Below are 1111154 nucleotides of genomic sequence, written 5' to 3' on the forward strand. Positions count from 1 at the left end.
GTTTTGATATGGCAGAAAACGAAACGAAATCACTTCGTTAATTTGACGATCTTAACGTTAATAAACGAAACGAAATGACTTCGTTTCGTTTATTAACGTTGATTATCGTAACGAAATGATATCGTTTCGTTGGTTAAGCATGCCTGTTGTATTTATTGTATATATTTTATTGCCGGATTTTAAATGTGTCGACCCATCTAAAATCCGCTTTTTTTTTTTTTGAAATTATTTTCTATGGAAATATGAAGCAGAAAAAAAAAATTTGTTTTCAATTGCTTAGATACTAATTATTACTGAGTAGATTGGAATATTAATTTTTAGATTATTTCCAAGAGATATCGTAGATGGACTACTAATTCCTTATTTATTGCTTCTATTACTAGTTTCTAAATTATTTTTATAGTTCCTACCATTTTTATCCTACTATTATTTAGTAACTTATGCAAATTATTTTCCTATCGAGATTTTTCTATATATATAAGTTATTGAATAATTTTTATTATTTATCTACCTAGGGTTAGAGAAAAAAAAATTTTGCTATTAATATTTTCTAATCTATTGGGGCTAAAGTAGAATACTTTCCTAATATGTAAAAATATGACCTTATGAGACCTAGGTAATAAATCATCGTATTTATTTAATTTTTATTCAAGGAAAAAAGAAATTTTTTTTTTTTACTTGACCTTATTTTTTTTTTTTTGATAATTAGGTAAACCTGTAATAAATTGTATATATAATAGAGGGGGTTGCTGATGGAATAGCGGGCTAGTTTTATTAATGGATAAGTGGAAGGTACAGTGGGTGCAAAAAAAGATTTTCGTTTCTTTAGATTTTTAATAATTTCCCTATTTTCCAGCAATATTTTTGATCTTATTTGTCATGTGATTTCTGCGGCGGCCACCAAGACAGAATCGTCATGACTTTTATGAAGAATTTATTTTTATTTTTATACCGGTATTTGTCACTTTCACAACCTTTTTGGGTTTGTGCAATTGTTTGATCTTAGAGAATTTGGGTACTTACTTTTATTATTTTAAATTTGCCTACTCGAGTAAATATTCAATTATGTTTCACCAATTTGTCCCTCAGAACAACTGTGTTTTTCTTAAAAATTTCAAGTCCTAGATTGGCGGCATTTGTACAACGTGTGTACAGCCTGATAAGTAATTGTCCTAAGTAAATTTTATCATCTACAATCAGGTTGCTTGTATTTCTTACGCTACCATTTTAGGAGTGACATGTCTTATTGCTGCAAATTTATATAGCGCTTCACTTATATTTTTATAGGTTCTCTTTGTGAATTTTCTTCATTCTTTTCTTTTTTGTTTTTATGGGCTGGTTTTTTAAAATTTTCTTGTTCTTAGTTTATGCCTATTTCCACTGTCCTAGAATTTTATATTGCTTCATGACTATTTTTGTCAGGAGCCATCAAAGGAATTATGCGAATTTTTGATTTGCTGTTCGCTTTAGGCAGGGTTGCCTTTACTGTCGATTGTGACATTTTGAGACTAACTATTTGAGATTTATTTGAATTGTTTATCGCTCTTCCTCAGCTTTGGGTTTGGTTTAGGTAATGGGTTGCAATAACTGGTGTTTCTTAGATACGAGTTGTGGCGGGTTTTACCGGCCTAAATTTGTGCTTCATATAGTTTTTGAGCATCATAGCTATTGTGATGATCAATAGCATGAATACACAACCTATAACTGCTAACCAAACATCTGGGATGTTCGGAGTATTTTCTGTATTTACCTTAGTTGGTGGCTCATACTTGATTATCTTCTATTTGTTGTTTCAGAGCTTTCTTTCCCTACCTCGTAGCCAGCTATGGCTACCATAATGCCTTGGGCTATTTTTGTCCACCAAGACATCTTGAAAGTTTTCTAATTTTAATAAGAAGTTAGATATTTTGATTAATGACTTTTTATTTTGTGGATATTGTCGATTAAAAATATTTAAAAAAAAAAAAATTTTAATATTCCAAAAAAAATTTTCTTAGTGTAGTTTATAATATATTCGGAAATATTCTTATCTATTTGTATTAAACGAACTTTTAATATATTTTTTTTTTTCAGATGCTACTTAACATTTGGCATCGTTGGGAACACTCTCCTCATCATACGCATTATTTCTTCCACCCTGGTAGTGGGGTTTATAATGTCCTCAATTGTGGGTTCCCTTTCCATACCTATTATCTTCCACAATTTCTATAAACCCTCTAATTCTTTGGGTAGGTCCCTAGTGTGTCGGGTATTTTCGTCCCACCAATAGAGAGGAAGATCTGAGGAGTTTCTTTGCATTTTAGTAGTTATGGTGATTTTAATTTTTAAACCTTATTAAAATGTTCAATGGGCTTTCTTTAGAGGATAGGTGAGCTGTCTGAAGTTGATTGACTATTTTACAGAAGTGTCCTAAACATTCCAATTTATTTGAATTTTTTTTTTTTTCTTATACAAGTTTAATTTGAGATTTTTAGCATTTTAGCCTTTTTTTCGAATAAAAAATTTTTGATTTTCCTCCTACTTCTTTTTTCCATAAAAATTTTACTTCAAATTTTAACAAATTAGATTTTTATATTATCTATTTTTTTTTTCAAGTTCAAAAGAAATTGTTCGTACATACTTTTGTTTTAGTTTAAATTTTACATTTTTTTTTCTACAAGTCCTATTTAAAAAAAAAAAAATCATAAGCAAAATTTCTCGTTTTTGCTAATGGTTTAGCGTCCGTAAAGGTCGCCCAATTTGTTTCTAAAATTTTTATATACTTATATTAATTGCCTCTAGCGTTATGCCTCCGATCTCGTTTTGTTGTTAACTTGTGCCAATTGAAATGTGTCCTCTGATCCCGTTTTGTTACCACCAAATATTTTTCAACTTAGTTTGCCAAATCCTTGCCGAAAAACGGCTTTCCTTGATAATATCTTAATTGATGCCATATAGTAGTACCTTTTGTTTAAATCCAAGAGTTTAATTGTACTGCAACGGTGCCAAGATTATATCTTTGGGTGCTGCCATAATGACATTAAAGGCTGCTTTGTTTAAATATCCTTTTTCTCCTTTTTCCTTTCTTTAAATAAAAACTTTTTACTTGTTTTACAGAATCCTGGGCAGTCAGATCCTTTTTAGCGGTTGTGCCAATTTTTGATCTGAACTGGCAGGATCTTCCTCCAGCAAGATCTAGCTAATGTTGCGTAATAGCAAATTTTTCAGCTAATCAAAGATCAGGCTGGCAGGATCGCCATGAAATGTTTGATTTGGAATAAAAGATGTGAAAGGTTTGGTAGTCAAACATTAATTCCTTTTATTAAATAAATTCTTTCTCTTTTATAGTTATTTACTTAACCTATACATTCATAATTATCTAAATACTAATAAACTAAAAATATGTACATCGGTAATGGGATATGCATACATGTAGGTTTGTATACATGCTTTGTATACATGTAGATTTGTATGCATGCTTGCATTCATGTAGATTTGTATGTCTGCTTGCAACGTCAGCAGATCAATGCGAGTAATTTGGTTAATGCTATGCATACATGTAGATTTGTATGCATGCTTGCAAAGTCAGCAGATCAATGTGAGTATTTGGTTAATTCCCATTATTGGTTGTATGTAAATAATAAGCAGAATTTATTAGCTGTGAACGGACAAGGGTTTCATATTCGGCATTCCATTGATGTTAGCTAACCGCTGGGCTAGTTCAATAATTTATGTTGTATAATATTGTAATATGATTATTACTAAAATGTATTTGGCATAGAAGTTCATGATGCGTAATGCCGCAAGTGTATTACATAGGTGGGTATGACGCATAATGCTAAAATATCTCGGAAGAGAGAATACTTAAATCTCACGATGGGCATACTAACTGGACCCAGCCTTCTGGCGTCACATGCTTATAAGTTAGGCCTCATTGGTATCAGCAGATGTGGGAAGTGCAAGCTGGAGGAAGAAACGGTTGAGCACCTTCTGTGTTCGTGTCCTGCGCTCACCAGGTCAATGCTCCAAGTATAAGGAGCGAGAGAGAGGCCGAATCTCGAGGCAGCAATTAAGTTAGGTCCTAGAAAACTTCTAGTATTTGCCTAGAGGGCGCTGTTATTCTATAATATATGTCCTGGCAGCGGATTTGGGTTTGCTCGTGAAACAAATTCTGGTTACACTGTATACACATTCAGCCTATGTGAGGTCTTTATTGACCGGTCAGCTCTACCTAATCTATTCAATACAACGAGCAACAGCGCTGACTACAAAAATAGCGCTATCACTGCAATTTCTTTTTGTGTGTGATTTAAAATATTAAAATAAGTGAATTTTTTTTTAGTGGGATGATAAGTGCACTGAAAAACTTAGAATGATAGGGACTGTCCAAAACAAACATCAATATCATTCATCTTTTATTGGCGCTTAACCGCCTAGGCGATTTTGGCCATTCCGTAACAAGTACTCCAGCTATCCCTGTTTAGCGATAACTGACGCCAATTTGTTAACAAGTTAGGTAGGTAGGTAGGTGAAATGGCTGCGACCCTGGTTGCCCAAGTAGCTATTTAAAGCCGCTTTGATGCCATGTAACTCATCCTAAAACCTACGTAATGTTACGGTCAATGTATTACAACCAGCCAGAGTTGTTCATAAAATTAAGAATATTCGGGGTTGCTATCACAGATAAACCTCTGAGGTCTTCTAGAAACGGGATTCCAAAGAATCTCAGTCGGGCTCTAGCTAGAGCCGGGCATTTACACATAAAGTGCTCTACTGTCTCCCTGGCATTTGGATCTTTGCAGCTTCTGCAGTAGTCGTTATACGGAATGCCCATCTTTTCCGCATGTGTACCTACTGCCCAATGACCGATGCAGACTGCCATCAGTTTGCGTGTGTTGGCCCTGGATTTGTTCAGAAGACTTCTCGTCCTCCTTCCATCATAGTTTGGCCAAATGGATTTTGATATTGCACAGGTGGTGATGTTATCCCACTTTGTGCTTTCTTCAAGTAGAAGCGTTGGATTTTCCCCTTGGCTACTGCTAAGGGTATGCCTACTTCGACACTGGTTATTTCCTCGTTCATCTCCGATGAGCCCCTGCGTGCCAGCTCGTCGGCCTTTTCGTTACCCTCTATCCCCCTATGACCCGGGACCATAGATGTTAAGTAATGATTAGATAATGCTAATGATTGCTAATTAACCTTGATTTGCGAAATTCTCTAATTCATTAAATAATTAGAATTAGTTCATCTAATTCCCATTAGATAATTGAAATTTTTATTCCAATGGTAAACCTAATTGCAACTAGTTGCCATTAGCAAAAAACAATCAGAAATCTAATTGACTTCTGCAAATGCAATTAGATATTAGATATTTTTTTCAAAGAATTATTGAAGGGAACGGATAATGATGTAAATAAATATAAATAATTGATTCTAATTCGAACTAATTGAATATCTAATTTCATTAGCAGAAGTCAATTAGATTTCTAATTGTAAAGGTAACCCAATTTTTTTTGCTAATGGCAACTAATTGCAATTAGATTTACCATTAGAATACAAATTTCAATTATCTAATGGGAATTAGTTTAACTATTTCTAATTGTTTAATGAATTAGAGAATATAAACCAATTGCATCAATTGCTAATTCTAATTGGAATTTAACATGTATGCCCGGGACCCAGATAACGCATAGCTCTAGATTGGTGGATAACTGGGGTATGAGTCGCTTACAAGCCCACACTAATTATGAGTTAATGTGTGGCAAGGAAAGCGCTTTTATCGCTGCTTGGCTATCCGACAGGATGCAAACTTTACCAGTTACATTCAAACCCTCCAGTGATTTGCGGGCTTGCCAAATCGCGAGGATTTCTGCTTGAAACACGCTGCAGTGCGATGGGAGTCTGAATGATGCAGATAAACCTAGGGACTCAAAGTAGACTCCGGCCCCCACTCCCGATTCCATCTTGGTTTCTCTTCCACTCGTTCCTGCTTGGAATGGCGATATTACAACCGTACTCAAACTTCATTTTGTGAGGGTAGTAATCTGTCTCGGTACTACATGTACCATCCGGAAGTTTCTTTAGGATACTACTATGCCCTTGCTGAGTATCCTTCCAACACCCAGACTCCCTGAGTCTCAGTGCGGTTTGTGACGATGTACAAAGTATATGCAAGTCGATCGGAAGCAGGTGCAAAATGGGGTCTAAAGCAGCTGTGGGACAAGTGCGTCTGGCCCCTATGGCTAACAAGAGTTATTCTCAATTTGATTTCTAAGCTGACATTGTTTTTGCTGCTAAAGCTGGTTCCCAAATAGACGAAATCCTTCACAGTCTCGAATTTACATCTGTTAACAGTGAGCGAATGCGCCGATTTTGGATTAAGCAAGTACTTCGTCTTGTCTCTATTTGCCACAAGACCCACTTTTTGTCGTTCTTTATCTAATGCCGAGAAGGCAGAACTGACAGCGCATTTGTTCAGGCCAATAGTATTGATATCATCAAATTCAAATATTCCGTGGGCTTTTCACGCAGTAACAACATTTCTGTGGACCCCTTGAAAGCAGAATTCAAACGAAACTTTAGGAGAATGTAAGCTGGGATAGTCTGATAAAGCGAGACATTTTGGGAACAACTGATTTTTGTGACCTTGGACCAGTGATTACCTAACAATTCAATTCGTTCCCAGCTAGCGGCTGAGCATGGCACACGATAACGGTACTTACTCTGCACCAAATATTTTGCTTATTAAAACTTAAATAACATCTGGCTGTCATGTGATGTTTATCAGTAGTTCCTTTATTTATTGAAGTGAAAAGCAAACAAAACAATTGCTAACAAAATGTTAATTAATTGTGTCTTGTGAATAAAAAATAAGCAATCGTTTCTTCAAGTTAAAAGAGAATCGTATGAAAACAACTTCAAAATTAAAGCTAAACCTATTTAAAGCAAATGCTAAGTTTTTATACTCAGCGTGCTTTGCACACAGAGTATATTAATTTCGATTGGATAACGGGTGGTTGTACAGGTATAAAGGAATTGAGGTGGATATAGGCTTCCATATATCAAAATCATCAGTATCGAAAAAATTATTGAGCCATGTCCGTCCGTCCGTTCGTCTGTCCTTTAATACGATAACTTGATTAAATGTTGGGATATCTTCACTAAAATTGGAAAACACAAAAAACCTGATTATTTAGTAAATAATAGACCTAGAATGTTGAAATTTTAGGTGTGGCGTGGCACCGCCCACTTGTGATAAAATCAATTTTGCAAATATTATTAATCATAAATCAAAACTCGTTAAACGTAACAAAATTCGGCAGAGAGGTTGCCTTTACTATAAGGAATGCCTTGAAGAAAAATTAACGAAATCGGTTAAGGACCACGCCCACTTTTATATATAGATTTTTAAAAGGGTCGTGGACGAATAAAATAAGCTATAGAGCTGGATTTCGATTCGATTCTTAATCGATTTAATCGATCTTTTTTAGAAATGTAGAATTGATTTTTTTTAATCGTTCGATTCTTTAGGCATCGAAATTTTCATCACTATCTAGTTTACGGATGCTTGAGTAAATACATATTCTGTAGTTTTTGTTTTTATAAATTTAGCTTTATTGTTTTGGTGGCTTCCAGAGAGAGGAGAAAGATGAAGAAATTTTTGCGCACTTCTGGTAAGCAATATATTTGTGGTATGATCATGATCATATGCGTAATACTTGACCAGGAGAAATACGTACGCTTGGTATACAAAATTCTTCAAGTGATGTCCAAACTAAAACTTATACGGACTATGAATCTACAAAATAAATTATTTGATTAATAATTAATAATATTTATATGAATATGTTGTCATATCTATAAAGGATATATGCAAAAAAAGGCTTAAATATATATATTTTTTGTTTTTAAAGTCAATACTTTATTTGCAATATTCACCCTTATCGCGAAGTTCACGCGGAAAAGTGTTCGGGTGAACTTTTTCCGCCTATCGTCAATTTCGGGCGAACAAAAGTTCACTTCGAAACAGCTGATGCTCTATTGTGAATTAGCAGCGAACAAATAATTTACTTGCAATTGTGTAAATTTTGCAGGCATGCTTAACGAAATGTTATCGTTTCGTTCGTTAAGCATGCCTGAAATTTTGTAACCAAGCATATATTTCCTTAAAATACAACAAAATTAATATAGATAAGAAATGTATAAAATAATGTTTAGTATTGCACTTAGGATGGTATCGATTGAGCGCGAGGAGAATATAAATGTGAAAGCGATTCGGAGGCAATTAAGAGACAGTTCTAACCTTTTGGAGCTAAGTGATTCACTGTAAGCTAATAATTACTATTTTCAGCACTTTTGAATAACAAGTTATTTTTTTTTTAATTAGCTTTGGCCAATATTACAGGCTAAACAAGCCGGCATTCTAATATTTGCTAGATTCTTACCAACTCCTTGCCACCATTGAAGCAAAAATTTGGAGTTCCACCAATTGTAAAGTTGAGTACATGTCTTCGTTTTTTCGCATAGGGAAAAGGCGTTGGAAAGGACGGTGAAGTGGGCCTTAGCCAATCTTGTTTCAGTGAGGTGCTCAACATTTTGGAATCGTTGCTTTGTCCACAATGGATAACTTGGCCGACTGATACGTTGTCATAAAAAATAGAATTTACATACTTAGCAATACAGGAATTTCACTTTTTCCCACTCAGCTTCCGATTGTGCATTATTTATTGATTTATTTCTAATAATAAAAGTAAATATAATTATAAGAGTACCAAATTTCAAAACAAAAAATTGTTTACATTTTTCTTCGTTCGCCTGGAAAATGTAAGTGAACAAATTTGGGTTTCCGCGCTGTTCATTTCGCCCGAACAAAGAGTTGCCGATAAGGTGAAATCTTTTTCGAACACGAAAAATGGTTTCGCCACCCTCTGCGATAGGGTGAACAAAAACTGTGAATGTTTTCGGGTGAAAATAAAACTCGCGATTTGGGTGATTGTTTTTATGACATAGACAGCAACAAACACGAAAACAGGAGTGTAAATTTTTATGAAATTTCGTCAATTAAATTCCTTATTCCTTTTTGTTTTCAATGTTATGAAAATACTTCCATAAAGTTTTTAACTGAACGCCAACCATGACACAAATTGCCACTCCGATGAAAGGATCAAGTGAAGACCTATGTGGTATTCCTTCATGCTTTCAATTTTGTCGGCAGGCTACGAAACGAGAGAGAAACGTAAGAAAGTACACTGTTACAAAGAATAAGCAAAATTTAAATAAACTTTGTTCGGTTCGATTTAATCGATTAAAACGATTTTTTTTTAGAATCAAATCGAAAAAATCGATTCTTAAAAAATCGAATCGAAGCCAGCTCTAATAAGCTATATCTTTGCAAAAAAGAGCTTTATATCAATGGTATTTCATTTCCCAAGTTGATTTATAATAATAAATAGGAAAAACTTCAAATTTAAAAAATAGGCGTGGACCGCCTCTTTAATGACTAAGCAATTTTCTATGTTTCGGGAGCCATAACTCGAAGAAAAATTAACGGATCGTAATAGAATTGGGTACACAAATTTTCCCTATAGCAGAAAATATTTCTAGTAAAAATGGACGGGATCGGTTAAAGACCACGGCAACTTAGATATTGTAACGAATTTACTGCAATTCCGCTTATTTGAAATCTTCTACTAAGGTTCGAATCACTAAACTGTTGAATAAATAACACCACTATTCAGTAATGCAAAATGGTCTTTATGAAAGTACTTCACAATAAATAACACTACTATTGCTCGACAGATAGCGCCTCTACTATCGCTGCCTTTTATACTCTTTGATTTCCTCGTTGCATCTTCTAGGCGCTTCTGTTCTAGAATCTACTAGTTGGTTATCTGTTATAATTATAACTACAGATGTACGTGTATAGCGCTCATATGCGCGTGTGTTTGTGAGCGACACTTCCCCAATTATAATTGCATATCTCAGATAAGATATCTGCATGTGTTTGTGCGTTGCTTCTCCGCTGAGTGTACGTACATATGTGTAGACATAATTATTGAATTATTGATGTGCATTCACGTCACTGCTTAGCATCGGCTTGGAGATGACAGTACCCCTTAGTGTTGCTAATATTCTTAGTTACTTACTTAATTGGCGCTTAACTGTCTAAACGGTTATGGCCGTCCAACAAGGCGCGCCAGTCGCTCCTTCGCTCCGCCAACCGGCACCAATTGGTCACACCAAGGGAGTTTAAATCGTTTTCCACCTGGTCCTTCCAACGGAGTGGGGGCCGCCCTCTACCTCTGCTTCCATAGGCGGGTTCCGATAGAAACACTTTCTTGGCCGGAGCATCATCTTTCATTCGCATAACATGGCCTAGCCAGCGCAGCCGCTGCGTTTTAATTCGCTGGACTATGTTGATGTCTGCGTATAGCTCGTACAGCTCATCATTAAATCTTCTTCGGTACTCGCCATCGCCAACGCGTAGAGGTGCATAAATCTTTCGAAGAACTTTTCTCTCGAACACTCCCAAAGCCGCTTCATCTGCTGTTGTCATGGTCCATGCTTCTGCCCCATATAGCAGGACGGGTACGATAAGTGACTTGTAGAGTACGATTTTTGTTCGCCGAGAGAGGACTTTACTTTTCAATTGCCTACCTAGTCCAAAGTAGCATTTATTGGCAAGATTGATTCTTCGCTGGATTTCAGTGCTGATGTTGTTGCTAGTGTTGATGCTGGTTCCCAAATAAACGAAGTCTTTTACTATTTCGAAATTATGGCTGCCAACAGTAGCGTGGTTGCCAAGGCGCATATGCGCTGACTCTTTGCTCGATGACAGCAGGTACTTCGTTTTGTCCTCATTCACCATCAAACCCATCTTTACCGCTTCTTTTTCCAGCTTGGAGTAAGCAGAACTAACAGCGCGGGTGTTTAGGCCGATGATATCAATGTCATCAGCATATGCCAGTAATTGCACGCTTTTATAGTATATTGTTCCAGTGCGGTTAAGTTCTGCAGCTAGTATAATTTTCTCCAGCATCAAATTAAAGAAATCGCGCGATAGGGGGTCACCCTGTCTGAAACCTCGATTAGTTTCGAACGGCTCGGAGAGGTCCTTCCCAATTCTGACTGAGCTGATGGTGTTGCTCAACGTCATTTTGCACAGCCGTATAAGTTTTGCGGGGAAACCAAATTCAGACATAGCGGCATATAGGCAGCTCCTTTTCGTGCTGTCGAAGGCGGCTTTAAAGTCGACGAAGAGGTGATGTGTGTCGATTCTCTTTTCACGGGTTTTTTCCAAGATTTGGCGCATTGTGAAAATCTGGTCGATGGTAGATTTACCAGGTCTGAAGCCGCACTGATAAGGTCCAATCAGCCGGTTCACGGTGGGCTTCAATCTTTCGCACAATACACTTGAAAGGACCTTATATGCGATATTAAGAAGGCTGATTCCACGATAGTTGGTGCATTTTGCAGTATCCCCCTTCTTGTGGACTGGCAAAGAACACTTAGATTCCAACCGTCGGGCATGCTTTCGCCCGCTCATATTTTGCTAAGAAGCTGCTGCATGCGCCTTACCAACTCCTCGCCGCCGAACTTGAATAGCCCCGCAGGCAATCCAGCAGCGCCCACGGCCTTGTTGTTTTTCAATCTGGTTATTGCTATTCTAACTTCGTCATAATCGGGCGGGGGGACATATATTCCATCATCATCGATTGCGGGATCGGGTTCTTCATCTCTGCGCGGTGAATTGCTGCCTCCATTTAGGAGAGCAGAGAAGTGTTCCCTCGATAATCTAAGCACTCTCTGGACATCAGTTACAAGGTCGCCGTTTTCCTTCCTACAGGAGTTTGCCCCGGTCTTAAAACCTTCCGTCTGTAGCCGTATTTTTTGGTAGAATTTTCGGGCGTTATTCCTGGTGGCTAGCAGCTCAAGCTCCTCGCACTCACGCCTTTCTGCTTCTGCTTTTTTCTTCCTGAAAAGGCTAATATTCGTTACAATATAAAACAAGGTTAAAAGGGTTGTAGACTAGAATAATAAGATAAAACTTAGCAAAAAATTGTTTTGAATCAATGATATTTCACTTATCAAGTTTTATTGTAAGAGGAAATGTGGAGAAATTTTTTTTAAACGGGCGGTGCCACGTGTTATGTAGAAAAGTAATTTATCTGAAATGAAATGTACATTGAAGCTCACGCTGAATATGTAATGTTCGGTTACATCCGAACTTAGACAGCTTTACTTGTTTTTAGTTAATTTGCTTACTGTATTGTAAACTTAAATACACAGTCTTAACGAGTAGAAGAACTAATTTCAATAAGTTTGTGTGTATATTTTCCAAGTGAATTCTTTTGTGCGAATAAAATTTGGAGTAATAATTTTTCGTATAAAAGCACTGTTAGTGCAAGTCTTTTACAGTTATATATTCAACTTCGAAAAATTTTGTCTCTAAATAAAAATGAGAGCTCTTACGTTTTTACTAGCTGCCCTAGTAGCTTTGGTGTTGATGGTGAACGGGGTTTCATCTAACAGTGATCCCCAAACTGACCTTTCAAAGGATCCTTCTCAACTTGGTAAGGACCATAATCAACTACGAGATGGTCGTGATGCTGTTATTGTAGCTGACAGTGAATTTGGCGCTGCAAATTTTAGAGGTTGTTTTTCATTTAAATTTGGTTCACGTAAAAAAGGTGGTAAAGGTGTAAAGGTGGCGCAGGTAGTAACGGTGGTGCAGATTGTAAAGGTGGAGTATGTAAATTTGATGGTGGACGATCTTCGCAACCATCATCTTCGCAACCAGCAAAAAAAAAAAAACAAAAACCCAAGAAATGGCGGTGGAGTGAGAATACGTATTTTGAATAATGTCGCATAGAGCCAAAAGATATTGGGAAATTCAATCATCTTCATAAGTACTTCGTACAAACGAAAGTATGAAATTATGAAATAATAAAATATGTAATGAGGTGTAGAATAATGAATGTTCTTATAATAAAATAATTGGTGCGCGTACTTTTGTACGCGCCTGAGAATTTATATTTCTTTTTCTCATTAAAAAATTTATTTGAATTGTATATAATAAATTAACCACAACAAAATATAGTCAATAGAATTTAGTTCAAATTTGAAAAATTAAATAAATAAATATTTATTTTCTTACATCTGCATAAATTCGGGAATTAATAGAATGTTATTATTTTTAAATTAAATCCACCGCCTAGCATTCTCCGGTAATGACTGAATTGGAACTTCAGCTGTCAGTGGCTTATGAAAAAAGAAACGTTTAAGTGGCAAATGATGAGCTTCAAATAAAGTTATTTTGCAGATTTGAAAGAAAGCATTTTGTTCATTACTAAACAAAATTAAGGACCATTTCCGCAAACGCTTTCGAGGGAAGGCTGTACCCCTATTTTAAAATTATGCGCCACACTCAGATTCCTTGCTGATGGCAGCTATCGAAAATGCTATGGAAATGATTTTGGTGTTGGACCGGTTTTAGATATTAATGAGGAGCATATTTGTACGAATTGGATTAAAACCCAAACAGCAAAAATTGTATTTTAGGATTCTCAGGAGTAGTGATTAGCATCAATGGGACTCACGTTCGCATAATTTGGCTGCATCTGAACTGCGGCCAGCCTTGTCCAACTTCGGAATGTCGCTCCATAAAGTCAAAAAGTTATTCAATGTAATCGTTCGTTTAAACGTTGTTTTTTCTATAAATGTGTACAAAATTGTTGATTATTGTTTGATTAAAAAAGGTTTAACTACCGGCTTACCATTTTTTGTGCTTTTTTTTTTTTTTGTAACGTTTTATGAGCCCGTGCACCATCTAACTCTTATCAAAGGTGGTATCAAAAGACGCGTTTCGATCTCCGTTTTTAGGATTCAAAAGCGGAAATTAAAAATTTGATTTCTGTCTCAAAATATTTACAAAAACCCACAAAATGGCCCGAGAGGTTCCGAAATATGAGGCCCGATCCACAGTTTTTTTTTGCACAGAAGATCATTTTATGTTGGCGGCCTTTGGCTGCGATTTGTTAAAATAACCCTGGGTGGGTCCAACGCCTTTCTGCATTAGTGTGTACAAAAAATCTTGCAAAATACAACCACATGAAAATTTGAACCGAAATGATATGACAGAAATTAAATTTTTAATTTTTGTTTTCGGTTTCTTAAATCGGAGGTCGAAACGTGTCTTTTGATACCAACTTTGAAAATTTTTGTTAAAAATTAGGTGGTGAACCGTCTTGTAAAACGTTATCTTTTTTCAAAACAACTGCATAATTGTATGAGACAACTGCTAGTAATCAGTTGTAAGATTTTGACGTCTTTGACAACTACACCAACACAAAGTTGTAAACGGTAATGCCACTAAAAGTTGTAAGACTAGACAACTTCAACCGACATTTTTTTTTTTATAGGTTGAGCTGTAATCTGTAATACTAAATTGCGAAATTTCAACCCAACCAGAGTTGAGTTGTAAACGGTAATAGGGGCATATATATTGCGCTGGCAACCTGAAGGGTTGCGCTACACAGTCCCTTGAATCTGATATTTTAGTCGCCTCTTACGACAGGCATACCTACCGCAGGTATATTCTGGCCCCTAACCCGCTGGGGTATTCGCCGCCAATCGCTCATGTTGTTGTTGTATTAACGATAAACACACTCCCCGAGTGCTTTGGGGAGTGTTATCGATGTTGATGGTCCTTTGCCGGTAACAAAGCACCAGTAAGGTACTATCCCGACCATCTCGGGAACGATTTATATGACCACATTAAACCTTCTAGGCCATCCCGCCCTCCCCACTCCTTAGTTCCATGAGGAACTTGGAGTCGCCAGAGCCTCGGCTGCTAATGAAACAGGATTCGCCACGGATAGGTGAGGTTGACAATAGGATTGAAGAAGCTATATATTGCACTGGCAACCCCTTTAGAGGGTTGCGGTTCAAAACCCATTGAATCAATTTTGTATTTTAGTCGCCTCTTACTACAGGCATACCTACCGCGAGTATATCCTAAGCTCCCTAACCCGTTGGGGGTGCCAATCGTTCATCGCCATAGTCCATGTAATTTTCCCGACTTTTTTAATCCTTTCGAGGGAATTGATATGAAACTTTACAATCAATGCAATTAAATTATAATTTACATTAATTTATTATTAATAAAATAAATACTTCAATTTATTTACGACGAGAATACATACATATGTTAACGTATGCATGCATGTGAAGGAGTAAAAATGTGTATGTGAGCACGAAACAATTATTACTGACGAGTTTAAAGCCAAGCTCTAATTTGAGGCGTCTTTCCATTTATGTTTTTGTGTTTTATGAACTAGTTCGTCCTTAATCTTTAAGTTTTTGCTGATAAGCTTTTCAAAGAGCAAAATATACATTAAAGTAAAATAAATATATTATTAAACTACTGCACTATAAAACTAAGCGGTTATATTGTATGAGAATTAAGTATTTCTTTTTACGAGATAGAGAGATACATATGTATAATTATTCATCCCATATACAATTGATTTACGAATTCTTTCGAATATGTGCGTGTTCAACAAGTTGAAAAAAGCGCCGCTAAATATCTAATTGCTTATAATTATGAGACTAATTATGCTCTTTTTCTACAATGATTTAAATTTAATTAAATAAGCAGAGTACAGACAGTACAATATGCCAGCCATAGACGACAACTAAAGATTTACAGTTTTAAATCGCTATATCGTCGATGTTTTTGCAAACATTGGATTCATAAATTTAGCTAAATTATGTACTGACGGCATACATATTTTACGCATCAAACTCTAAAAAATTGTCTAAAATTATTTGTAATGCTATCAGTGAAAAGAAAACCCTTCGAATCGGGAAAACGGCAGTTATATAAACTAATGACGTTTGATTTCTGGATAAAATGTTACCCTCATATTGCACTCTTTCTAACTTTTGATCTATGTAGGTTACCTGGCGCTTTGCCGAAAGGCTGAGTTGTTAGTAAACCTTTTTTTATTAAGGCCCGGTTTTTCAGTAGTTGGTTAAGCTAAGCTTAAACAATGTTTACTTAAACTCTAGTCAAATTGAAACTGCAGTTCAACTACTGAGCAGTTTATCAGTCAGAGCTTAAGGTCCCCTTTGGGGTATGCTTTTTTGTGCGGCAACATTGGTTTTTTATTATCTAGATAATTTGTAGATACGGCAACAGCTGGATTTTATTTACGCAACAAACATGGAAAAAATATTCTCCAGCGAAATATATAGTTCCGAAAATATCTAACGTCATTATTTAATTATTCTTAAACCAGATAGCTCTCAAGTTAATATCCAACTTCACTCTCCAGTCACTATCCAACCTTTGAGAAATTTTGTAAAATTATATGTTTTCGAGTTGATCTCCAACGTCATTAATATTTTCCAATTATTATCCTAATTTAGAGAGATTTTGAGAAATGTACAGTTCTCAAATGTATATTCAACACATTTCTCCAGTTGACATCCTACATTGCATACGCAGCTGAGGTGTAGTTGAAAAAAATCTCCAAGGTGGTACCACCAAAACCAATAGATGTTTATTGTGAGAAATAAACACCTGGTTGATAGCAGCAATGAAGCATAATTAATCAGAAATAAATTATATAAGCTCCGCCTACCACATCGAAGATACTGGGTTCACGCCACGGGCAAAGCCGTTCGGAGTCGGCATAAAACAAGTAGGTTCCGCCAATTTGTGGGAAAAATTAAAATGAGCACGACGCAAATTGGAAGAGAAGCTCGGCCTAAAATCTCTGCGATGGATTTCGCGCCTCATATCTATTTATTTCATTTTATTTTTGTGAAAATACTGTAGTATGGAATCTTACATTTGGGTCCAGTTAGAGAACCTCAAGTTGTTAAATAAATTTTTTCAACTTAAGTAATAACACTGTAGCTGAGTACGCTATGATTCTCGAGTTGAGCCACTGTTTCGAAACAACTCTTGAGATTTTAGAGGTATACCTAGTTATCAACATGAGCTCTAATGGTCCTGAAGTCCAAATACTAGTTGGGTATATTCGATGCCGTTTCGAACGAACGCAAATAACTGATAGGTTAACTAGAGTTTAACGCTGCCAGATGGGCCGCTTAAGCTCAGCTCAGCTTAAACTTCAGTTAAAGTGAACTGAACAACTGCAGAATATGTTTAAGCGTAGTTTAACTGACAAACTGAGTTGAACTTGTACTGAAAAACCGGGCCTAAGTGGGAAATATTTTGTGAAAGGAATATAAAAACTTACGTTAGAGCTGAGAAAAACCAACATGGCGATATTATTTTCAGCAAAGAAGTTGTAATAAGGTGCACAATAAAATATGGCAGCCGCCCCTTCGGAGGCTTTCGACCTTGCATTTTTTTTTAATATTAAACAACTCTAGGTATTAATAAATTTTTCAGGCACCAATGTGCTAGTTTATAATAAGTATTTAAAATTTGTGTATACATTCTCACTTTTAAATTGAAATATCGCCATTAAGGCGGTTTTTCAGCTGGGTGATGGAATTTTTGCAAAAGCATCAACGATATTCTTGGGTGGCTTTTATACTGCAACTCGCAGGCTCGACAAGAATGATACACCGAAATAAAGTTCAAGTAATTGCATTAATTTATGTTTTGTGAGAAAAGCTGCTGCAATCAAATTCGGACATATCGCACACTAAATAAAAACAGTCACAACTCAAAATTTTTCAAAATCGCTTTTTTCCCATAAATCAGTTGGAAGAACACATCTCTAACGATTGCAAAAAATTCTTGCCAATCACATTCCTAAACTGGAAAAATATCGATATGCATATTTTTATGTTACATGCGTCGTTTGAACAGAGTATTTTTTTGCTCTTAAACAGTCTATTTTCGAAAAAAGTGAAAAAAATTTTGGTTTCATTCAGAGGTGCAATTTTTTAATAGAAAAAGTAAAATAACACTGGATCACAAATTCCAACTTTTTTTCTGCACCAGAGAAGCCATTATGAAATTCCTATTCGTAAATGTTTCAAAAAAGTTACCATAGAATTAAAAATAACCTTGAATTTCGGAATCAGGGGGCGATTTTACATAGGAATTTCATAATGGCGTCTCTGGTTCATTTTGGCTGTAAACCAGTGTAATTCTTACAATTTTAGTGTTAAGTGACCTCAGCGTCAAAAATGTAGAGTGCTTTTATTGGACTGAAGTTGAAAGAAAACGCCGTTGTAATGAAATTGGAACCTGTGTGCTTCTTTATAATCAAAATTTGGTACAAAAGGTAAACAATTCTGGAGATTTAGATTTCTGTAATTTATTCTGTAATCCGTAATTATATTTAGTCTGATTAATTGTCAAATTTATAGACTAATAAATAAATAAATATTCTATTCCGACAACTGCTGTGAGCAACAAAAAAATAAATATGTACTTTCAATGTATGCTTGTGCGATATCTAAGTATAATCTCCGTATCATTACACATAAATATCTTAATCATGACCGCACTCAAAGCGAAGGGGACAATGTGCATAGCGTAGTTGAAAACCAAATTAGAACACTTAAGTAGTAATCCCATATACTTACCATAACAGTACACAAGCCTCATAGCAACTGCGAAAAAGACAGGCCCGCCATACAAGGTTCGGGAGATAACCCATAACGTCTTTTACGATTTAAAGTCACCCCAAGAAAGGTGGGGCCAAAATTTTCCCACCAATGAAGACAATCAAAAAATTTTATGGTGTGACATTAAAGTCTTGCATGTTAATCAAGAAAACATGGACTCGTTTTTTTATAAAACATCATATTGTAACGAATTTAGTGCAATTCCGCTTATTTGCAACCTTCTACTCGTTGGTATCGCTAAACTGTTGAATAAATAACTCCAATATTCAATAATGCAAAATGGTCATTATTAGAGTACTTCACAATAACACTTATACTGCGCAACTGATAGCGTGCTCAAAACAAACTGATTGCTCATGCCTCAGATTTTATACTGCTCATGCTTTTATACTCTTCGGTTTCCTCGTTCGCATACTTCTAGGCGTTTCTTCTTCTAGAATTTACTACTTAGTTACCAGCTATGATCTACAGATGCACGTTTGTTTATAGCTTCTCGCATAGCAATATGACGTGTATATGCGAGTAATACTTCCACCTATGATTGCATAATTTTGTGAGTATCTCAGATATATGTATGTGTTTGTGCGTATCTCTCCGCATATGTGTAGACATAATGATTGGTTTGTTTATGTAGATACAAGTTTCTGCTTAGGGCTTAGAGATGATAGTATCCCTTAGTGTTGCTAATATTCGTCACAATATAAAGATACCAATTACCAAAATGTGTGTAACAAAAATCAGCTCTGCGCTTTTTCCAGCTATGGGTTGTGTCGAGTAAGTATTTTAGATAAAATTATGTAAAGCACAGTAGAATTGCAAAATTTTTATTTTTCAATTTTTTTTTTTTTGTAACAATTGTTTTAATTTTTTCTTTTATAATGACTTATTCCATGTTATGTTCACCCTTTTCGGAAAGGCTAAAACTACCCATCATAAAGCAGCGTGACATACAGGAATTAATTAAAAAGCATCATATACCAATCATTATAAGGCTTATTATAAACACCTAATAAGTGATTAGTTTAATGCCACTGTTTAAATTAAAATTAATTTTAATTTAATTAATATATTAAAAATTTAATATCGTAAACCGTAGGTCTAGTACTATTAAATTTTTCTGTTTTTATTTTCTATTTAGCTGGAAAAAGGAGACTTTGAGGGAAAAACATTTTTTCACTTAAAGTTACATTTGACATAATACACACCAGTACACGAAAAAATTTCAACTAAAGAGTCACAAGTCTAAATTACCTTTTATTGTATAAATAAGGGCACAGAACTAAAATATCTTAAGCTAAATCATTTTCTAAGATTGTTATTAAATCGCAAAAATGTTTCTAAAACAGTTTTTTGCCTCTCCTGAACATTTCAGATTTTTTGAGTTGTGACTGTTTTTGATTTAGTGTGCGATATGTTAAATAATCATACTTTGTACGTTGATACTACTTATTTTTTTGTATGGTTTACACGAGGCAACGTCCTTACAACTTATTCACTAGATTCAATAATAGCAAACGCTTTATGCATCATCGACACGTCCCAATGGCCTTAATACAATACGTGGATCAGGTTCCAACATACGATCTGATTCTTCAGCGCTACTTAAACTATAATAAAAGACACACATTACTAATAAACTTATCATCATAAGGACTGTTCCGAAATGAAGTTTATTTTCCTTATAATTCTACGAGCTTGCGCATTAAAAAAATGACCATTAAAGAAAAGAAGTAAAAATTAATATATTAATTTTCGCAGTTCTGTTTTGTTTTTACATCCCACTCAGCATTTAAGATGATTGACTTTTCCATTTCCCTACATATAAATAAAATTTGATTACTCTTCCTGACTAAATAATGAGTTATCATACAATTGAACAAAAGAAATAATCAAATATGAATACTTTTGATGATCAAAAACTGAAAATCATTTTTCGATCACTTTTCTGAATCATTTTTGAAGTCCTTTGATAAATAAATTTTAATATTTCATAAAAAACAACAAAAAGAATAATCAAATATGTTTACCTTTCATGATCAAAAACTGAATATAGTTTTTCAATCACATTTTGGAATCATATTTGAATCAAATGTGTTTACTTTAGGTGATCAAATATGTATAATCATTTTAATTCAGCTTTCTGAATTTTTTCTAACTATATTTGTTGAGAGAATAATGAATTTTATACTTCTTAAAATTTTACTTTTCATTGAAAATATTATTTTTTCACATACACACATTTTTCACTCATGAAGTTCAGAAAAATATATATATAAAAATTGTATTATTAAGATATTCTTCAAGACAATATAATGCAAATGCTGCTCGTGACCGAAGATATCCCCAGCCATTTCTTCACCTTCGGCTTCCCAGAAAATACATAATAGTTGGACAATACAAAAGTTGTGAGGTATTTGATTATTATGTCTTCAACATATGTATTGACGATCATAGCTGATGTTGAAGTTGTCGAGGTGTATATCGGTCAAGTTTGTTTGCGAGTGACCTGTGGTTCAAATAGCTCACTCTGCATGCTTTCTTGATAATATGAAATGAATAAGATTAACATGTAATATCTTATTTTGAACGAGATATGAAGAATAAATGCATGATAATCGTATTCGAAAATCAATCAAAAATCTCAACCAAAACGATTGAAATATGTTCATGAATATCATCAGAAAATGACTGAAAAGCATTCAAATATTACTCTGAAAAAATTAAAGCTCAATTTTACAATGATATCAAATATGAATAAAAAGCGTTTCGAAATATGAATCATAAATGATTATTATTTATGGTACATTTTTCTCCCGACGATACATTAATTTTCGAACAGAAAATGCTTTTAAATTTGAACGTATTTAATCAAAATTTTCAAAAAATGCTGGCTGGGAAGTTTTTAACTTTTGTGTATATATTCATTGAAATTGGGTCATAGCTGACACAATAGAAAAGTATCAGACGTTACTTGAAACTCTCGTTTTTATTTCTCGGATAAAGTGTATTATGTGACAAAAAATTTCGTCGTAAAGCCTATAGTACAAAATGTTTTCTTTTTACCAAACTATCATATCGATGGGTGAGCGCACACTTGTGATAAGTGACAAATTTCAAGGTTTTCAGGACAGCATATTTTGTGTTTTATAGGCGATTGATATTTAGGCTAGCAGATATTTCCACGGGCTTCTGAGCCGTCATTATTGACTACTCGCTTAAAAAAAATTCACACTAGGTAGGCATGATGCTGAAGCTTCAGAAAGTGCAGTTAACTAAGTTTTGGTCAAATAGGCACTTAGACCAAGTGTGCGGTCACCCATCGATATTTACGCTTGTGACACTGAAAAGTATACATTCGTCTGTTTATGGCACATGTGGAAATGGATGACATTTTTTATGTATATTTAATTATTCAGATTTAATAATCCACATAATTCACCGAACCTTCGTAGATTTTTGGTGTCCTTAAAACAACTCGAGAAATAAAATTAATTAAATACGGATTCCTTCTTGTTGGAACAGTCCTTAGACGTTTTTTGTTTTTAATACACTCTTACCAATCTTTAGTATCGGGCATTAAATTTCTACTCTCTTCTTCATCGCAGCGGTGTGCCAATTCTGATACCGGTGCATATTGGGTGTGTGATACGAGGGGATCTGTTGAGGGATTCAATGCCATTATGCCTTCCCCACCACATCCATCACGATTTTTGCATTGCAGTTGCCTAGCAAATGATTTCTCCTTATTAAATAGTGGGCAGAGACGTCGCCTATGAGCAATGGCTACGTATAGTCCTGAAACTGCGAGGAATTAAATTTATTTAATAATGTGAATGTGTATAACAATAAAAACATATATGGTATTTGGAGCTTTAAAAAGACAAAAATAAGAACAAAGGATATACAAAGTTAACACAACTATATACAAGTCGTTTTTAAGGAATAAAAAAGTCTTTCGTTTTGCCGTAATAGCCTCATAATAATCTTTAAATGCAAATTACAACTTTCTTCGACTCAATCTAGTTGTGCTCGGGATTGGTAAATGCAAGAGACTTTCGGTATGATACCGATCAGATAGATAGATAATTAATTGAGGATTTCACTGTGACCATTGGTCCATTGTGCCCTTAACTCCTTCACAGCACCACATCCAAACCGACATCTCTGATGAACCCTATCAGTTCACCTGGCTTGAGGGATTTAATATGAGAATGCTCTGGCATGGTGAGCCCATAAATTTAGCCCTGTGTCTTGAGTTTGCGTCACACTCCAGGAGGATATGATCCGCCATCTCCGCTGATCGATCACAAAATCGGCATCTGTTGTTCGATATCATGCCCAGCTTCTGGATGTGGTTGTTCAGCCTACAGTGCCCTGTAAGAATAGCTGTTAGGATTCTTGAGTTATCTTTCGAGAGGCCTATTAATGCCCTATATCGAGTTGTGCTGTAACCCCCTAACAGTAACTTAGATTGTCTTAGGCCTGGCATATTGCGCCAATGTTCTTCCCTCTTTTCCCTCTCGTCTACTAATAGATGTCCCCTAATTTCCTTCGGGACTAATGGCAGGAACGGCTGGGAACCAATGGGTCGTGCCGTTGCTGCCTCTCTGGCCAGGCTGTCCGACTGCTCATTACCCTCAACTCCCCTTCGTCGTGTCCTCCTAGTTGATTTAGCTTTTCAACTCACCAGATTTAGCTTTTCAACGCAAAGGACCAGTGCTGATTTTATTTCAAACGCCGAGATCGCCTTGAGGGCTGCCTGACTGTCACTGGGTGTGGCGATTGCTTCATTTCTACAACAACAACAACAACATTGTTTCATTGGAGTATTCGCACTGAGGGTTCAGGTCAGCGCACTGGCGTATGGCGAATACTTCCGCTTGAAAAATGCTCGGGTATGCTCCCACGGCAGTCGGTTCTATGTACCGGAGCGACTCGGGATTTTTCCCGACCAAGGACTGTTATTTCAATGTGACCCCATTTAATTTGTTACACAAATTGTCATCCTCCCAGCAGCTCCTTGCAGCAGGACTACTCCATATTCTCTTACTCCGGGAAGGCATCGAATCCAATCCGGGTCCGTCTCCTGACCCCGGTCCTGAGAAATGGTTTTGCTGCATCTGCCGGAAAAAAATCTTTTTAGGACGTTCATACTCTGTTCAGTGTGTCTCGTGTAAGGGATGGTTGCATCGGACAGGTTGTTCTGGGCTTGATCCCAAAACCCGACGTCCACGTAACTTTTATAAATCTTTTGTGGCTCCTTGCTGTTCACGCCCAAGGGCGTCCCGTAGTCTAGGCCTAAGCGCTCCCCCCCCCCCCCCCCCCCCACTACCTTACAGCAGCCCCGCTGCTCTGCAAGCCACAACAAGTACCCGCTGCTGCTCGCGCTCCACGGCGCCAACAACTCAAACAGCTGCTACCACTCATAACTACTACCTTCGTAGTAGAGTCGGTAGCAATGCTGAGCATCAGCCCCTGCCCCCGTCTTCTTCCCCCTCTTTTCCGGCAGCAATCGTGTAGGTCAGGGAAACAGACTCTTAGTCCCTACCTCCGTTAGCACCGTTTGCCAGCACAGAATATATATGTTTGCGACATCCGCCCAATGCAGCTCCTCCCTTGGGTGGTGCCACTTTCCTAGATGTTCTGGTCTCCGCGACGGCAACCCCCGACGGGTTTCATCGCGCCATGTTGCCAGGTCACAAACCCAAATCATCCGGGTACCCCAATGCTTGCCCAAGGGCGCCCAGTCCCAAGGCCACAACAGCAATTGCGTCCTGGCCTTCCACAACCTAGGCGTAGTCACCCGTCACTTACCCCTAGAGTGGCGGCGTCACCCCTCATGCACTTCGGAATTCTGCAGTTCAACTGTAATGGACTAACTGGGAAGATTATGGAGATAGTCGATTTCATGAAGCGGCACAACATCCGCATTGCTGCGATTCAAGATACTGCATTGCAGACCTGCTCTGGGTATAATGTCCACAGTAAAGACCGCGAGAGCGGTAATGGAGGCGGCCTCGCGTTTATCATACACCACTCTGTGCAATATTATATATTTGATCCTGGCATCGGCCGCAGGGACAATGTCTTAGAACGTCAAGGCCTATCTGTCCGGTCAGACGATGCAAACCTTGAAATCATCAACATCTACATCCCTCCTGCCACCTGTTGCCCCAGTGGATACCGCCCTAATATCAGAGCCTTACTCACTGGCAACAATCGCATCATCTTAGGCGATTTCAATGCCCATCACGATCTATGGCACTCAAACTTGCGGGCGGACAGTAGGGGTGAGATGTTGGCGGATCAAATAGAAGAAACGACGTTCTGCACAATAAACGGAGACGCCCCCACACGTATGGTAGGAAGCTGTCACAGTTCGCCAGATATCTCAATCGTGAGCGCAGAACTCGTAAACTGCGTCAACTGGCAGCCGAAGGTAACATTGGCATCCGACCACCTGCCTATACTTATTTCGCTCGAGCGTACCGCCGACTTCATCGTCACCGAAAAACGCACCTTCATAAACTTCAAAAAAGGAAAGTTTGAAGAATATAAGTCTTTTACAGACAACCTCTTTGCTGCCCTCCCTATCCCGACTGATGCCCGCCAAGGAGAGCGTGCCTTCCGTAAGGTCATTGAATCCACCTCGGCACGTTTCATTCCCGCCGGGAGAATTCCCGAAATCTGGCCCACTTCCCGGAGGAGGCCGCAAACTTAGCGAGAGAACGTGACCTTATAAGGCAGCATGATCCAGGTGACCCCCAAATAAGGGATATAAACCAACGCATCAGATTACTTGTGGACGAACACAAACGGGCGAAATGGGAGGAGCACCTAAGAGGTTGTAACCTCTCTACCGGTGTGGGTAAACTTTGGTCCACCGTAAAGTCCCTATCGAATCCGACTAAGCACAAAGACAAAGTTTCCATCGCCTTTGGCGACAAAGTGCTGTCGGATGCGAAAAAATGCGCGAGCGCTTTCTGCCGACAATATACATATAAGCATTCTTTTATGGATATATTATGGTTATTCAATTCATCTATATTTGTTCAATAAGTTTTATAATTAAATAATCACGATATATTTATTAATAATTATATTCGTTCAATAATCAATTCAAAAGCAATATAAAAATTTTCACATCAAAAAATAACATGAAATATAAAAACTTGAAACTCGATTTGTAAAGAAAAATTAAAGTTTTAATAATAACAAGTATTTCATAACAACGTGTAGTAAATCCCTACACTACTCCCCTCTTCCAAATTGTTCCATATTTAACAAATTAAATGTAACTCTTTTTGTTTTATCCAAACAACTATATTTACTCGCATTCAAATATGCAGGTTTAATTCTGTCTATAGAAATATTCATGAATTTTATTATTATTATTTATTAAGTAATATATACAAATATAAAACTTAAATATATATAGAGTACTAGCAGCTATGGCCATCGACTCGACTTGAAATAGTAGTAAAAATTATATATCTAAATAAAGTTATAATATTATTGGATAAGTATATAGTAAATTAGTATGTGCATAAGAATGTATATTAATGTTAGAATATATCAAAGCTGTTTCATATGAATTTTAAAAGTTTACATTCTGATACGAAATCGAAAATTTTGATTACATTAGCGTGTGATGCGTTTTTTAGAAAAGTATAAGGGTTTGAAGAACCAAAGTGTTTTTGCCGTTGTCTCTCTAAAATTGGACACCCGGTAAGAAAGTGTTCTACTGAGGCGATGCAGGAGCAAAATGGACAGGAAGCTGCGTCTGTGCCGGATAATAAATGTTGATGAGTGATTAGTGTATGCCCTAGCCTTAAGCGGGTGAAAACGGTTGATTGATGGCGTGTTATGCTACTGGAGTACACTGTCTTTTTACATGTAGGATTGATGTTGGTGTATTTGTGACTGAAATTATGCCACTGGATGTCTTTTTTCAGTAGTACTTGTTTGTTGATATGTTTAGTTAAATCCTTTTTATCGAGCGAATGGAACTGAAATGTTGGCGCTGCTTCGAAATAACGAGCAGTATTATCGGCATATTCATTGCCGGTTATACCAACATGGCCAGGTACCCAAAGGAGAGAAATTTTGTTTTTATACTTAATACAAAGTCTCGAATTTCGAAAATAGTTGTGGAAAGATTGTAGATATTAATTACAGCTAGTAGACATGAAATGCTGTCGGTGCAAATGACAAATTTCCCTTTACTCATAACTGCGTGTTCCATAGATTTGAGGACTGCAAATGATTCAGCATTGAATACCGAGGAGTATGAAGGAAGGATTCCTTCGCTGATAATTTTTCCGTCTTCTGTAGCGACCGCAAAGGAAGTGTTATTTTTCTTTGAACCATCAGTAAATATAGGCGAGAAATTGTGGGATTTGTATTTATTTATGGCTTCGAAGAACCTTTGTTGATATACGACTTTATTTGTGCTTGCCTTTTTTAAACAGTGAAGTGATACATCAATGGATGTTTTATTTAGTAGCCACACAGGTTGCTTATTTATTTTATGGCATTTATTTGGAGGATAAATACCGAGATCTTTCGCGTAGGTCACACATCGTCGTAGAGTGGAGCCAGGTTTGAAACAACGTTTGTGTCTTGATACTGCAACTAAGGTTTGGTGTATATTTTTATTGGGAGAATTAAATAATTTTGGAATAAGCTGCATTGTAGATTCATATACTCTTTCTTTTATTGATGGAAGGCCACTTTCAGCTAGGACACACTTAGTTGGTGTTGTTGGAAAGGCGTTTATACTTCGGCGTACTGCAGTATGATATGGCGCTTCTATTTGCTTGATGTTGGTATTGGCACACCATCCAAAGATAGGTAGGGCGTAATCAATTTTAGAGAGCATTAAGGCTCTTGTAACATTTATCAATGTATTAGTGTGAATAAATGACTTTTTACATGAAAGGTATTTGATTATGTTTAATCTCGACAAAAGGTTTTTTCTGAGAGAATTACATTGATGGTTAAAACTAAAACGCTTATCAAAATATACTCCTAGAATTTTTAAAAAATTTACGTTTTCAATTGTATTATTATCAAAAATGAGTTGAGGATAAGTACAATTATTCTTTTTACAAATATGTAGTAATTTACATTTAGATATCGAAATTGATGCGCCGGATTTGATCCCCCATTTTTTAAATTCATTAAGAACTTCGCAAAAATTATTATTTACAAGTTGGGGTTTTTTTATATTTGTGTAGATTATAACATCATCGGCGTACATAGTTAATTTAATATTTTTAATATTCATACATATATCATTTAATTTATCAAAAGCTATTATGAACAAAACGACCGATAGGGGCGAGCCCTGTGGAATGCCATTATGCATATTATGAAAATCAGATAAATTGTTATTTATACGAATACGAAAGCGTCGATGTGTCATGAAAGCCTTAACAAAAGAAAAGGCTTTTTGACCAATCTTCCATGCAGCAAGTTGGCTTAATACTGCATGTACGCCCACGCGATCAAAAGCTTTCTCAAAGTCTGTCGCCAAAATGGTGACGTGATTTTTGGTACTTAGAGAATCCGACACAAAGTGTTGGATTTTTACTAGTGAATCCATTGTACTATGTTTTGTTTTGAAAGCTGTTTGCGTGTGGCTGATCGAGTTGTTTTTCTCGATAAACCACATCAAGCGCTTGGCAATTATTTTTTCTATGATTTTGCTTATACAGGACAGGAGGGATATGGGTCTGTAGGAGGTGGTAAGGTGGGGGGGCTTGTTAGGTTTAGGGATTGGAATGACGGTGGCTGTACGCCAGACGTGAGGAAATAACCGTTCATCATAGACTTTATTATAAAAATTTAGTAATTTTATCTTTGCTATCTCTGGTAAATTCAGAAGCATTGCATAAGAGATGCGGTCTGAACCGGGAGATTTTCCTTTGGCATGTTTCAGGGCTGATTCTAATTCACATAATTCAATTTTGTTTTCAACATACCGTGCTGACGGAGAAAGGCTAAATGGAGAATACGTTTCAGAGAGCCAACGTGTTTTTTCACGGTTGAATGCCTCTGAAAAGTTGTTGTCATCTGAGTAATCAGACCAAAGCTTCGCGAAAGTCTCAGCCATGTCTAAAGAGTTCGTTAAAAGAGACTGATTGTGCTGAATGCAACTTATAGTTTTGTTTGGAGTACCTGAAAGTGATTTTATATCAGCCCAGATTTTCTTTGGGGTCGAAAGTGGAGAGATCTTTGAAGTGAAACTCTCAAAACTTTTTTCTTTGCTTCTTTTACCGATCTCTTGAACATGGCATTCGACTTCTTGTAATTTATTAAATTCTCAACCGACATACATAGTTTGTAGGCTTTCCAAAATTGATTTTTTTCCTCCCGAAGATTTTGTAAGGTCTTAGACCACCAAATAGGGAGAGTCTTGGAAAAACTAGCCTTAGTTTGAGGAATGGATTTGTTGGCTGCAGAACGGATAGTCTTTGTGATAACTGCTATTTCTTTATTTACGTTTTGGAATGGCTCTAAGAAATTATTTGTAATTGTATTAGTGATTTCTGATTGATATAAATCCCAATTGGCATGGTCGGTTTTGAATTTGGGGATATGTTTGACCTTTTCAAAATTAGTATTAGTACGAATAGAAATAGATATATGGAAGTGATCGCTACCTCTAAGTATCGATGAAATTTTCCAGTTGGTTCTGGGATAAAGTTGTGGGGAAATTAGAGAAAGATCAACATGTGTAAAAGATGAGTGCGTAGAAAAATGAGTAGGTGATCGATCATTTAAAAGCATAAGTTGTTGTTGGAGTATAAAACTTTCTATAATTTGCCCTCTCGTATTTGATTTGGGTGATCCCCAGAAAGGGCTCCATGCGTTGAAGTCACCAGCCCACAGGATTGGGGAAGTAAATTTGGAAAACAAATTATTTAATTCCGCTATAGAAAATACTTGCTTTGGGGGTATATATGTGTTAGCTATAATGAAGCTTGAATTTAGATTAATTTTTAGCGCCAACGTAGATAATGTGGATGTGACGTTGACTAACTCATGTGGAATTGCTGATTTAATTAATATACCTACACCTTGCTTACTAGGCTGGATGTTGTATAGATTGGAAAAATACCCAATGTACTGTTTAGGATAATATATTGTATTTTGGTTTATATTTTGTGACAAGTGGGTTTCTTGAATACATATTATATCTGGATCTTCTTCTTTAATTAATAATGATAGTTCGTTATAGTTATTAAAATAACCGTTGATATTCCATTGAATAATTTTTAAAAACATTAAAATATAAGAGAAAAAACAGATAAAATATATACATATTCATGTACATAAATGGCATGGATACACAAACACACCCAGATACAATTCAACCATGCTTACACATATGTAAACATGGCTAAACTGCATCTAGGTGTACCTGTGCGTCCAAAAAAATTTAAGAGAGAGTATTTGTTTACATGTCTATCATAGCGTCGTCTTTAATTGACATGTCTTGCGTTGCTACAACTTTCGTAAGAGACGGAAGTGGATCAAAGAGAGAATGTTGGGAGGCTGTTGGAGAGCAATTTGATGTGTTAGGTGAGTTAGATGAGGAAGTGACTGCAGTTTGATTTTGTTGTTTTGAAGCGGATATGGGGTGCTGGGAGGAAGCTAAATGCGTAACAAGAGAAGTTTGTTGGAATGATTGAGTGGATGAGGGGAAATTGTTTTGTGTTTTGTTGTAAGTGGACGGTTGGCTGGCAACTGGCTGAGCATCGTCAGTTGCAAATGAATAGGATGAACTCATTTCAGTTTTTGTTTTGTTTGTTTCTTTTGAATTTTTGTCGGTGTTTATGTTATTAATTGTTGGTTTGGACACATTGCCTGTACTTGTTGTTGTTGTACTTGTTGTTTTTGTTGAAAGTTTTGCTTGTACGCTTGAAAGTGATTTGGATAAAGTGTCAGCATAGGTGGCACTATTGGAAGGTGGGAGTATGGTTTCTCTATAAATTTTCAAAGCTTCCCGCATTGAACATTTTTTTGTTGTTTTAATTTTTAAAATCTCTTTTGCTTGGATAAATTTGGTACATTCTCTGGACGAAGATGGGTGTTCGGCTTTGCAGTTAGCACATTGTGTACGGGTACATTTTTCAGGGGAATGGGGGGGAAGTGAACAAATACCGCAGGCGGGTGAGCGCTTACAATGTTTAGCGGTGTGACCAAGTAATTGGCAAGATTTGCAACGCATGGGTGTTGGGATATATTCTCTTACCATGAATTTAGACCAAGCAATGTCGATCTTATTAGGCACTTTGTAAAGATTAAACGTTAGCAATACCACACCTGAGGCTACTAACTTTCCATCGATATTTTTTTTAAATTTGTAGGCTGATACCACTCCTTGAGAGCTAAGCTCTTTAACAATTTCCTCATCCGGAACATTATTTAAGAAAGGTGCGTACACTGTACCTTTCACTTGATTAAGAGTTTCATGGAAAGAGGCCGATATATTACAAATATTTGGCAATTGTTTGGTATTTATGAATTTAAGAGCAACGGTTTTACTTTTAACTAAGAGCAGTAACTTTCCATCGCGGAGAGTGGAAATTGAATGCACTTCGTTACTTATGAGTTGTATTTCTCGATGAATAGCGAAAGGCGAAAAAGACGAGAGAAGTTTTGATGAATCAGCGGATTCAACAATAACAAACTTCGGATCTTCAACCTTAACTTCTGCTAGAAAGGGGAAAGGGACTACTGGCGATGCAGTACCGTTTTTATGTTTTTTTCTTTGTGGGTCCAGAGTCCAATAATTGAAAGCGATTTGCTTTCAAAGTCTTTTGGCCGTTGGCCATAGTAATTAATTTTTTTTTTTTATTCACTTATGAGAATAATATAGATTTACACACGCGGAAATTAAAAAGAAGATATATATACAAAATAGCACAAAAGTCAGCTAGTCTTTAAAGAACCGCAATAGAGTAAAAATAACCAATTAACTCCGGAGGCGAAAGAGAGAACGTCTGTTCAGCGCGAGAGATAGTCGGTGACTGATTCATGAATATATTATTATTTGAACACTTTGGTGTTTTCTCTATTACCTCAAATGGTCCTTCATATGGCTCCTGTAAACCGGTTCTCTTTCTATCAACTCTAACTAATACAAACTTGCAATCATTTAAATCTTTTGGAACATAAACTAGTGAATTTTTATGATGAGATATGTTTGATGCACAATTCTTTAAATTTTGTTTTAATTTTAACAAAACATGAGATGAGTCAAAGTTATTTTCAGATCGAACTACCATTTGCGAAGGAAGTCTTAGATTTTCCCCATATACCATCTCTGCAGCTGTAGATTGAATGTCTTCTTTATAGGATGATCGCAAACCTAACAACACTATAGGTAACTCCTCATACCATTCAGCTGCACTTCCACTTGCCATAATTGAAGCTTTAAGTTGCCTATGAAAGCGTTCAACTATTCCATTAGTTTGCGGATGATAAGCAGTGGTTATGATTTTATGACTTCCTAATAGTTTTGAGAGCTCTGTAAAAACTTGCGATGTAAATTGCGCTCCCTGATCAGTTGTAATTGTCAACGGAACTCCAAATCGTGATATATACTCACGAAAGAAAGTTTCTGCCACATTTTTCGCGGAAATATTTTGAAGAGGATATGCTTCCGGCCAACGAGAATTCCTATCTATTAAAGTTAATATAAATCTAAAATCATGTGATGGAGGAAGAGGTCCAACGATATCTAAATGTACCTGTTCAAAACGCCCTTTTGGAATTGGTATTTTCGAAACTTGCGATTTTGTATGTCTATAAATTTTACTTTTTTGACAATTAATGCACTCTTTCGTCTACTGGTTTACATCTTTATTCATTCCTGGCCAAAAATATCTATTAGTGATTAACCGGCGTGTTGCTTTAATACCAACGTGGGCTATACCATGTAATTTCTCAAACACTAATTTTCTTAACACTTGAGGTATATATGGCCTTGTTAAATTAAGCGATGTCTCACACCAAATGTGAATATTTAAAAATGGAACTGATATTAGTTCTAATTTATGTCTACAATTTAGATTTTCTACTAATGATTTTATTTCACCATCTTTTCCTTGTTCAATAAATAACTCTTTTAAATTTACATCAATGGTTTCTAACGTTAAAACTTCGGGTATCCTTGACAACGCATCCGCAACACAGTTTAATTCCCCTTTTATGTATTTAATGTCACTAGTAAATTGGGATAAGAACTCCAAATGTCTTGTCTGTCTGGGACTTCGATCTACCTTTGAATTCAATGCAAATTTAAGTGGCTTGTGATCCGTATAAACCGTAAAAGATCTACCTTCCAACCAATGTTTAAAGTGTTTAATAGTTAAATAAATAGCGAGTAACTCTCTATCAAAAGTACTATATTTACATTCATACGGACTAAGTTTCTTAGAGAAGAAGGCTAACGGTTCTTTAGTATTGTTGATTTCCTGTTGAAGAACTCCTCCAATAGCCCTATTTGATGCGTCTACAGCAACAGAGGGAATTGCTTCACTGTTGAAATGTGTTAACAATGTTTTCTTAGCAAAACTCTCTTTTACTTTCTCAAATGCCTGCAATGTTTCATCAGACCAATCAAGTACCTTATATTTGCTCTTCGATGCCTTTGATATCATGCTGTGTATTGGGCCTAGCATTTCAGCAAGCTTTGGTATATACCTATGGTAAAAATTAACCATTCCCACAAACTTTTGCATTTGTTTGATTGACATTGGCCGTCCAAAATCAAGAATTGATTGAATTTTCTCCGCTGATGGTTGAATACCTTCAGACGATATGTTGTAACCTAGAAAATTAATTTTACCTACTCCAAAAACGCACTTAGATGGCTTGATATTCAATCCGTACTTATCTAAACGTTGAAATAGTATATTAAGATGTTGTAAATGTTCTGATTCATCTTTACTAGCTATCAGTATGTCGTCCAAATAAACAAATATAAAATCTAAATCGTGTAACACTTCATTTATAAACCTTTGGAATGTTTACGCTGAATTTTGTAATCCAAAAGGCATTCTGACGAATTCGACATTCCAAAAGGTGTGGTTATGGCAGTCTTATGAATGTCTTCTTCCGCAACAGGTATCTGATGGTAAGCCCTAACCAAATCTATCTTTGAAAATATTGTTTTATTTTTGAATTCAATATGTAAATCATGTATGTGTGGCAAAGGGTATCGATCAGGTACAGTGATTAAATTAATCCTACGATAATCTCCGCAAGGACGCCAGTCATTTGCGTCTTTTTTAGGTACTAAAGGTAATGGCGATGTTCCATGTGATTTAGATGGACGACATATTCCAGGTACAGTGATTAAATTAATCCTACGATAATCTCCGCAAGGACGCCAGTCATTTGCGTCTTTTTTAGGTACTAAAGGTAATGGCGATGTTCCATGTGATTTAGATGGACGACATATTCCTGATTTTAATAAAAAATCGAATTCAGTCTGCTATTTTAAATTTAACAGGATCTAAACGTCTTGGCCTACAAAAAGGTAATATTCCATTCGTTATAATATGATGAACTGTCGAATGATTAACCTTTTTATTATAATCTGGCTCAGAAGTTAAAGAAGGAAATTTTTTAAAAGTTTTGTATATTGATTTTCAACTGAAAATAATTTAGGCAATGAAATATTGCAAAACCCGGATATAGCATCTACAGCTAAACTAGTTAAGAGGATCTATTAATTTCTTATTCTTTATATCTATTAAAAGTCCATATTTTTCTAAAAAATCTGCACCTATGATCGGTTTTGAAATATCTGCAATAAGAAATACAAATGGAAGTTCTCGACGGAGTCGCAAATTAAGTTTTAATAATTTTTTCCATAAGTCGAAATCATGCTGCCATTAGCAGCCGTTAAAATAATATCTGAAGATTTTTTGTAAATTTTGAATTTAGATGAAGGAAGAGCTGAAATCTCGACACCACTATCTATTAAGAATTTTAGCTTGCTTTCTTTATATAATACAAACAAGCGACGTGTTGAAAAATTCAAAATGCTGTTGTTAGTCGCTGCAACAACAGCGCTGTCTAGTTTGTTTGACTAGGACCATTTTTCTGGAAAGCACACGGTTCTTCACACTTACGAGCTTTACTGCCGAAACGGTAATGATACTTACATAACCAGTTTTGAGACTTTGATCTACCTCACGACTGAGAATTCCTGTGAAAACTAAAATTCCGCCTTTTTGGACGTGACTGTCTGTCATTAATTTGTGTTTTAATCTCGTTAATATCTAATTGTAAATGATTAAAACTTTCACATATTTTTGTTGTGGCCTTCGCTAAATTCTCTACAATTTTTCCCAATTCATCAATATTAATCGAAGATGTAACAACTCTATTTCTAACTGCACAAATTTCATTACCACTGGTTATCTCCCAAATTTTATCTGCCAGTTGCAAAAGATCATTAATATTATTTAAATTAGCACTAGTCAATGCAACATAAAGATTTTTTGGAAGTTTACGTAACCAAAGATTTTTAAGGAAATTTTAATCGATAGTATTACCTGCTAGTTGGTTAAGGGTCCTATAATATTCAGAAGGTTTCCGATCACCTATCTCAGTATCTGATAAAATTTTATCCAATCTTCTCTGTTCGCTTAAGGAGTGCCTATCAATAAGAGTTTTCTTTAAATTGTCATATTTTCCACTTTCAGGTGGATTTTGAATAACATCTAATACATTTGCAATAATGTCTTGTGGCAAGGCAGTTATTACATACTTGTATTTAGTCAAATATCTAGTTATACCTTTTGTAGCAAATTGCGTCTCAGCATGTACGAACCATCCTTCTGGACAGTTCGACCAAAATTGCGGTAATTTTACCAAAGTGGCACAAATTTCATTCCTATCGTAAGGATTGCGTATATTTTCTGACGAGAACTCACATGGATCCTCTATATCTATAAGAGACCTGTTTTGTCTATCTCCCGCGCCCGTTTCACGCGGAGAATGAAACATTTTGAAAAAGGTTCACAAAAAAATAAAAAATTAACAATCCTATAGACTTCTATAAATATATTATAAAATTAAAATCAAATTATATAATAATCATATATGTATAAATATTTAATAGTTGATGTGGATATGTTGTAACGTTACAGCTGAATGACTGCACAGAAAGTGCACACGAAACGCAGTGACTGAAATCACTACCACACTTTAGCAACGCTCTGATCCACGTATTAGCGTATGCGCTTCCTTTTGCTTTTCTTCTGCCTTTAAATTGTGTTTTCAAATATTATGAACTGTTTGATATTTTGCAATTGTTGCTATGTCAAGTCATAGCTCTTCAAACGATGACGAAAGTAGAATGGCAGACATTGTAATATAAATACATATTTATCGAATGTAAAGGTAACTCATAAGCGCTGTCGTTTGCTGTTGCAGTGATGAATTACTCTATAGATAACTGCGCTGTTGGTGACTAATTGAGAGCAAAAATGTATAGAACTTTCTAAGTGATTCAAGATGCAGTGAGTATAATTGAGGATATGTATGTGCGTATGTATTGGGCAATTTGACTGCTTCCTCAGATGTACTTTGGGTTTGTGTTATACTCCTACAGCAAATAAGTCGTAACTTGACTGTATGACGTGCTCTAGTTGACGATTTCCGCTTTGTACCGTTGCTAGCATTCGTCCTCAAAGGTTCACATGAATAAGAAAAACAAAAACACAAAAGATACTTACACTACTGTAAGATTTAACTTATGGTATGCAAATTAGTTGGGAAGAACTATATCTTTTGGTGTTGCTGGAGCAATTTGTTAATATCAAGCAGCTGAAGAGAGTGAAGATGCATTGGCGCAGTCGGTAAAATGTTTGTTGTGCTGCTCGAATACTTTGGTTTCTGCCAAAACTTTACGATTTCATGTGATGGTCTGAAGATAGAGTAACACCGAGAAGCCTTCTAGAAATATTGATTGTATGGATTGCTGGCCGTTTGTTGTATATACCTAATATTCCGTTTTGAGTAAAATTTCAGCTTAAATGCGCAAGGATTACGTTTAGAAATATTGATTGTATGAATTGCTGGCCGTTTGTTGTATATATCTAATATTCCGCTTTGAGTAAAATTTCAACTTAAATGCGCAAGGATTACGCTCTTCGGCTCCTGGCGGAGTCGCCAAATTTTATGGAAATATTATGGATATTCAATTTATCTATATTTGTTCAATAAGTTTTATAATTAAATAATCACGATATATTTATTAATAATTATATTCGTTTAATAATCAATTCAAAAGCAATATAAAAATTTTCACATCAAAAAATAACATGAAATAAAAAAACTTGAAACTCGATTTTTAAAGAAAAATTAAAGTTTTAACAATAACAAGTATTTCATAACAACGTGTAGTAAATCCCTACACATTCTACGGTCGACAAAGATAGACGGAGGGCCAATAGACACGCACATAAACACAAATTCAGCGCGTCACCAATCACCATCACCGCTAAAGAGGTTGAGGACGCCATTAGTCGCGCTAAACCATCCAAAGCAGTGGACCCAGACGGCATAGCCATGCCGATGCTTAAAAGCCTAGGGAAAGAGGGTTTGAAATATTTAGCGCATGTCTTCAACCTGTCTCTTTCCACCTTTGTCATACCCGAGAAAATGGCCAAGGTGGTCCCGCTACTAAAGCCTGGGAAACCAGCTAACATAGGAGAGTCGTATCATCCGATATATATTTTGCTCCCTTATTTCCAGGCAAATTTGCAGCTAGCCTCTCATCATCATGGCTTCAGAAAACTCCATAGCACTACCACCGCGCTAAATGCCATCAGCACCCAGATAAGTTGCGGTTTAAATCAATACCCCCACCATAGAACAGTACTCGTAGCGCTAGACCTATCAAAAGCTTTTGATACAGTCAACCATGGCTCGTTACTGCAAGACCTGGAAGGGTCTACCCTTCCCCCATGTCTTAAAAGGTGGACCGCAAATTATCTGGGTGGTCGGCAGGCATCGGTGCAATTTAGAAACGAAACATCAAAACCAAGGTGAATTAAACAAGGGGTGCCACAGGGTGGTGTCCTATCCCCACTTTTGTTTAATTTCTACATATCTAAGCTACCTTCACCACCGGAAGGAGTCACAATCGTTTCCTACGCCGATGACTGCACAATAATGGCCACAGGCCCAGGCCCAAAGATCGATGAGCTATGCAATAAAATAAACGGCTACCTCCCTGATCTCTCCAGTTTTTTCGCCTCGTGAAACCTGGGCATTATCACCGACTAAATCTTCCGCGACCTTATTTACAACATGGACGTCCCAAATGTCGACCATTTTGAACATCCACGTCGATGGCACTACGCTACCGACAGTCCTACACCCCAAAATCTTGGGTGCGACGTTTGATCAGGATCTACATTTTGGTGAGCACGCAGCCGCAAATGTTCCGAGAATTCAGAGCCGTAACAAAATCCTCAAATCCCTCGCTGGCAGTACCTGGGGAAAAGATAAAGAAACGCTCATGACTACATACAAAGCAATTAGCCAGCCGATTACGTACTACGCGTCACCCATATGGTCGCCAAGCCTAAAAATTACCCACTGGAAGAAGATACAGGCCTGCCAAAATACTGCTCTCAGAATTGCCACGGGCTGTCTTCTTATGTCCCCAGAACACCATCTGCATAATCAGGCGAGAATACTCCCCATCAGGGAGAGAAATGAGAGTCTGACCAAACAGTTCCTGTTGAATACCCAGAAACCTGAGCATCCCAACAGACATCTGATTGATGAACCAGCACCGCCTAGGGGCTTAAGGAGTTATCTCCTTAAGCATTTTGAGGAAATACGGTACCTGAAAACCCAGCCGTATGAAGCGAAAAAACACAAGCAGGTCCTTGGTGAACTCCATAAACAGGCGTCGGACCTTTATGCCGGGAATTGCCCGGTGAATCCAGTACTCAAAGAAAAGTATCCAAAACTCGCGGAAGAAGAATGCATTCTCCCCAGGGAAACGCGTGTCACTCTTGCTCAACTTCGTTCTGGATACTGTAACAGGTTAAACTCTTACCTATCCAGAATCAACCCCGACATACAAAATGTATGCCCCGCTTGCAATGTGTCCCCACATGACACCAACCATCTCTTTAATTGTAATGTGGAACCAACGCCTCTAACACCCCTTTCCTTATGGTCCACCCCTGTTGAAATAGCAAGTTTCCTTGATCTCCCGTTAGAGGATATTGATAACAATTTGTGATCGGTCGCGGCTGTTAGGTGGGGCGAAGCATTGGTACAACAACAACCCACGGGTATTGACATCTTGGCTCTGGGCCCAACGATTCCAGTACCATACTATTTTATGTATCTGCTGAATGCCTTCAATTCTGCTTTCCTTCCGTGTACCCTTGTCTCCCAACTCTACTTTATACCTTTCCCAAAAACTATTGCCTAAGGATATTATCCCGCGGGAGTTGAGAGATTGGGATCCTCTCTCAATTCCTCCGCGAGTTTGTTATCATAGGTTTTACTATCATGGTATACATCCATCTTAGTACATGTTGGCTACAGCCCCATGATTTGCCTGCTAGACGTTTGTATACCACGATGGATTTCGTGGCCCTAGTTTTCATGGAGTCGCAGTGTTGTTTTCAGAGGAGCTCGGTGTCAAAGATTACCCCCATGTATTTCATAGCGGTTCCATATTCTAGTGCTTCGCCATCTATTGTTATTGCTCTTAGGGCTGGTAGGACCCTTCTTCTGGTGAAGAGGATTATGGTCGTTTTAGATGAGTTGATGTTAAGCCCCACACTGGCGCACCATCCCCTTGTAATGTTCAATGCACCCTCGATATCAAGAAAAAAGCAAAGCACTGTTTCCTCTGCTTCGAACGATCAAGCATCGATACGAATGTGAAGGCAAACATAAACCTCACAGTGGTGGATATAATTAACCAATGATGAGGGAGAGATTTCCTGTGCTTCCTTAATTCGTTCGCGGATAGCGTTACTAAAAGGCAGGCCAATAGATGGTTCAAGAGAAATCATCGATAGGTTGTTCAAAAAATGTTATCAGAATCTTGAAAGATGGTTATGTAAAGTATTACTGTTGTTTCACTGGCATAAGGATGACGTTAATGTTGATGTTTTAAAATTAAGAAGTGAAGAGAAGTTACCGTTAACAAAAATAAATAAATGTAAGGCGCGATAACCTCCGAAGAGATCTAAGGCCGAGCTTCTCTTCCAATTTGCGTCGTGCTCCTCTTGATTTTCCCTACAAATTGGCCGGAGGGGACCTACATGTTTTATGCCGACTCCGAACGGCATCTGCAAGGCAGATGAGTTTTCACTGAGAGCTTTTCATGGCAGAAATACACCCGGAGCGCTTGCCAAACACTGCCGAGGGGCGACCCCGCTTAGAAAAATTTTCTTCTAATTGAAAAACCTTATTTCTAAAATTTTGATGTTGCTTTGCCCGGGAGTTGAACCCAGGGCATACGGTGTGATAGGCGGAGCACGCTACCATCACACCACGGTGGCCGCCAACTAAATATATAGATTTCGATATTATGTTGGTTGTAAATGGCCAGCCAAGTTCTTTATTGTAAAAGAATTATGTTTAACTTACCAAGTGCTAGAAGTCCTGTTGTCATCAAAAGTACACCAGTGGCAATCAATAAAATTGGCATGCGATAACAAGTACCCACAGGCGCTTCGGTGACTCCATCATCAGTTTGGTCTGTATCAAAAAACTCACTTCGAACGCTTGCAACAGCTCCAACTAGAAATGCAACTCCAAATGGAAAAGAGACGAACCCAAACACAAGTAAAATCCACTGGAATTTAAAACCAATATATTGAATAGCAATTTAATTTGTTTATTTGATGCTACCTACCTCAAATCGTTGAGATTTAGCACATCTATATATTATAGAACGATTTCCATTAATTCCTCCTGGTCGTGGCTCATAGGACACTGACACGGTTGTCGGTTGATAAACTGGTTCTGGCCCCATTCGCTCTGGAAGAATGCGTTTTTTTATGATCAAACATTTTCGAAGGCAACACAAATCCTTTACATTCATACCTTCTTTTCGATTAGATTACTTTCACAGCCTCCAAATTCGGAAATGATAACTTTATCTAAAATGAGGTTCCTACTTTTACTCAAAAAGCCAGATTGGATAAAAACATCCTTTTTGGAGTCCGGAAGGAAAACAGTGCTGCCGAGTTAAGTAAAATCGAATGGACGTCCAAATAATAGATTTTCTCAGAGTTGCACTTTTTAGTATCATTTGATGTTCATATAAAGCCGGAGTCATAGGTGCCGTATAGCTGCAATCATTGGTGCCGTTTGTCGTATCGCTGTAGTCGTATCCCCGACCTTAGCGGCACCAATAATCGATTGCACTGATTCCCATAAGGTTGGTCGAATCAGCTGTTATAAGGTTACCGATACGGTTACCGATAAAGCACCAATGTCTCCAGCTTAAAGAGCAAACTCGGCGTCGGATAGAACTTTAAGGGCTAATTAAGGGTAAGTTAAGTGCTAATTAATGTTGGCATAACCATAAAATCATAACCAGATAATACAGCTGTTCGAACCTACCTTAAGCTTGAAACACAATGCCCTGACGCCGCGAAATAGACGCGACGAACATCGCCTTGTCAAAAATAGAATCCCCATAATTACATGAAGGTGAACACAATGAACGCCAAGAGCGGAATTTACGCGACGTCATTTTGCGACGATAGATTTAATTCTATCGTCGCCGCCGGGCGATGACGACAATTTATGCCAAAGGTGACCATATTAATTTTTTGCTTCAACGCTCACGTTAAATTTAAACTAAAAATACATTTATCTCGTTCTTTAAAAAGCACCAACATACATTTCCAAACTCTGGATTAGAATAAATTAATTTGCATGATTATAATAAAGTTTTTCAGTGAGTTCTTTGTGTGAAGTCATTAGTTCCTTCTTCTCTCTTCCTTTGTCTTTCATATGGTCACCCTTAGTATAGTCAAATCAGCTGTTTGTGTAAAATTATTTTGTGAAAATTTTGTATGCAAATTGAAAATTGAGAAAAATTCGCGATTAAAATGGATATAAGTGAATATATCATAGAACAAGTTAAGGAAAACGATTGTTTATATAATCTTGGTTCTTCAGATTATAAAAATTTAAATAAAAAGCGGTCGATATTTGAAAATATTGGCATAGCATTGAACTTGGATGGTAAGTATTTATATGTTTGGATGTGGGTTCTTCTCATATGTTTAAGTATCCTTTTTAGGAGAAACATGTCGTAAAAAGTGGAAAAGTCTGTGAGACACTTATAAAAGGCGTAAGCGCTGTGCGCTATCTCCTTCCGGGAGCACCGCAGGAAGTGCTACAAAAATTTGGAAATACATGAATGCAATGCAGTTTTTAGACGACTAAAGATGCGTTAGAATTACCACAATATTTGGTACAGTGATACTCATATGTAATATAGTGTGATCGGGACTGGGATGTATATAATAGAAAATAGAATAAATTAGATTATCAATCATATATTTTTTTCTTTTTAGAACTGTTGGAAATTGTGATCCTGGCATGATTAACGAACATACTGATGTATATCAAAAGTCAACAGATTGCTCAAACTCTTCAAATCGTGAACCACTTATATACGAATCGAAAAATAAGCGAAAATTCGACAGATTTTTCCAATTCTCCAAATGCAATTATGGATGCTACTTTCGAACCGTATATAGTATACGAACCACAATTAGTTGACGAGAATTCCAAACCTTCAAATGATAAAGCAGCTAGAAGCTATGTCGCTCAGAATAAGAACCGGAAGTCAAAAAAGCAAGCAGATGCCGAAGTTACTTCAGTTTTCAAGGATGTGCTAAAAGAATGCGCAAAAACAATTCAAGACTTAGCTTGTGCCCCTGAGCAAGAAAAAATACGGGATTCAACATCGCTTTTGTTTGAAAGCTTGGCGAAAACAATTTCCAGTGCCAACTTATCACAGAATAATGTGCGCAATATTGAAAGGAAAGTTGTTGCTTTAGTTTATGAAGAACTAGGAAAGACAAGTGTTCAATAATTTTACGTCTTTAGCTGATAGGTAAACAGTCGTAAGTCCAAAAAATATATTTTGAGAAATGAGAAAAACAAGTACCTCAATGACAATGACAATGGCAATACATCGTAGAGTTCGAAGTGTAGGCAACCAACAATATCTGAGCTAAGATCTTTTGCCAGAAGGTCAAGAAGCCATAATAAAATTGAAAAATGGTACTAATTCCATTTGGACTAAAAGTGGAGTTGCGACTGCTTACCTCTCATTACAGACATATCGTTAGCTTAATGCACAAAGGACCTAACCAACATATTTGAAATTTGTACGAGTAGCGAATCACATTTTATTTTCGCGTTCACAAAACACAGTATGGCATTTCAAAAGTGGCTATGGTTCTAACCCTATAAACTTTTTATTAATACACATACACTTTTGCTGACGCAGTTAACCCATAGTAATTTTATTATTCGTAGTTCAGGTTTTATTTCGTTTCATAAAGCAATTACGTAACTTATCAAAAAATACTACAAAACTTCTAGTTTGTACATGGGTCCTTTTATGATAAAAATGTATTTTGTGTTTGTATGTATAGCCGATCTAGAACTTTGGAGCGTTTTATCAGGGAAATCCTGAAACGTTTGTTACTTTCGCTATTGCTTTGCTAGTTTGGAAGTATGCCATAATTTTTCTGAGGGATAACAGCTCCTGTACAAAAATTATGAATAGTTGCATAGATTAAAATATAACTTTGGAAATTAATTGGACATATTTTGCTAAACTTGCATGGAGTGAATTTACTGCGCTAAAGTAAGATGGCTGAGTTATGTAAGCAGCTACAATAGACCTTTGTGAGAAAAAAATTCATTTTTGCCATAAAAGTAGATGCAAATCAAAACTGGACGTATTAATTGACAGTTTTATGTTACTTCGAGTAATGAAATTTTACTACTTGATGGTAAATGTGTGTGTGTGTATTGTAAAGACATACAGCAGCGAACAGAAAAATAGCAGTGGCTATCAAATTAAATTCGCCAATTAAATTCTTTTTTTTTTCGATATTTGAAGAAAAAGCTTCAATGAATTTTGTTGCTAAACTATGCAAACCACATTCGCAAAAAAGTTTACGAAAAATTCGAAAATTCGAGAGAATTTTACAAAAATTTCAAAGCTTTTATTAGAGTTCTCTGAATCTCTTTGAGTATGCAGCCTTCTAGTCCTATCAATTTTAGTCTAACAAAATTATAGGTCTCTCAGAATTCGGATTGATTTTCGAAACTTGTTTCCCGACACGCATTTGGATATAAAAAAGTAATTGTTTCACGTTTTGTATAGAGGAAAATCTAAAACACCCTTCGAGAGACCTATAACTTTGTTAGACTAAAATTGATTGCAAAACAAGGAGGCATATTTAAAGAAATTCAGAGAACTCTAATAAAAGCTTTGAAATTTTTGTAAAATTCTCTCGAATTTTCGAATTTTTCGTAAACTTTTTTGCGAATGGTTTGCATAGTTTTAGCAACAAAATTCATTGAAGCTTTTTCTTCAAATATCGAAAAAAGGGATTTAGTTGGCGAATTTAATTTGATTGCCACTGCTATTTTTCTGCTCGCTGCTGTTAATATAGAATACTTATTTAAATTAACTTATTACATACTAAAAATATTACATTTGGAATGATACTTTTATATACTTTTTATAGAGATTTTTAAAAACATTTAAATTACCATATTTCATACTAAATATTACATTTTGAATGATTGAATGATAAAATGAATTATACTGCATAGTAAATTTTCAATATATATTTGGAAATTTTTATAGAGATTTTTAAAAACATTTAAATTACCATATTTCATACTAAATATTACATTTTGAATGATTGAATGATAAAATGAATTATACTGCATACTATATTTCCAATATATATTTGGAAATTTTTATAGAGATTTTTAAAAACATTTAAATTAACATATTTCATACTAAATATTACATTTTCAATGATTGAATGATAAAATGAATTATACTGCATACTAAATTTTCCCAAAATTTTCAAAACCATTTGGAAAGTTTCATTAAGAATTTTAAAAACATATCGAATTTTCAAGCATATTTTTCGATTTTTCATAGACATAGTTTTCGTTATATAATTCATAAAATTTCTTTTTAATCAATGGATATAAAATACAAAAATATGTGTTAAAATTTGCAAACTATTCTTGCTGTTATTACTAGCAGATGTATCTAGTCGATGTCTTTGCCAAATCACCTATCGACCAATTGCAATTCCGCCTCTCTCGGGGAACTGAAACTTAACAGGGGAGCAGTGAAACTTATTACAGACCACTTTTTTCTTTTGAGGTTTTTGCTATGATAATAAAGTAATCCTTTTTCTAAATACCTAATAGCATTTAGTTCATGTGAATTTCAATATGCCTGCGGTTTCCCCTAAGCTCGCTTATTTTAACAAAAGGAGCTTATATTCAATTTTGAAATAAAAACTTAATTTAACCGTTATTTTAAACAATTAGTACTCAAATATCAAATTAATGTTTTTTTGGATCGAGTTAGATGTCTGGAGCTCTGGGTTATCAAATCTCACTTTTGCGAATTGGACGGTTTTGCAAAACATCGACGATCTATGAATGCGATAAGAATGAGTAATCTCAGTACAAATAAAAGATAATTATTTAACATTATCTCTACAAAATTTTAAGGCTAATATAGCAACGTAAATAAATACTTATAATAAATTAGAATGTGTGTGTTTCTTTCTAAATTGAGGAAAACCGTTTATTGGCTGGGTACATAACAAGGCTAAATATTATTTCGGAAAAAGCACCAAATGACACCTTATGTGGAAAAATATAGTCTTGAATATTCACTCGATTAGTTAATAAAGGATTTTCCGTACAAATTTCCAATTATAAGAATTTTATTAGCCATTCAGGCCCTCTTGAGAAGTAGGTTGCACCCTCCGAAAACGCTTATATTATTATTTTTTAGCTCCCGTTGGCACTGAAGTCCAATAATTGGTACATATCGACAGGTGGCAACAAATAGGAGATTTGTATAGGGACTAAATGAGAGTGGAACTCTAAAACATATCAGTAAAAAGACGAAAACAAGTTTTGTAAAAAGAGAGACAGCTCATTCAAACTTAATACAAAAGCTGTAGGATAAGAGGACATTTTACTGCATTTAAATTTTTCCAACCCTAGTTTACCGTATATTTTAAAGCTTCACTTTTAATATTATAAGATTTGGTAAAATAAAAAAAGTAGCTACATATGTCCGCATTGGTATTTTAAGGTACGTTTGCGGATTTCACACAGATCGCATTGGCCTTTCTAGTAAGTATTCCGCTAGTTCCTCTCTCAAACTAAATGGTTCATTTGTTGATCGATTGGAATGAGCAATTCCAATAGATGTCATTCTTGTTGAAAGTTGTCCACAATCGAAATTCCCATTTTCATCACTGCTGGCTCTGTTCGGATCGAAGTCTCCACTACTACTGTCAAGCATTAAATAATTGCTAAAACAATTTTGTCCATATTTTATGGAGCAGCGTGAATCGTTGTATGAAGAACTCTCCATCTATTTGCTAATATACCAAAGGTGTTTTCAATGTGCACTCGTACGGAGGATAAACTTTTGTTATAATTTCGTTTGGCGGGTGACAAATTTCGACCAGGGTAAGGGCGCATGAGATTAGGCTTCAGAGGAAATGCGCTGTCACCGACGAAAAAATATGGAAATATTTGGTCCGTACCTATATGAAATATGGCATCAATTAACTGAAACCTTATTTGTTATAAACATTTTACCTGGAAGGTTATCTGGGGGAGGAATTTCCAGGTCGTTTCTTAGAATCATGTTACCAAATACGCTTCGTGCCAAAATTCCCCCATCGCTTTGGCTTCCCAACGCACCAACGTCTACAAATGAAAACGTATAGCTATCATCGCATATTGCCATCAGAACTACACTGAATGTCTTTTTGTAATTAAAAAAGAGTGAACCACTACGTTTGGGGCAAACTACTTTCACATGTTTGCCGTCCACCGCGCCGAGACAATGTGGCATTCCAGTTTTTGCATAGGACCTGTCCAAAATATAAATAATATATGAGTATATATAGTTACTAAATACCATACTTCATCTGAAGCAAACCTATCTGCAATGTTTTTCAATTCGGTTTGATTTGGTTGGGCAAGGTAAATTTCGCGTAGTCCATGCCAAATTGCATCGCATGTCTCGTATATTATTTTCCTAACTGTAGAAACACCCAATTTATATGACCAAGCTAAATACTGTGGATTACAGCCTTGTGCCAAGAACCTGTTGAAACTCCATTTTTACACAGATATGTAGTTTATAAAATTACTTACATCAAAGTGATACCCAAACGGATTTCTTCACTTATTGGTTATCTTATGGAAAAACGTTGAAGTCGCTCTCGTAACAAATTCAGTAGCGCATTAAACTTTGCAACATTCATACGTGTTGCCTTGAAGAAATGTTCTTCATCTGAGAGTTTCAACTGTGCGAAGGAAGTTTCGTGGAAGCTCAGAGCCTTCCTTGTACGATTAACTGGCCGCACCCACCATCGCCGCTTCAACTGCTAGCACACGTCGCGATATATATTCACCATTACAAAAATGATGTTTATAATTTTAAAAATTTTCAACAAACGCCCTCTGTTTCTCATTTTTTGTATATACTGCTAATGCTGACTTTAAATTGAATTCATTTCCCACAAGAAATGGTCACTAATATAAGAAATTATTTTCCATTGAAGAAATGACAGAAAATGTCAGAAAATATCGCCGCCGCTGTCTATTGTGTTTAACTGGACGAAATATCTGAGCGTAAATTTGAAAAATGTCATCGCCCGACGCGGCGTATATCGTCGTCGCTCGGCATTGTGTTTACAGCTTTATGGAAATCAATGTTATCGATTAATGGTGCCATACCATAACGCTAACGCCATAACCATATCATAGCCAACCAATTTGTATTTGGTTTCTCGCCATATCCATAACCTAAAAATATTTGAGTTGGTCAATTTAATAACTTTGTGTGGATTTTATTCATTGTTTTGGATACGTTATAACTAAGAGACTTATTTTTTGTGGAATGTGTTTGTAATTTTTTGCGTTTTCTTCATTTTTATGAAATTTTCACGATTTTTAGATTAAGGCAACATTAATCGATCACATTGGAGATGGTTATGGATATGGGTATGGTTATGACTATGGCGTTAGGGTTAAGGAAGTTTAATTTGGCTTTTATAACCATAAAACCATAACCAGATAAAAAAAGCTGATCAAACCTACCTTATGGAAATCAATGTAATCGATTATTGGTGACATACCATAACGCTAATGCCATAACGATACCATAGCCAACCAAGTGGTTTTTGATTTCTCGCCATATCCATAACCTAAAAATATTTGAGTTGGTGAATTTAATAACTTTTTGCAGTTTTATTGATTGTTTTGTTATTTTCACAATTAAAAACTGCATGTTAACGAATGAATAGGAGGAAAAATATGTTAGCAAGTATTTTTCTTGTGGTTCGCGAAATTTTGTACGTGAATGGGCAAGGCGAAGTAAGCTTCAATTGGTGAGTTTGAAATTCCTCAATAATCACAAACGTAACATCTTGCGCAGTTCTGTAGTGGAATTCACTAACTTAACCCTCCGATTAGCGGTGAATAAATTCAGCACATCTTAGCGTTGTCGTCTGGCCAGACGAAATTTTACACTTCGAACTTTATCGCACACTGTGATAAGTTTGAATTTTTATTGATACATTTTTGAAATGAATTCGATCTATGAGGTTTTATAGGCTTAAAAATATGTTCGTCTAGCCAGAAGACAACGCTAAAAAGTGACATAATCAAATTTGGTACAAAAAAAAAAGATAAAGCAAAATCCACATATATTTGAATTTTTACTAAAATTTTGAAGAAACTCGGCGCACACTGTGACGGGCCAGAAATAAGGTTGAATTTTTATTGATAAATTTTGAAATGAATACGAACAATGAGGTCTTATAGGCTATGTTCGTCTATCCAGACGACAACGCTAAAATGTGACACAATCAACTTTGGTACAAAAAACAGATAAAATAAAAAGATATCGATTTCGGAATTATTATAAAAACCGCCTCTAAACTAAAAAAGTCACTTGCCGTCTTTCAGTGAGTTTTACAGCTCCGGGTCACGCTCATTTCTCACGGGAATGATCTGGATCATTGAGAGACTTGAGAAGCAGATGTCGTGAAATTTTCGCACACGTGAAATGTGATAGGCAGATGTCGCCGCTGTTTTTCATTTAACTCATAAGGCGAAAGGCTAAGCAGCGAAATCTATTTTTGAAAAAGTAGGTATATTAAAGGCCGCGTTGCCAACCTAAAAAGAAGTAATTAACAAATTATCTGACTCACAAATTGAACCAGACTTATATCTGGATTTATCTGGCTCAAATCGTTGTTGTTGCATTTACATGCAAAATTATTTATCTGGCTCAGGATTTTGCCACCGGATGATAGCTACTAAAGCTTTTCATGATCAGGTGGGTAGCAGAAAGCTATTCACGAAAATAAAACCTTTCTTGTCTGGCCAGAAATATTAATTTCGTGATTTTTAACGCAGCCAATTTACTTGCCTTTTATTAAACAACAGATCGTCGATAAATAAATATGGATACAAAATAGTTATAGTATACTGAATAACGAAATGGTTATAGTTATCGATTCGCAAATAAAGCGATGGCAAATGTGTGAATTCCACTACTGCCGATGTTACAGTCATGCAAAAGATTGCTTTAAATTCGTCTACAACAAAAACTTCTTCTGAAGCGGCCCTTACCAGAGATAAACAGCTTCGACTAAGTTTGATACCTGTAGAAGCCTAATTCAACTGCTGTACTACAACAATCAACCCTGTCTTAGGTCTAGCGATGTGCATATTAATTTTATCGAATACTTCCAGCACTACCAAGATTATTAGGTAATAACAGCAGTTGCCGGCAAAGACAAAAATTTCACAATCTGTGGTATCTGACCAAATTTGTTGTGTAACTGCCAACTTAGTGTTTGCTATATATTCACAATAATCGACGTTATCAGTTCCCACGTGTTGTTATCGCGAAGAAATGGCGATTTTTGGTGCAACGGCAACACTGGTACGAAGTTGCTGCCGCCAGCAACGACCGCTCGCCATCTTGGCAAAAAAATCGAATTTTCTACAAACCGGAATCAAAGACGGCCAGCTCCAATTCCAATTTCAGTCTCAAATAGGATTTCGTGGTGTTCGTTTCTTCAGTAATAAAAGCAGTAAAGGCAAAATGGGTCTCCCCCGTGTATTTTTTGACATGACTGCTGATGGACAGCCTCTCGGCCGCATCGTTATGGAGGTAAGTAAAAAGTTAATAGCGAACTGTAGACGAAAAATCGGTTAGGAGTATTAATTTTTTAGAATTTTGATTGGTATTTTACATAGTTTGTATGTTGCTATCGTGATTAATGTGGAAGTGCTATGATGAATGTTTTTATAGCTTGATGTGCGGATTTCTACAATTTGAGGTTAAGTGAAATGCGTAATGTAAGAAAGTGGCAATCAAATAAATGAAAATTGATAAAATATGCAATAAAATGATAGTAGGTAGATATGTGTGCGTCTGCGGCACAGTCATTTTCTCTATATGGTGCGCGTATGCTTGCAAATGGGTTAGCGATGTGTAGAATGCACGTCCCCTGGTTTGGTTTTGCGAATTTGAAATGTGTTGGTGCGCCCGCCTTCATATGCGTTGGACGATGGCGGCAAGTTCTTTGGATTATTACCCTATCCATAACTTGGCTGTTGTTTTCTATCTCAATATCTAGCATTGGTATCAGTTTTTTATATGTGCCCACACCCCTAGTTTTTGTAATTTCATCTTAATTCGCCTAGTACATTACTTGTTATCGAACTGCTGGCACGGCACGTGCTTATATCTTTTCGTGGCAAGCAAGTTTTGTTTCACAAATTGGCATTGGATTTTAACATTTACGCAAATACATATATGTATTATATCAGACAGGTAACAGAGGTATGAAAATCCAGCCGGTGATTTAGGCTCGCTACCATTGTTGCCATGGTAATTTTTTTTCACTTTGAAAAAGGGCCAATACCAGTACCAGTAAAATCCATGTAGCACATACATATTAACAGCGATATACTGCAAATACTCGTCCAAAAATAGCGGGAGAGGTGTCAAAAGACGCGTTTTGGCAAAAGTCTGGAACAGGGGTCGACTGCTAATAAACGTCTAAAAATTTGCATGTGGTTGTAATGTTGTGCACCATTGGACATCATATTTGAAACTGGTTGTGTTAGTAAGAATAAAATTTTCAATTTCCGTTTTCGGATTCGCAATATTTTTGGACGTGTATTAAGAGTGTCATGCTGTCGTATAGAATTGCCAAGAATAAAATCATTATTCTGGCAGTGGTTTATATAAATGATAAGAAAGCAATGAGATAGGATGTATGTCCTAGGGCTGTAAACTTCATCCGGATAAGCCGGATATTTGAATAACCGGATAGCTACGCAAAAAATCCGGATATCCGGATTCATAAATGGGAAATCCGGATATCCGCTGTTCGGCTATCCGGATACGTAAACGGAAAATCCGTATGTCCGAATACTGGGATATAAAAGTCACGCCAGTAAATATGCTGATCGGAATCACATGCCATTCCAACAGCATATTCAATAGAAATAAATGATATAATAATGAATTGTACTTAGTAGTTTAAGTTTTAGGCCTAAACAGCCGTAATAATAAATAAATTAAATTAAAAAAAAAAAAGTTGAATATCTGCATATCAGAATTGAGCGAAGCAAATATCGAAAAATTATTCACAAAATATGTTTGTAGCTTATTAAATTAACGTCAAAAATTAAAAAGTTACAATTTTACAACCAAGTGAAAATAAGATCAGTGCCATTTGTTTATATTGTGGAAAAACGCTGTTAATTGATTTAAATGTCCTACGAATTTATTGTTATTAATGTTAAATAAACATATATGGTACATCAATTTGTTGCTTTAACTGGATCTTCATAAATCCGAATATCCGGATAGTTTCACAAACGAATATTAACCGGATATCCATGCCGTCCGGATTTTTTCTGTCTCAACGGATATCCGGATATTCGAAAAGGCGGATAGTCTGAGCCCTAGTTTGTACACATGTTTGCTAACACTCGAAAAATAATATGCAAATATGCCATAAAAATACTATTTTTTTTGCTTGGGTCTAACAAAAAATTTAAACAAAATATATTGCTAATATTTAACCAGTAAAACATTCATACGCATGGGCGTTTGTTAGCAAAATATCTGTGTTGAAACGCGCAAATAAATATTAGCCTCTGCATTCCTACTCTGCTTGTTCAAATGCATTGTAGATAAGTACACAATGCAAAAGAGAATAATAATGTGTGTGAAGTGAGCGCGAAAAACTATTTCACTAGCTGACTCCCACTCATGGCGGAACGATACAAGGTGGCAGCATGGGACAGCTGATCATACCCTTTTTTTATTTGATTTGATACATCAACTTTCGGCGCAGTACGATTTTGACATTTGCCCATCGAATTTACAAAAACAAAATACATGGAATTTTTATTTATGTTTGTAGGTATGTCACAATGCTGCCACCTTGTATCGTTCCGTCATGCTCCCACTGTTTTAGACTTATAAGCAGAGCCCTATCAGAGATCAATAGTTTCTCAATGGTTTGGATAATGATTTCTCGGATTCAAAATATGCTTTTCAACTTCTATTAAGAAACCACTTTATCTGTAATAATATCAATTCTCTTTGCTAATGTATTCCATAGCTTAATTTCGTTTCTGTAATATAGCCATACGTGCCTGTACGAAAAATTTTGTTACTAGACTAAATAAATAAATCTCTTCGTACACATTGTTTCCTGTACACAAAAAAATCCAAATAAAATAGTACGGGTTAATTGATAAATTTCAAAACTAACACACTTGACTATAACATATGGCATACTTGGTTAATTTTGTGCGAAGGTCGGGCAAAATATAATATAAATCAGTTTATAATGTGTCCCTTACGGGTTAATTTTGACTTGAAAAAAACGCTTCGGTTTTGCCCGCTGCACTTTCAGTTAAGATTTGTTAACAGAGATTACAACAGCCACATGAAAATTGCCATCTTCAACTGCAAATATCACTGGACAGGGATAACATTTTCCTATTTCATCTTTGGATTATTGTTGTCGACGCGACGTTTGAACCAATATAGTTTTGGCCAATACACAGCCTAGACGGTTTAATGTGGTTGTTGTTGTTGGTGTTGTTGTTGGTGTTGTTGTTGGTGTTGTTGTTGGTGTTGTTGTTGGTGTTGTTGTTGGTGTTGTTGTTGGTGTTGTTGTTGGTGTTGTTGTTGGTGTTGTTGTTGGTGTTGTTGTTGGTGTTGTTGTTGGTGTTGTTGTTGGTGTTGTTGTTGGTGTTGTTGTTGGTGTTGTTGTTGGTGTTGTTGTTGGTGTTGTTGTTGGTGTTGTTGTTGGTGTTGTTGTTGGTGTTGTTGTTGGTGTTGTTGTTGGTGTTGTTGTTGGTGTTGTTGTTAGTGTTGTTGTTGGTGTTGTTGTTGGTGTTGTTGTTGGTGTTGTTGTTGGTGTTGTTGTTGGTGTTGTTGTTGTTGGTGTTGTTGTTGTTGTTGTTGTTGTTGTTGTTGTTGTTGTTGTTGTTGTTGGTGTTGGTGTTGGTGTTGTTGTTGGTGTTGTTGTTGGTGTTGTTGTTGGTGTTGTTGTTGGTGTTGGTGTTGGTGTTGGTGTTGGTGTTGGTGTTGGTGTTGTTAGTGTTGGTGTTGGTGTTGTTGTTGTTGTTGTTGTTGTTGTTGTTGTTGTTGTTGTTGTTGTTGTTGTTGTTGTTGTTGTTGGTGTTGGTGTTGGTGTTGTTGTTGGTGTTGTTGTTGGGGTTGTTGTTGGGGTTGTTGTTGGTGTTGGTGTTGGTGTTGTTGTTGTTGTTGTTGTTGTTGTTGTTGTTGTTGTTGTTGTTGTTGTTGTTGTTGTTGTTGTTGGTGTTGGTGTTGGTGTTGGTTGTTGATGTTGGTGTTGTTGTAGCGGTAAGTACACTCCCCGAAGGCCTTGGGGAGTGTTAATAGAAGTTTATGGTCCTTTCCAGGATGCAGATCCGACACGTTCCGGTAACAAGCACCATTAAAGTACTAGCTCAACCATTTCGGGAACGATTTAGCTCAACTTCGATCTGGGTATTTTATAGAGCACATGACAGCACGCACAGCTGTCATTGGAGGTTCACATTTCGTTAAGCCAAAAATTGTCAAAGAAAGGTTAAACTCTTACTCTTGAATGGGGTGAAGCACTGGAACCTTTAAACATGACGTGAAACCTTCAAGGTCATACCGGTCTTCCCACCCCTTAGATCCATGAAGATCTTGAGGTCGACAGAGCCTCTGCTTTTAAAGAAACAGGATTCGCCACAGGTAGGTGAGGTTGACAATTGGGTTGGATAAGCTATATGTATATTGACTGGCAACCCCTTGAATGTGGTCATATTAAATCGTTCTCGAGATGGTCGGGCTTGTTCTTTATTGATGCTTATTACCAGAACCTTCTTAAGTTAAGCTCACAACCGCTAATACACGTCCCAAAATATCGTTTTCAACCCATATCGTTTAGCTTAATTCACAAAGGCCTAACCAACAGATTTTTCAAAACTACGATTTTCGCAGATTTTGGTATGATATGTTAAAATAGACCACCAGGAAAAATTTTGAAAGTGTTAGAACCCATAACAAGGGAGTTACATGTGAAAAAGCAAATTTCGAATGTAGTGAATGTGAAAAAAAATGTTTTTGCTTCTGAAAAGTTATTATTTTTTATTAGGGCTTTTGTGACAACGACATGCACACCATTCTCAGTTTCCTGTAAGACCTGTCCGACAGCACCCGTGGGCTACACATAATCTATCCGAGAGACAGTAACAGTTTAGGCATACAACAAAAGGGATCAGTTTAACCCATATAAAAAGATCAAAACTGGCTATAATCACATTCTCCTTTCTGACTCATACTGGGTCGATTGCATTTTTTGCAGGGTGCTCACCTGTCACTGTCTCTATAGGGGTATGTAGAGCATAACCAAAATGTAATTAGTGTAGGTTTCACCATATATTTCTTTATTGCCTATTTTCGTTGATAAACAGAAATAAGCCAGACGAAAAGTCATAAAAAGTACCATCTTTGGTTCAAATGAATTATAATGGCAACCGTTGTCGCGAATGGATTGGGCGAAGCACTGCTACAACAACAACAAAAACAATGGACTCGAATTTGTATATTTAGTATTGTTGTATTCATATACTCTTTGTGAATGTGTTTAGTTTTAATGTGAGGTTGGTTGTTAAATTTTGTAAGGGGGAAGATGAGTGCTGATACTACTAAGTAATTTTCCATTGCCCAACATGCCTCTAGTTTGAGTTAGAAAAGTTTTGGTAGGAGCGAATTGCATCACCAAACCTTGCTTATTTCATAGGGTATGTAAATAAGAATGTATATATAAAATGCACGTGTCATATTAACAAGCATGCGACCTTGAGTGAACCAGTTGTAGAAGGCATAGTATTGCAAAGCAATGGTCGAAAGCATAAAAGAGATAGCAATATGTATGTGTATCTACTAAAGATTTTTCAAGTAGTATTCTGGCCCAGAGTTCATTTTATTTGAATATTGATTTCTTTCAGTGTAGAATCAACTTTTTTTGTAACAATGGCTTAGTCTATTGACTTGTTTTTTTTAGTCAAATTGAAGTGTTTTTATACTCAGCGTGCCTTGCACATAGAGTATATTAAATTTGATTGGATAACGGTTGGTTGTACAGGTATAAAGGAATCGAGATAGATATAGACTTCCATATATCAAAATCATCAGAATCGAAAAAAAATTGAGTCATGTCCGTCCGTCCGTCCGTTTGCACGATAACTTGAGTAAATATTGACATGTCTTCTCCAAATTTGGTACACTAAACTATCTGGACCCAGAATAGATTGGTATTGAAAATGGCCGAAATAAGATGATAACCACGCCCACTTTTTATATATATAAAATTTTGGAAAACAAAATAGCTGATAATTTAGTACCTAAATAATACACCTAGAATGTCGAAATTTGACGTGTGGACTGATATTGAGACTAGATAAAAATTTGAAAATTTTTTTAAAATGGGCGTGGCACCGCCCACTTGTGATAAAATCAATTTTACAAATATTATTAATCATAAATCAAAAACCGTTAAACCTTTCGCAACAAAATTCGGCAGAGAGGTTGCCTTTACTATAAGGAATTTCTTCAAAAATTAACGAAATCGGTTAAGACCACGCCCACTTTTATTAAAAGATTTTTAAAAGGGTCGTAGACGAAAATAATAAGCTATATCTTAGCGAAAAAGAGCTTTGTGTCACCAGAATTTTAATTTCTAAATTGAATTATAACATTAAATTGGAAAACTCTAAAATTTTTGAAAATGGGCGTGGCACCGCCCTTTTATGACTAAGAAATTTTCTATATTTCGGGAGCCATAACTCGAAGAAAAATTAACATATCGTAATAAAATTGGGTACACAGATTTTCCCTAAAGCAGAAAATATTTCTAGAAAAAATGGACGAGATCGGTTAAAGACCACGGCAACTTAGATATAAAACAAGTTTAAAAAGTTCGTAGACTAGAATAATAAGCTATAATTTAGCAAAAAATAGTTTTGAATCAATGATATTTCACTTATCAAGTTTTATTGTAAGAGGAAATGGGGAGAAATTTTTCTTTTAAACGGGTGGTGCCACGTGTTGTGTAGAAAAGCAATTTATCTGAAATGAAATGTACAATTGAAGCTCACGCTGAGTATATAAAGCTCGGTTACACCCGAACTTATACATCTTTAATTGTTTTATTTGAATATTGATTTCTTTCAGTGCAAAATCGACTTTTCTATTGACTTGATTTTAAATACATATAAAAATTTCCTAAATAAAAATAAAATGAGTTTTTTTTAGTCAAATTGAAGTGTTTTTTTTATTGATATCAATGACCGCGCCCAACAACAACAACCGCGCCCATTTTTGATAATGTGCTCCTACAATGGCACATACATACATATGTACATATACACAGAAATATATTGTTAATGCATAAAAATAAGCTGCTGTCAATGAACAACTGTGAATACTAAAATAGCACCTAATTTTACTAGGATATTTTTTTAATTGTATTCGTTCATTTCGAAATGGAACTTTTTAAGGTAAAATGGGTAACAATTTATAACCGGGTCAAAGTCATTCAAAAGATAACTGAAAAGTCGAGAATTTACCCCGGGGCCCTCAAAGATCGGTGTTTTAGCGCAGACCACCTTTCTGCGTAGAGAAACTTCGACCACGCTTATATAAAATTCCCTTGCGTGGTCCACCGATGGTTCGGGATCAAAATTAAAGTTGTGCGAAACTCCTTTCCACATACTTTTTATACCTTTCATGAAAATGAAATGGTATATATTTGTGCAAAAATATGTACATTCGACAAGCATATTCTTTATTTTAAGCCGAAAAGTATATCATAAGCAACGAAAGAGCTCTTGGTATATTTGATGCAGCCATCCAGAAATTGCGCAAGGATTTTTTAAGAAGGCTTAAATAGATTTTGGCATATGACGAAGGACGAATTTCACTCGACTTGGCCGCCAGAAAATTGCTTTGTTGAATGGAAGCAGGCAATTCCGGCGGATTTGTGTTATCCCCACGTCTTATTATGCTCCTCTGTTGATGTTGCTGGGGCACCAATTCATTACTCATTTCCGTGCATTGTTTATATTTTATTTCTTAATTCCAAACAAATTCGCAACAATAATTAAACTTTTCAGCATTTTAAATAAAATAAGAAATGCGCAACGTAATTTAAATTGACAAAACAGCTGACTTCGAAAATTCGAATTTCCTATTCCCCAATTATTTTCTCTTAGGGAATAAAAAAATCCGCGAGAACAAAATTCCGAGGGAATATTTAGAATTGGGCTGATTACGAATGAGATAAGATTATTGTTTAGCCCCATTCATGGAAGGTATGAAGTCTTCGGCACAGCCGAATGAATGCGTTTTGTTCCGTTGGAAAGAGCGTTAAATTTCGTATAAGAATCACTGAAAAAGTGAACAACGGTATTTTCGCACAATAGGGTCGTTTCATGATTCCAGGTCACATATACATATATACTATGTGTGTATATAAAGCTGCGCATTCGTTTCTTGATTTAAGTTCTTTTCATTTTTGCAAAAATTACACAAAATAGGCATAAAAAACGGCTATCAATTATATTAGTGATTCAATTTTAAACCCCAAATGCATTTGGTTCTATTAAAAGCTCAAATATTTGCTGATTTAAATAATAGTCCCATTACCTTTGACGCTATTTTGTCCAAAACGATCGTCGTTCTTCCGTTTTTAGCACTATTAGCGTTCAATGTAATCTTATGCGTTCCAGTAAATGCCGCGGACAATGAAATTTTTCATATAGATGCGTTTAACACGAGTTTATTCATTACAACCAAGATGTTGCGTTTTTAAATATGAAGGAACTTCAAACTTGGCAATTGAAATATATTTCGCTTTGCCCATTCAACTACAAAATTTTGCGAAGCACTGTTACATATAAACATTCTCCCTTTACAACAAAAATACTTGCTAACATATTTTGTGTCGTATTCATTTGTTATATTGCAGTTTTTATACTCAACGTGCTTTGCACTTAGAGTAAATTAACTTTGATTGGATAACGGTTGGTTATAGAGGTTAAAGGAATCGAAATAGATATAGCCATATATCAAAATCATCAGTATCGAAAAAAAATTTGATTGAGCTATGTCCGTCCGTTCGTCCGTCCGTTAACACGATAACTTGAGTAAATATTGAGATATCTTCCCTAGAATGTTAAAATTTGACATTTGGACTGAAATTGAGACTCTTGATAAAAATTTGATAAAACTTTTTAACATGGGCGTGGCACCGCCCACTTATGATAAAATAAATTTTACAAATATTAATCATAAATCAAAAACCGTTAGACCTTTCGTAACAAAATTCGGCAGAGAGGTTGCCTTTACAATAAGGAAAAATTACCGAAATCGGTTAAGGACCACGCCCACTTTTATATAAGATTTTTAAAAGGGTCGTGGACGAATAATATAAGCTATATCTTTGCAAAAAAGAGCTTTATATCAATGGTATTTCATTTCCCAAGTGGATTTATAACAATAAATAGGAAAAACTTTAAATTTAAAAAATGGGCGTGGCACCGCCCCTTTTATGACTAAGCAATTTTCTATGTTTCGGGAGCCATAACTCGAAGAAAACTTAACATATCGAATTAAAATTGGGTACACAGATTTTCCCTATAGCAGGAAATATTTCTAGAAAAAATTAACGAGATCGGTTAAATACCACGCCCACTTTTATATAAAAGATTTTTAAAAGGTTCGTAGGAGAAAATAGTAAGCTATATCTTAACGAAAAAGAGCTTTGTATCAATAGAATTTTACTTTCTAAATTGAATTATAACATTAAATTGGAAAACACTACAATTTTTAAAATGGACGTGGCACCGCCCTTTTATGACTAAGAAATTTTCTGTTTCGGGAGCCATAACTCGAAGAAAAATTAACATCGTAATAAAATTGGGTACACAGATTTTCCCTGTAGCAGAAAATATTTCTAGAAAAAATGGACGAGATCGGTTAAAGGCCACGGCAACTTAGATATAAAACAAGTTTAAAAAGGTCGTAGACTAGAATAATAAGCTATAATTTTGCAAAAAATAGTTTTGAATCAATGATATTTCACTTATCAAGTTTTATTGTAAGAAGAAATGCGTAGACATTAGACTGGCCGTAATTTTTTTTTTTGGAAAACTTAATTTTTTCATCTTAAAATATGAGGTTATGTGTAAAAAGAAACAGTATAATTTTTCAGCTCGATCCGATCATCCCTTAACGTGCCTTGTGAAGGCCAAAAAACGTAGAACTTCAAGAAAATTACCATTTTTACGATTTTTAGTTTCATTTTTCACTTTTTTGCAGTTTGTTCAAATTGTTTTTAAAACGTCAAAAGAACAAGTTAAAGAAGTGTAACCAAACATTTGTTTTAATTCACTGTTCTTTTTTTATTAGTATATAGTACTATTTCCAAAAGGAATAAAAGTTGATTACTTATTTAATGAGAGACGATTTGGTGCAAGATGGATAACTTTGCCTGTAGTGCTGAACAACTTGCAATAAACACTGTTTATCTTCTTCATTATAAGTCAGTGATCGATTGAAGTCGGTGATCAATTTCAATGCTCTCTCAGCAGCGTCATTGACTCCAGTTAAATGTTGACAAATTCCTTTTCCTGCATTATAATCTCCTCTCTCTTGCCATGTGCAAGGATCCGATTGTAAAAAACTTGTTTCTATTCCTAAACGTGTGAAGAATGTTTAAGTTCTTGGTGAAACAAAATTACTTATGTCCTTGCTGCCATAGAGAAGTATATCAGGCATTGTTGCGGTAATTCGTTTTGGAACAGCATTATCATCTTGGTTTTCTTCATTAATTGCTTTTACCATTTTTTGCTGAATATGCAAGGGAAATTTTTCATCAAAAAATTAAAGGCCAGCAGCTTCTTCCGACAAGTACCATAAATGATTTTTTATTTTTTGTAATAAAGCATTGGAAACTTTTTTATCAAAATAGGCAATCGAATCTTGAATCAGCCTTAGGTCATTATGTGGAGCAGCTATTGGATCTACACAACGAAACCAATACGGAACGTAGATGCAGACCAGAAAAATACAAATGCTTTGTAGACTCTTTGTCTCTGAAGTTGTAAATTTGAATTGGTTGCGAAACAGAAAAATTTTGTAACAATACAGACACTTCGACATAAACCTTGCGTGCGATGTTGCGCCAGGTGACCGAACTTGTGAAAAACTTGGTACGTCTTCCCCAACAAAGAGTAGAGATAGTTGTAACAGCTCCTTATAATCAACACGAATGTGGTGTTTATTTAACGTAGATAAGCATAAATTCTTAAAAGTATCTATTTCTGCTATTGTTAAGACTCGCCGAACTTCTACGTCCGATATTCCACTTTTGAAGGATTTAGGGTTAATATTTTTCCAGTAGCTAGAAAATCGATTGAAAAGTGGAACATCCGGGGCTTATGATTTACCAAAATTCAATTGAAAAACTGCTTTTACTAACAGCTCGCTGATATGATGACGACATGGGAAGAAAAGTAGAGTGCGGCCTATTCTTTTTTCAAGCAGGAAAGCAGATCCATTATTAAGTCCAGTATAAGCAGCCGTTGTATCAAATGATACAATTTCCACTAATTCTTCGAGTTTCCATGCGCACAAAAAATTATAAATTTCTGCAGATATAGTATCTCCCTTTGAATTTTCCATTTTAGGTATATCTAGCAGTTTCTCCATGTTTTGCCCGTTACAACGAGAGACAATCGATCATTTTTTTCCGGTGCCACTGATTTCTGGAAGAAGCTTACCATCCCAGTGAAGGACAAAACTTTCAGGAATCTAACGCAGGATAAAAAATTAAAAATACTTATTAACGTATTCAGAAATACAAATTTATTACATTGAATTCATCAATAATCTCTTCTGCTTGTCTGCGACGAAAATTCTTTCTCATCGAATGTACTGTGGTTCGATTGAGGACTAAATCTTCCATTTTTATCGGCAATTTTTCACCATTAACTTCTTGCAGTTTGTTTACGAAGGCGGAAACCATTGCACTCACCAAATGGCATCTCTTGTAGAGAGCCTACATTTCCGCGATTTGGTTTTGTTAGTTCTAACCTAATGTCAGTATTTTCACTATCAATTATATCAGTAGGCACATTTTCTTCACCAGGTACACAGTCCATATCACTGTCTTCGGGGAAAGTGCTTCCAAAAGCGTTAGTATTTTCAGCAGATAGATATATGAAAGTGACTTAAAATTAAAAAAAAAAAAACTGCAAACTTAAACTAAAATGTACTTTCCTTGGATTTTATGCTTTTCAACACGCTTTCTTTCTTCTTCCATTCGTTGTTCTTTGCGTTTTTGTTTTCTAGCCAATACAGTATCAGCACCACACATACTACCTGGACGACCTTTATTCCTTTGAAGCAAAAGAAAATTTTTATCTTCCTGTAATTTTATTATATCCAGGGCATTCGGGGTGATAAGTCGAATATGTAGTTCTCAATTTTATCTAAAAAGTCTGCTTCATTTTTGCGATACTTTGCATATGGAAATTTGCAATTTTTTTTGTAAATTTCTCCATTTCTGGTAAAGTATTTTTAATTTTTTAATACAATTGCCTTCTTTCATGTTTGCTTTTTTCCAAAATTTAATCGTGGCACCAATCGTGAATTTCATACTGAATTGCAAACTCATATTTTCCTTGCGCATTTTGTAAAATAATAATTGGAACACCTGTTTCCCTGATGGCAACTTGGCCCCAGAAATAACACTCTCACATTTCCCCACTAAAAATATATCTTGCTCAGAACGTAGTCTTTTCTTTGAAATGCCCGCTGACGATTTATAACTCATTTTTTTTACCGATTGGTTAATTTTTAGCTTCAAAGCAATGCAATGCCACCGACTATATTGCAAATATGGACAATAAGAACACGACTTTGTCAGCTGTTTTCCTAATTGCGATGTGTAATTGTCTTAAAGCTCAATAAAGTAAACACGATTATCTATATATATTATACCTACTTTGAGCTCCACAAGGCATGTTTTAGCACCATCGCATCGGGCTGAAAAATTGCACCATTTCTTTTTACTTCTAACCTCATGTTTTAAGAAGAAAAAATTTCAGGATTTTCAATATTTATTTTTCTCCATACGAGTTGCGGCCAGTCTAGTAGACATTATAGAAAAGTAATTTATCTGAAATGAAATGTGCAATTGAAGCTCACGCTGAGTATATAATGTTCGGTTACACCTGAACTTGACACCTTTACTTGTTAACTGTGAAAAATATTAGAACAGTTACCAAGAAGTGGGAAAAATAATTTCACTTGCAAAGCGTGAAAGCACCCAAAAGCAAATGTCAAATTCTTCTTTCTATGCTTTGCTTGCAACAAAAGTTGCAAGTTGGCTACTTTTTCATGTCAGATGGCGCCAGTGTCGCTCAATCTACCGTTCTCCATAAAAGTACGTGCAATATTATACATTATGAGTAGATTCATAAGATTGTGATAAACGCATCTATATGAAAAACTGCTTATGTGACGGGGCTTTTACGTTATCTGGGCATTCTCTATCACAATTAGCTGCTATGAAAGCGAAAACGAAGTATCGGAAGCTAAGAAAGAAAACAAATTTGACGATTGCTTTCGTGCAGTTGGCGGATAACGTAGTCAGAGGATAAACGAAATCGTAAGCCTTAGCGTACCATTAGCAGACTATATCGCCAACTCAGGTATCGTTTGTTAAGCGGCTTGTTCGCCAAACAGAATGAGGCTGTAAATCTTAAAAATAAAAAGAACATTACGCTGTCACCTGAAACTGGTTCGAAGTAACAATGTACATTATGTTAGGAAAAACTGGAATCCACAAAACTTGCCTTAGTTACGGCCAATTAAGTGATATCGGGCTCAGATGAAAGCAAAAATTTTGATAATAGGGAAACCAACAAAAATCTTTACAGAAGTAAATTAATTTGGCGACCAGTGCCGATAAAAGTGGATAAAGCAGTTCCACAAAACTTGATGTCGGGTCTCTCCAAAAAAGTTTGGTAATACGGGCAACAACGCGCTTCCCAAGGCAGTCGGTTCTATGTACCGGAGCGGCTCGGAATTTTTCTCGACCAAGGACTGTCATTTCAGTGTAACCCCATTTAAATTGTTGTGTCCTCCCACAAATTGTCATCCTCACAGCAGCTCCTTGCAGCGGGACTGCTCCATATTCTCTTGCTACGGGAAGGTATCGAACCCAATCCGGGTCCGTCTCCTGACCCCGGTCCTGAGAAATGGTTTTGCTGCATTTGCCGGAAAAGAATCTTTTTAGGACGGTCATACTCTTGCCAGTGTGTCTCTGCAAGGGATGGTTGCATCGGACAGGTTGTTCAGGGCTAGACCCTAAAACCAGACGTCCCCGTAATTTCTATAAATCTTTTGTGGCTCCCTGCTGTTCACGCCCAAGGTCGTCCCGTAGTCCGCGCCTTAGCGATTGTGGATGAACACAAGCGGGCGAAATGGGAGGAGTACCTAAGCGGTTTAAGCTCTCTGCCGGTGTAGGTAAACTTTGGTCCACCGTAAAGTCCCTATCGAATCCGTCTAGGCACAATGACAAAGTTTCCATCGCCTTTGGCGATAAAGTGCTGTCGGATGCGAAAAAATGCGCGAGTGCTTTCTGCCGACAATATATAATTAATTCTACGGTCGACAAAGATAGACGGAGGGCCAACAGACACGCACATAAACATAAATTCAGCGCGTCACCAATTACCATCACCGCCAAAGAGGTTGAGGATGCCATCGGCCATTCGTTTACGCAGTGCGGTTATACCATCCAAAGCAGTGGGCCCAGACGGCATAGCCATGCCGATGCTTAAAAGCCTAGGGAAAGAGGGTTTCAAATACTTAGCACATGTCTTCAACCTGTCTGTTTCCACTTTTGTCGTACCCGAAAAATGGAAAATGGCCAAGGTGGTCCCGCTAATAAAGCCTGGTAAACCAGCTAACATAGGAGAGTCGTATCGTCCGATATCTCTCCTATCGCCAGTAGCAAAGACGCTTGAAGCCATTTTGCTCCCTTATTTCCAAGCAAATTTGCAGCTAGCCTCTCATCAGCATGGCTTCAGAAAACTCCATAGCACTACCACCGCGCTAAATGCCATTGGCACCCAAATAAATTGCGGTTTAAATCAAAACCCGCACCATAGAACAGTACTCGTTGCGCTAGACCTATCAAAAGCTTTTGATACGGTCAACCATGGCACGTTACTGCAAGACCTGGAAGGGTCTTCCCCTTCCCCATGTCTTAAAAGGTGGACCGTAAATTATCTGGGTGGTCGGCAGGCATCGGTGCAATTTAGAAACGAAGAAGAATTAAACAAGGGGTGCCACAGGGTAGTGTCCTATCCCCACTTTTGTTTAATTTCTACATATCTAAGCTACCTTCGCCACCAGAAGGAGTTACTATCGTTTCCTACGCCGATGACTGCACAATAATGGCCACAGGCCCAGGCCCACAGATGTTGTTGTTGGTGTTGTTGTTGTTGTTGTAGCGATAAGGTTGCTCCCCGAAGGCTTTGGGGAGTGTTATCGATGTGATGGTCCCTTGCCGGATACAGATCCGGTGCGCTCCGGTAACAGCACCATTAAGGTGCTAGCCCGACCATCTCGGGAACGATTAATGTGGCCACATTAAACCTTCAGGCCATCCCCTCCCTCCCCACCCCCAAGTTCCATGAGGAGCTTGGGGTCGTCAGAGCCTCGTTTGTTAGTGAAACGGGATTCGCCGCGGATAGGTGAGGTTTACAATTAGGTTTGGAGAAGCTATATATTGCGCTGGCAACCTGAAGGGTTGCGCTACACACCCCTTGAATCTGGTATTTTAGTCGCCTTTTACGACAGGCATACCTACCGCGGGTATATTCTTACCCCCTTACCCGCTGGGAGCCAGGCCCACAGATCGATGAGCTTTGCAACAGAATAAACGGCTACCTCCCTGATCTCTCCAGTTTTTTCGCCTCACGAAACCTGGCATTATCACGTGGCAAATCCTCCGCGACCTTATTTACAACATGGACGTCCCAAATGTCGACCATTTTGAACATCCACGTCGATGGCACTACGCTACCGACTGTCCTACACCCCAAAATCTTGGGTGTGACGTTTGATCAGGATCTACATTTTGGTGAGCATGAAGCCGAAATAGTACCGAAAATCCAGAGCAGTAATAAAATCCTCAAATCCCTTGCTGGCAATACTTGGGGAAAAGACATAGAAACGCTCATTACCACATACAAAGCAATTGGCCAGCCGATTGCATGCTACGCGTCCCCTATATGGTCGCCAAGCCTATAAACTACTCACTGGAAGAAGCTGCAGGCCTGCCAAAATACTGCTCTCAGAACCGCCACGGGCTGTCTTCTTATGTCCCCGGAACACCATCTACATAATGAGGCGAGAATACTCCCCATCAGGGAGAGAAATGAGATGCTAACCAAACAGTTTCTGTTGAATACATCTGATTGATGAGCCAACACCGCCTAGTGGCTTAAGGAGTCATCTCCGTAAGCATTATGAGGAAATACGGCACCTGAGAACTCAGCCGTATGAAGCAAGAAAACACAAGCAGGTCCTCAGTGAACTCCACAAACAGGCGTACGATATTTATGCCAGGAATTTCCTGGTGAATCCAGTACTCAAAGAACAGTACCCAAAACTTGCGGAAGAGGAACGCATACTCTCAGGGAAACGCGAGTCAGTCTAGCTCAACTTCGTTCTGGATACTGTAACAGGCTAAACTCTTACCTAACCAGAATCACCCCCGACATACAAAATGTATGCCCCGCTTGAAATGTGTCCCAACATGACACCAACCATCTCTTCAATTGTAATGTGGAACCAACGCCTCTAACACCCCTTTAATTAATGTCCACCTCTTTTGAAACTGCAAGTTTCCTTGGACTCCCGTTAGAGGATATTGATGACAATTTGTGATCGGTCGCAGCTATTAGGTGGGGCGAAGCACTGCTACAACAACAACGGGCAGCAACGAATAAAATGATAAAATATCTTTATCTGGCATTGATATAAATATGTATTTCCATGCTAATAAAAAAAGTACAAACTGTTAGCCATATAGTATGTAGTATGTAATACTCCTATATTGCTAATAGAAAATGCTCGTAATGAGTTTTGAATTCAAAATCAAAACAAGACAGCCAACAAAATGTTTGTGACTGTATTGAATATTATTGAATACAAAAACAAAAACATTTAAACAGCAATATATCTGTACTCCGATGTTTGTGAGTGCACCTAGCCTGTAGCAGCAATATAGGAGTTCATATTACATATTGTGACGAATATTACAATCACTAGTAATAAACTCCCAACACAAAAAAACATTGAAGCCAGCCACACTGTGTACATAAACACATTAATCAACATGTACACACATACATAAAAGCAGCAGAGAGATACAAACGCATGTCATCATCAGCCGAGGTAGTACTCACATATACACGCGCATATGGCTATGCGAGAGGCTATACACTTGTATCTGTAGTTTATAGCTGGTAACCAAAGAGAAAATTCTAGTATTAGAAACGTCTAGACATTTGGGCACAGAGTATAAAAGCAGCGAAAGCTGAGTAATCTCTATTCATTTATTGATTTAAGCACGCTCTTAGTTGCGAAGTATAAGTGTTATTGTGAAGTACTTTCAAAGTAGTGTAATAAAGACCATTTTGCATTATTGAATATTGGAGTTATTTATTCAACAATTTAGAAATACGAACTTTAGTAGAAGGTGTAAAATAGTGGAGTTTTCCTAAATTTGTTACAATATGTATGTGTAGAGCTTTTTATACAGTCCTTATTTAAGATAATTTGGTAATGTCTGCAATTTGTGGGTAAACCAACATCAGTGATAATTTTTTTCACACGATAGGTCTTAAATTTAAATGTATGCCCCTTTGCAACTAATGTTTTCTAAAACAAAACAAAAGCTTTATACAAGGTACTTTATATGAGTAATTGAAGAGAAACAAATATTGTCCTTAGTCATGCTATTTTTTAAATGAGATATATATTTTCAACAATTTGATCATGGAATGATTGTAGTGGTGTAAAAAAGCTCCCCGGATCAATAAAAACGTTTGAATGTGTTTAACTTTGTAAAACTGTAACTTTTGAATTTCATCCATTCATACATAGATCGTAAATGAAATGCATATTAGGGTGCTCCTTATTTTGTTCTTTGCCTATCTACTGCAATTAATTAAATGAGGATAGAACCATTGTATATGTACATTAATCTGGGTCGATTTATTAACCGATATCGCGCCATTGATTTTTCAATAGGATTTGGGCTGAGGAAACAATTCCACTACGCATACCAAAAAAAAAATTTTTTGGAGCCTTCATATTTTCATTTTTTTTACTTTTTTTAACTTTTGTTTTTAAAGTTTTTTCATGACGTACTAAACAAATTTTTATTTGTTTGTAAAATTTTCATGTATACCCTGTCAGTTTTTTGGAAAAAAAAAAAAATATAATAGCGGACATTTTTGGGTCGGACAGGGTAGATATACATATGAAAATTTTTTAGTAGTTCATGAAAAAAACCTTAAAAATCAAAGTCGAAAAAAAAGTAAAAAAAAAGAAATTTCGCCAAAAAAAAGAAATTTCCTGAGCCCAAATCCTATCGAAAAATCGATGGCGCGATATCGGTTAACGTTCGTCCATACAAATCGACCCTAATGCACATACATACATATATTAATTTATTATTCATTTGGATTCGGTCACAGTAAAGGGTATTTATATACTACACCAGCGAATGGAAAATAAGTACATATTTTTCAAAAATCGCTTTTTATTTCCGATTTATTAAGAACTTTTAAAAATTTTGCTGAACCCAAACTACGCAAACCAGTCCAGATTCAAAAATTGGAAAACTCGAGAAAATATTCCAACGTTTTTTGGACCTCTGTATTGGCTTGAGTATGGAGTTTTGTAGTCCAATCAACTTTAGTCTAGCAGTGAATTATTTTTCCGCATAGCAGTCGTAAAAATTTGTATAAAACTTCTAATCACGCGCCTTAGAAAGCTAACGCGCGCCTGTGCGTGGCGTAAAGAAACAGCCGACCCGCAACCCTGAGAATCAGAATCATCTAAGAGGTTACCACACTTGACATCACTATCAAAAAACGAGCGTGCATTCGATGCATATGTTAAGCTCAAGCCCTTCTATTCCTCACAAGTATATTATAATGCATAAAATCTGAATATCAAGTCTGGTCGTACGTCAAATAATAGTCAGTATATAGTCCTCTGCTTGTCTTGCGCGATAAATTTTCTCTTTAATCACTGATATGAAACATCTAAGCAACGAAGAATTACGTAAGAAATCCACCATATTGAGCAACTACTACAGCCAAGATCTTGACGGAAATTTGGGAAGTGAAATGCTCTTTTTCAAGGCATACTGCACCGAAAAAAAAAATTTCAAATTATTCGCCGGTGTAACTGTTGAAAATACTAAGACAAGATAATTTGAATATCTCTTACCCTAATGTTGACTTTGCGTTGTGAATGTTTTGGTGTTTTCTTTTCTACACGAAAATGTCGCCTTCACGTCAACCCTTCAAAAAGTTGTGTTCTGTTGTATCAGCTTAGCCTCATTTCTCAACAACCTACCACTAAAAATGGCCAAAAATGCAACATTATTTGCCCTCGCTGCCATTGACGGTGCAGAAAACAGCCCCGTCAATTAGCTGATGAATCACACGAAGCTGAAGTGAATGCTATAAGTCACACGAAGCTGAAGCGAATGCTATGTATATTATATACGTATGTGTCGCATCATGTCTCACTCAAAAGCAATTTGCGATCACAGTTGACAGCGAACAACCACACGAACTGCATTTTTTTAAAATGGTTAAAATTTTTGTTCTTTTCAAGTCATGCAGGGTGGCACTAAACATTTTAAGTGGCTACAATTTCACAGGGCGAAGTGAGATACTTAAAAATGTTTGCCCCTGAAAGTGGCGACATTTTCGTGTAGAAAACAAATCACCATTTCTTTCAATTCCTATTGCAGATTGTAGAGATCGTTTTGTTTTAAAACGAATGATCTCAGATCTTCATTGGGCGAAGACAATCTGAATGCTCTTGCGTTGTTGACGATAGAATCAGAATTGTTTTTATACCCAGCTGTACTTGTACACAGAGTATTATAACTTTGATTGGATAACGGTTGGTTGTACAGGTATAAAAGAATCGAGATAGATATAGACTTCCATATATCAAAATCATCAGTATCGAAAAAAAATTAGTTGAGCCATGTCCGTCCGTCCGTCAACAAAATAACTTGAGTAAATATTGAGATATCTTCACGAAATTTGGTACACGAGCTTATATGGACCCAGAATAGATTGGTATTGAAAATTAGCGATATCGGATGATAACCACGCCCCATTTTTATATATATAACATTTTGGAAAACAAAAAACCTGATAATTTAGTACCTATACAATACACCTAGAATGTCGAAATTTGACGTGTGGACTGATATTGAGACTCTTGATACAAATTTGAAAAAAAAAAAATTTTAAATGGCCGTCGCACCGTCCACTTGTGATAAAATCAATTTTACAAATATTATTAATCATAAATCAAAAATCGTTAAACCTATCGTAACAAAATTCGACAGAGAGGTTGCATTTACTATAAGGAATGCTTTGAAGAAAAATTAACGAAACCGGTTAATGACCTCGCCCACTTTTATATAAAAGATTTTTAAAAGGGTCGTGGACGAATAAAATAAGCTATATCTTTGCAAAAAACAGCTTTATATCAATGGTATTTCATTACCCAAGGGGATTTATAACAATAAATAGGAAAAACTTCTAATTTTAAAAAATGGGTGTGGCACCGCCCTTTTATAACTAAGCAATTTTCTATGTTTCGGGAGCCATAACTCGAAGAAAAATTAACGGATCGTAATAAAACTGGGTACACAAATTTTCCCTATAGCGGGAAATATTTCTAGAAAAAATGGACGAGATCGGTTAAAGACCAGGCCCACTTTTATATAAAAGATTTTTAAAAGGGTCGTAGGCACAAATAATAAGTTAAATCTTAGCGAAAAATAGTTTTGCACCAATCGTATTTTGTGCCATTATAACAAGAAATGGGAAAAATTCAAATCTTGAAAAAAATGGGCGTGGCACTGCCCCTTTCTTACAGTGCATTACCCAACGTGTCTGGAGCCATAACTCGACGAAAGATTTGGTGTTTAACAGGAAATATTTTCAGTAAAAATGGCTAAATCGGTTAAATCGCCTTCTTTTATATAAAAGATTTTGTAAAAGTGCGTAGATGCAGGTAATAAGCTATTTCTAGTAAAAGTTAGAAAATTTCGTTAATAACCCTGCCTTTTTTTTTTGTAATAACGCTTTTTAGTACAAACAGTAGGGAAATCCCCATATCTGAAGGAAAACTGCATTACCCGCTCAAGGTCATTGGTGTTAGCCTCTGTATCCTTTTTATTTCTTTTAAACGAAAATTATTTCAGAATAGAACCATATGTATATGTATTATTGCGCAGCCTTGTAACAATATTAAGCACACAAAACAAACAACAACAGCATTTCAAGTATATAGCTGGGTATGTAATGTTCGGTTTCACCCGAACTTAGACTTCCTTACTTGTTTATTTTATATTTATCATAACAATCGCTTAGGTACGTACATCTGTTCACTATATATTTCTTATCTTTTACAGCCGATTATTTGGATATTACGAATGGGATAAGATTATTGTTCAGTCCCATTCATGAAAGGTATGAAGTCTTCGGTACAACCGAAAACATTCCCGTACTTGTTACCTATCGATTGTGATGATGTCATTTGCGAATTCGCAGCTGAAAAATCTAGACGCAAAGAAATGTAAATGAGGAATGTTTGGAAAAAAGTTACGGTTAAATTAATAACAAACTACACAATGCAATGTGCACAAAGCAATGAAAATCGCAATCGTAAAGGCGGCAAGTTATGTATTGCCTAAGGGCGGCGTTTATTCAAATCCGCCACTGCCTGCAAATGTTCAAATAAACTCCCATTCTGACATTTAAGCACTAAATAATGTCACATTCAAGCAAATTCCAAGCATTTCGAAAATGAATAGAAAGAAAACCTTAATTCTTACGTTCATTTAAGTATTGGTCGGTTAAATATTGTGCTTTACTACCCAGTAAAAATTTTTCTTTTATTTCTATTATCTTATTAATATTCCCAGCAGGAAATGAAGTTAAACTACAACTAAGCTAACGTGCGCTATTATTTGTCTGTTTCTTAATATTTTACAAATAAGTTTTCAAAATATTGTAACGAATTTCGGAAAATACCGCTTATTTGAAACCCTCTGCTAACGTTCGAATCGCTAAACTGTTGAATAAATCACTCCAATATTCTGTATTGCAAGATGGTCTATATTAGACTAACTTGGGAGTAGTACAATTATACTTCACAATTATACTTCGCAACTAAAAGCGTGTTTAAATCAAACTGATCCCTCATTCCTCAGCTTGCGCTGCTTTTATACTCTCTGTTGCCTCGTCAGCATATTTCTCTAAATGTTTAGACGTTTCTCCTTCTAAAATCTCCTGATTGATGTGTTCTGTATATACGAGTGGCTGCTTCATGTTTTTTATTGTTGCGTGATTATTTATTTAGTATCAGCTTAGTGATGCTAATATTCGTCACAATATATATATTTGGAGGCCATTTTGCCTTCCAAACCGATTTATACTTCGTGGAGTAAATTTTTTTTGTTTTATAAATTATCAACGTCTACTCTACGCTAAATTATTAAATATTCAAAGACTCATCCCACAATGTCAGCTGTGGAAATTTTAGACGACCTAAAGTTACCATGTAGTATGCATACCGTAAGGAGACGGTTTCGAAAGCATATATGCTAGAAGTCCATGTAAGGTCCCTCTTTAAAAAAGAAAATCATGTGGTACGTAGACTAGATTTTGCCAAAAAACACCTGGATTCGCCTATTTCGAAGTTGAGGAACATTTTGTGAATGGATGAGTCAAAGGTTGTTTTGTACGGATGTAAACGCTCGACAGTTTTTTAGACGTCCACCAAATATAAAATATCAGCCCAGATACACTGCAAAGACGTTGAAACATGGAGGATCCATTATTATGGTATGGGGATGTTTTTCATATAATGTAGTGGGCCAATATTTTGGATAAAAACCATCGTGGACCAAAATGAGTATGTTAAAATAATGAAGGCTGTTACGTTCCCTTTCGCTGAAGAAAAATTGAAGGCCTTAAAAAAGCTATGTATGCATTTTATTTTTTTTTTATGCAAAACCAAAAAGCAACCACGAACTTCAAGCTGTAGTGCTCCGCGCATTGCATCACAGGAAAAATTTCAACGTCTCGTAGACTCTGAGCAACCGATATTCGGCACATCTTACGTGGACTTACATTTTGTTAGTGTTTATTTACATTTAGTTCGGAAATTGTATGTTTCGCAATAAAACGAATGCAACTATTATTTTGGTTTTCTAGTAATTTCAAAAAATGTTATAATAATAATAACAAACTGTTTAATACTCTGCAAAGCCCGCCCGATCGGCGCGAGGGGCGCATCCGCATGACGCACGGATTTGTTTTTGTTTTTGCCGAGTTGTTGATAAGCGGAGGTTTGTTAAGCGTCGAGATCTAAAACTGCTCTGCTACAGAATAAAAATCATCAGCTGAGTACTATACATTTGTTATGCGAATGAAAGATGATGCTCCGGCCAAGAAAGTGTTTTTATCGGAACCCGCCTATGGAAGCAGAGGTAGAGGGCGGCCCCCACTCCGTTGGAAGGACCAGGTGGAAAACGATTTAAACTCCCTTGGTGTGACCAATTGGCGCCGGTTGGCGGAGCGAAGGAGCGACTGGCGCGCCTTGTTGGACGGCCATAACCGTTTAGACGGTTAAGCGCCAATTAAGTAAGTAATTAAGAGTACTATACATAACAGTTAGAAATTACATAACAGTTAGAAATTACATAACAGTTAGAAATTATACATATACATACTACATTGTTAAATAAGTAACATTTTTAGTTTATTTAATTTTTTTGTTGTTGTTACGAGTTAAGATAGGATAAGACAGTTTTCTTTATGGTAAAAAGTGAATCCGTTATATCAAATGAATTAGAATGAGTGTTACAATCATGACACAAACACCGAAAAGGTTCATTCAATTCGAAATTAGTTCTACACTGCCTCAAGAGAAAAGGTTTGTAATGTCTTGACACTCGTGATGGGACGTTAAAGTTTACTTCGTTCAAAAGAATTGGGCTAGAAATCCATCCATTCAGGAGCTTAGCCATAAATATAACGCCTAGCTTTTCTCTACGACTTGCAAGAGTTGGAAGATTGATAAGCTTCAGCCGACTAGTATAAGGTGGAAGATTATACGCAGTGTCCCACTGAAAATTCCTTAAAGAGAAAAGTAGAAATCGCTTTTGTATTGATTCAAGTCTATCTACATGAACTTGATATAGTGGATTCCAGACTATTGATCCGTATTTTAGTATCGGTCTAACTAAAGTGATGAAAACAGCTTCAGTTACATAAGGGTCACTAAATTCTTTGGACCACCGTTTCACAAATGATAGAACACCTCTCGCCTTATTGACAGTAGCATTATGAAGGTTGAAACTAAGTTTAGCATCTATCGTGACTCCCAAGTCCACAATATACATAGTTTACTGATAGAAGACAAAAATTATTAATTACTGCTGCTGGCAAAGACCTTCGAGATAGGCACATGAATTTGCATTTATTGGGGTTCAGCGGCATTGAATGTACATTGCACCAAGTAACTAGGCAGTTTAAATCCGTTTGAATCAAGGGACGTTCTTCGATAGACGCATAAGACCTAAAAAGTTTTACATCATCAGCATAATTAATTTGTAGTGGTACAGATATCATTATTAATAAATACACTGAAAGAAAAAGACTTGTAAAATTAACCGAAATACGGGCCAATTCAACCGAAATTTCTGTAAATTTTTATCCATCGCAACGAGATGTTGAATCAACTGCACACAAATCGTTGATTCGTAATTAACAGTTTTAGTAGTCAAATTAACAAAAAAAGTTGTTGCGACAAAAAAAAAATGTAAAGCGCGATAACCTTCGAAGAGATCTAAGGCCGAGCTTCTCTTCCAATTTGCGTCGTGCTGCTTTTTAATTTTCCCTACGGGACCTACTTGTTTTATGCCGACTCCGAACGGCATCTGCGAGGCAGATGAGTTTTCACTGACAGCTTTTCATGGCAGAAATACACTCGGAGTGCTTGCCAAACACTGCCAAGGGGCGACTCCGTTTAGAAAAATTGTCTTCTAATTGAAAAACCTTATTTCTAAAATTTTGATGTTGCTTTGCCCGGGATGCGAACCCAGGGCTTTCGGTGTGGTAGGCGGAGCACGCTACCATCTCACCACGGTGGCACTTTCTAACCGAACTTCAATTGGGCGCACATCAAATATGCTGGCACACATTAAATATTATACACTTTATTATTTTGTTTTTAAACACACTCACCAAATTTTATATTTTATATTTTATAATTTATTTAATTTATAGTTTTGAACTTCGCTTTGCAAATAGAAATGAAAATAGTAGTCACAAAACTGATTCTCAATTCTTTCAGTTGCAGCTCAGCTCATTCTCAATTTCTTCTCTCGCATGTAGTTGCCACACTTGATTGTTTCGAACAAAGCTTGTAGTATAAATGTTTGACGTAACATTTTAAAAAGAGAACTTGTAAGTTATAGAAAAGTAAAGAATCAAATCGCAGGAAGGTAGATCACCACTGGAGTAACTTTACATGTAATTCGGCAAGTTTAATTTTCGTAACACTTTAAGTTGAAACGATTCCAAAACGACTCAAACTTTTATGTTGTCGGAAACATCAACATTAAAAAGGATGTTTTTTATTATCTTATTAGATACGTTCGCGTGAGTGAAAATTCGTAAGAACTTGAACAAAATGTTACTAACTTTGGAAAAATACTGTTCGTTCAAACAAAACTTTTGCAACAAGAGGGCGCAATTTTGCATTTCGCTTGGAGAAGTTGCAAAATTGTACCCGATAAATAAGTGTCCCGGTATCATAATTTTTTGTGCAGTAAATTCAAAATAGGGTTTTTCGTTTTGTATTGATAACTGAAAAACTAGTTTTTTTGTTGTTTTCCCATTTTGTGTGTTTTTTCGATTTAATGGTTTTCTTATTTTGTTGTTTTTTTTTAACAAGTGGTACTATCGTCATAAGTACAAAGTAGAGAGCGCAGTGAGCGTAAAATTCTCTTTGAAATTTGCTCATGTATTGACTGTTGATCGCCGTTGAAATGACCTGTAAGATCAGTTGTGTTAACAGAAAAATCAGTTACATTAGGAATCTGTCAATTTTACAAAGTTTTGTTAACTTAAGAGCGACAATTTCTCTTCTGTTGAATTCATTTTTCATCATTACCCCGGGCCCGGGCTTTGGAGGGGCCTGGGAATCTCAAAATGCTATCCAAGATTTTTGCTTACAGAAAATAAAAAAAAACACACCTTTAATCACCTTTCGTAGATTGCAATCGGTTTAAATTTCAACAAATTTTATAAATGTGAACGTGGATATTAATGTGTATATTAATAATTTATGAAGAATATGTATATTTCTATGTAAACATATTTACTCATATGTTGATCTGTATGAATGTGTAGATAAATTAGAGTTCGTAACTATGTATATATTCATTGAATATAATATACATGTATACATATATATGCTTAAATATACATGTATGCATATATGCTTAAACATATAGTACTAAATTAAATGAGATATTTGCTGTGATGGAGATGAGCCAAAAAATAGAATTTAATACGCGAATCACTGATACAAGTGAATCGAAAATTGATCTATTATTTTCAAACTCGGATGAAATTCTCTGTAATAATTTGCAGGAATACAAAATATCTGATCATGAAACTATAAAATTTAATATTAAAACGTCCAAAGTATACAAGATGAGACTGACCAAGAAAATCATAGCATGGGACAAATATAATAGTGATATTTTAATAAGCATCCTTAGATCATTCAACTTTACTATAAACTTATCAATTGATGTAAAAGTCGAATTAATTAATAATATAATGATTCAGGCTATAGAAAGTTTAACCTACGAGAAAGAAGTGCATATCAAGTTAATGAATAAATGGTATGACAGAGAATTGGCACAAATGAATAAATATAAATACAATATGTACACGCGTGCGTTACAAACTGGAGAGTGGGATGAATATAAAAATATAAATAGGTCTTACAAAAAATTTGTCAAATTAAAAAAAATAAAGTATATGGAGAATAAAATCATTTTGAGTGAATATAATGCTAAAGAAATGTGGAAATATCTCAAACAAACGGTCAACCAAACTAAAGATAACGAAGGGATAAAAAAGGTGATACTGGATGGCCTACTGGTTGAAAACCAAACCGATCTGGCGAATGGTCTAAATAGATTTTTTGTAAACAGTGTGATTGAAATTAATAATAACATCGAAACCTGTCAAGCAGCACTAGAGGATACACAAGTCCATTCAAAATTAAAGTTTGCTGAAATTACCACCGATGATGTTATTAATATCCTAACAGACTTTAAATATAAAATAGGTGGAAGAAAACTGCTATCCGAAGGTGTACTAAAAGATTGTATATCGTATACCGGATATTTCTATGCTCAAATAATCAATAACAGCTTAGAAGATGGTGTGGTGGGAAGCGTCAACAATAATACCTGTGGAAAAAGTTAAAAAGACAATGCAACCTTAAGAACTTAGACCCATAAATACCCTGCCAAGTGATGCTAAAATTCTCGAAGTCGTTGTTAAGAATCAGTTGGTGAATCATCTTGAAGTAAATAATATACTAGTCTACCAACAGTCAGGATTTAGGAAAAAACACTCCTCTGAGACAGCGCTGAACTTGGTGATATCTGATTGGAAAGAAGAGCTAAACAACAAAAAAGTAGTGGTTTCAGTTTTCCTTGACCTCAAAAGAGCTTTTGAAACGGTGGATGGAGAGATATTAATAAAAACAAGTAAGGAAGGTTAAGTTCGGGTGTAACCGAACATTACATACTCAGTTGAGAGCTATGGTGACAACATAAGGGAAAATAACCATGTAGGAAAATGAACCGAGGGAAACCCTGGAATGTGTTTGTATGACATGTGTATCAAATGAAAGGCATTAAAGAGTATTTTATGAGGGAGTGGGCCATAGTTCTATAGGTGGACGCCATTTAGGGATATAGCCATAAAGGTGGATCAGGTTTGACTCTAGAATGCGTTTGTACGATATGGGTATCAAATGAAAGGTATTAATGAGTATTTTAAAAGGGCGTGGACCTAAGTTCTATAGATGGACGCCTTTTCGAGATATCGCCGTAAAGATGGACCAGGGGTGACTCTAGAATGCGTTTGTACGATATGGGTATCAAATGAAAGGTGTTAATGAGCATTTTAAAAGGGAGTGGGCCTTCGTTTTATAGGTGTTCGCCTTTTCGAGATATCGCCATAAAGGTTGACCAGGGGTGACTAGAATTTGTTTGTATGATATGGGTATCAAATGAAAGGTGTTAATGATTATTTTAAAAGGGCGTGGGGCTTAGTTCTATAGGTGGACCCCTTTTCGAGATATCGCCATAAAGGTGGACCAGGGGTGACTCTAGAACTCGTTTGTGCAATATGGGTATCAAACGAAAGGAGTTAATGAGTATTTTAAGAGGGAGTGGGACTTAATTCTATAGGTGGACGCATTTTCGAGGTATCGCAATAAAGGTGGACCAGGGGTGACTCTAGACTTTGTTTGTAAGATATGGGTATCAAATGAAAGGTGTTAATGAGTATTTTTAAAAGGGAGTGGGCCTTCGTTTTATAGGTGTTCGCCTTTTCGAGATATCACCATAAAGGTGGACCAGGGGTGACTTTAGAATTTGTTTGTATGATATGGGTATCAAATGAAAGGTGTTAATGATTATTTTAAAAGGGCGTGGGGCTTAGTTCTATAGGTGGACCCCTTTTCGAGATATCGCCATAAAGGTGGACCAGGGGTGACTCTAGAATTCGTTTGTGCAATATGGGTATCAAACGAAAGGAGTTAATGAGTATTTTAAGAGGGAGTGGGCCTTAGTTCTATAGGTGGACGCCTTTTCGAGATATCGCCATAAAGATGTACCAGGTGTGACTCTAGAATGCGTTTGTACGATATGGGTATCAAATGAAAGGTGTTAATGAGTATTTTAAAAGGGAGTAATCCTTAGTTCCATAGGTGGACGCCGTTTCGAGATATCGCCATAAAGGTGGGACAGGGGTGACTCTAGAATTCGTTTGTGCAATATGGGTATCAAACGAAAGGAGTTAATGAGTATTTTAAGAGGGAGTGGGCCTTTCTGGACCAGGGGTGACTCTAGACTTTGTTTGTACGATATGGATATCAAATGAAAGGTGTTAATGAGTATTTTTAAAAGGGAGTGGGCCTTCGTTCTATAGGTGTTCGCCTTTTCGAAATATCGCCATAAAGGTGGACCAGGGGTGACTCTAGAATGAGTTTGTACGATATGGGTATCAAATTAAAGGTATTAATGAGAGTTTTAAAAGGGAGTGGTGGTAGCTGTATATGTGAAGGCGTTTTCCAGATATCGACCAAAATGTGGACCAGGGTGACCCAGAACATCATCTGTTGGATACCGCTAATTTATTTATATATGTAATACCTGCCAAGATTTTAAGGGTTTTTTATTTCGCCCTGCAAAACTTTTTCATTTTCTTCTACTTAATATGGTAGGTGTCACAACCATTTTATAAAGTTTTTTCTAAAGTTATATTTCGCGTCAATAAAGCAATCCAATTACCTTACCATATTTCATCCCTTTTTTCGTATTTGGTATAGATTTATGGCATTTTTTTCATTTTTCGTAATTTTCGATATCGAAAAAGTGGGCGTGGTCATAGTCGGATTTCGTTCATTTTTCATGCCAAGATAAAGTGAGTTCAGATAAGTACGTGAACTGAGTTTAGTAAAGATATATCGATTTTTGCTCAAGTTATCGTGTTAACGGCCATGCGGAAGGACAGACGGACGACTGTGTATAAAAACTGGGCGTGACATCAACCGATTTCGCCCATTTTCACAGAAAACAGTTAACGCCATAAAATCTATGCCCCTACCAAATTTCAAAAGGATTGGTTAATTTTTGTTCGACTTATGGCGTTAAAAGTGTCCTAGACAAATTAAATGAAAAAGGGCGGAGCCACGCCCATTTTGAAATTTTCTTTTATTTTTGTATTTTGTTGCACCATATAATTACTGGAGTTGAATCTTGACATAATTTACTTATATACTGTAAAGATATTAAATTTTTTGTTAAAATTTTACTTTAAAAAAAATTTTTTTTTAAAGTGGGCGTGGTCCTTCTCCGATTTTGCTAATTTTTATTAAGCGTACATATAGTAATAAGACTAACGTTCCTGCCAAATTTCATCATGATATCTTCAACGACTGCCAAATTACAGCTTGCAAAAGTTTTAAATTACCTTCTTTTAAAAGTGGGCGGTGCCACGCCCATTGTCCAAGATTTTACTAATTTTCTATTTTGCGTCATAAGTTCAACTCATCTACCAAGTTTCGTCGCTTTATCGGTCTTTTGTAATGAATTATCGCACTTTTTCGGTTTTTCGAAATTTTCGATATCGAAAAAGTGGGCATGGTTATAGTCCGATATCGTTCATTTTAAATAGCGATCTGAGATGAGTGTTCAGGAACCTACATACCAAATTTCATCAAGATACCTCAAAATTTACTCAAGTTATCGTGTTAACGGACGGACGGACGGACGGACGGACATGGCTCAATCAAATTTTTTTTCGATCCTGATTATTTTGATATATGGAAGTCTATATCTATCTCGATTCCTTTATATATGTACAACCAACCGTTATCCAATCAAACTTAATATACTCTGTGAGCTCTGCTCAACTGAGTATAAAAATGCAGCGGATTGGCATAACTGATATTGAACTTAAATGGTTCCGCAACTATTTGAAGCAGAGAAAGCAGAAAACAGTTATAAATGCTGTGACGTCGGATGAATTAGAGGTACCCATAGGGTTACCTCAAGGCTCAGTATTGGCCCCTATATTATTTCTTATATACATAAATGACATAGTCAATGCTATCGAAGGTTGTGGAATTAGACTTTTTGCGGATGATGCATTAATTATGATAAGTGAAAATAATATTAATACTGCACTCGCCAAAATGCAACATGAACTAAATAACTTGTATAAATGGTTGTGTGGTAATAGACTGAAACTAAACATAAATAAAACTAAATATATGATAATAACAAGGAGGAATATCAATGAGGAGGATATAGCCGAGCTAAAAATAAATGATGAAATCATACAAAGAGTTAACAGTATAAAAAACTTAGGAATAATAATTGATAATAAACTCAAATTTGAAGATCATATAAATTATACAATTAAAAAAGTTGCTAATAAAATAGGAGTGATGCAGAGAACAACTAAATTCATTCAGAAAAAGTACAAAATAATCTTATATAAATCAGTTATAGAACCGCACTTCGTGTACTGCCCGTCCATTCTATTCATAATATCGGATAAAGAAGTAGACAAGCTTCAAAATAGATGCATGAGATTTATTCTTCAGAAACCTAGAGATACACGAACGGCTGACATGTTGAAGACTTTAGATTGGTTAAGTGTGAAACAAAAGATTTTTTTCCACTTCATGAAATTCATATTTAATATCAAACATGGAAATGTACCTGAGTATTTAAATAAAAATATAGCATTAGTTGAGCAAACTCACAACATAAATACGAGGAGCAAACATAATTTCAAATTGCCGTTTTTATACTCAGTTGAGCAGAGCTCACAGAGTATATTAACTTTGATTGGATAACGGTTGGTTGTACAGGTATAAAGGACTTCCATATATCAAAATCATCAGTATCGAAAAAAAATTTGATTGAGCCATGTCCGTCCGTCCGTCCGTCTGTCCGTCTGTCCGTTAACACGATAACTTGAGTAAATTTTGAGGTATCTTGATGAAATTTGGTATGTAGATTCCTGGGCACTCATCTCAGATCGCTATTTAAAATGAACGATAACCGAAAAAATGCGATAATTCATTGCCAAAGGCGGTTAAAGCGATGAAACTTGGTAGATGGGTTGACGTTGTGACGCAGAATAGAAAATTAGTAAGATTTTGGACAATGGGCGTGGCACCGCCCACTTTTACAAGAAGGTAATTTAAAAGTTTTGCAAGCTGTAATTTGGCAGTCGTTGAAGATATCATGATGAAATTTGGCAGGAACGTTACTACCATTACTATATATGTGATAAATAAAAATTAGCAAAATTGGACGAAGAACACGCCCACTTTTTAAAAAAAAAAAATTTTAAATTCAAGTTTTAACAAAAAATTTAATATCTTTACTGTATATAAGTAAATTAAGTCAAAATTCAACTCCAGTAATGATATGATGCAACAAAATACAAAAATAAAAGAAAATTTCAAAATGGGCGTGGCTCCGCCCATTTTCATTTAGTTTGTCTAGAATACTTTTAATGCCATAAGTCGAACAAAAATTTACCAATCCTTCTCAAATTTGGTAGGGGCATAGATACTATGACGGTAACTGTTCTCTGTGAAAATGGGCGAAATCGGGGGAAGCCACGCCCAGTTTTTATACACAATTCACCGTCTGTCCTTCCGCTCGGCCGTTAACACAATAACTTGAGCAAAAACCGATATATCTTTACTAAACTTAGCCCACGTACTTATCTGAACTCACTTTATCTTGGTATAAAAAATGGCCGAAATCCGACCATAACCACGCCCACTTTATCGATATCGAAAATTACGAAAAATGAAAAAAATGCCATAATTCTATACCAAATACGAAAAAAGGGATGAAACATGGTAACTGGATTGGTTTATTGACGCAAAATATAACTTTGGAAACAACTTTGTAAAATGGGTGTGACACCTACCATATTAAGTAGAAGGAAATGAAAAAGTTCTACAAGCCGAAATCAACAGCCCTTGGAATCTTGGCAGGAATACTGTTAGTGGTATTGCATATATAAATAAATTAGCAGTACCCGACATGATTTTCTGGATCACCTGGTCCACATTTTGGTCGATATCGCGAGAACGCCTTCACATATACATCTAAGGGCCACTCGCTTTTAAAACCCTCATTAATACCTTTAATTTGATATCCATATCGTACAAACACATTCTAGAGTCACCCCTGGCCCACCCTAATGACGATATGTCGAAAAGGCGTCCACCTATAGACCTAATGCCCACTCCCTCTTAAAATGATCAGTAACACCTTTCGTTTGATACCCATATCGTACAAACATTCTAGAGTCACCCCTGGCCCACCCTAATGGCGATATCTCGAAAAGGCGTCCACCTATAGACCTAATGTCCACTCCCTCTTAAAATGCTCAGTAACACCTTTCGTTTGATACCCATATCGTACAAACATTCTAGAGTCACCCCTGGCCCACCCTAATGGCGATATCTCGAAAAGGCGTCCACCTATAGACCTAATGCCCACTCCCTCTTAAAATGCTCAGTAACACCTTTCGTTTGATACCCATATCGTACAAACATTCTATAGTCACCCCTGATCGACCCTAATGGCGATATCTCGAAAAGGCGTCCACCTATAGACCTAATGCCCACTCCCTCTTAAAATGCTCAGTAACACCTTTCGTTTGATACCCATATCGTACAAACATTCTAGAGTCACCCTTGGTCCACCTTTATGGCGATATCTCGAAAAGGCGTCCACCTATAGAACTAAGGATTACTCCCTTTTAAAATACTCATTACCACCTTTCATTTGATACCCATATCGACAAACACATTCTAGAGTCACCCTGGCCCACCCTAATGGCGATATCTCGAAAAGGCGTCCACCTATAGACCTAATGCCCACTACCTCTTAAAATGCTCAGTAACACCTTTCGTTTGATACCCATATCGTACAAACATTCTGGAGTCACCCTTGGTCCACCTTTATGGCGATATCTCGAAAAGGCGTCCACCTATATAACTAAGGATTACTCTCTTTTAAAATACTCATTACCACCTTTCATTTGATACCCATATCATACAAACACATTCGAGAGTCACCCCTGGCCCACCCTAATGGCGACGTTTCGAAAAGGCGTCCACCTATAGACCTAATGCCCACTCCCTCTTAAAATGCTCAGTAACACCTTACGTTTGATACCCATATCGTACAAACATTCTAGAGTCACCCCTGGCCCACCCTAATGGCGATATCTCGAAAAGGCGTCCACCTATAGACCTAATGCCCACTCCCTCTTAAAATGCTCAGTAACACCTTTCGTTTCATACCCATATCGTACAAACACATTCTAGAGTCACCCCTGGCCCACCCTAATGACGATATCTCGAAAAGGCGTCCACCTATAGACCCCATGCCCACTCCCTCTTAAAATGCTCAGTAACACCTTTCGTTTGATACCCATATCGTACAAACATTCTAGAGTCACCCCTGGCCCACCCTAATGGCGATATCTCAAAAAGGCGTCCACCTATAGACCTAATGCCCACTCCCTCTTAAAATGCTCAGTAACACCTTTCATTTGATTCCCATATCGTACAAACACATTCTAGAGACACTCCTGGTCCACCTTTATGGCGATATCTCGAAACGGCGTCCACCTATGGAACTAAGGATCACTCCTTTTCAAAATACTCATTAACAGCTTTCATTTGATACCCATATCGTACAAGCATATTCTAGAGTCACTCCTGGTCCACCTTTATAGCGATTTCTCGAAAAGGCGTTCACCTATAGAACTAAAGCCCATTCCCTTTTAAAATACTCATTACCACCTTTCATTTGATACCCATATCGTACAAACACATTCTAGAGTCACCCCCTGGTCCACCTTAATAGCGATATCTCGAAAAGGCGTCCACCGATAGACCTAAGGCCCACTCCCTCTTAAAATGCTCAGTAACACCTTTCATTTAATACCCATATCGTACAAACAAATTCTAGAGTCAGCCCTGGTCCACCTTTATGGCGATATCCCTAAATGGCGTCCAACCATAGAACTATGGCCTACTCTCTCTTAAAATACTCTTTAATACCTTCCATTTGATACACATGTCATACAACCACATTCCAAGGTTACCCTAGGTTCATTTTCCTACATGGTGATTTTCCTTATTTTGTCTCCATAGCTCTCAACTGAGTATGTAATGTTCGGTTACACCCGAACTTAGCCTTCCTTACTTGTTTAGAACTGAAATTGATCAACAGAACATTTTCTACAAGGGTCTGAAAAGTTACAATGATCTGCCTATGGATATAAAAAGTTGCAACCAAATAACAGTATTTAAAACAAAATTATATGAATATTGTAAAACATTAGCTATAAGATAAAAAACTGTAATATTTTCAAATTTACGAATTAGGCTTCTGGCCGTAATAAATAAATAATCTAATCTAATATACAAATGCATATAAATATGTAAAAAATGGTAATTTTGATTTTGAGAATTTGTTCATTTTAGTATGGGGGCCCGGGTTTTTGTTTGCCCTCGGGCCCGGATTTTCTCTCGGCGGCCCTGGTAGGATGGTAATGGTAGATTTGCTTTTACAGAATCCGTGTTAGGAATCTGCAATCAACGGAGAAATGGAAAATGTTAGCTGATTGGTAACAATGGCTACGTTTTTGTGAAGCGGAATGAGAAAAAATTCCTTCCAAGCAGCAGGAAAAACAACATGTTGAAGGGACATGTCGAATAAATAAGTTAGGGGCTGATAAATGTGTTCAGCGCATTTAAAAAAAAAAAACATGACGGAATTAGGTCAGGACTGTATTTGTAAGATTCCTTCAAAGACGATAAATATTTAAAAACCTCCTCTGGAGATATTGCTGGAATATTTATTGCGTTAAGTGAGTTAAATTGAAACGGGTATTCATTAGACAAAGAAATTAATTCAGCGGAATAGATAGAAATGAAAAATGAAAAATTGTGCAAAGAAGTTAGCAATATCTTGAACGTCGCTATCAAATATACATCTTCCTTAGAACCAGGTACTTTTTCGGCACCGGGTACTCTTGCGATGGAAAAAATTTTTCAGAATGGGGTAGTTTTTTTTGGTATTTGTTACTTTGGCTAAACTGGTACATGGGTTAAACCGGGTACTTTTTTCAACCGGATACTTTTTGGTTCCGGCACTTTTGTTAAACCGAGTACTTTTTAAGAGCCGGGTAGGTACTTTTGCTAAACAGGAACTTTTGTTAAGCCGGGTACTTTCTTCAAGGCACGTACTTTTGTTGAACAGGGTACTTTTTTAGAAGCGGGTACTTTTGTTAAACCTGATACTTTTTTCAAACCAGGTACTATTTCAGAACCTGGTAGTTTTTAGAACCGGGTACTTTTGCTAATGCTTTTTATTTTTGTTAAACCGGTTACATTTTAGTACCGGGTGCTTTTCATAAACCGGGTACTTTCAGATCCGTGTATTTTGCTAAACCGGGCACCTTTGTTTAACCGTTAATTATTCGGTACTTAGCACTGTTTTCGAACCGTATACTTTTCCATAACCAGGTACTTTTGCTTAACCTTGTAACACGTTTTTTTTTATATTAACACTAAGGGGTATTACCATCTCTAAGCCGATGCTAATCAGTGACTGTACGCAAATCAATAATTCAAACATTATGTCTACACATATGTACGTACACGCAGCGGAGAAGAGATGTACAAACACATGCAGATATCTTATCTGAGATGCTCCCAAAAGTATGCAATTGTAATTGTGGAAGTGTCGCTCACAAACACACGCGCATATGAAGCTATACACGTGCATCTGTTATAATTATATGGCAGTAACTAAGTAAATTCTGGAAGCGCCTAGAAGATGCAACGACGACATCACAGAGTATAAAAGCAGCAACGGTAGAGGCGCAAGAATCAGTCTTGAATTAAGTACGCTATCTGTCGGGCAATAGTAGTGTTATTGTACTTTAATAATAAAGGCCATTTTGCATTATTGAAAAGTGGAGTTATTTATTCAACAGTTTAGTGATTCGAACTTAGCAGAAGGTTGTAAATAAGAGGATTAGCAGTAAATTCGTTACAATTGGTGTCAGAAGAGGAATTGTTGAATAAATTCCAGAGGACAACAAGGACATGGCAAAGTTCAGTGAATTGAAGATCCAGCAACTGAAGAAGGAGTTGGAGAGCCGTTAATTAAGTCTTCCATTGTGTCGTGTGAATAAATATAAATAAGGAAACGTTTTTACTTCAAGTTCTCAGAAATTTGTACGAAAATAACTTAAAAATTTATGTTACAGCTATAAAAAACAAATGTTTTTTTTTTTTTTTGTAATCATTAGGCCCATTGTCTTGTCAGAGAACATATACTCAATGAGAAGGCGTTTTATGGCGGCCACCAAACTCATGGTGAAAGATTTCTCAGAATTCGAAGGACTTATTGAGAACTCTCTTATTTTTCAACTAAATTTTCCCTGTGTTTCTGCATGTTCTGTTAGCAAAAGTTGGTTAATTTCAAAGCAAATTCTTTGCAAAAATTCAAACAATTTATGATTTCAGATGATTATTGTATATTAATAATAATAAAAATTTTAATGAAATTAAAAATTTAAGTTTTGCATTCAGAGACTCAAAAACTCATGGTTTTTAGATTTTTTTTTATCATAGTCATTTATGGTTAACTGCCCTGTGATAATCCGCGAAACTTAGTTTTCTAAATTGGAAGAAAAACACGGTCTTGTGTGTTGACTGGTGTCAAACCAAATGATTGCTTTATTAAAGAAGCTTTCTTAGTATTTATACAAAACTGTTCTAATTAGTTCTTTTGAGCTACATACATTACATATTTACATTAATACATACTAAGTGTGGGAACTGCAGCCTAAACACAAATCGAAAAATTGCTGGGAACTGCAACCTACGAAAAAACGGAATAGGTTATGGGAAATGCATTTAAGCATAAACAAATCGTGGAAATATATTGTGTGCAAGCAAAGGTTTGTGGTGAGCATTTAGTCGGCTTTAAATGAAATATAATAAGCTTCAAGTTACGAGACAGTAGAAGGTCGTAGGACGAGTCGGAATATCTGTATGTACAAATAAATGAATATGTATGCAAGAGTCAATGAATCTCAGGCCATACCAAAATGAGCCAAAATATGTTTGCGCAAATGAATGAATGCATGCTACACCATCCGCCTTTGAAAGAATAGTCATACATAATTTGTGCACCAATTATGCATGGCTATTCAAGTGACACAATTAACTTTTGAATCCGCATATGCTTACGTTGTTATTTTGTTTATTCATTTGGCGCGTGCCAGTATTTTGTAACTTGATTTCAAAGAAGTTTTTTTATTTGTTGAAGTACTCTTTATGTTCTTTTTGATTTTTTTTTTTTTTTTTTTTTTGTGTACACATGTTGTGAGTAATTAATGGAAATTATGAGTAGAGTGGAATGTTTTATTTATTCAAGTGTGTGCTATTGCAATTTGGTTATCTTTTTAAATTATTTTGTTTATTAAAATTTAAAGTATTTTAAGCCTATTTTTATGAATTATTATTTTCTTATTTTCGTTTATATTTTGTACTTTATAGGGAAATAAAGTGTATTTATTTTTACTATCTATATTTTCTACTCTATAGGGAATTAAAGTAAAATTATTTTTCCTATCAATGTTTTCTACTCCATAGGGCCCTATATATCTACTATCTAACTTAACTAGGTATAAAGGATCCTATTGTCTAAAATTATGACCTCTCTAAAAGGCGAGGTCTTCCTAGACGAAACAAGTCAAACTAATATTTATATTTATCTCTTTAATGTAATATTTCTAACAACCAATAAAGATAAATGATTTGGATTTCCTTACTTTTAACTATTTATATTGAACGAAGCTTTTTCTTTGTTATGTCATTTTTGGTTCTATTAAACTTAGAACATATAAAATAAGGCGATAGTTACAGTCATCCACGGGTAGAAATTGATACTGTTCTAAAAAATGAGGTTTTCTTACAAAAAAAAATGTATTAAGAGATTGGGTAGCTACAGTTGTTGCAAGAGCAAGGTAATTGTATAGTAAAAGTAGTTAAACCAATGGGTAAAAAAGGTACAGCGGATGCAAAAACTTTTATCTTATCTTTTCTTATAGCTTTTTTCATATTTTCCAGCAATATTTTTATCTGATCTTGTGTATCATGCGATTTCTGGGTGGCCAAATAGAATCGTCATGATACTTATGAGGACATACTTTAATTTTACCGGGATTTGTCACATTCATAACCTCCAGGGTTAATGCAGTTATTATATCTTTTAGAACTTGGGTACCTATTTCTTAAATTTGCCTACTGCAGTATAATTATTTTTAAACAATTTGTCCCCTAAGGACAACTGTATCTTTACAAGTCGTAAATTGTCGGCATTTGTACAGCCTGATAGGGAATTGTCCTAAGTCAATCTTATCCTAACAATTAGGTTGCTTATATCTTTTATGCTACCATTTTTCTATCCTTTGGGGAATTGAAAACGAGCGCGACATGTCTTGCATATTTAGTTAGCGCTTTATTCATATTATATATATATTATTTGTGACTTTTTATTGTCTTCATTCTGGTTGGTAATATTGTTATTGGCTGGTTTTCTGTTCTTTTAGAATTTTGCATACTTCCACCAGCACAAGATTTTTAATCAAACATTATTTATGTAAAATTATTGTTTTATCAGGGCTGTGGTATAAATGTTCTACCTTGACAGCCTTCGTAGTTGTTATTTCGATAACTTCCATGGAAACTACTGTGGTATCTAATGTGAATTTTGCTATTGCTTCCTGACTTTCTTTGATTTGTTCAAAGGTATCGGGAGCATTCAAAGAAATAGTGCAAATTCTTGATTTGCCATTGAACTTAGTCAGCGCTGCTGAAGCTGTCCCAATAAATTCTATTGTTGATTGAGGCATTTTGAGGGTTACTGTGTAAAGGTTTATTTTCAAATGTTTACTGCTCTTCCTCAGAATCAGATTGGGTTTTAAATAATAGGGTACTAAAATGGATATTTGTATCTTGTTGAATTGAAAAATTTTTAAATACAGTCTTGAATGTTTTTTAGCTGTCTATACTTATGCTTCATGTAGTTTTTGCGCATCACAGCTACTGTAATGATCAATAGCATGAATGCGCAAATCAGAACTGCCAACCAAACATCTGGAATGTTTGGAATATTTTTCGCATCTACCTCAACTGGTGGCCCGTATTTGACTATTCTATTCTCTGATGTTTCAGTGTTCTCTTTTCCTATCTCATATCCGGCTATTGCTTTCCTTTAGTAACATTTCTTTGTTTTTATTCCATGTTCTATTGTTGAATCTAAGCATTCCATTTTACTTGAAAAAAGATTTGTTAATTTATTTTTTCTTTATTTAATTAACATTATAAAAATTATTATTTAAACAAATTTATTTCTAAAATTTTTAGTTTTAGCAAAATTTTTGTTTTACGTTAATATTTAAATATAATTTATGTTTTTTCTTACTCAATTTACAAAATGTTTAAAGATTAATTTCTATGCGATTTTCAACGATGGCGTTAAACTCCTTTCTTATTAAATTTTTTCATACCAAGGGTTTTTTCTATTCTTTTCATTATTATACCCTCTTTTTTTCTGTTATTTATAATTTTTCAAAAGAAAAAAATTTTTTAATTTATCCTAAACATTTTATGTTCAAATTTTAATGGTAATAATAAAAAAATTGTCCTGAGCGGGGAAAAAAATGTTATCCTAAGCTACTGGTTGAGTAACCGTGAGGTTGCCAAATTGTTGCAGATTATATTTACTAACTTAATTACATAGGCCGACAAGAAATTTGACCATAAACCAGATCATACTTTTCTAAAGGTTTTCGATGCGCTGAATTCAAATCTGGACGCAGAATTGCTCTATCACGTCAGGATTTTGTGTGCAAAAAACACCGTTTTTGCCTATTTTTGAGGTTATATATAAACGACAGATTTTTTTTTTTTTGTAAAGCACACATAGCACCTTAAAGAAGAAGTCTTTCTCTTACGAATGGCGTTGAGTTTGCTCAAATATCTTTTTTTTCGCTAAGATAGAGCAATTTAAAGTTTATAAATTTTCTAATTTTCCTATAGCTGAAAAACCACTGAACTAACGTAGGTATGATGCAGTAGAACACATACCTCTTACGATAAGTCTTACGATAATTGCTCCATTTTAGCGAAAAAAAGATATTATAGCGAACTCAACGCCATTCGTAAGAGAAAGACTTCTTCTTTAAGGTGCTATGTGTGCTTTACAAAAAAAAAAAAAATCTTTCGTTTATATATAACCTCAAAAATAGGCAAAAACGGTGTTTTTTGCACACAAAATCCTGACGTGATAGAGCAATTCTGCGTCCAGATTTGAATCCAGCGCATCGAAAACCTTTAGGAAAGTATGGTCTGGTTTATGGTAAAAAAATCGGTCTCATTTTGTCGGCCTGTGTTATTAATTAAATTGCTGCCAATCATGTCCTTGGATGGCTTTTAGTGGTATTTTTGTTGCTGCCAGTCAAGATTTATTCCACTTCGCTTATGCTTGCTGCCAGTCAATCGTTATGGGCCCAAACTTCTTGTATTCGTTTCGCCAATTGTAGCATGTGGACTAAGTGTGCTTTCAGAATAGTTGGTGAAAATAATACGTTCATTGGGTTATGATAAAATATTTGTTAATGTTATAATGAGCTAGTTGTAGATTGCTCCGTCGGATTTCTTCTAGCGTTAAAAACTGCGTAAGATGTCTTCACTTGCCGATGTGTAGTAGTACGTCCAAGCCTGTACCTTGCAAACATTCATCAGTTTGACTCGATTTAGTTTTATTATCACCAAGGAGATTTGTAAGCCTCTTTGAATTTGGCCAATTGATTTGTTAGTAATCCTGCTTAGTATTTTTCAACAGTCTGCTAATTTTAAAGTGCAGCAGTCTGCTTTATTATGTCACTGGCAGGATCTAAGCAGTCTGCTAATTTGAATTGCAGCAGTCTGGCAGGACCGCCATATCCACTGAGACCAGGTTGGAAGCCAAGTCGATCCAGCTTGTGGATAAGCAAGGAGTGGGAAACTTTATCAAATGCTTTACTGAAATCAGTGTAAATAACATCGGTGTGAGGATTTTTGTCTAAATCCATTAGAATAATGAGTTGTGAATTCAAGTAGGTTGGTAATGGTAGATTTGCCTTTACAGAATCCGTGTTGCGGTTCTGCAATCAAAGTAGAAATGGAAAATGTTAGCTGATTGGTAACGATAGCTTCAAACAACTTTGGGATGGCCGACAACTTTGCTATTCCTCGATAATTTTCTACACACGACCTACTACAAATTTTGTGAAGGGGTATAAGAAAATATTTCTTCCAAGCAGAAGGAAAAACTCCACATTTAGGGACAGATTGAATAAATCAGTTAGAGGCTGATTAATGTGTTCAGCGCATTTTTTAAGAAAACAAGTGGGAATTAAATCAGGACCGTACTTGTAAGATTCTTTCAAAGACGTTAAATATGAAAAAATATTGCTGGAATATTAATTGTGTTAATTGAGTTAAGTTGAAATGGATATTCATTTGAAAAAGAGTTAAATTCAGCGGAATAGTTGGACTTGAAAAATTGTGCAAAGAAGTTAGCAATATCTTTATCGTCGCTAGACAAATCATCCGGGTATTTTAAAGCAGAGGGAACCCCTTTAACCCTACGTTTAGAGTTCACGAAATCATAGAAGGCCTTCGGATTGCAAGTTATTTTCCTGTCATCTTGCAGATGTACGTATTATAGCACTTTTTGTTTAATTCAAAATATATATGACGCAAAATAGAGTACTGCAAGTAATCGGAGTGAGAGCCCCCAATCTTTTGAATAATTTGAAGAAGCGCGATTTTCCGTTTTTTAAAGACCTCAGCTCTTTAGTGAACCATATTTGGACTAGTTCGGTAGTCACACGTTTTCGCTTGGGTACGTGTTTTTCCAAAATACCGTAAATGGTGGTATAAAAGTTAGAAACATTTTTGTTAATATCTACACCGCCGCACAGTGGTCTGGATTTGGCTTTCAGTGGACTTAGGGAAATAAAAAAATATTAGTTAATAACACAAAAACTTTGATGGGGATCGATTTTAAGTCTCATTACATGACGTTTTTATATATGAGTATTTTTTCATAAAGTCTTAAACAAAAAAGTTATAGCAAATAAAAAAATTTTATGTATGGGAAAAATCACATTTTTACCGTTAACTCATTTTCCTCACATTTCCTCAAAACTTGATTTATTTATTTATATAGTTAGAGTTATATACTATGCAATGTACTCGGTTTCATGGTTCGAAAAGGTTCGCGTTGTTTTTTATTTTGGTATTACGAATCACTTTTTAATTTTGGGTAAAATTTAAAAACAAAAACTTTTTTTTTTTTTGTTTTTTTTTTTTTTAATAGTATTGCGAATCACTTTTTAATTCTGAGTAATATTTAAAAACAAAAATATTTGATAATTCATATTATACATTTAACTTTTTAATATTGAATTTACATTTAACAATCCAAAAAACATTTAACAAATCAAAAATTTAGCTATTCCAGCTTGTTCGTAAATTTTTTTTGTTTATATGATGCTTACTATTCCAGCTTGTTCGTTAGTACCAAAAGAGTAATTAAAAGCAAAAATTATTCGATCGGTCAATAGTCCATGAAATCTCCAAATATACATATAGGTATATGACCAAAAAAAAAAAAAACAATTTATTATTTTACGTAAATGTTGCGTTTCATATTAGCATGTATATTCGTACCCAATTAAAACTGAGAAACTAAAATATTTAGTTTTCTGTATCATAGCCGAAGTTTTGCGGTAGGAGTAGTAGAGATTTCACTTCTTCGGATATTTCCTCATGCTTACTAGGTAATTTCGATCTCCTCGATGAAATAAAAGGGGTCAGAAGAATCTAACAAATTATTTAAAATGTCCTCATTTGTGGCTTTGCGGCAAATTTTTCTTGCATGATCTCGACGATATGCTCTAAAATCTTTATTTCTGGAATTCAATAGGAATGGAACCAAAATATTGAAGCTCCGAATACTAAAATTGTATGCACACTAGAAGGCATGTAATACCATTCATATAGTTCGACGTAAACTCGAATGGTTTCTCTGGCGTACATGTTGAACTTTTGTACATCTATTGGACACCCACATGAAAGTGTCCCTAATATTGTAGAGACTCTTTGAATGAGATTTTCACTAACACCAGTTATAGAGGCGGTAGTTTTAATGTCAGCGAAAAATCGTCTAGCGGTATTTCCATCATTCGTTGTACCGTGTCCTTGCTTTAACTCGCGTATCAATAAACCAGTCTGATTTTTGAAAGAATTCTGAACTGCTCTCCGCTTTTCTTCCAATTTAGATTTATTATCTCCTTTCGATATCCACGATTTAAATTCTAATCGGTAAGATATATGAAGAATACACTCCATAAACCGAATTCTCGCTTGCAGAGTTGACATCCCATATTTGTAAATGTCAGTATCAACGTCTATGTTAAAAATTAAAGTGAGGTCATTCTTCTCTTTTGGGGTAGCCCTACATATGTCACAACGTTGAGTGGATGTATCACTCAAAATTGATGAAGCTTTTCCATCAATCATGGTTAGTACTAATGAGTGACTCACTTTACTTTTATGCATTTTGTTTCCGTTAAATTGTCGATTTCGAATTGAATCGCACTCATTTCTTGAGTGATAGTATATTTGTTTTCTTGCACAAATTTGAAAAAAATGGGATGACATAAATATGTCGAATTCGGAAATTTATTTTCCCAAACAACCTTCTCCTCAGAAGCTAATTTAATTGGTACCAAACTTCCCATTAATATGCAAGAATCGTTTTCAATGTCATCACAAGTGCTAATTTTTTGCATGCAATTGGCCTGACTGGAAGCACCATCAAAGCCCCATTTACTTGTTAATGTTAAATTTTGGTATACATTACTCTCCAACTTTATCGTTTTCAATAGCCTTATTACTGTTAGATCCAAAAGTGACTGCAACCGAACTTCAGCACCACCATCTGTTAATGTTATATCGTTTTTAGGCACAACATTCCTGCTTTTCTCCTTGGATTTTATAATATGAAGGAAGTATGTCCTCAGCCTTTTCATGCATATGTTTTCATAAAATTTTGTATTGCCATTTAGACAACTTCAGTGATAAAGCTAAGCCCAAAGCTTCATCCTATGAAAATGAGACTTGTTTTTTGTTTTGGAAAAGTAAATTTTTTACTTTATCTACATCTTAAGTATTCAGTTATTTCTAAGATACTCTTATTTCCTGATGCTTGTAACTGCGAAGCATTTGCATATGATATTTCATCATTTGAATAACTATTGGAGAGCACCTCAATGCGTCTCTTCTTTTGTTTGTTACCTAATTCTTTGAAAGGTTTTCGAGGAGCTATATTGGTGGAGGTTCCTATAGATTTTTTGTAGTCAAAAGCTTAGTAGATGTGCTGGGTAAACTGGATTCATCGGTAGCTTTGTTTATATAATCTGCCCAAGCGACTTACTTCTGTAACCATTAACTGTTTGTATCTTTAAACACTTGATCTTTGGATCCTGATTTTTTCCACCTTCTATGCACATTGAAGCAGTAATTTGAGCGAAAGGCTTTTAAACCGTTCAAATTTTTACCATTAAGATGTATCAAAATTTTGGATTTAATAAAATTGTATAAAAATATATAGTCTTTAATATTGCCACATTCTTTCAATTTTTCAAATAAATCAGAATTTGTCACTAAATCAAAATCCATTTCGAAAACAGCGAGTCGTAGATAGTAAGTTAAGAAGGTAGCTAATGACTAATGATTGATTTGATTCTCTGAATTTGAACAACAATCTATTACTTGATATGTTAAAAATATCGTTTATATAATAAATATATGTCGCAGGATTAGGATCCTTTATTGAAATTTAAGTTAGTTTGACGCGCACTGCTTACTTTTGCTTCCATTTCCAAAAACTTAATGCCCAAAAACTTCAATAATTTTCTCCACTTTTGTTTCATGGCCTACTATCAACTCTTTGTAACCTTTTTTATAGCAAGTAAATCTAAGCGTCACTTTGATTCCATTGCCAACTATTAACTCTGTATAACCTCTAAGATTCGTCGAGTTTTCGCGAATTTTGCACACATTTTTAAAATAAAATAGAAAGCTTCTGGGTTAGAACTTGAAACATATTTGTATTGAGAAATAAGAAAAATTATTTTAGTGAAGCCAAAATTGCTGTAAATTGGAAAAAATACCTAGATGTACACATATGCTCGTTAGGGTATGTCGATATGAAACCCGGTTACTAAAAGTGTCATAAATTTTTTAAATTAGGTTTTACGAAAAAATGTTATAACAATAAATTACATTTAAAGTCCTAAGTCCCAACTTTTCAATTTCGGTCCGCTGTGCGCCGTAGGTGCACACTATTTCAGTGCTCTCAGCTGTTTATATGTATATATTCAATATATAGATATATGATATATTCAATATATATGTAGATATATAATATATGTATAAATATATATTAGAGATATATATTATAATTTGCATGCTATTTTATACATATAATTTATATACAGAAAATATTTACCAAAGAAAAAACCTTTAACAAAAATGCTAACAAAACAAGTAAGGAATGCTAAGTTCGGGTGTAACCGAACATTACATACTCAGCTGAGCGCTTTGGAGACAAAATAAGGGAAAATCGCCATGTAGGAAAATGAACATAGGGCAACCCTGGAATGTGTTTGTACGATATGGGTATCAAATTAAAGGTATTAATGAGGGGTTTAAAAGGGAGTGGCAGTGGGAGGTGTATATGTGATCGCGTTTTCGAGATATCGACCAAAATGTGGAAGAGGGTGACCCATAACATCATCTGTCGGGTACCGCTAATATATTTATATACATATGTAATACGACGAATAGTATTCTTGCCATGATTCCAATGGCTTTTGATTTCGCCCTTCAGAACTTTTTCATTTTCTTCTACTTAATATGGTATGTGTCACACCCATTTTACAAAGTTATGTTTTGCGTCAAAAAACCAATCCAATCACAATGTTTCATCCCTTTCTTCGTATTTGGTATAGAATTATGGCATTTTTTAATTCTTCGAAATTTTCGATATCGAAAAGTGGGCGCCCATTTTTAATACCAAGATAAAGTGAGTTCAGATAAGTACGTGAACTAAGTTTAGTAAAGATATATCGATTTTTGCTGAAGTTATCGTGTTAACGGCCGAGCGGAAGGACGGACGGTCGACTGTGTATAAAAACTGGGCGTGGTTTCAACCAATTTCGCCCATTTTCACAGAAAACAGTTATGGTCATAGAATCTATGAAATGAAAAATGAAAAAGGGCGGAGTTACGCCCATTTTGAAATTTGCTTTTATTTTTGTATTTTGTTGCAACATATCACTACTTGAGTTCAATCTTGACATAATTTACTTATATACTGTAAGGATGTTCAATTTTTTGTTAAAATTTGACTAAACAATTTTTTTTTTAAAAGTGTTCGTCATCCGATATCTTGAAAAACAAACGGATTTCCGTTATGCGAACAAAATTAATATACTCTGTGAGCTCTGTTCAGCTGAGTATAAATATACTACGTAATTATATCAACCGAAGTGCTAATTTTGATTAGTATTCAAGTACCTACATATGTACATACAAATATGCGTATGTAAATTGTAAGTAACCGTTTTCATTATCCTATTTGAACAACATTTTTTACACATCATCCTCTTGTAGCTACGCACAGATGTTGTACCCAAAACTGCAGAGAATTTTCGTGCTCTATCTACCGGTGAAAAGGGTTTCGGCTATAAAGGTTCAAGCTTTCATCGCGTTATACCCAATTTTATGTGTCAAGGCGGTGATTTTACACATCATAATGGAACGGGTGGCAAATCAATATTTGGCAATAAATTTGATGATGAAAATTTCACATTAAAACATACCGGACCCGGTATTCTATCGATGGCCAATGCGGGTCCAAATACGAATGGATCACAATTTTTTGTATGCACTGTAAAAACTACTTGGTTGGATAATCGCCATGTGGTATTTGGACAGGTAGTCGAGGGAATGGATGTTGTTAAGCATATTGAGGCACTTGGTAGTCAATCGGGTAAAACAGCAAAGAAAATTGTTATCGAAGATTCTGGACAACTGGAATGATATATTTTTGTAATTTCGATTTATGTTAAAAAAAAAAAAATTGATTATACATATTAGATATAGTATACATACCTGCGAGTAAAAAAATAGCAAAAATTATTCGCAAATTTTATAAGTTATCCATTTTCGTTAATTTAAAGGAAAGCTTTAAATGAATGTATGCGAAAAAACCGATGAAATCTGCAAATCATTTTTATCGATTTTTACACCCAAGTGTATGGGCCTAAATTAAAAAAAAAACTGATTCCAGATTTTATTTTTTCTATTAAAAGTTTCAAATTCGGCAACTGCAGTTATTGCGAGGATAAAAAGATTTTGCATATGTGACCTGGTCTATGAAAAGGTGGCTTATGACTCAAAAAAAAACAGCTGTTAACAGCTGTTTCTCGCAATTTCTTTTTTGAGTCATAAGCCACCTTTTCATAGACCGGGTCACATTTGTTAAGCATCAACACATTTCTTGTTCGGGGCATAGCTCGAGCTGTACCGTAATCTAGAAATAATAAATACATTGCTAAACTTAAATGCAAAACAAGATTACTATCCATGGCGATTTAATATTGATAAATATATTAACAATTAATAATGTAGAGATCAAAAAAGTAAAGAGACTAAAAATCTTAGGTATCACATTCTCGCATAATTACCGTTGGATAAGTCACTTTACTAATTTAAAAAGTATTAGCTGACAGAATAAACATTATTACGTACCTTGCTGGTAAAAAATGTCATGTACACATTAATGCTCTTATATACTTAACAAAAACGTTAGTGCTAAGCAAAATCGACTACGGGCTCTTCCTATTTTGGAACTCTCCTAAATCAGCCATCAATATTAAAAGCCAGCATACACTAAGCAGTACGAGCAAGCGTCTACGCATTTCGACAACTCCCATAAAAAACATCTTAGCTGAATCCGGCTTACCAACTTTCGAAGAAGGAATATACCAAGTCCATGCAAGACTCGTACCCAAACTCCTCATTCCAACCAACTCGATTGTCGATTGTGACATAAAAAATATTTACTGCGGGAAAGGACATCAAAGATTTCCTTTACCATGCATCATATACTTGAAATCGCCATAAATCTGGAGTTACCAAACCCAGTGGACAACTATCAAGCTCAAAACCCAACATGGCAAATCAAAAAAACATCTTGTGACCTTTCTCTATCTAAATTTAAAAGAAGTTGTACGACACCAGAAGTTTTCTACACTATCTGCCAAGAACGTAAAGAATACTACGAAGCACAAAACTGGACCTTGTGGTTCACAGACGGTTCAAAATTAGACCAACTACGGGCGAGTTTCGCAGTAGTAGACACAAATGGTGACCCCCTTAGGGTGCAAACCTTACTGGACTGCACGTCTGTTTTCACTGCAGAAGCAATCGCAATCAGCTGCGCAATATCTATGGCATTAGAAAACAACTATAAAACCCTTATATGCACCGACAGCAAGTCTTCCTTACAAGCTGTTTAAAATCCACTATCAGACTACGACGATAAGCAGAATTAGAGATGCACTCATCGACGAAGAGGCAACAATACGTCTACTTTGGATACCAGGCCACATCAATATACATGGAAAAGAAATGGCAGACAGAGCAGCAAAACTAGGTTCAAAAGCCTCAGTAACAAAAAACGACACATGCGAAAGAAAAGACATGCGAACCACAATTAAACGACACCTAAACGCCAAAATGAAACGAGAATGGCAAGACTACCCGCACCATCATTACACTGCCATAAACAGAGAATTTACAACTCCAAAATACCCGACCGTCATTTCGAAGTCGCGCATAACACTTTTTTCACGCCAACGCCTTGGCCATACTGTGGACACCCATGCACATTTCCTTACCGCTGAACCAGCGCCAGTCCATGTCATTAAAACATATTCATAGACTGCCCTGATTTAATAGATGTCAGAAATCAATACCTCAGAAAAAACTGGACTGAACTATGAAATCCAACCATTGAGAATATTACCTCTATCTATCCTGAAAGGGTTGCGCTACACAACCCCTTTAATCTGGTATTTTAGTCGCCTCTTACGACAGGCATACCTACCGCGGGCATATTCTGACCCCCTAACCCGCTGGGGGATATAAGAATATAGTTCACACACTTACATCAAATAGTTGCGCAGCAATTCTTCACTTATGTTTTGGGCTTCAATAGGTATGCAGATATAAACATTTGTTTATCACATCATGATACAAATTTATTTATTTATATCCCGAAGAATGTGAGATTTAAATGGTGGTGTGTGAGATGATAGTAAACGTGTATGTGTGAAGCGTGTATGTACATTAGACTGGGTCGAAAAAAAAAGTTGCTAATGTCCGCCCCTAAATTTAAAGATTATGTTGAGAGGGTTTCGGAAAAATTTTTTTTAATTTTTTTGATCCTTCGAAATACAGCCGAAAAGGTTTTTCCGTTGTAACTTGGTTATTTGAAGTCCGATTTTTAAAATTGATATGTAGTTTTTTTGGCCTTGTGAAGCTTCACATTTCCGTTTAATGTCCTTTTAAGCTATGTAGTCGTTTTCACATGATTAGGTCAGCTAACAAAGTTGTACCCCCCCTAAAGTATTCTTTTTTCCTTACCAAACGAAAGTACTTAAAAATTCAAGAAAATTTTGCTTTGAAACCATATTACTAAAATAATAAACAAAGAAGTTATGGCACTTTCAATATTTATTGCAACTGTTATTTTACCTGATTCTTATTATACTTAGACCTTAAACTCATGATCATGAGTTTCAGGTCTAAGTATAATAAGAATCAGGTAAAATAACAGTTGCAATAAATATTGAAAGTGCTATAACTTCTTTGTTTATTATTTTAGTAATATAGTTTCAAAGCAACATTTTCTTGAATTTTTTAAGCACTTCCGTTTGGTAAGGAAAAAAGGATACTTTAGGGGGTTACACCTTTGTTAGCTGACCTAATCATGTGAAAACGACTTCATAGCTTAAAAGGACAATAAACGGAAATGTGAAGCTTCTCAAGGCTAAAATAATGGGATATCAATTTTAAAAATCGGACGTCAAATAACCAAGTTACAACGGAAAAACCTCTTCGGCTGTATTTCGAAGGATCAAAAAAATAAAAAAAATTTTTTTTTTCAAAACCCTCTCAACATAATCTTTATATTTAGGGGCGGAAATTAGCAACTTATTTTTTTTGTATGGGGACAAACCCAGTCTAATGTACATGACTTAAATTTTTGAATGTTTTGTAATAAACTTTATAAGATGCGTGTGTTGTTGTTGGTGTTGTGTGATGGAAAAATAATGATCTTAATACTAGCAACCTACACGCTACGACAGGCATTGTATAAAAATCAAATTGTTTAATTTTTGTACATGTGTGTGTTTAAATGTACTACATATCGAACATATAAACTAACCCGTAAATAGCGTAAAATATTTGAACAAAAATATATGTACATACATAAAAAAAAATTAATTTTTATAAAATTATTAATGTGTTGTTGCAGCTACGTCCCGATGTTGTGCCCAAAACAGCTGAGAATTTCCGTGCCTTATGCACAGGCGAAAAAGGCTTCGGTTATAAAGGCTCCTGTTTCCATCGTGTCATTCCTAACTTCATGTGTCAAGGTGGTGATTTTACAAATCACAATGGCACTGGTGGTAAATCTATCTATGGCACTAAATTTGCTGATGAGAACTTCATCTTGAAACACACTGAACCCGGTATTTTGTCAATGGCTAACGCTGGACCCCACACCAACGGATCGCAATTTTTCATTTGTACTGTAAAGACAGCATGGTTGGACAATAAGCATGTGGTTTTCGGCAAGGTTGTCGAAGGCATGGATGTAGTTAAGGCTATTGAGGGTTTGGGCTCACAATCGGGCAAGACAAGCAAGAAGATTGTTGTTGCCGATTCTGGTGCGCTTTAAACAGCGTATATTATTATATACATACATACTTTAAAATACAAATAGTATATACTAAATAAATACAAAAAAGCTTAAAGTTTTTAGTAAAAGAAATAATTTTATAAACATTCGAACAGCATTGTCGCATTTAAATTTTTATATTCAGTATGTACTTCAAAGACTTTCTAGTAAAATATTTGAAGGCATGCATTCAATACAAAACATTTCACTAACAATGTTTTTTCTATTGTGAGCGAATAAAAATTCAATTTGGAACTCAATTAGAATAATCACAAAAATCTTGTTTTTATTATTTGCACTTTTTAACTTTATAAAAGCATTATTATATATTTGAATATGACGCCCAATGGGGACCCTATGTACGCGAAAAATGTGCACCTTTATATATGATGTCGAGAAAGCTGCTCAGTTTACAGACAGCTGATAAGCTCAAGTTTTTGCATTGCAAATGGTCGCCTTTTACCTATCTCTCTGCTATGTTGTTGCCCAAATTTAGGATCTCTATTATGCTAAACGGCTACGCCAAATTGCGCTCTGTTAGGATATGGCAATAACTCTCCCGAGTCAAAACGGCACTCTATTATTTCTGTAACCTGATGAGTCGTGGGTTGGGATGGGCAGAGCATCCTTGAGCTTGTCTTAAGAACATGAACTGACAAATAGTTTTGAAATAAATATTACTGATTTTGTGCTTGGCGTGGTGCCATTAAAAAACCAAATTATTACGGACTTTGTGCATGGCGTGGTACCATTTAAAAACCAAAAAATGAACATTGTTACGAGAAATACCGGAATTTAAATATTATTGAATAAGGGCGCTACTGTGAATAACGGAGGAACATTGTAATTTAAAAGCTGACGTGGTGCCATTTAAAACTCAAACTCGTTTTATATACATTTGGTTGGTTTATTAATTTTAAACCCCCAAATTGCTTCCAGTTACGAGAACGACTATTTAATTATAAGTTAAAAAGCGCGGTTAATAAAGATCAATATTTTATTAACTATTGTAACTGAAAAAATATGTTGATGATTTTTATTTCGCTATGGTATATGCGCGCACTTGTTCGCCAGTAAGTATTGCCAAAAGAATGGTGGAGAGAAAATGAATAACAACTACAGGTGTACAAAATAACATATGTAGGTAGGTAGGTTGAACTGGCCGGTCCATGAGGACCTCACATAGACTGATTGAGTCCGTAGTGTTACCAGAAGTTTGTTTTAACGACCAAACTGAAAAACCCTATCAAAAACCAGGACCTATGTTATAAAATAACTCCGTCCTCTTGGCAAATACTAGAAGCTTCCTAGGACTTAAGCCACTTGCTGCTTCTAGATCTGACAGCTGTATCACTCCTAATAGCTGGAGTCTTAGCCTGGCAAGTGCAGGGCACGAGCACAGAACGTGCTCGATCGTTTCCTCCTCCAACCCGCACTTCCTACACCTGCTATCATTGACCAAGCCTAATTTAAAGGCATGTGACGCCAGAAGGCAGTGTCCCGTCAGAATACCCGTCATGAGTCTACAGTCCTCTCTTTTTAATGATAGAAGCAACTGTGTTAGTCTAAGGTTGTAAGACCTACACATAATCTTCGACACTTTACAGCCCCGCGCTTGAACCCACGCCTTTTCTGCTTGGTCGATCATGTGTACCTCTCGCCTTCGCTTAATCTCGCCCAATCTAATTGGGACGTCTACGGAGCAAGCTTCAAGGGATGCGCCGTTTTTAGCTAATTCGTCCGCTTTTTCATTCCCATCTATTCCCATATGCCCTGGGACCCAATATAGATGTATGCTTCTCCCTGTCCCGATTCTCTCCAGGGACTGCTTACACTCTAACACGCATTCAGATGCTGTGGTATGCGAGATTATTGCCTTAATTGCTGCTTGACTGTCAATATAAAAGTTAACACGATTGCAGCTTAGGCTATTTTCTGCCAGGGTTTCTACTGCTTTGGCTACGGCTACTATTTCCGCTTGGAAAACGCTACAGTAATCCGGCCTGTAGGATCTGTTTATTTCCGGATCAGCACACTATACCGCAGACCCTACTCCTTCCAGTACTTTGGAACCATCTGTATACACATGTATCGCCCCGTCCGCCATTTGAGCACACTTGCGACACCGCCCACTCTATTGCGGCCTTAAGATCTCCCTCAAAGTGCAGGTAGGGAATCATGTAGTCTGTTCGTCTTGTGACTGAGGACGCTATACTACTATGGCCATATGGTCGGCGCTCAAGCTGCCCCGAAGCATCGAGCCTGGTTGCGGTCGTTAACGCTTTGTTCTTTGCTACCAGGTCTACAGGTGGAATGTGCAGAATGGCATACAGTGCAGCCGTCGGGGTTGTTTTCAGGGCTCCCGTAATGCAAAGCATCGATAGTCTGCATACCCCCTCTAATTTTTTAAGGTATGTTGTTTTTTGTGTGGCTTTCCACCAAACAGGAACTCCATAGTATAGAATAGGGCTTACAATCGCTGTAAAAACCCAATGAGAAGGAGAGGGCGATAGGCCCCACGTACACCCCAGCATTCTTTTACATGCATAGAGTGCCGTTGAGGCCTTCTTGACCCTCTCCTCCACGTTGAGCTTCCATGACAGCTTACTGTCTAGGATGATTCCTAGATATTTTGTGCAAGGTTTCTCCTGTAAGGTCACCGCTCCTAACTTAGGCCTGGTCCAATTTGGGACCTTGTACCTCTTTGTAAACAAGACCATATCCGTCTTCTCCGCATTCACTTTCAGCCCGACATTTGATGCCCAGGTATGAATATCCCGAAGCGCCCGATCCATCAAAGAACTAATCGTTGGAAGGCATTTTCCACTTATGACAATTGCAACGTCATCTGCGTAAGCCGTAAGTTTTACGGGTCCCTCATCGAATTGCCTGAGCAGTTGGTTGATGACCAGTGTCCACAGCAGAGGTGATAGCACCCCTCCCTGCGGCGTGCCCCTGTCCACTGATTTCGTGGCCTCGTACAATCCCCATTGTGATGTAATCTTTCTGCAATTTAACATGCAGCCGATCCATCTGATTAAGGCAGGATGTAATTTAATGTAATTAAGACCATCCATAATCGCCCATTTTGCAACATTATTGAAAGCCCCGGCAATGTCCAAGAAGACTCCTAGAGCATACTCCTTATATTCCAGGGATTTCTCTATGCTTATTACCACCCTATGCAATGCGGTGTCTACCGACTTGTCTTTGGTGTACGCATGCTGTGTTGTGGAGGGCAGCTTTTCATCCACGTTGGACTTTATGTACACATCTATCAGCCTCTCAAAGGTTTTGAGCAGAAATGATGTTAAGCTAATGGGTCTATAGTCTTTGGGATACACGTGACCGATCTTCCCCGCCTTTGGTAGAAAAGCTACACGAGCAGTTCTCCAAGAGTGCGGTACATGATTCAGTCTTATGCACCCATCGAATATTATTTTAAGCCATTCCACGACCGCCCTACTTGAGACTTGTAGCATGGCCGGGAATATACCATCTGGGCCCGGCGATTTAAACTTAGAAAACGTCTTCACTGCCCACTCGATCTTGGTATCGGTCACCAAGCCCGGCACCACTAGCTCCGTGATCGAAGTGTGAGTGATGTCTGCTGGTTCTTCTAAACCGTCTCCCGATGGGAAATGTATATCGAGAAGCACCTCAAGGGATTCCTCACTATCACGTGACCATTCCCCGTTCTCTTTCTTTATTAGTCCCTGTACTATGTTTCCCTTTGCTAGGATTTTTTCAACCGTGCTGTTTCACTGGAGCACTCTATGTCCGTACAGAAACTTTTCCATGAGTTTCTCTTCGCCCTGGTAATTTCACGCTTGTAGATCCCTGTACTCGTCCCGACACGCTTCGCTTTCCGCGGTCTTTGCGAGTTTAAACATTTCTTTTACCTGTCTTCTTAGAAGACTCAGCTCATTGCTCCACCATGGCGGCTTTGCTTTTCCTCTGAATCTTCTTAGAGGGCAAGCTTTGTTATACGCAGTCATAAGCGTCCTTGTTAGGAATTCATTCGACTCCTCCAGTTCCTCTACATTAGCAACCTCTTTGGGTTGTCCCAGTTTCGTTTCTACATGTTTCTCGAATTTAATCCAATTCGTTGCCCTAGGGTTTCTAAAGGTTCCTCCCTTCTCTACCCTCTTTAGTGGGATGCTGAAGCTTATATACGCATGGTCGGAGAAGGATGGTATATCGAGAACCATCCAATCATACCTTGATATATCACGCTCGGAGCTCAATGTAATATCCAGAACATTGCTGGATGTTGGACCAATGTATGTAGGAACATTTCCCCTGTTGGCTATCTGCAAATTGGTTTGCAGGATGTAACAAAATAGAGATTCGCCTCTCTCGTTCATATCTGCTCCTCCCCACGCATTGTGGTGCGCATTTGCATCTGCGCCTATGACCAACCGCCCTTTGCGCCCTTCCTCCTGTACTAGCCTTTTGCACTCCATCGGTGGAACCTCCGCAGCATGGGCCATGTAGCAGGACGCCAGGATAAATGCCTGCTTATTCTTTTGCTCAACGGCCACCGCTACGAGATCCTCGGTGGTGTAATTAGGCAGCATATATGAATGCAGCTGTTTCCTTACCATTACTACAGCTCGCACCCGTCCTTCCGTTTGTGCGTAGTAAACGCCAAACCCGCGCGCGCTAAGTCCAGAAACCTTTCCTCCCGATGAGAGCCACGGCTCCTGGATCAGCGCCACGTCAAACGAACCCTCCTCAAGGGTTAGGAGGAGTTCGCTCGACGCCACTTTACTGTGTTGGAGGTTTATCTGTAGGACTCGCAGCACCATTGGGCTGTTTGTCCCCCTCCAGCACCTTCGTCTTGACGTCGTCGTCCTCCTTAGCCCTTTTGGTTTAGAGTATTCGAGGCCCCCTTCAGCCCCTCGTGAATGTTGTGCCGTGTGTTCCTCTGTGCGAGTCACAGCACCATTTAGCGGTTGGTCCTCTTCTAGCACGTTCGTGGTGACGTCGGGGACCTCCACCTGTCTTTTTTCCCTTAGGCTTCTGAGGTCCTTTTCGACTTCGCCCATTTCCAGCGTGTTAGGATTTTTATCCTCGGGACTTCTTTTCCTGAGTCGCATGTAAATTTTGCCAGTGCCAAAGGACATTTTGCCAACCTGCGTGTACAAAATATCCTCCGCCTGCTTGTTTATTTGGAAGATGTAGAACTGACCATCCTCGGTAGGCCGAGATACAGTAAGTACCTTCCAATCCTGTGTCGGTATGTTCGGATTCTGATTCTGCAGAAGTCGCAGTGTATCCTCCGACTTCATCACGCATGGTATCCATACCTTAACTTTTGGTACCGTGGGGATTTGCGCTTTATCCACCACCTCAAACCGCGCGTTCGTGCCTTGCCTTTGGAGGTTTGGAACGACTTCCTCCAGCCACCGCAAGCTCGCGATGTTGTCGCACGCTATCATCTTCACACCATTATACCATCCCCCCGAATCAAAGGTTGGAAGGGGCTTACTTGGTTGTTCCCGCATCATCTTAAGCATTAAGCTAATAAGCTCCCTTTCCACAGATCTCCGCCTTTCAGTAGTCATTTGTCCGAACGGACTGCTACGATCAACCAGCGCCACAGTCAGTGACTGCTTTGCCACATCACTCATCTTCTCGGGAAAAGCAGGAGTCTTAGTGTTATCTCCCTTTGGAACCTCCGAGAACACCGGAGTCTTCGCGTTAACTCCCTTTAGCGCCTCCGAGAAAGCCGGAGTCTTAGCGTTATCTCCCTTTGGCTTATCTCCTACTTCCGTAGTTGGAACTTCCCTCTGACTGGCAGCTTTCGAGGTAGTTGCTACCTCGCTATTGGAACCCATCTGTCTTACAGCTTTGGGCCTACTTGTCTTGTCTATGCGACTGCCCTGCCTCGCGGCTCTAGGACTGGGTCCTTTCTGTCTCTTGAAAGCAGGCTTGTTGCCTTCTGCCGAACGTTGCCTCTTCATTCTGCCATTCGACGCTTCTTCCTCCTCGTACCGGTTGCAGAACCGAGGGTTTCTCGCAGCAAACCTTTTGAACTGCCTTCGACCTACTTCTACCGCTTCATGGGCCCATTCCAAGCGGTCGATCTCCACTTCTGTTGGGTCGACCACTGCTCCCAAGCGTTGTACAATTCTTAGTGCTGCACGGTACTGCGAGAGAGCTCTTTTACTTCCTCTGCTCCGTACCCTTCTCCAATCTTCTACTCCGTTTTCATTTGTGTGCTTCTCCAACACGGAGTTCATTGAATCAGCACTACTCTCGCTCCCCGAGTCCGACGCATCGCTTAATTCGTATTTGTCGTCCTTGGATTGCGACTCAGTCCTCCTCTTTACATCATCCTCCTTATTACATTCAGGTAATGAGTTGTTCATCTTGGTCGTACGACCACCTGCCCGACAAGGCGGGCTCAGCGGTCCAGTATTATATACGGGGAAAGAACCGTCCGCCACAGCAGCGCCCCTTACTGCGGTAAGGCCATAAATACTTCCCGAGATGGCCCGGTATCGGGAAGGCTCCGTTCGAATACAGCCGAATTTATCCCCTGGCTGCAAATCGTCCAATAGGCACGGTCCGCATAACACCCTGGATTAGGGGGTTGGCAGTTCTTGGTCACCGACATCCCGCCGCCCTCCTATGAGGCGAAACGGCGTAGATGTCAGTCCTAAACAGCTCCGCCTCATAGTCGGGCGCTATGGAGTTCGGCTAAGCCCTCACACCAACGACAAGGTGCCTACCCTAGTGAGGGAATAACATATGTAGTAAAAGCTAGTATGTATGAAGATGAAATAGTGCAGGGTGCCACAGTACTCCCCCGCTAGATGAAACTACCGGAATCGATGTGGTATGCTAACGTGTCTACCACTGCGAGTATGTTTCATCGAAGTATGTTTAGACTGCTCTGTATTTTGCGTGACAGTCGATTCCGTACAATCGGGATTTGCTATGAATGCTGGCTTTAGGCGGTCTCTGCTTATATTCGTATGGCGTCCTCGTACAAGTAGTTTGAAAAATTTCGGCGACCGCTTGACTACAGGATACGGCCCGTCGTAAGGACATGTTAATGATGGTCGTACAGTATCGTTGCGCACAAAGACGTGAGTTGATGTTTGTAGGGCGGGCGATACGAACATTTTTGCTGTGTGGGTTGAAGGTTCTGCATTGATAGTCTGAATTGCGATACCGTGTCTTCGTTGACATCGTTTAGCTTCCTAGTTTGGAAGAAATCGCCAGGAATGCGTAATGTGGTACCATAAACGAGTAAAGCGGGACATGCTTTGATATCAGGCTTGAAGGCGACGTGTAACCCCAGCAAAATCATAGGTAACTGTTGAACCCATTTTGAAGGCTCGTGGCATAAAATGGCGTCCTTTAAACTCCTATGCCACCTTTCGATGATACCGTTTGATTGCGGGTGGTACGGAGTCGTTCGGAGATGTGTTGCACCGATTGTGGACATTAGTTTTGCAAAAACTGCAGAGTCGAATTGCCTGCCTTGATCTGACGTTATGCGTTCTGGAACACCAAACCGTGCTATCCAATGGAATATGAGTGCTTTTGTGACGGATTCGGCGGTCATGTCAGGCATAGGCGCAGCCTCAGGCCATCGCGAGTATCGATCAATGATTGTTAAACAATATCGTTGCCCCTCACTAGGTGGGAAAGGGCCAACGATGTCGATGTTGATATGAGAAAATCGGTCTTTTGGAGGTTCATATCTCGAAGGCAATTATTTCGTATGGCGATGAACCTTCGCTCTTTGACATGCTTCACAACAGCGTACGAAATTTGCGGTGTCTTTCCTGATACTCGGCCAAACAAATCTTTGAGTCATTAGCTTAACCGTTGCGACACCTGGGTGTGACAAACCATGAACTTTTCGTAGCACGATCTCTCGAAACTCTTTTGGAACGTATGGGCGGACGGCTGATGTTGATGTGTCGCATACTAATTGAGCTGTGCTGTTGGGTATCGGAAAATTGTTTAGTACTAGTGAGCTGTTATGCATACCTGGTTCATTTAGAAGTGATTGCAACTGAGTGTCAGTTTGTTGCGCAGTTGCAACTTTTGTGTAGTCAATCATATGCTCGATCGATTGTATCCGCGAAAGTAGATCTGTTGTAACATTTCCTTTTCCGGCTACATGACGTATGTCGGTTGAAAATTGTCCAATAAAATCGAGTTGGAGTCGGCGGGGTGAAGCTTTTTCGGGTTTTTGACGGAATGCATAAATAAGTGGACGATGGTCGGTCATGATGTAGCATTTTCGGCCTTCAAGCATATAGCGAAAATGTGACACGCCTTGGTATACCGCAGCCAATTCGCGGTCGTACGTGCTGTAGTTGCATTGCGAAGCAGTGATTTTTTTTGAGTAAAATCCGAGCGGCTTCAGCTCACCATTGACAACTTGATGCAGTGCAGCTCCGACAGCGGTATCTGATGCGTCGACGTATAATGCTAACTCTGCATCCGATGCGGGGTGTGCCAGAAGCGTTGCGTTTGCCAATTCGTGTTTGCAGCGTTCAAAGGCGGCTTCGGCTTCGACATTCCATTGAATAGGTGTGCGGTCGTTTTTCTTATTGCCTATGATAAGACTATGTAGATGTGATTGATACGACATCGCATTTGGTAGGAACTTCCTGTAGAAATTTACCATTGCTAAAAAACTTTTTAATTCTTTGGCGACGGAAGGCTTCGGAAAACTGCGAATAACCGAAACTTTCTCGGGCAATGGGTGAATGCCTTGGGCGTCGACCAAGTGTCCCAGAAACTTAAGGTGATTTTTGCCAAACTCGCATTTCGAAGGATTTATAGCGAGGTTATGTTCGCGGAGACGTGTAAAAACTTCTTTCAAATCGTGCCGGTGTTGCTCGATGGACGTGGATGCAACGCAAATGTCGTCGATGTAGGGAAATGTAAAATGCAACCCACGCAAGACCTCATTGATAAGCCTTTGAAAGGTCTGCGCTGCATTGCATAGACCGAACGTCATGAAACTAAATTCGTACAAGCCGAATGGTATCGTAATCGCCGTCTTTGGATTATCATCCTCATGTATGGGCACCTGGTGAAAAGCACGTTAAAGGTCAATTTTGGAAAATATGGTCTTACCTCGCAAGTTTGTAGTAAAATCGGTTAGATATGGGAGCGGATATCGGTCGGGCAGCGTCTGCGCATTGAGAGCGCGATAGTCCCCGCATGGTCTCCATGTCCGGTCACCTTTTTTTACTAGGTGCAACGGGCTGGACCAGTTGCTACTAGACGGACGACAAATTCCTGCCTTCATCAAATATTCGAACTCCTTTTTCGCAGCCTTGAGCTTATCGGGAAGTAGACGCCTCAGTCGAGCAAATACCGGTTGACCAGTTGTGATTATTCGGTGCGTGATGGTGCTTTTCGTCGATGATCCTTGCGGTGCTAGTTTCGTAATGTCGGAGAACTCGGCTAATAAAGATGCAAATGGGTCAGTTGTATCGAACGTTTTGATTGCGATTTGTTCCGTAATTTTCGGCAACGTAAGTGGCGCACAAAGTTGGGTCATGTTATCTACAATTCTGTTTCGGCGTAAGTCTATTAACAAGTCGTAAAAACGAATAAAGTCTGCACCGATGATTGGAGTCGTTACGTCGGCTATAACAAACGACCATTCGAAATTGCGGCGGAGGCCGAGATCTAAATTAATTCTCTTTTCTCCGATTACCTTTATCGCCGTTCCATTTGCGGCATACAGCTTTGTTGTAGTAGGTCGTACATCGTAGGTTTTGGTTGCGATCGGCAGAACAGACACGTCTGCACCAGTATCCACGAGAAAAGATTTTTTTGAATTTCTGTCGTGGACCTGTAAGGGAAGAACTTTGCGCTCGGTGTCCGGGTCTTCGCCACGACTCGGCACGCGCGTTGGCAGTCATTTTGTGGATGAATTGGTGGTCGGTGCATGTGCTGCACGACTTTTGAGACGGCACAGGCTCCTGCATTTGCGAGCGCTTCGCCCATATTTTTTGTGATACCAACATTCATCAACCGATGCGCCTGATGCGGAATCTCTTGGAGATAAGTTACCAGTTCGAGGTCGTGCACGTGAGGTACTGCGACCGCGGTTCGTAGAACGTGAACGAGATGTTAGTTTTTCGAATTTTCTACCCAACTCCACTATGGCCGCACGTAACTCGTTAATTTCGTTGGGTTGGTCCGCACTGACTTTGTTGATATGGTTTGGAGAAATGGCGTCGACAATGGAATCAGCTATTTTTGTAAATTCAGCTGCAGTTCCAGATGAGGCAGCTACTACTGGCTGCGCGAACTGTGGTAAACGCTTCGTCCAGAGGCCTTTTAGGGCTGCCTCCCACAGAGTGCTACCAGCAACTCTCCTCATTCCGTAGTAGAGTTCTGACGGCTTTTTGTCTCCTAGCGGCAATTCTGAAGAGGCGATTTAATCGTCGCTGCTCACTATCGGCAAAATGTTCGATGATCTTCTGCTTTACGTAGTCAAACCTGTCGTTTTGTGGTAACGAGGCAATGACGTCGCTCAACTGTGCTATAACATTTGGATCATTCAAGCGCTGCTAGAATTGTTGCTGTTTTTTGTTTATCAGCAGTAATACCCGATGCTGTAAACCAAAAATCCATGGTAGTGAACCATGCTTCGATGTTGGTGTTACACATCGGTGGTACTGGGAGCCTTGCGTACACAACTGCTATATTGTTTGCTGATGGCGCAGCTTGTTGTGGTGGAGTACCCGTATTCGTTGATAAACCGCTGTCGTTGTTCATGTTGTCTACTTACCAGCGAAAACCGCGTGGTCGTGGTGTGACAATGAATTGGAATATGTAGACCCGTTTCAAGAGGTAGTGTGACTTAACGGGATGTTTTTGCCGTTACCCGAAAAATTGTCTGCGGGGACACCAGTTTTGGTTGGTTTATTAATTTTAAACCCCCAACTTGCTTCCAGTTACGAGAACGACTATTTAATTATAAGTAAAAAACCGCGGTTAATAAAGATCAATATTTTATTAACTATTGTAACTGAAAAAATATGTTGATGATTTTTATTTCGCTATGGTATATGCGCGCACTTGTTCGCCAGTAAGTATTGCAAAAAGAATGGTGTTGAGAAAATGAATAACAACTACAGGTGTACAAAATAACATATGTAGTAAAAGCTAGTAGGGGGACTCATGTAACCGTATAAATGCCTTATAAAGTGTGTAAACGTATAAATTTATCTAGTTTACGCACGAGCTGTCAAATTTTGTATGAAAAATCATTTACACAATTTGTATAAATTTACGCGCACATTTCATTGTGTAAACGCGGTAAACTCAAAGGAATGCAACCTTGCAGACATTACAGACGGCATTTTCATCAAAAATCTCCAACATCAGCAAGTAAAGGCGTTTTAGTTTTGATTTTTCACTTAATCTTGGTATTTTTTAATTTGTATAACAATCAAAAACATTTTTTTGGAAATAATACAGCTGAAAAACAATCAAGTTTATCAAGAGTATTACTAGGTGCGTTCATATCATTGTAAATTTTACCAAGTAGCGCAACTAACAGCTGATCGGTGAAAATTCGCACATTCACACGCACAGTTCTCGACTCAGTTTCAAAACAAAACTTTAGATTATTTAATTCAAATTTTAAAGTGAGATAATCCTTACAAATTTATGTATACAGAATTTATATGGCGTTTTTGTTGTTATTAAAACAATAGTTTTATTTATATTAAAGCTTTTATCATTTTTTTTTTTAACTTTGAAAAATCTCCGAACACCATTCCTTCATTATATGACATTCGACTGCCTAGTCCACTGCCTTCCACTCTATTCGCAACATAACCTCTACTTAAGCTGCCAAACTATATAGTAAACAATGGTTCATATAACCGCGTGTGTAAATGGATATAATTTTACACCTTATAAGTTTATATGCTATCATGAGTCCCCCTAGTATGTATGAAGATGAAATAGTGCAGGGTGCCACATACATAACGGGATAGTGAAAAAAACATGACAATAAGCCACATATTGAAACAATATACATTTATATAAAAGAAAATTCTCGAAATTTGGAAAAGGAAAAGAAACCTTGTAAAATAACCTAACCCGCCTGTACTTCCTTTTCTTCACTCAAGCCTGAACCCCCCTGTACTTCTATTTCTACAGCATAGCCAACAACCACTATGGTAAATAACCACACTCCACCAACGACTGATGGCAAACCAATGGTGTGTTTCGCCAACAAGATCATCACACGAGACAATCACTATAGTGCTGTATTAATTTCTAAAGCAGTTTGCGGCACCACCCGTATAAAAATAGCGAATTTGTATTTTGCAATTCAGTCCTCGCAGGTGAGCCAGTGGGAGTGGTTGTCTTTTTAAAGACAAAGCTGCCACTCCGGCTAGCCAGCTGAGTGGAAGGTGCGCTGTCATGGCGCGGGTCACCTTCCACCAGGGCTGGACGACGCGAGTGGTGTCTTCGGACTATCCTTCCCTCCGTCGCCCACCCTGGTGTTAAGCGGCCCGACGCCTCAATGACCAAATATCCTCTCCCCCGCAGCTCGGACTGAGCGGAAGGGGGCGCTGTCATGGCGCGAGTCACCCTTCACCTGGGCTGGCCGACCCGAGTGGTGTCTTCGGACTATCCTTCCCTCCGTAGCCCACCTCGGTGTTGAGCGGCCCGCTGCCTTAATGACCAAATAACGCCCTTCCCGTCAGCTCTGGTTTAGTAGGCTGGCCGCAGCGGAAGGACCACTCCCTCTAGTTAGCTGGGGAGAAGAGGGTGCGGCCGTGGCGCGAGTCACCCCTTGCTGCATCAAGACGACGCGAGTGGTGTCTTCGGACTACCCTTCCCTCCGTCGTCCTGGTCTGGTAAGGAATGACTCGCCGCCCGAACGACTGCACGACCCCCTCCTCAGCTCTGGTTTCGGCCGTGAGCCGATGCGTGCGCACAAGTAGCTACCGCTGTGCCGTTACGGTGCACTTCCCCTCCGCCCACGGGTCGACCCACGGTGTCTCGGCTGGCACAACCGCGGCCCCCTTACGCACATTCTACTAGTGTGCAATTAGGGAGGCGGGGGTGTCCAGCGGTGAAACCAGCGCTGACCTGAGTCCTCGCAGTCTCTTCCCCAGGTGACCGATCCTGCCGAAGACTACCGACCAATCCGATACCGTCAAACGACTGCCCGGAACGAGCCGCCGCTGCCCAGGTAAACCCTATCGCCAGCCTACTTCCCCTCTCACTTTGGCCCTGGTACGCGCTCCGTAGCCCACTGCCGCTACCGCTGCCGTCGCATCGTCGCCCCTCTGGTGCCGCCGCTGCTTCCATCCCGCCGCTGCTTCCATCCCGCCGGTGCTACACCGACCGTTGGCTGGTGCCGCCTCTGCTACGACGCCCGTTGGCCGCCCGCCATCCTACCGCCGCTGCTTCCGTACCGCGGTAACAATCCGTCCGTTACCCGACCACCGTTCAACCGTCCCGCCGATACCTCCTCTGCACCGACGATCGTTAGCCGCCGCTCCGCCCCCTAACCATCTTGCGACGGAAAGCTGCTGCCCGCCTAATACATCCAACCGTGTGTTCGTAAAACATAAATATTGTGTATTTATTCAGTAGGGGCTTGTGGGACCTTTACTCGACTCTGGATTGACTGAGCGTTACCCCAGCCTTAGACAAAACCCACCTCATAACCTTACTGATTTTATGCTTGGCGTGGTGCCATTTAAAACGTGATTTTTACGACAATTACATATATACATATATTTGAAAATGAAATGAAAACAACTTATAAACTTGTTCCTGGCATACTGCCCTTAAAATACAAAATTGAACAAAAACTTTCATGTGTAATTAACATTTTTACGAAAAATAACGGAATTAAATAAAATTGAATAACAAAGCTACTGTGAATAACTTGATCTGGCATTATCGGTTTAGTCGACGCCAATCACCCTCCACACATGTTGAGCAAATCCCAAAAAAAATTAACTTAATGATGAAGAAAATAAATATAACAGTAAATAATGATGACTATAATGATATTATCGCCAATAATTTATTGGCCTTAACAAACGCACCGTAAGTTTTGCCCTCCCTGGCCTGGGAAAGAACGAACGAGGAGAAGACTAAGCACTGGTAATAGATTTGTTCTATTTAGTAAGCGACGTTAACAGCGAAGACAATGTAAGCTTAAAATCACTGAGTGCTTTAGTGGAAAATGATGTCCCTTTGCTATTCTAACAGAGAATGAGGCAATGTTCGCTGCACTGAGACGTAAAAAATCATAGGAAGTTCCGTATTACAACTACGTGATGGAATGTCCCCTACTCTCATTATCTTACGGAATTTCGAGGTGGCCAATGTGGGCGGAACTCTGGAAAATAGGGACTCAGAGGTCTGGTTCGCGGATGAATTAAAAACTGATGACGAAAAAACGGAAGCTGGTATTTATGAGCCGAACTTCAAGAAATCAAGACCAATAGGATGCTATCTCACTATTTTTCCGACAAAAATCCATGGAATAGAAGTTTGCGGCGGAGAGGGCGTTTTTGAGCTACAGCTGTAGTAGCAGTGCTATTTTTAACGACACGTTTCACGTTCTTCGGCATAGCTTGAGCAGTTGTGGTAACGTCGCACGTTGGGTAAAGTGTTGACAATTTATCGATAATCACTTAGCCATAAAAAACTTTCACTGTACTATTGCATCACAATATCAGCTTGAGTATCAGCAACATTTCATCAATTAGGTAGCACTTCAGCAATACTGCTGCTATTATTTGGCGGCTGGAATACATCCAATGTCTAAAAAGAGGCTTATCCTCGAGGAGACAGCCAGGTAGCCTTACAGTTTCACACAAATACTTCTTCGCTAGTGGATGAATGCATTGGAATCCCTAATGATCTAGGAACCCAAACAAAGTTTTGTTAAGATGGGTTCGCGTGCAACAGGGACATGCAGGTAATGATCAGGCAGACTACTTAGCCAAGTCCAGTCTAACTAAACGCAACGATAGCCTTCGGCGATAAAACTATCTGATTTGAAGAATTACGCGAGCGCCTTTTGCCGACAACTTATAATGCATTCTTCTGTAGACAAAGCCAGACGGGTACATAAACAAATACGACATGCCACCCATCACCATCAATAGGCTCAGACGGAATAGACATGCCAATGCTAAAACACCTTGGCGCTGACGGAATAAACTACCTAACGCGCGTTTTCAACCTGACGCTGAAGCCTTCTGGAAAATAGCAAGGATAATTCCACTACTAAAGCCGATGTCACTCATTTCGCCAGTAGCGAAGATTTTCTCCCTCATCTCACGGCAAATCTGCGCCTAGCCACGCACCAACATGACTTCCGCAAAATGCAAAGCCCCATCACCGCGCTAAACGCCATAAACACTCAGATTAATTACTGACCAAATCAGGAAAAAAACCCATCATAGGACGATGCTCGTAGCACTTGACCTGTCAAAAGCTTTTGTCACAGTCAACCACGGAACGCTACTCCAACACATAGAAGCACCGCAAATTGTCTGAATGGACGGCAAGCGTCGGTTCAATTTAGGAACGAAATCTCAAAACCTAGGAAAATTAAACGGAGTACCACAGAGTTTTGTCCTATCCCCGCTTCTCTTTAATTTCTACAAATCAAAACTCCCCCACCAAAAACAGTTACAATCATTTGCTATGCCGACGACTGCACGATTATGACAACGGAACCTGGCACTTCAATTGATGAATTAGTTTCTAAAATAAATAGCTATCACCCCGATCTTTCTAGTTTCTTCACCTCGCGCAACCTGGCATTGATGGTGTCACACTACCGAATGTCAGTCGCCCAAAGATCTTGGGGTAACGTTCGATAATACTCTGACCTTCAAGGCGCATGCCACCGAAATTGTATCTAAAGTACAAAGCAGCAACAAAATCCTCCAGTCGCTTGCCGGCAGCACCTGGGGAAAAGATAAAGAAACGTTGCTATCCACGTACAAAGCAATTGATCGCCAGCTCTTGAGCTACGCGTCACCGGTTTTGGTCGCCTGGTCTTAAAACATATACTGGAAAAGGCAGCAGGCCTGTAAAAATGCTGCAATGAGAACTGCCACCGGATGTCTCCTTATGACCCCCGAACACCATCTGCATATGGAGGCCAAAGAGCTTAACATTAAAGAGCACAACGAAATGCTGAACAGGCTGTTTTTGCTAAATTGTCACAAACCAGGACAAACAACTGCTTGATCTAGCCCCGGCTCCCTCCACGGGGGTTAAGGGAACATCTCCATAAGCACTATGACGAGATATGGCACCTGCCAACACAACCGTATGATCCAGACATGCATAATCTGGCTCTAAGCAAATAATAGGTAAACGCTTTTGCCAGGACGCTCCCGGTTAACCCCGTTATTAATATGCAATATCCCACCCTTGCAGAAGAAGAACGCACACAACCGTATGATCCAGACATGCATAAGCTGGCTCTAAGCAAATAATAGGTAAACGCTTTTGCCAGGACGCTCCCGGTTAACCCCGTTATTAATATGCAATATCCCACCCTTGCAGAAGAAGAAAGCACACTACCAAGGGAGACACGAGTCACACTGGTCCAACTTCGTTCTGGATACTGTAACAGGTTAAACTCGTAAACTTGTTCAGAATCAACGCAGAAATACGTAATGTATGTCCTGCACTCGATGCGTCCCCACACGACTCCAACCATATTTTCAATTGTAATGTGGAACCTAAGCCTATGGTCCGCCCATGTTGAAACAGCCAGTCTCCTTGGACTCCCGTTAGATGACTTTGATGACAATCTGCGAGTGGTCGTGCCCGTTGTTAGGGCGAAGCACTGTTAACACAACAACAACAACTTAGCCAAGCAGGGTGTTATAGCAACATTCTATGATCCAGAGCTCTTTTGAAGAGTCGCAAAGGCTTAGACTAGGGAACTACAACTGGGAAAGAAAGCAAGATGATTCAAAATAATCTAAGTAGGGAGGACTTAAGAACTGAAACTCGTCTGCGATATCACCTAAGTTAGTTAAATCTATCCGATAAATAAATCTCTGTCCCTGAAGAAGTACTTAGATGCATTAAAAGCCTCCACATACAGTAATAGGTTGTAAGGTAAAGCACAATAGATCTTAGTAAAGGTCACAGTGCATTGTGCAAAAACAACCTAATCTCGAACAGCAGTATTCAACAGAACCATATAACGATGGATTTAGCGGTCTCAAGATGGGCAAAGAGCAAAGTGATTCAGATTCATATATTCCAAGAGCATATTTTCGGAGATTGTTTTTTTTTCCTCATAACAGCATGTTTTTTATTCGCTAGCCAACAAAAGAAGGTCTTATTTCAGAAGGATAGAGGCATCGCATGTCAGATTTATTAAAAAAATGTTTGTCTAAAAAAATGTCGATTGTTTCAAACTAATTTTTGTGAGTTTGATTTGGTTGTTGTGTGATCGATTTGTATATTAATCAGTAGTAAATCTTCAATATCACTCATATACCATCAAATAAATCTTTTTCATTCAATATTTTCGAATAGTACTGGGTAGAGCATATGATGAATTTCATATCAAAACCTATAAACCGACACATTTTGAACCCGACCCCCTCAGATTTTGATGAAATTTAGCATAGAGGTAAACTTTACCTATACAAGCATGACCTCATTTTTAGAAATTGTGGGCGTGGCAAGGTGTCAAAGTTGTGAAAAATGATGGTAATAGGTACTTTTGAGCTGTGATAGCTACAGAACGGCTCAACCGATTTCAAAAATCTTGGTACCATTGGAATGGTATTCAAATCGGATTTCGAAAACGTATACTGAAAAAAATTTTATGACACTGCAAAAAATGTTTAATTTTTTATTTTTTTAAATTTAATATATTATATATATATAGATTTCGAAAATATATACTGTATAATTTTATTACACAAGAAGAGTTGTTGTGAGTTAATTGCTTACAAATTACATAAATCTATATCCTGCAGGCTTTCCTCCATAGTTTGGGATCACTTACTAATTAAGTTAAGTTGCAAATTAGATCGTCTCTCCCAACAATATATGCGTATAAAAAGATTTAAGTTGCGTAAGCTAAGAGTTACGAAACCGCCCATGAGTTTTTCAAGTAAATTTATACCTGACCTTATCATTAACAAATCTGATATGAGTCTGGAAGAAAATGAAATTGAGCTTTTAAATAAAGGGTTGAACTTCGCTTTGCCGTATAAATACTCACCTATGGAGGATATGATCGTTGACTCGGAGTTAGCCCTCGGAAGAATAGAACATGATGAGGCCGAAAATGTACGATTTAGCCTAAAACAAGTTTTACTAGGAAAACCAGGCCCTAATAATTCTAAACAATCCAATAAGTTTCATAACGCTGTAAAATCTTTAAACCAAAAGAACATATTTATTACGAAATCCGACAAGGGAAACTGTGTTGTTGTGATGAATGAAGATGATTACAACAATGGTATGCGTGCTTTGATTGAGGAAGGTAAATATGTCAAAGTAAAAAATCCTCTTCCAAAAATGAAGAGAGAAGTTGTGGAGCATCGGAAAAAGCATGCCGAACTTTTCGGCCGTCAGTGGGACATGAAAATGCATAGATCGTATGTGCGGGTCCCCTGTTTATATGGACTATACAAGGCGCACAAACCGGGAAATACATTTCGACCAATAATTGCCGGTTATACTTCCCCTACATCTAATATAGCCAGATGGCTGAGCAATTATTTTAATAGTCTCAAAAGCTTTGATGAATTTTCCATAAAGGATTCTTTGGAATTAGTATCGAAAATAAAAGATGTACGCCTGAGCTCAAATGAATGCTTTGCGTCATTCGATATATCCTCGTATTTCTCCAGCGTTCCGAAGAAAGGAGCCTTGGATGTGCTACTTGCTTGGCTCGATAGGCAAAACATTAATCCCTCGGTCGCTGGTGCTTTATTTGAACTAACCGTTTTATGCGTGAACCAGTCATTTTTCCAGTTTAGAGGCGAATTCTTCGAGCAAACCGATGGCTTACCGATGGGATTAAATATAAGCCCCTTCTTATGCAACCTTTTTATGAACACTGTCGAAGAACAATTAATCCAGAGCTCACTTTTCCCACGGGTATATTTTCGATATGTAGATGATTGCGTGGTCGTTATTGAGAAGGAACAAATAGAAAACACGCTTAACTTGTTTAATTCAATAGATAATGCTATACAGTTTACATATGAAACTGAAGAGGATAATGTACTACCTTTCCTTGATCTCAAACTTATACACAATATCGACGGATTTATCGAATTCGATATTTATCGAAAACCCACATCCACTGAGCGTTTCATTCCAATTGAATCAAACCACCACTACTGCCACAAATTGGCAGCTTTTAATTCTATGGCTCATCGCCTTGTAAATGTACCGCTCAGCTGCAGCGCATTTAAAAGAGAAAAAGAGAAGATAATAAGTATAGCTGAAACGAATGGGTACTGCCCTAACATCATCATACAGCTAATTAAGAGGCACCAAATAAAAAAGGAAAGAAGAGAATGCACCTCGTTTTTCGATACAGTGGGCAAAAATGGTGGCAACGCTATTTGTAGTATCGCGTACGATCCACATTATTTCAACAATATTAAAAAAGTTTTCAATAAAGCACACCTTAAGGTTGTTCCAAAAACAAAGACAAAGCTGAAATCTTTACTTAAATCGACGAAGGACAAGTGTGACAGTTTAGATAAGCCGGGGGTTTATTCGGTCACATGCTCACAAATCAATAACGACGGAGATGTATGTGGCGCAAAATACATAGGCCAGTCGACTCGCACTGTACGTATCAGGATGAGCGAACATTTGAAGTACATTAAAAACATTGAACCGAAAAGTGGAATTGCGGAGCACGCTTTATTGAACGAGCACGTATTGAGTGAGGATGACTGTAAAGTAATTAAATCGGAATCTAATATCAATAGATTAAATATCTTAGAATCATTACATATTTATGTAAACAAAAATGTCGCGGTGAATCGGGATATTGGCCCACTGTACTCTACTCTTTTTTCAGCCATACAGTAAACTTATGATTTGCTTGCTATTGTTATTGTTCTTGTCATTGCACATTTTCTCATTACTTTTGTTATATGTAGCTACTGTATTTAGTAAATTATGTTTGCATATTTTTAATATTTATGGACTTATTCTGCGATATATGTATTAGACAATGTTTAGTTGAACACTACCAACTGAGGATGGCACCACGCGAGTGCCGAAACAATTTTGTATTGGAAAGTATTATTGTTTTTATAATACAATAAATAATATATTAAGTGACGAAAAGGAGTTTTACGTGTTTTTCGTTTTCGCCAAATAAAAAAGAAGTAGAATTTTCGCCTCGCTATGATTTTAGGACAAAAGGTTTCCTGGAAATCATCGACAATCTTCACAGTGAAAGTATATGGAAGTTTCAGAGAGATTTGCATTTCTCATCAACTTTTCACTAAGTGATGGAGGCCTCCACGAAGCTACATATAAATAACTTAGTTATTTTTTATTCTAGAGATTTTTAAGAATTTTTCATTGAAATGAAACAATTACAAAGTTACGTGAACTCCAGATACACTGGTGCACAAATAGTCATAAAATAAATAAATAAATGTAAGGCGCGATAACCTCCGAAGAGATCTAAGGCCGAGCTTCTCTTCCAATTTGCGTCGTGCTCCTATTGATTTTCCCTACAAATCGGCCGGACGGGACCTACATGTTTTATGCCGACTCCGAACGGCATCTGCAAGGCAGATGAGTTTTCACTGAGAGCTTTTCATGGCAGAAATACACCCGGAGCGCTTGCCAAACACTGCCGAGGGGCGACCCCGCTTAGAAAAATTTTCTTCTAATTGAAAAACCTTATTTCTAAAATTTTGATGTTGCTTTGCCCGAGGTGTGAACCCAGGGCATACGGTGTGGTAGGCGGAGCACGCTACCATCACACCACGGTGGCCACCGGAACAAAAAGTCATAGTCATTTGTATAAGATTGTAATGGAAGATCAATTAGCCGATGTATTTCCTAACACAGAAATAGCTCTTCGGATTTTTTTAACATTAATGATCACAAATTGTTCTGCCGAACGATCCTTCTCGCAATTAAAAATAATCAAAGCTGCTGAAAGAGCTACAACGCGACAAGAGCGACTCGAGATGTTAGGTATACTTTGCATTGAGTCAGATTTATTGAACAAAGTCTATATTGATGATATAATTAATGAATTTGCCGAAAACAAATGTAGAAAATGACTTATTTAAAATGTAGATAGTAATTTTATTGATTTTATTACATTGTGACAATACAATTTTTATGAAAGATATAAGTTTGTATTTTTAATCGAAAAAAGAAGGGAACGAACGTGAAAAAGAGCCCCAAAATTGATGGGTACCTAGGGCCCCGTTGAGGGTTAATTCGGCCCTGTAGATTGGAATTGATGTTGCTCTAAGATCCCCACCGAAGCGCAGCTACGGGATCCGATAGTTTCTTTAAGACCTTATGGTGGAAAAGCTTGATCAAAGGATGAATATTTTTCTTGCGACAAGACAATACCAACTCTTTCTATAAATCATACATATTATGTATATCTCGAATGTTAATTTCCTAAACGAACAATTTTGTAGGAGTTTTATAGTACTATGGACAAATTCAGGGCATGTGAGGTTTTATTTGACCATTCAGTTTAAAGTAGTTGAAGGTAGGTATTTCAAAATCCAAGTTTACTGTCTTTGCGAAAAAATGATCACTTTACGTAAATCTTTATATTTTTCGCAACATTTTAACCACGAGATTAGAACATGTGAAATTTAAAGAAAACAATTTGGATATAATATAATCGAATTTTTCTGGTGAGGGAAGTTACCCGTCGAAAAGCTGCTCACAAACGAAACTGCTGAGGATTCCTACGGACCTCATAAAATGTAGTTGAGCAGTGGGAGCACATTTATCACCCACTACATACCGCCGCTGCAGAAATTATACAGTTCGAGCGAGTCTGAAAAAAACACTGCTTGTGGAGCCACACTCTACTGGCGCAGCACTCGCGATATATGCGTGCGTAGTTATGTGGCGAAGAGGGAAGAGAGACGTAAATTTAAAATAAAGAACCGTAAGGTTTCTAGAGCGAGGAAAATGGTGGAATAATTCCTGGCGATGGAAAATATCAGCCACACTACTATAAAAAATACATGGCGCTATCTATATGCCACCAAGGAGATTTAAACTGAACATCTCCAATTTGCTTCGTGCTACTTTTTAATTTTTCCCATAATTTCCGGGAAGGTCCCTGTGAATCGAACTTTCGCTGAGAAGCTATTCATGGTAGAAATACACTTGGAGTGTATGCCAAACTACTGCCAAAAACGACTTCGTTTAATAAAAACCCTTTCTTAAGTTCCTGATGTTGCTGGGACTTGAATGCAGGTCCTTCGGTGTGGCATACGACTACGGTGGCCGCCGCCACACGATTATGAAGAAGTTAAAGGCAAAATATCGAAGCGACCGTAAACGACGAAGCACGCAAACAAAGTTGGTAAAGAGCTTGCATTAACTCTTAGTCCAATAATTGAAGGAGCATGCCTCCAGATTGGAATTTTAGTATGCTCTGCGAAATGCACAAGTTAATTAGTTCCGAAAACAATGCTTGTACCGCATTTAATACCGCATATAAGGTTCTATCTAACTCGTGTTGTTGTTGCTGTTGTTGTGGTAACAGTGCTTCGCCCCATCCAATAGGTGCGACCGATCGCAAATTATCATCAATATCCTCTAGAGTGACTTGCGTTTCACTGGGGATTGTGCGTTTCTCCTCTGCAAGTTTTGGTAATGTTTTTTGAGTACTGGATTCACCGGGCAATTCCTGGTATAAAGGTCCGACGCCTGTTTGTGGAGTTCACTTGAGGCTTGTGTTTTTTGGCTTCATACGACTGAGTTCTCAGGTGCCGTATTTACTCATAATGCTTACGGAGATGACTCCTTCAGGCGGTGTTGGCCCATCAATCAGATGCCTGTTGGGATGCCCAGGTTTCTGGGTATTCAACAGGAACTGTTTGGTTAGCATCTCATTTCTCTCCCTGGTGGGGAGTTGTTGTTGTTGTTGTAGCGATAAGGTTGCTCCCCGAAGGCTTTGGGGAGTGTTATCGATGTGATGGTCCTTTGCCCGATACAGATCCGGTACGCTCCGGTACCACAGCACCATTAAGGTGCTAGCCCGACCATCTCGGGAACGATTTATGTGGCCACATTAAACCTTCAGGCCATTCCCCCCTCCCCACCCCCAAGTTCCATGAGGAGCTTGGGGTCGCCAGAGCCTCGTCTGAATAGTTTTTAGGCTTGGCGACCATATAGGGGACGCGTAGCAAGCATGCAATTGGCTGACAAATTGCTTTGTAAGTGGTAATGAGCGTTTCTTTGTCTTTTCCCCAAGTACTGCCAGCAAGAGATTTGAGGATTTTATTACGGCTGCATGCTCACCAAAATGTAGATCCTGATCAAACGTCACACCCAAGAATTTGGGGTGTAGGTCAGTCGGTAGCGTAGTGCCATCGACGTGGATGTTCAAAATGGACGACATTTGGGACGTCCATGTTATAAATAAGGTCGCGAATGATTTAGTCGGTGATAATGCCAGGTTTCGCGAGGCAAAAAAACTGGAGAGATCAGGGAGGTAGCCGTATATTCTGTTGCAAAGCTGTGGGCCTGGGCCTGTGGCCATTATTGTGCAATCATCGGCGTAGGAAACGATAGTAACTCCTTCTGGTGGCGAAGGTAGCTTTGATATGTAGAAGTTAAACAAAATTGGGGATAGGACACCACCCTGTTGCACCCCTTGTTTAATTCTTCTTGGGTTTGATGATGCGTTTCTAAATTGCACCGATGCCTGCGGACCACTCAGATAATTTGCGGTCCACCTTTGAAGACTTAGGGGAAGGGTAGACCCTTCCAGGTTTTGCAGTAACGTGCCGTGGTTGACCGTATCAAAAGCTTTTGATAGGTCTTCCCAAGGCAGTCGGTTCTATGTACCGGAGCGACTCGTGATTTTTCCCGACCAAGGGCTGTCATTTCAGTGTACCCCTATCTAGCTGTTGTTGTTGTTGTTGTTGTAGCAATGCTCGCCCCACCTAATAGCCGCGACCGATCACAAATTGTCATCAATATCCTCTAACGGGAGTCCAAGGAAACTTGCCGTTTCAACAGGGGTGGACCATAAGGAAAGGGGTGTTAGAGGCGTTGGTTCCACATTACAATTAAAGAGATGGTTGGTGTCATGTGGGGACACATTGCAAGCAGGGCATACATTTTGTATGTCGGGGTTGATTCTGGATAGGTAAGAGTTTAACCTGTTACAGTATCCAGAACGAAGTTGAGCAAGAGTGACACGCGTTTCCCTGGGGAGTATGCGTTCCTCTTCTGCGAGTTCTGGATATTTTTCTTCAAGTGCTGGATTCACCGGGCAATTCCCGACATAAAGGTCCGACGCCTGTCTATGGAGTTCACCAAGGACCTGCTTGTGTTTTTCCGCTTCATACGGCTGGGTTCTCAGGTGCCGTATTTCCTCAAAATGCTTACGGAGATGACTCCTTAGGCCCCTAGGCGGTGCTGGTTCGTCAATCAGATGTCTGTTGGGATGCCCAGGTTTCTGGGTATTCAACAGAAACTGTTTGGTCAGCATCTCATTTCTCTCCCTGATGGGGAGTATTCTAGCTCCTATCTAGCTCATCGGGCGTAGTATTGAAGGCCTAACCCGACCAACTAATTTGTCCTTATTAGGTCTGCTTTAGACGTAGTACATCTTCCTCCGGCCCAATTTTCATGATACGACGAATCCTGGAGAAAACATATCTTGCTTTATAAATGGGACAACATATTACATTTACACAGGCCTCAAATTGGTACCTCCAAATGAGTAATTTGAAAGCGTTTATATTGTCCTCATTCGCATCTCGCTCAACCTTCCCTGCAAGACTCGACTGCGAGGACACCAATCCATAGAGAGAAAATGCACTGACTTTCATTTCGAAAATTCCGTTTGTATGAGAATGCGTCACATTTGGTGCAATGGCATGGTGATGTAAGCACAGTGCCATTCACAATTGCATATATTTTTTAGTGAACTGCAGCTATAAGCGGGAGTCATTGGTGCCGTATGTCGTATCGCTGTAGTCGTATCCCTAACGTAATCAGCTGTTTATCGTTACGATGGTAAACCAAAAACCAATTGGTTGGCTACGATACGGTTACGACCTTAGCGGCACCAATAATCGATTGCATTGATTCTCATAAGATTGGTCGAATCAGCTGTTATAAGGTTACCGATACGGTTACCGATAAAGCACCAATGTCTCCAGCTATAGTCTAAAGCTGCCGGGCAACGCACAAAATTTGCTTGATGGTTACCCAGCAACGTGTAGTTGTGTGCGTATCGGGCGATGTCGTGCTCACACGTATTTGTTGTCGGCTTCGCTTTGATGAAAATCAAAATTTTTAGATTTTTTCGCTTAACAGCTGGTCTATTTGATAGTGGCCGACGTGGTTGACAAGCATTAATCCGTTAGTTTTGTGAGAACGTGCAATGAGCAACTTCGCGGGAGTAAAAGATTTAACGTTGCGGTTTACTGAAACCTACGAATGCAAAGGTCGGATGGAAAAAAAATTGCCAAAAATCACGTAATTTTCTTAGTGGCTTAAGATTAGCATCTTATTATATTATTGAATAAGCTACAAAACTGCATACTCGAACAAATTCTTAGAAGAAAGTTGACAAATTTTTATGAAAATTCGCAAAATTTACAAGCAATAAAAAATCGTCATCCGATGACATGTTTACGTCTGCACGCTACGAATTTTCAATACAAATTACCACTGATGACATGATACGAAACTTTTATTCTCTCTCAATTCGTTTCCAGGAATGGGTCTTGAAGTTCATTCGATTGTAAACAAAAGTTCCCAAAAAAACAAAAACTTCATGAAATCCGGTCGGTTTCATTATTTTCAAAAAATCAGCAAGTAAGGTGATAAAAACTTATTAAAATTTATAAAAAAGGCAAAGTTTTGTAGAAATATTTTGTGGTAGATAAGTGAAAAAATATGAAATAATATATTTCGATTGCGTTGCTTTGCTTTGTTGCGCTGGCACCGCCATAAGATAACAATGAACGGCTAGCCCCTTTTTCACTTTGATGCGACCAAAATGGTTATGTACATACATATGTATATCCACATACAATAAAAAACGCAAAAAATTTATAAGAAATTACGAAATTAGATCACTTGATGAAGTATCTGCGTTGTCGTCCGCAAAAGGCTGTTAATTATACATGTTGCGTTAACCTATACGAATACCTACAATTTATCTCAGCTGTCAAAAGTGGAATGTTGCAACGCTCCACAAAAACCTGGCCTTTATGCATCCATTTACATCAATGCGAAGACTAAGAAGCTGACTTTTTCTCCAATCGAAAGCTGCTATCAAAACCCGTTTCGTGTGCAGCCCTTCGATGAAAGGTGTTGTCACTGATAAATTTTCCACGGGTGAAAAATAGTTATTTTTTCTTCGGATTTGTAATCCTGACAAAAATTCGAGTTTTTTGATATCCCATTTGACAATCTTGAGTAAGTTTTCAGTGAAAATTATAAATTAAACCTTTACCATGTAAAATACCCCAAAGTTATTCTGAAATGCCCAAATTTGATTTTGAGTATGATGGTATCTATGGCCAATATTATAAAAAATTCAATTTCAAAAACAAACTTTATATTATTTAACTCAATTTTTAAAGTGAGATAATCCTTACGAATTTATGTATATAGAATATATAAGGCCTTTTTGTTGTTATTAAAACAATATTTTTATTTATATTAAAGCTTTTAACATTTTTTTTTAATGACATTCGCCTGCCTAGTCCACTGCATTCCACTCTATTCACAACATAACCTTTATTTAAGCTGCCAAACTATATAGTAAACAATGGGTGTGGACTTCTTGTGAAACTGCTGAACATATTTTTTTGCTAGATTCACTCCATGGTTCAATTATGTACAGGTTGGCTCATCGCATCAGCTGATTTTATTTATGTCATTACATGGTCGAAGGGATTGTCAAGAGGAGATGGCAAACTCAAAATGAAACCAACACATTGGCAACATTTTACTTACACATACAAAAGGGCTACGTTTTATGTTTCCATTCCATACCATTCGCACCAACACCAATACACAGATTTTGACAATTTGAACAGACATATTTTGTTGCTTTACAGATGAGCCAACCTGTATATACATAGTTGAACCATGGATTCACTCAATATTTTATCCTGCTGCCTGCCAGTTATAGGGCTAATTAAACTTCCTTAACCCTAACGCCATAGTCGCAACCATACCCATATTCATAACCATCTCCAATGTGATCGATTAGTGGTGCCTTAACATAAAAATCGTGAAAATTGCATAAAAATAAAGAAAACGCAAAAAATTGCAAACATATTCCACAAAAAATAAGTCTCTTAGCCATAACGTATCCAAAACAATGAATAAAATCGACAAAAAGTTATTAAATTCACCAACTCAATTATTTTTACGTTATGGATATGGCGAGAAACCGAAAACCAATTGGTTGGCTATGGTATGGTTATCATTGTGAATAAAACTAAGTGTGATATCTTTTGCATAGACGTCAAAATTCCAAAGTGATTGGATCACCTGATTTGTAATTGACTATCGCTGTCTCATTCTGTATCTCTTTCTATCACCCGCTGAAGATAGCCGGCTCTATGCGCCGCCATATTTAACACTCTGCCAAAACGCTAAAAAGTAGTCATATTGAACATCCTGTCAGGCAGTTGACAGATAAGATATCACCCTTTGTTTCAATCACAATGATGGTTATGGGGTTAGCGTTATGGAATGGGACCGTTAATCGATTACTACGAATTCCATAAGGTAGGTTCGATCAGCTGTTTCATCTGGTTATGGTTATATGGTTATAAGTCACTATTAATTGGCCCTTATTTCGCATCTTAAAGGGCCAATTAAACTTCCTTAACCTTAACGCCATAGTCGTAACCATACCCATATCCAAAAGTATCTCAATTGTGGTCGATTAATGGTGTCATAACCTTAAACAACTGACATTTTCACAAAAATGAGGAAAACGCAAAAAATTACAAACATATTCCACAAAAAATAAGTCTCTTAGTCAGAACGTATCCAAAGCAATAAATAAAATATGGAAAAAGATAATAAATTCACGAACTCAAATATTTTTAGGGTATGGATATGGCGAAAAATCAAAAACCAATTGGTTGGCTATGATATGGTTATGGCTTTAGCGTTATGGTATGGCACCATTAATCGATTACATTGATTTCCATTAGGTCGGTTCGATCAGCTCTTTTATATGGTTATGGATAAGTCACCATTAATTGGCCCTTAAAATGTTGGTAATGACTACAATTTTTCTCCTTGATATTATATTGAAATGCAATTTAATATTATGTTCAAACCGAAAAATAAACTGAGGCAATTTCGATTTAAATTGAGTGGAGTTCATACATAGCTAACACAATAGTAATTTGATAGCTGGTTGGCTCATCTCTACAGCAACATCGTACGTTTTTCAGACTGTCAAAAGGCGAATTGAATCGAATGAAAACATAAAACTTTGAAATTTTTGTGTGTTGTAAAAAATGTGTTCTATGTTTTGGTTCCATTTTGAGTTTGCCATCTGATCAATTTCCCACTCATTCAAAGTATCTTGGCAAGATTTCTAGAATGTTTATAAAATAATTAAAATGAAATGTCAAATATTTACAAGAATAGAGTTGCTGTGCCTAAATAGAATACGCAACTCCGAAAGATAAATTTCCCATAACGAGTAATAAAACTATTTGTGTGTAAACAACGTGTAAAGAAACTCTTAGCAACCCATTAACGACTGGGATTGACCAAGCACATATCTCGTGCTGTCTACCAGAAAGCATGTGGGGAATTATGTAACACGCTAGGATCAATCCAGAAATTTTGAAAAAAGAAAAAACCTCCAAAAGTATCTGAGTGGCATCACTATCTCCTAAGCGATAGCCAATTCAAGCGATAAAATAATCGTAACTTCTCACACAACAAATACGATCGCTAATCATCGGTATTGTTTTTTTATTTTGTGCGGCACGGCGAAGTTCAATGATTATTGAAGGTTTATGTGAATTTAATATATTTTTATATACAATTAAAATATTGCAAATGATAAAAAGAAGAATTGAGACAAGTGGGCTAAAGTTTTGATGTCACAAAGTAATATAAACTGCTGCTCTAATCTGGCTAGCGTCATAATGGCGGCGGCGTCGCTATCTATGTTGAGCCCTTAAAATTCCTACCTGTGATATCATTTTTCTTCTATCAGAAACGCACATACTATTGATCCAACAAGGGATTGTGGATATTTCTTTATCTATTTACTTTCCGAAGAACTTTAAAATCCATCACCGGGAAATAAATTACTGCAATGAAGTGAGTCCTTTTGCACACATCTTTCTACATATGTATCTACTTTTAATTATATTTGTACCACATTAAATACATTTACTGCTAACAAATAGAGTGCAAGGCTAATTAATATACATACATACATAGATATGACCATGTGTAGATGGCAAATATCAAAGTACATTCTGTAGCATATTATGTATCTACTAGATATCTATCTACGTGTGCATATAGAGCAAAACCTATTGTTATTGTTAGGGTCAATGTAATGCGCAAAATTTATTTCTGGATTCGAAAGGAATATGCAAAGTGCTACATTTATAGAAAGGAATGGTTCTCTTTTGTCATTTTGTGAATAAATAATAATATATTTTGCTAGATAATTGTAACAAATATTTATCTTTACTATTCGTAGGTTGTATATATGTACAACTGCGGTCAAAACAATAGCAGCATGATTTACTATGTATAACATAAATGTGGGTAAAAGTCTAGTTGAGGGGTCGACTGTTAATACGCTACCAAAAATATCGAGAGAGGTGTCAAAAGACGCGTATTAGCCTCGACAACAATAATCCGAAGGCGGAAAATAAAAATTTTGTCTGTCCGGAGATATTTGCAGTTGAAGTTGTGATTTTCATATGGTTGTTGTAATGTTGTAGTACCCACAAAAAAAAAATTTTGAACATAAGTGTTTTGCGCGTTTTACTTTTGGTCTCGAAACCTGTGTTGGACCCACCCAGGGTAATTTTTTATGGTAATTTTTTACTTTAGCTCACAACTGCTAAAACTCTTCCAAAAATATCGGGAGAGCTGTCAAAAGACGCGTCGTGATCCCAGGACCACGAATCAGAAAGAGGAAATTAAAAATTAAATTTTTGTGAAAAGATATTTCCAAAAAACCGAAAATGGCCCCCGAGCGCTCCGTAAATGGGGGGAGGGGTCCATAGTATTTTTGCGCAGAACACCTTTCTGTATTGGCGGCTGTTTGAGCGACTGTCGTAGTCGCCAACAGCCAACCCTTCTATTTAATAGAAATTAGGCTTAAGGAAACCTAAACCTGAATTTACCTGAATTTTATATTGAATTTATTGATATATGTACCTTTTACGTATAAGTACGCATTCTGAATTATTTGCACGTACAAATACGTAATATCATATATTACGTACATATTTATTAAACTTAAGAATTTGAAATGTTTGTATTTTACGCTAACACGCGAGCGTATTTCACCTCTCTGGCAACCCCAACAATGGGTTGACAGATGTGACTATGTACGTACATACATACATTTATATTATTGTTGTTGACATTTCTTTTTATTTTTTACTTATTCGAAATTTTCTCCATTCGGTGTGACACAAAAATTTGTAAAGTCTCTTTTTAAAGAAAATACATTAAAAGAAATAGTTTCACTGCATAATATTATTTATTTGATTTGGTGAGGTGATCACGGAAAATAAGCAATTATTGAAGTGAAAATCAGTATAAGAATCCTCGTTGAACATTAATAACTTTTTTTATGGTGCATAACTCTTGATGAATCTGGACTAGTAAGCTATATGCGAAGTGAAGCCCTAAGTGTTAACAGCCTTATTTGCTAGCTTGAACCAACGTTATATGCAATATCTATACGGCCGCTATAATAGTAGAAATAAAGCATAAGTTAGCTTTTACACAATTTTTAGCCGAACCCGCTGCAGACCAACTGAACGCCATATTATCCAGCTCAGGAGCCACCGCCACCAACTTCAACCGCCTGCAACATCCAAGCGCCATATCACAACCACCATCATCGCCACCACAGCTACATCCCACAGCAGAAATAAAAGCAGGTAAATTTTGTACTTCCAGCTCCCTAAACAGTGGTCCTTCGACGCCACTAGGGAAACCAGCGCAGGAAAAACAAAAAATACCCATTTGCCAAAAAACCGTGAGTATTAAATGACATTTGAATACACCCTAAACACGGAAAAATATACATAAAAGAGAAAAATCAAGGCAATTTTCATTTTCGAGGATTAGAATTTCCCGCCAATAATCCTCATTTCCCGCCAAATTTTCTCAAGTTCCCACTAAAATTGCACATACCATTTCGTATATATATATATATATATATACATATAGCAATAACCCCATATTGCAAAACTCAGTACGGTATATGTGCAAAGCAAAATAAGAAAAACTCAGTAGTTAGCTACAGTGGGCACACTTGCTAAAAGCACCCCTTATATTTTAATGCGACAAATCTCTTAATAATTTAAAATTTCCTCATTTTAAATTAAAATATCTCTTGTCGTTAATTAAATATATTGCACAACCTCTGCTAACTTCTGATTTATCCCCATTGAATTAAAAAAAAAAAAAAAAACGCAAGCAAATTTTCTCGGTTTCCTCATTTGCGTATACAAGAAAGCGACATAAGCGGTGAAACAAAATCTCATACAGTGGTACAAGAGTGGTTCAGTGCGTACACTAGCGTTTGAAAAATATATCTCTCTTGTGTAAAGCTAAAAAATTTTCCCGAGTAATTTAGTATTTCACTCTGTATCCCCATTTATACAGTCCACAAAAATATCGATAGTGAAAATCTTAAAAAATAATTACCCATATTTACATATATATATATTTGTATTTTTCCCACGTATATTTAACCCTCACGCATATATACATATTAAATACAGTGCACCGCGGCACAGTGGTCAACTTTGTCTCGTCATACCCTCAAATTTCAAATTAATTAAAACCTCTTTACTTCGGAAATTTGTCCCCCTCTCCCTATTAGGTTTTACACATACTCAAACCCCTCAAATAAATTTAACTAAAAAACTTTTTTTGGTTTTGAAAAGTATTCTCTCTTGCTATTTAACGTGAATATTTAAACGTAACTCCCTCACATAGTTAAAAGCAAATACTCTCTCTTCAAAAAAAAAAAAAAAAGTTTTCTCTCTGAAGTTAAATTTTTTGTTAATTCTCAACTCTAAGCGACATAAAACAAAGCTTAAAAATGAGTGACGATGAAACCAAAAAAGGTGGCTCCAAAACTCAAGGAGTTAAAAAATTTAAAATCTCGTCTGCCCCCAAAAAATTTACATCCGAAACGGACAATTTTTTGGAATATTGTGCTCGGATTAGGTCGACGTCGCTCCAAGACAACACGGAGTCCTCACTCAAAATAAAAAACGCCAATATAGACAAATTTTGGAATAGAGTCCAAACAGTCTTCGATAAGATTGTCGAAACCCCAGATCAGGACCTGCCCGAAGATTTTCCAACATCTGCTAATAGCATATACAGGTCCTGTCTCATAGCATACGAAGACACAAAAGCCCAGATAGAAGACCAGCTTCACTTGCTTAAACAAGCAAATGCCCCCGCTCCCCCTACCGTCACACCAGCTCCATCTGACAACTCCGGTATTTCGCTAAAAATCCCTCCCTGCGATACCGAAATATTTTATGGTGGTTATGAAAAATGGCCCTCATTTCGTGACATGTTCACAGCCGTTTATATTAACCACCCGAAACTCTCCCAAGCGCAAAAATTGTATCACCTCAGATACAAAACCCAAGGAAAGGCAGCTCAAATAGTCAACCAATTTCCCTTGACTGACGACAACTTTGCCTTAGCGTGGGAAGCCCTAAAGGCCCGATACGAGAACAGACGAGTTCTCGTAGATAACCAAATACGGGCCCTGATGAACTTAAAAACTATCACTACCGAAAACAGTGAAGACATTCAAAGGTTGCAATCGTCGGTAAATAATTGCCTTCAAATTCTCGCCACGCAACAAGTCTCCACAGATAACTGGGACCCCATACTTATTTATCTGGTTACCTCTAAACTCCCAGAAAATACAGTCACGTTGTGGGAGCAATCTCTAACCTCAAGAAGAGAACTTCCCAACTGGTCCCAAATGGACCAGTTCCTCACAACGCGATACGAAGTGGTAGAAAGAGTTGATCAATGGCGCCCAAGTAAAAGTAAATTCACTCCTCCTCAAACTAGGCCGCCATTTAAACCCCAACAGTCGCATCCCTTTCAAAATAGATCGACCTCCCACACCCAATCTCATATGACAGAGCAGCGAACAATGTACAAGTGCGCTATGTGTAAAACCTCATCTCACCCCCTTATAAGTTGCTTCAAATTTAAGAAGCTGTCGACCTCTGATCGCAGAAGGTTTGTGAGAGAAAACAATATGTGTTTCAATTGCCTCTCTCAGTCACACATATTGAAAGACTGTTCCAGTACTCAAACTTGCAATCAATGTCAAGATCGGCACAACTCAGTTCTTCACGAAGACACATCTCAAGTGCCGAAAAGACAACCCTCACGATTGCAAAGGACAGCCTCACAAGCCACCACAACGAATTCCACAGTCTCACCCGGTAATACTCCCGATCAAGCCAATGCTCTGGATGAAAGCCCTTCATGCTCGCAGAAAAGCCAAGTGCAATCGTTTTATTCCGAAAACGATTGTGAAATAATTTTACCCACGGCTATCGTTCCCGTAGAGCATAAAGGAGAAATTTTTAAACTACGAGCTCTTGTGGATCAGGGATCTGAACGAACCTTTATCTCTACCAGAGCCCAAGATAGACTCAAACTCCCATTCAAACCCTCTAGATTTGAAATATCAGGGATGGGCGGCAAGGTAGTTCAGACCTCAAACAAATTGTGCTCTCTGACTTTGGTATCCCCCGATTTCAAAACCAGAATAAGTGCAGAGGCAATAGTATTACCCCGGCTAACAAAAATGCTCCCCTCGCTTAAGCTCACTAGCGAGCTTCAAGCAAAATGGGCACACCTCAACCTCGCAGACTCGAACTGTCACTCCCCCTCGCAAATAGATCTCGTCCTAGGCAGTGATGTAATACCGCAAATCATCCAAAATGGCGTTGAGAAACTTTCCCCCCATCTTCTAGCGCAGAAAACCATTTTTGGATGGATTCTGAGCGGTAGAGCTCCTGTGTTGGTAAACGCTTTCTGCATGCAAGTGTCAGAAGTGTCGAACGAAGATCTTCACTCGCTATTGCGTAAATTCTGGGAATTGGAGGAAGTTCCCACCAAACCCCAAATAATCCCAGAAGACGAGTTTTGCGAAAATTTCTATGCAGCCACAACCTCACGCGATGATAACGGTCGTTATATCGTAAGGCTGCCGTTTAAACCCAGCTTCCCAGAGTCAATCTCATTATCCCACTCTCGGTCTTCAGCTCTAAGCCAGTTTCTTGGAATGGAGAGAAGTCTGCAGAAGAAAGGGGATTTAAAGACTCAATATGATAGTGTTCTAGAAGAATACCTCACCCTCGATCATATGGAGGAAACCGGCTCCTATGAAAAATTTGACGGAGGAAAATGCCTCTCATTTTATCTTCCTCATCACGCAGTTGTCAAACCCGAGAAAAAGACATCAAAGGTGCGGGTCGTGTTTAACGCCTCAAAGAAGTCGGCATCTGGACATGCGCTCAACGACGTTCTGTATACCGGCCCTACCCTCCAGCCCGATCTGATGCTTCTGATTCTCAAGTGGCGTACCTACCAATTTGTTTTTAACGGAGACGTAGAAAAAATGTATCGTCAAATCATAATGCATGAAGACGACAGAGACTATCAGAGGATAGTCTTTCGCTCATCTCCGAGCGACCCCATAAAAGACTATCGTCTGAAAACAGTCACATTTGGTGTGAACTGTGCCCCCTACCTCGCCATACGTACTCTTCACCAACTGGCCAAAGATGTAAAGGAAACTTTCCCCAAAGCCGTCCCTGTTTTGACGAAAGAAACATATGTAGATGACATTCTCTCTGGCAGCCATGAAATTCTCTCTGCTGAAACATCTCTCTCCCAAGTCATCCAAGTGTTAGCGTCAGCAGGATTTCCATTACGGAAAATAACGGCCAATCACCCCAGTATAATAAAAAACATCAAAGAAGAGGACTTGCTAGATACCAATCTTTTGGAATTCGAGAAAGCAAGCAACACCAAAACTCTCGGCATACAGTGGAACGCTCTGACCGACACGTTTTCGTATACAGTGGACTCAATACCCCTCTCGTCCGCTAATACAAAACGACAAATTCTCTCCTCGGTCGCAAAACTTTTTGACCCCGCAGGGTGGCTTACGCCGATTATGATTCAGGCCAAGATTTTACTCCAAGAGCTATGGATAGACGGAACTGGCTGGGACGAACCAGTGAAGCCCCTCCGCTTCATTAAATGGACGCAGTTCGCAAAAAATTTACCCAACATCTCAGAGATAAAGCTACCTCGATGGGTTGACTATATGCCGAACCAGCATGTTGAACTGCATGGTTTCTGCGATGCGTTAGAAAAGGCATATTGCGCCACTATATATCTACGAACAATCCACGGTGCCACCACTTCGTCCCACCTTCTGGTCGCTAAAGGCAAGGTTGCCCCTCTTCGCACTACCAGTCTTCCAAGACTAGAACTATGTGCAGCTCTACTCCTTGCCCGACTAATCGCCGTCGTACAATCCCATCTCGAGCTCTCTCTTACAAATCTTTACATGTGGTCTGACTCGGAAATTGTGTTAGCATGGCTCGAAAAGCCTCCCCACGCTTGGAAAACTTTCGTATCCAATCGAACAGCTGAAATTATGGATCTCGTCGGAAGCGCCTCCTGGAAGCATGTAGGCAGTCGCGACAATCCAGCAGACATGGGCACTAGAGGATGCAAACCCATGGACTTGGCAAATTCTTCGCTGTGGTGGAATGGCCCTGCGTGGCTGACCCAGCCCCCCGAAGCTTGGCCAAACCCATCTACCCGCAGCATCAACCCGCCTGAAATGCGCCGAGTCGAAGCACTATACTCAGCTGAAGATGACCCCGATGTATTGGATCGATTTTCCTCATTTCCTCGCGCCCTCAGGGTCATGGCATATGCCTTCAGGTTCATTAATAATCTCAAGGACCGAATTCGAGGCATTAAACCCGCTTACACTCCCTCTCTGTATCATGAAGATCTCCGCAAAACGAAAAATAAACTTGTGACGTTAACGCAAACCCGATATTTTCCTCGCGAAAGAGCATGCTTGGAAAATGCAAAACCCATTGATAAAAGAAGCTCTCTACTAACCCTCAACCCATACCTCGATGAAAACGGGCTCCTCAGGGTTCATGGTAGACTAGCTCATTCGACGTTGACTTACAATGAAAAACATCCCGTTATTATCCCAGAAAAATCAAGATTCGCTGTCCTCTATATACAGTACCTCCATGAACTTCTTCTCCATGCCGAAATACGTCTCATGCAGCAATGCCTCAGACAGGATCTCTATATTCCACGACTTAAACCACTCATAAAGAGATGCATACATCAGTGCAAAACTTGTACCCTCCACAAGCAGCAAATGCGATCGCAAATCATGGCGGCTTTGCCCCCGGAACGATGCACATATGCTCCGCCTTTCACCACTACCGGTGTCGACTTTGCGGGGCCTTTTCAAATAAAAGCCTCCTTGCTAAGGTCTCACACCTTACTGAAAGGCTACGTGGCCGTTTTTGTCTGTTTCGTGACAAAAGCTGTCCACCTTGAGCTGTGCTCGGACCTAACAACAAATGCCTTTCTCGCAGCATTCGCTCGCTTCGTCGGACGTCGTGGATATCCTGCCACAGTGATGAGTGACAACGGCAAAACGTTTATTGGAGCTAAAAGAGCGACGGAAAAAGAGTTCGTTGACTTCATGAAAACTGCCTCTCAAGAAGTAATCGCAAAATACTCTCCCCAGGGCATTAATTGGAAATTCATTCCACCCGGAGCTCCCCACATGGGCGGCTTGTGGGAGTCTGCAGTGAAGAGTTTCAAACTGCACTTCAAGAGGACTGCAGGAACCCACAAGTTCACATTTGAAGAATTTACCACCCTCTTGGTAAGAATTGAAGCCGTATTAAACTCTCGTCCTATCTCACCTTTATCCCAAGATCCCACAGAGTTTACCGCGCTGACCCCCGGCCACTTTCTCCGAGGTAGCCCCCTCCTCGCTATCCCTGAAGTGGATCACGCGGATTTATCTCTTATAAACCGATGGGATAGGGTAAAAAGCTTACATCATCAATTCAGCAAAAGGTGGAAGGAAGACTACCTAAAGGATCTCCAGAAAAGGCAGAAGTGGAAAAATCCACAACCCCAACCCAAGGTCGGTGAGTGTGTCTGCATTCACGACGACTCACTTCCCCCGACTGAATGGCGCCTTGGACGTATTGAAAAAGTATATCCCGGACCTGACGGCCATATACGTGTTGTTGACGTTCGTACTCAAACCGGCACCCTCACACGACCACTTGTCAAGCTCTGTTTCCTCCCTCAGATTGAAAGCCCACCCTCTCGGGCAAACCCGGAGAATTCGTAGCTACTCTCAAACCACCTCTGACCACTCTTACCACATCACCGTCTCCAATATGTCGTATTTTGCAACATAATGCCAGCTGAAATCCCCTGTATCAGTATTTCTCTCCACTAAAATACTTTTACAACTGTAATTACAGATCGCTATGGATCGTGCAAATCAGTCGTCGTCACGAAGACCAGTGCGGTCGGAGATCGTTGCTCCCAACCGCGCCAATGAATCACGCAGCTCGACACTTATAACGGATTACCGACGGTGCCGCATATGCACCCGTCAGCACGCTCTTCGGAACTGCGTCATATTCAAAAAAATGAAACCACCCCAGAGATGGATGCTTGCACGAGCCCATGAGTTTTGCCTGAATTGCTTGGCATTATCTCACATCACCAGCGAGTGCAGCTCATACGACAGATGCCGGATCTGTGGAGCGCGACATCACTCCCTACTCCATCGGCGGGACGCTACCCCAAGCGCCCAGCGCGCCATCCAGGCACCCCGGCCTGGCAGATCCGCCGTACCGGCACCCCCTGCCGCCACCGGGCAACCCCGTTCTCGCCCGGGAAACCACATTCCCTCAGCAGCACCCAGCATCGCACGACGCACCATTCGATGCACCGCACAAGGGCTGCAAACCGCCAACGCTAGAGGAAGAGTGTCCCAAATCCTCGTTCGAGATGCATTGCGGACCCTTAAGGAGCTACAGGAGGCTCTAGCCGCTGAACGCGCCTAGGGCGGGGATGATGTTTGAGCGACTGTCGTAGTCGCCAACAGCCAACCCTTCTATTTAATAGAAATTAGGCTTAAGGAAACCTAAACCTGAATTTACCTGAATTTTATATTGAATTTATTGATATATGTACCTTTTACGTATAAGTACGCATTCTGAATTATTTGCACGTACAAATACGTAATATCATATATTACGCACATATTTATTAAACTTAAGAATTTGAAATGTTTGTATTTTACGCTAACACGCGAGCGTATTTCACCTCTCTAGCAACCCCAACAATGGGTTGACAGATGTGACTATGTACGTACATACATACATTTATATTATTGTTGTTGACATTTCTTTTTATTTTTTACTTATTCGAAATTTTCTCCATTCGGTGTGACACAAAAATTTGTAAAGTCTCTTTTTAAAGAAAATACATTAAAAGAAATAGTTTCACTGCATAATATTATTTATTTGATTTGGTGAGGTGATCACGGAAAATAAGCAATTATTGAAGTGAAAATCAGTATAAGAATCCTCGTTGAACATTAATAACTTTTTTTATGGTGCATAACTCTTGATGAATCTGGACTAGTAAGCTATATGCGAAGTGAAGCCCTAAGTGTTAACAGCCTTATTTGCTAGCTTGAACCAACGTTATATGCAATATCTATACGGCCGCTATAATAGTAGAAATAAAGCATAAGTTAGCTTTTACACAATTTTTAGCCGAACCCGCTGCAGACCAACTGAACGCCATATTATCCAGCTCAGGAGCCACCGCCACCAACTTCAACCGCCTGCAACATCCAAGCGCCATATCACAACCACCATCATCGCCACCACAGCTACATCCCACAGCAGAAATAAAAGCAGGTAAATTTTGTACTTCCAGCTCCCTAAACAGCGGCCTTCGGCCGCGCTTATTAAAAATTACCCTGGGTGGGTCCAACACCAGTTTGGCGACCAAAACTATTCGCGCAAAACACTTTTACCCACAGTTTTTCTTGTGGGTACAACAAAATTATCAAAATTACAACAACCACATGCAAATTTTCAATTTTATTTGCAAATATCTCCGAAAAGAAAGTTTTCAATTTCCGCTTTCGGATTCGTGATCCTGGGTCCAAAGCGCGTCTTTTGGCAGCTCCCAATATTTTTGGACGAGTTTTAGCAGTTGTGAGCTAAAGTAAAGAATTACCTTTTTTATAAGCACGGCCGAAGGCCGCCAATGCAGAAAGGTGTTCTGCGCAAAAATACTATGGATCCCACCCCCGGTTTCGGAGGAATCGGCGGGTCGGTTTTTCGTTAATATCTTTTTAACGAGTTAAAATTTTAATTTTCCCCCTTCGGATTATTAATACTGATGTCAAGAGGCGTCGTTTGACACCTCTCGATATTTTTGGACGCTTATTAGCAGTCGACCCCTCAACTAGACCATTACCAAATTTTGAACTTCTCCAAAAATTTGCCTTGCGACAAAGGTTTTTGTAATTCGCACTTTTCCTCACCTCAGTACAGTGTTTATTGCGTCCCAGTTCATTTTGGCTGCAATACAAAAACTTACTCAACAAACCTAAGCGGGCTTAACACACTAACGCTTCCCGATGAACAGCTATTAATTTGACCGATTGCTCTTGAAGCTAGACTATTAAGATAGTTGTTTATTAAAGTAGCATAAGCCCCGTTGAAGAAGTTACAACGCAGTTGTTGTGAGCACTCACAAAGTAGACGTATTTGATAATTATCAGAAAAATTTAAGTAGGTTTTCGCCTTGACATAGATACATATTTACATGTTCCTTATACCTATTATTGTTTTTATTTATATTAGTTTACGGTGTTTCAATCGTTACAGACTAGATAACAATTTTAACTTTAAATAACTTAATTAACTTATTGTTTTCTAAATGAGGTATAAAGGCTTTGTGGAGTAGCAAAAAATTAAAAACTTACGGACTATATACATACATATGTATATACATATGTATGTAGATAGACATCTATGTATATGGTAGGCATAATTCAATTTGAGAAGATATCAGTGAGTATTGTGTAAAAAGAGGTTTTTGTATGTAAAGGTGCTTTAGAGGCATAGATGGTGCGGGCACAATCCATATAAAATATATCTGTTACACAGGGGTCTATTAGGAGTATGAAAACGGGTCTCCTCGAGAGCAGAGTGAACGAAAGAATAGTTCTTTTACATTGAAGTAACTGTAGACCAGAGACGCCTTCAAGAGCTTCGCAATTCGTCGGAAATACAAACCTACATGTCATATGAGCGCACCGGGTTGGGGGCTTAGAATATACCGCGTAAGGTATGCCTCTGTTGTTGTTGTAGCGATAAGGTTACTCCCCGAAGGCTTTGGGGAGTGTTATCGATGTGATGGTCCTTTGCCGGATACAGATCCGATACGCTCCGGTAACACAGCATCATTAAGGTTCTAGCTCGACCATCTCGGGAACGATTTATATGGCCACATTAAACCTTCAGGCCATCCCTCTCTCCCCTCCCCCAAGTTTCATGAGTAGCTTGGGGTCGCCAGAGCCTCGTCTGTTAGTGAAATGGGATTCGCCGCGGATAGGTGTGGTTGACAATTGGATTTGGAGAAGCTATATATTGCGCTGGCAACCTGAAGGGTTACGCTACACAGCCCCATGAATCTGGTATTTTAGTCGCCTCTTACGACAGGCCTATCTACCGCGGGTATATTCTGACCCCATATCCCGCTGGGATAGGTATGCCTGTCGTAAGAGGTGACTAAAATACACAAATGATTCAAGGGGTTGTGTATCTCAAACCTTTTCACTGTCAGCGCAGTTTATAGCTTCAACTCAATTGTCAACCCCACCTATCGACGGCGAATCCTGCTTTTTTAGCGGCCGAGGCTCTGTCAACTTCAACTTCTCCATCGAACTAGGTGTTGGAGGGTGGAATTGCACAGAAGCTTCAATGCGGTTATTTTAAATCGCTACCAAGATGGTCGGGCTTATGCCTTAATGGTTCTTGTTACCGGAACGTACCGGGATCTATTTCCGACTAAGGGCCTTCAACATCGATAACACTCCCCAAAACTTTCGTAATGTGTCTTTATCGCTACAACAACAACAAGAACAACATCCATTCGTAAGTTCTATCATCAAATTTTTTTCACCATTCTCTGCTAGCGTTGGCCACCGCTGCTGTAGATCTATAAGTGTGCACCTCGCATTATATGATTGAATCGGTTTTTTGCATGTTCAAGCCTCAATATATGGCACTTATGACACGGTCTCCAACTAAAGCAAGTTACAATTTAAGGGTATAGGGATCCGTGATCGAATTAAATTTTTTAACCGCACTAGCACTGAAATGGTGACTCAGATTAAGGTAATACGTGAAATTGTGACTACGTGTACTTAGATGACTCATTATGTATTATTAGATTAGATTAGATTATTTATTTATTACGGCCAGAAGCCTAATTCGTAAATTTGAAAATATTACAGTGTTTTATCTTATAGCTAAGGTTTTACAATATTCATATAATTTTGTTTTAAATACTGTTATTTGGTTGCAACTTTTTATACCCATAGGCAGATCATTGTAACTTTTCAGACCCTTGTAGAAAATGTTCTGTTGATCAATTTCAGTTCTAAAAAACGGCAATTTGAACTTACGTTTGCTCCTCGTATTTATGTTGTGAGTTTGCTCAACTAATGCTATATTTTTATTTAAATACTCAGATACATTTCCATGTTTGATATTAAATATGAATTTCATGGAGTGGAAAAAAAATCTTTTGTTTCACACTTAACCAGTCTAAAGTCTTCAACATGTCAGCCGTTCGTGTATCTCTAGGTTTCTGAAGAATAAATCTCATGCATCTATTTTGAAGCTTTTGGAGCTTGTCTACTTCTTTATCCGATATTATGAATAGAATGGACGGGCAGTACACGAAGTGCGGTTCTATAACTGATTTATATTATTATTATTTATTTATTATTACGGCGTTTTAAGCCTAAAACTTAGATTATTACAAATTTTTAAATACATTTTAATAATAATAGGATTTCTAGCGTTTGGGGTGTCGGAATGCATGAGATTCCGATCAGCACGGGAACTGGTGGTCCCAACGGGCGAGTCTTGGAGTCATATCATTGGGAGGTTGGAAGGACGTGTTCTCAATCCTGCCCTACTCCAAGACGTATGATTACCCAGTTTTATTATTTATGCTGTCGGAATGCATTTGATACCGGTCAACCCAAAAGCTAGCAGCTCAGCAGAATAAGCCACTGTTGTTGTTGTAGCAATGCTCGCCCCACCTAATAGCCGCGACCGATCACAAATTGTCATCAATATCCTCTAACGGGAGTCCAAGGAAACTTGCCGTTTCAACAGGGGTGGACCATAAGGAAAGGGGTGTTAGAGGCGTTGGTTCCACATTACAATTGAAGAGATGGTTGGTGTCATGTGGGGACACGTTGCAAGCGAGGCATACATTTTGTATGTCGGGGTTGATTCTGGATAGGTAAGAGTTTAACCTGTTACAGTATCCAGAACGAAGTTGAGCAAGAGTGACACGCGTTTCCCTGGGGAGTATGCGTTCTTTTTCCGCAAGTTTTGGATAATTTTCGTTAAGCACTGGATTCACCGGGCAATTCCCGGCATAAAGGTTCGACGCCTGTTTATGGAGTTCACCAAGGACCTGCTTGTGTTTTTTCACTTCATACGGCTGGGTTCTCAGGTGCCGTATTTCCTCAAAATGCTTACGGAGATGACTCCTTAAGCCCCTAGGCGGTGCTGGTTCATCAATCAGATGTCTGTTGGGATGCCCAGGTTTCTGGGGAGTATTCTCGCCTCATTATGCAGATGGTGTTCTGGGGACATAAGAAGACAGCCCGTGGCGATTCTGAGAGCAGTATTTTGGCAGGCCTGTTGTTGTTGTTGTTGTAGCGATTAGGTTACTCCCCGAATTGGCAGGCCTGTAGTTTCTTCCAGTGGGTGATTTTTAGGCTTGGCGACCATATGGGTGACGCGTAGCACGTAATCGGCTGGCTAATTGCTTTGTATGTAGTCATGAGCGTTTCTTTATCTTTTCCCCAAGTACTGCCAGCGAGGGATTTGAGGATTTTGTTACGGCTCTGAATTCTCGGAACAATTGCGGCTGCGTGCTGACCAAAATTTAGACCCTGATCAAACGTCACACCCAAGATTTTGGGGTGTAGGACAGTCGGTAGCGTAGTGCCATCGACGTGGATGTTCAAAATGGTCGACATTTGGGGCGTCCATGTTGTAAATAAGGTCGCGGAAGATTTAGTCGGTGATAATGCCAGGTTTCGCGAGGCGAAAAAACTGGAGAGATCAGGGTGGTAGCCGTTTATTTTATTGCATAGCGCATCGATCTTTGGGCCTGGGCCTGTGGCCATTATTGTGCAGTCATCGGCGTAGGAAACGATTGTGACTCCTTCCGGTGGTGAAGGTAGCTTAGATATGTAGAAATTAAACAAAAGTGGGGATAGGACACCACCCTGTGGCACCCCTTGTTTAATTCTCCTTGGTTTTGATGCTTCGTTTCTAAATTGCACCGATGCCTGCCGACCACCCAGATAATTTGCGGTCCACCTTTTAAGACATGGGGGAAGGGTAGACCCTTCCAGGTCCTGCAGCAACGAGCCATGGATGAAGAATAAGCCACTCTTATCGGACGGTTGGAAAGGACGTATTTTCAATCCTCCCTGTACCAGCTTTTATGTAAACATAATTAATTATAATATATCATTGTTGTAGGAATATACGTGATTCACATGAATACTCCAACTGTTTGTCTGGGACGATATTTTCAGGAATTCTTTCCTAATTTTTTTGCGAGCAATATATGTATTTGACCTGATGCATAAGGTTCCTCTGTGTCTATTTGGATTGCCGTGTACGCTCAAGGATCAGTAACATGAAATACAGATACAAAATATGTTATCTTATTGGAAGGGTTTTGCAATATTCTACTAAACTTTTTTTGAAGGTGTTTAAGTTTTCACAATTTTTAACATGATTAGGTAGTTCATTAAAACATTTCAGGCCTTTGTAAAATATATTTTGCTTGTCCATTTCTGTTTTGAGAAGAGGTAATCTAAAATTATTATTTTCCCTGATTATGTAAGAATGGGTTTCATTCACATACACGAGTTTTTCACTTAGGTAGGCTGGTAATTTACCATGCTTGATATAAAATACAAATTTCATACTATGGTAAAATATCAACTGTTTCACGCTCAGCCAGTTTAGTGCATCAAGCATACTCTTTATGGAAGTGTCGTACCTCACTTTCAATATAAATCTCATAGCTTTGTTTTGCATAATTTGTAACCTGTCTACTTGTGTTTCATTGGCAATAAAGAATATTGTAGGGCAATATAAGAAGTGCGGTTCTATGATGGATCTATAAAATTTCAACTTATATTTCTTACTAATAAGTTTACACGATCTCTTCCAAAATCCAATTTTTTTGCCCATTTTGGCAACAATATAATCAATATGATCTGTAAACCTCAGTTTATTGTCAATCAGGATCCCTAAGTACTTAAATATTTTGACATCCTCAATGCTCGTATTCATTATTTTTAGATCAAAATTAAGTGATTCTCTATTGGTCGTCCTAGATAAAACCATGAACTTAGTTTTGTTAACGTTAAGCTTGAGTTTATTAGTGCAAAGCCATCTATACAATGAGTACACATCTTCTTGCATTTTGCTCCTTGCTATTGAAATGTCCGTTTCATTTACTTCAAGTAGCGCATCATCTGCAAACAACCTGACTTTACTATATTTCAGTGCTGATGATATGTCGTTTATGTAAATGTTGAACAGGATTAGTGCTAATACCGACCCTTGTGGTAAACCTATGTCCACTTGTGCCTCGGATGAGACTACTGACTCGATGGTTGTTCTTTGTTTCCGGTCTGATAAGAAGCTTCTGAACCACTGCAATTCATTTTCCCTAATACCAATTTTTTGTAGTTTATCGAGCATTATATTCCTATCAATTGTTTCGAACGCTCTTTTCAGGTCAATGAAAACTGCTACTATATGTTTTTTTAGGCTCAGCTCTTCCTTCCAGCTAGATATGACGTAATTTAACGCCGTCTCGCAAGAGTGCCTTTCTCGGAAACCGGATTGTTCCTTTATAAGGATTTTATTATTTTCTAAGTAATTAAGCAGTTAATTTTTTTTACAATTTCCAGAATTTTTTCTATGTTCGGCAATGTATTTATCGGCCTTAGTTCTTCTGCCATTATTGAATCTTTTACTTTCCTAATTGGTACTATTGTCGAAATTTTCCACATGTCTGGCACTATTCCAGTAGTCATGGATTTGTTTATAGCGGTTGCATAGAAGAAACCCATGTACGATACCGAATCTTTAATTACGCCTTCTGAAAGTATAACATCCTCAACCGTAATTTCTTCGAATTTTAAACATGACATAGTTGTAAATTGGAAGTCGTTCTGACTCTGAACAACTTCAATTTCCCTGTTTATATCAACAATGCTATCTATAAAGAAGGAGTTCAATGCTTCAGCAATATCGCGGGGTGTATCATATGTCACACCTTTTACGATCACCGTCAATATCTTTTCTTTTGGCCCCGTTAAGTTTACAGCATGCTGTAAGATGACCATCGTGGTCATCTTTATTCTTGCGTCGTAGTTGACGCAGGTTATCGCCCAAACGCTTTAACGCAACTTAAGTAAGGCACACAATACTAATTGCGTAGACTTCTCGCACATACACTGCTTCTAATACCAAAACAAGAAACTGATGAACTTTACTTTTTAAATATAGTCTTTTTAAAATTTATTTGTTGAATATAAAAATGTTCACAAACTTAGAAAATTTAATATATATGTATATATATATATATGTGAGCTGCTGGAAACTTTTGCTTCTTGACGAGTTGAATGCGCGAAATTAATTGGCGTCATTCGAAGTGACGTTTATGAAGGTAACCCTCATGGTGAGTGATTGGTGTGGTCAAAAAAATTGACGTGGTTAATATTTAATGATTGATGTTATGGTCACTCAACACTTATCATAAGGGTTGCCTTACATCATCCCCCTTTGGAAAAGAAGAATTGGCCAAATTCTTCTGTCCCAAACGTGATGTATTTTATCTTAATAAAAGTTTAAGACTGTTAAACTAAATTTAAATCTACATCTATGTTTAGATCTAAATTAAAAATGAAATTCTAAAGTCTAATTCTAAAGTAGGACTTAAATTTAATTTTTATAATTAAAAACAATTTTTTTGTGTTTTAATTCTACTGTATGAATTAAGTTCTTAATTTTTAATGATTGTTTAAATTTATTTGATTTCATTGTCTTTTTTTCAGGTTTGGAAGAAAAACATTTTATTTCTAATTTAACAATAGAGATTAACTTTAAATAATCTTGAATTTAAAAATTTAATTTAATTAATTTTTCTTATTCTATTTTTATGTACTATTTTTTTCTTTTTCGTTTCGTCATCAATTAACGTGACGTTTACGCCGTCAATACCTATTACGGTATACGGACCAATATAGATACTACTATGCTTGTCGCGGGGTTCTTTTTCAAGCAATACCTTGTCAAATACCTTGACAGATATTGGTTGTGAACTTTTGTTATATCCGGTTTGATTTTTTAATTTGTGTTCTGTAACTGTTTTATTCGCTATTTCGTGAGTTTTTTGAAAACGAAATTTAACTTCTTTCGAATAGTTTGCTATGTTATAAATCGGGTCTATTTTATCGGTTTGCAGTTCTTTTGGTAAGTTAGCTGCTTTGCCAAATACTAATTCATATGGTGAGAATTTATTATCGAATACTGTGTTTGTTGTTGTGTTATGAAGAAAAGTGAAATATTTCAAGTAGACATCCCAGTCGGAAAAATTGGGATTTAGAAAAGATCTTAAATATTCATTGAAAACTCTGTGATTTCGCTCTACTGTGCCAAGAGTTTCATGATGGTACGCTGTGGAAAATTTATGTTCTATTTTTAATAGTTTTGTTAACTCTGAAAAAATTTCATTTTTGTATTCGGTACCTAAATCAGTTTTAATCGTCTTCATAATGCCATATATTAGTATGAAATTTTCAAAGATAGCTGATGCGACCGTTTTTGCACTTTTGTCAGGTATCGCAATCGTTACTAAGTATTTGCTGAGATCGCATATAATGGTGACAGCGAACTTGTTACCATTATCGGATTGAGGTAGAGGTCCTATAGTGTCAATGACAACAATGTCGAATGGCTTACATGGTGTTTCGGTTAGGACTAAATTTTCTTTTGTTTTTGGCTTAACCTTATTCAAAAGACATTTTTCGCAGTTTTTAACAAATTTCGCTATATCGCGCGTCATGCCTTTCCAATAATATTTGGTTCTGAGTTTTGCATAAACTTTTTTGCTACCGAAATGTCCTCCTAAAATTGGGTCGGTATGGTAAGTTGTTATTAATTGTTGTTTTTTGTCTTCGTCTGTCACAGTTTCTACGGGTTCGGTTAGGACGATTTCTAAATGTTTTAAAATTTTATTCCCAGTGGTTTTCAGATCTGATATCGAAAAATATTTAAAAAGATTATCATTTTTTTGCAATTCAATTATATTAATATTGCGCTTGCCAGCTTCTTTTTGTAGCTTCAAAAGTAATTCATCTAAATGTATTATTTTGTTAGCACACGCAACCTTAATTAACTCAATCTTTTTGTGTTTTAAATGCGCATTTAATTCAAAATTCGTAATTTTACCACTTTTATCATAATTTATTTGTGATTTTACTCTGGGTATTTTCTTTGAAAATTTGTTTGAAAAATTATCATAAACTTGTAATTTTATGTTTTCTTTTACTTTTTCTTCTTTGAGTATTTCTTGTTGCATTAATTGTTCTTGTTTTGTCTGTGATCTTGTCTGTACTGCTAAAATTGATGTTCCTGAATTTTTTATTTCTTCTATTGTGATGCGAGAGAGTGCATCTGCTCCTACGTTCGTTTTACCTTTTATGTATTCAATAGTGAAGTTGTACTCTGCCAGTTCAAGTCTGATACGTGAAAGTTTTGAAGAGGGATCTTTCATATTGAACAAGTAAACTAATGGACGATGATCGGACTTGACTGTAAAGTGTGTGCCATATATGTATGGTCTGAACTGTTTTATTGCAAAAAATATAGCTAAAAGCTCTAACTCAATTATTGATTTCTTTTGTTCTGAATTATTAAATGATTTGGACGCGAAACAAATTGGTAAGTCAATGCCATCTTTATTTTGACTTAAAATGGCACCACAACCAATTTTTGAAGCGTCGACAGTAATTATAAATTCCTTTTTGAAGTCTGGGTATTGGAGAATTTGAGGAGAAATTAAGGATTTTCGAAGTTTTTCAAATGCTATATCACATGATTGATCCCATTTAAATTCCACTCTTTTCCTGCTAAGTTTATTTAAAGGTGCTGCTATGGAAGCAAAATTTGGTATAAACCTTCTGTAATAATTGGCGAATGCCACGAATCGTCTTACTGCATCTTTATCGGAAGGTTTCGGATATTTCTTTATTGCAATTATTTTGGAATCGTCTGGAAGTAGACCTTTTGACGAACATTTGTGTCCTAGGAAAGTGACTTCTGAACGCATGAAGTTGCATTTTTCGGGATTTAGACGCAAATTAAATTTTTTGCATGTTTGAAAGACTTGTTCTAAATTTTTAAGATGGTGAGCTTCGCTGCACCCAATGACTATAAGATCATCGACATATAAAAAGGCTTGGTTTGGAGAAATTCCTGAAAAGGCAATTGACATCATTCTTGAGAATGAATTCGGAGCTACGTTTAAGCCGAATGGTAAAACTTTCCATCGAAAAGCACCGCGATCAGTGCTGAATGAAGTGATGTCTCTAGAATCTTTATTTAATGGGATTTGGTGAAAACCTGAATACAGATCCAATGTAGAAAAATATTTGGCTCTGCCTAGATTATCAAGAATATCGTCTATTCGTGCATGTGGGAATTTGTCTGCTATCAATTTTTTGTTTACGGCTCTAAAGTCAACACACATCCTGTAGGATTTCTGTCCATTTGGGTTTTTCTTTGGCACAAGTATCAATGGACTATTATAGTTGGAATAGCTGTGTTCTATAAGATCGTTTTGCAATAAATTATCAACTTGTTTATTAATTTCCTCTCTCTGACAATATGGTAAACGGTAGTTTTTTATGTAAACAGGATTTGTATCTGTCAATCGTAATTTCTGTTCATAAAAGTTGTTAAGTGTCATACGATCGGTCTTTAGTGCAAAAATATCATCATATTTTAGACATAAATCGAGAAGTTTTGGTTTGGCATAGTTCGGCATTTGTTTTTCTAAAATTGATTTTAATTCCTCTGACCTTTTCGAATCTTTTGAAAGATCATTGATTTTATACACGTTATAGTTGGTGATTTCATCCGTAAGTATGTTACAATTTCTTACGTATTTTACCTCGTCGGTGACGTTTAATACCTTTATTATCGGATTGTTGGTGTCAACAATACACTTTGCGGTGAACACACCACTACAAATTTCCTGTGCGTCTATGAAAACTGGATGTTTAGATTTTTTCAGCTTAAATAAGCGATAAACTTCGCATCTAGGAGGAATTATCAATGTATTATCGGTTGTATTATGTAAAATTGAAATTTTATGAATATTTTTGCCAATGCCAATTGTTATGCTCTCGTTTGCATAGTCTATAATGCAATTGTATTTTTTCAAAAAGTCTTTGCCTAAAATACCATCTGACGGTATGTTGAATTTGTCATCTACTACATTTAAAGTATGTGGAATTGAAAAATTTGAATAAAAAAGTTCTGTTTTAATGGTACCCAATGTTGAAACTGTATCTGTCGTAACACCCGTTATATTTATAATATTGTTGTTATTTATAGAAACATTTTGTTTTAAACTTGAAAGTTTTATAATTGATATATCAGCCTGTGTATCTACTAAGAAAGTGCATGTTTTAAAAGAGTCAATACAATTCAGTTCGATAAAATCTGAGTAGTTCAGGTTTAAACAATAAATTGATTTATTTTGAAAAACGTTATTTAATTCAGATTCTGGTCCCCCAGTGTTCGCTCCTGAGGGCCGTTGGCGTTTAAAGTGCGTACACTAGCGTTATTTGTAGTATTTGAACGTCGATTGTTGTTGTTACTGTTGTTATTGCTGTTGTTTCTGTTTACGGGCCTGCTATTGTTATTTCGAAAATTACCATTATTTCGCGAGCCATAATTATTGTTGTTATTATGCCTATAATTGCTATTGTTGTTTCTGTTAAAATTGTTGTTGTACCTCGAAAAGTTGTTCCTATTATATTGATTTGACCTGAAGTTACCTCGAAAACTATTATTTTGCCTGTTATAACGTGATCTAAACGCTAGTACCTGCCTTTCACTTGTTTGGTTATTTTGTTCTACGATCATTTTCGCAACTACATCCTTAGAATCAGTAAACGTAGTTGACGCTAAAATTGATTTTACTAGGTCTGAGCGAGTGTTAAGCCGACAAACGTTGACGGTTTGTTCGACTGCCATTTCGTGCGCTTTTTCCTGAGTCATTCCTTCTATAACTAATGATCGTTCTAAAGCATCGGAAAGTTCCTCAACACGTTTAGCGAATTCAGTATGATTGTTATTAAAAACTTTTAACGATGCGATTTTTCCTGCAACAACTTTTGAGTTGTCAGGTTTTATTCTACCTTTTAATGCATCTTTTATTTGTTGAATTGTTGTTACTTCATTTGGAATTGCCTCACGCGCTTTCCCTTCTAACTTGGATTTTATAAACGAAATGAAAGTATTTGTCAAATTTTCTTCCATCAAATCTTCTATCAAAACTATTTTATCTATAAAGGATGCAAGTGAAAGCGGATCGCCGCTGTAGTTTTCTCTAATTATGGATGCACACATAGTAATAAAAGTTTTCTTTTGCTCTGAAGTCGCCATTGTTGGTTGTTCTTCGCTAATTGTGTCTAAATTATTATTGTGGAGTGAATTGGAAAATCCAGGGAAATCCTCAAGAAAAGATACGTGACTTTTTTTAATAATACTAGCTTTGTAAGCTGAAGTTGTCGATGCGTCAGATAATTCTTCCTCAGTGTCAAAATCCGAACTTGATTCGCTTTCTTGTATTAATTCAGAAAGATCTTTGGGTATTTTTATATTGCAGTTAATTCTAGAAAAACATTTAGTGAGTTGTTCTCTGCACTTTGACAAACTTTCGATTATTGAACTAGGCTTATCTCGATTTTCAAAATATGAATTTACTTGTATTATGATTTGGTTATAGCTTTTAATTAAAGCATCTTCATATTCTATTGATTTTTTCGCTGAGATAGATCGGTTATTTAAAACTCGTTTAGTAACTTTAGTGAAATTAGAGCGTAAATTTTTGAAATTGGAATCAAAATCTGACATTTGACAACTGACATCTGAAAACTTTATTACATTTATTGAAAATGTTTACCTCCGTGGCAGAAAAAAAAATGTTTCATAAAAAAATTCGGAAAAATGTTAAGATTAACGCTGTAGGCACTGTTTATACAAGAATGAATTTGAAACTATTCATTCGCTCAGTAATTGTGGTTTGTAATTTAAAAAAAATTTTTTTTTTGTTTAAAAATCAGAGAATATTCGAAATATTCAATATCGATGAGTTAATTGGTAAATCGTAAAGATTCGCATATTCGAAAGGCACTGTATTTAAGACTTATTTTGTAAATGCAAGTGAATGTTGAAATATTTTATCCGCACTGTATTCGTTTAATAATGCAAGGAGAAAAAAAAACTGTTGGGATATTTGAAAGACACTGTATATAATACACAGTTTGAAAAGAGTCGCAAATGTAAGATATGTTGAAATATTTGGAATACACTGTATTCGTGTGATGCTTCGAAGGAATTGTTAACTATTTGAATGGCACTGTATTTGTTGCAAAAAAAAATATGTAAATGTTTAGACATCTATGATGCTTAATTTCCGAAGAAATAATTGGAAAAAGAGAAAAGTAAGCTTCCACCGATAAAAATAAATTTTCACCATTACTCTGATTGACTGTAACCCGTATATGTTGATATTTAAAGTCAATGAGAATTTTCCAAAATTGATTAGGTTTGAATAACTATCGCAAAATTTTGGCGAAAAGATTTGATATTTTTGGTATTATACATATAAAATTGATGTATAATTTGCGTTTCAAAAAGGTTTTAAAAAATGTATAAATTTGAAAAAATATTTTTTCCGATTGTATTTATTACGAAGCAGTGTTCGCATTTAAAATAAAAAAATTCCAGTTCCATATTAATGTTCGAAAAAGAAAGAATATAGTAATATATGCGTGATAATATGCATGTGATGGCCGTATATTTGAAATTATATTTAATGTGCATTCGAATTTTTGGCGATATTTGAATGTTTATATGTTTATATTTCAATATAATTGTTTTATGTATGTAAGTAATTTGAAAAATTCAATTTCTTAATTTAATTAGTTTAACATGTTATTGTCTTTAAAGTAGAAAAAGTATGTTGCTACATGCGTAGTAAACAAATGTTTAAGAAAAGTATGTTTATAATCAAAAGTGTCAAATTGTGTTGCTACATGCGTAGTAAACAAATGTTTAAGAAAAGTATGTTTATAATCAAAAGTGTCAAATTGTGTTGCTACATGCGAAGGCTACATGTGTATTACGAAAAATTGTTGCTAAGTTTATAGTATACATGTATATATATTGAGAAAGCCAAACTACCTACGTATGTACAAAGTTAAAATTTTATATACGTATATTTTAAGGTACTGTACCGCCCTTTTTTCTGCTTTGCTTGCTGCCTTTGCTTGTATACTGCTGAAATTTGTTGTTGTTGTCTTCCTTTGCTGCCGTTACCCACTGATGCTTTTTCTGCTTCTCTGCCTCTCATTCTTGCTTCTGTCTTTTTGCTTCTTTTGCTTTCTCGAATTTTTGTGGATGAGTAAATGGCTTGGGGTTATATTTAACCGCTATTAACGGTGCTCTGTAAAGGCGTCACTGGTGGTTGTGTTTTTAATATCACCGTTATGGCATGGTACAGCCGATTAAAAATTAAATTTTTGTTCATATATACATATGTGTATGTATGTATGTTCCAGCCCATCACAACTTTCTAACACTTCTTTATATTTTCAAAAATGTATATATGTATATTTTCTTTTATATGTATTTTAAATGTAAATTTTTGGGTAAAAGTCCACTTTTCGTTGTAGTTTTGGTTTTTTTTTTTGAAATTTTATAATTTTTGTAGTGTTTGAAATTTTAAGATGATTTTTTTTTTGTAGTCTTTTTGTAATTTATAATGTTTTTGTAGTCTTTTTATGATTCTATGCTACTTCATGTAATTTTTGCAAAGTTTTTCTTTGTCTTTTATATTATTTTACGTATTTTTGCATTAGCACAACCACCACGCACTTTTTTCGTCCATAACCCCACGCACATATATATATATTTTTTTTAAAACCTTAAATTGATTTTGTACTGCAGGGAATTTTCTTCTTCCCCGGAGCCATCTTTTGCCGCAGGCATGGCCACGGTCGCCATGTAAGACGACCATCGTCACGGTCGCCATGTAAGATGACCATCGTGGTCATCTTTATTCTTGCGTCGTAGTTGACGCAGGTTATCGCCCAAACGCTTTAACGCAACTTAAGTAAGGCACACAATACTAATTGCGTAGACTTCTCGCACATACACTGCTTCTAATACCAAAACAAGAAACTGATGAACTTTACTTTTTAAATATAGTCTTTTTAAAATTTATTTGTTGAATATAAAAATGTTCACAAACTTAGAAAATTTAATATATATGTATATATATATATATGTGAGCTGCTGGAAACTTTTGCTTCTTGACGAGTTGAATGCGCGAAATTAATTGGCGTCATTCGAAGTGACGTTTATGAAGGTAACCCTCATGGTGAGTGATTGGTGTGGTCAAAAAAATTGACGTGGTTAATATTTAATGATTGATGTTATGGTCACTCAACACTTATCATAAGGGTTGCCTTACAATGCTTAAGATACTTCCACATTAGCCTGCTATCTGAACAATTGATATCAATATTATTCTCCATGTATTTAATCTTTTTAAATTTGATTAGTTTTTTGTAGTACTTCGCGACCATGTTATATTCGGTATAGTCACCCGTTGCTCTAGCTTGTGAGTGCAACCGGTATTTTAGTTTATTCGATTCTGTCAATTCTTGGTCATACCATTTATTTCTTAACTTTACCGTACTGTTTTTTTCAAACGTTAGTACTCCCATACAATCTAGTAAACAAGTATTTATATAGTTGACCATGTCGTTGACATTCATGCTTCTTATTAAACTGTGATCGCAATTCCTCAGTAGAGTCGTCAAGTTATCGGCCGAATAATTCTCCCAGGATGTTGATGAAATGACTCTTCGTAACGGGTTTGAATTACTTACTTTTATAGCAAATGAAATAGTTTCGTGATCGGATATTCTGTGGTCTTCAAGATTTACACAAGACAGTATATCAGCGTTTGCATATAATAAATCTATTTTTGTTTGAGAAGCTTTCGCGACTCTTGTATTGAAATTTATTTTTTGTTTCATAGCGCTACGTGCACAAATTTCATTCAGTTTGTAGCTACTCGAAGAGTTAATATTTAAGTTTATATTGAAATCTCCAACTAGAAGGGAATTCGTACCTGATTCTAATACTTCTGATAAAATACTCTCTACGTGATTTAAAAATTCACTGTCACTAGAACTTGGGGAATGGTACAACACACCTATTTGCCACTTAATGTCCACTTGCTTTAATTTTACTATAGCACACCATACATTTCTATCAATTGATCGATTAAACTTGACTTTGTACTTCATTTCCTTTTTCAGTAATAAAACGACCCCTCCCGTATGTCTACTATGAGAGTCGCAGCGAATTAATGTATACGGTGCAATATTAATATTATATAAGATCATTTTGTACTTTTTTAATGAATTTAGTTGTTCTCTGCATCACTCCTATTTTATTAGCAACTTTTTTAATTGTATAATTTATATGATCTTCAAATTTGAGTTTATTATCAATTATTATTCCTAAGTATTTTATACTGTTAACTCTTTGTATGATTTCATCATTTATTTTTAGCTCGGCTATATCCTCCTCATTGATATTCCTCCTTGTTATTATCATATATTTAGTTTTATTTATGTTTAGTTTCAGTCTATTACCACACAACCATTTATACAAGTTATTTAGCTCATGTTGAATTTTGGCAAGTGCAGTATTAATATTATTTTCACTTATCATAATTAATGCATCATCCGCAAAAAGTCTAATTTCACATCCTTCGATAGCATTGACTATGTCATTTATGTATATAAGAAATAATATAGGTGCCAATACTGAGCCTTGAGGTAACCCTATGGGTACCTCTAATTCATCCGACGTCACAGCATTTATAACTGTTTCTGCTTTCCCTGCTTCAAATAGTTGCGGAACCATTTAAGTTCAATATCAGTTATGCCAATCCGTTGCATTTTTTTTATTAATATCTCTCTATCCACCGTTTCAAAAGCTCTTTTGAGGTCAAGGAAAACTGAAACCACTACTTTTTTGTTGTTTAGCTCTTCTTTCCAATCAGATATCACCAAGTTCAGCGCTGTCTCACAGGAATGTTTTTTCCTAAATCCTGACTGTTGGTAGACTAGTATATTATTTACTTCAAGATGATTCACCAACTGATTCTTAACAACGACTTCGAGAATTTTAGCATCACTTGGAACAGTATTTATGGGTCTAAGTTCTTCAGGTTGCATTGTCTTTTTAACTTTTTCCACAGTTATTATTGTTGACGTTTTCGACATTTCAGGTACCACACCATCTTCTAAGCTGTTATTGATTATTTGAGCATAGAAATATCCGGTATACGATATACAATCTTTTAGTACACCTTCGGATAGCAGTTTTCTTCCACCTATTTTATATTTAAAGTCTGTTAGGATATTAATTACATCATCGGTGGTAATTTCAGCAAACTTTAATTTTGAATGGACTTGTGTATCCTCTAGTGCTAATTTACAGGTTTCGATGTTATTATTAATTTCAATCACACTGTTTATAAAAAATCTATTTAGAACATTCGCCAGATCGCTTTCGTTTTCAACCAGTATGCCATCCAGTATCACCTTTTTTATCCCTTCGTTATCTTTAGTTTGGTTAACCGTTTGTTTGAGGAATTTCCACATTTCTTTAGCATTATATTCATTCAAAATGATTTTATTCTCCATATACTTTATTTTTTTTAATTTGACTACTTTTTTGTATGACCTATTTATATTTTTATATTCATCCCACTCTCCAGTTTGCAACGCACGCGTGTACATATTGTATTTATATTTATTCATTTGTGCCAATTCTCTGTCATACCATTTATTCATTAACTTGATATGCAACACAATATGTAACTCTGAAATGGTGGATCGCATTTATAACATATGTATGTGAACTAGCGACAAATAGAACACGTTAGATCAATAACTTCTTAAAATTTTTAAAAATAGTTGAATAGTTACATACAAGGCTATTGTCTGAAAGAATTTTTTTTTCAGTCACTGATCGTAAAATGAAAAAAGTACGAATTTTCGATACGTGATCATATAAAGCAATACGAGCAACCTAACCAAGCCTAAAGACTACTCACTGGAGGAAGCTACAGGTCTGCCAAAATACTGCCCTCAGAACCGCCACGGCTTGTCTTCTTGTGCCCCCAGAACATAATCTACACAATGAGGCGAGAATACTCCCCATTAGGGAGAGAAATCAAAATGCTAACCAAACAGTTTCTGTTGAATACCCAGAAACCTGGGCATCCCAACATACATCTGATTGATGAGCCTGCACCGCCCCGAGGCTTAAGGAGTCATCTCCGTAAGCATTATAAGGAAATACTGTATCTGAGAACACAGCCGTATGAAGCTAAAAACTCCTCAGTGAACTCCACAAACAGGCGTCGGAGCCAACGCCTCTAACACCCCTCTCGTTATGGTCCACCCCTGCTGAAACTGCAAGTTTCCTTGGACTCCCGTTAGAGGACATTGACCTATTGAATGGAGCGAAGCACTGCTACAACGAATTATGAATGAAACAAGTTAAACAAACCACGTGAGTTTATTGAAACAAAGTTTATTTTCAAGATTATTGTTCCACTTTTGCACCTCAGTTTATATGGCGAAAGTTGTTATTGTTTAAATCGAATTTAAATTGATCAACTCTCGATAGACACTTCGAGGGTTTTCGCCGGATATAGATCCGTTACACCTTATTTCGTTGAGGAACTTGAGGACGCCAGAGCCTCGCCTGCAAAATATGTTTATGATACATTCATATATGTAACAGGGTTCTCCTCGCGTAGGTAAGGTTGACAATTGGGTTGCGGAAGCGTAAAGCTATAAAGCTTTGCATTGCGCTTAGAACCCCCCTAAAATGTTGTACTTGGAACTGAAATCTGACAACATATTAACTTATTAATTGATACTTAAATAAAATTATGTATGATAGTTCCATAAGCAAACATGAATAAATAAACAAAAAATAATTCTTGTTTTAAAATAATTAATATAAAATATGCTTATAGTTTCAGATGCCTCCTGCTCGCTGTTTTTTATTGTCTCTATACAAAATGTCTGGTTTTCAATATATATGCACAATCACCAGGTGGTAAGTAAATTAAAATATCAAGTATAGTGTTAAAGATATATCCTGTAATAGTTAAAACAAGTAAAGGTATGTAAGTTCGGGTGTAACTGAACATTATATTCTCAGCGTGAGCTTCAATTGCACATTTCATTTCAGATAAATTACTTTTCTACATAACACGTGGCACCGCCCGTTTAAAAAAAATGTCTCCCCATTTCCTCTTACAATAAAACTTGATAAGTGAAATATCATTGATTCAAAACAAATTTTTGTTAAGTTATAGCTTATTATTCTAGTCTACGACCCTTTTAAACTGTTTAATATCTAAGCTGTGGTCTTTAACCGATCCCGTCCATTTTTACCAGAAATATTTTCTACTATAGGGAAAATTTGTGTACCCAATTTTATTACAATCCGTTAATTTTTCTTCGAGTTATGGCTCCCGGCGGTGCCACGCCCATTTTCTAAAATTTGAAGTTTTTCCTATTTATTGTTATAAATCCACTTAGGAAATGAAATACCATTGATATAAAGCTATGCAAAGATATAGCTTATTATTTTCGTCTGCGACCCTTTTAAAAATCTTGTATATAAAAGTGGACGTGGTCCTTAACCGATTTCGTTAATTTTTCTTCAAAGAATTCCTAGTAGTACCCTCACTAGGGTAGGCACCATGCCATTGGTGTGAGGGCTTAGCCGATCTCCATAGCGCCCGACTATGAGGCGGAGCTGTTTAGGACTGGCATCTACGCCGTTTCGCGTCATCGGAGGGCGGCGGGATGTCGGTGACCAAGAACTGCCAACCCCCTAATCCAGGGTGTTATGCGGACCGTGCCTATTGGACGATTTGCAGCCAGGGGATAAATTCGGCTGTATTCGAACGGAGCCTTCCCGATACCGGGCCACCTCGGGAAGTATTGATGGCCTTACCATCGTAAGGGGCGCTGCCGTGGCTAACGGTTATTTCCCCGTATATATTACTGGATCGCTGAGCCCGCCTTGTCGGGCATGTGGTCGTACGACCAAGATGAACGACTCATTACCAAATCGCAATAAGGAGGATGATAATAGGAGGACTGAGTCGTAAGCCAGGGACGACGAATACGCATTAAGCGATGCGTCGGACTCGGTGAGCGAGAGCAGTGCTGATTAAATGAACTCCGTGTTGGAAAAGCACACAAATTAAAACTGAGTAGAAGAGTGGAGAAGGGTACGGAGCAGAAGAAGTAAAAGAGCTCTCTCGCAGTACCGTGCAGCACTAAGAATTTTCCAACGCCTGGGAGCAGTGGTCGACCCAACAGAAGTGGAGATCGAGCGCTTGGAATGGGCCCATGAGACGGTAGAGGTAGGTCGAAGGCAGTTCAAAAGGTTTGCTGCTAGAAACCCTCGGTTCTGCAACTGGTACGAGGAGGAAGAAGCGTCGAATGGCAGAATGAAGAGACAACGTTCGGCGGAAGGCGACAAGCCTGCTTTCAAGAGGCAGAAAGCACCCAGTCCCAGAGCCGCGAGGCAGGGTAGTCGCATAGACAAGACAAGTAGGCCCAAAGCTGTAAGACAGATGGCCCCAATAGCGAGGTAGCAACTACCTCGAAATCTGCGAATCAAAGGGAAGTTCCAACTATGGAAGTAGGAGATAAGCCAAAGGGAGATAACGGTAAGACTCCGGCTTTCTCGTAGGTGCTAAAGGGAGTTAAAACTAAAGGGAGTTAACACTAAGACTCTGACTTTTCCCGAGAAGATGAGTGATGTGGAAAAGCAGTCACTGGCTGTGGCGCTGGTTGATCGTAGCAGTCCTTTCGGACAGATGACTACTGAAAGGTGGAGATCTGTAGAAAGGGAACTTATTAGCTTAATGCTTAAGATGATGTGGGAACAACCAAGTAAGCCCCTTCCAAACTTTGATTCGGGGGGATGGTATAATGGTGTGAAGGTGATAGCGTGCGACAACATCGCGAGCTTGCGGTGGCTGGAGGAAGTGGTTTCAAACCTCCAAAGGCAAGGCACGAACGCGCGGTTTGAGGTGGTGGATAAAGCGCAAATCCCCACGGTACCAAAAGTTAAGGTATGGATACTATGCGTGATGTAGTCGGAGGATACACTGCGACTTCTGCAGAATCAGAATCCGAACATACCGACACAGGATTGGAAGGTACTTACTGTATCTCGGCCTACGGAGGAAGGTCAGTTCTACATCTTCAAAATATACAAGCAGGCGGAGGATATATTGTACACGCAGCTTGGAAAAATGTCCTTTTGTACAGGCAAAATTTATATGCGACTCAGGAAAAGAAGTCCCGAGGATAAAAATCCTAACACGCTGGAAGTGGGCGAAGTCGAAAAGGAACTCAAAAGCCTAAGGGAAAAAAGACAGGCGGAGGTAGCCGACGTCACCACGAAGGTGTTAGAAGCGGACCAACAGCCAGATAGTGCTGCGAGTCGCACAGAGGAACCCCGGCGCAACAGTTACAAGAGGCTGAAGGGGGCTTCGAACACTCTAAACCAAAAGGGCAAGGGGAGGGCGACGACGTCACGACGAAGGTGCTGGAGGGGGACAAACAGCCCAATGGTGCTGCGAGTCCTACAGATAAACCTCCAACACAGTACAGTGGCGTCGAGCGAACTCCTAACCCTTGAGGAGGGTTCGTTTGACGTGGCGCTGATCCAGGAGCCGTGGCTTTCATCGGGAGGAAAGGTTTCTGGACTTAGTGCGCGCGGATTTGGCGTTTACTATGCGCAAACGGAAGGACGGGTGCGAACTGTAGTAATGGTAAGGAAACAGCTGCATTCATATATGCTGGCTAATTACACTACTGAGGACCTCGTAGTGGTGGCCGTTGAGCAAAGGAATAAGCAGGCACTTCTCCTGGCATCCTGCTACATGGCCCATGCTGCGGAGGTTCCACCGATGGAGTGCAAGAGGCTAGTACAGGACGAAGGGCGCAAAGGGCGGTTGGTCATAGGCGCGGATGCAAATGCGCACCACAATGTGGGGGGAGGATCAGATACGAACGAGAGAGGCGAATCTCTATTTTTAGGGAAATGTCCCTACATACATTGGTCCAACATCCAGCAATGTTTTGGATATTACACTGAGCTCCGAACGTGATATATCAAGGTATGATTGGATGGTTCTCGATAGACCATCCTTCTCCGACCATGCGTATATCAGCTTCAGCATCCCCCTAAAGAGAGTAGAGAAGGGAGGAACCTTTAGAAAACCTAGGTCAACAAACTGGACTAAATTCCAGAAACAGGTAGAAACGAAACTGGGACAACCCAAAGAGGTTGCCGATGTGGAAGAACTGGAGGAGTCTAATGAATTCCTAACTAGGACGCTTATGACTGCGTATAACAAAGCTTGCCCTCTAAGAAGATTCAGAGGAAAAGAAAAGCCGCCATGGTGGAGCAATGAGCTGAGTCTTCTAAGAAGACAGGTAAAAGAAATGTTTAAGCTAGCAAAGACCGCGGAAAGCGATGCGTGTCGGGACGAGTACAGGGATCTACTGAGCGTAGAATTTCCAGGGCGAAGAGAATCTCATGGAAAAGTTTCTGTACGTACATAGAGTGCTCCAGCGAAACAGCACGGTTGAGAAAAGTCCTAGCAAAGGGATATATAGTCCAGGGACTAATAAAGAAAGAGAACGGGGAATGGTCGCGTAATAGTGAGGAACCCCTTGAGGTGCTTCTCGATACACATTTCCCATCTGGAGATGGTTTAGAAGAGCCAGCAGACAGCACTCGCACTTAGATCACGGAGCGGGTAGTGCCGGGCTTGGTGACCGATACCAAGATCGAGTGTGCAGTGAAGACGTTTTCTAAGTTTAAATTGCCGGGTCCAGATGGTATATTCCCGGCCATGCTACAAGTCTCAAGTAGGGCGGTCGTGGAATGGCTTAAAATAATATTCGATGGGTGCATAAGACTGACTCATGTACCGCACTCTTGGAGAACTGCTCGTGTAGCTTTCTTACCAAAGGCGGGAAAGATCGGTCACGTGTATGCCAAAGATTATAGACCCATTAGCTTAACATCATTTCTGCTCAAAACCTTTGAGAGGCTGATAGATGTGTACATAAAGTTCAACATGCGTACACCAAAGCCAAGTGGGTAGACACCGCATTGCATTGGGTGGTAATAGCGTAGAGAAAGCCCTGGAATAGAAGGAATATGCTCTAGGAATCTTCTTAGACATTGCTAGGGCTTTCAATAATGTCTCTAAATGGGCTATTATGGATGGTCTTAATTACATTAAAGTACATCCAGCCTTAACCAGATGGATCGGCTGCAAGTTAAATTGCAGGAAGATTACATCACAATGGGGATTGTACGAGGCCACGAAATCAGTGGACAGGGGAACGCCACAGGGAGGGAAGCTTTAACCTCTGCTGTGGACGCTGGTCATCAACTAACTGCTCAGGAGATTTGATGAGGGACCCGTAAAACTTACGGCTTACGCGGATGACGTTGCAATTGTCATAAGTGGAAAGTGCCCTTCAACGATTAGCTCTTTGATGGATCGGGCGCTTCGGGATATTCATACCTGCGCATCAAATGTCGGGTTGAAAGTCAACGCGGATAAAACGGATATGGTCTTGTTTACAAAGAGGTACAAGGTCCCAAATTGGATCAAGCCTAAGTTAGGAGGGGTGACCCTACAGGAGAAACCTTGCACACGGTATCTAGGAATCATCCTAGACAGTAAGCTGTCATGGAAGCTCAACGTTGAGGCTTCAACGGCACTTTATGCATGTAAAAGAATGCTGGGGTGTACGTGGGGCTTATCGCCCTCTCTTTCTCATTGGGTTTTTACAGCGATTGTAAGCCCTATCCTATACTATGGAGTTATTGTTTGGTGGAAAGCCACACAAAAAGCAACCTACCCTAAAAAAATTAGAGGGGTATGCAGATTATCAATGCTTAGCATTACGGAAGCCCTGAAAACAACCCCGACAGCTGCACTGTATGCAATTCTGCACATTCCACCTGTAGACCTGGTAGCAAAGAACATAGCGTTAACAACTACAACCAGGCTCGGTGCCTCGGGGCAGCTTGAGCGCCGACCATACAGCCATAGTAGTATAGCGGCATCAATCACAAGACGAACAGACTACCTGATTCCCTATCTGCGCTTCGAGGGCGATCTTAAGGCCGCAATAGAGTGGGCGGTTGTCGCAAGTGTGCTCAAATGGCGGACGGGGCGATACATGTGTACACAGATGGTTCCAAAGTACTGGAAGGAGTAGGGTCTGCGGTATACTGTGCTGATCCGGAAATAAACAGATCCTACAGGCCGGATTACTGTAGCGTTTTTCAAGCGGAAATAGTAGCCGTAGCCAAAGCAGTAGAAACCCTGGCAGAAAATAGCCTAAGCTGCAATCGTGTTAACTTTTATATTGACAGTCAAGCAGCAATTAAGGCAATAATCTCGCATACCACAGCATCTGAATGCGTGTTAGAGTGTAAGCAGTCCCTGGAGAGAATCGGGACAGGGAGAAGCATACATCTATATTGGGTCCCAGGGCACATGGGAATAGATGGGAATGAAAAAGCGGATGAATTAGCTAAAAAGGGCGCATCCCTTGAAGTTTGCTCCGTATACGTCCCAATTAGACTGGGCGAAATTAAGCGAAGGCGAGAGGTGCACATGATCGACCAAATAGGAAAGGCGTGGGTTCAAGCGCGGGGCTGTAATGTGTCGAAGATTTTGTGCAGGTCTTACAACCTTAAACTAACAAATTTGCTTCTATCATTAAAAAGAGAGGACTGTAGACTCATGACGGGTATTCTGACTGGATACTGCCTTCTGGCGTCACATGCCTTTAAATTAGGCTTGGTCAGTGATAGCAGATGTAGGAAGTGCGGGCTGGAGGAGGAAACGATCGATCACGTTCTGTGCTCTTGCCCTGCGCTTGCTAGGCTAAGACTCCAGCTATTAGGAGTGATACAGCTGTCAGATCTAGAAGCAGCAAGCGGCTTAAATCCTAGGAAGCTTCTAGTATTTGCCAAGAGGACGGAGTTGTTTTATAACATAGGTCCTGGTTTTTGATAGTGGTTTTCAGTTTGGTCGTTAAAACAAACTTCTGGTAACTCTACGGACTTATTCAGTCTATGTGAGGTCCTCATGGACCGGCCAGTTCAACCTAACCTATTCCTTATAGTAAAGGCAACCTCTCTGCCGAATTTTGTTACGATAAGTTTAACGATTTTTGATTTATGATTAATAATATTTGTAAAATTGATTTTATCACAAGTAGGCGGTGCCACGCCCATTTTAAAATGTTTTTCAAATCTTCATCAAAAGTCTCAATATCAGTCCACACGTCAAATTTCAACATACTAGGTGTATTATTTACTAAATAATCATATTTTTTGTGTTTTCCAAAATGTTATATATATAAAAAGTGGGCTTGGTTATCATCCGATTTCGGTCATTTTCAATACCAATCTGTTCTCGGTCCAGATAAGCTCGTGTACCAAATTCGGTGAAGATATCTCAATATTTACTCAAATTGTCGTGCTAACGGACGGACGGACGGACATGGCTCAATCAAATTTTTTTTCGATACTGGTGATTTTGATATATGTCTATATCTATCTCGATTCCTTTATACCTGTACAACCAACCGTTATCCAATCATAGTTAATATACTCTGTGTGCAAAGCACGCTTAGTAGTCATGTAAAAAGTCATGAAAAAAACCTTAAAAATCAAAGTTGAAAAAAGTAAAAAAAATGAAGTTTCGCAGGCTCGAAAATTATTTTTTTGGATGTGCGTAGTGAAACTTTTTTTCCTGAGCCCAAATCCTAACGAAAAATCGATGGCGCGATATCGGTTAACTTTCGTCCATACAAATCGACCCACCCTAATGGACGCATTCAGTCTATGAGAGGTGGTCAATAACGACGGCCAGTTCAACCTTACCTAAGGACATATTTAAAAGAAAATCCATTCTCCCTGTTAGCCTTATTTTACAGGTAGGTATGGGAATGGAGGAGAAGAAAGACTTCAATTGTAGGAATTCTCAATGCATGATTCAATCACAAAAGTTTTGCTCGGCTGAAAAATTTTTTGATAATTGCAGCTATTTTGCTCCCAAATCGAATTGACATCCGTGAACTGTGTTGTTACTTTGCGAGAAATATTAATAGTAGTACTAGGAAGCATCAGTTTACAAATACCCGATAAGTACTGAACTGCATAATTACTTAGACCAATTTTTTAAATTTTATGATGAATTTATTAACTATGCCATGATCTATTAGTGTGGCTGAACATGCGTAATTTTATGAAAAAAGTTAGACATTAAGAAATCGTGCACTTTCGTAAACCTCGACTAGTAAATCGAATCACGTAAAAATGTAATTAGTAAATAACGGAGATGCCATAACGAAATGTACCCATTGAGCGTGTTAACTTATTCATTCCGTATGTACGAAATATTCGTCTGCATTTAAGAATTTGTGAGTCGTTTTATATTTGGAATATTCGGACCTCGTGTGGTAGTATCAAACGAACGTGTTGCGAATATTCCCTATTAAAGGTTTATCCAATTAAGTAAGTAAGTAACGGTTTATCCGGAACACTTCCAAAAATACTTACACGGAAAAGAGCTTTCCGAAATTTCAGAATAAAAAGGTGAATACTCCCTGTATTGCAGGACCACACAAAAGTTTAACTCTTCTGTCAAAGTCAAGGCCGAAATATAAATTTCTAAGACAATAAACCATTTATTTTAATTTTATTTTTTGTCAGTTCATTGCGGCGGCTGGGTAGAGTATCACCCCATGTCAGCTGCCAGTTCGAAATCGTCCTATCTCAAAATATTTTTCAAAAATTCCCGTTTTAGGATTTGTCACAAAAACGCCCTATATCTTTGGTTGAAGAACGCCGTATCTCATAATGCTTTCCACTAACTCCCTTTTATGTCAAAATGCATTGAACTTATGCTCAGATAGGGAGTCTTTGAAACAAAATTTGAGATAGTGTATTTTTGAATAAAATTCTGGACGTACGGCATTCTTTAAACAATTCCTGCACGAATTTCACGAAATATTTATTAGAAAATGAATTATTTCCCCCAAAACCTCTTGGCGTTTACAAATTTATTATCGATACTAACATACTACTATTAAAAGTACTTTTTTACTACAATTTTCGCTGAAGGGGATTGAATTTTTCCTTACTTCGTAAAAGCAACCCGATCAGATTTTTAAATTTAGGAGTGTAAAAGCCAAAGCGAATTCAGTACCAGGTGTTGTTATCCCATCAGCTGAATGCTTCTTCTTGATAATTTTTCATACAAAGCCTTGTACAACAAAATGTCAGTTAATCGCAATCTATGAAAATTTTCTTTTGACTTGACATTCATCTGCACGGCGAATTGATTGAATTCGCTTTGCTACCACCTGGTATATATTCGCCTTGGTAAAAGTTCTGTCATCATTTGAGAATAAACCTCTGGTAATTGAATCAATCATTCTCAATCAAGGCGAATTCATACCTGATACTGAATTCCCCTTGTTCTCAATGCTTCAAATATTCCCAAAAAAGTCAAATCACTGCAAATTTCCTGTAAATATGACAGAAAAAACCAAACAAAAGAAAAAATAACAAAACAAAAATTACATAAAAAAATATTTGCAGTTTAGTTAATTTTTGTTTGTTTTGTTTTGCGAACGTCAAGCTGTGAAGTTGTGTTTTGATTTCTACTGTGCCTTATTTTGTCTTAAATCAATAAATTTGTTTGTTTAAATAATTATTGTGCTAAAAATAAGTGTAAACACGTTGTGTACTGCATTCAGCAATTTAAAGTTCTGCTTTTCTTTACTAAAATAAATTGTATCTTAAAAATAATTGATAAAGTGTGTATACCCATACATACATTCATATTTGCCGAGTCACTTTGCATATTTGTTGTTGAATTTGATTGGCATTTATTTATTTTCAGTTTTCAATTGTTATTTGCTCGTGCACATTTACATCTTTTTTTTTTTTCACTGCCACAGCTGTTTGCATTGGGTGTTGTTAAGCGTCAGTTAATAGCGATCTTAAACTGCTCATACAGTGATCTTCAAACTGCTCAAACAGTGATTTTCTTACTGTGATCTCCAAACTATTTTCACTGCCTCCGTCTGTTTAATCAATTTTACTTTAACTTATAATGTCTTGCAATTTTGTTAACTGCCAATTGAAAGGTGATACCGAGCGTTTCGGGTCGTGCTGGCTTTGTGATGAACTTGCTCATATGAAATGCGCTAGTTTGACAGCAAGGGTGTGTGATGCGATCAACGATAACAAGGGTGTGCGTTGGTCGTGCTTGAAATGCAGATCCACGGAAGTGGATCTTTTTAAGCTTTTCAAACATACCCGAAACGCATTCTCCGAAATCGGTAAGGAACTTTCTACATTAGGGGATAAATTCAAGTATTATGAAAACTTGTTTAAAACTTTCAAATGTATTACCGATTCAGCTTCTAATGCTAACAGCAACAGTCGTGACAGCAAACGAAAACGAACTGATGTCTCGGCTGGCGTACTGACCTTAGACCCCGTTCAAAACATCCAGAACCCAATCGTTCCTACACCCAGCACGATAGAATTAATAAACTTAGCATCTCCAAGTCCTCTTACAGTAGAGCCTTCAACATCAAAGGCACCTCCAACAAAACTAGCAGCTAGAAAAAATATTGAACCTGCAAACCGTTCTCAGGCGACTGAGCCTGGAACTAGGAAGTTGGTTGTAGTCCCTCCTAAAAAATCAATATTCGTGTCAAGATTCGAGAGGGATACTACCGAGGAGGATCTGAAATCGTATATCTTCTCAAAAAGGAAAACCCATGACGTAACAATTCGGAAATTTAATTTTAGTTATGAAAGAAACGTATCTTCCTTTAGATTAGATGTACCTATTGACCATTTTGACACTATCTTGAGTAACGATTTTTGGCCCTCTGGGGCACTTGTGCGGGAATTTGAATATAGGCGGAATAAGAGTGTTCCAAACTTAGCAAAGATCCCTGTTAATAACACTGAGTCAAAAAACTGAACGAAAAATCTGCTTTAGATATACTTTACCAAAATGTTAGAGGCTTAAAGACCAAGTTAACAGAACTGTTTTTAAAATCATTTAACTCAAGCTACGATATAATTGCTTTAACCGAAACCTGGCTGAAACCTCACGTTTTTAACTCAGAGATCCTCTGTAATGACTACCAAATATATCGAAATGACCGCCTGAACAGGGTTGGAGGTGGAGTTCTGCTTGCTGAACACTCTTCAATACCATCTGAAGAGATTTGCGTAACCGCCACCGATACAACTGAGTTCTTGTGCATACGCACACAACTAGCAAATATCCACATTTATTTGGCCATCTGTTATATCCCGCCATCTTCTGAACTGTCCGTTTATATGCATCACATTTCCTTGCTAAGAACTGTTAATTCGATGCTAAAGCCTTCCGATTCCATTATTGTCTTGGGTGACTTCAATATGCCACACATATCATGGTGCATCTCTGACTTTAATATCGTACCAGTTTCGTCAAAGTCTTCCAACAATGAATTTCTAGACGGAATGTCGGAGCTGTGCCTTCAACAAATCAACATCCAATCGAATAAATTCGGAAGAGTGTTAGATTTAGCCTTTGTGGATGATGAATCTAAATATTCCATTAGTCGACGCGAACCCATTATTGAACCTGAAGATGCTTACCACCCTTCCCTCAAAATAGTTTACGAAGTTGTAAATTATGCTTGTAATAGCGGAAATAAACGATACAACTCCAGTTATCGCTTCGACTTTGCGAAGGCCAATTTTAAAAACTTAAATCGTGATCTATCTCGAATAGTGTGGCCAATATTTAATGCCGATGTGGACCAAAGCGTTTCTCACTTTTACAATACCATTTGCTGTCTTTTTGAAAAATACGTACCTAAGCGGATTTGTGTACATTCCGATACAAGCCAAGTATGGTTCACTACAGAGCTGAAAATTTTAAAGAATAAAAAGTCTCGATCTTTCAAGTTGTTCAAAAAGACGGGGTTACATAACCATTACTTACAGTACTCGATTCTACGCTGCAAGTATTTTCAATTGAACAAAAAGTGTTACAAAGCTTATCTTTGTAAAATGAAAAGAAATATAACTTGCAACCCGAAGGCATTTTACGGATTCTTAAACTCTAAACGCAGGGTGAAAGGGTTTCCATCATCCCTGAAATTCCAAGATAATATTTCCAGTGATGATCAAGAGATCGCCGACTTCTTTGCGGAATTTTTCAAATCAAATTACTCTATTGAGACCAACGTTTCACCTAATGAATACCCATACCATATTAATTCATGTTATTCAATCAGAGCTCCATTTATATCTTCAGAAGATGTATTATCTTATTTAAAAACTTTAAAAGTATCATATTCATACGGCCCCGACAGGATCCCGACACACTTTCTTAAAAAATGTGCTGGAAACATCTATCAGCCGCTAACAGATTTATTTAATTTATCTTTAATTTATGGCGTTTTCCCAACAATATGGAAGGAATCTTTTCTTATTCCGCTTCATAAAAATGGAAGCAGGTCTTCAATAGAAAACTACCGGGCATAGCAAAGTTATCCGCTATCCCAAAGTTATTTGAAGCTATTGTTACCCACCACCTAACATTCTCTATTTCCCCCATAATTGCAAGCTCGCAGCATGGGTTCTGTAAGGGCAAATCACCTATCACCAATTTACTAGAATTTACCACCCACGTTTCTAATGGATTTAGAAAAGGCCTTCACACTGATGTAATTTACACCGATTTCAGTAAAGCTTTCGACAAAGTATCACACCCATTACTTATTCATAAGCTCAGTCAACTCGGGTTTCAACCCCGTCTTATATGTTGGATTTCTTCGTATCTTGGTTATCGTACGCAAAAAGTAATCTTTAAAAATACACTTTCTGGGGTCATCAATGTTTCTTGTGGTGTTCCTCAGGGCAGCCATCTTGGTCCGATTCTGTTCTTGTTGGTCATAAACGATATATCTGGTACAATTAAATACTCAAAAATCTTGATGTACGCAGACGATGTAAAACTTTTCAAATCATGTGCCTCGGTTGAGGAACATTCCTTGCTTCAAATGGATTTAAATCACTTGGTTACCTGGTGCAGTGTAAATTATATGCCGCTCAATCTCAAAAAATGTAAATTCATGTGTTTTTCTCGGAGAGTTTCGCCACCAGCTTCATATACAATTAACAACTATAGTCTAGAAACTGTAAATAATTTTATTGACATGGGAGTCATGATGGATTCCAAACTTAGTTTCAATCTTCATATTAATGCTACAGTGAATAAAGGCAAAGGTGTTTTTGCATTTGTTAAACGGTGGTCAAAAGAATTTAACGACCCTTACATAACTAAAGCACTTTTTACAACATTAGTTAGGCCAATATTAGAATACGGCTCGATAATTTGGAATCCGCGTTATCAAGTCCATGCAGACAGTCTCGAATCAATACAAAAACAATTTTTACTATTTGCCTTAAGAAATTTCCAATGGGACTCTTTAACTAATCTTCCACCTTATACTAATCGATTAAAGCTTATCAATCTTCCAACTCTTGCTAGTCGAAGAGAAATGCTTGGTGTAATATTTATGACAAAACTTTTAAATAGATCAATTTCGAGCCCATTCCTTCTGAATGAAGTGAACTTTTGCGTTCCCTCTCGGACATCGAGACACTTCAAACCTCTTCTGCTGAAAAAATGTAGAACGAATTTCTAACAAAATGAACCTTTTCGGCGTTTATGCCAAGATTATAACTATCACTCAAACACATTTGATAGCTCGGACTCCCTTTTTTCTATAAAAAAGATTGTTCTCACCTCTCTAAATTAATGTATAATACGTTTGCTTCTGTTCTCTTTAAGTATTACGCTTGGCTGATGAAATTTCTTCTGTAGCTGAGCAGTCTCAGATCGTGACGCTTGACAAACCGCTGCCCATCAAAGACTCGGCAAAACAAAAAAAATATAAAAAAATAAAAAAGTTATTATATATATATATAAATCGATCGCGTGAACAGGATTAGCCTGGTTTCATTGGGCCACTTGAGGGCAGCGCGCTGCCACAACGTCCATTAAATAAAAAAAAAAAAAAAACCGTCTTACGGTATTCACACTACATGGTAACTTTAGGTCGTCTAAAATTTCGACAGCTGACATTAAGGAATGAGTCTTCGAATATTTAATAATTTGGCGTATGGTAGTCGTTGACAATTAATGTATTTTTTCCGGTTTATTTTAATAATTAATCTCGTTTCGTATCATGTAGGCCTAACAATCAACAGTTTAATCCAATTCTTTCTTTCTTTTTAATAATAGTTTTCATAATTTTGCATTTTTCGTGAGTAGAGTGCACACCCATTGTAAAGGTTTACAAGTATGATATTTAGCAGCACGCACACACACAGCCACGGTCACCTGATCAAAATGCTTCTTCTTGTTCGGTTTTTTGTGGATGCTATTTGGCACTGTTGTACTTCTTAGGTCCAAAAAAAAGTGTAGTAGCTGCTAACGAAAACTGCGTAAAAACTTTATTGTAAAATTACAAAGAAATGCCCTTATTCGAATTCTTTTACTCATCCCGGTGTGATATAAAAAATGTATAAACCCTCAAATTAAAACGAATTTGGTTCTAAAGTTGAATACCGTGTTTTTAATAAACTCGCAAGTTCATGCAACTTAGATTTGTTTGGTATAAGTTTAAAATAGTGTATATATATAGTTTTCTCGTCGATAACTGATTTGCTCTTGTGAAGAAGCATACCCCTTTTTTACCTCAAAATATTTCGTGCGAAATAGTAGTTATCCCGATACAGCCACCGCCACCATATTCGGCCGGTGCCACCATCTACAACCGCATCATCGCCAACATCAACGCAGCAGCCGCAGCCACAACAGCCCCCCCCCCCCCCCCCCCCCCCTAAACTGAAACTGTTATTCCTTTTATAATATAATTCCTAGCAAAACTATTAATTTTGGACTTTAAATATATTTGGATCAAGATAAAAATTATTTTCGGATTTTTATTTTTTGAGTCCGGTAGAACTAGTTAAACTCGGACTTTAAAAAAAAAGTCCGGAAGTAAAAGTTAAATCCGGACTTTTATTTTTTAAGGCCAAAATAAAAGTCCCGCTTGATAACAAAGAAACGGCTTTTTTTGGCCTTAAAAAATAAGTCTGGATGTACCTTTTATTTCCAGACTATTATTTTTAAAAGTCCGAGTTTAACTAGTTCTATCTAACTCAAAAAATAAAATTACAGATTTTACTTTTCTATGTGGACTTTTATGGAAAAAGTTCGAAAAATAAAAAGGATGCATGATTCGACATGATATTACTATAGGGATACCTGGGAACTCAAACATTTTCACCTAGGACAAATTTTTACCAGGACTTTTTCGACTCCGAAAAAACAATAATAATTCATAATAATTCATATCATTTCATATCTCTTTCCAAATTTTTGGACAGGTTATTCCAGTCAACCTCGGTTTCAAACTGTTTTTAGCGGAGAACTTTTCAACGGGTAGAAGAACTTAGCACCCGTGTTTGTATTCTTAATGCTGGAATAACTACGCGTCCTCAGATACCCCAATCGAAGGCTTTTGTATAATTTTCTGTAGGAGCCATATAGGTGCATTTTACATTTTCATACTAAATTCGTTCAAAAAAATTTACCATCACAGCAACCCATATCTGATATTCCGGTCCTTTTTTTGTTTCCCTGCGTCGCTTTCGACGAAGCAACCCCGGTAATTTTGACACTTCGTTCAGTGTCAAACTCATGTTCCACGCAGGTTCCACTGGGTTCCACGCTAGTTTGACACTGACCGAAGTGTCAAACAGCAGTGTGTTGAAAGAGAAAGGAATTGTTTCCTTCTCAAACATATCATACTTGTAAACCTGTACAATGTGAACACCTTGCATTATGGATAAGTACACGTGTGTTGGCTTCTTTCTGACAGGCACTCGCTTAAGTTAGCATAACGGAAAAATCTGGGTTGCCATTGTTGTTTCGGTTGAAAACGGTCAATTAGGGTTCTGTGCAGGGACGTAAAAGATTGAAACGGGGTTTATGTAGTCACATAATTTTTTTTTAATTTATTTAATTTTTTTCATGGCGAAAATTGTTCAGTTCAGAGTTATTGATTTTCATTGAAAATTTAATTTATTAAATGAGGTTACTCCTCTAAGTGTAAAAAGAATAGAAAACGTAGAGTTGTTCAAATTATTGTGAAAATTTTTTTAAACACTACAACAAAGTATATCGGTAAAATATTTTCTATGATTTCTGAATTTCTGTACCCAAGTTCATTATATTTGTGTAATACAATAATATGGTAACAGCATTTTTAAATGAAAAAACAACAATGTTACACGTGTGGAACTTTATATTTTGTTAAGTTTTTCTTGACTTTTTTGACTCTAATTTACATAAATTTTGCTATGTCCGTATGTTTCCGCATTGTTGGAGGCTAAAAGTCTTCTATATGGTGGAAATATATGCAGCTATTTCATCTGTAAATACTACAAAGTTTTACTAACTATCAAATGCAACTCAGCTTAAAGTACTCGTACGTACCAAAAATGCAACTCTAGACCTGAGATTTGCATCAGGTGAGCGAGGCTGTTTGTAATTTTGACGTTTATCGCTTAGTTGACACACTTGGTATTGTACACTATGACACCTTGTCCCACTAAAGGTTATAGTAAAATTTCTTTGTCTATTCCGGCAAATACGTATATAATAAATAAATAGTTCAAAATTAATTATTATTACAAAAAATGTATTACAATGTTACACGTGTGGAACTTTATATTTTGTTAAGTTTTTCTTGACTTTTTTGACTCTAATTTACATAAATTTTGCTATGTCCGTATGTTTCCGCATTGTTGGAGGCTAAAAGTCTTCTATATGGTGGAAATATATGCAACTATTTCAACTGTAAATACTACAAAGTTTTACTAACTATCAAATGCAACTCAGCTTAAAGTACTCGTACGTACCAAAAATGCAACTCTAGACCTGAGATTTGCATCAGGTGAGCGAGGCTGTTTGTAATTTTGACGTTTATCGCTTAGTTGACACACTTGGTATTGTACACTATGACACCTTGTCCCACTAAAGGTTATAGTAAAATTTCTTTGTCTATTCCGGCAAATACGTATATAATAAATAAATAGTTCAAAATTAATTATTATTACAAAAAATGTATTATTTGTATTAGAAATAAAATTTTGTGACACTATTTGTTCTGCGCTACTATTTCACTGCTCGCCTGAAATGTCACAACGTTGCTGTTTAACGGTTTATATTTTGCCCATAGTTAAAGCATACACAAGGGATAACTAAAAAAATGGATATCAGTATCATATAATTTCCGATATTATTGGAGCTATACATTTCCCAAGTGCGCACTACTATTTTAGTGATCGCAACTGCACATACAATGTTTTTGTAAAAGGGCAACGCATGAATGCTCGTAAGACGTGTAAATCTTGCATACTTATTGGACAAGCGCTGGTGGAAAGACCCATTTTTGGTTCAAATGGCCAAATTATTAACCTTGGATTATATAACTAATACAAAAAATAAGAACAATATAAAACTATTTAAAATTATAAAATGATATTTTATAAATTTAAAATTTTTATAGAAACTAGTCCACGAATTGTTATAGGCATAGGCGAAAGTGCGAACATCACCTGTCGTATGAATTTAAAAATGTTTGATGGCGAAAATAGTTCTTCGTTATATTTTACGACTGACGATCCAGAGCATAAAACTTCACGTTCAAATGTTGTGGTAACTATAAAAAATATTGATATTAGAGAAAAATTACATGTTTCTGAATTTCACTTCTTCATCAGCTAGCTTTTCGGGAGCTGACTGAGTATTGCCGTTTGTAAACTTTGTAATTTTTTTCCTAATATCAATGACAAAAACAATTGTATAAAGCAATATGAGCATGTCTCGATACACAGGCCGACAACCTTTAACCAATATTCATACCCAGAAACCGGACTATATATTTTCGAAGTATTGTGATGCGACGAATCGAAATCTGGCCTCAGAATTGCTCTATCAGCTCTGGTTTTCGAGATATCCCGACCTAAAAGTGCAAAAACACCGTTTTTGCCCATATTTGAGGTTATGTAGCCTTGGAGATATTTCCTTTCACCAAAATTAAAGGATGGCATCTTTAAGTACAGGTCTTGTTCCTTCAAATGGCGTTGATATAATATATCATTTTTTTTCGCTGAGATATCGCATTTTGAAAGTTTCATGTTTTTTTAGCAGATACGTGGGGGTTTGTGGATTAGGAGTTAAGTTGGTTAGCCCACTTGTGGTGTGAGATATCTAGATAAATAAGACTTATTTTAAGAAAAATATGCGAGTAAACGCTGTCCCCAGAGTTAAGTGGGCTAGCCTGCTTGCGGTATGATAGGGGTAGTTTCTAGGGGTCAGGGCAGTGTTTGACTCGGTACCCGAGGGTTAGATAGTGTAGGGGTGTGGTGAGTTAGCACACTTATGGTGTAAGACAAAATTTTTAAAAAAATAAGACTCAATTCAAGAAAATTAGTAACCGACTATATCATGTCTATGTTATCTCAATCGATTTTCAGGTGTAGGAAAATTTAGAAACATGAAAATTTCAAAATGCGATATCTCAGCGAAAAAAAAAATAATATTCGGGCAAACTCAACGCCATTTGAAACGAAAAGACCAGTATTTAAAGGTGTCATCCTTTAATTTTGGTGAAAGAAAACATCTGCAAGGCTACATAACCTCAAATATGGGCAAAAACGGTGTTTTTTGCACTTTTAGGTCAGGATATCTCGAAAACCAGCTGATAGAGCAATTTTGAGGCCAGATTTCGATTCATCGCATCACAATACTTCGAAAATATATAGTTCGGTTTCTGGGTCTGAGATGCTGTCGGCCTGTGTAATTAAATACATACAAAAGATATGAATTCGATGGTTTTTGATTATGATAAAATTTACTTCATTGTTGCTGTTTTTTTTTTCCATAGATCATAAACGCAACAACAATAGTTTATACACTACAAAATGCAAGCGAACAAGATACAAGTTATACTTGCAAAAGTGGACAATATGCGATTGCAAATACAGATGTTATTGTTGGTAAGCTTATCAAATAGTTAATAATGAAATTCTATTCAAGTGCAGTTCTATAAGTACATAAATATACTAGTATGTATATATAAAGGCATCGAGTCCAGGTAATCCTGATCCCTAAGGACAGGACTCCCGAAATCCCGGGATTACATTTATTAAAATGCCGAGATCTCGAGATTTCTTCGGGATCTCTTATTGCAAATTGAAATCTCTGTAATTGGCATATTTTTTCAAGTTTCAATTTGAAACCATAGAAAATCCGCTCTATCTGAACAAGTACAGCCTTCTTAAGACGTTACGAAATCCAATGATCCGATATCAAAGGAAGCAAACATTTTTCTATCCGATGGATCTTGTGGTGTACATTTAGAAATATGGTATAATTACAAATTCCCCTACTCGTGCGTTTATAACTGTAGCAAGGTTATTTCTAGGCTTTCAGATGTTGTTTAGATGAACTCATAGTTTAAGGCAGTGGCGGATTTACGGGGGGGCGGATGTCGGGTTCAAACCCCCCGTGGAGATGTTGATAGAAGGTACCAAAGATAAAACGATGGTGTTACCGATAAAAATTAAATAAATTAACATATGCACTTTTATTAAGAATAGCAGCACTGACCGATTTTGGCTACTAACCAATTTTCATGTCATTGATATTAGAGAAAAATAGCAAAGTTTACAAACGGCGATGGTTACTAGGACATGCTTCTAAATTTCACTTCTTCATCAGCTAGCTTCACGGGAGTTAAGTATTGAACTCGAATCTCCAACATTCATACCAATAGCTGTATTTCGTTGCTATTACTATTTCGATGCTATTACTATTACAATTAAAACACTAGCTCGCTTACCGAATTGCATGGAAAGCAACAATAAAAAGCAATCAAGTTGAGTTGGCTAAGCGGTTTCAACTGAAACCGCTTAGGTAATTGTCGACCTGATTGATAGTGTTGTATAGTGTTGCATATTCAAAAATAGGGCACTATTGTGAACGAGCGAATGAAATGAACATACGAATGTGCAGATAAACAAAAATAACAAAATAACAGCGTGGCGGCAGGGTGACATACATGTAGGACTTACCTTCTCAAGCCCTATTTCCTTTTATTCACACAACACTGTTTATAAAAGTAACACATTTATTTATAAGAATATTTAATAGTAACATTTAGGTTTTAAAGGTTAAATTATATTAAGTTTAAGTAACGAATCGATTTTAGTATGCGAACGCGAGTTTAACGGCTGACGACAGATTAACGACTCACTTCTATTCAATTCTATTATATTCTCTACTCCTCATTCGTATGACGCTTGCTCCGCCGTGGTGTTGCCACACTGTCAGGATTAATTCCCACATTCGGCCGTCCTGATGGGTTATTGGACCCCAATGACGAACCCCAAGGCTTCACAAACTCGCATACGGTGGTTGTTTTATTTGGTCCCTCGCCATTCCCTAGTTTTTTCACCTCATATCGCCCGTGATTTAACTTAGCGGTTATCTCATACGGTCCTAAATACTTGGCTTTTAACTTCGTATTGGTTCCAAATTGTGTTTTCTTTATGGCAACCAATTCTCCCACTGTATATTATTTTCCTTTCTTTCGTTTCTTGTTAAAATTTTTCTTATTTTCGTTCTGAATTTTATTTATATTTTCCTGCGCTTGTTCTCTTATCATTTCCCTCTCTAAATTTAATTCTTCAATGTTTAACTCATCATATAATTCCCTTAAATCTGGATAATCTGTTCTACGCATCTCTAATCCTGTGAGAACTTTAAACGGAGATGCTTTCGTACTTCTCGGAGCTGTACTGTTTATAATCTGTTGAACTTTGTCGACGTGGCTGTACCAGTGAGCTGGGTCGCTGTGACATAGTTTTGAAATCATGGGTATGACTATCTTGTGAACCCGCTCCACCTGCCCGTTACCGCGAGGTACCCCCGTCGCTATTTGCAAATGTTGTATATTCTCACGCTCACAGTACTCTCTAAACAAGTTCGATGTAAACGCACTTCCCCTATCCGACACGATTCGCTTCGGGTTTCCGAAAGTCGCCGCCTGTTTTTGTAGCCGCTGAACTACTTCCTCTGCCCCAGTGGACTTTGTTGGATATAACCAAACAAATTTGGAAAATCCGTCCACTACTACGAAAATGTGGTTATATTTCTTCCGCGTCTCAGTCAGTGGACCTACGTGGTCTACATGATACGTACCTAGAGGATCGCAAGCTTTGTTGATTGTCGTCAACATCCCTTCCCTTTTCCCTGACTTAGCATCCGTTATGATGCACTCAACGCATCCGTTCACCACCCTACTGACCTTACCGCTCACGTTTGGTATATAATAGTATTTTTCGACCAACTCTTGTGTTTTTTTGGCTGCAAAGTGGCCTTGCTTGTGTGCCAGCCGTATGATCTCATTTTCCATTGACGAAGGTACCACTAACAGCTCTTTGACTACATCTTTGTACAATACGTCGTTTTTCAAAAAATAATTTTCATATTCGTCTTTTTCTAAAACTTTCTTAACAGCCCTAATCCAGTCATCTTCCGCCTGTGCGTCTCGTAATCTATATTTTAGTGAATCTTCGATTATTAGACAATATACACGGCTGAGAGCATCAACATGTCTCATGCGAGTCCCTGCTCTGTGTTCAACTGTATAGTCATACTCCTGCAAGTACATGGCCCATCTCATTATTCTGTCCGTCACGTCTCGTTTGCTCATGGTGAGAGCGAAAGCATTGCAGTCCGTTACAATTTTAAATTTTACGTCTCGGAGATAAATTCTCCATTTCTTCACGGCTGCTATGACCGCCAAAACTTCGAGTTCGTATGAACTGTATCTCTCCTCCGTTGATGTTGTTTTCCTACTCATGTATTCCACTGGGTGTAATAGCCGATCTTCTCCATCCCTTTGCAATAGCACTGCTCCATATCCATACTTCGAGGCATCTGCATGGACCTCAGTATCCGCCGTCGGATTATACAGCCTTAAAGCGGGTGCGTTCGTCAGAGCCTTTTTCAACTCCTGGATAGCTATCAGATGTTCATCAGTCAAAACAAACTTCGCATCATTTCTAAGTAAATCTGTCAATGGCTTAGCTACCGTTGCGTAATTACTCACAAACCGCCTGAAAAATGACGTAAGCCCCAAGAACCGTTGAATTTCCTTTTTGCTTGACGGTATCGGAAAGTTTTCAACTGCTCTGGTTTTTTCACTAGACGGTAAAATTTTCCCCATTTCAACGATGTAACCCAGGAAATTTATTTGTCGCTTCAGAAATTGGCATTTTGCCCATTGTATATTTAACCCATATTGGCTTGCGCGCTCTAGAACCAACTTGAGTTTTTTTATACCCTCGTATTCGTCTTTAGACGGAATAACAATATCGTCCATGTATATAATTACCGTACCGTCCCTCAATAAATCATGAAAAATTGCTTGTACGTACCGACAAAATACCGCAGGTGAATTGGATATACCAAAAGGTACGAAACAAAATTCATACTGGCCTGTTTGTGTCACGAATGAAGTATATTTTCTGGAAGCTGACTCTATAGGAACGTGAAAGAATCCATCTTTGAGATCCAAAGTTGTAAAAACTAACGCATCGTACAACTTGTCAAGCACTTCATCGACAACTGTCATAGGAAAATTATCTCGTATTATTTTTTCGTTTATTTTCCTATAATCTACACATAATCTTTTTGATCCGTTCTTCTTAGTAGTGAGTACTATCGGAGAGGCGTATTCGGACGAACTCTTTTGTATAATACCTTCTTCCGACCAGATAGTAATTTGCTCATCTACCCATTTTTGGTCTGCAAAAGTCATTCTACGTGGACGCTGATAAACTGGTATTTCATCTGTTAGTATCAGTTTCATTTCCACTGGTGAACTTCTCGATTTCCTAGGCATATAATTGCTTATCAATGCCTCGATTTCTTTTACGTAATTTTCCCCAATGTTCGACAGATCGACATTCTCCTGCTCGACGCCTTCTGTCGCATCCTGTGCCAAACATAACGTTTCAAACTCCTTAAGCCAAATCTCATTGAAGTTAGTGTTATCCCCACCATCTTCAATCACACGCTGATCGTCCACAGAAGTGATGTTGCTACCAACTACCACAGCAGATGGCACGACTGATACCTCCGTATCATCTATCGCTCTTGGCCTCACCACCTCTTCCTGACGCTTACATTCCACCGCAACCGCAGCTACGGCACCTATCAATGACTTAAAATGGATTTGGTCTTCCTTTATTATTAACTCAAATTTCTTTAAAACGTCGCAACCAATAATCGCCGCATATGGTACGTCTCTTTCCCTAACCACATGGAACCGTACTTGTAGAACTGCCTCGTCTACCTTTATTTCCGAATAAAAGCAACCCAGTGTCGTGAGTTGGCCTTTCCCTACCCCGCTTAGATGTAGTTTCTCCCGGTCTAGCTCCACATCACCTAGCATTAGGAGTGTGTCATACCTCATTATGCTATATTTGCTACCGGTATCGACCAAAGCAGAAAACGTAATATTATTCATTGTAATATCAAGAAAATAAAAATCGTTAGCTTTCTTTGCTACATTATCAGCTCTACCCTCTTTTATCATGCTCATAGGCTCGCTTTTCACATCTTTAGCCTTTTCTTTGCACTCGTACGAATAGTGTCCAATTTGTTTACATTTGAAGCATTTTACATTGCTTTCTTTTCCACAGCCCTTTGCTATGTGACCCTCTTTGTTGCATTTAAAACAAATTTTTTTAGAACTGTTCTGTTTGTCTTTATTATCACTAAAACTCGCTGGTGATTGAGGTGCACTCGCCTTATTTACCGAATAGTGAGGCTCTTTCACCCTTTCATACACGCGCAATTGTTCTTTTAATTCTTTTAAATTTTTTGCTTGGTACAACATTATTTTATTAGCCCTGGTATCTGGAATTCCCTCTACAAAGTACGAAATAATACTTTGATCATCCAGCGATATGGGTTTGGCCATTTCTATTAAAACGTATAAGTACTCATTCAAACTTTCTTTTGTTTGTTTACGTCTATTTCTTAAAGCGTGATGAATTTCTGCAGCGCATATCCTTTCACCGAATTCGTCAACTAGAGCATTTTTAAGAGAAATCCAATTTCTTACCCCTACTAACCCACGCGCAAATATTTTAGCAGCACCAGTCAAAAGTTGTTTCGCATAAACAAACTTTTGCAACTGATTCCAGCCCACTGTATCAGCCACGTCTTCAAACTCAACAATCCAATGTTTCACGTCAATGGAATTGTCACCGCTAAACGCAGATATGCTCTCTTTGATATCACGAAGTGTGAAAGCAACCCTATCTGTTCTATTTATTTGCAACGCCCCTGCACCTGCATTTGCTACTGTTGTAAACGAATGTTCACTACCATCATCACTCTGATCATTTACTTCATTCGAATTGAAATGTGCTAATAACCTATCTTGCAAATCTCTCTTTAACCCGTTTGCATTCAAATTGAGCTCTCTCAATTTCGCTCTTAAGTCGTCAACCGTCAACGCTCTTATTTCACTTGCTTCCATTTTCGCAATATTTTCAAACCCAATACAAATCAAATCAAAGAGTAAAATGAAAATGCAAAATTAGATACATACATTAGCGCATACAAATATTATTCTTACGACTAGCTGCTTCTATTGTCTTCTGCTGTGCTATCGGCTTCGCCCTTCGTTGTTGCTCCTGATGTTCTTGTTGTTGTTGCTGCTACTGATGTCTTCGGTTCTGGCTTGGTGTGATATTTACTTTGTTTTTATATCTTGTGTTTGTTGATACTTTTCTTCAACCTTTAGTTTGAATTATTTTACTTTTTGTGTTACCACTATTGTCTTTACTTTTTGAGTTTGCTTTATTCTCTAATTTTTATTTTTTGTGGCTGCCGATTTGATTTTCGTTTTCACTTTGTCTTGTTTTCTATGTTTACTTTATTCTCTCATTTTTCACTTTTGTCGTTACTGCCGATTCTATTTTCGGATTGCCGTTAGGACGCTGGCTTGGCTTTGCATTGGCTTCGCGGAATTCAAAAATTTACCGGACACTGGTATTTATGTATGTACATATGTTGTATGTACTTATCCATATAATTATGTACACATGGCTTCCTCGCTTTCTTATGGAGATAACTGTACACTTTCCAACAATTTTTCCCCCGGTTTTCTTCCGAGAAGACTACAAATTTTTTGCATACGTGCTTACAAATTTTTGAAAACGTTTTCTACACTTCTATGAGGTACTGTACCTCTTACAACCCTTTTCCCACACTGAATTTTCTTCGAGAATATTTCACATTTACATACATAAGTGCGTTAGCTTGCACTTCGTCCAAATTCACTTCACCTAAAATTTTCTTATAAATGCATTTCATGCATTTTGTCCACGACGCTGCACAATACAATAAATGTATGCGCAATCGCCCGTTCTAAACTTTTTATTTTCCAATTCACTTACGCGGATTTTCGCATCGCGACCGTTCTTAGCATCTTTTTTTTCACCGCGTACTTATCAAAAATTTGGCTATTTTTTCGTAGTACAATCGCGGTTGAGCCCCCAATTTTGTAGGACTTACCTTCTCAAGCCCTATTTCCTTTTATTCACACAACACTGTTTATAAAAGTAACACATTTATTTATAAGAATATTTAATAGTAACATTTAGGTTTTAAAGGTTAAATTATATTAAGTTTAAGTAACGAATCGATTTTAGTATGCGAACGCGAGTTTAACGGCTGACGACAGATTAACGACTCACTTCTATTCAATTCTATTATATTCTATACTCCTCATTCGTATGACGCTTGCTCCGCCGTGGTGTTGCCACACTGTCAGGATTAATTCCCACATACATACAAACAAACACACGAATTTCATGTATTTTGTTTTTGTAATTCTCTGGTTGAGTGTCAAAAACATACTGCGCTAGAAATAGAAATGTCAAAGCAGCTAAAAAAAGTAACCATCTGTATGGTTTTGCCATTATGAAACTGTTTATATGGCTGTATATTCATGCCTTAAGCACATACATCATTAAGAAACTAACTTTTCTCATAACTATTTCTCAACAATCGCCTAGGTTTTTTTGAAAAACTCTTCTAGCACTTCGTTTGCAGAAAGCGGTGTATTAATATGGCTATTCAATGAAGCCAGTCCATTCTAGCGTTCTTGACTGATTGTACTTCGCAAGTATGATTTTAACCTTTTGAGGGTAGAAAATGTGCGTTCTGGTGTTGCTCTCGAAACTGGTAGAACGGCTAATATGCGCAATATTTTATTTACATGTTCGAAAGCATTTGGACTCACCATCTGAAAAAATAAGATAAATAAGAAATGTATCATACAAATTTTGTGGGTAATCATCAAAATTGTACCCACCTCATATGCATGAAATACGCTATTAAAATTCTGACCATCGACTCACCTTCTCCACATTTTGACTTCCACTGCAAACTTAGTTTTGGCACAATTCAGAACACTTTCATTTTTCAGCATTGTACTCATTTTTGGGAAACAAACACCGAAATTTTCGAAAATTGATTGGTGTTTCATGATATGTTTCTGATATGTCTGGATATGAGTTATAAATGCATCAAGGAATGGAATATAGAATGCAATTCTATAATAATCTTCGACGCTCTCAGTATCAACGTTGCATCTATTTAATTGATGTTTACTGATGAGTGGTTTCTTAATATCTATGTCGTATTTTGTGCATATTTTTTTTTACATTTTTGAAAATTTCATGAAAATGTATTTCTGAGTTTTGTCGCATTTCTTGAAATTCCCGCATAGCATCTTGCACATTTCAGGGCCTCGGACAAATCTTGAATTTCTGATTGCAATTGCTTACTCAAAGCCAAAACAATGGAATGCACAGACTACATTATATAGTAAGACGTTTGGAATTGCAAGGTAGAAATAGCAGCCTGAAACTGAGAAGCTTGTGCTGAAGTTTTGTCGTTTTCCCTTCCGCTATCTCCTCAAAGGTTTCGAAGATTGCTGGCGGAAGTTCAATGTAAGTGGATACCGCTTCATGACATTGAGCCCAACTTGTTGGGCAGACGCTTTGCATTTTTTTCTTCGACTTGCTTTTTGTATAAATGAAATTTTTTTCTGGAGAACGTTTTGCCTTTTTGGCTATCGGTAAAAATCATGTAATGATCCGATTTTCCCCAATGCATTCTTGATGCCAGCTACATAACAAACTGCGTTTACCGCTAAATTAAATAAAATTATGTGCTGCACAGTGCACATAATTGGCAAGAGGAAAATCTAATTGTATGTTTTCTTGAGCACTATGAAATTCTCCACTCATCGCTGGAGATCCATCATAACCTTGGGCATAAAAATTAGGGCAATGTAAACCTACTTCCAAAAGATACTTTTTAATAGTTTTTGCAAGATCTGAAGTAAAAACCTTCCCGGAGGTACAATCCTAGATCCGCCACTGGTTTAAGGATATTGTAACGAATTCAGGGAAATTCCGCTTATTTGAAACCTTCTGCTAACGTTCGAATCGCTAAACTGTTTAAATCAAAACTGATTACTGATTACTAAGCTTGCGCTGCTTTTATACTCTCCGTTGCTTCGTTCGCATATTTCTCCTAAGGTCTAGACGTTTCACCTGCTAGAACTTCTGTATCTCGTGCTTGGTTACCATCTATATACATGTATATTTGTAGTTCATGTTTATCTTGTAGCCATATCGGGGTGTATGTGTGAGAAACTACTTCGGCTGATGATTACATGTGTTTGTGAGATATCTCTTCCTTGTCTTGTATGCATGTGTGTGTGGCAACGTGCTTTATTGTTGATGTGCCTTTATTTACTAACAACATAGTGATGCTAAAATTCGCCACAATATTTTTTAGAATAAAAAAGTATTTTGTTTTCGCTGAACTTTTGTACGTAGTAAAGTGTACAACGCAATTTTTTTTTTATTTTTCTGGGAAACGAAACTAATTTTTTATTTGTTTATAAAATTCAGAAAAGATTTTAATTGTAAAACAGATTACTGGAATTAGTGTATTTTGTTAAACTATTCATATTTGTACACGTTAGATGATTACTTTTGAGAAAAATATAGAATCAAAGGTAACAGTCTCGTTATGATAAAAGTACCGGGATCCCGGAGTTGTCATTTTCGAATCCCGCAATGCCGGGATTGCAAAAGATCTTCGGGATTCGATGCCTTAGTATGTATGATATTTGTTTCTTTCTGACAACTATTGCGTTAATAAACTCTATATCAATTATTTTGTTTTTCTCCTGAATGTAGGTACAAAACCCACAAAAGTGACAGATTTCACTTGTGAAGCATATGACTTTATTTATATGACATGTTCCTTTACTATACCCGCGAATACCGTACCAACAACTTATAATTTAAAATATGTAACACAAAATGCGGTAAGTGAATAAGCAAACAATAAATGTAGGTATACATTGCACCGTTACAGATTTTTTTCTTCCTAGTAGCTTTAAAGGTGTCTTTTGGCTGTAGAAAATCTAATGTTAAAATATTTCCCATATGAATCATTGTAAAAACTTGAAAAGTCAAATGCGAACATATTTATTATTAACTTTATGAGAGCATATCGAGCTCTAACAGCAATTTAAGTGTTACTAAAAAAACTTTACAGGAGAAGCCTGTTAAAGTGCAACGAATTAGTTCCAAGAGCTCGGAATCCCCCAGCGGGTTAGAGGCTTAGAATATACCCGCGGCAGGTATGCTCGTCGTAAAGGGCGACTAAAATACCAAATTGATTCTAGTGGTTGTGTAGCGCAATCCTTTCAAGGGTTTGCCAACGAAATTTATAGTTTCTCCAACCCAATTGTCAACCACACCCGTGGCGAATCTGTTTCTTTAACAGTAGGGGCTCTGGCGACCCCAAGTGGGGGCGGTATGGCCTAGAAGGAAATGGTCGGGCTGGTGCTTGTTACCGGTACGTACCGGATCTGCAGTCGGCAAAGCACCACCAACATCGATAACACTCATCAAAGCCTGCGGGAGTGTCCTTATCTCTACAACAACAACAAGAGCTCTGAACTTGATATATCAAGGTGTGAATGGTGAATGCTTGATGGGCCATTCTTCTCATACCATGCGTACATCAGCTTCAGTATAGCCCTAAAGAGGATAGAGAAGGGAGGAACCCTTAGAAACCGTAGGTCAACGTACTGGACCAAATTCGAGGAACATTTCGAAACAAAACCGGGACAACCCAAAGAGGTTGCCATTATAGAAGAACTGGATGAATCCAATAACTTTCTAGCAAAGACGCTTATGATTGCGTACAACAGAGCTTGTCTCCTAAGAAGATTCAGAAGAAAATCAAAGCCGCCGTGGCGGAGCAATGAGCTGAATCTTCTTAGAGAGCAGGTATAAAAATTTTTAATCTGGCAGGGGTAGCGGATAATGAAGCGTGCAGGGATAAGTATAGAGATCTGTTGGAGCTCTGCTAGCGCGAGCGCGAAACCCATAAGGCGAGGAGAGATACATGGAAACATTTCTGTACGGACATCGAGTGCCCCACCGACAGCGTTAAGGAAAGTCTTAGCTAGTAAGAGTAAAGTGCAGGGACTAATAAAGCAAGAAAACGAGGAATGGTCTCGTAGTAGTGAAGAATTCCTTGAAGCGCTCCTCTCACATACGTTTCCCATCAGGAGATGATGCAGAAAAGCCAGCAGACAACACTTACACCGATGCCGAGCTTGGTGACTGATGCCATGATCAAATAGGCGGTGAAGACTTTTTCTAAGCTTAAATCGCCGGACTCAGATATTCCTTGCTTCGCTATAAATCTCGATTAGAGTGATGTTGTTGTTGTTGTAGCGATAAGGTTGCTCCCCGAAGGTTTGGGGAGTGTTATCGATGTGATGGTCCTTTGCCGGCTCCAGATCCGGTACGCTCCGGTACCATAGCACCATTAAGGTGCTAGCCCGACCATCTCGGGAACTATTTATGTGGCCAGATTAAACCTTCAGGTCATTTCCTCCAAAACACAACATGCGTACAGCAAAGGAAATACGGTACACCGCACTACAAAGGGTGGTTATAAACATGGAAAAACCCTTGGAATATAAGGAATACTCCTAAGGAGTCTTCTTAGACATTGCCGGGGCTTTCAACAATATCTCTATATAGGCGAACATTGAGGGTCTTTAGTACATTGAAGTACATCTAGCCCTAAACGTATGCATCGGCTGCATGCTTATTTGGAGTAAGATTGCCTCGCAGTGGAAGCTGTATGAGGCCAGAAATCACCTCTGCTTTGGACTGCTCAGGCGGTTCGATGACGGACTCGTACATATATAGATTACGTTGCAGTTGTCATAAGTGGTAAGTACCTTCCAACAATTACCTCTTGGTGGATCGGGCGCTTTGGGATATATACATACACCCGGGCATCTAATATCGGGTTGAAAATACGGACATGTTCTTATCCATAGGAGGTAAGGCCACGAATTGCCTAAATGAGCCTTATAACGAACATAAACGTCTTTTTTGCCCTAACCGAAATAATTGTGCGTTGGACAATGTAAAATATTTATGCAAACGACAAACCAAAATTTCATGCAGAAGAAATATTGGTTATACCATTTTCAAATAGAAAAATAATTTACGTCAACTTCAATTTAAATTGAGTGGTGTTCATACAACTCAATTTAGCTTACACAATAGTAATTTGATAGCCGGTTGGCTCATCTCTATAGCAACAACATACCTTTGTTCAGAATGTCAAAATGTGCGTGTTGGAATTAGGCGAATGGAATGGAATGAAAACACAAAACTTTGAATTTTTTGTGTGTTGTAAGAAAATGTGTTCAATGTTTTGGTTTCATTTTGAGTTTGCCATCCTCTTTTGACAATCCCCACTCCAGTGAAATGAAAAAAATAGTATCAGCTGATGAGATAAGCCAACCATATAGTTGAGCCATACGCAACTGACGTTTAAATCTACTCAATAAACATACTTTACAAGGTTGTATTTGCAGTTTGAAACAATTTATTACGCAATTTTTTCCATTGGCAATTTGTTATTACAATTTATTGTATGATAAATTGCCTAAATGGTATAAATTGCCAATTTTGTGTGTGTTTGTACCTAGTATTAGCTTTTTATACTCAGTTGAGCAGAGCTCACAGAGTATATTAACTTTGATTGGATAACGGTTGGTTGTACAGGTATAAAGGAATCGAGATAGATATAGACTTCCATATATCAAAATCAGCAGTATCGAAAAAAAATTTGATTAAGCCATGTCCGTCCATCCGTCTGTCCGTTAACACGATAACTTGAGTAAATTTTGAGATATCTTGACGAAATTTGGTATGTAGATTCCTGGGCGCTCATCTCAGATCGCTATTTAAAATGAACGATATCGGACTATAACCACGCCCACTTTTTCGATATCGAAAATTTCGAAAAATCGAAAAATTGCGATAATTCATTACCAAAGAGGGATAAAGCGATAAAACTTGGTAGGTGCGTTGAACTTATGACGCAGAATAGAAAATAAGTAAAATTTTGGGCAATGGGCGTGGCACCGCCCACTTTTAAAAGAAGGTAATTTAGAAGTTTTGCAAGCTGTAATTTGGCAGTCGTTGAAGATATCATGATGAAATTTGGCAGGAACGTTACTCCTATTACTATATGTATGCCTAAAAAAATTAGCAAAATCGGAGTACGACCACGCCCACTTTTAAAAAAAATTTTTTTTTTAAGTGAAATTTTTACAAAAAATTTAATATCTTTACAGTATATAAGTAAATTATGTCAACATTCAACTCCAGTAATGATATGGTGCAACAAAATACAAAAATAAACGAAAATTTCAAAATGGGCGTGGCTCCGCCCTTTGTCATTTGATTTGTCTAGGATACATTTAATGCCATAAGTCGAACAAAAATTTACCAATCCTTGTGGAATTTGGTAGGGCGAAATCGGTTGAAGGCACGCCCAGTTTTAATACACAGTCGACCGTCTGTCCTTCCGCTCGGCCATTAACACGATAACTTGAGCAAAAATCGATATATCTTTACTAAACTCGTTCACATAATTATCTGAACTCACTTTCTATTGGTATAAAAAATGGCAGAAATCTGACTATGACCACGCCCACTTTTTCGATATCGAAAATTACGAAAAATGAAAAAAGTGCCATAATTCTATACCAAATACGAAAAAAGGGTTGAAACATGGTAACTGGATTGGTTTATTGACGCAAAATATAACTTTAGAAAAAAACTTTGTAAAATAGGTGTGACACCTACCATATTAAGTAAAAGAAAATGAAAAAGTTCTGCAGGGCGAAATCAAAAGCCCTTGGAATCATGGCAGGAATACTGTTCGTGGTATTACATATATAAATAAATTAGCTGTACCCGACAGATGATGTTCTGGGTCACCCTGATCCACATTTTGGTCGATATCTCGAAAACGCCTTCACATATACAACTACCACCACTCCCTTTTAAAATTCTTATTAATACCTTTAATTTGACACCCATATTGTACAAACACATTATATAGTCACCCCTGGTCCACCTTTATGGCGATATATCGAAAAGGCGTCCACCTATAGAACTAAGGCCCCCTCCCTTTAAAAATACTCATTATCACCTTTCGTTTGATACCCATAATGTACAAACGCATTCTAGAGTCACCCCTGGTCCACCTTTATAACGATATCCCGAAAAGGCGTCCACCTATAGAACTAAGGCCCACTCCCTTTTAAAATACTCCTTAACACCTTTCATTTGATACCCATATCGTACAAATAAATTCCAGAGTCACCCCTGGTCCACCTTTATGGCGATATCTCGGAAAGCCGCCCACCTGTAGAACTAAGCCCCACTCCCTTTTAAAATACTCATTAACACCTTTCATTTGATACCCATATCGTACAAACAAATTCTAGAGTCACCCATGGTCCACCTTTATGGCGATATCTCGAAAAGCCGTCCACCTATAGAACTATGGCCCACTCCATCTTAAAATACTCTTTCATACCTGCCATTTGATACGCATGTCATACAAATACATTCCAGGGTTACCCGAGGTTCATTTTCCTACATGCTGATTTTCCCTTATTTTGTCTCCATAGCTCTCAACTGAGTATGTAATGTTCGGTTACACCCGAACTTAGCCTTCCTTACTTGTTATGTAGTAAATTCAATTCCGGTTGCTCTCATACGTACGTGGGGACTATCACCCTTTCTCTCATTCGATATTTACAGCGATTGTAAAGCCCATCCTTTGCTATGGAGTCCTTGTTTGGTGGACGGCCAGACAAAAATGTGCCTTCTTCAAAAAATTAGAGAGGATATGCATAACGGAAGCCCTGGAAACAACCCCGACGGCTGCACTGTATAACATTCTGCATACGGTCATATTAGTAAAGCGTCATCAAAAACAGGGCGAACATACTCCTTATGGAACTTGGGAGGTCGGGTAGGGAGGGATGGCCTGAAGGCTTAGTGTGGCCATATAAATCGTTCCCGAGATGGTCGGGCTAGTACCTTAATGGTGCTGTGTTACCGGAGGAACCTTATCGCTACAACAACAACAACTGCCTGATTCTGATTTTACATTAACAGCCAAGCAGCAATTAAGGCTATAATGTCTCGTAGCAGTATACATTGGGGCGGGTCGATTTAAAAATCGCTCATTGCTCTGTGAAAATCGTATTCTAGGGATCAAAATAAGAAACTTTGCCGAAGGAACCATACATCTAAAACGAATTTTGATGTCCCCCCCCCCCCCCCCCCCCTTTTTTTTTTGGGTAGGGGCAATTTCAATTCTACCTGCTGTGTCTTGTGGTGGCTTAAAAAAAACAACACAAGCAATTTTACGATCTGCAATTGTGTCACAGTGACCTTCATTTTTTTAAAACGGTTGAATAAAAAACCCACACCACTATGTTTACGACATGCAAATGCATCACAGTGACGCCTTGGTTTAAAAGGGGGTTGTAAAAACGCTAATTTCTAATAATTTTTTTAATTTCTTTTCTATTACTAAGTTAAATTCATTTTTTCATTTACATATGTTCTGACTAAATAAATTTCTAAAGAGAAAAATAAACTCCAAAAAGAAAAAAACATAGGCATTTCAAAGTGGGATTTTTCAAAATTTGCCCCTACGACCCAAAGTGGGGGGGGGGGGGGGGGGTGCGGATGATCATGTGCAGGTCTGACCACCTTGGACAAACAAACGTACTCTTTTCTTAAAAACGAGAAGATTGTAGGCTCATGACTGGTATTCTGACTGAACACTGCCTTATGGCGTCATAGGGCGTTAAATTAGGGCTTGACAGTGATAGCAGATGTAGAAAGTGCGGTTTGGAAAAGGAAACGATCGCGCACGTTTTGTGCAGACTAAGTCTCCAGCTACATATTAGGAGTGGCACAGCTATCAAATTCTAAAAAGCTGGAGTTATTTTATAACTAGGTCCTGGGTTGTGATATGGTTTTTCGTTGTTTAGCAAACTTCTGTTGGCCAAGAGGCATAATTCCAAGGAAAAAGGTTGACATTATGCTACTATAGAAGAGGTGAGATAATTCCCTCTTTTTTTTCTTGGAATTTTGCCCCTTGGAAACATGGCGCGGCACCTTGAAAACCTTCCTATGTAAAATTTTATTTTTTTGTTGCTTTCATTGGCTGTTCGGGCTCGATATTTAGACAAATTTTCTTACATTGAAACGAAACAGCTAAGCCTGTCTGAAAGACAAATTAAATGAACTGCTTTCTACTTCTCGAGTTTTTATGAATCGCCCCTGAATGGTAGATTAGTGTAGTTTTATAAATTGTTGCCTAATACTAAGGTTGCTATTTATATTTTGAGGGTTGGCAACACTAATTCAGAAAATTTTGATATTCGAGCACAACTTGTGTTGTTTACAGTAACTTAAAAATTGTATCTCAGCGAAAAAATGGAATTAACTCGGGAAAATTTTCGTGCGATGATTTTTTACGACTTTCGACGTGGATTATCAAGACAGGAGTGCTTTGAACAACTTACTTCCACTTTTGGTGATGAAGCCCCATCCTTTGCTACTGTAAAATGCTGGTATAACGAATTCCATCGTGGCCGCCGTTCGCTCAGGGACGAAAGTCGTGAAGGTTGTCCAAAATCAGTTGTTGTGCAAAAAAAACATTGACGCTGTGCGCGAACTTATATTGCAAGATCGTCATACGACTTATCGTGAGATTGGGTCATCCCTGGGCATTAGTATGACGAGCATCAATAAGATATTTCATGAACATTTAGCTGTGAAAAAAATTTGTTCGCGTTGGATCCCGCATAATTTGACAAAAGCTCAATCCTCAATACCTCAATCGGAGTGGAAAAAGTGCTACGAAAATTAGTTTGAACGCATGCAAAAGTGTATTGATTATCATGGAGAATACTTCGAAAAACAATAAAGCTATTTTCGATAATAAATTACTGTCTTCATTATTAGGCTCAAAATATAAATACCAACCAACCCTCGTATACCAAGCCTTTAAACACTTCTATTTAGAAAGCACTTTGTTAAACTTCTGTAGCATTTAGTTTATTAATAATGTATTTGAATGAAAGTAATTTTATTACTTATAGGCAACACTAAAAAAATTTGATATAAGTATCTTTGCATAACAAATAAATATTCATAGAAATATTTAAAAAGTCGCAAAAATTCACCACGAATTAATTATGTGTACTTAAAAGCAGTAAATAACAAGATGTTACTATTAAAAACAGCTTGAAGTTGGCTGCTACACGCATGCAAGTAGAAAAAATGCTACTTTGATGCGTTCGAACGCGTTCTCGGATTTAACTTCGAATTTTTATACGTTTGCGTGCGTGCCTATGGAGTCCATTCCATAAGAATATATTGTAATGAATTTAGGGAAATTCCGCTTTTTCCACCTTCTGCTAACGTTCGAATCGCTAAACTGTTGAATAAATAGCTCCAATATTCAATAATGACAAATGGTCTTTATTAGACTACTTTAAGAGTACTTCAGAATAACTCTTACTTCACAACCAATTGCGTGTCTTCGCTTACCTAGAAGCACCCGAATGCATCTCGTAACTTTAGTTTAGCTTAATTATAAAAAAAATTACCATCACTGTTTTGTTATAGCTGAATTTTCCTATTTTATTTTGGGTTTCCTTGTAATTTGCTTATATATACTAACATCTTCTAAAATATATTTACCACAACTACTACTACACCTGGTATCGCACACACTATATACACTTACTCGCAAAAGTATTTTGCATCCGATTTTTTGCAATTTTCAGCAAGTTTTCCTTAAGTTAAATTATTTTCGCAATTTTTTTATGAAAAAATATGTTAATATATAATAGAGGAAATATAGGTTAAAGTTCAAAGTTTTACCGCTAAAGAGACTTCCCGATTTTTGGCCATTTTTTTCCTAGTGGACCTTCGTTTTTTCCCATATAAAAAACAAATCCGTTCTAAAGTTTATATGGAAATAAGTACGAAGGTCCCCTAAGAAAAAAATTGCAAAATATCAGGAAGTCACTTTAGGGGATTAAGATTAGCACATTATTGTACTAAAATTGAATGACCTACAAAACTGCATACTCAGAAAAATTCTGAAAATTCTTGGAGAAAAGTTCAAAACTTTGATGAAAATTTGCCGAATTTTCCTGAATTTTCAGTAAAACTTTGAAAATAATTTAACTTAAGGAAAACTTGCTGAAATTTGCAAAAAATCGGATGCCAAATACTTTTGTGAGTAAGTGTATATTAAAATGACTGCACTTGCATATTTTGCTAAACATATACTAATGTGGCACAAAAAAAAAATATATTATATATAAACAAAATCCACAAAAATATAAGAGAAGAACGGCTGATAACCGTAAGATATATTCACAGAACTATATACTTAATTGTACGAAATTGGTAAAAGAAGGCGACAGAGCTACTTGCAATTTCACGCTTGATGATGGCAGCTACAAACCCAATTTCGAATTCTACAGTTTTCGCTTAACAAGCAATAATTCGCTGGGTTCACTAAGTCAAAATTTGAGCATAAATCACAAAGTAATTGGTAAGTTATCAAATTAATTAGTTGAACGATCATTCGTATTTATTCTATACATCTCATGTTTATTTATAGTAAAACCAGCGATCAGCGAATTTCGAGTTATCGACATTTCTGCTCATAGTTGTGCGCTTACGTGGCAAATGGAACGATACTCTTCGTACAAATTGCATCGCATGCAAATGGAAGTACATTTGCGATCGCCACATTATGAAAATACGAAAACTCATTACTGCATAAAATGCAATAATCATGCAATATTTAATTTGCAAATTCATGATTTGCCTTATGCCTATTATGAATATAATGTGTCTTTGCGAATTAAGATGAAAATGTCTGCAGCTACATGGAGTGATTCGTACACCATTGTTTTTCAAACACTGCCTTCCGCGCCTCAATTTCCACCGGCCGTGGATACTAGCAGTTTTTACTTGAATGCTACACATCTTCGCTTATTTTGGTATCCAATGCCAGAATATCATCGCAATGGTTCAAATTTTCATTATATTGTAAAACACTACATAAAGGATGATGTTGTTATGTATGTTTTACATAACTAAATTTTTTTATTTTTTTATTGGAAATGTATTTTGTTTTTTTTATTTCCAATATCTTTAGTGATCAACCTTCGCGCCACACACAAATACCAACTGTAGCTTACCCCTGGGAGGGCAGCCACAGTTACGAATTTCAACTCTGGAGTAGCAATGAAAAAGGCGTATCACCAATAAGTAGTCGTATTCGCGTACCAGAGCTTATGCAAAACTCCGAAAATAGAACACCCTCCAGCATTCGTAGTGTTTATCATGCACTGAAACGTTCTTATACTCTATTGTGGAGTCCGCCAGAAGATTATACGAATCTTGAAGGTTATACGATTTTTTGGTGCAAGCCGAAAAGCGTTGTTTCTAATGAGTGTCTGGTAAGTTTTTTCAATATTCCTTATTTATATTCATTTAAATGAATTTTACAAAAATCAGAAGTGGAATATTTTTTTTCGATTCTTAATTCTAAAGCGAAAATGGATATAAAAAAAAAATGTTTGGGGCGATTTACCTCCGAGGATATTCAGGCATAGCTTGTTTTATGGCGACTCCGAAAGCAGCTTTTAGTGGCAAAAATTTACTCGGAGTCTTGGCCAAATCATTTGCGAGGGGCGACCCAGATTAGACTTTTTTTATAATTCAAACAACTTTTCTAAATTTTTGATAATATTTTGACCGGGAGTTGTTCGCATGTCCTTCGGTGTGGTAGGCGTAGCACGCTACCACCACACCAAGGATCCGCAAATGGGTGAATAACTCTTAAAAAAAGAGATCCGAAAATTTTTGGCCGAGCTACTCTGCGACAAATTTGCAAAACGGGGTCTACATGCTATATGCCGACTCTGAAAGGGTTTACCTCTATTTAAATGTAAGTACTAAGTAGGGCTTGCAAATAAGATCGCATGGAACGGCTTCAAACTCGCGTTACCACCGTTCCCAAGATTTCGTATGGGTATAGTAGGCTCAACCGTGGTGTGATGGTAGCGTGCTCCGCCTACCACACCGTATGCCCTTGGTTCGCACCCCGGGCAAAGCAACATCAAAATTTTAGAAATAAGGTTTTTAAATTAGAGGAAATTTTTTCTAAGCGGGGTCGCCCCTCGGCAGTGTTTGGGGAAACGCTCCGGGTGTATTTCTGCCATGAAAAGCTCTCAGTGAAAACTCATCTGCCTTGCAGATGCCGTTCGGAGTCAGCATAAAACATGTAGGTCCCGTCCGGCCAAATTGTAGGGAAAATCAAAAGGAGCACGACACAAATTGGAAGAGAAGCTCGGCCTTAGATCTCTTCGGAGGTTATCTCGCCTTACATTTATTTTCTTTTATAGTAGGCTCAAAGACACTAGAAAGCTTTGGCTTTTAGGGTATGGATTGGTTTGTTTTGTACAGCTTCTTGTCAGAAATACTTGTCAAACAACCCCTGAGAGGCGACTCCGTTTTAAAAAACTTTTGTAACCGGTGCCAAGATATTGCAAATAAAGCTTTTATAACTGAATATCCTTAATATATTTTATGTACATTTCGGATACCATATTTATGTTAAATTAGGCAAGATGAAAGAAATAGAAAAAGGAAGTTAGCGAAGCTCGCGAAATTATAATTACCTCATCTTTTACAGAATATAATGGATCTTATACATTTGAATAAAGACGCCCGTAATTTTACAATTCAACAAAGTCAACCGCTAGTTTTAGCTGTGGCCGCCAACTATGCAGACTACTACACAGGCATGCATTGGGCAAAGTGCACTGCCGATGCTTCAAACGATTTAGAAAAATTAGAACCGAATATTATAGGGCAAAATTCATATTCCGTATTATTACGTTGGAGGTCAGAACGAGTTTGTACATCACTAATCAAGGGCTATACGATCATCTATTGCAAAACAAAATCGATAACGAAATTAAAGTGCTTGGATAAGAATGTGACTATCTATATTGATAAAAGCGAAGACAAATATGAGATTCTTGATTTAGAACCAAACACACCATATAAAATGCAAATGTATATGTATTCTGATGTAAAATCTGGGCCAATAAGCGAAGCATTGACATTACAAACGAATGAAGCAGGTATGTAAGCAATTAACGTGTGCTTGTTGTACAGTTTTTTTTGGAACATTACTTTAAGAAATTTTTTCGTTCAGCCTCGACGCCACCACAAAATCTAACTGCTGACCACATAACAAGCCAATCGGTATCGCTTACATGGCTATCGCCATATAAAACAAATGGCAAAGTACGCAGCTATATTATAAGGTAAGTTAAAAGCGCAAGCATAATAGACCATGTGTGTTGTATTTAGGGCTGTGAACTGCATCCGGATTTTTCAACTATCCGGATAAACCGGATATTCGAACAACCGGACAGCTTGGCAAAAAATCCGGCTATCCAGATATCCGGATTCACAAATGGGAAATCCGGATATCCGCTGTTCGACTATCCGGATACGTAAACGCAAAATCCGGATATCCGTGTGTCCGGATACTGGAATATAAAAGTTGAATATCTGCATATCAGAATTAAACGAAGCAAACATCGAAAAATTATTCACAAAATATGTTTGTAGATTATTAAATTAACGCCAAAAATTAAAAAGCTACAATTTTACAAACAAGTGCAAATAAGAACTGTGCCATTTGTTTATATTGTGAAAAAACGCTGTTAATTGATTTAAATGCCCCACGAATTTATTGTTATTAATGTTAAATAAACATATATGGTACATCAATTTTTTGCTTTCACTGGTTATTAACCGGATCTTCATAAATCCGGATAGTTTGAAAAACGAATATTAACCGGATATCCATGCCGTCCGGATTTTATCCGTGTGAACAGATATCCCTATGGATATCCGGATATTCGAATATGCGGATAGTCCCAGCCCTAGTTGTATTAGCAATAATTATATTTGAAAATAAAATAAAATGGCTTTATTTTGCAGTTATAACAGTGAAAGGCATGTGGTTCCCTGTAATAAAACAAATAACACGCATGACTATGGAAATGTCAAGAAAAATGAACGCTTGGGTGCTGAACGTTTGCGATACACATTATCAAATTTGAGTAGTTTTACAAATTATACGATTTGTGTTAAGGCATTTACTGTAGCCGAATCAATACCAAGCAATTGTGTACACACACAGACACTAATTGGGGGTATGTTGTTATTTGATAAATTAAGTTTAATTGATTAATCTGTAAAATAAATAAAAATTTTGCAGTTCCTTCAAGTCCAACACAAGCTAGATTCGAAGATGCAAATGATATAGTAATTCACTGGCTACAGCCTGAAGTGCCTTCGGGGCGCGTTGATTACTATGAAGTTGTAGTAGAAACAAAATTGAAGGATAATATAGAAGAACGTCATATATCGCGCATAACAAATAATGGTATGACATGCACGATTAGAAAGCCAAGCTGCGATAACAATAATTACAAATATACAATTGGAATACGTGCCGTTAATGTGGCATATGCCAAAGAAATTGATCAAAATCTAATACGTGTTTATAACAGTAGTCATTCACATGAAAACTACGTTACAGCGGCCACGCATGAGTTGGGTTGTATTGAAGCAGATTCCAAGGCATATGGTGCCGTCGGAAATCACATTAAAAATGATTTCATAGAATATCGCTCTTTTCAAGTTATAGTTTTTAATTACGTATGTGGTGCCATAATGAAAAGCGATGGAAAAGTATGGATCACGATGTTTGTAGTAATGTTGGGAACTACCATAATTGTTATTGGCGTCTTGTTAATCTTTAAAAGGTTACATGAAATGGCATCGATTAATTGTAAAATACCTGAACCATTAAATGATTTAGTTAATGGCATAAATGGAAAAGAATTTATGGAACATGATGATGAGTATTTGAAAGATACTAAAATAAAACAACAATACAAATCAAGCGAAAATGGACGTTTGCTACCATGCATTTCTAATGTTGAAAATTATGCGCAAGATCGTACGTGGGCTGATACAAAAAATAGTTATTACGCAACTACGGATGATACAACAAACGATTATTGTATACAAGATCCTATGACAATGCCAAACGGACCAGAAAAAAACGGTTATATGGCAATGAAAGCAACAAATAATGATTTAAATGATAAAGAAATGCAAAAAAATTCAGTTAAACGTATGTTAAGCTACACAAAAATGGAAAATGGTTATGTGCGACCAAATGAGCTGCAATCAAATGAGCGAGAAAAACCATTTACAATCAATTGGCCATTGCAGGCAGCGGATGGCTACATTAATCCAAATAATAGACATACATTTAATTGGCAAGAAGAAATGAATTACATACAAAATGACCAAGCAAATGTAAATAGCACAGTTTATATGCCTAGCGTGACTTAAAATGTAATATTTTATGCATGTAAAATACACCAGAGATGCCTTAATGCAAGTGAATTGCAGGGGAGAAAGTTAGCATTGTTTATACATATATGTATGTGCATGCAAAAGCATATAACATGCTAACAATTTACAAACAAAGGTGCTGCAAATGCACAATGTCATTGCTTTGAAGTTATGTCTGTTTGTTTTTAATAATTATTATTTACATGGTCTACATTAGGGCTGTGAACTTCATCCGGATTTTTCAACTATTCGAATAACCGGATAGCTGAGCAAAAGATCCGGCTATCCGGATTCATAAATGGGTAATCCGGATATCCGAACAGCGGATATCCGGATACGTAAACGGAAAATCCGGATATCCGTATGTCCGGATACTGGAATATAAAAGTTGAATATCTGCATATCAGAATTGAACGACGCAAACATCAAAAAATTATTCACAAAATATGTTTGTAGATTATTAAATTAACGTCAAAAATTAAAAAGCTACAATTTTACAAACAAGTGAAAATAAGAACAGTGCCATTTGTTTATATTGTGAAAAAATGCTGTTAATTGATTTAAATGCCCCACGAATATATTGTTATTAATGTTAAATAAACATATAGTGTACATCAATTTGTTGGTTTCACTGGATATCCAAAAATACGGCTATTAATTCGATCTTCATAAATCCGGATATCCGGATAGTTTCACAAACGAATATTAACCGGATATCCATGCCGAATTTTATCCGTGTCAACGGATATCCGTATGAATATACGGATATTCGAATATGCGGATAGTCACAGCCCTAGTTTACATAGAAGGCAGCGCACTCGAAATTATTCTAAAAGCTCTTGATAAATCTTTTTACGAGTTTTGTTTAGTTTTGCGCGCATTTTGCACCCTTTGACTATTTTTTGTGTTGTTTTTGTTATGATTTTAATATTCATGGTTTTTATACAACGCCAATTTAAATTTTGGTACTATTTTATCAACCGCTATTGTATATATATTTCCATAAATTACTATTTAGTTAATTTGTATTAAATGCACCAAAAAAGGGACACACACATGTGACAAGTTACTACCAACATCACTTGTATTAGTAAATATTTATTATATAGCTTTAAATAACGTAAATTGAGATTTAAAACCACCCGCATAAAGTGTAGCTGAAGTAAAGTCAAGCTTTAATATGTATTATTTACATACATATTTTTGGCTGCTCTTGAAGTTTGTACCTCGCTTAAGGCAGCATTAAAAAAAAACTATAGTCACTATGTAAATATAAATTTCAGCTACAAAATAATTAATCAATCACAGAGTCTGTAAAGTGCCTTAATTATACGCAAAGCATTAATTTATAATAAAATATATGTACATATCGCTCATTCAATAGTGGCATAACTGAAAAAACACAATTTTCCAGGAGATTCAAAGATTTCAACTGCCATATGTTGCGCATATAAAGGCATATTTTCATTTTTATAGCACGTGGTAAACTTTTAACTGATCACAAAGATTTTTTTATACAACATAGATCATGATATTGGGTGCGTTTATATGTTATTAACTCGAAAGTCGTGTTTTTTGAGTTATGACACTATTGAAGTAAATGAGCGATATGTTTTAAGCTTTTTACTATGTACTTTTATATCAATTAAATGTACATAAATAAGAATAATATGTATGAAACTGTTAAATTTTAGCCCATATACAGATTTTTTTTGACTGAGTTTATTTTAAAATTTTACAAAATTGTATGAATTTAACTGCTCATTACAAGCTAAAGATAACTTGCAGGTCTAAAAGCGGCCTCACAGTTATTGTCTAGGTTTCGACTATAATTCAGCATGAAAAACTAGAAGCATATAGTAAACATATCTCCACCAAATTTGTGTTCGATGCATGCATTATTACCGTAGTTACAGTTTCCGAATTGTGGTGAAAAACAGGGACTACAAAGTGACGTGTCCATTTTTCAAAGCTTTGTATACCGTTGTTGTATTAACGAAAAAGACACTACCCGAAGGTTTTGGGGAGTGTTATCAATGTTGATTATGGTCCTATGCCGTATGTAGATCCAGTACGTTCCAGTAACAAGCATAAGCAAGGTACTGGCCCGCCCATCTCAGGAACGATTTCTCTCTTGATTTGAATCGATGCTGTTTGCGACCAATGTTAGCTCATATAAAAAATCTTCGAGTATGCTGCATAACATACTTTGTTCTACATGTCATCATTAATCAAACTCAACTTTTTTTATATGTACATTAGGGTGGAGTGATGTTGTATGAAACAAATTTTTTTTCGTTTTTTTTTTTTAATGGAATAGCGATACAAAGTTGTCGTTCAATAAGTGAATTCAGTATTCAAAAGATTGTTTACTTGTCTTGATGTTTTGAGGTGCCCCAACCCAATTGAAAATTAGAAAAAAAATTTTTTTTTTACAAGCTTTGATTTATTTTTTAACGAAAGTATTTTTATGACTTTCCAGTCTATTATAGGTGTGATAGGTTAAATAAAAGCCTGATGAGTTGTTTTAATGTTTTTTATTAAGAAAAATTACAAAAATTATTTTATAAAGGAATGAAAAAACTCAGAAATAAGTAGATTATTTAGTATTAAATTGTTTTTTTGTTTCAAAATTAGGCAATTGCTGTCGTGATAATAGTCTTGCCCTTATAAAACCATCTCGTTTATTTTCTCCACAAACTGCACTTGAAGCTTCTGTCACCAATTTGATAACGCGCTCTACGGCTTGGGTATGGCATGGAAAATCTTTGATATTCTGGCACGTAGTCAAACCACTTTTGACAATCTCTTTCAAGGTTTCGTCAGATAAATTAGAAGTCAGAGGTGGCTCAGTTATCTTACAGTCTTGCCACGTAATTAAGTCGGTATAACCTTTGGCATCGAAATATAAAGCAGGCACTTTAAATGCACGAAGGTCTTGAGTATTATCTGCTCTTGCTTTCAAAATTCGCTGATAAGCCAGCTTACGTATAATTTCTCTGTGGTCTGCAAGCATAGCAATAAGAATACTTTCTGGATGACCGAAATATCCATTTCCTTGGAACACCTTATCAATGATTTTCTTTAAATGCTCGTTCAAATATCGAGTTAGGCTTATTGTTTGCCACAGGTGCTTAGCTCCGTTTGTACATGAGGGATTACATTTTATTGTGAACCACATTGAACCATAAACTCTCATTACGAACGTAGCTAATATCACTAAATTTTCTTCGGGGTCTGTTTTAGTAGCATATTATCTTAAAATTCTATTTGCTGTTGTAAGCCATCTAGAATGGTTAAGAGGTCCAGGTGTAATATTAGCTAAATCGGGAGAAAAAATGCCAGTGCTGATAGCTGTCATCACATCGTAAAGATATTTTTGGGCGGTACTCAACTCATTTTTAGTGACCAGGTAATGAGGAGGGAATGGTGGTAAATTGGACAATTGGAATTGATTCACATTTTTGTAATTCAGTTCCAATAGGACCTGAAAAGCATTTAGGCCCTGTAGTTTTTCCATCCAAATTCAATAAAAGATGTCGCAATGGTAACTCATTCGAATGTAACTGGCAGACAAACCATTGTAATGGTTTATTAAGTTCTTTTTCCATTAACCGAACAACACCTCCTTTGAAACCTGTATTCACGACTGTACCATCGCAACCAACAACAACTAATTCATCCAATTTCACCGATTTTTTTCTCAAATAATTTATTATGGTACTTTCAATACCTTTAGCAGTTCCCAACTCACACGTAACATGCCCGAAATAATCACTTCCTGGTTCTGATAAAATCACATAATGGTCTTCTGTAGTTCTTTTTCTATAAAATTTGCCTTTCTTCTGAATGCTTACCAAAGTTTTATCTTTTCTTTCTATAATAGAAGCTGTTCTGTCAGATACTCCAGTACGATCACAGGCGAGAGCTAATTATGGTAAATTTAATCTCTTTTTCTTTGATGGCGGAGCAGCTATTTGTTTTGGCGATTGATGATGGCTAGAAGCTACGCTATTATTGCTTGAACTGGTACTTTCGATTGTGAAGTCATCAGGCAAAGAACGAGAACAAGACGTCTGGTTAGGATCCATTATCTCTTTGTTACGTAGTAATTTTTTTTCTTGTCTTTTTATTTTTTTCATATTTTTTACTGTCGCAACCAAATCTACCTCGCCTATCATAATTTTTCTCGTAGTTCTTTGATCAATTAAGAAAGATACTTCTTCCTTGGGAACACGGCTGTCTTTTGAGCAAGTACATTTTGAGTTAATAAGTTTGCATTTGCAACTGCAAATATCAAATAACCTTTGGGACTCAGTAACAAATTCAGTTATCTTTTCTTGATATTTCTTGTTCGTTTGACGGCCCTGATAAGGTTTTAGTAAGCGTCTATATTTGTCATGGTAAGATCGAATAAGTTGTAGTACTCTCTTAAAGCTGACAGTGGGAAGCGATGCTTTTCGCCAGCTATCTAAAATTTCCGTAGCCAATCTTTCGGATATATCATGAACTGTCGAATCTTTTGTTCTTTTGTCAGGTTTTAATTCGTATCTAATAAATAAGTAATACTTCATAACATCATTATAAGTTGGTAATAGAGACACTGGTAACTTCTCTGGCAAACCAAACACAGGACAACATGTTGTTTGTCGTGTTTTGACTTGCGACATTTTACTGTAACAAAGAGAAATAATAGGTGTAACTCACATCGAAAATATTTAATTACGATCTGAATTGTATTTATCTGTAAACAGCAATTTGAAATTATTACTTACATGAGTGTTATTTCCTTAACGGCAGTGTTTAAAATCAATGTTCCTCACAAGTAGAATAACAATAACACGCGCGACGCGCCCACTTAATGGCGTTCGAGCAACAATTGACAACTGCAGAGAAATCACCTCCCCTCCCTCACCTATCCGCGCACTCTTCAAGGTCAAATTGTCGCCAACGGGAAGACACAGGATATGATTTAGCGTTAATTTGTCAATATTATACTTTAGTGTTTTTCGATAAGAAATTTTGAAATTCTCTAAGTTTATAATGTTGGGGGCACCTCTAAATGTATCATGTGCCAAATAAAATTTTGCATGTATATTTGTGAGCAATAACGGCAACTTTTTACAGGTATTCCAAAACGAAAATACCAAAAAAAGAAATTTCACTCCACCCTAATGTACATAGATATTTTTACTTACCAATATTTGATTTCCTTAAAAATAAATTTCAAAAGCATATCAAACACTAACTGCAAAATGAACTGGAATGAAAGATTTGAAATGGGTAATTGCAGCCTATAGTATAACGTATTGTTATGACAATTAGTCGAAAACTAAGTTATTTAGGTTGAGTATCTTCATGCGCCAAACTATTAATTTCAAAACTTTTTTTAGTTATACACTATGAAAGTCTCACAATTTTATTACATTCCAAAAACTTGTAAATTTCACGAATGACAACTATCAGTTAGTTTAATTAAATGTCAACTTACTTCCTTAAGCGTCATCTGTTGGTAAGTAGGTAAACGGTTAGATGTCGTTTTCAAATTGAACATATGCCTCTAGTGTTCAACGGTAGCAAATTACTATGGTGAGATATCTTTTTGCTATGGTGAGAAATCTTTCTAATAGTAATCTGTGAAAAATTGCAATTATTAATTTCATTTTTGCCAAAAATATGCATTTAAATATATTTTGCTAGAATTTGCCACGGTGCCTTGATATTGCATTTCAATTTTATCAGCGTGTGTGAAATTAAGAAAATTAAGTTGAATCATGTGCAAGATTTTTTTACGAAGATTTTTAACTTTAATGTTCTCCTTTAAAGCTTTAATAGAATATGAGTAAGTAGAGTATTATTTCGTCTAACTACCCCAACCCTAAATAGCAACCCTACTCAAAAATATCCCTATTTCAATGCGGAGTGAAATACCTTTCGTTTGATACCCATATCGGCATAACTCATGCAATTTTTGTTTGTAATTTCGAATAGCTGGCAACCCTATATGGCAACCATGCTCACAAATGTTCCTATTGTAATTTTTTTTAATTTCGAATAGGTAGAAACTCTACTCAAAAATGTCCCTATTGTAATGCGGAGTGAAATACCTTTCGTTTGATACCCATATCGGCATGTCTCATGAAATTTTTTTTAATTTCGAATAGGTGGCAACCCTACTCAAAAATGTCCCTATTGTAATGCGGAATGAAATACCTTTCGTTTGATACCCATATCGGCATATCTTATGCAACTTTTTTAAATTTCGAATAGGTGGTAACCCTAAATGGCAGCCCTACTAAAAAATGTCCCTATTGTAATGCGGAGTGAAATACCTTTCGTTTGATACCCATATCGGCATATCTCATGCAATTTTTTTAATTTCGAATAGGTGGCAACCCTAAAAGGCAACCCTACTGAAAAATGTCCCTATTGTAATGCGGAGTGAAATACCTTTCGTCTGATACCCATGTCGGCATATATCATGCAATTTTTAAATTTCGAATAGGTGGCAACCTTGTGAAACATTCTGAGTGGCAACACCTAGGTAGAAAGTCTTAGAAGGTGATACTTTATCTCTGTGCCAAATTTCATTTAAATCGGATGAGCCGTTCCCGAGATCGTTCGGCTATACAAATATACAAGAATTGCTCGTTTAAAGTAATGAGATATTCAGGCCTGTTCTGAATTCCGACTCGGAATGAAAAGTAAAACGACATTGATTTCGACTTGGTTTCTATTTGGTGTTCTCAATTCCGATTGTAAAAAATCGTTTCGAAGTCGATTTCGAATCGTTTTCATTCCGATTCGGTAACCAGTTTAATCAGCTGTTTTTGTTTATGTGTTTTGGTTTAAGTATCATAAAATTTTATTTTAATTAAAAAATGCCTGCAGATATGGTTTTTGATGCGCAGACGCAAGAATACGTGCTATTGTGCGTGCGAATCGTAAAAATGCGCTGGATCGGAATTCAGAACAGGTCGACTTCATTTCGATCAGCATCGATTTGTTTGCCTAATAGATTTCTTGATAGAAGTTTTTAAAGAAAGATTTATTATGCCAATTTAATTCAAATTTAAACAAAAAATACACACAACTCTTCCAAATAAAATGAAGAATTTAAAAAAAATTATTTGAAAGACAAATATCGCAACATTTGTGTATAATCTGCCAATTAATTTTCATTCCGACTGCTCAGAGGCAATACTTTTCAAACCGATAATTTTTGGTCGGAATCGAAATTGAGAACACCAATCCATTTCGATTCCGAAAAAATTGATCGGAATCGGAATCCAGAACAGGCCTGATTATTAAATTCTTTCTATCCATTTATCACTAATTTAGACCGATGCAAAGCTTAAGCGACTGCTCGCACTTGCAACATCGATTTTTCGGAAACAATGATGAATCGTTTGGATTCCTACTCGAATGCGATTTATGTTGACTTTAAGTGCTCCTCACGAACAAAAAAGAATATAATAAATTTAGAAGATTTTTAGATAGTTTAATTGTTCTAAAAAATTATTTGCCGCAAAATTGAACCTGCCTAATAAAAGAATGTTGGGGAGCAAATTTTTCAAAAGTTTTTAGAGCAATAAAGTGTTGCACAAAATCATTTCACCATTATAACGAATTTGATAAAAAAGCGCAATTATCTCAGCCATTGAGGACAAGAAGAAATGCACGCAAGGCTTCCGAATTGTTCAATAGCTCAAAGAACACAAAATACAAATCGTTGTAGCAGTGCTTCGCCCCATCCAATAGGTGCGATCACTCACAAATTGTCATCAATATCCTCTAACGGCAGTGCGCAGTTTCCAACAGGGTTGAACCTAAGGATATGGGTGTTAGAGGCGTAGGTTCCACATTGCAATTGGTTGGTGTCATCTAAGGACACGTTACAAGCGGAATTGATTCTGGATAAGTAAGGGTTTCGCGGCTCCCTGCTTTCACTAATGCGAGTTTCTGGTACTTGACTTTGAGAACGAGGTTCACCGACATAATAATTTGACCACTCTTTGTGTATATTGTGCTTTTTATGCCTTTTTTCGAATGGCAGAATTCGTCTATGCCGGAATTCTTCGTAGTGTTTAAGGACTTGACACCTTAAGTTCCTGGGAGGCGGGCCTGGGTTTCAGAGTATTCAGCAGAGACTGTTTATTCAGCATTTTATTTCTCCACTTTATGGGGAATATTCTTACCTCACTGTGTAGATGATGTTCAGGTTACATAACAAGACATCCCGAGGCAGTTCTGAGCCCCCGGTGTTTTGACAGCCTGCAGTTTTCTTCGGTGGGTTTCTTTTAGGCACGTCGATCATAAGGGGGAGGCGTAATAAAAAAGCAGCTGATCAATTGCTTTAAAAGTAGCTATGAGCGTTTCCGCCAAGTGCTGCTAGCGCGGCACTTAAAGATTTTGTTACGGTTTGTCCAATTTTACAGATATTTGCGCCGTCCACGTTGTAAGTAGGTTCCCGAGGATTTGTTCGTGACAGTGCCAAATTATTATTATTTTACAGCAAAGCCATCAATGAAGGAGGATATGGGCACTATCGTGCAGTCATCGGCGTTGTTGTTGTTGTTGTAGCGATAAGGTTACTTCCCGAAGGCTTTGGGGGGGAGTATTATCGATGTGATGGTCCTTTGCCGGATACTGATCCGGTACGCTCCGGTAACACGGCACCATTAAGGTGCTAGCCCGACTATCTCGGGAACGATTTATATGGCCACATTAAACCTTCAGGCCATCCCTCCTTCCCCACCCCGAGTACCATGAGGAGCTTGGGGTCGCCAGAGCCTCGTCTGTTAGTGAAACAGGATTCGCCACGGATAGGTGAGGTTGACAATTGGGTTTGGAGAAGCTATATATTACGCTGGCAACCTGAAAGGGTTGCGCTACACAGTCCTTTGAATCTGGTATTTTAGTCGCCTCCTACAACAGGCATACCTACCGCGGGTATATTCTGACCCCCTAACCCGCTGGGGGACAGTCATCGGCGTAGGACACATTGGTAACTACTTCTGGTGGAAAGGGTCCTTCGATATGTAAAAATTGGGGCTAATTATATTTTTTTTTAAATTAACCCCAATTTTTACATATCGAAGCAGCCTTTCCACCAGAAGGAGTTACCCAGGCAAACGCGAGTCACTCTAGCTCAACTTCGTTCTGGATACTGTAACAGGCTAAACTCTTACTGAACCCCGACATACAAAATGTATGCCCCGTTTGCAATGTGTCCTCACATGACACCAACCATCTCTTTAATTGTAATGTGGAGCGAACGCCTCTAACACGACTTTCATTATGGTCCACCCCTGTTGAAACAGCAAGTTTCCTTGGACTCCCGTTAGAGAATATTGATGACAACTTGTGATCGGTCGCACCAACAACAACAACAACATATGTAAAAATTTAACGCAAGTGGGAATAGGGCACCACCCCGTGGAACACTTTCTTTAATTCTTCTGGGTTTTGATGTTATATTCCAGATAAACCGATTTGCAGTCCAAATTTTGAGACTCGGAGGAAGGGTACACCCTTCTAAGTCTTGCAGTAACGTGCTGTGATTGACTGTGCCAAAGGCTTTCGATGAGTCTAGTTCTATGGTGAGGTTCTTGATTCAGTTCCCAATTTTTGTGTGTTCACAGCGTTTAGCGTGGTGGTGGTGCTATGTTAATTTCGAAAACTATGCTGATGATTGGCAAGTCGCAAGATTGCGGTGAAATTTCAGAGTAACCACATTTAATTTTTTACGTTCCTCCAAAAGTAGTTCGTTTTATTAAGTCTGCACTGTTCATCTGTGTGCGGTATATCAGCGGGAATTTTTTTACTTCGAAATAATTTATTTACAAAAAACTCTTTTTTTAATTTTTTTATAAGCCCTACTACATCGATTGAAACTTGTAAAGGAGCATCTTGCAGGCGCCTCTGCTTCTCTAACTAGTAAATTTGGAGGCTTTAATTTATGAATCTAGATCTTTCATGCTGTGTCGAACTAATTTTATTATACTATCTCAAAAAACTTGAAGAGCGCTCTATCTCAGAGCAGAGTGTTCGAAAATCGGGGTTTTCAATAAAATTCTCCTTAAATTTTTTTTTTCCTAATATGATATATGTGACCCGGTCTATGAAAAGGTGGCTTATGACTCAAAAAAGAAATTGCGAGAAACAGCTGTTAACAGTTGTGTTTTTTTTAGTCCTAAGCCACCTTTTCATAGGCCGTGTCACATATGATGAGTAAAGAAGTTTTGCGACAAAAATTAATTTAAACCGAGAGAGGTTGATTTGAGTCTTTGGTCGATTTGGTATGTAGAAAGGAGATAACCGCACAAAGTCACTTTTTAACGCGACTGTTGGGCACAACTAACTAGTATTAATTAAAACAAATTAATTTAACAAATATAATTTAATTTAAAATAATTAAGAGGCATTTTTGCAATATAGTTCAGATTTTAAAAAACGTTATAAGTTGATTTTTTTAAATGAAATTTAAAGCTGCATACATATTTTTATATATTCAATTTAAAAATATATAATATAGGGTGGTAGCTGCCCTGATGAAGATAGCTCACTTCGACAACACGAAGATCCGTTGTGATACCACATACACCAAAAATAACGGTGACTTGGATCTAGCTACTTAGAGAATCGGTGGGTAGCAACGATAAAGCTCCGAATGATACCGATCTCAACTGAAGTACTATCGCCTAGTTCTGGCAAAAGCTGGGCAATCAAGCATAAAGTGATTTGGTGATTCCACCTCAGCATCCTCCATACAGCTGCAGCAGGATGGAGTTTCCAGTATATTGAGACGTACCCCATGGATACCTATGATAGGTGATTGGGTGAACCCAATTATTTCAGCACACCGCCTGCCATCAACTTTCGGCCAGAAAGATCTTGCTACCCTGCAAGAGGTGGTGTCCGCCCAACGTTTGCTGAGCTGACTCGAGGCGCAGCTATGGAGGAGCAATCCACAGCGGAATCCCGAAGTCCCTACAGCCATCTTCATCCGGTTCAATTGTACCGAGGCGGGCTAAGAGATCCGCTTTGACAGTTACCCGGGATATCGCTATGGCCCGGGACCCAGATAATCTTAATTGTAAAATAAGTCGATGCAATCGCAAGCGAGGTCAGGCACTCCCAGACCACCCTCGATCGCACTGTAGTTGAGGTCAAGGCCTTAATAGCCGCTTGGCTATCAGAGTAGATGTTAAATTCCCTAAACGTAGTAGCACTGGATAGCATTTCATCCACCGCATCCTTAATCGCAGAAACTTCCGCTTGGAATACACTGTAGTGATCAGCCAACTTAAACTTGCGGCTTACATTTAGCTCTTGACAAAAGACCCCTCCACCAACCTTTCCGTCCAACTTCGACCCATCCGTGAACAAGTTAACCCGTCCCATGCCCCAGATAATTCCTCTTCCCCACTCCTCTCTCGGTGGAATGATTGGGATGCAGGTCGTATAGGGAGCAGTTATCGGCATACAATAGTCCGTTCTGTCAGGGATAAAGTCGAAACTGGTAAGAAGGCTAGAGTGTACGAAGTCAGAAAGCCCACGGCCGCCTTCCCCGCAATATCTACTGGATATATGTTCAGCATGACGTTCAGTCATACAAACTTGTATTAAATTTCTTACCACATTTTTATTCATTATGAATTGCACTACTCAACCTTTATTTAATCCCGACAAAGCCGTTTAAACGGTTTTGGGCTAACCTGCGCCAGTTGGTCACATCAAGGAAATTTAAATCGTTTTCCGTCTAGTCCTTCCGCAGGCGGGTTCCGAATGGAATGCCTTGTGGGCCGGAGCAACATCTTTCAATCGCATAATATGGCATAGCCAGCGTAGTCGTTGTGTTTTAATTCGCAGGACGACTATGTTGATGTCTACGATAAGCTCGTAAATAAATAAATAAATATAAGGCGCGATAACCTCCGAAGAGATTTTAGGCCGAGCTTTTCTTCCATTTTGCGTCGTGCTCCTTTTAATTTTTCGTCCAAGTTGGCGGGACAGGACCTACTTGTTTTATGCCGACTCCGAACGGCATCTGCAAGGCAGATGAGTTTTCACTGAGAGGGGGTGCGATAAGTGAGGGCTACTCTAAGATCCACTTTTCGCTGAACAGCTGTTGGAAGCTTACAATGCTTCTTCTTACAAAATGCCCACAGCTCGTAGTCGTACAGTAACGTGGATAGGGTGATGCCCATCAACAGTTTCCTTTTGCTATCTGTTTGTCCTCCGATGTGTGCCATTAGCCTGCTTAGCCACGATACCTGCTTAGATGCCTTATCAGTCCCCAATATGTTATTCGTGAGTCTAACCTTTTACTCCTAAATAGTAAACTATCTTCTTTGATGTTATATTTCGTTTCAAAGCTAATTTCTAGTGCTTTTTTATTTTTTCTGCTGCCAATTGGAAGTCCACGCGAGCCACTACTTTGTGCGTATCATGAGTATATTGAGCTTTATGCGTGCTTCTCCTGTGTTTTGGGCTATAATGACTGCAGTAATGTCGTCTGCGTATCCAACTAAGAATGAATGAGCAGAATTTCATTATTGAAAACTACATCGTAACTGGCGCTCCACAGGTGAGGACTAGGAATTGATCCCTGTGCTGCTCCGCATGTGATTTTCCTGGGGCGCAGGACCTCTGAAGATTGATATATAAGGATACGATCACTGAGTTAGCTTTTGTTGACGCACTGTAGCAAGCATGGTATTTGGAATCGCTGCCCATCTCGCTCTGTTGAAAGCATTTTACGTCTGATTGCAACGTCTAGGACAACTCGCTTAGATTTAGCATTACCACGTTGTGCTATTTCGACGCTTGTAAGGACGTTTCGAATTGCGCCTTAAGTGCATTTTCCGGGCCTGACGCCATGCTGTCTGAGTTATAGTGCTCCTGCTTGTTCTACAGCGTCTACGAGGTTTTAGGAGCCTTTAAACAGTTTTTTGCCTGTGTCGAGCATGCATAACGGCCGGTACGCTGATGGCGGTTTCGTATTCCCTTTGCCTTTTTACCACTCAACACAAGCTGCTGATTTTTCATGTTTCGAGGAACCTATACGTCCCTTAGACATGCATTATACATATCCAGCATAAGCTCTGGGCGCATTTTTGCGATTTCTTAAATTCAGGGCAGAGGCCTTATTATTTGTCAAGCTTCTTACTGCGGCCGCCGTGGTTTGATGGTAGCGGCGTGCTCCGCCCACCACACCCAAGATCCTGGGTTCACGCCCCGGAAAAAGCAACATCAAAAACTTTAGAAACAAGTTTTTTCAAGTAGAAGAAAATTTTGCTAAGCGTGGTCGCCCCTCGGCAGTGGTTGGCAAGCACTCCGGGCGTATTTCTGCCATGAAAAGCTCTCAGTGAAAACTCATCTGTCTTGCAGATGCCGTTCGGTGTCGGCATTAAACAAGTAGGTCCCATCCGTCAATTTGTAGAAAAAAAATAGGAGCACGACGCAAATTAGAAGAAAAGCTCGGCCTTAGATCTCTTCGGAGGTTATCGCGGCTTACATTCTTACTGCAAGTTGCAACTCGGCTGAGGTAAATGCGGAAGTTCTCCAAGTGTGCTTATGTGGAAATCACTTTCCTTATTTTGTGCGTGGGAAAAAGTGCTTTTACTATTTTATTCATTTTATCTACCCTGGCTTCGGCATCCTGGCCCAAATTCTTTTTAGTACTATTTTGTAACCCATGCCTCAGGGGTGCCAGTTGATTTATTTTTGAAGCTCCTCCCATTTCCTTTTCTTGCTGTTATTAATAGCAGCCTTCAGGTGTTTTTTCTCTTTCCCGTTGGTCTTCTGCTGGAATCATTGAGTATACTTCAAGCTTGGCTGTCCTGATTTTCCCAGAGCAAGATCGTTTTTACTATGCTATTTTAATAAATTGGAAGATCTATCACATCATATTCAAGGATTTAAAGAAATGCACATACAACAGCAACGACAGTCCTATTTTGAAACGTGAGCCAAGATAGTTTGATCTTCCACTCAGCCCGAGATTTGCTCTATGCTAAACTTTGTGATGTCATATTGAGATTACAAAGGCTTTTACTTCTAAATGTTTGTGTAAATTATACTTATTTTTTTATTTTAACTTTTATTAAGATTTTTGACTAGCTTCTTGCTATATTTTAATAAGAAAAATTAAACTCAGTTTAAGCAGCAACCATATTTCATTCAAAATACGCCAATTATATAGTCATAGGTTTTTTGATACAAATAAAAAAAAATTTACCAACGCAGATAAAAACTATGTATCGTTAGCTTAATTCACAAAGGCCCTAACCATGGTGGAATAACAAAGTGAAGTAAGCCTATCTGAAAAATTTTCACCAATGATGTCCCCGAAAAAGTGTTGCTTTTTGTATTTCTCAGGAGTCAAATATGCCACTTTAAGTACTTTTTCCAGCTAAACTATTAGGTGAATATCGATAGACCTATCATTTGGGTATCTTTGGCTTCCATAAGTAAGACCGTGCTAAACTAATACGTCCATATTTGTTTATGCTTCCATTATATCGCACACTAAATCAAAAACCGTCACAAATCAAAAAAAATCTTAAATGTTCAGTAGAGGTAAAGAACTGTTTTTACAAACATTTTTGCGATTTAATATTCAAATTGAGTTCCCAGTAAAGGTAATCATCTTAGAATATAATGATTTAGCTTAAGATATTTTAGTTCAGTGCAGTTATTTATACAATAAAAGGTAATTTAGACTTGTGACTCTTTAGTTGAAATTTTTTCGTACTGGTGTGTATTGTGTCAAATTGTGACTCTTTAAATATTCTTCAGATGATATAAATAAATGTAAGGCGCGATAACCTCCGAAGAGATCTAAGGCCGAGCTTCTCTTCCAATTTGCGTCGTGCTCCTCTTGATTTTTCCCTACAAATTGGCCGGACGGGACCTACATGTTTTATGCCGACTCCGAACGGCATCTGCAAGGCAGATGAGTTTTCACTGAGAGCTTTTCATGGCAGAAATACAATCGGAGCGCTTGCCAGACACTGCCGAGGGGCGACCCCGCTTAGAAAAATTTTCTTCTAATTGAAAAATCTTATTTCTAAAATTTTGATGTTGCTTTGCCCGGGAGTTGAACCCAGGGCATACGGTGTGATAGGCGGAGCACGCTACCATCACACCACGGTGGCCGCATTCTTCAGATGAGCCATGATACAAAAAAGAAGGTAGTTCCACTCAACATTTTTTGACGTATTTGGGGATTTTTGAAGTATCATAACGTTTGTTGTTTTGCCAGAAGCGTTGCGATACCGTTACTGTTTAAGGCGAAATTGTGGTTTTTCGTGATGGAAATTTCGTTTAGGATGAAAACGCAATGGTCATCTGAGACAATAATAATGTGCTTTAGCACGATTTATATGTATATATATCGATTGAGAATAAAGTAAAACATGCAATTTTATTGAAGAATAGTGGATAATGACTCATACATTGGTTAATGACTCATATATTTATGGCAGCTTGACCCGTAGACAGAAAAAAAAATACACGAAAAATCCTGGTGTTCTAGCATGGCCCTATTATCATGTGCCTACAGTAAATATTTCTGCAAGCATGTTGATAAAAAATGTACCTCCAAAGTCGGCACATCTATGTATGTATGTCAATGCTAAAAGGGCACAGAATGTGTATAGGCGGGGCTGCCCCAAGGTGACCCCTGGTACAACTGGCAAAAACAGTCTCATAACTAGTGGCTAACCTGCAGAGCTACAGGGTAATGTTCTCCCTAAAAATGGTTTGACAATTCTCTCCTAAAGCGAAACGCTTGAATTATACAATAAATAAAAAAATAAAAAATGTGGACTTTTAGCGAATTTATCAAGAAATTGCGGTGTCGGTTTATAAAGACCTCCTTTGAGCAAGCAATTGAAAAACGTGTATGTTTTGTCAAAATGTTCTGAACAAACGTCCGGACACTTAAGAAGGCTATATTCGCTTGCTTTGCGTACTTCGATCCATGTTTCTTCCACCAAAACAATTTTCAGGAGCTCGAAAAACTTATTAAAAACCTTCGTTTCTAGGCTGATATTTTGTATTGAAATGTTTCCAAGACTCATTTTTTTTCTTTTTTATTTAAAATAACTATGAAAGTAATTTAGTCGTCTTCGTTAAAATGAAATCCATCAAAATTAGAAAAATTCGTAACATTTTTCAATCAGGTAGCTTGTTTTTGTGATATTGTCATTGTCCCCGCAAACCCACTTGACGTTGTCACACTAAATGTCACAATAAATGGAACTACCTCCTTTTTGTGTATCATGAGATGAGGTATTTGTATTTGTTTCGGAAGGACAAAACTCAAAATCGCCATATATAATTGAGCTGCTGTCAGACATAGGACTATTCGAGCATCTGTATCTGGATTAAATATTTTCACAGCGCTTTAATAATGTTCAATATTTGGGCTATTAAATATTTCCTCACGATTTTCTGTTGAATATTCTTCCATATTTCTGCATCTCTCTGAATTTGACATTTTTATAGTATTGGAATAATGTTCAATATTTGGGCATGACATTTTCGAAAGCAATTTAAAACTAAACAATAAATGTTTGCATGAAATTAAATAAAAAATGCCAATCGTCAAAATAATACATTCAAAATACTGACCTTTTCTATTAAAAAACGCACTTCTGAATGAAACCAAAATTTTTTTTCACTTTTTTTCAAAAAAATCAAATCAAATCAAAATAATACTCTCTACATCTGAATAAAAACTTTCACAATTTTTCAACAGTAGCGTCACAAGTCAAAATAATACTGTTTAAGAGCAAAAAAATACTTTGTTCAAGCGACGCATGTAACATAAAAATAGGCATATCGGTATTTTTCCAGTTAAGGAGTAATGTGATTGGCAAGCATTTTTTGCAGTCTGATTTATGGGAAAAAGCGATTTTGAAAAATTTTGAGTTGTGCCTGTTTTTGATTTAGTGTGCGATATATGTTTAATTTGTTCCGAAAAAAATTGAAACAGGTCTTTTTTGTTAAAACAAACTATTTGCATTCACGTCATATTCATACCTTATTTATGAAAATACTTCGCTAAAACAATGGTATTCGAAATATAAAAAAATTGTAACTCACCGTTGCTGTTTTGCCCTAAAAATGATACCATTAAGATGAGAAGAATGTTACAGTTAGGTTAGTTTAGGTTAGGTTTGGTGGTAACTACCCTGACAGGGGAAGCTCACTTGGTCAACATGAAAATCCGTTGTGACACCACATACAATAAAATAAAATAACGGCGATGTAGATATAGCTACTTAGAGAATCGTTTGGTAGCCACGACAAAGCTCCGAATGATATCGATCTCCTCGCGAGATCCAGGTGGTCAGCGGAATCCCGAGATCCCTACAGCCATCTTCATACAGTTCAGTTGTACCGATGCGGGCTAACAGAGTTACAGTTATTGCTTGTAATTTGAATATATGAATCCGGCTCGCCTCGGATTAGCATATTCTGGTTCTAGGCCGACTGCCGCTGGGCTAGTCTATCCCGACATATTTCGGTAAACAATAACTTGGTAACATAAGTAATACATCATGAATTCAACTATCAAACATTTTTGGGGGATCTTCTGATTAAGTTTGTTATTATATATTAGAAGGGATATGTTTTACTTCCGACTCTTAACGAAAAATCAACAGAGAAGATGAACACTTCAGTGAATTTTTAGGGATGGAAACACATTTAAGAGTAAAACGATCACTTCCAAGTCTCACTGTAAAACTTTTCATCGAAACCGAAGTCTATTAAGCTCCGCAAAAAGCAGAAAAGTTCAACTAAACAACTGACGTACATACGTACATTATATGAATAACAAATCTTTCTTTAATGTCCGGATTTTCAACGAAAGTTTCAACTGCAGTTTAAGTTGAAGTCAGTTTACTTTTGCCGCATCCATTGAATTTTACTGCTCATCACAGTTTAAGTGGCCAAATTGAATTTTTTATTTTTATTCGATCCTAAAAGTAATGTAAACTCGCACCGGTCCTTTGTATTCCCTTTTGCATTGGCGCTGATATGCTGAAAAAAGCAGTTTCTCTAATGGCTTTCGTAGCAAGGTATTTATTTTTCTACTCCTATAAGCGGGTAAACATTTTACCCTCTGACCGTCGAAAATACATCCCTACCGTTTTAGATAGCGTACATCTTCTGTCTTTTTTTATTTACTTCACCTGGTGATTCCACCATGGCCCTTTTGGTAGTTGACCAAATAATAAAATATTTTTATTTTTTTTAACTTTATTAATATTGATTTGATGTTTTTAATATTTATAAACTAATTAGTATTTTCTTTTTTTTTGAAGTATTTAAAAATTTTCATTTTCAAAATACAACTCAATTAAAAAGATATTTAAAAATTAAAGTATAATATACATATATAATGATAAATTAATTTTATTTTAAAAATTTTATTATTTATTTATTTTGACTTTTAGTATTTCTCAACTAATTAGAATTTTCTTTTTTTGAAGTCATTCAAAAATTTTAATTTTTAAAATACAACTCAATTAAAAAATTATTTAAAAATTAAAGTATAAAGAACAAAGTATAATATTTTTATTATTTATATAAATATATATATATAGTTAACACTATAGCCCTAACCAACAGATTTTTCAAAACTGTTTTTTTGAGATTTTGGTATGATAGATTTTAAAGTGTTAGAAACAATAACAATGGAGTTATTTCACGTTTAAAAAGCCATATCAGCTCGAAGTGAATGTACAAAAACAATTCTTTTTCGATATTTTTTGTTAGAGCATTTGTGAGTTAAGCCAACGGTTTCTTAATTCTATGTTCAAAAAAAACTTCTGTACTAAATTTTTTTTTTAAATACTTTATCGAAATTGTGTTATTTACGTAATGCTTTCATGTTTTTAAGTTGCATTTTTACTCGAGTAACTGACATGCGTGTAAGTTAAATTATTTAAATTAAGAAAAAACAATTATTTATGTAAGTTTGTAAATATGTACCTTTGTAATGTATAAGAAATAATAAATGCATTAAAAACTAAAATAATAAAAATAAAGAAAAATTGTTTTACCAAAGTACGTGATGTTTTTTCAAAATAAATAAAGATGAGAAAAATTCGGAGTACAAACATTTCTAAAATAAGAATAATTGAACAACAATTCATTATTGTGCTACACACGACTGGGTATTGAACCTAACCAAATTTTATGAAAAAAGTTCCAAATAAGAATCAACCGAAGATATTGGGGCCTGTTCTGGATTTCGATTCCAACCAATTTATTCGGAATTGAAATAGATTGGTGTTCTGAATATCGATTCCTACCAGACTAGGTCGATTTGAAAAGTTTTGCCTCTGAGCAGTCGGAAGCGAAAGTAGCACTGGATCACAAAGTCCAACTTTTTTTCTGCACCAGAGACACCATTATGAAATTCCTATATAAAATCACCCCCTGATTCCGAAAATCAAAGTTAATTTTAATTCTATGGTAACGTTTTTGAGATATTTACAAATAACCGTTTCTTCAAAAAAAAAAAAAAAAAAATTGGGTACACTTAATCATATATATCTCAAGAACGAATTGAGCAATTCCAAAACGGTTTGAAGTTTTTAAAACTTGCCTTAAATTAGATAAATAAATAAGTGACACAATAGTATATAATTTTTTTAGGCTGGATTTTTCTTTCAATTCAGAACAAATTTTTTGTTAACATTTTTCTCGTTCTTGTTTGTTCGGAATTGGACGATGAATTCAGATTTAGGGCTATATATATATTCTCATGTAAATTTAAAAATTTTCATACAAATTTTTTGTTTATCGGGCAGATAGGTTTTAAAGTTAAGTGAGAAAAGGGTCTTAAATATGTTTTTTTATTTACCCATTTCCGCATAGTTTTTGATTAAATCGTTCCAATTTGGACGCATTTTTTTAAGTTTTTTTTTTAATAACGGTAATTCGTAAATATCTCAAACACGTAACCATAGAACTAGAAATAACCTAGATTTTCGGAATCAGGGGGTGATTTTACATAGGAATTTCATAATGGCGTCTCTGGTGCATTTTGGCTGTAAACCAGTGTAATTAAGCACAGATAATTACATTATTTTTCCGACAAATAAGTTTTATTAAATTATTAGTTTTATTTGGAAGATTTATAACAACTTTTTGCTGGACTATTTGTTTGTTTAGCATAACAAATCTTAATTTGAAAATTCCTATCAAAAATTTTCCAAGCTAAACAAAGCGATTCTGGTCGAAAGGAAGCCGAGGTGTTCTCAATTTCGATCGATCGATTTTTGCGATTTTTATGCACAATTGCACGTCATCTTGCCTCTGCATTTCCGAAAACCATGGTTCTGGCATTTTATTCAAATTTTTGCACAATTTTAATTTAACTAAAACCAAAATAAATAAAAAAAGCTGTTTCGCTTGAGGACCTGAAGTCTATTCGTAGTGAAGTCTATTCGTAGTGAAGACTATTCGTAAATTTAATTTTAATTATCCTAGAGACATTTCGTCATTTAGGATTGATGTATCAGCGCAACATTTTGAAACAATTTTGAATAATTCATTTTGGCCACCCGGAGCCTTTGTGCGTGAATTCGAGGATAGACGCAATGTTAATATTCGTAATCTTGCTACCGTTCCTCATAACAATAATGCTGCAAAAAACTAAATATTAAATCTGTCCTTAATATATTTTATCACAATGTAAGAGGCCTAAACTCGAAACTTACTGAACTATACTTGAGATAATTTAACTGTAATTACAATATCATCGCTTTTATTGAAACTTGGTTAAAGCCTCATATTTTTAATTCGGAGATTCTTTGCAATGATTACCAAATATATAGAAATTACCGCTTGAACAGAGTTGGAGGTGGAGTTTTGCTCGCGGTACATTCTTCTATACCTTCCGCTGAGGAACTTAAGTGCATTAGAACCCAGCTGGGAATAGGTTTTACCTATATTGCCATTTGCTATATCCCAACATCTTCAGATCCCTCGGTGTATATGAACCATATTTCGTTACTGAAAGATATCAGTTCAATGTTGAAGCCTATTGACTCGATAATTGTCTTGGGTGACTTTAATCTTCCGCACGTATCATGGACCACATCCGGCCATGGTATTGTACCGGTTTCTTCAAATTGTCCAGCATCGACTTTTTAGCTGAAATAACTGAACTTTGCCTAAGACAGATAGATAAATATAGTTCGAAACATGTTCGGGAGGTTACTTGATCTGGTATTTGTTGATGATACATCAAAATCCATTCTTAGGAGGGGTGAACGTCTTACTGTACCTGAGGACCCTTACCATCCTTCGCTGGAAATAGTTTACGAATTGGAAGAAAGTTCTCGGAGTTGCACTACCACAGAAAACGACTCTAGTTTTAGATTCGAATTCGCGAAGGCTAATTTTAATAAACTCAACCAAATTTTATCTACAATAGTTTGGTCCAAATACGGTGCAGCTATTGACAAAAACGTTTCTGACTTCAATGCCATCATTCACGCTATTCTGGAAAGACATGTACCTAAGCGTAAACGTGTTTCCACTGAACTAGTCCAAATATGGTACACCAAAGAAATGACATTTTTAAAAAACAAAAAATCGCGTTCCTTCAAGCTGTACAAGAAGACGGGTTCACACTCCGACTACTTGAAGTACTCTATATTGCGTCATAAATATTTTTAATTAAATAAAAAGTGTTACAAAACCTATCTCTGTGCGATGAAAAAGAAAATAACTTGCAATCCGAAAGCTTTCTATGATTTCGTGAACTCTAAACGTAGGGTTAAAGGCTTTCCTTCTGGTATAAAATACCGTGATGATTTCTCTAGCGACGATCAAGATATTGCTAACTTTTTGCACAATTCTTCAAATCTAACTATTCCGCTGAATTTATTTTTTTGTCTAGCGAATACCCCGTATCAACTTAACGCACTCAACGCAATTAATATTCCATCAATATCTCCAGAAGAGGTTCTTACGTATTTAACTTCTTTGAAGGAATCTTATAAATACGGTCCTGACCTAATTCCCACATGTTTTCTCAAAAAATGCGCAGAACACATTTATCAGCCCCTAAATGATTTATTCAACATGTCCCTAAAACATGGAGTTTTCCTTCTGCTTGGAAGGAATCCTTTCTAATACCCCTCCACAAAAACGGCAGTAGGTCATGTGTAGAAAATTATCGAGGAATTACAAAATTGTCTGCCATCCCAAAGGTATTTGAAGCCAATGTTACCAATCAGCTAACATTTTCCATTTCTGCATTGATTGCAGACTCTTAACATGGATTCTGTAAAGGCAAATCTACCATTACCAAGCTACTTGAATTCACAACTCATATTTCTAATGTATTTGGAGAAAAACTTCACACCGATGTTATTTACACTGATTTCAGTAAAGCATTTGACAAAGTTTCCCATTCATTGCTTATCCACAAGCTGGATCGACTTGGCTTCCAACCTGGTCTCACTCAGTGGCTATCTTCGTATCTCTGCGGTAGAACGCAACAAGTAATTTTTAAAAATACTCTTTCAGATTTGATTAATGTTCCCTCTGGCGTCCCACAGGGCAGTCATCTCGGTCCGATTGTGTTCTTCAAATTTATTAATGATATCTGTACCATAATAAAATATTCCAAAATTTTAATGTATGCTGATGATTTGAAACTTTTTAGGCCCTATGCGTCTATTGAAAAACGTCCCTTGCTTCAGGCGGATTTAAACTGCTAAGTTGCTTGGTGCAACGCGAATTCAATGCCGCTGAACATCAATAAATGTAAGTTCATGTGCCTCTCTCGGAGATCTTTGCCAGCAGCCTCTTACGTAATTAATAATTTTTGTCTTGTATCAGTAAATTATTTTGTTGACTTGGGACCTCAATATTGTGACTACTGCCAATAAGGCTAGAGGTGTTCTATCATTCGTGAAGAGATGGTCTAAAGAATTTAGTGACCCTTATGTAACCAAAGCCATTTTTACCACATTAGTTAGACCGATTCTAGAATACGGATCAGTAGTCTGTAATCCGCGATATCAAGTTCATGCAGATAGGCTTGAGTCAATACAGAAGCAATTTTTACTTTTTTCTTTAAGGAATTTTCATTGGGACTCTGCATATAATCTTCCACCTTATACTAGTCGGTTAAAGTTTATCAATCTTCCAACTCTCGCTAGTCGTAGAGAAATGCTAGGCGTATTATTTATGGCTAAACTACTGAATGGACTAATTTATAGCCCATTTCTTTTGAACGAAGTAAACTTCAATGTCCCATCACGAGCGTCAAGACATTACAAACCTCTTCTTTTGGGGCAGTGCAGAACTAATTTCGAATTAAATGAACCTTTCCGGTGTTTGTGTCATGATTTTAACTCTCATTCGAATTCATTTGATATAACGGATTCACTTTTTACTATAAGGAAAACTGTCCTATCCTATCTTAACTCGTAACAAAATAAAAAAAATAAAAAAAAAAAAATAAAAATCTTTATATGTTAAAGGCGTTAACTTGTTTAACAATTTACTATATATATAATTTTCAAATGTTATGTATATAATACTCAGCTGATGATCTTTATTCTGTAGCTGAACAGTTTTAGATCTCGACTCTTAACAAACCTCCGCCTATCAACAACTCGGCAAAACAAAAACAAATCCGTGCGTCATGCGGATGCGCCCCTCGTGTCGGTTGGGCGGACTTTGGAGGGTATTAATCCGTTGGGTTTATATATATTATTATCGACTCGAAACGAAAACGATTCGAAATCGACTTCGAATCAATTTGTTTCAATCCGAATTGAGAACACCAAAAAGAAATCGACTCGGAATCAGCCACGTTTTACTTTTCAAAACGAGTTGGAATTCAGAACAGGCCTGATTATGTCAAAAAGTAGATCTTCGAAAAAATTAAAAGCGATAAATTACACATTGGGGTTTTATCACCAATGCTGTGGACGCTCGTCATGGAAAGTGGGATGATTACAAAACTTATACTGACGAATCGTTTTGCTGCCCACCCTATCCCGAATGATGCCCGTCATGGGGAGCGTGCTTTCCGCAAGGTCATTGAAACCGCTTCGGCTCGCTTTATTTCCGCAGGAAGAATCGCGGAAATCCGACCACATTTTCCAGCGGAGGCCGCAACTCTACCGAGAGACTGTGACCTTATAAGAAAACACGACCCCGGCAACCCCCAAATAAGTGATATAAACCAACGCAACAAATTGCTAGTGGATGAACACAAGCGGGCGAAATGGTAGGAGCACTTAAAGAATTGTAACCTCTCTGCCGGTGTAGGTAAGCTATGTTCCACCGTAAAGTCCCTATCGAACCCGACTAAGCACACTAACAAATTTTCTATCGCCTTTGGCTAAAAAGTGCTGTCGGATGTGCTTTCTGCCGACAATATGTAATGCATTCTATGGTTGACAAAGCCAGACGGCGGGCCAACAGATGCGCACACAAGCATAAACACAGTGAGTAAACAATTACCATTACCGTCAAAGAGATTGAAGATGCCATCATTCATGCTAAACCATCTAAAGCAGTTGGCCCTGATGGCATAGCCATGCCGATGCTAAAAAACTAGGCAAAGAGGGATTTAATTATGTAGCGCATGTCTTCACCCTGTACCTATTCACCTTCGTCATCCCCGAAAAATGGAAAATTGCCAGGGTGGTTCCGCTATTAAAGCCTGGGAAACCAACTAACATAGCAGATTGTTATATTTATATTTATATTTATTAATTTAATCAACAAACAAGGTGTTTATAGACTGTTAATATAAAAAACTTCAAGTTTACATAGCTTATATAAAAAGTATAGTTAACTTTATAACAAGTAACTGATTATCAGGTTCTTAAATGTAAATTTACTACCACTATCGTCCTATATCTCTCCTATCGCCAGTAGCCAAGACACTTGAAGCCATTCTGCTTGTCTATTTCACTGCAAATTTGTGTCTTGCCAATCATCAGCATGGATTTCGAAAACTCCATAGCACTATCACCGCGCTAAACGCCATTAACAAGCAAATACTTTGCTGATTAAATAAAAAACCCACCATAGGACAGTACTCGTTACGCCATTCTACTGCAAGACCTGGAAGGGTCCCCCCATCTTCCAACTCTCGAAAGGTTGACCGCAAATTATGTCTGGTCGGTAAGCATCGGTGCAAGTCAGGAACTTAACATCTAAACCCAGAAGAATTAAGCAAGGGGTACCACAGGGTGGTGTCCTATCCCCACTTCTGTATAACTTCTACATATCGAAGCTACTTTCACCACCAGAAGGACTCACTATCGTTTCCTACGCCGATAACTGCACAATAATGGCCACTGGCCTGCGCCCACACATAGATGAGCTTTGTAATAAAATAAACAGCTATCTCCCTGATCTCTCCACTTTTTTCGCCCCGCGAAGCCTGACATTGTCAACGACTAAATGATCGGCGACCTTATTTACAACATAGACGCGCCAAATGTCGACCATATTGAACGTCCACGTCGATGGGATTACGCTACCGACTGTCTTACACCCAAAAATCTTGGGTGTGACGTTCGATCAGGATCTACATTTTGGAGAGCATGCAACCGCAATTGTTCCCAAAATCCAGAGCCGTAATAAAATCCTCAAATCTATTGCCGACAGCACTTGGGGTAAAGACAAAGAAATGCTCATTACCACTTACAAAGCAATTGGGCCGACCGATTGCATGCTACCCGTCCCCAATATGGTCGCGAAGCCTAAAGGTTAATTACTCGAAGAAAATACAGGCCTACCAAAATACTGCACTCAGAACCGCTATGGGCTGTCTTCAGGTCCTCAGTGATATCCATAAACAGGCGTCGGACCTCTATGTCAGGATTTGCCCGGCGAATCCAGTTCTTAAAGAAAAATACCCAGCACTCTAAGAAGCGGAACGCATTCTCCCTAGGGAAACGCGCGTCACTCTAGCTCAACTTCGATCTAGGTACTGTAACAGCTTAAACTCTTACCTATCCAGAATCAACCCCGATATACAAAATGTATGTCCTGCTTGCAATGTGTCCCCACACGACACCAACCATCTCTTCAATTGTAATGTGGAGCCAACGCCTCTAACACCCCTCTCACTATGGTTCACCCCTGTTGAAACTGCAAGTTTCCTTGGACTCCCGTTAGAGGATATTGATGACAATTTGTGATCGGTCAAACCTATTGGATCGGGCGAAGCACTGCTACAACAACAACAACGCTGGTCATCAACCAATTGCTTACGCGGTTCTACAGAGGAACAGTCAAACTTACGGCGTATGCATATGACGTTTCAGTCATCTAAAGCGGCAGATGTCTGGCAAAAATTAGCTCTCTGATGAATCACGCGCTTTGGGATGACAAGCAATTGGAGTCGGCTTAACCGTTAACATGGAACAAAGCCTAAGTTTGTAACTCTACAAGAAAAGTATAGCCAACATATTTAGGAATTATACTAGATAATAAGTTATCGTGGAAACTATGTGGAAGAGAGAGCGAAGAAAGCCTCCGTGGCACTGTGTATATGCAAATGGATGCTGGGATGCATGTGGCGCCTACCGCCAAAACTCTCATGACAATTGTCAAGCCCATACTTTTCTACAGGGTCCTAGTTTGGTGGATAGCTACATAAAAAAGTACGTTTACCAAAAAACTTGAGGCGTTGTGCATATTATTGATTATCAGCATAACGGCGGCCCTCACAACTACACCGACAGCAGCATTGCGTGCCATTATGTACATCCCACAGTATAGCGCCATTAAATATAGGGCGAAAAAATTACATGGTCCCGCGCCTCAGCTTCGAAAGAGATCTTGGGGTCATAATAGAGCTGGATTGGTGGGTGCAAGAGTGCGGAAATGGCAGAACATATTGAACACGTGCATACCGATGGTTATAAATTAACGGAAGGGGTCGGGTTTGTTTGATGGTAAATGAGGACAAAACGAAGTACCTGCTGTCATCGAGCAAAGAGTCAGTGCAGATGCGCCTTGGCGACCACGCTACTGTTGGCAGCCATAATTTCGAAATAGTAAAAGCCTTCATTCATTTGGGAACCAGCACTAAACTTAAAAAATAACATTAGCTCTGAAATTTTGCAAAGAATCCCTCTTGCCAATAAATACTACTTTGGACTACTGAGGCAATTGAAAAGTCCTCTCTCGGCAAACGCTTTACAAGTCACTTATCGTAATCGTCCTGCTATATGGTCCAGAAGCTATATGGTGACAACATTAGAAGGAGATTTAATGACGAGCTGTACGAGCTTTATGCAGACAATATAGTTCAGCGAATTAAAATGTAGCGGCGGGCCCCACTCCGCGGGAAGGACGATTTAAAATCCCTTCGTGTGACCAATTGGCGCCAGTTGGCAGAGCGAAGAAGCAACTGGCGCACCTTGTTGGATGCGATAACCTTTAAACAGTTAAGCGCCAATTAAGTAAGTAAGGTCGGGTATGCTGTTTAAATAGATCCTACAGACTGCCAGATCACTGCAATGTCTTTCAGGCGGAAATTGTAGCAGTGAAGAAAGCAGTACAAATTCTGGAGAAGTGTGCTTAGGCTGCAGTCGCGTTAGTATATAAATTAGTAGTCAGGCAGCGTTCAAGGCAAAAAACTCACAACAGCACTTCCTCAGGAAGTCGATTCGAACGGAAATGCCATTCAAAAGCTGTCATATCACATACATTTCGGATCGAGTTACATAATAAGGCCTCTGGAATGCAAAGAAGCATTGGAGAGACTACGCTCAGGCCGGACCATACATCTTTACTGGGCTCCCGGTCATAAAGGGATATAAGGTAACGAAAAGGCCGATGAGTTGGCAAAAGAGGGTGCAGTACTCGCTAAATCTTTAGACGTCCCAATCCGTTTATTAGAAATCAATAGAAGGCAGGAGTTGCATATAATCCATCAAACAAGAAAGGCGTGGACAGAAGCGACGGTCTGCAAAATGTTTAAGATCATGTGCAAATCCTACGACTTTAGACTCTCGCTCATATCTCTAAAGAGACTAGACTTAAAGTTTAGGATGTACATACTTAGTGGACACTGCCTTTTTGCGTTACATGCTTATTAGTAAGGCTTTGTCAGTTACAGCAGATGTGGGAAGTGCGAACTGGCGGAAGAAATGGTTGAGCACGTTCTGTTTTCGTATCCTGCACTCGCAAGGTCAGGGCTCTAGCTACTAGGGACGGCAGAGTTGTCAAGTATCGGGGCAGCAATTAAGCTAGCTCCTAGAACACTTTTAATATTAGCCAAGAAAAATCCTGGTGCCTAATTTAAGTTTTTTCGTTTGGTCGACAAACAAATTTTGGTAACACTATGGACACGTCCAGTCTATGTGAGGTCTTTATTGACCGGGAAGTTTAACTAACCTAACATGCAATTGACCCTAGGGAGCTTTCTCTGTTTTTGTGATGGTTTCAATTCAGTAAGACACGGTTAGGGCCTCGGGTTCGGGTGTAACCGAACATTACATACTCATCTGAGAGCTTTGGAGATAAAATAAGGGAAAATCACCATGTAGGAAAATTAACCTAGGGTAACCCTGGAATGTGTTTGTATGACATGGGTATCAAATGGAAGGTATTAAAGAGTATTTTAAAAGGGAATGGGCCATGGTTCTATAGGTGGACGCCTTTTCGAGATATCGCCATAAAGGTGGACCAGCGGTGACTCTAGAATGCGTTTGACCGATATGGGTATCAAATGAAAGGTGTTAATGAATATTTTAAAAGGGATTGGTGGTAGTTGTATATGTGAAGGCGTTTTCGAGATATTGACCAAAATGTGGACCAGGGTGACCCAGAACATCATCTGTTGGGTACCGCTAATTTATTTATATATGTAATACCACGAAAGTATTCCTGCCTTGATTCCAAGGGCTTTTGATTTCGCCCTGCAGAACTTTTTCATTTTCTTCTACTTAATACCATTTTACAAAGTTTTTCTAAAGTTATATTTTGCGTCAAAAAACCAATCCAATCACCATGTTTCATCCCTTTTTTCGTTTTTGGTATAGAATTGTGGAATTTTTTACGGTTTTTCGAAATTTTCGATATCAAAAAAGTGGGCGTGGTTATAGTCCGATTTCATTCATTTTAAATAGCGATCTGAGATGAATGCCCAGGAACCTACATACCAAATTTCATTAAGATACCTCAAAATTGACTGAAGTAATCGTGTTTACGGGCAGACGGATGGACATGGCTAAATGAATTTCTTTTTTCGCCCAGATCATTTTGATATATTGCAGTCTATATCTATCTTGATTAGTTTATGCCGTTACGGGGTACCGTTATGCGAACAAAATTAATACACTCGTCGAGCTCTGCTGAGCTGAGTATAAAAAGTTAATAAAGCCAATTGCCTTATGAACTTATGTCCGTTGGGCTTGTCACCCACCATCCTTTATACATGCCACATACTTACATACATATGTACATTAAGAGTCCAGTAATATAATTTTCAACATAATTTATTTATTTTTTTCAACGTTATTTTCATTTTTAATAATTTTTTACAATTACATTTCAGGGCAATTCAGGGGTTTGTGTTTGTGATTCTTTATATACTTTGCATATCTTATATAATAGAGAGTTTTTTTGTTTGCAATAGACAAGTGAGTGAGTGTGAGTGGGAGGTGCATTAGAAAAAATATTTTTTAATATGCATACATATATATATTTTTTTTGTAACTTTTAATTTTCCTAAATATACACAAATTTATTTTATGATTAATTTTTAATTTAGTCTAAAGCATATGCTATTTATTGCAATTTATTTCAAATACATGTTTTTACGTTTTTTTATATATAATTACCTTGTCTTTGTATTTCTATCATTTTTTTTTTAATTTTTGTAATTTTTGTGTGTGCTTTTTTCTTTATTTTTAAGAACAATCTTTGTGAACACTGTGCTTACCTGCTATTTGTATTGTATATATGGATTTATGAAATCTTGTATATATTCGTATGGATTATATGCAACCGAAACTAATTTAGCTATATTTTAATACTTGGGTAATTCCATGTTAAAGTGACATCAACAATTTTTGAGATCAAAAAATTTTATTCAATGCTTTTCTGCCAACGTAAAATATTTTTTATTTAGAGTTTTCAAAATTTGTTTGACTATACAGTTTTGCAGCCCAATCAATTTTAGTCTAACAAAGTTAAAGTTATAGTCGCATTGATTTTTGACAACTTTTTTACGAAATGTGTTTCACATTTTCTTCCATACAAATTGCGCATAATAAAATTTTTTTTATGAAATAAATCTTGAGCACCCTTCGGAAAAAAATTGTCAAAAATCAATGCGACTTCGAGAGATTTATAACTTGCACTTTGATAGACTAAAATTGATTGGGCTACAAAACTGCATATTTAATTTTTCGCTGCTGTATGTTCAGCTCGCATCTCTAAGTCAGAAGTAATGAGCTCATCATCAAGATTTAGACGTAAGAAACACTTTAAACAGCACGAGATGGGCAGACATGCTGGCCGCCTTAGAACAACGCTTCCAAATACCATTCTAACTACCGCACACCATCAAAAGCTAGCATCAGTGATCGCATCCTTATAAATCAAACCAGAGGGTTCGCGCACCATGAAAGCACAGGAATCGATTCTTGGTCGCAACCGCTGTAACGCCAGTTACGATGACAACTTTAATCTTGAAACGCTTCATTGTTGCTTACGCAGATGATATTGCTGCAGTCATGACAGCAATCTAGGTATGATACGCACAAAGGAGTGGCTAGGCTCGCGTGGGCTCCAGTTGGCAGCAGAGTTGATACCCCTAACAAAAAAACGCTAGACGTAAGCTTTGAAACCTTCTCCGGAAATATGTATAACATCAAAGAAGGTAGTCAAATTCAACAAAGGACTGAGAAGGTATCTAAATAGGTAGGTATCGTTACTAAGCAGGCAGATGGCAATGATCGGAGGACCAAAATCTGCGGAGGAAGCTGCTGATGGACATCACCCCATCCACGTTAATGTACGGTTACGAACTGTTGTACAACAAAGCTTATCGCGCTGTATCAGGACCACCCGTACAGTTTATTAACGGAACAATCCTCACGGACTTATTAGCGCTGGAAAGAAGAAGGTAAAAATAAGCAGAGGGATAAAAATGCTGGCGATGGAGCAAGAACGGATAAATGTTACAGCGAAAATTCTGAGCGGCCCAGAAGTGTGGCAACAAATCAGTAACTGCGTAAAAACCACACTCAAAGCTAAAAAGTGGGACTTGGACGAAGGAGCAGTATAGGGCTCTTAAAAAACGACAAATATGGAACGCCCTGAAACGCACGCTGAAGTTATGCGAAAGTGGTCCCGTGGTGGGCGAAGGTTCCTAAATGGGTGGTTTTTAGCCCACGGACACACGGATGCTGTGTACATTAGGCATTTTTCATCCCAGGCCGCCAAAAAAAGCTTTCTTTATAAAACAGTTGTTAAATAATTCCCAAAACTGCGAAATTTATGATGTGTAAACATATATGTTCACGGTATGGGGGAATCCCGAATGTAGGCGTAAGTTGTAAGGGTAAGCGTAGTCTTTGTAAGAGGTATGCTACATGGGGGATACAAGCGGAATGTAGATGCGGGTGCAATGTGCAATATTGGTATATATACTGTATGGACCACTAAAGATTGTAAAACTGTAGGCGTAGTTGGTGAGATTGGTGTGCTGTAATAAAGAATGAGAGCGTGAGTATAGTCACTACACTGTAGCGTAATGTGGGAGCAGAGTACGTGGTAGAGTTGATATGAGCGAAATTACACAGCAGCTCGAGGTAAATATCTCATCTACAAATTTCTAAACAAATACACATTTTTGTGCAATCTAGTTCTCGAACCGATGTATACACTGCAGTTTTGTTGGAAATAAAGAGACCGAGCAAACATGGGCAAATAAAGAAAACAAAGAAAAAAAGTGAAAAAATGAAATAACATAAAACACAATGAACAAAAATAAAATAACATGAAATAGAATAAAATGAACAGAATAAGGTTAAAAAAAAAATTTAGTAAAATAATGAAATAGAATAAAATTTAATTAAATCAAGTAAATGAAATGAAATTGAATTAAACTACATCGATTTGAAATCGATGAGTTATCCGTTTTTCACCAAAAAGTTTGAAATTTGTCATCGAGAAATTATCGATATGTTATCTATATTGTATCGATTTGTTAGCGGATTTTACCAATTTCTTAACGGAGTGATCGATTTTTTAGCAAAAATTATCGATTTACTATAAAAAGTATATCAAGTTGTTTGAGCATACTTAAATACCAATTTGTTACTGGCGTTTAAGGAAAAATTTACGATTTCACTATCAAAAATGAATCGATTTCTCATGAAAATGTTACCAGTTTGTTATCGATTTGTTAAAGACGACTCATCGGCTTGTTATGATACAGATACCTAAAAAAAATTTAATATAAAATCGATGACAAATGTGTAATCCTTCTATGACAAGCGATAAGAAACCAATAAGAAGCCGATGACTGGGCAATAACAAGCCGATTACAAACCGAGAGGTCGACGATAATTATTCGTTATCTATAATAAGCCGATTATAAAACCATATGGGTTGTTACCAATTAGAAGCCGACGAAGCTCTTGTCAAAAAGCCCAGAACTGTATGTTTCTGTCCCGCCAATTTGTAGGAAAAATTAAAAGGAGCACAACGCAAATTGGAAGAGGCTCGGCATAAAATCTCTTCGGAGGTTATTGCGTCTTAAATTTATTTATTTTTCATATGTTTCTGGTACATTTACCTGAAGTTGTAGGTTAGCTTCAACCCACGGGCGAGTTCTTAACTAATTACCTGAAAACAGTTAGGTTCCAGGCGTACATAGCGAATTTCTTGAGTACTTGATACTCACGTCTTTTTTATTAATACATAACTTTATTACCATTTTAAAACGATCACTTGATCTTTTCTTTAAAAACCCATATAATACTTCAAAAGAAAAAAATCTCGCTAGTTCATAAAATTAGGTACAGGAGTTTGGAATGAATTGTTTTATAATTTTATTTCGCTGGCAAAAATGAAAAAACTATTAGCGCGAAATTCATAAAAAGGGTAAAATATTCGCTTTCTCAAGGAATGCTTCAGCATTTTTTTTTTAATTTTTAGTCCTACTTAAATTAACAATTATGGGGTGTGCAAATTGTGAATGATTTATTAAACATTTTATTTATATTTATTTAGTCAACCCTAAAAACTAATTAATTATACGAATTTTTTCAACTTACACTTAGATTTGAACAAAAATAAATATTGCTTTATAAATTTCACTTTGGTTTTACTCTCATATATATATATTTTTTCATTTACCACACTTATTTAATTTGCATATTTTAATATTTCAATTATTTTTAACTAATCTTAATGCTTAAACTAATACAACGCTTGCTTAATTTTAATATTTTGCTAATATAACCTTATAGTTAGTTTACACTCCGCTCTATTTATAAATTATATTCTTAACTAAGATTATTTTACTTATTTTAGCACCTCTTAAAGATTTACTTTAGCTGCTGCTAATCACCAATCTAAATATTTTATCTCAGTTTCTTGCGTTATAATCATAGTTTCAATGTATTCGTTTTTGTAGTTTGTATAGGATGCATTTAGGTTTTATTTAATTTAATAAATTCAGCATATGTATAAGTGTGTTTGTGTGTGTATGTGTATGTAGAACAGTGGTGCGGAAAATTGCCTTATGTTTTGCCCACCACTGTTGTATAAGCATAAATGGTGTTTAAGGTGTCTTTTCAGTTGTTTTTATTTTTGTAATTATTTGGAGCTTTTCGGCCGATAAAATAAAGACAAAACACAAGGTTTCTCTTTTCCTCCTACGCGTTTCGATGAAATTTTTTCATCTTCATCAGGGAGACTATATTTATAATAAAATATGATATAAAGCAAAACAAACATTAACACATTACTTAGTATTACACAATTTACATCACTCTGTTGTTAACATAATACATTCAATCTATAACATTGAAACTTTTAACATCTAACACATAAATAAACAAAACTTTACATTTAATTTACTGCCACCATTCATGTTTCCTGCTTCAGCCATTGGCTGATAATGCCGTCATATAAGCGCAGTTTATACTGTTGACGTCTTCTTTGAAATTCATTGCAGTATTGATTTTTTGTTGTATTCGCAGAGCTTCCAGCGTCATTCGTGTTCGTTCTTTCCCCTCAACGTCTAATATTTTCGCGTTTTCGAAGTTCGCTGTGTGTCCTTTGTTGGTCAAATGTTCGCATAGTGCTGTTGTTGTTTTTCTATTTTTGGCGTCTAGTCTATGTTCGTTTATTCGCACACTTAGCGATCGCTTCGTCGTTCCAATGTATATTTGATTGCAAGTTTCTCCTGCGCTCCCATTACATTTTATTTCGTATACCACATTATGTTGTTGTTCTTTGTCGATTTTGTCTTTTGTTTGTGTAAAGATTGTGTTCAAAGTTCGATTTGGTTTATGCGCAAATTTTATATTGTTGTTGCGTGTGATTCTATACAATGTTTTGTTGTCCGTTAATACTGGTATGTAATTGACGCCTGCATATATTTGCTTTTCTTTTGCATTCTTTTGTTCAGTGATGCTTTGCGCGCAGTTGGTTTGACTAATTGTTGTTGCTATCCATGCGTTTATTAATGTATTAGGGTAGCCATTCTTATATAAAATATTTTTAATTTTTTTAAAATTTGTGGTCATGAACTCCTGTTCACTTAAATTGTAGATTTTCTTTATAAAGCTTATGGCCGTGTTCTTTTTTTTTTATCCATGGGTGATTTGAATGGTAGTTTATTATTCTAGATGATGATACGGCTTTAGCATACCACTTAGTTTTTAGGGTTTGGTTCGATTTTATAACTTCGATATCTAGGAAGGGCAACTTGTTGTTTTACTCTTTCTCTACTGTAAATTTTATTTTGGTATGTTGGTTACTTAGTGTTTTAAGTATTTCTTCTACGTCCTTAGTTTTAATTATAGCGAATATATCATCTACATATTTGTTTATGTATTTGATATATATGTCCTTTAATTTAGGCTCAGCAATGCTGTCGTCAATTATTTTGTCTAAGACTATATCAGCTACAGTGGGCGATAGAGCATTCCCCATGGGCATGCCATACACCTGTTGGTAGAACGTACCATCATAGGTGAAATAGTTGTTATCCCTCAAGCAGAATTCGAGACAGGCTTGAAATTGTTTCTTCGATAATGTTGTGTGCATTTCTAGGTCACCCCACTGTTTTATGATCGTATTTATCGCTAGATGAATTGGTATATTAGTAAAGAGGGATACCACGTCGAAAGATACTAGGATTTCATCTTCGGCAATTGTGATATCATTTAAGTTGCGCTTCAGTTGAAAATAGTTTTTTATATTGAGACTATCCGAGATAATATGTTTCAGTGTTTTCCCTATGTATTTTGATAATTTGAAACATGGCACACTTACTGATGATGATATAGGTAGAACACGGCCATAAGCTTTATAAAGAAAATCTACAATTTAAGTGAACAGGAGTTCATGACCACAAATTTAAAAAAAAAATTAAAAATATTTTATATAAGAATGGCTACCCTAATACATTAATAGACGCATGGATAGCAACAACAATTAGTCAAACCAACTGCGCGAAAAGCATCACTGAACAAAAGAATGCAAAAGAAAAGCAAATATATGCAGGCGTCAATTACATACCAGGATTAACGGACAACAAATCAAATATACATTGGAACGACGAAGCGATCGCTAAGTGTACGAATAAACGAACATAGACTATACGCCAAAAATAGAAAAACAACAACAGCACTATGCGAACATTTGACCAACAAAGGACACACAGCGGACTTCGAAAACGCGAAAATATTAGACGTTGAGGGGAAAGAACGATCAGGAATGACGCTGGAAGCTCTACGAATACAACAAAAAATCAATACTGCAATGAATTTCAAAGAAGACGTCAACAATATGAACTGCGCTTATATGACGGCATTATGAGCCAATAGATGAAGCAGGAAACATGAATGGTGGCAGTAAATTAAATGTAAAGTTTTGTTTATTTATGTGTTAGATGTTAAAAGTTTCAATGTTATAGATTGAATGTAAGTATTATGTTAACAACAGAGTGATGTAAATTCTGTAATACTAAGTAATGTGTTAATGTTTGTTTTGTTTTATTCATATTTTATTATAAATATACAGTCTCCCTGATGAAGATGAAAAAATTTCATCGAAACGCGTAGGAGGAAAAGAGAAACCTTGTGTTTTGTCTTTATTTTATCGGCCGAATAGCTCCAAATAATTACAATTGTAACAAAAAATTGGCCCAAAATAAATATATATGTTTTTATTTTTGTCTACGTCTTCGTAGTATTTTATACCCGTTTCATATTCTGCAAGGATCGTGTTTTGAAACTGTTATCACAGATCTTTTTTCTAGTACATACATATATAGTTACACACACATTTACACATTATTTTGTTTTTGCATTTTAGCTTTCCTACAAAAAAATTGCATAATATTCATTTAATTTTTAATGCTGCCAGTCACTTTAAATTATTTTAATAAATATTTTAGATTTATATTTATTTGTAGGTGAGCTTAGCTTAAATGTTTCGATTTAAAGTTTTGTGCAGATATTTACCGTTCTCTTTTGAAATGTATTATGAGTAATTCTGTAACTGACGGGCTTAAGGGCCAATTAAACTTCCTTTCGTAACCATACCCATATCCATAACCATCTCCAATGTGATCGATTAATGGTGCCTTATCCTAAAAATCGTGAAAATTGCATAAAAATGAAGAAGGCGCAAAAAATTACAAACATATTCCACAAAAAATAAGTCTCTTAGTCATAACGTATCCAAAACAATGAATAAAATCTACAAAAGTTATTAAATTCACTAACTCAAATATTTTTAGGTTATGGATATGGCGAGAAACCAAAAACCAATTGGTTGGCTATGGTATGGTTATGGCGTTAGCGTTATGGTATGGCACAATTAATCGATTACATTGATTTCCATAAGGTAGGTTCGACCAGCTGTTTTATCTGGTTATGGTCATAAGACACCATTAATTTGCCCTTTATGTGTAAATCTGTAGCTGGCGGGCTTAAGGGCGAATTAATGGTGACTTATAACCATAAAACCATAACCAGATAAATAAGCTGATCGAACCTACCTTATGGAAAGGAATGTAATCGATTAATGGTGCCATACCATAACGCTAACGCCATAGCCAAACAATTGGTCTTTGGTTTCTCGCCATATCCATAACCTAAAAATATTTGAGTTGGTGAATTTAATAACTTTTTTTAGATTTTCTTCATTGTTTTGAATACGTTATGACTAAGATACTTATTTTTTGTGGAATATCTTTGTAATTTTTTGCGTTTTCATCATTTTTATGAAATTTTCACGATTTTTAGGTTAAGGCACCATTAATCGATCACATTGAGATGGTTATGGATATGGGTATGGTTACGACTATGGCGTTAGGGTTAAGGAAGTTTAATTTGGCTTTTATAGTGTGTACATCTAAAGAAGTGCATCCTAAAATTATTTACCGTGACTGTACAGCACTGCTCAAATTATTTGTGGTAGGTTAATGCTTGTTTATCGATGGTGGTCGATTTATATAAAGTCGAGTTTTCACTTTCACGCTGAAGCAGTGGTTGCAAAACTAGGTGGTTTTGGTTGGCACAGACGCAAACTCAGGTTATCTCCGTTGATATTGAGGCAGGTAGGTTGGTAAATAGCTAATGAAAAGATGTTTTGATGCCATAAAGCTTGTCTGAATCTACCGAGTGCTGAAACGGATATGTACTGCAACTAGCCGAAGTTCTTTATACTATCAAGAATATTTGAAATCGATCTACACAGATTTCCAAAAATAAGCTCCCCAAAGATATGTTCTAGCTAGAGTCGGAACTAGCCTAACTGTACCGGGACACAGAGAGTTCTCAACAATCTTTTGGTAGTTACGTTTTTACAACTGCAGTGATCATTATGCAAAGTACCCTCTGGCCAAGTAGCTCCTGAAATTGCACCGCTCGTAATACTCTCCAACTTTGCTGAGATTTGCCTACTTCGACGATGGTTATTCCCTCATTCCCTTTCGCTGAGTCCCTATATGCCAGCTCTTCAGAAATCTCAATTCTTTCGATTAACCTATGACCCGGAATCTCGATAATAGATATTTCTACAGTTGCGGATAATGCAGCTAAAAGTTGCTGCAGCTAGCGTTTTTAATGCTGCTTGGTTGTTACAAAAGAAAGATACCGTGTCAGTTATGTTCCGGACCTCGAGTGATTTTTGCAGGCTTGTCAAATCGCGAAGACTTCTGCTTGAGACACACTATGGTATGATGGCAGCTTGAATGACGTAGAAGTCTCTGGACAAGGCGAATAGATTTCAAACCCCACGCCTGAATATATTTTAGAGCTATTGTTGTATGCCCTCAAAACGTATTTTGCGAGGTTAACTATCTAATTCAGAATAAAAAGGTCCCGCCGCACAGTGTAACTTTTTTCACTTTTAGGATGCCAAAAGTCCAAAAACAATGTTCTCCAATTTCAAAAATGTTTTGACATGCAACAGATTAATAACCAACTGTTAAGAAAATGTATACACAGAAAAGTAAAAAACCCACGATCACCACGATAAGCATTCTGAAACTTGGATAATTGAAACAAGTGTAAAAATCATTTCACAGTCCAAAATTTTTGAGCAATTTTGTGGCAACGTGGTGGATTTTTCGATAACTGTGTTAACTTCGAACTATTTTATTTAACATACTTGGGTAGTTTGTAGCAGCATTGGTAAGTTTCAGCCACATAGGCATTTAAAAATTTTTTTTTTTTGTTTTAGGCAGCCACTAAAAGTTTGGTAGGCTTACAAAATTTTTCGTTTTCAATAGAATAATACTTGCCTGATTCCGCCCAATTCCGTTGAATGAATACATACACATGAAAGGGAGTTTCATATAGTTTCAGATAAAAACAAAACATTGCAAAATTTTGCGTTTTTCTTTGTAATCGCCAACATAAAGTCTCTATGCCCTCGCTCACGTACCGTCACTGCGACCTAACAATGGAATGTCCTCAATTCAAGCCTACAATACTAGATCCCAAAAAAAGACAGTTATACCTGAAATGGTGAAAACCCAGAAAAAGGAAACTTGTGCACTGAATATCCTTCATTGTTTGTCATATGAGTTTCCCCATAGTTAACGAGGTGTGCACTTATCCCATCAACTTATCTTATGTATGCACGCCTAACTGAGGGTCGTCTATTATGGGTGATACTTCTAAGCAATTGAGTCCTTCGGGAATATACATATGTATGTATTCATTTCATAAACGTCTACCTAGAGCTCGCTCGGAGTTTGAGATCTTAGTTAGATCTTTAAACAAAGAAATGGATAAGTATATTTTTGTTAAGCATTAGCAGGTATTATTTTCCCGTAAAAACCCAGTGTATATGATAAGTGATATAATAAAACTCTTGGGCTAAGACTATATAAATAGAGAATAAAGCTAAAAATTAATCATACCAAAGACGGACTGCATTGAAGTAAAACCAACTGCACTGTACCAAATTTTCCTATATCATCAATTAGTTATGGCTATTTCACGAAATGGACTCTTAAAAAGTTTGGATAAAAAGCAAAGATGGAGAAACGTTAGCTGTTACAAACAACAATTTTCGGAAGAAAACAAATCGGACACTAGTATGTTTTTCATTTCACTAGTACTCTTTCAAATGTATACAATGGTTGACAAACGAAAGGTTATAGTTTGGAGTAATCCTGCTCCATCTTCCACGAGATACTGCCGCCCCATAAAATTTGTTTTTACAAAAGAAACACGAGATGTCATTTCAAAGGAGGTGCAATCTGTCAAAGACCAAATTTCCAGTCTTCGTCCTACAACAACTCAAAAAGATAACCTAAACTTACTGGCGAAATCAACGTTTGTGTTGTGCATGATTGATGGCAAAGTTTGCATCGCTCTGTCGGCATATACATCATCGCAAATGTGCTACATATGTGGGGTTTTCCAAAAGATATGAACAATATGCGAGCCCTGTCAGAGCGAAATGTTGACAAAAGCATGCTTGCTTTTGGAATTTCCCCTTTACATTCTTGGATACGATGCATAGAATGTATGCTACACATCGCTTATCGAATAGAAATGAAGACCTGGTGTGTGCGGTGCGAAGAAAATAAGGAAAATATGAAAAGGAGAAAAAACATATCCAAAACAGATTCAGGAAAGAAGTTGGTCTTTTGATTGATATGCCAAAGCAAAAAACCGCCAACACAAATGATGGCGACACTGCGAGAAGATTCTTTGGAGATCCTGAAATAAAATCAGATATAACCGGCATAAACATCAATCTTTTGAAAAGGTTTCATACAATACTTTCATGCATAGGATGTGGGTTTCAAATAAATTCTGAAGCTTTTGACCACTATGTGACAGGGACAAGGGTACTATATTTATCGGAATATGCTTGATACAATATACCAGTGAGCGTACATAAAATTATGTTTCATGGAAAGAGTATAACAGTGTCTGCTATTCTTCCTATTAGTCAACTTTCTGAAGAGACTCAAGAGTCCAGAAACAAAGATGCACGAAACTATCGTGAACTTTTCACCACAAAAAAGTCAAGAATTTGTAGTAACTTGGATTTGCTGCACAGATTGCTGATATCGTCAGACCTGTTCATAAACAGTTTGCGGATAACTCTTAGGTCAAAGCGGCGAGCATTATTGAGTGAAGTTATTTGCTTATTATCTGAACCAGAGCATGTCGACGATATTGACTCCGACTAACTTTATGCCAGTTAAAATATCACCTTTCATTTATAAGTATGTATTTCGATTCGGGTTTTACAAATATATATACCTACATATGTTGTGTTTGACTTTGAATATTAATCATTGTTATTAAGCACCCAGATTTGCTGAGTCTTAGTGCGGTTTGTGCCGACATACATAGAATGTACCACGGGAGTAAATATTTATCTAAGTGCTGATAACATTTTTCTTTTTCCACCTCTAATATAAAATCAACTGATCAAATAAGCTAAACATATAATTGAGCCACGCAGTGGTCCCACAGTTTTGATAACTTATAGTCTAGTATAAGCAATCAGCTGGTTTCCGGCCGTCGCCAGTTCCTGGTTCCACGATGCTTTTGTACCTTATGATTTAAATTTTTTTGTTTTTGTTTCTATTTCTTTACATTAATTCTAATTCTACTTGATTTTTTTTTTTTTAAATCAGTCTCAATACAACAAGCTATTTTCAATAAATCTCTGCCAAGCTGTCAAATCTTTTTAGCGTGCCAAATAGTTCTGTTGTTGTTGCTCTCTTATGTCGCTTATTTTAATTTTTTTATATATTATTTATGAATTTATGAATTAAATGTGCATATCTCCACAGCGATAGAATTTACTACATTTCAATTCCTAAAAAATATTTCAAAAGTAATTAAATTTTTTTGAGGCTCGAGTACAAGATATTTTTTTTTTGTAATTTGTGCAAATATAATTTCTGCCCCAATAACAGAGCTCCTGATAATCGACTATACGAATAAACAAAGAGACGACCAGCAAAAGTCGCTTGGTAAAAATAATCGATTAACACTAATGAACTAGTTGTTTGCATACGATTAGTGACAGGTTCGACTACTCGAATAATTTTTGTTGTTGTAATTTTTATGAGTTTTGTGATTCGTAAGAAATTTCAGACCCAGGTACGTTTCCAGAAACTCATTTTGCAGCAAACAATTACAATTTTTTTTAATCAAAATGACAAAAGAAATTATTTTAATGAAAGTTTAAAACTTAATTTTTTGCTGACAAAAAAATGAAATTATGCAAACATCAGTATTCGAATAATGACGGCTAGTGGATTAAATTGAGACAGATGGTCGATTTTGAATCAATACAAAAGTTGCTACTCGACTAGTTGAATAGTCACGCCACGGGCCTAGCAACATCAAAATCTTAGAAACAAGTTTTTACAATTAGAAGAAATATTTTTCTAAGCGGGGTCGCCCCTCGGCAGTGTATTTCGAGTGTATTTCTGCTATGAAAAGTTTTCAGTGAAAACTCATCAGTGTTACAGATGCCGTTCGGAGTCGGCATAAAACAAGTAGGTCTCATTCCGCCAATTTGTAGGAAAAATTAAAAGGAGCACGACGTAAATTGGAAAAAAAGATCGGCCAAAAATCTTTTCCGAGGTTATCGTGCCTTACATTTATTTATTTATTTTAATAGAACCCTCATAATGTCGTCAATCTGGGAAAAGGCTCTCGTCTGTTTATTTGCGATGATCCGTCATCAGAGATTCTGATAGCTGGTTGTCATCTCGTTTAAAATTTGGCAAGTGTTTTCCTGTATAATTCAACCAAACTTTGGGTTTATTCTCGGAACTATTTTTCATCTAGTTTTAGGTCAACATCAATCATTGCGGTATAATTTCGGTTTAGTTTCCAGATTTTTTCAGAATCTTATTGGAATCGTTTCATGAATGTTTCGTGATCAAATCAGGGGATGTTGCGGGACTCTTTCGAAAATTTTCCACAGATTTCCGGATTACCTCGTAGATTGATTCGGGGTCGAATCGGGATTCAGGATCTTTTCCAATTTATTTGCGAAATCAGTTTAAGATTATTTTCAGAGATCACTTTCAAATTATTTTTAGATTATTTTAAACTAATTGCGGAACTATTTATGGACCACTTCGGGACTCTTTCGCTAAACTTAAGAGTAAAAGTAAAAACCTTACACTTAAGCTAAAATTGTATATTTTCATGGAAACACAAAAAAAGTGAATGAAATAAACTTTTATTTTTATTTTTGCAAGTTCATTATTATTCTATAACTCATTATATATGTATGTATGTATAATAATACTTCAAAGTTTCCTTCGTACTAAGTACTTATGATGAAGTTTGAAGCTCCCAAAATCTTTTGGCACTATGCGACATTATGAATTATGGGTCTGCTGACTGCGTCGACTTACTGAGAAGCTTTTTTGGCTTTCTACGATGTTTCTTTGTCGTTGAGTCGAACTTTGGTTTTGTACACCTTTTGAAGTGTCTTGACACCCCGGATAACTTTTACCACCAGGTGAGGAATCTTCACCACCCTTACCACCTGCACCACCTTTTTTACCACCTGCACCACCTTTTTTACCACGACCACCTTTTTTACCAGTATCCAGTAAAGGCATTTCTTCATCATCACTTCTAAAACGTAAAGCTCCAAATTTACGGTCAGCCTTAATAGCAGCAGCAGGACCATCTTGTAGTTGATTATGTTCCTTACCACGTTGAGAAGGATCATTTGCAAGGTTAGTTTGGCGATCACTGTCAGATGAAACCTCGTTCACAATCAACACTAAAGCTACCACGGCAGCTAGTAAAGTAGTAAAAGCTCTCATTTCCGTTTAGAGACAAATTAGTCAAACTTATAAGACGTTAAATATACAACTGGTGAAGGCCTGTCACCTAACGTCCCTTTTATACGAAAAAATATGACTCCAAATTTCATGCGCACAAAAGAATTTACTTGGAAAATATATAAACGTATTGAAATATGTTTGTCTATTCATTAAGACTTGATGGCCACGTTTTATTTAAGTTTTAATAAACAAAATATTTGGTGCAGACTAAATACTATTAGAGTGTGCCATAGGTCTATGCTCAGCCGCTAGCTAAGGGCGAATAGAATTTTTAGGTAATCAATGGTCAAAGGTCACAAAAATCAATTTTTCTGAAAATTTCTCGTTTTATCAGACTATCCCACTTTCCATTCTCCTAAAGTCTGGTCTGAACTCTGCTTTCAAGGGGTCGACAGAAATGTTGTTACTGCGTGAAAAGCCCACGGAATTTTCTAGTTTGATGATAATGATATTATTGGCCTCAACAAACGCGCTGTGAGTTCTGCCTTCTCGGCATTAGAATCAAAAAAGAGGGTCTTGCGGTAAATAGAGACAAGACGAAGTACTTGCTTAATCCAAGATCACCGCATTCGCGCCTTGCCAGCCACTTTTGACGGAATGTAAATTCGAGACTGTGAAGGATTTCGTTTATTTAGGAATCAGCACTAACAGCAATAACAATGTCAGCTTAAAAGTGAAACGAAGAATTACTCTTGCCAACAAGTGCTACTTTGGACTGAGTGGGCAATTGAAAAGTAAAGTGCTCTCTCGACGAACAAAAATCACGCTTTACAAGTCGCTCATCATACATACCTGTCCTGCTAAACAATGGATGGTGTTGAGGGAAGATGAGATGGCTATTGAAATATTCGAGAGAAAAGTTCTCCGGGAGATGGCCTTGTCCGTGATGCCGAAGGCGTGTATCAAAGGAGCTGTATGAGTATGACGATAGTGCAGCCAATTAAAACCCAAAGGCTTCGCTGCCTAGGCCATCTTATGCGAATTGACGAGGACGCTCCGGCGAATAAAGTATTTGAGTCGACACCGGAGTTTGGAAGCAGAGGAAGGGGTATCCCTCAACTGAGTTGGGAGAAGTAGGTGGAGGAAGACTTGACCTCCCTTGTTTCTCCCAATTGATGCCACTTATCGCAAAACAGGGAAAGCTGACGTAACTTGTTACGAAACGGCCTAAATTGCTCAGAGGGCTGAACGCCAATTTAAGATAGTGATGGTATATGGGATGTGGACGGATTTCAAAGACTGCAAGGTGTGTTAGTAATGCTATCAAGTTTGGTCATATATACAATTTGGATAGAATAAATGGGGTTTCCTAGGTCGAATTTTGTTTAAATTTCAAATGTGTTCAAAGCTTTTGTGCAAATTTTAATTTATCCGCGAGAAAATTTTCCATTTTCGGTCACTCACTGTATAAGTACATTGAACTTTGCGCAGTAACGATAAATCTCGTGAAAGCAGCGTTCAGACAAAACTTTTCGAGAATGTGTTGACCTACAATTTTGCATTGCACTACGGACGTTGATAAAGCGAAATATTTGCGAAAAAGTGTTTGTTGGCCGTTGATTACCTAAAATTTTACTGGAGTCCATAGCAACCAGGTGTCACACGCTAATCCAGAAAAGTAAATATTATTATTAGGGGGACTCATGTAACCGTATAAATGCCTTATAAAGTGTGTAAACGTATAAATTTATCTAGTGCGTAAACGAACTGTCAAATTTTGTATGAAAAATCATTTACACAATTTGTATAAATTTACGCGCACATTTCATTGTGTAAACGCGGTAAACTCAAAGGAATGCAACCTTGCAGACATTACAGCAGGCATTTTCATCAGAAATCTCCAACATTAGCAAGTCATTTACAAGTATATCTTAGTAAAGACGTTTTGGTTTTGATTTTTCACTTAATCGTGGCATTTTTTAATTTGTATAACAATTAAAAAAATGTTGTTCGGCAATAATACAGCCGATAAACAATCAAGTTTATCAAGAGTATTACTAGGTGCGTTCATATAACAGCGTGTGTAAATGGATATAATTTTACACCTTATAAGTTTATATGCTTTCATGAGTCCCCCTATTATTATTAAATATAGCGATCATGTGGTTTTAATTAGTAGTTCCTTTATTTATTGAACTGAAAAGCAAACAAAAGAATTGCTAACGAGAAGTTAATTAAGTTCTCCATTGTGTCGTGTGAATAAATATAAATAAGGAAATGTTTTTTCTTCAAGTTTTCAGATATTTGTATGAAAACAACTGAAAAACTTAGGTTAAAGCTATAAAAAACAAATCTGTTTTTTTTTTTGTTTTTTAATCATTAATTAATTAATCATTAATCTTGCACTTGAACCTCAAATGGAAGAAACGAATGCCTAATTTTCTGTGCGATATTCCAAATAGGACGCATTTCCTCATACAAATCTAATTTCCGAAATGACTCATTTGATCGAATTTGGCCTGCAAATGCTATCCACATATCCGATCCGCACACGCTTTTGACTCTTTCCTCGTGTTCTAATGAAACATGAACCAGATACGGATAGAGATTTAACATGCAAATTTAACAACAATGTGACCCATTTGGTTCTTTGCATGTTTAAGCTGCAGTCATTGGTGCCGTTTGTCGTATCGCTGTAGTCGTATCCCTAACGTAATCAGCTGTTTATCGTTACGACGGTAAACCAAAAGCCAATTGCATTGTTTACTATATAGTTTGGCAGCTTAAGTAGAGGTTATGTTGCGAATAGAGTGGAAGGCCGTGCACTGGGCAGTCGAATGTCATATAATGAAGGAATGGTGTTCGGAGCTTTTTCAAAGTTAAAAAAAAAATTATAAAAGCTTTAATATAAATAAAACTATTGTTTTAATAACAACAAAAACGCCATATATATTCTGTATACATAAATTTATAAGGATTATCTCACTTTAAAATTAGAATTTTTTTGAAACTGAGTCGAGAACTGTGCGTGTGAATGTGCGAATTTTCACCGATCAGCTGTTAGTTGCGCTACTTGGTAAAATTTACAATGGTCAATTGGTTGGCTACGATACGGTTACGACCTTAGCGGCACCAATAATCGATTGCATTGATTCTCATAAGGTTGGTCGAATCAGCTGTTATAAGGTTACCGATACGGTTACCGATAAAGCACCAACGTCTCCAGCTTAAATCTCTATCCCATGCCCATTTGCCCTACAAGAAACGCTGATAGTTTTACTAATACACTCACACTTGTAATTGACAATGCTGATCCTGCGATGACGTAAACATTGATACTTAAATTTATGTATGTTCCTTTGATCGCTCACGCATGTCCGCATGTTCCCAACAACAGCCTATAATCATGAAAAAGGACTCAAACTGGGAAAGCTTCGGACACCTGGTACAGAACAAAAGAACATACAGCAGATACCATTATGCATGTGAGACAGATACATAATTCTCAACGGAATTTTATGTATGCGAGAACAGTTTATCCGATTTAATCATGTTGTCACTACTGACTGTCATATGACAATCAAATGATTATCACGGTTGTTTTGTTATTTTTTTAATTCCGCCATTTCAACCGACTAAAACCATATAAAAAATAAGTTTAAAAAATGAAAAAGAGAGCATTTCAAAGCTCCATGCTAAAAGAAAAAAAATCGGAAATAATATTAGAAAATACCAAAAGCTGTCGGAATGTATGGGGCTCACTCAAACAATTGATACGCGAAAAATAATAGTGGTTAGTGGTGATTTATTTTTAAATGTGTTTCCGCTTGAGGAAAGCGCTATTCTGTTGTTTTGTTATTTTCTGAATTTAAATTGAACATTCTGAAGTCGAATTCTTATAAAACTATTTATTTTAAACAAATAAGAAACGCGTATGCCTTTATCACGTACAAAATTAAAAACGTAATGAAATAAAGTAAATAAAAAGCAAAAAGCATTGTTTCATTTTTGGCGGAATATAACAATTGTCATTTATGATAGTATAACAATCAAACCTGATATCTACAGTAAACTATCATTTATGGCACTTTTTGATAGTTAGAGTGTCAGCACTGATCGAGGAAAAGGAATGAGAGTGAGCAGTACGGCTATATACTTAATCAGTAGGCGATGTTGGTGTATAAGAAGGAGACGAAAACTCACACGTACACAGTTGTTTACATCACATTTGCGCAAGTCCCCTTTAAGCTGGAGTCATTGGTGCCGTATGTCGTATCGCTGTATCCGTATCCCTAACGTAATCAGCTGTTTATCGTTACGACGGTAAACCAAAACCCAATTGGTTGGCTACGATACGGTTACGACCTTAGCGGCACCAATAATCGATTGCATTGATTCTCATAAGATTGGTCGAATCAGCTGTTATAAGGTTACCGATACGGTTACCGATAAAGCACCAATGTCTCCAGCTTAAGTTTGTGATAGAAAGTTTGTATGAGGCGCTGATCGTTAGGTTGACATGATAGTCATATGATAGTCAGTACTCTTGTAGGGTGGTTCACATTGTTGTAGCATTTGCATGTTAAATTCATGGTTCAATTATGTACAGGTTGGCTCATCTCATCAGCTGATTTTATTTATGTCATTGCATGGTCGAAGGGATTGTCAAAAGGAGATGGCAAACTCAAAATGAAACCAACACATTGGCAACATTTTACTTACACATACAAAAACTGCTAAGTTTTATGTTTCCATTCCATACCATTCGCACCACCACCAATACACAGATTTTGACAATTTGAACAGACATATTTTGTTGCTTTACAGATGAGCCAAACTGTATATAGTTGAACCATGGTTAAATCTCTATCCGTATCTCGTTCATGTTTCATTGCAACACGAGGTTTATTACTTTAAGAAACCCAACAAGAACATAATGGTTAAACGGCGTATCATAATCTTAGTGTTGTGATAGTGTTGCCAATTTAGCTTTTTTCAAGCTAGATTTAGCTTTTATTTTCTCCGTTTAGCTTGAAAAATTACAATTTCACCTCTTTTTAGCTTTTTTCAAAGTTTTACAAAAATCTAGGTAAACAGCTTGTCATGCCCATTGTGAATTTATACAAGTGGCGAATGTTTGATAAAAGCCTTCACAATAGTAAACAGCCTCGATCACCTCTTCAACTGCTGTTCGATTACTTAAATCATTTGTTCAATAGTGTTTTACATTTTTGTAGACGTTTGGTATATTGTATTATGTACATATTTTCAAATGTTTGCATAACTGGCTGCTCAAATTTAATGTATTAACTACATTTTAGAAATTAATATTAATATGTAGTCTGATTTTCTGTATACACATTTAAAAGAAAAGCTTATTTGAAACACAAATGAGCAATTCATGGCACTTCAGTTTAATAATCGCGAGCAAAAAACTAACCTTTCTTCCATTCTCTAGCCATTCGCGACAGGCGTTCTCTCTGTCAGTAATTATTTGACCGGTAGGTATGGCAATGGAGGAATAGAAAGATGTTTCACTTGTATGAATTCACAATGGTCATGCCTCTACAAAAAAGCACATAGCAGCTGTTGCTCCATTTTGAAGTGGAAATCAGCCGATAATACCTTTTAAAGGTGCTGGCAGAGAGGATAGATAGAATAAGAAACGTCATTTCAATTTTTATTGTAATACTAGGTTCAAACACACACCAAATTGGCAATTTATACTATTTGGGCAATTTATTACGCAATTTGTCATATAATAAATTGTAATAATAAATTGCCAATTTAAAAAAAATTGCGTAATAAATTGTTTCAAACTGCAAATGCAACATTGTAAAGTGTGTTTATTGAGTATATTTTAACGTCAGTTACGCATGGCTGAACTATGTGGTTGGCTCCTCTCATCAGCTGATTTTATGTCTTTCATTTCACTGGAGTAGGGATTGTCAAAAGAAGATGGCAAACTCAAAATGAAACCAAAACATTGAACACATTTTCTTACAACACACAAAAATTTAAAAGTTTTATGTTTTCATTCCATTTCATTCGCCTAATAATGTGCGTGTTCATTTTGACAGTCTAAACAAAGGTATGTTCTTGCTGTAGAGATGAGCCAACCAGCTATCAAATTACTATTGTGTAAGCTAAATCGAGTTGTATGAACAGCACTCAATTCAAATCGAAATTTCCTCAATTTATTTTTCTGTTTGAACATAGTATAATGTACCTAATTGGCGGGTATTAGAAAATTGCCTTCTACACATTTTTAAGAAGGTTATATTAATATATATTTTGATTGTTGGAAAGAGGATAAATTGCTTAATTAATGCGATCCTTTAAAACAATCAAAAATAACTCATGCAAATGTGTAGAAGCAATTAAAATTACCCCTTAAATGGGACATTACAAATAAATTTCGCAAAAAGTTTGAAATGACGTCTCTTATTCTATCTATCCTCTCTGGTGCTGGTACTACTATCGCCACGAAGCGAGCAGAACTAGCTAATGCGCTTTACGTAGTTTCACTCGCAGCTGTTCGTTCTGTCGATCATTTATCAATAATTCAAAGGAACTCGTTCCACGATAGTGCAATAGCAACAGAAATAAAATTGGTTCGATCAAAGTGCAGTGCTTTAATTAGAAATGTGCGGTGTCCATTTTAAAAAAAGCGGCTAATATCCGACATAGATACCAATCCATTTAGCTTAATTATAGATGAGTCAATAGACATAATCGTTAATAAATAGCTCGGAATAGTAATAAGATATTGTGACGAATACTAGCAACACTAAGGGGTACTATCATCTCTAAGCCGATACTAAGCAGTGACTCGTATGCACACCAACAAATCAATCATTATGTCTGCCCATATGTCCTTACGAGCAGCGGAGAAGAGACGCACAAAGACATGCATATATCTTATCTAAGATGCTCACAAAAGAAGGAAATAATTTGTGCAAGTATCACTCATATATACACGCGCATATGAGAAGCTATAAACGTAGTTATAGCTGATAATTTTATAGCTGATAACTAACTAGTAAATTCTAGAATAGAAAAGCCTACAAATATGCAACGAGGAAACCAGACAGTATAAAAGGCAGCAGCAGTAGAGGCACGACAATCAGTTTGATTTAGGACGCTATCTGGCGAGCAATAGAAGTGTTGTTTTGAAAGTAGTGTAATAAAGGCCATTTTGCATTATTGGATAGTGGAGTTATTTATTCAACAGTATAGTGATTCGAACGTTAGTAGAAGGTTGCAAATAAGAGGAATTGCAGTAAATTTGTTACAATATTATAGTTGCAATAGTAAATCAATTGTTAACACATTTCATATGTATTTAATTAGCGAGCTTTGCTCATACTGCTTTATACAATGGTTTTTGTAATTGATATTAGAAAAAAATTGTAAGTTTACAAACGGCGATGGTTACTAGGACATGTTTCTGAATTTCACTTCTTCATCAACTAGCTTTTCGGGAGCTGAGCGTTGAACTCGAATCTCCAACATTCATATCAGTGCGAGCCTTTACCTGCTAAGCCATATGAATGTCCCGTTGTTCGCTGTACAATTGGTCTCTAAGAGTTGCCTTTTTGTTTATATTCCTTTGGTCATAAAAAATTATTGTTAGGCCTTGAGCTCGATTCGAACCCGCGATCTTAAAATCATTTTAGTTCCGTGTGTCTGCCATTCGATTCAATTGGCTGTTTCATCTGCTTTGAACCTACTTCCGAATGAAATTGAATTTTTGATTGCAAAAACATCTAACTGGTTTTCTAAGTCCGCAAGTAGACAAAGGAGCTATGCAATGCTATATGCTGCCACTCGGTGATTGTCCATCGAAGTAGCCGTAAAAAGAGTGACGAATCAATGGCAACAGTTTAAAACTCACTTTGATATTGCTGCTGTCGCGGATGCGTGCTATAAAGTAAAGCCTTTGTCAAATATATTCGCGAACGATAATTTGGCTTATTTACTTTTCCTAAGCCCCATATTAAAAGAAGTACAAATCGTTCATAAGGCTATGAGAGCAACTCGGCAGATCCCCTTAAAATGTTTAGTGATCTGAAGTATCTGCTTTCAACCCTCTGTTCACTTGTAACATTTCATTCAGACACTTCTGATCCGGTGTCTTCTCCTTTAACGCGGTTATTGGTTCCTATGCCAAATTTTCATTACTTCTATGAGCACTTTTTAAAAACCAAAGTTAATGATACATATTCGCAAAAATTATACGAGAAAACTGCCGTAGATTCATTATAAAACTAATAGAGCAACTGCGGCAACGTATGCATAGAAACCTTAAAAGATATAAATTTTTTTCTATATTGAAAAGGCACTGAGTGCTGTCAAACCACTTTTTTCGATAGCTTCACACAAGAAAAATGTAGATATTCAAATTGATTGAATTGAATAATCGCTAACTAACTGATATACGAATACTAACACATATGCACCAGTAGGGTACTTAATTATTAATGGATATATTTACTTATAACTTATAACTTTTGTGCTAGTCCATCGATTTTGTGGAATAAAAGCTTATTATTTTTTCTTTTGTAATAAAACAGAGCTTAGAGGGGAAAAAACAAATATGCAAAAAATTCAAAAGTTTTCGAGATCCTTCCTCGCAAAGTACACATTTTTTTATATTTTTACGAAAAAAGTGGAAAAAATCCGTAATGATTGTTCGTTATCTTTGAATCTGCATGGCCTAGCAAAGTTGCACAGTTTATAGCAAATTGCATTACCTTTTAAAAGCTTCAAACCGTTTTGGAATTGCTCAATTCGTTCTTGAGATATATATGATTAAGTGGACCCATTTTTTTTTTTTTTTGGAAAAAACCGTTATTCGTAAATATCTCAAAAACGTTACCTTAGAATTAAAAATAACAAAAATAACATTGATTTTCGAAATCAGGGGGTGATTTTACATAGGGATTTCATAATGGCGTCTCTGGTGCATTTTGGCTGTAAACCAGTGCAATTTACTTTAAAAAATTTGTATAAAACACAGATTGCATCTATAAATTATATTTGGAGTAAAAATTAATTTAAATTTTTTACTAGATGTATAAAATGTATAAAATGCTAAGACTTTTATGAAAAATGAATAAATTAAATTTTAAGCTTTTTTTTTAGCCTAAACATTTTTTTTAGCTTTTTTTTGTCCATTTATCTTCTTTTCTGAAAAAGTTCTGGCAACACTGGTGCTGTACCAGAGTAGAGTTATAAATTGTAGTTGTCACTAGTTTTTTAAAGCTAAACCGACAATCTTACCACAAACTACTTTGTATCGCTTATATTTTTTCTCTTTTTTTTATACTATTGTTAAGTCAATTACGTCAGTGCATTTTCTTGCAATGGATTGATGTACTCGCAGTCGAGTCTTGTATGGAAGGTTAAGCGAAGCGTGAATGAGACCAATGTAAAGGCTTTCAAATAATTCATTTGGAAGTAGATATTTGATGAAATATATTCAGGATATTTTTTTGGAATTAATCAATGCCTTTGCTGGGGAGAAAAAAAGGAAATGATTACTTTTTCCAATTACTGAGAAATGTAATTGGTTATATAATAGAATTACATTCACCCAGCATAAATAAGTATTATTTTGCAAAACAGTGAAAAAGTTTTTTTTTTTTTGGTTAGCCTAAAGCTAGCCGCTTTTAAAGTTTCTACATATTTTCCGCAGTTTTGGTGTGATTCTGAATGTTATTGCCCAGATGAGACAATATTCATTCTGGTAAGGAGATGTAGCACTTATAAAAAGACTTAACGTTAAAAGGTGTACGGATTACTTCTTCATTTTTCGTTACAGGCAAACTCATAGCATATGCGTTGTCACCTCTTTATTTTTCTCGCTGGGCTTTTGCATTATTCTATATCTAATATCGTACTTAAAAATCACAATTACGTGAACTTTGACTTTATCTAGAAATTGTGTTTCGTTAAACACATACTTTATACTAAATACCTTTTTATACTGGCTAAGACATTATAATACATTCACAGTGCGCCATAAACTCGAGTTTATCGTACCAGTATTATTAAACTTCAAAGGTGCCCTTAAACTCCAGTTTTTCGCGTGAATGTTATATTATGTACACTAGGGTGGGTAAAATTTGTTGATGAAAAGGCATATCCAGTTTCTGAATCTATGGGCCATACTGAGTGATATTGCCCATGGGACCATAGATCTGAAATGAATTTCGAGCCTCCTTAATTTTGTTAGAAAATATTTTTTTTTAGAAATTTTTATTATTATTTTTGTTAGAAAATATTTTGGGATATTTAAAAATTGAATTTGCAATATGGAAAAGTGACATATTCGTCGCTATAGGGCGCTTTCCTACTATTTTTTGGATTTTATCGCTTCTTTTTGGGGAAAATCGACGAATTTGTGGCAAAAATCGACGAATGTTTTATTTTCCATATTGCAAATTCAATTTTTAAAAAGCCCAAAATATTTTCTAACAAAAATAATAATAAAAATTTCTAAAAAAAAATATTTTCTAACAAAATTAGGGAGGCTCGAAATTCATATCAGACCTATGGTCCCATGGACAATATTAGTCAGTATGACCCATAGATTCAGACACTGGATGTGCACCTGAAGTTTTTTTCCCCATACAATTTGAGCCGCCCTAATGTACACATTGTAAGTTAATATAATTCTGTATTTTGTTATTTAATTACTTATCAATTTTATTAGTAAGTTGCAACTATAATATAGCTACATATGCAAATTTTTTAATTTGTATAAGCTTTTCTGATCTAATTGTTGATAGTGCGAATAAAAGAGACTTATTCCACCTTTTAACTCAACGTTTCGCCAAATTTCCTTGGCATCATCAGGAGTTAAGGTATCTATATTTATTTAATATAAGAAAGCGAACATTACAATAAGTTTTGTGTATTTTTTTACATACATATATATAGAGATATGTAAGGAGACGGTGAACATGATGAATTTTAGATACACTCAACAAATACCACAACAAGTTAAAATTCACTATAGAGAAGAAGTAAATGGCAGTATCCCTTTCTTGGACACCCGCATTCACAACAACAACAATAATTTGATTTTAGATTGGTACTCTAAACCAACGGCTTCTGGGCGCCTAATGAACTATTTTTCTTCTCAGCCCTTTAAATATAAAATTAATACAGCAAATAATTTTATACATAAAGTATTATCAATAAGCCATCAACAGTTTCATGAGACCAATGTAAGAAATATTAAAAAGACGCTTAAAAAGAATAACTACCCTGACTACTTAATAACCAATCTAATCGACAAAAAACTAATGAACATAAAAAACACAACAAAACAAACCCCAAATATAGACAACCAAACAAAGCGATACTTCAGTGTCACATACATTCCCAGGCTGACAGAAAGTCTCGCACATGATCATAATAATAAGAAAACATCCCATACAACATTGGCATTTAAATCAAATTGCACTCTAGCGACGTGTTTCACTAAAACAAAAAGCCCTATAGATATCCAACAACAAAGTAATGTAGTATATGAAATACAGTGCAAAGGTAACGACAGCGAAAACTGCAACAAAGTGTACATTGGCACAACAAAAAGAACACTAGGTACGCGATTAGCTGAACACGAAGCCGACATACGCAAACAAAAACAAAGCACAGCTTTATCTCAACCATGGCGCAACGATACAAGGTGGCAGCATGGAACAGCTGATTATAAACTTTTTTTTATTTGATTTGATACATCAACTTACGGCGCAGTACGATTTTGACATTTGTCAATCGAATTTACAAAAACAAAGTACATGGAATTTTTATTTATGTTTGTAGGTATGTCACCATGCTGCCACCTTGTATCATTCCGCTATGATCTCAACACGCGGTAACAAACAACCACACAGCTGACTTTGCAAATACGAAAATATCGGACAAAGAGAAAAGAGAAAAAACGAGATACACCATAGAGAGCCTTCGAATACTTCAAAAAAGAGAACATACGATTAACAGAAGAGAAGACACTGACAATATTGCCGCTTCATATTTATTATGTTTATAACATTTATAGTGACAAGTTTACCACAAACAACGATGGTATCGATTTTTGATTTAGTTTTAATAGTTTAATGGTTTTAACATATTTTAATATTTAAAGCAACACATTTTTATGTAAGTAAGTGCAAAATTAACATTATTGTCAAGTGTAATTTTTGTTTTATGTGTAATCATGTTCACCGTCTCCTTACATATCTCTATATATATGTATGTAAAAAAATACACAAAACTTATTGTAATGTTCGCTTTCTTATATTAAATAAATATAGATATCTTAACTCCTGATGATGCCAAGGAAATTTGGCGAAACGTTGAGTTAAAAGGTGGAATAAGTCTCTTTTATTCGCACTATCAACAATTAGATCAGAAAAGCTTATAAAAATTAAAAATCTACATGCCAAACACACTGATCGGTAACAAAAATCTTGTATATAGCTACATATGTTTAATTTATAAATATTATACAAACATATATCATATCTAAGGTAAATTACAAACCTACATGACCTACATACTGGGGATTAAGATCTATCTCAATATTGCTTATGGTTTAGGATTACATAACAATTAAAAATATTTAATATAAAATATAAATAGAATTTAAATATTAGTTTGGCGACCTTTCTATTTCATAAATTTTATTTGCCGGCTTGAGGTCTGATGTTTTGAAAAATAAAACACAGATGTTTTAAATTTTTTACCAATATATTTCGGTTATGCACGATAACCGTCCTCAGGGTGAACTATAAACAAACAGAACATAAAATAACATATAATTTACATCAAACAACAATTAACAATTAATAACAAAACTTCTTAAACATTGAAAACATACATTTTTGACACGTCTTTCCCTTTGTACGTGGAGTTGTTAACTATTTTGGTTTTTTATTAGATGCCTATACGAGAGCGCGGTGTTTGCTACATCTGTTTTGTAGTTAATTCTTGTGTTAGTTGGTGTGTTTAGTATATGTAGTATTTCCAGTGTGAATCTCTTTCCATATTGTTGTTCTTGTTGAAGTACTATTGTTTTTTCGAAATTCGGGCAGTGCTTTCTCGTTGCACAATGGGTCATAAGTGCGGTTTTTTGGTTATTTATATTTAAATCATTGCAATATTTAAAATCTGATTTATGTTGTGCTAATCGAGTCTTTAATTTAGATTTAGTTGTTCCAACATATACTTTGTTGCATAATTCTTTATCGTTTCCGTTACACGGGATTTGATAAATAATGTTGCTTTTTTCCATTTGCGGTATTTTCGATTTCGTTTGGTTAAACATACTTTTTAAAGTGCTCATAGGCTTGTGTGCTATTTTAATATCTTCTTTATTATAGATGTCAGATGTTGATAGGCGCTCAGATAATTTAGGTACATAAGTTAACGACTTGAATATTTTCGGGTTTTCCTCTCTACGTTGACTATTTGGTGATTTATATCTTTTTAAAAGAGTTTTTATAATTTTATCAGGAAAATCATTGGCTTTTAACAATATCTTTATTTCATTTTCTATGTTCTTATAGTAAGTGTCATCTGTAATATTCATCATTCGTCTTATACAGCCCATTGCCGTAAAATTTAAAACATCTGTGTTTTATTTTTCAAAACATCAGACCTCAAGCCGGCAAATAAAATTTATGAAATAGAATTTAATTAAAAGAAGTTCCTATGTGTACAAAGTAGAAAATTCTTAAAAAAAATATAAACACAGAAATGTATAAGTTGCTTGATTGCCTCATTCAGTCAATTTTGTAAGAAAATTCAGGATAGCGTGACCGAATCATAGCGGGTTAAAGTCGATTGCCTGGTTCTTCAGTGCAAGTTTAAATTCCAGTTAAAGTTGACTAGAGTTTAACCTTGCCACTATGTTCGATAACATAAAGTTTTAGCTGCTCATTACCGCTTAAGTGGCCAAAGTGGCAGGGTTTAACTCTAGTTAACTTCAACTGTAGTTTAAACTCGCACTGAAAAATCGGGCCTTAGTCTGTAAGTTTTGAAATTTTTTCTAAGTTTCAAAGCAGTCAAAGAACTTAAGGTTTTTGGAATAAATTTTAGTTAATATTTTAAACTAAATCGAAGAGTAAGTGAGGGAAAGAGAATAAAGTCCATAACCAGTTTAAACATAAAACTGAAAGATTTAAATATAAAACCGAAAGGTATAGAACAGTGTTTGCATTTGCTTTTCCAGTGTAGACGTATCAACGAAAAATATGCTCTGGTACTGCTCCGGCTCTGAACATCAACAGAGCAAAGAGCAGAGCAGTGGCATAAAAAAATGCTAGCATTTCATAGGTTCTGGTGTGAGCTATGTCATGTTTTAGAGTGGAAAAAATGGTAGAGTAATAGCAAAAAAAAAAAAACAAAATTAAATGTTATTTGCTCTGCAGATGTAAACTTCGCTAATCGTTGGCAGGAATTTGCGTGTGCTCACTAAGTATGCGACTAACCTCGTTCCTTTCGCAGATTTCACAAATTTCATTACATATCAGTATCCAGAGGCACACGGCTTCTAATAGCCAACTGAGCTAGCTCCTAAACTTGCGTTTACAACCCTATTTCTGAGCATAGAATTTATCCAAGCCTAAAAAGTATTGGGTTTCACGGCCGTCAGAGGCTTTAAGCCAGCTCGGACTGTGAGTTAAGTGAACTTTGACCAATTTTAAAGAAAGCGGTCCTGTAGTAATAACATAATAGTCAATAACCCTATTTTTTAAAAATTTGGACTTTGATTTATAAAGTTTTCGAAACTAAATTTATAAAAACCAAAAATACAAAATTAAAGAAGTAATTTTTTAAGGTTAGTTTTTTTGTCTTTGCTACTGAAATGCCTGATTTTCATCTTTCTTTTGCTTTATTTTTCTTCACTTGTGTACTTAAGTATTTGTTCTATATTTTCAACAAACAAAATTAACACAGCGCAAATTGTTGAGCATATTTCTCCACTTATATCTATGGGTAATTGTATGTCAAATTGATCAATGGGCGGCATCGGCTTCTTTTGGTTTGGATGAACTTGAGTCAATGCTTTTCTTCGAAAACATACACGAATAAGACCGAAATTACAAAAAATCTTAACATAATCCATGCCTCACAAATAAATTAGGCCTTTAAACACTTTACTAGCGTTATTAAGGCACAAATACATTGGACTTTTATGGCGTTTCCCCTGCTTTGACGAAATGCTCTTCGAAAGCTTGACTTCTACAACAAACGCAAAATAATATCATATTTTAATTGTTTGTCAATGTCAGAAATGTAATTGAAATAAATTTGTTACCTCACTTCTTCATCAGCTAGCTTCTCGGGAGCTGAGTACTGAACTCGAATCTCCAACATTCATGCCAGTGTAAAGGCTTTAACCACTCAGCCATATGAATACCCCGCTGTTAGCTGTTATATCAATCTTATCATCTGTATTCAATTAGCCAGACTTTCTCATATTGCTTTACACAATTGTTTTGTTATTGGAGTTAGAGAAAATAAAAAGGAATAACAACAAGGTAACACTTAGAGACCAATTGCAAAGCGAGCAGCGGGGCATTCATATGGCTGAGTGGTTAAAGGAATCTGCCTATACACTGGTATGAATGTTGGAGATTCGATTTCAATACTCAGCTCCCGAGAAGCTAGCTGATGAAGAAGTGAAATTCAGAAACATGTCCTTGTAACGATCGCCGTTTGTAAACTTTGCAATTTTTCTCTAATATCAATAACGAAACAATTGTATAAAGCAATATGAGCAAGTCTCGCTAATTAAATACAGATGATAAATTTGTCATCGTGCAAATACAAATATTTAATAAAGCAAATGAAGATAAAAATTGAAATTTTTTCCACGAATTTCAGCAAATTGACAACACATGGAAAAACGTAAGTTTTTGAATTCTTTTTGTGTTGCTTTGCCAATTGCGTTGTGTTGACTGTCGATTGAGAACATGCCAATAAACGCGTATTCGTGTTCAAAGTAAGCTGTTGACGCAAAATAAGCGCCAAACGGCGCATAAGTTGAATGTGTTACTGCCAATTAACCTAGCTATTAAGCAAATTTACGAATGTTATGCAATCGCATAAAAATGCAATGGATCGTGAGTGGCCTTAGTAATGACCGAGACACAATGAAGTTTTTCATGTAGATCCATTCAACGCAATGCTATGCATGCCAGTAACACCGCCACAATCACGCAAGATATTGCGCTTGTAAATATAAAGGAACTTCAGACTTGGCAATCGAATCACTGCATTCTCGGTATACAATAATTACCTACTTGCTAACATATTTCGTGTCCTATTCATTTCTTAAATTACAGTTTTTAAGTGTGAAATATGTTAGAAAATTTACCAACGTGTGGAAAAAATAATTTCACTTGGAAAGTGTGAATGGACCCTTAGCCAAAGCAAATGTCAAATTCTTCTTCTTATGCTTTGATTGCAACAAAAGTTGAAAGATCTGCCGTTCTCCATAAAAATACGTTCTATCTATTCATACTGCATATGATTGTGCTAAACGCATGTATATGAAAAATTGCTTATGTGACGGGCCTTGAATCACCATAAAAAATACCAAAGCAATCATGGAAAAAAACCTACTAAAATAATCACCACTCAGATGATAAAAACTTTGAATAGAAAGAATATCACAAGCACACACGCATATATCAATCAGTACACTTGTCAGAAGTTTCATTGAAATCGCTGGTAAACTAACCGAGAGTGTTCTTGCAGGGAATATCAACATTATGCATTCACGAGTTCAAAATTGCTTCGTTATGCGCATCTACGTCACAATTGACTGGTTGTGCGAATGAAAGAAAAAGAGAAAACAATAAGACCTAAAGGAAAATGATGCAAGAATTGCCCATAAAAAACAGCTGATCTAATGTTTACATGCGCAATGCGCAATCTTCTGGTATGATTTGTGATCTTATCCATGATGGAAATATAGAAGGTGGCGCATTGCGCATGTAAACATTAGTTCAGCTGTTTTTTATGGGCAATTTTTACGTAATTTTCCTTCAGCTCTTGTTTTTTCTCTCTTTCTTTCATTCGCTGAAGCAGTCAAGTGCGACGTATATGCGCAGAACAAAGCTATTTTGAACTCGTGAATGCACAATGTGTGTGATATGTGATCTTATCCGTCAACTGCCTGACAGGATGTTCAATATGGCTACTTTTAAGCGTTTGGCCATTGTGAATCAAACTAAATGTGATATCTTCTGTTTAGACGTCAAAATTCCAAAGTGATTGGATCACCTGATTTGTTGTTGTTGTAGCAATGCTTCGCCACACCTAACAGCCGCGACCGATCACAAATTGTCATCAATATCCTCTAACGGGAGTCCAAGGAAACTTGCCGTTTCAACAGGGGTGGACCATAAGGAAAGGGGTGTTAGAGGCGTTGGTTCCACATTACAATTAAAGAGATGGTTGGTGTCATGTGGGGACACATTGCAAGCGGGCCATTTTGTATGTCGGGGTTGATTCTGGATAGGTAAGAGTTTAATCTGTTACAGTATCCAGAACGAAGTTGAGCAAGAGTGACAAGAGTTTCCCTGGGGAGTATGCGTTCCTCTTCCGCGAGTTTTGGATACTTTTCTTTAAGTGCTGGATTCACCGGGCAATTCCCGGCATAAAGATCCGACGCCTGTTTATGGAGTTCACCAAGGACCTGCTTGTGTGTTTTCGCTTCATACGGCTGGGTTCTCAGGTGCCGTATTTCCTCAAAATGCTTACGGAGATGACTCCTTAAGCCCCTAGGCGGTGCCGGTTGATCAATAAGATGTCTGTTGGGATGCTCAGGTTTCTGGGTATTCATCAGGAACTGTTTGGTCAGCATCTCATTTCTCTCCCTGATGGGGAGTATTCTCGCCTCATTATGCAGATGGTGTTCTGGGGACATAAGAAGACAGCCCGTGGCAATTCTGAGAGCAGTATTTTGGCAGGCCTGTAGCTTCTTCCAGTGGGTAATTTTTAGGCTTGGCGACCAAATGGGTGACGCATAGCACGTAATCGGCTGGCTAATTGTTCATGAGCGTTTCTTTATCTTTTCCCCAGGTACTACCAGCGAGGGATTTGAGGATTTTGTTACGGCTCTGAATTCTTGGAACAATTGCGGCTGCGTGCTCACCAAAATGTAGATCCTGATCAAACGTCACACCCAAGATTTTGGGGTGTAGGACAGTCGGTAGCGTAGTGTCATCGACGTGGATGTTCAAAATGGTCGACATTTGGGACGTCCATGTTGTAAATAAGGTCGCGGAAGATTTAGTCGGTGATAATGCCAGGTTTCGCGAGGCGAAAAAACTGGAGAGATCAGTGAGGTAGCCGTTTATTTTATTGCATTGCTCATCGATCTTTGGGCCTGGGCCTGTGGCCATTATTGTGCAGTCATCGGCGTAGGAAACGATTGTGACTCCTTCCGGTGGTGAAGGTAGCTTAGATATGTAGAAATTAAACAAAAGTGGGGATAGGACACCACCCTGTGGCACCCCTTGTTTAATTCTCCTTGGTTTTGATGTTTCGTTTCTAAATTGCATCGGTGCCTGCCGACCACCCAGACAATTTGCGGTCCACCTTTTAAGACATGGGGTACTGTTCTATGGTGGGGGTATTGATTTAAACCGCAATTTATCTGGGTGCTAATGGCATTTAGCGCGGTGGTAGTGCTATGGAGTTTTCTGAAGCCATGCTGATGAGAGGCTAGCTGCAAATTTGCTTGGAAATAAGGGAGCAAATGGCTTCAAGCGTCTTAGCTACTGGCGATAGGAGAGATATCGGACGATACGACTCTCCTATGTTAGCTGGTTTCCCAGGCTTTAGTAGCGGGACCACCTTGGCCATTTTCGATTTCTCGGGTATGACAAAGGTGGAAAGAGACAGGTTGAAGACATGCGCTAAATATTTGAAACCCTCTTTCCCTAGGCTTTTGAGCATCGGCATGGCTATGCCGTCTGGGCCCACTGCTTTGGATGGTTTACCGCGACCAATAGCGTCCTCAATCTCTTTAGCGGTGATGGTGATTGGTGACACGCTGAATTTGTGTTTATGTGCGTGTCTCCGTCTATCTTTGTCGACCGTAGGATGCATTATATATTGTCGGCAGAAAGCGCTCGCGCATTTTTTCGCATCCGACAGCACTTTGTCGCCAAAGGCGATGGAAACTTTGTCTTTGTGCTTAGTCGGATTCGATAGGGACTTTACGGTGGACCAAAGTTTACCCACACCGGTAGAGATTTGTAATTGACTATTGCTATCTCATTCTGTATCTCTTTCTATCACCCGCTGAAGATAGCCGGCCCTATGCGCCGCCATATTTAACACTCTGTCAAAACGCTAAAAAGTAGCCATGTTGAACATCCTGTCAGGCAGTTGACAGATAAGATATCACACTTAAGGGCCCATTACTGATACTTAGCATAGACTTAACTTGGCTTGAGAACTGTCACTTACACTTCTGTTAAATGAACATTGCATGTTACTGATTACTCAAAACTTAGCAACACTTAACTTGACTTAGAAGTCTGTTGAATTTTGATTTTCTATGTAAGTTCTAAGTGAAGTTTACATTTTGAGATGCCATTTGTTTGTTTCCATTTCATTTTGACATTTTGTCATACAAATTGACATTTATTTAAAAATAAATTTCAACGCTGATTATGATGCCAGGTTGTATGCGCCAAGTGGAGTATAATCGTGGCTAAGTTGCCAAGTTTACGCTAAGTCAAGTCAAGTCTATGCTAAGTATCAGTAATGGGGGCTTTAGTTTGATTCACAATGGTTTTGGCAGCGTGTTCAATATGGCGGCGCATAGGGTCGGCTATCTTCAGCGCGTAATAGAAAGCGATGCATAATGAGACAACGATATTCACTAAAAAATCAAGTGATCCATTCTATTTGTAATTTTGACGTCTATGCAGAAGTTATCACACTTGTCTTATCCACAATGGTTCGATATGTTGCCTTGTACACTGAATTTCAAAGCAATGAATTTTTAGTATTGCATTCCGCAAAGTTTGTGTCGGGTGCATTCGAGTGTATATACTTTTTTGCATTGTGTAAACAAGTGTGATATCTTATGCGTAAATTGCCTGACAGGATGTTCAAGATGGCTACTTTTAAACGTTATTGCAGCATTTTGACAACATGTTCAATATGGCGGCTATTTGCAGCGAATTACAGAAAGAGATGCAGGAAAAAACCACGATAGTCACTGTAAAAATAAGGTAAGCGGTTCTATTTGTTATGTTGAGAAAGAGGATAGATGTAATAAGAGCTGTCACTCTCGTTATTTTATGGCGAGTAACTCGCTGGAAATCAAAAAATTGATGCCGAATGTTTTCTATGAGGGACATTTTTGAATTGCCTCCCATTTATCCATGCGGTGTTGACACTTCATGCAAACGTGATTTTTGGAAAGAGAATTAAATAATTAATTAAATACAGTCGGAAAAATAAACACAAATACCCCATGAAAATGTATAAAAGACATTTATAACATCTCGCCCAAAAAAAAAGTAGCGACTACCTCACAGTTTACATCGAGTAAATGCCTAAAATATAACGAGTGACGGCTCTTATTACATCTATCCTCTTTGATGTTGACGTCTGTGCCGAAGACATTACTCTTGTGTTATCCACAATGCTTGGTTTTTGCATTGCGAATGGTATACAATGATATGATGCAAAACCATTTGATCGTGAGCTGCCAATTAAGTTTTATTTGTCTACTAAATTTGGCTAGAGCGTAGTTTTTAATATTTTTAGTAGAGGTTTTCTTTAAAGGAGGATACGTTTTGAACAAAATTCTTCCAGATCAAAAGGAAGCCGATGCTTTAATGTTTCTTACTTATATCTTATATTTATAGCTTTTATTATTAATTTTTATACTTATTTTTAAATTGTATGCTAACAGAGAAGCTAACGCATTTTAACTATTCTTGAGGCAAAAAATATTTTTTTTTCGTGCGAGTTAAAGAAAATTTTGTAAAACGGAAATCAGAGAATAAGAAATCCAGAAATTATAGTAAGAGGAATTCCGCACTTATAAAGACAAGCGGTTAAAACTATAGGCGCTTGTAATTTTCTCTAGGTTTTGTGTGCTCCGGTCCAATATGTCTATGCAGAGCGTTGCCATATGTAAGGTCTTCTCTTTAAAATTAAGTGGTTAGTAAGAAGTCTCGAATTGATTCTAAAATGATCCCGAAGATACTGAAATCGTTCGAAATTGGTCCCGTAACAGTCTTGAAATTATTCCGAAAACAATCTGGAAGTGATCCTGAAATTGTCCCAAATCGCATCACAATAGTTCCGAAATGGTTCTGTAGTCATCCCAAAATCGTTATCGATAAGTACAAGTGTGTTGACTTCTTTCTGACAGGCACTCGCTTAAGTTAGCATAACGGGAAAATCTGGGTTGCCATAGTTGTTTCGGTTGTAAACGATCAATTAGGGTTCTGTGCAGGGACATAAAAGATTGAAACAGAGTTTATGTAGTCACAAAAGTGTTGCTCCTGTTACACAGCATTTTAATTTTATAGCATGGCGAAAATTGTTCAGTTCAGAGTTATTGATTTTCATCAAAAAATTTAATTTTTTACATGAGGTTACTCCTTTAAGTGTAAAAAGTATAGAAAACGTAGTTTATTGTGAACACTTTTTAAACACAACAGCAAAGTATATTGGTAAAATATTTTCTAGGATTTCTGAATTTCTGTACCCAAGTTCATTATATTTGTGTAATATAAGAATCTGGTAACAACATTTTTAAATGAAAAAAACCATGATGGAATTAAAAAAAAAAAAAACAACAATGTTGCACGTGTGGCGCCTTATATTTTTTTAAATTTCTCTAGACTTTTTTGACTCTAATTTAAAAAAATTTTGCTTTCCGTATGTTTCCGCATTTTCGGAGGCTACAATTCTTCTATTTTTCATATTTCCGTGGAAATATATGCAACTATTTCATATGTAAATACTACAAAGTTTTATTAAACTATCAAATCCAACTCAGCTTAAAGTACTCTTACGTACCAAAAATGCAACTCTACACCTGAGATTTGCATCAGGTGAGCGAGTCTGTTTGTAATTTTGACATTTATCGCTTAGTTGACATACTTGTATTGTATACAATGCCCAAAATGACCCAAGAATATACGATTCTATTCAATCTCCTTAAAAGTTTGATCGAACTCCGTCAATCCCTTATGCATGGACAAAGTTGGCACTTAGCTCCATATTTGTTGTTATTCATGCGTCAGTTGATGTGTTTGAGAAAATATTTTCGTATTATTCACACAGATATGACTTTGGCTGACTCTTGAAAATCAAAATGAATTTAATTTTGAGGGCAATTGGAAGATCAGCTCGCTCTAAATCTCCTTGGCGCCAAGTATTTACTCTTTTTTTTAAAGTTTACAATTTTATGGGCACAAGAAAATTGTTTCATGTCAAAGTCTTCAACTTAAGCCACATCTGGGCCCAACGTTGGACGCCATTTTGTGGGTTTGAAACCAATAAATGACGACTTGTGGCTTAAGAAAACTGTTTGATGTCTTATATTTTATTTGATGTCTATTATTTTATTTTGTGTATAAAAAGTTATCGTTTAATATCCGCGATCGTTATTTGAAGCCACAGTATGATGCCCGATGTGGAGCATCTCGTTCGTAAACTTCGGATGGTACAAAAGTTAGACGTTCCAAAAAAGATACAGTCAATTGAGATTCAACAGTGAAAAGGTACTGCATACGAGGTACTACTTGAAAATTACAAGTGGTATGAGAAATAAAAATTTATGCAGAATAAAACCGTAAAAATATTTTACAATATTGTGACGAATATTAGTGACACTAAGTGATATTCACATCACTAGTTTGATGCTAAGTAAATGAAGCCACAACAACAATAAAGCAGGTAGTCACTTGTATCTACATAAACGAATCAATCATTATGTCTACACATATGTACGTACACGCAGCGAAGAGAAAACGCACAAACACATGCATATATCTTATCTGAGATGCGCCCAAACGTAGGCAATAATTTGTGCAAGTAAACTCACATATGCACGCGTTTATGAGAAGCTATAAACGTAGTTATAGTTGGTAATTGTATAGCTGCTAACTAACTAGTAAATTCTAGAATAGAACCGCCTAGAAATATGTCAACGAGGAAACAAAACACTATAAAAGCAGCAACAGTTGAGGCACGAGAATCAGTTTGATTAAGCACGCTATCTGTCGAGCAATAGAAGTGTTATTTTGAAAGTAGTCTAATAAAGACCATTTTGCATTATCGAATATTGGAGTTATTTATTGAACAGTTTAGTGATTCGAACGTTAGCAGAAGGTATAAGGAAGGAATAAGCGGAATTGCGGTAAATTCGTTACAATTGGTGTCAGAAGAAGAATTGTTGAATAAATTCCGAAGATTTTGAATACAACTTGGACATGGCAAAGTTGAGTGAATTAAAGATCCAGCAACTGAAAAATGAGTTGGAGAACCGTGGATTGAATACAACCGGCAATAAGATCGAACTTCAAGAACGGCTACGAGAGGTAATGGGTTCGCAAGGATTGATGTGGACGATTATGTCTTTTATCCTGATGTGGAAGAATCAACAACAAAAATTGAAGAGAAAAACCAAACATCACAGACAGTTACGAGCACAGACTTGAACACGATTTTGGCTGCAATATCTTCTCAAAATAGACAGTGTCATCTCAACTGGCAGAATGGAAGACATATATGGCATCACAATTGGAAACACAGGAGACGCGTTTAACATCCAAGATGGAAGCACAGAAGGCACGCATTTCAGAAATGTCGTCACAAATGTCATCTCAACTGGCAGAACAGAAGACAAGTATAGCATCCCAACTGGAATCGCAAGAGGCACGTATAACATCTAAGATAGAAGAACAAGAGGAGCGCTTATCATTGCAGGTGGCACAAATGTCTTCGCAGTTAGAAGCACAGGAAGCAAGGGTAACATCAAAGCTGGAAGCGCAGGATGCAAAAATCGCTCAATTTCAGGCAGTTGCAACTAAACCGGCCAGCAGTTTCAGCGAGTAATACAAAGGTAAAAACACCATCATTTGACGGTTCTGTTCCTTTCCAGGTCTTTAAGCTACAGTTTGAGCAGACCGCGGCAGTGAACAACTGGAATGCGGAAGATGAAGTTGCTGCACTGTTCACAGCATTTAAAGGGCCTGCATCTGATATGTTACAAACTATTTCAGAGGGCGAACGGAACTGTTATGGGCGCTCTAGAGAGACGATACGGAACTGAGCATAGGAGACAGATATACCAAATGCAGTTACTGAACCGCTTCCAGAGGCCTGGTGAAACATTGCAAGAGTTTGCGTCGGATGTTGAAAGGCTGGCACATTTAGCGAATGCGGACGCACCCGTGGAATACACCGAAAGGGTAAAAATCCAGATCTTTATAAATGGCATACGGGACGTGGAAACGAAGCGAGCGATATACGCAAACCCAAAACCTACATTCACAGAAACGGTATCACATGCTCTGATTCAGGGAGGAGATGAGCAAGAGCGTGCCAGATGTAAAGATCGAGAGCTAGCTCCAGCTGTTGAATGTCCTGTGATATCTATCTCGCAAATTGGAAGAAAATCGAGCAGTATTGTCGTCAAAGGGAATGTGGATGGCAAAGAACGTGTACTGACTGTAGATACGGGCGCATCTCATTCCTTAATCCGATCTGACTTGGTCAACAGGAGAGTATAACCGTTACCTGGAGCAAGGTTGCGATCGGTCACTGGCGAGTTTAACCAAGTCCAGGGAAAATTGATATGTGAAGTCTTAATTGGAAAGGTCACAGTTCTACACAAATTCGTTGTGGCGGAGATCATTGATGAAGTCATATTGGGAGCGGACTTCTTGGTTGATCATGCCATCAAGATCGATATGCAGAGAAGGGTGATGCGTTATGAGAACCAGGATATGCCACTTAACTTCAGTTTGGAAAAAGGGCTCAGCAGTAATCGAGTACTGGTGGAGAAGAGTCGATAAAGACCACGAAAGTCAAAAATAAAGGTTGATGGAACGAATGGGCCAAACAAAGCAAAATCGAAGGTACCTGCGAGTAAAATACTGGCATTGACAAACCCTAATGGACACACTAAAACGACTGAAAGAATTTTCCAGAAAAGAATGCAAGGGTGGTTTCAAGCCAGCGCGCACTACTGTTGTGAAACGTCAAGACGATACTGATGATACAAAGCCAATCCGTCAAGATCAAGCTCTGCGAAGTTTCATTGACCAAAGAGCAGAGTGTGAGGGAACGGCCCAGGGTAATGAGTAGTAAGATGAAACACAGGCACGACAAGAACTTTAATTCGGAAGGTTACTTGGAGGGAGATTTAATAATGCTATACAACTCTAACCTCCAAATATCGGCGCAGTTGGGAAGGCCCGTACAGAGTTGTGATGAGGATCAGTGATGTCATCTACCGCATACAAACAATTGGGAAACCACGAAATAGAAGGTTGGTTCATTTGGAAAGGCTAGCAGCGGTTAGATCGAGAGATTTGTCTGATCGGGACGATCAGACTTAGGTGGAGGGCAGTGTGATGAATATTAGTGACACTAAGTGATACTCACATCACTAGTCTGATGCTAAGTAAATGAAGCCACAACAACAATAAAACAGGCAGTCACTTGTATCTACATAAACGAATCGATCATTATGTCTACACATATGTACGTACACGCAACGGCGAGAAAACGCACAAACACATGCATATATCTTATCTGAGATGCGCTCAAAAGTAGGCAATAATTTGTGCAAGTAATACTCACATATGCACGCGCATATGAGAAGCTATAAACGTAGTTATAGTTGGTAATTGTATAGCTGCTAACTAACTAGTAAATTCCGCCTAGAAATATGTCAACGAGGAAACAAAACACTATAAAAGCAGCAACAGTTGAGGCACGACAATCGGTTTGATTAAGCACGCTATCTGTCGAGCAATAGAAGTGTTATTTTGAAAGTAGTCTAATAAAGACAATTTTGCATTATCGAATATTAGAATTATTTATGCAACAGTTTAGTGATTCGAACGTTAGCAGAAGGTTGCAAATAAGCGGAATTGCGGTAAATTCGTTACAATATATTTCTTAGAAAGAGGAAATATTTAATGGAAAAATAACTAAAAAAAAAACCAAACCAATGCCGAAGGGTCACCCCGCTTATAAGAACTTTTGAAACATTTTTCTTAAATTTTTGATATTGCTTTGCCTGGGACTTGAACGCAGTACCTTCTGAGTTTGCTACTATTACACTACGGTAGCAATAGAGAAAACTATTTGATGCTAAAAGCTCTAAATAAAGATGTTTTAATGTGCATAGTTATCGGTTAGGAGCAACATGAATTCTTTATGGTTACATTAGTAGGCCCCATGTTGGGCGCCTCGTTTATAAACCTTCGCAAGTACAAGGATCAGTATATAAAAAACTAAGAATTTACCAACAAACTGATGGGAAAAAACTATAGTACATATAAAGGTAAGACGTTTTGCAGAGAATCAAGTGGGAAAATTTCAACAAGAATGAGAAAATAGATTTATTTTGAATAAAAACGTGTATGGGGAATTGTCATAAGATATTTCATAGAAAAAAAAAGGTCTGAATATTCAATACAACATTATTTACTTAAACACAAATCCAAAGTTGGGCGCTATTTTTTTCTTTAAAAATTTTTTTTAGAGGATCCTAAAGTTTGCGTTTTGAAAAGCAATCGATATAAATCCATACATATGTATTATGAATCAAAAGCAAAGACCTATCGCACACGAGAAACCACATACAAATTTCAATTAGTAGGAGCAGATAGGGAGTGAATGGAATAATATCATAGGATATTAGTTAAAAACTGATTAGAAAGGATTGGGTGTTTGATACCTAAACCCTCAATTGAAGATTATTTTTTCTACATAACTCTCGGTTGGCAGCCGCATATCCCATTCAAAGCCACTAAGTTTACTAAGGTCCCATGTTGGGCGCCATTATTCAATCATCGATAAATTTTCGAATATGCAAAGTTAGACATTTCTAAAAAAAATTTCAGTCTATTTCGAATTTGCAGCCGAAATTTAGAGATGAGATAGATGCAAGCATATATATTTTAGTGATCGAAAATATTAAAAAGTCAATCAGACCAATTCTAAATATTCTCGCGGATTTTTTTATTCCCGCGGAAAAATTCCTCCAATTCTGTTCTCCTAGGGAGAACAATAATTGGGGAATAGGAATTTCGAATTTTCGAAGTCAGCTGTTTTGTCAATTGAAATTTCGTTGCACATTTCTTATTTTGTTTAAAAGATTGAAAAGTTTAATTATTGTTGCAAATTTGTTGGAAATTAAGAAATAAAATATAAACAATGCACAGTATTAATTGCATTTCATGTGGTATTCACTGAAATTAGTAATGAATTGGTGCCACAGCAACATCAACAGCGGAACATAAAAAGAAGACGGCCGCATAACACAAATCTGCCGGAGTTGCCTGCTTTCGTTCAGCAAAGCAATTTTCTGGCGGCCAAGTTGAGTTGAATTCCTACTTCTTCATATGCCAAAATCTATTTAAGCCTTATTAAAAAATCCTTGCGCAATTTCTGGATGGCTGCATCAAATATGTATATCAAGAGCTCTACTGTTGACAGTGAGAATATTGAGGTAGAATGTAAATACATATTTTAGCACAAGTTTGTACAAATAAGTGTTCTTTCTTAAAAGAACCAATTTCCTTTAACTATTTTGATGCATTCCCTTTAATTTAACTAGTGAAAAAACTCCTATGAAATGGTAGAGAAATCTCCCTCTCCCTCACATTCATAATACCTGCTTTTCTCCCATAACCGGTTTCCGCTTTTTCGAACATTGTTCAGAATAGGAGGAAAGGGAGAAGTGAAAAAACTCACAAGGAATTTTTATTTAGAATACGAGGAATGGGAGAAGGCAAAAAACTCGCACGGAATTTTCGTTTAGAATTGGGCTGAATATCTATTTCGAATTTGCAGCCGAAATTTAGAGATGAGATAGATGCAAGCATATATATTTTGTTGATCGAAAACAAGTCAATATTTTTATATAAAGAAAATATATTAAAGTCTAATAACAATTTCACACTGAAGCTTAATGGAATCACAATTTGATTTAAAGAAATAATTAGTTTTTCCTCTTCACATAAAAAATAAGAAATCTTAACGGTCAAACACGTTCCAAAGTTTTCAATTCAAGAATTGTATTGTGGTTTCCCGCAAAAGGAACAATCAGACCACGATCCTCTTCTGAGGAATTTTCTTCAACAAATTGCTTACAAATGTATCAGCGTCTGCGCGACGAGAAGAAAAACCCGACTTACCGCCAAGGTGTACGGAAGAGATACATATCTACTAATAATAACAATTTGGTGTATATATCTGAGGAGATTATGGTCTAGCATTCCATCCAATTCGAAGGCTACTTATCGTGTATTCGTTTTTCTACGAACTGTCTCACCTAAATACATGTTTTGTGCCGACCCAAAAATTTATCTGCTAATTCGGACGAACTTTTGGTGCCAAGGTAATGCCGAGGGACAATCAATACCATTTATACAAATTTTCTTAAATATTTTTGATGGATAGGCCAACACGCTAGCTCTACACTACGGCGACAGACTTTGACCGTTCAACCGGTCAATGCAGCCTCCACGAACTATCATACTCCAACTGGACGATGATGTTTAGCTAAGCTGCGGAGAGCTACAGCGTTTTTGCTGACGTGGGCAAGTTATGGGAAGATCTCCACTGGGTTCGGAGAAGCAGATGGGGGAAGACTTTGATCTCTCTTGGTGCCCCCTGTTGGCGTCAGTTATCGCGAAACAGGGTTAGCTGGAGTGACTTGATACGCAACGACCAGCATATTCTAAGCGGTTAAGCGCCAATTAAAAAATGTATCTTCTAACCGCGAGGAAAAGGACCAAAACAAATCAAAGAATATCTCCAAGATCATTTTTTCCGCAGTAGCGAGGACACTTGAGCCTGGTGACCTCTTATAAAGTGAAGTTTCAGCATATTTAAGGGTTAAAGACGTATCAACCAAGTGAAGAAGGATGAATGAAAAATGGTCTCCAACATTCGTTGTTCTTTCCCTTTGCAAAAATAGCACGTGTTGATGCATCCATTATATTGGTAACTCATTTTTTTGCCATATATGTACATAAAAACCGATTTCAAAACTTTTCGAAATATTTCTTCACTTATTTCATAAGCATTTTATTTTTTTGGTATTAAAAAAAATAAAAATGTTAAACCAACATTTTTTTTTTTTTTGTGTTTACTTTGGTTTGTCATTTCCACAAAGTTTAACAGAGTGATTTTAATTTTTTTTTAAATCAAAAAACCATTATGGCCGCCAAGAAGAGTAAATGGTTTTACCTGGTAATATTTATACCATGCGCACTCCTACTTCAACCATCCACTCCCGGGAGAAAAGGCTTTGAACATGGTGGAATAACCAGGTGAAGTAAGCCGTTAATTGTCTCGCTCTAAATTCTTCTTTGTTCTGTCATTCGGCTATCTGAAAATTTTTCACAAATGTTGTCCCCGAAAAAGTGATGTTTTTTTTTGCATTTTTCAGGAGTAAAGTATGGTAGTTTTAGGACTTTTTTTCATGTAAACCAGTAGGCCAGTAGGGTAGGTGAATATCGATGGACCTTTTACTTCCGAATCTCAATCTCAAATCAACATAGCAGATGGAAAGAGCAATGTATTTTTAGAGATCGAAACACATTTAAAAGTATTACGATTACTTCCAAGTGTGACTGTAAAACTTTTCATCAAACCCGAAACCCATTTAAGTGCGCAAAGCTCATACAGTTCAACTATATAATGGATAGCACATCTCCCACTTATGTCCGGGTTTTCGATAAAAGCTTCAACTGCACTTGAAGTTGAGGTCAGTTTACTTTATAGCGTTTTCTTTTCTGGCTAAAGTGTTACGCTTTTTGTACGCCGCGCAATGGTTGTTGTTCTATTCTAAAAAATAGGCAACGCCTTTACGGGGTATTTCGTTCTTTTGTGAAAATTGTTGCCTGCTCGCAACGCAAAAGCGTTACACTTTTACCCTGTATAAAATGACGGTGTGGCAGTGCAACTCTGTGAAACTTTCAATTCGCTCTTAAGTTCCACATATACTCTGTTCATATGAGTACCCAGATTGCGCATTCACGAGTTCAAAATTGCTTCGTTTTGCGCGACTACGTCACAGTTGACTGTTTGAGTGAATGAAAGAAAGAGAGAAAAAACAAGAGCTAAAGGAAAATGACGTAAGAATTGCCCATAAAAAAGAGCTGACCTAATGTTTACATGTGCAATGCGCAATCTTCTTGTGTGATTTGTGATATGAGTGAATATGGTGAGTTGAAATGTGCTTTGTATGCACTATAAATGTTGACAATTTTCTGGGGTAGGAGTAACTCTATTAAGGCTTTACCATTTACTTAGGCAACAATTTATTTCAGAAAAGCAAACGCTATTAGACGCATTATTTACTACTCATCGCAGTTTAAGTTTTTAATTTTATTCGATGCTTACAGTAATATAAGTTCGCACTGGTCCTGTGTATCCCTTTTGTATTGGCATTAGGTTGCACTGATATGCTGAAAAAAACAGTCTGTAATGGCTTTCGTAGCAAGGCATTTGTTTTTCTACTCCTACTTTTCCAAAGCGGGTAAACATTTTACCCTCTTCTGACCGTTGAAAATACATCCCTGCCATTTCAGATAGCGTACATCTTCTATCTCTTTTTATTTACTTCACCTGGTGATTCCACCATGGCTTTGAAGAGATTTACAAGGTATAATCGAAACAGCTGTCGCCTTGTCCGTCCTGATGTCACGTCGTTTAAATTTTTTTCCAAATTATTAAATAAATTATAAATTAAAAATTGCTTCAAATAAATGTTTTCATACATTTGAAGCAATAAGGGCAACCCCCGCTTAACTAAAAAAAAGGTGTTATTTGAGTTTTCCTTTTGCGTTTATGGCAGGAAAAAGTTCAACGTGTGTTCATTAAATTGACGCCAAAACGACACAAAAGTCGAATGTGTTTGGGCCTTTAGGGCTGCGTAAGATGGGGCTTTACGCCACTCATTAACTTTGACGATCTTAATTCTTGAAAATATTTAATTTTGAAAAATTAAAATTTTTAGAAGCACATCTTTTCTCTGGCAACGTTCAACATTTGAGTAAGAAAGGTGTCTATCAGTGGCTAAACAATAGTAAATGTATGCTTTAAGTGGTATTTTTTTCTGTTTGGTTCTTACTTGTGAAAACTAGCCCTTTTTTAATTGTTTGCCGAACTAACGATAACACTTATCGCAAATCTATACCTAAAGTTCTTAATTTTAATCCTTTTGGGTGTATCTTAGCATTACCACATGCATATTTTTATTCCCGCGGAAAAATTCCTCCAATTCTTTTCTCCTAGGGAGAACAAAAATTGGGGAATAGGAATTTCGAATTTTCGAAGTCAGCTTTTTTGTCAATTGAAATTTCGTTGCGCATTTCTTATTTTGTTTAAAAAGCTGAAAAGTTTAATTATTGTTGCAAATTTGATTGAAATTAAGAAATAAAATAGAAATAATGCACAGTTTTGCATTTCATGTGCTATTCACTGAAATGAGTAATGAATTGGTGCCACAGCAACATCAACGTCAACAGAGGAGCATAAGAATAAGAAGATGGCGCGATCACACAAATCCGCCGGGGTGGCCTGCTTCCATTCAGCAAATCAATTTTCTGGTGGCCAAGTCGAGTTGAATTCGTCTTTCGTCATATGCCAAAATCTATTTAAGCCTTCTTAAAAAATCCTTGCGCAATTTCTGCATGGCTGCATCAAATATACCAAGAGCTCTTCCATCGCTTATGATATACTTTTCGACTTAAAATAAAGAATATTATGGTAAAATATACATATTTTAGCACAAATTTGTACAAATAAGTGTTCTTTCTTAAAATAACCAATTTCCTTTAACTATTTTGATGCATTCGCTTTGATTTAACAAGTGAAAAAACTCCTAAGAAATGACAGAGAAATCTCCCTCTCACTCACATTCATAATACCTACTTTTATCCCATAACCGGTTTCCGCTTTTTCAAACATTGTTCAGAATACTTAGGAGGAAAGGGAGAAGGAAAAAACTCGCCCGGAATTTTTGTTTAAAATTGGGCTGATTGTAAATGTGTTATGTGTGTGGTCACCTCAAACTATTGTACAAATACATATATGGAATAATTTTTTACATTATACCTATGAATATACCAGTGGTGCCCATTTAGTGAACCTATTTACCTTTATATTCTGCGCGAAAAGCTATTGAGCTTTTGAGAAGCATGCAGTGAATAGGCGTGATTAAATCGAATACGTTGGCTACACACCACAACCACAAAAATGCAAAGCTTGACGGCAATTATAGCCAAGCATTAGGGCTGACTACATTCACGACGGCGGTGTAGACGCCACATCTGTCATATCATTTCTACACATGTTCTTATGAGCGTCGTTATTTTCGGTGCGACAGAGTAGGCAGATTAAACCTAATTCTATTTTTGGGAAGCGACAGTGAGTGGCGTCCTTTTTATTTTGTGAATAAAAACTAAAATAGAAGTAAATAAGAGATAATAAAAGCTAAAATCATTCTTTTGGACATTTTTAAACATTATTAATATTTTTTCTAAATTTTTCGCTACTGTTTGCTGTAATTTATATTAGTGGCTGCCGCTTTCAAAGTAATCAAGAAGCCAATGCTTGGCTACGGTTGTCGTCAAGATTTGCTTTATACTGTTTCCACACAGACGGCTTATTGAATAATAAAGGCAGTTTTCTACATTAAGACGCTTATTGAGCTCAATCTTCCCTACAAAATTCGAATCTATAATTATTTCATTAGTAGCTAATCGAATGCCTAATGAAGCACAATGCAACTCTGTTGGCAGCGTTCCGCTTCTTAGTTTTTGGTGTGTTCAGTGCTTAAAAATGTCATTTGTCAAAATAAATGTCATTGTCTGCATGGCGGAATGATACAAGGTGGCCGCATCGAACAGCTGATTATAACCTTTTTTATTTGATTTGATACATCAACTACCGGCGCAGTACGATTTTGACATTTGTCCATCGAATTTACAAGTACATGGAATTTTTTTTGTTTGTAGGTATGTCACCATGCTGCCACCTTGTATCGTTCCGCCATGATTGTCTGTCACATAGCATTGTCATTTTATTCGCTTGACATTTCATCCTTCATACTAATCGAGCAGTTACTTCTGTGTGAAAGCAAAAAATTTACGACTTCATTAGAAGATGAAATGAGATCATTAAGTTTCTTTGTGAAAACAGTATTATTGTGGTTGTGGTCTGTAAACGCCGTGTTGAATGTGATCAGCCCTATTGGCTATTCGATTGCTCTGAACGCGGCAGCCACAAATACGCATAACAAACGGTAGGGAAAAATTGAAAAAAAAATATAAATTATGTAAAAAAGGCACAAAGGACTAATTATAACTTATCTGATATGTTATTAATTCTATTGTAGTTTTTATTGGAAAAATAAAAAGCACGTTACTCTCTGTTGCTTGCCAAAAGTATAACTTGGTTTAATCTACCGACAACGGCAATCGTGATAGATTGTCGTGCGGCTCTGACGCGGTAAAAATAATGACATTCATAAGAACAAATGTAAAAATAATTTGACATAAGTCACTTTGTAGCCGCTGTCGTGAATGTAATCGGACCTAATAAGTTCACTTTTATGGTAAGAGAAATATATTGAAAGCTCTTAACAATCGTGTGCACCACTGGCGTTGCGCCTATGCTACTTATATATATATTTATATTATCGGATTTTGAACGATTTCATTACTTTCAATAAAAATCAATTCCATTTATAGTTTTTAACTAATTGCTTATTTGCTAATACTATAATTTTTTTTTAATTCTATATCTTTACAATATCTTAAACTACGTTTTGTTTTTTAACATTTCTTTTAATTTTCAGCTTTAGGCTTTAATTTTCTTTTTGCACTTCTATTTCGTTACCTTTTATCTTATTTAATCACTATTTAAATCATCGTTGATCAAACTGCGATCCATAACCTTCCAATTGTTTGAATTTAGCGCCGCCGCTGTAATGCCATATGTGCCGCTGGGTAGGCGCTTTTGACGGCACAAAGATATGCGTGTCTTACTGGGCGATGGCGGTTGTAGCAGCGGGGATGTGGCTTGTGGTGAGTCCAATTCGTCTGTGTTCTCTTCGGGACAACTATCAGATGGTGATGCCAGACGTTCGCGAGTTTTTATTGATTTCTTAAGACGACGTAAAAATCTAAAAAGATTAAGAGATTTAATAGGGAGAACATTTTCATTTTTCCATAAATTAGTCGAATCAGTAGAGGGTGTGGTTATTCATTCAGCTGATTGCTTCTTCTTTATAAATTCCAAGTACAACAATATGTCAGTTAATCGTAAGGCAAAAAATATTCAATCCAATTTGCATTGATTTCGATTAACTGACATCTTGTTGTATCAAGACATTTTATCGAAAATATGAAGAAGCAATCAGCTGATGTGATAACAACACCTTGTATAGCACATTGTAAGAAAATTGAACCCTAAATTAAAGTTATTAAAATAAAATAAATTGAAGTAGAAAACAAAATAATTTAAAGGAAAATAAAAAAAGAAATAAAACAAGATAAAAATTATATAAAAAATAATAGTTAAAAAAAACATAATAATTAATAAATAAATTAAATTAAATAAAAAAATTTAATAATATAAAATAAAACCACATAAAATACCTCAAAACAAAACGTCGATCCGTGGAGACTTCACATACAATGAACGAGTACATAGTGTTACCAGAAGTTTGTTTAACGACCATTTGGAAACCCCTTTTCAAAAACGTACTTTTTCTACTGCTTTGGTTGAGGCTACTACTTCCGTCTGAAACACACGGCATTCATCTGGTAGCTTGTAGGATCGGAAGAGATCAGTATACCGTAGACTAGAGTCCCTTCGAAGCGCAGGTACGAAATTAGGTAGCCTGTACTACTATGGTCGTATGGCCTGCGCCAAAACTGCGCTTAGGCACTGAGCCCCGTTCCAGTTGTTACCGCTATGTACTTTGCCAAACGGCTTTAGATAAGTTAATTCTTTAACTGATTATTTCTTTAAGAGGCGAAAAATGAGGCTTGCAGTAAAAACGAACAAGAAGAAGCTGTTGCTGTCACCTAAAAAACGATCTATTGCCATGACAATATCAGTCTAGAAGAGGAAGAAGAGAAAAATGGGAAGTAAAATCCTCGTTCAGCCTAAAATAATTGGGCTCCATAAGTGGAAGCATGGACGAAGTCCAAAGAAGAGAATCCTTCGATCCTTGGAGTATTCTAGAAAAAAAATTCCGGCAGCTTTTCAGACTTTTCTTTAATGCCATCTTCTTTCTCCACCAGAAGCATTCACCATAGTTTCCCCATAATGGCAACTGTCTATTTTATAGATTAGCTACGTTTCAAAATAAGTAATATCCCTTGCATTTAAAGTTTTTTTCATCTGACGTGATTTGGCATGGTCGCCGGCTAAGCCTATAGACAGTCCCACTATTCAGGACGTGCACCATAAAATTTAAGGAAATCCATCGCATCACTCTACCGACTGCCAGGTACCAAAAAAAGTTGAGCATGGAGCTCTATAGTAGTATCAGGCGGAATTGCGCTTAAAGTACAGATCCGCAGCAAAAAAAAAAAAAAAAAAACCAGGAACTTGCGGAAAAGACAAAAAGACATTCTTGAAACATATATGGTAATTGCGCAGTCGATCATGTGCCAAGCGTCGTCATTATGATCGTCCGTCCATAAAGACATACCCCGAAGAAGGCTACAGACAATGGAACATCCTAGCAGACAACTGCTCATGCAGCTCCAACCAACTACGGGGAAACCTCCGTAAACACTATGATGTCATCCGTTTATAAACCTTATCCACACCGAATCGGTAAACTCCTTTGCTGAGTTACATCCGGTAAACCCCGTTACCACAGACAAAATCCAAATTCTTTCAGAAGAGAAGAGTAGCTGTCCAAAGGAAACATGCGTGACTTTGGCTTAAATTTGATATGTGCACTATCTCTTACTTTTCCAGAGTCATCCCCCATATGACACAAACCATCTTTTCAATTGTAAGGTTGATGCAGCGTCTAAAATAGCAACCTCCATTGGTGTAATCCTAATAAAGGGCCTGTTTCCTTGCACCGCAATTTTTTTACAACTCTTCCGTGGCCACGTCCATTTGATAGGGCGAAAGCATTGTTAAAAAAGGTGGGGTTGAACTGGTCAGACAAAAAGGTCTACACATAGATGTGTGTCAGAGTGCAACCAGAATTTGTTTAGCAACCTAAAGGAGCACCCCAATTGAGTAAACGACTTATGCTGTAAAATAAATCCAATGTCCTCTAAGTCCACATTGAGCCTCAATCCTTATCTCTTAGAGGTAGTAGAAACTTCGTTGGCCTAATAACGTAAGACTGGAATACGATCATAGAGATTTAGTAGTACTATGATTGAATTGGAGGCCGCCGTGATGTGATGGTAGCGTGCTCCGCCTACCACACCGAAGATAATGGGTTAACGCCCCGGGAAAACAACATCACAACAGTTAGAAACATAGTTTTTCAATTGACTGCCCCTCGGCAGTCTTTGGTAAGCACACCGAACCTTGCAGATGCCGTTCGGAGTTGGCATAAAACAAGTAGGTCCGCCACGCCAATTTGTAGGAAAAATTAAAAAGGAGCACGACGCAAGTTGGAAGAGAAGCTCGGCCTAAAATTTCTTCGGAGGTTATCGCGCCTAACATTTATTTTTTATTTATGATTGAATTCACGCCACACTTATCTCTCCTTTTTATTTATTCTAAGCGGATTGGGCTGTCTGCCGTACACGCGTCTTGGGACTGGGGCACTGCCCCTATCTCTTTGACTTCTTCCTCCCGCCTGAAGCTTCTTGCTCCTTGAACCGGTTGGGGAAGCGAGGATTGATCGCGGAAAAGTGTTGTCATCGAATTTCCTACAACCTTATTTCACCGTCTAACGGGGCGATGAAAAGCACTCGATTCTTCGGTCGATTAAATCGTCTACGACTACTAATCGTTGATTAGCTTTTAAAACAGCGCCGCATATTGAGAAGCCTCTCTTCCCATTTCTGTCTAGTTTTCTTTTCAAATCAAATTATTTGTTCGGGCTCGCAAGCATCTGCCGCTCCCTCACTGAACTCGCATACTGCGTTACTTCCCTCGCTTTTCCGAATCATATTGTTGTAGCGATAAGGACATTCCCCGAAGGTCTTGGGGAGTGTTATCGATGTTGATGGTCCTTCGCCGGACCAAAGAGATCCGGTCCGTTCCGGTACCAAGCCCGACCATGTCGGGAATGATTTGTTATGACCACATGCGACCTTATAGGCCATAGATCCATGAGGAGTTTGTGGTCGCCAGAGCCTCGGTTGTTAATGTAACAGGATTCGCCACGGATAGGTGAGGTTGACAATTGGATTTGGATAAGCTATAGATAGAGCTGGCAACCTGAAAGGGTTGCGCTACACAACCCCTGGAATCTATTTGGTATTTTAGTCGCCTCTTAAGACAGACATACCTACCGCGGGTATATTCTAACCCCACAACCCGAATCATCGTTTATAGCTCTATCAACATCCCCATCTTGCGATTCCATTTTCTTTCTCCCCTCTACTCTATGTTCGTTGAACATAGGCTCGTCCTCTTCATTCGCTAAAATCAAGGATTATCACGGTAAAGAACTTGCCAGCGAATGGCTTTCAAACTTATTCCTTAGTCTCATGAGCCCACGAAAAGCACTTACTTTTCCAGTCGATTGGGATGACTGCAACTTCTAAGCGCTGAACAATTTTTGAAACTCCTCGCATTGTGAGAGGGCCTTCTCATCCTTTTTGTCTCCTTCTCTTTTCAACTCAAAATATTTGTTGCGGCTCGCAAGTATCTGCCACTCCCTCACTTATCTCACTGACTCAACGCTTTTCTGTTCCGAATCATCGCTTATAGCGCTACTAACTTTCCCGGCTTGATATTTCTTCCTCCTCTCTCTCCTATATTTTATGTTCGTTGAAAATAGCCTCCTCCCTTTCATCCGTTTGCTGCCTTATCCACCCGCCTGAGGCGACTCCTAAGCGCTAAACAAATTTTAAAATTGCTCCGGATTGCGAGAGGGCTCTACTCTGCTCTATGTCTCGTTCTCTTTTCTACTCAAAATCTTTGTTCGGAGTAGCAAGCATCTGCCGCTCCCTTAACGAATACACTGGCTCCACGCTTTCTGGGCCCGAATCATCACTACTAGCGTTATCAACTTCCCCGACATGCGATTCCATTCCCTTCCTCCTCCAACCTATCTTCGTATGACCACCTGTTAGGATGGGCTCAGAGGTCAAGCTCCACTTTTGTGATAAGGCTACCGGTACTTCCCGCTACATAGATATAAATTCCCTTGCGATATGTACCCACTTCATTCCAGTATACTTACCTTATCTGATTTCCGATCGCACGCAAACGATTTATTTTACATTTCGGCTTAACAATTTCGACGTCTTCTTTCACTATGCTCGGAGAAATGCGACGCAGTAAGGCCTTTAGAAAGATTTAAAAAGTTACAAACAATTTTTAGCTATGAGTGAAGAGATTTGCTTACATCAGCCACTTCTTCCTCACTTAGACTCTCTTGTTTTCGTGGGCGTTTTTCGCGATTGGGTGAATTGAGACCTGAAAAAATATTAAATAAGTTTAAAGATAACGAATAAGCGCAACAACTCATGCAAACTCACGTCTCGGTAGCGGTCTTGACGATGCTAACTCCTTGGGCAATACCAGGCTCTCCGATGAGGAAGAACTACTCGCCACAGGCGGTCGGTTATTAATACGTCTTTTTGGACTCTTACGCGTTGTAACATAAGATGCTGGACACGGATGATGATGTGACAAACAATGTTTACTGCATATGTGCGTGTGTGTCGTGCTACTCGGAGTCGTCGCTGATGGTGGGGTTAAAGATTCCTTGCTCGGTAAATCGAGTTGTTGTTTAGTAGGCGATTGTGTTGTTGAACATTTGGATGACTTACGATCACGTTTTTTATTGCTGCTACGACGCTGATGCGTGAACGAACCGCCTTTACCATCTGACGATGGAAAATCGTACAGACCATCTGAGTCGGTGAATGGCAATTGATCTTTGCGGCCATAGAAATGCGGCGAAAAACGTCCCATACTGGCGCGTTCACTTAACGGACTCTCTGAACGTGACGAAACCGGCGAAAGACCCTTTTCAGTACCATCAATTTGTATTACAATCGCAGGTAATTGCAATTGAGCCATTTGGCTGGGTCCGGTGCTCAGGCCGGCTCCGCTAACCGTAATTGCGCTTGCTGCTTGCATCTGTTGCGGTTCATCGACTTCGATTAGCACATGTTCGGCCATATAGGCGTCAAGTGTCTTAAAGCGGCTGCTGCCCAAACGGGTATCGTAAATTTTTTCATCGATATGATCTGTGCCTATACCTTCATCGTTCGATTCTAGTATGATTTCGTCTGAAAATGTTTCCGAATCGGAGCGTGGCCTATGTAGCTGATCGATGCTGCTACCTGTAGCGCCACTTTCATCGTTAGTCTCTTTGCCATTTGTTATATTCTCTTTACAACTGGCTAGCGCTGCACTCTTTCGGCGGTTCATAAGGTTGACATGCAGTGAGAGTGGACCAGCCGAATGTCCAGCGCCTGGTTCATCCATTTCGCCTGGACATAATGGATTGCTTGAACCACAACGGCTCGGACCCGGGCTAGCCATGCTCGAATAACCGCTCGAACTGAGATTGCTCTCGGAGATGGTACGATCAGCTCGACTGCACATTGTAAAGGGACTCAAGTAACACATGCCAACCGGATTTGGTGGCATCAGACCACCCGGATTGCCGATTTTCGTGCCTGGTGATAGTGGTTCGGTATCCGATTCCAGTTCACTCATATTCGAAGTAACGGTTATCATGGGTGGCACAAATGGAAACTCCAGCGAATTCGGTTTTTCAAATTGTTTTAAGAGCCTGACAAAGAAAGATCAATGTTCGAAATGGAAAAGCCTTTTTAATGTGTGAAATTGAAAAAGTTCAAAAGTTTTCAAAAGCTTTCAAACGCTTTTTCTGGCAAATTCTTTGTGATCTAGTGTGCTATTCAAAAAACAAACAATTGCATGAAAAAATTAGGTAGGCGGAGCGGGGATATAACACTAAAACGAGTTTAAGCTTCGCAAAAAGCTCACTAAGCTACATTTATGCAGAGTAAACTACAGCTATAACATACGGACTACTTTTACTATAAATAAAGTATAACTTAAATATAGATGAATAAAATAGTGTACTGAGGCAAGAGCTTGATCAGATATAGCGTCACACAGACATTACAAAAGCTCGTTGCAAAAAATATTGCTTGCGTGAAAAAATATTTTTAGAGGAGGTTCAGCGCCTGTGGTTGACTGTTCTTAGTTTAGTCCTTGAACAATTGTTTATTTGTGCGTGTATGTGCTGTTTTTTTTTGTGTAGCTGAGCTTTTACCACATTCGCATTTTGTAAAGGTATGTGTGCGATCATTACTGACCTAAAGCTTAAAGCTTACGATTTACTAAAAATTTTAAGCAAAAATTAAAAAAAAAAAAATCCAAAAAAACAAAAACCACATTGGTATACCAAAACCAACAAAAAACGAAAACCAACAAAATGTATTGTGTGCTCTATTTCTATACCTTTTTTGTTGTTGCTTATTTGGAAACATAAAACTCGTTTCACCTATGCTGGCTCGTTGTGGCGGTGGTGATCCTGGAAATATAATCATCGGGTGTCGATTCTTTGTTGGACTTGGATGTTCGACAGTCAATGTTGGTATTATTAGATCACGTGGTCTTGGCGTTTTCTCTTCGGGTGTCGGCGGTTCGACATCGATCACAATCGCTGGTGGTTTTAAAGCCATTACACTCGGATTTGTATGGGTTTGTTTAGATAGCTGCAGTTCACTTGTGGTTGGTGTCGGTGGTGAAAATCGTACAAGTGGTAAACGATTTAGGCATTCTAACGTCTTGTTGTTGTTTTGTTGACATGCCACAGAAGTGGTTGCTGTATCAGTTGGTGTCGTCTCCACATCACTATCAATTACGACATGCGTTTCACCCGTATGCAGATCCAGTACAATCTTCTCCTTGAACAAATTTTTGAGAGACGTAAAAAAGTGTTCACCATTAGAAGAAGGTTTTGACAGCTGCTTCTTTCAAAGCATATGTTAAGGCGCTAATTTACTTATGATAGTCTGTCTACATATAGGTGTTGAGCGTACTTGACGAAAAAGCAGGAATGAAATGAAATTTCTCCTTTCCTAAATCAGTCCTAATTTATCCCTCAAACACATTGGCGGAGCAGCAGCTTTACATTCAAACAGAGTGGGACGTGGGAGAGTGAGGTGGCCTGACTTTTCAATAAGCGACAGATAGAGTAGTTGAGGGAGGAAGGTGCCGGAAATTACTTCTACGATGAGATGATCGGTTGGCGAAAAATAGTTTCTGTAACATCACGGGATTTGTCGATAACTAAGGCGAACAAAGGCCGTACTACCCATAATCAATATGACAACAGCCGACCGGCGGTATCACACGCGTCACCAGCGTGTGTAGCCGGAGGGAAGTGGTAACAAAGAAGGTGCTATAGATATTGCTCTTTTACCTTCCTGAAATAGCTGGTAATCCAGTCGATGTTAGATAATCCGTACTAATTCACTCCCAGGACTCTTCCTTCGCCTCGCTTCTACGCTACATATATGAAAGGTGCCAGACTTCAAGTCGGCGTTGTTCTTGCCGTGACTCAATAGGATTATCCATGGGTTGAGGGAAAGAGCACAAAACAGCTCTTCCTTTCTGATAGAATACATTTTTATAAATGTCTAAAGGACTGCATTGCCGTGGCGAGGAATGAAGTGCCAAAAGTTCGTATTATTATGAAGCCATGTTACAATATTGAATGGCATTTTAATAGTTAGTCTTAGCAATTGTGTCTGGTTGAATTTGTTTCGAGACGTTTGAGAGAAAATTGCGTCTAAGCAAGGATAAGTATGAGTGTAAGCTAGGAGATCTTCATCTTAAGGTTTTCACAGAAAAAAATGAAACTGGGTACTTTCAAAATGAGCAACAAGAACCATAAGTTCTGACTATCCTCGATTGGGGGTGTGGAGCTGATATTGTCTGAAGTATTGGAGTTTTAAAGGTAACAGGATTACATTTAGAGGTCGGAGCTAAGAAATCAATGCAAGCGTGGGGATTTATTAATAGAAATCGTACTCAAGCAAATGGTTTTCTATGGAATATTGGTATGGTGGAGCGTGCTAGAAACTGCTCGCACTGCCCGGTGGAAACTCTGCTCTAAACGGCATTGGTTAAATTCAGCAATGTGTTTGACATTGTACTAATGTGGTAGTAGTAGTTCTTAGGAATGAAAGATGATCGAAAGAGGAGTGGGATGGGGAACTCTTCTGGAACAGTGTATTGGTGGACTTGAACCAGAAGGTCATCACTTGTTTCGAGCATGATAGGTCCATTCAATGGTTTTGATAACCATCAAAAAAGAACACGTAATGGTCAAGGGATGGACAAGGGACAATGCGATCTTTTAATTCCTTGATTCTCATCAGCTGTGTAAAGTAGTTGAAATTACGTTTATCTCTTAGTATCTAACATATCGCAAATCACCATTTCACATCGAATAGTTTTTACAAAGCCCTCGTCGATCATTCGTCATTTCGGTGAGAACTCAGAAGATTCTGATTAACGTGTCAAGACATCTTGCATCAGTAAAAGTTATTGCAGCAAGCAGTTTTAATGTTGTTATAGTTTGCTGTTCCTTGACAAATTACTTGCTATGCGCAATAAAAGAAACTTCCTCAGAACATGGAAGATGGGAGTAACTTTTCGCCATCGAGAACTACAAAACTACTTGAACAAGTCCAAGATTGTTAAACAAAAATTTGTATGTCAGAATATTATTGAGCATACATCGGCCATGTAGGCCAGTTATATCTGCAATAAACATATCCATATAAAATAGCTGGTCCTTATGGAAACCAATATAATCGAATATTGGTTAGGGTGCGTCGATTTAATAACCGATATCGCGTCATCGCTTTTTCGATAGGATTTGGGCTTAGGAAAAAAAGTTCCACTATGCATACCCAAAAAAATAATTTTCGACCCTGCGAAATTTCAGTTTTTTGATTTTTTTTCGACTTTGATTTTTAAGGGTTTTTCATGACCTACTAAAAAATTTTCATAATTGAATACAAATGATAATGTTGATATAATATTGAACAGCGGAAGTACTGCTAATAAAAACACTACTATAAAAATCCAGTGTAACTAAGCTCTTAAGCGTGCCTATAAATATTCCACACAATTAGGATAGCAACAAAAAGACAATAATCAATTGCAAAGCGAGCAGCGCGGCATTCATATGACTGAGTGGTTAAAAGCATCTGCCTTTACACTAGTATAAAGTATGAATGTTGGAAATTCGAGTTCAATACTCAGCTCCCGAGACGCTAGCTGATGAAGAAGTGAAATTCAAAAACTTTGCAATTTTCTCTAATATCGATTTCATTTTACGTTTTGGACTAGGTGAGCTATGATTTGTGTAAGTCCTTAGCATTTTTTTGGATTTTCTTCGCTTTCATGAAATTGTAAAATTGTTTAGGTTGAGGCAATAACAATCGATGTCAATACATATGGTTAAGTATATGGCTATAATTACGGAGTTATGACTATGGCAAGTTTCTAACAAGATATAACATGACATGTAAACCCAGATACTGCTGATCTATGAAAACAATAATTATGAGCCACCCTAATGCCTCAAGCATTTATAGCAAGATCTATAGGTGTTGTAGCACTTAAAAGGGCTAGGAAATAATTGAAGTATGTTTCATTTATTACATAATATTTAACATGATTTCATTGCCTCTCAGCTAAACCATGCATCGTTTTTACGTCCAAATTGTATGACTATACCATCGTCTGAGTCAATCTACATTCAGTTTGGTTTTTTAAGAAAAAAGTGTTAACCTGATAAATCGTTATAAAATTAAATGTAATATATGTAATACTTAATAGTTAAATAAAAATCTAGATTAGAACAGTAGGTTAAAAATTTAAGCAGATTTTTCATCTTTGGTGAGGCTTTTAGCACATCTCTTCCCAAAGCGTAGTATCCACATCATAAGAAAACATAAATAAAAAATCAATGCAAGGCGCAATAACCTGTCGAGAGATTTCAGTCCGAGCTTCTCTTCTCTTCCAATTTGCGTCGTACATAATTTATTAATTCCTTTTCCCTGCATATTGGCGGGACGGGACCTAAATATTTTAAGTCAACTTTGAACGAAATCTGCAAGATGTGGTAGGCGGAGCACGCTACCACCACATCAAGGCGACGAAAACGCTCAAACAAAATTTTGCATTTATTTCTTTTACTTATTATTTAAGAATTCATGAGCTTAACACCGCCTTATAATAATTGAATTTTCAATTATTATATTCTTCTAAGAGAAACTGAAAAGAAAGAAAGAAACTTTTACTGGCATATTGCGATGGTACCATTTCGAAATCCGCCACGAATTAATCGTCAGGCAATTTCGTAATGTTTTCAAAGATTTCACCGAGATTCGAACCGCGAATCACACCCTGAAACTGCAGTTGCCTTAACCACTAGGCTATCCTGCTGGTATTTGTTTCCTTGCTTAATTCAGTTTATCTCATTTCTACACTAACAACACAATTGAAACACTCTGTCTCTATTAATTTGTGTGTTATGTGGATTTTGTTTTTGTAAAGTTCCTTTTCGTTGCGAATGACCATGTAAGTTAACTGTGGCCTAACCGCAGCAATGGGCGGTGCTTCCACGATGTGGGAGGTTACAAGGAGACTCCGTTTTTCCTATATATTATAAAGGGAGCAAATGCTGCGGCTCCGGCGGTCACAAAGAAGATGAGCGAAGTGACGAGGGTGTTCCTGACTTTGGCGCTAATTGACTGCAGGTACTCCTATGGGCAGATATTGACTTGGAGATCTGAAGAAAGGAATCTGCTCAATGTGATAGTCAGAATATTGCGTGACGAACTAAATTACCCGCTACCACTCTTTGATTCTGCAGGTACAGTGGAGTAAATTTGATAAAGCTGCACTACATTTACACCTTGAAAAAGATTATGGCTCACTTGTGGTGGAGTCGGAACACGCGATGAACCTTTTGCAGCATCCGAGAAGTGATGTATTTTATTGCAAGGTGCTTTGCATGTGTCCATCCTCCAAATAAACAAGGAGGCGGAGTATATTTTGTATCCCGAGCAAAAAGAAAACGTATTCGCCGCAATCCCAAGAATGTTGGATGGTTACAAAAAACTCAACGTTGCGGGCAAGTCTTGCAGTAGTTCAGAAAAAGAATTTCGATTAAATTGGCATTTTTGGATACACTTCTTAGCAGTGGTTAACTGGGTCGTTTTCCGACGTCAGATTTTATCAGGGCTGGATTAACAAGTAGGAGAATAAGCAGTTGCCTGGGGCCCCGATCTTAGGAGGCACCCGAAAAATGAAAAAGACTTCTAAAATTTTCTTACAAACATAAAATTCTAGAGAGTGAAAGAAAAATATAGTCAGAACTTAAAATAAATTTTACTCAAATAAATAAAACTCAGTTGACCGCATTCAAAAGGCGACGACCGAAGAACTAGACAAGGTTTCTAAAAATGACATTTTCGACTCATTTGACAAATGGAGCATGCAAAGAAGTGTATCGAAGTGAAGGGAGAGTATATTGAGCGAGAGCGACTCGAGATGTTAGGTATACTTTGCATTGAGTCAGGTTTATTGAACAAAATCGATATTGATGATATGATTGATGAATTTGCCGAAAAGAAATGAACGGACGTGATAAAACGGCCCCCAAATTGATGGTAATTCGGCCCCGCATTTTATGAAGCGCTACTCTACTAATACGGGGGTAAATATTTTGGTGCCATAATTAGTTGAATTTAGGGCCGTTTGCACCATCTTCAGTTAGTATGTTATATATACATATGTTACCGAAATTCCTGTTTTCTCTAGCTAACTGAGGCCTCGACTGTCAGTTAATTGCAAAACATAAGTGTAAACAAAATCAGCTGCTTTGTGTTTTCGTATCTTAACAATAGATTTTCGCCATTTGTTTTTAAGCACTGTACCCACATCGCAAGAATTGAAAAATTCCATACAAAAAAAGCTAAAGAAATATTTCGTTTGTCAAGTGGTATCCACCTCTCAAGAAAACTCGTAACATTTCTGCTACCTTTTTCTACAGATTTTTCAGCAAACGTGCACCGGGTTCCGCTAAGAAATATATGTGCGTCCCTTTTGGCGTGTTCCAATGTGCTCTAGATCCTAATAAAAACCTATATGTATACATAAATAAACTTGATAAGTTGCTTCCCTGCCTTGCAGTAAGATCTTCTTTCAAAAACAAAAATGCTTCTCCACAGTCATACTCAAAAACATCTTCTTCAGAGGAATTCCTTCACCATATAAAACCTTTCCCATTTAAGGCGCAGCAATGAAGATGGAGACGCTATTACTGTCCAGCTGTCACTCAACAAAATGACAGCACTCATCAGACGTGATAGCGGCAGATAAGTGGATTAAGTATTACATATTTTTTTAGAACTATCATAATATTTAGTTTTTTTCTTATAATTCCCTTTCCATGCCATTTTCTTATATATACCAACAATTTACTCACCGACATTTGCTCATCACTGCCATCACTGCGTATACTCCTCTGCTCATCATCACTATAATCACAAATAGACAACGGATCCTCTTGGTATATTGGACTATTGGAACGTTGCGGTCTTGGCATAATCGGTGTTAGAGCTGGCGATGGTATCGGTGTTGGCATCTCACGAATCGGTGACAAACATTTATTGTTAATACCATTACTGGGTATCTCCAGCAATATCGTCGGTGGGTGCAATAAATTTGTTGAACTTGACGAATTCGATGATGATGATGCCGATGATGACTTGTGCGCATTTAAAACATCAAGAACGGGCACTTCAATTGTGGTTTGACGATAGAACACTGGCGAATCGGGTGGACCACTCGAATAGCTAATTGGCGTATGCATTGATGATGTCGATGACTCATCATCACCGGGTGCATCATCTTGTGGACTAGAAGCGGTTGGGGTTATTGTAGGTGAGGAGTAAACGGATGCGCTGTGCATTTGTAAATTAGCAGTTTTTGTTGTTGTGTTTGGGGAGGTAGTTGTTGTTCTTGTTGCAGTTGAATTATTAGCATTTGTAGAAGAAGCGAAATTACGAAACATAGCTAAAATGGAGTCAGCACTAGTAACTTTGGGGCGTACATTTGTGCCACCGATAAAACCACGCAATGGTCCACCCATCATGCCACCAAGGGTCATATGAATGTGATGATTTTTGCTACCAATTTCACTGGCACTCGTTTGCATTGAACGCAAACCAAAATCGGTTAATGCTAAATCTGAACTGGATAATGAATCGCTACCCTGATTCGATGAGGTGCTGTGGGGTGAACGCATTTCGTTTGTGCACGGTGATGGAGGTACTGAGCTGGCGGCAAATTGTATGTCGGTTGGTAGGCTGAGAGCACTCGAGTTCCGTGTATTCTAAGGGATGTGCAAAAGAGAGTGTGAAGCGGTCGTGATGTGGACAGGTAAGGAAGATAAAAGAGGTAAATGTATGTGATTACAGATGGAAGAAAGAGTACAATTGAGACATACATATAATAAATAGACATACATACATAAAAACATGGACATAAACAGAAAAAGAGGAAAATTTTTAGCCAACATTTATACGAGTTAAAAGCTGAATAACGAAAATCTCATTATCATATCAATTAAGAATTTGAACCATATTATATCAAATTTAACCTTACATTATTTAATTAAACGCTATAGGAACTTTCTATTGCTAATTCGGTCTGGTATTTAAGTGTCTTGCTTTCAAATGAAGCCAAGTTTAAAGGTAATGGGTTAGGCTGCCTGATCCCTTCAGAATTTCCTAGGCGGAGCTCTCCGCCATTGAGGCAGTGGATAGGATGCTATGCTCAGCTTTCCTTTACCCAGGTGGTTACAAAAAAGATTACTTTGCCTTGCTCGTAATGACCTCAAATTAATTTTTAATAAAAATCAACTGGGATCCATGGCATAAGTATAACGCTATCAGCTGCCACGCTTCTATATTGGTCAGAGGAGGCAATTGCGACGTAAACATGACTAGTAGTAGACTTTGGGACTGCGTTGGCAATCTGCTCTCTCCGCTCGTATTGGGCTGACATCTTCCCTACCAAAGCGCTCGTCGCAAGGGCAAGGTTTAACTAAAGTTCATTTATCCATAGTAATTGGAGCCCAGGGGATGCACCTAAATATCCTGGACAGCCCCAGATATGTTAGCTGCATGGAAGACGGCGAAGTGGAAGCATCTGGTCACTTAATGTTCAGCTGTTAACGAGGACGAGGTGTAAATATATCGGTCAGAAGAAATATCCCACATCGATGTTTGTAACTGTACCATCGATATTGAAACACAATGAACTAAAAAAAAGTCTCCAAGTAAGCTGCCCTTAGCTGGTAAGTGTCCATTTGGACGAACATAGACAAACGTTGAAATGGTTTTCCATGTTGTTGTATCAATTGGGGAGATCTATCGATGTCGATGATTCTTCACCGTTGAGGTACAAGCCCGACTATTTTTGTAGAATAAATTTACTTAGAATAAACGTCTTCGAGAGCTTTGCAGAACTCAAGGATGTTAGGCGCGTGGAGTTCTTTAGATCTTCAAACTTTCCCACAGAGGCTTTTGAACATTCGTCAGTCTTCTTACATTTTTCTTTCATTGGTTAATTCATCATTGTTTAATTCAAGTAACCAAAAAACTAACCAAGAGATCGAATATACCGGTCCCACATACTCTGGCGCAATTCCAATGATTTATTGGCGGTATTATACTAAAATTTGTTTTCAACGGGCACTGAAGGTGAGCGGTAGTTGCGTACACATCGTGAAGCCTGTTGCGATAACCATTTGTACTCGAACTGCCTGCCATTTCAACATACATATATCCGTTCTCTGCGCCTTAGGGCGGAACTGTTCGCAGTATGTGAAACTTCGGTGCTAACTAGTCAAGGATTCCATATAATGCAGCTGTGGGGCATTCGATGATATCTTTGATCAGTCACCATTGAAATCTCAAAAAGCATTGTAAAGGATGGTGAGAAAAGAGCATTAATGGTTAACTTCTGAGTCCTGCCTGCTCTTTTTATGTGAACATTTTAGAGTAAAGATGAGTTAGTGTGGGTATTCTTAGATATGAAAACACTGGAGCAGGAAATTTATTCATAAGGATATGATAGTCGAAGACTTATAGCAGAAAAGCTGCTAATTGATTACTAGGATTTCGTACAGTAGTGTGCAAACAAGTAGGACTACTTATATATTTGATAGTGTCTGGTGCTATGAGTAAATGCTTTTTGGTAACGATCATAGAAAAGCTTCTCTTTCCTCTGGGCCATTGGTAGGAGGTCGTAAGTACTTTGATGTTTTCGCCTGCGAATCGTAAACCCACTTAAGTTAGTAAAGTCAAAAATCAAAAAAGTTAATAAATTAATTTTTTTCTTAGTAATATCAGCAGATGAGTGCTGAAGGCAATATGGACAGAGAGCCGATGACAAGGTGATGTGTTTCATAACATCGTATCGATAGGTCCATAAACGTCTTATTTCTTAAAGTGTTAGCTAATGGAAAAATGTATACAAAACGTTCTTGAATCTGTCGTCGAGGTATTGAGACTAAAAAAGTGTTTTCGTCAATTAGAACAGCAGTCATCAAAATTGAAACTGTGGCTGTATTGGTAAGAGTAAAGTCATCGTAGTGGTAGTGCTTTAGTCGTTGGTTAACGAGCAACGAGGCTTGTTATCATTCAAAAATTATTATATTGCATGGGTCTAATAAAAAAATTAAAATAAAATAGATTGCTAACATTAAACAATTAAAACGTTCTGCGATTTAACGCTTCTTTGCAAAATATTACTTTTAAGAGAGAGAGGAATTTGCTAACTTTTTACATTACTGAGCAACTCATCTGCTAATAAAAATATATACACACACTTTCACAAATATCTCACCTTCGTAACAAAATGTTAGACTTACCATTATATGCCCGATATCCATATCTGAACCCGAACTCATTTCCGCCGATACCTTATTTAGTAAACGCGCAAATGTTACCTTCTTCTCCAACTTGGGATCGCCTATTGTGCGTGCTACATTTGCTACAGTCGTCGATGTCAGCGAACCTGAATGCTCAGAAAATGTTGTCTCTTTAATATCACTCTCTGAGTCCATAGTACCCGAAGTAGTACGCAAACGTTGTTCTGCCATATTTATCAATTCACCCAGACTTACTTTTGGTGTCTCTGCATTGGGAGCGGGTGAGATTAATTGTTGTAGAATTAGTTTCTTTTCTGCGGCATTTTTCTTGACCGGTGTCGAATTGTTGCGTTTCTTGCGTGGCGATGGTGAACCTGTCGATGGGGCGATATATTTTTTTAGAATAACTATTTTTTATGTGAATTACATACGAGTTCATAGAAACTACAAAACATTTTGGTGGCATTTAACAAAACACATTGAACTATGCACATTCAGTTTCATAATAATAATGAGTGGAAAAGAGAGAGAGATAGAAAGAGATATAGACAAAAGTGAGTGCGTCAGTGAGTGAGTCCAATGATAAAAAATTGATTGAGCTGAATGAAAGAAGGAAAGTGTGAGTGTGTAATGTGTAAGTGCTCAAAATATATATAGCTGGGTTAACGGTAATTCTCATCGAGTTCTGTTTTCGGTTTTGGAAAAAAAAGACTACTAATTAAGAATTTTATTCCGGTCTTGTCTTTTCTCGCGAGCGGTCGTACGGTGTCATCCTCGGCTCAACGTCAGTTTTCGGGCTTTTTTGCGTTGAGTGGAAAATTAAAATAGACCACAAGGTTGGCTTCGTTGCTTCCCTCGGGCGTTTTGGCGGAGTTAGGAGATGCGATACCTCCCTGACCGGAGTTAGGGTAGTATTCTTGCATTCTTAACAGGAATCCAAAAATCGAAAAAACATGGCGTCTAGCCACATATGGAAAACAATATAAATCTATACAAAGAAAATTCTCGAAATTTAACATAACGAGAAAATGAAAAAACATGGCGTCTACACACATATGGAGAACAATACAAATTTATATAGAAGGAAATTCTCGAATTTTCCTTAGATAAAGAAAATTGAAACTGCAATTATAAAAGTACATTAAAGAATTGACGTTGGCGTTGTAGCTTTCGAGATGGCCAAATAATTCGAATCTTATTCGACCTACATCCGATATTATTATATACGCGCAATGAAGTAACTTAAATATCAAAAAAAAAAAAAAAAAAAATTAAGAATTTTTCCTAGTCCCATTTTTAAAGGTTGTTTGAAATACTTTTCGTTCGACATCGTAGACAAATCCATATGCGATATGATCGGTCATTGATGCCAAATTTTCCTAGATGGCAAGTAAATTGAAATGAAGCGACTTTCCCAAAGTTTCCACTTCAAATATGCAATCCGAGGAAGATATTCTTTAGTTAATAATTGAACTTTATAAGCGTCATACGATTTTGAAGGAAGCAATAAATAAATCTCTATAATGATATATAAAACTATTTTTTTTTTTTTTTGATTTTTCTCAGTGTATCTGCAAACTATGATTTTGAGTAATGAAAGAGATCAATATCGGAAAATAGCATTTGCGACGTCTTTCGCGCCAACCATTCAATTATTCTGTATCTTTTTGCCGAAGGATCTCGCACCGAAAAGATCACCAGCAGCGAACTTCTCAGGGAGCCCGGGCACAATCCACCCTGGATAAGTCAATAAGGCAAAGATGGTGGTTAGATAGACTGTCTTACAAAGACACAAAGGTTAATTATGCGTAATGAAAATCCAATGCAGCGTATTTCAAACTTTAGCTAAATGCATGCTCACCAACTCCAGTTACTCCGGAACCTACAGAGAACTTCAATTCCTGTGAAACGAAAATAAACAAAGCATTTAAATCGATAAAGATTGAATAAGGCGAGATATGGTACAGCTATTTCCACTACAGAAAAAGACTTCTTTATCCACCTGAAAGAGTTCTAACGCAGATGACTGTTCAATAACGGCAAGGAAAAGCAATGTTGATGGCTTAATTTACGCTGTCTTCTTGATTTCTCCGTTTTCTACACCTCGCATATTTTATACCTGCACCAATTAATACCATAGTCACCTTATTTACGACATTGACAACTTTTTGATCCTAAAATCATGGGTCGGCTTTTGATAACAGTACCTAGTAACGTACAGAGCTGCTACCAAATCACACTTAATAGAAAGACTAAGAGCCGTTGCTGTCAACATGCAAAGCAACCTACTAGTTGATTAGGATACATGCAAGAAGTTTCATAATTATCAGGACAGCACACTGGGGAAATAATGAGATGTTTCCCTATTAATCTGGCACATTTTTTTTCAGAAGCTGCCTGTTCCAGCTAATTAATCACCTCATAGGACACCACGGCAAACAATTGCTTGACACAGATTCCCCAACGTAAAGGGCTCAAAAAAATAGAGAGCCATCAGTACCTGTAGAGCTATCACACACTTCGAACTTCCCGAATAAGAGAATACCTCCGAAAGCAGTCCGCACCAGAACGAAATCACGAGCTATTAAAAAAGAGGAAATCCGACTCGCCAGGTAAATAGGCGATACTCTGATCCATTTTCGGTCTAAATATTATAGGGGGTTACACTCTTACTACACGCATCATCTTAAAAGCTCCATCTTTTTAATAGCAATGTGTGACTAACTCCTTTAACAGTAATGTGTAAGCTTCCATGAACTTCAGCTGGATGTTTCTTATAAAATGTCACGTAGTTGTCGAGCCTATTGGATGGGGTGAATGTCGCTGCTTTGCCAATATTATATGTAGAGCTTCCGAGTTCTTCTGAACACAACCGATAATACATCGAGAACACGGCTTCTTGCGAGATTCTCGAGTCTCGAAATTCTTGGAAAGTTTGCGAGCTTCTCGACATTCAATTTAATTGCTGCCTTACATTATTATATGCAGTGCTTACGATTTCCTTTCGAAATTTTGTTTGTATTCTATTGACAATGCACCGGTTAAATTTATTGTCGAGAAGCTCGTGAGCCTTATGAGTATTTCAAGATTCGAGAATCTCGCTCGCGAGAAGCCCGCAAGAATTTCTTCTCCAAAAAATTCAAGCTCTAGTTTTTATTCATACTGTGACGAATATTAGCATCACTAAGCGATACTAGCATCACTAAGCCGATACCAAGCAGCCACTCGTATGTACGTAAACAAATCAATCATCATTCATCATTTACACACATATGTACATACAAGGCAAGGGTGAGATACTCACAAACGCACGTAATCATCAGCCGAAGTGTACTCACATATACACACGCATATGGCTACAACCTACAAATGTACATGTATATGGCTGGTAACCAAGGATTAAGTTCGCGAAATTACTAGACCTTATGAGAAACGGGTGAAGGAGGAAACCGAGAGTCTAAAAGCAGTGCAAGCTGAGGCATGACTAGCAGTTTGATTTAAGCACGCTATTGGTTGTGAAGTATAAATGTTATTGTGAAATACTCTCAAAGTAGTCTAATAAAGACCATTTTTTATTATTGAATATTGGAGTTATTTATTCAACAGTTTGGCGATTCGAACGTTAGCAGAAGGTTTGGAATGAGTGGAATTTCCCAAAATTCGTTATAATATTTATCGGGATAGTAAGTTCATATTCAATCAATATTCGAAATTACTTCAATAATGAATAACAGTTAACGTATGTTTAAAAAAAATGTTCCCTTATTCCTTGCCAACTTTGATTAGAAACACACGGACCATACAAATTTATATTCAGCAGGCTTCTTAAATTTTTTCTCGATCAGAATTACCAGTAACCGTAAGTTTTCTGAGGAGAATTGATTTTGAGCGTATACAATTTTATAGAAAAAGCGGAATACTTAAAATTAAAATTTGTATAAAGTTTAGCACACCAAAGCAAATACAGCATACGCCAACAATCAGTAGTGAGCACACAGTACGCCAGAGAGCAAAATAAGATTTCTGCGTTTTTGCGTAAGTGATCAGACTCGATTACATTTAAGACGGTGGCCACAGACCATAACAAAGCAAAGCTTGATGACAAGCGTAGTCGAAATTTTGAAAAAAATATTGGGCTTAATGCATAAACCAATGTACACTTTTTCCAAAGCAATCACTTGAAATTTCAATCAATAAAAAATGGACTTCACTACCTTTATGCATATGACCCAATATTTATAATGAAAGAAGGCGCCAATAAATGACTTTTAACTTACTTATATTATAGGTTATTTACTTCTATTGAATTTTTATAGACAAAATAACAAGCACAACACTCTCTGTCGCTTGCCAAAAATTGAAATAGATTTAATCAGGCAACAACGGCATTCGTGGTAGATCGTTATAATAATATGTGTAATAATAATATAACAGATGTCGCTTTGAAGCCGTCATCGTCAATGTAATCGGGCATATTGTCTTATTTTGGTCACGAGCACTGTGTGTACATCAGTATTCTACATACATAGACGATTTCTTAGCGCTGTTCTCACCATCTCTAGTTTACGCCAACTGTAATTTTAGCTGACACATCATCGAACGATTTCCTTCAAATAAAGTACCAGTTAGCGCTACTTGGCAATAGCGAAAACGGCCCTTAGAGGATTTAACTACTAGCAGAATATTTACTTAAAATATGTATGTATGTATGAAACTCTAAAAACAACAAACGTAAGCAAAATTTTAAATCAAAGAAGCATTGACTATTTTAACACATTTATTTAATTCTAACAGAAAAAAATTGTTAAAAATATTACGCCCACCAGCAGCCGCAAATGTATTCGAGGTTTAAAATATTATCTATGTAGTATTGTTCGAAATATTTTATATGTATATTGTATTCGAAAACGCAATTGTTAATTTTTAAGTTTATTATGGAGATGGGATTAAGATGTTGCTAGCGAAATATGCAAATCCAATTTATATGTTTCATGTGCCAAAAGCATAAACATGATATTAAATAATTGAGTTTAATTAATTTTTTCAATATTATTCGTCGTATTCGGAAAAGTTTTCAATATATTGCAACCTATTGTTGTAGTTTACGGTTTAAAACAAAACTGGGGATTCTAAGCTATAAATTATATACCCAACTGTGTGATTAATCACTTTCGAGAAACATACTTCAAGAATCGCTTACACTGTTTTTTTGAGGCATAGAAGTTTGTTGACCTAAATATTTATTGAAAATAATTTCTAGGAAGAAAGAGCGTAATTTCGACACCCTTTCCATAGTTAATTTTTAAATATTACGAATTCAAAACTCATTGCGAGCATATTGTACTAGCAATATATGAGTTCGAGCCGGACCTGCGCGCATCTTGCGCAATCAATATAAAAGTCTCTTCTCAAATATCAACAGAAATCAGCTGTTCCATCAATCAATTAAAACTTACAGCTTACAGCTTGCGCAGCCATCTGGCGTATGGCAGCATCTGCCGGTAATGCAGTGCAAATATTCACAATAGTGTCATAGGACAAATGGATTTCATTCTGTGCTCATAATCGTTTATTTTTAACAAATTATTTTAACAAAATATAGCTAAACAAAAGCACTACGACCAAAATTGCCCAAAGCTCGCTATTAGCCCGAATCTCCAACCAAACAACCAAAACTTTATTTATAGATTTGGATTCCAAATAAGAGCGAAAAGGGATCCGTCCATAAAAACAGCAATTAGAAATAATATATACGATCCTGTCAGAATCTATGTGCATAAAACAGCTGCACATTTTTTATATTTTGTATTTTTCATATTTCGTTGTAGTTGCGCAAATCGGAAATGCATTGATTTTTACGCATCGTTTTAAATGAATATAATGTTGTTATTTTTGCCCTTAGTAATTTTCGGAGTTGAAGTTAAAATTATGAGGTGTCGAGTTGATAAATATCGGACACCTTAGTGCATGTGTATGTAAGTGCTACCAAGTAAAAATGGTTAGCTGTCAAAAATCTACCACAAAAAACGATATCCACAAAGCATGCCTGTGGACACGGAATTGATCCAGATAAATATCAGGATCACGTTGTTGTTGCATTTGTATGTTAAATTTTTACCGGGATCTGGATTAGTTTTCTTTGAAACTCAGCTAATGTACACTTGAATAATAACATTTCATTAACTTTTGTGTATATTGCGGGTATCACATTTTTTAAGAGGGAAGACGTGAAGGACCTCATTAGCCAAAAGTTTTGAAGAATCTATTCGGTATATTTATTTTTATATTATTATTTAAGGTGGAGGTTTTATGCGCCCGGGTTTCGTTCGCTGTTCGGGTTTCGTTGAAATTCGGGGTACACATAGAAACTACTATAGAAGTATCAACTGGCTGTATTTTTTTTTTGTAAAAAAGGGCCTCCTTGGTAGTAATTACGTTGTATTTATTTTTATTTATACTCAGCTGAGCAGAGCTCACAGAGTATAATAACTTTGTTCGCATAACGGTAATCCGTAACGGCATAAACTAATCGAGATAGATATATACTTCTATATATTAAAATGATCTGGATGAAAAAAGAAATTCATTTAGCCATGTCCGTCCGTCCGTCTTTAAACACGATAACTTGAGTAAATTTTGATGTATCTTGATGAAATTTGGTATGTATGTTCCTGGGCGCTCATCTCAGATCACTATTTAAAATGAACGAAATCGGACCACAACCACGCCCACTTTTTCGATATCGAAAATTTCGACAAACCGAAAAAGTGCGATAATTCATTACCAAAGACGGATAAAGCGATGAAACTTGGTAGGTGCGTTGACCTTATGACGCAAAATAGAAAATTAGAAAAATTTTGGACAATGGGCGTGGCACCGCCCTCTTTTAAAAGAAGGTAATTTAAAAGTTTTGCAAAGCTGTAATTTGGCAGACGTTGAAGATATCATGATGAAATTTGGTAGCACGTTACTCCTATTACTGTATGTGTGCTAAATAAAAATTAGCGAAATCGGATGACGAACACGCCAACTTTAAAATTATTTTTTTTTAAGTCAAATTTTAACAAAAAATTTAATATCTTTACAGTATAAAAGTAAATTATGTCAACATTCGACTCCAGTAATTATATGGTGCAAAAAAATACAAAGATAAAAAAAAATTTCAAAATGGGCGTAACTCCGCCCTTTTTCATTTAATTCGTCTAGAATACTTTTAATGCCATAAGTCGAACAAAAATTTACCAATCCTTGTGAAATTTGGTGGGGACATAGATTCTGTGACGATAACTGTTTTCTGTAAAATCGGTTGAAGCTACGCCCAGTTTTTATACACAGTCGACCGTCTGTCCCTCCGCTCGGCCGTTAACATGATAACTTGCGCAAAAAACGATATATCTTAACTAAACTTAGTTCACGTACTTATCTGAAGTCACTTTATCTTGGTATAAAATATGGCCGAAATCCGACTATGACCACGCCCACTTTTTCGATATCGAAAATTACCAAAAACGAAAAAAATGCCATAATTCTATACCAAATACGAAAAAAGGGATGAAACATGGTATCTGGATTGGTTTATTGACGCAAAATACAACTTTAGAAAAAACTTTGTAAAATAGGTGTGACACCTACCATATTAAGTAGAAGGAAATAAAAAAGTTCTGCAGGGCGAAATCAAAAGCCCTTGGAATCTTGGCAGGAATACTGTTCGTGGTATGTAATATATAAATAAATTAGCGGTACCCGACAAAAGATGTTTTGGGTCACCCTGGTCCACATTTTGGTCGATATCTCGAAAACGCCTTCACTTATACAACTAAGGGCTACTCCCTTTTAAAACCCTCTTTAATACTTTTAATTTGATACCCGTATCGTACAAACACATTCTAGAGTCACTCCCGGTCCACCCTTATTGCGATATCTCGAAAAGGCGTCCACCTATAGAACTAAGGCCCACTACGTTTTAAATAATCATTAACACCTTTCATTTGATACACATGTCATACAAACACATTCCAGGGTTACCCTAGGTTCATTTTGCTAAATGGTGATTTTCCCTTATTTTGTCTCCAAAGCTCTCAGCTGAGTATGTAATGTTCGGTTACACCCGAACTTAGCCTTCCTTACTTGTTAATCTTATAACCAATGGTATTTAGTCCTGGGTTCTATTATGGTATAATTTCTTTACTATATTGGGTATATTTCGGGATTTTGTTCAGGATGAATTCGGAAATTATTGAATTATGCTCGGAATTATTTTTAAACTGTTATGTATTTCTTTAAGGACTATTTGGAAACTATTTCATTTTAAATACGATCTTCAGACTATTTCAACATTATTTTTGAGCGCACTTCAACACTATTTTGGAAGTGTTTCAGAAAACTTTTGGATTTAATTATCTTCATTGGGTCAGGTGCCAAAGTCATCACTATTTTGGCAGTATTTCAGAATACCTTTGGACTTAATTATTTTCATTGGACCAGGTCCTAAACTCTTAAATGGCTTGATTTGGATTTAAGTCGATCTTTGAATAAACCAAAAGTTTAGTTTCTTGCACGTGTTTCGATGCAATATCCCGCCTTCACCAGGAAGTCTTTATTGAATGCAAAAAAAAAGAACAATCATTGATTTTAAATATTTCACAAATAGATACAATACAAATTAAATATGACACTTATATTCTTAATAATTTGGCAATTATAAAAACATCACATTTGGGTATAAACAGGTACAGGCATGTAAGTTTAAAATATTTATATTTAATTTGTATTGAATCTATTTGTGGAATATTTCAAATAAATAATTGTTTTCTTTTTCTGTTATTTTATATTTTTCATATAAAATACAGACTTCCTGACGAACGCACGCAATTCCGGCGAAACGCGTATAGGGAAATAAGCTGTTGTATTATTCAAATATTCACTCAAAAGCTTATTTTTATTGTTTTAAGGGTAAGATGGGTTTATTCTCTACAGTTTCGGGATTATGTTTTAATTCCTGTACATTTTTTAAAATTATTATTATACTAAGGACTATTTCGGAACTGCTACCGCATCATTTCGGAACTATCTTGGAATCATTTGATTCCTATCCCCTGTAATAACTTTTTGCTAATTTTCGAGGATGCTTTCGGAGCAAATGCTTTCTTGCTCATTTCAGTATTATTTTTTTTTCTGAAATTTTTTTTTTTTTATATTATCATTGTGAGTACAAGAGTTTTTGATGACTGGGTGTTATACATATATCGGGGTCCAAGTAATACTTGATTTAGTTCAACTAAACTGTATATTAAATTTTGTTTCGTGCAGGTGGAGCCGCGGGTCATACACGTACATATATAACCTTCGCAGACTTAATATTTCATTATATATATTATTTCTAATTGCTGTTTTTATGTACGGGTCCCTTTTCGCTCTTATTTGGAATCCAAATCTATAAATAAAGTTTTGGTTGTAAAGATGGAGATTCGGGCTATTAGCGAGCTTTGGGTAGTAGCGCTTTTTTTTAGCTATATTTTATTAAAATAATTTTTTAAAAATAAACGATTGTGAGCACACAAAGAAATCTATTTGTACTATGGCACTATTGTGAATATTTGCACTGCATTGCCGGCAGTTGTCACCATACATTTGATGGCAGCGCAACTGTAGGTTTAATTGATTGATAGAACAGCTGATTTCTGTTAATATTTGATAAGAGACTATTATATTACAAAAGTTTGATTTCATGCATGCGTTTTGTTTTCTTTTTCATATAAAATACAGACTTCTTGACGAAGGCGCGGAATTACGTCGAAACGCGTAAAGGAAATAAACCTTTGTTTTTTGGGAGAAAAAGGTTAAAACAAGTTTATTTTGATTGGGTAATAAATATATATATAGTTTTTTGATATATATGGAATTACAGCAGGGATTCGTGTTAAGCAAGGTGCCAGGAGAGGACATAAATGTAGTGGGTACGTGATTATATTTAGAGGAAAAAGTGCTTAGTAAGCGTGCAAACAACAATATTTTTGATTTCGGTATTTGCCAGAGTATATATGTATATATATATATATGTATATAGGTCGTGATTGTATAAATATTTGAATATATTTTCAAGGACCTTAAAAACAATCTAGTAAAAAAATTACAAAAATTCCTATTTTGGATAAAATCTATTAAAAAAAAAAAAATAATGAAAGAAGTAAAAAAAATTCAATATGTACTTTTTCTCTACTACGAGTTTCGAATTAAAAAAAAAAACTTAACTTCAAGCTCAATATGAAAGCTGTTATCACTTGAGCGCCGGTTTTTTATGAAATTCAACTTTGATTTATATATACAAATATGAGTGATTTAAAAGAAAGATCAAAAAATATACATAAATATGTGCTTTTAATATGTATTTATGTAAATAGAAAATGCTATGAGTTTAAAACTAATTTGAAGCATTTTATTTTTTGTAAGGAGAGGGGAGGATTTACAGCATTTAGTGTACACAAAAAAATTTTAATTTCTGTACGGAATTTCGCAAAATATAAAAAAATAGTATAGGTACTAATGTATACGCATTAGGGCGAGTCAAATTGTATGGGGAAAACAAACTTCAGGTGCACATCCAGTTTCTGAATCTATGGGTCATACTGAGTAATATTGCCCATGGGACCATAGGTCTGAAATGAATTTCGAGCCTCCCTAATTTTGTCAGAAAATATTTTTTTTTTTTAGAAATTTTTATTATTATTTTTGTTAGAAAATATTTTGAGCTATTTAAAAATTGAATTTGCAATATGGAAAAGTAATATATTCGTCGATTTTTCCCAAAAAGAAGCGATAAAATGCGAAAAATAGTAGGAAAGCGCCCTATGGCGACGAATATTTAACTTTTCCATATTGCAAATTAAATTTTTAAATAGTCCACAAATATTTTCTAACAAAAATAATAATAACAAGTGAGGAAGGTTAAGTTCGGGTGTAACCGAACATTACATACTCAGTTGAGAGCTATGGTGGCAGCATAAGGGAAACAAGTAAGGAAGGTTAAGTTCGGGTGTAACCGAACATTACATACTCAGTTGAGAGCTACGGTGACAACATTAGGGAAAATAACCATGTAGGAAAATGAACCGAGGGAAACCCTGGAATGTGTTTGTATGACATGTGTATCAAATGGAAGGCATTAAAGAGTATTTTATGAGGGAGTGGGCCATCGTTCTATAGGTGGACGTCATTTACGGATATCGCCATAAAGGTGGATCAGGGTTGACTCTAGAATTTGTTTGTACGATATGGGTATCAAACGAAAGGCGGTAATGAGTATTTTAAAAGGGAGTGGGCCTTAGTTCTATAGGTGGACGCCTTTTCGAGGTATCGCAATAAAGGTGGACCAGGGGTGACTCTAGACTTTGTTTGTACGATATGGGTATCAAATGAAAGGTGTTAATGAGTATTTTAAAAGACGTGGGCCTTAGTTCTATAGGTGGACGCCTTTTCGAGATATCGCCATAAATGTGGACCAGGGGTGACTCTAGAATGTGTTTGTACGATATATCAATTAAAGGTATTAATGAGAGTTTTAAAAGGGAGTGGTGGTAGTTGTATATGTGAAGGCGTTTTCCAGATATCGACCAAAATGTGGACCAGGGTGACCCAGAACATCATCTGTTGGATACCGCTAATTTATTTATATATATAATACCTGCCAAGATTTCAAGGGTTTTTAATTTCGCCCTGCAGAACTTTTTCATTTTCTTCTACTTAATATGGTAGGTGTCACAACCATTTTACAAAGTTTTTTCTAAAGTTATATTTCGCGTCAATAAACCAATCCAATTACCATGTTTCATCCCTTTTTTCGTATTTGGCATAGAATTATGGCATTTTTTTCATAATTTTCGATATCGAAAAAGTGGGCGTGGTCATAGTCGGATTTCGTTCATTTTTTATACCAAGATAAAGTGCATTCAGAAAAGTACGTGAACTAAGTTCAGTAAAGATATGTCGATTTTTGCTCTAGTTATCGTGTTAACGGCCATGCGGAAGGACAGACGGACGACTGTGTATAAAAACTGGGCGTGGCTTCAACCGATTTCGCCCATTTTCTTTTATTTTTGTATTTTGTTGCACCATATCATTACTGGTGTTGAATGCTGACATAATTTACTTATATACTGTAAAGATATTAAATTTTTTGTTAAAATTTTACTTAAAAAAATTTTTTTTTTTAAAAGTGGGCGTGGTCCTTATCCGATTTTGCTAATTTTTATTAGGGGTACATACAGTAATAGGAGTAACGTTCCTGCCAAATTTCATCATGATATCTTCAACGACTGCCAAATTACAGCTTGCAAAACTTTTAAATTACCTTCTTTTAAAAGTGGGCGGTGCCACGCCCATTGTCCAAAATTTTACTAATTTTCTATTCTGCGTCATAAGTTCAACTCACCTACCGAATTTCATCGCTTTATCTGCCTTTGGTAATGAATTATTGCACTTTTCGGTTTTTCGAAATTTTCGATATCGAAAAAGTGGGCGTGGTTATAGTCCGATATCGTTCATTTTAAATAGCGATCTGAGATGAGTGCTCAGGAACCTACATACCAAATTTCATCAAGATACCTCAAAATTTTCTCAGGTTATCGTGTTAACGGACGGACGGACGGACATGGCTCAATAAAATTTTTTTTCGATCCTGATGATTTTGATATATGGAAGTCTATATCTATCTCGATTCCTTTATACCTGTACAACCAACCGTTATCCAATCAAAGTTAATATACTCTGTGAGCTCTGCTCAACTGAGTATAAAAATTAAAAAAAAAAATATTTTCTAACAAAATTAGGGAGGCTCGAAATTTATTTCACATCTATGGTCCCATGGGCAATATTACTCAGTATGACCCTTAGATTCAGCAACTGGATGTGCCTTTTCAACCATAAATTTGACCTACCCTAATATGCATATAATGGTTCACTTATACATACACATATTAGTTAAAGAGGGACAAAAATAGAGTAGGAGGAATTGACAGCGTTACACAGAGAGAGAGAGAAATGAAAGAAAAAGACAGACAGGCAGACAGAAGTAAATTGCAGTGAAGTTTTTTGTTTTGTTTTGGAATATGTAATTGCATAGCTAATATTCGCTAAGTTTTGTTTTAGGTTTTTTGTTATTGTTAATTGTGCAAATTGAAAATTTGTTTAGTTTAAGTTTCTATTTTTTTTTTTTTCTTTTTAATTTCAAAATTGAACTCAATGAAGCCTATCTTACGTCGGGGAGGCGGTCGTAATAGATCGTCTAGTGAAAATGTACGCGCTGCTGCCCCTCCCCCTCCAGTTAACGGATTGGGGCTGCTGAGGCTCAAAAGTGACGGTTTTCTGATACCCAATCTGTTGAATATGGAACGTTGTGTGCCCGGTGCTATATTTCCGGTTGATTGTGGTATGGCAGTTGTAAATTGCAATTGCTCGCGTAATGATGTGTGATGATGATGTCCATGTATGGAGCCAGGTGCTATATATACAAAATTTTGATTGAATAAAAGAAGAAGAACAAGAAGAAGAGAGTTATACAAAATCGTATGAACGTGCAGTCGCAAACAATAGAGTCGAGGGAGTTATAGAAATACATACCTACAAGATATTGCAAAATTAGAGCAAATAAGACAATTGAAAAAATTGCTAAAATTGCTTTGAATCGGAAAATTTGTGTGATTTCAATTAAGTTGTCAATGAAAGTAGTAGTAATTTTTTAAGTATGTAGTAAATTTGATAGTTTTACTTTTAAGTATGAAAAGATTAGACGTGTTAAATGCAGGATGGACTCTTCTCAGAGTGGCATAAATAAACTTAACGTTAAGGCCATACATACGTATAAGTATATAAGTATAAGTACGCACACGAAAATAGCAGTGGAAATTTTTACTAAATTTCATTAATTATATTATCCTTTTTTATGTTTGTTTGTTTTAATGGTGTGTTCAATTTATACTTTTTATTAAGAGTTCATGAGCTTAACACTGTCTTATAATAATTGAATGTTCAATTATTATGTTTTTCTGAGAGAAACTGAAAAGAAAGAATGAAACATTTACTGGCATATTGCGATGGTACCATTTCGAAAATCGCCACGTAATCATCATCAGGCAATTTCGGTTTCACCGAGATTCGAACCGCAAATCCCACGGTGAAACTTTCAGTTGCCTTAACCAATAGGCTATGCTGCTTGTATTTGTTTACTTGCTTAATTTATCTCATTTCTACACTAACAACACAATTAAGACATTCCGCCTCTATTAATTTGCGTAGCCTGTAGATTTGTTATTGTAGTTTCTTTTTCGTTTTGCGAATGAGAAGCTTTGTAAACTCGTGCTCAGTTTTACATATTTCTGTTTCTCGCAGAAAAACATAATAATTGAACATTCAATTATTATAAGACGGTGTTAAGGTCATGAATTCTTAATAATACGTATAAATTGAATACACCATTAAAACAAACAAACATAAATATTTAAAACTGGGCTCGAGTTTACAAAGCTTCTCATTCGCAACGAAAAAGAAACTTTACAAAAACAAATCTACATAACACGCATATTAATAGATGCGGAATGTCTTAATTGTGTTGTTAGTGTAGAAATGAGATAAATTAAGCAAGTAAACAAATACAAGCAGCATAGCCTAGTGGTTAAGGCAACTGAAAGTTTCACCGTGTGATTTGCGGTTGGAATCTCGGTGAAACCTTTGATAACATTACGAAATTGCCTGATGATGATTACGTGGCAATTTTCGAAATGGTACCATCGCAATGTGCCAGTAAATGTTTCATTCTTTCTTTTCAGTTTCTCTCAGAAAAACATAATAATTGTATATTCAATTATTATAAGCCGGTGTTTATCTTTTTTTATTTGCGATAATTGAACAAAAAGAAAAAAATCATATATTTTGCAACTGCAGCTTTGCAAGCCAATGTCAAAAATGTTTTAGAAATAATTAAACAATTCGATCAAGCCAAATTCAGTACCAGGTGTTGTTATCCCAACAGCGGAGTGCTTTTCTTGATATTTTACATACAGAGTATTGTACTTTATTATGTCAGTTAATCGAAATCTATTGAAATTTTCTTTTGACTTGACATTGTTTGCACGGCGAATTGGTTAAATTCGTTTTGCCACCACCTGTTATGGATTGACCTTGAATTCAATAAATCTGCTATATTCTAAGTTTTCAGAATTTTTTATTTGGAACTAATTCGAGTACGTAGTTTTGTAGGTCAATCAATTTGTATTCTAGAAAATTTGATTTGTAAGTCTCTCAAAATTCGCATTGATTTTGGACAATATTTTTTCTGAAGTGTGCCAAGGCGAATTCATCCAATTTGCCGTGCTGAAGAATGTCAAGTGAAAAGAAAATTTCAATTGATTTCCATTAACTGACATATTAAAGTACAAGGCGGTGTATGGAAAATAATCAAGAAGAAGCAATCAGCTGTTGGGATAACAACACCTGTTACTGAATTCGGCTTGGAAGTGTGCATGGCTCATCTCATCAGCTGATTTTATTTTTTCCATTTCACTGGAGTAGGGATTGTAAGAAGGAGATGGCAAACTCAAAATGCAACCAACACATTGACAACATTTTCTTACTACACACAAAAGCAGCTAAGTTTTATGTTTCCATTCCATTACATTTGTCTAACACCAACACGCTGATTTTGACAATCTGAACACAGGTATGTTGTTGATGTAGAGATGAGCCAACCATATAGTTGAGCCATGGAAGTGTATTTCTGATTTCTGATTTTTCGAAAGGGAGACATTTTTTTCTTAAATTAATCAAAATAAAAAAAATAGAAAATGCCTAATTGATAAAATTTGCTAATGTTTTTCGCTGCTCTTTTCATGTTAGCAGCTGAACGTATATTTGATACATTCTTAGACAACTCCAGACCTAATTTCTTCAAAATTGTGTATTTTTTTTCACAAAAGAGGTTTCAGTCGGTAAAGAAGTTATTCGCAATAATTGTCTCCAATTTTGAGAACTTATGCCGAATTTATAATCAAGCAGCCGCAAAATCCAAGAAGTCCTTTTAAAAGTAATATTCAAGAATTTTTTATAAAATAAGTTTAAATATTGGATGTATTGTTTCAAAATTTGGAGATATCCACTCGACATTGGAAAGAAGTTTCAGTTCAGATCACGCCCAACTTTCTAAGTCTACATCAGGGAAGGGGACTTCAGATGACAAAAATAAAGGTTGGTATGTATTTCCACTAATTCTAACCTATTTTAACATCAGCTTTTAATGAAACTATTGGTTATACATACATACATACACCTTCATTTCTAAAGCTGAATAGCATAGTTTTATACATGTTTTATATTCAATTAATAAGGCACACATGTGGGGTAATTGTTACTATTAATTTTTCAATTAGGTTTCTTTAAAACTATTACAAAGAGCACTCAATAATTCATAAAGATTTGAAAGTAGTTAACAACACAAAAACTAATATCACAGCGTTGCAATTATTTCTGTAACTTCGTTAGTTAATATTTGAATTACGCTCAATCACAAGACATTTTAAAAAGTAATGAATAATGAAATATTGAAAAAAAGTGGTAACTTTTTGCATTTTTTTTTAAATGAAATCAATTACCTACTTGTTTTATAAAAAATATTTGTGTAATTAATTTCAATAACAAAAACAAATAGTTTGCATGAAACCATGATCCAGTAAAACCAGACGGGTGAAGTTAGTAGTATAACAACACAGATTTGACGGGCCTCATAATCCGGTATTGAATATAAAAGTAGCAGAGAGGGAATAATTTTTTGTACTATTTTGCTACTTTTTTACAACCTTAGTAATGCAAAGTATGGAAAAAACCGAACTCGATATATTTCCACATTAGAAATGGGGCATGAAAGAAAAGAGAAAACAGAGGAAATGGATTTAAAAATTAGAGGAAGTTGGAGGGAAGTCTGAAAAGTAAAGAAAAGAAGATGAAAATGGAGAGTGACAGCAAAAGCAAAAATAAAGGCAATGGTTTGAGTAGTAAAAAGAGGTTAATAGGAAGATAAAGAATAAGGATAAGAATAAGAGTAAGAGTAATAGTGAGAATTAGACTTGGATAAGAGCAAGAGGGGGAAGAGTAAGAGGAAATGCGGAAAGATTTACGGAAAAACTGAATGAGCCAATTAAGGTAAACTGGCAAATGCAGAGGGAAAAGGAAAAAAGAGGGGTAGAGGGTGAGACAGAGGAGAAAGGTAGATAGATATTTAGAGAGAGTAAGAACAATGTCTGACGGGTTTGATCATATGACCGGAAGTATTTCATGTTTGTCTAAACTTTTCCAGAGTCAGCCAGAGCTGTTTAAAATAACGGTCTGATAAGCCACAGTTTCTTTCGTCATCAGGTAAATCTATAAGCTCTGATTTATTGAAACATCGTTGCTGCAAAACCCTCATGGTGTTGTTCCAGATTGTTAACACCTAAATTTTTGAGTGCGAGTATTGTCAAATGCGACTCCATTTTGTAATATTGACTTCACCTGTCTGGTTTATTGCATCATGTATGAAACAGAAAATAGTAGTTAATTTGACTGCAGAGGGCTGAGGAAAATATTTTCTTTCTACACCTTTTCCAGTTAAAATTTAGAAATTTACAATTCAAGTTCAGAAAATTGCAATTCATGTTGAGAAAATTACAATTCAATTTCAGAACTTCCAATTCAAGTTCAGAAAATTACAATTCAAATACAGAATTTCTAATTCAAGTTCAGAAAATTAAAATTCAAGTTCAGAAAATTACAATTTAAATTCAGAAACCTACAATGCAAATTCAGAATTTTCATTTCAATCTCAAGAAATTACAATTCAAGCTTAGAAAATCAAATTTGAAGTACAGAAAATTACATTTCAAGTTCAGAAAATTACAATTCAAATACAGAAATTTATAAGAAGGGTGTTATTTTTACAAAAGTTATTCCAATTATATGTAATACATATATGTTACTTGCGGAAGTGTTGATGCTTCTTTAACAATGTTGCCAAAATGGTGGCTTGGATATACTGTACCTCAAATTTTCAACGAAAGTGCGTACATCCCGAATTTAGAAATCAAACGGTGGATAACTCTTTCCAAGAAGTGCACGAGGACTCTTCGGCCCAGAAAGTACTTCAGTCGACACCGCAGTTTGAAAGCAGTGGAAGGAAGAGCCCTCCACAGAGTTGGTGGAGGAAGACTTGACCTCCCTTGGTGCCCCCAATCACCGTCATTTACCGCGAAGCAGGGAAAGCTGTAGTGATTTGTTACGAAAAGGCTAAAATCGCTTAGGTGGTTAAGCGCCAATTCATGATAAATGATGATGATGGCGGATAAGTTGAAAGACATTTTTGACATATGGTGCGAAGATCTTTGCACACAGTACCTATACGTTACTTGCGGGAGTGTTGATGCTACGTTGATTGTGTAAGTGGTTATATCTTCGTCATTACTGCTGTCATACTCAATTCAGATCAATAGTTGTGACCCTAAGAATATAGCCGGATGGCCTTGTAACTGACTTCTTATGAGCGTAAGAGAGAGAAGAGAGGAAAGGGTTTTTTGTTCGGTATCTGCTTCACGTGAGCAAAAGTGATTTAAATGAGTTAAGAAGTCCAATGCTTCCTTAACAGATAGTAGGCCTTCATGTATCAAATTATTAACGATAACATTTACCATCTTACAAAAAATTTATTTCCATTGGATGAAAGAAAAAACTGACAAATTTTCCGAGCATGAATTTAAATTTTCTGAATTTGAGTCTTTCTTGACTTTAATCGGAAATTCTGAGCTTGAATTCTAACTCTCTGAAATTGAATTGTAAATTTCTGAATTTAAATTGGAATTTCTGAAATTAAATTTTAATTCTCTGAACTTAAGTTGTAAATTCTGAAATTGAATTGTAATTTTCTAAACTTAAATTGCAATTTTCTGAACTTGAATCTTAATTTTCTGAACTTGAATTATAATTTTGGGAATTTTAGTTAGAAATTCTCAACATCAATTCTTACTTTCTGAAATTGAATTGTAAATTTCTGAATTTAGATTGGAATCTCTGAACTCGAATTGTAATTCCCTGAACTTGAATTGGAAACTCTGAACTTAAGTTGTAAATTTCTGAGCTTGAATTGTAAATTTCTGAATTTAGATGGGAAATTCTGAAGTTGAATTTTAATTTTCTAAACTTAAATTCTAATTTTCTGAACTTGAATCTTAATTTTCTGAGCTTGAATTATAACCTTGTGAACTTTAATTGGAAATTCTTAACAGGAATTCTTTCTTTCTGAAATTGAATTGTAAATTTCTGAATTTAAATTGGAATTTCTGAACTTGAGTTGTAATTCTCTGAACTTGAATTGGAAACTCTGAACTTAAGTTGTAAATGTATGAGCTTGAATTGTAGATTTCTGAATTTAAATGGGAAATTCTGAAGTTGATTGTAATTTTCTATCTAAACTTAAGTTGCAATTTTCTGAAATTGAATCTTAATTTTCTAAACTTGAATTATAATTTTCTGGATTTTAATTGGAATCTGAACTTGAATTCTTACTTTCTGAAATTGAATTGTAAATTTATGAATTTAAATTGGAATTTTTAAACTTGAATTGTAATTCTCTGAACTTGTATTGGAAACTCTGAACTTTAGTTGTAAATTTCTATACTTGAATTTGCAAATTTCTGAATTTAAATTGGAAATTCTGAACTTAAATTGTAATTTACCGAATTTAAACTGAAAAAGGTGTAGAAATTTAAATTCGTTTTACAGCCATGAAAATAGAACATGTTTACATAAGTGTTGCCAACCACTTGCTTCTATATGGCGGAGAAACAGATTAAGGAACTGCTATCTCAGAAATTGCCGAAGCTCGTTCCAACTCAGAATTTACTTCAAAAATGCTTTGCCTCATTATAAATTCAATACATAAAATTTTAAATTTTATCTCGTTTTTTCGAATATGTTACCCTCATGTTGCCTCTTAAATTCTACCTTTTGATTTAGGTAATCTAACTAACATTGAAAAGTTATTTCAATTATGAAGTATTCTTTTTCATTCCTAATGCAACTAAATTATCCACCCATATGATATTGTGTCATAAAATCGGAGGCAGGGAATGTTTTAGGAGCAAAATTCTTTTTACATAAATATACATATGTAAATACATTGGGCGTGTCAGGTATTTTGGAAAACTACATTTGTCAATTATGCTCTTGCGAATGATAAAAACACTTACAAGGTATAATCGTTTTGTCTTCTGGTCGCCCATGATTTATTTTGAAGCTTTTGCGCAATTTAATATTCAAAAATCACAAAAGAAAATATAAAAATAAGTAAAATAAAATATTCCAATTCGTTTTTGGTTGAGAAAAAACATAAACATATACATATGTGTGTAATTGAGAAGTTTGAAAATACCTAACACACCCTGTATATATGCCAATACAGACGGTTACGTACAGGGATCTACATACATATATAACCGAACTTATCTGCGGTTACTCAAAAACATATGTATACTAATTATATACGGGCATATTTAAGCACTTACATACATATATATTAGTTCATAGCTCATATATATATAAAAAAAATTGTGTTTGAGTCCTTAATAAAACTTACGCCTATTTCGATCCGCTTCCTCGGCCAACAATTTTTCGATTTTCTCGGGAAAATGTCGTTTAGCGCACCAAACCAAACCAATGACAGCCAATACAACAAATACCGTTATTAAGCCCAACCAAAATGGTTCCTGTAGCATGCGTTCCGATAACGGTTTATATGGTATATGCAACATACGACGTTCACAACGCGAACCCTCCCACCAAGCGTGACAGCTTAAAGAAATTGAAAAATGCCATTACTTTACATTAATAATGATTTTTATAAATTTGAGCTCACCGACAAAAGTAGCCACCATTACGTTCAAAGCAAGCGCCACGACCTTCACAAGGATTCTCTGCACAGGGTCTATGTTTTTGCTCGCAAGTTGAACCCGTATAACCCGGCTGACATTGGCACTGTTTTCAAGGAATTAAGTTTGATTAAAATTTGAGTAAAGCTAATGAAGCTTAGATTAGGGTTCGTTGTAAGAAATCCCAAAATGGACAACAGCTAGCAGAAGCTACACAGATAGACAAAGTCCTTCACCGTTCCGGGTTTCAATTTGACATCCTATTACTGGTGACATAATATATCGGTGGTAGGCTGAGGGAAAAAGTCATGTCCTCATTTTGAAAGCTTTAATCATGGTATAGGACATGTCAAGCATGAGATAACATTCACTGGAACAAACTGGAATCACGTCTGAGTTCTAGGAGGATATCGGAAAATGTACAAAAACATCAAATTCGTGCTAGATTTTCCGAAAATCTTAGGAAGTTGTTTTCGCTAAGGAATAAAAAATAAACAAATGTAAGGCGCGATAACCTCCGAAGAGATTTTAGGCCGAGCTTCTCTTCCAATTTGCGTCGTGCTTCTTTTTAATTTTTCCTACAAATTGGCGGGGCGGGACCTACTTGTTTTATGCTGGCTCCGAACGGATCTTCGGTGTGGTAGGCGGAGCACGCTACCATCACACCACGGTGGCCGCCAAGGAAACAAACAAAAAATTGACGTCTTCCAGCCCTAGAGCTTGAATATACAAGAAATGAATGCCGCTTGCGTATTTTTATCCGTTTGGTGTTCCTTCAAAATAAAACTGCATACTTCAATCTGATGCACTTTACTGAAGCCTTTAAAAATGTTCTTTTGTTGTTGTTCTCTAATCTAAAGGTAGAATAACGTCTTCAATCTCTTTCGCCAGGTGTGAAAAAGAATAAGCTTCAAAATGTGGTGAAATCCTACAATATCTAAAGCACATCAGGACCGGAATCCATAACTAGCCTGTTGTTGTTGTTGTATTAACGATTAAGACACACCCCGAAAGTTTTGGGAAGTATTATCGATGTTGATGGTCCTCTGCCGGATACAGGTCCGGTACGTGGCGGTAATAAACACCATTTAGGTACTAGTCCGACCATCTCGGAAGCGATTAATATGACCATATTAAACCTTCTAGGGCACCCAGCTCCCACCCCCTAGCTCCATGAGGAACTTGGGGGTCGCCAGAGGATCGCCTGCTAAATATGTGTATGATACATTCATATTTGTAACATGGGTCTTCTCGCGTAGGCGATATTGACAATTGGGTTGCGGAAGCTCTGAAGCTCTAAAGCTCTAAAGCTGTGTATTGCGCTTATCAACCCCTTGAATTCCAATATTAGCTTCTCAGGCTTTTCTGGCGTTTTGGAATTCCACTTCCTTTGCTATTTCTTTTAAACAGCGGAAAAATATGGTGAAAATGTCGAATGTCTCAAAGTTTAAAAGAATGGCCATGGAGTTGTGGGTTAAGCTAGGTTACTCACCTTAAAACTGTTGGTAGTGAGTTCGCATCTACCAAAAACGCAAGGATCTAGCTCGCAAATGGTTAAACCACAAAACCTAAAGAATAAACAAAAATTTTTGATTACTGAAAAACGCTTTCAAAATCAAATTTTTATCATCGTACTCACCGTCCCGTGTAATGACCCTGACACTGACACCAATTTGTACCGTTATTGGTGACTATGCATTTACCATTAAACTGGCAAGGGTTGGGCTGGCAAGACTCAACAGTTTTCTCATCACCCGCAGTTAATTTCATTTTATAAATATTATCTAAAGTAAATGGCATTATAATCACTTCAATTATATAAATTAACTTAAATTTAATTAAGAAACTCACCCCATTGCACGTGCACGGTTGCATTCAGTACGGCATTACCATATACGCCAGTACGCTGCCGTATATGCAACGTATTCAAATAAGATGTTATATAAACCGGTGGCGCTGTGGGTGTGGCTGGCAACTTCGTTTGAAATAAATTATTCGATTTGTTTGGTATTGCCATTAAGCCATTATAGCTGTACAAGGTCTCCTGCGGCTGAATATAACCATAGGTCGTGCTTTCTTTCTGCGCATCATAAACAGGTGAAGTGGTGTGTGGTGCAAGAGTAGGCGCTTGAAATTTACAAAGTTGCCATTTTGCGCCACCGTTGTCGGCATAGTTGTCCGAGACCTGTGAAATGTGATAGAACGTGGTTAACTCCAGCACAGCGTCCGATTCCTTTGGTAAAATATTAACATACCTCCAAAATACTGCCGTCCGGACAAGACCCATTCTCAGTGAACTCAACATTCTGCAGATCTAATAGTATATTCTGCCCGAATGGCGCCACTAAGTGTTGCGTAAAGTCCACATTTTCTGGCATCCTATGCGGATAGTTGAGTTGATACAGATGACCGCTGATGTTATAACTTAAGCTAACGATGCGTTCACGTCGCTCCAATGGTGGCACTGTGAGAGTACGCGCACAAAATACTTAATTACAATTTCTCTCTCCTTAACTCATCCGCTTTTTACTCACCTGTGTGATATAAAGCTTGAAAACCTTTGCCTCTCGGATGTTGCCCTGTGCGAAATTGTATGCGTAGCTGTTCACGCTCGCTCACGTATATACCTTCGCTAAGTAGTTCTCTACTTTGAAATGGCCGAAAAAGTCCTTTACCAATATCCAACTCTAAACTAGCATCCATTTTCAAATCGAACTCATTGAATTCAAGCCAGACACGTTTCCCAGCTGGCGCTTGTATTACATAAGCGCAATTCAAATTGTTCAATAAAAAATGTGGATAATTCGGACTCAATACAGTGCCTTTGCGTGATGTGAGCGTTTGCAATGGACAACCGGAAATGTCAATCGCCTTCCAAGTGGCTGCAAACCCCAAACCTGCGACAGAGTAATCACTATGGAAATTCAACATAAGCTCATTCGCACTTGCAACGAAATCGAATTTGGACATATTAGAGGTGTGTGTGCCACACCAGCGTACATATGGCAGGAAAGATTGTGCATTATCTACAGGCGGACGAAGCATTAGTGACTCCGCATCCTCAAGCACAGTGCTACGCTTGCGTCTTAGCGCTCTTTTCGTTTTTCGCCGACGATGTTTCGGATTTTCGTATTTTGTTAACGTCCCTCCTGCGTTAGCGGTGCGTTTATTGTGCGAACGCGGGTTTTTTGTTCGTTGACTTTCACTGTGCGTTCGTCTATCTCTTTCGTTGGAAATTCTCTTCCGACTTGCATGTTTCATATGCACATTTTTGGCAGTGTTGGCGGTTGGATTGTACCACCGTTTTTGTTGTGTATTCAAACCTTTTCTAATGCTACGTTTAGGTCGTTCATCAAATTTGGTTTCGTATTCTCCGAATTCGATTTCATTGTAGGCCGATGTTAGTTGTTCCTCTGAAGTCAACATTGCCATGGGCTGTGGGTTACTACCAGGCTCCAGTGTTATATGTGAAACTAGTTCGTAATCTTGTATGCTGATATAATCGTAGAGGCACTCATCTTGTGGCTCTAGATCTATTTTTTGAAACTGCAATATAATGCGCGTTCGTTCGGGTGTCTTGATGTGTACCCAATAATCCATGTTTAGTGGATAAGTACTGGGATAGGCTTTTGGTGTGTGTTTACAGAAAATAAAATACACAAATTAGAGCGGATGTATTTGGAAGATTTAAGTCAGTAAAAAACTCTGATAATAAACTAGTCAACATCAGAATATATTTGCATCATATATATTTTACTTACCTGGTGACACAAGTCGTCCCTCAGCTCCAGTTAATGTTTGATTCTTGGCGGAGTATATCTCAAATGATTTCTTTGGTTTCTTACACACATATCCTCCAACCTTGCTGCACTTTTGTGATTGCCAATACAAACCGGATGGCAGCATTGGTGTTGGTGACATCTTCCATTGAAGACCCAAACATACTTCATCTGTTGGTAGCTCCTCGAATTGTCCCTGACCAGGTAACCAACCCTGTAAGGGAGGAAATATGCAGTGGCAGCGGTTTTCGGATTGAAGCCTAACATTGAAATTTAAGGAGAGTGGTCCCTAGCTCTACGCGTTGGCGATGGCGAGTACCGAAGAAGATTTAACAATGAGCTGTACGAGCTATACGCAGACATCAATATAGTCCAGCGAATTAAAACGCGACGGCTGCGCTGGCTAGGCCATGTTATGCGAATAAAAGATGACGCTCCGGCCAAGAAAGTGTTTCTGTCGGAACACGCCTATGGAAGGACCTGGTGGAAAACGATTTAAACTCCCTTGGTGTGACCAATTGGCGCCGGTTGGCAGAGAGAAGGAGCGGCTGGCGCGCCTTGTTGGACGGCCATAACCGTTTAAATGGTTAAGCGCCAATTAATTAAGTAAGTAAGGTCCCTAGCTCGATATGCAAAAAAGTATGGATTACATCTCTAGTTCATATATAAAAGTCTGCCCCGAATTCTTGCATTGTAGACATGAAAATTCAATGACAATGAAATCAATCCAAAAAAGAAGGTTGCGTAAAACTGGTCGTGGTTTGTTATTTTTTACCTTCGTCGCTCTTTCTCCCCACCCCTTTTTCCACCCTCTCTTTATCTTCCTCTACCTCTCTATCTTCTCCTCCATATTATTCTCTTCCTCCCCTTCCCTCTCTCTCCCCCTTGAACTCCCTCTCCTACCCTTCCTCCCTCTTCATATTCCAATCCATTTACCTCTCGCCTTCTCTTTCCCCTCCCCCTTCTTTCCATCTTCCTTATTCCTATAAACCCTCTCAAGTTACCTGAAAACTCATTTTCGAGTCATCCGTCCATTCAAATTGTCCGCTCTTCTCCAACTCCGCGCCAAGCCAATAAATGAGTTGTGGCGAGTAATCAATTTGATTTCGAATATTCGATGAAATAAATCTGAAAAGCATAAAATTCGATAAGGATTCTTAAAGGTCTTTATTCAAATCACCTGTGTTCGTCCGACGATGACACCGATGACAATTGAGCGCCAATGCCACGACACACTTGCTGTGCCGTCCACCAATCAACTTCGGGATAGGAGATGAATAGATAACACGAACCGTTATAATATTTCAAACGCTCGTTAGCGCATTCAGAAGCCGCTGCAAGAAAATTAATGTACAATGGGAAAAGTGGAATTTAAAAAAAATTTGTTTTTAACGAAAACCTAAATTTTAAGCTTAACTTAGCACTTTGAATTTACTTTATACACACACGCACATACTAGACTAATTGGGCTAAACGTGCTAATGTAGGCGTATTTTTTGCTGCAGTGCACTATTTTGGGGGCTTGCTGTTAAAATTTTGTCTAACCGGGATCACTACTCCAGTTCGCTACTCTATTGCAAGGTGTTTTTTGTTGATTCGGTAGAAGGAAAGACGAGTATACTAAGTCTATGAATAGTAACCTTAGGGAGATACAATCATTTTCATATATGTTTGTAGTGTTTTGTGTAAATGGTTTTTAAAGTAAAAAGCAGCAACAATTACATAAAAAAATTTTAAGTAATTAATAAATATATTTACTCAGGATTGAAGGGTGAGCAAGAATCATATATGTAATACTCCTATATTTCTACAACAGGTTAGCTACACTCGCAAACATCAGAGAGCCGATATATTGTTGTTTAAATGTTTTTGTTTTTGTATTCACTAATCGAATGTACCTAAATTAAATTTTTTTCTTGTTACACTTATGCTGTTACATAAAAAAAAGTTTTGTAGGCTGTCTTGTTTTGATTTCGAATTCAAAACTCATAGCGAGAATTTTGTATTAGCAATATAGGAGTACGAGCCTGCCCCGTGCGCATTTTGCGCAACCAATATAAAAGTCTCTTATCAAATATCAGCCGTTCTATTAATTTACAGCTTGCGCTGCCATCTAGCGTACAATAGCAACTGCCTGTAATGTAGTGCAAATATTCACAATAGAGCCATAGTACAAATAGATTTCTGTGTGTGCTCACAATCGTTTATTTTTAACAAATTATTTTAATAAAATATAGCTAAACAAAAGCAATACGACCAAAATTGTCCAAAGCTCGCTAATAGCCAGAATCTCCATCCTTACAACCAACACTTTATTTATAGATTTGGATTCCAAATAAGAGCGAAAAAAGGACCGGCACATAAAAACAGCAGTCAGAAATAATATATATGATTACATATATCGAAAAAATTTATATTTTTTCGTTGAATCAGGGTTGATCATTTTTATTGTTGTTTGTGCTGCTTTTCGGTCATTTATGTTAATCTAAGAAACATTCAGTTTAAGCTTCTACGCGTTTTGACTCTTTGCGTATCTTCTTCAGGGAGTCTATTTGCTTTGAACAGAATTCCTGAAGACGTTTCTTAATGCATTGAAAGAAAGGGTTTTTATACCTTTCATGAAAAGGGTTTCGGACCATAGGGTGCTGCTATAGCATCCTGCTTGGCTAGGTAGACTGCCTGTTGATTAGCTTCATGTCCCTCATGATGAGAACCCATCCTAAAAAAACCTCGTTTTCACCCACTAGCTTAGAAGTAATTGTATAAGACTGCAAGGCAAGGAAGGCTCCCTTGCTGCTGACATAATGAGGATAAGTGTTATTTTTTTCGCATTTTCACTTGGCAAACCCCTTAGATTTATTCCAAATTAGAGTGAAATTATACATAAAAAATTATAGATTGTTTGCATAATTATTGGGCGTGCCTTGAGCCCACAAAGTTTGTTGAAAATGCAATTTTTCTTAACTTCAGTACTATTTATTTTATAGAAAAACTTTATTCAAAAATATTCTAGGGACATACCTGATGAACAATGTTGCTCTGTATTAGTTTTCTTTAACATTAATATTTAATCCAGAAAAAACCAAATTAAAGAATAACAGCGAAATTTTCTCATATCGTCGCATTCTTTGCCTGATGATTATTTATTTTATTAAATGGTGTAATTATAAAAAGTTTTCTAATAAAATCTCCTTCGTGCTCATAGGAAATTGTTTTTGATAGTTTTTGACTACTTGCAATATATATTGTTTTTGTTCCTCGAGTTTTGTGAGCATTGGGGTGTATGTAGTCTTGCGTCAATTTCACCGCTCGTTCAGCTGTATCGTTTACCACGTGAATGTCATTAACAATTTGAAGAGCAGTTTTAAAATTACTATCCGCAGGCCATAAACTTGGATAATTTTTCAAAAATGCTGTATTGATTTTAAAGCGAAGAAAATAATTGTTTGTCTCAGAAGAAATGAACTGATCCATTCCGCCTTCAATAACATGCATAATATGAGACGCGTTTTACGTCTTCATCTAAAGTCTCACGACTCAATGCCTTCACCATCTATTTTTTTTGACTCAACATAAACACTGTTATCAAAAAATGCTAAAGCCACACATTAAGGACTCAAGTACCATAAGTGGTTTTTAAATTTGTGTAATACAACTTGAGATATATCGGCATCAATTTGTTTAAAAAATCCAGTTTTTTCAACAGATGGAAAACTTTGTATGGTGCTTATGCAGCAGAAGGGCAGAGAACCACATCTCAACATATATTGAAAAAATAAAAATACATATATTACGTAAAGCTTTCCTATCTTTTACTGTCAAATCAAATTCACGTCGAAATAAAAATATTTTTAAGCAGTATATAGCTTTTGCCATCCATCTCGCGTGGTGGACAGCCCCAGCGGCGCGAAAAGCTGCATCGCGAATAGGTGGAGTCTAGCCAAGAAATATTAGTGTTAGCTCAAGAAACTCCCTGTAATCATCTCTTGGCTGTTTAGTTTTGATCGCATCGTTCACAAATTCAATTATTTTATCTTTATCTACTGTTAAATATTTTTTTACATTATCTTCCATTCCAGACTGATAATTATTTTGGTTAATATTTCCCCATGTATTTTTAAATTGCTCAAATATTTTTAAATTTGGGCTTTCCGGTTTATTCATCTTAACTTCAAAGGCACTTTTTAATACGACTTCCAAAATGTGGTGAAGGCAAGGTAGTCAAAGAAGCTGCTGTTGCAGACTGTGTTCAATAGTCGTACAGGTTCCATTAAAACGGCTGTATTTACGGCATTTGTGTCTAACAACAAGGCTTTTATATGATCTTGAAGTCCCCATTAAAATATAGCTTTACAAACAGCAGACGCCTGCTATCAGCCAGTTCCACTTTTAAGTGCGGGCACTTCAAGTAGTTGCCCCGTACGCCCGCATGAAATTAAGATTGGAAGTCTGTCAACTTTTTGATTCCCAGTAAGAGCTGGTAACAGCTTTCCGTCCTAGTGCAAACAAATTGCACCAAGTTCGTTCTTGTTGAAACGATATTTTATATTTTTGAACTGCTCTGCTCGTATTTTTCCCTTGCATTTTGTATGGACGTTTTATTTTTAATATAGTTTTGTACTTCAAGAGCGACTGCTTCCACCACGGATATAATTAAATGCACGGCTTTTCGATCACTGACCTTGCAAACATCTAAAACGCCTGCAAGTTTTTGAGTCATTATGTATATATTTAAATCCTCTAATTTTTTTTGGCTGGCGTTGGCATTACAGATTCTGCTCCCAAGACCTCCTAAAAAGGAATTAAGTGTACTGGTTACAGTTTTGTTAGGTAACCCTGTTTGTTTCAATTCTTTCTCATCTACGTTTTATATAGTTTCATTCTCACGTTTTACTTATAATTTATAACCTTGAGCCTCATAGCTAACAGCGATTTCGCTTATATCGCTCTCTGAACTGCAGGAGGAAAGTTCAGCTGTTTCATCTGAATGAAGACAGTACAAATAAACATATGTTATACTTTATTAAAAATAATATACAATTTCTTCTTACTAGAAGCAGCTAATGCACGATCACTCTGTTCTTTCCGTTTTAAATGATTTTGTTGACGTTCTTCCATTCTTTCTTCACTTACTGCTGTTTTGTAATCGATGCCATACATAAACCCCGGTTTATCTTTCTTTATTTGATTCTCCAAAAATAATTTGTCCTACGAATTTTTAATAAGGTTCAGTGCAATTGCACTTGCCATATCAAATAAGTCATCTAACTTCGGCGTCCACGCCTCTTCTCTTTCTCTCTACATTATTCAAGTTTTGTCATGTAGTGTTGCTTGGTTCTAGTGGGGATTCGACATTTATCCCAAAAAATATTCACTTCTTCGACCACTAATTCAGCACTCTCGCGTAAATTTAATTTTACTACACGTAAATTAAAAAATAATACCTGCATAACTTCTTTGTTAGAAGGTAGTTTACACCCACTTAAGAAAGGAGAAAAATAGTCCAACAAATGAATTTTTTCACGCAAAATTCTTGATGACATGTCTAATTACTTTCAATGCACGACTATAAATGAAATGTAGTCGTCGTTAAGTTACAACAAAAATAATATTCTGCTCTGCTACTCAGTAAGAACTAACAGTAAACTGTTGCACTAATTATGTGTTGCAAATAGTTATATGAAAATATGTTCGTATGCAAAGAATGCGAAGATATGTGAAAATTTCGCTATTATTTTTATACTCAGTTGAGCAGAGCTCACAGAGTATATTAACTTTGAATGGATAACGGTTGGTTGTACAGGTATAAAGGAATCGAGATAGATATAGACTTCCAAAAACATCAGTATCGAAAAAAAATTCGATTGGGCCATGTCCGTCCGTCCCTCCGTCCGTCCGTTAACACGATAACTTGAGTAAATTTTGAGGTATCTTGATGAAATTTGGTATGTACGTTCCTGGGCACTCATCTCAGATCGCCATTTAAAATGAACGATATCGGACTATAACCACGCCCACTTTTTCGATATCGAAAATTTCGAAAAATAGAAAAAGTGCGATAATTCAATACCAAATATTGATAAAGCGATGGAACTTGGTAGGTGAGTTGAACTTATGACGCAGAATAGAAAACTAGTAAAATTTTGGACAATGGGCGTGGCACCGCCCACTTTTAAAAGAAGGTAATTTAGAAGTTTTGCAAGCTGTAATTTGGCAGTCGTTGAAGGTATCATGATGAAATTTGGCAGGAACGTTACTCTTATTACTATATGTATGCTTAATAAAAATTAGCAAAATCGGAGAACGACCACGCCCAATTTTTAAAAAAAAATTTTTTTAAAGTCAAATTTTAAAAGAAAAGTTAATATCTTTACACTATATAAGTAAATTATGTCAACATTCAACTCCAGTAATGATATGGTGCAAAAAAATACAAAAATAAAAGAAAATTTCAAAATGGGCGTGGCTCCGTCCTTTTTCATTTAATTTGTCTAGAATACTTTTAATGCGATAAATCGAACAAAAATTTACCAATCCTCGTGAAATTTCGTAGGGGCATAGATCGCATGAGGATAACTGTTTTCTGTGAAAACGGGCGAAATCGGTTGAAGCCGCGCCCAGTTTTTATACACAGTCGACCGTCTGTCCTTCCGTTCGGCCGTTAATGCGATAACCTTAGCAAAAATCGATATATCTTTACTAAACTTAGTTCACATACTTATCTGAACTCACTTTATCTGGGTATAAAAATTGGCCGAAATCCGACTATGACCACGCCCACTTTTTCGATATCGAAAATTACAAAAAATGAAAAAAATTCCATAACTCTATACCAAATATGAAAAAAAGGGATGAAACATGGTAATTGGATTGGTTTATTGACGCAAAATTTAACTTTAGAAAAAACTTTGTAAAATGGGTGTGACACCTACCATATTAAGTAGAAGAAAATGAAAAAGTTTTGCAGGGCGAAATCAAAAGCCCTTGGAATCTTGGCAGGAATACTCTCCGTGGTATTACATATATAAATATATTAGCGGTACCCGACAGATGATATTCTTGGTCACCCTGGTCTACATTTTAGTCGATATCTCGAAAAGACGTCCACCTATAGAACTAAGGCCCACTGCCTTTTCAACTACTCATTAGCACCTTTCATTTGATACCCATATCGTACAAACATATTCTAGAGTCACCACTGATCCACCTTTATGGCGATATCTCGAAAATGCCGTCCACCTATAGAACTAAGGCCCACTCACTCCCTTTTAAAATACTCATTAACACCTTTCATTTGATACCCATATCGTACAAACGCATTCTAGAGTCACCCCTGGTTCACCTTTATGGCAATATCTCGAAAAGGCGCCCTCCTATAGAACTAAGTCCCACTCCCTTTTAAAATACTCATTAACACATTTCATCTGATACCCATATCGTAAAAGCGCATCCTAGAGTCACCCCTGGTCCACTTTTATGGCGATATCCCGAAATGGCGTCCACCTACAGAACTATGGCCCACTCACTCCCTTTTAAAATACTCATTAACACATTTCATCTGATACCCATATCGTACAAACGCATTCTAGAGTCACTCCTGGTCCACCTTTATGGCGATATCCCGAAATGTCGCCCACCTATAGACCTAAGTCCCATTCCCTTTTTAAATACTCATTAACACCTTTCATTTTATACCCATATCGTACAAACGCATTCTAGAGTCACCCCTGGTCCAACCTTTATGGCGATATCCCGAAATGGCGTCCACCTACAGAACTGTGGCCCACCCACTCCCTTTTAAAATACTCATTAACACCTTTCATTTGATACCCATATCATACAAACGCATTCTAGAGTCACTCCTGGTCCACCTTTATGGCGATATCCCGAAATGTCGCCCACCTATAGACCTAAGTCCCATTCCCTTTTTAAATACTCATTAACACCTTTCATTTTATACCCATATCGTACAAACGCATTCTAGAGTCACCCCTGGTCCACCTTTATGGCGATATCCCGAAATGGCGTCCACCTACAGAACTGTGGCCCACCCACTCCCTTTTAAAATACCCATTAACACCTTTCATTTGATACCCATATCGTACAAACGCATTCTAGAGTCACTCCTGGTCCACCTTTATGGCGATATCCCGAAATGTCGCCCACCTATAGACCTAAGTCCCATTCCCTTTTTAAATACTCATTAACACCTTTCATTTTATACCCATATCGTACAAACGCATTCCAGAGTCACCCCCGGCCCACCTTTATGGCGATATCTCGAAAAGCCGCCCTCCTATAGAATTAAGTCCCACTCCCTTTTAAAATACTCATTAACACCTTTCATTTGATACCCATATCGTAAAAACGCATCATAGAGTCACCCCTGGTCCACTTTTATGGCGATATCCCGAAATGGCGTCCACCTATAAAACTAAGGCCCACTCCTTTTTAAAATACTCATTAACACCTTTCATTTGATACCCATATCGTACAAACGCATTCTAGAGTCACCCCTGGTTCACCTTTATGGCGATATCTCGAAAAGGCGCCCTCCTATAGAACTAAGTCCCACTCCTTTTTAAAATACTCATTAACACCTTTCATATGATACCCATATCGTACAAACGCATCCTAGAGTCACCCCTGGTCCACCTTTATGGCGATATCCCGAAATGGCGTCCACCTATAGAACTATGGCCAACTCACTCCCTTTTAAAATAATCATTAACACCTTGCATTTGATACCCATATCGTACAAACGAATTCTGGAGCCACCCCTGGTCCACCTTTATAACGATATCCCGAAATGGCCTCCACCTATAAAACTAAGTCCCACTTCCTTTTAAAATACTCATTAACACCTTTCATTTGATACCCATATCGTATAAACGCATCCTAGAGTCACCCCTGGTCCACCTTTATGGCGATATCCTGAAATGGCGTCCACCTATAGAACTATGGCCCACTCACTCCCTTTTAAAATACTCATTAACACCTTTCATTTGATACCCATATCGTACAGACGCATTCTAGAGTCACCCCTGGCTACCTTTATGGCGATATCCCCAAATGGCGTCCACCTATAGAACTAAGGCCCACTCCCTTTTAAAATACTCATTAACACCTTTAATTTGATACCCATATCGTACAAACGCATCCTAGAGTCGCCCCTGGTTCACCTTTATGGCGATATCTCGAAAAGGCGCCCTCCTATAGAACTAAGTTCCACCCCCTTTTAAAATACTCATTTGATATCCATATCGTATAAACGCATCCTAGAGTCACCCCTGGTCCACCTTTATGGCGATATCCCGAAATGGCGTCCACCTATAGAACTATGGTCCACTCACTCCCTTTTAAAATACTCATTAACACCTTTCATTTGATACCCATATCATACAAACGCATTCTAGGGTCACTCCTGGTCCACCTTTATGGCGATATCCCCCACGAACGGAACTTTCGCACCGCCCCTGCTTTCAATCCATATTTAACTAACTTCCCGGTTACCTAGAGACTTGAAACTTGGCACTTAGTTAGAGGCCTGGTGACAATACAACTTATAGAAAACAAAGTTCCGCCAGGTGACGCGCTAGTCAAGATAACTGCAAATCCTTTAAAAACTCCCCCCGAGATAAACGAAAATCCCTGAAAAAACGCAGGGAATTTTGCGATCGATTTTTAAGTAACTTCCTGGTGAGCTTACTTACTTACTTAATTGGCGCTTAACCGTCTAAACGGTTATGGCCGTCCAACAAGGCGCGCCAGTCGCTCCTTCGCTCCGCCAACCGGCGCCAATTGGTCACACCAAGGGAGTTTAAATCGTTTTCCACCTGGTCCTTCCAAAGGAGTGGGGGCCGCCCTCTACCTCTGCTTCCATTGGCCGGATCATCATCTATCATTCGCATAACATGGCCTAGCCAGCGCAGCTGCTGCGTTTTAATTCGCTGGACTATGTTGATGTCTGCGTATAGCTCGTACAGCTCATCATTAAATCTTCTTCGGTACTCGCCATCGCCAACGCGTAGAGGTCCATAAATCTTTCGAAGAACTTTTCTCTCGAACACTCCCAAAGCCGCTTCATCTGCTGTTGTCATGGTCCATGCTTCTGCCCCATATAGCAGGACGGGTACGATAAGTGTATGATTTTCGTTCGCCGAGAGAGGACTTTACTTTTCAATTGCCTACCTAGTCCAAAGTAGCATTTATTGGCCTGGTGAGCTAGATACCTGAAAATTGGGCCGTGAGTCAGAACACGGTGGCAATGCAATATATGATCAAAAAAATTGGATTTGGGAATCTTTTAATGCATTTTTAGCTAACTTCCCTGTTACCTAGAGACTTGAAACTTGGCGCTTAGTTAGAGGCCTAGTGACAATACAACTTATGGAAAACAACTTTCCGGTAGGTGGCCTTGAAAAACGAGGGGAATCTTGCAATCGATTTTTATAATTTTAAATCCCAAATTTCTTTTACAAGAGCTATTGCTAAAGTTTTTTAGTCAAAATTCAACAAGACTATGTCTGTATTAAAGGAAAAATTGCTTTCTATTTTTTGGTCCATTTATATAAAGGTAGTCCTTAAAATTTTTTTATCATTTTTTTTACATTTAAAATAAATTTTTTTTAAATTTTTTTATTTTGTTCTGTCATAAGTTATAGCCAATTTTTATTGCAAATTAAAAAATGCAAAATGTATATTTTAATTTTTTTGGTGTCTTTCGATTTTTAAAAAAAATCTATAATAACTTTAAGAGGAAATTAACAACCAACCTCAAAGTAACTATTTATGAAAGAAAAAAAAAACACTTAAAATTTTAGTTCTACAAAATTTTTTTCGAAATATTAAAAATATAAATTTGTAAAATTTAACGAGTTTTAGATGTTTTTCAAACATAATTTTTTTTTATTAAATTATTGTACATTTTTTTATTATAGAGAAAACTGAAAAGAATTCAACAGTTAATTTTTTTTATTATAATCAAAAAATCAATATATAATTCAAAAAAAAAAAAAAAAAACAAAACAACAATAATAAGGTGTGTAGAACGTCTAAAACCCATTAAAATTTACGAATTTTTAAGATGAACATACAAAAAAGATACAAAAAAAAAAAAACCCAAGTCGTACAAAATTTTTCACCAATTTACAATACAAATCTCGAAAATTTCAAAAATTTCTAAGTTCCGTTTGACAATCAAAAAAAAAAAAATTAAATCTCTTCGGAAGGGTACAATCGAAATCGGTGATGTGAAATCCATTCATAGTGTAACGAATTTAGGGAAATTCCACTTATTCCAAACCTTCTGCTAACCTTCGAATCGTTGCATAAACTGTTGCATAAATCACTCCAATATTCTGTATTGCAAAATGGTTTTTATTATACTACTTTGGGAGTACTACAATTATACTTCACAATTAAACTTCACTACGCAACTGACAGCGTGTTTAAATCAAACTGATTTCTGATTACTCAGCTTGCGCTGCTTTTATACTCTCCTTTGCTTCATTCGCATATTTCTACTAAAGTCTAGTCGTTTCGCCTTCTAGAACTGCTGTACCTCCTGCTTGGTAACTGAGCTACATATATGCGTGTGTATGTGAAAGTAAAAACTTGGCTGATGATTACATCTGTGTGTGAGTTATCTCTTCGTTGCCTTTTATATACGTAAGTAAATGATAATTGATGTGTACATGTATACACAAGGGGCTGCTATTTATTTAGTATCAGCTTAGTGATGCTAACATTCGTCACAATAGGATAATGTGCCTCATATAAAGTCCATACATATTGACATGCAAAATTATAAACAGCGAGGTTCTGTGATTTAAATCAAATTAAAAAATACTACATAGCCTACCCACAGTCCCGTTTAACAATTAAATGTCCTTAACTTTACCATATTACTAAATTGTAACTGTAACATGCCAACCTAATAAAACCGCACTGCGTTTTTTTAGCGCACACAAACAACCGGCATTTCTTGCCCTAACCGAAAATAAGTATGCGTTGCGATAATGTGAAACATGTATGCAAACGTCAAATCTAAATGTCACGCAGAACAAAAATGGGAAATCGAGTTAGGTTTTCACGCCGCAAATTCAATTTCGGTTGCTCTCATACAAGTTGTATGTGCATGAGACATTTTGGACAGAAAATGACATGCGTGCGTTTATATTAGGTTGCCATGTAAGGATTGCTTTATTGCTCCCATGATAATCAATGACGAAAAATATTTTCAATACATTTTATTACAGCTAAAGTTTTACAAAATGAATAGGACTGTAAGTAGCACAAAGTCTGATTCAGCGTCTTGCGTTTTCTCGTACAGAATTGGCAAAGATTGAGCAAAATGTAGACAAAGAAATGTATGATGACCCGAATGCTGAATCTGACCTAATAGATAGCAAACACGTTTAAGAAGGCCACTAGAGAAATAGCCCATCTTAAGTACACATTAAACATGCAAGACTTATTTATAAGCGTGTTCAAAAGCTAAACATTGAGTCTATCTTAAAAAATAAATAAAACGAAAATAGTCAAAGACCAAGCGTTTCCCCTTTGCGTTTGTATGCATGCGAAGGTGGAGTTGGTTTACCCTGTAGGAAAATTTATAACATTTCTCCACAAGTTATGCATTGAGCACACTGAAAGCTATGACCGATCAATACACACAAACACAAAGTTTGGCACCGAAAAAAAAACTTACCACGGAACGTATAACTTCCTGGTAGGATGTTTCAATAGTATTTGAGTATCGAAGTTTTAGTAGTAGTAGTTGCAATACATATGTACGAGGCGAAAGCAAAAGTATTGTATTTTACAATAGTAGGTTAAATAATACATACATATGTAAGTAAGTATATATGTAAAGAGGTGAGAAGATAGCATTTGGTGAGAGGATAGTTAGATGCATGTAAGTAAGTCTGTTATATGCATGTAGGTAAGCATTTGTGCGTGAGAGCAGGCGAAAAGGAAGGAAAAAAATTAGTGGAAGAGGAGTTAGGCGAAGCGTTGTGGTTAATTCTTTCTTTGTTAAGCATTTAGAAGCGAGAATGTAAAGGCGGTGACACAATGACATTTTTCATAAATATGCGCTTAATACGCCAATTACACGGCTCAAGTATCCTTGTGCCAATTACCAATTTGCACAAGGATTTGCCCGGTGTGTGCACTGGTTGCGCTATTTGCGCAGAGAACTGCGCTAAAATCAAAACGACTTTGATATTTACGCATGTCTGCAAATATTGCGCATGCTTTTTTCTTCGTGTGTGGTAAATGTTACACAGTTTACCTGGGGTTTCTGATAATATAACATCAGTAATTATTGCTTAAAAATGTTAATATCGAAGGCGTAAGGACCATCTCTAGCTTGTAACACGAATTCACACTAATTCAATAATACATAATTTTTTATACAATTAGAACCATTTCATTTGTTGTGTTAGTTGAAAAATGAATATTGCGCAGCGTTTTTGAGCCGTGTATGTCAAAATTTTCATTTGCACAAATTTCGTCGTTTTATATTTGCACATGGTTTTTGTGTCATGTATGGGCCGTCTAACACAAGCTTATGCATTCCAATAACATAACCACAATCAACCAAGATGTTGCATTTGTAAATATGAAAGAACTTCAGACTTGGCAATTGAAGTTTATTACGCCTTGCCCGTTCACAAACAAATTTTCGCGAAGCACTGTTGTAAACATTCTCCCTATACAACAAAAATACTTGCTAACATATTTTGTGTCCTATTCATTTGTTAAATTGCAGTTTTTAATTGTGAAATATGTTAGAAATTTTACCAACCAGTGGGAAAAATAATTTCACTTGCAAAGTGTGTCAACACCCTTAGCCAAAGCAAATGTCAAATTCTTCTTCTTATGATTTGCTTGGAACAAAATTGGGGAGTTGGCTACTTTTTAATATCAGATGGCGTCAGTGACGCTCATTCTACCATTCTCCATAAAAATACATGCAATCTACTCATAATGCATAAGCATCTATATGAAAAACTGCTTATGTGTCGGAGCGGTGAGGAATGTGTTCTTATTTTGATGCTGGGATGTCTCGAAGTTTCAAGATATGTAATGTGTAGTGGCAAGGAACTCATAATATTAGCCGTGTTTTTTAACACGCGTATATCCGTTTACGCTTAAACTTTATATTGACTGCTAAGAGACAAACTATAAATACACCTCTGAAATTGCTGCGCATAAATTTTGTCCTACTAAATTTCAATACGCATTATACTCAGATGTAACTGAAATATGTGTCTTTGTTTCACCCTGTACACTAATTCTATGTATTATATGTGTGTCCACAATTCATCGCAACTGATTCAGCTATATGTTATACCCTATGGCCATCAGAGCGTTGCGTCTCCGCTTTTCGGTACACCCTGTTGCTGTAGCTAGTTGTTTTACCACAGCCGCTAGATGGGTCTCCTAAGCATTATCTAAGCGAAGATAGGCGTTTTTTAACACGTGCAAACGAAACGTATACGCGCGTGTTAAAAAACACGGCTAATGATGTACCAGGGCATCCAATTAAGTTATACGCAATCTCGAAATTGGTGGTTTCACTTGGTCTCAAGTATGTGATAAAAACATTTTGTATTAAGGCAACTTCACTCAAACTCACAATTACTTCGTAAAGTAAACCTCGTAAATGGAAGAACTTTTATATAAATATATATTAATTCGCGAGGAGCTTACGAACGTTCCTATCATTATTATTTTTTCTTTGCATATGACCCGAATTGTGCTTCGAAGTTGAATGCCCTAGTATTAAATTATATTATTTATAATAATTGCTAAGTAACTGACAAACACACACAAACACACACACAAACAACGAGTATTAAAAACATTTTTTTTTCTTTTTAGCGAACGATTTTTAACACTTTATTTACATATATTTTTTATCAAGGTTTAATTATCCATAGTCGTTAGGGGTGAAGTATTTCGTGTGAAGCCAGATATCTTGGCATTACTATCGACTCCAAATAAGGCTGGAAAATGAAGCTTGAGGTGTGATTAAAGCAGCATACTACATCTGCAAAAGGGCTTCCGGAGGAACTGGAGATTATCATCGCATATCAGCCGTGGCTTGTACAACACAGTAATTTGACCGTTACTAACGTATGGAGCTGTTGTCTGGTGGAAAGCGCTAGCCAAGCAATCAACAAAGGGATGGGAAGATGCAAAGGCTAATATGCCTGGGTATCTCAGGCGACGTAAGCAGTGCACCTCAGGCAGGGTTAATCGCAATTTTTCACTGAATGCAGGGATTGGCCGCAAGAGGCGCTCTACGACTAAGACACTCCAGATATCCTTCAAGGAACGCAGGCCTAGGCAGTGGAAGGGGAATTACAATATACAAAACCGGCTCTAAAATGGGAAAAGGAACTGTAGCTGTTATGCAATCAAATCATCTGCACGTAAATCAATCGTACAGATTTCCTGAGGTGCATAAACTAACATGCCTCGGTATGTCAGGCAAAGTAAGCAGCACCTCTGGTAGGGTTAATCGTAATTTTTCACGTTATCCCTCTACAAGTGTTCGTGCAGGAATTGGCCGCGAGAGGGGCTCTATGACTAAGAGAATCCAGATATCTTTCAAGGAAGGAAGGCCTAGACAGTGGAAGAGGCATTACAATCTACAAAGACGGCTCTTACATGGAAAAAGGAACTGGAGCTGGAATGTACTCAAAGAATCTGCAAGTAAATAAATCATACCGAATTCCTGACTTATGCACTCTCGCCTATGCCATAGAGAGAGCAGCCACACTGCTCGACGATAGTACGGTGTCAGACATCAATGCAGCAATCTTTGTCGACAGCCAGGCCACCAATGAAGGTGTCGAGCTTCCTTCTCAAACTTAACAAATCTGCAGTGAAGGCACTTACGCGTGTCATACCAAAAGCTCCTTCTACAGAAGCCATTTGGATGAGGTGGAGGGGAAGTCGATTCTTCACTTTTCCTGCCAATATTCAGGACTGCAAACAAGAAGACTCAGATTTCTCAGCGCACGGTGTTTCGACTGTCTGGAAGAGGTTGCGAAGGATCTTTCACTCTTACTTAAGTTCTTCAGAAATCACTTTGGAGGTCATCTGGTTGGAGGCATGTGCTGTTACCCGGCACATCTTGAGGCACTTACAATGAACAAAAATGTTTCCGAGAGAATTGTGGAAACTCTCGACGTACGGGCTCTTAATCTAACCTAAGCTAGGGGTGAACTAATTATGACTCTGACAATTCTTAGCTTATGGCTATAACTTTTATCATAAAAGTGGAAATTAACTATTACAGAGTGACTTTTATTTTTTCAGTCAAGTAAGTTTAAATCGAATTCATTTATTTTAACATTGTGTTTTTTTTTTTATCAAAATTAAAAGTCAAAATCTGACAAATGTTCTATTTTCCTCAAAATTTAGAGAAACATTTTGACTAGGATTTTTACGGTGAAAAATTAAAATCGCGGGTTAGGCCTTGAGCTCGATTCGCACACGCGATCTTAAAATCAGTAGGCCGATATAACAACAAAAATTGTGAAAAATTAAACTTAAAATTTAAAATTTGATTTTGTGTTCTAAGTCAAAGTTAAGAGTCGAAATTCGACATGTTTAAAGTGTTCAAAACATCATTCTAAATTCGATTTTTATTTGATATTTGACTTGATTTATTTTAGTCAGAACCGGAAGGTAAAACTTAAATTTTGTTTCTTAAGTTAAAAATTAAAGTTGGAATTTGACTTTGAGATTTTACAAGCGGGTAGTCAAGATACAGAGGTCCTTCTCATGGAAAATGCTACTCCTTTTTGGAACATATCTCCAGTCACCAGTAAGGGCGGATATGGCGAATATTGAATTTGTGACTAGATTATGGCTATAGTCTTATACCTCATCAGTCTACTAACAAGTTCACCAACGAAAACCGTCGGAGCAGGTACCAATACTAACAGATATTTTAAGAGACAGCCCCCGGAAGGATATTGTCTGTCATTATTCTGATGTCACGAAGTTCACCTTGTGCGTTTTGCAGAGATCTATTGGCTAGATTTTTCCGAAAAAGGTGAGCTAGGCCTCTGTACACGAATACTTTTAATTTTTTCAATCGTTCAAGAATATTTGTGAAAAATGGCTAGCGCAGCCAATTCGGTATAATGTTTTTGTTATTACGGGACTATTTCTGTACAACCTGGAATTGTTGCAGAACATTTCTGGACTGTTTCGGGATCATGATAAAACTATATCAGTATAGTTGGAACAATGTCGTCAATGCTTTTAGGATCATCTCGGGAATACTTTCGATATCATTCCGTGATTTTTGTCTATTCAGTTTAATGATCCCTTCGAGATTATCACTGGATCTACTCGACCTGTTTTTTTTAACCATTTAGTGACTATTTCGAATCAGTAAGATATTGTTTTCGGTATCATTAGGGAATTATTTAACTTTATATATCGGGAGAAGATGATTTTGGAAATGTTTTTGGGGTCATTTAGTCGCTTGTTTTTATTTAGAAATCAATTTGGGAATAATTTTGTGCAATTATTTCGAATCATTTCCATATATATCGAGATTAGATAAATTCAGAAATGTTTTTGAGGTAATTTAGATTGTTTGGAAATCAATTCGGAATAATTTTGTGCAATTGTTTCGAATCATTTCTGGACTATTTCGAGATCATTATGGGACTATAACAGGATACGACAATATAAAATTGATACACCTTAAAGTCGTTTAAACAATATATTTATTGTTTTTGTCTTTATTAAATTAAAAATTCAAAAGCAAAACAATTGTTTCGACACATATGTACGTAGTGTCTTCATCAGTTGCTACGATCAACAAAACAAAACAAAATAAAAATAAACAAAGCAAGCCTAACTAAATCAAACAAACGAATTTAGAAAAAGCTAATACAATGTAACAAGTTAAAGAGAGTTACAAGAACAAAAAACAAAGTAATTATATATGTCTGTATGCATAACAATAAACGGAACCATCAAACATTACTGAAGAGCTGCGAATAGATGCGAATACACTGGGCCTGTATCACGATTTACCGAGTCACTTTTGTTTACATATATATGTAAATATTCTAGTATATTTAATCTGCTATTATTTGTTTCTGCTTTTATTAATTGGCAATCGTCTTCGCTTATTCGGTGCCTATTCGATAAAGCATGTTCAGCGATTCCACTTCTCGGGTCAATATTCCTTATATATTTTAAATGCTCATTTAACCGAATTCGTACAGTGCGAGACGACTGACCAATGTATTTAGCGCCGCATATATTCCCATCGTCGTTTTTCTGCGAGCACGTTATTGAATACACGCCCGGCTTGTCCAAATTTTCACATCTGTCCTTCCTTGTTTTCAATAGTGTTTTTAACTTTGTTGTTGTTTTTGGGGCCAACATTACATTTACTTTCCTATAAAGTTTTTGTAAGTCATTAAAGCTGTTTAGATCATAAGTCGTGCTACACCAAGTCTTCTTATCATCCACGCCCACTGTGTCAAAAAATGAACTACCCTCCCTTCGTTCCTTTTTGTTGTGGTGTTTTTTAATTATTTGCAATATAATGCTGGAGGTATAACCATATGTTTTCGCGATGCTCACGATTTTTTCCTTTTCTTTTTTGTATGCCGAATCACTGAGCGGCACATTTACTAGCTGGTGAGCCATGGAATTGAAAGCGGCTAATTTGTGGGAAAGGTGGTGATTGCACTCAATCGGAATAAATCGATCAGTCGAGGTGGGATTCCGATATATATCGAATTCGATATTTCCATCGATATCGCGTTTTATTTTTAGGTCCAAAAACGGTATCGAATAGAGAGCTTTGAACAAGTTGTTCTTCAAAACTGTTCATGAACAAATTGCATAGAAACGGACTTATGCTTAAACCCATTGGTAGGCCCTCTGTTTGTTCGTAGAAAACTCCTCTAAACTGGAAAAATGATAGGTTTATACACGCAGAGGTTAAATGAAATAAAGCGTTGGCGATGAACGGTTTGACCAAACTTTCAAGGCATCCAAAGCACGATTTTTCGGTACTTTAGAAAAATACGAAGTTATGTCAAAGGAAGTAAAGCATTCATTCGGATTTATCTGCATATTTTTGACCTTTTCGATTAGTTCAAGAGAGTTTTTTATAGAAAAGTTATCGAAACTCTTGAGTTCTTTAAAGTAACTGCTGAACCATGATGCTATATTTGCTATAGGTGAGGTATAGTTTATGGAAAAATTCAGGAATACTTTCGGAACAATTCCGAGATAGCTTTCGTGACTATAAACTTTTCCGGATTCTTAAGAAGTATTTTCATGAACGTTTCGAGACTGCACTGTATCTATTCGAGTTATTTCTTTTTTTCAAGTAGTAATTATTTCGGGTTCATTACGGAAATAATACCGGATCATTCAGTTAATGTTTTCGGGAAAATCTTCAATTTACAATTACATCTTAAGCTAAATTTTCTTTAAAATCAAGCCTCTAATAGGTTATGTTGGGAAAAATCTGATATATGCATGGTTGTACATAAGTGTAAGAAATTTCTATGACGGTCTCACCACTGGATCGATTTTTTTTTAATATGTATACGTCATCAACTGATTCAAAGTAGATCCAAACTTTTTTGGTACCCGAGCTATCAAAGGTGAAACTTTTACTAAGACCTAGTTAACATATTTCACTGCCAATCACTAATTAAACAGCTAAATTTTCCAAATAAATTTCTACCTTCAATAATCGGTAATTATGAACAAATTTTAGACATGCCGCATTTTTCCTTGAGACTGAACCATCTCTAGGGCGTCATCTCTAGATGAAAGCACGAAATAAAAAGGAAACGTGACAATTTTACTGCTAATAATCCAGATCCTAGAGATGGGACATATTATCTATTGTGGATTTATTGTAGATTAGGGCACGGGGTCTTATCCATACTATTTCAGTTGAACATCACGAGCGTAAACAGATCGAGCCCGCTTCTTTGGGTTATATGAAAAGTTTCAGGCGTGATATAAGAGCAAGTGGAAAACAATAACAACAAACACGAACATTTCTAACAAAATTATCGATATTTTTATCTTGGAATATTGTAATGCAAAAAGTTCCACAACCATGAATACCACACATGAATTGAATATGCTTTTAACGTATGTATGTATATGAGGTGCCTTATGAATTACATCAAATTACGATTATGTATGTATTAACGTATGGTTATGTTATTAGTAAATTATTTGCATAAAACTAAACAAATACTCACTATTCTCCATGTAAGTTTTCGCTTTGTAACCGCCAAAGTGATGTGAATAATCGGATACGAAATGTAAACCCAAATAAGAACCCGATGAAACGTGACGTAACAATTTCAGTTTAGAACTCCAATCGCCACATAAACGTTTCGGTAGCCCCCTCGTTTCGATATTACCGTCGGGATGCATAAGATTGTGATGATTATTTGTTAGATAGTTGGGATTGCCATGCGGATAATCGGGTGTCTGTATTAAGTAATTCGTGTGCGGTCGATAGAGATTCGAAAAGATTTGTAATAATTTTTGATAATTTGTTTGCGCTAGATTGTAGTTGTTATAATTATTCGAATATAAATAGTTGGTGTCGTAGTTGTTTGAGTTGGTTTTCGAATTTATATTCTCATTCGCATTCGTATTTACATTCGTTTCTATATTATTTACAGCATTCGTTACAGCATTAGCATAATTATTATTATTATTATTATGAGTGTAAGTATTAGAATAAGCGTCGATATTAGAATTACTAGATGTAGATGTAGGCATAGTATACGATGAACTAAGGCTAGGTTTTTCATAAGAACTTCGCTTTCGAAAGATTTTATTATTATTTAAATTTAAATTACTTTTATAATTACTATTATTAATATTTAATATATTTTTATTTTGTTTGGAAGATTTGATAGTTTTATAATTATCATAGTGCGTTGGTTCGGTAATTTCCAAATAATCATAGCTACAACTAAAGAGTGTGAGGGAAAGAGAGAGTTAGTTACGTAGAGAGAACGTAGAAGTAAATAGAGGGCAGTATAAAGGGCCAATTAAACATCCTTAATCCTAACGCCATAGTCGTAATCATACCCATATCCATAACCATCTCCAATGTCATCGATTAATGATGTCTTAACCTAAAAATAAAATGAAAAAAAACGCAAAAAATTACAAACATATTCCACAAAAAAATAAGCCTCTTAGTCATGACGTATTCAAAACAATGAATAAAATCTACAAAAAGTTATTAAATTCACCAACTCAAATATTTTTAGGTTATGGATATGGCGAGAAACCAAAAACCAATTGGTTGGCTATGGTATGGTTATGGCTTTAGCGTTATGGTATGGCACAGTTAATCGATTACATTGATTTCCATAAGGTTGGTTCAATCAACTGTTTGATCTGGTATGTATAAGTCACCATTAATTGGCCCTTAAGTCATTGTACTTTCCTTAAACCGAGTTTATTTATATGAGAACTTACCCCGCTTCATTCTCTATCACAAGTTCTTCAAATTCGATGACTACCCGATAACCCGTTGGTGCTGTTATTGTTGTAAAACAATTAGCATTATCTGGATATTGGCGCGGAAATGATGGGCTCCATATGGACGCGCGTGGATGTTCTTTTGTTAGTGATACAGTCTTATTGCAATCGTTTACCCAACTACGTCGCAAAGAATCTGCGGAGAAAGATGAGAGCATGAAAAGAACTAACGCGCAGATCTGCGCATCTACGCCATATCAAATTCTTATGTCCTATATAAACTAATCACACATTCGAGAGAGACAATAAAAAAACGCTGCTAATAGAGAGAATCAATCACATATACGCATACTATAAACCACACAATATAAACTATTCTAAATAACGAAAGACATAAACATGGATCGAGAGAGACAATAAAAAAATGCTGCTAATAGAGAGAATCAATCACACATACGCATACTATAAACCATACAATATAAACTATTCTAAATAACGAAAGACCTAAACATAGATATTGTAGTAATGGTGCGTCACGGTCAGAGAGGGTCTTGCCTCGTTGCCCGTTAATCAACGACTAAGCCATTACCACTAGTTAGGATAATTTTTTCTTACCAATACAGCCTCAGCTAAAATTTTGCTGACTACTGACTTAAAAGCAATCGGAAATACGTACGTTGGATTCTCTCTGTCAATAGACAGACAATGTTTTACCCTTTCTCAGTTTTCTCTGTCACGCTATTGTTATTGGTTTATAGTTCGCAAGTAAATTTGATAATATGACGTTAATGCGCAGGTTCTTATTAAGTGGGTCAGCTGATAACTATCACGTTGTTTCATAGATCTTAATTTAAAAAATATGTTGGAAAAGTTGTTTTAAGACCTAACTAAGTAAATTAGGAAGTGAATCTTACCCAAATTCTCTTCAATAAACTTACCATCACTCATCGCCCGCTCACATATCATAAAGTTTTTTGCACTACAATCCCGATCGTTCCACATAAATGTGCTCGTTAAGGGACTTCGGTTTGTTTGTATGCCCGGTGGTGTGCGAAAGAAACGTCGCAGCTCTATACAATCTTGGCTGCTAAGTCCATCATCGTTGGGTTGTTTATTGTAGTGACTGTGTTCAGTCCAGCCAGGAAACCAGTCTAATTTTGTAAGAAGAAAAAATAATAGTTATTAATTACCAACACGTGAATAATCTAAGTTTTCAGTAGTATGGTTTCAGGTCGTTTGGAGGTAGAGCCTCTGATGAGACACCCAAACCATTAATGGTGATTGAGTTATTTTTCTATATCAAAGCCGAAGTTATGTTAGGCTAGTTTGAGCAGCATTTACCTCAGATAAGGGTTACAGACTTTACCATGAAGCATTGCAACGGTATTGGTCCGGTTGATGCAGACTTCTAAATTGAATAAATCTGGGAGAGGCTCGAATTAATTCAGAATGGCTTTTTTCGCGCTTATCCTACAAAAGTTGAAAATTTGAGCATCAAGTAAGTATAAGATTCCTTCTAGTCATCTCCCTTTCATCTAACGGCAGTGCCCTGTTATCACTTTAATCATCATATAAAGATAAGCCTAAGTGAACTCTAATAATTTGACCGATGCTTTCTTCTAAAAACTGATCAGAAGTGCATTGCGTATGACATGTGATCGTGTCAGCTAAGTGGTTACAAGGTGCTTCTGGCATAACTGCACAGACTTCATTTGGAATTGAGAAACTCTTACTGCCACAATCGAATGTGGTGGTCTGCATAAACCTCTTTTCTCCCTTCTCCCTCGTAGGTATGTAAGTGGTAAAGGCAGAAAATTAGGCAGTATCGGGACACAGTAACCTGTGTTGCTGATGATGAATTTGAAACTCTCTCCCCGAAGCCCACTTGAGGTCACTTTTTTTTGACGATGCTTGCGAAGGCGAGGCAAATGCATAGTCTGACTTCTCTCTGTCCGTTAGTCAGTAGGATAGTAAAGCCAAATATTGCATGGTTGATTAAAGAAAGCAGGTTCGGTAGTAAAGGCAACACTGATCGCTAGCTTCTTACCTGGTCGTAGCAAAAAAATTGTTCATATGCCTTATCTTTCTTAGGTCCAAAACTCTAGTAAAGACAAAATCTTCACCTCACATTACCCGGATCTAGGAAAAAGTTACCCTAGGTCAACCTTGCCATATACGTGATTCAATATACGCTATACAGCGATTCTTCTAGTACGAATTTTTATAGTATTTTAGACCGAACTGGGTTTATGTTTTAAATCTCAACATGTACTTACTTGTATATTGAAATAGCAATCCATCGCTCCAGCGAAAATCACCCTCATAACTGCTATCCGAGCCGCCGACCCAATAAGCATTCCGATCACCATAGCCGGGACTGTGAAGCAAAACCTCATTGATCATTTGCTGTTGTTGCTCATTACGAATGGAAGCTAAGTGACCACCCAAATTTACACAATGCTCCTCAGCATCCGGCCATGTTGTCGGCAACTCGATAGCGGTTATACAAAATTGTGACATTGCAACCCAACCAAAATCGCAATTCGACACTATATCTGAGATGGGCTGAGCGACGTAGCTCAAATAAAAGGTTGGCAGTTTGGCAATGCCTCTATTATCGTACGTTTCGGAATTTATACCATCCACATTGTTGTTGTAATTTCCATGCTTTGATTTGTAGATCTGAACATTTAGTACATTTCCAACGGAGATTAGAACGAAAGCTTGCATACGATTGGTATCGTTAACACAGTAAGACCAACGTGTCATTTCGCCTTCGAAGATTTTAATCACAACTTCGTCACAGTAAGAGATTGCATTACTCATTGCAGTGCCACCATAATTGTATTCCTTCACTTTACTCTCCATGAGTCGCAGGAAGACTCCATCCAAAGATCTTGTTGAACGTTTATTTACATGCTCACGACTTTGATTGTACGAACTTGGGATATATAGGTCGTCTTCGGTTCTCGCCGCTGTCTGTGGTTCGGCGCGCCTATTTTTGTTATTGCCGCTACTGCTTGTGGTAAGATTAACGGGCTGAGTATCAATTGGCACACCATGTATGTTGTAGATATTCAAAGCACTTGGCTCGTTATCGTTTGGCTGCAAAATAGCGCTATCGTTGTTGGTGACAAGCGTTAGCTTAATATGATTTCCATACGGCAAATGTATACGAAAAAAGCATTCGAGCGCATCTCGTCCCAAGCTTGGACGTATATAATATTCAGCGGTTTGATTACTTGTTGTCACATTGTAACAATAGTCAACGAGCTTATAGCTAAGACTGAACATCGGACTTTTGTGGAAGTGTATAGTGATGCCACTACGTACGTCGAAGTGATAACTGCGATCGACGGCATTCAGCTCTTCAAGTTTGCCACAGAGACGTGCGCGATCGTTGAAACGTATGAACCCGCCACTGTTGCATGGCACATTGAGACGTTGCAGCTCAATGAGTATACCCGCTGCTGGATTTGCGTCTGCTCTCTCAATATCAGCAGGCTCTGATGATGCAGAATCAGTCTCAGAAAGTCGGTAGGGCGGGAAATGTATGGTACAATCGATGCTATACAATGGAAGTGCTGTGTAATCCAGTGAGCCCTTGGCTACTTCACGCAACAGCAACTGGCAGTCTGTGAGGAGAAGAAGGATATGTGGTTATTGAAGTGTAAAAATCTGCCCATGTGAAAAAAATCTACGTTCAGTTATTTGATATTTATAAAGAGCGAAAAAGAACTAAAAAAAAAATCGCCAATGTGGTCGCAAGGAGTGAGGCATGGAAAAATAAATATGTTCGAAGCCTGAGCATTATTCTCTTGAAATTGATGTCTTTGATTAGTATTCTAATGAAAAATTATTTGAGAGACATAGAGTTTATAGCATACTAGCATTTACATAAGAAAAATTAAACATAAAATTTCGTTAAACAAAAATTCAAAATTACTTAAATCTCGATCGATAACCAAATATTATATATGCAAGTCGAATAGACTCATCTCTATATAGCCGCGATATAATACTGTAACGAATTTTGGGAAATTCCGCTTATTATTCACCTTCTGCTAACGTTGGAATGGCTCAACTGTTGAACAAATCACTACAATATTCAGTAGTGCAAACTGATCTTTATTTAGATTACTTTGGGAGTAGTACAATTACACTTCAATATCGCGTACTTCACAATTAATCAAATTCAAACTGATTACTCAGCTTGCGCTGCTTTTATATACTCTCCGTTGCTTTGTTCGCATATTTATCCTAAGGTTTAGACGATTCGCCTTCTAGAACTTTTGCATCGTCTGCTTGGTTACCATCTATAAACATGTATATTTGTAGTTTATGTTTATCTTGTAGCCATATGCGGGTGTATGTGTAAGTAACTACTTCGGGTGATGATTACATATGTTTGTGAGTATCTCTTCGTTGCCTTATATGTATGTGTGTGAATATTGCTTGATATGTTCATTTACACAAGAGTGGCAGCTTGCTTTATTGTTATTGTGGCTTTATTTACTAACAACATAGTGATGCTAACATTCGCCACAATACCTATACCATTCCCGAAATGATCCCAAAATGATGACAAAACAGCCCCGAAATGTTCCGGATATGGTTATAAAAATATGCGAAGAAAGTTGCAAAATAATTTCCAAAATTATTCAGAAATAAATTTGAAAAACATTTACAAATAATACCAAAACAGTTACGCTATGATATTTACAACAATTCCAGTACTATGTCATCCTGAAGTTATTTTGAATATGACATGAAACTATCTTTAAAACAAACAGTACAGAGAAGGTCCAGAAATTGAATTCGAGCTATCCTTAAATCTTCCCGAAATTATCCCAAAAACAGCCACGAGACAGCGAAATAATAATCCGAAGATAGTCCCGAAATGGTCCCGAAAATATCCGGAACAGAGTTCCGCAATACTCAGAAGATAGTCCCAAAATAACGTCAAAACATTTCCGAAATTATCCCGAAAAAAATTCTGAAAGTATTCTGAAACAGATTCACTGTGATTTGTTGACTTTCCGATAGGGTGGTCGATTGATATATTTGATGATTTTTCAATTGTCTCAAAACAAAAGGGATGAAGGAAGATTGTTCCAATATACATACATTATCCTGAAAGAGTTATGAAATAGACATGAAAATAATTCCGAAATAGTGTCAAATTATGTTCGAAACGATCCCGAAATGGTCGGAAAATAATCTCGAAATTAGTTACGAAATGATCCGGAAATATTCTGGAAATGATCTTGTAATGGTTACGAAAAAGTGCCGATATGATTCTGCACCAGTTCCAAAATTATTCCACAGTGGTGGCGAAATCATCCTGAAATTATTCTCTACTCTCTCTAAAAATAGTAGAATAGCATTCCATATTGTTGTTGTTGTTGTAGCAGTGATTTGCCCCATCCAATAGGTGCGACCGATCACAAATTGTCATCAAAATGCTCTAACGGGAGTCCAAGGAAACTTGCTGTTTCAACAGGGGTGGAGCATAATGAGAGGGGTGTTAGAGGCGAGCTAGAGTGACTCGCGTTTCCCTTGAGAGTGTGCGTTCCTCTTCCGCAAGTTTATGGTATTGTTCTTTGAGTACAGGATTCACCGGGCAATTCCTGGCATACATGTCCGACGCCTGTTTGCGGAGCTCACTGAGGACCTGCTTGTATTTTTTGGCTTCATAGGGCTGTGTTCTCAGGTGCCGTATTTCCTCATAATGCTTACAGAGATGACTCCTTAAGCCCCTGGGCGGTGTTGGCTCATCACGCAGATGTCTGTTGGGATGGGGTTATCTCCAAAATCAAAATCCCCAAATCAAAATCCCCAAAATCAAAATCCCCAAAATGAAGATCCCCAAACTCATAATCCCCAACACAAAATCCCCATATAAATTAAAATTAGGTTTAAAATCGCCGCGACCAAAACAGGCTAATAATCCATACCAACTTTCTGCATAGGCGGCCTTTGGCCGCACTTATAAAAAATAACCCTGGGCTACGCCATGCCAAGTCCGGGTGTCTTTCTGCGTAGTACACGCTTCTGTTAGCTTGTCCGAATTAGAGCGACTAGCAGTCCTATATATGGATAAGTAAAAATGTGTATTGCCAAAACGTGAATATAAATATGAATGAAAGAGGAAAGAGATATTACTATTTTATACACAGTCATGATGTTTATCACAGCACTGGGATTTTGTGTTTGGGGATTTTGATGATTGGGATTTTGATTTTGGGGATTTTGAATTTGGGGATTATGTGTTTGGGTATTTTTATTTCTTTGGGGATTTTGTGTTTGGGGATTTTTTTTGGGGATTTCGTGGCACTCCCGTTGTGATGCCCAGGTTTCTGGGTATTCAACAGGAACTGTTTGATTACCATTTAATTTCTCTCCCTGATGGGGAGTATTCTCGCATCATTATGGTGTTCTGGGGACATAAGAAGACAACCCGTGTCGGTTCTGAGGGAAATATTTTGGCAGGCCTGTAGCTTCTTCGAGTGAATAGTCTTTAGGCTTGGCGACCATATCGGGGACGCGTATCATGATCGGCTTTGTAAGTGATAATGAGCGTTCCTTTATCTTTTCCCCAAGTACTGCCAGTAAGAGATTTGAGGATTTTATTACGGCTCTGGATTTTAGAACAATTCCGGCTGCATGCTCACCAAAATGTAGATCCTGATCAAACGTCACATCCAAGATTTTGGGGTGTAAGACAGCCGGTAGCGTAGTGCCATTGACGTTGATTTTCAAAATGGTCGACATTGGCGACGTCCATGTTGTAAAGTCGCCGATGATTTGATCGCTGATAATGTCAGGTTTCGCGAGGTGAAAAAACTGGAGAGATCAGGGAGGCATCGATTTCTTGAAGTTCAGCCCTTAGATACCAGCATCCTTTTTTCTCCATAATTCGAGCTATACGTGCACCCTGTTTCCTAAAAATCTATACCTCAATGAGATTCTGGGCGTAGGGACCATTGCATAACATAATAATAATAACCCTCCATCGAATTGGCTTATGGTGAATTTGTAAGTATTTAAAGAGACTCATAAACAAATTCCGAAGAATGAAAATATTACATTTAAGAGCAATTTCTTAGGTTTCATTTGAAATTTTATTAAATATGTTTATTAGGGTGGATCAGTTTGTATGGACGAAAGTTAGCCGATATCGCGCCATCGATTTTTCGATAGGATTTGGGTTCAGGATAAAAGTTCCACTACGTATACCCAAAAAATTATTTTCGAGCCTGCGAAGTATACTTTTTTTTTACTTTTTTCGACTTATATTTTTAAGGTTTTTTTCAAGACCTACTAAAAAAATTTTCATGTTTTTTTTTTCAAACAACTGTTATCGGCAACGTTTTTAGCGGTCATTTTTGGGTCGGTCAGGGTATACATGAAAATTTTACAATCAAATGAAATTTTTTTTAGTAGGTCATGAAAAAAACCTTAAAATTTAAAGTCGAAAAAAAGTCAAACTAATGAAATTTCGCAGGCTTGAAAATAATTTTTTTGGGTATGCGTAATGGAACTTTTTTTTTTCCTGGGCCCAAATCCTATCGAAAAATCGATTGCTCGATATCGGGTAATAAATTGACCCAGTCTAACGTTCAACCATTCTTTATTTCCCTTATAACCACCCTCCTTATTCTTACCTTTACGTAGTTGAAATTTGAAAGTTTTTTTGAACACCACATGTTGTGCTTCGAGTTTTATGTTGTTGTCATTGTTGTTGTTGCTGGTATTGCTGATATTTTCCATATTATCATTGTTGTTGCTGTTAGCGGCAGTGCTACTCAGAAAAGTTGCACGAAAAAACACTCTGTGAAAATACAAAGAAAATATAATCAAAGAATAAGGAAAAGTGCACGAAGTAGAAGAAGGGGAAAAAGTTTTTTCTCTAAGTTCTTAACTATTCAAGTATTTGCCATAAAATATCTTTTTTCTTTAAAATTTAATGCGCCACCGCAGTGTCATGAAAAGTTTTACGCATAAAAAATCAAGTTTTCACTTTTAAGTATTGTGTTGTGGATATGGTTTTTGTATGGAAGTTCTGCAGGCAGAAACATTTTAATGTTTGTTTATGGGTAAAATGGCCATATTTTACAACAAAACTGTCTTTGGTAGGAGATAAGAATGTATGTAAGGTAAATTGTTTGGAAAATGTCACGACGATATTTTTCGATTTAAATGCGGACAAAATAAAATGATTTAGCTCAGCTAAATCCAAGATGATGCACCCGCAAGCGGTTATCTGACTTAGATCTAGTAGCGCACTAAGTTAATGTGTAGACCATTCCCATCAGTAACGCGATTCCAAAGATCCCCACGCAATACGTCATGGGATCATGGGATTACTCTCTCTTCAAAAGTAAAGGCTGGAAGCTCAAAACCTTCCATCCTGAAACATTTGCGACTACGCTTGAAGAATTGAATACATAAGAAGCGCTAACGAGATTCGCACAAAAAGAATGAATTGTAACGAATTTAGAGAAATTCCCCTTATTTGAAACGCAAAATGGCCTTTATTAAAGTACTTCACTATAACACTGATACTTCCCAACCAATAGCTTGCTTAATAAAAACTGATTGTAGCGCCTCTACTGTTGCTGTCTTTTATACTCTGTGATTTCCTCGTTGCATCTTCTAGGCGCTTCCAGAATTTACTTATTTACTGCTATAAAATTATAACTACAGATGCACGTGTATATCTTCTCATATGCGCATGTATTTGTGAGCGACACTTCCACAATTATAATTACATACTTTTGGGAGCATCTCAGATAAGATATCTGCATGTGTTTGTGCGTCTCTTCTCCGCTGCGTGCACGTACATATGTGTAGACATAATGGTTGATCTACTGATGTGCATACAAGTCACTGCTTAGCATCACTTAGAGATGACAGTACCCCTTAGTGTTGCAAATATTCGTAACAGTATTATTGTCAAGGCCAGGTAAAAGTCCAGCGCAACCATAGAGTAAGAGGCCTAACTGCCTGCTTGGCTCAGCTCGATAAGTTTTCTAGCGAGTCATTTATTGCCCCGTTGAAAGAGAAATCTAAGTAATCGAAGATATATCTGAAAATGAGTTTGGAATAAGGAAAGAGAGATCCACCATCAACGCTGTGAATATGCCTAGAGCGATCTTAAAAATGTTGTCTCATCTGATGACCTTAGACGTTATGCATTCTTTAAGCATTGCTAATTGGGCAACAACTTTGGACACGCTGAATCGTATCGGTGTATCATATTACGTGAAAAGAATTATACGAAATTACTTCGAAGGTCGCCTGCTGGTAAGTTCAGTTGGCACAAGCAAACTCCATGTCATAGGCGATGCTCCACAGTGATCTAGTAGGGAGGTCCTGCGCTGTGAAATATAGGCTTTAAATAGTTACTTGGGCGACCAGGGTCGCAGCCATTTCACCTACCTAGGTTCATATTTGGAACAAATACTCCATACAGTCCGGTAGAAGTGACATTAAAATATTTTGGAGTTCGAGGAGGGACAAGCATACATGGCGCCGAGTAGAGTAGAGTCTTTGGAAGGATTATGCGACCTAGATTGTAGGGAAAGTCTTTGTAATCAGAGCCGAATTAACCCTCAACGGGTCTCTAGGCAACCATCAATTTGAAGGGCCCTTTTTCACGTCCGTTCCCTTGTTTTTTCAATTAAAAAATACAAACTTATATTTTTCATAAAAATTTTATTGTCACAATGTAATAATATTAATAAAACTACTATCTACATTTTAAACAAGTCGTTTTCTCCCATTTGTTTTCGGCAAATTCATGAATTATATCATCAATATCAATTTTGTTCAATAAATCTGACTCAGTGCAAAGTATACCTAATATCCCGAGTTGCTCTTGTCGCGTTGTTGCGAGAAGGATCGTTTGGCAGAAAAATTTGTGGTCATTAATGTTAAAAAAATGCGAAGAGCTATTTGCTAGGAAATGATCTTCCATTAGAATCTTATACAAATGACTTGGTTTTTTGTGCATCAGTACATCTGGAGTTCACGTAACTTTGGAATTGTTTCATTTCAATAAAAAATTCTTTCAAATCTCTAGAATAAAAACGAACTAAGTTATTTATAGCTTCTTGGAGGTCTCCATCGCTTAGAGAAAAGTTGATGCGAAATGCAAATCTCTCAGAAACTTCCATATATACTTTCGCACGTCGTTTCATTTCACTGTGAACATAGTCGATGATTTCGAGGAAACTTTATGTCCTAAAATCATCGCGAGGCGAAAATTCTACTTCTGGACTTCTTCATCTACGACGAGTACGTTTCACGATTTCTGTATAACCTACACCAGGTAATAATTGTTTCGTTTTTCCTCGAAATCATTGAACTTTTCACGGAATGAAACTAAACTCTCTTCTAACAATCCGTACAAAAACCACATATTTGCAAATCTGCTTTTTCACTTTGCAATGACTTACTCACTGAACGCATGGCAGTCAAAATAGAGTCCCATAAAATCAACATGAAACCAAGTTCGAATTTTTGCATTTTATTCGCAATACACGTCGCCTCATAACGAGTAGGTATAAGTATTTTGAGATTCGTCGTCAGCAATGATTTCTAGAGCCTCTAATATGATATCAAATGAATCGTAAACTGCATTCGTCGCATTCAAATGTGCTTCCCAGCGTGTAGTTGACAATGTCTTCAAAGTTTTCTCATCGTTTATTTTATTTTTTAATACGCCCCAACGATAGGTGGAAGCGGAAAAGAATTATAACTATAATGTCTGCATAATGGCGAAAAAAAAATACCGCATAAAAGCAGCACTTCACAGCATGCTCTCCAACCAAATTAAGGGAATGCGCGGAACAGGGAACATACCTCGCATTCTCATTCAAACTCGCCATGTTTAATGCGTTGTCAAATTGTTGTCCTCTACAATTTTAAATATCTAAACCACAGTCTTCAGTAAGAAACTTTAAAGTTTGATTCGCTAGACTTTTAACAGTATGACCTTCCGACTGAAGAAAAGTTATAAACCTGTTTTATTATTTAATATAATCTCCTTTTACTTCGATACATTTCGTTAAACGCGCATACAATTTGTCAAATGAGTAGGAAATGTCCTTTTTAGGAAACTTGTCTTGTTTGTCGGTCGTCGCCTTTTGAATGCGGTCCATTGAGTTTTATTTATTTGAGTTAAATTTATTTTCAGTTCTGATTATATTTTTTTTCACTCTCTAGAATTTTATGTTTGTAAGAAAATTTTAGAACTCTTTTCATTTTTCGGAGGCCCCCTAAAATCGGGGGTTAATTATGCATTAATAAACCTTCCTAGCAGCAGCACACCCTTAAAAAAATCTCCTTTTACCTTGCCACAACCCTGGACTAACAGTTTGTTTCGTTCATATACCGTTAGTTTACCCTGATGACAAGTCATAGTTAGATATGCCAGCTGAGCAGAGTTAATGCTGTTACAAAAACATATTCAGAACAACACGGGCATAAATTGGAATATTTTTATACCACATGAACATCCCTTTTTATTATTCTCCTCAAACCCTTCATCAGACCCATTCCTAAAATCATTACAGCGCTTATAATAGGCAGATAATTGCCAAGTCTCATAATTGCGGTTTTGCTCACGAATGAACAATTTCGTAGTAAGAGCCGATTAACAGTTAATTTAATTTTCTTTTTGGTTGAGGTATGAATTTTATTTCATTAAATTATAATTGTTTGCTGAATTCGCGTTTAATTGCTGGAAGATCTGTTGGTTGAATGCGTGTGCGCAGTGGCGCATTTACCCTATAGGCAACATAGGCTAGAGACTAGGGCCGCAAAATTGAGGGGCGGCAAAATTCGAGGCGAATCAGAATCATCTAACAGCATAGATGAATGGATTTGCGACTCTTTGTTTCGAGAGAGGGCTGTCAAAATGCACATTTTTTATAGCATATGATGCCACTCCAAACAATTATTACTCAGTACGGGAATAAGGGTTCAGGCAGTACTAGCTATTTATCTAAAACCATTTGTGACGAATTCATTGAAATCATGGCAGACAAAGTGCCTCAAACTATAATAGAAGAAATGCATACTGCTAAATATTACAGCATCATTGTAGATTCAACACCAGATATTTCTGATACTGATCAACTAGCTTTTGTTACTAGATACCTACAAGCAGATGGAACACCTGTAGAACGATTTCTGAATTTCATAGAAAGTCCAGGTCACAAAAGTGAAGAATTATTCGTCGAAGTGTATAACGTTCTGATGTCACTGGATTTGGATATTATGGATTGTAGAGGGCAATCTTATGATACCGCAGCAAACATGTCTGTAATTTACATCGGACTTCATTCTCCTAATGTCAACCTTGCTGGTACACATGCAGCAGAAAGTTGTACAGAAGCCTCTGCTTATTTCGGAGTTTTACAGAGCATCTATAATTTTTTTCACGGGATCGACTCACCGCTGGGAAGTATATGTATTTCATTGCAGTCAATCTGAACATCGACAGCGTGCGTTGAAATCACTATCAGATACAAGGTGATCTGCCCGAAACGATGCAAACCGAACGCTACAATTATTTTACACAGAAACGGTTGCAGCATTAGTAGCAATTGAAGAAGACCCACATGAAAAAGCAATAACAAGAAACGAAGCTAGAGGAATACGTATTCCAATAGAACTTTTGGAGACTGCATTCATGCAAGGTTTATGGAGCTTCCTATTAACGTCATTCATCATGCGGTGAACAAGAAACTACAAAATGTGAATACGACTATTTCTGAAGTGATCATATTGTAACGAATATTAGCAGCACTAAGGGATACTATCATTTCTAAGCCGATGTTAAGCAGTGACTTCCATGCACATTAATAATTCAATCATTTTGTCTACACATACATATGTACATACACACAGCGGAGAAGCAACGCACAACCACATGCATAAATGTGAGATACTCCCGAAAGTATGCAATGGTGGTGCAAGTGTCGCTCACACATACAAACACATGCAGATATCTTATCTGAGATACTCCCAAAAGTATGCAATTATAATTGTGTTCACACATACACACGCATATGAGAAGCTAAAAACGTACTAATTTTATAGCCGATGACCAACTAGTAGATTCTGGAAATGGAAGCGCCTAGAAGATGCGGACGAGAAATCACAGAGTATAAAAAGGCAGCAACAGTGGAGGCGCGACAATCAGTTTCATTTAAGCAAGCTATTGGTTGTGAAGTATCAGTGTTATTGTGAAGTACTTTAATAAAGACCATTTTGCATTATTAAATATTGGAGTTATTTATTCAACAGTTTAGCGATACGAATGTTAGTAGAAGATTTGGAATAAGCGGAATTACAGTAAATTCGTACAATATTGTTCAACAGACTCATCAATGTTGTTACTGATACTAGTGAAGAATTCGATATGTATGAAGAGAAAGCTCTCTCTATTTCAACGATTCAGGAACTCAAAACGCGTAGAAGATACGTAAATGTACCATATGGTGGAAATGGGAATCCTGGTATTCAATTGAGTGCCCGTGACAACGTTCAACGTTATCTTGGATCATACTTTGGCAGAATTGACACAAAGACGTGAGGCATATCAAAAAATCTATTCTAAATTTTCTCTTATCACTTATATGAAACATCTAAGCAACAAATAATTACGTACGAGATTCGCTATATTGAGCAACTACTACACCCAAGATTTTGAGGAAAATTTGGGAAATGTAATGGTCTTTTTCAAGGCATATTGCATCGAAAAGAATATTTCAATTTATTCTCCGCTGGAACTGTTGATAATGCTGGGACAGTATAGTTTGCATATCTCTTTCCCTAATACTGATATTGCGTTGCGAATGGTTGTTTCAATTCCTATTGCAAATTGTAGCGCAGAGAGACCGTTTTCTCTTGTAAAACCCCTGATCCTCAGATCTTCATTGGGCGAAGACAAACTGAATGCTCTTGGGTTGTTGACGATAGAATCAGAATTGCGATTATATCGTTAGAGAATTCGCAGCTGACAGATCAAGACGCAAAGAAATGTAAATGAGGAATGTTTGAAAAAAAGTTAAGGTTAAATACCTCATTAATATGCAAATGTCGATTATCTTTCGTTATGTATTTCGTTAATGACAAACTAAACTGTAATAAAGCATTGAAAATTGCAAATATTGTCTTATATATTATTATTGTGAAAAAAAAAAAAATGAAAAAATTGTAAGGGCGGCAAGTTATGTATTGCCTATGGACGGCGAATATTCAAATCCGCCTCTGCGTGTGCGACTATGTGCGAGTGTTTGTCTCAACGAAAATGAGCATCATTATCATCAACCGCTATTTATGCGCAATTATCATAGAGTTGTTTTATGAAGTAGTAATTTGATTTGCAGAAGGATGTACTTCAATGTGTTTGACAAGCTTTACTCGATTGTTGCTAATGATAGTTGAGGCGAAGTGAGAGAAGCAAGCGGTTATCAAAAATTATAAGCTCTCTGACAGCAAATAGGTTTCTAAGTGGAGCAATTAAATAATTTTGTAATTGATTCATTGTGCCAAAACTCAATATCATTGGCGCGATTTCGACTGAAAATCAGCCTGAGATGTTTTAGACAAAAATCGTCTACATGATTGTGTCATTTTGACTGATTGACGTGTAACTTGCATCACTGGCATAGTCAGTGCTAGATCAATCAAATGCATTGGCTGGCGACCGGTGGTTAGTCTTACACAGCTCGAACTTCCGCCAACTTTAATACGGCTTACAGGGTCGGATTATAGGAACTTACTCCGAACTCTTCAAAACTAGAAAATCCGGGAGATGCTTATATTAGGAATATCGAAGAAGAAATCAGTAGACTGATCTACCAGTCGTAAATATAAAATTTGCAAACCTCATTCGGAAGCAATTTATTCATAGGCGGCAATGTAATAGACGTTAAACTAAAAGTCAGATAGGTTTTGCCCAGTGTCCATAGGGGAACCCTATTTTTTTCTTACATTTATTCTGATTGTGGTGGTAGTGTACTCTGCCTACCTTGCCGAAAATCCTGGGTTCTACTTGCGGGAAAAGCAACATAAAAAATATCTAAACAAATTTTTTAAATTAGAAACTAGTTTTTTTGGTACGGCCGCTCCTCTGCAGAGATGCAAACACTCCGAGAGTATTTCTGACATGAATAGCTTCTCAGTGAAAACTCATCTGTCTCGGAGTCGAAGTAAAACATATAGGTTTCGTCTTGCTAATTTGTAGGAACAATTAAAAGGAATACGACGCAAACTGGAAGAGAAGCTCGGCTAAAAATCTCTAAGGATAATACTGAGCCTTGCATTTTTTATTTATAACAAGTGATTTGCCCCCTTTTTAGCCAGAAGAAAGGTAATGCACTAGTATTCTACTCGAGTGAGAGGGAAACTTGTCTCAATTCCCACGGTGGGATGGACTTCCCTACTTTAATATTCAATACTTTACTTTATTTCATTATCTTATTACTAACAATATAAGCATTGGTATATGATTACGCGGTCGCTATCCAACTGGCAACGGTGTGTTTTAGAATCATCGTCATAGGCAAAGAGAGAAACCGGTTTTATATACCTAAGTACAGGTTGGCTGATATTGGTATATGAACTCTGCTCGCACATAACCCAAAAATGACCGCTATGTGAATTATGTAGTTAAGTAGCGGCTTGATAGAATTTACGAGCAGGGACCGTGCATATACAGAGATCGTACATAACACCCCTTAACGCCCAGTTGTGTAAAATTGTGGAGGGCGTCTTTCTCTGCTCGATCGACGTGGAGTCGGCTCATTGACATCCGAATTTGAAGATGCTGTTGATTCAGCGGCAGATTGTCGAGATTGCGGAGAGTGCGTGGTGTGCGACGGATTTTCCGATGTTTCGTTATCTTGCTCCGCACTTGTTTCACTTGTTGTTTCCGACTCTGTTTCTACGAACTGAGGGGCATCGTCTACTTGGCGACTTCGCATTTGATCTTGATGTCGCTTGACCGTTCTAGAGTCTTGCAGCTTCACTGTATATGAAATCGGCCCTGTTCTAGATAATATGGCACCCTGGATCCATTTTGGTCCCGAAGAGTAGTTTCGAATCCAGACAGCGTCACCTTCACTATATGTTTTTATTTTAACATTGTTGTCAACTTTTGACGATAACTCATGGGGATGGATCTTGTCGAAGTATGTCTTAAGTTGGCGGTTGAACATTAGCTCAGATGGAGAACGTCCTGTTGATGTATGTGGAGTGATATGCTGGTTAAAGAGGAATCGAGACAGTTTTAGATCTATGTCCGTGCTTTCCGGAATTTTCTTCAGAAAGTTCTTGGTTGTTTGCACCATTCTTTCAGCCTGACCGTTAGAGGATGGATGAAATGGAGCACAGCGAATTTGGCGAATTAGATTGTCTTGCAGGAAAACTTTAAATTCTTCTGATGTAAAGGCTGTACCATTGTCGGATACTATGGCATCTGGCAATCCGTGTGTTGCAAAAAGATTTCGCAGTACTGTTATAGCCGATTTCGATGAGGTTGACTTTACCAAAAAAACTTCGAGCCACTTCGAAAATGAGTCGACTACGATAAAGAATTGTTTGCCCTGAAAGGGGCCAGCAAAATCTACGTGAAGGCGTGACCAGGGTGATTTAGTGGTTTCCCACCAGTGAATTGGTGCGTGCGCATTTTCGTTCCTCGTTTCCTGACATGGCACACACTTTCTAACAACACCTTCTATTTCGGATTCCATATTTGGCCACCAGACATAGCTTCGTGCCAAAGCTTTCATCCTGACAATGCCTGGGTGGCCTGTGTGTAATGCATTGAGAATTACCTTACGACTACCGGGTGGAATGATAGTTCGATTTCCCCAGAGTAGACAACCTTTCATTGACGATATCTCGTTTCGGCGAGCATAAAATGAGTACAACCCATCAGTACGATTGAGGGTTTCTGGCCATCCCCTTAACGCCCAGCTTAGCACCTTGGCGAGATTCGCGTCCTTTGCAGTTTGCGTTGCAATTTGCTTGGCATCCACGATGGGTTTAGCAACTGTTTCTATCATTAACATTTCTTCGCTGTTGTCATTAGAAACGGTTTCTTCAGGTATTGGTAATCGACTTAAACAATCTGCGTTCCCCATTTTGTTACCTTTGCGATATAGGAGGTCAAAATCGTAAGCGCGTAAATAAATGCAGCGACGGAGCATTGTAGTGGATATAACGGTGGGAACCGGTTTTGATGACGTAAATATACCCAAAAGCGGACGATGGTCTGTGACAAGAGTAAATTTTCTGCCATACAAATATTCGTGAAATTTTTTTACCCCTGCAATTAAAGCCACAGCTTCTCTGTCTATTTGTGCATAATTTCTCTCTGCTTTCGACAGTGTCCTAGAGTAAAACGCTATGGGCCTTTCGGCACCATCAGGCATACGATGACTAAGGACGGCACCGATGCCGTAAGGAGAAGCATCGCAAACTACTAATAAGGGTAACGTTGCATCATAATGTATGAGTACACGGTCTGACGTTACAAGTTTTTTTAGATTTTCAAAAGCTACTTTATGTTTATCTGTCCAACACCAACGGCTGTTCTTATCTAAAAGGCGATGAAGGGGTTCGGCCAGCGTCGCTTTGTTTGGAAGGAACGCGTGGTAAAAATTCAGGAGTCCCAAAAACGCTTGAAGCTGTTTTTTATCGGTAGGCTGCGGCGCACTTTGTATTGCAGAAACCTTATTCGATGCTGGCCTAATGCCCAGGGAGTCCAGCTTGAAACCAAGAAAATCAACAACTGGCACTCCAAATGCGCATTTATCTTTACGTAGCCGCAACCCCGATTCATCGAATCGTGTAAAAACCTGTTCAATACGTTCTGCAAGCTCGGTTTCTGTTTTACCCATTAACATTATGTCATCAAAATATGGCAACACACCCGGTATGTTTCGCAAGAGAGATTCAATAAAGTTTTGGAAAATGCCGGGTGCAGAGGAGATTCCAAATTGAAGACGTGTTACTCGGAATGCTCCTTTATGTGTGACGATTGTTTGCAGTAGTGACGACTGCTCATCAACAACCAATTGTTGATATGCCTGTGCCAAATCAAGCTTGGCGAATATGTTGCCACCCTCTATAGACGAGAGCAGGGTGCTAACGGCAGGAATTTGAAAATTATGTGGCCTGAGTGCCTTGTTGAGTGTCGACTTGTAGTCCCCACAAATTCTCACTGAGCCATCGCGTTTAAGAACTGGTACGATAGGTGTTGCCCAGTCAGAGTACTCAACAGGTTGTAATATGCCTTGTGTGCATAATCGGTCCAATTCGGATTCGACGAGTGCTCTGGTGGCCAACGGAATTCGACGCGGTGGGTAGCGAATTGGCTGAACATTTCTATCAATCTGAAGTGTAACTGGGTTTCCTTTAAAACACCCAAGTTCGTCGGAAAATAGGTGATTGAATTTTGAAAGTACCTTAGCAATTGACGGTACATCTGCAATGCCATTTACTCCTTCAATGCTAATACCCAAAGGAGCGAACCAATTGCATCCCAAGACAGCTGAGCGGTTGCCATCCACAATGACTATTGGAAGTCCCGTAACTTTTCGCGATTGATATGTGACGTCTGCCTCTATGACTCCTTTAATAGGGATGTGATTACGTTGATAATCCATCAATTGAAGGTCGCAACTATGTATCTTAGGCTGGCTATTTGGCCATGTGCGCTGAAAAGTCTGCGTTGACATTATGGTGTAGTTCGAGCCCGAGTCGATTTCAAATTGACACGAACGTCCATTTATAACTATCGACGTTGACTTCTTAAAATTAGCCACAGGTAGAATTTGATTGATAGACTGTGGTTTTGATTTTTTCCCACGACGTGAATTATTAGATGCTTTCTGAGGAGTAGACGATGAGTTGGGTGTTGCCGAGCGACAGACGCGTTGCAAATGGCCCTTGGTACCGCATGCCGAGCATACTGTTTCACGGTGCGGGCACTGAACGCGAGGGTGGCTACCCCCGCAACCGTTGCAAGGCCTACTGTTAGCCTTATTTGGGTTGTATTTGTTTTTGTTTCGAGGTGGTAAATTGTTGCTATCTCCTTTAGTAATTCGATGCACTTGCTCCGATCGCCGCATTTCTAGTGCATTCTTTGCCGCTACTTCTGCCGTTGAAGCGCGGTCGATAACTTTCTTCAGTACTAGATCAGATTCAGAGAGAAGGCTTTTCTGAAGTGCCTCATCTCGTAAACCACAGACCAAACGGTCGCGTAACATGCGGTCCAACCCACTGCCGAAATTGCAATCAACTGCTAACTTTCGTAATGCAGCTACGTATTCAGGAAAACTCTCGGTGGGTTGTTGATCACGTTTGTGAAATTTAAAATATGCCGCAATTTCCGAGGGGCGAGGAGAAAAATGATTCGTTAAAACTGATTTCATTTCACTAAGGCTCATATCACTCACCTGCTTAGGCGAGGCCAATGACGACAGAAGGTCATATAGCGGTGCGCCTGCTAGTGTCAGAAAAACAGCTTTCTGGCGCCCTTCCCCTTGCACGTCATTGGCAAGCAGGTACAGTTCGAATCTGGCGTAGTAGGTTGCCCAATTCTCGGCGTGATTAACATCGAATGATTCCAAACTTCCTACAGATGCCATTGGTGCCACGCGATTTTCCTGCACTTGTGATGGTACTTCTTCCTCCTTAGGCGGCATTTACCCAATATGTCGTATGTTAAGAGACGATTTTTGTGGGAGCGGTTTTTTATCCTACCGACTGCGCCAATTTAATATTCAATACTTTACTTTATTTCATTATCTTATTACTAACAATATAAGCATTGGTATATGATTACGCGGTCGCTATCCAACTGGCAACGGTGTGTTTTAGAATCATCGTCATAGGCAAAGAGAGAAACCGGTTTTATATACCTAAGTACAGGTTGGCTGATATTGGTATATGAACTCTGCTCGCACATAACCCAAAAATGACCGCTATGTGAATTATGTAGTTAAGTAGCGGCTTGATAGAATTTACGAGCAGGGACCGTGCATATACAGAGATCGTACATAACACCTACTATCCCCGTGGAATGCCCAAGCCAATAAATGTCAGGGTCTGTTTACCAACGTTGGACTCGGTCAATCGACCACCGCTGATGTTTGAAAGAGATGAAGGCGCGCGCAATCCGCACAGGCAAGAGGGAGTGTTTACCAAGTCGACACTGTCAAAGACAACTCCTCCTACTATCCATTTGGATCCATCGAGCTACATATATTTAGTCTGGTATAAATAGCCAATAGTTAATATTACTAATGACACTTCTTCGAGGGTATAACCAGCACCACCTTTCCCGCTCCTTTGACTTCCTTCCCCTGAATCTAGACAATTATCGCCGTCGCACTCTTTGGTGAGAAAAAAGTCGCTCATATCGTCTCTCCAAGCGTCACCGCTACTTGTACCAATATCAGCACTCTCTGGTGAGGGTTAACGTCGTTAATAACCCCCGACCGTCACTGTTAACAATGCATTATCACTCCCCGGTGAGGGCCGACTCTTTCTTTGAGCGTGATCATTTCCAATATCACCGTAATCATTCTCGGTTAAGAGCCACCGTTCGCCAGTACTCTTCGCTCTCCTTGGATCGCAACTGAAATAAAAAATAAATAAATACATTCGAGGTGACTTTGGTGGAGCTTCTCTTCCAATATGCGGCGTGTTCCTTTTAATTTCCCTGCAAATTGGCGGGACGGGACCTACATGTCTTATGACGACTCCGAATGGCTTCTGCAAGGAAGATGAATTTTTACTGAGAAGCTTTTAATAGTAGAAATACACTCGGAGTGCTTGCCAAATCACTTACGAGGGGTGAACTCGGAGCACGCTTCCATTAGATCACGGCAGCCGATCGCATTTACTCGGCGACATTACCTACGACAAGCCGCCACCATTACTCCGCCTCTATCTCTATGCTGTACTTAAGGTTGTGGAAATTCTGGGTTGAGAGCCGCGTTGTATGCAAGTGCTCGAAATCAATACATTTATTTTAGGAAGTGGGACCTTAATCCGACTCTGGTTTGACTGAGAATAACCCAGCAAGCCCATCTCATATAAGGACAGGAAAATAATTGCTATAGGCGACAGTATTGTGTTGGACCCGGAGAGATGAGCCAGCTCGTTCATATTACATTCTTAAGCATAAATGAAAAATTGGCTAAAAAAAAAAGTGGACTACTATTTGCAATCATCACCACCAGTTGAGGAAGCCAACAACAGGGATACTTAATTCAAGGTATAATACGGCCATGCAAAGGGTGGCCCATTGGAAATATTAATTTCATGTTGTCATAATTGATATATGAATGACGTTAGGCGGTAGTTTGAGATTGGAGGAGGTTGGGAGTTAGGGTGGGAGTTGGAGTTCTATTGAGAGTCGTAGTTTGAATAGAAATGGGAGAGGGAATGAGAGTGGAAGTGGTAGAAGCAGATGGAGAAGGAGACAGTATATGGATGCGAGTCGGAGGAAATCTGAGAGGGCAATGTGTGATGGAGACTTAAGAGTTAGATTGGAAGAGGCAGGATTTTCATTAAAAAGTAGGGGTGGATATCTATTCAACACCAAAATTTATATCCATCCACATTGCGTATTTAGAGAGCTTGTTTCAATTACAAGCTCTCGCTTTCCAAAACACATTCGTTCAACCTAGACATTTGTTCCTAATCTCCTCAAATAAACCTAAGTGTGAGCGAAAGATCTTCTTCAATTATCTTTTGCAGAGTATCGAGAGATTGTTTCTTTCTTAATATTAGTCGCATTGATGAATCCCCCTTACCGTGGATAAGTTTAGGTCGAATGAGGCTCATCGTATTCCACGAATAAAGAAACTTTACGATTTTGCGCTGAAAGTTTGGTTTTTCGACAGCTTCTCAGGAGCTTTTTACGAATTGGCCTTACAGATTCGAATCATGGGAAAGCATGTTCTTAGACAATTAATCCAAATCTTCGGTTTTTCTCAAACAGCAACGAAAAATCGGTCCCAATGGCGCATTGAAATTGTATTTGATAAGCCTGACGAGGTAAAACCCCATGGGCACTGTAATATATACTAGCGTAGGAGCTTTCTCTGTCCAGGTCGTTTCTTTCAACCTTGGCTTAAGTGCACTGCTAACAATTTGAGAACTTTGCAGTCCAGCATAGGTTGGAGAAGTCGGGGGCCATTTAATAATGAAGTTCGAACTTCATCCATCCAAGGGAGATCTCCGGGGATCAAAACCAAAATGTTCACACAACTCAGAAAATATCTAAGCTTTTTTCAGGCCGAGTTAATCAACGTAAGCCGGTTTGCAGAAATCATCCTGCAAGGAGGATACGAAAATGAGAAAATAGATATATTCAGCGACAGTCAGGCCGCGCTGAAGGCATTATCTTCAGCTGAGATTAGATTATCAACAGTTCTTGAGTGCATGGCGAAACTAAATCTTTTACGGCTAATAACATTATTCGCTTGGTTTGTGCTCGAGACACAGATGGTTGGATGGAAACGAGCAACCGCACAGACTGGTCAGGAAGGCAGTGTTCGCAAAGCCAATAGGGCACGAGTACCTCATGGCGATACGGTCACACACAAAAAGAAAAAGGCTTAGGCGGGAGGAGCAGGCATGCCCCAGAGAACAGCACTGATGCGTAAGTCAAGGACTGAGGAAGGTATAAAGCTATAAAGCGCTATAAAGACACCATCTACCTCACAAAAAGCAGCCTTAGAACTTTAGCTGTCATGCTAATAGACTAAAACCCTAATGCATAAACTAGGTATACAGCTTAATAGCTTCTGTTTGTCCCACGAGAGCGAAGATGAGACTGTGGAACATATCCTGTCTCTTAACAGAATTACTGGCTTTTTTCAATGCAATATTTCTTATGAAACAGATTCCGCAATGCTTCCGCAGCGCAATTGTTATCGCCCTCTTCAAAAAAGGCGACCCTCACCTTTCTTCCAACTACAGGGGACTATCACTGCTTGACACCATATATAAGATTTTCGCTGCTTTGCTTCTGAGTCGCATTAACGCTTGGCTCGAATGCAATAATGTTATTAACGAGTTTCAGGCGGGCTTCCGCAAAAACTATTCAACAATTGACAATATGTTCAACTTGACCAGTATTGTACACTTGAACTTTAGTGCGAAAAAGAAAACTTTCGCTTTCTTTGTCGATTTTTCATGTGCTTTTGACACAGTTCCAAGGAATTTGCTTTTCTACAAGTTTGCCCAGCTCGGTCTATCTAGTCACGTTATTGAGGTACTTCGCTTAATTTATGAAGACACAACTAGTCAGGTTTGGATGGATGGAGCGCTTTCGGAACCATTTTCTGTTAAACAGGGTGTACGGCAAGGGTGCATGCTAGGTCCAGCTCTGTTCTCTTTATATATAAATTACTTAAGTGACATTCTCCCCTGTGGTGTAAAAGTTGCTGACGTTGTAGTTAAAGTTCTTTTGTACGCTGACGATATTGTGCTTCTGGCAGACTCTGCGACAGATTTACAGAAAATGATAGATGCGCTTTACCTTTACAGTAAGCAGTGGGCGTTGACAGTTAATCTCTCTAAATCCAAAATATTAGTTTTTAGGGAAGCTAGCAGGATGTTCGCGGGGTGTTGCTGGAAATATGGTAATGACACTATTGAGATTGTAAATGAGTACAAATACTTAGGCGTGCTTTTAAATTATAAACTTTCTTTCAAAAAGCACTTAGATGCGAAACTGTCAGAAGCTAAAACTGCTATAGTTACTACATGGCTCAAATATATAAATAATCCCAGAAGTCCCATCTCGCAAAAGATGAAAATTTTCGAAGCGGCGTCCAGGTCTATCATGTTTTATGGTACGCAACTATGGGGTATTGATAAGTTTGAGTCCGTAGAGAAGCTCCTGCGGTTCTTTATAAAAAAGCTAATATTTCTGCCATCTAACACTCCAAACTATATGTTGCACCTCGAATCAGGTTTATGTTCGTTGTACTACCATACTTTAAGCACGCACATGTATTATATCGCGCGCTGTTTTTTTGGAAGATGTTTATGTAAGTATTGATATGGACCTTCAGCGTGATTTCTCGCCTGCAGCGCTAAAACTGCGAATTCCTGTAGTACTAGAGAAATTGCTGCAAAAAGAGTTTGCTAGATACACCGAGAATGCGCTGCAATCTAGGTCACACGATCTTTACCCGTACTTGATTCCTATGGACGCTACTTTCTTCTCCAATGAGTTCTCAGCCTACGCCATAAGTCTGATCTTTCGCGCCAGGGGTGGCTTGCTAAATCTCAATGCAAGAGCTTTTAAAAATGTAACTTCTGTAAACTGCTCGGTTTGCAACTTATGTACTGCTGAAGACACCTTGCATTTTATTGGGATATGTCCTATTTACAAAGATATCCGTTTTAAATGTTTTGGTGAGAAAGTTTTGGACCTGCAAAAGGTTTTAACTATTCTTAGTGGTGGTAATATCACTCGCTACGCTCTTATATAAGTAGTTGCGTTAAATATAGGAAACTTATTGTAACAGAATTTGCTTAAACTATTGTTTTTAACTATATGTGCTATGTGGACACACAACAACGAATGTTATTGTCTAAGATCCACTATTTATTATTTTAAAGTATAGTCTTACAATTTCTACTTTTGTAATTCTTTTTTGTAATATAATATATAACTATCTCTCTCCCTCTCTCTCCTTCTCGATTGCGGTGCAGTCACGATAAGAAACTAAGAATTCTTGGATTGCTAAATTAAGGGAGTACTTACTAACATACACTCTCCAAAGCCGAGCACCATTCGGTATATCCTTATTGAACTCGATTCAAACGAGCTGCTGCGAAGAGATCTAAAGGTCGTAGTGCCTAGCCTCACAATAACATATCTATCCAAATATGGCATATTCAAACAATCAGTGGAGACTTGTTAGTAAAGGGTAAAGTCCCCAGATCCAGCATGATCAGCACAAGCGGTGCTCTAAGAACAACGCCTAGCGAAGCTCTTCAGGTCATTCTTGACATCGTTCCATTAGATCTAGCTGGTTATCGCGCGGTGGAAATTTCAGCCCTGCGCCTAAGGGAGTTGTCGTGTTGGAACAGCAAGACCACAGGACACTCTAGTATAATAAAAATACAGTTTTTACCTTCTAGCACGGATCGCTGTGCGACCACAACAGTTGCGGAAGTCAACTTAAGATAAACATTCGGAGTCGGATAGGTGCTTTGCTATTGACAGCAGCATTTCCATATACACGGAGGGCTCCAAGCTAAACAGTAGAGGTGGAGGAGGAGTATACTCAAGGGAACTTGACTTCCAGCTCTCCTTCAGACCACTCAAGTGTATTCCAGGCAGACGTTTCAGCCATCATGAAGTGTATTCCAGGCAGAAGCTTCAGCCATCATGGGAGCCGCAGCTAGGATAGGGACATACAATGTCGGCAAAGAAATTTTTATTTTCAGCGACAGCCAGGCTGCCATAAAGTCACTTAGCTCCTACTCGTTCAATTCTGAACTAGCACTAAACTGTCGCCGATCTGTTCAAGAGATGGCGCAACAGAACCGTGTACACCTGACATGGCCCGCTGGACATAGGGACATCGAGGGAAACTGCATTGCAGATGAACTCGCTAGGCTGGGTACAACCAGGCAGATTCTTCCTGACCAAGAACGCTTAAGTATGACCCTGGCCACATTCAAGCTAATGCTAAAAGAACACATCCACCGTCAAGGCGACGAAAGATGGCTACAAACACCGGGGTGTCGTATATCGAAGGACACCTGGCCAAAATGGGATCATAAAAGATCCCGTTACGTCTACAACCTAAGTAGGGATACAATTTCCACACTTGTGGGGGTACTAACTGGTCATTGCCTTATAGGTAAGCATGTAGAAAGGTTAGGAGCGGTTTATCGTCGATGCTGCAGGAGTTGTAAAGACGATGAGGAGGAGGAAACGGTGATTCATCTCATCTGCAACTGCGCGGCACTAAGCGGAGCACGGCAGCGCTTTCTGGGTGCTCCATTTCTAGATAATCTGAGCCAGGTTGTGGAGTATGATGTCAAGGACCTGGTAGTTTTATCAGGTCCTCAAAATGGTTCTAAGAGGACAGGTCATGTTGTATTTTCGTGGTATCACAACGGGCCTAATATCACTAGCGTAAGTGTGCCCTAGCGCAGCCACCTAAACCTAACCTAGCCTGTTAGAGTTAAATTTATCTTAATTTCTTCTTCCGTCGAAAAATTTTGTTCACAGCTTATAGAACTGATAAACAACGATTTGAGTGTTACTCAGAGAAAACTGGAAATAGCTGGTTTACAAGGCGAATACATACCAAGTGGTGGCAAAGCGAATTCAACCAATTCGCCGTGCAGTAGAATGTCAAGTCAAAAGGAAATTTTCATTGGTTTCGATTAACTGATATATTGTAGTACAAGGCATGGAAGTATATGGAAAATAACCAAGAAGAAGCAACCAGCTGTTGGGATAACAACACCAGGTACTGAATTCGCCTTGGCTGGTTTATGTATCTCTCCAAAGAGGATAGATATATCCTTTTTCCTCCTCTATATATATCCTGTTTGGTCTTACTATTCACCTGTTTAAACATACTTATAATTTGTTGCCTTGATGCCATTATGAATAGAGTGAAAGGAAAGAAATTAAAGATGAAATTTAGTTTGCTTACCTGAACTCAATGGCGTCATCCTGCTCGCACAATTCATTTAGCATCCAAAAACCCAAAGATTCTGTGTGCACTTCATTGGGACTGTCGGCACGGGTACTACTCGGCCGGGTGCTTCCAACGCCTACACCGCTACTGCGTTGCTGTTTTCCATCGCTATTGCCATTGCTTGTATTCATACGCCCTCCTTCCTCTCCTTCATCTTCTGTTTGTTTACTATTTGCTTTGCCATGCCATTTATTATCTGGACACTTTTTTCTGGAGTTGCGACTATTATTTCTGTTGTTGTTATTGTTTTGCGCACGTCGATGCATTGATTTATCCCAACTTTTCTGCAACCATTTGGTAGCAAATATTTGTTGTTGTTGTTGTTGCTGGAAATGTCCATGACCATTACCAATATCTTCATAATCATGGCCTAAAGCAAAATTATCCTCATCTGATGTTGATGTAGCTGAGTCAAAATCATTTCGTACTGACTCAATATCGCGACTCGTCTCATCCTGCTCATCATTAACATCAAAGTCAGCTCCAGCTGCGCCATGCTGATTGCCATCGTTGCGTTGAAGTGAACTGAACCATGAAATTGGCGACTTGTTGCCTACTACTGAGTGATGATGATCAACAAAGCTGCCACGTTCTCGACCGCTTAACGTCGACAATGTTTCCACGAAAAATTCCCCGGTGTAGCGTAATTTGTTGGTGTTGGCGCCTTTGCTATTGCTATTGTCATTTCTATCCTCGATGTCATCGTTGTTGTTGTTGCTGTTGTCACCATCCCTGGCGTCTTTCTTGCCATTTATTTTCGCTTTTGTTTTGTTTGAATTTTCTGTGGTATCACCTTCTGTGTTGGTCTTGGATTTTATGGCTTGAATTGGTGCGGAATCAGCTCGCGTCGCACGGCCAGAAGCTGCCTTTGGTGTTGACGGTTTGGCGTATGTCATCAGACGCACTGAAGATGGAATGAAACAAGAAAATTTGAAAATAATTGGTCATTTGCAATAAAAATCATTAGGCCACATAAAATTGCCCCAGCAGAGTTATGAACTAGAAAATTTCTAATCTAAAGTTAATGTCTGTGCTATTATGAATAAATTTGTAAGAGCTCTATCGGATGAGGGGAAACTTCCCCATATTCATTTATTTTTCAGCCAAAACTTGTAAAAGTTAATTACCTTGGGCGAAGCGGAGCTGAAGAAAAGTTCGACTAGAGGCAAAGGACAAGCTATAAACCACCCAAGAATCAAAATCGTCAAGCTTAGAGCTGTAGCCTAAAACAGCACCTCCATTAAGAGAAACTCCACAGGGTGCTGCGGGACTAATAGCGAGTATACTCGTGGAGAAATGAAGTCAAGAGCTGCAGAGGATATGCCACAGGCTGCAAAGACTAGCCACCGGCGCGTTTGGCAGGCATAAGGTCATACAAAGTCGAAAGCACACAAGGAGAAACAAAAACTAAAGGCGCTGCTTTGAAGCAAACTTGTGTGTTGGAAGCGTTTGGCTAGGAAGTGATTCGAGACCTTTGATGACAACAATATAAAATAGTACTAAAGAAATTGCATTCACGGCACCAAGAGATGGACGAATTCAATATGGATATTGCGTTTCTCAAAGGGCCGCCTAAGGAGGATACCCAAGAAGTTCGCAAAGTGAAATAACTCTACGAAGAAAAGCTTAAAACAGCGGTTCGTAACATGGAATCTAAAGGAGATTCAATTCTGCGTCGTATCTTCACCCTTTATGGGTACCGCGAATAATGGGAAAAAGCTCAATACGACTTGCGCCCTGGAAGGGAACTCCGCTAAGCACGAACGACTCACGTCAAACACAAGTGAAGAGAATAGCAGATCAGTCCAGCTTTCGGCACTAGGGCACGATATCGCGAATGTCACCTACGGCAGTCTTCATCATTTGGACATGTTAGAAAAAACCTTTCTCGAAGCTTTGCAGACACACGAACTGCGAGCTGGCACTGGTCATGCGCACAGTAGATAAATAGATGACTGGTTATGGTCTTCAGCTTGCAACATTGTAAACGGAGCAATGTGAACAGGTTGAGACTTATATCATTAATATGACGATTGGGGAGCAACAAAGAGAAAAAACAGCTCAAAGAAATATTTGATGGTAAAACTTGATAGTAAGCTCACTTTACCTGAGCACACCCGAGAAGTATGCACAAGGGCTGCACAAACTGTATATTAGTCGATAAGTCCCAAATATACGTAGTCCAAAGTCACGTTAGAAATTTAAGCAGATGTTATGCAAAATCGGAAATTGGGTCAATGCTTAAGAAGAAAGCAGCTTCAGCTCATTGCATGGTATTCGCGGAAGCTGTCCTAATCGTTGGCGGAAAGGTCGAATGCCCGAAATGCCTTTAATGCGAAAATATAGACGAAGCACAAGAACAGCCACAGAGCTCAAAATAGGCGCATCCGTACTCGAAATAATGCTAAGTGCAATGTTTTAAAAGGGAAAGGGACTCCACACCCGAAGAGTCTGAAAGTTAGCCCAAACAATCACAGGAGGAGTTTGTTTCCACTGCCACAAAAAAAATATGTGTGACGAGTATCTGGTCTGTGTTACGTCGTGCTTTCGGGAGAAGCGCTAAGACTAAGACGATAGAGACTAAACAAGTCAGTTTTATCTCTAAGATAACTTTTTAAAAAAAATCGAGAACTAAAACTACCTAGGGTAGTCTCTTTAAGTTGTAATTGATTAATACAGATCAGGAAAACAGTCAAGCGAGCTGCTGGTGCTATTTAAAGGAAAGAGTATAACCAGTACAACCAGAACTTATGTCATGGATGTACATATTGGGAAAGTGTAATGTGATGCCTGCACTGCGATTTCTGTTGCGACTAGGTCGAATACAATCGCGTAATATTTTAATCAAGAACTATTAGATAGAAGTTATATTACCCCACGAAACATTTGTATACCTTCACTCCTTTCCTTATAGCCCCTCTCTCTTCCTCTGTCGACCCATCCCACACTACTTGTTCCTCTGCCTTCTTTTCCTGTCCCTGATCTCTTTCTCCGCCCTCTTCCATTTTTTCCCAAACATATTCCTCTTATCTTTCCTGCATTCAATTATTTAGTTTTCTTTTACTCTCCCTTTTTAAATTTCCACTCTTCTTGTTTTCACCGTGTCTTCGTCCCCTTTCTCTTGTTACTTCTTTTTATTCCCTTTCCATTCTTACTCCTATTCCTATTCATATTTTGCATCTAATTCTTGTTTCTGATTATATCCCAATTCCTATTCCCATCCCCTTTCCTATTTCTATTTCTGTTTCTATTCCTATTCCTACTCATATTCCTATTCCTATTCCTCCTAATTTTCCTATCTTATTCCTATTGCTATTCTTATTCCAATTCCCATTCCTATTTATACTACAATTCCAATTTCAGTTCCTATTCCAATTCCTATTTCTACTTCTATACCCATTCCCATTCCTATTTCTGTTAATATTCCTATTTCTACTCCTATTCCTATTCGCATTCCTATTCCTTTTCCTACTCCCATTCCTATCCCTTTACATATTCCTAATCGTATTCCGTATCCTATTTCTATTCCATTCAAATTCCAGTTCCTATTCCTATTCCTATTCATATTCCTATTTCTATTCCCATTCTTATTTCTATTCCTATTGCTATTCTTATTCCTATTCCTAGTCCTATTCTTATTCCCATTCCTATTCCTATTCTTATTCCTATTCATGTTCCTATTCCTATTCCTATTCCTATTCCCATTCCTATTCCTATTCCTATTCCTATTCCTATACCTATTCCTATTCTTATTCTTATTCCTATTCCAACTCATATTCCTATTCATATTCCTATTCCTATTCCTATTCATATTCCTATTCCCATTCCTATTCCTTTTTTTATTCATATTCCTATTCTTTTTCTTATTCTTATTCCTATTCCTATTCCTTTTCGGATTCCAATTCAGAATAAAAGAATATTTCAAATAGGTGGCAACGTTGTGAAGACAAGCAACCGAAATTGTTTTAGTTCATTGAAATATAATTGTTTGTGTGTTTGTGTGAATTCTTTAACACTCAAAGCCACTGACAAATCCACAAGGACATAAATTAATTTTCCAATAAATCCTTGTCTCACCATTAAACATTCAAATCAGCATAGCCATTTACATAACCTTTACCAAAATTTTTGTTGTATTTCCATACAATCGTTCCTTTACATGCTGTCTGTTAAAATGTCTACAAATAAACCTACAGAGACAGTAAGTGCATAGCTGTGTAATTGCTTTGTGGGCTTGATTTGTGCTGCTGCCAGTTCTGGCTCTCATCTCGAAAATTTCAAATCTCAATTTACTATGCCCATTTCAAGTTGCTGAGCAGGAAAATGAATGACTGCTTGTTGCATTTGACCAAAAAGCTTAAGTGAGTTTGTATGCAGATATGAGTGAATTCATCTACCTGGTTTATGTACTTTATTAAGATTTTCTAATATTTTAGTATATGTATGTATGTAAATTTCTCTGAGTTTTCTTAAATTTTCCAGATTTATGTTGGCAATAATAATAGATTAGCTAGTATTTTTTGAACAATTTTTTTTTTTGAATTTGTCCAGCCACAGCTTAGTTGGTCGCATATACCAACAAGTTTCTCCATTCTCTCTCTTTCTTCCTCTCACTATCCTTTACTCTCTGCATATCACTACAACTTGTAACAAATTCTCTTCATAATTACGACCCCTATTGTATATAACAGTTATTGAATATCTAAGTAGATGGCTGATGTCGTTACCAAATATCCTATAGCTGCCTCTGATGTTTTCTAGAAGGGGCGTGGCATTGTTCGCAGAATACTAAATAGGACACATTACGAATATTAGCCAAAATAATGGCGGAATTATGGTGAACAAAAATTTCACCTTTCACCCTTTAGAGATTGCTCCTCTTCGCTTTCGAGAAGGCTCGTGAAGCATTATTGAATACAGGATCTGTCACGAAAGCATCAATTTTGGTTTGCAGTGTTTTCTTGATTTGATTACCGAGACATCATAATTACGTACAGAGAGCTGCAATAGTCGACGAATTAACACCGCTTAACTCAGTAATTGATATCACAGGAGCCAAAAAGGTCGTTGCATCCCTAGAGCTCAACAAAGGTAGCATCTCCCACCACTATGTGAAAGCGTTTGCAGTCTCCAAGTGTTTATAGGATAATGGATATTTTAAGATTAGTTCCGTACGGATGGGATTGGTACAGCATACCTCAAGTCGCAGATGAAATGTTACGGTATAAATGGTAGAGCACCTACGGTGTTACTAATCAACTCACTGTTGAAGGAGGATACATTTATTGGAAAACCCTGTTTCAGGATCATAGCAAAACTCAAGGATGTTAAGCCTATGGAGCTTCTCTTTATATCAACGTCCACGTACATAAACTGCCTCTGAATAATAGAGCAGGTCTGCGTAATTGACCTTTTTTATTGATTGAGTACTCATGACACTAAGCGTAATGACGGTTTGTGTACAAACCAAATTTGACAAGGGATAACGGAAAATCGTTCAAAGGTACATCAATTATCCACCTTCTCGGAAACTCAACAAAACAAATCGAAATGCCTTCAAAATAGTTTGGCCAGTATTTTCAGGACCTGTTTGTAGTCGGGTTGGGTTCAGTTAATTTCACACTTCAGGCTTACTTCGCTGAGGTAGGTTTGGTCTCAATGGTTAGTAGGGAGATTTTCATGGATCTAGCCCTCCTCCCTTTGGGAAACCCCTTTATTTGACTAAACCTCATCGTGAGGGCTTCCCCAGGGTGGGTCCAGAACTAGTCAAATACCCGCCGTTAGGAAAATGCCAAACAAAATAAAAATCGACTGACTGGAAGGCCGATTCAAATGCAACGGGCCTCTTTTTTGCACCTCGCAGGAACGATAGCACGAAGCTCTCTGGAGGGTATGCTAAGTTTCCTCAGCAAATACCAGTGGCGTGACATAGCATGTGATGCGGTCATTTTACTCATGGTAGTCAAGAAGCTTCTCTCCCTTGCTCCATGCCTGGAACGCAAGGTAAAATAATAAGCGAAGGAACGTTAAGACTCTTGTATTAAGTTCTTTGTGGGGAGTACTAGGTCTTCCCAGCAAACACTAAACGGAGGAGCATGTGGCGTGAACATTCCTCCCCAAAGTAGACGAGGAGCACATCTCTCCCGATCTCTGATTGGAATGCCGAGTCAAATTCAAAATCTGTACGAAGTCTCCCTAGCCACCAGTTAGTACATCGCTAATCCAGATACTTTGCCGTCGTGACCGACATGTGTGAGCCGCACGAGCGCCACCGTACTCGAATCGTGAGCTCTAAGCGTTCATCTTGGGAAAGGATAAAACGACCATTACCACCGTTCCCTGGATTCCGCTACCGTGGCCACTCTCCGAATATGCACGGCTATGCTGAAACCGCTTTCGTCGCTTCCTGCACTCTCATCATTCCCATCGCGCTCTTTTCTTCCCTCCACCTTATCTTTCGTTCTTTGGGAAATTAGACTGTCGGCATTAGAAGAAAAGTCAGCGTCGTTTGTGCCTCTTGGGAGCTAGTATTAACTATAACTAGCTGTGTTATTATTTAGTAGGTGTTTTGTGTGTTCACAAACTATTTTATCTTTGCTGGTGGCACTCAGCGGTTCTGGCTCCTTTTTAATCAATTACTTTGTTTTTGCAACCTATTACTTACTTATTTGGAACCGGTTTGTTTGAATCTCGTTCCTTTTTGGAGTCGGTAACTTTTTTGAAACCCCTTCTATTTGGAACTGGTTACTTTTTGATCTATATATATGGGGTATTCCATCCCATTTCGACCAATTTTGAACCCGACCCCTTTAGAATTGGCTGAAAGTTTTTCTTCTTTTTCTAGCTTACGAAAGACGTTTTTCAGAATTTTTTCATCCAAATCAAAAAAAGTTATGAATTTAAAAAAAAATGGGATAAAATACCCCATATATATCTATATCCTCGTCGGTTTCTTTTTGAAACCTCTTTCTTTTTGGAAATTCTTATTATTAGCACCTACGGCTTTTTGAAACTTATTCTTTCTTGAGGTCGGTTACATTTGTTGAGATCGTTTCAAGCCACCTTATTTTACGTCCTTACCTCAATGCATACCTATGTGTGTTTACACTCGTATGTATGTATTTGTGAGCAAAATATGTGTGTGGTAGAATAGAGTAACACCAAATGGAAATATCATTTTGACTTGCAACATCGATTGATTTGCGATGACAATAAGTGGCATCGACATTTATGTACTCAGATGTAGTTTCTCTCTTCCCACGATTCAAGGGCTCGGTTTCTATATGTGTGATGGCGTTTGATTTGCCACTATTACAACTATGCATTAACCCTCCAACATCATCGCTATATATGTAGCTTTTACTTAGGACAATTTTGTTAAAAAAAATTTTATTGCCACAAGTGAAATTAATTTGAACAATTATTAATGAGCAGCTACATATTTCAAGCATATTGGACTCAAGAGATTATGAGTTATTATGATACTAAGAAGTGTCGGAACGGTTTTTTGGCTACAAGCGAATGCAACTAATACAATGGGGATTATGGATTGTACTTTTATGTAGGGATGTATGTATGCATTCATTTGTCTAAGTTGGATTTGAAAACAAGTAAGGAAGGCTATGTTCGTGTGTAACCGAACATTTGAGCTTAGCTGCGTTGGTTTCGTAGGGTTTCGTAGATGGTTTATAAGTGGTTTTTAATTCCATATCACATAAGTTTTGGAAATATCGACCAAATTGTAGACCAAGGGTGACGTTTTTTGGAACGATTTTCCTTCAGCCTTTGTCAAATAAGGGTAAATCACGATGTAGGAAAATGACCCTAGGGTAACCCTGGAATGTGCTTGTACGATATGGGTATCAAATTAAAGGTATTAATGAGGGTTTTACAAGGGAGTGGCCCTTAGTTGTATATGTGAAGGCGTTTTCGAGATATCGACCAAAATGTGGATCAGGGTGACCCAGAACATCATATGTCGGGTACCGCTAATTTATTTATATATGTAATACCACGAACAGTATTCCTGCCATAATTCCAAGAACTTTTTTATTTTCTTCTACTTAATATGATAGGTGTCACAACCATTTTACAAATTTTTTCTAAAGTTATATTTTGCGTCAAAAAACCAATCCAATCACCATTTTTCATCCCTTTTTCGTATTTGGTATAGAATTATGGCATTTTTTTCCTTTTTCGAAATTTTCGATATCGAAAAAGTTGGCGTGGTCATAGTTGGATTTCGCCCATTTTTAATACCAAGATAAAGTGATTTCAGATAAGTACGTGATTTTTGTTCAAGTTATCGTGTTAGCGACTGAGCGGAAGGACAGACGGTCGACTGTGTATAAAAACTGGGCGTGGCTTCAACCGATTTCGCCCATTTTCACAGAAAATAGTTATCGTCATAGAAGCTATGCCCTTACCAAATTAACAAGGATTGGTAAATTTGTGTTCCACTTATGGCATTAAAAGTATTCTAGACAAATTAATTGAAAAAGGGCGGAACCACGCCCATTTCGAAATTTTCTTTTATTTTTGTATTTAGTTGCACTATACCTTAAATTTTTTGTTAAAATTTCACCTTTACATTTTTTTTAAAGTGGGCCTGTTCGCTATCCGATTTTGCTAATTTTTATTTAGCACATATATAGTAATAGTAGTAACGTTCCTGCCAAATTTTATCATGATATCTTCAACGAATGCCAAATTACAAATTGCAAAACTTTTAAACTAGCTTCTTTTAAAAATGGGCAAACCCACTCACCAAGTCTTTGGTGATGGATTATCACACTTTTTCGGTTTTTCGAAATTTTCGATATCGAAAAAGTGGGCGTGGTTATAGTCCGATTTCATTCATTTTAAATAGCGATCTGAGATGAGTTACCAGGAACTTGCATACCAAATTTCATTAAGATACCTCAAAATTTACTCAATTTATCGTGTTTAGGGACGGACGGACGGACATGGTTAAATAAATTTATTTTTTCGCCCAGATCATTTTGATATATAGAAGTCTATATCTATCTCGATTAGTTTATGCCGTTACAGGGTGAGCTCTGCTCAGCTGAGTATAATAATTGAAAGTGACTTTTTATAGAAAAATGCGTTTTTAGTAAGGAACTAATTGACGTTGTGAGATAAAGTCTGTGGCCTTTGTTTGTTGGCTCTGTGAAATTAATGTTCAGGGTGAAAACTTTCCCAGGATTATTTTATAATAATCCCATGAATATCAATTGAAATGTTTTGAACTACTCTTATAAGCTCGTAGTTACACTCAGTCTACTTCGTGAGCTCGATGGAATATGTTTAGCGTACCACTGACACGTTTGATTGGGACGAGTAAGTTGAAGGCTATGTGTTTCAAGGAGATAGTTATTCTATCTGTTTTCGTCTGCTCTCCATTTGGGGCTAAGTCTGAACCGTGCATGAAAGCCTGTTTTTTTAAGGTTAAACAAGCCGTCACAGAGATGAGTTCGCCCTGCCTTTTAGACTCCCAGCAACGATCTATTTAAAAAAAAATTTAAGGTACCTTAACATCCGGGGAAACTTGGGCCGAGCTTCTTTTTCAATTTGCGTCGTGCTCCTCTTCATTTTCCGACTCCGAACGGCGTCTGCAAGACAGATGAGTTTTCACTGAGAGCTTTTCATGGCAGAAATACAATCGGAGTGCTTGGCAAACACTGCCGAGGGGCGACCCCGCTTAGAAAAATTTTCTTCTAATTGAAAAACCTTTTTTCTAAAATTTTGATGTTGCTTTGCCAGGGGCGTGAACCCGGGATCTTCGGTGTGCTAGGCGGAGCATGCTACCAACACACCACGGCGGCCGCCAATGACCTATCTTGCTTTAATATATTTGATCAGTGTTCATCAGCCTATGCAGTATTCTATCTAACTACGCTGCGGCTTAGTCTCATATACAAATTATTGAAAAAAGATAAAACCCCGTTAACGAACCACCTTAAACTTTACTTAACTTAATTGGCGCTTAACCATTTAAACGGTTATAGCCGTTCAGCAAGGCGCGCTAGTCGCTTCTTCTGTCTGCACACTGTCGCCTCCTCAAACTACATACCTCTTATTTCTCTCATCCTCTTCCCCTTGCTTCCCCTCTTTCGCATCTTCTTCCTCTTTTTCCTCGTTATTTTTTACATTTCTTCCTACTCCCCTTCACCCCTTCTTCCTTTTTCCCGTTCTTTTTCAATTCCTTTTCACCTTGACCCTCACATTTCTCTCAGCCTTTCTCTCCCTTTCCAGCTTCTTGTACTGTTCCGCTATATCAGTTTCTCAACTTTTACACGCCATCCCTTTCTTTTCATCTCATATTCTGCACTTTCGACTTCTCTCCCGCTCTTTTATTTTCGGCCTTTTTAACCCTCTTCCTATTTTGTTGTTGTTGTAGCCGCAAAAACAAAACACAGTCTTGGGTGAGTGTTGCAGTTTTGGGCGGTTGCTGGCGGTCGTTTTCGGATGTTGTTGTTGTTGTTACTGTAGCGATAAGGACACTCCCCGAAGGCCTTGGGGAGTGTTATCGATGCTGATGGTCCTTTGCCGGATGCTGATCCGGTACGTTTCGGTACCAAGCCCGTACATCTCGGGAACGATTTATTATGACCACATGCGACCTTCTTGGTCATCTCGTCGCCAGAGCCTCGGCTGTTAACGAAACAGGATTCGCCACGGATAGGTGAGGTTGACAATTGGGTTTGGAGAAGCTATATATTGCGCTGGCAACCTGAAAGGGTTGCGCTACACAACCCCTTGAATCTGGTATTTTAGTCGCCTGTTACGACAGGTGTACCGACTGCGGGTATATTCTGACCCCCAAACCCGCTGGGGGATGTTAATATTATATTCTGTAAGTTTTTTTTCGCCTTTCACAACAGACATGCCTTATGTTGTTGTTGTTAATGTAGCGATAAAGTTGCTCTCCGAAGGCTTTGGGGAGTGTTATCGATGTGATGGTCCTTTGCCGGATACAGATCCGGTACGCTCCAGTACCACAGCACCATTAAGGTGCTAGCTCGACCATTTCGGGGACGATTTTTGTGGCCAAATTAAACCTTCAGGCCATTCCCTCCCTCCCCACTCTCATTAACTCTTTTAACGGAAATACTTCTCTCAGCAAAACCACTGCCCACATAACCTAACGCACTTTACATAACCCACTTACCTTGATACATCAAACCGCAATTGATGCCCGATGCTGACGTTGCGAAGACATTATGCTCCAACTGCAAATCTATAGATAAATGATGTCCCACATGATGTAAACCACCACCACCAGCCGTACGCCCATCATCCAAGGTATCCTCGCCATTTGTTTCCGATTGTTCTTCCTCATCTATGTCCACCACATCGTTAAGGAAATCACTAAATCCCTCATGGCATGATCTCGTATTGCTTTTATTTTTATTTACTTTCGTCTGCCGCTCAATTAGCGCCGCGACAGCTGATACATCTCTTGCAGTCCCTCCATTTGTTGGCGCTGCATCATTTCGCAGCCGTGATGCCGTAAGCATTTGTGTTAGCTTATCATGTGTGTGATCATTGGGAGGCGTGTTGCTATGTGCGCCAGAGTTGAGAGTTTCAGCTGACGTATGTGCTGTATTGCCTGTGGATAATTTGTTGTAATTGCTGTTAATTTTGTGACTGTTTGTTATTGTTGTTGCTGTGGTCCCTGTGATATGGGATATTAATTGTTGTTGTGGTTCGTTGTTGTTGTTATTGCTTTTGATTGCAGCTACACTCACATTCTGCTCATTATTATTTTTATTTATATTGTAATCGCCGTTATTGTGTTCTGTGCCGTTGTGCGTAATTGAATAATGATCGCTATTGTTGTTATTGTGATTTTGGCTCTTTGGCCTTTGCTGTGTCACTTCATCAGTCGACGTCACCATATCCACCGCTACATTTCCATACAGCGCGGTCGGTGCCTCTGCGGTGCGTTGACTTCGTTTGTTAGCGAAAGGTGGTCCTGGTGAGCGACCTGGCGCTGGGTCACTGTTCATATGGCCGACTGTTTGGATGGTGAATAGTCCGAAAAATAAAAGGCATATAACTAATTTCGTCATTATAACAACTACAACTACAATGTGAAATTGTTGCTGTCGGCTTTTGTGATTGCTCTGGCTGTTGTTCTTGCTTGATTTCTTGCTGCTGTTGTTTTTGTTGCAGTTGTTTGTGTTGTTGTTGTTGTTGCGGTTTGTGGTGGTAGTATTGTGATTGCGGTTGTTGCAATCGGTATGTTTGCTCTGGTTTTTGTTGTTGCTGTTTTTTTTTGTAACTGTGGTCGACGTCGCTTCAATTGGATTTCCATAGACGTTAAATGCGCTTTGGATTTTACTAACGGATGATGTGATTTGCTTTTGATTTTTGTTTTTATTGTTGTTTTCGTTTTTGTAAGCTATATGCAACTAATTGTTTTGCTAATTAGTGTCTGGTATTTTAACCCTTTTATATACATATATGCATCTCTTTCTATTGCTTACATAATTTGCATTGGGACTAAGTCCTTTAGGGCATTTTCGTGTCCTATATTTGGATAACCGTTATCCACTTCAGCCGCGCTCGATATTCGCCAGATGCAGAGAATAATCATTTTTTGTTTTTGTATTAATATCATCGCTTCCGAGCACTATTGAATATCATTAGTTTTGATGGCATTTTAGTGAATATTAGATTTTTTTTTTCGAGGTGCGTGTGGAATATGAACTCTAAGCTTCGGTTATATCTGCAAAGAAAAACGAATTTTTTACATATATATTAATTTACATACATATGTACATACTAGAGATATACGCCGCCGATTTTAGTCCTTTTTCGCACGCCGCCGCTGAATGTCAAAAATATCGGTGCGGCGGCGGCGGAGGCGGCGTCCGGCGCGTTACTATATTTTTTACTCGTTTAAGACGGTTGAGACCATTTATTGTTCATGTCGAAAATTGGTCGGGTATGGTCGAAATGGTATCAACGGATGCGCATCACTGTCACTTATTCGAAATTTAACTCCTAGCTGTTCATAAGTTATTAAAAAAAAAACAGGCGCCTTCGATGTCAGCTTAACACGGACTTTGCATCACCCAATTCATCAAGTTATTAAAACAAAACACTAAAAGAAAAGTTGTATAATAAATAAAAAAAAAATAAATGTAAGGCGCGATAACCTCCGAAGAGATCTAAGGCCGAGCTTCTCTTCCAATTTGTGTCGTGCTCCTCTTGATTTTTCCCTACAAATTGGCCGGACGGGACCTACATGTTTTATGCCGACTCCGAACGGCATCTGCAAGGCAGATGAGTTTTCACTGAGAGCTTTTCATGGCAGAAATACAATCGGAGCGCTTGCCAGACACTGCCGAGGGGCGACCCCGCTTAGAAAAATTTTCTTCTAATTGAAAAATCTTATTTCTAAAATTTTGATGTTGCTTTGCCCGGGAGTTGAACCCAGGGCATACGGTGTGATAGGCGGAGCACGCTACCATCACACCACGGTGGCCGCCGGCTATTGTATAATAAAGTTGTTAAAAAAGCAAATTACCCAAAAAAGGTGCCGATTAAAAAAAAAAAATACATTGAGAAGGGTTTGAAAAATCACTCGGGCTTACATTTAAACACCTGTTGTTTATTTGCGAAACTATACAATAGCGTCTGAAATGTTAATTTTGATTTTCGCACTTCATCCTTCGACACCCAAGTCTCCCGGTTTGATATTTCCTAAGGTTGGCGGCCCTATCCGCAACTAGTCCCTTGGAGTGAATCACATTGTTTATAGCCTACCAACCAAGTTTATATATAACCTACGCGTTACGGCTCCTTTGACAAATGTGAATACGTAGGCACATATATGTATTTACCAGGTGAGGCTTTGTCCTTCGCAAGAACACTGAAAGTGGTGAAGCAAAAGCTTTCCCAAGACAGTCGAACTAATGACCGTGTGTGCTACTACCCGAACGTAGTGGACAGTTGAACTAGTCTGAAAACTGAAGCTACGCGGTCATCCTTTCCAAATTATCGTTTTGATTTAACGAAGACTATTGAAATCAATGTGAACACAAACGCCTGTAAACTTTGGTCTACATTTTAAAAAATTTATGCAGAGTCCTTGTAAAATTTTAATTATGTAGATGCGCGGAGGATTATACGATTTTCACCAGTGAGTTACGCAATGACATCCACTTAGAATGCTTATGATTTCGAGGGCGGCATCCTTGGCCAAATAGGCACTCCCTAATATTTCAACATCAGTTAGAAAGTCTTCGGAACTACACCTAGAGCTTTTAGGAAAGTGACGTCGACGACGGTACATATGAGTTAGAAGTCGTAGTCCTATAGCTTCTGTGCTGGTATATGGTGTAAGGGCCAGGAGGCGTGGTAGCGACTGGTGGTTGGGATTGCTATTGTTCGCACATAGGGAATTGTAGCTCTTAATCATCGGGAATTGTACCCCGAAAAACTGGATGCGCCCTGTGCCACGAGAGTCATGAGTATTAATAGACTGTTAATAACAACCGTAAGTCGCCTTTGTGCGTGACCGGCAAGGAGCCACAAATGATTTAAAGAAATTGTGTTCGCAACGATTATTAGGAGTTAACCCCAGGTGAAACTAAGCTTTGCACGAGATATACAGACAAAAGTGTGACCATTTTATGGATCTCTATTTCTTTTCAGCAGACGCAGCAGTACCAATTCCAAAGACCGGGGTTAGGTTCAAAGCTTCCCTGGAGTAAGTGAACGAGGGACAATCCCTCCGCAAAGAGCTACTCCTGAAAATTTTTGAACGATCTGCCAGTTTTTAAGGCAAAAACCCCTGATCTTTCCGAAATGGCCAAAACGTTGATTTCCTCATATACATACAAATAAAACCTTTCCTAAGTATTATTTTTTTAAATAGAAAGATCAAGCTTTTTAAAGTAAGAACACCGGCGTACGCCGGCGCGCCGCCCACGCCGCCCACGCCTCCGCCGACGGTATATAATAGAGCCTACGCCGCCGCCACTGATAAAGTGATCGGCGTAAACCTCTAGTACATACATGATGGGAAGACTACAAATTATTGATGAAAAGCTGTACAATTTTTCCTTCGTGCCATAGACTTGGCACGCGTTTATAGTTCGCAACCAACTTATGAAATATTCTTACGAAAAAGGCATAAACTGGTGTAGCACTACAGCAGATTTTTATACTCAGCTGAGCAGAGCTCACAGAGTATATTAATTTTGTTCGCATAACGATACTCCGTAACGGCATAAACTAATTGAGATAGATATAGACTTCTGTATATCAAAATGATCTGGGCGAAAAAGGAAATTCATTTAGCCATGTCCTTCCGTCTGTCCGTAAACACGATAACTTGACTAAATTTTGACGTATCTTAATGAAATTTGGTATGTAAATTCCTGTGCTCTCATCTCAGATCGCTATATAAAATGAACGAAGTCGGACTATAACCACGCCCATATTTTCGATATCGAAAATTTCGAAAAACCGAAAAAGTGCGATAATTCATTACCTAAGACGGATAAAGCGATGAAACTTGGTAGGTGGGTTGACCTTAAGATGCAGAATAGAAAATTGGTAAAATGCTGGACAATGGGCGTGATGCCGCCCATTTTTTAATGAAGGCAATTTCATAGTTTTGCAAGCAGTAATTTGGCAGGTGAGTATGTAATGTTCGGTTACACCCGAACTTAGCCTTCTTTACTTGTTGTTGTTGTAATCAAATTTTGAATAAACCACTCGCACTTTAGCTTAGATATCAATGATTTTTTTTAGTTGCCTTGATGAATTCAAACGGTGTACAGTAGGTAAGAGTAAAAATAAGGCAACGTAACTCTGCCAAAAATTTAGGTTAGGTTGAAATGTGTTACAGTGCCAAACACTCAACTTCAAGCCACAATCGCATCTATTTCGTGATAGACTGAGACGATCTAATCACCAGAGTCGAACATCCTTCGAGTCCTAACCACAGGTCAATAAATGGCAGAAACTAAAAGTGCTTACCCACCAGTTCAGTACACAATGGAAGAACGAATACCTCAAGGAGCTTCACAAGCGGTTCAAATGGTAATTGATGATTGGCAGTATTAAATTTGGAGATTTACTCGTGATAAAGGATGATTTACTACCCCCGAACGAATGGCGTTTGGGGCGGGTAATCACTTTACACACTGGATCGGATAACCAAGTTCGAGTTGTGGAACTCAAAACCCAAAACGGACTAATATCCCGGAATATTGCCAAACTGTGCGTGCGAGGCTCTTACAGTACAAAACCCTTAGGCAAACAAAGAAAATCTCTCTGACAGTATCATTAGGGGTAGGAAGGGGATCTGTCGAACAATACCCGTAAGGGGCTAAAAGAGAGTAGAAAAAGGATCTGTCCCACAGTATCCGTAAGAGTACAAAGAGGATCAGTCCAAAAATGCCCGTTCTGGCATAAACAAGTGCAATCGGTCTCACTGTTAGATATGCGCAAAAAAAAAATCACTTCAATCCTATAGAGAGATCAAAACTGGCTATAGTCGCATATTATTTTGCTACTCATCCAAGATACGGCCTAGATTAATCGCATTTTTTGCAAGAAAGATCTTATTCGGTTAAATTGAACTGGCCGTTCAATAAATTCATCTAGAAAAATGCTCGCCGGCGTGGTTACCATTCCTACAGAAGGTTCTGTGCTCAAGTTGCAGAACAAGGTACATCAAAATACCATAAAAAATTTTTTTGTCTAAACAGAGTCACCCCTCGGCAATGGTTTTGAAAACCGGCTTTCGTAGTCGGCATAACAAAAAGGCCCCTTCCTGCCAATTTGTAGAAAAAATTAAAAAGAGTATGACGCTAATTAGAAGCAAAGCTCTCCTTGGTGACTTTTTCCCTACCAAGAGTACCAGGACTAATGTTAGGTTAGGTTAGGACTTATGTTATAAAGCAAATCCGCCATCTGGGCAAATATATCAAGTTTTCTGCGACCCAGTTCAACTGTTACCTCGAATTGTGATTACATTTTGCGAAAGGTTCGTGGTCCTTGGCCTTTCATAACACTACAGGAATGGCTTTTGTTGCAACAAAAACAACAAAAAACGGAGTAGGTTTAGTTTATACAAAAGGTTTTTGAACTTGAATGAGTTTTGTAGTCGAAAAGAAGTAAATAGATAGAAACGAGTCATTAACTTTCGCTATAATTGAATGAAAAAGGTGCCTTAGGTAAGCAAAAAAAAAGCATTCAACTAATTAAAATTAATAGAAAATTGAGTCTGTGGGGATTAAATTTAATTAGTCAGCAGATAAGCGACATGACAGATAATACTTTTAATCAAACTTTAGCCAAATATGTAAACACTTTGTTATGTGGGGGGCAAAATGAAAATTTATATCCAAAGGGTGTTTCAATATTATTATACCTTTCATGACCATGAAATGGTATATTAACTTTGGCCCGATGTTTGTAACGTTGAGAAATATAGAAGACAGACCCACCATTAAGTATACCGAATTGATCAGGGCGACGAACTGAGGAATTTTAAGACCCCAGCGGGTTAGGGGATCTGAATATACCCGCGGTAGGTATGCCTGTCGTAAGAGGCGACTAAAATACCAGATTCAAGGGGCTGTGTAGCGCAACCTTTCAGGTTGCCCGCGCAATATATAGCTTCTCCAAACCCAATTGTCAACCTCACCTTTACGCGGCGAGTCCTGTTTCTCTAACAGACGAGGCTCTAGCGACCCCAAGCTCCTCATGGAACTTGGGGGTAGGGAGGGAGGGATTGGCCTGAAGGTTTAATGTGGCCACATAAATCGTTCCCGAGATGGTCGGGCTAGCACCTTAATGGTGCTATGGTACCGGAGCGTACCGGATTTGTATCCGGCAAAGGACCATCACATCGATAACACTCCCCAAAGCCTTCGGGGAGCAACCTTATCGCTACAACAACAACAACAACAGCAACGAACTGAGTTGATATAGCAATCGCCGTCTGTCCATCCGTCTGTCTGTTTGAACGCAAACTAGTCCCTCAAATTTTGAGATATCTCAATGAAATTTGGCACAAGGATGTATTTTTGTATTATATTAGACATTTGTCGGATCCGGTAGGATCGGACCACTCTAATATATATCTCCCATACAACCGATTGTTCAGATATGACGATTTTGGTCATTCCTGCCGCAATTTAGAAAGTATAAACGTGAAACTCGGTGATACATATTTAAATATATCATAGAAGATTTTATGAAAAAATCACTTTGATCGGAGCTATATATAGTATATATCCCATACAACCGATCGTTCAGATAGAAACATTTTTGTCAATTTCTCCCTTAATTTCCAATATAAAAACGTTAAACTTGGTGATATTTATTCCAAAATATCATAGAAAATTTCATGAAAAAATCTTTTCGATCGGAGCTATATATAATATATATCCCATACAACCGATCTTTCAGATAGAAAGATTTTTAGCCATTTCTCCCTTAATTTCCAATATAAAAACGTTAAACTTGGTGATATTTATTCTAATATATCATAGAAGATTTCCTGAAAAAATCACTTTGATCGGATCTATATATATATAGTATATACCTATCCCATACAACCGATCGTTCAGATAGAAAGATTTTTGGTCATTTCTCCCTTAGTTTCCAATATAAAAACGTGAAACTTGGTGATATATATTATAATATACCATAGAAGATTTCATGTAAAAATAATTTCGATCGGAGCTATATATAATATATATCCCATACAACCGATCGTTCACATAAGGGGGGCCATTTTTTATTTTACATTTATCTTAAAAATCGTTTAGGTATATACATCTGTTCAATATATATTTCTTATCTTATACATCCGATTATTTGGAGATTACGAACGGGATAAGATTATTGTTCAGCCCCATTCATGAAAGGCATGGCTTATAATAATTGAATATTCAATTATTATGTTTTTCTAACTAACAAATACAAGCAGGATAGGCTAGTGGTTAAGGCAAATGCAGTTTCACAGTGTGATTTGCGGTCCGAATCTCGGTGAAACCTTTGATAACACCACGAAATTGTCTGATGATGATTACGTGGTGGTTTTCGAAATGGTACCATCGCAATATGCCAGTGAATGTTTCTTTCCTTCTTTTCAGTTTCTCTTAGAACAACATAATAATTGAGTATTCAATTATTATAAGCCGGTGTTAAGCTCATGAATTCTTAATAATAAGTATAAATTGAACACACCATTAAAACAAACAAACATAAATTTTTATTTTTATTAAAATTTATCATTATGTATCAAAGTCATATAAAAGTTAAAAGATCACTTCAGATTCTATTGTACAGAGACCTACAGAGACCTAGGCCTGCTTAATTTGTAATTGTAGTAGTTTCTGTGAACCCTGACGAAACTGCCTAGAGAAACCTGCCACAAGACTTAACAGAACCTTTAAAAATGTTGAGTTTGATCTCTAGGCCTGACGTTTTTTACGATGGCCATATCGAATGAATTTGTAAACTCTTTGCCACTGCCTTTGACACACTCTTTATTTGTGTACATCCCATGTCATTGTTCCCATGCGATTTAGTTCCTATCATTGCAATTATTAAAATGTGTTTAGTCGACTCACGATTATGTGCATTTAGCTGAGAAAGAGAATGCGTGTTCATGGCCTTGTTGTTTTATCTTCCGAATATATTAGTATGTGTAGGTGCGAGTCATTGCCAAAGCCATGAAAAGCTTCTCAGCATAAAACATATATGTAGGTCCCGTCCCGCAAATTTGTAAGGAAAGTTAAAAGTAGCACGACGCAAATTGGAAGAGAAGCTCGGCCTTGATCTTAAATATACAATTTTTTCTTAAAGCATATTTATATGTTGTGAAAAGTGTCGCCATACCGGTCAAATCGTTTAATCATATAAAATTTGTGAAGTGTTTAGATAATCCACTGAGTTAGTGGCTTTTCAAAAATATTGTAGAGTTATCGGGCCATGTTTTTAGTGATTTGTATAAAAAAAAAACTTTTTTTTCACAATATTGTGCAAGAGTTCAATAATTTATCTTTAAACCAAAAAAAAGGTGTTTATTCATTAACCAATATACCTTATTCTTTTGTTCTTTTTGTTTAATTTTTATTCACTATTATTTAATCGCTTCTCTAACTAAAGCTTTAAATTTCAATCCATAGTCTGCAATCTTCAATCATTTATAAATAATTTGTGTTTTTTAATATTTTTGTTTAAACTTTCAGGCTTACATATTTGAACTCCTAACTGTAGTCTGATTTCAAATCATCTTTAGTTCAACGTTCAACCTCTAGACTTAAATAATTGGTTTTTACCCTGTAATAATTTTTCATTTTGACCCGTCACCTTTAGTCTTATAATTCTTATTTTTTTAGTTTTGTGACTATCTCTAATCTTTAATGAATTTTTATATCTTGTTATCGACAACTACTCTAAATTCGTAGACTTTAATCTTGATCCTCTAATAGTTTAATCCTCAAACTCTAATTTATATATTTAGTCATTAATTAATATTATTTATTCTCTTATTTTTAAATTTTTAGTCATAAGTAATTAGTCTGAAATATTTGATATATTTTTAAATATGATCTCAAATCAATAATCAGTAATTGTGTAATTAATTTTTATCGTTTAGTTTAAACAATTAATTTGTGACCTTGTGTTTTTTAATATTTAGTTTCTATATTTAAGTCTTAAATATTTAATATCCAACTATAATCTGCTCATAGCTTTTAATATTTAATACTAAATTCCTAATATAAAATCTGTAGACTTAAATAATTTATCTTAACCTTATAAACGTTTATCTTTTATTTCTAACCTTTAATTACAAAACCTGTAATCTTAAGTTCTTATTTTTTAATCTTGTCAATATTTATAGTCTCCACCCAACGAATTTTTATATTTTTATATGGTATCATCAGCAACTAATCTTAATACGAAGCATTTAATCTCCTATCCTCTAACTCAAATTGTTGGTTTTAAATATATAGCCTTATTTATGTTACTGATTTTAATTCTAAATCCTTAATATTAATTACTGATTTTCAAAAGTTTTTTCTTCAACCTTCATTTTTTAATATTTAATAATAAATTTTCATTCCTGAATTTTTAATCGTTGTTATTAAATTTTTAATCATTAATCTTTAACATTTTATATAAGTTACTGACTGCGATTCTTAACCATTAATAATAATTATTGATGTTTCAACCTTTTTTCTTCAATTTTTATGCTTTTATAAATACTTATTATTTCTTAATTTTAAATAGTTGATACTCAAGTTTTAATCGTTAATCTTTGATTTTTGATATTTTGCTAAGTTACTAATTTCAATTCTTAATCCCTAATATAAATTATTGATATTTCAAACTTTCCTCTTCTACCTTTATTCTTTAATATTAAATAATATATTTTTATACTCAACTGAGCAGAGCTCACAGAGTATATTAACTTTGCTCGCATAACGGTAATCCGTAACGGCATAAACTAATCGAAATAGATATCGACTTCTATATATCAAAATGATCTGGGCGAAAAAAAATTTATTTAGCCATGTCCGTCCGTCCATAAACACGATAACTTGAGTACCTTTTGAGGTATCTTGATGAAATTTGGTAAATAGGTTCCTGGGCACTCATCTCAGATAGTTATTTAAAATGAACGAAACCGGACTATAACCACGGCCACTTTTTCGATATCGAAAATTTCGAAAACCGAAAAAGTGCGATAATTCATTACAAAAGATGGATAAAGCGATGAAACTTGGTAGGTAGGTTGACCTTATAACGAAGAACAGAAAATTAGTAAAATTTTGGACAATGGGAGTGGCATCGTCCACCTTTAAAAGAAGGTAATTTAAAAGTTTTGCAAGCTGTAATTTGGCAGTCGTTGAAGAAGAAGTTTGGCGGGAACGTTACTGCTGTTCCTATATGTGTGCTAAATAAAAATTAGCAAAATGGGATGACGAACACGCCCACATTCTAAAGAAAATTTTTTTTAAGTCAAATTTTAACAAAAAATTTAATACCTTTACAGTATATAAATAAATTATGTCAACCTTCAACTCCAGTAATGATATGGTGCAAAAAATACAAAAATAAAAGACATTTTCAAAATGGGCGTGGCTCCGCCCTTTTTCATTTAATTTACCTAGAATACTTTTATTGCCATAAGTCGACCAAAAATTTACCAATCCTTGTGAATATTGGTAGGGGCATAGATTCTATGACGGTAACTGTTTTCTGTGAAAATGGGCGAAATCGGTTGAAGCCACGCCCAGTTTTTATACACAGTCGACCGTCTGTCCTTCCGCTCGGCCGCTAACACGATAACTTGAGCTAAAATCGATATATCTTTACTGAACTTACTTCACGTACTTACCTGAACTCTTTTTATCTTGGTATAAAAAATGGCCGAAATCCGACCATGAGCACGCCCACTTTTTCGATATCGAAAATTGCGAAAAATGAAAAAATGCCATAATTCTATACCAAATATGAGAAAAGTAATGAAACATGGTAATTTGATTGGTTTATTGACGCAAAATATAACTCTAGAAAAAACTTTGTAATATGGGTGTGACACCTACCATATTAATTAGAAGAAAAGGAAAAAGTTCTGAATGGCGAAATGAAAGGCCCTTGGAATCATGGCAGGAATACTGTTCGTGGTATTACATATATAAATAAATTAGCGGTACCCGACAGATGATGTTCTGGGTCACCCTGGTCCACATTTTGGTCGATATCTCGAAAACGCCTTCACATAAACAACTAAGGGCCATTTCCTTTTAAAACCTTCATTAATACCTTTAATTTGATGCCCATATCGTACAAACGCATTCAAGAGTCACCCCTGGTCCACAATTATGGCGATATCTCAAAAAGGAACTAAGGATCACTCCCTTTTGAAATAATCATTAACACCTTTCATTTGATACACATGACATACAAACACATTCCAGGGTTACAGTAGGTTCATTTTTCTACATGGTGATTTTCCCTTATTTTGTCTCCAAAGCTCTCAGCTGAGTATGTAATATTCGGTTACACCCGAACTTAGCCTTCCTTACTTGTTTTCCTTAAATTTGTTTTTGTTGATATATAATCTATAATCGTGAATCTTTAATATTTATAGCACTTCACACATAACGCTTAATTAACAGTCTTCAATCTTTGAGCTCCGATATTAGACACGTATCATAAAATATTTAATCTGTAATTTTAATCATTACGGTCAAATATTTGGTATAGAATTTAATATTATTTTAATCCCTAAGATTTAATATTTTATCTTTGTTATTCAATCTTAATTGCTCGTGGATCCAAGCGTGGGGCTGTTAAGTATAGAAGATAATTATTTTATGTTTAAGGTTCAATCTTAAACGTTTAGATTTTTTTTATTTTTTTATCTAAAATTTAAACTTTGATCATTAATATTTAATTTTCAATCTTGAACCTCTATTTAATTTTTATTCCAAAATATTTAATCTCAGCCTTTGAATTTATAATCATTAATTTTTAATTTTCTTTTCTAATCTTCTAGCTTAGAACTAATGACCCATTTTAGTAGTTATTTTTGTGTATTAAGTCGGAGAAGTCCGGGTAAAAAAATTATCGTAGGTGAAAGTTTATGGGATCCGGGGATACACATCGCAGTTTCATGACAAATCATGCATCCTTTTTATTTTACCGTATTTTTTCCATGACACCAAAAAAATTTAAAATCTGGGCTTTTATTTTATAAGTTCGAAAACGAGTTAGTTCCGGACTTTTATTTTTTAAGGAAAAACATGAACGAACTTTTTACCAATCGATTCTCTTAAATATCTGGATTTGAAACCTTGGGGGCATTTTTGTTACTAATACTAGAAACTTGTCATCACCAAATCATAACCAAGTCTCATAGTACTATACTTGTAGTTTTCCATAATAAACTTGTACTTGTTTTGTCGCCATAAAGTTTGATCCAATTGAGAAATTGCTTTGAAATTTGACACAACGCTTTCTGTTGAAACATGAAGGATCTGGTGTGAAAAAAATCGTTTCATTTGGATGAGCCATACTAAAATTACAGAGCCGAACTTTTATTTCTTTTTATTTTTATTGTTCTTAAAAACAAAAGCCTGTACGTATTTTTTCTGAAATACTTTTATTATAAAGGGAACACCAGTTTGGGTCTACTTTAAGTTTATTTTTAACTTTAACTTTAACATTCAATTTAACTTTAACTTTAACTTTAACTGTAACTTTAACTTAAAATTTAACTTTAACTTTAACTATAACTTTAACTTTGACTTTAACTTTAACCTTAACTTTAACTTTAACTTTAACTTTAACTTTAACTTTAACTTTAACTTTGACTTTAACTTTAACCTTCATTTCAACTTTAACTTTAACTTTATTTTTAACTTTAACTTTAATTTTCGCTTTAACTTTAACATTCACTTTAACTTTAACTTTATCTTTATCTTTTACTTTAACTTTAACTTTAACTTTAACTTCAACTTTAACTTTAACTTTATTTTTAACTTTAACATTAACTTTCGCTTTAACTTTAACATTCACTTTCACATTCACTTTAACTTTAACTTTAACTTTTACTTTAACTTTAATTTTAACTTTTACTTTAACTTTAACTCTAACTTTAACTTCAACTTTAATTTTAACTTTAACCTTAACTTTAACTTTAACTTTAACTTTAAGTTTAACTTTAGCTTTAACCTGAACTTTAACTTTAACTTTGACTTTAACTTTAACTTTAACTTTAACTTTAACTTTCACTTTAACTTTGTTTTTAACTTTAACTTTAACTTTCGCTTTAACTTTAACATTCACTTTAACTTTAACTTTATATTTAACTTCAACTTTAACTTTAACTTTAACTTTAACTTTAACTTCAACTTTAACTTTAACTTTAACTTTAACTTTCACTTTAACTTTAACTTTAACTTTCGCTTTAACTTTAACACTCACTTTAACTTTAACTTTACCTTTAACTTTATGATCCGGGGTGGGCGTGAGCTTAGCACCTGCTAACAAGCCAACCTAATATAAACGCACGCAAGTCTTTTTCTGTCAAAAATGTCTCATGCATATACAACTTGTATGAGAGCATCTCAAATTGAATTTGCTGCGTGAAAACCTAACTCGATTTCCAATTTTTGTTCTGCGTGACATTTAGATTTGACGTTTGCACACATGCTTTACATTGTCGCAACGCATGCTTATTTGGGTTAGGACAAAAATGCCGGTTGTTTGCGTGCGCTAAAAAAACGCAGTGCGGTTTTATTAGGTTGGCTTGTAAGCGACCATATAGGTATACGATAAGCGATAGCACAATGGCTACTTCGTGAGAATCAACGACAGCTCTTTTAGTTTGATTTCGATGCTCGTACGGAGAGGAAGTGTCGCACGCGCGCTTAAAACAGAGTACCAAAGAGTGTGTGTGACACGTGTTCACCGTTCAAGCATTGAAATCAAACTAAATAAATAATTGATTTTGCTTTCGTGCTCGCTACGCGTTCGTGTTTACTAACACATTCTCAATTTGGTAACCGTGTAAATGATAGAGATCCAATTTTATGTATTTGGCCTGTTGCTAACACCGAACCTTTACGAACCTTTTCGAGCCTTTTCGGATCTTTTTTGACAAATATCCGTTACGGTTTTTTTTTGATTTAGTCGCCAAGCCCGCGATAAAATCTATGCATTAGCTTAAAAATCCGTTAGGTGGCGCACGGATAGAAATATTTAGATAAGAATTTGGAAATTTGGTGTTTTGGGATCGCTTTTAAAGTCACTTTTCATTGAGCTACAAACACGAAACCTCTGAGACAGGTTAAGACACCGTTACAAAGGAACAAAAGGAGACAAAAATTTCGTTAGGCCGTGCACGGATCGAAATAATTAGATAATAATTCGGAAATTTGAAACCGGGTTTTAAGTAACTTCTCGATGAGATAGAGGCTAAAAATTTAGAGCTTAATTCAGAGGTCGATGACAGCTGATGACACAATACAAAAAGTTTCGCTAGGGGCGCACAGGATGAGATATTTAGAAAAATCATACGGAACGGAGGGAATTTCGGGATTGATTTTTATGTAAGTTCTCATTGAGCTATAAGAGTAAATCTTAACAGATAGGTTAAGACACCGAAATGTAAGAAAAGTAGAAAATAAAAATAGAATAAAAAATTTTTAAGCACTTCCTTTCAACAAATTTTTGCAATTTCTATGTCAAAATTTATAAATCAAAGTTTAGCAGGAATATGTGTTTATATAAGGACACATTTTTTGCTGATTTTTGTTCTTTTATATAAAGAAAGTGCTTAAAATGTTTGTGTTTTATTTTTATTACTTAAATATATGTATTATACTTAGCCATCTAAATTGTGTCCCCTATTTTCAACCTTTTTTGTTCTATATTCTACTCCTCTGGTCAAAGAAACTCGAATATCTTCCAAAATAGTTAAAATTCATTATATACATTCAAATATCTGAGAATTAACCAAGCGTATATATGTAAATAAATATTTATCACCTTCCGTCGCCTTTCAGTTAACCTGCGCAAGAACACGTGACACCGAAGCGATCTCAGCTTAAAACTTTAATTTGAAAATTACGAAATCCCTCCTTTGGGAGTTGAATACACTTTGACCTTTACTGCGTGTTTAATGGGATTCGCATTTATCTTGTTGCACAAACTTGCGCATACACATACATAAACATATGTGCTCATGCATTTGTGTGGGTATCTGTGTTTCAATTCAACCAAGCATGTATGTACATATGTAGCTAAAATGATTATGAGCTTAAGTAAGATTTCTACACGGTCGTGGCATAAAAGTTGATTATTTTGTGCATGCATTGCATACGAAAGTTTTTGAGATGTTGCGAATGTGCAATTTTAGAAATTCCAAATTACGAATGCGGATGTAAAGTAATTTTAAGAAATATTAAAGAGAAGAAGCACAACAGATCCCTTGATTTCTCTTTCACACGACCATGTTCGGCAATCGAACCTTGTTCCAACAAAAATTACTTAATTACGCCCATTCTACCTTTTTATGAACGAACACTTTGAACAAGTTTCGTAGTCGAAAAAGTTGCGTTTTGATATTAGCTGTGCCGAATATTCGACATATTCCAATTATGTTTATGCGTACGCAGTTGTATATATGTATATATGGTCTACTTAAAAGCTTGCTAACTTGTTGCGAAGCTAACTTGTATATTATCCGCTTAGTTGACACTCTGTTGCTTCAAAAACATTTTTTTCTGGCGATTCGTTGGTTTTATGGATTTGCTGAATCATAAAATTATTCGCGGTAAACATATGCATTTGAAATATGTTCTGAACGTGTGCTGTCATTTGCATAAATAATAAAAAAAATACCAGTAAAAAATGTGGTTGAATTAAAAAAAAAAATCACCTTTTCAAGTTGTATAGAACTTGAAACATGAAATAGAGATTAAAATAAAAGATGAAAACCATGCGATGTTTGTTACTAAATTTAAGGTCGGAAAATTTACATTACTTATAACTCAAGAACCTATTCATTTATTGCTTTCAATCACTAATCTCTATTCTTAATATTCAATATTTTAATCTAAACCTTTAGTTTCTATACTAGAATGTTTGGTTTTTTATATTTCTATTAAATATTCCATCTCTTATATTTCTGGGATTTTAGTTTTTAGTATTACGTATTTATTCTTTAGCCTTAAATATTTAATTCTTAGTAGGTATTAAGTATTTTTATAAAATATAAATACACCAAGTATTTAGCTTTTGCTTTTAATCTTTAGTTGTTTATACAAAATCACGAATATGAAACTTTTACCATATAAATGAAATCTTAAATCTTTAATTCATAATCGCTTATCATCTATTTAAAAATTTATCTTTAATATTAAATCTTGCATATTCAGTTTTTAACCTTTTATCTGCAATCCTTCATACTTTGAATTTTATCTTTACTTTTTCATATTTAATTTTGAATGTTTTATTTCTCATATTTAGTTTTCAATCCTTAACCTATAAGTTTTAATTTATAATTTCTTCTATAGTCTATAATCTACAACTTTTAACTTTAGTATTTAATATGTAATCAATACTCTATAATCTTAAATCTAAAATCAATAATGTATAATTCATAATTTCTAGCCTTTAATCTATAGTCTATAATCCATAATCGATAGTCTGTTATATATAGTCTAAAATCTTTAATCTAATACCTATAATATTATTATATTGAAGTACAAGTAAAATACTTGTAAGTATTTTCGAAGTACTTTGATAAGTATTGAACGGTTTTGAAGCACCCTTTTACAAAATGGTCGAAGAAGAGTTTTACAGGTATTTTAATGATATATTAGCAGATTTCAATATGCTTCTGAGTTATCCTCTTATGAAGGACCTATCACTCAAAATGAATACTCCCTCAGATTCCTCCGACCCAGTAGAGCGTTTATTTTCCTTGGTAGGCATTGTTTATAGTCCTAGAAGGCAATCAATGACGGACTTTCCTTTGAAAAGCTAGTACTAATGAAAGCAAACACAAAACTACTTTAATATTGTTAGCTGTTGTACAATTTATACTTATTTAATATATTGTTTTAATTCTTGTTGCTTTCTAATATGAATTTTACTCATACTCAATAAAAATTTTATAATAGATTTGTACAATTTGATTTTCCATTTACGAATCAAACTGGCATATTTTATCAGAAAAATTACTTTCGTGTATTTGCAAGTATTTCGTAAGTATGTCTACTTGTACTTTCGGATTCGAAGTACAAGTACTGTAGTACTTATACTTTGTACTATTGTACTGTTATATATAGTCTATAACCTAAAATCTATAATCTAATACCTATAATATATGTATAATCTTTAATCTATAATCTGTTATCTATAATATACATAATCTATAATATATAATCTATAACCCATAATTTATAATCTGAAATTAATAATCTTTAATCTATAATCCAAAATCTAAAAGTAATAATTTACAATCTATGATATATAATCTATAATTTATAATCTATAATCTATACCCTATAATCTTTAATCTATAATCTATAATCCATAAAATATAATCTGTAGTTAATAATCTGTAATCTCTCATCAATATTTTATAATTTTTATATTATAATCTTCAATATTTTATCTTGGGCCTTTAATCTTAAATAATCTGTATCCGTATCCCAAATCTATTATATGTTATCTATAATCTATAATCTTTAATATATAATATATAATATATACTCTTATAATCAGTAACATATAATCTATAATCAAAATCTATAATCTATAATCCATAAAATATAATCTGTAGTTTATAATCTTTAATCTATAATCTCTCGTCAATAATCTATAATCATTATTCTGTAATAGTCAATATTTTATCTTGGACCTATAATCTTGAATCTTAAGTGTTATTCTTAGGAAAATTATTAATGTTTAATTTTATTTATTTAAACTTTTAGTCTATAATCCTTGATTTTTAATTTTCCATATCTTAAATAATTAAATTGCAATCATTAGTGTTAAAAATCTTCAATATTTAATTTTGACCATTAAGTGTTTAGTCATTAATTTCAACTACTTAACATTTTGAAAACCGAACATTACATACTCAGCTGAGAGCTTTGGAAACAAAATAAGGGAAAAGCACCATGTAGGAAAATGAGCCTAGGGTAACCCTGGATTATGTTTGTATTACATGGGTATGAAATGGAAGGTATCAAAGAGTATTTAAAAGGGAGTGGGCTTTAGTTCTATAGGTGGACGCCTTTTCGAGACATCGCCATAAAGGTGGATCAGGGGTGACTCTAGAATGCGTTTGTACGATATGGGTATCAAATTAAAGGTATTAATGAGGGCTTTAAAAGGGAATTTTACAAAGTCTTTTCTAAAGTTATATTTTGCGTCAATAAATCAATCCAATTACTATGTTTCTTCCCTTTTTTCGTATTTGGCATAGAATTATGGAATTTTTTTCATTTTTCGTAATTTTCGGTATCGAAAAAGTGGGCGTGGTCACAGTCGGATTTCGGCCATTTTTTATACCAAGATAAAGTGAGTTCAGATAAGTACGTGAACTAAGTTTAGTAAAGATATATCGATTTTTGCTCAAGTTATCGTGTTAATGGCCGAGCGAAAGGACAGACGGTCGACTGTGTATAAAACTGTGTAAAAAATTCACAGAAAACCGTTCATAGAAGCTATGCCCTTACCAAATTTCACAAGGATTGGTAAATTTTTGTTCGACTTATGGCATTAAAAGTATTATAGACAAATTAAATGAAAAATGGCGGAGCCACGCCCATTTTGAAATTTTCTATTATTTTTGTACTTTGTTGCGCCATATCATTACTGGAGTTGAATGTTGACATAATTTACTTATATACTGTAAAGCTATTAATTTTTTTGTTAAAATTTGACTTAAAAAAGGTTTTTTTTAAGTGGGCGTGTTCTTCATCCGATTTTGATAATTTTTATTCAGCGCATATACAGTAATAGTAGTAACGTTTCTGCCAAATTGCATCATGATATCTTCAACGAATTTCAAATTACAGCTTGCAAAACTTTAAATTACCTTCTTTTAAAAGTGGGCGGTGCCATGCCCATTGTCCAAAATTTTACTAATTTTCTATTCTCCGTCTTAAGGTCAACCCACCAACCAAATTTCATCGCTTTATCCATCTTTGGTAATGAATTATCGCATTTTTTCGGATTTTCGAAATTTTCGATATCGAAAAAATGGGCGTGGTTATAGTTCGATATTGTTCATTTTAAATAGCGATCTGAGAAGAGTACCTAGGAATTTCATCCAGATACCTCAAAATTTACTCAAGTTATCATGTTAACGGACAGACGGACGGACGGATATGGGCTCAATAAATTTTTTTTTTTCGATACTGATGATACTTGATATATGGAAGTCTATATCTATCTCGATTCCTTTATACCTGTACAACCAATCGTTATCCAATCAAAGTTATTATACTCTGTGTGCAAAGCACGCTGAGCATAAAAGAATCTAAAAATGCATTTTGGTCGAGGTTCGATTGGTGGGTGGATATACTCCCACATGCCCACCGTTAAGTTATGCCCGAAAAAAAAATTCCAAAAAAAAACCGGCAGTAAAATGTAAAATGCGATTAGAAAAGGGCATGAACGCTCGTATGAAATGACTTCAACGTATCAAGGAACACACACACACACATCCATACATAGTAATTATATAATATCTATTTACTAATTTATATGTTAGCAAATATGTAAATATGTATGTTTGTGGACTCGCATTTAAGAGATTTTTATGCCATATGTAGTGATAAAACATATTGGCAAAGCGAAATTCGAATTGTTGAAATATTCGGACAAAAGCTTTTGATTCTGCCAAGTTGGAGTAAAATGTTAGTCAAATGGCTTATTATACTAATAATTTGCTTACTTTTCAACTAGTCTCCTCTGAGAGTGGTATTACTTTGACTAGAAAGCCTGTTGTGAAAGCTCGAAATATAGAGAGTGTGGGATCTCGAAGTTTGGGTAAGAACTCCTTATATTATTCAAGGAGTTAGTTATCGCAAATGCCTTACCAATCCTCATGAGCTTTTATGAGATAATGCCGGTCCGAGTCACCTTATTAGTATACAGGATTTGTCCTGTAGTTCCGTCATGGACGATGCTCTCACCTTGAACTCTCGTTTTATCTTACGCTCACTGATTTCTTGAAAAGATAATCACTAGCGGTATAATGCGATAAGAATAAAGTCGGACCTTTAAAAAGACGGGACTAAAATCCACGTACCTGAGTGGAACTAGGAATCGGAACATAATATTGCAATCTTGCCTGAATGACTTCAGAGTTTTGAAGAAAGCTGAAGTCTGCTGACTTTACCTACAACTCTGAAAAGTTCCTCTGAGTAAGTCCATTAATAACGACACATTTGATCTTTTCAAGCTTACTAACTAGTTTAATAAAGCTAACTGCCGCCTAAATCGGCAGGACTCAGAGTTTTCTCCGCAACGGCAGTGTAATGTTTTATCATTGTAAGGCTTCCAGTATAGCTTGCATAGATTGGAACCAATTAGTTTCACCTCTTCCAAGATTCTGACGAATAGACCTTTGAAAATGCTTTCAAGTTAATCTCAACTATTTAATATTTTGAAAAACTTTCGAATTAATGCCGCAAATTGATTGACCTTCAAAAGAAATGCTTAACGCGGTTTGATTCTTTATCTAACCATACGATTTTTAGTAAATTTGCCAACCAAGCCAACCACCCCGCCATACTCACCTCCAAATTACCTTGCATTTTCGTCTACAAGTTTTCTTGCCTTCACTTCAATACGTCCGTATTTGCCGTTTATGCGGGAGGCATTAAACAATTTTCAACAGAGGTCGGCCGAACTGGAGTTCAATCAATAATCTACAAGTCTCGGTGGAAGAGCCAGTGAGTGCTACGCTAAAAGTTTACTTGGCATTCGTAGGATTGAGAACAGCACAAGATCCGAATTACGACAATTGAAAAATATTGTGACGAATATAAACATCTCTAAGCTGCTGCTAAATAAAATCACAACAACAATAAAGCAGCCACTCTTATGTAGAAGGCGACACATACAAATATGTAGTCATCGGACGAAGTAGTTACTCACACATACACACATATGGCTACAAACTACAAATATACATGTATATAGCTGGTAACCAAGCATGAAGTTCGCGAAATTACTAGACCTTGGGAGAAATGGGTGAACGAGGAAACCGAGAGTATAAAATCAGCGCACGCTGAGTAATAACTAATCCATTTGATTTAAACACGCTATCAATTGCAAAGTGAAAATATTGCAGTGATTGATTCAACAGTTTAGTGATTCGAACGTTAGCATAAGGCTTCAAATAAGCGGAATTTCCAAAAATTCGTTACAATATACTAAACGACGCAGGCAACTGCATCCAAAATGAAGAACCTGACAATTGACTAGCATTTCTTTATGGAGAGCAGCAAGCTCGGCCGAAAAATCGGCCGGTTTTAAAGCATTTCGAATTCCAGGCTGTAGACTTGAGGGGAGACAAAAACCATCTTCCGGGGAGACTTGGTTTAATAAAGTGAATCGAAAACCAATACAGTACACCGAATCTTATTCAGAAAATGCTATATTTTCGAGCATTTACGAATAGAAAACGGCGTAAAAGGAGCAGCCACAAATGCTGTAATAAAATCGGGACAAAACAAATCTACTCCGAAGTCCTAAAGCCAGTTCAACATCCAAATTTTGGTGGTCCCCCGCAACGAACTCTGTACGACTCCACGAAACTTTGGGGAGGGCAGGATTTAGTCGAGGTACCACAAACCCGAACTATATCAGTGAAAGCAAGGACTGATTGCCTGGCGGTGGCAGTAAATAGGCAGTAGAGTAGCGGAGCCGCAGCGATGAGAGCGACATTAATGACAGAAAAGTTGCATGTATCGGCGTTAAGTCGCCAATAATAGACCCTTTGTTCGATAAGGTCATCTGAAAAGAAATTATGAGGACACGGCTTAGTGATGGCCAGAAGAAAACTGAGAATCTATTAAAGACTGCTTCACTTTGAAAATAGTTAAAAACAAGTAAGGAAGGCTAAGTTCGGGTGTTACCGAACATTACATACTTAGCTGAGAGCTATGGAGACAAAATAAGGGAAAATCACCATGTAGGAAAATGAACCTAGGGTAACCCTGGAATGTGTTTGTATGACATGGGTATGAAATGGAAGGTATTAAAGAGTATTTTAAGTGGGAGTGGGCCATAGTTGTATAGGTGGACGCCATTTAGGAATATCGCCATAAACCATGGACCAGGACTGAATCTAAAATTTGTTTGTACGATATGGGTATCAAACGAAAGGTGTTAATGAGTATTTTAAAAGGACGTGGGCTTAGTTCTATAGGTAGACGCCTTTTCGAGAAATCGTCATAAAGATGGACCAGGGGTGACCCTAGGATTTGTTTGTACGATATGGGTATCAAATGAAAGGTGTCGATGGGTATTTTTAAAAGGAGTGGGCCTTAGTTCTGTAGATGGACGCCCTTTCGAGATATCGCCATAAAGGTGGACCAGGTGTGACTCTAGAATGCGTTTGTACAATATGGGTGTGAGACGAAAGGTGTTAATGAGTATTTTAAAAGGGAGTAGGCCTTAGTTCTATGAGTGGACTCCTTTTCGAGATATCGCCATAAATGTGGAGCAGGGGTGACTCTAGAATTTGTTTGTACGATATGGGTATCAAATGAAAGGTGTCGATGGGTATTTTAAAGGGAGTGGGCCTTAGTTCTGTAGGTGGACGTCCTTTCGAGATATCGCCATAAAGGTGGACCAGGGGTGACTCTAGAATTTGTTTGGACGATATGGGTATCAAATGGAAGGTGTCGATGGGTATTTTTAAAAGGAGTGGGCCTTAGTTCTGTATGTGGACGCCCTTTCGAGATATCGCCATAAAGGTGGACCAGGTGTGACTCTAGAATGCGTTTGTACAATATGGGTGTGAAACGAAAGGTGTTAATGAGTATTTTAAAAGGGAGTGGGCCTTAGTTCTATGAGTGGACTCCTTTTCGAGATATCGCCATAAATGTGGAGCAGGGGTGACTCTAGAATTTGTTTGTACGATATGGGTATCAAATGAAAGATGTCGATGGGTATTTTAAAGGGAGTGGGCCTTAGTTCTGTAGGTGGACGTCCTTTCGAGATATCGCCATAAAGGTGGACCAGGGTTGACTCTAGAATGCGCTTGTACAATATGGGTATCAAACGAAAGGTGATAATGCGTATTTTAAAAGGGAATGGTCCTTGGTTCTATGGGTGGATACCTTTTCGGGATATCGCAATAAAGGTGGACCAGGGGTGAATCTATAATGTGTTTGTACTTAATGGGTATCAAATTAAAGGTATTAATGAGGGTTTTAAAAGGGAGTGGTGGTAGTTATATATGTGAAGGCGTTTTCGAGATATCGACCAAAATGTGGACAATGGTGACCCAGAACATCATCTGTCGGGTACCGCTACTTTATTTATATATGTAATACCACGAACAGTATTCCTGCCAAGATTCCAAGGGCTTTTTATTTCGCCCAGCAGAACTTTTTCATTTTCTTCTACTTAATATTGTACGTGTACACCCATTTTACAAAGTTTTTTCTAAAGTTATATTTTGCGTCAATAAACCAATCCAATTACCATGTTTAATCTCTTTTTCATATTTGGTATAGAATTATGGCATTTTTTTCCTTTTTCGTAATTTTCGATATCGAAAAAGTGGGCGTGGTCATAGTCGGATTTCGGCCATTTTTGTATACCAATACAAAGTGAGTTCAGATAAGTACGTGAACTGAGTTTAGTAAAGATATATCGATTTTTGTTCAAGTTATCATGTTAACGGGCGAGCGGAAGGACAGACGGCCAACTGTGTATAAAAACTGGGCGTGGCTTAAACCGATTTCGCCCTTTTTCACAGAAAACAGTTACCCTCCTAGGATCTAAGCCCCTGCCAAATTTCACAAGGATTGGTTAATGTTTGTTCGACTTATGGCATTAAAAGTATTCTAGACAAATTAAATGAAAAAGGGCGGAGTCACGCCCATTTTGAAATTTTCTTTTATTTTTGTATTGTGTTGCACCATATCATTACTGGAGTTGAATTTTGACATAATTTACTTATATAGTCTAAAGATATTAAATTTTTTGTTAAAATTTGAATTTAAAAAATTTTTTTTTTAAAGTGGGCGTGGTCGTTCTCCGATTTTGTTAATTTTTATTAAGCATATATTTAGTAATAGGAGTAACGTTTCTGCCAAATTTCATCATGATATCTTCAACGACTGCGAAATTACAGCTTGCAAAACTTTTTAATTACCAAGTTTCATCACTTTATCCGTCTTTGGTAATGAATTATCGCACTTTTTCCGGTTTTCGAAATTTTCGATATCGAAAAAGTGGGCGTGGTTATAGTCCGATATCCTTCATTTTAAATAGCGATCTGAGATGAGTGCCCAGGAACCTACATACCAAATTTCATTAAGATACCTCAAAAGTTACTCAAGTTATCGTGTTAACGGACAGACGGACGGACGGACGGACATGGCTCAATCAAATTTTTTTTCGATACTGATGATTTTGATATATGGAAGTCTATATCTATCTCGATTCGTTTATACCTGTACAACCAACCGTTATCCAATCAAAGTTAATATACTCTGTGAGCTCTGCTCAATTGAGTATAACAAGCCAGTTCAATATTCGACCACGAAATTCTAAACAGAGCTAATTTGTGTGTTTTGCCATATAATCTGCGTGTGTGTGTGTGTGTGTGTGTATGTTTGCATAGTCACATTAGCTGATGGGAAGCGTACGTTTTTTTGTGGACGCAATTAAAATAAATTTTGGCAGAAGTGCATAAGCAAACAGAATGTCAACTTAAATGCATTTGAAGGCTATAGGAAAAGTTAGTCAGACGGTCGACGGTCTGTCTACTGCGCCGTTCATTTTAATGCGACGTAGTTTGTTAGTCTTTTGGCATTCAGATTGTTATTGTCCTTCGGTCGATGACGCGTCCTCGTTTTCACCACCCACCTCTGCAAATGTTGTTGCTTATCGCTTGCGAAGCCAACTTTGCTTAAAGTCAGCTCAGATTGCCACAAGCGTCCTTTGGGTACCTCAGCGCTATTGGCAATGCAGTAATTTCGTTTGCCAATGGCATTTATTGCCAAAATAATATTTCATTTCTTGCTTAGATAAATGTGTTTACAATGTATACAGTTATATCTTTGCAGGTTCTAGGTAGGCTAATACTAGCTACTTACAAAAAAGTTCTAGAAATATTTTTCCTGCGCCAATTGTATTAGTGAATATGAATTACAAACATACTACTAAGGAACCAACTCGTGAGTATGCTGAGTAAATATGAAAGTTTTTGAGTGAAAAAATTCACGTTCAATTACGTTGTCTAATCGCGTACTAAGGAACTTCTCCCTGGGTATGTGACAAAAGACTATCTTTTGCTAACAATGAACATTGAAAGGAGCTTAAATGTGGAGCTTGCTGCAGAGAGCCGATAAAGTATCTAGGTTAGGTTAGGTTGGGTGGTAGCTGCCCTGATAAGAAAAGCTCACTTGGACAACAGGAAGGTCCGTTGTGATACCCCATACAACAAAAATAACGGTGACGTAGATCCACCTACTTCAAGAATCGTTGGGTAGCAACGGTAAAGTTCCGAGTGATACCGATCTCAACCTTCGATAAATCCTCGGGAGATCCAAGTGAGCGCGAGCGAAGTACTTTCGCCTAGTTCTGGCAAAAGGTGGGCAATAAAGCATAAAGTCATTTGGTGATTCCACCTCATCATCCTCCATACAGCTACAACAGGATGTCGTTTCCAGTATATTGAGACGTACCGCATGGATACCCATGGGACAGTGCCCTGTCAAAACCCCAATGACAATTGATAGGTGAGCCTTAGTGAACCTAATTATTTCGGCAGACCTCCTGCGATCCACTTTCGGCCAGAAAGGTTTTTCTACCCTGCAAGCGGTGGTGTCCGCCCAACAGCTGACCCGAAGGCTAGCTATGGAGGAACAATCCACAGGTGCCAAGCCGAATTGTGAAATCCCTACAGCTATCTTCATCCGATTCAGTTGTACCGCTGCGGGCTAAAAGATCCGCTTGACAGTTACCCGGGATATCATTATGGCCCGGGAAATAGTTCGATGCAATCGCAAGCGAGGTTAGGCACTACCACACCACCCTCGATCGCACGAAAGTTGAACTCAAGGCCTTTATAGCCGTTTGGCTATCAGAGTAGATGTTAAGTTCCCTAACCGTAGTATCACTGGATAGTATTTCATCCACCGCATCCTTAATCGCAGCAACTTCCGCTTGGAATACACTGCAGTGATCAGCCAACTTAAACTTGCGGCTTAAATTTATCTCTTGAAAAAAGACCCATCCGTAAAGAAGCTAACCGGTCCCCTGCCCCAGATAATTCCTCTTCCCCACTCTACTATCGGGGGAATGTCTGGGTGAAGACTATATAGGGAGCAGCTGTTGGCATACAATAGTCCATCCTGTCCGGGATAAATTCGAAACTGGTAGAGTGTCAGTGAAGTCAGTCCATATCACGAAGCCTGGCCAACGACCGAACCGCGGCTGCCTTTCCCGCAATATCTACTGGATGAATGTTCAGCATGACATTGAGTGCCAAGGTAGGTGTTGATAAAGTATCTAAAGAGAACGTCATTTCAATCTATACAGAAAGCTCCCAAAATAAGCTGCGGTGTTGGCGCATGGGTCTTTTATAAACAGCTTAAGGTCGTGAAGCGGCAAACTTACTATAGCTGTATACCAATATGATTACCTGTTCAAAGAAATATTCATGGAAATGAAAACAAGTCGAACTTTCAAGGCGCATTGTCTGCTTACATAAATGTAAAGAGACTTAAATAATAACTCATGAAAACTGTCGTTCAAAAATAGTACTTTACGAACACCTGCCTCATAATCATTTACTGACCCTCTAAGCGACTTTGGCTGTTTCATAACAAGTCACGCCAGCAATATCTGCCAATTAGGAGCACCAATGCAGATCCAGTCTTCCTCAACTTGTCTCTTCTAACTCGGTGGAGGAATCCCCCCTCCTCTGCTTGCAAATTGCGGTGTCTGCTGAAATTTTTGCTTGGCTGTAGAATTCTGGTCTATTTGCATAACATGACCTAGCTACCGTAAGTTCCTGGGCTTTTAATCGCTACATTTATCATCATTGTACCTCCTGCCATACTCGTCGTTGGCATTACGGACAGAGCTATTAATTTTCCGGAAGACTTTTCCCTCGAACATTCAAGGGTCATCTTATCTTCTCTAGACACCGCCCATGATTCGGGACAGGTATAATGCTCAACGTGTAGAATGTGATTTCAATTGCATGCTCAGTCTAAAGTAACTGTAATTGACAAGAGTTATTCTCCGTTTGGCTTATAAGCTAACATTGTTTTTGGTGTTAATGCTGGTTTTCAAATGGCCGAAACCCTTCACAGTCTCGAGGTTATATCCGTCAAAGTTGACGTGGGTGCCAAGGCTCAAATGCGCTAATTCGTTCCTGGATGACAACATATACTTTGCTTTGTCCTCATTTACCGCAAGATCCACTTTTTTGCCTCTTCATTTAATCCAAACAAGGCAGAACTCACGTTTTGTAAGCCAACTAAATATAACGGTTTAGTTCTGCTGCTAGAATTATCACCTTGTCTGAAGCCTCGTTTGATATCGATTGGCACGGGGAGGTTTTTCTATTCCTTACGGACCTGATGGTATTGCTCAACGTCATTTGGCAGACCCTTACTAACTTCACAGGGAACTTAAATTCAGATACAGCAGTATACAATGAACTCCTTTTAGCGCTGTCAATGGCTGTTTTGAAGTCTATTAAACGATGGTGAGAGTCGATTCTCTTATCGTGAATCTTCTGCATGATCTGGTGTATCGTAAATATTTGATCGATATTCGATTTACTTCATACTGATTGGGCCTCATTTGTGCGCCCAAGCAGCAAAAATTAGACGGGTGTCGAGAAGATGTCAATAGAAACTCTGGATTCTATACTGACCATACATTTTCTGCATATACAGTTAGAAAACTTCAAGCTTCTCTTCCAATTTGCGTCGTCCTCCTTTTTTAATTTTTACTGCAAATTTGTGGGACGGGACTTACATGTTTTGTGCCGACACAGAACGGCATATGCAAGCCAGATGACTTTTCACTGAGAAGCTCTTCATGGCAGAAATACATGCGGCAGAAAATTTTTCTTCTAATTAAAAAAACTTGTTTCTAAAATTTTGTTGTAGATAGCAGGTGGAGCACGCTAGCACCACATCACGATGAGGGAGCAATGAAGCAGAAATATTAAGAGCTGCCGGTGAACTAATCACATATGTTAAGCATGGAGCACTTTTACCATGCAGAAGGGGATGATTCTGAGACGATTTAGTCCACGGTCCCATGACTGCTGTAACGGCCTCAATTATTGTGTATCACACATTTTTATCCCCGTTGTTGTTGTATTAACAGTGCTTCGCCCTTTTTGATGGACACGACCACTCACAAATTGTAATCCGTCCTCTACTCGGAGTCGAAAGAACTGGCTGTTGCAACAGGATATACGTTACGTATTTGGGGTTGATTCTGAACAAGTAAGAGTTTAACCTGTTACAGTATCCAGAACGAAGTTGGCCCAGGGTGACTCGTGCTTCCCTTGGTAGTGTGCTTTCTTATTCTGCAAAGGTGGGATATTGCATATTAATAACGGGGTAAACCGGGTGCGTTCTGGCAAATGCTTTTACCGATTCTATGTGAATTTGGCTTAGGGTCTGCTTATGCTTGTCTGGATCAAATGGCTGTGTTGGCAGGTGTCGGATCTCGCCATAGTGCTTATGGAGATGTTCCCTTAAAACCCATGGAGGCGGTGCTATACCGAGCAATTGTTTGCTAGGATGTCCTAGTTCGTGGTAATTAAGCAAAAACTGCTTGCTTAGCATTTCGTTGTGCTCTTTAATATTGAGGTCTTTGACCTCACTATGTAGGTGGTGTTTTTAAGTCCAGCCGAACAAACTGGTGAAGCGTAGCACATGAGCGACTGGCCAATTGCTTTGTTCGTGGTTAGCAATGTTTCTTTATCTTTTCCCCAAGTGCTGCCGGCAAGCGACGTAAGGAATTTGTTGCGACTTTGTACTTTAAATACAATTTCGGTGGCATGGGCCTTGAAGGTAAGAGTATTATCGCACCTTAACCCTAAGATCTTTGGGTGACTGACAGTTGGTAGTGTGACACCATCGACGTGAACGTCCAATATTTGCGACATTTGTTCGTTCCACGTCATAAAAGGAGTGGCCGTGAAAGTTTGTCGGTGATAATGACAGGTTTTGCGAGGTGAAGAAAGTGGAAAGATCGGGTGGATAGCTGTTTATTTTAGAAACTAATTCATAAATTGAAGGCCCATGCCCTGTAGTCATAATCGTGCAGTCGTCGGCATAGGAAATAGTTGTATCGCCTTCTGGTGGGGAAGGGAGTTTTGATATGTAGAAATTAAGCAGAAGCGGGGATAGGACACCACTTGTTGTACCCCGTGTTTAATTTTCCTAGGTTTTGAGATTTTGTTCCTACATTGAACCGACGCCTGCCGACCATATTATTATTCACTTTCGTTTAATGGTCGCTGAGCATGGGTCTAATATTTTTTATAAATAACGGATGTGGTGTTTTAAAAACATGAAAAGCTCAACAAGCTACTTATTATTGGGAATAGCCAATTTTGCTATTTCTATAGAGTGTCATAAATTGTTTCTCTTTTCGTAAACTCTCACAAGCAAAGTATTTACAACACAGGAAAATATTTGAAACTTCTTGGAATTATACGTTCTAATATATGTTATTACTATAAGAATACCTCTTAAGATTCACATGTGAATGTAGAACGAATAGTGCATGTTGTATAATTAAAATCTGACAGTTGAGTAAGTTCTATGTAATTAGAAGAAAATTGACGTGCATTAAACTTAGCTGGAGTCCATTTTATTATATGCAGACACACTCGTAACTACGTGTTTAGAATTTACAATCACAATCAACGCTTTAATTCATATGTTATTCACACATTTTTTCGATGTCGTATACAAGTGTGTGTATGTATGTGTACGACTACTATCAATTTTATACACACAACGGTTTCTGTATGCACACCCACTTACACCTACGTCTGCAGGGCCGGATTAATAAGTAGGCAGAATAGGCAGTTGCCTGGGGCCTCCGATTATAGGGGGCCCCCGAAAAATGAAAAAGACTTCTAAAATTTTCTTACAAACATAAAATTCTAGAGAGTGAAAGAAAAATATAATCAGAACTGAAAACAAATTAACAAAAAAATAAAATAAATGTAAGGCGCGATAACCTCCGAAGAGATCTGAGGCCGAGCTTCTCTTCCAATTTGCGTCATGCTCCTCTTGATTTTCCCTACAAATTGGCCGGAAGGGACCTACATGTTTTATGCTGAATCCGAACGGCATCTGCAAGGCAGATGAGTTTTCACTGAGAGCTTTTCATGGCAGAAATACACCCGGAGCGCTTGCCAAACACTTCCGAGGGGCGACACCGCTTAGAAAAATTTTCTTCTAATTGAAAAACCTTATTTCTAAAATTTTGATGTTGCTTTGCCCGGGGTGTGAACCCAGGGCATACGGTGTGGTAGGCGGAGCACACTACCATCACACCACGGTGGCCGCCACAAACAAATTTTACTCAAATAAATAAAGCTCAATTGACCGCAGTCAAAAGGCGACGACCGACAAACTAGACAAAGTTCCTAAAAAGAATATTCCCGACTCATTTGACAAATTGTATGAGCGTGAAAGAAGTGTATTGAAGTGAAAGGAGAGCATGTTGAATAATAAAAAAGGTTTATAACTTTTCTTCAGTTGGAAGGTCATACTGGTGAGAGTCAAGCGAATCAAACTTTAAAGTTTCTTACTGAAGACTGTGGTTTAGATATTCAAAATTGTAGAGGACAATAATACGACAACGCATTAAACATGTCCGGGAAGTATAAAGGAATGCAAACAAGAATATTGAGTTTGAATGAGAATGCGAGCTATGTTCCCTGTTCCGCGCATTCCCTTAATTTGGTTGGAGAGCATGCTGTGAAGTGCTGCTTTTATACGGTATTTTTTTTCGCCATTATGCAGACATTATAGTTATAATTCTTTTCCGCTTCCACCTATCGTTGGCGCGTATTGAAAAATAAAATAAACAATGAGAAATGAGTTTGAAAACATTGTCAACTACACGCTGGGAAGCACATTCGAATGCGACGAATGCAGTTCACGATGCATTTGATATCATATTAGAGGCTCTAGAAATCATTGCTGATGATGAATCACAAAATATTTTCGAATTTGGTTTCATTTTGATTTTATGGAAATCTTTTTTGACTGCTATTGCAAAGTGAAAAAGCAGATTTGCAAACGTGCGGTTTTATGTACGAATCGTTAGAAGAGAGTTTAGTTTCATTCCATTAAAAGTTCAATGATTTCGACGAAAAAACAAAACAATTATTACCTGGTGTAGGTTATACAGAAATCGTAAAACGTACTCGTCGTAGAAAAAACCAACCTAGCGACGGAAATGCTCCAGAAGTTCAGAAGTAGAATTTTCGCCTCCCGATGATTTTAGGACAAAAAGTTTCCTCGAAATCATCGACAATGTTCACAGTGAAATGAAACGACGTGCGAAAGTATATATGGAAGTTTCTGAGAGATTTGCATTTCGCATCAACTTTTCTCTAAGTGATGGAGAACTCCACGAAGCTATAAATAACTTAGTTCGTTTTTATTCTAGAGATTTGGAAGAATTTTTCATTGAAATGAAACAATTCCAAAGTTGCGTGAACTCCAGATATACTGATGCACAAAAAATTCATAGTCATTTGTATAAGAATCTAATGGAAGATGTATTTCCTAACACAGAAATGGCTCTTCGTTATTTTTAACATTAATGATCACAAATTGTTCTGTCGAACGATCCTTCTCGCAATTAAAAGGAATCAAAGCTGCTGAAAGAGCTACAATGCGACAAGAGCTACTCGAGGTGTTGGGTATACTTTGCATTGAGTCAGATTTATTGAAAAAATTCGATATTGATGATATAATTGATGAATTTTCCGAAAAGAAATGTAGAAAACGACATGTTTAAAATGTAGATAGTAATTTTATTGATATTATTACATTGTGACAATACAATTTTTATGAAAGATATAGGTTTGTATTTTTTAATCGAAAAAAGAAGGGAACGGACGTGAAAAAAGGGCCTCCAAATTTATGGTTGCCTAGGGCCCCGTTGAGGATTAATCCGGCCATGTACGTATGTGTGGTAATGGCTGACCACCAGACTAAAATGTTGAGCATTTGAGTGAGTTGTAGCCTAATTAAAGAGGGAATACACATACATATACATATGTATGTCAATTTCCATGCAAACACACTTGCATACATATGCACATACATTCATTGGGTACAGTTTTATAAATGTAAGTGTGTGTGCTTTTGTGGTATTAATGTTGTATGTTAGTAAAATTTATAATGATTTTTATATGCAATAAATTTACTAAAGTTTTCTATATTTAGACGACTTGTTCTGGGAGAAGGTTTTAGAAGTCTGTAAGTTATGCACGTATGTGTCTATAATATATTCTAAGATCGATGCAAACTATATATTATGGAATATTGAATACAATGTTGTTGTTTGTCAATGTGACATGACTCTGTTTTTTTGTTTGTGTTGCAATAGTTGCGTTTTTTTGCCAGCGAGCTTGAAAAAAACGCTTCAACTAGCTAAACAGTTTCATTATGGCAGAACCATACAGATGGTGGAGGTTTATCAGCTAATTGTTACTTTCTTTAGCTGCTATGACATTTCTACTTCTAGCGCAGTATGTTTTTGACACTCAACCAGATAATTACAAAAACAAAATACATGAAATGCGTGTGTTTGTTTGTATGTATGTCACCCTGCCGCCACGCTGTTATTTTTGTTTATCTGCACATTCGTATGTTCATTTCATTCGCTCGTTCACAATAGTGCCCTATTTTTGAATATGCAACACTATACAACACTGTCAATCAGGTCGACAATTACCTAAGCGGTTCCAACTCAAATCGATTACTTTTTATTGTTGCTTTCCATGTAATTCGGTAAGCTATCTAGTGTTTTAGTTGTAATTGTTAGCAACGAAATACAGCTAATTATATGAAATTGCTAAGCGCTGGTTGCACTAGGTAATACATGGCGTATGAGTTACATTTTATTAGATAACGCCTTACCTCGCTTTGTTACTCATACGCCATGTATAGCCTATTACAACCAACGCTTGTACATTAGAATTGTCAAATTTAAATGATTTTGGAAAACTGAACTAATCTAATAGAGTTTACACACTGTGAGTCTGACTCGCCGTCAAAATCAAACTCATTTTGACCACGGCTGTGCCGACGACTTCATACCTTTCATGAATGGGGCTGAACAATAATCTTATCCCATTCGTAATATCCAAATAAATATAAAACAAAAGATAGGTAGGTACTTTGTGCGAGGATGCAAAGTTTCACGTTTTTTGTGGTCTGCATGAAATAGCTTTGACCAGGAATCACTTATCTCAACAATTTATTACGTAAACGTAAGAATTTGATGAAGTTTGAATCTTTCAGCCGTTAAAAAGGGGACAGAAATGACAGTTTATGTGGAGTATATAATATATATACCACCGATCTCTATAATTTTTTCAGACAACAATGAATGCTCCATACATAAGCATTCGGTGAACCTGGAAGCCTCTAGCTCTTAAAATGGGGCAGTAATTACGAAAAGCTTCTTATCTGTTCAATCGGTTGTGGGGGATATATGCTATGTATACGACCGATCTCATCCATTATTACTCATTCAAGGACTTACAATTTTGAAATTCATGACGAAGTTAATATACCATTCCATTTTCATTTTTCGATAGGATTTGGGCGCTGGAAAAAAAAGTTCCACTACGCATACCCAAAAAATAATTTTCGAGCCTGCGACATTTTTTTTTGGTTTTTGATTTTTAAGGTTGTTTTCATGACCTACTAAGAAAAATTTTAGCGGACATTTTTGGGTCGGACAGGGTATATATGAAAAAAGTAGATCATGAAAACAACCTTAAAAATCGGGAAAAAAAATTAAAAAAAATTTGGCGGGCTCAAAAATAATTTTTTTGGGTAAGCGTAGTGGAACTTTTTTCCTGAGCCCAAATCCTATCGAAAAATCGATGGCGCGATATCGGTTAATAAATCGACCCTGTCTAATGTGCACCGAATCTTATTACGATCCATTAATTTTTCTTGGGGTTGTGGCTCCCGAAACATAGAAAATTGCTTGGCCAAAAAAGGCGGTGCCACGGCCATTTTCAAAAATTTGAATTTTTTGCTTTATCTTGGTATAATTCTACTTGGGAAATGTAACACCATTGATGTAAAGCTCTTTTTTGCAAAGATATAGCTCATTTTATACATGCACAACCCTTTTCAAAAAACTTGTATATAAAAGTGGGAGTGGTTTTAAACCGATTTTGATTATTTTCAATTAGTCCATATAATTTGGGCAGAATAGTGGCTCTGTCAAATTTTAATGTAATATCTTTAACGGATTTTGATTTACGGCTTGCTAAACTTCCAAATTTTCTTCTAAATGTGGGTGGTACCACGCCCATATTCCAAAATTTTTTGGAATTCATGTTTTGCGTCCTAAAAAAACAACCCACCAAATTTAATCAGCTTAGCGGCATTCGTTTTTGAACTATTTCATTTTTCTAAATTTTCGATATCGAAAAAGTGGGCGTGGTTATCGTCCTATTTCGCTCATTGCAAAGCACGCTGAGTATAATTACATTCGTTTTTGAACTTTAACCGAACTTGTATATTTTACATAGAAAAAATATAAGCAATTTTAGCTTTGACAGGTCGGACAAGCCGCATAAGTGAATAAGTTTCTGATGGATGCTTCCATCTAATTATTTATTTTAACTTTGATGAAACAAAAGAAATTAATAAAACTGAATTTCTATTATGCTATTATATTTGCCGCATTTTTTTCACGGATAAAAAAAGCAATCAGGTTGATTAGTTGGTCATCTGTCATTAAATTTTCTCTAAACAAAATGTTTAAAAGTTTTCAGGAACAAATCAGACAAATATAAACACAAATTTAAACACACATTGGATAGTTAGTAAATAATAGCGTTTTGTTGCTAAATCTGTCTATACACCGTGATCCAAAACCGTAGTTCAATACTTTTCCCCTATATTTCTGAGACCAAGACGAACAAGAATGTATTTTTTCAGTTTTATATGAGGAAGGGGATGAAAAATAGAGCAGTAGAGTAAGGATTGTTTTAGATATCACATAGGAAGTATTTTGGAATAATTTAAGGACTATTTTATATATCTTTTTTTTAGGAAACGTTTCGAAACTAATTACAGATCGGGGGTTAAGATACTTGGCTTGGATATCATACGTGGTTCCAGGCTCTGGATCAGGGACTGGTATCAGTCTTAGACCGGCCATAGTGACGAATTGTCACACGTGATTGGTTGTCACGTCCTGCACGAGGTGCCCCTGCTTCTACTGATAATGGCGGATCTAGAGAGGACAACTCGATAAAACCCGCACCCCTGAGTCATTGTGCCGAGCTCAGGGGAGGGAGGACCCTGTTAAGGGTCAAGATCGGTACTCAACGGTGACGAACCGGATTGTTAGGGACTTGATTTTGACTATGGACAGGAATTGATGACTTTGGGCTGGTAGGTGCAGTATTCTGCCACCTTAGTAGGTCGGGGTGAAACCCTATCGAAATGTCTGGTAGGCTAATGCTGCACCTGCCAACGTCCCGTTAAAACCGTGGCGGGCCTCAAGGTACGTTCCGGCTCCGTCGCCGTTAAGTTGGTGGTGTAGGTGCGGTTGAAGATTTTCCCGCTTTGCGTCCGGTCTGGCTCTGAACGCATTACTCATAAGGTAATGCGTCAACCCTCGCGTGGCCTCCCTGTGCAGCATAGATAACCACGGGACCGTTGAAGGGCGACTACACAATCGGCTCCGGATAGCGGCCTTGAGGGGGGACTTCTTAGAATGGACACGAAGACGAATAAAAAGGAGTGACGGCGAAAGTCGTCATGGTGCGAGGGACGCGACAGGTGCGGAGATTGCTCCGAAGCAGGTCGCCGCCAGCCGGGAAAGCTCCCGGCGGGTCAAAAGGGCTGATCAGACGGATCAGCGCAGGGGTTTGGTTTCAAACCCCGTAGGTACGGGTAGTTCGGGTAGTGGAGGGGTGTCGAAACCGACACCCAAGGTAGGCCCATATGGGGCTGTGACAGGGAAAGGCAGAGGTCCGGCGAATGCGACGGACCAGCCCAGTACTAGTAAGGAAGCCCTGTCGCGAGGAGCTTTCCCAACGGGAGCCCTGGGGTCGAAGCCTGCCGGGAAAGGTAGGCGATCGACGCCGCGTAGGAAAGCTCTGGGTGATCGGCGCCTAGCTGAGAAGATCTTGGAGCGCTACGGCGGAAGGGATGTAGCTCAGATGTCTGAGAAGCATTCCCGGACGCTGGAGTGGGCCAGGAGCGTAGTAGCTTGCGACGACCACACACCGGTGTCGAACGATGCGGGTGAGCAGCAGGGTTTGGGGGCTATGAAGCGGCAAAGGTCGAATGAGCGGAATGCCTCAACGACAAAAAGGGCCCGAGGAGGTGGGGACGCAATTTCGTTTAGCGAAATCGCTAAACGTGCAGGCTCCATCACCCTCGGGGTCCTGGATAGGAGTAGGGAGGATGGTGCCATCTCCCGAGAGGAGTGGCCGTGGGTCGCCAGCGCCATATCAGCGGCCTATATGACCGTTGTTATGGAGAGCCCAGGTACGCGGCCATGCTTCGAATACTCGGGGTGGTATCATGGTTTTAGACTGATTACTTGTGCTGACGAGCGGTCGGCCTGTATCTTTAAGAAAATAATTTCTTTGGTAGGGGAGGTCTGGAGGGGGGCCAGACTCGAGGCCGTGGAAAGGAGGGATCTCCCCCTTCGACCGAGGGCTCGGGTGTGGTTGCCTGCCGGGCCATCTCAGCCGGAGAAAATACTCGAATTAATGCGTTACTGCAACCCGAACCTTCCGACGCATAACTGGAGGGTCCTCAGAGTAGAGGAGGCTGTTGGGCCACGTCGGCAAGTGCTGATTCTGCTAAACGCAGAGTCCACCGGTCCTCTCTCTGACACGAGGGGGGTTATCTCCTATGGCCTCGAGCGTGTGGTTCTCAAAATCTACCACGCCGATTCCAGGGGGGATGGTTCCTCTCCCACAGAGACTGTTCGGGAGGTGGAGGCGTCCGCAGGGGAGCCAGTACCCATGGTTGTGGATGCTGACTCCGCTAATTTGGACAGCGAAAGCACTGTTGACGTCCCGTCAATAGCGGGATCTGTCATCAGTGCTAGTCGTCTGGCTGATAGGGCCGAGGAGGAGCTCCTGGCCTCCGAGGGCGAATCATCGATGGCGGGATCCGTCATCAGTGTAAGTCGTCTGTTGGGGGAGGAGGAGGATCTCCTAGTCTCCGAGGGCGAAGCCACCAAGGATGGGGTGCAGAAGAAGAAGAGTGGTGTTGATGGAAATCCGTCAAATCAATCTTCAGCATTCTAAGGCGGCTTCCGCAAACTTGTTGCTCTGTCTTGAGAAAGGCGGAGTGGATATTGTCCTTGTCCAGGAGCCGTGGCTGAGTAGTAACGGCGGAAAAATTTCTGGATTAAGGACGGGAAAATTCAACACCTTGGTGCATGGGGAGGCAGGTAGGCCTAGATCCTGTGTGCTTATTAAAAAGGAATTTAAAGCTTTTATTCTCTCTAATTTCAGCAATGCTGACGTAACCACGGTCTGCCTCGAGCGAGGCAGTAGCGAATTGTGGGTGGTCTCAGCGTATATGCCCCATGGTGACGTAACGGGACCACCGCCTGTGATACTGGGCGAAATCACCGCTGAAGCAAGGCGGAGAGGTGTTGGCGTAATCATAGGTGCCGATGCTAATGCACACCATAGCATATGGGGGAGCTCGGATACGAACAACAGAGGTGAGTCTTTATTTACTTTTATTGTAGATGAGGGACTTTGTATATGTAATAGGGGGAATGACCCGACTTTTATTACTGCGGTAAGGGAGGAGGTCCTGGACCTCACCCTGGTTAGCAGAGAACTGGAAGATCGGATATCTGGATGGAGGGTTCTCAACGAGCACTCTTTCTCTGATCACCGATATATTCAGTTCTCGGTGAATGAAGAACGTCCCGGTAAAATATCTTTTAGGAACCCTAAAAGTACCAACTGGGACTTGTATTGTAGGAAGTTGGGAGAGCTATTGCCTGAGGCGCCTATCGTTGGTTCGGACCTGTCCGAATCTGAAATAGACGGTCTGGTGGAAAACTTCACCTTGGCAGGCAATAGCGCCTTTCAACAGTCCTGCCCCCTGAAAACTTACAGGGGGAAGGGCAAGCCGCCCTGGTCGTCTGATTCACTTGACGACTTAAGAGCGTCCAGTAGGCGGCTCTTTAATAGAGCCAGGAGGAGTAAACTACCCTCGGACTGGGAGCTCTATAAGGTGAGTCTGGGGATTTATAAATATGAAATAAGGTTAGCCAAGCGAGATTCATGGCGAAGCTTCTGCGAAAACGTAGAGGGCTGCAATGAATCCGCGAGGCTTAGAAAAATACTCTCTAGGAATCCCGCCCCTCGGGGGTATCTGAGAGATGATGGTGGGGACTGGTCGATGAGTAGCGAGGAGTCCCTGAGACTTTTACTGGACAATCATTTTCCCGATGTCCCAGTTGCGCAGGGATCTTCGCTTGCGTGGTCGGCGGTTGCTGGCCATGCAGAAATGCCTGCCATCCCACTACGGGAAAGTCAAATATCCTGGGCTATAAATTCGTTCAAGCCCTATAAGTCACCCGGTCCGGATGGCATCATTCCTGCGCAACTTCAAAGGTCTTTAGGGATTTCCTGCCGCTGGTTGGCCATCATCTACACTAACTGCCTCAGGCTTAACTATATCCCTAAGTCGTGGCACACGGTTAGGGTCATCTTCATTCCGAAGGCCGGCAGGGGCTCTCATGTGTCACCTAAGGATTTCAGGCCAATCAGTCTCTCGTCGTTTCTTCTTAAGACGCTTGAGCGGCTGATTGACCTGTACCTACGAGAAAGGATACCTGGGGGGTTACTGTCGGCTTCACAGCATGCGTACTGCAAAGGCAGATCGACGGAAACGGCTCTCCATTCGATTGTAAAGCAAATAGAGGGGTCTCTAGAACATAAAGAGTATGCTCTGGGTGCCTTTCTAGACATCGAGGGGGCTTTTAACAATGTTCTACAGGGGGCAATCGATGGGTTTAGGAGTCGAAGCGGCTCTGGTTGAATTTATTAGCAAACTTCTATGCGGCAGAATTGTCGCAGCGGAGTAGGGAGGAGCCATAATAAGGAGGAAGGTGTGCAGGGGCACGCCACAGAGAGGTGTCCTATCTCCTCTGCTCTGGGTTGTGGTAGTCAACGAGCTTCTTGTGGAGCTAGAAGCCAATGGCTGTCGGGTGGTTGCCTATGCAGATGACCTCGCTATCCTAGTCAGGGGCAAATTTCTGGGCACCCTGCGCGATGTTCTGCAGGGATACCTGGATACTGTGGCTAGGTGGGCTGAATCATGTGGAGTGGCGGGCCACCCGGGAAAAACAGAATTGGTTCTTTTTACAAGGAGATATAAGATACCCGACTTCAGAACTCCTTCGATTGGAGGGGTACCGTTGGTACTTACTGACAGGGTTATATATTTGGGAATTGTTCTGGACAAGAAGCTGTCCTGGAGGCCCAATGTGGAAGATAGGGCCAGGAAGGCCGCGGTTGCCTTGTACTGCTGCAGGGGGGCTATCGGAAAGAGATGGGAGCTCTCGCCAGGAGTAGTACACTGGCTTTATGAGATGGTGGTCAAACCGATTCTGCTATATGGGGTGCTGGTCTGGTGGAAAGCACTGGACACGGCGAGCACCTCCAAAATGCTAGTGTCAGTGCAACGGACGGCGCTTATCGGCATCAGTGGCGCTATGAGAACAACACCTACCTTGGCACTGAATGTCATGCTGAATATACATCCAGTAGATATTGCGGGAAAGGCAGCCGCGGCCCGGTCGTTGGTCAGGCTTCGTGATATGGGTTATATGCTTTCTGATTTCGGACACTCTAGCCTTCTTACTAGTTTCGACTTTATCCCGGACAGGACGGACTATTGCATGCCGGTGGCCGCTCCCTATACAACCTTCACCCCAGTCATTCCCCCGAGGGAGGAGTGGAGAAGAGGAATTATCTGGGGCATGGGACCGGTTAACTTGTTCACGGATGGGTCGAAGTTGGACGGAAAGGTTGGCGGGGGGGTCTTTTGTCAAGAGCTAAATGTAAGCCGCAAGTTTAAGTTGGCTGATCACTGCAGTGTATTCCAAGCGGAAGTTGCTGCGATTAAGGATGCGGTGGATGAAATGCTATCCAGCGCTACTACGGTTAGGGAATTTAACATCTACTCTGATAGCCAAGCGGCTATAAAGGCCTTGAGCTCAACTACAGTGCGATCGAGGGTGGTCTGGGAGTGCCTGACCACACTTGCGATTGCATCGAATTATTTTACAATTAAGATTATCTGGGTCCCGGGCCATAGTGATATTCCGGGTAACTGTCAAGCGGATCTCTTAGCCCGAATCGGTACAACTGAACCGGATGAAGATGGCTGTAGGGATTTCGGGATTCCGCTAGCCACCTGTGGATTGCTCTTCCATAGCTGGGCCTCGAGTCAGCTCAGCAAACGTTGGGCGGACACTACGTCTTGTAGGATATCAAGATCTTTCTGGCCGAAAGTGGATGGCAGGAGGTCTGCTGAAATAATTGGGTTCACTAAGGCTCACCTATCAATGGTCATTGGGGTTTTGACAGGGCACTGTCCCATGGGTATCCATGCGGTACGTCTCAATATATTGGAAACTCCATCCTGCTGCAGCTGTATGGAGGATGATGAGGTGGAATCACCAAATCACTTTATGCTTGACTGCCCAGCTTTTGCCAGAACTAGGCGAAAGTATTTTGGTCGTGACTCACTTGGATCTCCCGAGGAGCTATCCAAGGTTGAGATCGGGATCATTCGGAACTTTATCGTTGCTACCCAACGATTCTCTAAGTAGTTATATCTACGTCACCGTTAGTTTAGTTTATTATATGTGGTATCACAACGGACCGTCATGTTGTCCAAGTGAGCTTCCTCTCATCAGGGAAGCTACCACCCAACCTAACCTAACCTAATTACAGATCACTTAGGGCCCTACGGGGCTATTTCTGGATGATAATTTTGGTATCATTTGGGACTATATCTTGGTAATGTACTGATTATTTTCTGAGCCATTTAGAACCTTGTGATATGTGCGCTAGTCGCTTCTTCGCTTTGCTAACTGGCGTAAATTGGTCACACTAAAGGAAATTTGAATAATTTTTCACCTGAACCTTCCAGCAGAGTGGGGCCACCGTGTTACACTGCTTCCAAGGTGGGCTCGGATAAAAATACTTTCTTAGCTGGATCATCATCTTGCATTCATTGCATAACATGGCTTAGTCAGCATAGCCGCTGCGTTTTACTTGGTTGGACTATGTTGATGTCTGCATAAAGAGCGTACAGCTCATCATCAAATCTTCTTCGGTATTTGCCGTCGCCAACGCGTAGAGGTCCGTAAATCTTTCGAAGAACTTTTCTCTCGAAAATGGTTTTGGTTTGCCGAAAGAGGACTTTACTTTTCAATTGCCTCTGACTAGTACAAAGTAGCATTTATAAACAAAACTGATTCTTCGTTGCATTTCAGAGCTGATGTTGTTGTTTGTGTTAATGTGGTAACACTCCGATAAAAAATGGATCGCTTCTTCAAACTAATAGATTTTCAATTAAAAATCGATAGCTAATCGCTAACAAGACGGTAAGAAATAAATAACACTCCGATAAAAAATCGATAACTTTTTGATAACATCTCAATAGTTTTTCTATAGTAAATCGATATCTTTTCGATAGCATATCGATTAATTTTTGCTAACCTATGGATAACATTTTGGAAAATAACTTTTCGATAAATAATCAGTAACTTTTATATAATAAATGCGCAACTTTTCGATAACAAACCGAAAACTCGAAGATATAAAATGTCTAGCTTATTGTTAACGTTCGATGGCAAATTTATAACAATTCGATAACAAAGCGATTACTGCTTTATACTTCGTGCGTAGCACACCTACAACAAACCGATAACTCGTCGTACAATCTATAGCACGCCTATAAAAAGTCGCTATCAAACCGATAACTAATCGGTGGCAAGCCATTAAAATTTCGATAACAAATTGATAGCACGCTATCCGGTTTCAGTTTTGACTTCTAATCTTACATACGCTCTCGCCGCCTTTTATTTTTTCCTTGTTTTCCCTCCATTTGGCTTTTCTTTCCCTTGCGTTTTATACCTTTCATGAAAATGAAATGGTATATTAACTTTGTCACGAATTTTAAAATTGTAAGTCGTTAAAGGAAAATAGATATACCAACCAATAAATATACCGAAATGATGAGGATGAAGAGCTGAGTTGATTTAGCCATGTCCGTTTGTCGGTCATATCTTCCTCAATTTATCAGATTAAAGCTTCAAACATCACCATATACTTTCTTGTATTGCACAGTTTGTTGTCTGAACAATGGATGAGATCGGTCGTATATATAGCATATATCCCCCACAACCGATTGTTCAGATAAGAAGCTTTTCGTAATTAGTGCCCCATTTTAAGAGCCAGATGCCTCAAATTTCACTGAATGCTTACGTTTACGTCATATACTGTTAGGATAAGTGAATCATGGTCATAGCTATATCACAAAAAGTACCTACATATTTTTATACTCAGTTGAGCAGAGCTCACAGAGTATATTAAGTTTGATTGCATAACGGTTGGTTGTACAGGTATTAAGGAATCGAGATAGATATAGACTTCCATATATCAAAATCATCAGGATCGAAAAAAAAATTTGATTGAGCCAAGTTCGTCCGTCCGTCCGTCCGTTAACACGATAAATTGAGTAAATTTTGAGGTATCTTGATGAAATTTGGTATGTAGGTTACTGTGCACTCATCTCAGATCGCTATTTAAAATGAACGATATCGGACTATAACCATGCCCACTTTTTCGATATCGAAAATTTCGAAAAACCGAAAAAGTGCAATAATTCATTACAAAAGACAGATAAAGCGATGAAATTTGGTAGGTGAGTTGAACTTATGACGCAGAATTGAAAATTTGTGAAATTCTGAACAATGGGCGTGGCACCGCCCACTTTTAAAAGAAGGTAATTTAAAATTTTGCAAGCTGTAATTTGGCAGTCGTTGAAGATATCATGATGAAATTTGGCAGGAATGTTACTCCTATTACTATATGTACGTTTAATAAAAATTTGCAAAATCGGAGAAGGACCACGCCCACTTAAAAAAAAATTTTTTATTAAAGTAAAATTTTAACAAAAAATTTAATATCTTTACACTATATATATAAATTATGTCAACATTCAACTCCAGTAATGATATGGAGGAAAAAAATACAAAAATAAAAGAAAATTTCAAAATGGGCGTGGCTCCGCCCTTTTTCGTTTAATTTGTCTAGGATACTTTTAATGCCATAAGTCGAACAAAAATTCTCCAATCCTTTTGAAATTTGGTAGGGCATAGATTTTATGACGTTAACTGTTTTCTGTGAAAATGGGCGAAATCGGTTGCAGCCACGCCTAGTTTTTATACACGGTCGTCCGTCTGTCCTTCCGCATGGCCGTCAACACGATAACTACAGCAAAAATCGACATATCTTTACTGGACTTAGTTCACGTACTTATCTGAACTCACTTTATCTTGGTATAAAATATGAACGAAATCCGACTATGACCACGCCCACTTTTTCGATGTCGAAAATTACGAAAAATGAAAAAAAATGCCATAATTCTATACCAAATACGAAAAAAGGGATGAAACATGGTAATTGGATTGGTTTATTGACGCGAAATATAACTTTGGAAAAAACTTTGTAAAATGGTTGTGACACCTACCATATTAACTAGAAGAAAATGAAAAAGTTCTGCAGGGCGAAATAAAAAACCCTTGAAATCTTTGCAGGTATTACATATATAAATAAATGAGCGGTATCCAACAGATGATGTTCTGGGTCACCCTGGTCCACATTTTGGTCGATATCTGGAAAACGCCTTCACATATACAATTACCACCACTCCCTTTTAAAACTCTCATTAATTCCTTTAATTTGATACCAATATCGTACAAACACATCTTAGAGTCACCCCTGGTCCACCTTTATTTCGATACCTCGAAAAGGCTTCCACCTATAGAACTAAGGCCCACCCCCTTTTAAAATACTCATTAACACCTTTCGTTTGATACCCATATTGTACAAACGTATTCTAGAGTCACCCCTAGTCCACCTTTATGGCGATATCTCGAAAAGGCGACCACCTATACAACTACCACCACTCCCTTTTAAAACCCTCATTAATAGCTTTAATTTGATACCCATATCGTACAAACACATTATAGAGTCACCCCTGGTCCACCTTTATGGCGATATTTTGAAGCGGCGTTCACCTATAGAACTAAGGCCCACTCCCTTTTAAAATACTCATTAACACCTTTCGTTTGATACCCATATTGTACAAACACATTCTAGAGTCACCCCTGGTCCACCTTTATGGCGATATATCGAAAAAGCGACCACCTATACAACTACCACCACTCCCTTTTAAAACCCTCATTAATATCTTTAATTTGATACCCATATCGTACAAACAAATTCTAGGGTCACTCCTGGTCCACCTTTATGGCGATATCTTGAAACGGCGTCCACCTATGGAACTAAGTAAGGATCACTCCCTTTTAAAATTATCATTAACACCTTTCATTTGATACCCATATCGTACAAACAAATTCTAGAGTCAACCCTGATCCACCTTTATGGCGATATCCCTAAATGGCGTCCACCTATAGAACTATGGCCCACTCCCTCATAAAATATTCTTTAATGCCTTTCATTTGATACACATGTCATACAAGCACATTCCAGGGTTTCCCTCGGTTCATTTTCCTACATGGTTATTTTCCCTTATGTTGTCACCATAGCTCTCAACTGAGTATGTAATGTTCGGTTACAATCGAACTTAACCTTCCTTACTTGTTTATTTTATATTTATCTTAAAATTTGTAAATCTGTTAACTATACATATTGTGACGAATATTAACATCACTAAGCTGATACTAGCATCACTAAACCGATACTAAGCAGCCACTCGTATGTACGTAAACAATTCAATCATCATTTACACATATACATACAAGGCAACGGAGAGATACTCACAAACACATGTAATCATAAGCCGAAGTAGTACTCACATGTACACACACATATGGCTACAAACTAAAAATATGCATGGATATGGTTGGTAAGCAAGCATGAAGTTCGCGAAATTACTAGACCTTAGGTGGAATCGGTGAACGAGGAAACAGAGAGTATAAAAGCAGCGCAAGCTGAGGCATGACTAATCAGTTTTGATTTAAGCACGCTATTGGTTGTGAAGTATAAGTGTTATTGTGAGGTACTCTCAAAGTAGTCTAATAAATACCATTTTGCAGTATCGAATATTTGAGTTATTTATTCAACAGTTTAGTAATTCGAACGTCAGCAGAAGGTTTCGAATAGGCGGAATTAGCCTGAATTCGTTACAAAATATTTCATATCTTATACAGCCGATTATTTGGATTTTACGATTGGGATAAGGTTATTGTTCAGCTCCATTCATTAAAGTTATAAAGTCTTCGGCACCTTCGAAGACAGTCCGGTGCTTACTTGTTTTTCTTTGTCTTAGTTTGTCTTGATTAGATGTCTGATTTAGTTCATATCAACTCTACCACAAAGACAACATTTACGCTTCTATTCTGGATTGCCCCATACCGTGGGGCAAAGATGTTTAAACATCACAAAATCCGAAGCAGTTGCCTAGTTAATTACGGCTGATTTAATTAAAAGTCAATTGCTTGCCACAACTCTGTTATTAACTAAAACTCGCTATGCTTTATTTAACTTAGAGTAAGAATTTGTTAGATTGACAACAAAAGTTTTAACTACATATATTTTACACATCATTTCAAGGATAAATTTGCCTGCTAATATTGTGCAATATATTTATCTTATTCCTAACATAAAAGGGTTATAACATTCCATAGGTTGCAAACGCTATGTCTATGGATTTTAGCCTAACATATATACATACATCCGTAAAAATAAACACGCACTTTGTACAAGAAATATTCATCAAAATAGTTTAACGTGTGAATAAGTACAGAGACTAGCGGGCGGGTACTCACTACAGAATACCTGAGGCAACAACAGTGTACCGCATACATGTGCATTCTTACCTATTCAGCTTAGAATTCACTTTCTTTTGTCTGAAGCTTTTGAGCTTATAAGCATGTAAGTATTGTCGGGATTTGTACTCCCGCTAGCTGTACTTAAGAAATTACCTTGAAATCGGACAAGTGTCATTCGACGTGCAAAACTTTATTGTTCTCTTACCTATTTATGTATATGTGTATTCTTATTTGTATATATGTGTAAATTTGCATACATAAGTAAATGCTAACTATTTTATACAAATTTGTGTTTTATTGTTGATTTTTGCATTTTTGAATATCTAAAGAAAATTTAAATGTAATATTGTGAAGCACGCATAAAATATAGTGTAAAGGCGTGTGATTTGCGTGTTTTTCTAAATACGTAAATAAATAGGATTACTTTGTTGATTTGTGCAAATAAAAATAATAGAAGTGCATGCAGTTTTTGAATGATTTAATGAATTCAATAAGTCCATATGCATGCCATAAACATTTAAACTTCAACTCAAGTGTGAAAATATTTGTTTGTGTTTTTCCATGAAAAGAAAAGCAAATGATATGCATAACATAGCGACCTATCGAGTTTACTACAGCGGGTTGGGTTAGGGGGCTTAGGATATACCTGCGGTAGGTATGCCTGTCGTAAAAGGCGACTAAAATATCAAATTGATTCAATGGGTTGCCAGCGTAATATATAGCTTCCCCAACCCAATTGTCAACCTCACCTATCCGTGACGAATCCTGTTTATTTAACAGTCTCCTTATGTATCTAGGAGGGGGAGGGCGCGATGGCCTAGAAGGTTTCATATGGTCATATCAAGTCGTTCCCGAGATGGTCAGGCTAGTACTTTAATGGTGCTTGTTACCGGAACGTACAGGATCTGCTAGCGGCAAAGGACCATCAATATCGATAACACTTGCCAAGGCCTTCAGGGAGTAACCTTATCGCTATAACAACAACAACAACAACAACCTATCGAGTTTATTACGAGTACATTCGAACTTTTTTCTACAGTGTATTTGGAAACATGGAAAGAACTTCCATGGATTGGGTTCTTTCCGTTGCCAGGCTAAACAGAAAGTCAACTAGAAACTCGCCTCAATAGCACTTGAAAATCTTTTAGATGTGTAAAACTCATTGGTCACAGCATGAGGTATTCCCAGTTCTTTGTAAGCAAAAGGTAAGTGTAGTGGTAATGTCTGGGAGTGGTAGCTATGGGGCATGGAGGAGTGCATTATGTCGGTGTAGAGTAAGTTTAGGCGTAATGTGTGGAATTGGTCTAATGAAACGAATGGAATGGTAGGCGATAAAATGAGGGGAGGGACAGGAAGTATGAAAAGAGGTTTTCCGTAACACAATTCCTATATACATCAATTAACCACTCTGATGGAAAATCAATACCTCAAAATGAATCCAATATGAGAAACCTAAAGCCGAAACCGTACGTGGTGTTATCGATTAGTTTTCGATGTGTTAATGGTTTTATCGACAGGTTATCGATTCTTTTATGCTTGGTGTGGTAGCACGACGCGAATTGGAGGAGAAGCTCGGCCTGAGATCTCTTTCGAGATTATCATGCCTTGTATTTTATATTTGTTATCGATACTGTTTCTATTGTATTGACTCTTTGCTATGGAAAAGTAATCCGATTTTACACGAAGGGCTATCGAGGTGTTATCAGAGTGGTATTTATTCGTTTTCGAAGAATTACCGGCATGATATCGGTTTTTTATCGAAGAGAAGCATGTCATCAAAAAGTTATCTGTTTGAAATTGTGTGGTTTTCGTTTGTAATCAAATAGATACCAATCACACATCAAACAAGATCTTCAACTGATTCCATTCTGACAATACCGTATGACCACTTTAAACGACAATTAGCCCGAATGGTTTTATGACCACGTTAAATGGCTATAACCATTTTGGGAATAAGGCCATTATTATCATTACCAAAGACGGATAAAGCGATGAAACTTTGTAGGTGGGTTGACCTTATGACGCATAATAGAAAATTAGTAAAATTTTGGTCAATGGGTGTAGCACCGCCCACTTTTAAAAGAAGGTAATTTCAAAGTTTTCCAAGCTGTAATTTGGAAGCAGAATATGTAATGTTCGGTTACGCTCAAACTTAGCCTTCCTTACTTGTTAATTTATCGAGACCTGCATAAAAACAATAAAGCTCCGCAGCAGCTTTTATTGGTCTTATTGCTCTTCTTATTAGACCGAACAAAAAATATAGTGAAGATAATAAATATTAACTGAAAATGATCCAGTTTTTAAGATTTAATACGTGCAGGTATGTAAACAAATAATTGACCTTATGGCCGCTTGAGAAATAAAGAGTTGACTTCATAACCATTTCGGTAAAGCAGGATGATACGGTAATGTGAATATCGTTGTGTTTGTAAACATTTGAAATTTACCATTTTGACCATTTCATATGGTCATAACTTCAATTGACCTTGGACGACCTTGCCATTTGGAGCGTTCACAAGGTAGTTTTACATTTTTATCGTTGTCCTTATAACAGACGTCTGCTTCTTGTAGCGATAAGGCGAGTCCACGAGTTTTCAAAAATAGCATCATTAAGGTACCAACGGTGATAGTGCCATGCGCTGCCTACAACACCGAAGATACTGGGTTCAAGCTCCGGGAAAAGCAACATCAAAAATTTAGAAACAAGTTTTTTCAATCAGAGGTACGTTTTTCGAAGCGGGGTCACCCTCGGCAGTGATTTGGCAAGCACTCCGAGTGAATTTCTGTCATTAAAAAATGAATACTCATCTGCTTTGCAGATGCCGTTCGGTGTCGGCGTAAAACATATAGATCCTGCCCCGTCAATTTGTAAGAAGAATTAAAAGGGAGCACGATGTAAATTGGAAGGGAAGCTCGGCCTAGAATTTCTTCGCAGGCTATCACTTCTTGCATTTTTTTTTGTATTTTTAAGGTATTAGCCCGACCCTCGCGGAAACGATTTGATATGATTACGTTAAACCTTCTAGGTCATTGAAACCCCTCCTCACGTGAGAAGCTTGGAGTGACCAGAGTGAGATGATTATGATTTCACCACCTAGCAGAACAGAAATACATACATTTTTGTTCTAGGTTACTGCTCGACCGGCCAAAACCCGGATCAAGCAGGTTCTGCTGTATGCTGCATGACATATTCGATGAAGAAGACGAGACCGCGTCCATCTCCCATGTTATTTATTGTGAACGCTATAGCCATACCAAGTGCGGGGATCCTATCTAGTGGTTAGCTTCGTCTCTTGTAATGCAGTTATCCGGGTGTGTTGCCTCTTTAGTTAATCGATTAACTATTTCTTATTTCTGTAATATTCTCAGTTAAGTTTGAGGTATGACGGGGAAGATCTCGTCACTCTGCAGGCCAGGGACGGGTGTATTCGCCTTTATTGTATTCAAGGCGTAAGCTGAGCTGATCTGACATAGTATGTGTAGTTGCTCTGTAGAAAGTAGTCATGGGAAGCACTCTTATGAGCTGAAAATTCCATTTGGCACTAGCAAAAGCTGGTATGAGGGCAGCAAAACCACTTTCGCAATTAGGTTTGGCAGCTTCGAAGAGCACAAGCGCATGGAGTATTCTGGCTGCAAAGAGATTTTTAAATTTTGATCATTTATGAGCTACAATTAAACCGAGTTTTACTGAAATGACAAAACGGTCGGACAACATATTCCGAGTGACTTCGGAGCATCGAAACGATTGTCGTGCGAAGTGTAATGTCATTAAATAATTATTATTGCTACTTTCGAATAGTATTGGCAATAGCGCCATAGAAGGGGGACATGACTTTGTGGTCGACATAGCATTTCTTTGAATAGTTGAATAGAATGCTGTGTAATTGCTACGTACAAAGAAACGAGATGACAAATTTTTTTTTTCTCGGACGTTGTGGCAGCGCACTGCCCTCAAGTGGGCCGATGAAACCAGGCTAATCCTGTTTTTGTTTTTTTTTTTTTGAATTCACACATACTTTTTTTTTTTGTATCCTAATTCTTATTTATGTGTTATTTATAATTTTTTTGTTACCGAGTCTTTGAGAGGCAGTGGATTCTTAAACGCCGAAATCTAAAACCGCTCAGCTACAGAGAAACTCAGCGGATGAGAAATATAGATTCACAAAATGCAATAGATTAAAAGTATAAATAGAGTCCGAAACATCAATTATTCTCGAGTGAGAGTTATAATTTTCATACAAACATAGAAAAGGTTCGTTTAGTTGGAAATTGCTTCTGCATTGTTTAAGAATTATAGGTTTATAATGCCTTGAAACTCGGCATGGAACATTCAAGTTTACTTCGTTCAAAAGAAATGGGCTTGAAATCGATCCATTTAAAAGTCTAGCCATAAATAGTACACCTAGCATTTCTCTACGACTTGCAGGGGTAGGTAGATTTATTAGTTTTAATCGATTAGTGTAAGGAGGAAGATTATACGGAGAGTCCCATTGTAGATTTCTCAAGGCGAAAAGTATAAACTGTTTTTGAATTGATTCTAGTCTATCCACATGAACTTGATAACGCGGATTCCAAATTATCGATCGATATTGTAATATCGGCCTCACCAATGACGTAAAAAGGGTTTTTGTAACGTAAGAATCACTAAATTCTTTTGCCCATCTTTTCACAAATGCTAAAACTCCTCTCGCTTTATTGACTGTGGCATTAATATGAGGGTTGAAACTAAGTTTGCAATTCATTGTAACTCCCAAGTCGACAAAAACATCAACGCTTTCCAGAGTTTGGCCATTAATTGTGTAGGAAGCTAGCTGTATGTTCCCACGTGAAAAACATACGGATTTACATTTTTCTATGTTGAGAGGCAAAAAATTCGCATTACACCAAGTAACTAAACGATTTAAATTCCTCTGGAGTACAGAACGTTCTTCAACCGACGCGTATGACTTAAAAAGTTTAAATATTTATAGTTGTGGAAACATCGTTTATAAAGATCAAAAACAGAATAGGGCCGAGATGGCTGCCCTGAGACACACCGGAGGGAACATCGATGACATTCGAGGAAATGTTTTTAAAAATGACTATTTGAGTTCTACCGCAAAGATAGGAGGAGATCCAGCGAGTTAGGCCAGGTTGAAAACCAAGCAATTCGAGTATAAACAAGTAATGAGTGGCGTACTTTGTCGAATGCTTTGCTGAAATCAGTGTATATAACGTCGGTATGATGATTGTTTCTAAATCCATTAAAGACGTGAGTTGTAAATTCAAGCAAATAAGTTGTGGTTGATTTGGCTCTACAAAAGCCATGCTGAGAACTATCTATCAATCTAGAAATCGAAAATGTAAGGTGAATAGTAACATTTGCTTAGAAAACTTAGGGATAGCGCAGAGCTTTGCTATTCCACGACAGTTTTCAATAGACGACTTGCTTCCTTTTTCGGCTTGCCTCATGTTGTTGCAAATGGTCTTATGCTCCCGTAGCTTAAGAAAAGCTAAATTTATGACTTTACTGCAATGCACAGTAGACACTGTACTTTCTGGGCTCATAAAGGACCTCTTTTCAACTTTCCAGCTTGACTCTTTCCCCTTGGAAATGGGCATTCTTTTCTTGCTTTAATCTTTTGATTACGCACCTTCATGATATGAGAAATTTTAGCCAGCGTGCGTTCGTTTCTTTGTATCAGTTGGTCTTTTCGGCTCACTTGTTGCGGATTGTTTGAAAATATGTTCACACCACTCTCTTACATCGCTTAGGAAAAAATTGCACGATATAGTTTCACCATTTTGATTAGAATCTGCTGATGCATATCCCCTAACTTGCAGAGGTGATGCAGCAAGTCAGTATTTGACGAATGGGTGACCATTATAACGAATACTGAATTTTTCGAAGCCCTTCTTGCCTAGCGTTTGACTCTTCACCTTGATTTTAATGCTTTGGCACTCGTTAGAAGAATCTTTGGTAGCCTCATCATTCTGATTTGTCGTGGCGTAGGCGTGGATGAACTGTTGCTGTTGTCGTATTAGCAATGTTCGCCCCATTCACCACTCACGAATTGTCATCAAAGTCTTCTAATGGCAGTCCAAGAGACAGGCTATTTCAACAGGGGCGGACCATAGGGAGATAGGTGTTAGAGGCGTACGTTCCACATTATAATTTAAAAGATGGTTGGTGTCATATGGGGACACATCGCATGCAAGATATACGTTACGTATGTCGGGGTTGATTCTGGACAAGTAAAAGTTTAACCTGTTACAGTATCCAGTGTGAAGTTGGGCCAGGGTGACTCGTACCTCCCGAGGTAGTGTACTTTGTTCTTCTGCAAGTGCGGGAGATTGTACAATAATAACGGGGTTCAACGGACGCGTCCAGGCAAAGGCGCTTGCCGATTATGTGTGGATTTGGCTTAGGGCCTGCTTATGCTTGTCTGGATCAAACGGCTGTGTTGGCAGGTACCGGATCTCGTCATAGTGCTTATGCAGATGTTGCCTTTATCCCCGTGGAGGCGGTGCTTGATCAAGCAGTTGTTTGCTAGGATGTCCTGGTTTGTGAAAATTTAGCAAAAAATGCCTGTTCAGCATTTCGTTGTGTTCTTTAATATTGAGCTCTTTGACCTCATTATGTAGGTGGTGTTCGGGGGTCATAAGGATACATCCGGTGGCAGTTCTGATTGCAGCATTTTGACAGTCCTGTAGCCTTTTCCATTATGTATTTTTAAGACCACGCTACCAAACTGGTTACGCGAAGGTCGAGAGCGGCCGGCCAATTGCCTTGTACGTAGTTAGCAACGTTTCATTATATTTTTCCTAGGTGATGTCGGCAGGCGACTTGAGGATTTTGTTGCGACTTTGTACTTTAGATACAATTTAGTTAGAGTATTATCTAACGTTGCCCCTAAGATCTTGGGGTGATTGACATTCGGTAGTGTGACAACTGTTCCTTTGCAAAATCTGTTCCTTCTACGTCGTAAACAGAGTGACCGTGGATTTTGGCGGTGAAAGATCGGGGGGATAGCTGTTTATTTTAGAAACTAATTCATCAATTGAAGGGCCAGGCCCTGTAGTCATAATCGTGCAGTCGTCGGCATAGACAATAAGTGTAGCTCCTTCTGGTGGGGAAGGGAATTGTGATATGTATAAATTAAACAGCAGCGGGGATAGGACGCCATTTGTGGTACCCCCTGTTTAATTTTCCTAGGTTTTGGTATTTCGTTCCTAAAATGAACCGATGCCTGCCGACCATTCAGATAATTAACGGTCCACCTTTTTAGATAAGGGGGAAGGTTTGAGCGTTCTATGTCTTGGAGTAGCGTGCCGTGGTTGCATGTGTAAAAACTGGATGAACTGCAGTAGTAGGTTTCGCAAGATCTGACAACCTTTTTGTAGTCCCTAATAGTTTCTACAAAAATATTTTTAGCAAAATATCTGATGCCCCTGTATCGCGGTACTTCATGCTGAGGGTACACATCTGTCATTCTGCTGTCACATATTCTTCAAAGAATATATCGCAGGCAAAAAGGCAGCAAGGAAATGCTAGCGCGTTCGTTTATTTTGCAACTTTAAAAAAAAACTTCTTTTTGCATAAAAATTTAATTTTGATGTCACCACGCAATGTTGTTGTAACGACTCTGCTGCTGTCTGTTGATTTCATGTACACACAAAATCTTTACGTCAAGGCTGGCGTGGAAGAGCGCAGTAAATCGTTGGCTGAGCACTGAAACAATTAAATGCGGCAATAACAATACACAGCAACTGGGAAAAAGCTTTAATGCTAAAAAGGGGGAAAGAGGCTGCATTTCGCATTCATTTGGTGGTTTTTTTTATCTGGGCTCCCATTCTTTTAGTTTACACTGCCTTTTGGCTATCATTTTACTGGTGCCATTTTTCTCATCAACAGTTTCCGCATTTTGTAGTTTTGTTGTTATTTACTCATCTGTAGCATATTGTGTTTACATTCATTTATTTTGCGCCTTTTCATATTTTGAATTTAATCGCGGGTCAGCTTCCTTCCTACACAGAAATGATTTTATGCAAAATAAAATTTTAAGCAAAAATAAATTTTTACTTGGAGAGGCGCACGTAGGGATGGGGTTGGTTGCGGTAAGTAAATTGCCATTTTTAAATACGAGTAAGAAAAACTCAGCGGAAGTTCATAAACTAGGTAACTTTAAATTGGTCGGTCCATGAGGACTTCACATAGCCCGAATGAGACCGTAACAACCTGGTAACAACCTGGTAACAACCAGAAGTTTGTTTAACGATCAAACTGAAAACCACTATCTAAAGCACGACTTATCTTATAAAATAACTCCGACCTCTTGACAAATACTAGAAGCTTTCTAGGACTAATGTCACTTGGTGCTCCTAGATCTGACAGTCGTGTCACTCCGAACAACTGGAATGTTAGCCTGGCAAGCGCAGGCCATGAGCACAAAATGTGACCCCCAGCGGGTTAGGTGACTTAGAATATACCCGCGGTATGTATGTCTGTCGGGACAGGCGACTAAAATACCAAATTGTTTCAAGGGGTTGTGTAGCGCAACCCTATCAAGTTGCCAGCGCAATTTATAGCTGCTCCAAACCCAACTTTAACTTCACCAATTGTTAACTTCACCTATCCGTGGCGAATCCTGTTACATTAACAACCCAGGCTCTGGCGACCCCGAACTCCTCATGCATCTAGGGGGTGGGAGGGTGGTATGGCCTAGAAGGTCGCTTGTGCTCATAACAAATCGTTCCCGAGATGGTTGGGCGTGGTATCGGAACGTACCGGATCTGCATCCGGCGAAGGACCACCAACATCGATAACACTCCCCAAGACCTTCGGGGAGTGTTCTTATCGCTACAATAACAACAACAACAACAGCACAAAATGTGCTCGATGGTTTCCTCCTCTAACCAGCACTTCCTACATATGCTATCACTGACCGAGCCTAATTTAAAGGGATGTGTCGCCAGAAGACAGTGTTCAGTCAGAATACCCGAATAATTGGTGTAACTTTTTTTGGCCTAAGGTTATAAGACCTACACATGATCTTCGAAACTTTGCACCACCGCGCTTGGGTCCACGCCTTCCCCGCTTGGTCAGTCATGTGAACCTTTCACATTCTCTTTATCTCGCCCAACTTAGTTGGGACATCTACAGAGCAAGCTTTGAGGGATGCATTCTTTTTAGCTAGTTCATCCACTTTTTCATTCCCATCTATTCCAATATGGCCTGGGACCCAATATTTTTCCAGGGTTTGCACACTTTAGGATGCTTTGCTATGCAAGATAATTGCCTTAATTGCAGATTGAATGTCAATACAAAAGTTGACGCGAATGCATTTTAAGTTACTTTGTTCCAGTCTTTCTACTGCTTCGGTTCCGGCTACTACTTCTGTCTGAAAAACGTTACAGTGATCTGGTGGCTTATAGAATCTGTTTATATCTGGATCAGTACAGTATAGAGCAGACCTCACTGCTGCCACTACTGTGCAGCTGTCGGTGTACACGTGTATCGCCTCGTCCGACATTTAGGCACCCTTGCGTCAACCATTCATAAACTAGATCAGATAAAAAAACTAGAACCGAGGAGTTTAGGGAAAAGCCAAACTAAAAATAAATGTATGAGTCGTTTTTTGTTTGTTCCCTGAAGGAGGAAATGTTTTGTGCTCTGTCCGGGATATTTAAGCCTCACTGCGACACTCTCCGAGTGTAGGACTCCCTTTTTACATTAAGAGCTACCCACTAAAATTTAAACTTGCAATTCCCCGTATCTGGGACCACGTTTAGCATTATTTCGGGTACGGGTACGCACTATGTGAGCTCCATCACCACTCCACGCTAATGTATATGCCTCAGATAGGGGCTAACCGTATCCCATTTGTCGCTTCGCCTGGTATTGTTATTGATGACACTCTCCGGGAAGGTCGCCAAGTATCTCTTCTATCCTCACTCGGTGTTCGGCTAAGTGCTCGCATTCGAAAAAATTGTGGTGTACATCGTCTAATTTTCCACAGTACAGGCAGTTCGGGCTTTCAATCTTGCCCATCTGTGAAGATATTTACGGAAGTAACCGTGTCCGTTTAGAAATTGAGTCACGTAAAAGTCGACCTCTCCGTGTGGTTGCCTCAACCATGGGCTCAGTTCAGTAACAAGTTACCGTGTAAACTTTCCTACAGCGCTGTTGCTCTACTCTTCTTGCCAGCGCCGGAACGATTCTTCTCGCGCCTGTATGACAACAGTACCTCTATTCGCCTCCGATCTGTATATTGATTTGCTTTCCTCAGCGAGAACATATATCGATATGGTTCTCGCAACAATGAGGACAGCTTCCGCCGAGATCATACGGCAAACCGAAACAATTTGCAGCGTCTCTCTGTATTGGACCGAGGTGAAAGCGATTCTGTTCTTTTTGTATATCATTGCATCTGCCGAGATTTGTGCACCATATACAAGTATATAATCGAGACTTATGCAAGCAGGTCCCTATAAATGGCTTAGGAGCGCGTGTTTTTGTCATTAATCTATTCAAATTCGCTATTATGTGCGCAGTCCCCTCGCAGGCTCGTCAGATGTATTCCGAGAAGGTGAGCTTACTATCTAGCTTCATCCCAGATATTTGGTTGAAGTGCGTGTTTATATTTGCTGTTCCCCAACCGTCTTGTTAATGATAGTGGGGATACGCGTTTTCATTAGGATGACGATCTCCGTTTGTCCCATTGCCAGCTCTAGGCCGTTTTCGGCCATACATCTGTTTACATTGCGCATGGCCTGGTTTAGTTTAAGCAGTGCCAGCTTGCAGTTTTGAGCTGCTGTGCCCGCTGGGATGTACTTTCAGGCATGTCTTATCGAAGAAGAATGTCGTAAGTAATGTTCCAGAGATTCGATCCTAATACTGAACACTGGCTGTATCGCCTGATATTTTTACGTTCCTTTGAGCATGGCTGGTTCCGTGAGTTAGACGCCGGTCGCTTAAGTAGTGCCTCAGAATTTCTAGCAGATATTAATGTACCCTGAAATGGCATTCTAATGCCTCCAGTTGTCGTCCCACCTGGCTGAGTTGACATTATTCCAAGGACAAAGTCTCAGCCTTCTTGACTGTGTTTATCACTACTGCAATGCCGTTTATGCATTTTATCTCTGAAAGCCATAATGTCGATGAGACAGTCCTGCCCCGTTCACTATTGCTCTGGTGAGGCGTTGCTTCAGAAGGCTTTCTATTAGTTTTCCCGCGTTGTCTAGCATTTAAAGTGAGCGGAAAGACGATGAAGAGTTGGGGTCTTCCATCTGGTGGGGCAAATTCTTGCTTCGAGAGTTTTGTTGTACACGTGCAACAAGAGTTCTTGGCAGATATTTGCTGCTTACCTTATGAACTCTGAGTCTATCCCGTCAGGACCTAAGACTTTTCTAGGTTTAATGCTATGTAGAGCCGTTTTGAGCTCTTTTTTGTGAAATGATTCCACGCAGCGGTCTTCTTTAATGGGCACGTCATCCCTTCTCATTGGATTGGTGGAAAATAGAACGTCCACAATGAGTCTCATGTTTTTCTCGTCCATCATCTGGTTTGGTGCGCGCAATTTTTTCATTACTATTTTATATCTTTACCCCAGGGATCTTTTCTTGATAACAGTGCCGAGAGCTTTCTTCGCTCTTTTGTACGCTTCTGACTTTTCGAGAGCCTCAGGCCTGTCACGCGCGCGAATTGCTGGCCTTCGCGTCCTATTGCATATGTTGCACAGCTTCGCAATTTTGACTTTTGTTAAATACTTGCTCCTTACCATTCCACCTTCCTCTACGTGGCATGGAAACTTTGAAAGCGTGACGCAGACATTGTCTCATCCAATAAGTTGGCACTGTTGGTTATCTGTCGGTCATCCTCCAGTACCAAGGTGGAAAAAACATGATCGACTTTACCTTGGATGCGTCCCATGTCAATATTTTACGTCTCCAGTTTGGTATCTGCTTCTGACTGGGGTGGTGTAGGTGAAAAATTATGTAATTATGATCGCTGCCAGTTCCGTCCTCTATAACTATCCATCCAGCAGCGGTTGGCAGCATCTTTTTAGTCTCAATCCCCCATATAACCTTTGTTTCAGAAAGACAAAAGTTATATGGGGGATTGAGACTAAAAAACGCGGCTGTCGATATGTTGGGTTTACATTAGCTGGTAAAATGATGGTTACGTTTACGGTCATGGTAGGTATTGTAATTATACTTACAAATACAGTTCTTCCAATATTTAGGTTGCAGTTGCCGTTATAGTTGTTGTCATATTATGGGAACGATTTTGTATGACCACATTGAACCTTCTAGGCCATGCTGTCCCTCCCTTCTAGTTTCATGAGAAATTTGGGTTGCCAGAATCTTTGAATCTTTGTATTGCGCACCCCTTCAACTTCCTCATGAGTACTTGACACTCTTGTTTTCAAATTAAAAGCATAACATGGTAGATAAAATTTAAAACTAAATTTTTATCACCAGCAGCAAAGACAGCATCTCTGGGGTGATGTACGAAGTGCTTATAAATAAATAAACGAATAAATGTATATGAGAGAAAGCGAGGTAAATCAGGTGCAAAAGAAATATAAAAAATTTAAATGATATGAAAAATTCTATCACACCCACACACATGTACATACTAAGCAACATTTGATTAATATAGTTTTGAGCTTCCTAAGCGTCCAACTGCGAAGGTTAAGTTCGACACATAAAAGTTGAAATGAAATGTAAAGTTGAAAAATAGCATTAAAAATGGCTAAAGGACACTGTGAAACGTAACCTCGCTGCTTCACTCGCTTGCTCGTGGGTAAACAAAAGCTTGTACGACGTTGAGACAACAGCAAACTATTGAAGCGCATAAAAGCGACGAAGGATGTGAGTGAAGGTGGACACATGTTGAATATGAAGCATTTGAGTATGTGATAGTGAAAACATATAGTGCGGTGGAGTTAAACAGGGTGCGTGGAAATATTAAGGATAAAATTAGCTTTTGTTGTTTTAGTTAACATTGATAGAAAGCGTGTATGTAAGGAAAGAAACCCAAGTTTAGTCCGACTCAATCCAAGTCAAATCAAGTCAAGTGAAGTCAAGTACAGTCAAGTCAAGTCAATTCATGTCAACTCAAGTCAATTCATGTCAAGTCAAGTCAAGTACAGTCTAGTGAAGAAAAGGAAAGGAGAACTTTACAACCGGTGTGTTATTGAAGAGGCATAGAAAATGTATCGCTTGTTATCGAAGTTTTTTAAATTTAAAGTAGATATCAAAGTTTATCGATTTTTTATCCACTAATCATCGGTTTGTTATGGAAACGATATCGATATGTTTTCAAAACGCTATCAATTTGTGTGAAAGGTTATCGATTTGCAATCGCAATTCTACCAATTTTTTATCAAAAAGCTAACGATTATTTTAAAAAGTTGGCGATATGCTTGCACGGGAGTTGCATTTAATTGATCCATCAAGCAGGAAACGCATGAAAAGAAGCGCGGTGCTGCAAAATTTTCGAGATTATGCGCAAATCGCAAGATGTTAAACTCGCAAAAATGCGCATATCTTTAAAAAGGGAGACTTAAGGCTCACGATACGCATAATAAGTCGTCAGTAACTGCATATTTGGGGATGCTAGCTGCAGGAAGAAACCGTTCAATACGTTCTGTGTTCATGTGCTGCACTCGCAAGATCAAGGCTTCAGCTACTAGTGTCGGCAGAGTTGCCAGATCTCGTAGCAACAATTAAGCTAGGTCCTAAAAAACAAATTTTGGTAACAATATGGACACATGCAGTACCTTTATTGATAAGTCAGTTCAATCTGGCCTATAAAGACTCTATCGAAAAGTTATCGATTTCTTATCGCATTTTTTCGAATTGTTATCGGCTTTGTTTTTTGAAACAGATACTGATAAAATTTCAATACGAGTCTGTAAAATGAGGAAAAACAGCGCTATATAAACCAATAAGAAGCCGATGGCTTAATGATAACAAGGCGATAGATAACTCGTTGATAATTTCGCTGTCGATTATAAGCCGATAATAATAACACAAAGGCTGGTCGATATCGTCTGTTACCGATGAGAAACTGAAACTATCGTTTTTCTTTTATCCTTAATATGTTATCCTTAAATATGTCAACATTACAAAACTTCGTTCATGCATTTAGTAAAAATATTTATATTAAAAATGTTCTATACAATTCATAATACACAATTTGACTTTAAAAAAAAATAAAGCTCAAATTCATGATTTTATTATGGCGCAAGAGTGTTAGAAAAAATTTGCAAAAATTGCCATTCTAATTGGTCCCTGCTTTAAATATATTTTAAATAAGCATACACACATAAACACTTGATATGCATTCGTTGTGCACGTCAAAGAAATAAACTTAAAAAACATCGGAAACTGCTTCAGTTCCCAAGCAAAAGCAACAGCGAAAAAAATTTAGCTAGCCAATAGTTATGTGTTGCCACAAAAAAAAACGGAAAAATGGTTAAATGGCTGCTGTGTTAAGTAAATACACGATCGGGGGAAGGGGGAAGCAAGTATTAGAGGTGGTGGTGGTTTAGATGATTGTGGGAAATCTTATGTTTTCTTTGTACCCACTTTTTTCTATCTCCTGCCCTATTCATTCACCACCATTTGGCTGCAAACTTTGACCTTCTTAATATTCCCCTACATTTTCGTGTTGATGCCAAAGAATTCGCTATCGCTTCCTAAAATATTTGTTTTTGCAAATCTGTGAGTGGTTTGAAAGATTGTAAATTTAGAGGTTGTTAATTTGAATATTTCAAGGTAAATTTAAAGTCATTATATTACTTATACTAATTTTAGTTAACTTTTGGTGCACATTTTATACGACATTAAAATTTAAGACCAAATATCCATCTCTGTTTTGTTAATTAAAATAATTGAATAGTGATAGTAAAAATATAATGTAGCATGATTAGTAGACATGCGCAAATAAGCATAGTTAAACTGAATTTAAAGCAATTATTTACACAAACTTTGATAATTTATTGTTTTTTATGTAAATTAACATATGAAGGGTAATCGCGAAAAACGTTGCCAACGCCAATCATAGTTTTATAGGTGTATCATAAAAAACCGACGAGTGGTCGTTAAAAAATCGATAACATGCCGATAACAAAATCGTAGCCCTCCGATTAGAAACTGATAGCTTTTCGATCACAAATCGATACATTTTCCATAACACTCCGATAACAAATCTATAAGTTCCTAAAACAAATTGATAGCATTTTCATAATATATTATTACAATTTTCTTTTTGGTGAAAATCTATAACTTTTACAAAAAAACCAGCGATAAGAAACTGTTAACAACCCGATAACTTTGGGACAAAAAATCTAAAGCTTTCGATAACAAACGGATAACTCATCGATTAAAAGACGGTTTAATGTAAATATTTTTTCTGTAATTTTATTTTACATAAATCAATTTTTTTAATTTAATTTCATTTAACCTAATTTAATTTAATCAATTAACTAAATGAATTAAATTAAATTAAATTAAATTTACTTTTAGTTTAATTTAATTCACTTTAGTATAATTGTTTTTGTTTTTATCAGCTTATTGATAAAGGATTATAGGAATATTTCTATATTCCATTCCAAAATAAAAATAATTTTTCAATTATAGAAAAATTAAAAAAAAAAAACAATATTTATCAAAAAATGATAAAAATGATGAGCTCGAGTCGAACCTGGAGTAATTTAATTTATTTAAAGTTATTGTAATCTATTTTAATTTAATTTAGTTTAATTTAAACTAAATTATCTGTATTTAATTAGAGAGACATGCTGAAATTGCTTTATACAATTGTTTTGTTATTGATATTAGAGAAAAATTACAAAGTTTACAAACGGCGATGTTTACTAGGATATGTTTTTGAATTTCACTTCTTCATCAGCTACCTTCTCGGGAGCTGAGTATTGAACTCGAAATCTACAACATAGTTATTAGGACCATCGCCGTTTGTAAACTTTGCAGTTTTTCTCTAATATTATAAATTCAATATAATTTAGTTAATTTAAATTGCTTACTGTAATTTAATTGGTTTCAATTTAATTCAACTTAATTTAATTTTATTCGATTAGATTTAATTAAATTTAATTTGTAATTGATATTAGAAAAAAATTGTAAGTTTACATACGGCGATGGTTACTAGGACATCTTTCTGAATTTCACTTCTTCATCAGCTAGCTTTTCGGGAGCTGAGCGTTGAACTCGAATCTCCAACATTTATATCAGTGCAAAGGCTGATGCCTTTAGCTGCTAAGCCATATGAATGTCCCGTTGTTCGCTGTACAATTGGTTTCTAAGAGTTGCCTTTTTGTTTATATTATTTTTGATCCCCATGTAGGCACATACACTCTCTATGTAGTTTATTCCTAATGGTGTGGATATGATTTTTAGGCGTGATTTTGAAAGCTTAGTAACATTTGTTCGGATTTTTACAGTATTTGTTTTTAATACTTCCGCTGTTACTATTATATCAATATGATCATATGTATTTAATTAGCGAGCTTTGCTCATATTGCTTTATACAATGGTTTTTGTAATTGATATTAGAGAAAAATTGTAAGTTTACAAACGGCGATGGTTACTAGGACATGTTTCTGAATTTCACTTCTTCATCAGCTAGCTTTTCGGGAGCTGAGCGTTGAACTCGAATCTCCAACATTTATATCAGTGCAAAGGCTGATGCCTTTAGCTGCTAAGCCATATGAATGTCCCGTTGTTCGCTGTACAATTGGTTTCTAAGAGTTGCCTTTTTGTTTATATTATATTTGATCACCATGTAGGCACATACACTCTCTATGTAGTTTATTCCTAATGGTGTGGATATGATTTTTAGGCGCGCTTTTTTAAAGCTTAGTAATTTGGTTTAAAATAATTTAGTGTTATTTATGTTAGTTATATTGTATTGAATTAAGTATAATTTAAATTAATTTATTTTTGCTTTATTTTCTTTTATTTTATTTTATTTAAAATTACTTAATTTTTTTAATTTAAATTAATTTAATTTAATTTCTATATTATTTTATTTTTATTTATTTTATTTTATTTTATTTTATTTTATTTTTTTTATTTTATTTAATTCTATTTTGTGTTATTTTATTTTATTAGAATAGGAATAGAAGGTAAACAATTTTCCAGATATCCTGCTATAGCTGCGCAGATAGATCCATTTCGAAGGTTGCTAAGCCTTCATCAACAAGAATTCAACATTATCAGCGATTTGCAGCAGATGGCGCAACGCTATTTGTGGCAATTTATCAATCAAGCAAACCATCGCTGTGTAGCTAAATAGTTAGTGCAGCGTGCCTAACGCGTTCTGATGATGAAGGCTTAGCAACCTAGCTGTGGCAGGTTATCTGAACAATTTTCTACCTTCTATTCCAAACATAAAAAATCATTTTTCAATTATACAAAAATTAAAAAAAGCAGTAATTATCATAAAAATTATTGTTCTGGCCTTGAGCTCGAATCGAACCTTGAATATTTGTTTTTTATTTTATTTTACTTTAATTGATGTTTTTACTTTATTTTATTTTGTCTTACTTTGGTTTATTCTATTTCGTTTTTTTTTAGTTTCATATAATTTTGTTTTACTTTATTATATTTTTATACTCAGTTGAGCAGAGCTCACAGAGTATATTAAGTTTGATTGGATAACGGTTGGTTGTACATATATAAAGGAATCGAGATAGATATAGACTTCCATATATCAAAATAATCAGGATCGAAAAAAAATTTGATTGAGCCATGTCCGTCCGTCCGTCCGTCCGTTAACACGATAACTTGAGTAAATTTTGAGGTATCTTGATGAAATTTGGTATGTAGGTTCCTGAGCACTCTTCTCAGATCGCCATTTAAAATGAACGATATCGGACTATAACCACGCCCACTTTTTCGATATCGAAAATTTCGAAAAACCGAAAAAGTGCGATAATTCATTACAAAAGACCGATAAAGCGACGAAACTTGGTAGATGAGTTGAACTTATGACGCAAAATAGAAAATTAGTAAAATTGGGCGTGGCACCGCCCACTTTTAAAAGAAGGTAATTTAAAATTTTGCAAGCTGTAATTTGGCAGTCGTTGAAGATATCATGATGAAATTTGGCAGGAACGTTACTCTTATTACTATATGTACGCTTAACAAAAATTAGCAAAATCGGAGAAGGACCACGCCCACTTTTAAAAAAAAATTTTTTTTAAAGTAAAATTTTAACAAAAAATTTAATATCTTTACAGTATATAAGTAAATTATGTCAAGATTCAACTCCAGTAATGATATGGTGCAACAAAATACAAAAATAAAAGAAAATTTAAAAATGGGCGTGGCTCCGCCCTTTTTCATTTAATTTGTCTAGGATACTTTTAACGCCATAAGTCGAACAAAAATTAACCAATCCTTTTGAAATTTGGTAGGGGCATATGTTTTATGGCGTTAACTGTTTTCTGTGAAAATGGGCGAAATCGGTTTGATGTCACGCCCAGTTTTTATACACAGTCGTCCGTCTGCCCTTCCGCATGGCCGTTAACACGATAACTTGAGCAAAAATCGATATATCTTTACTAAACTCAGTTCACGTACTTATCTGAACTCACTTTATCTTGGTATGAAAAATGAACGAAATCCGACTATGACCACGCCCACTTTTTCGATATCGAAAATTACGAAAAATGAAAAAAATGCCATAATTCTATACCAAATACGAAAAAAGGGATGAAATATGGTAAGGTAATTGGATTCTTTTATTGACGCGAAATATAACTTTAGAAAAAACTTTATAAAATGGTTGTGACACCTACCATATTAAGTAGAAGAAAATGAAAAAGTTCTGCAGGGCGAAATAAAAAACCCTTAAAATCTTGGCAGGTATTACATATATAAATAAATTAGCGGTATCCAACAGATGATGTTCTGGGTCACCCTGGTCCACATTTTGGTCGATATCTGGAAAACGCCTTCACATATACAACTACCACCACTCCCTTTTAAAACTCTCATTAATACCTTTAATTTGATACCCATATCGTACAAACTCATTCTAGAGTCACCCCTGGTCCACCTTTATGGAGATATTTCGAAAAGGCGAACACCTATAGAACGAAGGCGCACTCCCTTTTAAAAATACTCATTAACACCTTTCATTTGATACCCATATCGTACAAACAAAGTCTAGAGTCACCCCTGGTCCAGAAAGGCCCACTCCGTCTTAAAATACTCATTAACTCCTTTCGTTTGAAACCCATATTGCACAAACGAATTCTAAAGTCACCCCTGGCCCACCTTTATGGCGATATCTCGAAACGGCGTCCACCTATGGAACTAAGGATTACTCCCTTTTAAAATACTCATTAACACCTTTCATTTGATACCCATATCGTACAAACGCATTCTAGAGTCACACCTGGTCCATCTTTGTGGCGATATCTCGAAAAGGCGTCCACCTATAGAACTAAGGCCCACTCCCTTTTAAAATAATCATTAACACCTTTCATTTGATACCCATATCATACAAACAAATTCTAAAGTCACCCCTGGTCCACCTTTATGGCGATATCTCGAAAAGGCGAACACCTATAAAACGAAGGCCCACTCCCTTTTAAAAATACTCATTAACACCTTTCATTTGATACCCATATCGTGCAAACAGAGTCTAGAGTCACGCCTGGTCCAGAAAGGCCCACTCCCTCTTAAAATACTCATTAACTCCTTTCGTTTGATACCCATATTGCACAAACGAATTCTAGAGTCACCCCTGGCCCACCTTTATGGCGATATCTCGAAACGGCGTCCACCTGTGGAACTAAGGATTACTCCCTTTTAAAATACTCATTAACACCTTTCATTTGATACCCATATCGCACAAACAAAGTCTAGAGTCACCCCTGGTCCAGAAAGGCCAACTCCCTCTTAAAATACTCATTAACTCCTTTCGTTTGATACCCATATTGCACAAACGAATTCTATAGTCACCCCTGGTCCACATTTATGGCGATATCTCGAAAAGGGGTCCACCTATAGAACTAAGCCCCACGCCCTTTTAAAATAATTATTAACACCTTTCATTTGATACCCATATCATACAAACAAATTCTAAAGTCACCCCTGGTCCACCTTTATGGCGATATCTCGAAAAGGCGAACACCTATAAAACGAAGGCCCACTCCCTTTTAAAAATACTCATTAACACCTTTCATTTGATACCCATATTGCACAAACGAATTCTAGAGTCACCCCTGGTCCTCCTTTATGGCGATATCTCGAAAAGGGGTCCACCTATAGAACTAAGCCCCACGCCCTTTTAAAATAATCATTAACACCTTTCATTTGATACCCCTATCGTACAAACAAAGTCTAGAGTCACCCCTGGTCCACCTTTATTGCGATACCTCGAAAATGCGTCCACCTATAGAACTAAGCCCCACGCCCTTTTAAAATAATCATTAACACCTTTCATTTGATACCCCTATCGTACAAACAAAGTCTAGAGTCACCCCTGGTCCAGAAAGGCCCACTCCCTCTTAAAATACTCATTAACTCCTTTCGTTTGATACCAATATTGCACAAACGAATTCTAGAGTCACCCCTGGTCCTCCTTTATGGCGATATCTCGAAAAGGGGTCCACCTATAGAACTAAGCCCCACGCCCTTTTAAAATAATCATTAACACCTTTCATTTGATACCCCTATCGTACAAACAAAGTCTAGAGTCACCCCTGGTCCACCTTTATTGCGATACCTCGAAAATGCGTCCACCTATAGAACTAAGGCCCACTCCCTCTTAAAATACTCATTAACTCCTTTCGTTTGATACCCATATTGCACAAACGAATTCTAGAGTCACCCCTGGCCCACCTTTATGGCGATATCTCGAAACGGCGTCCACCTATAGAACTAAGGCCCACTCCCTTTTAAAATACTCATTAACACCTTTCGTTTGATGCCCATATTGTGCAAACAAATTCTAGGGTCACCCCTGGCCCACCTTTATGGCGATATCTCGAAACGGCGTCCACCTATAGAACTAAGGCCCACTCCCTTTTAAAATACTCATTAACACCTTTCGTTTGATGCCCATATTGTGCAAACAAATTCTAGGGTCACCCCTGGTCCACCTTTATTGCGATACCTCGAAAATGCGTCCACCTATAGAACTAAGGCCCACTCCCTCTTAAAATACTCATTAACTCCTTTCGTTTGATACCCATATTGCACAAACGAATTCTAGAGTCACCCCTGGTCCTCCTTTATGGCGATATCTCGAAAAGGGGTCCACCTATAGAACTAAGCCCCACGCCCTTTTAAAATAATCATTAACACCTTTCATTTGATACCCCTATCGTACAAACAAAGTCTAGAGTCACCCCTGGTCCACCTTTATTGCGATACCTCGAAAATGCGTCCACCTATAGAACTAAGGCCCACTCCCTCTTAAAATACTCATTAACTCCTTTCGTTTGATACCCATATTGCACAAACGAATTCTAGAGTCACCCCTGGCCCACCTTTATGGCGATATCTCGAAACGGCGTCCACCTATAGAACTAAGGCCCACTCCCTTTTAAAATACTCATTAACACCTTTCGTTTGATGCCCATATTGTGCAAACAAATTCTACAGTCACCCCTGGTCCATCTTTACGGCGATATCTCGAAAAGGCGTCCATCTATAAAACTTAGGTCCACGCCCTTTTAAAATACTCATTAATACCTTTTATTTGATACCCATATCGTACAAACGCATTCTAGAGTCAACCCTGATCCGCCTTTATGGCTATATCCCTAAATGGCGTCCACCTATAGAACTATGGCCCACTCCCTCATAAAATACTCTTTAATGCCTTTCATTTGATACACATGCCATATAAACACATTCCAGGGTTTCCCTCGGTTCATTTTCCTACATGGTTATTTTCCCTTATGTTGTCACCATAGCTCTCAACTGAGTATGTAATGTTCGGTTACACCCGAACTTAACCTGCCTTACTTGTTTTATTTAATTTTATATAATTTATATATTTTTAGTTATTTTGTTTTGTTTTCCTTTATGCAAATATTATTTCATTTAAATCCAACCAAATAATTAGCAAAGATGTTACAACCAATAAAAGTGTTAAAGAAACAAAATTCAACTTAAACCAATAACCGTTCCACGTGCTTTTTTTTGTAAACACTTTTTGTATCAGTAATGAAAAACGCGAGTTTGCTCATTTTTGCACTGGCTTTTTATTTCCAACCAAACAGAATTGTATGCAACTTTTCTGGCACTTGCATGACCAAAAATTGTGTATATACTCAGAAACTTATATTTATGTGTTTGTAGGTGACGTGTTTGCCTTGAGTTGCTGTCTGATTTCGCTCATATAAAATCTACCACGTACCTTTATCCTAGATTACGCTACAGTATATTGACTATACTTACGCTCACATTCGTTATTACTCGATACAGCATACCAAAACCGTACACTACGCCTAGGTGCAACTGCGCTTAGACAGTCTACATGTGTCTCCCATATATCATACCTCTTACAATGACTACGCTTACGTTACGACTTGACTGACGCTCACATTCAACACTCCTCCATACCTGGAGCTCAGCTATTTACAAATCAAGAACATTTTTATATTGTAGTAGTTATTTTTAATAACAGCTGGGTAAGTTTTCTAAAATTTTAGCTTATATATAGACACTTTCTATTGATGTGCACTTCCTATCGATATTACCCCCTACGCACTGAAGAATTGCTCTACATTATTGTGTCGTATTTTTTCTTTACCCTAATTAACAGCATGAAAAACTATCCTCAAGACTGCCACGTGTCAGGAACGAATTTGTATCGCATTAAATATCTCGTCAAACTTCCGGATGGTACATGTAGTACCGAGACAGATAACTGCCCTCGAAAACTAAAGTTTGAGGACGGTTGTAATACCGCCACTCCAAGCAGGAACGAGTGGAAGAGAAACCCGGGCATAAGGGTCGACGACATCCAAACCTACACTGACGGCTCCAAGATGGAATCGGTAGTGGGGGCCGGAGTATACTCCTAGTCCCTAGATTTGTCTGCATCATTCAGACTGCCATCGCACTGCAACGTGTTTCATGCAGAAATCCTCGCGATTTGGCAAGCCTGCAAATCACTGGAGGGCTTGAACGTAGCTGGTAAAGCTTGCATCCTGTCGGATAGCCAAGCAGCGATAAAAGCGCTTTTCTCGCCACACATTAACTCAAAATTAGTGTGGGCTTGTAAGCAAGTCATATCCCAGTTATCCACCAATCTAGAACTATGCGTTATCTGGATACCCCGTCATGGGGGGACAGAGGGTAACGAGAAGGCGGACAAGCTGGCACGCAGGGGCTCATCGGAGCTGAGTGAGGAAACAACCAGTGTCGAAGTAGGCATACCCTTAGCAGTAGCCAAAGGGGAATATCCAAAGCTTCTACTTGAAGAAAGCACAAACAAAGTGGAATAACATCAACATCTGTACAATATCAAAATCCATTTGGCCAAGATATGATGGAAAGAGGACGACAAGTCTTCTGAACAAATCCATGACCAACACACGCAAACTGATAGTAGCCTGCACCGGTCATTGGGCAGTAGGTACGCATGCGGAAAAGATGGGCATTCCGTATAACGACCACCGCAGAAGCTCTAAAGATCCAAATGCCAGGGAGACAGTAGAACACTTTATGTGTAAATGTCCGGCTCTAGCTAGAGCCCGACTAAGGTTCCTTGGAACCCCACTTCTAGAAAACCTCAGCGGTTTATCTGTGATAGCAATCCCGAATATTCTTAATTTTATCAACAACTCTGGCTGGTTGCAGTACATTGACCGTAACATTCTGTAGGTTTTAGACGAGTTACATGACATCAAATCGGCTTTAAATAGCTACTTGGGCGACCAGGGTCGCAGCTATTTCACCTACCTACCTACCAATGCTATATCTAGTAGTTATACAACAATACATGGATAGAGTGCCTTTAGGTATACCAGGGCGTATGGGTAATATTATTCCACTTTGCATATGATGAATTTCACATCAAAACCGATATGCATTGAAACCGAAGCTCTGAGATTTTGATGAAATTTTACATACAGGTACACCTTAGACACAACCTCATTTTTAGAAATTGCATTTTTGTAAAATTGTGGGCGTGAAAAGGTGTCAAAGTTGTGAAAAATGCGTGAAAAATGACGGTAATAGGTACTATTGCGCTGTGATGACTATGGAATGGCCCAACCGATTTCAAAAGCCTTGGTTCCATTGGAAAGGTTTAATATTCATATCTTTATAATGTCAATGGCAAAATACCTTACTTACTTATGTACTTAATTGGCGCTTAACCGTCTAAACGGTTATGGCCGTACAACAAGGCGCGCCAGTCGCTTCTTCGCTCCGCCAACCGGCGCCAATTGGTCACACCAAGGGAGTTTAAATCGTTTTCCACCTGGTCCTTCCAATGGAGTGGGGGCCGCCCTTTACCTCTGCTTTCATAGGCGAGTTCCGATAGAAACACTTTCTTGGCCGGAGCATCATCATTCATTCGCATAACATGGCCTAGCCAGCGCAGCCGCTGCGTTTTAATTCGCTGGACTATGTTGATGTCTGCGTATAGCTCGTACAGCTCATCATTAAATCTTCTTCGGTACTCGCCATCGCCAACGCGTAGAGGTCCATAAATCTTTCGAAGAACTTTTCTCTCGAACACTCCCAAAGCCGCTTCATCTGCTGTTGTCATGGTCCATGCTTCTGCCCCATATAGCAGGACGGGTACGATAAGGGACTGGAAGAGTATGATTTTCGTTCGCCGAGAGAGGACTTTACTTTTCAATTGCCTACCTAGTCCAAAGTAGCATTTATTGGCAAGATTGATTCTTCGCTGTATTTCAGTGCTGATGTTGTTGCTAGTGTTGATGCTGGTTCCCAAATAAACGAAGTCTTTTACTATTTCGAAATTATGGCTGCCAACAGTAGCGTGGTTGTCAAGGCTCGTATGCGCTGACTCTTTGCTGGATGATAGCAGGTACTTCGTTTTTTCTTTTTCCAGTTTGGAGTAAGCAGAACTAACAGTGCGGGTGTTTAGGCCGATGATATCAATGTCATCAGCATATCCAGTAATTGCACGCTTTTATAGTATATTGTTCCAGTGCGGTTAAGTTCTGCAGCTAGTATAATTTTCTCCAGCATCAAATTAAAGAAATCGCACGATAGGGGGTCACCCTGTCTGAAACCTCGTTTAGCTTCGAACGGCTCGAAGAGGTGCTTCCCAATTCTGACTGAGCTGATCGTGTTTCTCAAAGTCATTTTGCACAGCCATATAAGATTTGCGGGGAAACCGAATTCAGACATAGCGGCATATAGGCAGCTCCTTTTCCTGCTGTCGAAGGCGGCTTAAAATCGTCGTAGGGGTGATGTGTGTCAATTCTTTTGTAGCGGGTTTTTTCAAAGATTTGGCGCATTGTGAAAATCTGGTCGATGGTAGATTTACCAGGTCTGAAACCGCACTAATAAAGTCCAATCAGTTGATTCACGGTGGGATTCAATCTTTCGCACAATACACTTGCCAGGACCTTATATGCGATATTAAGAAGGCTGATTCCGCGATAGTTGGTGCAGTTTGCAGTATCCCCCTTATTGTCGACTGGGCAAAGAACACTTAGATTCCAATCGTTGGGCATGCATTCGTCCGCCTATATTTTGCAAAGAAGCTGATGCATGCGCCTTACCAACTTCTCGCCGCCGTATTTGAATAGCTCCGCAGGCAATCCATCAGCGCCCGCGGCTTTGTTGTTTAAAAAAAATGTTTTTTCAGCGATGTACACAGTATATGTTTTCGAAAGCCTATCTAAATACCTTTCTAATGGTACTAAGATCTTGGAAATCGGTTGAGACATTCCGTAGTTATCACAGCTCAAATTTGCCATAATATCAAAAATAAAGAGATGTATTTACTTAAATAAAAAAAAAAAAGAAAAAATACGCCACTTTAATTTTTGGATATGTTATACATATTAAATAGGCCTTACTTTTTTACAGTATATTTTTTTGGAAGCCGATCTGAATACCTTTCCAATGGTACCAAGAACTTTGAAATCGGTTTGAGCCATTACGTAGTTATCACAGCTCAAAAGTACCTATTACCGTAATTTTTCACGCATTTTTCACAACTTTGACACCTTGCCACGCCCACAATTTTCCATAAATGGAATTTCTAAAAACGAGGTGGTATTTGTATAGGTAAAGTGTACCTCTGTGCAAAATTTCATCAAAATCTGAGGGGGTCGGGTTCAAAATGTGCCTTTTTTATAGGTGTTGATTTGAAATTCATCATATATACCAGTATACAGTAAGTGTTGTTCAATTTAAGAAAGTACCAACTGTTTATAAAATTTGTTTATAACAATTTAATGCAAATTCCAAGCCACATGTTTATGTATTTTTTTTTTTTTTTTTTTTGTTTTTACGAGGAGGAAGCATCGAAAGCCTCATAGTCAGTGTGGGACTTTAACCGCACTAAACCTCTTACCGTCTGAGTACCATTTACCCCCCGGTACTACCGTCAAGTATTCCGTCGGGAGGTAGGTTGAGCAAGAAGCTCTACGTCTGTCGGGGTCACGTTGCTGTACTTAGATAGTCCCGCGGTATAGTTAACGCTGGGACTGGCACGCCCTGCTTACTACCTGAATATGCTTGACACATACCACTTCTACGAAGATTTCCAAGCGTACCTTAAACACTGTGCATATAGTGCTAATGGTTTTTTTTTTTTTTGTTTTGGGTTATTAATTTCAATAGGTTTTTTCTGTTTTCATTTAATTTTGATAGGTTTTTTTTTGTTTTTTTTTTCCCCACAATACGTTACGGGGCTTTTCTCGTACTTCCACCGGTTGGAGAGACCTTGTCTCCAATCCGTGTATAAACCCTGATTACATGTGAGTTGGCGGCCACCGTGGTGTGATGGTAGCGTGCTCCGCCTATCACACCGTATGCCCTGGGTTCAACTCCCGGGCAAAGCAACATCAAAATTTTAGAAATAAGATTTTTCAATTAGAAGAAAATTTTTCTAAGCGGGGTCGTCCCTCGGCAGTGTCTGGCAAGCGCTCCGATTGTATTTCTGCCATGAAAGGCTCTCAGTGAAAACTCATCTGCCTTGTAGATGCCGTTCGGAGTCGGCATAAAACATGTAGGTCCCGTCCGGCCAATTTGTAGGGACAAATCAAGAGGAGCACGACGCAAATTGGAAGAGAAGCTCGGCCTTAGATCTCTTCGGAGGTTATCGCGCCTTACATTTTTATTTACATGTGAGACGTTTACATTCATACTCGTTGTTTCTACAGTTGGAGAGGCCTTGTCTATAATCCGCAGGTTTGTCGTTGCGTGTATGTTGACTGCTTTTGGTCGCACGGTTGAAGAGGCCGTGTCTCCAATCCGTGCTTTATTCCTTCACCTGGGGCAGTATTCGAACGGGGGAAGAGGCCTTGTCTCCAATCCGTCGCCTGGTTTATTATTACATTACCTACATATATTACGGTATTCTCTTATTTTATCATCTCACGCCGCTAATTGTACGGACGCCTTGCATCCAATACGTTCTCAGCTCGACCCCCTCCACCTTTGCAGTTTGTTCTCCACCCACACAACTCGACTGTTCAATGTTCGCTGCTGCGCCGTAGCCTTTCAAGACTTCGTAAACACTTCATTATTTCCGCTATTACATCGCATGCCGCGGACCAGTTTACCTTGCTTTGTAGCATGCATCCAACAATTGTTTCAGGAGTGTAATCCTTGAAGCCTGCAAACTGTGTGTTCAGCGCCTGGCAGACCTCTTCAACCGTCGTTACTTCGTCTATATCGCGTATTTTGCACGGAGACTCCTCCTTGAGGGACTTGACATCGGCTTTCCCTGAGAGAGCTTGTCCTACAGCTGCTTCAAGTTTTGCAGTGTCATTGTCCGACTGCCTACTGAGTTGGAAGAGGAGTTCTCATTTAGCAGTCTTGCGGATCTTACGAACCATTGTGTTCATTTCTTTCAATGACTCTTCATTTTTAACAGCTTTAAGGATATCCGCGTATGAGCAATCGCCTGAGCTTTTGATCGGGATTGCGTCGGGGCAGGCTGGTCTCTGCTTCGGGCGCTTTTGCTTATTAACCGTCGCCCAAGCTCCTCCTTTTTCTGGTTCTTTTACTACTTCTGCTACTTCCTTTGTTGGTGCGTTCACGACTGCTGAGCTCTTTTGCGCGTTCTTCTTCTTCTTTGGCCACACCTGCGGCGATGGCGTACCCCCGGATGCGCACTCACGGCCACGTTTTGTACATTTCTGTTGTACGCTTTGTGCCAGAGATGGGGTGGTCTGTGACTGCTTCACTTTCCAGCAAGACTTACTCGTCTTCTTGAGCGCATCCGTAGCTGCTCGTAGGAGATCGCAATAGCCTTGACCAAATCCCGAAGGTTTTGGTTAATGATGCGTTTTCCACTTACTACAAGCTCTTTCATCTCCTTAGTAAGCTTTCCGAGGCACTGGAAAGCATTTTCGTCGTCTGCTCCACCCTCGGCCCCTGGCTCTGATTCGCTCAGTCTCTGCAAAGAAGCACTAATGGGTGGAGCGGAACGTGGAGGCGACTGCGCAAGTCTTGACATGGATCCATACTGACGTCCTCGCTTATTTCAACAGGGACAATTGGTGGTGTTCTCATATTGCACTTCTTATTCTTTTCAATTATATTATTATTATGTTATATTTGTACTTATATTTTTTCATTATATTTATGCTTTTAATTTCTTTAATTAAATTTTTTTTGTTTATTTATTATGTATGTATACCAGCATATGCAAATTAGTTTATTTAGGTCTGCATATGCGTGTCAGTGTTGCTTACATTCTGATTTCTACGCCTTAACCGACATGCAACAATTTACAACATTTTAGTTTATGCGTCATTTACTACTTTGCCTTTAGTCTTAAAGACGTTCACACATTTGTAAATATCTTATGTGTACATAACAGACATTTATCGAAATCTTAATGACGTCTTTTATTTGACTCATTCGCTTTATTAACGCCAATCTTCTCCGTGACGTTTGTATGTACAAACTTTTGCTGAATCTTTCACTTTCATTCATTTCATGGCATTCATTATTGTCGAATTACCAATGTCCTGCTTTTTACCATTTCGATGTCTTTGCCAAATTACTCGCTTAAATGCTTGCTATTATTACATATTCAATTATATTTCAGTATGCCGTCATTTACATACATACATGTGCTTACAGAAATTAACGTCATTCTTTTAGTTTGGTTTAAATTTAATTTGATTAACTTTCTCTTATTTTCTTACTCCTTTTGTTGAGTTGAAATTTTTGTTTTTGTTGTAGTTGTGCTGTTTTCCTGTTTTTTCAGTATAGGTTGCTATTTATATTTTGAGCCTTGCCAACACTAATTGTTTACAGGCGCCATCTGGCGTTTTCAATTGAAAGTTAAGTTTGACGTTTTTAAGCATAACCTTCTTCAGAAAATTTTGACATTTGAGCACAACTTCTGTTTTTAACAGTAACTTACAAATTGTATCTCTGCGAAAAAATGGAATTAGAACTCGTGAAAATTGTCATGCGATAATTTTTTACGACTTTCGACGTGGATTATCAAGACAGGAGTGCTTTGAACAACTTACTGTCACTTTTGGCGATGAAGCTCCGTCCTTTGGCACTGTGAAACGCTCGTATAACGAATTCCATCGTTGCCACCGTTCGGTGAGGGACGAAAGTCGTGAAAGTCCTCAAAATCAGTTGTTGTGCAACAAAAAATTGACGCTGTCCGCGAACTTATATTGCAAGATCGTCATACAACTTATTGTGAGATTGAGGCATCCCTGGGCATTAGCATGACGAGTATCAATAAGATATTGCATGAACGTTTAGCTGTGAAAAAAATTTGTTCGCATTGGATACCGCATAACTTGATAAAAGCTCAAAAAGATGCTCGTGTCAATTGGTGCAAAGAAATGCTCAAGAAATACAATCGCGGTGCATCAAAAGCTGTGCGTACCATCTGCACAGGTAACGAACCTTGGATCTATGCGTATGAGCCCGAAACAAAACAGCAATCCACTGTATGGGTCTTCCAAGTTGAGCCAAATGCACCTCGAAGCAAATGATCGCCTGTTTCTTCGGAATAACTGAGCATGTGGCTACCGTGCCATTAGAGCAACGAAGAACGGTGAATTCCGAATGGTACACAGCCGTTTGTTTGCCAGTAATGCTTGGTGAAATACGGAAGAAGAAGCGACAACGAAGGATCATTCTTCATCAAGACAATGCCAGCTTTCGGCTGAAACAACCGTCTATTTGACTGGCCAAAACTTCGAATTTATGAGTCGCCCTCCGTACAGCCCCCATTTGGCGCCAAATGACTTCTTTTTATGTCCGAAAATCAAGAATAAATTTCGTGGCCAACGCTTTTCGGTGCCTGAAGAAGCTATTGATGCATGCAAAAACCATGTTTTGGAGATACCTCAATCGGAGTGGAAAAAGTGCTACGAAAATTAGTTTGAACGCACTCAAAAGTGTATCGATTGTCATGGAGAAAACAGTAAAGCCATTTTCGATAATAAATTACTGTCTTTTCATTATTAGGCTCAAAATACAAATAGCAACCCTCGTATATGCATATGTATGCATATACTTTGTTGGTCATGAAAAAAAACCTGAAAAATCAAACTCGAAAAAAAGTCAAAAAAATTAAATTTCGCAGGCTCGAAAATTATTTTTTTTGGGTATGCGTGGAATTTTTTTTTCCCGGACCCAAATCCTATCGAAAAATCGATGGCGCGATATTGGTTAATAAATCGACCCAGTCTAGTGTATATGTATGTTATACACAAGTGTGTGCGTGTAGTGTAAAAGATGCGTCTTTTGTTTCGTTCTGCATTTCAATTTGCACTATAAAAACATTTCGTAGCAAATAAATGTTCATTAATTTAAAAATCAATTAAAATATTTGGTCATGTTCATTTATTGACGGACAATATTTGTTTTGTAGGCAAATTTATGTGTGTATGTATGACTGTCAAAATCAGTTGTGAGTACAAACTCAATTTGAGTTTGTTTGTGTTTCAACTTATACAACCAAAAAGTTCATAAAAATTTTATTTCACATTTCAAAATAACTAAAAGACGCTGCAGGCGAAATATTACAATGTTGATAACATAAATTGCTTTATAATTTTATTCATCTTCTGTTCGCATCAGAGAGATGAAATCGCAAAACGCAGGAAGTAAAGGAGTAGTAAATAAAATGATTGTCTGAAATACATTTTAAAATATAACAAGTAAGGAAGGTTAAGTTCGGGTGTAACCGAACATTACATACTCAGTTGAGAGCTATGGTGACAACATAAGGGAAAATAACCATGTAGGAAAATGGACCGAGAGAAACCCTGGAATGTGTTTGTATGACATGTGTATCAAATGAAAGGCATTAAAGAGTATTGTATGAGGGAGTGGGCCATATTTCTATAGGTGGACGCCATTTAGGGATTTAGCCATAAAGGTGGATCAGGGTTGACTCTAGAATTCGTTTGTGCAATATGGGTATCAAAAGAAAGGTGTTAATGAGTTTTTTAAAAGGGAGTAATCCTTAGTTCCATAGGTGGACCCCGTTTCGAGATATCGCCATAAAGGTGGGCCAGGGGTGACCCTAGATTTCGTTTGTGCAATATGGGTATCAAACGAAAGGAGTTAATGAGTATTTTTAAAAGGGCGTGGGGCTTAGTTCTATAGGTGGACGCCTTTTCGAGATATCGTCATAAAGGTGGACCAGGGGTGACTCTAGAATGAGTTTCTACGATATGGGTATCAAATTAAAGGTATTAATGAGAGTTTTAAAAGGGAGTGGCCCTTAGTTGTATATGTGAAGGCGTTTTCCAGATATCGACCAAAATGTGGACCAGGGTGACCCAGAACATCATCTGTTGGATACCGCTAATTTATTTATATATGTAATACCTGCCAAGATTTTAAAGGTTTTTTATTTCGCCCTGCAGAACTTTTTCATTTTCTTCTACTTAATATGGTGGGTGTCACAACCATTTTATAAAGTTTTTTCTAAAGTTATATTTCGCGTCAATAAAACAATCCAATTCCCTTTCCATGTTTCATCCCTTTTTTCGTATTTGGTATAGAATTATGGCATTTTTTTCATTTTTCATAATTTTCGATATCGAAAAAGTGGGCGTGGTCATAGTCGGATTTCGTTCATTTTTCATACCAAGATAAAGTGAGTTCAATTAAGCACGTGAACTAAGTTCATTAAAGATATGTCGATTTTTGCTTAAGTTATCGTGTTAACGGCCATGCGGAAGGACAGACGGAAGACTGTGTATAAAAACTGGGCGTGGCATCAACCGATTTCGCCCATTTTCACAGAAAACAGTTAACGTCATAAAATCTATGCCCCTACCAAATTTCAAAAGGATTGGTTAATTTTTGTTCGACTTATGGCGTTAAAAGTATCCTAGACAAATTAAATGAAAAAGGGCGGAGCCACACCCATTTTGAAATTTTCTTTTATTTTTGTATTTTGTTGCACCATATCATTACTGGAGTTGAATGTTGACATAATTTACTTATATACTGTAAAGATATTACATTTTTTGTTAAAATTTTACTTAAAAAATTTTTGTTTTACAAGTGCAAATTTTTATAAAACGTACATATAGTAATAGGAGTAACGTCCCTGCCAAATTTCATCATGATATCTTGAACTACTGCCAAATTACAGCCTGCAAAAGTTTTAAATTACCTTCTTGTAAAAGTGGGCGGTGCCACGCCCATTGTCCAAAATTTTACTAATTTTCTATTCTGCGTCATAAGCTCAACTCATCTACCAAGTTTTGTTGCTTTATCTGTCTTTTGTAATGAATTATCGCACTTTTTCTGTTTTCGAAATTTTCGATATCGAAAAAGTGGGCGTGGTTATAGTCCGATATCGTTCATTTTAAATAGCGATCAGAGATGAGTTATCAGGAACTTACATACCAAATTTCATCAAGATACCTCAAAATTTACTCAAGTTATCGTGTTAACGGACGGACGGACGGACGGACGGACGGACGGACGGACGGACATGGCTCAATCAAATTTTTTTTCGATCCTGATTATTTTGATATATGGAAGTCTATATCTATCTCGATTCCTTTATATATGTACAACCAATCGTTATCCAATCAAACTTAATATACTCTGTGAGCTCTGCTCAACTGAGTATAACAATTTCACTTAGAGTTAGAATTTAAGTTATAGTTGCGATTTGAGTAAGAGTTAGAGTTAGAGTTAAGGTTAGAGCTATAGTTAGAGTTAGAGATAGGTTAGGATTTAGAGTTAGAGTTGCAAGTCAGTTGATATTGCATTGCATAGGGTGTAGAGGTTTACGCCGATCACTATATCGGCGGCGGCGGCGGCGTAGGCGGCGCGCCGGCGTACGCCGGTGTTCTTACTTTAAAAGCTTGATTTTTCTCTTTAAAAAAATAATATTTAGGAAAGGGTTTTGTTTATATGTATTTAAGGAAATCAACGTGTTGGACATTTCGGAAAGATCCGGGGTTATTGCATCAAAATCTCGCAGACCGTTCAAAAATTTTCAGAAGTAGCTCCTTGCGAAGGGATTGTCCCTAGTTCGCTTGCTTCAGAGAGGCTTCGAACCTAACCCCGGTCTTTGGAATTGGTACTGCTACGTCTGCTGAAAAGAAATAGAGATACATAAAATAGTCACACTTTTGCTTGTATATCTCGTGCAAAGCGTAGTTTCACATAGGGTTAACTCCTAATAATCGTCGGGAACACAATTTCTTTAAATCATAAAGGCGACTTAGGGTTGCTTTTAATGGTCTATTAATACTCATGACTCTCGTGGCACAGGGCGCCTCCAGTTTTTTCGGCTGTTTTTAAGAGCTACAATTCCCGATTTGCGAACAGTAGGAATCCCTACCACCAGTCGCTACCACGCCTCCTGACCCTCAAACCATATGCCAGTACAGAAGCTATAGGACTGCGACTTCGAACTCATAACTTCGTCGACGTCACTTTCCTAGAATCTCTAGGTGTAGCTCCGAAGACTTTCCAACGGATGCTTTTGTCGCGCTATGCTGCCGAGCTACACAAGAGAAACAGTTAGGGAGTGACTATTCGGCCAAGCATGCCGCCCTCGAAATCATAAGCAGTATAAGTGGATGTCATTGCCTCATGGGTGAAAATCGTATAATCCTCGGCGCATCTACATAATTAAAATTTTACAAGGACACTGGATAAAATTTTTAAAATGTAGACCAAAGTTTGCAGACGTTTGTGTTCACAACATTGATTTCAATAGTCTTCGTTAAATCAAATTTAGAATGAAAGTCGACGGATTTTAAGCTGAAAGTTATTAACTACTGTTTTCCGGCCTTACGATATAGGAGCTCATTATGGATGACCGCGTAGCTTCAGTTTTCAGACAAGTTGGACCGTCCACTATGTTAGGGTAGTATCACACACGGTCATTAGTTCCACTGTCTTGGGAAAGCTTTTGCTTCACCACTTTGAGTGTTCTTGCGAAGGAAAAAGCCTCACCTGGTAGATATATGTGCCTACGTATTCACATTTGTAAAAGGAGCCGTAAGATGCAGGTCTATTTAAATCTGGTTGATAGGCTATAATCAATGTGATTCACTCCAAGGGACTACTTTTGGATAGGGCCGCCAACTTTAGGAAATATCAAACCGGGAGACTTGGGTGTTGAAGGATGAAGTGTGAAAATCAAAATTAACATTTCAGACGCTATTGTATAGTTTCGCAAATAAACAACAGATGTTTGAATGCAAGACTTAGTGATTTACCAAACCGTTCTCATAAGTACATATATCCTCAACTTAAGTATGAGGTAAGAATAATTTCAAAGCAGTGTTTATGCCCCTAGAACCTACTAAAGGATTTTGCATCACTGATTTCGCTTATTCTTGAGGACAATTTAAAAACATGTTCGCCTTGGGCCATTTTATTTGAATTAATTGTTCATTATTAATTGTTTCAAAAATGCAAAGTGAGCATAAATTTATTATATAACTTTTCTTTTAATGTTTTGTTTTAATAACTTGCTGAATTGGGTAATGCAAAATCCGTGTTAAGCTGACATCGAAAGCGCCTGTTATTTTAAATATCTTTTGAATAGTTATAAAGAGTTAAATTTCGCAATTAGTTTCTTATAACTGGCAGTGATGCGCATCCGTTGATACCACTTTCGACCATATCCGACCACTTTTCGACATAAGCAATAAATGGCCTAAACAGTCTTAAACGAGTAGAAAATATAGTAACGCGTCGGACGCCGCGCCGCCGCGCCGATATTTTTGACATTCGGAGGCGGCGTGCGAAAAACGACTAAAATCGGCGGCGGCGGCGGCGTTTATCGGCGGCGTATATCTCTAATAGGGTGGTCATGAATATGGAGAAAGCACTGGAACACCAGGAATATATGTATTTTGTTGGACGGGGCTTTCAACAGTATCTCGAAACGAGTAATCATCGACCGTGTCCACTCGATTGAAGTACATTTGGCCTTAAAAAATTATATCGACACCATGTTGAGCTGCAGAATAATCATGCTGTTGTTGTTGTAGCAGTGCTTCGCCCCATCCAATAAGTGCGACCATTCACAAATTGTCATCAATATCCCCTAACAGGTGTTTCAACAGGGTGTAGTGTAGCCAAAATAAATGCATTCATACATACATGTATACTTACAAAACACTTAGCACGCGTGGCTTTTGAGCTGCTCGCTGATAACGTAAACAAAACGCAACCAACTAAAATTGTTGCTGAGTTTGTGCATTCATGTGCGCAAGCAAGTTCTCACGCTTTGCAACTATATGCATGTGCATATGAATGTGCATGCGTACGTTTGGCTACATGCTGTTGTTAGGATTAGAATCAAAGTAAATAAGTAACATAGCAAATAAGTAATACATAAGAATTTGTTTGTAATATTTCAGTATATATAGTCCGAAAATATTTTAAATAAACACATTCATTTTCTTGGTGCCGAATGACGGCATCACTCGAAATCTAATTTAATTTTATTTTACTTTACAAGGGTTAGACCAGAGCGAGAGGGGTGTAATGCATTATGTATGTCAGGATTGATTTTGAATAGGTAAGGGTTTAACCTGAGATAGATTTAATATTCACATCGAAGCTGAGCTAGAGTGACGCGCGTCACCCTAAGAAGAACGCTTTCCCTGTTCTGCGAGTTCATGGTATTTATCTTTAAGAACGGCGTTCGCTGGGAAATTCCTGGCATAGAGGTCCGACACCTTTCCATGGATATCACTGATGTCCTGATTGTGTTTTACCTCTGCGTTCGGATGTGTTCTCAGGTGCCGTATTTACTCATAATGCTTGTGGAGATGACTTCTTAAGCACAGGGACGTGAGGCACTTTCAATCGAATGTCTTTTGCGATGCCCAGGCTGCTGTGTATTAAACAGAAAAATTTTGTTTTTCTCTTCTCTCCCTAATGGGGAGTTTTCTTGCCTCACTGTGTAGGTGGTGTTCTGCAGGACATAAGAAGACGGCCCGTAGCGATTCTGAGCGCAGTGTTTTGGCAGGCCTGTATTTTCTGTCAGTGAGTAACCTTTAGCCTTGGCCGTCATAATGGGGACGCGTAGCATGCAAGCGGCCGGACAATTGCTTTGTAAGTGGTAATAAGCATATCTTTGTCTCTACTCCAAGAGTCGACGGCAAAACATTTGAGGATTTTATTATGGTTTTGGATTTTAGATAAAATTACAATTGAATGGTCGCCAAAATGTAGATCCTGATCAAACAGTATTTTTGGGTAAAAGACAGTCAATAGCGTAATACCATCGACTTGTGTAACCCCAGAATGATCATGTCGCAAAGGAGTCTACGCGAGGCCACAAAATCTGTAAACAGAGAAAAGCGCAGGATGGGTATTATGACCAATGCTGTGTACGCCAGTCATCAAACAACAGCTTATGCCATTTCCAGAGGACCCCTCAAACTCGCGCCGTATGCAGATGCCGTTTCAGTTATCACAAGCGGCAGATGTCTACCAATAATCAGCTCTCTGATGCATCAGGCACTTCGGGATTTAGGCATATACATCTGGAGTCGGGTTAACCGCCACCGCGGAAAAAAACTGATCTAGTATTATTTACAAGGAAATATAAGGTTCCTAATTGGACAAAGTTTAAGCTAGGAGGGGTAACACTAGGCGTAACTATAATTCTAACCATAACATAACTAAGCTGTTATTAAATAAATGCACAACAACAAAAGCATTAAAGCAAGCTACATAAACACATTAATCATCATTTACACACAGATATAGAAGACGACGAAGAGATTACTCACGCACACACATGTAGTCATCAGTAGAAGTAGTTACTCACCCATACACACGCATATGACTATAAGAGAAACATAACCTTCAAATAGGTATACATTTATATAGCTAATAACCAAGTAAGGGATACAATTGTTCTGGATACAGTTTCGCGAATTGACTAGACCTTAGGAGAAATGGATGAACGAGAAAGCTGGTAGTATAAAAGCAGCGCAAGCTGAGGTATCAGCAAGCAGATTTGATTTCAGCACGCTATCAATTGCGAAGTGAAGTACAAGTGCTATTGCGAAGTACTCTCAAAGCAGTCTAATAAAGACCTTTTGCATTATTGAATATTGGAGCTATTCATTCAACAGTTTAGCGATTAGAATGTTAGCAAAAGGTTTAGCATAAGCGGAATTCCCGAAATTCGGTACAATATAATAGCCGAAAATGAAAAAGTAAACTAAATAAAAACTCGAAATTATTTTTGTTCTAAAAAATATTTTTTGTTTTTGTTTTTCTAGAAACGTAGATTTTTTCAAAGCTGAAATAATTAAAAACCAAAAGCCGTTTTGCCTTGAAGTGCTTATACAACGCTAGTAACTTTAGTAAAAGCCGTAACATTAACCATATTTAAAACCTTACCTGCACCGTAAGCTACTGTGTCCGTAATAGAAAAATAAAGAAACGGAAAAACTTCAAACTATTTTTGTTTGAGGCAAAACGTTATAATTTACTATGTGTACTTTTGAGAAATTTGAAATTTTTTCAAAGCTGCAAAACTTTAACTTTTCATGTCAAAAGCGGACACGGCGACAGCTGTTTCGATTATATCTTGTTATTGCCGCTTACCTTATGTCACCTCACACTGATTTTAAGGTTTCCAAGAAAGAAGTCCACTTCATGTGTGGTAGTGAACAACATAAATAGCGGTCGTGGTGTTTATGTTTACTTAATTGTTTTTTTCCTTATAAAAATCCATAAAGTGGAAGCTATTCAAAGAAAAAACTAAATCTTAATATATAAAAAACACGTGTCACAAGTTTGAGGCCAATGGACTCCTAAACTACAGAACCGATTTTGAATTTGTTTTGCACCCCGTGTGTAGTTTGATCCAGCTTGAAATATAGGATAGGGTATATCTCAGTTTATAGTCGCTATATTATTTTATTGCAAATTTTCTGAGGGGGCCCGCGATTTAGAGGTACTATGACATTTTTTTTAATACAGGAGAGTCTTTAGTTGTTCCATGTGCAATTTTTAGGCCGAATTTTAAAAGCAACGAAAATCTGCATTTCGTTTTAATATTATAGTGAAGTGTGAAAAATAAAAATCTATATATATAAAAAGAAAGGCTAAAATGTGTGTTAGTTGGTCGCCGGTGTTTGAAGAGATACGTCGGCCGATTTTGTTCAAACTTTCACACAAATTGCGTAAACCTCACGCGGTGGTTTCTACAGGTACATGGTCTCGATATATAGGCCAAAACGTGGGCCAGTGAATGCCTAGACAGTGTTTATACAATATGGATATCAAATGAAAGCTGTTGATGAGTGCTTTGGTACAGAGTAATATATTATCCAGAGACGGACTGCGACTGGGATTAGGACTAGGACTGGGACTGAGACTCGGAGTGGGACTGGGACTGGGACTGGAATAAAATACATACCACCCTCTTGGAAGGCAATATGGGATGCAGAAAAATGAGAAGGAATTGAGAGAAGAGAAAAGAGAGAAGAAGATTGAGAAAGAGATAGAATGAGACAAAGATGGAGATAGATGAACGAAAAAAACGGAGGGAGGAGTGAATAAAAGGATTAGGAAAAAGTGAAGAAGGGGGAGGGCAGAGTCAGACGGGAAAAGCTTATTAAAATGTATGCAGATAGATCAAATTTAAGGCAGGACAACGTCTGCCGGGTCTTCTAGTAGTTTCTATAAAATTATGCACGCAAATAAGAACCGCCATAATGCCCATGTCCCCACTCCACATTACTTATGCAAACTCAACCGTAAAAAATATAAGTAGAACAATGTAGAACAACAAACAAATACAATTATTTAATATATAACTAAATATGTGCGTTTGTTGTAGACGCTTCGTCGCCGCATGCTTGGCCACTTACTTGTCCGCACAGTTTCTGAGCTCAGTTATCATAGCACAGCCAGAATTTATAGGATTGTTCACGTATCAACAGCAGCATTACGTATTTATTACAAATTTAAGTTAATCCTATAATGGCGATACTTTAGCTGTCAACAGACAGAGTACGAGTTTGGAAAAAGCCGCAAGCAAGGCACAGAGAAGCATGCCCATTTGAAGTAGAAAGAAATAAAAATAAAAACATATATAAAAAGGAATAAAAAAAGATATAAAAGGAAAATCTCATATCGAATGTGAAAATAATACTTATCATATCAATAATTTCCGCTAAAAATTTTGTTTCTTTCTTTTTCTTGGAATTTCTTATTTTGGTTAAGCTGGTACTTGGGTTAAACTGGGAACTTTTTTTTGAACCGGATATTTTTGGTTCCGGCACTTTTGCTGAAACGGGTACTTTTTTCAAGCCACGTACTTTTGTTGAACAGGGTACTTTCTTAGAAGCGGTTACTTTTGTTGAACCTAGCACTTTTTTCAAACCAGGTACTTTTTGATAACCTGGTAGTTTTTAGAACCGGGTAATTTTGCTAATGCTTTTTATTTTTTTAGTACCGGAGACTTTTCATAAACCGGGTACTTTCAGGTAATTTTAAGAAGCAGGTATTTTTTCAGATCCGTGTATTTTGCTAAACCGGGAAATTTTGTTAAACCGGTTACTTCTTTGGTACTTAGCACTGTTTTGGAACCGTATACTTTTTTATAACCAGGTACTTTTGCTTAACGTTGTAACTGGTTTTTTTTTATACTAACCCATTTTTAAGGCACTCCAGGTAGGGAATCTAGTGGACCTATTCCCCGTGTTAACCGGGGAATTATAGCAAAGTAGTTGAAATTAAGTAAGTATTATAAGAAGGTTGAACCCACTGCTTCAAAATTCAGCGAAGAAGCAAACATTTTCTGAAAGAGCTGGTTACTGGAGTTCAACATACTCTTTGGTTCGTCTTTCGGACGACGGCGAAAACGAATTTCAATAAGAGAACTTATAACAGACCGCTCCGAAGTTATTTTCAGAACCATTTCAGCGTTATTGAGAGATAACTTTCAAATTATTTTTGGATTATTTTAAACTAATGTCGGGACTATTAAGGGACCACTTCAGGACTCATTCGCTAAACTTAAACGTAAAAGTAAAAACCTTACACTTTTGCTAAAATTGTATATTGTCATGGAAACACAAAAAAGTGAATGAAATAAACTTTTATTTTTATTTTTGCAAGTGCATTATTATTCTACAACTCACTACATATGTATGCATAATAATACTTTAAAGTTTTCTTTGTACTAAGTACTTATGACGAAGTTTGCAGCTCCCATAATCTTTTGGTTCTATGCAATATTATGGACTATACGTCTGCTGACTGCATTACTTATTCCAACTTCCTGGTCTGTGGATTGTGTGGTTTGGTGGGCGCCATATACTTGTTGAAACTTGAGGACTTTTACCACCATCGTTTTTATTTTTAGTCCAACGTCCTGCTCTATACTTTGCGAGGTTTGGTGGGCGCGGAGGTGATTTTGAATGCCTTTTACCTGGTGAAGTTCCAGAGCTTTCAACACTTTTCTCACCTTGTTCTTGTACGCCTTTTGAAGTGTCTCGACGATTCGGGCTATTTGGACGCCCTTCATGACACACCTTGTTTTGAAGTGCCTTAACCTCCTGGACTTTTTGGAGAATCAGGATCTGAACGATATTTAACTGGTGACACATTTTTTGAAGAAACAGGTGAAACACGGTCAGCTAAAAGAGCGGCAACAGGATCACCTTGTGATTGAAAATGTTCCATATGAAGTTGAGAAGGATAATTTTCAAGGCCAGTTTGACGAATACTGTTAGTTGAAACCTCGTTCACCATCAACACCAAAGCTACTAGGGTAGCTAGTAAAGTAGTAGGAGCCTTCATTTCTATTCATAGACAAACTTGATCGATCTTATAAGAAGTTGAATATATATATCTGTAAATGGCTTGTCACCAACAGTCATTTTATACGAAAAATTATGACTCCAAATTTCATGCGCACAAAAGATTTTACTTGGAAAAGATATAAACGTATTGAAATTTGTTTCTCTATTCGTTAAGACTGTTTATTTAAGATTGCAAGGCAATGAGCGAAGTGAATAAAAAACTTAGCATTTGCTTTAATTAGATTTAGCTTTAATTTTGAATTTGTTTTCGTACGATATTGTGATAACTTGAAGAAACAACATTTGCTTATTTTTTATTGACACGACACAACGGAAACCTTAATTATTATTTGGTAAGCAATTGTTTTGTTTGATTTTCAGTTAAATAAATAAAGGTATTACTGATCATCATCACATGAGAGCCAGATTTTATTCATGTTTTAATAAACAAGTCTTAATAAACAAATTACTCTGCACCAAATGTAAGTACCATTAGCGTGTGCCATAAGTCTGTGTTCAGCCGCTAGCTAAGGGCGAATTGAATTTTTAGGTAATCAATTGTCAAATGTTACTAAAATCACTTTTTGTCAAAATTTCTCGCTTTATCAGACTATCCCTAATGTAAAGTCTGAGCTCTGCTTTCATCAAGTCCATAGAAATATTGTTACTGCGTGAAAATCCAACGGAACGTTTGAATTTGATGATATTGATATTATTGGCCTCAGTTGGCCTGTGAGTTCTGCCTTCTTGGCATTAGATGAAGAATCATAAAAAGTGGGTCTTGCGGTAAATAGAGACAAGACGAAGTACTTGCTTAATCGAATATCGGCGCTTTGCGCCTTGGCCGCCAATTCACTGTTGACGGGTGTACATTTGAGACTGTGAAGGATTTGGTTTATTGAGGAATCAGCACTAACAGAAAGAATAATGTCAGTTTAAAAATCAAACGAAGAATAACTCTTACCAAAAAGTACTACTTTGGACTGAATGGGCAGTTGAAAAGTAAAGTGCTCTCTCGGCGAACAAAAATCACGTTCTACAAGTCACTCATCATACCTGTCCTGCTGAAAAATGGACGGTGTTGAGGGAAGATCAAATGGCTCTTGAAATACTCGAGAGAAAAGTTCTCCGGAAGATTTATGGTCCTGTCCGTGTTGCCGAAGGCGTGTAACAAAGGAGGCATAAAGAGGAGCTGCATGAGCTTTACGCAGGTATGACGATAGGGCAGCGAATTAAAGCCCAAGGGTTTCGCTGGCTAGGTCATGTTATGCGAATTGACGAAGATGCTCTGGCCAATAAAGTATTTCAGTCAACACCGCAGTTTGGAAGCAGAGGACTGGGGACCTTCAACTTAGTTGGGAGAGTCAGGTGGGGGAACACTTGACCTCCCTTGGTGCGCCCAATTGGCGCCAGTTATCGCAAAACAGGGAAAGCTCGCATGAATTGTTACGAAACGGCCAAAATTGTTCACGGGCTGAAAGCCAATGTATGATAATGATGGTATATGTGATGTGGACGGATTTCAAAGACTGCAAGGCCATCAAGTTTGGTCATATATAAAATTTGGATAGAATGGGGTAAAATTTTTCAAATTAAATCGATAATCTTAGTCTCCAGTTATATTTGATATAAGCGTTTCCTAGGATAAAACGAATACTCTCTATTAATGACGACCATAGCAAACGTTTGAAGGACAATGCATTTAGGGCATGCACCTGGAACGTCCGCTCCCTGAATGGGATTAGTGCAGATGCACGGCTGGTTGATGTCCTCGTCAAAGCAAAATCTGACATCACCGCCATCCAAGAAATGCGTTGGACGAAGCAAGAAAGAAAGAAGATTTAAAATTTTGACATCTATTGGAGTGGGCATACAAATAAGCGCAGTTTCGGCGTCGGATTCGTGGTGGGAAAGAGACTTTGCCGCCAAGTATTGGTGTTCACTCCTGTGAACGTACGTCTCGCCGCTATCCGAATAAAAACAACATTTTTTAATATATCATTCATCTGCGCCCATGAGTCGACAGAGGAGAAAGACGATGAGGTGAAAGACGGTTTTATGAAGAATTAGAACGCACATACGAGCGCTGCCCCCGCCATGATATAAAAGTCTTGATTGGCAACTTTAACGCCAGGATGGGCAAAGAAGGTGTTTTTGGCATTACAGTCGGAAAGTTCAGCCTACAAAATGAAACTTCTGCAAATAGACTGCTAATGATTTCGCAACTGGACTCTAACCCCTACTCTCGGAGAGCACAACTCAGCCTGAAGTAATACAGGAGCAGTGGAAGCATATCTCCAAAGCACTTCGTACTGCCACCGAGGAAAAATCTGATTACCGGCGGCCACGAAAAAATAACTGGTACGATGAAGAATGCCGCGTTGCAACCGAAAGAAAAGACGCAGCCTACATGGCGACGTTAAAAGCGAGCGCAACAAGAGGAGTGCGCGAACGCTACCGCGATTTAAAAAGGGAAGCGAGACGCCTTTTCAGGAAGAAAAAAGCAGAAGCAGAAAGGCGTGAGTGCGAGGAGCTTGAGCTGCTAGCTACCAGGAATAACGCGCGAAAATTTTACCAAAAAATTCGGCGACAGACGGAAGGTTTTAAGACCGGAGCAAAATTCTCTTAGAACGAAAAAGGCGACCTTGTAACTGATGTTCAGAGAGTACTTAGATTATTGAGCGAACACTTCTCTGCTCTCCTAAATCAAGACAACGATTTACCGAACAGAGAAGACGAACCCGATCCCGCAATAGATGATGATGGAATAAATGTCCCCCCACCTGAGTATGACGAAGTCAGAATAGCAATAAACAGATTGAAAAACAACAAGGCTGCGGGAGCTGATGCATTGCCTGCGGGGCTATTCAAATACGGCAGCGGGGAGTTGGTAAAGCGTATGCATCAGCTTCTTCGCAAAATATGGGCGAACGAGTGCGTGCCCAACGATTGGAATATAAGTGTTCTTTGCCCAGTTCACAATAAGGGGGATACTGCAAACTGCACCAACTATCGCGGAGTCAGCCTTCTTAATATCGCATATAAGTTCTTGTCAAGTATATTGTGCGAAAGATTGAAGCCCACCGTGAACCAGCTGATTGGACCTTATCAGTGCGGACCTGGTAAATCTGCCATGGACCAGATTTTCATAATGCCCAAATCTTGGAAAAAACCCGCGAAAAAATAATCGACACACATCACCTCTTCGTTGATTTTAAAGCCGCCTTCGACAGCACGAAATTTAGAACAATTTAGAAAAATTGTTCTAAATTTTTCTAATTGTTCTAAACTTTTCTAAATTGTTCTAAATTTCGTGCTGTCGAAGGCGGCTTTAAAAAAACCCCTGCGGGTTAGGGGGTCAGAATATTCCCGCGGTAGGTATGACTGTCGCAAGAGGCAATACAAATACCAGATTCAAGGGGCTGTGTAGCGCAACCCTTCAGGTTGCCAGCACAGTTTATAGCTTCTCCAAACCCAATTGTCAACTTCACCTATCCGCTGCGTATCCTGTTTCACTAACAGACGAGGCTCTGGCGACCCCAAGCTCCTCATGGAACTTGCGGGTGAGGAGGGAGGGGATGGCCTGATGGTTTAATGTGGCCACATAAATCGTTCCCGAGATGGTCCGGCTAGCACCTTAATGGTGCTGTGGTACCGGAGCGTACCCGATCTGTATCCGGCAAAGGACCATTACATCGATAACACTCCCCAAAGCCTTCGGGGAGCAACCTTATCGCTACAATAACAAGAACAGCACTAAAAGGAGCCCCTTTAACCCGCTATGTCTGAATTTGGTTTCCCCGCAAAACTTATACGGCTGTGCAAAATGACGTTGAGCAACACCATCAGCTCAGTCAGAATTGGGAAGGACCTCTCCGAGCCGTTCAAAACTAAACGAGGTTTCAGACAGGGTGACCCCCTATCGTGCGATTTCTTTAATTTGATGCTTGAGAAAATTATACTAGCTGCAGAACCTAACCGCTCTGGAACAATCTATATATATATATAAATGAATTTGCGTGCGTTAGGTCGTTCAAAACTGAAAAACCGCTACACCGATTTGAATAATTTTTTTTCTATTATTTTCGGTTTGATTCAGGGATCATTTACGACAAAAAAATTTATTTAAAAAACTTCAATTAAAAAATATTTTAGATATTACTCAAAAACGGTTTGGCCGATTTCAAACATTTTTTCTTTACTTTATTTCATCGGACTGACTGTTCATTAACAGCAAAAAAAAATTTGGAAAATCTTCAATTTATCAATATTTTAGCTCATAGTACGAGTTTGGTTGTTATTAGCCGTGTTTTTAACACGCGTATATCCGTTTACGCTTAAACTTTATATGGACTACTAAGCGACAAACTTTAAATATACCTCTGAAATTGCTGCGCATAAAATTTTTGCTACTAAATTTCAATACGCATTATACTCAGATGTAACTGAAATATGTGTCTTTGTTTCACCCTCTACACTAATTCTTTGTATCCTATGTGTGTCCACAATTCACCGCAACTGATTCAGCTGTATGGCCATAGGGTATCCAGCAGAGGGTTGTGTCTCCGCTTTTCGGTACACCCTGTGCTGTAGCTGTAGTTATTTAACCACTGCCGATAGATGGGTCTCCTAAGCATTATCTAAGCGAGGATAAGCGTTTTTTTTTTACGCGCAAACGTAAACGTGTGAAAAAAAACACGGCTATTATTCATGCGGCCTTGGTTGTTTTACGCACCAGTATATGAATCAGAGTGGATGGAAAAAATTTTGTCAGATGTCGTCCTAAATAAATTTCTTTTATATAATCCTTTCGTATATGCAACATAAATTTAAAATTTTCCAATGGCAACCTTTGAGAATTCCACAAGACATTTGTAATCTATATATAAAAATGGCTATTTGTGCGTCAAATGTTTGTTGTTTCAAAAGGTTTTAAAAATAATTTAGCAACTATTCTATTTACAATTAAAAAGTATTTCATTCAAATGACAGTAAGTTCACCTTAACGGCTGTAAACCACAAATTATCTTCATTAACAGGCGTGCAAGGTACTGAAAAAGTAAAATTATCAGTTCCATGATCGGAACGTATGAAAATTTTTTAAACAACTACAAAAGCGTACAATGACAGAACAACGTCTGTCGGGTCAGCTAGTATTCTATAAAAGCATGCAATTACCGGTGTATTCTAATGACATTGATATCATCGGCCTGGAAGAAGAAAAGTTGGAAAAAGAAGCGGCAAAGATGGGTTTGATGGTGAATGAGGACAAAACGAAGTACCTGCTGCCATCGAGCAAAGAGACAGTGCACATGCGCCTTGGCAACCACGCTACCGTTGGCAGCCATAATTTCGAAATAGTAAACGACTTCATTTATTTGGGCACCAGCATCAACACTAGCAACAACATCAGCTCTGAAATCCAGCGAAGAATCACTCTTGGACTAGGTAGGCAATTGAAATGTAAAGTCCTCTCTCGGCAAACGAAAATCATACTAGCAGCGGTTGCGCTGGCTAGGCCATGTAATGGGAATGAAAGATGACGCTCCGGCCAAGAAAGTGTTTCTATCGGAACCCGCCTATGGAAGCAGAGGTAGAGGGCGGCCTCCACTCCGTTGGAAGGACCAGGTGGAAAACGATTTAAACTCCCTTGGTGTGCGAAGGAGCGACTGGCCTTGTTGGACAGCCATAACCGTTTAAACGGTTAAGCGCGAGTTAAGTAAGTTTGCTATGTCCAATTTTGTTTAAATTTGAAATGTGTTCAAAGCTTTGGTGCAAATTTTCTTGATCCGCGAGGAAATTTTCCATTTGCGGCCACTCACTATATAAGTACTTTGTACTGTGCACAGTAACGACAAATCTCGTGAAAGCAAAGTTCAGACAAAACTTTTGGATAATGTATTGACAAACAACTTTGCATTGCACGACGAAAATTTGAAAATCTGATAAAGCGAAATATTTGCGAAAAATTGTGATCATTGGCCGTTGATTACAGAAAATTTTACTGGAGTCCATAGCAACCAGGTGAGCATAGTCGTTTGTCACACGCTAATCCGAAAAAGTAAATATTATCTAGCGATCATATGGTTTTAATTAGTAATTATTTTATTTATTCAACTGAAAAGCAAACAAAATAATTGCTGACGAGAAGTTAATTAAGTTCTCCATTGTGTCGTGTGTATAAATATAAATAAGGAAACATTTTTTCTTCAAGTTTTCAGAAATTTGAATGGAAACAACTTAAAAATGTATTTATGTCAAAGCTATAACTAACAAATCTGTTTTTTTTTTTTTTCTTTTTGTTTTCTAGTCATTAGGCCGATTGTCTTGTCAGAGAATATATACTCAATAAGAAGGCGTTTTATGGCGAAATTTCAATAACGACCCATTTGCAAGTGAAACGTCTTTAGTTTCACGACGGCCACCAAAATCATGGTGAAGGATTCCCCACAAAAAATGTTAGAGAAATTTTCAACAGAATTCGTGGGACTTATTGAGAACTCTCTTTTTGTTCAACTAAATGTTCTCTGTGTTCCTGCATTCAGGGCCGTAGAGAGAAAATCCGGGCCCTGGACTAAGCAATTTACGGGCCCCCTATAAAAAATCCACTTATACATTTGATTATTTTGAATTATTGGCGTCTATTCATGAATCATTATTGATGGATAACATCAAAAAAAAAATGTTTGCCACATCAACTAAATGATTTTTGGACTAAGAGCTGAAAATAAAATTAATACAGAATATTTACTATTTATACTATTTTATTGTGTAGAAATAAAACTCTCTTTTAACAGCCACATATTGTTTCAAATAATCTTTTCTAGTTATTTGGTAACATTTTAATACATTTCGGATTTAATGATGATTATAAATTTTAATTATTCAATATAGAAGGTCGGATATAAAAGGGTTGCTTTTCTTGCTTTTTTTGCTGCAAAATTTTTTATAATAATATCAAAATTTGACTGTCACTTAACACAAAGCGTGGCAAGTCCTAAAACTCGCTCTTTAGATCAAAAAGATATACGAAAGTTTTTTATTCTTGCAAGGACGCTGAAAGAACGTTCTGCACTAGCTAAAAATGTTGAGGAGAATTGTATACACATTTTGAACATAGATGGCATTTAGCAATACCAATGGTGACAGACCTTTATCAAAATTTGCTGCGTAAATGTGTTTCAATTGAATTGTTTCGCATTCTAAGCTTTGAGAAACGTCCGACTTGTATTTTTCGACAAATTTTGCTGAGCTCGCCCGAACCGTAGTTTCATCCATGTCTTCAAACTGCCACAAAAAGGAAAACGTCTCGCTAAAATTTGTCATAGCTGCAAATCGTTCAGTAATGCCAGTTTTTACTGAATCAACGATCACCAGGAGTGTATTGTTTTTAAAACCAGACTCTGAATCATCCGTTATCATCTCATTTAAATTATCTTCAGAACGTCTTTTGGGTTTTCTCTTTCGAATGTCCGGAAACTTTGGCGAGATGTTCAATTGAATAGCAACTGTTTTGCATTCGTATAAAATTGTTTCCCATTGGTTCCTGATGAACTTCAAATCAATTAATAGGGCATCTAGATGTCGGACCTCAACATTTATGGTGGCGTCTTTTGCTTGGATGACCACATTTCTTTCATTAATGGTAGTCAGTATTTTGAACCAAATTGAGGACAGCAAGATACATTCGATTTTGTTGATGTACTTGAGAATGCCGGTAACATCGCCGTATGCTTGCGCAGTCAAACTTGGCTTTTGGCTGAAAGACTATGAAGAGAGCTCAGTACATTTTTTTTAGGAACATCGTTGTGGTGTGCTGCTGAAAATAGTAAAACCTTTACTACACAAGTAATTGCAGCCGTACAACATTCTGCAGCATCAACACCACACAAATTGAGACTGTGGATTACACAAGGCGAGTAATCAGCATTCGAGTTTTTGTCGAGAATGTGACGTAGTGCTCCGTTGTAAGCTCCTTTCATATTGGCGCCGTTATCGTACCCTTGTGCATGACAATCTTCAATCAAGTATGTCAAATTAGATCGGCGATTTTCTGACCAGTTTTTTGGTTACAATTCACGAAAGCCAAAAACCGTTCTTGAATTTGTAAAATTTGTTGCTTTCGAATTGAAATGGTGGTAGCACAAAACGAACGTCTGTTCAGCTTTGCACAAATTTCTATAAACTCGTTCTGAATGTCTGGAGGACGATAGTGAACTTGTAAACGCTTGTGCTGCTGTTGTAAAATCCAAACTTTCTCATAATGATCTCTTAGTATCGGATTATATTGGCTTATGAGATCTTAGATGCTCAAAAATGTCCATCGTTTCGTTCACCAAGATATATACTTTCGCCTTTGAAAGCTAGATCTCTTTCATCCAAAAATAAAAAAGTGTACAAAATTCTATATAAAATTTCTTTCTACTTTTGAGTTTCAGTGATTAGCTGGTCATTGATAAGTGTATCAATTGTAGCCTCCTTTTGAATTAGATTTTGTAAAGATCGCCATTGAATATAACACTTAATGTGATCCTGAGTATTTTCGCGTGATGACAGTTTATAGTATAGCTTCTTCCATACCTAAAAAATAAAAATAAAAATAAATGTAAGGCGCGATAACCTCCTGATTTTCGCTACAAATTGGCCGAACAGGACCTACATGTTTTATGCCGACTCCGAACGGCATCTGCAAGGCAGATGAGTTTTCCCTGAGAGCTTTTCATGGCAGAAATACACCCGGAGCGCTTGCCAAACTCTGCCGAGGGGCGACTCCGCTTAGAAAAATTTTCTTCTAATTGAAAAACCTAATTTCTATAATTTCGATGTTGCTTTGCCCGGGGTGTGAACCTTCGAATATAAGCAGAACAAATTTTTGGTCGATTTAAAGTATTGGTGCTTAATAGACGACATAGTAGGCAATAAAAAGCACTGCTACTGGCCCTCCACACTAACCAGTCACGTCCCACTTTCTCTCCATTTGGCAAAGGAGGTAGGAAATGCCTCGTCATGACAATCACGAGGAAAAATAACAGGACATTAGACCTCGACGAATTATTTCTTTGACTTCTTCAGATTGCAAAAACTCATTATTCGCGGTATCGATATTGAAGTCGTTTAAATAAACTGGATTTTGATACAGAGTTGGTGGTATTGTTGGAAGACTTTTTGAAGATAACCCTTCATCAGTGTCACCACGAAAACTTTCCGATTTTGGATTCAAGTAAACATACATTTTTGCTTAAGGTTTTTATTGTGTCCTCACTGTTCGAAAGCCCAGGCAAAAAATCATTATCAATATTCGTTGCTTTTGAAATCGGCTTAAAATTTGCACATGGAACAACTAGAACTCTACTGAATAAAAACAATGTCTTAGTAGCTTTAAATCGCGGGCCCCCTGAGAAACTCCGGGCCCGGGGGAATCCCCCCCCCTCTCTCGTCGGGCCTGCCTGCATTTTCTGTGAGAAAAAGTTGTGTAATTTCAAAGCAAATTCTTTGCAAAAATTCAAATAATTCATGATTTCAGATGATTATTGCATATTAGGTTAGGTTAGGTTGAACTGGCCGGTCCACGAGGACCTCATATAGACTGATTGAGTCCGTAGTGTTACCAGAAGTTTGTTTTAACGACCAAAATGAAAAACCCTATCAAAAACCAGGACCTATGTTATAAAATAATTCCGTCCTCTTGGCAAATACTAGAAGCTTCCTAGGACTTAAACCACTTGCTGCTTCTAGATCTGACAGCTGTATCACTCCTAATAGCTGGAGTCTTAGCCTGTCAAGTGTAGGGCACGAGCACAGAACATGCTCGGTCTTTTCCTCCTCCAAGCCGCACTTCCTACAGCTGATATCACTGACCAGGCCTAATTTAAAGGCATGTGACGCCAGAAGGCAGTGTCCAGTCAGAATACCCGTCATAAGTATACAGTCCTCTCTTTTTAATGATAGAAGCAACCTTGTTAGACCTACACATAATTTTCGAAATTTTACAGCCCCGCGCTTGAACCCACGCCTTTCCCGCTTGGCCGAACATGTGCACCTCTCGCCTTCGCTTTATCTCGCCCAGTCTAATTGGGACGTCTACGGAGCAAGCTTCAAGGGATGCGCCCTTTTTAGCTAGTTCGTCCGCTTTTTCATTCCCATCTATTCCCATATGCCCTGGGACCCAATATAGATGTATGCTTCTCCCTGTCCCGATTCTCCAGAGACTGCTTACACTCTAACACGCATTTAGATGCTGTGCTATGCGAGAATATTGCCTTAATTGCTGCTTGACTGTCAATATAAAAGTTAACACGGTTGCAGTCTAAGCCATCTGTCTTACAACGTTGGGCCTACTTGTCTTGTCTATGCCACTGCCCTGGCTCGCGGCTCTAGGACTGGGTCCTTTCTGTCTCTTGAAAGCAGGATTGTCGCCTTCCGCCGAACGTTGCCTCATCATTCTGCCATTTTACGCTTCTTCCTCCTCGTACCGGTTGCAGAACCGAGGTTTCTTCGCAGCAAACCTTTTGAACTGGGCCCATTCCAAACGCTCGATCTCCACTTCCGGTGAGTCAACCACTGCTCCCAAGCGTTGTACAATTCTTAGTGCTGCATGGTACTGCGAGAGGGCTCTTTAGCTAGTAAAACAATTATCCGCGCTCACTTCACACACATTACTATTCTTTGTCGTTTAGTGTTTGCTGTAGAGCTGGATTCGAATTTTTTAAGAATCGATTTTTTCGATTCGATTCTAGAAAAAAATCGATTTAATCGATTAAATCGAACCAAACAAAGTTTATTTAAATTTTGCTTATTCTTTGTAACAGTATACTTGCTTACGGACTTAACCATTTACACGATTTTTCCCGACAAATAAAGCTGGACAGTATCTCTCTCGTTTCGTTGCCTGCCGACAAAATTGGAAGCATCAAAGAATGCCGCATGGGCCTTCACTTGATCCTTTCACCGGAGTGAGATAACTAGTATAGTCTTTACCGAAATGTCATACTTTTTGCGCTTTTTTGAATCTTTTATTTCAAAATATAGGGAAACCAACCTTGGGAGCATTAACCAATACACTTTCTATGTACTATTACAATATGTATAAATGTTCTCGCTTCGTTTACGACATTAGAATCGATCTATGTTCAGCGTCATATAAAAAGGAAGTATTTATTACATACGTAAGGTAACATATTGTTACGAATATTAGCAAAACTAAGGAGTGCTGCCATCTCTAAGCCGATGCTAAGAATGACGCGAATTCACATCCATAGATCAATCATTATGTATCTACATAAACGTAACAATAATTGCGTCTACACATATGTACCATGTACGTATAAGTTAACACCTGCTAAGCAGATTTATGGGATTTATTTTGAAAGTCAGTTTCATTTAAGCTATCAGTTTGGTATCTAGTTGAAAAGAATAAGTGTTATTGTGAAGTACTTTAATAAAGGCCATTTTTCCATTATTCAATATTGGAGTTATTTATTCAACAGTTTAGTGATACGAACTTAGCAAACGGGCAAATAAGAGGATTTGCGAGTAAAATCGTTAAAATATTCTCAGTATACGTTTGCAGCTTTTTAATCAATGAGGTATACGTAACTTTCAATTGACAACATACGGCAATTTGTGTCATGGTTTGCGTAGTTTCAGTTAAACACTCTATGGAAGTATTTTCTTAGCTTATTGAAAATAAAAGGGAATAAGGAATTTAATTGACGAAATTTTATAAAAATTGCCACTTCTGTTTTCTTTTTTACTGCTGTCTATGTCATAAAAAGTATTGATGTTACATATTTGTTAAAAGTGTGTTTTTCAATGTTACTCCTCAAGGCAAAACGTTCAGAGGATTCAAGCATTGTGTAAAAGATCTTAATCCGTTATATTCGACAATCCTAAAGGGTTGCATATCTGTGGCAATCAGTCTAATTAAAGCACAATCGCCCTGCACTTGACTAAACCACTTCCAGACAACAGATCTGCGAATCTTTGGATTACTTATAAGATTAAATTCCCCTTCAGTCACTTTCAATTGGCTTGCTAGGATCAAAACTGTGGTATTAATATCGTACTGAACACAATATCATACCACAAAATAGATAAACACATGTTTAATATATTGCTTACCAGAAGTGCGAAGAAATTTCTTCACCTTTCTCCTTTCTCTCGAAGCCACCAACACAATAAAGCTAAATTTATAAAAACAAAAATTACATAATATGTAATTCCTCAAGCATCCGTAAAGTAGATAGTGATGAAAACTTCGATGCCTAAAGAATCGAACGATTAAAAAAAAATGGATTCTACATTTCTAAAAAAAAGATCGATTAAATCGATTAAGCATCGAATCGAAATCCAGCTGTAGTTTGCTGAACAAGCAGAGTAGCAACCTCAGAGGAGGTTATTGTCTATTTGAGCGTTTGAAGACAGATATTCTGCAAACAAACGCTTATACGCATAATGTTTTAATGCTTAAATATGAACAATTAATTTTGTTTAAATGTTTTGTTATATCCAAGCATATAACATATTTGCGTATTATTTTTTGAGTGTTAGCAAACATGCGTGCATACCCTGAATTCAATTTCCAAAGCAGTCAGCAAAAATTCTAGTTCATTGACTATGATTTTGTGGTGTTATTCATACTAGTTAGTATTTGAATAATTTATTCGACTAGAATTTCGTCTGTCTGTCGGCGCGAGTGCCTTCTGTAACCAAATTGCAATGCATACTTCAGATACTTCAATGCTAGATATCACCCAAATAAATGGGCAAATAAATAGAAGCATGACGAGTCGCTGCTCACCGTTACCTCAACAGAGGTTAGAGAAGCCATTGAAAAGGCCCAGCCTCCCATATCAATAGTCCCAGACGGAAAACCTATGCCGATGCCACAACACCTTGGCCATGAGAGCATCAGCAGCCTAGCACATTTTTCTACTTGTCGTTAAAGGCCTTTGCCATTCCATAATAACGGAGAATGGCAAAGATAAACCCACTACCAAAGACCGGAAACTCATCCAGTATCTACCGATATTATCCCTTTAGTTAGTAACGAGAACGTTAAAAGCCGTTATGATTCCCTCATTTAAACGAAATTATTCGGTTCTGAACTCCATTAACACTCATTATAGGACGGTGCTATTACAGCTTGGCTCGTTCCTTCTCCGTTAGATAGATAGATAATTTATTGAAGATTGCACTGCGACCATTGGTCTATTGAACTCTCACCTCCTTCACAGCACCTTATCCAAGCCGGCTTCCTTGAGGACCCTACCAGTTCTCTTGGCTTGAGGGATTTAATGTGGGAATGTTCTGGTCATGGTGAGCCCATAAACTTAGCCCTACGTCTTTAGATTGCGTCACATTCCAGGAGGATATGGTCCACCGTCTCCGCTGATCTATCCCAAATCAGCATGTATTATTCCGTTGCTTTTTAGTTTTTATATATATGTACGTATTTTTATTAAAATTTATTCCATAATATAATGTATTGAAATTTTAAAGGGATATATGTATATATAGACATACTTTTTATATATGTACTAGAAGACCCGGCAGACGTTGTCCTACCCTAAATTTGGCATATCTGCATACATTTTAATAAGCTTTTTCCGTCTGAATCTGCCCTCCCCCCCTCTTCACTTTTTCCTAATCCTTTTATTCACTCCTTCCTCGGTATTTTTCGATTCTTCTATCTCCATGTTCGTCTCATTCTATCTCTTTCTCAATCTCCTTTTCCTTATCTCTTTTCTCTTCTCTCAATTTCTTCTTATTCTTCTGCATCCCTTATTGCCTGTCCCAGAGGGTGGTAAGTATTTTATTCCAGTCCCAGTCCCAGTCCCACTCCGAGTCTCAGTCCCAGTCCTAGTCCTAATCCCAGTCCCAGTCCGTCTCGGGATAATATATTATTCTGTTCTAAAGCACTCATCAACAGCTTTCATTTGATATCCGTATTCTATAAACATATTCTTGGGGTACTGGGGTCCACGTTTTGGCCTATATCTCGAGACCCTAGTCACCCAGGGGTATGAAAATTACCCTCTTCTAAAGCATTCATCAACAGCTTTCATTTGACATCCATATTCTATAACAAGTAAGGAAGGCTAAGTTCGGGTGTAACCGAACATAACATACTCAGTTGAGAGCTATGGAGACAAAATAAGGAAAATCAATCTGGGGTAACCCTGGAATGTGGTTGTATAACATGTGTATCAAATGAAAGGTATTAAAGAGTATTTTAAGAGAGAGTAAGCCATAGTTCTATGGATGAACGCCATTTAGGGATATCGCCATAAAGGTAGACCAGGACTGACTCTAGAATTTGTTTGTACGATATGGGTATCAAATGAAAGGTGTTACTGAGCATTTTAAGAGGGAGTGGGACTTAGGTCTATCGGTGGACGCCTTTTCGAGATGGCCCCATTAAGGTGGACCAGGGGTGATTCTATAATGTGTTTGTACGATATGGGTATCAAATGAAAGCTGTTAATGAGTATTTTGAAAAGGAGTGATCCTTAGTTCCATAGGTGGACGCCGTTTCGAGATATCGCCATAAAGGTGGACCAGGGGTGTCTCTAGAATGTGTTTGTACGATATGGGAATCAAATGAAAGGTGTTACTGAGCATTTTAAGAGGGAGTGGGCATTAGGTCTATAGGTGGACGCCTTTTCGAGATATCGCCATTAGGGTGGGCCAGGGGTGACTCTAGAATGTTTGTACGGTATGGGTATCAAACGAAAGGTGTTACTGAGCATTTTAAGAGGGAGTGGGCATTAGGTCTATAGGTGGACGCCTTTTCGAGATATCGCCATTAGGGTGGGCCAGGGGTGACTCTAGAATGTGTTTGTACGATATGGGTATCAAATGAAAGGTGGTAAGGAGTATTTTAAAAGGGAGTAATCCTTAGTTCTATAGGTGGACGCCTTTTCGAGATATCGCCATAAAGGTGGACCAAGGGTGACTCTAGAATATTTGTACGATATGGGTATCAAACGAAAGGTGTTACTGAGCATTTTAAGAGGGAGTGGGCATTAGGTCTATAGGTGGACGCCTTTTCGAGATATCGCCATTAGGGTGGGCCAGGGTGACTCTAGAATGTGTTTGTACGATATGGGTATCAAATGAAAGGTGGTAATGAGTATTTTAAAAGGGAGTAATCTTTAGTTTTATAGGTGGACGCCTTTTCGAGATATCGCCATAAAGCTGGACCAAGGGTGACTCTAGAATGTTTGTACGGTATGGGTATCAAACGAAAGGTGTTACTGAGCATTTTAAGAGGGAGTGGGCATTAGGTCTATAGGTGGACGCCTTTTCGAGATATCGCCATTAGGGTGGGCCAGGGTGACTCTAGAATGTGTTTGTACCATATGGGTATCAAATGAAAGGTGGTAATGAGTATTTTAAAAGGGAGTAATCCTTAGTTCTATAGGTGGACGCCTTTTCGCGATATCGCCATTAGGGTGGGCCAGGTGTGACTCTAGAATGTTTGTACGATATGGGTATCAAACGAAAGGTGTTACTGAGCATTTTAAGAGGGAGTGGGCATTAGGTCTATAGGTGGACGCCTTTTCGAGATATCGCCATTAGGGTGGGACAGGGGTGACTCTAGAATGTTTGTACGATATGGGTATCAAACGAAAGGTGTTACTGAGCATTTTAAGAGGGAGTGGACATTAGGTCTCTAGGTGGACGCCTTTTCGAGATATCGCCATTAAGGTGGGCCAGGGGTGACTCTAGAATGTTTGTACGATATGGGTATCAAACGAAAGGTGTTACTGAGCATTTTAAGAGGGAGGGGGCATTAGGTCTATAGGTGGACGCCTTTTCGAGATATCGCCATTAGGGTGGGACAGTGGTGACTCTGGTATGTTTTTGTACGATATGGATATCAAATTAAAGGTATTAATGAGGGTTTTAAAAGCGAGTGGCCCTTAGATGTATATGTGAAGGCGTTCTCGCGATATCGACCAAAATGTGGACCAGGTGATCCAGAAAATCATCTGTCGGGTACTGCTAATTTATTTATATATGCAATACCACTAACAGTATTCCTGAAAAGATTCCAAGGGCTGTTGATTTCGCCTTGTAGAACTTTTTCATTTTCTTCTACTTAATATGGTAGGTGTCACACCCATTTTACAAAGTTTTTTCCAAAGTTATATTTTGCGTCAATAAACCAATCCAGTTACCATGTTTCATCCCTTTTTTCGTATTTGGTATAGAATTATGGCATTTTTTTCATTTTTCGTAATTTTCGATATCGATAAAGTGGGCGTGGTTATGGTCAGATTTCGCCTATTTTTTATACCAAGAAAAAGTGAGCTCAGGTAAGTACGTGGGCTAAGTTTAGTAAAGATATATCGGATTTTGCTCAAGTTATTGTGTAATTGGCCGAGCGGAAGAACAGACGGTGGACTGTGTATAAAAACTGGGCGTGGCTTCCACCGATTTCGCCCATTTTCACAGAGAACAGTTACCGTCATAGAATTTATGCTCCTACCAAATTTGAGAAGGATTGGTAAATTTTTGTTCGACTTATGGCAATAAAAGTATTCTAGACAAACTAAATGAAAATGGGCGGAGCCACGCCCATTTTGAAATTTTCTTTTATTTTTGTATTTTGTTGCATCATATCATTACTGGAGTTTAATTTTGACTTAATTTACTTATATACAGTAAAGATATTAAATTTTTTGTTAAAATTTGAATTTAAAAAAATTTTTTTTTAAAAAGTGGGCGTGTTCTTCATCCAATTTTGCTAATTTTTATTTGGCACATATAGAGTGATAGTAGTAACGTTCCTGCCAAATTTCATCATGATATCTTCAACGACTGCCAAATTACAGCTTGCAAAACTTTTAAATTACCTTCTTGTAAAAGTGGGCGGTGCCACGCCCATTGTCCAAAATCTTACTAATTTTTTATTCTGCGTCATAACGTCAACCCATCTACCAAGTTTCGTCGCTTTATCTGTCTTTTGTAATGAGTTATCGCACTTTTTCGGTTTTTCGAAATTTTCGATATCGAAAAAGTGGGCGTGGTTATAGTCCGATATCGTTCATTTTAAACAGCGATCTGAGATGGGTGCTCAGGAACCTACATACCAAATTTCATCAAGATACCTCAAAATTTACTCAAGTTATCGTGTTAACGGACGGACGGACGGACGGACGGACGGACGGACATGGCTCAATCAAATTTTTTTTCGATCCTGATTATTTTGATATATGGAAGTCTATATCTATCTCGATTCCTTTATATATGTACAACCAACCGTTATCCAATCAAACTTAATATACTCTGTGAGCTCTGCTCAACTGAGTATAAAAACACTCTAGGGGTACCCGGGTCCACGTTTTGGCCTATATCTCGAGACCCTAGTCACCCAGTCACCTAACCTATATTTCAAGTTAGATCAAAATACACAAGGGGTGCAATACAAATTCAAAATCGGTTCAGTAGTTTAGGAGTCCATTGGCCTCAATTGTGTGACACGTGTTTTTTATATATTAAGATATGAAATATAATGGGATTAGTATATTAACCAGTAGGATGCTGATGCAAATATCGACTAGTATGTCAGCTGGTGTTACAATGATGCATAGACTGGGTAGTATGCCAACTGGTATGTTGAGGTTGAATACACTAACTAGTATGTCAATTTGTATGATATTGATGTATATAACAACTAGTATTCCATCTGCTATAATGCTGGCGCAAAGGCTGACTAGTGTGTTAATTGGTATGACCCTGATGGGTATGCTGACTAGTACGGCACCTGGTACGATTTTGGTGTATATAATGACTAGTTTGTCAATTGGTATGATGCTGATGCAGATATTTCGTAGGACATCGCCGTGTTAAAAATAGCAGTTGCTAATATGGAAAAATTACAGAACTCATACTAGTTGGGATTTTTGGCAAACTAGTTTTCTTCTAGTATACAACTAGTTGGTTTGACTTCAGGGTACGTCCTACCTCATCGCTTTTTTATCAACTACTAAACCACTAACAGCATAATGATTTTGCTCTTATTAAAACAGCCACAGTTTCAATTTTGGTCACCACTGCTTCAATGGAAACATTACTATACAAACACATTCATATGTTTCGAAGTCAGAATTTACCGTTACTTATATGTATTTCCCACGCATTCACCTCACCACTCACTAGACCGACAGTCATGCATATGAGGGCGTTGTTAGGCGAGCAGATTTGCACAGTTGAATACTGAATTGTCGTAACTTTTTCTGGGTTCGAAGCCCGTTCAATTTTATTCTTCTTATTTTTTTTAGCTGAAATTAGAAAAATGCTTATAATGCAACAAAATAGCAAAATTTTGCCGATAAGCGCGGTTTCTTACAAAATCAAAGCAAACTTTTTTGCAAGAATACAATAATTGTGCTAAACCATTTGACAAAATCAAAAGCTAACCAAATTCAAAAATTATTGAATTGCTTTCAATTGTTAGAAATTGTTCTCAAAGGTAAATAAAATAGTTTTAAAAATTTTTTAAGTTAAACGGTTTTATTGAAAACAATACTTACATTAAGTAATAATGATACTAAAAGATGGAAAATAATTAGGTAGGTCCTAGGTACTAGTCATCACACTCCTCATCAATCCAGGGCGTTGATAAGACAATTAAATAAAAGCGTTGGGCGTAGCATAACCTGATTAAGATTCAGTTGGTCTTACTTATACATATATACTTATACTCTCAAACTATTGTACACATCTTTAGTTAGATCGAGGTTGGAGTATGCGGTATTTGTTTGGAAACCTTTCGATGCTGTTTATATCAAGAGGTTGGAGTCTGTTCAGAGAGCTTTTGTGCACTTTGCATTGCGGTCGATGAATTTTGTAGACCCTGTACCATCATATCACTCTCGCTGTTTACTGATAAATCTTATGTCACTGGACTCCAGGCGAACTCTGTTGTCAATGTACCTTGTCTTTGATATCGTTTCGGGCTCAATTGACTGTTCTTACCTCCTCATGAAAATTCGTTTTAATGTACCCTGTCGTATCCTTCGTTCTAACGATTTCTTTTACATGGGTGTTGCTAGAACGGTGCATGCAATGAATGGTCCCCTTAGGGGGACACTTTCTCAATTTAATGCTTATTTCTATTCCTTGGCGTTTGATTTTAGTTTAGTAAATTTACATTTAAAAACCTGATAATCAGATACTTGTCATAAAGTTAAATAAAATAAATGTAAGGCGCGATAACCTCCGAAGAGATCTAAGGCCGAGCTTCTCTTCCAATTTGTGTCGTGCTCCTCTTGATTTTCCCTACAAATTGGCCGGATGGGACCTACATGATTTTATGCCGACTCCGAACGGCATCTGCAAGGCAGATGAGTTTTCACTGAGAGCTTTTGCTTTTGGCAGAAATACATACGGAGCGCTTGCCAAACACTGCCGAGGGCGACCCCGTTTAGAAAAATTTTCTTCTAATTGAAAAACCTTATTTCTAAAATTTTTTGATGTTGCTTTGCCCGGGGTTTGAACCCAGGGCATCCGGTGTGGTAGGCGGAGCACGCTACCATCACACCACGGTGGCCGCTTTCATAAAGTTAACTATACTTTTTATATAAGCTATGTAAACTTGAAGTTTTGTATATTAACAGTCTATAAACACCTTGTTTGTTGATTAAATAAATAAATAAATAAATAAATATATGAAAATATGATTTGTAAGGATATGAGCGGTTGACTATCAATAGAAATTTGATGCGACCCACGCTTTTATTTATTTGTCTGATCAATTTAATTTCATTTAAAATAATTTATTGAATTTTTACTTAATTTTTAAATATTATTAATATGCAATAATCCATTGAAATCATAAATTGTTTGAATTTTTGCGAAGAATTTGCTTTGAAATTACACAACTTTTGCTCACAGAAAATGCAGGAACACAGAGAAAATTTAGTTGAAAAATAAGAGAGTTCTCAATAAGTCCCTCGAATTCTGTTGAAACTCTCTCAAAAATTTTTTTGTGGGGAATCCTTCACCATGATTTTGGTGGCCGTCGTGAAACTCAAATGGGTCGTACCTGAAAATTCGCCATAAAACGCCTTCTCATTGAGTATATTGTGACGAATATTCACATCACCAAATGTTACTAGCATCCCTAATCCGATACTAAGCAGCAGATACTCACCATCAGCCGAAGTAGTATTCACATATACACACGCATATGCCTATGCGAGAGGCTATAAACTAAAAATACTCACACATATATACTGGTAACCAAGTAGAAGTTTCTAGAAGGAGAAACGTCTAGACATTTGGAGAAATATGCGGACAAAGCAACAGAGCGTATAAAAGTAGAGCAAGCTGAGTAGTCGGAATCAGTTTTGATTTAAGCACGCTATTGGTTGTGAAGTACTCTCAATGTAGTCTAATAAAGACCATTTTGCATTCTTGAATATTGGAGTTATTTATTCAACAGTTTAGCGATTCGAACGTTAGCAGAAGATTTGGAATAAGCGTAAATTCACTAAATTCGTTACAATATGTTCTCTGACAAGACAATGGGCCTAATGATTAGAAAACAAAAAACAAAAAGAAAACAAGTAAGGAAGGCTAAGTTCGGGTGTAACCGAACATTACATACTCAGTTGAGAGCTATGGAGACAAAATAAGGAAAATCACCATGTAGGAAAATGAACCTAGGGTAACCCTGGAATGTGGTTGTATGACATGTGTATCAAATGGAAGGTATTAAAGAGTATTTTAAGAGAGAGTAGGCCATAGTTCTATGGATGGACGCCATTTAGGGATATCGCCATAAAGGTGGACCAGGGCTGACTCTAGAATGTGTTTGTACGATATGGGTATCAAATGAAAGGTGATAATGAGTATTTTAAAAGGGAATGGGCTTTAGTTCTATAGGTGAACGCCTTTTCGAGAAATCCCCATAAAGGTGGACCAGGGGTGACTCTAGAATATGTTTGTACGATATGGGTATCAAATGAAAGCTGTTAATGAGTATTTTGAAAAGGAGTGATCCTTAGTTCCCTAGGTGGACGCCGTTTCGAGATATCGCCATAAAGGTGGACCAGGGGTGTCTCTAGTTGTACGATATGGGAATCAAATGAAAGGTGTTACTGAGCATTTTAGGAGGGAGTGGGCATTAGGTCTATAGGTGGACGCCTTTTCGAAATGTCGCCATTAGGGTGGGCCAGGGGTGACTCTAGAATGTGTTTGTATGATATGGGTATCAAATGAAAGATAGTAATGAGTATTTTAAAAGGGAGTAATCCTTAGTTCTATAGGTGGACGCCTTTTCGAGATATCGCCATAAAGGTGGACCAAGGGTGACTCTAGAATGGTTGTACGATATGGGTATCAAACGAAAGGTGTTACTGAGCATTTTAAGAGGGAGTGGGCATTAGGTCTATAGGTGGACGCCTTTTCGAGATATCGTCATTAGGGTGGGCCAGGGGTGACTCTAGAATGTGTTTGTACGATATGGGTATCAAACGAAAGGTGTTACTGAGCATTTTAAGAGGGAGTGGGCATTAGGTCTATAGGTGGACGCCTTTTCGAGATATCGCCATTAGGGTGGGCCAGGGGTGACTCTAGAATGTTTGTACGATATGGGTAGCAAACGAAAGGTGTTACTGAGCATTTTAAGAGGGAGTGGGCATTAGGTCTATAGGTGGACGCCTTTTCGAGATATCGCCATTAGGGTGGACCAGGGGTGACTCTAGAATGTTTGTACGATATGGGTATCAAACGAAAGGTGTTACTGAGCATTTTAAGAAGGAGTGGACATTAGGTCTATAGGTGGACGCCTTTTCGAGATATCGCCATTAGGGTGAGCCAGGGTTGACTCTAGAATGTTTTTACGATATGGGTATCAAACGAAAGGTGTTACTGAGCATTTTAAGAGGGAGTGGGCATTAGGTCTATAGGTGGACGCCTTTTCGAGATATCGCCATTAGGGTGGGCCAGGGGTTACTATAGAATGTTTGTACGATATGGGTATCAAACGAAAGGTGTTACTGAGCATTTTAAGAGGGAGTGGGCATTAGGTCTATAGGTGGACGCCTTTTCGAGATATCGCCATTAGGGTGGGCCAGGGGTGACTCTAGAATGTTTGTACGATATGGGTAGCAAACGAAAGGTGTTACTGAGCATTTTAAGAGGGAGTGGGCATTAGGTCTATAGGTGGACGCCTTTTCGAGATATCGCCATTAGGGTGGGCCAGGGGTGACTCTAGAATGTTTGTACGATATGGGTATCAAACGAAAGGTGTTACTGAGCATTTTAAGAGGGAGTGGACATTAGGTCTATAGGTGGACGCCTTTTCGAGATATCGCCGTTAGGGTGAGCCAGGGGTGACTCTAGAATGTTTTTACGATATGGGTATCAAACGAAAGGTGTTACTGAGCATTTTAAGAGGGAGTAGGCATTATGTCTATAGGTGCACGCCTTTTCGAGATATCGCCATTAGGGTGGGCCAGAGGTGACTCTAGAATGTGTTTGTACGATATGGATATCAAATTAAAGGCATTAATGAGGGTTTTAAAAGCGAGTGGCCCTTAGATGTATATGTGAAGGCGTTCTCGCGATATCGACCAAATGTGGACCAGGTGATCCAGAAAATCATCTGTCGGGTACTGCTAATTTATTTATATATTCAATACCACTAACAGTATTCCTGCCAAGATTCCAAGGGCTGTTGATTACGCCTTGTAGAACTTTTTCATTTTCTTCTACTTAATATGGTAGGTGTCACACCCATTTTACAAAGTTTTTTCCAAAGTTATATTTTGCGTCAATAAACCAATCCAGTTACCATGTTTCATCCCTTTTTTCGTATTTGGTATAGAATTATGGCATTTTTTTCATTTTTCGTAATTTTCGATATCGATAAAGTGGGCGTGGTTATGGTCGGATTTCGGCCATTTTTTATACCAAGATAAAGTGAGTTCAGATAAGTACGTGGGCTAAGTTTAGTAAAGATATATCGGTTTTTGCTCAAGTTATTGTGTTAACGGCCGAGCGGAAGGACAGACGGTGGACTGTGTATAAAAACTGGGCGTGGCTTCCACCTATTTTGCCCATTTTCACAGAGAACAGTTACCGCCATAGAGTCTATGCTCCTACCAAATTTCAAAAGGATTGGTAAATGTTTGTTCGACTTATGGCATTAAAAGTATTCTAGACAAACTAAATGAAAATGGGCGGAGCCACGCCCATTTTGAAATTTTCTTTTATTTTTGTATTTTGTTGCATCATATCATTACTGGAGTTGAATTTTGACTTAATTTACTTATATACAGTAAAGATATTAAACTTTTTGTTAAAATTTGAATTTAAAAGAAATTTTTTTTAAAAAGTGGGCGTGTTCTTCATCCAATTTTGCTAATTTTTATTTAGCACATATATAGTAATAGTAGTAACGTTCCTGCCAAATTTCATCATGATATCTTCAACGACTGCCAAATTACAGCTTGCAAAACTTTTAAATTACCTTCTTGTAAAAGTGGGCGGTGCCACGCCCATTGTCCAAAATCTTACTAATTTTCTATTCTGCGTCATAACGTCAACCCATCTACCAAGTTTCATCTCTTTAACCGCCTTTGGCAATGAATTATCGCATTTTTTCGGTTTTTCGAAATTTTCGATATCGAAAAAGTGGGCGTGGTTATAGTCCGATATCGTTCATTTTAAATAGCGATCTGAGATGAGTGCTCAGGAATCTACATACCAATTTTCATCAAGATACCTCAAAATTTACTCAAGTTATCGTGTTAACGGACGGACGGACGGACGGACATGGCTCAATCAAATTTTTTTTGGATCCTGATTATTTTGATATATGGAAGTCTATATCTATCTCGATTCCTTTATATATGTACAACCAACCGTTATCCAATCAAACTTAATATACTCTGTGAGCTCTGCTCAACTGAGTATAAAAACAAAAGATTTGTTTGTTATAGCTTTAACATACATTTTTAAGGAGACTTGGCAACCCTCTTCGAGTGAAGTATTGTTTCATTTGAGCGCGCAAATAATTCGCAAATTTTAGCATTTCTATAGACATTTTAACAGAAACTTACAAAAAGTATAAAAGTTATTGCAACTTCCATAGTGTGGAGTACGGAGTCCAGCTGAAAGTCATTAATTGTAGTGCAATCAGAGAAAACTATAAGTCTACTTGTGATATTAAACGGGGGCATTACAATTACAACGGCAGCGAGTTGTGCAGAAGTAACAAACATCACAATAAACAAAAAGACAATTGTCAAACGTCACGCATTGCCGAGAATTGAGCAAACAGTGCTGCCACATATACAAAATAATTTGGATGTTTTTATCAAATCCAAACGTTAATTATAATTTCTCGTTTCGTTTTCCAACCATGCAACATACGCCAACATCACAAGCGGCAAAACGCAAGGTGGGTGAGACTTCCCCTGAAATCTCACTACATGACATTATGTCTGCGATAAAGGGCATTAAAAGGCTTGATGGTTTAGCTACTAAAGGCGACATAGATGAGCTGAAGCAAACGGTTGGTGTCCAAATTGAGCGCCTTAAAGCTGAAAATGAGGAACTTAGAGCCGAGTTGACTCTGTTTAAGCGTGAAAGGGAGCTAGGCAGGATGGATTTAAATCACCTGGTGAAGGAGTGTAAGAAGACAAATGTTATTATAAGAGATATGCCAGAAGAAGCCTCTCCTAAACAAGCGGTACAAAAGCTATGCGGCGAGAAGCTAAATATGCAACATGTTCAAGTCCGAGAGGCGCGCAAATTGTATGGCAAAAGCCAGAAAATGAGCGTGACAGCGGAGTTTAAGCAGAGATGGCTAGTGATGTCCTCAAAAATGCTAAGAAACTATCTGGGACAGCATAAAAAAGTACTGCTCCATTTGAAAAAGGATCTTGTGAGGCTGGACCGCTCGCACAATATTAGAATAAGAAACGATGCAATGTGTATCAATCAAAAATGGATGGCGTTTAACACAGATAGAGTATTAATGTACGATGGAGAACCAGCTGAGGTTTTGCTTCGAAGCCTCTATGGCGGAAACCTTAGCAAAGTAGATGTTACGTATGATAACATCTTGAGTAAGATTACCACAAAAAACTAAGATTTTTATGTAGTGGCTATTTAAGTTTAAATCAGCCCTTGCCGACATGTGTTTTAAATGATGACACTATATCGAGCTCTAGAGAAGCCCAATAAAATCTCTCCGTTCTATCGTAAAATATAGCTAATTTGAATAGCAAATTTAAATTTGATGATGCATTTACTTACATCCAAAGTTTTGATATATTCTTTTTGGCTGAGGATAGATCGAAGTTCTTTCACCTTTTTAAAGAGTACCATCTGCACTGGATCGATGCAACGAAAGCACATAAGGCCAGCCGTGCTAGCGGTGGTTGCTTGTTTGGCTTTAAAAAATGCATCGAATCGCAATATAGTCTAAAATTTATTACAAAACATGGTTGTAAATATTTGTCTGTATGTTTAAATGACGTCGTCTTCTGTTTTATACTGCAATATTTGAACTGTACGCGCTGGAATGCTGATTTTGAAACTCTTCAGCATTTCCTTGACAATTTTAGACCGAGCTCATTTTGTATTGTTGGCGATCTCAATGCCCGTATGGGGTCATCTCAAGTAGTGCAAAAAGATACGTTATCTACTTTTGCGAGTGTGCGTGACACACGCACATCTAAAGATTCTTTAATAGATAATAAAGGCAGACGAAAACTTAGTTTGGCTGAACACTTGGGTGGGGTTATTTTAAACGGAAGGGTTGATGGTTATCTGAGTGGTAAATTTACCTTTTGCGGTGGAGTTCGCCGCACAGTGATTGATTATGCTATCTGCTCTTTTGATTTGCTTGGTCTAATTGATGGATTTTATGTAAAATCAAAATGCTTCTCCGACCATATGCCGGTTGTTATTAATTTCAACGGCTGTCCGTGTAGTGCCAACTCCGAGCAACACGTATTTTCTCCCAGACTCTCATGGAAACCACATGACGCGAATAAGTTTATGGAGCTCATTACTAGGTCCTCCAAAAGTGAATATATATACTCTGAGGCCCCTATTGATGAAAAAGTGTTTATAATTACTGATAAAATTATAACGGCGGTACACAACTGCAAAGGAAAGTGTCTTTTCTCACCGAAAAATACGTGTTTTGATAGACAGTGCGCAAATTGCGGAAACTTGCACAAGAAGTTAATGAACGATTTAAATATTCTGAGAAGGAGGATTACAGATTGTGATAGAATTAATTACCTCACTCTTCGTAAAAAATATGTTAAACTCTGTAATAGGAAGAAATTAGAGCGGCGATGTAAGGAAATTGAACAGCTTAATAGCGTTAGGAATTCAATTGACTGGTGGCGGCTAGCAAACTCACTTTGTAAAGTAAGTTGTAACCTTAAGATCCGTGACTTCTATCTTCATTTCAAAGAACTCCTATACCGTAATAATATTGATTCGTGCGTGCACGGGGCAATGCCCAAGCTTTCTGATCCCTTTCTTGATGCTCCTTTTGATTGCAGGGAACTCCAATTGGTTATTGATGGTACCAAATGCAAAAAATCCCCTGGGCAGGATGGCCTATGTTATGAATTTTACAAGTTTGCTCCCCAATGTTTCCTCTATGTAATGCTGGCACTTCTAAACTTTATCTATTTGAAAAAGCAGATTCCTTCCTCTTTCAGTTCCTCCATCTTGATTGCCCTCTTTAAGAAACGGCACCCTAATGCTACTACAAATTACAGAGGTCTGTCTTTGCTAGACACTATTTATAAAATCTTTTCTGGGCTTCTACTTGGTCGCATAAATGCTTGGATCGATTGTAACAATATTTTAAGTGAGTCTGAGTACGGTTATCGCAGAGGCTATTCGACGACTACAATATCTTAGTGCTTTCAATCATTTGCCACTCAATCTTTCACGTAATAAAACAACTTTTGCCTTTTTTGTAGATTTCTCGTGTGCTTTTGATACGATTCCCCGCAACATGCTCTTTTGTAAACTAGCCTCCTATGGTCTTTCAACTCATATGATTGAAATTTTAAGATTAGTCTACGCTAATAAGTCTTGCAAAGTTCTGTTTGGTGGCAATCTGTCAGAGCCTTTCCCTGTTATTCACGGTGTCCGCCAAGGCTGCCTCTTAAGCCCGGTTCTATTCTCTTTGTACTTAAATGACCTAAATGGCTATTTGTGCGGGGGTGTCAGGGTTAAGAATATTAACGTGAAGGTGCTTATGTACGCAGATGATCTGGTCTTGCTTGCGGAATCACCGGAACAGCTACAGGAAATGATAAACTCCCTTTACAACTTTTGTGATCAATGGGCACTAGCTGTCAACTTGAACAAGTCAAAAATCATGGTATTTAGGATAGGTGGTAGAGCCCCCGGCTCATGGAAATGGATCTACGGTAGGGAAGTTATTGAAGTAGTTAACGAATACAAATACTTAGGTGCTCCTCTCACTTGTGAACTGTCTTTTAATAAACGTTTGGACTCAAAGCTAGTGGATGCTAAAAACGCTATTAACGCAACGTGGCTGAGCTATATTAATAACCTTCGGATCTGTTTGTCGCAGAAAATAAAAATCTTCGAGGCTGCTTCCAGGTCCATTATGTTTTACGGCGCGCAGGTATGGGGGGTTAATGAATTCGACCAAGTTGAGAAACTTCTTAGATTTTTCGTAAAGAAACTAATCTTACTTACCTCTAATACGCCAAACTACATGTTGCATCTGGAAACAGGCTTCCAGCCCCTATATTTACATACGCTTCGCCTACACATGCTCTATATCGCCCGCTGCTTTAGCCTATCAAATGACAGAATCCCGCGTATTCTAGCAGAGGAGACTTCCAACCTGGGGATTTCGTGGACAAAAACTTGGAAAGAACTTATTAACACCGTCAATCTACCTTTCATTACGTAATTGCCATGAGCTAATATACAATCCTTTACTTCCTCGCTCTTAGAACGCTTAGCTGAGTATAATACATATAGATCCCTCGAAATGGCTCGGAAGTCTACTACTCACGACCTTTACCCGGCCCTTGTGCCGTTGGAGAGTATGTATTTCACTGATGATTACAGTGCGTATGCAGCCAGTCTGATTCTCCGGGCACGTGGAGGTTTATTGAATCTAAACGCTAGAATCTATAAAAATATATCGTCTCCATTTTGCACAGTATGTAACTTGCAGGAGCCAGAAGACGTTTTTTCTCTTTATTGGCACATGTCCGATATATAACAACATTCGTTCTCTTTACTTTGGTGAAAGAACTTTAGATATGGCCAAGGTGCTTGCCAGTTTAAATGGATTTCACTTCGAGACTCTGGCCAAGTTTCTGGCGGAAAGCTTTAAAATTAGATACTTATTAATAAATGAATTTTTGTAACTCGATAGTATTTTATTTAACACGTGGTGTGGCACACAACATACTCTGTTATCGTCGCTAGAATCTAATTTAATATATTTATTTAAGTGTTTTGATGTACGCAAAAGTATGTCATGCTCTGTATCTGATTTTTTTTGGCAAAAATAAATATATACTACTGCTACTACTACATACATTTTTAAGTTGTTTTCATACAAATTTCTGAAAACTTGAAAAAAAATAATGTTTCCTTATTTATATTTATTCACACGAAACAATGGAGAACTTAATTAATTTCTCGTTAGCAATTCTTTTGTTTGCTTTTCAGTTCAATAAATAAAGGAATTATAATTAAACCCCACGATGGCTAGATAATATTTACTTTTTAATTAAAACAAGTAAGGAAGGCTAAGTTCGGGTGTAACCGAACATTACATACTCAGCTGAGAGCTATGGAGACAAAATAAGGGAAAATGACCACGTAGGAAAATGAACCTAGGGTAACCCTGGAATGTGTTTGTATGACATGTGTTTCAAATAGAAGGAATTAAACAGTATTTTTAGAGGAAGTAGGCCATAGTTCTATGGGTGGACGCCATTTAGGGATATCACCATAAAAGTGGACCTGAACTGACTCTAGAATTTGTTTGTACGATATGGGTATCAAATGAAGGGTGTGAATGAGTATTTTAAAAGGGCGTGGGCTTAGTTCTATAGGTGGACGCTTTTTCCAGATATCGCCATAAAGGCGGACCAGGGGTGACTCTAGAATTTGTTTCTACGATATGGGTATCAAATGAAAGGTGTTAATGAGTATTTTAAAAGGGAGTGGTGGTAGTTTTATATGTGAAGGCGTTTTCGAGATATTGACCAAAATGTGGAACAGGGTGACCCAGAACATCGCCTGTCGGGTACCGCTAATTTATTTATATATGTAATACCACGAACAGTATTCCGCTCAAGATTCCAAGGGCTGTTGATTTCGCCCTGCAGAACTTTTTCTTTTTCTTCTACTTAATATGGTAGATGTCACACCCATTTTGCAGAGTTTTTTTCTAAAGTTATATTTTGCGACAATAAACCAACCCAATTACCATGTTTCATCCCTTTTTCGTATTTGGTGTAGAATTATGGCATTTTTTTTATTTTTCGTAACTTCGATATCGAAAAAGTGGGCGTGGTCATAGTCAAATTTCGGCCATTTTTTACACCAATACAAAGTGAGTTCAGATAAGTACGTGAACTGGGTTTAGTAAAAATATATCGATTTTTGCTCAAGCTATCGTGTTAACGGCCGAGCGGAAGGAGAGACGGTCGACTGTGTATAAAAACTGGGAGTGGCTTCAACTGATTTCGCCCGTTTTCACAGAAAACCGTTCATAGAAGCTATGCCCTTACCAAATTTCACAAGGATTGGTAAATTTTTGTTAGACTTGTGGCATTAAAAGTATCCTAGACAAATTAAATGAAAAAGGGCGGAGCCACGCCCATTTAGAAATTTTCTTTTATTTTTGTATTTTTGTTGCATCATATCATAACTGGAGTCGAATCTTGACAGAATTTTTTTATATACTGTAGGGATATAAAATTTTTTGTTAAAATATGACTTAAAAAAATTTTTTTTTTTTAAGTGGGCGTGGTCGTCCTCCAATTTTGCTAATTTTTATTAAGCATACATATAGTGATAGGAGTAACGTTCCTGCCAAATTTCATCATGATGTCTTCAATGACTGCCAAATTACAGCTTGAAAAACTTCTAAATTACCTTCTTTTAAAAGTGGGCGGTGCTACGCCCCTTGTCCAAAATTTTACTAATTTTCTATTCTGCGCCATAAGTTCAACTCACCTACCAAGTTTTATCGCTTTATCCGTCTTTGGTAATGAATTATCGCACTTTTTCGCATTTTCGAAATTTTCGATATCGAAAACGTGGGCGTGGTTATAGTCCGATATCGTTCATTTTAAATAGCGATCTGAGATGAGTGTCCGAGAAACTACATACCAAATTTCATTAATATACCTAAAAATTTACTCAAGTTATCGTGTTGACGGGCAGACGGACGGACGGACATGGCTCAATCAAATTTTTTTTCGATACTGATGATTTAGATACATAGGGAAGTCTATATCTATCTCGATTCCTTTATACCTGTACAACCGTTATCCAATCAAAGTTAATATACTCTGTGAGCTCTGCTCAACTGTCTGTCGGCCTGTCTGTGTTGGAAAACACAAAAAACCTGATTATTTAGTAAATAATACACCTAGAATGTTGAAAATTGACGTGTGGACTGATATTGAGACTCTTGATAAAAGTTTGAAAACATTTTTTTAAAATGGGCGTGGCATCGTCCACTTGTGATAAAATAAATTTTACAAATATTATTAATCATAAATCAAATATCGGTAAACCTATCATACCAAAATTCGGCAGAGAGTTTGCCTTTACTATGAGGAACGCTTTGAAGAAAAATTAACGAAATCGGTTAAGGACCACGCCCACTTTTATATAAAATTTTTTAAAAGCGTCGTTGACGAAAATAATAAGCTATATCTTATCGAAAAAGAGCTTTGTATAAATAGAACTTTACTTTATAAATTGAATTATAACATTAAATTGGAAAACATTAAAATTTTTGAAAATGGGTGTGGCACCGCCTCTTTTTTGTCTAAGCAATTTTCTATGTTTCGGGAGCCATAACACGAAGAAAAATTAGTTCAGAATAGAACCATATGTATATGTATTATTGCGTAGCCTTGTACACTATTCAGCACACAAAACAAACAACAACAGCATTTCAAGTGTACAGCTGGGTATGTAATGTTCGGTTTCACCCGAACTTAGACTTCCTTAGTTGTTTTTCCTGAAAGGGCGTCTCGCTTTCCATTTCAACTCGCGGTAGATTTCACACGCTCTTCTTTTTGCGCTCGCTTTTAACAAAGCACTGTAGACATCGTATTTTCTTTCGGTTGCAACGCGGTATTTATGCTTTTCAATTTAATAAATAAAGAAATTACTAATTAAAACCTCATGATCGCTAGATAATATTTACTTTTTTGGATTAGCGTGTGACATATATATGGCTATGCTAACCTGGTTGCTATGAACTCCAGCAAAATTTTAGGTAATCAATGGCCAATGGTCACACAAATCACTTTTTCGCAAATATTTCGCTTTATCAGAATTTCAAGATTTCGTCGTATAATACAAAGTTGTAGGTCAGTACATTCTCGAAAAGTTTTTCCTGAGCTCTGCTTTCCAGAGATTTATCGTTACTGCGCACAGTTCAAAGTACTTATATAGTGGGTGAATGGAAAATGTCTTCCCTGATAAAAGAAAATTTGCACAAAAGCTTTGAACATATTTGAAATTTAAACAAAATTGGACCTAGGAAAGCCCATTTATTCTATCCAAATTTTATATATGACCAAACTTGATGGCAGCTCTAACACACCTTGCAGTCTTTGAAATCCGTCCACATCCCATATAGCATCATTACCATAAATTGGCGTTCAGCTCCCTGAGCAATTTTGGCTGTTGCGTAACAAGTCATGCCAGCTTTCCCTGTTTCGCGATAACTGGCGCCAATTGGGAGCACCAAGAGAGGTCAAGTGTTCCCCCACCTGAATCTCCCAGCTAAGTTGAAGGCTCCCTAGTCCTCTGCTTCCAAACTGCGGTGTCGACTGACATACTTTATTGGCCGCAGCGTCTTCTTCAATTCACATAAGATGACCGAGCGAGCGAAGCCCTCGCTGCACTATCGTCATACCTGCGTAAAGCTCATACCGCTCCTCTTTATGCCACCTTTGACACACGCCTTCAACAACACGGACAGGACCATAAATCTTTCGGAGAACCTTTCTCGCGTTTTGTTCAGGCCAATAATATCAATATCATCAAATTCATACATTCTGGGGGCTTTTGACGCAGGAACAACATTTCTGTTGACCTCTTGAAAGTAGAGCTCAGACTATACATTAGGAGAATGTAAAGTGGGATAGTATGATAAAGCGAGACATTTTGAGAAAAAGTGATTTTAGTGACATTTGACCATTGATTACCTAAATATTCAATTCGTCCCTAGCTAGCGGCTGAGCATAGACTTATGGCACACGCTAATGGTAGTTACTCTGCAACAAATATTCAATTTATTAAAACTTTATATAAATAAATGTAAGGCGCGATAACCTCCGAGGGGATTTGAGGCCCAGTTTCTCTTCCAATTTGCGTCGTGCTCCTCTTGATTTTTCCTACAAATTGATGGGTTGGGCCCTACTTGTTTTATTCCGACTCCGAACGGCATCTGCAAGGCAGATGATTTTTCACTGAGAGATTTTCATGGCAGAAATACGCTCGGAGTGCTTGCCAAAACTTCCGCGGGGCGACCCGGCTTAGACAAATTTTCTTCTAATCGACAAAACTTGTTTCTAAAAATTTGATGTTGCTTTACGCGGGGCGTGAACCCAGGATCCTCGGTGTGGATGGCGGAGCAGGCTACCATCGCAACACGGCGGCCGCCTTTATTTATTTAACTGAAAATCAAACAAAACAATTGCTAACCAAATAATAATTAAGGCTTCCATTATGTCGTGTCAATAAAAAATTAGCAAATGTTGTTTCTTCAAGTTATCAGAAAATTGTACGAAAACAACTTCAAACTTAAAGCTAAATCTAATTAAAGCAAATTCTTAGTTGTTTATTTACTACGCTCATTGTCTTGCAATATTAAATAAACAGTCTTAACGAATAGACAAACAAATTTCAATACGTTTATATCTTTTCCAAGTAAAATCTTTTGTGCGCATGAAATTTGGAGTCATAATTATACTCAGTTGAGCAGAGCTCACAGAGTATATTAAGTTTGATTGGATAACGGTTGGTTGTACATATATAAAGGAATCGAGATAGATATAGACTTCCATATATCAAAATAATCAGGATCGAAAAAAAATTTGATTGAGCCATGTCCGTCCGTCCGTCCGTCCGTCCGTCCGTCCGTCCGTTAACACGATAACTTGAGTAAATTTTGAGGTATCTTGATGAAATTTGGTATGTAGGTTCCTGAGCACTCATCTCAGATCGCTATTTAAAATGAACGATATCGGACTATAACCACGCCCACTTTTTCGATATCGAAAATTTCGAAAAACCGAAAAAGTGCGATAACTCATTACAAGAGACAGATAAAGCGACGAAACTTGGTAGATGGGTTGACGTTATGACGCAGAATAGAAAATTAGTAAGATTTTGGACAATGGGCGTGGCACCGCCCACTTTTACAAGAAGGTAATTTAAAAGTTTTGCAAGCTGTAATTTGGCAGTCGTTGAAGATATCATGATGAAATTTGGCAGGAACGTTACTACTATTACTCTATATGTGCTAAATAAAAATTAGCAAAATTGGATGAAGAACACGCCCACTTTTTAAAAAAAAAATTTTTTTAATTCAAATTTTAACAAAAAACTTAATATCTTTACTGTATATAAGTAAATTAAGTCAAAATTCAACTCCAGTAATGATATGATGCAACAAAATACAAAAATAAAAGAAAATTTCAAAATGGGCGTGGCTCCGCCCATTTTCATTTAGTTTGTCTAGAATACTTTTATTGCCATAAGTCGAACAAAAATTTACCAATCCTTCTTAAATTTGGTAGAGGCATAGACTCTATGACGGTAACTGTTTTCTGTGAAAATGGGCGAAATCGGTGGAAGACACGCCCAGTTTTTATACACAGTCCACCGTCTGGCCTCCCTCTCGGCCGTTAACACAATAACTTGACCAAAAACCGATATATCTTTACGAAACTTAGTCCACGCACTTATCTGAACTCACTTTATATTGGTATAAAAAATGGCCGAAATCCGACCGTAACCACGCCCACTTTATCGATATCGAAAATTACGAAAAATGAAAAAAATGCCATAATTCTATACCAAATACGAAAAAAAGGATGAAACATGGTAACTGGATTGGTTTATTGACGCAAAATATAACTTTGGAAAAAACTTTGTAAAATGGGTGTGACACCTACCATATTAAGTAGAAGAAAATGAAAAAGTTCTACAAGGCGAAATCAACAGCGTTTGGAATCTTGGCAGGAATACTGTTAGTGGTATTGCATATATAAATAAATTAGCAGTACCCGACAGATGATTTTCTGGATCACCTGGTCCACATTTTGGTCGATATCGCGAAAACGCCTTCACATATACATCTAAGGGCTCCTCGCTTTTAAAACCCTCATTAATACCTTTAGTTTGATATCCATATCGTACAAACACATTCTAGAGTCACCCCTGGTCCACCCTAATGGCGATATCTCGAAAAGGCGTCCACCTATAGACCTAATGCCCTCTCCCTCCTAAAATGCTCAGTAACACCTTTCGTTTGATACCCATATCGTACAAACATTCTAGAGTCACCCCTGGCCCACCCTAATGGCGATATATCGAAAAGTTGTCCACCTATAGACCTAATGCCCACTCCCTCTTAAAATGCTCAGTAACACCTTTCGTTTGATACGATTCTAGAAGAAGATTCTAGAGTCAGCCTTGGTCCACCTTTATGGCGATATCTCGAAAAGGCGTCCACCTATAGAACTAAGGATTACTTCCTTTTAAAATACTCATTACCACCTTTCATTTGATACCCATATCGTACAAACACATTCTAGAGTCACCCTGGCCCACCCTAATGGCGATATCTCGAAAAGGCGTCCACTTATAGACCTAATGCCCACTCCCTCTTAAAATGCTCAGTAACACCCTTCGTTTGATACCCATATCGTACAAACATTCTAGAGTCACCCCTGGTCCACCCTAATGGCGATATCTCGAAAAGGCGTCCACCTATAGACCTAATGCCCACTCCCTCTTAAAGTGCTCAGTAACACCTTTCGTTTGATACCCATATCGTACAAACACATTATAGAGTCACCCCTGGCCCACCCTAATGGCGATATCTCGAAAAGGCGTCCACCTATAGACCTAATGCCCACTCCCTCTTAAAATGCTCAGTAACACCTTTCGTTTGATACCCATATCGTACAAAGATTCTAGAGTCACCCTTGGTCCACCTTTATGGCGATATCTCGAAAAGGCGTCCACCTATAGAACTAAGGATTACTCCCTTTTAAAATACTCATTACCACCTTTCATTTGATACCCATATCGTACAAACACATTCTAGAGTCACCCTGGCCCACCCTAATGGCGATATCTCGAAAAGGCGTCCACTTATAGACCTAATGCCCACTCCCTCTTAAAATGCTCAGTAACACCCTTCGTTTGATACCCATATCGTACAAACATTCTAGAGTCACCCTTGGTCCACCTTTATGGCGATATCTCGAAAAGGCTTCTTTCCACCTATAGAACTAAAGATCACTCCCTTTGAAAATACTCATTAACACCTTTCATTTGATACCCATATCGTACAAACACATTCTAGAGTCACCCCTGGCCCACCCTAATGGCGATATTTCGAAAAGGCGTCCACCTATAGACCTAATGCCAACTCCCTTTTAAAATGCTCAGTAACACCTTTCGTTTGATACCCATATCGTACAAACATTCTAGAGTCACCCCTGTCCCACCCTAATGGCGACATCTCGAAAAGGCGTCCACCTATAGACCTAATGCCCACTCCCTCTTAAAATGCTCAGTAACACCTTTCATTTGATTCCCATATCGTACAAACACATTCTAGAGTCGCCCCTGGTTCACCTTTATGGCGATATCTCGAAACGGCGTCCACCTATGGAACTAAGGATTACTCCCTTTTAAAATACTCATTAACACCTTTCATTTTATACCCATATCGTACAAACAAATTCTAGAGTCAACCCTGATCCACCTTTATGGCTAAATTCCTAAATGGCGTCCACCTATAGAAATATGGCCTACTCTCTCTTAAAATACTCTTTAATACCTTCCATTTGATACACATGTCATATAACCACATTCCAGGGTTACCCTAGGTTCATTTTCCTACATGGTGATTTTCCTTATTTTGTCTCCATAGCTCTCAACTGAGTATGTAATGTTCGGTCACACCCGAACTTAGCCTTCCTTACTTGTTTAAATATATAATTTAGTTTTTGTTATAGATCGTGACAAATTTTTTTATGGGAAATTAGTTAAAATAAATTTGCGAAAGCGAAGATTGTAAGAATTGTCCAAAAAGGGGTGTCTACTTATTTATGTGAGCGACTGTACATATGTACATACGTATTTTGTATTTATTTGAGTATTTATCATGGCACTACAATTTTTACAAAATTATTTTATAGTACCAGTCAGGAATGTAAAAGTGAATTACAATAATAATAACAACAATGTAAATAATTAAATTAATTATGTGAAAATAACTTATTACGAAAACTTGAAAGTAAAGTATAATACAAAGTTGTGTTATTATTCGCTATTATCACTTTCATTTTTTTATTTATTTATTTATTTATTATTTAAAGTCGACGACAAACTATGGTCGACTGCATAATATAAAAGATATATAAATATACAACTCAAAAGATCAAATTTAAGATATATCGAGCTTTCAACAATGTTATATTACAAAAAAAAAGAAATATTAATGAACATTACTCTTTAATTTCAGAATATAATAATAATAATAAGAAATATGAGCAGAAATAAGATCTTATGCCGAAATCTTATACTGGGGGAATGCATCAGATTCCGCTCAGCATGATTTCGGAATGCAGTGGATTCCAATCTTCCTGTTGGAATGCAACAAAATTTCAATCAGCATGTTGTGGGAATCCGGCAGTGCTAAGAGTAATGTAATGAGGATACGCCATCACAAGGCATAAAAAAGTAACATGACCTGTATTGTTGGAATGCACCGGATTCCAATCAGCTCGATGCCTGACCCATAAGATTATACTGCCGGAATGCATACGATTCCCGGTCAGTGACTCATGAAAAAGCATGTTTTTTACGTTGTTGGAATGCACCAGATTCCAATCAACACAGTACTGCCTTGTTCCTTCTTAATGATACATGTTGATAAATGTTCCTCCATCCTTAAGCGAGATAGTTCCTGTTTTTTATCGAAGGAATAAAATGCCGGCAAATTAAATTAGCTTGTATCTCTTAATTTAGATAGGCAAGTATTGCATTACGTATAGTGGCAAAAGTACATTCAAGACTGATACAGCTATACAAGTCGTTGTAGTGCGCGCACCAGATAAGAAGAGGATTATTTTTAGCAAAGTTTCGTCAACAAAGGGGTAAATAGAAAGGAACGTAGTGTCTGGATACTCTAGGGGGAACCGCAAAAAACAAGCGGCTGAGGAGGTCCGCGGAATCAATTTCTCCAATAATGAGCTTATGGATGAACAATACCCCCAGTAATATTCTCCGATTTTCCAGAGTGGGTAAGTTAATAAGAAGAAGTCTACTTCTGTATGGAGGAAGGTGGAGACTTGAGTCCCAATTAAGGCCGCGCAATGCAAATATCAAAAATTGCTTTTGAACTGACTCAAGACGCTTTATATGCTTTTGAGAAACAGGGGACCAAACGCATGAGCAATACTCGAGTATGGGACGAACCAGCGATGTGTAAAGAACCTTAGTGAGGTACGGATCATCGAACTCTTTAGCCCATCTTTTAACAAATCCCAGTAAACCCAACGCTTTGTTGGCTATAGATGAAATATGCATGTTAAAATTCAATTTCGGATCAAAAAGGACACCTAGATCATTTGCAATAGATATACGCTCCAAAGGCGTACCATCTATTACATAAGATTTCAATGCTGGCTTCATTCGGTGAAATGTCATATGCTTACATTTAGAGCAATTTAAAGCTAGTAAATTTGTTGGGCACCAACATTGGAACGAGTCCAAGTCGGCCTGAAGAAGATCTAAGGAACTCAAATCGGTAGGACAGTAAGTGTAGCAAAGTTTTACATCATCCGCATACATTATAGTATGGGAATATAATATTGTCTGTGGCAAGTCATTAATGAAAAGGGCAAAGAGCAAAGGGCCTAGATGACTTCCCTGGGGTACGCCGGAGGAAACTCCGAACGATTCCGACAGATTGCACTTGAACAGGACTTTTTGGGTCCGGTTAGAAAGATAGCTTTTCAGCCACATTAATAGGTGAAACGGAAAGCCCAGTAAATCAAGCTTATGAATAAGCAACTCGTGGTTGACGGTATCAAATGCTTTGCTGAAGTCCGTGTAGATGACATCCGTTTGCTTGTTCGCTAAAAATCCTTCCATAACTATAGAGGTGAATACAAGCAAATTTGTAGTGGTAGACCTTTGACGAATAAAACCGTGTTGACATGGAGATAAAAGACTAGAACACTGATATTGCAGTTGATTGGTGACAATCTGTTCAAAGACTTTAGGAATGACTGAAAGTTTAGCAATATCCCTGTAGTTTTCAACTTTTGACCTACTACCTTTTTTATGCAGGGGTATAATAAAAGACTGTTTCCAAAGTGCCGGGAATGACGCAGATCCCAGAGATAGCTCAAATAATTTTAAAATAGGCTCATACATGTTTTCGGCGCAGTACCTAAGCACGCAACTAGGAACACCGTCCGGTCCCGGAGAAAAGGTGGGCTTCAAAGATTGAAGACTCTGAAGAACAATATTACCATAAATAGCAGGATTCCTAATGTAATTCGAGCTATCTAAGCGATAGGGATATTGACCAGAATGAAAACCACTGGATGAATACGTGGACTTAAAGAACTTAGAAAATAGTTCAGCAACGTCGTCATCAGTGCAAGCTTTTTTACCTCCAAAGGTTAATGAGGAAGGATACCCAGAAGTTTTCCGCTTTGAATTTACAAAACTGTAAAACTTTTTTGGATTTCTAAAAAATTGGGCTTTACAACAACTCAAGTAATTTTTATAACAAAGCTGATTAAGACGGTGAAATTTAGAACGAGCTATTAGATATTTAGAGAGGTCTGCAGATGCTCCAGATTTCTTGTACCTCTTATAAAGCCTAGATTTGATGTTATTAAGTCTGATAAGTTGCCTTGAAAACCAAGGGGGCTTATTCGAACATAGGGTATAGCGAGTAGGAATGCAAGTATCAAAGAAGCTATCAAGCGTACTGTAAAATATAGAGATAGCCGAATCGACATCAGTGCAAGCATAGAGATCCGACTAATCATGGGAAGCCAACAGATCATTGAGCATAATGAAATTCGCTTTGTAGAAGCATCTAGATCGGGGACGAGACTGTACTTGAATCCTACGGGGTAGGCTGATATCAAGTGATATCTCTAGCGTAGGTGAAGAGGGTCTTCTGGAAGGGATAAAGGTGGTATTTGCGTAAGGGCAGTACCCACCGAGCCATCCACAAATACTAAATCCAGCATTTTATTTCCACTATTTGGAACATTGTTAATCTGTAAAAGAGATGAGTCTAACAAGCAATTGAGAAACTCATGTTGAGCAGTGTGGGTCACTTGTGGAATAGTCATGAGCATCAGCAACACTACTGTGAAAGCTTGAAACAATTGGGGTATTTATTGACTACTCAACATTATCGGGGGACAGTAAATTTAAGACTTCTGAAGTCAGACTTTTAAATTTTTTCTTAGGTATCTCCCTAAAACTGTTAACTAAAGGATCCGATGTTATAAGCAACATATTCATAAGATCTCTATTCGTGGCTTCACGCGACTGCTTTTGTGTGTTATCAGCCCTGAATCGCCTCAAATCTTTGTTACGGGCTTTCTGTGCTTCCTCGGAAAGTTGACCAATAGGTAAAATTGCTGATTTTATAATATCAGTACCATGCACTAAGAATTTATGAACTGTAACAGTCATATTAAATCATGGATAGAGATCTATGTATAGTTTTTTAGTCTCGACCGTAAATTTTTCAAATTTTTGGATATTTATATTGTACCCAGATGCTAATGCGCGAAGGAGAGTGTCGAATCTTTTGATGAGCGTTACATCTAATCCCGTAATCTCAGCACTAGCCTCAGAATTTTCGAAAAACCTACGAGCAGTGTTGCCGTCATTGGTATTGCCGAAACCTGGTTTTGGTTTATCTTCATCAATCCATTGTATGTAACTGTTTTTATGCCTTGGGCACTGGTGCGTTAGGTTGTGGCAGGTTGAAGTCAATGATCTTCGCCTTTTTGCTTTTGGTGTGATCTTGTTGATGGTCAGGAGAAGGTAGTTGCATATTACAACCGTTCGATTGGAAAACCGGAGATGAACTACTGCGTTACGCGGAGAGAGCTGCTGGCATTGGTAGAGTGCATTAAACATTTTCACAAATACCTCTACGGCCAGCGATTCCGTGTTAGGACAGATCACGCAGCTTTAAACTGGCTTCTGCAGTTCCGTAATCCGGAAGGACAATTGGCACGGTGGATTGAGCGACTAAAAAGCTATGACTTTTCCATTGAGCATCGAAAAGGTAGTACCTATGGAAATGCCGATGCAATGTCACGAAGACCATGTAGTTTGGAATGCAAGCACTGTTCAAAAGCCGAGGCTAAAGAAGACATTATAGATGTCCGGCTAATGACTATAACATGTACAGATGAATGGGACAAAGAACAGCTAAGAAAGTGTCAGCTAGAAGATACAGATCTGTCACGTGTTATGCAAGGGCTCGAGCGAAACGAAAGACCAAACAGAGAAGAGATGTTAGCAGAGAGTCCCATTGCGAAGTCATATTGGAACAGTTTAGAATTGATATCCGGTAGCCTTCATCGAGTATGGGAGAGTCAGGATGGTAAATGCAAGAAGAAACTGATAGTTGTTCCCAGAAAGAGGATTCCTCATCAGGTCATCTTGGAATCACGAAGACGCTCGAGAAGATTAAACAGATATTCTATTGGGTTGGTTGCCGTCAGTCGGTCACTGAGTGGATTGGGAACTGCGAGGTTTGCAGCAGAGCGAAGGGGCCCAGAACCCGAAGTCATAGCCAGATGAAGCAATATAACTGAGGTGCGCCATTTGAAAGGATCGCTATGGATGTCGCCGGTCCATTTCCTACTAAAAACGGCGGAAACAAATATGTACTGGTAGTTATGGATTATTCAGCAAATGGCCAGAGGTGGGTTGCAAGGTATGGTGTACCAATGGAGTTACATTCTGACCAAGGCAGGAATTTCGAATCAGCTGTGTTCCAGGAAATGTGTAAATCATTAGGCATTCGAAAAACACGAACAACTGCATTGCATCCTCAATCCGATGGTATGGTAGAACGATTCAATAGAACATTGGAGGAGCACTTAACGAAAGTAGTAGACAATTACCATAAAGAGTGGGATACCCGCATACCATTATTCTTGATGGCTTACCGATCAGCAGTACATGAGACAACGGGCCAAACCCCTGCAAAAGTAATTTTTGGCAATGACCTTAGACTGCCAGTTGATTTGAAGTGTGGGATAGATGCCAATGCGGAGAGAAATGTCAAGAAATCCACTACTGATTTGGAAGAAGAGCTAAGAGAAATACATGATCTGATAAGGCAACGAACAAAGATTATGAGTGACAAGATGAAAGCCAGATACGATAAAGCACTTAATTCAGAAGGTTTTCAGGAAGGAGATTTGGTGTTGCTGTTATACAACCCACAACGTAAAAAAGGTTTATCCCCGAAATTGTAGTGTAATTGGGAAGGCCCATATAAGGTTGTAAAACGGATCAACGATGTAGTGTACCGCATACAAACCATCGGTAAACCACGAACCAAAATGAAAGTGGTCCATTTGGAAAGGCTGGCAACATTTAGATCGGGAGATTTGTCTAATCGGGACGATCAGACTTAGGTGGAGGGCAGTGTTAAGAATATTAGCAAAACTAAGGAGTGCTGCCATCTCTAAGCCGATGCTAAGCAGTGACGTGAATTCACATCCATAGATCAATCATTATGTATCTACATAAACGAAACAATAATTGCGTCTACACATATGTACCATGTACGTATACGAGCAGCGGAGAGTCAATGCACAAACACATGCATATATCTGAGATACTCCTATAAGTATACAATAAGAAAAACTATAAAATTGTGCAATTGTAGTTACAGCTGAGAAGTTTGAGAGCTGCTGGACTAGTAGATTCTGGACGCGCCTAGAAGATGCGAAGGTTGAAATCAAAGAGTAAAAAAGGCTGCAATTGTAGAGGCGCTGGAATTCAGTTTGATTTGAGTTTTCGATTGACACGCTATCTAGCGAGCAATAGCAGTATTATTTTGAAAGTCAGTTTCATTTAAGCTATCAGTTTGGTATCTAGTTGAAAAGTATAAGTGTTATTGTGAAGTACTTTAATAAAGGCCATTTTTCCATTATTCAATATTGGAGTTATTTATTCAACAGTTTAGTGATACGAACTTAGCAAACGGGCAAATAAGAGGATTTGCGAGTAAAATCGTTACAATATTCTCAGTATACGTTTGCAGCTTTTTAATCAATATACGTAACCTTCAATTGACAACATACGGCAACTTGTGTCATGGTTTGCGTAGTTTCAGTTAAATACCTTATGGAAGTATTTTCTTAGCTTATTGAAGAAAAAAGGGAATAAGGAATTTAATTGACGAGATTTTATAAAAATTGCCACTTCTGTTTTCGTTTTTATACTCAGCTGAGCAGAGCTCACAGAGTATATTAACTTTGTTCGCATAACGGTAATCCGTAACGGTATAAACTAATCGAGATAGATATAGACTTCTATATATTAAAATTATCTGGGTGAAAAAAGATATTCATTTAGCCATGTCCGTCCCTCTGTCCGTCCGTCCGTAAACACGATTACTTAAATAAATTTTGAGGTATCTTGATGAAATTAGGTATGCAGGCGCATATTTTGGCTGCGACCAGATAATGGTCCAAGCCGATGTTAGATCCTCGGAACGTGAGCACATCTAAAATATTAGAGGCATGCCGTCCGTCTACCACAGCGTGGCCGATCTTCTTGAAATTAATGGATCCTAGAGGATCTCGAACTTAAGTGTTCGGCCTTCGAGTTATTTATGTAAGTCTTCGGTTTAAGCTCAGAAGTCACATTATCCCAATTGGGATTATGACACCTCATAAGCAGAGACATAATCTCAAATAAAAAACTTGGGCTATGCCATTTGGGATTATGTCATTTATATAACCGCATTGAAACATGTGTGTCCACGTTCTAGATTATACGATTGTCTATTCTTTAACAAGACAATGGGACTAATGATTAAAAAATAAAGATTTGTTTTTTATAGGTTTAACCTAAATTTTTAAGTTGCTTTCATAAAAATGTCTGAAAACTTGAACAAAAAACGTTATATAAAACGTTATTTATATTTCTTCACACGACACAATGGAGAACTTAATTAACTTCGCGTTAGAAATTCTTTTCTTTGCTTTTCAGTTGAATAAATAAAGGAATTATTAATTAAAACCACATGATCGCTAGATAATATTTAATTTTTTTGGATTAGCGTGTGACATACGGCTATGCTCATCTGGTTGCTATGGACTCCATTAAAATTTTAGGTAATCAACGGCCAATCAACACATTTGAAATTTAAACATTATCGGACCAAGGAAGCGCCCATATCAAATATAACTATAAACTAAGATTATCGTTTATATGAAAAATTTTACCGCACTCTAACCAAATTTTATGTATTACCGAACTTGATGGCATCACTAACACAACTTGAGGTCTTTGAAATCCTTCCACATTCCATATACCATCATTATCATAAATTGGCGTTCAGCTCCCGTTTCGTTACAAGACATGCCAGCTTTCCCTGTTTCGCGATTACTGGCGCCAATTGGGAGCACTAAGGGAGGTCAAGTATTCCTCCACCTGACTCTCCCAACTTAGTTGACGGCTCCCTGCTCCTCTGCTTCCAAACTGCGGTGACGACTGACACACTTTATTGGCCGGAGCGACTTCGTCAACTCGCATAACATGACCGACCCAGCGAAGCCCTTGGGTTTTAATTCGCTACACTATCGTCATACCTGCGTAAAGCTCATACAGCTCCTCTTTATACCTCCTTTCATACACGCCTTCGAAAACACAGACAGGACCATAAATCTTCCGCAGAACTTTTCTCTCGAGTATTTCAAGAGCCATCTCATCTTCCCTCAACACCGTCCATTATTCAGCAGGACAGGTATGATGAGCGACTTGGAGAGCGTGATGTTTGTTCGTCGAGAGAGCAATTTACTTTTCAATTGTCTACTCCGTCCAAAGTAGCACTTGTTGGCAAGAGTAATTCTTTATTTGACTTTTAAGCTGACATTGTTCTTTCTGTTAGTGCTGATTCCTAAATAAACCAAATCCTTCACAGTCTCGAATTTACATCCGTCAACAGTGGAGTGGCGGCCAAGGCGCGATTGCGTCGATCTTCGATTAAGCAGTTACATCGTCCTGTCTCTATTTACCGCAAGACCCACTTTTTTTGATTCTTTATCTAATTCCGAGAAAGCAGAACTAACAGCGCGTTTGTTCAGGCCAATAATTTTGTAAAGAAGTTACAGCAACTCCTCTTATTTGCAACCTTCTGCTAAGTTCGAATCACTAAACTGTTGAATAAATAACTCCAATATTTAATAATGCAAAATGGCCTTTATTCAAGTACTTTCAAAATAACACTTCTATTGCTCGACAGATAGCGTGCTTAATCGAAGCTGATTCTTGCGCATCTACTGTTAATGCCTTGTATACTATTTGGTTTCCGCGCTGCATCTTCTAGGCGCTTCTGTTCTAGAATCTACTAGTTGGTTATCTGTTATAATTATAACTATAGATGTACGTGTATAGCTCTCATATGCGCGTGTGTTTGTGAGCGGTACTTCCACAATTACAATTGCATATCTCAGATAAGATATCTGCATGTGTTTGTGCGTTGCTTCTCCGCTGCGTGCACGTACATATGTGTAAACATAATGATTGAATTATTGATGTGCATTCATGTCACTGCTTAGCATCGGCTTAGAGATGGCAATACCCCTTAGTGTTGCTAATATCCGTAACAATATCAATATCATCTAATTCAAACATACCGGGGACTTTTTACGCAGTAACAACATTTCTGTTGACCTCTTGAAAGCAGAGCTCAGACTTTACATAATATAAAGCGAGACATTTAGAGAAAAAGTCATTTTAGTGATATTTGACAATTGATACCTAAAAAAGCAATTCGCCCTTAGCTAGGGGCTGAGCATAGACCTGTGGCACACGCTAATTGTACTTACTCTGTACCAAATATTTTGTTTGTTAGAACTTAAATAAAATCTGGCTGTCATGTGATGATGATCAGTAATGCCTTTATTTATTAATCTGAAAATCAAACAAAACAATTGCTAACAAAATAATAATTAAGGTTTCCGTTGTGTCGTGTCAATAAAAAATAAGCAAATGTTGTTTGTTTAAGTTATCAGAAAATCGTACGAACACAACTTCAAAATTAAAGCTAAATCTAATTAAGACAAATGCTAAGTTTTCTATTCACTTCGCTCATTTCTTTGCAATCTTAAATAAACAGTCTTAACGAATAGACAAACAAATTTGGAGTTATAATTTTTCGTATAAAAGGACTGTTGGTGACAAGTCATTTACAGTTATATTTCTAACTTCTTATAAGTTTGATCAAGTTTGTCTTTAAATAGAAATGAAAGCTCTTACTACTTTACTTGTTGCTCTAGTAGCTTTGGTGTTGATGGTGAACGAGGTCTCATCTAACAGTATTCGTCAAACTGGCCTTGAAAATTATCCTTCTCAACTTCGTAAGGAACATCTTCAACGACAAGGTGGTCCTGTTGCCGCTCTTTTAACTGACCGTGTTTCGCCTGTTTCTTCACCAATTAAATATCGTCCAGGTCCAGAGTCTGCAAAAAGTCCGGGAGGTCAAGGCACTTCAAAACAAAGTGGGAAAGGCGATAGTGGTAACAGTTCACCAAGTAAAAGGCGTCCAAGCAGCTCGAATCGTCGAAATGCTTCAAAAGGTAAGAAAGTCGCTAGTCATCTAGACACTTCAGAAGATGAGAAAGGCGCTAGTCATCTAGACACTTCAAAAGATAAGAAAGGCGCTGAAACCTCTCAAACTTCACCAAACTCACTTTGGCACCCACGAAACGCTCTTCTTTTTAAGACAGAGCGCAAACCAAACGAAGGATTCATAACAAAAGGCCATTGGGCTAAGAAGTAATGCACTCAGCGGTCATATATATAGTCAAGAATGTCATAAAGAGCCAAACGATTTTGGGAGCTTCAACATTCGTTATAAGTACATCGTACAAAGGAAATAACGAGACTATGAAATATTAAAATATGTATTGAGTTAGAGAATAATAATGCTCTTGTAAAAAAAAGGTAAAAAATAAAGCATATTACATTCACTTTTTTGGTTTTTTCATGAAAATATGCAATTTTAGCTTAAGTGTTAGGTTTTTATTTTTACCTTTAAGTTTAGCGAAATAGTGCCGAAGTGGTCCCTAAATAGTTCCGACATTAGTTTAAAATAATCCAAAAATAATTTAAAAGTTATCTCTCAATAATGCTGAAATGGTTCTGAAAATAACTTCGGAGGAGTCTGTTATACGTTCTCTGATTGAAATTCGTTTTCGCCGCGGTCCGGAAGACGAGCCAAAGAGTATGTTGAACTCCAGTAACCAGCTCTTTCAGAAAATGTTTGCTTCTTCGCTGAATTTTGAAGCAATGAGTTCAACCTTCTTATAATTTCAACTCCTTTGCTATAATTGCCCGGTTAAACGGTTAACTTATTTGCTTTCGAAAATACCCTGTAGGATAGGTCCACTATTAAAAATAGATATTCTTTATATGGGGTGCTTTAAAAGGTGTGTTAATATAAAAAAAACCAAGTTTCGATTCGAGCTCAAGGCCAGAACAATAATTTTTTTCTAATGATAATTATTGTTATTTTTTAATTTTTCTAAATTTGAAAAATTGTATTTTGTTTTTCTAATAGTATGTAGAAAAACCAATTGCTAAATTTAGTTAATATGAAAAATTATACGCTTCGCAAACAGTGCTAAGTACCAAAGAAGTAACCGGTTTAACAAAGGTACCCGGTTTAACAAAAGTTCCCGGTTTAGCAAAATACACGGATCTGAAAAAGTACCCGGTTCTTAAAAGTGCCTGAAAGTACCCGGTTTATGAAAAGCACCCGTTTTTAAAAAAGTACCCTGTTCAACAAAAGTACGTGGCTTGAAGAAAGTATCCGGTTTAACAAAAGTTCCTGTACCAAAAGTACCCAGCTCTTAAAAAGTACCCGGTTTAACAAGAGTACCGGAACCAAAAAGTAGCCGGTTCAAAAAAAGTACGCAGTTTAACCCAAATACCAGTTTAGCCAAAGTAACAAATTCCAAAAAAAGTACCCCGCTCTGAAAAATTTTTTGCATCGCAAGAATACCCGGTGCTGAAAAAGTACCTGGTTCTAAGAAGATGTATATTTGATAGTGACGTTGAAGATATTGCTAACTGCTTTGCACAATTTTTAATTTTGCATTTCTAACTATTCCGCTGAATTAATCTCTTTGTCTAATGAATACCCGTTTCAACTTAACTCACTTAACGCAATAAATATTCCAGCAATATTTCCAGAGGAGGTTTTTACATATTTAACGTCTTCGAAGGAATCTTACATATACAGTCCTAACCTAATTCCGACATGTTTTCTTAAAAAATACGCTGCTTGGAAGGAATCTTTTCTCATACCCCTTCACAAAAATGGCAGTAAGTCATGTAGAAAAATATCTAGGAATTGCAAAATGGTCTGCCATACCAAAGGTATTTGAAGCAATTGTTACCAATCAGCTAACATTTTCCATTTCTACGTTGATTGCAGATTCCTAACACAGATTCTGTAAAAGCAAATCTACCATTACCATCCTACTTGCATTTACAACCATGTTCTTGATGGATTTAGAGAAAATCCTCACACCGATGTTATTTACATTGGTTTCAATAAAGCATTTGATAAAGTTTCCCCACTCCTTGCTTATCCACAAGTTGGATCGACTTGGCCTCCAACTTAGTATCACCCAGTGGATATCTAAGTATCTCTGCGATAGAACGCAACAAGTAATTTTTGAAAATATTGTGGCGAATGTTGACATCACTAGGCTGTTAGTAAATAATCACACAACAACAAAAACATGAATCAGCCACTTTTAAATACATGCTCACGTCAAAGCTAGCAACATTTATGTGGAAGGCGATGGAGAAAATATCACACACACACACATGTAGTCATCAGCCGAAGCAGTTACTCACACATACATACGCATATGGCTATAAACTACAAATATACACGTATACAGCTGGTAACGAAGCATGAGCTACAAGAGTAAAAGCAGCACAAGCTGAGTAATAACTAATCAGTTTTGATTTAAACACCCTATTGGTGGTGAAGTATAATTGTGCAGTACTACTCCCAAAATAGTCTAAATAAAGACCAATTTGCAATAATAAATATTGGAGTGATTTATTCAACAGTTTAGCGATTGGAATGTTAGCAGAAAGTTTCAAATAAGCGGAATTTCCCTAAATTCGTTACAATACTCTTTCAGATGCAGGCATGCTTAACGAACGAACCGATATCATTTCGTTACGATAATTAACGTTAATAAACGAAACAAACTCATTTCGTTTCGTTTATTAACGTTAAGAACGTCATTAGGGATATCGCCATAAAGGTGGACCAGGGGTGACTCTAGAATGTGTTTGTACGATATGGGTATCAAATTTAAGGTATTAATGAGGGGTTTAAAAGTGAGTGGTGGTAGTTGTATAGGTGGTCACCTTTTCGAGATATCGCCATTAAGGTGGACCAGGGGTGACTCTAGAATACGTTTGTATAATATGGGTATCAAACGAAAGGTGTTAATGAGTATTTTAAAAGAGAGTGGGCCTTAGTTCTATAGGTGGACGCCTTTACGAGGTATCGCAATAAAGGTGGACCAGGGGTGACTCTAGACTTTGTTTGTACGATGTGGGTATCCAATGAAAGGTGTTAATGAGTATTTTAAAAAGGGCGTGGGGCTTAGTTCTATAGGTGGACGCCTTTTCGAGATATCGCCATAAAGGTGGACCAGGGGTGACTCTAGAATGTGTTTGTACGATATTGGTATCAAATTAAAGGTATTAATGAGAGCTTTAAAAGGGAGTGGTGGTAGTTGTATATGTGAAAGCGTTTTCCAGATATCGACCAAAATGTGGACCAGGGTGACCCAGAACATCATCTGTTGGATACCACTAATTTATTTATATATGTAATACCTGCCAAGATTTCAAGGGTTCTTTATTTCGCCATGCAGAACTTTTTCATTTTCTTCTACTTAATATGGTAGGTGTCAAAACCATTTTACAAACTTGTTTCTAAAGTTATATTTCGCGTCAATAAACCAATCCAATTACCATGTTTCATCCCTCTTTTCGTATTTGGTATAGAATTATGGCATTTTTTTCATTTTTCGTAATTTTCGATATCGAAAAAGTGGCCGTGGTCATAGTCGGATTTCGTTCATTTTTTATACCAAGATAAAGTGAGTTCAGATAAGTACGTGAACTAAGTTCAGTAAAGATATGTCGATGTTTGCTCAAGTTATCATGTTATCGGCCATGCGGAGGACAGACGGACGACTGTGTATAAAAACTGGGCGTGGCTTCAACCGATTTCGCCCTTTTTCACAGAAAACAGTTAACGTCATAGTATCAATGCCCTTACCAAATTTCAAAAGGATTGGTAAATTTTTGTTCGACTTATGGCATTAAAAGTATCCTAGACAAATTAAATGAAAAAGGGCGGAGCCACGCCCATTTTGACATTTTCTTTTATTTTTGTATTTTGTTGCACCGTATCATTACTGGAGTTGAATGTTGACATAATTTACTTATATATTGTAAAGATATAAAATTTTTTGTTAAAATTTTACTTTAAAAAATTTTTTTTTTTAAAGTGGGCTTGGTCCTTCTCCGATTTTGCTAATTTTTATTAAGCGTACATATAGTAACGTTCCTGCCAAATTTTATCATGATATCTTCAACGACTGCCAAATTACAGCTTGCAAAATTTTAAATTACCTTCTTTTAAAAGTGGGCGGTGCCACGCCCATTGTCCAAAATTTTACTAGTTTTATATTCTGTGCCATAAGGTCAACCCACCTACCAAGTTTCATCGTTTTAGCTTTCTTCGGTAATGAATTATCGCACTTTTTCGGTTTTTCGAAATTTTCGATATCGAAAAAGTGGGCGTGGTTATGGTCCGATTTCGTTCATTTTAAATAGCGATCTGAGATGAGTGCTCAGGAACCTACATACCAAATTTCATCAATTTACGTCAAAATTTACTCAAGTTATCGTGTTAACGGAAGGACGGACGGACGGACGGACATGGCTCAATCAAATTTTTTTTCGATTCTGATTATTTTGATATATGGAAGTCTATACCTATCTCGATTCCTTTATACCTGTACAACCAACCGTTATCCAATCAAACTTAATATACTCTGTTAGCTCTGCTCAACTGAGTATAAAAATGAGTGGGCCTTAGTTCTATATGTGGACGCCTTTTCGAGATATCGCCATAAACGTGGACCAGGGGTGACTCTAGAATGTGTTTGTACGATATGGGTATCAAATTAAAGGTATTAATGAGGGTTTTAAAAGGGAGTGGCCCTTAGTTGTATATGTGAAGGCGTTTTCGAGATATCGACCAAAATGTGGACTAGGGTGATCCAGAACACCATCTGTCGGGTACCGCTAATTTATTTATATATGTAATACCTCGAACAGTATTCCTTCTAAGATTCCAAGGGCTTTTGATTTCGCCCTGCAAAACTTTTTCATTTTCTTCTACTTAATATGGTAGGTGTCACACCCATTTTACCAAGTTTTTTTCTAAAGTTATATTTTGCGTCAATAGACCAATACAATTACCATGTTTCATCCCTGTTTTCGTATTTGGTATATAATTATGGCATTTTTTTCATTTTTCGTAATTTTCGATATCGAAAAAGTGGGCGTGGTCATAGTCGGATTTCGGCCATTTTTTACACCAATACAAAGTGAGTTCAGATAAGTACGTGAACTGAGTTTAGTAAAGATATATCGATTTTTGCTCAAGTTATCGTGTTAACAGACGAGCGGAAGGACAGACGGTCGACTGTGTATAAAAACTGGGCGTGGCTTCAACCGATTTCGCCCTTTTTCACAGAAAACAGTTATCGTCCTAGAATCTAAGCCTCTACCAAATTTCACAAGGATTGGTAAATTTTTGTTCGACTTATGGCATTAAAAGTATCCTAGACAAATTAAATGAAAAAGGGCGGAGCCACGCCCATTTTGAAATCTTCTTTTATTTTTGTATCTTGTTGCAACATATCGTTACTGGAGTTGAATGTTGACATAATTTACTTATATACTGTAAAGATATTAACTTTTCTTTTAAAATTTGAATTAAAAAAAAATTTTTTTTAGAAAGTGGGCGTGGTCGTTCTCCGATTTTGCCAATTTTTATTAAGCAGACATATAGTAATAAGGGTAACGTTCCTGCCAAATTTCATCATGATATCTTCAACGACTGCCAAATTACAGCTTGCAAAACTTCTAAATTACCTTCTTTTAAAGTGGGCGGTGCCACGCCCATTGTCCAAAATTTTACTAGTTTTCTATTCTGCGTCGTAATTTCAACTCACCTACCAAGTTTCATCGCTTAATCCGTATTTGGTAATGAATTATCGCACTTTTTCGATTTTTCGAAATTTTCGATATCGAAAAAGTGGGCGTGGTTATTGTCCCATATCGTTCATTTTAAATAGCGATCTGAGATGCCCAGGAACCTATATACCAAATTTCATCAAGATACCTCAAAATTTACTCAAATTATCGTGTTAACGGACAGACGGACGGACGGACGGACGGACATGGCTCGATCGAATTTTTTTCGATGCTGATGATTTTGAATATGGAAGTCTATATCTATCTCGATTCCTGTATACCTGTACAACCAACCGTTATCCAATCAAAGTTAATATACTCTGTGAGATCTGCTCAACTGAGTATAAAAACATCGTTCTGATCATAATATAATGGTAGACGGTGGAGGAAGATTTGACAGCTATTATAACGACCGCCCTTAGTTCCAGGTTGTATTTTGGTAGCACACGAGAATTTGGCCATAAAAGATGGTCCCTTTTTTAAAATAGTACTTAAATCCATCCTTTTTAATAATCATAAAATACAGAAAGGAATGTACGTAGCTTGAATATTGAACAATTTTATCATAAAAACTTTCGAAATGTCGCCATTAGGGTGGGCCAGGGGTGACTCTAGAATGTGTTTGTACACGCAGAAAAAATTTCATGTTGAATCAACACTTTTTTAACACATTTTCAGGTTATTATTTTTCAACACTATTGCTCAGTTTGTTTTAACATGAACCTACTTTTTAACTGTTCCTACATGTCAGATCAACAGGAAGGAACAGTGTGAATTTAACATGATCACAAACGTTTGAATCAACATGACTTCCTGTTAATACAACATTATTTGTCTCGTTAAATTAACACTATTTCATGTTACTCTAACACGATCTGACATGTAAAACTAACACTATACTATGTTGAAATAACACGATATGTCATGTTAAACTAACACGATCGATCACGTCAACTTAACAGGGCTTTATTGTTAAATTAACACGATCTATCAAGTTAATTTAATAGGTTGTTATTGTTAAATTAACACCATCTATGTTGTTACTTTAACAGCTTTTTATTGTAAAAGTAACACGATCTATTATGTTATTTTAACAGGTTTTTATTGTTAAATTAACACGATCTATCGTGTTATTTTAACAGTTTTTATTGTTAAATTAACATGCTAAAAATAAAACACCTGGCTTTTTGTTTTTTAAATTAATTTTATTTATTTATGACATTTTCAATTAAGGATTGTTTTTTTATACTAATATGGACATTTTGAGTGACACTCGGTGTACGCGCTCTCGCATAACAAAAAAATAAGCACACAAAAAACTTATGTATAAAAAAAATACTTTTATAATTCATTTACAAGTTTTTTTATAAAAAATATATAACCCATATTCAATTAAACATGAATACCCCTTATAACAATAAGGCAAATACATAAAAAGGGAAACTTACTTCGTTTTGGCGCCAGTGTGAAAGCCGTTCCCTGAATTTTATTCTTAGCCCGATCTCTGTCTTTGTGAAAATGTCTGCCAAGTCGGCATCGTTTAGAAGACACATGTTTCCAGCATCTAAGCCACAATCTGAAAATTAAACTAAAATCGTTTCATTAAAAACTTTCGAAATTGCCCAAGCAATTGTAAAACTGCTATAATACGTCCAAAAAATGTGAGAATAGGTATCAAACGACGCCATGCCCAGTATTTCTGCGCAGAACACTTTTTTGCCTAATGTGATTACAACAACCACGTGAAAACTTGCAACTTTGATTGCAAATATCTCTTCACAGAAGGAAACAAATACCAAACTCTGTTCTGCACATAAATACCATGGAAGCGCCTTCGGATTATTGATACCGACGTAACACGAAAAATTACACAAATTACTTACCCAACTCTTTGTAAAACTCGTTCATCAAATTGCATCCTACCGCAAATAATTTCGCGTAAAGCTTCCACCTCTTTATTCGAGAATAATCAAATAATATTTCCTTGGAGTCTCAACAAATAACACATACGACTCTTGGTCGAAATGAGGCATAAGGAAATCTATTTGTTCGCACAATTTCACAAAATAAAGTTTTAGATAATTAAAAATTCACACAATTTTTCGCCACGTATGCGCTTGCATATTAAAATCGGAATAATGCAAGAGGCAGCGCAGCTATGGCGGAACAGTACAAGGTGGCCGCGGCTCGACATGCATACAAACGTTCCATGTGTTTTGTTTTTGTAATTCTCTAGTGTAATGTCAAAATGGCGGCCACCGTGGTGTGATGGTAGCGTGCTCCGCCTACCACACCGTATGCTCTGGGTTCGCACCCCGGGTAAAGCAATATCAAAATTTTAGAAATAAGGTTTTTAAATTAGAAGAAAATTTTTCTAAGCGGGGTCGCCCCTCGGCAGTGTTTGGCAAGCGCTCCGGGTGTATTTCTGCCATGAAAAGCTCTCAGTGAAAACTCATCTGCCTTGCAGATGCCGTTCGGAGTCGGCATAAAACATGTAGGTCCCGTCCGGCCAATTTGTAGGGAAAATGAAGAGGAGCACGACGCAAATTGGAAGAGAAGCTCGGCCTTAGATCTCTTCGGAGGTTATCGCGCCTTACATTTATTTTTTTTTTTAATGTCAAAATCGCACTACGCTAGAGAATGTTATGTCCAATCTTATGAAAAAACTAGCAATCAGCTGCTTACCGACGCCACCTAGTTTTGTTTCGCCATGCAGCGCAGCATTGAAAAACGAACGAACAGTGTTGCCACAGAGAGATTTTTTATCCAAAATGTAAACTAAATAATAAAATGGCGTGTTTAACTACTAAGTTAGTTTCTAATGTCAAGCTATTTTGTTGTACTCTATATTTGCATATATGGCCAACATCGCCAAAAACGGAACCACAGAAAAAATTAGATTTTTTCAAATATTGTGTGCTTTTGATTGTTTTGGGGTTATACACATGCCAAAGAAACCTATGCTTGAAGACATCGCGCAAACTCTTGTTTTCCTCGAAAACATACGATAGCTTCTGTAATGTTTCTTAATGAACAAAACTTTTAAAAATTGCATTATCTAACGAAAAGGTACGTTGCATTTCAGGAATCTTATTTCTAACGCTCTAGTTACCTTTTTCAGGCAGATTTAGGTTAACTGAAAATAATTAGATGAAATATTTCGAGAAGACAAATGTTTTGAGTACTTTTGAACACAGTGAATTCGATCGCATTTTTTCATGTAACGTAACAGTCCAAAATTCAAAATAGTCTTTTGTCCAAAGTCTAGCATGTCAACAAACCAGAAAAATTCAATTTCCTTCGAGCATTCCAAGTCTATTTTTCATATAAACTATAATATTAGTAGAGTTTGTAGTTAAGACCTTGTTCAGAGCCCAAAGTGGTTTGTAACGTAACAGTCTTTACTTCAAACTTTTGTACGCCGATTTTTCATTGTAATTTATTTTTCATTTATTACATACTTATTAAACCTTTAATATTATATTCTACATGTTTTTTTTTGGGGTTTGCACGGGTTTTCGCGCATTACTTTTGATCGAATTGAGATATTAAATATCTGTTTCCAGAAGGTCCCCTATTTGATATATTTTATCAGATTTTCGTCGGCTACCCATATGTACATATATACACACTAAAATATTAATTTCCTTTAGGTTCTACTTTCACAATTGTGATCTGTACGACCCCCTCTACCATTCCCAGAAAGTAGCTTTTCCCAAAGCGTGATGTTCTCTCGTAAAGTTTCTCCAATATGCCACAAACAACAATGTTTCTCTTTTTCGATAAGAGAACTTTGGTACTTTGGAACTTTTGGCCATTTTACCTTACTAATACTGACAACACTGACCACGACTTAACTCCTGTTCTTTTGAGAACAAAATTCTGTTCACAACCTTTGATGGGGGACAGATGCCGGTCGAAAACAACACTTGTTCATGTTAAATCAAACCGAATTTATGGTGAGGGATACACTCTAATGTAATTCTAATGCAGAAATAGTTCATGTTATTTTAACCATACGATTCATGTTAAAATGTTCGTGTTGATTTTTCGAAATTGTTTTTGCTTTACGTACTAGAGCTGTTCATGTTGATTCAACATGATTCATATTAACTAAAAATGTAAGAAATTTTTCTGTGTGTACGATATGGGTATCAAACGAAAGGTGTTACTGAGCATTTTAAGAGGGAGTGGGCATTAGGTCCATAGGTGGACGCCTTTTCGAGATATCGCCATTAGGGTGGGCCAGGGGTGACTCTGGAATGTGTTTGTACGATATGGGTATCAAATGAAAGGTGGTAATGAGTATTTTAAAAGGGAGTAATCCTTAGTTCTATAGGTGGACGCCTTTTCGAGATATCGCCATTAGGGTGGGCCAGGGTGACTCTGGAATGTGTTTGTACGATATGGGTATCAAACGAAAGGTGTTACTGAGCATTTTAAGAGGGAGTGGGCATTAGGTCTATAGGTGGACGCCTTTTCGAGATATCGCCATAAAGGTGGACCAAGGGTGACTCTAGAATGTTTGTACGATATGGGTATCAAACGAAAGGTGTTACTGAGCATTTTAAGAGAAAGTGGGCATTAGGTCTATAGGTGGGCGCCTTTTCGAGATATCGCCATTAGGGTGGGCCAGGGGTGACTCTAGAATGTTTGTACGATATGGGTATCAAACGAAAGGTGTTACTGAGCATTTTAAGAGGGAGTGGGCACTAGGTCTATAGGTGGACGCCTTTTCGAGATATCGCCATTAGGGTGGGCCAGGGGTGACTCTAGAATGTTTGTACGATATGGGTATCAAACGAAAGGTGTTACTGAGCATTTTAAGAGGGAGTGGGCATTAGGTCTATAGGTGGACGCCTTTTCGAGATATCGCCATAAAGGTGGACCAAGGGTGACTCTAGAATGTTTGTACGATATGGGTATCAAACGAAAGATGTTACTGAGCATTTTAAGAGGGAGTGGGCACTAGGTCTATAGGTGAATGCCTTTTCGAGATATCGCCATTAGGGTGGGCCAGGGGTGACTCTAGAATGTTTGTACGATATGGGTATCAAACGAAAGGTGTTACTGAGCATTTTAAGAGAAAGTGGGCATTAGGTCTATAGGTGGGCGCCTTTTCGAGATATCGCCATTAGGGTGGGACAGGGTGACTCTAGAATGTGTTTGTACGATATGGGTATCAAATGAAAGGTGGTAATGAGTATTTTAAAAGGGAGTAATCCTCAGTTCTATAGGTGGACGCCTTTTCGAGATATCGCCATAAAGGTTGACCAAGGGTGACTCTAGAATGTTTGTACGATATGGGTATCAAACGAAAGGTGTTACTGAGCATTTTAAGAGGGAGTGAGCATTAGGTCTATAGGTGGACGCCTTTTCGAGATATCGCCATTAGGGTGGGCCAGGGGTGACTCTAGAATGTTTGTACGATATGGGTATCAAACGAAAGGTGTTACTGAGCATTTTAAGAGGGAGTGGGCATTAGGTCTATAGGTGGACGCCTTTTCGAGATATCGCCATTAGAGTGGGCCAGGGGTGACTCTAGAATGTTTGTACGATATGTGTATCAAAAGAAAGGTGTTACTGAGCATTTTAAGAGGGAGTGGACATTAGGTCTATAGGTGGACGCCTTTTCGAGATATCGCCATTAGGGTGGGCCAGGGGTGACTCTAGAATGTTTTTACGATATGGGTATCAAACGAAAGGTGTTACTGAGCATTTTAAGAAGGAGTGGGCATTAGGTCTATAGGTGCACGCCTTTTCGAGATATCGCCATTAGGGTGGGCCACGGTTGACTCTAGAATGTGTTTTTACGATATGGATATCAAATTAAAGGTATTAATGAGGGTTTTAAAAGCGAGTGGCCCTTAGATTTATATGTGAAGGCGTTCTCGCGATATCGACCAAATGTGGATCAGGTGATCCAGAAAATCATCTGTCGGGTACTGCTAATTTATTTATATATTCAATAACACTAACAGTATTCCTGCCAAGATTCCAAGGCTGTTGATTTCGCCTTGTAGAACTTTTTCATTTGCTTCTACTTAATATGGTAGGCGTCACACCCATTTTACAAAGTTTTTTCCAAAGTTATATTTTGCGTCAATAAACCAATCCAGTTACCATGTTTCATCCCTTTTTCGTATTTGGTATAGAATTATGGCATTTTTTTAATTTTTCGTAATTTTCGATATCGATAAAGTGGGCGTGGTTATGGTCGGATTTCGGCCATTTTTTATACCAAGATAAAGTGAGTTCAGATAAGTACGTGGGCTAAGCTTAGTAAAGATATATTGGTTTTTGCTCAAGTTATTGTGTTAACGGCCGAGCGGAAGGACAGACGGTGGACTGTGTATAAAAACTGGGCGTGGCTTCCACCGATTTCGCCCATTTTCAGAGAACAGTTATCGTCATAGAATCTATGCTCCTACCAAATTTCAAAAGGATTGGTAAATTTTTGTTCGACTTATGGCATTAAAAGTATTCTAGACACACTAAATGAAAATGGGCGGAGCCACGCCCATTTTGAAATTTTCTTTTATTTTTGTATTTTGTTGCATCATATCATTACTGGAATTGAATTTTGACTTAATTTACTTATATAAAGTAAAGATATTAAATTTTTTGTTAAAATTTGAATTTAAAAAAAATTTTTTTTTAAAAAGTGGGCGTGTTCTTCATCCAATTTTGCTAATTTTTATTTAGCGCATATATAGTAATAGTAGTAACGTTCCTGCCAAATTTCATCAAGATATCTTCAACGACTGCCAAATTACAGCTTGCAAAACTTTTAAATTACCTTCTTGTAAAAGTGGGCGGTGCCACGCCCATTGTCCAAAATCTTACTAATTTTCTATTCTGCGTCATGACGTCAACCCATCTACCAAGTTTCATCGCTTTAACCGCCTTTGGCAATGAATTATCGCATTTTTTCGGTTTTTCGAAATTTTCGATATCGAAAAAGTGGGCGTGGTTATAGTCCGATATCTTTCATTTTAAATAGCGATCTGAGACGAGTGCTCAGGAACCCACATACCAAATTTCATCAAGATACCTCAAAATTTACTCAAGTTATCGTGTTAACGGACGGACGGACGGACGGACGGACGGACATGGCTCAATCAAATTTTTTTTGGATCCTGATTATTTTGATATATGGAAGTCTATATCTATCTCGATTCCTTTATATATGTACAACCAACCGTTATCCAATCAAACTTAATATACTCTGTGAGCTCTGCTCAACTGAGTATAACAAGTAAGGAAGTCTAAGTTCGGATGACAACGAACATTACATACCCAGCTGTACACTTGAAATGCTGTTGTTGTTTGTTTTGTGTGCTTATTGGTGTTACAAGGCTGCGCAATATTACATATACATATCAGGGTGGGTAAAATTTATTGTTGAAAAGACACATCCAGTTTCTGAATAGCGGCTCTCACAAATAAAATACATGAAAATAAATGTCAAATTCGGATTGGGATATAAAATTTTCTAACAAAATTAGGGAGGCTCGAAATTCATTTCAGACCTATGGCCCCATGGACAATATTACTCAGTATGACCCATAGATTCAGAAACTTGATGTGCACCTGAAGTTTTTTCCCCCCATTTTTCCCCATTAAATTTGACCCGCCCTAATACATATGGTTCTATTCTGAACAAAATGTTTCTTCGAGTTATGGCTCCCGAAACATAGAAAATTGCTTAGTCGTAAAAGGGGCGGTGCCACGCCCATTTTTTAAAATTTGAAGTTTTTCCTATTTATTGTTATAAATCTACTTGGGGAATGAAATGCCATTGATGTGAAGCTCTTTTTTGCAAAGATATAGCTTAGTTTATTCGTCCACGACCCTTTTAAAAGTCTTATATATAAAAGTGGGCGTGGTGTTTAACCGATTTCGTTAATTTTTCTTCAAAGCATTCCTCATAGTAAAGGCAACCTCTCTGCCGAATTCTGTTACGTTAGGTTTAACGATTTTTGATTTATGATTAATAATATTTGACTTTATCACAAGTTGGCGGTGCCACACCCACTTAAATTTTTTTTCAAATTTTTATCCAGAGTCTCAATATCAGCTAACACGTCAAATTTCAATATTCTAGGTGTATTAGTTACTACATTATCAAGCTTTTGTGTTTTCCAAAATGTTATATATACAAAAATAGGGCGTAGTTATTATCATTTACAATACCAAACTATTCTGGGTCCAGATAAATTCGTGTACGAAATTCGGTGAAGATATCTCAAGATTTACTGAAGCTATCGTGTTAACGGACAGACGGACGGACGGACATGGCTCAATCTAATTTTTTTCGATACTGTTAATTCTGATATATGGAGGTCTATATCTATCTCGATTCCTTTATACCTGTACAAGCAACCGTTATTCAATCAAAGTTATAATACCCTGTGTACAAGTAGAACTGGGTATAAAAATAGACTTTGGGAAAGAAAAATCAAGCATAGTAGAATTAGAGTTCGCATTTAGTTCACGGAGAGCGCGCGACAATGGAGCATTTATCGCATAGTTAGTAGACTTATGTTAAATCCCTGTAGTCAAAAGCCCAAGTAGTCAGCAAACATCCTAGTTCATTGACATTTGATGGGGTTATTCATACAAGTCAGCTTTTGACTGGTTCATTGACTATGATTTTGTGGTGTTATTCACAGTAGTTAGTATTTAAGGAAATGTGCGAGTGCCTTCTGTAGCCAGTTTGCAATGCATACTTCAGTTGACAATGCTGGATATCGTCCAAATCAAAGAAAAGGCCAAGCCTTCCATATCAATAGTGTCAGACGGAAAACCTATGCCAATGCCAAAACCCCTTGGCCATGAGGGCATCAGCAGCCTAGCATATTTTTTCTAATTGTCGTTAAAAGCCTTTGCAATTCCAGAACAACGGATAATGGTAAGGATAGGAAGACCAAAGACCGGAAACCCAGCCAGTGCCTACCTTTGGTCAGTAACGAAAACGTTTAAAGCCGTTATTGTTCCCCCAATTCAATGAAATTCTTCGGTAGTGCAGCCATCATCATGACTTTCGTAAAGTGCATATCACTACCACCGTTATGAACTCTATTAGCACTCATCATGGGATGGTGCTAGTGCAGCTTGGCCTGTTTTGACATAGTAAACCACGATTGGTTCGTCCTTCTCCGTTAGATAGATAGATAATTTATTGAAGATTGCACTGCGACCATTGGTCTATTGTGCCCTCACCTCCTTCACAACACATCATCCAAGCCGACTTCCTTGATGAACCCTAGCAGTCTCTCGGCTTGAGGGATTTAATGTGGGAATTTTGTGGCCGTGGTGAGCCCATAAACTAAGCCCTGCATCTTGAGATTATGTCACATTCCAGGAGGATATGGTCCGCCGTCTCCGCTGATCGATCACAAAATCAGCATGTGTTATTCCGTTACTTTTTAGATTTTATATATGTGTACGTATTTTTATTAAAATTTATTCCAAAGTATAATGTATTGAAGTGATAAATTTTAAAGTGATATATGTATATATAAATTAGGGTGGGTCGATTTGTATGGACGAAATTTTACCGATATCGCGCCATCGATTTTTCGATAGGATTTGGGCTCAGGAAAAAAAGTTCCACTACGCATACCCAAAAATAATTTTTAATTTTTTTCGACTTTGATTTTTAAGGCTTTTTTCATGACCTACTAAAAAATTTTCATATGTATACCCTGACCGATCCAAAAATGTCCGCTAAAAACGTTGTCGAAAACAGTTTTTTGAAAAAAAAAAAATAATATATATTTTAGGGGACATTTTGGGGTCGGACAGGGTATACATGAAAATTTTAAAATCAAATGAACCTGAAATGAAAAAAACCTTAAAAATAAAAGTTGAAAAAAGTAAAAAAAATAAAATTTCGCAGACTGGAAAATTATTTTTTTGGGTACGCGTGGTGGAACTTTTTTTCCTGAGCCCAAATCCTATCGAAAAATCGATGGCGCGATATCGGTTAATAAATCGACCCAGTCTAATATACATACTTTTTCTATATATGAAATATAATGAATAAAACAAATTTGAGCTAATTTATAAATTTTCAAGTAATTTTTCAACCCAACTAGGACTAGTATATTAACTAGTAGGATGCTGATGCAAATATCCACTAGTATGACAACTGGTATTACAATGATGCATACACTGAGTGGTATGCCAACTGGTATGTTGATATTGAATACACTAACTAGTATGTCACAGTTGGTATGATATGATGTATATAATAACTAGTATGCCATTTGGTATAATGCTGGCGCAAAGGCTGACTAGTATGTTAATTGGTATGACCTTGATGGGTATGCTGACTAGTATGTCATCTGGTATGATGTTGGTGTATATAATGACTAGTTTGTCAATTGGTATGATGCTGATGCAGAGGCTGGCAATTGATATTTCGTAGGACATCGCCGTGTTAAAAATACCAGTTGCTAATATGGAAAGAAGACAGAACTCATACTAGTTAGGATTTTTGGAAAACTAGAATTCTTATAGTATACAACTAGTTGGTTTGTCTGCAGGGATATAGAAGGGGTTATGAGAACGCAGAGACCTCGTTGGAATAAAAAAATGATTCGCGTGCAATAAGGAGGAGAAATCAATGTCGCCATTAACAACTCCGAAGATTAAAGACAAGGAAAGGTTTGTCCTTCTGATTTCTAATGATTTCAAATTAATTAGCAGCAAAAGAGACTGATAAGAAGGGATTGGGTCTGAGAAATGTAAGGATTTTAGGCAAAATTTTAGGAAAATCTTTTGTACTCGATCAATGCTGTCGGTAGCAAACTTGTGATAACGCCTCCAAATAAATGCAGCTTAAAACTTAAACTGTCTTAAAACTTAAAATATTCACGTTAAAACATGCGATTTTACATAGGTTAAAAAAACTATAACACGCGTTTCAGAAATAGCGAAATTCCGATTACTTGACAGCTAACGCCAGGTATGCGATGGATGGGAAGGGGTAGAATTATTGTCCCCCCCTCTCTATTCTTAAGCTGTGGGAGCGTTTTTTTTGTAATTGTTGCAACTTTCAGAAATTCAATATGGCCGCCTAAATGTCTAAAATCTTCGTGCAGCGTAAAGTAAGAAATCCGATGACACAAAATACTTACGATGCTCCTTTGGGGTGCCCCAGAGGTGGCAGTAAAAAAGTTGGAAGATACATCCACAATCGAGAACATGCATCATCTGTTAATTAGTTAGGAATACAGCCACCTGAGAAATACAGAGTGAAAACCAAGGGAAGCGAGTTTACGTTGTAATATATTGTGGGATATCTTGTCGAATACCTTAGAGAAGTTGGTATAAATGCAATCTACTTAATGGCTTGAAGAGAAGGCATCGATGCAATATTCACTAAACAAGGCTAAGTTTGTGACGGTAGACCTTCCTACAGCAAAGTCATGCTGGTTTGGTAGTAACAAAATTTGTCCTGCAAAATACATTTTCTTCGTAACAACCCCATCGAAAAGTTAATAAAAAGATGATAAAAAAATTTTAAGGACTACCTTTATATAAATGGACCAAAAAATAGAAGGCAATTTTTTCCTTTAATACAGACATAGTCTTGTTGAATTTTGACTAAAAAACTTTAACAATAGCTCTTGTAGAAGAATTTTGGGGTTTAAAATTATAAAGGTAGAACGCGTGTTTAAATTTTAAATAATCAATTAGTTAATCCCAAGTACATGGTTTGCCTTAAATTGAAAGATTGCGCTCCAGCTTTATAGTTTTAAATCCCAAAATTCTCTTACAAGAGCTATTGTTAAAGTTTTTTAGTCAAAATTCAACAAGACTATGTCTGTATTAAAGGGGAAAAATTGCCTTCTATTTTTTGGTCCATTTATATAAAGGTAGTCCTTAAAATTTTTTTATTATCTTTTTATTAAAAATTTTTTAGTACTGCCTACAAAAAGGCAATTGCAACTTTGATTAGTAATTTAAGTAATTGCTAACGCCGTTCTTTGGCGTTGCTCGGACGTACTACGTCTATATCTATATTCGGCTTAGGTGACTGTAGAAAGGTGAATGCCGTGTTCGTGAATATGATCACAATTGTTGAGGAAGTAAGTTCAACACAATTGATGATGTGGTGAATTTTCATTACTGGTGAATGTGCTTCATAACAAGAGAATTCCACCTCGTTTGGCAGCTACTTAATTTGCACAGCTGAAAATCGTGGTGAAATTCGCATACACCTGAAAGTATAAAAGAATCGTGGTGAAAGTCGCGTACGCCTAAAAGTATGCAAGGACGAGCATTGAGTTGGGCCTTCAACGGGGTGGAATTCTACAACGCCTGCAACACCCGGGAGGGTAGCCATGGACGTATGGGCTAATCTTCTAAATAGTTCGACTTGTGCGATACGTAGCTCAAATTTTTTGATCAGACATTGCACTGTCGCCGAGTTTTAAACTTTATTTCAGGTTTCAAGTCTATACATATAAAGGAAGTTAGTTAAAAATCGATTGCAAGATTCCCAATTTAAAATTAGTTTTCTCAATATCTCGATCCATGCGCCACCTAGCGGAGTATTTTTGATAAAGTATTGCATTGTCACCGGGTTCTGACTTACGGCCCAAGTTTCATGTCTCTAGATCATCGGGAAGTTACTTGAAAATCGATCGCAAAATTTCCCCTGTTTTTAAAGGATTTGCAGCTATCATGACTAGTGCGCCGCCTAGCGGAACTTTGTTTTCTATAAATTGTATTGTTACCAGGCCTCTAACCAAGTGCCAAGTTTCAAGTCTCTAGGTAATCGGAAAGTTAGTTAGAAATGGATTGAAAAATTTCCAAATTAAAATTTGTTTTCTTACTATCTCGATCCGCGTGCCACCTAGCGAATTTTTTTTCATCAAATATTGCATTGTCATCGGGTTCTGACCCACGGCCCATGTTTCAAGTCTCTAGCTCACCTGCAAGTTACTCAAAAATCGATTGCAAGATACCCCTCGTTTTTCAGGGATTTGTAGTTATCTCAATTATCACGACACCTAGCGGAGCTTTGTTTTCTATAACTTGTATTGTCACCAGGCCTCTAACTAAGTGCCAAGTTTCAAGTCTCTAGGTAATCGGAAAGTTAGTTAGAAATGGATTGAAAAATTCCCAAATTAAAATTTGTTTTCTTACTATCTCGATCCGCGTGCCACCTAGCGAATTTTTTTTATCAAATATTGCATTGTCACCGGGTGCTGACCTACGGCCCATGTTTCAAGTCTCTAGCTCACCGGCAAGTTACTCACAAATCGATTGCAAGATACCCCTCGTTTTTCAGGGATTTGTAGTTATCTCCATTAGCGCGCCACCTAGCGGAACTTTGTTTTCTATAAATTGTATTGTGACCAGGCCTCTAACTAAGTGCCAAGTTTCAAGTCTATAGGTAATCGGAAAGTTAGTTAGAAATGGATTGAAAAATTCTCAAATTAAAATTTGTTTTCTTACTATCTCGATCCGCGTGCCACCTAGCGAATTTTTTTTATCAAGTATTGCATTGTCATCGGGTTCCGACCCACGGTCCATGTTTCAAGTCTCTAGCTCACCGGCAAGTTACTCACAAATCGATTGCAAGATACCCCTCGTTTTTCAGGGATTTGTAGTTATCTCAATTAGCACGCCACCTAGCGGAACTTTGTTTTCTATAACTTGTATTGTCACCGGGTCTCGAACTATGTGCTAAGCTGCAAGTATCTAGGTAACCGGGAAGTTAGTTAAAAATGGATTGAAAGATTCACAAATTAATACTAATTTTGTTGTGTTACATCGTCATCGGTTTCTGACCCACGGCCCAAGTTTCAAGTCTCTAGCTCACCGGCAAGTTACTCAAAAATCGATCGCAAGATTCCCCTCGTTTTTCAGGGATTTGTAGTTATCTCAATTAGCACGCCTCCCAGCGGAACTTTGTTTTCTATAAATTGTATTGTCATCGGGTCCCGAACTATGTGATAAGCTACAAGTGCCTAGGTAATAGGGATTAGGGGTTAGGGGTTAGTTAAAAATGGATTGAAAGATTCCCAAATTAAAATTAATTTTCCCAATATCTCGATCCATGCGCCACCTAGCGGAATTTTTTTGATAAAATATTACATTGTCACCAGGTTCTTACTTACGGTTCAAGTTTCATATCTCTAGCTCACCGGAAAGTTACTCAAAAATCGATCGCAAGATTCCGCTCGTTTTTCAGGGTTTTGTAGTTATCTCAATTAGCACGCCACCTAGCGGAGCTTTGTTTTCTACAAATTAGTTAAAAATGGATTGAAAGATTCAAAATAAATTTTCTTAATATCTCGATCCATGCGCCACCTAGCGAAATTTTTTTGATCAAATATTCATTGTCACCGGGTTCTGAATTACGGCTCAAGTTTCAAGTCTCTAGCTCACCGGAGAGTTACTCAAAAATCGATCGCAAGATTCCGCTCGTTTTTCAGGGTTTTTTAAGTTATCTCAATTAGCACGCCACCTAGCGGAGCTTGGTTTTCTACAAATTGTATTGTCATCGGGTCTCGAACTATGTGCTAAGTTACAAGTCTCTAGGTAATAATCGGGAAGTTAGTTAAAAATGTATTTAAAGATTCCCAAATTAAAATTAATTTCCTAGCGAAATTTTTTTGATAAAATATTGTATTGTCAGCGAGTTCTGACTTACGGCTCAAGATTCATATCTCAAGCTCACCGGGAAGTTACTCAAAAATCGATTGCAAGATTGCCCTCGTTTTTCAATGATTTGTAGTTATCTCAATTAGCGCGCCAACTAGCCGAATTTTGTTTTCTATAAATTGTAGTCTCACCAAGCCTCGAACTGTGTGGCAAGTTTCCAGTCTCTAGATCACCGGGAAGTTAGTTAAAAATGGATTGAAAGATTCCCAAATCAAAACTAATTTTCTTAATATCTCGCTTCATGCGCCATCTAGCGAAATTCTTTTGATCAAATATTGCATTTTCACTGGGTTTTGACTCAAGGCCCAAGTTTCAAATCTATAGCTCACCCGAAAGTTACTTAAAAGTCGATCGCAAAATTCCCTGCGTTTTTTCAGGGATTTTTGTTTATGTCGATTTGTCTGCCACCTGGCGGTATTTTGTTTTCCACGAATTAAAGTGCCATCGGCTCGTAAACTATGTGCTAAGTTTCAAGTCTCTGGAGCACCGAGAAGTTAGTTAAAAGTCGATTGCAAAATTTCCATTTTAAAATTAATTTTCTGTATATCTCGATCCCCAGCCACCGTGGTGTGATGGTAGCGTGCTCCGCCTACCACACCGGATGCCCTGGGTTCAAACCCCGGGCAAAGCAACATCAAAAATTTTAGAAATAAGGTTTTTCAATTGGAAGAAATTTTTTCTAAGCGGGGTCGCCTCTCGGCAGTGTTTGGCAAGCGCGCCGGGTGTATTTCTGCCATGAAAATCTCTCAGTGAAAACTTATCTGGAAGTTGGAAGAGAAGCTCGACCTTAGATCTCTTCGGAGGTTCACTATAAGAAATTTGTTAGGGCAATTAAGCTTCTTAGATAGCTGTGTATAAATTCCTAAATGGATCTGATACTTGGATTTTAGGAAATTTTTGTGCCATTTGTTTCACTGATTCTTTAGCCTTTTCAGAATATGAGTATATCAGGGTAGTTTGTGAGTCCTCTTTTTAATAACTGAAATATTCTTCGAGCAAATGTTCAAGACATGTGACGTAAATATAGTATAACAATGAATCAATTTTGGGTCCCCATAATGAAAAAATTTTGAATTAAAAATTTTCTCAGTGCTACAATATTTTTGAAAATTGTTTGTTGCCAATTTGTTTCAATATCGGGCCATCGATATTTCGACAGGATTTGGGCTCAGGAAAAAAAAGTTCCACTACGCATACCCAAAAAAATAATTTTCGAGCCTGCGAAAAAATTTAATTTTTTTGGCCTTTTCCCGACTTCGATTTTTAAGGTTTTTTGAAAAAAAAAAAAAAAACTGTTATCGACAACGTTTTTAGCGGACATTTTTGGGTCGGACAGGGTATACATGAAAAATTTACAATCAAATGAAAATTTTTTAGTAGGTCATGAAAAAAACCTAAAAAATCAAGGTGGAAAAAAAGTAAAAAAAAATAAAATTTCGCTGGCTCGAAAATAATTTTTTGGGTACGGGTAGTGCAACCTTTTTTCCTGAGTTCAAATCCTATCGAAAAATCGACGGTGCGATATCGGTTAATAAATCGACCCAGTCCAATATATACAAAAGTTTCCAAGTATATCCTAAAAAGTATGTATGCCATTATTATATGAAGTTTTGTCAATCCAAAGCTGCTAAAATGTTTAAATTAATTTGAGAACTACGTAGGTTGCAATCATGTTTGTCTGCAAGGCGATTCTGAGCTTAAACAACAATAGGCCAAGTAAAGATTTCTTAGTTGTATTAATATAATTTAACATTTTTTTACATTTTGTTTTCATCATATGACGACCTTTCCTAATAAAAAGGCAGTAACTTAAAAGATTGGTTAAAAAAGACGTATTTTTGGCCGTATCTAGGCGAAGTCATTGATAAAGTCATATCACAGGAGGCCGGTTAAAAGTTTGTAATTGAAATAAAAAAAATTTTATATGAACTAAATTTAGTTTACTTTTCACAATTCAAAACTATGCTATAGAAGACACATGATAAACTATATTCTGGTTTGCTAGTTTATGCCTTTTGCGAATTGTGACTAGGACATAAATTAAGTTAAATTCGAAGCTTATTTGGTTAAATAAAAATTTTCAGTTACACCCTTTTTGACTGGTCTCCTGAGTTATGGCCTTAATAATGACTTCGCTCATATACTGCCTTGTCAAAAGACTGTCTGAGATATGTGCTTGTTAACAAAACTGTCCTAGAAAGAGGAAACATAGTCCAGGGACTAATAAAGAAAGAGAACGGGGAATGGTCACGTAATAGTGAGGAATCCCTTGAGGTGCTTTTCGATACACATTTCCCATCGGGAGATGGTTTAGAAAGCCAGCAGACACACTCACACTTCGATCACGGAGCGGGTAGTGCCGGGCTTGGTGACCCAAGATCGAATGGGCAGTGAAGACGTTTTCTATGTTTAAATCGCCGAGCCATGCTACAAGTTTCAAGAAGAACGGTCGTGGAATGGCTTAAAATAATATTCCATGGGTGCATAAGACGGAATCAGTACCTGCTCATTTAGCTTTCCTAACAAAGGCGGGGCAGATCGGTTACGGGTATCCCAAAGACTACAGGCCCATTAGTTTAACATTTATTCTGCTCATAACTTTTCAGGGGCTGATAGATGTGTACATAAAGTATATAAAGACACAGATCACAAGTTGACGAAAGCCGAAAGAAAGCGAATAAAAAATTGTTCATTGGGAAAATTTTCATAGTTGTGTTATATTTTACTGGTTGATATATATTAGGGCTCTTAAGATATTCGAATAATTCGATTAACCCAGTATTCGGTTACTCGGTTTAAGATTTTTGTACGTTTATTAATCGAATTTTATTATTCGAATAGTTGATTTATTTAGGCTATTCGAATAGTTAATTTTTTTTTTAATTTATATATTTATATTTATTTAATCTTGAAATTGTTACATTTCTTACAGACTAATTACAAATGTATGCAAACACCAACTAACTTAACTGGTCATTAAGTATCATTTTAAACCTCTTTTCAGAAAAGGAGAAATCCAAAACTGAAGAATTCGGAAGCAAATCAAACTCTTTAAGAGCTCTGACAACAGGAGTATTGGCAGCATAATTGGTCCTCGCCAGCCCAACATAAAATGTGGCATGATTCCTTAAACAAATATTAGGAATAAGAAAGAAAATACGTTCAAGTAAAAAGGGGCAGTGCACCACCCAAAATATCAAAGTAAAAATGAAAGTTAGAGATAAGAAGGTTCTCCTACAATTTAGTGTCTTAAGACCGATAAGCGGGAACTGGAAGCTCAAAATGAAGGTGACGCAGAGCATACTTAATAAAGATTTTCTGAACTCTCTCCAATCGGCTAATATGACAAGAATAACACGGACGCCAAACAAAAGCAGCATATTCTAGTTTCGAGCGTACCAGTGAAGTAAAGATCGGCTTTAAAGTACACGGATCAGAGAAATCTGAACTGAAACGTCTGACAAAAGCCAGCATAGAGTACGGCTTAGCTATGGTATAGTTTAGATGGCTATGTAAAGTAAACTTGGAATCAAAGACCACCCCAAGATCAGTGATTTTAGAAACAATGTCTAGTTGTGAGCCACCAATAAAATATGAAGTAGGGATAAGAGTACGGGACTTGGAATAGGAGACATGGGAGCATTTTTTAATATTTAAGGGAACCATATTTTTCTGACACCAAGCTACAACATTGTCAAGATCACTCTGAAATTTCGGCGAGTCAGAGGAAGACGTTATATTGCTAAAAATCTTCATGTCATCAGCATACAAGAGAAATTTAGAATATTTAAAACAAGTAGTAATATCATTGATGAACATCACGAAAAGAATCGGACCCAAAATACTTCCCTGAGGAACCCCAGAGGAGGCAATGAAAGAATACGAGGCACCCCATCAACTACAACTTCACAAGATCGATTAGAAAGATACGATTTAATCCAATTTAAAAAATTTGAATGGAAGCCAAAACTTTGTAACTTTGATAACAAAATGCGATGATTAACTTTATCAAACGCTTTCGAAAAATCAGTATACACAGTGTCAACGAGGCCGCGGTTACTAAAGGCTTCAATGCAGTATTCGGAGAAAACTGCTAAATTAGAAGTGATTGATCTCCTCGACATGAATCCATGCTGATCAACAGAGATGAGACGATGAATGGAGAAAAGAATTTTATTTTTTACTATGCATTCAAAAAGTATATAAATAGGGCAATAAGTGGTAATATCATTTTTAATGCCAGATTTAAAAATTGCCGTGATAAAGGACATTTTCCATGCGTCAATGAAGACGCCTTGCTCAAGGGATTTATTGAAAAGCAGCCAAATTGGGTAGGCGAGAGCTGCGCAGTTTTTAAAAAGGTGAGATGACAACCCATTTTGATTTGACGAATCCCAAGTTCAATATCATCTAAAGAGAGTTCAAGAGCCCCACAGTTTAGTGAAGAACCACTAGCATCCAAGCCACTAAAAAAACCACCACTACTCAAGTCAGAGTCAGCCTCGAAATTCATGCTGAAAAAATTTGCAAAAGGATATGCAGCATGTAGAGCCGAATCCGCTTGTGTATCTCTGTAAAATACAGCAGAGAGAATACTTGAACACGATCTCTTTGACTTCACATAACGCCAAAGAGCCTTCGGATTCACTTTGATATCGTCTTCAGATTTACTTATATAATTTCGCTTCAAATCTTTGCTCAATGACTTAAAGAGTTTCAAATATTTTAAATATAATTCTTTGTAAGTAGGAGCCCTAAATTTTCTAAATTTTTTGAAAAACTTGTTTCGCAAATTCTTCAGTTTTTTCAACTCTTTTTGTAAACCTTTTTTTCTTACACTCGGAATATGTTCACAACAAATACAATTTAAATTATTCTTAAAAATATTAAAACAACCGGTAGCTTCAACCTCAGCAAATAGCGAATCCCAATCAATAGACTCAATTGCCGCATTAACAGCATCAGCATCGTAATTTTTAAAACAAAACTTGGAAAGCGAATCTTTTATGTAAGTATTAAACTCATAAAATTCCAAATGAAGAATAAGCGGTACATGATGAGGACCAGGAGTGGACAAAGGGTCTAGACATTCTTGGAGGCAAATATTCATATTATCACTTAAAAATATGAGATCTAATATTCTATTAAGACTGTTATTAAAACTGTTAATCTGACTAAGGTCACATCTTGAGAAGCCGTCAATCAAATAAGTTTCAGCAATCGCATTTGAAGACTTAGGAAGAAGCCCCCGATTATTATCAAAAGTAGACCATTCTAGATTACTGAGGTTGAAGTCGCCAAAAACGCAAACATTTTCATGACTAGATGCTAAGGCTAAAATATTATCAACATGCTCTTTATAAAGTAAATCACTACTAGTAGGCGGTACACAAATTAAAAGTTTAGAAACTCCATGAACAGAAACGCAAAGCATATCTAAAAGATAATCAGCATTCAGCAATGGCACCAAAGTCGCTCGAAATTTTCGTCGAATCGCAATTAAAATGCCTCATCCTCTAGACAGACCAGTTTTCAATGCATTGCGATCTTTACGAAAAACGCGGAATACATTTTCATCGAGTCTCGACAATAACAAAGATGTCATAATCCAAGTTTGGACTCATCGTATAGAGTGAGTCAGACTTGGTTCTTAGGCCTGATACGTTTTGAAAATAAATTATAAGATCCTTGTAAGAATGAATATTAGCCATATCCCATGTCGAGGTTTGCACAGAACAATTTAAATGGTTAATTGTATCATCTGACCCAACCGATTGCCATTGGAGATCGGTTGGACGTCGCCGTTTTTTGAACTGAAATTAAAAGGACGCACAGCAATATTTGAAGGCCATAACTCAGGCACCAATAGCTTAGGTAGTACACATTCCTCAACACCCAATTTAAAAGTAATATATCGCAGAGAATTGGATCCACGCCAATCTTCACCAACGGAAAACAAGCAATGGAGTTAACATCAATTCCAGTATGTTGAGAAATATGAAATTTTAATTTATCGGATGTGACCGAGGCAGAAAAAGGCGAAATATGCAACCACTTTCTTTTAGAAACAGCACCTAAGTCACAAATAGTGCCCGACTCAACAACCAAAGGTGACGCTAGCAAACGCGAATTAATTTTATTACCATTATTGGGGCTGGGTCTAATGTTAACATTAGCAATGGCAGTATTATTGTTGCTTTCAGCACTATCGGGCATTAAACAAGTACCTGTGGTACCTGCATCAGCATTATCATTGTTAGAAGCGCTTTCTTTGTTATGTTGAATTTTATTTTTATTTCTTCGTTTGAATTTTCATATTTAGCATTGTCTTCCATTCGTTTTGGTTACCAACAACTGCAACAGACGAAGTAGACAAAGAAGATTGCAAAGTAACGGCGTTAGAAATTGACGTAACAGTTGAAATGCTGTTAGCAACAGCAGCATCGTTAGGAAACAATTACAACGGTGGATGAGCAGCAGTACCAGTACCAGCTGATAATACATCGGCAATAGCAGCGACGTCGACAGAGCCAGTAGCACCCCCGTTGGGGATGTAGCAGAATTGTTTTTGTTTACACTACAGAAACTTTCAAATTGTGTGAGCAAATGAGATAATAAAGAATTATTTTCGTTGAGCTTACAGTGCAAGTCACGAACCTCAGCTTGAAGATAATCGGTTTTATGACGTAAGCACTCATTATCTTCGCGCAAAGCAGTCACAGCAGAAAGAAGTTGAGTGTTGACAATTTTCAACTCAGCAAAATTATTAACAATATAGGAGCGCGTAATTGGCATTTGCACTTGTGTGGCTTGTTGTTGTTGTAACGAAGACTCGTGTTTATTTAGATTATTCGAATAATCGCAACACAACGATTACTAGATTTTCAAAATCGATTTTGAATGAAATGTTCGTACAAAAAATTACGTATACGCCATGTACGTACCAAATATTTCTGCCTTGTTGAATATTTGTTAATTTCATAGATTAGTAGAAATTGAAATTTTGGAATAGTATATTTTAAAAAAGGTGTCGCCAAGTAATATTTTCCCAACTTTCCAATTCCGATAAGTAAGAATACAAAGCTTTCGGAAAAAATCAATATTTTGGAAGAAAATCAAAAAATTTCAAAAATGGACATTTTTTTACAGTTTTTGGTCATTGCAAATATTTTTAGCTTCAAAAATAAAGGAGACATCTATACTATTTCGAGGTGTCATACCTGATCTATGAAAAGTACGCTCGAGATGTGACGAGTGGCCATCGGTAACTCAGAACATCGATTTCTGGAAAAAGTTCCATGAAACTAAAAAAAATGGATCTCATATTTTGGTCCGTTTTGACTTCAGGAATACGTGAGCAAGGTATTTAAATGTCATTTGGAATCACTCTGTACATAGCACATTGAAAAAATATTTAAATCCATCTTAATTAATCACAAAAATGCAGACATGAAACTTAGTATGTCCCCGGGAGGTATAGCTTAAATAACCAATAGCATACTACCAATGCATTTTGTTTCACAGATATGTCACCGCTAGCTTCGTGATTACTTTCAATGAACGACAACAAATGGACACCAATATGACCACGAAAGTGCCCTGAAATAGTCTCCAAAACCATCCCGAAATTATTGCGATATGACCCGGGGAATTACATTGAAATATTCGCCAAGACCATGACGAAATTTCCACAAATTGTGACCGAAATGGCTTCGGAGGAACCACGAAATAGCCGCCAAATGATGTCGACAGTACCTACAACCATCCTTACATGAATCAGAATAGCTCCTAAAACCATCCCGAAATGACAACGAAATAGTTCTTAAAACCTCTTGGGAGTAACCGAAATGAATCCGAAATGACCACGAAAGGCAACATCCTACCTATCTTACCGCTCTGCTGCAAAAACCATCGCGATCGTAGTTATAATTTAGCTATTTTCTGCGCTCTAACGTACGACGTAGCTCATAGCTCATACAGACCATTACTATCACTTTTTATGCAATGACTACTCCATAATCTGTTCATATTCAGAACCGGAGCAGTAGCATAGCATAGTATCTGCTACTTTGCAGTAGCAAATACAAATAATGGCTTGCTTATAAAGAAAAATATAAGGTTTTTGTGCCTAAAGTTTACTTATGTATATTTCAACATTCGAATAATCGTTCAGCAGCGATTATTCGAATAATCGACAACAAGCAATTATTCGATTATTTGAAGAATCGAATCGAATCGTGCATCGTCAAATAATCGAATAATTGCTTGTTGTCGATTATTCGAATAATCACTGCTGAACGATTATTCACTCTTAAGTAGATGAACTCTGAAAATCGAATAGTAGAGCATTCGAATAACTCGAATCTTTTATTAACCGAATATAGCGAGCACTAATATATACATATATCATTGGAAAGGCCTAAATCTCTTCTCATACGAACCGCAGAGAAACTGAATATCGAGTTATTACCAGAAAAGTTAAAGGCTCGCAAGTGTCCAAAGGTACGAAAGCCCGATTTCTTTGCAAACTCCCGATTTTGGGGCCATCCGGGGAAAATCTTATATGCAATCATTCGTAAATCCTCAAGATCTAACAAAAAAATGGTATGCCTTCCCATGTTCTTTTTCGTGTTACACAGTGTTATAATAATGAAATCAAGCAAAAGGCACTGACTACAAAAAAATTAAGATAAAGTATATACATACATACGTAAGTACGTCAAAACGTAGAAAATCGAAAATCATTATCGCTAATGAAAAACGAAATACTCATTAAGAGTTTGTGGATAAAATGAGAAGGCATTTATTTGTTGTGTTTTTATAATTGATGACGTGTTTTTATTTTTATGAATATTTTTATTCGATATTAATTATAATTCAAATATCAGTCAAAAAAATGTATGAACATACCAACATTGATTTTTATTGATTTATTAGGATATTTGATTTTCAATTATTGTTATGTTTTTCATGAAACTCATTTTTCACAGGTTAGGCTAGGTAAGGCTTTCCTTACGGCTTTCAGCAAACAACCTCCATCTTCCTAGTGGCACAGAAGATGCTGTCCGCTTTCTCATTGTCAATAGAACTGCAGTTGCGTGAGAAAGCGTATGATTCGATGCCCATCATAACGTCATGAGTACCATGTCAAACATAAAAAATCATGGAGAACCTTACCAGGCACTGGTGAATACTGTTTCTTTAGCAGCAGAGGCTCTGGGGATCACAATTTCCTCATGGATCTGGGGGGTGTAAGGATGGTATGGCCTAGGTTTCATGTGGTACCTTAATGGTGCTTCTTACCGGAACGTACCGGATCTATATCCAGAAAAGGACCATCAACATCGATATCACTCTTACCTCAATTATCGGGAAGGCGAAAGGAAACCACTAGTACCAGGTTTGGTGAAAAGATACCACCGACCACATTCTCGTCAAACTCAAAGCCATCGGGAAATATGTTTATAGTACCTTGAATAGCGTTTTGCCTGTTTGCACATTCTTGTCGTGTCGGTCTGCAAACTGTGCAGTTCGTGATGAAAAATTTGCTAGGAGCGCTAATTAGTAAGTACTAAAAATAAAACTGAGGCATTTGTGATAAAATTACAGCACTTCCTCCAACTGCTAGTTTCGACCTCGCAGAGCTGCGTTGACGGCTATGTTCTTTGCTACCAAATCCAGTGATAGTATGTGTTGTTGGAAAGGAGACAAGTGCATCGCAAATACAGAGCCCTGAACTCCTATGAAATTTTTGAAAGGGTTTGAGATTTGTGGCCACGAATCCCGAACACATTGAAGTAGGATCGGGCGTACAGTGGCTGTATAGATCAAATGTGCTACTTTGGAAGAAAGCAACAGAGTTATTGCTTCCTTAATCCGACCTGTTGCATTGTCACTTCAGAGCATTTAGGTTCCTATCCATAATGCCTTCAAGATACCTGACTCTATGGCTAAAAGCATGGCATTCGCTCATACATTCATCTGAAGATCCACTTTTCCATATCTACATTCAGGTCGATAAAGTTAGAACTTAGGTCACGTCTGTTGCAGTAAATAACATCAATACCATTCGCATACTTTATAAATTGCATGTTGTACCATTGCGGCTTCGGTCTGTTTTTAACACGCTTATATCAGCGTCATCTGTATGCATGTCTGTATGTATGTCTGTATCTCTATAGGCTAGGTTAAATAACCCGCTACAAAACGAGTTGTGCTTAATAGTGGAGACACGAACCTCTGTTGGCCATAGTGTATAACCTATAGTTGAATGATCGGGTGCGATGAATCGTGGACACACACACTTAGTGGAGAATAGTGTAGAGTTGCAACTGAGTATACTACGTACTGAAATTTAACAATACTAATCTGCTGCGCAACAATTTCAGTGTTGTGGATAAAGTTTAACATTTAGCACTCCAAACAAAACGTAAGTGTTGATGTAATGCGCGTAAAAAAAATACAGCTAATATCGAACTAAAAAGTTAAAAATAATTTTCAAAATAAGTTTAGAACAATAAATAAGGAAAAATACCAGCATATTACTTAAAAGCGGGTTTTTTTAATGCATATACTCAGCTGAGCAGAGCTCACAGAGTATATTAATTTTGTTCGCATAACGGTACCCATAATGGCATAAACTAATCGAAACAGATATAGACTTTTATATATCAAAATGATCTGGGCGAGAAAAGAAATTCACTTAGCCATGTCCGTCCTTCTGTCTGTAAACACGATAACTTGAGTAAATTTCGAGGTATCTTAATGAAATTTGGTATGTAAGTTCCTGGGAACTCATCGCAGATCGCTATTTAAAATGAACGAAATGGACTATAACCACGCCCATTTTTTCGATGACGAAAATTTCGAAAAACGGAAAAAGAGCGAAACATTACCAAAGACGGATAAAGCGATGAAACTTGGTACGCGGGTTGACCTTATGACGCAGAATAGAAAATTAGTAAAGGCTTGGACAATGGGCGTGGCACCGCCCACTTTTAAAAGAGTGTAATTTAAAAGTTTTGCAAGCTGACTGCCAAGTTGAAGATATCATGATGAAATCTGGCAGGAACGTCACTGCCATTACTATGTGTCTTCTAATTAAAAATTTGCCAAAACGCAATTAGCAAATTTAAAAAAAATTTTAAAAGTCAAATTTTAACAAAAAATTTAATATCTTTACCGTATATAAGTAAATTATGTCAACATTCAACTCTAGTAATTATATGGTGCAACCAAATACAAAAATAAAAGAAATTTGCAAAATGGGCGTGGCTCCGCCCTTTTTCATTTAATTTGTCTAGAATACTTTTAATGCCATAAGTCGAACAAAAATTTACCAATCCTTGTGAAATTTGATAAGGGCATAGTTCCTATGATGATAACTGTATTCTGTGAAAATGGGCGAAATCTGTTGACGCTACGCCCAGTTTTTATACACAGTCGACCGTCTGTCCTTCCGCTCGGCGCTTAACACGATAACTAGATCAAAAATCGATATATCTTTACTAAACTTAGTTCACGTACTTATCTGAACTCACTTTATCTTGGTATAAGAAAGGGCCGAAATCCGACTATGATCACGCCCACTTTTTCAATATTGAAAATTTCAAAAAATAAAAAAAATGCCATAATTCTATACCAAATGCGAAAAAGGTGATGAAACATGGTGATTGGATTTGTTTTTTGAAGCAAAATATAACTTAAGAAAAATACTTTGTGAAATGGGTGACACCTACCTTATTTAGCAGAAAAAAATGAAAAAGTTCTGCAGGGCGAAATTAAAAGCCCTTGGATTCATGGCAGAAATTCAGTTCGTGGTATTATATATATAAGTAAAAGCCGTATCCGACAGATGATCTTCTGCGTCACTCTGGTCCACATTTTGGTGGATATCTCGAAAACGTTCGCATATATAACTAAGGGCCACTCCCTTTTAAAACCCTCATTAATACCTTTAATTTGATACCCATATCGTACAAACTCATTATAGAGTCACCCCTGGTCCACCTTTATAGCGAGATATTGAAAAGGCGTCCAGCTTTAGAACTAAGGCCCACTCCCTTTAAAAATACTCTTTACTACCTTTCATTTGATACCCATGTCATACTAACACATTCCAGGTTTACCCTAGGTTCAGTTTCCTCCATGGTTATTTTCCCTCATTTGACAAAGGATGAAGGAAAATCGTTCCAAAAAGAGTCACCCTTTCGGACTCTTATCGGACTCATAATTAAGAGCGCTTCCAAAATATTTGAAGGTGATTTAAAAAAAAAAATTATAAAGAAAAGCGTTCAAATTTAACCAAGTTTTCACATTTAAAAAAAATATTCAAATAAAACGAATTGATACCTGCAGAAAGATAGAAAAGGCAAGTGCTGCAGTTTTTAGTATTACCATTTGTATGTATCCATGAAAAAGACAATTTTGTCTCCAAAACTCTCAGCCGAACTTAGCCTTCCTTACTTGTTTTAAACTATATTTAGTTAGAATTATTTTCTCCAGCATTAAGTTAAAGATAGGAATACTTAAACGCTCTGTCTGATACCTCCTATAAGGGTTGTTAGGCGGTTAATGTGCAAATTTTTGATAATAGAATTTTATATTGCGAATGGTTTTTTTTGATTTTACTGAATTTTGTAATGAGCTCTTACGTTTTCTGTATAAGTCTTTTGTTACATTAGTATACCATACTGTTACGCAAAATTTACAAAATGGGTTTATCGTAAAAGGTCTTTACAATATTGCAATAAAGAAACTACTCAAGAGCCGCTGCTCGCCATTGTATGTATTATTTTCTACTCGTTGCACGACAGTGCGTATGAGTAACTTTATGCTCATGAATAAATAAAATACTTGTGGGCCAAAAGTATTCACTATATTGGAAACGTTAGAACTTTTGCAATTGGCGTCAAATATTAAATCGGTTTTGAAATTTGCGAAGTCAACAAACATAAAATATTTATCGATAGGCTTTGAATCAGTTTCCTTTTCAAAAAAGCGGGATGAGGGTAGATTTATTGTATATTGTTTGGTGACTCGCATTGGCTGGCCAAATTACCCGATAAAATTGTTCAAGGCATCTTTTATGGCGTTTTTAAAGTGATCGGATTATGTGAACACGTTGCAGACTCTGGCAGCTCTTAAAGTTAATGATCAGCGAGAGTTCAAGAACCGGTCGCCAGAAGTTTTGGCCGGAGTGAAGACAAATATCACTAAAACGGGGCCTCAACTCTGACAACGAACACTAAGATGAACAAGTTCTCTCGACTAGAGGTAAACGTTTCTAATAGAATAAATAAACATGTAGCACAAGAAGTAGCAAAGTCTATCATTAATACCACAAAAATATCGGAAAAATATCGACTGAGTACTTACGCACTCTTCTTTTTCGATCTAATTTGAAACTTATTTTAATAAATACCAAAATTCATATCTTTTTTAACATGCTTTTATTAGCTTGGCCTGTATGTAACGGAATCTTTGAGGTTAATTTTCACCGGTTTCTAGAAGTCTGATTAATTTGAAAGTTTGCATACGTATCAAGGACCGATGACAATGCATTAATGTGATGGTGCGGTGACATAAGGTCAACGGCCATAAGGTCAATTGGCCTTATTACCACTTTGAATGGCCATAAGTTTGATTGAAACTTTGCACACGTATCAAGGGTCGATGACAATGCATTAATGTGATGTTGTGGTGACATAAGGTCAACGGCCATAAGGTCAATTGGCCTTATTACCACCTTGAATGGCCATAAGTTTGATTAAAACTTTGCACACGTATCAAGGCTCGATGGCAACGCATTAATGTGATGTTTTGGTGACATAAGGTCAACGGCCATAAGGTCAATTGGCCTTAAGTTTGATTAAAACTTTGCACACGTATCAAGGCTCGATGACAATGCATTAATGTTATGGTGTGGTGACATAAGATCAACGGCCATAAGGTCAATTGGCCTTATTACCACTTTGAATGGCCATAAGTTTGATTAAAACTTTGGACACGTATCAAGGCTCGATAACAATGCATTAATGTGATGGTGTGGTGACATAAGGTCAACGGCCATAAGGTCAATTGGCCATATTACCACTTTGAATGGACATAAGTTTAATTGAAACTTTGCACACGTATCAAGGCTCGATGACAATGCAATAATGTGATGGTGGGGTCACATAAGGTTAACGGACATAAGGTCAATTGAACTTGTGACCACCCCAAATGGCCATAGATTTGAAACCTTGCACATAATGCGAAAGACGCATTCCTTTATTAATGATAGAAGTGGATGCATGGCACATCTACGAAAGAGCATACTGGAGCCTTTTTTAACACGCTTTTATTAGCTTGGTCTGTATCTATCTATGTATCCATGTATGGATGTAACGGAATCTGAAGTGGTGCCGAGAGCCCCGGTAATGCAGAGCTCCGAACTCCGTTGCACCTTTTGAAGCATTTTAAGATAGGTACTTTTAGCTAGTGCAGGCCACCAGACGAAGGCACCATAAAGAAGAATCGGGCGCACAATGGCTGTGTAAATACAGTAGGTCACCTTAGGGGAGAATCCCCAGGAGGTGCCAATTGCCCTCTTGCAGGTGAACAGCTCTGCTGCTGCCTTCTTGGATTGCTCCACTATATCGTCACTCCATAATAGCTTCGTATCCAGAATGACTCCCAAATACTTGACTTGATCGCTAGCCGCTAAGAACGTACCCCCAATTCTTGACGGTGTAAGATTTGGTACTTTGTACCTCCTCGTGAAGAGAACAAGCTCGGTTTTATCTGCATTGACTTCCAAACCTGTGGCGGGTTGTACTCCTGGAGCAACTCCAGGATGTCAGCTGGGTGCGTTGGCGTCACTGGAACTCAGGCTCTAGCCCTTGGTCGTGAGGGGATATCACGCGTCTCCACTACCTTGAGGCGCGCGCCCGGATATACCACCCCTATCAGCGTGACGGCGGCCCTATAGAGGTTGACCGACCTGGCGACGTCACAGGCAATTAGCTTGACATTGCCCTGGAACCACCCTGCATCGGTGTAAGATGGCGGTGGACCAGGGTTGCCTTTTTAGCCTTAACGGATACCGTAGCGAGCGCGGCCTCGATCCACTTCCACTGTTGTTTCGGGATCCTGCCATCTTCTCTGCTCTCATCTATAATGCCATGATCTGCCGAACCTTGGCAATTTCGGCGAAAGACCGTGTCTAGCCTCCCTGCGTCTTCGCCCTTTTCTGTGTCGTGGGGTTGGATTCATCCATGGACCGCTGGCGTTTCGTGGTTTCATCACTCTCGACTACAACTTTTAAAATTACTTGAACTAAAACATTAAAAATAAATAATAGTTTAAAAAAACTAAAAAAAACACGCTTTAATAGCAAACCAAGCTAAGAAATAGAAAATAATTTTCAATTAAAAAGAGTTTATATAACAGTAGTAGAAGGTCAAACATTCGTTTATAGTTAATCACCTCAAAATAAAACTATAATAATATTTAAGTTATTAACAGAATAATTTAATTCACAGTAAAAGCATGGGGTGCTTAATATTGAATGTTTACTCTGAACTGAATTAATCTGTTAATAACTTAAATATTATTATAATTTTATTTTGAGGTGATTAACTATAAACGATTGTTTGACCTTCTACTACTGTTATATAAACCCTTTTTAATTGAAAATTATTTTGTATTTCTTAGTTCGGTTTGCTATAAAAGCGTGTTTTTTTAGTTTTTTTAAACTATTATTTATTTTTGCGGAGCCTCAGGAGAAAAAAAGAAATTTATGCGGTTTTTTTTTTGAAAGCTTCAGCATATTTTCTGCTCGCTTGGAAAAACAATCGAGATACGAAGATATTGAATAAATCAATAAAAAAAAAATACTAACAATTTTTGTTGTTATCTTCTATTCTAATTTAATAATTTTTTCAATTAAGAAAAAAATTATAATAACAATAATAATGATAAAATAACTATTGCTATGCCTTGAGCTAGATTCAAGCCCGCGATCTTAAAAAAATACTACGAAAAATACTTCCAGCGATTACCTCCGAAAATATTTAGGCTGAGCTGCTCCTCCAATATTCATCGTGCTTTTTTAATTAAATCTATGTTTGTTTCTTATGTCGACTACAAAAGGGCAGCTTCAAGGCAGACAAATTTTCACTGAGAAGCATGTTATGGCAGAAGTACATTTGGAGTGTTTGACAATTCATTGCCGAGGGCGACCTGGCTTAGAAAAAATTATCTTTTAAATTCAACAATTTTTTCTACATTTTTGATATTACTTTGCGCGGGACTTGAACCCCCTGTTAAGTACAAAACAAAATAATAAAAATTATAAAAGTTTAAAAGATCGAACTCACAGAACTACAGAGGATAGAATTCCTCAGCCGAGCAGTGAATTTAAGACTTTATCTCATATATTTCACTATAAATACATACGCTCAATGGGATTCAGTATCAAAAGCAACTGGTAATATTTCTGGGTATATCACGAATTCCAACAAAAAGATGAATAAACACAAATAGCTGTTCAAATAAAATTGTTTTATATTTTAGCCACGTTTGTGTAGCAGCGAAAAATTTTTTTGACATAAACGAAGATTATAAGTCAGAGAAGCATATGAATTTTTTTTGTAGTGGTATGTCTCGATAGGAGGCGCGACATAAGATCGCAGGCCATGACGTTAATTGCCATTATAACCACTTCAAGCGTCCACAAACTCATTTGAAGTTATGACCATATGAAATGGTAACAACCTCATATTTCAAAGGGTTACAATCTTAACGATGAAGACATTATGACCGTCTTGGTTTTCCGAAGTGGTCAAAAGTCAACTATTTTTTTTCTCAAGTGGCCATAAGGTCAATTATTCTTTTAACCTAAATGGTCACAAAGTCAATCGAAAACTTCTATATGGCCATTAAGTCAATTTAAGCAAAAGTAATAGAGGCAATTGGTCTTATGACTACTAGAATTTGATCATGACGCCAATTGACCTTTAGGCAGTTGACCTTATGTCATCCCACCATCTCCATAGGGTGAATGTTACACCCTTTTCGCACGTTTCTCATTAATAACTTTGCAAAACTTTATTCTTTCCTTTGGCCGTAATTTTTAATCAAAGTTGTGAGCCCTCAAAAATCCCGAAATTTTAAGGCAATTTGGCTACTAACTGTTTTTTGTCAATCTTAAAGCCTGTCGTCTTCCTGCTATTTAGCTTTACACGCATAACGGTTTATACTGGAAAGTCAATACTCCTCCCCAAATGAATTTGTTTGCCTAAAAAAGACAAAATTAAATAAACACAAACAAAACGATTCTGCATAAATTATAATGAAAAAATATAATAAAAAAATATTTTAGTATGTATTTTGACTAAGCAGCGTACAGCGGCGATATCCCTCTTAATTGTTGTTGTTTGCATGAAAAAATAAACATATACAGCAGCGAGTAGGAAAATTGCAGTGATAGTTTTTATCCAATTTTGTCACCTAAAATCTAGATAGACCCAACAATAAGTATACCGAAGTCATCAGGATGAAGAGCTGAGTTGATTTAGCCATATCCGTCTGTCTGTTTGTATGCAAACTAGTCCCTAAATTTTTGAGATATCTTGATAAAATTTGGTGAGCGGGTATATTTGGGTATCCGATTAGACATTTGTCGGAACTGGCCGGATCGGACCGCTATAGCATATATCCCCCATATAACCGATTTTTCTGAAAAAGAGAATTTTTGTCATATCTTCCTCAATTTATCAGAGTGAAGCTTCAAATTTCACCAAATGCTTTCGTATATTGCATATATTGTTGTCTGAAAAAATTGATGTGATCGGCCGTATATATAGCAAATATCGCACACCGATTGTTCTGATTGGAAGCTTTTCGTAATTACTGCCCCGTTTTAAGAGCTAGAGGCTTAAAATTTCATCGAATGTTTACGTATATAGCATAAATTGTTGTCTCAAAAAATCATAGAGATCGGTGGTATATGTATATAGTATATACCCCATATAATCTGCTATTTCAGCCCCCTTTTTTACGACTAGAAGCTTCAAATTTCATCAAATAATTGTTTTTGTTTTTATCGGCCTATTGATAAATCATTCAAGGTTCGAATCAAGCTCAAGGCCAGAACAATAATTTTTTTCTAATGATAATTATTGTTATTTTTTAATTTTTCTAAATTTGAAAAATTGTATTTTGTTTTTGGAATAGTAAGTAGAAAATTTTTCAGACAACCTGCCATAGCTGCGCAGATAGATCCATTTCGAAGGGTGCTAAGCCTTCATCATCAGTATGCTTTAGGTATGCTTCGCTAACCATTTAGCTATACAGCGGTGGTTTGTTTGTGCTATGGCAGGTTGTCTGAAAAATTTTCTACTTACTACTCCAAAAACAAAATACAATTTTTCAAATTTAGAAAAATTAAAAAATAACAATAATTATCATTAGAAAAAAATTATTGTTCTGGCCTTGAACTCGATTCGAACCTTGAATGATTTCATCAAATACTTACGCTTACGTCATATATTGTTGAAGTAAGTGTTTCCAGTTCATAGTTTTCCATGGAGTCCCCAAAAAATGTGGAACTTTGCATTCTCACACAAACTACCTACCTATTTTTTATTTATCTTAAAAATCGCTTCGCGGCCGCCGTGGTGCGATGATAGCGTGCTCCGCCTACCACACCGAAGATCCTGGGTTCACGCCCCGGGCAAAGCAACATCAAAATTTAAGAAACAAATTTCCTGAAAGAAGAAATTGCGAATTTCTAAGCGGGGTCGCCCCTCGGCAGTGTTTGGCAAGCACTCCGAGTGTATTTCTGCCATGAAAAGCCTTGCAGATGCCGTTCGGAGACGGCATAGAAACAAGTAGGCCCCACCCTCCAAAATGGAAGAGAAGCTCGGCCTAAAACCCCTTCGGAGGTTATCGCGCCTTACATTCCTTATTTTTTTTTATTCATGAAAGGTATGAAGTCTTCGGCACAGCCATACTGTGTTTGGCTTACTTACCGTTCTTACTTTTTTTTACTAATTAAAAAGTTGTTGTAAAAACGTTGGCGATAACAGGCTTTTGAAAAAAAAAATTTTTTTTTTGGGTTTGGTTGAAAAATTTACCCTTTCGCCCTTTTCTTTTCGTAGGCTCGAAAATTATTTCTTTGGGTATGCGTAGTGGAACTTTTTTTTCCTCAGCCCAAATCCTATCGAAAAATCGATAGTGCGATGTCGGTTAATAAATCAACCCAGTTTAATGTACATATAATTTGAAATATATAGACAACGTCAAGCTGTGTAGTTGTTTTTTACCTGTACTCTTGTGTTTTCAATAAATATAGTGTTTAATTTTTATAAAAACTTTTTCCGAGCTATAGGCCATGTAAATTGTAACACCAAAAATGCTTATTTTACATATAAATTGTATTTTTTTTAGACACACTACACCAAACGAAAACTTTTCTCAAAGAAAATAAAAAATTATTAGTTTTGAATGCCGACAAAGGGAATGTCACAGTTCTGATGGACAAATCAGACTACGACAAGAAAATAAAACAAATCCTGAATGATATTTCGGCTTATCGCGTACTAAAACGTGACCCTACCAATAGGTTACAGGACAAAAATAACAAAATTGTTGAGAAACTATTTAAAAATAATATAACTGATTTGAAGGAGAAATATCGTCTCTGACTTTTTTTTTGTGTGTTTCCAAAATTTTATATATATAAAAATTGGGCGTGGTTGTCATCCGATTTCGCTCATTTTCAATACCAATCTATTATGGGTCCGGATAAGCTAGTGTACCAAATTTGGTGAAGATACCTCAATATTTACCCAAGTTATCGTGCTAACGGACGGACGGACGGACGGACATGGCTCAATCAAAATTTTTTTCGATACTGATGATTTTGATATATGAAAGTGTATATCTATCTCGATTCCTTTATACCTGTACAACCAACCGTTATTCAATCAAAGTTAATATACTCTGTGTGTAAAGCACGCTGAGTATAAAAACAAAATACACTATTAAAAACTGAAGCCTATCAACGGCAACAACACAATGCAAAAATACTCGGCAATTCAACTGCAAATAAATATGTACATTAAGCTGGGTCGATTTATTAACCTATATCGCGCCATCGATTTTTCGATAGGTTTTGGGCTCAGGAAAAAAAGTTCCACTAAGCATACCCAAAAAAATAATTTTCGAGCCTGCAAAATTTGAGCTTTTTCTTTGATTTTTAAGGTTTTTTTCATGACCTACTTAAAAAATTTTCATTCACGCTATTCTGGAAAGACATGTACCTAAGCGTAAACGCGTTTCCACTGAACTAGTCCAAATATGGTACACCAAGGAACTGAAATTCTTAAAAAATAAAAAAACGCGTTTCATCAAACTGTACAAGAAGACGGGTTCATACTCCGAATACTTGAAATACTCTATACTGCGTCGAAAATATTTTGAGTTAAATAAAAAGTGTTACAATACCTATCTCTGTTCGATGAAAATAACTTCCAATCCGAAAGCTTTCTATGATTTCGTGAACTCCAAACGTAGGGTTAAAGGCTTTCCTTCTGGTATAAATAACGTGATGATTTTTCTAGCGACGATCAAGATATTGCTAACTTATTTGCACAATTCTTCAGATATAACTATTCTGCTGAATTTATTTCTTTGTCTAGCGAATACCCGTATCAACTTAACTCACTTAAAGCAATTAATATTCCATCAATATCTCCAGAAGAGGTTCTTACATATTTAAGTTCTTTGAAGGAATATTATAAATACGGTCCTGACCTAATTCCCACATGTTTTCTCAAAAAATGCGCAGAACACATTTATCAGTCCCTAACTGATTTATTCAATATGTTGTAACCATCAATGAATGAGGCTGGTAAGGAAGACCTTGGATTTCCCTCGTACTCCAATTGAGGTATTGGAAAAATCCTAGGTACATCGCTACCTAGTGGGGAAAGTCATAAAAACTAAGTATAATTGTTGGTAGCGAACAGAAAAGCCGATTGGGACCCATTTATCAAGGCTAGGCTTCAGTGGCTGGGGAGGTTCTTGGCTAATCGATAAGCTATCCCCACTACTACATTTTATTATAGAGTCCCTAAAAAAAAATTACTTAAATTGACCCAAACTGAAAAAAAGACCAAAACGTTACGTTAAACTTGAACAAACTAACTCTAGGAACTCGATGCTTGTAGGTCTCAACAAAGCTGGAATAAATCTAAATCAAGGTGGAAGCTGATTTAGTGGCTCACAACCCACCCATCCATGGTTTCCATTGGCCAGAAAAAATTTAGCTGAAAACCCCTAACAGTAATTCACATCATATATTTCTTAGCTTACCATTGCCCGAGGAAACCGTAGTAATCACAACTACTCACACATGATTATTTTCCCGAAAAGAACAAAAAACAACAATTTCATCTCATTCTTAATTAATGACAAAACTTCATATGTATATTATAAAAATACATTTTTCTTTACAACTAAATGTTCCATTTCTAGCGTTTCTTCTTACTTTTAAAAGTGGATAATTACTATTTATTCATAAGCTGAACTTACATTTTATCTAAAGCTCGCCAAAAGAAAACTTAGTGCAATTAAAAAAAATTCTTATATGTCGCAAACAAAAAAAAATATTTTCCTATTCCGACCCGGCCTAATATTTCATTATATTAACAATTCTGGCTTTTGCATTTGTTTCTCGCATGGAAAAAAAAAATAAAATTAATAATCTATATCATCTTCGGACATGCAGCAATATGCCTACGCGAATATCGTATATTTGGGTACCGAAACAAAAAAATTGCATGCGACATAAATCGCGCTTTTTACATGTTAAGCAGCAGAATGTTAAGTTGACAAAAAAAATGTTATATAGGTTTTATTGAGGCTGACATTTAAACCGTGATATGGGATTTCCACAATTCGCAAAACTGCAAGTTCTCTCGTTTACGAGTTAAATGTCAACTCAGTAAAAATCATAAGAAATCAATACTAAAGATAAAGCAAAGAGAGCACTTACCGATCCACAGCAACTCGTTGAAAGGCCTTTCGTGAGGTCGTTGCAGACAAGGTACAGCTGCTACAAACTTGATTATTTGGATGGTATGATTTTTTTTTATGTTGTCATTACCCTAGTTCGTTAGCATAATCGTATGATAACATTTTAGGCTAACTTAGGTTTGTGTGTCACCAGTTATGATACATAGTATGTATCTATTAAAAAATCTCCCGCGTCTCTGGTTCTTTTGTTGTAGTTTTATATGACTGTTTTTTCTCTCACGATAATTTTTACCGAATGTATGTTTGTACGTATATACATAAAACCCAAAGAAAAAAATTAACTCGATTTATAGGAAGTAATTTATTAATATATATTCATATACATATATCTATACACATATATATAGGTACATATTTATATGTATAGAGATATATATATATAGATATGGATTTTTATCGAAAAATTTAAACCTTACAAACGTTCACATATATACGTACACACATATGTATTCAACTAATAAAATTTTGTATACCTTTTTTCTTTTCTTTTCTTTTAATTTTAGTTGCACTAATCTTCCTTATTTGTGTACTTTTAGTTTTATTACTTCAAAACTTATTAATTATAAATTCAAAATTCTCTTTGTTTTTTCACAAATTTGGGCATTTGTTTCCATTTTTTTTTTTTTTTTTGAAAAAATACATTTATATGTATATAAATATATACATAATACATATATATGTATATATTTTTTTTCCGTTTTTTTTTTTTTTTTGCTTGTTTTTTTTTTTTTTTTTTTTTTGAAAAATATATGCAAACGTTCTTTTATTTTTAATTATAGTGGCTTAAAAAAATTTCTTTAAAGTTGTACAATTTCACATTTCATCGGCACTTGTATTTGCATATACATACAAAGGTATGTATATATGTATTAGAAAAGTCCGCTTTTAAAATTTTTACGCTTATTAGCGAAAAGAGATCTTTACTGTAGCGAACTTATAATTATAATCTTTTCATAGATTTTTCTTTTCAATTGTTTTAATTTATATAACTATATATATTTTATATATATATATATATAAGAAAGAAATTTTATAACACTTCACCACCACAAAACAATGCACAAAATCACTTTGTATGCCACGACGTTCGCTGGTTAAAGATGATTGATGACTGGCGCATATAGATTGCGATTTGGAGTTGGAAGCACGCTTCAGTGTGGGAGAGAAAATTTTATGCCCTTCGTTCTTCTTTCCAATCGGTTTCAATATTCTATCATGGTAGAAAAATAACAATGGCGTATAAGTCAAAAGTATAGGAAAAAGACTAAGAAGTTTTTGGGTAAATTACTTTTTATTTCAGTTTTTGCAACTATTGGTAGAAACTTTGAATAACGAAAATAATTGGGGGAATTATTAGGTAGAATTGCGGTCGAAGTTATGACCAAAAAAATGTTAAAATCTATAAAAACGCAAAAGAAATTGGCTTTTCTTACTGAAGCTAGGGGTTTCTGTTAAAAATTATATATATATATATATATATATATATATATATATATTTATGTATACTTACATTCTCCGTAACTCGGTTTAATGGTAAGACATCTGGTCAGGTCCGTGGCTCGAAAAGAAAGGAAGTCTTAAATTTTTGGAAGGACGGGATAGACCTCTAAATGATCAGCTGTTATTGGAATAAGTTGGTAAAACAGTTTGCTGTCATATGCAAGTACTACCAAGTTGTACTTTTACCGCATAAAATCGCATGTGAGAATACAAATGGCAGCTTATCGTCTTGGCGACAACAAGAATTTTAAAGTTTTGGTATTGTGCGTTTGGAAATAAAAATAAGTTGTAAAAGGTGAAGGGATGGCTTATGAGGCCTGCTACAATGTCCCTAAAACATCTGTACCATAATAAAATATTCCAAAATTTTAATGTATGCTGATGATATAAAACTTTTTAGGTCTTATGCGTCTATTGAAGAGCGTCCCTTGCTTCAAGCGGGTTTAAACTGCTTAATTGCTTGGTGCAACGCGAATTCAATGCCGCTGAATACCAATAAATGTAAGTTCACGTGCCTCTCTTGCAGAATTTTGTCAGCAGCCTCTTACGTAATTGATAATTTTTCTCTTGTATCAGTAAATTATTTTGTTGACTTGGGAGTCACGATGGATGCTAAACTTAGTTTCAGGTTAAAGAATTTAGTGACCCTTATGTAACCAAAGCCCTTTTTACCACATTAGTTAGACCGATTCTAGAATACGGATCAGTAGTCTGTAATCCGCGATATCAAGTTCATGCAGATAGGCTTGAGTCAATACAGAAGCAATTTTTACTTTTCTCTTTAAGGAATTTTCATTGGGACTCTGCATATAATCTTCCACCTTATACTAGTCGTAACCGACTAGTCAATCTTCCAAGTCTCGCTGGTCGTAGAGAAATGCTTGGCGTATTATTTATGGCTAAACTACTGAATGGACTAATTTCTAGCCCCTTTCTTTTGAACGAAGTAAACTTCAATGTCCAATCACGAACGTCAAGACATTACAAAGCTCTTCTTTTGAGGCAGTGCAGAACTAATTTCGAATTAAATGAACTTTTCCGGTATTTTTGTCATGAGTTTAACTCTCATTCGAATACATTTGATATAACGGATTATAAGGAAAACTGCCCTCTCCTATCTTAACTCGTAACAAAATAAAAATCTTTATATGCTAAAAGTGTTAACTTATTTAACAATTTACTATATATATAATTTTCAACTGTTTTGTATATAATACTCAGCTGATGATTTTTATTCTGTAACTGAGCAGTTTTAGATCTCGACGCTTAACGAACCTCCGCCTATCAACAACTCGGCAAAAACAAAAACAAAAACACACGTCATGCGGATGCGCCCCTCGTGTCGGTTGTGAGGGCTTTGGAGGGTATTAATCCGTTGGGTTTATTATTATTATTTAAGCCAAAAATATCAAAAAATTCTATTTTATAAAAGCTTTTAAGATTTGAGAGTTAGAAACGCCAGCGCAAAGTAGAATTGGAGAAAAAAGTGGTGCCGTTACATTTTTTTGAAGACAAATAAAATTGTATGGGCTTAACAGCACTAATTCATCTAAATAAAATAAAATTAAAGAAAAAAAAACTTTTTTAAAAATAAGCTTTTATTATTTTGGTTAATAAAATTAACTAAAAAGTAAACAATAAATTGACTCTAAACAAATATAACACTTTATAAGTTCATTGTAAGCTTAAACGATAATTAGGCTTTTTCGTCTGCGACAAAAAAATTCTATATTGTACATAATTATATATTTTTAACATTAAAACTTTACACCTAAATTATTAAATCTTACAGTTTATATCCTAATTGTTCTAATAAAAAACGTGTTAAATTTTGATGGTATAATTAAGAACATTTAGGATCTCCTTTTCTTGCTATCGCAATGTAACACGCTTTTATTAGAACAATTAGGACTGTGATATAAACTGTAAGATTTAATAATTTAGGTGTAAAGTTTTAATGTTAAAAATATATAATTATGTACAATATAGAATTTTTTTGTCGCAGACGAAAAAGCCTAATTATCGTTTAAGCTTACAATGAACTTATAAAGTGTTATATTTCTTTAGAGTCAATTTATTGTTTACTTTTTAGTTAATTTTATTAACCAAAATAATAAAAGCTTATTTTTAAAAAAGTTTTTTTTTTCTTTAATTTTATTTTTTACTTTTTAGTTCGTTTTATTAACAAGTAATAGAAGCTTGTTCTTATAAAAGCTTTAAATATAAGTATAGGGGGTGAAACAAAAACACATATATCAGTTACATCTGCGTATAATGCGTATTGGAATTTATTAGTACACATTTTATGCGCAACAACTTCGGAGGTGTATTTAAAGTTTAAAGCATTGTAAATATAAGTATTGAAGTCATGAGCCTGGGCATTCGCGCAATTTTAGTGATGTAAATTGCATGGCGCCAGCGCCAATGCGGTGCCAGCTCAATGGTAGCTCATTGACGAAATTACTCCAAGCGAATTTTTGACGCTTCTTAGTAGTGAGTGCGTAGTACATTTTACTTGCGCTATTGAGTGAAACGACTTTAGTGTGTCAGGCACGAGTTTGGTGTTATTGGCGCTACTGGCAGTGATGACACTGAGCTGTTGACGGTAGCGCTGGTAGTTCAGATTTTGAATCAGAGAAAGAATTGATGACCCGTGTGAATTATTATGGCTTTGGCCGTGTAAATTATTATGGTGTATTTGTATATTTTAGATTTAATGCACAATTAATATTTGTGTGTTTGAGCGGCCAAATAATAACAGTAGTATTGCTAAAGTGCTGCTTAGCTGATGGAATGTCGCTACTTTCTTAGCGATGATCAGCAGATTGTCAATATTTCGTTCAACGGACGCGCGAAATTGCCACATCTGCTCAAATTTTCCAAAGATTTTCCATTCTTGATTTAACTTAAGCTGTTATGCCAATATTTTTCAGCCAGCTTTTTTCAAATAGGTAATTTTTCCAAAAGCAAAATAAATTACAGAAAAGATTACAGGGTTAAACAGCCTTAAAAATTCAGCTATGTTGGTTATACACAGAAATACAACAGAGGGTTGTGTCTCCGCTTTTCGCAAGCGATGAGATTCACCACGCGTGACACGTGATTCACCACGTCCAAATATCACAATCCACGGATAGGTACCGGCGTGTTTGTATGGGACTTAGGCTGTTATGCCAAAGTAAATACAAATCTTTACCGATAACTGTGTTATCGATTAATTTATCGAATTCTAACAAAGTAATATTGCATTGTCATCGGAGTTATACATGTGTGCAAAATTTCAGCTCAATCGGACACCGGGAAGTGTATCAAATTTAACTTGCAAGATTCCATTACAGACAACAAAAGTGAAAGTAAATAAAAGCTTATAAAAAAAAACAGTTTCGCAAAGAGCCAAATTTAGTTTCAGAGCGGGAGATGGCGAATTGGAAAGAGAAGTTGCCAATGGCAGTCACCTCTAGTAATTACATCATGGTTCCAAATTTTCGTAAAATGTCGATTGGATTGCTAGTTTTATTTAAAAATTAATGCAAATTTTTTCTAAAATTATCTAAATTAGAAAAATAAAAAGAATTTAATTGACGAAGTTTGATAAAAAATTGCCGCTGCTAATTTCGTGTTTGCTGCTGTATATAGACCATAGGTCAGCTGCCAATTTTAGGGTCATCACAATATCAAATCAAAAATATATTTTCTTTTTCTTTAGGCTAAAAGTAGAACAAATCTTATAGCATAATTATAGCAAGGATATTTGTGTTGTTTACATAATTTATGTAGATTACTATGTTTACAATCTAAAATGGGCCATTGTTCGTATTAAAGTTAGATTAAGAGCTTAGTTGGGGTAGGGAAAGCTCATTTGATCCGCATGAAAGTCAGTTGTGATACCACAAAAAATAACGACTACGACAGCTATCATCTGATGGTGCTGTTGTTATTCTATCTATAAGCACACTCCCCGAAGGCCTTGGATGCAGATCTGGTACGTTCGGTAACAAGCACTATTAAGGTACTAGGCCGACCATCTCTGGAACGATTTAGTATGACCACATGAAACCTTCTAGGCCATATCGCCCTCCCCCCCACCCCTAGATCCATAAGGAACTTGATGTTGCCAGAGCCTCTGCTGTTAAAGACACAGGATTGGCCACGGGTAGGCGAGGTTGACAATTGGGTTGGAGAAGCTATACGTTGATCTGGTATCCCCTTGAAAGGTATGTGCTACACAACTCCTTGAATCAGTTGGGTATTTAATTCGGCCGTTAAGACAGGCGCACCTGTCGCTAGTATATTCTATGCCCCCTAACCCGCTGGGGTAGCTGTGATCTAGAATTTCTATAAATATCCCATTGATATACAAATACGCTGAGATAAAAATAATATCGCCTCGTTCTGCCCGAATATGGACAACTGAGAGTAAAGTGACTTGATTAGTCTAAACTAAATACAAACTTTGAGTTTGAAAGAGTGACTGTTATCCACTTCCCGCCAGAAACATCTTGTTACTCTGCTGGATGTAGTGTCTTCCTAATGTTTGCCCTTTTAACTCAAGGCCCTCCTGTAGCTTACCACGGAGGGAAAATATATGCCTGACACTGGAGTCAAATGCTTGCAAAAAGCCTCAGTAGTAACAGCGCAGGCTGTAGAGGGAAACAATCGAACAACTTTAGTGCTCATGCCCTATACTAGACCGACCTAGAATCCAGCTATCGAAGCAACCCAGCTGTCATATATTTAAACATGAAATAGAAAAGGTTTACAAAGCTTGTAGAATTTTCCAAAAGAACAAAGTTATTTTAAATTAATGGTGCTGGTTTTTGATAAGGCTGTCTTTTCAGTTTGGTCGTCGAGCAAGCCTTTTTTAATACTTTGAACACATTGGAGTTCAGTGTATGTGCGGTCCTTGCGAAACGACCAGTTCAACTTAACTTAACCACGTCTTATTTACAAGTACCCAACAGAACCAAGGAATCCGATCTACAATTTCCCGGTATATTTATATGTTTATCCGCATGATACTGATCTTAAAATAGTTTCAAACCACCCTCGTTTGAAGCACCACTTACTGTCTTATTGTCATTGACATCCACTACTACTTGGCGGACAGTACAGTGATTGGCCACTTAAAAGGCGTCGTTTACATCCGCGGCCTGTTCTAAGAACAACGCCAACACTAACAAATGCACTTCGTTAAATAGATATTGGCATTTTGACAGTGATAGTATTATTCCAAACATTTCTCCCGAAAATTACTCCATCGCCTGGCTATCATCTCAAAAACACCGTGCGCAAAGCTATATGAGGGTCTCCATCACATTCCTATGACCCCCTACATCAATGCAAGTCGACGGAGGCTTTTCTAGCACTTTCCTTCCCTTTAAGTTTCGAAGACAGCTTCATAATATAAAATATTAGGATAATTGGTCAAAAAAGCGAATTGCGGTCTCTCTGTATTGACAACGGACTCATACAAATATGCCAAACAACCCTGCAAATCGTCAGTCAGTGTGCCAGGAAACTTATTCCTGTCCAGGCTTTCCCCATTTAAAATCATATCAGTCTGGGACGGCGCGAGACTATTTTACTACAACAATCTAAAGGAGAAAGAGGGATCCGTTTGCAAACCCCACTCCAATAACACAGTTCCGCCATTATAAATTAACTCAACTAGAGCTCCCTCGACACATAAACCGCAGGAAAGCGCTCTCTTCGATATCTTTAAAAATATCTGACTCGATTTGTGTATGAAGTTTTACTGATGCTGTCGGATAGGACGGCACTCCAATAACATAAACATCTGTTATATGAAGATATTTAGCTAAGATTGAAATTAATTCTAGGGGCAGCGTTCTTTCAAAGTTTGCTGTGATAGGACAGTTACGAAACGATAGCCGAGTTGAAGTGTGTGCACACTAGGCCGGGTCGATTTGTGGGGAGGCAAAAAAATCGCCCATTGCTCTATGAAAATCATATTCTAGGGGATCAAAATAAGAAACTTTGCCGAAGGAACCATAACTCTAAAACGAATTCTGATGTCCCCCCTTGGGGTCGTAGGGGCAAATTTTGAAAAACCTCATTTGAAATGCCTATGTTTTTTCTTTTGGTTTATTTTTCTCTTTAGAAATTTATTTCGTCAGAATATATGTAAATGAAAAAATGAATTTAACTTAGTAATAGAAAAAAATTAAAAAAAATTATTAGAAATTAGCGTTTTTACAACTCCCATAACTGTGATGAATTTGCATGTCGTAAACATAGTTGTGTGGGTTTTTTATTCAACCGTTTTATGAAATGAAGGTATCACTGTGACACAATTGCAGATCGTAAAATTGCTTGTATTGTTTTTTTTTAAGCCACCACAAGACACAACAGGTAGAATTGAAATTGCCCCTACCCAAAAGTTCGACCCAAAGGGGGGACATCAGAATTCGTTTTAGAGGTATGGTTCCTTCGGCAAAGTTTCTTATTTTGATCCCTAGAATACGATTTTCACAGAGCAATGAGCGATTTTTAAATCGACCCGCCCTAGTGCACACTAAGCGGTCCGACAAGTGGCGGCCGCGTTGTGTATACGAATACATTCAAAGAATATTTTGCCGCTAAGTGTGTCCTTAGCTTTAGTGTGATCTTCCACTCAGCCCACGAAAAATTCTATTGTGCGGTGTTATATCAAAAGCATAATATTGTGGCGAATGTTGACATCACTAGGCTGTTGGTAAATGATCACGCAACAACAAAAACATGAAGCAAGCCACACTTGTATACATGAATACATCAGTCATCATTTATACACACTCATACAAGGCAGCGAAGAGATATTTCACACACATACATGTGGTCATCAACCGAAGTTGTTACTCACACATACACACGCATGTATGTAGCTCAATTGCCAAGCAGGAGATACAGCAGTTCTAGAAGGCGAAACGTCTAGACTTTAGTAGAAATATGCGAATGGAGCAACGGAGAGTGTAAAAGCAGCGCAAGCTGAGTATTCAGTAATCAGTTTAATTTAAACACGCAATTAGTTGTAAAGTATAATTGTTATTGTGAAGTGTTCTCAAAGTAGTATAATAAAGACCATTTTGCACTACTGAATATTGGAGTTATTTATTCGACAATTTAGCGATTCGAACGTTTGCAGAAGGTGTAAAATAATCGGAATATCCCCAGAATTCGTTACAATATGTTTGATCTATAAAATTTTTACATTAATACTCCAACAGCTTTTTATTTCAAAATTAAGTAATTCTTTTCATTATATTAATCTGCTACAATCAATTCTGGCAAAAGTTTTTTTTGTTGAGTATTAAGTCTGACTAATTTTTTAAAGCCTACGCAGTCATCTTTGTTATGCCAGTGATTCATTTTGTTACCCACTTTTGGCACGCCCAACACTTTTATGCTAATAAAATACATGCAAATGGTTACTATGTGTGTGCACAAACAACAACAAACATTCAAATCCAAATAACAACAAAATGAAGCCTGTCAAAGAAGGCATTAGCTAAGTAATTCTCTACATTTAATTATGTGATAGTCCGAGATTTAAAGCATACAAATACGTAATAAGAAGTTAGTGTGAGAGTGTAGTGGTATAGTGGATACCAGCTTACGTAATCATGTATATATGTATGTATGCAAGTATGATCAAAGTTGAGCAGACACATAGCACAGTTAGGACCTAGAGGGTTTTATGTGGTCATATTAATCGTTACCGAGATATGCGGGTTAGTGCCTTAATGGTTGTCTGTTGCCGGAACGTACCGAATCTATATCCGGCAGAGGACCATCAACATCGATAACACTTCCGAAAAATCTTCGGGGGTGTCTTTATCGTTAATACAACAACAACAACAACAGGTAATACTGGTTAAAAACAGAAGATTTCTGACTGAACTCTAAGTAGTCCTAAAAAGACCTGACATTAGACTGGGTCGAGAAAAAACTAATGAGGAATTTTTATTGTGTAAACATATTTGCACACGCTTTGGCGGAATCTAGAATGTAAACGTTAAATAGCGTAAGCGCTAGCGGAATTTTGGTATATGGGCGAGTACAGAATGTAAGCATAAGAGTAATCAGTACACTGTGGTATAATATTGAAATGTGTTGATATGAGTGAAATCATCCAGCAAATTAAGACAAAGCAAAGACGAAAAGAAAAGAAAAAAAAGAAAAGAAAAGAAAAGAAAAGAAGAGAAAAGAAAAGAAAAGAAAAGAAAAGAAAAGAAAAGAAAAGAAAAGAAAAGAAAAAAAAGAAAAGAATAGAAAGGTTTCCGGCCTCGGTTTTGACTTCGTATCTTATTTTCCTCTTTCGTCCTTTTCTGTTTTTTTCTTTCCTTACTTACCGATAAAGATAAGAAGTCATAACCGAGCGGGGACGGGACTAGATCGTTTATTATCCATGTGCTAACTGCTTGTTATCGATAAGTTATCGGTTTGTTATCGACGGGTTATAGACGTGTTACCCATTTCTTATTGACGAGTTCTCGCTTTGTAATTTATGTGTTATAGACGACACTTTAATGACCTATCGATTTGTTATCGAAAATTTATCAGAGATTTATTACGAAATAACCCGAAAAGTTGTCGATATGTCTACAAAAAGTTATGGACTATTTATCAAAAAGTTATTGATTTGATTTTGAAAGTTTTACAAATTGTTAACGAAAAATTATCGATTTGTTAACAAAGAGGTATTGTAACGAATTTACTTGCAAATCCTCTTATTTGCAATCCTCTGCTAAGTTCGAATCACTAAACTGTTGAATAAATAACTCCAATTTGTAATAATGTAAAATGGCCTTTATTAAAGTACTTCACAATAACACTCAAACTGTGCAACGAATAGCTTGCTTAATAACCAAACTGATTGATAGCTCAAATGAAAATCAAAATAATACTGCTCTTGCTCGCTAGATAGCGTCTTAGTCGAAGCTGCTTGACAACTCAAATCAAACTGAATTCCAGCGCCTGTACAATTGCCGCCTTTTATACTCTTTGATTTCAACCTTCGCATCTTCTAGGCGCTTCCAGAATCTACTAGTCCAGTAGCTTTCAAACTTCTCCGCTGTAACTACAATTGCACAATTTTATAGTTTTTCTCATTGCATACTTATAGGAGTATCTCAGATATATGCATGTGTTTGTGCATTGACTCTCCGCTGCTCGTATACGTACATGGTACATATGTGTAGACGCAACTATTGTTTCGTTTATGTAGATACATAGTGATTGATCTATGGATGTGAATTCACGTCACTGCTTAGCATCGGCTTAGAGACAGCAGCACCCCTTAGTTTTGCTAATATTCGTAACACTGCCCTCCACCTAAGTCTGATCGTCCCGATCAGACAAATCTCTCGATCTAAACGCTGCTAGCATCGCCAAATGTACCACTCTTCTATTTCGTGATTTCCCAATTGCTTGTATGCGGTAGACGACATCACTGATCGTCTTCACAACTATGTACGGGCCTTCCCAACTGCACCGATATTTGGATGGAACACCTTTCCGCCGGTACCAGATCTCCCTCCCGGAAACCTTCCAAATTATTTTCCTTGTTGTACCTGTATTTCATCTTACTACTCATTATCCTGGATCGTTTCCTCGCGCTCTGTTGCTTGGCTAATGAAGAACTACTTCGCAGAGCTTGATCTTGACGGATTGACTTTGCATCATCAGTATCGTCTTGACGTTTCACAACAGTAGTACGCGCTAGCTTGAAACCACCCTTGCATTCTTTCTGGAAAATTCTTTCAGTCGTTTTAGTGCGTCCATTAGGGTTTGTCAATGACAGTGTTTTCCTCGCAGGTACTTTTGATTTCGCTTTATTTGGCCCATTCGATCCATCAACCTTTGCTCGATCTACTTTCCTTGACTTTCGTGGTCTCTGTCGAATCTCCTCCACCAGCACTCGCTTACCGCTGAACCCTTTTTCCAAACTGAAGTTAAGAGGCACATCTTGGTTCTCATAATGCATCACCCTTCTCTGCATATCGATCTTGATGTCATGATCAACCAAGAAATCCACTCCCAATATAACTTCATCAACAATCTCCGCCACAACGAATTTGTGTAAAACCATGACCTTCCCAATTAAGACTTCACAGATCACTTCTCCCCGGACTTGGTTATACTCGCCAGTGACCGTACGCAACCTCGCTCCAGGTAACGGTTTTACTCTCCTGTTGACCAAGTCAGATCGGATCAAGGAATGAGATGCGCCCGTATCTACAGTCAGTACATGCTCCTTGCCATCCACATTCCCTCTTACGGTAAGACTGCTTGATTTCCTTCCAATTTGCGACACAGATATCACAGGACATTCAATAGCCGGGGCAAGTCTTCGTTCTTTACATCGGAAACGCTCTTGCTCGTTTCCTCCAGCTTTGCGTTTACGGCCACCCCCATTGTTGGAACTATTAGGACCAAGATCGCAATGACGTGCAATGTGACCGGACTTCCCGCATTTGGTAACTTTTTCACTCCGCTTTTGCGATCCTTTCAGCGCCTCCAATATTGCGTCTACCCACTCTGGCCCTTCTACTTCCACACGGCGTGCTTTAAAACTGGCTTACACAGAAGCGACGCTGTTTCCTGAATCAGAGCTTGTGACACCATTTCTGCGAATGTTGGCTTTGGGTTTGCGTATGTAGCTCGCTTTGTTTCGACGTCCCGTATGCCATTTATAAAGCTCTGAATCTTTACCCTTTCAGTGTACTCCACGGGTGCGTCCGCATTCGCTAAGTGTGCTAGCCTTTCAATATCCGACGCAAACTGCAATGTTTCACCAGGCCTCTGGAAGCGGTTCAGCAACTCTATTTGGTATATCTGTTTTCTATGCTCGCTTCCATAACGTCGTTCTACAGCAGCCATTAATGCTTCATAATTGTTCCGCTCTCCTTCGGGAATCGTCTGTAGGATTTCCGCTGCTGGCCCCTTCAATGCCACGAAGAGTGCAGCAACTTTATCTTCCGCATTCAAGTTGTTCACTGCTGCGGTCTTCTCAAACTGTAGCTTGAAGACCTAGAAAGGAACAGACCCGTCAAAGGATGGTGTTTTTACCTTTGGATTGCTTGCTGAAACAGCTGGCCGATTTAGTTGTAACTCTTGTATACGACCTCTCAAAGCATCCATCTCGGCTTCGATTTTTTCCTCAAACTGCGTTATTTTCTCGTCCATATGCGCTTCGAGGTTTGATGATATACGCGCCTCTTGCTCTTTCAGTTGTGTTTCCGTCTTTGATGTAATCTGTGTCGACATTTCTGAAATACGTGTCTCATGTGATTCCAGCTGGGATGCCATATATGTCTTTTGCTCTTCCAGTTGTGATGACATTTGTGACGACATTTCTGACATGCGTACCTCCTGTGATTCTATTTGGGATGATATTTGCGACGACATTGATGTTACTGTCGATGTTTGAGCAGCTATTGCAGCAAATATCATGTTCAAGTCTGTGCTCGTAACTGTCTGCGATGTTTCGCTTTTCTCTTCAATTTTTGTTGTTGTCTCGTCCCCATCAGGATAAAAGACATACTCATCCACATCAATTCCTTCTGCTTCCATTGCCTCTCGTAGCCGTGCCTGAAGTTCGAGTTTAACGCCGCTTGTATTCAATCCACGGCCTTCCAACTCCTTCTTCAGTTGCTGGATCTTCAATTCACTGAACTTTGCCATGTCCTTGTTGTCCTCCGGAATTTATTCAAAAATTCCTCTTCTGACACCAATTGTAACGAATTTACTTGCAAATCCTCTTATTTGCAATCCTCTGCTAAGTTCGAATCACTAAACTGTTGAATAAATAACTCCAATTTGTAATAATGCAAAATGGTCTTTTATTAAAGTACTTCACAATAACACTCAAACTGTGCAACGAATAGCTTGCTTAATAACCAAACTGATTGATAGCTCAAATGAAACTCTACTATTCAAAATAATACTACTCTTGCTCGCTAGATGACGTCTTAGTCGAAACTGCTTGACAACTCAAATCAAACTGAATTCCAGCTCCTCTACAATTGCCGCCTTTTATACTCTTTGATTTCAACCTTCGGATCTTCTAGGCGCTTCCAGAATCTACTAGTCCAGTAGCTCTCAAATTTCTCAGCTGTAACTATAATTGCACAATTTTATAGTTTTTCTCATTGCATACTTATAGGAGTATCTCAGATATATGCATGTGTTTGTGCATTGACTCTCCGCTGCTCGTATACGTACATGGTACATATGTGTAGACGCAATTATTGTTTCGTTTATGTAGATACATAGTGATTGATCTATGGATGTGAATTCACGTCACTGATTAGCATCGGCTTAGAGACAGCAGCACCCCTTAGTTTTGCTAATATTCGTAACAGTATCAGTCTTTTTTAGGTAATCGGTTTGCTATCGAAAACTTTTTCTAATATGTTTCGATTTGTCATGAGAATGTTACCGACTGGTTATTTGCGTGTTATCGAGTTATCTCGTTATCGGTTTGTTATCGGAATATGGTCAGTTGTTTATAGTCGTTTTGTCGACTTACTATAGAAAATAAATAGACTTATAATGAAAAATTATCAATTCGACATCGGAAAGTTATCAATTTGCTATCGAAAACTTATGTTATTATTATATGTCGATACATTATCAAAGTTATATGGATTTCTTTTCTAAAAGTTATCAACTTCTGATGTGTATTAGAACGAATTTTCTCCATCCTTTGGCAAACTTGGACTTATCGACTTGGTGTCGGAGTATTACTACCATGATTGAGCATATAGGAATAGATGGAAATAGAAAACTAGATGAGCTAGCTTAAAAGGGCGCATGCGTCAAATCCTCCACCACAGACGTTCCAATCGGATTAGGCTAGATAAAAAGAAGGCGAGAGTTGCGCATGGTGCAAGAAAAGCGTGTAACCGGGCACAAGGTTGAAAAGTATCGAAGATCAAATGCAGGTCTTACAAACTCAGACTAATTCACATGTTCTGCGTAGCCGCTTAACATAAATTGTTTGGACCAAAACTTCCACTGTCCAGATATATAGAATATGTTTGTTCTGAGTCACATAGATCCACAATTATGAATATTTATAACAACACTATAGAAGCGGTGGTAAGTGGGGAAGGGGTTAATGCCACTCTTTAATTTTCCAAACTCGTTATACCCCGATGAATGTGCCATATATACAAAATACTAATTTTTTCATAAGAATCAGAATATTTGCGATTTGAAAATATGTCTAGGGGGCAGGAAGGGAGGATGGGAGGGCTTCACTGCTCGTTTTTCTAAAATTGCTTTGCCTCAAGCTCTCTACGGCCCACATATCATATAGTATTGATCTAGGACGAAAAGAACGAGGGGAGAGGGAGAGAATAAGGGGAGAGGGGGTTTGATAGACAGCGTAATTGCGTGTTTTCCCAAAATTGCTTAGAACTCTAACAATATGTATGTCCCAGATATAGCATTAGCGTGGGACAGTTACACGAAAAGTTATATTAATTTGGGGAACGAAGGACCTCACCCTTGGCAAAAAAAAAAAAAAAAACTTGGCAGATAATTGGCTAGCTGCGTGCAAAATTTTATTCAAATATGCTTTGCTGGTGTGACAGAGTCACAAAGACAAGGGGACAAACTTTCATTTTTATGACATTAATAAGAACCAGTTGCTCATTTTGGGGATTAAGTGTAGTTAACATTTAAGCAAGGGAGTTTCACCAGTTGGATGGTAGCTCAGGACTATGCATTTACTTGACTCGACTTCAGGGCATATAAATGTGCTAATGCTTTATATGCTTACAGTAACAAATACTAATATATTAGCCACATTATCCTTCGACTACTTCCACGTTTGCGTTTTGTCTGAAGAGTGTTAAACCAACTTGTGAAAAGTTTTCCAAATGCACAAACTTTATTCACATTGGCATACGTGCGTATCCTGTTTTCATTAAGCTGTATATGCACTTATATATCGAGCAAAGAGGAGCAGAAAAAATAAGTAATATTGGTTCACTCCAGATATATATAAACCTTTGAATAAGTGGAATAAAATAAATCACACGCCTTATAATAGCGCCTTTTTGGGCTTATTTACACTAGAAATACGCCTTATGCGTAAGTAAGTTTAGAATAGGTTAAACTGGCCCGTAAAAAAAAAACTCACATAGACTGTATGTGTCCATAGTGTTATCAGCATTTGTTTGACGACCAAACGGAAGAACCCCAATCAGGTACCAGGACTTATGTTATAGAACAACTCCCTTTTCTTGGCAAATACTAAAAGTTTTCTAGGACATAGCTTAATTACTGCCTCGAGATCTGGCAACTCTGCCGCCCTTATAATTCGAGATTTGCCCTGGCGATGGTAGGACACGAACACTGAACATGCTTAGCCATTTCTTCCTGCGGCTCGCACTTACTACACCTGATGCTGCTGCTGAAGAGACTTTACTTATAATCATGTGACGCAGGAAGTCAGTGTCCAGTTAATATACCCATCTTGAGCCTTAAATATTCTCTCTTCAGAGATATGAGCTACTTTGTGAGGCTTATATCGTAGGCTTTGCACATGATCTTAGAAATTTTGTAGGTCCGCGCTTTTGTCCACCCTTTTCATGTTTGATGGATCATATGCAACTCCTTTCTCATTTTACCCGCCAACTCATCGGCCTTTTTGTTAGCTTCAATCCCTTTATGACTGGGAATGCAGTATAGATGTATGGTCTGGCCTGAGAAAAGTTTTTCCAATGTTTGTTTTTTTCCATTCCAGAACACTACTGTGTCAGATTATTACCTTAATCGCCGCCTGACTATCAATATATATACTGACGCGACTGCAGCCTAAGCGCGCTTGCCCGATACTGCTTTGGCCTTATGGCCTGCACTCAAGCTGCCCAGAGGCCTTAAGCCTTGTTGCAGTTGCTAACGCTATGTTTTTGGCCATTAGGTCTGCAGGCGGGATATGTAGAATGGCGTGCGCGGTTGGCGGTTAACCCGACTCCAGATGCTCAGGCATGACATCCCGAAGTGCATGATCCATCAGAAAGCTAATTCTTGTTAGGCATCTGCTACTTACGATGACTGAAACATCATATGTTTGACTGATCCTCCGTCAAACCGTCTAAGAAATTGGTTTGTGGCTAGCGTCCACAGCATTGGCAATAGAACCCCACACTGCGGCGGTCCTCTGTTTGGAGATTTTCTTGCCTTGCATAGACCCATTGCGATGTGATCATTCCACAGCTTTACATGGAGGCGATCCAATTTTTAAGGTAAGTAAAAATAAAAAATAAATGTAGCCTAAGCTTGAACGAGATACATGAAAAACAAAACTTAATTATAATCGAAAAGTTTTAGTAAATTATTTTTTTTTTATTTGAACCAAAAGCACGTTTGAAAATTATAGTTCTACATTTCTCGCGGTCTGAGTACTTTTATTTCGAGTTTTTGGTACACTTTTTTGTTACCTTTTATACACATTGGCGAGAGCTACGTATTTTATGACTCCAAACGACATCTGGGAAATGACATCTGGCAAATTTTCTTTTGAGGAAAACGTTTTAATGGCTGATATATACTTTCTGAGCTAGCCAAACTATTACCCGGGAGTGACCGCACTTAGGAAAACTTTCAAACAGTATTTTTGCATAACTATCTCGTAACTTGAACTAAGAAACTGAAAGCTAATTTAGGAATCTAAAATCAGCAGCTGCCTTACTAGTTAGATTATAAAATAAATAAATGTTAGGGTGATAATCTTCGAAGAGATTTTAGGCCGAGCTTCTATTCCAATTTGCGTCGTGATACTTTTTAATTTTTCCTACAAATTGGCGGGACGGGACCTATTTGTTTTATGCTGATACCGAACGGCATCTGCAAGACAGATGAGTTTTCACTGAGAACTTTTTATTTCAGAAATACACTAGGAGTACTTGCCAAAACCAGCCGAAAGGCGGCCCCATTCGAAAAATTTTCTTCCAATTGAAAAAACTTGCTTCTACAATTTTGATGTTGCTTTTCCCGGGGCGTGAGCCCATGATATTCGGCGAATGTACAATAAGGTTATAATAGGGCATACTAATCCTTATTCTAACTGGCTTTTAAACCTTATAATTAGTTTGTTGTACTCAATTTACTGTCTTGTTATAACGCCTTATGTAAGTCTGATTTGGCGAGGGTATATGCCTTAAAAAAAGGTCCTAATACAGCAACTATTAAATTATAATAAGGATATATATATGGGCAAATCCCAAAAACTTTTACTTTTTTGGATACTCGGGTTTTACATACGGGCAAAAAGCTTAAGGCCAGAAAAGAGTACAAGGACATTAAGTCTGACCTTTTGACTATCCTATCTGATCATATTAAAAATCAAGAAAGTTGATAGTAAGTTTGGAAGAACTTCGAAAGGTCAAAAACGTCGATTTTTACACTTTTTCAAGCGATTTGATTTTTTTTTTTTTAATTTTTTCGATAAAATTTTGAGGCAGCGCTGAAACGCTATGAAATTTAAACTGAATGTTGTTTTTGAGACGGAGATTTTAAAAGTGTGAGCAAAATTAATGTGCGCCTCCAATACTTAAAACTATGATCAATCAAAATAGCGATACTTTTTTTTTGTAATTTTCAATATTGACAGTTTTTTGCTTATTTGCTTTTGAGGCAAATGAGTATTCAAATTGGGATTATGCACGATAATAGCCTATCAGGGACTAAAAGCGTCTGGGTCTTCAAATTCGATGTGCCCCTTTAAGTTTTAAAGGTAGAGGCAGAAAAGTGGAAGCACTTGGTTGCGTAAATTTTTTTCAGGAACATGTTTTTTTGTGGGTACAGCTACAATTTTACTTTTATCACTTCATACCCGTTTGTTAATTTTTTCTCTACACCACAGTGGTATACCATCAATTGCCTCATCTTGGAATATTCACGCAAGGAAAGTTATTGATGTTTGTACATGGGGCAAATATACGAAATTTCCGAGAAAAATTGGCAATCGTCAAAAAGTGTAGAAAAAATTTTTTTTTTAAACCAGGTTTTATTTAAAAATAAATGAAAATAAATACAAATTTGGTACAAAAATTTCAAAAAAAAAAAATTTTTTTTTCTACACTTTTTGACGATTGCTCATTTTTGGCGAAAATTTCGTACATTTGCCCCATGTACAAACATCAATAACTTTCCTTGCGTGAATATTCCAAGATGAGGCAATTGATGGTATACCACTGTGGTGTAGAGAAAAAATGAACAAACGAGTATGAAATACATATTTGACGGTTACCCGGTTTCATATTTTTGCCGATATCTCTAAAACCGGGTTTCGGGTATCAACAAAATTTTACCTAAATATACCCCACATCGATATACGCATCCTGATAAAATTTCAACACAATCAGTTAGGAAGTGTTTAAATAAGTAATACAATTTAAGGATTTCCGGATTTGTATTTTTATCGATATCTCCAAAACCGGATCTCGGGTATTAAAACTTTTCTACCTAAATATACTTCGTTCGCATATCTATATGTTTGTAACGTTTTTTTAAAAGAATCGGTAGAAAGGTGTTAAAATAAATGTGTTGCAAACTTTGCAGTAAAAAATATTTGGCGGTTATTCGGTTTTATATTTTTACTGATATCTTCAAAACCGGGTCTCGTGTATCAAAAATTTTTTACATAGCTAACAGCTGCATATATCTCCATATTTTGTTAAAATTTCGATATAATCGGTACAGAATTGTTGAAATAAATGTATATTTAACATTGTGACCTCAATTTATATATATTTTGCTCGATCTTTTGACTATATCTTTTTGAGGCATTATATAAGACGAGTAACGGCGATACACTATAGCTTCAATTTACCTCTCAATGTTCCTAACAAAAAGATATTTGCGTGATACTATGTTTCAAAAAAAAAAAAGATTTTTTCTCCAAAAAAATCAAAGTTTGGCGGATTTCCCCATATAAGCGATGTATATTGGAACGATTTTCCGTCATTCCTTGTCAAATTTGTTTCGATCTCCCAGAACGAAATCGACACAAATGATGGCACAAGGCCGAAACCGGTTTGTCTCGAAATCAAATTTGATAAGAGATGGCAGAAAATCGTTCTAATATACATCAGTTATCCACCTACAATCTATATATAAGCCTTACTTTATTTGGCCCATACGCCTTTTAATGTGGTTTTAATATTCTAGATATTGGCTAATAATAATTACTTATGTAAGCCTTATTTTATATATGCTATAAGTCTTATACATAAAGTTGTCTTATGACACGAGTACCGAAAAATAAGGAATATCTATCATAAGATATACACCATACAACTAATATTCGTTATAGAATTGAGGCCTGATGCCACAAACCTTTTGGTAATATGAAATAAACCTTATAACAGTTCCAATTTTTTGCTGGGTATGCACACATATGCACATGCATAAATACATTGAAATGAATATTTAACTCGTCACATCTCATGCCAGTGCACAGCTTAGGTTGCGGCAAATTCGTTTGTTTATTTTAACAAAGTTTTTTCCATTTCGTTTTGATTTTAAAAAACAATTTTTGATGTTTTTGGTTTTTTTTTGTTTTTGTAACAAAACGTGGGCCAATTGGTTGAACGAACTTTGACCTGCTAAAGCGCGCCGACTGTAGATATTTAATACGTAATTGTTGAATGTGTACGTATTTATTTTGTAAAAATTTATGCGTGAAAAATATTTCATGGAATTTAGCGAAAAGTTTTGTGAGAAAGTAAAAGTGAGCAGTTTTTCGAAGAATTTGCAATAAATTTTTTGGTCGCTGTAATTTTCAGAAGTTCTTGAGCAAGCTGATTTAGCGCTGAACATAAGTATGAGGTGGTCAAATTTTTGTGACCTTTTTTAGAGGAAAGCGAAAATTATATGGTTTTTCTGATAACTTATTAGTGATCAAATCAAAAGCTAAAGGGGATAATTTTTTCAAGCGTATAAACGAGTTTTAAGACAAAAAATCAAGTAAAAAAAAAAGAGATAGGAGATTAGATTTTTATACAAAAATGCTATCAGGAGTACGATTGGCTTACATTGCAACAATTTGAGGATAAACAAGTGAGGACTGTGCTGAAGACTTCACACAATTCTTGAATAGAGCTGAGCAATAATCGTATCCCTTTGGTAATATCCGTATAATCGGCTGTATAATATATGTAATATGTACGGAACCAAGGCCGGCGGCGCGCGATCAGCCCGAGTGGGTAGTGAAAAAATATGATTCTCTCCCCCCCTTTTTTACCCCTTGCGTGCCATAATTAGAATTTTCCAGTCCTCTAAAGTAGGAAAGAGAAGAGTATTTCAAGTTCACAACATAAATCAATAACTAGTACAAATACATGTAGGTTTAAAAATTTATTTGCTTTTTGCAGGCCACTATATATAAGCATCATTACATAGCGAAAACAGCAGTATGCAGCGAGTGTAGCATTTCCACATGATTTAGTCTATTTTGCGCAGTTGACGACCTTAGATAACTTTTGATTCGACGCAAAACCGAGAAGCTCCTTTCATTGGAGCACGTTGATCCAGGAATCATAATTATCAATCGAATGATACCCACAAATTCCGGAATAAGATCCATATAACATTTGTTTTCTCTCAAAAAACTTTACGATTTCACTGATATTGCTGTTTTTTCGCGCTGTAAAATTTCAAGAAAAAAATCTCTATCATTTATAAGTTCAGGATCTTTGACGTCCCCTCTATAAAAGGATGCAATTCTTTTGACATCTTTCCTAGTTAGGTCAAGAAACTTGTGGGTAATTACCCCCTCGGAATTTTTCCGAGTGGGTAGTACTACCCATACTACCATAGGCTGGCACCGGCCCTGTACGGAGATGTACATAATTTGGCGACTTTTTGAATAAATATAAAATAAAACAATGTATATGTATATGACCGGAATAGAGGCATAGCAAAGCCCATAAAAAACAAGCAAGGAAGGCCAATTTCGGGTGTAACCGCACATTACATACTCAGCTGCCAAATTACAGCTTGCAATACTTTTAAATTAGCTTATTTTAAAAGTGGGCGGTGCCGCCCCCGTTTTCCAAAATTTTACTAATTTTCTATTCCATTTCATAAGGTCAACCCACCTATCAAGTTTTGTCGCTTTATCCGTCTTTGGTAATGAATTATCGCAGTTTTTCGGTTTTTCGTAATTTTCGATATCGAAAATGTGGGCGTGGTTATAGTCCGATTTTTTTCATTTTAAATAGCGATCTGAGATGAGTGACCAGGAACCTACATACCAAATTTCATTAAGATATCTCAAAATTTAATCAAGTTATTGTGTTTGCGGACAGACGGACGATCGGACGGGCGAACATGGCTAAATGAATTTCTTTTTTCCCCAGATTATTTTGACATACTGAAGTCTGTATCTATCTCGATTGGTTTATGCCGTTACGGGGTATCGAACAAAATTAATATACTCTGTAAGCTCTGCTCAGCTGAGTATAAAAATGTCTCCCAATTTCCTCTTACAACAAAACTTGATAAGTGAAATATCATTGATACAAAACCATTTTTCGCTAAAATATAGCTCATTATTCTAGGCTGTGACCCCTTTAGCCAACTTTTATATATAAAAGTGGGCGTGGTCTTTAACCGTCCGTTTTACATGTAATATTTCCTGCCATAAGAAAAGTATTGCAACGAATTTAGGGCAATTCCGCTTATTCCAAACCATCTGCTAACGTTCGAATCGCTAAACTGTTAAATAAAAAACTCCAATATTCAATAATGCAAAATGGTCTTTATTAGACTACTTTGAAAGTACTTCACAATAACACTTATACTTCACAACCAATAGCGTGCTGAAATCAGAACTGTTTAGTCATGCCTCAGCTTCCGCTGCTTTTATACTCTCGGTTTCCGCTTTCACCCATTTCTCTTAAGGTCTAGTAATTTCGCGAACTTCATGCTTGGTTACCAGTCATATACATGTATATTTGTAGTTTGTAGCCATATGCGTGTGTATATGTGAGTACTACTTCGGCTGATGATTACATGTGCTTGTGAGTATCTCCCCGTTGCCTTGTATGTATGTGCAAATGGTGATTGATTTGTTTACGTACATACGAGTGGCTGCTTAGTATCGGCTTAGTGATGATAGTATCAGCTTAGTGATGCTAATATTCGTCACAATATGTATTACCAATTTTATTAAGATACTTTAATTTTTTCGAGTTATGGCTTCCAGAACATAGAAAATTGCTTGATCAAAAAAGGGGCGGTACCACGCTCATTGTCAAACATTTTAATATTTTGCTACCCTTTTGTTATGATTCCATTAAAAAGTGAAGCACCATGGATATAAAGCTCTGCGTGGTCTTTAACCAATCTTTCCATTTTTCTAAATTTTTGCCATTTTTCTAAATTTTCGATATCTAAAAAGTGGACGTGGTTATCGCCCGATTTCGCTCATCTTCAATACCAACCTATTCTGGGTCTAGATAAGCTCGTAAAACGGAATTTAGTGAAAATATCTCAATATATGCTCAAGATTTCCTGTTTATGTAAGGACAGACCGATATGGCTTGGTAAAAATTTTTGCGGATGCTGATGATTTTGATATACGGAATCTATTTCGAATCCTTTATGCCTGTACAACGAACCATTATACAATCAAAGTTACTATACTCTGTGTGCAAGTCACGCTGGGTATAAAAATTCAATGCGCATTTTTTTCTTAAAGAAAAACTCAATTTTCGGAGGGCAAGCACAAAAATAAAGTGACGCATTCAATAAAATCAATTAAAATTCAATATTCTATAAAAAAAATTAACTTACAATTGTGCGTTTATTTCAGAACTTAACTTCTTGCTCTTTTGATTTTATTTAAACTTAAAATTTACATTTTTAAATCTCAATCAATTGCATATGATCTATCCGACTTGTGTCAATCACCTTTATCTCAGACAGATATTTTTTAATTCCAATTACAATAAGCTACTTAAGTAGTATGTAGACAATTGGTTCAATCTTTCCGAGTATTTTAAAATTATAAGCGATGTAAAATTTCATTTTATTATTATTGAATTTAGTTTACCTTTCTCTGTGTTTGTTTAGTACTAGCCAAATTCACAGCAGCTCCTTTGCCAGCACAGATTTTATAAAAACCTGTAATTTAATTAAAAAAGGGTAAGTTACTTGCTGTTTTAAATAGCTTAGATTAATTAAAATTTGTTTAAAGATAGGCAAAAGTTCCTCATACATCAATTCCTTGCTATACAAACGAAGCTCTGCCTAACAATCATGAAAATTTTGCAAAATTGCAAAAACAAATAAATATTTTGCGGAAGCACGCTCATCTGACCCTTGTCTTGGTTAAGTACGGAATTTGCAAAACATTTACTTTACACGCAAAACTACAATAACACTTTTATTGGGGATGTCGCTCTTAACCAAGTAAGTAAGGCCACATGAATATTCGCCGCAAGAAATATTTTTGAAATTTATCAGGCTTTGCCTAAAGCTTAGGCAGCAATTTTTCAACATACATACATACAAATTATATATGTACGCAAGTATGTATGTATGTTTACATACGTATGCATACAAAAGGTTTTCTGCTTATTTTAGATACCTTGCCAAAAGCAATCAAGCAGATGTATGAAGGCCTAAGTACTAAGTATTAGGTATGTAGGTGTTAATTTTGAGTGCACGTGGACTACACTGCGTATACGTAATATTTTGTTAATGTTGGTAGGAATAACACGTACTCAACAGATACACAAATCATCGATGCCTTTGCAAAACATCCTATAGACCAATTTCAATAGACATACACCTGTATTCGCACATCGAAGTGTTTGGGTTGAACTGGACAGTCAAAAAAGATGATCAAACTGAAAACCCTCAACAGGATAAATAAAAGTAAATTGTCTTAAATGAAATTTTCGCAGCTCAAATTTAGTTTAACCGTTATTTTATAAAACTTATGTTCTAATATGAAATTTATGACTTTCTTGAATTAAATTAAGTGTACTGAGGTTAGAGCTATACAATTTCATAGTTATGTCGTTTTGCAATTTGTCGTTGAAATAGTTATTATTTTTCTCATATTTATCATATGAGTAAAAATTATTTTCAACTGTGGCTACACAGCCCAAGTTTTTGTGTATTCACGTATTTATGTATGTGCACATTTAATGCTGAAGTATAATGGATTCACAAAAATAAAAAGATATGTTTATATATACTGGAGTACCCAGCAAACTTTGTCTGCAAGATAATTGGTTTGCTTAATTTGAAAATATTTCTCTTGACTATTCGTTTCTATTTCCTCCAGTTTTATACTCAGCGTGCTTTACACACAGCGTATATTAACTTTGATTTGATAACGGTTGGTTGTACAGGTTTAAAGGAATCGAGATAGATATAGACTTCCACATAACAAAATCATCTGTATTGAACAAAAATTGCATTAAGCCATGTCCGTCCGTCCGTCTGTCCGTCCGTTAACACGATAACTTGAGCAAATATTGAGATTCTTCACCAAATTCGGTATACAGATTGATTGGCATTGAAAATGAGCGAGATCGGATGATAACCACCCCACTTTTTACATATATGTATAACATTTTGAAAAAAAAAAAAAAATATTATTATTATGTAATTAATAATACACATAGAATGTTGAAATTTGATACGTGGGGTGATATCGAGACTCTTAATAAAAATTTAGAATTTTCTTTAAATGGGCGTGGCTACACGTGTGCAAGATGAAATTAATTTTACAAATATTATTATTCATAAATAAAAATCCGCTAAACCTATAATAACCAAACTCGACAGAGATTGCCTTTTTTATTTAAAATCTTCCAGGAAATATTTCTTGTCAAAACGGATCGGATCGGTTAAAGATCACACCCACTTTTGTATATAAAGGTTATTTAAAAATGTCGTATACTAGAATAATAAGCTATATTTTAGCGAAAAATAGTTTTATATCAATCATATTTCACTTACGAAGTTTCATTGTAAGAGGAAATTGGCAGTCATTTTTTTAATGGGCTCTGCCACGCCTCTATTCCGATCAAATATTACATAAAGTTTCTAGAGCCTCAAAAAAAGTAAATCCCTTGCAACAAAATTCAAAAAAGTTATTTATCTGAAATGAACTGTACAATTGAAACTCACGCTGAGTATATAATGTTCGGTTACACCCTTACATGTTGTTATTATTCTTGCCAAAACCTTATTTCATTTATCTCCTCTCCACTCGGAAACCTATTTCTGTTCTCAGCTACATTCCCACATCCTTTACCAATCCCACTCTCATTCCCACTCACATTCCAATACCCACTCCTACTCCCACTAACCTTCCCATTCCCACTTCCACTGCTAGTCCCACTCCTACTGCAGTTCCGTCTATCAGTGCCATTCGCTCTTCCCCTCCCATTTCATTTCCTCTTATTTGGAACCTCGACAACCTGTCCAACCGATTTCAGTATCTTTGTTTGTATAGAACTCTATGAAACTATATAGCTTAGGTTGAACTGACCGGTCCGTGAGGACCTCACATAGACTGAATGAGTCCGTGGTGTTACCAGAAGTTTGTTTTAACGACCAAACTGAAAAACCCTATCAAAAACCAGGACCTATGTTATAACATAACCCCTTCCTCTTGGCTAATACTAGAAGCTTCCTAAGATTTAAGCCACTTGCTGCTTCTAGATCTGACAGCTGTATCACTCTTAATAGCTGGAGTCTTAGCCTGGCAAGCGCAGGGCACGAACACAGAACGTGCTCGATCGTTTCCCCCTCCAGCCCGCACTTCCTACATCTGCTATCACTAACCAAGCCTAATTTAAAGGCATGTGACGCCAGAAGGCAGTGCCCAGTCAGATTAAACGTCATGAGTCTACAGTCCCCTCTTTTTAAAGATAGAAACAACTTAATTAGTCTAAGTTTATAAGACCTACACATAATTTTCGACACTTTACAGCCCCGCTCGTGAACCTACGCCTTTCCTGCTTGATCGATCATGTGCACCTCTCGCCTTCGCTTAATCTCGTCCAGTCTAATTGGGACGTTTACGGAGCAATCTCCAAGGGATGCGCCCTTTTTAGCTAGTTCATCCGCTTTTTCGTTCCCATCTATTATATATGAAAGTAACGCAGCCGCCATATATAATGTCACATTCATTTATATATGTAAGATACAGGTAGATAACGGATCCATTCTCCTCCCCGATAATATTATTCATCTATCATATAGTTGCCTCCACAAAATAAATTTGTACCTCCTTGCCTCTCTCTTCTCCTCTCCATGCTGTCTCACCGCGGTATATTCCTACTTTCATATAATTGCGATTTAGTACAATAGTTCACGCTTTTGTTGGGATAGGTTGGCCCGTGTTGATTTAGTCAGAAAGAAAGAGCTCCAAATATTAAGAAGGGAACACATGTACTAAATTTCAAGCGAATCGTGCTGTAAATAAGATTATTTTAAGTAAGTCAGCGGCTGGACCACCTCCCGTAAAGAAAAGTTTTCAAATGTTAACATGATAAAAGAGGGATAGATAAGATTTATCACAAAAGGTTCATCTCAGGTCTACTTTGCCCAAAGAAAATATTTGCAACTAATAAGTTAAACAAGGAAGTAACCCTGTACCAAATTTCAAACAAATTAGACTATCAATACGATTTTTTAGAATAGGTGGCCTCTGGTACATTTTCAGTAATGAAAAGTATCTCAAATATTAACTTTATCAATGAAGCTCCGATGTCGTTCGCTGGTCTACTTCCAGGAAAGGAAATCTGCTCAAATAATATGCTTCTAAAATAAGTAGCCCTGACGTTGTCCTGCCCTAAAGTTGGCCTATCTGCATACATTTTAATAAGCTTTTTCCTTCTGACTCTGCCCTCCCTCCCCCTCTTCACTTTTTCCTAATCCTTATATTCACGCCTCCCTCCGTCTTTTTCGCTTCATCTATCTCCATCTTCGTCTCATTCTATCTCTTTCTCAATCTCCTTCTCTCTTTTCTCTTCTCTCAATTCCTTCTCATTCTTCTGCATCCCTTATTGTCTGTCCCAGAGGGTGATATGTATTTTATTCCAGTCCAAGTCTAAGTCCCACTCCGAGTCCCAGTCCCAGTCCTAGTACTAATCCCAGTCCCAATCCGTCTCTGGATAATATATTACTCTGTACCAAAGCATTCATCAACAGCTTTCATTTGATATTCATATTGTATAAACATTGTCTAGGCATTCACTGGCCCACGTTTTGGCCTATATCTCGAGACCATGTATCTGTAGTAACCACCGCGTGAGGTTTACGCAATTTGTGTGAAAGTTATAACAAATTCGGCTGACGCATCTCTTGAAACACCGGCGACCAACTAACACACATTTTAGCCTTTCTTTTGATATATATAGATTTTTATTTTTCACATTTCACTATAATATTAAAACGAAATGCAGATTTTAGTTGCTTTTGAAATTCGGCTTAAAAATTGCACATGGAACAACTAAAGACTCTCCTGTATTAAAAAAAATGTCATAGTACCTCTAAATCGCGGCTGCCCTCAGACCCCCCCCCCCCCCCCCCCCCCGCCTCTCGACGGGCCTGATGATGTGCTATACTTGAAATCATTTGCTATAATATTTTTTGTTGATAAGCAGGTTGTTTAATTAAACATCAAGCAATTACACGGAAGTATATCCACACCACCTGAAAATATGAATGCCACTGCGTATCCGTGTAACACTTTAATATTCCATATAAACAAATAAAAAAAATTGCAATAAAATAATGTTGCGACTATAAACTGAGATATAACCTATCCTATATTTCAAGTTAGATCAAACTACACACGGGGTGCAAAACAAATTCAAAATCGGTTCAGTAGTTTAGGAGTCCATTGGCCTCAAACCTGTGACACGTGTTTTTCATATATTATAAAATAAGTTTGTGTACAATTTACAATAGATTTAAGTTAATTGACTATTGAAATCCGAAAATATCATTGGCTTTCAAACAATGTAATTCATTTTAAGATAAACAAAAAAGGAAATATTTTACAGATGTGATGCGCGGAATTCCATATTTCCTTTGACTGCGCAGGGGTTATGTGATATTAGGGGACTAACGTAGCGCAAGTGCTAATTCTTGTTGTTTAATAAGGAAAGACACAACTTAGGGTTTCATGATAGATACTTCCTTTGTTTTACTGCTAGTTTGAGATAGTGCATGTAATGGTGAAATGATTAATCCTTAGTGATGAAGATGGTGGATGATTTATACACTGTGCATCTGTGGCGGTCTGGTTGCTTAATTGATACGGTATGATAACGCGAGTAAAAAGACGAAGAGATAACGCATCGAAGTCGTATATATAGGCACAAACTAGTGATGGAAGGTAGCTCCAACAATGTTGACTGGAAGCATTGGATGGCAACTCCAGTCCACTCTACACAATGTATGAGCACAAGTCATATATCTGATTAGATGAACGCAAGTCACAGTACTGGTTAGGTGACAAAAAATCGCTTAATTACAGTAATATCATTATCTATTTAAGTGAGCATAACTCACTTAAACACCACCTAAATCTTTTTTTTTTTAGACAAGAAGGATAACATACCAAATTGTGAATCTTAACAGAGTCAAATTTCTCCGAACACACACACAAAGTTTCATCAAAATCGGTCAAGCCGTTTAAGTATAATTTTGTCACAAACACATGTACAGAAGAAATATATATGTTTGTATTTTAAAATATGAATAATTTACATTAGTACATCAACAATATTGTGCGAATGATGACGTGAAATGGGAATATATAAACAAAATGAAATGTTTGTTTGTACATATTTATTACATATTCAAATATGTCCATATACAATATGCCCATACACACACAAAGATAACTTTTATCACTTAACTGCGTTGTTCAGTATAATTTTTGCTACAAAATAAATACCATTAGCTTAGGTGTCACTACACTGATACATACATATATCCATGCATGCATGACGTTTATTATTATTTAATATAACTTTATTTAGCTACATTTATATATATATAAATGTAGCATAGTTATTTTATGGCATAAAAAAAGATGTCAACATTTACAAATTTGTCTTAGAAAGTGACATAGGTAAAGTTAAATAATAGAAGTAAAACAAAAGTGGTTGAACAGTAAAAACCCATCATTGACCTATCATGGATTAAACATGTATACACAGTGTCATAAAGAAGTTGTTTGACCACAGAACGTACAATTTACATACATGTATTATGTAATGGACACATTTCTGTATTTTCTTAAATACTATAAGTCGTCTAGAACAATTTCCGCGTCGAAGTCTGATAGTTGTTACTTCTACACATTGGAATTACCTTACGGAGCGTAAGCTCCCTACACATAACGTGTTTCACAGTTTCGTTATGCAAACAGTACTTTCAAGAACTGCTATTACTAATGACACCTTATCTGTAATCGGGTGATGCCACCGGCAATGTAAAGACGGTCATTATTAGCATATATTGCTCTTATTCTAGGTATGGAAAGCTCTTCTTCTAGGTATGGAAAGACTTTGTTAAGATAATATCTTACGGTGTTTATAAGCAATGCGTCTTTTCAATAACTCTTTTGACCGTATGGCCGGGGACACTGCATATGTCCGAAATCATTTTAATTTATTTCCCAATTAGCACCGTCGATAGCCCACCCGATTTTAATCGCCAGTATATCGGTGGTACTAGCATTATCCATCAGAATCGACTCCTAGCATCACGTTCAAACCCTGTCATTGCTTTGAGATCTTTGAAAGTGCTTGTAAAGTAAAGAAAAGTACATACTTTCCAATTATGATTACTGATGCCTCATCTGTATAATGTTTTTCTTGTTGTTGTAGCGATAAGGACACTCCCTCGCCGAAGGCCTTGGAGAGTGTTATGGATGTTGATGGTCCTTTGCCGGATGCACACCCTGTACGTTCCGGTAACAAACACCATAAAGGTACGACCATCTCGAGAACGATTTGGTACGACCACATGAAACCTGATTCATCAGGAGTTCGGGGTCGACAGACCCTCGGCTGTTAATGAAACAGGGTTCGCCATGGGTAGATGAGGTTGACAATTGGGTTGGATAAGCTATATATTGCGCTGTGAATCCCTTGAGAGGGTTGCGCTACACAACCCCTTGTATCAATTTGATATTTTAGTCGCCTCTTACGACAGACATACCTACCGTGGGTATATTCTAAGCCCCTAACCCGCTGGGGGTTCATCTGCATAAGCTTTTTACCTAGTAAACACCTCATGGGTTGCGTGCGAAATGGCAAAATGAAAGTGTTGGTGCTCGTTGCCATTGTGTAAAAGTTATCCGCGGAAAATACTCTTGTAACTATCTCAAGGTAGGAAAGGGAGGCAGCTCTAATATGTAGAATTGAACAGTGGTAGGGGTAGAAATAAGAAGTTGCTTTCCTCAATTCCCCAAATATGTATCACTTATTGGGTTAGGTTGGGTGGTAGCTTCCCTGATAGGGGAAGCTCACTTGGACAACATGACGGTCCGTTGTGATACCACATATAATAAACTAAACTAACGGTGACGTAGATATAACTACTTAGAGAATCGTTGGGTAGCAACGATAAAGTTCCGAATGATCCCGATCTCAACCTTGGATAGCTCCTCGAGAAATCCAAGTATGTCACGACCGAAATACTTTCGCCTAGTTCTGGCAAAAGCTGGTCAATCAAGCATAAAGTGATTTGGTGATTCCACCTCATCATCCTCCATACAGCTGCAGCAGGATGGAGTTTCCAATATATTGAGACGTACCGCATGGATATCCATGGGAAAGTGCCCTGTCAAAACCCCAATAACCATTGATAGGTGAGCCTTAGTGAACCCAATTATTTCAGCAGACCTCCTGCCATCCACTTTCGGCCAGAAAGATCTTACCACCCTGCAAGACGTAGTGCCCGCCCAACGTTTGCTGAGCTGACTCGAGGCCCAGCTATGGAAGAGCAATTCACAGGTGGCTAGCGGAATCCCGAAATCCCTACAGCCATCTTCATCCGGTTCAGTTGTACCGATTCGGGCTAAGAGATCCGCTTGACAGTTAACCGGAATATCACTATGGCCCGGGACCCAGATAATCTTAATTGTAAAATGGTTCAATGCAATCGCAAGCGATTTCAGGCAATCCCAGACCACCCTCGATCGCACTGTAGTTGAACTCAAAGCCTTGATAGCTGCTTGGCTATCAGAGTAGATGTTAAATTCCCTAACCGTAGCAGCACTGGATAGCATTTCAAACACCGCATCCTTAATCGCAGCAACTGCCGCTTGGAATAGACTGGAGTGATCAGCCAATTTAAACTTACGGCTTACATTTAGCTTTTGACAAAAGACCACCCCCCCCCCCTTCCTTTCCGTCCCACTTCGACCTATCCGTGAACAAGTCAATCGGTCCCCTGCCCCAGATAATCCTTCTTCCCCACTCCTCTCTCGGGGGGAATGACTGGTGTGAAGGTTGTATAGGGAGCAGTTACCCACATACAATAGTCCGCCCTGTCCGGGATAAAGTCGACACTGGTAAGAAGGCTAGAGTGTCCGAAGTCAGAAAGCCCATATATATTCAGCATGACATTCAGTGCCAAGGTAGGTGTTGTTCTCAGAGCGCCACTGATACCAATAAGCGCTGTCCGTTACACTGACACTAACATTTTGGAGGTGCTCGCCGTGTACAGTGCTTTCCACCAGACCACCACCCCATAGAGCAGAATCGGTTCACCACCATCTCACAAAGCCATCGTACTACTCCTGGCGAGAGCCCCCATCTCTTTCCGATAGCCTGCAGCAGTACAAGGCAACCGCGGCCTTCCTGGCACTATCTTCCACAACGGTACCACTCCAATCGAAGGAGTTCTGAAGTCGGATATCTTATATCTCCTTGTAAAAAGAACCAATTCTGTTTTTCCCGGGTTGACCGCCAATCCACATGATTCAGCCCACCTAGCCACAGTATCAAGGTAGCCCTTCAGAACATCGCGCAGGGTGGTATCACTTATTAAGATACGTTGGGTTTGGATTCTCATTATATAGGCAATCGATCTTTGGTTTGAGACCAGCTCGACGTGATCAGCCATGTGGTAAAATTTTGCGGATGTTTTAAAGTCAAGACTATTTTTGGTCTTCAATTTGAGGAACTTCGTTGAGTAGGCACCCTCGGCGCAGCTAAAATCCTTAAACACCAGTATAGTAACAATGGCCAATGGATTGTAAGTCTTTGACTTTAGGTGGCTTCATTATTCGGCTCGTTATAGCGTTAAGGATGTTCGCCTTAAGTTTTGATGAGTTTTGTCGATGCTGATTATCATTTGCCGGATATTGATCTGGCACGTTCTGGAAAAAAGCACCTTTAAGGTACTAGCCCGATCACCTGGGTAGCGATTTGATTTGATCAAGCTGGATCTTCTTCGTCTTCCAACCCTTAATTCTGTGAGGACCATGGGGCCTTTGTAGATCAATTTTCAACCGTCTCACCTTGTAATGAACATTTTTGCCTATCTAAACAGATACTTTGTAGTTTTATGCATTTGTTTTATATTCCATCATGATAAAATATTTACACATACCTATGATCTAAGCACACATTTTGAGGATGACTTTGTTGTATATATTTTTGAAAGAATTTTATGCGTAGCCTTTTTACGATGCCTTTAATCTCATATGGGACCTTTTTTATGTGTGCGTAAAATTTTATGTTGTGGCATTATTTTTGTTTTTTTTTAGTTGACCTGATAAATAACTTAACTTGTAGTTGCTAAAACAACACACGATTTTTTTCCATATTTTAGTTAAACTTTGACAATTTTTTTCGACTTTCACTTTGGCATACAAAATCACACACACACATACATACTTTGTAAATGAATAACGTCTTCATGCGACGCCTCCTGGTATTGTGTCATAATAAAAAGGCCAAATTTGGTGTGGTTCGTTGTTTGTCAAGTATTTTCAGAGGTGAAAGATTAGTTGTAATAAATAGTTTTTTGTGAGATATTTGTTGTGTGGCTTACAGGTTAATGGTGATCTTTTAAGAATTTTTTATGACAGGAATGAGCTGTAAATAATGTCCGTAATGGTTCAAAGAATTACAGGAATTCTTAGGTTAATAGAATTTTTTTTTGAAAAGGTAACTAAAATGCGTTGCTCGTGCTAAGCATGTGCATAGACATCATCGTTGAAATTGAATGACCACACACGTACATATATTCTTATTATTTCCGGTTGTAAGTACATGGCTAGGCATGACCCGGCCAATAGATGAAACTTCAAAATACAAGGATCAACTCCATGCAACAGGATTGCTTCTTTCTTAACTAGCTGGGGTGAATTTCGATCTCAACTATATATCGAAAGAGCACTTCTGCCATTTTTGCCTAAAAATCACTGCTAAAACGAAGTTTCATAGTTTCTTCGCGTTTATGTAAAGTATGCCACAAATGCAATGAAAGTGAAGCCTTTGGCCGCTTTGCATTTATCGCACCTCATCGGTAACACACCTATAACAATATGTGTGAGAGTATTGGGAGAGAAAATGTATGGCATATTATCGATTAGTTTTGGAAGTGTGAACGCCTTGTTATCGATAATAGCTTTTATTGTCGAGCCCTCGGTTTGCTATTAATTTACAATCAGTTTGTTATCGACGTGGTATAAACGAGTATCGAACTGTTGTAAACTTTGTAGCTATAGCATACGTTATAAAAGATGTATCGGTTTGTTTTCGAAGACTTATCGAATTGATGTCGAAAAAAATGGATTTTTTTTCTCAAAAGACCAACTAGTTGATATTGAAACGTTGTCGATTTTTGATAATTTATTGTCGACATGTTATCGGTATGTTATCAAACTTCACGAGACGGGATACTCACGAGTTTTCTTTTTTGCTCACTGCAACTGTACCAGCCGGCATAACGGCAGTTTTCGAAGCGAAGCCAGGTTCATGGAAAAGGGAATTATATCAGAGGTAATACCCGAAACAACCACAAGAAATCTTTCACATAATATTTCAATAAAAATATTCATAATATTTGTTTAATTGTATACCGCGAGGCTGTTGAGTTTTCAAAGAAGGACTTAGTTACGTTGTGCTATGCTCAAGCATTTCGAGTATTCAGTAAATTTTCATTGAAATTTAGTCATTACGAAATTTGAGCGTTCATCAATGAATTGTACTCACATATAAAAGTGTAAAAATTTTTTCGTATGCGTCTGTAAAAACTCATGTAAACGTAACTACAAATATAACAAAGACAAATGCGAATTGAATTACTTGAATAACATACCACAACATGACATTGCCATTACTGAATACCGTAATTTTGCATGAGACAAAACACCGTATTCAGTTGATGAAGAGAGATATGGATATAAAGAGACTCTTATGATTACCCTGCAAAAATCGTTGGACCATGTGGTCCACTGGAGTACTTACCATTATACTCCATTGTAATGCAGCAATGGACCAACTCGTGTTTCTACACGAACATATTGTAAGCCGATCATTGCTCGTTTTTAACGATTGTAATCACTGCACGATGTTTATTGGACTGTGGGTACTCCATGGATTACTCTGATGTAATGCTGAGCTGGAGTATATGATCCAGTCCTAGGACATCGCAATGTTAATTGGACCATATTTTTTTTATGAATTGTGGTTAATTTTGGAGCACTCGCTTGGTCCATAGCGAGTACTCCATACATGCATGCTCAAGTGGACAATAGAAAGAAAGATATTTGTTACATAAATATGAAATTTTCCAAACCATAGATTTTGAATTATGTATGTAAATAGTTAGCTCAAATTTCTCATACATCTTAAATATATTACGACCTACACCTTATATATACATATGTACATACATACTGTATGTATATTAGGGTGGGTCGATTTGTATGAACGAAAGTTGAACGATATCGCGCCATCGATTTTTCGATAGGATTTTGGGCTCAGAAAAAAAGTTCCACTACGCATACCCAAAAAAATAATTTTGGAGCCTGCAAAATTTTATTTTTTTTACTTTTTTTCGACTTTGATTTTTAAGGTTTTTTTTCATGACCTACTAAAAAAATTTTCATTTGATTGTAAAATTTTCCTGTATAACCTGTCCGACCCAAAAATGTCCGCTAAAAACGCTGGCGGTAACAGTTTGTCGGACAGAGTATACATGAAAATTTTACAATCAAATGAAAATTTTTTAGTTTATCGGTTAATAAATCGACCCAGTCTAATGTACATATCCACGTTCAACACGCTCTCTTTCATTCTAACACATCTTTGGGTATTTATTACAAAAAAAAAAAAAAAACAACGAAAACAAGTAAGGAAGTCTAAGTTCGGGTGAAACCGAATATTACATACCCAGCTGTACCCTTGAAATGCTGTTGTTGTTTGTTTTGTATGCTTAATAGTGTTACAAGGCTGCGCAATAATACATATACATATGGTTCTATTCTGAACTAGTTTTTCTTTGAGTTATGGCTCCCGAAGCATAGAAAATTGCTTAGTCATAAAAGGGGCTGTGCCAAGTTCATTTTTTTAAATTTGAATTTATTCCTATTTATTGTTATAAATCCACTTGGGAAATGAAATACCATTGATATAAAGCTCTTTTTTGCAAATATATAGCTTATTTTATTCGTCCACGTACCTTTTGAAAATCTTTTGCATAAAAGTGGGCGTGGTCCTTAACCGATTTCGTGAATTTTTCTTCAAAGCATTCATTATAGTAAATGCAACCTCTCTGCCGAATTTTGTTACGATAGGTTAAACGATTTTTGATTTATGATTAATAATATTTGTAAAGTTGACTTTTTTATCACAAGTGGGCGGTGTCACGCCCATTTAAAAAAAAATTTTAAAATGTTTATCAAGAGTCTCAATATTTCAACATTCTAGGTGTATTATTTCCTAAAATCAGGTTTTGTGTTTTCCAATATATTATATATATAAAAAGTGGGCGTGATTATCATTCGATTTCGCTAATTTTCCATATCAATATATTCTGGGTCCAGATAAGCTCGTGTCCATATCATTTACTCAAGTTAGCGTGTTAACGGATGGACGGATTTGGCTCAATCAAATTTTTTTCGATATTGATGATTTTGATATATGCAAGTATATATATCTATCTCGATTCCTTTATGCCTGTAAAACCAACCGTTTTCTAATCAAAGTTATAATACCCCTTGTGCAAGTGCAGCTGGGTATAAAAACTTTATATATAAACATTTGTAATGTCAGGGTAAATGTTTCTTTACCACAATCGATTTATACACAAAGCTGACACTAAACCAATCGATTTTGAGTTTAACCAACACCATTACACCTTGTCGTAGACATTTTGGCTGTCATAGGCACTGGCTGGTGAGTTGATGTTGACGTTGACGTTAACGCTGACATTAACATTTTCATGCAACAAGAAAATTCAAGAGAAATAGCAACAAACAAAAGAATTTATCGACAGCCACATTTCAACAAAGAATTCTTCCGTAACAGGCAAAATATGGAAATATTGGTACTTTAATGAATTCGACGATTAATTAAAAAAAAAAATACCTGGATATGAATGATCCCCTAAGACCGCAAATTTGTATCTACATATTATTATAAGAAGTGGGCGCGTTCGTCAACCAATTTTGCTCCATGTATAGAATAGCAAGAACAATACTGCCCCCAAACCGCATAATAATATTACCGCTTGCAAAACCATCAAATTTGCTTCTACTTAAAGTAAGCGGTTCCACGAATATTTTCCAAAATATTGCTAGACAGATTAAGTCTAAAAATCTGTTCCAGTGTAGACAAAACATGTGTGATATCTTATCCGTCAAGTACTTGACAGGATGTTCAAAAAGGGTACCTTTTCTTACTTTTGGCAGCATTTTGACAAAATGTTCAATGTTGCAGCGCATACGGCCGGCTTTGTTCAGCGGATGATAAAAAAAGATACAGGATGAAACAACGATAATCACTTTAACAATCAGGTGATCGGTTTTATTTGTAATTTTGACGTCTATGCCGAAGGTATCACATTTGTCTTATCCATAATGATCTGCTTCTACATACGCTGTGTTGTCATTGGTCTACTAACGACTGCAATAGCTCTTAGTTTTACCAGTGAATCTTGGTGATGAATATATAAAAATTGCTTCCTGCTGGTCAGACAAAATTTGTTTTCGTCCTACTATGATGCGTGACTTCTTTGTTTTGGCGACAGTTCTTCATGGCTAATTCTCAATTCTTACGTTATTTTCATGTAAAGTTCAGCTGTTTTTGTCTCTTCTTATAATCGTTTCACATAATGCAAACTGGCGAACTATTCGTCTCTGAGGCGAAAGAAACGTTCGTATCGAAATAGAGAATAAGGGTTTTCCGTCATCCCTTGTCAAAGCATTTCTTACTTTTGTCCACAACTTTTCATTAATTTGAGCGAAATTTCTATGACGAAATATCATATACCATTATTTTAATAACTATTTTCCACGTTTTTAGGATTTTTTTTTTTTTTTGTAGGTGCCATTTCTACCCTCCCCCTATTCACTAAGGTTGTTTTTATATTTGAACTAGCTGACCCAACAGATGTTGTTCTGCCCTAACTTTGGTATAGCCGCATACATTTTAAGAAGTTTTTACCTCTTACTCTCCCTCCCCCTCCCCCTTTCTAACTATTTTTATTCTCTCATACACTCCTCTCTCTACGTCTCTTTCGCCTTCTCTGTGTTTTCCATCCCTGTTGTTCTATGTTCGTCTAACTCTTTCTCTTTCTCAGTATCTTTCTCCTTCCTTCGTTTTTCCCACTTTCAGTCCTTATTCCAGTCCCAGTCTCATTCCCAGAGTGTTGTATTATATTTTTCAATGATGTTTCATAAAAAAATAAAAACAAAAAATTTGTCTAAAAAGAAAAAAAAAATAAGGGGTGAACCCCCCTTACCATTGTGGAGTATGAAAAATTGATTAGATCCAATTCTTAGACCTACTCAAAAGCTCTTAAAAAAACTGTTTTGACAGCTGTATTGTAAATTGCTAACAATATGAAGTACCACAATGGCTTGGTGACGAAAAATCCCAATGTGCATTCAAATTTGTGTTTTGTTCTAAACTCAGCTTAAAAGTCAGATAGAGTTTTAGTTGTTCGAGCAAAAATTATTAATATAAAAAATGTTGTTGTTTTTGCAGATGAGTGTTTTTTGGATGTAGCACTAATGTTGAACCATGTTTTGAGAACATCTTTGAACTTCTCAATTGCAAAAAGGAAAGGAGGAATATAGATGAGAGTTATGAGTTGGGAATTAGTGGTTCAATGGATGGAAACCAGCAACTTATTATTAAAGGACGTTTCTAGCCTAAACAAACTGAGAATATAAAAGTGCAAGCAACTTGTTACAACTGCGGTTCTCCTGACACTATATTAAAAAAGGATACCCTATTGTTCTGCGCTCAATGTGAATCTTGTGGATCTCAATGTTCTGTGGTAAACATTAAGTCCAGTTTACGAAAACTGCTTGAGTTCGGGGAGGAAGACATTGTTGTTGATTCTCAAGGCCGGTATTATCAAAAATGTTAGCCATGTGCAGACGAACGGACAAAACTGGCCAAATCAAAATATTTTTCGACACTGCCAATATTGATAAATGGAAATTGATTTATATCTCGATCCCTTTATCTTTTCCATCCAATGTTATTCGAATAAAGCTATAATATCTGGTATAACTGGGTGCAGAAATATATGCTGATTAAAGGTGTTGCTTTTGCATAAAAACTTCATTTCTGGTAGAGATATATTGAAAATGATAATTTATACCATTCCAGCTAACTTTTGAAGCTGGCATTAATGTCATATATGAAAGTTGAGTCAGAGATCATATTACTATCTAAAACTCAATTTCTTTAAAATTGATGTTGGGTGGTTTTGAATATAACCCGACCATATATTGTATTCACACACTTAGATAGCATGAATATTTGAAATTGAAAATCAATTAACAAAATGAATTTATGCAATCTCTTGTAATGTATCATTAGTGGTTATCGTGAGTGTTTGTTGCAAATGCTATGCCATTAAATAATTATCAAATATTTATAAAAGTATCGATCGTTCACAGTTGATTGACCAACAATACAACTTTTTATTTAGTAATTGTAATTTCCGTTTTGGCGTAGCATTCATAATAATTATTTTCATAATGCAAAACTTGCAACACAAAAATTCATCTAATCAAATGCAAATAAACATGCGTAAACATTAAATCTGCAATAAACTCTCGACAAATAAGCAAAAACAGATAAAATATGCATTGCTTGTAACCACAACTAAGCTATGAACTCGTATTTCAATCCATATACATTTATGTCCTTATATTAGGGTGGTCTTTGTAAACCAAATAAATAATTTTCTCCAGTCTCACCCCTTCAGAAGCTCAAAAATATTGTGGCGAATATAAGCAGTTTCGATGCGTCACTATACTGCTAGTAAACAAAAGCACAGCAATAGTAAAGCAAGCGGCCACACATACATGTAATATGCTAAAAGTGAAAATCAAATTACCCACGCATATACATGTATATGGCTAAACCGACTATGAGCTACAGAAACAAGAAATATATAAGCAGCTATCGAGAAGACTGTTCGCGAAAAGTATAGACCCTAGTCAAATAGGCGAACGAGGCAACTGAGAGTACAAAAGCAGCGCAAGCTAAGGGATAAACAATTAATTTTATTTTAATTACGCGAGCAATTTAATTGTGAAATACTACTACCACATTAGTGTTGTAAATAAAGAGCATTGTGCTATAGTAAATGTTTGGCTTATTTATTCGACAGTTCAGCGATTCGAACGAAACAGAAGGTGCAGAATAATCAGAATTCCCCGAAGTTCGCTACAATATATTTAAGGCCGGCGATAAAAAGTGTTTTTGGTTAAGGTGTAAATAAAAGCTTAACTAATAAGCATATCTGCAAAAGTGTGTTAAAAAAATATAACGGCAGTAAAAGCTAGACTTATACTTTTTTCCCATAAAATATGGACTTATCGTTTTAAACGGTTTTATTTTGTTTGGCTTTGTGTAGCGAACAGAATTTTGTAATTGAAATTTAAGCAACTTCCCGATAAACTAGAAGTTTGAAACTTGGAATATAGTTCAGAACCCGATGACAATGCAATAATAAGAAAAAAAACTCCGTTAGGTACCTCAGGGATCGAAATATTTCAAAAAATTGTATTTGAGATCCGATTTGGCTCATATTTGGAACACATAATAAATACATGAATAGAAAGTGACCTATGAAAAAATCGCCGCTATGTGGCGCAAGAATCTACATATTCAAAAAAATCAAGTTTGTGCTCCGATTAGACTCATATTTGGAAAAAATATTACATACAGCCCGGTAGAAGTGACATCAAAATGCTTTGGAGTTCAAGGAGAGGCAAGCATACGTGGCGCTGAGTCGATTAAAGTCTTTGGAAGGATTATGTATTGAGGACTTAGATTGTAACACATTGTCAGGAAAGATTCCTTGTAACAATGAGTCACTTAATTAACTAAACAGAATGAGAAATAATAGGTAATTAAATAAAAACTAAAAACTAGTCATCACACTCCTCATCAATCTAGGGCGTTGATCAGACAACTAAATAAACGCTGGGCCAACCTAATTATTTTCTAGCTTTTAGTATTATTATTACTTCATGTAAGTATTGTTTTCAATAAACCCGTTTAACTTAACAATTTTTTTTATTTATTTTATTTTTATATTATAGAGGATATAGTGAACAGATGTATATACCAAAAAAAATTTTAAGATAAATATAAAACAAAAGATAGGTAGGTACTTTGTGCGAGGATGCAAAGTTTCTCGTTTTTTGTGGTCTGCATGAAATAGCTTTGATCATGAATCACGTATCTCAACAATATATGCCGAAAACGCAAGTACTTGATGAAATTTGAAGCTTCTGACTGTTAAAAATTGCGAAAAGTTTCTTATCTGAACAATTGGTTGTATGGGACATGTGCTATACACATGACCGATCTCTTCGATTTTTTCAGACAGCAATAAGTACGATATACGAAAGCATGGGATGAAATTTGAAGTTTCTAGCTGTTAAAATGAGGCAGAAATTAAGAAAACTTTCTTATCTGAACAATCGATTGTATGTGATATATACTATATATACGACCGATCTCTATAATTTCTTCAGACAACAATATATTCCATATACGTAAGCATTTGTTGAAATTTGAAGCTTCTGGCTGGTAAAATGGGGCAGAAATTATGAAAAGTTTCTTATCTGAACAATCGATTTTATGGGATATATACTATATATACGACCGATCTCTATGATTTTTTAAGACAACAATGAATGCTCTATACGTAAGCATTGAAATTTGAAGCTTCTAGCTGTTTAAATGGGGCATTAATTACGAAAAGCGTCTTATCTGAACATTCAGTTATATGAGATATATACTATATATATGACCGATCCATACAATTTTCTCAGACAACAATAAATGCCCTACACATAACCATTCGGTGAAATTTGCAGCCTCTAGATGTTAAAATGGGGCAGTAATTACGAAAAGCTTATTATATGAAGAATCGGTTGTGGGGGATATATGCTATATATACGATCGATCTCAACTATTTTTTCATACAACAATATTGGCAATATACGAAAGCATATGGTGAAGTTTGAATTGAAAAATTGTGGAAGATATGAGAAAAATCCTCTGTTCTGAAAAATCGGTTGAAATCCCCCATATTCTAAAGTGATCCGATCCGGCCGGTTCCGAAAAATGCCTAATCGGACACCGATTGAGGGACTAGTTTGCATACACACAGACAAACCGACAAACGGACATGGCTAAATCATCTAAGCTCTTCATCCTGATCATTTCGTTATATTTATTGGTGGGCCTATCTATTCTCCTTTAAGGAAGTACAATTTTGAGATTCGTGACAAACTTAATATACAATTTCATTTTCATGAAAGGTATAAAAATCTATTTAGCGTACTTCAACACATTCCACGAGAAAATTTTTGTTTGTTTTGGATATTTTTCTTTTATTACATTTTTCCATTATGTGTTCTTACGAAATGAATACATAACTTGTTTGCCTACTATATTTATGATTGTGTATATTTGTATTTATATATTTTACTTCTACGAAAATATGTAAATATTTGTTATGCATACAGGGTGCAATGGATGGTTGATGACTTATATATATTTTTTTTAGATAAAAATGTGTTCGTGTGTTTTTTTTTAGGCGTCAAGAATACCCAACCGATCTTCACAAAATGTTTATAGTGGGTTAACGTGGTCACACGATATTTTTCTGGCTATATCAAATTTTGAAAAAACCGGCGGCGCCACGTCCAGAGCAACAATAGATCTAATTTATTCGAAAATCAGAGTCTATTTGTAACCGTATCCTATATATTAATCTATATAGAACTTTGAAAAAGTGGTTGGTGCCACGCACACATTTATGAGTATATATATGTACGTGTTGTTTATATCTGGTTTGAGCTTCACAGATGATCGCACGATAGCACGGTGGTACAATATACAAAGAAATCAAAGAGCAAGTATTTTCGCTTTTATAAATAACAAGTAAAGGTGTCTAACTTCGGGTGTAACCGAACATTATATACTCAGCGTGAGCTTCAATTGTACATTTCATTTCAGATAAATTACTTTTCTACATAACACGTGGCACAGCCCGTTTAAAAAAAAAATGTCTCCCCGTGTCCTCTTACAATTAAACTTGCTAAGTGAAATATCATTGATTCAAAACTATTTTTTGCTAAGTTATAGGTTACGGCGGCCACCGTGGTGTGATGGTAGCGTGCTCCGCCTATCACACCGTATGCCCTGGGTTCAACTCCCGGGCAAAGCAACATCAAAATTTTAGAAATAAGATTTTTCAATTAGAAGAAAATTTTTCTAAGCGGGGTCGTCCCTCGGCAGTGTCTGGCAAGCGCTCCGATTGTATTTCTGCCATGAAAAGCTCTCAGTGAAAACTCATCTGCCTTGCAGATGCCGTTCGGAGTCGGCATAAAACATGTAGGTCCCGTCCGGCCAATTTGTAGGGAAAAATCAAGAGGAGCACGACGCAAATTGGAAGAGAAGCTCGGCCTTAGATCTCTTCGGAGGTTATCGCGCCTTACATTTATTTATTTATTTTTTTATAGGTTATTATTCTAGTCTACGACCCTTTAAAATCTTTTAAACTTGTTTTGTATCTAAATTTCTGTGGTCTTTAACCGATCCCGTCCATTTTTACTAGAAATATTTTCTGCTATAAGGGCAATATGTGTTCATAATTTCATTACGATATGTTAATTTTTCTCCGAGTTAGAGCTCCCGAAACAACACTGCTTACTCATAAAAGGGGTGTCGCTACGCCCATTTTCAAACTTTGAAGTTCGTTCTATTTATTTTTTATAAATCCACTTGGAAAATGAAATACCATTGATATAAAGCTTTTTTTGCTAAGATATAGCTTATTTTATTCGTCCACGACCCTTTTAAAAATCTTTTGCATAAAAGTGGGCGTGGTCCTTAACCGATTTCGTGAATTTTTCTTCAAAGCATTCCTTATATTAAAGGAGAATTTTGTTACGATAGGTTTAACGATTTTTGATTAATAATAATTGTAAAATTGATTTTATCACAAGTGGGCTATGCCATGCCCATTTTAAAAACTTTTTTCAAATTTTTATCAACACTCTCAATATCAGTCCACACGTCAAATTTCAACACTGTTAGTGTTTTATTTACTAAATAATCAGGTTTTTTGTGTTTTCCAAAATGTTATATATATAAAAAGTGGGCGTGGTTATCATCCGATTTCCCTCATTTCCAATACCAATCTATTCTGGGTCCAGATAATCTCGTGTACCAAATTTTGTGAAGATATCTCAATATTTACTCAAGTTATCGTGTTAAAGGACAGACGGACGGACGGACGGACATGGCTCAATCAAATTTTTTTTCGATACTGATGATTTTGATATATGGAATATATCTATCTCGATTCCTTTATACCTGTACAACCAACTGTTATCTAATCGAAGTTAATATACCCTGTGTGCAAAGCACGCTGAGTATAAAAATGAATGTTTGTGTGCATGTGTGTGACCTATGAGTATATTCAAAGTATTCAACCGATCATTAAAAAAATTTCACAGTAGTTGCACGAGGTCACACGGTATTTTTCTTGCTCCATAAAATTTTGAAAAAAAGGAGCGGTGTCAGCCCCGATTAGCAAGTATTTAAATTCGCTTTATCCCCGTATTGAAACAGGATCAAATATTTGGCATAGACGAGTAAATAAGTCTTAATTAGGGTGAAACCGAATGTTACATACCCAGTTGTACACTTGAAACGTTGTTGTTGTTTGCTTTGTCTAGTTAATGGTGCTATAAGTCTGCGTTATAAGACCATTCAGAAAAGGGAGCGTGGTCTTTAATTCCAAAATTTTTTTGTATTTATGTTTTGCGTCATAAAACCAATCAACTTATCAAATTTAATTAGCTTAGCTGTATTTGTTTTTGATTTATCTCTATTTTTTCATATTTCTAAATTTTCGATATCGAAAAAGTGGGCGTGGTTATTGTACGATTTTTCTCATTTTTAATATCAATCTGTTCTGGATCTAGCTAAGCCCGTATACCGAATTTGGTGAAGATATCTCAATATTTGCTTAAGTTTTCGTGTTAAAGGACCAACAGACGGACGGAAGCACGGGCATGGCTTAATCAACATTTCTTTCGACACATATCATCTCGTCTATATCTATCTTGATTCCTTTATACTTGTACAACCAACCGCTTTTCAATCAAAGTTATAATAGCCTGTATACAAGTACAGCTGGATATGCAAATCTACGCGCACCCTGTACGTATGTATATGTTATGTAGGAGGGTTCATGAATTACTTAATTCCCATGCGCCATCACACTGTGCTGCTGTTCAAAGAGGGGGAGAGCCAAGGTATAGTTTTCATGTTTCTATTTTAGTTAAACGTTTTCTCTTTTGCTTCATCTTCCGTTGATTCACAGTATTGACCTATTGCTTTTTTTCCTCATGGCTCTTCCTGGTATGCACGTGTACACAATATGAATACAAATACAAACAAGCAAACATATAAACACATGCACATGTATACATATACATTTACAACTATTCTGACGTAATCACCTGTTTACGTTTACTTTGTTGCTACTCACCACGTCTCCCTCTGTTCCTTTACGGTTATTGCCACCTCCACTGAATACAATTTCCATGTTTTCATTTCATCAGTTTTTGTGATTTTTTTCTTTATTTGTTTTCTTTTGATTAATTTTGTTTTTGAATTTTTTTTTTTGCTTGTTTTATACACTCTTTGTTTTTATTCAAGTCTCTTTTCATTTTAGTTCCTGTTCACCTCAGCCGGAAGCTTTGCTGCGACACGACCTCGACAGCCGCTGCCATACAGCCCAACAATGTCGTCGCCGTCGCTATCGCATTTTGTAAGGTAAATGCTTTGGTTATGTACATATTTGAATGATTGTAAGAAACGAAATGGGGGCGAGTACATTTGCACCACAAAAATTTCTGAGGGCGTAGTAGAGGAATATCATTCACTTGCATACATACATACATACATACATAGCCGCCACGTGAAGCGAAAGCGGAGCATTTACAGTTCAAGCGGAAATTCAAATCCAGAAAACGAAAATGAGAATTTTGATTTAAGTGGCAGTTGACAATGAGAAATATAGAACGACCACGAAAATCTATTAAGCAACTGAAAAGCAACGAAGCTAACAGAGGCAAAGTAGCGCAAATAACTGTAAAACACAAAATTTGCAAAATGTAATAAATGCGATTGATGGATGATGGGACTAATGACTGTTTGCTAAGCCTTGTGGAGATGTGACTACGAAAAATTTCACTGAAGATAGCACAGCGCCAAGGCCGGGGAAGACGAAAAACAATTCCAATATGAGTCACAAATGTTGGGGCTGGGAATTACTTTGTAAAATGAAATACGACTTAACAGTAAATACTGGTAGTTGATGAAGTTCTAGGAATCTTGAGGGCAGAAGAAACGTGGGCAATCGCTTACGCCAATGACTGAGTTATCTCATCAAAGCTAAATTTCCACAAACGATAACCGAGCTTGTGAAAACGGCACTTTGCTGCATTTTGCGATAGACAGAACAGACCCAAGCGGGCTGGGGGTAAATCCAACAAAAACGAAACTTGTCCTCTTCACACGGACGGCGCTGATCGGTATCAGTGGCGCTCTCAAAACAACACCTACCTTGGCACTGAATGTCATGCTGAACATACATGCAGTAGATATTGCGGGAAAGGCAGCCGCGGCCCGGTCGTGTGTCAGGTTTCGTGATATGGGCTATGGGCTTTCTGACTTCGGGCACTGTAGCCTTCTTACGAGTGTCGACTTATTCCCGGACAGGGCGGACTACTGTATGCCGATACTGCTCCCTATACAACCTTCACTCCAATCATTTCCCCGAGAGAGGAGTGGGGAAGAAGAATTATCTGGGGCAGGGAACCCATTAACTTGTTCACAGATGGGTCCAAGTGGGATGGAAAGAATGGTGGGGATCTTTTTTCAAGAGCCAAATTTAAGCCGTTTAAGTTGGCTAATCACTGCAGTGTATTCCAAGCGGAAGTTGCTGCGATTAAGGATGCGGTGTTTGAAATGCTATCCAGTGCTGCTACGGTTAGGGAATTTAACAGCTACTCTGATAGCCAAGCAGCTATCAAGGCTTTGAGTTCAACTACAGTGCGATCGAGGGTGGTCTGGGATTGCCTGAACTCGCTTGCGATTGCATTGAACCATTTTACAATTAAGATTATCTGGGTCCCGGGCCATAGTGATATTCCGGGTAACTGTCAAGCGGATCTCTTAGCCCGAATCGGTACAACTTAACCGGATGAAGATGGCTGTAGGGATTTCGGCCACATGTGGCTTGCTCCTCCTTAGCTTGGCCTTGAGTCAGCTCAGTAAACGTTGGGCGAACACCACCTCTTGGAGGGTAGCAAAACTTTTCTGGCCGAAAGTGGATGTCAGGAGGTCTGCCGAAATAATTCGGTTCACTATGGCTCACCTACCAATGGTCATTGGGGTTTTGACAGGGCACTGTCCCATGGGTATCCATGCGCTACGTCTCAATTTACTGGAAACTCCATCCTGTTGTAGATGTATGGAGGATGATGAGGTGGAATCACCAAATCACTTTATGCTTGATTACACAGCTTTTACCAGAACTAGACGAAAGTACTTCGGTCGCGACTCACTTGGATCTCCCGAGGATTTATTCAAGGTTGAGATCGGTATCATTCGGAACTTTGTCGTTGCTACCTAACGATTCTCTAAGTAGATAGATCTACGTCACCGTTATTTTTGTTGTATGTTGTATCACAACGGACCTTCGTGTTGTCCAAGTAAGCTTTCCTTGTCAGGGCAGCTGCCACCTAACCTAACCTAACCTCTTCACAAGGAATACATCTCCCTCAAATAATTTACCGTGGCCATATGGTGCAACTACAAATCTCTCTCATGAAGACAACTAGTTGGCATGATTCTTGACTCCGAATTAAGCCGGAAAAGAAACGTTGAGGTGATATCAAATAAAGCTGTGGCAGCATTCTAAGCCCGCAAATCATCATTCGGGAGGAACTGGGAACTCGCACCGCATCTTATCCATGGCATATACAATACAGTCATTCGATATATACTAACCTATGGAACTTTTATCTGGTGGAAGGCACTAGACAAAAATGACAAACAAGAGAGTGATGAGAAGTTGCAACGACTAATAAGCTGGGGAATGCCAAGCACATTGAGCAGCGCATCTCAGGAAAGGATAAGCGTAATTTTGCACTTGATTCGTCTACAAGTATTCGTGCAGAGATTTTCCGTGAAAGAGACTCTACGACTAAGGCCCGTTATTTAAGTGCAAGTTTTAAGTTAACTCGAGTTTTAACTTGAACTTTTGACCTATTGAACTATGATGGGCAATACAATTTCCTAAAAGCGGCAAAAGTTGCAGGTTAAGATTGAGATTTACTTTAAGACAAGCTTAAATGTGTACTGAAAACATGGCAAGAGGACGATTGTGCAGTATCAAGCAATTACGCTTCAAGATGTGGAGTATAGACTTGTGCACTTGGGTAGTACCGCCCAACACAATGGATTACTGTGCGCATCACAACTCATAAGCCGGAGTGGGAGATGTGGAACATTTCATGTGAGACATAGGTCTCGTGAACATGTTGACGAAAGGATCCAAGCAGGTTGTAAGAGTTGAGGAAGTGACCCTATATGGAACTTGAAATCAGCCGAAAATTTAAGCTACTACACTGAAAATAGCTGCTTATATCGTTACAGGCGCGATATCCAGGTGATAGCGATGCCCCAATTGTCACGCGTATCTCTTGCGAGTCGTAGGTACATTAATTTAAAACTTTTGTAAAACCACTGGTTATGTGGCCATTGGATCAGCTAAACAAGCACTGGGTTGAAACCACTCCGGGCTTGTTGTTAATGCCAAACTCTCAGAGGAGCGACTAAGGATAACTAAGACTCATATCTCAATGGTCGTTGGAGTATTAACGGGGCACTGCGCGATTGGAATACTGTCAATGCGGTTCAGTATTATGGGCAACTCCAGATGCGTTAGCTGCATTAAAGATTAATAAGTGAGGTCTTGTCGTCACTTTTTGCTGGGCGACCCACTTTTTGCAAGGGCAAAGCCTTAATGTCTGGATTACGAAGCGAGAGAAGGGGCTAGAGAAAGAGAAACTGAGACGGGAAATGGAAACGAAAGGGGTGGCAAAGAGAAAGGGTAAAGGGGGAGGAAAAGAAAAACTGGTGACAGAAGAAAAACAACAAAGTCTTTCAAGTTCAGTGATTGTTCTAATGGACACGTGCCTATAGCAGGCTCAATGGACACCTGCCTATATCAGGCCATCGCTACAGCGGAGATCTGCCATATGAGAAGCCTCCATTTAAAGATTAGATTCTTTGTGAAGCAAACAGAATTAAGGAGGAGCTGCATTTCGGTAAGCAACTTCTTGCCAACATCCTTGCTTATGGCATGTAAGCATGCAGCCAGTTGCGTGAAGCTATTCGCGGAGCTCTTTACTAAGTTACCTTACTTGCGCTTTACCATTTAAACTGTGCTAGCTGCCATCAAATGGAAACACTAAGTGAATTTCGATCGTTTTCCTCTTGGTCCTTCCAGCGGATCGTGGTCTGCCCTCTTCCTCTGCTTCCGTAGGCGGTTTCCGATAAGAATACTTTCTTAGCCAGTGTAGCAGCTGTATTTTTTATTCTTTGGACTATGTTGGTGTCTGATTGGTGTCTGACTGGCTCGTCGTTAAAACTTTTTCGGTATTCGCCGTCGCCAACGCGTATTGGTTCGTGAATCTTGTGGAAAACCTCCCTCTCGAACACTGACAGAGCCGCCGCATCTGATGTTTTCATGGTCCATGCTTCTGCGCCATATAGCAAGGCGGGTACGGTAAGTTTCTTGTGATTCTTTGTAGTTCTTTACTCGTACGAAAAGAGAAATACCAAAGGAGGGGACGCAAACCAAATGAGCACAGCTAAACCGAAGGATAGGGAGAACAAGTAAAATAGGAAGGGACAAGGAAGATGAAACCGAAAGGTTACCACCCAACATTAATAATATCCTATAATATATGTATTTCTTTGGGTATGCATAGTTATCTTAGAAACGGCTTAGCTGCAATTTGCAAACGATTAAGGTAGGGTTGCCATTCATCCTTGATTATGCCTATTTTTTTTTATTCCTTTCTATAAACTCTTATATCTAGAGAAAGGTTTCCTCATTTTTGATAAATGTATTTGTTTTAATGGGTAATGCACAACACGAACAGCCTTGTTACCCTTGGATGTTAGCATTTACAAAAATTTGAAAAAGTGTTCTCTTATTTGAAACTGCAATAAGGTGGATATGAAACGAAATATACTTTTCGTTCTATTTCTTTAAAAAATTGCTTCATTAAGATAGACAATCGCCATCGAAATGAAATGTGCTAAAATCAATATGTGTCAAATAACTTAACCGAAATTTTATGAATCCCCACTCTACCAAAAATCAGTTAAATAATTTTGGTGCCTAAGTATGGATAGCCAGTAAGTGCACAATAAAGCAGCGCTTATACAAAGAATTTTCTTGTGCACCTACACACGCACACACACATACATACAGGATAATACGAGTCAGTAAATACATTTCTAAGTGGTTTATGGTAAGCGTCAATCGTGATAAATACCAACCATTTACGTCAAAAAAAAAAAGAAATGTTGCTGATTTATTGATACTCTCAAGGAGGGCGTCAACTTATCCACTGCAATGGGATATGTCCTTATGTCAGTGTCACACAGCCAATGCGGCAGCCAATATTTCGTTTCTATCAAATCAACCCACAAAAATTTTGAGCAATCGAAATGTTCTGAATGCAATGATTTGTAAGGCGGGAAATACACGAAAAAAACTGTGCAATTTTTTATGAGCGTCCTGAGGTTTGGTTTCTTTGTTTGCTTTTGCATTATTTCTAAGTGCTCTATTTGCTGCCTAATAAATGGAATGTAATTTAAAAAGAAATATTTACTACGTGCACATTTTGTTTGCTTTTGTTATTGTTGTTTCTTATTTTTTGCCATTGTACAACGGTAATTGATGATGGAAATGTCAAGGTGATATTGGAATGAAATAAACAAATAAAGAGGACAGAAAAACTTTGCACTGAAAGGGCAATTAATTAGGTGAGAAATTTTATTATTGATTGAATTAGTGCAAATACTGTTATATAATTTTATATGCCACTAAAACTGAAAAAAATGTCAATGGTTTTTGCGACGCTTAGCAAATTCGAAATTGAGGAAATACAATAACACTACAATATTGTGGCGCACATTAGAAACTCGTTTCATCACTATGCTGCTACTAAATAAATGCACAACAACAATAAAGCAAGCAGCCACACATGCATGTAAACAACGATGCTAGCAGCAGAGAGAATATTATACATACATACATGGAAGCAGCAGTTAAAAGCAGAATTTATTTCTCACACATATACACGCATATAAATAGAAAGAGAAATGTAAATATGAGATACATAAAAGAGAAATAAATAAGCAGCTGTTCGTGAAAAGTCTAGACCTTAGGAGAAATGGTTGAATAAGGCAACCGAGAATATAAAATCAGCGCAAGCAGAGGAATAAGAAATCAGTTTGATTTAGACACGCTATTAGTGGAGTACGCGATAATTGTAATTGTGAAGTACTAGCGCCAAAGTAGTATAAATAAAGAACGTTTTGCGAAACTGAATATTTGAGTTATTTATTCGACGGTTCAGAGATTTCAACGTTAACAGCAGCTGCAAGATAATTTGAAATTTCACAGAATTCGTTACAATATGAAAAAAGAAAATTTCTCCCAAAGCGGGTTAGAGGGTAGTATACCTTTCAAGGGTTTTCAGCGAAAATTTATAGGTTCTCCAACACAATTGTGACCCCACCTTCCAGGAAAGAAATCTGTTTATTTAGCAGGCGAGGCTCTTGCGACCGCGAGTTCCTCATGGAACTAGAGGGTGTTGAGCGGGATGACCTTGAGGATGCAATGTGGTTACGTAAAGTCATTTCAGGTATGGTCGGTCTTGTACTTTAAAAGTGCTTGTTACTGGTATGTACCTGATCTGTATTCGGCAAAGGACCATCAATATAGATCGAAGTTGAACTAGAGTGACGCACGTCGTTGCTTTCTCAAACTGTGAGTTTTGGGTATTTGCCTTTTGGAATGGGGTTCTATGGGGAATTTTTTTCCTCACTGTGTAGATGATGTTCCGGAGACATAAGAAGACATCCCGTAGCAGCGCTGAATGCGGTGTTTTAACAATCCTGCAATTTCATCCAGTGTGTTTATTTTACGCTAGGCGAACATTGCGAAGATGTGTAGCATACAAGTGGCCGTCCAGTTGCTTTAAAAGTTGCTATGAGCGTTTCTTTATTTTTGCCTCAAGTACTGCCAACGAGGGACTAGAGGATTTTGTTAGATCCCTGAACTTTAGGTACAACTTCGGCTGCATGCTCGCCAAAATTTAGGTCATCATCGAACGACACAACCACTAGTTTTGGGTGTAACGCAGTTGGTAGCGTAATGTCATCAACGCGGCATTGAATCCCAATGCTCAAGAAATGCAAAAAACTAACTTAGCTCGCCGTATGCGACACTGAAATTACATAATTTACACAGGGTCATGATTAGAAGGACATGTTTATGAATTTCACTTTTTCAGCAGCTAACTTTTCGGGAGCTGAGTTTTGAAGTCGGAATCTCTGACATTCTTACCTTATACTGGTGTCAAGACATATGCCTCCATCCACGTACCCCGATGCATGCTTTGTAAATTGTCTCTAAGTATTGTCTTTTTTATTGCTACTCCTTTTATACAAAATTCGGTATATTCTATATCGCTCATTTACTTCAATAGTGTCATAACTCAAAACAAAAAAAAAAAACACAATTTTTCAGGAGAGCCATTCAAAGATTTTAACTGCCGTATGTTTCGGCTAGCACTATGCAAGCGCTCTCCCTCTGTAAACTTTTGCGAAACGTCCTATATCAAAATTGTATAAATGACAGAATCAATGTCATATTTTAAGATTTTTTGAAAAACATTTCTGAGATACGGCGTTCTTCAACCGAAGTTTGGAATATGACAGTATTCAAAGCAATTTACGAAACTATCCTTTGGATAGGTATCGACCTTTGTTTGTTGCGAAACAATTAAAAATTTAAGAAAGATACACATGTTGAGAAAATAAGTACTGCAAATTAAAAACTAACGGCTTTCTAGATGTGCCATAAGTTTTCAGATAAGTCCTCTTCCGAATGCTCCAATGGTAGATTTTGTGCTTCTGTACTATATACCATGAGAGGTATGCTGAACACTTATGGAAAGTGAGAGAAGATATGAGTCCGTTAAAGCGTCTACACTAGTGCTGGCAAACGATCGATAGAAAAGAATAGAAATAAGGCAACCTACCAACTATTGCAACTGACGTCAAATAAATCAGCTTTTGGATTTATAAGAGGAAAGTAGTGACATGTTGTCTCTGGAGAGAGTGCGTTCTTCATCTGCATAGGAGATGATTACGTACGTGAACATGCAGCCGTAATTGTACCAAAAATCAAGAGCCATAATAAAATCCTCAAATCACTTGCTGTCAGTACTTGGGGAAAAGACAAAGAAACGCTCATTAACACTTACAAAGCAATTGGCCAGCCGATTGCATGCTACGCGTCCCTATTATGGTCGCCAAGCCTAAAAACTACTCACTGGAAGAAGCTACAGGCCTTCCAAAATACTGCTCAGAACCGCCACGGGATGTCCTCTTATGTCCCAGAACACCATCTACATAATGAGGCGAGAATACTCCCCATCAGGGAGAGAAATGAGATGGTAACCAAACAGTTCCTGTTGAATACCCAGAAACCTGGGCATCCCAACAGACAACTGATCGATGAGCCAACACCGCCCAGGAGCTTAAGGAGTCATTTCCGTAAGCATTATGAGAAAAATACGGCCCCTGAGAACTCAGCCGTATGACGCCAAACCCCACAAGCAAGTCCTCAGTAAACTTCACAAACAGGCGTCGGACCTTTGTGCCGGGATTTTCCCGGTGAATCCAGTACTCAAAGAACGATACCCAAAACTTGCGGAAGAGGAACACATACTCCCAGGGAAACGCGAGTCACTCTAGGTCAACTTCGATCTGGATAACGTAACAGGTTAAACGCCTACCTATCCAAAATCAACCCCGACATACAAAATGTATGCCCTGCCTGCGCAGTGTGCCCATATGACACCAACCATCTCTTTAATTGTAATGTGGAATCAATGCCTCTAACACCCCTCTCATTATGGTCCACCCTGTTGAAACAGCAAGTTTGCTTGGACTCCCGTTAGAGGATATTGATTACAATTTATGATCGGTCGCACCTATTGGAAGGGACAAACCACTGCTACAACAACAACAACAACGTACTTTCATACGGAGCATATCGATAAGCGAACTGATAGTACTGCTGCTTTAAATGTTTCCCAATGCACGTGTACGGCTGTTAGGTTTAATGAAATTGGATCTTTGAATCTTCGCATTGAGGTCGCTGTCTCGGAGACTTATATATCGTTTTCTATGAGCAGTTTTTTGACGGGCTTTTAATTTGTGTCTTCGTTTGAACATGTCTCCGGCAGCCACGAAGCAAACGCGTAGTGCAACATCGGACTGCGAATGTCTTTTTTCGTTCCTAACGATGTGTCCTTCCTTTTTCTCAAGTACCTCAACGGGGGGACTCAGCATATTAAGCCTTGAAAAACTCATCGATAGTCAGTCGATAGTGAAAACTATCGATCGCTTGCCACCACCAGCCTTCTCAGTCTAAATAAGTACTTGTTGCCAAGAGCAAATCCCCATTGTATTTATAGGCTGCCTTATATTCGCTATATTCCTTTTCATATTCCATAATTTTTCGTTGTTCTTATTCCTTTTTATTTTATGTAGTTTTCTGTTTTCGCTCTTTCCCTTTTATTTTTGATTTTATGTTTATACATACTTTAATTTTACTAATGTTTTTTACCAGTCTCGGAGTAACTTTGCTAATCCATTCTTCATGTGCATTGCTTTCCTCTTTTTTAACTCCGCCAATCTGACTAGAACATCTCTGTATATGCTTTAAGCAGGAGACATTGGTGCTTTATCGGTAACCGTATCGGTAACCTTTTAACAGCTGATTCGACCAACCTTATGAGAATCAATGCAATTGATTATTGGTGCCGCTAAGATCGTAACCGTATCGTAGCCAAACAATTGGGTTTTGGTTTACCGTCGTAACGATAAACAGCTGATTACGTTAGGGATACGGATACAGCGATACGACATACGGCACCAATGACTCCAGCTTTACTTTTTCATTTTATTGCCTCGAAGAATGTTCATTAAGCTTTGAGCTACAGGCTGCAGATTACTGCAGCGTCTTTCAGGCGGAAGCTATAGCCATGAAGAAAACAGCAGAAAATCTGGAGGAAACGTGCTTAAGCTGCAGTCGCCTCAACATAAAAATTGATAGTCAGGCGGCGATTTAGACAATTATCTTACATAGCATTCATCAAGAAGTGTCCTGGAATGCAAAGAAGCATTGGAAAAACTGCGCCGGATCATAAATCTGTACTTGGTTCCCGGTCATAAAAGCCAATGAGTTAGCAAAGGAAAGAATACATCCCAACCCGTTTGGGAGAAATGAAAATAAGACAGTAGTTGCACATCATCCATAAAGCAGGAAAGGCATGTACAGAAGCGTGGGGGTACACAATCTCTAAGATCAAGTGGAAATTCTACGCTATAAGACTCACAAAGTGGCTTATATATCTGCTCACGATGGGTATACTAACTGGACACTGCCTTCTGGTGTCACATGCTTGTAAGTAAAACCTCGTCAGTGACAGCAAATGTAGGAACTGCGAACTGCACGAAGATACCATTGAGCTCGTTCTGTTCGTGTCCTGGGTCGCCAGCTCAAATCTCCAGCTATTACAGGCAGCAGAGTTGCCAGATCTTGAGGCAGCAATTAAGATGGGTCTTAGAAAACTTCTAGTATTTGCCAAGAATACGGAGTTCTTCTATAACATAAGCACCTAATCGGTATTCTTCAGTTTGGTCGTCAAACAAATTCTGGTAACACTATACACATATTCCATTTATGTGAGGTTTTTATTGACCGGTTAATTCAACTTAACCTGTTAGCTTGAATTTTTTATTGTTATCATTGCATAATGTAGGCATGTCGCCGTCAAAGGTCGCATAGTCCATCTAAGTACATCTAAGTTGTACTCGCATTTAGGCAATCCTACAAATAACTTTATTTACTGTACACATTTTTACTACGTATTTATACATGTTTTGTGGTACATAGATATTTTCGAGTATGTTTTGTGGTTTGCTTACAAGAGCACAACATCAAGTTTTCATACTTACAAACATAAATTTTAATATACATGCAATTTTATTTATATCCCAAATCACCCGGCTAGGTATAAATGTCAAGGTGGCATCATCATACCCTATTCACCACTCCCTCATGCCTTTCAACATCTCATATAAGCCTGCACAATGCACATAAATGTTGTTTGTTGTACAAACTGTCAGAGTCAGAAGGCAGCAGCACCAGCTGACATTAAAGCAGTGCAACAAGTGACGTACTTCTTCACTATTCACTATTTACTGACGACAATAAATGTCTAACTGTCTGCCCGCCACATATTTTTAACTACACCAACATATCACATCAGGGGCAACAAAGTTGTCATCCACACGCAGCCGCCCGCAACTCTGCGCTTGCTATCATTCGTTCTTTTACTTTTATGATAGCTGTCTGCCAAGCGTTATTATCATATATTTGCATCTACATACGTATTTGCATTAGAGCGTGTTACAAAAAGAAAAAACTTTGTTATACATTACTTGGTCTTTTATTACTTACGAAGCACGTTCACAAATAAATTGCATAACTTAATGCCGTGTTGGGCAGAAGTTACTAAGGGGTTTGTTTGCTGTAATTTGTAGACACTTGATTACACTGGTTCACAAATTCCAATTTCTTTCTGCACCAGAGACACCATTATGAAATATCTATGTAAAAGCACCCCTTGATTTCGAAAATCAAGGTTATTTTTAATTCTGTGGCTATAAACTGTACATACAATACTTTTCGCTAGGCCCTGCAGATTCAAAGATAACGAACAAATATTACTAATTTTTTCCAATTTTTTTGTAAGAATATAAAAAAATTTGTATTTTGCGAGGAAGGATCTCGAAAACTTTTTATTTTTTTGCAGATTTGTTGTTTTCTCTCTAAGCTCTGTTTTATTACAAAACAAGTAAGGAAGGTTAAGTTCGGGTGTAACCGAACATTACATACTCAGTTGAGAGCTATGGTGAGAACATAAGGGAAAATAACCATGTAGGAAAATGAAACGAGGGAAACCCTGGAATGTGTTTGTATGACATGTGTTTCAAATGAAAGGCATTAAAGAGTATTTTATGAGGGAGTGGGCCATAGTTCTATAGATGCACGCCATTTAGGGATATCGCCATAAAGGTGGATCAGGGTTGACTCTAGAATTTGTTTGTACGATATGGGTATCAAATTAAAGGTATTAATGAGGGTTTTAAAAGGCCGTTGTGGTAGATGTATAGGTAGTCGTCTTTTCGAGATATCGCCATGAAGGTGGACCAGGGGTGACTCTAGAATGTGTTTGTACGATATGGGTATCAAATTAAAGGTATTAATGAGGGTTTTAAAAGGCAGTTGTGGTAGATGTATAGGTAGTCGTCTTTTCGAGATATCGCCATAAAGGTGGACCAGGGGTGACTCTAGAATGTGTTTGTACGAAATGGGTATCAAATTAAAGGCATTAATGAGGGTTTGAAAGGGAGTGGTGGTAGTTGTATAGGTGGACGCCGTTTCGAAATATCGACATAAAGGTGGACCAGGGGTGACTCTAGAATGTGTTTGTACGATATGGGTATCAAATTAAAGGTATTAATGAGGGTTTTAAAAGGCAGTTGTGGTAGATGTATAGGTAGTCGTCTTTTCGAGATATCGCCATAAAGGTTGACCAGGGGTGACTCTAGAATGTGTTTGTACGATATGGGTATCAAATTAAAGGCATTAATGAGGGTTTTAAAAGGCAGTTGTGGTAGTTGTATAGGTAGTCGCCTTTTCGAGATATCACCATAAAGTGGACCTGGGGTGACTCCAGAATAAGTTTGTACAATATGGGTATTAAACGAGAGGTGTTAATGAGTATTTTAAATGGGAGTGGGCCTTAGTTCCATAGGTGGACGCCTTTTCGAGATATCGCCATAAAGGTGGACCAGGAGTGACCCTAGAATTTGTTTGTACGATATGGGTATCAAATTAAAGATATTAATGATGGTTTTTAAAGGGAGTGGTGGTAGTTGTATAGGTGGACGCCGTTTCGAAATATCGCCATAAAGGTGGACCAGGGGTGACTCTAGAATGTGTTTGTACGATATGGGTATCAAATTAAAGGTATTAATGAGGGTTTTAAAAGGCAGTTGTGGTAGATGTATAGGTAGTCGTCTTTTCGAGATATCGCCATAAAGGTGGACCAGGGGTGACTCTAGAATGTGTTTGTACGATACGGGTATCAAATGAAAGGTGTTAATGAGTATTTTTAAAAGGGCGTGGGGCTTAGTTCTATAGGTGGACGCCTTTTCAAGATATCGCCATAAAGGTGGACCAGGGGTGACTCTAGAATGTGTTTGTACGATATTGGTATCAAATTAAAGGTATTAATGAGAGCTTTAAAAGGAAGTGGTGGTAGGCGTTTTCCAGATATCGACCAAAATGTGGACCAGGGTGACCCAGAACATCATCTGTTGGATACCGCTAATTTATTTATATATGTAGTACCTGCAAAGATTTCAAGGGTTTTTTATTTCGCCCTGCAGAACTTTTTCATTTTCTTCTATTTAATATGGTAGGTGTCACAACCATTTTACAAAGTTTTTTCTAAAGTTATATTTCACGTCAATAAACCAATCCAATTACCATGTTTCGTCCCTTTTTTCGTATTTGTTATAGAATTATGGCATTTTTTTCATTTTTCATAATTTTCGATATCGAAAAAGTGGGCGTAGTCATAGTCGGATTTCGTTCATTTTTTATACCAAGATAAGTTCAGATAAGTACGTGAACTAAGTTCAGTAAAGATATGTCGAGTTTTGCTCTAGTTATCGCGTTAACGGCCATTCGGAAGGACAGACTGACGACTGTGTATAAAAACTGGGCGTGGCTTTAACCTATTTCGTCCATTTTCATAGAAAACCATTAACGTCATAAAATCCATGCCTCTACCAAATTTCAAAAGGATTGGTAAATTTGTGTTCGACTTATGGCACTAAAAGTATCCTAGACAAATTAAATGAAAAATGGCGGAGCCACGCCCATTTTCAAATTTTCTTTTATTTTTGTATTTTGTTACACCATATCATTACTGGAGTTGAATGTTGACATAATTTACTTATATACTGTAAAGATATTAAATTTTTTGTTAAAATTTTACTTTAAAAAAATTTTTTTTTAAAAGTGGGCATGGTCCTTCTCCGATTTTGCTAATTTTTATTAAGCATACATATAGTAATACAGATAACGTTCCCGCCAAATTTTATCATGATATCTTCAACGACTGCCAAATTACAGCTTGCAAAATTTTTAAATTACCTTCTTTTAAAAGTGGGCGGTGCCACGCCCATTGTCCAAAATTTTACTAATTTTCTATTTTGCGTCATAAGTTCAACTCACCTACCAAATTTCATCGCTTTATCTGTCTTTGGTAATGAATTATTGCACTTTTTCTGTTTTTCGAAATTTTCGATATCGAAAAAGTGGGCGTGGTTATAGTCCGATATCGTTCATTTTAAATAGCGATCTCAGATGAGTGCTCAGGAACCTACATACCAAATTTCATCAAGATACCTCAAAATTTACTCAAGTTATCGTGTTAACGGACGGACGGACGGACGGACGGACATGGCTCAATCAAATTTTTTTTCGATCCTGATGATTTTGATATATGGAAGTCTATATCTATCTCGATTCCTTTATATCTGTACAACCAACCGTTATCCAATCAAACTTAATATACTCTGTGAGCTCTGCTCAACTGAGTATAAAATTAAGCTTTCATTCAGCAAAATCGATGGACTAATACAAAAGTTATAAGCATTCAAGTAAATATATCCATTTAATTCTAAAGTACCCTACTGGTACATATGTGTTAATATTCGCTAACTAACTGATATACGAATACTAACATATATGTACCAGTAGAGTACTTAAGTATTAAACGGATATATTTACTTGAATGCTTATAACTTTGGTATTAGTCCATCGATTTCGTTGAATGAAAGCCTGTTTTTTGTGATAAAACAGAGCTAAGAGAGAAAAAAAGAAATCTGCAAAAAAATTTAAAGTTTTCGATATCCTTCCTCGCAAAGTACACATTTTTTTATAATTTTACAAAAAAAATGGAAAAATCCGTAATGATTGTTCGTTATCTTTGAATCTGCAGGGCCTAGCAAAAGGTGTTGTATGCACAGTTTATAAAAAATTTTATTGACTTTTAAAACCTTCAAACCGTTTTGGAATTGCTGAATTCGTTTTTAAGATATATATGATTAAGTGGACCCAATTTTTTTTTTTTTTTTTTTTTTTTTTGAATAAACCGTTATTCGTAAATATCTCAAAAATGTTACCATAGAATTAAAAATAACCTTGATTTTCGAAATCAGGGGGTGATTTTACATAGGAATTTCATAATGGCTTCTCCGGTGTATTTTGGCTGTAAACCAGTGTTATTATTGTTACGATTTTTGGAAAATTCCTCTTATTTTGCACCTTTTGCTAACGTTCGAATGGCTGAACTGTCGAATAAATAACTCCGATATTCAGTACTGCAAAATGGTCTTTGTTAGACTACTTTTGGAGTAGTACTTCACAATTACGATTTTTCTTCACTAATAGCGTGTTTGAATCAAACTGACAACAAATCCTCAACTTTCACTGTTTTTATACTCTCGGTTACCACGTTCGCTCATTTATCCTTAGGTTTAGTCGTTTCACGAACATATGTTCTAGAACAGTTGTATCTCATACTTGGTTATTTAGCTATATACATGCATATCTGTAGTTTATGCTTTTCTTCTACCTATATGCATATGTATGTGTGAGTAACAACTTCTGCTCTTAGCTGCCGGCTACGTACATGTATGTGAAATAATCTCTCTGCTTCAAGCTGCAACTGCAAATGCAGATGGGTTAGTGAGAGCGCGATAATCGCGCAATCACTTGATGCATCGGTTTGCGTAGTTCATTCCCCCATTAGCAATCAAAAGGTTTATACAATTAAATACATTGTATTTGCGCAAAAGGATTGGTCAACATTAAATATTTTTCGGATGTGCACATTGAAAAACTAACAAACGATCTTTGCTTGTTGCTTACTAATAACACTCGTCAACATAGTGAGCGACGAACACAATCGATGTTACTGCACCAAATGCTCAGCGACAACTAAACTAAAGAGAATAAGAATATGTGTGGATTGAATTGAATAGAATAATCTTCGTTATCTTTTACAGAAGTGTGGCTGCCTGCAGTTTTTGTTGTTGCCATTATTTACTAACAACATAGTGATGCTAATATTCGCCACATTATTTTCTTCTTCTTATATATCGTTAGTTTCAGTCCAGCTATCGGCTTATGTAAATATTTTTTCTTCATAAATTTTCCTTGTTACAGAGCAAATTCACAACTGCTGAGTGGAATGCCAGCCGATCTCGGCAGCCAACTCAAAATTACCCTATCTCAGAATTTATTTCATAAAAGTCCATCTCATATAAAACTGTATTGAATTGATGCTCAAATAGCGTATTTTGAAATATACATATACTGAGAGAGGCAGTTTTTCAAACAAAATCTTAAATATATCTTTTTTTTAAGTTTTCTGAGATACCATAAATAAATGAGCTTGGATGACGTATTCCAGAATTCTTGTATTTGAATGTTAAAAATGTTCGTTTTTGAAGTTTTTCGACTTACTACATTTCTCCCATATTTCACTACCAGTGTTCGGAGTATTTAAAAGTGTTACCTGAGTAAACGACTACAAAGAAGTCAGAGTTAAATTGTCGGAGTATATTTTTTGGGGATTTGGCAAGACCTTCGATTGTGTTTCTGCCATTCATTAGAAGTCGGCTTAAAACGTGTAGGTTGAACAATTAATGGGAACAAGTAGAAACAGCACCCCACATACTGGAAGATAAGATATACAAGATCATGCTTAACAGTCAACTTGGCTGCGAGTGGTTTACCATACATATTTCATGTTCTTTTAATGACGGAAGATTTCAAGACCGCGACAGATTCCTGCAGGAACCATAATGGCGAACTGGTAACTGGTGTACAGAGTATGCTTAAGTTATGAAGGGAACACTGCTCCTCATTGCAATCTAGCGACAAAATCCGATACCCCGATCTACGATGATGGAAACCACGTTTCGGCACCGAACTATGATGAAGTAAGAGTGGTAACATCTCAGCTAAAAATTATTTTTTTTTAAATAGTTGTTTAGCCTAATTTGTATCGCTTGAGTGAAATTTTTTTTTTGATCCGTGATGGGTATATTACGATTCTATAGCAGCTTTTCATTCGTATGCAATGAAAACTTCAACCAAAAGCTATTAGGTAGTAAATGATTTGATTTAGTTTTGAACTCGACTTAAATGTATTGGTTAATTCGAGTTAATTCTTGCCAGGAAAAGCTTCTGAGCAAAAATTCATCTCATTGCTGATTCCTTTCGGAGTCACCATAAAACATAAAGATTCCGTCTGCCAGTTCATAGGAAAAACTTAAAAATAGCTTGACGCAAACTGGAAGGGAAATTGGGATAAATCAAATAGAGCATATCTTTCCGAATTATTATTATTATTATTATTGTGACGAATATTAGCATCACTAAGCTGCTACTATATAAATACATAAATAAATCGCACCAGTTATGCACTGCACTAAGGTTACTCCTGAAGTCTACTTGGTATCACTGTTATTCTAAGTCACGTCCCAAGTCGCTTTTTTTAAATTTTCATCAGTTTTATCTATCTGTATTTGTATGGATATAATCTGCATATGTAAGATCGCGAGGAAGCCGCGTCAGCTTGTATAGGCCGCGTTCTATTTCTACATTCGGTAGCGACTGAGCACCAATTATGGCAATCGCACGTTTCGTTGACGTATGCATCGACGAAAGCTTTATGATTTCGTTGCTTACTTGTAGATATACTATTGGATCTTCTTTGTTCGTCTGGATTCGGGCCCACCACATGTGCACCTAATCTAGCACTCCACTGCGCATTTAGTTATTTTAATATTTTGCTAAGGCTAAAAAGCCGAGATGGAGTGAGCTTTTATGCAGCCCTATATAGCATTTTAAAAAGAGAGGAGATCATTTTGTAACACTTCAAATTTTAAAAATTCTCTTCCTCCATGCATCTGGATACGCCCTAAGTTGCATGTATAAAAACGTGTATATATATTCATCGACTGGAATTGTTGATGCTAGTATTTGGTTTTTCATTTGTTTTTACTTGCTGATGACATTATTGTTTGGCCCCGCACGAGCGCACGCCTTTGCCTTCACTTTCGTTTGAGTGCTTTCGGCTTTTATGGCAACCTGCTAATGTTGAGATTCTTCTTTCTTTCGATGCTTTTATTTACCCAGCAAGGTCAGGCATGTTGCGTTGATTCTGCAAAATGTTTGAAATACTATTTTCCATTAAAGCAATAGTTTGGGCGGCGTATTTACATTGTTGTTTGATGCTCGTTATGTGTAATGGATCACAACTCGATTGACCTTTCTGCCATTTTGTCTTTTATTTTCTTTATAAAGCAGTGCATTACGATGGTGACTGGAATTGCGGTAAAATATAATTGAGTAAAATTTGTGCTTGGGTGGACATTTCTGTCAGGAGAGCTGGGTAACATAATTGGCATGTGTGGAATTTTGGCATTATTTTACGCACTCCTTTAGGAGGAATAAATGAAGCTAAGAGCGAAAGAGCCCTATATAAATAAGTAAGGTCTGAACTCAATACCCTTCTTGAATATACCAGAACTAGCTGGGAACAGAGGGTTTTTTATCAAAGACAAAACGGAATATTCTCACAGTTGGCAGGTAGTGCAAAAAGCTCTCTATCCTCACACTTATACTTGTCCTTATCCTAATCCAAATCCTTATACATATCATTATTATATCCTTATCCTTAACCTTAATCTAATCCTTATGCTTATCCTAATTCATATCCTTATCCTTATTCTATCTTTATCTCTATCCTTAACCTTATCCTCATCCTTATCGTTATCTTAATCCTTATCCTAATCCTTATCCTTATCGTTATCTTAATCCTTATCCTAATCTTATCTTTATCGTTATCGTAATCCTTATCCTAATCCTTGTCCTTATCCTTATTCTATCCTTATCTCTATCCTTAACCTTATCCTTATCCTTATCGTTATCTTAATCCTTATCCTAATCCTTATCCTTATCCTTATTCTTATCCTTATCTCTATCCTTTTCCTATCTAATCCTAAGGTTTATGCTAATCAATATCCTTATCCTTATCCTTAAAACTAATGTTAATGAATTTCTGATCCGCTACAGCTTTTTAATCTTTTTTCCTGCGAAAATGACGGCGTTGACGAAAAAGTGATGCAAATTAGTTTTAATTCATTTAAACAATTTTAAAGCGCGTTATGCTATTGACTAAGTTGTTTCTGTTATTCTTTAAGCGTTTTCTGTGTAAATATTTTCTAGTTTTACTTTTAATTAGCGAAATAACTTTTCTAACTTGCTTAGAATAAAGTAAATTTTTTTGAAGAACTCACTACTAACTATGTACATCAGCCTTTTAATGTATCCTTTTTACGTTGGGTGCTCACCGCATGACCTGTCTAACTAATTGCAAAATGCAAAAAAAAATTTTTTTTTTTCAAGGATTTTTGTTTGGACGAGGAGGAGCAACTTTAAAAGCGCACGCAGAGAGACTTAAATGCAGATTAGGGTGTGCGTTATTGGCTAACGTATTTTTTTCACACTACGTATTTTAAATTCATACCTTAATCTAAAACAAAAGTTTGGTGGAAAATAATTCAAAGGCTCTTTCTATACGTCCAGTAAAATGAGAACAAAAAATTTTAGGATTTTGATTTTGTGTTTTCTTAATTATATCTTTTTTTTTTGTATTTCTACGCTATTCATTCTGGACAGCAAACGAAATTTTAGACGAATATCCACCACCTAGTTCTAATTATTCAGAGCGATTTTTAAAATACTTTAAAGTTGGTATCTGTCAGATTAAAACTTATCGTGTTAAAAATTCTATTTCCCGTCCTTGATTCACTAAGAGCAAAAAAAAATTCTTTGAATTCTTAAAAGGAGGAACCCATTTTAATAGTAAATTCTGTTTTTAATAAATCGACAATTTCTTGGTCATTAAAATGTATTTGATAAAGCTTTCAGATCTTCCATCATCACAGGCCTTACTTCTTTCAAAATAAGTGAAGCTAAGCCAGATATTTTTTTGTAAAAAATAAAAGACTTGGTCCTGAAAATCATTCAGGTAAAAAAAATTAAACTGTTCCAAAAAGTAAGCGGATCCAAAACATTAATCACTTCACAAAAAATAATCGGTTCTTAAGAAGTAAAATTTATCACTTCCGAAAAAATAACCTGTTAAAAAGAATAATCGGCTCAAAAAAAGTTATCTTAAAAGTAACCGATTCGAAAGTAGTAGTCAATTTCAAAAAATCGCAATCGGTTCCGAAAAAGTACTCGGAAGGAAGAAGGAATCAGTTCCAAAAAATTGGGAGTAAATGGTTTCAAAATCGTGGCCGCTTCGAAAAAAGTAATTGCTTCTGAAGAAATAATCCAATGAAAATAAACTTTCTTTTACGAAAAAGTAATCGGGTAAAGAACTAATCGGTTCCGGAAAAATATCCTGTTATAAAAATTCGTTTAAAAAAAGTAAATATCAACCCAATATTAATAGAGTTGGTATCAGTCGATTGGTCTTGGCATTTAAAAGAAGTAGCATGTGCCAAAAAAGGTAATTGCTTCTGAAGAAATAATCCAATTAAAATAAACTTTCTTTTACGAAAATGTAATCGGGTAAAGAACTAATCGGTTCCGGAAAAATATCCTGTTATAAAAATTCGTTTAAAAAAAGTAAATATCAACCCAATATTAATAGAGTTGGTATCAGTCGATTGGTCTTGGCATTTAAAAGAAGTAGCATGTGCCAAAAAAGGTAACCGGTTAAAAGAAAATTAATTAATTCCGAAAAAATAATTGGTTCAAAAAATGTAATCGGTTTCAAAATCGTAATCGGCACCAAAGGAATAGCCGGAACAAAAAAAAACACATAGTATGTTACGAAAAGTCAGTTCCAAAATCATGCCGATTAAAAAATTAACTACTGGTTCCAAAAGAGTGGCCGGTTTCATAAAACTAACCGGTTCTATGAAACGCACTTGTTTCAAAAAAATTGTTTGACAACAGTTAAAGACATTTTTTTTTTTAATCAAACCATTAACTAATCATATATATTTTTTTCAATTGCTGTTTTTATGTACGGGTCCCTTTTTCGCTCTTATATTCTACAAATAAAGTTTTCGTTGTAAAGATGGAGATTCGGGCTATTAGCGAGCTTTGAGCAATTTTGGTCGTAGTGCTTTTGTTCAGCTATATTTGATTAAAACAATTTGTTAAAAATAAACGATTGTGAGCACACAAAGAAATCTATTTGTACTATGACACTATTGTGAATATTTGCACTGTATTACCGACAGTTGCTATTGTACGCTAGATGGCAGCGCAATCTGTGAGTTAATAGAACAGCTGATTTCTATTGATATTTGATAAGAGACTTTTATATTGGCTGCGCAAGATGCACACGGGTCAGGCTCGTATAAATCAATTTCCGAAAGAGTAAACGGTTCAAAAAAAGGAGTTGCCTTTAAAAAAATAACCGTTCAAAAAAAGAAATCGTGTATAAAAGTAACAGATTCGAAAAAAGGAATTATTGCCGACAATTTTAGCCGTTCCAAACACGTGACCAGTTAAAAATTGTAGGCCCTTCTGAAAAAATAACCGTTAAAAAAAATCGTTTAGAAAAGTAACCGGTTCAAAAAAATTCGGTTTCGAAAATTTTTGCGGTTCCAAAAAGTAACAGGAAAAATCTCAGTTGAAGAAATAACCAATTCAAAAAAAGAAATCAGTTCCAAAAATTTCACCGGTTACAACAAGGGCAGGTTTAAAAATCGTAATTAATTAAGAAAAGGGCAGCGATTTAGTTTAGCACCCCCCGAGTTAGGGGTTAAACTTGGTATCAAATGAAAGAGGGAGTTTTCCCGATCACAAATATATATAACTTAAAGTGCGCAGACTTATAGTTTACGAGTTATTTGATGTTAAAGTTTGCAAATTTAGCAAATTTCTATAGCACTTTCAGTTACAATTTACACATCTTTCAAAACCTGTATGCACATAAATATCTATATAAATTGGCAACGATACACTTAAATTTCATTTTAGTATATTTCACATATAATTCTTGCATTGTTTTTACTTTATTTAAATGTTTTTATTAAATAAATCGCGCTTTTGTAGCAACATTCACATTTATGTATGTATATATTTTATCGATGACATTACAAAGCTGTGCTGCCACATCAACAAAGAAAAAACAAATATAAATATTAACGTGCCACCTTTCAGTTAATAAAGAAAAAGGAAAATATATATTTTTACTACCATGCGGAAGGACATCACCGTGGCGGTAGCCACGGTTATTCCACGCACCCGGACTTGGCATGGCGTAGCCCAGGGTTATTTTAAATAAGCGCGGCCGAAGGCCGCCTACGCGAAAAGGTGTTCTACGCAGAATTACTGTGCATGGCGCAGCCGGTGTTGGATCGGATAACATAACAATAAACATAAGAGTTATAAGGTAATATGCGGAAGGACATCACCGTGGCGGTAGCCACGGTTATACCACGCACCCGGACTTGGCATGGCGTAGCCCAGGGTTATTTTAAATAAGCGCGGCCGAAGGCCGCCTACGCGGAAAGGTGTTCTACGCAGAATTACTGTGCATGGCGCAGCCGGTGTTGGATCGGATAACATAACAATAAACATAAGAGTTATAAGGTAATATGCGGAAGGACATCACCGTGGCGGTAGCCACGGTTATACCACACACCCGGACTTGGCATGGCGTAGCCCAGGGTTATTTTAAATAAGCGCGGCCGAAGGCCGCCTACGCGGAAAGGTGTTCTACGCAGAATTACTGTGCATGGCGCAGCCGGTGTTGGATCGGCTAACATAACAATAAACAAGAGTTATAAGGTAATATGCGGAAGGACATCACCGTGGCGGTAGCCACGGTTATACCACACACCTGGACTTGGCATGGCGTAGCCCAGGGTTATTTTAAATAAGCGCGGCCGAAGGCCGCCTACGCGGAAAGGTGTTCTACGCAGAATTACTGTGCTTGGCGCAGCCGTTGTTGGATCGGCTAACATAACAATAAACATAAGAGTTATAAGGTAATATCAGCTCGTTCACGAATGCAAAAAAGAGCTTTTTCAAATTTTTGGTAAATAAAGACTAGAAAAGTTAAAGATATATATACATCAGATGAAATATATTTTTATAAGTTATTTTTCGATTCTGCACTTGTTCCGTTTTTTAGATGTGGCAGCACAGCTTTGTAATGTCATCAATAAAATATATATATACATAAATGTGAATGTTGCTACAAAAGCGCGATCATTGTTTACTAAAAAAAAATTTACAATGAGCGCGATTGATTTAATAAAAACTTTTATATTAAGTAAAAACAATGCAAGAATTATATGTGAAATATACTAAAATGAAATTTGAGTGTATCGTTGCCAATTTATATAGATATTTATGTGCATAAAGGCTTTGAAAGATGTGTAAATTGTAACTGAAAGTGCTATAGAAATTTGCTAAATTTGCAAACTTTAACAAATAACTCGTAAACTATAAGTCTGCGCACTTAAAGTTATATATATTTGTGATCGGGAGAACTCCCTCTTTCATTTGATACCAAGTTTAACCCCGAACTCGGGGGGTGCTATTCTAAAATTTTCCCAAGAAAAGTAACAGGTTACCAAAAACCGGCTCGAAACAAATAAACGGCACAAAAAAATTACAGGCATCGTATGTAACCGATTCCAAACCGCCGGATCGAAACGGAAGTAAGGGGTCCTTAATAATCTTGCGATAAATTCACTCATGCAAAAGTTATCCGACGTTAGAGCTGAACGTTTCGAGTCTTCAACTTAAAAATTAAGGCGTCGTTGTCGAAAAAAAATCTAAATAACGGATGCTCTAATATACATTTATATAGGTAATTCAGAATATGCATGTTTTCATGATGTAATAATAAAGGTGATATCAACAACATAACCTCACTTTTTCGGCAGCTCTAATTGCCAGTATTTACGTGTATTTCAAAAGTAATAAATTTGGATTGCTTAATTTTTCTTACAAATTCTTCAAATAAATTAGTTTTCAACAAAATTTTGTCAATATTCTGTTAGGGAATACAAAGTAACGTTAATATTTTTGGCTAAACAATTCTAGTTATAATATTTCTAAACGTATAGTAAAATCTACTACGATAGTAGTAGAACTCAAAGGCAGTTCTGTATGATAGACACACCTCTAAATTATGCATGTCGAACTTCTCAGAATAAGGGAAAACGTCAACGGGATGAGAACACCTGAGTATTCATTTCATTATGAATGTTTTCTCAAAAAATTTCTTTTTATCTTGAAAACTTCTTTTAAAAATATAATTTCAAACACGTACTTTCCATGATATAACTATTAGGAGGTAAAAACATTATTTCTTCTCGGCGGCCATAATGGTTTTTAGATTTTTGAAAATATTTTAAAATCACTCTCTGAAACTGAGGAGAAGTGCCAAACCAAAGGAAGGAAACACAATTTTTGTATGTTTGACTTTTTCAAATTCCAAAAATAAAACATATTTATAACAAGTAAGGAAGGCTAAGTTCGGGTGTAACCGAACATTACATACTCAGTTGAGAACTATGGAGACAAAATAAGGGAAAATCACCATGTAGGAAAATGAACGTAGGGTAACCCTGGAATGTTTTTGTATGACATGTGTATCAAATGGCAGGTATTAAAGAGTATTTTAAGAGGGAGTGGGCCATAGTTCTATAGGTGGACGCCTTTTCGAGATATCGTCATAAAGGTGGACCAGGGGTGACTCTGGAATTTCTTTGTACGATATGGGTATCAAATGAAAGGTGTTAATGAGTATTTTAAAAGGGAGTGGGGCTTAATTCTATAGGTGGACGCCTTTTCGAGATATCGTCATAAAGGTGGACCAGGGGTGACTCTGGAATTTCTTTGTACGATATGGGTATCAAAAGAAAGGTGTTAATGAGTATTTTAAAAGGGAGTGAGCCTTAGTTCTATGGGTGGACGCCTTTTCCAGATATCGCCTTAAAGGTGGGCCAGGGGTGACTCTATAATGTGTATGTATGATATGGGTATGAAATTAAAGGTATTAATGAGGGTTTTAAAAGGGAGTGGTGGTAGTTGTATATGTGAAGGCGTTTTCGAGATATCGACCAAAATGTGGACCAGGGTGACCCAGAACATCATCTGTCGGGTACCGCTAATTTATTTATATATGTAATACCACGAACAGTATTCCTGCCATGATTCCAAGGGCTTTTGATTTCGCCCTGCAGAACTTTTTCATTTTCTTCTACTTAATATTTTACAAAGTTTTTTTTCTAAAGTTATATTTTGCGTCATTAAACCAATCCAATTACCATGTTTCAACACTTTTTTCGTATTTGGTATAGAATTATGGCACTTTTTTCATTTTTCGTAATTTTCGATATCGAAAAAGTGGGCGTGGTCATAGTCAGATTTCGGCCATTTTTTATACAAATAGAAAGTGAGTTCAGATAAGTACGAGAACTGAGTTTAGTAAAGATATATCGATTTTTGCTCAAGTTATCCTGTTAACGGCCGAGCGGAAGGACAGACGGTCGACTGTATACAAAAACTGTGCGTGGCTTCAGCCGATTTCGCCCTTTTCACAGAAAACAGTTATCGTCCTAGAGTCTAAGCCTCTACCAAATTTCACAAGGATTGGTAAATTTTTGTTCGAATTATGGCATTAAATGTATCGTAGACAAATCAAATGAAAAAGGGCGGAGCCACGCCCATTTTGAAACTTTCTTTTATTTTTGTATTTTGTTGCACAATATCATTACTGGAGCTGAATGTTGACATAATTTACTTATATACTGTAAAGATATTAAATTTTTTGTAAAAATTTCACTTAAAAAAAAATTTTTTTAAAAGTGGGCGTGGTCGTTCTCCGATTTTTTTAATTTTTATTAAGCATACATATAGTAATAGGAGTAACGTTCCTGCCAAATTTCATCATGATATCTTCAACGACTGCCAAATTACAGCTTGCAAAACTTCTAAATTACCTTCTTTTAAAAGTGGGCGGTGCCACGCCCGTTGTCCAAAATTTTACTAATTTTCTATTCTGCGTCATAAGTTCAACCCACCCACCAAGTTTCATCGCTTTATCCCTCTTTGGTAATAAATTATCGCAATTTTTCGATTTTTCGAAATTTTCGATATCGAAAAAGTGGGCGTGGTTATAGTCCGATATCGTTCATTTTAAATAGCGATCTGAGACGAGCGCCCAGGAACCTACATACCAAATTTCGTCAAAATATCTCAAAATTTACTCAAGTTATCGTGTTAACGGACAGACTGACAGACGGACATGGCTCAATCAAATTTTTTTTCGATACTGATGATTTTGATATATGGAAGTCTATATCTATCTCGATTCCTTTATACCTGTACAACCAACCGTTATCCAATCAAAGTTAATATACTCTGTGAGCTCTGCTCAACTGAGTATAAAAATCAATCGAAAATTATTTTCAATTATTTACAATACGCCAAGGCGAATCCATACCAGGTGGTATGGAAAGAAAATTTTGATTGATCGATTACCTGACATATTAAAGTACAAGGCGTTGTATGCAAAATAATTAAAAAGAAGCAGTCAGCTGTTGGGATAACAGTACCTGGTACTGAATTCGCCTTTCGTGCTTTGTTGTGACCTTTGAGGCTTCATCTTTTTCGCAGATTTCTTTACCTTGTTAGTGGTGATGGATGGTATTGTATTTTGGTAATTTTTTTGGTAGCTAGTGCCTCGTTTTTTGGCATATGCCTGAAGAATGGGAAATTCAGTGCTGGTTCTCAAAGCTTGACCGTTTTAGCCAGTGAATCAACGAAACTTTCAATGGTTTTCTTGTTGTTATTAAAGCGGTTTGCATAGAGTCTTCCCCGTTGACTAAAATTTGCCCCGCTTAGTTGGTCCGATTACAAAAATTATTTTATCAAAGCCATTTTACGGAAGACCGTGCGAATGAGCATTTTAAATAGGGTTGGACAGGTTAAATAAATGGTTGGTGTCATGTGGAGACACTGAAAGGAGAATACACAACCCGAATGACCAGGGTGTTTCTGGATAAGAGTTCCAGATTTAGATGTTCGACAGTTGGTAACGTTATGCCATTAAACTAACCGCCCAATTGTTACGTCATCTTATATGCCAGGCGTGCTTTACCGCTTTGCTGGAACGAATCTCCCTATCTTGTTGCCCCTCTGCAACATTGCCCAGAGTGCGGGAAGGGAACTGAAATGTGGGTATTATATATGACCGTAATGGTTCCTTGTCCACAAAAAAACAACATTGCGCGACAAAGAATTTTTAAATAAAAAACACTTCATTGAATCAAATTAAAAAAAATGGGTATCTGTTTATAATTTTTTGTTATAAAAACAAAATCATAATAGAAAAATAAAAATGTGAAAGCGGCGGTAATTTTAAAGCTTTTTTAAACGTCATTTGAAGCTCACCGGTTTTACCTTGTAATATTTTTATCATGGTACTTGCGGCCTACGGCGAATCTATACAAGGGGATGGCACAGCGGATTCAATCAATTAGCCGTGCAGAAGAATGTAAAGTCAAAAGAAAGTCTTCATTGATTTTGGTTAAAGGACATATTTTTTTACAAAGGCGTTGTATGGAAAAAATTGGAGAACAAGCAATAAGGTATTGGGATAACAACACCTCGTACTGAATTCGCCTAGTTTGGGGCCCTTACTACTTTATATATTGTAACGAATTTTGGGGAATTTCACTTATTCCAAACCTTCTGCTAACATTTGAATCGCTAAACTGTTGAATAAATAATTCCAATATTCAGTAATGCAAAATGATCTTTATTAGACTACTTTGAGAGTACTTCACAATAACACTTATACTTCACAACTTATTGCGTGTTTAAATCAAACTGATTACTGGATACTCAGCTTCCGCTGCTTTTATACTCTCCGTTGCTTCATTAACATATTTCTACTAAAGTCTAGACGTTTCACCTTCTATAACTCCTGCATCTCCTGCTTGGTAATTGAGTTACATATATGCGTGTGTATGTGTGAGCAACTAATTTCGGCTGATGAAAACATGTGTGCGCGTAAGTTATTCTTCGTCACCTTTTATCTACGTGTGTAAATGGATTAAATTCATGTATTCATGTACATGAGAGTGGCAGCTTGCTTTATTGTTGTTGTGCCTTTATTTACTAAAAGCTGAGTGATGCTAAAATTCGCCACAATATATATATATATATTTTTTTCAAAATATTCGATTTTAAATTGTTCTTTTTTTTTCAAATTAAAAAAAATCTTTTCTTAATTTTAACATTTTTTTTCCAATTTTAAATAAAAAATCCAGTTTTTTAGTTCATTCGTTTTTAGTCTAAACAAGTAAGAAAGGCTAAGTACGGGTGTAACCGAACATTACATACTCAGCTGAGAGCTTTGGAGACAAAATAAGGAAAAATCACCATGTAGGAAAATGAACCTAGTGTAAACGTGGAATGTGTTTGTACGATATGGGTATCAAATGAAAGTGTTAATGAGTATTTCAAAAGGGAGTGGGCCATAGCTCTATAGGTGGACGCCATTTCGGGATATCGCCATAAAGGTGGACCAGGGGTGTCTCTAGAATGTATTTGTACGACATGGGTATGAAATAAATGGTGTTAATGAGTATTTTAAAAGGGAGTGGGCCTTAGTTCTATAGGTGGACGCCTTTTCCAGATATCGCCATAAAGGTGAACCATGGGTGACTCTATACTGTGTTTGTACGATATGGGTATCAAATTAAAGGTGTTAATGAGGGTTTAAAAAGGGAGTGGCCCTTTGTTGTATATGTGAAGGCGTTTGCGAGATATCGACCACAATGTTGACCAGGGTGACCAGAACATCATCTGTCGCGTACAGCTAATTTATTTATGTATGTAATACCACGAACAGTATTCCTGCCAAGATTCCAAGGGCTTTTGATTTCGCCCTGCAGAACTTTTTCATTATCTTCTACTTAATATGGTAGGTGTCACACCCATTTTATAATTTTTTTTCTAAAGTAATATTTTGCGTTAATAAACCAATCCAATTACTATGTTTCATATCTTTTTTCGTATTTGGTATAGAATTATGACATTTTATTAATTTTTCGTAATTTTCGATATCAAAAAAATAGGCGTGGTCATAGTCCGTTTTGGGGCATTTTTTATACCAACATAAAGTGAGTTCAGATAAGTAAGTGAACTGAGTTTAATAAAGATATATCGACTTTTGCTCAAGTTATCGTCTTAGCGGCCAAGGGGAAGGAAAGGCGGTCGACTGTGTATAAAAACTGGGCGTGGCATCAGCAGATTTCGCCCATTTTCACAGAAAACAGTTAACGTCATAGAAACTATGCCCTTGTCAAATTTCATAAGGATTGGTAAATTTTTGTTCGACTTATGGCATTAAAAGTATCCTAGACAAATTAAATGAAAAAGGGCGGAGCCACGCCCGTTTTGAAATTTTCTTTTATTTTTGTATTTGGTTGCACCATATCATTACTGGAGTTGAATATTGACATAATTTACTTATATACTGTAAAGATATTCAATTTTTTGTTAAAATTTGACTTTTAAATTTTTGTTTTAAAGTGGGCGTGTTCTTTATCCGATTTTGCTAATTTTTAATTATTAACGTTCCTGCCAAATTTCATCATGATATCTTCAACGACTACCAAATTACAGCTTGCAAAACTTTTAAATTACCTTCTTTTAAAAGTGGGAGGTGCGAAGCCCATTGTCCAAAATTTTACTAGTTTTCTATTCTGCGTCATAAGTTCAACTCACCTACCAAGTTTCGTCTTTTTATCCGTCTTTGGTAATGAATTATCGCACTTTTTCGGTTTTTCGAAATTTTCGATATCGAAAAAGTGGGCGTGGTTTTGGTCCGATTTCGATCCAAGATGCGTGCCCAGGAACCTCCATACCAAATTTCATCAATATACCTCAAAATTTACTCAAGTTAGCGTGTTAACGGACAGCCGGACGGGCGGAAGGACATGGCTCAGTCTAATTTTTTTTCGATACTGATGATTTTGATATATGGAAGTCTATATCTATCTCGATTCATTTATACCTGTACAACCAACCGTTATCCAATCAAAGTTAATATGCTCTGTGTGCAAATCACGCTGAGTGTAAAAAGGTGGGTGTGTTGCAAATAAAATCCAACTCCCTAATATAATGAATTTGGGTATATAACTCTATGTTTACATATGTACATTTGCTGGTTACGAATATGGTGAGTGTTTGTTTTCTTATTTTTAACAACATTTTATTTCGAGCGTACATTTTTTAAAGTTATTGAAAAGTTACCTAAACATGTTGTTGCTGTTGGTAGAGCATTCAACTGCGACGGGTAGAATGCCGGTTAGAAAATAGTGGCAGAACGTGAACTAGATTTTCTTCTATTTAAACCTGCGTTGTATTGGAAAATCAGTCCAGCTGTCATCACATAAAGCACGAATAAACTAGCAAAGGCACATCGAGAGTATCCGTAAAAATTTTAATTCAATGAAATGACAAATGATTGCCAGAGCCATTCTTAAAACGAGTTTATTTTTTTGGAAATTTCGCTAATTACAATAACACGCCGAAAACGCAAGCATTCCATAAGATCTTTCTAATCTCATTACAAAAATATTTATACGAAAAAAAAAAATATATATATACATATTACTTACTTACTTAATTCGCGCTTAACCGTCTAAACGGTTATGGCCGCCCAACAAGGCGCGCCAGTCACTCCTTCGCTCCGCCAACCGGCGCCAATTGGTCACACCAAGGGATTTTAAATCGGTTTCCACCTGGTCCTTGCAACGGAGTGGTGGCCGCCCTCTACCTCTGCTTCCATAGGCGGGTTCCGATAGAAGCACTTTCTTGGCCGGAGCATCATCTTTCATTCGCATAACATGGCCTAGCCAGCGCAACCGCTACGTTTTAATTCGCTGGACTATGTTGATGTCTGCGTATAGCTCGTACAGCTCATCATTAAATCTTCTTCGGTACTCGCCATCGCCAACGCGTAGAGGTCCATAAATCTTTCGAAGAACTTTTCTCTCGAACACTCCTAAAGCCGCTTCATCTGCTGTTGTCATGGTCCATACTTCTGCCCCATATAGCAGGACGGGTACGATAGTGACTTGTAGAGTATGATTTTCGTTCGCCGAGAGAGGACTTTAATTTTCAATTGCCTACCTAGTCAAAAGTAGCATTTATTGGCAAGATTGATTCTTCGCTGGATTGCAGTGCTGATGTTGTTGCTAGTGTTGATGCTGGTTCCCAAATAAACGAAGTCTTTTACTATTTCGAAATTATGGCTGGCAACAGTAGCGTGGTTGCCAAGGCGCATATGCGCTGACTCTTACTTCGATTTGTCCTCATTCACCATCAAACCCATCTTTACACCGCTTCCTTTTCCAGTTTGGAGTAAGCAGAGCTACCAGCGCGGGTGTTTAAGCCGACGATATCATATCAAAATATACATATATCGTTTAGAATAAATTCATGTTTCCCATTCGATGTTTTCCTTAATGAGTTCATTAACTTGGGTATGCTTCATTACATTAACTTTTAATATCGTACTTGCTTCATCTAAGTACAGGAATACGCGTACAACTAAAAATTCTTAACTCATAATTCAGGTAGATCATGAATTTTATATTAAATGTAATTACTTAATAACTACCATTCACGTAGTTACGTAGTTAGGAACTCACTGTCCTTGCGTGTGCTGCCACAAATGTGCCTCAATGTTTGCGTGTAGATGCGCTTGCTTGTGTGTGTACACAATTTCTCATTAAAGTTTCTAAGGATGACGAAGCGCCTGAAATTATGCTACTAATTACAACTGCTTGCATTGATCTAACTTTTCAATTTATTTGCAATGGATGGTAGTTCAGATTTGAGTTTAAATTTTTAATCAAATGCTGCTTGAAAGAATGTTTTAGTTTTAATTTGGGGAATATTTGAGAGATTAATTTATAAAATAGTGTTGCCATCTATATATATAAAAAGAAGTGTACATTTTGATTGTCACTCCATAACTCGAGAACGGATAGAAAGATTGCCATGAAATTTTTAGGAAAGATACAGGAAGGAGAGATGATGGTTAGTTGATTTTGAGATTCCAAATCGGTTTAGCCATATATATAAAAAAATCAAATTCTGTGTGTGTGTGTGTGTGTGTTCGCTATGGAAACGTATTTGCCACACTTCAATCATCACCAAATTTTGGTTATAGGTTCCTTCGATCAACGGGAAGGTTTTAAGCTAAAAATAATTTCGATATATAAAAGGGGCGTGGCACCCATACAAATGGAATCTTTGGTACTGCATAACTTTGAAGGTATGTATGCCAGAACATTGAAATTCAGTAAGGAGTTATATGAGGTCAATCCCTAACACCACCAAGAAAATGTGGAATTGCAAATAGGGGGCGTGGCACCTCCTATACAAATGGAATATATCATACTGCATATCTCTGGATGTAGTAATGGTAGGATAATGAAAATTGGTAAGGAGCTATATGACGTTAAGTCCTAACACATCCAGTAAAATGTGGAATGTGGAAAAAAGTGGCGTGGCACCTTCCCAACAAATTGGGTTTTTTAGAACTTTGGCTGCAGTACAAACGTAGGTTATTTTAGCTCCTAAAGTTTGACTACATTTTTGAGTTTGGCTGTTATTCCTATTGGACGTTTAGTAATCTTCTGCCGTCGTTAAAAAAATTTGTTAGCTTCAGTCTATCTACATCTACTATAAAAATAAAAATTATGTGTGTGTGTTCCCTATGGAAACGTATTTGCCACACTTCAACCATCACCAAATTTTGGCTATAGGTTCCTTCGATCAAGACGAAGGTTTGTCATATTTCAGAATTAAGAATTTTAAATAATTTTTTTTTTTTTTTGCTATTCGAACGAGCAATCTTAACTTCAAAAAATGATAATGTTAATAAAATCAATGATCGCGTTCACAACCAAATTCCTGGTTTAGTGACGAAATATAAATCGATCGACACAGTTACAGATGAAGATAAAATTTTAAATTATCCAATTGAATTTCTAAACTCTTTAGAACCACCTGGAATGCCTGCGCATATAACAACTTTGAAAATTGGCTCACCAATCATGCTTCTTCGGAATTTAAACCCGCAAAAATTGTGCAATGGAATGCGTTTAGAAATTAGTGCGGAATGTAATCGAAGCAACAATCATCCGCGGTAAAACCAAAGGTGAAGGTGTGCTCATACCACGGATCTCAATGATTCCTACAGTTTTACCTTTCAATTTTAAGCGCTTACAGTTTACTGCACGCCTTGATTTTGCAATTACAATCAGCAAAGCACAAGGACTGTTGCAGGATTAAATTTAGAAGTTTCGTGCTTTTCCCATGGCCCGCTATGTATGTATATGTTGCTTGCTCTAGAGTTGGAACGAAAAAAAAAAATTGATTATCTTTGCACCGAACGAAAAACCCAAAAATATTGTGTACCCACACGCATTACAATAAGATACAATAATAAAATGTTTTAAACGAAAATTTCACCAAATATGCTAACAAAATTGAATTCAATTTACAGAACAATAAATTAAATTATAAACAAACAAAACAGAAAAATAACGCAACATTCATTCGATCTCAGGCGTTACAACGTACGCCGGTAAAGCTAGTACTTTATAAATTTAACTAAATAGTACTCTTCGCATGAAAAACCAGGCTTTTGCGCATAACTACTTTAGTTGTTACGCCTAACTACATAGTTTGGGTGATGTAAGCGCAATCAGACAGCAAGAGGACGGCTCAAAGAATAGAAGAAGAAATGGCTGCAAACCACCCAAGTATCAAGTAAAAGGATGAGACTCAGGCGATTATTGCTCGTGAACACTGAATTATGTCTCCTATTTGATATACTAATGGGCTACCTTTCCTTGATTTTTTCACTAAAAAAAATTTCACACATTTGTCACCTATTTCCGAAAGTGATTCCTTTGTTGGAGGATGGCATCACTCTTGGGATGAGTCAGACAGTTGACAAAGCCGTTGAATGCGGAGAGAATCCAAAGGTATGAAGATTTGTGGTGTAAAAAATCGTTGTCGAGGCAGTTGAACTAGTACCAGAGAGTTCTAGTAGCATTTTGTGACGGATTAAATCGGGGCAAAGGACTGTCCGTATCCGTAACACTTTCTACCACTTTCAGCAACCACAATAACAGAACCGCTGAAGTACCGTCGTTGGAGGATGTTGTTAGCATTATTGTTCGTCGTAAGTGCAACAAAATCGTTGAATGCGGTTAGCGATGATCGTGAGTGGATATGTTTATATCTGTTGAAGCCGCTGGGTACTTATTTACTAGACTCTTATAACCAGTGGATGTGGTAAATATGACACAATCGATCACTTCGAGGAGTTATCGCCGCCGTTGGTGAACGTGCACACACTAATATCGCTGTCGAGTAGGATGTAATAGATGAGTAACGTGGTGCTGGTGACAGTACCTTAAATAGACGATACGGTGATTTTAGGCCCCAGCGGGCTATAGGGCTTAGAATAGATCCGCGGTGGGTATACCTGTCGTAAGAGGCGACTTGACTACCTAACTGATTCCAGGAGTTGTGCAGCACATTCTTTTCCAGGGGATGCCATCACAATTTATAGCATCTCCAATTCAATTATCAATAGCACCTACCTGTGCCGAGTCCTGTTTTTGAAGAAGTCGAGACTCTGGTGACTTCTAGTTCTCCATGTAGCTAGCAGGTGAAACGGGATGGTCTAGAAGGTTCAAAATTAAATCGTTCCCGAAATGGTCGGGCTTATATCTCAATGTTGACTTGTTACCGGAACGTATCGGATCCATATCCAGCAAAGGACATCGATAACCTTCGAGGAGTGTCTTTATCACTACAACAACAACAACGGTGATTGTGACAATACTAGTTAACTTGGTGTGCAACTTCACTAGTAGCTGAGGAGCCTCTAGGAAGGAAATAAGGAGTATCTTAGTTGCCAATGTCCACAGGATGAACTTTTGAGGGCCACCAGTCACCGGTGCATAATGATTTTCCAAACCGCCTTAATTAAAGCGTTTAACACCGATACATTTTACTATTAGGTGTGGTGTAGAGCAGAGTGAAGTTTCATTTAATAATAGATTCAATGTTTGTTCAGACATTCTATACGTGTCCTGTATAGAGTATGGCTTCTTCAAATAAAAGGTTCAAGGCTCATGTTGGCTCTAAGTGGAGGTGGTTAGCATTAAAAAGGAACATAGTTCTTGCCTAATTGGTGCTTTATCGTTAAAAGGTTTAAGACCGTCCAACAAATCGCGCCAGTAGCTTTTCCGCTGGGCTAACTGGCGCCAATTGGTACCACGAAGAGGATCTAAATCGTTTTCCTTTTGGTCCGTTTAGCGGAGTGAGGGCCGCCCTCTTCCTCTACTATCATAGGCGTATTTCCATAAGAATGCGTGTTTGGCAGAGCAAAGTCTTTTATCTAGTTCGATTGTCATTTATTTGAGAGAGAGTTTGTTGGAAAACTTCACATGTGAATTCCACTGTCCATCTGACATTTCCTTTTTAGACATGTGCGAGTATTTGCACAAGGCAAGGGAAGATGCGGTCTGTTTAGAATCCTTCCTCGCTAATTGCCAGCTGCACAGTTTACAGGTGCACCAGTGTCACCGGATATCCACGTCGCCACTGCGGTCTACGGATAAGCCAATTCGTTGAGCTTTGAACGTCACAGTTTTAGATGGTAGCCATCGCGAACCCTCTTCCTGGCTGCTAGCTCCGCCTGAAAGACACTTCAATGCCCGTCAGCCTTGTGCTTAAGGAGAACAAAGGAACATGAGTAGAACTGTGCATATGGGCAGTAAGTTAGGTGCTATTTCTGAAGACTGTCATGGATTCTGGGTTAGAGAAAATAGATCATTCCAGATAGAGCTCGATTGTTCAAATCTGATTTCATCGCTCTAGGGCAAGACATCATTCAGTCTAACTGCATTACAACACGTCTGGGATTTACCATACAGCTCTATAGGGAGCAGGCTGAACTGCATTAAATTTTTGAATATCCATGTAATTTCGAGTTATATAAAGTTGGGCTCTGGGCTTTTGGGAGATTTTTGCATGCTAGGGATAGCCAAACTAACTAAGATAAATATTTTCCCAGCTCACTGTGCGTCTTATGCCTCTACGTCATAGAAAAGCCCTACTGACAACTTCCTACAAAAGTTAAACCCAGAAAAATTCAGAAATATCATTTTATTTGCACTGACATATTTATCAACACTTAAGTAGTTTCATGGAAGCGCGTGAGAATTCGCAAAAGCATGTGGCACGGAAACTAGCCAAAGCAAAAGAAGAGTTAAAAAAAGAGCTCAAACGCCAACAAAAAAAGCACATTGTTGCTTACAAAACCACTGTGCCGCTTAAACTACTCAAATATGTTTCACTTTGTTCTGCTCTTTTGCTCGTTTATGTGAATATGTGCAATTTTCGTACTTTCGAGGCGCTCAACATCCGCAATTTAGCTTTTTTCTCAGCTTTTTTTGCGTTGGCTTTTTTTGCCAGGCTTTGCGCGCTTGAACTTTATCGTTTTTATCAGTCGCGTAAAAAAGTTTCAAAACGATTTCAACTATGTGCGTTTGTACGCAGCAGCCTTTGCTGGGAGTATGTATGTTTATTTGTTGGTATACCATTTTGGTTTCCCACTGAGAGAATTTAAGTTGTTCAATGTGAGAAAGATTCTTTCAACTTTTAATTTTTAATTACGATTATTGTGTGAGATAAACGGGACTCCTGAAAATATGTCTAATTTCACGATGATGACGATAATGATGAAGATGAAGGTGAGAATGAAGATGTAGATGCAAATGAAGATGAAGATGGAGATAAAGATGAAGATGAAGATGAGTATAAGGATGAAGATGAACATGAACATGAACATGGAGATTAAGATAAACATGACCGTGGATATGAAAATGAATATGAGAATGACCATGAACATGAAGATGAACATAAACAAGAACATGAACATGAACATGAACCTATAGGTGATCATGAACAAGAAGATGATGAACTTGAACATGAAGATGAACATGCACATGAATATGTAAATAAACATGAACACGAAGATGAACATGAACATGAAAATGAAGGTGAATATGAAGATGGACATGAACATGAAGATGAAGATGAACATGAACATGAACATGAAGATGAACATGAACATAAACATGAAATAAGTGAATAAATTTGCGATTATTTTGGAATAAATTCGGAGATTGTTTGGTGCTGCTCTAAGTGACAGTTTGGAGCTTTTCCGGAATTCTGTACTATTTCGGAATTATTTCGGAATTTTGGAACGGATTTCGGCATAATTTATGGAATATTTGCGAATTGCTTGCGGAATCATTTCAAACTTATTTGCGGTACACATTTATTACGCCTTTCATGAGATAATTATCGGCACCATTTGACGATTGTATTCAGAATTTCAGGATTGCAAATCAAGTCAGGGTTGCGTTCAGAATCAATTCGAGACAATTTCGAAATTGTTTTCGTGATTTCTTCCAAGTTTTTGTTTTGGATCAATTCAGAACCGCTTCGGGGTCATTTCGAGTATATTTTCGTATTGGTTTAAAAATCACTTCGGGAGCCTTTCCGTGCAATACAGGAATAATTTTGGGATTCCTTTCAAATCTGTTTTTGTAATCGTTTCGACATCACTTCAAAACTATCTCTGGTACAATTAGGGATAAATTTTTATCGGTTTGGGATCATTTCAGGACTACATTGGGATCATTTCCAAACTATCTCCGAATTGTTCCGACATAATTTTGAAGAAAGTTTCAGAACTGGTGCGGGAATAATTTGCGTTCATTTGGGTATCATTCCCAGATTATTTTTAGGGATCCGTTTGAAATTTGTGGAATTTTAATTTCGAAACTACCTCCTGTTCATATGTGCAATGTTCCTAGAAACAATAGGCATCATTTTTCGGTGATAGTTGCAGCACACTTTATGTATCTTATATAATCGTTTGATGTTATCATTTCCCACAGGGTTAGAAAAAAAAATGACAAAAATCGTTCTAAAATAATTATATTTCGGTATATTTCGGAGATAGTTTTTCTAGACTATTTCGGAAATTTTGTTTCGTGAAATCTTACACAACATGCTCTCCAACTCTGGTTTTCTTCGTTTCTTCTCTTCCACTCACTTATTTTACTTTAAACTCACCTCCTTGCTTTTGCTCCTCTTTATAATTTTAATCCCCCTTTATGTTGTTCTCTCACAAGTCCATCCCTTTCCCCGTATTTATTTCCTTCACTCCTGTTTTTGCCCATTGGTGCCCCTTCTCTTAAACTTTTTCTACCTTCTCATTATTCCTCCGCCGCAATGTACCTATTCCTTCTGACCCTCTCCCTATTTAGCACTCTCTTTTTCACATACTCATTTCTGTACATAGGACCACTGGCTCTGTCTAGATTTAACACGTTTACTTAAAAACATTTTACCAAAACCTCGGAGGTATAACCAATTGCAAACACCTCTATCCCCGACCCGAGATATAGCTCAGTTTGGCTAATAATTGAGATAACAAATATACTTTGGTTCAAGTTGATACTAGTTACATCGTTACTATAGGACTTTTCTAATTAGTTAAGAGCTCAGCTGTTTGCTAGCTTATTCAGTTAGGGTAGTTTTCTGTGTGTAGGTACGTGTGTAGAAATGTACAATGTTAAGCAGCATTTGAAGCGGAAACGTGCTAACTTTTTCTTAAATCTAACTACACATTCAAACTTAATGGGCCGCCACTTAACTGCTTTTTTTTTTTTTTTTTCTTTTTTAAAGTTTCGCATTTTTTCCTACTCAATTTTTGTTGTTATTTTTTTCGCTTCTTTGCTAATTTGCAATTTTGCAATTTTCACTCCATAGCTACGAAGAATGCTTGGTAACTATCCTTTTGTATGAAAACAAACACACTCACTTCAATGTTATTAACACACACACATACACACAAACATATCTAAATATGTTACTTAGTGGTAGAATAACATTCTAAAATTTGTCGGTGCCATTGATGCTGGAATTCGTAGTCATTAGTGATGTTTTTGTGGCTTTTATCATCACTTCGTCTTGGGATTACAGGTTTTTTTTATACTCAGTTGAGCAGAGCTCACAGAGTATATTAACTTTGATTGGATAACGGTTGGTTGTACAGGTATAAAGGAATCGAGATAGATATAGACTTCCATATATCAAAATCATCAGGATCGAAAAAAAATTTGATTGAGCCATGTCCGTCCGTCCGTCCGTCCGTTAACACGATAACTTGAGTAAATTTTGAGGTATCTTGATGAAATTTGGCACGTAGGTTCCTGAGCACTCATCCCAGATCGCTATTTAAAATTAACGATATCGGACTATAACCACGCCCACTTTTTCGATATCGAAAATTTCGAAAAAATAAAAAAGTGCAATAATTCATTACCAAGGACAGATAAAGCAATGAAATTTGGTAGGTGAGTTGAACTTATAACGCAGAATAGAAAATTAGTAAAATTTTGGACAATGGGTGTGGCACCGCCCACTTTTAAAAGAATGTAGTTTAAAATTTTGCAAGCTGTAATTTGGCAGTCGTTGAAGATATCATGATGCAATTTGGCAAGAACGTTACTCCTATTACTATATGTACGCTTATTAAAAATTAGCAAAATCGGAGAAGGACCACGCCCACTTTTAAAAAAAAATTTTTTTTAAAGTAAAATTTTAACAAAAAATTTAATATCTTTACAGTATATAAGTAAATTATGTCAACATTCAACTCCAGTAATGATATCGTGCAAAAAAATAAAAGAAAATTTCAAAATGGGCGTTGCTCCGCCTTTTTTCATTTAATTTGTCTAGGATACTTTTAATGCCATAAGTCGAACAAAAATTTACCAATCCTTTTGAAATTTGGTAGGGGTATAGATTTTATGACGTTAACTGTTCTCTGTGAAAATGGGCGAAATCGGTTGAAGCCACGCCCAGTTTTTATACACAGTCCTCCGTCTGTCCTTCCGCATGGCCGTTAACACGATAACTTGAGCAAAAATCGACATATCTTTACTGAAGTTAGTTCACGTACTTATCTGAACGTACTTTATCTTGGTATAAAAAATGAACGAAACCCGACTATGACCACGCCCACTTTTTCGATATCGAAAAATGAAAAAAATGCCATAATTCTATAACAAATACGAAAAAAGGGATGAAACATGGTAATTGGATTGGTTTATTGACGTGAAATATAACTTTAGAAAAAACTTTGTAAAATGATTGTGACACCTACCATATTAAGTAGAAGAAAATGAAAAAGTTCTGCAGGGGGAAATAAAAAACCCTTGAAATCTTGGCAGGTATTACATATATAAATAAATTAGCGGTATCCAACAGATGATGTTCTGGGTCACCCTGGTCCACATTTTGGTCGATATTTGGAAAACGCCTTCACATATACAACTACCACCACTCCCTTTTAAAACTCTCATTAATACCTTTAATTTGATACCCATATCGTACAAACACATTCTAGAGTCACCCCTGGTCCACCTTTATGGCGATATCTCGAAAAAGCGTCCACCTATAGAACTAAGTCCCACGCCCTTTTAAAATACTCATTAACACCTTTCGTTTGATACCCATATTGTACAAACGCATTCTAGAGTCACCCCTGGTCCACCTTTATGGCGATATCTCGAAACGGCGTCCACTTATAGAACTAAGGATTACTCCCTTTTAAAATACTCATTAACACCTTTCATTTGATACCCATATCGTACAAACACATTCTAGAGTCACCCCTGGTCCACCTTTATGGCGATATTTCGAAACGGCGTCCACCTATAGAACAAAGGCCCACTCCCTTTTAAAATACTCATTAACACCTTTCGTTTGATACCCATATTGTACAAACAAATTCTAGAGTCAACCCTGATCCACCTTTGGCGTCCACCTATAGAACTAAGGCCCACTCCCTCATAAAATACTCTTTAATGCCTTTCATTTGATACACATGTCATACAAACACATTCCAGGGTTTCCCTCGGTTCATTTTCCTACATGGTTATTTTCCCTTATGTTGTCACCATAGCTCTCAACTGAGTATGTAATGTTCGGTTACACCCGAACTTAACCTTCCTTACTTGTTATTTTATGCTGTCTTACATATGTGTTCAAGCATATTAGGTGGCGCCCATCTGTCTCACATTTAATAATACAATAATGCTTGTTTTCTTTAAGATAGGTATAAGTAAAAAAATTTAAGTTTTGAGACTTTCTGATATTTTGAGTTACTGGTTACAATTTAATAGAATCTCTAGCCCAATAACTGGATTCCGCCTTTCCACTTTCCAAACTTACTTCATTTTTGCAGTACCAACTTTATGTGCCATGAACTAATTGGAGTATTAAATTTTTGTTCGAGGTTTTTCAAAAAAAAAATCAAATTACCTATATTTGCAGTAACATGTATGATGTCAATAATGTACTAGAGAAATCTTCATTTAAAGAATTTGTGGTAAAAAACAAAATTAAATAGCCCGTGCTTAGTGATTACTCGTTGGCAGAACCGCCCTCCCACCCCCTAGATCCATTAGGAACTTGGTGTCGCCAGAGTTTCGAGGATTCGGCACGGGTAGGCGAGGTTGACAATTGGATTGGAGAAGCTATATATTGAGCTGGCAACCCCTTCAAAAAATGTGTTATTTTAGTTGGCTTTTACAACAGACACATCTGCCGCGGGTATATTCTAATCCCCCTAACCCGCTGGGGTGTGCAGTTTTCATTTGTTGGTTGCAACATTGAAAATATATTTGGTGGAATTTGATATGGTTATAGGTAAAAGTTTATATTTACCTATGTGTACATGTTTAGAGCTGCTAAGATGCTTTGATTCCGATTTCCGAACGTTGGAACATCCAACACGTTCCAATTATAGATTTTGTTTATTAGCGCAGTTATAAGAGAAGTCGAACAGTAGTTGCTTCACTTCACAAACTTTTTTCATCTCTTTCCCATTGACTTTCCTTTAAACTTTACTTCGCCCTCTCCCTCTTCCTCTGCTTTTCCTTCTTAAACTCACTCTACAACTCTCGCTCCTTACACTCTGTGTGTTTCTTTCACGTTCACTTTCTCTCCCTTTTTCTCTTTTTCACACTCTACAGTCCTACTTTCCATATCTGTCACCTCTGTCTTCCTCTTTATTTTTCTATTTCTATCTCTCTCAATTTTGGAAATATTCTGAACATTTTTGCAGCCATTTGGCACAGAGCAGGCACAGTTCCAGTGGACTGGATGACGCACTGTACGAGGTCCAACTACTTTGTAGCAGACAAGATACGTACGCGTCTCCGCACAGCAAAGAAAGTCACACAAAGAAACCTTGCCGTCGAAAAGCTTCCCACCGACAGCAATCTTCAACCTGACAATGTGGCCGGGCGGCGAAAGCATATTTCTCTCTCGTTACGTAACGATGCTACTGTCTCCATAGGTTTCCAGCAAGTACGCAAAAACAATTAATACTGCCACGTTGGCTCGGAAAAAATAACGCTTCCCCTATAGAGCCACGTTGCATACAGAAGCGGCAACACGCGGTATGTTGCGCAAAATGCACACGGGTCCGGCTCGTATTATTTATTACAATATGGTTCTGAGGAGGAAACTATGGATGCTATCAAAAGATCAAGAATACGAGAAAAAAGTTTTCCGGAACATTGATGGTGTTTACGTTATTATTATTATTATTATTATTATTATTATTATTATTATTATTATCATTTTTATTATTATTATTATTATTAGTAGTAGTAGTACTTTTTTATTTTTTTTTGTTGTTACGTGGAAGTAGGAAATGCTTTATGCAGTAACTGGGTTGTTAAGCCTCGGTGCTACTCTCTGTAGCAGCGAGCCTCTCCGAGTGTAGGACACCCTTTCTTTTCCTATATGGGCTACCCACTAAAACCTAACCTCCCACGGCCCGCGCATTTTTCGCACCAGGGACCGCGTTTAGCATAACTTCGGGTACGGAAGCGCGCTACGTGAGCCCTTTGGCTACTCTCACGTTATTGGGCTAAGCAACCATCTTGCCGCGAGGAGAATATTCTGACCTGCTGGCTATGTCGTAGTAGTATTATTATTATTATTATTATTTTTTTTTTTTATTATTATTATTATTAAAATAAATTTTAACACTAACAAAAGAGAGCCCTAGCTGGGTGTTTACGTTATGCCAGCTGAGTGTATCAAAGAAAATTAAAAAGTATGCTGTTTTCCTATAGCCACCACCCTTTGATAGCTGGGAACTTTAAGAGCATAATGATTTGATATTCATTGGTGTTTCCAAATGGCTTCAGTTACCACTCACTACAAAAATCTGATGAAATAATAAAAAGTGTAACCCGAAAAGTCACCCACGTCAAGCGGAGTAAGTTGTTATACACGGAATAACTTGTAGTTTTTCAATTACTTTCGGAATTCCTTTGAGGAATGGAATGAGAAGAAATTTCGATTACGAAAGAAAGAAATTATAATTGCGCGAAATATTGTTTTTTTTTTTTTTTTAAATTACAAACAAACAATGTTTTGTAATTGAGCCTCAAATAAAAATAAAATAAAAAAATTGTAAGCACTTCCTTTATATAAATAGACAAAAATCAGCGAAAATTTCTCCTTATATAAAGACATATTCTTGCTAAACTTTGATTTTTATATTTTGATATAGAAATTGCAAAAATATTTACGAGAACTAAAAATATAAAAGTGGAGCGCACATTATTTGGATTGGAAAGTTGGTAGGAAAGGAGATGTTAGAGATGGATTTCGATTCGGTTCTTAATCGATTTTTTTTTTAGAAATTTAGAATAGATTTTTTTTTAAATCGTTCGATTCTTTAGGCATCGAAATTTTCATCACTATCTGCTTTACGGACGCTTGAGGAAATACATATTCTGTAATTTTTATTATTTTTATAAATTAATTTTTATTGTGTTGTTGGCTTCGAGAGAAAGATGAAGACATTTCTGCGCACTTTTGGTAAGCAATATATTGAAAATGTGTTTCTCTATTTTTTGGTATGATCATATATTAGGCCGGGTCGATTTGTGGGGAGGCGAAAAAATCGCCCATTGCTCTGTGAAAATCATATTCTAGGGATCAAAATAAGAAACATTGCCGAAGGAACCATACCTCAAAAACGTATTCTGATGTCCCCCCCTTTGGGTCGTAAGGGCAAATTTTGAAAAAACCCACTTTGAAATGCCTATGTTTTTTTCTTTTTGGAGTTTATTTTTCTCTTTATAAATTTATTTAGTCAGAACATATGTAAATGAAAAAATGAATTTAATTTAGTAATAGAAAAGAAATTAAAAAAAATTATTAGAAATTAGCGTTTTTACAACCCCCTTTAAAAACGAAGGCATCACTGTAATGCATTTGCATGTCGTAAATATAGTTGTGTGGGCTTTTTATTCAACCGTTTTAGAAAATGAAGGTATCACTGTGACACAATTGCAGATCGTAAAATTGCTTGTGTTGTTTTTTTTAAGCCATCACAAGACACAGCAGGTAGAATTGAAATTGCCCCTACCCAAAAGCTCGACACAAAGGGGGGGGGGGGGGGGGGGGGGGGGGGACATCAGAATTCGTTTTAGAGGTATAGTTCCTTCGGCAAAGTTTCTTATTGTGATCCCTAGAATACGATTTTCACAGAGCGATGAGCGATTTTTAAATCGACCCGCCCTATCATATATTTATGTAGGTAATACTCCTATATTGCTAATACAGGCTGGGTACACTTACAAATGTACCCAAATTTAAATTTTTTCTTTTCACACTTATGCTCCTATAATCACAAACATTTCGTAGGCTGTCTTTTATTGATTTCGAAATCAAAACCCATTCCGAGCATATTGTATTAGCAATATAGGAGTATTATATATGTATATGGGTATGATACTGTGCTTTTAATTAAAAGATTCAAAAAAACGTAAAAAGTATGACATTTCTGTATATACTATATATATGCTATACTAATTATCTCACTGCCATGAAACGATCAAGTGAAGACCCATGTGGCATTCCTTGATGCTTCCAATTTTGTCGGCAGTCAACGAAACGAGAGAGAAACTGTCCTGCTTTCAGGGCCGTACCGGAGGTCGTGGGGCCCTTGTGCGAAATTCCAAGGAGCCCTTTTTCTAAAAAAAAGGTTATGCGACACAAAAGGTTTCGCTTGTAGGATATTTTTATATTATGTTGCATACATAGTTTCGTTACATACTTTTTTACAGCCAAATTCTCGCACTACTTGTGTCGCTAATCACAAGTGATCAGCGTTATAAAAAAATAAATATTCATATATCACTACATTTGACTAGTAAATTAATGACTAGTACTCAATGTAAAATCTCAGAAACATTATAACTTCAACGCGTGCTACGAGTTGTGGGTCCCTCTACTTCCTACTAGGTTCTAATATAATCTGCACGCACGGTTCTCGAGCCTCGAGTCGTTCGTATATAAGTGGAATTTCATTGTGTCCATTTACACGACTATATATTAAAGGGCTTAACATTTTTCAATGCACCGCACCGCTTGCACCAGTCCCGGTACGGCCCTGCCTGCTTTATTTGTCGGGAAAAATCGAGTAAATGGTTAAGTACGTAAGTAAGTACATTGTTACGAAAAACAAGCAAAATTTAAACAAACTTTTTTCGTTTCGATTTAATAGATTAAATCGATTTTTTTCTAGAATCGAATCGAAAACATCAATTCTTAAAAAAATCGAATCGAATCCAGCTCTAGGAGATATTATTAGTCAATCAACTGCGCTCCACCTTTATATTTTTACTTCTCATAAATATTTTTGCAATTTCTATGTCAAATTTTTAAAATCAAAGATTAGCAAGAATATGTCCTTATATAAGGAGACATTCTTCGTTGATTTTTGTCCATTTATATAAAGGAGGTGCTTAAAATGTTTATCTCAGCCCGTGCGCCACCTAGTGAAACTTTTTGTATTGTGTCATCGGCTGTCAGCGACCTCTGAATTAAGCTCTAAATTTTTTGCCTCTAGCTCATCGAGAAGTTACTTAAAACCCGGTTTCAAAATTTCCAAATTATTATCTAGTTTTTTCGATCCGTGCGCCACCTAACGGAATTTTTTCTCCTTTTGTTGTTTCGTGTTTGTAGCTCAATGAGAAGTTACTTAAAAATCGATTGCAAAATTTCTATGAAAAGCGGACAAACATTCAACCGACCTAATATAAAGGAAGTAAAAAACGAAATTTCTTTTGGTATTTTTTTGGGAAATTGTAATTTAATCAATTCCTTTGCTGTGCAGAACAGAAATTGAATACTTTTTCCAATTACTGATGAATGTAATGGGTAATGTAATGGAATTGAATTTACCCAGCTCTGATTGTTGTACAAGGCTCTGTATGGAAGAGGTCAAGAAGAAGCAATCCTCTATTCGGATAACAATACCTGGTACTGAATTCGGCTTGGTTTACATAGTAGTTTTCGTTATACTGCAATTCATGGATTTGCTTTTAACGCGCTTATATTAGTCTGACTTGTATGGTTATTTGTATGTATGTAGCTCTTTTTATCGAATAATTAAAAAACAAAAATGTTACGTATACGCAGCGGTGCCCATATTTTCAGGTGGTACGGATATGCTTTCGTGTACATAATTGGTTGATGATAATATTTGCTTATAATTATTGTTGGAAATTTTTCACTTGCTCTCATTAAAGCCTTTATTTCCTGAATGTATTTTTTACAATTTTTTTCACATTTCGTTTTTTTTTTTTTTTTGACGTTTAACAACAAAATAAAGTACAACAGCTGAGTATTTTCACAGGCACGAAATGACTTAAATGCACTTTAAATACATTTTTTTTTTTTGCATTCATTTCATATGGCTCGACGCATTTCAATGCATTTTTAAAATAACTTTGCCTTTCCAGGATATGTAGATGGCATGATCTTTATGTAGCTGTTGAATTCTACTTTTTTTTTAATTGCATGCAGAACTTTAACGTAACACTTAATCTGGATTTGTTATTGTAGTTGATTGTTATTTTACTTAATACATGCACAACTTTACCCATTTTTTGCTGAATTATTTATTTTTTAATTTAAATTTTTGCATTAATATAAATGATATAAATAATTGCCAGGTTGAAAGGAAAAAAGATTCAACGAATTGATATGGTAATGGCAGTAACTCAAAGCGAATTGAAGTAAATGCATGCAGTTTAGGGCGTAATGCTGATCAGAGCTCAGTGATAGGATTGGGTCACCACTTTAGAAAAATTATTGCTTACACAAAATTGCTGAAAGCGTTGTTTATATCTAGATACGAACCACAGTCTTCTTGCATGAAAGTTACGCTTCCTAACCATACAGTCACCGTTACAAAACTGTAATTAAGTTATTATGGTCGCGTGTTCCATTTTATTTTATTAATTTGTTTACTCTTCTTTCAATAATTTGTTTGGTATTTATTTGCTTAAAGCTACTTTTTTTGAATGTTATATATTGGAACGATTTTCCGGCATTCCTTGTCAAATTTGGTTTCGAGACAAACCGGCTTTGGTGTTGTGCCATTATCAGTGCCGATTTTCGTTCTGATCTGTTGTTGTCGTTTGCCTTGTATTTATAGTTGGTAGGTGCACGAGCAGGTATTATCAAAAGGGATGTTTGTATATTCTTTTATATGAATGTGTTGTGTGTTCATTCAGAAGCGAGGGTGGTTTTTACTGATCAATTTGTGTGGCTGACTGAGGCAGGTAAAAATCAGTAATTCTAGTCGTTTGACCTTCTTTGTGGCTTTTTTGCTCAAAACACCCCCAACAGCATAAAAATACAGCGTTAAGGCATTTGGTACATAGACTTGAAGGAACACCTCTTACCCAAAAAGCATATAGGAGAGAGCTTGAGGTAATACATAACATTTCAGCAAACAACGTATATAAAAAAGCACTTGTAAACTAGGAAATGAACTCATAAAGACGCTTTAAGAACCGAAAAGAAATAATGAAAAGGAAAATAATAACACCTGGAAGACTAAGATTTAAGACATTTACTGGAAAAGCAAGAGATAAATTGGCGAACTTTTTTAACACAGTGTTGAAACATCCAACAATCTAGGGCGAAAACTAAGAACTAACACTAATTCAGAGGATCGATTTAGCAGCCACGGCTAATATAAGCTTACCCGCGGATGCCAACACAGTTACAGGACGGCAAATAGTCCCCAGCGGGTTAGGGGGCTTAGAATATACCCGCGGTAGGTATGCCTGTCGTAAGAGGCGACTAAAATACCAATAGCGCAACCCTTTCAATGGGTTACCAGCGCAATATATAGCTTCTCCAACCCAATTGTTAACCTCACCTAGCCGTGGGGAATGCTGTTTCATTAACGGCCGAGGCTCTGCCGACCCCGAACTCCAGATAGATCTAGGGGGTGGGAGGGCGTTATGGCCTAGAAGGTTACATGTGGTCATACCAAATCGTTCCCTAGATGGTCGGGCTAGTACCTTTATGGTGTTTGTTAACGGAGCATACCGAATCTGCATCCGGCAAAGGACCATGAACATCGATAACACTCCCCAAGGCCTTCGGGGAGTGTCCTTATCGCTACAACAATAATAACAAGAACAGGACGGCAAATAGGAACGAAGTTCAGACTCGAAAAAGAATGTTCCCCAGCGGACATAAATAAAACAGGCAGGGTCCTTCACATACAAGCAAAAGGCTGAACGCAACGGTAAGAGTTGATCTTTCAAGTCTATGTACCAAATGACTTAATGCTGCATTTTTATGCTGATTTGAGGCAACAAATCCACAAATATGTTCAAACGGCTAGAATTACTGACTTTTACCTGCCTCAGTCAGCCACATAAATCGATCAGTAAAAACCACCCTCGGCTCTCAATGAACACACAAACATCTATTTTGACTATATCTGCTCGTGTACCTGCGAACTATAAATATAAGGCAAACGACAACAACAGATCAGAACGAATATCGACACTGATGATGGCACAATGCCTAAACCGGTTTGCATCGAAACAAATTTGGCAAGGGATGTCGGAAAATCGTTTCAATATACATCATTTATCCACTCTGTCGGAAAATCAACAAAACAAAGTAAGTACTTTTTTATTTTTTTCAATTAAAACATCAACAGCACGCATAGTTCAGAACGAAACACAGAAATTTTACTTTTAAAGGAAATGTGCAACTCAGTAGCAAAAAGCTAAGAAGGCTTTCCAAATCACGTTAAGTAACAGAATCAGCTCCGTCAGGATTACATAGGACCGCTCCAAGCAAATCAAAACTAGGCAAACCTTCATGCGACTTGCTTAACCTAATGATGAAGGGGACAATTCCAGCAAAAGATTTAAACTGCGATGGTACAATATATTGTTACGAATATTAGCAAAACTAAGGAGTGCTGCTATCTCTAAGCCGATGCCAAGCAGTGACGTGAATTCACATCCATAGATCAATCAATGTATCTACATAAACAAAACAATAATTGCGTCTACACATATGTACCATGTACGTACACGAGCAGCGGAGAGTTAATGCACAAACACATGCATATATCTGAGATACTCCTATAAATATGCAATGAGAAAAACTATAAAATTGTGCAATTGTAGTTACAGCTCAGAAGTTTGAGAGCTGCTGGACTAGTAGATTCTGGAAGCGCCTAGAAAATACGAAGGTTGAAATCAAAGATAATAAAAGGCGGCAATTGTAGAGGCGCTGAAATTCAGTTTGATTTCAGCTATCAATCAATCAGTTTGGTTATTAAGCAAACTATTCGTTGCACAGTTTGGGTGTTATTGTGAAGTACTTTAATAAAGGCCATTTTGCATTATTAAATATTGGAGTTATTTATTTAACAGCTTAGTGATTCGAACTCAGCAGAAGACTGCAAATAAGGGGAATTGCAAGTAAATCCGTTACAATATTATGAGAGCTTTCAGAGACTGGCGTATGCTGATAATAATGAAATCATAAAATAAAGAGAGAAAAGGTGTGTCTTGTGGTAAATGAGGACTAGACGCAGTACTTTCCAACAAAAAAAATGGTGAACTCGATCTATGATAGCTACGTTAATATTTGTGTATAATGTGCAGATGAGGAGGGATGGCCCTTTAATTGTTCGAGGGAAAAGTTCATCAAAAGGTTTAAGGTCCTGTTCGTGATTCCAGCGGTGAATGCCGAAGGAGTATGAGCTCTATGAGCTTTGGCGCAAATATGAACACAGTGCAGCAAACAAAATCTCAATAAACTTACTGGCTAGGTCGTATTATGCGAATAGACGAAAATGCTCCGACAAATAAAGTATTTTAATCGACACCTGCGTTTGAAAGCAGAGGGAGGTGTACACCTCCACTGCGTTTGTAGAGACTTCTTCAGGAAGAGATTAACCTCCTTGGTGCTCCAAATAGACACTAGTTATTGAAAAACAGGGATAGCCGACGCGATTTGTTACGCAGCGGTCAAAATCGCCTAGGCGATAAAGCCCCAATTAATAAGAATAGTTTTTCTTTTCTGTTCCTTCTCCCTCCCTTTTTAATTCCGGTTTTCTGCACGTATTCACTACTTTTCCCTTTAACACACCATTTTTCTGTCTGAATGTTCCCCCACTTCTTCATTTCCTGTTTCTGCTCTTTTATCAATGCTCCCCTTTTTTCTTCTTTCTTCCTATCGTTTCCCGCCCGTTTCATTTTCCTCCTGCAGCTTCTCTTCTCTTCCTGTTTTGTTGCCCTTCCTTTCCTTTCCTCTATCTTTTTACACTATCTCTCTTCATCTCTCCCTCTACTTCCCTTTGAGGAAGTTTTCCAGAGAAAAGATGGTTCTGTTCTAAACATAAGCCCTAAGAAATTTTCATCACTTAAGACGAAAGAAATATATTTGGAAATATAGAAGTAGAAAACAATTGCCGAAGACCACGCTTCGTGTCCAATTTCAGAACCGTATCAAATAGCCTCCATAAGCTTGCCGAAGACAATAAAGCCTTTGAGTGGTATAAGAAGCTAGACGTAGCTTTCTTAACATTGAATTAGCGGTTGAATTTTATCACAAGTATTTGATGGACAGGAAAAGGTAGTTCTATACATCAGCCCATCATTTGGAAAACCAGAGAGAAACTACTATACACCGCGAAAGGAGCTCTGGCGTTCATAGAGTGCATTGAGGAAACTAAACTCAATGACAATTGCGCAATCTTTACTGTCAATTACAATGGTGGACCGACTACAAAGCTAAGACCTTTTCGTAGAGAAATGCAAAGGTAGCACCGGTGAAAATTCTAGTACAGTGTTGTGAAGACTATATAACTTCGAAAGATTTTCTGTAAAACAAATGCGCCATAAATATCCGACTGATGTCAATTACATCTAAAAATGAATTTGATATATACGAAAGAACCATGTAAGGAAGTGCCAGCACCTCAGGGACCTCTGGTACCGTGGCTTGAGCGAAGCCAATCTTTACCAATCTTTTAACAGTTCCTGATTTATTTATGGAGTGAAATTGCTATTCGATACGTGATCGTATAACGGGCTTCGGGCCCGTATCGTGTGTTAAGATTCGTATGGAAATCAAGTTTTCACTCAAATATTAAATCAAAATAGCTCTGAAATCGTACGTCCGCATAACGACATATGTGCGCTATAAGAACAAGCATGTGCTACTTAACTTTAGTTTTGAGAAAGGGTTCAGCAGTAAGCGAGTGCTGGTGGAGGAGATTCGACAGAGACCACAAAACTCAAAAGCAGTAGACCAGTCAAAGATTCGTGGAATGAATGGAACACAAAAATCAAAGCCCAATATACCTGCGCAAAGAACACTGGCATTTACAAACCCAAATGGACGCACTAAAACGAAGGAAAGAATTCCCCAGAAAGAATGCAAGGGTGGTTTCAAACCGGGGCACGCTACTGTTGTGAAACGTCAAAACGACACTGATTATGCAAAGCCACAGAGTGTGAGGGAACGAACCAGGATAATGAGTAGTAAGAAGAAACACAGGAAGAACAATTCGGAAGGTTTCCTGGAGGAAGATCGGGTAGTGTTATACAACCCGCACCGGCGGAAAGGTATTCCATCAAAACTTCAGTGTAGCTGCGAAGGCCCGTACAAAATTGTGTAGCGGATCAGTGATGTCGTCTACCGCATACAAACAATTGGGAAATTGGGCATGGTTGTGAAACATCTAGACCTTAGGAAAAATATGCGAACGAGGCAACAAATAGTATAAAAGCAGCGCAAGCTGAGGCATAATAATCGGTTTGATTTAAACTAGCTATTAGTGAAGTATAATTATGAAGTACTTCTCACAAAGTAGTCTAAATAAAGACCATTTTGCAATACTGAATATTAGAGTTATTTCAGTTCAGCGATTCGAACGTTAGCAGACGGGTCATAATTATCAGAAACACCCCAAAATTCGTAACAATATTATTGGCCTAAACAAACACCTTCTCGACATTAGATAAAGAAACAAAAAAAGTGGGTCTTATGGTAAATAGAGACAAGACGACGTACATGCTTAATCCAAGATCGGTGCATTCGCGCCTTGCCAGCCACTTCATTGTTTACAGAAGTAAATTTGAGATTGTAAAGGACTTCGGCCATTAGGGAACCAGCATTAGTAGCAAAACCAATGTCAGCGTAGATAGCAAACGAAGAATAACTCTTGCCAACAAATTGGCGGCACTTATCGCAAAACATTAATTTTGGAGTAGCGCTTTTGCTCGTTGTATTGGTTAGATTAGATTGAACTGACCGGTAAATAAAGAACTTGTTTGACGACCAAACGGAAAAACCCCAATCCGGTGCCAGGACATATGGTATAGAATAACAGCGACATCTAGGCAAATACCAGAATTATTCTGGGACCTACCTTAATTCCTGCTTTTAGATCTGGTCTCTCTGTCGCCCCTCATAGTTGGGGCATTGACCTGGTGAGCACAGGAGACGGACACAGAAGGTGCTCAACCATTTCTTCCTGCAGCTTATACTTCCTACATCTGCTGTTGCCAATGAGGTCTAACTTATAAGTATGCGACGCCGGATGGCTGTGCTCAGTTAGTACGCTCGTCGTGAGATTTAAGTCTTCTCTCTTCCGAGATATGAGTAAACAGCACACCTGATCCCTTCTGTTAATTTAGAACCAGAGGTATACATGTGTAGTATGTTTTACCATATATACAACCTGGTGCCATCCATCCGGCTCAATTGTGGCCACAAGATTTCTTTCAAGGAATGTACGGTCAGGCCCAGGACCACATATTCAGTTTGCCAGATATAAAATTGCGCTATATTTCTATGGTCACGCTGCCTGAACTCAAACTTCCCCGAGACGCTAAGCATTGTTGCAGTTACATCTGCATACACCCTCTAGTTTTTTCGTATATGTACTAATAGTAGAGTATGGGTTTTACAATTGCTATAAATACAATATCAGAAAGTTGGGTGATAGGTCCCACGTGCATCCTAGCATCCTAGCAGCCTTTTTCATGCGTACAGTGCCGCGGAGGACTCACTATCTGGTATAACTCTTAAATAATCTGTGTTATATCTTACTTGTATATTTACTCCTCCAAGCTAAAGCTATATCCAATTAGGGACCTTATATTTCCTAGTAAATAATACTACATCGGTTTTTCCGCATTTGCGGTTAACCCGACTCCAGATGCCCACGCATGTGCATCACGAAGTGCTTCATCCATTAGAGAACTGATTGTTGTTAGACATCTGCCACTTATGATGACTGAAGCGCCATCTGCATGTGCCGTAAGCTTGACTGATCCACCGTCGAATCGCCTAAGCAATTAGTTGATGACCGACGTCTACAGCGCTGTCTCGCATAGACCCTATTGCGACGTGATTATTCTGCAGCTTAACATGAAGACGATCCAGCTTATACTGAGTAATAGCAGCAAGATATTGTTGTTGTTTTATCGATGAAGACACTCCCCGAAGGTGATGTGGAGTGGTATCGATGTTGATGGTCCTTTGCCCGATATAGATCCGGTACGTTGTGGTAACAAGCACAATTAAGTTACTAGCCCGACCATCCCGGGAATCATTAATAGACCATACTAAACTCTCTAGGCCATAAGGCATTCAAGAAAGCAATGAAGAGGTAGTTAGGAATTTGTACTTTGTATGGAATATTAAGTTTAATATGGGTTTTAATGTAGAAAACTTTACAAATTACTTCATTAAGCTTATGTGTGAAATTGGCATAAGGTATATCAACGATTTCTATTACAAAGTAAATACACATTCTTAGATATAGGGTAATAATTTGAAATTTAATATTGTAGCGAATATTAGCATCAGTAAGCTGACACGAATGTCATCGATGTTCCCTCCGGTGTGCCTCAGGGCAGCCATCTCGGTCCTATTCTGTTTTTGATCTTTATAAACGATGTTTCCCCAACTATAAAATATTCTAAAATTTTAATGTATGCCGACGACGTAAAACTTTCTAAGTCATACGCGTCGGTTGAAGAACGTTCTGTACTCCAGGCGAATTTAAATCATTTAGTTACTTGGTGTAATGCAAATTTTATGCCTCTCAACATAGAAAAATGTAAATCCATGTGTTTTTCACGTGGGAACATACATCCAGCTTCCTACACAATTAATGGCCAAACTCTGGAAAGGTTTGATGTTTTTGTCGACTTGGGAGGTACAATGAATTGCAAACTTAGTTTCAACCCTCATATTAATGCCACAGTCAATAAAGCGAGAGGAGTTTTAGCATTTGTGAAAAGAAGGGCGAAAGAGTTTAGTGATCCTTACGTTACAAAAACCCTTTTTACATCATTGCTGAAGCCGATATTAGAATATGGATCGATAATTTGGAATCCACGTTATCAAGTTCATATGGATAGACTAGAATTAATTCAAAAACAGTTTTTACTTTTCGCCTTGAGAAATCTTCAATGGGACTCTCCGTATAATCTTCCTCCTTACACTAATCGATTAAAACTAATAAATCTTCCTACCCTTGCAAGTCGTAGAGAAATGCTAGGTGTACTATTTATGGCTAGACTTTTAAATGGATCGATTTTAAGCCCATTTCTGTTGAACGAAGCAAACTTTAATGTTCCATGCCGAGTTTCAAGGCATTATAAACCTATAATTCTTAAACATTGCAGAAGCAATTTCCAACTACACGAACCTTTTCTATGTTTACGTGAAGATTATAACTCTTACTCGAGAATAATTGATGTTTCGGACTCGCTTTTTGCCATAAAAAGACAGTTCTATCTTCTTTTGATAATTAAAAAATTATATTTATACTTTTAATCTATTGTATTTTGTGAATCTATATTTCTAAGATTGTGAGTTTCTCTGTAGCTGAGCGGTTTTAGATCTCGGCGCTTAAGAATATATAATATAAATATAGAGTTAGAATACAAAAAAAAAGTATGTACGAAAAATAAAAAACATACATACTGCTAATCTTGTGTACATCAAATCAATCATCATTTACACAAATACGTACAAAGCAACGATGAGATAACTCACACATAGATGTAGTCATCAGCCGAAGTTGTTCTCACACATGCACACGCATATATGTAGCTCAATTACCAAGCAGGCGATACAGCAGAAGGCGAAACGTATAAACTTTAGTAGAAATATGCGAATGAAGCGACGGAGAATATAAAAGCTGCGCAAGCTGAGTAATCAGTAATAAGTTTGATTTAAACACGCTATCAGTTGCGAAGTGAAGTATAATTGAGTTACTTATTCAACATTTTAGCGATTCGAACGTTAGCAAAAGGTTTGGAATAAGCGGAATTCCCAAAATTCGTTACAATATTAAGCCTAAAGTTAACATACTTATATCTATCTATCTATATATATAAAAAGAAGTGTACATTTTTATTGTCACTCCATAACTCGAGAACGGATAGAAAGATTGCCATGACATTTTTAGGAAAGATACAGGAAGGAGAGATGATGGTTAGTTGATTTTGAAATCCCAAACCGCTTTAGTCATAAGAATATAAAAATCAAATTCTGTGTATGTGTTTATGTTCGCTATGGAAACGTATTTCCCACACTTCAATCATCATCAAATTTTGGTTATAGGTTCCTTCGATCAACGGGAAGGTTTTAGGCTAAAAATAATTTCGATATATAAAAGGGGCCTGGCACCTCCCATACAAATGGTATATTTGGTACTGCGTAACTTTGAAGGTATACATGCCAGAACATAGAAATTCAGTAAGGAGTTATATGAGGTCAATCCCTAACACCAATAAGAAAATGTGGGATTGAGAAAACGGGGCGTGGCACCTCCAATACAAATGGAATATATCATACTGCATATCTCTTGATTTAGTAATGGTAGGATAATGAAAAGTGGTAAGGAGCTATATGACGTTGTCCTAACACCTCCAGTAAAATGTGGAATGGGGAAAATGGGGCGTGGCACCTCCCCTACAAATGGGATTTTTCAGAACTATGGCTGCCGTACAAACATAAGTTATTTTAACACCTAAAATTTGACGGCATTGTTGAGTTTGGTTGTTATGCCTTTTGGACGTTTAGTAATCTGCCGCCATTAAAAAAATTTGTTAACTTCAGTCTATCTACATCTATCTATATATATAAAAATCAAATTCTGTGTGTGTGTTCCCTATGAAAACGTGTTTCCCATGCATCAATCATCACCAAATTTTGGCTGTAGGTTCCTTCGATCAAGACGAAAGTTTTTCATATTTCAGAATTAAGAATTTTAAATTTAATTGTTTTTGCTTTTTGGCTATGCGAACGAACTATCTTCGCTCCCAAAAATGATCATGTTAACAAAATCAATGATCGCATTCAAAACCAATTTCGTGGTGAAGCGACGAAATATAAATCGGTCGACACAGTTACAGATGAAGATAAAATTGTGAATTATCCAATTGAATTTCTAAGTTCTTTAGAACCACCTGGAATGCCTGCGCATATATCAACTTTGAAAAGTGGCTCACCAATTATGCTTCTTCGGAATTTAAACCACCAAAATTGTGCAAATGGACTTTGCGTTTAGAAATTAATACCGAATATAATCGATGCAACAATCATCAGCGGTAAACGCAAAGGTGAAGATGTGATCATACCACGGATCCCAATCATTCCTACAGAATTTTAAGTGCTTGCAGTTTCCTGTACACCTTGCTTTTGCAAGCACAAGGACAATTGCTTACTATTGCATGCTTAAATTTAGAGAGTCCGTGCTTTTCCCATGACCAGCTATATGTTGCTTGCTCTAGAGTTGGAAAACCAAAAAATTTGCTTATCTTTGCACCGAATGAAAAAACCAAAAATATTATTTACCCACTTGCATTACAATAATAAAATGTTTTAAACGAAAATTCACCAAATATGCGTACAAAATTCAATTCAATTTACAGAACAATAAATTAAATTATCAGAAAACAAAACAGAAAAAATAACGCAACATTCATTCTATCTCGGGCGTTACAACGTACGCCTGGTAAAGCTAGTAAATCTTATAAAATAAAGTCGCAAAATGCCATGTACGCACATAACTTCACACAGAATGTTCCGATTTTAAAACGGTTTTTTGCATTTGAAAGCTTAGCTACGTGAGATGGTATAGTTAATATAATTTGAAGGAATATAGTATAGGGGCGTGGCAAATTGCCAAAATGTAGTAAAAAATCATAAAATTTGTGTGTACACAGCTATAACTCATAAACGGATCAATGGATTTAAAAAATTTTACCTTTCAATAAAACTTTGAAATATTTACCTTCGATCTGCATCACAAAAGATACCTGATTCCTTTCTTATATCAGCCAAATTGTTCAAACAAAAGTAACATTTTTTACCAAAAAATTCGTGTGTGTGATTTTTCGGTGTGAACTGTGCGCGCTAATTGCTTTTAAGTGAGGCATGATGCGACAAATAAATACGTACATATATAGCATTCGCTGCGTTATTTAACTTCGGGCGTATGTTTATAGGTATGTATGGATGTACATCACTACATAGTATAAAAAAAGTCGCTTTTTCTGTCACTATGTCCCTTTGAATGCTTAAACCTTTAAAAATACGCAACGGATTTTGATGCGCTTTTTTTAATAGATAAAGAGTGATTGAAGAGAAAGGAACGGATGAACATATTTGGCTGAAAATTGGTGGAATTGAACCAGGAGACAGACATAGGATTATTTATATCTCGTTTTGGATAGGGTCTTGAGATCAAAACGTGGACCTTGGTAATCCTGGGATATGTTTGTGCAATATGGGTATCAAATGTAAGCTGTTTATGAGTACTTTGATACGGGGTATTTTTCGTACCCGCGGGTAACTAGGGTCTCGAGATATAAGCGAAAACGTGGACGCGGATACCCCTAGAATGTGTTTATAGAATATGGATAACGAATGAAAGCTGTTGATGAGTGCTTTAGTACAGGGGAGTTTTCATACCAATTGGCGACTAGGGCCAAAACGTGTGCCCGTGGATGCCTAGAAAGGTTTTTTACATTATGGGTATCAAATTGAAGCTGTTGATGAGTGCTTTAGTACAGGGTAGTTTTCATACCTATTTGTGAAGGGTCTCGAGATATCGGCCAAAACGTGCATAAGGGTAACACTAGGATGTGTTTTTACATTATGGGTATCGAATTGAAGCTGTTGATGAGTGCTTTAGTACAGAGTAATTTTTATACCACTGGGTAACTAGGGTCTCAAGATATGGGCAAAACCTGGACCCGGATACCCTTAGAATGTGTGTGTAATAGGGATATCAAATGGAAGCTGTTGCTGAGAGCTTTAAAGTAACTTTCATTGGTATAGGGGGGTGTAGAATTAGACGGAAAAAGCTTATTAAAATGTATGCAGAAGATGCTTATATTTAAGAGTTACAAGAACAAGGGGGGGGGGGGGGGGGGATATACATAAGTTGCTGTATTGTAACAATGTTATTCAAGATGATCTGAAAAAATCATAAATCACTCTTTTGTAATTGCTCCTATCCATATTTAAGCCTTCAGAGAATCTGGAATAGAACTACAAAGCCCCATAGCATTAATAAATAAATTAATTTAAAAAAATTTTAATTCAAATGGTTTTATTGAAAAGAATACTTACATTAAGTAATAATAATACGAAAGATTCAAAACGATGGAGGCTCACTTTAAAAAATTGAAAGTGATATCTGAATCCCCAAAACGTAAGAAATGTATGCCCAACAATGACTCCAACTTGTCTTCGCGTCAGGGGCAAAGCTGTCCTCCTACGAATGTCCCTTCAACCGCGTTGACTGATACGAATAGGCTTCCCAAAGACGTTATGAACAATGCAGCTCAGGAATCTCCACAAGAATCTCCACAAGGCTGTGTCGAGACTTCCGGTGAGACGACCCCTGGCAAATTAAACGATGCACGAACTAATAGTGGTACCTCTGCGGCTGTTTGTTCTACGTCACCAATGTTGATTTCGCTGGACTCCCCAATTTATCCTACACCTCCACCGGTATCTTTAGCTCCAACAATAACAGTTACCGATACTGGGGTTGTTGCTGGCGATACAAGTGTACCTGAAAAAAATAGTACTTCTTTGACGGGCTCGATAACCAACGCTAGGTCAAGCAATGCGTTTTCTGTCAACTGTTCTATAACGGCCCCACCTTCCCAGCTCTCTGGTGCGCTATCCGCTACTCCTTTGCAAGTGACAACCGTGCCACCTCGTAGGGCTATGTTTGTGTCCCGATTACACGCCTCGCTTACCGAAAATGACATTGCTCATTACGTTTGCTCTAAACTTGGTGTTGCGCCCACTAGTAACATCAATGTGTATAAATTTAACTTTAAATAGGAGAGAGATATCTCCTCATTTAAAATATCCCTTTCAGATGAATATTTCGATAAGGTACTTGATTCCTCTTTTTGGCCTAAGCATACTGTGGTTCACTTGTTCACAAGAAAGGCGAGGGCCGAACCTGTTTTATTACAGCCAAAAACCGGTATGACGAACACAGTAATAACAGCACAAAGGTAATTGCTGATCTGTCCTGTCTTCTCATTAATTTCCAAAATGTTCGTGGTTTACGGTCAAAACTTGTTCCATTCTTCCTTAATTATTTCAACTTGTCTGCACAAGTTGTAGCTTTTACGGAGAGCTGACTAAAGCCTGATAATTAAAATTCTGAGATTTTTTCAAATAAATATGCTGTTTATCGGCGTGATCGCATTTCTAGAGCGGGAGGTGTCCTTATTGCTGTTGAATCTAACCTATCATCTGAGTTGATTTCGCTGGACAATATCTCTCATATCGAATTCATAGCAGTTAGGCTTTCATTCGGTAGCTATAGCGTAATTGTTTGCTGTTCGTATATACCACCTCGTTCGGATATGGATGTTTATACTAGGCATAGCTCGGCCATCTACGATTTACATTCGCAGTTGGGAGATAACGATCGACTTGTTGTTGTTGGTGACTTTAACTTTTAACAGTTAATTGGGTTAATATAAGTGATTCAAACTTTTTAACTCCCACTACTCAACATGAGTTTCTCGTTGCTTGTTAGACTCATCTCTTTTACAGATTAACAATGTTCCAAATAGTGGAAATAAAATGCTGGATTTAGTATTTGTGGATGGTTCGGTGGGCATTCCTACTCGCTATACCCTATGTTCGAATAAGCCCCCTTGGTTTTCAAGGCAACTTATCAGACTTAATAACATTAAATCTAGGCTTTATAAGAGATTCAAGAAATCTGGAGCATCTGCAGACCTCTCTAAATATCTAATAGCTCGTTCTAAATTTCACCGTCTTAACCAGCTTTGTTATAAAAATTACTTGAGTTGTTGTAAACCCCAATTTTTTAGAAATCCAAAAAAGTGTTACAGTTTCGCAAATTCAAAGCGGAAAACTTCTGGGTATCCTTCCTCATTAACCTTTGGAGGTAAAAAAGCTTGCACTGATGACGACGTTGCTGAACTATTTTCTGAGTTCTTTAAGTCCACGTATTCATCCAGTGGTTTTCATTCCGGTCAATATCCCTATCGCTTAGATAGCTCGAATTACATTAGGAATCCTGCTTATTGATGGTAATATTGTTCTTCAGAGTCTTCTATCTTTGAAGCCCACCTTTTCTCCGGGACCGGACGGTGTTCCTAGTTGCGTGCTTAGGTACTGCGCCGAAAACATGTATGAGCCTATTTTAAAATTATTTGAGCTATCTCTGGGATCTGCGTCATTCCCGGCACTTTGGAAACAGTCTTTTATTATACCCCTGCATAAAAAAGGTAGTAGGTCAAAAGTAGAAAAATACAGGGTTATTGCTAAACTTTCAGTCATTCCTAAAGTCTTTGAACAGATTGTTACCAGTCAACTCCAGTATCAGTGTTCTAGTCTTTTGTCTCCATGCCAACACGGTTTTATTCGTCAAAGGTCAACCACTACAAATTTGCTTGTATTCACCTCTATAGTTATGGAAGGATTTTTAGCGAACAAGCAAACGGATGTCATCTACACGGACTTCAGCAAAGCATTTGATACCGTCAACCATGAGTTGCTTATTCATAAGCTTGATTTGCTGGGCTTTCCGTTTCCCCTATTAATGTGGCTGAAAACCGGACCCAAAAAGTCCTGTTCAAGTGCAATCTGTCGGAATCGTTCGGAGTTTCCTCCGGCGTACCCCAGCGAAGTCATCTAGGCCCTTTGCTCTTTGCCCTTTTCATTAATGACTTGCCGCAGACAATATTATATTCCCATACTATAATGTATGCGGATGATGTAAAACTTTGCTACACATACTGTCCTACCGATTTGAGTTCCTTGGATCTTCTTCAGGCCGACTTGGACTCGTTCCAATGTTGGTGCACAACAAATTTACTAGCTTTAAATTGCTCTAAATGTAAGCATATGACATTTCACCTAGTGAAGCCAGCATTGAAATCTTATGTAATAGATGGTACGCCTTTGGAGCGTATATCTATTGCAAATGATCTAGGTGTCCTTTTTGATCCGAAATTGAATTTTAACATGCATATTTCATCTATAGCCAACAAAGGATTGGGTTTACTTGGATTTGTTAAAAGATGGGCTAAAGAGTTCGATGATCCGTACCTCACTAAGTTTCTTTACACATCGCTGGTTCGTCCAATACTCGAGTATTGCTCAAGCGTTTTGTCCCCTGTTTCTCAAAAGCATTGAGTCAGTTCAAAAGCAATTTTTGATATTTGTATTGCGCGGCCTTAATTGGGACTCAAGTCTCCACCTTCCTCCATACAGAAGTAGACTTATTCTTATTAACTTCGGAAAATCGGAGAATATTACTGGGGGTATTGTTCATCCATAAGCTCATTATTGGAGAAATTGATTCTGCGGACCTCCTCAGCCGCTTGTTTTTTGCGGTTCCCCCTAGAGTATCCAGACACTACGTTCCTTTCTATTTACCTCTTTGTCGACGAAACTTTGCTAAAAATAATCCTCTTCTTATCCGGTGCGCGCACTACAATGACTTGTATAGCTGTATCAGTCTTGAATGTACTTTTGCCACTATACGTAATGCAATACTTGCCTATCTAAATTAAGAGATACAAGCTAATTTACTTTGCCGGCATTTTATTCCTTCGATAAAAAACAGGAACTATCTCGCTTAAGGATGGAGGAACATTTATCAACATGTATCATTAAGAAGGAACAAGACAGTACTGTGTTGATTGGAATCTGGTGCATTCCAACAACGTAAAAAACATGCTTTTTCATGAGTCACTGACCGGAATCGTATGCATTCCGGCAGTATAATCTTATGGGTCAGGCATCGAGCTGATTGGAATCCGGTGCATTCCAACAATACAGGTCATGTTACTTTTTTATGCCTTGTGATGGCGTATCCTCATTACACTACTCTTAGCACTGCCGGATTCCCATAACATGCTGATTGAAATTTTGTTGCATTCCAACAGGAAGATTGGAATCCACTGCATTCCGAAATCATGCTGAGCGGAACCTGATGCATTCCGCCAGTATAAGATTTCGGCATAAGATCTTATTTCTGCTCATATTTCTTATTATTATTATTATATTCTGAAATTAAAGAGTAATGTTCATTAATATTTCTTTGTTTGTAATATAACATTGCTGAAATTTCGATATATCTTAAATTTTACCTTTTGAGTTGTATATTTATATATCTTTTATACTATGCAGTCGACCATAGTTTTTCGTCGACTTTAAATAATAAATAAATAAATAAAAGCTAGGAAATAATTAGGTAGGTCGTAGGTACTAGTCGTCACATTCCTCTTCAATCTAGGGTGTTGATCAGACAATTAAATAAAAGCTTTGGGAGCGTGCGATAACTCATTACCAAAGACGGTTAAAGTGATGAAACTTGGTAGGTGGGTTGATCTTATGACGCAGAATAGAAAATTAGTAAAATTTTGGACAATAGGCGTGGCACCGCCCACTTTTAGAAGAAGGTAATTTAAAAATTTTGCAAGCTTTAGTTTGGCAGCTAAGTATGTAATGTTGGGTTACACCCGAACTTAGCCTTCCTTACATGTTTTATATAGAGATATCCCGATGCTTTGCTAACCAAATACATTTTTTTCATGCAGCCACTGTGATTGGGATCAAATAATCTCTGAAACCTCTCGACCTCACCAGAATTAATTGATTTGATAGAATCCCACATACCGCGTCATTAGTAGCGGAAACCAGGTTCAAATTCAGCACAGTTTAGTGCCTGTGTAGTTGTTCTCTTACTCAGAGATAGCAGCAAATACTAACACCTTCCTAGTGTCTTGATCCCGTTACTTAATATCAGGAAACATTCTCGAAATTTTAACCGAACCCTTGTAACAGCACTTCCGGTCCAACACTCTTAACGAGATTCCAAAGACTTCCCCCGATGGCTACTGCTAAAAAAAAGGAAGAGCTTTGCTGTCTTCGTTTTTATGAGCTGGAAGTATTGACAATGTTTTAATTTTAAGAAAGGGATTTGGTTTTTTTTTTGGGTCACTGTTAAACAAAAACAATCATTTAGTAATTATAATAGTTATTTATAGTCACAATCAAGTTTTGGTTTTTTAGTCATATTTATTGGTTAACGTACCCTAAATAAAAAAGCTGTCTTCATAATTGTTCTTCAAAACAAATATGTTGTTGTTGTTGCAATGATTCACCCCAACCATCCCCATCCCCTGTTTCAACAGGGGTGGACCATAATGAGAGACGTATTAGAGAGGTTGCTTCCACAATACGTTTTGTATGTCGGGATTGATTGTGGATAGGTAAGAGTTTAACCTGTTACAGTACCAAGATCGAAGTTCAGCTAGAGTGACGCCCGTTTCTCTAGGGAGTGCGCGTTCCTCCTCTGCTAGTTTTGGGTATTGTTCTTTGAGTACAAGATTCACCGGGCAATTCCTGGCATAGAGGTGCGACGATTAATTGTGGATTTCACTGAGGACCTGCTTGTGCTTTTTATCTCAATACATCATTCTTAATGGTTAATTCCTTTCTCTTGCCACTGTTATGTCCCCGATTATAAGCTTACATATAAACTTGATATGAATATAATGCAAAGATTTCTTATAATAATTCAAAACCAAACTTAAACGAAAAACTCGTTGCCACTTATATATTCAATATCAACAAATTCACAGATGACTCACGAGTCAGACGCAAGTTGTATAAAACCTACTGAAACCAAAATATCTGTGTGGCCGCCAGGCTACGGTCCAGTTCAGGAACTTTACATCAAAATCAAGTAGAATTAAACAAGAGGTGTAGCAGGGTGTGCCCTTTCCCGACTATTGTTTGACTTTTAAATATCGGATCTTCCCTCCCCCAGAATGGCAACTTCTTGTGTCCTATGCCGATGACAGCACGATAATGGCAACAAGTGCTGGTCCTCCCATTGATGAGCTCTGCTGTAAAATTACCAACTATCTCCCAAGTATTTCCAGTTTTTTTTCATCTCGCCATGCTCGGAACTATCACCGAACAAATCTTTGGCGGCCGCATTTACAACAAAGACGTCGCAAATATCGACCATGGCATTGCGGTTATGACTGTCCAACACTCAAACATTTTGGGTGTGACGTTCGATCAAGATCTGCTTGGGGCAAAGACAAAAAAACTCATACCTACCTCTAAAACAATTGGCCAGACGCTTTTATGCTACACGTCTTCGACATGGTCATCGAGCCTAAAGAAAACACACTGGATACACTAAACTGTAGGTTTGTCAAAACACCGCTCTCGAAACTACCGCAGGATGTCTTCTTATATCACCAAACCACCATTTACACAGCGAGGCGAGAATACTCCTAATAAAAGTGAGACACAAAATGCTGAACAACCAGTTTCTGTTGAAACCCAGAAACCTTGGCATCACAATATACATTTGATTTAAATATCTCCCCCTCCCATGGACATATGGAGTCAGCACTAAGTGTGAAACCCGATACAAATGAATTCAGCCGTTTGAACTGAAAAAGCACAAAAGAGTTGTCCCAATAAATGCTCGGGGAACCCCGTTCTAAATGACAAATACCCGAAACTCACAATTGAATGAGACGCGCTTCGAGCCGGATACTGTAATAGGTTAAACTCTTTCTTACCCATAAGCAATGCCGACATACATAAAGTATGTCTGGCAAAAAACGTCATTTCAATCGCAATGTGGAATCAACGCCTCTAACAGCCCTGTCTCTTTGGTCCAACCCTGTTGAAACTACAAGTTACATTGGATGCTCGTTGGAGGACGTTGTTGAAGATTTGTGGCGAATTACTGCAACATCAACAACAAGCATTCAGTTTTCTTTCTGTATTCTTTGTAGTAGCAAGACTATCATTACTTGCCTGAGAACATTGTGTGAACTGAGTACATGGTTAAGTTTGGAATAATTATGGTTTTTTTGGGCTAATTTCCTGGTTGTTTTGGGTTCATTTCGGAAAACTTCGGATTTATTCTCGAAACTATTTTTCATCTAGTTCTAGGTCAATTTCAATCATTGCGGTCTAATTTGGTTTAGTTTCCATATTTTATCAGAATCTTATTGGAATCGCTTCATGAATGTGTTACGTGCGGGCTTTTTATCCAGCGATAGAGCGAGCCTCAACTCTCGGACCAACCTACTCCCTCGCTCCCATCCGCTTGCCATGTCGGGGCCAGCGCCGGTACGCTTGCATTTTTGCCGGAGTAGCTCACCGGACTGTGGGGTGGTGCTTGCGCCGCCCCCTATCATGCACCGTACCATACAAAAAAAATCGTACCGATCTACACTTACTTCACACCCCAGGGATGTCACATCATCGTGGTCCCCTCATCGGACCACCCCTGAGACCCCCCGCTCGGCCATAGATGTTGCGGCTGCGGCGATGCTGCTGTCGTTTTGCCGACCCCAAAATTCATCCCTCCTTACCTTTTCAATCCTCACCCGTCCATGTCGCCCCCATATCCGTCCGTCCCCATCCCATCTGAAATAAGAAGTCAACCATTTTCAATATTAAATTTAACAATGCATTATGGTTTTATTGCCTCATTCTTAAGATAAGTATTAATATGGATAATTTACACGAGATTTGTTGTTTAGGTGCGCCTGCCCTTAGCTCCGATGCAGCAGAGCGCCGATATTAAAAATGATTAAGAAAAAGAAATGTCGCGTTCGTGCGACTTTAAACATACTGGGCATCTGGGTCAGACGTAAACATTTCGATTCAAAAATTCATTTAACAATACTGTCCCGCTTACATCTAACAATGAACCCCGGGTTCAAACAATCTATCTATTCTTGCGATCGCTTAACCTAGGCAATGAGTTTAGGTATATTCGTTTACACATGTGTGTGACAAGTTTATCACTGAGGACTTAGTGTGTGCACGGGTGTGTACGCTTCAACAGCCCCTCAATAAGTCTCACCAAACGTGTTTAAGCTCCCTCCGTCAGTTACATGGGCTTATTTCCCCCCCCCCACCCCCTCCACCTTACACGCGCATGCATCCACTCAACTCCACACAATTATGACTTTATTTAAAAAAAAAAACGACAATATGTATGTACGATCAAAATGGCATTAAGATGAATCTGACATGGCCTCTAGGTTGAGGTCCCGTCTAAACCCTACTCCTCGTTGTGTGGCAACCGCCCAAGACGGGCTTAAATTACATTTTCTGTTTTCCCACTTCCCTGGCCTACAAGACGTCTTGAGTTACAGGTGAATGGGAGTTGGCTTCATTACGCCAATGGTGAAACCTTGTTTCTTTCTTTGCCTCCTACCCCTCTTGGGAGTCAAGTGACAACACCGCTGACCTGAGGCTCGTGTCTTACAACGAACTTAACTTTCACGTACAATTGATATTTTGTGCGTGATTGAATTTGTATATATATGTAGGGACGTGTGCCCTCTCACAATGAATTTAAACTTTATGCATAGTCGTTATTATGCTCGAATTCACATGCGTATGGGCACGCACGCTCTCGCAACCCCCCTGCTTATCTCTACCCTGTCTGTTCGGATGCAGCACCCACGTGTCTGTACATATATCCCGCTCTAAACCCTCTCCACGTTCAACGTGCTATATTTGTTCACTAATCTTTCTACACTTAACCTACGAAACCTGATTCCTTGCGTTTTCCCTGAATCCGCTGCGCTGGCGCCCCGAGATGCGATGGCGCATCCACTGTTGTTCGGGTGTGTGTAGTGCTGTTGGTTGTGGCGGTGATGGGGTTTTAGTCCTACAGCTGGTTGTGACGGTCGTGGCGATAATGGGGTATGCTCTGCGCCTTCGCCTCGATGGTTATCGTCACAGCAGTATGGTGTACAATGGCGATGGGTCTGTCGCCATGTAGTGGGCTGTCGGGCCACGCCGCCGTTGGCGTTATATATGTACGCTGGTGTTATATTTGTATGGTGGCCTCAGTTGTGAAGCCGGTGTTGCTGCCTGTGCTTTGATCGAATTAACTCCTATTTCGCTAGTCGCTGTTCCCGGTAAGTCGCTGGTATTTCTGAAATTGCCGCGTCCTTTATTGGATACCGCTGGATTTATTATCGAACTCTTGGCTTTCTGTTGGCTTTATAGTGACCGCGCTGCCTGAATCCCACGATGAAAAGGTGGAAATAGCGATGACCGAGAGTTGGCTGTGGTTGCCCCTGACAGCTGTCATTCTTGACACGGCCCGCAAGTAGGGAAGTTGCCAGATCGTTTCTTCGCTTAACCCCACAGGGTGACCGCAACAAATGTTTCGTGATCAAATCCGGGGATATTGGGGGACTCTTTGGAAAATTTTCCACAGATTTCAGGATTACCTCGTAGATTGCTTCGGGGTCGAATTGGGATTCATGATCTTTTCAGATTTATTTGCGAAATCAGTTCAAGATCATTTTCAAAGATAACTTTCAAATTATTTTTAGATTATTTTAAACTAATGTCGGGACTATTTAGGGACCACTTCGGGAAACTTTCGCTAAACTTAAAGGTAAAAGTAGAAACTTTACACTTAAGCTAAAATTGTATATTTTCATGGAAACACAAAAAAAAGCGAATGAAATAAACTTTTATTTTTATTTTTGCAAGTGCATTATTATTCACAACTCATTACATATGTATGTATGTATAATAATGCTTCAAATTTTCTTTGTAGGAAGTACTTATGGTGAAGTTTCAGAATCCGAATCTTCTTCACGTTCTGGTATTAGTAATGGGGCTGGGCGCAGTTTTTGAAGGCGTGAAAATTTTTGATCCTCTTTACCTGTTGAAGTTTCGCGACCAGTGATTTCCCCACCTTGCTGTTGTACAACTTCACCACCTTTACCACGTGCATTAGCTTTCCTACCTGCGCCACCTCTACCACCTGCACGACCTTTTTTACCCGACCTCTTTTTAGTTTTTTTACCACCTCTAAAACTTACAGCGCCAATTTTACGGTCAGCCTTAATAGCAGCAGCAGGACCATCTAGTAGTTGATTATGTTCCTTACCACGTTGAGAAGGATCATTTTCAAGGTCAGTTTGGCGATCACTGTTAGATGAAACCTCGTTCACAATCAACACTATAGCCAGTAAAGCAGCTAGCAAAGTCGTAGGAGCTCCCATTGCTATTTAGAGACAAACTTAGTCAAGCTTATAAGACGTTAAATATACAACTGTTGAAGGTTTCTCACCTAACGGTCCTTTTATACGAAAAAATATGACTCTAAATTTCGTGTGCACAAAAGAATTTACTTGGAAAAGATATAAACGTATTGAAATATATTTGTCTATTCATTAAGCCTAGAAAGAGAGATTTTAAATTTTAATAAACAAAATATTTGGTGCAGAGTACCATTAGCGTGTGCCATAGGTCTATGCTCAGCCGCTAGCTAAGGGCGAATTGATTTTTTAGTTTTAGATCACAAAAATCAATTTTTCTCAAAATTTCTCGTTTTATCAGATTATCACACTTTACATTCTCCTAAAGTTTCATCTCAACTCTGCTTTCATAAGGTCAACAGAAATGATGTTACTGCGTGGAAAGCCCCCGTTAAGAATCAAAAAGTAGGTCTTGCGGCCCACTACATTCTCGCCTTGGCCGCCACTTCACTGTTGACGGATGTAAATTCGAGACTGTGAAGTATTTCGTTTATTTAGCAAGCAGCACTAACAGCAAGAACAATGTCAGCTTGAAAGTCAAACGAATAATTACTCTTGCCAAAAAGTGCTACTTTGGACTGAGTGGGCAATTGAAAAGTAAAGTCCTCTCTCCACGAATAAAAATCACGCTCTACAAGTCGCTCGTACATGTACTGCTGAATAATGGAAGTGTTGAGGGAAGATGAGATGGCTCTCGAAATATTAGAGAGAAAAGTTCTCCGGAAGATGTATGATTAGAAGCTGTATGCAGGTATGACGATAGGACAGCGAATTAAAACCCAAAGGCGTCGTTGCTGGCTAGATCATGTTTTGCGAATTGACGAAGACACTCCGGCCAATAAAGTATTGCAGTCGACGTCGCATTTTGGAAGCAGAGTAAGGGGAGCCATCAACTGAGTTGGGAGAGGCCGGTGGAAAAAGACTTAAAAAAAAAAATAAATGTAAGGCGCGATAACCTCCGAAGAGATCTAAGGCCGAGCTTCTCTTCCAATTTGCGTCGTGCTCCTCTTGATTTTCCCTACAAATTGGCCGGAGGGGACCTACATGTTTTATGCCGACTCCGAACGGCATCTGCAAGGCAGATGAGTTTTCACTGAGAGCTTTTCATGGCAGAAATACACCCGGAGCGCTTGCCAAACACTGCCGAGGGGCGACCCCGCTTAGAAAAATTTTCTTCTAATTGAAAAACCTTATTTCTAAAATTTTGATGTTGCTTTGCCGGGAGTTGAACCCAGGGCATACGGTGCGATAGGCGGAGCACGCTACCATCACACCACGGTGGCGGTGGAAAAATACTTGGTTCTCCCAATTGATGCTAGTTATCGCGAAACAGGGAAAGCGACTTATTTATTTTTACTTATTTCGAAAAGGCCAAAATTTCTCAGGGGACTGAAGGCCAATTTATGATAATGATGATGGGATGTGGACAGACTTCAAAGACTGAAATGTGTTTTAGAGCTGCCATCACATTTGGTCATATATAAAATTTGGATAGAATGGGGTACAATTTTTCATATTAAATCGTTAGTCTTAGTTTCCTAGGTTCAATTTTATTTAAATTTCAGATATGTTCAAAGCTTTTGTGCAAATTTTCATTTATTCGCGAGGACATTTTCCATTTTCGGTCACTCACTACACTCAAAAAAAGTTATCATCAAGGCGATGCCATCTAGGCATCAATGTGCAATTTTAGCTTATCTTTTTTTTCGTCATCAATGATCTTATGTTATTGACATTTTCGAAATATTAGTTTGATACTTGTAATTGTCAAGTTAATAGACTACATACAAACGTAATATGTTTTATAATCACTCTACTATTAAATGTTATCATAATGAAACTAGGAAATTTATACAGTTATCATTTTGATACATTTTAAGGGCGAAACAAATATTTTCCATGGACAAATCAATAATGAAGATACAAAATTGATACTTTTAATTATACTTTTTATAATATTTATCGTTGCATTGATACCACGAAAATGATACCGTTTATAGTTTCATTTTTGCACATCGTGTATTAAAATGATAGTGATACTTTTTTTTTTTTTTTGAGTGTATATAAGTACTTTGAACTGAGCGCAGTAACGACGAAGCTCGTGAAATCAAAGTGCAGACAAAACTTTTTGCGAGTATATTAACCTACAACTTTGTATTGAACGACGAGCGTTTAAAAGTCTGATAAAGCGAAATATTTGCGAAAAAGTGATTTGTGTGACCATTGGCCATTGATTACCTAAAATTTTAATGGAGTCCATAGCAACCAGCTGAGCATAGCCGTATGTCACACGCTAATCCAAGAAAGTAAATATTATTTAGCGATCATGTGGTTTTAATTAATAATTCCTGTATTTATTCAACTAAAAAGCAAACAAAAGAATTGCTAACGAGAAGTTAATTAAGTTCTCCATTGTGTCGTGCGAATAAATGTAAATAAGGAAACGTTTTTTCTTCAAGCTTTCAGAAATTTGTATCAGAACAACTTAAAAATTTAGGCTAAAGCTATAACAAACAATTCTGTTTTTTTCTTTTTGTTTTGTTTTCTAATCATTAGGCCCATTGTCTAGTTAAAAGTTGAAAAACAGATACTTGTTGTTTTACTAACAAAACCTAATAGTTAATAAATATTATTGCTTTTCGAAACATTTTATTATGCATACTAACAGACCCCTTGGTCTATCTGCATATCTCTTAAGAAGTTTTTGCTCCTTCCCTCACCCCCACCCAGTTCTAGTCCCAGTCCCAATCCCAGTTTCAGTCCCAATCACAATCCCAGTTCCACTCCTAGTTACAGTTCTGATTCCAATCCCAATGCCACTCGCAGTCGGTCCCTGGTCCATTTCCTGGGAAAAAAAGTTTCGTAAATACTAATCTAGGCAAAGGTCTACCCATATACCAAATTTTCGGCAAATCAAACGATTAATAGAGTTTGTTTGAAAAAACAATCGTAAAAAAGAATCGTAATTACTAATCTAGGCAGAGGGCTACCTACATATATACCAAATTTCAAGCAAATAGAACTATGAACCGACCTTGTTCGAATACATCGTTCCCTAGTCCGAAGTGTGATGAATGCGAATCTAGGCAAAGGGCTACCTATATACGAAATTTCAGGCAAATCGAACGAGTCCCCGCTCCATATACTAAATTTCAGGCAAATCGAACCGTGAATAGGAGATATTCGAACGGATCGGTCTCTGGTCCATTTCTTGGAAAGAATTGTTCTCTCCATAAGAATCATCCTCAAGGAATATCCTAAAACAAATCGGTCCAACCGGTCATTTTTATATTATGGACTAACAGACCCGGCATACTTTGTTCTACCCTAACTTTGATCTACTCGTATCTGCATAACTTTTAGGAAGTCTATATTCTCACTCTCCTTCCCCCTCTCTCCCATTTTCTCTATCCTTTTATTCACTCCTCTCTCTGCGCCTTTCTCTCTTTCTGGGCCACTTTCTCCCCCTCCGCTTTTCCCACCCTTCTTTTCTCTATACCTCCCTCTACTTACTCCTCCGCTCCATCTATCTCTATCTGTATATCTTCATCTAACTCGATCTCTCTCGAACTCGACTTTCTTTCTTCCCTTTCCTTTCTTTTACTTTCTCCATCTTTACTTCCCTTTCTTTACTTTTCTTACAGATAAGCTCACTGAACACCTTTGCAACTATTTTGATAAATGTACGCGATAATTTAAACTTTACATACGGAAAATATGGATCACTTGTAATCATTTCGTTCGGGCTACATATTTATTTTTGTTTAAAAAATAACACTTTTGTTATAATAAAATTAATTCGCTATGAGCACAGCTTACACCAATTACGAACAAATTTTAATAAGATAATTCGTGAAAAAAACACATTTAGGGCTACCATGAAAAAATATGAAAAATTAATATTCCGTAATTTTGTCTTTACGATCAGCATACAAATTAGCATGAAAAACATATTGGAGAATTAAGTCTTCTTAGTGCACAGAAATTAGCATATACATAAAAATATACAAAAAAATAGAACTTTTGTTTATAATTTGTAATGAAAGAGTATTTTTCAATAGATGAATGCATCTTAACCATTTATGTTGCATTAACTTGGCAACGCGTATAAATATTGTGACGAATATTAGTATCAATAAGCGATACTACCATCACTAAGCCGATACTAAACAGCCACTATTGTGTACGTAAAAAAATCAATCATCTTCTACACACATACATACAAGGCAACGGAGAGGTACTCATAAACGCATGTAATCATCAGCCGAAGTAGTACTCACATATGGCTGGTAACCAAGTAGAAGATTCTGGAAGGAGAAACGTCTAGACATTTGGAGAAATAGGCGGACAAGAAAACAGAGAGTATAAAGGCAGAGCAAGCTGAGGAGTTAATCAGTTTTGATTTAAACATGCCATAAATTGCAAAGTAAAGTTTAATTGTGAAGTATAATTGTACTACTCCCAACTTAGTCTAATAAAGACCATTTTGCATTATTGAATATTGGAGTTATTTATTCTACAGTTTAGCGATTCTAACGTTAGCAGAAGGTTTGGAGTAAGCGGAATTTCCCAAAATTCGTTACAATATGTACATATATATGTCAAACAGATATGAAATGAAAAAACATACATACATCCAGAAATACCTATAACCTAAGCCCGAACTTAAATAACGCAGCGAATGATATGTATGTACGTATATAACGTATCATGTCTCACTCAAACCAATTATTGCAAAGAAGAAATATTCCAATCGATCCATTCGTTTTGAAATTATAGCTGTGTAAACAAAAATTTTAAGATCTATTACTACAAAAGTGGAGTTTTTAGACTTTTTTAGGCAATTTTTAGAATTTTTCTCTCAGTAAGAATAATCCTTGTGCCTCCAGGAATATTCCAAAAAAGGAATTATCGAAATCGGTCCAACCGTACTCGAGATTAGCGCTTATTTCACAATTAAGCGACTTATTTTTATACTCAGTTGAGCAGAGCTCACAGAGTATATTAAGTTTGATTGGATAACGGTTGGTTGTACATATATAAAGGAATCGAGATAGATATATACTTCCATATATCAAAATAATCAGGATCGAAAAAAAATTTGATTGAGCCATGTCCGTCCGTCCGTCCGTCCGTCCGTCCGTTAACCCGATAACTTGAGTAAATTTTGAGGTATCTTGATGAAATTTGGTATGTAGGTTCCTGAGCACTCATCTCAAATCGCTATTTAAAATGAACGATATCGGACTATAACCACGCCCACTTTTTCGATATCGAAAATTTCGAAAAACCGAAAAAATGCGACAATTCATTGCCAAGAGACGCAGAATAGAAAACTAGTAAGATTTTGGACAATGGGCGTGGCACCGCCCACTTTTACAAGAAGGTAATTTAAAAGTTTTGCAAGCTGTAATTTGGCCTTCGTTGAAGATATCATGATGAAATTTGGCAGGAACGTTACTACTATTACTATATATGTGCTAAATAAAAATTAGCAAAATTGGATGAAGAACACGCCCACTTTTTAAAAAAAATTTTTTTTAAATTCAAATTTTAACAAAAAAGTTAATATCTTTACTGTATATAAGTAAATTAAGTCAAAATTCAACTCCAGTAATGATATGATGCAACAAAATCCAAAAATAAAAGAAAATTTCAAAATGGGCGTGGCTCCGCCCATTTTCATTTAGTTTGTCTAGAATACTTTTAATGCCATAAGTCGAACAAAAATTTACCAATCCTTCTCAAATTTGGTAGGAGTATAGATTCTGTGACGGTAACTGTTCTCTGTGAAAATGGGCGAAATCGGTGGAAGCCACGCCCAGTTTTTATACACAGTCCACCGTCTGTCCTTCCGCTCGGCCGTTAACACAATAACTTGAGCAAAAACCGATATATCTTTACTAAACTTAGCCCGCGTACTTATCTGAACTCACTTTATCTTGGTATAAAAAATGGTCGAAATCCGACCATAACCACGCCCACTTTATCGATATCGAAAATTACGAAAAATGAAAAAAATGCCATAATTCTATACCAACTACGAAAAAAGGGATGAAACATGGTAACTGGATTGGTTTATTGACGCAAAATATAACTTTTGAAAAAACTTTGTAAAATGGGTGTGACACCTACCATATTAATTAGAAGAAAATGAAAAAGTTCTACAAGGCGAAATCAACAGCCCTTGGAATCTTGGCAGGAACACTGTTAGTGGTATTGCATATATAAATAAATTAGCAGTACCCGACAGATGATTTTCTGGATCACCTGGTCCACATTTTGGTCGATATCGCGAGAACACCTTCACATATACATCTAAGGGCCACTCGCTTTTAAACCCCTCATTAATACTTTTAATTTGATATCCATATCGACAAACACATTCTAGAATCACCCTGGCCCACCCTAATGGCGATATCTCGAAAAGGCGTCCACCTATAGACCTAATGCCCACTCCCTCTTAATATGCTCAGTAACACCTTTCGTTTGATACCCATATCGTACAAACATTCTAGAGTCACCCCTGGCCCACCCTAATGGCGATATCTCGAAAAGGCGACCTACTATATACCTAATGTCCACTCCCTCTTAAAATGCTCAGTAACACCTTTCGTTTGATACCCATATCGTACAAACATTCTAGAGTCACCCCTGGCCCACCCTAATGGCGATATCTCGAAAAGGCGTCCACCTATAGACCTAATGCCCACTCCCTCTTAAAATGCTCAGTAACACCTTTCGTTTGATACCCATATCGTACAAACATTCTAGAGTCACCCCTGGCCCACCCTAATGGCGATATCTCGAAAAGGCCTCCACATATAGACCTAACGCCCACTCCCTCTTAAAATGCTCAGTAACACCTTTCGTTTGATACCCATATCGTACAAACATTCTAGAGTCACCCTTGGTCCACCTTTATGGCGATATCTCGAAAAGGCGTCCACCTATAGAACTAAGGATTACTCCCTTTTAAAATACTCATTACCACCTTCCATTTGATACCAATATCGTACAAACACATTCTAGAGTCACCCTGGCCCACCCTAATGGCGATATCTCGAAAAGGCGTCCACCTATAGACCTAATGCCCACTCCCTCTTAAAATGCTCAGTAACACCTTTCGTTTGATACCCATATCGTACAAACATTCTAGAGTCACCCCTGGCCCACCCTAATGGCGATATCTCGAAAAGGCGTCCACCTATAGACCTAGGCCCACTCCCTCTTAAAATGCTCAGTAACACCTTTCGTTTGATATCCATATCGTACAAACATTCTAGAGTCACCCTTGGTCCACCTTTATGGCGATATCTCGAAAAGGCGTCCACCTATAGAACTAAGGATTACTCCCTTTTAAAATACTCATTACCACCTTTCATTTGATACCCATATCGTACAAAAACATTCTAGAGTCACCCCTGGCCCACCCTAATGGCGATATCTCGAAAAGGCGTCCACCTATAGACCTAATGCCCACTCCCTCTTAAAATGCTCAGTAACACCTTTCGTTTGATACCCATATCGTACAAACATTCTAGAGTCACCCCTGGCCCACCCTAATGGCGATATCTCGAAAAGGCGTCCACCTATAGACCTAATGCCCACTCCCTCTTAAAATGATCAGTAACACCTTTCGTTTGATACCCATATCGTACAAACACATTCTAGAGTCACCCCTGGCCCACCCTAATGACGATACCTCGAAAAGGCGTCCACCTATGGACCTCATGCCCACTTCCTCTTAAAATGCTCAGTAGCACCTTTCGTTTGATACCCATATCGTACAAACATTCTAGAGTCACCCTTGGTCCACCTTTATGGCGATATCTCGAAAAGGCGTCCACCTATAGAACTAAGGATTACTCCCTTTTAAAATACTCATTACCACCTTTCATTTGATACCAATATCGTACAAACACATTCTAGAGTCACCCTGGCCCACCCTAATGGCGATATCTCGAAAAGGCGTCCACCTATAGACCTAATGCCCACTCCCTCTTAAAATGCTCAGTAACACCTTTCGTTTGATACCCATATCGTACAAACATTCTAGAGTCACCCCTGGCCCACCCTAATGGCGATATCTCGAAAAGGCGTCCACCTATAGACCTAATGCCCACTCCCTCTTAAAATGATCAGTAACACCTTTCGTTTGATACCCATATCGTACAAACACATTCTAGAGTCACCCCTGGCCCACCCTAATGACGATACCTCGAAAAGGCGTCCACCTATGGACCTCATGCCCACTTCCTCTTAAAATGCTCAGTAGCACCTTTCGTTTGATACCCATATCGTACAAACACATTCTAGAGTCAGCCATGGTCCACCTTTATGGCGATATCCCTAAATGGCGTCCATCCATAGAACTATGGCCTACTCTCTCTTAAAATACTCTTTAATACCTTCCATTTGATACACATGTCATACAACCACATTCCAGGGTTACCCCAGGTTCATTTTCCTACATGGTGATTTTCCTTATTTTGTCTCCATAGCTCTCAACTGAGTATGTAATGTTCGGTTACACCCGAACTTAGCCTTCCTTACTTGTTTAATTATAAGAAATATAAGGTTATATGAAATTGGTTCTCCCCCTATGAAGATTTGCTGTGAAGATGACATAGTGTGATTTCGCTGACATTGTACATTTGTTTATATTTATGTTGTTATGTATGTTATTTTTTTTCCTTATAGTCTCCTTTATTTTAATTTCTCCTATGGCTGTAAAGTTGGCCCTTCTCTTTAGTGCCTTTAAAGCATTATTTGCAGTATTGGTTGCTTTTGTTTACTTCTCCCATGGTACTAAATGATAGGTACAGTAGTGCTGACGAATATGGTCCTGCTAAGCTTAATGTTTTATGCAGTCAACAAAGTGGTTTAAATATTGTGCATTTTAACGCTCGTAGCCTGAATGGGGAAAAATTAGATTATGCTAGATATTTATTTGAGAACTCACTGATAGATATTATTTGTGTGTCAGAAACTTGGTTTGATGCTAGGCTAAATGAGGTCCTAGCTAGTATAAACAACTATAGCTTGTTACGTAATGATCGGTCTGAAAGAAGAGGTGGAGGGGTTGCAATATATTGCAGATGTGATTTGCGTATGAAACGGCTGCACAAGTCCACTGGAAGCGGCACTGAGTTTCTTTTTGCTGAAATATCAGGAGAAAACTTTAAAACCCTTGTGTCTTGTGTATATAACCCCAATAAATACATTAATTTGAACCCGTTTTTTGATGTTGTGTCCTCGTTCCTAAGTGAATATGGCAATATTATTATATGTGGAGATTTTAATGTCAATATTCTTGTACGTGATAGCTATAGTATTAATTTTCTTGATGCCATTGCCAGCATGGGAATGTCCCTTGTCAATACGACTGTGCCAACAAGATACGCTATGAACTGCTCTCCTAGTCTCCTCGACTATTATATTGTTTGTGGTTTGTCCAGTGTTATCAAGTTTGATCAAATATCCTTTATAACTGACCATGATCTAATTTTTTGGTGCTTAGATATAAACAGAGATCGTAGTCATCTAAGCCGGTCCTTTATCTATCGTGACTTCCGCAACGTAAACGAAACTGCCCTTTTTTTTTGATCTTAGTATTATTGACTGGAGCTTATGCTGGATTCTTGAAACTATTGACGAAAAACTTGATTTTCTTGTAAATGTCCTTAAATCTGTTTTTGACAAATATGTGCCTGTACGTGAAGTCTCTGTTAAGTGCTCATCTTGCCCCTGGTTTACGAAGAATGTTCAAATTGCTATCAAAGAGAGAAATAGGTTGCATCCTACGTGGTGAAGAAGACCTACGCAGGAAAATTGGCAAGCCTTCAAATTTTCTGGAAATAGGGCTACATATATAACAAGGCTAGACAAACGCAAGTATTATGGTTCCAAGCTGAATACAGCACTGCCTACTAGCGTCCTGTGGCGCAATATTAAAAATTTACAAGTTTATAGCAAAGAAAAGGTGGAGTGTGCTTACTCCCCTGATGTGGTAAACATTACGTTCCTTTCAAGTAGCACGTCATGTGTTGCAATTCCTCCGGTTGTACCCAGTGAAGCTAATTGTTTCCGAGGACCAGTTTGAATTTTCCACCGTCTCTGAATATGATGTGGGAGGGTGTGTATTCAAAATACACTCTAATGCCGTAGGCGAGGATGGGCTGCCGATCAGGTTCATTAAACTACATCATAAATCAGGCCATTACGACCTCTTGCTTTCCTAGTCTGTGGAAAGTGGCAACTGTTTTATCTGTAGCTAAAAAAAAGATGTGCTAGCTCTCCGTCTGATTTTCGTCCGATTAGTGTCCTGCCAGCCCTTTCGAAGGTTTTTGAAACAATAATGCATGATCAGATTTCCAGACATATTAATGAGCATAATCTACTTTCCCCCTTCCAGTCAGTCTTTAGAAAAAATCATAGCTGTGCAACTGCAATGCTTAAGATCTTGGATGATCTGAGAACTCCTTTTGACGATAATCATTTAACGTTGTTATGTCTGCTTGATTTCTCCAAGGCATTTGATTCGGTCAATCATACGCTCTTATCCAGCAAGCTGAAATTTTACTTTGGGTTTAGTAATCATGCTGTGAGCTTAATGAATAGTTACTTAACATTCAGATACCAGCGTGTTCGAATTGGTTCTGAGATGTCACAACTGAAAGAGCTGACTATGGGAGTACCCCAGTGATCCATTCTTGGCCCTCTGATTTTCAGCCTCTTTCTTAATGATATTTTTGGAGTGTGTCAATATGTGAGACTTCATGCGTATGCGGATGGTATCCAGCTCTATTTATCTGACTCGATCAAGCAAGTTGACCGTCTTTGCTGTCACATCAGTGATGACTTGTCAATGATATACAAATGGGCGACTGAAAATGGTTTCTTACTAAATTGTGATAAGTCCTTTTGCTACCTATCAGCAAAAATCTTGGGTCACTTGACATACGAGTACATATAAATAATGTGAACCTCCAAGTTGTTGATAAAATCAAGAACCTAGGATTTATAATAAATTCTAAGCTTTCGTGTAAAGACCATATAAATTCGGTTGTCAGCAAGGTATATCTAACCTTACGCAATCTGCTGCAGTCTAGTCTATATACCCCTACTAGCACAAGGCGTCAACTTACTTTGCAACTCCTTTTGCCTATAATAACGTCTTCTGAGCTGATATATAGTAAGCTGGATTCTCACTCCGCACATAAGGTTGAAGTCCTGTTTAATAACATCAGCCGTTATGTATATGGTGTGCCCAGGCTCGATCATATTTCCCCCTGGACCGTCTCCTTGGTTGTGGCATCTTAAATTATTTGAAGGCAATGAATTGCATATTTTTATTTAAACTCATGATGTCGGCCACGCCGAACTATTTGCATACAAAATTAGTTTTTACTAGGTCAGCTCGTCTAAGTGACTTAATTGTACCACAATTTAATACGGTAACATCAGCAAGATTTTTTTTCGTTAACACTATTCGTCTTTGGAACTCCATTCCGTCAAGTGTAAGGAATAAGTTAAACAAAAGCAACTTTAAACAAACGCTTTATGCATATTTCAGTAGCCTTACTCCACGAACATAGAAGAATGGCCAGCTATCTCTTTTTGTTGAAACCGTCACTTGTAGTTTAAAATTTTATTTTATTACTATTCATTATTTTAACTCTAACTCTTACTTTTTAATTTTTATAAATCGCAAGCTTTATTTTAATGTTTTTCGTTTTGTATTGATAACTGAAAAACTAGTTTTTTGTTGTTCTCCCATTTTGTGTGTTTTTTCGATTTGGTGGTTTTCTTATTTTGCTGTTTTTTTTTTTTTTAACAAGTGGCACCATCGTCATAAATACAAAGTAGAGAACGCAGTGAGCGTAAAATTCTTTTTGAAATTTGCTCATGTATTGACTGTTGATCGCTGTTGAAATGACCAGTGAGATCAGTTATGTTAACAGAAAAATCAGATTGATTAGGAATCTGTAAATTTTACAAAATTTTGTTAACTTAAGAGCGACAATTTCTCTTCTGTTGAAATGACGAAACTAATTTGTTCGCTTGACAAAGAACTCGGTCGAATTAACTATAATTCGATCAATTTTTCCGAATCTCCGTTAAGTCAAGAACAACAGAACCGATTTGTTGATTTTACTAGCACCATTTCTTTCAGTGCATAAGAAAAACATCTTTCTAGCTATGCAAGGCTAAATATTAATTTTTTAAATACAAAACTCAAGCTTTTTAAAGTAAGAACACTGGGGTACGCCGGCGCGCGGCCCACGCCGCCGCCCCCGGTATATAATAGAGCCTGCGTCACCACCGCTGATAAAGTGATCGGCGTAAATCTTTATTAGACATATGTTGGTTTAAGTAATTGAAGAGAATCATTCCAAAGTCACCAAATATAACCAAAAGGTGGCCGCGGTGGTATGATGGTAGCGTGCTCCGCCTACCATACCGTATGCCCTGGGTTCACACCCCGGGCAAAACAACATCACCATTTTAGAAATAAGGTTTTTCAATTAGTAGACAAATTTTCCAAGCGGGGTCGCCCCTCGGCAATGTTTGGCAAGCTCTCCGAGTGTATCTCTGCCATGAAAAGCTCTCAGTGAAAACTCATCTGCCCTGCAGATGCCGTTCAGAGTCGGCATAAAACATGTAGGTCCCGTCCGGCCAATTTGTAGGGAAAATCAAGAGGAGCACGAAGCAAATTGGAAGAGAAGCTCGGCCTTAGATCTCTTTGGAGGTTATGGCGCCTTACATTTATTTATTTAAATATAACGAAATGCTCAAAATCAATCAAAAGCAAAGATAACTCAGCATAAAACGAATCATCTATCATCTGTTAGGTTTGGGAATTGTGAGCACAGTAAACTAATACTTTATTCATATTATATGCAATTTCGACTTTGCTATAACTCAAATTTTTAGGCTTTTCTTTCAATTATTTTAATTATTTTTAAATTTTATTTTTTTATTCGTTTTTTTCCCTGGGTTCACGCCCCAAGTAAAGTAAAATCAAAATTTTAGAAACAAGTTTTTTCAAGCTGAAGTCCGTCTGTGTCCTTATTGTTCATTTACTCGTTTAGGGAGAATAAGGTTTGGTACCCAATAGAAAAGTTAGTATAAGGTGTATTTCACCGAATTGAATTTGCTTCAATGATGACACATTTTGGAGGGATTGTGACGGACATAAGATGGCTCTTGTAACTCTAAAAGAGCTATTCTGGTATTTTTGCTTATTCGGCACCATCCCGAATTCGCTCAGGGGATTTAATTGAAATTTGGTACGCAGCTACTATACTAGATTCTTAAATATATAACTTAGTTTGGTAACCACATAGGCTTATCACCAAACGTTACTACATTCATTCCCTTTCATACATAGGTAATTAATTTCATATACATATAGACGTTGCAGCTGCGGATGGTTTTGTAATCGAAGGGCATTTAAGGACGTTTTTAGTTTTTGTATATGGTTTCCACACAACTTTGCCGTATATCTTTATATTGTTACGAATATTAGCAAAACTAAGGAGTGCTGCCAGCTCTAAGCCGATCTAAGCAGTGACGTGAATGCACATCAATAATTCAATCATTATGTATCTACATAAACGGATCAATAATTGCGTCTACACATATGTACACATTCCGACGAGCAACATTTACATACAAGGCAGCGAGAGATGAGATGTCACACACCGATGAATTTACTTATACGCTTATGTGTGTGCGGGAGACTGCAAACTACAAACACATGCATATACCTTATCTGAGTTGTCACAAGAGAGAGCAATAATTTGTGCACGTAGTTGTGGCTGGCGATTTTGTAGCCGAAACAACTAGTAACTTCTGGAAATCGAAGAGCCTAGAAGTATGCAGCGTAAACTATAAAAGCGGCGCCAGCGAGTAAGAAGTAATTCAGTTTGATTTGAATTGTCAAGCAGTTACGAGTAAGACGATATCTAGCGAGCAATAGCACTATTATTTTGAAAGTCAGTTTCCTTTAAGCTATCAGTTTGGTTATTAAGCTATTCGTTGCACAGTTTGAGTGTTATTGTGAAGTATTTTAATAAAGGCCATTTTTCCATTATTCAATATTGGAGTTATTTATTCAACAGTTTAGTGATTCGAACTTAGCAGAGGATTGCAAACAAGAGGATTTGCAAGCAAAATCGTTACAATATTTTTATATAGGATTACCCTATGCTTTGCTAACCAAATAAATTTTTTTCAGGTAGCTACTGTGATTGAGGACAAATAATCTCTGAAACCTCTCGACCTTGCTTTGTCAGAATTTACTGATTTGATATAATCCTACCTACCGCATCCTTAGCAGCGGAAAACAGGTACAAATTCAGCACAGTTTAGTGCCTGTGTCTTTGTTCTCTTACTCAGAGATAGCAGCAAATATCAACATTTTCCTAGCCTCTTGATTCCGTTACTTAGAATCAGGAACAATTTTCAAAGTTTTAACCTAACCCTTCTAACAGCACTTCAGCACTTCCCGCCCAACACTCTCAAAGATTGATTCCAGAGGCTTCCCCGGATGGCTACTGCAAAAAAAAAAAATGAAGTAAATTTATGCAAAAGCTAGGAAAGAAGTAATCCCCACAAGAACTTTGCTGTATTTGTCTTTATAAGCTGGAAGTATTGACAATATTTTAATTTTAATAAAAGAATTTGTTTTTATTCGGTTACTGTTAAACAAAAACAATCATTTAGTAATTATAATAGTTATTTATAGTCACAATCAAGTTTTGGTTTTTTAGTCATATTTATTGGTTATCGTAACCTAAATAAAAAAGCTGTCTTCATAATTGTTCTTCACAACAAATATGTTGTTGTTGTTGCAATGATTCATCCCAACCATCCCCATCCCCTGTTTCAACATGGACCATAATGAGAGACGTATTAGAGACGTTGGTTCCACAACACAGTTAAAGATACGGTTGGTGTCATGTGCGGACACGTTGCAAGCAGGCCATACCTTTTTTATGTCGGGGTTGATTCTGGATAGGTAAGAGTTTAACCTGTTACAGTACCAAGATCGAAGTTCAGCTAGAGTGACGCGCGTTCCTCCTCTGCTAGTTTTGGGTATTGTTCTTTGAGTACAAGATTCACCGGGCAATTCCTGGCATAGAGGTCCGACGCTTAATTGTGGATTTCACTGAGGACCTGCTTGTGCTTTTTATCTCAATACATCATTCTTAATGGTTAAATAAGCCCTTTAATTCCTTTCTCTTGCCACTGTTATGTCCCCGATTATAAGCTTACATATAAACTTGATATGAATATAATTCAAAGGTTTCTTATAATAATTCAAAACCAAACTTAAACGAAAAATTCGTTGCCACTTATTTCTTCAATATCAACAAATTTGCAGATGACTCACGAGTCAGACGCAAGTTGTATAAAACCTACTGAAACCAAAATACCTATGTGGGCGCCAGTCTACGGCCCAGCTCAGGAACTTTACATCAAAATCAAGTAGACTTAAATAAGAGGTGTAGCAGGGTGTGCCCTTTCCCGACTATTGTTTGACTTTTAAATATCGGATCTTCCCTCCCCCCAGAATGGCAACTTCTTGTGTCCTATGCCGATGACAGCACGATAATGGCAACAAGTGCTGGTCCTCCCATTGATGAGCTCTGCTGTAAAATTACCAACTATCTCCCAAGTATTTCCAGTTTTTTTCATCTCGCCATGCTCGGAACTATCACCGACCAAATCTTTGGCGGCCGCATTTACAACAAAGACGTCGCAAATATCGACCATGGCATAACGGTAATGACTCAAACATTTTGGGTGTGTCGTTCGATCAAGATCTGTTTGGGGCAAAGACAAAAAAACTCATAACTACCTTTAAAACAATTGGCCAGACGCTTTTATGCTACCCGTCTTCGACATGGTTGCCGAGCCTAATGAAAACACACTGGATACACTAAACTGCAGGTTTGTCAAAACTCCGCTCTTGCAACTACCGCAGGATGTTTTCTTATGTCACCAAACCACCATGTACACAGCGAAGCGAGAATACTACTAATAAAAGTGAGACACAAAACGCTGAACAACCAGTTTCTATTAAAACCCAGAAACCTTGGCATCACAATATACATTTGATTTAAATATCCCCCCTCCCATGGACATAAGGATTCATTCCCGCATGCACTAAGTGTGAAATCCGATACAAATGAATTCAGCCGTTTGAACCAAAATAGCATAAAGAGACAAATACCCGAAACTCACAATTGAATGAGACGCGCTTCGAGCCGGCGTAACTTTGATTTGGATACTGTAATAGGTTAAACTCTTACTTACCCATAAGCAATGCCGACAGACATACATAAAGTATGTCTCGCACAAACCATCATTTCAATCGCAATGTGGAATCAACGCCTCTAACACCCCTGCCTCTTTGGTCCAACCCTGTTGAAACTACAAGTTTCATTGGATTCTCGGTGGAGGATGTTGCTGAAGATTTGTGGTGAATCACTGCAACATCAACAACAAGCATTCAGTTTTCTTTCTGTATTCTTTGTAGTAGTAAGACTATCATTACTTGCCTGAGAACATTGTGTGAATTGAGTGCATGGTTAAGTTTGGAATAATTATGGATTTTTTAGGCTAATTTCATGGTTGTTTTGGGTTCATTTCGGGAAAACTTTGGATTTATTCTCGGAACTATTTTTCATCTAGTTTTGGGTCAATTTCAATCATTGCGGTCTAATTTTGTTTAGTTTCCAGATTTTATCAAAATCTTATCGGAATCGTTTCATGAATGTGTCCTGATCAAATCCGGGGATGTTTGGGGACTCTTTCGAGAATTGTCCGCAGATTTCAGGATTACCTCGTAGATTGCTTCGGGGTCAAATCGGGATTCAGGATGTTTTCAGATTTATTTGCGAAATTAGTTCAAGATTATTTTCACAGATAACTTTCTACTTTCTCCTACACTTAAGTAAAAATTGTATATTTTCATGAAAATACAAAAAAAAGTGAATGAAATAAACTTTTATTTTTATTTTTTCAAGTGTATTATTATTCTACAACTCATTACATATGTATGTATGTATAATAATGCTTCAAAGTTTTCTTTGTAGAAAGTACTTATGATGAAGTTTCAGGCTACAAACCTGTTCCACGGGGTGGTATTTCTAATCTGGGTGGACGCCGGTTTGGAATGCTTGAAAGGTTTTGATCCTCTTCAACTTGTGACGTTTCTCCACCAGCGCTTTGCCCACCTTGTTTTTGTACAACTTCACCACCTTTACCACGTGCATTACCTTTACTACCTGCGTCAACTTTACCACCTTCACCACCTTCTGGTGGCTTCTTTTTACTTGGTATACAACCTCTAAAACGTACAGCGCCAAATTTAAGGTCAGCAACAGCAGGACCATATAGCAGTTGATTATGTTCCTTACCACGTTGAGAAGGATCATTTGCAAGGTCAGTTTGGCTATCACTGTTAGATGAAACCTCGTTCGCCATCAACACTAAAGCCAGTAAAGCAGTTAGTAAAGTCGTAGGAACTCTCATTTCTCTTTAGAGACAAACTTAGTCAAGCTTATAAGACGTTAAATATACAACTGTTAAAGGTTTCTCACCTAACGGTCCTTTTATACGAAAAAATATGACTCTAAATTTCGTGTGCACAAAAGAATTTACTTGGAAAAGATATAAACGTATTGAAATATGTTTGTCTATTCATTAAGGCAAGACAGCCAGATTTTATTTAAGTTTTAATAAACAAAATATTAGGTGCAGAGTAAATACCATTAGCGTGTGCCATAGGTCTATGCTCAGCCGCTAGCTAAGGGCGAATTGAATTTTTAAGTAATCATGGTCAAAGGCTACAAAAATCAATTTTTCTCAAAATTTCTTGCTTTATCAGACTAACCCACTTTACATTCTCATAGTTTCGTTTTAACTGAAATGATGTTACTGCGTGAAAAGCCCCCGGAAAGAATCAAAAAAAAGTGGGTCTTGCGGCTCATTGCATTCGCGCCTTGACGGACACTTCACTGTTGACGGATGTAAATTCGAGACTGTGAAGGATTTCTTTTATTTAGGAATCAGCACTAACAGCAAGAACAATGTCAGCTTAAAACTCAAACGAAGAATTACTCTTGCCAAAAATTGCTACTTTAGACTGAGTGAGCAATTGAAAAGTAAAGTTCTCTCTCCACGAACAAAAATTACCCTCTACAAGTCGCTCATCATACCTGTTCTGCTGAATAATGGACGTGTTGAGGGAAGATGAGATGACTCTTGAAATATTAGAGAGAAAAGTTGTCCGGAAAATTTATGGTCCTGTCCATGTTGTCGAAGGCATGTGTATTAGAAGCTGTATGAGATTTACGCAGGTATGACGATAGTGCAGCGAATTAAACCCAAAGGCTTCATCGCTCCGGCCAATAAAGTACTTTAGTCGACACCGCAGTTTGGAAGCAGAGGAAGAGAGAGTCCTCAACTGAATTGGGAGAGGCAGGTGGAGAAAGACTTGGTTCTCCCAATTGACGCCAGTTATCGCGAAACAGGGAAAGCTGACGTGACTTGTTGCGAAACGGCCAAAATTTCTCAGGGGACTGAACGCATATTTATGATAATTATGGTATATGGAATGTGGACGGATTTCAAATACTGCAAGGTGTGTTAGAGCTGCCATCAATTTTGGTCTTAGTTTCCAGTTATATTTGATATGAGCGTTTCCTAGGTCCAATTTTGTTTAAATTTCAAATATGTTCAAAGCTTTTGTGCAAATTTTCATTTATTCGCGAGGACATTTTCCATTTTCGGCTAATCCCTATACATGTACTTTTTTGAACTGTCTCATGAAATCAAAGTGCAGACAAAACTTTTTGCGAGTGTATTGACCTACAACTTTGTATTGCATGACGAGCGTTTGAAAGTCTGATAAAGCGAAATATTTGCGAAAAAGTAATTTGTGTGACCATTGGCCGTTAATTACCTAAAATTTTAATCGAGTCCATAGCAACCAGGTGAGCATAGCCGTATGTCACACGTTAATCCAAAAAAGTAAATATTATCTAGCGATTATGTGGTTTTAATTAATAATTCCTTTATTTATTCAACTGAAAAGCAAACAAAGGAATTGCTAGCGAGAATTTAATTAAGTGCTCCATTGTGTCGTGCGAATAAATATAAATAAGGAAACGTTTTTTCTTCAAGCTTTCAGAAATTTTCATGAAAACAACTTCAAAATTTAGGTTAAAGCTATAACAAACAAATATGTTTTTTTCTTTATACTCAGTTGAGCAGAGCTCACAGAGTATATTAAGTTTGATTGGATAACGGTTGGTTGTACATATATAAAGGAATCGAGATAGATATAGACTTCCATATATCAAAATAATCAGGATCGAAAAAAAATTTGATTGAGCCATGTCCGTCCGTCCGTCCGTCCGTCCGTCCGTCCGTCCGTCCGTCCGTCCGTCCGTCCGTCCGTTAACACGATAACTTGAGTAAATTTTGAGGTATCTTGATGAAATTTGGTATGTAGGTTCCTGAGCACTCATCTCAGATCGCTATTTAAAATGAACGATATCGGACTATAACCACGCCCACTTTTTCGATATCGAAAATTTCGAAAAACCGAAAAAGTGCGATAACTCATTACAAAAGACAGATAAAGCGACGAAACTTGGTAGATGGGTTGAGCTTATGACGCAGAATAGAAAATTAGTAAGATTTTGGACAACGGGCGTGGCACCGCCCACTTTTACAAGAAGGTAATTTAAAAGTTTTGCAAGCTGTAATTTGGCAGTCGTTGAAGATATCATGATGAAATTTGGCAGGGACGTTACTACTATTACTCTATATGTGCTAAATAAAAATTAGCAAAATTGGATGAAGAACACGCCCACTTTTTAAAAAAAAATTTTTTTAAATTCAAATTTTAACAAAAAATTTAATATCTTTACTGTATATAAGTAAATTAAGTCAAAATTCAACTCCAGTAATGATATGATGCAACAAAATACAAAAATAAAAGAAAATTTCAAAATGGGCGTGGCTCCGCCCATTTTCATTTAGTTTGTCTAGAATACTTTTATTGCCATAAGTCGAACAAAAATTTACCAATCCTTCTCAAATTTGGTAGGAGCATAGATTCTATGACGGTAACTGTTCTCTGTGAAAATGGGCGAAATCGGTGGAAGCCACGCCCAGTTTTTATACACAGACCACCGTCTGTCCTTCCGCTCGGCCATTAACACAATAACTTGAGCAAAATCCGATATATCTTTACTAAACTTATCCCACGTACTTACCTGAGCTCACTTTTTCTTGGTATAAAAAATGGGCGAAATCTGACCATAACCACGCCCACTTTATCGATATCGAAAATTACGAAAAATGAAAAAAATGCCATAATTCTATACCAAACACGAAAAAAGGGATGAAACATGGTAACTGGATTGGTTTATTGACGCAAAATATAACTTTGGAAAAACCTTTGTAAAATGGGTGTGACACCTACCATATTAAGTAGAAGAAAATGAAAAAGTTCTACAAGGCGAAATCAACAGCCCTTGGAATCTTGGCAGGAATACTGTTAGTGGTATTGCATATATAAATAAATTAGCAGTACCCGACAGATGATTTTCTGGATCACCTGGTCCACATTTTGGTCGATATCGCGAGAACGCCTTCACATATACATCTAAGGGCCACTCGCTTTTAAAACCCTCATTAATACCTTTAATTTGATATTCATATCGTACAAAAACATACCAGAGTCCCCCCTGTCCCACCCTAATGGCGATATCTCGAAAAGGCGTCCACCTATAGACCTAATGCCCCCTCCCTCTTAAAATGCTCAGTAACACCTTTCGTTTGATACCCATACCGTACAAACATTCTAGAGTCACCCCTGGCCCACCCTAATGGCGATATCTCGAAAAGGCGTCCACCTATAGACCTAGTGTCCACTCCCTCTTAAAATGCTCAGTAACACCTTTCGTTTGATACCCATATCGTACAAACATTCTAGAGTCACCCCTGGCCCACCCTAATGGCGATATCTCGAAAAGGCGTCCACCTATAGACCTAATGCCCACTCCCTCTTAAAATGCTCAGTAACAGCTTTCGTTTGATACCCATATCGTACAAACATTCTAGAGTCACACCTGGCCCACCCTAATGGCGATATTTCGAAAAGGCGTCCACCTATAGAACTAAGGATTACTCCCTTTTAAAATACTCATTACCACCTTTCATTTGATACCCATATCGTACAAACACATTCTAGAGTCACCCTGGCCCACCCTAATGGCGATATCTCGAAAAGGCGTCCACCTATAAACCTAATGTCCACTCCCTCTTAAAATGCTCAGTAACACCTTTCGTTTGATACCCATATCGTACAAACATTCTAGAGTCACCCCTGGCCCACCCTAATGGCGATATCTCGAAAAGGCGTCCACCTATAGACCTAATGTCCACTCCCTCTTAAAATGCTCAGTAACACCTTTCGTTTGATACCCATATCGTACAAACATTCTAGAGTCACCCCTGTCCCACCCTAATGGCGATATCTCGAAAAGGCGTCCACCTATAGACCTAATGCCCACTCCCTCTTAAAATGCTCAGTAACACCTTTCGTTTGATACCCATATCGTACAAACATTCTAGAGTCACACCTGGCCCACCCTAATGGCAATATCTCGAAAAGGCGTCCACCTATAGAACTAAGGATTACTCCCTTTTAAAATACTCATTACCACCTTTCATTTGATACCCATATCGTACAAACACATTCTAGAGTCACCCCTGGCCCACCCTAATGGCGATATCTCGAAAAGGCGTCCACCTATAGACCTAATGCCCACTCCCTCTTAAAATGCTCAGTAACACCTTTCGTTTGATACCCATATCGTACAAACATTCTAGAGTCACCCCTGGCCCACCCTAATGGCGATATCTCGAAAGGGCGTCCACCTATAGACCTAATGCCCACTCCCTCTTAAAATGCTCAGTAACACCTTTCGTTTGATGCACATATCGTACAGACACCCCTGGTGGAACACCCCCTATGGAACTAAGGATCACTCCTTTTCAAAATACTCATTAACAGCTTTCATTTGATACCCATATCGTACAAACACATTATAGAATCACCCCTGGTCCACCTTAATGGGGACATCTCGAAAAGGCGTCCACCGATAGACCTAAGGCCCACTCCCTCTTAAAATGCTCAGTAACACCTTTCATTTGATACCCATATCGTACAAACAAATTCTAGAGTCAGCCCTGGTCTACCTTTATGGCGATATCCCTAAATGGCGTTCATCCATAGAACTATGGCCTACTCTCTCTTAAAATACTCTTTAATACATTTCATTTGATACACATGTTATACAACCACATTCCAGGGTTACCCCAGATTGATTTTCCTTATTTTGTCTCCATAGCTCTCAACTGAGTATGTTATGTTCGGTTACACCCGAACTTAGCCTTCCTTACTTGTTTTGTTTTGTTTTCTAATCATTAGGCCCATTGTCTAGTTAAAAGTTGAAAAATAGAAACTTGTTGTTTTACTAACAAAACCCAAGTGTTTAATATTATTGCTGAAAATCTAGAAATGAAAAAATTCATTTGGTGAAAAGGGCTGCCAGTCATAGATTCCTTCCTTTTCGAAACATTTTATTATGCATATAAGGAGATATGATACACAAACATAGATGTGATAGCTCAGTAGGTAGAGCAACCCTGTAGGCAAAACATATCGTTAGCTTAATGTGAAAATGTGCTAAGTAAACTTTTACGAATTCTACAGGAGACGAAAAAAAATTTATAATTTTTGAAGTAACCTTTTTTTTCAAAACTTTGAATGAGGATTCCTTAGTTGCAATACTTTTATCTTTATTCTTTATAACTATATATATATATATACATTTGAGTGCAGAAGCTTTGAAAAAGATAAATAAAAATCTTGTATGCTAACCCAGCAGCTATTTTATGACTTTGCACAATTTCCGCAACCAAAACAAATTTTTTCTCCTGACTTAGCACTTTTTACTCAATATGTTTCCCCATCACTCCTCAACTTTAGTGATTGAAATATAACACTAAAACTATATATTTAACAAAAAATACTATTTATTTGTCAAACTATTTGTAAGGGTTGTGATCTGGAATCTTTTGCCGGATGGTGCGCAGACAATAATTTATTTTTAAATTCAAACAAATGCTGTTCCAAAAATACTTTATCTACAAACTAAATGCTAAATCTCTCAATCTTTGTCAAGAGAGTAAAAAGTAGGGTGTAATTTTTGACTCCAAACTCTTTTTTTCTAGTCACATTGACTTCGCTTGTGTGTCGCATACAACTCGTACGCTTCTCGTACCCTTACAAATACGCTTACCTCATTACGACTATTGTCATTTCATGTACGATAGCAATTATGTTTTTCTGCGCTTTTGCGTGTTCTATTATGATATATATTATTTCTAATTGCTGTTTTTATGTACGGGTCCCTTTTTCGCTCTAATTTCGAATACAAATCTATAAATAAAGTTTTGGTTGAAAAGATAGAGATTCGGGCTATTAGCGAGCTTTGGGCAATTTTGGTCGTAGTGCTTTTGTTTAGCTATATTTTATTAAAAAAATTGGTAAAAATAAACGATTGTGAGCACATAAGGAAATCTATTTGTACTATGGCATTATTGTGAATATTTGCACTGCATTACCGGCAGTTGCTATTGTACGCTAGATGGCAGCGCAAGATGTAAGTTAATATAACAGCTGATTTCTCTTGATATTTGATAAGAGACCTTTATATTGGTTGCGCAAGATGCGCACGGGTTCGGCTCGTTTTTATTTATTTTAATTTATTTTAATATCATACATAAAGATAAGTCCGCCTTTTATTTTTATCAGTTCAAAAATAGTTTTACTCTTTTCACTGTTTTCTGTTATGTGCTTATAAGAAGGGTTTTGAAAACACCTTTCTAGCTATACAAGGCTACCTAAAATGGTTTGCCAGAAAACGGGATTTCCCAAAACAGCCCTCTTAAGGACTTAGGTATATTTAATTTAAATTGACTCAAAATTAAGTTGCTTGTCATTGCCTAAATGAACTTTGTTGAATCCATGGTGATATAATTTCCAAGGTGGAACCCTTCGCCTGTCAATTTCATTACCTTTATATTATAGAGTTTACGTAAGGAAAGGGTTTAAGGTGTAGGGAAAAAAAGCTTACTTATACTGTCGTCCATAGCAAAAAGGTAGTAAAGTGTTAAAAGTAACAACGGAGAAAATTAAAGTTTTATTTGGGAAATTTAAGATTTTTCAAGAAAACCTTAAATCTATTTCCATATGTCCCGACTCCTTCCAGGGCTTTGCTTACACTCTAACACACATTAAAATATTGTACTTTGCGATTACTGCCATAATTGCCGCCTGCCTGTCAATATAGAATTTGATGCGGCTTCAGTTTAAAATATTTTCTTTCAGTGTTTCTACTGCTTAGGTTGCGGCGAATGCTTCAACCTGAAAAGCGATACAGTGATCTGACAGCTTGTAGGATCTGTTTATTTCCGGATGAGTACAGTATACCGCAGACCCTACTCCTTCCACTACTTTGGAACCATCGGTGTGCATATGTCGATATATGTCTCGTCCACTTGTGGCTTTAAGGGTCCCTTTGAAACGCAGATAGGGAATCAGGAACTCTGTTCGTTCCGTTCACCCGGGCCTCATTGCAGTTGTTAACGGTATGTTCTTTGCTACCACGCCTACATTGAGATGCGCAGAATGGGATACAGTGCAGCCGTTTTTGAGCTCCCGTAATACTAAGCATTGATAGCCTGCATACCCCCTCTAATTTTTTGAGGTAGGTTCTACTTTGTATGGCATACCACCAACCAAGAACTCCATAATATAGAATATGGTTTACAATCGCTGTGAATACCTAATGAGAGAGATAGGGCGATAAACCCGACATACACCCCAGCATTATTTTACATACATAAAGTTCCGTCGAGGTCTTCTTCACTTTCTTCTCCACGTTGAGTTTCCACCACAACTTACAGCCTATGATGATTCTTAAATATCTTGTGCAAGGTTTATCCTGCAAGGTCACCCCTTCTAACTCAGGCCTGGTCAAATTTGGGACCTTGTCCTTCTTAGTAAACGAGACTACATCCGTCTTCTCTGCATTGGCTGTCAACCCAATATTAGATGCCCAGATGTAAATATCCCATAGTGCCCGATCCATCAAAGAGCCGTATATTTGACTGGTCCCTCATTGAACCTCTTAAGCAGTTGGTTGATGACCAGCGTCCACAGCAGAGATGATAACACCCCACCATGTGACGTGCCCTTGTCTGTTGATTTGGTGGCCTCATACAATCTCCATTGTGAAGTAATCTTCCAACGATTTAACATTCAGCCGATCTTTCGGGCTATGGCTGCATGAACTTTAATGAAGTTAAGACCATCCATGATCACCCGTTTTGAAACATTGTTTAAGACCTGGCAATTTCTCCTATAGTCCAGGGATTTCTCTATATTAATTACCACCCTATGCAGTGCGGTGTCTACCGACTTGCCTTTGCCGTACGTTGGACTTTATGTATACATCTATCAGCCTCTGAAAGGTTTTAAGCAGAATAAATGTCAAACTAATGGGCCTTTAGTCTTTGGGATACATATGACCGATCTTCCCCGTCTTTGGTAGTAAAGCTACATGAGCACTTCTCCAAAAGTGCGGTACATGATTCAGTCTTATGTACCCATCGAATATTATTCTTATTCATTCCACGACCACTCTACTTGAAATTTATATCATGGCTGGGAATATATATCAGGTCACGGGGATTTAAACTTAGAGAACGTCTTCACCGCCCATTTGATCTTGGTATCGGTCACTAGCCCGGCACCACACGCTCCGTGATCGAAGAGTGCGTGTTGTTTGCTGGCTCTTCTGAAACATCTCCCGTTGGGAAATTTGTATCCAAAATCACCCCATGGGACTCCTCTCTATTACAAGACCATTCCCAGTTCTTTTTCTTTACTAGTCCCTAGAATATGTTTCTCCCTTATAGGACTTTCCTTAACCGTACTGTTTCACTGTAGCACTCTCTGTCCGCACAGAAATTTTTCCACTCTCTTCGCCTTGGAAATTTTACGATTGTAGATCCTCTAAAGGTCACTCTACTCCAATTTAACTTATACTGTTTCTTTGCCGGTTAACCACTGGGAGTTCTTATACCCGTTGTAGCTTGCTCAACCCCCGCATATCAGCCCTTTACCCCTTACCAAGCCCTTTTTGCATTGACATGCCATTGGAATTGGCACCCCCCAAGCTAAATACCTTGAGAAATATCACGCCGTTACCTTTACTGAAAGGGCTTCCTTCCATCAACATACCCAATATTGTCAATAAATGTCTTCAGAAATATCCACCAAATAGGCAAAATAAGGGGCTTAGTAATAGGGACAAAAAAACGTTTTGTCGTGCTGGGTATCTTTCCACTGTTAGCGAATTGAATATTTCGTACCTACTGATTTACATAATTTAAAATATTTGACCAACCCACTTTAGTGAAAAATTTATTTAACAGGCATATCAGTTAGCCCATTAAAAATAATTTCCGCTAAGTACTCCACAACTTATGTCACGCGTACGCCCTTCTCAGAGCGCTTAATTTGATATGTTGAAAAGGCAAATTAGGGCATTCGTGTGTAGCAACTACAAATATTTACGTAGATATATACATACATCTACACATGAAATTTGATGCCCGAATGATTGGTGGGCAGTTTAATAACGCTTAGAACCGTATGAGTGAAAGCTAACTGTTTTATCTTACTCAAAAAAGGTGAATACCCAAAAATATTGTAACGAATTTTGAGAAATTCCGCTTATTTGAAACCTTCTGCTAACGTTCGAATCTCTAAACTGTTGAATAAATCACTCCAATATTCTGTTTTGCAAAATGGGCTTTATTGGACTACTTTGGGAGTAGTAAAATTATACTTAACTTCGCAACTGATAGCGTGTTTAAATCAAACTGATTCTGATTACTCAGCTTGCGCTGCTTTTATACTCTCCGTTGCTTCGTTCGCATATTTCTCCTAAGGTTTAGACGTTTCACCTTCGTTGTATCGCCTGCTTGGTTACCATGTATATTTGTAGTTTACGTTTTTCTTATAGCCATATCCGGGTGTATATGTGAGTAACTACTTCGGCTGATGATTACATGTGTTTGTGTGAGATGAGATATCTCTTCGTCGCCTTCTACATAAGAGTAGCTGCTTTATTGTTGTTGCGCATTTAGTAGCAGCTTAATGATGCTAATATTCGTCACAATATAGATTTACGTAAGTATGTATTTGACGCCATTTCGGAATGACGTAATTGAATTCTCTGATCTCCTAAACAAAGAGAGCGATCTAACGCACCTGGATGATGAGCCCGATCTCACAATTGATGATGATGGAACTAATGTCCCGCCAACAGATTATGACGAATTCAGAGTAGCAATAACCATAAAAAAATATAAAAAAAACAACAAGGTTATGGGCGCTGATGGATTTCCTACGGAGCTATACAAAAACGGCGGCGAGGAATTGGTAAGGTCCATGCCCGATGTTTGAAATCTAAGTTCTCTTTGTCCAGTGTACAAGAAGGGGGATATTGCAAAATGTGCTAACTATGGCGAGATCAGCCTTCTTAATATAGCATCTAAAGTTCGTTCAAGAGTATTGTGCAAAAGATTGATGCCCACCGTGAATCGGCTGATTGGAACTTATCAGTTTGGCTTCAGACCTGGTAAATCTACTATCAATCAGATTTTTACTATGCGCCAAATCTTGGAAAACCCCCGCGAAAAAATAATTGATTCTCATCAATTTTTCGTCGATTTTAAAGCCGCCTCCAACAGCATGTCCACCCCAGTGGGTATGGGAGCTTAGAATATACCTGCGGTAGGTATGTCAATCGTGAAAAGCGACTTAAATACCCAAGTGATTCAAAGGTGTTGTGCGGCGCAACCCTTTCAAGAGGTTGCCTGCGCAATTTATAGCTTCTTCAACGCAATTGTCAACCTCACCTACCAATGGCGAATGCCGTTTCTTTAGCAGGCGAGGCTCTGGTGACCATACGTTTCATGGAACTAGGCGGTCTGGCCTAAAAGCTTCAATGTGGCCATATTGAAATGTTCCCGAGATGGTCGGGCTTGTACCTTTATGGTGCTTGTTACTGGAATCATTATCAATAACACTCCCTAAAGTCTTTGGAAAGTGTCTTTATCGTTACAATAACAATATCAAAAGCACAAAAATAATAATTAGTACCGCTATATCATAATTTGGTTTCTCCGCAAAACTTAAATGGCTATGAAAAATGGCGCTGAGCAAGACCATTAGCTCAAACAGAACTGGAAAGGACTTCTCCGAGCCGTTCGAAATTAAATGAGTAACCCCCTATCTAGCCTTTTCTTTAATTCGATACTGGAGAAGAAAATACAAGCTGCAGCATTTAGCGTGCGTATACGTATGCTGATGATATTGATATCGAAGTACCTGCTGTCATCGAGCAAAGAGTCAGCCCATTTGTGTCTTGGCAACCACGTCACTGTTGGCAGCCATAGTTTTGATAAAGTAAAAGACTTCGTTTCTTTGGGAACCAGCATCAACACAAACAACAACAGCTCTGAAATCCAACGAAGAATCACTTTTACCAATAAATGTTTCTTTGTCCTACGTAGGCAGTTGCAACGTAAATTCCTCTCTCAGAAATCATGCTCTACAAGTTACTTATCGTAACCGCCCTCTTATATGACTCAAGACAGCATCAAATGAAGCGGCTTTAGTAGTCTACGAGAGAAAAGTTATTCGAAAAATTTACGGACCTCTAGGCTATGGCGACGGCGAGTACCGGAGAAGATTAAAAGATGAGCTGTAAAAGCTTTATGCAGACATCAACATAAAAACGCAGCGGCTAGGCTGTCTACGCCATGTCACGCGGATGAAAGATGTTACTCCGGCTGGGAGAACATTTTTATCGGAACCCTCCTATGGAAGCAGGAGAAAATGGCCCCCACTCGGCTGGAAGGACCAGGCGGAAAACGAGTTAGATTCTCCTGGTGTGACCAATTATCACCAGTTAACCCGGACGCCCTTTATCGGTTAACCAGTTAAGCCCCAATTAAGAAAGTAATTGAATTTTTAAGTGCAGCAACACCAAATTGCGAACTTAAGTGCCCGATGCCATATTACAGTTATTGAGAAGGGAACTGAAATACCAACCGCATCTGTCCCAAGACTACGTTATATATTTGAACTTCAAAATATTACTTGGAGAACAAATTGGTTAAGTGAGAACAGAAAAATGCTTAAGCGTGTGTTTATTTTTATTCCTTCAAAAATGTGAAACACGATTGCCATTTACTCAAATAAACATAATTTGGTTTGAAAATCTTTATAGCAAACGTAATATTATCACAATATCAAATCTCTATTACAAATTTTTCCAAACTACTTAACCCTCTTTTGAGTGTATTTGCGTTTCAGAAAGCTTATTTACAATTTAATTCAATCTTGTGCATTTTCTGTTGCACATCTCCAACTTCCAGATGAAACTCGCTACGAACCTACATGTGCAGTTACATGTTTGAAGTGCATCTCGAAATTCCAGCCAATATTCCTTGTGAATACCAACATCCTCACACGTAATGCTTGATTGAACAGTGTACTTGACGCATTATTAATAATGACCTTAAATGCGAATAATTACGCTCATATCAATTGACCTGCTGGATTTTGCAGACAGTAAGTTATGTGTACACAAATGAGAAAAAACGGACTCTGGGACTGACATCTTTAGTACCTACACTTTTACTGTGATATTTACGCATACAAAGAACATACATCACAGGTCGGTGAATGACTATCGAAAATGTGCTTAAACTCAATCGATTCGGTTATGAAATCGAAAGCAGCTGGAAGCATTCCAGCCCACGAGACGCCAGTTGATTTGCAAAAACTCTTCTTCTTCCTCTAGTATATGACAGCGCGCAAGAAGTCAAACGTAAAAATCGGTGCTGTTTGGGAAGAGCAAAACCTGCACATTGCAAATTGCAATTTAATGAGTACGATGAGTGCTACTCAACATCGATTGCATATTTCAAATGTATTAAAAGATACGCACGTGTTATGCGGCAGTTACTCACGAACGTACGTACCAAGAACGTCTCAGCTGATACGACCTATCTTATGATTGTGCAATGTAAACGAAAACTCACCGACGTGCAACGCCCGTACGTACGTAGCCCAGAACGTAGAAATCAAAACAATTTTGATTTTTTCCGTAAGAACGTGTCAGCTGATCGCTCTCTCACTAGACAGAGTTGCCTAGTAAACTTTTGTACGCTAATTTTTGACCGTATGTAATTTTATGCAAAAACGCCTAATTAAAGTTTGAAAAATTGTGAAAATAATTCGAAATAATTATGAAAAAGTGCTGATTATAAATATTTTATCTATTTATACTTATTTAATATGTATTCCGGCCTTTTACAATATCAAAAATTAAATTGGAAAAAGTTGATGTTTCCATAAGCATACATGCAAAATGGTCAATGGCAACAGTGCTTATCTGTAAACAATACACACACAAATATGTTATGTACATGTACACAGACGCGACCATTGATTCCTACGGGCTTGAGAGTTCGGTCAAACGTGCTTCGTACGACAAACGTCCTTACGTACGGCACACGTCGGTGGGTAACTGCCGCATTAGTCGTACGCATATTAACACATATACATACGTACAAAAAGAGCGAGTGTGGGCAGCCTGTTGGTAATCGAAAATTATTACACAGTGAAGTTGTCACTATTAAATAAGTAGAGATGTATGTATGGGCGTGTGTTTGTATCCTGCGCAAAAGAAGTTGTGGCATGTTAAATGTGGCTCGTTGACAACGAAAAAACGCCGTAATGAGACTCATTAAGCGCACATCCTCCGCTCGTATGCGGATGCAATCAGCTGTGCGAGAGAGGCAGTGGATATCATTTGCAACTCATGACATTTCTTTCGAGCTAATTTTTTGTTTTTGTTAGGCGCACATAAACCACACTTGTTTATCCGCTTTTAGATGCTCGCGTGTACACACACAGTGACATATTTGCATTGCATCTCTAGGGTGCGGAGCTTACCAAACTTAATAGGCCGTCAATTTCATTTTATTTGCAACTTTTAATGGTCATTGCAATGTCAGCTCATTTTGAGTTTCAGAGTAATTTGAATTTTCATTTGTTGACACTAATTAGTGTGGTTTTTGTTAGTTGTTCATGAGTAATTATTGGACATTTGGGTAATCTCTTCTGTTTTGCGGTTTGTTATTTTTTTGTGTGCTTGGTATCTGTAGCTGCGTCCAAATGATCTGGTTACGGGTATCGCATGACAAAGTTTAAATTTATGCGTAAAATTGCATTTGCTTTATGTTTGGTGTGACTGGCTTATAAAGGAGTTACCTCGAGGGTGGGTGCGGTTGAGCATTTATTGGTACGACAAGCTTGAGAATACTTGAGCAAATTAAGTGGCTTTGTAGGGCAGAAATGTTTTCATACCGCAGTAAGGATTGGCAATTTATACTATTTGGGCAATTTATTACGCAATTTATCATAAAATAAATTGTAAATTGCCAATTTAAAACAAACTGCGTAATAAATTGTTTCAAACTGCAAACGCAACCTTGTAAAGTATTATTATTGAGTAGATTTAAACGTCAGTTACGCATGGCTCAACTATATGGTTGGCTCATCTCATCAGCTGATTTGATTTTTATACTCAACTGAGCCGAGCTCGCAGAGTATATTAACTTTGTTCGCATAACGGTAATCCGTAACGGCATAAACTAATCGAGATAGATATAGACTTCTATATATCAAAATGATCTGGCTGAAAAAAGAAATTCATTTAGCTATGTCCGCCCGTCCGTCTGTAAACACGATAACTTGAGTAAATTTTGAGGTATCTTGATGAAATTTGGTATGTAGGTTCCATGTAGGCTCGATATCGAAAATTTCGAAAAACCGAAAAAGTGCGATAATTCATTACCAAAGACGGATAAAGCGATGAAACTTTTTATGACGCAAAATAAAAAATTAGAAAAATTTTGGACGTGTGTGGCACCGCCCACTTTTAAAAGAAGGTAATTTAAAAGTTTTGCAAGCTGTAATTTGGCATTCGTTGAAGATATCATGATGAAATTTGGTAGGCGCGTTACTCCTATGACTATATGTTTGCTAAATAAAAATTAACCAAATCGGATGACGAACACGCCCACTTTTGAAAAAAAAAATTTTTTTAAGTCAAATTTAATATCTTTACAGTATAAAGGTAAATCATGTCAACATTCGACTCCAGTAATGATATGGTGTAACAAAATACAAAAATAAAAGAAAATTTCAAAATGGGCGTAACTCCGCCCTTTTTCATTTAATTCGTCTAGAATACTTTTAATGCCACAAGTCGAACAAAAATTTACCAGTCCTTGTGAAATTTAGTAGGAACATAGATTCTATGACGATAACTGTATTCTGTGAAAATGGGCGAAATCTGTTGAAGCCACGCCCAGTTTTTATACACAGTCGACCGGCTGTCCTTCCACTCGGCCGTTAACACGATAACTTGCGCAAAAAACGATATATCTTAACTAAACTTAGTTCACGTACTTATCTGAAGTCACTTCATCACGGTGTAAAATATGGCCGGAATCCGACTATGACCACGCCCACTTTTCCGATATCGAAAATTACGAAAAATGCCATAATTATATACCAAATACCAAAAAAGGGATGAAACATGGTAATTGGATTGGTTTATTGACGCAAAATATAACTTTAGAAAAAAACTTTGTAAAATGGGTGTGACACCTACCATATTACGTAGAAGAAAATGAAAAAGTTCTGTAGGACGAAATCAAAAGCCCTTGGAATCTTGGCCGGAATACTGTTCGTGGTATTACCCGACAGATGATGTTCTGGGTCACCCTGGTTTTGGTCGATATCTCGAAAACGCCTTCACATATACAACTACCACCACTCCCTTTTAAAACCCTCATTAATACCTTTAATTTGATACCCATATCGTACAAACACATTCTAGAGTCACCCCTGGCCCACCCTAAGGCCCACTACGTTTCAAATAATCATTAACACCTTTCATTTGATACACATGTTTTACAAACACATTCCAGGGTTACCCTAGGTTCATTTTGCTAAATGGTGATTTTCCCTTATTTTGTCTCCAAAGCTCTCAGCTGAGTATGTAATGTTCGGTTACACCCGAACTTAGCCTTCCTTACAAGTTTTTTATTTCACTGGAGTAGGGATAGTCAAACGAAGATGTTAATCTCAAAATGAAACCAAAGCACTGAACAAATTTTCTTACAACACGCAAAAATTTCAAAGTTTTATGTTTTCATTGCACTACATTCGCCTAATACCAACGCGCAGATTTTGACAGTTTGAACGAAGATATGATGTTGCTGTATGGATGAGCCAACCAGGGCCCGAATTACGTATTCCGTGAACTGAACACTCGTCTCTTAAAAGTACTTATTTGGTATTACGTGATACGTGAACGAATAGCTGCTATCGAAATTCGGTATTATGTGTTCAGTGAACGTACACAACAAATCGTAAACGTCAAAAAATTTCATACGATAGCAAAAAGACGTTCGAGTGCATTAAAAATTGGTTGTAGTTTGAAAATTAAACGAATTAATTTATAGTTCTTACGTTTTAAATTTGTTTTTAAAAAAGTAAAGTGATCTTAGCACAACTAAAAAGGAAAATTTTATCAAACACTAAAAGGAAAATTTCGAGTTTAATAATGTAAGTAAATAAATATAAAATTAGTTAAAAGTATTTATAATATAAAATGTTTGTTTCCCCAAAGGACGCATCTAAATAAGCTTAATTATAAGCAAAAGGAGATGATGGGAGAATTTATGCAGCAGCACCCCAACCTGGCCAAAAACATCATATCAAATTGTGCCCGAGGAAAGGCGACATCGCAACGATTGTGGGAGGATCTATCTAAAAAACTTAACGCTGTAGGCCCACCTATGAAAGATGCAAAAATGTGGAGAAAGGTAAATCAAACAACCGATCGGAACACTCATCTTTTGGTATGATGATTTGTAATTCTGTGATATTTATAATTTGTAGGTATATGCTGACCAAAACTACCAAGCGAAGCGAAAATTAACTTTTAACCGGAGCTCAAAGTCGCGGACTGGTGGTGGACCATACGAGGAGAAATTGATAACATCAGCGGAGGAAAATATCATTGAAGCAAGAGGAGGAACTCTCTTCCACCTCTTTTTTATATTTATTATTAATTGTGAACTCATCACTAGAATTACCTGTGTTAATTTCTTTGTAAGCAATTCTTTTCCCCTTTTTTCCTTTTAAAATTGCTTAGGAATTTATTCCACAATGTAAATAAATAATTTTTCTTATTTACAATCAGAATATGACATTTAACTGTCAAAGTATCTATTACAAATCACCATTCAATCTATTACTGCCTATCATAAATTACGATACGTTATTGAACGTACCTCATAATACCAATATTGCCATTCGTACGATCAGTCACGTAATCTTTATTCGTACGATTGCCGTTTCGATCACGGAATATTTAATTCGAGACCAGCTTTCAAATTACTATTGTGTAAGCTATATTGAGTTGTATCAACATCACGCAATTTAAATCGAAATTGCCTCAATTTATTTTTCTGTTTGAACATAGTGTTAAAGTGTAAAGGATATCACCTGGGTAACGCATGTTCGAAAGATAATAAAATCATTCTAGGACAGTGGATCTAGTACCAGAAGGTGCTAGTACGGGAGCGAAAAACGCTACCCGTATCCGTCATCGTCCGATAAATCTCAGGATAAGTCTCCGGATTGCGGCCCCAAGTTCCTCCTGCAAGTAGGGGGTGCAGGGCGAACTGGCCTAGAAGGTTTAACGTAGTCATATAAATCGTTTCCGAGATGGACGAGCTGGTATCTTAATGGTGCTTTGTTAACGGAACGTACCGGATCTATATCCGACGAAGGACCATTAACATCGATAACACTTTCGGAAGGTGTCTTTGTCGTTAATACAACAACAACATGGTGTTTAGCGGTTACAACTGCAATAGTCTTTTCTTCTTCACTATAGACATAAAATTTAAAACCTCAGATTTCTTAGAACAATACACCGCCTAGGATATTTTTTGCATGCCTTTCCTTCGGAAAATGAGTCAGTGATTGACCTGTTCGATACATTTTTGTTTTAGATGCGGTCTGCTTTTTGCCTTAATTAATATTGGATCAGAGATCGACCTATTTGAAGAAATCGTATTTATGGTTAGTGAGGAAGAGAGTTAAAGGGAGCGGTAAATTGAGTGGAATGAGGAAAGAGGGGTGATGGAAAACGAGATTGAATGAGATAGGAAGAAGCAGGAACCCGGAGAGGAAAAGGGAAAGGCAGAGACAGAGCCAGAGCCAGATGGAGAGGAAAAGCTAGATTTAGAAGCAAAGAGGGAGTGTGACAAACAGTAGTGGAAAAGAAAGTGGGTGGAAGGAGGGGGAAAGAGGAGGGTATGGTAAGTATTCACCATAAGTAAACACAAAAAAAACCTTTCCAATAAATATCAACTTTTGGACAGGACACTCGCAGACAAAGTGAATGATTGCTTCTTCGCACCCGGCAAAGGGCCATCAACATCGATACCACTTTCCCAAGACTTTCTAGGAGTGTCCTTATCGCTAAATCTTCTACTTCCTGCAGCGATAAATATACTCCTGGAAAGTTGTGAGTTCTGTCGATGTTGATAGTCCTTTGCCGGATATTGATTTAGTACGTTCCGGAAAGTAACATCATGGGCAAGTTGCCCAGCCATCTCGGGAAGGATTTAATATGACCACGTTGAACCTTCAACGTCAACCAAACCCCTCCTTCCGTGAGGAACTTGGAGTCGACAGCATGCCTTGAATCACTTAGTTGACGTAATGGACGAGTTAACGTTTATAAGACATATGCACGCCTCTCACTTTTATATTGAATTTTCTAAGAGATTACCGCAAGCTATCGCGATACCAACTACTTTCTCGAGGAAGTTGCAAATTAAGAAACGAATGGACAGAGCAATTTGCATTTGCTCTTCCAAAAACCCTCGCCAGACACCGCTATCCATTAGGACCCATAAACAAAAAATAATTGAAAGGCGCGATAACCTCCGAAGAGATCTAAAGCCGAGCTTCTCTTCCAATTTGCGTCGTGCTCCTCTTGATTTTCCCTACAAATTTCCGGATGGGACCTATATGTTTTATGCCGCCTCCGAACGGCATCTGCAAGGCAGATGAGTTTTCACTGAGAGCTTTTCATGGCAGAAATACACCCGGAGCGCTCGCCAAACACTGCCGAGGGGCGACCCCGCTTAGAAAATGTTTCTTCTAATTGAAAAACCTTATTTCAAAAATTTTGGTGTTGCTTTGCCCGGGGTGTGAACCCAGGGAATAAGGTGTGCTAGGCGGAGCACGCTACCATTACACCACGGTGGCCACCATCTGTTTAGGGTGAGTTTATCTCAGTTTGTTAGTCGAGAGTAATCGCACCACTTAGCCGAGAGGTATTCTGATGGTTTTTCCTCACACAGAATCCTATTCAGGATATTTATGTGATATGGGTCTACCACGTTATCCCCAAAATCAAAATCCCCAAATCAAAATCCCCAAAATCAAAATCCCCAAAATAAAATCCCCAAAATCAAAATCCCCAAAATCAGAATCCCCAAAATCAAACTCCCCAACACAAAATCCCCATTTTATGGTTTAAAATCGCCGTGACCAAAAAAGGCTAATAATCCGTACCAACTTTCTTCATAGGCGGCCTTTGGCCGCGCTTATAAAAAATAACCCTGGGCTACGCCATGCCAAGTCTGGGTGTGTGGTATAACCGTGGCTACCGCCACGGTGATGTCCTTCTGCGTAGTACACGCTTCTGTTAGCTTGTTAGAATTAGATCGACTAGCAGTCCTATATATGGATAAGTAAAAATATGTATTGCCAAAACGTGAATATATATAGTTATACATACATAAATATGAATGAAAGAGGAAACAGATATTGCTATTTTTTACACGGTCATGATGTTTATCATAGCACTGGGATTTTGATTTTGGGGATTTTGATTTTGGGGATTATTTATTTGGGGATTTATTTTCCTTGGGGATTTTGTGTTTGGGGATTTTTTTTCGGGGATTTTGTGGCACTCCCATGTGATATATTTAAGGAAACAATTTCACAAAAAAAGTTACATACATCCGCGGACATCCGGGCTTAATTTTACATATGTTATAGTCGCAAGTATTCTCTAATAGTCGAAAGAAAAAACCATTGCGAATTCTTTGCACATCTATTTTTAATTTTTTTTAAATCAAAATAATAAATTAGGATGTATGTACGTACCAGCTCCGACGAGATATTTGAACCTTTAAAGCTGACCTACAAACGGCAAAACCAATTCCTTGGTACAGGGAACAAATACGTAGCCATAAAACATACAAAAATAAACACGCAAGGTCAACAAGATCACACCAAAAGCAAACAGGAGAATATCATTGACTTCAACCTGCCACAACCTACCGCACCAGTCACCAAGGCATAAAAACAGGTACATACAATGGATTGATGAAGATAAACCAAAACCAGGTTTCGGCAATACCAGTGACGGCAACACTGCTCGTAGGTTTTTCGAAAATTCTGAGGCTAGTGCTGAGATTACGGGATTGGATGTAACGCTCATCAAAAGATTCGACACTCTCCTCCGCGCATTAGCATCTGGGTACAATATAAATATCCAAAAATTTGAAAAATTTGCGGTCCAGACTAAAAAACTACACATAGATCTCTATCCATGGTTTAATATGCCTGTTACAGTTCATAAATTCTTAGTGCATAGTACTGATATTATAAAATCAGCAATTTTACCTATTGGTCAACTTTCCGAGGAAGCACAGGAAGCCCGTAACAAAGATTTGAGACGATTCAGGGCTAAAACACACAAAAGCAGTCGCGTGAAGCCACGAATAGAGATCTTATGAATATGTTGCTTATAACATCGGATCCTTTAGTTAACAGTTTTAGGGAGATACCTAAGAAAAAATTTAAAAATCTGACTTCAGAAGTCTTAAATTTACTGTCCCCCGATAATGTTGAGAAGGCAATAAATACCCCAGTTGTTTCAAGCTTTCACAGTAGTGTTGCTGATGTTCATGACTATTCCACAAGTGACTCATAAAATGAAAGTGATGATAGCGAATAATAACATAATTATAAAAGATAACCTACCCTATAACTTTTTGTTGGCTCAGGTTTTATTCAATTTAAATCTATTGTCTTTTCTACTTTGTATGATACTTTACTTTTAAGTTTTTGTAATAAGTAATTTTCACATAATTAATTTAATTATTTACATTGTTATTATTATTATTGTAATTCACTTTTACATTCGTGACTGGTACGGTAAAATAATTTTGTAAAAATTGTAGTGCCAGGATAAATACTCAAATAAATACAAAATATGTATGTACGTATGTACAGTCACTCACATAAATAAGTAGACACCCCTTTTTGGATAATTCTTACAATTTTCGCTTTCGCAAATTTATTTTAACTAATTTCCCATAAGAAAATTTGTCACGATCTATAATAAAAACTAAATTTTATTTAAAAAATTCGACGAATTTTCATAAAAAAATTTAATTTTTTTCCGAATTTTTAGAATTTTTTAGAGTATTGAGATTTGTATTCCATTCAATTTAAGTACAGTAAAGTAATATTCTTAAGTCCTTTAAATTTTTTTGGATCTATGTCACTTATTCACATGAGTTACTGTATATGAAATATGCAAATGTATGCAAATGAAGTAAAATTTTGGAAAAAAATAAAAAAAAGAACATATGGCTGAAAAAAAGGACGTAGTTGTAATAAATGACTGCATATGAAACGGAAAATCTCATAAAATAATTTTGTCCAGCTAGCTTGTTCTACACGAAACACTGTGCGACGGGTGCAAAATGAACTGCAGCCTTGAAGATTGAGTTTTCCCTGAACAAGTAAAAATCTCATTCTTGATACGTGTTTCTAACACCGCTAGATTAATGGCATGTGGCATCTCGCAGAAGGTATACTGTACCTTAATTGTCCCATTATACTCCCTACATCCTCTAGTAACTGAAAACTTGGTAAGGCGTTCAGCTGTAAACTGGACGAACTTTTGAAGGCAAATGTCTCATTGCATCATAAATCTAAAATAATAAACATAAGAAATATAAATCAGTAACGGTTTGCAACTGACAACGCCTTTTACTACGTTGAGATTCAGCCATACACAAGTGAGCGCAACTTTCGTGATAGGAAATATGACAATATCTTCACTCGCTAGAAAGAATTTAGGTCTCAGAGAGCAAGTAGGAGAGCAGATTGGTGATTTATCAGCCGTTTGTGCCGTGAGCATCTTCTCGACGGAAAACTGTCATTGTGTCTCTGTACAGAGGTTCTTCCCTACAGAGACGACCGCGCATTATCTTAGTTGCCACAAGCTAAAGGTCCAATTATATATTGCAAGAGTAAGCAACCTGTACGTTGAAGATATGTCCGCAGTCTATCCCTACTTGGAGTACTTGCTTTGCGCTATTTTGCTCAAGTTACAGCCGCTGTTATACCAATGAATCTCTGCGGCGGAAGTTGGCAACGCAACTTCTTTCATACCACAGAATTCAATTTTTTTCTTTCTTTGCATGTCACCTGCAATAGTGGTCACTACTTCCTTTTGACCCCATGACATATCTTGCCCATTAATGTGGTTACTTTTGCTTAGTAACCTTATGGCACGTTTACATATACATATGACACGCGTAAAAGCGGCGGTAAGCAGAGGTTATCTACTTATTTAGTTCATTTACATTGTTGCCAACACTTTGCCCCGCTACATTATTGGTATTGTAGTAATTTGTTGCAAAACGTTGGTTTCTCATGCACTCAGGTGGCTGGATGTTGAAGTTCATTGTAACACAATAAATTAATTTTCATCAGAATATCATCAATAACCACACTTTAGTAACATTTTAAATACAAAAGTTTATAACAACAATGCGAACAAAGAGATAACGTTCAATGTGTATGGAATCGAAGCGAACGTGTTGTGAAGATAAAATGTATGCACATGCTGGGGTGATTGATTAATTGAATTAAAATCAAGCGTCAATTGACATTATGACCGCTTTAAATGGCCAAATTCAATTGAAGTTATGACCACATGAAATAGTCACAATTTCAAATTTCAAGGATTACAATGTCAACAATATTGACATTATGGCCGAAAGGGTGACATAAGGTCAACAGCTGTTTTGTCGATGAAATTACCAAAAGCATTTGAAGTTTGAACAACATGAAGTGGTCATAACGTCAAATTTCAAGTGGTTGGAATTTCTATAATATTGACATTATGTCCATTTTCATAGTCATAAAGTCAACTAATTTCAATTGCAGTTATGACCACATGAAATCGTCACAATGTCAAATTTCCAGGATAACAATGTCAACAATTTTGACATTATGGCCGGAAGCGTGACATAAGGTCAACGGCAGTTTCGTCGATGGACCTTATGACCTTGTAGTCATTTGAAGTTGGGACTACATGAAATCGTCATAGCGTCTTATTTTTTACGCCTGCACGTTTTAAGTGTTAAAACTTTTAGGGTAGCATAACTGAACGGCCAAAAGGTCAATTGAAGTTATGAACTCTTGAAGGAATATAAAAAGTTAAGTTCAACGGCCACCGTGGTGTGATGGTAGCGTGCTCCGCCTACCACACCGTATGTCCCAGGCAAAGCAACATCAAAATTTTAGAAATAAGGTTTTTCAATTAGAAGAAAAATTTTCTAAGCGGGGTCGTCCCTCGGCAGTGTTAGGCAAGCGCTCCGGGTGCATTTCTGCCATGAAAAGCTCTCAGTGAAAACTCATCTGCCTTGCAGATGCCGTATGGAGTCGGCATAAAACATGTAGGTCCCGTCCGGCCAATTTGTAGGGAAAATCAAGAGGAGCACGACGCAAATTGGAAGAGAAGCTCGGCCTTAGATCTCTTCGGAGGTTATCGCACCTTACATTTATTTTATTTTTTAAGTTCAACTAGTTGTTCTTATCTCAGAGAGGACCTCATTGGCCATTGATGGCAACGTTTTCACACAGCATACACCATTTAGGTCGACATTTCTGCGATGTATTTGGACTAGTTTGGCGATTGAAAAGTAAACTCATTTCTGCGGAAACAAAAATCATACTCTAGAAGTCCCTTTTCGTCCCCATCCCGTGATATGTGGCAGAAGCATGGATCATGACAACATTAGGCGGGACGTCAGGCAGCTGCGCTGTACGGCTAACAAAGTATTTTTATCGGAAAATGCCTATGGAAGAAGAGGAAAATGGTGGCTCCCACTCTGCTGGAAAATTATTTAAGTTCCCTTGGTGTGACCAATTGGGACCAGTTAACCCAGCGAAGAAACAACTGGCGGGCCTTGTTGGACAGCCACAATCCGTTAACGATTAAAATTCTCACTTGATCTTAAATCGAGGAGTTCTGTGATATAAGAATGAAAATCAATATGGCTACACTGGTGTCCCGGATGAGTTTTCACGTAAGCATAAAGCTTACTTGATGGAAACTTGGACGTGCGTTTATCTTCGATGAGAGAATGAGGAGACACAGAGGTTGGTATAGATTGTTTGATGGCTCCCTTTACACCAACAGATCCTAAATGGATAGAGCAATTGCATGTCCTATACCATTAAACCATCTCCAAAACTTAGTTATAGTCTCCTTAGCAGAAGTATTTGGCATCAAGATGGCAGGGCACCACCTGCTAAAAAAATTCAAATATCAAGAGATATGCATATACTCGATAAGCCAAGCAGCGCCTTTGGCGCTTATTTTCACGAGAACATCTCCTAAGGTGTCTTTCCCGGTGCTATTATTTATCCTGGAACAAGCAACATGAATATACTTTTAAAAAAAATGTCTCAGAGGTAGTTCGGCAAGGCATCCCAGAGTATTTCTGCCATGAAAATCTTCTCAGCAAAAGGTACCGTTCGAAGTCGGCACAAGACCTGTAAGTAACGACTGGCCAATTTCAGGGAACATTTAAAAAGTGTCACGACGCAAATTGGAAGAGAAGCTCGACCTTAATCTCCCCGGAAACATTTACATAGCCACGTCGAACGTTCTTATTTTCAAGCGGGTTAATGGCACTCTTTAGATGGTTTTGTGATTACCATAAAGGTTTCGGCTCACTACATACTACTAATAGCAGAACTTAGAGCCTGATTAGTAGATCTTGGAAACATATCATCAGAATCACAGCTACAATAATATGGCTTAACGTGCTAGGCCAACACACGAGGTCCAGGAATTGCGGCCTTAAATGTTGCAAAGAAATACAGCTTCAGGGCAGCAAAATGCCTCTGAAACAAAAGCAACCCAGGCTCATTTAGATATAGAAAATCGGGCATACCCTAATAATCACATGTGCCACAAATGCAGCATACGCACTCATCTAAATATTTATACCTCGAGAGAACATCATCAATAACACAAATTATCTTTGTTGTTGTTGCTTTTATTGCACTCATTAGACACACATTAGTTTAATTACGTAAATGCGTGTGCTGCATATGTAATTGTATTATGTATGTTGGCATAGCTCAGATGACTCTGTTGAGTTTATGTTATGCTTTCTAGTTTAAGTTTCATAAATTCATTTAATTGTTGATATTAAAAGATGATGACAGGAATCTGGGAAGATCTGCTGAAATTTCATCAAAAACGGATGTGCATATCTAAACAACACAGTGGGAAATATGGTAATGAAATAATCTAGTATATCATAATATAATGCATTCAAAAGGTTCCTTTTCAAATAAATAACAAAAGCATACCTTATGAATTCCATTTTAAGTAATTATAGATGCATTTGCTGATTACACTTTAATCAAAATTCAAATGTTTTTAAAATATTACTTAGTTTGTACATTACTAGCCTTACCAGGTGCACGTTGTAACGCCCGAGATCGAATGAATGTTGCGTTATTTTTTCTGGTTTGTTTGTTGATAATTTAATTTATTGTTTTTTAACAATTTTTTTTGTTTTTATCGGCATATTGATAAATCATTCAAGGTTCGAATCGAGCTCAAGGCCAGAACAATAATTTTTTTCTAATGATAATTATTGTTATTTTTTAATTTTTCTAAATTTGAAAAATTGTATTTTGTTTTTGGAATAGTAAGTAGAAAATTTTTCAGACAACCTGCCATAGCTGCGCAGATAGATCCATTTCGAAGGGTGCTAAGCCTTCATCATCCGTACGCTTTAGGCATGCTGCGCTAACCATTTAGCTATACAGCGCAGCATGCCTAAAGCGTACGGATGATGAAGGCTTAGCACCCTTCGAAATGGATCTATCTGCGCAGCTATGGCAGATTGTCTGAAAAATTTTCTGCTTACTATTCCAAAAAAAAAATACAATTTTTCAAATTTAGAAAATTAAAAAAAAACAATAATTGTCATTAGAAAAAAATTATTGTTCTGGCCTTGAGCTCGATTCGAACCTTGAATGATGTATTGTTTTTGTAAATTGAATTGAATTGTGTACGCATATTTGGTGAAATTTTCTTTTAAAACATTTTATTCTTGTATCTTATTGTATCTTATTTTATATTATTGTATTGCTTTTACCGCTGATGATTGTTACTTTGATTACATTCCGAAGAAGCATGACTGGTCAGCCAATTTTCAAAGTTGATATATGCGCAGGCATTCCTTTTGGTTCTAAGGAGTATAGAAATTCATTTGGATAATTCACAATTTTATCTTCATCTGTAACTGTGTCGATCGATTTATATTTCGTCACTTCACCAGGAAATTGATTTTGAAAGCGATCATTGATTTTGTTAACATGATCATTTTTGGAAGCTAAGATAATTCTTTCGCATAGCCAAAAAACAAAAACATTTAAATTTAAAATTCTTAATTCTGAAATATGAAAAACTTTCGTCTTGATCGAAGGAACCTCGAGCCAAAATTTGGTGATGATCGAAGTATAGCAAACACGTTTTCATAGGAAACACAAACAAAGAATTTTATTTTTATAGAAGATGTAGATAGACTGAAGCTAAACAATTTTTTTAACAGCGGCAGATTACTAAACGTCCAAAAGGCATAACAGCTAAACTCAACAATGCAGTCAAACTTTAGGTGTTAAAATAACTTAAGTTTGTATGGCAGCCATAGTTTTTCCCCATTCCACATTTAACTGGAGGTTTTAGGACTTAACGTCACATAGCTCCTTACCAATTTTAATTATCCTACCATTACGACATCCAGATATATGCAGTGTAATATATTCCATTTGTATTGGAGGTGCCACGCCCCGTTTTCCCAATCCCACATTTTCTTGGTGGTGTTAGGGATTGACCTCATATAAATCCTTATTGAATTTCAATGTTCTGGCATGTATACCTTCAAAGGTATGCAGTACCAAAAATTCCATTTGTATGGGAGGTGCCATGCCCCTTTTATATATCGACATTATTTTTAGCCTAAAACCTTCCCGTTGATCGAAGGAACCCATAACCAAAATTTGGTGAATATTGATGTTTGGGAAATACGTTTCCATAGCGAACACACACACACACACAGAATTTGATTTATATATATATGGCTAAACCGATTTGGGATTTCAAAATCAACTAAACATCATCTCACCTTCCAGTATCTTTCCTAAAAATTTCATGGCAATCTGTAGAGCCGTTCTCGAGTTATGAAGTGACAATCAAAATGTACACTTCTTTTTATATATATAGATTATACTCAGCGTGATTTGCACACAGAGTATATTAACTTTGATTGGATAACGGTTGGTTGTACAGGTATAAGGGAATCGAAATAGATATAGACTTCCATAAATCAAAATCAATAGCGTCAAAAAAAAAATGGATTGAGCATTGTCCGTCCGTTCATCCTTCCGTCTGTCCGTTAACACGATAACTTGAGTAAATATTGAGATACCTTCACTACACGAGCTTATCTGGACCCAGAATAGATTGGTATTGAAAATAAGCAAAATCGGATGATAACCACGCCCACTTTTTATATATATAAAATTTTGGAAAACACAAACAACCTGGGTATTTAGTAATTAATATACCTAGAATGTTGAAATTTGAGGTGTGGACTGATATTGAGACTTTTGATAAAAATTTGAAAATTTTTTTTAAATAGGAGTGGAACCGCCCACTTGCGATACAATCAATTTTACAAATATTATTAATCATGAATCAAAAATCGGTAAAACTATCGTAACAAAATTCGGCAGAGAGGTTGCCTTTACTATATGGAATGCTTTGAAGAAAAATTAACGAAATAGGTTAAGGACCACGCCCACTTTTAAATAAAAGGGTCGTGGACGAATAAAATAAGCTATATCTTTGCAAAAAAGAGCTTTATACCATTTCATTTCCCAAGTGGATTTATAACAATAAGTAGGAAAAACTTCAAATTATAAAAAATGGGAGTGGCACCACCCCTTTCATGACTTAGCAATTTTTTATGTTTCGGAGCCATAACTCGAATAAAAATTAACGGATCGTAATAAAATTTGGTACGCAAATTTTCCCTATAGTAGAAAATATTTCTGTTAAAAATGGACGGGATCGATTAAATACCACGCCCACTTTTATATAAAAGGTTTTTCAAAGGGTCGTAGACGAAAATAATGACCTATATCTTAGCGAGAAAGAGCATGAATTATAACATTACATTTTTTTTAAACGGGCGGTGCCACGTGTTATGTAGAAAAGCATTTTATCTAAAATGATATGTGCAATTGAAGCTCACGCTGAGTATATAATGTTCGGTTACACCCGAACTTAGACACCTTACACGTTTTTTCTTAATATGTAGTAATCTGAATTATAATCTATTTAAAATGCATTGAAATCTGCATTACAAGGTAAACGAGAATTTAATACGATGTAGTGTTACATTCATATAACTTGCATGTATTCTGAACGTTTCTCACGCTGCAGTGCATTCGGCACTCTGCTTATGTCGTAAGTATGAATGTGTTTATAATAAGCAATGTCAACATAAGAACGTTCCCAAAGGCAGGCAAGCAAGCGAAGCGCGTGTGATATTTGAGCCACGCTTATGCACCAGCGACCGTGCGAAAGGTTGCTATGTACAAACGTTTACATCGCTCATGCAGTATGTATGTACGTATGTTTAGTATATAGAAACTTTAGTACATAAGAATTTGTTTAGAATATTTTAGTATAAACTAGAAGACCCGGCAGACGTTGTCCTGTCCTAAATTTGCCCTATCTGCATACATTTTAATGAGCTTTTTCCGTCTGACCCTGCCCTCCCCCTCTTCACTTTTTCCTAATCCTTTTATTCACTCCCCCCTCCGTCTTTTTCGCTTCATCTATCTCCATCTTTGTCTCATTCTATCTCTTTCTCAATCTCCTTCTCTCTTTTCTCTTCTCTCAATTCCTTCTCATTCTTCTGCATCCCTTATTGCCTGTCCCAGAGGGTGGTATGTATTTTATTCCAGTCCCAGCCCCAGTCCCACTCCGAGTCAGTTTAATATATATATATTTTTATTTTTCACACTTCACTATAATATTAAAACGAAATGCAGATATTCGTTGCTTTTGAAATTCGGCTTAAAAATTGTACATAGAACAACTAAAGACTCTCCTGAATTAAAAAAAATGACTTAGTACCTCAAATCGCGGCCCGCTCAGAAACCCCGGGCCCCCCGCTCGCCGGCCCTGGTGATGCGATATATATATATATATATATATATATATATATATATATATATATATATATATTATGTATGTAAAGTTAAAGAAGCACGTGCACAAACATACCCATACCAACTGAAAAGAGGTCCACCACTGCGTATACGTAACATTTTATTATTACGTATAAACAAATAAAAAAATTTGCAATAAAATAATATTGCGACTATAAACTGAGATATAACCTATCCTATGTCTCAAGTTAGATCAAAATACACACGGGGTGCAAAACAAATTCAAAATCGGTTTAGTAGTTTAGGAGTCCATCGCGGTCGAAAATGTTGTGACACGTGTTTTTTATATATTAAGATAAGCCGAAATTTTGTGAATAAAGTGTGCTCAATCTTGGCGCCGCTTCAGTGGCACTTCCCTAATTCATTTTCTTATTATTGGCAACCCACAATAGACTTCCATATATCAAAATCATCAGTATTGAAAAAAATTTGATTGTGCCATGTCCGTCCGTCCGTCGGTCTGTCCGTCTGTCCGTTAACACGATAACTTGTGTAAGTTTTGAGGTACCTTGATGAAATTTGGTATGTAGGTTACTGGGAAATCATCTCAGATCCCTATTTAAAATGAACGAAATCGGACGATAACCACGCCCAATTTGTCGACATCGAAAATTTCGAAAAATCGAAAAGTGCGATAATTCATTACCAAAGACGGATAAAGCTATGAAACTTCGTAGGTGGGTTGACCTTATGACGCAGAATAGAAAATTACTAAAATTTTGGACAATGGGCGTGGCACCGCCCACTTTTACAAGAAGCTAATTTAAAAGTTTTCCAAGCTGAAATTTGGCAGTCGTTGAAGATATCATGATGAGATTTGACTGCTCAATCAAAACTAGCAAAATCATGACGAACACGCCCACTTTTAAAAAAAATTTTTTTTAAGTAAAATTTTAACAAAAAATTTTATATCTTTACAGTATATAAGTAAATTATGTCAATATTCAACTCCAGTAATGATATGGTGCAACAAAATACAAAAATAACAGAAAATTTTAAAATGGGAGTGGCTCCGCCCTTTTTCATTTAATTTGTCTAGAATACTTTTAATGCCATAAGTCGAACAAAAATTTACCAATCCTTGTGAAATTTGGTAGGGGCATAGATTCTATGACGATAACTGCTTCTGTCAAAATGGGCGAAAACGGTTCAAGCCACGCCCAGGTTTTATATACAATCGACCATCTGTCCTTCCTCTCGGCCGTTAACATGATAACTTGAGAAAAAATTGATATATCTTTACTAAACTTAATTCACGTACTTATCTGAACTCACTTTATCTTACGAAAAATGAAAAAATGCCATAATTCTATACCAGATATGAAAAAAGTGATGAAACATGATGATTGGATTAGTTTATTGACGCAAAATATAACTTAAGAAGAAACTCTGTAAAATATGTGTGAAACCTACCATATTAAGTAGAAGAAAATGAAAAAGTTTTGCGGGGCGAAATCAAAAGCCCTTGGAATCTTGGCAGGAATACTGTTTGTGGTATTACATATATAAATAAATTAGCGGTACCCAACAGATGATGTTCTGGGTGACCCTGGTCGACATTTTGGTCGATATCTCGAAAATGCCTTCACATATAAATCTAAGAGCTACTCGTTTTTAAAACCCTTATTAATACCTCTAATTTGATACTCGTATCGTACAAACACATTCTAGAGTCACCCCTGGTCCACCTTTATGGCGATATCCCGAAATGGGGTCCACCTATAGAACTATGGTCCACTCCCTTTTAAAACACTCTTTAATACCTTCCAAATGAAAGGTGTTAATGAGTATTTTAAAAGGGAGTGGGCCTTAGTTCTATAGGTGGACGTCTTTTCGAGATATCGCCATAAACGTGGACCAGGGGTGACACTAGAATGTGTTTGTACGATATGGGTATCAAATTAAAGGTATTAATGAGGGTATTAAAAGGGAGTGGCCCTTAGTTGTATATGTGAAGGCGTTTTCGAGATATCGACCAAAATGTGGACCAGGGTGATCCAGAGCATCATCTCTCGGGTACCGCTAATTTATTTATATATGTAATACCACGAACAGTATTCTTTCCAACATTCCAAGGGCTTTTGATTTCGCCCTGCAAAACTTTTTCATTTTCTTCTACTTAATATGGTAGGTGTCACACCCATTCTACCAAGTTTTTTTCTAAAGTTATATTTTGCGACAATAGACCAATCCCATTACCATGTTTCATCCCTTTTTTCGTATTTGGTATACAATTATGGCATTTTTTTCGTTTTTCGTAATTTTCGATATCGAAAAAGTGGGTGTGGTCATAGTCGGATTTCGGTCATTTTTTACACCAATACAAAGTGAGTTCAGATAAGTACGTGGGCTAAGTTTAGTAAAGATATATCGATTTTTGCTCAAGTTATCGTGTTAACGGCCGAGCGGAAGGACAGATGGTCGACTGTATATAAAAACTGGGCGTGGCTTCAACCGATTTCGCCCTTTTTCACAGAAAACAGTTACCGTCCTAGAATCTAAGCCTCTACCAAATTTCACAAGTATTGGTAAATTTTTGTTCGGCTTACGGCATTAAAAGTATCCTAGACAAATTAAATGAAAAAGGGTGGAGCCACTCCCATTTTGAAAGTTTCTTTTATTTTGTATTATATTATTATTTGGATTTTGTTGCACCATATCATTACTGGAGTTGAATGTGACATAATTTACTTATATACTGTAAAGATATTAACTTTTCTTTTAAAATTTGAATTTAAAAAAATTTTTTTAAAAAGTGGGCGTGGTCGTTCTCCGATTTTGCTAATTTTTATTAAGCAGATATATAGAAATAAAAGTAACGTTCCCGCCAAATTTCATCGTGATATATTCAACGACTGCCAAATTACAGCTTGCAAAACTTCTAAATTACCTTTTTTTAAAGTGGGCGGAGCCACGCCCATTGTCCAAAATTTTACTAGTTTTCTATTCTGCGTCATAAGTTCAACTCACCTACCAAGTTTCATCGCTTAATCCGTATTCGGTAATGAATTATCGCACTTTTACGATTTTTCGAAATTTTCGATATCGAAAGTGGGCGTGATTATTGTCCGATATCGTTCATTTTAAATAGCGATCTGAGATGAGTGCCCAGGAACCTACATACCAAATTTCATCAAGTTATCTCAAAATTTACTCAATTTATCGTGTTAACGGACAGACGGACGGACGGACGGACGAACGAACGGACATGGCTCAATCGAATTTTTTTTCGATACTGATGATTCTGATATATGGAAGTCTATATCTATCTCGATTCCTTTATACCTGTACAACCAACCGTTATCCAATCAAAGTTAATATACTCTGTGAGCTCTGCTCAACTGAGTATAATAATGCATACTTCTTTCGTATACATATAAAGGCAAAATTTAATGCCATACTTTTCTAGGACATCGCCGTAGGAAATAATGCATTTTAGAATGTATAAATTGCCCTTTTAATGATTATTTTTCGATTACTTTGCGTTACTTTTTCCCGCTGGGAAGGGCGCTTAACTATCAATTGAGATTACTAATAAATTATATTTTTTTCCTTTTGCTGTAGTGAGAATATTGTTCAGGACGCGTCGCCATGTTATATATTGTAACGAATTTACTTGCAATTCCCCTTATTTGCAATCTTCTGCTGAGTTCGAATCACTAAACTGTTGAATAAATAACTCCAATATTGAATAATGGAAAAATGGCCTTTATTAAAGTACTTCACAATAACACTTATACTTTGCTACTCGCTGGCTTAATAACCAAACTGATTGATAACTCAAATGAAACTCTACTAGTGGCCGCCAGATCGCGTGCTTACTCAAACTGATTGATAGCTCAACTCAAACTGAATTACTTTTTACTCGCTTGTGCCGCTTTTATAGTTTACGCTGCATACATCTAGGCTCTTCTATTTCCAGAACTTACCAACTATTTCGAGTGTTTATAGTTCTCATATAGTTTCTACTTGTTTACAATTTTCTACTTTTCAGCGTCTCTCAGATGTATGTGAGTTTGTAGTTTACAGTCTCTCGCACACACATAGGCGTATAAGTAAATGCTTCTGTGTGTGACATCTCTCGGCTGCCTTATATATGTGCATACATGATTTGATTACTTACTTACTTACTTAATTGGCGCTTAACCGTCTAAACGGTTATGGCCGTCCAACAAGGCGCGCCAGTCGCTCCTTCGCTCCGCCAACCGGCGCCAATTGGTCACACCAAGGGAGTTTAAATCGTTTTCCACCTGGTCCTTCCAACGGAGTGGGGGCCGCCCTCTACCTCTGCTTCCATAGGCGGGTTCCGATAGAAACACTTTCTTGGCCGGAGCATCATCTTTCATTCGCATAACATGGCCTAGCCAGCGCAGCCGCTGCGTTTTAATTCGCTGGACTATGTTGATGTCTGCGTATAGCTCGTACAGCTCATCATTAAATCTTCTTCGGTACTCGCCATCGCCAACGCGTAGAGGTCCATAAATCTTTCGAAGAACTTTTCTCTCGAACACTCCCAAAGCCGCTTCATCTGCTGTTGTCATGGTCCATGCTTCTGCCCCATATAGCAGGACGGGTACGATAAGTGACTTGTAGAGTATGATTTTCGTTCGCCGAGAGAGGACTTTACTTTTCAATTGCCTACCTAGTCCAAAGTAGCATTTATTGGCAAGATTGATTCTTCGCTGGATTTCAGTGCTGATGTTGTTGCTAATGTTGATGCTGGTTCCCAAATAAACGAAGTCTTTTACTATTTCGAAATTATGGCTGCCAACAGTAGCGTGGTTGCCAAGGCGCATATGCGCTGACTCTTTGCTCGATGACAGCAGGTACTTCGTTTTGTCCTGATTCACCATCAAACCCATCTTTACCGCTTCTTTTTCCAGCTTGGAGTAAGCCGGAACCAACAGCGCGGGTGTTTAGGCCAATGATATCAATGTCATCAGCATATGCCAGTAATTGCACGCTTTTATAGTATATTGTTCCAGTGCGGTTAAGTTCTGCAGCTAGTATAATTTTCTCCAGCATCAAATTAAAGAAATCGCACGATAGGGGGTCACCCTGTCTGAAACCTCGTTTAGTTTCGAACGGCTCGGAGAGGTCCTTCCCAATTCTGACTGAGCTGATGGTGTTGCTCAACGTCATTTTGCACAGCCGTATAAGTTTTGCGGGGAAACCAAATTCAGACATAGCGGCATATAGGCAGCTCCTTTTCGTGCTGTCGAAGGCGGCTTTAAAGTCAACGAAGAGGTGATGTGTGTCGATTCTCTTTTCACGGGTCTTTTCCAAGATTTGGCGCATTGTGAAAATCTGGTCGAAGGTAGATTTACCAGGTCTGAAGCCGCACTGATAAGGTCCAATCAGCCGGTTCACGGTGGGCTTCAATCTTTCGCACAATACACTTGAAAGGACCTTATATGCGATATTAAGAAGGCTGATTCCACGATAGTTGGTGCATTTTGCAATATCCCCCTTCTTGTGGACTGGGCAAAGAACACTTAGAACCGTCGGGCATGCTTTCGTCCGCCCATATTTTGCTAAGAAGCTGCTGCATGGGCCTTACCAACTCCTCGCCGCCGAACTTGAATAGCTCCGCAGGCAATCCATCAGCGCCCACGGCCTTGTTGTTTTTCAATCTGGTTATTGCTATTCTAACTTCGTCATAATCGGGCGGGGGGACATATATTCCATCATCATCGATTGCGGGATCGGGTTCTTCATCTCTGCGCGGTGAATTGCTGCCTCCATTTAGGAGAGCAGAGAAGTGTTCCCTCCATAATCTAAGTACTCTCTGGACATCAGTTACAAGGTCGCCGTTTTCATTCCTACAGGAGTTTGCCCCGGTCTTAAAACCTTCCGTCTGTCGCCGTATTTTTTGGTAGAATTTTCGGGCGTTATTCCTGGTGGCTAGCAGCTCAAGCTCCTCGCACTCACGCCTTTCTGCTTCTGCTTTTTTCTTCCTGAAAAGGCGTCTCGCTTCCCTTTTCAACTCACGATAGCGTTCACACACTCCTCTTGTCGCGCTCGCTTTTAACGTAGCCCTGTAGGCAGCGTCTTTTCTTTCGGTTGCAACGCGGCATTCTTCATACCAGTTGTTTTTTCGTGGCCGCCGGTAACCAATTTTTTCCTCGGCGGCAGTATGAAGTGCTTTGGAGATATGCTCCCACTGCTCCTGTATTCCTTCAGGATGAGTTGTGCCCTCAGAGAGCAGGTGTGAGAGTCGAGTTGCGAAATCATTGGCAGTCTGTTGTGATTGAAGCTTTTCGACGTCTAGCTTTCCTTGTGTTTTTTGTTCCTTGTTTTTAGCCGCGTTGAGGCGGGTGCGTATTTTGGCTGCAACGAGATAATGGTCCGAATCGATGTTAGGTCCTCGGATCGTTCGCACATCTAAAACACTGGAGGCATGCCGTCCGTCTATCACAACGTGATCGATCTGATTGCGAGTATTTCGATCAGGAGACAGCCATGTAGCTTGATGTATCTTTTTATGCATGAACCTCGTGCTTGATATGACCATGTTTCGAGCACCGGCAAAGTCAATCAGCCTCAGTCCGTTAGGAGAAGTTTCATTGTGTAGGCTGAACTTTCCGACTGTAGGGCCAAAAACACCTTGATTTGATTATTGACGCAAATACTGCTTAGCATGGCCTTAGTGATGGTATAGCTTAGTGATGCTAATATCCGTGACAATATGTTGTATATATAGTTCATATGCAGTAGTGTGTACGGTGTAGCGACGGGTCGCCATGCGCAATCGACGGTGCGATTCTCTTCCAACTCGATCTTTACCCCAGGGTCCTCCCGGGATCGTTTGAGTGTCATTCGAGGATCAATTTGAGGTCATTAATTAACTTCGAGATGGTTTAGGAGACTCTCTTGCAGTCCTCCCGGGGACATTTGGGCAGCTTCTTGGGATGATTTTGTGGACTCCCTCGGGGCCCTTCCGCAGTCATATCGAGATGATTTTGCCGACTCTCTCGGAGTCCACCCAAAGTCATTTGTTTTAATTTTTTTAATTATTTTTTTTGCCAAGTCATTGATAAGCAGTTTGTCAAGCGACGAGATCTAAAACTGCTCAGCTACAGAAGAAATATCATAAGTTGAGTTTAAAACTAAACTAATAGAATAGAAACAAACATAAACAGCATTAACTATTAAGTGAAATAAGAACAGTATTTTTATTAAAAAAAGGGAGTCCGACCTCAAATGTGTTTAAGTAAGAGTTGTGATCTTGGCACAAACACCGGAAAGGTTCGTTAAGTTCGAAATTCGTTCTACATTGCTTTAAAAGAAGTGGTTTATAGTGTCTCGTATTTCGAGAGGGAACACTAAAGTTTACATCGTTCGGAAGGAATGGGTTTCTGGATGATTTTGGAACTAATCGAGATCTTCCCGGGTTATTTTGGGCGTCGTTTCGGGATGATTTGGGAATCCTGCCGGGGACTCTTTTGTGGTCTTCGCGGGGTTATTTTGGGATTATCTCGTGGATTTACTAGGATCTTTTTATTTTAATGTTTAGAAGTGCCCCATTGTGATTTTAGTTTTCCATACAAATCGTATGGGAAATCTCATAAAATTTTAGGTTGAAGTTTAACCTCGAATAACTACTACATCAGTTAAGTCCTCTTCGACCTCTTTTGTAGACCGTTCAATTTCTTAAAAGAGAATGTATACCTACAGATTTGGGTAGTAGAGGTAAGAGCTCTGGTACACTTTTCATAAAAACTTAAAAAATCCCCATACGACGCACCTTTAAACATTACAATAAAAAGCTGAAATTTTTAAGTCTTATAGTCCCAAACAAATAAGGGAGTATGCGAGGGCATCGAATGCTATTTTGGTAAAGCATAACTTGGAGGCGCTCCCACTAATACTTATAGTTGTGTATGCCCATCATAGTCAATGCGGTATCTCCTGATGGCACAGTTAGTTTCCGATCATTCGCCTGGATACGTCGATGCCACTATTCTGAATGAAGCAGAAACCAGCTTGTTTGGTTCATGTGTGGGTGCTTTGAGTCTTTGATCCCCGCAAATAACTGTGGGCTAACCTTGATGAAGAGTTGACGCACTGCTCTGGCAAACTGTACTCCATACGATTTTTAAGTGCAGCAAGATGCGTCTGAAATATATGTATGTATTTGTGTAGTTTTCAGTAATGAGACAAGCAAATTGCCCATACAAATTAATTCATATAATGTGTCTCAACATAAGAGTCAAATTTGGAAAGATTTGAGTTCACACCAAAGGTTGAATGTGAAAATTAATTACTTTTGTAGTCGATAAACGTAACAATGCATTTAGGCAGTTCAGCAAAAGCTGCCTGGATCATAGGGTGATAGATCATAATGATAGATTTCTCTGCGTTCCTATGTCGACTTTATAATGTTGAGGAAATGTCCTGCTAGAGGAGCACTTTCCGCTTAGGCGGCGACTGCTAAAAGAGTGGCTGCATCGACACTAAAGAACCAGGATACATTTGGTTTGATTGGGTCTGATTGGATATGCGGAGAGATGTGAAAATGCAAGAAAAAGAGGCCTGTCCTTGTTTCACCAAGGCAAGGTACTGGAAATCGTGAAGATTGATGTGGTCTAGATGTATGCTCAAAATTGGTTTCAATAAATACGTCCTTGGAATACTCATTGACTTTCGGACAGTGGTCCGCATTCTATAGTACAATTGTGGCAAGGTAATCACTCTTAATTTAACACAACCCATGCTTTAGGCACGATGGGACAAAGTCGTCAAGAGATTGACGGACCGCGGCAGCCTATGAAGGAATTGACAGATAGAGCTAGAGGATACTCGCAATTACACGCAGGGATAGATATATATCTACCTTATAAATATAAATGTAAAACGACGGGAAAAGACAAAAAAATGCAGTAAGAACAGAACTTATCGTTTTTACTTTAATACGAGGACATATCAGTTCAAACAATAAAACTAGGACTCATCAATTTTTTTCCATAAGAACAAAACATAGCAGATCATTAAAATAAATGTGGATACATTATATTAGGGGGAATGCGCATGCATTGAAGCTAAGTGCCATCTTTTTCCTAGCGTTATGGACTGACGGACTTCGCTTGAATGTGATGTAATTGTGTCTTATATCCTTGAACCAGTTGGGGACGTTTCGTGAACATTTCGGGATGAGTCCAGGGGCATTCCAGGATTATTTTAAGCATCATTTCGAAACTATTTCAATGTAAATTTTTTTTTTTATGAACTTCACGATCGCTTATGGACTATTTTCGAAGTCATTTTAAAACTATTTCGGAAAACTTCGCAATTATATTGGAATAGTTTCAAGGCTATTTTGAAACAATTTAAGGAATGTTATAGGATAGCTTCGGTGTATATTTTCGGAGTAATTTCCGGAACAAGTTGGGACAGTTTAGAAGTAGTTAGGGATCGTTTCGGGACAACTTTTTGATCATATCGGGACTATTTCGAGCTCATTTTGGGACACTTACACGATCATTTCAGGTCTATTTTCCGAATTATTGGAGATTATTTCGGAAGCGGTTTGGAATGAATTCAAGGTCTCTGCAGGATTAGTTTAAGATCATTTCCCGACTATTTTAAAACCATTTTGTGACTGGTATAGGATTACTTCGAGACTACTTTTGGAATAGTTTCGGCACTAATTCGGAATAATTTCTAGATCAATGCAGGTTTATTTTAGGTATAATTTCAGGAGAAATTTTGGATCATTTCAAAACTACAACAAACTCAATTTGATACAAAATAATTTCACGATCAACTCGGACTAGTTTTGTAAATATTTAAGATTATTTCGGAACCAATTTGAAACAATTTCAGTATTGCTTCGGGACTATTTTAAGCATTAACTTCTGTATCATTTCGAATTTTTCTTGAAATTTTACCTCAAACAAATGCGAAACAGTCTCGAAGTTTTCTTTAATCATATGTAGCTTTCGTTTGGAGATCATCTGTATGACTTTTCGACAATTTCTCAAGGGATTCAAGGGGTTGATTTGCAAAGCTTTCTAGCTTCAGAGCTTTCGCAATCCAATTGTCAACCTAATCTACGCGAGGGGGATCCTGTTACAAATATGAATGTACCAAACACATATTTAGCAGGCGAGGCTCTGCCGACCTCCAGATCCCCATGTAACTAGCGGTGGGGTGCGGAATGGCCTACAAAGTTGAATGTCGTCATATTAATCGTTCCCGAGATGGCCGGGTGCTTGTTACCGAAAGGATCTATATCGGGCAAAGGGCCATCAACATCCATAACACTTCCCAAAACTTTCGGGGAGTGACTTTTTCGTTTATACGACAACAATATCTGAACTATTAGCTTTGAGGAACAACTACAAGTGCTCGATTGAATCAATATTTGGTTAGCTTAGTACTTTGATTTTTGATATAATTTAATAGTAGCTCAAATAGAAACTTTACAATTTTTCTGTAAACAAAAAACCTGGTATAAAAAAAAATAAATGTAAGGCGCGATAACCTCCGAAGAGATCTAAGGCCGAGCTTCTCTTCCAATTTGCGTCGTGCTCCTATTGATTTTCCCTAAAAATCGGCCGGACGGGACCTACATGTTTTATGCCGACTCCGAACGGCATCTGCAAGGCAGATGAGTTTTCACTGAGAGCTTTTCATGGCAGAAATGCACCCGGAGCGCTTGCCAAACACTGCCGAGGGGCGACCCCGCTTAGAAAAATTTTCTTCTAATTGAAAAACCTTATTTCTAAACCTTATCTAAACCTTATTTAAAAACCTGGTATATTTATGGGAAATAAAATGTACTGAAAATAATATTAAAAAAAAAAAATCGAATTATCAAACTTTAGTTGACTTATGTTCTTGTGTTTTACGTTTATTATTTACTTTAATTTCAATTTAATTCATTTATAAACAAAATGAATCCTAAACTTTTTTCACAGCTCGTATAACTCATAAATTTTCAATAATAAATTTTGCAAACCAGTCAAAGCCAATGGCAAGAAACAACCAAAACAAAGAAAAAAGTTTCATTTTCAATTAAAGCAATTCCAGCTACACAAAAGCATAAACTGAGAAATGAAAAAAAAGCGTGGAATATAAATGAAAATGAATGGCCACAAATGCATATTAAATGTTTATTTATTTACAACTGCATGACATTAGGGTGGGTTGGAGAGATTTTTTGAAATCGTTCTTAGCTAATTTAAATTCTAAGAAAACAAGTAAGGAAGGCTAATTTCGGGTGTAACCGAACATTACATACTCAGCTGAAAGCTTTGGAGACAAAATAAGGGAAAATCACCATGTAGGAAAGTGAACCGAGGGTAACCCTGGAATGTGTTTGTATGACATGGGTATCAAATGGAGGGTATTAAATATTATTTTATAAGGGTGTGGGCCGTATTTCTATTGGTGGGCGCCTTTTCGAGATATCGCCATAAAGGTGGACTAGGGGTGACTCTAGAATGTGTTTGTATGACATGGGTATCGAATAAAAGGTATTAATGTGGGGTTTAAAAGGGAGTGGCCCTTAGTTGTATATGTGAAGGCGTTTTCGAGATATCGAGCAAAATGTGGACCAGGGTGACCCAGAACATCATCTGTCGGGTACCGCTAATTTATTTATATATGTAATACCACGAATAGTATTCCTGCCAAGATTCCAAGGGCTTTTGATTTCGCCCTGCAGAACTTTTTCATTTTCATACTTAATATGGTAGGTGTAGGGTTCTTATTATTTTCATTTAACTTTGTGTTTAAGTTACTTTCAACTTTTTAATTTTAATATTTTGTAATTATCAAAAATTTTCATTACATAAAAAAGTTGGCTTCGATAGAAACGATTTAAAATAAATATAAAAATATATTAATCAACCAAGTTATTCATATATGTAACTACAATTGGCGAGCTTGCCTAATAATTACAACGCTGATTCGAATTCCCCCTGACCATCATCTTTACCATCCATTATCATATTTACCGTGAAATTGGTGTACAACAAAATAGATAAAAAAAAAAAAAAACAAAAGAATTGAGAATTTTATTGATACCAAAATACAAAAAGTGAATGCTGCGACAAGGCTACAAAACAAATTCATAACATCTATGATAAAACAAATTTGGCACGAAATAAAAATTATTAAAATTTGCGAACAAGAATATGATATTGTAAATGAAAGTCAAAAAAGAAAAAAATATAAAATATGAAGTTAAAAAAATAGAATCCAAAATTTGAAAATGTGACAGAAATAGAAACAATAAAAATTGGACAATATGCGTACATTAAAATAAATGAAAGAAATATAGGTTATGAAGTTATTTAAGAGTTTGACAAATGAAACGTTATTTTAAAAGAAAATTACCACTATGTCACTAAAACTCCTTTTTTATCGTTAGTAAGACCTATATTGGAATAATCTTCCATTATCTGGAACCCGCGTTATCAGGTTCATAGCGAAAAATTGGAATCGGTCCAGAAGCAATTTCTGCTCTTTGCTTTAAATCATTTGCCCTGGGATCCATGAAGGAACCTACCGCCCTATTGCAGCCGGTTAAAACTTTTACAGCTGCCTTCAATACAGAGCCGTAGGGAGATGTTTGGCGTTTTATTTATGGTAAAACTATTAAGGGGGATGATATACAGTCCATTTCTGCTTAGCGAGGTGATGTTTAATGTCCCTTTTAGGCCCTCTCGGTATTTCCAACCGCTATATTTAAATACATGTAGATAGAATTTTCAAATGCATGAACCTCTTCGTTGTCTGTGTCAAGATTTCAATAATCACTGCAATAATATTGATACTTGCGACACACTTTACAGTATAAAAAAAATATATACTCACTGCCTTGAACTCATAACTGTTTCAAAATCACATGTTAAACTAAATCTGTTACCTGCTCCAGTTACTTTGGGCGGGTGGCTTGGAATCACGTCCTTTCCAACCTCCCACACATCACAGCCCTACTCATTTGTGTTAAATATACATCAGCTGCTCGAAATCACGTCCATTCCGACAGCACTAATAATCAATAGTTACTTTGGGCGGGTGGCTTGGAATCACGTCCTTTCCAACCTCCCACACATCACAGCCCTACTCATTGTGTGTTAAATATACATCAGCTGCTGGAAATCACGTCCATTCCGACAGCACTAATAATCAATAGTTACTTTGGACGGGTGGCTTGGAATCACGTCCTTTCCAACCTCCCACACATCGCAGCCCTACTATTGTGTATTAAATATACATCAGCTGCTCGAAATCACGTCCATTCCGACAGCACTGATAATCAATTCCGTTGCTCGGCATTACAGTCCATCCCGACAACTGATTCAATAATATATGCATATACATATTTTATAATATAATTTTGCTCACTATGTATGCTTGTTAATTTTACATTGTAATCCGCATTTATATTCATTCATTCATTCATATTTAGTCTGATTAATTGTAAAATTTATAGACTAACAAATAAATAAATAAATGAATAAATAAAACAGAAAATTGATTGCTTGAAATTCAAAATTCAAAATAAAAATTTAGAAAGAAAGTCGAAAGTTGGTGATACAAGACTATTAAAAGCTAGTGAGAAGTAACAAAAATAGAGATAAATAAATAAGGAAACTGAAACGTAGCTAGTGAGAAGTAACAAAAATAGAGATAAATAAATAAGGAAACTGAAACGTATATATTGTGCGTTTTGAGCTTGTAATCGAAACAAACGTATCTACAAATTGCAACAACAGGAAAAACAAATGTATGAAACTGATAGAACAATAAATGTACATCAATCATTAACTCAGATAAAAATTTGCTACTACTAATTTTTCTTTTGGTCAATAATAAAGATTTATTTTATTTTTATCTGGTGAAAATTTTAAATTGTAAACGCTCTTTTCCAGAGATCTTAAATATTATTTTTAATTATCACCAATAACGTCAACTTTTGAGAATTTATTTCAATTAATTTAATTTATTATGTATCATACACCACCACACGACAGACATTCATTTACACCAACACATCGGGTTAACGATTCGCTTATTGATTTAGAAGATATTTCTTCGCAAAATGACCTAATAAATCCATATGCGAATCGAAACGATAACGAAATTTTTTCTACTTCAGTAAAACTTCCTCAGTTTTGGACAAATTGTCCTGAAGCATGGTTAATACATGCTGAGATAAGTTTAATACTAAAAAAATTACTCAAGAAACAACTAAATACGAGTATATTATTACAGCATTACCTCAGGAGGTCATAATGAACATTTTAGATTTTATTCAAAATCCACCAGAAATAAATAAATATTCTGCATTAAAACAAATTTTGATTGAAAGACATTCCTTAAGTGAGAATGCGAAGTTAGATAAAGTGTTGTCCGATTCTGAAATGGGTGATCGCAAACCTTCGGAATTTTACCGATCTTTAGTTCTACTTTCTGATTCTAATTTTAGCCTAGAAATTTTAAAGAAACTTTGGATGCGAAAATTACCCAAAAACTTGAATATAATTTTAACAAGTTCGAATTTCAATGACATAAATGATCTAACTAAATTAGCTGATAAAATTTGGGAAATTATCAGTAAAAATGAAATTGCTTTGATAAACAGTTCTCAAAATTCTAAAGGAGAAAATTCTATTATTACTAATTTGGTTAAGACAACATCTTTAATTTGTGAAAATTTTCAAAAATTATCTTTGGAATTAAGTGAAATTAAGAAAGAAATTAGTCAGAATTATTCAAGATCAAGTTCAACAAGTAGAAATAGTTTTAGAAGTCCTGTTAGATATCGTTCCAAATCTCGTGATAATCCCAACTGGTTATGTAGATATCATTACAAATTCGGGAATAAAGCTAGGAGATGTGAAGAACCATGTGCGTTTGTAAAAAATAGTAATCCAACAAACTAAACTGTTCCGTTGTTGCAGCGACAAATAACGAAATTTCAGAAATATAAACTCGTCGCTTATTTATATTTGACAAAGAAAGCAAGTTAAAGTTTTTGATTGATAGTGATGCAGAAATTTCAGTACTTCCAGCTTCGAAATTCTCGTGTACAAAAAAATCATCAGATATTATCTTAACAGCAGCTAATGGTTCAACGATTTTTATATATGGAAAAAAACTTGTAAATGTTAATTTAGGTTTAAGGCGGGAATTTCCTTTTGTGTTTTTGATCGCTGATTTAGCGAAACCGATCATAGGTGCAGATTTTTTATGCAAATATGGACTTCTTATTGATATTAAAAACAAATTTTTAATAGATCCATTAACAAATTTATCATTTAACACAATTTCGTACTATAGTAACATCTCTCTTCCAAAAATGTTTTCAGTAGAAAATCAATACACAAAATTGTTGAAAAAATTTCCTTCTCTTATAGAAGAGCCAAATTATTCAAAACCAGTTAAACATACCACAGTTCATAGACTAGTTACAGAAGGTAATCTTCCTTTCTCAAAGTCCAGACGTTTAGACCCAATCAAATTTAAGGTAGCTAAAACTGAATTTGATTATCTTGTAAAAACTGGAATTTGTAGACCATCAAATTCCTCTGTAGCATCACCACTTCATTTAGTACCAAAAAAAGAGAGTGATGATTGGCGTCCCTGTGGTGATTTTAGAAGACTTAATACTGTTACTGTTCCTAACCGCTATCCTTTACCACATATTCAGGATTTTAATATGAATATAAGAAATAAAAAGATATTTGCAAAGTTGGATCTTGTTAGAGCGTATCACCAAATACCAATGGCAGAAGAAGATATTTATAAAACAGCGATTAGTACTCCTTTTGGTATGTTTGAGTTCATTCGAATGCCTTTCGGCTTCAGGAGCTCAGCACAAACTTTTCAAAGATTCATCAATGAAGTTGTAGGTGAATTAGATTTTGTTTTCACGTACATTGATGATCTTTTAGTTGCTATTGAGAGTGAAAAGCAACATTTTAAAGATCTGCGTATACTTTTTGAACGTTTCTGAATATGGTTTGAATGTTAAACTAAATAAATGTATTTTTGGTGTTACTGGAATTGATTTTCTAGGCCATAGTATTTGTGAGTTAGGAATACGTCCATCTGAAGATAGAATAAAAGCTTATTGGTATGGTTAATTATTACCATAGATGTATTGCACAATCAGCAGAATTTACTGGCGTTATATATGATTTAATTAACAAATCAAGTAAAAACCGAGACAAAATTCTAGTTTGGGATGATAAGTCTATTAAAGCGTTTGAATGCATTAAAGATAAATTTGCATCTAAGGTCTTGTTAAATCATTTTAGCAAAGATGCAAAATTAACTTTAACTCTAGATGCATCCAATATGGCAGTCGGTGGTGTTCTACAACAAAATTTTAACAATAAATCTGAGCATCTCGCATTTTATTCGAAGAAACTTTCACCAGCTGAAATGAAATATAGTGCTTTTGATAGAGAACTATTAGCAATTTATCTTAATATTAAACATTTTCGATATATATTAGTAGGACGAAAATTCACTGTGTTTACTGATCATAAGCCCTTAATTTTCGCTCTCAATTCAAAAACTGAACGAAGTCCACGACAAATCAGACACCTTGAATTTATTGCACAATTTACAAGTGATGTTCAGCATATTACTGGACAAGCAAATGTGGTAGCTGATACTTTATCTAGGGCATTTGAAATAGAGGCAATTCAAAATTCAGAACTTAGTTTTAAAATTTTAGAAAAGGAACAACAACAAGATGATGAGTTAAACAATCTTGTATCTCAACAATCATTTCAAATTTTAAAATTAGTTAAATTCCTGTTTTAAATTTCAATATATGGTGTGAATCATCCGGAGGTTGTCCTAGACCGTTCGTTCCAAATAATTTACGCAAAACAGTATTTGATAACTTACATGGAATAGTGCATCCCGGTACTAAAGAAATTAATAAATGGTCAAAAGAATGTATTAATTGTCAAAAATCTAAAGTCTATTGACATACGAAGTCACCAGTTAGTAAAATTTCAATACCGAACAAGAGATTCGAACATATTCATTTAGATATTTTAGGGCCTTTACCTATTTCAAAGGGACATCGTTATATTTTAACTATTATCGATAGGTTCACACGTTGGCCAGAAGCATACGCATTAAAGAATTAACAAAGTTATCAGGCAGCCATTAAATTACAACGTCAGCTTATCATCCTCAAGCAAATGGCATTGTAGAGCGATTTCATAGCCAATTGAAATCTTCTTTAATGGCTACAAATGGAACCAGAGATTGGTATGGGGAGCTACCTGTCATACTGTTAGGCTTGCGATCAACATATAAAGAAGACATTTCAGCTACACCGGCTGAAATGGTTCTTGGACAAAATTTACGATTGCCCGGTGAACCGGTGAACTTATTGTTCCAACATCTGAAAATTCATCTTCAAATGAAATTTTGGGTAAATTACGTGAAAAATCCAGAAATGTTCATTCGAGTTTAAATCATCATAACTCTAATGTTGGTTTTTATGTTCCGAAATGTTCGTTTAATTAATAAGCGTTCTTTACAACAACCGTATGAAGGTCCATACAAGGTACTTGAAAAAAATAAGAAGTATTTTAAAATTGAAATTGATAATGAAATCAAAACTATCCCGATTGACAGACCAAAACCAGCGATAATTGAAACGTTACCTAACAATTCTAACACTAATCACAATAACATTCGAACAAAAAAGAAACTCATATTTAATTTATTTAATGTTAATTCTCTGGAAGGGGGAGTAATGTAGGGTTCTTATTATTTTCTTTTAACTTTGTGTTTAAGTTACTTTGAACTTTGTAATTTTAATATGTTTTACCAATATTTTAATTTTCAATATTGATTTTGTAATTAATAATAATAAAAATTTTCATTACATAAAAAACTCAGTTGAGAGCTATGGTGACAACATAAGGGAAAATAATCATGTAGGAAAATGAACCGAGGGTAATCCTGGAATGTGTTTGTATGACATGTGTATCAAATGGAAGGTATTAAAGAGTATTTTATGAGGGAGTGGGCCATAGTTCTATAGGTGGACGCCATTTAGGGATATCGCCATAAAGGTGGATCAGGGTTGACTCTAGAATGCGTTTGTACGATATGGGTATAAAATTAAAGGTGTTAATGAGTCTTTTTAAAAGGGAGTGGGCGTTAGTTCTATAGGTGGTCGACTTTTCGAGATATCGCCATAAAGGATGGCCAGGGGTGACTCTAGAATATGTTTGTACGATATGGGTATCAAATGAAAGGTGTTAATGAGTATTTTAAAAGGGCGTGGGGCTTAGTTCTATAGGTGGACGCCTTTTCGATATATCGCCATAAAGGTTGGCCAGGGGTGACTCTAAAATGGGTTTGTACGATATGGGTATCAAACTAAAGGTATTAATGAGGCTTTTAAAAGGGAGTGGCCCTTAGTTGTATATGTGAAGGCATTTTCCAGATATCGACCAAAATGTGGACCAGGGTGACCCAGAACATCATCTTTGGGATACCGCTAATTTATTAATATATATAATACCACGATCAGTATTCCTGCCAAGATTTCAAGAGTTTTTTATTTCGCCCTGCAGAACTTTTTCATTTCATTCTACTTAATATGGTAGGTGTCACACCCATTTTACAAAGTTGTTTTCTAAAGTTATATTTTGCGTCAATAAACCAATCCAATTACAATGTTTCATCCCTTTTTTCGTATTTGGTATAGAATTATGGCATTTTTTTCGTTTTTGGTAATTTTCGATATCGAAAAAGTGGGCGTGGTCATAGTCGGATTTCGGCCATTTTTTATACCAATACAAAGTGAGTTCAGAAAAGTACGTGAACTGAGTTTAGTAAAGATATATCGATTTTTGGTCACGTTATCGTGTTAACGGCCGAGCGGAAGGACAGATCAACCAAGTTATTCATATAACTACGGTAGGAGTCACACCCATTTTACAAAGCTTTTTCCTAGGTTATATTTTGCGTCAAAAAACCAATCCAATCACCATGTTTTATCCCTTTTTTCGTATTTGGAATAGTATTATGGCATTTTTTTCATTTTTCGAAATTTTCGATATCGAAAAAGTGGGAGTGGTCATAGTCGTCAGTTTTTAATACTAAGATAAAGTGAGTTCATATAAGTACGTGAAGTAAGTTTAGTAAAGATATATCGATTTTTGCTCAAGTTAACGTGTTAAAGGCCAAGGGGAAGGACAGACGGTCAACTGTGTATAAAAACTGGGCGTGGCTTCAACCGATTTCGCCCATTTTATCAGAAAACAGTTACCGGCATAGAAGTAAAGCCCTTACCAAATTTCACATGGATTGGTAAATTTTTGTTCGACTTAGGGCGTTAAAAGTACTATAGACAAATTTGACGAAAAGGGCGGAGCCACGCCTATTTGGAAATTTCCTTTTATTTTTGTATTTTCTTCCACCATATCATTACTGCAGTTGGATGTTGACATAATTTACTTATATACTGTAAAGATATTAAATTTTTGTTAAAATTTGACTTTAAAATTTTTTTTTAAGTGGGCGTGTTCGTCATCCGATTTTGCTAGTTTTTATTTAGCATACATATAGTAATAGTAGTAACGTTCGTGCCAAATTTCATCATGATATCTTCAACGAATGCCAAATTACAGCTTGCAAAACTTTAAAATTACCTTATTTTATAAGTGGGCGGTGCCACGCCTATTGTCCATTACTAATTTTCTATTCTGCGTCATAAGGCCAACCCACATACCAAGTTTCATCGCTTTATCCGTCCTTGGTAATGAATTATCGAATTTTTTCGGTTTTTCGAAATTTTCGATATCGAAAAAGTGGGCGTATTTATACTTCGATTTAGTTCATTTTAAATAGTAATCTGAGATGAGTTCCCAGGAACTTACATACCAAATTTCATTAAGATACCTCAAAATTTGCTCAATTTAACGTGTTTACAGACGGACGGACGGACGGACGGACGGAGAGACGGACATGGCTAAATGAATTTCTTTTTCCGCCCAGATCATTTTGATATATAGAAGTCTATATCTATCTCGATTAGTTTATGCCGTTACGGATTACCGTCATCCGAACAAAATTAATATACTCTGTGAGCTCTGCTCAGCTGAGTATAAAAATTGGCTGAGTCATGGCTTTAGAGCCAATTTCGAGACTGCATAACATTCAGAGAAGCTAAGTACCTAACTACTTGTGCGCTTATAATGGTTAATATTTTGAAAACTATTTGAGGTATCGACATTCAGTGTAATATTCTAAGCTATGTGTAAATACAACGCCATTAAGATGTTCTAGGGGTCTCCTTTTACTATTATGGGCTACCTGTCTCCATGTCTTCAACAATATTGTACTGAACGATTAGGTAACCCTTGTTGCTTTTGGGTCAGAAGAATATCGATCAAATAATGAAGGCGTGAAAGGGTTACAAACGTACTCCCGTAGAAATTCTTACAAAATTTCGCAGGCTTAAAATTGACCTTAGGGCATCTATCCAATGAAATTTTCATAGAATTTTACTAATAGAATTGGTCCTCACCCTAATGTAGATATGTATTTACTACATACATATAAGTATTTATTTGCGTATGCATTCATTTCACATCGAAAAAAACTTAAAAAAACATTAAAGCGTCAAACTCATCGAAAATGCATTCAAACCGAAAGTGCTGCTGTGGAATGAAGCTCAATTAACTCAAACATTTTTCATCAGTAATACAAAAGTAAAATACAGAAAATAATAAAAAGCAAATGTTTGGCATAAAAAATGTGGAACATTTTTGAGTAGCAAACAAGCCAATACTTAGAATTTTGAATGCTTTCAAAATATATATAAATATTTGAGCTAATCAAAGTGAAATCATGGAAAATATTTGGTATTTTGATACGATTGAAAAAATGTGTTTACGCACATAAAAAAATAAGAAGCATTAGTATTTAGTTTATATCCAGAAAATATTCTTATAAATAGGGGTGAGAGTCAATTACTCAAAAATGTTTCTGTGTAGACATTCGTAATCGTATAACCGCAAGCATAACGCACCAAAACCATAACAGTGACCGTAATCGTAATAGCTACCGCAATCCTAATTAACCAGACAATAATCGTACACGTTTTTTCGTCACAGTAACTGTAACTGCCACTTTAAACGTAACTGTAAGTGTAACCGTAATCGTGACTATAAACGTAAGTGAAATTATAACAATAACCATGAATGTCATCGTAATTTTTAACCGTAAGTATAATTGTAACTGTATATATAACGGCAACTGCTACTGTAAAGGTAACTGTAACTTAAACTGGAACTGAATCCATAACTGTAATCGTAACAATTACCTCAACCCTCGTCGTAATACTTATTGTAATCTTGACCATAACCCAAACCGTCTTGACCATGACCCCACCCGTACCCATAACCGTAACTGACCAAAATCATATCGCTTTCCACGGCAGCCAGTTCTATGTAACGGAGCGACTCGAGATTTTTTCCGACCAAGGGCTGTCCTTTCAATGTACCCCATTTGATCTCTTGCGTCCTTCCCAGGACATTTCATCCTCCCAGCAGAACCTTGCTGCAGTCCTTGTCCATATTCTTCTGCTCCGGGAAGGTATTGAGCCCCATCCCGATCCAAAGAAATTATTTTGCTTTAAATTGCCAAAATCATTACTATGACCGTAATCGTAACCAAACTTGTTGCTGTATATGTTTACGCAAACGTAACCCTAAACGTACCCAAAATTTTGACCATAATGGTTATCAAAAGCGATATCGTTACTATGGGCGTAAGCGGAACTGGTCATACCTATGAACTAGTCATACGTGAAAGAAATCGTCATCATTACCTTAACCCTAATAGAAGTAGTAGCCGGAACTGTAAGCATAACTGTCGCAGTAATCGCAGTCGACAGGAAACAACTTTTGTTAAAACTGATGCCGTGTAAAATTACCTTTAATGTAACCGGTAACCGTATCCGTAACATAACCTACAAAAGTGGCACCAACAATAACTTCAGAATGGACAGTAGCCATAACCGTAAGCGGAGCGCATTACCCAGCATAAAGAAATGTTGACATTTGATGTCATTTTCCGATTTCATTATGTGACCTCGTGTCAGATATCAACTTATTTACTATAACCGTAAAAGTAATCTTAAATGTAACATTAACCGTAACTCTTTACTTTGTCAATAAGCTTAATAGAAACCGTTCTATTGGACAGTAACAGTAACCCGTAAGCGAAGCGCTTTAGCCGGCAACAAGTGATTGTATGATTCCACCTTTGGTCAAATAGTTATTTATTTGGTACTTAATACTTATTTATGAAAAGAAAAATAATAGCTCTTATAGCAATATTTCTACTGCCTCTTCGAAACGCTCTTACCCAGAATTCGATTGATGGGCGCAATTTTTTCAAAGTAATTATCTTAAACACCTTAGCCCAGTAGAAAATATATTGATTTGATACTGAGACATCGATTTGTGATCAGGTGATCTTCAAATAATGTGATCTCCTCGTATGCCCTTGACGAAAGATCATATAATTGATAGTTATAATATAAGCTAAAAACGTTTACCTCTTCGATTGATTCTTTAACACTAATGATATAAACTTTTTTTAAGAAATAGTATAAAAACCTTTCAAATTTAATCAGTTGTTCGTCAACGTCAAGTAATCTTACCATATGATTTGACTATCATATTTTATTACATGGTTAACATTTATTGATTTAAATCTTATGTACAAGCGTTGTGTTGTTGTTATAGCTTTAAAAAAAATGATTTGATTAGAAGTAAAGTAAACTTGTCCTTACTCCTTTTTTTTTGGTAATCATATCATGTATATGATTATTTTTCTTAGGTGGAGTTCAATCGTTTCAAAGTTTTACAACCAACCAGGTTTTAATAGTTTGATTTCAATGATTTATTATATCACGTGATGACTGGTATTCATTGATTTCATACGCATTTAAGGAAGTGAGTAGCAAATATATATACTAAATTTCTTAAAAATTGCTTGTTCTGATCATGTGATATTTCATAAACGTCATTTGATAATAGTGATTATTATACCCTATTATGTGACTAGTAATCTTTAAATGAATTTTTTATACGAGAGTTGCGAGTGAAATAATTATTATTATTGAAGCCTGGATTAAATTTTATTTATTTTAAATGAAGTTATACTTGTGCTAGTTTGTGGATTCTAAACTTCGTCTTAACCAGTGGATCCATCTTGTGATCTACTTTAAAATTAAAGTTGGAATATTGTATAAATTTTTACTTTCTAATCGTGTGCCTTGAGAAGTGGTAGCATAATTGAATCATATATCTTAATCTTATACACGATCGTTGTAATATTTATTTTCATTAAGTCTTTGATAATTTTTGTTAAATTAAGTTCAATTCGTTTTGATAACGAAATCATAGCAAATACCGATTTCTTCTTCGTCTTTGACGCTTAACCTTTTAAATGCATTTGGCAGTCTAAAAAGCGAGGTTTTAGTTTTTTTCGCTTTGTTAACAATAAGTGACCCTTTAAAACATTTTTCGCTTGGTTCATCCAACGAAAGCGGGGCGTATCTCCAAAAAAATATTTTCTGATCGCGTGATCTTCGAATCATTTGATCCCTTCGTGTAACCTTGACGAGAAATCACATCATTGATATGAAAAATATCAGTTTTAGCGAAATTTTGTTTCTTCATGACTTGACCCGTTAACATGACTTACATTGAGTAATAATTAATAAAAATTTCACAAGCGCCATGTGATCTTACAATGTGATGTGATCATCATCCCTTTTTATACGACGATATTAATTGATTTTAATCGTATAAAATAACATGTGAGATAATTTTTCGTTTTGGTCACATGATAATTGAACATGCCACTCGCGCCAATAGTTTCTGCAATTTGCTTTCCTCCACCACTTGCGTTCTTATAGCGTTATTCACTTACCCCCTCCAACGGAATGCGTACTTCCCTTGCTCTCGCAGCTTTCATAGGATAGTATCCGTACATCTTCATTCATTCACTCAAATCAACGCCCTAAGCAACGAAGCCGCTCAGTTTTTACTAGCTGAACTAAGTCCTTGACAGCATAAAGGCTATACATTAAACTCCAAATGGAACTGACTGAACTAAAACAGTTTTTTTGTACACTATTCGATATGTCAATTGATATCTTGCTCAAGTCCTTGTCGCTCGATTGCAATGACTAAATATAACCCACACAGGGGATAACTAACAAAAAATCCACCAATAAATTACATTATGTTGTCATACTATTTAAACTTGTTTAAAAACTTTTAGTTTGGTTACCAAGACAGTAATTGGAAGAGAGGTTTTATGCTTGCAGCGGAATGAACAAAAACAATGACAAAGCCAAAGAAATACACAGTAAAAACAAGATGTGATATGCGTGAAGAAAAATGAGAAATTGAAGAAAAAACTAACATTCTGCGTAAAATATTTACAATACAAAAGAGAATTCGTTACACTATTACACTGCTCGACAAATTGACCGAAGCAATCAGTACTAGAATATATATGTACGTATGTGTGAATGTATGTGGAGCACTTTTCAAAAGCATGGGAAGACGAAACGCCGCGAGATGAGTGCCCAATGGCGCCATAAGCACTGTTCGAATTTTTGTTAACGTGGAAACGAAAAACTGATGCTAAAATAGTGTATGTGTGTTAGACTGGGTCTATTTATTAACCGATATCGCGCCATCGATTTTTCGATAGGATTTGGGCTCAGGAAAAAAAGTTCCACTGTGCATATCCAAAAAAAATTTTCATGTATACCCTGTCCGACCCAAAAATGTCAGCTAAAACGTTGCCGATAACAGTTTTTTGAAAAAAAAAAATAAAAAATATTTTTTTACATATGAAATTTTTTTTAGAAGGTCATGAAAAAACCCTTAAAAATCAAAGCCGAAAAAAAGTCAAAACAAAAAATAAAATTTCGCAAGCTCGAAAATTATTTTTTTGGGTATGCGTAGTGGAACTTTATTTCCTGAGCCCAAATCTTATCGAAAAATCGATGGCGCGATATCGGTTAACTTTCGTCCATACAAATCGACCCACCCTAATATGTGTGCCAAAGCACATGCAGAAGAGTGAACATTTATAACTTACATGCAGACTAGAAACTTATGCAGACAGGATGAATATTGAAATCAGGTACCGTTTGTGTGTATGCAGCTGCTCAGCATGTTTCCCTTTTTGTTGTTATTGTTGTTATTAGCAAGAGTTGCAATGCCGCTCTTCAGTCGCATCATAAGCTCTATAGGTTCAAGGGTGAAAAGTATTGAGTGCTTTCGTTTGGAAAAAAATTCCAAAAACAAAAGCAACCAAACTTTGTAGGGGCAATGCAGTTCGAAACCTCTAATTTGGCCACAACAAAATTTTGAGCGCCAAAAAGTATGCTTCAATGTCGGCTGGCGCCTATAAATTTTTGGGTGCTCATCGGTTCTTGCTGATGTAAATGTCACGTATTTTAACTTGCTTTAGTGAAATATACGAGGATGGCAAGGAAAGTTCGTGGAATTAGAAAAAAAATTATACCTGATATTTTCTTGATATCAGGTTCATAACTATGTATATATCTAGTGTCTGAATACCTCTGCCCGTGCCTTAGTACTGCTTTGACACCATTCTCAGAGCCAGAAACTCCTCAAACTTATTAGCACAATTTCTTGTTTAAGTACGAATTTCCTTAACATTTTTAAACATGCGCCACCTACCGAAATTTTTTGTGTGCTATAGTTTACCCTTTCAGGTTCAGAATGTCAGAAATTGTTGGTTTCAGGCCTTCAGCACAACAGCAAATTTCTTAAAAATCAATAGCAATAATCTCGATTATCGTTCGAGTCTTTTTTATATCAATCTCTATACGCTACGAGTGGCATCTTCAACGGGTTATGCATTTTTACGAAAATTAAAATCCACTCCCATCAAATCTTGAACAACTAAGCTTCCACAAGATGAGTCTTGGTACCCAGTCCTAGCGCATAAAGCTAAAAACAGGTTAAAAGAAGAAGACAGGCAGAATTTTTTGTGGTAAAACCGGGAAAATGCTATGCCCAGGCCTCAGAGACCATACGCAGTCAGCACTCCTCTAAGGGGACAAATAAGGCGATACGAAAAACCAAATCGGTAACGTACTGATAGACAAAGCGCACTACAGCGATCCGCCGGCGGTCCGGGAAGCCTTCGGTCAGAGGTCGGTAAAGTACAACAGCTCTCTAAGCACATGAAGTTGTAGCAAAATCGAAATAAACTTCCAAGATGCCATCCGAAGGGAGAAAGTCAAGAACTATTGGGCATATCTGCGTCTCCGCGCACGTAGCGAACCAATCTTGGCAACGTCCTACTGAAAAAGGGTAAAATTCCTATCAGCTGGATACAGTACCGAATCAGGCACAGATGGTTCGATCCTGAATCTGGATGATGCAGCTATTGTAAAGGCCAAACTCGCATGTCAAATCTGATTGGTTTTATCCAAGGGGACCAAAACTGGAACAGGCTTGCGGATGAGCTACTACAGCAATTTTTCCTTAAACATAAAGTCAAAAGCGTTATCATTAGCGCAAATGATACGTTGTTGCGGGACAATGCTACGTCCGTGTAACTGCGACTAATATTACAATATTCAGCTCATACTTGTACCGGAATAATCCCATTAAAACGTACAGGGACAAGCGTGAACTTATTGAAGACGATCTGAGAGATCTTACTGATAGTCTGATTGTAGCGGGAGAATATAACGCTATATCTATATTCAGCTTAATGATTTAAGTCAGGGGCAGATCCCGAACGGGTCAAGCAGAACATTGACATGGGACGCATCCAAGGTCGGCCCGCCATGTTGTCCGCATCGGTACTGGATAATGCCCCGCACCACACATAACCAACAGTATCAGTGCGATGGAATAGACGGTTGACGTGAAGAACAGATATCTAACGTATGAAACTATTCACGGCCAAATAAGGCAGCTTTTATAACAACAGGAAGATGCAAGTTGGCACAGTTTAAACTACAGCAACAGCAAAAACGTTGATTGGCGAATAAGCAGACCCCATGGTCATAAACGTGATAGTTACGGGCCAAAAAAAGAAACTCACACTTCAAAGAAATATCTGGGGTGAAGTTAGACAGTAAGCTCACCTTTTCGGAACACATTGTAGGAGCCCACTTTAGGGCTGAGAATATTGTAAAGAGTCTGATTCTAAATCCCTAAATGAAACACCAGAAGCACCGAATCGCCCTTACCTCGGTCCAACGCATATGAGCTCTACGATTCGCTTCAGCTTACCGCAATATTTAGAAAAATATGAAGTAACGCTCCTTTTTATACTGACGTATGTATATTCGATTCGCTAAAAAAATTGATTGATTGATTTTGCCAATAAAACATATCGATGAGTAAGCATTTGTTAAAATACAATTTAACAGGATCCCCTATATTAATCTCGCTCTCATAATAAATTGCTACGAAATCTCAACAAATTTGAATATCGTTTTCATTTACACAACGCGAAACATCGAAGTGTATTACAAATTTCACTAATGGATGTTGGATTATTTTGCCTTATCAATTAACTGAAAAGTACGCGTTGAGGTTGTCATACATCACTCATATTTCATTTGCAAATGTTTAGCTACATATATATGTGTGTACGTAAATCAATTAGTGTGTATGTGTATTTGAGGTGCATGGGTTCAAACTTTTTGATTTGCATTGTTATACCCAGCTGTACTTGTACACTTTGATTGGATAACGGTTGGTTGTACAGGTATAAAGGAATCGAGATAGATATAGACTTCCAAATATCATCAGTATCGAAAAAAAATTTGATTGAGCCATGTCCGTCCGTCCGTCCCTCTGTCCGTTAACCCGATAACTTGAGCAAATATTGAGATATCTTCACCAAATTTCGTACATGAGCTTATCTGGACCCAGAATATATTGGTATTCAAAATGAACGAAATCGGATGATAACCACGCCCATTTCTTATATATATAAGATTTTGGAAAACACAAAAAACCTGATCATTTATTAAATAATACACATAGAATGTTGAAATTGACGTGTGGACTGATATTGAGACTCTTGATAAAATTTTTATTTAATGGGCGTAGCACCACCCACTTGTGATAAAATCAATTTTACAAATATTATTAATCATAAATCCAAAATCGTTAAACCTATCGTAACAAAATTCGGCAGGGAGGTTTCCTTTACTATTAGGATTGCTTTGAAGAAAAATTAACGAAATCGGTTAAGGACCGCGCCCACTTTTATATGAAAGATTTTTAAAAAGGTCGTGTACGAATAAAATAAGCTATATTTTTGCAAAAAAGAGCTTTATATCAATGGTATTTCATTTCCCGAGTGGATTTATAACAATAAGTAGGAAAAACTTCAAATTAAAAAAATGGGCGTGGCACCACCCCTTTTATGGCTAAGCAATTTTCTATGTTTCAGGAGCCATAACTAGAAGAAAAATTAGTTCAGAATAGAACCATATGTATTTGTATTATTGTGCAGCATTGTAACACTATTAAGCACACAAAACAAACACCAACAACATGTCAAGTGTACAGCTGGATATGTAATGTTCGGTTTCACCCGAACTTAGACTTCCTTACTTTTTTTTTTTTTTTTTATTGTTGTTATAACTGTAATTGCATTTCCTATTGGAGTCTGTTTTGGTGTAACGGATTGCTGTCAGCAAAAATGTGGCAAATGTCAACAGTTTAAGCAGGCCAACGGAATATGGTAGCACAGTTATAGCATGTACACATGCAGACGCACAAAACAATATACAAATAAACACAAAAATTGCGTTTTAAATCGAAAATTAAATATCCATTATTGGGTTGTGTGGGAAAAACTCACATAAAGCTAGCAAAATGTTGCATCACAGTGATAACATCGACCAGGCTAGCGAAGTCTAAATCTATGGCTGGGCGCCTATCATATCGTAACGAATTTACTGCAATTACCTTTTATTTGTAACCTTGTACTAACGTTCGTATCACTAAACTGTTGAATAAATAACTCAAATATTCAATAACACTGATACTCCACAACCAATAGCTTGTTTAATGAAACTGATTTTCGCGCCTCTACTGTTGCTGCTTTTATACTGTGTGATTTCCTCGTTGCATCTTCTAGGCGATTCCAGAATTTACTTAGTTACTGCTATATAATTATACCTACAGATGTACGTGTATAGCTCTCATATGCGCGTGTATTTGTCAGCGACACTTCCACAATTATAATTCCATACTTTTGGGAGCATCTCGGATAAGATATCTGCATGTGTTTGTGCGTTGCTTCTCCGCAGCGTGTACGTACATATGTGTAGACATAATGATTGAGTTAGTGATGTGCATCAAGTCACTGCTTAGCATCGGTTTAGAGATGACAGTACGCCTTAGTGTTGCTAATATTCGTCGCAATATCTTTCTTGCTTCTCCTTCACGTTAGGTGGCATTTTGATGATTTCACGCTACGTCAAAAGTAGAGACTTCCAAAAGTGCAAACTAGAATTAATTTATACACACATAACCACACTGAATTACTCCTCAGGGAGAAGTCTTATTGTGTATTGTATAGGTACTGGTACTTAAGAAGTTCTGCTTATACGTTTATGTCAGGGAACTTCTTCTAAACGGGGGGAGCGGCCTAGAGCGTTTAATGTGGTCATATTAATCGTTCCCGAGATGGTCGTGCCGCATCTATATCCGGCAAAGGACCATCAACATCGATAAATTGCCGAAATTGAATTGAAAAACGATTAAAGTCTCTTCTGAGCTATATTGCTCTCAGTTATTTTTGGCCCCAGCATGATGTCTTTGTAAAATGCAGTCACACGCACACCTAGCGTTCATGTGTTCGCACTGGGTTTAGTTAACGAAAGAAGCTCCTATACTGAGTGAGTGCAACATGTGAAAATCAGCCAAATATGGTCATGCAACAAAATCAGTTGATATAGCAAGGAACCTTATTAAGTCATTTCAAGTACAAGGATATAGAACTCCCTGTTGGAGATGAATGGAATAAGGAATTTAAGGGGTTGCTAGGCGCAATGCAAAGCTTTATAGCTGCAGCGCTTGTCAACTTCACCTACGCGAGGGGAATCCTCTTAGGGTTATGAATGTATCATACACTTATTTGGTAGTCGAGGCTCTTGCGTAATGTGGTCGTGAACTAACCTTAGGCGAACAAACCACATATTTTTTATTAAAAATTAGTATTTCGGGGCTCCAGCTACATACTTTGTGGAAATTACAATCTATACGAATGGTTAAAAACTTGAAAAGATAACTATCCATACTCAAAGTATCTGCAGATCTGGCAATCTTCGGTATCTTTGTGGTGTTTTTCAAACGGAGATCTATGCTTTAAAAAATGCTGTACGTTTTCTTGCCCCAACCAAGACATTTACTTACTTAATTTGCGCTTAATCATTTAAACGGTTATGGCCGTCTAACACGGCGCACCAGTCGCTTCTTCACTCTATCAACTGGAGCCAATTGGTCACACCAGGGAAATTTAAATCCTTTTTCACCTGGTCCTTCCAGCGGAGTAGGAGCCGCCCTCTTCCTCTGCTTCCATAGGCGTGCCATGTTCATCAAAAGTTAAGGGTTGTCTTCTTATCCCAAACTTGTTATTGCTTTTCATTGGAGTGTGGTTTGTGGATCTTAAGCTCAGCCGCACAATCTGCTCAGCGGGAATGAAAATATTATTGTCATTTATATAGCGAGCCGCTTGACCTAAGACAGATGCCCGCTTGCAGCCACACCTCGTGGTGGACAGACACTGCCAATGAAAAAAACCCCCAGCCAGGTTGTCGCCTTCTCCCATTAGATAAACGCATGTTCAGTGGCTACCCAGAGGATACTTTACCGCAAGTGACTGGAAGTAGGGAGCTGCTTGAACCGCATGCAAAAGAATCGCTCTGGCCATTCCCAGTTGAATGGCGGTCAAAAGCTTTCCCCTCTTTCGTGGACTTCTACACAAGAGTCCACCCACGTCTATGACAGTTTCAGCGGAAAAATAACGATCTTTGTTAAGAACAAGGCACACCTAGAAGCATTAGAACCTAAGCTGATGCAATCTGATATTTTACGCAAGTCTAATTCTTTTTTTTTTCAGATTTCCGTGCCCAACATTATCGAAGGGAAACAAATTGCTGATGAGACGGCCTAGCGAGTAATGCGATGCGAATAACTCTGTGCAACCACTATTGTGTGACCTTCTGTAAAAATTTGAGGAACACACATTTAGGAAAACGAACTTTTAATTGGCTAATCGGTAAAATTGTGACGCCTTAAAAATTCCTGTGACGTGCATCCTTCCGAAACTTAATTGAATCTACAGTGAAATTACTTACTTTCCTCCAAAGAAGAAGAAGGAAGAGGAGTCGGCTCCCTGCCGATGTCAAATACAGTATATCAAAGCAGTTATGGTGCAATCTTTTATAAGACTAGCAAAGCAAATTCCTCCCTCGACGAACAGAAATTATACTCTCTCATCTCACTTGGTGTGATGTATGAAAATAAACGGACGGTGCCGAGAGAAGGTAAATGGTTCTTAGAGTATTCGAGAGAAAATGCCATGTTCTGAGATTGAAAGAATATGCTTCATCTCAGAAAGTATTGCTGTCGGAGCCCGTATTCGAAGCAGAGGAAAGACGGGACCTCTATAGAGTTGAGAAGGGCCGATGGAGCAGGATCTGAGCTTGCTTGGAGTTCCCGATTGGCGTCAGCTATCGAAAAACAGGTACAGCTGTCGTTAATTGTTACTCAACAGTCAAAATCGGCTATACGATCAGCCACCAACTAATGAACCAATGATCATGACGATACCCAGACTGACGGGTTTACCTTAATTTTCAACCTCAGTCCGGCACCGCAGTTCGAGAGCGCTCGCACTCAGATCCAGGGTCGACAATAACTTTAGCCGTTCCGGTACTCCCTCTTTCAACCACCACGTCATGCATCAAAATTACCGCAATTTCGTTTTCTCCTTCTTGTTCTTCTTGTATAGACAAATGCAATCCCTGAAAGTTTTGAGGAGTTGATCAATAACGTTTCAGAATCTGGTACCGTTAGGGTACAAGCCCGACCATCTCGGGAATGATTTGATATAACCACGTTATATCTTATGGTTTAATGTGATTTACTCCCCTTACAGACTGATTTCAGTGAAGTGCACTTTCTGCTAAGCTCCATTGGAATCCCTTTGTGTCATTAATATTTCGGAGTATTAACAAAAATCCATTCTAATTCCGAAGCCGACAGCTTGAAGTAATGCGTTAAAAATGAAAATAAACAAACTCAACCAACCAATAGACAAATGCATGTACGTCGTCCCTTCAAACCTCCCATCTAAGAATATTTCTTTAAAATAAACCCCCGACAGCACATAAAATAATGAAAGCTTTCAACTAAATATATTTAATACTCCAACATTCTGCAATTCAATATCCGCTCATTTGTCTTATTTGTCTTACAAGTCAAACGCTTAGTCACATTAAAAAGGATTACATAAATTTGTGAGATCATTCTTGCAAACGTCTAAAGAGCTTTAAATATTTTATTTCGCCCATTCTCAATGGCCGAGTGTTGTTAGTGGAATGACTTGAATGAAAAGCTAAAAATACACAGCAACAACAAAAAGTTGCATAAGTAGACTGACATCGTCAAGTAACCACAAAATGTTTGTATATTTCTAGGAAATTGCAGTATAAAATATATACATTAGGGTGGTTCTTTAAAAATGAAAGCAATGATTGTATCACCTTTTAATCGGTTATAGCACTGTAAAAGGTAACACATTATTATTATTATTAGGCCTGGAAGCACTGGGACCTTAGTGCATATCTATTGTACATGACCTTCCAGCCTAGTTTTGTATCTGGAGGCTTTTGATGTATCTAAGTACCTCTTCAGGCTTTGTACTCCATATCACATAGGGATTAAGAGTCCCATCACCCAGATGGGAGAGTCTCTGCCTTGCCAGAGCGACGCATTCGCAGAGAATATGAACCGGCGTTTCATCCTCCAGCTCACAGAAACGAAACAGTTGAGTATCAGATAAATTTAACTTACTTATGTGATATCGTAGACCACAGTGTTCAGTATAGTACCCAGTGAGGGTGCTTAGGTCGTCCCTGCTTAGATTAATAAGTTTGGTTGGTACTTTCGTTGCCAGAAGTATAAACAGTTTGGCCTGTCTTTGCCCTAGGCAGTCAATCCAGGACGTCTGAATTGTTTTGTTTCCCAGTTACTTATGGTTTCCCTGATGTGTGCTTTTGTGAGTCCATAAAAGGGCTCTGAACCAAATAGTGCTGCTATAGCACCCTGCTTTGCTAGGTAATCTGCATATTCATTACCTTCATGTCCCTCATGTTCAGGTACCCATCCTAACAAAACCTAGTTTTTGACTCCCTGGTCATTAAGGATTTCAATGCAGTCATCGACTAGCTTAGATGTAGCTGTGTAGGATTGCAAGGCACGCAGAGCCGCTTGGCTGTCTGACATAATGTTGATGCTCTTCGAGGATGAACCTCTCCGCAGACGTTCTCTACCGCAGACTTCTATTGCATGGATTTCTGCCTCAAATATGATGGGGTAGCATCCCATTGGTATCGATTTCTTGAAGTGCGACCCATAGATGCCAGCTCCCGTTCTTCCGTCATCGAATTTCGATCCATCCGTGAACCGGACCTTTGAGTCAGGGTCATTATAAAGATTCCCTGATTCCCAGTGGATCCTGTCCACAATGGACACTTCAAAGTTCCGTGAGATTCTGAGCTTAGGGGACATTACGTCATGCAGTTGTAATGTGGGATTTCCTATGAATTTTCTTATTATTTTCATATGCCCTATCATGTTTCCTGGCTTCAACTCCGAAATATTTTGAAGTCATAGTGCGCCTAGTGCTGCCTCTTTCTCTATCAGAATAGGGACGGGAGGTATTCCCACTAAAGCACTAAGTAAGGACGTTCTCATCGGACACGTTATGACAATGCTAACTGGTCGATGTAGTTTGCTTAGATTTGCTGTTGCCGTTCTTCGCGCGACCTTCTGCCACCAAACTGGGGAAGCATAGGTGACTATTGTGGTATCGCACCCCCCCCCCCCCCCCCTCTATGATGCGAAAGGCTTCTTGCATGCGATTTGATATTGTTTCCTCGTGCATCCCTGTGATGCAAATGACTAGGTCATCTACATACCCTTGTGTGTCAACCCCTTGGTTTTCAATAACTGAAGGAGGTCATTTATGACCAGGGTCCACAGGGGAGGGGAAAGCACACCTCCTTGTGGCCGCAATTGATATAGTTATCTCTCCCAGTTCCAAATGGATTTTGCTACTCTTTAATATGGACAGGTGCCATCGAATTATCATAGCGCTTATGTCCTTGTCAATCATAGCTTGTTCGATACCTTGATGTGTTGTGTTATCGAAAGCCCCTGATATGTCTATAAAAGCGCAGAGGGCTAAGGTATAACATATATATTTGGGTCATTAAAGATATTTAAGGCATATCGCACAGAAGTCAGAGATTACACTACCTCAAGAAAACTGCAAATCAATTTCGTATCTGCTACGTGGAGTCGATATTCGAATACTTTTTTTGAACCAAGTACTTCTCTGAACCGGATACTTTGTTAAAAACAGGTCCTTTTTTGAAGCGGGTATTTATTAGATCCGTATGCTTTTTAGAACCTGGTACATTTTAAGAACCGGTAACTAATATCAACATCATTATTAATTGGCGTTTAGCCGCCTAAGCGAGTTTGGCCGGTTCGTAACAATTCATGCCAGCTATACCTGTCTCGCGATAGCTGATGCCAATTTGGAGCAACAAGAGAGGTCAAGTCTTCCTTCAAATGCTCTCCAACTCAGAGAACCCCTTTGATACCAAATATGGATGTCGATTGAAATACTTTATTGGCCTGGGCGTCTTCGTTCATTCGCAAAGCCTTTAGGCTTTTACTCGCTGCACTATCTTCATATCGGTATGACGGACAGGACCTTAAACTCCGGAGAAGTTTTCTCTCCAAGTCGCATCTTATCTTTTCTCGACTCTTTGAAGAATGGCTCCATCAGGATAGGTATGAGCGACTTGCAGAGCGTGATTGTTGTTCGTCGAGCGAGGAATTTACTTTTAAATTGCCGACACAGTTCAAAGTAGCAATTGTTGGCTAGATTTATTATCCGTCTGATGTCGCAGCTAACATCGTCTCCGTCCTTAATGCTGGTTTCCAGTTAGACGAAGTCTCGAATTTATATTCCGTTTTTCCGAAATCATTAGAAGCAGTGTTTGACAAGCACTCCGAGTGTATTTCTGCTATGAAAAACTCTCAGTGAAAACTCATCTGCCTTGCAGATGCCGTTCGGAGTCGGCACAAAATAAGTAGGTCCTGCCCCGCCTATTTGTAGGAAAAATTAAAAGGAGCACGACGGAAATTAGAAGAGAAGCTTGGCTTAAAATCTCTTCGCAGGTTATCGCGCCTTACATTTATTTATTTATTTATTTATTTATTTACTTATTTATTAGGAAGTTGCTACGTGTTGATGCAACATTTTCCTAAAGATTTACTCTACATTCTCAATCTGGAATATCTAAACATGAAAGGGGCCTAGAAAACTAATGTTTTTAAGTTAACTAGAGCTCGCCCAGAGGTTGAAGTTATTGCACAACAGAGGTATAGAGAATAAATCGATAATTTTCGATATCATATCGATAACTTTTCGATAACATGTCGATAACTTATTGCTAACACTCCGATCGATAACTTATTGATTACATATCGGAAACTTTTGGATAAATAATCGATATATCTTTAATAACAAATCGATAAATTTACCTAAATAAATCGATAACTTTTGGTAAGAAATCCATAGCAAGCAGGAAACTGATTGGGAACAGTCTGATAACAAATCAATACCATATCAAATACTTTTTATAACATATCTATAGATCTATAGCTATTTTATCGATGGCAAATTTATAACATTTCGATAACATATCTATAACTCATTTATACATCGTCGATGACACACCTTTAACAAACGATGCTCGTCGATAAAAACCCGTCATCGAACCGTTGCTCTCTTATTAACTTTATCGCCCACACTACGCATACATTGTATATTCTCTAAGACTACAACCCGAGGTCTTTCTTAATTTGTTTTTTCTTGTTCTCCTTATTGTTTGCTTCTGCCATTCGGTTTATGTTCACTGCTTGAGTCTATCCCTTGATATTTGGTTGCGCTCATTGGAGGCCCCACACCGTAAGCGAAAAAGTTTCTGAATTTTTATACCTTTCATGAAAACAAAATGGTATAATAAGTTATTCACAAATCTCAAAATTTCAAGTCCTTAAAGGAGAATAGATATACCCACCAATAAGTATACCGAAATGATCAGGATGAAGAGCTGAGTTGATTTAGCCATGTCCGTCTGTCTGTTTATATGCAAACCAGTCCCTCAATTTTTGAGATATATTGATAAAAATTTTGTGAGCGGGTATACTTAGGTGTCCGATTAGAAATTTTTTGGAACCAGCAGGAGCGGACCACTATGGCATATATCCCCCATAAAACCGATTTTTCAGAAAAGAGGATTTTTGTCGTACCTTCCTCAATTTATCAGATTGAAGATTCAAACTTCACAATATGCTTTCATATGTTGTAAAAATTGTTGTCTTAAAAAAATTGATGAGATCGGTCGTATGTATAGTATATATCTCATACAACCGATTGTTCAGATAAGAAAATTTGCGTAATTTCTGCCACATTTTAACAGCTAGAACCTTCAACGTCCTTACTTGTTTTTATTTGCGTTTCTAGATACCGCATTGAAATTTATCACTTTTATACAATCAATTCATCTGTTCAAGGCTGCAGGAATTGAAAACAAAACATTTTCATGATTAAATAAATCAAGTCGACACATTTTTTGATTCGCTCCTTTTTCACACAACTACGCACCCTTCTTCACATCTCTAAGTCTGCATCTTTTGTCTGTTGGTATATGATTTTCGTAAGAGGATAAATTTTCCCACCAAAAGTGTAGCTAAATTTTGCGGTTTGTGGTATGGCTCAGCGCGACTTACTCTTACTTACTATTTCATTCCTTTAGCTCATACTGTCGCTGTTAAAGCGGAATCCTTGTTTTCACTTTCTTCTGCTGCCTGTTCCAACTTTTCGCTCGTTAGTCATGTTATTCCTCTGGTTTTATGTATATTTTTGTAATTTTTTATCATAGAAATAATCCTGACGCAACATTTCAAGGATGTTGAGCAAGTCAGTCTTCTCTGATTTCGTTGTTATTGTTGCACGCCAGTTTTGTTTTTTTTTTTTTTGCTCGTCAGCATTGCTGCTATTTTGTTTGTTGTTGTTGTCTTTCTTGTTTTGCTTAGCATTGTTGTGTCATATGGCATATGTCAAATGTGTAAAATGTGCTCCATTACCAACGACAAATTTTTTATTTTCCCCCTATTCTAATGGCAGTTCTTTTTTTGGTTACGCTTAACTTTTTTTTCTTTGGCATAGAAAGTTGTAGCACCTAAAGGTGCTATGAGAGTTGGTTGATAAGTCAGTCTTTTTCTTCTGCGTAGCATCCCATAATATATTAAGTTTTCAAAGGAGTTAAGACTATTGCTAAATATAATATTGCATCATCTAACTGAAACTTTGAGAATTTCGTTTCTGGTTCAGACTGTTTGATATAGGACCCGTAAAACTAACGGCTTACGCTGTTAACGTTGCAATTATAACAATTGGAAAGTGCCTTCCTAAATCAGCTCTTTGATGGATCGAGCTATACGTATACATGGGCATCTAATGTCGGTTGAGCGGATATGGTATTCCTTACTTAGAGGTACAAGGTCCCGAATTGGACCAGGCCCAAGCTAGAAGGGGTGACCCTGCTGGAGAAACCTGGCACAAAATGTCTAGGAATCATTCTAGACAGTAAGTTGTTGATGAAACACAACGAGGGGAAAGAGTGAAGAAGGCCTCGACGGCACTTTACGCAACAACAAAAACATGAAGCAGCCTATCTTATATACAAGGCAATGAAGAGATACCTCACACACACAGATGTAGTCATCAGCCGAAATAGTTACTCACACACGCACACGCATATGGCTATAAATTACAAATATACACGTATATAGCTGGTAACAAAGCATGAGCTACAAGAGTTCTAGAAGGTGAAACGTCTAGACATTCGGAGAAATCTGCGGACGAAGCAACAGAGAGTATAGAAGCAGTGCAAGCTGAGAAATAACTGATGAGTTTGATTTAAACACGCTATTAGTACGAAGTGAAGTATAGTTGTGAAGTATAAATGTACTACTCCCAAAGTAGTCTAATAAAGAAAATTTTACAATACAAAATATATGAGTTGTTTATTCGACAGTTCAACGATTCGAACGTTAGCAGAGGGTTGCAAACAAGCGGAATTTCCCAAAATTCGTTACAGTATGTAAAATAATGCTGAGACGTACGTGGGGTCTATCGCCCTCTCTCTCTCATTGGGTATTTACAGCGATTGTAAAGCCCATACTATGCTATGGAGTTCTTGTTCGGTGGACAGACACACAAAAAAGGACCTACCTCAAAGCATTAGAAGGAGTATGCAGTCATGCACTGTATGCCATTCTACACATTCCACCTGTAGACCTGGTGCAAAAGGAACATAGCGTTAGCAACTGCAACGAAACTCAGTCCCTCGGCTCAGCTTGAGCGCAGACCATATGGCCATAGTAGTATAGCGCCTTCAATTACGGAACAACCAGACTACCTGGTTCCGTATCTAAACTGCGAAGATGCTCTTGTATCCACAAAAGAGGTGGATGGTTGGCGCAAGGGTGTCCAAATGGCAGACGAGGCCATACACGTATACACCGATGGTAGTTGAAAGAGCAGGGTCTGCGGTATACTGCGCTGGTCCAGAAATAACCACATCCTACAAGCTGTCAGATCACTATAGGGAGTATTAGCCGTAATCAAAGCAGTCGAAACACTGGAAGAAAATAGCTTAAACTGCAGTCGCGTCAATTTTTATATTGGCAGCCAAGCAGCAATTAAGGCCACAATCTCGCATAGCACAGCATTTAAAAGTGCGTAAGAGTGTAAGCAATCCATGAAAAGATTTGGGACTCGGAGAAGCAACCATCTTTAATGGGTCCCAGGGCATATGAGCAAATACGGGAATGCAAAAGCTGATGAACTGGCTGCATCCTTCGAAGCTTGTCCCGTAGACGTCCAAATAAGATTGAGCGAGACTAAGAGAAGGCAAGATTTGCATATCATCGACCAAGTGGGAAAGGCATCGACCCAAGCACGGAATTGTAAAGTAGGAAGTGCGGATTGAAGAAGGGCCCTGCTATGAGAGGTGATATGGCTGTAGAAGCAGCAAGCGACGTAGGTCATAGCAAGCTGCTAGTATTTGTCAAGACGACGAAGTTATTTTAAACCACGGGTCCTGGCTTTTAATAGGTTATTTGAGTTTGGTCGTTAAACAAACTTCTGGTAGCACTATGGACTCATTCAGTATATGTGAGGTCAGTTCAACTTTACCTAACCTTTTACGTATGCAACTGAAACATGTCAAGCAAGATTGGTATTAAGACAGAACTTTAAAAAGCCGAGATTACTGAGCGCATCAAATATACATATCTTCTTCCATTCATACAATAGCTTCGCACTAATAGCTACAACGAAGTCCTCACTGTGGACAAATGTAACCCACACTGACTGTGTTTTACACCAGATGAGTGTCGTGGACCATATGTAAGACAGCAAGGGGGCCAATAAACTTACTAGTACGAATCTTTTGATGCCAGATTTAATTTATGTAAACTGGATTTAAAGAACCACAATGTGATTCCTGGAAATCGCTAGGACTAAGGAGCGGACACCGTGGTGTGATGGTGGCATGCTCCGCCTACCACACCGTATGCCCTGGGTTTACACCCCGGGCAAAGCAACTTCAAAATTTTAGAAATAAGGTTTTTCAATTAGAAGACAATTTTTCTAAGCGGGGTCGGCCCTCGGCAGTGTTTGGCAAACGCTCCGGGTGTATTTCTGCCATGAAAAGCTCTCAGTGAAAACTCATCTGCTTTGCAGATGCCGTTCGGACGCGGCATAAAACATGTAGGTCCCGTCCGGTCAATTTGTAGGGAAAATCAAGAGGAGCACGACGCAAATTGGAAGAGAAGCTCGGCCTTAGGAGCTAATTATGTAGTGCGCCATAATACTTTTAATCTCATTCACTATAATTCACATTATCCGCTATAGAATACCAAATGACCCACTAGGGCACTCAGGTTTACTGGCATTCCCTGAATGAAGTTAGTATAATTATAAAACATGAAATTCGCACGAAAATAAAAGATTTGTTGCACCGCATTGCGTCTTACATAATTAGTACCTTATCTTTAAAAATTATGCTATATTCATTTGATATTAAATTAAATTACTTTTATTATTTATACTAATACGAGTTATTTTATTTGATGCAGTTGTTTAGTGGCGCCCGAGCAGGAACTCTCTATGAGTGAGTAAAAGTTAAATAGTGCAATTGTGTACCATTAAATGGCGCTTAACAGTTTTGGGGATTTTGGCTGTTGCATTTTTCGCAATAGCTGAAGTGAGTATTTATGAATGTATACGTATATATGTAGAAAATGAGGTTCTGGTAAACCAAAGTTTTGTACGGGAGGACGGAATGAGGGTAGGTCAACGACCCACATTTACCGGCGTTTTTTTTTCGCAGTACCACAATGGTGCTCGTTTCCGGAACGTACCGTACCTATATCCCTCAAAAGATCATCTACTACCTACATAGTAAAAAAACTTCTTAAAATAGTTTAAATCCCTTTAAATGCCTTTTAGCAGCTTTGTTGCCCGTCCGCAGGTTCAAAAACCAGTATAATTTTTTAACGCAACTAAGAACAATAAATAATTAACAAGAAATAAATCTGCTGCCTCTATTTCGAACCCATCTTATTCAACCAGAGGATATGACCTCGTTAAGTAGTTTCTTTATGAAACTTTAAGGTATCTCTCTCTAAATCCATTACATAATCTCTTCTGAGTATCGCAGTAGATATCATTACTTACTTCCGGCAAAGCTAATTGAGTGATAGGGAGAAATTCTTCGTAACATTTATGGTACTTTCCGAAAAATTTTATGATGAGCAGAACGAATTTTCCACAGATAGAAACACATTGAAAAGAAAAAATTCTCAACGAATTCGTTGAAGGTACTACTATCGACACCCGACTTGGGTAACAGGGTAAGTGGAGACGTGTTTCTAATCGGCATCAGATGTCACATAGCACAGGTAAACCTTTCCGATGAGACAATGGCACACATAAACGTTGTTCAGTGAATAAAAACTCAGCAGCCATACTGCCTAGACAGTGTTTTCATAATTAATGTAAATTATTCTGCCTAAAAAGTGTTACTATCGAAACTTATCAGATACAGCAGTGGAGTGGTGCGGCCCTTGCATCTACGGGAGTTTCTACTTGGCGTCATCCTGTTTTTGAGTTCTACTAAAACGGCCAAATCAGCTATTATGATGGGCTAATAAAACTAGTAGGAATAAATCCGTAATATACTGCGTTTCAGTGATACCTTCAAAATAAATGGTAGTTTATCACATTTAATACCATCGTGCAGAAAAGTACTCTGTAGGAAAATGAAACTTTTTTCAAGTCATTTGAGACCTGAAAATAGTTTCATTTGACCTGAAAATGCTAAATATAAATTGCAACGAATTTTGGGAAGCTGAACTTATTCCACACCTTCTGCTAACGTTCGAATCGCTACACTGTTGAACAAACAACTTCTATATTCAATAATGCAAAATAGTCTTTATTAGACTACTTTGAAGGTACTTCAAAATAATACTTAACTTCACAACCAATAGCGTGCTTAAATCAAAATTGATTAGTGACTACTCAGCTTTCGCTGCGTTTATACTCTCTGTGGCCTCGTTCACCCATTTTTCCTAAGATCTTCGCGAACTTCGTGCTTGGTTACCAGCCATATATGTACATGTATACTTGTAGTTTATAGTCTCTCGCGTAGCCATATGCGTGTGTATACGTGAGTACTACTTCGGCTGATGATTACACGTGTTTATGAGTATCTCTCCGTTGCCTTGTATGTATGTGTGTAGATGATGATTGATTTGTTTACGTACATACGAGTGGCTGCTTAGTATCGGCTTAGTGATGGTAGTATCACTTAGTGATTTTAATATTCGTCACAATATATATTTAGACATCGTGGCGTCCGAGCGTGGGCGTCCGTTATGACGCTTATATTCCAGTTTACTGCAACACCTAGCAGTAGATAGCATCAAAACTCACGGATTTATTAATTTATGTTGTCGTAGCAGCTGTGAGTAGAGCTGTGATTGCTATATTGGAAAGCGCGATTATAAACCATGGCTTAGATTAAATTGCTCTTTTGTCATTATTCAGTCACAGTTACGAACAAAAATCGCCGTGACTAAGAAGTTATTGTAACAAATCTCAATGCTTTTCTAATTTTCTAATATCACGACGTCCACTAGAATTTTTAGCAGTGTTCTTTTATATTAAAGGCTACCTGCTAACTTCCTTTAAGATCAAGGATGTCGCTGCGACAGACAACTGACCTCTTTGAAATTATACTACGTATTTATAAGTTCCTAACTAATCCAACTATCTTCGTAATAATTTGTGCGCTTTATTCCTTAAAAAAAAGTACTCTACTCTTTGTCCTTTCAAAACATTTGTTTTTGTTATTATGTTTCTGTTGTTATAGTTCAAGTAATTGCAGTTATATGAGGCATGTGTGACACAGTTAACTATTGTTGTCGCTGTTGTTTTATTTAAAGTTGTCTTCATTGTTGTTTTGTCTTGCTTTTGACAGTTGTAGTTGTCATTCGTAATTGCATCGCATTAAATTCTCTTTAACCATCCTTCGATCTCCTACACATGCACAAACACACACGAACTTAGTCGAACTATCAGCAACTGCCAATTGATATCAATCAAGTTTTTTTTTAAGTTAATGCATAAATAACGATGTAAGGGTATGTGTAAATACGTTTTATATAGCGAGCAAAAGTGTTCTGTCATGGTTTTGTGTAGTTCAACCCTTCAATGTTTATAAAATCAATTGCTTTCAATTTATCAATATTTTGGCAATCCATGGTCAGCGCGTATTTTGTTGTTGTTATTATTTAATATGCACATTTTTTATAACCAGGTATGACTGCCCTGTGTGACAGTTTGCTCTGAGCTTGCCCCTAGCCCGCTTCTTACCAACATTCTTGCTCTTAAGTCAAACTAAGAGTAAGTTCCATCCCATATGCTCACATCAGAGTTCATCAGTGCCAGCAATACATCTGGACAAGTATAACAAGGAGCTTTGTAAATCTAGAGGGGACTTGTGTATGCTCTTCTCAAATGTCTATTCAGTACAAAATAGAAATGTTTGTGCTTAAAGTTATTCTTCGCTAAGTTTCAAGCATATATATGGCTTTGTCACAGCGACTGAAAAATCACAATAAATCAGCGCGACTAACTGAGGCCATCCTTTGTCACTAGAACTATGCAACTGTGATTTTGTCAGTGATTAAGTGACAGCTGATGGTGTAATCCCTGTTTACTATAGCTGCCGTTAGTTGACCACGACAACACGTTCGTTGACTGCTTATTGCGCCATTTATTGCTACTCAGTAGGAGCACAAAGAACGGCGGTTGTGATTAAATTTTTTGTTGTTCTTTTTGTTGTAGCGATAAGGACACTGCCCGAAGGCCTTGGGAGTGTTACCGATGTTGATGGTCCTTTGCCGGCAGATCCGGTACATTCCCCCACCATCTTTGGAACGATTTAGTATGACCACATGAAACTTTCAAGGCCATACCGCCCTCTCACCCCCTACATCCATGAGGAACTTGAGGTCGCCAGAGCCTCAGCTGTTAAAGAAACAGGATTCTCCACGGGTAGGTGAGGTTGACAATTGAGTTGGAGAAGCTACATATTGCGCTCGCAACCCCTTGAATCAATTCGGAATTTTAGTCGCCTCTTTCTCTTACGTGGCATACCTGCCACGGGTATATTCTAACCCCCGCTAGGGGGTGATCGAGTTAGCGATAAACGTGATTTTGAAATCGCTATAACTGACAAATCAGTGTATCAAATGACGTTCAACAAAAATTATGTTCCACGAAAATCGCGGAATCTGCGAGGAGGACTTTAATAGCCCCTGGTGGCTCTTACGCGGAAATGAGAAGTGAGAATTTTAATCTCAATTCACGGCCAATCAGATGATGGGGACATTCGCCTCCCCTGTCAATATAGGGGGCAAGCGAAAATTCAATATACAAATGATTTGTTTCCAGGGTCGTAGTAAATAAAGGGACCATAAGATATGCTTTCACATCTTTTGACAGCTCGAAATCGTGGGAATGCAGGAAGGCAGCCTGATTGTGTCTTTTTCCCCATAGTGGGTAACGATGGCATTAAATGCCTCAATAGAAACTCTCGTGCTTTGTAATTAACTCAGTACTGATATTCCTTAATGGGTCGTGTTTCTGCTTCCGCAGAACTACATAGGAAACCGAAAATTGGTCTGAATGAGGCTTAAACTTTTTGTAATGAGAACTTGATCTCGCCAAAGCCTGCCTTATCAGACCCAGAAGCTTAGATGGTGTTCTTTTACCCAAACTTAAGGAAGTCACGACTTAGGTGTTTTCTGTAGTTTAATATGTTTAATTGTACTAGATAACATACTATTATAAAAGTTTCATATTATTTATCTCAGATCTTTCACTTTGGGCGATCTTGGCGATGTACACCGCAATGACACAACATTTTTCGATCTAATCATCTGTGCCAACCTTCAAATAACGCTCTCTCCATGCTGCATGGCAGATTTCTCTAAAATGCTTTCTGATGTTCTAGACATACCTACCTTCAGCCTTCTTACGATTGGATGTCAGAATTATAGTAGAATAACACGGTATAGAGATACCGCAGTTGCTGCGATATAACCACCTAGTGTTTTTAATGTCCCACTCCTGAACTCATACGTGGCCTTCACTGGAGAGGATCTTTACTATGCTTATTGAACATAATAGTGCCAAACTCTACGTTTATTCTGGGGAGTATGCTTGGGATGTTGAGGCAGATATATTCTCCAGGGCATGGATTGTGTTCTTTGGTTGGACGGCGGCAAACAATGTCAAAGCGTTTTTAAGTAAAAAATAACAAGTAAGGAAAGCTAAGTTCGGGTGTAACCGAACATTACATACTCAGCTGAGAGCTTTGGAGACAAAATAAGGGAAAATCACCATTTAGCAAAATGAACCTACGGTAACCCTGGAATGTGTTTGTATGACATGTATATCAAATAAAAGGTGTTAATGATTATTTAAAACGTAGTGGGCCTTAGTTATATAGGTGGACGCCTTTTCGAGATATCGCAATAAGGGTGGACCAGGGGTGACTCTAGAATGTGTTTGTACGATATGGGTATCAAATTAAAAGTATTAATGAGGGTTTTAAAAGGGAGTAGCCCTTAGTTGTATATGTGAAGGCGTTTTCGAGATATCGACCAAAATGTGGACCAGGGTGATCCAGAACATCATCTGTCGGGTACCGCTAATTTATTTATATAGGTAATACCAAGAACAGTATTCCTGCCAAGATTTCAAGGGTTTTTTATTTCGCCCTGCAGAACTTTTTCATTTCATTCTACTTAATATGGTAGTTGTCACACCCATTTTACAAAGTTTTTTCTAAAGTTATATTTTGCGTCAAAACACCAATCCAATTACCATGCTTCATCTCTTTTTTCATATTTGGTACAGAATTATGGCATTTTTTTTTTCATTTTTCGTAATTTTCGATATCGGAAAAGTGGGCGTAGTCATATTCGGATTTCAGCCATATTTTATACCAAGATAAAGTGACTTCAGATAAGTGCGTGAACTAAGTTTAGTAAAGATATATCGATTTTTCCTGAAGTTATCGTGTTAAGGGCGGAGCGGAAGGACAGACGGTCGACTGTGTATAAAAACTGGGCGTGGCTTCAACCGATTTCGCTCATTTTCACAGAAAACAGTTATCGTCATAGAATCTATGCCCGTACCAAATTTCACAAGGATTAGTAAATTTTAATTCGACTTATGGCATTAAAAGTATTCTAGACAAATTAAATGAAAAAGGGCGGAGTGAGGCCCATTTTGAAATTTTCTTTTATCTTTGTATTTTGTTTTTATATCATTACTGGAGTCGAATGTTGACATAATTTACTTTTATACTGTAAAGGTATTAAATCATCATGATACCTTCAACGACTACCAAATTACAGCTTGCAAAACTTTTAAATTACCTTCTTTCAAAAGTGGGCGGTGCCACGCCCATTGTCCAACATTTTTCTAATTTTCTATTTTGCGTCATAAGGTCAACGCACCTACCAAGTTTCATCGCTCTATCCGTCTTTGGTAATGAATTATCGCACTTTTTCGAAATTTTCGATATCGAAAAAGTGGACGTGGTTGTCATTTTAAATAGCGATCTGAGATGAGCGCCCAGGAACCTACGTACCAAATTTCGTCAAGATACCTTAAAATTTACTCACGTTATCGTGTTTACAGACGGACGGACAGACGGACGGACGGACGGGCGGACATTGCTAAATGAATTTCTTTTTTCACCCAGATCATTTTGATATATATATGTAAGTCTATATCTATCTCGATTAGTTTATGCCGTTACGGATTACCGTTATGCGAACAAAGTTAATATACTCTGTGAGCTCTGCTCAGCTGAGTATAAAAATAAATATAAGGCGCGATAACCTCCGGACACATTTTAGGCCGAGATTCTCTTCCAATTTGCGTCGTTCTCCTTTTTAATTGTTCTTATAAATTGGTGGAACTGGGCCTACTTGTTTTATGCCGACTCCGAACCGCATCTGCAAGGCAGACGAGTTTTCACTGAAAAGCTTTTCATGGAAGAAATACTCTTGGAGTGCTTGAATTTTGATGTTGCTTTTCCCGGGGCGTGAACCCGGGATCTTCGGTGACGCTACCATCAAAGCACTAGAAAAAAGTTTTATTTTATATAAATTGATATGAAAAAAATGATATGAAAAAGGTTTCACTCGATTATTAAAAAAAATTATATTTGACTTGAAAAGGTTTTATTTAATTTGAAAAGAGTTTAATTTCATTTGAAAAAGTTTTATTTGATTTGAAAAAGTTGTCTTTGATTATTTCAGAAAAGTTTAATTAGATTTGAAAAAAAATTTCTTTGGCTCAAAGAAAGTTTATTTTTGATCTGAAAATGAATGATTGATATTGATCCGACGGAACTGCAAACAACTTGTTGTAGACAAATTAGACTATTTATTGTGATCAGAATACATGAAAGCTCAATGTGGCCCTTCTGGCTTCATGTGGATGAGCATTTTCTGTAAACTTACGCTATTGCCAATGAGAACAAATATTGGGCTTTTGAGAGAGGTGTGTTAGGAGAAGGGAGAGAGGAAAGACCATGAAGAAGAGTAGAGTTAGAGAGAGGGAAACCTTTCCCTCCGATCTATTACCTTCGTCCTTACCAACCTTCTCGCTTCCTCGTCATTCTCCATTTTTTGTTCTCTTCTGCTGTAGATCTTCCAATACCTGTTTTGCTATCCCCCCTATTACTCTCCCATCATCTCTTACTGTTTAACACTTCCATTCATTCTCGCGGTTTATCCTTCTCTTCTTTCTTAATTTGTATCTCTCTCTCAATCGGAAGCAATTTTTTGTTTATAAATCAGCCCTTAGTCTACTTCCCAAAAAAAAAAACCTTGAAATTAACAACCTTATTAGCTTATTTTAGTGAGTACTATTGCACTTCAACTATGACTCAATCCAGAGAACTTATGCGTGTTTTAATTACACTCATTAAGTATTCAAATATATGTATTATTCATTTCTGGTAATTATCAAATTTTCATTATTTTAATATGAAAATGCATCTGCGTGACCCGAATTTGCCAAACGTTAAAAAAAATTTGCGCTAAAGCTTTTTTATCACTATTTATTTTACGGTAATTGCATATTTAATTACATTCGAACTATGTGTGCGGTTGTATATATGCGTGTTTGTATTGTGCTAATGAATGGTCAGCGCGTGAGTGAACGGCACTCAGTTCGAAGGATTCGCTAGTAATTTGACTGTTCGTTCAAGTATTTAATGGTAATTAAGCTTTTTTGCATTTGCGATAATCCTTCGTACACTTCTACGAATTTATAGAAACTTTTACCAACACAAGGCACAGTCAGTGTGTGGTATGTTGAATATTATTAGCATTTACACCCATTTTTTATTTTTGCTCGCTCCCAGATGACCTTTTGACATTTTCTGCTATTGTTCATATCTGCTTTGACCTGTTAAATGGCTTTTTATACTCAGCGTGCTTTGCATACAGAGTATATTAACTTTGATAACGGTTAGTTGTACAGGTATAAAGGAATCGAGATAGATATAGACTTCCATATATCAAAGTCATCAGTATTGAAAAAAATTTTGATTGAGCCATGTTCGTCCGTTAGCACCATAAATTGAGTAAATATTGAGATATCTTCACGCAATTTGGTACACGAGCTTATCTGGACCCAGAATAGATCGGTATTGAAAATGAACGAAATCAGATGATAACCACGCCCACTTTTTATATATATAACATTTTGGAAAACACAAAAAACCTGATAATTTAGTAAATAATACACCTAGAATGTTGAAATTTGACATGCGGACTGATATTGAGACTCTTGATAAAAATTTGAAAAAATGTTTTTAAAATGGGAGTGGCACCGCCACTTGTGATAAAATCAATTTTTCAAAAAATATTATTAATCACAAATCAAAAATCGTAAAACCTATCGTAACAAAATTCGGCAGAGTGGTTGTCTTTACTATAAGGAATGCTTTGAAGAAAAATTTACGAAATCGGTTAAGGACCCCGCCCATTTTTTAAAGGATCGTGGACGAATAAAATAAGCTATATCTTTGCAAAAAGGGCTTTATATCAATGGTATTTCATTTCCCAAATGGATTTATGTAAATAGGAAAAACTTCAAATTTAAAAAAATGGACCAGCACGGCCCCTTTTATGACTAAGCAATTTTCTATGTTTTGGGAGACTTAACTCGAAGAAAAATTTACATATCGTAATGAAATTGTGTACATATATTTTCCTTATAGCAGAAAAGGGTCGTAGACTAGAATAATAAGCCATAACTTAGCAAAAAATAATTTTGAATCAATGATATTTCACTTATCAAGTTTTATTGTAAGATGAAATGGGTAGACATTTTTTTTTTAAACGGGCGGTGCCACGTGTTATGTAGAAAAGTAATTTATCTGAAATGAAATGTACAATTGAAGCTCACGCTGAGTATATAATGTTCGGTTACACCCGAACTTTGACACCCTTACTTGTTTAATATTGTAACGAATTTTGGGGAATTCCGCTTATTCGCTAAATTGTTGAAAAAATAACTCCAATACTCAATAATGCAAAATGGTATTTATTAGACTTCTTTGAGAGTACTTCACAATAACACTTATACTTCACAACCAATAGCGTGCTTAAATCCAAACTGAATAATCATTCCTCAGCTTGCGCTGCTTTTATAATCTCTGTTGCCGCGTCCTAATCTTTCTACTACGGTCTAGACGTTTCGCCTTCTAGAACTGCTGTATCTCCTGCTTGGTAATTGAGCTACATATATGCGTGTGTATATGTGAGTAAAAACTTCGGCTGATGACCACAGCTGTGTGCGTGAGGTATCTCTTCGTTGCCTTGTACATAAGAGTGGCTGCTTCATATTTTTGTTGTTGAGTGATTAATAACTTACCTAGTGATGTCAGCATTCGCCACAATATTACATAACTACATGCAAGAAAATTAACTTCTCTTTCCCCTACCACGAATAAAAGTTAAAACAAAGTTAAGTAAAGTCTGCCAACCGCTGGGGAGTCATATAGATCCACAATTACATACATCATTTTGGACCTTTACGGTGCCGGTGAAACATTCGTTTGAAACCCATCCAAGCACGGCGCCGTTTTGCGTATCGGTACTGGAATAACCAACAGTACCAACGCGTTGGAGGAGACGATTGAACAAACAATGTTTTCGTCAAGCTTGTCATATCCCTATGCTTTGCAGGGGAATGCGCAAGAAAAATAAGCAAGTATATTAGGGGACTTTCGAAATCGCTGAGCAGCGGAAAAGATGCCACAGAATGCGAAGGCTAACAACTCTTGCACGTGGCAGGCCTGAGGCTCTGGAAAAGTTGGAAGCGTACAAAAGAACGAAGAAAGCTTTCGGTGCTGCCATTTAGCAAAACAAACTTATATGCGGGAAATCGTATTGCGAAATAGTGAATCGAGTTCTTAATCCGAGGATGAAATGAGACTTAAACTCTTCATCGCCACCGCAGGAAACCTGATGGAGAGCCTCCTAAAGCAACACTTCGCGAGCGAAATTAGAGGACGTGGGAGTATAGTCCCATCGACAGCATGGCCTCGGAGAGATCACCACATAATAGATGTTATTACTTACTTACTTACTTAATTGGCGCTTAACCGTCTAAACGGTTATGGCCGTCCAACAAGGCGCGCCAGTCGCTCCTTCGCTCCGCCAACCGGCGCCAATTGGTCACACCAAGGGAGTTTAAATCGTTTTCCACCTGGTCCTTCCAACGGAGTGGGGGCCGCCCTCTACCTCTGCTTCCATAGGCGGGTTCCGATAGAAACACTTTCTTGACCGGAGCATCATCTTTCATTCGCATAACATGGCCTATCCAGCGCAGCCGCTGCGTTTTAATTCGCTGGACAATGTTGACGTCTGCGTATAGCTCGTACAGCTCATCATTAAATCTTCTTCGGTACTCGCCATCGCCAACGCGTAGAGGTCCATAAATCTTTCGAAGAACTTTTCTCTTCAACACTCCCCAAGCCGCTTCATCTGCTGTTGTCATGGTCCATGCTCTGCCCCGTATAGCAGGACGGGTACGATAAGTGACTTGTAGAGTATGATTTTCGTTCGCCGAGAGAGAACTTTACTTTTCAATTGCCTACCTAGTCCAAAGTAGCATTTATTGGCAAGATTGATTCTTCGCTGGATTTCAGTGCTGATGTTGTTGCTAGTGTTGATGCTGGTTCCCAAATAAACGAAGTCTTTTACTATTTCCAAATTATGGATGCCAACAGTAGCGTGGTTGCCAAGGCGCATATGCGCTGACTCTTTGCTCGAAGACAGCAGGTACTTCGTTTTGTCCTCATTCACCATCAAACCCATCTTTACCGCTTCTTTTTCCAGTTTAAGAGAAGATGCGATGGCAAAGACGCTCCGGCCAAGAAAGTATTTCAGTCGTCACCGCATTTTAGATGCATATACAGAGGAAGACCTCCACTGGGTTGGGAGTCACATGAGGAGAAAGACTTGACCTCGCTTGGTGCTCCCAATTGGAGTGAAGATATTAGACTGAGCAATTGTTAAGAAAATCTTCTTCGGTGGGATATGCCAGAGCGTATACTAATCGTTGCCCTCGCGGACGACGTAGAAGCTTTCATAACAGAGCGAAGCTGCGAGCAGACACAATTTAAACTAAACCAGGTCATGAAGAGTGTAAATGGATGGATGGCTGATCACGATCTTCAGCTAGACGAATACAAAGAAACACCAGACGCACCGAACCGCCTGATCTACGACGATGGATTGGAGGCGAGTAAAGATGCTGTTGCAATACACATACTAGAAGATGCGATGCCCGGAACAATAGTGGAGCCGCAACACACCTGGAAAGTGGACCAGGGAACTAATCCCTAAACTGAACCAATGTTAAAAGCGACCACATGGAGAGGTGAATATTTACTTGACCCAGTTTCTAGCCGGGTACGGTTACTACCGTAAATATCTAAAATATTGTGTTATATTACGTTATGTTAACTTACGGTGGCCGCCGTGGTGTGGTGGTGGCGTGCTTCGCCCACCACACCGAAGATCATGGATTCAACTCCTGGTCAAAGTAACATCGAAAATTTAGAAACAAGTTTTTCTAAGCGGGTCACCCCTTGACAGTGATTTGACAAACACTCCGAGAGTATTTCTGCCATGAAAAGCTTCTCATGGAAAATTCATCAGCCTCACAGATGCCGTAAAATATCTTCGGAGGTTGTCGTTATTAATTTACTTATGTTATCTTACGTTATGTCATTTTATAGTATGTAATCTAATTTTAAATTATGTTATGTTGTGCTATATTGTGTTATGTTATTTTATGTTATGTTATGCTATGTGATGTGATGTTATGTCATGTTATGCTATGTTATGTTATATAAGTTTATTTTCTGTTATGTTATATTATCTTATCTTGTACAGGTAAATTTATGTAAGGTTATGTTATGTTATATTATGTTGTATTACAATGTAGAGGTAAATTGCTATGCCACGTGGTGTAAAGTTGTATAACATAATGCTGTATTATGTTATCCTATGTTACCTTTTTTTTATGAAACGTATCCAACTTTCGTTACAACTGCCAACAGTGCCTCCCCTGGTTACTTTTTTTCAAAACCCTCTCAAAGGACTCTTACTCTCAATTCTTTCCGAGTTTCTTTATTTTATTTGCACCGTCTGTTACACAAAAAAAATCCAATTAATTCAAGTTTTAGTGTCACTATACTTTTCGTCTATTTTCCATTTTTCATTCATACGCCTGCCCGCTGCCAAGCATCTGCTTGCACTCTGAGCCAGTGGCATTTCACTGCTGACACATTAACATTTTCATAATTATTATAATTTTTCTGTTTTTTTTTTTTTTGCGCTCAATCCACCTGCCGTAGTCTGCAGTAAGACAGTATTACATTGCTGGCCATTTTAAGCAAAAATAACTATGCATGACCGACATAAAAAGTTGCTATTTTTCGGACAAAGCACACACCTTTGAACATCATTCTCCAAGGCGCTTAGGTAAATGGTTGTTGGTACAACTATAAAAACATACAAAGACACAAAGAAACACCTCTAGCATGTGCGTCGAAAATTACCATTTTATGGATGGTGTTGTTGTTGGCCTTTTGGGTTAATGCATGCGAGTATGGATGTGTGTAGCACAAAAAAGTTTCCATATACAGTACGTGCACGAGCTCTGTGAAAGCAGCTAAAGCATACACACACATACATACATACGTACATATTAAGGTCGTACACCTGGTGCTAACTGAAGCTTTACAAATTATGAACAAATGAAAACGTATGTACATACATAAAGGTAAAAAAGTTAGCGCTGAAAGAATAAAAGTAGTATACAAAATATTTGAGTTTTGCAAAAATTAAAATTTTCCTTTACAACGCATTTGTATTGCATGTTTATATGTTTACGCATACATATATTTGTACATAGTTAAGGTGCGGCATGGTTTGAGTTTCAACCGAATTACTATCCTGCAAAATCGGTCATGCTTACTTAACGTCTTTAGTTGTTGGTTAGGCAAACCTACACTTGAAAACGATACAATTTTATCGATTTTGATTTGCCGTGGATGAAGTAAAATTCGTGTTGAGTAAGAGTTTTTGCTCACTTAACGTGCTTGAGCCAAGAAAAAATTGTTTCGTTATTGTTAACACTTTGTAATGTTGCGTAGAAAATAAATAAAATATTAGATTTTTTTTTCGAAGTTCCGAAAAAAAGGTTCGGAGAAATATAATATTATTAAAAATAAAAATAAATTTTTTGTCTTTTTTGACACAATGAACAATTTTTCTTTCTTAATTTATATACATAATTTTTTCTTACTTTTTTGTTATAAAAAAAAAAAAAAATTCAAGAATTTACAAAATGTTTAATAATAGATATGTATATTTTTTATTAACTTTTTTTAGACGGAAAATGGAAAATACCACAAAAAAATTTAAATAGTAATAGTTGAAAAATTTGTTTCTCAACGAACGAAAAAAAAGTTTGGAAAAAAGGAATCAGCAAACTCATATAATAATTTTTTTATACGTAATTTTTTTTTTTCCTTTTTGCTATCAACATTCTGAAAAAAACTAAGAATTTTGAAAAAAATGAATAATGAAAATTATAAACTAAATGTTAAATTTTTTATCAGAGGAAAATTGAGAAATCATAAAAAAACTTTAAACAAAAAAAAATTATAATAAAATAAAAGCATACCTACTATTAAAAAAAAAATTTTATTAGGAAAATTTAAATAATTTTTTTTTATTTTCTTACTCATTTGTTGTCAAATTTGGCCGCAAATCTAAGAGTTAAAAAGAAATTAATAATAAAAAGAAAAGTTTTTTTTTTTGTTTTTTTTGTTAAAGCAAAATTGGGAAACACTAAAAAATTTTAAACAGTAATAATAAAAAAATATATTGAAAAAACAACCCAATGAAGACAAAAATTCTGAATAAAATTAGAAAAAATTTATATAAGCACAAAACACAATTTATTTTCTTGTGAAGAACAATTTTTTTCTTTAAAAAAAAATTTGAAGAGATTCATAAGAGGGCAATAAAGAAATTTATAAATTTTATATAAATATTATTCCCTCTTCCAATTTCATATTTGATAAAAATAACTTATTTTTTCGAAATTCAGAACAATTTTAACTACTAAAAAAATGTCAACAACATATTTTTTTCCTAAAAAAACTAAAGCTTCAACATACGAACGATATAAAAATCATTTATTCAGTAGCCCACATACTGTGTTTTTCTTTTTAATTAAATTTGTTCACGTAATTTTCTATTACAATTTTGATTATTTCTGCCAAAAACGTACAAAACTCGGCTCATAAAGCGCTAAATTAGCAGACATGTTTTTTAGTTTTTTGGAGGTTATGGCCTAACCACGATCAGTAAGACCTGTTCTGATGAATTTTTGTGACGAAAAAATGTGTTTTTTTTTACCAAATTCCATATAATGTAATGCCTGATGAAGGCATGCAAAGTTGAATGACTTTTTTGTTACTGGATTTACCAACAGGTTGAAAAGTTGATGTTATACAATCTCAAAAGTGATACTGAAGAAGGCACAACACCGGAACTGGGTTGTCCGAGCAGAAAATTGTATAAGGATATGCGAAAACACGTTCCAATATTTGCCATAATTTGATGTGATGTGCTACATTGTAATGATATGTATCATATGATGATATGATTTTGATGTAATATCAGGTGTCTTAAGGCTGGTGTGATCTTTTTGATTGTGATATATTTAATAGTGATACGATTTCCTATTATGTGATTATTTCCTGACAATAGGATTTTATAAGGCAATGCGAAAACAGGTTCCAATATTTACCAGAATTTGATGTGATGTGCTACATTGTAACGATATGTGTCATATGATGATATGATTTTGATGTAATATCATGTTTCGTACTACTGATGTGACCTTTTTGCTTGTGATATATTTTTAAATGATATGATTTCCTATGATGTGGCTATTTTCTGACAAATTGGATAGAATTTTGCAAAGAATTTGTTGTGTAATGATGGGAATAAATCTTGTGTGATTTGTTTAGAGGTCAAGTAACGGGAAAAGCAGAGCTCAGCTAATTATTGTCGTGTAATGAGCGTGTGTTTTTTTATAGCGTAATATTGCGAAGTATGTCATGTGATATAATGAGATCACGTGATAATGAAATAAAAATATTTTGAAACTTTTACTTAAGAAATTAACTGAGGGATATTCGTATGATGTACGGGCAAAGCACTTTTAGTAACGACAACAAACTTCAGAACGTTCGACGAGTTTCTTTATAACTATTACAACAACAACAAACTTTTATTGCGAAGATCTTCTTGGAATAAAGAGGTAAATCCTGATTTTGATAAAGATTAAACTCTTTATAAAAATCCATAACTTCACAAGTAAATGTTTTTGAAGTTTTTTTTGCATTTTCCTTTTTTTAAATTTGCCTCTAAAATGACTAGCTTTTATTCTTGTTTTGTTCTTTTAAATTGAAATTGGTATCAAATGGACATAATTTTTCATAGCAAACATTCACACATTGTAGTAGGTGCATATTTACAATGAAGTAGACCATACTTTTGTAGTTGAGTATTAATGTACCAATGCACTATCCAATCTTACATACCAATATTTATCTTGCTTTTAAACCAAACTAGAGGAGCGTAATATTGGTTTCGCCTTTGTTCATTAAACGCAAAGTGCTCCACTCCTACCAAAGATAAGTACATACTATGTGCATCTAAGAAACTACTAAGGGGAGCCTTGAAGTTTACACCCAAACATTTATATGGAATTTTGTATCTGCATTTTCTTATATGTAAGTAGGAGGATACATACGTGGCCTAAACAAAAAGTAAGCCAGTTCTAATCAAAATCTTGAAATCTCTTTGAAACGAAATGAGCGAAGTATTTATTTATGTGATTGATAGGCAAACCCAGCCTACATAGAAATGAAAATAAATATATAAATACAAGGTGCGATATACCTCCGAGGGGATTTAGGTTGAGCTTCTCTTCCAATTTAAGCCCTTACTCCTTTTAATTTTGCCTACAAATTGGTGGGATGGGACCTACATGTTTAATGCCGACAATGACAAGGCAGATGAGTTTTCACTGAGAAGCTTTCATGGCAGAACCACACTCGGGGTGTTGGCCAAATCACTGCCAAAAGGCGGCCCTGCTTAGAAACACTTTATTTTTCTAATGGAAAAAGTTTGTTTCTAAATTTTGAATGTTGCTTTGCCCGGGACATGCACCAAGAATCTTCGGCGTGGAAGGCGGAGCACGCTACCACCGTACTACGGCGGCACTAAAGTTAAATTAAGATAAAAGGGAATGCGTGGAAAATAAGCTTACTCCACCTTTCGGAAACCGACAAATACCAAAGTTATTCACTCGCCACTTCGCCTTGCTATCGGCAATCTCTATCTCATTCCCGCAAAGAGCATCCTTCTCCCCTCAAGAGACGTCATCGGCTCAACTCACCTTCAGTTTATTTTTTACGAGCATATTGACCCTATAGTTATAGCCTGCTTGGGCATCAAGGTCGTCGTCTCTTAGAAGGATAAAGTCCACAGTTACCTTTTCTTTTGCAATTCTTCGTAAGCATACTACAATACCTCAAACATACCCCGGATTTCTGCTAGTGCCTTTATTGGTACTGTTACCGGTTCACTCGCACTTGGATTTGATGTAATACCGTTCGGTTCCAATACTTGTCGTCACAGGTAATAAGCTTTAATTAATCTGCCACTTCGGAAAGCATTGATTCCATGCACTTCGATTACTGGTCTAAGATCCTTATCTCGGCATTACTCTTATCCGTTACGCCAACAATTCTCCAATCCTGGGCTATGTCCGCGAAAGACCGCCTCCTTGTGTTTGTACTTCGTTGGTGGCTTTCTGCTTACTTTCTGTGCCCAATGCTGGCATTACGAAGTTTTCCCTGTGTCATGCACCTCCGGGGTGAAATTCGATATAATCAGACTCGCACACAGAAGTCCTTACAGTGCCTTCACACAATCCCCAGCAAATACTTTATCCTTCCTTTTCGGAAAGGTGGCATGTCTTCGAAGAATCCGCACGGCAATACACTACTTTTGGTGGTAGGCACTCTTAGATTGTCTTTTATGTGCGTTTTTGTCCCTTACCACGCCCTTTGAACTCCCGGAGAAAATTCATTATACACTGACGGCTGAGTTACAAGCCCACTGGTGGAGCATATGGGGTGCGAGATAGCCATACCACTAATATACCGAACAGCAATTATGTGGGGAAATACTTCCCGTAAAACTATGCGAGCCGGATTTCCTCTCTTTCTGTATAGAATCTCGCTCGGCAGAAAGTCGCTGGTGATTACTTTCAGCTTGAGTTCCAAGGTTCGCTTCTAACCTTTTTTGCGGATCAGACTCTTATAGGAATTATTTGATAGGAGTTTTATAGAAAAGAAAGTTTCGTCCCTAGAGAGATCCACATTATCCGGGTAGAGCTGCTCAGTATCGAAGGTCGCCCGGTATGTGATGCACTCCATTAACAACTGGGCCACAGAGTGTTGCTTACCTGCAGTCGCCTTACACCTTGTTCTTACCCTTATATTTAAATAGATAGGGGGTAAGAGAAGAAGGTAAACCGGTTTGTGCGTAATTTTTGTATTATAAGAAATACAAATAATTTAAAATGGATGAAATGAAACGGTTTAAACGGTAATGTCTTTACCTTCGCATTCGAAAAATGAAACGGTCTTAAGAGCTTACGACTATGGCTAAGGTCTCAGTTTACGGTTATTGAATTAGTTTCCGTTTTAACATTTTGGGAAATGAAACAGCTTTAACCGGTTATAGGATTAGTTTTGGTTTCGAAAAATGCAACGACTTTTAACGGTGATGTTATTAGTTTTGGGTTTGAAATATAGAATGGTCGTGAACGGCTAAGATATTAGTTGCGGTTCTCAAAAATGGAACGGTTTTAAAGTGTGGTGGAATAAGTTTCCATATTGACAAAAGGTATCGGTTTCGAAAAGTGGAGCCGTTTAACCAGTTATGGAATTAATTTCGATTTTGGAAAATAAACCGGTTTCAAACGGTTGTGGGACTCGTTTCGGTTTTGAAAAGGGAACACTTTTTAACGATTATGGGCTAAGTTTCGTAAAATGAATCGTCTTTGGAGAAGCTTTCGGATAGCACATCGTTACGGTTTTAGTTCAACGTTTGAACAAAAAATGTGGTTTGAAATAGTTTAGGTTGAGTTGGATCTTATAAAATTAAGCGGGTTAAGCGTTCAAGTTTTGTGCTGGTGCCTGCGATGGCCAGGCTAAGAATCCAGCTATTAGGAGCGATACAGCGATCAGATAAGGAAACAGCAAGTCTCATAGGTCCTACAAAGAGAACGGGGCGATTTTATAATGTAAGTCCAGGTTCTTGAGAAGGTTTTTACTTTGGTCGTTGAGCAAACTTTTGGTAACACTGTGAACGCATTCAGTCTATACGAGGTCCACACGGATCTGTCAGGTTCGTTCCTCTAATTTCCTTAAATAAAAGTACTTAAACAAACATATCTTCAAAAGGTAAGTACCACTTTAAACGTATTTTCTTAGACTCTCAAAAACTGTTACCTTAAATCTATGCTAGAATATTGTGACGAATATTACATATGATCACTAAGCGATACTATCATCACGAAGACGATACTTGTATGTAAGTAAAGAAATCAATCATCATGTACACACATACAAACAAGGCAGCAGAGAGATACTCACAAACGCATGTCATCATCAGCCGAAGTATACACACGCATATGGATACAAACTACAAATATACATGTATATAGCCGGTAAATATGCATAAGGTTCACGAAATTACTAGAACTTAGGAGAAATGGGTGAACGAGGAAACCGAGAGTATAAAAGTAGCACAAGCTGAGGCATGACTAAGCAGTTTGATTTAAATACGCAATTAGTTGTGAAATACTCTCAAAGTAGTCTAATGCGTTATTGAATATTGGAGTTATTTATTCAATAGTTTAGCGATTCGAACATTGGCAGACGGTTTGGAATAAGCGGAATTTCACTAAATTCGTTACAATATGTTATCTGCCTCATATTTTTTATCCTACGTCAAGTTGAATATTTTAGCCAATTAAATGTTTAAAATCAACTAAAGGATACAAATAACGCACTTACACACGCATGTTTTCTTAAAGACGCCCACATTCCACTTCGCTCAGTTTTAGTTGTGACTACTAAAAAACAAGTTGTTCGTGTGTGCTGATCATCTAAGTATTCACGGTCGTCAAGTGGCGATGTCATCGACAATTTATATATGTACAAGGATAAGTGGAAGTAGTCATCTATATGCATGTAAGTCCATATACATACATACATCCATATATGTATATGTGTGTGCTTAAACTAGAAAATCTAAACAGCTAAGCATCTCCGTATTGTAAGTAGCGCCACGTCTTTTTGTGCCATACGTGCATGCATTGGGTTTACTTGGCGTTGGTTGGGGTTTGGGAGCTGTGTAGAGAGTCGTTTAAGAACTCGTATGTATGCATAAGCACTTGATTTCCATCAACTACATACAACAAGTGTTTTAAAGTGTTAGAGGTCACCATACATGTACATACGTAAATACATGTGAACAAACCCTGTAGGGAAATCAGTACTGACTGACTGAGGTACTACTTGCCTCACAAATGTTTGAAAAGTGGCTAAAACGGAAATTTTTAACTATAGAAAAGGCTGAACTGAAACATACTGTAACGTATTTAGTGCAATTCCGCTTATTTGCAACCTTCTGCTAACGTTCGTATCGCTAAACTGTTGAATAAATAACTCCAATATTCAATAATGCAAAATGGCCTTTATTAAAGTACTTCACAAAAACACTTATACTTCGCAACTAATAGCGTGCTTAAATCAAACTGATTGATCATGCCTCAGCTGGTGCTGCTTTTATACTCTTCGGTTTCCTCGTTCGCACATTTCTAGGCGTTTCTCCTTCTAGAATTTACTAGTTCGCTGAAGATTGCATACTTTTGTGAGTATCTCTCCGCTGATGTATGTACATATGTGTAGACATAAAGATTAATGTGTTTATGTAGATACAACTGACTGCTTAGTATCGGCTTAGAGATGATAGTATCCCTTAGTGCTGCTAATATTCGTCACGATACCATGACTGCAAACAGTTTCTTGTTGAACCAGTAAAGCTTCTAAATTAACTATATTATCAATCTTTGAGAACTAGTGATTATACCTACGTGGCGAGTTTGCACTGGTAGGTTCTTGTGAATATAAGAAAAAAGTATATGCAAAAATTGATATTAAAAATTCATTTGAAAGTGCACATTTTGGCTCTTTCCTTCTCATATTTTTATATCTTGATTTTACTTGCTTTATATTTACATTAGGGTGTGCTTCATTTGTGAATTTATTTCAAAAGGCCAGATTTCACTGTCCATTGCAGTATAACAGTTTGTTTGCCGTAGATATTTTATGGATCAAATGGAATGCTTGACTTCGCTCTCTGATAAAAGCCTTATATCTTAGATGGAAAACCCAGAGGCAAAGTCCTGACGTTTTGACTTTAAGGCCTCCTATTCATATTCATTGAGGACGATATACTGATTCTGACTAAATTTGTGTACCTTCCGCAATGAACCAGAATATTCAAAGGGCTGTGTAACGTAACCCTTCCAAAGAGTTTAGTCGACTCTAAATTCCTCATCGAGGGAGGGGGTTGGGTAACTTTTAATGTATGTAAAACGCTGTCATATCAAAGCGTTCCCGAAATGGTCGGGTAGTATCTTTATAGTTTCCCGCAACATGCCTGATCTGGAAATGCAAAGGACTATCAACAGCGATCAAACTTCAAAAAACCTTCGGGGAGTATCCTTATCAGTACAAGGAGAATAAAATAATAACCCCTAAAATTTTCTTTATAGAACCTGATAAATTAAAACAATATGGTGTTCCAGAAAGAAGCCGTTGGTCTCATAGTCGAAGTATTCAGCCTTCATAATTTACATCTCACAATGTATTGCAGTTAATGGACTTCCCGTTTTTTGAACGATGGGCCTACGAAAGCCCAGTTTGCCGCAAAAAAATATTGCACAATAAGGTGTGTTCTGATCAAACAACGCAAACCAAAATTGTTTACAGTGTCTTAAGTAAATGTGCGCACAGAAAGAATATTCCTTACGTAGATACTGCTTGAAACCGCCGTGCCTACTCAATATCAACGTGAAGTAGTAGGCCATGCTTCCACTCATACCATTTCACTTTATTCCAAACTAACGGTAAGTTTCAGCGCCCCTTACTCGATTCCTCCCACCATTCTTGCCACTTAACTATTGTTCGTGACCTTGCGCTTTTATTGGCATCTGCGGATGGCGATCCGATTCCAAGTTCATACATAACGGCCATTGACAGGAAGTCTACTGTGATTTTACGAGATAATACAAGAATCGCATCACCGAACACTGTCCGATAGACATTTGCTATTCGTATAGCAGTAAATCGGTAAGTTGATAGTATATCATTTTGGTGGGTCACTTGTATCCGTGTCACACTGGTGCTGCATATAATATTATCGAGCTGGTTAGGTTGGCAAATAGCTGACGACTAGCTTCGTCCGGGCCGTCGATGTTAGACATTAATCAAATAAGGGTTCCACTTACTTTAGAAACTTTCTTTCCCACCGCCCGAAAGTGCTCCCCAAAATTCAGTTTTGACTCAATGTTTACTTCTAAATATTTAAACTAAAACTATGAATTTATTTCATAATCTACGATGGTTAGGACTAACTCATCCACTTTGAGCTCACCAAGACTACCTCTGTTTTATTGCTAGCCATCTTTAGCCCTCTATTCGTCAGTAATATTGTGTCCGAAAGAGAGTTTCGACGATTCTTCTCATAAGTTGCGGGCATATAGGTTATTCTTATTTCTGCCCTTCAATTTTAGCCTGCACCGTTCTGTATACCAATACCCAAGGATCAAGATCGGCACTATCCTGGGGCTATGTTTCGGCTATATAAGTACTGCCTAGCTCATCATATCGGGGTATGAGTGTGCCCTTCGTCGCTTTGTGGCATTTTCCACGCTGGTTCGCTTTCTGCCGTTCCACCAATATACAGGAGTCCAATTTATCTTTCCGCGAATTCTGGGCGTGCCATCATCATACGCCATATTTTATAACTTAGAGGTGGCTTGAAATTGCAGTGTTCGAAGTTCTACTTATCGACACCTATGTTTGATGAATGGTAGAACTATTAAACAGGGTCTCAACTAAGACTAAGGCTAATCTTAAATCGTTGAAAATATCATGAGCTCATCTTGAGTTTCAGGTCACTAATAGAAGTTTTTAAGTAAACAAAAGTCACTCTCTAGCCAATCACCCTCGTTGGCGTATCCCTAAATGCAACTGTAGCCAAATTCATGTTCGTAATCACACCAGTAACCGTATCATATCCGCAAACATCACAATAACCGTAACCGTAACCGTTACCATAACCACGTCCTCAACCGCCCCCGTAACTGTCAGCAAAATACTAACTGATACTATAACACTGTCCATAACCGTTACAGCAACTGTTAACATAATCATAACTGATGCCATATTCATAACTGTATCCATAACCGATGCGGTAACGTTACCTACAGCCGTAACCATACCTCTAACTGTAACCATAACTATAAACGTAACCGTAATCATGACCACAATCATAACCACAACCACAACAATATGTATAACCATAAACGTAAATATAGCCATAAACGTAACCGTAACCATAGCCGTAAGCATAACCAAAGCTATAACCATAAGCATAACTATAACCATACCCATAACCATTATCATAATCATAACCATAGCCCTAAGCATAACCATAACCATAATCATAACCATAACCACGATAATAACCGTAACCATAAGCCTGACTAGTATTCATTACGATAACCATAGCCACACCCGATATCGTGACCATGTCCATAACTGTAGCCATTACCGATACCGTAACCATAACCATAATCGTAACAACAACTATCACCATATGCTTAACCGCAGATCATTAGCGGGACCGTTGTCGTAACCATCACAATAACCGTAACCGTGATATTAGTGACTTTGTTGTCTTAAGAAAGCCACCTTATTTTAAAGTTCTTCTTTATATTCCAATGCTATACCCCAACAAACATTTCTGAAAGCACCCTAATGTGCACACATACATACATATACATATATACAAATATGTATCAATATGTGAATGTTTACAATGGTTATTCCAAGCAAACTAATCGTTTACTCGTGTAACTAATAAAATATTTGTAAATAGGTTCGTCGTTATGAATATAAGATTTTAATACGAACTAATAAGAATGCTTACATAATCCTTAACATACACGCATGCAAGTATATTTGACCCCTTTGAAGTGTGTAAATGTTAAATGACTGTTATTTGCATTTATTGGTGGCCAACAAGCGTTCACACGCAAAATACTTGTTAAAATATGTATGTATGGATGTACGTATGTATGGATGTGTAGAAGGGCATGTACCGGTGTGTGCTTTTGTGTGAAAAGTAGTGAGAAATGTACAATCGCATGCGTGTTTGGTGGTTTTAAATTTTTTCCCAAGTTTATATTAGCGCATATATGTACATGAGGGTGAGTCGATTTGTATGGACGAAAGTTAACCAATATCGCGCCATCGATTTTTCGATAGGATTTGGGCTCGGGAAAAAAAAGTTCCAATACGCATACCCAAAAAAATAATTTTCGAGCCTGCGAAATTTCATTTTTTTTTTTACTTTTTTTCGACTTTGATTTTTAAGGTTTTTTTCATGAGCTACTCAAAAAATGTTCATATGTATACCCTGTCCGACCCAAAAATGTCCGCTAAAACGTTATACATGAAAATTTTACAATGAAATGAAAATTTTTTTAGTGGGTCATGAAAAAAACCTTAAACATCAAAGTCGAAAAAAAGTAAAAAAATGAAATTTCGCAGGCTCGAAAATTATTTTTTTGGGTATGCGTAGTGGAACTTTTTTCCCTCAGCCCAAATCCTATCGAAAAATCGATGGCGCGATATCGGTTAATAAATCGACCCAGTCTAATGTACATGTATGTGGGAATGAATATAGTCGTATTTCCTTTCATGTGTGTGTTCTGCTTTAAATTCGGAAAATTTTGTATGCAAAATGTTTCTTTATTTTCGTTTTATGAGAGAACGTAGCGATACCGTGAGCACGACCTTACATATATTATACGTACAGACAAGTTAGAGATGGGGCGAATATTCGAATTCGCGTGTAGGAAATGTCAAAAACAATTGCAAACGGAGATATTCGGCCAAGTGCAGCCTAAAGAACATCGTAAACCAACATTTTCAATATTCTTACATTTAATAAGTTCCACAATGTATGCGTTAGGTAAATGAAAGCTTAGTTTTTGAAAGTGGTGTGCTATATGGGGAAATACAGAGTATCAGCGTAGGTGCAGTCAGTCACTACTCTGTAGCATAATCTGAAAACAGTGAACTTGGCAGAGTTTATATGAGCGCAATCAGACAGCCAATAAAGGCAAGGCAAGGAAAATAGAGGAAATGAAAGGAAAAGAAACAAAAGAAAAGGTAGGGACGAAATATCGATTTAAAAATAAGTTATCGATTTTTGTCGAAAGGTTATCGGATTTTTACCAAAATTTTATCAACTTATTATTTTAAATTTAATGAGTATTTATCAAAAATTTATCGGTTTCTTATCGGAATGTTATCAGTTGGTTGTTTATGTTTTGCTATAGAAAAGTTATCAATTTTTGACAGAAAATGTATCGACTTGTTATCGAAAAGTTATCAATTTACTATCGGGATATTAGGGGCGGCAGAGTTGGCAGATATCGAGGCAGCAATTAAGCAAAGTACTAGAAAACTTCTAAAATTTGCTAAGAGGACGGAGTTATTCTTTAAAATAAGTCAAACAAATTTTGAATAAGATTCAGTCTTGGTGAAAAGTTATCATTTTGTTATAAAAAAGTTATCGATTTATTTTCGAAAAGTTTATGGATCATTCTCGAAAGTTCTCGATTTGCTCTTGGCGTGTTACTAGTTTACAATCGGCCTTATCGAAAAGTTATAGATTTTTTACCGAAAAGTTTTCAGTTTGATATCGACATATTTTCGATTATTCATCGAGAAGTTATGGACATGTAATTATTCATTTTTCGTTTTACTATCGTTTTATTATCAGGATGTTATCAGCTTATTATCTATTGCTTTTGAAAATTAGGCGATTTTTTGTAGGAAAAATATGGATTTGTTTTTGAAAAGTTTAAAGATCATTAGTGAAAGTTCTCTATTTGCTTTCGGAGTGTCACTAATTTACTATCGGCGTTATCGAAAAAGTATAGATTTTTTTCGAAAAGTTTTCGGTTTGTTATCAAAAATTTTATCGATTTTTTATTGAAAAGTTTTTGATTACGTATCGGAGTGTGCGCCATCTCTTAATTTAAAGGCGTTTGTTTTCTAGACATACACCTGAAGGTTTACATATCGAATTTTGCGATTACATGGTAGCTTTTGAAAAGTCGTTTTGATGCCATAAATTCGTCTAAACCCCTTAAGTATTTTATCGAATATGTACTAAAACCAGCCCGAGTTGTGTATAAATGAAGAATATTTGTAATACCTTTTTCCGATAATCTATTCAGATAATCAAGAAATGGGCTGGGGAAGGATTTTGGACTTATTCTAGCCAGAGGTGGGCATTTAGACAAAAAGTGATCACCAGTCTTTGGTAGTCTTTACAACTTCTGGGATGGTCATTGTGTAGAATACCCATCTTTTCCGCATGTGTGCTTAAAGCGCATATATCGCACGCCTAGATTATCGGTGCCGTCTCTAGAACTACTCAGTATACATCTTGTTCTTCTGTCATTGTATTCTAGCCATGTAGCTTTTGAAATTGCACAGCTTATAGTGCTCTTCCACTTTTTCTAGGTTTTGTACATATAAAATTTCAAATGTACCCCTTAGCTGACCCTAGACGTATACCTACATCGAAGCTGGTTATTCGCTCATTTCTTTCCGCTGTGTCATACCAGCCTACCCGCCATCTTATTTCCTTCAATACCCCTGTGACCCAGCATCCAAATAATGGATATTTCAAGAGTGTCCGTCGATGCAGAGTGTACGCATGATGCAGCTAGCGTCTTGAGGCTGATTTTTGATGTCATACCAATTATGTTCCGGACCTCGAGTGATTTTCAGGCTTGCCAGATCGCGAAAACTTCTTCCTGAATCACACTTTAATATGACAGCAGTTTAAATGACGTGGAAATCTCTTAAGAATGTGCGTACATTCCACCCTCCACACCTGAGTCCATTTTGGAACCGAGTATTTGCTACTCACGCATTTTTTATTGAACTATTGATTCCAGAGCTTCTTTTTAATGTTATGTACAAAACATTTACCATGTTATATGCAAAATATGACATTCGAAACACAATAATTATAATATAGTGCATAAGTAAGTACGTAGCATTCTTTCTCTAGGCGCATTATGTAAATTATTGCGTATACGCCCTGGCGGCTTAAAACAATATTTATATGCAATTAATAACTTCATTAAATGAATCATAAATATGTATGTTGTAAGTAAATGCGTTTAATGTTATTCTTTACCTTGGCTTGTGTTTTAATTATTATCTTTCTACATACGTATTTATGCAAAAGTATGTGTAATAAATTGCTGTTCAATAAAAAGTCTTATTAATTAATTGAATTATTGTTAGCCAGATAAGGAAATAACGGCATTCATTATGTGCAATCGTATTATAAATATTAAGTCAATTAGTTTCAAAATTCCATTTTAGATTTTTGTGGCAGAGAATATTTTCTACTATCACCATCATCCTTATAAATAAAGAAACCAAATGTTGAAAAGGAGGGATTGCATTAAGCGGCTAGCCAGGTTCGATTGCTCATGTATATCGCTAGAACGATACGAGTACTGAGTGAGTAGTATCGACAATTTTCCAAAAAATACTCGAGTATTTCGTACTCGATGCTATCTTAAAAGTATCGATACTTTTTCCCGATACTTTACCAAGTGAAGATGGTCTACATTTTTAATATCAACAAAGTTAAGTCCATCAACACAATAACTTGAGCATAAACTAAGATCGTCGACGATACAGTTAAAGCTGCGCATTTGACTTAAAACCGACTTTATGTTAATTGTGGAATGAGAGACATTTTCTGCAAATGGTGGTGAAAGAAAAGTATGTGTTTGTTGTCCAGAATCACTAACTCCAAAAAAGTTATAAAAAGCTGGTAACTCGATAAAAGTTCAAACCATTTATACTTATCGTGCAATAAAGCTTTTTCGTTCTACTGCGCAGTGCTCGGTCTTATATGGAGTTGGTGGCCAAAAATACTTCCAGTAGAGATATCAACGTGAAACTTTGGTCACGGTTTTACAAATATGTCAGAATTATTTTTTCATAAAATTGGTGCGGGTGATAGCTTCATACCGACCCAATTTCACCGCATGCATACAAAAAACAAAGAAAATTGGTAAAATGTGTCTATCGCAAATACAATGTTTAATAGGATTAAATAAAGAAATTAAAGTTATTAAAAGATCTTGCATATATAACAATAACAAAACAACAAACGCACAAAAAATTTTACATTTGCATATCGTCGACTGGATAAAATAATGGCGTATGTTACATGTAAGCACATAAAACATACGACAATAATTTATCAGGGTGACGCTATCAGAAAACTGTCGCAAAACATAGTTAGTCGCAGAAAGTGGCAGCTGATATTAACACTATAGAATCATAAATCGTTGGCTAATAATCTGACATAAGTACCAACGTGAGGCCGGGTGAGGAACCCAACTAAAACTTTAGCTGAAATTGGAATATTTGTGCAAATAAATACTAATAAAGGCACTGGTGAAATTTTAAATAACAAAACAAACACAACAAGCTAAAGACACAAAAATTATTTTAAAATGAATTAAATAACTTTGACTTCAATCTTCATTTTCATTTATTTCAATGCAATGGTATTTTATGTATTTTTAAATAGCTTAAACTTCCACTTTATTTTTAACTTGCCCACACTGCAAAAACCAACTAATACCATAACCTCACTTTCGAAGCTATTCTTTAAGAGTACAGTTCGAACACAACAAACACAAATATACCTTTTAAAAGGCTGTTATAATAAGAGAAACTAATCACACATTTGGTGACAAACTTTTCACTTTGATTTTTTTATTTTTGGCCTATGGAACCGACCACTGTGTACTGTGAAATTTTAGTGGATGGTATGTAAAATGATTGCAATGAAATTATATCCACACCCACATTCAAAAATGGTTTAGCAAATACTGATGAAGTGGTGAAACTTGAGGAGTGGATAAAAAAAACATACCATGTACAGTATAAATTTATTACAATTTTGTAAAATGGGCGTGGCGCTGCCCACATTAAGAAGAAGAAAATTTAAAAGTTTTGCGTGGCGTAAATAAAACGCCGTTGATATGGTCCTTGGTATATATATAGATCCAATCAAAAGCGGGCAAGGCCACTCCTGCTTTAAAAAAAAGGGGCTTACAGTTTTAATCTTAACAAAATTTCCAATATATATGTATACGGTATGTAACAAGACTTAAGTACTAGTAGAGATATGGTAATGCAAAGTACAAAAATATAAAAAATAGGAAAATCGTTCCGATCCCCTTCTATTTAGTACATCTCTCCACACGTTTCATGCCATAAAAAAATACTTGACGCCATTTACTTCCGAGAAAATTTTTACCGAGCTTCTTCTCCAAGTTGAGTCGTGTGTTTTTAATTTTCCTTACAAACATTTTATGCTTACTCTGAATTCATCTGCAGGGCCGATAAATTTTCACTGGGAAACTTTTCGTGGAAGAAATATACTCAGAGTTCTTGCTTCTTTGCATCGTTACTTTGATCCGAGTATTTGATATCAGTACCGGTATCGATACTTTTTCTAAGAATTCTATCACTACTTATGTGAGATTAGGTTCACCTGCACCTTATCAACACATATTTACCTTTTAAAATTAAAAATTACTCTCCGGTCATGTTATGTTTAACATAGTACATAATTGGGTTAACCATAGGTTCGTGTTATCTATGGTCTAACTTTACCATCTGTTAACTTTCACACACTTAATAGGGTGGTAAATTTCCTTGTTGTTGGTTCGCACAGCAAGAATATATAATAGATTTTGCCAAACATGACTCGAACAGTCCTATGTGTTTTGTTCATATTAAGGTGGCTTGTTTTCTCATTATTATACCCTGCTGTACTCGTACACAGGGTATTATAACTTTCATTGGATAACGGTTCGTTGTACAGGTATAAAGGAATCGAGATAGATATAGACTTCCATATATCGAAATCATCAGTATCGAAAAAAATTGATTAAGCCATGTCTTCACCAAATTCTGTATACGGACTTATCTGGACCCAGAATAGAGTGGTATTGAAAATGAGCGAATTCGGACGATAACCACGCCCACTTTTTCGATATCAAAAACTGAGCAAAATGGGAAAAATTAGGTAACTGAAAAATGAATACCGCTAAGCTAACGAAATTTGGTGAGTGTATTTGGTTTTATGACGCAAAACATAAATTCTAAAAAATTTGGATTATGGACGTGGCACCACCCAGGTTAGGTTAGGTTGAACTGGCCGGTCGATGAGTTTCACATAGACTGAATGAGTCCGTAATGTTACCAAAAGTTTATTTTAACGACCAAAATATAACGAAAAAAATAGTAAAATATTGCTAGCCTTCTTGTTGTACAGCGAAATATTTTTGAGACACCGGTGTGCCATATGCTTGAAAGGGTTAAAAATTCGGTCATATTGTATACATATCACTCAACCTATCTGAGCTTAATACCATAATTTAACTGTACAAATATAGAAACGAGCAATTAAGTACAATTAAATTTTTCCTTTGAAAAAGAATAGAAAAATATTTTAACAAATACGCGCTAATTTGATTTCGCTAGAATAAATATAAAAACTTTGAATTTGTTATTTTGGTAGAGCAAAACTGTTTGTTCAACTGATTCAGAATTTGCATTACGCTTGACGCATTAAACAGAAAAAATTAAAAAGAAAAACAAATTAATTAATCTTTGGTTGGATTTACCTTCGAGAAGATTTAGGCCGAACTTCTCTTCGAATTTGCGTCTTCCTCCCTTCTGATTTTACCTACAAATTGGGCGGACGTGACCTACATGATTTATGCCGATTCAAAGCGGAAGCTGTTGCGAGGAATTTGCATATTCACTGAAAAGCTTTTCATAGTAGAAATACGCTTGGAGTGTATCATCACTACCCAGTGGCGACGGCGCTTAGATAAACATTTTTCCATTTGAAGAACTTATTTTGAATTTTTGATGTTGCTTTGGCGAGCACTTAAGAACTCAAGCCCTTCGGTGTGGTATGCGCAGTACGCACGCACCAACCCACGGCGGCCGCTTTTTCATCAAAAAGTGGTTTGAGATTTCGTCAGATACGCGGTTAAAAGTTGGAACCTAAATTTGAAACATTTAAGAAAAATGACCAAACCAAATTTTGTTTAAAATATATATTATACCGGTCTTCCTGAAAATGATTGCATAGCACTAGATTTCAATTTGAAACTGGAGATGTCTACACTCCTTTCAGTGAGTAACTTGTGGTACACATTTCTTGTTCGGAACTAGACTTAAATTGCCAAATAATTACGGTATTGACAAGGATTGAACCAGTTATATAATCGGCAGCTTGGGTCTTTGTTTTCATATTTAATTTGAGAAATTTGGCTATCAACAAAAGAACGGGCTGCCAGGTTTAAGTAACTTCGACTATAAGTATGATTTATTTTGCCAAACTTCCCACTGGCTCGGAGGTGTCGATAAATGCTCTAATATCGTACTAGAAGCAGTATCTAGAATTTCTTTTCGGTTCGAAACCAACGAAATAGTCACAAGAAACCAACTAGTTCTAAAGTGGCAATATGTATATAGTCCGGAACTATAGAAAATTAATGCAACTCGAACCAACTAGGAAACCGCTATGTTAAACTCGACAATTGGAAGCATGTAAAAGATATAGAGGGCGAACTAGTAGAGGTTCCTAATGTACTAGAAATGCACCAGTTTTGAAATAACGATTTTTCTAGAGCTTACGAATTCTTCTCGAACACAAGCGAGATTTTCGAAACCCAAGAAATCGAAAACTCGATTTCTCGCGAGATTCTCGTCTCTCGAAGTACTCGTAAATCTCGCGAGCTTCTCGACACTCTTACTTAATCGCTGTATGGACAGTATTTATACACTTGGGTTTTTTACTTGTGACTTTTTTTGTTGATTATATTGCTTCAATTACATTTAACTCAAGTCATATTTTTTATACATATAATTTTGCTCGCAATATTTTATTTTCCAACGAGACATCAAGAACACGGCTTCTCGTGAGATTCTCGAACCTCGAATTGCTCGTAAAGCTCGCGAGATTATCGAATCTCGAATTACTCGTAAGGCTCGCTAGATTCTCGAATTACTCGTAATACTCGCGATCTTCTCGACTTTCCATTCAGTCGCTGCATTGGCAATATTCTATACATTTCGGGGTTTTTTACTCGTAGTTTTGCGGACATTTTGGCTTGTGCTCCAGAAGAAATCGTAAGCTCTATATAAAACAGCCAATGAATTGATTAAATTGAATGTCGAGAAGCTCGCGAGCCTTACGAGTCATTCGAAAATCTCGCGAGAAGCCGAGACTCACGAGAAATCTCTTCTCGAATATGATCGAGAAATCGTAAGCTCTAAATTTTTCCCACAGCGTTGATCTACCTACTATGTAAGAAATCATTTCATAACACCTTCTATGTATAACAAAAGTTTTTGAAAAAGATTCGATAACTTGCAGCAGTTTTTACAAATAAAATTTGTTATTTTTGAATTTTGAGAACCAAATTTTAAACCTTTAGGACAAGTTTTAAAACCAGACATTTTTATTCAAGTTTATATTTTTAGATTTTTGAAATCTTTTGCTCCTGTTTCAAACCTAGAAGTGATTACAAGTTTGTATTTTTTGGTTTTGTTTGAAAACAATTTTAAACTTATTGCTTGAAATGGAAAAAAACTAAAAAAGGCAAGAGTAAATTGAGAGGTTTCCAATTTAATAGCAAAATGTTTAAAAAAGTGATGTATATTGGAACGATTTTCCGTCATCCCTTGTATTTGTATTTATTAGGCAATTCATTCAAATATGTTTTTGAGACAAACCGATTTCGGCGTTGTGCCATCATCAGTGTCAATTTTCGTTCTAATCTGTTGTTGTCGTTTGTCCTGTATTTATAGTTCGTAGGTACATGAGCAGGTATTTTCAGAATTGATGCTTGTGTATATTTAGTTATGTACATGTGCTGTGTGCTCTTTCAGAACTGAGGGTGGTTTTTACTGATCGATTTGTGTGCTGACTGAGGCAGGTAAAAATCCGTAATTTTATTCGTTTCACCTTCTTTGTGAGTTTGTTGTTTTGGTGCGTTAATTGTTTTGGGTTTATTTTTAGTGTTGTGTGTTTGTCTCTTGTACCTATGTGATTACTTTGTTTCTTGTAAACAAGTTTTAAAGGCTCGAATATTGTGTCAGAAATTGTGTTTATCTGTTCGTTTATTATTCTACCGTCGAATGTTTTCTGTTTGTAGATTTCCATGTTTTCGAGTACGTGGAGACGTCGGCCTTTTTCTTGTATATATGAAGAACCCTAACTGTTTTATTGATGTTTGCTGGGGACCATTCATTCTCGACCATGTGATTCGCGTTAGACTCTGGTATAATGTTTGGATTCCATATTTTTTTGTTGCAATCTCTAATATGTTCTCTGAACCTCTTTCTTATTTACCGTCCTGTTTGTCCTATGTAACTATGCTGGCATCCGCAGGTAAGCTTGAACACGCCATGGCTGCTAAACGGATCCTCTGAGTTAGTGCTAGTTCTTAGTTTTCGTTGTTCGATGTTTTGAATGCTGCGTTAATATTGTATTTTTTAATGACGGAAAATCGTTCCAATGTACATCATTTATCCACCTTGTCGGAATATCAACAAAACAAAATAAGTTTAAAAAAGTGTTTAAACCGGTGAATGCTTAAATATTTGAACTCAGATTTCTAACCGTGCACTTGTACACGAAAATTTAATCAAGCTTTAAGATTGTGTATAAATAGCGCCCACAAAACTTGTCTGGCTTTAGTTACTTTATACTTCTTGCAAGCAGCGGAAAGGCAGAAATTAAGATGAACTTACACAGTCATATCGCTTTCCTGGTTGTTGTCTTTAGCTGTCTTATGACCAATGTAAATTCGCAACTTCGATTTTATAATGGGCAAACTTCAAGTGCTGGCCAAACTTCAAGTACTGACAATCGGCGTTATTTGGTAGCAGTAATTTATAAAGAACAAAATCCTTTCCCTGGCTCATTAGTCAGTATGAAACTAGTGATCACAGCTTCGTTTATGTTGAAAACTTTAGATAAAGATTCAATCAAGGTTGCAGCTGATATAGTTGCTGCAGCTAATTCAGAAACTAACTGCGGACCACATCGCGAAGTGAAAGAAATACATTTTCAATCTGAACCAAAAGGCAGAATATGCAATAAGAATATAGCTGGAATTGAACTGAAACAACCCTTTAACAAAAATGATGGAATGGAGCCAGTATCATTTTGCAAAAATAAACTTTTGTTGGGCACAACTATGCAAACTATTGCATTGGCAATGCAAACCTCAGGTCGTATTGGACTCGAAAGAAGCGAAGCAATTATAGAAAAACAAGAGAAATGTAAGGACTCTGATATAAAAATGGGGAAAAATATGTATTGTGCTAAAAGTGTCAGTGAAATATTAGAGTTTGGAGCACCGGGCATCGTGGGAGGACAATTTTGTGCGGTGGCAATGCGTTTGGTTAATGGCCACGACGGAGTTCGGCAACTTTATGCAAATGTAGCTGATAAAAAAAATCTGGATTTCATAGAAGGATTGATTAAAATATCTAATAAAATTGGGGATAGTATGTATACAAAAAATAATATTTAACCTTTAAACAATTTTCAATGTCTTTTATTATTTTTTAAATAAAGTGTGAATTAACTTTTTCAATAAGTTTGAAATAGTTTGCTCTGTTATACGATTTGTGATTTAGTGAGAAAAATGGCTAGCTTATCTCATTTGTAATTAATGAAGCTAATTTAAATACACGGTTAAAAGTTTGAGTCTAAATCTTAAAATTTTTTTTTACAGCAAAAAAATTTGATTTAAAATTTAGAAAAAAAAGGTGCGCCGAGGTGAAAAAGGTGCGCCGAACTCGGTTTCAATTTTAAGTCAGAGAAGTCTACATTTGCACCAAAAATATAAAAGAAAAAGGGCGGAGCTGTTTTCGGCTGTTCCGAAGACTTCATACCTTTCATGAATGTAGTCGTGCAATAATCTTATTCAATTCCTAATATCCGCGTACGGGGCTACATAAGGTTTGTTATATATAGACAACATATTTTAACGAATTTTGGAAGATTCTGCTTAATCCAAACCTTCTGCTAACGTTCGAATCGCTAAACTTTTGAATAAATCACTCCAATATTCAGTATTGCAATATGGTCTTTATTTAGTCTACTTGGGAGTAGTAAAATTATACTTCAATATCACGTACTTCAGAACAGCGTGTTTAAATCAAACTGATTACTGAATACTCAGCTTGCGCTGTTTTTATACTCTCTGTTGCTTCGTCCATATATATTTCTCCAAAGATCTAGACGTTTCACCTTCTAGAATATTCTGCTTGGTTACCAGCTATGAACGTGTATATTTGTAGTTTATAGCCATATGCGTGGGTATGTGTGAGTAACTAATTCGGTTGATGACTACATGTGTGTGTGTGTGATATTTCTTCGTCGCCGATCAGACAAATCTCTCGATCTAACCGCGCTAGCCTTTCCAAATGAACCACCCTTCTATTTCGTGGTTTCCCAAATGTTTGTATGCGGTAGATGACATCATTGATTCGCTTCACAACTTTGTATGGGCCTTCCCAACTGCACCGAAATCTGCATGGAACACCTTACCGCCGGTGGGGCTTGTTTAACAGTACCAAATCTCTCTCCAAGAAACCTTCCGTACTGTTCTTCTCGTCCTACCTGCGTGAAAAACCCTATCAAAAACCAGGACCTATGTTCGAAAATAACTCCGTCCTCTTGACAAATACTAGAAGCTTTCTAGGACTTAAGCCACTTGCTGCTTCTAGATCTGACAGTTGTGTCACTCCTAAAAACCGGAATCTTAGCCTGGCAAGCGCAGGGCACGAGCACAAAACGTGCTCGATTGTTTCGCCCTCCAACCCGAACTTCCTACATCTGCTATCACTGGCCAAGCCTAATTTAAAGGCATGTGAGGCCAGAAGGCAGTGTCCAGTCAGAATATCCGTCATGAGTCTACAACTTGTTAGTCTAAGGTTGTAAGATCTACACATAATCTTCGTCACTTTACAGCCCCGCGCTTGAATCCACGCCTTTCATTTTTTGTCGATTATATGCACCTCTCGCCTTCTCTTAATCTCGCCCAATCTAATTGGGACGTCTACGGAGCAAGCTTCAAGGGATGCGCTTTTTATAGCTAGTTCATCTGCTTTTTAATTCCCATATATTCCCATATGCCCTGGCACCCAATATAGATGTATGCTTCTCCCTGTCCCGATTCATTCCAGAGATTGCTTACACTCTAACATACTTTTTGATGCCGCGCAATGCGAGATTATTGCCTTAATTGCTGCTTGGCTGTCAATATAAATGTTAACACGGTTGCAGCTTAAGCTATTCTCTTCCAGTGTTTCTACTACTTTGGTTACGGCTAATACAACCGCTTGGAAAACGCTACAGTGATCTGGCAGCTTGTAGGATCTGTTTATTTCCGGATCAGCACAGTATACCGAGGACCCTACCCCTTCCACTACTTTGGAACCACATGTATCGCCTCGTCCGCCATTCCAGCCCCATTGCGCCAAACATCGATCTCTGTTGTGGCTTTACGATCTCCCTCGAAGCACAGATAGGGAATCAGGTAGTCTGTTCGTCCTGTTATTAATGACGCTATACTACCATGGCCGTATGGTAGGCGCTCACGAACGAAATTTAGCATAAACATTTTTTTCATAGCTACAACCGTTTGCTCTGAAAATAGCGAAATCCCTGAAAGTCACTTACTTCAGCGTTTCAAGTGCACAGCTATGTAATATACAGTAATGTTCGGTTTCAGACGAACTTAAGGTTTCTTACTTATTTTATTTATTTTTTTAACATTATATTTTTATACTCAGTTGAGCAGAGCTCACAGAGTATATTAACTTTGATTGGATAACGGTTGGTTGTACAGGTATAAAGGAATCGAGATAGATATAGACTTCCATATATCAAAATAATCAGGATCGAAAAAAAATTTGATTGAGCCATGTCCGTCCGTTAACACGATAACTTGAGTAAATTTTGAGGGATCTTGATGAAATTTGGTATGTAGGTTCCTGGGCACTCATCTCAGATCGCTCTTTAAAATGAACAATATCGGATTATAACCACGCCCACTTCTTCGATATCGAAAATTTCGAAAACCCGAAAAAGTGCGATAATTCATTACCAAAGATGGATAAAGCGATGGAACTTGGTAGGTGGGTTGAACTTATGACGCAGAATAGAAAATTAGTAAAAATTTGGAGAAGGGGCGTGGCATCGCCCACTTTTAAAAGAAGGTAATTTAAAAATTTTGCAAGCTGTAATTTGGCAGTCGTTGAAGATATCAAAATGAAATTTGGCAGGAACGTTACTACTACTACTATATGTATGCTTAATGAAAACTAGCAAAATCGGAGAACGACCACGCCCACTTTTAAAAAAAAATTTTTTTAAGTCAAATTTTAACAAAAAATTTAATATCTTTACAGTATATAAGTAACTTATGTCAACATTCAACTCCAGTAATGATATGGTGCAACAAAATACAAAAATAAAAGAAAATTTATATATGGGCGTGGCTCCGCCCTTTTTCATTTCATTTGTCTAGGATACTTTTAATGCCATAAGTCGAACAAAAATTTACCAATTCTTGTGAAATTTCGTAGGGGCTTAGATTCTAGGACGATAACTGTTTTCTGTGAAAGAGGGCGAAATGGGTTGAAGCCACTCCCAGTTTTTATACACAGTCGACCGTCTGTACTTCCGCTCGGCCGTTAACACGATATCTTGAGCAAAAATCGATATATCTTTACTAAACTCAGTTCCCGTACTTATCTGAACTCACTTTGTATTGGTATAAAAAATGGCCGAAATTCGACTGTGACACGCCCACTTTTTCGATATCTAAATTTACGAAAAATGAAAAAAAATGCCATAATTCTATACCAAATATGAAAAAAGGGATGAAACATTGTAATTGGATTGGTTCATTGACGCAAAATACAACTTTAGAGAAAACTTTGTAAAATGGGTGTGACATCTTCCATATTAAGTAGAAAAAAATGAAAAAGTTCTGTAGGGCGAAATCAAAAGCCTTTGGAATCTTTGCAGGAATACTGTTCGTGGTATTACATATATAAATAAATTAGCGGTACCCGACAAATGATGTTCTGGGTCACCCTGGTCCACATTTTGTTCGATATCTCGAAAACGCCTTCACATGTACTACTACCACCACTCCCTTTTAAGACCCTCATTAATACCCTTAATTTGATGCCGATATCGTACAAACACATTATAGAGTCACCCCTGGTCCACCTATAGAACTGAGGCCCACTCCCTTTTAAAATACTCATTTACACTTTTCGTTTGATACCCATATTGTACAAACGCATTCTAGAGTCACCCCTGGTCCACCTTTATGGCGATATCTCGAAAAGGCTTCCACCTATAGAACTAAGGCCCACGCCCTCTTAAAATACCCATATCGTACAAAAAAATTCTAGAGTCAGCCCTGGTCCACCTTTATGGCGATATCCCTAAATGGCGTCCACCTATAGAACTATGGCCCACTCACTCTTTAAATACTCTTTAATACCTTCCATTTGATACACATGTCATACAAACACATTCCAGGGTTACCCTAGGTTCATTTTCCTACATGGGGATTTTCGCTTATTTTGTCTCCATAGCTCTCAACTGAGTATGTAAGGTTCGGTTACACCCGAACTTAGCCTTCCTTACTTTTTCTTTTTTTTTCGTTGAAATTGAAGCGCATACGATAGGTGAATTAACGTAAGTGAAATGAGGGGGTGCAACTGCGAATGGTGGACTTCCTACGGAAAGTGAAAAGTCTGTCACCAAATGTATCGTTAGTATCTCTTATTAGAACAGCCTTTTAAAAGATATATTTGTTTCTGTTGTATTCTAACTGTACTCTTTAAGTATAGCTTCAAAAGTGAGGTTATGGTATTAGTTGGTTTTTGCAGTGTGAGCAAGTTAAGCTATTTAAAAATACATAAAATATCATTGTATTGAAATATATAAAAATTAGTATTGAAGCGAAAGGTATTTACTTTATTTTGGAATAATTTAAGTGTTTTTAGCGTTTTCTGTTTTTTCTTTTCTTTTGTTATTTAAAATTTCACCAGTGTCTTTATCAGTGTTTATTTGCACAAATGTTTCAATATCAGCTAGAGTTTTAGTTGGGTTCCTCACCGATCCTCACGTTGTGACTTATATATTATTATTAGTCAAAGTTTTAAGATGATAAAGTGTTAATATCAGCTGCAATTTTCTGCCACTAACTATGTTTTGCGACTGTTTGCTGATAGCGTCACCTTGATAAATTATTGTCGTATGTTATATCTGCTCACATATAACATACGACATTATTTTATCCAGTCGACGATATGCAAATGTAAAATTTTTTGTGCGTTTGTTGTTTTGTTATTGTTATGTAGGAAAAAACTTTTAATAACTTTAATTTCTTTATTTAATCCTATTAAACATTGTATTTGCGTTAGACACATCTTACCACTTTTCCCCCCACATCTACTTACTTTTTGTATCCATGCGGTGAAAGTGGGTGGTTGTGGGTCGGTATGAAGGCATCACCCGCACCAATTTTATGGAAAAATAATTCTCACATATTTGTAAAGCCGTGACCAAAGTTTGACGTTGATATCTCTACTGGAAGTATTTTTGGCCACCAACTCCATATAAGACCGACCGCTGTGCATTGGAGGAGCCATTTGATCTAACAATTAAAAATTCGAAACAGTTCTGGGGCACACAAATTTTAAAGTTCCTCCTTTTCTAATGCCCGCTTTCAACATTTGTAAGCTTTTAAAGAAATCAGCAGTTTCAAGATGGAACAGGTCTCACATATCGAGATTATTTAGCGATCACTTAATGAGTGTTTTCAAGATTATTTAGAACTCACATCGATACCATTTTAAAATTAGTATAGGAGTCACCCTAGGACCATTTCGGGACAGTTTCGGCTTGCTTTTGAAAGTTTTTCCAAAATTATTAGAGGTACTTCTCTGATTATTTGGTGGTAGTTTTTGAACTTCACGATCGTTTTGTGTTTGTTTTCAGAACGGTTTTGTGATCTGAGTGATCATAGCCTGACCGGAAGTCATTGATAAACATTTCTGGTTCGGAACTAGACTTAAAGTGCCGAATAAGTACTAGTTTGTTAGTAACTAGATTTTCTCCAGTCATAAAATCGACAATTTGGCCTTTTGTATTTCATATTTAACATATATTTGCGATATAGGCCACCAGCAGCTTAACTGCTATCACTTTCCCACTGACTCGGAGCTATCGAAAAAGGGTGCGACTTCCCCTGAAATCTCACTACATGACATTGTGTCTGCGATAAAGGGCATTGAAAACAACGTAAATAAAAAGCTCGATGGTTTAGCAACTAAAGGCGACATAGATGAGCTGAAACAAAGGGTTGGTGTTCAAATTGAGCGCCTTAAAGCTGAAAATGAGGAACTTAGAGCTGAGTTGACTCTGCTTGAACGTGAAAGGGAGTCAGACAGGATGGATTTAAATCGCCTGGTGAACGAGTGTAAGAAGAAAAACGTTATTATAAGAGATATGCCAGAAGAAGCCTCTCCTGAACTAGCGGTACAAAAGCTATGGGGCGAGAAGCTAAATATGTAACATGTTCAGGTCCGAGAGGCGCGCAAATTGTATACCAGAAGCCAGAAAATGGGCGTGATAGCAGAGTTTGTTTCAGCAGAGATGGCTAGTGACGTCCTCAAAAAGGCTAAGAAATTATCTGGGACGTCAATCTTTATAGAAAAAGACCTAACTGCAAAGAGGCAGCAGCATAAAAAAGTACAGCTGTATTTGAAAAAGGATCTTCTGACGCTGGACCGCTCGCACAACATTAGAATAAGAAACGATGCAATATGCATCAATCAAAAATGGATGGCGTTTAACACAGACCGAGTTTTAATGTGCGATGGAAACCAGCTGAGGTTTTGCTTCGAAGCCTCTATGGCGGAAACCTTAGCAAAGTAAATATTACGTATGATAGCATCTTGAGTAAGATTGCCACAAAAACTAAGCTTTTTATGTAGTACCTATTTAAGTTTAATTCAGCCCTTGCCGACATGTGTTTTAAATGATAACACTGTACCGATCTCTAGAGAAGCCCAACAAAATTTCACCGTTCTATCGTACAATATATCTAATTTTAATAGCACATTTAAATTTGGTGATACATTTACTTACATCCAAAGTTTTGATATATTGTTTTTATTTGAAACGCATGTTTTGGCTGAGGATAGATCGAAGTTCTTTCACCTTTTTAAAGAGTACTATTTGCACTGGATTGATGCAACGAAAGTACATAAGGCTGGTCGTGCTAACGGTGGTTGCTTGTTTCGCTTTAAAAAATGCATCGAATCGCGATATAGTCCAAAATTTATTACAAAACATGGTTGCACATATTTGTCTGTATGTTTAAGCGACGTCGTCTTCTGTTTTTTACCGCAATATTTGAACTGTACGCGCTGGAATGCTGATTTTGAAGCTCTCCAGCATTTCCTTGACAATTTCAGACCGAGCTCATTTTGCATTGTTGGCGATCTCAATGCCCGTATGGGGTCATCTCAAGTAGTGCAAAAAGATACGATATCTATTTTTGCGAGTGTGCGTGACACACGCACATCAAAAGATTCGGTAGTAGACAATAAAGGCCGACGAATACTTTGTTTGGCTGAAGACTTGGGTGGGGTTATTTTAAACAGAAGGGTTGATGGTTATCTGAGTGTTAAATTTACCTTTTGCGGTGGAGTTCGCCGCACAGTGATTGATTATACTATCTGTTCTTTTGATTTGCTTGGTCTAATTAATGGATTTCATGTAAAATCAAAATGCTTCTCCGATCATATGCCGGTTGTTATTAATTTCAACGGCCGTCCATGTAGTGCCGACTCCGAGCAACATGTACTTTCTCCCAGACTCTCATGGAAACCACATAACGCGAATAAATTTATGGAGCTCATTGCTAGGTCCTCCAATAGCGAATATATATACTCTCAGCCCTCTATTGATGAAAAAGTGTCTATAATTAATAATAAAATTAAAACGGCAAGAAGTTAATGAACGCTTTAAATACGCTGAGAAGAAGGAATACAGACTGCGATAGGATTAAGTACCTTACTCTTCGTAAGAAATATGTTAAGCTCTGTAATAGGAAGAAATTAGTGTGGCGATGTAAGGAAATTGAACAGCTTAATAGCGTTAGGAATTCAAGTGACTGGTGGCGGCTAGCAAACTCACTTAAAAAGGTCCGTTGTAAAGTAAGTTGTAACCTTAAGATCCGTGACTTCTAACTTCATTACAAAGAACTCCTATACCGTAATAATATTGATTCGTGCGTGCACTAGGCAATGCCCCAACTTTCTAACTCCTTTCTTGATGCTCCTTTTAATTGCAGGAAACTCCAATTGGTTATTGATGATACTAAATGCAAAAAAGCCCCTGTGCAGGATGACGTATGTTATGAATTTAACAAGTTTGCTCCCCAATGTTTCCTCAATGAACTGCTGGAGCTTCTAACCTTTATTCATTTGAGAAAGCAGATTCCTTCCTCTTTCAGTTCCTCTATCTTGATTGCCCTCTTTAAGAAAGGTGACCCTAACGCTACTACAAATGTCTGTCTTTGCTAGACACTATTTATAAAATCTTTTCTGGGCTTTTACTTGGTCGCAAAAATACTTGAATCGATTGTAACAATATTTTAAGTGAGTCTCAGTCCGGTTTTCGCGGAGGCTATTCGACGACGATAAAATTTGTGTGCTTTCAAGCATTGCCCCCTCAATCTTTCACGTAATAAAGGAACTTTTGCCTTTTTTGTAGATTTCTCGTGTGCTTTTGATACGATTCACCGCAATATGCCCTTTCATAAACTAGCCTCCTATGGCCTTTCAACTCATATGATTGAAATTTTAAGATTAGTCTACGCTAATACGTCTTGCAAAGTTCTGTTTGGTGGCAATCTGTCAGAGCCTTTCCCTGTTAATCACGGTGTCCGCTAAGGCTGCCTCTTAAGCCCGGTTCTATTCTCTTTGTACTTAAATAACCTAAATGACTATTTGTGCGGGGGTGTCAGGGTTAAGAACATTAATGTGAAGGTGATTATGTACGCAGATGATCTGGTCTTGCTTGCGGAATCACCGGAACAGCTACAGGAAATGATAAACTCCCTTTACAACTATTGTAATCAATGGGCACTAACTGTCAACTTGAACAAGTCAAAAACATGGTATTTTGGAAAGGTGGTAGAGCCTCCGGCTCATGGAAATGGATCTACGGTAGCGAAGTTATTGAAGTAGTTAACGAATACAAATACTTAGGTGCACTTCTCACTTGTCAACTATCTTTTAATAAACATTTGGACTCAAAGCTAGTGGTTACTAAAAATGCTATTAACGCAACGTGGCTGAGCTATATTAATAACCCTCGGATCTGTTTGACGCAGATATAAAAATCTTCGAGGCTGCTTCCAGGTCCATTATGTTTTACGGTGCGCAGGTATGGGGGGTTAATGAATTCGACCAAGTTGAGAAACTTCTTAGATTTTTCGTAAAGAAACTAATCTTCCTTACCTCTAATACGCCAAACTACATAATGCATCTGGAAACAGGCTTCAAGCCCCTATATTTACATACGTTTCGCCTACACATGCTCTATATCGCCCGCTGCTTTAGCCTATTAAATGACAGACTCCCGCGTATTCTAGCAGTGGAGACTTCCAACCTGGGGATTTCTTGGATAAAAACTTGGAAAGAACTTGCTAACACCGTCAATCTACCTTTGATTACGCAATTGCCATGAGCTAATATATAATCCTTCACTTCCTCGCTCTTAGAACGCTTAGCTGAGTATAATAAAAATATGTTCCTCGAAATGGCTCGGAAGTCTACTACACACGACCTTTTTCCCGGCCCTTGTGCCGCTGGAGAGTATGTATTTCACTGATGATTACAATGCGTATGCAGCTAGTCTGATTCTCTGGGCACGTGGAGGTTTGTTGAATCTAAACGCAAGAATCTATAAAAACATATCGTCTCCACTTTGCTGAGTATGTAACTTGCAGGAGCCAGAAAGCGTTTTTCACTTTATTGGCACATATCCGATATACAACAACATTCGTTCCCTTTACTTTGGTGAAAGAACTTTAGATATTGCCAAGGCGGTTGCCAGTTTAAAGGGATTTAACTTCGAGGCTCTGACCAAGTTTCTCGCGGAAAGCTTTAAAATTAGAGACTTATTGTTAAATGAATTTTTGTAATGCGATAGTATTTTATTTAACACGTGGTGCGACACACAACATACTCTGTTATTGTCGTCAGAATCTACTTTAATTTATTTATTTAAGTGTTTTGATGTACGCAAAAGTATAAGTCATACTCTGTATCTGATTTTTTGGAAAAAATAAATATATACTACTACTACTACTATCGAAAAAGGGAATAAATAATAATAAAAGCAAGATGTAGAAATTTAGGCTTCGGAGCCAACGAAATATTACCAAGAAAAGAACTAGATATAAACTGTTAAATTTTACACTAGTTCGGAACTATCGTAAAAGTGCCAATAAAGCAACTAGTTCTAAAATGGAAATTTTTATGTAGTTCAGAACTAGAGAAAACATAATGCAGCGGGAACAATTTCCACCGCCTTAGGCATCGCCATGTTAAAATCGCCAATTGAAAGCATGGAAAAGATAGATAGATTGGTTCCGAATGCACTAGAACCGCATCAGTTTTGAAGTAGAGATTTTCCCTTTATGGAAAGTTTCGGGAATGTTTTCAGGAGCACTTCTGGACTATTTTCGGGTCTATTCTGTGATCATATTGGAAATAATTTCGAAATTGTTTTCCTGATAATTTCTGAATTATTTTTGTGGGATAAAATTTTTATCATTTTGGGCTCATTTCGCATTATTTCGTGATAATTTCAGTGCTATTTCGGTATCGGTTCCGCTTCATTCCGTGTTGTTTAGTGAAAGCTTAGTGGTCAGAGAATCGATCACTCGGTTGATTTCTGACTGATTGCTTAGTGTCGCTGGCTACTTCTGACTGTACTGGATTCAATGATATTCAATGATGGCCAAAACTTAAATCAAATAATCAAATTTTTTTTTTGGTCATTCATATGCTAATTCTTGCACCATTTTGGGATCACTTCTAGACTGTTTGCCAAATAATTTCGGGATTACTTTCATTTATCTTTGGGTTACTCTATTTCGGGATTTTGTCCCAAATAACTTCAAAATTGTTTCAAGACAGCTTTTTTGGACTCATTTCAAATTTGTTTTCGGGAATGTTTCGCGATATTTTGAAATCATCTCGGGTTAAATCTGGAATGTTTGGTTTATATATCGGGGATATTCCATGATCACAAAAGGACTATTTTGGAACCAATTTGAGATCATGCGGGGATTATTTGTGATTATTCCGGTATTGCTTTGAAGACTATTTCGGGGTCATATCAGGATTTTTTTTTTAATTATTTCGGGTTCATTCCAGATTGTTTCGTGATAGTTTCGAGAATGTTTACGCGAACATTTCCAGATTATTTTCGGGATATCCCGGGATCGCATTTTAAAGCCATTTAGGCGACCAGGAATGTTTTTTACTTCATCATTTCATTTTGCTATCATTTTTACTACTCAGATATTATTTCATGATCATTTGAGTAATGTTTTCTGAAACATTGCGGCATCATACCGGCTCAATTATGAGACCATTTCGTGATAAAGACATGACACACTCAAAAAACTTCCTCAGAGCATAGCTAATGGGTTTGATTTTTCGCCACAGGCAGTTTTCCTTCACTTTAGTATAATTGTTTCGAAATTGCTTACACCCTGCCCCAGTATCCTAATGCTCAATATCATTCGCGAAGCTCGATATATTCAGAGTAAAAATAATCCATGTTTTTTTAAGGTATAAGGTAACGCTTTTCAGTGGGCGTGAGACCCTCAAACCCTTTTTCAAAAGTTATAGCCAGTAAATAATTTCAGCCTAAGTATAAGTTACTTCTATGCCAAATTTCATCAAAACTCATTCAGCTTTTCTGGCACGACTTAGTCACAAAAGCAGCCAAAGAGTAAGAGTAATTAAAGAGTAAGTTTAGCAAAGGCGTGGGTTCGCCTCTTTTTTAAAGAACGCCAGCTAGTAAATCCTTTCATACCGTTGGCTATCTATTCGTGAATGTGTCACCTAAATCTGTTTAGATGATCTGACGTGATTTTGTAACTAAGTTAATTAAAAAGTAAATTTCTCCAAGAGGGCGTGGGACCCCAAGTTTCAAATATATGTCCAGATTATTAGCATATCATTTAAAAGGTGCTGTTATTGAAAAAATACATATTTCGAAAGCTAATAAAAATAATATCAATTCCTCCGAAATCTTCACTGCATATAGCTATTGTTATAAAAATAGGCTTAAACAAAATCGAGTCTGAAATGAGTGATAAAGTGGGGAAATCGAAATAAAACTGCGAAAAAGATGACTTCACAGTGAGTGAACATTAATTCCAATTATTTTGCACCTTCTGCTAATGTTCGAATTGCTGAGGTGTCGAATAAATAACTCCAATATTCAGTATTGCAAAATGGTCTTTATTTAGACTACTTTGGGAGTAGTACTTCACAATAACAATTCTACTTCCTAATAGCGTGTTTAAATCAAAATGATTCGTTATTCCTCAGCTTGCGCTGCTTTTATACTCTGTGTTGCCTCGTTCGTATATTTCTTTTAAGGTCTAGATTTTTTGGTGCCATACTTGGTTATTTATCTATATGAGGGTGTATGTGAGTAACAACTACTGCTCCTAACTGATGACTACATATGTGTATGTGAAATAATCTCTTCGCTTCGAGTTGCTGATTATGCGTGTGGAATATTCGTTGCCTTGTACATAAGTGTGTATGCTTGCTTTTTTTTTTTTTTGTGTGTTGTGATTATTTACTAGCATCATAGTGATGCTAGTATTCGCCACAGTATTATAACTTTTGTGACTATAAAAAGCGCTACCATTTAAAATAATTTTGGGTTAAATTTGTTTGTCACTTTACTATGTATTTTACCAAATGATTTACTCTAAATGAGTATGCAAGCCAAGTTAAAGATAAGTCTATTTTGTAATAAAACCAAAAATTCCTCAACAATAAACCGAAATTGTGATAGGAAAACTTTTAGCAATTAACAAACATACATACGCAGCTATATCAACTTAATAAGTAGTTTACTTAGTTCAAAATTAGCACATAAATGTGGTAAATTGTACGTTTGGATGTATAAATGTGGATTTCGAGAACTAAGTAATTTTACGCTTTCAAATCTATTTAGTATGGCCAATGAACCGAAAATCGATTTTCAACCAAAAGCGGCACAACTCAAAGCTAAGGTGGGTTTGCAACAATACATATACATATGTACAGCAGCGAACTGAAAAATGGTAGTGGCAGTTTTTAGCAAGTTTTGATTCAAGTCAATTTTTCTTTCTTTATTTTAAATATTTTAAAATAAAATGTCCGTGAGGAAACCGTGCAATTCAATCGCAAAAACATTTTCTAAAAAAATTCGAACACTCGAAAAAATTTTACAAAAATTTTCAATTTTTATTTAGAGCTCTATAAATTTTTTTTGAAAATCCTCTATTGTAACTCAATCTATTTTAGTACCACAAAATACAAATTATAGGTCTCATAAAATTTGTATTGATTTTTGACAATTATTATTCCGAAATGTTGTTTCAGATTTTTCTCAATATAAAAAAAATTGTTCACACTTTGTATCGATATACCTAAAACACCCTAAGGAAATTCTTTTTTAAACCAAGGCGAGTTTTCAAAGACCTATAACTTGTGCTTTTTCAGTATAAAACTGATTGGGTTACAAAACTTCAGAGAACTACAAAAAAGCAGTTCGAACTTTTCGAAATTTTTCTCGAATTTTCTAATTCTTTCGAAAAAGTTTCTTAGACTGGTATAGATCTAGTCACAAAATTATTATTATTAGTTTTTGCTAAAATGTCGAAAATAAAAAAGAAGCTTTCAATTAAAGAAATTTATTAGAAAGTGCTAAAGCTATTTTTCTGTCCACTGCTGTATATACAAACATACATAATTGAAGGCTTACATATCCGTGAGCATAATCTGTTGTCTGCTTAACTCACATGCAAGAAGTCCTGGCGCCTTAGTTCAAATTGAACTAATATCGCGAAAGACGACGGTACACAACACGCATAGATTGGCTGTCGTGTACTTCTCACATATATAAGATTATATATAAATGAGTATTTTCAAACTTAAGTTAGCTTGTCCTTAAGTTTCTTAAAACGAAGTTTCACAAAAGCATGTTGTTTGTGTTTTCATAAATGCCTTCAAATAGAGCAGCTACTTCATGAAATATTCAAAGTACTATGATACACTAGAGTGACTACCTAAACAACGAACTAAAGTGAACTGACTTTTGGCATAAAATTAAAATTAAGCTGTCAAAATGGTCGAAATGCCAAATAGAGGCAACCTACAGGTCCTGCCAATGCTACCCATGTAATCAGCTCAACGGCACAGGATATTGAAGTTTTGCTGTTCTCAGCTGTTGTTGTGTATTGCTCTTTGTTGAGGTTATATGTATAGCAACGGGCGTAAGTAAATATATGTGCTACATACAGTAGCGAACAGAAAAATGGGGGCGGCTATATTCTATTAAATTTCGTCTATAACAACTCTACAAATTTTTTAACTGAAACTATGTAATCCAATCTCAAAAACTTTTAGAAAAAAAAATCGAAGGTCGAGAAAATTTTACAAAAAAATTTTTTTACATTCTCTTAGTTTTTTTGATTACGCAGTTTTGTTACCCAATCAATTCTGGTCTAACAAAGTAGAAGTTATAGGTCTCTCAGAATTAGCATTGATTTTGAAGATTGTTTTTCCAAAGAGTGTCTAGATTTTCTCCCATATAAAAAAAATTCACATTTCATGTCGAGGAAAACACCTTTCGAAAGAAAATAGTCAATAATCAATGCGAATTTTTGGGAGACCTATAACTTGCACGTTGTTAGACTAACATTTATTGCACTACAAAACTGCATACTCAAAGAAAATCAGAGAACACGAAATTGTCGTGCAATTTTTTCGGCCAAGTTGTTGAGGTTTTTTTGCATGGTTATCTTTAAAGTAGTTTTTTCTCAAAATATCAAAACTAGTTATTTTTTCCCGAAATTTGATAAAAATTTCCACTGCAATTTTTCTTTTCGTTGCTGTACATGTTAGTATGTATACCGAGTAGGGGTATTCACTTTATTCATAAATGTGGAAGAACATTAATATTTTAAAAGCTACTTTTTAAGGCTTAAACATTTTGAATGGTTGATTAGATTTTCTGTCCTGTCGGTGTTGAGTTTGGGTATGATTCCCCGCCATTTCTCATGAAATTGAGTCTTGGGTGTGATCTTCAGTGCAATTTTTTGTTATAGAGGAATTTTAAAGAAATTTCCACATGTATATATTTTTTTTTTTTGATAGTGGCTGGAACGACTTTCCGTCGTCCCTTGTCAATCCTGCTTTGGAAACAGGCTGATTTGGAAATTGTGCCATCTTCAGTTCCATCTTTTGCTTTTTAGAAAATGTATACGTAATCGGCTTTTTCGTCATTCCTCTTCAAATTTCGGCTAAGGGCTATCTACAATGCCCTTTTTATGTGTCGAGCTGTCAAATTAGGTCAAGAAATTTACCATTTTCGGTATTATGCGATCTTCAGTGTAATTTTTCCTTCAGTATATAGGATTTTTAAATAGAATTTCCACAGATTTATAAGGTGTTGTTGATTTTGGCACAGAGGGGATAGTTGATGAATATTAAAACGATTTTCCGTCTTCTCTTGTCAAAGTTGGCTTGGAGACGAACCGATTTTGATAGCATTCCATCTTCAGTTACATATCTTGGATCTCTAAAAAATGTATATGGAAACTATTTTCGGTCATCCCTTTTCAAATTCTTCCCTCCCTGGATTTCGAGACAGACAGGTTTTAGCGTTGGGCCATATCTAATGTCCTTTTTATTTCTCGCGTACAAAAAATTACACTGAAGATGGCACAACCCCGAAGCTGGTAGAGATATGTAGGCATACATGCCTGGTAATATATCTGAAATATTCGTTTTTATGTAAAAAATTAATGGCCCAGACAAGTCACGAAGTTAAAACGTGCTTCTAATCTTCTAATACAATTTGTATGTAAAGATGATTCGGGTTGTCCGGCAGAAGAAACGTACGATACAGATACGGACTCCTAGAAAAAGTTAAAAATTATGCATGAATGTCACACCACCATGAAATCTGGAATTCCTTAGTGCGGTGGAAGTGCAGTATGCACGATGTAATTTCTATCAATAAGGAGAGTTCGACAGCAAGCAAAGCTACAGCCTTCCATGTGGCTGCAATAACGACTTACACCACCATCCGTGGCAAACAAGGACCGCACAATTCTCATAGCAGTGTATACAGGCTGTAACTAAGAATTCCGAGCATGTGTCTTAACTCCTCGGAAAATCATTAGCAGGATGAGGAATGTTTTGCCGACTCTAAACAAAATAAGAAGAGCGCTGCATACTGAGCTAAGTTGAGAACGAGCTCGCCTCATGGTGTGACTGATCCGTTATTTAGACGCTAGGAGGGAAAATGGACGCTCAGTAATAAGAACGAAACATCAAGTCGAAAGGTTTGTGTCTCAGGAGCTTCAGATATTAGCTTAAATAATACGACTCTACAAAAAAAAAATTTTTCTTTGTCCTAAAGTTTTTTTCATGATTTTCTGTTTTAGTATAAACAAAAGCGAAAAGAAAATACCTTTTTTAAACGGTTTTATTTAGCTTGACTTGAAAGGCAGGCCGCATGCACGGCCGTTGTGAACGAACTTTGTAATTGAAATTTAAGTAACTTCCCGATAAGCTACAAGCTTGAAAGTTGGAATATAGTTCAGAACCCGATGACAATGCAATAATAAGAAAAAATCGCCGCTAGGTGGCGCAAGGATCGAAATATTCACAAAAATCGTATTTGTGGTCCGATTTGGCTCATATATTGGAACACATAATACATACGAGAATAGAAAGCGAGCTATAAAAAATGCGGCGCTAGGTGACACAAAATTCGAGATATTCAAAAAAATCGTATTTGTGGTCCGATTTGGTCCATATTTGGACACATTATACATACAAGAATGGAAAGCGACCTATGAAAAAATCGCCGCTAGGTGGCACAAGGATCGAGATATTCACAAAAATCGTATTTGTGGTCTGATTTGGATCATATTTGGAACACATAATACATACAAGAATGGAAAGGGACCTATGAAAAAAAATCGCCGCTATGTGGCGCAAGGATCGAGATATTCACAAAAATCGTATTTGTGGTCCGAGTTGGCTCATATTTGTAACACATAATACATACAAGAATAGAAAACGACCTATGGAAAAAATCTCCGCTAGGTGGCGCAAAGATCGAGGTATTAAAAAAACCGTATTTGTGCTCCGATCTGGTCCATATTTGGAACACATAATACATACAAGAATAGAAAGCGACCTATTAAAAAAATCGCCGCTAGGTGGCGCAAAGATCGAGATATTCAAAAAAAATCGTATTTGTGGTCCGATTTGGTCCATATTTGGAACACATAATACATACATGAATAGAAAGCGACCTATGATGTCCGATTTGGCTCATATTTGGAACAAGTATCACACACAGTCCGGTAGAAGTGGCATCAACATATTTTTGAGTTGGAGGAGGGACAAGCATACGTGGCGCAGAGTCGAGTAAAGTCTTTGGAAGGATTATGTGTTGAGGACTTAGATTGTAACAAATTGTCAGAAAAGAGTCCATGTAATAATGGGTCACTAAATGAACTAAATAGAATCAGAAATAATGCCCAATTAATTTTACGCGCCCAACTCTTTTATTTAATTGTCTGATCAACGCCCTAGATTGATGAGGAGTGTGATGACTAGTACCTAGAACCTACCTAATTATTTTCTAGCTTTTAGTATGTTGTATTACTTCATTTCATTGTTTTCAATAAAACCGTTTAACTTAAAAATATTTTTTCGGTATAAGGTTTGCTTTCGTAATAGTTTAGTAACGATACTCATGGCGCTAGAGTGATAACTAAACAACGATCAGTAGTGGAATTCACTAACTTTTTTAACGACATTTGCCATCGCTTTATTTGCGAATCGATACCTATAACGATTTCGTTATTCAGTCCCTATTTTGTATCGATATTCGTTTATCGACTATCAGCTGTGTCGTTAAATAAACGGCAAGTAAATTGGCTGCCTTAAAAATAACGATATTAATATTTCTGGCAATTTTAGTTAAAAAATAAAATCGGAACTTTAATTAAATACTTTCAAACACGAAAAGCTGCTTTATTTATAAATCAAATGGCATTTGAGCACTTTGCGTACGTTTTATCACAAAATGAGGAATTACTAAGTCCATCGCCAGTGGTTCATAGAGAAGTAGATGACCCATTCCACTTGAATGCAACGGAGTTTCTAAAGCTGTACCGACTAACCTTAGACTTGGCTCATGATATTATTTCTAAACTTGATGGTCAATTAAGGGGTACAAGAATAACTGCGATATCAACAGAGAAAAAAAAAATTAATACCGCATTTACTTACCATTTGTTAAAATATGTAAAAACTTTTAAAAGCAGTTAGTATGCCGAATTTATTTATTTTTGGTACTCCTTTTGTGCTTTTCGCATTTTTTAGGTTTCGTTAAGCTGTGCTGCCACTTTTCTACTATTAAAACGAAATTTAAATGTAATCTATTTCGATTTGTTAAAACTAAGTTAGTGAATAGCACAATCGATAAGGCAAGCGACAAAATCGTTAATTAAAATCTCGACAAATCCCATCGTTATAAGTTAGTGAATTCCGCTACAGGTGTTTTGTACAAATCTAGAATAATCTAAACTGTCCTGGCGAAAGTGCAAATATGAAGCTGATGCTTTTTGTTATATATGTGGGCAATTTATTAAAATTTGAGATATAAAATATGAATTGAATAAATTTTTCATCCTCTGTGAAACCTACGAAGCATATTTTGGCTGTCCTGTTTGGAATCATGACAAGACATGGGCACCACATGTTGCTTGTAATTATTGTAAAAGATGTTTTGAAGGCAAACAAATTTTATTTAAATAGTAAATTAAATAAATTAGACATATTGATTTCTCTTTCTATAATTTAGGTTGGCATCGAAGTGAGAAAAGATCTATGAAATTTGCAATACCAAAAATCTGGCGAGAACCAAAAGACCACGTTAAAGACTGCTACTTTTGCATTGTGAATCCGAGTAAAAGACGTAGAGGTAAACATGCAAAACCTAACGAATATCCTGATCTTGAATCTTCTTCTGCTCCAGTCAAACACGATCTAACACGACCAGTTCCAGAGCCACCAAAAAATGTATCGCAGATAAGTGACTCATCTCTTAGTTGCTGTAAAAGCAATGCCGATAAGGAGTTTTTACCGACACTAGAACAACCAAAACATCATCACATGAAGATTTTAATGATTTGATTAGAGATTTAAATTTACCAAAAAGTAAAGCAGAGCTTTTAGGCTCTTCTTCGAACAACGTTATCAAGGCCAATATAATGAAAAGATGATGGGAGACTATATTTGGAGTTTATTGAAGGATAGTACATATGGACATAAAAGAAAAAGTAAAAGTGTAAACTTTTGAATAATTTTCAACTTTTTTGTAAGTTTTTTTTTTCGGTATTAAAACTTAATAAAAATATTTATTTGAATAGTTTCATTTTCAAGAAAAATTAAAACAACAGATTTTGAAAAATTTAGTTCAAGCGGTTTCCTAAATAGGAAAGCAAACTTTTTCATGCCATATATTTTTTTTCGTCAAATTACGACCTAAAGAATTGAAATTTAATGCTTTAAAGTCAAAGTCAAATTTTGTGTTGGCCCGAGTAATCTGCCAAAAATCTGCCTTAAAGTCCGTCTGAGGAGAGAATATTCCAAAACCAAACGGAGCGAACAGAAAAAGGTATGAAGGGAACACTCTTTATCTAAAATAAATCTTCGGAAAGTGACCGACTGCCCACTAAGCTATTCAAACTTTTAGGTGAAGAATTTATAAGAAGCTTTAATAAGCTATAATCACGGGTTCAAGATGCTTTCTTATGTGTTGGGTAAAAGACTGCAAAGTTGGTAAATCTTACCGAGGGTCCAGCTGCGATCGTCTCATTACTTGCAGGTAGCCTTTGATAGGCTAAAAAGGCGCTGCAGCTATATTTTAATTCAAGCTCCCAGCAAAACTAGGCACTGTAGCTATAGAGCTGTATTAGTATTGGAATATTATGATATTGATGGAATCGATATCATTAACTTTTGCAGTCACGTAAGACGCTCTGCCTTCTCCGGGATAGATAAGTATCAAAAGGTCGAGTATACCATTGACCTAGTCAAGAAAAAGTACCAGGTGTCATCAAATACTGACACATATTGGGAGTTGGAAAGAAAGCGCTATTGAACCATTTGTTGTTCGTTTTATCCTTAACGAAATATCGAACCCCTAAGAAAACACCCTTTATATTTGTATCTTTGTATGTCCACTATTCTACTTTTTATAATACATTATTAACAAATAAGCTATGCTGCTTTTGTGCAACTTTAGCAAATCGCGTGCATAATTTACAAATAAATGGTCATGCAACTTTTATTTGTCCTACTTCGGTAATAGTAAACAAAAAAATCGAGAGAAAAACAATCGAGGTAAAACTACAAAAAAAAAAGGTTATGGCGTGAAAATGGGGCAGCTGCCATCTGCTGCAAGTGGCATATATGATTTGTAAGCGCACGTATATTGAATAAATAAAAACTTATTTAAAAATAAAAAATAAAATTTTATATAAACTTTTTAAATTTTATAACCGGTTGTGGTTTCGTTACCTAAGAAGGGTTCAAAATAAATATTGAGTATTTTCCTTAGCTCTTTATATTATATAGCACTTATAGGTGACTATTGAGCTATTTGAGCAAAAAAAAAAAAATATTTGTCCCCTGCGCGTTTCGGCGCATTTTGCAGCTTCATCAAGGAGTTTGCTTTTATTTTGTAAAAATTTAAAATACCTACAATAATCATCAACAAGTTTTTATATTTCACTCACATCATTTTCAACAGCGATGATTTAGTTTTAATTAATTAATAGTCATCTTCTATACATCCACGGGAGATCAGAGAAAAATAAGACCGAATGACATACACCTAGCTCCGGGAAAAACTAGACATCAAGCGTGAAGTGACTCCATGGCTCCACCTCATCATCCTCCAAGCAGCTGCGTAAGAAAGTATCGTCCAGTATGTTGGGACATAACGCTTGAACTCTGTGTGGAGTGACTGCTACGAACTCCAATCACCTAGGATAAATAATGCTTGGTGTAGCCATTTAATTTGGTAGCCCGTGTGCCATCTACTTTCGGTGAGATAATCTCGTTGCCCTACAATACTAAACGTTGGCAGGGGAACTTCGATTTCCATTCACGTCCTGGTTAGCTGTATCCATTCGGTCTAAGAGCTCGACATGACAGTTGCCTTAGATAATATTATGCACCGCAGCCCAGAAAATCGTAATCTTAAAACAATTTCACGCAATCCCAAGTAAAGTCAAACACTCCCAAACCACTTTGAGCTTCATTAAATTCCATAGCTTCGTTTGCCACTTGACTATTTGCGTAGATGTTACATTCCCTAACCGTAATAGCAGCTGATATCATCCCATCCACACATTGGCTGTCATCGAGCTCGTGCCACTGATCCTGCCTTTTGACAGCGACTTTGATCCACCTGCATCAATTAGATGTCTCACCCCATTCCTCTCTGAAATTGATAAACCTGTTTCAGTTCTCACAGGTGCAGTAGTCGGCAGCAAGTGGTGTATCAGCTTGACTACTATTTTGTAAAGTAAGTGCATAATCCTTGAAGCTTGTGCCCAGCTCCTTCCGATGGCCCCCCGTACAGTAGTACCAGACAAACCGGTTCCTTTTAACCCCCTTCGCATTCTAAGGCCTTTAACTCTAACCAAAAGTAGCAACGCTACTTCTCCACTCCAGGAAGGCCTCAAAGCAGATACATTATATCTGCGCGCTAAAGAAACTAAGTCCGTTTTGCTAGGATTCATAGTCAATCCACATGATTCGACCCGCTTATTCACAATATCCAATAAGCCCTGGAAAGCATAGCGCAGGGTCTTTGAAAATGTACCCCTGACGAGAACTACCAGGTCGTTCGTCAACCATTAGCTTCGAGCTCCATTAGAAGCTTGTTTACTACCACAACTCGAAGCAGGGGATAAGAGAGCACCCCTTACGGGAATCCCTGTGCACTGTTTACTCAATTGTTGTGCCCCCCTACTACATTGCGACGCTTCAATCTCACCAGACTGACCTCTTTGTGTTCTAAGGACTTCTATTATTGTTTTACAATGGAATTATGGGACTTTGCCATTGACCTCCCCTTGCACTAGGCGATGCCAATAGTAGCCCAGGAGGAGTCCTCTCCCGAAGGTACTGTTCAATCAGCTGCCCAGTGTTTTAACGGGAAGCGAACAGAGACTAATTGGACCAAAATCCTTAAGATATACATAACAGCTCTAACAGGTCTTTAGCTAGTTCAAGGGAATTAGTGTAAATTATGCAAATACTACGCTTAGAATTCGTTTATTATTTTTGAAGAAATACAAAGGTATAATGAATACTAAACGGCAGTGAAGACTTGTAGGGCCTCAAAGCATTATTATCCAGGCAAGTTGGTTTTCGCGCAGGGGGAGGACAGCCACTCCTGCAGTACCAACAATCCTGCGCAGCCATCACATCAGAAAAGAGATTTTCAACAGAAAATGCAGAGATTCCCCCCCCCCCCCCCCCCCCCAGCTATCATTCGCCTTCCTCTGCTAACCTAAGGGGGCCAGATTCATTGAGAGAGTTGTCAGATTATTTGCAGGATTCACGAGTCCTGGTACACTGAATTAGGTCTCGTACACATCCTCTTCTTTTGGAAAATATTGCTTTAAACGCAGCATGTGCTGAGTGCTCAGGCTCCCTGAAGAAGGTGCAGAAAAGTAGGGAAACGAGAGGCAGAACATTTCACAGGCCAAAAAGCTCATAAATTATTCTGTCCCAATAAGGAGCGGCAGGAGCTGCTGATTATATAAATTTTGTTTGACTCAGTTACAGCTGGTTATAAAAAACGCAAATAAAGCAAATATGCCTTAAATTGTAAAGATTTGTCGATTTTAATTTATGGCAGCATGAAATTGTTTTCAGAACAAATAAATAAATTAATTTGTTTTACGTGTATAAAACTAGCACAAAAGAATAGTTAAGTATAGCATGCCCTGAGTATATTTTACACATAACAAAGTTGAATAAAACAAACATTTATTTAAACACAACAGAAATTTTTACAAATATTTTCTATATCCATTTCTTTGTGTTTGTAAGTATGATTTGGTATTACTAAAGGATTAAAATCAAAATCTAATTACATGTTTTATCAATTGCAACTTTTTAAAAAAATATTTGTATAGCGCTTTTATGGTTGTATTATTAATTCCGCCAACAATGAAAGGCGCTTACAGTTTCCATTTAAGCTTTTATGCCTACACACACATATACATACATATACTCTATCAATTGATGTTGGTGTATTATTTCAATTTAAAAAAACCCAGCAAACATTCGAAGTCAGAAAACAGTCAGAACGGAGTCCTCTTTCGGCTCGTTTAAGCTTATTATGAGCTCTTTTAAGAGTCCGAAATGAATGCGTTTCCTTTCTTGCGATGGTCGCCCGATATGAGCCTAATTTCGTAAATCGTATGAGCCTTAATAGAAGTCATATATGACACCTATTGTACTCATAAACAGATAATTTTCTACACTTATTGTGGTCTGAAAAGACTCTTTAAAGACGATTTTCAGAGCCATTATGCACTGCAGGTAAATGAAATATGCTTAAAATTGAAAATGTATCGATAACCAAAATTTATCAATGAGTTTTCGATTTTTTTATCGAAAATTTATAGATTTGTTATCGGAAATTTATCGATATGCAATCAAAAATTTATCAAAAAGTTATCGGTATGCTACCGAAAATTCATAGATTTGGTATCAAAAAGTTATTGATTATTTATAGAAAAACTATCGAAATGTCTTCAAAGATCTCTCCATTTCTTACCGAGATTAGCCGTCGGAAAGTAATCAAGTTGACAGCAAAAAGTAAAGGATTAAGTTAAGTTGAAAAGACCCGCCACTGTGAGAACCTCACATAGGTTGAATAAGTCCATAGTGGTACCAAAAATTTTCTCACCGATCAAACTGAAAACTGCATTCAAATACCCGGACCTATGTTATAAAATATCTCCGTCCTCTTGGAAAATACTAGAAACTCATATTATAATAGCTAGAGTTCTTATGGCCAAGTAATGTTTCATCGATGTTGGGTATCAAATATCAAAAAAAAAATTTAGATTTTCGAGTCCCCATAGGACAATCTTTACTTCGACTCTTGTGCCCAAAATTTATATGATGTATATACAGGTGTCACAATATAAGGGGTTGAGACTGGAAAAAATTATTGAACTAATTTATGGTGATAGGATGCACAATAGATCTGCACAAATATCGCAGCGCTTCCAGGCCTAGTAATAATAATTTAAAGAGACCTTTCATGGGGGAACGTGAGAAAAGTCTAGACAGTGCAAGGGACATTACAATCTACACAGACAGCTGGAACGGAAAGGGGAAATGAAGCTGGAATTACTAAAAGCATCTGCAGGTTAACTCAATTGTGCCGGCTTTCTGTCCCATGCAGCAATAAAGGGAGCAGCCAGACTGCTGCAGGATTGGACGGTTCCATACATCAATGTAACGATCTTTGTCGACGGCCAGGCCGCCTAAAAGGCATTCGAATCCAACGTGATAAAGCCGGATAAGAGGTGTCGCTGACGTTCTTTTCTGAGTGTGAATTTGCAGATAAGGTGACCATGAAAGGTTCCGAAATGGACATTTGCGCGACGGATAGCTCCGTACCACCACTGCTGGGTTATTTCAGGGGCAAACTCGATCAATTCAAGATTAGGACAACGGACTTGCTGTAGACCAACCGGGATTGTTGCTAGGTATGAAGGTGCTTATGACAATGTTTGGATAGAAAGAAATTTCTCAAGCTAAGCAAATCTGCAGTACAAATACTTACGGGTATCATCACAGTTCGTTGCGCTATTGCACCTATACTCTGACGGAGGCGCATACCAACAATCTCCCTCTGCAGAAGCAGAAAGAAAAGTAGTCGATTCACCTCATTCTCTGTCCATGTTCAAAACTGCAAGCAAGACAGCCTAGATTTCTGGGCTCGCAGTTTTTCGACAATCTGTCAGAGGTTGGGAAGGTGAATCTTTCACTTCTTCTTAAGTTCATCGTTGAGAACCACTAGGCAGTTATCTGGTTTGACGAATGTGCCGCCACTCTGAGCTCCCGGGGGCACTCACAATCGCGAAAAATGTCTCCGAGTGGAAGCGCGGGAAATTCTTATGTCGTCCTCTTAACCTAGCCTAACTTAACCTATATGGACCATCCTAATGTACATAAGTATAAAAAAAAAAAAAAAAAAAATGTAAGGCGCGATAACCTCCGAAGAGATCTAAGGCCGAGCTTCTCTTCCAATTTGCGTCGTGCTCCTCTTGATTTTCCCTACAAATTGGCCGGACGGGACCTACATGTTTTATGCCGACTCCGAACGGCATCTGCAAAGCAGATGAGTTTTCACTGAGAGCTTTTCATGGCAGAAATACACCCGGAGTGCTTGCCAAACACTGCCGAGGGTCGACCCCGCTTAGAAAAATTTTCTTCTAATTGAAAAATCTTATTTCTAAAATTTTGATGTTGCTTTGCCCGGGAGTTGAACCCAGGGCATACGGTGTGATAGGCGGAGCACGCTACCCATCACACCACGGTGGCCGCCATACATATGTATACGCTATACAAAAAAATGGCACACAATTTTAAAAATTTCCGTTTATTTTGACATCTCCATTATTCATGCGCATAAAACCTTCATATATTGCTTAACAATATGTTGTTGTTGTTTATGAACATTAAAGAATTAAAATGTGAGTAAATTCCCTCGTCTATTGCAGAACATTGGAAAACAGCAGCATCTTAAGTCATAAATTTCACGTTGCTCAAAATCTTTTTATTACTTCCTTTATATTAGGTCGGTTGAATGTTTGTCCGCTTTTCATACAAATCTTGCAATCGATTTTTAATTTCTCATTAAGTTACAAACGTGAAACTTCACACATAGGTTAGAACACCGTGACAATGCAACAAAAGGAAAACATCCGTTAGGTGGCGCACGGATCGAAATAATTAGATAAGATTTTGAAAATTTTCAAACCAGCTTTTAAGTAACTTCTCGATGAGCTAGAGACTTGAAATTTCAAACTTAATTCAGAGGTCGATGACAGCCGATGACACGATACAAAAAGATTCGCTAGGGGGCGCACAGGATGAGATATTTAGAAAAATCGTACGAAACGGAGAGAATTTTGGGATTGATTTTTATGTAAGTTCTCATTTAGCTACAACTGTAAAACTCCACAGATAGGACGCCGAGAAAATTTAAGAAAAGGAGAAAAAATTCTGTTAGGTGGCGCAGGGATCGAAATATTTAGATAAGAATTTGGAAATTTGGTGTTTTGAGATCGATTTTAAAGTAACTTTTCATTGAGCTACAATATAGAAACCTCAGAGACAGGTTAAGACACCGTGACAAAGGACCAAATGGTGAACAAAGATAGACGAAGAGCCAATAGACACGCTCATAAACACAAATTCAGCGCGTCACCAATCACCATCACCGCTAAAGAGGTTGAGGACGCCATTGGTGGCGCTAAACAATCCAAAGCAGTGGGCCCAGACGGCATAGCCATGCCGATGCTTAAAAGCCTAGGGAAAAAGGGTTTCAAATATTTAGCGCATGTCTTCAACCTGTCTCTTTCCACCTTTGTCATACCCGAGAAATGGAAAATGACCAAGGTGGTCCCGCTACTAAAGCCTGGGAAACCAGCTAACACAGGTGAGTCGTATCGCCCGATATCTCTCCTATTGCCAGTGGCAAAGACGCTTGAATCCATTTTGCTCCCTTATTTCCAAGCAAATTTGCAGCTAGCCCCTCATCAGCATGGCTTCAGAAAACTCCATAGCACTACCACCGCGCTAAATGCCATTAGCACCCAGATAAATTGCGGTTTAAATCAATACCCCCACCATAGAACAGTACTCGTAGCGCTAGATACGGTCAACCATGGCTCGTTACTGCAAGACCTGGAAGGGTCTACCCTTCCCCCATGTCTTAAAAGGTGGACCGCAAATTATCTGGGTGGTCGGCAGGCATCGGTGCAATTTAGAAACGAAACACCAAAACCAAGGAGAATTAAACAAGGGGTGCCACAGGGTGGTGTCCTATTCCCACTTTTGTTTAATTTCTACATATCTAAGCTACCTTCACCACCGGAAGGAGTCACAATCGTTTCTTACGCCGATGACTGCACAATAATGACCACAGGCCCAGGCCCAAAGATCGATGCGCTATGCAATAAAATAAACGCCTACCTCCCTGATCTCTCCAGTTTTTTCGCTTCGCGAAACCTGGCATTATCACTGACTAAATCTTCCGCGACCTTATTTACAACATGGACGTCCCAAATGTCGACCATTTTGAACATCCACGTCGATGGCACTACGCTACCGACTGTCCTACACCCCAAAATCTTAGGTGTGACGTTTTATCAGGATCTACATTTTGGTGAGCACACAGCCGCAATTGTTCCGAGAATTCAGAGCCGTAACAAAATCCTCAAATCCCTCGCTGGCAATACCTGGGGAAAAGATAAAGAAACGCTCATGACTGCATACAAAGCAATTGCCAGCCGATTACGTGCTACGCGTCACCCATATGGTCGCCAAGCCTAAAAATTACCCACTGGAAGAAACTACAGGCCTGCCAAAATACTGCTCTCAGAATCGCCACGGGCTGTCTTCTTATGTCCCCAGAACACCATCTGCATAATGAGGCGAGAATACCCCCCATCAGGGAGAGAAATGAGATGCTGACCAAACAGTTCCTGTTGAATACCCAGAAACCTGGGCATCTCAACAGACATCTGATTGATGAACCAGCACCGCCTAGGGGCTTAAGGAGTCAGCTCCGTAAGCATTTTGAGGAAATACGGCACCTGAGAACCCAGCCGTATGAAGCGAAAAAACACAAGCAGGTCCTTGGTGAACTCCATAAACAGGCGTCGGACCTTTATGCCGGGAATTGCCCGGTGAATCCAGTACTTAAAGAAAAGTATCCAAAACTCGCGGAAGAGGAACGCATACTCCCCAGGGAAACGCGTGTCACTCTTGCTCAACTTCGTTCTGGATACTGTAACAGGTTAAACTCTTACCTATCCAGAATCAACCCCGACATACAAAATGTATGCTCCGCTTGCAATGTGTCCCCACATGACACCAACCATCTCTTTAATTGTAATGTGGAACCAACGCCTCTAACACCCCTTTCCTTATGGTCCACCCCTGTTGAAATGGCAAGTTTCCATGGACTCCCGTTAGAGGATATTGATGACAATTTGTGATCGGTCGCGGCTATTAGGTGGGGCGAGCATTGCTACAACAACAACAACCAAATGGTGAAAAAAATTATGTTAGGTGGCGAACGGATCAAAAAAATTAGATAATAATTTGGAAATTTCAAACCGGGTTTTAAGTTACTTCTCGATGAGCTAGAGGCTAAAAATTAGAGAATTATTCAGAGGTCGATAATAGCCGATAACACAATACAAAAAGTTTCGCTAGGGGGCGCACGGACTGAGATATTTAGAAAAATTAAACGGAACGGAGGGAATTTTGGGATTGATTTTTATGTAAGTTTTCATTGAGCTACAAGCATACAACTTAACAGATAGGTTAAGACACCGAGAAAATGAAAGAAAAGGAGAAAATAAAAATAAAATAAAAAAATTTTAAGCACTTCCTTTATATAAATCCACAAAAATCAGCAAAAATGTCTCCTTATATGAAGACATATTCTTGCTAAACTTTGATTTTTAATTTATTTAATAATTTGGGAAAAATTTAAACAACGTGACGTCAGGACGGACAAGGCGACAGCTGTTTCGATTATACCTTCTTTTAAATCTCATCAAAGCCTTTTCTCCCGGGAGTGGGATTCGAACCCGCACACCTACGATGGTTGAATTGTTATAAACGCATTCAGCCACGTCATATTTATGAGAATTGAAAATATAAAGGTGGAGGGCAATTGATTGACTAATAATATCTCCTTTCCTACCAACTTTCCAAATCAAGTAATGTGCGCTCCACTTTTATATTTTTATTTCTCATAAATATTTTTGCAATTTCTATGTCAAAATTTAAAAATCAAAGCTTAGAAAGAGTATGTCTTTATATAAGGAGAAATTTTTCGCTGATTTTTGTCCATTTATATAAAGAAAGTGCTTAAAATTTTTTTATTTTATTTTTACTTACATACCTTAAAATAAACAGAATTTTCGTTTCTTCAATCAAACGAGCAACAAAAAAAATATGAAACCGCATAACTAATAAACAAACCATCAACGAATACAAACAACAATAAAACAGAAATAAAAATAAAATTTCAATTCCAATCAACCACAACAACACGTCTATTGTTCCAGTTTTACGTTCGTGTGTGTGTGTGCGTGCTCCAATTTTTACGGTGTTATTTACCCGTTTTTTTTGTATTACTGTTGTTGTTGTTTTGTTGTACATGACGAAGGTATAATAAGAAAAAATTGCAAAACGATACAATATTGCACGTTATAAAGTGAAATTTGTTTGATTTGTTTTTTGGGTTAGCAGCTGCATGAATTTAGGAAAATTGGAAAACAACAATGTAGTAATACAACAACAAAATGATATATTGGTTTCCACCACAAGCTTTGGTCACTTCACACAATTTACAACTGTCATAAGTTTGTTATCCCAACAATCGTTACCGTTAAGACAAATAAGAGCAGCTCACCTCGAGCGTAGTTTCGAACCAGATTGAATGTTGCAATGCACCCAAAGGGACTTTGTAACGATAATTTATAATGGAATGTAAAGGTGTACACTCAGAGAAAAACGCCGTTCTAAAATCCAGCACCACCGGACTCAATTCAAGCTTTTCATGTTCTTACTTTTTTATTCTTGAAAAACGAACGACTTGTTGTCAAAACAACAACCTTGTTCTTGAACTGACAAACATTTTCTTGAAAAGAAAACAGCTGGTCTTAAAATATGAACAAATGTTCTATTAATGAGAACAATCATATATATTATTTCTAATTGCTGTTTTTATGTACGGGTCTCTTTTTCGCTCTTATTTGGAATGCAAATCTATAAATAAACTAGCAGACCTGGCAGACGTTGTTCTGCCCTAAATTTGGGCTATCTGCATTTTGTAATAAGCTTTTTCCGTCTAACTCTGCCCTCCCCCACCCTTTTCACTTTTTCCTGATCCTTTTATTCACTCCTCCTTCCGTCTTTTTCGCTTCATCTATCTCCATATTCGTCTCATTCTATTTCTTTCTCAGTATCCTTCTACTTCTCTCTTTTCTCTTCTCTCACCTTCTTCTCATTCTTCTTCATCCCTTATTGCCTGTCCCAGAGGGTGGTATGTATTTTGTTCCAGTCCCAGTCCCAGTCCCACTCCGAGTCTCAGTCCCGGTCCTAGTTCTAATCCCAGTCGCAGTCCGCCTCTGGTTAACTTCCCGGAAAAAAGGATCGTAAATACTAATATAGGCAAATATATACTAAATTTTCAAATTTTGAATTTTTTCTAAAAAAAATCATAACTCAAGAATGGCTAAACCGATTTGGGATTTCAAAATCAACTAACCATCATCTCTCCTTCCTGTATCTTTCCTCAAAATTTCATGGCAATCTTTCTATCCGTTCTCGAGTTATGGAGTGACAATCAAGATGTACATTTCTTTTTATATATATAGATTTTTGTTTGCAAAGATGGAGATCTGGGCTATTAGCGAGCTCTGAGCAATTTTGGTCGTAGAGCTTGTGTTTAGCTATATTTTATTAAAATAATTTGTTAAAATAAACGATTGCGAGCACACTAAGAAAACTGCTTTTTCTATGGCACTACTGTGAACACTTGCACTGCATTACCGGCAGTTGCTATCATACGCTAGAATAGAACAGCTGATTTTTGATAAATGACTTTTATATTGGTTGCGCAAGATGCGAAAAATGCGCACGGGTCCGACTCGTGTTCTTGAATTAAGTTCAAGAAAAAAGAAACGGTATAATTCGTGTGCACTGCAATGTTAAATACAAGATTTGGCACAAGCTATCAAGCAGTTGTAGTGGCCCAGCGGCTATGATGTTGCGGTTGCGATCGTGTGGCGCGAGTTCGATCACCGTCAAACTCTGAAGTTTTTTAAAACAATTTTTTTATGTTCTATTTTTTTAAATCTTATTTTTCGTTCAGTTCCTTTCACATATGCACAGGTAATTCTCAAACTTGTTATGAAATGTTTTAAATATATATTCAGATTGCATCATCAAATAAGAAGAATTTCTCAATAAGGGGAATTTATGAAAAAAAAATGCATATTATTCGTTCTTTCTAATCTTTTGGGCTTAATAATAGCTTTTTTTTAATTAATATTTTTATCAATATCAAAAAAATTATTTATTAATAAAAATAAATAAATGTTATCTTCCCACTCCCACCAATGATCAAGAACAAACCGTTCTTGAATTGAGACCGAAAACTGTTAAATCGACCACAAATAGTTCTCCAAGAGTGAGAACGAAAAATCTTAAATCAAGCCCAAGTAGTGCTTGAAATGAGCACAGAAGGTTTACATATCAATACCAATGTGCTTGGAAAAACGGTTCTTAAAACAAGCCAATCGGTACTTAACAGACTTTTGTCAAGGAATGTTCTTAATTTTGAACTTGTTTCGTTCGTTTTAGAATGATTTTTTTCTCTGAGTGTATATGTATGCGTGTATTGATGTTAGAAACTTCTATTATCTTGTCGTAAACAGACGAAAGTGATTTATATTAATGCACTATCAAGTAATTTAGTAAGAGTTAAAGGGGTGCATATAAAAGTTAAAAATCAAGAGGAGCAATTGCAATTTGTATCTTCCACAGACAGTGAATGAATTCAATGGATCGTTCAGAGAAGCAATATAAAGGGTGTGTCGAAAGGTGATTGCTCTGTTAGCCATCCCCTGAGTCGTGGTCGTAAAAACGACACGAAAATCTTTAATATAGGGACTCACAGTATGCCCTGTGCCGGCGACCTGACAATCCTCGCAAGGGGCTAGTTTCCGGACACTCTTACTAGCAGAAATGCTTCTGTAAAGTGGATGTGTGGTAGACTAGGCTAACATGCAACTAAAACTAAACTAGTTCCATTTATCAAGAGGTAAAAGATCCCTATATTCTGACCAAACTCGATGGGCACGTGCCAACATTTGAAATAGTGTTAAGAATTTGTATGCATCTTTTCTCACAGTACAAGAACTGAAAAGCAATTGAAAGATTGTTTACAGGTGTGTTATCGACAAGGTATAGACGAGTTATCGATTTCTTAACGCAGTGTTATATACTTTCTAACGATAACAAATCGATTTTTGTCGACGAGTTATTGGTTTGTTATCGAAAAGAAAACATTATCGATTGGCTATCGAAAAGTTATCAATTTGTTATCGAAGTGGTATCAATTCGTGATCGAAAAATTATCAATTTTTCACCAAAAAGATATCGATTAGTTATTAGAAAGATATGGACTCTTTATCGAAAAGTTTTCGGAGTGTTACCAATTTTTTATCGAAAAATTATTAATTTGTTATTGTTATCTCGATTGCTTCGACCTACTTCGCATGTAGTAGATATTATTTTGGGACAAGGGCATAGCGATGGCAATTTTTACGCCGATCTGTCAGCACAAGGGGGTATACTAAACGCCAATACGCTTGCAGCCGCACCTCATGGTGAACGATGTGCTAAAAATGCAACTATATCGGAGTGCCTCCGCCCCCTTATCAAGAAACCGGTTTTGGCTTTCCGACAAATCGAGCCAGTCAACCATTTAGTTTTATAACTCGCTACTATTAAGTTCAAAAAGAAGAAAGTTCACATACAGGCGGAAAATAGTGGTCGATGAACACATTTGGCGTCAAGATGCAGCGATTTCTCAAGCTGTGGAGTGGAAGCCAAACCTCAGTTGCCGCTATTGTGATTTTGGGTAAAGGGAAGATTCATCCGAGCACGATTCTAGAAGCAAAGCAGGGATGATATGCCTTTGGCGAAGTAAACAAATATTCTCGGGTAGCAGTTTGAAAAGGAGGAAGTTTTTAAGACAACGTATGCGTAGTCGCTCCGGCGCCAGCATTCGGAGATTTGTTTTTTTTTCACGTTGGTCATTACTGACGGTGTTAACTCTCCGCAGCTCCGATAAACTTTCAGCAATGATCAGCGATGACGTTGAGGAGAAATTTGAATCTGCAGAGTTGGCAAACATTCATGTTTCATGAGCGACAGCTTAACATAAATCGCCGTGACTAACTAACTAAGAGCGACTCTGTGCCTTGTTCGCAGTTCCGCTTACCTATTAATGGCAATCTCAGATTCTTCACAGTGAGCCGCAATAATTTTAAGCAAAGGGCATTTGCCTTTCGTTACGAATGATTGGGTCTGTGTTTGCTATAATTGTTAAGCGGAATCGGGAACGAGACACGAGTACCGTCATACTCAGTCAGTTTTCATTGGATTTATATTTTCACAGCTAATTGCTATGCCGTGATGACAAATAAACCTTTTATTTGGCCTGCAATCGCGATTATTGGTAAGCATGATTATGAGCTTCGATTTAGATCTTATTGGTCATCTATCATTATCCAGTCACATTCACGAACAAAAATAGCTGCCACTAATACTATGTACAAACACACACCAAATTGGCAATTCCTACCATTTGGGTAATTTATGACGCAATTTATCATATAATAACTTGTAATAATAAATTGCCAATTTAAAAAAAAATTGCGTAATAAATTGTTTCAACGTCAGTTACGCATGGCTCAACTATATGGTTGGCTCATCTCATCAGCAGATTTGATTTTTTTCATTCCACTGGAGTAGGGATTGTCAAAAAAAGATGGCAAACTCAAAATGAAACCAAAACATTGAACTCATTTTCTTACAACAAACAAAAATTTCAAAATTTTATGTTTTCATTCCATTCCATTCGCCTAATACCAACACGCATATTTTGACAGTCTGAACAAAGGTATGCTTTTACCGTAGAAATGAGCCAACCAGCTACTATTTTGTAAGCTAAATTGAGCTGATGAACACCACTCAATTTAAATCGAAATTGCCTCAATTTATTTTTCTGTTTGAACTCGGTATAAGGAATCACAGTCATAAATCAAGTTTTTCCGCAAAAGTCGCCGCACCAGACAACTCTATGAAGCTAAAAGTGTACCAACAATAAAATCCATGAAAATTTCAGAAGCTGCGGATAATTTTGTTTGGCTATATTGATCGGTTTCGGTCTTAAACTAAAAATTTATATGTATTTAATTAGCGAGCTTTGCTCATATTGCTTTATACAATGGTTTTTGTAATTGATATTAGAGAAAAATTGTAAGTTTACAAACGGCGATGGTTACTAGGACATGTTTCTGAATTTCACTTCTTCATCAACTAGCTTTTCGGGCGTAGCAGCTAAAAAGGCTTGCACTGATATGAATGTTGGAGACTCGAGTTCAACGCTCAGCTCCCGAAAAGCTAGCTGATGAAGAAGTGAAATTCAGAAACATGTCCTAGTAACCATCGCCGTTTGTAAACTTACAATTTTTCTCTAATATCAATTAAAAATTTATAGGGTGTCACGTAAAAAACAAACAACTAACATCCAGAATGATGCTAGACTGGGGCGATGGCAATTTATAAAAAACGGCCCTTGTATTTAAAGCGTATATTGAAAGGTTCTAAGGAAAACTTTTTCTTTTATCTTTGCATAAACACTCGGCTTTTTAGGTGCTTATTTGGTAACCGATATTCGAAATTGGTATGTCATAATTTCGGTCTTAAGAAGCTCTATATTTTCTCCTGATGTCGTTTTGAACTCCTAAGTCGTTTTCATACAGTTTTCTCTGCTAAACCAGCTGTAGCTTCTTGGAGTATCCTTCACGTTATACCAAACAAAAAGAAGCAGCTATGCGAATCCGACTGCTAAGCTCAAATGGGCATAAGAAGGAAATATAGAGCTTCTTTGTTATACAATATTTTCTAACTGGTTTTCAAAATTGGTGTGCATAGTTTCGTTCTTAAGAAGATGTATACATCCTTCTAGTGACCTTTCGAATGCCTCACGTAAGAAGGATTTAATGAGCTTCTCAGACACAAAATAATGGCGTATCTGATCTTAAAATGGGATGTCAAGTAATAATGTTTTTCCATTCCAAGGGTAAAAAAAAAACATAAAAAAATGTTAGCTTGAAATTTAGGAATGGTCCTTTGCAACTTTAACATTTCATATGGCGACAGATGCAGTCTAATGGCCACCACTAGTAATTAAATAAAATAAATTTAAGGCGCGATAACCTCCGAAGATATCTAAGGCCGTGCTTCTCTTCCAATTTGCGTAGTGCTCTTCTTGATTTTCCCTACAAATTGGCCGGACGGGACCTACATGTTTTATGTCGACTCCAAACGGCATCTGGAAGGCAGATGAGCTTTCACTGAGAGCTTTTCATGGCAGAAATACACCCGGAGCGCCTGCCAAACACTGCCGAGGGGCGACCCCGCTTAGAAAAGTTTTCTTCTAATTGAAAGATATTATTTCTAAAATTTTGATGTTGCTTTGCCCGGGGTGTGAACCCAGGGCATAAGGTGTGGTAGGTGGAGCACGCTACCATCACACCACGGTGGCCGCCGGTAGTAATTACTACAAGAGTTAAAACTAAAGCAACATTAAATGAATGAAACTATTAATTAACAACACTTACCGATAACAGCATTTTATTAGCGAAATTTTGCACAGTTGCTGTGCAGGCCATTTAGTGTGGGGCTGTCGGCGTCAAAATAGCAAAAGTGCGGTCTGGTTGAGTATTTGCAATTTAAACCGCAGTCAGGTTTTTTTCTCAATCATAAAATAATACGTGACTCGAATGCCTTATTACAAACATTGCATACTTTTAGGCGCTACAGCGTAAGTAGGAGGGTTTTCCAATGATTTTTTTTTTTTTTTTGATGAGATACTTTTTTATCTTTTTCACTTCACTTACTTGCAAATTTTTATGTGATGTATTGAACGTTTTGCATAATATTTTTATTTCTTTTTTACTTCTTTTTCATTTCATTATTTATTTCACACTCAAATCTCACCAACAAAGCATATAAATCATTTTTGGAAAAAGTGTTTTTATATTTTTTATTTATTTCACTTTTTACTAGCCACCGCAACATTCACACTTGCATAACTAACCCGTGAGGTCCGTGACCCATTAAAGCAAAACATAGCAGCCCGGCTTTGTAGAGCGCCTTGACTTCTGGTCCAGAATAGCAGTGATGTGTACGGGCGCGCTTGAAACGTGACGTTAACTCACTCGCAATGTAAAAGCAGCTGTCGGTTTCGAATGATTTATAAGCACGCAAAAGCACAGTTCATTTTTAATACACTTTTAGCTAGAATGTTGAGTTCTTCTTCTCTATTGTATATAAATATAATGCATTTAATCAACATCAATTTGATTTTTTTCTTAATCGCCTGGGAATTTAGTTGCTGTTTTCATTTTTTCAATCGCACGCGTTCTACTTACTAACCGCAAGGCGATCGTAAGGACGGCAAAGCACAAAAGGTGGGATATCAAATTGCACGCTTTTCGCTTGCATGTAGAACTTGCATTTGATCCATTGCGCTTTGCTGTGATTTTATTTTATGTATGTGATATTGTATGTACGTTTATTTGTTTGTAAATATTTTTTCCTCATTCAATATGTTCAGAAATCCTTTCGTTGGTTAGTCTCGCAACCGCAAAACACTACCGACTAAGTAAATTGAGACAGCATTGAGGGAATATACTGTAAAGAAATTAAAGCAAAGTAAAAATAAATTTGAGAAGTTTTTTTTTTGTTTTAAAAAAACAATGATACTTGAAATTTTACAGGCAGTAATCAGACGGAGAGTTAAAACACAGCGCATAAGGAAAAAAAATAAGAATTAAAGCAAAGCTACAATAAATTTTGTACCCAGCTAAGGAGTGGTGACATAAGGTTAACGGACATGAAGCCAATTGACCTTATGAAAACTTCAAATGGCCACAAAGTCAATTGAAATTATGACCATATGAAAAGTCACAACGTCAAGTTTGAAATGGTAACAATGTCATCGTTTTTGATATTATGACCATACAGCTTTTTCGCAAAGGCCATAGGGTCAACCCTCTTTACTCAAGTGGACATAGGGTCAATTATTTTGTTTCGTACCTCCATGTATTAACATTTTAACAACGGTTGAAGGTTGAACTGGCCGTTCAATAAAGACCTCACATATACTGAATGTGTTCATAGTGTAACAACGGTTGCAACTCAGTTCCGTTTCATTGTTTCGCTTTGTTCAATCGAATGAAAAGAGATTTTTTTATTTCAAACTTTCGGGTACGGCGGTCATATTCCTATGTAAGCTTTGGTCCCATTCTTGTGAGAAATCAGATAAACACTGACCCAATTAGGTCCTCATTGAAATAAGAAAAATTTATTCAACTAAAAGTTAAAAAAAAAAAGTTTTCTAAATTTTCGTCTGCGGCGGTTTATTTTCTATATTGTTGATGTTGTTGTTGTTGTAGCGATAAGGATACTCCCCGAAGGCCTTGGGGAATGTTATCGATGTTGATCCCGTAACAAGCACCATAAAGAAACTAGCCCCACCATCTCGGGAACGATTTGGTATAAACACATGCAACCTTCTACGCCATACCGTCCTCTCACCCCCTAGATATATCAGGAGTTCGTGGTCGCCAGAGCCTCGGCTGTTGATGAAACAGGATTCGCCACGGGTAGGTCAGGTTGACAATTGGGTTAGATTAGCTATAAATTGCGCTGGAAACACCTCCGTTGCGCTACACAACCCCTTGAATCAGTTTGGTATTTTAGTCGCCTTTTACCACAGGCATATCTACCTCGGGTTTATCCTTAGCCCCCTAACCCGCTGGGGCCTATTTTATATATTCAATTCCGATTTTTCAGATTTAGTACTGGACCAGCTTACCTTTCCCAAATTTGCTTTTATTTCAGTGCAAAGTCGGATTAAAAACTGGGTAAGTGAGAATTCGTTTGAAATAATAGGAATATATTCAATTAATAGTCTTACCAATCCTGTGGAAGGTTTTTGCTTCTGTGCTTATATTAAATTGCTGTATGCGCTTATGGTCTTTTTCGCAGAATCGTCATAAAGTCAAAGGAACTTTCTCAAATGGCAATAACGTCAGAGTAAAGGTCATAAAGCCAATTGACCTTTTGTACATTTGGAGTTGTCATAAAGTCAATTGGTCTTATGGCCATTTAAAGTGGTCACAAGGCTATGTAGGTTTCATTAGGTTGAGAGAGCGTGCATAGGAACTTGGCGCACATCCACGCGTAGAGACTTATGACCATTGCAAGTTAGACAAGAAAAAGTAAATCTTGCAGTAATGAGAACAAGACTAACTACTTTCTGTCATGCCAAAATTAATCAGCGCACTCGGGCCTTGGCAGTAATGTCACCTTTTGGCGCATATAAATTCGAGATTGTGAAAAATGTTGGACTGATTAGGCAATTGAAAAGTGAAGTAAACAAAAAAATTCTCCGCACAAGAAAAGGAAGGAAAAGACCCCTACTGAGTTGCAAAAGGCAGGTGAAGGAAGACTTGATCTCCCTTGGTGCTCAAAATAGATGTCAATTATCTCGAAGTAACTTGCTGTGCAGATGGCACAAATTCATCCAAATCAAAATACGACTAATAAGAAATGTTAAACTAACCACTTGCTTTTAAGTAGGAGCAAAAGATCCACCTTCGTGCCTTCGACTCTTCTTCCTCCTTTTCTTGATAGCCTCTGGCGAAACAGCTTGTTGATCGCATCTTATCCTGTTGTTTGTAACGTCGGTTTCCGTAGAGCAAAACATGATTCTCGGGCTCAGCGATGTTCATCGTGTATGTGCATCCATCAAGACGTCCATAAGAATCTTTTTCTTGCTACCCCACCTATTCCCCTCAGCCCTGGCTTGAGCCAAGCTGGTTCTATGGCTGCGGATCGGCGGTATATTTGGGCTCAACTCACCCCTGGGTATGGCTACTAGATGAGTGAGCGATGCGTGAACTAAAGGTGTTACACATGTTCCTTTATGGTGTACTCCCCCTGAGCCCACGAATCGCCCTATAGTTTTCAGGTTGATACCACTACGCCATTCATCTTGCCACCGTGCACTTATGGAGGCGCTGGTGCCAGTCAGTGAGTCAGCACTTGCCGGGATTCCTCACTGTTCTCATTGCACCCAAGCAAGCGAGCAGTTACCTTAAACTGCCTCTGGAGAATCCTCCCTTGTGAGGAGGCAAAGCATCAGCCTCTGCTTCAACATCGACATTCTAATTACTCTGTCTCTGCGCCTGTAACTATCTTCTGTCGCCTAACAACCGCTGTTGACGCTCAACGTCGTGATACCCCTCGTTGTCCGCTACGATTCCTGGTCCCGCTGTTTAGCTGCTGTAGTCCACCATCATAACAGTTCCCAGCTGTCGCCAAACGTATACCTTCTTTGTTACGACCGTTGGCCGGCCGCGATTACGCAAGCTCGCAACTTTCGGTATGGAAAACCGCTGCCCTCCTAACGTCTCAAGGCGTGTGTGTGCGTGTGTTTCGCACCTAGCTTATAAATACTGTACTTTTATTCGCTGAGCTGTTCTGTAGTAAGAGCTATCAAGCAGACTTTTCCTTACATGCGAGACTGCTATGAATATGAATTGCAATAAACCAGCGCCGTGTTTTTTCCCACCGCCCAGAAAAAAAAGCAAGTCGAAAATTAATTTTTTGTACAAATTCAATCGAAATTTGATCTCCTTCCGACCCCTCTTTTGTCAGCCTGTACAGCAAAATGACTAATGATTTTATTGACTAGCTTGCCTTGGCAACCTTTTTCCAGCCCCTGTGCAGATGAACCGTTTTACCTTTTGAGATGTAGAATATTTCAGTTGCATAAAAGCAAAATAAAGTAAAATTTCTCCAAAAACAAGGCATACAAAAATCAGATTTTTTTTAATGTTTTCACTCAAGTAAATGTAGCGAGATAAATGGGTTGCACGCAAAACTGGCACGAAACGAATCAGCAAAATCGTGTTGTTGGCTTTCCATTAAGCATTCGCAAGTTGTGCTAAGAGCGCGCTTTGTTGGGGAACGAGCAATTTCAAATCCTTCGATGCTTTTCCAAGCCAAGTTTTTAAGCTAAGAAAAACAGTTTTGTAATTTTTTATTTTTGCTTTTTTATCTGAAAGAAGTGTGCATAATAGTTTGCATGGGCAGACATTTTTTTTTGGTCGCTCGTCAACTTTGTTTGCCATTTCAACAACTTTTTCTTTCTCACGGTAGACTATTTTTTCAGATGATGGTACTTTTTTACATTTTTCCTCTTTCTAGAGACTTATTGGGTATGGATTACAACTGAATTTTTTCACATAAGGTTAGCTTGTAATTGCTTAAAACGAAACGAGGAAGATGTGGATTGCAACAAAGTTCTGAGTAACTGTTATGACTTAATGAGGGTATACTGGTTTAGCAAATTAGATATCTGGAAGCTCTTAAGTAGCGACATTGGCTATCTGAATGCCGATGTGAGAAACCTCACTACAGTGAACTAAACTTTTATTTGGATTCTTAGGTTACAGCGTGAAGGAGCATTATTCATTTTTTTATTTTTTAAACGGTTTTATTTAGGTTGACTTGACAGGCTGCACGGCCTACCGGCCAGCGCGAATTTTGTAATTAAAATTTAAGTAACTTCCCGATAAGCTACAAGCTTGAAACTTGGAATATAGTTGAGAACCCGATGACAATGCAATAATAAAGAAAAAATCGCCGCTAGGTGGCGCAAGGATCGAGATATTCACAAAAATCGTATTTGTGGTGCGATTTCGCTCATATTTGGAACACATAATACATACAAGAATGGAAAGCGACCTATGAAAAAATCGCCGCTAGATGGCGCATGGATCGAAATATTCACAAAAATCGTATTTGTTGTCCGATTTGGCTCATATTTGGAACACATAATAAATACATGAATAGAAAGCGACCTATGAAAAAAATCGCCGCTAGGTGGCGGAAGGATTGAGATATTCACAAAATTTTATTTCTGATCTGATTTGGCTCATATTTGGAACAAATATTACATACAGTCCTGTAGAAGTGACAGCAAAATACTTTGGAGTTCGAGGAGGGACAAGCATATGTGGCGCAGAGTCGAGTAAAGTCTTTGGAAGGATTATGTATTGAGGACTTAAATTCTAACAAATTGCCAGGAAATAGTCATTGTAATAATGAGTCACTAAATGAACTAAAAGAATGAGAAATAATAGGCAATTAAATAAAGACTAAAAACTTGAAAATAAAAGAATAAAAAAAATTTTTAAGTTAAACGATTTTATTGAAAAAAATACTTACATGAAGTGCTAATAATACTAAAAGAATAATTAGGTAGGCCCTAAGTACCAGTCATCACACTCCTCATCAATCTAGGGCGTTGATCAGACAATTAAGTAAAAGCGTTGGACGCGTCAAATTTCTATTGATAGTCATAAGTAATACCAACTGAACCTTAATTAAGTTATGTTACGCTTTATGTTTTTAGAAATCCACGCGTCCAACGCTTTTATTTAATTGTCATATCAACGCCCTAGATTGGTGAGGAGTGTTATGTCTAGTACTTAGGGCCTACCTAATTATTTTCTAGCTTTTAGTTTTATTATTACTTCATGTAAGTATTGTTTTCAATAAAACCGTTTAACTTAAACAATTTTTTTTTTAATTTTTTATACTGAAATTTCACTACCAAAATTTGAATTTATGTGCTCCAAAGTATGCTGACGTCTTCTACCGGGAAATAAATTTTTGTACTGAACTTTCACTAGCAAAATTTGAACTTATGTGCTCCAAAGTATTTTGATGTCACTTCTACCGGACTGTATATAATATTTGTTCAAAGAGCCAAATCGGACAGACAAGTACGAGTTTTTTGAATATTTCAATTTTTGCGACACCTAGCGTGAATTTTTTTTACTAAAGCGGTTTCTATTTCTGTATGTCAAATATGATTTCCAAATATGAACCAAATCGGAACACAAATAGGATTTTTGTGAATATTTGGATCCTTGCGCCACCTAGCGTCGATTTTTTTCATATATCGCTTTCTAGTCATGTATGTATTATATGTTCCAAATATGGACCAAATCGGACCACAAATACGATTTCTGTGAATATGTCGACCTTTGCGCCATCTAGCGGCGATTTTTTTCGTAGGTCGCTTTCTATTCTTGTATGTATTATGTATTCCAAATATGAGCCAAATCGGACCACAAATACGATTTTTGTGAATATTTCGATCTTTGCGCCACATAGTGGCGATTTTTTCATAGGTCGCTTTCTATTAATGTATGTATTATGTGTTCCAAATATGAACCAAATCGGACCACAAAGACGATTTTTTTAAATATTTCGATCCACGCGCCACCTATCGGAGTTTTTTCTTTCTATTGCATTGTCATCGGTTTCTGAACTATATTCTAAGTTTCAAGCTTGTAGCTTATGGGGAAGTTACTTAAATTTCAACTAAAAAATTCGTGCCAGCCAGCCAGCCTGTCAAGTCAAGCTAAATAAAACCGTTTAAAAACCGATTAGTGAGTGCAAGTATATAGTTATATCCTTATAATAAATATTTCGTAAACCGTTTGAGAATTTTGGGCATATGAAAAGGTGAATGACATAAAGGAAAGCAATTTTGCACAGCATACTCTGACTGAAAAGTTTCGTAACTGAAATAGATAGCTATCCGAAATAGAATCAATATTAATTTTGTTGTTTTATCGGCCCACTGATTTGTAAGATCGCGGGTTCGAATCGAGCTCAAAAAAATTATTGCTAGGACTTCAGTTCGACTCGTACCCGCGAGTAAATGTTAGGTTTTTTATGAATCTTATAAAACCAAGAGAAAAAGACTTAGAGAGTTCACATAAAAAAAATTTGAATACCAAATTTAGAGTATTAGGAAAAGAAAAAGAGGAAGGGAGAGCAATTCTGTAGACACTTAAGGCAGCGGCAAAATGAAATTTTTCATATAGATTCGTTTAACACAAGCTTATGCATTCCAGTAACATCCAGTAACAACCACAATCAACCAAGATGTTGCGTTTATAAATATAAAGGAATTTCAGGCCTAGCAATTGAAGTTTATCTCGCTCTGCCTATTCACATACAAAATTTTGAAAGCACTGTTATAAACATTCTCCCTACTTATATAACAAAAATACTTGCTAAAATATTTTGTGTCGTATTTGTTATATTGCAATTTTTAATTGCGAACAATGTTAGAAATGTTACCAACGAGTGGGAAAAATAATTTCACTTGCAAAGTGTGCCAGCACCCTCAGCCAAAGCAAATGTTAAATTCTTCTTATTATGCTTTCCTTGCAACAAAATTTGCAAGTTGGCCACTTTTTCATGTCAGATGGCGCCTGTGTCACTAAATCTACCGTTCTCCATAAAAATACGTGCAATCTACTCATAATGCGTAAGATTGAATTAAACGCATCTATATGAAAAATTACTTATATGACTGGCTTTTAACTAGAAGCTCCCACTAGGTTAAAACAAGTTGGGTGATTGAGTGACTTGGCAAACCCTGTGAGAGTATGAAAAAGCTTCTCACCATAAAAAAGTGAAAAGATATTGAAGAAAAATTTTAAAATAAGTAGCACGCCACATATTTCATGAAAAAGGCACATAATTAATGTTGTAAGTTACCATAGATCGCGTCTCTTACCAAAATCAAGAATGGTTATGAGCTAAAAATGCTAAAACAACAGCATATACTCATTAGTAACTCTTACTTTTTTGTACTTTTTTCTTATAAATTATATGTAAATACTTATTTGTTATGATAAAAGGCAGAGCAATTAAAAATGCGGTAATTGCAGTAAGTTTTGTAGTTGCGTAAAGAAGTTAAATTAATTCAAATTAATATTGCTTGAAATGTAAACAGGAGAAGAGATTTTTGTAAACGATATCATTAATTATTTTCATTGCATGACATTCATGTTTAACTAAAGATTCCAGTTTATATGCATGCAAGACCGTAGAGCAGAACGTTTTTCGGAAGGGGGTTACACAAAAGTATTATACAAATATTTTGCAATGAAATTGAGGGAGGTCCTACAGAAGCTACATCTACTCACTTTTGTTAGTCGCGTGTGAGATGAAGATGTGCGGTAAAGAACAGGTTGCTTTTCTAAAACGCTAGCGGTTTTTGTTTAACGTCATATACAAGGCGAATACATAATCAGGTGTTATCCCAACAGCAGATTGCTTATTTTAATTATTTTCCATACAACGCCTTGTACAACAACATGTCAGTTAATTGAAATCAATGAAAATTTTCTTTTGACTTGACATTCTTCTGGTTGGCGAATTGGTTGAATTCGCTTTGCCATCACCTTGCATGGCCTTGGTCATATATGTTTTGAAAGTCCCCTTTAAAACCCCTTTTTTAAAATAAATTTTTTAACAAAAATATTCTCTAAACAATTCAGTGAGGGTCGCTACTAAGTAAATGTAAACTGTAGGTTTGAACCTGTAGTACAAAATACTTTGAAAAAATAAAAAGGCAAATTTTCAAATCTTTTGTTACTCCATAATACAGCACTAATTTGATTGCAATCAGAAAGTACAACAAATATTGTAATCACCTTAGATTGTAATCAGGTGTAATTGTGTTTTTTCTGATTGTGCAAATTAGAATCTTCAATCATTTCTAAGTATTTGAATGCAATCACGTTTTCCTAACAATCGTTGATTGTACAAAAATTACAAGCTACAATAATTCATATTTGTTATTCAGTAGTAACAATTTTGTAATATTATATGATTGCAACATTTGATGATTGCAATTATGCCATTTGTTTGTGACTTTAAATTCATTACAATCAAGTTGATTCCAAATGAAGTGCTTACAATCAAGTTGATTGTGGATTATAAGTCTTACAATCACAAAAATAATAATGAAATTTTATTGCAGTCGAAAAGGGAAGGGTAATCGTTGATTATAAATTAAAATTATTGTAAATTTTTACAAATTTTTCAAAATAAATTTTTTAACAAAAATATTCTCTAAACAATTCAGTGAGGGTCGCTAAGTAAACGTAAATTGTAGGTTTTAACCTGTAGTACAAAATGCTTTGAAAAAATAAAAAGCCAATTCACAAATCTTTTTTTACTCCACAACACAGTATTTAATTTGATTGCAATCACAAAGAACAACAAATATTGGAATCACCTTAGATTTTAAACAGGTGTAATTGTCTGTTTTTCAGATTGTGAAAATTAGAATCTACAATTATTTCTGAGTATTTGATTGCCATCACGTTTTTCTAACAATCGGTGATTGTACAAAAATTACAAGCTACAACAATTCATATTACTTAATCAGTAGTAACAATTTTGCAATATTATGCGATTGCGACATTTGATGATTGCAATCATGGCATTTGTTTGTGACTTTGAATTCATTACAATCAAGTTGACTCCAAACGAAGTGCTTACAATCAAGTTGATTATAGATTGTAAGTCTTACAATCACAAAAACAATAACGAAATTTGATTAGAGTCAAAAAGGGAAGGGAAATCGTTGACTATAAATCAAATTATTGTAAATTTTTACAGATTTGAGTAAGTTTAAACTGCCCGCGAGAATCTAAAATAGACTAAATGAGTTCACATTGTTACCAGAATTTTTTTAACGATCAAACCTAAACACCCTATCAAAAACCAGTACCTATGTCATAAAATAATGTCGTCCTCTTGACAAATACTTGAAGCTTTCGAGGACCTATTCTACTTGCTGCATCTAGATCTGATAGGTATACCCCTTTTAATATGCAACGGGAGCCTTGTGAGTGCAAGGTACCAGCACAAAACGTGCCCCATCGTTTCCTACATTCTGCTATCAGTGTCTGAGCCTTATTTAAAATCATGTGACGCCAGAATACAGTGTCCAGTGAGAATACCCGTCGTGAGTTTACAGTCTTCTCTTTTCATTGTTACGAGTAAATTTGTTAGTACCTAAGGTTGTAAGACCTACACATGATCATCAACACTTTCAGCCGCGGGTCTACGTCTTTCCCTCTGTGTCAAGCATGTGCAATACTCGCCTTCCCTTAATCTCGCCCAATCAAATTGGGACGTCTACGGAGCAAGTTTCCAGAGATATGCACGCTTTGTGGCTACCTCATCTGCATTTTCATACAGATTTGTCAACACATTATAAGATTTTAGCTTAGTCTAATAAAATTTTGATATACATAGTATGAAAGAGCGATTGTCCTCAACCGCTTCTAAAAAGTCTTGGTTTTAAAACAAATACCAGTTCTAAGAAAAACCTGTTTCCGCAAACCTTAGCCAATTTCGAAAACGTCATCGGTTGGAAAAAAGTAACGGGCTCGAAAAATGTGAGCGTCCCAAAAAAATAACTCCAAAAAGGTTGCTGCTTTCGAAAAACTGGTTTGCAAGAATTTAATCAGTTTAAGAAACAACAAAGCTTCGAAAAACACCTAAAACGATAACGGGCTCTTAAAAGTGACCACTTCCAAAACAGTAAGCAATATTTTGAAAAAAGTAACCAGTTTATTTTTGAACTTTGGAAAATGTGAAAGCTTCAAATTAGTAATGGGTTCCCAAATAGTAAGTTTAAATAAAAACAATTGCGAGAAAGTAACCGGTTCCGGAACAGTATTTCATATTAGTAATCATATTAGTAATCGGTTTCGAAGTATAACCCACTCTAAAACAAGTTACCGGTTCTCAAATACGTAACTTAACCTAAAAAGGCAACGGGTTCTAAAAAATTACCGGTTCAGGATAGTATCCGTGTTTAAAGAAGTAACCGGTGCTACAAAAACCGTAGATAAGTAAATTTGAAAGCACAATTTTCTCACTTTAGAATGCCGGTTTATTCCTCGCCCCTCCACCCCCCCATCAAATCTATGCCAAGAAGCCGCCGTTGAGTGATACTAGCGTACTCCGCTTAAAACTTTGAAGGTCCTGGACTCAAGTCCCGAGCAAAGCAACATAAGCCATTTGAAAAAGCATTTTTTCAATTAGAAAACAAGTTTTTTAAGCAGGGTCGTCACTCGGCAGTGGTTTAGCAAGTGTATTTCGGCCATTAAAACCTTCCCAGTGAAAACCCGTCTGCCTTGCAGCTGCCTTTCGAAGTCGGCACAAAACTTTCAGGTCCTGTCCCGCCAATTTGGGTGAAAACCCAAAAAAGAGAACGACGCAAATTGGAAGAGAAGCTCTGCCTAAATTTTCTTTACGGTAAATCGCACCAAGTATTGTTTATTTGTTCTACACATTATGAAGGCCCGGATCCCAAAATCTACATCCCCCTTTAATACAGCCTTGTGTGTGTATATTTTAAAGTACTTATAAATGCTTTCTGCCGTTTTACTACTCAGAAATTGTCGCGCACCAAGGCACGAAATCAAATGAATTGCTGTACACATGCGCATTAACTTATGTAATATTTTACACACACACATACATATGCGCTTGCAAATGCATTCCTTCCGGCATACATAAAAACCCACAAACAAGTATAACTACATTTTGCACAGAGCAATGGCTGCAATGAGAATTGAAAGTAAGAAGTTCGCACCAAGAAAAGTAAACGAGACAATTTTATATTGCTTCCTTTATCTCCATCCAACCCCATATACTTCTTTGCTATGCGTTGATATTTTATACACACCAACAACAAATCACACACGCAAAAACATCAACGCGAAATAAATAAGATAAATGGCAATGCCATTGAAATCGTTGAGCCCTATAGCGTCTGAAAGCGTGAAATGAAGAAACCCTGCTAGACAGCTATCAGTCATTTGAGGTATCAATTGACAGATATGGCTGATGGAAATTTACATCACAGCGTAAAGCAAAGTTTCTATCAGGTTTGTTACAAGCGACATGACAAACCTGATGTAAATATTTTGTATACGTGTATGCATAGACATACATACCATGGTTTTCCATAGGAATAAAAGGAAAACTGTATGCGAGTGTATTAGTGATGTCAAAAATTCTGTTAATGTGTTAAGCCGTGGTTACTCACGAACGTACGTAGAAAAAACGTATCAGCTGACACGACCTATCTTATGAGTGTGCAATGTAAACGAAAACTCACCGACGTGCAACGCCCGTACGTACGTAGCCCGGAACGTAGAAATCTAAACAATTTTGATTTTTTCCGTAAGAACGTGTCAGCTGATCGCTCTCTCACTAGACAAAGTTGCCTAGTAAACTTTTGTGCGCTAATTATTGACCGTTTGCAATTTTATGCAAAAACGCCTAATTAAAGTTTGAAAAATTGTGAAAATAATTCGAAATAATTATGTAAAAGTGCTGATTATAAATATTTAATCTATTTATACTTATTTAATAGTATTCCGGCCTTTTACAATGTCAAAAATTAAATTGGAAAAAGTTGATGTTTCCATAAACATGCATGCAAAATTGTCAATGGCAATAGTGCTTATCTGTAAACAATACACACACAAATATGTTATGTACATGTACACAGACGCACACAATGATTCCTACGGGCTTGAGAGTTCGGTCAAACGTGCTTCGTACGACAAACGGCCGTACGTACGGCACACGTCGGTGGGTAATTGCCGCATTAGAGTTCCCGTCAGCTCTGACTAGCAGGGCAGTGTATGAAGAAGTAGCAGCAGCAGCGTCATCTGTTACCGTAAACTAACAACAACAACAACAACACGCAGGAGCCAAGTGTGTTATGCTTCATCAAGTATTTCCTGTTTACGACGTTTTTAATGTAACTCCACGCTCGTTGATGTCGACAAGAACGTTGATGCGCACAAATACTGCGACAGCTTCATTTACTATTCATGGCTATTAAATTTGTTTGTTAGCGCTCCTTAGCCAAAAAAAAATGCTACAAATAGTCGTAATAGCGAAATGTGCCGTTTTGTGAATGTGACTAGATTCGTTGTCGTTTGTTTGTTTCAATTTTTCAAGTTTTTGAAATTTATTTTTATTTTAGCTAGTCATAAATTATAAAGGAGATGAAAATGGCAATAAATAATAAAATACATAAAAGAAAAAAGGAGAACGCCTCTTTGATTTTTTTTTATACTCAGTTGAGCAGAGCTCACAGAGTATATTAAGTTTGATTGGATAACGGTTGGTTGTACATATATAAAGGAATCGAGATAGATATAGACTTCCATATATCAAAATAATCAGGATCGAAAAAAAATTTGATTGAGCCATGTCCGTCCGTCCGTCCGTCCGTTAACACGATAACTTGAGTAAATTTTGAGGTCTCTTGATGAAATTTGGTATGTAGGTTCCTGAGTACTCATCTCAGATCGCTATTTAAAATGAACGATATCGGACTATAACCACGCCCACTTTTTCGATATCGAAAATTTCGAAAAACCGAAAAAGTGCGATAATTCATTACAAAAGACAGCTAAAGCGACGAAACTTGGCAGATGAGTTGAACTTATGACGCAGAATAGAAAATTAGTAAAATTTTGGACAATGGGCGTGGCACCGCCCACTTTTAAAAGAAGGTAATTTAAAAATTTGCAAGCTGTAATTTGGCAGTCGTTGAAGATATCATGATGAAATTTGGCAGGAACGTTACTCCTATTACTATATGTACGCTTAATAAAAATTAGCAAAATCGGAGAAGGACCACGCCCACTTTTAAAAAAAAATTTTTAAAGTAAAATTTTAACAAAAAATTTAATATCTTTACAGTATATAAGTAAATTATGTCAACATTCAACTCCAGTAATGATATAGTGCAACAATATACAAAAATAAAAGAAAATTTCAAAATGGGCGTGGCTCCGCCCTTTTTCATTTAATTTGTCTAGGATACTTTTAACGCCATAAGTCGAACAAAAATTAACCAATCGTTTTGAAATTTGGTAGGAGCATAGATTTTATGACGATAACTGTTTTCTGTGAAAATGGGCGAAATCGGTTGATGCCACGCCCAGTTTTTATACACAGTCATCCGTCTGTCCTTCCGCATGGCCGTTAACACGATAACTTGAGCAAAAATCGACATATCTTTAATGAACTTAGTTCACGTGCTTACTTGAACTCTCTTTATCTTGGTATGAAAAATGAACGAAATCCGACTATGACCACGCCCAATTTTTCGATATCGAAAATTACGAAAAATTAAAAAATGCCATAATTCTATACCAAATACGAAAAAAGGGATGAAACATGGTAAGGTAATTGGATTGTTTTATTGACGCGAAATATAACTTTAGAAAAAACTTTATAAAATGCTTGTGACACCTACCATATTAAGTAGAAGAAAATGAAAAAGTTCTGCAGGGAGAAATAAAAAACCCTTAAAATCTTGGCAGGTATTACATATATAAATAAATTAGCGGTATCCAACAGATGATGTTCTGGGTCACCCTAGTCCACATTTTGGTCGATATCTGGAAAACGCCTTCACAACACTCCCTTTTCAAACTCTCATTAATACCTTTAATTTGATACCCATATCGTACAAACTCATTCTAGAGTCACCCCTGGTCCACCTTTATGGCGATATCTCGAAAAGGCGTCCACCTATAGAACTAAGCCCCACGCCCTTTTAAAATACTCATTAATGCCTTTCATTTGATACCCATATCGTACAAACATATTCTAAAATCACACCTGGCCCACCTTCATGGCGATATCTCGAAACGGCGTCCACCTATGGAACTAAGGATTACTCCCTTTTAAAATACTCATTAACACCTTTCTTTTGATACCCATATTGTACAAACAAATTCTAGGGTCACCCCTGGTCCACCTTTATGGCGATATCTCGAAACGGCGTCCACCTATGGAACTAAGGATTACTCCCTTTTAAAATACTCATTAACACCTTTCTTTTGATACCCATATTGTACAAACAAATTCTAGGGTCACCCCTGGTCCACCTTTATGGCGATATCTCGAAAATGCGTTCACCTATGGAACTTAGGATTACTCCCTTTTAAAATACTCATTAACACCTTTCTTTTGATACCCATATTGTACAAACACATTCTAGGGTCACCCCTGGTCCACCTTTATGGCGATATCTCGAAACGGCGTCCACCTATGGAACTAAGGATTACTCCCTTTTAAAATACTCATTAACACCTTTCATTTGATACCCATATTGTACAAACAAATTCTAGGGTCACCCCTGGTCCACCTTTATGGCGATATCTCGAAACGGCGTCCACCTATGGAACTAAGGATTACTCCCTTTTAAAATACTCATTAACACCTTTCATTTGATACCCATATCGTACAAACGCGTTCTAGAGTCACCCCTGGTCCACCTTTATGGCGATATCTCGAAACGGCGTCCACCTATGGAACTAAGGATTACTCCCTTTTAAAATACTCATTAAACCTTTCATTTGATACCCATATCGTACAAACGCGTTCTAGAGTCACCCCTGGTCAACCTTTATGGCGATATCTCGAAACGGCGTCCACCTATGGAACTAAGGATTACTCCCTTTTAAAATACTCATTAAACCTTTCATTTGATACCCATATCGTACAAACGCGTTCTAGAGTCACCCCTGGTCAACCTTTATGGCGATATTTCGAAACGCCATCCACCTATAGAACTAAGGATTACTCCCTTTTAAAATACTCATTAACACCTTTCTTTTGATACCCATATTGTACAAACAAATTCTAGGGTCACCCCTGGTCCACCTTTATGGCGATATCTCGAAACGGCGTCCACCTATGGAACTAAGGATTACTCCCTTTTAAAATACTCATTAACACCTTTCTTTTGATACCCATATTGTACAAACAATTTCTAGGGTCACCCCTGGTCCACCTTTATGGCGATATCTCGAAAATGCGTCCACCTATGGAACTACGGATTACTCCCTTATAAAATACTCATTAACACCTTTCTTTTGATACCCATATTGTACAAACAAATTCTAGGGTCATCCCTGGTCCACCTGTATGGCGATATCTCGAAACGGCGTCCGCCTATGGAACTAAGCATTACTCCCTTTTAAAATACTCATTAACACCTTTCTTTTGATACCCATATTGTACAAACAAATTCTAGGGTCACCCCTGGTCCACCTTTATGGCGATATCTCGAAAATGCGTTCACCTATGGAACTAAGGATTACTCCCTTTTAAAATACTCATTAACACCTTTCATTTGATACCCATATCGTACAAACGCGTTCTAGAGTCACCCCTGGTCAACTTTTATGGCGATATCTCGAAAAGGCATCCACCTATAGAACTAAGGCCCACTCCCTTTTAAAATACTCATTAACACCATTCGTTTGATGCCCATATTGTACAAACAAATTCTAGGGTCACCCCTGGTCCACCTTTGTGGCGATATCTCGAAACGCCGTCCACCTATAGAACTAAGGCCCACTCCCTTTTAAAATACTCATTAACACCTTTCATTTGATACCCATATTATACAAACGCATTCTAGAGTCAACCCTGATCCACCTTTATGGCTATATCGCTAAATGGCGTCCACCTATAGAACTATGGCCCACTCCCTCATAAAATACTCTTTAATGCCTTTCATTTGATACACATTCCAGGGTTTCCCTCGGTTCATTTTCCTACATGGTTATTTTCCCTTGTGTTGTCACCATAGCTCTCAACTGAGTATGTTATGTTCGGTTACACCCGAACTTAACCTTCCTTACTTGTTTTTTTTTTTCAAATTGATGCTGCAGACTACAAAGATAACGTGGTATTTTGTAAACTTGAAGTTTTGAATATGAGGAAATGCCAAGAATGGAAAAAGTTTACGGGTTAAGGTACGACAGAATATTCTGACAAATATTTATAAGTTTCAATCAAATTCACAGCACTCAATGGAAAAAGGAGGCGAGGTAGCTGCATACAAATATGCAAAAGGAACGAAAGGGATGCTGATCATGTATTGAAAGGAATCAGAGGTATAATATAGAGGAATATTCTGAAATACCGCCATGAGTGGTTCACAGTTAACAGAAGTTCTGCGTTGAAGAGACAAGTTGGCTCTACCAGAGGAAAAAGAGTTCGCTTAGTGCGGCAAGCTATTCGGTACTGTTAATTATTTTGGAATGATTTTGCGTCAGCCACAGTCAATTTTGATTTTAACCGGTTTCGAAGTTATGTCATTCTTTGGGGGAAAATTCACACTCAAAAAGCAAGTGTTCGGGTGAAATTTTGATTCAGTCGCTTTAAGGTATGAAAATTGTTGTGTTTACTAGTCTTGAGTTAAAGTTAACGAGCCGTACCTGTGCGCATCTTACGCAACCAATCTAAAAGTCTCTTATCAAATATCAACAGAAATCAGCTGTTCTATCAATCAATTAAAACGTATAGCTGCATTGCCATCTGGCGTATGGGAGCAACTGCCGGTAATGCAGTGCAAATATTCACAATAATGCCATAGTACAAAGAGATTTCTTTGTGTGCTCACAGTCGTTTATTTTTAACAAATTATTTTAATAAAATATAGCTAAACAAAAGCACTACGACCAAAATTGCCCAAAGCTATCTAATAGCCCGAATCTCCATCTTTACAACCAAAACTTTATTTATAGATATGGATTCCAAATAAGAGCGAAAAAGAGACCCGTACATAAAAACAGCAAATAGAAATAACATATATGGTGATTATTGCTCCTCAGTACTTAAGCGCCAAATGCTACAAATTTGGGAATAATTGACTTAACTGACATAAGCGCTACAGTATGACAGAGAATTCCCATACACTTGGGAAATCATAGAGAATGCTAGATTTATGAAAAGATAAAACAGTCGTTGCCGAATACTCATAGTCCCACTGCAATAATAACACCGGCACATAAAAATAAAAAAGTGGTATTTACATGTGACTAAACCTAAACAAAACAAGTAAGGAAGGCTAAGTTCGGGTGTAACCGAACATTACATACTCAGTTGAGAGCTGTGGAGACAAGGTAAGGGAAAATCACCATGTTGTAAAAAGAACCTAGGGTAACCCTGGAATGTGTTTGTATGACATGTGTATCAAATGGAAGGTATTAAAGAATATTTTAAGAGGAAGTGGGCCATAGTTCTATAGATGGACGCCATTTAGGGATATCGCTATAAAGGTGGACCAGGCCTAACTCTAGAATTTGTTGATACGATATGGGTATCAAATGAAATGTGTTAATGATAATTTTAAAAGGGAGTGGGCCTAAGTTCTAAAGGTGGACGCCTCTTCGAGATATCGCCATAAAGGTGGACCAGGGTTGACTCTAGAATTTATTTTGTACGATATGGGTATCAAATGAAAGGTATAAAAGTGGACCAGGGGTGACTCTAGAATGCGTTTGTACAATATGGGTATCAAATGAAAGGTGTTAATGAGTGTTTTAAAAGGGAGTGGGCTTTAGTTGTATGGGTGGACGCCTTTTAGAGATATCGCTATAAAGATGGACCAGGCCTGACTCTAGAATTTGTTGATACGATATGGGTATCAAATGAAATGTGTTAATGATAATTTTAAAAGGGAGTGGGCCTAAGTTCTAAAGGTGGACGCCTTTTCGAGATATCGCCATAAAGGTGGACCAGGGTTGACTCTAGAATTTATTTTGTACGATATGGGTATCAAATGAAAGGTATAAAAGTGGACCAAGGGTGACTCTAGAATGCGTTTGTACAATATGGGTATCAAATGAAAGGTGTTAATGAGTCTTTTAAGAGGGAGTGGGCTTTAGTTGTATGAGTGGACGCCTTTTAGAGATATCGCCATAAAGGTGGACCAGGGGTGACTCTAGAATTTGTTTGTACGATATCGGTATCAAATGAAAGGTGCTAATAAAAAGGAGTGGGCCTAGTTCTATAGGTGGACGCCTTTTCGGAATATCGTTATAAAAGTGGACCAGGGGTGACTCTAGAATGCGTTTGTACAATATGGGTATCAAATGAAAGGTGTTAATGAGTGTTTTAAAAGGGAGTGGGCTTTAGTTGTATGGGTGGACGCCTTTTCGGGATATCGACATAAACGTGGACCAGGGGTGACTCTAGAATGCGTTTGTACAATATTTGTATCAAATAAAAGGTGTTAATGAGTATTTTAAAAGGGCGTAGGCCTTAGTTCTATAGGTGGACGCCTTTTCGAGATATCGCCATAAAGGTGGACCAGGAGTGACTCTAGACTTTGTGTGTACGATATGGGTATCAAATGAAAGGTGTTAATGAGTATTTTTAAAAGGGAATGGGCCTTCGTTCGATAGGTGGTCGCCTTTTCGAGATATCGCCATAAAGGTGGACCAGGGGTGACTCTAGAATATGTTTGTACGATATGGGTATCAAATGAAAGGTGTTAATGATTATTTGAAAAGGGTGTGGGCCTTAGTTCTATAGGTGGACGCCTTTTCAAGATATCGCCATAAAGGTGGACCAGGGGTGACTCTAGAATTTGTTTGTACGATATGGATATCAAATGAAAGGTGTTAATGAGTATTTTAAAAGGGAGTCGGCCTTAGTTCTATAGGTGGATGCCTTTTCGAGATATCGCCATAAAGGTGGGCCAGGGGTGACTCTAGAATTTTTTTGTACGATATCGGTATGAAATAAAAGGTGTTAATGAGTATTTTAAAAGGGAGTGGGCCTTAATTCTATAGGTGGATGCCTTTTCGAGATATCGCCATAAAGGTGGACCAGGAGTGACTCTAGACTTTGTGTGTACGATATGGGTATCAAATGAAAGGTGTTAATGAGTATTTTTAAAAGGGAATGGGCCTTCGTTCGATAGGTGGTCGCCTTTTCGAGATATCGCCATAAAGGTGGACCAGGGGTGACTCTAGAATATGTTTGTACGATATGGGTATCAAATGAAAGGTGTTAATGATTATTTGAAAAGGGTGTGGGCCTTAGTTCTATAGGTGGACGCCTTTTCAAGATATCGCCATAAAGGTGGACCAGGGGTGACTCTAGAATTTGTTTGTACGATATGGATATCAAATGAAAGGTGTTAATGAGTATTTTAAAAGGGAGTCGGCCTTAGTTCTATAGGTGGATGCCTTTTCGAGATATCGCCATAAAGGTGGGCCAGGGGTGACTCTAGAATTTTTTTGTACGATATCGGTATGAAATAAAAGGTGTTAATGAGTATTTTAAAAGGGAGTGGGCCTTAATTCTATAGGTGGATGCCTTTTCGAGATATCGCCATAAAGGTGGACCAGGAGTGACTCTAGACTTTGTGTGTACGATATGGGTATCAAATGAAAGGTGTTAATGAGTATTTTTAAAAGGGAATGGGCCTTCGTTCGATAGGTGGTCGCCTTTTCGAGATATCGCCATAAAGGTGGACCAGGGGTGACTCTAGAATATGTTTGTACGATATGGGTATCAAATGCAAGGTGCTAATGATTATTTTAAAAGGGCGTGGGGCTTAGTTCTATAGGTGGACGCCTTTTCGAGATATCGCCATAAAGGTGGACCAGGGGTAACTCTAGAATGTGTTTGTAGGATTTTGGTATCAAATTAAAGGTATTAATGAGAGTTTTAAAAGAAATGGTGGTAGTTGTATATGTGAAGGCGTTTTCCAGATATCGACCAAAATGTGGACCAGCAGGGTGACCCAGAACATCATCTGTTGGATACCGCTAATTTATTTATATATGTAATACCTGCCAAGATTTCAAGGGTTTTTTTTTTCACCCTGCAGAACTTTTTCATTTTCTTCTCCTTAATATGGTAGGTGTCACAACCATTTTTCAAAGTTTTTTCTAAAGTTATATTTCGCGTCAATAAACCAATGCAATTACCATGTTTCATCCCTTTTTTCGTATTTGGTATAGAATTATGGCATTTTTTTCATTTTTCGTAATTTTCGATATCGAAAAAGTGGGCGTGGTCATAGTCGGATTTCCTTCATTTTTTATACCAAAATAAAGTGCGTTCAGATAAGTACGTGAACTGAGTTTAGTAAAGATATATCGATTTTTGCTCAAGTTATCGTGTTAACGGCCGAGCGGAAGGACAGACGGTCGACTGTGTATAAAAACTGGGCGTGGCTTCAACCGATTTCACTCTTTTTCACAGAAAACAGTTATCGTCCTAGAATCTAAGCCTCTACCAAATTTCACAAGGATTGGTAAATTTTTGTTCGACTTATGGCATTAAAAGTATCCTAGACAAATTAAATGAAAAAGGGCAGAGCCACGCCCATTTTGAAATTTTCTTTTATTTTTGTATTTTGTTGCAACATATCATTACTGGAGTTGAATGTTGACATAATTTACTTATATACTGTAAATTTATTAACTTTTCTTTTAAAATTTTAATTTAAAAAAAAAAATTTTTAAAAAGTGGGCGTGGTTGTTCTCCGATTTTGCTAATTTTTATTAAGCATACATATAGTAATAAGAGTAACGTTCCTGCAAAATTTCATCATGATATCTTCAACGGCTGCCAAATTACAGCTTGCAAAACTTCTAATTACCTTCTTTTAAAAGTGGGCGGTGCCACGTCCATTGTCCAAAATTTTAGTAGTTTTCTATTCTGCGTCATGAGTTCAACTCATGTACCAAGTTTCATCGCTTAATCCGTATTTGGTAATGAATTATCGCACTTTCTCGATTTTTCGAAATTTTCGATATCGAAAAAGTGGGCGTGGTTATTGTCCGATATCGTTCATTTTAAATAGCGATGTGAGATGAGTGCTCAGGAACCTACGTACCAAATTTCATCAAGATACCTTGAAATTTACTCAAGTTATCGTGTTAACGGACGGACATGGCTCAATCAAACTTTTTTTCGATCCTGATGATTTTGATATATGGAAGTCTATATCTATCTCGATTCCTTTATACCCGTACAACCAACGGTTATGCAATCAAACTTAATATACTCTGTGAGCTCTGCTCAACTGAGTATAAAAAACCCAAACACTTTTTTAGATATTTAATATTATTTTTTTTACTTTTACGTTTATTTAGGCTTGGCTTTTCAATTAATTGGGACAACAAAAACTTTGTTTACTAAAATTTTATAAATTAAGCAAGGGCATGAATTATCTTCAAAATCCCAGCTTTGTGCACTTTGCGCTAAAAAAAATATGTAAATAGACAAAAGCTAAACAATTAATCTCAACTGTGCTATTTTAAATCGCAAATGCTTTCATTTAATGAAAAACACATTCAAATCGGTTGACAAATGCAGATTGTAGCGCGGCTACATATTAATAATAATACATAATAATCCTACATATTAATATTAAACCAATCTAAGTAGAAGCCAAAAGTAAAACCAATACTGCTCGCTTCCTATTTCATCCTTATAAAATCGGAGGTCGAATCCAAATAAATAGATACTTCGAATTCTCATTCAAAACATCTATATAACTACACTAGAAATTACCTTAATTTAGTTGAAACATTTTAGTTTTATTTTCATACTCGCAATTTCTGTACATCTAACTTTTTACAAATATCTCGAGAGTTTGAAGTGTATAGGTAATTGTGACCAAAAATTCGAAGTCAGTGCCCTGAAATACATATAGGTACATGGTAATGGTCCCTTGAACAGACCATTTTTTCTTTGTTTTGTGCCGGTGTAATTTATATTAACTTTCCATATGACGTTGCACAGTGGCGCCTCTGCCGATAAAGCATGGCAAAAAAAATCATGAAAACGTTCGCTAAATCTAATATATGTTTCTGATAGAGAATTTTCCAGGGATCAAGAATATATAACTGCTTTTGCCCAGAAAATTATAGTTTACCAGGTAGAGCCGCTCAAATTTTACCAATTTTCAACATTAGGAAAATTTGGAATTTTTCTTCTTTTTCTTTGTATGTAAAATGGTTTTGTAAGTAAATAAGGCGGCCGGTTGTCGTTTTGTTGTATAGCAATTAAAGGTAATTTAATTTAAGATTGAAACAAAAAAAATTTTTTTTTTTTTTTGGTAAAAGTTGGCGGATATACCTGTTTTTCGAAATGCCTATTTTTAGGCCCTTTTTAAAATTTTGATGGAAAAAAATGTTAAAATATGTGCTCCGTAAGTTATTTGTGAAATATTCAGTTACCTAAATTCATAAAGTCTGCCTGCGTCCAGCTGCAACTTCACTTTTTACGTCAAATAAAGTTAAAGAACCTTGGGCATAAGTACGCGCCTGAGCAGGTGTATATAATTCAGTACGGCCGTAAGGTCGTTTTTGTTATTGGAACTTGTTAACAACATACCTTTTTTTAGTTACGAATTGTATACCTGAAATTCATTTTAATAATTTGAGTAGGTACATAAAGCTATCCATCATACAATGCACATTATCATTCGTCTTTGGAGATTAAGGAACTAAGTATTCTGTTTACTTAAATAAAGTGAGCAGTATTTTTAAATATAGTTCACATTTTAATATTTAGTCAGATACACTCGAAGCCAATTCTAATATGTATCTAGAAAACTCTTTGTTTAAAACACATTATGATAGGAAGAAAATGGAAGGACATCTATCGTAACAATTCAAAATTTCTAAGTAAGCATGAAAAGTGGCTAGCTGGCTAAACTTTTTTGGATGAAGAAACGCCTAGCACGTCAACCAATCCAACTAGAGGGAGACCAACAAAACCCATAGAAGAGTATTCTACCTACACAAGGAAAAGGAAGCTGTCTGATACCACAAAAGCTATGGCCACGACTGATCTTTCAGAAGCACTGGCTATTAAATATAAAAAAGACGAAGAAAACGTGAAGTCTCATATAACAGAAGCAGTTGCGGTAGCAAGTCCAGAGCTACTGATGAGGATCAAAAACAGCATTCCTACACCACCAAATGCGCTACCTAGGAAATGCACTCCCGAAAAAGCTTAAGCGCTGTTTACAGATCTCGGTTTAACGAAGAAAAAATATATTATATTGCGTAAATCATTATTGCAACGTAATGCCGATATTTTACCTGGATACAAAAAAATTACACAAGCCAAGAAAGAAGCAGTTCTTATAAGTCCCAAAATAACAGAAGTATCAGCTGAAATTGAGCTACAAAACCTAATGGATCATACGTCTACACGACTCCTTCAAAGTTTTACTGAAGAAAAGTTGAAATCACTGCCAAAGGAGCTAGCATTGATAACTAAGTTGGGCTGTGATGGATCATCAAGACAAAGCGCATATAAACAAAGAATAAATGTATACGATGAAACAATTACAGATAGCAATATGTTTATGGCTTCTATTGTTCCATTACAACTAAAAGATGAAGCTTCAGAATATTGGAAAAATCCACGTCCGTCATCAGCTATATTGGCCGCCCGATATTACTTAAATACGAGAAGGAGTCTTCGGAGCTCATAAAAGCTACAGTGAGTGCTATAAAACATCAAATTGCCAAATTAGAACCAACAATAATTGAAATTTAAGAGGGGAATGTCAGTACAACAAAGCATGATTTTCTTCTAACAATGGTCGATTGAAAAGTTTTGAACTTAATAACAAATACGACTTCTACAATGAAATGTCCAATTTGTAAGAAGAGCCAAAAAGACTTTGAAAATCTTGATGATTCAATAACTGACGAACTAAATTACGAGTATGGAATATCTCCTTTGCATGCTAGGATAAGATGTATGGAATTTGTTTTGAAGCTCGCTTATACACTACCACAACAAGGAGAAATTTTCGACGACAATACAACATGTAAGGAGAAACAAAACAGGACAAAAAAAATAATTCAGGATGCATTCTATAAAGAGATTGGCCTAGAGCTGACTGTCCAAAGTATGGATACGGAAATACAAATGATGGTAACTCCTCAAGAAGATTTTTCGAAAACGATGAAGTGACTGCTCGCATAACAGGAGTTGATAGAGATATTGTGAAAAGATTGGGAGTAATTTTAAAAAGTTTTAAACTGCCATGAACCAGTTAATGAACCTAAATTTTGAGAATATGCATCTAAAACTACAGAGTTGCTGCATCAAAAGTATCCTGAGAAGAAACTTACACCAATGGTACATAAAATTTTAGCACATGGAAAAGATTTAATAGAGTACCAGTGCTTACCATTAGGAGAATTGTCTTAAGAAGCTCATAAATCTAAGAACAAGGACCACAAAAGATATAGATGTATGAATACCTGCAAAGTGTCACGAGTTAATCAAAACGAAGACCTTTTCAACATGTTAGCTATCTCTTCTGATCCAGTCATATAATCTATGAGGTATGTAAGAACACAAAAAGGCCTTACAGATGCGTATAGCTTAGAAATGGTTGCTTTGTTAGATATATGTTCCAGTGACGATGACTATGTTAAGATAAAATAAGTTTCTCACTTCTTATCACAACAATGAAAAAGAGATTTACTAATCAAGCATTTCTCTAAAGTTTATCAAATTTATTTTAAATCTTAGGCATTTCGCCTTCAAACGAGTATTAAATTTTAATAGAAATCAATACGTCTATCGAGTTTGGTACAAATTGGTAAAGCGGTTACTAAGATCAAACTTTTTAGCATAAATGGGCAGGGCCACTCCCCTTTTCCAAAATTCGTTAGCTGTTTAATCTTTAGCTCAAATAAAATTTCATTGAACCACTTTAAATAACATTTACTTATTAATAAAATACATATTTGGCTTGTAAATTAAATTTAAAAAAAAACATGTAAACTTTTACGATGAATTTTGAAGCACCTTGTTATTGTGGCACCAAAAACGGACATTTGAGTTTTATGAGAGTATTGTCATTTAAAAGAAACAATACGTCTATGGATTTTGGTAGTTATTGATTACGTGACTACTTAGATACAACTTTTTATCATAAGTGGGCAGTGCCATTAATTTATCTTGTTTAATGCTTAAATACGTCGATTTTGACGAATTTTTTTGAAGCACACTGTATCTGTGACACTCCGAGCTTTCACACAATAAAACTTCAAATAATTAGCTTTCATTTTCATTTTAAATTTTTGCAATATCTTCATTGGTTCAAAAGTTATGATTTTTGCAAAGAACAAACTCAAAAGGCGCCACTGTGCGTTGGTACATAAAATGTTGCTCATACGCCATGGTGCGTCAACACAACACGTAGATTACACTGGTTTAAGCGTTTATATACTCAGTCGAGCATAGTACACAGAGTACATATATGTATTAACTTATTCGCCTAACGGTACATTGTAATGTCAAAAGCAAGAAATGTAGCTTATAGGAAAGCCGCCATGTCTGAATTTGGTTTCCTCTCAAAACGTATAAGGTTATCCCAACGACATCGTCAGAATTGGTTAGAACCTCTACGAGACCATGTATTCCAAACCCCTAAGTCGCTTTTAAAAATGAATAGGGTTATTATTTTCAAAAAACTCTTGATTGGATACACTTTTTTAGTTTTGCCAGTTTTTTTTTAATAAAAATCGTGAAAAAATAAATAATTTTGCTGAAAGTTTTAGGTAAGTTACAATTATTTTGATATCTTTTAGCAAAGTTCATAAATTTAACTGTGCATTTCTTTCTTCTCATATGATAGTCCAAGTTGCAGTTATATGGCTTAGAGGTTTACGAAGATCACTTTATCGGTGGCGGCGGCGTGGACAGCGCGTGGACAGCGCGCCGTCATACGCCGGCATTCTTACTCTAAAATGCTTAATTTATCGATTTAAAAAAGGTTTTGTTTGTACGTATTTAAGGAAATCAAAGTTTCGGCCATTTCGGAAAGATCCGGAGTTTTTGCCTCAAAGTCCCCCGGATCGTTCCAAAAATTTCGGGAGTAGCTCCTTGCGTAGAGACTATTCTTCATTCATTTACTCCAGGGAACCTTCGAACCTAACCCCGGTCTAAGGGGACTAGTACTCCTGCGTCTGCCAAAAAAATGCAGGTATTTAAAATGGTCACACTTTTTTCTCTATGTCTCGTACAAAGCGTAGTTTCACCGAAGGAGATGTTCGGGGCTAACTCCTAATGCTCATTGTCGACACGATTTCTTAACATTATTTGTGGCTCCTTGCTGGTCACTCACAAAGGCGACATACGGTTGCTATTAACGGTCTTTCAATACTCATGACTCTCGGTACACATTTTTAACGATTTGCACCAACGCTGGCCTATTGATGAATGGGCCAAACTGTTTTTTCGGCTGCCACGCCTCCTGGCCCTCACACCACATGCCATCACATAAGCTATAGGACTACGAACTTCGAACTCATACCTTCGCCGACGTCACTTTCCTAGAAGCTCTAGGTGTATCTTCGAAGACTTTCTAACGATTTTTTTTTCACGCTATGCTACCGAGCACTACCTGAGAAATACTTTGAAACGTTAGGGAGTAACTATTCGGCCAAGGATGCCGCTCTCGAAATCATAAGCAGTCCAAGTGGATATCATTTCGTAACTCATGGGCGAAAATATTATAATCCTACATAAATTAAATTTTACAAGGACCCTGGATAAATTTTTTTAAATGCAGATCAAAATTTGCAGATATTTGCGTTCGAAACATTGATTTCAATAGCCTCGTTAAACCAAAACGTCATTTTAGAATGAAAGTCGACCGATTTTAAGTTGAAATATTTTAAGGTTATATGCCCCATCCAAACTGTTCTTTTCCGGCCTTTTGATACAAGAATTCATTATGAATAACCGCGTAGCTTCAGTTTTTAGACTAGTTCGTCTATCGCCTACGTTAGGATAGTAGGACACCACTTTCACCAATTTAAGTGTTCTTCCTAAGGACAAAGCCTCACACTGGTAAATATATTGCGGCGAATGTTGACATCACTAGGCTGTTAGTAAATACATAATCGCAAGAACAAAAAACAGCCAGCAGCGACACTTATGTAGAAGGCAACGAAGAGATATCTCACATACACAGACGTAGTCATCAGCCGAAGTATTTACTCACACACATACACGCATATGGCTATAAGAAAAGCATCAACTACAAATAAACATGTATATAGCTGTTAACCAAGCATGAGGTACAAATGTTCTCGAACTGATCGCGAAATGATTAGACCTTAGGAGAAATGGGTGAACGAGAAAACCGAGAGTATAAAAGCAGCGCAAGCTGAAGAATCAAAAATCAGTTTGATTTAAACACGCGAGTTAGTTGCGAGGTGAAGTATAATTGTACTATTCCCAAAGTAGGCTTATAAAGACCATTTTGCAATACAGAATATTGAAGTTATTTATTCGACAGTTCAGCGATTCGAACCATAGTTGAAGGTTTCAAATAACCGGAATTTCCAAAAGTTCTTTACAATATGTACCTACGTATTCACATATGTAACAGGAGTCGTAACGTGTAGGTGCTATCTAAACTTGGTTGATAGGCTAGAATCAATGTGATTCACTCTAAGTGACTAGTTGGGATAGGGCCGCCAACTATAGGAAATGTCAAACTGGGAGACTTGGGTGTTGTATAATGGAGTGTTAAAATCAAAATTAAGATTTCACGTGCTATTTTATATCAAAATCATCAGTATCGAAAAAAATTTGATTGAGCCATGTCCGTCCCTCCGTCCGTCCGTCCGCTAAGACGATAACTTGAGGAAATTTTGAGGTATCTTGATGAAATTTGGTATGTAGGTTCCTGGGCACTCATCTCAAATCGCTATTTAAAATGAACGAAATAGGACTATAACCACGCTCACTTTTTCGATATCGCAAATTTCGAAAAACACAAAAAGTGCGATAATTCATTACCAAAGGCAGATAAAGCGATGAAACTTGGTAGACGAGTTGAACTTATGACACAGAATGGAAAATTAGTAAAATTTTGGACAATGGACGTAACACCACCCACTTTTAAAAGAAGGTAATTTAAAAGTTTTGCAAGCTGTAATTTGGCAGTCGTTGAAGATATCAGGTTGAAATTTGGCAGGAACGTTACTCTTATTACTGTATGTATGCTTAATAAAAATTATTAAAATCGGAGAACGACAACGCCCACTTTCAAAAAAAGTTTTTTAAGTCATTTTTTAACAAAAAATTTAATATCTTTACAATATATAAGTAAACTAGCAGACCCGGCAGACGTTGTTCCGCCCTAAATTTAGTATATCTGCATACATTTCAATAAGCTTTTTCCATCTAACTCTGCTCTTGCCCCTCTACACTTTTTCCTAATCTTTGTATTCACTCCTCTCTCCGTATTTTTCGCTTCATCTATCTCCATCTTCGTCTCATTCTATCTCTTTCTCAGTCTCCTTCTCCTTCTCTCTTTTCTCTTCTCTCAAGTTTTTCTCATTCTTCTTCATATCTTATTGCCAGTCCCAGAGGGTGGTATGTATTTTGTTCCAGTCCCATTCCGAGTCTCAGTCCCAGTCCCACTCCGAGTCTCAGACTCAGTCCCTGTCCTAGTCCCAGTCCCAGTCCGTCTCTGGTCTACTTCCCGGAATAAAGCATCGTAAATACTAATATAGGCAAATTTATATACCAATTTCGGGCAAATCGAATAGGACATATGTAAATAAGTAAGTGGTTATTATTAGTTCATGTCTTTATTTCGGTTTCGCATGCATATTCTTAATTTTTGCCAGGTTGATGCGACTAAATCGAATATCACAATGAAAATTACTTTAAAGCACTCATCAACTGTTTTCATTTTTTCCTAGTATAAACACATACTAGGGGTGCCCGGGTCCACTTTTTGTTTTATATCTCGAGATCCTAGTCACCAATATGTATCCTGGTCCACTTCGCGGAAGAAAAATTATCCGACATTTTATTCTAGATATAACGCTACCTACATACCAAATTTCAGGCAAATCGAGCCATATATATGATAGTTTAGAATAAATCGGTCCCTGGTCCACTTCCCGGAAAAAAAATTTTCACAAACACTCTCCGGGTTCCTACTAAGTTATCCTGAAAATTTGAATAAAATCGGCGTGGTAGTTTCGGAGTCCATAAGCCTCATACAAGCATACAAACATATAAACATATGTACATACATACATACATACATCCTATTTCCTATTCCTTCCGCTCGGCCGTTAACACGATAATTTGAGCAAAAATCGATATATCTTTACTAAACTCAGTTCACGTACTTATCTGAACTCACTTTGTATTGGTGTAGAAAATGGCCGAAATCCGACTATGACCACGCCCACTTTTTCGATTTCGAAAATTGCGAAAAATTAAAAAAATGCCATAATTCTATACCAAATACGAAAAAAGGGATGAAACATGGTAATGGGATTGGTTTATTGACGCGAAATATAACTTTAGAAAAAAACTTTGTAAGATGGGTGTGACACCTACCATATTAAGTAGAAGAAAATGAAAAAGTTCTGCAGGGCGAAATCAAAAGCCCTCGGAATTATGGCAGGAATACTGTTCGTGGTATTACATATATAAATAAATTAGCGGTACCCGACAGATGATGTTCTGGGTCACCCTGGTCCACATTTTGGTCGATATCTCGAAAACGCCTTCACATATACAACTACCACAGCTCCCTTTTAAAACCCTCATTAATACCTTTAATTTGATACCCATATCGTACAAACAAATTCTAGAGTCAGCCCTGGTCCACCTTTATGGCGATATCCCTAAATGGCGTCCACCTATAGAACTATGGCCCACTCCCTCTTAAAATACTCTTTAATACCTTCCATTTGATACACATGTAAAACAAACACATTCCAGGGTTACCCTAGGTTCATTTTCCTACATGGTGATTTTCCCTTATTTTGTCTCCAAAACTCTCAGCTGAGTATGTAATGTTCGGTTACACCCGAACTTAGCGCTCCTTACTTGTTTTTATATAACTTTTAAACGGTTAGAAAGAGTTAAGTTTCGCAATTTAATTCTTATAACTGGCAGTGATGCGCATCCGTTGATATCCATTTCGACTATATCAGACCAATTTTCCACGTGAACAATAAATGGCCTAGACAGTCTTAAATGAGTAGAAAATATAGTACCGCGCCGATACTTTTGACATTCGGCGGCGGCGTATGTCTCTAATATGGCTACAAACATTTTTGTGAATCTATAACACTGGCCATCATTCATTGGTTCTGGGCCGAAGATTTCTGCAGTAATTCATTCTCGGGTTTTCGAGAACTACCCACAAAGCTCAAAAAGCAAGCACATGCCTGTCAAATGTGGGTTTTGATAGGAAGCAACTATGTGTTTATCCATCTTGGGATTTATCTACGACGCGTCATGCATACCAACATGTTCCATCCATATCAAATGTAATTACCGGTAGGCCATATTTCCCACCAGTGCCCACCTGCAAGACGATTTTCTCTAATTTCTGAGAGGTATTTTTCTAGACAAAGTAGGATTTGGGCTCAGGAAAAAAAGTTCCACTACGCATACCCAAAAAAATAATTTCCGAAAAAATCTAATTTTTTTTACTTTTTTCGACTTTGATTTTTAAGGTTTTCTTCATGACCTACTAATAAAATTTTCATTTGATTGTAAAAATAAAAATATTTTTTTTTTTTTTTCAAAAAACTCTTCGACAACCTTTTTAGCGAACATTTTTGGGTCGGACAGGGTATATACATATATGAAAATTTTTTTAGTAGGTCATGAAAAAACCTCAAAAATCAAAGTCGAAAAAAGTAAAAAAAATTAAATTTCGCAGTCTCGAAAATAATTTTTTTGGGCATGCGTAGTGGAACTTTTTTTCTTGAGCCCAAAAAATCGATGGCGCGATATCGGTTGAAGTTTACATCGATCAGGCGAATTTGAAATGCTGTGTTATATTTTGGTATTTTCCTCTTGTAAGTGTTAAAAATCGTTAAAAATACGAGGTATATACTCAATAAGCGAATTTGTGTTCTAGTAATCACAAATAAAGTGAACAAAACTCCAAAATTAACTATTTTATATTGAAAATAAATTTTTTCACATTTATACAAACTATAAACATAGATCATATACACGGATAAATAAACGGCAATAATGGGTGTGTGTGCAAAATGCAATTCCACAATAAGAGGGGAAAGTGGAATAGCATGTGAAGGAGTGTGTGGGAAAGTGTACCATGAGAGCCTACAATGCTCAGGAGTAGATAAATATAGCGCAAAAATTATTGGTGAAAAAAACAACCTGATACGATTTATGTGTGACGAATGTATAACATACATACAAAACGTCGACCTGGTGTTACAAGATATGCAGATGAGTGTAAAAAAAAATAACTCTATATTAAATGAATACAAGACCGAATTCAAAGAGACTATGAAAAAAAGCCAAAATGAGATAAAGTCATTATTGGAAGCAGTTGAAACGCTGTATACACAGCGTGTTGCAATGATGGAAAAATCTCAGAAATTATTTGAAAAAAAAATTGGAGAAGTAAGAAACTTATATGAAATGGTCGAAGAAGTAAAAAACAAAACTGAAACAATCGGCAAAGACAACGAAAAGGTGCATAGTGAAATTAAAAAGCTGAACAACAACACTAATGAAATACAAATGTCATATGCAGAAACTATTAAAAACAATATAAAGAAAAAGGCATTGCCAGAGTTAAAAAACGATGTTGCAATAATTGTGAAACCCAAAGTGAAGCAAGCGGTTGAAAAAACGAAAATAGACCTGAACAGCAAAGTTGATCCCAAAGATTTGAATATTTCGAAAATTCTATCAAAAAATAATGGTGTAATGGTGATTCATAGTCAAAAAAATCAAAGATGCCATTGAAAAAAACATTGGCAAGGAATATGAAATAAAAGTGCCAAATTCAATTCGTCCAAGCTTTTTAATTGCAGGAATGAATTTTAAATACGAAAACAGCGATTTAATAGAATCAATAAAGAAGCAAAATATTAACCTGATCCAAGGCTCATTAAAAGTATTGAAGCAGTTTGAAAGAAATCGAGGCAACATAAAGGTGTATAATGCAATCATCGAAATAGATAAAGAGGATTTTACAAAGGTTCTTGCCGCAGAGCGAATAAATATCGGGTGGGATAGATGTAAAGTCTTCGATGCTATTAATGTACTAATGTGCTACAAATGCAAAGGATTTAATCATAAATCAGCCGACTGTAAAAACGAAGAAGCTTGCCACAAATGCCACGGAAAACACAACGATAAAACATGTGAAGAAAATCCAATTAACAAGTGTATAAATTGCATAAAAGCGAACACAAACTTAAACCTAGCGTTAGACATAAATCATGATACATTTGACAGGAACTGTCACTGCTACAATAATAAACTAGAGATAAAAAAACAAAACATAGCATATTAGCAACTAAATGAAGATGCAGAAAGCTCACAAAAAATATATAATGACAAATTCAAGAAACCCAAAAATAAACTAAAATGTATATATCTTAACACAAATAGTATCACAGCTAACAAAAATGAAGTTGAAATAATGATCGAGGAAGAAAATCCAGATATTGTACTTTGTGCAGAAACACATACTACGGAGGATGTATATGACTCGGAACTGGAGATTGCTGGGTTCAATCATATTAGATGCGACTCGCATAGTCGTCACACCGGTGGTGTCTTAACCTATATTCATAAGAAAATTGATTTCAAAGTTATATTCAATAGGAGCATAGGTAATAATATATGGTGTATTGTGTTTGAAACAATACGATGTATAACTAAGTGGAGGGTTTGTGCGTTATATCACTCACCAAACACCAGTAATGCCGAATTCATAAGACATATTAATGAGGTGATGGAAGATTGCTTTTCTGAAAGCGGCAACAATATCGTTATTGGCGACTTTAATATAAATGTCAGTACACACACAACATACTCGAGACAGCTAATTAGGACATTCGAATCACTAGCAATGTATCAATTAATTAATTTTAATACAAGAATAACAGAAACAACGCAAACGAGAATAGATTTACTCTTTAGTAACAAAACTGAAGTTGAAGTATCGAATTTGGATTCGCATAAAATATCGGATCATGAAACTATTTCATTCAAACTACCAATTCAAAAGAAGTACCAAATGAGAATCTATGAAAACCGCGTGTGTTGGAATAACTATGCAAAAGACCACTTAGTAAATCTCCTTAGAACTTACAACTTAGCTGAACTAAACAACTGCGAAGTTAGCCTAAAGGTCCAAATAAACAACATCCTTAATGACGTAATGGCCACTTTAACATATAAAAAGCGAGTTCAAGTTAAATTGATTAATAAATGGTACGACCATGAACTAACAGAGTTGAATAAGCTGAAGTATGAACAATTTAAAATAGCAGAGAGAACCAATAATTGGGATAACTATATTAAAATAAAACGATATTACAAAAAAGCAGTTAAAATAAAAAAGAAAACATTTATGGAAAACAAAATCTCAAGAAATACTAATAACCAAAAGTTAATGTGGGAATGTCTAAAAGACGCCATAAATTTGAGTAGTGAGGTAGCACAAAATCAAAAAATTTCTATAAATGGTGCTCTTATTGAAGATGATTATGAAATAGCAACTGAATTAAACCGTTACTTTAATGAGAGCATAATCGGAATCAGAGATAGCATTGAAATCTTCGAAGCAGGTGGAAATCAAATGGAGATAAGCAGAAGCTTGTTTAAATTGAAGGAAATAGATGTGGAAGAAATTATGAGAGTTACAACGAAATTAAAAAACAAGTACGGAGAAAAAAAATTAGTAACGGAAGGTGTATTAAAAGACAGCATGGAGAACTTAGGATATACCTACACATGTGTAATTAATGAAAGTTTCCAATTTGGTGTATTTCCAGACTGCTGGAAGACCTCAGTAATTGTACCTGTGGAAAAAGTAAAGGGAACAATTAAACCAGAAGAGATACGACCTATAAATACCTTACCTAGCGATGAGAAAATAATAGAAACTGTAGTTAAGAACCAATTGCTGGATTACTTAAATAAATACGAAATTATTATAAAGGAGCAGTCGGGGTTTAGATCAAAACACTCGTGTGAAACTGCACTTAACCTGGTAATTGCAGAATGGAAAGGAAGTAGAACGAAGAAACAATTTACAATTTCAGTTTTCCTCGACCTAAAAAGAGCTTTCGAAACAGTAGACAGAGATATTCTTATAAGAAAACTGTATAAAATTGGCATTAGAAACATAGCGCTTAACTGGTTCAAAAGTTACCTTAGTGGAAGAAAGCAGAAAACTGTAATAAGAAATAAGATTTCCCCCGAAGTGGACATTGAAATAGGATTGCCACAGGGATCGGTGCTTGCAGCAATTCTTTTTATAATTTACATAAATGATATTAAAAACTGTATCAAATACTGCAAAATAAGATTATTCGCTGATGATGCACTTTTGACTATAAGCGGTAACACAATTGATGAGGCAGCCTCAAAAATACAATCGGACCTACAGGCAATATATAAGTGGTTGTGCCAAAATATGCTTAAAATAAACATAGAAAAGACAAAATGGATGATAATGGGATCTAAAGTGACTCAAGATGATGTGTCGCTAAAAATAGCAAATACCCCTATAGAAAGAGTAACCCGAATAAAATACCTGGGAATAATTATAGATGACAAATTAAAATTTGATGAACATCCAAAATACATCGAAGGGAAAATTTCCAAAAAAATAGGGTTCATGTTTCGATCATGCAGGCATATTAGTATGCAATACAAAATAATGGTCTATAGATCCATTATCGAGCCGCATATTATTTACTGTCCTACAATCCTATTCGCATTAGCTGATTCGCAAAAATCCAGGCTACAAATTAAGCAAAACAAAGTTATGCGTTTCATATTAAGAAAACGGTATGATACTCCAATTAAAGATTTACTAGACAGCTTAAACTGGCTTAGTGTAAAACAGAACATCACTTGCTACACATTGAAGTTTATACACAACATAAAGTTGGGAAACTTGCCGAATTACCTAAGTGAACGTGTCAGACTAAACAGAGAGGTCCATAGCTATCAAACAAGACACAATAACAACTTTTACTTGCCGGTAGTGAGATCCGAATTAGATAAAAAAAGTATATACTACGAAGGAATTAGAGAGTATAATGATCTGCCAATTGATATTAAAAACTGTAATAATACCAAAAAATTCAGAAAGTTATTGTACAGCTACTGTAAAGCGCTACCTGTAAAGTAGTTAAATTTTTTTAGTAAATAATTGTATAATTATTATATAGTTGAAGTCAAAGAAATTCAATGAATTGAAACAAATATGTAAACATTAAAAATACTTTGTACCTTATTAAATTATATAGATATTCAAGATCGTAAATAAATAAATAAATTAAATTAAAATTAACTTTCGTCCATAGATATCGACTCACCCTAATATATATACCTATATAAGGTCCCTGGGCATATGGAGTAGATGGAAAAGAAAAGGCGGATGAGCTAGCTAAACAGAGCGCATAGCTCGCAGGCAAGAGTTGCACAGCATCGACCTAGTAGCAAATGTGTAGACCCAAGCGCAGGGCTGTAAAGTGTGTAAGTCTTACAACTTCGTGTGTAGGTCTTACAACCTTATTCAGTCTATATGAAGTCCTAACGGACCAGCCAGTTCAACCTAACCAATGCCTAGTTTTGTTTCTTTTTAAAAGGGGACTACATTTTTTTTCTTTCTCCACTCCTTCGAAATAATAAGCATGTGTGCGGAGGAGTGTCACATCCGAAACATCTAGTTATTGAACCATGTCCGAGCCGTTAGAAACTCAACGGTGTTTCAGACAAAGTTACCCACTATCAATGAGCGTATTTCTTTTTTGTTCTGATTATAGTTTCGAAGGAAGTTGGTAAAAGTTTATATACCATTTGATGTGAATGAAAGGTATGAAAAAAAATTTTACTTTGTTTGCGCTGTGTTGGTACGCCGCGTCGTATGAACAATATATATGCCTCCAGATTTTAATTATATTTATTTTTGTTTAAGTAAACTTTAAAAATAATATACTGCCAAACTAATCTCAATACTGCTTTAGTTTATGCAATTTTTTTTTTTTTTTTGTATCGAATTTAACACCCTGGAATAGCCGTACTCCATTTTTTTCCAAGAGCAAGAAATGGCTTAGTATTTTGATAGAACTTGGCTTACAGCGCAATTCCACCTAGCACATTTTTCCATGTATAAATACTTCTATATAAAATCACAAAATTATATATATATAAATATGTGTCAGCATTTTATCATGTGCTATGCGTTAAAATGTAAATAACTCTACCTAAGTAAATACAGACAAAGTAGATCAAAATAAAAATTTTTTATGCAAAAGGGCGCTCTTCATACCAAAAATATGTATGTTTGTTGCATGTAGCCTATTTACTTTTATTACTCCCACTGGATTAAGTTTACTACAGCAATTGCCAGTTTGTCGAATGACTCAATTGCTTTTAATGAGTTCTGTCAACATCACATATATACACATATACATATGTAAGTGTTTACTCATATTTATTAGCTTGCCGTAGTGCTTGGAACGGTCTAAAGGATAATCAATAGGGCGGGTCGATTTAAAAATCGCTCATTGCTCTGTAAAAATCGTATTCTAGGGATCAAAATAAGAAACTTTGCCGAAGGAACCATACCTCTAAAATGAATTCTGATGTCCCTGGAATATGCTTTTCACAGAGCAATGGGCGATTTTTTTGCCTCACCCAAATCGACCCGTCCTAATAATCAACCACTCATGCCACAATGATTAAGTAAAAGCAGGCATGCTTAACCAACGAACCGATATCATTTCGTTACGATAATTAACGTTAATAAACGAAACAAAGTCATTTCGTTTCGTATATTAACGTTAAAAACGTCAAATTAACGAAATGATTTCGTTTCGTTTTCTGCCATATCAAAACGGAATCAAATCGTTTATGTTCATTATTAATTTCAAACTATGCTGGCAAAGCTGATTGATGGCGGAGTCATTAAAGGTGAAAGCAATAGCCAAGCTGATTGCAACTTTTCTCATGAATTTTGACAGTACGAACATTTCTCAGAGTGTTTTGACATTACCACCAACGAATTACACAAACAAATTATATGGAGTTTGTGTGTGTATGTGCGCTCGTTGTTACCACCTTACGGCTTCACCATGGCTATAGCATTGCCAGCACAATTCAAACATAAAGTATCACGTTTTTGTTAAAGTTTTTAACGTTAACGAAAGCTTTTCGTTTCGGTTAAAAACGAGATACAATTTATCTTGATAATTTCTTTATCGATAATATTTCGAAGTGTTTCAACGGAAACGGTGGAAATTTTTTGATAAACGATTAGCTTAACGTTAAGGTGCATCCCTGAGTAAAAGTATATAAAATATAGCGTATTGAGTAGTAAATGAATATGAAATATGTGTACCTTAACATTAGGGTGTGCCAAAATTACCATATTTTTTATGTGTTAACATTTTTGCTCACGCTATGGGGGAATCCTGAATGTAAACATGAGATTTAAGTGTAAGCGTTAGAGTAGTCTTTGTAAGTTCTATTCTACATGGGGGATACAGAAAATAAATGCAGGCTAAGCATCTAAAATTGATAAATGTACTGTATGGAGTAATAAAGAACGTGACGTTAGTGTAGTAACTACACTGTAGCGTGGTGTGGGAGAGAAATACGTGGAAGAAAGGAAATATGCGCGAAATCACACAGCAACTCAAGGCAAACACATCGCTTACAAATAAATTAAAGTCTCTAAGTATATACAAAATTCTTGTGCATGCAAGGGCCCGTAGAGATATATACACTGCTGTTATATAGAAAATAAAGATTCGGAGAAGTAAAGCAAGTTGAGCAAAAGCGTGATTTTCATTTCTGATACACAAAGTGCTTACAAAAACAAAGCTTGGGGTTAGGTATTCCGGTTTAAGTTAAAATTTGTTTCTGTTTCGTTGGTTCTACGTTATTTCGTTAGATCTATATGAAGAATAATAGAATAAAGTGCAAACAAAGAAAAAAAATTGTTAAAATTAAATTAAATTAAAATAAAGTAAAATTAAGTAGATAAAATAATATAATATAAAACAAAATAAAATAAAATAAAATAAAATAATTATAAGTTTGTAGCGACCTTTCCTTTTTAAATAAATAATTTTCTAGCCAGTTCGACGTCCAATTATGTGAATAAAAATTCAAAAATTGTTGAGTTTTTTCAATATATTTCGGTTACCTACTGTAACCGTCTTTAGGATTAACTATAATAATATAAAGAAACATAAACAAAATAAAATAACAATTGACATCAAAACAAAAATTCATAAAACCATTGTTTACATACATTATTTTACGCGTCTTCACTGCTCAACGCGGAGTTTTGTACTGTCCGTCTGTTTGTTATCAAATGTCTGTATGAGCTCGCGCAATTATCGATGTCCGTCCTGTAGTCCATTCTTATGCTGGTCGGTGTGATAATTATATGTAGCATTTCCAGTGTAAATCTTTTGTTATAATTGGTTTCTTGTTGGAGTATCGTCGTTTTCTCAAAGTCTAGAAAATCGTTCTTCGTTGCACAGTGTGTCATTAATGCTGTTTTTTGGTTAATAGTTTCATGGCAATATTTAAAGTCGGATTTATGTTGCGCTAGTCGAGATTTTAATTTTGCTTTCGTTGTTCCCACATATATGTTATTGCATATATTAAAAGGGATTTTATAGACAATATTACTTTTTTCTGTTTAAGGAATTTCGGAGTTCGCTTTGTTAAAAATATTTTTCAATGTGTTTATTGGTTTGTGAGCTATCTTCACTTTTTCTCTATTATAGCAGTCTGATTTTGCTAGACGCAATAATAATTTTGGTACATATGCTAGCGATAACTCAACAATTTTTGAATTTTTATTTACAAAATTGGACCTCAAGCCGGCTAGAAAATAATTTATTTAAAATAAAATAAAATAAAAAAATATAGAAATAATAAAAAACAAGTAAGGAAGGCTAGGTTCGGATGTAATCGAACATTACATACTCAGCTGAGAGCTTTGAGACAAAATAAGGGAAAATCAACATGCAGGAAAATTAACCTAGGGTAACCCTGGAAAGTGTTTGTATGACATGGGTATCAAATGGAAGGTATTAAAGAGAATTTTAAAAGGGAGTGGGCCATAGTTTTATAGGTGGACGCCATTTCGGGATATCGCCATAAAAGTGGACCAGGGGTGACTCTAGAATGAGTTTTTACGATATTGGTATCAAATGAAAGGTGTTAATGAGTATTTTAAAAGGGAGTGGGCCTTACTTCTATAGGTGGACGGCCTTTTCGAGATATCGGATAAAGGTGGACCAGGGGTGACTCTAGAATGTGTTTGTACGATACTTGTATCAAATGAAAGGTGTTAATGAGTATTTTAAAAGGGAGTGGGTCTTAGTTCTATAGGTGGACGCCTTTTCGAGATATCGCCATAAAGGTGAACCAGGGGTGACTCTAGAATGCGTTTGTACGATATGGGTATCAAATAAAAGGTGTTATTGAGTATTTTAAAAGGGAGTGGGTCTTAGTTCTGTAGGTGGACGCCTTTTCGAGATATCGTTATAAAGGTGGACCAAGGTTGACTCTAGAATGCGTTGGTACAATATGGGTATCAAATTAAAGGTCTTAATGAGGGTTTTAAAAGGGAGTGGTCCCTAGGTTTATATGTTATATGTTATATGTGAAGGCGTTTTCGAGATATCGACCAAAATGTGGACCAGGGTGACCCAGAACATCATCTGTCGGGTACCGCTAATTTATTTATATATGTAATACCACGAAGAGTATTCCTGCCATGATTCCAAGGGCTTTTGATTTCGCCCTGCAGAACTTTTTAATTTTCTTCTACTTAATATGGTAGGTGTCACACCCATTTTACAAAGTTTTTTTCTAAAGTTATATTTTGCGTCAATAAACAAATCCAATTACCATATTTCATCCCTTTTTCGTATTTGGTATAGAATTATGGCATTTTTTTTAATTTTTCGTAATTTTCGAAATCGAAAAAGTGGGCGTGGTCATAGTCGGATTTCGGTCATTTTTTACACCAATACACAGTGATTTCAAATAAGTATGTGAACTGAGTCTAGTAAAGATATATCGATTTTTGCTCAAGTTATCGTGTTAAGGGCCGAGCGGAAGGACAGACGGTCGACTGTGTATAAAAACTGGGCGTGGCTTCAAACCAATTCCGCCCTTTTTCACTGAAAACAGTTATCGTCTTAGAATCTAAGCCCCTACCAAATTTCACAAGGATTGGTAAATTTTTGTTCAACTTATGGCATTAGAAGTATCCTAGACAAATTAAATGAAAAAGGGCGGAGCCACGCCCATTTTGAAATTTTCTTTTATTTTTGTATTTTGTTGCACCATATCATTACTGGAGTTGAATGTTGACATAATTTACTTATATACTGTAAAGGTATTAAATTTGCTGTTAAAAATTGACTTTAAAAAAATTTTTTTTAAATTGGGCGTGGTCGTTCTCCGATTTTACTAATTTTTATTAGGCATACTTATAGTAATAGGAGAAACGTTCCTGCCAAATTTCATCATGATATCTTCAACGACTGCCAAATTACAGCTGGCAAAACTTTTAAGTTACCTTCTTATAAAAGTGGGCGGTGCCGCGCCCATTGTCCAAAATTTTACTAATTTTCTATTCTGCGTCATAAGTTCAACTCACCTACCAAGTTTCATCGCTTTATCCGTATTTGGTAATGAATTATCGCACTTTTTGTGTTTTTCGAAATTTTCGATATCGAAAAAGTGGCCTGGTTAGAGTCCGATTTCGTTCACTTTAAATAACGATCTGAGATGAGCCCAGGAACCGACATACCAAATTTCATCAAGATACCTCAAAATTTACTCAAATTATCGTGTTACCGGACGGACGGACGGACGGACATGGCTCAATCAATTTTTTTTTTCGATACTGATGATTTTGATATATGGAAGTATATATCTATCTCGATTCCTTTATACCTGTACAACCAACCGTTATCCAATCAAAGTTACTATACTAAGTTTATTAAATACTAAATTAAGTTTATTAGCGAGACAGGCTCATATTGCTTCAAACAATTGTTTTTGTTATTGATATTAGAGAAAAATTAAAAATTTACACACAACGATAGTTACTAGGACGTGTTTCCGAGTTTCACTTTTTCTTTAGTTATCTTTTCGAGAGCTGAGAATTGAACTTGAGATCTCTAACATTCATACTTGTATATGTTCTCTGACAATGGGCCTAATGATTAGAAAGCAAAAGAAAAAAACAGATTTGTTTATAGCTTTAACATAAATTTTTAAGTTGTTTTCATACAAATTTCTGAAAACTTTGAAGAAAAAATTTTTATTTATATTTCTTCAAACGACACAATGGAGAACTTAATTAAATTCTCGTTAGCAATTCTTTTGTTTGCTTTTCAGTTCAATAAATAAAGGAATTATTAATTAAAACCCTATTATCTCTAGATAATATTTGCTTTTTTGGATTAGCGTGCGACATACGGCTATGCTCACCTGGTTGCTATGGACTCCATTAAAATTTTAGTTAATCAATGGCCAATGGTCACACAAATTACTTTTTCGCAAATATTTCGCTTTATCCGACTTTCAAACGCTCGTCCTGCAATACAAAGTTGTATAGGTCAATACGTTCTCGAAAAGTTTTGCTTGAACTCTGCTTTCACGAGATTTGTCTTTACTGCGCACAGTTCAAAGTATTTATATAGTGAGTGACCGAAAATGGAAAATGTTCTCACGGATCAATGAAAATTTGCACAACAGCTTTGAAAACATTTGAAATTTAAACAAAATTGGACCTAGGAAACGCTCATATCAAATAAAATTGGAAACTAAGATTATCGATTTTATATGAAAATTTTACCGCATTCTAACCAAATTTTATATATGACCAAACTTGATGGCATTATTCAGCAGGACAGTTATGATGAGCGATTTGTAGAGTGTGATTTTTGTTCCTCGAGAGAGGACTTTACTTTTCAATTGCCCACTCAGTCCAAAGTAGCACTTGTTTTCAAGAGTTATTTCATTCTTCGGTTGACTTAAGCTTTCTGTTAGTGCTGATTCCTAAATAAACGAAATGCTTCATAGTCTCGAATTTACATCCGCGAACAGTGAAGTGGCTGCCAGGACGCCAATGCGCCGATCTTGGATTAAGCAAGTGCTTCGTGTTCTCCCTTTTTACCGCATGTCCTACTTTCTTTTCCATCTTTATCTAATGGCGAGAAGGCAGAACACGCGTTTGTTCAGGCCAATACTATCAATATCATCAAATTCAAATATTCCCGGGTCTTTTCACGCAGTAACGACATTTCTATTAACCTCATGACAGCAGAGTTCAGACGAAACTTTAGGAGAATGTAAAGTGGGATAGTCTGATAAAGCGAGAAATTTTGAGAAAACTGGATTTTTGTGACCTTTGACCATTGATTACCAAAGAATTCAATTTTCCCTTAGCTAGCGGCTGAGCACACGCTAACGGTACTTACTCTGCACCAAATACTTTGTTTATTAAAGCCTCTAGCCTTAACGAATAGACAAACATATTTCAATACGTTTATACCTTTTCCAAGTAAATTCTTTTGTGCGCATGAAATTTGGAGTCACATTTTTTCGTATAAAAGGACCGTTAGGTGACAAACCTTTTACAGTTATATCTTCACCTTCTTATAAGTTCGATCAAGTTTTTCTCTAAATAGAAATGAGAACAATTACTGCATTACTAACTGCTCTAGTAGCTTTGGTGTTGATGGTGAACGAGGTTTCATCTAACAGTATTCCCCAAACTGGCCTTAAAAATTATCCTTCTCAACTTCGTAAGGAATATCTTCAACCACAAGGTGATCCTGTTGCCGGTCTTTTAGTTTACCGTGCTTCACCTGGTTATTCAAAAAATGTTTCACCAGTTATATCTCGTCCAGATACTGATTCTCCAAAAAGTCCGGGAGGTCAAGGCACTTCAAAACAAGGTGGGGTAGGCGTTAGTGGTAACACTTCACCAAGTAAAGGGCGTCCCAGTAGCCCGAATTGTCGAGACACTTCAAAAGGTTTACAACAAGGTGAGAAAAGCATTGAAAGCTCTGGAACTTCACCAGGTAAAAAGCAGCCAATAAAAAGACAAGTTTCTAAGTTACAAGAACAAAGAGACATCCTTCACGCAATTCTGAAAAGGTAATGCACTCAGCAGGCGTATAGTCCATAATATCGCATAGAACCAAAAGATTTTGGGAGCTTTAAACTTCATCATAAGTACTCCGTACAAAGGAAGCTTTGAAGTATTATTATACATACATATGTAATGAGTTGTAGAATAATAATGCACTTAGAAAAATAAAAAAAGTTTATTTCATTCACTTTTTGTTTGTATTTCCATGAAAATATACAACTTTAGAATTTTAGCTAAAGTGTAACGTTTTTACTTTTACCTTTAAGTTTAGCAAAAGTGTCCCGAAGTGGTCCCTAAATAGTCCCGACATTAGTTTATAATAATCCAAAAATAATTTGAAAGTTATCTCTCAATAATGCTGAAATGGTTCTGAAAATAACTTCGGAGCAGTCTGTTATACGTTCTCTGATTGAAATTCGTTTTCGCCGCGGTCCGAAAGACGAGCCAAAGAGTATGATTAACTCGAGTAACCTGCTCCTTCAGAAAATTTTTGTTTCTTCGCTGAATTTGGAGCAGTGGGTTCAACCTACTCATAATTTCAACTGCTATGCTATAATTCAGAGTTTACAAAAAATATAATATCAAGTTTAATGCTTCAGATAATACTGATATGATTGATCTGAATGACGGTAATTTACTATCTGAACCGGCATTCACAAGAAATATTCCGTACGATCACTTGGTACAATTCTTAGATTGTGATGAGCCAACACTAGCTGATTCTAATATTCCAATGCATATAAAGGAACAGAAAGATATGTAAAGTTGTTAACATCTGTTTCCAAACGTGTTATAGAAAAAAACGTGCAGGCGTATGGCGATAATAAGACCACAATAGAGGTGGACGGTTGGCGGAAGGGTGCTCAAATCGCGAAGGAGGCGATATATGTGTACACAGATGGTTCCAAAGTAGGGGAAGGAGAAGCGTCTGCGGTATACTGTGCTGATCCGGAAATAACCAGATCCTACAGGCTGCCGGATTACTGTAGCGTTTTCCAAGCAGAAATAGTACCCGTAACCAAAGCAGTAGAAACCCTGGAAGAAAATAGCCCAAGCTCCAATCGTGTTAACTTTTATATTGACAGTCACGCAGGAATTAAGGCAATAATCTCGCATAGCACAGCATCTAAATGCGTGTTAGAGTGTAAGCAGTCCCTGGAGAGAATCGGGACAGGGAGAAGCATATATCTATATTGGACCCCAGGGCATATGGGAATAGATGGGAATGAAAAAGCGGTAAAAAAAAAAATAAATGTAAGGCGCGATAAGCTCCGGAGAGATGTAAGGCCGAGCTCTTCTTCCAATTTGCGTCGTGCTCCTCTTGATTTTCCCTACAAATTGGCCGGACGGGACCTGCATGTTTTATGCCGACTCCGAACGGCATCTGCAAGGCAGATGAGTTTTCACTGAGAGCTTTTCATGGCAGAAATACACCCGGAGCGCTTGCCAAACACTGCCGAGGGGCGACCCCGCTTAGAAAAATTTTCCTCTAATTTAAATACCTTATTTCTAAAATTTTGATGTTGCTTTGCCCGTGGTGCGAACCCAGCGGTTGAACTATCAAAAAAGGGCGCATCCCTTGAAGGCTTGCTCCGTAGACGTCCCAATTAGACTGGACGAAATTAAGCGAAGGCGAGAGGTGCACATGATCGACCAAGCAGAAAAGGCGTGGGTTCAAGCGCGGGGCTGTAAAGTGTCGAAAATTATGTGCAGGTCTTACAACCTTAGACTAAAAAAGTTGCTTCTATCATTAGAAAGAGAGGACTGTAGACTCATGACGGGTATTCTGACTGCACACTGCCTTCTAGCGTCACATGCTTTTAAATTAGGCTTGGTCAGTGATAGCAGATGTAGGAAGTGTGGGCTGAAGGAGGAAACGATCGAGCACGTTCTGTGCTCTTGCCCTACGCTTGTCAGGCTAAGACTCCAGCTATTAGGAGTGATACAGCTGTCAGAACTAGAAAGCAAGTGGCTTAAATCCTAGGAAGCTTCTAGTATTTGCCAAGAGGACGGAGTTATTTTATAACATAGGTCCTGGATTGTGATAGGGTTTTTCAGTTTGGCCATTAAAATAAACTTCTGGTAACACTACAGACTTATTCAGTCTATGTGAGGTCCTCATGGACCGGCCAGTTCAACCTAACCTATGGCTGTAACAGCAGAAAGTCGTGAAAAACAACCACGAATGAAGAGTAAAAAAGATTTTAAAAAATAATAACATAACATTACTTTTATTTTGAAAAATACGTTGAAATGGTATATTCTAAGTAAAAAAATAATTTTTTAAATAAATTACATTTAAATTATAAAAATTGTGTTTTTTTGCTTATTACTTGAAAATATAGTTTTTTTTTTTTAAGTTTTCTCTACTAAAACGAATTCGAAAAAAGGAAAAATGTCTGAATGAAAGTTGTTGGAAATATTCTGAACTTATTTTAGCTGCAATGAAAAAAAAATGTTCCATAAGAAATTTTTTAAAAATGATAATATAGTAGTTAAAAGTTTATTTTAAGCAAATTTTTCATAATTTAAGCCTGACATCTCTACTAAAATTAAAAAAAACTATAGATATTAATACAGATTCTGAAATGTACGTAAAATAACTTTAAAGTAAGCTCAATATGATATTTTTCCTATAATTCTATCAGAAGCTTTGAAGATTTTTTGGCCATACCCTACATTCATATGGCAAAATATCTATTTTGCAAAAGTGTGGGACTCCAAATCGGACTTAGAGCTATGGTTTCTTCAGCAATTTTTCCTAGAATCATCTGTAGATTACGTTTTTGCTATACTCCTGATGGAAAACAAATTTGACCCGCTCTAATATATATATGTACCAAATTACGTATAAAATCAATAGCAACAAAAAAGGCAATACATAAAGGCAATTTACAATAATATCAATAAATTCAATTTAACTAAATGTTTAGGAAAAAATTTAAACAACTCGACATCAGGACAGAAAAGGCGACAGCCGTTTCGGATCGCATATAAAAAAATTTAAATAATACTAGAAGACCCGACAGACGTTGTTCTGCCCTAAATTTGGCCTATCTGCATACATTTTAATAAGGTTTTTCCATCTGACTCTGCCCCCCCGCCCCCCTTCACTTTTTCCTAATCCTTTTATTCACTCCTCGCTCCGTCTTTTTCGCTTCATCTATCTCCATCTTCGTCTCATTCTATCCCTTTCTCAATCTCCTTCGCTCTTTTCTCTTCTCTCAATTTCTTCTCATTCTTCTGCATCCCTTATTGCCTGTCCCAGAGGGTGGTATGTATTTTATTCCAGTCCCAGTCCCACTCCGAGTCTCAGTCCCAGTCCTAGTCCTAATCCCAGTCTCAGTCCGTCTCTGGATAATATATTACACTGTACTAAATCACTCATCAACAGCTTTCATTTGATATCCATATTGTATAAACATATTCTAGGGGTACTGGGGTCTACGTTTCGGCCTATATCTCGAAACCCTGTACGTCGATCGCAACCAAACCTATGTAGTAACCACCGTGTGAGGTTTACACAACTTGTGTGAAAGTTTGAACAATCGACCGACGCATCTCTTCAAACACCTTTCTTTTTATATATATAGATTTTTATTTTTCACACTTCACTATAATATTTAAACGAAATGCAGATTTTCGTTACTTTTGAAATTCGGTTTAAAAATTACACATGGAACAACTAAAGACTCTCCTGGATTAAAAAAAATGTCATAGTACCTCTATATCGCGGGCCTCCTCAGAAACCCCGGGCCCGGGGTAATTTACATTTTGTTATCAAAAAGTTATCGTTTACTTACCGAAAAATTATCAATATATCACCAATTTTTTATCGGCGTGTTATGGATAGGTATCGATTTCGTTATCAAATATGTATCGATTTGCTGTGAAAATTTATCGATTTCCTATCGGAGTGTTACCAGTTTGCTATCGGCATGTTATCGATTTGTTAATGGCGACTCATCGGCTTATACCGGCAATATAAAATCGATGACAGACCGATAAGAAACCAATAAGAAGTTGATGATTCGGTAATATCAACTCGATAACGAACCGATTAATAAAATAAATGTAAAGCACGAATAGATTTTGGGCCGAGCTTCTTTTCCAAGGCAAATGGGTTTTCACTGAGAAGCTGAGGCAGAAAAACATTCGGAGTATTTGCCAAATCACTGCCGAGGAGCGATCCCGCTTCGAAGAACTTTTTTTTATTGAAAAAAAACTTGTTTGTAATTATTTGGTTTTGCTTTTCCGGGACTTGAACGCAGGATCTTCGAGCGGAGCGTGCCATCACCACACAAATGCGGCCGTTGTCGACGAAAATTATCCAATACCGATAATAAAGGTTGCTGCCAATAAGAAGCCGACGAAGCTCTTCCCTAAAATTCCCTAACAATTTGCTTCTGGTAAAGCTACATCTGTTGTGAAATAACTTCAACCCCTGGGCCGACCTCTAGTAACAAAATTTTTTTTTGGACATATTCTCTGATACTTTCGGTTGAGAGCGAAAAAACAATGCTGTACATGGCACTCCCTAATGTACTTAAGTATAAACATTTCCTGGTAATATGTCTCTTTATACTATTCAGCAATAAAATCTATTACAAATGTCAAGTCAAATGTCGAAAGTCGTATAATTTCATAGTTATTTTTGCAAAGCATTAAGTATACAAACTATTTTTCATGTATTATCAGGCATCTCCTGCCTAAGAAATAATTTTTTACGTGATTGCGACATCCTTTCGTAAATAAATACGTGTGTGTGTGCGTGTATATTTATTTATTATGACATCGCCATTCAATTTTATACTTTTCTCAAAGTGTATGAAGCAGAAATATTTTTCGTAGAATCATAAATAATTCAAAACACATAAAAGTTGTATTTATTCAAGATTTTACTATTGGTTTTATTTGAGTTACTACGAATATGTAAATTCATGTAAAATAACTCTTTGGTTCATAAAGGAAAATATTTACAGTGATTTGCACACTGCTTCAATAATACTTTTCAAACTGCAAGTCATACTTCGTTCACTTTAAAAAATAATTTCAAATCTGCCTCAATTTGCCAATGAATTTTGCATAATCAATAGAAAGATATGCATTTCAAAATATTTTGAATGTTTTGTAAAAATTTTAAGTTTACAAATTAAGTAAAAATAGTCATATGTACTTACAAATAAACCAGACTCCCTGATGAAGATGCGAAAAAACATGAAAACGCCTAGGAGAGAAGACTTTATTTTTTCTTTTCACATATACTACCGCTACCGAAAAGCTCTCTTATTAAAAAAATATTAAATTATAAAATAAATACCTCCAACTTGAGTCGTCTTTTTGTAAGTTATTATTTTTGTAAATTAGTAGAACAAAATTAAAAAAAAATAATAATTTATTGTGATTTTTTTTTTTCAAAATTAAAAATATAAACTTGAATTTTTAAATTGCTTATATTTTTTTTGTATAAAAACCCTTCAAAAGTGCTATTCGTGGCAACCTTAACTCTAGAATACTCCCGCAATTATTTTGGGACTATATACGGATCATTTCGGGATAATTTTTGGACTATTTCGGCATCAGCTGGAAATTTTTTCAGAAGTATTTCGGAAAAATTTTTTATCGACTTTTGAATCCTATCAAGACTATTTCGGAAACGTTTGCACAATGAATTGGGAGATATATTGGAATTATTTTGGAGCTAGTTTGAGACAGTTAAGAGGCTAATTTTATTATAATTTCGAGATTTTTTTCGGAACAATTTTCGGAAATTTCCAGTAATTTTTAACTATTTCCGAATGATTTTAAGACTGTTTTCGGGGCAATTTCGGTGCTTTTTTGGAATCATTACGGAACTGTGTCTGGATCAATACAGAACTAGAATTATTTCAAGTTTAGGAATATTTTCGGGACTATCCCCGCATCATTTCGGCTTCCGTGTTTATTAATTTTCCTTTTGTAAATATTTTGGGATGGTTTGGGGTTTCTTTTCGGAAACATTTTGGATTATTTTACGTATCGAGAATTTATCAGGACCAACGATTCATTTTCAGAATAAAACTGGGATTATCCCGGAGTCATTTTGGCTTTATTTATATATATACACGGCTGTTTTCGGGATAGTGCCGAGATTGTTTAAGGAAAAAATTCGAGAAGTTTTCCGGATCATTTCTGGAATGCTCGGGACTGCTTCGCGATAATTTCTGGGTTATAATATTTTTATTTTATTTGCTTTCGAGGTTATTTCGGGAATGTTGAATTACGATTGGTTTCGGAATAGCTACCGCATTATACTTTGGAATAATTTTCGGACTAATTTCGGGAACTTCTCGAAATAATTTCAAGACGCTTTAGGTATTATTTTAGGGATCATTAAGTCTACTTCGGGATCACTTTCAAACTGTCCACTTAGCAACTCAGAACTGTTTCAGAATCATTTCTGAAAAAATTTGGAATGACTTAAGGATTGTCTTCAAAATATTTCCGAAGAATTTGGACTTCTTCGGTATAATTCATTTGTTTGTTTCCGGAATGAAGGACTGTTTCGGTATAATTGCGGAACCTTTCCAGGATTACTTTTAGCATATTTTCGGTTATATGTCCTGATCATTTCGGAATAAGGTTGAGATTGTCTTACTTATGCTATTTCAGGATTATTTTCTTCACAGAATTATTTTCGGAGCAATTTTCGAGATTGTTTTTATAATCATATTGATACTATATCCAGATAATTTTGGTGGCGGTATAAAGAGCATGTAGAGCTTACTTAGGAACTATTTTAGGTATCATGGAATAATCTCGAGCTGTTTCTAGTTCAGCTCGGGACCATTTCAAAACTATCTAAGGATCGCTTTGAGGCTATCTCCGCATAATTTCGAGACTACTTTCGGATTATTTGAGGACTTTGTTGGCATCATTTTGTATACATTCACAGTTTATTGTTTGGATATTTTCAAAAATATCACAGCATTATTTTGGATTTGATTCGGTTCTTATTTCGCATGTTTTGTTGTATTATTTCGGCACATTTTTCGGACTATTTCGGGATTGTGTGAAGAATTACATCGGGACCATTTGGTGATCATTTATAGATTGTTTTCGATATCATCCCATCACTTTCTGGAAACAGTTTTATTGTAATCGTTGTAACTCGGAGACGACTATACCTAGACCAATAGGATTTGGTAGGATATAGGTCATATATATATGTATGTAGATAGTTATAGCTAATAGTTGAGCATAGTGCTCTTAGTATTTTCACTAAACTAAACATTTTCCACTACCATTAAAAAAATGTATGGTTGTGGGTAAACAGTTTGTCAATGATAATAAATTAGGGAAATTGCTAAACTGTTTTCACTAGCAATTGTTTTAATTAATTTTCATTAGAAAAATTTTTTGTAAAAATTTTAATTTTATAAATTAAATAAAAATGATCTTATGTACTTACAAATAAACAAGTCTCCCTAATGAAGATGCGAAAAAACATGAAAACGCCTAGGCAAAGCCTTTTTTTTTGTTAGAAAAATGTTTGAGAACAAAAAAGTATACACTAGCATATCACAGTTCCATTTTCAGTTTGAGCCAATGTTATGTACTTTGCGCCAACTGTAGAATAAATTTTGTCATAAATTATTATTGCCTACATATTTCCGTCTTCCGAAAAGTAGTAAAAAATGCGTAGGATAATTCTAGAGTTGAGGGTACTTAAAACGTTAATACATGGAAGTACTGGTTTATCACTCACAATTTATTTGACTACGTTATTACTCTTCCTCCTTATTTTCATGCGCGCTTCAGTGAATATAACAGTGAGGCAAAGCGTTGGCAAAGACATTAACAAAGCTTCCAAAACAAAGCTCATAAAATGTGAAAAAGAGTTGATGACGGCTTAAGGAATGGAACAACGGATTGAAGTTCTCCCAAAATGGGGATTCAAACTTTTAGACTACTACATAGTAAATCTATATGGCGTCGGTATAATTTAAATGCGAACATATCGTAACAAAGACATAGGTGAAATGTCAAATGGTAAATGTAGCATAACTAATTATTTTTAATAGTTCCTTAGAGTTTCACAAGTTTTGTTAATTCAACCAGAAATTATTTTGTTTAGCGAATATTTGTTATGTAAATTATAATAAAATTTTTTACAGTGAAAATGAATATTAAATTATGCAAATGCCAATCTATGAGATTGGCTCGATTTGTATGGACGAAAGTTAACCGATATCGCGCCATCGATTTTTCGATAGGATTTCGGGTCAGGAAAAAAAGTTCCAATACGCATACGCAAAAAAAATAATTTTTGAGCCTGCAAAAAAAAATAGATTTTTCGACCAAAATTCTTCTAAATCTCCATAAAAAAAATTTTTTTTTTTCAAAAAACTGCATTTACCAATTTTGCATTTGCTAATTGAAACGAAAAAAATACATAAAAAATGATTTGGAGCCTTGAAAAGGAAAAAATGCATAAAATATCGAAAAAATCGTTGAAATTTTGCAGGGTCGAAAATTATTTTTTGGGTATGCGTAGTGGAATTTTTTTCCTCAGCCCAAATCCTATCGAAAAATCGATGGCGCGATATCGGTTAATAAATTGACCCAGTCTAGTGTACATGCATGCATTGCTTATTAGCGTTAATACTAAATATGTAGGAGAGAATATGGTAATTTGGTAACCAAATGATTGAAAAAGGATATTAGATTGACAGAATTGTACACAAATTGGACAACATATAATTTTATTGAAATTCAATGAATTGATTTTGATGGCAGGTGTCTCAGATAAATGAGATAATTAGAAAATACCTCACAATTTACAGAAATCTAAAGTTTGTAGGGTACATTCCAGGTGAGCTATGAACATAAAATTCGAGGCACTGTGCAGGTCGAGGGGACCGTACAATATATTTAGAGAAATAAATTTGCACAAGAATCTAAAAATTTTGAAAATGATTTTGACTGCTGCTAACAACATCTCAGTGAAACAGATTCCTAAAATTCAAAGCATGGCTAAAATGTAGATGGGGCTGCAACCACAAATCCCATGAGCAGTGAGGTAGAGTTTTGCAAATTGAAACAAAATTCAAAAAGTTCAAAGCCCCCGAAGTAGGTATAATCGCTTCCACCCAAGTTGTTCAGGTTTAAGCTATTTAGAAACCGTTTGCATATCATTTAACTTGCCTTAACCTCTAGAGAAAAAGTGGGACTGTCGCTCTGGCAGCTATGTTTTTACAGCTTGCGCAATGAGTACTATGCGGAATACCCATCTTTTTTCAGCATGATTAGCCCAATGACGTATGCGGACCGCTCTAAATTCATGGGTTCACGATCTAGAAGCACTCAGGGGACTGCTTACTCTAAGAGTATACCTACTTACTTCAACTGAGCACCTACATAAGTGCCAGCTCATCGTCCACCTACTTTCTCTCCTTTTGTAGCTATGATAAGACTCCTTGACGAATTTGAGGAGTTTTATGAATACTGGTGGGTAGTTACGGAAAATAGTACTACTAATAGGAACCAAATTAAACTTTATAGGGCTTCAGCCTCCTTCCGCAAGGTGTCGACTGCTAAACAAACACGATTCGCTACGGGTGGATGGGGCTGATAATTTTGTTGGCGAAGCTGTAAATTGCGTTGGCAACCACTTACGTATACGGCGCCTTGACCAGCCTCAAAGTTTTGGCTAAGCTAACTTATGAACTTACCAACTTCGATTTAGTACGTGGCGCTTTTATTGCTTCCCGTCTGTCAGGAAAAGGGTAAAGGTTTTCAAGGGAGTTTCGAGTTTTCCAAATCGGAAAAAGTTTTCAAAATTGCGTTAATAATTAAATCTACCACCCCTGAGATCAACTTGAGGTCGTCGGTTTAGATTTGTATACCGTTATCAGCTGCGCTCTTGGCTCTCTTCCAGCCTTTCCTACTTGGAAGGATAGTTTTCAGATTTCCCTCGAACTTCAGTTTGCGAGGATAATAACCTATTTGAATATTTTGCCCACCAAAAGTATATTAGGAATACAGCTACGTCTATGATGAGTATCATTCCGGCTCATAGCACCTCCTGCGTGCCTTTGGGACTAAAGCATCTCTCTTTTCCTACATGTCTCCAAAATGTATGTGTCTTTTGGGTCGCGATATTGTTGTACGCCATCAGCTTAGCAACATTGTACCACCTGGCCGAATTTAATAATGGTAGCGGTTTACTTGGCTCGTACCAGAATATCCTGTTCATGAAGCTAAGAAAAACCTTCCTACAACCAATTTAAGCGACCTCCTCACCACATCATTTAATCTCGAGGGAGGAAATACAGCCTCTCAACCATTTGGCCTCTCCACGAAAGTCTAAGTTTCACTCCAACATCCGCGTTTTCTGTTGTTGACATTTTACCACTGTTTCCCCTTTCTTTCTGATAAGCAACTTTCAAGGTAGTTGTTTCCTCACTATTAGGATCTTTACTTACATCCTGCAGCTTGAGACCTACGTGCTTTGCGGGTGCAGCTAGCCTAGCACACAACCCTAGAACAAGGTTCTTTCCACCTCCTAAAAGTGTGTTTATTGACTTCAGCTGATATGTGCCTCATCATTCCGCCCACAATCTCTTCCACCTCATACTGGCTGCAGCACTGATGGTTTTCCGCGGCAAAGCGACTTTTCGCTACCTTCGGTCACCAACTCAAACATTTCGCAGCGAAGTCTAGTGCCGATGAATGCCCGGCTCAATGTGTGGTAAGGTGATCGTTATTTTCTAAGGCTCCGTTGAAATACAGCCAAGTATACGCTCTGACTGGTTTGGTGTCTACCCTATTGAGGGCGGATAGAAGATTTGATAAAGAGTAGACGACAGCGCCTATCACTGACTGTTATGTTAAATAAGCTCCAAGACCGTGGTTTTATCTCCATAACCAAGTCCATATTCAAAAGGATCGTGCAAAGGTTTAGTAGGGATGTTCTGTCATTGTAACAAAATAAAAATATTAATACAAAAAAGTTTAAGACTTCCTTTGCAGCCGGGTAAAAAACTGGGTATCTTTCTAATTGCGCGTACAGTTTTACTCAAAATAAGTGGATTGATGAATTTTATCCTTTTGAATGCAAAGTCCCTGACTGTTATTCCTTTTACAGTGAAATATTTTTCCGAACTTTTATTTTTTTAGTCCGAAAAATATTATTAAATCAGAACTTTTATTTTTATGGACAGAATAAAAGTCCGGCCCTATAACTATCGGTCCTTCCGATAAAAATATTTTCTTAGCCGGGGCGTTATCCTCCATTCGCATAACATGGCTTAGCCAACGTAGCCGCTGCGTTTTTATTATATAACAGCAGACCCCGCAGACATTGTTCTTCCCTAACCTTAGTCTATCTGCATATCTCTTAAGAAGATTTTACCCCTTCCCTCACCCCCACCCAGTTCTAGTCCCAGTCCCAGTCCCAGTCCCAATCCCAGTTTCAGTCCCAGTCATAATCCCAGTCCCAATCCCAGTTTCAGTCCCAGTCACAATCCTAGTTCCAGTCCTAGCTACAGTTCTGATTCCAATCCCAATCCCGCTCCCAGTCGGTCCCTGGGCCATTTCCTGGGAAAAAAAAGTTTCGTAAATACTAATCTAGGCAAAGGTCTACCAATATACGAAACGTTAGGCAAATCAAACGATTAATAGAATTTCTTTGAATAGATCGGTCCCTGGTCCACTTCCCGAAAATATACCAAATTTCAAGCAAATGGAACTATGAACCCATTTTGTTCGAATACATCGGTCCCTGGCCCGAAGTTTCGTGAATGCGAATCTGAGCAAAAGTCTACCAATATACCAAATTTTAGGCAAATCAAACGTTTAATAGAATTTGTTTGAATAGATCGGTCCCTGGTTCACTTTTCGAAAAAAATAATCGTAATTACTAATCTAGGCAAAGGGCTACCTGTATACCAAATTTCAAACAAATCTAACTATGAACCGGACTTCTTCGAATACATCCGTCCCTGACGCGAAGTGTCGTGAATGCGAATCTAGGCAAAGGGCTACCTATATACGAAATTTCAGACAAATATAACCATGAATATAAGATATTCCAATGGATCGGTCTCTGGTCCACTTCTTGGAAAGAATTTTTCTCTCCGTAAGAATCATTTTCGTACTTCAAGGAATATCCTTAAAAAAGAAGTAACTAAATCGCTCCAACCGTTCTTTTTTATATTATGGACTAACAGACTTGGCAGACTTTGTTAAATATGTACATATATATGTCAAGCTGATATGAAATGAAAGTACATACATATGTCCTACGCCCGAAATTAAATAACGCAGCGAATGCTATGTATGTACGTATGTGTCGCATCATGACTCACTCAAATGCAATTTGCGCGCTCAGTTGACAGCGAACAACCACATGCATATAGCTGTGTAAACAAAAATGTTATGATTTTTTACTACAAAAGTGAAGTTTTTAGACTTTTTTAGGGAAATTTTAGAATTTTTCTCTCCGTAAGAACAATCCTCGTAACGGTCCAACCGTTCTCGATTTTCGCGCTAATTTCACAATTCAGCGACTTATTTTTATATCATAGATATGTATATACGTTGATGTCTGCGTAAAGCTCATGCAGCTCATCATTAAATCTTCTGCGGTACTGGCTGACGCGAAATCTTTTACTATTTCCAAACTATGGCCGCCAACAGTAGCGTGGGCGCAAATGCTCTGCCTTCTATGATATCAATGCCGTCAGCACGCTTTTATAGAATATTGTTCCAGGGCGGCTAAGCTCAGCAGCTAGTACAATTTTCTCCAGCATCAAATTCAATTGAAAACGGTGTATCAAATTTCAAGGAAAAATCTCAATTGGACTAAACCTTATAGCGAAAAACAGGTGCAAATTTACTCTGGAAAAGCTATAAGTATGGTACTATGGGAGTTGGTTACAGTTTTTCGATGCCGAATTTCCAGTATTAGTAACAAAATATTTTGAAAAGTTGTTTCAGGTTTCAAATAAAGATATTTAGGAGGTTCGATTGGTAAAAACTCGTTTCGTTTGGATGATAAGTTCCTTAGTTATGGAGCCGACTTTTATTCTGTCCTTAAAAAATAAAAGTCCAAATTCCACTTTTATTTTCCGACTTATGAAATAAAATTCCGAACTTAACTTTTATTTGCGGATTTTTTTGTTTCAAAAAGTGCGAGAAAGAAAAAGTATGCATGATTCGTCATGAAAATGCTATGGGTGTCCCCGCGATCCCATAGCCATTAACCTAGGACAATTTTTTTAACAAGACTTTTTCGACTAAAAAAAACTATTACAATGGGTACCGCTCAAATTAATATTTATCAGATTTTTATATATGCAAAGAATTAGTTTTTAAACGGTTTTATTTAGCTTGACTCTGTGTACCGAGCGTTGTTTACAAATTTTTTTATTGACATTTACGTATAAGCTACAAGCTTGAAACTTGGAATATAGTTCAGAACCCGATGATAATGCAATAATAAGAAAAAACTTCGGTAGGTGGCGCATGAATTGAAATATTTCAAAAAATCCTATTTGTGGTCCGATTGGGCTCATATTTGAAACACATATTACATACATGAATAGAAAGAGACATATGAAAAAAATCGCAGCCAGGTGGCGCAAGGATCGAGATCGTTTTGGCTCATTGAACAAATATTACATACAGGCCGGTAAAAGTTGCATCAAAATACTTTGGAGCACATACGTTCAAATTATGTAAGTGAAATTTAAGTAAAAAATCAAGTCCCGGTAGAAGTGACGTCAAAATACTTTGGAGCACAAATTTTGTAAGCGAAATTTAAGTAAATAATAATAAAAAAATTGTTTAAGTTAAACGGTTTTATTTTGGTTTTGGAATAGTAAGTAGAAAATGTTTCAGACAACCTGCCATAGCTGCGCAGATAGATCCATTTCGAAGGGTGTTAAGCCTTCGTCATCAGTACGCATTAGGCACCCTGCGCTAACCATTTAGCTATACAGCGGTGGTTTGTTTGACTGACAAATTGCTACTATTCCTTCTTACCAACTATATTTATTCAGCGTTGCAAGACACTGATAATGTTGGATTTTTTTATTGTCAATTACTTTGTTTGACATTTCTCAAGTGCTCATGGTTTATTAACAATTGTTTTTGTTTTATCGACCTATTGATAACCATGAGCACCTGGGAAATGTCAAACAAAGTAGCTGACAATAAACAAATCCAACATTATCAGTGTCTTGCAACAGATGGCGCAACGCTGAATAAATATAGTTGGTAAGAAGGAATAGAAGTAGCAATTTGTCAGTCAAACAAACCACCGCTGTATAGTTAAATGATTAGCGCAGCATGCCTAAAGCGTACTGATGATGAAGCCTTAGCACCCTTCGAAATGGATCTATCTGCGCAGCTATGGTAGGTTGTCTGAAAAATTTTCTACTTACTGTTCCAAAAAAAAATAAAATTTTTCAGTTATAGAAAAATTACAAAAACAATAATCATTACAAAAAATTATTGTTGTGGCAAAGGCAAAAAAAAAGTAGGCAATCATTTGTGCAAGTATCACTCAAATATACACGCGCATATGAGAAGCTATAACGTGCATCTGTAATAATAAATCTGGTAATTTTATAGCTGCTAACTAACTTAAATTCTAGAAACGCCTAGAAGTATGCGAACGAGGAAATCGAAGAGTATAAAAGAACGCAAGCTGAGCAATAATGGAATCAGTTTGATTTAGGCACGCTATCTGTTGAGAAGTAAAAGTGTTGTTGTGAAAGTAGTCTAATAAAGGCCATTTTGCATTATTGATTATTAGAGTCATTTATTCAACAGTTTAATGATTCGAGCGTTAGCAGAAGGTTGCAAATAAGCGGAATTGCACTAAATTCGTTACAATATTATTTCTAACTTGCTGTTTTTTATGTACGGGTCCCTTTTTCGCTCTTATTTGGAATCCAAATCTATATCGGGCTATTAGCGAGCTTTGGGCAATTTTGGTAGTAGTGCTTTTGTTTAGCTATATTTTATTAAAATAATTTGTTAAGAATAAACGATTGTGAGCACACAAAGAAATCTATTGTGAATATTTGCACTGCATTACCGGCAGTTGCTATTGTACGCTAGATGGCAGTCAAGCTGTAAATTAATATATTTATTTCATATTTCATATTTATTTCATATTTATTTATTTAATTCTATGATTACAAAAATCTTACAGACTAGATTCCATATGGATATATGTGTACATATGTATATGGATAGTACTAAACTATTTAGCTTAAAACAGAAAATAACATATTTTTAAAGCAAGTTCGAGATAAAAAATCAATGCAATGATTGGAATTAATAGAGTTGATTACACTTAGAGCGCGTGTGATTGGAGCATTCATCGCATAATTAGAACTTAACTTTTCAATAGTAAACACATTATGTTGGCGTAAGTTACGTGGTGGCACATGAAAGTTCAATAATGCAAGAAGTATTGGACAATCAATAATGCCATTAACGATATCATAAATGAATATAATAGAAGAAATTACCCTTCTACTCTCTAATGTATGCAGATTAATTAACTTACACCTGGATGTATATGAAGGGATCGGCAGGTCAAAATTTATGTCAGATAAGCAATATTTCATAAATACTTTTTGAACCTCACAGTATGGACACCAGATTATAGAACCATATTCCAGCCTTGATCTTACAAACGCATTATACAATAACTTTTTAGTATATGGGTTTCTAAACTCTGAGCCATTTCTTTTTATAAATGCCAATAAAGAATACGCTTGAGGGATTATAAAATTTAATTGTTCAATGAACATAAATGGTGAATCAAATACGATACCTAAGTCTCGAATTTTATTGACCCTTACCAAAGGTATATCAGAAACGTAATATGTTGAAATCAAATTCTTATTTAATTTAGAATACGTAACACTGTAACATTTACTGACATTGAGAGCACGCCTATTCCTGTTGCACCAGCTGATTTCTGTTGATATTTGATAAGAGACTTTTATATTGGTTGCGCTAGATGCGCACGGGTCAGGCTCGTATTTTAATATATGCATAATTAAGAATAACTGAACCTGACGTTTTTAGAAATTCCACGCGCCCAACGCTTTTATTTAATTGTCTGATCAACGCCCTAGATTGATGAGGAGTGTGATGACTAGTACCTAGGGCCTACCTAATTATTTTCTAGATTTTAGTATATCAAAAAAACAAATTTTGTATGAATTAAGCGGGGGTTGCTCTTATTGCTTTTAAATGAATGAAAACATTTATTTGATGAAATTTTTAATTTATAATGTATTTAATAATTTGGGAAAAATCGTCACGCTGTTTAAATTTTTCCCAAATTATTAAATAAAAAATGTTTTTAATTATTTTATTCTTGGTTCATTCGTACAAATGGACGCTTTATCGCAAGACCTGCCAGTGAAGGAAAAGGGATTCAGTCCCATATTTCCATGCTCTCTGCTATGTTTTGCGGTATAATAATAAATTGATAATTACAAGTTTACATGCTGAAATGCATTTATTATGTAAATATTTATTTAACTGATGAAAATATTTAATTTACCTGTTTTTGTTATTTTTTTTTGTTTTTTTTTGTTAAATTAGTTGTAATTGTATAACTGCGTGCACTTCACTTTATTTTTTAATCTGTTTTGTTTAGTTACATTAACATTTTCGGTGGTGGTTTAACTAAATTTATATTTATTTTGCAGTTGTTTTTTCTTATTACATAAATACACATAAACACTACACAATTAAGGTGCAAAACTGACTTTTTTGTGGTTTGTGTGCTCGGATATTTTGCTAATCGGCTATGAACTACGGGCTTATTAGTCTTAAAATATTTTTTTAATATTTTTTTTTAATATCATGCATACTTTTTTTTAAGTTTTGCACGAATACATTTAATTAAGATAATTTTTATTTGATATTTACAAATTCTATTTAAAATTTTTTAATTTTGGTTAAGTTCACTTGCTATTTATTTATTTAATTTAAATTGCTTTGAAACGCTTATATATAATTTTTTTATAATGCAACTTGTTTGCTGTTATTTTTAGTATATTTGTATTGCTTTTTTAGTTGTTTTTTAATAAGCTTATGATTTATTCTGTGGCTGCTTATTGCTTTATTATTCTATTTCGCACTGATTTCTTCGTGCATATTAAAGTCTTTAATCGCCTTTCTCACAATTTAATGTTCTCTTTTATTATATTGTTGGATTGCTTTTGTATCGCCTACTGGAATGGGGGTCAAATTTTTATTTTCTTTTATGCTCAACTGTTCTACACCATTTGAAACTGTATTTAACAAATGGGCAATGGAACTCAATTATATTTATAACATCCTTTTCTGTAATACATTTGCCCTTTTCAGAAACATAAATTTCGAAGCAGGAAGTAGGGTAGGACCTTAAAAGCTTCTAGTATTTCCTAAGAGGGAAAAATTATTTTATAACATAGCTCTAGGGGAATTTTTCAGTTTTGTCGTCGGAAGAAGTTCTGGTAACGCTGTGGATTCAATCTATGTCAGTTCAAGCTGACCCAATCTACCTAACTTCATTTGCTTTATACACTGAGAGAAAAAGACTGGTAAAATCAACCGAAATACGGGTCAATTCAACCGAAATTTCTGTCAATTTATGCATCGCAACAATATGTTGAATCAACTGCGTACACATCGTTGATTCGTAATTGACTGTTTTAGTAGTCAAATGAACTAAAAAAGTTGTTGCGACAGCTTTGTACGAAAGTAGCTATGTTGCGGTATTTGTAAGGCAGATGAGTTTTCACTGAGATCTTTTCATGGCAGAAATACACTCGGAGTGCTTGCCGAACAGTGCCGAAGGGCGACCCCGCTTAGGAAAATTTTCTTCTAATTGAAAAACCTTATTTCTAAAATTTGTATGTTGCTTTGCCTGGGTGTGAACCCAGGGTCTTCGGTGTGGTAGGCGGAGCACGCTACCATCACACCACGGCGGCCGCCATATACATACGTAAATATGTGCATACATATAGTACACAGCATACGTAAGTACAAAGTAGAGAGCGCAGTGAACGTAAAATTCTCTTTGAAATTTGCTCATGTATTGACTGTTGATCGCTGTTGAAATGACCAGTGAGATCAGTTGTGTTAAAAAAAAATCAGTTAGATTGATTAGGAATCTGTCAATTTTACAGAATTTTGTTAACTTAAGATCGACAATTTCTCTTCTGTTGAAAAGACAAACTCGGTCGAAGTAACCATAATTCGATCAATCAAGAACAACAGAACCGATTTGTTGATTTTACTAGCACCATTTCTTTCAGTGTACTCAACTCAGCAAAGCTCGCTGTATACCTATGCTTCCAAATTAAAGGGAGCGGTCTGGTCTTCTGTTTAATGTGGCGATCCGGAAGTAAGTAGGTTATGCAGGCTGCCAGATGACTGCAGTGTCTCTCAGGCGGAAATTGTAGCAGAGAAGAAAGCAGCAAAAATTCCAGTGGAAGCGTACTTAAGCTACAGTCGTGTCAATACATATATATATATTAAAAATCAGGCGGCGATTAAGGCAACATCTCACACAGTACTTCATCAAAAAGTGTTCTGCAATGCAAAAAAGTATTGGAGAGGCTTCTCTCAGGTCGGGGCATACATCTATACTGGGTTTCCGGTCATAAACGGAAATGGTAACGAAAAGGCTGATGAGTTGGCAATGGAGAGTGTAGCACTCGATGAATAGACAGTAGACCCATATGGATTTTGGAGAAATTATAAGGGCACAGGAGTTGCATATGATTCACTAAGCAGAAAAGGCGTGGATAGAAGCGCGAGGCTGCAAAATTTCTAAGATTCTATGACACAGTTTCTGTTCCTTCTGGTGTCATATGCTTATAAGTTAGGCTACGTCAGGGACAGCAGATGTAGGATGTGCGAGCTGCAGAAAGAAATGATTGAGCACGTTCTGTCTTCCTGTCCTATGCTAGCGAGCTCAAGGCTCCGCGTAATAGAGGCAGCAGAGTTGCCAGATGTCAAGGCAGCAGGTAAGCAAGGTCCTCTAAAATTGTTTCTATTGGCCAAGAGAACGGAGTTCAGTCTATGTGAGGTCTATATAACCTAACATCGTTGCAATAACGATGGGTTTTAACGGCATAAACTAGTCGAGATATATACATATGTATATGTAGATTTTCGTATATGAAGAAGATCAGAGTTAAAAACATTAATTTTTAAATTTCCATCCGACCGTTTTTGAACACGATAACTTAAGTAACTTTTGAGATATCTTTTCAAAATTTGGTATGGGGCACCACGCCCTCATTTTTGGCTTTATATCAATGTCTTTTTTTTCTAAAGTGTATTTATGACAGGGAAATGAATCTCTAAAAAAAAAAAAATTGGAAATAGGAGTGTATAGTGTTAAACTATATTTTTATTAAAAATTTATTTCACAGTCAAATTAAATATTTTCACAAATTAAAAATTCTAAAATATCTGATTTGAAAATTTTCATTTTGAAATAACATTAAAAGTAAAATAACATAAAAATAATTTACAAAATTAAAGCATATTTTACAAAGTAGATAACCCTACAGAGTGCACCTCCTCTTTTTTAATAATCATTCCTCTGCATTCGTAACTTAAGTAATGGTTAGGTTATACTGCCTGCTTTTCACCTAAACAAACTAGGGAGAACTAAACTTGTGGCTCATATTGATGCTACATGTGTGAGAGCTCAGATTGTCTACCTTTTCTTCGAAGCACTTTTAACTTAATCACCGCGTTTGTTCAAATAACATAGTATAGATTAAGTAAGGTAGCCACCCAAAATGGGTCAACACACTTACTAAGGCACAAGGTATTAGAGTTCATTACCATATTATCAAACGCTGACGCTGGCTTATGTTTATTTAGTGAATCACTGCGTTACGATGTTATAGAACCATATGAAGCAGATATCGGCCCTAGATAAATTTTCTCACAATTCCACTGCATCCAGACAGAGGTTTTAAACTTAGAATCTCTTTGAACAATGCCTCGATAGCTCACTAATTATCAATGAACCTTAGTAGTTAAAAAAGCTTCAAGAGGTACTGAATACGTTAAAAACCTTCACATACAATAACAGGCTGAAAGTTTAAGCACAATAGATGAGAATAACGCTCGTAGTTCATCGAGGCCTAATATCAATTGCCCAGCTGTATAAGGATACCTAACAAGAGGTAGTGTTGTCATAGTGCTTTTTTATTTGATCCGAGCCCTACCTGTCTATAAGATGGGGTTTGTCGTAGGCGAAGATCAATCCAGGGTGAAATAGAGTCCCGCAAACGCCCACTGAATAAAAACACCGTAGTTAAGTGCTTAGATCAAATACAGACGCATACACAGTACCGTAGAGTGGGCTTCAAGAGGGTGAGGTTACCTGGGTTCGCAGCATGCAACAGACAGAGTAGGTGAGAGCAGACGGTGTCGGAGATTAGTCCCATGGCGAAATGACAGACGGTCGATAACAGTTTGACAAACAATTGAGGGAGTAGCCGAAAAATTTGGCGGCCAACAACCGTAGAAATCGACGAGAGGATGGGATCGGAGCGTGGACAATAGGCAGCGGCAGCTGAAAAGCGAGACGAGCAACGGCGGCAGGTAGGCTTTGGAGCGACCATAATGGGGAGGGGAGTAATACAGAGAGTAATGGGAGTTTATTATCGGTTGATATTCCTCGTCAGTTGGTACGCCATTTATAACAATTGGTAATTTGCCGCCTGCAACCCAGCTGGTCTGTGTTTTCTTTACTGTTTTGTTGTAGTAGGGTTTTAGGCGCATGTAAGCACATTTAGTGGGCTTTGTATTGTAACGCTGCGCTACGTTTCTACTGATATACATATATGTAAGTCCATTTTGCCCGTGATCGTTTTAAACAAGAGATCCGGATGACGTTCAGAAATAATGGACATGTCCTGCGCTCTAAGGATTTTGATGTTATAGTAATTCAACTCAGGCATTTTTTCACCATCTCCGAATGTACTGTCCGAATAAAACTAACCAAGCAACTAATATTATACATATGTGTATGTACAAAATTCCGCTACTTTTAGAAATAGAAATATACTTCCTTGGAAAAGTATAAAAATGGACGTGGATCTGCCTATTTTTGTAAAATGTTCGATGCTGTAAATCATGGTTTTAAAAAAATGTTAATTAATTGTCCTTTCGCATACGCAAGGAGAGTACAATTGTGCTATGGAATGCAGACGCCTGCCGTAAATACTTCCAACAAGGAACAGAACCTGCGGTGACCTCGAACTTTAAAATACTTTAATTGCTTTTTCGATTTCATAACAACTTTTTCTTTTCTCCACATAAAAATACAATTTTTTTTTTTAACTTACGGATAGTAAATATTTTTATTTTTTGTATTTGTATTGCCATTGCTTATCTCTGTATACATTTTGTTCTTCCACACAAAAATTACACCAGCGCCCAGCTGTTGCCGCCATAACAAACCAAACAATGCATAATATGTTCAGGTATGGGCAGCACTTAAAACACACGAGCTTTGTGAGCAGCAGCGCAGGTAAATTTTTTTGACAGCCCACACTTAACAACCGTATAGCATGAGCTTTTTAAGGGCACACAATATATTGCTTTATTCAATTTGTGGAATCTCCATACTCCATGGTAGGTTGATGTAGTCGAGTTGTTTTGCGCTTTTTTTTCCAGAAAATTTCATCCGCACACTTACACACACGAATGCACCCTTTGGGTACTATATTGTTACTTTTTTGTTGTTTTTATTGTTGTCATTTCATTTCATTATTACTTTCATTTGCGGTTGAATGTTTTCTTTACTAATATCGCACATGCTTTTGTTGTTGTGGCTTTTATAGCCTATTGTTAGGATTAGTTGTCAGTCTACTCTCCTGAACTGTTTTCTGTTTTGTAAGTGGATTTTATATTCGTCTGTTAGCTTTTCAAAATATCACTGAACGCTTTGCTTGTTCTTGCTTTTGTTTTCGTTTTTTTTTCTTCTTAATACTGGTATCTACATACATATGTAGCTCATACAACTTATATAAAGTTTAATGTTCCTTAGTACACATACCTTTGCGTGAATGGTTCACACCTACATACATACACACATACACATTCAAGTGCCTGCACAAATATGCCTAAAAGGGATGCCAACTTATGGAGTATTTGAGTAACAAACGTGCGTGGGATTTTGTACGAAAACGAGAAATCGGAAAGGTTTTAATTTTGAGAGGATTTGATGATTAAATAATGTATAGCTCTCTTTTTTTTTGTGATGTATTGGCAAACCTTTGGTTATACGGATTTAATAGAATCATCTAATCGCTTGAATGCTTTCTTCAACTTCACGTGAAATCGCCCTTTCACTTAAAATCAATTTTTTTTTTCATTTTTACCCTTCCGCCTCCCGATTTTGTTTAATTTTATCATTTCCATGATGTTTTCCTTTTTTATTTTTCTCCCTGCGCTTTGTCTAGCTCCTTTTCTTTATTATGTCATTAATTTTTCCATCCTCTTTGCTGTTGTATTAACGATAAAGATACTCCCCGCAGGTTGTGCGGAGTGTTATCAATGTTGATGGCTCTTTCCCCGATATGAATCCGGTACGTTCCGGTAACAAGCACCATTAAGATCCTAGTCCGACCGTTCCGGGAACGATTAGTATGTCTACATTAAATTTTCTATGCCATACTGCCCCCCTACCCTTGATTCCATGAGGAACTTGAGAATTCCCCTCGCCTAGGTGAGGTTGCGAACGCTCTGAAGCTATAGAGCTGTATATTGCGCTCATCAACACCTTGAATCCCTTCTTCCAATCTTCTTATTGTTCTTCGTACTATCCTCTTCATTTTACCTTTCCTTATTCTTTTGATTCCTTATCTTCTTCTTATCTATTTTCCCTCCAAGTTCTACTCTTAAGTTCCTCGTCGTCTTCTCCACCTTCATTTAACGTATGCCATCCGTTCATCTTCTTCTTTTTCTTTATTTTAAATTAGTTTTCTTCACCTCTCTTTTCTTATAGCTTCTCTACTTACTCCTTAAATCTTTTTTCGTATTCCCTTTCTTTCTTCTTCCTGGACTCTTTATCACTTTTCATTTAAAATCAACTTTTTTAATTTCTTCTCTCGCTTTTCTTTTTCATTTTCTCTAAATTCTTTGTATTGTTCTTATTTTTCAATGTGTTTGGTTTCTTCCATCATTGTTATTCTTATCCGTATTATTATTCTTGTGCCTTTCCTTATTTTTATAAGTGTTTATCGCATTCCTCTCTAAAATCTCATCGTCTTCTTCATCTTTTTTTGGCTTTTCTTTAGAATAAGATTCTTTCATCTTCATCTTTTTCCTCTTCTTTTTATTTATTTTATTCCGCTTACTTCTATTCTCCTTCTCTTTTTTCTTCGAATTTCGCTTCTTACTCTTTTAGTTTCTTTTCTCCTTCTTTTCCTTCTTCCTACGTTCTTTATTTCTTCTAATTCTTACACGTGTTTTTTTCTTCTAGTTCCACTCGTTGTTCTTTTAATTTTTTGTCATCAAAAAATCACTTGAATACCTCCCTTAATTTCGCTTAAAATCATAATTCTCCTAAAATCACCTGTGTTCTTAAATTTTACTCTTTCTCTTCTCACGTCTTCTTATTTTTTCCATTTCTCTCATGCTTTTCTTTTTTTTTTTCTCATCGAGCTTTTTGTTGTGTTATTTTTCGTTATGTCTTCTTTTCTTTCATTCCTCCATTGCTCTTCGTATTATCCTTCTTCTTTTACTCCTTTTACTTCTTTTCATCCGTCTTTTCTTCTTCTCGTTGTTCTTTGTTTTATTACTTTGATTTGTTTTGTTCCTCTCCTCTCTAGTTTCTCTCTTACTCGTTTAGTTCTTATTCCCTTCTTTGTCTACTCATTCATCTTCATCTTCTAGTTCTCCCCTTAAATTTTCTACTTTTAGTTCCACCTCTTATTCATTTGATTCGTGGACTTTCTTCTCATCTTCCTTAGTTTTCCAGAAGCGCTTGGGCAATGGTGATAAATAAACACTTTCACTTAAGTAGTTATGTCGTCTTATAGACTCAAACAGTGATACGCATGCTGCTGCAGAGCTTGGCCTCGAATGGCGGCTTGACTATCTCAATTGTACAAATTCCGATTAATCAGAGCTTGCTCGTGTATGTAAATACTTCACGTACAAGCTAGAACTGGTTTGGCTCTGTGTAAGCCTTAACTTTTGCTTCATTTATTGGTCAATGAACAGTCTCATACATCAGATAACAGAAAACCCTAAACTCTACGAAGTGAGACTTTGCATTCTGAATTGAAGCGAGCCTGAACGGAGTCCTGCTCTGGAACATTAACCGACTTGGCACCTACACTTTTCCCATGTTTTCACAAAAAACCAAGTATCCAATAACAATCCCATAAAGGTAGGAATGAGAAAATGCCTGTGCACTAGACATAAAATCCGTAGCTATCGCAGGTGAATCCAAACTGAATGAAGAGTTTTATGTGGTATGGTAGATGGCGGGAAGATGCGACAAATTGTGAGTGCATATGTGCCAGAGGACTGGATGACACTCTATCAGCGTATTGCATTTGCAAAACGGCCTTCGTAGAGACGTGGAAACTGTCACTGTATTAAATCTGTGAAATGTACCAGAGAGTGTTTCGATTTAAGAAAAGTTTTGGTTTAAAGTCCGGTAGAAATCGTCAAACAAGCTCGCTAATTTAACGTTGGTGAAGTGAAACGGCTAACATGTCTAATAAAATTAGATGCAGTGAGCGAAGGCTAAACATCACATTTCCTTCGGTGCCTCTGCTTTTGTTCTGAGAGAATTCGACATCATCCAGATGCAGATGCTCAACGATACAAGATCACATGGCAAGAGGGCGATGAAACGGTTTCGACACTGACCCAGATACTGGTGCTGATTATATTACAACAGTTGTTGACTAAAAACCACGTGGCTAGTAGTTGACCATTTTACGCGAGTACCCAAAACAGCTCACTTTTAGTTAACTATGAAAAACTAGATACTAAGCTAGTTCTTAAGTAATGCAAGGGATTCTTTAACCCTGACTGAAAGTGTCAAGACTCGTTGTTGTCCGTAGGACATCTTAGTATCTCCCTTTTCTGGCCTCACGTGCCCAGCAATACTGAAGGGAACGAAATCGATGATGAGTTGACCAGTGAAGGTTCCAAAATGTACGTAAAGAGGCTGACAGTTCTTTACAACCATCAGGGGGATATAACCTCAGGAAAGTGGAGGAGTTCTCGGTTAAGGTGACGCACTTGATATAAGCTATGTATAAATAAATAAATGTAAGGCGCGATAACCTCCGAAGAGATTTTAGGCCGAGCTACTCTTCGTGCTTCTTTTAATTTTTCTTACAAATTGGCGGGACGGGACCTACTTGTTTTATGCCGACGCCGAACGGCATCTGGAAGGCAGATGATTTTTCACTGAGAGCTTTTCATGGCAGAAGTTCACTCGGAATGCTTGCCAAACACTGCCGATGAGTGACCTCGTTAGAAAAATTGTATTCTAATTGAAAAAACTGTTTTCTAAAATTTTGATGTTGCTTTGCCCGGGCGTGAACCCAGGATCTTCGGTGTGCTAGGCGGAGCACGCTACAATCACACCACGGCGGCCGCCAAAGTATGGATTGTAAAATAACGAGCTACCTTTTTAAACCAAGCAAACCTGCTCTCAAAGACCTTATGGGTGTGAACACAACACATTTATGGTTTTCCCTGCAGATGAGGAAGTAGACTCGATTTATAAGTTTCTCTGTTGACGTCTAAGACTGCAGAGAAAACAGCGCAGGTCTCTAGGAGCACATTTCTTTGATAGTCTGGCGGAGATTTAAGGAAGTAGATTTTCTGCTTTTACTGAGTATATACTGGAACTTAAGAACGAAATGTCCGTACAATTAGCTTTTAGCTGGCAGAAATCAGCTCTGCGCAAAATGAGCCATTTTTAGCTTCATTAGACACCCGAAATCGTTCAGTTTCTTTCATATTGAGTCAGCTTCGTTTTCTTCTTGTAGCGATATGGCAACTCCCCCAAGGTTTTGGAAAGTTTAACCGGAAAATTTTAGGAAGAAGTTTTGAGTATTTTCGACGAGGTTAGGCTAGGTTATGAAGTCGTGCATGGGAAGTTTTCACACTTTCACTCGAAGACATCTTTGGCCTTTGTGAGATCCCTTCTTGAGTGAAGGCCAGACGGCACATTCGTCCAACAGTCTTCAACAAATTCCCTGCCTTCCGATATAAATTTCCACAAACTCTACGTCTGCTATGTTTTAAAAAGCGCATGCACGTGGAAATCTGAGTCGTCTTGTTTACCCGACACCTGCTGCAGAGCGGGCTTCTTGGAATGCACTATCGGTGAACCATCGGCAGATTAGAAAAAGCTCCTTTAAATTTGTTTTGTTGGTTCTCCGAAAAAGTGGGTTATTGAAAAGATTTTCCACCCTGCAAATTGATAGACTTCTGGTTTAAGGTGTTGCTAAGCGCAATATAAAGCTTTATAGCTTCACAGTTTCCCCAAACCCAATCGCTAACCTCACGAATCCGGTGTAGCCGCAATCTCTATGTCAAGGTTCTTCACATGGAAAACACTGCAAGAAGTTGGAACGATTCAGACTACCATTCTTAAACCGCCAGCAACTAACCCTGTCATCGAGTACCAAGTATCTGGGACTAACAATTGACTGCAAATTGAATTGGAAAGTATGCATCGAAGAACGGGTACGGAATGCCTGCATCGTCTTCTATGCCTGCAAATCAATGTTTGGTAAGAAATGTACGAGGCGGTGGTGCGACCGGTGCTTACCTATGGTTCCATAGTCTGGTTGGAAGCTCTAAGTAAGAGCTACAATCTCACCAGCTTGCAAAAGGTCCAGCGCACTACGTGTGTTGGTGCCATAGTGGCCGGACGCACTTGTCCCAAAACTGCTTTATACCCCATTTTGCACCTGCTTCCGATCGACTTGCATATACTTTGTACATCTTCACAAACCGCACTGAGACGCAGGGAGTCTGGGTGTTGGAAGGATACTCAACAAGGGCATAGTAGTGTCCTAAAGAAACTTCCGGATGGTGCATGTAGTACCGAGACAGATTACTACCCTCGCAAACTGAAGTTTGAGTACGGTTGTAATACCGCCATTCCAAGCAGGAACGAGTAGAAGAAAAACCCGGGCATAAGGGTCGACGATAACCAAACCTACACTGACGGGAAGATGGAATCGGGAGTCGGGGCCGGAGTCTACTCTGAGTTCCTAGATTTGTCTGCATCATTCAGATTCCCATCGCACTGCAGCGTGTTTCAAGCAGGAATCCTCGCGATTTGGCAAGCCTGCAAATCACTGGAGGACTTGAAAAGCGCTTTCCTCGCCACACACTAACTCAAAATTAGTGTGGGCTTGTAAGCGATTTATATCTCTGTTAACCACCAATGGGTCCCGGGTCATAGGGGGATAGAGGGTTACGAGAAGGCCGACGAGCTGGCACACAGGGGCTCATCGGAGATGAACGAGGAAATAACCAGTGTCGAAGTAGGCATACCTTAGCAGTAGCCAAGGGGAATATCCAAAGCGTTTACTTGAAGAAAGCCCAAACAAAGTGGAATAACATCACCACCTGTGCAATATCAAAATCCATTTGGCCAAACTATGATGGAAAGAGGACGAGAAGTCTTCTGAACAAATCCAGGGCCAACTCACGCAAACTGATAGCAGTCTGCACAGGTCATTGGGCAGTAGGTACACATGCGGAAAATATGGGCATTCCGTATAACGACTACTGCAGAAGCTGCAAAGATCCAAATGCCAGGGAGACAGTAGAACACTTTATGTGTAAATGCCCGGTTCTTGCTAGAGCCCGACTAAGGTTCCTTGGAACCCCGTTTCTAGAAGACCTCATAGGTTTATCTGTGTTAGCAATTCCGAATATTCTTAATTTTATCAACAACTCTGGCTGATTGTAGTACATTGACCGTAACATTCCGTAGGTTTTAGATGAGTTACAAGGCATAAAAACGGTTTTAAATAGCTACTTGGGTGACCAGGGTCGCAGCCATTTCACCTACCTACCTACCTACGGAACGATTGCTTAGTGAACAAATGGAACTCAACCTAATAAATCTCTTAAAATTTTTTTTTTTCATTCGTCTCTTTGGTTTTTATAGATTATTGGGCACCGTCTCAGCTTATGTAGACTGAGGTAAATGGCTTGAGTAGCGGGAGTTTTTTGGTTGCTTCTAACGCGAATTGAATATTAATGCAGCATGCTAATTTTGCTTAATCATTTTAATGCTATCTTCCACAGTAGAGAATTCATTCGTCCATTAGATTCAATTAGAAAGCAATTAGCCGATATACAAAACAAAAACTGTTGGCATCTCTAAGGCCTATACAGATATGCAAAAAAAGAAAATAAAGGTGAAGTTAGTGCATACAACATACCTTATATAGCCTATATGTCTGTATGTGTGTGTGTGTGTGTACTTGTACAGGTATTCTACTAAGTTCAACACATATTTACATACATATAAGATATCCGTAGAATATTGATGATTTCACTTTCTACTGTTTTCCACTAAATATTTTGTTCGGTAATTGCATAAACACACTAACACTAACGTAAGCGCGCGTTCACATACACCTACACACATACATACATATGTATGTATTATCATACGGATGCGCGTGCACTCTCACAACTTATGTATGTATGTAGCTTCGTCTTCGTAGTACTATAATTTTTTATATGTATGTATATACAAGTACAGGAAGATTTCCTAATGGCACGATGGTCACATTGGGCTCAATGCATTCAGCCCACCGCAAATCACACAGTTCTAGTGTGTGTTTGTATGTCACTATCTATGGATTTCAAAAATGAATGCGTAAGTTTTGTTCTTATTTTTTCTTAAATATTTAACCTTTTGTTTATGTATTTTTTATTATTCTTCTTTTTTCCCTTTGTGTTTAAATATTGTTTAGAATAAACCTTTTTTTATTTTGAATAGAAACACTTTTAGCACCGCGCACGTACTCGCTTCAAAAACGTTGTTAATACGAACAGAATCTCACGATGACTAAATAAACTGTTGTTTCATAGTGGTTATTTAGGCACCGTTAGGTTCTCGAAGCTTGGTTACCGCTTGTGTGCTTTTTAACGAAAAAGTTTTTGCGTTAAAGAGCAACGGAGCCGACTCAGCCACAAAGCTTTTATTTGCGCGCCAAATGAGCTTTCGAATGTGTTACAGGTGTGTTGTTGTATCCAAACGTGGTATTGTTGCATGGAGTTGGCAAATGCCGTTATTGGAAGGGGTTTTTTTTTGTACTTCATCTAAATAACAAATCTCCTTTCTTTTTTGCCATGCGTATCATAAAATGAAACTAAAATTCCAGTCACACCGTTTATTCAACTGGCAATCAGTTTTGTCCATTTACTACCCATCCTGATCAGAAGACAAAGTGCAGCATTTTCGGTGGGTCTCCGCCGTTTTATAGGATCATATATGAGGTTTAAGGTCAGTAATGTAATTTATAGCTTTAATGCGCTTCGTCCATTTTGGAATTATTTGTCTCGCCTTCGCTACTTATTTACCTGTCTTGAGGATAATGAAACTACATAGCGTATTCTGCTAGCCTAACCAGTGTTCGCTAAGAGGAGGCATGCGGCTTTGCGTTCGCAGTGGAATTTCTGGTTTTAATGTCCCCGTATCTTGAGAGACAAGATTATTTGCAATGCATCTATCCTACCTTGGCTTGAAATAGGTATGAGCTTTAGGTCAGCAAGGTAGAGTATGAGAAGGCGAACATTTTCTGTGCATTTGCTACTCCTTCTTGCCTTGTGCTTGCCTACCACACCAAAGGTCCTACGTTCCAGGCTAGTAAAGAGCAACATAAAAATTTTGAGAAACAATTTTTTTAATAAGGAAACAATTTTCTATGCAGGGTCGACCCTATAAAGTGGTTTGGCAAACACTCCGAGTGTATTCCTGAAAATTCATCTGCTTGCAGAGGCCGTTCGTATTCTGCATAGAATGAAAATAGAGCACGAAGCAAAAGTATATCGCGCCTTGTAGAGTATTCATTTTTGTTATTGTGTTGGCGATTAAGGTACTTTCGGAAGATTTTTAAAAGTGCTCATAAACCTTTTCCGAACGTAGTTCAGTTCTTAGTGGACACTGGTTAAGGTGCTAGTCCGTCTATCTAAGGAGCCTTGTACTACTGATTTCAACTTTCCAGATCTTTCCACCTCCAACCGTATGAACATTGTCTTCTCAAAACTCCAATTATCTGGGTTGAAGGAGCCGTAATGGTTTCTATCAATGCGGCTGAAGACCTTTCATCCATCTCTGGCCAAAGGGATCGCACTTCCTGCAAGATTTAATGTCTGCCTATCATATGCCCTGTTGACTCGAAGCTCACGTATTCCAGAACGGACTGCAAGTGGACAGAGAAATCTACTGAGAGGCTCACTATGACCGCACCACAGTCAGGATAGTAAAGGAAGATACAGTATCCACAAAAATACTGTATCTTCGACAACGCATCACAAAACCCTCATTCGTTTTCTTGCGATTGATGTATCAACAACCTTGGCTTAACAAAGGCGCCTTATACCCAATCAAAGCAGTCGCTTCACCAAGAACTTCGGACAGTATTATTGTCATTACAACAACAGCCACCCCCAGCTACCTCTAAGAGCTTTTCTCGATCGTAATCGCGGCTGAGCAATTGGATTTCTACCTCCCATCGCACCGTCGGAGGAAAATCTGTTAAACGTGGGAAGATAAACTTCTGCGAATCCAAATACTATCTAGGTTCGAACTAACTATCAAGGCTCGGCACGTTTGTAAACTAACTAGTTAGTAGTGTACCATATCGAGTTCCCCACGGAAAAAGGGGGTGGGGATGGGATAACCTTGAAAGTTTGAAGTGCTCGTTCCCGAACGAGCATGCACGCTCCACGCGCTCTGTGCCTAATCCAACCTAGAAGATATATTGTTTCTTTCATGTCAAACATTGACTATCGCAAGCGAACGCACAGTGCAAGCATCAGTTCCCATTCTTTGAAGAAAATACATAAAGTAATTCGTGCAGTCCGTGATTTTTTCTTTATCCATGTTGAAGTCTCATTTAGCTGTAACGTATCCTTTGCATTCCTTTCAAAACCTCCGAAGCACTCAGGTTTCGTTCCATGCCGTCATTTTACGAACACAACAGACAATATTTCTGTAAAAATTAGCCCCAATAATCACAAGAGGTCGTTAGTTCTTTACTTCCTTCAAATTTTGGTGCGGATCACTTCTGATCCAGTCAGATCGAAACATCAACCATAGGCCAAATACAGCAATTTTTTAATTTTTATTTTTTATTTTTAACATATAAGCTTATATCAGGTTTATATGTTTATTGATCATGAAAACAAAATATTTATCGATAGCTGCTACAATTAAAACTGACTTTAATGGTAGCATGGACGACGATTAGCTTATCAAGCGTTTAGCTATTCCGCCTAAAATAGGAATGTTAGTTAGCTTAAACCCGTTATCACGTTTGCCTAAATTCGCTGATCCGCCAAGTTCAATACCTCCAAGCAATCCACCCAAGCCCGCGTAACTACCGAGTCCAATGCTGTCATCATCAGCTTTGGCATGAAGTCCCATTTTGCTATGTAGTGGACCGACGTTGGTAGAGTGTCCAACTTTAATTTTACCACCGTGCCTATCTACACCGGCAGAGCCAGCAATGTTAGTCTTTCCCAGTGATCCACCAAAACCAGTAGAACCACCTACTCCTACACCGCTACGACCAGCAGAGCCTTCGACTTGAAATCCATGATGCTGTTTACCAAATTTACTTATTTTTCCAGCTTGAAACCCGACTCCTTCTTTATCTATACCGACAGCGCCCATAGCTGCAGCACCTCCAAACGACCCAGCCGCACCGGCCATGCCACCGATACCAACAGCATCACGATTAGCTACGCCATCCACTGCAAGCCTACCTTTTATTGGTCCAAAATGGCCAGCACCGCCATATCTGAAATCGCCACCAATACCACTTTTAGTTTCATCTGTTGGCATTTGCGTGATACTGTCCGTTGAATACATGCCTCCCTCGTATTCAGACGTGTCACTCTCTGTTCCATACGTGACATCCTCTGGTACATTTACCTCATCTTCTTCTCCTATGTACTTATCTTCACGGGTGTCACTTTCAAATCTATTCCCTTCATCATGTTTGGAATGTTGACCTCGCGCATGAACCTGAACTGCTACCAAAGGAGCTAGAGTGGCACATATTATCTACAAACGCAGCAAACAGTTCAATTAAGTTGATAAATACTTTAAAAGCAAACGTTTACAACAATTTTTCATTTACCGTAAACTTCATCATCGTGCGTTCAATTTTCAGAGAGTAATGATTGATTTTTTTAATCTATTTGGGCTTTTATTGGTTCGAAATTTGTCTCGGTCTCAAGGCATTGGTCATAGTTGGAAATTCAATCTGATATATTGTTGTTTTTGTTGTTGTAATAAAAGTATAATTTAGGCAAAGTTCGTCATGCCGACTATTACTGATACTGGATACGATACCATATCGATGTACTTGTCATACGATCGGGTCTTTAATACCAATGTTTTTAAGTATCGAGTACCCAAACTTTGGTGTTGTATTGAATTATAATAACGATATTGTCATAGCCAGAAAATTACTAGATCTTTCTTCTTTGATGCGTTTAACTAATTCGGACAACAATTTCTGTTCTGAAAACCCACAGATGGTTATAAAATTACCCTGCAGGAGCTGGGCTGTGCTATGATTAAAGATATCTCAGACAGTTTGATCTATCTTCCGGAGGATAGCATGTATGCGCCGGAGAGTAGCATGTATCAGATATACTTCTAGATGCACCTCAAAGTGAAAGCTTGGGGAGTTTAGATTTGGCGATACTATGAATTTAGGGCAAATAAAATATATCCTTGCAGTGGATAGCGTTGCTAATCACGCTTGCATTGAAATCGGCGCTTACGATGGTTTAGTTGGATCGTTTAGAGGTACTGCACTAATGGGTGCAGGCGATGTAGACAAGAGCTGCTGGCAGAATGACCAAACTTGGGTGACTAAATCAGCTCGAAGCCACTGCTGGTAGTGGCTGTGTAGGATAAGCGATTATACTAGTTTTGGATTGTTTAGTAAATGGGATCGATGACTCTAACAGCGTAAACAGAAATGAGGGTAAAATTTATGTTGGCCATTCTACCATTTTCGGCCATCTACATGGCAAAGTGGATAATATTAAAAAAATACCTATCTAGGGTTCCCATATCAAAAAGTACGATATTCGCGGGTTGCTTACATTTAGTTACAAGAATAATAACAAAAATAAAAACGATTTCATATGAATTTGGTATAAAGTTTATTTGTATCGGTATTATTGGGTAACCGATATTTGTAGAGCGGCGGCCACCGTGGAGTGATGGTAGCGTGCTCCGCCTACCACACCGTATGCTCTGGGTTCGCACCCCGGGCAAAGCAACATCAATATTTTAGAAACAAGGTTTTTAAATTAGAAGAAAATTTTTCTAAGCGGGGTCGCCCCTTGGCAGTGTTTGGCAAGCGCTCCGGGTGTATTTCTGCCATGAAAAGCTCTCAGTGAAAACTCATCTGCCTTGCAGATGCCGTTCGGAGTCGGCATAAAACATGTAGGTCCCGTCCGGCCAATAACATTATCTGTTGCAGTTGGGCTACCGTAAAGCCACTCAACGCATAATCGATACTTCATAGAACTCTAGGAATTCAACAAAAGGCCCCAGCGGGTTAGGTGGCTTAGAATATTCCAGCGGCAAGGCATGCCCATCATAATATACCAGTAAAATCTACAGACTCTAATGGTCGTGGAGCCAGAATATCGTGATCGCTGCAATTTTGTTTGTACCGGAAGATACAAGTACTGTACAAGTTTACAAGTGTACCTGATCTCTATCAAAGAAAGGACTAAAATGGAAGTTTTGCAAGTAGAACAAAAGAAATCTACTCCGGTTGCCCTGATCATTGTGTTGGGGACCACAATGATAAATAAAGATCTATTGTTATAAAAAATTGCAAATCAGAGGATCTTTGTCAAGGGTTGCCAAAACAATAAATAGCTTCTGCAACCCAATTGTCAACCTCACCCAGGGATTGCCTCAATGGGTTCAATGTGGTCATAATAAACCGTTATCGAGAGTTTCGGGGAGTGTCTTTGTCTTTTCAACAACAATAACAAGAGTAGGCCTGTCAAACTCTCATCTAAATAGGTGTGACAAGCCGTAAAAGTTATTGTACCCTACTATTCAACAAAGGCTGCATCTAAACACTTCTCGGTGTGAACAACGTCTGCGGCCATCCTATAGTTATAACAATAAAGGCATTAATTAATTAATTCATCAATGCATGTAATGGGCATCCGTTCTCCACTTTTGGTCAAATGTTGGAAATGATTTTCTTCCAAGGCAATTTTGACAAAATTTAGCAAAGCGCTTTAGTCGACATGTCTGTTTCCATAGCCTCTTATTGACTCTATACAAAGTGGACGTTGGGCTGTTGTCCAATTTTAGCTTATAACGTCAATTGAAAGATTAGATAATTTTAAGATTTGAGTTCTGAGTCTTTCTTGTTGTACCTCTTCATTATCAAGGCTTAATTCTTTGGTATTAGAACAATCCTTTATTGCAAGTTTCGAGAGCTTGACCGGCTATATCTAAGAAGGCGTATTACTGGTATTCCCATTTCTTCTTTATGTTGATAACTACAAAAACAGCCGTTAGTTCATGTTCGTCTTTATATGCGCATCTCATATGCTCACAGGGATCTATTGGGTATGTAGTCTTTGGAGTACAAATGGCTCAACTTTCCCATAAGGAAGACAATGCTAGCCGTCCTCCAAGCGTGCATTGCGTGATATCAAGAAGTATGTTTAAAAGATCACCGCTACTTTCCACAAAAAAATATTTCAGTTTCAAATAATTTAACTTTTAATACAATTTAAAATGTTTAGATCAAAAGCGATTAACGTAGTCAAAACAATCACAGCAAAATGTTTATTTTTTTTAACTAATAGCCGTGCTTTTTGTAGCCACCGTGTCCGCCATCGTGTCCACCATCGTGGCCACCAGCGTAAGCACCTGTTCCATATCCACCACTACCACCTCCATGTCCTAATCCGGCACCGCTGTGTTCTTTGCCGCCGCCCGGTCCGAAGCCGCCAATACCACCATGGCCGCCACCACCACCGCCCGGTCCGAAGCCACCACCATGTCCGCCACTACCTCCGCCTTGACCAAATCCTCCACCACCACCGCCTGGTCCGAAGCCACCACCATGTCCGCCACTACCTCCGCCTGGGCCAAATCCTCCACCACCACCGCCTGGTCCGAAGCCACCACCATGTCCGCCACCACCATGTCCGCCACTACCTCCGCCTGGGCCAAATCCTCCACCACCACCGCCTGGTCCGAAGCCACCACCATGTCCGCCACCACCACCGCCGCCACCACCTCTTCCAGGTCCGAAACCGCCACTACCACCTGAGTGACCTCCACCTAAGCCACTTCCGCCACCATATCCGCCACTATTACCGCCTCCGTATCCACCACTACTACCGCCACCATATTTAGTGCCGCCACCATCTACGTTATATGCCCTAACGGCACAGCAAACCGCCAACGTGACAAAAATTACCTTTAAAGTAGAGGAGAAGTATAATTTTTTATTTCACCCGAGTTATAAATTGTTTATTACCGTAAATTTATTCATTTTCTGTTCAGTTTTGCTCGTGACTCTTCGAAGATTCCAAGAAAACTGACTGATTCGTTCGGAAGTAGTTGAGCTTTTATTGATTCGGAATTGTTTATGCAAGCAAATTTGTGTTTTCGTCCCATCCAATTGATAATTCGTAAGACGTAATCTTTAGTTGATTATATATATATATATGTATATATTAGGGTGGGTCGATTTGTATGGACGAAAGTTAACCGATATCGCGCCATCGATTTTTCGATAGGATTTGGGCTCAGGAAAAAAGTTCCACTACGCATACCCAAAAAAATAATTTTGGAGCCTGCGAAATTTCATTTTTTGACTTTTTTTCGACTTTGATTTTTAAGATTTTTCCATGACCTACTAAAAATTTTCATTTGATTGTAAATTTTTTTAGTAGGTCATGAAAAAACCTGAGCCCAAATCCTATCCTATCGAAAAATCGATGGCGCGATATCGGTTAACTTTCGTCCATACAAATCGACCCACCCTAATATATGTATATTTTTTTTAAACTGTTATCGACAACGTTTTTAGCGGACATTTTTGGATCGGACAGGGTATACATATGAACATCTTTTTAGTAGGTCATGAAAAAAACCTTAAAAATCAAAGTCGAAAAAAGTAAAAAAAAATGAAATTTCGCATGCGTAGTGGAACTTTTTCCCTGAGCTCAAATCCTATCGAAAAATCGATGGCGCGATATCGGTTAATAAATCGACCCAGTCTGGTATATATATATTAGGGCAGGTCGATTTAAAAATCGCTCATTGCTCTATGAAAATCGTATTCTAGGGATCAAAATAAGAAACTTTGCCGAAGGAACCATACCTCTAAAACGAATTCTGATGTCCCCACCTTTGGGTCGAACTTTTGGGTAGGGTCAATTTCAATTCTACCTGCTGTGTCTTGTGGTGGCTTAAAAAAAACAATACAAGCAATTTTACGATCTGCAATTGAGTCACAGTGATACCTTCATTTTTTAAAACGGTTGAATAAAAAACCCACACAACTATGTTTACGACATGCAAATGCATCGCAGTGATGCCTTGGTTTTAAAAGGGTTGTAAAAACGCTAATTTCTAATAATTTTTTTAATTTCTTTTCTATTACTAAGTTAAATTCATTTTTGGCACGCTTTTATTAGCTTGGTCTGTATGTAACGGAATCTTTGAGCTTAATTTTCACCGGTTTCTAGAAGTCTGATTAATTTGAAACTTTGCATACGTATCAAGGACCGATACCAATGCATTAATGTGATGGTGTGGTGACATAAGGTCAACGTCCATAAGGTCAATTGGCCTTATCACCACTTTGAATGGCGATAAGTTTTATTGCAACTTTGCACACCTATCAAGGCTCGATGACAATGCATTAATGTGATGGTGTGGTGACATAAGGTCAACGGCCATAAGGTTAATTGGCCTTATTACCACATAGCCATTTAGCTGATTTTTTCATGTAAAGTGCAAAACCGGCGATTTTTTGAAATGTTTTTATGGTGAACCCCCAGGGGGTTCCAGGGGGTGTGCCACTGGCATCGGTGGGTCGGGCCTCTAAAGTTAGTGGGGGTCGGTCATACATTTGGACTCGATTGGAGCACTCTAAATGGGTCAAAGTGGGATTTTTCAAAATTTGCCCCAACCCAAAAGTTCGACCCAAATTGGGGGACATCAGAATTCGTTTTAGAGGTATGGTTCCTTCGGCAAAGTTTCTTATTTTGATCCCTAGAATATGATTTTCACAGAGCAATGGGCGATTTTTTTGCCTCCCCACAAATCGACCCGGCCTAATAATATATATATATATATATATATATATGTTTTTGTTTTTTAGAAATGTAAAAGTATTATGTCAATTACGTGCAGCAGATTACAGACAAACTTGTATAAATAAAAATTGATTAATTCCGATAATTCAGTCGTCGCAGTAGCTTAAAACACTTCCAGAAAGATCATAGGGTAGCATAAAATGGCCTTATAAAAATTGGGGTTCTTCCGGTATCACACATCCGAGTATCGTAGGAATATTGTAATATCTATCAGTAGCCCATGTTTAAACTCTGTGCTGATAAGATTTGCTCTACAGCTTATTTCAAGAATCGGCCCTTCTACGCTTTTTCAAACAGATCTTTCGCATTCTGCCTTCAAATATCAGCAATCTATGCCCAAAGTCGAATAATCTAAGTTTGGTTAGCTTGGGATCTTCAAGTGCCTATAGCCCTCAATTTGTTTTCGTGGAAAGAGTAACTTCTTTAATTTAATTACGTAAGACTTGCATATCGACTGCTGAGTGACCTTGTCTCTGCTGCCGTTTCCCTATCCACCCTATCATAGAAAACGTTTGAATAACGTCCTATCTGAGATCCAAGAAGCGAAAATATATTGTTGTTGTTGTTGTTGTAGCGATAAGGTTGCTCCCCGAAGGCTTTGGGGAGTGTTGTCGATGTGATGGTCCTTTGCCGGATACAGATCCGGTACGCTCCGGTAACACAGCTCCATTAAGGTGCTAGCCCGACCATCTCGGGAAGGATTTATATGGCCACATTAAACCTTCAGGCCATCCCTCCCTCCCCACACTCAAGTTCCATGAGAAGCTTGGGGTCGCCAGAGCCTCGCCTGTTAGTGAAACGGGATTCACCGCTCGAAGGTGAGGTTGACAATTGGGGTTGGAGAAGCTACATATTGCGCTGGCAACCTGAAAAGGTTGCGCTACATAACCCCTTAAAAGTATTTTGGTCGCCTCTTACGACAGGCATACCTACCCCTAACCCGCTGGAGGTGCGATAATATATTGACATATGCTGATGATATTGATATTATAGGCCTGAAAAAGCGCGCTGTGAGTTCTGCCTTCTCGGGACTAGATAAAAACGAAAAAAGTGGGTCTTGCGGTAAATGAGAACAAGACGAAGTACTTGCTCTCATCCAAGAAATAATCGCTCCTTGGCAGCCACGTCACTGTGAATTCGAGACTGTGAAGGATTTCGTCTATTTAGAGCCAGCAATGAAACAGAGAACAACTCTTGCTAACATGTGCTACTTTTCACTGAGTATGCAATTGAAAAGTTAAGTCCTCTGTCGACGAACAAAAATTACGCTCTACAAATCGCTCATCATACCTGCCTTGATGTATGGTTCGAAATCATTACGGTGTCTAGAGAAAACAAGATGGCTCTTGGAGTGTTCGAGCGAAAAGTTGTCCGGAAGATTTATGGTCCTTTCCGTGATACCGATGGCGAGTATCGAAGGAGGTATAATAATAGTTGTATAAGCTTTACGCAGATATAACGATAGTGCAGCGAAGAAAATTCCAAAGGCTTCGCTTGCTAGGTCATGTTATGCGAATGAACGGAGACGCCCCGGCCAACAAAGTGTTTCAGTTGACACCGCAGTTTGGAAGACTTGACCTCGCTTGGTGCTCCCAATTGGCGTCAGTTATCGCGAAACAGTGAGAGCTTGCGTGTCTTGTTACGAAACGGCCAAAATCGCTTAGGCGGTTAAGCGCCAATTATTAAAAATTTAGATGAATAAGGTGTTATTCAAAAGTTTTCTGAGATAGTGCGTTTTTGAAATCGCAGCCGAGATAGGGTGATATTCCACTCATCATTCAATATGATCTTCGATACTTTTAAGTGCGGCCAGTTCACCCCAGCACAGTGCCGTAGAGGCCTTCGTTACTTTCTTCTCTATAATCGGCTTCTAATACAAATGGGTGTCTAGATTGATACCTACAAATTTTGCACAGAATTTCCTCTGCACGCTACTTGGTTCTTATCTTAGATCGTCTAATTCAGAGCCTTATATTTCCTAGTAAACAAGAGAATATCCACTTACTCCTTGTTAGCATTCAACCCGCCGTTGGATGCCATGGTATGCATATTCCAAATCGTCCGATACATCAGACATCCATTTAACTATGATTACTGCAACTCGTCGAATCGAATAATTAAATAAAGACCGTCCTTTTGGATGCATTATTCAAAGCCTCGCCAGCGGTCAGAAAGACACTTTTGCGTAAGTTATCTCTCTGGCTTTGATAGTTAAATATGTGGTGTGTGACTTCCACTACTATTTTTCCTTGGGAAGGCTCCATGCCATCAAACTGTAACTGGAAACCTGAGTGATGTGATCTCTTCTGTGATCAGCAGGCAAACATTTCCTTCACAAATAGACCACTAGATTTCAACATTACTATAAATTCGTTGGGAGCAGTGTCGTGTAAACACATCGAAATACATTCCTGTTCAATATTAAACATTGTGATGAATATTAGCATCACTAAGTGATACTCACATCACTAAGCGGTTATTATATAAAGGCACAACAACAACAAAGCAAGCTGCCACTTTTGTGTACGTAAACAAATCAATCATCATGTGCGCACAGACATACAAGGCAACGAAGAGATATTACGTGCACACACTTGTGGTCATTAGTCGAAGTAGAGCTCACACATACATACGCATATGACTATGAGAAACGCCTAAACTACAAATATACATGTATATCGCTGGTAACCAAGCAAAAGATTCTAGAAGGCGAAACGTCTAGACCTTTGGAGAAATATGCTGACGAGGCAGCAGAGAGTATAAATGCTGAGGAATGATGAATCAGTTTTGATTTAAGCACGCTATTGGTTGTGAAGTAGAAGTGTTATTGTACTCTCAAAGTAGTCTAATAAAGGCCATTGCATTATTGAATATTGGAGTTACTTATTCAACAGTTTAGTCATTCGAACGTTAGTAGCAGGGTTCAAATAAGCGGAATTTTTCCCTAAATTCGTTACAATATGATACATACCTCGAAAGTAGCATTTAGTTTCACTCCACTTCGGAATTGTGTAATCAAAGTAGCAAAAAACTGTGTAAGGAAGATTAAAAACTTTTCTTCTCTCTGCTTTTGTATTAAATGAAAGAGCTTCGCTCTCATATATCTTCAAACTTAGAAACTCCCGACTGATTTCGAGCATTTTAAAGAAACTGCTCAAATTATTCTTCTTATTAAAACTCCAGAGCTTCTACAACTCTTCAGTCATATTCGAGTTTGTCATTTATATCCTAATCATTGAGCCCTCTTTACAAAATTTGACTGAGCTTTTGCAATGAAGATGTTTCCATTAGTTCATCCTTTGCATATTGATAATCAATGTCAATAACAGACTAACACTACATATTAGGTTTAAGTTACGTGCAATCAAATTCATCGATAAACTTATGAACTGACTCAGTGGGTATCTTCCTACAACACCGTGCACAGCGGTGCGGTGATAAGCAGCTGCCCAAATGGTAAACAAATATGACTTCAAGTGTATAATCGTCTAAGATTACAAATATATAAGCGATTGCAACATTATGAAGTTGAACCGTAAGCTAAACGTTGATAGCTTCCATTAACGTTGTTGAGCTGTTGTTAGACGACTAAACTACCAAATTGATTCGAGGGGTTGTGTAGCAGAATCCTTTAAAGGGATTGCCAGCGCAATATATAGCTTCTCCAACCCAATTTTCAACCTCACCTGCCCGCGGCGAATCTGTTTCTTTAACAGCCGAGGCTCCCGCGACCCCAAGTTCTTTATGGATGTAGGGGGTGGTAGGGCGGGATGGCCTAGAAGCTTTCATGTGGTCATACCAAATCGTTCACGAGATGGTCGGGCTAGTACCTTAATGGTGCTTGTTACGTGAACGTACCGGATCTGCATCCGGCAATGGACCATTAACATCGATACCACTGCCTGGCGCACCTGAGTTATATTGCTTCATCTGGCCATTACTTCGGGTTTTGGCCCTTTCGCTCTGCTGCAAACCTCGCAGTTCGCAATCCACTCAGTGACCGACTGACGGCAACCAACCCAATATAATCTCTGTTTAATCTTCTCGAGCGTCTTCCTGATTTCAAGATGACCTCCGCTTGGACCATTATGCAGCTCGCTGAGCACGTCAGGAATCCTCTTTCTGGGAACAACTATCAGTTTCTTCTTGCATTGACCATCCTCACTCTCTCATACTCGACGCAAACAACCGGATATCAATTCTAAACTGTTCCACTGCGCCCAATATGACTTCGCAATGGGACTCTCTGCTGACATCTCCTCTCTCTTTGGTCTTTCGTTTCGTTCGAGCCCTTGCATAACATGTGACAGATCTGTATATTCTTGCAGACACGTCCTTAGTTGTTCCTTGTCCCATTCATCCGCACACGTTATAGTAATTAGCCGGACATCTATAATGTATTCTTTAGCCTCGGCCTTTGAACAGTGCTTGCATTCCAAACTACATGGTCTTCGTGACATTGCATCAGCATTTCCATGGGTACTACCTTTTCGATACTCAATGGAAAAGTCATAGCTTTGTAGTCGCTCGATGCACCGTGCCAATTGTCCTTCCGGATTACGGAACTGCAGAAGCCATGCCAACGCTGCGTGATCTGTCCTGACACGGAATCGCTTGCCGTATAGGTATTTGTGAAAATGTTTAATGCACTCTACCAATGCCAACAGCTCTCTCCGTGTAACGCAATAGTTCCTCTCTGGTTTTCCAATCGACCGGCTGTAATATGCAACTACCTTCTCCTGTCCATCGACCAGTTGTGATAAAACGCCTCCTATAGCATATCCACTCGCATCTGTATCTAGAATAAATGTTGCTCCTGGAATCGGATATGCTAACAATGGGGCAGTGCTCCTTCAATGTTTGGAAAGCCACTTCTTGCTCCTTCTTCCATTCAAAAGCTTTATTTTTTCTTGTAAGCTCATGGAGGCTATGGGCTACGCTGGAAAAATTTGGTACGAATCGACGGTAATATGTACACAGCCCAAGGAAACTTCCCAATTCATGTAGGCTCTGTGGTTTTGGCCAATGCTTTACAGCCTCTATCTTTTCGTTCGCAGTGCAGATGCCCTCTGTCGTTACCTTGTGACCCAAATAATTTACTTCCTTTTTAAACAGCGCACACTTTTTGGGACTTAACTTCAGACCAGCGCCAGCTATTCTCTGGAAAACTTCCTCCAAGTTCTTAAGATGTTCAACAAAGTTCTTGCCCAATACGATGATGTCGTCCAGGTACACCAAGCATGTTTTCCAATGTAGTCCTTTCAATACCCGGTCCGTGAGTCTCTCAAAAGTAGCTGGTGCATTACAAAGTCCAAAAGGCATCACTGTAAATTGCCAAAGACCATCACCGACACTGAAGGCTGTTTTCTCTTTATCTTCCTCATTCACCTCAACTTGCCAGTAGCCGCTTTTCAAGTCCAGCGTGGAAAACCATTTCGTACCAGATAGCGAGTCCAGAGTGTCGTCAACTCTTGGCAATGGGTAGCTATCCTTTTTCGTTACGTCATTCAACTTCCTGTAGTCCACGCAAAACCTCATTTTTCCATCCTTATTCTTTACAAGTACTACCGGTGAGCTCCATAGACTAGCTGATGGTTCGATGACGCCGCTGTCCCTCATTTCTTGTATGATTTGACACAAAACTTCCCGCTTCGCCAGTGGAACACTACGTGAAGCTTGACGGATCGGCCTCGCATCTCCAGCGTCAATTTGATGTTTCACAACGTTGGTGCGGCCTGGTTTGGAACCATCCTGGTCAAATATGTTCTCGTACTTTAGGAGCAGTTGTTTTGCCTTACTCTGATAGGCTTCCTCTAGCCCCTGCATCCATGCCGTGATGTCATTTGCAAGATCAGTATTACTAGATGAAACGTGTTCCTGGAGCTGTTCACAGTTAATAACTACTTCAGCCACTTTCCATCTTCCCAAAATAGCTCCTTTGGTCAATTTGAGTGGTGACTTGAACTCATTGAGTACTCTTACCGGAATACGTCCATCTTGTTTGTCATAGCCAGGGTTTTTCCTACAAGTATGTTCAGTGCTGATTTGCCCACAATTTGTTTGTCCCACAATCTCCATCAACCTTTGCCCAGATGACTGCTTCGGATTTTGGTGGTATTTGCTGACTCTCTTCCACCAGCACTCGTTTACTGCTGTAGCCTCTCTCGTAGCCGAAATCAATTGGCACATCCATGTTCTTATATCGCATCGTCTTGCTTTGCATATCGATCTTGATGCCTTGGTCGATTAAGAAGTCCACTCCAATTATGATTTCATCAACAATTTCTGCCACTATAAAATTGTGTAGTGCCGTGACGTTCCCAATTGCTACTTCACATGCTACTTCTCCAATTACCTGGGTGTCCTCTCCCGTGGCTGTACGTAATCTTGCTCCAAGCAATGGTCTTATCTTCTTGTTGACTAAATCTGATCGAATGATGGAATGGGATGCACCCGTATCTACAGTCAGTAAACATTCCTTTCCATCCACATGTCCTCCGATAGTAAGATTGCTTGACCTTCTTCCAATTTGTGAGATAGAGATTATGGGCATTCAATTGAGGGAGCCAGCTGTCGCCCCTTGCTGCTGACTCGCTTTAGTTTAACGTTGGATTGGTCTTGGAGATCTGATCATCTCCTTCAGCTCTGCGTTTACGACCACCCACATTGTTGGAACTGTTAGGGTTGGTGTTGCAATAACGCGCGATGTGCCCTAGCTTTCCACACTTAAATCATTTGACTGCATCATTATTCTTCTGCTGCGTACCCTTCAATGCTTCCAAAATTGTGTCTACCCACTCTGGTGTTTCTACTTCCACCCGATGAGCCTTATATGCTGGTTTACTCAATAGGGAGGCAGTTTCCTGAGTCAATGCATGGGATACCGTTTCAGCAAATGTCAGCTTTGGGTTTGCGTATGTAGCTCGCTTCGTTTCCACGTCCCGTATGCCATTTATAAAACTCTGGATTTTTACCCTCTCGGTGTATTCCACGGGTGCGTCCGCATTTGCGAGATGAGCCAATCTTTCACCATCCGAGGCCAACTCCTGCCAAGAATTCTACTTATTTTTATTAATTTTCATAAATTTTTTTCATTGAATAACTTTAGTTTTGAAAATGTATATTTCTATCTTTACATTTACTTTGTGTTATAGTTCTTTCTTAATGAAAAAGTGAATTTTTTTAAGTAATTTTTGCATTGAATAAACACCATACCTTCTTTTATAAAAAAGCTTGATCTGCCTAGCTGGACCTCCGCATTCTTAGTTATACGAATATAAGTAAATATAGTAAGGATTAGCTTGAAATCAAATAACCAAAGTCCTTTTTAATTTCAAACTTCACAGTCCACATTTTCTTTTAGCACACTGTGGGGAGTTGTCACCTAATTTTTACAAACACTTATGCAATTGTTTTAGGATTTGTGTGGCCGGCTCTGCTTCACAATAACACTTATACTTCGCTTACTGATAGCTTGCTTAACTCAACTGATTGATAGCTTAAATTAAACTGATTTCTTTCGCCTCTACTGTCGCGCCTTTTATACTTTTTCATTTCTCGTTGCATACTTCTAGGCTTTTCCATTCCAGAACTTACTAGTTAGATATCAGCTACAAAATCACCAGCCGCAACTACGTGAGTACCCTGCAAAAATGCTCCACGTCATTTTACTAGTCATTTTACGGTCATTGTGACTTTCTGCAGCGGTTATATTCATAGTCACGTTTGCATGGGCGTGATTAACTTTTGTGACCAAATTTTCCGTTTCGTTCCTATTAATGTGATCGTGCATTCCGCTCCCACTTATAGGATGTGAGCATAGCACTGTGCTGCTCACACACGTTACAATGCTCGTCAAATGGCGGTCATTTTTCCGTCATTTCACTCTACATTTTCGAGTCATTTGACAATCAATTTTACTGCGGTTTTACCATTTATATAACCGCCATATAACATGAATTTTACCTGCAGATTTACTTTACCTGGAGCGACCATATGATTAAAATATGAACCAAAAAAATTGAATTTTCAATATTTATTATTTTCAATATTATTATATATGTACATGAAATTGGAACTTATATTAATACAGTTGATATAAAAAAGAAGTAAGTACGTTAATAATAAATAAACTCGCATTATTGGTTTTTGTTTTCCAATTGAAATCTTTTCCAAGCGAACAGAAAATAATTTTAAGCTTTAGAAAAAAATCCAATTATTTGAATCAATTTAAAACTTAAAGCTAAGTAGAAATTCAGATAAGATTTACTCTTTTTTTCAGATCGAGAATATTCAAAGGTGTCGTGGAATCCGATTGCTGTCGTAATTGAATTTGAAAGTAATAAAGTAAAGTATGAACTTAAAAATGTAGGACTAGTGATTGAGTCTTATTATTGTTCTAAATCTTATCATTCAATTCCAACAGCAATCGGATCACGACATACCTTATTATATATTTACATGAAATTGTAACTTAAATTAATAAGTTGATATAAAGAAAAGTAATTATTTTAATAACAAATAATATATCGGGCACAACCCCATAAACATCGGTAATACTCCTCAAAACCCGTACTCTCTTATATTATGTCGAAGTGGCTGGAAACACTCTCCCAAGCTTCATCTTGCACATTGGTGGTCCAATTTGAGTACTTCAAATAAAAATTAAATGATGTCCACAAATTTAGTTTGGTGTTGTTGTTGTAGCGATAAGGTTTCTCCCCTTGACCCGCTGGGGTCATTGTTATTTATAATAATTCGTGTTATTGATATTGAAATTGTTTTAGATAATAAACTCAATTCACCAAAGATGCGTAATCCATTTTTGATGAAACAAAATACCACAGAGCGATGCAGTCCTAATATGAGTCCGCGTCGCGGTAGTAGCACGTCAAATGTGTTGTTACAACATAATAATTTATCGAACAGAAATCGGGCAGTAGCTGTCCCTGCACAATCACAAGTAGACAATCAAATGAAATCACGTTTAGCCAGCAGTTCGATGCATGTTGCAACACCAGACACTGGCTCTCAATAATTGCACTATGGAAGAAAGTGTCCACAATGCAGGGCGGCAGCACAACCGCTGATAGTGCTACACAAGCTCCGAGTGATGATGCCTCCAGCATTGTCGAGCGCCAAGTCAGTTCAGCGGCAGCGACAACAACGATTGATAACAGCTCGACAGCGGCAGTTCACGATTTGGCTAAGACATGCACTATGCTGACCAGTCAGGTATATGTACGCCTAACCAAAAACATGCGGAGAATATTTTCTGCACTGGAGGCATTTGGCAAAATTTTCATGGCATCCGTGTATTCTAAAACTGTTTACTTACCGGAATATTTGATTTTTAAGTGGTACTTCTTCACTGGGTCCCTCCGCAGAATTTTTTTAATTAATTTGTAAATTTTCCCACCGCTGAGCTGATGCGCACTTGAAATCAAAATTGGAATTAGAAGAAATAAAGTCGAAGAAATAAAATGGCGCGCAACTACGGCTGACAATTTTCAAATTTCACCATCTATATGCATATAATGTGAGAAAAAGAGTGAGATAATAAATATAAAATAAATATTTCATCATGCTATTTCATTTTCTGAATTCTATGTTCCGAATTCTCACACGTACACTGGGTGTGTTTGTGACTGTCAAAAAAATCAAGTGAATGTGTGCGTTTTTGGTCACACGATTTTTGCAGGGATTTATTAAAGGGAATGCATCAAAATAGTTAAAGAAAATTGGTTCTTTTAAGAAAGAACACTTATTTGTACAAATTTGTGCTAAAATATGTACAATCTACCACAATATTCTTTATTTTAGGTCGAAAAGTATATCATCAAAGAGGATATAATAAGAGCCGTCACTCGTTATTTTTTAGGCATTTACTCGATGTAAACTGTGAGGTAGTCGCTACTTTTGTTTTATGAGGGACATTTTTGAATTGCCTTCCATTTATCTATGCGGTGTTGTCACTTTATGCAAACGTGTTTTGTGTAAACATAATTAAATAATTAATTAAATACAGTCCGAAAAATAAACACAAATACCCCATGAAAATATATAGAAGACATTTATAAACATCTCGCCCAAAAAAAAAGTAGCGACTACCTCACAGTTTACATCGAGTAAATGCCTAAAAAATAGCGAGTGACGGCTCTTATTATATTAGTTACGTTCCATTGAGACTTGAGCGAGATACGGATAGAAATTTAACATGCAAATGCAACAACAACGTTGTGATCCTGATATTTATTGGTTCAATTTCTGATCCGTATAGCAGTTCTGTTCGTTTCGTTTTCTGTAGTAGATTTTTTGACAGCTAACCACTTTTGAGTTGGTAGCACTCATGGCTCAACTATATGGTTGGTTCATCTCTACAGCAACAACATACATTTGTTCACATTGCCAAAATCAGAGTGTTGCTGTTAGACGAATAGAATGGAATGAAAAATAAAACTTGGCAGCATTTGTATGTAGTAAGAAAATGTTGTAAATTCGTTGGTTTCATTTTAAGTTTGCCATCTCATTCTGACAATCCCTACTAAAGTGAAATGAAAAAAATAAAATCAGCTGGTGAGATGAGTCAACCATATAGTTGAGCCATTGTAGCACTGAACTAAATATGTGTACATTTGTGTATACATAAAAGAATTCGCCATATTTAAAAGCAAAAACACTGAAAGAGTAAACAACTTGAAGATGATGTAAGGAATATAAATAGTTTGCTTACGTGCGAAACTATTTAAATGTTAATAATTCTATCAGTATCTTAAAATTTTGTATACGTTTCTTCTTATTTTCAACAAAACAGATGTTTTATATTAGTGCTGCCAGTTCTCATAAAGTTGATCCAGATCGTTCCAACGAGATTTGAGCCAGAGCCAGAGCTCGATAAACCAATGGAACGGCCCTATTTATCCTCTTTGATATGAATAAGAGTAGCGATAGGCTTTAAGAAAAATATCTTATTTAGCAAAATAAAGTATAGGACTCCATTTGATATTGTTATTGCAAAAACCAGAAATTTAAATAAAAACTTAACAATTTGCTCGGTTTACTTGCAGCCATCCATGAATTTGGAAACATTTAATAATGAAATGGCCAGGTTGATTTCTTTTTTAAATGGTCAAACCAATGTAATTTTGCTCGGTGATTTCAATGCCAGAATGAGTGTTTGGGGTGACACGATTGACACACCCAAAGGAAGGGCTCTACTTTCTCTTATCAATAATTCAAATCTTAGTTGTATAAATGATGTTACAAAGACTTTTTTTAGAAACTCGGACGTAATGGGTACTAGCCAGGCCAGTGTTTTAGACCTGTCATTTATTGGTTTTAGGAGTGAAGTAACATGGCAGTGCAAAAATTCGTTCGTCGGACACAGTCATCACTGTCCAATAGTAATAGATGTGAAAGAAATTTCAAAAAAGCCAATCAAGTTCATATCCAAGAAAGCTCTAGCCAAAAACATTGGAGAAATTCCAAATATTAGTAATGTGAAAGATCTGGTAGATGCTTTTAAAAATGCAAAGAAGAAGGCCACAATGGACTTAAATGACTTGCAACATACCCCAAAAGCGTGGTGGAGTAAAGATCTTGAAAGGAAATATAGACTTTTGAATGCTGCTAGAGCAAAAGCAAAGAAAACTAATAAAATTGAGGATCTTGAAAGTGCATGTGTACTTCAAGATGAATGGAAGGAAGCTGTAAAAAAAGCAAAAAGGGAAAATTTCAATTTAGCCATAGAAAATTTAAATCAAGCTCCAAACACAAAAAAAGCGTGGTGTTTCATAAATAACATGAAAAACTTTCAAAAGGTCAGTGACACTCAATGGTGTGCAGAAGACAATTCAGACTACTTGAATTTTCTGAAACAGCAGGTGATGATTCCTAACTCACCCTCTTTTGAAGAAATGTGCACTAAGCTATCAATACATCCAGAAGTTACACAATTTCCTTGTGCAATAGTAGAAAGTAAATTACAAGGCCTAATTTGTAAAAAACAAAACACAGCGGGGGGAGATGATCACATTACGTACAAAATGTTGAAGATGTTATCTTCTGACACATTTATAAATCTTGAGAAAATTCTGGAACAACATTTTAGGTCTAACATTATTTTAGATGAATGGCGCAGAATAAGAGTGGTGCCCGTTCCCAAGAGAAGTGGAAATAATGAAAATATTGAGAACTTTAGACCAATATCACTCATTTCAGTTTTAGTTAAAAGCATTAATATGTGTATAAAAGACACATTGACTACGTATTTGGAAACAAATAAATGAAATGATACCTGCAAGAAGCTTTGCCTATAGGAAAAATAAGTCAGCTCCAATGTGTCTAAATGAAAGTTTACATGTGATACAAACATTGAAAAGCAATAAGTACAAGGTATTTGTTTGTGCTTTGGATTTGTCCAATGCATATAATTGTGTTGAAATTGTAAGTCTCACCAAAACGCTTCAAGGGTTGGACGTTCATCCTAATATTTTTATGTGGATTTATAACTTTCTACACAGAAGGACGTTAATGTTAGGAGAGAGTAGAGTGCTTATAGAAAATGGTTTGCCACAGGGCAGCGTTTTATCGCCAATTTTATTTAATGTATATACAGCTCAGTTACATGAGTTGGAAGACAGCCATACTAACATTTTTCAGTTTGCTGACGATTTTTTAATTGTGTCAAATGATAAAACTGCTGCTAAGGCACTTGATAACCTAAAGAATAAAATAACAGAATTTAAAGCAAAATGTATTGAACTGTGCCTTAATATAAATTTTGAAAAGACAAGTGTAATGTACATGGCTAGGGGTTGCAAAAACTCCTTTTCATTCAACATAGGTCTAGACAGAGTAAAACAAGTCGGTCAATTACGGTTTCTTGGTAGGATTATTAATGCAAGTGGCATATTAAAGGATCAGGTTTTGAAAATCAAAAAAGACATTGTGCCAGCTTCTAATCTCATAAAAAGGCTTACCACGGTTAAAGGTGGAATTACTCCAAAAGTGGCTTTAAATACATACAAATCTTTTGTAAGGTCAAAGGCTGAATATGGATGCACAACGTGGTCAAATGCTCCATACGGGTATAATAATAAGCTCCAAGTATGCTTAAACAATAGTATTAGAAGATGTATAGGAGTACCTCCAAGTGCACCGGTACACTCAATGTTTGCTCTGGCTGGTGAGCTGCCACCCCTATTCAGGGCTGAGTGGCTCACTGCTAAGGAACTGATGAAGCAATGGTTTGTGAACTCTACCTTAAAGTTGAAAATTCAAAATGGACCGTATATAAATACAAGTTACAATGTAACATATCAAAAACATAAAACTATTTTTGATAGAATCAACACAAATGTAAGTTTTTGTAAACATCCTAATATGACAACTGTAAAATCAGACCTTACCAGATCAAAACAAAATTATTCAAAAGTTCAACTTTTAGCTACATACAATGCTGTCAAAGAGGAATTGTTAAATGATGAATTTTTCTTGATTGCAACTGATGCGTCGTGTACTGAGCACAGCGTAGGTTGTGGGGTTTATGATGTAAAGAGGAATATTTCATTGTTATTTAAGATACAAGAAAAATTAACTTCAATGACTGGTGAACTAATTGCAATCTGTGAAGCAGTAAAATATGCAATAAAAGGCAAAATGAATAAAATTGCAATTTTTTCAGATAGTCTTTCAGCACTTAATGCACTTGACACTAATGTAACAAATAATCATATTGTTGCAGACATTCATAATATATTATATACAAATAAAGAAACAATAGAAAGGATTAAAGTAATATGGGTTCCAAGTCATATTGGAATTACAGTAAATGAGAAAGCAGACATTGCAGCTAAAACGGCTGCAACGATTGGAAAAATAATTAATGCAGATCTGACGACTTATGAGGCTGAAAATAGGATTAAAAGATCGATATGGAATAAGTGGATTTTAGAATATAAAGGAATAAGCCAGACAAAAGGTAAATATTTTGCAGAAATTATGGATGAAGTAGTGAGGGTTCCGTGATTCAAAAACAAAAAATGTAACTTAGGATGCAGAGAAATTAAAATTCTAAATCGGCTTTTGTTAGGTCACACATACTGTCCTTATTATCTAAGTAAATTTAATATAGGAATTTCAGGTGTTTGCTCACAATGCAATGTAAGTGAGACTGCGGACCATATTATATTTCACTGCCCAAAATACAGCCAGAAAAGAGTCAGCTACAAAATATTCAGTAAATATGGTGAACTAAAAGACTTACTAAAAATAAAGAGTTTGTCAGAATATGAGGAACTTATTGGGTTTCTAGATGAAACTCTACTCATAGAAAACTTGTGATGCAGCTATTCTCCACAATAAAAATGTAAAAAAATTAAGCAAGGTAAAATACATTGAATTAGAATTATAAATCCGGTTAAAGGTAAATTGAATTAGTCTCAATGAAGTTTTTACACTTTTTGATTTAATGATTTAAAATTTTTTCTCAATAATTCCTCGTTTGAGGCATTTCTAAACAAGTTGAAACACTGAATTCTCTTTAAAAAAAAAAAAAAAAAAAAAAAAACGGGAAAAAGATAATAATAATATAAAATGATCTGGCAACAACACAAATAATCGCATGACAACCTGGCTGTTTAAGAAGGCTTAAACAATTGGCCGTTTCACTCCGCAACAAGGAGTATCAAAATCAAAAAAAAAAAAAAAAACGAAGGATATTTTCAGATAAACTTTATTATATACGGCCGCCTACCACACCGAAGGTCCTGGGTTCAAGTTTCGGGCAAAACAACCTTCAATATTTAGAAAACATTTTTTTTTTTTTAATTAGACAAAAGTTTTTCTAAGCTGGGTCGCTCCTTGGCAGTGATTTCGCAAACACTACGAATGTGTTTCTGCCGTCTGTTACCATGGTACTTACAACTTAAATATCAATACCATTTAAGTTTTTACTTTTGGTAAGATTAAAACTAATGCTAACAACACCTTCTCCCAAAGGATAGCAAAATATACCATAGTATTTATGTATGTGTCTTTTTATTATGGTAAGATATGATGAATGAACGTGAAATAAATTATTTACCTCAAAGTTAAACTAAGTAGATATTAAATTTTTATACCCAGCTGTACTTCTACACAGGGTATTATAACATTGATTGGATAACGGTTGGTTGTACAGGTATAAAGGATTGATTGAGCCATGTCTGTCCGTCCGTCCGTTAACACGATAACTTGAGTAAATATTGAGATCTTCACCAAATTTGGTACACGAGCTTACCTGTACCCAGAATAGATTAGTATTGAAAATGAGCTAAATGGGATGATAACCACGCCCACTTTTTATATATACAACATTTTGGAAAACACAAAAAAACTGATTATTTAGCAAATAATACTCTTCATAAAAATTTTAAAAAAAATTTAAAATGGGCGTGGCACCGCCCACTTGTGGTAAAATAAAGTTTACAAATATTAATAATCATAAATAAAAAATTGTTAAACCTATCGTAACAAAATTCGGCAGAGGTGCCTTTACCATAAGGAATGCTTTGAAAAAAAATTTACGAAATCCGTTAAGGACCACGCCCACTTTTATATTAAACATTTTTAAAAGGGTCGTAGACGAAAATAATAAGCTATATCTTAGCGAAAAAGAGCTTTGTATCAATAGAATTTTACTTTCTAAATTGAATTATAACATTAAATTGGAAAACACTAAAATTTTTGAAAATTGGTGTGGCGCCGCCCCTTTTTTGTCTAAGCAATTTTCAATGTTTCGGGAGCCGTAACTCGAAGAAAAATTTACATATCGTAACAAAATTGGGTACACATATTTTCCTTATAGCAGGAAATATTTCTAATAAAAATTTATAAGATTGGTTAAGGACCACGCCCACTTTTATATAAATGACAAAAAAAAGGGTCGTAGACGAAAATAATAAGCTATATCTTAGCGAAAAATAGTTTTGTACCAAGCGTATTTTGTGCCATTATAACAAGAAATGGGAAAAAGTTCAAATCTTGAAAAATGGGCGTGGCACTGCCCCTTTCTTACAATGCATTTCCCACGGTTTCTGGAGCCATAACTCGACGAAAAATTTGGTGCACATGTGTGCCTTTAACAGGAAATATTTTCAGTAAAAATGAACTAAATCGGTTAAATCGCCTTCTTTTATATAAAAGATTTTGTAAAAGTGCGTAGATGCAGGTAATAAGCTATTTCTAGTAAAAGTTGGAAAATTTCGTTAATAACCCTGCCTTTTTTATACCTTTTTTGTATATATGTAGTTACTTGTAAACAGTAGGGAAATCCCCATATCTGAAGGAAAACTGCATTATTACCCGCTCAAGGTCATTGGTGTTAGCCTTTGTATCCTTTTTGCTTCTCTTAAACGAAAATTAGTTCAGAATAGAACCATATGTATTATTGCGCAGCCTTGTATGTAACACTATGAAGCACACAAAACAAATAACAACAGCATTTCAACACTTAGACTTTCTTAATTGTTTTAATATACAGTTTTTACATTACTTACATCATACAAATATTTTATACTTTTTTACTTTGGAACTGAAATTCGTTGACCCAATTTCAACTTTGTGATAGCATGGGTTTAAATCAGATGCTTTTAAAACATCGTAATAAAACTTATTCAACCTTACAGATGGCCGACGTTATTACTGTTAATCGAGCCAAATTAACATCATGTTTTCATTAAGCGAAGCACTCAAGAAATATGATTGTTGTGTGTTGAAGCAGTTTTTCGTTTAGGAATATTCAAATGGATTTAGTTGAGCTCCATTTGGGTAGCCTTTGCAGATCCGCCAAGAAAGCACAGTACCCTGAAGTCCTTGATATTGTGTCTAAATTTTTTTCTATAGTAAACAGCTGAATCAATATCTTGAGCAAGATGAAAAACGGATTTGCAATAAAACCAGCAGCCTGTAAGGATATAATGCGAGAGAGTTAAGGACATGGCAAGGGTGTTTTGGAATAATTTTCAAAGAATGTATAACAAGAAATCCATAAGCAACCAAGTTATTTCCCCATCTCGAAGTTAGCCTCTAAAACACAGATATTGGCTTTCGTAATTGGATCATCATAATACATAAACTTATTTAATCTTCGAAACAAATTACAAGCGGCACTCTTGTTGTTGTTGTTGCAGTGATAAGGGCACTCGCCGAAGATTTTGGCGAGTGTTATCGATGTTGATAGTCCTTTGCCGGATATAGATCCGGTACGTTCCGGTAACAAACCATCTTGGGAACGATTCAATATGACCATGTGAAATCTTCTAGGCCATAACGCCCTCCCACCCTTTAGATCTATGAGGAACTTGGGGTCACCAGAGCCTCGGCTGTTAAAAAAACAGTATTCGCCACGGGTATGTGAGGTCCACATTTGGGTTGGAGAAGCTATATATTGCGCGCCTTGCACCAATTTAGTATTTTAGTCGCCACTTACGATAGACATACCTGCCGCGGGTATATTCTAAGCCCCCTAATGCGCTGGGGGACACAGCTGCACTAAAGACGCATGCGAATATATCCAGAACTATGTGTAGTGACTACCTAAATCGAACCCTGCCGCAATATGTGGCAACATCATAGAACAGCTGAGTTTTAGCAACTACAGCCAACGTCTAGTAATACTTTGAATTTCAACGCATATATAATTTGAGACTTTCCCTTTTAAGAGAAGACATTGTTCTTTTTAGTTTTAGTTTGAGTTTTATTTGAATTAATAAATATAGAATAATAAACATAATATTCTATAAGTGGTGACCCCGACGACAACAGAATAGTACAACCAAATATTTTACGGTCGTTGCCGAAATCGATTCAGCTGTACTGGCACATGCCAGCGACATTATTTCCTCGCCACCAATTGCAAACCAAGTGACGATGTAACAGCAGCCATGTCAGAGTTGGTGGATAGGCTAGATCGTTTATAGAAGCGAGAGGTAACGTATAAACAGCAACGGATCGGAGCGCCTCGGCAACAAGCACGACCGACCAGCTCACGCAGTGAGGACACACGGGATATAAACCGCGATATCTGTTTTCGGCAAGAACGCAACACGGTGTCGGTCACCATGCGCTTTCACTAGCGTTGCCAAATGTCCCGTATTGGCCGGGACATACCGTATTTTTCACAAATTTTAAAGTGTCCCGCCGGGAAATGCTATGTCCCGGCATTTTCACAATATCGTAATTAATAAATTATAATCTGCTACGAAACATGGCCATATTTGCGGCTTCGATTGTATTCAGCTCATTATCATATTGCATGCAACTTTGTAAAGAAGAAAAATGTATCCCTACTGTGGTTATGAAATTTGTCAATGTTTGAAATTTCGCACACCTAAATATTCATTTTGCATGGGGAAGTGTTGTGTTTTAAAATAACGTTTCTAAAATGAATCCATAGAATATTGAATTCGCATTAAACACAGTAAACGTATTAATTATTAGCCTGTTTCATAAAAATATTTGTTATAAATAAATGAGTTTAAAAAATTTAATTCTATCTTAAAATTATTTCGCAGAATGAGCAACCCAACAAATATATATGTAGGTGTTTCTTATTTATGAAATGTCCCGGAAAAATTTTAAAAATCCCGCGAATTTGGCTCAAATTTGAAGTTTGTCCCGGGAACCCGAAATAAAAATCTGGCAACCCTAGCTTTCACACCAAAGCTTTGGGAAACTAGTCAGCCCTCCGTACAAAGCGGCTATGCCGGAGGAGGATATGAACTCCAGCCGCCTTTACATTTGAGACAGAACGTCTTCAATGAAATTTCTCATCGACACGGGTGCCGAAGTTTCGGTTAACCAAACGTCACGGTGAGAGTATGCAACCAAACGCAATGAAACTGGTTGCTGCGAACAATACTACAATTAATACATTCGGCAAACGACAGATAACGTGAGATCTCGGCCCACGACGGCCATTTAAATGGTGTTTCATAATCGCCGACATTGCGCATCCTATAATAGGTGCGGATTTCCTAAGACACTACGACGTGTTGGTGGATTTAAAAAACAAAGCAAAGAATCGATAACGCATACGCAAACGCAATTGCAAACACAAACCAAGGAATTATTTCCAAACAACCAACATAATTTTTTACGAGAACTACGACGGCATTTCGAGACCGTTCGACCAATACAAACGTCACCGCATGGTAAACCTGCGGTATTTGTTCCCAAGGATCTGCGCTTTTGTAGCCATGTTTTTCTACGCGACGATACAATTAAAAAGCCGTTGAAAGTACCTTACGACGGGCCATATCTGGTTGTTAACAACCACCCCAAGTCATACACGATAATGATTTGAGGTGAATTAGCAGCAATAACATAAGCCACAATTATTGATGCCAGCACATCGCCGGATTTTATGGAAATGGGGTGGTGTAGTGACTACCCAAATCGAACCCTGCCGCAATATGTGGCAACATCATAGAACAGCTGAGTTATAGCAACTACAGCCAACGTCTAGTAATACTTTGAATTTCAACGCATATATAATTTGGGACTTTCCCTTTTAAGAGAAGACATTGATCTTTTTAGTTTGAGTTTTATTTGAATTAATAAATATAGAATAATAAACATAATATCCTATATATGTATATAGCCAGATCCGCCCAGATTTGTTTGTATAGCTTTTTTAATTTATTCCTTTTAATTTTTACTATCCCTAATAATATTAAAAACATACATACATAATTCAAATAATTTATAATTTCAAAAATTAAATGAACTTACAAGGATGGGTTTAATTTTTAAAATCGGAGCCCATATCTATGTTTCAAAGGCTACGTGCGAAAAACGGGGAAATAACTTTTTTGCTTATGTATTATTCTCTTGTTGTGCAGTCATAAATAATTACTTACCATCCCATAAAGCCGATTAGAATGAGAACATATTTGTAAAGCGTTTCTCTTGCCATCTTTTTAAAACCGCTAAAGAAAACGAACTGTCTCGGCAAAAAGTGCCGTGTTTTATAGAGCTATGAAGATGTGTAAGGCATATGAGTCTTAAGTTATGCCAACGAACTATTGAACAAAATCGAATTATGAGTTTCGTGAGTTTCGGCAGATATGAAAAGTTCAAGAGATTCCTTTGTCGGATGAATATTAATCACAGGTTTACATCGGAGACAACAATGGTCAGCATAATGGTTTTTATAAAAGTAACTCGAGCCGAGCTTCCCAAATGAGGTAGTTATGCCATAGAAAATATGTTGAGTTCTTTTATCTAACAAATTCAATTTATTTTATACATAGAAATATAGAGAACGAAAAATGGTGCTAAAGCAGAAACCGATTTGTCTCCAAACCAAACTTATCAAGATATATCTTTCATTTGATGCAAATATTACTTTTATCTATTATAGTATGCTCCATTATATATATTTTTTAAATCTGCATTTTGCCACGTATGATAATAAGTATTAGACATTCTTGTTTCCGACGTTCCAACGTTATTTAAATCTGCCGTAAGCCATGGATTATTGTATATTAGAGACTCCATCGGTACAATATTTGCTATAGCTGGCCGTGTTTGATGAGATATTGTAGTCTCAGCTGCAGCAATGTTTTTTAAATTTGCAATTAGGCATTGATTATTGGCCATTTTAGAATCCACTGTACCAACATCTATTAAATTTGCAGTTGTCTGTATATGATTGAGCGATGTAGTCTCCGCGGCAACAACATTTTTCAAATCTACAATTTGTCCTGGGTTATTGGGTATATTGATCTCATTTACTGCAAAATTTTTGAAATCTGAAATTAACCATGGATTATTAGGCATATCAGTCGGCACAGCACAAATATTTGCAAAATCTGCAGTGGACTGTGCGTGATTTTGACTTTTAGTCTTTGTTCTTGCTCGTGCATTTTTAGGTTTCTTTGTGTTCTCGTTATCAATGTTGTTCGCATCTTTAGGTACTTTTGGTTTTTTTTGCAATCCACTATTTTTTAAGCGGCATAGATTACGTTTCATCTTTTTAAATTCTACTAAATGTGCAAAGTGCTTTTCATTACGCAACTCTTCTTCAAAAACATCACGCGCAGTACATCCCTCCTTGAGGACCGCATTCTTACAGGCATTTTTAATTTTGTGACTTATAAGCATTTTATCCTTGAGCTCCTGTTGAGTGGGATGATTATGCGCATGAACGTCATTTAATTTTCTACATCTCTCATATTTATCAATGAAAACACTCATGCCACAGTTTTTGCTATAACATACATATCTCGTTCCCTTATTGTATTTATTGTGTTGCCTATAAATTTGTTTTTCTTCCTTAGTATATACCAATTTACTACTCGAGCGAAATCCATTTATATATTCGAATTCGAAAAATTCCGATTTTTTAGGTTCACTTTTCGCAAGTCTATGCTTTGGCATTAACGCCTCCAAATCGGTATTTTCTGTAGGTTCTGTTGGCAATGGCTCTTTTGGCAAGGAATTCCTCTTTATACGACTGAGATTAGCACGCATTTTTTCATATTCGACTAAGTGTATTGAGTGCTTTTCATCTCGCAAAGCCTCATCAAATATTACGCGCGTGTTACATGATTTTATAGAGGGGTCTTTAAAGGCATTTTTAATCTTCTGGCTGATATACATTTTATCCTTGAGTATCTCCTGCGTAGGATGGGTATGCAAATGGGCGTCGTGTATTTTACGGCATCTCTCCTGCTCATCAATGAAAATACTGATATTACAATATTTGCTATAGCATACATATCTTGTTCCATTATTGTAATTATTATGTCTTTTATATATTTGCTTCTCATCCTTTGTATATACCAACATGCTACTTGAGCGAAATCCACTTATATATTCGAATTCAAGCAGTTCCTTGGGCTCAATATCGGAACGTTTACGTTTTTTTACCACACTCTCCTCATTCATATGATTTAAAACTTCAGGTGGTGGTAAACTATTCGTATGCAATATTTGCTGAGAGTCCAAATCACTCATGTCTGCGGGTTGCAATAAATTTTGCTCTGATTTTATATCTTTTAAATCTTCATATGGCGCTGAGTTTTTTTGAACTGCCCTTTTCTGTATTCGATAAAGGTTGCGTCGCATTTTTTCGAATTGTACTAAATAAGCTGCATTCTCTTCATTTCGACACTCCTTTTCAAAGATATCTCGTGTAGAACATCTCTTCAGCGATGCATTTTTACATGCGTTTTTAATTTTTTGGCTGATTTGCATTTTGGTCTTGAGCTGCTCCTGAGTTGGATGCTTATGCACATGATAAGCGTGTAATTTCCTGCATCGTTCTTGCTCATCAATGAAAACACTCAGGACACAGTTTTTACTATAACACTGATATCGCACTCCATTGTTGTAATAATTCTTTTTCATATAAATTTGTTTCTCATCTTTGGTATACACCAATCTGCTGTTCGAACGAAATCCATTTATATATTCAAATTCGAAAAATTGGTTATTCAGATCGTATTCAGTTAGCTCGTACTTCGTTACTGTAATATCGTCTTCATACATATTTTCTGAATTTTGATTTGGGTTGTTAGTAGGTATTAACGCACACTTCGAATCTACATTTTGTAAATCTCCAGTTGATAATGGATCTTTTGGCTCTGAACAAAGATTTATTTGCTCGAATTCAAACAATTTAATATCTTTCTCAGAGTCATTTTCAGATAACTTATAATTTGTTGATGTACTGCTCTCCGAATACATATTTTGTACATCTTCGAGTGGGGTAACATTTTCAGACATTAATGTCTCTTCGAAATCAATATTATGCCAATTACCAGATGGCCACGGATTATTATACATGCTACTCTCCTCAGAGTTATAATTTTCGAGGTCTTTGTTACCATCCTCAGAATAAATACTATCTAAATCTTCTGGTGGCGTTTCAGTCGGTGACGATGCTGCCTGTTCCGCATCCATTTTGTCCATATCTCCACATTGTAATAAATTTGGTTCCACTATGATCTCCTCCGAACCAGCAGATTCATCGAATGTCGATTGATTTGCTTGAAGTATGTTATTTTTTATGCGGCATAAATTACGTTTATTCTTATTGTATTCGTTTGAATAAGTGGCATAATTTTCATTTCGACACGCCTCAACAAAAAAATCTGGCGTAGAGCATCCTTTTAGTGCTGCTGCCTTACATTCGTTTTTAATTTTTTGCTTGATAAGCATTTTGTCTCTGAGCACCTCCTGCGTTGATGGATGATTATGCACCTGCAAATTTGTTTTCCTGCATCTTCCTTGCTGATCATTGAAAATACTAATACTACAGTTTTTGTTATAGCACCCATACCTGCTGCCGCTATTGTTATTATACTGTTTCTTGTAAATTTGTTTTTCGTCCTTAGTGTATACCAGCATACTATTCGACCGAAATCCATTGATATACTCGAAATCAAGCAATTCCATAATTTTCATATCCTGCTCAGATGAACTTTGCTTTGTCGTCATACTCTGCTGCGTATTCATACTTTTCGCCTTTTCCACAGTTTGTTCTGAAATGAGCTCGGGTGCATCCATCTTCCCATTCAACACATCATGTGGTGGTGTTGCATCTGACGACAGTTTTTGTTTCTTTATTCGTTGTAGGTTGCGACGAATCTTTTCGTATTGAACTAAATCGGCATAGTTCCCATCCTTTCGGCATTCCTCCTCAAAAATACGCCGTGTAGAGCATCCTTTAATCGCTGCGTCTTTACAAGCGTTTTTGATCTTTTGGTTGATTTGCATTTTGTTCTTGAGCAGCTCTTGGTTGGGATGATTGTGCGTATGATTTTCGTGTAGTTTTCTACATCTTTCCTGATCATCAATGAAAACGCTCATATCACAATTTTTGTCATAACACTCATATCTTGTTCCTTTGTTATAATTATTCTTTTTCTTGTAGATGTGTTTTTCGTCTGTGGTGTACACCAACCTACTATTCGACCGAAACCCATTTATATACTCGAATTCAAAAAATTCCATATTGAACAAAAATATAAACAATTTCAACAAATTTTAGTTTTTTGGCATAGCTCTTCTTTTTTATTTGTTTACATTCACTGTGATATGGAAAAGTTATTCACAATGCAAGCAAACGATAACAACACAGCAGGCATTTACGGGATGAATTAGCGCCGTATTATGTTTTACGATCAGTGGATGTAAGGCATTTTCACTCAAACGTTAACTATGTAGCTGTCAAACTATTTTTTAAAAATTTATACTAGGTTATGGATCCGCGAGTACTCTTTAATCGCTAGTTCACATACATCAATTATCTAATCCACTTTTTATGGGCTATTGTGATCTAAAATATGAGTTTCGATTACGGATAGTAAAACGTTATGCTGGAGTCATTGGTGCCGTATGTCGTATCGCTGTATCCGTATCCCTAACGTAATCAGCTGTTTATCGTTACGACGGTAAACCAAAACCTAATTGGTTGGCTACGGTACGGTTACGACCTTGGCGGCACCAATAATCGATTGCATTGATTCTCATAAGGTTGGTCGAATCAGCTGTTAAAAGGTTACCGATACGGTTACCGATAAAGCACCAATGTCTCCAGCTTAAAGCTTAAAGCTGGAGACATTGGTGCTTTATCGGTAACCGTATCGGTAACCTTTTAACAGCTGATTCGACCAACCTTATGAGAATCAATGCAATCGATTATTGGTGAGAATCAATGCAATCGATTATTAGATGTTGCATTTGGAAATATAATGGAACTTCAGACTTGGCAATTGAAGCTTATTTCGCCTTGCCCATTCACATACAAAATTTCGCGAAGCATTGTTGTAAACATTTTTACTTTGGAACAAAAAGACTTGCTAACATATTTTGTCACCTTATACTTAATTTGCTATGTCTGCTTTGCCGGTTCCCAAATAAACGAAATCCTTCATAGTTGTAACGTACACCTAGTGTGGATCCGCCCCTTTGCGCAATCAAGGTGGATTGCCCACAGCTAGCTCAGTGTGCGGGGTCGGGGCCCTTAACCCTTGTCCACCTTAATGCGGAGGGATGTTACAATTATCTCCTCTTCCTGTAGAGATGCACACACCTCGCCGGAAGCTCACCCTACCTTGGACCGCTCTATTATTTCGGCTGTCAGCAGGTCCCCTTTATCTCTGCCCCGTCTGACTCCTATTACCTACCCTGTCGTCATCCTCCCCCTCCCCAACCGATCAAATTAGCACACCATATTTACTTTTTTCTTTCTTTCAATAAGACATTTTAATGATAAAAAAACTTACTATCTATACTAACAAAATTTAATCAAAGATTCGTAAACTTCCGGCTTTGAATTTTACAAGAATTTCCTAAATAGACAGTGTATATGACAAGGATTGCTCTAAACGTGTTTACAACAAAAAATTATATTTCACCTCAACATACGCAAAATATTACATATAAATTCATCATTAAATTAGGCATAGGTTTAGGTATACATATCTTCTCAGGCGGTAGACGAAAAATTATTTCAAATTCTAAAAAAATTTAAATCATACAAAAAAAGAACATGTGTTTAGGGATTCAAATTTTGAGGAGCAAAATAAGCATCGATGATAAAAAACATGGGAAGAAAAACATCGATACATCGATGTTTTTTCAGTAGAATTAAATTTTGGAAAAACTGCGTGGCTCCAGTGGGTGGGGTGATATTTATAGCCGCCTGGTTTGTAACATTAGCTCACACACCCCGAAATCGAGGAATTTTTAAGAAAATTCGACCAGAAGTGTATGTATTTTAAAGGCCCCTTTAAAATCTGCAGAGGTTTTATTATATATGTATGCAGTTACCGGCCAAAACCAAAAATTGTGTTGCGCTTTCAATGCAAAAAATTCAAATTTTCGCCTGGGTCAAATCAGCAGCGCTGATGGGATATAATTATGTAGAATTTAGCTACTGGCTCTACCCCTAGGAGCGATGTACCAAAATACTGATAAGTAATATATTTTTATTTATTGTTTTATTCAATTCCGTTTGAGACCAAACATTTAGTTATATACATATATATAAGATGTTTGCTAAGCAATTCATTCAAATAAGAAAACATGTCAGTATATATACATGTATAACACAAGTTGTTATGGTCCACTTGGGAGATCCAATCTTGGAACGTACCAGATGGTTATCGATAGGAAAAAGTTAGGATTCACCCTCACTCATGTCTGCCTGGGGTGGTTAAAACAAAATTTTTTTAGTTTCGTGCGGGTGGCATCGTCAAAAATTCCCATGACATTGACGAATTTTCAATAACACCTGGCTCAATGGTGTAGGTGGCTCATCTCATCAGCTGATTTTATTCGTTTCATTGTACTGGCATAGAGATTGTCAAGAGGAGATGGCGAACGCAAAATGCAGTCGATGCATTGGCAATTATGCACTGTCGTGGTGGTAAAATTTTGCCTAATTTAGCGCACAACGTTCCCACAGGACACAAAAGTTGCAAAGTTTTACGTTTTACCTACGTTCCATTCACCTACCATCAACACAAAGGGTTGACAGCCGGAACGCGATTTGTATAATGCTGTAGGGATGAGTTAACCATAACAACGAACCAATCGATAATCGCCGCCACAGTTAGATAACTGCGTTCTTCCATCGCTGAGTCGATTGCATTGATTCTCATAAGCATTGTGAATGATGACAAAGTGTGATCTCTTCTGCATAAACGTCAAAATTCCAAAGTGATTGGATCACCTGATTCGTATTTGACTATCGCTGTCTCATTCTGTATCTCTTTCTATCACCCGCTGAAGATAGGCGCCGCCATATTGAACAGCCTGTCAAAACGCTGAAAAGTAGCCATATTGAACAGCCCGTCAGGCAGTTGACAGATAAGAGATCACACTTTGTCATCATTCACAATGGTTATAAGGTTACCGATACGGTTACCGATAAAGCAACACCCTGCAAAAATCGTGTGACCAAAAACGCACACAAACACAGGAATTTTTGACAGGGGTGACGATTTGGAATGAAAAATTCTTCAAATGAAATAGCATGTTGACAAATTTAGCTTTCCCACAATGTATCGTGCTCTCTCGCACCTATTATTTTTATAGGGATAGCAAAATACGTAATTTTTGCGTGCAAAAAAATTCGCCATTTCTAATTCAGCAGAGACAGCAAAACATTTGGTGGTCGAAAATTTTTTCAATTTTGAGAGTTTTAAATGGAATATCTCCGGAAATATTTAAAATTAACAGGGAGTTCTCCAGATCACATATATATATATTTTAAAGCTCGCAGACTTATAATTTAAAAGTAATTTGGTGTTAAAGTTTGCAAATTTCTATACAAATTTTATATGTGTATACGTATATATATGTGGCAGCACAGCTTTGTAATGTCATCAATAAAATATATGTATATATATATATATGTGCATGTTGCTACAAAAGCGCGATTGATTTAATAAAAACATTTATAATAAGTGAAAACAATGCAAAAATGAAATGTGAAATATACTAAAATGCAATTTAAGTTTATCGTTGCCAATTTATATAGATATGTATGTGGATTAAGGTTTTGAAAGATGTGTAAATTGTAATTTAAAGTTCTATAGAAATTTGTTAAATTTGCAAACTTTAACAACAAATAACTTTTAAATTATAAGATTGCGCACTTTAAAATATATATATTTGTGATCGGGAGAACTCCCTCTTTCATTTGATACCAAGTTTTACCCCGAACTCGGGGGTGCTATTCTAAAATTTTCCCAAAGTCTTTAATATACAATGATTTTTGCTGTTTATTTCGACAAAAATTTTTGATTTGATTTTTGTGCTCATCGAAAGAATTCACAATTATATAGCACCATGCCGCGAATAATGATAAAAGGTGGTGTGTGGAGAAACACTGAGGTAAGCATTTGACGCGACTGGTTACTCTTGGCCGTTTATTAACTAAATTGATAACTTTCAGGATGAAATCCTCAAAGTAGCTGTAATGAAATATGGCAAAAACCAGTGGTCACGTATTGTATCACTGCTGCATCGCAAATCTGCCAAGCAATGTAAGGCACGCTGTTACGAATGGCTTGATCCTAGCTTAAAGAAGACAGAATGGTCACGCGAGGAGGATGAAAAGTTTTTGCATTTTGCCTAATTAATGCCAACACAATGGCGTACAATTGCGCCGATTATTTCAGAGGGTTAACTGGCACTAATTGTTCACACCAAATTGTTAGGTACAGGATTCGCCACGGGTAGGTGAGGTTGGCAATCACAACCTCTTGAATCATTTTGGTCGGCAGGTATGCCGCGGATATATTCTTGGCACTTGTTATTGATGGCTTTTATGATGCCACCAACACAACCTGGACAGACGCCAATGCTCAGTCAACCCCCAATACCCGGACACGTCCGGACGTCCTGGTTATAATGTATGCTAATACAACTAATAATTTACAAATTTGCTGATGATTATTTTTGTGTTATTTTCTTTAGCAACCACCTGAACCTGTTACTGGTAAATATCAACAGCCGCAACAGTATGATCAAGCCCAACGCCGTTTAGATCCCGATCAGATGCCAAATCCGATAAGCGTTATCATTGAAAATCAAAATAGCGCTGGTGGTGCTTTTATTACTAATGCTCAGGGTTTATTACCACCATTGGTGACCACAAAATATGTGGTAGAAGATCAGGGTAACTCATCGCCACGTTACGTTAGGTATCGATAATCGAAATTAATGTTTTGTTTGGCAATTACATTGATCTTTCTTCTTTGCAGGTCGTCTTTGTATTGCATACATGCAACAGCTGATTTATTAAAAACAACAGCTTTGTCCATTACACTTACCGCCTCGCCAATGGCACGAACGGTTGAGGGTGAATATGAGCCACCCATTGTAAATTTTGGTGAATTGGGTGCAATTAGATCTAATCGTTGCAAGGCTCAATAGCAACTTGTAGATGCTGGTCGTCGTTTCCAATGTCTAATGTGTAAAGTAACAAGAGATGGTAAAAAAAATCTTTCACTTCTACTTGTGTTCATTGATCCATATTTTTTCTCAACAGTGCCAACTGCATATTTCCAACAGTTGAGGCATACCGGACAGCGTGTTGATAAATATGAACGTCCTGAACTTGTATTGGGTAAATGAGTATTTGTGTAAAAAATGCTTGGGTACCGATAGCTCTCATGGTAAACCTCAACTCATATCCACATCAATGCCTCGCATTCAATTGGGTTCACGTAGAATGGACAAGCATATTGTTGATTCCAGTGGTAAGGCCACAATTTCAAATGATGGGGCAACCATTATGAAACTATTGGATATTGTGAATCCAGCCGTAAAACTCTAGTAGACATCGCCAAATTTCAAAATGCTGAGGTAAGTTTTTTGTTATATTAGAATGTGTAGAATAAAAATGTTTCTCTTATCAGGTCGGCGATGGCACCACTTCAGTTGTACTTTAAGCAGGTGAAATCTTAAAACAAGTTAAACCATGTGTTGAGGAAGGCGTGCATGCACGTATCATCATTAAAGCTATACGTAAAGCATTATAATTATGCATGACCAAAATATGACATGGCTGTACATGTGGAAGCGTCAATCAAAGGAACAGCAAAGTGCTTTATTGGGAAAATGCTCTGCCACAGCAATTTCCTCCAATGTCCAAGAGTATCAGAAAATTGTTAATGCTGAATGGCGTCTCCTGTACAATAAAATAGGTAATGCTATGTTCAACAGAAAAATAAATTGAGGCAATATCAATTCAAATTGAGTGGTGTTCATACAACTCAATTTAGCTTACACAATAGTAATTTGATGGCCGGTTGGCTCATCTCTACAGCAACAACATACCTGTGTTCAGAATGTCAAAATGTGCGTGTTGGAATTAGGTGAATGGAATGGAATGAAAACATAAAACTTTAAAATTTTTGTGTGTTGTAAGATAATGTGTTCAATGTTTTGGTTTCATTTTGAGTTTGCCATCCTCTTTTGACAATTCCTACTCCAGTGAAATGAAAAAAATAATATCAGCTGATGAGATTAGCCAACCATATAGTTGAGCCATGCGCAGCTGACGTTTAAATCTACTCAATAAACACACTTTACAAGGTTGTATTTACAGTTTGAAACAATTTATTACGCAATTTTTTTTAAATTGGCAATTTGTTATTACAATTTATTATATGATAAATTGCGTAATAAATTGCCCAAATGGTATAAATTGCCAATATGGCGTGTGTTTGTACCTAGTATAAGTAAGGCGCCAATGTTGTGTTTTCTAAACTACCAATTGGTGATGTTGGTACACAGTATTTTGCAGATCGTGAAATGTTCTGTTAGTGTACCAGAAGAAGATTTGAAACGTACAATGAAAGCTTGTGGTGGAGCTGTTATGACTACAGCTAATGATATTAATTCAAGTGTTTTGGGTCAATGTGATTACTTTGAAGAACGTCAAGTTGGTGGTGAACATTTCAACATTTTCCAAGGTTTGATAGTGGGTTTGACATTAACTTCATTTTTATAGTTTATAATTATTTAAAGGTTGCGTTAATGCTAGAACATATACATTGATTTTACGTCGCGGTGCCGAACAATTTTTGAAAGAAACTGAGCTTCGTTACATGATGCTATAATGATTGTGCGGCGTACAATTAAACATGATTCTGTTGTTGCTGGTAAGTCAAAATACAAATTGAAAATAATTTCTAATCTTAAATTGATAAGTAAAATTATGAAAAGATTGTGTCCAACTCCGGAAGAAAAAACTATAAAATTTGTGTCAGTGAAATGATAATTATTGCTTTTGGTTGTTATTTTGAGGCATCGTCATCGAGTTCCTTCTGATCGTATATGCCGGTTCTTTTGTATTCTTTTACATGCATAAAGTGCCGTTTAAGCCTTCCTCACCCTCTCCTCCACGTTGAGCTTCCATGACAGCTTACTGTCTAGGATCATTCCTAGATATTTTGTGCAAGGTTTCCCCGTAGGGTCGCCCCTCCTAACTTAGGCCTGGTCCAATTAGGGACCTTGTACCTCTTTGAAAACAAGACCATATGCAACGTCATCTGCGTAAACCGTACGTTTTTCTGGTCTCTCGTAGAATCCCCTAAGCAGTTGGTTAATGACCAGCGTCCACAGCAGAGGTGATAGCACCCGGAGTGCCCCTGTCCACTAATTTCGTGGCCGCGTACAATCCCCATTGCGATGTAATCTTACTGCAGTTTAACATGCAGTCGATCCATCTGGGTAAGGCTGGATGTACTTTAACGTAATTAAGACCATCAATAATCGCCCATTTAGAAAGCCCCGGCAATGCTTCTAGAGCATATTCCTTATATTCCAGGGCTTTTTCTATGCTTATTACCACCCTATGCAACGCGGTGTCTACTGGCTTGCCTTTGGTGTACGCCTGTTGTGTTGTGGAGAGCAGCTTTTCATCCACGTTGGACTTTATGTATACATCAGCCATCAGCCTCTCAAAGGTTTTGAGCAGAAATTATGGGTCTATAATCTTTGGGATACACATGACCGATATTCCCCGCCTTTGGTAGGAAAGCTACACGAGCAGTTCTCCAAGAGTGCGGTACATGATTCAGTTTATGCACCCATCGAATATTATTTTAAGCCATCCCACGACCGCCCTACTTGAAACTTGTAGCATGGCCGGACATGTACCATCTGAGCCCGGCGATTTCACCACCACTACGAGGTCCTCAGTAGTGTAATTAGGCAGCATATATGAATGCAGCTGTTTCCTTACCATTACTACAGCTCGCACCCGTCCTTCCGTTTGCGCATAGTAAACGCCAAATCGGCGCGCGCTAAGTCCAGAACCCTTTCCTCCCGATGGAAGCCACGGCTCCTGGATCAGCGCGTTAGGAGGAGGGGTTCGCTCGACGCCACTTTACTGTGTTGGAGGTTTATCTGTATGACTCGCAGTACCAATGGGCTGCTTGTCCCCCTCCAGCACCTTCATCGTGACGTCGTCGTCCTCCTCTAGCCCTTTTGGTTTAGAGTGTTCGAAGCCCCCTTCAGCCTCTTGTACCTGTTGTGCCGGGTGTTCCTCTGTGCGACTCAGCACCATCTGGCTGTTGGTCCCCTTCTAACACATTAGGGGTGACGTGGGCTACCTCCACCTGTCTTTTTTCCCTTAGGCTTTTGAGGTCCTTTTCGACGTCCACCGTGTTAGGACTTTAATACCCGCGACTTCTTTTCCTGAGTCGCATATACATTTTGCCTGTACCTAAGGACATTTTCCAAGCTGCGCGTACAATATATCCTCCGCCTGCTTGTTTATTTGGAAGATGTATAACTAACCTTCGTCCGTAGGCCGAGATACAGTAAGGACCTTCGAATCCTGTGTCGGTATGTTCGGATTCTGATTTTGCAAAAGTCGCAGTGTATCCTCCGACTTCATCACGCATGGTATCCATACCTTAACTTTTGTTACCTTGGGGATTTGCGCTTTATCCACCATCTCAAAACGAGCGTTCGTGCCCTGCCTTTGGAGGTTTGGAACCACTTCCTCCAGCCATCGCAAGCTCGCGATGTTGTCGCACGCTATCATCTTCATACCATTATACCATCCCCCGAATCAAAGGTTGGAAGGAGCTTACTTGGTTATTCCCGCATCATCTTAACTTACTTACTTACTTACTTAATTGGCGCTTAACCGTCTAAACGGTTATGGCCGTCCAACAAGGCGCGCCAGTCGCTCCTTCACTCCGCCAACCGGCGCCAATTGGTCACACCAAGGGAGTTTAAATCGTTTTCCACCTGGTCCTTCCAACGGAGTGGGGGCCGCCCTCTACCTCTGCTTCCATAGGCGGGTTCCGATAGAAACACTTTCTTGGCCGGAGCATCATCTTTCATTCGCATAACATGGCCTAGCGCAGCCGCTGCGTTTTAATTCGCTGGACTATCTTGATGTCTGCGTATAGCTCGTACAGCACTTCTTCGGTACTCGCCATCGCCAACGCGTAGAGGTCCATAAATCTTTCGAAGAACTTTTCTCTCGAACACTCCCAAAGCCGCTTCATCTGCTGTTGTCATGGTCCATGCTTCTGCCCCATATAGCAGGACGGGTACGATAAGTGACTTGTAGAGTATGATTTTCGTTTGCCGAGAGAGGACTTTACTTTTCAATTGCCTACCTAGTCCAAAGTAGCATTTATTGGCAAGATTGATTCTTCGCTGGATTTCAGTGCTGATGTTGTTGCTAGTGTTGATGCTGGTTCCCAAATAAACGAAGTCTTTTACTATTTCGAAATTATGGCTGCCAACAGTAGCGTGGTTGCCAAGGCGCATATGCGCTGACTCTTTGCTCGATGACAGCAGGTACTTCGTTTTGTCCTCATTCACCATCAAACCCATCTTTACCGCTTCTTTTTCCAGCTTGGAGTAAGCAGAACTAACAGCGCGGGTGTTTAGGCCGATGATATCAATGTCATCAGCATATGCCAGTAATTGCACGCTTTTATAGTATATTGTTCCAGTGCGGTTAAGTTCTGCAGCTAGTATAATTTTATCCAGCATCAAATTAAAGAAATCGCACGATAGGGGGTCACCCTGTCTGAAACCTCGTTTAGTTTCGAACGGCTCGGAGAGGTCCTTCCCAATTCTGACTGAGCTGATGGTGTTGCTCAACGTCATTTTGCACAGCCGTATAAGTTTTGCGGGGAAACCAAATTCAGACATAGCGGCATATAGGCAGCTCCTTTTCGTGCTGTCGAAGGCGGCTTTAAAGTCGACGAAGAGGTGATGTGTGTCGATTCTGTTTTGACGGGTTTTTTCCAAGATTTGGCGCATTGTGAAAATCTGGTCGATGGTAGATTTACCAGGTCTGAAGCCGCACTGATAAGGTCCAATCAGCCGGTTCACGGTGGGCTTCAATCTTTCGCACAATACACTTGAAAGGACCTTATAAGCGATATTAAAAAGGCTGATTCCACGATAGTTGGTGCATTTTGCAGTATCCCCCTTCTTGTGGACTGGGCAAAGAACACTTAGATTCCAACTGCTCGAGGTCAAAGGTCATTGCCTTAATAGCACCGCAGAAAAATTCCTCCAATTCTTTTCTCCTAGAGAGAACAATAATTGGGGAATAGGAATTTCAAATCTTCGAAGTCCTCCGATTTGCCAATTGAAATTTTGTTGCGCATTTCTATTTTTGTTAACAAATTAAAAGTTTAGTTATTGTTGCGAATTTGTTTAAAATTGAGAAAAAAAAATATAAGCAAAGCAACAGGGAGCAACAAACGAATGATGCAACCATCTTTCACACGTTGTTATTGTAGCAGTGCTTCGCCCCATCCAATAGGTGCGACCGATCAGAAATTATCATCAATATCCTCTAACGGGAGTCCAAGGAAACTTGCTGTTTCGACAGGGGGGACCATAATGAAAGGGGTGTTAGAGGCGTTGATTCCACACTACAATTAAAGAGATGGTTGGTGTCATGTGGGGACACATTGCAAGCGGGGCATACATTTTGTATGTCGGGGTTGATTCTGGATAGGTAAGAGTTTAACCTGTTACAGTATCCAGAACGAAGTTGAGCTAGAGTGACTCGCTTTTCTCTGGGGAGTATGCGTTCCTCTTCCGCGAGGTTTGGATACTTTTCTTTCAGTACTGGATTCACCGGGCAATTCCTAGCATAACGGTCCGACGCTTGTTTATGGAATTCACCAAGGACCTGCTTGTGTTTTCTCGCTTCATACGGCTGGGTTCTCAGGAGCCGTATTTCCTCAAAATGCTTACGGAGATGACTCCTTAGGCCCCTAGGCGGTGCTGGTTGACCAATCAGATGTCTGTTGGGATGCTCAGGTTTCTGGGTATTCAACAGGAACTGTTTGGTCAGCATATCATTTCTCTCCCTGATGGGGAGTATTCTCGCCTCATTATGCAGATGGTGTTCTGGGGACATAAGAAGACAGCCCGTGGCAATTCTGAGAGCAGTATTTTGGCTTCTTCTGTGGGTAATTTTTAGGCTTGGCGACTATATGGGTGATGCATAGCACTTAATCGGCTGGCTAATTGCTTTGTGTGTAGTCATGAGCGTTTCTTTATCCTTTCCCCAGGTACTGCCAGCGAGGGATTTGAGGATTTTGATACGGCTCTGATTTCTCGGAACAATTGCGGCTGCGTGCTCACCAAAATGTAGATCCTGATGAAAGTCACACCCAAAATTTTAAGGTGTAAGACAGTCGGTAGGGTAATGTCATATGGTCGACATTTGGCGCGGCCATGTTTTAAAAAGGATCACCGATGATTTGGTTGGTTGCAATATCAGGTTTCGCGAGGCGACAAAACTGGAGAGATTGGGGAGATAGCTGTTTATTTTATTACAAAGCTCATCGGTGTAGGAAACAATAGCATAGGTGTAGAAGCAATAGTGACTCCTTCTGGTGGTAAACGTAGCTATTGATATGTAGAAGTTAAACAGAAATTTGATGAATATGAGTTTTTTTTAAGTTATTGCAAAAAAGCGTTGAGGATTTTTAATATCTTACGAGGTACCTTCGTACATGTTTCTAAGAATGAAGAATGAGACCTATTCAAACTTCGCTATACTTTAACATACGATACTTTACCCCATTTTAACACAACTATCATTTATTGATTTTATTAAATTTTATAAAATGTTTCTTCCTCCACAGTTCCATTTCCGTATTGGATGGTAAATATGGCTTTCGCATTTTCTCCATCAATAACTGACAAGGTGGAAAAAATCTATGCGCGTAAATCGCAACATATCTTGGTCGAGCGTTTCTTCAATAGCTCTCTAGTGGTGATGGTGACAGCAGAAAAACCCAACTGTTTACAAATGTTACAATATATCAATTGCGTCTACGGCTCAAATACCCACAGTATATGAATGAATCGAACGCACCTAATTGTCTGCCTAACGGATAGTATACATATTCATCAAATCGAAAATATTGCATCAAACGAACTGGGTCTGAATACTGAAACAGTACACATATTCAAAATCGATGAGGAGGCTGTGATGATGGTATAGGGTGAGTTGTTGAATAACATACGAAAACCACTTTAACCCATCTATATATTTGCATTACAGCTAAAGCTTTACAAACAGCAAAAATCGCTGGCGCCAAGCAATTGGAAAAGGCAGTGAAGCATTCATCACACTGTACGGATGGTGTAAAGTTAGAAACTGCTGTTGAACAGCTGCCACCGACACAACGGTCATCTCTACTTCGCCGAGTAACGGCTCGTCCGACTATCTATCGAAGACAGTATAATCATATCTTTTGCCAACACAGGTTAGCGATGTGCTTGCACAGGAAAAGATTTCAATTGGAAAACAAAAACCAATTAAGAGAGTTTATTTATTATTAAAGTATTTACTTTTCTTTATATCAACAGTATTAATTTAAGTTGCAATATCACGTACATATATAATAAGGGATGTGATACGATTGATGTCGGAATTAGATTTGAAACCAATCAATACTCCTGCTAAGGGTTGTAGAATTATTGCTTGAATAATTAGATTTAGAACAATAATAAGTCTGACTTAATTACAAGTCGTACATTTTTAAATTCATCAATTACGACAGCAATCGGATTCTACGACACCTCTGAATATTCTTGATCTGAAAAAAGAGTATACCTAATCTGAATTTCTACTAAGCTTTCAGTTGTAGATTATTCAAATAATTGGAGTTTTTTCTAAAGCTTAAAATTATTTTCTACTCGCTTAGAAAAGATTTCAATTGGAAAACAAAAACCAATTAAGAGAGTTTATGTTATTATTAAAGTACTTACTTTTCTTTATATCAATTGTATTAATTTAAGTTGCAATATCACGTACATATAAAATAAGGGATGTGATACGATTGCTGACGGAATTAGATTTGAAACCAATCAATACTCCTGCTATGGGTTGCAGAATTATTGCTTGAATGATTAGATTTAGAACAATAATAAGTCTGACTCAATTACTAGTCGTACATTTTTAAGTTCATCAATTACGACAGCAATCGGATTCCACGACACCTTTGAATATTCTTGATCTGAAAAAAAAAGAGTAAATCTAATCTGAATTTCTAATTAGCTTTTAGTTGTAGATTTAAATTGATTCAAATAATTGGAGTTTTTTCTAAAGCTCAAAATTATTTTCTGTTCGCTTGGAAAAGATTTCAATTGGAAAACAAAAACCAATAAGGCGAGTTTGTTTACTATTAAAATAATTACTTTTCTTTATATCAACTGTATTAATTTAAGTTGCAATTTCATGTGCATATATAATAAGGGATGTCGTAATACGATTGCTGTCGGAATTAGATTTGAAACCAATCAATACTCCTGCTAAGGGTTGCAGAATTATTGCTTGAATGATTAGATTTAGAACAATAATAAGTCTGACTCAATTACTAGTCGTACATTTTTAAATTCATCAATTACGACAGCAATCGGATTCTACGACACCTTTGAATATTCATGATCTGAAAAAAGAGTAAACCTAATCTGGATTTCTACTAAGCTTTAAGTTGTAGATTATTCAAATAATTGGAGTTTTTTCTAAAGCTTAATATTATATTTTGCTCGCTTAGAAGACATTGGAAAACAAAAACCAATTAAGCGAGTTTATTTATTATTAAAGTTCTTCTGTTTTATATGAACTGGATTAATATAAGTTCCAATTTCATGTACATATATAATAATATTGAAAATAATAAATATTGAAAATTCAATTTTTTTGGTTCATATTTTATTCATATGGCTGCTCCAGGTAAAGTAAATCTGCAGGTAAAATTCACGTTATATGGCGGTTATATAAATGGTAAAACCGCAGTAAAATTGATTGTCAAATGGCTCGAAAATTTAGAGTGAAATGACGAAAAAATGACCGCCATTTGACGAGCATTGTGACGTGTGTGAGTAGCACAGTGCTATGCTCACATCCTATAAGTGGGAGCGGAATGCACGATCACATTAATAGGAACGAAACGGAAAATTTGGTCACAAAAGTTAATCACGCCCATGCAAACGTGACTATGAATATAACCGCTGCAGAGTTACAATGACCGTAAAATGACTAGTAAAATGACGTGGAGCGTTTTTGCAGGGCAATGTCTCCAGCTTTATGTTGATCAGGTCTGACGCGCTGGTACCTCGCGTGTGCTTAAACGAAAAAGTATTTGAGATTGCTGCTATAGAAATGTGCGATGAAGCAAAGTAGACAATATAATCTAAAAAAACATATTCTTATCAAAACCGCCTAAATCATTATTTACAAACATTCATAATTCGGATAAAAAGCAAGTGGGACTACGATTTCAGAAAAAAGAAATCTGTGATAAAGTGTTTATGCTTCAGACTATGATGCTAAATCTGTAATAATTTACTTTGAGTTCAGACACATATGATTGGGGAAGATGATTTTTTTTTCAACAACCTAATCAAAAATGGCAAATCTGGGAGCTAAAACATTTATACCGTGAGACAAAAGAAATGGAATAATATTTTCATACATACATACATTAATGTGAATGGCATTACTTATCCGCCAACCAATCTGACGCCGAAAATTCTGGACACCATTTTGGCAAACGACACCAAGCCAAGTCAAATAGTCGCGGTACAAATATTCAATCAGCAAACAAAAGTTCTCAATTTTAACAATTCGACAGATAACCTTTTTTTTGCAAGAAGAACGTGGCGTGGTGGTACTTTTGTCGTGGCTATTTAATGGCATTAATTATCCACCAACCAATCTGACGCCGGAAATTCTGGACACAATTCTGCCAAACAATACCAAGCCAAGTCAAATAGTCGCGATACAAAATATTCAATCAGCAAACAAAAATTCTCAATTTTAATAATTCGACAGCATAACCCTTTTTTTTTTTGGCAACGAAGAACGTGGAGAGTTGTACTGTGTCATGGCTTGTTAATCGATTCACTATCCACCAACCAATCTGACGCTGAAAATCCTGATCAAATTTTGCAAAACGATATCAAGCCAAGTCAACTGATTGCGATACAAAATATTCAATCAGCTACCAAAATTCCAATTCAACCAATTCGACAACATAACCTCTTTTGCCAGGAAAGTCAAGTAAATCCATTAAACGGCCGTTGCCGCCAGGAGCTATACGTCCAAGTACGAGTCGTGCCAGTTCGCCATCGGTGATAGGCCTGCTGAAACAACAGATGCAGGCATGCTTAACCAACGAAACGATATCATTTCGTTATGATAATCAACGTTAATAAACGAAACGAAGTCATTTGGTTTCGTTTATTAACGTTAAGATCGTCAAATTAACGAAATGATTTCGTTTCGTTTTCTGCCATATCAAAACGAAATCAAATCGTTTATGTTGATTATTAATTTCAAACTATGCTGGCAAAGCTGATTGATTGCGGAGTCATTAAAGGTGAAAGCATTATCCAAGCTGATTGCAACTTTTCTCATGAATTTTGACAGTACGAACATTTCTCAGAGTATTTTTGACATTACCACCAACGAATTACACAAACAAATTACATAGAGTTTGTGTGTGTATGTGCGCTCGTTGTTGCCACCTTTCGGCTGCACCTTGGCTATAGCATTGCCAGCATAATTCAAACATAAAGTATCACGTTTTCGTTGACGTTAACGAAAGCTTTTCGTTTCGGTTAAAAACGAGATACAATTTATCTTGATAATTTCTTTATCGATAATATTTCGAAGTGTTTCAACGGAAACGGTGGAAATTTTTTGATAAACGATTAGCTTAACGTTAAGGTGCATCCCTGAACAGATGTAACACCGACAGCGGGGCCGCTAAGCGTAGGCCGGCTGCACCAGCACCTACAACAACAACGTTTGAAACCGGGTGAGTCCGTTCCAACTCGGTGAAATTATATTATGTATTTATATGAAGTGATAAAATTCGTCACTTACAGATTATCGTTTCAAATTTTTGTAATTCATTCCAAGCACACTTAATGAACCTAAAGACCCTTTTCTGTAACTCGATTCGAAAATACGGTATATGAATTCGGACATTTTGGTGCTCTTAACTCTATTGACCCGTCGGATATGTGCAATGTAAAACCAGTTCTGTAATCTTGCGAGTAAGAAACATTGTTCTGTAAAGCTTGTGAAAAGTTAATACAGTCAAGAAATAGAAAACCAAAATTATAAAAGTTTGAGTTCTGCAAATTATTTTATTCAAGTCAAGTTACAGAATAGTTTCACCAGTATATATATTACTTTACATATTTGAAGGTGTCACTCTGAACCATATTTTTTTTATATACATACATGCGAAAGCCATGTGAATGGGTAATGCATTACACATTAGCGACATATGCCTTTCCGCGAGAAATTAGAGTCTAGTCGCAACAAGAGATAGAGGATTTATGTCTTTGTGATCATGAACCAATAAACTCGTTCTATAATTTTTTTGAAATATTTTTTTTACTGCTCCACTATACTGTTGCGACTGAAACGTTACCTAAAAGTTCATAAATTGCATGATCTCTATATGATCACACGGCACAAGTTGGTATGTACCAACGAAGACTAAAGCTATAAAGCTTTTTAAAGTGTTACGAGAGTTTTGGCAGACCATATCTATTGGTGTGGCAATCAAATTTCCATAGACTCGAAATAAGACAAATGAAAATGAATTTAATGTAATTGTATTTGCAAAAAGATAAAGTATGTTTTACATTCAGAACATAAAACATTGGTATGCAATTTGAATGCAATCAGGGGGTTGGGTTCATTTTATTTTCCTTCCACTTGCCCCTCAGTAACCCTTACTTTTAGTTTTGCTCCTAAAGTAGAAGTTGTCTATATATATATATAAATAGTGCGTACATATAAATTTGATGCACACGGGCGAGCGTTGTCGCATTTAGGACTCTGCAGTCTAACTCTACTGGAGCGTAGTTCCAGTTGACTTATTTAATTAAGGCAATTTTCTTGCATTCTCTTACGTATTAGCGAAATTAAATGGAATTTATTGTAACCCACTTAAATACGTCAACATAAGGATAGAAAATAAAACGAGCTCAGTGGCCTTATTAAAACGACATACTTATGTTCGAATTAGTATATTATATTAGGTAATACCTTGAATTTAAAGATGTATAAATAAATAAATTGTAATTAAAATGGGAATGTTGGCGTCTTCATTCTTTTAGAAGGCACTTAGGCATTCAGGTAAGGGGCCACCGAAAATTTAGGTGCGTCGGTGGTCATGGTTTTTGAGGGTGGGTTAAGGCACCGGGCGTCGCAACAACACCCGCGGCGCCCCTCTATATATTCGGCCTATTTTCTTTTTCCCTTTTTAATTTTCAGCTTTTTTTTTGATTTTCTTCGATTAGTAACCAGCCGTTGCCGGTTCGGTTAATTTTTTTGCGTTAGATTTTTTTTTTAATATTTTTTTTTGAATTTTAAATTTTCAATTAAATGTTTTAACGGTGTGTCCGTGACATCCGGTTCAGCCGGATGTTGTTTTAGTCCATTTGAGCGTTTTGAATTAGTTCTGCGCTTTTTGAAAGTTGATTTTGAATAGGCATGATATGAACTTTTTTCTGTTTATGGCGCAGGACAGCAAGGTTGGAAAGAACCCAACCCAGCCAACATGACTAGCCACTGTGCACCACTACATCATGCCGACTGCCTTCCTTGCTACTCCCATAAAATATGCGAATCCATAACAAAATTATAATAAGAAAACAGAAAAACTGAGATCAGGCAAAAGGCCAAAAATTAATTTAACATTTTTCATACTCGTGCTCATCCTACATAAATACAATGTATATTTGTGGTATTGCCTTAGAGTTTTGCTGCACAATAGACACTTTGCGGAGTTGGCACTTAATTTTTTAAAATAGCGCCACACCTTACTTTTGTTCGGCATATTGATTTCGGCAAGAAGTTTGTGGTAAATAGAAGTTATTAAAAATGTGCAAGCAACTTCCTTTTAAAAGTAATCAAAAAGCAGGCCTTTATTAAATAAAAGCAATGTTGGTCAAAGTAGCTGAAACTAAAAACTATTACGCTGTTATCAAAAGTAATCAAAGGCGGTGTAAAAATTAAGTATTATCCACATAATAACATTATTCCAAAAATCCCGGGATACTACTTCACGATCTACATATTTACCTCACGCCTTTGCACTGGCCATACTACACTTTCGATTAAGATGTTCACCTATTTATTTTGTACATATATGTAATACTCCTATATTGCTAATAGAAAATGCTCGCAATTTTTTTTGAATTCGAAATCAAAACAAGACAGCCTATATAATTTTTGTGATTGTAGCATCACAAGTGTGACAAGAAAAAATTTAAATTTAGGTACATCCGATTATTGAATACAAAAACAAAAACGTATAAATAGCAATATATCGGCACTCTGATGTTTGTGAATGTACCTAGCCTTTTGTAGCAATATAGAAGTATTACATATATGATTTAGTATAAAATATTCATTAGAAGTCACAACATAATTTAAAATAATTATAATTAATAACTTACCCTTTTTACATCAGTTTGCAGCAGCTTAACAAAGAAAAAGAAAGGCATCAATAAATGCAACCAGAGTTGGGTCATTTCGTTCTGAACTTGTTCAATTGACCGGGTCTCTCAACTGAACAAGTGAACTAGATCTTCGATTTCTGTTCTTTTTGTTCTTTTAGTTCATTTGTTCTTTTAGTTCGTTTTATCTAATGTTATTCTTTCTCTCTTCTCGTTCGCGAACATTGTAAATTCATACATACATACGCAGAAATTCACAGTGAGCACGAATGTCGATGATGACACTTACACTAAAGATATGTGTGGTCATCTTTGTGTGACACTGCTACAAAAATATATGTATGGACTATTTATGAAAAACATGTTTTATAAGAAACTAATCATTACATTTATTAAACTTGATTTTATACATATATTACCTTATTTATTCATTACTCATTTAAATATACCTACACAAAGCATTGCTGCATACACACCCCCATCTATACTTGTTGGCTTTTTTCGCGGGTGCGAGCAGCATTGATCAAATTTGCTTGAAAAAAAAAGAACAGATGAACAAAAAGAACAACTTGTTCGTTCATCAGAAAAAGAACGAAAGATTCGAATCTCTGAAATGAACGAAAAAGCACAACTCTAAATGCAACCTTAGAGATATGGATGTTCGAAACATCGTCAAAGTTAAAATCGATGTATCGGCAATTTTTCGATATTGAGTAATTTTGAAACATCGATGTTAAACATCGGATTTTCATCCGATACTATCGATGTTTTAAAAACATCGATGTATCGTTTGCATCCCTAACTGTGTCTTAAGAATACAAAAAAAAAAACAAGGCTGTAAATTTCTTTGACCTTAATAAAAAAATACATGCATATAATAAAGATTTTAATCAAATGGTATCACACCTTCACAAAAATGTTTGCATTCGATTACATACAACAAAGTTTAAAAATGTATATACAAAAAAAAGGAGCTATTTATGGAAATTTTCACAAAATGCCGGATCGCAAAGCGAATGCACCGTTAAAAAGTAAATTTTTGTTCTTAAGTTTTTGGACTTTGGACGGGACGTGATAGTTTACACAAAAAAAAGCCAATTATACAAAGATATGAATTCGATACATATTTACATACGGATATTCTTTTTATATAAATCAAAAATGTATGCATCAATGTATTAAATAAATTTTATACTTCTCACGGGCCTATCAGTCGCCAAAAGTAGACCAAACGACTACACACTCAACTTGAGTAAACATTTGCAGCTACCTAAAACACCCTAATGCCTACCTAAAAGAGCTCTTTCAATATGGCTGAGGGGATTTGTTGGAAGCGAAATGTATGTGCAGAGACAGCTCTACGCAATAAAAAAAAATGTTTTGCATTAATTTACACGTTTGGTATATTTTCTTTGTGTCCCACCTCAAGATTCCCGTTTACACAAATTGAAATTTTCACAACCTTAATTTAGGAAGTATTTGACAAAATATAGCCGCCTAATGTACTAATTGTAGTAATGGTTCCACAACCTTAATTTAGAAATTGTTTAGTATAACAAATATGACCGCCTACTGGACTGCTTTTGGTTCCAGCCCTTCCGGTTTTGCACTTTTCGGGTGCGCTGCCATAAAATGTATATCATTGGTTGCAGTCTCTGCTGCTGAAATCCACGTTGGTGATAAAATTGATGATGTTGTAAAAAAGAAAGTCTCCCTGGCGCTTAAGAAAGCTTTTATTTGGCTGGAGGTGGTATGTTCCCTGTAGGAACAATAGTTGTATTTACCATTTGGCGCACATTGAAACTTTTGAAGGCTTCCACGCCAATTGGGCGTTTAGCACGAATTAATCCCAAAAAAATAATAAATTTACAAAAAAAAATTTCTTTTAAAGAAATGGAAAACTTGAAAGAAAATTACTGGGATTTTCTCTAATGGACTAACATACGCGTTATATTGGGTCAGAATCGTTCGAAAATTGGTGGCTGCAATAGCCGAATGTGAACCCCGAATTGGCGCGGAAGGAATTTAAAGATTTTACACGAAACAATTTCGTTTACTTAGAACTTACCCTTTTGAAACTCGTTCCGTTCTAAAATGTTGGACGCTCCAAACGGCAGAATGAATCAAACCAAAAAGGAAGAACCCACAGTGCCGGGTAAATTGATGCCTCCGGTCCGTGGTTTCGCAAAAATCTATTCTTGGTGACCTCCTCTCGCCTTTAATACCATTATTACCACAAACTTTCGCCTTTTCGGCACCACAATATTATTAAAATACGCACTACTTTCTTGTCCTTTTGGACTTCGCGCACAGGGAAACTTACTCACAAAAATCGCACGATTTATTTAAAATTTAAATAGCCCGCGCACTGCCAATTTGGTTGTCTGCTTCAATACATTTAATCCTCTTGCCCTACAGTTCCCCCTTTTATATCGGCAGAATCGATCACCGATACCGTTTTCCTTTTCCGTTTTTGTATTATCATTCTTTCTTATACATGTATTCAATTGCAATCATCATAGCCTATTACTAATTTCACACAGACGGCTTATTGAATAATAAAGGCAATTTTCTACATTAAGACGCTTATTGAGCTCAATCTTCCCTACAAAATTCGAATCTATTATTATTTCATTAGTAGCTAATCGAATGCCTAATGGAGTCAAAAGCACAATGCAACTCTGTTGGCAGCGTTCCGCTTCCGTTTCCGTTTCTTAGTTTTCAAAGCAAATGCCATTGTCTGCATGGCGGAGCGATACAAGGTGGCCGCATCGAACAGCTGATTATAACCTTTTTATTTGATTTGATACATCAACTACCGGCGCAGTCCGATTTTGACATTTGTCCACCGAATTTACAAGTACATGGAATTTTTTTTGTTTGTAGGTATGTCAACATGCTCCCACCTTGCATCGTTCCGCCATGATTGTCTGTCTGATCCTTCATACTAATCGAGCAGTTACTTCTGTGTGAAATCAAAAAATTTACGATTTCATTAGCAGGTGAAATGAGATCATTAAGTTTCTGTGTGAAAACAGTATATATCTCTCCCTTTGCTTATTCTCACTAAACCCTTAACTACCATCTGGCAACCTTTAAGCAGAGCTTTTCGGTTTTCTCGTTGGTGACTTTCTGAACGTTTCCTAGCAATTGACGTTTGTCGTGTTTATTTACAATTTATTTTATTCATGTGTGCCAATTAATAAGAAATAATTAAAATTACATGCAATATTGTGGAAATATTAGAATAATTGTGCATAATTGTGCCCTTATCTTCCCAATGGTTTCACGGTTCTGTGGACATTGTTATACTAATTTCACACAGACGGCTTATTGAATAATAAAGGCAATTTTCTACATTAAGACGCTTATTGAGCTCAATCTTCCCTACACAATTCGAATCTATTATTATTTCATTAGTAGCTAATCGAATGCCTAATGAAGTCAAAAGCACAATGCAACTCTGTTGGCAGCGTTCTGCTTCCGTTTCCGCTTCTTAGTTTTCAAAGCAAATGTCATTGCCTGCATGGCGGAACGATACAAGGTGGCCGCATCGAACAGCTGATTATAACCTTTTTTATTTGATTTGATACATCAACTGCCGGCGCAGTACGATTTTGACATTTGTCCATCGAATTTACAAGTGCATGGAATTTTTTTTGTTTGTAGGTATGTCACCATGCTCCCACCTTGTATCGTTCCGCCATGATTGTCTGTCTCATCCTTCATACTAATCGAGCAGTTACTTCTGTGTGAAAGCAAAAAAATTACGATTTCATTAGCAGGTGAAATGAGATCATTAAGTTTCTGTGTGAAAACAGTATTAGGGTCTGCTGCTACGGTCTACGGTTACGGTCCACTTGGGAGCGTGTTCGCGCGAACACACCTAGTGATGGGGCGAAAGTTGCGATAAAAAGTATCGGAAAACAAGGAAAAAACAGACCGGCCATCACTAGAGAAAAAATGGAAAATAAGTTTCCGGAAAAAAGTGTGATTGGCTGCAGTTAAAATTGAGGCGGCCTGGCGATATAAAAAAAAAAAAAAAAGGGATCGTGTAACATCGGTTGACACAACTTCAATAGCAAGCCGCCAACTGCTTTATTAACATTATTGCTACGTCAACTGCACATCCCCACTTATATTTAACGAATCGCCAAACACCCTAGCCGGCTGTGCACGTATTCAACGAGCATTGTGGAAGAACCAAAAGACTGCAACGAGGAATTGCAGGCCCAACTACTAGAAGAACAAACAAGTGGGAATAAACCTTATCACGGTGGTGTCGTGTTGACACCAGCGCAACGTATATAATATCTAGTGAAGTAGGTCGGCGTTTCACAGCCACATTTAGTGAGGAAAGTGTTAGTGATTTCGATACGGATTCGGACGGCACTGAGGTAAATGTTGATGAGAACCATTGCAATCCGAAGATAACCCCTTTCTCTACGTTACGAAGTACCCTACCACCTTCGGAAAAGCGTCCGACCACCAATTCCGCCTCCAGGGCCAGCAGTACGCTGCCGCGTAATACAACTAACGTCAAAATAGCCAAGTCATCTAGATCGTAAAGGCCAGCACGAAGCTTTATCGCCACCAGGTTCATTCGATTACCTCGGACCAGAGCGCAACAACCACCAACAGTACCAACACGGCGCGCCCAAGACCGCGCACCACAACCAACAACAGCGTCGGCTTCACCGGCAAAGTCAACTTCACTAGCGACAACACGCCGGCAGAGATCCATGGTACGTACTCTGTCGGCCATGTAAGTACTAGCAAGGTATAACTTTAGATATAATTACCCTACAAAAAATTCTGGTCACGAAACTTACCCACGCCCATGCAAATGTGACTAGGAATATAACCTATGACTGTATAATAACTAGTCAAACGGCGTGGAATGACGAGAGCATTTTTGCAGGGTAGTTAAAAGAACTTCCAAGTTGTACTTAGAGGGTTTTATACAGCCCGGGGTAAACCCTTCGACAAGTATCGATCTTTTTTCGTCAAAATTACAGCATTTTTTAAGAATTATCAACATAAAAGATGAAAGGATAGTTTAACTTATTATAGAAAAAAAAGTTACACATAAATGATTTCCACTATTTAAGTTTAGCTTGTATTGATTATCTAACCAAACGAATTACTACATGAACACTTATGTTTTGCAACTTGACAAGATATTAAAGAATGCAACAACAGTTTAATATACAAAATTATTTACACATTTTAAAGGTTTGTTCACAAATAAACAGGCAGTTTTGTCTCAGTCAGATTAAGCAGCAATTACCTGTTAGAACGCTCAAAACTAATTCAAACATACTCCGTTTATTTGTGAATGCATCTTATATACATTATATTGAACAAAACCCTTTAAATATAACTAAAATTGTATTCAGCAATTTACGAGTATAATTCCATTTACCTAATACCTACCTAAGCATTAGCTTTACAACAAAAAAAAAAAACATCTTTTTTTATCATTTTAATAATATATTTTGTCGCTTTAAAATGTTTGAAGTTAGCTCTATAAATTTTATTGATAATAAACCGTCTCTATCACGTTAAACATTTTAGCGATTCATTTTTGGGAGCTCAACCATAAATTTAAAGAAATTTTTTTTGCGACAGCAGCCATTCTTCGATTATGCACGAATTGGCAAAAGGATTTTGGATTTAATTTTTTTTCTTATATCTTACAAATGCAATATATATATATATATATACATATGAATCCCTATTGCGGGCAATATCTTTCGAACAACAAGACGAAAGTAATCTACGTGCACGTAATACATATTGCTATCGCAATTTCATCTTTATTGCTTTTGTAAACACTTTTCTTAGTACATATTAGATATTAGTATAATTATACTATGCGAATTATACCGAATTGATATTTTGTTACACTCAAAAATAAGTTCCACTACAACAACATAATAATTTTGTAAGTGCAAACAAAAAAAAAAAAAAAACAGATAATAAGTGATTATCGTAACAATGTACTTTAAGGGCAACCCCTTATGATAATAACCAAAACAGAACTTTATATATATTTTTCTTTGCTAACAAAACATAAGCAAAGTAATTTGAATACCTTGTTGTTAGAGAGTGTAGTTTATATTAGAATTTAGCTAATAATTCAATGATTTTTCAGAGAAAAGGTTTAAGGCATTAATAATGAGTATTGAATAAAAATTGTATTTATAATGGGAATGCTGACGTCGCCCGTTATTTAGAAGGCATAGGGTAGAGCAGGTAAGGGGCCACTGAAATTCAGGTGCGTCGGTGGCCATGGTTTTTGAGGGTGGGTAAATGCACCGGGCGTCGCAACACCTCCCGCGGCGCCCCTCTATATATTCGGCCCTTTTGTTTTTATTTTAATTTTCAGCTTTTTTGTTCGTTTTTTTCTTTTCAGCAGTTTTTTTTGAATATCAATACTAGTAACCGGTCATTTCCGGTTCGGTAAACATTTTTTTTGCGTCATGTAGTTTCTTGTTTAGTTTTTTTGAATTTTTCAAATTTTGGAATGTTTTAACGGTCTGTCCGTGGCATCCGGTCCGACCGGATGTCGTTTCGTTTAGAATTTCCAGCACTTTGAATTTGTTCTGCGCTTCTGTTCGTTTTTCTTTTGAATCTGACAGCTGAGTTTTTTTAAGGCATGATATGACATTTTTTTCTGATTATGGCGCAGGAACAGTAAGGTTGGCAAGGACCCGCCCTAGCCGACAATGACTAGCCACTGTGCACCACCACATCATGCCGACCGCCTTCCTTACTGCTTCCACCGAAAATGCGATTCCATAACAACATGTACAATCGACCAGTAGCTGCATTAAGCGGGAGTCATTGGTGCCGTATGTCGTATCGCTGTAGTCGTATCCCTAACGTAATCAGCTGTTTATCGTTACGACGGAAAACCAAAAACCAATTGGTTGGCTACGATACGGTTACGACCTTAGCGGCACCAAAGAGGATAGATATAATAAGAGCCGTCACTCGTTATTTTTTAGGCATTTACTCGATGTTTTCTATGAGGTTGTCGCTCTGTACATTTTCATGGGGTATTTGTGTTTAATTTTCCCACTGTATTTAATTAATTATTTAATTCCCTTTCCAAAAATCACGCTTGCATGAAGTGGCTACACCGCATGGATAAATGGGAGGCAATTCAAAAATGTCCCTCATAGAAAACATTCGGCATCAATTTTTTTATTTCCAGCGAGTTACTCGCCACAAAAAAACCAGTGGCGGCTCTTATTATATCTATCCTCTTTGGCGGCATCAATAATCGATTGCATTGTTTTCCATAATGTTGTTCGAATCAGCTGTTATAAGGTTACCGATACGGTTACCGATAAAGCACCAATGTCTGCAGCTTTAATCTTCCGGGACCACCATTGTGATACCCAAACTTATTGTGAGTTCTATGAGTACAATTTGTGATTTATTTTAAAAAAAAAACTTAATTATTAATCTAATAAAGATATCTTAAAAAAAAAAACGCTCGTGGACCTTTATTTTATTTGAACCTTCTACTGGTTGAGTTTATGGGTTCGCCCAATCTCACGCTCAAATTAGACCGTGATCTATTGTTTGACAACAAAAAAAAAGTATTTCGGGATATTTGCTCTGGGATACGCCACTTGCTCGATTTGTTATGCCAGCTCTTTACTCGGATTTACGTTGCCGATATTTTTGTTTCAACAGACAAATGTATACAGCTTCCTATTTTTCAGGTGCGGTCATTAAGAGGTTTGACGTTTCCGCCCTTCATAATCTGCGATATTCTAGCGGGACAAGGTAGGTTCCAGTCCCAACGCGGGGACAACCCACACCCTGACATAGTCTGGAATTTATATCCGTCAACAGTGACGGGGCTGCCAAGTCGCGAATGTGCCGATTCTTTCTTGAATGACAGCAAGTACTTCTTCCTGTCCTCATTTACCGCCCTTTTCTTCGCTTCTGCAGCATAAAAGCAACTTGAGTGTCGAGTCTCTTAAAATGAGTTTTATCGTTAAGATCTGGTCGATAATACATTTACCATCACAGATCACGCACATCTTTTCATGCTGGAACCTGGTACCGCAGATAAACATATTTCAAGCCGCGGCTGAGTCAAGCAGCCTCAGCCCGTTGGGAGATGTTACAAGGTGTGCTTAAGTGCATTAAAAATACTTAGGCCCGGTTTTACAGTACAAGTTCAACTCAGTTTGTCGGTTAAACTTCTCTTAAACTTATTCCGCAGTTTTTCAGTCTACTTTAACTGAAGTTTAAGCTAAGCTTAAGCGGCCGATCTGCAAGGTTTATACTCTAGTTAACCTATCAGTTATTTGCTTTCGTACAAAATGGCGTCGAATATACCCAACAAACATTTGGGCTTGAGTACCATTAGAGCTCATGTTGATAACTAGGCATACTTCTAAAACTCAAGAGTTGTTTCGAAACAGTGGCTCAACTCGAGAATCATAGCGTACTCAGCAAAAGAGGGAGCTTTTTATAAAGAATAAAATAATTAAAAAAAAATTTTAAGTTAAACGGTTTTATTGAAAACAATACTTACATTAAGTAGTAATAATACTTAAAGATAGAAAATAATTAAGTAGGTCCTAGGTACTAGTCATCACACTCCTCATCAGTCTAGGGCGTTGATCAGACAATTAAATAAAAGCGTTGGATGCGTCAAATTTCTATTCATAGTCATATACAAGACCAACTGAACCTTAATCTGGTTATGCTACGCCTTACATTTTTAGAAATTTCACGCGCCCAACGCTTTTATTTAATTGTCTGATCAACGCCCTAGACTGATGAGGAGTATGATAACTAGTACCTAAGACCTTCCTAATTATTTTCTATCTTTAAGTATTATTACTACTTAATGTAAGTATTGTTTTCAATAAAACCGTTTAACTTAAAAAAATTTTTTTAATTATTTTATTTTCAAGTTTTTAGTCTTTATTTAATTTCCTATTATTTCTCATTCTATTTAGTTCATTTAGTGACTCATTATTACAAGGACTCTTTCCTGACAATTTGTTACAACTTAAGTTCTCAATACATAATCCTTCCAAAGACTTTACTCGACTCTGCGCCACGTATGCTTGTCCCTCCTCCAACTCCAAAATATTTTGATGTCACTTCTACCGGACTGTATGCAATATTTGTTCCAAATATGAGCCAAATCGGGCATCATAGGTCGCTTTCTATTCATGTATGTTATATGTGTTCCAAATATGGATCAAATCAAATCGGACCACAAATACGATTTTTGTGAATATCTCGATCCATGCGCCACCTAGCGGCGATTTTTTTTCATAAGTCGCTTTTTATTCTTGCATGTATTATGTGTTCCAAATATGAGCCAAATCGGACCACAAATAAGATTTTTGTGAATATCTCGATCCATGCGCCACCTAGCGGCGATTTTTTTTCACATGTCGATTTCTATTCTTGCATGTATTATGTGTTCCAAATATGGACCAAATCAAATCGGACAACAAATACGATTTTTGTGAATATATCGATCCTTGCGTCACCTAGCGGCGATTTTTTGGATAGGTCGCTTTCTATTCTTGTATATATTATGTGTTCCAAGCATGAGCCAAATCGGACCACAAATACGATTTTTGTGAATATCTCGATCCTTGCGCCACCTAGCCGCGATTTTTTTTCATAAGTCGCTTTTCATTCTTGCATGTATTATGTGTTCCAAATATGAGCCAAATCGGACCACAAATAAGATTTTTGTGAATATCTCGATCCATGCGCCACCAAGCGGTGATTTTTTTCATAAGTCGCTTTTTATTCTTGCATGTAGTATGTGTTCCAAATATGAGCCAAATCGGACCACAAATACGATTTTTGTGAATATCTCGATCCATGCGCCACCTAGCGGCGATTTTTTTTCGCAGGTCGATTTTTGTTCTTGCATGTATAATGTGTTCCAAATATGAACCAAATCGGACCACAAATGCGAATTTTGCGAATATCTCAATCCTTGCGCCACCTAGCGGCGGTTTTTTTCTTATTATTGCATTGTCATCGGTTTCTGAACTACATTCCAAGTTTTAAGCTTGTAGCTTATCGGGAAGTTACTTAAATTTTAATTACAAGATTCTTTCACAACGGCCGTGCAAGCCTGTCAAGTCAACCTAAATAAAACCGGTTAAAAACATGCTATTACTTAAGTTGAAAAAATGTAATTGACAACTTGTGGTTCTCTAACTGGACTCAAATGTAAGATTCAATGATGTTGATGTAGAACCTTCGGTGGAGTAGGCGGAGCACGCTACCATCACCCCACGGCGGCCGCCTATATAATTTATTCCTAATTAATTACGCTTCATTACTGCCATCAACCAGGTGTTTATTTCTCACAATAAACCGCTGTTGGTTTTGGTGGCACCTCCTTGGAGATTTTTTGCAACTCCATCTCAAAACGATATATAATGTAAGATATCAAGTGGAAAAATGGGTTGAGTATTCATTTGAGAACTGTACATTTCTCAAAATCTCTCGAAATTAGGATAATAATTGGAAAATATTAATGACGGTGGAGATCATCTAGAAAACTTTTAATTTTACAAAATTTCTCAAAGGTTGGATAGTGAATGGGGAATGAAGTTGGATATCAACTGGAGAACTATCTGCTTTAGAAAAGTTAAATAATGATGTTGGATATCACTTCCGGAACTAGATATATAATTTCGCCGGAGAATTTTTTTCCAGGTTTGTTGGGTAAACAGAATCCAGCTGTTGGCGTATCTTCAAATTAAGAGCCAATTAATGGTGACTTATGACCATAAAGCCATAACCAGATAAAACAGCTGATCGAACCTACCTTATGGAAATCAACGTAATCGATTAATGCTGCCATACCATAACGCTAACGCCATAACCATACCATAGCCAACCAATTGGCTTTTGGTTTCTCGCCATATCCATAACTTAAAAATATTTGAGTTGGTGAATTTAATAATTTTTTCTAGATTTTATTCATTGTTTTGGATGCGTTATGACTAAGAGACTTATTTTTTGTGGCATATGTTTGTAATGTTTTGCGTTTTCTTCTTTTTTATGAAATTTTGAATATTTTTGGTTAAGGCATCATTAATCTATGACATTGGAGATGGGTATGGTTACGACTATGGCGTTAGGGTTAAAGGCCAAATTAAACTTCCTTAACCCTAACGCCATAGTACTAACCATACCCATATCCATATCCATCTCCAATGTGATCGATTAATGGTGCCTTAACCTACAAATCGTGAAAATTTCATAAAAATTAAGAAAACGCAAAAAATTACAAACATATTCCACAAAAAATAAGTCTCTTAGTCAAAACGTATCCAAAACAATAAATAAAATACACAAAAAGTTAATAAATTCACCAACTCAAATATTTTTAGGTTATGGATATGGCGAAAAACCAAAAACCAATTGGTTGGCTACGGCAGGCATGCTTAACCAACGAAACGATATCATTTCGTTACGATAATTAACGTTAATAAACGAAACAAACACCCCTATTATGAACTCATACGATACACGATAAACGCTTGCAATCTGTTGTACCGTATTATGAAATAAATTCTAGCGTGTGAAATCCGATCGTTAGCGTTTATCGTGATATTGCCATACGCTAACACCGCACCAGCTGTTAAATTTTCTACGTTAGCTATCGTTGATAAATTTTTGCACGATACGTTGGGAGCTATTTAAATAAAAGTAAATATAAAATTATAAAAAAATCCAAAAGAATCCAACTAAAGCCTCAACACTCTGTTGCAACACCCTGGGCAAGAAACCTTAAAGTGGCACATACCTTCAAAATATTTGGGATGGATGACCTATTTTTACGGGCGCGTCTGTTAAGACATACTCTGAAATCAATTTTTTTTATTCAACTTTTTTTTTACTTTTAATATGTATGTAGAGTTCATTTCAAGAAGATTGGAAGCATCTCTCAATTTTCTTCTTTCTAGGACCTCTATGCAAGTTTCGTCAATTTGTTCATTTGAGTTTATAAAAAAGGCAACAGAGGTTGCAGAAAACATTTATTATTACAGGTTTTAAAAACTTTTGCCACTTTTACATACAAAACAATTGAATTGTTAGTATTTACGTTTTGTTTTGCTATCTGTTTCGTATAGATTCACAAAAATTTGTAAACAAAACTCTGCTGTCATTCACAATAGTACATCTATCGGGCGTGTGGAAATCGCAATATGAAAGCTGATTTTTTACGATACGCTAGCAAGCGTTTATCGTCTATCGTATGAAAATTCATAATAGGGGTGAGTCATTTCGTTTCGTTTATTAACGTTAAGAACGTCAAATTAACGAAATGATTTTGCTTCGTTTTCTGCCATATCAAAACGAAATCAAATCGTTTATGTTGATTTATAAATTTCAAACTATGCTGGCAAAGCTGATTGATGGCGGAGTCATTAAAGGTGAAAGCATTAGCCAAGCTGATTGCAACTTTTCTCACGAATTTTGACAGTACGAACATTTCTCAGAGTATTTTTGACATTGCCACCAACAAATTACATGGAGTTGGTGTGTGTATGTCAGCTCGCTGTACCACCTTACGGCTTCACCATGGCTATAGCATTGCCAGCACAATTCAAACATAAAGTATCACATTTTTGCTAACGTTTTTAACGTTAACGAAAGCTTTTCGTTGCGGTTAAAAACGAGATACAATTTATCTTGATAATTTCATTATCGATAATATTTCGAAGTGTTTCAACGGAAACGGTGGAAATTTTTTGATAAACGATTAGCTTAACGTTAAGGTGGTGCATCCCTGGGCTATGGTATGGTTATGGCGTTGGCGTTAATGTATGGCACCATTAATCGATTACATTGATTTCCATAAGGTAGGTTCGATCAACTGTTTTATCTGGTTATGGTTTTATGGTTATAAGTCACCATTAATTAGCCCTTAAGGAAGTTCAATTTGCACTTTAAGCTGCAGCCGTTGGTACGTTATCGGTAACCGTATAACCTTATAACAGCTGATTCGACCAACCTTATGGTAGTCAATGCAATCGATTATTGATGCCGCTAAGGTCGTAACCGTATCGTATCCAACCAATTGGTTTTTGGTTTTCCGCGTAACGATAAACAGCTGATTACGGTAGGGATACGACTAAAGCCATGGCTCAATTATATGGTTGGCCCATCTCATCAGCTGATTTTATTTTTGTCATTGCGTGGTCGATGGGATTGTCAAAAGAAGATGGCAAACTCAAAAAAAAACTAACACACTGGCAATATTTTCTTACAACATACAAAAACTGCTAAATTTTATGTTTTCATTCCATTGCATTCGCATAACACCAACAAGCAGATTTTGACAATCTAAACTAACATATTTTGTTTTTGTACAGATGAGTCAACCATATAGTTGAACCATGACTACAGCGATACGACAAACGGCAACAATGACTCCGCTTTTAATTGATTCACAATGATTCATCAGTGGCTGAAAGCGGCCCTTTATCACAGCTGACAGCTTTGCAGCAGGCAATAACAAAAAAAAATTCCTTCATCGTTTCCAATTGGGGGGAAAATTATAAATTTTGATTTTATTTTGACTGTAGTTTGTTTGGAAAATAATAATGTCTAAACATGATCCCTATGGGACGCCGACAAAACCAGATAGCAATTGTCGCACATGCACAGATTTTAAGTTTTGGTCAAAACAACAACGACAAATATTTCAGAAGGCGGTGAGTACATGTAATCATATCGGAAGATTGTGCTACGAGCAATTATGATAGACGTTTCGTTTCACAATATAATGTAAGAAAGTATGTAATATTAGATATGTTAATTAATATTTCAGGACAACCCAACGGAGGAAAAAACGGAGAAAGCTCCCGCTGTGCCGCAAGGTTGTCCATTAGATAAAATAGCACTGGGCCAAGCAACATGGGGTTTATTACACACAATGGCTGCATTTTATGAGGATAATCCCACGGATAATCAAAAGAGAGACATAAAAACTTTTCTTGAAGTTTTATCACGTGTTTATCCATGTGAGCATTGTGCCAAGGACTTTCGCAAGGAGTAGGCATATGTTTTTTTTTTTTTTTTTTTTTGAAATGGTATTTGGTATCTAATTATAAATCACTGTTTTCTTTTTTTAACTAGCCTACGAGAACATCCAGCGCAAGTAAATTCACAATATGAATTTTCACAGTGGCTATGTAAATTTCATAATCGTGTCAATGTTAAATTAGGCAAACAGCAATTTGATTGTTCTAAAATCAATGAACGGTGGAGAGATGGCTGGTTAGATGGATCCTGTGACTGATAATCGCACTACACTTTGTTGTGTTATAAGTAAATGCCAGCAGAGCCTACCGACAGCGACATAAAACATCTTAGTAAGATGTATATGTGTTTGTATACATTATTATCATTATGGCAGTAGTGGGTAATCTTTCAATGATCACACTTATGTAGATAGTTCATCTAGATAGTAGTTGTACACACACTAAACATATTGTTAAATTAAAATGTAAAGATTCAAGCTGTCTAACCTAAACGCAAATCTATATATTCTTTATTTTGTTTATATTTTATAAACGTCGATTTATTAACAGTAAAGATTTAAAATCTAAATCTAACTTTTCTTCATATCAAGGGGCTAACGCATGTTAGCTGGAGAGCAATATTTTTTCAAATTGAATTCAAAGTTCCATCCACTGACATAAAGCAATTTAGTCACCATGTTTTCCCAAAACTGAATTGAAAACCGAAGATACTAGGGTTTTTAACCAACATTTTTTAAGTACAAATTTGGTTAAAATTATTTATATAATAAACTAATCTGCCAACTTATATGTTGTGTTGCTGTTACCAGTGTTCCATTCACTATCGAGGAACTTTATCTAATATCTAGCACTTAAAGGCCACAGAATTATTTATCTATCAACAAAAAGGAGTATTTTCTCGATTTAAGAAACTCACAAATCTGCTTCCGTCCTTTTACGTCAATTCAATTATGAGTAAAGCCAAAATAATATGCAATGAATAGGGGATATAAGATGCGGCCTTCAGCATCAGAAGTATTTCGCAAAATGGTCAAACTAAGAAATACTAAAAAATCGACACTCAATAGAATAGTTAACCGTTGTAAGCTTTCGATTATTTATTGCGGTATGTACTCAGAACACAGTAAATCACAATAGCGTTAAGATTTTCAATGTTTCATAGTTTCTATAAAATTATTAACAAGTTAGTGTGTCTGAATATGATACTGTCGCAATATCTGCAGTCTTGTACCTCTATTGTCATGAACCTACGCGCCTAAAATCAAGCTACATATACAACACTTTCGAACCGTATATCTAAGCCAACCATATGTGTCCGCAAAGCGCACCATGTGCGGGTAAGGGGGTAAGAATATACCCGCGGTAGGTATGCCTGTCGTAAGAGGCGACTAAAATACCAGATTCAAGGGGTGTGTAGCGCAACCATTCAGGTTGCCAGCGCAATATATAGCTTCTCCAAACCTAATTGTCAACCTCACCTATCCGCGGCGAATCCTGTTTCACTAACAGACGAGGCTCTGGCGACCCCAAGCTCCTCATGGAACTTGGGGTGGGGAGGGAGGGGATGGTCTGAAGGTTTAATGTGGCCACATAAATCGTGCCCGAGATGGTCGGGCTAGCAGTTTAATGGTGATGTGTTACCGGAGCGTACCGGATCTGTATCCGGCAAAGGACCATCACATCGATAACACTCCCCAAAGCCTTCGGGGAGCAACAACAACACCATGTGAACGGTGATCCATCTTCCTAGGGAGACCGACAAAGCTACGCGTGATTTTGAATGAATGAATTGGAAAATCACAAGAGTGTCGTATTCATTGTAAAGTTTTTATTTGTCGGCCTGGTTCCCGATATAAAACTTGATTGAAACATAGTACATACGACGAATAGAGTACCTTGTGAATCGCCTAATTGGTTTTAATATTTATGTCCGATTTTTCATAACGAGTTTAAACAACAGTTAAATATTAAGAGCGTGCATGTCCAGGTGGAGGACCTTCCCTTCGTTCGTTTTTTAATTAGCGCAGCTGCCTTTTGGCTCAACATTATGCCTTGTTTTCTGAGGAGAGCAGAATAAACTGTTCACCTAAGAGGCTTCTGCAGCGCTTTGCGTTCGCGCCTGTATAGCCGCTTAAGGAATTGTTGTTGTGCGTGGAATGGAACATATCCTACTTGCTTATGGGCTTCATCATAGGCAAGCCATTTGAGGTTTCGGGCTAAGCCTTGATAATAAGAACACGAAAACCGTACAAGACCCCCAAGAAAGTTGAAGGGGTCCCCATCAGAGAGAGAAATGAGATGCAAACCAACAGTTCCTGTTGAATACCCAGAAACCTGGACATCCCAACAGGTATCTGATCGATAGGCCAACACCGCCCAGGGGCTTAAGGAGTCATCTCCGTAAGCATTATGCGGAAATACGGCACCTGAGAACTCAGCCGTATGAAGCCAAAAAACACAAGCAGGTCCTCAGTGAACTCCACAAACAGGCGTCGTACCTTTATGCCGGAAATTGCCCGGTGAATCCAGTACTCAAAAAACAGTACCCAAAACTTGCGGAAGAGGAACGCACACTCCCCAGGGAAACACGAGCCACTCTAGGTCAACTTCGATCTGGATACTGTAACATGTCAAACGCTTACCTATCCAGAATCAACCCCGACATACAAAATGTATGCCCCGCTTGCAAAATGTCTCCACATGATACCAACCATCTCTTTAATTGTAATGTGGAACCAACGCCTCTAACACCCCTCTCATTATGGTCCACCCTTGTTGGAACAGCAAGTTTCCTTTGACTCCCGTTGGAGGATATTGATGACAATTTGTGATCGGTCGCGCCTATTGGATGGGGCGAAGCACTGCTACAACAACAACATGAACGGAGGTGGATCAGGTTTCAGGCTTCGTTGTTTTTTTTTTGACCCGTTGGCCGCCGTGGTCTGATGGTAGCGGGCTCCCGGGTGATCAAAAAGTTTAGAAAATTTTTGCAATTATAAAATTTCTTTTAATTGTGGTCGTCCCTCGGCAGTGGTTTGGCAAACACACGGCATGTATATTTCTCAGCGAAAATTGACGTTCTCTTCAGCTGTTGTTGTAGCGATAAAAAAAATTCCCCTCCACTACATGAGGAACTTTGGGTTGCGAAAGTCTCGCCTGCTAAAGAAACGGGACTTGGCAAGGGTAGGTGCGGTTGACAATTGGGTAAGAGAAACTATAAATTCATCTAGCAAAACCTTGAAAAGGCTGCGCTACACAACCCCTTGAATCCCCTGTCCTGCATCTCCCGTTCGACATCGGCATAAAACATGCAGATCCCGTACCACCTAACTTAAACCAATTTACCCTTGCTCCTGTAAAAGAAGTTGTCAAACTTTATTGGGCTCTCGGCTCCAGTCCGTCTGAAGCACTCAATACAATGCTATACCTTCTACCTCTTGACCTGGTGGGGAAGAAAATAGCGGCCATCGCCACTCTACGCATAAGGGAAACAGGTCTCTGGTCAAATGAATCTAGTGGACACGCAACAATCCTGGGCACGAATGCCCCAGTCCCAATACCGGTACGCACTGACTACTGCACGCCAAAGAACGTCTTCGTTAAAAACTATAGTATATATATACCATCGCAACAATACTAGAATACCAGACAACATACGGTACCGGGTGCCATCAACAATATCACGGATGGTTCTAAGCTTGACGGGAAGGTGGGAGCAGGCCTCTTTTCACCGGATCTGAGTCTAGAGTTCTCTTTTCGCCCACCAGATCGCTGTAGTGTTTACCAAGCGGAAATGCTGGCAATACACAGGGCTGTGAATCATCTCGGGTCTATGCCTAAGTATGGTAAACGGGTGTTTATTTTCTCAGACAGCCAGGCCGTATTAAAGGCCCTCGACTCATTCGTTGACAACGCAAAGTCGATCACTGAATGCCGCAGATCTCTTAACGTGATGGCTCAGCACTTCAGTATCAGCCTTATATAGGTACCAGGGCGGGGATTCAAGGGGTTGTGTAGCGCAATATATAGCTTCTCCAACCCAATTGTCAACCTCACCTTCGAGCGGCGAATCCCGTTTCACTAACAGACGAGGCTCTGGCGACCCCAAGCTCCTCATGGAACTTGGGGGTGGGGAGGGAGGGATGGCCTGAAGGTTTAATGTGGCCATATAAAGCGTTCCCGAGATGGTCGGGCCAGCACATTAATGGTGCTGTGTTACCGGAGCGTATCGGATCTGTATCCGACAAAGGACCATCACATCGATAACACTCCTCAAAACCTTCGGGGAGTAACTAATCGCTACAACAACAACAACAACAACAGGTACCAGGGCACAGGGATATTGAAGGCAACTGCAGAGCAGACGAGCTGGCCGGAAGAGGCACCACCGACCATATCCTTCCGGGAAATGATTTGGTAGGTATACCCATGGCCACTTTCAGGCTTCGTTTGAACACAAGCACTATAAGAATTGCAAATGGACTATGGTCAGCCATGTCATCGTGTGAGACATCCAGGCTAAACTGGCCCGCATATGACAAGGGGCGCACAAGAGCGCTTCTGATTTTAAACAAATCAGTTCTACCATCCCTGATAAGGGTTCTAACAGGGCATTGTTTAATAGGCACGCATGGTGCTAGAATGGGGGTAACGACCTTCGACTATTGTCGCAGCTGCAGATGTACAGAAGAGGAAGAGAGTGTCCAGCACCTTCTCCGTCATTGTCCAGTGCTAAGTAGGCGTAGGTTGGCCATCCTTGGTAAACCTTTTCTACATGACCTTGCTGAGGTCTCTAGCTATGAAGTCAAGGCTCTATCAAAATATATAAATTCCACGAAGTGGTTTCACCCGCTTTAGGCAAGGTAAGAGTCCTCTTTGGGACCGTATAGGGTATTCAAATGGGCCCATTGGTGGCCAAAGTAGTGAGCTGTTACCAGTGTCCAGCTCAGCCCACGCAACCTAACCTAACCTATACGTCCGGAAAACTTACATTATTTTTGTTGTTTATCCTCATTTTACTTTATTCCGGACTAATTATTTTTTTTTTATTAACCACTCTTTCTCTCTTATTCGTTTTCTCCTGCTCTCAATTAATTTTTCTTCCCTCTCTCAACAAATCATTCCCTCTTTCCATCAATAATCTTTTCCTTTCCTCGTTCTATCAGTTATTATCTCTCTTCCAATTACTTTTGCTCTCCTCTCACAATAAGATAAACATTAATAAAAGTTATATATCATTTTATATTTATTTTATACATCATTAAATAACGCAGTCAGTTTCGAATTCCAATATTTAGTTACAAATAATTATTATCCTTTCACTGTAATTGGAAACAACTTTATACGTAAATAATACATAATTGTATAATAGTAGATGTGGGAGTGAATCATTGAATCGTAGTTCACACAGAATAAGTTAAGTGGCTATTCATAAATATTCTGTTGTTGCTGCTGTTACATTATTACACATGCCTCCCTTTATTTAGATTCTGCCAGGGAAAGTACCATTCTCGATTTGATCATTCCATTTTTCCACCCATGCGTTGGGGCACATCGATGTGAATACCTTCTTGAAATAATTGCATGGCTCATATTTCTCGCCACGAATCCTCCGGCAACGATGAAAATCAATATAGGATTGGTAACAATATTTAGTTTGATTCGTGTTGGGGAAACGTGGATCAAAAGGCGCTGTTTCCAATTTGAACGTCATGGTTTCTTCTTCTTTTTCTTTGCCTTTTTTGGACATGGAAAATGTGGTTATTTTGTTTTAGTTATAGAATAAAAATTAACTGCATTTAGAAGAAAATAGCAAAAATGCCAAAGCCCAGGAGCGAGCATGTGAATGAGCGATCGAACAAAAGAGTCAGACATACAAAAGATAAAAGTTAATGAATATTATTTTTTTTTTGTATTAAAAATTAATATATACGGAAAAGTTTATTAATCTTACGATAAAATAGTAGTGATAGTTTTATTTTGAATCAAATATGAGAAATAAAAAACATAACATTACAATAAGGAGAGATACATAGGCTCATTCCATTTCAAGACACCCGCTCCGCGCAGGACGTGATTTTTGATTTCCATGAAGTTTTAATATATGACCCGGTCTATGAAAAGGTGACTTATGACTGAAAAAAGAAATTGCGAGAAACAGCTGTTAACAACTGTTTCTTTTTTTTTTTTGGATCATAAGTCACCTTTTCATAGACCGGGTCACATATGTTGTTCTTTGGTCGTTTTTTTTTGCCTCAAAACAATTTTTTTCGGATTTATCGGCAATTGAATTCGATAAAATGCAATCGATATTTTATTCACCTATTTTTTCAACTGTCGATAACTTGGCCAAAAATTAACTGATTGTCATAATTTTTTCTTTGAAATGTTCATTATTTCATTTACTTTTATATGAACATACATATATGGAAAAATATTTCACTAAACCTCCAATACCGCCACAAGAGCCTTTGCCAAGTCCTGTTACAAAATCACTGTAATTCTGAAAAATAACAACAAATGAATGTTTTCAATAATAAATGTGATATTTTAATTAATTTTAAGCATTTGGCATTGATCGCCTTGTATGCTGATATGTATTGCATCAAAATATGGTGAAAAAAGAGTTTAATATTCAAAAATTCATATTTCGAAAATAACGAGTTTTGGCTAATAGATATTTACCCAAGTTGAAATATAAACTGTTCACTAGATATAGAAAAAGTTTAAACAAAAAAAATCTTTTTTTAAAATATTAATTTTTGAAAAAAAAAGTCATAAATTTTTACTAACTACAAAAAAAATTATTTTTTTAACTTTATGCTATTATTTACAAATTTAAATAAAATTAAAAGTAATAGCGAACATTTCAAAGAAAAAATCATGAGAATCGGTTAGTTTTGGCAAAGTTATTGACAGTTGAAAAAAATTGGTGAATAAAATATCGATTGCATTTTATCGAATTCAATTGCCGATAAATCCGAAAACAAATTTTTTGAGGCAAAAAAATAAAAAAACACGTGTTTCATTATTTTGACCAAAGAGCAACATATTAAAATTTCATCGAAATCAAAAATCATGTCTTGCGCGGACCCGGTGTCTTGAAATGGAATGAGCCCATGGAATGTGTAGGTATTTCTTTTAAATTGCACAATAAAAAAGGATAAAATTTGTATTATGGGTCTGTGGTAAACGGTAGCAAAATGCCTTTAAATTAAAAATTTTAACCAGACATGAATGTAATTTCACGTTCTTGCAGATTAGAAAAATGTATAGCTAAAGTAAAATCGCATCATAGTACTTTGCTATCGAATTGTTAAAGGTTCATGTCATAATCACGATTATTAGCGGGTAATGACTTTTTCAATGAATTCGGATGTCTTGCTTAGATTACAGTCAACTTATTCTGAATCAGTATCAAATTTTTGCCAATATTTGAGGGCAAAATTCTGCATCCCGATTTCACTCATAAGTATCAAAAATGTGAATGAGTATTTTAGAAGCGAAACCAGGGCCCATATCGTGTGTTACGATCCGTGATCGAAAATAATTTTTTTAACCACAATATTACTGAGATGGTGAATCGGCGTAATCACATGTGTGAGCTAGGGACGATGCGGACTTATAACATCTATAATTTATAATTGTTTTCAAAAAACAGTTCACAGCATTTGTAATGTACCATGTCGGATCGCCAGATGTTACAGCGGCAGTGCAATGTTATACGGGCGTGCATGCTAGTTGGACCTGGTCTAAGCTCTTCGGCTGGGGTGGATACTTGTATAACCTATTCACACTGCATACATACATAAACATAATTTTCATGCACTTGATTTTCTTTTAATATAAAATCCTAATATATAAACAACAGCAAATTACACATCGGACAATAATCCCAGACAACACAAAATACCAGATAAGCGGACGGACGCATGGAAAATTGTTTCCTACGGGGAACGTAAATTGTAGCGAAACAAGACGACAACAGAACGACAAGAATGGAACTGCATCATGGAGACTCAGATGTTATTCAGTCTCCGCTCTCTCCCTTCCCAACCATTCTACGAGAGTACACCATCTCTCCCGTCCCAACCTAATATAAGAATCAGCGCCTGAGGTCACATAGTTTTATACCTCTTACACTTTATTCATTTTAATTAAAATTCATTATCGTTACATAACAAAGTATATTGTTTGCAGTGAGAGGAATCGTTTAATATTCTCTCTCAATGCACTAACACTTAAGCAAAACGAATTCAAACATTTAACGAACTCGAACACATATGTGTAACGAACTTACACATGCAAATTAAATACAGGAAAATTACCGAAGAGCAAGCGAGAATAAAACCGTTTATAACACTTTCGAACAATTTTATTGAAGTATATGTATGGATGTGCAAAATCAATCAGTTCACTTACCAAAAGGAACAAACGACAACAAAAACAAACACGCCAAATATACAGCGATACGACAGAGGCAATGAAAACTCAGCAAAGAGATTTTGTATTTTGCAAAACACACATACACCACAACCAGTCTTATAACCCTTATGTACGTACCTTTATTAACCCTTGATGATCCCACGTTGTTTGCGCAAACAGCAGGTCCTCACTGGAAATTTGGTGGAATTTTGTTATGTATACGCTATATTCCCGCTTTACACCATGACAATTGTGAATATACTTATGTACTTTTTAGGCAAAAATATTCAAGAATTTAAAATAAAAAAAAAAAAAAAAAAAAAAAGACTAAAGAGCCGAACTCGAAATTTGTTTGAGCTTATTCCAAAAAAAATTACGCAAAGGCGTTTTTACATTACGAACATAAAAAAAATTATTTTAGAAAGATTAATTCTTACAGAAATAGATACATGTACATATATGTATCTACGTTGATACTATGTACGTAATTTTATAAAAATGAAGAAATATAGAAATATAAGTATGATGAAATGCCGGAGATTTATGTTGTATGTCTGGTTGTAAATTGGTAGTCAATATAGCTGTAAATAAATACGTGAATAATTTTGGAAATCCGTATTGTAAGTTAGGTATTGCTATGGTTTAAACTGATGCAGATGTGTATAGTTGTAAAGCTAAGTATTCAGCTGAGGTAACTTGTAGATAATCCTATAGAGAAAATAGGTCGCAATTTAGAACTTTGCACAGGGAGTTCCTTATATAGTAATATATAGATATACGTACCAAGAAGGTATTGTACAATGCACGAGTTATTGTGAGGAAAAAGTACATATATGGTAGGTGAAGCCACTAAATTTGGCTGAATTGGAGCACCTTCTTCAGCGAACCACCCTCATAAGGGAGTTGGCCATATTCGGCTGAAAATTACTTAACGCCACTTTATTTGTACTTCCTTTTTGGAATATATATAGCGTTTGTTTGCTTGCAAACAATTTAAAAAATTTTACTTGTGCACTTTAAAAACTTTCCACTTTAGAATATATTATTTATTGAAACTTCTTACACTAAGATGTGTTCTTTGCCACGACTTCGAACAAAATGGACGAGTCTAAGCAAACGTTAATCAGGCGTCACTTTTAAAATTGTATGCAATTCGTTCTTATTTTGCTGTAATGCTCTAAATGTGTTCGCCTTCCATGACATATAACTAATTATATGACAGGAATGCCTTTTATGTACAGTGGAGGTAAAAATTATTAAACCTGCATAGGATTCAAACATAGCACACATCACAAACACAAATTCTAACCTAAAGCTTGTCTACCGTTTGGAATTTGAAAATATGAGTGCTATATATGTAAAAAAAAACTGTAATAGTACGAACTAACCCAACGAACTTCTAGGTTAAGATTTATTCTGTGGTTTCACAGTGGTTGTATATCTTTACAGTGAAATGTTCCGAGTAACTTTCCGTCTTCGCCTTCCAATACATAGTACGCCGTACCTTGTTTACTTCGAACCCGCGCCTTGAGAAACGTAGGAGCTAACTTGCTATTGAAGTTCTTGCTTTGGTTACTCTGTGAGAAGTTTCTACGCAAAACCATCTGACCCTCCTTGAAAGAAATTGGTCTTGCCCGTAAATTGTAAATTCTCTCGTTTGTCTTGTAAGATTTTTGTATATTGGTACGCACGGTATCCCGAATTAATGAAAGGGTATTATGTCTTTGTTCCATACTTTGTACGCGGCCTTCTTCCAACATACCAAGATTACGAAGTAACTCATAATTGTTACCGTGTGTCATCATGTGTTGACCAAAGACAGCAAAATATGGGTTTGTTAATGTCGACTGATGAATGGAATTCCGCAAAGAGCAGTTGATGCTACTCAAGTGCTGGTCCCATTCACGCTGATCACCTTTGATGTAGGCGCGAAGTGCTGCATTTATGGAGCGATTGACGCGCTCCGAACTGTTACTTTGCGGAGAGTACGCAGCGGTACACACATGCTTAATGCCACATTTTGTCAAAAAGGTTTCAAATTCACCAGATTTGAACTGGCTGCCATTATCGCTTACCAGAACTTCCGGTACGCCAAATACGTCAAACACATGTTCCTTAAGAAAGTTGACAATAGGTGTCGTTGTGAACTTTTTCAAGGGGCAAAGGAAAGTAAATTTGGATAATTGGTCAAGAACTATCAAAATCCCTATATTTCCGTTCTTCGACCTCGGAAAAGGGCCGATCAAATCTATAAAAAGTCTTTGGAAAATGCGTTCCGTCGATACAAATTTTCCCATCAGAGGTCTCAGTGTTTTTGTCGGATGCTTTGTAGTCTTACACGTGACACATTTTCCTACGTAATCACGCACAGAGCGCAAAAGCCCTGGCCAAAAGAAAAATCGTCTAACACGCTCAACGGTCTTCGCTATGCCACCATGTGAGCTCGTGGGGTGGTCGTGTGCACTGCGTAAAATATCATCTCTCAAGCTTTCAGGTACAACGAGCTTCCAAGACGACTCTTGCTGTTCTACATCTCCTGTGTAGTATTCCGTACGGTGATATATGAAGTTTTCCCGAACTTCAAAATCAGGGTACTTATCTTTATTTACCAAGATCTTGTTCCGAAGATCTGCGTAGTTCGACTCACTAAAAGCTATGGAAGAAAGGTCAATGATAGGTACATAGTCTGCATTTAAATCGGCTATGTTGACTTCGAACGCTCGCGAAAGAGCATCTGGTACTACATTGTTAGTACCTTTACGGTGTTCAATCCTAAACTTGAACGCTTGCAGCTTGAGAGCCCATCGTGCTAAACGACCGCTTAGATCTGATTGATTCATCAGCCATCGTAAACTCGCATGATCTGTTATTATTTTGAACTTTTGTCCTTCCACGTAAGACCGAAATTTCTTCACAGCTAAAACTGCTGCCAAACATTCTTGCTCAGTGACAGAATAGTTCCGCTGGGCCTTGTTCAATTTTTGAGACATATAAGCGATGGGAACTTCGTCTTCATTCTCATTTAACTGTGCGAGTACTGCTCCTACTCCGTTTTGGCTTGCGTCGCACTGTATAATAAACGGTTTTGTAAAATCAGGGTTAGCTAGAAACGGTGCTGACGTTAGTCGCTGTTTCAGTATGTCAAAAGATTCTTGTGCTTGTACGGTCCAATCAAAGGATTTATTCTTTTTGAGCAGTTCAGTCAGCGGTTGAGTCACGTCTGCAAAGTTTGCTATAAAGCGTCGATACCAGCCTGCCATTCCTAAGAAGCGGCGTAGCTGTCGCACTGATTGAGGTTGTGGAAAATCTACTATAGCCGAAACTTTTGATGGGTCTACTTTAAGTGTTCCATTACCCACAAGGTATCCCAGATATTTTACTTCTTTTAAACAAAATTTACTCTTGCCGACATTTATAGTAAGCCCTGCCTTACGTATCAATAATGCAACTTCTTGTAGTAACTCAACATGCGATGCAAAATCTTCTGAGACTATTAGAAGATCGTCCAAATACACAAATACCCGTTCTTTCAGGTTGTATGGAATTACCTTATCCATCAAGCGACACATCGTTTGAGGAGCGTTGCACAACCCAAACGGCATCACTTTAAATTGATAAAGAGGACGATTGGGAACTGTAAAAGCTGTCATTTCGCGCGACTTGGCCTCTAGTGGAATCTGCCAGAATGCGTCTTTTAGATCCAAGCTAGTAATAAATTCCGCACGAGGTAACCGGCTCAAAATACCGTCTATATGAGGTAATGGATACGCGTCTTTACGTGTTATTTCGTTAACTTTACGACTGTCCAAGCATAATCTAACCTTTCCTGGTTTTCTCACAAGCACTACCGGCGATGACCAAGCACTGCTTGACTCTTCAATTACTCCTAGTTTTAACATGCGCTCAATTTCTACTCCCATCAATTTTTCAATAGCTGGTGAGACAGGAAAATGTCTTTGCTTGATTGGCTTAGCAGTTCCTACGTCTATCTCATGTTCAAGCAATGTAGTCTTACCTAAACCATTCTCCTCGTAGGATGGAAAGCAACTAATGGCCGCATTGAGTTTACGTTGTTGTTCAACTGTCAGATCGTGATGGTTTTCATTAACAGTTGGTAATAAAGTTTCGCTTATTATATGAGGAGCTAGCTGGAACGTTTGCCAAAAATTTACTCCTAAGTATACGTCTTGTGACAAACTGGATATGATATAGAATTCTACGGGTTTTGTATCTTGCTTGTAAGTAGTCATTAACTCAACAACACCTTCTACATTTTGCCTTGTACCGTCTGCGGTTCGTGCAAAAGTTTTCAGTGGTTTAAATGCCAATTCATATTTCTTATTTATTATTTCCTCAGCTAATTTTCCCCCTATACAACTTATTGAAGCCCCCGAGTCTAATAACCCAAGCATGTCGAAGTTCATAATACGAATAGCTGCATACGGTCTAACATCTCCTGGCTTACAAATGATGCTCGATAATAATTGGTTACGTTTAACACCTATCTCTTTCCAAAATTCTTTAGCTCTAACTGCTGAACGCGTATGCTTAAAAATATGTTCGCGCCTAGTTTTATATTCCTTAAGACGTTCATGAAAAGGTTTGATAGGATGTACTCGTGGTAAATCCAATAAATCCTTTGTCACATTTGGTGGTCTTAAAACTTGTACTAATTCTGGCTCTGCGCTTGCAGAGGTTTCGGATGTTTGCGGTTGTCGTTGCAAACATCCCGTAGCGCGTTTCCCGACTTGTTACAATTTGGACAAGTTGGTAAAAAGAATGCTATTAACCCGCACCCATAACAAAACACACGCCGCGGCTTAATGCATTGTTTGTAATTGTGTCCCGCCTCGTCACAATTCCAACACTTCCTATTGGCTAAATCTGATACTGCTGATATTTCATCGGAAGCGTTGTTAACTTCCTCATTAATATCCACGTGTTTGACTTCCGAAATTTGTCTGCCTGGAACTCGAAATTGCTTAAAAGGAACTTTTTGTGCACCTTGCACAGTGTCAAAGAAATTTTCGCGTCTTAGGCAAGCACGACGTAAATCGTTGAGAGATGTAATGTCGAAATGTAATAATTCTAATCGCACATCAGGTTTGAGATTTTGTATTAAAGTTTCCACGAGCTCTCTTTCAGACAACGGAGTGCTTAGTGAATCACACAGACATAATACACCTTCTAGAAATTTTTCAAAAGGCTCATTCGGTTTTTGTTTCCTGTTGCGAATAGTTTCTTTAATGTCAAAATCTGTACGAATATCCCTAAAGTTTCTTTTCAGAGCATCACAGAATGAAAACCATTCAAATACTCCATTAGCGCGATGGTATCGCCAAAACCAATTTTTGGCCTTACCCTCAAACAAAATATGTGCGTTTTGGCAAAGGGCATCAAAGTCGCCACGTAATGATGACGTTGTTAATGCGTTCACCCTATAAATAAATTCGCTAACAGATATGCCCTGAGAAGAACCATCAAAAACTAATTTCCAATTTGAAATTATCTTAGCGATTCCACCTGCTGATAAAAACGTTTCTGCGCTTTGCGATCGAGCAGAACGCGTACGCGTAGCTTCTGTGTAGTAAGGTGTCGGATCAGCAGAAGATTGTCCTACCCTACTATTTTGTAAATTAACAGCTGTCCTGCCCTGACTGGGTAAATCATCGCGAGGTCGTGACTGATTTAGGTTCATCGCTGAAAAATTACCTTCTAAAGAATTTGTTAATAACCTTTCAATGGTATTTTGAATATCGCGTGTTACTAATTCTTGTTGTCGACGCACTACAGTTTCTACTACTTCTTCTATACGGTCAAGATCATTCTGTTGGGTCAGTCTATTTTGGTTCAATCGGTTAATGCGAGAATTACGATTTTGTCGACGCGATATGCTCGAATCCCCTGTGTTATTTACTTCACCATGTTCTAGTGAAGCCGTGTCTGACACTGCTAAACGTCTATGAGTGATTCGTCCCCCCATAGAAATGGGTTCTGATATGGGTTCTAGAGATATATTTTGTCCACCGTGATTGGTCATAAAATTACTATCAATTTGTCTGCGACAAAGTGGACAAGAATTGCTACTATATACCCACCTTGCTATACATTCTCCATGAAATCTGTGCTGACAAGGAGTAATTACCATGTCAGAATCCAACAAAGTTTCATTGCAAATGGTACACAATGAATCTTGTGCATCCTCTACTTCTAAATTTTCATCACTGCGATGAACAGGCATTTTGTTACAATCGCAAAAAAAATTGTTAATCAAACTAAAGATAAAAAAAAATACCGAAGATTCTTCGACAAAGCTCACATTCACCGAAAATTATTTCCTTGTTAAATCTTTGAAGTATTATTGTTACTACAATCCGATTAAATTATGAATATCTTTATTATTTTCGATTTATAAAGTATTTGTTAAAATTTGTAGTTAAAATTATATATAAGTGCTTTTACTGCTAAATATGAATTCTTTCAGCAAAAATTTAATCCAAATAAAAAAATCTCGGTAATTTCTATGTGATCCCACGCTGACTTCCAGTGGCCGCCGTGTTCCCTTCTTCTCGTCTGCTTCGCGAATGAAAATAAAACAATTGTGTGCCAGATCTTTGCTAACTGCTATTATTTGCAAACACTCAACTTATCCAAAGCCGACCATATGTTTACAAAAGTATAACAGTTTGAGGAGATTGAAATTCAGAAGCAATTCAATGGTAGAGTGTAACAAACATATTACTTTAACTCTATTCCAAAAGAAAAGCAAATGAGGTCAATCACCCCAGTGAGAAATTGTTCGTCAAAATATGACTGAATGTGGTTAAGAAAACGGCCTCCGCATTTTAACCTAATTCCAACACTCTGTCACCCCTGACACTGATAAACAGATAAAATTTTATTCGGGTACCCGCGAAAGCGAGGGCCCCTAGTTGGGCGCCATTTTTATGTAATGTACCATGTCGGATCGCCAGATGTTACAGCGGCAGTGCAATGTTATACGGGCGTGCATGCTAGTTGGACCTGGTCTAAGCTCTTCGGCTGGGGTGGATACTTGTATAACCTATTCACACTGCATACATACATAAACATAATTTTCATGCACTTGATTTTCTTTTAATATAAAATCCTAATATATAAACAACAGCAAATTACACATCGGACAATAATCCCAGACAACACAAAATACCAGATAAGCGGACGGACGCATGGAAAATTGTTTCCTACGGGGAACGTAAATTGTAGCGAAACAAGACGACAACAGAACGACAAGAATGGAACTGCATCATGGAGACTCAGATGTTATTCAGTCTCCGCTCTCTCCCTTCCCAACCATTCTACGAGAGTACACCATCTCTCCCGTCCCAACCTAATATAAGAATCAGCGCCTGAGATCACATAGTTTTATACCTCTTACACTTTATTCATTTTAATTAAAATTCATTATCGTTACATAACAAAGTATATTGTTTGCAGTGAGAGGAATCGTTTAATATTCTCTCTCAATGCACTAACACTTAAGCAAAACGAATTCAAACATTTAACGAACTCGAACACATATGTGTAACGAACTTACACATGCAAATTAAATACAGGAAAATTACCGAAGAGCAAGCGAGAATAAAACCGTTTATAACACTTTCGAACAATTTTATTGAAGTATATGTATGGATGTGCAAAATCAATCAGTTCACTTACCAAAAGGAACAAACGACAACAAAAACAAACACGCCAAATATACAGCGATACGACAGAGGCAATGAAAACTCAGCAAAGAGATTTTGTATTTTGCAAAACACACATACACCACAACCAGTCTTATAACCCTTATGTACGTACCTTTATTAACCCTTGATGATCCCACGTTGTTTGCGCAAACAGCAGGTCCTCACTGGAAATTTGGTGGAATTTTGTTATGTATACGCTATATTCCCGCTTTACACCATGACAATTGTGAATATACTTATGTACTTTTTAGGCAAAAATATTCAAGAATTTAAAATAAAAAAAAAAAAAAAAAAAAAAAGACTAAAGAGCCGAACTCGAAATTTGTTTGAGCTTATTCCAAAAAAAATTACGCAAAGGCGTTTTTACATTACGAACATAAAAAAAATTATTTTAGAAAGATTAATTCTTACAGAAATAGATACATGTACATATATGTATCTACGTTGATACTATGTACGTAATTTTATAAAAATGAAGAAATATAGAAATATAAGTATGATGAAATGCCGGAGATTTATGTTGTATGTCTGGTTGTAAATTGGTAGTCAATATAGCTGTAAATAAATACGTGAATAATTTTGGAAATCCGTATTGTAAGTTAGGTATTGCTATGGTTTAAACTGATGCAGATGTGTATAGTTGTAAAGCTAAGTATTCAGCTGAGGTAACTTGTAGATAATCCTATAGAGAAAATAGGTCGCAATTTAGAACTTTGCACAGGGAGTTCCTTATATAGTAATATATAGATATACGTACCAAGAAGGTATTGTACAATGCACGAGTTATTGTGAGGAAAAAGTACATATATGGTAGGTGAAGCCACTAAATTTGGCTGAATTGGAGCACCTTCTTCAGCGAACCACCCTCATAAGGGAGTTGGCCATATTCGGCTGAAAATTACTTAACGCCACTTTATTTGTACTTCCTTTTTGGAATATATATAGCGTTTGTTTGCTTGCAAACAATTTAAAAAATTTTACTTGTGCACTTTAAAAACTTTCCACTTTAGAATATATTATTTATTGAAACTTCTTACACTAAGATGTGTTCTTTGCCACGACTTCGAACAAAATGGACGAGTCTAAGCAAACGTTAATCAGGCGTCACTTTTAAAATTGTATGCAATTCGTTCTTATTTTGCTGTAATGCTCTAAATGTGTTCGCCTTCCATGACATATAACTAATTATATGACAGGAATGCCTTTTATGTACAGTGGAGGTAAAAATTATTAAACCTGCATAGGATTCAAACATAGCACACATCACACATTATATCTATCGATAGAGGGAAAATGGGTTTTGTTTCGTGATCGTAAAAGGCGAGTTCAAAATGAGCGCGCTTCTCATAGTGGTGAGTTAAATTGAGGTGAGACGTTAAATTTTATAATTTTCTTTTTCGAAAATACATTAGTGAATTGGATATTGAAACCTACGCTAACCAATTTCGAAAAAATTCGAAAATTCTAAGTGTCTAAATCCCGATTTTTAGAGACTAAACCAATTCGAAAACAAAAATTTACTAGATTTTGTTACTTTATTTTCGCCTTAGAAATATGTACTGCGAATTCGAAACTTGGTTTGCGAATAGTTTACAATCAGTTATATTGCACTTGTGGTCGGCAACTAAAGTATGGCCGAATTAAAAATATTAATGCGTTATTGTTTAAGCGGAAGATATCATTTGTTTAATAATTTTAAAGCAATTTTCAACGTTAATTTGTTGAATATTTGGGAAAAAGCCTTGGAAGAAGTTTATAAAGTTTAATCGAAACAGCTGTCGCCTTGTCAGCCCTGATTTTTCGTTTTTTCCAAAATATTCTAAAAATTATTTTTCCTTTTTGAAATTTGGTATTCCTGGAAATATTCTACAGTCCAACGCTCAGTTTCAATTTTTACCTTTTTCGCATTCCAAACATTTCTTTCGTCAAACAGTTTAATTTTCTTAACATCTAAGTAAATTTGCATCGAATAATGACATTTTATGCACATTTTAAATTTTTGATTGAATTCACTACTTTTTTCATGTTTAAAGTTTTGAAAATTTGAAGTTTCCGAAAATTATGGAAATTAGAGTTAAAAATTCCAAAACACATTTACTCGTTCCCAAGTTTTACCTGTCGAAATTTCAAATTATAAAAAATACAAATTTCACAAGTTGTGTATTTCCGAATTTGAAATTCTATTTTTTAGCATGAAATGCTGTAAAATCAAAAGTTTGAATCGAATTTTTCTTATTTTTGCATTTCGTAAAGTGAATGTAGAATTCTTGAATAAATTTCAGTAGATTATTGAGATTTACAAATGTAACAAATGTAAAAACTATTTTCGAATGAAGTAGTTAAAAAATGTATTTCATTCGATTCTTCTTATTCTGGAAGAAACCCGCAGATTATTGTAGATTTATTACATAAGTTGTTTAAAATTCACGGCCACAAGACGCAGAAGTAGTTTAAATCTTCAATGGTTAAAAAAACTTATAAAATCAAAACCGATTTAAACAACGAAAATAATTTAATTCGGAGCTTGAATATTTTTTTAACCTGTATCGAAACAATTTTTAACATTCGGACGCTAACTTTCGGAAAAAAATATTATTCCTATAAACTTTCAGCTGTTTTAACAAATGCTCTTCGCTGCCCAAATAACATGCCAAATATTGACCTTGGCAAATATGGGCCTACTTAAAAAAAAGTTTTTCCACTTTATTAAACTAGATTTAATTTTTATTAGAAGAGGAAATTTATTTTTTATTTTATTTTTTTTTTTTTCAAATTAGGTGAAAAAGTGGTTTTTGCCAGTGATCATGATGCTTTTACGTTGTTGTACGTATGAATGAATGTATTGTGTATGTTTGTTTACATACGTTTGGAAGCGTTTTGTAAAAATCTATTAGTCAAGTCAATTAACAATAATTGAGATATTTTATGTATAACAAAAGAAATTGAATAACTTTCTTTAAATTCTGCCAGGAAATATACCAGCTTCTCTTTGTTTATCCCACTTTTCCACCCACGCATTGGGACACATTGTTTTGAAAACTTTTTGAAAATATGCGCACGATTCAGCACCTTCACCACGACTCTTCTGGCAACGATGGAACTCAACATATGAAAACCAGCAATGTTTTGTTACATTCGAATTCGGAAAACGCGGATCCATTGGTACTGTTTCCAACTTATACTCAGGTTTAGGGGGCTTTTGCTCTTTTTTTGACATCTTCAATTTCTAATATGCTTCGAGCAATTCAATTGATGATGCAATTGAGTAATTTCGTATGTAGGGATTAATGATTCAAATGATGAAGGATGGATGATGTTAGTTGAGGATGAATGAAAAATTTAAACGACACTAAATGTTAAAAATGCAATAAGATAATACATATTCTATGAAAGTTAGTGTGAATATTTAAACATATAAGTTAAATTATACAATATATTGCGTAATCCTTGAAAGTAGTACATAAATGGCTATCAGTATCAGCAAATGCAAAATCCTGTCTTCCATGCATATATAAATATACACGTTTGCCAGCATTACATATTTATAGCCCTTTATTAACAACTTTCTACTTCTTCAATACGATATCTTCTGCCTACTTAGCGAAATATCTAGTAACTTAAAGCTACATATATATGTAGATATTAAAATTAAAAAATATTCAGGATATCATATTCGTAGAAATGGAATTGATTTTTAATTCAATTGTAAACTAAAACTTCTTATAATACAAAAATAGTATGTATACGCTCCTGCAACTAAGTTTGGGGAAACTCGAAGCATTGCTTATTCATTTGTTAAAGATGATCGTATTAGATATAAAATAAGTTGCATGATTTTCATTCCCATTAATGTCATCGTGTACAATTAAGCTCATTTAACCAACGGCCGATTGCCAGTATCCGATTCGCAAGCATGATTCTTATATTTATTAACTTCTGCTAAATATAATGCCCAGAAATCTTTTGGATCTTCACTTTGTTCAGATAGCGCTTTTGGTTTGGCCACCATACCAGTCTTGAGTATCTTGCCACCACGACGTCGTCCCACTATGGGTGGTGGTGGTGCAGATTTACCAGTAGCTGTGGCAGATATATATGCTGCTGCCGTTGAGGTAGAGGCAACCGCGGTAGGTGCTGCTGTTGTTGCCATAATAGGTGTGCTTGCTGCCGTTGAGTGTTGTTGTGCTTGCATTTTTTTGAAAAGCTCCAAAAATGAACCATCATTAGCGAATACTGGATGTGAAGCCTCAGGTTTCTTTGGTGGATAAACTTTGCCTTCTCTAGCAAGTGCCTGACGCAATTTCTCTTCCATTTCACGATGTATACGTTCTTTATCAATCGGTTCATCTGTATCAAGATTATAATATGCGCCGATTGGTTCTCTTTTCGGTAGCGGTAAATTCTGTAAATCAGTATTATCATCTGTTTTGGTATTTGCTTCTGTTTCTTCTTGTTTCTCCTCGCTTGTTTGCATTGATCCTGGTGCTGAATGTGTTGGTAAAGCTTTTGGTTTGTTTTCTTCTTCATTGAAATTTTCTCTATGATTATCATCTCGCAACTTTCGCATTAGCCTGTCTGTACTCCGTGAACGTGTAGCTCTTTTGCTTCTACGATATGAATGCGTCCTAGAACGACTGCGGCTACGACTACGACTGCGTGAATCTCTATATCTTCGACTAGTATTGTAACGATCACGTCGACTTGAGCTTCTACTGCGACTGCGTGAGCGCGAACGTCTACCTACATGACGCCTACGATATTCTAATGGCGACCGACCACGACTGCGACTACGTGTTCGACTATCGTCACGGCGATAGCGACGTTGCCGTGAACGACTCCTCGATCGACTCAATCGTCTACGTTCAATTCGACGTGGTTCATGATCCTGATATCCAATATCGCGTCTATATCGCTGATTCATTGAAGACATTTTTGTTTGTATATGATATTTGTATCAGTTTTTCTGCTGTTGACTCGGTTGTTAGGAGAGTAGGTGATCTGTAAATCAAACTGTAGCCCTTTTAATAAAAATATGTCTAAATTGCGCTTAGTTCTGCTTTTTTATACTTTTAGTAATGAAGCAATCTTAAGTCGCTAATGTATGCTATTATTTAGTAATTTTTTCTTACATACAAAAATACATTTTCTTTATGGAAACTAAAATTTCGTAAAAAATGTATTTCTTTGATTTCAAAAATTTTTAGTATATAGGTGTGGTCCATGTAGTGCCTTTTCAATCACATTTTGTTTTGATCAAGGCTAACTAATTCCCCAAGTCAATGGTGGGTACTCCGAACATTGCTTTTAATGAATTCTAAGATGGAACCTGCCGCTAGTGGTCTTGGTGGAGAACACATTTTTTGGCCGGATGACAGACAGTGTTTCCTTAGATCCACCTACAGAACTACAGATGTATTTTTAACTCAAAGTTAGTTTCTCACGAGGAGCTAAGTTCTTATATATTAAAGATATACAATGCATTTCTTCAGTTTCTTAGTAGTTTTACTTTTGCATAATTTTTTTTTTGAGTCATAAGCTACCTTTTCATAGGCCGGGTCACATATATTAAAATTAACTCTGAGAAAAAATATTAACTTTGCATTCTGCAATAAAATCTGGCAAATAACATAAATATCTCGATAAAGAAAACGTATGGTATAATACAAATAGTCAAAGAACTTAAATATCTCTATAAAAAAATGTATGAGATAATTCAAATACTAGAAAATCCCAAAATTAAGTATTGAACAATGTGCACTCTGTAGCAGTACGTTTATGGTAAAGGCCTATTCAGATACTAGACCTAGGCCAGATTGTGGCAAATTGCGTTGTTTAAAATAAATAAGTAAGGACTTTCCATAATCGGACATAATATGTGCAACATAAATTCTACGTTTTAATGTTCTGATTAAGTATCTCAAAATCTTTTAGAATTGATATTTTTTAAGCCTTTCTTACAAACACTTGAACTAATTTATCACAAAGAAAAAATATATATGTTCATGTTGTTGTTGTTGTAGCAGTGCACTGAAATGACAGTCCTTGATCGGGAAAAATCCCGAGTCGCTCCGGTGCATAGAACCGACTGCCTTGGGAAGCGATATATAATATAAGCGATACATATAATCAGTCTTATGTTGTTGTTGTTGTAGCAGTGCTTCGCCCCATCCAATAGGTACGAGCAATCACAAATTGTCATCAATGTCCTCTAACGGGAGTCAAAGGAAACTTGCAGTTTCAACAGGGGTGGACCATAATGAGAGGGGTGTTAGAGGCGTTGGTTCCACATTACAATTAAAGAGATGGTTGGTGTCATTTGGGGAACATTGCAAGCAGGGTATACATTTTGTATGTCGGGGTTGATTCTGGATAGATAAGAGTTTAACCTGTTACAGTATCTAGATCGAAGTTCAGCTAGAGTGACTCGCGTTTCCCTGGGGTGTGCGTTCCTCTTCCGCTAGTTTTGGGTACTGTTCTTTGAGACCTGGATTCACCGGGCAATTGCTGGCATAAAGGTCCGACCCCTGTTTGTGGGGTTCGCTGAGGACCTGCTTGTGTTTTTTGGCTTCATACGGCTGAGTTCTCAGGTGCCGTATTTCCTCATAATGCTTACGGAGATGACTCCTTAAGACCATGGGCGGTGTTGGCTCATCAATCAGATGTCTGTTGGGATGCCCAGGTTTATGGGTATTCAACAACAACTGTTTGGTTAGCATCTCATTTCTCTCCCTGATGGGGAGTATTCTCACCTCATTATGTATGTGGTGTTCTGAGTACATAAGAAGACAGCCCGTGGCGGTTCTGAGAGTAGTATTTTGGCAGACCTGTAGCTTCTTCCAGTGAGTGGTCTTTAGGCTTGCCGACCATATCGGGGACACGTAGCATGCAATCTTATCGTATTAAGAGGTATAAAGTTCACTAAGAAAAGATTGTGAGTAATACTTGGATTGTTCTGGATAACATGTATAATTTGATGTAGATCCTTCCACTTGCCTTTCATATTATTCCGAACAGGGCGAGTGCTGATAGGCATATTCCAAGAATATTATTAATAACTGGAATGTATAATTACCAAGTGATACAAGTAAAGCACCATATGGACCACCCTAAATCTATAATTAGCGATATTTCCATTTCATTTTTTTAATTAAATAATAAAAGACAAATTAATCAAACATGATAATTCAAAATAAAGGACATTACATGTTCACTCTTACTGTATCAATCCGCTTTTGTGTGATGTAAAGGATCAAAGCTTTAACTACCGTGATTGGTTGACAATGCTTCGTCCCAGTTTATTTTTCCGGTCGTCTTATGTTGCAAGTTGGTACTGTAGTAGGTACAAATGTTGACGTTGCTGCGCTGATATTACTTTTGTTGATATCGAGCGCTTTTTGGATTTTGGCTCAGGATCTGTTAAGTTTGTGCTCTAATCAGGAAAACGATTTTTATAAATTCCTGTGTAAAAAATGAACTTGAACGCATGAATACTTCGTGTTTTCCCAAACTGCATGTCATTACATTATTTGTCATCAAATATATACTTAAATATTTGGTTTCTGTATTTCTATACACCTCTAATATTGTTTTATAACCGGGTTGTACACAATTATAACTTATTTAGATAATAAAAAAAAATAAATGTTATGTAATTTCTATTGAACCCCCAGAAAATATAGCAACTTTATAAGCAATCGAGAACGTCCAGACAAATGTGAATTTTCCATCAATTCCATTTCTTTTTCCCAACTTTAGCAAGACGTATACAAAACATTAAATATTAAGCACCTTTTCTCTTTAATTTCCATACCTTTAGATATCTGCAAGAGCTTTAAAGAGTCTTTAATAAAGACTTAATATTTTTTTAAGCTATTACCAAATGTTACGACCCAATGTGTCTGGTTGAGATTTTTCGTCTAAAATCAATATGGCGATTGACGTTCGTTTAGACACGAAGCTGAATACGCTGAATGGCTGATAAATGCAGGGTTGCTATGAAAAAAAGGTTCACCACATCCATCCAGTGATACCATCTTTTCGAGAGAAGAAAACCCACGAAATAGGATTCATTTACCCTTGTTTCCCTTATTCGAGAGAGAAAACCCTCACTTTTACCAAAGAGGATAGATATACAAGAGGGCGCACTGTAGAGTTTCTATATGGCGCTGAAACAAGTTGGTGTTCCTCTAGAAAAACCAGATTAGGTGTTCACCATGCGTTTTGTTATTCTGTCCGCAACAGCCTGGGCTGTCATTTTTATTTCTTTCTTGTTTTGTTCGTGCGCGCGGCCATTTTTGACACTTTTGTTTGTTTAAATTTTCATTTGCAGTTTTTGTGGTTATCCAAAGAAAACAAGTGTTCATTGTTTACTATATAGTTTGGCAGCTTAATTCGAGGTTATGTTGCGAATAGAGTGGAAGGCACTCGCAGGCCGTGAAAATAGGCACTCGAATGGAGTGGAATGAAGAACAGTAGGAAGACCAGAGTTGCATTGGATCAATCATTGTATCAATATTAAAGATAAATTTAGAAAATATAAATAAATACTTGAGTATAAGCAAACATTTTCTTTCAATTACTGCAATTAAGGTGTCCTAGATGCTATATATTCCAAAATTATAACATTTTATGTCTTAACTTCAATTTCCCTAAGATTTCCGTAATATGGCCATTAGTGACGTTTGTGTGTGTGTGCAAATTTTGAGCGATCAGCTGTTAGTTGCGCTACTTGGTAAAGTTTACAATGCAAGTGTTTTTCTAACTGATCGGTTAATCGTGATTTTGTGCTGTTGTGACTAATAAAACTTTACAAATTGAATTTTAAAATGCAAAAGAAAATTGTTAAGTGATGGTGCAAATGTAAATCTGTGTAATAAAGATTGGATAAATGTGCAGAAGAGAAAATAGGTAGGTACCGTGGTATGTGTATAAATATACATAGCTACATATATATGCAAGTGCTACAATGTCGACGGAGTTTGTCTTCCATTTAAATAAAATCTAAGAAAGTCAATAGAAAAATGTAGAAAAAAAGTTTTAAAGTGATAACATACATTTGAATGTGTATTACAATTGGTTAAAGTGTGATAAGTGAGAATATGTAGGTAGTGAGGCAAGCGTATAAATATATATATGTACGTATGTATATATGAAAGTGTTGAAATGCCGACGGCTTTTGTGCATTCAAGTGGCCCAAAGGAAAGCTTGCCTTAATTTTTGAAAAGTAATTAAAATCTTACAAAATCATTGTACATAATATGTATAGATAGTATGTGTTCAAATAAATCCATACATATATATATATATAAGTGTGCAATACTTTGTGTTCATCTTTACTCCCTCATCTTATGGTCAAAAGTGCGTCAGAAGAGCAGAAGAATTGTTAAGTGTTCAACCTTATTTAAAGGAAAACTATAACTTTTTTAATACAAACTATGTACTAGCATTAACATTGTGTGGTACCTATATGTTTAAACAAAAATATTCCTTCACGGCGTGCCCACCCATCTCTCTCCCCCACAGTGACTACTGCCACAATTGCAATTCATGACTCTGTAATGAAATCGCAACGGTTTAACCGAAAAGATCGCAGAGGTAACCGATTACATGAATAAAAATAGTATATATTATAGCCTCAATTCAAAATACAAAGCTAGCATCTAGATCGGACCTCCGAGACTCTAATGGCTAAACATCCATAGGAAAGATCGTGTCTGTGTGTTTTCACTCTGTTCTCGAAATCAAAAAAGAAACATTGGCGTAGTAAGGGGGGCCCGTCAAAAAAAATATTTCTTCCCGGGCGCAAGAAAACTTCACACTCGGCCAATTCGGCCCAATCACTTATTTGGGAATCTACAAGTAGCGCAGAAGGAGAGTTTGACCAAAGCCACTGGCTGTCCAAGTGTTTAAGGTCGTCGCGGCCTGAGTTTCAGTAAAGAGTAAAAGATCAAAGGTCACCTGAAAACTTAAAGGAATGTTCATATATCCACGATTTGTACTGAAAGCCCAATAATTTTGTTGAGCAAGTCCAGGACTTGACCATCTCTCCACGAGTTTGCGTGTACTCTCCCCTATCCATAAGAAATACGAGTCCTAAACTGCACCAATTACTACTGCATCAGCCTGCTCAATATCACCAAATGCTTCGGTGGCTAGGTCATGTTGTGCGAATGGACGAAGGCAGAAGAGAGGAAGGAGGGGATCTCCACTGAGTTGGCAGAGTCAGGTGGATAAGGACTAGATCTCCCTTGGTACTCCAAAGTGAATATTTTTGAATATGGTGTTTCATAACATTTTTAAAAATCGACAAAAGCGTTTACCGATTCTGTGTGGATTTGGTCTAGGGCCTTCTAATACTTGCCTGCATCAAGCGGCTGTGTTGGCAGGTGCCAGATAGTGCTTATTGATGCAGGTTTCTTATTATTTTTATTTAACTTTGTATTTTAGTTACTTTGAACTTTGTAATTTTAAATATTGATTTTAAATTTTCAAAAGTTTTGATTATTGTGAAAAATGAAAAATAAATAGACGCATATATTTAGGCGTATTGAAAAATATATATGTACTTATGTACATATGTACTTTAGTAAATTGTGTTGAGATGTTGATTATCATAGATTCTTGTCAACATGGCAAATCTTTTTCTAATTGGGGAATAAAATATTATTCTCCAACTATGCGTCTGCTGACCCCTTTGGGCGGCCACTTGGCTTATCCTACATTTATCTTCTTCGTTCCTCGGGCAGTGTCATAGGATGATCCTGTGAGGCTAATAACAAAATGCTGAACAAATATCCCACACTTATCTTTTGTTCGTTCCTCGGGCAGTGTCATAGGATGATCCTGTGAGGCTAATAACAAAATGCTGAACAAATATCCTACACTTATCTTTTGTTCGTTCCTCGGGCAGTGTCATAGGATGATCCTGTGAGGCTAATAACAAAATGCTGAACAAATATCCTACACTTATCTTTTGTTCGTTCCTCGGGCAGTGTCATAGGATGATCCTGTGAGGCTTATAACACAATGCTGAACAAACAGTTCATGGTTAATTTTTACAAACCTGGATAACCTCGCAAACAATTGCATGATCTTTCCCGCCTCCAAGAGGGTAGGGGAACATCTCAATTGTGGAGATTTAAACTACGTTTTTATTTATAAAAACTTTAAACTATATTCTTCAATACGCCTAAATGTATGCGTCTATTTATTTTTCATTTTTCACAATAATCAAAACTTTTGAAAATTTAAAAATCAATATTGAAAATTACAAAGTTCAAAGTAACTAAAATACAAAGTTAAATAAAAACAAGTAAAAACGGGACTGTCTTCGGCTGTGCCGAAGACTTCATACCTTTCATGAATGGGGCTGAACAATAATCTTATCCCGCTCGTAATCTCCGAATAAACGGATGTATAAGATAAGAAATATATAGTGAACATATCTACATACCTTAACGATTTTTAAGATAAATATAAAATAAAAAAAAGGTAGGTACTTTGTGTGAGGATGTAAAGTTTCATGTTTTTTGTGGTCTGCGTGTAAAAACTATGACTACGAATCACGTATTTCAAAAATATATGACGTAAACGTAACTATTTGATGAAATTTGATGAATTTTGAAGCTTCTAGCCGTAAAAAGGGGGCAAAAATTAGAGTTTATATGGGGTATCTAATATATATACCACCGATCTCTATGATTTTTTCAGACAATATATGCTATATACGTAAGCATATGGTGAAATTTGAAGCGTCTAGCTGTTAAAAAGGGGCAGAAATTGCGCACAGTTTCTTATCTGAACAATCGGTTGTATGAGATATATACTATATATACCACCGATCTCAATGATTTTTTCAGACAACAATATATGCTATACACGTAAGCATTTGGTGAAATTTGAAGCTTCTAGCTGTTAAAATGGGGAAGAAATTGCGCAAAGTTTCTTATCTGAACAATCGGTTGTATGAGATATATACTATATATACCACCGGTATCTATGATTTTCTCAGACAACAATATATGCTATACACGTAAGCATTTGGTGAAATTTGAACATATCTAAACGATTTTTAAGATAAATATAAAATAAAAACAAGTAAAAACGGGACTGTCTTCGGCTGTGCCGAAGACTTCATACCTTTCATGAATGGGGCTGAACAATAATCTTATCCCGCTCGTAATCTCCGAATAATCGGATGTATAAGATCAGAAGTATATAGTGAACAGATCTGCATACCTTAACGATTTTTAAGATAAATATAAAATAAAAAACAGGTAGGTACTTTGTGTGAGGATGCAAAGTTTCAGGTTTTTTGTGGTCTGCGTGTAAAAACTATGACTACGAATCACGTATTTCAACAATATATGACGTAAACGTAACTATTTGATGAATTTTGAAGCTTCTAGCCGTAAAAAGGGGACAAAAATTAGAGTTTATATGGGGTATATAATATATATACCACCGATGTCTATGATTTTTTCAGACAACAATATATGCTATATACGTAAGCATATGGTGAAATTTGAAGCGTCTAGCTGTTAAAAAGGGGCAGAAATTGCGCACAGTTTCTTATCTGAACAATCGGTTGTATGAGATATATACTATATATACCACCGATCTCAATGATTTTCTCAGACAACAATATATGCTATACACGTAAGCATTTGGTGAAATTTGAAGCTTCTAGCTGTTAAAATGGGGAAGAAATTGCGCAAAGTTTCTTATCTGAACAATCGGTTGTATGAGATATATACTATATATACCACCAGTATCTATGATTTTCTCAGACAACAATATATGCTATACACGTAACATTTGGTGAAATTTGAACATATCTAAACGATTTTTAAGATAAATATAAAATAAAAAACAGGTAGGTACTTTGTGTGAGGATGCAAAGTTTCAGGTTTTTTGTGGTCTGCGTGTAAAAACTATGACTACGAATCACGTATTTCAACAATATATGACGTAAACGTAACTATTTGATGAAATTTGATGAATTTTGAAGCTTCTAGCCGTAAAAAGGGGGCAAAAATTAGAGTTTATATGGGGTATATAATATATATACCACCGTACTCTATGATTTTTTCAGACAACAATATATGCTATATACGTAAGCATATGGTGAAATTTGGAGCTTCTAGCTGTTAAAACGGGACAGAAATTGCGCAAAGTTTCTTATCTGAACAATCGGTTGTATGAGATATATACTATGTATACCACCGATCTCAATGATTTTTTCAGACATCAATATATGCTATACACGTAAGCATTTGGTGAAATTTGAAGCTTATAGCTGTTAAAATGAGGCCGAAATCGCAAAAAAAATATATATATACTATATATACCATCATATATATATTATATATATCACCGATCTCAATGATTTTTTGACACACCAATAATACTATATACGTAAGCAATCGGTGAAATTTGAAGCTTATAGCTGTTAAAATGGGGTAGAAATTACGAAAAGTTTCTTATCTGAACAATCGGTTGTATGAGATATATACTATATACCCAACCGATCTCTATGATTTTTTCAGACAACAATACAATGATATATACGTAAGCAATCGGTGAAATTTGAAGCTTACAGCTGTTAAAATGGGGTAGAAATTGCGAAAAGTTTCTATGCTAAAATTTGCGAAAATATATATATATATATATATACTATATATATATACTATATATACCACCATATATATACTATATATACCACCATATATATACTATATATACCACCATATATATACTATATATAACACCGATCTTTATGATTTTTTCAGACAACAATATATGCTATATACGTAAGCATTCGTTGAAATTTGAAGCCTCTAGCTCTTAAAATAGGGCAGTAATTACGAAAAGTTCCTTATCTGAACAATCGGTTATGGGGGATATATATTATATATACGACCGATCTGATCAATTTTTTCAGGCAACAATACGGGCAATATACGAAGGTATATGGTGAAGTTTGAAGCTTCAATCTGTTAAATTGGGTAAGATATTACAAAAATCCTCTTTTTCTGAAAAATCGGTTGTATGGAGGATATATGCTATAGTGGTCCGATCCGGTCGGTTCCGACAAATGTCTAATCGGACACCCAAATACACCCGCTCACCAAATTTTATCAAGATATCTCAAAAATTGAGGGACTAGTTTGCATACAAACAGACAGACGGAAAGACGGACATGGCTAAATCAACTCAGCTCTTCAACCTGATTATTTCGGTATAATTAATGGTGGCTCTATCTATTTTCCTTTAGGGACTTATAATTTTCGGTTTCGTGACGAAATTAATATACCATTTCATTTTCATGAAAGGTATAAATAGGTAGGTAATCTGTGTGAGGATGCAAAGCTTCACGTTTTTTGTGGTCTGCATGTAAAAACTATGACTACGAATCACGTCTTTCAAAAATATATGACGTAAACGTAACTATTTGACGAAATTTGATGAATTTTGAAGCTTCTAGCCTTAAAAAAGGGGCAAAAATGACAGTTTATATGAAGTATATAATATATATACCACCGATCTCTATGATTTTTTCAGACAACAATATATGCTATATACGTAAGCATTTTGTGAAATTTGAAGCTTCTAGCTGTTAAAACGGGGCAGAAATTGCGCAAAGTTTCTTATCTGAACAATCGGTTGTATGAGATATATACTATGTATACCACCGATCTCAATGATTTTTTCAGACATCAATATGTGCTACACACGTAAGCATTTGGTGAAATTTGAAGCTTATAGCTGTTAAAATGAGGCCGAAATCGCAAAAAAAATATATATATACTATATATACCATCATATATATATTATATATATCACCGATCTCTATGATTTTTTGACACAACAATACACACTATATACGTAAGCAATCGGTGAAATTTGAAGCTTATAGCTGTTAAAATTGGGTAGAAATTGCGAAAAGTTTCTTATCTGAACTATCGGTTGTATGAGATATATGCTATATATACAACCGATCTCTATGATTTTTTCAGACAACAATATATGCTATATACGTAAGCAATCGGTGAAATTTGAAGCTTATAACTGTTAAAATGGGGTAGAAATTGCGAAAAGTTTCTTATCTGAACAATCGGTTGTATGAGATATATACTATATATACAACCGATCTCTATGATTTTTTCAGACAACAATATATGCTATATACGTAAGCAATCGGTGAAATTTGAAGCTTATAGCTGTTAAAATGGGGTAGAAATTGCGAAGTTTATTATCTGAACAATCGGTTGTATGAGATATATACTATATATACAACCGATCTCTATGATTTTTTCAGACAACAATATATGCTATATACGTAAGTATTCTGTAAAATTTGAAGCTTCTAGCTGTTAAAATGGGGCTAAAATTAGCGAAAATATATATATATATATATACTATATATATATACTATATATACCACCATATACATACTATATATACCACCGATCTTTATGATTTTTTCAGACAACAAAATATGCTATATACGTAAGCATTCGTTGAAATTTGAAGCCTCTAGCTCTTAAAATAGGGCAGTAATTACGAAAAGTTCCTTATCTGAACAATCGGTTGTGGGGGATATATACTATATATACGACCGATCTCATCAATTTTTTCAGGCAACAATACGTGCAATATGCGAAAGTATATGGTGAAGTTTGAAGCTTCAATCTGTTAAATTGGGTAAGATATTACAAAAATCCTCTTTTTCTGAAAAATCGGTTGTATGGAGGATATATGCTATAGTGGTCCGATCCGGTCGTTTCCGACAAATGTCTAATCGGACACTCAAATACACCCGCTCACCAAGTTTTATCAAGATATCTCAAAAATTGAGGGACTAGTGTGCATACAAACAGACAGACGGACAGACGGACATGGCTAAATCAACTCAGCTCTTCAACCTGATTATTTCGGTATACTTAATGGTGGGTCTATCTATTTTCCTTTAAGGACTTACAATTTTCGGTTTCGTGACGAAATTAATATACCATTTCATTTTCATGAAAGGTATAATAATAAGAACCCTGCATCAATAAGCACTATCTGACACCTGCCAACACAGCCGCTTGATGCAGGCAAGTATTAGAAGGCCCTAGACCAAATCCACACAGATCGGTAAACGCTTTTGCCGACTTTTAAAAATGTTATGAAACACCATATTCAAAAATATTCGCTTTGGAGTACCAAGGGAGATCTAGTCCTTATCCACCTGACTCTGCCAACTCAGTGGAGATCCTCTCCTTCCTCTGTTCTGCCTTCGTCAATTCGCACAACATGACCTAGCCACCGAAGCATTTGGGTTTTTATTCACGGTACGATCTTCATATATATACTCGCATATATGCGAAAAGCTCATACACGCGATATTGAGCAGGCTGATGCAGTAGTAATTGGTGCAGTTTAGGACTCGCATTTCTTGTGGATAGGGGAGAGTACACGCAAACTCGTGGAGAGATGGTCAAGTCCTGGACTTGCTCAACAAAATTATTGAGCTTTCAGTACAAATCGTGGATATATGAACATTCCTTTAAGTTTTCAGGTGACCTTTGATCTTTTACTCTTTTACTGAAACTCAGGCCGCGGCGACCTTACACACTTGGACAGCCATTGGCTTTGGTCAAACTCTCCTTCTGCGCTACTTGTAGATTCCCAAATAAGTGATTGGGCCGAATTGGCCGAGTGTGAAGTTTTTTTGCGCCCATGAAAAAATATTTTTTTGACGGACCCACCTTACTACGCCAATGTTTCTTTTTTGATTTCGAAAACAGAGTGAAAACACACAGACACGATCTTTCCTATGGATGTTTAGCCATTAGAGTCTCGGAGGTCCGATCTAGATGCTAGGTTTGTATTTTGAATTGAGGCTATAATATATACTATTTTTATTCATGTAATCGGTTACCTCCGCGATCTTTTCCGTTAAACCGTTGCGATTTCATTACAGAGTTATGAATTGCAATTGTGGCAGTAGTCACTGTGGGGGAGAGAGATGGGTGGGCACGCCGTGAAGGAATAATTTTCTTTAAACATATAGGTACCACACAATGTTAATGCTAGTACATAGTTTGTATGAAAAAAGTTATAGTTTTCCTTTAAATAAGGTTGAACACTTAACAATTCGTCTGCTCTTCTGACGCACTTTTGACCATAAGATGAGGGAGTAAAGATGAACACAAAGTATTGCACATTTATATATATATATATGTATGGTTTTATTTGAACACATACTATCTATACATAATATGTGCAATGATTTTGTAAGATTTTAATTAGTTTTCAAAAATTAAGGCAAGTTTTCCTTTGGACCACTTGAATGCACAAAAGCCGTCGGCATTTCAACACTTTCATATATACATACGTACATATATATATTTATACGCTTGCCTCACTACCTACATATTCTCACTTATCACACTTTAACCAATTGTAATACACATTCAAATGTATGTTATCACTTTAAAACTTTTTATTTAAATGGAACACAAACTCCGTCGACATTGTAGCACTTAACCCAGCGGGTCAGGGGGTTAGAATATACCCGCGGTAGGTATGCCTGTCGTAAGAGGCGACTAAAATACCGGATTGGCCTGAAGGTTTAATGTGGCCATATAAATCGTTCCCGAGATGGTCGGGCCAGCACCTTAAAGATGCTGTGTTACCGGAGCGTACCGGATCGGTAAACGGCAAAGGACCATCACATCGATCACTCCCTAAACCTTCGGGGAGCAACCGTATCGCTACAACAACAACAACAACAACATTGTAGCACTTGCATATATATGTAGCTATGTATATTTATACACATACCACGGTACCTACCTATATTCTGTTCTGCACATTTATCCAATCTTAATTACACAAATTTACATTTGCACCATCACTTAACAATTTTCTTTTGCATTTTAAAATTCAATTTGTAAAGTTTTATTAGTCACAACAGCACAAAATCACGATTAACCGATCAGTTAGAAAAACATTTGTTTTCTTTGGATAACCACAAAAACTGCAAATGAAAATTTAAACAAACAAAAGTGTCAAAAATGGCCGCGCGCACGAACAAAACAAGAAAGAAATAAAAATGACAGCCCAGGCTGGTGCGGACAGAATAACAAAACGCATGGTGAACACCTAATCTGGTTTTTCTAGAGGAACACCAACTTAGTAGATCTACAGCATTGTTTACTATATAGTTTGGCAGCTTAAGTAGAGGTTATGTTGCGAATAGAGTGGAAGGCAGTGGACTAGGCAGTCGAATGTCATATAATGAAGGAATGGTGTTCGGAGTTTTTTTAAAGGCCATATAAATATGATAAAAGCTTTAATATAAATAAAACTATTGTTTTAATAACAACAAAAACGCCATATATATTCTGTATACATAAATTTATAAGGATTATCTCACTTTAAAATTTGAATTAAATAATCTAAAGTTTTTTTTTGAATGTGCGAATTTTCACCGATCAGCTGTTAGTTGCGCTACTTCGTAAAATTTACAATGCTCTACAGTGCGCCCTCTTGTATATCTATCCTTTTTGACAGTGCGCCCTCTTGTATATCTATCCTCTTTGATTTTAAGAAAACTTGAACCTAATAATTAGACCCTAATAATATATTTTTTAGTTTTGGTCTGGCAGCACAGACCGAACGTGCTAATAAAACAAAAACCGATGACGGAAAAAGGCTGCTGTCAGCCGTTTGTCATTGCAGTTGGAGCAAGTGGATATGGTGTTGTGTTAAATTGGAATTAATATTGCGGAAAATAATAAAAAAATTGGTTTGCTGGAAAAATCGCATAATTTATTGATTTAAGCTTGGACACTACAATCTTTGAATGCAAGAAGTACATAACAATAAACCCAAAACTAAAGTCCCAAATTGCTGTGATGTGTTAGTTGCAGGCAGAAAAAGTGAATCCAGAATTTAGAATAATATAAAATGGTGTGAATTTGGTTGTCCGATGAGAATAGAAAGATAAAAAGCAGAAATTTCGAGTGAAGTGAAAATTTAGAAGGTGCTCCTTCCATTTTCAAGTTAGCACATCCATAGAGAATACGTTAACACAAAAAGCAAAAAAAGTGTGACTTCTGGACGAGTTCAAGGCTTTGGATAAAATAAATAAGCGAGTTCTTGGACCAGTACTACCACGGTAGTCGCTTCCGGGTTTAGTAAAAACAAAAGAGTTGCAGTAGATTGAATAAATTGCTTCAATTTTGTAAAATGGCACCAGCGCTTAGTAAAATTGCACAAAATCAAAGCGCCATAGTTGGGGTGGCTGGCGTTTCAGCGGCACTATGGATAATTGCCTATGGAAAAATGGCCAACAAGCGTAGGTAAGTTAAAAAATACATAATAGAAGCAATTATTAACTTTTATCTGAAATTTAGATTTAGGAACTTGCCTAGTAAGTTAACCAATCACTACCTATGTATACCTATTTATGAAAAGAAAAATTGATTCACGATGTTATTGAAAAGAACGAAATATGTTGCTGCTACACCCTGAATTTTGCTCGAATATCGTTATTTAGGTAATAGTCTAGTTGAGGGGTCGAGTGCTACTACGCCACCAAAAATATCGAGAGAGGTGTCAAAAGACGCGTATTAATCGCGAGAACAATAATCCGATGGCGGAAAAGAAAAAAATTTATCTATATCTGGAGATATTTGCAGTTGAAGTTGGCGATTTTCATGTGGTTGTTGTTGTGTTGTACCCACCAAAAAAATTGTGCATCACCGTGGCGGTAGACACGGTTATACCACACACCCGGACTTGGCATGGCGTAGCCCAGGGTTATTTGTTATAAGCGCGGCCGAAGGCCGCCAACTCAGAAAGGTGTTCTGCGCAAAAATACTATGGATCCCACCCCCGGGTTCGGAGGTACCCGCTGGTTGTTGTTGTTGTTGTTGTAGCGATTAGGTTACTCCACGAAGGCTTTGGGTAGTGTTATCGATGTGATGGTCCTTTGTCGGATACAGATCCGATACGCTCCGGTAACACAGCACCATTAAGGTGCTGACCCGACCATCTCGGGAACGATTTATATGGCCACATTGAACCTTCAGGCCATCCCTCCCTCCCCACCACCAAGTTCCATGAGGAGCTTGGGGTCGCCAGAGCCTCGTCTGTTAGTGAAACGGGATTCGCCGCTCTAAGGTGAGGTTGACAATTGGGTTGGAGAAGCTATATGTTGCGCTACACAACCCCTTGAATCCCGTACCGCGGGTCTTTTTCGGTTTTTCGTTAATATCTTTTGAACGAGTTAATATTTATATTTTCCGCCTTCGGATTATTAATACTGATGTTAAGACGCGTCGTTTGACACCTCTCTCGATATTTTTGGTAGCGTATTAGCAGACGACCCCTCAACTAGACTATTACCTTATTATTTTGATAAGCGTCAGGTTTTGTATTGTGAGCAAATTGCAAACAGCAATTACAAATATAACATAAGTACTCTTAGGTTCGTAGTCACAGTTGTATACTTACATATGTACATCTATAATATATATGTAAATATTTGGATTTCTTCTGTACTCCCTGTTGTTGTTATACGCTATTTCACTAGAAAAGCTTAGCTTAATGCAAGTCAACAAATAAATAGCTCCAAGCGATTTGTATTTCAATTAAATTTCTTTAAATTCCATTATAAGCATGCAAGTACAGATGTTCGTATACAATATGTAGGTACATGTTTACCTTTTACTATATGCATGTGTCTGTGCTAATAGTTGACTCCTTTTTTTATGGGTTATTGTTTGGTGTAAGAATGAATTAGGCTTGTAAAGCTCGTTGCCACTTGAAATTTGAATTGTTGTTGTCGAACAAGCAAATATTACCTAACCGCAGCCCCCCCAGCGGGTTAGGGGATCAGAATATACCCGCGGTAGGTATGCCTGTCGTAAGAGGCGACTAAAATACCAGATTGAAGGGGCTGTGTAGCGCAACCCTTCAGGTTGCCAGCGCAATATATAGCTTCTCCAAACCCAATTGTCAACCTCACCTATCCGCGGCGAATCCTGTTTCACTAACAGACGAGGCTCTGGCGACCCCAAGCTCCTCATGGAACTTGGGGGTGGGGAGGGAGGGAATGGCATGAAGGTTTAATGTGGCCACATAAATCGTTCCCGAGATGGTCGGGCTAGCACCTTAATGGTGCTATGGTACCGGAGCGTACCGGATCTGTATCCGGAAAAGGACCATCACATCGATAACACTCCCCAAAGCCTTCGGGGAGCAACCTTATCGCTACAACAACAACAACAACCTAACCGCAGCGGGTTAGGGAGCTTAGAATATACCCGCGGCAGGTATGCCTGTCGTAAGAGGCGACTAAAATACCAAATTGTCTCAAGGGAATGTGTAGCGCAACCCTTTCAAGGGGATGCCAGCGCAATATATATAGCTTCTCCATTCCAATTGTCAACCTGATCTACCCATGGCAAATATTGTTTCTTTAACAGCTGAGGCTCTGGCGAGCCCAAGTTTCTCATGGAGTTGGGGGGGAGGGATGGCCTAGAAAGTTTTATGTGGTCATACCAAATCGTTCCCGAGATGGTCGGACTAGTACCTTAATGGTGCTTGTTACCGGAACGTGCCGGATCTGCATCCGGCAAAGGACCATTGTTGTTGTTGTTGTAGCAATACTCGCCCCACCTAATAGCCGCGACCGATCACAAATTGTCATCAATATCCCCTAACGGGAGTCCAAGGAAACTTGCCGTTTCAACAGGGGTGGACCATAAGGAAAGGGGTGTTAGAGGCGTTGGTTCCACATTCAATTGAAGAGATGGTTGGTGTCATGTGGGGACACATTGCAAGCGGGGCATACATTTTGTATGTCGGGGTTGATTCTGGATAGGTAAGAGTTTAACCTGTTACAGTATTCAGAACGAAGTTGAGCAAGAGTGACACGCGTTTCCCTGGGGAGTATGCGTTCCTCTTTCGCAAGTTTTGGATAATTTTCGTTAAGTACTGGATTCACCGGGCAATTCCCGACATAAAGGTCCGACGCCTGTTTATGGAGTTCACCAAGGACCTGCTTACGTTTTTTCACTTCATACGGCTGGGTTCTCAGGTGCCGTATTTCCTCAAAATGCTTACGGAGATAATTCCTTAAGCCCCTGTTGTTGTTGTTGTTGTTGTAGCGATACGGTTGCTCCCCGAAGGTTTAGGGAGTTATCGATGTGATGGTCCTTTGCCGTTTACAGATCCGGTACGCTCCGGTAACACAGCATCATTAAGGTGCTGGCCCGACCATCTCGGGAACGATTTATATGGCCACATTAAACCTTCAGGCCAATCCGGTATTTTAGTCGCCTCTTACGACAGGCATACCTACCGCGGGTATATTCTAACCCCCTGACCCGCTGGGTTTCCTTCTAATGCAAAATCCTTAAGCCCCTAGGCGGTGCTGGTTCATCAATCAGATGTCTGTTGGGATGCCCAGGTTTCTGGGTATTCAACAGGAACTGTTTGGTCAGCATCTCATTTCTCTCCCTGATGGGGAGTATTCTCGCCTCATTATGCAGATGGTGTTCTGGGGACATAAGAAGACAGCCCGTGGCGATTCTGAGAGCAGTATTTTGGCAGGCCTGTTGTTGTTGTTGTTGTTGTAGCAATGCTCGCCCCACCTAATAGCCGCGACCGATCACAAATTGTCATCAATATCCTCTAACGGGAGTCCAAGGAAACTTGCCGTTTCAACAGGGGTGGACCATAAGGAAAGGGGTGTTAGAGGCGTTGGTTCCACATTACAATTAAAGAGATGGTTGGTGTCATGTGGGGACACATTGCAAGCAGGGCATACATTTTGTATGTCGGGGTTGATTCTGGATAGGTAAGAGTTTAACCTGTTACAGTATCCAGAACGAAGTTGAGCAAGAGTGACATGCGTTTCCCTGGGGAGTATGCGTTCCTCTTCTGCGAGTTCTGGATATTTTTCTTCAAGTACTGGATTCACCGGGCAATTCCCGACATAAAGGTCCGACGCCTGTCTATGGAGTTCACCAAGGACCTGCTTGTGTTTTTCCGCTTCATACGGCTGGGTTCTCAGGTGCCGTATTTCCTCAAAATGCTTACGGAGATGACTCCTTAGGCCCCTAGGCGGTGCTGGTTCGTCAATCAGATGTCTGTTGGGATGCCCAGGTTTCTGGGTATTCAACAGAAACTGTTTGGTCAGCATCTCATTTCTCTCCCTGATGGGGAGTATTCTCGCCTCATTATGCAGATGGTGTTCTGGGGACATAAGAAGACAGCCCGTGGCGATTCTGAGAGCAGTATTTTGGCAGGCCTGTAGTTTCTTCCAGTGGGTGGTTTTTAGGCTTGGCGACCATATGGGTGACGCGTAGCACGTAATCGGCTGGCTAATTGCTTTGTATGTGGTCAAGAGCGTTTCTTTATCTTTTCCCCAGGTACTGCCAGCAAGGGATTTGAGGATTTTATTACGGCTCTGAATTCTTGGAACAATTGCGGTTGCGTGCGCACCAAATTGTAGATCCTGATCAAACGTCACACCCAAGATTTTGGGGTGTAGGACAGTCGGTAGCGTAGTGCCATCGACGTGGATGTTCAATATGGTCGACATTTGGGGCGTCCATGTTGTAAATAAGGTCGCGGAAGATTTAGTCGGTGACAGTGACAGGTTTCGCGAGGCGAAAAAACTGGAGAGATCAGGGAGATAGCCGTTTATTTTATTGCATAGCTCATCGATCTTTGGGCCTGGGCCTGTGGCCATTATTGTGCAGTCATCGGCGTAGGAAACGATTGTGACTCCTTCCGGTGGTGAAGGTAGCTTAGATATGTAGAAATTAAACAAAAGCGGGGATAGGTCACCACCCTGTGGCACCCCTTGTTTAATTCTCCTTTGTTTTGATGTTTCGTTTCTGAATTGCACCGATGCCTGCCGACCACCCAGATAATTTGCGGTCCACCTTTTAAGACATGGGGGAAGGGTAGACCCTTCCAGGTCTTCCAGTAACGAGCCATGGTTGACCGTATCAAAAGCTTTTGATAGGTCTAACGCTACGAGTACTGTTCTATGGTGGGGATATTGATTCAAACCGCAATTTATCTGGGTGCCAATGACATTTAGCGCGGAGCTAGTGCAATGGAGTTTTCTGAAGCCATGCTGATGAGGGGCTAGCTGCAAATGTGCTTGGAAATGAGGGAGCAAAATGGCTTCAAGCGTCTTTGCCACTGGCGATAGGAGAGATATCGGACGATATGACTCACGTACGTTAGCTGGTTTCCCAGGCTTTAGTAGCGGGACCACCTTGGCCATTTTCCATTTCTCGGGTATGACAAAGGTGGAAAGAGACAGGTTGAAGACATGCGCTAAATATTTGAAACCCTCTTTCCCTAGGTTTTTAAGCATCGGCATGGCTATGCCGTCCGGGCCCACTGCTTTGGATGGTTTAGCGCGACCAATGGCGTCCTCAACCTCTCTAGCGGTGATGGTAATTGGTGACGCGCTGAGTTTGTGTTTATGTGCACGTCTATTGGCTCTCCGTCTATCTTTGTCGACCGTAGGATGCATTATATATTGTCGGCAGAAAGCGCTCGCGCATTTTTTCGCATCCGACAGCACCTTATCGCCAAAGGCGATGGAAACTTTGTCTTTGTGCTTAGTCGGATTCGATAGGGACTTTACGGTGGACCAAAGTTTACCTACACCGGTAGAGAGGTTACAACCTCTTAGGTGCTCTTCCCATTTCGCCCGCTTGTGTTCGTACACAAGCAATCTAATGCGTTGGTTTATATCCCTTATTTGGGGGTCGCCTGGATCAAGCTGTCTTATAAGGTCGCGTTCCCTCGCTAAGCTCGCGGCCTCCGCCGGGAAGTGGGGCCGGATTTCGGGAATTCTCCCGGCGGGAATGAAATGTGCCGAGGCGGATTCAATGACCTTACGGAAGGCACGCTCCCCTTGGCGGGCATCAGTCGGGATAGGGAGGGCAGCAAAGCTGCTGTCTGTTGCAGATTTATATTCTTCCCACTTTCCTTTTTTGAAGTTTATGAAAGTGCGTTTTTCGGTGACGATGAAGTCGGCGGTACGCTCGAACGAAATAAGTATGGGCAGGTGGTCGGATGCCAATGTTACCATCGGCTGCCAGTTGACGCAGTTTACGAGTTCTGCGCTCACGATTGAGATATCTGGCGAGCTATGACAGCTTCCTACCATACGTGTGGGGGCGTCTCCGTTAATTGTGCAGAACGTCGTTTCGTCTATTTGATCCGCCAACATCTCACCCCTACTGTCCGCCCGCAAGTTTGAATGCCATAGGTCGTGATGGGCATTGAAATCGCCTAAGATAATGCGATTGTTGCCAGTGAGTAAGGCCTCGATATTAGGGCGGTATCCACTGGGGCAACAGGTGACAGGAGGGCAGGCCTGTAGTTTCTTCCAGTGGGTGATTTGTAGGCTTGGCGACCATATGGGTGACGCGTAGCACGTAATCGGCTGGCTAATTGTTTTGTATGTAGTCATGAGCGTTTCTTTATCTTTTCCCCAAGTACTGCCAGCGAGGGATTTGAGGATTTTGTTACGGCTCTGAATTCTCGGAACAATTGCGGCTGCGTGCTCACCAAAATGTAGATCCTGATTAAACGTCACACCCAAGATTTTGAGGTGTAGGACAGTCGGTAGCGTAGTGCCATCGACGTGGATGTTCAAAATGGTCGACATTTGGGACGTCCATGTTGTAAATAAGGTCGCGGAAGATTTAGTCGGTGATAATGCCAGGTTTCGCGAGGCGAAAAAACTGGAGAGATCAGGGAGGTAGCCGTTTATTTTATTGCATAGCGCATCGATCTTTGGGCCTGGGCCTGTGGCCATTATTGTGCAGTCATCTGCGTAGGAAACGATTGTGACTCCTTCCGGTGGTGAAGGTAGCTTAGATATGTAGAAATTAAACAAAAGTGGGGATAGGACACCACCCTGTGGCACCCCCTGTTTAATTCTCCTTGGTTTTGATGTTTCGTTTCTAAATTGCACCGATGCCTGCCGACCACCCAGATAATTTGCGGTCCACCTTTTAAGACATGGGGGAAGGGTAGACCCTTCCAGGTCCTGCAGTAACGAGCCATGGTTGACCGTATCAAAAGCTTTTGATAGGTCTAGCGCTACGAGTACTGTTCTATGGTGGGGGTATTGATTTAAACCGCAATTTATCTGGGTGCTAATGGCATTTAGCGCGGTGGTAGTGCTATGGAGTTTTCTGAAGCCATGCTGATGAGGGCTAGCTGCAAATTTGCTTGGAAATAAGGGAGCAAAATGGCTTCAAGCGTATTTGCCACTGGCGATAGGAGAGATATCAGACGATACGACTCACCTATGTTAGCTGGTTCCCCAGGCTATAGTAGCGGGACCATCTTGGCCATTTTCCATTTCTCAGGTATGACAAAGGTGGAAAGAGACAGATTGAAGACATGCGCTAAATATTTGAACCCCTCTTTCCCTAGGTTTTTAAGCATCGGCATGGCTATGCCGTCTGGGCCCACTGCTTTGGATGGTTTAGCACGACCAATGGCGTCCTCAACCTCTTTAGCGGTGATGGTGATTGGTGACGCGCTGAATTTGTGTTTATGTGCGCGTCTATTGGCTCTCCGTCTATCTTTGTCGACCGTAGGATGCATTATATATTGTCGGCAGAAAGCGCTCGCGCATTTTTTTCGCGTCCGACAGGACTTTGTCGCCAAAGGCGATGGAAACTTTGTCTTTGTGCTTAGTCGGATTCGATAGGGACTTTACGGTGAACCAAAGTTTACCCACACCGGTAGAGAGGTTACAACCTCTTAGGTGATCCTCCCATTTCGCCCGCTTGTGTTCATCTACAAGCAATCTGATGCATTGGTTTATATCCCTTATTTGGGGGTCGCCTGGATCAAGCTGTCTTATAAGGTCACGTTCTCTCACTCAGTTTGCTGCCTCCGCCGGGAAGTGGGGCCGGATTACGGGAATTCTCCCGGCGGGAATGAAATGTGCCGAGGCGGATTTAATGACCTTACGGAAGGCACGCTCCCCTTGGCGGGCATCAGTCGGGATAGAGACGGCAGCTAGGCGGCTGTCTGTAAAGGATGTATATTCTTCCCACTTTCCTTTTTTGAAGTTTATGAAAGTGCGTTTTTCAGTGACGATGAAGTCGGCGGTACGCTCAAGCGAAATAAGTATGGGCAGGTGGTCGGATGCCAGTGTTACCATCGGCTGCCAGTTGACGCAGTTTACGAGTTCTGCGCTCACGATTGAGATATCTGGCGAGCTGTGACAGCTTCCTACTAGTGTTGGGAACTATCGAATGAAAACTATCGAGTTATTCGATAGTTCACTAATTTTCATTCTTTCGATAGTCATTTGAAATTCGTTCATTACTATTTTTTCGAATTACTAGTTTTAGGTATGAATGATTCGTTCACTACTATTTTTTCGAGTTACTAGTTTTAGGTATGAATGATTCATTCATTACTATTTTTTCGAATTACTAGTTTTTGGTATGAATGATTCGCTCATTAGTATTTCTTCGAATCGTTCGTTCTATTTAAATTTTTGCTGTGCATATATCAGTGTTAAAAAGATATTAAAATAAATTTAGCATACGTCAACCTAATCGACAAACGTTTTAAGCGTGGTAATTATTAAATATTTTTAACTGAGGAAGTGATTTTAACGATTTAATTTGTGTAGATATTTATAATGCGGCCTGGATTGAAGAGATCTTCCGTTTGGGAGTTTTTGTTTACCAAAAATGGCAATGAAGTTAAATGCCATATATGCAAAAAAAAAAATTTAAAAATTTCTGGCAACACATCAAATTTAAATGACCATCTACGCCGTAAGCATCCGTCTTCCTCAGAACATAGGAATCTAACTTCAGGAGAAATAGCGCCAGTAATTTCAGAAGAGGAACGTAGTTCCACTTCTCTTTCGTCAACTACTGCAGGGAGTGCAGCGCGCAGTTCGTTAACAGTACCTACCGAAGACATTTCCAATACTCCCCATCAGGGAGAGAAATGAGATGCTGACCAAACAGTTTCTGTTGAATACCCAGAAACCTGGGCATCCCAACAGACATCTGATTGACGAACCAGCACCGCCCTGGGGGCCTAAGGAGTCATCTCCGTAAGCATTTTGAGGAAATACGGCACCTGAGAACCCAGCCGTATGAAGCGAAAAAACACAAGCAGGTCCTTGGTGAACTCCATAGACAGGCGTCGGACCTTTATGTCGGGAATTGCCCGGTGAATCCAGTACTTGAAGAAAAATATCCAGAACTCGTAGAAGAGGAACGCATACTCCCCAGGGAAACGCGTGCCACTCTTGCTCAACTTCGTTCTGGATACTGTAACAGGTTAAACTCTTACCTATCCAGAATCAACCCCGACATACAAAATGTATGCACCGCTTGCAATGTGTCCCCACATGACACCAACCATCTCTTTAATTGTAATGTTGAACCAACGCCTCTAACACCCCTCTCATTATGGTTCACCCCTGTTGAAACGGCTAGTTTCCTTGGACTCCCGTTAGAGGATATTGATGACAATTTGTGATCGGTCGCGGCTTTAGGTGGGGCGAGCATTGCTACAACAACAACAACAACAAGACATTTCCAATAGTGGATGTTTGAGAAGGACTGTTCAAACAAAATTATTTGTTACCAGCACACGTTCTGAGCTCTCAGAGCAAGAAAAAAATTATATTGATGAATCTCTTTTAAAGATGATTACAAAAGACTTGCAGCCGCTTTCCATAGTTGACAATGTAGGATTTGTAGAATATACAAAAAAGCTTCAGCCATTATATTCCTTGCCAAACAGAGAAGTTTTATCAAATACAATGCTACCTTTTAAATACAATGAAGTAAGAAAGAAACTGCATGACTTGCTGAACATTGTAACACATATTTCAGTTACAACTGATATGTGGACTTCTGATAGTCAAAAATCTTTTTTGTCAGTTACTAGTCATTTCGTTTGGGATAACAAAATGATTTCTGCAGTTTTATCAACAAAGGAAATCTTAGGAAATCATACCTTCCAAAATATAGCTACAGAATTGAAGTTAATATTTGATGAGTGGTCCGTTTTTGACAAAATAGTTACTTTAGTAAGTGATAACGGAGCTAATATTAAAAAGGCTGTAATTGAAGTGCTACAGAAACACCACCACCCATGTGTAGCGCACACATTAAATTTATGTGTAATTGATGCCATCAAAGCTGTTCCACAAGTTACTGTGCTCATAACCAAGTGTCGTGCCATAGTCACTTACTTTAACCATAGTTCTCAAGCGACGGAAAAATTAAAAAATATTCAAAAGCAAATGGGCGTTACTGAACTGAGGTTAAAACAAGATGTCCCTACCCGGTGGAATTCCACCCTTATAATGATGGAGCGCATATGCTTGGTAAAAGAACCACTCTCTGCCATAATAACTTCTTTACCAAATGCTCCCGATTTCCTCAATTCATCAGAATGGGAAACATTGTTGGACTGCACTAATCTTTTCAAGCCCGTAGAGGCCATGACAACCGAATTGTCAGTGAAAATTATCCCACGATGTCACTGGTAGTGCCCCTAATCAGAGGTCTTCAATACGCAGTACGAAATCGCAAAATGAAAACTGTAGAGGGAGAAAGTTTGAAGAGCAGATTGTTAGAGCTAGTTTGGAGACGATTAGGGCAGTTGGAGTCTGAAAAAATGTGCGCCAAATCAACATTCCTAGATCCTAGGTTTAAAAAAATTGCGTTCGGTAATGAAATTAATGCAAATAATACAACAAAATGGCTAGTGGAAGAAGTAACTTCCCTAATACGGCAACAAAACGCAAGTGTTTCTACCAACACCCCAAGAGAAGTATCGGTCGATAAAAGCGAAGTATCTCTCTGGCACCTTCTCGATGAAAGAGTTGCTGAAGCAAAAACAATTTGTCAAAACGCGCCCAATGTCAATGCAAATATTCAGTTGGAGCAATATCTAAGGCAACATTTTGTTGATCGCTCAAATAATCCCCTAGACTATTGGAATCGTAGCCAGTCAACATTTCCGGAACTATATATGCTTTCGAAAAAATATTTATGTATACCCGCAACATCGGTTCCGTCAGAACGAGTTTTCTCGAAAGCAGGGCAAATAATTAACGACAGGAGAAACCGACTTAAAGGAGATAAACTAGATATGATAATATTTTTGAACAGCAATTTAAACATTGAAGGTATTTTTCATGTCAACTCGATGTACATACTTGTATTATTTACTTTACAATTAATTTTTTTAGGGGTTTAATAACACATTCAGTTGCCATCTCTGCGGCGAAAATTTAATATAGACCCTCATGCACCATCCGATTTTGGCTAGAACAACTATAGCGACTTTTAATATTTAAGTGCTGGAAATATTTGTTTTATGTTTCTTTTATAAGTGAAATTTAATGTGCAATTTTTATATTAATTAAACGTGACCTGAATTTTGGAAAAAAAAAAAAAACAGTAGCTTATGTATAAGTTAAGGCAATCAATAATGCCTCTGAAACAGATTTGAATAATACAGATAAAAATCAATTTTAAGTAACCTTCTTTCCTATTGTTGGTGTTGTAGAGGCATAAAATCTCCCCACAGGTTTGGGGGAGACCAAAAAACTCAGTGGGTTGCGAACCAAGGTCATTTGCATATCATTCATGCGCTTTGCATAACATGTAACAAAGGCATTTAAATTGAATATTTTCATTATTTACTTGAAGCAAAATTTACACCATTTTAGTCATATTTAACGTTTTTGTTACGTTCCAATGTAGCGTGATCCAGATACGGATAGAAATTTAACATACAAATGCAACAATAAATTGATCCATATGGTTCACATTGTTTTCGCATTTGCATGTTAAATCTCTAGCCGTATCTGGATCACGTTTCATTGGAACACGACGTTTTTTTGTCTTATATAGGTTTGTTCTTTAGCTACCCCGAGGGGTAACTAAAACAATCCAGAAATTGTTCTTTTGGCTTCTGGCAAGCTAAAGAACAAATCAAATGAATGAATGAATGAATGAAAAAATTCGTTCGATAATTAAAATCATTCAGTAACTAACTATCGATAGTTGAATTCATTCGATAGTTCCCAACACTACTTCCTACCATACGTGTGGGGCGTCTCCGTTTATTGTGCAGAACGTCGTTTCTTCTATTTGATCCGCCAACATCTCACCCCTACTGTCCGCCCGCAAGTTTGAATGCCATAGATCATAATGGGCATTGAAATCACCTAAGATAATGCGATTGTTGCCAGTGAGTAAGGCCCTGATATTAGGGCGGTATCCACTGGGGCAACAGGTGGCAGGAGGGATGTAGATGTTGATGATTTCTAGGTTTGCATCGCCTGACCGGACAGATAGGCCTTGACGTTCTAAGACATTGTCCCTGCGGTCGATGCCAGGATCAAATATATAATATTGCACAGAGTGGTGTATGATAAACGCGAGACACCCCAGCGGGTTAGGGGATCAGAATATACCCGCGGCAGGTATGCCTGTCGTAAGAGGCGACTAAAATACCAGATTCAAGGGGCTGTGTAGCGCAACCTTTCAGGTTGCCAGCGCAATATATAGCTTCTCCAAACCCAATTGTCAACCTCACCTATCCGCGGCGAATCCTGTTTCACTAACAGACGAGGCTCTGGCGACCCCAAGCTCCTCATGGAACTTGGGTGTAGGGAGGGAGGGAATGGCCTGAAGGTTTAACGCGGCCACATAAATCGTTCCCGAGATGGTCGGGCTAGCACCTTAAGGGTGCTATGGTACCGGAGCGTACCGGATTTGTATCCGGCAAAGGACCATCACACCGATAAAACTCCCCAAAGCCTTCGGGGAGCAACCTTATCGCTACAACAACATAAACGCGAGACCGCCTCCATTTCCGCTCTCGCGGTCTTTCCTGTGGACGTTATACCCAGAGCAGGTCTGCAATGCAGATCTGGCTGTGAGTTTAGTCTCTTGAATCGCAGCAATGCGGATGTTGTGCCGCTTCATGAAATCGACTATCTCCGTAATCTTCCCAGTTAGTCCATTACAGTTTAACTGCAGAATTCTGAAGTGCATAAGGGGAGACGTCGCCACTCTGGGGGTAAGTGACGGGTGACTACGCATGGGTTGGGGAAGGCCAGGACGCAATTGCTGTTGTGGCCCTAGGACTGGGCGTCCTTGGGCAAGCATTGGGGTACCCGGATGATTTGGTTTTGCGACCTGGCAACATGGCGCGATGAAACCCGTCGGGGGGTTGCCGTCACGGAGACCAGAACATCTAGGGAAGTGGCACCACCCTAGGTAGGAGCTGCATTGGGCGGATGTCGCAAACATATATATTCTGTGCTGGCAAACGGTGCAAACGGAGGTAGGTACTAAGAGTCTGTTTCCCTGACCTACACGATTGCTGCCGGAAAAGAGGGGGGGGGGGGAAGACGGGGGCAGGGGCTGTTGCTCAGCATTGCTTCCGACTCTACTACGAAGATTGTAGTTATGAGTAATAGCAGCTGTTTGAATTGTTGGCGCCGTGGGGCGCGAGCAGCAGCGGGTACTTGTTGTGGCTTGCTGAGCAGCTGGGCTGCTGGAAGGTAGTGGGGGGCGCTTAGACGTAGACTACGGGACGCCCTTGGGCGTGAACAGCAAGGATCCACAAAAGATTTATAAAAGTTACGTGGACGTCGGGTTTTGGGATCAAGCCCAGAACAACCTGTCCGATGCAACCATCCCTTGCACGAGACACACTGAACAGAGTATGACCATCCTAAAAAGATTCTTTTCCGGCAGATGCAGCAAAACCATTTCTCAGGACCGGGGTCAGGAGACGGACCCGGATTGGATTCGATGCCTTCCCGGAGTAAGAGAATATGGAGCAGTCCTGCTGCAAGAAGCTGCTGGGAGGATGACAATTTGTGGTAGGGACGAAACAAATTAGATGGGGTCACACTGAAATGACAGTCCTTGGTCGGGAAAAATCCCGAGTCGCTCCGGTACATAGAACCGACTGCCTTGGGAAGCGGGCAAAGGACCATCAATGTCGATAACTCTCCCCAAAAACTTCGGGGAGTGTCTTTATCTTTAATACAACAACAACAACGAGGTCTAATGTTTCCGTTAGCAATTGTGTAGGTCAGGGAAACAGACTCTTAGTCCCTACCTCCCTTTGCACCGTTTGCCAGCACAGAATATATACGTTTGCGACATCCGGCCAATGCAGCTCCGGCCATGGATGGTGCCACTTTCTTAGATGTTCTGGTCTACGCGACGGCAACCCCCCGACGGGTTTCATTGCGCCATGTTGCCAGGCCGCATACCCAAACACACCGGGTACCCCAATGCCTACCCAAGGACGTCTAGTCCCAGGGCCTCAACAGCAATCGCGTTCTGGCCTTCCACAACCCAGGCGTAGTCACCCGTCACTTACCCCAGAGTGACGACGTCTCCCCCTGTGCACTTCAGAATTCTGCAGTTAAACTGTAATGGATTAACTGGGAAGATCACGGAGATAGTCGACTTCATGAAGCGGCACAACATCCGCATTGCTGCGATTCAAGAGACTAAACTCACAGCAAGATCTGCATAGCAGACCTTTTCTGGGTATAATGTCCACAGAAAAGATCGCGAGAGCTGAAATGGAGGCGGCCTCGCGTTTATCATACACCACACCGGGCAATACAAATATTTGATCCCGACATCGACCGCAGGGACAGTGTCTTAGAACGTCAAGGATTATCTGTCCGGTCAGGCGATGCAAATCTAGAAATCATCAACATCTACATCCCTCCTGTCACCTGTTGCCCCAGTGGATACCGCCCTGATATCAGCGGCGTACTCACTGGAAACAATCGCATTATCTTAGCCGATTTCAATGCCCAACACGATCTATGGCATTCAAACTTGCGGGTGGACATTAGGGGTGAGATGTTAGCGGATCTGCACTATAAACGGAGACGCCCCCACACGTATGGTAGGAAGCTGCAACAGTTCGCCGGATATTTCAATCGTGAGCGCAGAACTCGTAAACTGCTTCAACTGGCAGCCGATGGTAACATTGGCATCCGACCACCTGCCTATACTTATTTCGCTAGAGCGTCCCCCCGACTTCATCGTAGCAGAAAAACGCACTTTCATTAACTTTAAAAAAGGAAAGTGGGATGAATACAAATCCTTTGCAGACAGCCGCTTTGCTGCCCTCCCTATCCCCGCCAAGGGGAGCGTGCTTTCCGCAAGGTAATTGAATCCGCCTCGGCTCGTTTCATTCCCGCCGGTAGAATTCCCGAAATTCGGCCCCACTTCCCGGCGGAGGCCACAAGTTTAGCGAGAGAACGTGACCTTATAAGACAGCTCGATCTCGGCGACCCCCAAATAAGGGATATAAACCAACGCATCAGATTCCTTGTGGATGAACACAAGCGGGCGAAATGGGAGGAGCACCTAAGCGGTTGTAACCTCTCTGCCGGTGTAGGCAAACTTTGCTCCACTGTAAAGTCCCTATCGAATCCGTCTAGGCACAATTACAAAGTTTCCATCGCCTTTGGCGACAAAGTGCTGTCGGATCTGAAAAAATGCGCGAGCGCTTTCTGCCGACAATACATAATGCATTCTACGGTCGACAAAAATAGGCGGAGGGCCAACATACACGCACGAAAACATAAGTTCAGCGCGTCACCAATTACTATCACCGCTAAAGAGGTTGAGGATGCCATCGGTCATGCTAAACCATCCATCCCAGACGGCATAGCCATGCCGATGTTTAAAAGCCTATGGAAAGAGGGTTTCAAATATTTAGCACATGTCTTCAACCTGTCTCTTTCCACCTTTGCCATACCCGAAAAATGGAAAATGGCCAAGGTGGTACCGCTACTAAAGCCTGGGAAACCTGCTAACATAGGAGAGTCATATCGCCCGATATCTCTCCTATCGCCAGTAGCCAAGATGCTTGAAGCCATTTTGCTCCCCCACTTCAAAGCAAATTTGCAGCTAGCCTTTCATCAGCATGGCTTTAGAAAACTCCATAGCACCACCACCGCGCTGAATGCCATTAGAACCCAGATAAATTGTGGTTTAAATCAGAAGCCCCACCATAGAACAGTACTCGTAGCGCTAGACCTATCAAAAGCTTTTGATACGGTCAACCATGGCACGTTACTGCAAGACTTGGAAGGGTCTACCCTTCCCCCATATCTTAAAAGGTGGACCGTAAATTATCTGGGTGGTCGGCAGGCATCGGTGCAATTCAGAAACGAAATATCAAAGCCAAGAAGAATTAAACAAGGGGTGCCTCAGGGTGGTGTCCTATCCTCACTTTTTTTAATTTTTACATATCAAAACTACCTTCGCCACCAGAAGGAGTTATTATCGTTTCTTACGCCGATGACTGCACAATAATTGCCACAGACCCGGGCCCAAAGATCGATGAATTTTGCAACAAAATAAACGGCTACCTCCCTGATCTCTCCAGTTTTTTCGCCTCGCGAAACCTGGCATTATCACCGACTAAATCATCCGCGACCCTATTTACAACTTGGACGTCCCAAATGTCGACCATTTTGAACATCCACGCTACCGACTGTCCTACACCCCAAAATCTTGGGTGTGACGTTTGATCAGGATCAGGTGGTCCCCGCCCCCTAGGAACAGGTATAATTTAATTATTATATTTTTTCGTCTTTGCGACTGAATCACGCCAGAATGGCTACACGGATTTTGATGAAATTTGGGACACACACAGTAGTCTACTAGCGAAATTTTTTTCGAACATGGAAAGAGGGGTGGGGGTCCCACGACCCTTCGAGAAATTATTTTTCATAATTTTTACACATTATAACTTTACGTATACTGGCCTTCACCAATATCACAGACTCAAGGGGTCAAATAAGTCGAAGGCTTACAAAGTAAGCAGTGACACCCTTCGCCCGCCCCCTTTATCTCCCCCTCTGGTGTAAAATCCATAAATTGTTATAACTCAATCTAAATTTTCTCCTAAATCAATAGTTTTTGGTATCTGGTACATACAGAACGAGATCTAGACAATTTTGGAGAAACGATCAGTGGTCCTCTCCTCTACTCCCGCCATCCGCCCTCCACCCCTTATTAGCACGCTTTTATTAGCTTTACCTGTATGTTTCTATCTAACTTTTTATTCGCTCCAATGCGCCTGCTGCCTTATTAACATGGTTTTATAATTAGCTTCACCTTATTTGTAATCCCGTAAGGGTCATATCGAGACCCTTCCGGGATCATTTCTGCATGGTTTTCGGGATCGGTCCGGGATTACGCCGGGGTAATTTGGTGAGCACGCAGCCGCAATTGTGTCGAAAATCCAGAGCCGTAATAAAATCCTCAAATCCCTTGCTGGCAGTACTTGGGGAAAAGACAAAGAAACGCTCATTACCACATACAAAACAATTGGCCAGCCGTTTGCGTGCTACGCGTCCCCTATATGGTCGCCAAGCCTTACATGATATACCGATACTGGAGCGCGAAAAGGGAATGGTAATATTGGTAGCAGCAAAATACAATGCACCCGGCCCTAAGGAAAAGAAAATCAGTCGCCACCTGTAACTCCAGACAGTTCCAACAACTAATTTCGCTGGAATTCGGTATTTTCAGCCTATATTTACTGTTGCTGATCGGAATCACTCGCATTCCGACAGCATTAATATAACAATAAAATTATATGATGTGTAACCAAAAAAAGGTCAAACAAAAGTTGGAACAGGGGGGATTGGAAACACGTTGTTTTCAACCTCCCATTATATTTTGAGCTGTGCTGATCGGAATCTTCATGCATTCCGACAGCGTCTTTACTAAACAAAGTTGAGGGGTGATTGGGTACACTTTATTTTCAATTTCCAACATCCAAAGACATGTTTAGCTGTGTTGATCGGAGACCAATACATTCCGACAGCTTAAAATACAAATATAATTGAAAAATATAAGTTCCAAATTTTGTTGCCTTAAGCTGGGAGCACTGGAGGATTGGAAACGCGTCCTTTCCAACCTTCCTTAAATGACTGGCCCCCAGACTCGTCCGTTTGTCACGCCAGTAAATATGCTGATCGGAATCGCATGGCATTCCAACAGCATATTCAATAGAAATAAATGATATAATAATGAATTGTACTTAGTAGTTTAAGTTTTAGGCCTAAACAGCCGTAATAATAAATAAATTAAAATTAAAAACTACCCACTGAAAGAAGCTACAGGCCTGCCAAAAAACTGCGCTCAGAACCGCCACGGGCTGTCTTCTTATGTCCCCAGAACACTACCTAAATAATGAGGCGATAATACTCCCCATCAGGGAGAGAAATGAGATGCTAACCAAACAGTTCCTGTTGAATACCCAGAAACATGGCCATCCCAACAGACATCTGATTGATGAGCCAGCACCACCTAGGGACTTAAGGAGTCATCTCCGTAAGCATTTTGAGGAAATACGGCACCTGAGAACTCAGCCGTATGAAGCAAAAAAACACAAGCAGGTCCTTCGTGAACTCCACAAACAGGCGTCGGGCCTTTATACCGGGAATTGCCCGGTGAATCCAGTACTCGGGGAACAGTACCCAAAACTTGCGAAAGAGGAATGCATACTCCCAAGGGAAACGCGAGTCACTCTGGCTCAACTTCGTTCTGGATACTGGAACAGGTTAAACTCTTACATATCCAGAATCAACCCCGACAAACAAAATGTATGCCCCGCTTGCAATGTGTCCTCACATGACACCAACCATCTCTTTAATTGTAATGTGGAACCAACGCCTCTAACACCCTGTCGAAACAGCAAGTTTCCTTGGACTCCCGTTAGAGGATATTGATGACAATTTGTGATCGGTCGCAGCTATTAGGTGGGGCGAAACATTGCTACAACAACAACAACAGGTCTAATGTTGAAAACAGGCATGGTTTTTGGTTACGTGATCATTAGCAAGCGCTGGACCTCTCACCCTTCTACCAGTTAGCAATGCAACCCTCAATTCGCTAACTTGCAGTAGGTGTAATCATCAAATGTATTCCATTATTTATAATACCCTGCCACTGATCGAAATCTATCTACATCACTGTCTATATTTCAAGTCTTGTCTGCTGATATCTATACCTGATGTTTATTTTTCTCTTTATTATGGGTTAATCACTTTTTTTCATCCATTGCTTTGATTTCATCTTTCCCAATCGTTCACAGACAACAACCGTAATTGCAGCTTTGGGTGGTTGCACATTTTGAAAAAGTAGTCAAAGAGTTGTTTTTTGTTATTTTTGCATTCACACTATATACTCGTAAGTAAACGTGTTTATATTAGCGTTTGTTTTTTACTTATTCCTTTTTGATTACACTATCCGATCAGCTGAGCGTGATCCATGCGCTAGACTAGAGTTTAGTGATCGTGGTCGAGATGTATGCGCGCATATACGGATGCACGTACATATATACATATTTGATTGTTCAATGTACTTGCATATGCTGCATTTTGTATGTTTACAAACATCTATCAGCGTTCGTTCGTTTGCAACTTTAATCCAAATGCTTTACTTTTATAGTGGGGTCTCTGGTATGATTTCGTTATTTAGGCCAAATGATCTTTTCCATTTATGTTTTTGTTTTTCTTCATCAAAGTTAAGCAACGCTTGATTGTTTGTTTTTGGGTGAATAAGAAGTTGCCCAGAAAAATATGATGCTTACACGGTGCAATGAACAGCTTTAGGTTGTTAGTCGGTTAGTAGACTTATGTATATATGAAAAAAAGCTTTTAAAAATTACACATTCATTGAATTTTCAATTATAAGATCTTTATAAACTAATTTTATTTTTTGGTCCTTGGTATTTTCCTGAAGCCCCTCCCTTCGTACATATCATCTTTGCGAAAGAAATTTAGCACTTTTCATTTTAATATGTTTGCACTTATTGGTTTTACATTTTTATATTTCTATACATATTTAAAAATCATCATCTTCATTAACTGGCGCTTGACCGCCTAAGAGATTTAGTCCATTTCGTAACAACTCACGCCAGCTATCTCTATGTTGCGATAACTGAAACCGACTGGGAGCGTGAAGTCAAGTCAAGTCTTCCTCTACCTGCCTCTATCAACTCAGTCGGAGTATCGCCCGTAGTCTGCTTCCAAACTGCGGTGTCGAATGAAATATTTTCCTGGCCGTTTTTAATCGGTGCACTATCGTCATATTTGGGTAAAGCACATAAAGTTCATCATTATACCTCCTTCGATACTCGCCGTCGGCATCGCGGACAAGGCCATACATCTTCCGGAGAACTTTCCTCTTGAACACTCCAGGACAGGTGTGGCGAGCGTTTGTTGGCAAGAGTTATTTTATTCTCCGTTTGACTTCTACGCTGCCACTTTTTTGCTGCTAATGCTGATTCCCAAATGGATGAAATTCTTCGCAGTTTCGAATTTATACTCGTATCCGTCAACAGTGGCCTGGCTGTTAAGGCGCTAATGCGCCGATTCTCTCTTGGATGACAGCAAGTACTTTGTCTTAGCCTCATTCTCAATACCTACTTTTTTGCTTCTTTATGTAATCCAGAAAAACAGAATTCACAATGCGTTTGATAAGGCCAATAATTGCAGTATCAGCATACGCCAGTAATTGTACGCTCTTATAAAAGATTGCACCATCACTGTTAAGCTCTCCTGCTAGAGTTACCTTCTCTACTATTATGTTAAAGAAATCTCACGAAAGGGGGACGCCTTGTGTGAAGCCTCGTTTGGTTTCGAATGACTCGACAATGTCGTTTCCAATCGTTTCAAAAGGGTGCCAGCGCAAAAAACAGTTTCTCCAACCCATTTTTCATTCTCACCGACCCGTGGCGAATACTGTTTATTTAGCAGCCGAAATCCCACAGTTGGCTGACCTAAAAGGTTTAACGTGATCAGTCGTTTCCGATATGGTCGGTCTAGTACATTAATGGTGTTATTTACCGAAACAATGCAAACCAAACATCAACAAAACTCCCCCAAAACCCTCGGAAAAGGAGAAAAAGCAGATGCGAAGTAATTAGTCATCCGTCCATGCGTCCCCCCACGGGTTAGGGGTCAGAATATACCCGCGGTAGGTATGCCTGTCGTAAGAGGCGACTAAAATACCAGATTCAACGGGCTGTGTAGCGCAACCCTTTCAGGGTGCCAGCGCAATATATAGCTTCTCCAAACCCACCTCACCTATCCGCGTCGAATCCTGTTTCACTAACAGACGAGGCTCTGGTGACCCCAAGCTCCTCATGGAACTTAATTTAGCCATATAAATCGTACCCGAGATGGTCGGGCTAGCACCTTAATGGTGCTGTGTTACCGGAGCGTACCGGATCTCTATGCGGCAAAACACCATCACATCGATAACACTCCCCAAAGCCTTCGGGGAGAAACCTTATCGTTACAACAACAACAACAACAACACCCGTCCATGCACTTCAAATGATAACTTTGCAGTTCATAAATATCACTTTGTCTTAATTGCATTTTTCTTATAGGAACTGCTTTTCTAAGCAATATTTATGTGGATAATTTTTGAGATAGAACTTTTCCCTGAATGCAAGAAAAAGTGTTTTAGATTATTAAGGCCATTATACAGATAAATCGCATATATTCAAAAACCAAAATATTTGTGTTAGCTTACTTTATATATAGGCATGACATGTACTTATGTTTAGTAACTATATTCATATGGATGTTGGCATAAATTAACAATGAATTCTATGAAGTCATTTGATTGAACATAAAGTAGATAACAAAGCTTATTTATCAGTGAAGAGTTCAATTCATTGCTTCACTGCAAATGTTTTACGCTTGTGTACTTTAGAATATTTCTTTTAAAATTCATTTCTATTTATGCAGATGAGAGGTAAACAGCCCTATGTCAAACAAGTAAGAAAGGCTAAGTTCGGGTGTAACCGAACATTACATATACAGCTGAGAGCTTTGAGACAAAATAAGGGAAAATCACCATGTAGGAAATGAACCTAGGGTAACCCTGGAATGCGTTTGTATGACATGGGTATCAAATGGAGGGTATTAAAGAGTATTTTAAAAGGGAGTGGGCCATAGTTCTATAGGTGGACGCCATTTGGGGATATCGCCATAAAGGTGGATCTGGGTTGACTCTAGAATTTGTTTGTCCGATATGGCTATCAAATGAAAGGGGTTAATGAGTATTTTAAAAGGGAGTGGGCCTTAGTTCTATAGGTGGACTCCTTTTCGAGATATCGCCATAAAGGTGGACCAGGATGACCCAGAACATCATCTGTCGGGTACCGCTAGTTTATTTATATATGGGGTATTCCATCCCATTTCGACCAATTTTGAACCCGACCCCTTTAGAATTGGCTGAAAGTTTTTCTTCTTTTTCTAGCTTACGAAAGACGTTTTTCAGAAGTTTTTCAAATTTTTTCATCCAACTCAAAAAAAGTTATGAATTTTTAAAAAAACACCGTTTTTGTTTTCAAAATGCTATAAATTTTTCAAAAATTGACCGTTTGGGATCCTTTTCTTTTTAAAAATTGGTTTTTAAATGTACTGTTCGCAAAAAATCAAAAAAATTTTAAAGTTTTTTTTTTTGTAATTTTTCAGTTTTTCGAGATTTTTCGAATTTCCCCCTTTTTTTTCTCATAAAAAACTTCAATGAATTCTGCAATCATCCCCACTAATCCCGGAGTGGGCCGAGAATTTTTTTTTTTAATTGAAAAAAAACTAAAATTTTTTTTGAATTTTTTCCGAAAAGTACATTTAAAAACAAATTAAAAAAAAACATCCCAAACGGTCAATTTTTGGAAAAGTTATAGCATTTTGAAAACAAAAACGATGTTTTTTTAAAAATTCATAACTTTTTTTGAGTTGGATGAAAAAATTTGAAAAACTTCTGAAAAACGTCTTTCGTAAGCTGGAAAAAGAAGAAAAACTTTCAGCCAATTCTAAAGGGGTCGGGTTCAAAATTGGTCGAAATGGGATGGAATACCCCATATGTAATACCACGAACAGAATTCCTGCCATGATTCCAAAGGCTCTTGATTTCGCCCTGCGGAACTCTTTCATTTTCTTCTACTTAACACACCCATTTTACAAAGTTTTTTGTAAAGTTATATTTTGCGTCAATAAACCAATCCAATTACCATGTTTCATCCCTTTTTTCATATTTGGTATAGAATTATGGCATTTTTTCATTTTTCGTTATTTTCGATATCGAAAAGTGGACATAGTCGGATTTCGGCCATTTTTTATACAAAGATGAAGCGAGTTCACGTAAGTACGTGAACTAAGTTGAGTAAAGAAATATCGATTTTTGGTCAAGTTATCATGTTAACGGCCGAGCGGAAGGAAAGACGGTCGACTGTGTATAAAAACTGTGCGTGCCTTCAACCTATTTCGTCCATTTTCACAGAAAACAGTTATCGGCATAGAATCTATGCCCCGACCAAATTTCAAAAGGATTGGTAAATTTTTGTTCGACTTATGGCATTAAAAGTGTTCTAGACAAATTAAATGAAAAAGGGCGGAGCCACGCCCATTTTGAAATTTTCTTTTATTTTTGTATTTTGTTGCACCATATCATTACTGGAGTTGAATGTTGACATAATTTACTTATATACTGTAAAGCTATTAAATTTTTTTGTTAAAGTTTGACTTAACATTTTTTTTTTAAAGTGGGCGTGTTCGTCATCCGATTTTGCTAATTTTTATTTAGCACACATATAGTAATAGGAGTAACATTCCTGCCAAATTACAGCTTGCGCAAAACTTTTAAATTACCTTCTTTAAAAAGTGGGCGATGTCACGCCCATTGTCCAAAATTTTACAAATTTTTTATTCTGCGTCATTTGGTCAACCCACCTACCAAGTTTCATCGCTTTATCCGTCTTTGGTAATGAATTATCGCACGTTTTCGGTTTTTCGAAATTTTCGATATCGAAAAAGTGGGCGTGGTTGTAGTCCGATTTCGTTCATTTTAAATAGCGATATAAGATGAGTGCCCAGGAATCTACATACCAAATTTCATCAAGATACCTCAAAATTTACTCTTTCGCCCAGATCATTTTATATATATTGAATTCTATATCTATCTCGATTAGTTTATGCCGTTACGGATTACCGTTAAGCGAACAAAATTAATATACTCTGTCAGCTCTGCTTAGCTGAGTATAAAAAGCGCATATTGAGAAATAGGAAAAACAAGTAAATTCTCTACCTCAACCATAAATGGATATACATTTTCAAATTTTAAGGCAAAGGCAACCAAAAATATATCTGATTAAAGATATTTTGCCAGAAAGTTGAGAGGGTGGGGTTAAGTTTAGATACGATATTAACTCCATTTGGACCTGTTACGGTCTGCTGTTATGGTCTACGGTTACGGTCCACTTGGGAGCGTGTTCGCGCGAACACACCTAGTGACTGGTGATGGGGCGAAAGTTGCGATAAAAAAGTATCGGAAAACAAGAAAAAAACAGACCGGCGATCACTAGCGAAAATTGCCATGAGTTTTCCGGCAAGAAGAAAAAGGAAGAAGGATTGTGATTTTACTGCAGCTAAATTTGTGGCGGCCCGGCGATAAAAAAAAAGGGATCGTGTAACATCTGTTGGCACAACTTCAACAGCAAGGCGCCAACTGCTTTATTAGCACTATTGCTACATCAACTGCACACCCCACGTATATTTAACTAATCGCCAAACACCCTAGCCGGTTGTGCACGTATTCAAGCGAGCATTGTGGAAGAACCAAAAGACTGCAACGAGGAATTGCAGGCCGATTCCTTCGCCGAACTACTAGAAGAACAAACAGGTGGTAGTAAACCTTATCACGGTGGTGTCGTGTTGACGCAAGCTCAACGTATATAATATCCAGTGAAGTAGGTCGGCTAGGTAGGTTCTAGTGATCCCGATTCGGATCCGGACGGCACTAAACTAATTGTTGATGAGAACCATTGGTATCCGAGAATAAACCCCTTTCTCTACGTTTACGAGGTACACTACCACCTTTGGAAAAAGCGTCCGACACCAATTCCGCCTCCAGGGCCAGCAGTACGCTGCCGCGTAATACAATTAACGCCAAAATTACCAAGTCATCCAGATCGTAAAGGTCAGCACGAAGCTTTATCGCCACCAGGTTCATTCGATTACCTCGGACCAGAGCGCAACAACCACCAACAGTACCAACACCAACCTGCAACGACAACGGCAGAGCCAACACCAATGGCCTGCAACCTGACTTGGGTGAGTTCGTTCCAAAAAAATATTTAAGAAAATAAAAAAATTTTGATTTGAATGAAAAAGCAGAAAAAATGGCGCTTGGAACGCCAAGCTAAAGTTGTATTTAAAATTAGTTTTTAAATTTACATATATAAAATTGTTTTCTTCGTTCATATTTATTTCATTAAATACACTACATACATACTACATGCAAACATACTAGGTTGGAGTGGGAAAAAAAAATACACATAAATGATTTCCACTATTTAAGTTTAGCTTGTATTAATTATCTAACCAAAATAATTATTACATGAACACTTATGTTTTGCAACTTGACAAGATATTAAAGAATGCAACAACAGTTTAATATACAAAATTATTTACACATTTTAAGGGTTTGTTCACAAATAAACAGGCAGTTTTGTCTCAATCAGGTTAAGCAGCAATTACCTGTTTAAACGCTCAAAACTAATTCAAACACACTCCGTTTATTTGAGAATGCATCTTATATACATTATATTGAACAAAACTCTTTAAATATAACTAAAAATGTATTCAGAAATTTACGAGTATAATTCAATTTACATAATACCTACCTAAACATTAGCTTTACAAAAAGGGGATACATCTTTTTTTTTATCATTTTAATAATATATTTTGTCGCTTTAAAATGTTTGAACTTGGCTCTATAAAAGATTTTTGTTACCGATCAGTTTGTTTGGCATGCAGATTTTTTAATTTTTATAAGCTTTTCTGATCTAATTGTTGATAGTGCGAATAAAAGAGACTTATTCCACCTTGTAACTCAACGTTTCGCCAAATTTCCTTGGCATCATCAGGAGTTGAGATATCTATATTTATTTAATATAAGAAAGCGAACATTACAATAAGTTTTTATTTTTTTACATCCATATATATAGAGATATATCTCTTTTATTCGCACTATCAACAATTAGATCAGAAAAGCTTATAAAAATTAAAAAATCTGCTTGGCTCTATAAATTTTATTGATAATAAGCCGTCTTTATCACGTGAAACGTTTTCGCGATTCATTTTTGGAGCTGAACCATAAATTTAAAGAAAATTTTTTTTTGCGACAGCAGCCATTCGTCGATAGAATCGGCATAGAATCGGCAAAAGGATTTCAATAAAATTTTTTTTTCTTATATCTTACAAATGCAATATATATATATATATATATATATATATATGAATCCCTATTGCGGGCAATATCTTTCGAACAACAAGACGAAAGTAATCTACGGGCACGTAATACATATTGCTATCGCAATTTCATCTTTATTGCTTTTGTAAACACTCTTCTTAGTACATATTAGGTATTATTATCATTATACTATGCGCATTAGCATTATACCAATTTGGTATTATGTTACACTCAAAAATAAGTTCTACTATAACAACATAATAATTTTTGTAAGTGGAAAAAAAAAAGCAGATAATAAGTGATTATTAGCCGTGTTTTTTAACACGCGTATATCCGTTTACGCTTAAACTTTATATTGACTGCTAAGAGACAAACTATAAATACACCTCTGAAATTGCTGCGCATAAATTTTGTCCTACTAAATTTCAATACGCATTATACTCAGATGTAACTGAAATATGTGTCTTTGTTTCACCCTGTACACTAATTCTATGTATTATATGTGTGTCCACAATTCATCGCAACTGATTCAGCTATATGTTATACCCTATGGCCATCAGAGCGTTGCGTCTCCGCTTTTCGGTACACCCTGTTGCTGTAGCTAGTTGTTTTACCACAGCCGCTAGATGGGTCTCCTAAGCATTATCTAAGCGAAGATAGGCGTTTTTTAACACGCGCAAACGAAACGTATACGCGCGTGTTAAAAAACACGGCTATTGTAACAATGTACTTTAAGGGCAACCCCTTATGATAATAACCAAAACAGAACTTTATATATATTTTTTGTTAACAAAATATAAGCAAATTAGTTTGAATACCTTTGTTGTTAGAGAGTATAGTTTATATTAGAAATTTAGCTAATAATCCAATGATTTTTTTTTTTTTTTTATTTATTATTACGGTCTTTAAGACCTAGTTTAGGTTAAAATAAGAGATTAAACATAAATACTCATGTCACATTTAGTGACGTACAATATAAAAACAATTTTTCTTTTCACAGTCTTTCAAATCAGAAGGTAACTCATTATACATTTTATACCCTAAATATTCAAGAGACCATTTGGCGAACTCAGTTCTTATTCTAGGCAGTCTTATATTATTGCAATTTCTAGTTCAATAATTGTGGATTTCATGATTATAATGTATTTTACTACTCAGGTAATTCGGTAACATTCCTAACCTAAGTTGGTGTATAAATTTCAATGTGAAATAACTAACTGGCTGTTTAATACTAAGCCAGTTTAATCTATTGAGCATTACAATTTTTGGCGTTCTTGGAGGACATTTTAAAATAAATCGCATTGCCTTGTTTTGCTGTATTTGAAGTTTCTTAATATATATATCATTACTTAATAGCAGAATAGTAGGACAATAAATAAAGTGTGGTTCAATAATTGAACGATATACCAATATTTTATGACTTTGACTGATATGTTTACATGTTCTATACATGAAGCCTATTTTCTGTTCAATTTTCCTTTCCAGATAAGTTACATGCTCTCCAAAATTTAGATTATCATCAATCAAAACTCCTAAATAATTAATTTTGTCTACTCTTTGGATTTCCATGTCTTTTACCTTCAGCGTAATATTATTTAAACTATTGTTACTTATGATATTAGTGTTTTTACAAAATATCATGAACTTAGTTTTTTCGACATTTAATTTCAGTTTTCTAAGGCATAACCATTTGTATAGCGAGTCCAGGTCTTCTTGTACTTTCAGCATGGCACATTCTGCATATTTTTCACTTATGATAAGCAATGTATCATCCGCAAATAGACGTATTTTACAATATTTTAAGCATCTTTTGATATCATTGATATACAATGTAAACAATATTGGCGCCAAGACCGAGCCTTGTGCTAAATCAATGTTAACATCCACCACTGATGAAACCTCCTTTCCAATTATCGTTCTCTGTTTTCTGTCACCCAAATAACTCCGGAACCATTCCAACGCCTTTCCACTTATACCAATTTTAAACATAACGTCCAATAGCTCAGATCTATCGACAGTTTCAAAAGCCCGTATTAAATCCAAGAAGACAGACACCGTAAATTTTTTTTCCGCCATGTCTTCTTTCCAATCTGCAATTACCATATTCAACGCTGTTTCACAGGAATGGCTCTTCCTGAATCCCGATTGTTCTGGGATAATCACATTATGCTTCTCTAAGTATGCCACAAGTTGATCCTTCACCACTGTCTCCATAATTTTTTCATCTGTAGGTAACGTGTTAATTGGACGTAGTTCCTCAGGTTTCATTGTATTTTTTACTTTTTCAACAGGTATTATTGTTGAAAATTTCCAGTAACAAAGAAAAGGTTTAACAACAGTATATTAATAATGAATTTTGAATAAATTTTGTAATTTAAAATGGGAATGCTGACTATCGCAATTATTTAGAAGGCACGTAGGGTTAACAGATAAGGGGCCACCGAAATTTAGGTGCGTCGGTGGCCATGGTTTTAGAGGGTGGGACAAGCACCGGGCGTTGCAACACCACCCGCGGCGCCCCCTATATATATTCGGCCCTTTTTGTTTATTTTCCTTTTGGTTCTTTTAATTTTCAGGTTTTTTTTATTTTGATTTCCAGCGTTTGGGTAACCGGTCATTTCCGGTTCGGTTAGTTTTTTTTTGCGATTAGATTGTTTTTTTTACTTCATTTTTTTTTCGTTTTGAATTTTCATATTTGAATTTAAATTTTTGAATGTTAACGGTCTGTCCGTGACATCCGGTTCGGCCGGATGTTGTTTTATTTTGAATTATAAGCGTTTTGAGTCGGCTCTGCGCTTCTGTCGGTTTTTGAATTTGACATCTGCTAGTTTGATAGGCATGATAGGAACTTTTTTCTGATTATGGCGCAGGAATAGTAAGGTTGGCAAGGACCCGCCCCAGCCGACAATGACTAGCCACTGTGCACCACCACATCATGCCGACCGCCTTCCTTACTGCTTCCACTGTAAATGCGTATCCATAACAGACCAAAAGTGAAGTTACGAGTATATACAGATATACAGTTGTGTCGAAAAATAGGGCCAATAATAACAAGTAAGGGTGCCTAAGTTCGGGTGTAACCGAACATTATATACGCAGCGTGAGTTTTAATTGTACAGTTGATTTCAGATAAATTACTTTTCTAGCACGGAGCACGCTACCATCACACCACGGCGGCCGCCCTTATTTCGGTTGGTTTTTTTCAATTTCTCTATTACAGTGGTTGCCATGGTAACGTTGCGTTACTTCACAACGCCAGTTAATACATGACTAGATTCACTTTCCGGAATCCCGTAAAATAGTCAACTTTTAGTTGGCTTTTTGACAATGGTTATTTTTTCCTGCGGGGTAGCGAGTCGAATGAATCGTAGTGCTTGCTCTGCGCTTTAAGTTTGTGCTTATGTTTTGTAAAACACGTCAACCCACCATAATAAAAGACCCACCATTTTGAAGCTTTTAAGCATATTGCGATTTCTTGAAAAAATGTTCATTTTTTAATTCAAAAGCATTTTAGTTATATTGGCCTATTTGGAAAATTACCTGCTTTCGTCTTATGGTGACACAGAGGAAAATATAAAACAACTAAAGGTAAATATTAATTACTTCAAGACTGCCATGAGGCAAAAATGGTCTGAAGCACATAGAAAAGAATACAGATTCATAAAACTAAACCAGTCATGGCTTAATGGGACATTTGAAATCCCTATCCAAGACCAAAATCGTCCCGGCCGCCCTTCAACATCATTTATAGAGTCACGTGAGAGAAGCAAGCGTCGCAAAACTGAAGTGATTCGCTCGGCCGTAGACGATTCCATTTTAATTCATGCTGCTCAGTCAACTTTGAGAGCTAAGGGACTTCGAAACGCATCCGAAATCTTAAGGAAATCACAAAATCACCAATAATAGCACAGAAGTACAAAAATGCCTACAAGTCATCAAGTAAGCTCGGTAAACCCAACATATTAACGCCTCAAGAAGCGTTGGCGATGTTTATAGAGGCCGACCTTAAACGACAGCAATACGAAATCATACGCGAGACAAATAAGTCACTTTGTCCATGCTACGACAAATTATTAGATGCCAAAAAAGAATGCTATCCGCCTAAACAACTCATAAAAGTGACGAGTCTGTATGCAGAAAGCACTTTGCAAAGTCTTATTGGCATAACTCTTATGCGCATTTCAGTGTACTTAGAGGAAGTACTTGTAACTATTAGCGAAGAGCATAGAAGAACTTTAATTATTATAAACAAATGGGGATGTGATGGCTCCCAGCAAGTCAGATATAAACAAAAGTTTGAAAATCCTGCCGACTCGGATGCCAATATATTTTTGAGCACATTTGTCCTTCGCAAATATATTATGGAAAAAATAACAAAACAGTTATTTGGGAGAATCCTTCTCCATCATCCCCTCGGTTTTGTCGGCCGATAAGATTAAGATTTCTGAAAGAAAACTATGATGTGACCAAAGAAGAAATCAAATACGTGGAAGAATCGGTAAAAAATTTTACTCCTACCAAAATCTAAATAAATGGAAATAAATTTACCTACAAGCACATTTTCAAGATGACTGTGATTGATGGCAAGGTTTGTAATGCTGCAACGGGCACTAAGTCTACCAATCAATGCTTTATTTGTAAAGCCACATCAAAAGACTTTAACGATCTAAGCAAAAAATATGATGTTAATCCTGAAACTTTGGACTTCGGAATATCTGTGCTGCATGCCAGAATCAGGATGTTTTGCACTTGGCCTATAAATTAAAAGTTAAAAAATACAGACAGAGAAAAACCGCTGAAAAAAAAAGACTTGGAAGTGGCCGCTAAAAAAAATCCAAGACAGATTTAAAAATGAGACCAGGTTACTCATTGACATGCCCAAGCCCAACTAGGGTAATACATTTGTATTACCAGCCGTAGATTTTTTGAGAACCCTCAATTGGCTTCCGATATAACTGGTGTGAACTATGATTTAATTTACAGACTGAAAGTAATTTTAGAAACTATTTCCAGTGGATACATTATTGACGTTAAGAAATATGATGAGTATGCCCTGGATACCACCAAATTATATGTAAAGCATTATTCTTGGCACCCGATGACTCCTACTCTGCACAAAGTGCTCATACATGGTGCTGCAATAATAGAAAATGCACTTCTTCCAATAGGCCAGTTGTCGAAGGAGGCTCAAGAAGCTCGAAATAAGCACTTTCGCAAGTACCGCGAAGATTACGCAGGAAATTTTCCCGCGAGCAGTGTAACCGCGACATATATAATAGACTATTATTGAGCTCTGATCCTCTCATTAGCAGTGTAAGTACAAGACAAAGAAGGAAAAAGAAAGTGTCTATATCGCTTTCCCAGGAATCTTTAGATATGCTTCTAGACACTAAACCTGACTCCGCTTTATCTGAATCCTCGGACAATGAGGATCTGGAGTAATGAATAACAATAGTATTTAAAATAAATTATAAATATTTAAAACTATAACAGGAAGTTAATTTTTATTAGCATTTAGAATTTCGCTACTATTTTATTGATCGCAGCTGTACATAATAAGGTATTTTCTTTAATAAATATTTAAAATTTTGGCAGAAAGTTGATTTTTATTACCAATGATGTCATTTAGAATAGTTCTAGCAATTAAAATAATTTTGGCCGCATAAAACCTTAAAATCTACCTATGTGCGGCCGTGGAAAATAACTATAAAAAGAATGATATACAAAAAAGTTCAACAAGTAGTATTGAAATATCCCATAAACATTCCAGAGAATACAAGATATTGCAAAAGCTGAGAACCAGTTTGATGTATGTTTGTATGTACATATTTACATAAGGGTGGTCATCAAACATCAAATGAAGATTTTTTCAAGTGTTACTCCTTCAAACGTTATTGAAAGCGGTTTAGGCGTATCGCTTAGGGACAACATTTCAGACTACCCTATGAACACACACCGTCTGGCGGTCCAATCGAGACCAAAACTTATTTATTTTTGATCTTGGTACTACCGTTTGATCTTAATGTCGAACATAGGGCTTACGCCTATCCCTTTAACGACGGCTGCGATGTAGGATCCATAGGATCCTGGACCAATGGCTGCCATTCAATGTAACGCGGCCCAATTTCTCTGGCGGATGGGCAGGTCTTCATTCACTTACTCCAGGGAGGATTCGAACCTAACCGCTGTCCTAGGGACTGGTATTGTTGCGTCTGTCGAAAAAAAACGAATACTTAAAATGACGCATTTTGTTTTGTTGATTTTCCGACAGGGTGATTAATTGATGTATATTGAAACGATTTTCAGTCACCCCATGTCAAATTCGGTTTCGAGACGAACCGGTTTCGGCTTTGTGCCACCATCAGTCTCAATTTTCGTTCTGAGAACGATAACAGGAAACACCATCAGCTCAGTTAGAAGAGGAAAGGACCCCTCCGAACCGTCAGACAGGGTGAGCCACTATCGGGCGATTTCTTTAATTTAATGCTGGTGTGAACAATAACACTATGCGACAAAATCGACTTTTCTTCTGGGTATTGGACCAAACGCACTTTTTTGTAGAGATTGAGGCTTAAGTAGACAAAGTACTATCTCCGTTTTTCGAAGTTAGCCTCCAAAAAAATATATATCGGCTTTCGAAGTTCGAAATTCTACATTTCGAAATTAATGCGTTCAGTAAATTAAAAAAGTAAAAATGTGGTTGTTGTTGTTGTTGTTGTAGCAGTGCTTCGCCCCACCTAATAGGTGCGACCGATCACAAATTGTCATCAATATCCTCTAACGGGAGTCCGAGGAAACTTGCTGTTTCCACAGGGGTGGACCATAATGAGAGGGGTGTTAGAGGCGTTGGTTCAACATTACAATTAAAGAGATGGTTGGTGTCATGTGGGGACAAATTGCAAGCGGGGCATAAATTTTGTATGTCGGGGTTGATTCTGGATAGGTACGAGTTTAGCCTGTTACAGTATCCAGAACGAAGTTGAGCTAGAGTGACTCGCGTTCCCCTGGGGAGTATGCGTTCCTCTTCCGCAAGTTTTGGGTACTGTTCTTTGAGTAATGGATTCACCGGGAAATTCCTGGCAGAAAGGTCCGACGCCTGTTTGTGGAGTTCACTGAGGACCTGTTTTTTGCTTCATACGGCTCAGTTCTCAGGTGCCGTATTTCCTCATAATGCTTGCGGAGATGACTCCTTAAGCCCCTAGACGGTGTTGGCTCGTCAATCAGATGTCTGTTGGGATGCCCAGGTTTCTGGGTATTCAACAGGAACTATTTGGTTAGCATCTCATTTCTCTCCCTGATGGAGAGTATTCTTGCCTCATTATGTAGATGTTGTTCTGGGGACATAAGAAGACAGCCCCTGGCGGTTCTGAGAGCAGTATTTTGGCAGGCCTGTAGCTTCTTCCAGTGAGTAGTTTTCAGGCTTGGCGACCATATAGGGGACGCGTAGCATACAATCGGCTGGCCAATTGCTTTGTATGTGGTAATGAGCGTTTCTTTGTCTTTTTCCCAAGTACTGCCAGCAAGGGATTCGAGGATTTTATTACGGCTCTGGATTTTAGGTACAATTGCGGCTGCATGCTCACCAAAATGTAAATCCTGATCAAACGTCACACCCAAGATTTTGGGGTGTAGGACAGTCGGTAGCGTAGTGCCATCGACGTGAATGTTCAAAATGGTCGACATTTGGGACGTCCATGTTGTAAATAAGGTCGCGGAGGATTTAGTCGGTGATAATGCCAGGTTTCGCGAGGTGAAAAAACTGGAGAGATCAGGGAGGTAGCCATTTATTCTGTTGCAAAGCTCATCGATATGTGGGCCTGGGCCTGTGGCCATTATTGTGCAGTCATCGGCGTAGGAAACAATAGTAACTCCTTCTGATGGCGAAGGTAGCTGAGATATATAGAAACTAAACAAATGTGGGGATAAGACACCACCCTGTGACACCCCTTGTTTAATTCTTCTTGGTTTTGATGTTTCGTTTCCAAATTGCACCGATGCCTACCGACCACCCAGATAATTTGCGGTCCACCTTTTAAGACATGGGGGAAGGGTAGACCTTTCCACGTCTTGCAGTAACGTGCCATGGTTGACCGTATCAAAAGCTTTTGATAAGTCTAGCGCAACGAGTACTGTTCTATGGTGGGGGTTTTGATTTAACCAGGGATGCACCTTAACGTTAAGCTAATCGTTTATCAAAAAATTTCCACCGTTTCCGTTGAAACACTTCGAAATATTATCGATAAAGAAATTATCAAGATAAATTGTATCTCGTTTTTAACCGAAACGAAAAGCTTTCGTTAACGTTAAAAACGTTAACGAAAACGTGATACTTTATGTTTGAATTGTGCTGGCAATGCTATAGCCATGGTGAAGCCGTAAGGTGGCAACAACGAGCGCACATACACACACAAACTCTATGTAATTTGTTTGTGTAATTCGTTGGTGGTAATGTCAAAAATACTCCGAGAAATGTTCGTACTGTCAAAATTCATGAGAAAAGTTGCAATCAGCTTGGCTAATGCTTTCACCTTTAATGACTCCGCCTTCAATCAGCTTTGCCAGCATAGTTTGAAATTAATAATCAACATAAACGATTTGATTTCGTTTTGATATGGCAGAAAACGAAACGAAATCACTTCGTTAATTTGACGATCTTAACGTTAATAAACGAAACGAAATGACTTCGTTTCGTTTATTAACGTTGATTATCGTAACGAAATGATATCGTTTCGTTGGTTAAGCATGCCTGGATTTAACCCGCAATTTATCTGGGTGCTAATGGCATTTAGCGCGGTGGTGGTGCTATGGAGTTTTCTGAAGCCATGCCGATGACAGGATAGCTGCAAATTTGTAAAAATGTGGTCTTGGTCCGTGTTTTTCCCTTATTTGAAGGGCTGAATTCTGACTACGTAAGAAAAGTGCAATCCTCTCCCAGCAAACGAAAATCATGATCTACGAGTCACTTTCCGCAATCGTCCTGCTACGAGTATATGGTGCAGACGCATGGTGCAGATGAGGATGTTCCGCAACGGCGAGTACGGAAGATAGGGATTCAAGAAGTTGATTAGCGCAACTCATAGCTTCCGCAATCTTATTGTCAACCTCACATACGCGAGGCAAATACACTTACAAATATGCATGTATCTTACACATACATAGCAGGCAAGGCTCTGGCGACCCAAGTCTCTCATAGAACTAAGCGTGGGGGCGGGGATGACCTAAAAGATTCAATGTGGTCAAATTAAATCGTTGCCTACGGGAAGAGTCCTTATCGCTATAACAACAATAGCACTGATGAAGATATAATGATCCCGCATATGGAAGCAGAGGTAGAGGGTTGCTCCACTCCGCTGGAAGGACCAGGTGCAAAAAGATTTAAATTCCTTTGGTGTGACTAATAGGCACCATTTAACCAATCCAGAGAAGAAGCGACTGGCGCGCCTTGTTGAACGGCCATAACCGTTTAAACTGTTAAGCGTCAATTAAGTAAATAAGAAATTAACGTTTGAAGGACTCCGAGTAAGTCAAATCCTGCACTTGATTTTTGAGTACCGCCCTAATGTGCAAGTATTCACTTTCAGCGCGAATTGAAAAAAGCTATCCACCTTAAATTTTTGTAATAAACAAAAAATGTTTACATAGTAAAAACATAAACACCTTCTAAGTATACATATTTGATTTGGAGCAAAGCTCATTGTTAATACAAATTTATTGTTATTTATATACACAAGAACCCACAAACGACGGTGATAGTTACTGGAACATGCTTCTGAATTACTTATTCTTAACTCATCTAAATACAGATAACCGCGTCCACCGTGGTACAGACGTAGTATGCTGGGCCAACTGACCGAACTGCGACCTCAGTGCGGGATAGCTTGATTTCAAATGCTTAAACGAATTTTTTAAAACTTGGGCGCCCCACAGCACTGCTTTTAAAACCTCGGTGTTTATTTCAACTATGAAAAGCTTCTCAGCAAAATCTCATCGGCCTTGCAAACGGCATTCGTAATCGGCATAGAACGTGTAGGAAAGATTAAAAGCACCACACCAAAAATAGTCCCTTTTCTCCTCGGAGTTTATTATTGATAAGAACAGATTACACTTTTGCGCAACCTATCCCAATTCGTAGGTCCAAACAAGCAAATAAATAGTTCGTACACAGAATTTCGAGTACACCCTCATAAAACCTGGCACAAGAAGCTGAAAATCCATTTTATCAACGTTTCAGTCATACATACATCTCATAACTGTATTTATTGTCTCACGGATTGATAAGTTTCATTGAGACAAAACAGGTACTTGATTGCAGGCTCCCAAGGTACAAGTTGCAAATTGACATTGGATCGGTGAACAAGTAGCGATGTCAAAAGAACCAGTCGACGATTGGTAATCTTACGGATATGTGGAACCGACTTGAACACAACCGGCCCATCGGTTACCGATGAGTCGGCTTTCAAAAGAAAACTTCGATGGACGTTTGGTGATCCGATGGTGAAGCGGTGTCGAAAAAACCAGTGGATGGGTGAGCAAACAACCGGCGGTGTAGAGACATCGATCCGTGGACCGGTAACCGATATCCATAAGAACTGGTGGGTCGATAGAAAGCGAATCGTTGAGTTCTAAATCCATGACCGAACACTGGGTGGATGATATATAATGAAAATGATTTTTTTTTTATTTTTGTCTGTAGCCTAACCATGTAAGTGCTGTGGCGATGAAAGCATCAGTCTTGGATAAGTGGAAGACACAAGTCGAAGGTTGCCATCGCTTTCCGTGTTTTGACACAATAAACGGAAGCAGCTATTCAACGGAAGCAGCTATTCAGAGGGGTGAGTTTGTGCAGGAAAAGGGAAACAATCTGCTCACATAAGATGTTGTGATACAGATTTGCATAACTGGAACCGCGCTTTCGTTCCAATGTGGAGTGTTTGTTATATGTGCTGAGTCGTTATAAAATGGTTGAGAAGTTTTGCGCATTTACGTCAGGCGATTGTCTCGCGAATGAAATGCATGCACGTGTTCATAGCATTCAGTCGATACAGTGGGGGCGTGTAGAAATGCACTCAAGGGTCTTACCAAACCACTGCCGAGGCGACCTCATTTTCAAAACTGTTCCTTAATATTTTTAATGTTCGTTGTCCCATGACTTCATCCTGGAATCGGCGGTATGGCTAGCCATTCAAATTAACTAATAACTCTGTTCTCATGAGAAAGCTTTTGAAAATTTGCGAAATCGGTAGGATACCACGCCTACTTTCATATAATTAAATATATAAGAATATAATTGTATGCTCTTAAAAGTTTTCAAAAGTGTCGACTTATAGAAACTAAACGAATATTTTTTTTAGCTGACCACAGCTATAAGTATGTATAAGTAAATAAATTTCTATAAGTGCAAATGTATGTACATTCCTAGATGCTTTTGGGTTTCTTCCTTTTTATAAATAAGACAATTCGACCGAGTTTAACGTCCCTCCAGAAAATTGAGCTTGGGTAGAACTAGAACATTTAATCAGAGTACTGGTTCTAGCTCAATACTCAGTCATTGCTTTCAACAGTCAAATTTTATATTGCGATATCGTTGGAGACGGCGGTTATCGCCCAGTGCATTACTTTGCAAATGGTTTGCGACCAGTTCCATTGCGAACAGTTCTAAGATGCCATTGGTATGTGTATTATTGAACCATATTAATTTTAGACAGCTGGCTCTTGGTGAGGGATTACCGAAAACCCAAATATAATTCAAAGCGTCTTTCCCTTTTTAGTTGGAGATAGAAAATATCAGTATCGGAGCGACTCGGGATTTTTCCCTACCACGGACTGTCATATCAGTGTGACCCTATTTAATTTGTTGCGTCCCTCCCACAACCTCACTGTATTATCTTCTGTACTGCTTCGTAATTTTTCTACCGGGTAAAAGTAATTCAACGAAAGTGAATATTCTGGACAGATAAAAAAAATCGCACATATGCGACGGCGACTGAATGCAAGGCATTGTGTATGAAACGGTAAATGATTCAAGTCTACGCTTATCGGTTGGACGAATCACCTCATTTTCGCGATTGCAAAATATCGATCAAAGTTCATAATTAAATGAATTAAATGTCAGAAAAAGAATGTAAAAATAATGAGAACGATGAATAGCAATAAATGGTGAAGTAAAAAAATAACTGTGTGTGTGTATGCATTTATGCGCATGTAGTACTTATTGAAAATAAAGGTAATAAAATACACGTGTGGGCGATAATTTAGCGGTATGCCCAAAATTTAGAACAAACATTCAAATAAGTAAGACGAGGGATATATGGGCTAATTTGTATATGTTACTGTATTATAACTTATTTAAATTTTAATATCATTTTTGGCGGTCAAATCTAAGCCCTGTATATACCACTTTTTTTGTCTGCCGGTGTAATCTGTTCCGGAATTAAAAGTTCCCGCCGAAGGTAAAGGAAGGATACTTCTATGCCCTTTCTAAGTATCCTTCCAGCACCCAAATTCACTGAGTCTCAGTGCGGTTTGTGCCGACGTACAAAGTATATGCATCTCTACCGGAAACAGGTTTAATATTGGGTCTAAAGGCGCCGTGGGATAGGTGTGACAGGCTCCGATGGCACCAACACTTGCAGTGCGTCAGACTTTATATAGGTTAGTGAGATTGCAGTTTTGGGCCACACTACTATTTAGCCATACGTTAGCGCTCGTCGCATCGCTGCCTCATACAGCCACATCACCATCTTAGGCCTGCGATCCTTTTTTTACCGAGTCGACTTACATCGTCGATTTTAGTAGTTCAAAGGGACGTGATTGGTATTTTTATACCTAAGCTGAAAAGGAGGGAAAAGTTTATTTCTTCACAGATACAGTCACCCAACAAATAATGAAGTAAGAAATAGATTAGAGGAAAATTAGATATCTACTCCAGTTTTAGAGAAGCATAAAGTCCTAAAAAATTGGCCCCAATTATCATAATTTTCCAACCGATCCCTGATTTATTTTTCTAATACATTTCTTATATAAGTTAAATATGCACTAGTTCTTTAATAGTTGTCCACTCTATTATTCGTCCATCCACCGTACCAATAAAAATTCTCTAACGGCAAAGTCTGTTTTTTTGGCAAATACGGCATTTGAGTAAATTTGGGGCAGTGGGGAGTACGCTGTAGTACTGCGGCATGATTGAAGCTCCGAACAAGTCCAAAACTTTACTTCTTTTCTTCCTTACTAATCCAGGATGACGAAAAGTTTGGTTAAGAATATCTGGCGTTTGCGGGGTGGGGGGGGGGGGGGGGGGGGGGGGGGGGGGGGGGGGGGGGGGGGGGGGGGGGGGGGGGGGGGGGTCTCGTGTTCTGTCCAGTGGTGAAATGAAAAAAAGCATCCAAGCTCTTTTAAATGTTTCTAAGACCACGCTTCCATATGCACTAATCTATATAACGCTCACAATAGTTAATCTAGGCGTTTACATATGCCGATTTTTTTTTTCTACACCTTGAACCATATCTAGGCTGTCATCTCCAAACGGAAACATGTAATAAAGGAGAAGCGTGCCAGGTAATAATCTAGTTCCTAGGGAGGGGACATCTCTAAAATTTTTTTCATAATTACTGATTACACTGGATCACAAATTCCAATTTTTTTTCTGCACCAGAGACGCCATTATGAAATTCCTATGTAAAATCACCCCCTAGTTTCGCAAATCAAGGTTATTTTTTATTCAATGGTAACGTTTTTGAGATATTTACGAATAACGGTTTAAAAAAAAAATTGGGTGCACTTAATCATATATATCTCAAGAACGAATTGAGCAATTCCAAAACGGTTTGAAGCTTTTAAAATGTAATAAAATTTGCTATAAACTGTGCATACAACACTTTTTGCCCTGAGGCCCTGCAGGTTCAAAGATAACGAACAATTATTACGGATTTTTTCCATTTTGTTTGTAAAAATATAAAAAAATTTGTACTTTGCCAGGAAAGATCTCGAACAATTTTTATTTTTTTGCAGATTTTTTTTTCTCTCTAAGCTCCGTTTTATTAAAAAAAAAAATAAGCTTTCACTCAACAAAATCGATGGACTATCGCAAAAGTTATAAGCATTCAAGTAAATATATCCATTCTAATGTAAAAATTTTTTCAATTAAGAAAAACCTTATCATAACAATAATAATGATAAAAAATTATTGTTAGGCCTTGAGCTCGATTCGAACCCGCGATCTTACAAATGAAAGATATAATTAAAGAACTTCGTTTGTCGTCCGCTACAATAACTCGACGTTCTGAAAATATAGGGTACTATATAAAAAAGGAGACAAAAGATAGAATAAAAAATGCTAAATATGGATCAGTTTGTTTTGATGAAATCGTCGATATTTCCGATACTAGTCAAATGATAATATGTATAAGAACAGTTGACGATTCCTTTAATTCCTTTGAAGATATTTTAAAACTTCATTCCTTCCATGGTAACGTTACAGGCGAAACAATTTATGAATCTTTCGAGCGCAATGTTTTATCATTGATAGATAAAAATAAATTTCCAGCTGTGTGTACGGATGGTGCATCTGTTTTGGTTGGCTGTAAGCGTGGTTTTGTAGGACACCTAATAAGAGCTGAAATAAATGTTCCCACCTTTCATTGCATAATTCATCAACAAGCTCTATTTTCTAAATCCCTTGGACTTGTTGAAGTAATGGCAACCGCTGTAAAAATAATTAATCGGCTAAGGGGTGGACACAATGTTCTTACACATAGGAAGCTGAAAGAGTTTTTGAAAGAATTAGAAGCGGAATATAAGGATATTTTGTCATTTACAGAAGTAAGATGGCTAAGACGACGAAAAAGTTTAGATCGTCTGTTTGGCCTTAGAGAAGAAATAGCTGTTTTTATGCAGGCTGAGGCTTCGCCAAAAGATATAAATTTACTTAATGCAATTACATGCCCCGAATATTTATTGCAATTAGCTTTTCTTACAGACATTACCCTACATATAAATATTTTGAACTTAGTTTTACAGGGCAAAAATAAAAACATGTGTGAATTAGTCCATGCCGTAAATGAGTTTTCCAGAAAATTGGTAATTTTTAAAGATCAGATAATATGCCAAAACTTTAGTAACTTTCAAAGTAAAAGTTTCGGTAATATATTCAAAATTTCCAAACCCAGGTCAACTAGATATATTCAGAGAAGAAATAGCTAAACTTATAGCAAACTTTGACTGTAGATTTAAAGATGTATTTTCAATGCAATGGGTCGTTAAGATTTACAATAACCCATTGACATGTTCAATGGAAAATATACCTTTAAACATTCAATCGGAACTAATTATGATGAGGGGTGATTATTCTATTCCCCTGAAAATCGGTATTAATTTTTTTTAAAATATTTGCCCTAGCAAATATGGTGCCACTAGGGACTTAATACTAAATATGTATTCAATGTTTTCTACAACATATATATGCGAGTCAACATTTTCGGCAATGTCTCAAATAAAATCTAAATATCGAAACCAGTTAACTGAAAAGCACTTAGAGATGTTGCTCAAAATAAAGTGTTATAATTGAAATTGATGAATTGATAGAATTTCATAACATAAGCAAATAGCGATTTAAATCTTTCTTTACATTTTTGACTATTGGCTCAAAATATCTGAAGTGGGCCATTCATTTTTTGATAGTGATACTTTTACAAGAAAAGTTACTAATGCTGTTGATTTTTGGCTGCAAAGTACATCTTTTTCACTTGAAATAAACATAATTTATTTATAATATCTGTGTTTATTATTAAAAAACAAAATATTTTTAGCATGCAGGAAGCATTTTAATTTTAATTTGGTCACAGAACCATACACCATAAAATCTAACTATGAATTATCCAACATTTAAAAAAAAAAATAAAACACAAAAAAAGCACAAAATTAAAAACAAATAAAAAAATATAAAAAACAAAAACCAAAAAAAAAACATTACCATTACTTTGCTCTCAAATACTATAGTTGGATTATTCCAGATAGTATGTTTATTAAAAAAAAAGATTAAAAAAAAACAAAAACTACAAAAAAATATAAACAAATACATATATAAAACAATTAAAAAAAAAATCACAAAACATAAACTTGAATTATTAATGATACATTAAAAAAAATTAAACAGCTTTGGAAGCATTTTAATTTTAATTTGGTCACAGAACCATACACCATAAAATCTAACTATGAATTATCCAACATTTAAAAAAAAAAAATAAAACACAAAAAAAGCACAAAATTAAAAACAAATAAAAAAATATAAAAAACAAAAACCAAAAAAAAAACATTACCATTACTTTGCTCTCAAATACTATAGTTGGATTATTCCAGATAGTATGTTTATTAAAAAAAAAGATTAAAAAAAAACAAAAACTACAAAAAATATAAACAAATACATATATAAAACAATTAAAAAAAAATCACAAAACATAAACTTGAATTATTAATGATACATTAAAAAAAATTAAACAGCTTTGTTTTTTTTTAGAAAAAACGTGCAGGCAAACTTTATTTTGATTACAAAACCTTAAAATGTATAACCAAAATTTAAAAAACCATCCTGAAAACAAAAGTTTTTTTTCAGTACAGGCTTTATTTTGTTTTTTTTTATTATTATTTTATTCATTACGACCAAAACAGCCTAATTCATTGTATAGTACAATTTACAAAATTCATAATTGTTTCTTAAAACTATTTCATTAAAAAGAAATGAGTAAATTCATTGTTTAACTAGTATTACATATTTAAATTTTTACAATATAGAAATAGTTTTTCTTTAAGATCATATTGTTACGAATATTAGCAAAACTAAGGGGTGCTGCTATCTCTAAGCCGATGCTAAGCAGTGACGTGAGTTCACATCCATAGAACAATCATTATGTATCTACATAAACGATACAATAATTGCGTCTACACATATGTACCATGTACGTATACGAGCAGCGGAGAGTCAATGCACAAACACATGCATATATCTGAGATACTCCTATAAGTATGCAATGAGAAAAACTATAAAATTGTGCAATTGTAGTTACAGCTGAGAAGTTTGAGAGCTGCTGGACTAGTTGATTTTGGAAGCGCCTAGAAGATGCGAAGGTTGAAATCAAAGAGTATAAAAGGCGGCAATTGTAGAGGCGCTGGAATTCAGTTTAATTTGAGATTTCGATAAAGACGCTATCTAGCGAGCAAGAGCAGTATTATTTTGAATAGTAGAGTTTCATTTGAGCTATCAATCAGTTTGGTTATTAAGCAAGCTATTCGTTGCACAGTTTGAGTGTTATTGTGAAGTACTTTAATAAAGGCCATTTTTCCATTATTCAATATTGGAGTTATTTATTCAACAATTTAGTGATTCGAACTTAGCCGAGGATTGCAAATAAGAGGATTTGCAAGTAAATTCGTTACAATTGGTGTCAGAAGAGGAATTGTTGAATAAATTCCGAAGACTTCGAATACAACTTGAACATGGCAAAGTGGAGTGAATTGAAGATCCAGCAGCTGAAGAAGGAGTTGGAGAGCCGTGGATTGAATACAAGCGGCATTAAAATCGAACTTCAAGCACGACTACGAGAGGCAATGGAAGCAGAAGGAATTGATGTGGACGAGTATGTCTTTTATCCTGATGGGGACGAGACAACAACAAAAATTGAAGAGAAAAACGAAACATCGCAGACAGTTACGAGCACAGACTTGAACATGATTTTGGCTGCAATATCTGCTCAAACATCGACAGTATCATCTCAACTGGAAGAACAGAAAACGTATATGTCATCACAGATGGAATCCCAAGAGGCACGTATAACATCCAAGATGGAGGCACAGAGGCACGCATTTCAGAAATGTCGTCACAAATGTCATCTCAACTGGCTTCGTAAGAGACACGCATAACATCCAAGATGGAAAAACAACTAGAATCGCAGGAGAACCGTATAACAGCGAAGATTGAATCACAGGAGACACGTATCTCAGAAATGTCGTCAGAAATAATATCTAAAATTAAAGCACAAGAGGCACGTATATCAGAAATGTCGACACAAATTTCAGCACAGGTATCATCGCAGATCTCTGCACAACTAGAATCGCGTATGGAAGAGAAACTAACGCAGTTTCAGGAAGGGTTCAGTGGTCGACAAGATAAAATGGAGGCCGAGATAGATGCTTTGAAAGATCGGATTCAGGAGTTACAATTGAACCGTCCAATCACTTCAACGTCTACTCTGAAGGTAAAATCCCCAACGTTTGATGGTTCTATTCCATTCCAGGTATTTAAGCTCCAATTTGAGAAGACGTCGGCAGCGAACAACTGGAATGCTGAAGATAAAGTTGCAGCTCTGTTCGTGGCATTGAAAGGGCCAGCAGCCGAAATCCTACAGACGATTCCCGAAGGAGAGCGGAATAGTTATGAAGCATTGATGGCTGCTGTAGAACGACGTTATGGAAGCGAGCATAGGAAACAGATATTCCAAATTGAGTTGCAAAACTGTCACCAAAGAGCGAATGAGACTTTGCAGGAATTTGCCTCGGATGTTGAAAGGTTGGCTCATCTCGCAAATGCGGACGCTCCTGTGGAATACACCGATAGGGTAAAAATCCAGAGTTTTATAAATGGCCTACGGGACGTGGAAACGAAGCAAGCTACATACGCAAACCCAAAGCTGGCATTTGCTGAAACGGTGTCACAAGCTCTGATTCAGGAAACAGCGTCGCTTCTGTGTAAGCCAGTTTTCAAAGCACGCCGTGTGGAAGTAGAAAGGCCAGAGTGGTTAGACGCAATATTGGAGGCGCTGAAAGGATCGCAAAAGCGGAGTGAAAAAGTTATCAAATGCTTCAAATGCGGGAAGTCCGGTTACATTGCACGTCATTGCGATCTTGGTCCTAATAGTTCCAACAATGTGGGTGGCCGTAAACGCAAAGCTGGAGGAGATGAGCAAGAGCGAGTAGGAGGTAGAGATCGAGAGCTAGATCCAGCTATTGAATGCCCTGTGGATATCTGTGTTGCAAATTGGTAAACAATCGAGCAGTCTTACCGTCAGAGGGAATGTGGATGGTAAAGAACGTGTACTGACTGTAGATACGGGCGCATCTCATTCCTTGATCGGATCTGACTTGGTCAACAGGAGAATAAAACCGTTACCTGGAGCAAAGTTGCGTACGGTCACTGGCGAGTATAACCAAGTTCAGAGAGAAGTGATATGTGAAGTCTTGATTGGAAAGGCTACGGTTCTACACAAATTCGTTGTGGCGAAGATCGTTGAATAAGTCATATTGGGAGTGGACTTCTTGGTTGACCATGACATCAAGATCGATATGCAGAGAAGGGTGATGCGTTATGAGAACCAGGATATACCACTTAACTTCAAGTTGGAGAAAGGTTGAGTAGTAATCGAGTAATGGTGGAGAAGACTCGACAAAAACCACGGAAGTTAAAGGCACAGGTTAATAGGTCGAATGGGCCAAATAAAGCAAAATCAAAAGTACCTGCGAGAGAAACACTGGCACTGATAAAACCTAAAAGAAGCAGAAAAACGAAGCAACGAATTTCCGAGAAAGAATGCGAGGGTAGTTTCAAGCCGGAGCTCGCTACTGTTATGAAACGTGGGAACGATACTGATTATGCACAGCCAATCCGTCAAGCGCAAGCTCTACGAAGTAGTTCATTGGCCAAGCAACAGAGTGCGAGGGAACGATCCAGGATAATGAGTAGTAAGATGAAACACAGGTACGACAAGGAAAATAATTTGGAAGGTTTCCGGGAAGGAGATTTGGTACTGCTATACAACCCTTACCGGCGGAAAGGTGTTCCATCCAAATATCGGTGCAGTAGGGAAGGCCCGTACAGAGTTGTGAAGACGATCAGTGATGTCATCTACCGCATACAAGCAATTGGGAAATCACGAAATAGAAGAGTGGTACATTTGGCCATGCTAGCAGCGTTTAGATCGAGAGATTTGTCTGATCGGGACGATCAGACTTAGGTGGAGGGCAGTGTTACGAATATTAGCAAAACTAAGGGGTGCTGCTATCTCTAAGCCGATGCTAAGCAGTGACGTGAATTCACATCCATAGAACAATCATTATGTATCTACATAAACGATACAATAATTGCGTCTACACATATGTACCATGTACGTATACGAGCAGCGGAGAGTCAATGCACAAACATGCATATATCTGAGATACTCCTATAAGTATGCAATGAGAAAAACTATAAAATTGTGCAATTGTAGTTACAGCTGAGACGTTTGAGAGCTGCTGGACTAGTAGATTCTGGAAGCGCCTAGAAGATGCGAAGGTTGAAATCAAAGAGTATAAAAGGCGGTAATTGTAGAGGCGCTGGAATTCAGTTTGATTTGAGATTTCGATTAAGACGCTATCTAGCGAGCAAGAGCAGTATTACTTTGAATAGTAGAGTTTAATTTGAGCTATCAATCAGTTTGGTTATTGAGCAAGCTATTCGTTGCACAGTTTGTGTGTTATTGTGAAGTACTTTAATAAAGGCCATTTTTCCATTATTCAATATTGGAGTTATTTATTCAACAGTTTAGTGATTTGAACTTAGCCGAGGATTGCAAATAAGAGGATTTGCAAGTAAATTCGTTACAATATGTATTTAATTAGCGAGCTTTTGCTCATATTGCTTTATAAAATGGTTTTTGTTATTGATATTAGAGAAAAATTGTAAGTTTACAAACGGCGATGGTTACTAGGACATGTTTCTGAATTTCACTTCTTCATCAGCTAGGTTTTCGGGAGCTGAGCATTGAACTCGAATCTCCAACATTCATATCAGTGCAAAGGCAGATGCTTTTAGCTGCTGCGCCATATGAATGTCCCGTTGTTCGCTGTACAATTGGTCTCTAAGAGTTGCCTTTTTTGTTTCTATTCCTTTTAATCACCATGTAGGCACATACACTCTGTATGTAGTTTATTCCTAATAGTGTGGACATGATTTTTAGGCGCGTTTGAAAGCTTAGTAACATTTGTTCAAGCAAGTTTTTATAGCATTGATGTAAATTATAAACAATATCGGAGCAAGTACTGAGCCTTGTGGCAGCCCAATGTTAACATCAACAACCAATGAAACTGCGTCTCCAATTACCGTCCTCTGCTTTCTGTTACTCAGGTAACTACGAAACCATTCCAAAGCTTTTCCCTTGATCCCAATTTTATCCATTAACTTCAGCAATTCATTTCGATCGATTGTTTCAAACGCCCTCTTTAAGTCTAAGAAGCAAGATACTACTGCCTTTTTATCAGCAACAGCCTCTTTCCACTCTGCAATTACCATGTTCAATGCTGTTTCGCAGGAGTGGCCTTTCCTGAAGCCTGATTGCTCTGGTATGATTATATTATGATCGTCTAGGTATGCTACTAGTTGCTTTTTCACCACTGTTTCCATAATTTTTTCATCAATAGGTAGGGTATTAATCGGACGCAGCTCGTCAGGTTTCATTGTATTTTTTACTTTTGCCACTGGTATTATTGTGGATATCTTCCAGCAGCTGGGAACAATGCCACTATCAAACGATTCGTTTATAATGTCCTTATATAAGTGTGCAATTTACACCATAGAGTCCTTGATAATACCCTCTGACAATAGGTTTTTACCGCCATATTTGTTTTTAAATGATTTTGTTATGTTCATTATATCTTCTAACTCGATACTGGTGAGCTCAAATGTTGCTACCGAGTTGGTTGTTTCACTTTCAACAACAAGTTCAATTGTTTCAATACTATCACTGATTTGGATTATGCTCTGAACAAAGTAACAATTCAAGACATTAGCTATATCGTTGCTATTTTCTAGACATTCTCTGTTAAATACTATTTTTTTAATATGCTCTTTATTGTCTGCAAGTTCCACAGCATCTTTCAAACATTTCCACATGGATTTCATATTTCCTTTATTAATAATCACTTGATCTTCCATGTATTTCTTCTTTTTAAGTATTGTAGTTTTTTTTACATATTTTTTTAATGGCATACAACATGTAGCTCCCGTCCGGCCAATTTGTAGGGAAAATCAAGAGGAGCACGACGCAAATTGGAAGAGAAGCTCGGCCTTAGATCTCTTCGGAGGTTATCGCGCCTTACATTGATTTATTTTATTTTATAATCATCCCAATGCCCTGTGCTAATCGCAATTTTATATAATTAAAATTTTCTTTTATGTAGTACTATTAGTTCACGGTCGTACCACTTATTTCGCAATTGTATATTGATCCTCTTCCCGTATGTCAACGTTTGCATGGCTTCAGACAAGATATCATTCAAAGCCTGAACCCTATTTTCTAACACTATATTAGATATAGAACTAACTATCCGCAGCAGATTTATCAGGTTCTCCGCGCTGTAGTTCTCCCAACAGACGGCATTAGCATATTTTCTCATTCTGCATTATTTTGAAGTAGGTATTTGAAAGCAGATTGTCTCATGATCAGATATTTTATATTCGCTGGCACATTCAATTTTGATCTGGTCATTATTGGCAAATAGTAGGTCAATTTTTGTAGCTGAGTGCTCCGTTACTCTCGTATTAAAATCAATTTTTTGTACCATGGCCATTTGTGCAAACACACTTGTAAGCTGGTTAGAGTACGTGGATGGTATATTCATGTTTATATTAAAGTCCCCAATAATTAGATTATTATGCGAATCTTTAAGGTGCTCTGTGACGATCTCATTTAAATATTTAACAAAATCTGCATCGCTGCTACTAGGTGAGTGATAGATTGCTCCAAATTTCCACTTTAGAGCGCATTTTTTAATTTTTATAATAATACACCATATGTTCATGTCGAAAGACTTATTGCATACAACGTTGAATTCTACTTGTTCATGTATATAAAATAACACACCACCCGTGTGCCTACTGTGTGAATCACAACGGATTAATTTATATGTAGAAATATTTAACTCGGGGTCCATTATATTATCTTTTGTACAAGTTTCGGAGCATACTAGTAAGGCTGGTTGTTTAACTTCGATAAGACGTTCTAGTTCTACTTTATTTGATACAATACTATTATTATTAAGATATATGCACTGCAGGATACAGCCTTGCTTAGTACGTGTAGTATACGCTTTAGTTTTCCGTGATATAGTCACATTATATTTGGTTTGTTGCTAGTATCCCATATGTTTTTTCCTAACATTCAGCTTCTGCTGATATACAGGGCACAATCTGTCCATAGTATCGTGGTTTATATCTAGTCCCATATTCAGATCTTTGTTTGCTCTAATGCAGTTGATACATTTATTAATTGCTGTCTCATTGCAATCGAATGATTAAAAAAAATATTTAAAAAAAATAAAAAAATAATTTTTTTTCAGTGGAATGCCACCAACACATATTAATTTTTTGTCTAATACACTAATACAACCTCAATTTAGGTGATCTCTATCTAAAGACCACTGATCTACATAAACAAATCAATCATTATGTCTACACATATGTACGTACACGCAGCGGAGAGAACACGCACAAACATATGCATATATCTTATCTGAGATGCTCACAAAAGTAGGCAATAATTTGTGCAAGTATCACTCACATATACACGCCCATCTGTAGTTATAGCTGGTAATTTTATAGCCGGTAACTAAGTTAAATTCTAGAAACGTCTAGAAGTATGCAAACGAGGAAATCACACAGTATAAAAGGAGGTAAAGCTGAGAATCAGTAATCAGTTTGATTTACGCACGCTATCTGTCGAGCAGTAGAAGTGTTATTGTGAAGTACTTTAATAAAGGCCATTTTTCATTATTGAATAGTGGAGTTATTAGTCAACAGTTTAGTTATTCGATCGCTAGTAGAAGGTTGCAAATAAGCGGAATTTCACTAAATTCGTTACAATATTATCCATCAATCAGTGACTTTTCTAGCTCAGTATCACGCTCAATTCTCACGGGAATACTCTGGATCATTGAGAGACTTGAGAACCAGAGTTCGCGATATTTTTGTACACACGAGTTGTTATAGGCGGATGTCGCTGTTTTGTTTCATTTAACACATAAGGCTAATGACAAAGTAGGTTTATTGAAGGCAGTGTGGCCAAACTAAAATCAAGAAGTCCAGGGACCTTATCGTGTTATACGATCACGGATGAAAAACTAATTTCACTCAAATGATAAATATGAATCTTTCAAACTATAAAAATTGTAATCAAAAATGAGTATGTATGTTCACTAGGAAACATCTGCATTTATCTGGCTCAAATCGTTGTTGTTGCAATTTAATACAAAAGTTTTTATCTGGCTCATGATCTTTGCAATCATGCCTAATGTAATGTACACGTTCACATATGTCCCATCCCTATGAATTAGATATTAGCTGCCGAATTTGACGGTTGGCCCTCTTATCTGCCCATTTTTTGATGCTCTCCTTCATTTCGTGCCTCCAACTAAACCGACAACCATTCCTAGCAAAAAAGGTTCGGCTTTCGTAGATTTTGTTCTTTATGAAAGAAAAAATCTTGGTATAAAGATAATCTAGTAGTATGCAAACTTGGTCTAAAGCAAAATTGCCAACATTCACATCTAAATATCTTCTTTAATTTCTTTTTTTTTAGAAAACCGGGGTATGAAGATAAAATTCAATACACAATTGCAGAGAAAAAGGATAAAAAGAGTACAAAGGCTCATGTAAATTCGGTATTTTTTAAACAGTTACGGCAGCTATTACGTAAGTATGAACTTAGCTAACCATACATAGTTTAGTTGAATTACAAAATTTACGACGATAGATAGGCCCACCCACTGTCTTAACGAGCTTTTTGGTGGATTTAAAACTGTATAGCCACAAAGTTTGGAATTCGTTTTGAAAGAGGAGAAGAGTAGTGTTATGTATGTTTTGCCTTCGCAAGAACATTCTCTGTGCCTTACGTGGAGCTTGCTGCTTAATAACTTACAGAGACATAACGTCTATTTAAGGACTAACTCGAACCGTTCCGAGAAGGGTTTCAATGTCATTTCGAAACTGTTCGAGAATCACATCGATCGTTTCGAAATTTTTTTCGAAACTATTTCAGACCATTTACGTCTCATTTCGTAAATAAGTATTTCAGGAGAGTATTGGTTACCATCTCCTTAAGAAATCTAGTATATCCTTCCTTTTATGAATCATTGTGGGTTTATCTGCAAACTATTTCGTGATTGCGTGCGCCATAATGTCGGAATCTCTTTGGGACTGTTATTTTATGTTTTAAAAAATTCTTTTCAAAGAATTGTGTGGTGGTCACGTGCATTGCCGATCAAACGGAAGATCCGGGATTCAAGCCCCGTGCGAAGCAACATCCAAAATTTAGAAACACCTTTTTTCAATTGGAAAAAAGTGTTTATAAGCGAGGTCGGCCTTCGGCAGTGAAAAACTCCGAGTGTTTTTATGCCATGTAAAGCTACTCAGTGAAAATTCATCTGCCTTGCAGATGCCGTTCGAAATCGGCGTAAAACATGTAGGTTCCGTCCTGCCAATTTGTAGGAAAAAACTAAAAAAGCACGACGCAAATTGAAAGAGAAGCTCGGTCCAAAAACTCTTCGGAGATTATCGCGCCTAGCATTTATTTATTTATTTATTTATTTATTTATTTATTTATACAGCTTCACTAAGGGCTACACAAACTATTTTGAAAATTTATGTATCGTATTTTCTACATCTCTCGAAACTGTCCATTTCAAAAGTATTCATTTCTTAGTTGGCGGATAGAATAACTTTTCCGCCAATAGCCACATATCGTTCTCTATTAAGGCAACCGCAATTTCTATCGGTTAGTTTGTTACGGTCTGCTGCTACGGTCTACGGCTACGATCCACTTGGGAGCGTGTTCGCGCGAACACACCTAGTGATGTGGCGAAAGTTGCGATAAAAAGTATCGAAAAACAAGGAAGAACACAGACGGGCGATCACTAGCGAAAATTGCCATGAGTTTCCGGCAAGATAAAAAAGTGGAAGGGTGGAAAAATTTGGTGATCACAAAACATCCTCGCCGGCTGTGCACATACGCAGGTAATAAACTCTGCACCGGTTGTGTTGTGTGGACACAAGGCCCAGTTGAAGTAGGTCGGCGTTCGCAGTCACACTTAGTGAGATAAACCTCTTCCTCTACGTTTACGAAGGACACCACCACCTGCGGAAAAGCGTCCGACACCACCTCCCCCTCCAGGGCCAGCAGTACGCTGCCGCGTAATACAATCAACGTCAAAGAGCCAAGTCATCCGGCTCGTACAGGGTAGCGTGAAGCTTTATCGCCACCCGGTTCACTCGGTTACCTCGACCCAAAGCGCCCACCACCACCAACGGCGCCTACTATTATCACGGGCATCACCATCAGTAGTACCTCCCCCAACCCTTCCATTAGCGCCAACCACGAGCGCAACAACCACCAGACGTACCGCCACCACCAGCTGCAACGCACACAGCGGGGCCGCGAACATAGGCCTGCGGCCACTAATGTTAACACCTACACAGGCGGTAGCACCGACAACAATACTAGCCGCATCTTTATCAGCTACGTCCATACCGGCTATAACAATACTAGCGCAACCCTATCAGCTACGACCATAACGGCTACAACAATACTAGCCGCATCTTTATCAGCTACGTCCATACCGGCTATAACAATACTAGCCGCATCTTTATCAGCTGCGACCATAACGGCTACAACAATACTAGCCGCATCTTTATCAGCTACGTCCATACCGGCTATAACAATACTAGCCGCATCTTTATCAGCTACGACCATAACGGCTACAACAATACTAGCCGCATCTTTATCAGCTACGACCATACGGGCTACAATATACCTGCTACAATGACGACCACAGGGCAGCGAACATAGGCCTGCGGCCAGGCCAATTGCGACAACGAATATCAGCGGTTAAAGCGGTGAATTCGTTCCAATACTGAACTAAATATACGTATGTGTAGCCTCAACCTTGTTCTTTAGCAAGCTGCATCCACTTGTATTAAAGTTAACTTATTATACCATGCAAAAAAAAAAAAAGTAGACGTAACGTAAAGTTAAGTAAGGAGGTTTAATTAACTTAGAAGCATAAAAAAAGAAAAAGACAAAACATATCTGAATGGTTATAGGTAGGCAATTTGTACTGCCCATGAAACAAAAAAAAAGTTTCAGGTATTAAAAGTTGCTTTGCGTTACAGTAAAATTTTACTATTACTTTTTAATTAATGCAATTGTTGCGGATATGTTTTTGGAATGAGCAAAAGGTATTGATATTGTTTCTGTAAGGAATAAAGTTTTATTGGTAATTCAAGTTCAATTGCATTATCAGTTAAAACGCATTAAATTTATATTAAGGGATGCAATTAACGAGTAATGCAAATTAACTTACATTATCAACAAAAAAATATATATACTATTTTCTATAATCTTTATCAGTTAACTGTTAAATTTAGTGATAATGTAAGTTACAGTACATGCAAATTTTTATTGCAAATCTTACTAACTGCAGCATGCCCGTGTAAATTGTGAATAATTAATATGGCATCTACTTTATTGTTTTTTTTCATTATCAACCTCAACTCAAGAAGTGAATGCATTGTCGAGTTTAACTTACAAATCATAAAATTTGCAGTGGAACTTAAATTGCTTCATTCTACATGAATATATGTCAAAAATAAATTTATACATATTAAAGTAATATTATTATATACATACATGAAAACTTTCAAATCTGAATTATTTTCTTTGTTCTTTCATTTTATTATTTTAATTTTATTTTTTTTGACTGAGTTGAACTAAACACAAAACAATACCAGCACTGACTGGTACATGCAAAACAGTTTACGTTTCACCTGAACAAGTAAAACGATGTCGTTAGTTTTACTATAAATTTAAAAGTTCACGTTTTACTTGAACAGGTAAATGATTTCGTTAATTTTTCTATGAATTTAAAAGTTCACGTTTTACTTGAACATGTAAATGATTTTGTTAATTTTTCTACGAATTTCACGTTTCACGTTTTACTTGAACATGTGAAACAATTTCTTCGAGGAGTATGATTTACCCCAAATTTAGTCTTAGTTGCGTTTATAACAATTTTCTTAGTACATAGTACATATTAGTGTCATTATACTATGTGTTATACCGAATTGATGTTTTGTTAAACTCAAAATAAGTCTACTACAACAACATATTAATTTTCTAAGGGGGCCCCAATTATCGGAAGTTGTATCCAAACTGTACAGCGCTAAGATAGGTTTGTGAATGAAAAGAGAAAGGGCATTTAACCAAATTTCTACTTTGTATGTAATCTATCTACTATACATAAGCACATTTATTTACATTTTTTTTTGCACCAAGCGCTTATAACCCTTGTCAAAAAAAAAAGGAGGTGACATAAATATAGGTATAGCTTTAAATATTTCTTTCATAGCATACATACTTTAGTAATAATGATATCTGAATAAACTTGTAATTAGAATGGGAATGCTGGCGTCTACATTCTTTTAGAAGGCACTTAGGTAAAACAGGTAAGGGGCCACCGAAATTTAGGTGCGTCGGTGGCCATGGTTTTTTTTGAGGGTGGGACATAGCACCGGGCGTCGCAACACCACCCGCGGCGCCCCCTATATATATTCGGCCCTTTTGTTTATTTACCTTTCCCTTCTTTTATTTTAATTTTTCAGCTTTTTTTTTGTTATTTGATTTCAGAGTAGTAACCGGTCATGTCCGGTTCGGTATTTTTTTGTTGCGTTAGATTTCTTTTTGAATTTGAATTTTAAGTTTCGAATTTAACGGTCTGTCCGTGGCATCCGGTTTGACCGGATGTCGTTTTATTTGAATTTTAAGCGTTTTGAGTCGGTCTTTGCGCTTCTGTCAGGTTTTTTTGAATTTGACAGCTGTTAGTTTTGATAGGCATGATAGGAATTTTTTTTCTGTTTATGGCGCAGGAACAGTAAGGACCCGCCCCAGTCGACAATGACTAGCCAATGTGCACCAACACATCATGCCGACCGCCTTCCTTACTGCTTCCACTGTAAATGCGTTTCCATAACAAGTTGCACCGGAAATCTGTTGAGTTTATACAAAAAAAGTATGTATCACAAGTACATGAGCTTCTCCTGAAACATTTTTTTTTGCAGCAGCATTTTATCTGTTTTACAAGATTTGGTTTTTTTTTTGTTTGTGAAACGGGACTACTGTGATTGTGTGACTAAAAATGCCAGCAAAACGTTCGTTGCCCTTTAATTATTTCACTTTTTTTTTGTTGAATGTTCATTTTCATACTCTAAAATTACTTAAATGTGTGTGTTTATATTTGATTGCCGCAGTGCAATAGCACATTTAATTGACATACAAATCAAGTATTTCAGCCGATTTTGAACCATTTTCGCCCCTGCTCTGTATTTGATAGCTGAAAAAAAAGTTTAGAAAAGCATAAAGCATGCATTTTTATTGAACTCAGAAAAGCTTGCGGCTAAAAAATTTTGCCGCGGAGTTGCAGGGCAAATTTTTTTTTTTTTGAAAACCATCGCTGTTTAGAAAAAAAAAGTAAAATAACTTAGATTTTTACCAAGTGCCCGCAATAACACTTTTTTGGCCATTTCTGAGCTATTTAAATAAATATTTTAATGCATTACGTAGGGCTTATTCCATGGTGACGGGCGTGTTATTTCAACGTACATATATTTTAAGGTTTCATTTGTAAGTGATGTGAACGTTTGTTCCAAACGGAAAACCTTACACCATAAAACCTCCGTTTTGGCGAACCAACCTAAAGTAGCGAAAACACTTTAATGCGTTACACCGCACTTACAGTATATTTCATACGGTGCACATCCCTGTTATAACCTGCATACCACATGCATCATATACATAAGTACATGTCCATTGTGATTTTTCAGGTCACTGCTAGCGCTCAACTTGTGACTTAAAAATGTGATTACATATTAGTCGTCAAAGATGCCAATCCGACACATTTTCTCCCTTTAGTGAGATTTTTTTAAAATAAAAATAAAAGGTTTATTGATACTTGTGACACACTTTACAGTATAAAAAAATATATACTCACTGCCTTGAACTCATAACTGTGTCTGTTACCAGCTCCAGTTACTTTGGGCGGGTGGCTTGGAATCACGTCTTTTCCAACCTCCCACGCATCGCAGCCCTACTCATTGTGTGTGTACATCAGCTGCTCGAAATCACGTCCGTTCCGACGGTACTAATAATCAATAGTTACTTTGGGCGGGTGGCTTGGAATCAAGTCCTTTCCAACCTCCCACACATCGCAGCCCTACTTATTGTGTATTAAATATACATCAGCAGCTCGAAATCACGTCCATTCTGACAGCACTAATAATAAACAATTCCGTTGCTCGGCATCACAGTCCATCCCGACAACTGATTTAATAATATATATACATATTTTATAATATAATTTTGCTTAATATGTATGCTTCCGTAATTTATTCTGTAATCCGTAATTATATTTAGTCTGATTAATTGTAAAATTTGTAGACTAATAAATAAATAAATAAATAAAAAGGTAAACAGTATTTCAGCAAATTTCCAAAAAGTAAGAGGGAATTTTTAAAATGGATAATTTTTTGTTATTTGGTTGAACATAAAAAATTTGAATAATTTTTTTTACCTAATTTGGCTTCTGTTGCTTATCGTTATGGGGTCGTGCATATATGACATCACGCTCTTTGGTGAGAGAGGGGGTCTGCAATTGAGACGAAGTGTGGCATGGGGGACGGGGGGTTGCACTTACGTGATGTCACGTTATTTTTTGCATATTTTCTAGCGTACAAAGTTCATGAACGTTTTCAAATTGGGGGGTCTTCATTCTTGCGATTGGCAGCACTGTTTCATTCAAAGCAAGTAGGATGCCAGCTGTTCACAAAAACATAGGTTTTGTTTTGCAGTGTATTCTTATGTTTACTGTTGGCGATTTATTTTTATCCTGTTGTAATGAACAATTCCAAAAACGCTCCATGTTCTTGTCTTTATGAGGCTTATAAAAAAGCATATCAGATGACGAAAACAAAACAAAGGTTACAAGATGAGACAAACACTCTTTGGGCTAGCCTTAAAAGTCGACCGAATGTGTAAAAGGCCGTTGACGAGGAATTCAAGAAGCGGGTTAGGGGTTAGAATATACTCGCAGTAGGTATGCCTGTCGTAAGAGGCGACTAAAATACCAAATAGATTCAAGGGGTTGTGTTGCGCAACCCTCTCAAGGGGTTGCCAGCGTAATATATAGCTTCTCCAACCCAATTGTCAACCTCACCTATCCGTGGCGAATCCTGTTTCATTAACAGCCGAGGCGCTGGCGAACCCCAAGTCCTCATGGATGTAGGGGGTGGGAGGGCGGGATGGCCTAGAAGGTCGCATGTGGTGATACCAAATCGTTCCCGAGATGGTCGGGCTTGGTACCGGAACGTACGGGATCTGCATCCGGCAAAGAATCATCAACATCGATAACACTCCCCAAGGCCTTCGGGGAGTGTCCTTATTGCTACAACAACAACAACAACAACAACATCAACATCAAGAAATTAAATCGCATAACAACAAATACTAAAGCAAATTTGTGAGCTTTTGCATGGCATTGCCCTCAACAAGCGAATCCTCTGGCGCATATACAGCTCCGCCAAAATTTCCTTCTTTTCCTCAGCAAGAAAATATTTTTAGGTGATATATGTACATATATCGATACATACATCAATAATATATTTACAGAAAATTTACGTAAAAAGACGTTCAAAATATTCTCAAGTAAAATCAAAAATCGCGTGACGTCATATATGCACGACCCCTAAGAGACAAAAAACTCTACAAGTTAATCAGAGAAGATAGGTATAAATCCAATAAATTAAGGACCAATTTTTCAGTGTGAGCTTAAACTCCAGATATAGTTAACCCTGCCGATTTGTTCACTTAAACTAAAGTGGTAAGGTTAAACTCCAGTCAACTTTAACGGAAGTTTAAACTTCCCCTGAAAAACCGGGCCTTAATGAAACATATGTATACTATTGATGAATGAAATTAAGACAGTTTTTGCAGAGCACAATATAGCGTAGGAAACCAATTTAGGGGCATTCCATAGTAACGGGTGGGACATTTTGACTCGACTTTGACTCAAAATATAAATAATTTCACTTTATTTTACTTGTAGTTATAGAAGTTTCGTAATTTTAGCATTTAAAGATGAATACTCATTTAGACGAAAAATTACCGTTTTTTAAGAGTAACGGTGGAACACTTTTCAATTTCAGACAAACTAAACAAACCTTTTCGTAACTGTATATTTCACAAAGAAAAAATAGAAGCTAAATCTAGCTTGTGACGGGCGCGACAAGTTGGCACACTTGCTAACCGTATTATGGCTTACTTTATGAAAAATTTAACTAATGTATATAACGTTGTAGCCCTTATTATAACTGAAATCTTTCACATAACTTTGGTTAACAAAATAATTGGGAAAATTTTAGAATAGCACCCCCCGAGTTCGGGGTAAAACTTGGTATCAAATGAAAGAGGGAGCTGTGCCGATCACAAATATATATATTTTAAAGTGCGCAAACTTATAATTTAAAAGTTATTTGTTGTTAAAGTTTGCAAATTTAGCAAATTTCTATAGCACTTTAAATTACAATTTACACATCTTTCAAAACCTTAATCCACATACATACATATCTATATAAATTGGCAACGATGAACTTAAATTGCATTTTTGTATATTTCACATTTCATTTTTGCATTGTTTTTACTTATTATAAATGTTTTTATTAAATCAATCGCGCTTTTGTAGCAACATGCACATTTATATATATGTATATATATTTTATTGATGACATTACAAAGCTGTGCTGCCACATAAACAAAAAAAAAAACAAATATAAATATTACCTTACCACCATTCAGTTAATAAAAAAAACGTAAAATATATATTTTTACTACTCATTTTGAAAAGTTGAAACACCTTTCCGCGTAGGTTCAACCTTTGCGTAGTTCAACCTTCTGCGCAGAAGGGTGTACTACGCAGAAGGACATCACCGTGGCGGTAGCCACTGTTATATCACACACCCGGACTTGGCATGGCGTAGCCCAGGGTTATTTTCTATAAGCGCGGCCGAAGGCCGCCTATGCAGAAAGGTGTTCTACGCAGAATTACTGTGCATGGCGCAGCCGGTGTTGGATCGGCTAACATAACAATAAACATAAGAGTTATAAGGTAATATCAGCTTGTTCACGAATGCAAAAAAGAGATTTTTCAAATTTTTGGTAAATAAAGACTAGAAAAGTTAAAGATATACATATATACATCAGATGAAAGGTATTTTTATGAGTTATTTTTAGATTCTGCACTTGTTCCGTTTTTTAGATGTGGCAGCACAGATTTGTAATGTCATAAAATATATATACGTATACACATATAAAAGTTGTATAGAAATTTGCAAACTTCAACAACAAATAACTTTTAAATTATAAGTTTGCGCACTTTAAAATATATATATTTGTGATCGGGATAACTCTCTCTTTCATTTGATACCAAGGTAAACCCCGAACTCGGGGGGTGCTAAACTAAATCGCTGCCAAATAATTTCGCTCAGTGTATGTTTTTAATTAAATTAACACACTCTGGTACTCCAAGTCTACTTTGAGCTATTGTTTTGCGACATCAAGTATGTTGCCGGTGCTTGTGAAGTGTTCGTTAATATTTAAGTAAATGCTTTAAGTACGAGGGTAGTTTGATAAGTTCATGAAAAAAATTATAAATTAAATATCTCTTAACTCACTTCACATACACGGTATAAACTTTATAAGCTTGAAAAATTCAATAGAAATTCCGAGAAGTTTGTATCTCTCACTCCGTTCTATCTACTTCTGCTTCAACTTATTTGCCCTTCCATCTACCTCTTTTCCGTATAATTCCGCTTCTTCCGTCTACTCTATATTTCTTTTTTATAATTCCTCTCACTTTCTCTTTTTCCGTAATCTGGTTCCTAAGGATGGAATTTATTTAAACGCGTATCTTATATATTAAGGATTTATTGTAGATTAGTGCATATGTAAACGTGGTCTTAAAGGCCTAATAAAAATTAAAAAAAAAAGTATATACTGTAATTTAGATCAGCTACCCGATGGCAATTCAAAAAAACTGCATCAAAAATCTACTCAGCTGTTAACGTACGATGCTGCTCCGAAAATCTTCTGTGTTCGGGCTTTAAAGAGTGCATATTACCTTACATAAACTACAGATATACATGTATACTGCAAATATGAGATGCAGGAGATGATAGAAGTAAATAAACAACTGAAAAGGCTGTTCACAAAAAGTTTAGACCCTGGGAGAAATAGGCGACCAAGACAACTGAGAGTATGAAAGCAGCGCAAGCTAAGAAAAAGTCAATCAGTTTCATTTTAACACGGTATAAGTGAAGTACGCGAATATTTTAAATTGTGAAGATCTATTACCATAGTAGTGCTGTTAATAAAGAGCATTTTATATACGGAACATTTGTTATTTTGTGTTACATTTATTCGAACAGTAGGGCAGAACTATCGTGCATTCCCTAAAGTTCGCTACAATAGTTGTACACATGCATATAGCAAATATGAGCTTATTCAACTACGCGTTTTTATACGTTACGAAAAATCAAGCCTTCCTACACTTATTTCTCTGAACACATTGAAGGGTTTCCCTTACCTTGCTGCCAAATATGGATGTAGGTATGCATACTTTCTGGGTCTCTGTCTTGCTCCATTTGCATAACATAACCCAAGCTGAACCTCCAGCGCGAATACTCCAATGAAACAATCGCCTTACTCAGTGACAGTCAGGCCGCCCTCAAGGCCATCTCGGCGTTGGAAATAAAGGTAGCAGTGGTCCTTGAGTGCGTTGGAAAGCTAAACCAACTAGGAGTACACAACGTACTACTGTTGGCCTGGGTCCCAGGCGACAGGGGAGTTGAGGGTAATTAGCAGGCGGACAGCCTGGCAGAGAGACAGCAACGATACGACCCATCAGTCCCGAGCCGTTCCTGCCAGTAGGTTCACAGGAATTTAGGGATATTTATTAGTAGAAGAGAGGGAAGAATACTGGCGCAATATGCCAGGCCTGAGACGATCTAAGTTACTGTTAAGGGGTTATAGCACAACTCGATATATGGCACTAATAGGCCTCTCGAAAGTTAACCTTAGAATCCTAACAGCTATTCTTACAGGGCATTGTAGATTGAACAGCCACATGCAGAAACTGGGCATACTATCGAACAACACATGTCGATTTTGTGATCGATCAGCGGAAACGGCGGATCATATCCTCCTGGAATGTGATGAAATCTCAAGACGCAGGGCTAAGTTTATGGGCTCACCACGGCTAGAGCATTCTCATATTATAACGGCTTGGATGAGGTGCTGTGAAGAAGATGAGGGCACAATAGACCAATGGTCGCAGTGCGATCCTCAATTAATTATCTATCTATAACCAGCCATCGATACATTTGCTTTTACTCGTATCTGCTTGAAGGTCATCATTAAACTTTCTTTGATACACACCATTTGCTTCAAAACCATAATTCTTCAGGAGATTCTCTCTCTAGCACTCTCAAAGGGCTATCCCAATTTTTTTGCACCTCGCTCTCATGATCGCATTACCCACCTCTTTACATAGGCCAAATAATACAAAATAGATCTGCCGCTAGAGCTATCTTCTCCAGCAAAGCTTTTTGTTTTTTTTTTTTGGTTTCGAATGGTCCAAAGAAATTTTTCATACTTCTTGCGAAGTTGATGTCACTTGGAAAATCCGTATAATCTTTGCAGGGGACTTAAATAGTAACATCTATCGTAACCGATTGGTAGATATACTTTTTAGAACATCTTCTTATAACGCCACCTATTGGACACTTAACTACCTAGCGGGGTGGAAAGTTCTTCGGGATCTACCCAATTATGGCGCCATCGCTTATAGCTTATCTTCGAAACCCAGTGATATATTGAAAATCTTACCATCCTGTTTCATATCCCTGTAGGTACCTTTCATGCTGCTAGGATTCTTGAAATGGAAACCGCATCATTCTCAAACTTTAAAAGGCGGCGTTCAAACAAAGCGTGGGATCAGTTTGATTTTAAACGTCGTGAATAAAGTAAAATGAAGACACTCAGGGCTGTCATGGAATCAAATTGTTGTCGAAATCAGATTTAAAAACGACAAAAAATTACTTTGAAAATCCAATATTATCGGTTTAATGTTCGAATTGGAATTAGTGTCGGTTTTAGGTGTCACAGAATTCGATAATATCGATTTTGCTATCGGAAACAAACCAATCAGCATGGTTCAATATGGTTGGCTAATCTGTACAATAACAAAATATGTCTGTTCAAATTGTCAAAATCTGTGTATTGGTGTTGGTGCGGATGGTATGGAATGGAAACATAAAACTTAGCGGTTTTTGTATGTGTAGGAAAATGTTGCCAATGTACTGGTTTCATTTTGAGTTTGCCATCTCCTTTTAACAATCCCATCGACCATGTAATCAGGGATGCACCTTAACGTTAAGCTAATCGTTTATCAAAAAATTTCCACCGTTTCCGTTGAAACACTTCGAAATATTATCGATAAAGAAATTATCAAGATAAATTGTATCTCGTTTTTAACCGAAACGAAAAGCTTTCGTTAACGTTAAAAACGTTAACGAAAACGTGATATTTATGTTTGAATTGTGCTGGCAATGCTATAGCCATGGTGAAGCCGTAAGGTGGCAACAACGAGCGCACATACACACACAAACTCTATGTAATTTGTTTGTGTAATTCGTTGGTGGTAATGTCAAAAATACTCTGAGAAATGTTCGTACTGTCAAAATTCATGAGAAAAGTTGCAATCAGCTTGGATAATGCTTTCACCTTTAATGACTCGGCCATCAATCAGCTTTGCCAGCATAGTTTGAAATTAATAATCAACATAAACGATTTGATTTCGTTTTGATATGGCAGAAAACGAAACGAAATCATTTCGTTAATTTGACGATCTTAACGTTAATAAACGAAACGAAATGACTTCGTTTCGTTTATTAACGTTGATTATCGTAACGAAATGATATCGTTTCGTTGGTTAAGCATGCCTGAAATAAATAAAATCAGCTGACGAGATGAGCCAACCATATAATTGAGCCATGCCAATCAGTTAAATGCCGTTGGATTTCATTTGTTCATAGTTGTTTTTCTCTTGCAGTTGAATATTTTCTACCAATGTAAGTAAATGAAGGTTTATTTTATAAAAATAAATGTAAATTTACATATATTTTGATTCCTAATAGGGGAAAGCATAAAAATTCAATGCAAAGTAGTATTTTGATTGAATTTATGGAGAAACATCCAGATATTGCAAAGGGCTTCAAGAAGCCCATCATCTAAAATCGTTGACACCGCCCTTCTACCTACACTTATGCTAGAATCCTTGCCAACTGATCTTTGATAGGATCCTTAAGCTAAAAATCGTAACGTAGCTGCTAGTTGCAGCACTGTCCAATACCTTTCGGAAAGCCTCTTTGTTTATGCGATAGTATGCAATGAAACTGCAAATACACTATAAATATTTAGAAACCCAAATTAATAAATATTTTTAATTACGCTGTCTCTGGCAACACAAATGGATTGCTGTGATTCCTCAAAATTTCCTTTTGACCTCGCAACTTTTTTCTTCCAATAACATAGATGCTGCAAATGCTGATGCCATTTTGATCTCAATAAATTTGTTTATTTCTGATTAGATGCAAAAAACAATCATTTTATAAAATTTTGCCGAAAAAACTAACATCAATCTTGCCGGTGCACCGATAACACTGCAAAAAAAAAGGACGTGTGGCACTCGGGGACTGCCACGGTAAAGCTATTGCATATTATCAACTTATGCAATTATAATATTTATGCAACATTTTGTTTTCTTTGATATTAATTCAAGTTTTGTCTTTGATATTAATTCAAGTTACACTTTTTAAGCGTGGTGACCGATAAGAAAACAAATTTTTTACTTTTATTGAATATAGCGTGCAGGTCATCTGGCATCTGGCGGTTACCAGTGCCATCTACAGCGCAGTAGTGAAGATAAATGTACACCAAAGACAACAACCAATATTCGCATAAATAGATCCAATTTTATGTAATCAGCCTGTTGCTAACACCGAAACTTTTTCGAACCTTTTTTGACAAATATCCGTTACGGTTTTTATTGATTTAGTCGCCAAGCCCGCGATAAAATCTATGCAATAGCTTAACAACTGATTCGAACATCGCTCTTATTTATATTCGAAAAGAGCAAAACCAATACGGTTTTATGACACCAATTTAAATGGTTTGTAATACCGACAAAGCCCAAAACCGACTTGGATTCCATGACAGCCCTGACTAATTTCTGAACTATTCTTACAATTTTTAATGTTGGTGAATAAAGCTTACTAAAGACAATTTGGTAAAAGTCTAGTTGAGGGGTCGACTGCTAATACGCTACTAAAAATATCGAGAGAGATGTCAAAAGACGCGTATTGACCTCGACAACAATATCCGAAGGCGGAAAAGAAAAATTGTATCTCTGTCCGGAGATATTTGCAGTTGAAGTTGGCGATTTTCATGTGGTTGTTGTAATGTGGTACCCACAAAAAAAATTGTGAACATAAGTGTTTTGCGCGGATATAGTTTTGGTCTCCAAACCGGTGTTGGACCCACCCAGGGTAATTTTTTATAAGCGCGGCCGAAGGCCGCCAACGCAGAAAGGTGTTCTGCACAAAAATACTATGGATACCACCCCCGGTTTCGGAAGGACCCGCGGGTCATTTTTCGGTTTTTCGTTAATATCTTTTGAACGAGTTAAATTTTTTATTTTCCGCCTTCGGATTGTTAATACTGATGTCAAGACGCGTCGATTGACACCTCTCGATATTTTTGGTAGCGTTTTAGCAGTCGACACCTCAACTAGACTATTACCGACAATTTAAACGGAAGTATGATTTTATTAGTATTTTCGGAAAAATACGTGCATACATACACACATAAACATATGAACACTTTCAAAGTGTATAGAAGTGATATTTTATAGTACAATAAAAAATAAAACCAGGACGACATTTTTACACTAAAACTAACGCTAAGCACTTGCATACACACACCCCCTCATCCCCCTTTTTAACATCTTCTACGTCTGCGTCTACGTTTCGGACAACAAACATCATCAGAAAAGCAGTCATGCATTGCCTTACAGCCTTTTTGTGATGCACCACATCCATTTACATAATCCCAAAACATTTCGAGGTTCAAACCAACTTTACGTTCAATTCGATGATATTTCCTGCGAATCATATGAAAATGATCAGTGGCTTGACCAACAAAAGCCAATATGATCAAACTAATTGCTGTAGTTGTTAAGCCCAATATGAGTGTTTCATAATTGTTATAAGTCATTGGAGACATTCCCATAATAAGCAGTGTAGATTTAATCAAACGCCAAAATAATTTCTCCAATGTGCACCACACAATAATTGCGCCAAATTCCGTTAGTAAAATTGTAATAATCGTCTCCACAATCACTTGACAAAAATATGGCAAATGCATATAACGTACAGGATATAAACAAAAATCGGAGATTAAATCGAGTAGAGCTATGAGAAAAATCCAACTGGCCAGCGAGGGTGCAGGCGAACACAGATCCTTCTCCTGTTCGAAAAAGAAAGATGTGCGTAATACAATTTGAAAGAGACCCGCAATGACAATGGCTGTTGTGACTGTCATTTGGACTATCCGCTGCAAAATTGTATAAATTCAATTTTAACTTATAACTTCGAATTAGTGGAGATATACACTTAAACTCACTTTAATTTTGATTTCCTTTCTAAAATTAACGTGCAAATTTTTTAATTATGATTTTTTAATTTTTTTTTTTTTAACAAAACAATTTTTTTTATAACAAATAAAATTGAAAACTAAAAACTTCTGTTTTGAAAAGTATTCCAAGGCAAAGTTGAACCGTTTAATGCTACTTTGTGAAATTATTTAGCGATGATAGTTTGCGAAATTATCGATTGGTAGCAATAACTTATTGTTTTGCAGTATTTTTAGATAGCAAGTTTAAGTTGGCTGGTGACTGCAGTGTATTCCAAGCGGAAGTTGCTGCGATTAAGGATGCGGTGGATGGAATGCTATCCAGTACTACTACGGTTAGGGAATTTAACATCTACTCTTACAGCCAAGCGGCTATTAAGGCCTTGAGTTCAACTACTACAGTGCGATCGAGGGTGGTCTGGAATTGCCTGACCTCGCTTGCGATTGCATCGAACTATTTTATAATTACGATTATCTGGTTCCCTGGTAACTATCAAGCGGATATCTTAGCCCGCAGCGGTATAACTGAACTAGATGAAGATGGCTGTAGGGATTTTGGTATCCCGTTGGCCACCTGTGGAATGCTCCTCCATAGCTGGGCCTCGAGTCAGCTCAGAAAACGTTGGGCGGACACCACGTCTTGCAGAGTAGCAAGATCTTTCTGGCCGAAAGTGAATGGCAGGAGGTATGCTGAAATAATTGGGTTCACTAAGGCTCACCTATCAATGGTCAGTGGAGTTTTGACAGAGCACTGTCCCATGGGTAACCATGCGGTACGTCTGAATATACTGGAAACTCCATCCTGCTGTAGCCGTATGGAGTATGATGAGGTGGAATCACCAAATCACTTTATGCTTGATTGCCCATCTTTTGCCAGAACTATGTGAAAGTACTTCGGTTGCGACTCACTTGGATCTCCCGAGGATTTATTCAAGGTTGAGATCGGTATCATTTGGAACTTTATCGTTGCTACCAAACGATTCTCTAAGTAGCTAGATCTACGTCACCGTTATTATACTCAGCTGAGCAGAGATATACTCTGTGAATATTAACTTTGTTTGCATAACGGCACCCCGTAACGGCATAAACTAATCGAGATAGATATAGACTTCTATATATCAAAATGATCTGGGCGGAAAAAGAACATATCCGTCTGTCTGTCCGTGAACACGATAACTTGAGTAAATTTTGAGGTATCTTAATGAAATTTGGTATGTAGGTTCCTGCGCACTATTTAAAATGAACGAAATCGGATTATAATCACGCCCACTGTTTCGATATCGAAAATTTCGAAAAAACCGAAAAAGTGCGATAATTCATTACCAAAGACGGGTAAAGCGATGCAACTTGGTAGGTGGTTATCATCTTATGACTCAGAATAGAAAATTAGTAAAATTTTGGACAATGGGCGTGGCACCGCCCACTTTTAAAAGAAGTTAATTTAAAAGATTTGCATGCTGTAATTTGGCAGTCGTTGAGGTTATCATGATGAAATTTGGCAGGAACGTTACTCCTATTACTATATGTGTGCTAAATAAAAATTTGAAAAATTCGGATGACGAACACACCCACTTAAAAAAAAAAAATTTAAATCAAATTTTAACAAAAAAATTTAATATCTTTACAGTATGTATGTAAATTATGTCAACATTCATCTCCAGTAATTATATGGTGCAACAACTACAAAAATAAAAGAAAATTCCAAAATAGGCGTGGCTCCGCCCTTTTGCATTTAATTTGTCTAGAATACTTTAAATGCCATAAGTCGAACAAAAATTTACCAATCCTTCTGAAATTTGGTAAGGGCATAGCTTCTATGACGATAACTGTTTTCTGTGAAAATGGGCGAAATCGGTTAAAGCCACGCCCAGTTTTTATAGACAGTCGACCGTCTGTCCTTCCGCTCGGCCGTTAACACGATAACTTGAGCAAAAATCGATATATCTTTACTAAACTCAGTTCACGTACTTATCTGAACTCACTCTATCTTGGTAATAAAAATGGGCGAAATCCGACTTTGACCACGCCCACTTTTTTGATATCGAAAGTTTCAAAAAATGAAAAAAATGCCATAATTCTACACCAAATACGAAAAAAAGGATGAAACATGGTGATTGGATTGTTTTTTTGACGTAAAATATAACTTTAGAAAAAATTTTGTAAAATGGGTGTGATACCTACCATATTAAGTAGAAGAAAATGAAAAAGTTCTGCAGGGCCAATCAAAAACCCTTGGAATCATGGCAGGAATACTGTTCGTAAATAAATAGCGGTACCCGACAGATGGTGTTCTGGGTCACCCTGATCCACATTTTGGTCGATATCTCGAAAACGACTTCACTTATACAACTTAGGGCTACTCCCTTTTAAAATACTCATTAACACCTTTCATTTGATACCCATATCGTACAAACACATTATAGAGTCACCCCTGGTCCACCTTTATGGTGATATCTCGAAAAGGCGTCCACCTATAGAACTAAGGCCCACTCCCTTTTAAAGTACTCATTAACACCTTTTATCTTATACCCATATCGTGCAAACACATTCTAGAGTCACCTCTGGTCCACCTTTATGGCGATTTCTCGAAAAAGCGTCTACCTATAGAACTAAGGCCCACGCCCTTTTAAAATACTCATTTACGCCTTTCATTTGATACCCATGTCATACAAACACATTCCAGGGTTACCCTTGGTTCAATTTCCTACATGGTTATTTCCTCTTATTTTGTCTTCAAAGCTTTCAGCTGAGTATGTAATGTTCGGTTACACCCGAACTTAGCCTTCCTTACTTGTTTTTGTTGTATATGGTATCACAACGGACCTTCGTGTTGTCAAAGTGAGCTTTCCTAATCAGGGCAGCTACCACCTAACCTAACCTAGATAGCGAAAGAAATGTATGAATTATTCAATAATTAGAATGCAAGTTTGCGCAGAACACATTTCTGCTAAGGCGGCCTTTACTTATAAAAAATTACTCTGGGTGGGTCCAACACCGGTTAGGAGATTAAAACCATATCCGCGCAAAACATTTACAATTTTTTTTGGTGGTACAACAAAATAATCAAAACTACAATAATCACATGAACATTTTCAGTTTCCGCTTTCGGATTCGTCGTCCTGGGAACAAAGCGCGTCTTTTGACACATCTCTGTTGTTGTTGTTGTTGTAGCGATAAGGTTGCTCCCCGAAGGCTTTGGGGAGTGTTATCGATGTGATGGTCCTTTGCCGGATACAAATCCGGTACGCTCCGGTACCATAGCACCATTAAGGTGCTAGCCCGACCATCTCGGGAACGATTTATGTGGCCACATTGAACCTTCAGGCCATTCCCTCCCTCCATACCCCCAAGTTCCATGAGGAGCTTGGGGTCGCCAGAGCCTCGTCTGTTAGTGAAACAGGATTCGCCGCGGATAGGTGAGGTTGACAATTGGGTTTGGAGAAGCTATATATTGCGCTGGCAACCTAAAAGGTTGCGCTACACAGCCATTTGAATCTGGTATTTTAGTCGCCTCTTACGACAGGCATACCTACCGCGGGTATATTCTGATCCCCTAACCCGCTGGGGTAACACATTGACACATCTCTCGATATGTTTGGTTTAAGCAGTTGAGAGCTGAAATAAAGTATATCAAATTTTCTTCATCTCATGAAATTTTCAAAAATATTGTGGAAAATTTGAAGACTTTTAGATTTATTGTTATTGGTTTGTTAATAAAATAATCAGATTTCCTATATAAATTTTTCACTTCAATAATCGGTAATTATGAACAAGCTTTAGATTTGCCAATTTTTTTTTCTTAGAAAAAATACCTCTAGAGTGTAATCTCTAATTGGGATCACGAAATAAAAGAGAAACGCGGTCCAAGACCACGTTTACACATGCAATCTACAATAAACCAACAGATAATCTACGCGTTTATCTAAGTTCCATCCCTGGGAACTAGTTTTTCTGTCAAATTTTCACGTGCCTCTTTTATTTTGTGCTTCCAATTAGAGATTACACTGTAGAGGTGGAACTTTTTCTATGGAAAAAAATTGGCATCTCTAAAATTTTTTCATAGTTACCGATTATCGAAGGGAAAATTGTATAAGGTAAATCTAGTTATATAACACTGGGCCACGAATTTCAACTTTTTCTCTTTACCAGAAACGCCGTTATGAAATTCGTATGTAAAACCACCCCCTGATTTCGAAAGTCGAGTTCATTTTTGATTCTATGGTACCGTTTTTGAGATATTTGCAATTTACCGTTATTCGAAAAAACCAAAAAGATGGCTCCATTTAATTACGTATATCTCACGAACGGGTCAAGAAATTGCAAATAAGTTTACAGAATCGGAAAGACGATAAAATTTTCTATAAATGCATCATACATTGTTTCTTGCTCAACCAGATAGTTTTCGAGATATTAGCTTATCATTTCATATCTTTGTTTTTTTTTTATTAAAAAATATGAAAAAAATTACTTTTTGCGAGGGGAGCATTCCAAAACCACAACTTTTTTTCCAAATATTTTTTATTTACGTAAATCTCTGTTTAATTAGAAAAAAGATAAGCTATCATCGAAGAAAATCGATGCAAAACTACGTAAGTTATAAGCGATCAAATAAAAATACCCAGGTTGCGCAATTTCAACGTATACCTCAAAACGTATATATGGTATAAAGAAGAGTGAAATATCTAGCTATGCTCTGTTTCTATTTAAATAAAAAAAAAAATAAATGTAAGGCGCGATAACCTCCGAAGAGATCTAAGGCCGAGCTTCTCTTCCAATTTGCGTCGTGCTCCTCTTGATTTTTCCCTACAAATTGGCCGGACGGGACCTACATGTTTTATGCCGACTCCGAACGGCATCTGCAAGGCAGATGAGTTTTCACTGAGAGCTTTTCATGGCAGAAATACAATCGGAGCGCTTGCCAGACACTGCCGAGGGGCGACCCCGCTTAGAAAAATTTTCTTCTAATTGTTTCTATTTAGTTAAAAGTTCAATTTATGAATAAAATTACCCATATTTTTAACTTTTTTTTTTAAATTTATTTATGTTTATACTATATTCTAACAATCTTTATCTTAATTTTATTTTACTATGTAGTCGAAATAATTATGTTTCGACTTTGACGCTTATTCAGTTTAGGATCGGTTTCTCTTATGAGAAACCAGCAGTAATCACCCATCATTGCGACGTCCCAGAATCCTTGATATCGATTTTCAATTAATTTCATTTGCTGATGAAACCTTTCGCCATGTTCGTCACTTTCGTCGCCAAGATTTGCCGGAAAAAAGCTCAAATGTGAGTGCAGAAAGTGAATTTTTAACGACACATTTACGCCTGGAAAGAAAATATTAGTTAGGTAAACAAGTTATAGGATTTTGGGAAATTAATTTTAATAGGCCTTTAATATTTACCCATTTTCGCATAATTATTGATTAAGTCATTCACTATCTGCTCGTAGTTAAGGCTTTTGTGTCTACCGAGAAAAGAAGCAACGACCTTTTCAAAGGATTCCCACGCTGCTGCCTCAACTGATGAGAGTAGTCCTTTGAATTGATTATTGTTGATAAACTTTTTTATTTGTGGTCCGACAAAAATACCTTCCTTTGTCTTGGCTTGAGAAATATCTGGAAAAATTGTTTTCAAATAGTCGAATGCTTCGCCTTCTTTGTCCAAAGCCTTAACAAAGTTTTTAATGAGACCGAGCTTGATGTGTAAGGGTGGAAGTATGATTTTCTCTTTCTTGACAAGAGGGGTGTATTTGATGTTATCCACACCAACGGTAAACTCGACTCTTTCCGGCCAATCCTTTCTGACGTAGTGGTCCTTACGAGCTCGGCTACCCCACTTGTAGAGGAAGCAGCAGTGCTTGGTGTAGCCACTTTGTAGACTGCATAGCATTGCAACGACTTTGAGATCAGAACATATTTTCCAATCATGCTCTTCATATTTGATAAATTTGAGTAGTTTTTGCATTTCCTCGTAGGTTTCCTTTGTATTTACTGCATGTGCGATCGGGATAGAAGGCTTTTTGTTACCAATATGCAATAATACAGCCTTCAAACTCAGTTTATTGCTGTCTATGAACAATCGCCACTCTTTTGAATCATATATTTGACCAAACTCTTTGAATAAACCAGGAATGTCGTGGCAGTAGCATATACTGTCTTTCTTGGTATAGTGTTTGGAAAATGGTTCGTGACGAGTTCTACAATATATCACCTTAACATCGGATGACACAAATTTAAATTGTTGCATACGAGAAGTGTGGATCTCGGCCTTTTCCTTGGATAGTTCCAAATCTCTTATCCAATCATTAAGTTGTGCTTGTGACAGAACGTTTCTCTCGTTTCCCATGCGAAATTCAGTACAACTTGATTCCCCGCACTCAGATATTACTGTTGACAATAGAACTGGATCCGCAACTGCCGTTGAATGTAGTACTGGTAATGTCACTGTAGGTACGCTGGCATAGGTTACTCTTCTTGATCTTCCAACGCCAAGTACTTTTGTTTGACAAATATAACACTATTGAATGGCAAGTAGGTTCTCTCCATATCATTGGTGTATCAAATTTTATTTGTTGTCTTGATTCCGATTGAATCAATTCTACTCGACACGATGTACACAAAGTGTTCGGTGTCCGTGGTTTTTCAGCATTTTTAGGCTCAATGCCAAAATACTTGGAGTATAAAGTTTTGATATGATCTGAGAACACTCGTCGTCGCCTTATGATAGTATATTGGCCACACATGAAACAGAACATATCTGGATCGTTATTACACTCAAATTCTCTCGTCCTTTTACTCATTTTATTTATTTTTTTTAATAAATCACTGTTTTGTAATTTGACTTATGAACTGAACTATCTCCGGCGAGCCTTGCAGATGTTATGAAGTTTAAAGGCGCATTAACTCATATTTATACTCGGAACAAGAATAAAATTGAAAAAATTAAATCTTACCTAGACAGAAAGGTTCCTTTTTATACGAAGTCGGGAAAAGAAAATACTACCTGCTTTAGATGTAGGCTTTAAAAATTTTCTTTGTCTAATAATTTTGAAAATCTACCTGCATACTTACCCATAAGTGACGGAAATACATGTTTATAACTACATGCCTACAGCAGGTTTCGAACCCAACCACTCTTCCTTTCGATGCAACCACTCTACCTACTATAAAACAATTCGAGTATTAAAAGTACTATTTGATTTATTTAAAGAAAAAGTATTATCATTGCTATGGTGTTATTCGTTTATCCGGATAATATCCCATTTGCACTTTATACCTTTTATATATGTATGTATACATACATTGAAGTTGCGCAACCTGGGTATTTTTATTTGATCGCTTATAACTTACGTAGTTTTACATCGATTTTCTTCGGTGATAGCTTATCTTTTTTCTAATTAAACGGAGCTTTATGTAAAGAAAAAATATCTGAAAAAAAAGTTGTGGTTTTGGAATGCTGCCCTCGCAAAGAGTAATTTTTTCATATTTTTTCATAAAAAAAAACAAAAATCCGAAATGATGAGCTAATATCTCGAAAACTATATGGTTGAGCAAAAAACAATGTATAATGCATTTATAGCAAATTTTATCGTCTTTCCGATTCTGTAAACTTATTTGCAATTGCTTGACCCGTTCGTAAGATATACGTAATTAAATGGAGCCATCTTTTTGTTTTTTTCGAATAACGGTAAATTGCAAATATCTCAAAAACGGTACCATAGAATCAAAAATGAACTCGATTTTCGAAATCAGGGGGTGGTTTTACATACGAATTTCATAACGGCGTCTCTGGTAAATTTTGGCCGTCGACCAGTGTAATTAAAGATTACGAGTTAAGTACGAAAGTGAAGATAGTCTCGTTATATGTAAACTAGGTCTTAGGTTAGTTAGCTCGGAAAGTTGACACAAGGAACATAAAGATCTGCAGGAACAAAACACGGTGTTCTATCTCCTCTAAGTGGTAATAAACGAGCCTCTGGTGGTGCTAAAACCCAGTGAATGCCAAGTGCTTGCCTACGCAGATGATCTGCCAATCCTGTTCAGGGGTAAATTTCCGGATCTACCGGTTGTTGCTGGTTACTCTCGCTAAGGGAAGTCAACAGGATTTATGACATGGTAGTTAAGCCGATTCGGCTCTATGGAGTGCTTTTCTAGGAGGAATTTATTCGAAACGGCTAGCATTACCAAACTGTCAGTGTGAGTTCAATGAACAACGCTATTTAGTATCAGCGGTGGACTTCGAACAACACCTACTGCGCCGACTTCGTCCCTAACAGGACAGACTATTGTGTGCCTACAACAGGCCCTGTGCAAGTTTCATATCAGTCATTCTACCGAAAGAGGACTGTGGAAAGCGACTCAACTGGATCTGTGTACCGGCTAGCTGGCTCACGAATAAGTCAAAATTAGACGTAAAAGTGCGATATCTTTGGGTGCATCCATATTGGAGTCTCAATGCTAGCATAGATTATTATAAGAGCTGTTCGTCCAGCTGCACTCAAGCAAAGAATGGTGCTGGGTGTTTAAATTGAAGCTGCAATGTTATGTTATTGTTATAGCAGCAAAACGCTGCATTGAAACTGCAATGTTATAGCCGTGAAAACACTCCCCAAAGGCGTAGCGTGTGTCCGGCACGCTCCCGTGCAACCGCTTTCTAGTATTAGTCCGACTGTTTTGGCAGAGACGGTTTTTTACTCTCTCGCCTTTTACAACAGACATGCCTTCCGCGCGAATTTTGTAATCTCCTTAGCCCACTGGAACTTCTGCGATGCTATCATGGACGTTTATTTATGCACTCGCATAAATAAACATCAAGGCTCCAACACAGATCCTAAGCCCGCATGGTTATAGCAGCATCAGTGGTAACTGGTTCAAGGAAACTCAAAGCTCCGCTGGCCACCTGTTGTCTGCTCTTGTAGACATGGGCCTCGGGTCAAACGCTGGGGAAAGGGTAGCGAGTACCTTCTGGTCGGAAGTATATAGCAAACCCGGGCTGTCCCATGGGAGTCCAAGCGTTAGGTCTTAATATACTGGAAATTCCCTTTTGCTGAAGCTACAAGGTAGATGCTGAGGTGCTACCATTGGATCACTTTTTTTTGATTTTCTACCTTTTTTTATTTTCTTAGTAGCTAGGGCTTACGTAACCACTTTCTTATGTGGTATCACATTGGAAATGTATGTTGTCCAATAAAGCTTTCTCTGCCGTAGTGGCTACCACTCAACCTAATGTAGCTATATTCATCAGCAATAGAAGTATCACAAATTTTCTTTTCAGTGCAAAGTCAGCGTTCTTGACTCACAATGAGTTAATATTAAACTAATCCACTTGGTTGCTTTCTCGTTGCTTATAGTGTTTGTTAACTTAGCAGGCATACGCTTCTCAGATTCTCGAGTCCGGTCGCCTAGTTATTCTACTTACGCTATCTCCACTGTCGTTGTACTTGTGGCAGCATTTTTGTCTACTAGTAGTCTGCACTGCATAGTGATTAGCAACAAATACTTGCTAACATGCGCCACAATAACTAAACTTCATTCAACAGCGAAAATGGTTAAACCAAACACAAATAAAAGAACCTTAGGTTAGGTTAGGTTGAATTGGCCGGCCCATGAGGACCTCACATAGACTGAATGAGTCCGTAGTGTTACCAGAAGTTTGTTTTAACGACCAAACTGAAAAACCCTATCAAAAGCCAGGACCTATGTTATAAAATAACTCCGTCCTCTTGGCAAATACTAGAAACTTCCTAGGACTTAAACCACTTGGTGCTTCTAGATCTGGCAGCTGTATCATTCCTTATAGCTGGAGTCTTAGCCTGGCAAGCGCAGGGCACGAGCACAGAACGTGCTCGAGCGTTTCCTCCTCCAGCCCGCACTTCATACATCTGCTTTCACTGACCAAGCCTAATTTAAAGGCATGCGACGCCAGAAGGAAGTGTCCAGTGAGAATACCCGTCATGAGTCTACAGTCCTTTCTTTTTAATGATAGAAGCAACTTTGTTAGTCTAAGGTTGTAAGACCTACACATAATCTTCGACACTTTACAGCCACGCGCTTAAACCCACGCCTTTCCTGCTTGGTCGATCATATGCACCTCTCGCCTTCGCTTAATCTCGCCCACTCTAATTTGGACACCTACGGAGCAAGCTCCAAGGTATGCATCCTTTTTAGCTAGTTCATCCGCTTTTTCATTCCCATCTATTCCCATATGCCTTGTGCCCCATATAGATGTATGCTTCTCCCTGTCCCGATTCTCTCCAGGGACTGTTTACACTCGTAACACGCATTTATTTAGATGCTGTGCTATGCGAGATTATTGCCTTAATTGCTGCTTGGCTGTCAATATAAAAGTTAACACGGTTGCAGCTTAAGCTATTCTCTTCCAGGGTTAAAAGAACCTTAAATTAATAGAGTTTTTCCTTATTCGTTTCAGCAATACTTGTTCCACATTTTTGGAGTGTGGAAAGTGGTTTGCTATTATTGGTCGCCGTGTCGCTTATCGGACGTTCTGTCAGTGATATTTGGATGATACAGAATGCCACCGTGGTGGAGAGTACAATTATTCACATGAATAAAGATAAATTCAAAACAGCATTGCTAAAATATTTAGCCGCCTTGCCAATGGTGAGTAATTGCAGTTTTGTGAATTTGAAATAAAATTTATGCACCGTTTTCTTCCATACAGATTTCAGTTGTCACAAATGTATTGAAATGGAGCTTGGGAGAATTGAAATTGAGATTTCGTACAAATTTAACACATCATTTGTATAATCAATACCTACGGTAATTTTTCAAAGTTTTTCGATATTGGCCGTGTTTTTATTTGCATATACATCTGCGACTAAAAAATAACGCTCATCGGCAATTACACGTAGTATGTATAGAAAAATAGTGGAGACACGGACTTTTTCACTCATAGTGTATAACGCATACTAAAATTGAAAGTGGAGAATAGTGGAGACACACACTTTTAAGTACTAATTTTATGCGCAACAATTTCATAAGTGCAGATAAAGTTATGCACTGAGCAGTTCATATAAAGTTTAATAATACTGTTACGAATTTACTGCAATTCCCCTTATTTGCAATCTTCTGCTAACGTTCGAATCACTAAACTGTTGAATAAATAACTCCAATATTTAGTAATGCAAAATGGCCTTTATTAAAATTCTTCACAATAACACTCATAACTCGCAACTATAGCTTGCTTAAATGAAACTGATAATACTGCTATTGCTCGCTAGATAGCGTCTTAAATCCAATTGATTGTCGCGCCTCTGCTGTTGCTGCCTTTTATAGTGTTTGGTTTCCTCGTTGACATTTCTAGGCGGTTCTGTTCTAGAATCTACTAATTGGATATTTGCTATAAGTTTCTCAGCTATAACTACAGATGCACAATTTTTATAGCTTCTCTCACATGCGCGTGTATTTGTGAGCGACACTTCCACAATTATAATTGCATATCTCAGATAAGATATCTGCATGTGTTTGTGCGTTGCTTCTCCGCTGCGTGTACGTACATATGTGTAGACATAATGATTGAATTATTGATGTGCATAGAGTCACTGCTTAGCATCGGCTTAGAGATGACAGTACCCCTTAGTGTTGGTAATATTCGTAACAATACTATGTACAAATATACACCTAATTGGCAATTTATACCATATGGACAATTTATTACGCAATTTATCATATAATAAAACAAGTAAAGGTGTCTAAGTTGGGGTGTAACCGAACATTATGTACTCAGCGTGAGCTTCAGTTGCACATTTCATTTCAGATAAATTACTTTTCTACATAACACGTGTCACAGCCCGTTTAAAAAAATGTCTCCTCATTTCCTCTTACAATAAAACTTGATAAGTGAAATATCATTGATTCAAACCTATTTTTTGCTAAGTTATAGCTTATTATTCTAGTCAACGAACCTTTTAAACTTGTTTTATATCAAGTTGCCGTGGTCTTTAACCGATCTCGTCCATTTTTCCCAGAAATATTTCCTGCATAGGGAAAATGTGTGTGCCCAATTTATTACGATCCGTTAATTTTTCTTCGAGTTATGACTCCCGAAACATAGAAAATTGCTTAGTCGTAAAAGGGGCGGTAGCACGCCCATTTTTTAAAATTTGAAGTTTTTCCTATTTATTGTTATAAATCCACTTGGGAAATGAAATTCCTACAATGAAAATCCTACAATGAAAAAAGTTAATTTGTGTCCACAAATGCCCAACCCAGAAAAACAAACATTAACAAGTAAAGGTGTCCAAGTTCGGGTGTAACCAAACACTATATACTCAGCGTGAGCTTCAGTTGTACATTTCATTTCAGATAACTTACTTTCCTACATAACACGTGGCACCGCCCGTTTAAAAAAAATGTTTCCCCATTTCCTCTTACAATAAAACGTGATAAGTGAAATATCATTGATTCAAACCTATTTTTTCCTAAGTTATAGCTTATTATTCTAGTCTACGACTCTTTTAAATTTGTTTTATATCTAAGTTGCCGTGGTCTTTAACCGATCCCGTCCATTTTTACTAGAAATATTTTCATTATGACATGTTAATTTTTCTTCGAGTTATGGCTCCCGAACCATAGAAAATTGCTTAGTCATAAAAGGGGCGGGGCCACACCCATTTTCAAAAATTTTTGTTTTTCCAATTTAATGTTATAATTCAATTTAAAAAGTAAAAATCTATTGATACAAAGCCCTTTTTCGCTAAGATATAGCTTATTATTTTCGTCTACGACCTTTTTAGAAATCTTTTACATAAAAGTGGGCGTGGTCTTTAACCGATCTCGTCCATTTTTTCTAGAAATATTTCTTGCTACAGGGAAAATCTGTGTACCCAATTTTATCCAACAATTTTTCTTCGAGTTATGGCTCCCGAAACATAGAAAATTGCTTAGTCACGCCCATTTTTTTAAATTTGAAGTTTTTCCTATTTATTGTTAAAATCCACTTGGGAAATGAAATACCATTGATATAAAGCTCTTTTTTTGCAAAGATATAGCTTATTTTATTCGTCCACGACCCTTTTAAAAATCTTTTATATAAAAGTGGGCGTGATCTTTAACCGATTTCGTTAATTTTCATTCAAAGCATTCCTTATAGTAAAGGCAACCTCTCTGCCGAATTTTGTTACGATAGGTTTAACGATTTTTGATTTACGATTAATAAAATTTGTAAAATTGATTTTATCACAAGTAGGCGGTGCCACGCCAATTTAAAATTTTTTTTTTCAAATTTTTATCAGGAGTCTCAATATCAGTACACATCAAATTTCAACATTCTAGGTGTATTATTAACTAAATAATCAGGTTTTTTGTGTTTTCCAAAATATTATGTATATAAAAAGTGGACGTGGTTATCATCCGATTTCGCTCATTTTCAATACCAATCTATTCTGGGTCCAGATAAGCTCGTGTACCAAATTTGGTGAAGATATCTCAATATTTACTCAAGTTATCGTGTTAACGGACAGACGGACGGACGGACATGGCTCAATCAAATTTTTTTTCGACACTGATGATTTTGATATATGGAAGTCTATATCTATTCCGATTCCTTTATACCTGTACAACCAACCGTTATCCAATCAAAGTTAATATACTCTGTGTGCAAAGCACGCTGAGTATAAAAAATTGCCAATTTAAAAAAATTGCGTAATAAATTGTTTCAAACTGCAAATGCAACCTTGGCAAGTGTGTTTTTTGAGTAGATTTAAACGTCAGTTACGCATGGCTCAACTATTTGGTTGGCTCATCTCATCAGTTGATTTTATTTTTTCCATTTCACTTGAGTTGATTTTATTTTTTCCATTTCACTTGCCAAAAGAAGATGGCAAACTCAAAATGAAACCAAAACATTGAACACAATTTCTTTCAACACACAAAAATATCAAAGTTTTCTGTTTTCATTCCATTCCATTCGTCTAATACCAACACGCACATTTTGACAGTCTGAACAAAGGTATGTTGTTTCTGTAGAGATGAGCCAACCAGCCATCAAATTACTATTGTGTAAGCTAAATTGAGTTGTATGAACACCACTCAATATAAATCGAAATTGCCTCAATATACTTTTCTGTTTAAACATAGTATAAGTGCATATGTACATGCGCGTGAAAGAAACACAGCTATTGAGAAATAATAAATAATTTTTCTATTTTTTCAGTGGTTACACATATTACAAAATGTCCAATCTTGATAATCGAATAGCGAATGCCGATCAGCTGCTTACAACAGACATCGATAAGTTTTGCGAAAGCGCTACTGATTTGTATTCGAATATCAGTAAGCCAGTTTTAGATATATTTATTTATGTCTATCGTTTGACAGTTAATCTAGGTGGCAAGGTGAGTTCTTAAATATACTAAAATTGCGAACAGTTTCGGCTTTATATTCGTTTCTTGTTCCCGATTTTCAACGAACAATTATGACGACCTTGAATAGTCGTTTCAAGAGAACAACGATAATTATAATAGGCCCGATTATACAGGCCGACAAGTATTAGACCCACAACCTGCCTAAAAATGTACTAGAAATTGAGTAGGAACAGATAGAGCTGCACGTATTGCTTTAAATTTGCCAATTAAGAGCAGCATTATTAATAGGTATAGAAAAAAATAAAAATTTTTTTGAACATTTAAACACGAATTCTTTTAAACATAAAAAATATTTTAAAAATCTTAATTAGTTTTGGTATTTAGCGCTTTGGAGCCTTGAAAAAAGTATAATTTTATCTCCGGGTCTAAATTGTTTGTTTTAAAATTTTTTCGGCTAGTGTTCTTGTTTCTAATATATAAACTGCCTAAGCTCATTCACATTTAATTTACTTTTCATCTCTCGCATAGACACCATCAATACTTATGCTGTATTTGCTTTTCGCTGGTATCGTTCTAACACGTTTACGCCGTCCTACGGGTCGTCTAACAGTCGAGGAACAAAAATTGGAAGGTGAATTCCGTTATGTCAATAGTCGCCTAATTACAAACTCTGAGGAGGTTGCCTTCTATCAGGGCAATACACGCGAAAAGCTAACGCTACTCGCTAGCTATTCAAAATTACGCGCACATCTGCGTAATTTTTTGCAATTTCGCGTTAGCATGGGCATTGTTGATAATATTGTGGGCAAATGTAAGCAAATCAATTTTAGTGCAAAAATCAAGTAAATCATGTTTAAATATAAATTTAAATTTTATTATAGATTTTGCCTCCATTGTTGGTTTTTATGCTGTATCAATTCCATTTTTCGCCGATAATCATCCATTGCTATCTGGTGAGCACAGCGGCCAACGTTTGCAGGTATGTATGTTGCAATATTTGGTTTTTTTGTCACAACTTTCGAATATTTTTGTTTTTTTTTTTAATAATGCAGAATTTTGTCCAGAGGCCATTCTCGGAATTTGATTGAAGAACGCACTGCCTCAGAAGGGTTGCCCCTATTCGTCTGGCATATTCAGTTGACAGATTTTAAAATTTTATGGTGTTTTTTTAATTTTTACTACTTTACTTAATTGTGGACAATTACCAATTTTTTTCTAGATGGAAACCACTTTTTTATAAGCTTTTATTTAGTTTCACTTGGCTGTTGTCTGTAATCAAATCTTGCAAGTTAAATTTGATACACTTCCCGGTGTCCGATTGAGCTGAAATTTTGCACGCATGTATAACTCTGATGACAATGCAATATTACTGTGCGATAATTCGATAAATTAATCGATAACAGAGTTATCGGTAAAGATCTGTGCTCACAAGCAATAAAAGCCTAAGTCCCAGACAAACCCGGCCTAGCTACAGTGGTACCTATCCGTCGAGTCTGAGACTTAGGAGATTGTTGCTTGTAACCATAGATATTTATATTGCATATTAACGAACTGCGAGAACCACGGACACGAACCGCTGTAGCAATTCCATGCCATTACTACGCGGGTATGGGATTCACCATGCCATTTTATATGAGAAAATTTTCTTACCACGTGGTGAATCCCACGCTTACTTCCATGTTCTTTGTAATTTCGCTTTGTTTGTGTATACAACGAACGTAGAAGTTAGGCTGTTATCGCAGAATGTTGCATACTTTTCTGCGCACTTGATTCTGTTTTACAGATTTTTGGCGATGGAATTTTAGCTAAGCGAAAGTTGGAATTTTATTTTAAAACAGATTTAACCCACAGAGCAGAGATCTGCAAAGAGTAGTTGTAAACTGAACGCGACATAGGCAAAGTCACAATAAAATATGAGTTAGTTAACACTGTTTGACACAATTTTATATGTGTTCTCTGTCAAAAAAGCTTCAACTAACTTAGTCACATTTTATTTCGATTATGAATATGCCCAAATATATTCGGATCATGATATAAATAAAATTACAGAAAAAAAAAAATTTTTTTTTAAATAAGCTTTTATTATCTATATATATAAAAAGAAGTGTACATTTTGATTGTCACTCCATATCTCGAGAACGGATAGAAAGATTGCCATGAAATTTTTAGGAAAGATACAGGAAGGAGAGATGATGGTTAGTTGATTTTGAAATCCCAAATCGGTTTAGCCCTTCTTGAGTTATGATTTTTTTTTAGAAAAAATTCAAAATTCGAAAAAAAAAGTTTACATTTCGGTCCGACCTAACGAAAAAAATCGATCCAACCTATTACAAGTTAATTTCATTGACAGCATACAAATGTTAAACAGATGAACATGTCCAAATGCAAATATTTATCCATCACTTTCTTCTGATGGTAACTATTGTTCACGCCTGCCTTTCCAACATATCTTCGTTAAGTTAATAATTTGCATACGGCCTGTTGAATCGGGCTCTTTTTTAAATTTTCTGCCTTCCTCTGTGGATTTATAAAAAAAAAACTTTTTATTGATTTTTTGATTGATTATTCACATCAACGTTTGATCCTGATATTTATCTGGTTCAATTTCTGATCCGTACAGCAGTTCTGTTCGTTTTGTTTTCTGTAGTAATTTTTTGACAGCTAACCACTTTTGAGTTGGTAGCACTGAAATAAATATGTGTACATATGTGTATACATAAAAGATTTCGCCATATTTAAAAGCAAACACACGAACAACTTGAAGAAAATGTAAGGAAAATAAATAATTTGTTTGAAACGTTAATAAAATAAACTTCACTGTTAGGGAAAAGAGAATATGGACCACCACCATCAACAAAACATGTTTTATATTAGTGCTGCCAGCTCTCATAAAGTTGATCCAGATCGTTCCAATGAGATTTGATCGTGAGCCAGAGCTCGATAACTCAATGGAACGCTCCTATAAATTGTCTGCAGATGAGGAAGATGACAATATGGAAATGGGGAAATTCGATATTCGAAAAATTTATTTAAATACGAGTTGGTTAGTTGAGGATGGGGAATTTGTGAAGTAATATTATTCGAGCAAATATGTCCCTCTCTTTTTCTGATGGTCTGGTAAAATTGGCTGTTTTTGGAAAAATGGGCACCCTTCTGATATCGCAATAATATCGCTAGGAGAATCAATATGAATGAATGATTATGATAAAAAATCATGTGTTTTTGAGTTTCTAAATGCAAACATTTAATTTTTTAATTTCATTTAAAATAATTTATTGAATTTTTACTTAAATTTTTAATATTATTAAATAAATAAATAAAAGTAAGGCGCGATAACCTCCGAAGAGATTTTAGGCCGACTTCTCCTCCAATTTGCGTCGTGCTCCTATTTAATTTTTCCTACAAATTGGTGGGACGGGACCTACTTGTTTTATGCCGACTCCGAATCATCCGAAGCATCTGCGAGGCAGATGAGTTCTCACTGAGAGCTTTTCATGGCAGAAATACACTCGGAGTGCTTGCCATTGCCGAGGGGCGACCCCGCTTAGAAAAATTTTCCTCTAATTGAAAACCCTTATTTCTAAAATTTTGATGTTGCTTTGTCCGGGGCGTTAACCCAGGGCATTCCGTGTGGTAGGCGGAGCACGCTACCATCACACCACGGTATATTGTTTAAATTTTCGCAAAGAACTTGCTTTGAAATTAAACAGCTTTTGCTAACAGAAACTGCAGAAACACAGAGAAAATTCAGTTGAAAAATAAGTCCGTCGAATTCTGCTAAACATTTTAGAGGGGAATCCTTCACCATGGTTTTGGTGGCCGGGGTGAAACTCAAGACGTTTCACATGCAAATGGATCGTAACTGAAAATTCGCCATAAAACTCCTCTGATTATATTAAGCAAGTTGTGCAATATACAAATTTGCAACTCAATTTCAATGATTTATTCGAAATTCGATATATTACCGAAACATCTTTATATATTTTCGAAAATGTTTACCAATCAAACGAAATCTCGCAATATCTCCCAAAATCGTTCATTAGTATGTATAGCACTTTATCGCAGCATAAAAATATATAATTCAATTTCGAAATTTTTCGGAAGTTCGATATACCTTTGAAGTTGAAGTAATTTAAACTGTTTATAGCTGGAACATTATACATTTAACACAAATATGCAATTGATTTCGAATTTTTAGAGAAAAATGAAAATAAATTTCCATTTTCTTTGAAAATATGTATAATGCAATGAAAATATCAAAATTAATTCCATTTGGGAGTTTTTATTCAAAGAACTTCGAAAATAATTCTATCTAAATACAAATTTAAGAATTTAGCTTTTATGATTCTTTACTGAATGTTCTAGTCAAACTAAGTAGTCGCCCCGAATTCTTAACCAAAACAGCTGTAAATCTCCTAAAATCCCCAATCAGTTTAATATAAAATTTTTTTCTCCTATAGGCTTATTACACTTATGGTCGCATGTTGGTAAAATTAGCTGAAGCTATTGGTCGTTTGGTTTTGGCAGGACGTGAAATGTCGCGCTTGGCCGGTAAGATATTCTGGCATATCTATGTTTTTATATCAACTAAATGTTTCTACCTATTTACTACTAACTTACAGGTTTCACAGCGCGCATGACCGAACTAATCAAAGTGCTAAGTGATTTAAATAAGGGACGTTATGAACGCACAATGGTGAATAATGTTTTGAATGGTGATAATACATTTGGTCCGAATAAGGGTCTTTTATGTTTTATGGATAATATAATTAAATTTGAAAAAGTGCCACTTGTAACACCAAATGGTGATGTGCTCGTCAAGGAGCTAACCTTTGAAGTGAAGTAAGTAAAATCTTTTTTTTTAGCGTGTATGGGTTATTTCAAGTCAATTTAACCACATTTCGGGGACTCGTTCGCGATTATCATTTCGAAAGTCATAATAATTTTCAGTTCACAATTGTTTCGGTTGTTTGCTCACAATTAAGAAATTGTAATTTCAAAACTTTCGAAATTCATATTATTATTATTTATGAATTTACCTAGCTTTAATATTATCGAAAATCTATCTGCCTGCATTTGACTTTTTATATTTTTAAACACAATAAATAAAAAAATATATCAGTCTGGGTCCAATTTCGAACTTCAAAAGCCAATCAGGGCTGTCATGGTGTCATGAAATCCAATGTTATCGGTTTAACGTTCGAACTGGAATTAGTGTCGGTTTTAGGTATCACAGAATCCGATAATATCGATGTTGCTATCGGAAACAAACCAATCAGTTAAATGCCTTTGGATTTTATTTGTTCATAGTTGTTTTTCTCTTGCAGTTGAATATTTTCTAGAAATGTAAGTAAATGAAGGTTTATTTTATAAAAATAAATGTAAATTTACATATATTTTCATTCTTAATAGGGGAAAGCATAAAAATTCAATGCAAAACAGTATATTTATTGTATTTATGTAGAAACATCCAGATATTGCAAAGGGCTTCACGAAGCCCATCATCTAAAATCGTTGACACCGTGCTTTTACCTACACTTATGCTAGAATCCTTGCCAAGTGATCTTTGATAGGATCCTTCAGCTAAAAATCGTAACGTAGCTGCTAGTTGCAGCACCGGCATAACATTCGAGCGAGTTAAGCGTCCTTCAATGGTGTCCAAAACCTTTCGGAAAGCCTCTAGGTTTATGCGATAGTATGCAATGAAACTGCAAATACACTATAAATATTTAGAAACCCACTTTAAGAAATGTTTTTAATTTCGCTGTCTCTGGCAACTCAAATGGATTGCTGCGATCTCTCAAAAAATTTTCGTTTTGACCTTCTCGCAACGTTCTTCTTCCAATAATATAAATGCTACAAATTCTGATGCCATTTTGATCTCAATAAATTTGTTTATTTCTGTTTACATGCACAAAACAATTATTTTATAAAATTTTGCCAAAAAAATTAACATCAAAATTGCCTGTGCACCGATAACACCGCAAAACAGCTGATTCGAACATCGCTTTTATTTACATTGGAAAAGAGCAAAACCAATACGGTTTTATGACACCAATTTAAATCAATATTTGTTTTTAATTCCGACAAAACGCAAAACCGACTTGGATTCCATGACAGCATGAATATCTATGTTTTGGAGTCAAACTTCGAAAAAATTAGAATTTCTTTTTTTGGTTATTATTCTCTGCAAAAAATGGGTTTGGTCCAATACCCAAAAAATAAGGGAGTCTGTGAAACTATATGGCGTTTAACTGTGTAGGCTATTTTGGCAAGAACTTCATTCCAATTCTAAATATTCCCTCTGAATTTTGTTCACGTGGTTTTTTTTTATTCCCTCCAATTCTTTTCTCCTAGGGAGTACAATAATTGGGGAATAGGAATTTCGAATTTTCGAAGTCAGCTGTTTTGTTAATTGCAATTTCGTTGCGCTTTTTTTATTTGGTTTAAAAAATTAAAAAGTTTAATTATTGTTGCAAATTTGTTTGAAATTAAGAAATAAGGTATAAACAATCCACATTATTGCATTTCATGTGGTATTCACTGAAATGAGTAATGAATTGGTGCCACAGCAACATCAACAGAGGATCATAAGAAGAAGACGGTGGGAGATAACACAAATCCGCCGGAGTTACCTGCTTCCATTCAGCAAAGCAATTTTCTGGCGGCCAAGTCGAGTTGAATTCGTATTTCGCCATATGCCAAAATCTATTTAAGCCTTCTTAAAAAATCCTTTTGCAATTTCTGCATGGCTGCATCAAATATACCAAGAGCTCTTCCGTTGCTTATGATATACTTTTCGACTTAAAATAATGAATATTGTGGTAGAATGTACATATTTTAGCACAAATAAGTGTTATATCTTAAAATAACCAATTTCCTTTAACTATTTCGATGCATTCCCTTTAATTTAACAAGTGAAGAAACTCCTAAGTAATGGCAGAGAAATCTGCCACATTCATAATACCTACTTTTCTCAAAACTTTTCTCACCGGTTTCCGCTTTTTCGAACAATGTTCAGAATAAGAGGAAAGGGAGAAGTGAAAAAACTCACAAGGAATTTTTATTTAGAATACGAGGAATGGGAGAAAGGAAAAAACTCGCACGGAATTTTTTTAGAATTGGACTGCTTATGATTCGAATACTCAAAGGGTCCCATCTTCTTTCGATACATATGTAACGACCGGTATGACTTATAGTGTAATCTTCAATTTTGCATTTCAATTGTGGAAGTAGAACTTGTTGGCGAGAACTGTTCTTCATTGCCGCCTAATCAATATATCTAATCAAAAAATTAAAATATTGTTGAGTTGACATGGAATCACCCGTTTATATATATGTACAAATATTTATTAGTTTCTTACATTTTCAATCATTTCATATGTAGATCCGGTATGAATGTGCTGGTATGTGGTCCGAATGGCTGTGGTAAATCTAGCTTATTCCGTATACTTGGCGAATTATGGCCAACATGGGGTGGTAAACTTACAAAGCCACCACGGGGTAAACTCTTTTATATACCACAACGTCCATATATGACATTGGGCTCATTACGTGATCAGGTATGTGCTTGCTATTTGCACGATTTTTCAAAAACCCCACAACAAAAAGTATTAATTAATTTCTCCTTCTAGATAATTTACCCACACACACGCGATGATATGATACGATGTGGCAAGAGCGATGAAGATCTGATGAAGTATTTAGATATCGTGCAACTCACTTATTTGGAACAACGTGAGAATGGTTTGAATGCCATCGAAGATTGGATTGATGTTTTATCCGGTGGTGAAAAGCAACGTATCGCTATGGCACGTCTCTTCTATCATAGTCCACAGTTTGCTATACTTGATGAATGTACAAGTGCCGTGTCAGTCGATGTAGAGGGACAAATGTATAGTTATTGTCGCGAAGCAGGCATTACACTCTTCACAGTGTCACATCGTAAATCGCTATGGACGCATCACGATTATTATTTGCAATTCGATGGACGTGGTACATATGAATTCGGTCCAATCGATCAAGCGAAAGAGCAATTCGGCTCGTAAAAAAAGATATCTTTAACATAATCGATTAGTTGTTAAAATAAATTAATATTTAATAGCAATCAAGTAGTATGTAATGCAAAAAATCGTTACCATCGTAAACATACTATGTGTTTATGTATTGCAGAAATTTTTTCATTCAAGCATAGGGAGTAATTTTAATGTATTTTGCGATTTGATGGCTATATGCGCATACAAATTTATGTATATGTACATACATACCCAGTAGAAAAAGAAAAGAGTAAAAAGCGCTCACAGAAGCTGCCTAGAGAGCCTACCATCTTCGTAATCGAGGCAAATTTCAAGGCTGATCCTTTGATGCACACCATGCTAATTCGCTTTTGCTGAGGATGCAGAAAGCACTCTCAAAGAAGCGCAGCGCAGTTGTACATTGCTCTTGCTTAAAAGCTTGTTTGTAAAGGCCGCGGCACAATGAAATTTTTCTATAGATCCGTTTAAGCTTGTGCATTCCAGTAACATCGCCACAATCAAACAAGATGTTGCGTTTATAAATATGAAGGAACTTCAGACTTGGCAATTGTAGTTTATTTCGCTTTGCCCATTCGCATACAAAATTTTGCGAATCCAACGAGTGGGAAAAATAATTTCACTTGCAAAGTGTGCCAGCACCCTTAGCCAAAGCAAATGTGATATTCTTTTTCTTATGCTTTGCTTGCAACAAAAGTTGGCGCCAGTGTCGCTCAATCTACCGTTCCACATAAAAATACATGTAATCTACTCATAATGCTTAAGATTGAGTAAAACGCATCTATATGAAAAACTGCTTCTGTGACGGGGTTTTAATATTTTATGAATGACAGCGCTCTACAAATTTTCTCTTAGGTATGTTGTATAGGAATCGTCTATTTTCAAAACCGGCCATCTCCACTCAAGTAATTTTTGAGAAAAATTCAAAAAACTGCTCCTAAGAAACAAATGACTAAATCTAGTTGTGTTTATTATTTTTATGTTTGTGATGATAATATAAATATATATTACTAATACAAAACAATCGGTTTCGTATATTACGCCTAAAAATTATTAAAATAAATTGGAGATGGCGGGTTTTGAAACCAAGCTATGTAGTTAGCCGGATTTGAAACTAAACTATATGGATATGGCCGGTTTTAAAATTACCTGCCGATGTCTTTGGCCTATATTGAAGTAAGTAATAAGCCAAACATACTTTAATTAACTAATAATACAAGTAAAACTTATACATTTTTAAATTGTATTTCAAAACTTAACAAAAAATAAGTATTCACATTAAAATCACAATTTAACTAAATTTAATAACAACTTTAATTCAGAGAAATACTCTTAATTATTTGTTTGCAAATGAAGCGTTCATAAACGAAACCAGTATAAAGCTTACTGACACAAAATACGTCGTGACCAGCGTTGCCAGAGGAACGAGACGAAAAATCTTGATTATAATAGAAAAAAATCTTCACTTGAATTTTAGGTAGCAAAAAAATCTGCTTTGTACCCAAAAATCTTCACTAAATTATTCTTAAGGGCTCTTTAACAGGAACCGATTTTCTGACCGAAAATCGACTCGTGTTAAAAAGGTCTAAGGAATAAACTGTAAATCTATTCCCCCTCAGGAACTCATTGAATTTTGATCTAGTATTACGTATAATCAAATTTAACAAGTTTGAAATAGATAAAGCATTGGGGTGTAGAACATGTTAATTTGATCGAAAAACAAATTTTGTATTAGTCAATTTTATTGGCCATGGGTTGAGCCACCTTGTTTTGCTGTGAAAACCGCCAACTAAGTAAGTCAAAATATCAGTTATGTCTTAAACAGTTGAGGTACATAGATATCACTTACGAAAATATTCAGTGATGGAAATAGAGTTCGGCTTAAAAATTGTAGCGGTTTAAAGGAATTTAGCCTGTAACTATTCGAAAAGAAAAATCTTTTGGCAGATACATATGAAAATCTTCACTTTGAAGATTTTTTCAGTGCAATTTTTGAAAATCTCATAAACTTTATTTGAAAATTTCTTACAAATAAGGCCAAAAAATCTTCATTTTGAAGATAAATCTTCACTTATGGCAACACCTGTCGTGACATGCAGAATATGCGGGAATAACAAAATTACGAATTGTTATTGGTCGCTTCGAGATGGCCGGCTTTGAATGTAAGACACCATTGGAGATGGCCGATTTTGAAACTAAGTGCTATTTAAATAGATTAATTTGGCTGTATATGGCCGGTTTGTTAAGAGATTATTTTAATATTAAATACAGGAAATATTTTAGAATATAATGTGATACTTAGCATAAAAAATTTTAATTTTGGAGATGGCCGGTTTTAAAAATAGACGATTCATATATATGTTCGTATGCTTAAGAAAGTGCATACATTTTTGATTAGTAACGAAAGTGTTTTGGTATATTAATATGTATGTACATTAGGGTGGTCACAAGGTATATGGTGAATTTTAATTTTTGTTCTATCTTTCGGGCCATCCTCCTAAAATATGCCAATAGATCAGAAAATGATTTTTGCAAAGTTTCAGGCCAGTCCGATAATGTCAACACGTACCTCATTGAGGTGAAAGTTAGGAAAGACAGGGATTTTTCAGAAAAATTTTTAGTGTTTCATCAGTAAAAGTGAAACCATTTATGCCAGGAACTTGACTCGTATACCATTGAATATTGTAATGTCCATAGACGTTTGCATGGAAATTCAGAATTAGGGATATCCACTATGACCTGATCTGATAAATGCTAAATACTGCTAAAAATAACCGTTTTATAAAAATATTATTAAGTTCAAAATCAATATGTACATATAAAATTACCTATCGAATGGTGTACGAGTCAAGTTCCTGGCATAAATGGTTTCACTTTTACTGACGAAACACAAAAAATTTATTCTGAAAAATCGCTGTTTTTCCTAACTTTGACCCCAATGAGGCACGTGTTAACATTATCGGATTGGCCTGAAACTTTGTATGTATCATTTTCTAATCTATTGGCATATTTTATGGCGGTGCCCCAGCGGAAAATCTAAAATTGATTTCTTGTGGCCACCCTAATGTACATCCTAGTTTTAGGTGTTTAGGCGCGAAAATAATAATTGTGTAGTATTAGATGGTGATAACTTTTATTAATACATAAAGTTTACTTTATTTGCTTTAAAATGGAATTATTATTTTTCATGAATCGCTTTTCTAATTGAGCTGTGTTTATTTTTTGTTTTGTTACGGAAATCGGTGCTGGAGGTAATCATATAGAAGCTGAGATATATAAAATTGCAATTTAAATGTGTGTTTTATTTAGTTTATGATTTTTTAAACATTTAGCAATGTATACATACAAAATAACCTAATTTCAAATATAAATTCTTTGCCAGTTATGAAAATTATTTTTTTAAAAGTATAACAAAACTTTGCATTTTAAGCTGTGCAGTGAAAATTATGTACAATAGCAAACTTTACTTTATAGTCTTCAATATTGTAAAAAATAAATAAATATGATATGATATGATATGAGCATATAAATTATATAATAAACGTATAAATTATACAAGAAAAAATTAAAGATAAGCGTTTTGAAAGTAATATTATTGGTGTACGATATTTTAGTATAGCGGTATATTTGAAATAATTTTGTCTCATAGCGTTGCTGGCCGTTTAGGCAATTTTGACCACAAACTAATTAATATTTACTGACTCACTTCAATTGTTTATTATATCAGTTCATAACAACGTTTCTTGCACACTTAGTGTAAAATTGAATTGTACTGTACAACATTCGGCTTGATATTGAACCAAAAAAAATTGTAATTTTTTTTTTTTAAATAAATTGAAAAATAGTTAGCTTAATTCATACGAGGTTATTATGCCGGATAGGGATTATTGGTTGAAGGAGCCGTCGGATCTGAGCGATAGGCTGCAGATATATACTGAAGGCTCCAAACTGGATAATAAGGTGGGTAACGGTGTCTTTGCACCTCAACTAGGAGAATATATCACTTAGCCTACCCGATCATTGCAGCGTCTTTCAGGCGAAGGTAGCTACTATAAACGAGGCCGCTGATCACAGGGGGAAGGCCGCTCACGGCTATAACCAAATTTGTATTTACTCTGACAGCCAGGCTGCACTAAAAGCACTTGGATCGGTCACATGTAAGTCCAGGACAGTAGAGAAGTGCCGCAAATCTCTTAACGAGATCGCTGAGCAAACTTCCCTCAGTCTGGTGTGGGTGCCTGGACACTCGAATATACCGGGCAATGAGATGGCTGACGAACTTGCAATAGGGAGCACATCTGTTCCGCTTTCGTCGTCCAGCAAGGGATTGAGCATACCGCTCGCTACCTGTAAGCTCATTTTGAAAAGGATTTTCCTTAGGGAGGCGAGTGTAAGATGGAGCAATCTTGAATCATGCTAACACTCTAAGCTAGTGTGGCCTGAATGAGACGCGAGACGCACAAAAAGTGTCCTTCTTCTTGGTAGGGGGAGGGGTTGGGCATATCTCTGGTGATAAGTCCAACCACCGGCCACATAGCAATCGGGAGGTACGCACAACGGCTGGGTGCTCCCTATAATGATTACTGCAGGAGCTGCAAAGACGAAGAGGAGATAGAAACATTCAAACATTTTCTGTGCGATTGTTGTTGTTGTTGTAGCAGTGCTGTGCGATTGTCCCGCGCTTTGGCGCAAGAGGAAGAAATCTCTGGGATCTCCCTTCTTTGACGATCTTTGTGCCAGATGCTAAATTGGAACCTAAGAAACTCCTGACGTTTGCTGTATCAACCTGTTGGTTTGAGTAGGGGAGAGATTCACGTGGTATCATAATGGGACCTTTTTGGGCCTAAATGCACTGGTGCTCGCACCGGTGGCCACTCTAACCTAACCTAACCTAGGTTAATTCATAAAAGCCACAAACAACAATTTTAAAATGTTTCAGGAGAGGCGAACAAAAATTTAAATTTCAAATTGTCTACATGCGGCTTTGGTCCGTCCACAATGGCAAACTGCATCTTTACTTATTCCAATCTAAGCACAAATATTTCAAAGATTCTTCTGCAGAAGGTTTAAGATAAGATTGAACACATCCTTTAATTGTTCGGAGTATCCTGGAATTAAATGATGACAAACAGATGCCTATCGTTTGTGGAAAACAGTAGATAATTGTAAGAGGGGGTTTTTGTGCTCACTTTTCTTTTTGAAATGTTTTTAATCAGCTATTGGGCTATGCTGATGGTTGGCATCGGGTTTAGAGTAAATATGTGTTTAGCAGCTGGGAATAATAAAGTTGTATCTTGTTTCTATCTTATCGCTTTGTCAAAGGGCCGAGGATTTAAACAGATGACGTCCAAGTAGTTATTCTACAGCGAACGGACATTTGAATTCGTTGTGCCGTCAAGGTTGTAATCACGACTCTTAATTGTGATGCAGAATATCCTGGTGCTCAGAAAAGGTTCTTCACATCCCTTAATACTTGTATTAAAATTGTGGAATTGTATAATCTGTTGTTGCGTTGTTCCAAGCGTCAGAACTGATGCAGCGAACTATTTGTGCTTGGAATAGAATGGTATTTAAACTCAGGTAAAGATGTCATTATCCCTAAAGTGGTAAGGAGATTGGACAGACTACGTATCTAACCAAGATAAGACCTTTAGCCCAATTCTAAACAAAAATTTCGTGCGAGTTTTTCACTTCTCCCTTTCCTCCTATTCTGAACAATGTTCGAAAAAGCGGAAACCGGTTATGGGAGAAAATTATTATGAATGTGAGTGAGAGGGAGATTTCTCTGCCATTACTTTGGAATTTTTTCACTTGTTAAATTAAAGGGAATGCATCGAAGTAGTTAAAGGAATTTGGTTCTTTTAAGAAAGAACAGTTATTTGCACAAATTTGTGGTAAAATATGTACTTTCTACCACAATATTCTTTATTTTAAGTTGAAAAGTATATCATAAGCAACGGAAGAGCTCTCGGTATATTTGATGCAGCCATCCAGAAATTGCACAAGGATTTTTTAAGAAGGCTTAAATAGATTTTGGCATATGACGAAAGACGAATTCAACTCGACTTGGTCGCCAGAAAATTGCTTTGCTGAATGGAAGCAGGCAACTCCGGCGGATTTGGGTTATCCCGCCGTCTTCTTCTGCTTATGCTCCTCTGTTGATGTTGCTGTGGCACCAATTCATTACTCATTTCAGTGAATACAACATGAAATGCAATTCTGTGCATTGTTTATATTTTATTTTTTAATTTCAAACAAATTCGCAACAATAATTAAACTTTTCAATTGACAAAACAGCTGACTTCGAAAATTCGAAATTCCTATTTCCCAATTATTGTTCTCCTAGGAGAAAATAATTATTGTTCTCCCTAGGAGAAAATAATTGGAGGAATTTTTCCGCGGAAATAAAAAAATCCGCGAGACCAAATTCCGAGGGAATATTTAGAATTGGGCTGCTTGTACACACAAGCTAATTTGGTACCAATGATTCGGCTACGAAGTGTTTTGGTCGGGGATCATGAAGCCGGTAGTTGGCAACTGATCATGATATTAGATCTGTTGGGTCTTGATACCGTGAGGTTGCGTCTTAAGGCACGTACTCACGATACTGCTAGTTGCTCTTTGAGAGGAGCGGCAGGTTTTAGTTGCGTTATTGATTTCTGTTTCTTTCTTTTCCATTTTTGGCATGGACAAGCTTGTGATAACTCTACAGACCAAAGAAGTTTTTGAGATAAAAATGCATTTTCCACAGTAATTAAAGTATATACTATGTAATATTTATTTTGCGTTATTATGTAGCTGCATCCAGTGAAATATGCGTCAGTAAATTTTTATTTATTTTTTTGGTTTAGCTTAAACATGTAACTTTGGCATACATTTTTCCCATTTTCTATAATTGCGTTAATACAAATATTTATTTTTATTTAGTAAGAAGTTATTCTGTATATATTTATATTCACGTATGCACATAAGTTTTGTATATAGCATAATATGTACTCTTTTTTTAATAATTCTTGTAGCTTGTATTTTTTCAAAATTTTCAATTTTTCTTTTTTTCAATATCTTCTTACATACTAATATGAAAATTGTGATACATACATATGCATACACACACAAACAAAGAAGAGAACATATTGATAAACCTTTGCCATTGTTAATCAAACATTAGTGTGTCCCTATTCATCCGCAAAATGAACTTTGTATAAAAATTCCGGACGAATCATTTTTTTTCTTATTCGACCGGAAAATTTATTCTAATATTTGTATATTTTCTGTTTTCTGCAGTGTTTGCATTTGCAGATCAGAAGTAGCAAACAAAAATGTGCTCTGCTACTGCTCTGGCTCTGAACAAGGAGCAGAGCCGAAGCATAAAAACGTGATAGCATTTCTTATGCTCTGCTGTGAGCTACGTCCTGCTTTAGAGCGTACCAAATAGCAGAATTAACACTCCAAACGAAATGCTGTTTGTAGTGGAGCGAAGCGAACAAAAAAAAATTAATGATATTTCCTCTGTTCGGTATTGTTATGCCGAACTTTGTCTGTTTTTTTGTTTTTTGTTTTTGGAGCTGATGTAGCGTTGTGATTTTGTTGCTTTTGTACTTGTGGTTTTATTTTTCGGTATTTAAATTGTTGTAGCTTTTTGTTTTTGTTGTTATTATTGCATCAGTACACTCCCCTCTGTTCCTACTTTGCATTGCAAGTTGTTGTAGATAGGCCGGAGCGCGAGAAAAGGCAAATTCCTTGACAATAATGTTCAACAGAGCAAATGGCATACACGTTTTTACTTTTTGCTCTCGATCCACTACAAATAGCATTTCGTTTGGAGTTTTTATTCTGTTGTGTGCCTCGCTCTAAAACACGACTTAACTCGCAGCAGAGCATAAGACATGCTATCACTTTTTATGCTACGGCTCTGCTGCATGCTCTGTTCGGGTGCAGAGCCAGAGCAATGCCAAAAAAAAGAACAATCCGGAGTAATATAGCATTTTCAAAGACTGGTTTTCTGTAATCAATATGCAATAAAAATTTAAAGTCACTCGCAATCAAAAAGGACCAATCCATATATAGTAGAGCTTTTATAATTAAAATAAAAATTAAGTTTAAACCTTTGTCCAAAACTTAGAATTGTTTTTATCTAAACTTCGAGAAAATACAAGCTGCCATAATACTATTTTCATAGTTGATCTAAAAACTGAAACGAAATTAGGGCAAACATATTGTAACGAATTCTGGTGATTTCGGCTATTTATGCACCTTCTGCTAACGTTCGAATCGCTGAACTGTTGAATAAATCACTCCAATATTCAGTATTGCCAACTGGTCTTTATTTAGATTACTTTGGGAGTAGTACTTCACAATTATACTTCAAACCCAATAGCGTGCTTAAATCAAAACTGATTCTTTATTACTCAGCTTGCGCTGCTTTTATACTCTCAGTTTCCTCGTACACCCATTTCTCCTAAAGTCTAGTAATTTCGCGAACAGTTGTAGCTCATGATTGGTTAGTTACCAGCTATATACATGTATATCTGTAGTCCACGCCTCTCCCATAGCCATATGCGTGTGTATGTGTGAGTAACTACTTCGGCTGGTGACTGCATATTTGTGTGTGTGAGATATCTCTTCGTCGCCTTCTACATAAAAGTAGCTGCTTTATTGTTATTGTGCATTTATTTAGTAGCAGCTTAGTGATGCTAATATTCGTCACAATATTTATTTCGAGTTTTTTTAATGGTCTCTTATTTCAGCTTTATACCCACGATTAATTTTTACAATCGCTACTGCTATTACGGAACTTTTGTTTTATATCATTGGGATATCAATATTTTTCTTAGAGAACACATACTATATCCAAGAACTCTTCATCCGTTTCGAACATTTTTTGGAAACTGTTCAAACTTAATACAGTTCCAATCGGTCGCAGTTTAGCAAAGTGGAATCTCAACTAAATAGTTTAAAAGTGGCCCTGATTTTTGATAATTTTTTTCTGAAGCAAAATGTACTTTTCCAATTTAAAATGAGTGGCTATTCGTTCGGAAAGCACATTGTTTCAGAATGAAAAAAATAATAACCATTTAGAAAATCAAACTGACTGACTATTCCTCAGCTTGTGCTGCTTTTATACTCGTAAGTTGCCTCGTTCTCTTATTTTTCCTAGGGTGGTCTAGATTTTGACGAACAGCTTTCTCGAACATTGGTATCTCATAGTTGGGTATATAGTTGTATACATGTATCCGTGTGAGTAATGTCATCTTCGCTCTTAACTGGGGCCCTATTCAGTAACTTTGAGTTTTAAAATGTACACTTTTTCTTCATATAATTTGTATGAAAGAAAAATGTACATTTCAAAACTCATAGTTACTGAATAGGGCCTCTGGTGATTACATGTTGTGTGACTGTTTCTCTTTCTTCTTTCCCCTTAGCTGCTGACTACATGTATGCATGTGAAGTATTCTCTTCGCTCTTACATGTATGTATGCGTGGCTACTTGCTTTGCTGTTGTTGCGGATTGCAAGTACGCAGCATAGTGATGTATATTAAATTTTTATTATATTGTCATACAGTGTTACGTTTGTCACTAAAATGTGTCTTCCACTCATACGATTCACACATGCTATTGTCATTTCTTTACTAAAATAACCTTCGAGAGAACATTGACGGTTTAACAGCGTATCCTAATTTAGTACTGCACCAGAGTTATAGCAGTTTCCACTTGTTTTTCAAAGCCAAACTTAAAATTCTACCAGACACTGCTTTGTATATTTTGTTATTTTGGGGTGGATTGGTGCTGTTGCAGCGAAATCCGAATGTGACCAATGTAAACGCTTTCGGCTGTACAATATGTAATTCGGCATTTGAGGGCAGTGTTAATGTAGTGTAAGACATGTTTACAAATGCACAAATCTATAATAAATCCGCAAAAGCTAAAGTGCACGTTAAGATATGTCCCATCCCTAGGTGATAATTTATCAAATGTCAATCTTGTATAAAATTTGTTTGTTTACATTTCTCCTTTATTTCGTTCTCCCAACTAGAGAAGAGTCCGACAACCACTCTTGAGTCTAGGAAAAACTATCGACTATAGGGAATATATTCCTATCGCGAGTGTCGGTCGCAGTATATAGTAAACCGCTGGGCGATAATCGATTATTTTCATAATGAACGAAAAGTATTTTATATAGTATGTAGATTTCGCGGCTAATTTGCACAATAAAAAAATTGAATGAAAAAGATTGGATCGACAAATATTCGATTCTATTCCGATCGACACTACCAAAGGGGGCTAGTTATCGAATTACCTATTAGGAGTTAGGTGAGAAAACTTGATCTAAGGTATAGGCAGTATTTATTTTTATTTGTACGAAAAATTTCCACAATTAGATTTTTATTCCAATTTTTAGAAAAATTCGTACAAATAAAAATAAATACTGCCTATACCTTAGATCAAGTTTTCTCACCTAACTCCTAATAGGTAATTCGATAACTAGCCCCCTTTGGTAGTGTCGATCGGAATAGAATCGAATATTTGTCGATCCAATCTTTTTCATTCAATTTTTTTATTGTGCAAATTAGTCGCGAAATCTACATACTATATAAAATACTTTTCGTTCATTATGAAAATAATCGATTATCGCCCATCGGTCTACTATATACTGCGACCGACACTCGCGATAGGGGATATATTCCCTATAGTCGATAGTTTTTCCTAGACTCAAGAGTGGTTGTCGGACTCTTCTCTAGTTGGGAGAACGAAATAAAGGAGAAATGTAAACAAACAAATTTTATACAAGATTGACATTTGATAAATTATCACCTAGGGATGGGACATATCTGAACGTGCACTTTAGCTTTTGCGGATTTATTATAGATTTGTGCATTTGTAAACATGTCTTACACTACATTAACACTGCCCTCAAATGCCGAATTACATATTGTACAGCCGAAAGCGTTTACATTGGTCACATTCGGTAACAGCACCAATCCATCCCAAAATAACAAAATATACAAAGCAGTGTCTGGTAGAATTTTAAGTTTGGATTTGAAAAACAAGTGGAAACTGCTATAACTCTGGTGCAGTACTAAATTAGGATATGCTGTTAAACCATCAATGTTCTCTCGAGGGTTCTTTTAGTAAAGAAATGTCAATAGCAAGTGTGAATCGCATGAGTGGAAGACACATTTTAGTGACAAACGTAACACTGTATGACAATATAATAAAAATTTAATATACATCACTATGCTGCGTACTTGCAATCCGCAACAACAGCAAAGCAAGTAGCCACGCATACATACATGTAAGAGCGAAGAGAATACTTCACATGCATACATGTAGTCAGCAGCTAAGGGGAAAGAAGAAAGAGAAACAGTCACACAACATGTAATCACCAGAGGCCCTATTCAGTAACTATGAGTTTTGAAATGTACATTTTTCTTTCATACAAATTATATGAAGAAAAAGTGTACATTTTAAAACTCACAGTTACTGAATAGGGCCCCAGTTAAGAGCGAAGATGACATTACTCACACGGATACATGTATACACCTATATATCCAACTATGAGATACAAATGTTCGAGAAAGCTGTTCGTCAAAATCTAGACCACCCTAGGAAAAATAAGAGAAAGAGGCAACTTACGAGTATAAAAGCAGCACAAGCTGAGGAATAGTCCATGATACAAAAAAGGAGGTAGTTCCACTCAAAATTTTTTGACGTATTTGGGGATTTTTGAAGTTTCATAATGTTTGTTGTTTTGCCAGAAGTGTTGCCATACCGTTACTGTTTAAGGCGAAATTGTGGCTTTTCCGGATGGGAATTTCCTTTAGGATGAAAACGCAATTGTCATCTGAGACAATAATAATATGCTTTAGCACGATTTATGTGCATGCATATCGATTGACAATACATTAAAACATGCAATTGTATTGAAAAATAGTGGATAGTGACTCGTACATTGGTCAATGACTCATATCTTTATGCCAGCTTGACCCCTAGGCAGAAAAAAAAATACACGAAAAAATCCTGTTGTTCTAGCATAGCCCAATTATCATGCTCCCCAGTGAATATTTCTCAAGGCATGTTGAGAAAAAGTGTACCTCCAAAGTCTGCACATCTATGTCAATGCTAAAACGACACAGAATGTGTATAGGCGGGGTTGCCCCAAGAGTACAACGGGCAAAAACACTCTCATAACTAGTGGCTAACTTGGAGAGCTACAGGGTAATGTTCTCCCTAAAAAATGGTTTAACAATTCCCTCCTAAAGCGCAACGCTTGAATTATACAATAACTAAAAAAATATAAAATGTGGACCTGTAGCCAATTTATCTAGAAATTGCGGTGTCGGTTTATAAAGACCTCCTTTGAGCAAGCAATTGGCAAACATGTGTGTTCTGAGCAAGCCTATGGGCTATATTCCCTTGATTTGCATACTTCGATCCATGTTTCTTCCACCAAAACAATTTTCAGGAGCTCATTTTCAGGAACTTATTAAAAACCTTCTTTTCTAGGATGATATTTCGTATTAAAATACTTCCAAGGCATGGGGCTCATTGTTTTTTATTTTTTATTTAAAATAACTATGAAAGTAATTTAGTCATATTCGTTAATATGAAATCCATCAAAATTAGAAAAATTCGTAACATTTTTCAATCTGGTAGCTTGTTTTTGGTGAAATTGTCAGTGTCCCCGCAAAAGTCAAGTGGCTAACGTCACATTAAATGGAACTACCCCATTTTTTGTATCATGGAATAGTCAGTCAGTTTGATTTTAACACGCTATAAGTGAAGTACGCGAGTAACTAAATTGTGAACTACTACTACCGCAGTAATAATGTAAATAAAGAAAATTTTGCTATACTGAATATTTGAGTTATTTATTCGACAGTTCAGCGAATCGAACTATATCAAAAGGTGCAGAATAATTAAGAATTTCAAAAAAAATTCATTACAATACCTTTTAAGAGACATACATCAGGTTGTAGCGCTAGTCGAGTATGTAAAAACTGCATACATGCAATTTCCAACAGACCCATAAAATCTGGAGTTAGGGCCGCAAAAACCCCATTTTTTCATAACTTGAGGCCTATATTGGCCTATAACTTCATTTCTGTTTAGTCCACGAAAAAAGCTTGTTTGTCATCGAAAAGCGAAAATTTTTCCGCTTTCAACAGAAATATAACACGGACATCACATTTTCAAGGGGTTTTGCTACAAGTGAGAGAGATGTGCGAGTTAGCAAAGAAGTTATAGGTCCAAAAGTACCCGTTCCCTGATAATTAAGTTTGCCAGTTTTATTAATCTCACCTATTTTTACTCGAATTTCCTCTGATTTAGGGGCTATATCTTACTATTTAGACCTAAATCATAGGGAAGGGGCTACGAGGAAAATAAAAATAAAAAAACAAACAAAAAATTTCAGAAAGTTTTGTATTGAATTTTCGGTACAAATAGGAATAGCCAATATTTTAAAAAATGTTTCTTTAAAAATTCCATATTCAAATTTTTTTTGGGGAAACATTTTTAAATTTCTTTGCTATTAATACCTACATATATGACACTACTTTATTTTCTCTGTATTTTTCTTGTATTTTCTCATATATTTTTTGTCGCCCTCCCTCCTAATACGGTTTCAGTACTGGTATAAGTTTGTTAACTATATTTCAAAAAACTAACGAAATACAAGAAAAATAAAACCTAGTTCAGTAAAAACAAACGAACCGATAGGTTTTTTGACGACATTCGGCCGTTTATTTTTTTTTTTTATCTTTTCGGACAAATGAAAATTTTGTTTTTAGTTTCAAAATTTTGTGCATAAAAACACAACTAAAATCAACTTTCTTATGAAAAAAGTGAATCATCAGAGACCGAAATAATTTTCCCGTGTTATTTGCATTGTTTCTATTGTTAAAAATGTTAATGTAAAAATAAAATTTAAAACATAAACGAAAACATATCAAACTCACTAATTTTGGGGGAATAATGGTCTCCCTTTCTCATGGTAGAAATTATTTTTGTATTTTGAAGATCCGATAAAGTTTCGTCAGTTTTCTAGCTTCGAATCCAAGACAAAGTAGTATTATATAGATATAAATAAAAGCTTTTATACTTATATTTAAAAATTCATGAGCTAAACACCGGCTTATAAACTGAACACACCATTAAACAAACATACATAAATATGTAAAACTGAGCCCGATTTTACAAAGCTTCTCATTCGCAACGAAGAAAAACTTTACAAAAACAAATCTACGTGGCACACAAATCAATATAGAGACAAAATGTCTCAATTGTGTTGTTAGTGTAGAAATGAGAAAAACTGAATTAAGCATGAAAACAAATACCAGCAGGATGGCCTAGTGGTTAAAGGCTACTCCAGTTTCACCATGTGATTCACGGTTCGAATCCCGGTGAAACCTTTGATAACATTACAAAATTGCCTGATGATGATTACGTTGGCGGTTTTCGAAATGGGTCCATCGCAATATGCCAGTAAATGTTTCTTTCTTTTCAGTTTCTCTTAGAAAACATAATAATTGAAATTCAATTATTATAAGACGGTGTTAAGCTCATGAATTCTTAAATATAACTGTAAACTGAACACACCATTAAACAAACATACATAAAATCTTTTATAACAAAAATATTGTGAGTGACTGCAATTTCGACTATTTTTGTTAAAAATTTTGAAAAAAAAATTAATTCAGATTTCAAAACTCTTTTCACATTTTCTCAAATCGATCAGAAAATTTCGATTTCAATATCAGTGGCTTCGAAAATACTGAATTAAGTATTATTGAGAGACTTTAATCGTTTAATAGAAAAAATTGAAATAAATGTTGCGCTGTGGATCCGAAATCGCTTCGAACTTTTTTGTCAAACCCCAGCAAAGGTTTTATAATTTTTTTTTTTTTTTTTTGTTCATTAATTAAGTAGTTAAACAGTATTTACATATGAAAGTTTTTATTATTTATTATTATATATTAATATAATTTTTTTTTTGTTTTTATTAATTAATTTTTTTTTAACAAATACTTTTTTGCTGGTGTTTTGCTTATTTTTGACGACGTGGTGTTGGTTTTTAACAAATTGCAAAAATTTTACTAAAAGCAAACACATACGAGTATACATATAGAACAAATTATTTAACTGTGAATATATTTACGTCAGACTCATGTTTATTAATTTTATTTATATACTTGCACTACTTACGCCAATAGAATATTTTTTTCTATAAATTTCATGATTACGCATTTATTTGTATATTAGTGACGTATGAGCTAAATTCAAAATCGAAGCCATATCGATTTTTGTGGCCAAATATAACCAAACTTCGAACAGCTAAAAATTTTGCAAACAAAAAACTAAAAAATATACTGGATGCGTAGTATATTTACTTGGTTTCTGGTCATCAGCGGGCAGAAGGTAACAAAAAAATGGATGAGTTGGCAAAGGAGGATGCAGCGCGCCATGAAAATAGGGTAAAGGTTCCAATGCCATCGAAGAAATTAAAAGAAGACAGCAGTTGCATATGATCAGTTAAGCAGGAAACGTGTGGATTGAAGGGCAGCTTATGACATTAGGGCACTGGTTCTGCATTAGAGTAACAAAATTGCTTATAACTATCTCTAAGGAGAGAAGACTTGAGGCTCATGATGGGCGTACTTTTTGGCGTCACATACCAATGAACTAGGCGTAGTCAAGGACAGTAGCTGTTGGAATTTTTACTGCAGGAGGAATCGGCTGAGCATATATTGTGCTCGTAAGGCTGGGTCCTGGAGTCCTAATATTTAGGTTTTCCTGTTTGGTCGTCAAACAAATTGTGGGCCATGTGTTATGGGTACTGTCAGTCTATGTGAGGTCTTTATTGACCGACAAGTTTAACCTTACATTGCGGCCTTCGAATCGCAATGCCTTTCTCATCGCGATACAAAGATTGGACCCTGAAAAATTGGTTTTAGGCAAAATCGAGACAGCCAGGTAATACCAAATCCAGTCGAGTTGAACGCCTAGCAACCTTAGAAGTAAGACAAGTTTGGCTTAGAGTAGCAGATTCAAATTACAGTGCTATGTATTGGTAGCTTCAAATACATGCTCTAAGAGTGCCCTCCGAGTATCAAAGACACATGCGGAGCATTACAAATGTCGAGCTTCTCTTTCAATTTGCGTTGTGCTACTTTATAAATTTTCTTAATACGAGGGTTGCTATTTATATTTTGAGCCTAATAATGAAAAGACAGTAATTTATTATCGAAAATGGCTTTATTGTGTTTCAAAGTATTCTCCATGATAATCAATACACTTTTCATGCGTTCAAACCAATTTTCGTAGCACTTTTTGCACTCCGATTGAGGTATCTCCAAAACATGGGTTTTGAATGCATCAACGGCTTCTTCAGGCGCCGAAAAACGTTGACCACACAATTTATTCATGATTTGCGGAAATAAAAAGAAGTCATTTGGCGCCAAATCAGGGCTGTACGGGGGGTGACTCATTAATTTGACGTTTTGGCCAGTCAAATAGACGGTTGTTTCAGCCGATGTGTGAGAGCTGGCATTGTCATGATGAAGAATGACCCTTCGTTGCCGCTTCTTCTTCCGTATTTCACCAAGCACTACTGGCAAACAAATGGTTGTGTACCATTCGGAATTCACCGTTCTTCGTTGCTCTAATGGAACGGTAGCCACATTTCCAGTTATTCCGAAGGAACAGGCGATCATTTGCTTCGAAGTGCTTCGCGCACGAATCACTTTTGTCGGATTTGGCTCATCTTGGAAGACCCATACAGTGGATTGCTGTTTTGTTTCGGGCTCATACGCATAGATCCAAGACTCGTCACCTGTGTATATGTTATATACAGTTTTTTATGCATGGCGATTGTATTTCTTGAGCATTTCTTTCCACCAATTGACACAAGCATCTTTTTGAGCTTTTGTCAAATTATGCGGGACCCAACGCGAAAAAATTTTTTTCATAGCTAAATGTTCATGCAATATCTTATTAATGCTCGACATACTAATGCCCAGGGACGCCTCAATCTCACGATAAGTCGTATGACGATCTTGCAATATAAGTTCGCGCACAGCGTCAATTTTGTGTTGCACAACAACTGATTTTAGACGACCTTCACGATTTTCGTCCCCGAGCGAACGGCGGCCACGATTGAATTCGTTATACCAGCGTTTCACAGTGGCAAAGTATGGGGCTTCATCACCAAAAGTGGAAGTTAGTTGTTCAAAGCACTCCTGCCTTGATAATCCACATCGAAAGTCGTAAAAAATCATCGCACGAAAATTTTCACGAGTTAATTCCATTTTTTCCCTGAGATACAATTTTTAAGTAACTGCAAACAACACAAGTTGTGCTCAAATGTCAAAATTTTCTGAAGAAGGTTATGCTTAAAAACGTCAAACTTTCAATTGAAAACGTCAGATGGCGCCGGCAAGCAATTAGTGTTGTCAAGGCCCAAATATAAATAGAAATCCTCGTAATTTTGGGACGGGGGACCTATATGTTCCATGTCGACTTCGAACGGCATCTGCAAGTAAACGAGACTTCGCTGAGTAGTTCTTTTAACGGGTTATGGGGCCTTATAATATACCCGCGGAAACTATGACTGTCGTAAAAGACGTCTAAAATCCAAATCCCGTTACTGCCTTGTACGCAAGGAGTTGCACCTGCCACATAAAAACGCTTTCCAATGAAACATAGTAACAATTCTGTTTCTGATGGCGTCGTCTGATTAGATAAAGAGATAAAAAAGTGGGTCATGCGGTAAATGAGGACAAAAAGTACTTGCTGTCATCAAGGAAAGAATCAGCACATTCGCGCCTTGGCAGCCACGTCTTTGTTGACGCATATAAATTCGAGACTGTTAAGAACCTTCGTCTATTTGTGAAGCAGTGAAAACAATGGAGCTTAGAAATTAAACTTTTGCCAATAAGTGCTACTTTGGGCGGAGTAGGCAATTGAAAAGTAAAGTCCTCTCTCAACGAACAAAACTCACGCTCTACAAGTCGCTCATTATACCTGTTCTGATGTATGGCTCGGAATCATAGGCGGTGGTGCCGAGAGAAGACTAGCCGGCTCATCGAAGGAATACATTCGGAGTGTTTGCCAAACCACTGCTGAGGGGCGACACCACTTAGAATTTTTTGTAATTTAAAAAAACGTTTCTCCATATCTGTAGTTGGACCAATTTTGTTAATGTTTGGTTTGCTGGGTTGTGCACTTGTGGCCATAAATTAACTTTTTTCTTAAGAGTTTGATTAATTTTGGTGTGGTAGGCGAACACGCTACCATCAATATCACGCTTGCCAAAAATCGCAATCACCGACCCAATCAAAAATCTCGTGACAGCAGATATGTAAATGCGATTCCATAACATGATTGTGTGATTTGTGCGGCGACTTTGTAGCAGTAGATGGCGCAGTAAGCTTCGTGAGAGGGCGTTCTTATAGTAGAATAAGTAGCAGTAGTAAAATGCGACTGCGCTATTTACTGTTACTAAGTAGCAACGCAAATCACAGGTTTACTGCTGCTGTGATTGACGTTATTGGTAAGCCTGATTGCAAACAAGACGCAGATGCTGTTATTGTCAGTTAGTCACGGCGATTTCTTCGAAGATATATTGGTTAAGACACGGTAAGAAATGGGATATTTTCAATAAAATATGCAGGAGTTGCAACAAAGAGTTTTGCAAATAAGTGGCCACTTACACAGGCCGACAAAATTTAACCAACATTCAGACCCAGAAACCAGACTATATATTTCCGAAGGTGTATGATGCGCTGAATCCAAATCTGGCCTCGGAATTTCCGGTTTTCGAGATATCCTAACTAACTGTGCAAAAAACACCGTTTTGCCCATATTTGAGGTTATGTAGCCTTGCAGATGTTTTCTTTCACCAAACAGTGCATCTTTAAATACAAGGCTTCTTCTTTCAAATGGCATTGACTTTGCTCAAATATCATTTTTTTCACGATTGAGATAACATAGACATGATATAGTTGATTACTAATTTTCTTATTTTTCTTAAAATTTTGTTTCACACCATAAGTGTGCTAACTCACCACACCCCTACACTATCTAACCCTCGGGTACCAAGTCACACACAGCCCTAACCCCTACAAACCACCCCTATCATACCGCAAGCAGGCTAACCCACTTAACCCTTGGGACAGCGTTTACTCGCATATTTTTCTTAAAATAAGTCTTATTTATCTAGTAGATATATCATACCACAAGTGGGCTAACCAACATAACCGTTAACCCATCAACTCCCGTATCCCCTGGAAAATTTAGAAACATCAAAATTTCAAAATGCGATATCTCAGCGAAAAAAAAATGATATTTGAGCAAACTCAACGCCATTTTAAAGAAGAAGACTTATATTTAAAGATTTCATCCTTTAATTTTGGTGAAAGAA

General features: G+C 37.3%; 13 protein-coding genes and 3 long non-coding RNA genes across 80 annotated transcripts; 5 read left to right on the top strand and 11 right to left on the bottom strand.

Annotated features, from left to right (window-relative positions):
* Window positions 1-19824: 19824 nt before the first annotated feature.
* LOC137251098 (uncharacterized) lies at window positions 19825-40872 on the bottom strand. The gene is made up of 5 exons (XM_067785085.1): window positions 40717-40872; window positions 40526-40650; window positions 40258-40465; window positions 22155-22398; window positions 19825-20204 (listed from the first exon to the last, which is right to left on the bottom strand). The coding sequence occupies exons 2-5, from the start codon at window positions 40643-40645 to the stop codon at window positions 20117-20119; spliced, it is 660 nt and encodes a 219-aa protein (XP_067641186.1). The 5' UTR covers window positions 40646-40650; window positions 40717-40872; the 3' UTR covers window positions 19825-20116.
* Window positions 40873-46260: 5388 nt separating this feature from the next.
* LOC137249232 (uncharacterized) lies at window positions 46261-47607 on the bottom strand. The gene is made up of 4 exons (XR_010952297.1): window positions 47092-47607; window positions 46874-47041; window positions 46528-46805; window positions 46261-46472 (listed from the first exon to the last, which is right to left on the bottom strand). It is a non-coding gene; the product is annotated as an uncharacterized lncRNA (long non-coding RNA).
* Window positions 47608-49686: 2079 nt separating this feature from the next.
* Window positions 49687-102223, top strand: LOC137251099 (peptidyl-prolyl cis-trans isomerase-like). Of its 2 annotated transcripts, none has more exons than XM_067785087.1 (2): window positions 49687-50125; window positions 97586-98351. In XM_067785087.1, exons 1-2 carry the CDS (start codon window positions 49865-49867, stop codon window positions 98012-98014), a joined length of 690 nt encoding a protein of 229 aa, XP_067641188.1. In that variant the 5' UTR covers window positions 49687-49864; the 3' UTR covers window positions 98015-98351. The 2 variants fall into 2 exon arrangements, with proteins under 2 accessions (XP_067641188.1, XP_067641189.1); XM_067785088.1 differs by lacking the exon at window positions 97586-98351 and adding an exon at window positions 101520-102223 and having other exon boundaries at window positions 49724-50125.
* A 28922-nt stretch (window positions 102224-131145) lies between these two features.
* On the top strand, window positions 131146-203968 carry LOC137251100 (cytokine receptor-like). Of its 2 annotated transcripts, XM_067785089.1 has the most exons (12): window positions 131146-131507; window positions 160266-160348; window positions 177037-177185; window positions 178417-178528; window positions 187835-187965; window positions 196457-196631; window positions 196701-197166; window positions 197244-197547; window positions 198786-199239; window positions 199314-199425; window positions 200111-200325; window positions 200391-203968. In XM_067785089.1, exons 1-12 carry the CDS (start codon window positions 131503-131505, stop codon window positions 201536-201538), a joined length of 3354 nt encoding a protein of 1117 aa, XP_067641190.1. In that variant the 5' UTR covers window positions 131146-131502; the 3' UTR covers window positions 201539-203968. The 2 variants fall into 2 exon arrangements, with proteins under 2 accessions (XP_067641190.1, XP_067641191.1); XM_067785090.1 differs by lacking the exons at window positions 131146-131507; window positions 160266-160348; window positions 177037-177185 and adding an exon at window positions 178266-178328.
* A 73360-nt stretch (window positions 203969-277328) lies between these two features.
* Window positions 277329-918879, bottom strand: LOC137251101 (uncharacterized). Of its 43 annotated transcripts, none has more exons than XM_067785121.1 (30): window positions 902753-903311; window positions 895108-895650; window positions 890304-890979; window positions 829350-830424; window positions 580543-580613; window positions 379700-381262; window positions 368482-369430; window positions 349414-349580; window positions 344023-345381; window positions 342685-342897; window positions 341744-341942; window positions 340501-341228; window positions 321393-321546; window positions 321217-321340; window positions 320195-320426; window positions 318968-320059; window positions 318689-318897; window positions 318285-318618; window positions 318073-318217; window positions 317926-318001; window positions 316421-316539; window positions 316142-316356; window positions 308750-308992; window positions 295498-295871; window positions 292045-292953; window positions 285990-286435; window positions 284027-285294; window positions 283894-283964; window positions 283729-283832; window positions 277329-279510 (listed from the first exon to the last, which is right to left on the bottom strand). In XM_067785121.1, the coding sequence occupies exons 6-30, from the start codon at window positions 380601-380603 to the stop codon at window positions 279237-279239; spliced, it is 10908 nt and encodes a 3635-aa protein (XP_067641222.1). In that variant the 5' UTR covers window positions 380604-381262; window positions 580543-580613; window positions 829350-830424; window positions 890304-890979; window positions 895108-895650; window positions 902753-903311; the 3' UTR covers window positions 277329-279236. The 43 variants fall into 43 exon arrangements, with proteins under 43 accessions (XP_067641222.1, XP_067641215.1, XP_067641209.1 ...); XM_067785114.1 differs by having other exon boundaries at window positions 895108-895760; XM_067785108.1 differs by having other exon boundaries at window positions 895108-895841.
* LOC137249237 (PE-PGRS family protein PE_PGRS47-like) lies at window positions 905103-906548 on the bottom strand. Its single transcript, XM_067780548.1, has 2 exons — window positions 906142-906548; window positions 905103-906065 (listed from the first exon to the last, which is right to left on the bottom strand). Exons 1-2 carry the CDS (start codon window positions 906154-906156, stop codon window positions 905244-905246), a joined length of 837 nt encoding a protein of 278 aa, XP_067636649.1. The 5' UTR covers window positions 906157-906548; the 3' UTR covers window positions 905103-905243.
* LOC137251103 (uncharacterized) lies at window positions 908760-914392 on the bottom strand. 2 transcript variants are annotated; one of them, XM_067785143.1, is made up of 3 exons: window positions 914364-914392; window positions 909544-909709; window positions 908760-909483 (listed from the first exon to the last, which is right to left on the bottom strand). In XM_067785143.1, exons 1-3 carry the CDS (start codon window positions 914375-914377, stop codon window positions 908857-908859), a joined length of 807 nt encoding a protein of 268 aa, XP_067641244.1. In that variant the 5' UTR covers window positions 914378-914392; the 3' UTR covers window positions 908760-908856. The 2 variants fall into 2 exon arrangements, with proteins under 2 accessions (XP_067641244.1, XP_067641243.1); XM_067785142.1 differs by lacking the exon at window positions 914364-914392 and adding an exon at window positions 913398-913447.
* Window positions 918880-919426: 547 nt separating the features above from the next.
* On the bottom strand, window positions 919427-921095 carry LOC137249238 (uncharacterized). The gene is made up of 3 exons (XR_010952300.1): window positions 921023-921095; window positions 920730-920915; window positions 919427-920671 (listed from the first exon to the last, which is right to left on the bottom strand). It is a non-coding gene; the product is annotated as an uncharacterized lncRNA (long non-coding RNA).
* A 5359-nt stretch (window positions 921096-926454) lies between these two features.
* LOC137251102 (uncharacterized) lies at window positions 926455-935451 on the bottom strand. Of its 3 annotated transcripts, XM_067785138.1 has the most exons (4): window positions 931294-935451; window positions 927931-928337; window positions 927664-927843; window positions 926455-926672 (listed from the first exon to the last, which is right to left on the bottom strand). In XM_067785138.1, exon 1 carries the CDS (start codon window positions 935393-935395, stop codon window positions 931784-931786), a length of 3612 nt encoding a protein of 1203 aa, XP_067641239.1. In that variant the 5' UTR covers window positions 935396-935451; the 3' UTR covers window positions 926455-926672; window positions 927664-927843; window positions 927931-928337; window positions 931294-931783. The 3 variants fall into 3 exon arrangements, with proteins under 3 accessions (XP_067641239.1, XP_067641241.1, XP_067641242.1); XM_067785140.1 differs by lacking the exon at window positions 926455-926672 and having other exon boundaries at window positions 927329-927843; XM_067785141.1 differs by lacking the exons at window positions 926455-926672; window positions 927664-927843 and having other exon boundaries at window positions 927885-928337.
* Window positions 935452-938399: 2948 nt separating this feature from the next.
* Window positions 938400-949107, top strand: LOC137251104 (uncharacterized). 3 transcript variants are annotated; one of them, XR_010953160.1, is made up of 11 exons: window positions 938404-938687; window positions 939040-939286; window positions 939348-939807; window positions 939872-940098; window positions 940159-940388; window positions 940446-940762; window positions 940816-941103; window positions 941696-941874; window positions 941930-942063; window positions 947047-947409; window positions 947469-949107. It is a non-coding gene; the product is annotated as an uncharacterized lncRNA (long non-coding RNA). The 3 variants fall into 3 exon arrangements; XR_010953161.1 differs by having other exon boundaries at window positions 938400-939286; window positions 941706-941874; XR_010953159.1 differs by having other exon boundaries at window positions 938405-939286.
* An 18259-nt stretch (window positions 949108-967366) lies between these two features.
* Window positions 967367-968536, top strand: Alr (Evr1_Alr domain-containing protein Alr). Of its 3 annotated transcripts, none has more exons than XM_067780551.1 (4): window positions 967367-967638; window positions 967755-967978; window positions 968063-968084; window positions 968152-968536. In XM_067780551.1, the coding sequence occupies exons 1-4, from the start codon at window positions 967528-967530 to the stop codon at window positions 968206-968208; spliced, it is 414 nt and encodes a 137-aa protein (XP_067636652.1). In that variant the 5' UTR covers window positions 967367-967527; the 3' UTR covers window positions 968209-968536. The 3 variants fall into 3 exon arrangements, with proteins under 3 accessions (XP_067636652.1, XP_067636653.1, XP_067636651.1); XM_067780552.1 differs by having other exon boundaries at window positions 967369-967638; window positions 967755-967947; XM_067780550.1 differs by having other exon boundaries at window positions 967373-967638; window positions 968063-968536.
* Window positions 968537-973189: 4653 nt separating this feature from the next.
* On the bottom strand, window positions 973190-992032 carry LOC137251107 (cytochrome c oxidase subunit 6B2-like). Of its 3 annotated transcripts, none has more exons than XM_067785159.1 (2): window positions 991908-992032; window positions 973190-973760 (listed from the first exon to the last, which is right to left on the bottom strand). In XM_067785159.1, the coding sequence occupies exon 2, from the start codon at window positions 973715-973717 to the stop codon at window positions 973451-973453; it is 267 nt and encodes an 88-aa protein (XP_067641260.1). In that variant the 5' UTR covers window positions 973718-973760; window positions 991908-992032; the 3' UTR covers window positions 973190-973450. The 3 variants fall into 3 exon arrangements, with proteins under 3 accessions (XP_067641260.1, XP_067641261.1, XP_067641262.1); XM_067785160.1 differs by lacking the exon at window positions 991908-992032 and adding an exon at window positions 974416-974438 and having other exon boundaries at window positions 973190-973704; XM_067785161.1 differs by lacking the exon at window positions 991908-992032 and adding an exon at window positions 974290-974311 and having other exon boundaries at window positions 973190-973704.
* On the bottom strand, window positions 986836-987508 carry LOC137251108 (uncharacterized). The gene has a single exon (XM_067785162.1). The coding sequence runs from the start codon at window positions 987334-987336 to the stop codon at window positions 987076-987078; it is 261 nt and encodes an 86-aa protein (XP_067641263.1). The 5' UTR covers window positions 987337-987508; the 3' UTR covers window positions 986836-987075.
* On the bottom strand, window positions 987654-992052 carry LOC137251106 (CLK4-associating serine/arginine rich protein). Of its 7 annotated transcripts, none has more exons than XM_067785157.1 (4): window positions 991930-992052; window positions 991337-991577; window positions 991113-991231; window positions 987654-989117 (listed from the first exon to the last, which is right to left on the bottom strand). In XM_067785157.1, exon 4 carries the CDS (start codon window positions 989047-989049, stop codon window positions 987991-987993), a length of 1059 nt encoding a protein of 352 aa, XP_067641258.1. In that variant the 5' UTR covers window positions 989050-989117; window positions 991113-991231; window positions 991337-991577; window positions 991930-992052; the 3' UTR covers window positions 987654-987990. The 7 variants fall into 7 exon arrangements, with proteins under 7 accessions (XP_067641258.1, XP_067641256.1, XP_067641255.1 ...); XM_067785155.1 differs by having other exon boundaries at window positions 987654-989129; XM_067785154.1 differs by lacking the exon at window positions 991113-991231.
* A 10008-nt stretch (window positions 992053-1002060) lies between these two features.
* Abcd3 (ATP binding cassette subfamily D member Pmp70) lies at window positions 1002061-1095308 on the top strand. 6 transcript variants are annotated; one of them, XM_067785144.1, is made up of 12 exons: window positions 1002061-1002264; window positions 1002765-1003474; window positions 1054102-1054214; window positions 1079806-1079996; window positions 1080058-1080155; window positions 1083550-1083730; window positions 1084229-1084511; window positions 1084582-1084679; window positions 1088161-1088251; window positions 1088323-1088542; window positions 1091088-1091262; window positions 1091335-1095308. In XM_067785144.1, exons 2-12 carry the CDS (start codon window positions 1003362-1003364, stop codon window positions 1091746-1091748), a joined length of 1977 nt encoding a protein of 658 aa, XP_067641245.1. In that variant the 5' UTR covers window positions 1002061-1002264; window positions 1002765-1003361; the 3' UTR covers window positions 1091749-1095308. The 6 variants fall into 6 exon arrangements, with proteins under 6 accessions (XP_067641245.1, XP_067641246.1, XP_067641248.1 ...); XM_067785145.1 differs by having other exon boundaries at window positions 1002825-1003474; XM_067785147.1 differs by having other exon boundaries at window positions 1002836-1003474.
* Window positions 1068623-1069475, bottom strand: LOC137249240 (uncharacterized). Its single transcript, XM_067780553.1, has 2 exons — window positions 1069363-1069475; window positions 1068623-1069293 (listed from the first exon to the last, which is right to left on the bottom strand). Exon 2 carries the CDS (start codon window positions 1069279-1069281, stop codon window positions 1068679-1068681), a length of 603 nt encoding a protein of 200 aa, XP_067636654.1. The 5' UTR covers window positions 1069282-1069293; window positions 1069363-1069475; the 3' UTR covers window positions 1068623-1068678.
* Window positions 1095309-1111154: the final 15846 nt, after the last annotated feature.

The sequence above is a fragment of the Eurosta solidaginis genome, chromosome 4 (assembly GCF_040869045.1).
Source record: "Eurosta solidaginis isolate ZX-2024a chromosome 4, ASM4086904v1, whole genome shotgun sequence".
NCBI lineage: Eukaryota > Metazoa > Arthropoda > Insecta > Diptera > Tephritidae > Eurosta > Eurosta solidaginis.

Coding starts and splice junctions, on each gene's coding strand:
- LOC137251098 (XM_067785085.1), bottom strand. CDS start 40,645: ATGGGGCCAGAACCAGTTTATCAACCGACAACCGTGTCAGTGTCCTAT. Junction 22,399..40,257: donor AACAGGACTTCTAGCACTTG/GTAAGTTAAACA, acceptor AATTCCTCGCAG/TTTCAGGACTATACGTAGCC. Junction 20,205..22,154: donor ATGCCCGATACTAAAGATTG/GTAAGAGTGTAT, acceptor CTTTTATTATAG/TTTAAGTAGCGCTGAAGAAT.
- LOC137251099 (XM_067785087.1), top strand. CDS start 49,865: ATGGCGATTTTTGGTGCAACGGCAACACTGGTACGAAGTTGCTGCCGC. Junction 50,126..97,585: donor TCGGCCGCATCGTTATGGAG/GTAAGTAAAAAG, acceptor ATCCTCTTGTAG/CTACGCACAGATGTTGTACC.
- LOC137251100 (XM_067785089.1), top strand. Junction 187,966..196,456: donor AATATGTAACACAAAATGCG/GTAAGTGAATAA, acceptor ATATATTCACAG/AACTATATACTTAATTGTAC. Junction 196,632..196,700: donor CATAAATCACAAAGTAATTG/GTAAGTTATCAA, acceptor GTTTATTTATAG/TAAAACCAGCGATCAGCGAA.
- LOC137251101 (XM_067785126.1), bottom strand. CDS start 380,603: ATGACGAAATTAGTTATATGCCTTTTATTTTTCGGACTATTCACCATC. Junction 316,357..316,420: donor AATGGTGGCTACTTTTGTCG/GTGAGCTCAAAT, acceptor AATTTCTTTAAG/CTGTCACGCTTGGTGGGAGG. Junction 295,872..308,749: donor ATTACGACCGCCTCCCCGAC/GTAAGATAGGCT, acceptor CCCCATCGACAG/GTTCACCATCGCCACGCAAG.
- LOC137251103 (XM_067785142.1), bottom strand. CDS start 913,441: ATGCATACCATGGCATCCAACGGCGGGTTGAATGCTAACAAGGA. Junction 909,710..913,397: donor GGGTTGAATGCTAACAAGGA/GTAAGTGGATAT, acceptor AATCAACTAAAG/ATTACGTCTTACGAATTATC. Junction 909,484..909,543: donor AGAAAATGAATAAATTTACG/GTAATAAACAAT, acceptor TCTACTTTAAAG/GTAATTTTTGTCACGTTGGC.
- LOC137251102 (XM_067785138.1), bottom strand. CDS start 935,395: ATGGAATTTTTTGAATTCGAGTATATAAATGGGTTTCGGTCGAATAGT.
- Alr (XM_067780550.1), top strand. CDS start 967,528: ATGTCTAAACATGATCCCTATGGGACGCCGACAAAACCAGATAGCAAT. Junction 967,639..967,754: donor GACAAATATTTCAGAAGGCG/GTGAGTACATGT, acceptor TTAATATTTCAG/GACAACCCAACGGAGGAAAA. Junction 967,979..968,062: donor GCCAAGGACTTTCGCAAGGA/GTAGGCATATGT, acceptor TTTTTTAACTAG/CCTACGAGAACATCCAGCGC.
- LOC137251107 (XM_067785159.1), bottom strand. CDS start 973,717: ATGTCCAAAAAAGGCAAAGAAAAAGAAGAAGAAACCATGACGTTCAAA.
- LOC137251108 (XM_067785162.1), bottom strand. CDS start 987,336: ATGTCAAAAAAAGAGCAAAAGCCCCCTAAACCTGAGTATAAGTTGGAA.
- LOC137251106 (XM_067785154.1), bottom strand. CDS start 989,049: ATGTCTTCAATGAATCAGCGATATAGACGCGATATTGGATATCAGGAT.
- Abcd3 (XM_067785144.1), top strand. CDS start 1,003,362: ATGGCACCAGCGCTTAGTAAAATTGCACAAAATCAAAGCGCCATAGTT. Junction 1,003,475..1,054,101: donor AAAATGGCCAACAAGCGTAG/GTAAGTTAAAAA, acceptor CTTTTTTTTTAG/AAAACCGGGGTATGAAGATA. Junction 1,088,252..1,088,322: donor TGAAATGTCGCGCTTGGCCG/GTAAGATATTCT, acceptor ACTAACTTACAG/GTTTCACAGCGCGCATGACC.
- LOC137249240 (XM_067780553.1), bottom strand. CDS start 1,069,281: ATGACAGTCACAACAGCCATTGTCATTGCGGGTCTCTTTCAAATTGTA.